This window comes from Ambystoma mexicanum, chromosome 2p (genome assembly GCF_040938575.1).
Source record: "Ambystoma mexicanum isolate Mex_15411 chromosome 2p, UKY_AmexF1_1, whole genome shotgun sequence".
NCBI classification, from domain to species: Eukaryota; Metazoa; Chordata; class Amphibia; order Caudata; family Ambystomatidae; genus Ambystoma; species Ambystoma mexicanum.
The window spans coordinates 71,966,700-72,903,575 of record NC_090923.1 but is presented as its reverse complement, the minus strand read 5'-3'; the positions used below and the strand labels follow the sequence as shown (position 1 = coordinate 72,903,575).

Genomic DNA, 936,876 nt, shown 5'->3' with positions numbered 1-936,876 from the left:
TTGTTCTTGTGGCGGGTGTGTGGCTTGTGTGTAGTATGGCTGGCCCTTTCGGCATGTGTAGTGCGCGGCAGGTATGCAGGAGAGGTGACAGGAGCATAGGGGGATGGTTAATGGGTTTTGGCTCCGGACTTTGCAGTTCTTTTGTTGTCGGTTCCAGGATCCGTACTGTCCCGTGTTTGTTTTGGGTCGGGGGTGTGATTTGTGGGGGAGCCAATTTTTAAGCTTGTTTTAGTGAATTGAATAGCCATGTTTTCAGTCGTTTTCTCAGCGTTAGGTAATCTTTTGTCGTTCTTATTTCCTTCAGTGCCGATTTCAACCGTTTGACTATCAAATAGGAGATTGCGGTTCCCCCATATTTCCTTTTCTCGTAGTGTTTCGTTTCTATTTGGACATCGTTGCTCGATCTTAGATTTCTTCCTGGTTGGTAGTGGTTGATTTTAGTTTAGACAAATTCTGCTCCTTGTCTATGTAGTGATTTGTGGGCGATGCAGAGGGATTGAAATTTGATGCGTTTTTTTTTCAATAGAAGCCAGTGTAGGCTTCTCAGAGCTGGTGTGATGTGGTCTCTTCTGTTTAGTCTCAAGAGTAGTCTTACTGCGGTCATTTGGATGCATTGAACTTTTTGTTGTGAGGTGTTCTGGCATTCCAAGATAGAGGCTCTTTGCATAGTCTAGTCTTGGCAATACCAAGGAGGTGATTGTAAGCGTCCTGTGTGAGAAGGTGAGGTAGGGGAGTATCCCTCTAATTAGTCGCAGGAGGTAGAAACATTTCTTTGCTATTGCGTTGACTTGTGGTTCTAGTAAGAGTGTGTTGTCCATAAGCATTCTCAAGTTATTTATTACTGAGGATGTCTCTGGTTGGGTTCCCATGCATGGTGGCCAGTTCAGGTGTGTATATGTCATATTGTCTTCTGAGAGGAGATCATCATTTCAGTTTTGTACCATATCTGCTACGGTGTGCATAGACTGAGGGGCTCGGGCGGAACTGAAAGAGAAGGGAATAGGTGGGGGAATAATACAAGATAGCGTTGATGTTGTGCTGATTCGTACAGACTGGAAGCACTCCGTGCTCTGCATGTTTGTGCATGTGAGTCAGTTTCTAGATGTTCTTGGTCAAGCGCGTAGAGGCACTGAAGGGAAACATTGTGGGCCCGTGCAGTTAGAATATATTGGCACAGAGCTTAGGCCTTGTGCGCCCGTGGAGTAAGGATGCATTGGCCTGAGGTTTGGTATGCAAGGCTTTGTGGGCCCGTGGTGTTAGGATTCATTTGCCAGGAGTGTGGATTGGAAAACCTGTGGACCTGTGGTGCTAGGATGCATTAGTATGGAGTGTGGTATGTAGGGCCTTGTGGGCAAGTGGTGATAGGATGCATTTGCCAGGTGTGTGGTATGGCTGGACGTTTAGGCCTGTGGTTGCCCATTTTGCTAGGATGCATTGGCCCAGGGTGTGGTATATAAGGCCTTGTGGGCCTGTGGTGCAATGTTACACTGGCCTGCAGTTTGGTATGTAAGGCCTTTTGGGCCCGTGGTGCTAGATGCATGGGGCAGGAGTGTGGTATGCAAGGACGTGTGGGCCTGTGGTGCTAGGATGCACTGGCCTGGGGTTTGGTATGTAAGGCCTTGTGTGCGAGTGGTGATAGGATGCATTTGCCAGGTGTGTGGTATGGATGGACCTGTAGGCCTGTGGTGCCCCGTGGTGCTAGGATGCATTGGCCCAGGGTGTAGTATATAAGGCCTTTTGGGCCTGTGGTGCAAAGTCCTGCAATTTGGTATGCAAGGTGTTGTGGGCCCGTGGTGCTAGGATGCACTGGCCTGGGGTTTGGTATGTAAGGCATTGTGAGCCTGTGGTGCTAGGATGCATTGGATCAGGGTGTGGCACATGATGCCTTGGGGGTCGTGGTGCTAGGATGCACTGGCCAGGCATGGTGTGTAAGGTCTTGTGAGGCTGTGGTGCGAGGTTACACTGGTCTGAGATTTGGTATATAAGGCCTTGTGTGCCATGATGCTAGGATGCGTTGACCAAGAGTGTGGTGTGGAGGGACTTGTGGGCTTGTGGGGCTAGAATGCACCGGCATGGGGTTTGGTACATAAGGCCTTGTGGGTCGTAGTGCTAGCATGCATAGACCTGGGGTGCGGTATGTAAGGCCTTGTGGGCCTCTGGTGCTAGGATGCACTGGCCATGAGTGTGGAATGGAAGGCCATGGTGCTAGGCTGTAAATGTGGGTGTGGCCAAGGAGTGTCCCCATTATTACGAGAGATTCATGTTGCACCCACCATATTTATGACGAGGGATGGCAGCGAACTGGGGCAATGTTGCAAATCCATATGAATCAAATTGAGTTCATTGTATGTTGCTTTTAGTGTTACAATCATTTAGAATTTAAACATATTAGATCTTCACGCACATACAAAGATACGATATTAGAACTGCAAATGCAACACAAACACAATCCACACAATGGGGTTCTTTTCTCCACGGTTGGCTATAACACATGAATTTCAAGTAGAAGGGACATTCTTGACGGAAAGAGGAATGAGTTACCTAGTAATAAGGTCAGCGTACAAACAGGACAAGGTTTACATTCCCACAAGGGATCAGATGTTATCTCACCCTTTGTATTCAAATCTTTATAGGGGGTTAGTCATTTGTTTGGTGGTTATAAACATGAGTCCCGGGTCCGGTGGTTACGTTTTTTTCGAGGTCATCAGAGGATGGATTTGGCTGCATAAATTAAAAGGTATTTTAGATGCGCCATGAGTCTGGGGATTTAAGATCACCATCAGTAGTTCAAAGAAAGTCCTGTTTATGCAGGCCTTCCTCGATTTGCTAAAATACGTAAGTGGACCATGTGCAATCACACTGAAAGTTAAAGGCCTTAGGCCAGTTATTGCTACAAATGAATTATATTTTCAATACCAATGTTTTCAATACCAATGTTTAACCATGTACTGATGTCATGACCTACTATGGACGAAAAAGATCCAGTTTTGGATTATGGTGATTAAAGGCCCATTCCCACATTTGGCGAGCCAGGGTAGGAGCCCAGGCGTTCCGAGATGTTGGGGGTCTACTGTTCACACCTCTCAAATATGTCACCTCACAACGGGGACAAGTCTTCCGTGCACAGTGAAAAAGAGGTCTGTGTACGCCATATTGGTTAAAGCTCTGTCTGTTCCCCGGGGGACTTTGTACCGCGGTCTAGCTATGCGGAACGATTTGACAAAGCACCACGTTGGAGCACCACAGGTACACATGCGTGCACGTTAGGGGGTGTAAAGCAAGGCGGAAATAAGGGTAACAAAGTGGTTGTTTCTTTGATTTGTTTTTTTCTTTTATCTTTCTTGGGGTAAGGGTAGAGTTGGAGTGTGTATGTGAAATTAGATGAGGTTACACGGTTTGGAAAAGTGGATTTTCTTTGATAGAGTGGTTGAACTGTTCTGTGTTGTAAGTCCTTTGTATATATTTTTTACCTAGTTTGTTATTTCAGAGGTGTGAGGTGGTACCTCACCCGCACACCCAGTGTGAAGCTTGTACAGATACCCTTTAGTTTGCTTGTCTGGTTGTCTGGAGCCATCAACTGAAGGTGGGGTGGCATCTTAGGGTAAGTTCAACTGTTGATGCCTTTCTGAAGTAGATCTTGCCATTCTTTAGTATTTGTCGTGCAGGTGGAGCCCCTCACCTTGATTTTTCTTGGTTAGTCGAAGTAGTGAAAGGAAACTCCCTTTAGTCAGGAAAAGACAGTTTTGTAGTAAAAGGAATCGACTAGTAATGAAGAGAGCGAGAGCAGCGGTGGTGTAGTGGAAAGCATTGTGCCCCTCCTATGCTCGAGTGGTAGGTATATCTCTGAAATATTGGCCAGCAAGTGTTTTTCAGTAGATGCTTTCTTCTGTATATGAGTGAGAAGTAGAATTGGAGTAAATAATGGTGTGAGGTAATTATGGTATAGCCGAGTACAATGAATGAGTGTGAAGTGCGACTAAGGAATTGGGTATGGGTAAAAAGGGAGCTTGAAGGTGAAAAGTTTTTCGAAGCCACATGTTCGGCTGGGTATCAGATTTTTGTGAGACTATTTTTTAATAACTTGGGTTGGAGTATGGTGACTCCGTTGAATAATTTGTACCATGTGTTGCCCGGCTGTAAGGCGAATAAGGCGAACATTTTAAAATATGTTAGAGAATGATTGCGGGTGAGTAAGGGGAAAATCATACATTCTCGGCCTTTCGAGGGATCGTATGATACAGGCATATATATATATATATTTGTCTTGAATTTTTTTTAAATTTAATTGTAATACAATTTTTACAAAAAGAAAATCCACTCATCAGAAAACAAAATGTCTCTTTCGCTAAATCTTCAGGTGTCCATAAATGTTTTAGGTTCAGCTGTGCTTAACTTCCATAGATGTCCTTAAGTCCCTTTCGTGACTGTTTTGTATTCCTGTACAAGACCAATTTGTAGAAAAGGACCACGGCCACCGCCCATTCAGTTTTCTCCCCACCCATCAAACGGGACCACCATTCGTCTTCCTCAACTGTAATTGAGGTTCCCATGAATTTCATCAGGTAAGTTTGTCTTGCTTCTTTGGTACACTTACATATCAGTAAGAGATTTTGAATTGATTCCAGCTGGTAAGTATCGCAAAAACGGCACTTGTCCGTTGCGGAGATACCTCTTCTGAACTGAATCTCATTGGTCTTTAAAATATTCAGTCTAATTCAGAGGAAAATGTGGCACAAATGTTTGTCTCGGAATTTTTTCAGGTATCCTCTGACATTGTTGATTCTTTTAGGGACATAAGGGAAGTTCGGATTAGTTTGTAGGACGCTGCCTTATCTTGTGTTTTGATCCAGTCCAATTTGATCCGTTTTTTCGCCACCTTCGTTGGATTTTGTATTAATGTGGCCCTCGTCAGGGCCACCTCATCAAGGAGATTTGCACAGCCATCAGCCCATGTTGCTAGTGTTTTGTTTATTCCACTACTTAGTTCTTTGCACAAGATCTCAAAGACAGGCGCTGTAGGTTCCATTATACCTTTTCTAAAGAGAATCATGGTATTCCTCATAACGGACCCCTTCAGTAAGGATAAGCATAATTCTTGTCTCATTAAACAGATTGGAACAGGCAGCGGAAGTCCCAGCACTTTCTTTTTTAAATTTTTTTTTCTTTATTTGTATTTAATCCAAAATGGATTTTTTAACAAAAAGTAGAGGTAGAATTTAACAGACATTCTTAAGGTGACGTGACTGTTTTTCTAAAAGTAGAAAGATGAAAAAAAAAGAAGAAAAAAAAGTCTTAAATGAATGCGATCGGGCCAGTGCTTGGGTCTTGAGGAAGAAGCATCACTTTAGTGATGTATTGCATAATGTTTACTGTTGCCAGCAGCCAGGGTTGGTTTGTCCCCTCCAATCAATTTGTACCAACAGTTTTCCTCATCCTGAAGAACGAAATTGGAGAAGATGTTTTCCAAGTATAGCATGCGGATGTCCTTTGTCGCAGGGCAGGTCAAAAAGAGGTGTCGGATGGTTTCCTTTTTTGAAGTAGATTTGCAAAGCCGACAACAGTTTTCAGAAGATAAGCCACTAATTGCCAGAACTTCGTTTGTTTCCAGTAGGTCCGGGCGGATTTTCGGGAAAAAGTTGCACGCTGCTCTACTCGGGAACAGTCTGAGGTAGGTTTGTAAAACGTCTAGTTTGTTGAAAAACGGAGAAAGATGAATAACTAATTTGTTTTTGCTCGCTGCTTCTAAGGTCTTTATCCAGTCAAGTTCTCGGATCTTTTTAGTGACTTTGAATGGGTTGTTTATAAGTTCGTCTTTGTTACTTTCCACTGAGTGTAGAACAGCCCTGTTCTTGGCTTCCCATTTGGACAACATTTTACAGGATCCCAAACGAATTTCTTGATTTATCAAACGGTGATGTATGGAGCGTCTTTCAGGATGCATTTTCTGTATAACATGATGCTATTCAAGTCCACCGTTGTTTCTAGAGATGGAAGGCTAAGATCACGTCTGATAAGTACGACAGAAGTTGATTTAGCTAGGACAAAGATGGTTCTCCAGAAGATTGCTTCTAATTTGGACCATAACTCTTTAGGAAGATTAGGCATTGCTTCTGAACCGTAGGTTAGATATGGTATGACCTCCATTTTGTAGAAGTCTCTGACCGGGATCGAAGAATAACGTCCATATTTGATGTCGATAGCTTTCCCTTGAGCGGCCAATTTTTATGTTTTCTCAAACAGTGTCTCCTGCATAGCTTTTTCTTTTGCTGAGTTGTCTAGTGTGACAAGTATTTGAAGTTTGAAACTCTTTCAACGATGGCTGAGCCTAGACGTAGAGACATCTTTTCGTTCTTCTTGGTTGGTTTTTCGATAATCATCATTTTCGTTTTCTCTTCGTTTATTTCCAGGTTGTTTTCCACCATGTATTGTTGTAAGTTGTTAAATTGGCGTTGGAGGCCTATTGGGGGGTAATCTAGGAGGATCAGGTCGTCGGCATATAAAAGCTGACTGATCTGATCTCCTCCAAGTTTTGGTGGGAATGATCGAATTGCTTTTTCAGATTCCTGGAAATCGCCTTTGTACGTACAGTACAGGGCCGGAGCTAGGGGGAAACCCTGTTTAACACCTCTAGCTGGGTTGATCTTGTCAGAGAGGGTCCCCTGCTGGCTAAGTCGGACACGCATGGACGTGTTGGAATATAGGGCCTTAATCGGGTTCAACAATTCATGAGGGCATTTCCAGTTAGAGAGTTTCTGCCACAGTCTTGAGCGATCGACTCGGTCGAATGCCTGAGTTAGGTCCACAAATGCGATGAAAATTCTGGGATGGCCTTCTAAAATCGTACTTTTCAGGGCGCGCAAGATGAAGATGTTTGCGTTTGTTCCCATATTCTTTTTAAATTCAGTCTGTAGGTGGTCCTGGCAAGGAGCTTTGTTTGCCCAGGCTGTGAAGTGTTGGAGGAGAAGAGACCCGAAGACATTGCCTATGGGGTCTAGAAGGGCGATTGGGCAATAGTTTGCCAGGTCAGCCCTGTTTCCCTTTTTATAGATGGGTATGATGTTAGCGCAGTTCCATGATGGAGGGATGGATTTGGATGAAGCGCAACGTCTGAACATGACACTTAAGAGCGATGACCATACTTCAGGGTGAGTTTTCAAATCAAAGTTAGTTATACCATCCGGACCCAGAGCGCAAGATGGTTTTAATTTTCTTATCAGGTCCAGGATGTCTTCTTTGTTGTCTAACTGTATCCATGGACTGTCGTGTGGGACCGTGTCCTCTTGGGAAGTTTTGGGGGGTTTGAAAAGGGAGTGGAAGTAGGCTTCCCAAGATGATTCTCCAATACCGTTTAGTTGAGAAGGAGGAGAACCTGCAGATGTTGAGTGTAAGAGCGACCAGAAGTCTCTAGCGTGATTTCCATTAATTTCTTCGAGAATATTTTCCGCATCTTGTTGGTATAGAATGTGACGGTAGCCTCTCAACCAAGATTTGTAGGATCTTTGTGCCTCACGGACAACTTTTGCTGCGATAGATGGTTCTAATTTACGAGCCTGTCTTTTTGATCTCCTAAGGTACCTCTTTTTATCTGCGACCAGTTTGTCATAAACGTGTTTCTGCTGTGTCTTGAGGTGCTTCTTCTTTCCAAGCGGGGCTTTAAATGTGGTTAGTAACGGGATATAATCGACTGTCATAGGGTTACTTTGGTTTTGAAGTCCCTATAGGCCACCGTTAGTGAACTAATTGCTTTTGTTGTCATTCAGAGTCTTGTACCTTGACGATTGACATTAGGTGGCATGGTTGGATATTTTGGAGGATTTGAAGACCAAGAAGTTTGTAGGAGGTTGTGGTCACATGCCAATGTTCTCACCACTCCGAAGGATGTTATTTGTGGTAATAAAGATCTTGACACGAAGATGTGGTCAATTGATGATTTTGAGTTTGCTCTTTCCCAGGTCGGAGGTCTGTTAGTATCGTGGAAGACTGAATCTAAGTTTGAGAACGATCTTGAGTTCATCAGTTTCAACCATTTAGTTGCCCTCTGATCATGTTGAGGGCTCTTTGGCTTGGTCGTGGTAATTATAGAATTAACCTGACAATTAATGTTGAGGTCACCGCATATCACAATGTGGTCAGTTTTACGATTTACTTGAATCCAGTCGATTTCCGTCTCGATCATGCTGATGAGTTTTGTGCAATCGATGATCGCTGGGTTTCAGTAGATAGTGATAATGAACACCAACATTGGCAGGGTTTCGTTTTTTTCCACATCAATTGTTGACCAGTTTAGCTTAACCATCAGCATGGAGTTGTTTTCTTTCAATTTTTGAGTGCACGTTGTGAGCCATGTCCATTGCGTATAGCAATTAGGAGTCCCGCTGTGGGGCGTCTAGTGAGGCCTTTTTTTGCTGCAACAGTATGGATCTCGTAGCCGTCGATGGTAGGAGTTTGAAGCAGCCACGTCTCCTGCAGACATATGATGTTATAGTCACTCAAGTTGATAGAACCTGGGACTGTTAAGTGAAGAAAGCCCCTAGTGTTCCATGAGCACATCTTTATTGAGTTGTGATCTATTCCGCTCAGTGGTCGCTTGTTGGGTTGATTGCCTTTATCTTGGATGGCTATTTTTTCCGTTGGATCTTCAAGGCGTTTGGAAGCCATGACCACATAGACTGGATTGAGATGCTTGGTTGTGGTTTTGTCACGGTGGAAAAGATCTCGTTCTGGATTTTCCTTTTGATTTTCAGATGTTCTTTTAAGTGCACATTGTTTGCTTGGGAGCTAGGGACTGTGGAGGGCCCTTGAGGTACTGTAATCCTTGAATTTGGGGTATTTTGGTAAGCAGAGTTAGTTGTTCGAACTGCTGATTTCATAGCTTCTGCCTTTGGTTTATTATAATTGGTAGAAGAGTGAGATTCTTGAGTCACTGCGTTGTGTCTTGGACTCTTTAATGTAGTCCGACGGTCCACGCTAGTTGGTCTACGTCAAACAGATTTTAGCACAGGTTGCACATTTTTTTAGGTTCCAGATTTCTGTTCTCTTTAATCTTCCTGGATGATTCTGTTAAATCATATCCCATGATTTGAATGTCTTCTGTTGCTGCTCTTAGGAGGTTGTTTATAGTCGATGATGCTATATATAGATGAGAAATTGCTTTTGAACGTTCATGACTTGGATGAACGATCAGGAGGTCCGATGATTTCACTGGGCGTAGTTTGGGAATATGGTACAATAGTTAAATTACCGTTCTTCTGTTTAGAATGACGTCATCGTTTTTGCCTGGGATCTGTTCTAGTTTGAGTATCCATCGGGGATGAATTATCTTTTGGTGGGTGGCAGACTTTGGTTTGTAAGAGGCCTTTGAGGATCTCTTTCCCTGATCTTGGACCAGGGATTTCTTGGGACGTTTGGTGGATCTATAGTCACAGGTTCTCCTGTGAGACTTGTCATCATAGTTTTTCTTTTGGTAATAACTGGGTTTTTTTCGTTTTCTATAGATCCTTCTGTGATGAAGAGCAGGGGTGAGATGGTGGACTTGGGCTGTGTGGTCGTCATTATGTTTCATAACTGCCTGGCGTCTGCGGTGCTCGAGAGTGAAAAACGGTGACTCCGGAAGTTCTGGATTGTCGTTGATAAATAGGTTAGGTTGAGAGGTCCTTTTTTGACATTACTGGATTTTCTTGGGCCTCCAAGTTTGGACTTGTAGTTGAGTCAGCTAAATGTTGTGTGAGGTTCATCAACTCTTCGGTTTCTAAAGATTCTTCTATTTCTCTAGGTAATTGGTTGATTGTCTCAGTTTCCTCCATAGGAGGCACTCAAGCTTCTTTTACTGTTGGTTTTAATTTTGGCTGATGCTCAGGGATTTTTAGAAGAGACGTGGATGGAGTTGTTTTTCCCTTTGTTATCTCCGTGAAATGGAAGATGGGTTTGAATGTTAATGTCGCATTGGGTTTAGGTTTGACTCCTGCCGGATCTTTGGGGTCCAACGCCTTGGCAGTTGGTGGCGACCTTATTGATGTCAAGTCAATGAAGGGAAGAGTTTGAGTACCTTCTGATTTCTGGGGGATCCTTATTTGTCCTGCTTGTCTCATGGTTGCTGCGGTTTCTTGAGGGCTTACGACCGATGGTTGATGTTGGTCTAGAGCGCGGTTGCCAAGATTGTTCTTTAGCTCCATTGCCATGATGTAGCCTTCCGGGAAAATTTATTTGGTTAACATCGAGGCTTGAATGGATGTATGGTCTTTGAGTGCGTCTCCGATGGTTTCGTACAATTTAGTGAAAGGTGTCAAGGCAATCATGATTGCCGACATCAAGGTGCACATGTCTGTTTTTTTTGGTTGCGTTTCTTTAGATGTTGCGGAGCTTTGGAAAGATGGTCTTGGCTTTAAAGGTGATAAAGGCTGTGTTGTTGGTGTGCCTATTAGGGGTGGCAACTTGTTAAATTGGTCTAAGGAGTCTCTTTGAGAACGGCTGTAGTTATCTAGATTTGTATAGAAGTTATCCAAAGATTTCTCAAATTGCAGTCTGTTTTTTATTTTCGCAGTGTTCTTGTTCTCGTAGACATTTCCCGACTTCTCTTTCGGAGGGCTGGTTGACTTTCCTTTAATTGGGGGTTTTAGGTTTTCCTGGTGCTCTATGTTGATTTCACTTTCAGCCGGAGCAGCCCTAGATACTTTATTTATTGACACGTCTTTTTGTGGGGAAGTGTTTGTCCTAAGGAGAGTCTTCTCTCTAGCAGGTGTTAGGTTAGGGCTCGTTGTTGAATTTGCGGCCTCCACTCTCGTGTGGTCATTCGGAGTGGGACACCTGTTTGGTGGTTCGGATTCGAAACCATTTTTAGTATGGTTTGATAGATCTTGGTGAGAAGAGTCATGCAATTCAGGGGTGTTCAATTCTTTATTTGCCTTTTGAGGTGTCGAAAAAAGCATGGGTGGAAGATTTATATCTAAATCCGGGTCACTGTTTGGTTGGGTGCTCTTGGAAGGTACCAATGTGGGTGGAATATTTCCAGTAAATTGCCATTTGTCCTTACTGATCTTTGGCTGAAAAGGTCTCCATTTCTCGGTGGGGGTTGAGAAAATTTTCGGGATACCGTAGCCAGTATGCGCTGTTAGCGCGGGGGAGTAATCTCATGTACGGCTTCGAGAATTTCAGCATCCGTTAATTCTTGGCATTTTTCTTGTATGGCTTTTGAATGCCTGCAAAAGAAGTCTGATAATAATTTTAAAGGGGGTAATGGCTTCTTTATTCACTTTTTTGTGCCCTTTTGACCCCTATGTCCAGGTTTGTTTGTCTTGCCTAGTTTTAGATACATCTTTTGTCTGGCCAGTAGTTCTGTTGTTTTATTTACTTGAGATGGGGTGTCTGTGTCTTCAATTAAGTCTCTCACTTTACGTGGTCTTTTTTTCCATTTACTGGGGCAGTTGGTTCTTTTTTGTGGGAACCAGAGTCAAATGTATTTCTTATGTTGGTGTCTAACTGATTCTGGGCTTCCGTGATTACAGCAGCCGTTTGGCTTGCATGTATCGTAGCTTTTACCGTTAATACGGTAGTGAAAGGAGCCGCCTCTTTGTTACTTTCACTTTCGCTGTTAGTCTCCCGAGTCGCGGCTTCAGGCGTCTGTGGGGGCTCGGCGCTCGACTGCTCGCGCGTTACCAAATCACAAAGTTCTCCCACCCCCTCCTGGCATCCACTCACCGGACCCCCATGCGGCTCGCCCCCACTAGCAGAGTTCAGCCCAGGAGTCGCTGACAAGACATTCGTTTTGGCCCAGTCAGGCACCGCGCAGGACGGCGCACCCGGAGGTCTCAACACAGCCCCAGTGTGAAAGAAACTGACAACAGTAACCACAACATCCTGAAAACCACATGGCTCCAGCAGAGACCAGCGCAGGAACGAATGACACAAAGGCTAGAAACAGGCCCTAGAGGATATCGTCTGAAGCTAACGGCCAAAAGCACAATTAAGAGGGTATATAACAACAATCTCAAGGAAAGCACCGGTAAAGTAAACAAATTCACAACTCCTGACTACGTGCCGCTACTGGAAGCATATCACACAACAAAGCCTCCAGTTATAACAGAGAGCTGGTTGTGCAAAGAGCCATCCTGAGAAAATTTCAACGGATGGCGAAAAGTTTGAATTCAATTAAGCTGACCAAAAGATACCATCAAGCTCAACGCTATTACAAAAACTGGCTGAGGCAGTATCGTGCAAGTCTTCTTCAACAGGATGCGGAAAAATGCTGCGAACACTCGTGATGAAAAGCAGAAAAGAGTTCTGTTCACTTATCAACTCGACAACTACAATGATTAAGGACAATCTACAGAACAACGTTAGTGAAGAGCAATGGATGGATTTCTTTGAGACATTGTATAAAAGTCCAAAGAGTGAGACTTTAAAAAGTCCTTGGCAGCGAGGGACAGCGTGGGAAATCCCATGCGACCTGGAGTCAATAAAACTAAAAATTAACAAACTAAAATATTGTAGAGCCACGGGGCCGGATGGCATCTCCAATATTGACTTGAAGACTAGCCCGGATACTTGGGCCCTCTTCATCGGACAGATTTTCCAGAATTGTAATTCAAGCAATAAGGTTCCTCCCTCATGGAAGACCTCAAACGTTGTCCCCATCTTCAAAAAAGGAGACAAAGAAGACCCAAGGAACTACCGCCCCATAGAGCTCTTGAAGTTATTGGTAAGGTCTTTAGATCATGCGCTCTGGATGGCCTCCACAGCTGGCTAAAATATTCCACCCACACAGATTGATTCCAGACGGGTTTTGTGCGAAACATCGGCACTACCGCAAACATTCTCTTGCTATGCTCCCTCAAAGCAAAAGTACAACAAGGAGCCCCCCATATATTCATGGGCTTCGTCGACCTCGTGCAGGCCTTTGATCGAGTCAATCGAGAACGGTTGTGGACTAAACTAACATGCAAGAACGGCCTGGATAAAATCTTGGCTCCAATTAGGGCTCTGTACGAGGAAACTACCATGAGAGTCCACCTGAATGGTGAAGGGGCCCTATCAAAGGAAATCTGTACTGCCCGGGGAGTAAAGCAGGGCTGCCCATTAGCTCCGGCCCTTTATAATGCGTATATAGCAGATCTGGAAGAGGAGTTCATTACCACCAGATGCTTCCCCCCATTGCTAGGGGGCGAGAAGGTCCAGAGACACTTGTACGCGGATGATATCATCCTCTTAGACCAAACAACGGTGGGGCTACAAAGACAACTTGGCAGTCTGCTTAAATACTTAAAAGAGAATGACCTTGAACTAAATGTGAGCAAAACCAAGATCATGGCATTTGAAACATCATCCAGAACAGAAAATAAAGAGGAAAGGAACGTGGACAACGAAATAATTGAAGTTGTGAAGAGCTTCAAATATCTGGGAGTTACGTTAAGTAACAGCCGCATAGAACTACCAATGCAAGAGTCATTATTAGCCAAAATGAGAACCTTGACAGCCCAAGCTAGGATGATTGACAGAAAGTTTGGGAAATACTCCAAGATCCCGGTCCTGTCTTTTTTCAAGGCCAAGGTAGTCCCGTGCATAAGGTACGGAATGGAAGCCATGCCACAAATCCAGAGCCAGCTCTGGGATAGATTAGAAGGCCTATTCTGGAAGAAAGTGCTGGGACGGAATGGGATGGCGGTGAGTGGCAGTCTTGCAGTCTTTCCTTGCTGTTCCAGTCTTCTGTTTGTGTCTACACTACTGAGGAGGCGTGTTTCCTGCTTCCTACCTAACTCCTTTAAAAGCTCATTGCCTCCGCGGACGAGGAGTGGTGGTGAGTGGAGTCTTGCAGTCTGCCCCTGCTGTTCCAGTCTTCTGTTTGTGTCTACACTACTGAGAAGGCGTGTTTCCTGCTACCTACCTAACTCCTTTAAAAGCTCATTGCCTCCACGGAGCGGACGCGGAGTGGCAGTGAGTGGCAGTCTTGCAGTCATGCCAGGCAAAACTGAAAGATTTGATCAGACTCAAGAGGTCCCTAGAAACAATTGTATGGTCAATAGTCTGTTTCTTTGCCACGTGGGAATCTCCTTGTTTTTCTTAGATCTGAACCAATGTAGGTTGTGAAGGTCCCATTTATTCGTTAGATTTTTCCATCTTTTACCTCTCTCCCCAGCAGGTGAGGTTAGCCGATTTTGTGGGTTATCACTGGCCTCCAATGTGCAGTTCAAATCACCATTTATTATTATATGGTTCGTTCGATGGTTTTCACGCTCTTCTTCCAACAAGTTGTCAATATATTCTAGGTATTGGTCGGTGTCAATCTCTGCTGGATTCCAATACATGTTGATGATTAGAAATTTTTGGAGGTTCTTTCCCTTTACTCCAGTATTAATTTGCCACCCTAATCTGGTAGCCTGGATAAAGGGAGAGAGGTGTAGTTTTGCCTGACATTCTAGTCCACTTTCTGATCTTACTGCTGTCAGGAGACCGGCCTTCGGCCGTCCGGCGCTTCCCTTCTGCGCAGGGGTAAAAGTTAGAACATAGCCATCAAGGTATGGCTTTGACACCATCCATGTCTCCTGTAAGCACAGAATATCGAATGATCCCAGGTTCACATCTGATGTTACCGTCAGGTGGGAAAACCCTTGTGTGTTCCATGAGCCCATAGTCAGATGATGTTACTTATCCGACTCGCTCATCAAGGGTTTTCTGTCCACTAGTTGCTAGATCTTACTTGAGTATTTTTGCGTTTTAGATACCCATGTCCGTTCCTGCTGTGGAGCCGAACTTCTTTAGTCTTGGCCACTCTCAGCCCTGGTGTTTCTTCGGGGGTTTTGGACTACTGTAATCCTTATTTGTTCCCCAGGACCTTTAGGCCATCTTTCAGTTTTACTCGATGGTTTTGCTTCCACAAATTTCTTTTTTTCTCCGTGGGATGTGCCCCCCTCTGACTCCTTTCTATGTGGCTTTTGTTTGTCCTGCCACCGATGGTCATGCTGTTCTACTCGTAATGGATTTTTGCTACTCCGACGAATTCCATCGTTGTCTCTGGTGGACCTGGTTTGTCCCTACATCATTCTCTCATTGTCTGAGGACGATCTCCTTTTTGATCGGCTTAGCATCTCCTTCTCTCTCGGCTGACCACTCTCCTGTATTTCCTTCAAGTCATAGCCCAGGTACCGTAGGTTATGTCTCTCTTTCTTTAAGATGTTCGTCACCATTGCAGATGGTATGTGTAGGTAGGCCCGATGTTACTCACCACTCCAAAGTAGGCCCAAGATGTGGATGAGTGACCTTGGAGATGATGGTTGTACAAGAATCGATATTCAGCCTTCCATCCCAGCTCCCCTGAGTACAAGACTCAGGCTTCCTCAAAGAGGGGCTCTTTTCTACAATGTACCTCTCCGCTGTTTCGATTGGGACAGACAGAGGTGTCAATTCAATAAAAGAGCGGGGAGAACACACACCGCCAATACCAATGCTGCAAAGGAATACAAAGATATTATACAGTGTTGAAAATAAACCAAGCAATCAGAACAGCAGTATAATACAGGAAAATACCTAGGTAAGTATTGGAGTGGAGCTTCCCCGGGGTGAATCTACAAAAATATGAATAAGCACAATGAGTGGAAATAATTCTAAAGAGACTTCCTAAAGTATTGAACCAATGACAACTAACCTGAAATATGGGTATTTTGAGGATGGAAAATAGTCCATGAAACAGAAGACAACGATAGGAGAAAACAACAAACAGGAATCTTAGTATAGGGAAATAAACCCGAGCGGCACAAGGGTCACACTAGTGCCGGGTTGGTGCAGTATCAGCAAAGCGTTTATATGCACTTGAAGACAAGTTCACAAGACAGTCACTCAATGTCCCAGAATCCAACAAAAGGAAAAAATCCAATCAAGGCCGTGGAGAAATGACTAAATAGCAGGGGTGGAATTGCCAACTACAAATATGTACCTGAGCACACACGCACCAAGATAAGGCGTAGAAGAGTTCCGGATGTTTGATAGCAAGTCACCTGCGAGGAAGGCAAAGTCGTTCCGCGTCTAGTAGCAGCTAGCTGGGATGAGGTACCGCAAGAGACAGCAGGAAGCAGGAACAATAACCCAATAACGTTCCGGGTCAAAAGCCAGGCGAGCACGACAGGAATAATGGAGAAGGCAAGCCAATCCAGAAGCCAGGCAATGGTCAGAACCAGGTAAGCAGATTAGGAATTCGTGCGGAGGAAACACGAAGGAGTAAACGGACATAACCGCTGTAGCTTGTAACGCTAATTAGCAGCAACGAGCCCCTTGAAAGACAGTGGTTTTAAAGCCGTATGGGGGCGTGTCTTGCCATACGTCTTCCACGTACAGGACGTGTCAGCTGACACAGGCTCCGTCGTAGTTTGTATAGGCGCCATGGCAACCTGTATCTGCTCCACAGAGGAGCTTGTAAAGGAGTCGTATTCTGCAAGGAAGCCCGAAGTTTAACACCCGATCTTTCCGGCCGTTCTCACAGGGTTCAATGATTTTTATGTCTTGTGAGGTCATTTGACGTAAGTTCGGTACTTGATCGAAAATGTCCATCGTTGAATTCCTACTTAACCTGAAACCATCTGATTTTTCTTTTATTCTCTCCAGTTGGAAAATGTTACAGTTACTCTTAATGCGTTTATTCACAGAACTCCTTGTCTGATCCACTCTTGTGACACGTGTTACTTGATCTCTACTCCATTCTCTAGCTTTATTATAGCGATTGAGATCAGGAGAGTTTGCAGGCTTAAACTTGACCTCATTATTCCTCTGCATGGTTCTTGGCCATCTAGAGCTATGCCCATTTCCACATTTTCTGGGGGCAGGATATTCTCTTTTCTTTTCTTTAAAGTCTTTGGAGGATAAGGCTCAAGTGCCTTTCATTTTTATTCCAGAGGTCTATACGAGTCCTCGCTGTTCTCCTCTTCTCTGTTGTTCTTTGTCTTTAAGTCTGTTGCTCCAGGTCATCTCGTAACATTGTTTTTTCGTGCTTTCTCCATGGACGAGGTATATCTGATTCAGAGTCTTCAACGGTGTATGTACTTAAATTCATTAGGGCCTTATTCAATTCAATTCTTCCTCCGCTTTCTCTTCCTCCAAGAATTTCCCTTTTCTCAGCGTGGTTTTGTTTATTGATGTTCTCTCAGCGATATTATGGTCCTTAATTTTTCGCTTTGCTACTGCATTGCATCTATCCAACACTGGTGAGGTCAGAGTTTTTAAGACCACTCTCTTAACTTCTCATTTGTCAGGGTTCTGCCCTGGTTTTAATACAGGCTTGTCAGAGAGTTTAGATTTCTTGGTGAAAAAGCTAGTAAGTTCTTTCTGTTTTATATTTGTAGGTTTATCTTGGGACTTAGTACTCGGCATGTTATAGGGGATAACCGATGTTATCTCTAGGCAGTCCATGTTAATACAGCCATTACCCAGTATGCTCACGTTTTTTTCACCGACTTTCTTCTCAGTGCTTTTATTTGGGTGAAAGTCACTCGTCTGGGTTCCTTGTGTTTTTCTCTCCAGGTCCATTGCACATGATGCGCCTTGCTCCCTTGTGTTCTCTTGTCTCGCATCTCTGGTCAATATGTGTATTTCTAGGTATAAGAGTTTGGTATGCATTAAAGCAATGATAGCAGTTTGATCTCGCACTGTTTCATTCAGGGCTTCATAAAGGTTACCAAATGGGGCAAGAGCCACTGTCACCGTTGACATAATTCCCATTAGATCCACTTTCTTGTGTGGTGTGTCCCTAGAACTCCCTTGTGAAGTTTCTCTTCCTCGTCCGGACCTACTAGCAGGAGTACAGACATCAGATGCACTTATTATTTTACTTTTTTTGGCAGTATTCATGGCTTCCTCACAAGTTGAAGGGCTCCTGGAAGCGTTTCGCTGGTCGTGGGGTCGGTCAGCGGGCACTTCTCCATCGGGGTTGTCAGGTGCAGGTCCATGATTGAGCTCCTCCCTCACCCTCCGGTGGGCGGGGTTCCTTTTTGATTGGCAACGTTCTGGTCAAGACCCAGTGCCTTCAATCCCTTTGCCTGTATAGGTGGCTGGGGGTGAGGCACACTGGAAATGGATGGGGGTTTTCTAAAATACCATCTCAATGATGGCGTTTCTAAGACTGGTGGTATGACCAGGGTGCCTGTTTTAGTTCCTCCCTCCCTGTGGATTTTTAGATGTTATCTCTGGCACAATAGAATTTTCTACCGCCACCCACCCTTCCAAAAACTCAACATCCGAAATTTCTTTGAGAGGCAAAACCATGCTTTCTCCCTTTTTCTTAAAAAAGTCTGCAACATAATTGTAAATGTAGGGCTTATTTCCTTTATTCTTCTGGCTTATACCTCTATAATAAGGTTTTGTTGTGTGTTTACCTGCTTTAATTTTATTTTGCTTAGAGGCGGTTGTTGCACGTTCCTTCCTTTTTGCGTTTTGTTCCCCTCAGCATTGGTAGGCAGCCAGCAGGAGGCAGTCTCATCACTTAATTGTTCAGCCCCTTTATCCCCCTCCCCCTTTCCCACCGAGGCTGTACAAGCTGCCTTTTCATTCACCTCCTCAGCAACTGGCTCATCGCCCACAACCAGCTCGGCTGCGTCGGGCTCATCCTCCTCCCCCATACCCCACTGCGCGGGCTGGCGGCGGCGTCACACAAACACTCCTCGCCAACACCTGCCCCTGACTCCAGAAGTGGCCCGGGCTCCTCTCGTCGCTCCTCCACCACCGACATGACCGGCACCGCACCTCCGCCAGGCGCGTGGTCCACCGCTGCCACGGTCCTCATGGCGAGCTGTGGTGCCACGGCACAAGACGGCTGCAAGGAGACATGGCTGCCACCGGTGGCTCCACCAACAGACCTGGAGCCTCATCAGCCGGCAGGCCCACATGCATCAACACCCCAGACGACCCCACCAGAGGACCCCCTGACAAGGTGAGCAGGGACACATAAGCGTGATTTCAATTTCTTTGTCGGCTCGTGTAGGGAATCCCGAGCTTTCTGCAGAATATTGTCACTATGTATTGCTGCTGGGGCCTTCGGCATGATTATACAGGTAGCAGTTGCAGGTGCGTTTTCCACATCTGTGTCTCTAAAGTCCTCCAGCCTCCATACCCCCAATGTCTCCTTCATCCCCCTCTGCAGTGACAATAGGGTAAGAACCCCTCAAAGTCAAATGCGGAGCCCTGAGTTTGGGTGTTTGGGAAAGTTGGGGGGGGGGCCACTGGCCGCCAGTTTATTGGGAGAGTGCATGGAGTTAGTTGCATTGTTTGCATTGCTATTTGAGGGATTTAGTACTGGAACCCGCGGTAATCTACTTCTTGATGATAGGCATGGCCTCTCCCCCCCTTCCTCTTACCGCTGGTTTCAGTCAACTCTCCTGGCCCACCTAGGGCCCCATTTTCTTTCTCTTCATTCTCCTTTTCCTGTAGTGAGGCTCCATCTTGATGGGTTTGGGTGCTTCTCAGGTGGGTATCCTCAGGCTCCTCTGCTGCTGAACTACCTGTCATGATTGCAGGACTGCACCACTCAGCAAACATTGCAAGGCCACAAACCTTTAGCCTATTACAGTGTACTCCTAGGCCCAGTGATGCGGTGACAGTTCCCTTGTGAACACACTCTGGCGGCAGCAGCTTTTGCAATTCAAAAATATTCAGCCATTACTATGGGTTGCCCAGTGACATTGTATGCAGAGCATGCAATCTTTGTGATTCCAGTAAAATCAAAATCCACATTGATGACTCGGAGAGTGTCAGGGTATTGTCCAGTCCTGCAGGCTCTTGTACATGGAAGCTGCGGAACCCCACAGTTCCTCGAAAAGGTGTGGTCAACAGCTGAGTGAAGAACAGCTGAAATCCAAACTTCTCTAGGGTAAAGGGGAAGTGGAGAAAATAAAAAAGAACACACATTCTGGTCTTCTGTTAAAGGCACAAATCTGCAGGGGGGAAAGAACAAGAAAACAGATTACAATCATTCAAAACTCCTAACACCTTTCCTTAACCCCAAGGATATATTTATACCTGTTATCCTGTGCGAAGAGTAAAGAGGAATTCAAAATAGTTCATAAGGTTATTGAAGGAAAACTTAACTGAGTTGATTTACTCTCAAAAACGTAACTTCTTATAAGGTCTTTATAGTACTTTTAACTTCAGATGAAGTAAACAATGGCTCAATAGCCTAGGATATTTCATGAGTCTAGCCAATCCAAAGTCTGTGCTCCTTCAACTCAAATGTATTCTTTATTATGCTTCCCTCCGAACTGAACAAGCTTAGATAGCTTAATGATTCTCAGCAAGTTGATTATGTTCAGTGGTTGAAGACTTGAAGACTGCTTTAAATACGTTAAGAGCATGCGCCCTGGATATTGTGAGATCCAAAAAGAAAATAAGTGAAAACGCTACTTGTCAGTTTCCGCACATGCGTGCTGGCTATTTGTAAGTTCCGTAATCGAAAATGAGTGAAAACGCTACTTACCAGCTTCCATGCGAAATAGTCTGTTCGGTTGGAACACTAACAAAGTCAGGCAAGAAGCAAGACGATCAGCTTCGGTTTTGTCTTCGCTTATGAACTACACAGAACCTAAATTCCTCATTCAATTCCTCATTCAACAGTTTTGAGACTCTTCCGGGCAGTTACGTTCCATTTAAATAACTTTACTGCCAAACTGACTAACGCACCAGACCCAGACTAGAAACATATGCCTCGTAAACTGAATCTCAGTAAGACTGCACACATTCTTTTATTGTGAGCCGCGCATTAAGAAGCAAACAAACTCCTGACTTCACCAAGCTTGCACTTCACAGTTCCTCCACACGGAGAGTTGCGATTAAAAAGAAATTAAACTGAAACCCCTACCTAAATACCTGAAACTTCAAAGATATATTTTAAAAAGTTACTGAAAACTTGAAGTAATTTCTTAATTAAAGCTTCTTTCTCAGCATTCATTTGAAACACTGCACTCCCACCAATACATCAGGATGTCTTGTCCCACGCAGGAGTCAGTCATGTAGATCTTCTTTCTTTAAAACTTTAAATTAGAAATCTTGTCACTTGGCCCTAAAAACACTGGAGCATACACTAAACAGGTTCATCTTTATATTCACTGGACAATGAAAGGCAGTTTATAATGTTAGTTTGGACATCAGGAGGCAATCTGCACCAATCAGCACCCAGCTCCATCTCCACCATGATGGATTGGTAAACTCTCATTCCGGAAACAAAATTGTTAAGGCCCAAACCAACTTGTGCCCGTTTCCCTGAATAACAATTGTGTTAATAATAATAATTAGATCAAAACTAGATAAACTAACTGATGATCTGACCCAGACCTGACAGTTATGAGGTCATCTTATCAAATTCATCAATTCATCCCATGCGATGTCATCTAGTAAATCCTGAAACATTTGTAGCCAAGTCAGTGCAGCCTAAGGATATTGTTTATGATTGTACCACGTATGAGGGCGAAGAGGAAGAGAGTGTACATGTGAAAGAGGATGCCTTGGAGGGGGCTGAGGTGATTTTTGTTGATGGGTCTTCGACCATCAACCAAGAGATGGGTGAGAGGCATACGGGCGGAGCTGGGAAGCGTCTTGTGGATGAGGCCAAGTCAAACTGGAGAGACAGTTGCCTTCCTATTACTCTGCACACATGCTGGAACTGGTAGAGCTTATAGAGGTGCTAGAAATGTGTAAGGGGAAGGCAGTCACTGTTTATTCTGAGTCCGCATACATCACCTCCACCGTCCATTCTGGGTTATCAAGATGGCAGAGAAGAGGATTGCGCAGGAGTGTTGACAGTGTTGGGAGACTCTGTCAGTTTTGTGCTCCATTTACTTCGTTGTATCCAGGAAGTCCTTTTTTCCATCAAAACCCCTGCCTCCGTCGCAGAGCGACGCGGAGTGCGCAGGAGTGTTGACAGTATTGCTAGGGGTGCACCGGTGTGCGCAGTGCAGTGCAGGCTGCTCTTGCCCTTGCTACACGTCTGCTCAACGTAAGCAGTCCCTCGAAACTCTGAACTTAATGGACCTGCTGGGACCCAGCACTCCGGGGCTCAGCTCGAATGATGAAGCTCTACACATCCATCACACTGGAGTGGATGGAGGTGTTCACCTGCTCACACAGCGGCAACGTCGATTTCTGCCCGCAGGGGGCAGAGAGGTGAACGAGCCCTGTGTGGCACCACTGGTAAGTGGCCGAGCGTCCCGAAAAAGGACTTGTGTTTCCATCTCTTCTGTAAGTTCTGACATATTTTATGACTGTCCAGTTAGCAGCTCTCCGGTATTCCCCGTGCTAACTCCGCCCACAACAACGAAAACGCTGAACGGGGGTGACTGGGATGGTATGAAATCACCTGTATTTAGGGGCAAGGGTAGTGCAGTGAATGCGGAAGTAGAAATGTCAGAATCGGATTCGATTGTTGTATGCTTATCGGCAACGCGCAGAGGCGATTGAGCGTGCCGATAAATGAAACTACCTTTGGTAACAACAGAGTCGACACATCAAGTGTTACGACTCTGCAATCTTTGGCATCACATGCTCTGTTATGTGCCAAAGACTCCAACAAGAGAAATGTGAATGACTCTGTTCACGATGGGTTAGAGGTCTCGGCACCACGTAATTACCAGTTCCCCTGTAAAAACTTTATCCCAGTTTACAGAGATCTAAGATCAGCTGAACTAGGAAACCACGTGCCCTATGATGTAGCCAACAATCCTTCACATGAAGCTGATGACGACCATCATCTACTGAGGGAAAAATTATCGGAAGGCATTGAATCAAACGTACAGCAAAGTGCCGCTTGGACGTGTCCGAATATTTTACCCGATAAGCCAACTAGCAACGTGGCGAGTCTTGACAGACGCAGCTCGATTGTGGCAGTAGACAAAGTTCTGAAGGATCTAATTGAAATAAATGCAAGACTTGGAAGTCACCAAAACCCAGATTACATCGGTGAAATACCAGTGGATGTAAATCCACAAGTTCACGTACCTCAGACCAAATGTTCTAAGCAAAAGAATGTATTACAACTACAGACTGTTGAAACTATATATGATGAGCAAGCAAATTTGTGTTCGCAACCCATGACGAAAAGAAAAAGACTAGAATCTCTGACTGAAGACTACGTAACTGACTCCCAAAAAAGACATGTGAGGGAAATACAACTGTACCCTCAGGATGACAAACCAGTCGATCTTTATCTGGTTTTGTCACCGGATGCCCACAGCGTAGCCGAATCGCCAATAAAAAAGAGTACTTCCTGGGGAAAAAAATCTCGATAACTACAGCTGAAGCCCAAATAATCTTATCAAACACAAAATCTGGCGCAAGATCTTTCAAAACAGATCACTAAAGATTTGAACACACTGATAATGGCTGCTCATACCGTATCTTTGGCACCGTACATGAAACTGTATGAACAATTGAGTGACAATGTCAAAGATCAGACAACTTTTCTAGCTATGCTGAACACAAAAATGGTAAATATCGAGCAGGAATTAACAACGAATAAACAAATCTTGGCAAACGAACATTTGAGATCTGAAGCGAATGTGAGGGTAATACTCGAGCACACCAATAACAGTGTGACAGATAAGCGCCTGTTCACTGAAGTTGCCCGAGAAGCAATTGCCCTGTTGAAATTGCAAAACGCGAACACTACAATATCGGATCAGTCAAATAAAGTGGATGATGAAAGCAATTTGGCAAGTTGTGGGCTAGCAGCTGCCAAAAGACAGCCCAATCTAAAAGACCAAACTATGGCATCAAACACGAATAGTACCATGTAACCGAGCCCAGTGGACGAAAGTAGTGGCACTGCACTAGCCACAGACTCCCTTATAATAAGGCAACTGCAAAAATGCAAACATAAAACAAAACACATAAGTGAGCGGAACGAAAAAGGAAAACAGACGACTGTTGCTGTGGAGAAACCGAGAAAAGGGTGACCCCGGCATCAGTAATGGGAGTACAACCGACTGCTGGAGGAAAAGGGACCGAAGCCCCCCAACAACCTCACATTGCTCATGATGTAAGCGCTGTGAACACAATTCTCCAGGAAGCTGCTGTGAAGAAACCATCCTTACCTTTAGTAAACATCATAAATCAAGATGGACATTTGGAGAGCCAGGGTGTATCTAACTTAGGGACTGCCTGTGATCCAGTATGCGTGGAAGATAACCTAAATATTAAGGCTGTACCAACCTCCGAAGAACTGTTCTCAATTTTCAACCGAAATAAAGTAGAAGCTGTAAAAAAGAATGGTCTAAATAACTCAACTACGGAGAAGAAATCAAAAAATATGAAAAAAAGAAAACCTCAACAAAGATCGCCAGTACGATTGTTTTTAAGAAACATCAAAGGCTTCAGTATCACAACAACCTGTAACAAAATACACGGAGTGCAAGCAAATACTGGCACTAGCAACAGCTCGGACTTCACATCTGTTGAGCAAAGAACGTGCAATGCTGTGGAAAAAACTATTGCACCCGAAGATGATAGTAGCTCTATGGACCTGTTAGACCTTTCGACATATGAAATCTGTGAAGGGGACTCAAGTGATCCTATCCAGACCGTTGACACTGAAACAAGGGAGGCTCCTCTGCCAGTACCTGCAACTATAAACATAGACCACAGTTCGCCTACGAGTGATGAGAGGACGTTGGCCGATGTTAAAAGTTATGAGTTTATGTAACGCTCACCTGACTCCCACGGAGGCGCTGGCCTGGTTCGCGCTGCTGTGACCTCTTCTAAGGTGATGCGCAGGGTTCAGAATACGGACTGGACCGGGCCCCCAAATCTGGCTTGTCTGGCTCGCAGAAGTATCCTTCTGTAGGCGAAAATAGGGGATTAACTGTCTGCGGGGTAATGCAATCAGCCTCCCACTTTCCCCTCTCACCCTCCTCGAAACCCTTCTGTGATTCCTCGTAGCGTCTCACCTTAGGGTCTGGAAGGACGAGCTCTCCATCCTGCTTCTGATGCAGGGGCGCGTTGGTATCCAGTTACTTCACTGGATTTTCGGATTGGTGAGAACCAAACTTGCTTGGCTTCCAGGTAAGTTTTTTGATAAGAGGTTCCCCTTGTGTCCATGCATTAATGTACTAATGCTAGTGTCTTTTTCCCCATAGGGGCCGGGGTACGGAATGCCGGGGAACAGGCACCGACCCGAGATGAGAGGTGAAATCCTTGTAGAAATCAGGTAAGTCTTTAATGAGCGTTTTTTGGTAATGTCTTTTCATTCGCTCATTAACGCTGATGTCTCTTTTTCCCTTTAGGGGCTGGGGTCCGGAAATGCCAGGATGCGGCGCGGACCCGAAATGAAGAGGGAATGAATCAACAGGTAAGTCTTAACATGGAGATTCAGCTTTCCTTATTCCCTTCTCTCTCTCACCTTTTGTTCTGGTCTTTTTAACCCTAGGCGCTGGGGCGTGACTGCGAATCCGGATGATCGCTGCTGAACATGGAGGCGCCCTGTAAAGGTGAGTGGAATTTGGCGCTGCAGAGATCGACGCGATGAGCTTTTAAATAAAAGTCTTCCTTTTCAGGATTGTCGGCGAGATGTCTCTGGGATGCGGATTTAGCAGGTAAGGACTTTTCCTTCTTCTGTTCTCTTCTTCTCTTCCTTTGCAGGTGATCCAGGATGCTGGCAGGCGTGGCAGAAGTCAGGATGCAGGAGCAGACACGGTGAGCGTCCAGCTGCTAGATGCAGAACAGCGCGAAGCACGTGTGGCTGTTCGGGTGGGGTTTAAATAGCCTTGGAAGAAGTTCCAGGTATGTATCCTTCCTCCAATCAGGTATGTATCCTTCCCCGACCACGCCCGAATGATAAATTAGTCCCACAGGTAAAGTAGTTCCTTTCAGGCCTCAAGGAGGCCGGGATCCTGCAGCATGGTCTGCATCAGGTAAGTGCACCCAAGCACTTCCATAATGAGCCTGGCGCCTATGGCGCCAGGACTGATGTCTTTTATGAGCACTGTCCAAAGGGCCCCTATATGGGGTTGCTGGGTCCTTCCTTGGGGACTGGATGGCCGCTTTCGGGGACGCAGGTCTTGAACCGGCTCCCCGGGAGCGGGCATCATGACAGTTTATTCCTCAATCCATTGGCCCGACTACTGCAAAATCTAATGCTTCAATACACGGGAAACCTGTATCTAGAAATCGAAGACATGTCACCTTTGAAGCGAGAAACCCGGATGTCATTGATTCTAATCCTGCAGTGGAGCTTCCGGCTAAATTCATTACGCTAGAGGCCAAAAGAATTCTAATTTCGGCTGCCAAAAATCATGAATTCGATGAACCAGAGAATGAACAGTGTAACCAGGACATAAAGAAATATGAGCAGGAATTTCTTACTCTGGAAACAAGAAGAGCCTTAATGGACACTGTGAAACCCAGAGAAACTCCAAACGTAAGAATAGAGGTGAGGAGTAATGAGTCAAAAAAAAGAACAATCCTCGACAAACAAACGCCTTTCTCCCACGTGCAAGATAAACTTTGACTCCTATAAACACAAGAGTGAGGTAACTCAGAATAATACAAAAGCTGATGTTCTACCTGGCAAAGGAATAAGCCGTCAGCAATGGACTGACAAAAAAAACTGGAGAAGTACCTCCTACGGCTGGAGCGAATAGAGAAAGAAAAAGATGGCCTGATATTAAACCAAAAAAATGTGATGATGCTATTCTACCACATACCGCAATTAAGAACTGTGGTTTCTGATGAAATTCAAATCGTAGAATTTGAGGATGAAACCAAAAATTATTGTGTAATCTTGCATATAGCGTCGAAAATTATTTGTTATTCGCTACTGAACATTTGCACTATCCTGAACTCCCTAGGGTTTGACATCAATGAAACTTGTGAAACCAAGTGGCAAGACAAGCCCAAGAAATGTGCCTTATCGCCAGAACTCAGACCAGCTGCAAGTAATAGCTCATTACCCAATGTGGGAGAAGGCAGATCCATATGCAAGTACAATTCACCTTATAGTCAGGTCAACAGTGAAAGATGGGCCCCTGACAAGGATATGATTAAAATAATGATTGCCAAGGTAGACACTCTATCTCGGAAGTGCCATCTCTCCCTTGGCGAGGATCAAGATTGGACTTGGGCCGCTCAAACCATTAACAGTCGAAAGGAGAGTTAATGCTTAAAGTCCGTGGAATCTGAGAAAATATGCATTGCCTCCTGAAACACAAGAGGACATATGCATTTGTTTGGCGACATTCCAACTGAATTAGAGGATATAGACATTTTATGTTTACAAGAGACATGGTTAATGAATACCCCAGCAGCAGACTGTTTTCAGATTGCATTCAATCAAGCAATAAAGGGGAATAAAGGACTCCCCATGTCCGAGCTGCTCACCCTTGTCAAAATCCAAAGCGGCATACGTATTCTATCTGCGAAGAATATATCACCATACATACAAGTTGTCAAGATTAAAATCTTGACGCAGCTGCCCAAAGCTGAGAATCTATTGATGCTGATAAACGTTTACTGGCAACATACTGCAATGCATCTTGAAAATTTCATGGAGTTAATCTCGGAAACGATTTCCAATATTAAGGAAAACGAGAATGAGGCAAATATTCTGATCTGTGGTGATCTTAATATAAATTGCCTTGTAAATAAGACCAGAAATGACCGTGACCATGGAATGACCAATGGCGACTCAGCAGCCGTAATGTGGTTGCATGAAATGAAAGCCTGGAACCTAAAGATGTTGAATGGAGAAACCCCTGGAGATATCCCAGCGCATTTCACTTGGCAAAAAGATCAGCAACAATCCACCATCGACTATATGTTCGCAACTGAAAGAATGAGAGATTAGGTTGCAGCCCTAATAATCATTGAAATGAAGTCAAGCGACCATTGCATGCTAAAGATGTACTGGAATGCACATCAAATAAAAAAAACAGTAGTCATCTCATGTAAGGACCTAGTTGCTGTACCTGGTCGCAATCGGTTGTGGCTGAATCAAACCAAGGTACAAGCTCTTCTAAAATCAATGGAGAGAAAACTAGATGATGAGAAAATTGAATACACAACTCTCCTTGAGGCATGTCAAGAGAGGCAAACCGCAAGGTCTAGACCTAACTTCATAAAATTACATGCATGGGATCACGAAATTGTCATCAAGAAGAAAGAGTTGAACAAGGCAGTAAGAAAGCTAAAAAAAACACTCACGCAAATTGTGAACGAGAAAAAAAACAACTAAAACAAACATATAAAAACTGGCTGATTAGCCACAAACATGTTATGTTACAACGAGATGCGGAAGCGATGATGGATACTTTAGCAAAAAGAAACATAAGTGCCTTCTGGGAATATCTGAATAACGTCTCGACACCGCAAGAGGCTGTTACAAAAAACATGGTGTCTGAGAAGGCTTGGGTGGAACACTATTCAGAAACATTCTGTAACAAAAACATAAATCCAAGTAAACAACTAGATCCAGGAAGTGAATGATCAATAACAATCAAAAAAGAGGACATATACTGAAACATCGTAAGACTCAGCACGTCGAGAGCCCCGGGACCCGACGGGCTAACGAACCAACTCTTAAAACAACATCCAGAATTATGAACTGACTTCTGCTATTCCCTATTTCCATCGATCCTGCAGATGCGAAAAATCCCTACCTCCTGGCGGAGTGCTACTGTTGTACCCATCTTTAAAAAAGGCAAACACGCTGACCCAAGGAACTACCACCCCATAGCTCTCCTTGATGTAGTGGGGAACATTTTCGCAACTCAGCTCCAAGGCAAACTACTAAAATGGATTCAACAATCAGAACGATACGATCCTCGACAAGCAGGATTTGTTAAAGGAGTCGGTTGCAGCTTAAATTTGACAATCATGAATTTCTTAAAAATGGAAGCCAACCGACAAAACAAACGAATCTACATTGCGTTTGTCGACTTGTCTAGCGCATTCAATACCATTGATCGCGAAATGCTCTGGGACAAAATGAGGAAATGGAACTGTCCTGAAAATCTATTACATCCAATTAAAGAACTGCATACTGACACCGAAATTAAGATCAGACTGGACTCCGGTGGAACCCTCAGTGAGCCAATTAAGACAAATCGGGGTGTAAAGAAGGGATGCCCGTTGGCAGCTACCCTGTTTAGCCTGTTCTTATTCAGAGAATCCATAGGAGCGGTAAATTCCCATCCACCTAGAATTAATGGCATTTGTGTAAATTGGCTGTTACACACGGATGACATCGCGCTGCAAGATCTAACAGCAATTGGGCTAACAAGGAAGCTAAACGCCCTGGAAGGATACGTTGCAAAGAACAAACTGAAAATCAATCCTGCAAAATTTGAAGTAATAATTCTCCAAGATCTCACGCGAACTAATAAACAGGCAAAAAAAATAAGCCAAAATGTAGACTGAATAACGAAATCTGAGTTGTGTAAAAAAGGCCAAATATCTTGGAATGAGGATTAACAGCAACATAAATGACGTCCCGTGGGCTGAGAATGTTAAACAAAAATGCAAACAACTAGCATGCCAAGGAATGATCATAAACAAAAGATATGGAAAGTTTTCCTTGTTGCCTGTTCTGGCCCACTACAATCAAAAAGCAGTGCCAACACTAATTTATGGAGAAGAAAGTGCACTAGGAGTTACTTCGAATTTATGGGCCCAATTAGAAAATCAATACTGGAGGCGCGTTCTGCATCTACAAAAGGGCATATCCAGTGTGTGCCTACGATATGAACTTAACCTAATATCCATGAATGCTCGTGTGCTGTGGAACATGCTGTCTGTATATAGGAAAATAATCATTGACAAATGCACACCCCAATTTGTCATACTACGAGATGCAATGAAAGGAAATCAAGAATCCCTATTAATAAAATGGGCAAACGCATGTAAAATCCATCTTGCCGAGCTAGGCACTGACCAGGAACCACTAGAAACCAATCCGAACCATGTGAAAAAAAAGCTACGGGCACGAGATTGGTATGCAACGGTAGATGACAGAAATCGTCATAAATTGATGGAAGATGCATCTATTGAAGGGAAAGATCAGAAAAAGCAGCTGCAATACCTGGTGAAAACAGCCAATACTAGACATCGAAAGATGCTCCTGAAATTCAGACTTAACTTATTCGATACAAGAGTAAGTCTGGCTCTGAGATTTCGAAAACCTGCAGCGACAGTGAGTTGCTGCTTCTGTAACAACCATCATGAGACCTTAAAACATCTCACGTTATATTGTGCTAGACTAAAAGATGTGAGAACGCTGCACCTGGGACAAGTAGTCAACCAATATTCCACCTTATGCGGAGAAGAGCTGTGGCTGAAATTTGCTAACCCAAGAGAAAAATATGTCTTTGGCCTAACACACTTTCTACAAAAACTAGAAACTATGTTAATAGCCTGAGGTCGGGAGAGGTCAAGTCAAGAAGTGGGACGTAATGGAGAGGCAGAGATATTGAATAAGCAAACCGTGAAACCTACCCAATGGAAACCAACTTTGAGGAAACCAACGTTGAGAGCTAACGCTGATTCGACAGAAAGATCCTGTGGGTCCCTGTGTGCGGCAGCAGCTTCTTGTCATGGACAGACTGCTCTCCTCATGAAGAGAGTTCTGCATGTCTGCTTTTTTACTTCTCTGCCTCTGTAAGATGTGTATGGTGGGATCATAAATTGTTTTCAAAAAGTTTGTATAAACTAAAGGAAATAAAAAAAGAAAAAAAAGAAGAGGATTTGGGAGGTCTGACGGGTCCCCTGTCCAGCATGCTGCACTGTTATCCCGACTGATTTCAGATATCTTATTGTGGTGGCTTGTCCATACTGCCGGTGGCTTGAGGTTGGTCGCTTCGCACACCCTGATCTTAAAACGGCAGAAAGATTTCTGGTGATAGAGGTATTTCCAAGGTGGGAATTTGTGAAATTCTAAAATCCGACAATGGAAACCACTTCTTTAATGCCTTGTTCGCAGAAATCACTTTGCTGCTAAGAATTGACCATTGTTTGTGCTCAGTGTACTACCCACACACCAACGGTATAGTGGAGAGTCTTAATGGGATTGTTAAGGCCTGGATAGCCCTATTATTTGCAGAGATAAATAAATCATGGTTTGTTTGCCTCCAACTAGCTTTATTTTATATACAAAATCAGCCAGGGAAGGACCACCATTTGAGCCCTCACGAAATCGAGACAGGGCTTATGCTACACACACCTCTTTCACCTGTACATATGACATCAGATGCACACAAGACTGCACCAGCCTTAGGAGATGAGTTTAGGGAGTGTCCTACAGCATTAACGAAAAGTGTTAAAATGATATAATCACAGGTTGTGTTTTCTCACCAACAGGCAAAAGGCGAAAGCAGCAAGACTACCGAAGATCAGTACAAAATACAGCTTCTCCCCAGGAACAGAGTCCACATTTGCACCTTTGTGCATCACTGGAACGAGCAGTGTTTCCATGGGCCACATACAGTGGTCTACGCTACTCTCACTGTCGTGAAGGTGTAGGGCAATAAGAGTTGGATCCAACTGAAAGACACTCGGAGGGATACTGGCAGCCGTCCACCTGCATAGGAGCAGAAGTAGTTGTAGAAGTTAAGTATGCCCTAAGGATTCACCATTCGTTTCAGTGGAAAGGGGAGTGTGAAGGTAGATCTGGAGTTTAAATAATTTGAGTATAAGAATAGGAATATTTAGGATTGCAAATTGTGTAACAATTAATGTATTTGTGTTTTTGTTGGTCCTAGGATCATCATGTCTGAAGTTGACAAACAGTACGAATGTAGACAACTCAAAACTGTCTAATCTTATGAGGTCTGAGGAGAAAATGTTAAGTGGAAGAAGAAATGTTGATAGCGATTTTTTTGATAATAATAATGATAATTAAATCCCATAATGAATGCACATGGTTTCGCAGCTGACAATGTATAGTATGGCCATATGAGGAAGGTGGGGAAAGAGAGATCCGTAGGATATTGCTACAGCTGTTCTCTCCTCCCCCATGCTTCTGGCATTCCTAGGGTAGTTATCCCTAGTGAGATAGAGGTAGCAGACATATTTTGTCTAGTACACTGTGCAGGGTTCGTGGGCAGTTTAAAGGGCAGTCAATTACAGCATCAATAATACTAAGTAACGATAATTGTTCAATAACCGAAATATTAGGTGTATTCAAATAGTCCAATTGATCTTGGAAGGAGCTATTCTTTCAATGGAAGCAAGGGGTGAAGAGTTGCAGGACTGGGGGAATGAGGGGTTTCTCAGAAGAAGGTGTGACACTGAAGGATGGGCAGACTACAGAGAATAAACTATAAGTATTTATTTGTTTAACACATAAAAGTTATAACTATGACTAGTAAGACTATCAGTACATAAGGGGACATGAACTGGACGCTTCTCCTCTCTTCTCTTCTCCAACTGACAATCCGCTCCACGTTCCGAATTCCATTCTCCCTCACGTCCTCGTTCCCTACAGCTTGTGCATTCTCCTCGTGCTGGATGCACGAGCTAGCGCTGGATGTACGAGCTAATGTAATGTCAGGATACTACACATCCCCCTTCTTTATAGAACAAGAAAACTTGAACTTGTTTAATTTGTTTAACTTTTTTAGTCTACATAGTCAGAGAGATATTTCGGTGGTCTGTAGTTTCTTCCTGTTCTGGATCTCATCTTGCCTCCTTCTCCTGGATGGTTATCTGGACAGGCTGCCAAGCAAGACACACTCGAAGAAATTCTTCTTCTCTCTCTGCTCACTTTCACCATTTCATCAGAATTATTCTCCACACTCTCACCTCTTGAGATCATAACTCTCTCATTATTCCAGACCCTACCATCCTGTGTCTTAACAGCATGGGAATAAACTTCTACCACTCTAAATGGTTTGGACCATTGACATCATCTTGTCTCAGATTTGCAGGAAGTTTTATGCTGACCCAACTCCCCACTTTAAACTCAGGCCTTTTCCTGAAACACTTTTTGTCATGCAAACTTTTGTTATTCAGTTGTCTCTGCATAACACACTCTCTCACTCCCTCTATATTGACCTCATTCCTCACTTTGACCTCATTCCTCACCAGATCACTCATCCACCCTGGGAACATTTTTGTATAGCCTTTCCTCCCTCTACTCAGTTCAAAAGGGGTAGCACCTGTAGAACTGTGAGTGAATCTCTGAGCAATTAAAGTTTCTTTGACTACTTCTTTCCACTCTTTCCCGTTCGCCCACGCCAATTTGATAGCGTCTTTTATCACTCTATTAAATCGCTCCACAATACCATTGGCCTGTGGGTGGTAAATGGCACAAAACTTATGATTGATAGCTCTGTCACTGAAATATTTTTCTATTTCCCTGGATTTAAACTGAGATCCATTGTCTGTGAGTACCTCTTTCGGATACCCCTCTCTCTCACACAATTCTTCCATAAAATCTATAACATCACGTGTAGTAACCTGTGGCAAGAAAGCAATCTCAACCCATCTTGTTAGCATATCAATGACCACTAAACAATAGGTCGAACAACCATCACTCCAAACTGGTCCACCCACATCCATAGCCATCACACTCCACGGGCTTCCAGGAACCTCTCTCAATACCATTGGATAACTAGCACCCCTGCATATTTAATCACTTTTTGAGCAAAGGATACATTTCTTAACTTGATCTTCAATCTGGCGATCACATCCGGGCCACCAATAGGTATTCCTAATCCTTCTCTTCGTCTTTACGATGCCTTGGTGTCCCTCATGGCCCATCTCCATAATCTTCTCTCTAAAATTGGAAGGAGGTATCACTTTATCACCCTTCATTAGATATCCACTTTGTAGATATAAATCTTCCCGTACATCCCAGAATGCCTTGAGACCAGTGCGATCCATCTCATTTTTCCTCCACCTTCCTTCCTTGACATTTTTCACAACTTCTAATAGAGTCTCATCCTTCTTCATTTCTTCACTCCATTCTTGTTCAGATAGAGCTTGACTTGACACAACACAAACTGTTTCTTGTTCTCCGGGAATATCTTCAGCATCATCCAAGCTAGTCAGTCGTGACAGAGAATCCGCTGTGACATTTTTTGAACTAGGAATATGAACAATTTTGAAGTCGAATTCTTGCAGTCTCGTAACCCATCGCCTGATTCTACTAGACACTCTATCAAGACCTTTGGTACTGAAAGTCTCCACTAGGGGCTTGTGGTCCGTGTGAATAGTAAATTGTACTGCCCAAACAAAAGACCGAAACGTCTCAGTGGCTCATTTAATTGCTAAAGCCTCCTTTTCAATCGTGGCATAGTTCTTCTCTGCTCCCTTTAATAACCTGGACGCAAAAGCAATTACCAATTCTTGTCCATTATGATATTGTGATAAGGATGCACCCAGACCTACTTCACTTGCGTCTGTCATTATTATAGTTTTCCTACCTCTAACATAGCTTTGCAGTGCAGGAGCTCTGGCTAAAGGTTCTGTAATGAAGTGAAATTCTTTCTCACTCCTCTTATTCCACACAAATTTCTTGTTCATTTTCAGTAGACTTCTCAACTCAACCGTATGGTCAGAAAAATGTTCTATGAATTTAGCATAGTATTCTGCCATCCCAAGGAACGTTCTGAGTTGTTCCTTGTTATCTGGTGTGATCATAGATTTGATGGAGTCTGCCAGGTCCTTCTTCGGTTTGATGCCTGATCCAGGTATCACATGTCCCAGGTATTCTATTTCCTTCCTGTTTATCTTAGATTTGGCTTTACTCAGCACCATTCCTGCTTGGCATAATTCTCGTAAAACCTTATTCAACCTCATGTCATGCTCATCTTGATCATCGGCAGAGATTAACACATCGTCTTGAAAGAACACAACTCCTTCCAAGTCTCCAAGGATCCTTTGCATAACTCTTTGAAAAACTGAAGCTGCCGAGACCAAACCAAACGGCATTCTTCGAAATTGGTAAAGCCCTTCTGGCGTGATGAAAGCAGTTAAACACTTGGATAACTAATGTAGTTTGACTTGGTGATATGCTGCCGTGAGATCTAAGGTGGAGAACATTTTTGCAGGTCCTAGAGTGGATATCAGTTCCTGTATATTGGGCAACGGATGCCTGTCTGGAATCACACATTTGTTCAACTCCCTCATGTCAACGCACAATCTCACTTTTCCTGTAGGCTTCCTCACTATGACCAAAGGTGAAACCCATTGTGCAGCATCAACCTTCTCGATAATGCCCTGCATCTCCAATTTGTTCAGTTCTTCTCTGACCTCTACTTTAAGAGCTAAAGGTACATTCCTGAGTTTCTGGGCTATGGGTTTTGAACCCGTCTTTAGAAGTATGCGATGTGAAAAACCTTTTAGACACCCAATCACGTCATCTCTGAATATCTCATTCTTGATCTTCTGTATATCTTCAATGTGAGTCCCGTCAACTTGGTAAACTTCTTCATCGGCATTGGGATCTAATCGCACTTTGAGCATTTTCTGATGGGTCCAACTAAGCAGGGCAGTCTCCCCTCTCTTTGAGACATAAATACGACCACTCGCCTGTCTGCCTTTGAATTCCAAATTTGCATTGAACCATCCAATTAGATCTATTCTGGCCCCACCATGAGCTTTGGGCCTCACATCTACTTCATGTAGATATTCTGGTCCACATTTTCTCCACTTTTCTTCTGGTATAAGAGTATATTTGGCCCCTGAGTCCACCATCATAATAACAGGGAACCCATTCACAGCAATTTTTGTCCTGGGACTTTCAACATGTTTATCTTCATCAGTGACCATGAACACACACTCTTCCTCTTCATCGTAATCTCCAATCCAGTTCGAATTATGTTCCTCACTCGGGTTAGTCCTGCAACATTTGGCTAAATGCCCTTTACCTCCACATCTCCTGCACATCATCTTTAGAGCAGGACAACCTTTGTTGTTTGCCCAGTGACTTGGAATACCACATCTATAACAACCTCTCTCCCTGGTTCTCCCTCTTCCGCTCTGAGGAAACTGTTCCTTGTCTTGACGCTCATCTCCTTTCAACATGGGCACTCTGGAGTTCTCAAACCTGTTATTCCTTCTGATTTCTGTTCTGTCAGGTCTTCTCACAATCATATGATTTTTGTATACTTCCCCACTACTGGAAGTTCTGTGCTGTGGATTTCTGGCATGATACGCTGTCTCACCATAGTATGGTATAGTTTTCTTCTTCTTGCTGCCTCTTATTGCCCTTATTTCTTCATCCTGATCAGATTGTACACTACTGATTGATGATTTAACTGACATGTCTTTCAGTCTGTTTTCCAAAGTGGACACACATGTCTCAGTGTGCTCCACCTCTTTGGCTAGTCTTAGTACTGTATCAAGAGTGGGATCATCCTCGGACCATAGCCTCACCCTAACTTTGCCGCTCCTGCATTCAAGCATAAATTGATCCCTAATCCGCTCGTCAAGTTGGTGATCAAATTTGCAATTACGGGCTAACCTCCTCAAAGCAGTAACATATTGTTCCACAGATTCATCTTTCTCTTGAACTCGTTTTCCAAGTTTATATCTTTCTAGAATTGTGCTAATCTTCTTGTCATAGAGTTTATTGAGTTTGACAATGGCAATTTCATACTCGTTCATGTCCCATATCTCATATTCTGTTAAATCAGGTACGTCTACAAATTTTTCTTGTCCAGCTGGACCTAAACATTGAAACAATAAGGATTTCTTCCTTTCTGTACTGTAGTTTGCCCCACACACTACACGTGCATAGTGTTCAAAGGCTTTAAGCCAGCGTTTCTATGAGAGTGTAGGTTCTCCTACTTCTGGTAGAAACATGTGAGGAGGTTGAACTCCTTGCATTGCCATATTGTTCTGTGTTTATAGTAGTAGGTTGCTGAATCACTGGGAAGAGGAAGAGCAGGGAGGATTAATGAAGATTACCATTTGGTTAAGTACTGCGAAGAGGAAGAGGAGTGAAATGATGATTACCGGTGTGATGTAATGAGCGTTGGCAGGTTGCTGAAATCACTGGGAAGAGGAAGAGCAGGGAGGATTAATGAAGATTACCATTTGGTTAAGTACTGCGAACAGGAAGAGGAGTGAAATGATGATTACCGGCATTAGGTTGAAAGTGAGGAAATAAGCGTTGGATGGTTGCGCCCCCTTCCAGCGTAACGTAGAAACGTTGTGTGCGTGTATCTTGATGGGCTGTAGGTTTAATAAAGTTTGTTGTATCGAGTGAGAGTAGGCCCGCCCCTTTCCTTTCTCAACGCTCGTGATTGGGAGAGCGTATGCAGGCGGGACGTGGACAGTCAATGAGGCTTTCAAAGCGTAAAAAGCAGGAAGTTAACAGTTGCTGTGAGTGACATCTCCCCCTGGCATGATAATATCAGCGGCGAGTCACTCGAAAGGATCGTTGAGCGCTGAGCACACAGAGGATTTACGGGCACAGTTAGCAACGATAACAAGTTCCTACCTACAGTGCGGCTGGAGATCCTTCTCAACGGCCACAAAGAGTTTTTCTCGTCGCCACTGAAGAATGGGCAGACTACAGAGAATAAACTATAAGTATTTATTTGTTTAACACATAAAAGTAATAACTATGACTAGTAAGACTATCAGTACATAAGGGGACATGAACTGGACGCTTCTCCTCTCTTCTCTTCCCCAACTGACAATCCGCTCCACGTTCCGAATTCCATTCTCCCTCACGTCCTCGTTCCCTACAGCTCGTGCACTCATCTCGTGCTGGATGCACGAGCTAGCGCTGGATGTACGAGCTAATGTAATGTCAGGATACTACAGACACACAGAAAGAGTGTGGGACAGTATGGAGAAATCATTTGCAGTATGTGACGTGGCTCAAGGAGCCAGAAATACCGATTAAGATACTAACACTCACCCATTTTTGTCTATGTTTTCAGAGCGATGGCACAGTGTCTGCTTTTTCCATCTGAAGCTGAGCAGGTGAGCTGAATCCATGTGCTGAAGAAACTCTTGGGCCTTTTTAGTAATTATCTGCTGTTGTTGGCCCCTAACCCCGCTATTTATCCCTCTCCCTCCCCGATCCCAGAACTTCCATTTCCCCATTCGTTTTCGCCTCCAAAATCGCTGACCCTCCCTGATTGGTCATTTTTCCGGTGCGGTTGGATGTAACAGCCCGCGCTGCTCCTTGCTCGCATTTTCCATCAGAAGCTGAGCAGGTGAGCTGAATCCACGTGCTGAAGACCCTCTTGGTCCTTTTTAGTAATGACCTGCTGTTGTTGACCCCGAGCTCTGCTGTTCACCCCTCTCCCTCCCTGATCCCACAATTTCCATTTCCCCATTTGTTTTCACCTCCATCCCGCCTCCAGGCCCACTCACCCTCCCTGATTGGTAATTTCTAGGGTGTTAACTAACTCTCCCAGAGCATCCCCCTGCCCGGCTGCCCCTATGGCTAAGTGCCCCAAGGCAAAGGGCGGCTCCCACAGAGGTGGCTCCTGATAGTGTCTGCAGGTGTCAGCAGGGGAAGCCAGTGGGCAGCCGTCAACCAGCAGCGACTAAGTCAGGTAGGAGTGGCCCGGGTTAGGGATCGGGCCTTCACTCTACCCTGATAACCTGGCCACATAGACTCTCTGTGAAACCTAGGCCTTTTCCCCCACTATACAGAACTCTCAGACTTAGGTGTGTTTCTCTCTGTTATTTACATTGCACTTTGAAAGTATTTAAATTACATTGTGAAATCTAGGCCTTTCTCCCACTTACAGGACTCTTGTTCAATTGTTTACTTTTCTCATTTCTCCTTGCCTCGTCTGCTGGCACCCCTCCCAGCGTCCTTCCCTAGTGTTCTCTCCGCCTCCTACACCCTTCCTCTTCTCTCCTCTCCCTTCCTACTCTTTGGTGCTCTCTGTCTCTCCTATTTTTTGTTACTGCTTCTCTATCGACCATCCTGCTCTCCTCAATAAATCTGGTAGCGTAGCAAGAAGTTTAAAAAGGACATCCTGGTCTCCAACCCAGGCCTCCCTATCACTGACACCTAAAGCAGTGCTTCCTCTAGGCAAACCTTCACCGACATCCTCATTGTCGTTCCCTCACCAGATTTATGGACTCTTCATATGGGGTCTGTCCTTTCTCCTTTCTCTTCTTCTCACATTAATGGTGGCACCCGGTGGGTGGCCCTCTGTCCTCCTTTGGCTCCTCTGAGGTCATCATTAATGTTTACCTGAATGGTACCGTCTTGGTCTAAGGCTCTCAGGCCAATCTTTTCCTCTTTGACAGATGCTTCCTGCACCTCATCAATTTCCTTCCTTCTCCTGCTGTCCCCTCTCTTCCCTCCATGGCTTTCTTGCCCCCCACTGCTGTCTCTTCCTTGGCTAACATTCCCTCTCCTCCTTCCTCTTCTGCCCCCCCTCGGCTTCTTTTACACCTCCACAGGGCGTGTTAGGCAGAATTATATGCAGTACCCTTTGGCAACACTACACACAATTAAGACTACAAGTGACAGTACAATTTCACCTTTGAGACAAGCCTGTACTACACAGTTATGCAGTTATAGTGGTAGCAGTAGCGGAGCAGCCAGACTCATCTCAAGAGTAAGTGAGCAGTACAAATAGTTACACAAAGGACAGCAATTACTATGATTCAGGCAAACACTGACTCAAGGTTTCTAAGTTAAATAATATATATTTATTTACTCAACAGTTGTATAACATTTCACTATTATAAGCAAGTTAAAAATCACAATCATAAATACACCACACCACTTCCCTTAAATTCCAGACAAGTTAAGCTCACAATTGAAATGGGAGCAAAATGGCACTCCAGAAATTTAAAGTGGAGGGAAAGACAAAGTTATTAGAAATTAGGCAACACCAACAGGTACGTACTCTGAGCAATTTGAACAAGAGAGACTACAGAGAGGAGATTAGCTAAAAAAGGCTTAGGGCCAAAGTCAACAGGTCTTTGTGAAGGTAGTGCTGTCTTTGGTTCTTGCTTTCTTAACAAAGCGTTCACCTAGCAAACTGTTCTACTACAGTCTGAGCCCTTGTCGTTTTGTTCAATTGTTTACTTTTCTCATTTCTCCTTGCCTCGTCTGGTGGCACCCCTCCCAGCGTCCTTCCCTAGTGTTCTCTCTGCCTCCTACACCCTTCCTCTTCTCTCCTCTCCCTTCCTACTCTATGGTGCTCTCTGTCTCTCCTATTTTTTCTTACTGCTTCTCTATCGACCATCCTGCTCTCCTCAATAAATCTGGTAGCAAGAAGTTTAAAAAGGACATCCTGGTCTCCAACCCAGGCCTCCCTATCACTGACACCTATAGCAGTGCTTCCTCTAGGCAAACCTTCACCGACATCCTCATTGTCGTTCCCTCACCAGATTTATGGACTCTTCATATGGGGTCTGTCCTTTCTCCTTTCTCTTCTTTTCCCATTAATGGTGGCACCCGGTGGGTGGCCCTCCTGTCCTCCTTTGGCTCCTCTGAGATCATCATTAATGTTTACCTGAATGGTACCGTCTTGGTCTAAGGCCCTCAGGCCAATCTTTTCCTCTTTGACAGATGCTTCCTGCACCTCATCAATTTCCTTCCTTCTCCTGCTGTCCCCTCTCTTCCCTCCATTTCTTTCTTGCCTCCCACTGCTGTCTCTTCCTTGGCTAACATTCCCTCTCCTCCTTCCTCTTCTGCCCCCCCCTCGGCTTCTTTTACACCTCCACAGGGCGTGTTAGGCAGAATTATATGCAGTACCCTTTGGCAACACTACACACAATTAAGACTACAAGTGACAGTACAATTTCACCTTTGAGACAAGCCTGTACTACACAGTTATGCAGTTATAGTGGTAGTAGTAGCGGAGCAGCCAGACCCATCTCAAGAGTAAGTGAGCAGTGCAAATAGTTACACAAAGGACAGCAATTACTATGATTCAGGCAAACACTGACTCAAGGTTTCTAAGTTAAATAATATATATTTATTTACTCAACAGTTGTATAACATTTCACTATTATAAGCAAGTTAAAAATCACAATCATAAATACACCACACCACTTCCCTTAAATTCCAGACAAGTTAAGCTCACAATTGAAGTGGGAGCAAAATGGCACTCCAGGAATTTAAAGGGGAGGGAAAGACAAAGTTATTAGAAATTAGGCAACACCAACAGGTAAGTACTCTGAGCAATTTGAACAAGAGAGACTACAGTGAGGAGATTAGCTAGAAAAGGCTTAGGGCCAAAGTCAATAGGTCAAAAGTCTTTTGCTCAAGATCACACAGTTCAGGGTAGTTTGCGGTAAAGTTTGTGGCACAGATGCCGGATGAGGTTGGTTGGTAGAAAAGATAGTTTAGAGAGAAGAGAAGGACAAGCCCTCGGATTGGAGAAAGATATCAAACACTTTCACTGCGGTTGAACGAAACAGCACCACCGGATTTGCACAGTACCTTAAAACGGAGAAGGAGCTATAGCTGAGGCGGACGTTCCTGGCGGTTCCTGCAGGCTCGTGGTTCCTGAAGCGACTGTCGGACTGATCAGAAGTAGGAAGACTGGAGGGTCCTGCGCCACCCAGGGAAGAAGCCTTCAGCAGAGCAAAACAACGAATAAAAGGTGCGCTCCTTAAAACCCAAGCAGGGTCCGACCTTCCTGGCCATCTGGTCCACTGTAGCTCTGTACAGCGAATTCGACCAGAGGAGGGGTCCTGGATTGAAGTTTGGGCAAACAGCTCAAGCGAAGAAGATTCCTGGAGGCTCTTCTCCGTCGTCAGATTTGGAGATTCAGACCTGCAGCAGGGCTTCACCGGGCCGTTCAGTCGTTGTAGGGGTCCTCTTCTTCCAGTTCCTCGTTGGTTCTTTCGTTCCAGTGGCGACTCTGTCTTTCCAGTCCCAAAGACCTGCTTTTTATGCAGTCTTCCCCCATTCATACAGCCTGGCTGTCAATCATACAGCAGGGTGGCTGGCCTGGCAAGGCCAGTCCCTTTAGCCAATCAGACAAGAGTGCGACTTGGGTTATCAAGGGAACCCATGGCAGGGGTCCGAAGATACCTCCCTCACATGCTGCGTTCCTAGACTATCAGGTGCCTTAAGGAGGGATTCTGTGCAGAAGCCCGCGTAAAAGACATCGAACAAAGGAGTCCTCCCCGGTTTGGCACGCAGAGAAAAACACAAGAAAGACATAACAAAAAGAAATGGCAAATGAAGTCAGCCGGAACCAAAATAAAATGATTTTGGTCAAGCGGGTTTATGTTCGAGGCTACTATAATAGCCTGGAACAATACCACATTTATATAATATAATCGCGGTAGGAAAGTTAGGGTAGATACCACTGCCACCAGCCAAGCCTTAATGTTAAGGGAGCAAAACAAGGCACCAAGAGGCACAGACAAAAAGGGATAGCAGTTAACCCTTTCCAATACTCCATGGAAGATGGGGTGTTGTCAAGACTTGATGGTCGTGTAGCCGATGAAACCTCCGTCCCCAAGTACCACTCGAGCAAACAAGAAATTACTGCCCGAGCGGTCCGTGAGGCCACAGGTGGTGAATTTCATCAGCCGGAACCAGGAATGCCGGAAGATGCCCCCTATGACCACTGTAAGGCAAACACGAAGTTAGGTCATAAACACAGAACCCTAGACTTGTATATGAATATGTAAGGAGTCTACAATAGGGCTTACCCTTAGGAGCTGGTCGGGACCCAATGTTGGTGTAAGGATGTTATCGGGGGCAGCTGGCAAGGGTGACGACAAGATGACAGCTTGGTAATGCACTTAGTAGGATCAAATCACCACCTGACGTGGAAGCCAGAAGCTGTGAGTCAATAAGTTGAAAGGTACGTGATCCAAGAACAAAGTTCATAACAAAAGGGCAATCCAATAGCAGTCCGGGGACAAAAAACGTGGTCGAGTCCAGGAGAGAAGTTCCAGGCAAAGGTACCGTGAAGGAAGAAGCCAAATCAGAGTCCAAGAATCAATCCGAGGTCAGTGGTAGTCTGTAATCCGTAATCCGTAATGCGCCCAACAGGATCAGCTGTGAAGCGCTGGAGGGCAGTCAGCGCGTCGCTTTTGAATGCTGACTAATGATCACGTGACTCTCATCACCCGTCACGTGATCGAACGTGCTGAAGGAGGAGCTCCCAGGTGCCGGCAACGGAGATGTTGTAGAATGCTCGTGGCGCGTCTCCATGGCAACTGCCAACGCCGGAATGGAAACCAACGCCGGGATGGGAAATGAGGCAAAAATCGGCTTCGCTGACCTTGTCCCACCCTTTGCCGGCAGGCCTGCAGGGGAGAGTATGTCCTGGCATGTATTTTGGTGGTGATAGTGGGGGCTGGATTCTGGGATGTGTCCACGGAACGCGTGGATGAAGATGGGGCGTGACAGAGCCCCCCCTCAAAGGCCCACGACCCCGTGGGCTGGAAGGGTGTTCCCTATGGAACCGAGCCACCAACAACGGGGCATGGACATCAGAAGATGGAACCCAGGACCTCTCCTCAGGACCATATCCCAACCAGTCCACCAAGTATTGTAACCTCCCTCTAATAACCCGGGACCCCAGAATAGCGCTAACCTCATATTCCTCTTGGGAAACCACAGGGACAGGACCAGGAGCGGAAGCAATGCGTGTAGCATCAGGACAAGACTTGAGGAGAGATGTGTGAAAAACGGGGTGTAATTTCCATGAAGCGGGGACGTTGAGTCGATAGACCACCGGGTTCAGGACCTTGGAGACCCTATACGGGCTGACAAAACGGGGCAGTAGTTTCCGACAACCCGGTATATGGCGGTGTCGTGTAGACAACCATACCCGGTCGCCTTGCTTATATGACGGGGCATCTTTCCTTTTTTTGTTAGCGGCGGTACTCATAGACACCTGGGCCTCCCAGAGATGGACAAGGGTTTGGGCATGGATGGATGCGAGATCTCTGGCACAATCATTTGCCGCAGGGGTACTGGTACACAATACAGGGGCACTGGCAAGATCCGAATCAGAAAAGGGTAGAGTACGTGGATGTTGGCCGTAGAGCGAGAAAAAAGGGCAAAAACCAGTGGACGAGTGCAAGGCGTTGTTATATGAAAATTCAGCAAAATGAAGAGAATCAAGCCAGGTAATTGCAAAGTTAGACACCTTAAGTACTGTTCCAAGGCCTGGTTTACTCTCTCAGTTTGGCCTTCGCTTTCTGGATGGTAAGCTGAAGAGAAGCGGGCATCTATACCTAGTAGTTTGGTAAGAGCCAACCAGAAACGTGACGTGAACTGAGACCCCCTATCTGACACAATGACACTCGGCAAACCGAACAGACAGAAAACAGATTCAAAGAACATTCGAGCCAATGAGGGAGCAGTAGGAATGCCTTTGCATGGTAAAAAACGGGCCATTTTTGTGTACGAGTCTACTACCACCCAAATCGTGTTATAGCCTTGTATACGTGGTAGATCGGTTATCAGGTCTATGGACACCGTATGCCATGGTTTTGGGGGTATAGGCAATGGCTGTAGCAGTCCCAGCGGACGACCGTTCCGAGTCTTGCATTGTGCGCATGTAGAGCAGGTGTTAACATATGTCTCCACGTCTCGCCGCATCGATGGCCACCAGCACCAGCGTTTTAACAACTCCAGAGTACGTCGCTGACCTGGGTGGCCATTGATAGGGGCATTGTGGGACCACTCTAAAGCCTGGTTGCGAGAGTCACTGGTGGGGAGGAACAGTTTTCCTTGAACAAAAGGCAACCCATCCTGCATAATGGTATCCCAATCATCCAATACCTGGGGATGTTGTATAACCCATTGGCGTATAGCCGTTAACATAGGCGGAGACGGAGTACAGGTACAAACAACATGGCCTTTACCCAGGAGAGTTTCGGGATATGATGGGAGAGGAACCACCCCAGGCGAACGGGACAGGGCATCCGCTTTACCATGGGACAACCCCGGTCTGTGTTTGACAAGGAAGTCGTATGCAGCAAAAAAAAGGTGCCACGGAACTTGCCTACTATTGGTGCATTTCAGTGATGCTAGATCCTGTAAGTTTTTATGGTCTGTGTAGACGATGGTCTGATGTTTTGCCCTTAGAAGATGGTGTCTCCAGACCAAGAAAGCATCTCTGATGGCCATGAGCTCCTTTTCAGTGACCGTATAGTGAGTTTCGGTCGGTGTGAATTTCCTGGAATGGTAGGCCACCGGGTGTAGTGCTCCGGTGGTAGGACAAGGCTGAGACAGGACGGCCCCTAAGGCAAAGGAAGAGGCATCTGCCTCTACAATATACGGGAGCTCTGGATCAGGATGCTGCAGGACTGGGGCCGTGGTGAACGAGGTTTTCAGGGAGTCAAAGGCTGCTTGATGTGCAGCGGTCCATATAAATGATACTGCAGGACTGGTCAATGCGGTTAATGGTGCCACAATGGAGGAAAAATTAGCGATGAACCTCCGGTAAAAATTTGCGAACCCTAGAAAGGATTGTAATTGTTTCAATGTAACAGGTACCAGCCAATCTGTGATAGCCTGGACTTTGGATCGGTTCATTGTTAGCCCCCCAGGTGAAATATGGAAACCCAGGAATTCAACTTCAGCTGTGTGAAACAGACATTTCTCAGGTTTCGCGTATAGCGAGTTCTTCCTGAGCCTTGTGAGTACTTCTCTGACATGAAGGACGTGTTCGGCCAATGTTTGGGAGAATATCAGTATGTCGTCCAGAAATGCCACGACATAAACATCCAGAATATCACTAAATATATCGTTTACCAACCGTTGGAAAATGGCAGGGGCATTACAGAGGCCAAAAGGCATCACCATGTACTCATACAATCCTTGGCGAGAGCAGAAGGCAGTCTTCCACTCATCACCAGGGCACATGCGGACTAAATTGTATGCCCCCCGGTGATCCAGCTTGGTATAGGTGGAAGCATTGGTCAACTTGTCTAACAGGGTAGAGATGAGTGGGATGGGGTAACGGTTCTTTATGGTGATCGCATTCAGGTGTCTGTAATCTACACAGGGGCGGAGATCAACCTCTTTTTTCGGGACAAAGAAAATAGGACTGGCCACGGGTGAAGAAGAAGGCCTGATATGACCTAAGTGTAAGGCGTGGCGGATGTATTCTTTAAGGGACGTTTCTTCAGATGGTGATAGTGAATATATGCGTCCTTTGGGAAGCGATGCTCCATCAATCAGATCAATAGAACAATCATACGGTCTGTGAGGGGGCAGTATCTCGGCAGATGTTTTATCAAAAACTAAATGGAAATCATGGTATTCTGGGGGTACTCCTGACAAAGTGGCTCCCACCGTATGGGTTGTTTCGGGTGGGTCGTTATCCCCTACAGGGACTATGTGTAGGCCCCCAAGTGCCCTCGCAGGGTTGTTGAAGTCTTCTTCCAGTAAACAAAAATGTTGGCAAATGTCTGATTCAAAAGAAACCTGACCCGTACCCCAGTCGATGAGTGGGTTATGCCTTTTTAACCAGGGAAGGCCTAGGATTATCCCGAACTGTGGTGTGGATATCAGATCAAAGGACAGTTGTTCTTTATGGTTACCCTGAATAATCACGTCCATCTGGGCGGTCTGTTGTTTGATCGGACCAGAAATGAGAGAGGACCCGTCCACAGTTTGGACTGGCTCGGGATGTGTCTTGGTCACTAGTGGAAGGTTCAATGCTTTGGCCAGAGATATATCAATAAAGCAGCCAGTAGCCCCTGAATCAATAACTATATGTACTGTGTGTGAACACTCCCTATCAGGATGAAGCACTGCCTGAACAACCACTGGTCTTACTGGGCCGAAGGTAGGAACCCTGGGGTTGTGAATCAAGCTTGTCTTGTCCCCCATACTCAAGGACGAGCTTTCTGAAAACTCGAAGACTTGTTCTTCGGGCGTCGTGGGCACTCTTTGACGAAATGACCACTGAGGCCACAATAGAAGCATGCGTTGTCGGTTCTCCGACGCTCTCTTTCGGTCTGAGTGATGGGAAATCGTAGACCTCCTATTTGCATGGGTTCACTTGCGCCATCCGGCGGAGAGGGCAAGGGTTTACCTGAAAAACCAGATTCCGCCCGACGTTCGGTCTTCCGAGCGTCTACCTGGAGAGTTAGGTCTACTAGTTCGGGATATGCGTCAGGAAGAGAAGGGATGACAGAAAGAGCGTCCTTCATAGTGTTACACAGACCTTTGTAGAAAACCACAGCTTTCTTGTTTTCGGGCCATGAAGTCTCAGCTGACAATTGGTTGAAGCGTGTGATGTATTCTATTAAGGTTTGTCTACCTTGGGTACCTTTGGTACTAGAACAACTGGGCTAGACCATGGACTTGTAGAGGGCTCTATAACCCCAAGATCAAGCACCTTGTTGACCTCTCCTTTAATGTGGGATCTCACATGTTCTGACATTCTGTAACCCCTGCTTTTGACAGGTAAACAGTCACCATTGAGAATATCATGCTGGCCTGATAGTTCACCTCTCCATGTTTGCACACAACCTTGAAGGGTCCTATCCACTTGTCCTGCACTCTGCCTTGTTGGCACCATAACTAGTACAAGCTGGTCTTGAGAAAACTCATCCATGTTATCCTTCTGATCATGCCAATGTTTGACCAGAGCCTGACCTGCTTTCATGTTATCACTTGCTTCTGCCATCATGCGTGACATTCTCCTCTGGAGACCTATCACATAGTCAGTCACTCTGACTGGCTTGAGGGAAGGAGCACTCTCCAACCCCTCCTTGATCAGGGTCAATGGGCCTCTGACTAGATGGCTATAGAGAAGTTCAAAGGGACTGTAACCAACTCCCTCCTGAGGGACTTCTCTATATGCAAAGAGAAGGCATGGCAGTAGAAGGTCCCACTTTTTCTTAAGGGGTTCCTCTAAAGCACCTATCATGCTCTTCATAGTACGATTAAACCTCTCTACCAGTCCATTTGTCTGTGAATGATAGGCTGTAGAGAACTTGTAAGTAACAGTACAGTTTTTCCACATGGCTTGCATGTGGTGGGACATAAAATTGGATCCCCTGTAGGATATCACTTCATTGGGAAACCCTACTCTGGTAAAAATACCAAGTAGAGCTTTAGCCACAGCCTGAGCCGTAACAGTTCTCATAGGTATGGCTTCTGGGTGGGTGCCTTGTAGCATGGTCTACTACAACCTGGATAAACCTGTTCCCTGAAGATGTGGGTGGGTCAAGGGGACCGACAATGTCAATGCCCTACCCTCTCAAAAGGAACTCCCACCACTGCGAGAGGCACCAGGGGTGTTACATTCTGGCTCCACTCTTGCCAGAGGTTTGGCAAGTGTGACAGCTCCTACAGAATTTTTCCACTTCTGAACCCATCTTAGGCCAGTAGAAATAGAGAGAGAGCCTTTCCTTGGTCTTCTTGAAACTCAAGTGACCTGCCAAAGGTATCTCATGGGCTAACTGTAGGAACTGGAGTCTGTTAGCAAGGGGCACTACAATTATTTTGCAGTCCCCAGGAGTAGACTCAGTCGGTTCACTGTAGAAGAGGCCATCTTCCCAGCTTAATCTGTGCTTTCCAACTTCTTGACCATCAAGTTGGTTAGCAGCCTGTTGTCGAAGACCGTCGAGAGCAGGACACTCTCTATGTCCTTTGCTAAAGTCTGCCCTGCTGGGACCACCTTCTGTCAGTAAAGACTGCAGCTCATGATGTTCAATAGGGTCAAGATCTCCAACTAAGACAGTGTATTCTTCCAGATCCGATTCTTCAGATGCTGGCTCAACCACGCAAGGTTGCACCCCACACTCTGCCTTGGCAAGTGGAGTAGTCACAGGGGTGACCTTGGACAATCTTGGTGATGACCTTGTTGGTAGCACAGGGGTGCTGTCTGACTTTTTCCTGGAGGTCTTGGGTTTCCCCGTTGCCTCTGTTTTTCTAGAAATAGCAGTGAGCAACTCCTGTGGAGTGGGAATGATATTTTCTTCCATCATCTCCTCTGGAGAGCCTCTCAAGGTTCTCTGCCTTGCAGACCTTGTGAACTCCTGTTTCTTTTTACTGGGAGGCCTGGGGGTGCTTGACACAACTCCAAGAGTTTTAAGGTCATTACCCAACAGGACTCTCCCAGGCACTTCACTCTACACAGTAACAGGTATCTTGACAGTCATATCTGTTACGCTCACTTGGTATTCACGGGGACGCCACCGAGCCCTGGTTGGATGATTTGCACTCTCGAACCCTCTCCCGGTCCCTTGGTAAGGCCTCTGGTTAAAGATGGGTCTTAATATTGTAAAAGATGGATTCTCCGTCCTGCTCCTCGTGGCAGGGGCACGTTGATGTGGGGGGTGAGCAGGGACCAAGTTACTTCACAGGCGAAAGCCCCCCTGTGGGAATCCAGGCCTGCTGCGACTCCGTAGGTTTGCGGCTTTACAGTCTTTATATGCAGTTCTTATGTTCCTCTTAGTTCGAATAATAATGTCTTGCTTCTTTCCTTTTGGGTATGGAAAGGTATTTTGGTGTTGTCATGCAGTTTGAAGATGAGCATGGGCTGGTAGGCGAAAGCGCGGTGTGTGCGATGCTGTCTGGTGAGTAATGCGCGATGCACCGCGCTGTTTCACCTTTTATATTGCTAACCTGTGTCTTTTCTCTCCTTGCAGGTTGCGATTTTCCTCGCCGAATGCCGTAATGTTCCAGCGATGATACTAACCAGGAGATGACTACCCATGTAAGAATTGTGTGGCTTTCTTCATTTGGGAGGAAATGTAAGTAAACGCTTACTAATGCTGTCTTTCTTTCTCCTCTTTCCAGGTTATGGTATTCCAGGATGCATGCGGTGCCGGATGATGGAGTTCGTACCTTCAAGTGAGTGGAACTGAAGTCGGCGATGGATTGAAGACAGGATACTGTTCCTGGTAGTGTTCTTTCTCTCTCTGCAGGTCCTTGGTTTCAGGTAAGCTGGCATCAAAAAACTGGACACGGTAAGCGTTACGCTGCCCACAGCAGAATAACACGAAGCGTGTTCTGCTGTTTGGGTGCGGTTTAAATAGTCTCAGGTAAAGTAGTCCAGGTAAAATAGTCCCAGGCCTGCAACACCCAAAGTAGTCCAGGTAAAGTAGTCCCAGGCCTGCCACACCCAAACGACTAGACCGCATAGCTCGGTTCCTTGTAACTGAGCTATGTGTGTGCCTCCATGTTTGTTGAACCCCCCCAAGTCAAATAGTCCCAAGTAAATAGTCCCATTCTAATGATGGTCTTCATGATGGTTATGAGCCTGGTGCCAAAGGCGCCTGGACTGACTCCAACAGAGTCTTGGATGAGGTTTTAAGGCTTTTGACCTGGCCCTAACTGGAAGGCTGACTTGCCAGTGAGGGCCAGGGATAAGGGTCATGACAATATCATTACACTGGATGAGAGCTGGTAACTGGGGAAGCATTTGCACAGGGCCTCCAGCTAACTTGGTGAGGCGGTTGGGTGCCTTAGCAACATCCTCCACCTTATAAAATTATTCATCCACCACAGTTATGCTGGCCCCAGTGTCTCTTATGGCAGGTGTTTCCTGACCTTTCACAAGAACACTATCTTTATAATACTCTTTAGTATTATCTGGGATGGAATTATAGACATCTAAATTCTGTCAAGCCCAGGCACACTAAAGAAACACTGGCTGAGACTCTCATGGGTTCTTCAGCCAGTAGGTGAACGTTTCCACTTTCCATAGGTACTTCTTCATCTGGGGAGAAGGCTAAGGAGACCGTGTGGACCCCTGAAGGTTTACCCTTACATCTGGGATCCCCTTTCACATGGTTAGTTGACCCACAAACATAACATTTCCCAAATGTTTTGATGAATGGGGGTTTGTTCTGACCTCCATCTTGTTTGGGTACAGATGGTGCACTACCCTGATTTTGTTTCCCTTGTGGTTTACCCTTATGTTGCTGTTTGTAGCCCTCTTTTGGATTGGAGGTATTTGAATTCTCTTTGTTGTCTTTCTTTGGTTGTTTCCCCTCATCCTTTTTCTGAGTAGCCCCAGAATCCTTGTGAGTAGCCCTGTTGGAAACCCACAAGTCAGCAGCATTTGCTAGCTTCTTTAGATCTATCTCCTTAGAATCAGCAAAGTGCTGTCTGAGCTCAGGAGAGCAGACATCAAAAATAGCCTCCAACATAACAGGATTTCTCTTTCCTTTATAAGTGTTTACTCTGTAACCCGTAATCCAACCATCTATGCTTTTCAAACACTCACATACCCAGGTAGCCCAAGGGGTACCATCATGCTTTTTGAGGGTCCTAAACCTCTTAAGGTACTGGGAAGGGGTCTTGCCAAATCTAGCAATTAGAGCTAGCTTCACACACTCATAATCCATCCTATCCACCTCCCCCAACTCATCACATCAGATGCAACAGTGCGTATCCTAGAGAAGAGCCAGGGAAGCAATTGATTCCCTGTGAGACCTTGAATACCATGATTATATTCAAACATTGCCAACAAATCTAAAATATCAAGCTTAACCTGATACATACCCACAATTTATTTAGGCATATAGGGACTCTTAGGACTGGAAGACCTAGAAGACTCTGGGAGAGAAGGATTTTCAAAAGACAATCTTTTCATTTCAAGTTTAGGATTCAACTCCATTTCTCTGAGCTTAAGCTCTTGGTGTTTTTGTTCTTTTTGAGCATTTAAACGTTTGAATTCCAGTTCAAGCCTAATTTTCTCTAGAGCAATGAATTCAGGACTGAGTGTAGGACCTGTGGGGGTCCCAGTGGACAAGGGTTGAGGTTGCTGAGCAGGCAAGGGAGCAGAGAGACCTACATTCATAGACACATCTACCTCTTCCAACTCATCATTGACAGACATATTATCATCCTCAATACTTTCCACATTTGCTAAAGAGTCTGGCATTTCAGACCCACTCCCTAGCCTTTGACTCTTTAAAAACCTTTCAACACATTCATTCTTTTTGCCTTTGGCAGAGAGTTTCCTTTCTTTACACATGTTTCTAAATAATCAGCAGTGTAACTCAGGAGGGTCTCCTGACTGTGGCTTCCATATCAGACATGATTATTGTTGCTTTTTAGTGATGTTAGCCTTGTGGTTAGTTGATCCTAGACAATAGCTGCACTCTAAGTGTAATTACTATACTTTTATCCTCACCGCTGTACACCAGTGTTAGGCAGAATTATATGCAGTACCCTTTGGGAACACTACACATAATTAAGACTACAAGTGACAGTACAATTTCACCTTTGGTACAAGCCTGTACTACACAGTTATAGTGGTAGCAGTCGCGGAGCAGCCAGACTCATCTCAAGAGTAAGTGAGCAGTACAAATAGTTACACAAAGGACAGAAATTACTATGATTCAGGCAAACACTGACTCAAGGTTTCTAAGTAAAATAATATATATTTATTTACTCAACAGTTGTATAACATTTCACTATTATAAGCAAGCTAAAAATCACAATCATAAATACACCAGACCACTTCCCTTAAATTCCAGACAAGTTAAGCTCACAATTGAAGTGGGAGCAAAATGGCACTCCAGCAATTTAAAAGGGAGGGAAAGACAAAGTTATTAGAAATTAGGCAACACCAACAGGTAAGTACTCTGAGCAATTTGAACAAGAGAGACTACAGTGAGGAGATCAGCTAGAAAAGGCTTACGGCCAAAGTCAATAGGTCAAAAGTCTTTTGCTCAAGATCACACAGTTCAGGGTAGTTCGCGGTAAAGTTCGTGGCACAGATTCTGAACGAGGTTGGTTTGTAGAAAAGATAGTTCAGAGAGAAGAGAAGGACAAGCCCTTCGATTGGAGAAAGATTTTAAACACTTTCACCGCGGTTGAACGAAACGAACAACCGGATTTGCACAGTACATCAAAACGGAGAGGGAGCTGTAGCTGAGGCGGAAGTTCCTGGCGGTTCCTACAAGATCACGGTTCCTGAAGCGTCTGCCGGACTTATCAGAAGTAGGAAGACTAGAGGGTCCTGCGCCACCCAGGGAAGAAGCCAGCAGCAGAGCAAAACAACAAATAAAAGGGGCGCTCCTTAAAACCCAAGCAGGGTCCGAACTACCTGGCTATCCGGCCCACTGTAGCTCTGTACAGTGAATTCGACCAGAGGAGGGGTCCTGGCTTGAGGTTTGGGCGAACTGGTTGGTCCCACTAGCTCAAGGGAAGAAGTTTCCTGGAGGATCTTCTCTGTCGTCGGATTTGGAGATTCGGACCTGCAGCAGGGCTTCACCGGGCAGTTCAGTCGTTGTAGGGGTCCTCTTCTTCCAGTTCCTTGTTGGTTCTTTCCTTCCAGTGGCGACTCTGTCTTTCCAGTCCCAGAGACCTGCTTTTTATGCAGTTACCCTCCATTCATACAGCCTGGCTGTCAATCACACAGCAGGGTGGCTGGCCTGGCAAAGCCAGTCTCCTTAGCAAATCAGACAAGAGTGCGGCTTGGGTTACCAAGGGAACGCATGGCAGGGGTCCGAAGATCCCTCCCTCACATCCTGCCTACCTAGACTATCAGGACTTTAAAGAGGGTTTCTGTGCAGAAGTCTGCGAAAAGACAGCAAACAAAGGAGTCATCCCCGGTTTGGCACGCAGAGAAAAACACAAAAAAGACTTTGGGCCTCATTACACGGATGGCGGTAGGGATTTACCGGTACCGGTAAAATACCAGTACCGGTAAATCCCTACCGCCTTACTACGAGGTCCCTTTGCGGGTTGGGGGATTTAAAATCCAACCCGCTAAGGGACCTCGGAGCTAATTACGGCACCGCAAAATTGCGGTGCCGTAATTAGCGCCTTCCCCATTCCCATAGAGCCCTATGGGGCAGAAATGGGAATGGGGAAGGGCAATGGCGGAAGGGGGATTTACCGCCCCTCCAACCTTGGAATGGGGCAGTAAATCCCCTTTCCGCCAAGGCGGTGCAGGTATTTTACCGGCATGAGCCATGGCGCTAGTAGCGCCATGGCTCACCGCCTACCGTGTAATGAGGCCCTTTAACAAAAAGAAATGGCGAATAAACCGAGCCAGAACCAAAATAAAATATATTTGGTCAAGTGGGTTTATGTTCGAGGCTACTATAATAGCCTGGAACAACACCATGTTTATATAACATAATCGCGTTAGGAAAGTTAGGGTAGATACCACTGCCACCAGCCAAGTCTTAATGTTAAGGAAGCAAAACAAGGCTCCAAGAGGCACAGACAAAAAGGGATAGGAGTTAACCCTTTCCAATACTCCATGGAAGATGGGGTGTATTGGGTCTGTGGTTTAAAGTGATTATATAAAGTTAATGGCAACTTTACCTGTTTCTGGGGGACGGTAGTCAGCCCCAGAAAAATGGAGTCAGTGGGAAGTCTCAAAGACAACCCTGTGTCACAGCACTGAAGGTGCTGTGTAACTGTATTGCTCGCCAATAGTGCACGGACAGTAATTTATCACCAGTACAGCCGCAGAGCCAAAACATGTATTGCTCGCCAATAGTGCACGGACAGTAATTTATCACCAGTGCCGCCGCAGAGCCAATACTTTGAACGCAGGTAGACAACACAATGACTTACAACCACACACACGCTTAGAGAGTAAGTAGCACTTATACGGCTATTTATTCAGAGTTAGGCATATATACAATACAAGCATAGATCAGATAAATCATAGGAAATTAGCAAGAATACATCACCATGGGCGTAACTTAACGAAACCTCATCTCGCCAGAAGCGGCTGAAAGACCCCGATAACAGCCAGGCCAAGAGCACAACAGCCCACAGGTATATCGGACCAGGGCGTCCCCCCTCCGACTGAGGTCTTTGTGCTTATCCCGTCTGACCGTTGAGGGCTTCCGCATATATGCCCTCCTCAACAAGGGGTGGCAACTTCTCGAACCTTCTGGCAAATGCGCTTGCGCATTGATGGGTGACCGTTGGTTGCCAGCTGGGTCAACCGACAGTAACCTCAAGGAGCACAGCGCTTCCCTCTCCTAAACGCCCCGGAAAACAATTCCATAACTCATCTCAAAACCTTGGCGCAAGCATAGCAAACCAAAACAAACTTCGTTATCAGGTACCAGCCGGCACCTGCGGATCTTAGCTTTCCCAGCGCCGTGTCCTTGGCTGAGAAGGCCTGCATTCCAAACCCATCAGCGAATAACGTTGAAAACATGTTGTTTCGCAAAGCAAGTGCAGCTTTCCACTGAGGCATGGATAAATATCCATCATGGCTCTGAGTTCCCCCAGAATGCACTGCGCACCAGCGCCATGTTTTTTAGCTCGAACACCACAGTAACACACACAGAAAGTGGTGCACATGGAGTATGTGAGGCTCCAGTGCCCAGGATCACACAAACAGTGAAAATACACACAGCAAAACACAATTAAGAGTGGGAAAAAAAGCTCACACTCTTACCAGGTGAAAAAAATGATCCTAGAAATCCAGCAAAGCTGCTGGGGGACTCTTTAGGTAAGGGATATCAACGATTTATGAGAATTCTCCCTAACAGGGCGTACCTCCGATTTGTATCCCTCCACAGAAGTCTTTCAAGGATGGCAACCTTCTCCATATTGCCACTCGCAACTCTCGCTCAGGTGTCAAACACTCCTCTGACATCTGCTGCCTCCTTGAAGAACTTGACCTCGATGTCCTCAGTCTCACTGAGACATGGTTCACTCTGTCACAAGCTTTGACACTCTCCTCCCTGACGGCTACAAGATCCTCTCTGCGCCCAGGTCCAACAGTTCCGGAGGGAGTGTAGCCCTGATCTTCCCTGAGTGGATTTCTGCCTCTGTCATTCCTACACAGGCCTACTCTTCTTTTGAATGCCTCATCTGCAGGCTCTCTCTCTCTCTCCTAGCCATCCCCTTACCCCCACCATCTATTGGCCACCTGGTCAGATCTCTTCGGTCCTCTCTGAGTGGGCGGACCTCTCCTCTTCCCTCCTGGTCTCAACCAATCAACTCCTCCTTCTCATTTGCAACCTCTGCAATTCTCTCTCCCTCTCAGAGGGGACTCTGGCCCAACCCACTCTGCAGGGCACACTCTGGATGTTCTGGTCTCCTCAGACCTTCCCCTCTCTAACCATCTCACCACTCCTCTCTCCTGGAGTGATCACTTTCTGTCATGCCCTCCTGGAAAGTATGGGACCGCTGGCAACACCATTTGAATGTTCCACTACGTAATCAGGTGTTTCGCCTTCAGCGGTCTAGTCCTTATTCAACATGGCTACCGTCCGGGATAACAGTCCCCGGATTCAGCGTTGCGGTGCGTTGCACCTTGGTTCTTCCGTGCTGTACGCTAGTTTCTTGTTTCTGTCTATTTACACTCCGTAGACCTTCTTAGTGTTTGACAGTGCTTGTTTCTTCCTTTCGCCGTACCTCTTGCCGCTGCGTTCTGTCATTTCCCCTTTTCGCGGAGCCCTGGCTGCCGCAATGCTCTCATTCTATCTGTATTCTTCCTTCCTTGCTTTAGTGCTTGCTTGCTCGGGGTTCCCGTCTCTTGGGAGTTCTGTTTTCATTCCCTTTTCTTGCTCCCTGATCCTCTCAGACTATTTGCTTACTTACCTGTCTCTTCCGTGTAGCTCTCTCTTGTGCTTACCTTGTCGGTTCCCGTGTTTTCTTGAATTCACAAAGGAAACTGCAGTTGTTCTACTTGCCATATCTTTGTCTGAAAGATTTCTCTGACATTCATCTACGCCTTTGTATTTCTTCAGCTATTCGTCCAGAGACACCATATCATCCTCACAGGGCTTTTCAGCCAGGAGGCTTTTCCCTGAACTTGGGGTTCGCTCCCGGAGAAACCACGCTGTTCGGAAGCTTTTAACCGACAGAGTGGCATCCTGAGGAGGGAGACTCTATTTACATCAGAAGAAGAAGTACAAGAAGGGTAAGGACACCTTGAAGTCAGGCCACAGGAAGAAGAAGGATCCTGAAGACAGCTCCACGGAGGACCCAGGTGAGGAGGAAGGGAGGGAGGTCTCTTCAGAATCTGACACTTTCTCCTTTCCTACCAGCTCACTCTCTCCATCCCTCAGGCCAAGCCAACTTCAGCACTTCCACCTACCTTCTTGGTTATCCGACCCATGAAGCGTTTGTCAGTTGAGGCTTTTGCCGCCACTTTCTCACCCCCCAGCCCCTTTGGTTGACTCATACCCTGACATAGCCCTCTCCGTGCTCCACTCTGCTATCTATGATACTCTCGATGTTCCTGCCCCAGTCATGAGGATCCGCTTGAAGCCAAAAGCCAAGTGCAATTCCTGGTACGACTCAGACCTTGCCACCCTTAAACAAAAGTGCAGGGTGGCTGAGAGGAAATGCGTGCTTTCGATACATCCTCTGACAAACTGGCTTGCTGCCTGCTCCAAAGGCAATACCAGCTCTCTGTCTGCACCGAGAAGAGAGCCAACATCCAAGTCTGCGTCTCTACGGCCTCTAACAACTCTTTAAAATATGCAAGGAGTTGGCCAATCCTGCTGCAGTCTCTACCTCTCCTGTCCCCTCCCAGGCCCTCTGCATGGCCCGGGCTTCTCATTTCATCTCCAAAACTCATGACATCCTGTCCTCTCTCTCTTCCTCTCCCCCTCCTCCCTCTACTTCCTGCTCAACCTCTGGTCCTTCTTCGGCCACCTCTCCTCTCTCTTCTCTGCCTTTCCCCTGTTCTTTCCACACGAGGATTCTAGACAAGTCCAATCTATGAAAGTGTTGTCGAAACAGGTTCACCCCTGTTCCTCCAAAACCATGAAGAACCACATTGACACCCAGGCTCCCGCTCTGGCTAACTTCTGCAACCACTCCTTCACCACTGGAGTCTTCCCTTTCCCCCTGAAGCACTTCCTTGTGCAACCTCTTCTTAAGAAACCTCCTGCCGACCCGTCCTGCCCGGCTAACTATCGTCCAAACTTCATCACTCCTTTCCTGGGCAAACTCCTGGAGAAGCTGGCCATCTCCCAGCTTAATCTTCACACTGAATCTGTTGGTTGTCTCCATGACCAGAAGTCTGGCTTCATAGCTGCCAGAAGCATGGAAACTGCTATCCTGAACATCCGTAAAGACCTGCTCTCCAACCTCCATTCCAACAGCCCCTGTGTCCTTATCTTACTTGATCCCTCAGTCAACCATGCCCTCCTGCTCAACCGTCTCCGTGATAACCTGGGTATCACCGATTAGGCCCTGGCTTGGCTGACCACTTTCCTCTCCGATTGATCCTCCCAGGTCCAACTTCGGTCCTTACCCTCCTCTATCTCTATCTCTAGCTGTGGTGTTCCCCAGGGGTCTAACTGCTCTCCCTGGCTGTTCAACCAACACCGGGCCCTTCTTTCCTACTGCATTGCCGCTATATTCCTCAACTTTTAGTGCTATGCGGATGACACTCAACTGATTTTCAGGCTCCCTTCCACCACCTCTTCTCCTTCTCTCATCTATAACTGTCTGCTATCCAGGAGTGGTGTGCTGCCAATGCTCTCTACCTCAATGCCAGTAAGACTGAGGTTCTCCTCATCGGCACTCCTGCTCCCTCCTTTCCTGTCACTCTCCTGCCGGCCTCTCTTGGTCCTCTTCTTGCTCCCACCTGTGAGGCTAAAAACCTCTGGGTCATCTTCAACGCCACACTCTCCTTTTCTCCCCTCACAACTCTGATGTCTCTAAGAAATCACACTACCAGCTGCACCTCCTCAGAGGCATTCTTCCTTTCCTCAACTTCCCCCAGAAGCTCACTGTCTCCAGAGCTCTGGTTGTCTCTAGGCTGGACTACTGCAACAGCCTCTTTCTAAATCTGCTTGCCTCTTCTCTCCACCCTCTGCAAAACAGGACTGCAAGACTTGTCCTTGGCCTCAAGCCCAGGGATCATATCTCTCCAGGACTGAAATCTCTGCACTGGCTCCCAGTGGCAGCAAGGATTAAGTTCAAAACCCTCTGCATTGTCCACAAGACCTTCTGGGGATTGGGGTTGCAATACCTTCAACTCTCTCTTCCTAAATATCTTCCTTCTCGAGCTCTTCGCTCATCCGCCTCCAACTCCCTCACAAGTTGGTGGTAGATCTCTTTCCTTGGCTGGGGCTTCCCTCTGGAACAGCCTGCCTGCCGCTCTGAAACTTGAGGAGAACCATCTCTGGTTCTGGAAGAACATCAAGACCTTCCTCTTTGCTTCTGCTTTCTCTCCTCCTCTCCCCTGTTGATCTCCTGGCTGAAACTGAAACTGCACTGGTTACCCGGCTACCCTCTGATCTCAGGCCCAGGTCCACTCCCTGCCAGTTGCACACCTGCACTGCAACCCTTGCACTCGGGGGCTGGTTCTGAATCCCTACAGCCCCCTACCAGCAGTTGACACCAGATGTCAGCACTTACCCTTGCACTTGCCACCAGCTGGCCGCACATTTTATTTAATGTTTTATTTATTTTATTTATTTTTCTGTTTATCCTATGTACGGCACTCCTCCCTCCCCTGAACTTGCGCAATCTCAATGTCACCTGGCCTAGTAAGTTGGTTGTCTGTATTCCCTCTGTTTCCCCTCCCTTGCCTCATCGTGCCTTGAAACATTTGTGTATAGGTGCGTTATAAATGCCATATCATATCATATCACAAATGGGAACTGCAGTAACACTCAATGCATTGCAGAGTTGGCTGGAGGTACGGCTGCCCTTCTCGACAACTTTACATAGAGACAGTTGCCTCCAGCCTGGCAGGTGTGTGCAGTCTCTCTACCCTTCATGTCCCCGTCCTTATCATCCCTGAAGAGCGCCTGATTTCGGCCCATCACATGCCTGAAATTACATCTTTGCCTCTCTCGTCTCCTGTGCCCCTTGCATCCCATTTTCCACCGTATATAGACAAATCGGAGATGTTTGATTGCGAAAATCCCCGACAATTACAACAAAGGAAAAGGTCCAACTACCTCTCAGCAGCATCATCACAGGCCTAAGCAGACATTGCTGATCGATATTGGCTGTTTAGCCACACCAAGACCTTTTTCAGCTCCCTCCTGTTACCTGGCGTCCAATCAGCTGCAAATGCCAAATGGCTCCAGGTGACCAGGTATGAACTCTCACTCTGCGTGAACACATTCGAGTTAGCGTTTAGTGCCATTAAGCAAGAATTACAGGCACTGAGGATGATAACTTTGCAAAACCGGTACATACTCAACCTCTTGACAGCAATAGAGGGTGGAGTATGCTGGAAAATCGGGAGTACCTGCTGCACATTTTTCGCCTCACAATGACACCGAAAATGCCATGTTCACCAGAACTATTGCTGCCCGGCATCAACTGAAAGAGATCATGGAAACTGAGGCTGGGATCAGCAATGACTCATGGATTGACCCTTTATTTTCGTGGGTCCCTCCTTGGTTGAGCCTTGGTATGACGATTCTGATGCCTATTTTTGTCTTTTTACTTATTCTTTTTTGTTCCTGCCAACTAATCCTACGTTGTTGCTCTGCCCAGGTACCAACAGTTGCTGCCATGATGACCGTAACCCTGTCCAAGGCTAGGGCAACCACCACTTCATCCCATATGGGTAATCAAACGGAAGCTGTTTTGTTTACTCCACCTAATTGGCATGCTTGTGTAGAGCGGCGGGTAGATTGTGGAAATGGTGGGGGGACGAGTTGGGTTGATTAAGCGGAGGAGTATGCCCATATTGAAACCGGGGTGAGAGATGGTTGTAGAGATGTTCCTCAAAAAGGTGATTACGATTTGTTCGTAAAAGTATTAACTAAAGGGGGGAATATTGGGGTGGGCAAGGAGGACCCCCATTATTACGGGGGATTCATACTGCACACAGCATATTGATGACTGGGGGATGGCAGCGAACTGGGAGGATCTATGTGATTATTGCGACGGCCGAAAAAGGTGACTTTTTTTTAACCCTTTACACCACATATATATGCGGGGGGAGACCCCCTGCAGTCTCCCCATATTAATATTATACTGTAAACCCCCCCACATATATATGGGGTTAAAAAAAAAGTCAGCATTTTCGGCTGTCACAATTCCCAGGTCGACATTTTTGTATGATTCCAACTGGGACAGTGTTGCAAATGCATATAAATGATACACTTGTTTAGAATTTATACATATTAGATCTTCGTGCACCTAGAAAGATACAATATTAAAACTGCAAATGCAACACAAACACAATCTATTTATTATTTTTTTATTTATTGGTTATTTACCAAATGATGGTGTTTCAAGGTGCCACAAGACAAAAAAAGGGGGGAACAAGGAAGAAAATAACAATAACGGTTCTACTAGGCCTTGTGACTACCGGAATCGTGCAAGTGCAGTAACAAGAAGTGCAAGAGAGAGAGGCGGTGGGGCAGTGCTAAGGGGAGGCAAGGAGGGTAAGTGCCAGGGATTGCATGGGGTTCAGGGGGTGAGGGTCCACATGCTAAGTTCGAAGAGGGGGTTGGACTGGGCGGGAGACCTGGTACCATGTAGAACTCAGAGGGAATCAGGCAGCCATTCATTGCGGCAGACAGGGGAGTTAGCAGGGGAGGGGGAGAGGGATGGAAGAAGAGAACATTTCTGCTTGTTTCCAGGTCCGGGTGGGTGCAGAAGGTGGAGATATTTGATGGATTGTGTTTTTCAAAATGGCCACTGCATTGCTTCTCATTCCGGTGATGACGCAATTTCCGCTGATGCTAATAGCGCCGGGGTCGGCGGTGGTAGTACTATTTACGCAGATATTTCGGCGTAATCCTTATTTCAGCAAATTATTTTCGCCGGGTGTGTTCACACCAGGTTGTGATGCGGCGCTAATACAGGTTGTCTGACCCGGTGGTAACACTATTACCGCTGGCCGGAAATTGTGCCGGATTATCGCCACACTTGTGATGTGGCCCATTGAGTTCCTGGGGAAAGGTGAGGAAAGGGAGAATGCTTCTGAGGAGGTGCAGCTGATAGTGGGCCTTCTTGGCAAGGTCCGCAATGTGAGGAGAGGAGGAGAGAGAGGCGTCAAAGATGACACCAACATTTTTTGCATTTAATTACTGAATTCCTCAAGTTATCAAGATGTGGCATGTGCATTATGAGGTTCACAGAAGATGAGAGACTGTATTTATACCTTTGACAGCTCTCCAAGTGATGATTCTACTTGGGCAGTTAAAGAACAATGCGGTCAGCTTAAGAATAGAAAGGTCAGTGCTAAGGCCTCTAGAAACAGTGGAACATATGTTGGGGCTACAGCACAACAAACTGATGGGTTTCTTTCTCTTACACTTTTCATTAGATTACAAGATCAGATAACAATTACACCTGAAGAAGGAACAGAAGGCCCCGAAACGTATAGTATGGTATCAACAGGAAGTGCCCCATTAAGAAAACCTTTGTTTGACGGATGTGGTATTGCTTTCAGTGTACACAGAATCATCATCTATCTTTATACACTCATGCATTTCATTTTCTATGTATGTCATGAGAAAATCAAAACTGTATTTTTGATGTGTTCTCTTCCAGATGATGAATAGAGAAGAGTCATTAATTTTTTATGATTGAAAATATATGTTAACAAAAACAACATCAATAGCTGAATAAATGTGCATTATTGATGTTCTATCATTTATGTTGTATGTGAAAATGATTAAAGTTATATTTGTTCTAAAACTCCACAAAACACTTATGATGGGGTTATTCTTGACCTTGGTAAGAGTGACTGGGTTATTCATTAGCGAGACTGAGGAATTGTGTTAACCAAGGTTTTTTGCCTCACAAGAGGGAGAGGGAATAGGACCCACATAGGGCGGCCAGAGGGTAAGAGGGAAGGAGGGAGCCGGAGTCCCAATCAACACAATGGGGTGCTTTGCGCCACGGTTAGCTGTTGCACTTGAATTCTATGTAGCAGGGACTTTCTTGATTGAAAGAAGAATGAGTTACCTAGTAAGAAGGTCAGCGTACAGACCCGCTAGGGAACAGATGTTATCTCGACCTTTGTATTAAAATCTTTAGAGGGGGTTAGTCATTTGTTTGGTGGTAATAAACATGAGGCCCGAGGCCAGGGTGTAGCCATTAAGTGTTTTTCCAGGTCATCAGAGGCTGCATGTGGCCACATAAATTAGAAGGTCTTTTAGAGGCACCAGGAGTCTGGGGAATTGAGATCGCAATCAGTAGTTCAAAGAAAATCCTGTTTATGCAGACCTTCCTCTATTTGTTAAAATACTTAAGCGGACCATGTGAAATCAACGTTAAAGGCCTTAAACGTCTACTAACTTCATGACCTACTATGGATGAATCCCTAGAATAGGTGTGTTTTGAATATGATCTGAAGGTGATAAACAAGATAAGACTGGCCAATGAAAATGAAAGAATTGGGAAAATATGGGATTTCTATGAAGAGGTTTTGTCCAATCATATTTGGTGGGTGGATGGTAATAAAGTATCTGAAAGTGCTTTAAATTGCTGCAAAAAGTATATAAGATGCTAACTGAGGTTGTATTGTTGAGACTTGTGTTAGTATGGTCCTGCAATGTCATCTAACCGCTCCCCATAGCTTTGCACAATAAACTTGCATTATGCACAACCGTGTACTCACTTCTTAAGTGGTTGGTCTGTTTTGTGTTAAGACGATTAAAGGCCCATCCCCACTCATTGACCAGGAGTGTGGTATGGAAGGACTCTGGGCCTGTGGTACTAGGATTCATTACTTTGGGTGTGGTATGTAAGGCCTTGTGGGTCCCTGGTGCTAGGATGCATTATTAAAATTATATAGTTTACATGTTAAACTTTTCTTCATTTGTAGTATTTCACATAATGGATCTGACCGGGCTTCGTTCAAAAGATCGTAAAAAGATATGCAAAAATGTCTGTGTTCAATGGTTACTCATTGGTGTGTTAGTGGCAGTTCCGTGATGTTGTGTATATCAGTTTTTTGACTTTTCCCAAGAGAATCTGAGCCCATCTAGCTTCTAGGTCCATTTGCTGTGTTGAGATCTTAAAGTGATCCTTAAAAATACTTATTTTTTCTGCTTGGGCAGGACATTCCATGATGATATATTCAATTGTCTCTTGTGATTGTTTGTTGAGGCCGAATTGGCAGTATTGATCTGTGATGGGAATTATTCTAATGTTTTGGAGGTCTGTATCTGGTTGCAAAGAGATTAAGTCGTAGTTTCAAGTATGTATCTCGAATCATAGAATTGTTTCATTTGAAGGTGGGGAGCAGTCAGAGACTGCCATGTGCATATAAACATGAAACTACATATGCTTATGTTTTATACAGTTCCCGCATAAAACCTCTCCCCCCATGCAATGCTGCTCATGTTGGAATAGGGATGCAAGGGGCCATATACAAACATAACATTATAGGCTGGTGGCTTTGAACTATGGGGTGTATTCCAGAATCTAGGTGGATTGAAACAGGGATAGGGTCCCCTATTATAACTTTCGCCCACCTATACTTCCAGCTGTAACAGCATCTGAACTTCCTACTGCCATTCCTGAACTTCCTGCAACTCATGCTGTTCCTGCAACTTTTGTTACTCCTGAAGTCTCTGTCGCAAATCTTCATGTTGCCATTGCTGCTTCTGACAATTTGGACGACCGCCCTAGAGCAACCAATTCAGCTCAATATCTGGTTCCACCTTTCAGCACTGTACCATTGCCAGTCCTAAGGAAGACCACTTCTTTCAAAGCAATATATGCGATGGAGCCTGCAGCACATCTCCACAGTTCCTCAGCTCATGAACGCACTGTTGGATTTTGGGTCCCTAAGAAGTTGTCTTTTCTGACTTCCACCTCAAAGGTTCGAAACATTGGTAATGTCTCCTCCCTTCAAGACTCTCACTTTGCAGCATTAAACAGTTTTTGGTGCTTCGTGATGTGCCTTTTCGGTATAAGACTCTCTCGCGGTGTGACAGGCCTTGGACGGGCTCTTTTTGTTGGTCAGTCTTCAGTGGTCCTGGAAAGTGGCATGGAGAGGGGCATACTGTCATGCCCGCGCTGCTGGCACACGCATTGGCAACCATCATGGACTACTTGGTACTCATTTATCCTCCTAATACTCCTTGAACAACTCCTTTTCACGCCTTGGTCTTTTATTTCCATTTGCTCAACTTTGGTTCTTTCTTATTTTATTCAATTAACTACATTTACCATAATGCACCTGGCTACAGTCCTCAATTCCTGGCTATTCTCATTCATCGTTATTGGGACCACGATCCCCAGAAGCCCTAGCGGCCAGTGCTGCTTCCACCTGCTCAGGACCAGAGAGGGAGGAGGCAGATTGTCATCAGGTGTGCTGCCCCAAGTGCTGTCAATTAGCCTGCCTCAGAACAGGGCAGGGCTGTATATAAGCAGCTGCCTGCAGGAGCACAGTGTCTTGCATCTTGAGATCTCCCCGCTCCCGTTTGCCTTGACCAGCTACATTGTATGCTGTTCCTGTTGCTGCATTATCCTGTTTTGATCCAGTGCCCTTTCCGGGCTCCCTGCCTTGCAGCCGATCTCGCTCCGCTGCCTTCTACCTACAGCCCTTGTCCTCTGGGCTCCCTGCTCTGCAGCCTGCCTCACTCCGGCTGCCTACAGTCCTTGTCCTCTGGGCTCCCAGCCCTGCAGCCTGCCTCACTCCGGCTGCCTACAGTCCTTGTCCTCTGGGCTCCCTGCCCTGCAGCCTGCCTCACTCCGGCTGCCTACAGTCCTTGTCCTCTGGGCTCCCTGCTCTGCAGCCTGCCTCACTCCGGCTGCCTACAGTCCTTGTCCTCTGGGCTCCCAGCCCTGCAGCCTGCCTCACTCCGGCTGCCTACAGTCCTTGTCCTCTGGGCTCCCTGCCCTGCAGCCTGCCTCACTCCGGCTGCCTACAGTCCTTGTCCTCTGGGCTCCCTGCCCTGCAGCCTGCCTCACTCCGGCTGCCTATAGTCCTTGTCCTCTGGGCTCCCTGCCCTGCAGCCTGCCTCACTCCGGCTGCCTACTGCCCTTGTCCTCTGGGCTCCCTACCTTGCAGCTTGCAACACTCTGCTGTCTCCAAGCCCTTGTCCTCTGGGCTCCCTACCTTGCAGCCTGCACCTCTTCGCTGCCTACAGCCCTTGTCCTCTGGGCTCCTTCCTTGCAGCCTGCTCCCTCCGCTGCCTACAGCCCGTGTCCTCTGGGCTCCTTCCTTGCAGCCTGTCTCCCTCCGCTGCCCACAGCCCTTGTCCTCTGGGCTCCCTGCCTTGCGGCTTGCTACACTCCTCTGCCTTACAGCCTGTTTTACACTTAGCTACCTACGGCCCTGCTCCTCTGGGCTCCCTACCTTGCGGCCCTATTCTTTTGGGCTCTCTGTCTGTCGCCTACTACTAATCTCTCTCTGTCCTGTTCTTCTGGACTCCCTGCCTTGCAGACTACTACAGTCCTCCGCAGTCCACTACAGTTTGCCTGCACCTAGTGCCACTCTTGACTGCAGACCTGCTTCCTACTTTGCAGCCCTTCTGTTTTCCTGACTGCTGCTCCCTTGTTCTCTTCCTTGAGTCCTCTGTACTCCACCTTAGGTTATCTACTTCAGTCTTACTGCCTTTCCTTCATTTCCTTCTGCTAGATTGCTCATTGACTTCCTTTTCGCTGGATATATCTGTTCTTGTCTTCTCATGTGTCTTATGAAATCCCTTTGTACAGAGCTTGCCTGTTGGTTTCCGGCAGGCAACCTCTGCCCCTTCCCTTGTCGCGTTTTCAGTGTTACAGAAACCCACTGCTGTTGTTCCCAGCCATGAGCATACAGCGTGGGCCTCTGTTATAGCAATCTGTCCAGAAGGCTGGAGTTTCCTAAGGTTCGTGGAACACTCTTTCCCATTTCAGCATACACCCCAAGAGGGAATCCAGTTTGTTTGTACCTTTGTATCTTTTGCCCCTTTTGGCTCACAGCTACAGTTTCCTACTCTTCTTTCTTGTTTAACTCCCTGCTGTGTGTGCTTATCTGCTACCTTACTTCGGCACAGCCACCCAAAATCTACCTGGGTACCCTGTGCCACTCTTGACAGAGTGCCATTCCTGACAGAATGCAAGACCAAAAAGATTCTTGTTCCATAGGCAGGAAAGGCACACACAGACCAAAGATGCCTTCTTTTCGGTTCAAGAAATCTCTACAAAAATCTAAAGTTTTCCCAAGGACAGCAAACAAAAACCCTAGTTTAAAGGACAGACTCACCCTAGTAAACAAAGGTTTACAAGCACAGTACTACACTCAGTGGCTCTCTGACCCTTCTATGTATAACTACTATGACATTTGCAACTATGATCCACAGTCTCTATCTGTAGAAGAACTACAGCAAGATAACGAATTCTTGCAGATTTTGTTAGCCCAACCAGTGGATAACACTCATGCGCTTTCTGGCATTACTTTTGACACTGCTTCAACCAAAGATGTTGCACTCATTGTGGCAAACTCTCAACCAGAGTACGTTATTGCCAAAGTGACATCCTCAAGATCAGCTTGGCAAGCTACACAACCTTCCCAGACTACCCATACCACTCATTTAATAGGACAAGACATTCAGTATCCTGAAGTTAGAGCAGCTGGTCCTAGGTTCAAAGGACCAATACTGACCCTCGGTTGTCTTAATGCTTCCCAGTAACTACTAACCATGATAACTCTAAGGTCAGTCTGCCAATTGCAACACCCGAATTTTCTGCTACACCAGATTCTGAAGCTGTAGAACAGGCTAATGGAACATACCTGTTACAAGAACAACTCTTAAGCCTTAAAATACAAACCGAAGACCTCTATGATGAATTTGTCTATCTGTATTATAAGAATCTAGCTAAGGGACACAATCTACCAGACCATCTGACACTATGTCCTACACCCGACATTCTGTCTTTAGAGTATAACAGATTAAGGCCTGTACTGGTAACATAGAAGAGGATACAGAGTTATACAGAGCAGTTGGAAGACCTGAACTTGGCATATACATACCAGTTAAAGCTTGACACCGCTCATTCACTTACTAGCCACAGTAACACAGGCTGTCGTTCAGATAGTGAAGAATGGACTCCTCCAGTGGGCCAGATCGCTCACACGGCCATTACACCAAAGATCAAGTGTAATCATCTGACTGGACATTCCGCTGAGTCAAAGGATTGTTCCATTCTTGCCCTTGATGTCAGTCCTTTACTCCCACTTACAGCCTCTACTGAAGTGTCCAGATCTGAGATGTACTCTGCTTCTATGAACATTGGCACTCCTGACCATGAGTCAGATCCTGACACATACTCAGTACCTGTCTGGAATCCAACTTTGCCTACTGTCAATACCCCAGATCCATGTATCAACTTGGGCATACAAGACTTTGCAGGCCAGCCTTCGGAAGGCTTACCCTTTCCTGGTCCTACATCCACCATGCTACTTGTTACAAGATCTGCTAGCCCAATCTCTGCTGCTCCCCCTGCTAGTACTCCTGAATCTGCTACTGATGCCTCATCTCAGATCACTCCCACTGCAGTCGAAGCACCCCCTTCCTCTCTGCCTGCCCGGACAGTACCTGTTACAAAGCCAGTTAAAAGTTCTCCTATTAAGGCAACAGCTCCGGTAGATCCTGTTGGTGCCTCTGCAGCACCTAAACTACCAGTCACGACGCCATCAGTCTCAGTTGCGTCCCTGTCAGCTTGTGCTCCTGTGACACCTATACTTCCAGCTGTGTACAGCATCTGAACTTCCTACTGCCATTCCTGATCTTCCTGCAACTCATGGTGTTCCTGCAACTTTTGTTACTCCTGAAGTCTTTGTCGCAAATCTTCATGTTGCCATTGCTGCTTCTGACAATTTGGACGACCGCCCTAGAGCAACCAATTCAGCTCAATATCTGGTTCCACCTTTCAGCACTGTACTATTGCCAGTCCTAAGGAAGACCATTCTTTCAAAGCAATATATGCGATGGAGCCTGCAGCACATCTCCACAGTTCCTCAGCTCATGAACGCACTGTTGGTTTTTTGGTCCCTAAGAAGTTGTCTTTTCTGAATTCCACCTCAAAGGTTCGAAACATTGGTAATGTCTCCTCCCTTCAAGACTCTCACTTTGCAGCAGTAAACAGTTTTTGGTGCTTTGTGATGTGCCTTTTCGGTATAAGACTCTCTCGCGGTGTGACAGGCCTTGGACGTGCTCTTCTTGTTGGTCAGTCTTCAGGGGGCCTGGAGAGGGGCATGGAGAGGGGCATACTGTCATGCCCGCGCTGCTGGCACACGCATTGGCAACCATCATGGACTACTTGGTACTCATTTATCCTCCTAATACTCCTTGAACAACTCCTTTTCACGCCTTGGTCTTTTATTTCCATTTGCTCAACTTTGGTTCTTTCTTATTTTATTCAATTAACTACATTTACCATAATGCACCTGGCTACAGTCCTCAATTCCTGGCTATTCTCATTCATCGTTATTGGGACCACAATCCCCAGAAGCCCTAGCGGCCAGTGCTGCTTCCACCTGCTCAGGACCAGAGAGGGAGGAGGCCGATTGTCATCAGGTGTGCTGCCCCAAGTGCTGTCAATTAGCCTGCCTCAGAACAGGGCAGGGCTGTACATAAGCAGCTGCCTGCAGGAGCACAGTGTCTTGCATCTTGAGATCTCCCCGCTCCTGTTTGCCTTGACCTGCTACATTGTATTCTGTTCCTGTTGCTGCATTATCCTGTTTTGATCCAGTGCCCTTTCCGGGCTCCCTGCCTTGCAACCAATCTTGCTCCGCTGCCTTCTACCTACAGCCCTTGTCCTCTGGGCTCCCTGCTCTGCAGCCTGCCTCACTCCGGCTACCTACAGTCCTTGTCCTCTGGGCTCCCAGCCCTGCAGCCTGCCTCACTCCGGCTGCCTACAGTCCTTGTCCTCTGGGCTCCCTGCCCTGCAGCCTGCCTCACTCCGGCTGCCTACAGTCCTTGTCCTCTGGGCTCCCTGCTCTGCAGCCTGCCTCACTCCGGCTGCCTACAGTCCTTGTCCTCTGGGCTCCCAGCCCTGCAGCCTGCCTCACTCCGGCTGCCTACAGTCCTTGTCCTCTGGGCTCCCTGCCCTGCAGCCTGCCTCACTCCGGCTGCCTACATTCCTTGTCCTCTGTGCTCCCTGCTCTGCAGCCTGCCTCACTCCGGCTGCCTACAGTCCTTGTCCTCTGGGCTCCCTGCCCTGCAGCCTGCCTCACTCCGGCTGCCTACAGTCCTTGTCCTCTGGGCTCCCTGCCCTGCAGCCTGCCTCACTCCGGCTGCCTACTGCCCTTGTCCTCTGGGCTCCCTACCTTGCAGCTTGCAACACTCTGCTGTCTCCAAGCCCTTGTCCTCTGGGCTCCCTACCTTGCAGCCTGCACCTCTTCGCTGCCTACAGCCCTTGTCCTCTGGGCTCCTTCCTTGCAGCCTGCTCCCTCCGCTGCCTACAGCCCGTGTCCTCTGGTCTCCTTCCTTGCAGCCTGTCTCCCTCCACTGCCTACAGCCCTTGTCCTCTGGGCTCCTTCCTTGCAGCCTGTCTCCCTCCGCTGCCTACAGCCCTTGTCCTCTGGGCTCCCTGCCTTGCGGCTTGCTACACTCCTCTGCCTTACAGCCTGTTTTATACTTAGCTACCTACGGCCCTGCTCCTCTGGGCTCCCTACCTTGCGGCCCTATTCTTTTGGGCTCTCTGTCTATCGCCTACTACTAATCTCTCTCTGTCCTGTTCTTCTGGACTCCCTCCCTTGCAGACTACTACAGTCCTCCGCAGTCCACTACAGTTTGCCTGCACCTAGTGCCACTCTTGGCTGCAGACCTGCTTCCTACTTTGCAGCCCTTCTGTTTTCCTGACTGCTGCTCCCTTGTTCTCTTCCTTGAGTCCTCTGTACTCCACCTTAGGTTATCTACTTCAGTCTTACTGCCTTTCCTTCATTTCCTTCTGCTAGATTGCTCATTGACTTCCTTTTCGCTGGATATATCTGTTCTTGTCTTCTCATGTGTCTTATGTAATCCCTTTGTACCGAGCTTGCCTGTTGGTTTCCGGCAGGCAACCTCTGCCCCTTCCCTTGTCGCGTTTTCAGTGTTACAGACACCCACTGCTGTTGTTCCCAGCCATGAGCATACAGCGTGGGCCTCTGTTATAGCAATCTGTGCAGAAGGCTGGAGTTTCCTAAGGTTCGTGGAACACTCTTTCCCATTTCAGCATACACCCCAAGAGGGAATCCAGTTTGTTTGTACCTTTGTATCTTTTGCCCCTTTTGGCTCACAGCTACAGTTTCCTACTCTTCTTTCTTGTTTAACTCCCTGCTGTGTGTGCTTATCTGCTACCTTACTTCGGCACAGCCACCCAAAATCTACCTGGGTACCCTGTGCCACTCTTGACAGAGTGCCATTCCTAACACTGGCCTTCGAAGTCTTGTATGCTCAAGTTGATAGATGGGTCTGGGGTATTGACTGTTGGCAAAGCTGGATTCCAGACATGTACTGGGTATAGTTCAGCATCTGACTCATGGTCTGGTGCACTAAAGTCCGTAGAAGCAGAGTACATCTCTGACTTGGTCACTTCAGTAGAGGCTGTAAGCGTGAGTAAAGGACCGCCATCAAGGGTAAGAACGGGACAATCCTTTGACTCAGCAGGATCTCCAGTCAGATGATTACACTTGATTCGTGGTGTAATGGCAGTGTGAGCGATCGGTCCCAACGGAGGAGTTAATTCTTCACTATCTGAACAACAGCCTGAGTTACTGTGGCTAGTAAGTGAATGAGCTGTTTCAAGCTTTAGAAGGTATGCATATGCCAAGTTCAGATCTTCCATCTGCTCTGTATAAGTCTGTATCTTTTTCTGTGTTACCATTCCAGGCCTTATCATGTCAATCTCTAAAGACAGAATGTCTGGTGTTTGGCAGAGTGTCAGATGGTCTGGTAAATTGTGTCCCTTTGCTAGATTCTTACAATGCAAATAGACAAATTCTTCATAAAGGTATTCGGTTTGTCTTTTAAGGCGCAAGAGCTGTTCTTGTAACTGGTATTTTCTATTTGCCCGTTCTACAACTTCAGAATCTGGTGTAGCAGAAAAGCCAGGTGTTGCAATGTGAAGACTGATCTTGGTGTTATCGTGGTTAGTAGTTACTGGGGGAGCATTAAGACAACCGATGGTCAGTATTGGTCTTTTGCACCCAGGACCAGCTGCACTAACCTCAGGATACTGAATGCCTTGTCCTGTTAAATGAGTATTATCAGCAGTCTGGGGAGGTTGTGTAGCTTGCCAGGCTGATCTTGAGCATATCACTTTGGCAACAACGTACTCTGGTTGAGAGTTTGCCACAATGAGTGCAATATCCTTGGCTGTAGCAGTGTTAAGACATTGGTCCTGAGACAGGGCAGCCTGGAATAAAGGAATAGAAGGTTTGTGTACAGGCTGAATGTCGAATGCAGTGTCAGAAGAAATGCCAGAAACCGCATGAGTGTTTTGCACTGGTTGGGCTAACAAAATCTGCAGGAATTCATTTTCTTGCTGTAGTTCTTCTACAGATAGGGACTGCGGATCATAGTTACAAATGTCATAGTAGTTCAACACAGAAGGGTCAGAGAGCCAGTGAGTGTAGTACTGTGCTTGCAAACCTTTGTTTACTAGGGCTAGTCTGTCTTTTAAACTAGGGTTTTTGTTTGCTGTCCTTAGGAAAACTTTGGATTTTTGCAGAGGTTTCTTGAACCGAAAGGAAAGCATATTTGGTCTGTGTGTGCCTTTCCTGCCTATGGGACAAGAATTTTTTGGCTCTTGCATTCTGTCAAGGATGGCACTCTGTCAAGAGTGGCACCGGGCACCCAGGTAGGTTTTGGGTGGCTGTACTGATGTAAGGTGACAGATAAGCACACACACCAGGAGGCTCAACCAGAAAGAAGAATAGGTAACAGTAACTGTGAACAAAAAGGGGCAGAGAATACAAAGGCACAAACAAACTGGATTCCCTCTTGGGGTGTATGCAGAAATGGGAAAGAGGGTTCCACGGATCTTTGGAAACTCCAGCATTCTGCACAGATTGCTATTACAGGAGCCCACTCTGTATGCTCATGGCTGGGAACAACAGCTGTGGGTGTCTGTACAGAAACAGTATAACTAAAATGGATAACCTAAGGGAGGATGTACAGAAACAGTATAACTGAAATGGATAACCTAAGGGAGGACAAAAAGACTCAAGGAAGAGAAGGACAGGGATCAAGAACAGGGGGTTGCAAACAAGGAAGAGAGTAAGGGAGCAGTAGTCAGGAAACAGGGGGGGCTGCAAACAAGGAAGCAGGGCTGGAGTAACGGCAGGGAGTCCAGAGGAGCAGGACAGAGAGCTGTAGTAGGCTGCGGACAGAGAGCCCAGAGGAGCAGAGCAGTAAGGAGTAAGCCCAGAGGAGCAGGGCAGCGAGGCAGGGATCCCAGAGGGCTAGGGCTGAAGGCAGAGCAGTGTAGCAGGCTGCAAGGCAGGGAGCCCAGAGGACGAGGGCTGAAGGCAGCAGAGTGTAGCAGGCTGCAAGGCAGGGAGCCCAGAGGAGAAGGGCAGCGAGACAGGGAGTGTAGCAGGCTGCAAGGAGCGAGCCCACAGGAGCAGGGCAGCAAGGAGCAAGCCCACAGGAGTAGGGCAGCGAGGCAGGGAGCCCAGAGGACCAGGCCTGCAGGCAGAAGAGTGTAGCAGGCTGCAAGCCAGGAAGCCCAGCGGAGCAGGGCAGCAAGGAGCGCTAGAATCAGAAGCAGGATGATACGGCAACAGGAACAGCATTCAAATCGTGGCTCAGGGCAAAAAGGTGCTGGAAGGACTCTTAATGCAAGAGACTGAGCTCCTGCAGGCAGCTGCTTAAATACAGCCCTGCCCTGTACTGAGGCAGGCTAATTGGCAGCACCTGGAGCAGCACACCTGATGGCAATCTGCCTCCTCCCTCTCTGGTCCTGAGAAGGTGGAAGCAGCACTGATCGCTCGGTCTTCTGGGGATTGTGGTTCCAATACTGATGAATAGGAATAGCCAGGAATTGATAACTGTAGCAAGGTGCATTATGGTACATGTAGTTAGCTGAATATTATTTCTTATTAAATAAGAAAGTACTAAAGTCGTGCAAATGGAAATTAAGGACCAAAGTGTGAATAGGGGTTGTTCAAAGAGTTTTATGAAGATAAGTGAGTTCCAAATAGTCCATGATGGTTGCCAATGTGTGCGCCAGTGGTACATGCATGACAATTCTAGCCAGAACCTACCAATCCACATTATGGGTAACTCCTTTGGATCTCTTATTTATCTCCTCTCTCTCAGCCACTAATACTACTGTCACACCATCCCTATCTGATAACTCTATTGTTTCCACCACCATCTACTTTCCACCCTCTGACCTCTAAGAGAAACCTAAGGGCATCCTCACATCTATTTCCTTTGGATCCCCTTCTAAGGTGGCCAGGGAAGTACCATTGCTCTTGGACCACGACCCTGGGGTTGTAGAAACAAGAGAGGATTACCTGGGGTGAGAGTCCTTGGGGATTGAAGAGAGGACAGTCCTAAGGGAGATGTGGTACTACCCCTTTCTCCGTTCCATAATGAACCTATGGTCCCAGAAGGTTTTTGTGGGGTGTTGTTATACCTTTACCCTTGATCAAGATAGCATCCGGAAGAATTATAAACCTCAGAGATGCAGAAAGAGAGTGAGAAAGAGAAAGGTACTATGAGAAACCTGAAGGTGTCTCACGTACTAGTCACCAGGGATCTGTCATGCAGGTGGCCAGGACACGACCATTGCTATTGGATCCAGTTGCTGGGGGTGAACCAGTGAGGGAGGATCACCTGGATGGGGGTCCTCGGGAATGGAAGTGAGACACCGACGGGTGAGACGCAGAATCCCCTTTTTTTTATAACACCTTTTCCCCATCCTGCCATGTAGGATACTCCGAAACCATACCCCCCGGGATAAAAGGTGGAGCACGAGAGCACAATACAAGCAAGGTAAACTGCACGACGAGACAGCTATCCAAGTACGGCAGTTCAAGAGAAGGAGAAAGGCGGGGAGGAACAAAGGATTGACAAGGAGAGAAGCGATCTTGCCTTTTCTGACCTCGGCCCGTGAAGCCTCCCTGAAGGGAATTGTAAGAACGCGAACAATAACCAGCGTGTGTTGCAGCAGATGCCAATGGCACACAGAGCCCTCCTACGCTGATAATTAGGACAGGGGGAGATGCATGCTACCGTGGTACTGTCCTTGACTCCAGACTAAATAGAAGCCAAACTGTTCATCACAACCGGTGAGTCGAGGAGAGAACTGATAAAAAAACAAACTATTTTGAACGAAAGTTGCAAAAGGCAATAGAAAAGGGAAATTAAAGAACTATAAGCACTTCAGGGGGAAACCAGCTGCAGAGGGGTCCGGCACCACGTGGGTGCTCACTCCAGAGACTGGTTATTTCCACCTAGTGGCGAAACTACCAAAACCAGAAGGCCATAGGAGAGCCGTAAGGGAAAGGTCAAAGTGGTCATACAGGGGTCTAACAAAATCACCTGTACAGTCGAAAGTCTTTGACCGACAACACATTGGAAAACTAAGGAAAACGAATCCTGCATAGTGAGAAAATAGAAAGAACTGTAAGAGTGTCAAAAGTGAACCCGACGGAGGGATGCCTGCAAACCGGGGAGAAGCATGATGCCCAATGAAGATTGTGTTGACAAAGAGTGAACCCGACAGAGGGATGTCCACAGTGAACTGTTTAAAAAGACATTGAGACTAGTGAATGCGAAAGGTGGAGATATTTGAGACGGGTCTAAGCCCGAAAGAGGGGGATTCAGGGGTGAAAAGCCATCACCCACCGATACATGAATGTGACAGAAATTAAAGCAAAGAAAATACAAGCCATAGTGAACCCGATGAAGGGATGCTGATATACAAGAGGGGTCTGAGCCGAGGAAGAGGGGAACCCGGGGTGAAGAATCAGCTCAAGTGCAATCAGGAAGGAACTTTTGTTTATTATTTTGGAACATATTAGGTCATCAGAAGCAATATACTTAACCACCGAAGGTCCTGATATCTCTAGAAACTTTTGGTGGATCTGAGTCCGGAAGGGGGGATCCAGGAGTGTAAGGTCATCACCCGACGTGCAAACAGAAAATAACTTTTGTTATTTTGGCCATATAAGGTCCTCGGAGGCAAGAGACTTATTGTAGAAAAGGGACGGAACTGAAGTCTTGCGCTGGAAAAGCTTGAGCGTGTGCTGTGCTCCTGAATTCCACCTTGTCCTGTGCTCAAAACGTGGGGAAGGGACTTATCATTTGTGAACACTTCTTTTTTTCTTGTGAACCCTATCCCACAATCATTTTGGTATTTAGTTGTAAGGATTGGCAATAGTTTTTTTTTTGGTACAGGCCCTTTTATTTGACAAGACACCACTAGGACTGCATTATTATTTGATGGTCATAGCTTGCTCCCATCTTAGATTTAGGTTTAGATTAGGCGTTTTTCGCAAATTCCTATTCAGTTTAATAAACACCCTTGAACTGTGATCACTTGTGTCTGTCTATTCTTGATACCATGCCTTTCTTACAGTAGCCATCGGTGAGACATGGTACACCCCTTTTCCTAATTGTCACCAATCTAAACCTTTGACAATCTTTGAGGGGTATTGTAAGACCTCTTCCCTCATTCCCCAACATTTAACATCTAACAAGTACTGGGACGGGGAAGAGGCAACTAAGAGTGATGAGCGCTACCACTTTTGATCACTTAGGTACTGGGAAGAGGAAGATGCTTGTAAAGTATGTTGAGGGTCAGGCATGTCCTCTTAAACAGGGTCAGGCAAATCTAATTAGACGTCCTCACCTGCAGCCTGTCAAGGGGCTGCAGGTGTATAAAGGGAAACCATTAAGGAGACAAAACGGGCAGCAGCAGGGAGGCCTGGAGAGGAGAAACCCGGGGACCCTTTTCGTGTGAAGGCAGCCATGGTGGGACCTACAGTGTGTCCAGGATGCGGGTGGAGAATCTTGAGGTGTGGAAGCCTCCGTGGCAGAGTCGGAGCAGGGAGCTGCTAACAAGCACCAAAGAAAGAGAGGACGCTGTCCGTGTCCATCCTTTGGCAACAAAGTTGCTGGCACCCCCAGACTGGAAAGCGACAGGCGAGTGTGACTCGCTGAAGTCATTGCGCCAACCTGGGAATCTGAGGAGAGCAGCAAGAGCCGCCGGAGGAAGACGCTGCAAACTGGTGAGTGCTGAGGAGAAGACACGCTCTGGGTGGGCTGCTTACCATGAATAATAAAACTTGGTATGCATTCACGTTTCAAAGCGAAACAAGATTCATATTGACTATTGCACTGAATGGAAGTTTTCCAAATAGCGCCAAGCTAAATACATTGACTACCGAAATGAGGAAGTTTCCTAATAGCGCTAAACTGCACATTGTGAATATCGAACTGAATAAAAGTTACAAACAGTGTTAAAACTGTACATATTGAATACCAAACTCAGCAGAAGTTTTAAATAGCATTATATGACGCATATTGAGCACTGAGCTGAATGAAAACTTAAAACAGTGATAAATGAAGCAGGTTCAATACTGAAAATACAAAGGTTACACCTATATTGAACATTAATGAACTTTATAAGTAAAACCAAGATTCAATACAGATTAAAACGAGAATACCCATATGAAAGCAACTATGAGGAAAGGAATATATGTGAAGGAGTGCAACCAAAGGTGGGCATGAACAGAATCACCACCAAAGAAACGTTGAGAATAAATTCAGCGCGGCAAGCCCAATGACTGACAAAAGGAGTGTGACAAAACCAAGAGGCCATCAAAGAGAATTAAAGGGAGCGTGCCTTTTCACATAGGGGTAAATGCTGAGAAAGCTATGTAAGCTGAACAACCAAGAAGCCCTGGTTGCGCGTCCTGTAATGGGTGGACCGTGTGGTCTAATAACTCTGCCTAGACCAGTGAGCCCTACATTATAAAAGATAACAACACTGCAAAACCTACCAAGAAGGAAAGCTATGAATAATCTGGTGACGCCAAACTGAAGAAAGGTAAAGATGACACAAAGTTAAGTTGAACTTTCAAAGAGTGAATTATTAATTTATCGCAACATTGTAGTCTTGTGGAAAGGAACCCCAAGTCTTAATGAATTACAGCTACCATCTTGAGGGCATGGCCTCGAGATCCCTTTTTGGTTTGTACTCTGCTACGTTCAAGTCTTGGGGAAGAGAGCCCTGAGACTTGATGAACTATAACTACCGTCTTGAGGACATCAACTAAGGACCTCTTTCATTTGAACTGTATTACTTTGAACTTGGGGAAGGAAATATGAACTGGGAGCTACAAGAAGCTCAGCACTTTGTGTTGATCACCATTTCTTTGATTATTGACATACCTACACACTGTTTAGTTGTAGTTGTGAGGGAAAGCATAGGGTTTGGGCACAGACAGGGTTTTAAGTTGGACTCTTTGACTCAGACTGTACTTGGTTTTGTTCAGGTAGGGAAATCCCACCTTAGTATAGGGCAAGTTAGGCCTTCTACCATCCTGACATTTAAGTTAATAAGTATTGTTTTTTTAACTTAAATCTGCTGTCTGTGTCTTACTTCATGATGTCTTCGCACATCTCCTTATCCCTTGCCTCACCTATTACTAAATGTAAATGTAAACCTTCTGCCATTCCAGACTTTCTCTCTGACCTACAGGTCCCACTTTCCTTCACACCTGATGTTTCTTCCTTGAACACTGCCTTCTCCGGCTTCCATTCCCTACTACATGGCTCCTCATCCCCTTTCACTTCCTACTGCTTACTTTCTCAACCATGGGTCTCCCCATTCATACACTCTCTCTGCACAGACATGCTTCGGCTGCTGTGCTAATGGAGACTGGGAGGCAGGCATGGTATTAAGAGAGACAGTGACTCAAGGAGGTCATATGTGATCTTACCGACCGCAATTACAGAGTGGTAAATTTCATCGCGGACAAAATTTGGTGTTCCCCCAAGCCCTTCTTTTTCCCACCCTTCTAAAGCCACCCCAACCCCATTCCGACCCATTTTAACCCCTTGTCCCCAATACCCTTTATATATTTATTTAATCTCTTTGGTTATTTTTGGTGTTATTGTATGCTCTGTTATGTACCACTCTGTTTTGTTTGCAATAAAATTACAGGATACCCTCAAGGATAACAGTGTAAAAACCTTTATTAAAAAATTAGAAGGTTTGGTAAAATGCCTCACTGGCCCTAACTCTAATGTGGTAGTTCCCTCAACTGATGTTTCTAAGGGGAGTCGAGGTCCGTAAGCCCAACAACAAAGTCTTTCTGTGTCAAACCTATGCTTGCCCTCGTTCTTGAAATAAATGTGGTATTTGGTCTTCTTAAAAGAAAAATGGTGTTTCAAAAAGAGGAGAAAGGCGACGAGAACCGAAAACCCAGACCCGCGAAGCCACTGTGGAAGGAATCATAAGGCCGGGAACTATAGCTAGCTTGTGGTGGAACAGATGTCAATGGTGCACGGGCCCCTGTAACACTGATAACCAAAGTAGGGCGAGGCGCTTGCTACAATGGTTCCATCCTTGACTCCAGAGACAAGAAATGCCAAGTGGTGCAGCACAGCCAATGAGTCGGAGGGAGAACCGATAGTAAACCGAACTATGTTGAGTGAAGGTTGCAAGCAGCAGCTTGATATTAATTGAAAGAACTTATGAATAAAGAACTTGTGTGTTTCTGAACCTTTAAAGCACAGGGAAAGGCCAGCTGCTCCCAGTCAGGCGTCACGTGGGTGCTCATTCGAAAGCCTCTGGATGGTCCCCCTTTCTTTTTGTTGAAACTACTGATACCAGAAAACCTAGGAGAGCCAGACGTAAGAGGACAAAGTGGTCATACAAGGGTCCAGTGAAAAGCCCTTATACAGTCAAATGTCTTTGACCCGTAGCCAAGAGGAAAACTAAGGGAAGTGAATCCTGCATTTGTGTTAAAGCAAAGTGAACTGTGTATCTGGCAAACTAAACCCGGCTGAGGGATGCCTGCAAGTTGGGGAGAAGAACAATAACCCTGTGAACATTGTGGTGACAAGAGTGAACCCGACTGAGGGATGTCCACAGTGAAAGGTTGTTTAAAAAGACATTGAGCCTCATGTAAACTAAAGGTGAAGATATTGTGAGTAAAAGGCTGTAATGAACCCGACGGAGGAAGGATAAAATTTCTTGAAATATCCGAGCCCGGTTAATGGGGACCCAGGGGTGAAGAGCCATCACCCAACGTAAAATATTATTGAAAGGAACATTTGTTTTGTTATTTTTGACGCATCAGACCCTCGGATGCAGGAGACTGTATGAAAGAGACTTGGCCACCAAAGGTCCTGATATTGCTGAAAAGAACTGCAACCTTGTGCTGGAGGAGCCCAGTTGTGCATTGTGCTCAGAAGTCCTGCCTTGTCCCATGCTAAAAACGTGGGGAAGGGAGACCCCAGATATACCATCATGACTTATCATTTTGTTGAAACTTCTTTCTTTTCTGAACATTATCCCACACTATTTTGTAACTTAGCGGTAAGGATTGGCAATCGTTTTTTTTTTAGTATAGGCCCTTTTTACTTTACAAGACGCCATTAGGACTGCTTTATTTTTCATTTGATGATCGTAGCTTGCTCCCATCATAGCTTTAGGTTTAGATTAGGCGTTTTTCTCACCCATCCATACAGTTTACTAAACACCCTCTAACTGTGATTACGTATGTCTGTCTTTACTGTTGCCACTGTGAGTTCTTTACATAACCAATGACTACAATAAAATGGATATTACACGCTCAAATGTGTTGAGGTCGATGCCCTTATTTCCAGTTTTAGTGAGTCCAAAAATGGTTACTGATATACGTGTCCCTTGAAAAACCCTGTGCCATAACATGTCACAAGTGAGAATCTGACAATTTCGGAACAAATGCTGTAAATAGTATCTCCTCTTAAATAGTAGATTCAGGCATGCAGTAAGAAGATGCTTTAGTGTCTCTGGTTCTAAGAAGTTTTTACAGAATCTACACATCTTTTGGGCTTTTGAAGTCTTTGTTCTTTTGCCAACCACATCTTGCGTCGGTCCCAAATTAAACCTGGAACATAGGAACATGGTCCTGTATTTCAGATCTGTAAACTTGATTAAATATAACTCAGGATTGTTAAGGCCTTTGATTTTGAAATTGCCACTCTTCAATATTTGGTACTGCATGCATTGTTGGGTGGTCAAAATCCAATCATATAGCCACAGTTTTCTTTTCGCACGTTCTGGGTTAGCAACTGAAAGCAAGTGTCCCCGAAAGGCATTACCCTCCCCACAATGAGAGGCAGTAAAGGACACACCCCAGGCGGGAATGAGACCGAGACCAAGTGCGGGTAAATGTAAAAGGTTTTTTATCTAGCCAAATAGGACATGTAAAGGAACCTGCAAGCTCCGAGAGCGCTCTGTCCGACAATAGCAAAGACAGTCTTATTTATTACAAAACCATGTTACGAATCCTACACACTATAGGGAGCACATAGACTTGGGGATTGGATGGCGTCGACTAACTATAGGCGCAGCAGTGGTGAGCAGCTCCAGGATTGGTGGACATCAGCGTGGTGCCAACGTGGTGCGGATGGGTCAGCTGGGCTCGCCAGGGGTGGGGCTGCCAGGCCAGGCGCGGTCAGTGTCATTGATGGATGATTGCCCTAACATTCTGCCCTTGTGGCCACACACACAAACACTCATCCATTTAGACGATACTAGTTGTCCTGTAAATCCTGCAATATGTTACTCTTAGGGATACTAGGATACTGGAGAAACACATGCAATGTGAAGCTTTACCAATACATCAGGGCACTGTTACTTCTGACCTGTTGACCGGGTGTCATAAACTTGGGTGTCTGATCTGAGGGCATGAGGTGGGCTGCCCTGTCATTCGGGTCTCGTTAGATGCAGTGAAGAATTACTTTATGATATGTTAGTCCAGGGTTGGATGTCTATTCTCCAAGGCCCATTAACTTGGGGTGAGTCAGAGTACTACTGGATCAGCAAGGGTGCACCTCTGGCCCCTTGAGGCGGTGGGGTTTAGGACCAGGTTGTAAATAATTCATGTGGCCGACCATAGTGGTCTTGGACACTGGGGGAGGTGAATACTTGAAGTGGGTCCAACAGAATGAGGGGAGGTGAGGCTGTGCTGCTCGCGCACCAGCAAGCCCTGGCGGGCCATGGCCGAAGGAGGGGGAGATGGCCTTGTGTTTATACGCAATTCTCTGTGCCTAGGCTGCACACATTGCCATTCGAGGGGATAGTTAGTACCGTTAGTAAATTTGGATGATTACATATTTCTAGTGTTTATACATTCATGTACTACTCCATATGTGACGATGAGAGTCTGGCAGTGTTTACATATATCACATAACATTTAGTTGAATACATTTTTAGTAATTACATAAGGCAACAGATGGATATGGAACATGAGGTAGCATTAGGTTTGGTTGTGTACTCAGGAGCATAGAAGCAGTACATTCATTTGTGTTTATACAATTACATTCTTGTCATCTCATTTAAACGTGTCCCACTGTAAGACACATAAGTACTTTCAGTAATGCTTTTTCGCCTTCCCTTGTACATTAGCAGCAATCATTAGTTAGCACTAGGTGGGCTGTGTCAAGCCCTTTCATTGAATCTTCAAGGCACATAATATCTTGCGACGGGCTGGGGACATTTTTGCTTTATCAGAACTATAAACTTTCATCCTTCTCCCGGCACCCGTGTTATAACTTATACACACTTTGTGACTCGTTAGGTTGTGGTGTGCGGTTAACACTTTATTCGGGGAACACAGGCAGGGGTTCACACACTGAGGGCATTGACACCATATATTTTACATGTTAGGGGTTGTGTTGAAGTCTGTTCAATTGGGATGGTTTTTGTTATTTTCCGGACTTCAACCGCAAGTCAGGTCACTACGGGGACAGTGATGTACTGCGAAAGGTAAATGATACAGTGTTTGTTCTGATATTTTCTCGTGTCTAGTTGCTCTTGAGAACGGCCCTTCAGCGGATCTGCCATGGGGTGGAGGCGCCGGGGGAGTGCCTGGCTCCCTGAGCATAGCGAACGGGGGCCCAGGTTTAGTTTTCACAGGCAGGCTGTCTCATTGGGGTTTTAGTCGCGTCTATCTAAAATAGAGTCTTGATACTTTAAAAATGGAGTCCATGGCCTGTTACAGTACAATTGGATTGGCCCTCTGTGTCGATCAGCAGTCACCCTGTCACCTGAGCACAGGTGCATGGGGGCTTCTGACGAGTCATAGACCTCACGTAGGTGGGGCATGTTGGGGAGGGGGTCTTGTAGGTCTATCCTCCGATACACAACCAACAAGGCTAAGGAGATATCTGCTGCAAACATTATATAAGAAGGTCACAACATCTGCGGTAGAATTTAAATAAATAGCTAAAGTTGACCAAAGGGATCCCTGTTCAGAATTACAAATAGATTTCCTATACAACATGAGCATTTAGAGCAAGAGAAACCAAACCAAGTTCATGGCGTAGAATACACATAGGTTGGGAAGCTGGCAGAAGCTAGAACCTTTTTCCAAAAACAGCCTTCAAGTCTAGTTCAATATACCATTTCTTTAAGAACCCTGGTTTCAACTCCATATGTAATTACTGGTACCACGGTTTGTTATTACAATTTTATAACAGGGTCCATAGTACATTTCCATATTTTGTATGGATTACTGTGGCTTGAGCAGCTGCTGTTTGCGTTTTTCTCCTCTTTTCTAGAAGATACGGTTAATTGGATGGATGGTTGTTGGTATTTAATCCAAGATAGCAGTATTCACTTATTACTTCTAAATGTGAGCCATAGATCTGCCATGGTGTTTTGCATTTTTTTATTTGATGTTTAGTGGCACAGATAAGAATTTTAGTTTTATCTAAGTACAGAACCAATTGATTCTTTGTAGCATATCATTCCAAGTCTAATAGCAGGTTTTGTAAGCCTCTTGGTGTCTTGGAGAAAAGGACAAGATCATCCACATACAAAACCCATGGTAGTTGAATGTCACCAAATTTCGGAGAATCAGAAAGTACTTATTTGAAGTACAACCCTGTGTCTGACATATAGAAATTAAATAGCGAGGATGCCAAAATGCAGCCCTGCTTGATGCCTTTGCGAGTAAAAATAGGTCAGATAAACTTCCGTCTATAGATAGACGGACTTGAACAGATGTTTTCTTTTGAAATTGAGAATCTGGGGCTTGTATATATGGTGGACAATTTGTCTTATCCAACTTATCAAATAGCAATTCTCTTGATATAGAATCTAAGGCAGCCTTGACATTTATAAATGCCATGTAGATTTTTTGGTTGGTTTGGAGCCCATGACGTTTAATGACTGTGATAATAAATATATGAATTGCTGTTCCCAGACCTGGTACAAAACCTGTCTGGAAGATGTCAAAGACTTTGGCCTCTTTAACCCATGCAGAAAAATCAGTAGTGCAAAGATTTTGCCAGGTATAACAAGGAGGGAAATTGGTTGATAATTTGTTGGGGTTGTTGATGACTCCTTTTTTAAAAATAGGCATTATAATGGATTTTCTCCACAAAGGTGGAATAAGCCTCTGCTTGATTACTCTTGATTACTCTTGTAAAGATAACAGATGGGCTCTAAGCATAGGGTTTGTAAGGCCCTTTGGTCCTCGCGCTCTGGAATTTCTCAATCTTGTTATTTGATATTGACGCCGTCAGGTGTGCATAGTTATTGTCGTCACATTTTTCACTTTCACCAGTTCTTAGATTTACTGATCATCGTGGTTCTCCCTCAGTCAGGCTCGGAGCCCCCCAAATACAAGTTCACAGTAGGTCTCCCTCAGCCGGGCTCGGACTTGTAATCTCACTTTCCTTGATTTCCACTCTTTATCAAAAATCAAATACTTTCGACTGTGCGATGGATTTTGCTTAAACCGTCGATTCACTTTATTCATAAGTTTCACCTTTAAACTTTTCTTTCGCTTCTGCCACTTCTTGGCTGTATGCCTCAAACAGAGACCTTCGATTGAGCATACCCGCGGTGCCTGACCTCTCTGTTACTTTGTGTCATACCTTCTCTGATTCATATGAAAGTTCAAACATCCTTCGTCAATTGAGCTTTACTCGCGTCTTTAATGACATGCGTTAATATTCTTCGCTCTTAATACCATGTTGCCGCTTGCAACCTTGACTTCAACACAGACCGTTCTGGTATCGATCTCCCCAAATCAACAGCTGTGTTGATTTCTCTGGTGCTGCTTTGATCCTGGAGCCAAGGTTGGTACCACGCCAGCTGCTGCTCCTTCCCGACTCGGCCAGTCATGCTGGAGGGCCGGGTATCTCCAACACACAATGCAAGATTCTTCAGTCTGGTTTCATGGCTTTATGCCTTTTAATCTGAAGGTTTCTGGAAATAACAGTTCCTCGCCGACAAGGTCAAGGGTATCACCCTCCTCCTCATTCTCCCTTCTCGGATTGACGCGTTTCTCACACCGTTCAGCTGCTGCCTGGAAAACGCTGCTACTTTGTGTGTTTTGCATTGCTCAGAGTGTGCTGTGGTGCTCCGCCTTTTATCCGTGCAGGGAAGCTTAATGGAAGTCGGGTGTGAGTTCTCAAAAGTAGCTGCCTAACTTTGCCTGACCATGGCAGTGGGACATGTCAGGTGCATTGCTCGGGTATGAGTCTGTTTTCTCCCGGAGCGGGCTGCCTGTCCGGAAGTGTTCGTGTAGGGAATTGGTGCGGGGGGTAAAGTTCCCTGTTATCCTACCTGGTAGGATGGTGTGAAGGTATTGCGGGGGGGAGGGGTACCACGTCTCACCATCAGGTGTCTCACTCCCACTCCCCGAAGATCCCTCACCCAGGTGATCCTCCTGCACTGGTCCAGGCCCAGGGTCTGGATCCAAAGGCGATGGCCGTGCCCTGGCCACCTGAGAGAGAGATCCACAGGGGCTAGTGGGTGAGACACCATCTGGTTTCTCACACAGTCAATAGGAATGTTCATTTGCAAGTCTACAGAGATGATCACTTTGTCTCTTCCTGGCATCATATAATTCCAGGGACAAAAAAATAAGTCTTTCCCCTCCACTAATTTTCTCACGGAAGGAAGGGCTTGTGGGGTTAGAAGATGAAAGGTGACCCCATCCCATAATTGGAGCACCTTAGGCCTTTAGAGTCTTATGGCTTATGGGAAAATGACCTGCTGGTGGAGAGGAGAAGGTTAGCTGGTTCCCCTCTGCTGAATTTCCGTCAGGGGGCTAACCTTTAAAGGATGTTGTTTCTCAATCTGGTGGGGTCCCCAATTTATATCAGTTGAGCTGCATCGCACTCTGACACCATATGTGAGGAAGGCATGGTATCAAGAGAGACACAGACTCAAGGATAACAGTTTAAAAACCTTTATTAAGAAATTAGTTGGGTTGTGAAATGCCTAACTGGCCCTAACTCTTATGGGATGTTTCTAAGGGGAGTCGAGGTCCGTAAGTCGAAAAACAAAGTCTGTCTGTGTCAAACCTATGCTTGCCCTCACTCTTGAAATACATGTGGTGTTGGGTCTTCTTAAAAGAAAAAATGTGTTTCAATAGGAAGTGTAAAACTAGGCAAGATTCAGGTGGTCGTCTCATCAGGGTCAGATTTGCCAGTTTAAAAACAGTGCAACTCAAAAGTATCCATGTTCAGCTTTGCCAGTTCAAAAACAGTAGGTCAAAAGGGTACCTTTGGGATCTTCCAGGCAGGCCTCTTGCAAAACAACAACATAGTTCAGAGAAATTTTCATTGGGTTCCCTTCCCCAAGCTTCTTAATGCTTAGTTCGTTTTGGCCTCTCATGGTTACCTTCCCCAAGCGTAAGCCTTGAATTTACAGTTTCACCAAATAGTTCTTACGGTCGCTTGGATTCCTTTTCCCAAGCTTCTTAAAGTTCACAATGTCTCTGGGCCTCTTATGGTTCCCTTTCCCAAGCTCAGGCCCCTCTGTTTCCAAAAGGAGATTCACAGTTCCTTTCAGGCCTCTCAGAGGTCCCTTCCCCAAGCCTAGGTCTTTCTCATTGCAACAATTCCTCTCACAGTTTTCTTTGGGCCCCTCAGGTGTCCCTCCTCAAGCCGAGGTTCCTCACGTCTCAAAGGATTCACTTCAAAGTTCACAAACACAAAACACAAATGTTCATCTTGTCAGGATGCACATCTCAAAGCACAGTTCCTTTCTTTCACTTTGGGGATTTCACTCCCACTTCACTCTCAATGTAGCTGCCCCTTTTTCAACCTTCTCTCAAGTGGCGCTGTACACCTCCCCTTTTTAACACTGGTGCAATATCAGAGTCTTTGGGAACGCAGGGCTTTTACTCCTTCCCATGCGCGACCTCTCTGATACATAGCCCCTTTCCTTAGCATCTTTACCTTGCTTTCTTGATTTCTCCTGGCACCTTCTGCCTTTCCTTGCTATTTGCACACGTTACTTTAGCCCCTTCTGCCTTACAATGCCGTTTGCACACTTCTACGTTGGCAACATTTGCCTTTCCGTGCCACTTGCATACTTCCACTGTCTTTTTCTCCTTGTGCCGCTTCCACACTTTTCTTTCTTTTCCCTTTTCATTTCGTGCCACTCGAACCCATAAAACTTTCCGGGACGCTCGCTTTGTTCTTACTTTTCTTTACAATTCACACTGTTTTCTTTTTCTTTTCTTTCACGTTGCTAGCTCTTTTCTGTTCTAACACTCCCGCTCTAGCCTCCCACACACTACTGAGTTTCTCCCTTTCATTGAAACTCACCGGGTAGCGTGCCGCTGGCGGGCAAACTCGTTAGGCTTTCACATCCTGGTCAGGGTCAGGGTCTCACCACCTGCCCCTGAGATGGTCTTGGGATCTGGACACCTCACAGGGGAACGAGCACTGGCCTGGGCACGGCCAACATGATACAACATTGCCGATCCAGCTCCCTGGAAACATGGCTCCCTTGCCATGCTGCAACCACTCTGACACACTGGGTCAGCGTCTCGGTATCCCGTTCTCTTCCGGATCCTTCGAGCTCCTCCAGCTGCAGCCTCCTGCTCTTCAGCCCCACCCCATCCATCCAGCACCCACAGCCTTCTCTGCTTTTACTGGCAAAACTGTCTTAGGACTGAGAAGGGATCCCCTGCTGGACTCAGTCACACGGCCTCCCTTCTGCTCTCCCAACTGCTGCTCCTTGCACTGCTGAATGCCCTACCCTTCATATACCTTAGCTCTGTTAATGTATTTCAGATGTGAGTCCTTGGCCTCCCTTGCCTGGTTCTCCTTTAGCCAATTAGTGGGACATGCCTGCCCCAGAGGACCCCTTTTATCCTGGTCAGCCCTGAAGTGGTCTTTAAAAGACTTCATGTGTGCAGAATTGCTGTCAAGTGCCTGACTCTGCCTGACCTTAATAAAGGGACAGCCTAGTTGTGTAGTGTGCGCATCTCCAGTCATCTTCCTCTTCACAGTACTTTTCACACAGGTAATCTTTCTAAATCTCAGTTGCCTCTTACTCGTCATGGTACAAGTTGAAAATGGGGAGAGGGAAACGGGATGAGACAAAAAATATCCCATAACGGCTGAGGGAGAGTGTGATGATGTACAACTGGGAAAGGGGGAATACAATGGCTCATTCTTTGGCATTATTCTCCCAATCCCCAGAGACCCTCCACTCAGGTGATCCTCTCTCGCTTGTCCACCCTCAGGGTCGGGATCCAAAAGCGATGACCCTTCTCAGGCCACCTGAAGAGAGGATCCCCAGGGAATAAGTGTGAGAATGCCATGAGGTTTCTCACAAAGCATGCCCACTCGCATTAGGAACAGAAAATCTAAATATCTGCTATGAACTCTCACAATTCCTCACTTAACAGAGCGAAAAGGAAATTCTACATCACCCTCATCGATTCTCGCTCCAACCATCCTCACCTGCTACATGGCACCCTAAAATCACCCCTCACTCCTCCTAAACCTATCACTATCAATTCCACTCTCACAACTAATAACCTAAGTGAATACTTTGCTGAAAACATTTCCAAAATTAAAGACTCTCCCTTGACCTTCCTACCCCTTCTTCCTCTTACATTTTACACTGTGCCTATTCCACCATCATCCTCTGCCTCTATGTCCCACTTTAGTCACACTAATACTAAACAAGTCCTATCTCTACAGATGAAGGATAATCCCTCTTGTGCCCCCACCAGACCCTCTTGCTCCTCAGCTATTAAAGCCTATTGCCCCTTTAGTGGCCTCTCACCTCGCTGAATTCTTCAGCCTGTCCTTCAACTCTGCTTGCTTTCCATCTATTTTCAATCCATCTATTTTCAAACCATCTTCTCTCCTTCCTGATGAAGCTCCTTGATTCACTGGTTTCTCCTCTGCTCAGAAAATGTCTGAAAGAGGTTCACTTTGTTGACCCCTTTCAGTCCAGATTCCACCCTGGGTGTACTCGTCTCAGTTGTAGATGCCTTGGCTTGTCTCTCTGACCAGGCATTTGACACCATCGACTACGCCACCCTGCTTGATCATCTCTCAGGAGCTGGGCTTGGGGGGACAATGCTTACTTGGTTTTGGTCCTTTCTTACTGATCAAACTCAATCTCTCTCCTTGGTGCTTTCTCGCTCAATACCTGTTCCCTTGACCTGCAGAGTTCCTCAGGGGTCGGTGCTGTCCCCTGTTCTATTTAACATCTAATTTCAGCCACTTGTCGTTCTCATTTGCTCTCACGGCTTCTGTTGCTACTCCTATACTGATGGCATGCAAATTATTGTCCAACTTAATCTTGCTAGTTAGGACACTGTGTCTCAGCTGAAAAGCTGCTATTGCTAGGGGGCGGTGGGTGTGTGGATGGGTGGCAATTGGCTCAAGTTGAATGGGGAAAAGACTGATGTAATGGTTCTTGGTCCTTCATCTGCATCTGCCCTTTGGTCTTGGGCTTTTTGGCCTTCTGCTTTTTGGCCTTCTGCAACCATCCCTTTCCCTGCCCCAGTGTCAGTGGTCAAGGACGTGGGTTTGAAGATATCTTCATCTCTGTCCTCTACATCCCTATTGAGTGCAGTTTGCGAATCTGGTCATGTTCAGTTGCAGATCTTGCGGAATGTAGTTTGTTTTCTTCCTTTGCATTTTTGGGCTCCTGTGGTGGCTGTGCTGGTGCTTGGTATTATGGATTATTGCAATTCTTTGTATCTGGTCCAGCCTGTTTTTTTTAATCAACTGCCTACAAACTGCAGAACTTAGCGTCTCAACTGTCTACAATGTCATGAACCACCGGACGTGTCCCTTCTGGAGTTCGTGGTCCCTGACCCATAGGGGACTGAACTCAGCAGTACTCCCAACATGGCCGCTGAACACGAAACGCTGTTTGCCAGACTCCGCGTTGCACGCTTTGCGTTCTACAAAGCAGACACGCCCCGCGTCCCTGCGCATCTCAACGCTACCGCTTGCAGTAGTCAGACGTGTGCTGCCGTAGTTCGTACAGCGAATTCCACTAATTCCTGGTTCCCGGTCCCCTAATATTCCTTCTCCTTCTTCCTCCCCTTTTGCCCTCACCTAGCATTCCTGGATTTCCTTCGCACTCGTCTGCCGAGTGCGCTCTTTGCCTTTTCCTGGACTTTTTTCCCAGACATTCTGAACGCTCCTGGAGACGGGTCTCAAACCGCACGCTGGAACCCGAGGACCCATGCACAGGGTTATACAAGACGCGAACTGTGCGAAAGAAGACTTCTTCGAAGCTCTCGAACAAACAACACAGACAGGTGAGAAGAGGGGAGACCTGTGACATACAGGTTCTTCGTTCAGGGCCCATATCTCTCCAATACCGCGGTCCTTACATTAGCTGCCAGTCGCAAAGTGGATCCAGTTTAAAGCCTTATGTATTGTGCACCAAGCCTTCTATAGTGTTGGTGCAGAATATGTACAGTACAATTCTGTACCTATGTTCCAGCCCGAGCCCTACGTTTGCAAAAAGCCACTCTCATCCAGGTACCTGTCACATGCTGCGGAAGCTGGCGTGTGTGGAGTCGGTGGCGCTTTGGCGGCCATTCGACTTCCCCATCACGCTTTTGCGCATCTTGCAGTGACGGTCTAGTCTTTCCGCGGCATGCCGCCGTCGGAAGCCTTTTCCGTCACACCAACCCGGAAGCCTACGCATTGTAACCTACTCGCGTTAGGCTTTCGGGTTGGTACGCTACTCGTTTTCTCTCCGTGCACGCTCGTGCTATCTCCCCCTTTCTTCTACATCCTCCATGTTTTTTCCCTCCTTCCCTGTTCCTCCCTTAGTTTTTCCTTCCTTCTTCGTTTTCCCCCGTTTCCCAGTGCAGCTTTCGGCAGTTTTCCCTGGTTTCCCTCATTCGCTCCCCTGCTTTCCGTTTCTGCTCCTTTTTATCCCTATTGCTTTGTCCTGACTTAACAATCAATGCCTTTTAGGTCTTTAGCCTGGTGCTTTCTGGCTTTCTCTGGCATTCCTGGCCCATCCATCGCCAGCGTCATCAAGCATCTACAACTTCTTGGAAGCACCGCAGCCTCAGCCTGGATAGTGATTTTTATGCCTAACAGCTTTTTTTCCCTGGAATAGTTTGTTCCGGAAGAGGGGCCCCCCGGACCACTCACCCCATGGTCAGGGTGGCTTCCTTCCGGGGCAGACCCTATCTGCACACTAAAAAAAAGGTGCTGTGGAAGAAAAGGTTTGGTGGACAGTTGTACCAAGAAACCGCAGGTGAGGAGGAGGGGGAGTGGAGTGAACAAGAATCAGGAACCACAGTAGCAGACAGTGACAGTTTGCAACGCCAAACGGAATCTATGGCTACTCCCGAGCAATTTCAGGAGCTGGTAACAGCAGACCAAGGAATGAACGTGGAGTTACAGAATGTTAAGGCAGAAAATGCTGCCGTGAGGCAGTTAGTTTCGCATCGCGAACCCTGAGAGTCTGACGTACCTCCCATGGTGTTATCCTCAGGCAAGTTTAATGGCACCCCAAAACGCCTGAAGGAGTTCTTGGAAGCTTGTTCCATATACTCTGCCTTCCGTCCCCAAACCTACTCCAATGATCATACCAAGGTAGGGTTTATGATTTCCAACATGAAAGGAAATGCCCTGGCCTTGGCTACCCCACTGGTAACTAACAACAATCCTGTGCTCCGAGACCATGGGGCCTTTTTGACATTGCTCGGACAGACGTTCGAACAGCCTGAAATTACTCATGTAGCCGCGGAAGAGCTCCTCGACATTCAGCAAGGGAGCAGCGATTTACTTTCCTATATCTCCACCTTCAAACGCCTTGCCGCGGAGGCGGGGTGGTCAGAACAAGCCCAATATACTATTTTCCGTCGTGGCTTGTAGGAAGAGATAAAGGATGAGCTGGCGCGCATAGCTCGCTCAACAAACCTTTCAGATCTAATGTCCATCGAGCTACAGATAGAGTACCGCGTGACCGAACGACGAGCTGAAAGAAGGAAACATAGAACCCCGGTCACTCATACTCCAGGACTTCTTCCTTGCCTCCTCTACCATCCTCCGGCAACAAGGAGGAACCTATGCAGATAGGGTCCGCACAGGCACCCCTGACTCCCTAAGAAAGAAAGCAACGTAGAGACACAGGACTCTGTATGTACTGCAGATACAGTACTCCTCTTCTCCACTGCTGTCCTGACGAACCACCCAGGCAGCGGGAAACGATCGACTGCGCACCTAATGGGTACGAGTATCCGAGGTTTAACCCCCAGTCCCTATGTAACATTGGCCGTGGCACATCAAGCTGAAACGATGGACTCATGCCTCATGGTGGTCACGATTCAGTTGGAGACACAACATGCCGTACTCACCACCATGGCCCTCATAGACTGTGGAGCTGCAGGGGTATTCATGGATACCATATGGGTCCACAAGCAAGGACTCCCACTCCTGCAGCGCGAAGACGCCCAAAAGGTGGAAGGAGTTGACGGCTCCCCTCTTTCTTCCGGGCCCATTACCCACACTACTGAGACCCTAACTGTGAGAATTCTACAGCATTCTGAACAGTTAAAGTTTGATCTCATCCAGGCCGCCCATTTCCCAGTGATACTTGGCATTCCCTGGTTGAGGAAACATAACCCGATCATCGATTGGACCCGAAACACCATGGCTTTCGAATCAGCTGATTGCAGGCAGAGGTGTCTGCCACCTCAGCAAAGGGAGACTGTACGAATCATCACACCAGTACAGAAGGACGTTTGTGACGTATGCTGTATTCCCTCCGAGCTATCGGCCTTTCAAGAGGTTTTCAGCAAGAACCCCATCTTGGACCTGCCTCCACACCAGCCGGAGGATTGTGCTATAGAGTTGGTACCAGATGCATTAGTATCATTCGGGCGTATGTTTTCCTTGTCCCTTATTGAGAAAAAGAACTTAAGAACCTATCTGGACTCACATCTGGCCAACGGTCTCATACAGCCATCAAGATCCCCAGCCGGGGCGTCATTATTCTTCATACCCAAACGAGAGTCTTCTGAATTAAGACCTTGAAGGTCACCATTCGAGATAGCTACCCTATGCCCCTCATTTCAGACATCCTGGAGGCAGTCCAGGATGCTTCTGTTTTCTCAAAGCTAGACCTGCGGAGTGCCTACCATCTCCTCCGCATCCGCGAAGGGGATGAATGGAAGACAGCGTTCAGAACTCCCTTTGGTCTATATGAGTACAAGGTTATGCCTTTCGATTTAGTAAACGCACCAGCAATATTCCAGCGCTTCACGGACCGCTTGTTTTCAGATTTACTCTTCATGAATACCATTGTTTATCTTGACGACATCCTGGTGTTTTCACACACTCAACTGGAACACACCCAACATCTCAGGACCGTACTCCATCGACTACAATCGCAACATCTTCTGGTAAAACTGGAGAAATGCCACTTCAATAACACTTTCGTCCATTATCTGGGTTATATCCTTTCACAGGAGGGAGGGCATAACCATGGACCCGAGGAAGGTTTCTGCCATCTTAGAGTGGCCGACTCCTACCTCGTTAAAGGATGTTCAGAGATTTTTGGGTCTGGCTAACTTCTATAGAAAGTTTATTGGGCACTTCTCCCAGATAGTGTTGCCCATAACTGCTCTACTCAAAAAAGAGTCAAAGGGGATCATTCCGAGGTTGGAGGTAAGGAATTACCGGCACCGGTAAGGGTGCCGATGCCGGTAATCCCTTACCTCTGTATTCTGAGGTCCCTTTGCGGGTTCTTCCTTACCTCATGCTTTTAGCAGGAGTTAAGTACGGGACCCGCAAAGGTACTTCGGAGGTAATTACGGTACCGTAATTTACGGTGCCGTAATTACCTCCTTCCCCATTCCCATTGAGCCCTATGGGGCAGAAATGGGAATGGGGAAGGGCAAAAGGAGAATGGGGAATTACCGGTCCCTCTAACCCTCGAATGGAACAGTAATTACTCCATTCACCATGCCGGATTTGGGACGGTTTCGGAGGCAACCATGGAGCTAATTACTCCATGGTTAGCTCCAAACCCGGAATGAGGCCCAAAATCCTTTAACTGGACAGACCAGGCCAACCACACTTTCCTTTGTCTGAAGGAGAAGTTCTGTACCGCCTGGTCTTATGTCAGCCGGATCAAACCCAGCCCGTTATAGTTGAAGCAGATGCCTCTGCTGGAGCATTGGGGGCGATTCTTCTTCAGGAAAAGAATGGAAAAGAACATCCAGTGGCTTACCTCTCCAAAACTTTCACAGCAAGCCAAAGGAATTACTCAGTGATAGAGAAAGAGTTGTTAGCTCTGAAAGCCGCCTGCGAAGAATGGAGACACCTGTTGCAGGGGAGCACCCATCAGTTTGTTTTACGCACCGACCATAAGAACCTAAAAATTCTTAGAAGTATGGAGTGTGTTAATTCGATGCAAGCTCGCTGTGCTCACTTCTTTAGTCAGTATAACGTTTCCATTACCTACATCCCTGGTACCCAAAACAGCCAGGCAGATGCATTATCTAGGCATGTCACCCCAGAAGCACGTCCAGTCCCTTTAGCGGAATACCTATTTCCTAGGAACAGAATAGTGGGCCTGGTGTCTTTGTTCCTACAAGAGGTCAGGAATGTCACCACGCTCGATCTTGAGACAAAGGTGCCTCGGAACAGACGATTTCAGGTTTGCTGGGCTGATGGAGTGTTGTTGATTGGCCAGAGGCTGTATGTCCCCACTCGGTCATTACAGCGGAAGATCCTAGGATGGGGTCATGACCATGCCACTGCTGGCCATAGGGGGAAAGAGGTACTTTAGAGCTCATCTCTCGCGCTTTCTTTTGGCCTTCCCTCCTTCAAGATGTCAAGAAATATTGTAGACCGTGCCAGGTCTGTGCTAAGAACAAGAACCCCTCTAACAAACCTTATGGCTTACTAGAACAACCTGAGGTGCCTTTCCAACCCTGGTCTCAGTTATCGACAGATTTTATTGTTGATTTACCCTTGTCTCAAGGCTCCACTTGCCTGATGGTCACGGTGGACTCATTCTCCAAGCTATCCCATTTTTCCCCACTGTCAGGTTGCCTTCCGCTTCAGAAATGGCATAAGTTTTACTGAAAGATATCTTTCGTTTGCATGGATGGCCAGACAAGATCATTTCCGACCGCGGTAGCCAGTACACGTCCCGGGTTCTGGACTGCGCTATGTCAACGGTTAGGTATAGAGCGGGCCTTGTCCTCAGGGTTTCATCCCCAGACCAATGGCCAGACAGAGAGACTTAATGCTACCCTTGAACAATACCTCAGGTGTTATATCAACCATTTTCAAGATAACTGGGTGGCTCTTCTGCCTACTGCGGAATATGCATTTAACAACACAGTGTATTCCGTTACGGGTCTTAGCCCGTTCTTTTGCACTTACGGGATACATCCACGCGGAATACTTCCGGTGTTCAGAACCCCCACCAACTTGCCCACCATTGAGTCCACTCTGGCTGAGATAGCCACTGCTCATAAGACTGCCCAACAGAGTTTACACATGGCTCGAAAAAGGTACAAGGTGCAGTCCGACCGACATCGTTTACCCTGCCCGGATTGGAAGGCGGGTGATCGGGTCTGGCAATCCACTAAGTATTTACCTCGATGGGCTCACCTGACCAAGCTAACCCCCCCGTTTCCTTGGCCCCTTCAAGATTACAAAGAAGATAAACCCAGTGGCCTTTAGATCACTACTCCCAAAGTGTATGAGTCGGATTCACCCTGTATTCCATTCTTCCCTTCTTCACCCAGTAGACCCAGATACACCAACTGTAAGGAGGGTCAGGTTACCTAGTCGTCCCGTATCCAGCCCTGATGAGTATGAAGTGTCTAGTATTTGGGATTCCAGATACAGAAGGGGGCGGCTGGAATATTTAGTGGCTTGGAAGGGTTATCCCCGCTCCGAGGACTCCAGGGACCCGGAGTCGCATGTCCACGCACCTTGTTTGACCCGGCGGTTCCATCGGGCACATCCGGGTAAACCGGGTGGTGTGGGCAGTGGAGGGGGGCATACTGTCACACGCCGCGGAAGCTGGCGTGTGTCGAATCGGTTGCGCTTTGGCGGCTATTAGACTTCCCCGTCACGCTTTTGCGCATCTTGCAGTGACGGTCTAGTTGTTCCGCGGCATGCCGCCATCGGAAGCCTTTTCCGTCACACCAACCCAGAAGCCTACGCGTTGCAACCTACTCGCGTTGGGCTTTCGGGTTGATACGCTACTAGTTTTCTCTCCGTACACACTCGTGCTATCTCCCCCTTTCTTCTACATCCTCTGTGTTTTTTTCCTTCGTTCCCTGTTCCTCCCTTAGTTTTTCCTTCCTTCTTCGTTTTCCCCCGTTTCCCAGTGCAGCTTTTGGCAGTTGTCCCTGGTTTCCCTCATTCTCTCCCCTGCTCTCCTTTTCTGCTCCTTTTTATCCCTATTGCTTTGTCCTGACTTAACAATCAGTGCCTTTTTGGTCTTTATCCTGGTGCTTTCTGGCTTTCTCTGGCATTCCTGGGCCATCCATCACCAGCGTCATCAAGCATCGACAACTTCTTGGAAGCACCGCAGCCTCAGCCTGGATAGTTTTTTTTATGCCTAATGGATTTTTCTCCTGGAATAGTTTGTCCCGGAAGAGGGGCCCCCCGGACCACTCACCCCACGGTCAGGGTGGCTTCCTTCTGGGGCAGACCCTATCTGCACACTGAAAAAAAGGCGCTGTGGAAGAAAAGGTTTGGTGGACAGTTGTACCAAGAAACCACAGGGTAGGAGGAGGGGGAGTGGAGTGACCAAGAATCAGGAACCGCAGTAGCAGACAGTGACAGTACCTTCTTATAAGCTCTCTCGGCTGGGAGGACATGCTTTCTCAGAGACTGCAGTGACATTATGGAATTCTCTCACTCTACGAGCCCCTGATAATCATTTGTTATTTCGTGAGGCGTTGAAAACATTTCTCTTTTAGGTCCTGGTTCTGGCTTGTCCTTCCTGTTGCTCCCAGTGCCAAGATTCCCATGGGTGTATGCAGCACTTTATAAAACGATGACATAACATGACATAACGATGACTCTACAGTGCTGGTAGGGTTGTGTTTAACCATCTTACACATGTCTTAGACACGTTTGAGACCCACTACAAGCAGGTTTTCGTTCATGTTACTCCATGGAAACTGCTGTCATGAATGTCTCCAACTTCATTGCCTCTTCTTAGCACTACAGTCCCCGATTCTAATTCTCCATGACCTGTCCGCTGACTTTGACACTGATGACCATTACGATCATCATAATACTGTCTCTCTTCTTGTGATTCGCGATCAAGCCCTTGCCTGGATTTAATCCTACCTGGCACCTCACCAATTCTCTGTCTCCTGGAACAAGAACACCTCTCAACTCACTTCACTAACCTTTGGTGTTCGGCAAGGCTCTGTCTTGGGCCCTCTCATCTTTGCGCTCTACACTGCTGCTCTTTGGGCACTTATCTCCTCCTTTGGGTTCTTGTACAAACTCTTTGCGGATGACACACAAATCTCCCTGAACTCTGCTCTGATGTCTCGATCAACATTTCTGACTGTCTCTCTGCCATTAAATATTGGATTGCTTTGCACTCTCTGATGTTAAACTCTACCAAAACAGAGGTGTTCTTTTAATCTGCCAAATACTCTCTCTCATCTCTTCCCCTGCCTATCGAGTTACCAACCTGGCACTCTCCCCTACTTCACTTCAGCTAGAAACTTCAGCGTCATCTGTGACCTTTTTCACACATTCTCTAATTTCATCTCCAACGCTGCAACGGCTCGCCTCAGCCTCCTAATTATTAGGAAAACCAGGCACGTTCTTCCTTTCAACACTGCCAAGAATCTCTTAACCACTCTTGTCTTCTCTAAACTGGACTACTGTGCAAGCATCCTCCTTGGTGTCCACAACCACGCTTTCTCTCCTCTTGACACAATCATAAACTTCGCAGCCAGGACTCTCTTTGAAATCCCTCCTTTAACACCTTCTTCCTCTAACAGTCACCAGGCTAGATGGCTGATGATTCAAAACAGGGCCAGATTTGAATTTCTTCTCATGGTTCAGAAATCTATCCATGGTAAGAGCCACTGAATCTATCCACCTCTATCCAATTCTACAAGCCTTCTCATAATCTCTGCTGTTCCTCCCTACTACCCTTGTGGCTCCTCACCCTCCCTGTAGTTTCTCTCACTTCCGCTCTTTCTCTCTCTTTGCTCAACTTGCATGGAATTCTCTTCACCCGGACATCTGAGTAACAATCCCATCTAATTTATTCAAAACCAAACTGACAGTCTACCTCCTCGCCTTCTTGATCTGCCTCTCATCTTCCTACAAGCTAACATATTTCCCTCGCCTCTAACCTGCCTCTGTCCCTCCCTTTCCCTGCATTCACTCTAGCACTTCATCCATTATGGTTGCATCCCTAGCAGAGCTGGCTGCACTAACTACCTTAAGAATGTCTAATGTTGGGTGTCATTATTCTATGTATGTCCACCCATGTATTCTGCCTGGTGACATTGCCATTTACTCCCCTCCATATCTTAGTAAGAATGTCAGTCAAACTCGCCCCATTGTAAGAAGCTCAATGCTTCTTGTCAAATCTGATGTTTCCATAAAAATGCATACAGATACAAAGTACTACAACAATATACACCATATAAAACCCATTAAAACCGATAAACATGCCTTGTACACAGTTAAGAAACCAACACAAAAAAGTCTACAATTTCAGTACACATTTCCTTGTATTCAGAGCCAGCCTAAAAAATGATACAAATGACCAACCCACTCGAGGGGAAGCCGCCAAAAACAAGTAAAGCAAATCAGGCTTACACTGCAAAAACCATAGTTCATTCAGAAGCATCCTCAGCGTTTTCACTCTCTAATCAATTGTTCGTTCTTTTGTGATCAAAAGAGATTTGTTCTTCCCTGTATGTAAATATACATTCAAAAATAAATTGAAAGGGTTAAGTAAAGTAATTATGAGTATTATCAATCGTGGCCCAGTGTGTGCAGTGCTGGGTAAGAAAAGGTCTGAAAGTGTGATTGTAACTACAGATGCTATTGGATTTATGAATGAAAGAGATTTACCATTTTGAGGTTTACATCTTCATTGGAGAAGGCATGTGATAGGATTACACAAGGTTTTGCATATCAAGTTTTACATTATTTAGGCATTCCACAGATGTTTATTGAATGGATAATGGTTATTTATACAAATACTGTTCTTTTAAGTGGATCCTTGTCCAGTTTGTTTTCTATGAAAAGTGGAGTGAGACAAGGTTGTCTGCCAATCTTTTTGAATGCTATATGACACTACTCAGAGATTTCATCAGAGAAAATAGAGGTGTAGAAAGTATACCTTTACACAGGAGTGCGAATCAGCAAGTGAAGAGTATAATGTATGTGGCCGCCATGACCCTGTTTTGCAGATCAGTGTATAGTTGGACAAGAGCTAGGAGGAAGTAGCAAAATGTTGGCCATCTTTCTCCCAGCTCATTCTGCAAGATCAGCACAGAGACCTTTGCTGTCACGCAGCACATAAAATCCTGCATGTTAGAAGGAGCATGTTCTGAGGATCTCTGGCAAAGCACCCAAATTGTCCACATAGAGGTTGCTCTGAGGTAAAATCAGTATTATCTATTGTGAGTAACCAGAAGGTGTCTCACCTGCTAGTCCCCAGGGGTCTCTCTCTAAGGTGCATAAATACAAGGGGGGACCTTAATTCCTGTTACAAGAGACTTATCTAGAGTCTTTAGCTAAATTATTAGGGGAATCCAGACGTGGACCCCTTGCTCACTAATCTTAGAGAGGCACAGCTCCACCCTACTGATGAGGTCCAATCAGACTGAAAACACATGTCTGGGGTTGCTGTTGGTACTCTTGTTCAGAGGAGAATTGCTTAGCATTTCAGTGCTGGACTGCACCTGGGCAGGACAAAGACTGATGTGTTTGGGATATTTCTCCTCTGTGAAAAATAGTAAGCTAAATAATATGGGTAAGGCTCTTGTAACTAGGACTAATGTCTGGCAGAGAGACTCCAGTATCCCCTTTTTTTGCATATTTACGTAACTTTGGGTCTCACCCTAAGTTACCAGGGGAATCCAGACGTGGAACCCTTGCTCACTATTCTTAGAGAGGCACAGCTCCACCCTACTGATGAGGTCCAACCAGACCGAAACACGTCTCTGGGGTTGCTGTTGGTATTCTTGTTCAGAGGAGAATTGCCTAGCATTTCGGTGCTGGACTGCCGCAGGGCAGGACAAAGACTGATATGTTTGGGATATTTCTCCTCTGTGAAAGATAGTGAGCTAAAGAATCTGGGTAAGGCTCTCATCACCGGGACTAATGTCCGGCAGAGAGACTCCCAGGACCCACCTCGTTTTTTGCTCTCTATCAGGTGACCAGGGTCCGGCCATCGCCTTTGGATCCAGGCCTTGGGGTTGACCAGTGCGGGAGGATCACCTGGGTGAGGGGTCTTCGGAGAGTGAGTGGGTGTGGGACACCTGATGGCAAGATGCAGTATCTCCCTCCCTATAACACCTTTACCTCATCCTGTCCGCAAGGATATTTAAGAACTCTACCACCCCTACCCCTGTCCCTTTACAAATACTTTCACATGGACAGCCCGCTCTGGGAGAAAACAGACTCACAACCGAGCATTGTACTTAAAATGCCCCACTACTATGGTTAATTACTGGTAACCACTCACACCTGACTTCCATTAAACTTCCCCACACAGATGAAAGGCTGAGCACGAGAGCACACACTGGGCAAGGCAAAGCACATGAAGGAACAGTATTTTCCCTACGACAGCTTTACGAGGAAAGAAAGACAACAAACCAAGAAGGGTACATAAGGATGGAGATACCCTTGACCTTTCCGGCAAGAAACTGTTGCTTTCCAGAACCCTTCAGATTACAAAGAGTAAGGCAAGGAAACCAGACTTAAGAATCCTGTATTGTGTGTCGGAGATACCCGGGGCCCATCCTGCACAGCTGACCGAGTCGGGGAGGAACAGCAGCTGCTGTGGTACTGTCATTGGCTCCAAGATCAAAGCAGCGCCACAGAGATCAACACAGCAGATGAGTTGGGGAGACCAATGCGGGACCAGTCTGTGTTGAACTCAAGGTTGCAAGCAGCACCATTCTATAAAGAGTGCAAGAACGAAGATTGGTAACGCGTGAGATAAAAGACGCAAGGAAAGCTCAATTGCTGATGGATGTTTGAACATTAATGGAGAAAGATACAATGCCAATGACAGAGAGTGGTCGGCACCGCGAGGGTGCACAATCAAAGGTCTATGTAAGGTATCCAGCCAAGAAATGGCATAAACGAAAGAAGAAGATTGGTACGAATGAGAAGTGAAGTGAATCAAAATGGTCCTGTGACAATTTATGCAAATCCATTGCACATTCGAAAGTCTTCAATATTTTATATAAAGAGGAAAACGTAGAAAGTTAGATTACATTGTCTGAGCCCGAACGAGGGAGACCAATTGTGAACATTGTGCTAAAGGGGTCCGAGCCCGAACGAGGGAGACCAATTATGAACTGTCATGACCCCTCAGGACACAACACTATGTGCACACCCTTAGGTGATCACAAGCATAGGAGGGAGGAAGGCTGGACTTATCTGATTTCTGGCTGGCCGCGGGAGACTCATGAACAATGAAGGTGTATGGAGAGTACCACAACCAAGATGACTGCTGGGTTTGGACACTACCCGGAAACTAAGATGGCCCCCAGAAATGTCCAGTGCCTCTGTAGGCTGCGCAGTCTAGAAGCACAGGGTGCAGCCAGGCCTATAAAAACATGCCCTGGGCCACACCCTGCGCTTGGCATTGTTACTGCGAACCCGACCAGCAGCTGAACGCTTACCACTCCCGCTTCTGCTTCCCCCCGCTCCCGCCTGCTTATACTTACCGGATCTCCATTCCGCTACTTGCCAGCCTCCAGCTTCTGTTGCCTTCCTGCCTGCTTATACATACTGGATTTCCATCCTGTTACTATTCTGTTACGCTTCTCCCTCGAGCTCCCCCGGCGCACTTCTGAAAGAAGAGACAATCTGGTGAGAACCACTCAGCGCAGGAACATCGCGCCAGTCCACACTTTTCGTCCCGGCTTACCTGACAATCTCGGTCCTCTGGGACTTCGGTGGCAGCAATCCAGTAAGTCCATCTGACAGGGACAATAAGAGACATCAATCTAGCAGCATTTCTTTAGCACAGTGCATGTAAGACAAACAAGAGACATACAGCAGCTCGTAGTGCATGCAAGACATTAAAGGGACATAGAAGCAGCCCCGCGCTGCACACAAAGTACAAGAACATCAGAAGAAGTGACAGAGGAGTGCCTTGTCCCAGCACCACACGAGTTGCAGCAGGACTGGACCGCACATCCACCAATGAAGGAACTGGTATGGTGCCTTTGCCTTGCACGCTTGGGCGCATATCAGCAAAATAAGAGGTGAGCCTACCTACCAGCCAGTAACCCACCACATCAGAGCCCTTATTCACCAGCACAGGGACCTAACCAACATACGCTGAGGGGATCTCATCCAGACACTCTCTACTACACCGCACGCAAGGTTGTTTACGCGTTCTGTGTAGCAGTGGGGAAGGAGTGGTTTGTGACACGCACCCGGCATCAGAAGCCAAGATGCTCCCGCAGGGCATCAGGTAAGCGTTACATGAACAATGAACATTGTGCTAAAGGGGTCCGAGCCCGAACGAGGGAGGACAATTATGCTAAAGGGGTCTGAGCCCGAAAAAGGTAGACCAATTGTGAACATTGTGTTAAAAGGGGTCCGAGTCTGAAGGAGGTAGACCCATGATAAACACTAAAAGTGAGAACCTGTGAATTTGAAAATCCTGATAATAAAGGAACTTTGGTGCTTGTTTTTTATGACAGGCCCTCTGCAGTAAGAGGCTGCTATTGGGAAAGAGGCTTTGGCAGAAGGCCCTGATACCTATGCTTTGAACTGTATCCTCGTGGCAGGGAAGCCAGAGTGTGTGCGAAGAGTAAGGAAGGCATGGTATCAAAGTAAGACAGAAAGAGGTGACCACAGTTCAAGTGTGTTTATTGAACGTTCAAAGAGGGTGTGATAAATGCCTATATGAACCTGAATCTAAGATGGGAGCAAGCTACGACCATCAAAAAATAGTATTGCAGTCCTAGTGGAGTCTTGTCAAAATAAAAGGGCCTATACTAAAAAACCTATTGCCAATCCTTACAGCTAATTTACAAATAGTGTGGGGGAATATTCATGAAAAAGAAAGAAGTGTTCACAAAATGATAAATTAGGATGTTCGGGCTGTTGACCTCCCTTCCCCACGTTTTCAGCACAGGGCAAATTAAAAGGTCATATAGTAATAAACCTATTACCAATCCTTACTTCTAAATACAAAAGGTGTGGGACAATAATGTATGCAAACAGAAAAGTGTTCAAGAAATAATATGACAGGATAGTTGAGCAGTTGGCTTCCTACCCCCACGTTTGAGGCACGGGGCAAGGCGGCACATTCAAGCTTCTGTGAGAAAACTAAAGGTGTCTCACCTGCTAGTGCCCGGGGATCTGTCATCCAGGTGGCCAAGACACGGCCATCGCTGTTGGATCCAGTTCCTGGGGGTTATTTAGGCTTAGATAGGCATTCAACCAACCCATTGAAGTTCAATAAATACCCTTGAACTGTAATCACTTGTGGCTGTCTTCACTGTTCGATACCATACATTCCTTACATATATTGTCATGAGTGGGTTGCAACTCAATTGAGACAAATTGGGGGACCCTAGAATTCCAGAAACATAGTCACAGAGCCTCAGATACCTCTACCGCCACGTAAGAATCCATAGGCTTTGGTATTTGTAGCAGCAGAGAAGTTACTTAGGCTTAGTCCTAATACCCCCTGAAGTTTGCTATATAAGATTGGCCCCAAATTATTGGTCTAGCCTGGACGTTTGGTCTGGATGTTCTAGCAGGCAATATAGATCCTGACTTCCGGGGAGACATAAAGGTTCTCCTACAGAACAATGTCGAAACTCAATTTGAAATACATCATGGAGACAAAATTGCACAGGGAATTCTTGAGAAGGCTCTAGTTCCCCATTTTAAGGAATAAAGTGAACCAGAAGAAATTGAGAGAGGTAGTTTAGGCTTTGGAGAGGCTGATGAACCACCCATCACTGAGGTGAAGGGGGAAGAAGAACCTACCATCCTTCCAGATCTAGCCTTCGCCCAGCAAAATGATCCAGCACTCGCAGAGGCTTTCTTGCAAGTGATTCCTGAGGGAGAAGGACTAGAAAAGGGGAGCTTCTTTTTTCTTCCTGAAACAGGGATTACTATATAGAAAGGAAACCTCCAGAGAAGGCCTAAGTAAAACTCAATTAGTAATTCACTAAACCCATCGTAAAACCGTGCTACACATTGCACATTCTCATTTGACAGGGGGACAATTAGGACAATCTAAACCCCAAGCTCACATCAGTGGGAAATTCTACTGGCCAGGTACCCATGCTGACAAAAAGAAACTTAATCCAGACATGGGAAATGTGCCAGAAAACCAGCACACACGTTCCCTTACCTGCCCCTCTAAACCCCTTAACAAACATAGAAGTCCCTTTCTCCTGAATTGGGATGGATATCATTGGACAGTTGGAGACCTCTAGACTTGGTAATAAATATGTTCTTGTAATTGTTGATTACGCTACCCGATACCCAGAGGCGTTCCCCATGCAGAACAATACAACCTGAAAGATTAAAGAATATCAAGGCTTAATACAACATATTAGAAATACGCCAGTCACGAGTCCAAAGGTACAATGTACTATTTATTAACAGGCAGCTGTCTGGCTCTCAACAGCCCGCGATGTGTGCAAGCAGACACCGTGAGATGAGAGAGTGCTGGACATTTCAAAAACACAAGTATTTATACAGATTTTCCACAATCCTGGACACGTCGTCTAGCCCCTCTTCGTGTAATACATTTACCTAGTGTTCATAGCCTTTCCACATAACTAATACATGCTCAAACATCTTTACATAGTTTGTTGTTTTCCTTTAAACATATCACATGTTTTCCAAACAGAAGAAACAAAGGTAACATTCCTTATTTTACTTGCTCATATTTGTCTACCATTTGTTCTTGAGCTTAAAGTCAGTTTAGTTTCAAGGAGAGAAAACAAAGATTTCTGCAAGAGCACATGTTCAGCTATTCATCATTCTATTTTGCTGTTTGAACAGGGAAGGCACTACTGGAACAGATGGTATCTAAATTACTGATCAGTACGGCTTTTTTTTTAACTCCAAGGTTTCTCAGTGTAGGACAAACAATCCACTGTAGCAGCTTCAACATTTTATCTACGTTGACATCATGGAAACAGTACAAAGTTCATTTTGCTATGCTGGAGCTGTAAACACAATTCTAAACATGGGACAGAAAGCAAGAGGCGATCCAAATGGCTGATAACTTAAAATGGCAGCGTAGTCAGTCTGTTTCAGGTTCATTCAATGCGATTTACAGTGCAATGCGAATGTGCTTAGGCCAATCGTTTACCATCAGGCGGTATTCATGCAAAATATACTTTTACAAATCCAGCAACTCTTAAAACACATATTACCATTCTTTTCTAGGCTTGGTTTCCCCAAGGAAATTGTAACGGATCAGGGATCCAATTTTATGAGCAAACTCATGGAAGTCAAGGAATTACTACATATTTCTACCGTTAGAACCTCAATTTACCACCCCCAAACAGACAGATTGGTAGAGAGATTTAACAAAACCCTTAAGATCATGTTGAGAATATTGGTAGATAAGAATGGAAAGGACTGGCATAGCATCATCCCGTGGGCCCCATATGTAGTAAAAAAAAGACCACTCAGGCATCCACCAGCTTCTATCCTTTTGAACTACTTTAAGGTAGAGAACCACGAGATGTCTTAGACGTGCTCTGAATGACCTGGGAAGAGAGGGAAGAGGCATCTATTCCCCTCTCATAAACAGCTACTCGATTGCGAGAGCATATGAAACTTGTTCGGAATCTAGTCTACACTCACATGGAGTTCAAGCCCAATAGAACTCCACATATGACACAAATTTCAATTTAAGATCCTTTTCAGTAGGACAAAACTTATTAGTCCTCTTACCGACCTCTGAAAATAAACTTATCTCAAAGTGCCATGGGCCATATGAGGTACTAGAGCAAACAAGGACCTGTACCTTAAAATAGCCCAACCTGATAGGAAGCAAAAGACCCACCTTTACCCCGTAAATCTGTTAAAGGAGTGTAAAGAAAATCCCTCTGCTACCTCTGCCTCAATATTGTCTTGTTAAGTACCGGAAGAGATAGACAATTCCAGGCTTATTTTCCAAGTACTATCTAGACAGAAGCAAGAAGATTTATACAACCTGTTCATGGCATTCCCTGATATATTCTGCGAGAAGCCGGGGAGAGCACATGGTACTTATCATAATATCACATCTCCAAAGGGAAAAGTGGTCCATTTAAAACACTTTAGACTCCCAGAAGCCTGAAAACAAATAGTGGTTGAGGAAGTGAAAGAAAATACTGAAGCAATCATTATCAAGCCCTCTTCAAACCCATGGTCCTCCCCTATTGTGTTGGTAACTAAACCTGATCATTCTTTGAGGTTTTGCATAGACTTCAGGCAGGTCAACGCCATATCCGCCTTCGATGCCTATCCTATGCCATGCATCGATGAGTTAATAAACTCTGAAATGTGCCACATTCCTATCTACCCTAGACTTAACCAAGGGATATTAGCAAGTCCCCGTAGATGGACTTAATAAGGAAAAGACAGCTTTCTCTATGCCCTTGGTGTCCAGTTCAAAGTCCTCCCTTTTGGCCTGAATGGGGCCACAGCCACTTTCGAATGGCTTATGGACAGGATATGACAGCCATACTCTGATTTCTGTGGGGCCTATAATGACAATATTTATAGTAAGACTTGGGAAGACCATCTTTTTCATCTTTCTACTATTATGAGAACCTTCAGAGAAGCCGGCTTAACTGCCAATCCAGCCAAATGTTCGCTGGCTCAACCCGCCGTGAAACACCTCTGTTTCTTTGTAGGGAATGTTAGTGTCCAGTCCCAATGAGAAAAAGTGAAAGCCGTCGTAGATACCCCCACACCAAAGACCAAGAGAGACCTTAGGGCATTACTAGGATTGATTGGTTATTACCGTAGGTTTATCCGAAATTTCTCAGCTAGAACAGCTAAGTTGACAGATAAATTAAAGAATGCTGAATCCCAAAAGATTCATTGGACTGATGAGGATGATGCATGTTACAACAACTTAAAACAAACTGTGTGTCAGAACCCAATCCTAAAGGTAGTCAACCTTTCAAAAGAATTTGTGTTACAAACTGATGACTCTCTCTAGGGTTAGAAGCAGGTTTATCACAAATGAGTGATGGATTAGAAGACCCTTTCCTATTCACTAGTCAAAAGCTCTTTCTACGGGAGAAGAACTACTCTGTGTTGGAGTTAGAGGCCCTTGCCATCAAATGGGTTAATCACCCATCTAAGATACTATCTTCTAGGAAGGAAGTTCTCACTGGTCACCAACCACTCACCTTTAGTATGGACAAGTCAACGAAAGAACTCCAACCCTCGAGTGATACAATGGTCCTTAGACCTACAACCCTACCGTTTCACTGTGGAACACTGAAATGTAAAGACCAGAGGAACCTTTCCTGATTTCCCTGTGAAACACATGCGGCTGCATCGCATAGGGGAAGGGTATGTGGGAAACCAGAAGTTGTCTCACCCTCTAGTCCCTGGGGGTCTCTCTCTCTTAGGTGGCCAGGGCACAGCCATCACCTTTGGATGCAGACCCTGGGGGTGGACCAGTGCGGGAGGATCACCTGGGTGAGGAGTCTTCAGGGAGTGGGAGTGGGAGTGGGACACCTGATGGCAAGGCGTGGTATCCCCCTCCCTGTAACACCTTTACCCCATCCTACCCGGTAGGATATTTAGGAACTCTATCCCCTCCCCCTACATGAACACTTTCACACACACAGCCCGCTCTAGGAGAAAAGAGACTCACACCCGAGCTGTGTAGCTGACAAGTCCTACTACTATGGTCAGGCAAGATCAGGCAGTTACTGGTAACCCCTCCCACCTGACTTCCATTAAACTTCCCCACACGGATAAAAGCTAGAGCACGAGAGCACACTCTGAGAGAGGCAAAGCACATGAAGGAACAGTATTTTCCCGATGGCAGCTGAACGAGGGAAGAAAGATGGCAAACCAAGAAGGGTGCGTAAGGATGGAGATAATCTTGACCTTTCTGGCGAGAAACCATTGCTTTCCAGAACCCTTCAGATTACAAAGCATAAGGCCAAGAAACCAGACTGAAGAATCCTGAATTGTGTGTCAGAGATGCCCGAGGCCCTCCTGCATGGCTGACCGAGTTGGGGAGGAGCAGCAGCCACTGTGTGTCCGTCCTTGGCTCCATGATCAAACCACCACCAGAGAGATCAACACAGCAGGTGAGATGGGGAGACAGATGCAAGACCGGTCTGTTTTGAAGTCAAGGTTGCAAGTGGCAACATTGTATAAAGAGCACAAGAACGAAGATTGGTAACGCGTGTGATGAATGACGTGAAGAAAGCTTAATTGATGATGGATGTTTGAACATTAACGGAGAAAGATACAATACCATTGACATAGTGGTCCCGCACTGCCCGGGTGCTCAATCAAAGGTCTCTGTAAGGTATCCAGCCAAGAAACGGCAGAAACAAAAGTAGAAGTTTGGTAAGAATGAGAAGTGAAGTGCATCAAAGTAGTCCCACGACGGTTTAAGCAAACCCCATCGCAGATAAGAAAAAGACTTTGATTTTTTATATAAAGAGGAAAACTGAGAACGTGAGATTACATGGTACGAGCCCGAACGAGGGATACCAATTGTGAACCTTGTGTGTTGACCATAACTTTATTCGGCTGAAAGCCATAAAATCATAAAAATGATCACATACATGACATCATAAACATATTCCTTGAGTCGCATTTATAAAAAGTAGGTAATATTACAATTGGTAAAAGCCATGGTCCAAGAGTACAAATTCATCAATTATATGGACATAAATGATCACCAATCCATCCCGTTGCATTCTGCACAAATTCATTAAATCAAAAATCGATAAAATTACAATTAATAAAAACCATGGTCCAAGTCCAGTATAAAATTCATCAGTTACAGGAACAAAGATTTTCTCCAGCCAGTCCCGTTACATAGCCAATGTTCAGTTATTAGCCCTGTGGAGCTAGGCTCTGTGTCCAAATTTCACAATATAATAGACCAAATTCAGGTCTGTGTAATTTGTACACAAGGTCACAGCCTCAGTAGATGATCTGACACCCTTTATGCAAAATACTGGGAGCAGATAGCACTTTCTCCGCCGTAAGTATTCTGGGCAAAATAGTAAAAAATGCATAATGGACTGCTCAGGATTGCCACAGACCTTACAGCTCACCTCATGTAGCTTGCCAGTTTGAGATTGTTGGTGCGTAGTTGAATATATAAGCACCGGGCATAAACAGGAGTTACCAAATCGAGATACGGTTTAAAACCATAGACCTTTTTCAGTAGTATGTACAGCGCCCCAGTGCTTAAAACCTCACATGAGATTCTCATCTGATTAATTATGGCATAATTGTGCTTGCTCCTTAACCCAGCATTATACCTCAGGATTAAACTCTCTGGGCTATTCCCGAACAGCCCCATACCCAACTTCTCTGGTCCACACTTACTAAATCACAGCCACAGCATAATGTTCGTACCTACTGTGCCTCTCAAATTTAGCATTGCTTTGCGATATTTCGCATGTTCCAGGGAGCTCCAGAGCCTTGCTCAGCACATCAGTGGCTTCATGGCTATATCTTCCCCAATGGGCTTTAGGGCACACTCCCACCTTAGACTTGCCATCAGGGCTCCTGTGGGCTGCATAAGAAGGCTCCGAAGGAAGCCATTGTCCACCAGCCTACGCTATGCTGAGGAGCAATGATCCCAGATTTATGCTCCATACAAAGCCGCTGCCCTCCTCAGTTCCTTATACAATTTAATAGCAGGGGTAACCGCACACCTTCCCATTTTATTATAAAGGCAGCGTATACCCCTGCTATATTTTTCCAGGGTAGCTGCAACTTTAACACGATGAGCTGACCATGTGAGATCTTCAGCAAATCTGACTCCCAAATAGTCATAGTGCTGCACCTGCTCCAGCACATAGTCACCTACAGAGATGGTTAATTTGAGTTTCTTCTGGTTACTTCTACCTAAGACCATCACCTTGGTCTTCTCGAGATTAAGTGACATAGACAGTTCTCGGCACTTACCTGTAAAAATGTCTAGGTTATGTTTTAGCCCCTCTGGATTGTGGATAGAAGAACCGCATTGTCTGTATAGAGGAGTGCCGGGATCTGTCCCCTCCCAAATTAAGGGGGTCTAGACATACCACCAGCAATGCTCTATGATGACATTACTGTATAGACAAAACAGGATGGGAGCAAGAACACACCCCTGCCGTAACCCCTTCTCTACCGCAAAGTAATCGATAGTTTCACCATTCATTCCCCACCGCACAGCATCCCTATTATGGCAGTACAGGGCTTGGATGTTTTCTAGGAGAGCCGCAGGGATTCCTTTTTCTCTCAATATATGCCATAGCTTAGTACGACAGACACTGTCAAACACTGTTCGTAGATCCACAAAAATGGTGTAGACCCTATGATTTTTTCCCAGTACATACTTAGAGATAATGGCATTCAAACGTAAACACTGGTCCATGGTGCTGATACTCGTGAAGGAGGTCGTGGCTGCTCTGACTCCCCCGGTAGTGTCAGGCAACAATAGGTTGGAAGTAACTACATGCCCAACTTCGTAAAATGAACTAAAATACTCAAACCAGGCAAATTGAGGAATTGAACATGACAACCAGTCGCCTGCCCTATTGTCTTCCCCCGCTACAGTTCTCCAGAAGTTGATCTGGTTTCCATTTCTACAGCAAGTTAGTAGATCATCCAATTTAGTCTTATAGAATGCAGCCTTTCTGTTTTCCAGCACTGCCATATAGGCAGCCATCAGGTACCTTAAATGTGATCTGTCAATATTAGCTCCCTTTTTTAGATATTTTAAAAGTTCATTCTTGGCTGATGTACAGTCCTTATCGAACCACCCCCGGGTGCCAAGCCCCTGTTGTTTCACATTCCTAGTTTGTTTATTGAAAAAAGCATATAGGCCATATTCCTATACTGCTCTTCTACTTCGCTGGGTGTTTCGCAGCTGAAGCATATTCCTAAAATATGCTCAGTTATACATTCATAGATTCTAGGTTTAGCTAGGTGGAGATCAAGAGAGGCCCACTTTATTGCCCTCCTAGCCAAGCCTAAGACCATAATGGGACTCCCAAACCTCAAACCCTGCTGGTTATTACGCCCAACTTTATCCAAAGAAACAGTACAGCATAGCGGGTAGTAATTGCTTTCAGTGCTTACTATCACCTTCATACTTTCAACCCTGGGCCAATCTAGCCTTCCTTACACCAGTCTGTGGAATTTCTCCTTTACCACACTGTGTGAATGAAAGCCAGTGTCTGTTTACAAAAACCTTGAGATAAATCAAAGATCAAGAAGGAACTTGTCATTTATGGCATTCCTAAAGAACCGTATGTGGCAAGGCCAAGTGTATCACGTTATCGGTAGAGGTGGAGAAATCATCTCGCAGGCAGGATAGCTCTGGGGCATCGTGCTCATCTTGGAAACAAGGCTACACTGAGCAGCATGTTTTCGATACCCGGTCACGACCTGTGGGTGGAGCCTGCAATCTGGCATTAAATGTGATAACAATTTAATTTTTTTGTTTGAAAGTTCAGAGGGTAATCCCGAGCCATGCTACCTCTGAGGTTGACGGTGGCAGCACAGATGGCCCCACTTCCCACCCCGCTTTTGCAGAATGCTTGAATATAGACTGTTATCTCCAGCCATGCCTCCATTACATGATGCTCGCCAGTATTTTTTCATTCTTTATAGAGCACTAGAGGAAGATGATACGACCAGAAGGGGAGAGACCAACTAACACCCCACAATTGCCCCAAACAAGAATCGAAAATGAAGACACTCGAGAACACCAACAACCTTCCAGGAAGCCGTGTGTCTGACATCCTGTGCCAATAATATAGAGTCATGGCAAGAGAGAGAGTGAAGCTGCACATGAACATGAAGTGGTTTACCACAGAACACCGGCAACTGCATCAGCATTTCCTTGAAACCCATAGAGCACAATGGACACCTTAAGAGAACTAGGACCCTCCCAGCACTAAGACTTTCCTTCAACGCATTGGGACACAGCTCCCACCTTCGAACTAGGACATTGGGGGTCATTCCGAGTTTGGAGGTAAATAACGTTCCTTACCGGCATGGCGTAAATAGCGTGTCCGTGCTGTCACCAGTCCGCTAATAGAGGACTATTACGACTTTGCGGGCACGAGCTTTACGCCATGCCGGTAAGGTATTTTGCGCCATGCCGTTAAAGGCACCCAAAATGCCCTTAGCGGCATCAAGCATAGCGCAGATAACACTACCGACATTGTTCAATGCAGCATTAGCAGTGACCGTAAATAGCGGTGACTGTAAATAGCAGTCACAGCTATTTACAGTCACCGCTAATAAGCAGAACCGGAAGTAGCGTCATCGCACAGGAACGGGAAGTAGCACGGCGGCCATCTTTAAAAACACAATCCATGACTCTGCTGATTTTTTCAAAACATCCACATACAACACCACTATGCCTAAGGCCCTGAAGAAGGGAGCTGCCCGCCTGCGAAAAGAACGTTTCAATGAGGATGAGTTGCAGATGCTGGTGGACACACTGCAGGAGCATGCTGCCATAGTGTTCTCTAGCAACATGAAGAGAGAGGCAGTGTTAAAGAAGAAAGAGATATGGGCACTTGTTGCCCAGAAGGTCAGTGCTGTGGGGAACACACCATGCACAGTAAAAGACTGTCACAAGCGCTGGGACGACCTGCGACTAAGGGTACGCAACATCCTCTCCGATAACCGCAGCCAGGCCATGGGAGGAGGTCCCAGTTCCCCGATAAAGCTCATCCCATGGGAGGACATATGCGCAAGCATGATAGGGATGGGAGGCATTGAAGGTGTAGACGAGATGGAGTGTGGTGCCACAACATCGGGCGATGGAGGTGAGTGTCCAAAGTAAACATTGCTATGCCAAATCTGATGAATGTCAACGAATATGTCAGTTCAAAGAGTCAAGCTATGGTCGCCCACACACACACACTCCCAGCAAAGTAGGCTGATGCATCACAGACACATGCAGATGCCTGGTGCAAGGCAATATTGTACATGACACATACCACACAAAGTAGGAAATGGCTCGAGTCACACAGCATGCATGTCAAAAATAGTATGCATGTCAGACAGCACTGTTCCTGGCCAACATGAGTGATGCCGACATATGCCTGCATTAACCAACCATATATCAAAGAACGTGCTCATCCAAACACAAATGCCTATTACCCCCAATTGTGTGCATGAGCAAATGTCCTAATGTATGTATCATGCCTATCAAAACATCACTCATGCCGTCCCTCTCTCCGACCCCCACAGGCACTGACCATGACAGCGATGGGCAGGACGCAACCCCTGCACAGGCCACACCCCGGAAGAGGTCCCGGGATGACAGCAACCGACCTTCAACCTCGAGGGGACAACCCAGGGGGCGCTGTGTTCCGACATGCAAGCCACCCCAGGCACCCATTGCACCGGTGCCACCAAGGCCCGTGGAGGGCGAAGCGCCACTGCCACCTCCACCCATTCCCCAGCCTGATGATACATGCGAGGCACCACCATCTGAGGAGTCGTGTCTGGCTAGGTAGGTGGCAGTCACGGCACCCCTGGCTGTGGAGGACACACAGGAGGACATCTGGGTCCCCATGGAGGATGATCTTTCAGATGTGGTCCATACCCCAACTCCACCGGTATCCCCCCAAGTATCGTCGATACCGAACACGCTACCACCCCAGAGCAGTCTGCTCCTAAGCAGACGGAGGGACACTTCAGTCCGATTTTCAGGGCTAGGGAGGCTGAGCAGGCTGGGCAGGACAACCAGGGGCCAACTACCTCCAGAGGTGCACCCGCAAGGCCGCAGCGGGCTGACCTGCTAACTGCCCTTGTGCGTGAGTTCGTCCAGGACAACAGACTGGCCAGGGAGGAGTGGCGTCAGGACTTAGCCGCACTAGGCAGGTCCATCACAGACAACAAAGCCTCCATGGTGAAATCATTCTCAGAGAACACCAGCCGCCTCTGCGAGGAGGTCTCGGCCCTCCGGCAGGTGTTAGGCCGCATAGCGGATGCCATGGAGGCAGGGCATCCCGCCACACAGCCACAGCAGACATGCCGCTACCTGGACCTGGGAGTGCAAATTAATTCTCAGAGTAGCCTCATGTGGGCTCTGGAGACTCTATGGGACTTGTGTGGGGGAGTTGTGGGGGGAGGGGGGAGGGTGTGTGGGGGAGTTTGTGGGGGAGGGGGTGAGGGTGTGTGGCAGAGTTGAGGGGAGAGTGGGGGGAGGGTGTGGAGGGTTTTTTCACTTACGTTTACATTGTTACATTTAATACATCGGTTGTGTGAAAATCAAGACCTGAGTGGACATTCATCATTGCGCATGTGTCATTTATTCAGTTACAGTGCATAGTGTAGATGTAACCCCACACCCAGTGCCCTCTGTCCAACCATCATGTCACCCTCTGCTGCCATGTGTGCCACTGATATTGTGCAATCACTGACTTGCACACAGTACGCCCCTCCTGTGCATCGCTACCGTGATGATGTCCAGCCACATCTTCTTCTTCTGCTTCATCATCACCAGGTGGTTGCAGTTCAATGTCAGGGGGCAGCGGCACGTTCCAGCGGATGCACATATCGTGAAGCTTGACACATGCCATGATGATCTTGGCCACCTTCTCATGCCTGTAGAGCAGTGCCCCACCCGACCGGCTGAGGCAGCAAAATCGTGCCTTCAACAGGCCAAAGGTCTGCTCGATGTCCACACAGTACGGGTATGGGAATGATTGTGGTCCTCATGCCCATTCTGTGGGTTTCGGACAGGGCTGAGGAGCCACGGCTTCAAGGGATAGCCACTATCACCTGCATTAGAGGTAATTAAAGGTAAATGTCATACAATTGATGATGGACAGCTGTACTAGTCACACTTGCCAGCAGATTATCGTTGGTCACATGCACATGTCCCTGGTTGTATGCAAGCCATTTTTAGGCCCTCAATGTGTCCTGTGCCATGGAATTATGGTGTAGGTTGCATCTTCAAGATGATACACGGTGTGCTCTGCTGTATTGTAGGTCATGCATTGTGCGCGCATACTGATGTGTTTGCGTGAATTTAGTGATTTGTTGTGTTGTGTAGGATTTTCGGATGGTGAGTGTTGGCAGTAGGCTCTGGAATTTTTGACATTCTGCGCTGATTATTCCCATGGTGGCATGCAGCATTCTTGTGGTTGATCCGGGATATTGGGCACAACAATGTGTGAAGATATTGGTTGCGTCACCTTCTATCTGCACCTGTTTGTAGTGGTATAGTTTGTGATTACTGTAAACCACCTCCATGGCATGCAGGCCACCTTTTGTTTCTAGTATCTCCTGGGGAGTCTGTGGTAGAGATATGTATTACGTTGTGTGCTTGAGGTGGCCATCCGCCACTTGCTTCAGGATGCAAGTGAATGAGGGTAGGGACATACCATGCATGTGCCACACTGTGTGCTGGTAGGTGGCTTTTGAAAGGAAGTGGAGCACCAACACTACCTTCAGTTGAGGAGGGATGGCGCTGCGTATTTCATTGAGGCTGACAGTCGTGTATCATGTCCACAATGGTGTTGATGGTGTCCCGGTCCAGACAGTAAAGGGTGTGGTTGTGCTGCGGGGTTGGGTTGGAGGGACAGGCTCTGATTTTTGGGATTTGGGGCTGCATGCGTGGTTATGCTGGCTGCACTGGTGGGGCAGGCAGGGCCTGTCTCATCCTCCTTCTCCTGCAGCATCTCCTCTGTGGTGCCTGCTGTTGTTGTTGTTGCTGGTGTTGCAATGCATGCATGTCCTCCTGCTGAAGTGTTGATGCTGCTATTGGATTGATCTTGGTATGGTAAGGGGTGTGGTGTGTGGGTGGGGTCCTTTTGTAGTGGGCCAGACTCCATTGCCTCCACCTGTGCTGATTGTGTGCACCTGTGGCAGTTGGGATCACTGCACATGGCATTTTACGGTAGGTCTGCGATGCCGGTATTTACGGCATGCCGTTAACCACTTTTAACGCCTTCATGAAGCCGTTATCTGCATGTCCGCTTACCTTTTTCCTCCAATTTACGGCATGCCGCTATTGCTGGCATGGTGGGTCGCGTGCTCGCGCCCAGACCACTATTAACGGCAGCGTACTTTACAATGCCGCTAATAGCGGTCAGGCTTGTCAGAATAGCCCGTAGCGGTAATCGATACGGGTATTCCTTTACCGGCAACGTTGTTCCCTTAGCACCAACCTCAGAATGACCCCCATTGTCTCGCCATGGACACCCCATGTAGGCACATGTGGAAGAATTGGGCGGGGCTTACTGCCAATTTTTTTGCCTTTCCCTTACACATACATCAACCTGGGGTTAAAGACAGCAGACCATTGGCTATGGAAATCCCTAGAGAGGAGTGACAATATGAACAGGAACAGGATTGATAAAGTGTGGGTTTACTGGGTGAGGTCAATGGTGGTGGTGGAGGACGACCAAGAGACCAGCTGATTGTGGTGCAGATTGTTGGAGAAGGTGAGGTGCTGTTTTAGGAGTCATAGTGGTTCTGCAGTGTGAGTGTGTGTGTAAAAAATGTGTCAAAAAGGCAGTGTAAAATGTGAGTGTGAGAATGCGGGTACAGGGTGAAAGGAGGGTAATTGAGTAGTGGGAGGGGGACTGTAGTAGAAGGAGGAGTGTAGTAGTGGGAGGAGGATGTGAGTAGTGGGAGGAGGAGGAGAGTAGTAGCAGGAAGCGGATATAGTGGAGTGGGAGGAGTGGTTACATCAAAGGGGGTAGGTGGAGTAGGAGACTTGGGGGGGAATAAGTGTAGGGGAGTGGTAGAAAGAGTAGTGGAGAAGAAGTGAGTGAGCATGACCAGTCTAGCCTGAATACTAAGTTATCATTCAGGTAGTGACAGTGAGGAAGTCCCTGGGAGAGTCTAGAATGCTGCGGCTAATAGGGAAGTCACACATAGAACTGGAGCTGTCATGCAAAAATGTGTTGAAGACCTTTTTTGAGTGGAATTTGCTTTTTAAGTAGTTTGTCTTAAGGAATGATTCTTCATATGTGCAAAAATAGTATGTATTTTTATGTTTTCATTCTTGTGTTATTTATGTATACGTTCTGTGACAAATTGAGGGATTTATTCATGTTCCCCTAGGGGGAGCCCCTTCCTGTGAGGCTATGGATGAGAGCCTTCTATGCAACATTCCCCCTAGGGGTGGCGGTAAGCGGGACCTCACAGGTAGAGATTTTCCTCTTGGGGATAAGGACTCCCTTTTCAATGAGGAACTCCATTTTCATTATCCTCATAAACCCATACCCCTCTATCGTTTGACAGACAATTATAATCCTCTTACATATGTTATTGGGATGTAATACCAGAAATAAAATATCAGCCTGGTACTGTGAAGAGTAAAAGCATAGGAGGGATAAAGAATTCCTGTCTGTTAATCACTGAGATGAAAAGACCTAAAAGAGTTATGAAGAGCACAACTCCAAGACAAAGGAAGGACTATACTGAGAAGCTAGGGAAGCCCCAGCATTGCGAAATAAAAGTGGGCGGGCCAAGAGAACCAGAGCAAGAGACCCAGGACTTTCAAATCTGTTGGAAGGAAGAAGCTGGGAACTCAGGGAGCTCGATGGTTTGCACAGCGGCAAGCCGCAACCGAGATAAGGTCTGCAGAGCAGAGTGGAGGAAGCCTACCAAGAGGCTGAGAGTCCCTGCATGGGCTTTCAACACAGGCTGACAAGGAGCCCCAACCCTGACGTGCCTGAGGGCAAACACGCCAGGAACACATCGCAACAGGTCTATTCATCCAAACTGAGTCACAGGCGTGAACTGAGAGAGTGAGGTGGTGGCTCGAGTAGGGAGCAATGGATGAACCCTGATGTTGATGATACCACACATAGACATAGAAGTGGGTCACCGAAGAGAATGGAGGAAGGCAGAGAAGCCATCCTGACGAAGAAGGAAATAGAAGCAAGGAAGCACCCTGAGCCAGTGACGCAGCCCCATTACACCCAACGTAAAGGAGAGAGTGAGAGACTTGGAGTAAGGGGCGTTAGAGTTAAATGGGACAGTCATATCCAAGAGTGTTGGAAAACTGAATATAAAGATTGGACTGATCAACTCGTCCCAGTGAGTGGCAAAGTCATAAGAAGAGTAAGACTCATACAGGGACTACTGATACTCATCCCATTGATTGGCAAAGTCATAAGAAGGGTGAGACACTTCCCATTCTATTTTTCATAAATATGCCATTCAGTATATTAATAGGGCAAGCAACATAGGTGGAGGGATAGCTATTATTTACTGCTCCTATTTAAAATGTGAGTTCTGGAGACGCCTAGACTGGGACTACTTATCTGAGATAGGTACTTTGTCCTTTTCCTTGAACCCTAAGCACTCGGTACACATTTTATTAATTTATAGACCACCAGGGTCAGCTACACTCTTTTTGAAGGGTTTAGATGATTACCTCAGTTTTATTGGTAGTAAATACAAAGAGTTATTGGGCCTCATTACGAAGGTGTCGGCGGCGTTAAACCCTTAACGCCTGATTACGAGGTCCCTTTGCGGGACCCGACCTTAACAGCTGGTTTTTCCAGCCGTTAAAGTAGGGACCCGCTAAGGGACTTTGGTGCTAATATAGGTACCGCAATTTGCGGTACCGTTATTAGCACCTTCCCCATTCCCATTGAGCCCTATGGGGCAAAAATGGGAATGGGGAAGGGCCATGGCGGCATGGGGAATTACCGCCCCACCAACCTCAGAATGGGGTGGTAATCCCCCATTCCGCCATGGCGGACACCGGCATGGACCATGGTGCTAATAGCACCATGGTCCTCCGCCTGGGTCGTAATGAGGCCCATTGTGTATTGGTGACCTCAACATATGGACAGATGATCTAACAAGATTTGATGCCAGACTATTATATGAGGTTTCAGCACAACATGAGGTCATATCATTGGCTGCTACCTCTTCCCAAATAAAAGGTCATTGGGCCTCATTACGACCCCGGCGCTAAACCATGGTGCTATTAGCACCATGGTCCATGCCGGGGTCCGCCATGGTGAATGGCGGAATTACCGCCCCATTCCAAGGTTGGCGGGGCGGTAATTCCCCATTCACCATGGGCCCTTCCCCATTCCCATTTTTGCCCCATAGGGCTCAATGGGAATGGGGAAGGCGCTAAGTACAGTGCTGCAAATTGCGGCACCGTACCTAGCACCAAGGTCCCTTTGCGGCACCCTACTTTAACGACTGGTAAAACCAGCCGTTAAGGTCGGGTCCCGCAAAGGGACCTCGTAATCAGGCGTTAAGGGTTTAACGGCGCCGACACCTTTTACGGCGCTGTTAAACCCTTAACGCCAGGGTCGTAATGAGGCCCATTGTCTTGATTTAGTGCTAGCAAGAGGAAAGGTTATCAGTTTGGCTGACATCCTCCCCATTCACTGGACAGACCACTATCTTAGGTTGTTTTATATTAAAACAGAGCAGTACGAGGTCCCCTCGGAAGTCTCTGCAAGTATCAAACAGATGCAGAAAAAAAAAGATCTGGATGCCATACCCGACATGGAACTTAGTACAGTACTGACTAACTGTATTCAGTCCAATGACTGTAATACCCTTTTCCGAGAAGGTACTCAAGCTATGAGTTTCATCTGCACTAAATATGCACCTATGAAAAACATGGTTTCCAAGAAAGTCTCCAAACCTTGGTTCACTAGAGAGCGTTTGGAGCTAAAGAAGCAACATAAATATTATGAAAATAGATGGTATCGTTCAAAATTAACTGAACATCTTAATCAGGCAAATATAGCCCTCACTAGTTATAAAAAGGCATTGTTCACAGCTAAGTCATTCTTTCTATCGACTAAAATCTCAACTGCAATAAATCATCCTCAAAAACTATTTAAAACCATTGCTGATTTTGTTAATCCAAGTACACACACACCAGTGAAGACCTCATCTGTGAATCATGCTAATGGTTTGAATAATTCTTTTAGAGATGAAATTCTGAATATCCAAGAAAATATCAGGTCTCATAGAAATCGAGATAGAATCCCAGAACTTGAGGCTGTTAGGTCAGCTACAGACCATGTGGGACCAAAAATTCAGTTTGATTTTAGGCAAGTTTCAGCTGAGGATATTACACCACTCTTATCTGAGCTAAAATCCACAAACGATTCTCTTTTCCCATTGCCAGCTTTGGTTGCCAAATAACTTTGTCTGGAACTTACTCCCTTTATGACTAAGTTTGTCAACCTTTCACTCACCCAGGGATTTGTCCCAGATGTTTTGAAATTCTCGATTGTTACTCCCCTGCTGAAAAAAGCTGGACTGGATCCGGAAGACTATGGCAATTATTGCCCTATCGCGGGTCTCCCCTGGCCAGGCAAAATCTCAGAGAAAGTAGTTACTAAACAGCTACAGGACTTTATTGAAGACCACTGCCTACTCCATCCTTTACAGTCTGGCTTCCGTCCGTTACATGGGACAGAGACAGCACTCATGGCGGTTTGGGATGATATGCTGCAGGCAGGGGATGCAGGGAAACTTTCCCTGCTTGTGATGCTTGACCTGTCAGCCGCATTTGATAGGGTGGACCACAGTATTTTGTTAGATCGCCTAAAAAATCTGATCAATGTGGGCCCTGGGGCACTTCAGTGGTTTACATCTTTTCTCACTGACCGTCAGCAAAGTGTTCGATTGGGTGGATTTTTTTCAGAAATACTCTCTCAGTGCTGTGGTGTGCCACAGGAATCGGCTCTCTCTCCACTTTTGTTTAACATTTATCTTCGTGCCTTGATGAATATCCTGGAAACAAATCATCTCAGGTTTCATTCTTATGCTGACGATACTCAGCTGTACATCAGGCTTTATGATGTAGAGGATGCTCTTGCCCTGGTTATAAGATGTCTAGAGGAGATAGGTACATGGATGGAGGAAAACGGGCTGCAATTGAACCCCAAAAAAAACAGAGGTACTTTTGTTTGGGCCTAAACATCTTCTTGAAGGAGGAAAATGTCCCTCTCCCCCTCAGTTTTTGGGAGCCAGCCTTAAATATTCCACCAAGGTAAAGAATCTAAGCTGCATTTGGCAGAGTGACCTGGGATGTAATGCCCGGGTCTCAGCCAAGGTGCAGTCTGTATTCTATAATATCGGCCTTTTGCGCCAAGCTCTACTCTACGTGCCTAAAGCAGATCGTGCAGTAGTGGTGGGGGCACTGGTCAATTCAAACCTTGACTATTGTAATGGACTTCTGGTAGGAGCACCGAGTCATCAAATCCATCGTCTCCAGAAAGCACAAAATGCCAGAGTCAGACTGGTGTTTGGTGTATCTAAAAATACCCATATATCTGGTCTCCGCCGATCATTACATTGGCTGACGGTCTAAGATCGGATGAAATTTAAGACTGGTTGCTGGTTTATAGATGCCTGCATGATATGGCACCAGTATATCTAATAAATAAATTGAAACAATACCAACCCACTCGTACCCTTAGGTCGGAGGACCAATTCCTCCTTGTAATTCCTAGGATTCCTAATTACAGGTCCAGAGGAGATCAGTGTTTTTCAGTGACTGGACCCAGATTGTGGAATAGTCTGCCATTATATCTGAGACAAGCTAACTCCTTGATGACTTTCAGAGCAGGTCTCAAAACGTATCTCTTTAAATAAACTTGCGATTTTGGATTACTTTTTGGCTGTATGGTATCGGTTTACCAAGTTCGTCCTCCTGGCCTTCTGAGCTCTATTGTTTTGTTCCGTCTGCGCCAGGATACGATTTGGTTTGTTGTGCGTGTGTTTATAAGTGCTTAAAAATTCAAAATTCAGAATTACACCGGGACTACTTATATTCCTCCCAGGGAGTGACAAAGCGATAAGAAGAATCTGAGTCCCAATAAGTAAGAAGATGACCAAGGAAGAGAAAGAGAGTGATTATCAGAACAAATGTGTTTGTCCTAAAGCAGAGAGAAGAGTGGCGCATTTAAGAAACAGAGGAAGTCCAAAGAAGACTCTGAAAAGTCACAGGAACCAATATACAAGAGCCTTGAAGAGCCCCTTTAAAGAACTGGAGGATTTATTACATATTATTATCTGAAAATCCTGTGGAAGCTCGAGAGTTGTTAGGGAATTTTGTCCCTCGCTGATTCCCACTCTAACTGCTGGTCTTTTGACAGTTGGTCACCTTCTCAATTTGTATAATTCTTTTTATTTATTTATTTATTTATTTATTTAATGTGATACAGTTTTTATTAACAAATAAAAACTTTACACATTCAATGTAACAATCATATCAATCGAACTTTGAGAAAATGCATATATACACAAAACTACATGAAGAAATCAATTCATCAAATCAACAAAGAAGGAATCCATCTCCCCAAATCAATAGCAACCAACAGAATAGTATTGTAAAAATCTAATACATCGTTAGCTGAACTGATCCAGTCATTAGGACATTGCCTCTCTAGGCCCAGTATCTCAATACTCGGCTGTTTATCTGCTTAAAGGGTCATAGATTTTGACCCTCTCAGGATGTGCAGAAGATGTCTTAACTAGCCCTTTGGTGGTAAATATTTTTTCAGCTTCCATCCAAACTCTAAAAAGGGCTAAATGCAATCCAGAATTAAGTGTATTGGGACATTGATACCAGAACTCATTGGGCCTCATTACGACCCGGGCGGTAAGTGAATAACGATGCCGGTAAAGGATTACCGGCATCGCTTACTGCACCGCACGATTATGATACGCCAACCTGCTATTAGCGGCACCGTAATTAACAGTGCCGCTAATAGCGGCAGGAGGGCAGGCACGCGACCCTTCATGCCGGCAATACTGGCATGGCGTAAACAGGGGAACATCACAAGTCAGGCGGACATGCAAATAACGCCCTACTGATGCCCGAAAAGTACCTTACCGGCATGGAGCAAATACCGGCATCGCGGACCACCCGTAAACGGCCATGTGCAGTGTTCCCAACTGCCACAGGTGCACACAATCAGAACAGGTGGAGGCAATACAGACTGGGCCAGTACAAAAGGAGCATACCCCACCCCTTCCCACACCCAGTCACACACCAAAATGATTCCAATACTACTAGCAATGCTGTGGCTGGAGGACCTGATTGCAGTGGAACTGCTGCAACAACAACAACAACAGGCAGCACAGAGGAGACGCAGGATGAGAAGGAGGGTGAGGCAGGCCCAGCATGCCCAACCAGTGCAGCCAGTGGCACCGCGCAGGCAGCCCCCAATCCCTCGCATCAGAGCCAGTCCATTCAATCTAACCCCTGAGCAGATCCACACCCTGTACCGTCTGGACCGGGACACCATCACCACCATTGTGGACATGATACATGACGACATTGTCAGCCTGATTGAAACACGCACCGCCATCCCACCCCTACTGAAGGTAGTGTCTGTGCTCCACTTCCTGGCCACAGGCACCTACCAGCACACAGTGGGGCACATGCATGGCATATCACAACCATTATTCTCACGTACGCTGAACCAAGTGCTTGATGCCCTCCTGAAGCACACAGGCGACCACATTTACTTACCACGGACTGGCCAGGAGATCTCAAACACCTAAGTTGGTTTCCATTCACTTGCCGGCATCCCTGGTTGCATTGGCGCCATCGACTGCACCCATGTGGAATTGGTGGTCCCATATGCCATGGAGGTAGCGTACCGCAACCGTACGTTATACCACTCCATCAACGTGCAAATGGTACGTGACTCAAACAAGATCATCACACATTGTTGTGCCGATTCCCCGGATCAACCCATGATTCAATGGCCCTGCGGAACTCCACGATACCACGCTACATGGAGCGACATGCAGGGCAGAGATCCTGGCTTCTCGTGATTTGCATGTTAGGCTCATGGAAATGCGATGTGGGTAGGTGATTGGGGGAGAGATGCATACTTCACCTGGCTGAGATGGGGGGGGGGAGATGCATACTTCACCTGGCTGAGAAGGGGGGGAGAGATGCATACTTCACCTGGCTGAGATGGGGTGGGGGGAGATGCATACTTCTCCTGGCTGAGATGGGGGGGGGAGATGCATACTTCACCTGGCTGCGAGTGCCTGAGAGAATGGACCATGCTCATACCCCAAAGCAGGCCAGACGGGACCTGATACCTGACCACATAATGCAAGATGCAAGCAGCCCTACCATCGAAATGATGCAGTGTCACAACCATACCATAGCCATCTACATGTGCACTGTACTCAATCAGACCATATCCCCCGCAACACAATGCAGCTACAAGCAATTAGTATGACCAATACACAGCACCAAATACCATCAACAGAAAGGACTGTCCCCCATTACTGCGTACAAAGGAGTCACATGAGGGCCAAATACATTAATACACCACTACTGTATTGCTCTTCCCCGAAAAGTGCAAGGAACAACCATAAATCACCAATGCAATTATAGAGCAAATACTTTGAACCATAAACAGACAGACACAATAACTCACAGCCACGCACTCTTTATAAGATAATCAGCTCTTTATGGCTATTTATTCAAAGATTACAAGTACATAGAAATAACTCATAAAAATCATAATGACATAGATCACAGAAGAAGTAAAGAAGTCAAAAAGAAATACATCACCGTGAGCGTAACAGGATTTCTCATCTCGTCCAGAAGCGGCTGGAAGACCCCGGGAACAGCCAGGCCGAGAGTACCACAGCTCACAGGAAGGCCGGACGTAAGTGTCCTTCTCCGGCTGAAGTCTCACCTGACCCCCTCCGGGCTTCTGCATATATACACACTCCACAAAGGGGAGTTAATTCTCGAACATTCTGGAAATTGCACTTGCGCAGTTGAGGAACAGCCGTCGGTTGCCAGCTGGGTCAATCGAGAGCTTCCCCCAAGAAGCGCAGTGCCTCCATTCTCTAAAAACACACTCCACGGAAAACAGTATCAAACCATAACAACGTTAGCTTTCCCAGCAGAAATGGCCTTGACCGCATACCAGGTTTGGAAAAGCATGTTTGTCTCAGCACTATGAATCTAACACTCAGCAAAATGTGTGCAGTGTTTCACTGCGGTATGAAGTAAATATCCAACATGGCTCCGAGCGCTCCCAGACTGCATTGCGCACCTGCGCCATTTTGGATCAAGCATAAATCAAGCATAACAATTCCACCCTTTGGATATTTATCTTCCATATCCCGGTGGCACAGGAACCGGTCTCTGAAACCTACGAAATGTTAAGACTAAATTGGGAATACACTGAATACAACAACAACAAGCAATTATAATAGACAGTATAATAAAAATGCAAGCAAAAATGTAGCGTAGTGTACCCCGAATATCAGGTATCCATGAAAATAACCAATCCCACCAATTTTTATTACGATCTTGAGATACTTGAGAAATGAGGTCCCTCAAACCTCGAATATGACTTTCAATAGATTGTGAGTGGTCACTTAAATTGAAACAACACATACCTTCAAAGGCATTACACCCTAAATTATGTTTTAGCAATAGGTAATCAACAGCAGCTCTGTTCTGCAAAGTTGCTTTTCTAATAACTTGACTATCAAGGAGTAATTCTTCTAAAGCCTGCGAAGTATGATTAAGACTTTTAACTACTAAACATGCTAATTTCATCAAAGATTTGTAACCTCCAGCAGCTAAACCCCAAACACCTACTAATGAAAGGGTTAATGCTAGAACCTCAGCTTCTGATAACAAATGTACATGTGAATCACAGTCAGGAGATAGCCCTACAGATTCGAAAGTTGACCTTTTACCTCGAGTTATAGCTGAGTGTAAAGGAAACATCATTAGTCCTAATCGAGTTAAAGCACATGGACCTCCAGAAATGTTAGCTGGAATATAAGTATATGTAATGTTACCACATGAAAAGAGCCATCCTGTTGGAAGTTTCACATGATTCAAATGACTAGCAGTTATCACTGTATGATTGCAGGACATAGTATTATTTACACTGGTGCACTTGCGTGACATTCGTGAACATAGTCGCCTCTCGAACATGGTGTTATTGTACTGATTTGTCAACTCTATTTGTCGGCATTTGCCAATTTCTTGTGCTTTGCACGTCATAATGTAACACACATCACCTTGAGTTATATTGTAAGTAATAACGCGTGTCAAATTTCTCCATTTTCTGTCAGTCTCTTGGCAGAACCGACAGTATTCGTAAACTGAAAAAGATTGTCTAATGTCTGAGTCTTGAACTAAAGAATCATTATGGGTGACGCCGAAGATATGCTTTAAAACTGGAACAGGCGTAGGCACCGCTACTAAACACGTAGTCAATAAAGCTTCAGCATTGGGCACATCAGTAAAACAAAAGTGTGATATGTTCAGTACTTGCTGTGCCAGATATATCCACATATTCTCCACTTGGGTAATCATAGGAGAGTGTTTCCGTCTTCATACGATTGCGTCTGGCACGACTGGCATCAAGGTTGTTTTCACTTGCTCCTGATGTGTTTGTCGCATTTCACGAATCCATGTCTTCGGTCTGGCGGGTTTTTCGGCACTGGCATAGGGTTGCTTGGGGACAACATTATTCATCACTATCAGTATCCCCTTGATCACTGGCACAGATGTGACATTTTTCAGTTGTAACAGCAGATCGTTTAACTCGCCCAAATGGAGTCATTTAGTGCCACAGTTACACCAACCAGACCCAGGATCTACAAAGCAAACCCAGAAAAGAGATATCAGTGTTGCACATCACTCTCTCAGGTAACATTTGTCTGCGGGTACATATTGCCATTTCTTTCTACCAGGCTCCATAACTAAAACAACTTGATCTTTGCCTGATGCAATGACATCTGCGGGCACTGGTGGGCCACTTGGCTTTTCCACCCACACCTTTGCCCCAAGTACCATACTGTCTGAAGAGCCAAAATCGCGATCCCCACGGGTAGCTAACACTGTAGGAGGCTCCCCTTTCTTAATCATGGACAATTTAATGGGAATGACTATCAATTGGGCCACTCGATCACCCTTGTGGATTGACAACAATTGATCCCCACTATTCATTAGCATGACTTTAATCTCGCCTTGGTAATCTGCATCAATTACCCCTCCCAACACTTGAACTCCCTTCAATGCTAGGCCAGATCTAGGGGCAATCCATCCCATATGCTCTGGGGGAATATGTACTCCAATCCCTGTTTCAATTACAACTATTCCTCTTGGATCTAATCTTATTTCTTCATTAGAATGTAAGTCTACCCCGGCTGACTCTGGAGTTGCTCGATAGGGAGCTAAAGAACCTGGAGTCATTTCCCAGTATAATAATGTTTCTTTGACTGAATTGGGTTGAACCTGTAAAGTAGGAGTCATTAGTCTCATCAAAGGAGTTTCATGTTCATACACAGGCCTATTGTTTAACACTTGCACTGCATCAAACACACGATCACGCCAGCCTGCCAAACTGCCGTCTCCAGATTTGCTCAACTGTTCTTTCAGTAATCCATTAATTCGTTCAATTAGCCCTGCCGCAGCTGAATGGTAGGGCACGTGATAGATCCACTCAATGCTCTTCTCCTGACAAAATTCTTGTACTAGTTTGCCTTTGAAATGTGACCCATTGTCACTTTGAATCTGTAAAGGCACTCCATAATGTAATATGATCTGATCTAACAACCTGATGGTGTTCAATTGGGTTGCACGTTTGCACGGCAAAACCATCAAATATCCCCAGTAGGTATCCACAATAGTGCATGCATACTGACAACCTCTGCTGACTGGCATAGGACCGAAAAAATCAATCTGCCAAATTTGACCTGGTAATTTTCCTCTTCTCAATGTGCCTCGAACAATTTGAGGTATCGGTCTATGTAATTGGTGTTGGCACATGGGACATTGCAAAATAATGGTTTTCACTACTTCTAAAGGAAGACTGATGCCTCAAGCTTGTGCCTACCTGATAGTAGCCTTTTCTCCAAGGTGCCCACCTTTCTGATGGGACCATTTGGCCAAACCCTCCATATCGTCTTCCCGAGCCTCTGCATCCACTGAGGAAATCTTGGTGTGTTCATCTGCAACAGAATTAAACCAACGTTCTAATGAATCTGTGGCACAATGCGGGTCCACATGATATAAAGTGACTTCACTTTGTAACAACATTTCGGCAATATCCTGCCACAGTTCTTTTCCCCACAACTCTTTTGCATGAATCTTCCATCCATTCTTTTGCCAAGTTGGCAACCCCACTGCCAATCCATTCGCCACTGACCATGAATCTATGTACACATAACATTGACCAGGGGTCTCTTGTTTCAACGCTTGGTAAACTGCGTAAAGTTCTGCGAACTGACTGCTCTTCCATTTCCCTGTCTTGTCAACATCATCTTTGTTTTGGGATTGTACGACACTGCTTTCCAGTACCGCTCAGTTCCCACGTATCGGGCTGAACCATCCATGAACCAAGCATGCTCTGTTTGCTCCACGGTCAAATCGCTGTAAGGTACTCCACATTTCACGGGAGACTCATGTTTTTCAGGCACCTCCGGTGGTATGTAAACTGAGGGCTGTATATTGGCTACTTGCTCATGTAATTTGGCCACTCCGCCCTTTCCTGATTTGGCTCTATCTTGAATATACCATTTCCACTTAATTATGCTGGCTTCTTGAGCATGTCCTATACGATGCGTTTTAGGAGAGCTCAGTACCCACTGCATGATTAGTATTTCAGGTCTCATGAATACATCATGACCCACCGTCATCTGCTCGGTATCAACAAGAGCCCAATAACATGCCAGCAATTGCTTCTCAAACGGAGTATATGAGTTACCAGCATCGGGAACTTACGACTCCAAAACCCTAATGGCACACGTTTCCTGTCTTGTTTCTGCCACACACTCCAGTTAGCATAATTGTCTTGCACGGACACATTTAATTGCACTTCGCCTTCCTTCAAGGGCCATAAATCAAGCACTTGCTGCACCGTGTCTTTCGCCAGCTCAAAGGCTTTTTGCTGCTCTTTCCCCCACTGAAACTCATATTTCTTTTGTGTCACCTTGTAGAGGGGGGCCAATATCTGCCCTAAATGCGGAATGTACTGTCTCCAAAAGCCAAACAGTCCTATAAACTGCTGAGCTTGCTTTTTGTTCGTTGGAGTGGTGAATTCAAGTATTTTCTGTGAAGCTTTTGGCACCATTTCTCGATGCCCATGATGCCACTGAATCCCTAAAAATATCACTGTTTCAGCTGAACCTTGAATTTTACTCGGATTAATCTCCCAGCCTTCCTTTTTTAATCCTTCCATAAGGACATCTAGCTGACTTTGCACACTGTGCTCATCCTTGCCTTGGATCAAAATATCATCAATGTAATGAGGGATTTGTATGTCAGGTTTACACGGTATTTTGTCTAAGTGCTCTGCCACCAGCCGGTGACAGATAGTCGGGCTGTGCATGTACCCCATGGGTAGTCTCATGAAAGTGTACTGACGTCCACCCCACGTAAATGCAAACTGTTCTTGACACTCATCAGCAATTGGCACGGAGAAAAATGCATTAGCTAAACCGATCACTGCATACCAAGTCCCCTCAAACTTTTGGACATTTTCAATCAATGTAATAGCATCTGGGATTGCGGGCACTAAGGGAGGAGTGTGTTTATTCAACTCCCTGTAATCCACCGTCATCCTCCACGACCCATCTCCCTTTTTAATAAGCCAGAGCGGATTGAGGTGGTAATAGGGCGTAATACTCCCGCCTCCACGTACTCTTTAATGGTGTCTGAAATGTCCTTGTGTCCCCCAGGAAAGCGGTATTGTTTCATTGCTACCCGCTTGGTTGCCACTGGCACTTGCACTGGGGGCATCTTCAATTTGCCTACGGTAATGGGTGTACAAATCAATGCACTCACCCCAAACTGGTACGTTTTACCGCTAAGTCCCAAGGTTAGCCCTTCCAAAATGTCAAAGCCAATTATATATTCAGGTATCGGGACAATCAACACTTGGTATTTCTGCCTCTTTGAATTGCCTATTTTCATTTCCACTCGCGTTTGCACTGCGGGAGTCTCCTTTCCCCCTAAACCTGTAATCGTAAACTGTTTGCCTTTAAATCGTGTCGGATTACCATGAATCAAAGAGGCCTCCACCCCGGTGTCTATCAATGCTCGCACCCCTTGTGTATTTCCTGGCCCCCAAAAAATCTTAACATCAACATGAGGCCGCCTATCCACTTTTATGCAGGCAGACGCTGCCGGAGCTTGGCCGAAGCCCTAGTCAAACTTTGAATGAGTGTGACTCGACTCCGCCTCTAGCATCGCACTCACCACCTTTCTCAAATCAGCGTATGTTGTCTGGTACGGGGAAGGTGTCCCCATAGACCCTTTGTCTTGTTCTTCCGCAGGGGGAGCAGAAGGTGAGGTGTCCCCTGTGGCGTGTGGTCACTACTTGTTTCTTAACCTGTTTATAGCGCTCTTTGGCTGCAAGTCCTCGTTTTTTGTATAATTCATACATTACACTGGTTTCAATGCCATCAATTTCTTTGTGTGGCACGCCATCTTTTAACAATGACAAAAACATGTCTTTTCGGTACACTCGGGAGTCTCTGCTATCTTGCCGCCTGCCTTTAGTTCTTCGCTCACTACGCCCCTCTCTCTCCCGCGGCTTGTTATCACTCTTATCCCACTCTCCCAAATCTGCAAGTTGCCGAATGGCATCTGCTACCTCATCTGTAGCCTTGCCCGTCATACCTATGAGCAAAGTGATAATGACACTTTTGTATCCAGGTGGCGCAGTTCTAATCACCATGTTTCGAGTTGAAACTGAGAGCGGCACGGCTCCCATGTGATCAGGCGCATCTATGTGAATCGCCTCTTTCATAGCATGCTCTCTGACTTTTTGAATTGCTTCTCTCAACGTATACCACTTCGTTTCTTCACTGGGCCAATCTGTGGTAATAGGGTATTTACGGTTACATGCTTGGGCTACCAGGAGCAACAAAGACACCTGCGTATCTTGACCATTTGCATCAGGGGACGGCCCTGCTCTTAAAACCTCCTGTACATTGGTGTCAATTGACAGGGGTAAAAAACGCGGTGTATCAGTAGAATCTACCAACAACCCTGCAGCACCCCCATCTAGCAATCTCACCATCCATGTCAGTAAAGCTTACCCTGATTTTTGCCTCAAACGGGTAATAATTTCCCCAACCTCTTGTTGTGTGTAATCCTACAGTGTGGTTAAATCCACCATTCCGCCAGCAGGATTCTGCGGGTGTGGTCCGGCTCGCCATCTTCTAACAGGCTTCGCCGCCACTGTTTTCTATTTCGCCTCTGGTTTGGGGTCAGACTCATCTGCGGAACTACTTTCTAGACTGGTCGAATCAAAAATATCACCATCCCACTTGTCCGGATCCCAGTCTACGCCAGCTACCGCTTTCCTATACTGATACCGGGCTACGCAGACTGCTGCCCCCTCAGCCACAGCCTGATATGTCGGCCTTATCTTTAAACAGTTTCATTTGAATCTGCTGCATTAACGCAGTCTGCCGTTCTGCAGCTAGCTCTCTCTCTAATCGCAAAACCTAATTTTTCATTTCCACCTTCATTTGATGCATTTTTCTATAAACATGCAAAAGAACCCAACCTCGCCTACCTAATGCCACACATTCTTTGCCACGTTCTACTGGAACTTGTTGCAAGCATGCAATTACATCAGTCGGATCGGCATTTCCCAATCCCTGATCCCAAGTTTCACTTAAACCGGCACCACATGCCCATGCCTGAGTCAATTTATCATATGGACTCTTAGTCCAACCTGGGATAACAACATCAGAACAGTCACCGCCAGCGATAAGGTTCTTCTTCTTGAACAAACTACTCATTATCGCAAACAAAGCAAAACCTCGTTGAACCTATATATTTTCTTCTCCACACTGCAATCACTCCCACAGGCACTCAAACACTGAAACAAGGAGAAAAAAAACTTTACTATTCAAAAACTTCACTTACACAACAACCAAATCCTATCTACGTTTCAACACAATCTTGAATACTCGGCACAATTCATCACGAGCATCCTGTTCGTGATGCCAAAAATGTATTGCTCTTCCCCGAAAAGTGCACGGAACAACCATAAATCACCAATGCAATTATAGAGCAAATACTTTGAACCATAAACAGACAGACACAATAACTCACAGCCACGCACTCTTTATAAGATAATCAGCTCTTTACGGCTATTTATTCAAAGATTACAAGTACATAGAAATAACTCATAAAAATCATAAGGACATAGATCACAGAAGAAGTAAAGAAGTCAAAAAGAAATACATCACCGTGAGCGTAACAGGATTCCTCATCTCGTCCAGAAGCGGCTGGAAGACCCCGGGAACAGCCAGGCCTAGAGTACCACAGCTCAAAGGAAGGCCGGACATAAGCGTCCTTCTCCGGCTGAAGTCTCACCTGATCCCCTCCGGGCTTCCGCATATATACACACTCCAAAAAGGGGAGTTAATTCTCGAACATTCTGGAAATTGCACTTGCGCAGTTGAGGAACAGCCGTCGGTTGCCAGCTGGGTCAATCGAGAGCTCCCCCCAAGAAGCGCAGTGCCTCCCTTCTCTAAAAACACGCTCCACGGGGAACAGTAGCAAACCATAACAACGTTAGCTTTCCCAGCAGAAATGGCTTTGACCGCATACCAGGTTTGAAAAAGCATGTTTGTCTCAGCACTGTGAATCTAACACTCAGCAAAATGTGTGCAGCATTTCACTGCGGTATGAAGTAAATATCCAACATGGCTCCCAGCGCTCCCAGACTGCATTGCACACCCGCACCATTTTGGATCAAGCATAAATCAAGCATAACAATTACACTGACACAGAGGTCCAAAAAAACTGTTGTGCATAGTGAGATCATCATGAGGCTGACATCAACTGTGACAGGATGAAAGCATACAAATGACTGCACATCAGCCAGATCATGGAAACAACCGGCGTGGACTAACACAGTGCATGAGCACTCACAAGGAACATGACCCCCCTGCGCCCACTAGACGATGGCACGCACACCTGTCCATAAGAGGAATACACACATAGCAGTCACATTGTGTGTCTCCATTCATGCATGGAAATGTGGTTGCAATCAGGAAATAAATGCATGCTATGGTTTCATTGATAAAGGTCCCATATGATGTGATGACTTACACATATACATTGTTGCCCACATGCAGGTGATGCAGGCTATCCCTTGAAGAGGTGGCTCCTTACCCCAGTCCGGAACCCACAGAACAGGCACGAGGAGGACTACAATCGTATGCATACACGTACCCGTGTGGTGATTGAGCAGACATTTGGCCTCTTGAAGGCACGGTTTCGCTGCCTCAGCAGGTCTTGTGGGGCACTCCTGTACCGCCATGAGAAGGTGGCCAAGATCGTCATGGCATGTGTCATGCTACAAAATATGTGCATAAGATGGAATGTGCCTCTGCCCCCTGACGCTGAACTGCAACCACCTGATGATGAGGATGAGGAGGGTGGAGATGGGGCTGCACTTCAGGGAGGCAGCGATGCACAGGAGGGACGTGCCATTCGTCAGACACTGATCAACCAATGTTTCTAGCACACATGGACGGGGAGTGTGACATGGAGGTGGCACTCAGGGCACTGGGTGTGTCAGGGACATGGACACTGTAGACTGTTCACCAACAAAGCACACGTACACAATAAGCAATGCCCGCACATGTGAATTATGATTTCCCAAAAGGTGTATTAAAGAAATATAACAAAGTGCACAAGCCCTCCACCCCACACACCCTCTCCCCCTCCCCCCTCAACTCCCCCACACACCCTCTCCCACCTCCCCCCTCAACTCCCCCACACACCCTCTCCCCCTCCCCCCTCAACTCCCCCACACACCCTCTCCCCCTTCCCCCTCCCCCCTTGAGCCCTGTCCGATCTGCGCAGGTTCCGGCCCGACCTACGCACGGGGCTGGTCCTGGTTGAGCTTGCATTGGAAGATGTCCCAGGTTGGTATGCTTCTCCTTTCCTCCTCGCAGCTGAATGGGAAAGAAGAAGCATAACCAGGAACTCTTCACATTTCAAAAGAATGCTAGGAATCATCACGTCACGGGCATCCACTGCAGAATTAAAAACTCAAGGGTGGGACCCCTCCTATGAGGATGATGTTGAAGAGTCAAGTGAAGAGCAGATGCCCTCACCCCAGAGAGAGAGGATCATCCAACTCTGCGATTGATAAAGAGGACACAGAGGGCCAGAATTCGACCCCAGAGGCTCATAGAAGAAAGTAAATGAGATAGGACATTGTGTTAAGCACCAGGGGGAGGGTGGGGTGACGTTGTTGAAGTCACCTTTCTTGTCAAATGGAGAAGGACACGGGGCTCAGGGGAAAGGCAGAGCCAGGGAGAAGAGAAGTTAGTCTGAGTTTGGAGTTGTAGGAATAAAGACCTGTTGTATTCCTCCTCAAGTGTCGGCCTCCTCTTTGTATGCATGATACGAAGAGAGAGGCAGTGTGGTTATTGCGGAGTGGATCTCGTTAGGTCCGACTCGGCATGCCACCATGTGTAATGCTGTCCACACACAAGAATAAAGCATTGCTTCTTGCCATGCGTACGTCCAGTGTATTCACCTTCAGCTCCAGTCTCCAACATTCAATTTCCGACCTGGACGCTGACATTGATGACAGTCGGTACCTGCTCCTCCTATAGCCACTGCCCCAATGGAGGCTTTGATGAGCCACCTCCCATGGCCAGGTAATCCTTGCAGTGACTTCAGATGATCAGCTTCCAGACAGGTCCCAGTACATCCTGACAAAGCCTCTGGTTTTGATCCACCTTGCATGAAGCTATTGCATGGCCAGGTAATCCCTGTGGTTACTTCGGATGATCAGCATCCAGACAGGTCCCAGTACATCCTGACAAAGCCCTGGTGCCATACATCCTGACCAAGCCTCTGGTTTTGATCCACCTTGGGTCAGCCGCTTCTCCAAACAACGAGTTGGGGGCAGATCTCTTTCCACTGCAGGGGCCTCCCTCTGGAACAGCCTTCCTGCCTCCCTGAAACTTGAGGAGAACCACCTCCGGTTCCGGAAGCACCTCAAAACCTTCCTCTTTGCCTCCGCTTTCTCTCCCCCTCTCCCCTGCTAATACTACTGAAACTGCACTGAATGTGCAACTGGGCCATTCACCGTTCTCGGCCCAGCCACTCTCCCCTGCACTGCCTCCACGGCAACCCCTGCACTACGGGACTGTGTCTGTATCCATACATCCCGCCTTCCCAGCACTTGTCTGCACTTACCTCGCACTTGCCACCAGCTGGCCCTTGTTATTTATCCTGTGTGCTGTATGCTAATAACCCTGTACTGCACTTTCCCCTCTCCCTTTCCCCCATGCACTTTTCCCTTCCCCTCTATCCTTGCACTTGCGCGATCTGAATGACACCTGGCCTAGTAAGATCGTTGTCTGTCTCCCCTTGTTCCCCCCCCCTGCCTCGTCGCGCCTTGAAACACTTGTGTATAGGCGCGTTACAAATGCCTTATCATATCATATCATATCATTGCATGGGGCTATTGCCACCGTACTGATATTTGGGAAGATGGCCTCCCAGATATTCCTGGGCTGGTGGAACACAGCACATAGGAGATGTGCCGCCTCCTTCACCACACCCTCCACCGTAACCCTCAGCTCATCATCTGAGAAATCTGTACTCTGGGACTGAGAAATGGCCTGGTGGGTGCCCATTGGTGTGAGGCAACTAAGGGGACGTGCCGATCACCAAAGGGGTCAAGAGGGGAAGCAGAAGGGTTGGAATGTTGGAGTAGGAGCTTAAGTGAAGCCTCAGAGACAGGAGGCAAGCATGCAAGAGCAGAAGGGAAAGAAACACAATGAGACAAAGGAGGAGAAACATGGGAACAAGAGGAGCATACATGATTAATTTAGAAGTAACAAGAGGCAAAATCAGAAGCTAAGAGTAGGAACCGAAGCATGAGGAGCAAGCAGATGGTTTGGAAGATAAGATAAATGACAAGGATGAGGTGCAGGGGTGTTAATGAGGTTGATAGTACTGTAGTAGGGGAGAGGAGGCTTATGTGAAGCAACAAAAGGCAACAGCTGGTAGTGTGCACCAGGAGAGGTTTGCAGGTTAGCAGCTGGTCATAGAAGAAAAATTGTGGTTCAGGACAGAAAAAGATAAAGTGGTAAATAACCATGACATATGAAGCAGGGTCATAATGATTTATGTTGAGGAACAAAAAGGGAATGTGAGGAAGGCTGTATAAAATAAATGGTCTCAGTAGTATATCTAACATTAAGGTTACATGACACTTCACATAGGAATATAAAAAAAACCTTTTTCTCTATAACATTGGACCTCATTCATGAAAGTTTCACAAATCTGCCATGCAACTGAGCTGACACGCTGCCAAACATGATAAACTTCCATCAACTGGTTTATGTTCAAAAGGAATGCTGAATATAAGGTATTTTTTCTATAACACCACACACAAAAAAGATTTGAAGACCCATATCTTGAAATTGTCCACTTCAAAGTTCAAGAGTATGGCACACATTTTGCTCTTCCTTGTACAGGAGCAAACATTAAAAATAATTTGAAATTACGGTCACAGTGAGAAAGCTGAGGGTGTCCCAACATCTACTCCCCTTGGGTCCTCTCCTCAGGTGGCCAAGGAAAGGTCATTGAATTTGGATCCTGACCCCGAGGGTGGACAAGCGAGGGAGGATCACCTGGGTGGTGGAGGGCCCTTTGGTATTGGGAATGATATGCCCTTAGGCAAGACACAGTATTCCACATTTCCCGTTCTGGAAGAATCCTCTATCCCAGTGGCACTTACGGGCTATTGCTGTCCTGGCCCCACTTACCAGGAGCATACCCAGAGATATCACCACTCTAGAAGCACCAGAAAGAGGCCGAAGAAGGGAAGGTTCAAGGCAGAGACATGGCATCCCCCTTTCCCTATTAAAAACCAACCTAACCCTCCCCCAGCCTCTACGGGCTATTGTAAAAGATCTCCCCGTCTTGGCCCACAATTTTCCTGTGACAGTACTCGGATGAGGAAGAATCGACTAGGAGTGGTGAACACTAGTAACTCAGTTCACCACTCTAGTACTGAGACGAGGAAGAGGTGACTAGGAGTAATGAACATCAGTAGCTCCTTTCACCACTCTAGTACTGGGACAGGGAAGATGCCTACCAAGTACTGTGAAGGTCAGGCATGTCCCTTTAACTATGGTCAGGCAAGTCCAATTGGGAGCCTACACCTGCAACCTGTCAATTTGTTGCAGGTGTATAAAAGGAGATGAAAGGAGTAACAAAGGGAGTCACAGTGAAAGGCAACCTCGCCTTATTATCACTGGCGCTTCTCAGTCGGCGCCTAATCATAGGGGCTGAAAGTTTCAAAGGCATATATTTCCTTACAATGTTTGTGCTCCTCTTATCAGGTAAGTTAAAACACTAGTTGAGTCGGTATGGTTAGTTGCAGGAATGTTTTATTCACATCCGTGTTCTAGGAATAATAGCACTTAATTTCTAATTGCTACGTTGAGCGATCAACTTAGTGTCAATCATTGTACATTTAGCCAATGCATTTCGGTGAAAACCTTCATCAGGGCTGTATCTAGGCTTTTGGTAACATAATTAGGCTATCTTATTGTATACAAAATAATATTCAACAAGATTTTGTGTTTCAAATACAAAACATATACAATATATCAGCAGGTTAGCACATACCATTAATTGTGATGTTCCACGGTTTGTCCAATTGTTATAAAAGAGAAACGAAACAAAAACAGAATATGCAATTTAGTTTCAGAGCTAATGTTGCATTATTTCAGGTTTTAGGACACTACGATGTGTCCTACCTGATCGCATATAATTCCAATTTTCGAGTGCGTATTTAAATGCATACGGCAATATTGCCACTTTTTATTCAGATTCTCAAAAGCATATGGTAACGCGTATATCAATGCTGTCACTGATGGGAAAACAGATAAACATTTAGCTAATCTTAGTCTTTCTTCCAGAATGGATTAGATAGACCGGCACTTACCTCTCGCTCTGGTGCTGTTCTGCAAGCCGCGGAGACACATGCTCGCGCTGGCCTGTGTGAGTAGCCTTTAAATGTTGCCATGGAGACGGTTGCGAGGCGCTGTGGTCCAGATGGGAAGCCGGAGCACGTATGCCTTGTGCCCACTCTCGGGCTAATGCCCTGGGACGGGGATGTCTCCATGGCTACCGCTTGTTGCTTTCATTGCTAGAGTAAGGTAGACTGACAGAAGAGCTGTCAGTACTGCTCGTATTCAGTTAAGTTAAATTATTCATATGAAGCAAACAATAATGCATGTTCTTTCATCTTATTATAACATGAAGTGGCTGTTACTGCATGATCTTGGGGCTATACATCTATGTCAGATTAGCATCGTAATGTAAGGCAAACACAGTTCTTGTAGAAAGATCGTAACAAGGATCACATGGTTTTACTCAAAGGCAGTAGGACCAAGGCAAAAAGCGCCAATGTCAAAACTAAACAACTAATCAATATGCGATCGGAACATTTTCGAAAGTTAGAAAATGCAAATACAAAATAAATAAAAATGTGATTGGGGTAAGACTTCAACAAGTTTATAAAAAACAAATTTAGTTGATCTCTTTGTTCATCCCCTTTGGTATAAGGGAACTAAGGCGGTCAATCCAGTAGGTTTCACGTTGGTCCATAGTTTTTTGGAAATTCTCATGTAGATCTCTTTTTTCCACTACTTCCAGAATAGCAAATCGAATCTGTGACAAGTTATGTTTCTTGTCATGCCAGTGTCTGGCCACAGCCAAGGTTTTGTTGTTGTTACGTATACAGGACCTATGTTCATTCCATCTTGTTTTTACCGTCCTCAGAGTTTGTCCCACGTAATATAAGCCACAAGGGCATTTGATAGTGTATATCACGTTCTGAGAGTCACATGTAGCAAAACTCTTTAATTATATTGCCTCTCCTGTGTAGGGATGTTTCAGTGATTCCCCTTTCATAATGTAGCCACAATTGCTGCAACTCAAGCAGGGAAAAGTACCTATTCTGTTTGAAATATTTTATTTTTGTGCTGGCTTAGTCTTGACGAGTTTATCCTTGAGATTATGACTTCGTTGGTAGGCAAATGTCGGAATCTCTTAAAATAAATGTTCCACTCGTTGGTCACATGTCACTGTATTCCAATGTTCCAGAGCGAGGTGGGCATTAGACTGCCACAGGTGTGTAAGCCTTCTGATCAGGATAAAGCAGCCACAGCTGCAAGAAAGGGAAGAAAGAAGAATGGACGCCGTCTGCATCTGGAGCAGATGAGCGGCATGTGCCGAGAAGCACCATGAGTGCGAACGGGCTATCAGAGACCAGCCCGCCAGCCTGCGAAGTGGAGAAGAATCAGCAGAGCCGCTAGAGAGTAACAAAGAGGACCAGTGAGTGCAGGGGCAATGCACTCAAACCCGGAGTACTACTAGGTGCTACACGTGAGTAACAAAATGCCGAATGAAGCAAAACTGATTACCGTACTGAATGAAATTTGAAGCAAAGTTAAATCAAGAATATTGAATACCGAACTGAATGAAAACCTGTAGTAAAGCTAAATCACGCACATTGAATACTGAGTTGAGTGAACCTTTGTGGGCAAAGGTGTTAGCTGATGAAAGTCCAAAGGAAAGTGCCCATGTGAAAGCAACATATGGAAAAGAGTGCAAGTGTGAAAGAGTGCGGCAGAATGATGGGAAATTAATAAGACCACCACAAAGTGAACTATATGAATGGAGACAATGTGGCAAGGTCAAAGATTGGCATAACCTGTTCTGTGGTTTTTTCCCACTTTGGGAGTCCGCAGCCATCTTTTTTTGCTCACTGTACTTTTCACAAAGGAGGAATATCTATTTGCATATATATGTATGGGGTTGCTGTTGGTACTCTTGTTCAAAGGAGGTTTGTCTGGCATTTCGGTGCTGGACTGCATTTGTTGGAGGGACAAAGACTGACATGCAAATGGATATACCTCCTTTGTGAAAAGTACAGTGAGCTAAAAGCAATGGCTGCAGACTGTCACAGTGAGTAAAATCACAGAACAGGTTATAATGCCAGGTTCTTTCGAGAGAATGGTGCGCCTGCTACCTTTTTTGCATTTGTGCAAGCAACTTGGGGTTTGTCACCCTAAGTTACCTGGGGGAACCCAGATGTGGACTCCTTGCTCACTGTACTCAGAGGCACAGCTCCACCTCACTGATGAGGCCCAACAAGGCTGAAACACGTGTATGGGTTGCTGTTGATACTCTTGTTCAAAGGAGGTTTGCCTGGCATTTCGGTGCTGGTCTGACTTTGTGGATATTCCTCCTTCGTGAAAAGTACAGTGAGCTAAAAGCGATGGCTGCACACTCTCAGAGTGGGTAAAACCACAGCTGGTTATCTTGCCATGTTCTTTCAAGAGCGGGGCGCCTGCTACCTTTTTTGCATTTTTGTGAAGCCAAGAGACCTCAGGAGAAGGAGCCAATACCCTCTGGTTTTACTCCCAAAGATTGTGCATCGTGAAACCAATCAGAAGAGGGCCAGCGGAAGGGAGTCATTCCCTGGGCACTGTGAGACATTGAGAACAAAATACCTGAAGAAGGGAGGCATTCTCCAGGAACACAATAGTGAAGAAAAACTATGGTAAAAAAGGAATGATGTTTGAGTTGGAACTTTTTCTTGTGCATTGGACCTGACCCCTTGCAGCACCACAAGCTGGAACCTTGTTTCCTCAGAAAGGAAAAGAGACCGGGAGAAGGCGGTCATTCTCAAATTCACACCGTATGATTGGAAATGATGTGAACATACCTCCGTTTGACATGAGCTGCCTACCTTGGTAGGCATCTCAAATTGTTCCGAGGTTGAGCCAAACGCTAAAAGCATGAAAATTATTACATTTCTGAAGGTCAACCATAATCCCATCATTGTCTAGAAGAAGGGAGTCATTCCTCTTGACAAGGGAGATCCACTATCCTTTTCTTATTAGTTCCAATTATGAGGGATAGAAGTAGGCATTTTGACACAAGGGTGGACTATTTTTATTTATTTGGAGATTGCAACCGATCCCTTAGTTCCTTATTCGAGGCAAGGAAACCTCTCTTAGAGTTAGGGAGGGATAGGTTTCCTCTTTATTTTTGCCTGAATAAATGTCTTTGCCAAGCATCATTCCACCATTGTGTAAGACACGTACTTCTGCACCCTTACAAAACCCACACCATGAGTACACTGTGACCTTTACTTTACTTTATTGCATTTCTATTGCGCACCGAGAGACCCAGAGGCTTACGGGCGTGGCACAACACAAACAAAAACACAACAACAAGACAAGAATGCACAAACAATATCAAATGTAAAGATCAGGATCTTACTGACTTTTAAAAAACTCAGCATGCATACAACAGAATAGAAGAGAGTAGGCAGGGGATAACAGTCCATGATAGATATTATGGCCCCAGGCAGTATGGGACATTCACCAGGTTGTTACAAAGTGACAAAAACAATGGAAGGTTGCCCACTGGTATACAATCTCTATTCTCCAATGAACTCCATTGATACATTTTAATTTGTCGAAGAACCTTAAAGTCAGTGGTTCTTATAATTCCTGTTCCAGTCCTCAGTCTAAGCCACGCCAAGACCTTGTTTCTCAAGGATTCTCTGGATTCAAACCCTGCTGTCGCTTTAACATCTGAGATGATAAAGTTTCTCCTGTCCAAAACACAGGACTGATCCTGAATAAAAGGCATCTGGCATTTGATTAATTATGGCCTCATTTTTGGCCTCCCTTTAGTTTTATTGTTCCTAAACTGAGACCCTAGCAAAGAAGTCTGACTCGACATCCCAACCTCAATCTGTGTCCCAGCTGATGAGGATTGACTTTGTTCTTCTAATAAAGTAACGGCTGGAACCTTGGTCTGGTTATGCTTCTGCCCATCATTTGCCAAATTCAATAAATGAGCCAAATATTTTGCATCCATCTCCGTCTGACAATTTTGCTCCTTGGCCCCATTCTGTGCTGCTTTTAAGGATCCACTTTCTGAAGTTCTGTATTAGGTGTACAAAGCATCATGCCACAATCTATCTGCAGGAATTGGCTAATTTTATCCTCCATTACCTTAGCTGAACATACATCCATATGACATGAGCTGTCTACCTTGGTAGGCATCTCAAATTGTTCCGAGGTTGAGCCAAACGCTAAAATCATGAAAATTATTACATTTAAGAAGGTCAACCATAATCCCATATTTGATGATCTGCCACATTGCTTCCATTTTATCAGGGTCCACATTATACTCCTCCAATAAATCCACCATCCAGGTATCAATTTCTTTAATCTCACTTTCCTCGCTCGGCTGTATGAACAGCTCATAGCATAGCCGTGCCGGGCCCGGATGAGCGGGGCTATTACCCTGCAAAACACTAGCCCCATCCTGTTTGCAATACTGACTTCATGCTTAGATTAACCCTCTTTTACTGGTTCAATGTGAGTATCAACATGACCGCAGGAGTATGATTTATTTTCTTAAAGTCGCCTCCTTCGCTGGGCACTCACACAGAGACATTTTTATGGGAGGGCAAAAGGGGCACTTGCCCCGGTCCCCCACTTTGAAGGAGACCCCAGAAGGCTAGCTGATCTGAAGAAGTAAGATTCCATTGTTCACCAGTCTTAAACAGCACATGTCAGGATATTGTATAGGGTGCTGCTGAGGCTCTGAACCCTTTGCCCTCATGTATTTCGTTCTGGGGTTCATTGCGGTATTTATAGTTTGTGTATTCCTTACGGCACAATCTTTCCTTCATGTGGGAATTATGTTGATCATGTGCAATAGGGAATGGTGAAATGCATATTGATAAATTGAGTGCCACAACGGTTCGGAAGTTAGCTCAGTGTGTGAAGCACCCATTGCAGAGATATGTGTTCATATGCAAAATTAGAATATCACATTCCAGCAAGGCTGGTTGAGCCTTTCCTATGTCTGAAGTTTATAAACCAGCCTGAATATGTACTTGGTTTTGCAGAACAACATCTGCTATTATCAGCAATGTACCTGTACCAGATAGGGGTTGCTATAAAAACGAACATATCATCTGTATGGTGAAGGTCTAGAAATTGGTTTGGATAGGGTGTTGTAAAACCTAGACAATTGCCTCCAACGATGGCAGCAACGGTTAGTCCAAGAGGTGAATAAGTATCCAAATTCAAGACTATGGAACGACAGCGTTCATGTTTGTATCCTGGATTTTCCAGCAGACGATATAGTGATCCTGGTCAAATCATCTCATATATCTTACATTACTATGCTGTCTTCTTTGAGGTGTGGCCTCTTGCATGCTGCTGGTATCGTTTAGCCCATTACTTGATCTTTATTCTTATGTAGGCCATTTAGGTGGAAGGGTTGGTAGACAGAAAAGAGCGGACCATATGTTGCAGGCCTCGGGCAAGCACATTTTAAGATCTGCTATTTTGGCAAAAAAAACTGTTTGCTTTTTGGTAAAAGTCAAAGATTTTTATGCACGTTTATAAATGAAAATGACACAAGCCATTGTTTTGGAAGTATTTAAAGCTTTAAAATACAAAAGATAAACCCAGATTAAATTTGTGAAATCCCATTGTTTGGTATGCTGGTTCTTATATACTTCCCTTCATGATGGAGAGAAAAAAGCTAGAATCATTCCCATTTTGCATAACACCCTTCTATAATATTTTGTTTAAAAATGTTCATGTTTGGTAATGAGATTTGTGTACTTTCCAAGTCCGTTTTTATTTTTTTTATAAAAATGAGATTGTTTAGTTCATGGTAAGAACTAGAAAAGAAAGGGTTCAAATGCAGAAATTGCAGATCTGGCACACATCTCAGCTTCACCCATTCACCCGTTAAACAATGTGTGATCCTGGGCATGTAATTTAATCTTGTATTGCCAAACCTCTCAATATTGCCAGTCCCGAAACCTTTCAAAATTGTCAGCCCTTCCGAGTGATTTCCTTCTCATGGTATGATCTTCATAAAAGCCTTATTCATGGTTTCACTGTGTTAATAGTGAGCATATTTATATCGCACACCACAGGCATTTTTTCCTTTGATATCTAATGACAACACTATTTGAAAACCATATCCCACTTCTAATCTCAGTCTGTCTGGATAAAGACACCTTCCTGGTAGCATCTAATCTGCCTCCACTATCCATGCTACGGTATGTGTAGCGTTCTCCTTCCTTCCGATTGGTCTCCTCTGTCCATGCATGAGCACTTTTGCATCCACTGAGGCAGCTAATGTGAGTTCTCTCTCTATTATGGGTTACGTGTACCTTTTACATACGGTCCTGCATTAATACTACATCTACCTTCCTGGATGTTATTGATAAAAAGTATCCTGTATGAACTAGAACAGTAACCCCTTTGAAGACTGCTAATGTTGGTCTTCAAATGCTACTTGTTTATTATGCTGATTAGAGCAAGAACAAAGGGGGTAAGGGGACTTAAAGGGAGTAAACGTGCGTATTATGCTGCGAGACAGCATATCAACCTATAGGATGTGAGCGCGACAGGATGAGCTGTGGGGGACGCGACCAGTATTCTTGACCCCTTCATTCCTTTGGTTTGTTGGAAGGGGGCCCCAAAGATGTCCGTGCCCATGGCCCCAAAAGTGCTTAAGATGGCCCTGCACTCACAGCCACAACCTCCGATAATCTGTTCCCACTAGGAGTGGCGCATTCGCCTCCCTTATGTCCCAATCATTGCTTGCGGGCATAACTACACTAATTCACCAACTTAGAGCAGTTCTGACTGCCGAACCCTCGAGACTAACAGGCAGTGTCGGTGGGAATAGGAAACACCAAGAGCCCGATATCATGTACAAGTGGAGATAAGGGAGAAAAACCCAGGCAAGTACACCAGAAAAATATTCTGTCTTAGTCAGCCACACACTCTCCACTCAAAGGTCAGCCCATCCCATACCGCCGGATCACTTATTTATGTACTTGCCGACCACCGCTATGGCTCTTAGGGGCTCTTAGGGGTGTGCCGACCCAGGCTCCAAATGCGCTCCACTTTACACCCCACTCCCCCTCACTGCTCCCAGCTTCCATATTCACTCAGACGTCAAGTTGTGCTCAGCTTCCCAGTGTTCTGATGGCGTTCTGAAAGATTAGAGAAAAGTTTGTAGAAACACCACCCACGTCTCAGCAATCAACTACCAGCAACATATAAAAATAATATGCTCAAGACAATACACTCAAAATAAACCCCTTGGAATAATAGATTAAAATTAATACATCAGGCATAACATGCACTGAATACTATTTAGCACAATATCAATAAGCAGTAGACAATACAACCAAAACCACACCATGAGAACACCTTGAACAACAAAAATACATTATGCTTGAAACTATGCACACAACGCAATACATTCATACCAATACATTTGGGACAATACAGTTGTGATAATACACTTGTGATAAATACATTCTGGATGCCATGAGCAGAAAACAATTCAACACAATACCCATATAAAACAGACATTCCATAGAAGCACTTGAGATGAGGAACAACAGTACTTTTAGAGAGATTTGCTCAATATACCAAGGGCATAAATAAAGAAGAAATCAGTGGGAATAAAGCAAATCTGATAAAGAGTTAAGGTGACTACCTATAAATAATATTAAGCCTACAAATGATCAGAATGCCAACGTGAAGATAAAACACTCAGTCAAAAGGTAGCAACATGTCATGTCTAGAATAGGTGGTGAATGCCAATGTTAAGATCAAACACCCGGTCAAAGATAACAATATAGGAAGTCTAGAATAACTTGTGAATGCCAACGTTAAGATAAAACACTCAGCCCAAACATAACAACGTGTAAACTCTAGAATATGCTGAGAATGCCAACATTAAGATAAAACACTCAGCACAAAGGTAGCAACATGTAAAGTCTAGGCTAGGTTGAGAATTACAACATTAGGGTAAAACACTCAGTCCAAAGGTAGCAACATGTAAAGTCTAGACCAGGTTGAGAATGACAACATTAAGGTAAAACACTCAGTCCAAAGGTAAGAACCTGTAAAGTCTAGATTAGGTAGTGATTGCCAACGTTAAGGCCAAAACCCTCAGTCCAAAGGTAACAAAATGTAAAGTCTAGAATAAGTTGGGAATGCTATCACTATGGTACAACACTCAGTCCAAAGGTAACAACATTTCATGTCTAGAATATGTTGTGAAGGCCAACATTAAGATAAAACACTCAGTCCAAAGGTAACAACATGTAAGGTCTAGAAAAGGTTGGGAATGCCAACAGTATGGTAAAACAATCAGTCCAAAGGTAACAACATGTAAAGTCTAGAATAGGTTGGGAATGCCAACATTATGGTAAAACACTCAGTCCAAAGGTAAGAACATGTAAAGTCTAGATTAGGCAGTGAATGCCAACGTTAAGGCCAAAGCCCTCAGTCCAAAGGTAACAATAACAACAAGTAAGGTCTAGAATAGGTTGGGAGTGCCAACATTAAGGTAAAACACTCAGTCCAAAAGTAACAACATGTAAAGTCTATAATAGGTTCGGAATGCCAACAGTATGGTAAAACACTCAGTCCAAAGATAACAACATGTAAAGTCTAGGATACGTTGGGAATGCCAATGTTAAGATAAAACACTCAGTCCAAAGGTAAAAACATGTAAAGTCTAGGATAGGTTGGGAATGCCAGCATTATGGTACAATACTCAGTCCAAAGTTAACAACATGTAAAGTCTAGAATTGGCTCAAAATGCCAATGTTAAGGCCATAGCCCTCAGTCCAATGGTAACAATATCAACATGTAAAGTCTAGACAAGGTTGAGAATGCCAATGTTAGGGTACAAACACTCAGCCCAAAGTTAACAACATGTAAAGTCTATAATGGGTAGTGAATGCCAATGTTTAGGCCAAAGCCCTCAGTCCAAAAGTAACAATAACAACATGTAAGGTCTAGAATAGGTTGGGAGTGCCAACATTAAGATAAACCACTCAGTCCAAAGGTAACAACATGTAAAGTCTAGGATAGGTTTGGAATGCCAATGTTAAGGTAAAACACTCAGTCCAAAGGTAACAACATATAAAATCTAGAACAGGTTGGGAATGCCAACGTTAAGGCCAAAGCCCTCAGTCCAAAGGTAACAATAACAACATGTAAGGTCTAGAATAGGTTGGGAGTGCCAACATTAAGGTAAAACACTCAGTCCAAAAGTAACAACATGTAAAGTTTAGAATAGGTTGGGAATGCCAACAGTATGGTAAAACACTCAGTCCAAAGATAACAACATGTAAAGTCTAGAATAGATTCAGAATGCCAACATTATGGTAAAACACTCAGTCCAAAGGTAACAACATATACAATCTAGAACAGGTTGGGAATGCCAACGTTAAGGCCAAAGCCCTCATTCCAAAGGTAACAATATGTAAAGTCTAGGATAGGTTGGGAATGCCAATGTTAAGATAAAACACTCAGTCCAAAGGTAAAAACATGTAAAGTCTAGGATAGGTTGGGAATGCCAACAGTATGGTAAAAGACTCACTCCAAAGGTAACAACATGTAAAGTCTAGAATAGGTTGGGAATGCCAGCATTATGTTACAACACTCAGTTAACACAACATGTTAAGTCCAGAATTGGCTCAAAATGCCAATGTTAAGGCCAAAGCCCTTAGTCCAATGGTAACAATATATCAACATGTAAAGTCTAGACTAGGTTGAGAATGCCAATGTTAGGGTACAAACACTCAGCCCAAACTCAACAACATGTTATGTCTAGAATGGGTAGTGAATGCCAATGTTTAGGCCAAAGCCCTCAGTCCAAAAGTAACAATAACAACATGTAAGGTCTAGAATAGGTTGGGAGTGCCAACATTAAGGTAAAACACTCAGTCCAAAGGTAACAACATGTAAAGTCTAGGATAGGTTCGGAATGCCAACGTTAAGGTAAAACACTCAGTCCAAAGTTAACAACATGTAAAGTCTAGAATAGATTCGGAATGCCAACATTAGGGTACAACACTCAGCCCAAAGTTAACAACATGTAAAGTCTAGAATAGGCTGAGAATGCCAACATTAAGATAATACACTCAGTCCAAAGGTAGAACATGCAACGTCTAGACTAGGTTGAGAATGCCAATGTTAGGGTACAAACACTCAAATTAACAAGAGGGGTCCTGGGAGTCCCTCTGCCAGACATTAGTCCTGGTTACGAGAGACTTACCCAGAGTCTTTGGCTCACTATCTTTCATAGAGAAGAAATATCCCAAACATATCAGTCTTTGGCCTGCCCTGGGGCAGTCCAGCACCGAAATGCTAGGCAATTCTCCTCTGAACAAGAGTACCAACAGCATCCCCAGACACGTGTTTCGGTCTGGTTGGACCTCATCAGTAGGGAGGAGCTGTGCCTCTCTAAGAATAGTGAGAAAGGGGTCCACGTCTGGATACCCCTAGTCACTTAGGGTGAGACCCAAAGTTACTTAAATATGCAAATTAACAAGAGGGGTCCTGGGAGTCCCCCTGCCAAACATTAGTCCTGGTTACGAGAGACTTACCCAGAGTCTTTGGCTCACTATCTTTCATAGAGAAGAAATATCTCAAACATATCAGTCTTTGTCCTACCCTGGGGCAGTCGAGCACCGAAATGCTAGGCAATTCGCCTCTGAACAAGAGTACCAACAGCATCCCCAGACACGTGTTTCGGTCTGGTTGGATCTCATCAGTAGGGAGGAGCTGTGCCTCTCTAAGAATAGTGAGCATGGGGTCCACGTCTAGATTCCCCTAATAACTTAGGGTGAGACCCAAAGTTACTTAAATAGGGTACAAACACTCAGCACAGAGGTAGCAAGATCTAAAGTATAGACTAGGTTGAGAATGCCAATGTTAGGGTACAAACACTCAGGCCAAATTTAACAACATGTAAAATCTTGAATAGGTAGCTAATATCAATGTTAAGGCCAAAGCCCTCAGTCCAAAGGTAACACTAACGAAATGTAAAGTCTAGAATAGGTTGAGAATGACAACATTAAGGTAAAACACTCAGTCCAGAGTTAACAATATGTAAAGTCTAGGATAGGTTGGGAATGCCAACGTTAAGGTAAATCACTCAGTCCAAAGGTAAGAACATGTAAAGTCTAGAATAGGTAGTGAATGCCAACGTTAAGGTCAAAGCCCTCAGTCCAAAGGTAACAATAACAACATAAAAAGTCTAGAATAGGTTGAGAATTACAACATTAAGGTAAAACACTCAGTCGAAGATAACAACATGTAAAGTCTAGAATAGTTTGGGAATGCCACCGTTAAGGTAAAACACTCAGTCCAAAGGTTACAACATGTAAAGTCTAGGATAGGTTGGGAATGCCAACGTTAAGGCCAAAGCCCTCAGTTCAAAGGTAACAATAACAACATGTAAAGTCTAAAACAGGTTAGGAATGCCAACATTTTGATAAAACACTCCGTCTAAAGGTAACAACATGCCTAGAAAAGTTTGAGAATGCCATTATTAGGACACAAACACTTTACAAATGAAATGTTTCCCTGGTACAAGCAAAGTCTTTCACTAAGGTGTAGCTACCACAGGCGAAGCAGAGTATGCCAACTTGCGGCAAGCCTCAGTGATGCAAGACCATTTGGGTTGCATTTCTGTGCAGTATACAAACTTTGTAACATAACCTAACACTACAAATTAAACACTAACTCAGCCTGAACAACGACTTTACAGCATTCACTTTCAATATTAGTTCATCCACATCCATACAATTGCTAATATGAGTCTTAAGAAGTAGTAGTTAATTCGTAGTGTGATGGACTTTGTATTAGAGAAATACTTCATGTGTACAGTGTGTGGACTTAATGTTGTTCACTTTTTATAGTTGGCAGTAAACTATACTTTTGCCCACTGGGAAGTGTGTGAGTGTATATGTGTGTGTGTCTATATATATATAGACACACACACAGAACGAGGGATCATTCTACGTCTGACTGCCCTGTAGGAGCTCCTCCCTTCCAAAAATAAATCAGTGAACCTGATCAAGTTGTTCCCTTTTGCAGAAATAATGGATTTCTATTTTCGGACCGCTTTCCTATGCTTTTTTAGAGATAGCAAATTGGCTGCTAAAACGCCATCTGGGATTGTGCAGTTAAATCAGTCTGCCGCTCTACAAGACATAATTGCCTCTTGCTTGCTACCATGGCAACCATGGAATTTGCTGTTATCTTGAGATGATTGAATGACAGCTCAGACACAAAATCAGTCTTCATCATTAATCATGGCTGTAGAGACAAATTGCAGTCTTCGAATTTCCCAGTTCTTATTTAGAAACGAGATGGACTGCATGGATAGCCCATCGCGTTACCACATGGGCTTAGAAAAGGCACACAATATGAAGCATGCAGTCCTCACCAATTGTTACTAATTCTTTGATTAAAGATTACACTGCCAAGGGGGAAACAGACACGAAGGAGGCCTTTTTTCAGATATGAACCGTGTCTCTGGAACAAATTAGCATTGCAGATAAGACTGGCGACGACATCCACACTTCAGGAAGGACCTCAGGACGGTTCTCTTGCATCTCCCTAATGGCTGATCTCTTCATTCAACAGTAATTCCCCCCTCTCTCTGGAACTGTCCTCCCCCCTGTCCTCGCTGTGCAGCACAGCTCCTCTGCCCCCCTGCATGCTGCCTTGTACCGCCTGGGGGCCACCCCTATGTGCTTACTGTGCTGTATGTATCTACTGGGATTTATAAAGCACTGGCCTAGTTTGGAAGCAGCTAAGAATTTTGCTGAAAAAACTCATATAACGTTTTTTCAATTATTTTAGTGGGGATTCCCCCCAAGCCGCCCTCCCCCACCTATGTTTCACTGTTCCCAATCCCCCAACCCTTTATATGCCCTTTTCGACCGCCCCCAAAAAGAAATCGATGTGGTTTTTCCGCAAAATGTTTTCAGAGAAACACCTGTTGAAAAAACTACTGTCGATGATTCGACGTCGTACCTTAAGAACAATGAAAGATGTCATAGTGTGTGCAGAATAAGCAAATTACTTTACAAAGATTGCATCTGATGTGTAGTACTGTTAAGGATTTCGAAGTCTTTCATTGCCAGATAGTTTATGAGAACTTCAAATGGTAAAAAATAAACAATCATCTTTAAAATGTGCTGTGAAGATTAAAATAAGACTTAGAAATGACTTTGGGAAGAGTGCTATCTGGGTGGGATTAAGTGAGGGGGGACTTTTACTAGGTGCGCTCATACACATGTACTGTCCCGGACATCACAAGCTACACAACCATTATATTAAAAAAAGACAGTCACAAGGGGACACGGATGGGGTGGTGTTCAAACACAGTTAGGATGCATGCTGAGCAGTCGAAAAGCAGAGCTTCAGGGTATATGGGTATGGACCAATCGTACCAATCAAGACCAGAGTAGCTGGGATAGGATAGTCTGGGGGTTTACACGAAGAATAGGTGTTTCAGGCTTCGTCTGAAGTTGGGGTGGTCTAGAGTCTGACAAAGGCATGCGGGGGTGCACTCTGCAAGCTCTGCCTTTTAGAACTTGTGGCCGATGATTGGAGGAAAAATAGATTCTTGCTAAAGTGGGGGGCCAGTGCGTGATCCCAGAAGAGTGTGGCATTGGGAGCCGGGAGTACGCTAAAAAAAGAATCTTATGATCTAAGGAATTGGTGCAAGACTATTATGGGGCTGGTAACCCCTAAGGTCAAAATTTCTGCTATCTGGCATATGCTTAAAAGTGGCCTTCAATTATCGAAGCCCAGGAGAAGGTGTCCCACCAACCTTACACACAGGTGAGCGTTTCGGTCTATTTGACCTAAAACATTTGACCTAATCACATATGATCGAATTTATTTGACCTTTTATTTGGTCTATTTGGTAGACCCCCGCAACCCTCCCACTAATCTATACTCTTACCCACCCCATATATATATATTTAATTAAATTTAAATGAAAAAAGGTCAAAACAATTGGATCAAATGTTTTAGGTCAAATGATTTTAGGTCAATTACACCCTTAGAGCCATCCCCAGATGCTACGTCAGTACCAGATGTGGAGATAGATTCACAGCAATTATTCTATTCGTGGGTCAGTGCAGTTCATTTATAATGCTAACTACTGGTGTCCTATTTGTCCTGCTGATGGTGGCGTTTCCCACTCTGCCTCTTACTTACAACCCTGCTTACTTCCCATGCCCATTTAACTCTGCTATGCCGACTATGCCTTTGGTTACCCCCTGTTCCATCTATCTCTGCTTGCGCTTGATACTCCCTTCTGTACCTGTTGGTCTTCTGATGGCATGCATGCAGGCTCTGGCTGCCTCTTTCCCTTTCACCTGGCTGATGATTGTCTGTGGGCATCTTCCCTGACTGGCAGCCTCCCTCACTCCCATTGGTGCTTTTCTCTACCTCACTAAAGAGGTCAGGGGACACTCTCATTCACCCCACTCGTGATTACTGCCTCTTTCACTGCTGCTGCCTATGGCCGTTCCCGGCGACCATATATATGGCGATATTATTTATGGGGATAATATTACCTGATACCCAATTGCTGTGGTCCTTCAGCATACTCTCACCAACCCTGTCTGCACCCAGTGCCATATTCACCCAACCCGCACTGCACCAATAACAGTGTTCAGGGTCATGGTATGTTTATAATCAATTATAATGTGCACATCACCGCCATAGTGGTTTTATATTACCTACGCCAGTCGGAATAACGTTGCATTGTGCCCCTGCCCAGGGTAGATCAAAGAGGGGAAAGGAAAAGCAGGATTATCATGGGGATGAACAGACAAACAAATGGGAATGGTAGATGGGGTGAGAAAAGCCAAGTGAACTACATAGAGGATGCAGCCTTTGGATTTAGCTCAGACAGACTATTTGGAATTCTTTTTAAAAGTTGGGCAACCTAAGTGTGGGGATTCAGGCTGGCAAAAAGAATGTTTGCTCCAGAAAGGATTTCCCAAAAGTCTCTCCAGGTTTCTCTCTGGTGTCACTCACAGTTTCTTTAGAACAGCTCAGCTCAGGGGAAGGGGAAGGCACTCCTAATCCCTGGAGGCCCTTCTCTATGGTCACTGATTGGGTCGCATCTCTCAGGTAAAACTAACACTCCTGTTGAAGTTTCAAGCTTTGTCAAATAAGGTTCTGAGTGTCCCGAAGAGGAGTGGTGGGCATAGGTGGTCTCTAGGTCTTGGCCAGCCCCTGTGGTGCTTCCATGTTGTAGGGGCCTAATTGTATTCCCAACGTCGTCTCACTTTCCTCTTTGCTAAACCAATGCTCAGTCATGCCTGGGAGCCTGTCTCTATGCATCCGCTCTGGCCATCAGGCCGTCAGAGTAGACTGGTGGTGTCCTAATGTCTGGCTGTGGCATTCTCATTAACCTCCTCTGCCTTCTACTCTGTTCCTAGACGTTGCCTCCTCCAACTGACTCTGATCTTTCCCCTTCCCCTAGGGGCACTCCTCCAACCACTCCTCGACTTCCCATCCTTCTTGATGTTCTTTTGCTGCAAGATTCTCTGTCCTCTACACTCCACTTATTGAGCTTTCTCAACACCTATTTCTGTATCTGCTTTATTTTCTATTTGTGGGCTGCAGCAACCACATGAACAAAATCACAGTGAGAACTCAAGTTAGTACCTATGTGCCATGGATCCGCACGGACACAGGCTGCCCTATTTTTCTATGCCTCACATTTGGAATGAGTTAAGTGGCTAGTACCAGGAGTAGAACATACAAATGTGGCCGTCCCTTGCCATGGGCCTCTGGTGTGGGACCTCACCATTCTACACGCAGGCCCTACATCATGCAGAATCACTCAAACACACACCCTTTGTGATAAGCTGGGGTGTTTTGCACAGGGAGTTTGGTTAAAGGATTATAATTGTGATAGACCGCGAGGCATCCTTGGCCTTAAGCTCAGGCACTGCATCTCTCCAGCCCTAAAATCTCTCCACTGGCTCCCTGTGGTTGCAAGGATCAAATACAAAACCCTCTGCATCATCCACAAGACTTTCTGGGGCCTGGGACCTCGCTACTTCCAACTCTCTCTCCCTAAATACCTCCCGGCTGAAGACTTTCGGTTCTCCAGCTCCAACTCTCTGCAGGTCAGACATTTCTCCAAGCAGAGAGTGTGGGGTAGATCTCTTTCTTGGCCAGGAGCCTCCCTCTGGAACAGCCTCCCTGCCCCTCTATGACTTGAGCCGGATCTCCTTAAGTTCCGGAAGCTTCTCAAGACCTTCCTTTTTTTTTCCCCCTTCCCCCTCCGCTGCTAGTCTCCTCCTGCCGCTGCGAGTGGTTGCCTGTTCCCTTATGAGTCTTATTGGGCTCAGGCCCTCCTTTGATCAGTCCCCCTGCGCCCCTTCCTACCAGCACTTGCCCTATCGCACCCTCCGTAACTGGCCTATTGAGGTTGGTCCACCACTGCTCCCTCGCACTAGCTTACCTCTGGGACTATGCTGGGCCACCCGTCAAACTTCCCAGGCCCTTGGGCCCCCACCCTCCTGCACTTCTCCCTCCTCGACGTCTCCCTAGTCCATCCCCTCATCCTGATATGCCCCCAACCCCCGGCTCTTCTTCATACTGCACTTGCACGATCCAAAGATCACAAGGCCTAGTCGGACAGTTATTGTTGGGGTCTCCCTTGCCCCCCCCCCTCCTCCTCTTTTGTCTTGTGGCGCCTGGAAACACATTTTGCTGTATAGGCACCATACAAATGTTCAATAAATAAATAAAATAGTATGGGTGTGTGTGTGTGAGATCATTTGAGTGGATCAAACAAATGTTGACTTGGAAAAAGAGCATTAAATCTGCCCATGATGGCAAGCAATTCCTAGTACATTGATAGTACATTGATTGCAAGGCGTTAGTCAATACATGGTTGAGTGGTGGACTTGAGAGGTGCTCAGGCGGCCCGTTAATGTGTGGAGGCTTATTCTCCGGATGACATTTTGGCTACCCCGTCCCGTAAACATGGTGGATGATCTGGGGTGCAAGGTTAACCTGTAGAACCGATAGAAGAAATGTTGGCAGTATAAAGGTGATCGCAGGGAACACAAAAAGGAAACAATGGGATAATGTTAGTTTTATGGCATTTCATCAACAGTCTTTTTTGATGGGTTTTTTAATTAATATTTTTCAACAAAAAAACTCATTGAATTGTTTTCTTTTTTTAAACCTCCATCCCCTATTGTTTGTTTTTTCTATATTCCCGATCCCCCCCAACGCTTATATGCACTTTCCCACCCCCAACCCTATATTTATCAATGAGTTGATGAAAGGAAACTGTACCCATCCGTCATACCTGCTTGATCGGATGAGATAGAGAAATTAAAGAGCCAGGAGGATAGCTCAGGGACAATGCACATGTCTTGGAAACAAGACAATGCAGAGCGGCCTGGGTTCAATACCCGGCCTGTGCTTAGAGGTGTCAAGGAGTTCCCCCCTTCTCACCTGGGTCCGTTCTTTGCTGGAGTCCTTGGTCGCTGCCTTCTTGCTGACGGACCTGGTTTTGAACAAGGCTGCCCGAGTCTCTTCCGACTCCAGAGTGCGTTCAGTTTCCGGGACGCGGATCCAGGAATCCGAGGAACTAGGAAAGGTGCAACTAGCACACAAGTCCAGGAAATAGGAGGAAAGGAAGGGGCAAGGAACGGGTAGATAGACAGGTGCAAGGAAACAATACCGCAAGCTACGGGATACACGTCGGATCGCTACTTTACAATAGCATTGAGACGCGCGGAGCCGCGGAAGGCGTGGTCTATTAATAGAATACGTTACATCCAGCGCGTGGAGCGAGAAAGGGGTTTGACGCTGGACGACCATGTTGGGAGTATTATGAAGTGCACGCCCGTTGTGACAAGGACCAGGAAGTCCAAAAGGGACGTGTTCTGTAGTTCATGACAGCATGCCTCCTCCGAAGACCCTTTCCTCCAGGTTTGCCCGGGTGTATGAGGTGAAATCTTCTGAGCAACCGAGGGGCCTTGATATTAGAAATAGGTTCCCAGGTTCTTTCACTAGGAGGGTATCCTTTCCATTCAACCAGGTATTGAAGCTGGCCCCGTTTATACCTCGAATCGCAAATCCGGGATACCTCATATTCCAGTTGGTTGTCGACCAGCAGAGGAGGAGCTCTACAGGATTTCCGGGAGGATGGAATGTAGGGTTTCAATAAGGAGGTATGAAAAACTGGATGAATTTTCTTCCAGGAGTGTGGTAGTTTCATCCGGTATGAGACGGGGTTAATAATTTCCTTGATGGGAAATGGACCATAGTACTGGGGAGCCAATTTGTTTGGTCGTAGATGGCGGGGTAGTCATTTTGATGACAACCATACTTGGTCACCGACTGCATAAGGGGGGCCTGGTCTTCTTTTGGAATCCGCATATCTCTTGGTCTGCGTTCTGGCCTTCTCTAAGTATTCCTTGGTCTCCTGGTGTATGTTGACGAGGGTTTCAATCCAGGAGTCAACAGTAGGTACTGGTGTAGAATGAGGATAACAGAGGGTAAAACCAATGGATGGAACCCTTGACTACAATAAAAAGGACTGGTTTTGAGCGCTGAATGTTCGGAGTTGTTGTAGGCGAATTCAGCAACGGGTATCAGGAGTGACCAGTCATCCTGGACCTTGGTGGCGAAACATCGAAGATACTGTACCAGGGTCTGATTCGCACGTTCTGTGGCTCCGTTGGTTTGTGGGTGATACCCTGAAGAGAGGGCATGTTGAATTCCCAGAATTCGACAGAGATGTTTCCAGAATTGTGAGACGTATTGAGGTCCTCTATCAGAAATGATCTTGGAAGGAAGTCCATGCAGGCGGAATATGTGTTCCAGAAAGATTCCAGCTAGTTCGGAGGAGGATGGTAGTTTACTGAGGGGCGTAAAATGAGCCATATGAGTGAACAAGTCTATGGTAACCATGATAGTAGTGTATCCTCGAGATGGTGGTAGTTCCACAATGAAGTCTGTAGCGATGAATTCCCATGGCCTAGTTGGCAGTGTTGGTTGCAGTAGAAGATCCGCCGGTCTCTTGTTATCATGCTTATTTTGAGCACAGACAACGCAAGCTTGGACGTACTGCTGTACGTCAGTCTTCATTTTAGGCCACCAGAACTGTCTCTGTATAAGACAGAGGGTATTGGTGATGCCACGATGCCCGGAGTGAAGTGTGCCATGACAGAGATTTATTATTTTCTGTTGTAATTTCTGTGTAGGAATGAGCAGTGCATTGTCTTTGAATAAATATCCTTCCTTGGCTCTTAGATTCCATTGATTTTTCCTTGACATATCCTTCCATAACTCAGAGGATTGGGTTTGCGCTCGGATTTCTTCCAGGAGGTTGACTGCTTGAGCTACGAAGATCGTGGGGGACAACATCTTAGGATATGCCTTATCTTCAGTGGTTACGTAGTCATGACGTCGAGACAAGGCGTCAGCAATCAGGTTATGTGATCCGGGAACATGAATGATGTGGAACTGGTACTGGGCAAAAAAGTAGGCCCAACGCGCCTGACGACTATTTCTACATTCCAATGACTGTAGAATCTGAAGATTCCGGTGGTCCGTACGGACTTGGACTGGATGTCTAGCTCCCAGAAGTAGATGCCGCCATTCAGTGAAGGCTTGGCGGATGGCTAACAATTCCTTTTCCAGGACGGAGTAGTGTGTTTCACTCGGAGTCAGGGTTCGTGAAAGATAAGCAATGGGGTGTTCCAGGTTATCTTCTAATTTCTGTTTCAACACTGCTCCTATGGTGTAATTAGAGGCATCCGTTTCCACTAGAAATGGTCAGCTTATGTCGGGTTGGGCTAAGATAGGAGCTTGTGCAACGCTGTCTTGCTGTGTGGACCAGATAAAAGGGGTGTCCTTCTTTAAGAGAGCAACGATCGGTTGAACAATCTCGGAAAAGGTGGATATGAACTTTCGGTAGAAATTGGCAAGCCCCAGGAAGGATTGAACTTGTTTCATGGACGTGGGAGCAGGCCATGCCAGAATAGCCTTTACCTTTGAAGGGTCCATACCAATTCCCTCTGGGCTAAGGATAAATCCTAGGTAGTGAACAGAGGTAACGCGAAACAAGCATTTTTCGGGTTTGGCTAAGAGTTGGTGTTCCCAGAATCTTTGTAGTACTGCCTTTACGTGTTCTTCATGCTTTTGAGGGTCCTTGAAAAAGATCAATATGTCATCCAGATATACAATGACAAAGAGGAACAACATGTCAGAGAACACCCTATCCATAAAACGTTGGAAGACTGCCGGGGCATTAGCTAGTCCAAAGGGCATGACCAGGTATTCATAAGGGCCAAAGGGTGTTCTAAAGGCGGTTTTCCACTCGTCTCCTTCCCGGATACGAATGAAATGATAGGCACCCCGTGGATCCAACTTGGTGAATATCACCGCGCCTCTTACGGCTTCCAGGATATCCGAAATCAATGGTAGTGGGTATCGGTCTTTGAGGGTGCATTGATTTAGGCCACGATAATCGTGGAAGGGTCTGAGTTCCTGGGTATACTTTTTGGGAACAAGGAATAACGAAGCACCTGCTGGAGATTTTGAAGGTCTTATGGTGCCATTTTCAAGGTTGGTATCCAGGTATTCTTTGAGGGCCTTTTTCTCGGGTTCAGAAAGGATGAACATCCTGCCGAAGGGAAACACTGCTGAGGGTTCCGTTTCTATTGCGCAGTCTTCAGGCCTGTGTGGGGGTAAGTACGCAAAAATGAACAGTCTTGGGCTGATTCCGGCGCGCCTCACAATATTCGAATGAAGTAGATGCAAAGCCGCGTAACAGAGGTCTATTACCCTTAGACTGTAAAGGGAAACAGTACTGAAAATATTAACTAATTAGACCTGAGAGTGTTTCGCGCTTTGCATTCAAGGTATCCAAATGGTCCATCAACACGAAAAAACTGAATTACTCGTGCATGTAGGTGTCTGAATCAATTGTGCTTTAAGAAATGAGTCCATCGGTATCTTAGCCTAACTTAGATTTAAAGTCTTACATTCACGAAAATAAAGAGACTGTTACGTCACAGTTTGTAATTTTTCCCCAATCTGAATACTTTAATAAAAAATGACAATAGTGTGCATTCAGGTAATTATGCAGGTTAAAGAGCAAGTTGCATGTTTACGGTTCTGGTACATTTGGTTCCAATTTGTTGTTATAAAATTAACACTGTTAACATGAATCCTGTTACATCACAGAGAGATTCACATTGACTTAGTGAATTCCAGTTTGTTATAAAATGCTGTCCTCTTAATCACTGTTACTTCATAGTTTAGGATTCCATTTGTTAAGTACCTTGGATGCACAAAGGTGATTGTTATAGGTCTGTGCCCTCTTAATCACTGTTGCTTCACAGTTTTAAGTTATTACTTAACTCAGTTTCGTGCCTTTGAGTTTAACTTCACTCAGTTTTGTGCCATTGTTTATGAAAATACACTTGTGGTGAGACTGTGCCTTGTTGGTCTGCTACCCGACACGTGTTTCAGCGTCTAGTTTTCGACGGATCATCAGGGGTTTTTTATTTGAATACTAATTCATAAGGAAAATTCTGATTTGTACTGGTTGGTTTAGTTATGGTTGGTCCTGTTTGAATTGCTCCTAATAGGAGTAAGAAAAATAGAAAAAGAGGGAAAAGAAAGTGATAATTTGAATGAAGCTAAATCGAAACAGGGAAAACATTACTTCTGTTTATTGAAAAAAAGAATATGCTTTCGAAGCCTTGTCTTAATGTAAAAGTTAACCGAACGGCATATAAATTACTGATTGTCTATTTATAATAGCTGCACTAATTTTACCACGGGTGTTTTGAAAGATAGGGTAGAAAAGAGATAAATAGTGGATAACTCGGTTTGTTAAATGACTGTAAGCACTTACTTGGGCAGCCCTTTTAAAATATTGTAATGAAAAGAACGAGTTCCAATTCGTAAGAATGTCAAGGTTTTCTGTGGCTGCTCTCTAGGGAAGATCTACAGTGGTAGAAAGACACAAAAATGAAAGAGCGTATTTACATTTGAGGTGGTGCCTCGCACTTGATATCACTTCGCATAGCATGTAGCTTAATGCGAGCTCTAGGAAAAACTAATTGATCCATGAAAACGGTTAAATGTTAGTTCTTACCTTGGTCTCAGGCAGAAAAAGAAAGAGATGCATAGGTGCGCGCCTCGTACGGTCCGATTGCCGTGTACTATTGAGTGCGAGTGCTGCCTATTTTAACCCCGGAAGTGAAGGCACTGCCTCTTGAGCTATAGAACGTGAAAGTCACGTGAGCGCTTACATGCGTAAAGTGTTATGAGAAAGATAATGCCGCTAACGCGGAGAAACAATTATATTCTCAGGGCATAATCGTAAGTAGATTCGTTTGATGATAAATACCATATGGTGTCAGTGTCCGTGGTATTGGTTGATATACCGGCAAAATATGTCATTCCTGGCTCGCTCAAATGTGGGAAGAAAACCTACTTTTACAAGGGGAGTGGTTATTTGAAGCAAAAATGTAGTTTCATTGCTATTTAGGCTGGAGAGCACAATGTTTAGCTATAATTGGCAAAAATATTGGGATAGAAATGCCTGTAGTATGACCAATTTGATTTGTCCAGGATAGTTCAAGGATGTAATTGATGTGGAGCAAACATCTCTCTCCCAAAGCTCTGCTCCATCTAGGATTGGGAGCTGGCGTTTCCCGAACGCCGAGGGGGGGCTAGAGGACATTCCCTAAACAAATGTTTGTCCGAAGCGCAATACATACAAAACCCTGTGTGAATCCTTCTCATCGTTTCTTGCGGGGATATGGGTCCACGGAAGGCTCTGCATGGGTTCTGGTTCTGTGACTGAGCCTGGGTTTGTGTCCGTTCTGGCGGTGCTCTCAAAGGACACCTTGGAAGAATTTCCCCTGGATTTCTTCTTTTCAGCCTTTCTTTCCTGGATACTGAAGTCTATTTGCATGGCAAGGTCCATTAGTGCCTGGAATGAGTTTGGTCGAGCCACTCTGGCCAACTCATCCTTAATCTCATCATTCAGTCCTCTCCTGAACAGGGTGAAACTCGCCTCAGAGGACCAATCAGCTTCCTTGGCCAATTGTTTGAATCGGGTCACATAAGTGAGCATATCCTGGGAACCCTGCTGAAAGTCTAACAGACGTTCCTGGGCACTATAGACCTGCTCAGGGCGATCAAACATGTATTTAAGGGCCTTTATGAACCCATCATAGTCATCTAGGAGGGCATCGCCGGAGTTAACGAGGGGTGTAGCCCGGGTTAAGGCATTCCCGGAAAGGTGGGAAATTATGAAACCCACCTGAGCCCTGGGAGTCGAAAAGTAATAAGGCTTAAATGTAAAGTGGACCAAACATGAATCCAGGAATCCACAAAGGGTTTTTGCCGACCCATCGTATTTGTCAACAATGCCGCCCAACAAGACGCTTTCTTTTGTGGCCGAATCCTGGGATTGGACCAATTGTTTGAGTGCAGCGTTTTCCGCCTTTAGATTTTGGACCTCAGTTGATAGTTCTTGCATGCGACGCATCAGGTCCTGAAATGCGGGTTCCGTGTCGCTATCGAGTTCGGTTGGGAGGCATCTCAAACTGTCAAGGAGTTCCCCCCTTCTCACCTGGGTACGTTCTTTGCTGGAGTCCTTGGTCGCTGCCTTCTTGCGGAAGGACCTGGTTTTGAACAAGGCTGCCCTAGTCTCTTCCGACTCCCGAGTGCGTTCAGTTTCCGGGGCGCGGATCCAGGAATCCGAGGAACTAGGGAAGGTGCAACTAGCACACGAGTCCAGGAAATAGGAGGAAAGGAAGGGGCAAGGAACGGGTAGATAGACAGGTACAAGGAAACAATACCGCGAGCTACGGGACACATGTCGGATCGCTACTTTGCAGTAGCATTGAGACGCACGGAGCCGCGGAAGGCGTGGTCTATTAATAGAATACGTTACGTCCAGCGCGTGGAGCGAAAAAGGGGTTTCACGCTGGACGACCATGTTGGGAGTATTATGGAGTGCACGCCCCGTTGTGACAAGGACCAGGAAGTCCAAAAGGGACTTGTTCTGTAGTTCATGACAAGAGGCAGAGGATGAAGCGCAATACAAAAAAGCAATATCATTCGTTTTTTTATGTTAGGTGCCGTGACTAAGGTATAGTGCAACGGCTGGGAGAAGGCTATCAAATAGTAGTGAAGTGTAGCTATCTCGGGAGGATAGTTCAGCAGCAACGCGCTCACCTTGGAAACAAAACGACACAGAGCAACACAGGTTCGATCCCTGGGACCGTGCTTAGAAACCTCTGGGTATTAAGGGCGTTATAAATATCATATCATATCGGTAACTAGAAAAAAAGGCCCTAAATGTCCTCTCCATGATAGGCGGCTAGCTGTATCCAGAGCTCTGCTAACAGAGTGTCCTTGGCTAATTTAGGACACACTTTGTCAATTCAGTGGTATTGAAAAGTACACAACAAAGTACCAGAATGCAACAATGTGATAGTTGCTGCATGTGTTACATGAGCCCTACTACGGCATAATGTTGGCAGCGTATTGCAAATGTTGCAGTACATATGGTTGAAAAGGAAACCAGACGTGCAAAGTATACACAGGTTATAGAGCATGAACATTTCCGCAGGCAAGAGAGGTCATTACATAAGTCGAAACCCTTCATGTTCGTAAGTATAATGGGAGATTTTTGGTTAGTCCCCCTCGACCCCACCAAAGAAATAGGCATACAACTGTAGACTGTGTAATGGATCATTTAAGGAACGTTTGCCCATGCCTCCATCTCAGCCATATAGGCCAAAACACTCAGGTCATATATTGTATTGTATTGTATTAGTTATTCATATAGCGCCCTTTCCCCATTTGTATGGCCTCAATGCGCTTTGTGGTTGGAACTCCCTCTGTGACCCCAGTCCACGTGTAGGAGGTTCTACGAGTTTAAATTAGAGAAGGCTTGTGTGCATTTTAGCCAGGTTAGGAGTTAGGTGTGACTGGCTAGGCTCCCGTAATCAGCTTGTAGGTCAGGCACGTAGGTGGGCGCTGTTGTTGGTTTAGGATAGAGTGGTAGTGCTGAAGATTCGATGTGAGCCCAACTAGACTGAAAATGTTTTTGTTGGTTGTCGCTGTATACTAGTGGCAGAGGTGTTGAGGTACGTCAGGGGTTTCAGTGCGGACGGCTATGTGTGCTGCTAAACCGGAATGGCATACCCATAGCTGCATTCTATGGTGCATGGATGGGTGGCCGTGCCTGCGGCTTGTGTCCACAGAACGTGGTGTAAGTTATACGCACCGTATGGTTGGATGGCATTCGGCTTCAGTGATCTTTTTCTTAGTACAATGTTTTTGGCTGTTCTCGCTGTTCGTGGTCTCCCTGGAATGAAAGTCTGAGCAGTGGGAGAGGGCCTGGAAGGATGAGGAGCGGGGGATGGGGTAGGTCGATTGGGGTTTGGGGAGGACAAAGGTTTGTTACAGAGTGCCTATGCGAACGTGAGGTAGGGGTGGGTAGGAGTGTTGTGTGTCTCGGGTGGATGAACGTTTATTACGGTGTGCCTCTGCGAACGCTGCTGGCATCCCTGGGTATGGATGGGGATGATAGTTTGTTTACGGTGTGCTACTGCGAATGCTGCCAGCATCCATGCTGTGTTGGTGGATAGGAATATTGTGTTTGGGTCAGTAATAGAGTATAGAGGGGAAGGGTTTCAAGAGGAGGGAGGGTAGAGCCAGGTTTTGATGGCCTTTCTGAATGCCAGGTGATTGTCAGTATTGTGAATGTGTAGGGAGTTCCAGATGATCAGTGCTTGGATGGAGAAGGAGGATCTGCCTAGTCTGGAGGAGTTGTAAAGTGCTGCCACTACGAGAGATGATGTGCTAGATCTGAGACTCCGTGAGGGGTGGTAGCTAGTGATTTTGTCTTGAAGGAATTCCAGGCTAGTGTTGTGGAAGTCCCGGCGGGTGATACACATGGCTCTAAAAGTAGAGTCTCAACCAACAGGGAGCCAATGGAGGACTCTTAGTGTAGAGCTGATGTGTTCTCTGGGAGGTAGTTTAATGAAAAGGCTTCGGCAGCGTTTTGGATTCTTTGCAGTTTTCTTAGTTCAAACGTTGTTGTGCTTAGGTACAGGGAGTTTGCGTAGTGTAACTGGGAGAGGATGATGGAGAAACAGTGAGGGCAGGGGAGGTAATGGAAGATACAACTGAGGATCCGTAGATGAAAGTAACAGGTTTTCGATATGGAACTGACGTGTATGGAGCTGGAAAAGCCTGTGCCCAGTGTGAGTGAGGCATCCGTGACTACTGTTATCTCCGGCCAGGGTTGCCAAAACTGTTCTCCTTTCAGAATGTTCTCCTGACAGGCCCACCACTGAAGGTCTCGAGCCACCCTGCCGGGAACCTGAAGAAGATCTGTCATTCTCCCTGAGAATTGTGACCACTGAGTCCTCAGTGCCCACTGGAGGGATCTCATTCTCAGGCGAGCCTCTGGCACTAGGAAAATGCCGGATGCCATGAGGCTTAGCAACCTCAAAAAGTCGAAGGCAGGGAGACGTTGGGCATCTTGGAACTTGGTAACCATCTGTAGAATATCTTGAGCCCTCACCTCTGGTGGCGATGCTTTTCCCAGGGAAGTGTCCAGGATCGCTCCGATGAACTGGAGTCTCTGCGATGGTATCATTTGTGACTTCTTTAAATTGAGGGAGAAGCCCAGTCTGTGAAGGGAGTGGCAAACGTGATTTAGCTGGATCTGAGCTTGTTCCGAAGATACAGCCCTGATCAACCAATCGTCCAGGTAGGGGTAGACGTGAATCCCTTCCCTCCTTAGACTTGCAGCCACTACCGACATTAACTTGGTGAAGACCCTCGGGCGGAGGTCAGCCCAAATGGCAGCACTCGAAATTGATAGTGAGAGTTGCCAATTGCGAACCTCAGGTATTTCCTGTGTTTGAGATGGATAGGCACATGGAAATAAGCATCCTGAAGGTGCAGAGATACCAACCAGTCCTGGAACTGAAGGGCCTGGAGGATCTGAGAAAGAGTGACCATCTTGAATTTGTCTTTTCTGAGGAATTTGTTCAATTCTCGCAAGTCCAAGATGGGTCTCAGTCCTCCGTCTTTCTTTGGAATGAGAAAGTAAGGGGAGTACCAGCCCTTGTTCCTCTCCGCTACAGGTACCGGTTCTATGGCACCTTTCTCTAGCAGGTCCAAAATTTCCTGCAAGAGGAGCGGATCTGGAGCTTTCTGAGAGCTGATCCCCGGTGGATGACTCTGAGGTATACGTAGGAAAGGCAGGCAGTAACCTTGGGCAACTGTTTCCAATGCCCAAGCATCTGACGTGATAGCCTGCCATACCGCCAGATGTTGAGTCAACCTGCCTCCTACAGGTGTACTGTGAGGGAAGTCCTCAGAGTGGTTTTGGGGCGGCTGATGCAGATGCCGATGGTAAAGAGGCACCTGCTGTTGCTGCGGCTTTTGAATATCTACCCCGTCCACCTCGGGTAGTTCTTCTTTGTCCCCTTTGAGCCGGTCATCCTCTACCTCATCCGAATGCGGAGTAGAAGCGAAAGGACTTGCCCCTCGCAGAGGTTCCTGTGGGACGAAAGGGAGTCTGACGGATTGCAGCTCCTAGGGATTTTGCTGCTGCTTTTGAAGTTTGCAGTTTCTCTAAACTGTCATCCGCCTTTTTCCCGAACAAAGAAGAGCCATCGAATGGCATGTTCAAGAGCCTGGCTTGCACATCTGGGGCAAAACCAGACTTTCTCAACCAAGCGAATCTCCTGGTTGATGTACTTGCCGCCATTGCTCTGCTGATACTGTCAGCCGAATCAATGCCCGTCTGGAGGGATTCGCACATAGCGTCTTTACCGTCCTGTATAATATTCAGGAACGCATCCCTTTCTTCTCCCTCCGGGATGCAGTCAGCCGCTGTAGAAGCACACTCCCAAAGTGTATGGCTGAACCTAGCAAGGGTGCAAGTAGCATTAACAGATTTTAACGCCATGCTACATGCTGAAAAGACTTTCTTTGCCATAGCATCATATTTTTTATCGTCCCTGTCCTATGGGATGGTAGGATAAGCCGTCTTGACATCGGTAGAGGATGCTGCCTGTACCACCAGACTTTCTGGGGATGGGTGTTTAGACAAAAACTCCGGGTCTGTAGAAGATACCCTGTACTTTGTAGACAGTTTTTTATTTACTGCTGGTACGACATCTGGGGTTTCCCAGTTTGTCATGATCTTCCTCTGAAGAGCTTTATGAAAAGGCACCACAGGATCCTCCTGTGGGCCTTTGTCAAGAATATCCGTGAGGTCATCTTGTTGGAAAGATTGTGAAGGTGCAGACCACCCCATGAACTCTGTGATCCTGGCCATTAAGGCTCTATAGGGGGTTTCAGCATGCTCCCCCGGGTCTGGCCTAGCAAACTCCACCTCAGGGGAAGTGTCTAACCCACTTGCCTCATGTAAGGAATCATGAAGATCCTTTAACCTGCGTTCTTCAGAGGAAAATTCCTCTCTAATTGGGGTTACAGGTCCCTGCAACTCAAATGTGTCTTCCTGTTCAGACAATTCACCCTCTTCCAAAATTGAGGACATAGTTCTCAATTGTTCTCAACTCATAAAGGGAGTAAATCCCATTTCCAAGGCAGAGGGTGCCGAACTTGTCATTATCGGCCTCGAAAACGTCGATGTCGTCGACGTCGAAGGCTTCGAGCGTGGCGTCGAAAACAAAGGCAGAGGCCTCGAAGACCTCGACAGAATTGGAATTCTACTCGACAATCTCGAAGCCATCGACGGCGAGGTCCTGGGGATAGTCACTGGGTGTGTCGTAACCGTGACTTTTCTTGGCGTCGACGCCGGTGTCGAAGCTGGCGTCGAGTCGACAGACCCGTGTGTCGAAGGTCCCTTCGACAACGGCGTCGAAGACATCGACCTCGGCGTCGACGGAACCCTCGTCGACGGCGTCGACGGAACCTTCGAGGAAGGTTTGGAGGTCCTAGTCCTACTCGAGGGTTCGAGACGCGCTCGAGAGGTTTCCTTCGCCGGGTACTGCGACTCGCTGCGTTTTTGACCTTCGGGTCTTTCGACCAGAGCATCGCTCTCGGCAGTCTTCGAGGGGGTCGAGGCCGCTTTCTCGAAGACGCTCATCATATTTTTGCGGAATTCCTCCCATTCAAACCGGGAACTATGTTTCGTGGGGCAAGGGATTCTTTTTGGCGAAACAGAGGAAGAGGAAGACGGAGAAGGGGATCTTCGACGTCTCCTCTTCGAGTGCTTCGATCTCGAGGAGTGATGAGACCCACTCCGAGACCTGGAGCGCGAATGGTGATGAGGAGACGAGTGTCTCGACTTCGTCGACGAAGAAGAAGCTTTAAAAGTCTTACCTTTCTCCAGCTTCCCCCTACGCTCCTTCAGGGCCTTAGCTGTCATGGACATACAGTCCTCGCATTCCGAACAATGGTGTTCAGCACCCAAACACCACAGACAAACTCTGTGAGGGTCAGTCAGCGACATCTTTTTCCCACAATCTCGGCATTTTTTGAAGCCGGATCGAGGAGTTGTCGGTTCCGACGAGGAAGCCATCGAGTACGGATCGAATGACTCGAGGTAAATAGGATTAATCTGACAAGAACTGAGCAACGGTATTCCGAGGCACTGAGTAAGCGCGGAAAAACGGAACTGAGCAACGGACGCTGCGCGCGGCCTTTATAGGCAGGATGACGTCGACGTCGATACGGCGGCTGTCGAGGGACATAGACTCGGAGGACGTCGACGCGCAGCGCCCTCTAGAGAGAAAAATATTTCCGAGGCCAGCAGAGCTGGAAGGAGATATCTAAGATGAGGAATACGTCGGAGGAACATCCCGTCGAAAGAACGTTACAAGGTAAGAAGTAACTTGTTCTTTGCTAAGAAAGGAACAACCTTTCTGAGAGCATTGCGGTGGCTAGATTTGGTGGGGCGGCGCATGGAAGTGGTCCTGTAGGAGTACCGTAAGAGTACTGTACAGTAAAGTAGCAAAAAGTGTATAGAAGTGTTAAAAATTATACCAGAAGGTGGGAAAGGGCAGAGTTTTAAGGTGAAACTTTGCAAATTGGACAAAAAAATGTCTATATTGGGTTAAGTATGATATTAGTAAATTGTAGGAAAATAGCATGCACTGGTAAAAAACCTATGAAATTCACTGAAAAAACATTGTTAAAGGGACGTTATGGTTAAGTTGCACTAATAAAAACCTAGGAAATTCAATGAAAAAACTTTGTTAAAAGGATGTTATGGTTACAAGTAAAACCGAAAACCTCAGAAATTCGCCAGTTATGGTAAGCTAAGCAACCATAACTCGCGCCACCACCGTGCAGTGCTAAGACTAACACCTAGGACATCAAAGATGACATCACAAATGTCATTGATGACATCACTGATGACATCACATGTGAAATACATTTTGATGAAAAGTCCCTACAAGGGGTTGTGTTTATAATGTTGGTAATAAGCTGCCAGGAGTGATCAGGAGACCTATCATGAACTACTTAATCTATTAAAGAATGTACTAATCTAAACAACATTGTATTGGAGTGTTGTTGTGAATACAGGAACCTAATCTTACATAAACATAGGCAACGGCTGCAGCATACACTATAGAAGTACACTATTTATAATCTATTCATTTTTTATAGTAAAATAATGAATGCTACCTTATCAGAGTTTTGAGTAATGTTAAACATTTAATAACTAGGTAACAATTCAACACTTACTACACACTTTTTCTAGTACAAACAATACATAAGAAGACCCAAAATGTATACAAATCATAGGCACATACAGGGAAACTAAAGTAAGGAAGAAAGAAACAGCATCACCAGAAAATGTTAATAACATTAAAGTGTATCTTCATGTATACAAATGAATTGTGTTTTTGATGCCTGCTTATTGCCCCATGCATGAGCACCATGAGCTGAGACCAAACCCTAAGGAGAGTACTTTAACACAGTGGCTATGCTAAAAAGATCAGTTCCTTTTTTTATACAGTGGCTACTGTAAGGGTGCAGAAGTAAACTCCGGACACAAAGGTGGCATGCTTGCTGTTATTGACTTATATTGGACAGAAAATAAGCAAAAACCCTACATGTCCCTATGACTAAGCAGGTTTTCGCTGCCTCAACCAAAATTAAGCATAATGTCAGAATGTCCGTCAAAATTATAAAGTCCACTGTCCTGTGTCCTAAACATATTTCCGACCCTTACATTTCAAAAGAAAACCCATAACTAAACTACACCCTGCTTAGAACAGGATACCTCCAGTCTTCGGGATGCTTTAGGCAGTTCAAAGTTCCATGTTTCAAAACAATATTGTGAAGGTGTCTCCCTTCCCCAAGCATTGCTCAGCTTCTCTTTATCAATAGTCTCTTTATCACAGTTCTGTCTTCAGCCAAAGTATATGGCTCTGTTTCTCTGGTCTTCTCGTGATTTGTGCCAAAAGGGTCTTTCTTCTCCCTTGGGCTCTCTGTGACTTTTGATAAAGAGTCTCTCCCCTTGGACTTCTCACAACTTGTGCCAAAGGTTCTTTGCTCCTGGTTTTCTCATAACTTATGCCAAACTTTTTCTTCACCTGTACCTCTTGTGCTTTGGCAAAGGTTCTTTTCCCCTGGACTTCTCGTGCTTTATGCCAGAGGTTCTCTTCTCCTGGACTTCTCATCTTGTTCTGTGGGTCCCAGACCCCTTTTTCAACTCTGTAATGTATCTTAACTGGGCCCGGTTCACTATCCTGCCAGGCCTCTCTTTCAGTCTCTTTGGGGAGCTCTTTAACCCCCTCCATTCTAATCTTGTGTCTCTCTTCAGTGTTTGGGTCCCTGACCCCTCTTTCAGCTTTGCAATCTCTTTTATCTGGGCCCTCTTCACTATCCCGGAAGGCCTCTCTTTGGGGCGCTCTTACACCCCCTCCGTTCTCAACTTGTGTCTCTCTTCGGTCCCACTGGGATGAGGATGATGGCTCTGCACTTCCTCACAACCACAGCCTCTGGGGTATCCGTGTGCCTTCCCGGTCCCCCTCTGCATACCTTTGCACTGGTCTGCGAGGGTTCTGTTCCTCTGCAACACCAGAGAGTTTCCTCATGCTCACGCAGTCTTCGTTCAGTGTTCCGTGGCTGTATCACGCTGGTTTCTCTCCGCATGGTGGGTCTTGCCTGGACCACTCGGGAGACTTTGCTTCTGCCACCGGATCCCACAACCATCTACGTCGTGTTGCTTCCCCTCCTTGCGGTTCTCGGCCTCTCTGTTTCAGGCAGTCGGGTCTGCCAATGGACCGCTCCTCGGCATTCGGCTCCCCGGTGGGAAGCTCCTCTGTGGCAGGACAGACCCCATGGGGGACCCTTGTGAGTGTTTATTTCCTGACTGCTTTCTAACTTCCAATAGCTAACATGCTCCTATTGGATCCGCGTAGGGCTCTGCATCGCCCTGCTCTTCCTCGTGACAGTACTTTTGAAGTTATCCATATTCACGTCTCTCTTCCTCGTCATAGTGTTATTTGCCTGATGAACACAATTACTATGCATAAGGAAATTAGTGAAAGCAAGAGATGAAAGAGAGGATGGGGTATCTGAGCCCTACATATAGAGCTGGATACCTCATGTCTAGCAGCATGGTGGTGTGTATACCGCATTCTCCCTCGACAGCCTTCACTGCCCCCGGAGAGTCCCCACCTATGGGATCCTCCTACTGAGTACCACCCCCAGGGAGACTATCGGGTAGTGTCCTCACCTCGCTGGCCCCATGATAGGGGTCCCCCTCCCGGGAGAAGTGACGCCATCGAGGAATTCGTCACACTATAATCACAGATTCACCTAAATTCAGTGGCTATACTAAAAAAATACAGCTCATATTTTTTTGTTGTCATTGCTTTAAACAGTTTAAAGCAAACCTTTTCGAAAATTACTCAAGTCCAATCCAACAAGTTCCCCAGTTGCCTCCACCATTTATTATCACCCAGTTCCGTCTTTGTCTTCGATCATTTAAGCCACCAGTTAGGCTTCGCGAAACAGTTTCGAAAAATGGCACTGGGGCAATCAACATAATGATTTTGTCCCCTTAAAAGCTGGCCCCACCAGTCTTCAGCTGAGAGTGAGGTAGCGGATTCCACACATTTAGCAAAGTGCAGCGACCTCAGTTCCGTTAGACCATTACGCGGGTGCAGAGCTGGGGAAGAGTTTCCAAAACGTCCGATCTCTTACAGAACCTACACCACGAAGGTTCTGAGCTGCGACCCGCACTTGCCATAAGGATTTCCATAGTTGGATACAAGTTGAATCTAATCCTCATCAGCTGGATTCTGTAGCGGCTATCAGTGCATGTTTTGATGTAGGCCATCGTCAGGCTGTATGATCTGCTTTCCTGTGCTAGCCGGCAGAATAGTCTCAGTTTATTCACTTCGTCAGAAGTGATAATCCAGTCTCTGTCCCATAATCTTTTCTTAACATTCGCTGAATTTGCTAGCACCTCATCCACTGATGACCCCAGATCTTTCAGTAGAGTTCTTCGTGCCTGAGCCCACCACGTCCTTACTGTTTCCTGATTGTATTTTGCTTTTTATTAGCCTGAAGATCTGCAGGGAGTTGGGGTCTGAATGTTTCTCAAACAGAGTTAACATGTTCCACTCCACAATTCCCTTCAGTGAGATCAGACCCATCTCACTTCTTACAACCTGAACTGTAATTGACTTTGGCAGACCAAGAGCTTTTTTCCAGAAGCGCCCTTCTAGAAGTGGAGATTCGGATGCTAGCATCTGCCCCATACATCACTGATGGCACCACGTTCGCTTTGTATAAGTTGATCAGTGGCATTAAGGAGAATCCACAGAATCTTTGCTTCAAGATTTTGGCTTGCATTTGCCAAAGCACCCTTTTTTTGTTTAAGGATTTGAGTTGTTCTACCATACGCCAGATTTGTGCAGATCAGCACTCTGTGTCTTTAATAGAATTATGACTTTCTGGAACGAATGTGTTGAAAATTTGAATTCTATGTCAAGACCGGAGGCTCGGATTATACTTGTTCAAAGATTACTCACCACTAATAATTCCATACTCTCCATTCGTTTGAAATACAAGGTCTTAAAGGTCAATTCATTAGACCGACCTGCTGATCGCATGATGTCTTCTAGTCTGGCTCCAATGTTATAGGCCTTGGTAGCCATCGCTCCCCTTATGGAGTGCGTTACGTAACTCACTATGTCAATGCCTGCCTGTAGCATCACCCATCTGGCTATTGTTGTCAGTGTTATAGCCTTGCATGGCTTGTATAATGCTATGAGCAATTGGGATACTTCTGGGGGTCTCACTTCCCTCGTAATATCTTCGTATGCTGTCAAACATCTAATTGGGCATAACTTGGGCTGCTGTCAAGAATATGTACTCAGGGCACTGTTCTTTCAGACCAAGTTTTAAGCTTCCCTCTGGTAAAGGCGCTAATGTTATGTACGACAAACGACATAACATGTTTAAAAACTCCAGGCAATTACGTGCGTACCAGTTTCCAGGAGTCAGGAAGTATGCTTTCCGTGGTAACTGGAAGTTGCCATGGCGGTTGTGGACTCCATTGTCAAGGGGAGGCAATTTACGTCTGGGACGCCGACGGCGGTGTCATGTGACCTCTGCTATTTCAACTCTGCAGCAGCAACCTCTTGTTGCTTCTGATTAGCGCTCTTACAGTGTTTTGACTAATGTTACGTTTCTTGATCTTTTTCTTCTGTGCCATTGACCTGTCTCTGGATTGCCCTTATCTGTTTTGGTAATATTTTTTGACTTCCTGGTATTACAAACATTGCTTCTGTTTATCAATCTGTTCTGCCTTGCTCCTTGTATTGTATTGGACCAGCTGTATTACGACCCGGACCGGATTTTGGATTTTCTCTGCTGCCGTACCTCCAAGTCAATCAATCGTCGTCTCCTGTTAAGAACCGGAATCTCCTTGTGAATTATTGAACTCTGAACTTCCTCACTTTGGAACTTCCTTTTCCATTCGCTGGTGACTTCTTTCTACACAGATTCTCTTCCACTGCAACTCCTCTCCTGTTCTACATTGCGGCGCACGTACCCGTGGAATGGAACTTTCACCTGTACACACGGACTAGAGACTGTGGGTGTTATTGTATGTACCCCAGGCGTCCTCGTGCCGTCGGGGTAGGTTGGGACACTCCAGGCGTCCTCGTGCCGCCGGGGTAGGTTTCAGACACTTCAGGCGTCCTCGTGGCTCCAGGAATAGTCTGTTTGGATTTCCTCATCAACAGCAGGGTGCTACTACGAATTTGGACTCTCAAAGACTCACGGATTCCCTGGTAAGATCTCTACTGCCCCTTTTGTTGGGATACTTGAAGTTTCCTGCTCATTGTTCTGGTCTACTTATTCCTGGTTTCTTTCTTTTCTCTATAATTCTATGCAGAGATTGCTAGCAGTTTACAGTGCCACCTGTTCTACTTCATGTCTAAAGTATACTATATTGAAGGCACAGGTTAGTTTCAAGTCAGTCTGGGCTTTCTTCTGCTTGATTATTCATTTAGCATACAAACACTAACCTTAGTGTTTTTCTTGCAGCTGCCAGAATCTCGAGGGTATCCTGTCTTTCAATTAATTGATCCCTCTGTATGTTCCATTGTACATCCAGAGGGTTACATTAGTGGGAATAATTCTTCTTCTTCACTACGGGGTTAACATTTTGGAAGGAGAATTCTAACATAATCAGAAAGCCATTTAAAATGGATCCCAATGAGACTTTGGCTAGTCTTCTTCAGTTAGTGGCGGACCTACGTTCGCATATGGCGACAGCTCATGCCTCTACCCAACAGCAAATATTAGCCCTTCAAGCAGCTGTACAACCTCCCGCAGTATCTACTCCTTTGCCTACAGCTCCATCTGGTTCAGGCATGGAACCCTCACGAGCCGAACCTGGGCCAGTGTATGTGGCTTCACAGTTTCCACTAGCCCCTCCGGAAAGATTTCATGCGGGCCCCAAGCACTTCAGAACATTTTTGAATCAATGCCATTTACATTTTTTGTGCCGGCCCGGTTTGTTTCTGGATTGTACCACTAAGGCAGCATTCTTGTTGTCCCTTCAGCATGGGCAATCCTTTGTTGGAGGAGGGTAGTCCTCTTTTGTTTGACTGTGATGCCCTTATTGAGGCATTGAGTAAATTGTTTGACACACGTTATAAGGCCCAAACTATGGAACTGGAGTTGTTAAATCTGCAGCAAGGTGATTTAACTTTGTTATCTTATTTGGCAAAATTCAATTCAATCAGTTAGCTGCCGAAACTGGGTGGCCAGTTGACAAAAAAGCCTCTTTGTTCTATAAACGGTTGTCTGATTCTCTGAAAGACACTCTTGCTTTGGTACCCGTTGTTCTGGCCACATTCCCGGAGTTATTGGAATTGGTACTCCAGATAGATGCACGGAAAGCTGCCAGGAAAGTGGAAAAGAGAGGTGTTCTGCCACCTACCATGTTGGTCTCAACTCCGACCACTAATGCAGCTGAACCAATGCAGAATGGAGCAGCCACACATGGTCCCCTATCTCTTGAAGAAAGAGAACATAGAAAGAAGAACAATTTATGTTTCTACTGTGGGTCTTCTGAATACTTTTTTTTTTAAAATTTCTTTTATTTTCCAATTAACAACATATATACATACAACATACAAACATACAAACTTCAACTGGCATTTTGGCTTTCCGGCGGATTCTGCTATGGGGTCATCATCCTGAAGTGTCCAACAGCTTTGTCTTCTCTGCCTGTGGCCGCTTCCACTGGCTGCCTCGGTATCCATGCGATGTTGTCTATTCTTCCGTCCCTTGTGTCTCCCTGTCCTGGGCGCTCTGGTATCCCCCAGCGTCCTCCGGATCCTCCTCGTCAGTTTCCTCTTCTTCTCGTCCAAATAGATTCTGCACTAGGGAGTTCCATGCTGCGAATTTTCCAGCCGTTTCCCCCTCCCCTCTCTGCACTGCTCTGATCCACACCGCAGTCTCTGCTAGTGTCCACTTTCGGAGGTCCGCCCACCATGCTTCTTTGGTCGGGCCTTCTCTAGATTTCCAGGACATGGCTATCCTTCTTTTGGCTAATATGCATATCAAGTCTTTCATTTTTGCTAGATGCACTCTGTCCCTGCCTCCTCGTGGGAAGAGGCCCAGCAGGTACCATTCGGGGTGCTCCGTCTGTATCTGAAGGCCGCTCTTCGCTATTTTAATCCTGATGCCTTCCCAGAACGTCTGTACCACCGGGCATGTCCAAAACATGTGCACCATGTCTGCCTCCTCGGCCGAGCACCGTGGGCACCCGCTGGGGTCGCCTCTGCGTATCACATTCATCCTCTTAGGTGTGAGGTACGCCCTGTGCGTCACGTACAACTGGGCTTGTGGGTCTTCTGAATACTTATTGAAACTATGTACTATGAAGCCTAATAAGAAGGCGGTAAATGCGAAAGCTCAGCAATAAAAGGAGTCCGGTTGCCGAGCTATACTCCTTCTATTTACTCACCTCTAGTGATACCGTTCTCTGTTTCTGTGGTGTTTATAGGTTCTTCAGGTAATGCCATTCCTGCCACTGCAGTTTTGGACTCCGGGGCCACGGGAAACTATATCGATGCCTTATACGCCAAAGAATTGGTGTTATCCATCATGGATAAGGAAAACCCAGTGGTTATTAAAGCGGTTGATGGCACTACTTTGTTATCAGGAATGGTTACTCAGCAGACAACTGAACTAACCATGGAAACTGTACATGGTCACTCAGAGAGGATATCTTTTGATCTTATCTCTGCTCCACATTTTAAGCTCATTCTTGGAATACCATGGCTTGGGATTCATAATCCGGGTTATCGATTGGCAGCCTGGCAGTATTGATTTTATCTCTAAACATTGGGATGACAACAGTTGGGGATCGGATTATCTGGTAAATAGTCCTTGTCGTCCCTTACAGGATGTTGCGCCTATTATAGGAACATTGGTCACGGAAGTATTGCCTCCAGAATACCATGGCTTTCTAGGCGTTTTTGACAAGGGGGGGATAAGGTTTTGCCGCCTCACAGGCCACATGATTGCCCCATAGATCTAGTTCCTGGTGCTAAAATACCAGTTGGAAGGATTTACTCCTTAACCCAGAAGGAGGATTTGATACTAAAAGAATACATTGATAATGCCCTGAAATTGGGTTTCATATGTCCATCCCGATCTCCGGCAGCATCACCGTTATTTTTTGTACCTAAGAAGGAGGGGGATCTTCATCCCTGTATTGCTTACATGGCCTTGAATGCAGTTACAATTCGGAACTAGTACCCTATTCCTCTCATATCAGTCCTTTTGGATCAATTGGGGTCTTCGGTTATTTTTACTAAGTTAGACCTTAGAGGAGCTTACAACTTGGTCCGAATATGCAGCGGTGACAAGTGGAAGACAGCTTTTAAGATGAAGTATGGGTTATTTGAATATCCGTTAATGCCCTTCGGGCTTTGAAATGCACCCGCAACCTTTCAATATTTCATCAATGATGTCTTTCATGACATGTTAGATCAGTTTCTGGTTGTCTATTTGGATGACATCTTGATCTATTCTACATCTTATGAACAACATGTAGATCATGTAACCAAGGTTCTTCAGAGGCTGAGAGAAAATAAACTATTTGCTAAACTAGAGAAATGTATTTTCCATGCCACTGAAATGGAATTCCTCAGCTATGAGATAACTAACAAGGGGGTCCAAATGAGTATGTCCAAGGTTAAAGTGGTTCTGGAGTGGCCTGTCCCTACATCATTAAAGGCTCTTCAATCATTTTTGGACTTTGCAAATTTCTATAGGTGATTCATCAAGAATTTCTCTGCGGTGGTTGCCCCTTAACGGCTCTTACCAGTAATAAGCGGTCGGTTCAGTGGGATAAGGTGATCAATCAAGCCTTTATCGACCTCAAGACCGCTTTCACTACAGTATAGGTACTACAGCACCCAAATTCTTCTAGACCTTTTATGGTGGAAACTGATGCATCTGATGTTGCTCTGGGGGCCATTTTGTCACAGGAATGCCCACAAACAAATAGTTTACATCCAGTGGCCTTTCATTCAATGAAATTAACATCTTATGAAAAGAATTACACAATTACAGAAAGGGAGCTTTTGGCAGTGCGAGATGCCTTTATGACTTGGCGTCACCATTTACTGGGTACGATTCTTCCCGTTCAGGTATTTACTGATCATAAGAATGTATTGGCATTGCAATCTGTAAAGTGTTCCACGGTATGTCATGCCAGATGCTATGAATTCTTTTCCATGTTCCATTTTCATATCACATACCGACCGGGGTCCCTGCACACTCAAGCAGATGCTTTATCACGGATGCATGGGGTTCCTTCTGGTAAACGATCCGATGGTCCACTACTTTTGCCCCATCAAGTGGTGTGTAGTTGTACATTACAGCCTACTCTTCGTAATACTTTACAGGAATGGGTGAAAAATCACTCAGGGGAAGTCAACCAACTCCATCTAGATGTCATCCGTTCCTTACCTTACAGTCATGGTTTATTGCACCTTCCAGACACCTGTTCTCGTACCAAAGCGATACAATGGTGTCATGATTAGAAACTGGCTGCACACCCTGGTATTAAGAAAACTTTGGAGCTTCTTAGCCATTGGTGTTGTTGGCCGTCTATGAGGAAGGATGTATTGGATTACATTGCAACTTGTAATGTTTGCGCACAATGTATAAATTCTAACACCAAACCTGTTGGTCTGTTGCAAGCCATGCCAATACCTAACCATCCTTGGTTAGGTCCCCATGGATTTTGTGGTCGAATTACCTTTAATCTCAGGTTATGATACCATTTGGGTCATCATTGATTATTTGACAAAAATGTCCCTGTTTATACCTTGTCAAGGTCTACCGTCGGCCCCTGTGTTGGCGGATTTATTTTCAAAGAATGTGTTTCGTTTCTTTGGTCTTCCTTCAGTGATTATCACTGATAGGCGTTTGCAATTCACTTCCCATTTCTGGAGATCCCTTACAGCTTCTTTTGGTATTGACGAGAGGTATTCCAGCTCCTATTACCCTCAGACGGACGGTCAGACAGAACGGTTGAATTCCACTATGGTACAATACCTCAGATGTCTAACACATCAATACCAGGAGTCTTGGCTTTCTGTTCTCAGTCTGGCGGAATTCGCATATAACAATTCCCTTCATTCTTCTACTCAGACATCCCTGTTTTTTGCCCTTCATGGTAGTCATCCCAGGTCTTTACCTTTGCCTCCTGTTCTGCCTGCTAGTAATCCAGCGGCTACTGCTTGTGTTTCTCAGTTGGTAGCCGTACAGAAGCAGGTCAGGCTACATTTGATGACGGTGCAAGATCATACCAAGCATTATGCAGATGTCCACCAATCTCCTGCCCCTGATTACTTAGTGGGAAGTAAGGTTTGGTTATCTACAAAGAATCTACACATTCCAGGACGCAGGGTCTTGTTACCCCATTTTATTGGTCCTTATACAATCATTGCCTTGATTAATCCAGTGGCGGTGCGATTGCTTCTTCCCACTAAATGTAAGGTGCACCCAGTATTTCATGTGTCCCTCTTAAAGCCTTTTCATCCGGCTACTCGGGTTCCATTACGTCCACCTCCAGTTCAGGTTGAAGGGGAGGAGTAGGAGGTCAAGGACATTCTTGCCACGAAAGTCTCCAGGGGCAAGAGATTGTACTATGATTACTGGAAGGGGTACGGTCCTGAAGACCGAACATGGGAACCTGTGGATAACATCCATGCCCCCCGATTGATTGCCAAATTTTGGGCCTCGAGGGGAGGTGGTCCATCTTAAGGGGAGGGTACTGTCAAGAATATGTACTCAGGGCACTGTTCTTCCAGACCGAGTTTTAAGCTTCCCTCTCGTAAAGGCGCTAACATTATGTACGACAAACGACATAACATGATTAAAAACTCCAGGCAATTACGTGCGTACCAGTTTCCAGGAGTCAGGTAGTACGCATACCATGGTAACTGGAAGTTGCCATGGAGGTTGTGGACTCCATTGTCAAGGGGAAGCAACTTACGTCTGGGACGCCGACGGCGGTGTCATGTGACCTCTGCTATTTCAACTCTGCAGCAGCAACTTCTTGTTGCTTCTGATTAGCGCTCTTACAGTGTTTTGACTAACATTACGTTTCTTGATCTTTTTCTTCTGTTCCATTGACCTGTCTCCGGATTGCCCTTATCTGTTTTGGTAATATTTTTTGACTTCCTGGTATACGAACCTTGCTTCTGTTTATCGACCTGCTCTGTCTTGCTCCTTGTATTGTATTGAGCCAGCTGTATTACGACCCGGACCGGATTTTGGCTTTTCTCTGCTGCCGTACCTCCAAGTCAATCATTCCTCGCCTCCTGTTAAGAACCGGATTCTCCTTGTGAATTACTGAACTCTGAACTCCCTCGCTTTGGAACTTCCTTTTCCATTCGCTGGTGACTTCTTTCTACACAGATTCTCTTCCACTGCAACTCCTCTCCTGTTCTACATTGCGGTGCACGTTTCCATGGAATGGAACTTTCAGCTGTACACACGGACTAGAGACTGTGGGTGTTATTGTGTGTACCCCAGGCGTCTTCGTGCCGTCAGGGTAGGTTGGGACACTCCAGGCGTCCTCGTGCTGTCTGGGTAGGTTTGGGACACTTTAGGCGTCCTCGTGTCTCCGGGAATAGTCTGCTTGGATTGCCTCATCAACAGCAGGGCGCTACTATGAATTTGGACTCTCAAAGACTCACTGATTCCCTGGTAAGATCTCTACTACCCCTTTTGTTGGGATACTTGAAGTTTCCTGCTCATTGTTCTGGTCTACTTATTCCTGGTTTCTTTCTTTTCTCTATAATTCTGTGCAGAGATTGCTAGCAGTTTACAGTGCCACCTGTTCTACTTCATGTCTAAAGTGTACTATATAGAAGGCACAGGTTAGTTTCAAGTCAGTCCGGGTTTTCTTATGCTTGATTATTTATTTAGCATACAAACACTAACCTTAGTGTTTTTCTTGCAGCTGCCAGAGTCTCGAGGGTATCCTGTCTTTCAATTAATTGTACCCTCTGCATGTTCCATTGTACATCCAGAGGGTTACATTAGTGGGAAGAATTCTTCTTTTTCACTACGGGGTCAACATTTTGGAAGGGGAATTCTGACAGCTGCCCTGGAAAAGAATCGTCATAGTGTTATGATTGATAGATTTCAATTCTGTTTTAGGGCCTCATTACACTGTAGGCGGTAGGGATTTAACGTTACCGGTAATGGAATACCGGTAACGTTAAATCCCCATGCGGATCACGACCCGGCTCACCGCTATTAGCGGCACTGCTAAGTAGGCTGCCACTAAAAGCGGCCAGTCCGCGTGCGCGCGGCCCACCATCCAGCAAATAGCGCCATGCCGCCAATAGCACACTATCACGAGTCAAGCGGCCATGCTAATAGCGGCATGGTAAAGCACCCAAAACCCCTTACCGCCATGGCGCTAATACCGCCATCGCGAACCACCCGTTAAGAGAACTGAGCAGTGTTCCCACCTGCCACAGGTGGACAAAATCAGCACAGGTGGAAGCAATGGAGACTGTGGCAGCTCAAAAGGAGCACACCACACCCCTTCCCACACCCCTTCCCACACCAAGATGGTTCCAATACTGGCAGCATTACATGGCCTGGAGGACCTCATTGCAGTGCAGCTGCAACAACAACAGGCAGCACAAAGGAGACGCAGGAGGAGGAGGAGGGCAAGACAGGCACAGCAAGCACCACCACGGCACCCAATCATACCACAGAGGCACCCACCAATCCCCAGGATCAGAGCCAGTCCATTTAACCTAACCCCTGAGCAGATACACACCCTGTACCGTCTGGACAGGGCCACCATCACCAGCATCGTGGACATGATCCACGACGACATTGTGAGCCTCATAGACATCAGAACTGCCATCCCCCGCTACTGAAGGTGGTGAGTGTGCTGCACTTCCTGGCCACAGGCACCTACCAGCATACAGTGGGACAGATGCATTGCATCTCACAACCAGTATTCTCCCGCACGCTGAACCAGGTACTCAATGCCCTCCTGAAGCATGCACCTGAACACATATCCATGCCACGGACTGCCCAGGAGATTGCAAACACAAAGGTTGGCTTCTATTCACTGGCAGGCATCCCATGTTGCATCGGGGCCATCGACTGTACCCATGTGGAATTGGTGGTCCCACATCACAATGAAGTAGTCTACCGAAACAGGAAGCAATTCCACTCTATCAATGTCCAAATGGTATGTGACGCCAACAAGATAATCACACATTGCTGTGCACGATTTCCCGGATCAACCCATGATTCCATGGTCCTGCGGAACTCAACTATCCCACGCTACATGGAGCAACACAACGGACAACGATCGTGGCTACTTGGTGAGTAGCAGGGCAAGCACATGGCAATGTGACTTGCGGGTGGAGAGATACGTACTCCAACTGGGTGTAAGAGGGGGGGGAGAGATACGTACTCCAACTGGGTGTGAAGGGGGGGGGAGATACGTACTTCAACTGGGTGTGAAAGGGGGGTGGAGAGATACGTACTCCAACTGGGTGTGAAGGGGGGTGAGATACGTACTCCAACTGGGTTTAGCCTGTCGTATGTGGGCAAAATGCACATACAGATGTATGGCAATGTCCATTTGGGAAAGCGGCAACGTACTTGAGATGAACCGACATGCAAGTATAAGCTACACAACACAGATGACATTCCAGGTCTAGTAACATTAAACATCCATCCACATACAAATTGCACAACATTACACGCCACAAAATACAAAAATTCCACACATGCCATCAAGATTGCATCCTGAATTAGTCCAGCACAACATCAATAATGCAATGTGCCCTATAATGCATGCAACTAGCCATAGCATTTCCCCACGCACCTATTCCACCACTGAAGAGATGCCTCTCTGCATGGCAACATCAATGTTGGAATGGCAGTACACCAGCAGTGTGGAAACATATCTGCCTGGGACCAGGGACACGGAAGACCTTGCATCACCCAGGACATGTCAATTACTGTTTGAGGCATCAATGTGGCATGTCTACTTGCAGGGTCAACCTCCCCCTTGCACGTTGCTGTCACCCAGACCATCTGCATGTATGCTGTCAATTGTGTACTTGAATCACAATGCAATATCAATTTGTGTGATATGAACAGGCCGCTCTTGAGGTGAACAGTAACATGACCCCGTTCCTTCTCCCACACAGGTGATGCGGGCTATCCCCTGAAGACCTGGCTCCTCACACCTGTACGGAACCCACAGAACAGGCACGAGGAGGAATACAATCGTGCACATGCCCGTACCCGCATCGTGATCGAGCAGACATTTGGCCTTTTGAAGTCACAGTTTAGGAGCATTAGCAGGTCTGGCGGTGCTCTCCTGTATGGACATGAGAAGGTGGGCAAGATCACCACGGTGTGTGTCATGCTGCACAATATGTGTATAAGACGGAATGTGCCACTGCCCCCTGAGGTTCAAATGGAAGCACCTGATGAGGATGATGATGGTGATGAGGACGGAGGTGAAGGGGATGCAGGTGTTGCAAGAGGGGATGGCCAGGAGGGACGTGCTGTGAGACAGCATCTGATCAACCAAATATTCTGAGGAACATGTTTCCGTACTGTCACATGGATATGGGTATCAATGCACTGGTGTATGTTTGGGAGCACGCAATGGACCATGTCGCCAATAAAGTACACATACACAATGTGCCACTGCCCCCTGAGGTTCAAATGGAAGCACCTGATGAGGATGATGATGGTGATGAGGACGGAGGTGAAGGGGATGCAGGTCTTGCAAGAGGGGATGGGCAGGAGGGACGTGCTGTGAGACAGCATCTGATCAACCAAATATTCTGAGGAACATGTTTACGTACTGTCACATGGACATGGGTATCAATGCACTGGTGTATGTTTGGGAGCATGCAATGGACCCTGTCGCCAATAAAGTACACATACACAATGAAGATGTCCAAGCCTGTGTTTTGATCATAAACCAGTGTATTGAGAAACAGAAAGGTGTAGAAGTGCAAGTAACAAAACATCCCACCACCCTACCCCCCACCACCCACAACAGACCCATAATACCCTACCCCCCACCCCCCACCAACAGTCCCTCATGTGTCTGGCATGTTTGCCCTGGCCAATGCACACAGAGGAATCTCCATTGACACCCTATTTGCCATTGTCTTTGGCAGCATCTTGGGGACGGTCAGTCGTGCGCCTGGTGGTGCGTGTAGAGTGCCGGAGGGGGCTTGTCTGTCTCGACCCCGAAGATGACGATGGGGCAGACTGGGCTGGCTGTGAAAAGTGGCGGTCAATGGTGTCGGCCATGCGAACAAGGACCTCCCTGAGCATCGCTATCTCGTTGCATAGCCTGTCGGTGTTTGCATCCATTCTCTCAGTGGAGTGCTTCACCGTCTCCACAATGTTCTCCCTGAGTCGGGCAGCCTCCTCGACATGCTGGCCAACCAGCACAGTCAGCTTGTGTTGTCGCTCCAGGATGGTGGTCAGTTGGGGGGCAGTGCTGGGTGACCGTGCACTGGATGCTGTGCCCTCTGATGCACCCACTGCAGCAGGTGAAGGTAACATGGGGGACATAATTGCTGGGTAGTTGTCCTCAACAGTCACATCACACCCAGGGGTCTGGGTTGGGGCTGGCTCTGGGGTTCTAGGGGGGCTTGGGGTGTGCATCACCATAGGCTCCACTAGGGTGTCCTCCGGATCGGATAGGGGGGCAGTGGCGGCTGCCTCACCAGCGGAGCTTGCTGCAGCTGATGGTGAGCCCTTGGTGGCTGGCATTGGTGCAAGTGGGTTCTCCACCGGTGGTGGGGCTGCAGTTTCTGGTGCAGCTACTACTGCCCTGGCAGTGGCAATGTGACAATGTTTTCTGCTCGTCAGGTGTGGCCTTCCCCCCTTGCCCCTGGATGTTGTTGGGGTGTCCTCCGGCTCCTGTGCCCTTGGCCTCTTGCACGTAGCTGGCGCCTGGGATGCATCAGTGGCATCCTCACCATCTGTATCTGAGCCTGTCAGGGACGGGAAGGGGTATGGCATTGGTTGCGTTTCAATATACTTAATGCAGATTACATAAATGATGCAGTTCTGGCCATTGGGACTTAGTAGTTGTGGATGCAGGTGATGTGCCAGTTCAGTGCCTCATGCATGCATGGTTGTGTTTGGAACTTGTCTCTGGTGATGTGTGCATGTGTGTGTGTTTGGGTCTGACACTGACATGGTGAGGGATAGATGCATGTGTGGATGTGTGTCCATGCATGAGAGGAGTCTGTGCTCACATATGGGGGGGACAGTACATTCACATCGCATCCTGTCATGTGTACACTCACATCCATCTGAAGTGGTACCCACACCGAACTTCATGCTGCCCACTCCTTCAATGGATTCAACGGCAATCAGGTTTGAACATGTCTCCTCCCATTCCTTCATTCGGATTGGTGAGCCATCTCCACCGGCACTGGCAATGCGATGGTTTTCAGCCAGGATGCCCCTCACCCGCAGTCTGAGGTCGTCCCACCTCTCCCTGCATTCGCGCACAGTGCGCGTGCTGGTGCCCACAGCACTGACTTTGACAGCTACCTCCTCCCAGATGGCTTTTTTTTCAATAAGGTTGGCCGGCGCCTGTCATTAGCAAACACTACCTCGGCATTCTCAGCCAGGGTCTGTGTTAGCATGTTCAATTCCTCTGGTGTATATTTCTCCTTGCGCTGCCTGTCGGAGGTTTTTTTAGTGCCTTGGGCATGATGCAGGTGTCCCAGATGATTTTGCACTGCTCACAACTCGAAACAGGTCCTGGGGGCAGAGGATGGCAATGGATTGTGTTTTTAAAGATGGCCGCCGTGCTCTTTCCTGTTCCTGTGCGATGACGCTATTTCCGGTACCGCAATTTAACGGTCACCGCTAATAGCGGTGAATGCTATTTGCATGTAGCGCGAGGGCGGAGGTGCTATCTGCACTTTCGTGGAAGCCGGTAAGGGACTTTTAGGGGACTTTACTGGCATGGCGGTAGGGTCATTAATGGCATGGCACTATGCTCGTGTCCGTGTACTCGTGATCGTGCGCTATTAGCACCCTCTTGCGAGGGCGGACAGGTTAATAGCGCCATGCAGCTAATTTGCGGTTTTTACTGCACAACGTGTAATGAGGCCCTTAGTCCTTCTCGCTATGAAGAAGGTCATCCCATTCGGTGATATACTGTTCCTGTTGACCTCCAGCGCTCTAATGTCTGAAGATCTCTTACAAGACAACAGACATAGGAGCATGGCTAGTTTGGCTGAAATGGCCTTCCTGGATAAATCCTGGTTGTCCGGCCATGATAAGAATAGTTTCAAAACTGGGTCAACATCCCACAGTTGAGTGTATTTTTTGGTCTGGGAGGTCTCGACATTTTCACTCCTCTTAAAAGTCTGCAAATCAAGGGGTGTTCACCTATAGCAAACCCTTCAATCCTCAGGTCTCCTGCTGATATCGCAGACCTGGCTGTATTAATGGTCCTATATGCTTTCCACTGGGTTACCATCTGGGCTAAGAAATTGTCTACATGGACCACATCTGTTCCATCGTGATGAAAGTTCCTCTCCATACACCAGCTATTCCAGTTAGCCCATGCAGATTTGTAAGCCCTGTGCATTCCTGGTGCCCATGATTCATTAATGATGAGCTCAGCCTCATTTGATAATTCTGGCCTAACGCAAGCTCCCCTGAAAGCGATCAGGTTGAGTTTGCCTGTTCTCACTAGTGGATGGCTGAGGCCTCTGGGATCCCGTCATATGAACTTGTGTCTGGGTAGACCCACCGGGCCGTGATATGATAGTTCCCATATAATATGATAACCTGCCCCCTCCAGTCCGGAGTAATCAGAACTAGGGATGACTTCTGCCTCCTCACTTGGGCTAGCTTCCTTTCAATCATCGAGTAGAAGGATAACACATAGTTGGTTTGCTGACACCATACTTGGAAAAAAGCGCCTGTTGCTTCTGCTCCTGGGTAGGGCCTCCAGCTGAAAAACAGAGGTATCTGGCTGTTCAATCTCGATGCAAAGAGATTGACTTGGCATGGGCCCAATCGAACCATCAGGTCTCAAAATAATTCTTGGTACAGCCTCTGAGATACCTGCCGTTCCAGTCGGCCCCTTTGTTCTGATGGCCTGGTAAGTACTCTGCTGTCACTGACACCTGCCTCTGAAGGCAAAGTTCCCAGAATTCCTTCGCCATTTCTGCCAATAACCTGGACCTCGTCCCCCCAGTCTGTTTGTATATCTGACTGCTGAGACATTGTCCATCTTGAGAAGAATGCAACATTGTGCTCTCTCCTGAGTCCAGCATTTCATTGCGAAGGACCCTGCTAGTAATTACAGACAGTTGATGTGCAGTGATATCTCTTGTTCCGACCACCTGCCCCCTGTCGACAGGTTCCCACATCGGCCTCTCCAGCCCCATCTGCTGGCATCGGATTCTATGACCAAGTCCGGGGACGAGCCAAATATAGCTCTCCAGTTCCAAGCATCAATGTGATGCAGCCACAATTCTAACTCCTCTGTTACCTCCTGCGAGATTGTAATGCTCGATTCGTAAGATGTGCACCTCCTGATGTGTCTGATCTTTAATCTTTGTAGAGCTCTTTAATGTAGAGACCCCGGGAATATGGCTTGGATCTATGACGCTAATAGTCCTACCAGCCTCGCAATGTCCCTCAGCGACATCTCTCTCCTTTATGAAGTATGTCTTACCTGTTTCTTGATGTTGTTAACCTTGGTAATCGGTAAGCTGAGAGATCCCTGTAACCTAGAAATTCCATGGTTCGTTCTGGCTCTAATTTCAATTTCTGCCAAATTATCAGAAAGCCTAGATTCTGCAGCAGATCTACTGTCGTCTGCACCTGTATTCGGAACATCTCCCTATCTTGGCACATTATGCATATATCATTCAGGTAGATTATGAGCCGGAACCCCTGACCCCAGAGATGGGTCACTACTGGTTTTATTACCTTGGTGAAACAAGATGGTACAGATGCCAGCCCAAAAGCTAGGCACTGAAACTCCCATGCTGCCTCTCCCCAGATAAATGTTAGACATTTCTGGGGTTCTGTTGCTATGGTCCCTGTCAGATATGCATCTTTCAAGTCTATTCTGACAAGCCAGTTGCCTTGAATTAAAGTATCCCTTAGTAGGTGTATCCTTTTCATTTTGAAATGCCTGTATATTACAGATGTGTTCAAACCCCTCAGGTTTATGATTGGTCTTACTTTGTGTTTCCCCCTCACTAGGAACATATTGCTTATGAAACGTACTGAGGAGTCCGTCACCTGTCTTATAGCTATTTTGATTTCCGGCCCCTTCAGCTCTTCCTCTAACAACTGTATAACTCCCTTGTTTAGACATAAACTGCTTAGGGGGTTCCTCTGGTGTGGTATTGTGTAGGAATCTATGTGGAAGCCCTGTACTGTCCCTAGAACCCAGGGATCTCTCGATATAACACATCAGCTTTCTATATGCTCTGCTAGTCTCCCCCCTACTGCTGGGGTAAAAAGGTGCAGGTTGCTCGCTCTCAACTGTGGATTTCTGTTGGCCATCTCCATGTCACCAGTCTCTGCCCCTTCCTCTAGCACTGGAGGGAGAGAAAGGGGTCTGCCTCTGATCCTCTTGATCCCTCCAGTATGGCTTAACGCTGTAGGGCCTGTTGAATGGGAAGCGGCTGGAAGAGCGACCCCTTCCTCTGCCGGCCTCCCCGAAAATGTGTCTCCAGAAAACTCTCTTGAGAGACGCTTGCGCCTTATCCATCGTTGCATAGGAATTTGTGAATTTCGTCAAGCCTTGATGAATGAATCCCCAAAGAGTTTCCCCTTCATTGCAGTTGCTTTCTCTGAGGAGGCTAACTCGCTCATTTTGGGTCTATTTTCACCAGTAGTGATCTCCTCCTCTCAGTGGTCATGGCACAGTTTGCGTTAACCAGCATACAAATGGCCTTCTGGGTCCACCCAATTAGTACTATTGGGTCTACTGGTTTGCTTTTTTCTCTGGCCTCCTCACCCATCTGCAATATTTTGTGAGTGGTCCGACTATATCCAACACCTTGTCCTGGCATGAGCGCCAGGAGCTATCCTGACCTTTCCTCACATCATTTACATAGTTTCCCATAAATGTGACCATTTTCTCGTCTATCTGTGGAGTTTCAGCGACTCCTTCAGGGAGATGTGGTCTTGGACATTCTGCCCTAAATTTGCTTCTGACTTCTTTCACCAGCGGTGCCATCAGGTGTCTTTTAAGATAGGCTGCTATGTTTTTCGGCGGTTCCCATTCAGACGACCGGGGTTGTATCAATGTTTCAAGGTCGAAGTCATTGCCTGGCCCGTCCCCCTCGTTATCCACTTTCTTTTTCTTTGGTGCTTTACGGCCTTTCTCATCTGAGAATGATATTGAGAAAACCTCCTCTTGAAAGTAATCATCATCCCAACCGTCATCCTCCTCTTCCAAGGTATCGGATGATCCATCTTGCCACCTGGTAGGCCTTGCTCTGGCTCTTACTTTCTTCTTCTACCACCCTTCTTTTTTGGTGGAGTGCCCAGGGGCTATGTGCCTCATCTGCCCTATGGGATGTTTTTCTGTCCCCTTTCACTCTCCCCTGTGCGTTAATCCCTTTGATTTCTTCTAGTCCCTGTGAAACCTTGAGCCAATCCTCCATCAGAGCAATTTGTTTAAGTCCCTACCGCAACAAGGCTCCAGAGCTTTCTTCAGGACTTGAGTCATTTCTGTGTGGCTCCTTTTTTGGGTAAGACTAGCTTTACCCTCGTCAGTGGAGGAACTCATGTTTGCATAGACAGCAGGGATTATAATATTGTCAGGAGGTTTAATCGGTTAATCCCATTAGGATTGCAATATATGATTTGTTCCAAGTCAGTCAGGCTTAATTATGACTATATTATATCAGGTATTACCTGGGACTGTGCCCGTCAATCATGTAAGAGCTGCAGTGGCACATTGTGGCCTGCAGGGGGACTGTTCTCAGCACTTGTGGAATACATTTGTGTTATCTATAATCTCGACGATCAATGAAGTGTGAACGTTCTCCCGCTCCCAGTATCTATAATTCAATAGGGAAGTATGTAATCCTATGACCGCTCAGCGTTGACTACGGTCCCCAGAATGAAGGAAGTGCTGCAGCTACATGGTCCCGTTGCGCTCCTTCCGTTACCGTGCTGCCCTCTGTGGTCTCACAGTGCCGCTGCAGTTGCCGGAGCACCAGCTCTGTCGCGTCCACAATGGCTTCTGTCCCCACTAATGCGGATATACTCCCCCAAGACCCACACTGCGCACGCTACACTTTCTATGAAGTAAACAGAGTCAAATATTCATAACACTATAAGAAAAGAAATTCATTTGTACTTAACTCCCTGCGAGCAGCAAAAAAAGAGAAAGTGAAGGAGGATGATCAGGATGTTTATCGACAGAGACTGTGTTGATTCGTTAGGGTTAGGTTGGTCATGTGGTCAGTTAAGAGACCACTAATATTGGGACTACCAAAGACTCTATCTCCACTGGAAGTTGTAGTTTTGATCTTTGTTACCAATTGTATTATTTGTTGTTCATTGCTGCTTCAGTAGTAAATATGAAAGCATAATCGGAGCTTCCCGTCTTGACATAGAATCTATAGTGCTGCAAATGTGTTACTTCAATGCCTGATTAAGAGAGTAAAGCCTCTACAACTCACCCAAGGCTGTGAGTGCTCTTTGGTGGCCACAACAGCAGTATGCCTCAACATAGCAATATATCTTTTTACTAATGACTACACTATGAGATATACAGATTTCCATTACATTCGCAATAGAAAGTCATGATTCTATTAAAGACACAGAGGTGAAGGATTATGCTCAACTCAACTGTTTACTTCTCGAGCAGCCAACAAACAGTTAAAATTAAATAAGAACACACTGTCAAATACTACAATGTCCATGAAAACTTGCGAATTTGAAGTGTGTGTCCCCTTGATTAAACACTTCACGTGGTCCCAACAGTCCAATCATATACTTCCACTCCAGTATAAACACCTTGGGCCTCATTACGAGGCGGGCGGTAAGGGATTACCGGCACTGGTAAGGGCACCGGTAATCCCTTACCGCCCTACTACGAGTTCCCTTTGCGGGTCCTCCCTTAACGCCTGGTTTTTCCAGGCGTAAGGAAGGGACCCGCAAAGGGACTCTGGAGCTAAGAACGGTACCGCAATTTGCGGTACCTTTATTAGCGCCTTCCCCATTCCCATTGAGCCCTATGGGGCCTCAAATGGGAATGGGGAAGGGCCCTGGTTAATGGGGAATTACCGGTCCCGCCAACCTTGGAATGGACCGGTAATTGCTCCATTCACCAGGGCGGAGTCGGAACGAGTTTGGAGGCAACCATGGCGCTAATACTGCCGTGGCTACCTCCAACCTCATAATGAGGCCCCTTGTCTCCTTTTGCTTCTGCCTCTTTCTGAAACTGGTCGATAACTGAACAAACTTTGCGTGCCAACCGGTAAACGCTTGAACTCCCCAAAGCCATTCCATCATGCCTCAGGAACCCAAAGGTTTCGAATCTGCACCTGTCATAAAATTAAACAGTATCACTGAACAACTGTTTCATAATGGGAGGACAACGCAAAAATGTTTTACTTAGTTGCAAATTTATTCTAACTTTTTATATATACAGCATTCAATTCTTATTCATTTCAGGCTATTTTAGCTGTTGCAACGGTGGGATAATCCTGTGCTTCTGTGTCTTTAATAGAATCATGACTTTCTATTACAAATGTTTTGAAAATCTGTATTCTATGTCAAGATTCGGAGGCTCGGATTATGCTTGTTTAAAGCTTACTTACCACCAACATCGCTACCTGACCCACTGGTCTAAAGTAAAAAAATGTAAAAGTTGACTCACTAGACCAGTCTGCCGCTTTCATAATATCCCCCAAGCAAGCTCCCATTTTGAACGCTGCAGATGCCATGGCCCCCCTAGAGGAATGTGCCCCGAAATGAGCAACATCAATGCCTGCCTGGCTCATGCCCCATCTCACCCATCTCGCTAATGTAGCTGATGATACTGCCCTGAAAGGTTTCTTTACCACTATCATTAACTGGAATTCCCCTGCTGGCCTATGCTGAGCTGCCACACTTTCACAAACCTTAAGGCATCTGATCGCACATAACCTGTGTCTGTCTGGAAATGCTGCAGTTTTGATTCATGTCTTAATCCTCTTTCCTATATAAAACATTACTCCCATAGGAGAAAAGGATTTCCTATCCACTTCCAAAGCCTTGACATCTGAAACCCTCTTTCAGGAAATTAAACATAGCAATGTAGCTAATTTTGCCCAAAGAGCCTTTCTGCATAGGTCTTTGTTATCAGGCCATGACCAAAACATTTGCAAAACTACACTCACATCCCAAAGCCCTGAATATTTAGGAGTCAGAGGTCTCAAACTCTTCATCAATCTACATATTAGAGGATGTTCCCCTACAGCACTACCTTCGAAATACTTGTGTCCTGCTGATATCGCTGGTCTATAAGTGTTAATCATTCTGTAAGCCTTGTTATGAGCCGCTTGATTCGCTATAAAGTCCACCACGTGCACTATATCTGTCCGAACGGGATAGACATCCCTCTCCATACACCAATTACACCACTTGTGCCATGCACCTCTGTACGCCTTCCTGCTTCCAGGGGCCCCGGACTCACTGATAAATTCTTGAGCCTCTCCCGAAAGCCCCTGCTTGGCCCATGTTCTCCCAAAGTCGCCCACGCTACCAGTCTCAGACTCCCTGCTTGAACCAGTGGATGTCTGTCCCCTGTCTGGCCCAGCAGAATGTCTTCCTTCTGAGGTAGCAGCACTGGCGACTCGTACGACATCTCCAAGAGGTCTGGGAATCAAGCTTGACCTCTCCAATCAGGAGTCACCAGTATCACTTTCACTCCCTGTCTTCTGATTTGTGCCAGCGTTCGTGCTATCATAGCGAACGGTGGAAACGCATATTCTGTTGCTGGTCCCCAGACCTGGTGAAAGGCATCCATAGCTGACGCTTCCGGGTCTGGCCTACAACTGTAGAATCTCGACAACTTCTTGTTCAGTCTCGAGGCAAACAGATCTATCTGACAGGGGCCCCTCCGTCTCATGATCGGTTGAAAGAATGACTCCTCCAGTTCATGGAGTCCCTCAGTTGTCTCGAATTCCAGTCGAATTCCAGTCCGCTATCTGGTTCTGTGCACCTGGTAGATGTTCTGTTGTTACACTGACCCCTCTATGAAGGCATAAGTGGCAAAATTCTTTCACCAATTCTGACTCTATCTTGGACCTTGTTCTGCCCAGTCGGTTGATGTACTTGACCGCGAACACATTGTCCATCTTGAGAAGAATGGAGCACCTCACCCTTTCTTGTGTCCAACATTGTATTGTGCAAGATCCTGCCAAAACCTCTAGGCAGTTGATGTGGAGGGCAAGCTCCTTCTCTGACCATCTCCCCCCGGTCATCCAATTCCTGCATGAGGCCCCCTAGCCCCAGCGGCTGCCATCTGATTCTATAACTAGGTGCGGGGAGGAGCCAAATATCGCCCTGCCATACCAAGCTTCCATGTGGTGATTCCACAACTCTAGATCCGTCCTCTCTTCTTGCGAAATGGGGACCCTCTGATCATACAATAGGCCCTGCCTGATGTGTTTTATCTTTAGACGCTGTAATGCCCGAAAATGAAGGGCACCTGGGAAAATGGCCTGTATCCAAGATGACAGACGGCCTACCAATCTAACCAGACCTCTTATCGATACTTCCTCCTTCGACAACATGGTCTTTATCTCTCGTTTGCTGGAGTTCACTTTCTCTAGTGGTAAACTCAGAGTGCCCAGAACCGTATCTACCATAAAACCCAGAAATGCCATCGAAATGAAATGGCTCAACTCTGATTTCTCCCAATTCACTAGAAACCCCAGTTGTTGTAACAGGTCTGTCGTGTTCTTCACTTGTTCTGAAAGTAAGACTTTGTCCTGGCACATAATGGGTATATCGTCCAGGTATAAAATCAGTCTGGCACCTCGCTGGCTGTGGTGCCCTACTACTGGCTTCATCAGCTTCGTAAAGCACCATGGCGCTGATGCTAGCCCGAACGGGAGGCATGAAAACTCCCATCTCCAATCCCTCCAATGGAACTGAAGGAATTTACATTGACTCTGATGAATGGGGACCGTCAGGTAAGCGTCCCTGAGGTCTATCCGAGCCAGCCAGTCTTCCTTCTGGAGTATGTCCCTCAACAGATGGAGTCCCTCCATCTTGAATATTGGAAGCCTGTTCAGTGCCCTGAGATTGATCACCGGTCTGACCTTGTGTTTGCCCTTCACAAGGCACATGTTACTTACAAAGTCTCTTTGATCTCTGAGTACCAGTCTGATAGCTTTCTTTAATCTCAACTTCTCTATCTCGCTTTCTAGTAACAGTTCATCTTCCTTGCTGAGCCTGATCGGCCTGTGCAGGTATTTCTGTACCGGTACCTGCCAAGGGTCTAAGAGGAAACCTTCTACTGTCTGTAAAAGCCAGGCATCTGAAGATATCTCTCTCCACTTTCTTATATGCTCGGACACCCTCCCCCCTACTGGTGGGATGAGTGCGTTTTGTGTGCCCTTTAGTAAACATTGAACTCTCACCTGTGGGCTTTTGCTGTTGAAGTTTGGCGTTGCCTCTCCAGTGTCTGCCCCTATCCGTTCCCCTGGATGGTAAGGAGGGGTTATCTCTTCGATCGTCTTGTTCCCTCGAGTAAGTTATGTCGCCTAAGGGCCTGTATTGAGAGTAACGGCTGGCCGAGCAGCCTCTGCCTCTGCCAGCCCTGTCGAAAACCTTTGTCTCGAAGATCTTCTTTAGGGAGGCCTGCGCTTTGTCCAAAGTGGCGTATGTGCTGGCAAACTTCTCCATGTCTTTAATGAAAGTTTCACTGAACAATTTACCCCTTGTGGCTGCTGCTGCTTCAGATGGAGATAAGTCTCCAAACTTAGAATCGATCTTCATGAGGATTGCGCGCCTTCTTTCCGTTGCGATGGAACTATTCGCATTCCCCAACAGGCATATTGCCCTCTGTGCCCAGCCTGAGATGACTATTTGGTCGATAGGCTCCTTTCTCTGTTTGGCTTCCTCCGTCAGCTGCCATATCTTCATGACTGGCCCTACGACATCAAGCAATTAATCCTGGCATGTCCTCCAGGAGCGGTCGATGCCCTTCTTGATGTCTTTACCGTACCTTCCCATGAAGGTCAGCAATCTCTGGGTTCTCAGCCACCCTGTCTGGCACCCTGGGTCTGGGGCATTCCGCCCTCATCTTGTTTCTCGCTTCTTTGATCAGTGGTGCCCTCAGTCTTTTCTTCAGGTATGTTGTGATATTGTCTGGGGGTTCCCATTCAGAGGACCTCGGATGAATTAGAGCATCCAGGTCAAATTCGTCCTTCTAAGACTCTTCGCCCATAGGCTTGCTCTTTTTGCCTCTGGGTCTTTCTGTACCCCCGATATTGAGTCATCTGACTCTTGCGTGCTCCCGTTTTCGGAATCCTCGCTGGTTATGAAGCTCACCTCAGAGGATACCTCAGGTATTACAGCCGTATTTGGCCCATGACCTTGCCTTTCTTTATTCACCCCTATTTGTATGTGGCGAAACCGGGGGGTCTGGGCGCTACGTACCCTGCAGGTTTTCTTTCTTCCCCCTTTTTCCCTGCGTGCCTCTCTCATCAACTCTGCCATGCACTGAGAAAAAGCAACAAGGTCTTCCATAATGCCCCCGCTCTCCCACAAGGGGCATCCACTGGCACTCATAACTCTCTGGATGGCTTGACTCATCCTGATGTCACTTACATGAGGTCTCTCAGATCCCTCATTCTAGTAACCCCTACTCATGCTGCCCGTCTGTGCCGTTTTATGTCGCAGAATACCTGGGTTGGCCCTGTCACTTTATTTTTCCTCTTCGTAGCTAGGCAGGTCTGTCAGTCAACACTTGTCAGTCTCTAGGGAGCTACTCCTTGGTCTTTGATCCCTGGAGTTATTCAGTTTCTTTTGGGACTGTGTCTGTCACCTCACTTTACTGTATGCAGGGTTTGTAACCTGTGGTGTGGTCCTCCTGCCAGCAGGTGGCGGGTCCTGTAATGAGGCTCTGCCGTTGTTCTGTGACGAGCGTTAATGCTCCAGATGATTTTCGCCACGTTCTTATGGCCCAATACACCTCTTAAAACACTCTCTTTGATCAATTATACAGCTCTTCATCAGGCGGTTGCATGTAGAAAATATGCTTCAGCGCCAGATCCACAGCGAGTCCTGTCACGCTCAGCACGAAACATCTGTTAATTTACTGCCTCCTGCTGAACACCGGAGCTGTGCCCCGTCGCACTCCCCTCATTCGCTGATAAGCTGTTAAGGATTCTAATCGAGCATCACATAACCAGCCCAGGACTCTTGCCACTGGCCTAGGATGCAGCGCGCAGTTAAACACTTTTTCTTTATTTCCTAAGAATTCAGATTGAGATGGCACCCAACCCATCTCACACCCACCTTTACAAACACTCCGGGTCACAATGGACCTTGAACCAGGCCAGTGGATAGTAATACACTATTTATTTATTTTAAAATTCAAATGAAATCACACACAATTTATATTGGGCAGCAATCACTAATGGGGTGATAATTACACTGTAGAATGATGGAATACACTTATTTTGACCTCCTAATATCACATACAGAAAGCACAACTGAATAGGAGCAATATTACTTTTCGGCTAGATAGCACCCAGTTAATGTTTCCACCTGCAATACTCCCTCAAACCCCTATTAACCGAATTTTGAGTGGATAGAAAGGAGCAGCAAGGAGTCAGGTATATTAGGATTTTAAAAAACCTTTGCAATTGCACAAAATAGCTTACTCGAGAATTAGTAAATATTTGTTTTACATGTGCGGTTCAATAAATGAGGTAAATATGAGTATAGCACTATCACAGATGTAAGAACATTAGCAGACTACAAGCAATGTCCTAACAACGGGCATACAATTCAGAAAATCAACTTGAAATTGGAAAAGACAGTGCAGCCAAATCACACGCATAGAAATTGCATTTGCTAATTTGCACAGGTTTAAATGTCAAAACGGTTTGAAAAAAGGGGGAACTAGACAAAAGGTTGTTATGCTGAGTGACATCACAGGGATAATATGAAAGTGAAAGATTGACTCTAAATGAATGGCTGGATGAGATTCTCAACAGGAAAGGAAATTCAGTTTTCAAAATAAAAACAGTTGACAGAAAAAATCAGTTTGGAAAGGAAATGGCAAGATGGACGTAAACTACATTTTAGTGGCTAGAAAAGAAAAACACCACCTGTGAATAAGAAGGTTAAGCTGCAGTTGTAAACCCTTCACACTGTGTGCCTCTTTTGGAGAGAAATAATTAATTTAATCAAAATAGTACTAAGGGCTTACACAAAGACAGAAATGAGTGGAAGAATGGCGCTAACACTTGGAGATCAAGGACAGGATGCACAGATGATTCTGACAGTTTTAAGGATTTATGCTACTGCAGTTATGGGATTTCTATGGGATGGGACCTCATACAAGGTAAGGGATGCAGTTTGTGGTTGTTGGGGAAGGGAAATACTCACAACAAGCACTTGAATGGGGTAGTTTGGTTAGCAGACCGGGTTTCTGGACAGCGAGGCAATATCTGGTCACTGGTCACAGCGGCATGCTCTCCTAGAAGAAAACAGCTGGGCAAAGGTCTGGTCACAGCACAGCAGCACCTCAGCTGGATAGAGCGGGTCGCAGGGCAAGTAGGCAGCACTGGATAATCCCAATGAGGATTCAGCCACCTTTCCCCTTTCTCCCTGAATTATTTAGGATTTTTATTGGGGGTTTTCTGGACCAATGGTCCTGCCTTTATGCTCTGGCCTGGCAGTGGAATCTGGAATCTTGCAGGATGAATATGGAATGTCTGGATACGCAGGAGCTGGAAAATTCAGAAGAGAGTGTGTCCAGAGCTCCCCATGCCTCCCCTTTATGTAGGGATCATGACATCACAGGATTTACAATGGGGGCAGACTTTGGCTGGACATTCTCTAACAACAGGATAGGTCAGCCTATGTATGTCACCTCCTCCCTAAAAGCAGATTAGACTGAAGGAAGGGACTCAGTTTTATGGGGTGTGTTTTTATGGGGTGTGTTTTTATGAGGTAGAGAGCCATCCCACAGTCACTTTTGCCCAAAATTAATTATGACACAAAAAATGCACCTTTTCACAGTTGTGGCACTTTTGAAAATAACATAGGCAGATTACATATTTCAATCAGAGCATAACATTCCAACTCCCAGGTTTGTATGACATTGTTTTGTCCGTCTAATAATATTTCGCAATTTTTAGTGGGAACTGTTGAGAGATCCCTGTAACCTAGAAATTCCATGGTTCGTTCTGGCTCTAATTTCAATTTCTGCCAATTTATCAGAAAGCCTAGATTCTGCAGCAGATCTACTGTCGTCTGCACCTGTATTCGGAACATCTCCCTATCTTGGCACATTATGCATATATCATTCAGGTAGATTATGAGCCGGAACCCCTGACCCCAGAGATGGGTCACTACTGGTTTTATTACCTTGGTGAAACAAGATGGTACAGATGCCAGCCCAAAAGCTAGGCACTGAAACTCCCATGCTGCCTCTCCCCAGATAAATCTTAGACATTTCTGGGGTTCTGTTGCTATGGTCCCTGTCAGATATGCATCTTTCAAGTCTATTCTGACAAGCCAGTTGCCTTGAATTAAAGTATCCCTTAGTAGGTGTATCCTTTTCATTTTGAAATGCCTGTATACTACAGATTCGTTCAAACCCCTCAGGTTTATGATTGGTCTTACTTTGTGTTTCCCCCTCACTAGGAACATATTGCTTATGAAACGTACTGAGGAGTCCGTCATCTTCGTTCTCCTGCTAACCTGAAAGGTGACTAGTTCTGGATTAAACGACTTCCTGTCTATGTCCAGAGTGTAAAGACTGGATGGGGTGTCTGTACTTCCGCTCTCTATATGGTAGAGGAGAGGCACAGAGAACCCCAGCCAAGATTCTCTATTATTGGTAACGTAGTCGAGCAATCAAGGCCTAGCTTCTCAGGTGGTGATGCAGGCCGGTTCTTAAGTACAGTGTAGTCCCCGAATCCCCACAAAGGAATGTCCACACACTGTATTACTGAAAGCACAGTCTTTATATAATTAATATTCAAAGGTATGAACATGATCACAATAACGCACTTTGTACTCGGAAATCAACAATGATAAATATATACAATTCTAAAGTGGTACCACCAATGTTATCAAATCTCATTAAAGTGCATCAACTGTACGGTTAAAATGTCACACAGATCAATAACCAGCAATAGAGATAGGAAGGAACGTAAGATGGTTGAAATAATAGGCAGAATACTGGCCCCTACCGATCGACAGAGTTTTGTGTGGAGATCCCCCCACCTGGGCAACCTGTAAAATAAATATATATAGCACAAGCCCAGTCCATATATTGTCCAATAGCCTTATTTGCTCCTATTAAGGTTTTACCCCCCAATGTACCTGGTGGAGTAGAGTTCTTCAAAGACGCATCGAAGGATCCTTCTTGAGTGACTCCCTGTAAAGTAGGAGCCACGGATCGTCGAGAGGCGTCGAAGATGGTGAACTTGTCGTTGACGGCGGCAATGAGAAGTTCAAGGGTGCCGAGACCCCGATGTCGATCCAGGCGTTGCTCGTCAGCGACGTCCTGCGAGGATGAGGTGTGCGGGGCACCTCGACGACGGATTGTTCAGGACCGCAAAGAGTTTCAGAAGAACTGTGGCCCAACAAGGGCGTCCAGTTGGCGAAGTCTTTGTGGCCTTTAGCTGGCGGGAAACCCACCAGCGGATTCTCCTCAGCGCGTGGGTCATCCTTGACTTTCTTCGGCGGGACAAAGCGGTCGACGTTGCGGACAAGGGAGTCCTTGGATTCAAATGTTCTTAGGCAAAGGTGCGGGTGGCTCAAGTGGGCAACACAACTTCGATGGGCCTCCAGCGGTTACACAAACCTGCAAACCCTGGTCGACGGCAATAGACTTCGACAGCGGCGAAGTCTGGGTGCTTTGCTTCATTCTCCTCAGCGGTCCCGTCTCGGGTCGGCAGCCTTTCGAGGGTCTGACTTCCAGGGAGCTTCGGCGAAGGTTAGCGGTGCTCGATGGTCTCTCGGAGCACGGGAAGAGGGCGCCTTACCAGGTCCTCTCTCAGATCAGTCCTTGACGAGTACGGCAGCTTTCAGATCAGGTCGAAGCAAATGCAACAGCAAGTCTTCGTCTTCCAGCTGGGCGTCGAGGATCAGCAGTTCCAGTTACTCTTCAAGTCTAGACACAGCTTCTGAACAATTTGCAGTGGTGAGAGGTCCCCAGATATACTATCTTGTCTCTCAACCACACTCCTGGGTCACTCTCAGCAGCCAATCATACAGAAGGACATTCATGCAGTCAGTCAGCCAATCAGGCACATGGTGCATTCAGGCCATCCTCCTCCCTCTCAGACACTCTCAACAAGGAATGTGGATTGGGACAAGTACCCAGCAATTCAACACTACACACTGCATTCAGGCCAGTTTCGGGCAGGGCTGTCTCAGTCTTTGTCTCTCATACCAGAAACCAAACAGCCACAACAAGAAGTGCATATTGGTCACACACTCAATTCACCCAGGTCCCACCCACAGGGCGTACCCACAACATACAGTCACTGGGAAGGCTCCAGTCAGTCTTGACTGGACTTCACAAAAACACCATATATGGAACTTCCACCCAACAGCCAGTCAGGGGAAAGTTCCCAGGACTTTGGGAAAACAAGGTAACAGGTAATATAAAGTAAGAGGCCACAGGGGCCATCTTGTTTTCCATCAGGAATCAACTGATTCCAATGGCAGGGCCTGGGTATCCCAAAATGGAGGATACTCAGCGCACCTGTCAAATTCAGCATGGAGCTGCCATCAGCCCATACCCTGCTCTGCGGGCCACCCACAGGGGCCCAAAAACATACACTAGGGGAACAGGGTTGTACCCCCACCCATGGGTTCCGTAAGGGTATCCCACGGGTCTGTTCACCAAACCAAAAGAGAGAGAGCTGCACCGCCAGGAGTCCCACATGAACTCCTGCGCGGAAAATATGACAGAACACACGATAAAAAGGCAGTAAAGGACAAGGATACCCTGTCCCTCTGATGCATTTCCAGCATCACAGTCGCCCCCCCCCCAGACTGAGGTGGAGGGTGCCTAATCTCCCACGGGATAGACACCCTCATCCAGATGGTCAACATACCTTCTGGAAAGGCCATCTGCATTATCGTGACTCTTCCCTGGTCTGTGCTCTATGGTGAAGTCTAGCCCTTGCAGGCTAATGGACCACCTGAGCAGTTTCGGGTTTTCACCCTTCATCTGCATCAGGCACTTCAGGGGCTTATGATCTGTTTGGACCTTGAAGGTAGACCCCATAAGGTAGGGCCTAAAATGCCCAAGGCTCCAAACTATACTGAAACATTCCTTCTCAACAGTAGCCCACCTAAGTTCTCTACCCTTGAGTTGTCTACTGATGAAGATGATAGGATGTTCCCTACCTTTGTCATCTAACTGGGACAAGACAGCTCCAATTCCGGTGTCGCAGGCATCCGTCTGGACGATAAAGGGTCGGCTGTAGTCAGGCGCGCACAACACAGGTGCCCTACACAGACTTTCTTTCAAGCCATCAAAGGCACTCTGACAGTCTTCCGTCCAATTAACCTTCCTAGGTTGTTTGGGGGAAGTCAGAGCTGTCAGTGGTGCAGCTATGGTTCCATAGTCCACCATGAAATTGTGATAATACCCAGTGAGGCCCAAAAAGGCTCTCATCTGGGTTTGAGTAGTGGGAGTCTCCCAGTCCTGTACATCCTGTACCTCACTGGGGAGAGGTTGGATTTGACCCCCTCCTACCACATGACCAAGATATGTGACTTTCCCCTGAGCTATCTGGCACTTGGTGGCCTTGATAGTGAGGTTAGCCCTTTTCAAGGCCTGCAACACCTTACCCAGATGTGTCAAATGCTCTTCCCAAGTGGAACTGTAGATGGCAATGTCATCTAAATAAGCCACACAAAAGTCTTCCAGCCCACTGAGAGCATGATTGACCAATCTCTGGAAGGTGGTAGGGGCTTTCTTCAACCCAAAAGGCATGACCCTAAACTGGTAGAGTCCCTCTGGTGTTGAGAACGCCGTCTTTTCCTTGGCATGGTCCGTCAGAGCTATTTGCCAATAGCTTGAGGTGAGGTCAAAGGTGCTCACAAATCTGGCAGCACCTATGGTGTCCACAAGCTCATCAGCCCTGGGCAATGGGTGCGCGTCAGTTTTGGTGACGGCATTGACTCCTCGGTATTCCACACAGAACCTCCAATCCTTGGTACCTGCCTGAGAACTTTCCTTGGGGACAAGGACCATGGGACTGGACCAGGGACTGGTTGAGGGTTCAATAACACCCAGATACAACATCTTGGCGACCTCAGCCTGGATGTGGTTCTTAACAGTGTCTGACATAGGGTAGCTCCTGCTTTTGACAGGCACGCTGTCACCAGTGTCAATCTTGTGCTTACACCACGGTGTAAGGCCTGGCGTCAGCGAAAACAGAGAGGCATACTGCTGGAGAAAAGTCCTGCAGACCCTCCGCTGCTCTGTTGTCAAATCTGGAGAGAGATGCACTCCCTCCACTGAGCCATCCAGAGGGTTGCCATACAGCAAGTCAGGAAGGGGCTCACTCTCATCCTGTTCTTGCTCTGAAGGTAGCAAGAGACATGAGACTTCTGTGCGCCTGTGGAAAGGGTTGAGTCGATTCACATGGAATACCGGAGGGGCTACCCCTGGGATTCCCATGTCAACCAGATAATTGACCTCGCCCAGCTTGGAGATTATCCTGAAGGGTCCAGTCCATTTATCTGCCAATGCCCGAGGCTTGGTCAGCTCCATCACGAGGACCTCCTGTCCCGGAGTCCAATCCACTTGCGATGCTTTAAGGTCATGCCAGTATTTGTTCAATTCCTGGCTGGCCTTGAGATTCGCTGTTGCCTGACCCATCATCTGTGTCATCCTCCGTCTGAGGCCTAACACATAGTCCCCCACTTGCTTGGCGGGACCTGGAGGGGTGGCTTCCCAACCTTCTCTGATCAAGGCAAGGGGCCCCCTCACGGGATCTCCAAAGAGTAACTCAAAGGGGCTGAAACCAACACCCTCTTGAGGTACCTCTCTGTAAGCAAACAGCAGGCATGGCAGGAGGAGATCCCATTTTCTCCTTAGGGGCTCTTCCAAAGCACCTATCATGCCCTTGAGAGTTTTATTAAATCTCTCAACCAGACCATTGGTCTGAGGATGGTAAGTGGTGGAGAACTTGTAGGTTACTCCGCACTCTTTCCACATGGTCTTTATGTAACTAGACATGAAGTTGGATCCTCTGTCAGAGACAACCTCCTTAGGGAATCCAACATGGGTGAAAATGGCCCGGAGAGCCCTGGCAACCACTCTGGCAGTAACAGTCCGAAGGGGTATTGCCTCAGGGTACCTGGTGGCATGATCTACCAAGACCAGGATGAACCGATGTCCACCTGAAGTAGGAGGGTCCAGGGGACCGACAATGTCGATGGCCACCCTCTCAAATGGTGTGCCAACCACAAGCAATGGCTGCAGTGGGGCAATGACACTGCCTCCAGTCTTGCCAGACAACTGACAAGTTGGGCAGGTCCTGCAGTGGGACTCCACTTCTACTCCCATCCGAGGCCAGTAAAAATGGGCAGAGAGCCTCTGCTTAGTCTTCTTGGTACCAAGATGACCAGCTAAGGGCACCTCATGCTGGTCCCCTTTTGCAATGGCGCAGACAGGCTAAAAAACGGTGGTGTGGAAGGATGCCCAGAGCAATTGCCAGTGGTTTAGATTCATTTGAAACCTTCCAACCATCACTTTTGTGGTCAAGGGCACCTCATGCGCCAACTGCAGTAGGAAGGGCCTGTAAACCTGGGGTACCACCAACCACTTGAGGGCACCAGGTTCAGGCTTAGTGGGCTCACTAACAAGGAGCTCACCCTCCCAATAAATCAGGAATGTCCTAGGCACTTCTCCTTGTGCCTGGGACAGGGCCTGTTTCCTCAGACCCTCGAGAGAGAGTTGCACTCTCTCTGTCCTTTACAGAAGTCTGCCTGGGAGGGTCCCCCTTCAGCTAACAAGCATTGAAGATCGCGATGATCCTCCCGGTTGAGAACCTCTCCCACAGGAGAGTCTTCTGGCTCTTCTCCCACAGGAGTTGAGACAGGGTTTACCACTGGACCCAGCCCGTCCGGAGCATGGATCCCAATGGGTGCTGTAGGAACAGCAGGAGGAGAAGCTGCTCCCTCCACAGAGGTGGCCTTCTTGTTCTTCCTTCGCTTTGGCTCGGGTACCTGACTCACAGCCAGACCCCGGGTCACCTGTGACCTAGTGACCGCAGCAGCAGTCATGGGAAGACCATCCGAGATCAATCCCAACTATACTAGATCATTACCTAACAGAATGTTAGCAGGGACATTGTCCTGAAACAGGACAGGAAGCTTTGCTGTCTTGTCTCCAATTACGAGTGTGACTAAGGCAACAGGAGATAATTTGGGAGGCCCACCAGCTAACCTGGTGGTTCTCAGAGGAGCACCTACATAGTCCTCTGGCTCGAGCAGGGTCCTGTTCACCACTGTCATGCTTGCCCCATTGTCTCTCAAACCAGTAGAAGGCTGGCCATTCAGGAGGACACTTCTCAAAAATCTACGGGTGTTCTGTGGGATAGTCGCCAGTACTTCCGCGTACTGGTTCCAAGCCCCAAGGGACACTAAGGAAATCTCTACAGGAGCACCAAATGTGATCCCTGTAGAGGAGGGGAGGACAGTGGCCTCTACCTCAGACATGGGGTAAGGGTAGGTCAGGCTGACAACCTGTACTCCAAGTGCCTTACCTTTACACTTGGAGTCACCCCTCTTGTGATCCAGAGCCCCACAATCCCAACAAGTGCTGGGAGTGCGGGTTACGGTACTAGAACCACTGGGATCCTGCTTTGCAGCAGGTGGACCACTACTCTTATTCCCACCCACAGATGACTTATCCCCACTAGATTTTTGGGTCTTAGGAGAGGAGGGTTTAGGTTTACTAGACTGTGCCTGCTTTTGGGACTCCTCAGCTTTCTGAGAGGCCCCCTTTTCTTTGTCCTTGTCCTTCCCACTGGAGTCCTTAGGGGACACCCGGTGGGAGACCCACTTGTCAGCCAGCCTAGCCAGCTTAAAGGGATCCAAAATGTTCTGGTCATTGTTAGGGAGAATTCTCTGTTTAGGCTGAATTTCCTAACCTAGTGAGTCCCCCAGCAGCTTTGCTGGATTTCTGGAGTTTGTTTTTTTCCATCCTGCCAAGAGTGAGACTCTTTTCTCCCACTCTTGGACATGAATGTGGTTAATTCATTTAAATGTCAATGTGTTCTATGGGCTATGGGGTCTTTTACTCCATAGGGCCTCATATGTTTTGCTATGTGTGTTACACCGCACCCTCTGTGCCGTAACACCGGGGCGTCCTAGAGGACCCCCACCATAGACTCCATACCCTGGGACTGACTACTGTCTCCCAGGGCATGTAAAGTCACCATTGGCTTTACTAGACCTAAATTTACTAACAGAACTAGTACAAACCATCCTATTGTGGACGTACTGGTAGGGGTAATTCGATTACCCCTGGGTCTGTTATTCGAGGGGGCACTATCCCGTCCCCCCTCGTCGAGTTTTGGCTGGTGGCAGTGGAAACTACTTGTTATATTCGACCCCGAATATAACTCTATGGGATTCTTCCCATTGTTGGAGGTTAATACTTTTTCTCGTTAGTCTCTAACATACCACCGGTTTATTTGTCTTAAACAAATCTATCGGTTGGTATTTTCTGCCAGAACTCGGTTTTTAAAATGGCGTCTGTGTTCGTCTCTGTAACTCCTAAACCAAAGGTTGAGCCCTTTGTTCCACTTTTGGGGGGCTTCTGCACAGAAGCCCTCCAAAGTGGTGCCATTCTGTCTGGGTACCACGGGGGGGTGAAGGGGGATTAGGCACCCTGGACTGAGTTGCCTTGCCAACTCAAGTCGCACTCTGGTGTGATTGGCCCAAGTGGTGAGCCACCCCGCTCGCCACTTAGCGTGTTTTGATTGACAGCTAGGCTGAATGAATGGGGGTTTTCTGCATAAAAGCAGGGCTTTTGGGACTGGATCTTCAGAAGTCGCCACAGGACCTAAGAATCCGACGAGGGTAAAGCTGAGCCGACCTGCAACGACGACACCTCCGGTGGAGCCCTGCTGAACCGACTCACCACTTCCCGACGACAGAGGAGATCTCCCCGCCGGAGAGTCTTCTTCCCCTGACTGGTGGGCACAACCAGTCCCCTTTGCTTTTGCTTTGCTTCCAGGGCGTAGTGGTCGAATTGCCCGTGCTGAGCACCCCGGCAACCGGATAGCCACTAGCCCATACCGCGACCAAAAGGTGGTGCCTTGTGACGGAGCACTCCGCGGCTGGTCTCTTCCCTGGTGGTGCAACGATCTTCAACTTTCCTTCAACGACAAGATCATCTCTTCTCTTGGCAAAGCCCCGACTTGCATCCACCACCAGGAATAACTGCCCCCGCCGGAGCTGTCTCTACCACATACAAGGTACCGTGTCCGCCTGGCTTCCTTTGTGACGGTTAGCGTGAGGTGTCTTAATACTTGCCACTCCATTGGGTCGCCTCCAAGCTTTCTTAACTTTCTGTTCTGAACTGGTCCAATCTTTCGATAACAATTTGCGACAAAGACTCGCAGTGCATTTCCACTGTGATACTTTTTGGGACATATCGCCTTGCCTCGCTCCGAGTGGGCCTGGCCTCTGAACTTTGCGATCTACAGTAGACCCTGCCTTACTTGCCTTGCATTTGTTCGTAAAAGTGTTGGTACCGAGTTGATTTCATACCCTGCCTTTTCTCTCCCATCCTAACGAATACTAGAGTGCCATCTAGGTTAAAGCATTCACCTCTGTCTGCAAATAAGTGGTGCTGTTGAATCTAGACTTGTCGAACTATTGTTAGGGGGATTGATTTACTTATAGTAATTGTAATTGAAGTTGTTTGCCGTATTAGTGCCAGATTGTTTTTCATAGATGTGTTGTTATACATAAATACCTATATATCTTTACACCCAAGCTGTGTTCCGTGTTTGCTTGTTCTACTGTGTAAATTGCCCTATTTTGTATACTCCACATACTGCCTAACTTTTCTTGAGAGAGGTCTGACTGCTCAGCCACAGCTACCAGGTGAATCTGTGTGGTACAGACAGCTACCAAGTGGGTTACTGCCAACACCTGTAAGCCTAAATCTTTTGCAGTGGTCCCAGAGGACAGTCAGCAACATACTGACGCAGCTTCGGTGAACAGGCTTCAGAAAAATGCTCAAAAAACCATAGGTGGGACAATTCAACAAAAGTTTTCACCTTGTAACCATCAATCAACCCCCATCATGTTCATGTGCGCCGCACTCACCCAGTCAACCCAAGAAACATTCTCTCTTTTCTTAAAATCCCTGAACCTTTTAAGGTATTGGGTAGGTGTCTTGCCAAACTTGGCAATCAAAGCAGATTTCATACACTCATACTGACCCCTTTCTTCCACACTCAGCTTTAGAATACAGTCATACCCAGCCTGAGGCACTCTGCTTAACAAACACTTAGCCCAATCTCTTTTGTCAACATCATGAATTGCACAAGCCATTTCAAAAGCTTCAATCCATTGGAGGATATCAGAACCCTCCACAAACGCACCAACCAAATCTTTCATAAATTTAGTTGCTGGGGACCTGACACTCTCACTGGGTTTCGCTGAAGTCTCCACTCTAGTTTTCTCTAGCTGGATTCTCTGACATTCAGTGTCCTGGTTCTTGAGTTCAAGGTCCTTATTTTTGAACTCCACTTGTTGAGCCAACTCCTCCTTCTTAAGCTCAGCATCTATTTCCAACTTGCGATATTCAAAGGCCAATTTCATCCTTAATAACTCAAGCTCCAAGGAATTGCTGGGGTTTGGAACGGAGGCAGCAGGAATGGTGGCATTCCCAGAAACAGATTCAGTAGAACCCCCAGGGGCAGAGTCCTCATTGGTTGCATTCCCCTCTCATCAAGAGTTTCACCATCGGTCTGATAGTCCACCAGGGCAGCTATCAGCTCAGTCCTAGACTTATCCACAAAGTTGCCGTGTAGTACAGGAGATAAAATCAACTTACCTCCGTTGGAAATCAACATGGCAGGCACTAGACTGCGTATCAATGATAATGAAATGGGGAAAATAATAACAACATATCTGTCCAACACACAGACTGGCGGAAAACTAATAAACTATGAGTGGATTCTTACTCCCTTTCTGCGGAACACTCACAACCAACTCCGCAATAAGAACACCCATACTCACGCATACAATCCCCAACTCAGAGAAAAGAAAAAAGAAATGCGGAGAAAGATATCGGAACTTAAAAAAAGGAAATGTCCGAACATAGAAAATGAGATCCGCGAAGTCAAACAGCGATACAGGAATTGGACAAAGAACGCAAAAGCTTTACTCGCGCAACATGATGCAGAAGCCAAGCTAGCACAATTGAAAACGAATAACACGAGAGAACTGTGGGATCTCCTAAATCCGCAAACGGATACGCACCATAATATCATTCAAGGGATTTCTGAAGGTGCATGGATTAGTCACTATGAGTCGATTTATAAATTGACCACGAGTAAACAGCTAATTGGTCTGGATCAGAGAGAAACGTCCCCATGGACAAATGCCTGGACACTCGAATCTATCATCACAATAATAAGAAAGCTGAATACATCAAGAGCGCCTGGCCCCGATGGCCTGAGCAATGTCATCATAAAGAAATATCCTGAGGACTGGGCCAGATTTTGTCTACATCTATTCACCACGATCGAATGCTGGAAACAAATTCCGCTTACCTGGACGAAAGTCATCTTGATACCCATATATAAAGCAGGGGACAGAAAATTGCCATCGAACTATAGACCGATCGCCCTTCTAGATCCGATTGGAAAAATTTTCGCAACACTGCTGCTCAACAATCTTAATATATGGATCAAAGAAAGTAAAGAATTTGACATCAGACAAACTGGATTCACAAAAGGTAGGGGAATACATGTAAACCTCATGATTCTGAATCTATTGAAACATGAAGCTATGACTAACAACTACAACATTTACGCAGCATTCATTGACTTGCATATGGCTTTCGATATGGTGAATAGATCAACCCTATGGGAAAAACTCAAAAAGTGGAATTGCCCATCGACGGTACTGGAGCCAATTATCCAACTATACAACAATACAACATTTAGAATTAGATTATCTCAACAAGGCCATTTATCGGCACCTATCAACGCAGAGAATGGTCTTAAACAAGGTTTCCCTCTTGCTGCAACACTTTTTAAGCTCTACACCACAGATCTACCTGATGCTCCTTGCTTTTTTGGGGCCAATCCACCTAAATTGAACAACCATCTAATTCATCACCTAATGTATGCAGATGATATTGTCATTCTGGACAAAACTGAAATAGGGCTCCAAAGAAGCTTAGGGGAGCTTGCAAAATACATGAGCGAAAACAAATTAGAGATAAATGCTGATAATACAAAAATTTTGGAATGGACGCAAAGCAAGTCAAAAAAAAATAAACACTTCCAATTCTACATGAATGACAAAAAATTGAGCAAAGAGTCATCAATAAAATATCTGGGTCTCCTAGTGAACCAATCGCAAGTAGAAATACCCTGGACAAATCATTTAAGAGCTAAAACTTTGTCATTGGCAAGACAAGGCTTATTCCTACATAGAAAATTTGGTCAATGTTCGCTAAAACCGATTGTCATTTTCTATCGACAAAAAGTGACTCCCATTTTAAGCTATGGCAGTGAGACACTGATAAACCTTGACCAATCTATTTGGGACCGTCTGGAGGGTCTGTTCTGGTGGAAAATACTGGCTCTACCGAAATCATTTCCAATCATCAGAATTAGACACGAGGTTGCTTTGCAATCCCTGCGCTCAATAGTTGAGTGGAAAAAAATTGAATTATACAGAAAGATGATTAATGAGGAAGACATCCCAGCATATCGAGTCTTTGAAGAAAGGAATATCACAGTGGCTAATACAGTCCTAGCAACGTGGAAAAACTCACTGAGTCCCATAATGGCTATAAACACCATATCTCATGAGATGTAAATGAAGCGACCGCAATGCGCAAAAAAAAGTATACAGCAAAATGATTGGATTCGTACTATGGCTGGAAAATCCCAATACCAGATGAATTTGTCATGCGAGATAGATATTCGTGCAATGAATGAACTGCTGTCTTATCGCAAACAATTTCCGGATAGGAAAATCAGGGACCAATTTTAAGATTACGATTGAATCAATTACCCACACGAGAACTCATGGCAAAAAACAGACAAATTTCGAAAGAAGCAGCTTTCTGTAGATTTTGTGAGAACAAACTGACGGTGGAGAATCTATATCATATCATTATGATCTGCCCTGCGCTTACGGATAGGAGAAATTGGTTCCGAGAAATGATATCTACGAAGGGGCCTGAGCTAGATAGCAGTGATAGATGGAACCTCATGCTGTCAGGGAACAACAGGAGTCTGACAACAACCATCGTTCAATTTTGGAACCATATCGTCGCCATACAAACTTTGGGGGCAGAAGGCAATCTGATCTTATAGCAGGAAGGTACATTGCATTAATGAAGAATGAAGATGAACAGATAAAGGAAAGAATTATCTTAAATAGATTATACTATGTAAATGAAGGAAAGAATATTTGTTCTTATGTATAAATGAAAAGTTTTTTTTCTCTGTAAAAAAAACTAAATCATTTTAATAAAAAAAAAATTATCCACAAAGTCTAACTCCCTGGCTTCACAAGTACTCTGGAGAGTCTCTAAGCTCATCCTAGTCAATTTACCATTTGCAATAGACTCCATTGCTTGTAATGCAGTTATTTTGTACACAACCAAACCTTAATTTAATAAAGTGCAGATATTTTGTAAGTGGCACGGTTATACACTGATTCTTAAAACCGTAAGCGTCCCACCACTGCCACCAGTGTAAAGACTGGCGGGGGGTGTCTGTACTTCCGCTCTCTATATGGTAGAGGAGAGGCACAGAGGACCCCAGTCAAGATTCTCTATTATTGGTAACGTAGTCGAGCAATCAAGGCCTAGCTTCTCAGGAGGTGATGCAGGCTGGTTCTTAAGTACAGTGTAGTCCCGAACCCCCACAATTAATATTCAACCGTATGTACACGATCACAAAAGCGCACTTTGTACTCGGAAATCAACAATGATAAATATATACAATTCTAAAGTGGTACCACCAATGTTATCAAATCTCATTGAAGTGCATCAACTGTACGGTTAAAATGTCACACAGATCAATAACGAGGGAACCAGCAATAGAGATAGGAAGGAACGTAAGATGGTTGAAACAATAGGAAGAATACTGGCCCCTACTGATCGACACAGTTCTGTGTGGAGATCCCCCCACCTGGGCAACCTGTAACATAAAGATATATAGCACAAGCCCAGTCCATATATTCTTCAATAGCCTTATCTCCTCCTATTAAGGTTTTACCCCCCCAATGTACCTGGTGGAGTAGAGTTCTTCGAAGACACGTCGAAGGATCCTTCTTGAGTGACTCCCTTTAAAGCAGGAGCCACGGATCGTCGAGAGGCGTCGAAGATGGTGAACTTGTCGTCGACGGCAGCGATGAGAAGTTCAAGGGTGCGAGACCCCGATGTCGATCCAGGCGGTGCTCTTCAGCGACGTCCTGTGAGGATGAGGTGTGCGGGGCACCTCAGCGACGGATTGTTCAGGACCGCAAAGAGTTTCAGAAGAACTGTGGCCCAACAAGGGCATCGAGTCGTCAAAGTCTTTGTGGCCTTTAGGTAGCGGGAAACCCACGTGCAGATTCTCCTCGGTGCGTGGGTCGTCCTCGACTTTCTCTGGCGGGACAAAGCGGTCGACCTTGCGGACAAGGGAGTCCTTGGGTTCAAATGTTCTTAGGCAAAGGAGCGGGCGGCTCCGGTCGTCGGCGGCACGGTGTCAAGTGGTCCCCACGGCTGGGCAACACAACTTCGACGGGCCTCCAGCGGCTACACAAACCTGCGAACCCTGGTCGACGGCAATAGACTTCGATAGCGGCGAAGTCCGGGTGCTTTGCTTCATTCCCCTCAGCGGTCCCGTCTCGGGTCGGCAGCCTTTCGAGGGTCTGACTTCCAGGGGAGCTTCGGCGAAGGTTAGCAGTGCTCGATGGTCCCTCGGAGCACGGGAAGATGGCGCCTTACCAGGTCCTCTCTCGGATCAGTCCTTGACGAGTTCGGCAGCTTTCAGATCAGGTCAAATCAAATGCAACAGCAAGTCTTCGTCTTCCAGCTGGGCGTCGAGGATCAGCAGTTCCAGTTACTCTTCAAGTGTAGACACAGCTTCTGAACAATTTCCAGTGGTGAGAGGTCACCAGATATACTATCTTGTCTCTCTGCCACACTGCTGGGTCACTCTCAGCAGCCAATCATACAGAAGCAGAAGGGCATTCATGCAGTCAGTCAGCCAATCAGGCACACAGTGCATTCAGGCCATCCTCCTCCCTCTCAGACACTCACAACAAGGAATGTGGATTGGGACAAGTACCTAGCCATTCAACACTACACACTGCATTCAGGCCAGTTTCGGGCAGGGCTGTCTCAGTCTTTGTCTCACATACCAGAAACCAGACAGCCACAACAAGAAGTGCATATTGGTCACACACTCCATTCACCCAGGTCCCAACCACAGGGCGTACCCACAACATACAGTCACTGGGAAGGCTCCAGTCAGTTTGGACTGGACCTCACAACAACACCATATATGGAACTTCCACCCAACAGCCAGTCAGGGGGAAGGGACAGAGTCAGGGCTTCCCAGGACTTTGGGAAAACAAGGTAACAGGTAATAGAAAGCAAGAGGCCACAGGGGCCATCTTGTTTTCCATCAGGAATCAACTGATTCCAATGGCAGGGCCTGGGTATCCCAAAATGGAGGATACTCAGAGCACCTGTCAAATTCAGCATGGAGCTGCCACCAGCCCATACCCTGCTCTGCGGGCCACCCACAGGTGCCCAAAAATATTCACTAGGGGCACAGGGTTGTACCCCCACCCATGGCTGCCGTAAGGGTATCCCACGGGTCTGTTCACCAAACCAAAAGAGAGAGAGCTGCACCGCCAGGAGTCCCACATGAACTCTTGCGTGGAAAATATGACAGAACACATGATAAAAAGGCAGTAAAGGACAAGGATACGGAGTCCCTGTCCCTCTGATGCATTTCCAGCATCACACAGAGCCCTGACATCTGACACCCTCTTAGATGATATAAGGCATAGTAGAGTCGTGAGTTTTGCTGATAATTCTTTACTGGTTAGTCTATCATTATCCGGCCAATACTAAATCCACATCCCACAGCTGGGTGTATTTAGGTAAAGGGGGTTTCAACATCGTCAACCCTCTGAGGAGTCTACACACGAGAGGATGCTCTCCTACTGCTACATTATCTATCTTAGGGTGACCTGCTGAAATCGCCGATCTACAGGTGTTCACTATTCTATACGCCATGCCCTGTGCCACTAGCACTGCCAATAAGTTCACAATCTTAGTGACATCTGCTCTTTTGGGATGTATCTGCCGTGCCACACACCAGCTAGCCCACCTTGACTACGCCAGTCTATATACTTTCCTGGTGCCTGGTGCCCATGCTTCTTCGATAAACCTTGCAGCTTCTCCCGATAGACCTTGCTTCTGCCAGGTGCTCCCAAATTCGCCCATTTGATCAGTCTCAACTCTCCTCATTGGTTCAGTGGGTGACACACTCCCATTGGATTCAGAATCAGTTCCCTCAACTGAAGTAACACTAGTGGGTCTTTGAAAGACATTTCCCGAAGTTCTCGGATACCACACCTGACTCTTCCAGTCTGTTGTTACCAATATTATTGTTGCTTGTTATCTCCTGAACTGCACTACCATTCTCGGGATCATAGTGATTGGAGGAAATGCATACTCCTTCCGGACCACATGTCTGCAAAAATACATCCGTTGCCGTCACTGCTGGATCTGGTCTCCAACTGAAGAACCTCTCCAGCTGCCTGTTCATCCTGAATGGAAAGAGATCCGTATTGAACGGGCCTCTCAATAACATCAAGGACTCCAAGACCGACCTGTCCAATTGCCAGTCGCTTGCATCCGTCAGCTGTCTTGAGTTCCAGTCTGCACCTACATTCTGCAGCCCTGGGAGATATTCCACTGTGACGCTGACCTTGTTCCTTAGGCAGATGTGCCAGAAATATTTCACCATCTCCACTAACAGTCTGGACCTCATCCCTCCTAACCTGTTTATGTATCGTACCGCCGAGATATTGTCCATCTTCAGCAGTACACAACAGTTCACCCTGTCCTGGGTCCAACACCTCACTGCAAATGAGCCCGCCAGAAGTTCCAAGCAATTGATATGGAGCTCTAGTTCCCCTCCCGACCATCTTCCTCCCATTGTTAGTTCTCCACACCAAGCTTCCCAGCCCCAGCAGCTGGCATCCGATTCTATGACCAAGTCCGGGGCAGAGCCAAATATTTCTCTACGGTTCCAAGCCTCCATGTGGTTGAATCACCACAACAGCTCTATTCTCGACTCCGTGGAGATTGGCACCTTCTGTTCCTAAGACAAACCCTTCTTCAGATGTTGAATTTTGAGGTGCTGCAGTGCTCTGTAATGTAATTTGCCTGGAAAGATTGCTTGGATGGAGGAAGCTAGTCTCCCTTCAAGTCTGGCTAGTTCCCTGAGGAAGATTTCTTCTTTCACAATCGTCAAGCTGATCTCTTTCTTGATCCCATTCACCTTGTCCATGGGCAGGCTGAGTGTGGCTGCTTTTGTGTCCACAACAAAACCCAGGAATTCGATCCTCAGAACCGGAACCAACACTGACTTCTCCCAGTTTATCAGGAATCCTAGCTCCTGCAATTAGCAGGTTGTCTGTTCCGACTGCTCTATTAACCTCTGCTTGTCCTGCCCCATCAGGCAAAAGTCGTCTAAGTAAATTATTAACCTGATGCCCTGCTCCCTGAGATGAGCTACCACTACTCACATCAATTTCGTGAAGGCCCAAGGGGCCGATGCAAGACCAGATGGAAGGCCTCTAAACTGCCACCTCTGCTTTCTCCACCAGAACCGCAAATATATCCAGTCCTCTTGAGCTACTAGAATCGTCAGATATGCGTCCTTGAGATCTATCCTGACCAACCAGTCTTTTATCTGTAACACATCCCCGAGTAGATGGATGCCCTCTACCTTGAAGTTCCTGTACACTAAAAACTTGTTCAGGTTCCTCAGATTGATCACAGGCCTGTGCTTCTTATTGCCCTTGACCAGGAACATATTGCTCACAAAACCCTTCTCGGGATCTATCACTTTTCCGATCACCCTTTTCTTCGCTAGCTCTACAATCTCTCTGTCTAACAGTTCTTTGTCCTCTCGTGATAACCTTATGGGGGTTGGTTCTACTGTCTTGATCAGCTCCCGCCAGGAATCTAACTTGAAAACTCTGACTGTTTCTCCGACCCATGTATCTCCTGACAATTCTGCCCATTTCTCTAAATAGTGAGCTGTTCTCCTACCTACTAGTGCGGTCCCCTTTGTTACCTCGTGTACATGTGTTTCTGTAACTTGGCTCACCTATATTAGCATGTTGGCCTCTGTTGTTTCCTCTCCAGCCTCTACCACTGCCCCTTCCTCTCGATTGGAAGAAGGGGTCAGGTTGGCGTTCCTCTTGATTCCTCCACTCGCTTCTGTTCTGTTACTGGCGTAGGGCCTGAAGGAAGAGAAATGGCTGGCAGAGCTGCCCCTGCTGAAAACCTTGCTGCCAAATACCCTCTTATGCGGGGCCTGCGCCTTGTCTATCGCTGCATAGCTACTGGCAAAATTTGCCATCTCCTTAATAAAGGCGTCTCCAAACAGCTTCCCTTTACTGTTGGAGGTCGACTCCGCCGTGGCCAATTACCCCATCTTTGGGTTGATTTTTACCAGGTTGGACCTCCTTCTCGGTTGTAACCACGTTGTTGGTGTTGCCCAACAGGCATATAGCCTTCTAAGCCCAGCCTGCCAATATCTCTGGGTCCACCATCTTCTCCGGTTGCGTGGCCTCTTCCGCCATCTGCCAGATCTTGGTCAATGGACCCAAGACCTCCAGGAGCTTGTCCTGGCAGGACCTCCAGGATCTATCAATCCCTTTCCTGATGTCTCTGCCATAACGCCCCATAAAGGACTTCATTTTCTCGTCTATCTCTGGCATCTCGGCCATGTTATCTGGGACCAAGGGCATGGGACATTCTGCCCTTAACTTTTTTCTGGCTTCTTTGAATAGGGAGCACCTTATTCTCTTCTTTATGTAATTGTCAATCTTGGCGGGCGGCTCCCACTCCGCTGACCTGGGGTGAATGAGCAAGTCGGGGTCAAATTCTTCCCCCATCTCCACGTCATCCCTTCTTTTCCTTTACTCCGCAGCCTTATGCCTTACAGGGAGGTTTGAAGAGGATGTGTCCGCCTCTTGTGATCCACATTCGGATGAATCGTCCCATTCCTCCTCCATTTCTGTGTCCTCTGAATAGGAATCGTCTTCCGTATATTCAGTGCCCCTCCTCTCCCAAGAACTCACTCTCTTTTTGCCACCTTTAGGCTTGCGTGGCGAGCCTGGGGGGGTTAGGTTGCTGCGGACCTTTCGGGCCTTCTTTCTTCCCCCATTCTCTTCACAAAACCTCTCCGGGGCCTCTCATTTTAGGGCTTCCATACAATGAGAGAATGAAATGAGATCCTGCACGCACCACACCTGTCCCCAGTACGCATTATACTGCTCTAGCCTTATTGGCTGTCGACCACTGTCTGCTGGTGTGGGGCTCCTCGGCTTCACTGGTGCTACACTTTTTTTCTATTGGTGGGTATCTGCAGGTGTCTTGGGCCTGCTCCTGTCTATTAATGCAGCTAAGTGGGTCTGGGTGTGCTAAATAGCAGGTTTTCCTGGGTCTGTGCCCGTTATCTGGTGCTTAGCACTTACTGCTATCTTTGGCTGCTGCCCCTGTACCTGCACTGAGCCGTTTCTCTCAATTAGGCCCTTCTGGAGTCAATAATTTGATCAGCCACTAGATGGCGCAATGGAGCCATGTTCGGATGCTTATCCTCGCCAGCCGATCGTATTAATTCTTAAAGGCATGGTCTAGTAAAAAAATGTATTGTCCCTACGGGTCGGCCATGTTTTTTTAAGCCTAAGTGGCTCGATTTTAGAAAACTTTCCTATGGACCTTACCCGAGTTTTCGTCCATTAAACGCACGTGAAAACAAGCACCAGGGAGCCGCCATTTTGTGATAATCCTATCATTTCCCCCATCGCCCTAGCTGACCTGCTTTTGCAGCACTAAATCAAATCCCCCGCCCCTGAGCCTGTCATCAGCAGACTCGTACCACCCATTTCCCAACGCCAAAGCACGTCTTGTGTCAACATTCGCTGCGCTTCAGCTAATGACGTGTCGCCATGGAAATGGCAGGACACCTCTTTCCTCAATAAGTATAAACAGACCGTTTCACAACACACAGCAGCAGATTTTCGATTCCATTCCTCTTTCTGTGTTACTTTGAGTATTCTGTGACTCGTTTCAGTGCTCTGGTCAGCTACCTTCGTTGGTTGTAACCCGTGTGAACAGATACCAGTACCACCGCTATAAATTATTTTAGTTTGTTTAACACACAATGGCTACAATAATGCCCTACATGTACGAGCCCGAGTATACCGAGGAGGAACTACTGGAAAGGGAAGCACGCGAAAACGATGGGGATTCGGACGGCAGTTGGCAGGACGAATCAACAGATGAAGAGCCTGGGCCTAGTCGCATGGACGGGGTCTCCACCTGGTGCACATGCAATCGGTGCAAGCAAATGCCGACCGAGGAGGAGAACTGCTGCTGCCGAGAAAACTCGGGATGCCTGGCCTACATTTCGGAAGGCGAGCCACGACCGCAATGCATCACCGAGCTGCCAGACTTCAGGGCAGCCTGCCTCACACGGGCCATGTTGAGGATAATGATGGTGCTTATGCACGAACTTCGCGCAACTGTTCGTCCTCCCTAATCCGAGTAACGAATAAGTATACTCTGCTTGTCATGCCACTCCTATTTCATGTTCTTCTACTATATCCAAAATTACATCTACATATCATTGTAACGCATGTAAGTAGTTCAATAGTGTGCATTGTCTAGATAGCATTTGTCCGTGTAGAATGCCATTAGTTACAAGAATTGTCATTGACAACAAACGTTTATTAAACTTATCTTGGTCATTTAAAAACAGTTTGTTTCATTCATTTTCACAGGTGGTACAGGCTGGTGGCCTATCGTTCCTTTACATGGTGGCTCCAAGGGAGGCTTGGACACCGCGTTCGAAGAGTGATACCCGCCTGTGCCGTTCGTGCCATTAGAGAAACGTTTCCGAGTGACAGCGGTCAGTACAGGGGATTTTCTCTCGCTGTGCTGCAACCTGACCTGTATAATCTTTAAAGTCTTGTATTTTTGTGTCATGAAAATAAGATACAAAATAAAACACCACATATATTTTAACAACGGTTGTTTCAATTTTTTTAAATGAATCAAGTGTGTCTCCATTCAAGGATGGACGTCAGACATCTGTGCTCCGAATGGGTGAAGGTCTGGTCGCTGTGAAGCAGGGTGGTCACTATCTATCTAAGGTAACAAAACATATTCTCGATAATGCATGCACTAAATAACACTTGTTCAAAGTCTTTCAGTAGGTTATGTCTCTATAAAAGTCACACATATATCTATACTAACAATTACCATTGGATTATACAGGCCTTAGGGTCTTGACCACTATAATACACTGGTTGAAGTGTGGGTCTGTGCTCACAGGAATCTCCGGTATGTGGCATTTGTTATTGATAAGCAACGATATACTATCATTGATATAAAGGCGATATACTATATATTTATATAAAGGCGGTTCGTGCCAGTTCGAAGAGCGCTGGCATGGGGGGCTGTCAGGGGTGCAAAAGGCCAAGGTGCCAAAGTACATGTACACTTCAAAAGGTATCCCACGCCAAGGGGCCATCGGTCACATGGCCTCCTCAGACCCCGTGTCTCCAGCCAGGCCTCCCCTTGAAGCAGGCCGCCCCCCTGCAATCCACATAAGTGTGTCTCCATTCAGCAGTCTTCCTGTGCCTTATATGCACGCCCCAGGCCCATCCATCCCACCCCCCTCTATCAAAGGCGGTTCGCGCCAGTGGATGAGCGCTGGCATGGAGGGCTGTCAGGGGCGCGAAAGGCCAAGGTGCCAAACTGCATGTACACTTCAAAAGGTATCCCACGCCAAGGGGCCATCGGTCACATGGCCTCCTCAGACCCTGTGTCTCCAGCCAGGCCTCCCCTTGAAGCAGGCCGCCTCCCTGCAATCCACATAAGTGTGTCTCCATTTAGCAGTCTTCCTGTGCCTTATCTGCACGCCCCAGGCCCATCCATCCCACCCCCCTCTATCAAAGGCGGTTCGCGGCAGTGGATGAGCGCTGGCATGGGGGGCTGTCAGGGGTGCGAAAGGCCAAGGTGCCAAACTGCATGTACACTTCAAAAGGTATCCCACGCCAAGGGGCCATCGGTCACATGGCCCCCTCAGACCCTGTGTCTCCTGCCAGGCCTCCCCTTGAAGCAGGCCGCCCCCCTGCAATCCACATAAGTGTGTCTCCATTCAGCAGTCTTCCTTGCCTTATCTGCACGCCCCAGGCCCATCCATCCCACCCCCTCTATCAAAGGCGGTTCGCACCCGGGGATGCGCGCTGTCAGGGGCGCGAAAGGCCAACGTGCCAAACTGCATGTACACTTCAAAAGGTATCCCATGCCAAGGGGCCATCGGTCACATGGCCTACTCAGACCCCATGTCTCCAGCCAGGCCTCCCCTTGAAGCAGGCCGCCCCCCTGCAATCCACATAAGTGTGTCTCCATTCAGCAGTCTTCCTGTGCCTTATCTGCACGCCCCAGGCCCATCCATCCCACCCCCTCTATCAAAGGCAGTTCGCACCCGGGGATGCGCGCTGTCAGGGGCGCGAAAGGCCAAGGTGCCAAACTGCATGTACACTTCAAAAGGTATCCCACGCCAAGGGGCCATCGGTCACATGGCCTCCTCAGACCCCGTGTCTCCAGCCAGGCCTCCCCTTGAAGCAGGCCGCCCCCCTAAGATCACGACATACATACGTCATTCATTCACAAACACACCCCTGTTTCTAATACTTTATAAACCACTTGATATGTCTCATGAGAACATCTTTGTGCTTTGCAAGTCAACTCCTGAACGTGTTACCTGGCAACCACTGAGATCTACGCTAATCTGCTCGTCGTCGTGCTATCCGTGAACTTCTGTGACCGCTTAGAGCAAACCCATCAGTGTGCTTCCTGTGGCCACCCACCTATTCTCCTGCAACATACTGCCCTGCTTGCTGAATCCAACTGTTTGTTGGTCAAGGTAAGGCCATGTATCCTAGTCATATTTCGCAGATTTTTTAATTTCTATCTATTTGCGAGTAGAGTACACAATAGTGCTATGTTCATTGGTCTCATTGCTATTGACTTGAGTTTCCATTGCTATGCTATCAATAGATCTATTTATTTTCATCTGTGTCTATTGTCATCGAATTGCATCCTTCGGGGGTCCAGTCTATAATGTAAGCATGTTTCCTTCTCGTGCAATACAGAACATCCAAGGGATGAGTCACATGTTCAGATTTTAGTCACATCATTTATACATTTCTGCAACTCATGCAAATACTAAGCCGCACATAATGAACTGGTATAGTTCCTGCGACCAAAACAAACCTTGCATTGATCATTGTATGATTCATTTACTTTTGTATCAAATCTTTATTCTTGAAGATTGTATAATAATGTCGATATTTACTTTTCAGATTTATCAACAATGCCTGCCTGTTCGATTAGCGGTTGCCCTTCGAAGACCCATGCGAAAACTGAAGACACTAAAATGCATGTATTCCCGAAAACTGTTGATCGAATAAGAGAATGGGTCAGACATTGCGGATATCCACTGGATGAGCTGGAAAGTAGAGTCCAACAAGTCTTACAGGACAAGAGGGGTGATCGATACCGCATCTGCAGCCGGCACTTTTCGTTGGACATGTACACAACATCTTGGGTAACAAAGAAGAATAAACGGCGAACGACACGGAAATTGCTCGAAAACGCTATTCCCACTCTATTCGTCCACATTCCACCACCGGTGAGTCAAGTGTCCGGATTTAGCTTTAGGCCTTGCGGTAGTGTGTAGGTATCCGAACGGATTAATTAATATTGTAGGTGTTGTATCCCTTGTAATAATTTCGATATTGATATGAGTGTATAGTTTTTTGAATAATGACATTTATCAATATAATCTTTTTCGATTTCATAACCTACAAACGCAATGTATATATATGGGAACAGGGAACTGTGCTGTATTGAGCATTTTTCAAGTATTCTGTCGCCTTACATGGGTATTTTTAATATTGGCATTTCATTATCAATCATTAATTAACATTTACAACTTCTTGACTATCCCTTGAATCTGAAGCAAGAACATTCTACATCCTTGACGTGGTCGTAGTTATCAATCACTTGTAGCGCGTATTAGGTAATGTTACTAGGCTAATCCGCTACAGACTTGTTTTATGCATGTCAAGTAATAGTTTTATTTTATCGTGTAATTATTTTACCGAATGTTTGGTTAGTGCTTTCCAATTGATATACACCTTAGTTATCGTCCACTGGTGTTTGTTTTCAGTTATAATTAGTGTTATCCATACTAATGCAAGTACTGTCTTTCGGGGAGATGCTGAAGCGTCCGCCACATCTACAACATTTCTAGATGTTCTTCACCAGCAGGAGGTATGGATACTGACAGCTCCATCGAGCGTCATCATCAGAGCTGGAATTCTTGTCGGTTGATTGTTCTACACAATGTTTCATTCGTGGTTAGCCGTTGATATGTACCTGTGCTGTCGACCCCAGGTGTGTGTTATATTTTCACTATTGTAATCCTCACTAATGCAAGTACTATGTTTCAGGCGGTAGATGGAGCGTCAACCCCTGCACTTGATGCAGAGCCTGACATTCAAGTAATTCCAGGGGAAGTGGAAGCGGGACCATGCGTATATGAATCGGCGCAACAGCTTTCGGAAGTGGGCACTACATTTGCAACATCCATAGATATTCTTCAGCAGCACGAGGTATGGATAATGACAGCTCCATCATGCGTGATCATATAACGTGATTCCATTTGCTATACTTTCTTCCCTATTAACGCAAGCGCTGTGTTTCAGGGAGACGACAAAGCTTCCACTACAATCACAACATCCAATTTAGATGATGCAGATGTAAATAAATCGGAGAAATAAGTCGATGAAATGTGATCATATTTAGATTTTCCTTGATTCTTTTGGACAATGCATCATTTGTGGTTATCTCTTTATATGTACCTGGGCGTTCGACCCCAAGTGTGTGTTGTGTTTCCAATATTGAAAACCATACTAATCCAAGTACTGTGTTTCAGGGAGACGACGGAGCTTCCACCACAATCACAACATCTCATTTAGATGATGCAGATGTAAAGGAATCGGAGAAATAAGTCGATGAAATGTGATCATATTTAGATTTTCCTTGATTCTTTTGGACAATGCATCATTTGTGGTTATCTCTTTATATGTACCTGTGCCGTCGACCCCAAGTGTGTGTTGTGTTTCCAATACTGAAAAGCATACTAATGCAAGTACTGTGTTTCAGGGAGATGTGGATGCCTCCTCTCCAATACAACCATTCATGGCAGTCCATGCAGAGCCAGAGGTATGGATACTGACAGCTCCATCGAAATAGATCATCGCTGGTCGAATACTTGTCGTTTGATTGTTGCACACAATGTTTAAATCGTGTTTGGCTATTGAGATGTACCCGTGTGTTCGTCCTCACATGTGTTTTATGCTAACAATATTTTGATACATAGTAATGAAAGTACTATGTTTCAGGGAGATGATGGAGCCTCATTCCGTGCTGTCTATGCGGATACAGAAAATATAGTCGTTGCAGCGCAAGAGGAAGGGAGGACATGCGGAAACGAATCGGAGCTACAGCGTGCAGATGTTGAAGGTCGAATCAAAAAAGTTGCAAAGAAAAAAAAACAAAAAAGGTTAGTTACAAACAGTTCATAACTTTAAAAAAATGTTTGTGCTGGGGACTATTTTATGTTTTTTTCCAGTCAATTCTACTACACTTTATCTTGTGTTCAAACTGAACATCCCTTTTCCAATCTCTCCTCCAGTTACCCGTGGGTTTCAGAACTATACATACACAGACAGTGAAGCGAATGAGAGATGTGGCTTGCCAGACCGTGTACACTATAGAGGAACTATTAATTGAGGCGAGGCGTGTTCAGGCTCGAGATGCTCATGTCCAATGGCCAGAACATGAATTAACTGTGTTTGGAGACTACAGCAAAGTTGCATTGGACCATAGCTACAGTGCGACCACACCACCACAAGAAGATGTTATTGAATGTATTGAAGATAGCTCAGAAGTAGTTGCAGATCAATTCAAACAATCTACACCCGCCAAAAATTTGCCACCAAAAAACCTGTCGACATTGTTGTGTTCTCCCATCAATGTTGAAGTAATAGATGTCGAAATGACAGAGAATGAACCAGCTGCAGCATCCATAGACGCATCAGAACTTGATATCAGCGATATTACTTTCCAATGTGTTGAAATCTCCACAACGTCACAGGCCGAAACAACGTTGACGCAGGATGACAGTCTAATGAAAGAGAGCAAATACATTGTATTCGACAGTTGTTTGATGGAAATTATAAGTATGCTGAAATGTGTGCATTCCATTAGAGGGAAAGTATGTGGAAAGCCATTGATTAATGTGACTTGTCAAATAAAAGGCAGTAACGTCAAAATAAATGCCGCCTGTAGATTAAATCATAGGTTCTCATGGTCTGCACAACCGATGCTGGGGAAACTGCCAGCAGGCAATCTACTGTGTGCAGCTGCATCACTTTTTAGTGGCTCCAGTTTTAGAAAGTTAGAGGCTTTCTTTCAGTTTGTGGGACTCCATTTAATTTCTAAAGCGCTGTACTACATATACCAACATGATTATCTGTTTCCGGCCATTAGTGATGCTTGGAAAATTGAACAATTGTCTCTAGCAAGTACATTCGAAGGCAAACGATTCAGGCTAGCCGGTGATGGACAGTGCGACAGCCCTGGACTTTCTGCCAAGTACTGCACCTACCACTTTCAGGACATGGATAGTAAGAAAATTGTGAGTTCGGTGGTCGTGCAGGTAACACAATGTACATCATCAGTGGCCATGGAGAAACTAGGATTTATAAAATCAGTAAATATCTACAATCAAGGGGAATGCACATCGACCTCATAGCCCCGGACAGACACGTTTCAATTGCCAAGACAATGAGAGAGCAGTTCCCACATATTAAACATCAATTTGACGTACGGCATCTTGCTAAATCAATCAATAAGAAAATCTCGGCTGCAGGGAAAAAAAAAGGTTTTGAAAGTATTTTGCAGTGGTCCTATTCTATAACCAACCATCTTTGGTGGAGCTCAAAAACTTGTGAAGGGTCAGTGGAAATACTACTTGAAAAATGGCGGTCACTGATGCACCACTGTACCAACGTTCACCGCTGGACAGCAAATCAACATTTCCACCAATGTGAACATGGCCCTTTGTCCCCAGAGGAGGCACGGAAGAAGAAGTGGTTGATTCCATCTTCACCAACACACAAAGCCATTGAGAAGATTGTTTTCGACAAAACTCTATCAAGAGATTTGAGAGGACTGACAGAATTCTGTCACACAGGAGATTTGGAGGTGTTCCACAATATGTGCCTAAAGTACAGGCCAAAGCGCTTGCATTTTAGCTTTCGGGGCATGAAACATCGCACTCTACTAGCGGTCTTGGCCCATAACAGCAATGTCGGACGTGAACAATCTAGGACTAGGGGTAAATTAAGGATGCATTGCTACAATAAGCGCTTTTCAAAACGAACGAAGCAATGGGTGATCAAACCAGTCTATGATGAAATGCAGTTCGACTTTGTGAAAGGCCTTATTGTTGCTGTATTAGAGAAGCACAGATATGGAATTTTGGACGTTTCTGTGCAGAGCAGTGATCCATTGCCACCGAACATTGCGACTGTGCCATGCCCACCCGAAGCACAGCTGGTTGTGAAGTACAAATCCCGGTTTAAATAATTGCAATACGATTGTCTTTTTGTAAATAAATGTTATTGTACAGTGTACCTGTAACCCTAACCCCTACCTTCACCATCATGGGTGGCGAAGAAGCTGGGTGTCATCTTTGAATTCTCTCTATTCACCTCATATATGTGTATGTATATATTTTTCTCATGTCTCATCTCATGTAAATGTAAATGCTACGCACTGTTAACGGAGGGGAGGCTTGCGTATTGCAAATAATAAAACAAACAAACAAACAATAAATCTCACTTTTAACTCAACTCCTGTGGTACTTTATACTTTCCCTGACCTTCCGCCAAAAATTAAATGTCTCAATTTGGGCTGCAAAGCTCGCAGACAACGGGGACAAAATTGGGGCACTTAGAACGCACCAGCCAAGCGGGCCGTGGCCTTTGGGAGAGAAGCCAGTTCGCATTTGCACATTGAAGCGCACTACATAGACGGATTCTAAGCTTCAAGTTCTCACAGATGCCTATACTACGTGATGTTGCAAATAAAGAATGCGAAGGACAGCGGCTTTGATTTTCAGATCGCGCCCAGATGAGGCCCACAAGTCGCACTGGAAGTATAAGGGTCTATTGTTTTTTGACCTTGAGACAGGGACCATGCCGAAAGAACTACATTTGAAGGGGGTGCGCAATAACGTAAGAGACGATACGGCAGAAAATTCAGAAACTAGACCGAGTTTCATTTTAGTTCAGTGTACGAAAAATCGTTGTCAAGAGCACGGTCCGTTTTACAGACTGCATTACGAAGAGACACAATGGAAATTTCAAATATAATGTAAGTAAATCTTTACACGCTTTTATACCGGAATGAAGATTTAATGAATGGATGCATGAATAAATGAATGAATGAAGAGCTAGGAAAAGCAAGGAAAACGTGTTCGTAGTGGGCACATAGGCATGCAGGTCCACTGGTCTTACCGATCTCGGTCCTTGGCCCAGCCACTTTTCCCTGCACTGCCTACCTGCACTACGGGACTGTCTCTGTATCCTTCAACCCCTTCTCCCGGCATTTACATTGCACTTGCCACCAGCTGGCCCTATTATTTAATTTGTATTCAACTAACCATGTACAGCACTTTTACCCCCTCTCCCCCCTTCCCCATGTGCGATCAGAAAGACACCTGGCCTAGTAGGATCGTTGTCTGTCTGCCCTTGTTCCCCACCTGCCTCGTCACGCCTAGAAACACTTGAGTATAGGCGCGTTACAAATGCCATATATATCATTCCTCATGCATGTAGACTAACTGTCGTTTATCATTGTGTTTTTGCCTCGATTTATTTTGTTACTTTTCGCATTGATTTTAGAGCCGAACATACTCCATTGAACTATCCTTGCAAGCAAATAGTTTCTGATCGGCTGTAATAAATAAAATAAGTAATATTAATGAAGATCGGCTTGCGAGACTAATTATAATTTTTTTGTTTTCATAATAGGTATTTGCTCCCCTTCTGCTACTGCCATCGGTTTGAGACACCAGCAGATGGCTTTTACAGTAGACACCTGCAGCTTCGTGTGAACAACTGGAGCACACTGACAATTTTATGGGACGATCGCCAAGGGCCCACATGCCCTTACGCTGTACTAGTGGCTAGAAGTAACATATCAACCTTTACGATGGACTAGTGCCTAGTTGATGGAACAGCCTTGCGGTTCACCGTGCTTCCAAAGTGCTTCGTTTAACGAAAAGCAACACCCTGTGTACCATGGCGGATACAGATAAAAGAAAATAAATGGCTTTCGGAGTTCATATGGCAATTGCTGAATATTCTCTGAACATTTAATGTAAAATAAATGTACTTTACCAAATATACTGTGTTGCTGTTTGATTTTAAAGTACAGTTTCATATTCCGAATTGTGGCGCGCTGTGTTGTGAGATGGTCTGTGTTGGTTTCCGGGTTCTGTGTGGAGTCGCGTAGAAGACGACTGGGTGCGTTTGCCTACGCAGCACAGTAACGTCACGGAGAGAGGCGGGGAATATGAATGTTTGGATAATGTCAGGCTCAGGGGCGGGGGAATTGATTTAGTGCCGCAGAAGCAGGTCAGCCAGGGCGATGCGGCAAATGATAGGATTATCAGAAAATGGCGGCGCCCTGGTGCTTGTTTTCGCGTGCATTTAATGGACGAAAACTTGGGTAAGGTCCATAGGAAAGTTTTCTAAAATCGAGCCACTTAGGCTTAAAAAAACATGGCCGACCCGTAGGGACAATAACATTTTTTACTAGACCATGCCTTTAACGGCGTTGCCATGTAATGTTTTAATTAAACTCTATCCTCCGCACTGAGCTTCGTCTGACACTCTCTTCATGCTGCAACCACAAGGTGCCGGAACTTCTGAGGTCCTGTCACGCTCCTGTGCCGTTGCGTGCCACAGTGCCCACTCTGCTGTGATAATGGAGTTGCGCCGCCAGAGCTATGAGGCCCTGTCCCGGACGCAACCCATTATTTCTCCACCGTGCGTATATGCTCTGCCAAATCCTGACTAAACACTGTGCGCGCAAACGCGCTGCGCTACTCTGTCACCTTGTTATAGTGAAATAAACAATACACTAATGTCATTCACACCACGTAAACACTCCGTAAATATGTAAAATGAGAAAGACACTTATCTGGCTGCCAGAGTAGCAAAGAAAGAGTAGGGACACAGAAGGACAGGAGAGGATAAGGGACTGTGTGGGATGGTATTGGTTGAGGGGGTCATGTGACTTTGAAGTTCATGGACATAAAGAGAACGAACTACACCAGGGGAATTTATTGTGGGCAATGTAGTTTTTGGTTGTGTTGTTCTCCTTTATGTGTTGTGCTGTTAAACAATTTTGTATGCTGCTTGAGCTTTCAGTAAAGGAAGAAAGCATAATCCGAGCCTCCGGTCTTGACATAGTATTCTATGTCAAGACCGGAGGCTCGGATTATGCTTCTCTTTACATTTTACTGTTCAGCTGCAAAGAACAAACCAATAAAACATGAACAGCAAAACTCAAAAAACTACAATAAACATTGTTTTAGTTCTTTTGGTAGTTCTGTTTTTATTAGTCCTTAAACTGACCACGTGATAACTTTAACCAATCATAATAGTTTCTGTCCATAAATCACCCTGCCCTTCTACTTTCCTCTCTCTTTGCTGCTCGTCCTTTTTTATTATTCGTATGAATGTGTATGTTATGGTGACAGTGTGTGTTTAATTTAGGCAAACTTACACGCACACACGCAATCTAGATTAGTGATGCAGCATATCCGTATTGAGTGTTGATGATTGGGAAGTTGCGGTCGCGACAGGGCTAGTGCTCCGGCGACCGCACCCTCTCAGGAAAGCCACAGAGGGCACTACGGTCACGGAAGGGGGACCGCGACGCGCCCGCGTAGTTCTGGCGCTCCCACCATTCCGTGGACCATTAGGAGAGTGAGAATAACATACTGAGAGCGCTCCAAGAGCATATTTACACAATCTTTGAACTCTTCTTATCAGGAGATATAATACATGCGTTCGCTTGGAACACAACGTTCTATCTGATCACACTACGCGAATACTGATCACCACGCCCCTGCAGGCCAGAGAGAGATACCGCAATCAAAACAGTGACGGCACAGTCCCAGGTAAAACCTGATATACCATATATATATATATATATATATATCCAAAAACCACCAGGCAAGCAATACATTATAAAATATATATTGCCAATCTCCAAGAGATCATATAACTCCTGGCTTATAGTAAAGAAAATCCCCAGTGTTCTGCGCAGACATGAGCTCCTCTAGTGATGAGGGAAAGGCTAACATTAGCAAGAAGAGGAGCCATGCAGAGATGACTCAGGTCCTCCAAAAAGCCCTGGGAGCCTCGTTGGGACAAGGGCCACAGCAGATAGCTCTGATGGAGGACTGGCTCAAGTTCTCACAGGGCCTTGAGGAGATTAAAGGGCTAAAAGCACAGGGGAAAACAAAAGGGGGCAGAAAATTAGACCGCCGGGCAGAAGAAGTCCACACCCCCCGGGCACACCACCAAAGAAGAAGGGTGGTAAGAGAAGGAGAGTAAGAGTAAAGGCGGGGCCTAGCAGGTGGAAGGATAAATCCTCAGACACCTCTGATGAGGGAGAAGATGAATGGGAGGAAGAATACTCGGAGGAAGAGTATATTCCATATCTTCCTCAGAAGAAGAAGGCCACAAAGCGCCAAAGCAAAAGAGGAAGGAGGAGACAGAGGAGGATGGTGCAGGTGATGATTTTGACCCTGAGGCACTAATCCACCCAAGGTCTTCCGAGTGGGAGCTGCCTAGGAAAATAGCGGCCTACTGAAAAAAGGGCCTGAGGGCGCCCCCAGCTAAAGAGGATAGGAGTAAAATGAGGGCGGAATGCCCTAGACCTCACCTCTCAGAGGGTGCAGCAGATACAACGGAGATCGATAACAAAATGATCATGTTCATGAATAAGTACAATAAGGACATGAGAAAAGGTCTAGATAGGTCCTGGCGTTCATGCCAGGACAAAATGTTGTACATGACAGGGCCCCTCACTAAGATTCTACAGATTGGCGAAGAGGCCAGAGAAAAGGGGGAGCCAGTGGACCCGACAATCCTGATCGGGTGGGCCCAATGGGTAATATGTATGTTGGGCAATGCCAACCACATGATCACCACGGAGAGAAGGAGGTCTCTGCTGGTAAAGAGAGACCCGAAGCTATGTGAACTAGCTTCTTCAGAGTCAGTGTCGACTGCAAAAGGAAAACTTTTCGGAGATTCTTTCAATAAAGAGTTAACTTAGTTCACTAACTCGTATGCAGCGCTGGACAAGGCACAGGCCTCTCTCAAGAGAGTGTTTGGTAGACAAATGTTCGGAAGAGGCAGGGGTCGCTCGGCTGGTCGCTTCCACTTTAACAGATCCTACCAGGACAGAACACAGTGGCGCGATCAGGAGGATCGAAGACAGACCCCTTTCTTCCCATCAAGGGGCAGAGGAATGGGTAGAAGCTGGTGACATGGAAAGCGTCAACAAAACAACTCAGGTGAGAGCGAACAGCCCATGCTTAATTACCCCAGCAGTAGGGGGAAGAATAGCAGAGTTTATACAAAATTGGCACACTATATCGGGGGATACTTGGATAATAGAAACCGTTCAAGGTTTTCACATAGACTTTCTAGAGACACCCCTTCAGAAGAACTGCCAAGGGGTTTAGGCTAAAAAGGGAAGACACATTATTGCTAGAAGAAGAGCTGAGAGGGCTAGTAAACAAAAAGGCCATAAGACCAGTTACATATTACTCAAGGGGTTGTATAAGAAATATGTTTCTTGTGAAAGGGAAACACAAGGTAAGACCAACTATAAACCTGAAGGCTTTAAACAAATATGTGGTGTACTGGCACTTCAGGATGGAAGGGATACACCTGTTAAGAGGTACCTTATTTTAAGGAGATTGGCTAGCCAGGATAAATTTAAAGGATGCATATCTAACCATACCCATAGCAGAGGAACATTGCAGATTCCTAAGGTTCATCTGGGGAGAGTCAACATGGGAGTTTAGATGTCTACCCTTCGGCCTGGCATCCACACCATGGTGTTTCACCAAGATGATGAAGCTGATGGTGACGCACCTCAGGAGTCAGGGAATAAGACTTATAATTTACTTAGACAACATATGTTTGATGTGTCAGGAGAAAGAAACACTACTAGTATAGGTGCAGATGACAATAACATTTTTTGAGGACCTGGGGTTCCTAATAAATTGGGAAAAATCCAAAATAGTACCAGAACAGTCAATGGAATTTCTGGGGTTCATAGTGGACTCTATTCGGGGATCTGTCATGAACCACCGATCCCGGCCCTTCTGGACTTCGTGGTCCATGATGGACCGCAGCATCAGTGATTCTTCCAACATGGCCGATGGCCCAGAAACGCTGTGCTCTAGTCTTTACACGCAACGCTCTGCCTCCTAGAAAACAGGCACTCACCCGCCGGCTCTGCGCGTCTCAACGCAACTGCTTGGAGTTGTTAGGCGTGTGTATTGAGTCCTTGAACCATACTATTTTTCAGTTCCTTTCCCCCTTTTACTCCTTCCTGGAACCCCCTCCTGATTCCTGCATTTCTTCCGCTAGCCTTATCTCCCCTTACCCGGATCCCGTCTTGTGCTCGGTGCCGCGGTCTTCCGGGCACTGTCTGAGCATAGGATGCCTGCCCCTCCTCCTTCCTGGATCTCGTCGCTGAACATTCCTGGATACTGAACGCTATCCTGCTTAAGGCAGTCGGCTTACCTCACGCTGGAATCCGAATACTCGCGCCCCTACCTGTACAAGTCTCGAACAGTGAGGAAGAAGGAAAGTGCTCCCAAGAAGACCACAAGCAAGGAAAAACAGGTGAGAAAGAAAGAAGCGTGTGACAGATTGAGACCCCAAAAACCTCATATAGAAGTAGACATGGAAGCCGCAGTACAAGACCTCATGAGAGGAATGCAAGAATTAACCACAGAGGTTCAAAATTCCAAGGCCGAAAAGGCAGCATTAAAATACCTTGTCTTGTCCCGGGATTCGCGTTCAAAGAAAGCACCCTGGTAGGGGGTGTAGTGGACACATATGATGGTTCTTCCAAGTCCCTGCGTTCCTTTCTTGACTCTTGCCTAGTGCAATTCACGTTCAAACCCTACTATTTCTCCACGCCTCGGGCTAAGGTGGGGTTTATGATATCTCACCTCAGGAGCAATGCCTTAACATGGGCGACTCCCCTAGTCAATTCGGGAGACCTACTCTTGGATGATTACGATGGATTTGTAGAAGCCTTTAAGGCCATGTTTGATCAACCAGAACTTGTCTACAGTGCACAAGAAAGACTTCTCGAATTCCATCACAGAGGTCAGGCTATGCTTACTTACGTGACTCGCTTCAAACAGCTAGCCTAAGAAGCCGATTGGTCTCAAGAAGCTAGTTTCACCCTATTCCGAAGGGGATTGAATGATGAAGTAAAGGATGAGTTAGCCAGAGTAGCCCGTCCGAGTTCCTTCCAGGCCCTAATGGACCTTTCCTTCCAGATTGACTTCAGAATCCAGGAGAGAAAGGCAGAGAAAAGAACAACAAAGACAACATCCCTAAAGACAACCGTAGAATATCCTTGCCTCAAGGAAGCATCCACTCCACGTTCCTCAGATCCAGAACCTATGCAGTTGGGTGCCTTCCGTGGACCAATTTCTCTGCAAGAAAGGATCCGTAGTATCAATACCGGACTTTGTATGTATTGTGCCTCTGATAAACATCTTGTGAGAGAATGCCCAATAGCACCACCCCGATGTTCGGGAAACGCCAGCTCCCGATCCTAAGCGGAGCACAGCTTCGGGAGTAAGTTGACTACTCTGCATCCATTCCTTCCTTGAATACTCCAGGACAGAACACCTTAGTGATTCTCCAGACAATCTTGTCATCTGCTGAGAAAGAATCCTTCCCCATCCTGGCTCTAGTGGACTACGGTGCCATGGGTGTTTTCATACACCATGACTTGGCTGTCAGTCACAATATTCCTCGAGAACCCAAAGAAGTAATAAAACCTGTTGAAGGAATTGACGGGAGACCATTGTCTTCCAGGCCCATTACTCACCAGACCAAGGAATTACTACTCTTGATAAAAAACCATCAGGAAAGGCTCTGTTTTGATATCATAAAGGCTGATCACTACCCCATGGTTTTAGGCATGCCCTGGCTTCAGAAACACAATCCATACATCAACTGTGCAGCCAAATCCCTATTTCTAGGTTCTGAATTCCGCATGTCCCATTGTTTGTCTCAAGACTCATTGCAAAACCCTCCTGTGAGCTCCCGGAATCCCAAACAATCATCCTTAAGTGTATCCAACATTATCCAAGTACCTGAGATTTATCAACCGTACTCAGATGTGTTTTTAACAGCCATTGTTCAAGCTCTTCCACCCCACAGACCTGAGGATTGCGCCATTGGCACAGATGCTTCAGCAGTGATTCCATTCGGCAGAATGTTCATATTATCTGAACCCGAAAAAAGGGCCCTACGAGAATACCTGGATACCAACCTGGCAAATGGGACTATTCGTCCTTCGAAATCTCCAGCCGATGCTTCCCTATTCTTCGTTCCAAAGAAAGACACCAAAGAACTTCGACCCTGTTTGGACTACCGTGGTCTCAACCAATGCACTCTCAAGGATCGTTATCCGCTACCACTCATTTCTGACATCCTGGAGGCAGTTCGGGGTGCTGTCATCTTCACTAAACTCGATCTTAGGGGTGCTTATCACCTCAAGGATAAAGGAAGGCGACGAATAGAAGACAGCCTTCAGAACTCCCTTTGGTCAGTTTGAATATCTGGTAATGTCCTTCGGTCTCGCCAACGCCCCTGCTGTCTTTCAACGGTTTATGGATAGAGTTTTCTCTAATATGCTGTTCCTTTTTCTCATCGTGTACCTGGATGATATACTGATTTATTCCAACGACCCCTAGATCCATCAAGAACATGTAAAAGCAGTCTTACAACGCCTATGTGAACACAAACTCCTGACTAAACCAGAAAAATGTCTCTTCCATGTCCAAACCGTTCATTATCTTGGATTTGTGCTGAGCTCCAAAGGAATTGGAAAGGATCCTGCCAAGGTCAACTCCATAATCTCCTGGCCAGCACCCACCACTGTAAAACAGATTCAATCCTTCCTGGGTCTGGCAAATTTCTACAGAAAATGTATCACTACATTTTCTGACATAGTGCATCCCATAGTAGCACTCTTAAAGAAGGATACACCGTTTAAATGGTCAAGGTCTAATCCTGGCCCAACCCGAAATAAATCGGCCCTTTCTGGTGGAAACAGATGCATCTGTGCGGTCTTTAAACAAGAATTTGAAGACAAGATGGAACATCATATTGCCTACCTATCCCGCGCATTGACTCCCAGCGAGAGCCACTATTCTGTCCTGGAGAAGGAGTTATTGGCCATCCGACAAGCCTTTACCGACTGGCGCCATCTACTCTTGGGCGCTAAACATCCAATACAAGTACGGACAGATCATCGAAACTTGCAAGTCCTACAGTCCCTGGAATGAAGAAACAGTCGTCAAGCCCGTTGGGCCTTCTTTTTTGCCCAGTACCAATTTCGTATTGAGCACTTTCCTGGAACTAATAACATTATAGCAGATGCCTTATCCAGGCGTCCTGACTATGAGTCTGTCGAAGCTTGTGCCTTTCCGAAGATGTTCCCTAATACTGTATTTGTGGCACAAGCAAATTCCCTCCTGGAAGATGTCCGAGCCGAAACACCTTCTTCCGATCTCTGGAAGGATTACATCAGGAATAATCAATGGAACCTAGTAACGAAAGATGGTTATCTCTTCAAGGACAAACGACTGGCAATACCCACACAAAAATTGAGAGACAAAATCATGAATCTTTGCCATGACACCTTCCAATCGGGGCATCGTGGCATCACCACCACTCTCCGCCTCATTTAGAGACAATTCTGGTGGCCGAAGATGATTGCTGACGTAAGAACTTGTAAAGACTGGAGGGGGGTGTCTGTACTTCTGCTCTCTATATGGTAGAGGAGGGCACAAAGGACACCAGCAAAGATTCTCTATTCGGTAGTTATGGTCGAGCAATCAAGGCCTAGCTTCTCAGGAAGGTGATGTGGGCTGGTTCTTAAGTACGGTATAGTCCCCAAACACCCACAAAGAAATGTCTGCACACTGTATCGGTTAAAACACAGTCTTTATATAATTAATATTCAAGGTTATAAACAATATCACGATTCTGCACTTTGTACTCGGTTATCTATAATGGCAAATATATACAGTTCTACGTGGTACTGTAGAGGAGGTCCCAGACATGGCCTGCACCCCTTCCTCTCATTTCGAGGTACCAGGAGCGTACTCGCCAAGGTATGTGACGTATGAAGAGCAAATGAACCTACAAAGAGCTGCACTGGGACTCTGCCCAGTATACATCAGAAGATCCATATCGGTTGAAGCACCCATAACCAGACAACCCTGGGCAGCACGGTACCCTATCAGACAGCCATACCAGCCGTTCATACGAAATGTGGAGTACCTACACACGGTCCACGAAGAGACCCCAAAAGCCTTAATGGAAGGCCAGTGGAAATGACACAAGGGCCTGAACAGACACGTGAATGAACAAAAGCAGCTATCGAAGATAACACGCCAGTGCGAGTAACTATGAAAATGAATGGAATAGACACAGAGAGGAGACAATGTTACAACGTGAGGAAACAGTGCTACGAGACAAGATGGAAGCAACCGTCCTGTTAAACGTCTGTAAATAGGCTTGAAACGCAAGATGCTAAGAAATCGATACTGCTAGCAATGCTTAGCAGAAGACAGAGCGGCAAGCGCCATCCATATATCTACCTCAATAAGGCATATTATACAAGTGCGACTCCATTTTGTAAAAGCAGAAATGTACCCAGGCGGCCAGAGGCCTGACAGGCCAAGTTTCGAAAGAGAAGGAGCGGATTCGAAACTCAACAAAGAGCAGCTCATGACTAGGAAATCGAGGTCAACCAGAGAAGGGGAGGAGAGCGTCAGCTCACAAGACTCCAACTTCAGAGCATACCAGCCTGCCTCATGAAGGTCAAGATAAGGGGGGCCCATGAGGGTGGCTAGGCTGACACATAATTAAATGCACTAAAAGCTGGAAATTGAAGCAGATTCATGGTGAACTAACACATGAACAGCCAGGCGCGAAGAAGTATCATCACCTGATGTCATCCAGGACCCGAGGATGCTATAACTTTTCCCCATAAGAGACTACAGTTTCGAGGCCATCCTTAGCCAACTAATTGACACGTCGCCCTAAAACACTGATTGATGGAAGGGAGGGAGGGTGAAACTTGGGACACCAGGCACAGGGGTGTCCATTCTGCATGCTGCTAATTAAAAGTGGAAATTTATGTCTAGGGGTGTAACCTGCCCAATCACAATGGACCAAGTTATCTGGAGTCCTATAGATATTGGAACCAATAGGACGTCGAAGTTGTAGTGACGTCTATCACACGTAATGTAGAGGGAGGGGCGTAGATGCCCACCCGATAAGGGTTATCCAATCTGCATGCCCTATTATCATATACAGATATAACACCTATACTTAAATTACCTTTCCTAACCAATTATATTGCATGATGGTTTTTTATAGAAATTAGACGCCAATGATGATGATGTTTGCCTATAAGAATTGCTGTTCAACTGGAGTTCGAGGAAGTAGGAGCGAGACAGGTGATCGCAATGCTGCTGATTTCCGTTTGTTTCTCTGATGTAATTGCATTAAACGGACTTCCCTTTGCCAACTTACTGAGTCTTCATTATTGAGTCATGTTGGAGTAAATGAATCCTGCACCCCCTGTCCTCACATGGTGCAGCTATCTTGTCTTACAAGTTCTGGAGGGTGAGCGCTGACCTATGGGCCCGTCAGCGATTTCCTCTTCCCCAGAACACTTGGTAGCGTGAGGATGGTTCCGGCCATTCATTATTGATCATAAATACTAATACACCTTTAGACCGATGGCACGAAGTAACTCTAGGCCTTTGGTAAGATCACAAGTCCTTTCGCCATTCCGGCTGAGTAGACTGAGGAGCTCCCCGCGGACAAAAATTTCGAAAATCTGCAGTGGGTCTGAAGGAACCCGCCTTTCCAAGCATAACCCTTCTCATTCCCATGGGCAGGGGATCGCACAAAAACCTTAAAAGCGGGAAGAGGAAAGGGCGGTGATACCGAAGTTCCAGAGAGGAAAAGATGCGATCGGTGAGTGAAACAACAAACTCGTTACTTTGGCAAATGTCTTGTAGGCAGTAGAATAAGTAAGGAAAAGGTAACGGAGGGTGGCGTAGAAAAAATAAAGTAGTTAGAACTACAGGAGACTGTATATATATAGGGAGTAATGACTCGAGCATAAGAAATAAAGAGTGGATACCGGGGGGACACCCGAGATAAAACGTATGGATTACCAGGGGGGCACCTGAGACAAAACTTAAGGATTACCAGGGGGGCACCTGAGACAAAATGTAAGGATTACCAGGGGGGCACCTGAGACAAAACGTAATGATTATCAGGGGGGCACCTGAGATAAAAACATAAGGATTCACCTTATTCCTGGGCTTTAAAGAGTGGTCAGAAGAAACGTGAACTCATAGCCCACAGTGGGGGGACAATTTAGGCTACGATGATGATTAAAGATGCCATCAAAAGGGTTTGTTTACACCCCATGACGGGGTATTGATTAGAAGGCAGGTATACGTGTGTCGAGCTGGTGTTCGTCTAGTCTGTCAAGTGTCTGTCATATGTGTCTTGTTGTATGTCAAATGTAAAATAATTGTATTCATGATTGGTTGAAATGCATTTTGGCTTTACGCGATTCTGTAACTAAGAGGGAATCGCCATTGAATTGATGGGTTTTGAGTAAATTGTTGGTATACATTTTGGCGGGAAAAGATTGGATTGTAGCTTGCGTATGTGGTGCTCGCTCATACCAGTGGAGGGTTAAAGAACTGTGTAAATACTGTTAGTGACAAAATAAAAATGGAGGAAGTTACCACGCTTGCGCATTTGTGCATGCAACTGCCCAACCATGCACCCAAACTAAAGAAATACAGTACGGAGTGGGTTAAGCGTACCGCCAATAAGATGTTTATGCCGTGGCCCCAAAACGGGTCACCCTCTAAGGCTGTTTTACAGCACATGACTACCTTCCTACACGCCACATATTCGGCCAAGAAGTTAGAGAAACGTCTTGCTGTTCTAGAGTTGTGGAAAATGTTTGAAGAAACAAAGGTGGAAGAACCATCCACAGACTGGATACTAAATGTATGTACAAAGGGGGGTGAGACGCCTACCGCGCCACCAGCCCCACCTGAGCCAGTCATTGAAGGAAGCAAGTCAGAGGGTCTTTACCCACTAAGAGAACTTAAAGCAGCCACAGGGTATAGCAAACCCGCATATGACACGCCTACGTGCAGTAGTGACGATAATAAGGGAAAAGAACAGGAAAACAATATCGCCTCTGCAGTCTCAAGGGACAAAGAGAGATGCGAAGATGAAGGGAAAGATTGGGTACGGAGTTGTGCACCTCCAGATAAGGAGAAAGAGGGAAATAAACATAAAGGAAATGAAGGTAGAGGTGATGAGATAGCAGTCGCGAAAGATGAATGGATGGGAGGTCAAATATTACTGAAGTTAGATGGAAAAGGAAGTGATGATTTGAGGCCAAGGGAGAGGTCTGATGCGACGCAAAGGAGAGAGAAAGAGAAAGGGATGGAAGAAAGAGATGAAAGGACTAAAAGGAAAGATAGGCTAAGGCGAGAACAACTATATCGCGAAGAGCAAGGAATAACACTCAGTCGCACACACTACGCAGCCTATAAAAAGTACAGGCAGGACATGTTAAGGTTAGAGGAAGAAAGGAGAGTGCATGAAAGGAAAGTAAAAAAGCGGAAGATGAGGAAGGTAGAAGGGCAAAAGAACGTAGAAATGAATGGATGAGGGAAGTAGATAAGGCTAGGGAAGAAGCAAAGAAGCGAAAGGAAATAGATGAGGAAATAGAACGTAAGCACAGACAGAGGGCACGGGATCTTGATATTTGGAGCGGGAAGTGATTAAACCCAATCCTACAGTAGAATGATAAGACATAGAAGAATTCTTTGCTGCAAGTGATGCGGTACCGGATACAAGCGGGACAAATATTGAAGATGACTTCGACACCAGAAGCATCGGGGACACGATCGATAAAATATACAATGAGATGGCGCTAGAGCAGATATCCGATGGGGGAAGGGAAGATGAGAGCTTAGAGAGCACTCAGCTATGTGACACCGAGGATGTCACCCGAAGTAGTGGGGGCAGGGGACTGTCCCTAGAAAGGCTGGAGATTGGGCAGAACGAAGAAGATGCAAGGAGTTCTGTAAACTGGGAGTATTCATGATCTGACTCCGGTGGGGAAGCGGAGGATGGGCACATGAGGAAGGGAGTCGGTGCGAAAAACGTCTCCCAGGGGACCGAGGGGTACGATGGTCAGACGCTTGCGGGTCCACAAGTAGGGCACCGAAGTCTGCCGCGCATTCCGGCCGACATGAAGGAACACCTCACGGTCTGAGGGGGGCATCAGCACCTGCCTATGCAGACAGATTAAGGGCATTTCCAGGTAGACGGCAAGGCGGGAATGCCACCCCGGCAATAGACCTGAGAGCTATGGGGAAAGAGAAGGAGGACTGTGCATTCCAATTCCCGTTGCTAGAAAAGGGGGAGCAAGACCACAAATTATTCCATGGCCACACATGGACCGAGAGAACCTTAAAAATAAGCTTCCAATGCTGACATCGGGAGCTGGAAAGTGGATACACGAGTTAGAGAAAACGACGGGGGGTGTCACCTTAGCTATAGGGGACATTAAGGGCCTCCTAATTGCCATACTTGGTGAAAGAGCAGATGATGTATGGAAACAAGCAGGCTATCCTAGGGTAACCCTAACTAACACCTCCCATGACAGAGCGCCATTTAATAACTGTAGGGCAGCAGTGTGGAAAGCGCTGCGAACGCTATATCCAGACACTTCTGATATGGGGGTTATAATGACTCGAAAAATGAAAGAGTCAGAGGACCCGTTGATTTATATCCAGAATTTTCAAGATGCGTGGGTGCTCGAAACGCATGAGTCTTGGACGAAATCTATCCCTTTATTCTACCACATATTATGCCAAGGGTTGCCTGAACCGGTGCAGAAGCAGCTTAAAAAATTGGTAGGAGTAGAAGCAAAACCATGGGCCAAAATACAGTTGACAATCGCACACTACTGTAGATTATTGCAAGAAAAGAATCGGAAAAAGGAGGCAACTCGTAAGGGCAAGGAGGCGAAGCTGGTGCAAAAGAAGCTCTTGAAGTATGCTCTCGAGGGAGTCATGCTCACCAGCCCAGCCGAACCCAGCGCACAACAAGCGACCAACCCATCACAGAATAATCAGGGTAATGCAGGATTTTACCCAAGAGGAAGGGGTTTTGGAGGAAGAGGATGGCAGAGTAATCAAGGAGGGTTTCGAGGTAACCAGGTAGGCTTTCAAAATAATCAAAATGGCTTTCAGAACGCACAGATGGGCGGTCCAGCTATGCCAGATGGAGAGATGGCCTGACCACCGCCAGCGTGTTGGCTGTGTGGAATGACAGGACACGTGGCGCGCATGTGCAGAAGCCAAGGCATGTGGCAAAACAGCCAAGGGATGGTGGCAGGCATGGTGAATCAACCGGCCATCCCGCAACAGGGCAGTGCACAAAATTACACAATACAGCCGCAGGCGTCAGGCGTGCAGCGAGGTGCACAGCAAGTGGTTCAACCACCGAACATGGGGAACTTGCCGTAGGGACAACCCCAGCAGGCACCATCGCAAAAGTCACAGGGCACTAGCTCCAGAGGGGGAGTTAACCCTGCAGCTGGGGGAAATCAACAAGTATACAGTGGGCCAAATTTATATATGAAATAGGACAGCTCACGGGGGACTCTGATGTGCTCTATCCTATCAGTGATACCAGACCCTAACAGGGAACAAAGGGTGAATGTCACCATAGGGGGGAAAGAATATTCCTTCTTAGTTGACACGGGTGCAATGCGCTCATGCATACGAGACGGCACATTTTCCTTGTCCGGCAAGGCTAAAGATACTCAGAGTTCCACTGGAGCTCATAGTGGAGTTCCCTTTACAGACACACTCCCAGTCTCAGTGGGAGAGCGCAAAATGAATGTACCCCTATTATATTCACGTCAGACACCAGTAAATATTCTGGACCGAGACCTGATGACTAAATTAAACAGGACCATCTCATTCACAGAGAATGGTATAGTGTGCTCCACTCCAGGAATGCATTATTCAAACGTGTGTGAAATGATCAGAGCATACTCAGGACGTATAGCCATGAGAGCTGTACCGTTAGAGCCAGAAGTCTTTGCATATAGCGTGCGGGTGCTTATGGCGGGACTGCCAGGCCTCGCAGACCAAACTATGAGAACCCCTGATGAGTTTCTGTTCAGACCAAGAATACCTATGCACGAAGAGGAGGGGCAAATATTTCCCTTAATGATACAATATGCCGCAGTGCAAGGGAAAGTGGTATTGGTCGAAGGATATGAAGATGAAGGCAGACAATGGGGTGCGATTATCGCTATTGAAGAAGGTTATCAAGTGACTGACGTCACCGATGACGATCTGTTGGAAGAGCACCCTGACCTAGAGGAGACAAGAGTGGAAGTAAGTCTCACATTTTGGGTCAAAATGATCAGACGGGAGGTGCCACAGAGAATGATGCTGGCATTGGTACATTCAGAATACTTTGATGACGAAATGGCCCAAGTGCCTGCCACGTTATGGACTACAGGGCCCAATGATGTAGGCCTCCTGAAGGGGGCAGGTGAAGTGAAAATTCAACTGAAACCAGGAGCAATTTTACCATGAGCGCAACAATATCCCATGTCCAGAGAGGCAGATGAAGGGATTGCGAAGACAATTTCCGCCATGATGGAGCAGGGCATCCTAGTGACGTCACAATCACCTTGCAATACAGTGATTTACCCTGTCAAAAAAATCAAAGGGAGGGTCCTGGCGTTTAAGCCAAGATTTACGAGCATTAAACAATATAGTTGAAGCCAAGTTTCCTCTAGTCCCCAATCCATCCACAATACTGTGTAATATACCCACTGGGGCAAAATATTTCACAGTGATTGATTTGAAAAACGCATTTTTCTCAATTCCACTGCACCGTGGCTCTCAGGACCTGACATCATTCACCTTCAGACAAATGCGCCTGAAAAGTACGAGATTGCCACAGGGGTATTGCGAGTCCCGGTCTATTTTCAACAGAGTCCTGCAAATGGACCTAGGCAATATTGCGGTGGACAGTGTTGTTTTGCAGTACATAGATGACATTCTGATCTGCAGCACCACTGAAGAGCAATGCAGGCGTGACTCTGTCCAGCTATTGACTATATTAGCTGAAAAGGTATACAAAGTTGATAAGGAAAAGTTGCAGTACTGTCAACAGGAGGTGTTGTACATAGGGCAACTGATCTCTCATGAGGCGAAGAAGGTAACCCCAGAAAGGGCTGAAGCCATCATGAACACGGCCAAGCCGCGCACGTTAAAACAAATGCAGAGCCAGAAGTCTTTGCATATGGCGTGCGGGTGCTTATGGCGGGACTGCCATGCCTCGCAGACCAAACTATGAGAACCCCTGATGAGTTTCTGTTCAGACCAAGAATACCCATGCACGAAGAGGAGGGGCAAGTATTTCCCTTAATGATACAATCTGCCGCAGTGCGAGGGAAAGTGGTATTGGTCGAAGGATATGATGATGAAGGCAGACAATGTGGCGCGATTATCGCTATCGAAGAAGGGTATCGAGTGACTGACGTCACCGATGACGATCTGCTCGAAGAGCACCCTGACCTAGAGGAGACAAGAGTGGAAGTAAATCTCACATTTTGGGTCAAAATGATCAGACGGGAGGTGCCACAGAGAATGATGCTGGCACTGGTACATCCAGAATACTTTGATGACGACATGCCCAAGTGCCTGCCACGTTAAAACAAATGCAGAGCTTTTTAGGCCTGTGCAATTATGTCAGAGCATGGTTCTTTGACTACAGCTCGTATACCAAGCCCTTTGCATCAGGCTTTAAAGAAAGCCCAGGCAACAAAAGGAGAAATTGAATGGACTGAGGCAATGGAGAAAGGGTTTGCAGAACTCAAGGGGGCAATTTGTAAGGCCCCAGTTCTCGGGATTCCTAGTTATGCAGAGGAATTCTACCTGTTCTCACACTCTGATGGTAATTTCATGACGGCAGTGCTCGCGCAGCGAACCTCGCTGGGTACAAGCCCCTAGCATATAACAGCAGGAGTCTGGACCCGGCTATGAAGGGCCACTTCCCGTGCAAACAAAATGTAGCTGCTGCAGCATTTGCTATCGGAAATGCGTCATTCATTGTGATGGGGTGCTCCATGACATTATATGTTGAACATTCGCTGTTCGCCATACTAGAGAAGCCAATGGGCACACTGACATCTCAGAGAGCATCCACCTATGAGGTGATTATCTCTAAGCCATCAATCAAAATAGTTTGGTGTAAAACTGTGAATCCTGCTACATTCATAGCTGAGCCAGTCACAGAGGGAGAACCTATACACGACTGTGCAAACTATGAGGAATTCTATGATGAGATCCTTAGGGTAAAGGAAAACGCCTGGCAAGTGGAGAGATCGTCTTTATTGATGGTTCTTCGAGAGTCGACCAAGAAGACAGAGGATGTGCTTTCCTGTTCATACATATCCATCACTTGTAGGGAGAGTTAACAGCATCACAGACTTTATTCAAGATCCGGCCAACAAGAAAATAATCTGGCAACTACTGATTGTCATCACGGAAGCTTTCATTGCACTGTCCGAGTACAGTGATAAGGGTACAGATGCTTCCACAAGTGATCATTGATGAACTGACATACACACTCTTCTTCCGCATCATAGAGGAATGCCCAGGACTTGTCGGGAGAACCACAGATACCTTAACCCTTATCAGAGATCCAAGAAACAACAAATTCCTAAACCGAGTGTGGTACAAATTGAACTACGTGGTCGCAAACCACGCAGCAGGAAAGTGTAAAGACTGTTCACGTCACAAGAAAGGCCTGTGATCTAGAGATCAGAAAATCAGAGCGAATGTCGTTGTCACCAGAAGACAGCAGATATGCATACCATGTCTTCTTTCACCTCATTGAGAACTTTCAAGAACTAGTGGGTAGACTCAGCAATGTTGACATACCTGCATTCCTCAGAGACCCAGTAAAGAACGCACAATTAAACAAGCTCCTGAGAGCCATCATAGCGCAACTGAGAAGTAATTATGTTCATCAACTGCTGAGGAGAGCCTTGTAAAGAGGAGATCACAATAAACTTTCCGCCGTGGAGCAGATCAAGGAGAGAGACACTGCTCTTTAACTTGTCGCCAAGAGTCCGAGTGAAAGGAGCGGACACAAGAACTTCACCATCTTATTTTCATTTTTCTGCATTTTTCTCATTTTTTCCAATTTTTTCATATGTTCACTTTTATTTTTACTTTTGTTTTTATTTTTACAACATTTTATTTTTGTGTGATTTTTAGCCGTTCCATCTTTTCCTTCTTTCGCATTAAGCAAGTTCCAGCATGTCCTCAGGACCAAGACAAATTTGAGGCGTGCATTGGGACCTCACCTATTATCGATATGTATAATGAATGTGATGTACCAAAGGTGCTAGCCTAACCCTTTTCCATAATCTAGCACAGGAACTGTACTGAGTACCCAGAGACTACCATCATCACTTACGTGAGGAGGGACATTTGGAGAAGCACTCGTCTCTCTAATAGTAACGAGCTCTCGAGACCAGAGCGAAAGAAGGAATAAATAATTGACTATCAACTCATTCGAAATGGGAGCCCAGTACAGTAACTTGGTTTTACCCCCAACAGAAGGGCATCCCCACTTCCCTGGAAAAAATGCTGCAAATTTTCGTTCCGAACGATTGTGTGTATATGTATAGTTATTACTATTGTTTTTCTGTCATTAACAATCAGAACTGCCTCCTTTATTGGTGCGCGAAGTGCCCCAATCTCAGTGCTCCCACCAGATAATGAACATCTGGGGCCTTCGAAAGCATCCAGACCCTATATAGTCATTCCAGTCCCAAGAAAACCTGATGATAAAAGTAACAAACTCAATTTAAATGTAATGAGCAATGATTTAGAGACATTTGAGGTAACAAATGAAGAGAAAATCTGGAGACAGGGTCAGCACGAAATGAATGAAAACGCTGCACTGACCACTGCACGCACCCACACACAGGATACACACAGACAAGGGCAAGTGTCAATGGCTACAGGGCCTCCAACGAAAGCAGCAGAGAAGAGGAGACTGCATGCCGAAGAATCTATTCCAGAAAACAGTGGAAGTACTCAAGAGGAGCCATGTGAACCACTAGAGAGAGAGGGCATAGCAAAATCCCTCAAAAGAATAGAAGTAGCCACAAAGGAATTCACAGATAAAACACGAATGCTGATAGACTATTTGTTCCCATTCATAGTCAGAGCAAAGAAACTGCACGAGGAGATGGAACATAGAACTGCAGAGACTATAACGACAAACACGCCAGCTCGAGCACTGCAAACAAGCACCAGATCTATAACTCAGCATCACGCTGAGGAGATGGTGAGCCAATGGCAGCCAGAGAACCACGATGAAAACCAACAAGAGAAGAGGATGAGAAACACAAAACCTTCTCCTACCATAGCAAAGCAGTCTGCTCCACCGAGACACCCAGAGAGGAAAAGCAGCACAGATGCATTTAGAGCCATAGTCATAGCAAACTACAGAAGAACTCTGACAATCAAGGGAAGCCCACACAAAGATAACAATGAACTTAATGATTACCTGGACAGCACAGCCCATCTCGGAAACAACATATGGTACCAGCACATGAAGGAAGTTGGACGAAGAGAGTCAGAAGGAGAATGCTTCGTCTGTGCTCTCCTACCATACAGCATGGGAAAATCCAAGATCTTTGTGGCTGTAGAAATTGATGTCCCAACAGCACACTGTATGTCAAATGTAGCAATGTGCAACACCAGAGGACAATTTATAGGAAGAGATGCCTCGTTGATATGGGCCAACGAAAAGGAATACCCGGATGAAGATGGCTACATCCAGGACATTAAAACAAGAAACCGAGCGCACACCAGAAATCATGTGATCAAGTATGAGAACCCTGGCATCAAAGGATCAGGGATAAAATGGGAAGTTAACCCGAGACTGAACGTTCAAACGAAGACTGCAGAAGAGGCTCAAATCTGGAAGAACAGAGGCCAAGTGCAGATCTGGGGGTCAGTGGTCTCCCCAGATGGATGGGAGGACGGAGTAGTAATCTGCGGAGCATGGATGGTCCGTGGAGCCTGCAAGGAAGCAATAGAGAATTCGCAGAGGTTATGCAAACCTCTGTGGCTAAAGCTAGTAAAGTTGCTAACATGGGTCGAAGATAGAGGGGGACCCCTACAGATAGTGCCACTTGAGAGCCCAAAACTATGCTTCAGAAACAATGGCACAAGGAAGATGGGAGAGAATCAAAACTGCGGACGAACCTTTGAAGCTCCAGGAATGACACAAGGAACCGCAGTTCTTATGGACCATTACTGGGCGTGTGGATCCAAGGCATACATAAGGCTGCCGAAAAACTGGGGAGGCATATGCACACTACTGAGCGTCCACGTTCCCGCACTAGTGATCCCTAAGAATTACCTAATGTTGGACAGTTTCCCTAAAGCAGATGCTCATCTAAGAAGAAGGAGATCTGTGGAACTGGTATCCAGGATGAAGAGGGAAAATTACTTTTCTCCAAAATCAGAAGAGGCATTCCATGCAATCCCGTACGAACACAGGCTGTTCAGCCTCACCTCAACAGTATTCACAACACTACTCCTGCCCCACATCCAAGTTGGAATGAATACTAAATGGTTGCAGATAACCAGGTGGGAGTTATTGCAGACCATCAATACCACTATAAAAGGATTCAACGCAATCAAATAAGAGCTGAGAGCAATCATACTGATGACCCCCCAAAACAGATATGTGCTTGACATGATCACTGCAATGGATGGAGGTGGTTGTGCAAAAATCGGAGAATCATGTTGCACATTTGTACCATCACACGATGAAGAAAACAGAACCCTAACAGAGGCCATAAGCATGTTGACAAGCCTGAAAAACCAGATGATCGATGAAAGTGATGAAGTGCACGATGACAGCTGGTTTGGAGACCTATTCTCGTGGGTCCCACAATGGATGCCAGATATATTCAAGTTTCTGGGAGCTCTACTAGCAATTGTATTGCTAGGATTCTGTGTTATCAAGATAATCATTACACAGTGCCAGAAAACTGTGAAGAAAGCCATAGGGATGAAAATAATGGTTGTTGTCGAGCCAGGATGGAAGCCCAGAGACCTGACTGATGAAGAAATAAGAGACTTTGTGAAAGCCAGCAAATTTGTGCCAATGTTCACATACCCTAAGAAACGAAGAAGGTATGAAGGAAAATGGATCTACTGCAGCCCAAGTGGACAATGTCAGCTAATGACATGGAACAAAGACGAACATGTGAAAACAGCAGGGAGTTTGAAGGGAGTGATAAAAATATGGACTCCAAAGGCTCACACATTCACACCATCATGTACCAACGCAGAGGACGATGAGCATGACATTGAAGAATCAAAAGAAATGAATGCAAAGGAGGGTACAAAAGTGGTCGATGAACCGACCAGAGGGGGAGTGTAGAGGAGGTCCCAGACATGGCCTGCACCCCTTCCTCTCATTTCAAGGTACCATGATCGTACTCGCCAAGGTATGTGACGAATGAAGAGCAAATGAACCTACAAAGAGCTGCACTGGGACTCTGCCCAGTATACATCAGAAGATCCATAACGGTTGAAGCACCCATAACCAGACAACCCTGGGCAGCACGGTACCCTATCAGACAGCCATACCAGCTGCTGATACGAAATGAGGAGTACCTACACACGGTCCACGAAGAGATCCCAAAAGCCTTCATGGAAGGCCAGTGGAAATGACACGAGGGTCTGGACAGACCCGTGAATGAACAAAAGCAGCTATCGAAGATAACACGCCAGTGCGAGTAACTACGAAAATGAATGGAATAGACACAGAGAGGAGAAAATGTTACAACGTGAGGAAACAGTGCTACGAGACAAGATGGAAGCAACCGTCCTGTTAAACGTGTGTAAATAGGCTTGAAATGCAAGATTCTAAGAAATCGATACTGCTAGCAATGCTTAGTAGAAGATAGAGCGGCAAGCGCCAACCATATATCTACCTCAATAAGTGCGACTCCATTTTGTAAAAGCAGAAATGTACCCAGGCGGCCAGAGGCCTGACAGGCCAAGTTTCAAAACCCAGCCAAAGGCAAGAGAAGGAGCGGAATCGAAACTCAACAAAGAGCGGCTCATGACTAGGAAATCGAGGTGAACCAGAGAAGGGGAGGAGAGCGTCAGCTCACAAGACTCCAACTTCAGAGCATACCAGCCTGCCTCATGAAGATCAAGATAAGGGGGGTCCATGCAGGTGCCTAGGCTGATACAGAATTTAATGCACTAAAAGCTGGAAACTGAAGCAGATTCATGATGAACTAACAAGTGACCAGCCAGGCGCGAAGAAGTACCATCGCCTGATGTCATCCAGGACCCGAGGATGCCATAACTTTTCCTGATAAGAGACTACAGTTTCGAGGCCATCCTTAGCCAACTAATTGACACGTTGCCCTAAAACACTGATTGATGGAAGGGAGGCAGGGTGAAACTTGGGACACCAGGCACAGGTGTGTCCATTCTGCATGCTGCTAATTAAAAGTGGAAATTCATGTCTAGGGTGTAACCTGCCCAATCACAATGGACTAAGTTATCTGGAGTATTGTAATCAATAGGACGTCGTAGTTGTAGTGACGTCTATCACGCGTAATGTAGAGGGAGGGACGTAGACGCCCACCCGATAAGGGTTATCCAATCCGCGTGCCCTATTATCATATACAGACATAACACCTATACTTAAGTTACCTTTCCTAACAAATTATATTGCATGGTGGTTTTTTATAGAAATTAGACGTCAGTGATGACGATTTTTGCCTATAAGAATTGCTGTTCGACTGAAGTTCGAGGAAGTCGGAGCGAGACAGGTGACAGCAATGCTGCTGATTTCCGTTTGTTTCTCTGTTTGATGTAATTGTCATTAAACGGACTTCCCTTTGCCAACTTACTGAGTCCTCATTATTGAGTCGTGTTGGAGTAAGTGAATCCTGCACCCCCTGTCCTCACATGGTGCAGCTATCTTGTCTTATAAGTTCTGGAGGGTGAGCGCTGACCTATGGGCCCATCAGCGATTTCCGCTTCCCCAGAACAGTACCACAATTAGTATTAGATCTCTTTAAAGTGCATCAACTGTACGGTTAGAATGGCACACAAATCAAGTCGTAAAGGAAACCAACAGAAGAGAAAAGAGGGAAGCAGTTGATACGAACAATTGGCAGAAATACTGGTCACTACCGTTAAACACAGCTCGGTGTGGAGATCCCCCCCCACCTGGGCAACCTGTAGAATAAAGATACAAGCCCAGTCCATATATTGTTCACAAGAGACTTCCCAATAGTTCTGCAACCCCACAGTACCTGGCGTTTTAGCGTTACTGGTCGGGGAATCGACAGCCCTTCTTGAGTGTCCTCCCTTTAAGACAGGAGTCAAGGGTCGTCGAACATCCGACGGGGAACAGGGTGAGCTACGACGGTGAAGTGGCAGCTTCGTTCCTAGCGGTGCTCGTTGATGGGGGAGTGTAAACGTCCTGCAAGGAAGAGGCGTGCGGGGCACCTCGGTGTCGATAATTCTGAACCGCAAAGAGTTTGAAGAACTGCAGCACAGCAATGGCGTCGAGTCGTCATCGTCTCTGTGGTCTTTGGGTTGCGGGAAACCCACCATCGGATGCTCCTCGCATGTTGACAGTCAGGCCTTCTCCAGCAGGATACAGCGGCGACGATGCTGATGAAGTTCTTAGGCAAACGGGAGCACGGCGGCTCCAATCGGCGACAGCGGTCGTCGACAGTGGCGGACAACAGTCTGGGCGCTTCTCTTTGGGATTCCGCGGCAGTCCCCGTCTCCGGTCTGCAGCCTGTAGTAGGTCTGTCTACCAGGGAGTTTTGGCAAAGATCAGCTGGTGCACGATGGTCCCTCGTAGCTCGGGAAGAAGGCACCTTACCAGGTCCTCTCTGGGTCAGTTCTTGGAGACACAGCAGCTTTCAGATTGTGAAGGAGAGCAACAGCAATTGTTCTCTTCCAGCAGGGCTTCAAGGTTAAGCTTCAGTTTGAACTCCAGTTTCTCTTCAGCTTCTGAACACAAATTCTAGCAGTGAGAGGCCCCCAGATATACTAGTTGATCTCCCATTCATTCTGCTGGGTCACACTCAGGCAACCAATCGGTCAGAAGGGTATTCATGCAGGCAGGCAGCCAATCAGGTGCATAGGGCATTCAGGCCATTTACTTCGATCCAGACACTCACAACAAGTTATGTGTATTGGGACAAGTACCCAGCCATTCAACACTCCACACTGCATTCATACCAGTTTCGGGCAGGGCTGTCTCAGTCATTGTGTCAAACACCAGATACTAGACACCCACAACACAGAACGCGTATTTGTCACACACTCCATTCACCCAGGTCCCACCCACAGGGTATACCCACAACATACAGTCACTGGGAAGGCTCCAGCCAGTCTGGCCTTGACTTCACAACAACACCATATATGGAACTTCCAACCAACAGCCGGTCAGGGGGAAGGGACAGAGTCAGGGCTTCCCAGGACTTTGGAAAAACAAGGTAACAGGAAATAGAAAGCAAGAGGCCCCGGGGCCATCTTGTTTCCTATCAGTATTCAACTGATCCCAATGGCAGGGCCTGGGAATCCCAAAATGTAGGATACTCAGAGCACCTGTCAAATTCAGGATGGAGCTGCCACCAGCCCATACCCTGCTCTGTGGGCCACCCACAGGTGCCCAAAAACATACACTAGGGGCACAGGGTTGTACCACCACCCATGGGTGCCATAAGGGTATTGCATGGGTCTGTACACCAAACCAAAAGAGAGAGCTGCACCGCCAGGAGTCCCACATGAACTACTGGGTGGAAAACACGACAGAACACATGATAAAAGGCAGTAAAGGACAAGGATACGGAGGCCCTGTCCCTCTGATGCATTTCCAGCATCACAGTCGCCCCCCCCAGACTGAGGTTAGGGTGCCTAATCTCCCAGGAGAAAGACACCCTCATACAGACAGTCAACATACCTTCTGGAAAGGCCAACTGCATTATCGTGACTCTTCCCCGGTCTGTGCTCTATGGGGAAGTCTAGCCCTTGCAGGGTAATGGACCAACTGAGCAGTTTCGGGTTCTCACCCTTCATCTGCATAAGCCACTTCAGGGGCTTATGATCTGTTTGGACTGAAGGTAGACCCTGTAAGGTAGGGCCTAAAAAGCCTAAGGCTCCAAACTATGCTAAAACATTCCTTTTCAACAGTAGCCCACCTAGGTTCTCTACCCTTGAGTTGTCTACTGATGAATATGATAGGATGTTCCCTTCCTTTGTCATCTAACTGGGACAAGACAGCTCCAATTCCGGTGTTGAAGGCATCAGTTTGAACGATAAAGGGCTTGCTGTAATCAGGCGCACACAGCACTGGTGCCCTACACAGCCTTTCTTTCAAGCCATCAAAGGCCCTCTGACATTCTTCAGTCCAATTAACCTTCTTAGGCTGTTTGGGTGAAGTCAGAGCTGTCAGGGGTGTAGCTATGGTTCCATAGTCTGCCATGAAATTGCGATAATACCCAGTGAGGCCCAAAAAGGCTCTCACCTGGGTTTGAGTAGTGGGAGTCTCCCAGTCATGTACATCCTGTACTTTACTGGGGAGAGGTTGGATTTGACCCCCTCCTACCTCATGACCAAGATACATGACTTTCCCCTGAGCTATCTGGCACTTGGAGGCCTTGATAGTGAGGTTAGCCCTTTTCAAGGCCTGCAACACCTTATCCAGTTGTGTGAAATGTTCTTCCCAGGTGGAACTGTAGACGGCAATGTCGTCTAAGTAAGCCACACAAGAGGCTTCCAGCCCACTGAGCGCATGGTTGACCAATCTCTGGAAGGTGGCAGGGGCATTCTTTAACCCAAAAGGCATAACCCTAAACTGGTAGAGTCCCTCAGGTGTTGAGAACGCCATCTTTTCCTTGGCATGGTCCGTCAGAGCTATTTGCCAATAGCCTGAGGTAAGGTCAAAGGTGCTCACAAATTTGGCAGCACCTATGTTGTCCACAAGCTCATCAGCCCGGGGCAATGGGTGCGCGTCAGTTTTGGTGACAGCATTGACTCCTCGGTAGTCCACACAGAACCTCCACTCCTTGGTACCTGCCTGGGAACTTGCCTTGGGGACAAGGACCACTGGACTGGAACAGGGACTGGTTTAGGGTTCAATAACACCCAGATCAAACATCTTGGCGACCTCAGCCTGGATGTGGTTCTTAACGGTATCTGACATACGGTAGCACCTGCTTTTGACAGGCACACTGTCACCAGTGTCGATTTCGTGCCTACAGCACAGTGTAAGGCCTGGTGTCAGTGAAAACTGAGAGGCATACTGCCGTAGCAAAGCCCTGCAGGCCTTCTTCTGCTCCGTCATCAGATCTAGAGAGAGATGTACTCCCTCCACTGAGTCATCCTGAGGGTTGCTATGCATCAAATCAGGAAGGGGCTCGCTCTCATCCTCTTCTAGCTCTGAAGCTAGCAAGAGACATGAGACTTCGGCTCGCCTATGGAAAGGCTTGAGCCTGTTAACATGGAATACCTGAGGGGCTACCCCCGAGGCTCCAATGTGAACCAGATAATTGACTTCGCCCATCTTGGAGATTATCCTGAAGGGTCCAGTCCATTTATCTGCCAACGCCTGAGGCTTGGTAGGCTCCCTCACGAGGACCTCCTGTCCCGGAGTCCAATCCACTTGCTATGCAGTAAGGTCATGCCAGCACTTATTCAATTCCTGGCTGGCCTTGAGATTTGCTGATGCCTGACCCATCATCTGTGTCATTCTCCGTCTGAGGCCTAACACATAGTCCCCCACTTGCTTGGCGGCACCTGGAGGGGTGGCCTCCAAACCTTCTCTGATTAAGGCAAGGAGCCCCCTCAAGGGATGTCCAAAGAATATCTCAAAGGGGCTGAAACCAACACCCTCTTGAGGTACCTCTCTGTAAGCAAACAGCAAGCATGGCAGGAGAAGATCCCACTTCTTCCTTAGGGGCTCTTGCAAAGCGCCTAGGATGCCCTTGAGAGTTTTGTTAAATCTCTCAACCAGACCATTGGTCTGGGGGTGGTAAGAGGTGGAGAACTTATAGGTTACCCTGCACTCATTCATATGGTTTTCATGTAACTCGACATGAAGCTGGATCCTCTATCAGAGACAACCTCCTTAGGGAATCCAACACAGGTGAAAATGCACAGGAGGGCCCTGGCAACCACCTTGGCAGTAATAGTCCGAAGGGGTATAGCCTCAGGGTACCTGGTGGCATGATTGCCCAAGACCAGGATGAACCGATGTCCACATGATGTGGGAGGGTCAAGGGGACCGACAATGTCGATGCTCACCCTCTGAAATGGTGTGCCAACCACTGGCAACGGCTGCAGTGGGGCAATGACACTGCCTCCAGTCTTGCCAGACAGCTGACAAGTTGGACAGGTCCTGCAGTGGGACTCCACTTCTACTCCCATCCGGGCCAGTAGAAATGGGCAGAGAGCCTCTGCTTAGTCTTCTTGATACCAAGATGACCAGCTAAGGGCACCTCATGCGCCAACTGCAGCAGGAAGGGCCTGTAAACCTGGGGTACCACCAACCTCTTGAGGGCACCAGGTTCAGGCTTAGTGGGCTCACTAACAAGGAGCTCACCCTCCCAATAAATCCGGAAGGTCCTAGGCACTTCTCCTTGTGCCTGGGACAGGGCCTGTTTCCTCAGACCCTCGAGAGAGTGGCACTCTCTCTGTCCCTTACAGAAGCCGGCCGGGAGGGTCCCCCTTCAGCTAACAAGCATTGAAGGTCGGGATGATCCTCCGGGTAGAGATCCTCTCCGACAGGAAAGTCTTCTGGCTCTTCTCCCACAGGAGTTGAGACGGGATTCAACACTGGACCCAGCCCGTCCAGAGCATGGATCCCGATGGGTGCTGTCGGAACAGCAGGAAGAGCAGGGGCTCCCTCCACAGAGGTGGTCTTCTTACTCTTCCGTTTCCTTCGTGCCTTGGGTTTCACTGTCGGCAAGGATACCGGGCTCGCAGCTGGACCCTGTGTGACCTGCGATCGGGTGACCACCACAGCAGCCATGGGTAGACCATCCGTGATCATCCCCAACTCGACCAAATCGTTTCCCAACAAAATGTTCGCAGGCACGTTGTCCTGAACCAGGACCGGAAGCTTCGATGTCTTGTCTCCAATCGTAATGTTGACTAAGGCTACAGGCGATAATTTGGGAGGCCCACCAGCTAACCTGGTGGTTCTCAGAGGAGCACCTACATAGTCCTCTAGCTTGAGCAGGGTCCTGTCCACCACTGTCATGCTTGCCCCAGTGTCTCTCAAACCAGTAGAAGGCTGGCCATTCAAGAGGACACTTCTCAAAACCCTACGTGTGTTCTGTGGGATAGTCGCCAGTACTTCTGCGTACTAGCCCCAGGCCACAAGGGACACTAAGGAAATCTCTACGGGAGCACCGAAGGTCATCCCAGTAGAGGATGGGAGGACAGTGGCCTCCACCTCAGGTACGGAGTAGGGGTAGGTAAGGCTGACAGCCTGGACTCCAAGTGCCTTACCCTTGCACTTGGGGTCACCCCTTCGGAGATCCAGAGCCCCACAATCCCAACAAGCGCCAGGAGTGCGGGGTACGGACGGGAACCACTGGGACCCTGCTTTGCAGCAGGCGGACCACTACTCTTACTCCCACCAACAACAGATTTATCCCCACTAGGTTTTTTGGTCTTCGGAGAGGAAGGTTTTGGTTTACCCGTCTGTGACTGCTTTTGGGACTCCTCAGCTTTCTGGGAGGCCCCCTTTTCTTTGTCCTTGTCCTTCTCACTGGAGTCCTTAGGGGATACCCGGTGAGAGACCCACTTGTCAGCCAACCTAGCCAGCTTAAAGGGGTCCAAAATGTTCTGGTCAGCAGCATACTGACGCAGCTCTGGTGAACAGGCTTCCGAAAAATGCTCAAAAAACAAAAGGTGGGACAATTCAACAAACGTTTGCACTTTGTAACCATCAATCTACCCCATCAAGTCCATGTGCGCAGCACTCACCCAGTCAATCCAAGACACATTGGGCCTCATTACAAGAATGGAGGTAATGAAAAAAGGAAGGCGGAGTGGTAATACCGACATCCTTAACTGGTCTGGGGCATTACGACCCGACAACCTGCCAATACCGGCACCGCCTGTACCGTGCCCCCTCATACTGGCATGGGAGTGTACACGCGCCCCTTCGGGGAGTAAATACAGGGATGCCGGTAATAGGAGGACATCACAACCCACACGGGCATGCAAATCCCGGCATCCCGAGGGCGGTAATTAGGGCCTGCACGATGGCGGCCATACAGGCATTGCGGACCACCCGTAAACAGCAATCAGCAATCAAGCCAACTGCCACAGGTGCACACAATCACCACAGGTAGAGTCAATGGAGCCTGGCCCAGTATAAAAGGAGTACACCCACACACCACACCCCTTCCTACACCAAAATGATACCACTAGCTGTTGCAATCATGGCGCTGGAGGACATGCCTATACTGCTACAACTACAGCAACAACAGCAACTACAACAACAACTACAGCAGCAGCAACAGGCAGCACATAGGAGACGCAGGAGGAGAAGGAGGGTGTGACAGGCCCAGCAATTACCACCAGTGCAGTCAGTAGTATCTCGTAGGCAGCCACCAATCCCTCGCATCAGACCTAGTACATTCAATCTAACCCCTGACCAGATCCATACCCTGTACCGTTTGGACCGGGACACCATCACCACCATAGTGGACATGATAGGCAAGAACATTGCCAGCCTCATAGAAATACGCACTGCCATCCCCCGGCTACTAAAGGTGGTGTCTGTGCTCAACTTCCTGGCCACAGGCACCTACCAGCACACAGTGGGGCAGCTGCATGGCATTTCGCAACCACTATTTTCATGCATGCTGAACCAAGTGCTGGATGCCCTCCTGAAGCACGCTAGCACCCACATATCCCTACCATGGACTGCCCAGGAGATAGCCGACACCAAAGTAGGCTTCCATGCACTGGCAGGCATGCCCAATTGTGTTGGTGCCCTGGACTGCACCCATGTGGAATTGGTAGTCCCCCATGCCATAGAGGCGGTGTACCGCAATCGCAAGCAATACCACTCCATCAATGTGCAGATGGTATGTGACTCCAGCAAGATCATCACACATTGCTGCACCCGATTTCCCGAATCAACACATGATGCCATGGTGCTGCGCAACGCCACACTACCCCGTCACATGAAGCGACATGCTGGACCACGTGCCTGGCTGCTTGGTGAGTTGCCTCACTGGCCCACGGCAGTGCTTTGGGGTAGTGATGTGTTGGGATGCATACTCCACCTGGGTGGGAAGGGGGGTATGCATACTCCACCTGGGTGGGAAAGGGGTGGGGGGGGGGTGCATACTCCACCTGGGTGGGAAGGGGGGGATGCATGCTCCACCTGGGTGGGAAAGGGGGGGGAGATGCATTTTCCACCTGGGTGGGAAGGGGGGATGCATACTCCACCTGGGTGGGAATTGACAGTGAGTGGAGAATGCACGCAGAGCTAAACACTCCTGACCTGAACCTCCCAACCACAACATGACACATCACTGGCACACAGTTGACCAATTACGTATATAAATGACAACATGTAAGACGCACAACCTGGCCACCATGGGTATGTCAAGCAATGCATGACTGAACAGGATTGCAACTGTGCCAATGTGGCTAGTGTGACCATGCACAGTATAGTATACACAGCAGAAATGGGAGGCAAAACATAGTCCTACAACCATAGTACATCTGCATCAGCATGCATGATTTCACCCTGCATCATCTGTACAACGCCATCCAGACTACCACACCATATTGCAGTATAGAATGCATCTAAACAATATTCGTGCATACCTACAGGGACATGTGCAGGTCGACAATAAATAGCTGCGGCCATGACTGTGTATCCTGAAGGTGGCAGCTCAGAGTGACTCACCTAGACCTATCTGTATTCGCTTGCAGGTGATGGAGGAAATCCCTTGAAGCGGTGGCTGCTTACCCCTGTGCGGAACCCTCGGAACAGCCATGAGGAGGAGTACAATCGGGTACATACCCGTACCCGTGTAGTGATTGAGCAGACCTTTGGCCTGTTGAAGGCCCGGTTCCGCTGCCTAAGCAGGTCCGGTGGAGCACTCCTCTATGCGCCTGAGAAGGTGGCAAAGATCACCATGGCCTGTGTCATGCTGCGCAACATGTGCGTTCAGAGAAATGTACCACTGCCACCTGACATTGCCATGCATGCCCCGGGTGAGGATAATGAAGATGAAGATGGAGGGGAAGCAGCACCCCTGCCACTACGTGATGCACAGGATGGCCGTGCAGTATGCCAATAACTGATTGACGAATACTTCTGACCCACAGGGACGTTGATAGATATGTATCAGTGACACATTGTACACTGTGTCCATGTGGACATGCACACAGGGAATGTGTGGAGTTGGGCACTGTACACCGTCATTAATTAAATGGATACACACAAAATGAACAATGTCCAGCCATTGAATGTTTTTTAACACAACGGGTGTATTGATAACAAGTGGAGAAAGTACAACCCCTCAACCCCCCAGTGAACTCCCAAAACCCCCAGTGAACTCCCAAAACCCCCAGTAAACTCCCAAAACCCCCCAGTGAACTCCCAAAACCCCAGTGAACTCCCAAAACCCCCAGTGAAGTCCCAAAACCCCCCAGTGAACTCCCAAAACCCCCCAGTAAACTCCCCCTAATACACCCATTCAATACCACCACCATCTGAGCCACTCCCAGAGTTCCCCTACACTATTTCCTGGACTTCTTGCAGCATTTCAGTGTGCCTCGCACTACGTCTTGTTAGACGCACAGGGCTGGAGGGTGCTGAGGAAGTGGGGGTAGAGGAAGCAGGTGTGGTGGATGGGGAGGAAGCGTGGGGATTTCCACAGCTGGTGCAGTATGTGCCTGCTGCATGTGCAGCAGGATGGAAGTGAGGACCTGCGTGATGGCCCCCAGACTGTCTCTCATCAACGATGCCGATGCGGCAGTGTTCCCCTCTATGGCGGCTGTGGTTGCTGCTATGGCCTGGGCTATCCCACGCCTTGTGTCCTCCCCATCGGCCACATATTGTCTGAGCAGGTCCAACATGGAGTCATGTCTGGCCTCCACCCTTGCTAGCCGTGCCTCGAGGTTGTTGGTGGGAGCAGCAGTGGTCGAGGGTGCAGTGACCGGGCCTGCAATGGCAGTGCTGTCCTCGTGGAGGCTGCTGAGGTCAGAGTCATGCAACAGGGGATCCGCACTGCTGCAGGTGGGTGAGGGCTGAATGTGGAGTCGGGGGTGGGCATGGGGCTTAGGGTGCGTGTACATGGCACATGGGTCAGTACATCCCAGTCCACATCCTCCTCCACTGGGGTAGCAGTGTAGCTCAGTGGATCAACTGCCTTGCCTTCCCCTGATGTAGCCAGCTCAGTGTCCACAGTGTCAGGCATCCTGGGTGTTGGTGTGGGCTGTGAGGCTGCCCCAGAGGTGGTGTTGTCGGTGGCCGTTGTCTTTGGCCGGGACGTGGATGCCCTTGCGGTAGGATCCTCGCTGGCATCTTCTCCATCGGTGCTTGGGGGGTAGAAGAGATGCAGGGCATCAGTGATGGCGTTACATGCTAGATGCATTATATGGTGCTGTGGAGTATTACATTTATCATGGATTCATATCTTACAGATGTGTCACACATGGTAGTATGAAGGGGGCATTTTGACGTTTGATGAATGGCAGGTCGCATGCCGTTGTGTTGGGGTTTGTGTGACATGGGCACGGTTCATGTGAGCTGACTATGTGTTGGTAATGGGATTGGCAGCATTTCAGTGTGGCAGGGTTTGGCCCTCCATCTGCACAAGGATATGTTCATGTGTGTGTTAGGACATACATTGCCTTGCCTAGGCTCTTTTCCACATCACTTGTGCTACGTCATGGTTTCCCCTACAGGGATCTGCACGGTCACTCACCTCCATCTGCAGATGTTGCGGCACCCGTCTCCAGCTCCCCAAATCCCTCAATGGACTCCATCTGAATGAATGTGCTTGCAGTCTCCTCCCAGGTTGTAAGTTTGGCAGGTGAATGGGGACCCCCGCCTGTGGCCATGGCATCCCTCCTGTTTCTGGCCAGGATATTCCGAATCCTGAGGCGGAGGTCATCCCACCTCTTTTTGCAGTACTTCACTGTCCGTGGGGTGGTGCATACAGCCGACACCTTGCAGGCTACCTCCTCCCAGATTTCTTTTTGCGCTGTTGCACCTCCCTCTTCAGGTTCTGCTGGTTGATTTCGTCTGCATGTGCTGCAAGGGTGTCTGCCAGCATGTTGAGTTCTGCATCTGAGAAACGCTTTTTGCGCAGGCGGGTTGTTTTACGGGTAGCTTTCGACGGGATTGGCACTGGTCTCTCCTGAATGCAACTGGTGGTTTGGGAGAATGGCAATGGATTGTGTTTTTCAAGATGGCCGCCGCAGCATTTCCCGTTCCGGCGCGATGACGTTACTTCCGGGTCCGGTATTACGAGCCCAGTATTAGCATGTTGTTATTACCGGGTCGGTATTAAGGGGCTCCTCCTAGGCGCAGGCGGTATCGGCGGGTCCCGTGATGGCGTTATCGGGGGGTTGGAGGGCCTTTAGCGGCATGCCGGTATGGCCATTACCGGCATGGGGGTTTGCGCGTGCTCGCGCACTCGTAATCACCCGTATTAGCGGAGTCATACAAGCACGGACCCGCTACTACCTTCATGCCGGTAATGACCCCGTTTTTACCGCGCTCCTCGTAATGAGGCCCATTCTCTCTTTTCTTAAATTCCCTGAACCTTTTGAGGTATTGGGCAGGTGTCTTGCCAAACTTGTCAATCAAAGCAGACTTCATACACTCATACTGACCCCTTTCTTCCACACCCAGTTTCAGAATACAGTCATATCCAGTTTGAGGCACTCTGCTTAACAAACACTTAGCCCAATCTCTCTTATCTACATCATGAATTGCACAAGCCATTTCAAATGCTTCAATCCATTGGAGGATATCAGAACCCTCCGCATACACACCAACCAAATCTTTCATAAACTTGGTTGCTGGGGACCTGACACTCTCAACTGGTTTAGCTGAAGTCTCCACTCTAGCTTTCTCTAGCTGGATTCGCTGACATTCAGTGTCCTTGTCTTTGAATTCAAGATCCCTATTCTTAAATTCCACTTGCTGTGCCAGCTCCTCTTTCTTAAGCTCAGCTTCTATTTCCAACTTGCGGTATTCAAAGGCCAATTTCATCCTTAATAACTCAAGTTTCACAGAATTGTTGGGGTTTGGAACAGAGGCGGCAGGAATGGTGGGATTCCCAGAAACAGATTCAGCAAAAACCCCAGGGGCAGAGTCCTCATTGGTTGTATCCCCCCCTTCAAGAGTTTCACAATCAGTCTGGTAGTCCACCAGGGCAGCTATCAGCTCAGCCCTAGACTTATCCACAAAGTCTAACTCCCTGGCTTCACAAGCACTGTGCTCATCCGAGTCAATTTACTATTCGCAATAGATTCCATTGCTTGTAATGCAGTTATCTTGTACACAACCAAACCTAAAGTGCAGATATCCTTGTAAGTGGCATGGTTATACACTGATTCTTAAAACCATAGACATCCCACCGCTGCCACCAGTGTAAAGTCTGGAGGGGGGTGTCTGTACTTCTGCTCTCTATATGGTAGGGGAGGGGCAAAGAGGACCCGAGCCAAGATTTTCTATTCGGTAGCTATGGTCAAGCAATCAAAGCCTAGCTTCTCAGGAATGTGATGCGGGCTGGTTCTTAACTACAGTGTAGTCCCCAAGCACCCACACATAAATGTCCGCACACTGTATCAGTTAAAACACAGTCTTTATATAATTAATATTCAAGGTTATATACAATATCACGATACCGCACTTTGTACTCGGTTATCTATAATGGCAAATATAGAAAGTTCTACGTGGTACCACAATTACTATTAGATCTCTTTAAAGTGCATCAACTGTACGGTTAGAATGGCACACAAATCAAGTTGTAAAGGAAACCAACAGTAGAGAAAAGAGGGAAGCAGTTGATACGAACAATTGGCAGAAATACTGGTCACTACTGTTAAACACAGCTCTGTGTGGAGATCCCCCGACCTGGGCAACCAGTAGAATAAAGATACAAGCCCAGTCCATTTATTGTTCACAAGAGACTTCTCAATAGTTCTGCAACCCCACAGTACCTGGCGTTGTAGCGTTCATGGTCCGGGAATCGACGGCCCTTCTTGAGTGTCCTCCCTTTAAAACAGGACTCACGGGTTGTCAAACGTCCAACGGGGAACATTGAGAGCTACAACGGTGAAGTGGCAGCTTCGTCCCTAGCGGTGCTCGTTGACGGGGGAGCGTAAACGTCCAGCAAGGAAGAGGCATACAGGGCACCTCTGTTTCGATAGCTCTGGGCCACAAAGAGTTTGAAGAACTGTGGCTCAGCAAGGGTGTTGAGTCGTCGGCGTCTCTGTGGTCTTTGGGTGGCGGGAAACCCACCGGCAGGTGCTCCTCGGCGCGTTGACTGTCAGGCCTTCTCCAGCAGGATACAGCGGCAACGATGCGGACAAGAGCGTCCTTAGATCAAATGAAGTTCTTAGGCAAACGGGAGCACGGCGGCTCCGGTCGTCGACAGTGGCGGACAACAGTCCGGGCGCTTCTCTTTGGGATTCCGCGGCAGTCCCCGTCTCCAGTCGGCAGCCTGTCATAGGTCTGTCTACCATGGAGCTTTGGCAAAGATCAGCTGGGGCACGATGGTCCCTCCTAGCTCGGGAAGAGGGCGCCTTACCAGGTCCTCTCTGGGTTAGTTCTTGAAGACACAGCAGCTTTCAGATTGTGAAGGAGAGCAACAGCAATTCTTCTCTTCCAGCAGGTCTTCAAGGTTAAGCTTCAGTTTCAACTCCAGTTTCTCTTCAGCTTCTGAACACGAATTCTAGCAGTGAGAGGCCCCCAGATATACTAGTTGATCTCCCAATCATTCTGCTGGGTCACACTCAGGCAACCAATCAGTCAGAAGGGCATTCATGCAGGCAGGCAGACAATCAGGTGCATAGGGCATTCAGGCCATTCACTTCTATCCAGACACTCACAACAAGTTATGTGTATTGGGACAAGTATCCAGCCATTCAAAACTCCACACTGCATTCATACCAGTTTCGGGCAGCGCTGTCTCAGTCATTGTGTTGAACACCAGATACTAGACACCCACAACACAGAATGCATATTCGTCACACACACCATTCACCCAGGTCCCACCCACAGGGGTTACCCACAACATGCAGTCACTGGGAAGGCTCCAGCCAGTCTGGCCTGGACTTCACAACACCATATATGGAACTTCCACCCAACAGCCGGTCAGGGGGAAGGGACAGAGTCAGGGCTTCCCAGGACTTTGGGAAAACAAGGTAACAGACAATACAAAGCTAGAGGCCACGGGGACGATCTTGTTTCCTATCGGGAATGAACTGATCCCAATGGCAGGGCCTGGGTATCCCAAAATGGAGGATACTCAGAGCACCTGTCAAATTTAGCATGGAGCTGCCACCAGCCCATACCCTGTTCTGTGGGCCACCCACAGGTGCCCAAAAACATACACTAGGAGCTCAGGGTTGTACCCCACCTATGGTTGCCATAAGGGTATCCCATGGGTCTGTACACCAAACCAAAAGAGAGAGCTGCACCGCCAGGAGTCCCACATGAACTCCTGCATGGAAAACACGACAGAACACACGATAAAAGGCAACAAAGGACAAGGATATGGAGCCCCTGTCCCATGATACATTTCCAGCATCACAGAACTTACATCCAAACCTGCGCAGTGTGCAATCAGAACAAACATGATAACAGAAAACCTGCAGGGCTCCTACATCAACCCGCATTACCAACACGCCCTTGAGAAATTATCGCCACAGACTTCATTGTGGAATTGCCCCCATCCAGAAGATATACAACCATAATGGTTACCATCGATCTGTTTACCCATATGGCTCACTTCACACCTTTGTTCAAACTACCATCCTCGCTTGAATTGACTGGGATATTCCTAAAACATATATTTAGGCTTCATGGATTACCTTCCAAGATCATCTCCGACAGAGGACCTCAGTATATACCCCAGTTCTGGAAACAACTGTGCCAAATACTAGGCATCCAGCGTGCATTATCTTCGAGATATCATCCTCAGACTAATGGGGCAACGGAACGAGTAAATCAGACCCTGGAACAGTACCTCGGCTGTTTTGCAACCAAAGTCCAGGATGATTGGTCACTTTTGGTTCCTGTAGCTGAATTGGCTTACAACAATTCTGACCATTCGGCTATCAAGACAAGCCCATTATTTTGCAGTCAAGGATTTCATCATTCAGTTCTACCATCTGTCCTACCACATTCTACCCCGGTTCCCTCAGTTGATTCCTGGATTGGAACACTAGTAAACGTAAATAGGGATGCGAAGGAGCACCTGGAGAAAGCCAGGATAGAAGTCAAGAGCTATGCAGATACCAAGCGGAGACCTAGCCCTTCATATGAAATCGGGGATAAAGTTTGGTTAAACTGGCTCCTAAGTATTATGGACCTTTCTTCATCAAGGAAATCATTAATCCAGTGGCTTTTCGACTTCAACTTCCCGAAAACTGGAAGAGAATACATCCGGTCTTCCACACTTCCTTATTGAAACCATATGCATGATCCAACAGAACTACTCCTAGACATAACCCAGTGCTCATCAATGACCAGATTGAGTTCGAGGTCTCCAGGATATGTGATTCTAGATACAGACAGGGTCAGCTCCAATATTTGGTGGAATGTGTCATGTCTCGACAGGGATGGCGGGTTTGTAAGCGCTGGCGCTATGGTCCACCATAGCGTTTCCCATCACGTTCTTTCCTTTCTACGTATTTACCAGTCTAGTTGTTGCACGCTCACGTAACCGGAACTATTTATGTCACCACTTCCTGGTTGCGGACGCGTTGCAACGTTTCCAGGTTTCCTCCTGTGTTGCTGTCGCTCTCGTTGAGTGTTTTTGTTCCACTCTTGGACTTTGTCCGTTCTTCTATTTTTTCCCTCCGTTGCCCTCTGGTTCCTCTCCTTTCTGCTTCGCCTGCTCGCTCCTCCTTCTGATTCTCTCCCTCTCTCCCTCTTGTCCCCCTTCCTTTTCCCTCTTCCTTCTTCCCTTTCTTCCACGCCAGTTTTCCAGTCCTCTTCCTGCCTTTCGCATCCTCAGTTCCGCTCTGACTCTATCCTGTCAGCCGTGCACTAGACCTCAGCCTGCCTTATGGATTGCCTTTGCCAAGCCCTGTATACCTTCCTGTCAGCTGTGTACCAGACCTCAGCCTGCTTAACGGATTGCCTTTACCAAGCCCTGTATACCTTCCTGTCAGCTGTGTACAGACCTCAGCCTGCTTAACGGATTGCCTTTGACAAGCCCTGTATACCTTCCTGTCAGCTGTGTACCAGACCTCAGCCTCCTTAACGGATTGCCTTTGCCAAGTCCTGTATACCTTCCTGTCAGCTGGCACGGTGGCATCCTTCCGTGGACGTCCCTACCTCTATAAAAAAAGGAGAGACCCACAAGCCACGAGAAAAGGAAAACCAAGAAGGACGAAGGTGAGGAGTTGGGGGAGGGTGGTGAAACAGAGTCCTCTTGTGAAGAAAAGGATATTACCGACCCGAGTGACAGAATGGAAGGAATAACCCCCAGCGAACGCACCTGGGAACCCGTCTTAAACATGAATGTCCCCCCGTCTAGTACAAAGGTTCCATCAAATCCATCCAGGCAAACCCGGTGGTTCTGGGTTTAGGAGGAGGCATGCTGTCATGAACCACTGATTCCTGCTCTTCGTGGTCCATGATGCACCGCAGCATGAGATCAGTGATTCTTCCAACATGGCCGACGGCCCAGAAACGCTGCGCTCTAGTCTTCACGCGCAACGCTCTGCTTCCTAGAAAACAGGCACGCCCCCGCGGCTCTGCACGTCTCAACGCAACTGCTTGGAGTTGTTAGGCGTGTGTATCGAGTCATTGAACTGTACTATTTTCCAGTTCCTTTAACCTTTTTCTCCTTCCTGGAACCCCCTCTCCTGATTCCTGCATTTCTTCCGCTAGCCTTATCTCCCCTTATGCCGGATCCCATCTTGTGCTTGGTGCCGCAGTCTTCCGGGCACTCTCTGAGCATAGGACGCCTGCCCCTCCTCCTTCCTGGATTGTTACGCCCACCTGGCTCCCACAGGGGCGCCGATCTGAACTGGACAGCTGCGGTCTCCACCAATGTGACGCGTAGTGGCGAGATGACAGACTGGACTGGCCCACCTAGCTTCGTTTGCTTGGCCCGTAGGAATATTCTTCTGCAAATGGAGAAAGGGAATTAACCACCCATGGAGTTGAGCGTAAACCCACCACCCCCCGCTGTTCTCCCCACTGATCACCTTTGATGTCCCCTCTTATAGTCTCACCGGATGGTTTGGAAAGATGAGCTCTCCATCCTGCATTGAGCGCAGGGGCGCGTAGATAACCAGTTGCTTCACTGGTTCGAAGGAATTGGTGAGTTCCAGAACATGAGATTTCCGGCAAGACGCCGTAAGTGTGTAGTTCGTAAGAGTTCCAATGTCTGACTTTCACTCTTGTCCGATTCCTTGCAGGTTGCAGCTTGACCCTAGCGAAGAGTTCTTTGTGGCAACCGGTAATATTCAGGTAAGGGTTTGTATTATCCAACACAGTTCGATAAAATAGTGTCAATATGTAACCTGTTGCTTTCTCCCTTATTCAGGCGCTGAGAGAAAGTAGGAAGTCTCGGGGAATAATGCCTCCGGAGGTAAAATTAGGTAAGTCTTTTGTGGCGAGGAGGTTCCCCCTTGTTTGTCCCTTTGTTTCACCTCGCTGTCCTTTTGTTCCCCTTAGGGGCCGGGGTACGGCGAATATGCGGTGGAGGCTGCACCGACCCGTGAAGAGGAATAGTACCCCCGGTGGTAAATCAGGTAAGTATATGGGGGGGTAACTAATATTGCCTCTGTTTATTCCCTTGGCTCACCATGCTATTCTTGTGTTCCCCTTAGGTGTCGGAGTGCGGTGGGAATATGCAGAAGGATGCAGTGGATAATGAAGATGTCGCGGAGGCCGGTGAGTTCAGCGCGGCACTGCAGCAGGCGAGGCGACACGCATAAAATAACTTCTTTCTTCCAGCTCGAAGGCGCGGTGGATCGGGAATTCAGGTAAGGATCAAAGGTATTGCTCTTGTTCTAACCTTTTCTCCTTCTTTCTCCCTTTTTCTAGGAGCTCCAGACTCGAGGCGGGCGTGGCAGAAGACTGGATGCTGACTGCAGGCACGGTGAGCGTTACGCTGTTGGATGCAGAATAATGCGAAGCATGTGCTGCTCTTCGGGCGTGGTTTAAATAGCCTCCAAAGTAGTCCCAGGTAAGTATTCCTCCTCGATCCCACCCGAGTAGAACATAGTCCCAAGGTAAAGTAGTCCCTTTCAAGCCTCCTTTGGCTTGGAGCTCTTGCAGCATGGTCTGCATCAGGTAAGTTTGCAGCATGGTCTGCATCAGGTAAGTTTTATCCTATGAGCCTGGACTGACTCTCCATATGAGCCTGGCGCCATAGACGCCAGGACTGCACCCAAATGGCCCCTAGCAGGGGTTGTTGGGCTTGCTTATAATAACTTGGTGCCTGCTTCCGGGGCTGCTGGACTTGATTTGGATCCCCGGGGGTAGACATCATGACAGCGCGCCCCCCCAAGGCCCCTCCTAAGGTCGTTCTTCCCTGTGGTTTTTGTTTGTCTGGGAAAGTTCGGTGGAATTTGTTCACCAATCTGGGTGCATGAACGTGGTCACTAGGATACCATGACCTTTCCTGTGGTCCGTAACCTTTCCAGTCGATTAAATAAAAAAGCTTTGACTTCACCAACTTGGAGTCCAGGATATTCTTGACCTCATATTCGGGTTCCCCGTCTATAAGGAAGGGGTCTGGTGGCTTGGTTAGTCTTGTCCCTGGGTACACTGGTTTCAAAAGTGACACATGAAAAACGGGGTGAATTCGCATATTAGCAGGTAAGTCCAACTTGACAGCCACTGGGTTGATAATGGCCTTAATAGAGTAAGGTCCCAAATATCTGGGGTTAAAGATCCGTGTTCCCTTTAGAGGTATGTGTTTTGTGGCCAACCATACTTGGTCCCCTATCTGGTATTGTGGAGTATCGCTTCTATGCCAATCAGCATTTTTGTTGTATTTTTCTTTTGCTAGTTTTAAATGTGTAGTTGCTTCCTTAAAGGCTTGTGTAATCGTAGCGTGCAGATGATCCACTGCGGGCATTTCTAAGTGTTGGGGTGAGTCAAGGTCTGAGGTTCGAGGATGGTGCCCATATAAGGTATAAAAGGGGCTTTATCCAGTTCCAGAATGTACTGAATTATTGTATGCATATTCAGCGATCCAAAGAATGTCTTTCCAATTACTCTCAGTCTGATGTAACATACAACGCAGGTATTGTTCGAGAGTCTGGTTGGTCCTCTCCGTTTGACCATCGGTTTGGGGGTGGTGACTGGTCGATAACCTCACATCGATTTGCGCCAATTGACAACATTTCCTCCAAAAATGTGACATGAATTGACTGCCCCGGTCAGAGACCAATACGGACGGAAATCCATGTATGCGAACAATGTTTTCGAGGAACTCCTTAGCCAGGATTGAAGCTGAAGGTAATCCCTTTAAAGGAATAAAGCGGGCCATCTTGGAAAAAGATCCACAATAACTAGAATGGTGTTAAATCCATTGCATGGAGGTAGATCCATAATAAAGGCTAACTATAAGGTGTGCCATGGTGTAGGCGGAATGTCTAAATGTTCTAAGAGTCCAGCTGGTTTTTTCTTCTGACTTTTGTTTTGGGCGCAAATGCCACAAGACATTACAAATGATTTAATATCCTTTCGCCAGGTGGGCCACCAGAATTGTTTCTTAATTTTAGCTTCAGTCTTTGCGATACCAGGGTGCCCCTGTCAGGTACTGTCAGGTTGGAGTGACATATTCTTTTACATACAGTATCATATACTCATTTACATTGGGTCAGGAGAGACACATATTTAGTATAGAAAGGTTTTGGGAAGTTATTATGGGTTATATTTTAAAACAGCCAATTTTGCCCTTGACCTTCATTGCAGTCTATGGAAAATGCCCCAAGCCAAGATGGAGGTTCTCAGTCTAAATTCTAATTGGCTGGAGATTGTTTATAGGGAGGACAGTGAACATTCTAAACTGCCTTTCATCGTCTTTGCCCAGCTGAGAGGTTGTGTGCTATGCTGCTCCTGCTTAACTTGTTCAGGGGTGTCAAGTTCCAAGCAGTCGAGCGGCATCTTTGAAAATATAACAGGAGTCGTGTATGGAGTTTCGTGGATACACAGGACAGGAGTGAGAAATTTCCAATTTTCTGAGAAAAGAAGTTTTCAAGACTCAATCACAAGATAAGTGACTTTCCATGTTTTGATGAACTTTGTAAAAAGGTTATATTAATTTTAAAGGATTGAAATCGCAAACATGTATCTAAAAACTAAAGCGCGTACGTTTGTTTTCTTTCCTACGTATCATTTCAAACTAGCGCGTGATTTTTTCTGTTACCTTGAACCTGCGCGTGTGACTCTGCGCGTGAGAGTGAAGCGCGAGCGTGACCTTTTGACTCGCGTTTACTGTTCATATACGCGAGGGTATTGCTACGTGAGTTCGCGTGTGTATTTTATTACGCGTTTTGAATCTGCGCGTGCGCAAGAACAAATCTATGTGGAGCTTCCGCGCGAGCTCTCAGAAGTGTCACGTGATAAAATAAAAGCGCTTGTGCTTTTTCCCGCTATTTAGTTTTAGTGCGTGTGCGTATTTTTTCGTGGGTTGAACTTTAGCGCGAGTGTATTTAACTCGCGTCTTGGACTTTAGCGCGTGTGCGTCTTTCCCGCTATTTGGATTTTCAGCGCGTGTGCGTATTTCCCGCGACTTGGAGTAAAGCGCGTGTGTTTTTTCCCGCGGTTTGGATTTTCAGCACGTGTGCGTATTTCCCGCGTCTTGGATTAAAGCGCGTGTGTTTACCCCGCGGTTTGGATTTTCAGCGCGTATGCGTTTTACCCGCGGTTTGGATTTTTAGCGCGTGTGCTGGATTTTCCACGTGAAGATTTCATCGCAAGTTTTAAAATCGTTCAAGAGTAAAATACACTCTAAAAAGAAAATATAAAAATACATACAAGAACTTCCTTAAACTTATTTAAAGAACTTTAGACTTTGTTCAAGAATCTTGAGGTAGAGAAGACAAACTACAAAGTTAAATATTACATTCATGGACCTGTTGAGAAGGCTGAATGATCTTTAAGATTCTGGTCAACAAGTAAGGAAGTCTTGTCTGCTTATCACTTCTCTGGGCATTCTGAAGGGAAGTACCAGGTATGGTTTTTTGACTATTTTGGTAAAGGATATAGAGTTTTAAGGTTAGTATAGTAACCCATTGAGAAATGAGGTGTATTATATGTTTATGTTTTTTACTACAGGTGAAGAACCAGCTAGTTGATAGCTTCCAGCCTGGTGTTTGTTAATTTGTCCCTTCCCCCTTTCCCCTAGAAGTGAGGTAAACTGAGCGGTTATATATATTATCAGCTCAGAGTGCCACATTTTGGGTGGATTGTCGGGGGTTCAGCAGCTTCCGCAGACACCAGGATCTCAGCCTGACAGCCCCTCCATTAGGGTGTCGTGATAATGTGAAATGACTAGCTATTGTAGTTCCTTGTGTGGCAGAAATAGCCGACCTTGGTAATAAGGCAGGTTATTGGTGACAGAGTAGTCCGGGCCTTTCTTTACCCAGTCCTGCAGGGCTGTGGAATCAAAGAGTTGCTGGATTTTCACCTGAATGCCCTCTAGTGTCTTTAGAGTAGTCATGCCAAGAATCCTTTGTTTGGAAATTATAGGTACTGGTTCTGGGTTCACTTCTGCCTCTCCCATCCCTATTCGGGATAAGGCGTCTGCTTTATCATTCTTGCAACCTGGTCGGTAGGTTATCACGAAATCGAACTCGGCAAAGAATAATGCCCATCAGAGCTGGCGTGACGATTGGGCCTTGGCTGTCTTTAAATACTGCAGGTTCCGGTGATCGGTGATCACAGTAATGGTATGCCTGGCACCGAGAAGGTATTGCCGCCAAGCCTTGAAGGCGGATTTAATGGCTAATAATTCCTTGTCGGTAACAGCATAGTTTAACTCGGGTGCCGAGAACTTTCTGGACCAAAAACCTACTGGGTGAAGCTGGCCAGTTTCAGCGACCTTTTGGGACAGGACAGCTCCCATGGCTAAACTGGATGCATCAGTTTCCACCATGTATGGAAGTTCAGGGCGTGGGTGCTTTAGTACAGGTGCAGACGTGAATTTCGCTTTCAGCTCTTGGAAGGCATTTTCAGCTTCTTCAGTCCACATAAAGTGTTTATTTTTTCGCAAGAGTGATGTGATGGGATGTACAACATGTGAGAAATCCGGGATGAATTTGCGGTAGAAATTGGCAAAGCCGAGCATGCTTTGTACTCCTTTAACTGAACTCGTTGGTGGCCACTTTAGAAAAGCGCCCACCTTTCGTGAGTCCATTCGGACTCCTTTTGGACTCAGGATAAACCCAAGGAATTCAACTTCCGTGGCATGAAAAACGCATTTTTCCAGTTTTGCATATAGTTTGTGCTGGTGCAATTTCTCAAGGACTGCTCGGATGTGCTTCACATGCTCAGATTCTGAAGAGGAGTACACTAGAATATCATCGATATATACGACAACACAAACGTCAATGAGTTCACGAAGGACATCGTTCATAAAGTATTGGAAGGCTGCTGCTGCATTGCACAACCCTAAGGGCATCACCTGGTATTCGAATAACCCGTACTTAGTGCGAAAAGCAGTCTTCCATTCGTCGCCCTCTTTCACACGTACCAGATGATATGCCCCCCGGAGACCCAATTTAGTGTATATGCAAGCGTCCTTTACTTGGTGTAGTAGTTCAGGAATCAGAGGCAACGGGTATCAGTTTTTAACAGTGATCTGGTTCAATGCGCGGTAGTCTATGCACGTTCTGAGGTCACCTTCCTTTTTGGGCACGAAGAACAAAGCTGAAGGTGCAGGGGACTTGGATGGGCGAATGAAGCCATTAGCAAGGTACTGGTCTAGGTATTGCCGTAGGTGAAGGATTTCAGGTTCCTTAAGGGCATAGATCCTGCTACAAGGAGGTTGTGCACCGGGTATGAGATCGATTTGACAATCGTACGATCTGTGAGGTGGTAAGGTGTTTGCCTGTTCTTTTTGGAAGATATCCTGGAATTCTTGATATTCTGGAGGTAGATGCACCACTGATGTGGTTACTGTGGCCAGGCCTGCGTTCAGATTTTTCTTTGGGTAACAGGTTTGTGCACAATCCGGGAAGGTTATTCTCTTCTCTCGCCAATCAATGCAAGGATTATGTGATTCCAACCAAGATATCCCCAGTATTATTTGGAACTGTGGGGATTTGATTAGATCAAACACAATAGTCTCTCGATGCCCATCCTGACCCAATAATGTCATCTCTGCGGTGGAATGAGTTACAGGCCCGGAGGCAATTTCAGTTCCATCGACTGTGGTAATGACATCTGAGGTGGTTTTTCGGCAGAAAGGTAGATTCATCCTGGAAGCCATTTCGTAGTTCACATAGTTTCCTATGGCGCCGCTATCAATGTATGCCCTTACTGCGTGCATACGCGATGGCTGCCTTGGATCTACGAGGACCATTGGTATGATGAAATGCGAGGTCTGAGTATCTTTCTTCAAGCTCGGCAAGCAAACCTCTAGGCTTGTCGGGCATGGACGTTTCCCGAGTCTGACTCCCTATGGCTTTTATCAGAAGCTCCTACCACCTTCTTGGGTGGTTTTACAGGGCAATCCCGTAGAAAATGCCCAGATGTTCCACAATATAGACACAATTGCATTTGCCGTCTCCTATCTCTTTCCTTCTGGGTTAAGGGTCCTTTAACCCCTCCGATTTGCATGGGTTCTGAAGCATTTGCTCCTTTGGGGTTAGCGTGGGTTTGGACCAACACCCGATTCTCAAACTTGGCTCGATCAACCTTTCTGTTCTGAAGTCTGTGATCTAACTGGACTACTAAGTCTATATATTCAGCGCAGTCTTGAGGTGGGTTCACAAATTGAGCCAAGACATCCTTGAGTTCTCCTTAAAGCCCTCAATGAAATAACATGATTCGTTTTACCTCGGGCCATCCAGTTTCCACTATCAACCTATTAAGGGTTGCGATGTAGGATAGAAGGTCCTGGTTACCCTGTTGTAGGGGCAAAAGTTTGTTACCCGAGGCCTGTCCTTGGGAGTGCCGAGCAAATAGTCTTTCCATGTTCATTTGAAAGCCCTGAAAATCCCGAAGAATTGGGTCATCCTGAGTAACTAGTAGAATTGACCAATCAGCTGCACTGCCGCTGAGATATGACAATACAAAGGCTACCTTGGCTCGATCGTTTGGGAAGGCTCCAGGTCTGCATAAAAAGTGCAAGCGGCATTGGTTCATGAACACGGCAAACCTTTTGGGGTCCCCGGCAAAGCGTTTGGGCGGAGCTAATGGAATAGTTCCTGGTAGGTTTATTTGCAGAGGGTTACTCGATGACACAGGAGCTGGATTTCCCCTGGGTCCTGGTAGGGGTTCTTGTCCAGCCTGGCTTTGCAGTAGTTGCCTAGCAAGGTCATCTGTTCGCTCCTTTGACAAAATCAGTTCTCTCCTAAGAGCATTGGTTTCTTGACGGGCGGAATGCACTTCAGCCCTCAGTTCCCCTAGTAATTGGGCCAACTGGTCAGTTTCTGAGGTATCCATAACGCCCGGGTGGGAATTTATGGGTAGGCTTCGCGTTCTGTTACGCTCACCTGGCTCCCACAGGGGCGTCGATCTGAACTGGACAGCTGCGGTCTCCACCAATGTGACGCGTAGTGCCGAGTTGACGGACTGGACTGGCCCACCTAGCTTCGTTTGCTTGACCCGTAGGAATATTCTTCTGCAAATGGAGAAAGGGAATTAACCACCCGTGGAGTTGAGCGTAAACCCCCAACCCCCCGCTGATCACCTTTGATGTCCCCTCTTATAGTCTAACCTGATGGTTTGGAAAGATAAGCTCTCCATCCTGCATTGAGCGCAGGGGCGCGTAGATAACCAGTTGCTTCACTGGTTCGAAGGAATTGGTGAGTTTCAGAACATGAGATTTCCGGCAAGACGCTGTAAGTATGTAGTTCGTAAGAGTTCCAATGTCTGACTTTCACTCTTGTCCGATTCCTTGCAGGTTGCAGCTTGACTCTAGCGAAGAGTTCCTCGTGGCAACCGGTAATATTTAGGTAAGTGTTTGTATTATCCAACACAGTTCGATAAAATAGTATCAATATGTAACCTGTTGCTTTCTCCCTTATTCAGGCGCTGAGAGCAAGTATGAAGTCTCGGGGAATAATGCCTCCGGCGGTAAAATTAGGTAAGTCTTTTGTGGCGAGGAGGTTTCCCCTTGTTTGTCCCTTTGTTTCACCTTGCTGTCCTTTTGTTCCCCTTAGGGGCTGGGGTACGGCGAGGATGCGGTGGAGACTGCGCCGACCCGTGAAGAGGAATAGTACCCCCGGTGGTAAATCAGGTAAGTATATGGGGGGGTAACAAATATTACCTCTGTTTATTCCCTTGGCTCACCTTGCTGTTCTTGTGTTCCCCTTAGGTGCCAGAGTGCGGCGGGAACATGCAGAAGGATGCGGTGGATAATGAAGATGTTGCGAAGGCCGGTGAGTTCAGCGCAGAGCTGCAACAGGCGAGGCGACGCGCATAAAATAACTTCTTTCTTCCAGCTCGAAGGCGTGGTGGATCGGGAATTCAGGTAAGGATCAAAGGTATTGCTCTTGTTCTAACCTTTTCTCCTTCTTTCTCCGTTTTTCTAGGAGCTCCAGACTCAAGGCGGGCGTGGCAGAAGACTGGATGCTGACTGCAGGCACGGTGAGCGTTACGCTGCTGGATGCAGAATAACACGAAGCGTGTGCTGCTCTTCGGGCGTGGTTTAAATAGCCTCCAAAGTAGTCCCAGGTAAGTATTCCTCCCCGACCCCACCCGAGTAGAAAATAGCTCCAAGGTAAAGTAGTCCCTTTCAAGCCTCCTTTGGCTTGGAGCTCTTGCAGCATGGTCTGCATCAGGTAAGTTTGCAGCATGGTCTGCATCAGGTAAGTTTTATTCTATGAGCCTGGCGCCTATGGAACCAGGACTGACTCTCCATATGAGCCTGGCGCCATAGACGCCAGGACTGCACCCAAATGGCCCCTAGCAGGGGTTGTTGGGATTGCTTGTAATAACTTGATGCCTGCTTCAGGGGCTGCTGGACTTGATCTTGATCCCCGGGGGTAGGCATCATGACAGCATCTCGTTGCTGAACATTCCTGGATATTGAACGCTAACCTGTTTAAGGCAGTCGGCTTACCTCACGCTGGAATCCGAAGACTCCCGCCCCTACATACAAGTCTCGAACAGTGCGGAAGAAGGAAAGTGCTCCCAAGAAGACCACAAGCAAGGAAAAACAGGTGAGAAAGAACGAAGCATCTGACAGGGTCCGTCAGCTTACCCATTCCCAAAGTGAACGATATCAAAAAGCAACTAAGACACACTCTAATGAAGGGAGAAATGTCACTGAGGGACATCGCAATATTAGTGGGCCGACTAGCGTCAACAATCCAAGCGATATTTCCAGGACCACTACTTTACAGGGCACTGCAGAAGTTAAAGATCAGACACCTCAGGAGGGGCGCTTCATACGAAACAAATGTTACCATCTCCCAAGAAGTGAAGGAAGAGTTGGAATGGTGGCTACACCACATGGATGCATGGAAGGGAGGGCCACATGTGGCTCATCCCCGGACCTGGTCATCGAATCCGACACCAGCAGATGGGGCTGGAGAGCCGGATGCGGGATCCTGTCGACAGGGGGCAGGTGTTCGGATCAGGAGACGACTCTCCATATCAACTGTCTGGAGTTGCTAGCAGGGTCCTTCACAGTGAAATGCTGGACTCAAGAGGGGGCACAATGTTGTGTCCTGCTAAAGATGGACAGTCTCGGCAGTCAGGTACATAAACAGACTGGGCGGGACAAGATCCAGACTACTGGCAGAATTGGAAAAAGACTTCTGGGAACTCTGTCTTCAGAGGAAAGTGTCAGTGACGGCGGAGTATCTTCTGGGACATCAGAACCACGTGGGCGATTCGAACTCCACATACCTCAGGGATGCCAGCGAAGCTGGACGAGGAAGTGTTTCAAGATATAATGACTCGATGGGGACCATGCCAGGTCGACTTATTTGCATCGAGACTGTACAAACAGTTACCCCGGTTCTTAAGCTGGAGACCGGACCCAGAGGCAGAGGCAGCAGACGCCTTCCTGCAAACATAGGGCCACCAGACAAACTACGCGTTCCCTCCTTTCTCTATGATAGCGAGGACGCTAGCCCAAGTGAGGTGCCAGAAAGCATCCCTACTACTAGGTACGCCAGATTGGAGGGGGCAGGTGTGGTTCCCCAGTCTACTGGAACCCAGTGGCACTACTCAACTATGAATTCATTGTTTGAGACCCCAGTGATTTCAGCCATCCATTAATGAAGTCAGTCAGACTCAATCTAATCGCATGGGCAATTTTAGGAGATCTTGGGTTAGGCCAGGACTATCGAATGAGGCTGAAAACCTCATTAGAGACTCCTCGGCCCCAGGAACACACAGGACATATAAATCAGCACGGGTTAGATGGAGTAGCTGGTGCCTGGAGAGGAATATTCATCTCGATGGAACGGAAGTAGTCCACGTAGCTAATTTCTTAGCACAGCTAGCAGCTCAAGAAAAGGCATACAGGACTATAAACACGGCCAGGTCCACGATATCGGCAGGACACCCTAGAGTTGAAGGCTTAGCGATAGGGGAACACCCATTAATCTATAGATTAGTAAGGGGAGTAAAAATGACTAGACCCACCTAGCGAAAAGTATAATTAATTATGGGACGTAGACAGAGTCTTGAGATTATTTCTAGCATGGCCAGATAATCAAGACACATCCAGGAAAGCTATTTGAGGCAAGCTAGCCATGCTCTTATGCCTTTTAGCTTGTAAGAAATCCTCAGACGTTAAAGCACTGGAAATCAACAGGAAAAGTGTATCTCCGAACGGAGTGAGTTTTCTCATAACGAGAAGGACCAAGACAGGTTTGAGATCCATATCTTATGAAGCCTTCCCGGGACAACCAAAATTATGTCCGGTCAGATGCTTAACAGCATATGAGGATTTATTTATTTATTTATTTATTTAAATTTATATAGCGCGCAAGTAACCCATGGGCATTGAGGCGCTGTTACTTGCAAGAGCTTAGTTACAGGCAAAGAAGCATTCATCAGTACATTATGTATTCAACAGGCATAGATCTGCTGTTTTGGTTGGTACAGTTGGTCATTACAAACAGTTTATGCAATGGAACATAGGAGATGTATTCAGCTGGTGCGAGGAATCTTATGTGAATAAGATGGTTTTTATGGATTTGCGGAAGGTGCAAAGGGAGGCCTCACCTCGGATTATAGGAGGTAGGGCGTTCCAGTGAGTGGGTGCGAGATATGGGAAGCTGGAGCCGCCAGCTCTGGCTTTTTTTACTAATGGCACAGAAAGCATGTTAGTATATGGTGATCTGGTTGGCCTCGTAGTAGAGACGGGGTGGATCCTTTGGGAGAGGTAGTCGGGGGCAGTAAGGTGAAAACACTTGTGAGTCAGTGTAAGAGTTTTGAAGATGATCCTTTCTTTTATTGGGAGCCAGTGTGCTCGTTTTCTGGCTTCCGAGATGTGTTCTCGTTTGGCAATGCCTTGGGCTGCCCGGAGAGCGCTATTCTGAATGATTTGTAACCTCTCTAGGTTTTTGTTGGATGTACCTAGGAAGAGTACATTACAATAGTCAAGCCTAGATCCAGTGATGGCTCTGGCTATGTTAGTGCAGTTCTCTTTGGAGAGAAAGGGCCTGACTGCGTTGATTAGTTTGGCATGATATGCAGCTGCAGAGGCTATAGCGTTGACTTGTTTAACCATGGATAGGTTGGAATCTAAGTAGACGCCAAGTGTTTTGACTGATTCTGAGACAGGTATTTTGATGGAGTCTATGGTGAAGTGACTGAACTGGGAGTCTAGATTTTTCAGCGTGTCGGGTGAGCCTACCAGGAGGAGTTCAGTCTTGTCTGAGTTGAGGCATAGTGCATTGTCTGCCATCCAGGCTTGGATGGTGTTGTAGAGGTTGTTGAGGGTCATGGAGTCAGTGTCGTAGTTGCCAGTGAGGGTGAGGAGGATCTGTGTGTCATCAGCGTAGTTGGTGTATGAAATGCCCATGGCGTCAAGGATGAGAAAAAGGGGTCGAGTGAAGATGTTGTAGAGGGTGGGTGAGAGGCAGGAGCCTTGGGGCACACCACAGAGTATGATAGTAGGTGAGGCGGATGCTAGGTCCGAGAATACTTGCATGGTTCTGTCTTGTAAGAAGGAGGTGATCCATGCTGTGGCTTCAGGGGAAAATGTGGCCGTAGAGGAGAGGTGGTGGCATAGGACGTCATGATCCACGAGGTCGAAAGCCGCGGATAGGTCAAGAAGTAGGAGAAGTGCTGGTTTGCCCATGTCTCTGGCATCGTCCATTTGGTTTTTCAGGTCAAATAGGGCGGTTTCGGTCCCGTGTCATATATGACAAGAGAAGTAAGACCTCCATGAGTATCCCAATTATTGATAGCAATTTATAAACCATTTAAAGCCATTACACCGGCTAAAATAGCCAGATGGCTTAGATGGGTGATGGGACAGGCAGGCATTGATATAGTGAAACATGGCGCCCCTTCAACTAGAGGAGCAATGGCTACCAAGGTTTTCAACATGAGAGCCAGAGTAGAGGACATTGTGAGGTCGGCAGATTGGTCGAATGAATCGACTTTTAAAACTTTCTATTTCAAACCTATTGAAAGTGCGACATTGTTAATGGTGAGTCAGTTTTAACAAACATAATCGAGCCACTGGTTTTGACATAGAATTCAGATTTTCAACACATTCGTTCCAGAAAGTCATAATTCTATTAAAGACATGGAGGCAAAGGATTATCCCACCCTATCAATCGTAAGAATGCAATGTATTATAAAATACTGAAACGTTTACAGGTTTTTTCTATAATTAATGAAATGATACATGATAAATACAATAAAATGGTAAAGTTGTGAAATGCACAGGAAGAGAATGTTAATACTTTGTGGTTGAATTTACGATTGTCCCACCCTTGTTTCGGTTTATAGTCACCTTTTTAATTTATGTTTCTATAGGGATGGTGGCAGACAACAAGCAATCCAGGAATTGAACTAGTATTGGCATGGAACGGACTGAATTACAAAAGTGCACTGGACGCAACCTCGATTGGACAAAGAAAGAGGAGGAATAGAAGAAGGACAGGATGTTTTAAGGACTAAGGACATGTTGATTGGCTGGAAATGTCACATGCTCAGTTTAAGGACCAATAAGAAATTAACTACAAAAGACTCAAAAAACATGGTTATGGTAGTTTTATTGGTTTTTGTGTTACATGTTTATTGGTTTGTTCTTTGCTGCTGATCAGTAAAGTTGAGAGAGAAGCATGCTTGCCAACATTCTGTGTAGGATTTATTCAAGTTTCACAAATAATACTTCGCATAACAATGAAATCACAGGAAAATACAAAACATACATTGTTGGCACCACGGGAGCATTCTAAAATACACTACCCTTCAAACAGCACAACATGGAAAGATGTTCAAATGTTAAAAATGTATAATTCCGAATGGTAAATTAACATTGAATTCAACTTCACAGAATGTAATCACACAAAGCTTGTAGGCAACTTTTGCCACTGCTCTGTAGCAGCAGCCTGGTTAATACATATTTATTTCTGCTGTGGAAGTTGAATATCTGAACGACATGGAGACGGATACCCTCACCAGTCTGATAGGTGGATGCTGTGTGATGCTCTGATTACTTACCGGTAATCGTCATTACTCCTAGTCCTACTCTTCCTCGTCGCAGTACTTACTTCATGAGGCCCCTGCCTCCGACACAGGACCTTCTTCTATTTCTTTAAATTCCTATAACTCCTCCCCCACATCCATTTCACTCAGTTTTCATTTTTCCTGCCTCCGGCAGGTTGGACTTTTTCTTCCTGGTGCGGGGCACTGGGGAGCACCGCTTGCTGGCCCCCTGTGGGGGGCTGTGTGGCGGGGCCCTCGGCTCCCTCAGGTGCGGCGCTGCTCCTCAAGGAGCAGCGCCGCAATGTAGTACACTCTGCCACTTACCTTCACACAAGGCCTGTCCCTGCAAGAGTGCAGGGCAGAGTCACATAGCTGTCAGGTCAGTGGATTGGTCTGAGCCCATCACTCAAAGTAATCACCCATAGCTCTCAACCTTTGAAATTTTTGGCGGGTGAGACGCCCATTGGAATGAATGGGCGTTCAGGTGGCTTGGCGGGTGAGTCAGCCCTTTACAAGGTGGGTGACACCCGCCAAAAGCGTGTGAGTTGAGAGCTTTGAATCACCAGCCCACCTCACAGACAGACTAATTAATGTGTTTCATGCATTCTCCTGGGCCCAGTTTAAAGCAGCCTGCCTTAGAGTCACATAAATTACCTGCCACTGTAAAAAGCAGTAGGATTTGTCATCCAAATCTGCAGGCAGTAGGCTGCTTAAAAAGCAGTAGCTTACAGCCTAATTCTGTAGGATTGGCAAGTATGGAGAAGCATAATCCTTCGCCTCCGTGTCTTTAATAGAATTATGACTTTCTGGAATGAATGTGTTGAAAATTCAGATTTTCCACACATTCGTTACAGAAAATCATAATTCTATTAAAGATACGGAGGCGAAGGATTATGCTTTCTCCACAACTTTACTGTTCAGCAGCAAAGAGAAAACAGTACCAATGAACATGAATACAAATCTATAAAAAACTACAATAACCAGGTTTTTCTGAGCATTTGTAGTCCATTTCGATTGGTCCTCGAACTGACCATGTGATATGTCCATAAACCAATAAACAAGTCCTTAAACCATAAAACACCTGTCCTCTTTCCCTTCCTCCTCTTTCTTTGTCCTTGCGAGGCTGAGTTCTGTACGTTCTTGTTATCCTTTTCCAATCTCAAACTCCTGATTGTTTGCTGTCTGTCGTCATCCCTAAAGAAACATAAATGAGAAAGGTGACTACAAACCAAAACAGGGTGGGTCAATCGTCAAATTCCACATATCTTAAATAATCTATATCTTCATTGATCATTAACAACATCTTCATAATTATTATACAACTTGTATGTCTCATTGAGCATAAAATATCAACAGTACAATGACATGAAAATATCTCATTCTTACGATTAATCGGGTGGGATAATCCTTCGCCTCCATGTCTTTAATAGAATTATGACTTTCTGTAACGAATGTGTGGAAAATCTGAATTCTATGTCAAGACCGGAGGCTCGGATTATGCTTGTTCAAAGCTTACTTACCACTAACGATGTTGCACTTTCCATGGGTTTAAAATAGAAAGTTCTAAAAGTCGACTCATTCAACCAATCTGCAGACCTCATAATGTCTTCTACTCTAGCGCCTATGTTATAAGCTTTAGTAGCCATCGCTCCTCTAGTTGAGTGTGCGCCATACCTCTCAATATCTATGCCCGCTTGTGCCATCACCCACCTGAGCCATCTGGCTATGGTAGCCGGCCTAACCGCTTTAAAAGGTTTACAAATTGCTATCAATAATTGTGTTACTCCTTGGGGTCTAACTTCTCTTGTCATATTTTCGTATGCCGCTAAGCATCTGACTGGACATAATTTTGGTTGGTTTGGAAAAAACTTATAGGAAATAGATCTCAACCCTGTTTTGGTCCTCTTTGTTATGAGGAAGGTTACTCCGTTGGGGGATATACTTTTCCTGTTAATCTCCTGAGATCTAACATCAGAAGATCTCTTACAAGCTAACAAACATAAGAGCATGGCTAACTTGCCTGAAATTGCTTTACGAGATAAATCCTCATTATCTGGCCATGTCAAAAATAATCTCAAAACCTTGTTTATATCCCATAATTGACTATATTTTTCACTAGGAGGTTTGAGCATCTTTACACCTCTTAAAAGTCTACATATTAATGGGTGTTCCCCAATCGCCAAGCCTTCAACTCTGGGATGCCCGGCCGAAATCGCCGACCTGGCTGTATTAATGGTCCTATACGCTTTGCCTTGAGCTGCCATCTGAGCTAAAAAATTTGCTACATGAACTACATCCGTTCCATCGGGATGTATGTTCCTCTCCAAACACCAGCTACTCCATCTAACCCATGCTGATCTATAAGCCTTATGTGTCCCTGGGGCCCAGGATTCCTTAATGATGTTTTCAGCTTCGTCCGATAGACCTGGCCTAATCCAAGATCCCCTGAAATCGCCCATGCTAAGAGATTGAGTCCTCCTGCTCTCCAAAGGGTGACTGAGTCCTCTGGGATCTCGAATGATTAATTCCATGTTGGGTAACGCCAGTGGGTTCTGATGGGTCATTTCCAGTAGACTGGGAAACCACACCTGACCTCTCCAATCTGGTGTAACTATGATTAGGGATGCTCTCTGACATCTCACCTGAGCTAGCGTCCTCGTTATCATAGAAAACGGAGGAAACACGTAGTTCGTTTGCTGCCCCCAGGATTGCAGAAAAGCATCCGTCGCTTCTGCTTCCGGATCCGGTCTCCAGCTGAAGAACCGGGGTAATTGCCTGTTCAGTCTCGATGCAAATAGATCTATCTGGCATGGACCCCAACGAGACATTATCTCCTGAAACACCCCGTCGTCCAGCTTCCAATCGCTGGCGTCTTTGAGGTATCTGGAGTTCCAATCGGCCACTTTGTTCTGCTGACCCGGCAGATACTCTGCTCTCACTGACACTCTCCTCTCCAGACATAAATCCCAGAATTCCTTTGCCAGTTCTGCTAGCATTCTGGATCTCGTCCCTCCTAGTCTGTTGATATACCTGACTGCCGAGACGTTGTCCATCTTCAGCAGAACGCAACATTGAACCCTCTCCTGGGTCCAACATTTCAATGCAAAAGACCCTGCCAATAATTCTAGGCAATTGATGTGGAGACTCGTCTCTTGATCTGACCACCTGCCCCCTGTCGACAGGTTCCCGCATTGGGCTCCCCAGCCCCATCTGCTGGCGTCGGATTCGATGATCAGGTCCGGGGATGAACCAAATATGGCTCTCCCGTTCCATGCATCCAAATGTATAAGCCACCAATTTAACTCTTCCCTCACTTCTTGGGAAATATTCACTCTTGATTCGTATGATGCGCCCTTCCTGAGGTGATACATTTTCAACCTCTGAAGTGCTCTGTAATGCAGCGGGCCTGGAAAAATCGCTTGGATTGATGGCGCTAGGCGCCCTACTAATCTCGCAATATCCCTCAGCGAGAGTTCTCCCCTCGTTAGAGTGTGTCTCAGCTGTTTCTTGATCTCGTTCACCTTGTGAATGGGAAGACTGAGGGTTCCCTGAATTGAGTTCACTATGAAACCTAGGAATTCCATTGTCTAAGTTGGTACTAGGCTGGATTTCTCCCAATTTATAATAAAGCCCAAGCTTTCTAATAAGTCTATTGTTAACTGAACCTGTTCTATCAATGTCTCCTTCTCTTGGCACATCAGACATATATCCTCTAGATATATTATGAGTCTTATCCCTTGAGCTCTGAGGTGTGATACAACTGGCTTCATCATCTTGGTGAAGCACCATGGTGCCGATGCTAGGCCAAAGGGTAGGCATTGAAACTCCCATGTCGCTTCCCCCCAGATAAATCTCAGAAATCTGCGGTGTTCCTCTGCTATAGTCAGGTATGCATCTTTCAAATCTATCCTGGCTAGCCAGTCTCCCTGAATTAGAGTATCTCTTAGTAGGTGCATCCCTTCCATTTTGAAATGTCTGTACACCACGAAACCATTTAGGCCTCTCAGATTGATTATCGATCTTGTCTTGTGTTTCCCTTTTACTAGGAACATATTGCTTATGTAACCTCCTGACTGACCTGATGTGGGTCTTATAGCCCTTTTGCTTTCCAGCCCTCTCAATTCCTTCTCCAGTAAGATATTGTCTTCCCTGTTCAATACCATCCCTCTTGGTGGTCTCTCCTGCTGTGGTGTATCTAGAAAATCTATATAATAACCTTGAGCAGTCTGAATCACCCAGGAATCTCCCGATATTTTCAACCAGTTGTTTACAAATTGAGCCGTTCTCCCACCTACTTCTAGAATCTGTAGACGTGGGACTGTTATTCTCACCTGGGTTATTTTGCTGACGCTCCCCTCGCCAGTTTCTGCCTCTTCCTCTACCTCTTGAAGGGAAGAAAGGTGTTTGTTTGCGCTCCTCATGCTCTCTCCATTACCCTCTGTCTTGGTAGGATCGATTGTATTGGAACCGGCCAGCCGAACGACCCCTTCCTCTGCTGGCCCGTCCAAAAATCTGCCTTCCGAAAACTCTCTTAAGAGAGGCTTGAGCTTTATCCAAAGCTGCATAAGAATTTACACATTTGGTGAGCTCCTTGATAAAGGAGTCCCCAAACAACTTTCCTTTTGCCGAAGTGGCGGATTCTGATGAGGCTAACTCACTCAACTTAGGGTCGATCTTTACTAACAAAGATCTCCTCCTTTCCGTAGTTATAGCATGGTTAGCGTTCCCTAACATGCATATCGCCCTCTGGGCCCATCCAATAAGAATTGCCGGGTCAATCGGCTCCCCTTTTACCTTCGCTTCTTCTCCCATCTGGAGTATCTTGTGAGGGGTCCCGTAATATCGAGCATCTTGTCCTGACATGATCGCCAGGATCTATCAAGACCCTTCCTCACATCTTTGGTAAACTTGCTCATAAAAGTTATCATTTTGTCATCTATAACAGGTGTATCTGCCGCACCTTCTGGGAGAAGTGGTCTGGGGCATTCCGCCCTCATCTTACTTCTGGCCTCTCTGGCCAATGGCGCCCTCAGGCGTTTCTTTAAGTATGCCGATATTCTTTTGGGGGGTTCCCATTCTGATGATCTGGGATGGATCAATGCCGGATCGAAATCCCCTTCATCGGCACCATCCTCCTCGTCCTTCTTCCTTTTCTTTGAAGCCTCATGGCTCTCATCCCCTGATGAGGAAATTGATAACACTTCTTCTTCCTCAGGATATTCCTCCCAATCATTCTCATCCTCATCTGAGGAATAGGAAGATGACTCTCCGCGACTAGGCACCGTCTTACCCTTTCTTTTCCTTTTACCACCTTTGTTTTTTGGTGGAGAGCCCGGGGGGGTGTGGGCTTCATCCGCCCTATGGGCCGATTTACTGCCCCCTTTTGTTTTCATCCATGCCTGAAGGCTCTTGCCCTCCTCCAGGCCCTGGGAGAATCTGAGCCAATCCTCCATCAGCGCTATATGCTGAGGATTATGTCCCAGTGAAGCCCCCAGGGCTTTCTGGAAGACAACATTCATGTCCGAGTGGCTCCTCTTTTGGCTGACCCCAGCCTTCCCCTCATCACTAGAGGAACTCATGATTCCCAGGCCCTGGGGAGTAGTATTATGATATATATATATATATATATATATATATATACACATATATACCAGGGTTCTCTCAGTACAGAGGTTCAGATATTGTATTAAATTGTAAATTATAAGTCTTCCCTGGTTCTGTTTATATCAAAGATATAACAGTATTTTCACTTCACGGGTTTTACCTGGGACTGTGCCCGTCTTAGGTGCAGTGTCAGAAGATTGCCTGCAGGGCCGCTGCTGAGCTCGTAAAACAGGACGCTACGCTCGTGCGATGTGTGCTGTTATAAGCCCTTATCAGTATAAAAGAATCTTTCTTTCGGATCAATATCACTCGTGTCCAACTCCCAACGTACAAACTTTTGCAATGAAAAACGAAGGAGAGAGCGCCGGAACTACGCGGTCCCATCGCGCTCTCCCTTCCGTTATGTAGTGCCCTCTTTGACGGTTCGTAGGAGCTGCGGCCACCGGAGCACCAGCCCCGTCGCGGTCGCCGCCCCTTAGAACCGCCTAACCGTTGCGGAATGTTCCGCCTTATAAAATAAACACGCTCGTCACACGTAGGTGAAAGTTATCATGCACACCAACATTCACAATAGTGTAATAAAAGAAAAGTACTTAACTCGCTGCCGAGCAGCAAAGAAAGAGGAGGAAGGGAAAGAGGACAGGTGTTTTATGGTTTAAGGATTTGTTTATTGGCTTATGGACATATCACATGGTCAGTTTGAGGACCAATCGAAATGGACTACAAATGCTCAGAAAAACTTGGTTATTGTAGTTTTTTATAGATTTGTACTCATGTTCATTGGTACTGTTTTTTCTTTGCTGCTGAACAGTAAAGTTGTGGAGAAAGCATAATCCGAGCCTCCGGTCTTGACATAGAAACTGAATTTTTCACTTCTGAATAATGCTCTGATTACTTACCGGTAATCTTCATTACTCCTAGTCCTACTCTTCCTCGTCACAGTACTTACTTCATGAGGCACCCGCCTCCGACACAGGACCTTCTTCTATTTCTTTAAATCCCTATAACTCCTCCCCCACATCCATGTCACTCAGTTTCATATTACCAAGCCGGAGCATGGGACCTTCCCCGCAGGGAGGGTGAGGAGGGTTGTCAGTACTGTGACGAGGAAGAGTAGGACTAGGAGTAATGAAGATTACCGGTAAGTAATCAGAGCATTACCTCCACGTCCACTCTTCCTCGTCCCAGTACTTACTTCATGAGGTATACCAAAGCATCAAAGGGGAAAAGGTCCCAATGAGACAGAGCCAAAAACAGTGCAGCAAAACACTCCCACAATAACTCTTAAATCACATCCCCACAGACAAAAACTCCAACCACGAAGGAACCAACCCCCGAGTGGGAGAAACTCAACCCATAGCGGTTGATGAAAATACCTAGACCAGCCAAGGCGGCAGCCATACAAATCTCTTGCAGAGAAAAACCCTCCTTACATCGGGCCAGGAAGCCGCGAAGCCCCTGGTAGACCGCCCCTGATTGTGCGCAGGCACAGGCAGGCCAGAAGCCACATAGGCCCTAGAGATCACAACCCGGAACCACCGGAAAATTGAAACCACAGATGCGTTATGCCCAGCCCCAGCCAGACCACAAGCAATCAGAAGACTATCAGATTGGTGGAAAAGGCAAACCAAGCCAAATACTCCAACGCGTCCCGCCGGACATCAATGTTAAGCCGAGCCACCTCCTCAGGCGTTCTTGGATCATGAAAGAAGTCAGGGAGAACCAGACCCTGAGAAGTGTGAAACCTGAGAGACAACTGAAGGGAGAAACTTCGGACCACACCCCGGCACCACCGAGTCTGGCAGCACCCTCAGGAAAGGAGCGTGACATAAGAGAGCCCCAATCTCCCCAAGCCTACGGGCAGAAGTGAGGGCAATAAGAAAAGCAGATTTCAGTGTAAGATGTTTAATATCAATCTCGGAAATGGGCTCAAAAGGAGGCCCGTGAAGGAACCGTAATACAAGAGGGAGATCCCAAAAGGAAAACCCTTTATCAGCACAAGGAAGGGAAGAAGAAAAACCCTGGATCAACTTCCCCACCAACACCTCCCCATCCAAGTGACCGTCAGAGTCCCCCAAAAGGAATTTCATGGAGGCCCGCTGAGAGCGAAGCCTGGAAAAACTGCCAGGCCCCTGTCAAAACCCCTCCTGGAGGAACCGAAGGATAGCAGAGGCCAGAACGCAGGGGAGGGATCCCAGACTGCCCATACCAGTCTCGGAAATGGCCCCAATGTCTGCCTAACAGCTTCAGAGTGGAGGGTCTAAGAGCATGCATTTGGACTCAACTACAGGATCTGAGAACCCCTGAGATATCAACCTAGACTGAGCAATACTCACACCGCCCATTGCATCCGGTGGAATTCTAACCGCAGATCCCCTTGACGGGGACACGGCCACCTCGGAACCAGCCAAGGTTCCTAGGAACGAAGCTCCAACAGAGAGGGGAGCCAACTCCGGCGGTACCAGAACAGAGCTAACAACAACACAGTCACCCTGGACACTCAGATGCGCCAAACCACCCGGGGCAGAAGGGGAATAGGCGGAAAGACATAAAGGAAAACCCCAAGGCCACTGTACAGAGAGGGCGTCCATCCCCCAATCCCCTCAACCTGAAAACGAGAGCAGAAGAGGGGAACTTCTGCTGAGGCCGGGGATGGAAACAGGTCTAGAACCAAGGACCCTAATCTGACACAGGTCACCGCAAAGACCTGGGCCAACAGGACCAGTTCTGCAGAGGAGTGAAAACCGGCGTCTGAGAAGATCCGCTTGAACATTGTCCACCCTTCTGATACGTGAGGCCAGCAGATACACCAGATGAGATTCCTCCCAGGTGCCTATCAGCGCTGCCAGAGCATTCAAGGAACAGCCGGAACCCCTTTTGCAGTTCACATATGCCAAGGCCGTCGTATTGTCCGATCGGACCAAAAACCGCCGACCGTCCAGCAACTCCTTGAAGTACACCAGAGCTTGCACAATGGCACAACTCTTGCCAATTGGATGATCACCGGCTCTCCCCAGATCTCACAACCCTTGAGCTGAGAGGACCCCCAATGTATACCCTTTCTGCTGGTGTTGGTAGTAGGAGAGGTCACAGGAGGAAGGTCCATGCACACCTCAGCCTGTAGACCTGAAACCCCCCCGCCACCATAGCAGGGACACTCGCAGCGCTGGGGACACTGCAGGACCCGGGACACAATGCTCATGCTGCGGTCCGGAGCCCAGCAAAGAACCGAGCGAGGCAATCCAGCTCAACTGTGACCCCAAGCCCTGCAGGGGGCCCAGGAGCAGTGCCGCACCTGAGGGAGCCGAGGGCCCCGCCACACAGCCCCCCCAGGGGGGCAGCAATCGGTGCTCCCTGGTGCCCCGCACCGGGAAGAAAAAGTCCAACCTGCCGGAGGCAGGAAAAATTTAAACTGAGTGACATGGATGTGGGGGAGGAGTTATAGGGATTTAAAGAAATAGAAGAAGGTCCTGTGTCGGAGGCGGGTGCCTCATGAAGTAAGTACTGGGACGAGGAAGAGTGGACGTGGAGGTAATGATGATTCCTTATTGTTTATGTTAAAAAAACAATTGGAGTGCTTCTATGCCCTTCCCCGGTACCTTTGTTTGCTTTTTCACAGTCCTATTTCTATGTTGCTGCAAGCGTAACGTTTCTACTTCGTTTCAGTCCCTCGTCTGTTTCGCCTCTTCATATTAAAATCGTGCTTTCTTTAACACACCCCAGCCCCCAACGCCCCCTCAACCCCCCCCCCCGCAGTTGTTGTCCTGCGTTTATGTCTACGTTTCTCCCCTGGCTTTGCTGATGCAGTCTCTCTTCCATCTCCATGACATCCACTTCCCTGTGTGTAATCTCCCTTGCCGGCCGGCTTGTCCTCCGTTCATGTCTGCGTTTCTGCCCTGGCTTTGCTGATGCAGTCTCTCTTCCATCTCCATGACATCCACTTCCCTGTGTGTAATCTCCCTTGCCGGCCGGCTTGTCCTCCGTTTATGTCTGCGTTTCTGCCCTGGCTTTGCTGATGCAGTCTCTCTTCTATCTCCATGACATCCACTTCCCTGTGTGTAATCTCCCTTGCCGGCCGGCTTGTCCTCCGTTTATGTCTGCGTTTCTGCCCTGGCTTTGCTGATGCAGTCTCTCTTCCATCTCCATGACACCCACTTCCCTGTGTGTAATCTCCCTTGCCGGCCGGCTTGTCCTCCGTTTATGTCTGCGTTTCTGCCCTGGCTTTGCTGATGCAGTCTCTCTTCCATCTCCATGACATCCACTTCCCTGTGTGTAATCTCCCTTGCCGGCCGGCTTGTCCTCCGTTTAAGTCTGCGTTTCTGCCCTGGCTTTGCTGATGCAGTCTCTCTTCCATCTCCATGACATCCACTTCCCTGTGTGTAATCTCCCTTGCCGGCCGGCTTGTCCTCCGTTTATGTCTGCGTTTCTGCCCTGGCTTTGCTGATGCAGTCTCTCTTCCATCTCCATGACATCCACTTCCCTGTGTGTAATCTCCCTTGCCGGCCGGCTTGTCCTCCGTTTATGTCTGCGTTTCTGCCCTGGCTTTGCTGATGCAGTCTCTCTTCTATCTCCATGACATCCACTTCCCTGTGTGTAATCTCCCTTGCCGGCCGGCTTGTCCTCCGTTTATGTCTGCGTTTCTGCCCTGGCTTTGCTGATGCAGTCTCTCTTCCATCTCCATGACACCCACTTCCCTGTCTGTAACTTCCCTTGCCGGCCGGCTTCTTCTCTCTCTGAGCTGCTGTTGCTCTATATCATTTATTTTTCTAGCGTGAAATGCTGTTTTCGTGAAGTGTAGTGATGGTAGCGGCATAGGTTAGTGGGGTTTGAATTGGGCACACCGTGAGCGCCCTTTCATTTAATTTGATCACAAGTTTAGGCTCCTTGTGAGCATTTCCCCATTTTGTGATTTTCGAGGCCAGTGCATAATTCATCCCACGCTTCTCGACTCTGTTTCTCTGTAAATGAGACTTGTTACGGGGAGTAGATCAGCACCACGGCCAGCGTTTGGTAGTAGTGCAAGGAGACTGGGGCCTTCAACCTGTTTACCTTCCACTGGGCCAACATTGCAATGCAATTTTCCTGAATTGTTTATCTTAAACATAAAATAAATTATTGACATTATTTTGCCCCAGGTAGTTTGTTATTTAACGGATTATTTATATGTAAGTAGTTGTTTTACTTTTTTTTTTTTTAAATACGTTTCCTACTTTTTTGTTTTTATATCCATTAACTTTGGCAAGGCTGGGCCTCGAGGTACTTATTTTACACATTTCACTAGAGTGCGCCAACTGCCTATGTTTTGTTTTTATTTCTTTTGAGCAAAGAAATAGCTCTGGCAATTCTAAGTTTTATAAGTGAAGGCAGATGAGTTGGCACATACCAACAAAGGTGTCAAGGCTGGTAGTGCGATACATGACAGCCACTATGTAAAACCCTACAATAAATCTTTTTATGTGTAATCATTGTCTGTCTGCTCAGTTCAAGGCTAAATTGATGAAGGTATATTGGAAACAGGAACATCTTGCATTCTGAGGTTTCTGTTAATGGGGTTACCTTTTATTTGTAGAAACTGTGACACTCTAAGATAGTGTACTTATTACTCCGTATACTTCACAGTTTTACAGACTAATGCATGGATATTAAGTAGTCTCTTTTTGCTTTGTCTTAATTGGTTTAAATAGACGACTCCAAAAGTTGCACAATGAGCTGCAAAGAAAGATCTTTTGGAGTTCTTAATCATAGCCAAAACAACTAGTGGGATACATCTCTGCGTGTATTTGTATCTCATGTCAAACTGTTTGATATTTCAATGTACTCTTTCTCTGAAAGTAGTTTTCAGAGTCCCATGGTGTGTTGGGTAATTGTACTTTCGTGATAGCATTATTCTGGGTTTGAGTAAGATGTTATAATTGAACATTGCATGGTAATGCAAATTTATTATTAACTAACTTAGGTCAGACTAGGTCTGGAAACATGAGGCAAAGTATTTGTTGGGTCAAAAATAGTTAACAGACTAGAGGCTTTTTTCTAGACAGAGAAATCATTTTTCTAACAAGTAGTGTGAAAAAGCGGATAGATTGTCGTAACATGGCGAGCCCTGATAGAGACTTACCAAAGAGGAGCGATAAAACGGTTTTGGATGCAGAAAAGGATGGCAAAGGTCCGGGGCACTCAACTGTCTCCATCTTACGAAATTCTGAAGGGATTCTGCATTCACAACAAAGGAAACTTGTGTTGCATCTGGATTTGAACAACACCATCCTTTTATCAGATGCAATCACCGGTCAAGGCCCCAAGGCGGCACTGAATTCTTACCTGAGCACTGTTATGTGGGGGAAATTGAGCCCGACAGGTAAGGCAGGAGATTTTATGCAGTTTTACTACTGAAATGACAAAAGAATGACTGGAAGTGGAGGGAAGTGTCCTCTCTTAGGCTGGCTTGCTTGCTTGGAAGCATATTGTGTTTGTTAATCATCAATTGAATCATTACTGTTTTTCTGTGTACGTTCTGTAAGACATGAATGCTCTTCTTTGAGTGACGTATGTTCATGAATAAATTTTAAAACACAAAAAAACAATCCCTACATGCAACACAGGTGAAAAATGGGTTAAAACGTCCATAACTAGCTTGGGGGTAGATTAACACCTTTTTTTGGCTACCGAGCATATGTATTTAGAATCAGGGGGCTCTTGTCTGTCTACTATCATAGTTGGATTAACTCCAGCTATTTTTCAAGATACTAACTAATCCAAGAATATTGTCGGGGTGCTTTGCAAGCAAACTTGGAATAAATGTCTTGCCTTGTTCAGGTGACTATGCCATCATTTCAAGTTGTTGGATCGGGACATTTTACTAGAGTTCTCCCATCTGTCTTGGGTTGTTTCCTATAAGAAATTTCCAGTGGCACATTAAGTGGAAGCTTTGTTCCCCTCCCCCCACCTTTTTGAGTACTGCCTGTTGCGTGACTTGCCTGCCGCTTGCCTGATCCAGTCACCTCAGAGATGCATATGAGTGATGCCTCCTGAATACAAACCAAATTAAAGCATTCTTTATCAAGCTTTATACTTCCTGGCATTCAGACAAATCACATTTCAGCTTATATTTTTCAAGCGACTCAGGAAATCTTACAATTAGATAAATGAGTTCATTTTCTATGTTGAGATTAAGATGGAGTTAAAGTTCGAACCAGAGGCCATGATAAGGAGCGAACACATCGTGTGAAGTATGAATGAAATAATGTATTTGGGATTTATTTTGGTTTATTGTCTACATTTAAAAAAACATTGCTTCAAAGTGCTTGCAGGATAAAATAGAGGGGAGGAAGAGGGCAATAAATAAAAGGGGGAGCTGCAGGGGTATCTACAGAAAAGGGCACTGGGTAGCCATTCTTCAAAAGAATGAATGAGAAATGAAGGGAAAGGAGGCAGCATTCTCTGCAGTAAGGTTGCATTAAGCTTGTCATCCCAGCAATTTGGTAATCTCTTCTCCTTATTTAGTCGCTCACCAGCCCTGTGTTTGGTAAACCACCCTCTTAGGCAGGACAATAGTATGTCACACACAGTCTGATAAAGTGGTTTGAAGGATTTGCAGAATGATGTAATATTTATTTAAGCTTCGAAACCTGGGTGTAAGAATAAAAGCCGCTTGCCTGATCCAGTCACCTCAGAGATGCTTAGTTGATGAAAACCTAGGTATAATGTATCAAATATTAAAAATGTTCAGATAATCGAGAGTGAAAGCGTTTAAATACCTACTATAGCTTGCATTGAAGACATCCATCCTCGGGATAATAGTTATATAATATTGATGGACTAATAATATTCTGTGTATGTTCTGTTCTGTTATACCACACACTTCTACCACCCAGGGGCAGTCTCCAGACGCTTGCGTGGCTCTGCAAGAAGGCAGACGAGGTTGGTTATTGAGGTTAGAGTGATAGCATAGGTCCAGAAACAGGCTTCTGTGTGTGTTGGGTTGCAGATGCAATGATTGTGTACACTGGCTTTTTGTATCCGTAAGGGTGAGGCCCAATGCCTGGGTTGATTGTTGTATGTGAATGGCTGTTATGTTGGGTGTGTGTTTGTGTATTTTATGTGTAAATGGCTGGTATTTAAGGTTATGGTTGTACGCACTGGCTTGTTGTGTCCGTAGGTGTAAGGTCCAGTGCCTGGGATTGTTGTATGCAAGTGTTATGTTGGGTGTGTGTTTGTGTGTAATTTGGTTAGCCCATGGGCATTTTTAGTACAAGGGAGGTGTTTAGGAGGAGAGCAAGAGCAGGTTGGTTATCACATTTGGTGTTCTGTAAATTGTTCTAGGTGGCTAATCTTCATGATTCTATCTAAATGTGACGCATGGTTAATCTTCTCAAATCTATCTAAATGAGATGCATTGCTAATCTTCCCAATATGTCTATTGTAAAACATTTCCTGTCCCCCAAATACATTTTGGAGCACCACATTTTGCATGACGTCTGCCCCCTAGTATACATGTAGGTGCAACACATTTCCTTCCACAATTCAGTCAGTACAACGGCTAACTATGAAGCGTATCACAATTGCTGACTTTGGAGGATAGCACCATTCACCTCCTAGGCTAACTATGTTAGCACCTTTTACATATTTGTAGTGGTAGCATTAGTGTAAAAGTGTCTGGGTTTCTGGAGCACAGAAATGGTTGTGCTACCCGCCATTATCGCCTTACGATGGCTAGTTATAGGGTGTGGCAACGTTCATCACAAATTAGCTATGGTCGGAACAAAGTGGCTAACTATAGGTCGCAGCGCATTTATCTCGGAGTGCAGCAGGGAAATATAACAAGGCAATACCAACAGTTTGGGTGTGAAGTATGGCTACCATACCTAATTTAGGTTCCATCTAGAGTATAGCCATTTTACAAACTCAGACTGAGTGCCAAAATGGCAACCTTACAAATTAGGCTAGATAGTAGGTAATAAGAGTGGTGGGGTTTTACTCTGGCTGTACTTCCCACCCATACTGCACTTACCTTATCCTGTAGGTTGTCTGCGTCAGGCAAACACAGGCACAAATGGAGTGGAGCTGCCTCCTCGGGAGCTGCCCTCTGCCTCTGGCCCTTAGCAGAGGGTTGCCTGGGTAAGGCTCCCATTGTAGGGCCAGTAAAGAAGGGTGTTTCCTGGCCTTTTGACCAAGGATATAGACCAATCAGAGGGAGTGAAAAGCAGTCAGGGGCCTAAGGATTACTAACTGAAAGCCGGGGAAACTACTGACACTGGACAGGCACCACAGCACAAAAGCCTGTTTGTAAATTACACTTAAAAACGCAGACCAAAACCTCAAAAAAAGGGCAACATGCTGGAAACGTCTTACCAGATGCGTGCTGTACAGGATGCCTAACTGTGTAAGCCACAGAAAACTACAGACACACGCATACACACACAATGTTTACTATAGGGCTTGACGATATTTATATTTATTTAAGTTATTGAGGTATATTTTCAAAATTGATATAGGATGAGACAATATCGTTAACATCGAGAGATATACATATATACATTATGATATTTTCTGTACATTTTGACATTTACACAAATGTGTGTATTCTTAAACTGGAAGAGGAACCCTGTTATTTGTACTTTGTTTTCACCAATGTGTTATAAATAAAGGTGTTTGTGAAATCTCACACGTAGTTGCTGGTTTACAACAGAGCATTTAACCCACATAAACAATATTGAGATATGTTTCGTATATCGCCATTGAGCCCAAACATTTTGAGATAGGACTTTTGGTCCATTTCACTCAGTCCTAGCTTACTAGCTCTAAAAATAAGTTATTATTCTCGACTTGGTGGTTGTTTTATTGAATGTATGAGAGGTGTGGGGGGAAGGCTGAGTGGGCCCTGCTGCAATTGGAACATGTACATTATCTTCACGCCCCTCGTTCCCGTCCCAGCACTTACTAATGGGGTCTTGACCTTTATCACAGGAATCCATTCCATCTTTGTACTAACGACCATACCTGCCCCACCCCTCCAGAGAGCATTGTACCTCTCGCACAACATGTTTTTTTAAAAAAATTTCTTGCCTACCTGTCAGGATATTTGCTGTGTGACTGGGCCACCCACTGCTCTGTCCTTTCCTCTCCCTGATGTGCTCGGAGGGGCACCTGTGTTTTCCCCTGCCTCTGGGTGCTTGGTGCTTGGGACGTGGGTCAACCAAGCCCCTTTGCTGAGATGGGGCCTGTTTGAGCATGTTCCTTCTCCGCTGGCCCTGCTGTGCGGTCTGGCTAGGATGCCCTTGCTGTTTCATCTGCCCGGGATGGAGAATCGATCCAAGCCCGGTTGACAATGAGTTGGGGCTGGGGGTGGGGTCGTTGGTCAAGTGAAGCTATGGTGGGAGTTTTCCCTGCTCTGTCGTCTTTGCTGCCAGGTGGCTCCGTTCCCTGTCTCTGCTGTTTTTCGTTGCACAGGGATGAAGTTGTGGGGTGTGTGGCCACTCCTAAGCAGTCACATGTTCCTGGATCACACAGGGGTTTGGCATTTCCCGGTGTCTCCATGTGAACCCTCCTTGTTTATTTAATAACTATTAATTAATAGGTTGTATGTGCGGCTTATTGCTGCGAGTGTTTGGATGCTGGGGGTGGATTGGGGTAGAACACCGAACAGGCTTTCTATTCTTCTTTCTTTCTGGCGGGCATTTGCACGTTCCACGACTGCCCAACTGGGTCAGCTGGTCATGTGGCTTGGCCAGGTGCATGGAGGTGCGGCCGCAGCATGGGCTGGCCTGATTGAGAATTGGTGCACCTGTTTGTCCTTGCTACCATATTTCAAGGCGCTCTGCTGTAGTTCTTTTGGCTTCCAGTAATTTGCTGTGCCGGTGCCTGGTGCTCTGCTCTTGAAGGGGTCTTACTCTAGTTTTTCTTGATCTCTGCTGCTGACTTTAGGTTGTTACCTGTAGTTTTCTGCCTGCTGTACCTGGGTGCCTTGGCTCCTGGCAAACGGCAGTGTAAACTGAAGCATGATGAGGTTGTGGGCAACAGCAAACTCTCAAGTCTTCCTCCGCGGACTCTCCTCCGCGTGCCTCCTTCAAGCGTAAAAGAGTTCCTGCGCTGTGTGTCATGTTGGTCTGCATATTCCGGAAGCCCCTCAGGAGGGGGTGGCTTGTGTGAGTAAGAAATCCAGACGATCCAAGGGTCTGGTGTTGTCATCGGTCTCTTCTGACAAGGAATCCACATCTTCCTTTCACAATGCTGTCTGATGCCGAGGATCCTAAGGTGAAGTACCTGGGTAAAGAGGCACTGGCTGCAGTGTTGAAACATTTGGCAGGGTACGTGTGGTTTTATCAACCAATCCCTCTAACCCACCACTCCCCCGTGCCTAATGTGGCTTCTGGATCCAGGCTTCCTCCGTTTCAGTTTTTAAATATACTATTGGTGCGGGACTGCTGTTGTTTCCTGAGATTCGGCAGGAACTTCTCAAGGACTGATGGGTGCCTGAAAAGGTGGCGATTCCTCACTTTATGGCCAAGCATTATCCCTTACACGGAGAGGAGGGAGTGCTTACTCAGGAGCTTCAGGTGGATACTATCCTGTCCAGCCTGGTGCGTCACTCATCGATGGCGGCTGAGGAGTTGGCCGTCCGTGCTCCTGTGGAAAAAAAGGTGGATCTGGCCCTGAAAGGATCTTATGCTGGAGCGCCCACAGCCTTTCGGGCTGCCACATACACCACTTACATAACTGAGACTACTGTGGTTTTTTTTTTTTAAATTAATTGGTTCAGCTTGAGGTGGAAGGGGTGGACTGTGCTCCCCTGTTGCAGGCTATGCAGTCACAGGTGGCGCTCCTGTCGGGTTTGGCATATGATGGGGTTTGTGTGCATCGGTGGCCATGACAGGCTATGGTCTTGGGCCACAGACACTTGCACCGCTGAGAGTGGCATTCTGACAGGCATCAGAAGTCAGTGGCCTTGAAGATTACATTTGAGGGCAAGATGTTGTTTGGTGATTTTCTAGAGGACAGGGTGCATTGTGTTCCAAGCGGATAAGCACGTTGACCAGCTTCATCAGCGCTCTGAGGTGAAGCACAGGCCTGGGGCAACTGGGGCCGCAATAGGTTTTGGATGCTGTGTCAAGGAAGAGTTTTCTGCACCCTCCTGGTAGAAGGCAATCAAAGGGGCTGCAGGAGTCTAGCAAATCCTTTTGTTCCGGTGCCTTTAGAGAAGTCCAGATGCCAAATGTGTTGGAGCCAGGCTCTGCAGGTTCTGGCCATCTTGGATGGCCGTATCTGCGGACCTGGGAGAAAATCATTGTTCAATGGGGATACCGGATCAAATTTGTCTTGCTTCCTCAGGATCATTGGCGACTTTGCTTTCCAGGAGGGCGGAGTGTGCTCTGGCCATGACCCAGAGTGTCTTGGAACTATTGGAGAAGGGGGAAATCCAGGAGGTTCCCAGGAAAAAGAGAGATCTTGGGTTCTACCCTGTTATATTTGTCGGTGCCCAAACCCAATGGCAAGTTCCCTCTGATTATGGACCTCAAGAGGTAAAAAATGTTTGTGCAGACTCTGCATTTTAAGAGGAGATTCTGCAGAGGATCATCCGATTAATCGAGAAATGCAAACATTTTGGATCCTTGGATCTCCAGGATGCATACTTTTATGTGCCCATTTGGAGGTTGCATTGGAATTGCATTTCTCTTCTTGGGATGGCATTTCCAGTTCTGGGTCCTTCCCCTTGGCCTGTAGTCGGCTTCGAGATATTTACAAAGGTGTTGTGTTCAGTGGTGGCACAGGCTAGGGGGATGCAGGAGTTTCTGTACCTGGATTGGTTGATCAAGGTTTCCTCCAGGGAGTGATTGATGGAGCATGTGACCATTGTTTGTGGAGCGTTTAAATCTTTGGGTTTCTTGATCAATTGGGACGCTTCTTGTTTGGAACCTTCTGCATTAAATAGGGGTTAGTTTATGGACTGCACAGGGGAGGAATCTGGTGCTGATGGACCGGGCTGTCTGCCTGCAGCATATTTTGTGTTTTCTGCTGTGCAAGGACAGGGAAGTTCTTCGGGTGCAAGATCTCATGGTGGCGTCTGTCATACAGGTCCAATGTTTTAAACGCAAGAGAAAATGTAGGCTTTGTGAATATTATTGAAGTGAATATTGAATTGGGTTTCGTTTCTATCGCACTCTAGAGAGTCTCTAAGACTGCCAAGTACACGACAACGTGAATTGGTAGCACAGAATATGAAATTATTGTCCCACGAGCTAGTCCTCTGCTGTATATTCCCAGAGAAACCTCTCCTAGAGACGAGAATGTTCCAAAAACTAATGGTTTGTCTTTTGCATAAGCAGACTATAGTTATAAGGACAGACTCCAACGTGGGTTTGGAATGTCTGGTTGCAAGTTATTGAATATAACTATATTTAGCTATGCATAGGAAGATTTCTCTTCGTATTAACTACATGGTGGGCCTCTGATGTGGGATGCACATGACCTATCGCGTTACTATATTAGCCAAACAAGGTAGGCCAATTTCTGTGTTATTAGATTTGTATAGGTAGGAGAATACTAGATGGGCTGGAATTAGCATACACCAGTTGTCTGGAATGTATTCTTATTGTGTGCTTTTCGCCTTCAAATACTGCCCAATGTGGGTGGGTTGAGAGGTCAGTTTTCTGGTCTCACTAGACTGGCTGACCACTCGTTCGTTATTGCATTGCATTAAAGCTGTGTTTTACAACTCGTGCCTCTCTTCGTTATTTTAGGTAGACATCAAGGGTCTACATCTGGTGACCCTGATATGATTTCCAGCCCCTCCCCGAAAATGCAAGACTCCCTGCTGCATGTCCTGGGCCCCAGCGCCCGCCATCAGAGAGGAGTCCGTACTCGCAACAAATCAGAGGGTGAGCAGACGCTGTGTTTCCCTTAAAATTCTGTCTGGATTGGGGGTGTCGGCTGTGCAGGCTGTTTAAGGGAACACGGAATTGGGGTTGACTCGGAAGACGCATAGTAAGTTGAGTGCACGTTTCGCATAAAATACAGTGGTTTTGATATCTTCTTCTTGCTTGAATTCTATTATTGATTGTCGTTTCTTTGGTGGGGAAGGTCCCCTTAGTCGGGAAACACAATGTTGTATCTGAAGTATATCCGTAAGTTCTAGAGAAGAGCACTTTAGAAGGGTTGAGTACCCTCTTCTTGAGGTAAGGTGACAGGAAGGATCTACATCATTGTAAATCATCGACATAAAGATGTTTATTGCTTGCTTTTGTTAGTAATTGTGCATGTGTTTTGCTAGATATTGGTAGTATTTGTGTAAATAAGAGTGTTCACTGTTAGGTTGTGAGCCTTGGAGACGAGGACGTCTGATGTTTTGGTAAGAGTCCCTCTTACTGGCTGGGGCTTGCTCTGCACATGATCAGACATCATGTCAATAATAAGATCTATATGGAGCAGTTAGTAGCTCTAGAGTAGGGTGTGAGCTCCAGCAACGGGTGTTTACTCTGACCAGTGCTCCAGATAAGATTTTGAGGTGGGAGTATCTTACTCCCTATTTTTAAACTTTGAGAGTAAATGTGATTTTTAAAAATAAAATGTATTTAAGAGAGTAAAATTGACTTTTCTCTTTTGCAAGAAAGTAAAATGTATGTGACATCCAGCCGACGTGTGCAAACTGTATGGGCATCATTAGTATGCTGCAGCTTTCTGCATTGTGACAAAACACACCTTTCATTATTTTTCTAAGTTCTGGCCATTTGATCTCTCCTGTATATATTTAAATGTTAAAAACATAAAAACCTAGCCAATTACATAGTAAAGCAAACATGAATTGTATTGTGTGTTTAAGGTTTGATAGCAGACTTGTCTTTTGATGTTTAAAGGAATTGTGCGCTAAAAAATTGTATTGTCCTTATCGTTCGGGCAAATCGTAATAAGCATACAGTGATGGATCGTAAAAAACTTTCTGATGCATCATACCTTAGTTTTCCTCACTTTTACACATGCGAAAACAACCTGTTTGGTGCGGCCATCTTGTGCTAATCTTATCCGTGGATCGATCACCCTAAGTTCAAGTGTGCTTGTGGCAATAAATCAAAACACACGCCCCCCGAAGCTGACATCGCTTGTCCCAACGATTTGCTCCACCTATTGTCATTACGTTCGTGGTCAGCGTAGCCCAAAGTGCCGCGTTATCACACACGCCCGCAGAAACGGGAAGATAAACACAGACATCCTCACACACCGCGTACCTTCTCTGTCTTGCCCTAAATAGCATTTGCGCATGCAATATTTCAATAATACATCAACAGTAGTCTGCAATGTTGTTAGTGCTTTTATTTTTCAAAGAATGTTCACTAGAAATGATAAATTCCAGGGCACAAACAATTTTAAAATTTTGCGGGTAAGTTGGAGCTGACGATGGTTGCATGACTCTCGAGCTACGCAGATTGCGATGAACGCTCATGAATGTTCTTTATCCTTTTGACATGTCTTTTTGCAGTTCCAAAGCCCAACTTCCAAGCTTCTCCACGTTCTTACATCATGAAAGCGGACCTGTTGCTCCTTATTGCCGGAAATGCGAATGAACATATAGGGCCATATCAATCGTCCCACATAACGCTGATCGAAAAAATAATGCTTCTGGTAATTCTCCAGTGTTGATTCCAAAACTCATCTGCTGGCACCTGGAAGCTGTGGCACGGGCAGTACGGTAAAAAGTATCTGCAAACAAAACACAGTAAAAATACATTTCAGGAGCCGTTCTTTATTTCAATTTAAAAAAAGTTTACGTATAACTCATGACTGTTGGAAACCTAATCGTAAGCACAGATGTCATTGTAACAAAGCATGCAAGATTACTGTTCCAAAAAAGCAATCACAGTGCACACTGACAAACTTTACCCCACTGCAAATTCATTTTTATGCATACATCACAGCACCCTACTCGTTTTTAATCCCAATAAAAATGTTATGTAAACTTGAATTTACATAATTTCTGGAAATTCCATGCTTAGTTTGTGTCCACGAGCAACCACTTTGTACAATGTATCACACAGTTTCACACTAAATTCGCCAGGCATGTGCTCTCTAAATATAGTTAAAATTATATATATTTTTTAATATACCCGAAAACGTTTGTCCTTGGAGCGATTGCTGCCTGGTGTCCAAGGACATTTCACAATAAGGCACTTGTCCTATTCAAAGGCAGAGACGTTTAGCTTTTGATTTCGGCAAAGAATGCGGGAAAAAAACAGAGCTACATGGAGAGATGAACCTAGCTTACACACGCTGCAATCACTAGACGGACCAATTGTAGCCTACCTCCCCCAATGTAATACTGTTATGTACACTGTCTTACCAATGAACGGTGCATGTTCCAACACTGTGTGTGATCTCATTACTGGCGCTGTGGCCTTCCAAAATGGGCCTGGGTCAGCACTCAGTAGCCATCATGCAAGACAGGCGACATAGCACATCCCTGAGCAGTGTGTCAACATGTTTTTAAAATGGCAGTAGCTGGTGAAAGTGCATGATCGTGCCACTGAATGAAAAAACGGTTCTTCTTGGGATGTCTATGTCAAGTCAGAAATGGGCATGAGGCGTTGAAGAATTGGTTCCCACTATTCGAGTAGGGTGTGCCCTTGGCGTCCAGTTTTCAGAAGGCTGAGCATACCTAGGTGGCACAGGATAACAAAGCCAACATTGAATGTCTCTGTCTGCTTTCCCGGAGCAGTGTGCCTCCTATCATCTCACCTTCAACCTGATGCTCACTGTGTTGAGAGCACTGGTTCTGTGTGGGCCTTTTCAAAGGCACCAACATTCAGTCTTGAGAGAACTTTCGTGATTTCTTTTTTTTCTTTTTTTGTTGTTGCAAGAATTCAGACAATTGAATGAACTGGACAATATATTTGTATGATCTAGTGAAACTCCAAAAAATTGGCACTGTATAAACCAATAACTGAGTTTGACCAAGGGGTGTAATATTCAATTACAGTTTCTTTTGAATTCACATTTTATTTTTTGTCATTTATAATTTGGCATCGATAACACCTCCAGATGTGAATGCAATCACATTTTACAGAGAGCTACAAATCATTTGAATCTAGAACTACGCTTTACGACAAGTTCGGATTTTGGAGCACAAGGCTTGTTTGCAATGATTTGTGGCATTGTATGGGTCCTAGAATCAAAATCAGCTTTCAGTCCCTGAGTATGCATGTCTAACACAGTCATTGTCAGATCTTTGACAAATTCAAAATTCATTTCCTCGTATATCGCTTGGCCAACCATTGTTTGCTTTGTTTTGTAAAGGCCGTGTAGTAACGTGGCATCCCCAATTTATCTGAAGTTCTCGCTTGCTCCCTACCTACGTTATTATGGGCAAGTACGGCTAATCTCGTTCTCGCCTCCATACCGTCTATCACAAAGTGCAAGCTATTGGGCCTGTACTTTAGGCACATATTATGGAACACCTCCAAATATCCAGAGTGACAGAATTCTGTGAGTCCCTTCAGGTCTCTTGAAAGCCTTTAGTCATATACAATCTTCAAGTGCTTTGTGTGGCAGTGAACATGCTCCAACCACTTCTTCTATCATTCCTCCTCCCTCGACAACGGTCCATGTGCACATTTGTGGAATTGCGTGTACGTTGATACAATGGTGCATCAATGAACGCCATTTCTCAAGTAGAATTTCCACAGAACCATCACAGTTTTGGAGCTCCACCAGAGATGTTTGCTGATGGACTGACACCATTTTATAAGGTTTTCTGAACCTTTCTTTTTCTCAGAAGCTGTAATTTGTTTATTGATCGATTTAGCAGCGTGCCACAAATCAAATTGATGCCGAATGTGTGGAAACTGCTCTCGCATGGCCTTCGCAATCGAATGGCCTTTCCATTCCCCTGGATTTCAGAAGTACAACAGATTTGATGAAGCCATGTTTCTCCATGGCAACAGACGATGAACATTCCAAAACCTGCACAACGACAGAACTCACAATTTGTTAACTTTCCATGTCTTGAAAGTGGCAAGTGCAGTACTTTTGCGGAAAATCCTGGCCTTCACACTCTCCGTCGCCAGCTAGCCAGTAACGTTTGCCGGAGAATGTGCTCTCAATTCACATTTGTTTAATTTTCCAGGTTTCACTAATAGCGGGGAATAAGAATTCCCTTTGGTATTTGTAGTATTGAGTTTTAGCTTGGAACTCAAGACCCAGAAACTGAAAAAAACTGGAAATCTTGCTAAAAGTGGATCAGCTGAACAGTAAAGCTGCTGCACAAAGTATATTCCCAGCTTCCACTTTGCAGAGCATCGGTTGAGCAGACCATGTAAATGTATTATGGAGTTGGACACAGGTTGCTTGAATTTTCAGGTTAGTGCCTTGTAATACGCAAGACACATTCATCAATGGCTCGAGTACAATCTCATATCAGGCAGCTGGAACACAATGTACTTTTGCTCCTTTAGTAGCCAATCGCCCTGCATTACTGATTTTTGTGACTCGGTTGTGGTGGACAAATCCTCAAAACTTTGAAAACTGTAGTTTAGATCTTGTGCAAGATCATCGGTCAATTTCGTTGTAGCTTCAACCAATATCTGTCAGTTCATGATGTGATAATTCAACATGAATTGGAGAAACAGCTACCTTTAAATGTTTTTTTGGTAGGACATTTTTAGCGGGTGTAGATTGTGTGAAGGGGGCGCCAAGCAGTTCCAATGCATCATGACTTTCTTCATTTTCATGTGTTCGACCTTGCCCCAAGTAGCAATAGTCCAGGCTGACTTTGTAAGGGTCGAATGTCCATTTATTTTCCGGCCACTGTACAAATGCATCACTAGTCTGCTTGTTGACTGTGCCACACTGAGCCTGAGATATTAGTTGCTCCAATGTGAAATCTGTTTGGCAAGCAAAATCTTTGGTTTCAAGCGATTATACTCCTCTTACTTCTGGGCTTATAAAAGAATAAATAGAAGAAGATGCTGAATATATTGCACACATACAGAACATACAATGTTGCAACTAAAAACCTATAAAGACTAAAACTGGTACGTTCTTTACCCCTGGTTTCTTGATTTGCTTCGAAACACTGGCCTTCTCTTTGAAGACGGCGACAAAGCTGCAAAAAACATTTCTAAATGGTTTTGATACAGCAAATTTAATTTAGAAGCAAACATAAGTACATATCTACAAATTGAAAACAACTAGATGGACTGGAAAAGATAGCGACATAATGAAAATGTATTCAGAATGCAATGTGATGCCCGATTTCACTTAAAAAATGTATACCTCGGTTCCAGGCGCCTCTTCTAGTGAATAGAGTAATATACAAAAAATACAATGTCAGCCAAGGTGCACAATAAAAATGTGTTTTCGACAGAGCACCTTCAAGCTAATAATTTTACATAGACTTTGAACCATATACTGTTAGATTGCTGTCGCAACACAAATAGAACGTTAGTATGGACAAAACCTCGAATCGAGTGTACCTGGCTTGATCATAACATTTAGTTCATATTTCACCTGTTATCCATCAGAGTTCAAACAGGGACTTGATTTGAGGTCACCCTGTAAAAACATAGTGATTACAATGTTGTGCTGCAAAGTATTTTGCTTTGTAATGTGTCCTGGGTAACTGTTCTGCATTAGGGGGTGGAAGTGCAATGTTACTACCAAAATCAGAAATGTTTTAAACAGTGCACGGCCACATACATCTATGTCTCAAAGTATATCCAATTTTGGATGTACTGCGATTTGTGAAAGTGAAATGTGAATAGAAATACCTCAAGCTGTGGACCAGTTCCAAAGGAGGACGAGATAGCGTCGAAGTTCCACCATCCACCTATAATACAACACTTGTTTTAATACTGATAAAAAAGCGAAATGAAACAGAAAAAATGCACTGCTGAAGAAGGTACATACTGTACTGAAATGCAGACAATAGTACACACATTCACAAACCCATACCTGCGACTTTGTACAAATAGCCAGTACTGCACATAATACATTTTGATATGTTTATGTTGAAATCATACCACATGCAAGTAGTTCAATCGCATACAAAGAGTAGTGTAATATAATTACTTGGTATGTGTATGATGTTGATGTTTACTCCGGAAAAGAAATTGATGCAGAATCTTGCTCCTTCATTGTCAGCCCAATGTCAGAAAATAGTAAGTACAATGGAAAAGGAAAATTAGTACTTGGAACGTGGACTTGTGCAACGCTATAAAATTTCACTTTGTGCAGGTTGGTAGGGCTCACCATTGGGATAGAAGGCGTGTTGGTGGTTTCGTCGCTTGAGAGGGTCTGTACTTCCGTCAGTGTGCTCTAAGTGAAGAAGGATATCTCACCCAACACATTTCCCAAACATAATGTCTAAGGGGCACTGCAGAGGTTTTTAGCAAGGATCACAATTGGTGGTTAGAGACTACAGAAAGCGGGGAAAAAAGAAGTATACAAAGATGAAATATTAGACACTTGTATTGAGTCCAGTCACTATGTTAAATGGAGTAATAGAACAGTGATGTAGATAGACAGATGGAAGATAATACTTATTAATGCAGACCATCGTCCTACATACCAACAAACATAACAAACACAACGTTCACTACTCGCCTCACCAGTCCCATGCAGAAATTGAGTTGGAATAGTATTTGGAAGCAATTTCGGAAGAACTCGCTGTTGACGTTTTTCTGTGTACATTGACTGGTCGTACATATCCTGGGTGAAGTGCAGGCTGCAGACGCGGGATTGAATGGCCCTCGCGTCGGCCAAGATTTCCTGGGCCCTACTTTCAATATTGTCCCCTTAAACCGCAATTTCTAAGCCATCTTCTTATTAAATCAATGTCCTTTGGGAATACATGCAGGATAGTACCCGGTCCTTTGACGTGGCTTGCAGAAGTGCAACCGAGAACCACACATGATGGAATTCTTAAAGTGCGTGAGATCTGTATAAAGAAATATGAACTATTAGCAAGAATAACACAGGATGAATGTGAATAAAGCAATTTTCACCAGAGATTTGTCTTTCAAGTTTTATTGGAATAAAGACAGAAAAGCTGTGTACTAGCCCAGTGAACTCTGTGAAAACTTCATTATACAATTGTTATACTGCGCATTCTACTACAATGCACAGTGATGAATTATGGCAGTTATCGAGAAGAAAATGCCTGAACTAATCGCTCATTCGCAAGTCTTTGAGATACATGAACATTAAAATCCTGGGTACAGTTGATTGAAATCGACATAAACCTTCATAGTAACGTTCGATTAACATAGGGAAGTAATTATTTGACTTACCCTTACTTTGGCAAACAGATGGGTGGATTCAGCAAGCAGAGGAACACATATCCGGTGAACAGGTAGCTCGATGAGGATATACCTAGTAGATCTCCCAGATGTTCTCAAGGTAATCTCAAGGTGTATGTAAAGGCTTACACAAGTGGGTGTGTATGTGAATGGATGACGTGTTCATAGACACCCACTCTGCCTCCATCCCAATGGTTCCCATCTGCCGTATGAACTAACCAGGCCGCCTTTCCAGCGCACGGGCATAGGCCTACGAAAGTCATAGGTGTGGGATGCCATTGATACTGGAAGGGTGGGTGGATGGGCCTGAGGTGAGTGTGAACAGGCTGGAACAATGCTGGAGGGACACAAACGTTTGTTGATTGCAGGGCCTGGGCTTTGAAGAGGGGAGTCTGGGGAGACAGTGTGTGGAGAGGCATGTGGACAATGGTCACTGTGCGGAAAATCCCTTTGAAGTGTACATGGTGTTTGACAACTTGGGGGGGTCACACCCACCCAGCCCCCTTGGGAGGGCACGGTCATAGGTGTGGGATGCCATTGATAATGGATGGGGGATGGATGGGGACAAGGTGAGCGCAAAAGTGCACCAACCAGGGCTGGACTGGGCTACTGGGTACTGTGAAGACTTCCCGGTGTGCCTTATATCATAGGAAAAGGGTGGAGCTAGATCAAAATGTGTAATATGGGACCACTTTGCAAATTATTTGCAGTGCCCCCATTTGTTCACAGTCCAACCGGGCAACAACCATTCTAGCATGACACTCATAGACGATTGACTCACTGAAAAACTCAAAAAATATCCTTATTTACCCAGTTGTATTTTATTGAATTGGGTGGTGATGATGGCACCGACAAACTATAAATTGTATACTTGAGGTTGAAGTACAGTATAAGCAAATCCCCTGTACTGTCCGCTGTAACTGGGGAATTTGTGGCGAATGGCTCGAACGACACAGGCGGGTATTACTCATCGATTGCGGTATCCAAATCTCCCATAAAGCCACCATGTCTGTACCACCTGAGAAAGAGAAACAAACAAATATAAAACTAATGACCCTGATAAGTGTACCAGCAAACTTCAAAAAGTGCATCCGAAATTCAATGGCATAGTTGCCCTTAGAAAAATGAAGGAGGGAACCCTTACAGCACAAGTCCCTACTATATTCTAAAAGAAATAATTATAACCCACCACAGAGGTTTGATGTACCATCTGCCTTGCTTGGATCGTAGTGATATAGATGGACGTGTGTGTTGCTTTTCGACCAAATGTGCAATATGAAGAGAAGATTTTAAAATATCATCAAGAATGGCTTCAGTGAACTGCTGGTAAAATGTTACATGATGGCCAGAGGAGGGCACGTGAGTGGGAGGAGGGGGCCTTGGAGCCCCCCCCCCTCCGTTCGCACACTTCCTGGGTCGGTCCAGTTGCGGCTGCTCTGAGTTCAGGGTCCTGGCCCCGGAGCACCCGTGCGGGAATACCCCTAGGAACTGTGACCCCTGAGACCAGTCCAGATCAGAGTCCGACTGGACTCCATTTTGTGGGCCACCAACTCCATTTTGTTTCACATACTGGCAGGCCTGCCATGAAATTAGAACGCAGGCCTTCACGCAAAACGCGCACAGCAAACAAGCTATTCTCCCAACCTCCTCCCTTCTGTCATCTTTGCACCCGCCCGGTTCTCATGAGAGACTAGCCGCGCGAATGCAACAAACTTTGCACTGTATCTTCTGTCTTCCGTCTTACCTCATTGACCTAGCCGCAGAAAGCCATTCATTTCTATAAAGCTACCCCCACCAAGCAGACCCAGGACATTAAGAATACCACCCCCATATCCTTTGAACATGGTTAAATAACTAAGAACAACCCTCGAGCATGTCATGTTGTTCGCGCCTTAACATGAGAAAAACTAAAGTCTCTTCCGCAAACAATCAAAATAAATAGCTCATAAACTGTTTCCCTTGTATGTGAAAACAATGAAAGGGTCGTAGTAAAACAATAAGCATATCGGTGCATTGTATAATATATGTATAATCCGAAGCACAAATGTTAGGTTCCAGTTATATAAGTGTGATGTGTATTAATGTGTAGTATGAAGTTTAATAGAAATGGATTGCAATAACAAAATGCATAACAGAACATAACACTGTACATGCCAGCACGAAGCTGCCTAATTTCCAAGATCAATGTAAATATATGCATGATATTGTGTAAAAGCAATTTAACAATCAAATGTTGTAACCAGTATAGTTTTAGTATGATAATATGCATTAGGGCCTGCATGTAGAGAATTCAGTAATGGACTGCTTAATTTAGGATGGAAAATAACCCGTGCATATGCAAATCATTATTATGAGTTTTATAACAACGAGAGCACACAGAGAAATGATAACGTGCTCTAGTAGATTACAATCATAATGTAACGGCCACGTGTAAAGAAGCCTGCATGCAAAACGCCATTCAGAAGGTCCCGTCTCCCCATGCAAAGCAGGACTGCACCGCAAAGGTGTTTTGATTCTCCTCCACCCTTCATAGTGCCAAAACAGATCAGCAGAGATTTAATGATGTTTAAACACCTGCTTTTAAGCCCCACGATAAGACTTATGACTATTATGTTGTGTGTCTGTGTGACCCATTTCTTTAATGTATAATCTAAGCCTTAAATTCAGTGGCCACTTCATTTTACCAGATGGACATTCCAGACCACACTGTGATCTTAAAGTCTTAGCCCCTTGAACAATATATTTTGTGTTCTATTAACATCGTAGACCGCCCAGTAACAGATCTAACATTGAACTTAAGAACTGCACTATGACCTGTGCCCAATGATAGTTAACCTGCACTTGAGAAATGTCTTTCCTTTGGTGTCAAGATTCACAGGCCTTAAAACATGAAGAACAAGATAGTGTAATATTGGATGAATGGGAATGAATGGCCACAAGGACAAATGTTAAGTATCTTATAGAATATGTAACACTGCAAAAGTCACCGATACCGCATGCCAATCCGATGAGCCTAGCTGACCGATTGACCCAAGGAGCGTCATCACCGCGCCACGTGATCCTGGTCCAACCACAGCACTCTGACCCTATGGCACCTATAGGTGCCCATCCCTAGTGACCAATCCCAACTCTTCATGTGCACCCTAGGTCTCCTCTCTCTTGAATGATGCAAAAGCTCTATAAAAATGATTTGTATCATGTTTTCTGCAGAGAGCGCTCGGCGTGAGCTGAGCAGATTCTACTTGCCCTATTTTAGATAAACGATTTTGATATCACCAGCACTTGGTCTTGGTTTCATTCCCTCCAGGGATGTGTCCTGTTTGACTCTTATTGGGAGGATTAAGTGCATTTTAGGGGACTTCTAACTTTCACACGCATGATAAAAACTTATAAGAACTGTGCACACATACCTGCTTTCAACCTACAAGGGAAAATAGCTAACAAATAGGAAGGCCATTCTAGGCCTATGAAAAATTTTGTAGAAGAAGACCGCATCTGCTATAGGTGGAGAGAGATCCACCCCAGTGGGCAGAAAATCGAATGCCCCACCACCACCATCATATGGGTCCTATCTTTTACAGTCTGCTGTAGGGTACACCAGCTTCCCCTAGTTGTGGGGGAAATGAAAAGTCTATTTGCTTCTCTGTTAGGGGAGCAGGTGGCCGGGATATTGGGAAAGGTGGAGTATAAGGGAATAAAGGTTAGCAAGACCGCTCATGGCGGTGCTCCGTTTAACTGTTGAGCTTAAGCATGGGAAGTATTAAGGGACATGTACCCAGACAGCTGTCATGAATTCTATAATGAATAAACAAAAAGGTACCCATGCCTCTGACAATCAACACTTTTGTCATTATTTCCAATTGTTTTGAATGTAGAGAAAAATGGCTCCATGAGTAACAAGAAACCAAAGAAAAGTCCTTGTGCATAGTGCAAACTTATGCAGAGTGCATACATTGCGCAGAGTGCAAACCTAATTGAATACAAAAAAGTGTTTTTTGTTTGAGATTCTTTTTTAAATTATAAATCTTTTTACACATAGGTTTAATACAAGTATTGGAGAAAGAGAAAATGAAACATTCAAAAATATACATAAACCACAAAAGACAACCCATCATTGTAAAACAATTAAAGCGGTTGTAGCCAAATTGGCAGAGTACTATGCAGGAGACAGATTGCTACTGCAGGGAGACTACCAGGGTGTACTAAAAATTACCCTGGTATGTTTGTGGAGGGTATTGGCATGGTTAATTAATAAGAATGACCCTGTTATCTGCCTACGTGTAAGTAAAATCAATTTTAAAAAAACAGTTGACAATGCTGTTCTATAGGTAAATGAACACAAGCATGAAGACACGTTTCGGCATTCCGGTATGATTGGCCTCCGTGGTTAGGCCTTCCTCAGGGTAGGTATAGTGGATCACACTATAGGGGGCAGAAAATAAAATAAAACAATATTGACGTATCAAAAGGAAAAGAAAACACCAGAAAACAATCAAACAGGACATATTCTATGGTGAAAAACTGAATCATGCTGCTGATCTGAATTGAGGTGCACAAACTACTCACCTTGTATAGAAATCAGGGACAGGAGTCGTCTGTGGTACATTTCCCAAATGTGTTGGGATTCGTACAATACTCGATCCGACATCAGTTATTTAGACCATCTGTGCGCCTCAGCATATACTCAAAGTCACTATAAGCTAAATTCAAAGGGAAACAGGTGGCAGGAAGAACAAAGAAAAAAAAGGAAAAAAGCCTTGTGTAAAAACAAAGTAGGCATTAGCACGTGTTTAGGAAACCAAATTTTAGATTTATCATACATGGGTAGACTTCGGTACCTGGAATGGTAGGTATAGAGAGTCCCGGTAGCTAGGTGTCGGTATTTCCCAACATTAATTAGTAATCAAAAATGAGCTTGCAAAGGCTCAATGGAATCTGTTGTGTCTTGTCCACGGTGAGAAAGGGTTTATCTAGCCTAGACGAGCCAAAGCTGGGAAAAAGGTAGGAAAAGGTGGAGGGTTACCTTCTCAAAGACGCCCGCTATCTTTAACAGATATATACAGTGATATAGTTAATGTCCAGAATGGATTTGTCAGGACGCTTAGCTGCATGTAAATAATACATGCAAGTTGTGATGCTGGAAATGCATCAGAGGGACAGGGCCTCTGAATCCTTGCCCTTTACTGCTTTTTATCGTGTGTTCTGTCATGTTTTCTGCCCAGGAGTCCATGTGGGACTCCTGGCAGTGCAGCTCTCTCTTTTGGTTTGGTGAACAGACCCTTGGGATACCCTTATGGCACCCATGGGTAGGGGTACAACCCTGTGCCCCTAGTGTATGTTTTTGGGCACCTGTGGGTGGCCCACAGAGCAGGGTATGGGCTGGTGGCAGCTCCATGCTGAATTTGACAGGTGCTCTGGGTGTCCTCCATTTTGGGATACCCAGGCCCTGCCATTGGGATCAGTTGATTCCTGATAGGAAACAAGATGGCCCCTGTGGCCTCTTGCTTTCTATTGCCTGTTACCTTGTTTCCCAAAGTCCTGGGAAGCCCTGACTCTGTCCCTTCCCCCTGACTGGCTGTTGGGTGGAAGTTCCATATATGGTGTTGTTGTGAAGGCCCAGCTAGACTGACTGGAGCCTTCCCAGTGACTGTATGTTGTGGGTACCTCCTGTGGGTGGGACCTGGGTGAATGGAGTGTGTGACCAATATACACTCCTTGTTGTGGTTGTCTGGTTTCTGGCATGAGAGACAAAGACTGAGACAGCCCTGCCCGAAACTGGCCTGAATGCATTGTGTAGTGTTGAATGGCTGGGTACTTGTCCCAATCCACATTCCTTGTTGTGAGTGTCTGAAAGGGAGGAGTGTGTCCTGAATGCACTGTGTGCCTGATTGGCTGACTGACTGCATGAATGCCCCTCTGTATGATTGGCTGCTGAGTGTGTGCCAGCAGTGTGGATGAGAGACAGAATAGTATATCTGGGGACCTCTCACCACTGGTAGGAGGTTCAGGGAACATTCAGAAGCGTTCAGAAGCGTTCTGGAGCTGAGTCTCCACTCTAAGAGTAACTGGAACTGCTGATCCTCGACGTCCAGCTGGAAGAAGAAGACTTGCTGTTGCATTTGCCTCGACCGATCCGAAGGCTGCCGAAATCGTCGAAGACTGACCCGAGAGAGGACCTGGTAAGGCACCCTCTTCCCGTGCTCCGAGGGACCATCGAGCACCGCTCCATCTTCACCGAAGCGCCCTGGAGGACAGACCCTCGAAAGGCTGCCGACCCGAGACGGGACCGCCGAGGAGATCGAAGTGAAGCACCCGGACATCGCCGCCGTCGAAGTCCATTGCCGTCGACCAGGGTTCGCAGGCTTGTGTAACCGCTGGAGGCCGTCGAAGTTGTGTTGCCCAGCCGTGGGAACCACTTGACGCCGTGCCGCCGACGACCGGAGCCGTCCGCTCCTTTGCCTAAGAACATTCGAATCGAAGGACTCCCTCGTCCGCACCGTCGACCGCTTTATCCTGCCGGAGAAAGTCGAGAACGACCAACGCGCTGAGGAGATAGCTGCCGGTGGGTTTCCCGCCACCCGAAGACCACAAAGACTCGAACGACTCGATGCCCTTGCTGGGCCTCCGTCTCCACAATCTTTGCGGTCCAGAACTATTGTCACCGAGGTGCCCCGCACGCCTCTGCCTTGCAGGACGCCGACGCTCCGACGCCGACGAGCACCGCTCGGATGAAGCTGCCGCCTCATCGACGCCGTTCTACCCTGTTTGTCGACGGACGTTCGACGCCCCGTGTCTCCCGCTTGAAAGGGAAGGCATTCAAGAAGGATCTGTCGACGCCTCTTCGAAGAACTCGACTCCACCAGGTACATTGGGGGGGTAAAAACATTATAGGAGGGAATAAGACTTGCAGAACAATATATGGACTGGGCTTGTGCTATATCTTTATTTTACAGGTTGCCCAGGTGGGGGGGATCTCCACACAGAACTGTGCCTAGTGGTAGGGGCCAGTATTCTGCCTATTGCTCAACCATCTTATTTTCTCTCCTCTCTCTATTGCTGGTTTCACTCTATTGATCTGTGTGACATTGTTACAGTATTGATGATGCACTTTAATGAGATCTAATACAAAGGGTGGTACCACTTTAGAATTGTATATATTTGCCATTGTTGATTTTCCTAAGTACAAAGTGAGTTATTATGATAAGTGTACATAACCTTGAATATTGATTATATAAAGGCTGTGTTCTAACCAAAACAGTGTGTGAACATTCCTTTGTGGGGGCTTGGGGACTACACTGTACTTAAGAACCAGCCTGCATCACCTCCTGAGAAGCTAGGCCTTGATTGCTCGTCCATTGCTACCGTAATAGAGAATCTTGGCTGGGGTCTGCTGTGCCTCTCTTCTACCATATAGAGAGCAGAAGTACAGACACCCCCCACCGGTCTTCTTCACACTGGTGGCAGCGGTGGGATGCTTATGGTTTTAAGAATCAGTGTATAACCGTGCCACTTACAAAGGATATCCGCACTTTATTAAATTAAGGTTTAGTTGTGCACAAGATAACTGCATTACAAACAATGGAGTCTATTGCAAATGGCAAATTGACTCGGATGAGCTTGGAGGCTCTCCAGAGTGCTTGTGAAGCCAGGGAGTTAGACTTTGTGGATAAGTCTAGGGCTGAGCTGATAGCTGCCCTGGTGGACTACCAGACTGATGGTGAAACTCTTGATGAGGGGGGGAATGCAACCAATGAGGACTCTGCCCCTGGGCTTTCTGCTGAATCTGTTTCTGGGAATGCCGCCATTCCTGCTGCCTCTGTTCCAAACCCCAGCAATTCCTTGGAGCTTGAGTTATTAAGGATGAAATTGGCCTTTGAATACCGCAAGTTGGAAATAGATGCTGAACTTAAGAAAGAGGAGTTGGCTCAACAAGTGGAGCTCAAGAATAGGGATCTTGAACTCAGAAATAAGGACCTTGAACTCAAGAGCCAGGACACTGAATGTCAGAGAATCCAGCTAGAGAAAGCTAGAGTGGAGACTTCAGCTAAAACCAGTGAGAGTGTCAGGTCCCCAGCCACCAAGTTTATGAAAGATTTGGTTGATGTATTTGTGGAGGGTTCAGATATCCTCCAATGGATTGAAGCGTTTGAAATGGCTTGTGCGATTCATGATGTTGATAAAAGAGATTGGGCTAAGTGTTTGTTAAGCAGAGTGCCTCAAACTGGATATGACTGTATTCTGAAGCTGAGTGTGGAAGAAAGGGGTCAGTATGAGTGTATGAAGTCTGCTTTGATTGCCAAGTTTGGCAAGACACCTACCCAATACCTTAGAAGGTTCAGGGATTTTAAGAAAAGAGAGAATGTGTCTTGGGTTGACTGGGTGAGTGCTGCGCGCATGAACATGATGGGGTGGATCGATGGATACAAGGTTAAGACTTTTGTTGAATTGTCCCACCTCTTGTTTTTTGAGCATTTTTCTGAAGCCTGTTCACCAGAGCTGTGTCAGTATGTGGCTGACCAGAACAGTTTGGACCCCTTTAAGCTGGCTAGGTTGGCTGACAAGTGGGTCTCCCACCGGGTGTCCCCTAAGGACTCCAGTGGGAAGGACAAGGACAAAGAAAAGGGGGCCTCTCAGAAAGCTGAGGAGTCCCACAAGCAGTCACAGTCGGGTAAACCTAAACCTTCCTCTCCCAAGACCCAAAAATCTAGTGGGGATAAGTCATCTGTGGGTGGGAATAAGAGTAGTGGTCCACCTGCTGCAAAGCAGGCTCCCAGTGGTTCGAGTACTGTACCCCGCACTCCTGGCGCTTGTTGGGACTGTGGGGCTCTGGATCACAAAAGGGGTGACTCCAAGTGTAAAGGTAAGGCACTTGGAGTATAGGCTGTCAGCCTGACCTACCCTTACCTCGTGTCTGAGGTGGAGGCCACTGTCCTCCCCTCCTCTACCGGGATCAAATTTGGTGCTCCGTTAGAGACTTCCTTAGTGTCCCTTGGGGCCTGGGACCAGTATGCAGAAGTACTGGCGACTATCCCACAGAACACTCGTAGGTTTATGAGAAGTGTCCTCTTGAATGGCCAGCCTTCTACTGGTTTGAGAGACACTGGGGCAAGCATGACAGTGGTGGACAGGACCCTGCTCAAGCCAGAGGACTATGTAGGTGCTCCTCTGCGAACCACCAGGTTAGCTGGTGGGCCTCCCAAATTATCACCTGTAGCCTTAGTCACACTCATGATTGGAGACAAGACAGCAAAGCTTCCTGTCCTGGTTCAGGACAATGTCCCTGCTAACATTCTGTTAGGAAATGATCTAGTAGAGTTGCGGTTGATCTCGGATGGTCTTCCCATGACTGCTGCTGCAGTTACTAGGTCACAGGTGACACCGGGTCTGGCTGTGGGTCAGGTACCCGAACCAAAGGCGAGGCCTAAGGCAAGAAGAAGGAAGACCAAGAAGGCCACCTCTGTGGAGGGAACACCTTCTCTTCCTGCTGTTCCGACAGCACCCATTGGGATCCATGCTCCGGACGGGCTGGGTCCAGTGGAAAACCCAAACTCAACTCCTGTGGGAGAAGAGACAGAAGACTCTCCTGTGGGAGAGGTTCTCAACCCGGAGGATCACCCCGACCTTCAATGCTTGTTAGCTGAAGGGGGACCCTCCCGGGCAGACTTCTGTAAGGGACAGAGAGAGTGCCACTCTCTTGAGGGACTGAGGAAACAGGCCCTGTCCCAGGCACAAGGAGAAGTGCCTAGGACATTCCGGATTTATTGGGAGGGTGAGCTCCTTGTTAGTGAGCCCACTAAGCCTGAACCTGGTGCCCTCAAGAGGTTGGTGGTACCCCAGGTTTACAGGCCCTTCCTACTGCAGTTGGCGCATGAGGTGCCCTTGGCTCGTCATCTTGGGACCAAGAAGACTAAGCAGAGGCTCTCTGCCCATTTCTACTGGCCACGGATGGGAGTAGAGGTGTAGTCCCACTGCAGGACCTGCCCAACTTGTCAGTTGTCTGGCAAGACTGGAGGTAGTGTCATTGCCCCACTGCAGTCATTGCCAGTGGTTGGCACACCATTTGAGAGGGTGGGCATCGACATTGTCGGTCCCCTTGACCCTCCCATTTCAGGTGGACATCGGTTCATCCTGGTCTTGGTAGATCATGCCACCAGGTACCCTGAGGCAATACCCCTTCGGACTGTTACTGCCAGAGTGGTTGCCAGGGCTCTCCTGGGCATTTTCACCCGTGTTGGATTCCCCAAGGAGGTTGTCTCTGACAGAGGATCCAACTTCATGTCTAGTTGCATGAAAACCATGTGGAAAGAGTGCGGGGTAACCTACAAGTTCTCCACCTCTTACCACCCCCAGACCAATGGTCTGGTTGAGAGATTTAATAAAACTCTCAAGGGCATGCTAGGGGCTTTGGAAGAACCCCTAAGGAGGAAATGGGATCTCCTCCTGCCATGCCTGCTGTTTGCTTACAGAGAGGTACCTCAAGAGGGTGTTGGTTTCAGCCCCTTTGAGTTACTCTTTGGACATCCCGTGAGGGGGCCCCTCGCCTTGATCAGAGAAGGCTTGGAAGCCACCCCTCCTAGTCCCGCCAAGCAAGTGGGGGACTATGTGTTAGGCCTCAGACGGAGGATGACACAGATGATGGGTCAGGCAACAGCAAATCTCAAGGCCAGCCAGGAATTGAATAAGTACTGGCATGAGCTTAAAGCCTCGCAAGTGGATTGGACTCCGGGACAGGAAATCCTTGTGATGGAGCCTACCAAGCCTAGAGCTCTGGCAGACAAGTGGACTGGACCCTTCAGGATCATCTCCAAGATGGGCGAAGTCAATTATCTGGTTGACATGGGAGCCTCTGGGGTAGCCCCTCAGATATTCCATGTCAACAGGCTCAAGCCTTTCCACCGGCGAGCAGAAGTCTCATGTCTCTTGCTAGCTTCAGGGCAAGAAGAGGATGAGAGTGAGACCCTTCCTGATTTGCTGCATAGCAACCCTCAGGATGGCTCAGTGGAGGGAGTACATCTCTCTCCGGATTTGACAACAGAGCAACAGAGGGCCTGCAGGGCTTTACTCCAACAGTATGCCTCTCTGTTTTCACTGACGCCAGGCCTTACACCGTGGTGTAGGCATGAAATTGACACTGGTGACAGTGTGCCTGTCAAAAGCAGGTGCTACCGTATGTCAGATACCGTCAAGAACCACATCCAGGCTGAGGTCGCCAAGATGTTGGATCTGGGTGTTATTGAACCCTCAACCAGACCCTGGTCCAGTCCAGTGGTCCTTGTCCCCAAGGCAAGTTCCCAGGCGGGTACCAAGGATTGGAGGTTCTGTGTGGACTACTGAGGAGTCAATGCCGTCACCAAAACTGACGCGCACCCATTGCCCAGGGCTGATGAGCTCGTGGACACCATAGGTGCTGCCAAATTTGTGAGCACCTTTGACCTTACCTCAGGCTATTGGCAAATAGCTCTGACGGACCATGCCAAGGAAAAGACGGCCTTCTTAACACCTGAGGGACTCTACCAGTTTAGGGTCATGCTTTTTGGGTTGAAGAATGCCCCTGCCACCTTCCAGAGATTGGTCAACCATGCGCTCAGTGGGCTGGAAGCCTTTTGTGTGGCTTACTTAGACGACATTGCCGTCTACAGTTCCACCTGGGAAGAGCATTTGACACATCTGGATAAGGTGTTGCAGGCCTTGAAAAGGGCTAACCTCACTATCAAGGCCACCAAGTGCCAGATAGCTCAGGGGAAAGTTACCTATCTTGGTCATGAGGTAGGAGGGGGTCAAATCCAACCTCTCTCCAGTAAAGTACAGGATGTACAGAACTGGGAGACTCCCACTACTCAAACCCAGGTGAGAGCCTTTTTGGGGCCTCACTGGGTACTATCGCATTTTCATGGCAGACTATGGAACGATAGCTGCACCCCTGACAGCTCCAACTTCACCCAAACAGCCTAGGAAGGTTAATTGGACCGAAGACTGTCAGAGGGCCTTTGATGGCTTGAAAGAAAGTCTGTGTAGGGCACCTGTGTTGTGTGCGCCTGACTACAGCCGACCCTTTATCGTCCAGACGGATGCCTGCGACACCGGAATTGGAGCTGTCTTGTCCCAGTTAGATGACAAAGGGAGAGAACATCCTATCATATTAATCAGTAGACAACTCAAGGGTAGAGAACTTAGGTGGGCTACTGTTGAAAAGGAGTGTTTTAGCATAGTTTGGAGCCTTAGGCGTTTTAGGCCCTACCTTACAGGGTCTACCTTCAAAGTCCAAACAGATCATAAGCCCCTGAAGTGGCTTATGCAAATGAAGGGTGAGAATCCGAAATTGCTCAGGTGGTCCATTAGCCTGCAAGGGCTAGACTTCACCATAGAGCACAGACCAGGGAAGAGTCATGATAATGCAGATGGCCTTTCCAGAAGGTATGTTGACCGTCTGGATGAGGGTGTCTATCCCGTGGGAGATTAGACACCCTCCACCTCAGTCTGGGGGGGGCGACTGTGATGCTGGAAATGCATCAGAGGGACAGGGCCTCTGAATCCTTGTCCTTTACTGCTTTTTATTGTGTGTTCTGTCATGTTTTCTGCCCAGGAGTCCATGTGGGACTCCTGGCAGTGCAGCTCTCTCTTTTGGTTTGGTGAACAGACCCTTGGGATACCCTTATGGCACCCATGGGTAGGGGTACAACCCTGTGCCCCTAGTGTATGTTTTTGAGCACCTGTGGGTGGCCCACAGAGCAGGGTATGGGCTGGTGGCAGCTCCATGCTGAATTTGACAGGTGCTCTGGGTGTCCTCCATTTTGGGATACCCGGGCCCTGCCATTGGGATCAGTTGATTCCTGATAGGAAACAAGATGGCCCCTGTGGCCTCTTGCTTTCTATTGCCTGTTACCTTGTTTCCCAAAGTCCTGGGAAGCCCTGACTCTGTCCCTTCCCCCTGACTGGCTGTTGGGTGGAAGTTCCATATATGGTGTTGTTGTGAAGGCCCAGCTAGACTGACTGGAGCCTTCCCAGTGACTGTATGTTGTGGGTACCTCCTGTGGGTGGGACCTGGGTGAATGGAGTGTGTGACCAATATACACTCCTTGTTGTGGTTGTCTGGTTTCTGGCATGAGAGACAAAGACTGAGACAGCCCTGCCCGAAACTGGCCTGAATGCAGTGTGTAGTGTTGAATGGCTGGGTACTTGTCCCAATCCACATTCCTTGTTGTGAGTGTCTGAAAGGGAGGAGAGTGGCCTGAATGCACTGTGTGCCTGATTGGCTGACTGACTGCATGAATGCCCCTCTGCATGATTGGCTGCTGAGTGTGTGCCAGCAGTGTAGATGAGACAGAATAGTATATCTGGGGACCTCTCACCACTGGTAGGAGGTTCAGGGAACGTTCAGAAGCGTTCAGAAGCGTTCTGGAGCTGAGTCTCCACTCTAAGAGTAACTGGAACTGCTGATCCTCGACGTCCAGCTGGAAGAAGAAGACTTGCTGTTGCATTTGCTTGGACCGATCCGAAGGCTGCCAAAATCGTCGAAGACTGACCCGAGAGAGGACCTGGTAAGGCGCCCTCTTCCCGTGCTCCGAGGGACCATCGAGCACCGCTCCATCTTCGCCGAAGCGCCCTGGAAGACAGACCCTCGAAAGGCTGCCGACCCGAGACGGGACCGCCGAGGAGATCGAAGTGAAGCACCCGGACATCGCCGCCGTCGAAGTCCATTGCCATCGACCAGGGTTCGCAGGTTTGTGTAACCGCTGGAGGCCCGTCGAAGTTGTGTTGCCCAGCCGTGGGAACCACTTGACGCCGTGCCACCGACGACCGGAGCCGTCCGCTCCTTTGCCTAAGAACGTTCGAATCGAAGGACTCCCTCGTCCGCACCGTCGACCGCTTTATCCTGCAGGAGAAAGTCGAGGACGACCAATGCGCCGAGGAGAAACCTGCCGGTGGGTTTCCCGCCACCCGAAGACCACAAAGACTCGAACGACTCGACGCCCTTGTTGGGCCTCCGTCTCCACAATCTTTGCGGTCCAGAACTATTGTCACCGAGGTGCCCCGCACGCCTCTGCCTTGCAGGACGCCGACGCTCCGACGCCGACGAGCACCGCTCGGACGAAGCTGCCGCCTCATCGACGCCGTTCTACCCTGTTTGTCGACGGACGTTCGACGCCCTGTGTCTCCCGCTTGAAAGGGAAGGCATTCAAGAAGGGCCGTCGATTCCCCGTCGCCGAACACCGAGTTCCTCGACGCTTCTCGACGATCCGTGACTCCCGCTTGAAAGGGGGTCGCTCAAGAAGGATCTGTCGACGCCTCTTCGAAGAACTCGACTCCACCAGGTACATTGGGGGAGTAAAAACATTATAGGAGGGAATGAGACTTGCAGAACAATATATGGACTGGGCTTGTGCTATATCTTTATTTTACAGGTTGCCCAGGTGGGGGGATCTCCACACAGAACTGTGTCTAGTGGTAGGGCCAGTATTCTGCCTATTGCTCAACCATCTTATTTTCTCTCCTCTCTCTATTGCTGGTTTCACTCTATTGATCTGTGTGACATTGTTACTGTATTGTTGATGCACTTTAATGAGATCTAATACAAAGGGTGGTACCACTTTAGAATTGTATGTATTTGCCATTGTTGATTTTCCTAAGTACAAAGTGAGTTATTATGATAAGTGCACATAACCTTGAATATTGATTATATAAAGACTATGTTCTACCCAATACAGTGTGTGGACATTCCTTTGTGGGGACTTGGGGACTACACTGTACTTAAGAACCAGCCTGCATCACCTCCTGAGAAGCTAGGCCTTGATTGCTCGTCCATTGCTACCGTAATAGAGAATCTTGGCTGGGGTCTGCTGTGCCTCTCTTCTACCATATAGAGAGCAGAAGTACAGACACCCCCCACCGGTCTTCTTCACACAGGTAGAAAAAGGTAATGGTGCTGTGGGTAATATTTTACGGGCTGCATAGCTGGTTGGAATCGAAAACCAAAATTCATGCCATCAGGTCCTCACAGCAATTGATGTGCTGTTGGAGAGGACAACAGAGTAAGCATCAGTACAATTGTGCCGAAAAAAGTGATTACTTGCTGTGAAAAACGGCCATTATGTCCAAAAAACAGTACTTTTTTTATATCCAAGTTAAAAGGCATTGCAGCCCGGCTGAACACGTACCTGATGTGGGAAGATGGCTGCAAGCCGTCAGGAATGTTCAAAAATGCTGTGTCAAGGATGTTATCATGGCAACGCTGTGTTTAAATAGACTTAATGATCCAACGTCAAATCAGTACAGCTGTGTAGTGTGTGGGAGAGGAAGTGTTCCCATGGTAACGTGAACGCTGGCCAGCATTCCGTAATCATACATCAAAGAGAGCTGAAAACTTATATTCGTTCTCTCAAGTGTTTCATATTGGGCTCAAAAAAATGAGAACTGTAGAAAAGCATGAAACACTGAGTTAAATGAATTGAAAATGGTTTCGTTCTGTATGTGCACGATCGTACAGCAGGTAATCACACCCTGTTTTTGATTAACTTGAAGGGCGATAAAAGCAAATAAGCATGTAGCAAGTATATGGTTTGTAGTCGAGCCTTGCCCAAGCGAAATTCCCGCACCTGGGGGCCAAAATAGCGGTGGCTACCTGTAAGCTACGTCCAACTGCGTGATTACTTAACACAGAGACACCAGGAGACCGGTAAAAAAAACAGAATAGCAAATATCAAGTAGCTACGCTCACCTGGTCTCTGCCTAGGCCTTGGGGCACGGTTGCAGCCCTCCCTGAACTTGAATCGCCCCCTTCAGGCCTCTCCCTCAGTAGAAAAGCTGTGAGCGGTGGTACATGGTGATACTGCTCCTGTGAATTATGGAAGATAAGCTCTCCGTCCTGCTACGTCTGGCAGGGGCGCATTGAATGGGATCTATTTCCTTCACTGATCCTGATAAGGATTAGTCCAGTCCAGCTGCAACGGTGCTTTTCCTTATGATTAATAAGTCTTTCTTGAGCTCTTGTGATGCTGTTCGTTCTCTTTAATGTCTTTATATGTTGCTCCTATTTATGCATGCAATAATGTGTCTCTTTTCTTCCCTTAAATGGAAATGCGGCCTCAATGCAGCTGTGAGACGCGAGACGCGGCCGGATGGAAGATGGATGCTACCACAATGTTCAACAGCAGGTAAGTGTTGGTTTAAGGAAAAGCACGAAGTATGGCGAAGCGCAACCTTAAACTGACTGTTTTTTCTGATGTCTAACCTTGTCTTCTGTTTTTCCTTGTAGGCGCTGCTGTCGACGATGGAGCATGTCGTGCTGCGGTGCCAAGATGGGCGTTCCGGAAAGTGTAAATATGAATATTTGGCTTGCAGAAGAGATGTAAAGGTAAGAACAGCTTCCCCAGTTGCTAAGTATGCTGGCAGGAAGCAGGATGTCCAGGAAGCAGGATCTTCAAAGGTAAGTCTGACCTCAGCTGACGGTGAGCGTTGCGCTGCTTGCAAGTGCAGAATAACGTGGATTGGGGCAGCTTATATAGCTGAGATCGTGGGCACGCCCATTAGGGCAGGCTTACAGCCACACCCTGCCACTCCTAGAGAGTGAGCACGTACAAAAGCAATCCATTAGCAGCCACACCCAAGAATACACTTGGGGCTGCTAATGGATGGAATGTTCAAGGTTAATGCATCCTGCTTAATGGATGGAATGTTTAAGGTTAATGCATCTGAAGTGCTATGTCCATAATAAGTCTTTTGGTGTTAAATTAATGTTCTTGTTTACTTTTGTTCATGGGCCTGGCACCAATGGCGCCAGGACAGTGTCCACCCAGGTCTCCTGTGCATGCGACCCCTGTATGTCTGTGCCCTTGACCATGACAGTAGTTCTGTAAAGTGGGCATATATACGTTGGACAAAAAGTGACTGAGTCTGCAGTTATATATACACACAGGTGTATGGGGGGCATATCTGTGTGTATAAGACAAAGTTGAGGTTACAGAAAAAAATATAGTCCATGGATGTTTGAATAGCACGCCCGGTCACCAGGCAAGTATTGTGTTGCATACATAATTGCTTTGTAACACTAAACCCTATAGCTGGAAAAAATCCTGGTCACAACCAGAAAACAGTGGAACCTCTAGTAAAAACACTGAATGGTCCCAGAGGGGATGAGATATAGGCCATTACATGGGAGGTATGAATTCTTCGTTCAGGCCTTTGTGGAATGAGTCAAGCCTTTGTATCCATCTAGCTTCTTTAAACAGAAGACTCATTTGGACATTGGAGGAATTGTGGACTATGTCCACAATCCACCAAGTCAAATCATCTACCGAATGTTGCAATTCCACGTAGTGATTGACGAGAGGTGCACTAAAATTTCTGCACTTGATTATAGATCGGTGTTCACTGTTCACAGATTCTAATGTGGAATGCTTGCATCGTCTGGCCCATACCTGAGACCACAAGGGCATTCTATAATGTATACCACTTATTTGCTCTTGCAGTTTGTTAATGTCCGGAGTGTCCATGGTCACCCAGTTAGATAAAACTCTTTAATCTTTTTTATAAACCTACAGGCCGCGCAGTTCCCGCATGGAAAATGTCCGACTGTGCTGCTTAGATTCCAGAGGCCCAATCTGTGAGCTGGTTTTTCAAATCTAGAATGGACCAAATGATCTTTTAAGTTTTTGGCGCGTCTGTACGCAAACATGGGTAGTGGTTCGTCTTGGCGGCACAACTGGGTCAAAGGCCAGTATTTTGATATGAGTTTGCGTATTTTGTGAGAATGTGCACCATGTGTAATAACACATGTGGTTCTCAAGTATGTGTTTGTTTTTTTGGGTTTGGGTGTTAACAGGGAATCTCCGTTATAGAAACTAGCATGCTTTTTACATTTAGAAATCATTCGATGCGGGTAACCCTTCATGGTAAATCTATTGTCTAGGTCCTGTGCATGTTGGTAAAAATTCTCTAGATCAGTACAGGTACGTCTGATCCTAAAGTATTGCCCATAAGGAAAGTTCTCTCTGAGGTGTTTAGTATGATCACTAGAGAAGTGAAGGAGTGTGTTTCTATCACTGGGTTTTCAGAAAAGGTTACATTTGATCAGACCATCTTTTTGTTTGATCTCTATGTCCAATAAATTAACCTGGATTCTGCTCGATTCCATGGTAAATTGGATGTTTTCATCAATATTGTTAAGCCAAACCACGAATTTAGCCAAATCGTCCTGTGAACCTTCCTCAATAAACAGAATGTCATCAATGTATCTCTTCCATTGGTGTATGTGAATTCTGAAGGGGTTGGTGTCAGAAAGGACATTGGTCTCCTCAAAGTCTGACATATAAAGGGCCGCTAAACTGGGCGCAAAGGTAGCGCCCATTGCCGTTCCTTTAGTTTGTAAATTACATTGCCTGTCGATATCAAAATAGTTTTTATAAAGGGCCAAAGATAGTAGTTCAATAATGAAGGACTCCGGAGCTCTATTCTGCAAGTTGTACTTAATTAGTCGTCGCCTCATACATTCAATCGCCCCGTTTTGCGTTCTGCTAGTATATAGGGACTTTATGTCCATGGTCACCAAAAGATGTAAGGTTTGAGCAAATGGCAGCCCTCCGAAAGTTTGAATGGTAAGTGTGGTGTCACGCAAATATGTAGGAGTTAATATACTCATGGGCTTTAAAAAAAAGAGTCTATAAACTTACAGACCGGTTCAAGAGTAGAGCCACAGCCGGACACGATGGGCCATCCAGGTGGGTTCTCACTATTTTTGTGAATGTTAGGGAGGGTATAGATGGTTGGTACCCTCCCTTGGTTGTTGGTCAAAAAATCAAATCATGGCACTCATAATCAGAGCAGATGAGGACCTTGCTCTTTTCATACAGCAGGTCTGGAGTTTTCGCGGTTAGAGACAGGAGAGACTTGGGCAACAAATATAGTCGTTTTCTACCGTGTGTTACGCAGGGGGCTCACTTTATAAGTAAAAGCAGATTGAAATATGGTGGTTAGAATAGAAGCCAAATCATGCCAGAAATACAGGCCCACATAACACATTATTGTCGACAGAAACAGGAGACGGATAAGGTTTGGGCAGAGCAAACACATAGAGCAAATGCAAAGTTGGTGCAGGAAAAAGGTAGCAAAGTGGAGCATGGCCGGAGCAGTAATAACTTACACCGCGGAAGGGCAGTCTGAACAGAGCCCCACACAGGGTGGATAGAGGGGGCTAGAGATTTTACGAGGAAAACAGGAGATTTTCAGAAAAGAAGAGGACGTTTCTTTAGGGGCACTGGAGGAGGTATGGGAAGCATGAAACCCTGACTGGGATGCAATGTGTGTCCGGTGGGAAGATGGATCATTTTGCACGAGAATGCAGGAGCAGGCTGGCAATGCTCTTTAACTACAATGTATCAGAATCACCCCCGCCCTCCCTTAACCCGCATCCCCAATCGCCCCCATATGCCCCATATAATAATATAGATGGCCTCGCAAAAGAATTCTGCTGTGTTAAAATAATGTGTCCTGAACTGCAGCAACATTTTATTATTTTTATTAACTTACTGTGTCATTGATGTAATTATTTATAAAATTCTTTGCACCAAATCAAACAATCATTTTTGAAAAGCCTCATGAAGTTTAAATCTTTCTGAAGTCCTGTTTTGTGGCAGCTCATAGTGTTACTAATGAACGCCATCTCCTAAGTACGCTGTGGCCCTACTTCGCAGCAGCCGTATGTATGAGCCGACGGGAGTGTTGGCTGAAAGCGCCTGCCTGCCCCTGTTAGTTAGTGGAGAACTCCCAGAGTTGATTATGTAACTCTTTGCCCCGCCTCTTTCTTTTCATAATGTGAAAAAGAGCAAGATGGGGCCTCAGCAACTGTATTGGAGCCACCCAAGGAAGTTCGGACAGGGGACCACATCCTGGTTAGTGGCTGGAGGTGTCCTTGGGCTGCTATACAGTGATGGCGGTTCTCTCGCCTGGGGGAGTGGTGTATTTGCTTACTTTTGATGTTTAAAAGTAAGTAAATACACAGCTCTCTTAGGTGAGGAATGTTCTCTTGCCGCCGTGAGTCCGTGCTGCCCATCACAGCAGAGTGATGCATGCTGCCTCATAGTTGGAGGGTTTAAGCCCTCCCAAGCCCTAGCCTGGCAATGGCCATGCTCTTCAGCAGCAAAATATGCCACTAGAGTGTTACAAAATCTTAAGGTGACCAGACCCCACCACCGGCATGGCATTTTTCCAGTCCTGGGATTTTGGGTCCTAAATCACTGGTATCAGCAGTAGTTGAAAATAATATCGCACTTACGGTCCACGGTCTAAGTGCGATATGTTTTTGCAGTTCAAGTTAACCAATACTATGGATCCAAGCATGCATTGTTAAATTAACGCCCAGTGCTGAGTCTCCGTGTCCTAGCAACACAGAGTCATCTTGCCGTCCTCCGCCTGTTGTAACATTAGAACTCCTTGTGCGGCTCTTTAGATCTCTAGCCATGCTTGTGAACCATAGCAACGCTCTGCAGGAGAGCAGGAAGTGAATGCAACAATTCCCCATGGTGACTACATTTGCTTTTCACGGTGGACCCCACATTGTCCTTGAATATGAGCAAGTGACCGGTCCAAGTGAAGGAGCCAGACCTCTCCCCATTTCAAAGCACCATTTCAAGGAGGAATTGTACAAATGCTATAGATTAAATGCAGCTCTGAATAAATAACATCTCCGCAACAGTCGCAGAACGTATTGAGCTACCTTTGCAGTGTTCTGCTTTAGGCTTTTTCCTGCTGGCCCCTAATTCAATATGGTCAGTCGAGTCCTAGCACGTTTCAAAATCAATGCTTTAGCAGCAATGGGAACCGTTACTGTACATAAAACACACGCAAATTGTGTTCCATCTTCGGCGACATTACACTGCTGTTCGCTCCCAAACTGTAGCCTGGAAACCTCTCTAAGGGGGCAGCGTGAGGTCTCTACCTCCACTGCTAAAGAACTGTTGTGGCTTTTCCACCCTGTTCTTGCTGCCGTTTTGGCAACTCGTACAGGTATTTCGCAGTTTTAGTGTTCCTACTGTTGACAGACTTGGGAACTTAATGACGTTGCCTGCCTTGACTTCCAGACTGTGGGGTATTCAACATATTTGAACCCAGGCGTTCTGAAGCCAGATGGCAATTTAGTCACTATACCGCAGTAACAATCCTAATTAGAACATTGCATGTTTTTTTAGTTAATTTCGTCCCCGTGGTGTTCTGCCCCTCCTCTTGTTTGCCTCCGCCCTTCAGTGTTACCCAGGGAAGCTTTCATATTTGAGCGCAAAATGTCCTGTATGTGATTAGCTCTGTTGGCACGTAGCGCTGACTTCTGCTTTGCCACCCTAGTCCTCCCTGGTACGGCACCTGGCATCGACTCGGTCCTGCCCGCTGTAACACTAGACAGTAGCCCAGCTGGTTATTAATAGCACCCATACATTGAACACGAGAAAAGCAACCGTCACGCCCTCTAAGAGATTCAGATTGTTTTGATGAACATGATTTTCCAAATGCCTAATAGGGTGGACATTGCCAATGGGCGGGCGGGGGACGGAGGGTCGCGACAGGGATTAAAAAGTTGCATTTTAAAACTTAATATTGGTTGTTTTAGTGAGAGAAGGGAGCTCTCCTTAGTCGCACACAAATCGCTAAAGCTGGATTCCAGCTACTGGTGTTGGAGTTAGCCATCAAATGGACTTAAATAGCACAATTGTCTTACACAAATCCACTTACAATTGGTCTTGTGTGTCTAATGCCATTTATTGGGTTCAGTTGATATTTTTAGTTTGGGCTATTGGGTGTCGCTTGTGACAAATATGAAGCCCAAACTATTGTATTCAAATTCAGCTTCTGTATATCTAGGGAGGACTCTGGTATCTGACGAAGGGTACAGACGATTGACATCTGAGGAGGCATATGGTGTTTGACTATAAACCCTCCCATTCCCTGCCCATATCTATGCTAATCCCTATGGCTAATCCCACCTATTCCTGCTGCCTATATCCGCCCAGAGTTCGTCTGCAGGGGAACTCTTTGAGGTCAGAGCTCTTCCATGCTGGATAAAGTTCACACATGCACACAGCATGCTAACTCCCGTGCAGCTAGTTATATACTTATTTAATTCTGTTATTGGATATAATAATATATATTGTCTCATGAACGAAGAATTCTGCTGTATTAAAAACATGTGTCCCGTACTGCAACAGAACATTGTATTACTTTTATTAACTTACTCTGTGCTTGATGTAATTACTTTATTTATAAAATTCTTTGCATCTAAGAAAACAATACTTTTCAAAAGAACATATGTGAAGTTTAAATCTTTCTGAAGCCCTGTTTTGTGGCAGCTCATAGCTTTATTAATGGACGCCATCTTTTAATTATGCTAAGGCCCTATTTCGCAGAAGCAGTAGGAGCCGATGAGAGCGTCAGCTGGAAGCGCCTGCCTGCGCTGTGTAAGCTAGGAGGGAACTCTCAGAGATGATGATGTAACTCTTCGCCTGCCTCTTTGTTTTCACAATGTGAAAAGAACAAGATGGGTCACCAGCAACTGTACTGGAGCCACTCGAGGAAGTTGGAAGTTCAGACGGGGTCCAGATCCTGGTTAGTGGCTGGAGGTGTCTGTGGGCTGATAGACAGTGTTGTTCTCAATCTGTTTATTTAACTCCATATCTAGCACTCTGTCTCTTAGCTGGCTAATTACCTTTCAATGCCTGTGTTTTTGTTTAGCTGTGTGTGTGTGCATCCCTCCCTCTACCTCTGTTAATCATTTTGTAATTCTTTCTCTTGGCGTTCTGTTCTCTTACATGCACCTGTGGGTTGTCCTGTCTGTATCTACATGCGTGCCACACACTCTGATAAATGCTACTCTTGTGACAAACATGTTACACCCGCAGAAAACACAGACCCTTGGGAGTATGTGTGTGACGTTTGAGATCGTCTTACTAAAGGGTGCTAGACTTCCAAGTTCCAATCATTGTGGTGTTAAGCCCCCATTCCAAAGCATTGAACGGGGGTAACGTTTGCTTGGGCCATTAACGAGAGCTACTGCCGTTCCAGCACTTGAAACAGGGGCTTAATAATACCATTAGCACACCAGGCTACCAAAGCGGTAAACCGGGGTGCTAAAAAAAGTATTCTCAGTCACTGAGTCGGACGCCTCATGTTCAATGACTGAAAATACTGTCTTAAGATGGCCGACACGGAAAGGGAAGGCGGTGCTCCGTACAGAGCCCCTCTTCCCTTTACATGACAGCCTGCGGGATCCAAGGGGACAGAGCGGCTGCGGCGATTGCGTAAGTAGGGGAGTCGGAAATGAAGAAAAAATAATGGGTGGGGCGGTTATGGCGGCGATGGGTGTCCGCCATCAAGCGGCATGGAACGCACGCTCTCATCGCCGATTCAAGCCTGCGTTCCTAGCCACCTGATTGGCTTGCTCCTCCTGCCAGGGTGCTAATAGTATTTATCCCTGCAGAGAACACGAAAGTCACAGGAAACCACTGAAGAAAAGAACGCCCCAGCCTCTGCAAAACCAACATGGGAAAGAATAACACAGCCCGTACGCTAGGTCCTCTCTGCACAGCGCTTTCTCCTCAACCAATTGGAAGCCTGTCTTAGCCAATGAGGCTCACCTGTCTTTATTCAGCAGGTCAAGGAATCTGGCGTTCATCTCAGAATAATGAATGGGAGGCTGCGGTGCTAGTTTTTATTGCATCGTGGAAGGAATCGGAGCTGTAGTCTCATGCATAACTGTTTAAAGACTGGAAGGAGGGGGGGGATCATTGGACCAGATTTCTGTCTGGTGTGCAGCTGCGTCTGTTACACCATTTAAAGCACCAATATCACATCCTCAGTTTTTAGACAAAAAAACAAGTTCCCCAAACCCACTCTGCTGAAAATCCCTCAACTTGCTATAATAATTCTCACTAGCAGATAAAATGTCTCCCTTACGACCATCAATGCCTTCAGAGAAGGCATCTTGGTTCAGGGTTCCCAGATGCCTGTTTGTACAGCAAAGTATTACTTTTTAAAGATTCACCTTCTCTTTGCATTCATGGTGTCTTTATCCCATCTGCTTGTCGGAAATGCTGATCGTCCTTCGGAGCAACTCCCTGAAAAATTAGCAAAAATGTCAAAACAAATTTGGACGGATTTTGTCTTTGTTCTATGAGGGGTTAGTCTCCTCATATACTCTATTGCACGAGTATTCTATAGGTCGTAATTTTAAGAGTTCATCTTTTTTCGTTTCTTAACTTCAAACCATCCCAGATAACACCCTGTTTTTCATTTCCTAATAAATGCATAAACACAATGTTTTTAGAAGACTTTTCTAATGGTCTAGTAAAGGTGATTTTGGCTACTTGACTATCCAAGGCATCTGGCTATCAAGCCACTGCAGATATTTCTGGGTTGGTATAAACTGGTCTATTCTGACGGCTGTTAATCTCTGCGATTGTTGCCCTAGAACTGAGTCCAGGGGGTTTACGCGGGTGCACCTCCCTGGATGTACCTACTGCGTTCGATGCCAGCTCCTACTTCATCAGCACCCTCTTCAGGCACACAAATGCTTTCATTTATCCTGTGCTGAATCTTTGCAACTCTAGAGAATTAAACATTCAACCATGCACTGATTTTTAGTTTGGGCTGTTTGGTGTTGCTGGTGACACCTATAAGCTGAAACTATTGCATTGGAGTCAGAGTACATCTATAGAGAATGACATGAGGAGGGACACCTGCCGTTTTACTAGGCCTGCCTTCTGCCCTCGATTTATAAGCACTCTGCATGTTCTTCATTGAAGTCCAGTTAAAATTAAGCATTGGCAAAGCCAACATTTTTGGCTTGTGCGTAAGGTTTAAGCTTTAGGCACTGCTATGACATGTTCCATTGTGAACCTGCTACCTACAATGGATAGTTGATACCACTAGGGCTGTGCCTTCAAATATGTTTCCCATGCACACACAAGCCTTAACGATTGTCAGTGTCAATGTTTGTTTCATTGTCTTATAGTTCTGGGCACCAAGTAGAGGTATGCCCATCACCACAGTCCATTCGTCCCCCCCTCCCATCCAACTCAAAATCACATTACCAAGTGCAGAGAAATGCGTGGAAATCATGCCATCTCACACAGAGAACCCAGCCCAGGGACAGCAGAGAGTGTCTGGGGTTGGGCTTTAGAAGAGGGCCCGGGGATGGGTGCAAAGGAGTACAAGGAGTGGTAGTGGGGACGGGGTTGGGGGAGATGATGGGGAAACCATTCTAGTAGTTTGAAAGAGAGATGGGAGCACCACATACAGTTCTTAAGCACTAGCTTTGAGACTCTGGCTAAAAAGAGCTTTTCTATTTGCCATAACTCCTATATATGCCATTCATTATACTGTTGCTAATGCTGTCACAGATCAGGGACAATGTGCCATGAGCTTTTTGAGTTTGATGAATGTGGCAAAGGCAATGCAAAGAGAATTTAAATAATGTACAATGCTCTGGACCCAGGCATGCTGGCTTATCAGGCACTATGTTGCATGGTATATGCTGTACCAAGTTGCCTAATTTATTGGTGTGTTTATATACATTTGAGGCTCGTGAACCTCCTTTGTACACATGCTATGCATAGGCTGACATCTAGTGGTAGTCTCAGAGTATTACATGATTTGTTTTCGAAGGCCGAAAGGGACGTCGACTGATCGTGTTAGTAATACTACCCCTAGCGTGAAGTCTACTGTACCGATAAGTACACGCGTCGAGGTCCCTCAGATTGTTTCTTTCCACCATCATAGTCGGTTGCACGTTGTTGGGTTCTCTTGACTAGACTCCTTAATTACCTATACGTTTTTAATATTATATTTCATTTCCATCTCCCTTCGTCTTCTGCCTACAAAGATTCTTCGGTGCTCGATGGACGAACGGCCCCTCTGTCGAAGAGAAGCCCTCATTCGACGGACAGTGACTGCAGCCTACATAGGCCTCACCGGGCTTCGGCCCTTTACAGTAGGGAGGTCATATACTCTTTTATCTTAGAGAATGCCTATTTCTCCACCTAACCTTCCTTTTATCATTGTGCTGCCTTTTTCCTCCACTATGGAAAGTGCACCTTTTAAAATTTCGCCCTTCTTAGGGTTCAAAATATCCCTGGAAAGACTTGCACCGGTTCTGCAACCATTGTCTTCCACGTGATCACGTTGAGAAGCATTGCAAGTCCTGCAAGCTTTTCAGACCCAAGACCCTAAAAGATCGACGCACAAAACGTTGGGCTGCCCACGCCATACAGGCTGAGGCCTCCATCGAGTGGCGGGTGAATCAGACGACGGTAGAGTCTGCATTTTAAGTGACGCTGAAGACGATCAAGGTTCGACTTCAATAAGCAGGCCAGCGGCCTTTCTACAGAGAAGACACCCAACAGCAAGAGCACACACAACAACCCCAAGCCGAACGCTGACCACGTTGTCAGCCGTTCACGGCCATGCAGTGTCCAAGGAGAAATCTAAAACCTCTTTGTCCTCTGGGCCCTCGCACTCGTGTTCGACCTCACGAGTCACAACAGATCTCCTAAACAGACGCTGAGTAGGCCAGTTTGACACCACGCCCAAAAAGGCACTCCTTTCGTTCACCAAGAAACGCATCGAATGGAAAATCTTCCAACGCACTCTTCAAGTGCATTGAAAGAATTGAGCAACTGATTAAAAAAATACATCCCAAAAACGCTGCTTAAAGCTAAAGCATTGAAATCCTCTAGTCTTTTGATTTGACAATACACTAAAGTCACGATCAACACAGCAATCTTGACTATACAGCTCTGAGGATACACTTGCAGGGGCTTTACACCATAAGAGGCAGACTCCCTTTCAGGAACCCTCTCCAGCTACACTATCTCTTTTCCTACAGTCCACAGAATGGACACCAGAAAGTTTGACAGGGTAATGAGAAGAATCTCGTGCTTTGTAAACTTTATGGATTGCCATCCAGAGGAGTTTAGACACCCTCAAGGTACTGCACAAGATGGAAGGGGAACTAGTGGGGAACCACCTTCAAAGGTGTTAAGACTGGACAACTCTCAACCCAGCACTTCCACTCAGTCTTCACTACACACAGTCAAGACCCTTCTCAGGACCTATATATTGTTGATCCTTCTGACTCCCAGGATCACAAGATGACCAGAAAAATCAAGGTGAAGATCAATATTATGACGATGAGCCTGGCATTTACATTATGCCGTCCCCAGACAACCAAGACCAGCCTGTAGCTGACTTCCACATAGACAACCAGTTCCAATGCAATGAGCTGCTACTGAAAGTTGCAAAACATTTTAAGATGGAGACACAAGAGGTCAAACATGACAAAGATTTTGTGGACGACATTCTGGGGATTAGTATCCCTATTCTACAGTCAGCGCAGAGACGCATCCGGCCATCTCTACTAACACATAACCTTACAAGAGCGGTTAACCCCTGCATCGAGAAAATATTCAAGCCGGCACCAACAGACTCAATTTACATTAGAGACCAACTAAAACCTGACTCTGAAGTCGTTACAACAACCATAAAGAGAGCAGGCTGAGGCACCTCCAGACAAGGAGAGTAAAAAATAAATCTACACTCGGCATGAAAGTTGCATACTCTGCTGGATATCAAACAAGAATTGCAAGCAACACCACACTACTGGCCAGTTATAGCTGCCATGTGTGGGATTCACTCCAACAGCAAATCGATGCTGTCCCTGAGCCCTTTAAGTCTCAGCTCTCTAAAAAACCATCACCCAAGGCAAACCGATTACAAACTGCACCCTACAAAATTATTTGGACTCAGCTGCGAATGCTGGACGCATTACCGCGGAAGGCACCTTAATCAAACGGCATGCCAGGTTAGGACAGTCTGACTTCAAACTGGAGACACAAGCCAAACTCCTGAATATTCCAATAGAAATTATTTAGCAAAGCAGTAGAGTATGCACTAAAGAGTGTAAAAGAACATGATACTCTAAAATCTATAGGCCAAATAACTAACAAGCTTTGTCTAGAAATGGGCATTTTAACACCCAGCGTTTTTTTTCAAAGGTTCACAATGTTTCATGTGGTAAAACCAAGGAGGGCACACAGGGTCAGTCAACTGGAAACTTTCAAAGAGGGTGTAAAAGGTGTAGAAGTAGTGGCTCTTCTGCCTCTAAGCAATGACACTCAGATTCTGGTTCCCTCCCATGCAACTCAGGAGGTGGCATTTCTCATTTCATCCACGCATGGGAGGTGATCACGTCCGACCAGTGGGCGTTGTCACATGGCAGGGGGAAGCTGCATCGAGCTTCTGCAGAAACCACTAAACCAACTGCCAAGACATCGGAAAATGATGCCACAAGAAAAACGTATTCTGCTACAAGAAGTAAAGTCGCTACTGGAAAAAGGCGCAATAGAGAGTCCCTACAAACCAGGCAAACAAGGGTATCTATTCAATGTACTTCCTTGAAACAAAGAAAGACTTAACTATGCGCCCTGTACTAGACTTGCGCCCAGCAAACAAATATGGCAAAGGTTTTGCATGACAATGCTACAGGAGGTGATCCCTCTGTTAAAACAGGGAGATTTCTTGGCAACATTGGATATGATAGATGCAGACTTTCATATTTCAATGTTCCAAGTGCACAGAAAATATAGGCACTTCAAAATAGCAGACCCACATTACCAATTCAAGGTACTCCCCTCGGGCATATCATCAGCTTCAAGGGGGTTCATAAAAGTACTAGCAGTAGTGGCGGCACACCTATGCAGAGTATCATTCCCAGTTTAGCCTTATCTGGATGACTGGCTAATAACGGGGAAACGCCACAAATATGCAGACCCAACACCCAAATAACAATCCATCTGTTGTTCCAATTAGGGTTCTCCATCAACAAGAAAGAATCAAGTCTCGTCCCCAGTCAAGTAAATCAATTCCTGGGAGCAATTATAAAGACTTAAGAAGAGCTGTTTTACAGGCACGGCTACTGCCAAACTCGCTACCGGCAAACCGCCACTCGCGAATGGTCAATTACCGGTCCATCACGAGTGTAATGGGACGGTAATTGCCCATTAGCAGGTGGCGGTATTACCGGGGTCCCCACCCCCATTGTGCCCCATGGATGCGGTGCCGGTGCAATTACGAGTTTTGCTCGTGGGTGCCGCACAGCCTGCAGTCTGGTCAAGTTCCCGCGAGCAAAACACGTAATTCGGCAGTACGGTGTGAACGTTGCCGGTGCCTTACCAGCACCGTCACACCGTACCGCCAACCTTATAATGAGGCCCAATATGTTAAAAGGGAAGCCTTTTGGAAACCCACCAGTAAAAGCCACTCACAACAGATGCCTCACTCTCAGGATGGAGAGCCCATTACCTTCATCATACAGCACATGTCGTATGGACACAAACAGCCACAAACCACCCACATACACCTACTAGAATTGCTACCAGTCCTCAAGGCACTGCAAGCTTTTCAGCAACACCTAATGGGTCAAACAGTGCAGGTCTGTGCAGACAGCACCACTGCCATGTTTTATCTAAACAACTCTGTCCAGGTTATTCCAAAAGATTTGGAACTAGGCGCTCAAGCGAAACATGTCTCACAGCATGTTCCAGGGGAACTGCATGCTCTAGCAGATACTGTGAGCAGATGTCCTCTACTACCCGCAGAACATGAGTGACAAATTCACAGATTCACAGATATTTTAAAGGATCTTTTCAACCAATTGAGCATTCCACCCCTAGACTTGTTTGCAAAAAACCTAAGCACACAATGCTGTGACTTCGCACCCAGGTTTCCCCAACCAGGGTCCAAAGGGAACGCCCTGTGGATGAAATGTGACAGGGAAATTTGGCTACGCTTACACCAACACCACTCTTCAACAAGGTAGTGCACAAAATGCACAAGTAACAAGTCATACTAATCGTATTGATCCAATGTGGGCATGACAACCATGGTTTCCACCCATACTCAAACTAGCAATGTGCAAACCAATCAAGCTTCCGTGCCCTTTCAACATGCTGTCCTTGCACAAGGGTACAACATTCCCTCCATACCCTTAAAATATGAACTTGACAGCTTGGCTCCTGAAGTCATAGAATTTGGGCACTTAAATATTCCACAAAGGTGTATGGATTTCCTCCAAGAAGCACGGAAACCCAACACTAGACACTGCTACTTAACAAGTGGAAAAGATTTGTCATTTGGTGCAGATCACAGAACATAAATCCAATTAACTGCTCACAATCTAACATTCTTCACTATATGCTTTACCTACTAGACTCTGCTTTAGTATTTAATTCCATCAAAGTACACTTAGCGGCTCTGTCTGCTTACACTACGTCCGAAGACAAAGTGTCATGGTGGAAAGTACAGATTTCAAAGCATTCATGGAAGGAGTGAAAATACTATACCCTCCCATTTCAAATCCTCTAGTTTGGGACCTTAACGCTGTCCTCACAACTCATTGGTCCACCCTTTGATCTGATGCACAAAGCCAGCCTGAAACATTTAACTTACAAGACTTCCTCTTCCTTATCTACCATGTCTATAGGACTAGTCTGTGAACTACAAGCACTCTCAATACAAGACCCTTTCATTATCATCCGAAAAGACAAGGTGGTTCTTAGAACACACCCTAGCTTCTCACCAAAATTCATATCCAAGTTCCATGTTAACCAATCCATTGAACTACCTACTTTTTTCCAAAAACCAATACATTCTGCTGTAAGAAGCCTCCATACACTAGATGTAAGGAGGGCTTGTTCTACATAAACAAAACTAAACCTTTAAGGAAAACAGATACATTATTATTCCACTGGCAGAGACGAAGATCATATAACCTATCTCCAGATGGATACTCAAGTGCATACAACTCTGCTACACGCTATCAACAGATGTTCCACTTTATACCAAAAGCTCACTCTATACGAAGTACAGGAGCTTATTTGGCATTTATTGCAAATGTTCCCTCAGACGCAATTTGCAAGGCAGCTATTTGGAGTTCCATTCACACCTTTACTCTACATTATTGCATTGACTCACACTCAAGCAGATTCACAGGTGGGATAAGCGGTGTTAAAACATCTATTTTAATAGCCACCCATCAGATGAACCATATCATGAGAACCTGAAAATAAAACTTGCTACACTGATCTCACAAGCCTAAATTATTAGCAGACGATATTGTAAATTCTCGATGGATCCACTATTAACTTATTATAAAAAAAGTTGCTCAATTATATGGAGCAGAAACAAAGCAATGGAAAGTATATACATATTGGGCAAAACTTGTCGGGAGATATTGGAGAAAGGTTTTGAGTTTACCTACATCTCAACTGCTTGCTATAATCAGATATGAGCTATAATCAGATATGAATTGGGTCTGATATCTCTAAATGCGTTGGCGCCAGGCTCATACTTCGTGAGGACTTGTGTTTTGGGACTACTTTGTTTCCAGTGCCAGCCAACATGGAGGCACCCACAAAGGACAACGCGCCCCTGCCAAGAAGGCAGGACGGAGAGCACGCCAAAACACATAACAAGGTGAGGAAAGGTCCGGGGAGGGGCTGCGGGCATACGGGGTGTTGGGAGGCTCTTACTCCCAGTTGCCCAGTCTTGAACATTGCCTACCTGTATTCTAGGCAGAACTTCTCCGCTGATCATACCTGGGAGCCGCTGAGAAGGATACCAGAGTCCCCACAGCTGGGTGGCGTCCCCGTGGATACCAGGTGAGCGTAACAGAACGCAAAGCCTGCCAAACCAATCCACCTGGGCGCCATGGAAACATCAGAATTAAACCAATTGGCCCAATTGTTAGGAGAACTTCGTGCCGAGGTTCATTCTGCCCGACAGGAGACTAACGCTCTCCGGAGAGACTTATTGGTGACTAAAGAGCGTACCGAAGATATCAGCAGGCAAGTCTTGCAATCACAAGCGGGTCAGACGCCTCTACCTGGGAACAACCCACCGATGCAAAATCCTACCATGTCATCCACTGTCTCTACTCCGGTACAAGTTGTGTTACCAGGTACAGTTCCTTTGGCACCACCGGAGAGGTTTGCTGGTGATCCACGAAAATACGCAGCTTTCATGAAAGGGTGTCGCCTTCATTTTCTTTGTAGGCCGGGAGCATTCCCAAATGACCAAGCCCGGGTAGCCTTTGTTTTATCATACCTAACTGGCAGCGCCGCAGATTGGTCGGTACCATTGGTGTCCCATGATGATCCTTTATTACATGACTTTGGGGGATTTCAGAGGGAAATGGAAAAACTTTTTGCTCGCCATACCCGAGAACAAGCTGTGGACAATGAACTCCTTTCCCTCCGACAGGGGCATCAGGATTTGTTAACATACATCGCTACTTTTAACCGATTGGTTGCTGAAGCTAGGTGGCCTGAAAACAAAAGAACCACGTTGTTTCATTGGGGCTTATGAGGCGAATTAAGACATTCTAGCTCAAGTGGTTAATCCTCCTAGAGATTGTTCTGAATTCATAGACTTGGTTGTGCAACTGGACCACCGGTTGCAAGACCGAAAAGCAGACCGTTCTAAAATGGACCCTCGGCCAGTGTACGTTCGACCTAGAGACAGTGTAACTCGAGTGCAAGAAAATACTGTGGAACCCATGCAAATCGGAGGGGTACGACCCCCACTAACAAAACAAGAGCGAGATAAAAGGAGACAACAACCATGTCTGTATTGCGGAAAGTCAGGGCATTTCCTGAAGGACTGCCCAGTGAAACCTCCGAGGAAGATCGTTGGAGCCACGGAAAAAGATGAAGAGAAGGAGTATCAGTCGGGAAACTACCCAGCGCGGCAAACGTAGAGGTCAGTTTGTCGAGTGAGAGAAAAGAGCCACCGACCTCACACTTTGCAATACCGGTGATCTTAATTAATAACCAATGATCGTCAAGAATGCATGCCATTGAAGCATACATCGACAGCGGAGCAGTTTGGAATTATATAGATCAGGACCTGGCTGCAGAGATGGGGCTTCCCCTGTGTTCCAAGCCGACTATAGAAAAGGTAACCACGGTGGATGGGACAGAAATCGCTTCCGGACCCGTAACCCAGCGCACAGCCGAGATAACCTTGCTGTGCCAGGACGGAACTTATTTCGTTCGATCTCATCAAGGCACCTCAATTCCGGCTCATACTAGGGATGCCATGGTTAGTCGCTCACAACCCTTTGATTGACTGGCGGGCAAGAAAATTAACCTTCCCAAGCGACTGCTCCCCAGCCTGTTATTACCAAGAACAGAAACCTGCTTTCAGTATCTCTACGACTCCTGAAGTGGCAACCTTGGGAGTGACTGATACCTTGCCTGAGGAATACCACGATTTCCAGGATGTATTCCAGAAGGACTAAGCAAACACGCTGCCGCCGCACAGGCTCTATGACTGCCAGATCGACCTTGTTCCCGGTGCTCAAGTTCCTTGCGGTAGAATCTATGCTCTCACGGAACCCGAGAACCTTCATCTGAAGGCTTACTTAGACCAGTACCTCGCAAATGGATTCATCCGTCCATCTAAGTCCCCTGCAGCTAGTCCTTTTTTCTTCGTACCAAAAAAAGAAGGGGATTTAAGAACCTGTATTGACTACCGCGCATTAAACCAGATCATGGTGAAGAACCGTTACCCCTTTCCGCTCATCCCTGAAATGCTGGACCAGGTCAAAGTTGCCCAAATTTACACCAAACTGAACCTTCGAGGAGCATACCACCCAGTGCGGGTCAGAAGCGGTGACGAATGGAAAACGGCTTTCCGCACCAAATATGGTTTGTATGAATTTCAAGTCATGCCCTTATGCAACGCTCCTGCAGCATTTCAGTATTTCATGAATGACGTCTTGAGAGAGTTAATTGATGTCTGTGCCCTATTGTACATAGATGATATCTTAGTGTACTCAACTTCAAAACAGGATCATATCAAGCACATCCATTCAGTCCTCTCCAAGCTCCGGGAACATCGTTCATATGCAAAGCTGGAGAAGTGTTTCTTTCCCGTCACCGAAGTTGAGTTTCTGGGTTTTATTCTTACTCCAGGAGGCATCAGAATGGACCTGCATAAAGTAGACGCTGTTTTGAAATGGCCTTCACCAACGTCAGTAAAAGGGGTACAGAGCATGTTGGGCTTTGCAAACTTCTTTCGCCGGTTCGTACCAGACTTCTCACAGGTTGTACATCCGATCACCGTATTGCTACGAAAAAATAACCAAAAAGTTGCCTGGACCGAAGAAGCAGAAAAAGCTTTTCAGGAACTCAAGAAAAGGTTCACCTCCGCGCCAATCCAGCGACATCCTCGCCCAGATCTTCCTTATATCGTGGAAACAGACGCTTCCAGTATAGAGATGGGAGCTGTCCTCTCACAAAGAGATCCAGAAACAGGCCAGCTACATCCAGTGGCCTTTTGGTCGAAAATATTCTCTCCTCCGGAGATGAATTATGCCATCACGGACAAAGAACTCTTGGCGATCAAATCTGCCTTTAAGGCCTGGCGGCACTACCTTCTGGGGGCCAGACACACCATTACAGTTATCATGGACCACCGAAACCTGCAATACCTTAAAACGGCTAAAGCCCAGTCTTCACGCCAATTGCGGTGGGCCCTTTTCTTCGCCGAATACGACTGTCATCACTTTTCGACCAGGGGTCAAGAACGGAAAAGCTGACGCACTCTCTCGTACAGGCACTGATGACTTGGTATATACGACCCCAGACCCAGCCCCATCATACCAGAAGACAAACTCTTGGGCCTCACTACTGCCTTAACCCAAGTAGAACTGAGAGATAAGATTCAGCGAACCATGAACCCAGATGCCTTCCTCGCATGGCAAGCGCAAGGAGAACAATATTCCATTAAAGATCACTTATCTTTTTTTAAGGATCGGTTGTATGTGCCCACCAAGGACTTACAACAACAAATAGTTTCAGGTTATCACAATTCCCTGATCGAAGGGCACCCTGGAATCACCAAGACTCTAGCCAAGGTAAAACAGAACTTCTGGTGGCCTGCCTGGCGTAAGAATGTCATCCAATATATTCAGTCCTGCGGAGTCTGTGCACAAAATAAGTCGCAAAAACAAAAACCATCCAGTCTTCTGCAACCTTTGGACATTCCTCCCACTCCATGGCACACTCTTTCCCTCGACTTCATCACTGACCTACCTCCCAGCCAAGGGTTTAACACCATCCTCGTAGTCGTAGACTTATTCTCAAAAATGGCACATTTTATTCCACTCAAGGGCCTCCATGACGCATCTACGCTAGCCAAAGTGTTCCTGGATGGTATTGTCAAACTACATGGCTTTCCATCAGTCCTGATCTCGGACCGAGGTAGCCAGTTCGTCTCCAACTTCTGGAGAAAGTGTTGCGCAATGGCGCATATTGACATCTGGCTATCAACTAGCCATCACCCTCAAACGGAGGGTCAAACCGAGAGGACCAACCAGACCCTCGAACAATACCTACGGTGTATGTTGCATCAGGAACTAAGAGACTGGAAAGATTTACTTTGGATAGCCGAGTACGCGTATAATAATTCCTTGCATTCAAGTACTGGACAAACACCCTTTTATACCCTTTATGGTAGACATCCACGTACCTTAGCTCAGAACTGGATCTCCCAACCAGTTTGGAAAGGCCAGCAGTAAAAACTCTTCACACCCACATCACTCAAGCTTTCAAAAGGGCCAAAGAAAAACAAAAGCAATTTGCCGACCAACACCGGAAAAAGGCCCCTGACTATGAGGTAGGAGACAAGGTCTGGCTGGCCGCCAAATTTGTACCCATTAAAGGAACCCGGACTTTTCAACCCAGGTACTTAGGACCTTACACCATCAAAGCAATTATTAATCTGGCGGCCGTCAAACTGGATTTACCAGCTAATCTACAAATCCATCTGGTATTCCACGTGTCCCTTCTAAAACCGATGCAGCCTGGTACACGGATTGGGACACCACCAAAACCCATACTTATTGATGGGGAACCAGAATTCGAAGTCAGAAGCATCTTGGATTCCAAGTACTCAAGGGGCAAGCTTTACTATCTAGTTGATTGGAAAGGATTTGGACCCCAAGATAGGTCCTGGGAACCTTGTGGGAACATTCATGCACCATGTCTAATCAAAAAATACCATTGAAACTTCCCAACTAAGCCTGGGCCGGACACAAGGAACACCTTGAGAGGGGCCTTGGGGGGTGGGGGGGGGGGGTAGGGGGAGTGCTGTCACGACCTGTATAAAAAAAAAAAATCCTGGCTAGCCCATGGGCCAGGAGGGGCCTTGGATCGGGTCTCAAACAAACTCAGGCATCCTTTGCTGAAGCCCTCTTGGGGCCAGTCCTGGCGCCGTTGGCTCCAGGCTCATACTTCGTGAGGACTTGTGTTTTGGCACTACTTTGTTTCCAGTGCCAGCCAACATGGAGGCACCCACATAGCTTGGAACCAAGCTATGTGGTATAGTGTTTTGGGTGTGGTAGCCTAGGAACTACTTTACCTGGACTACTTTTCTGAAGCTATTTAAAACACACCCGACTTGAATGACACGCTTTGCGTTACTTTGCAATCCTGCAATGTGACGCTCATCGTGTTCAGCTGTACCTGCGAACCTCGGAAGAACAGCATCTGAAAAACAAAAGGACATCCTTAATAGCAGGAGCTTACCTGTAATTCCATCGCTAGCTGCCCTCAGCTCCTGCAAACAGCATCCAAGGATCAGCGAGCCTCCCGGACCGACGGATCTGCAAAAAAGGGAGAAACAGGACATTAGACATTTTACAATCGTGCCGGAAGCTTACCTCACGAGTCGCCCATCGACCAGCATCGCCTTGGGACTTCTGCTCCGGGTGAGCACTGCAATCTACGGGAACGAAAAGACAACAGGTTAACAAAGGCAAGGCATGATAGCACTGCGCATAGCGCCTGCTTACCGCATCAAGGCGCTCTCGATGCACCATCATCTACCGGCGAGTCCCAACTCAGCCAATGTTCCACAGTGAACTTCCGCGCACCTCAGGAAAGAGAAAAGACATTATTTAAACCAAAGAAAGGCATACAAGCATAACAGTAATACGACCTACCTGAAAGACTCAAAAGGGCCAGCATAAGTGAAGTAACTAGATTGCACTTGCACACAAAGGACAATGCGCCCCTGCCAAGAAGGCAGATGGAGAGCACGCCAAAACCCATAATTAGGTGAGGAAAGGTCCGGGGAGGGGCTGCGGGCATACAGGGTGTTGGGAAGCTCTTACTCTAGTTGCCCAGTCTTGAACATTGCCCACCTGTATTCCAGGCAGAACTTCTCCGCTGATCATACCTGGGAGCCGCTGAGAAGGATACCAGAGTCCCCACAGCTGGGTGGCGTCCCCGTGGATGCCAAGTGAGCGTAACAGATATTATGAATGACCTTCTTATAACAAATCCAAACAAAGCAAAAATAAATTGTGGCAACAGGACTGGATTAGGGCACAGGAACGATGCCTGTCATTTAAGAGCTTTAGTCAAAACCTGCTCATAATGAAAAGATATGGAATTCCAGCAACGTATTTAATAAAATAACCGAATCTGCAACATTGTGTATAGTTTATGCGCTTTAGATTCAATATATGGCACACTAAAGAAATAGTTACAAGATGGAAAGTAACAACTCAAGTGAATGTAATGTGTCAATTTTGCAATCGAGTTCCTGAAACTTATGGTAGAGTGCCCTGAACTAAAGAGGATGCGCATTTTCTACTTTAAACATCACTTTGCGTAATATAAAAATTTGGGTGCTCAATGCCTGTGGGAACCTCTTTTGCACGCGGAGTCTAAGACAATTACGTATGCAATTGTAAACTACCTATAGGCATTGAAATTGAATGAGCAAGAATGAGATAATTATAATGAAGATAGAAAATTGCTATACTGATGTGAAGGTTATTATTTTAAATATATTTAGATTAGTGAATATGAAGGGTTAAGAGATATATTAAGTGTTAACATTAGGGTGGAATAGTAGGCTATGCACCTTGTTGTCTTTATAGTTTGGACAAGTTTTTATTTATTTTTAGTTTTCCTTTATCTTGCTTGCTATACTTTCTTATACTTAATGTAATAGTGTATACTTAATGTGTTGTATAATGAACAAATTGTATGTATATATGTTGAAAGGTTGAGTTTATTACTCAGACAAATCAATTTTTTTAAAAAAAATATTTGCTGCTGTACCTTCTCACAGCCCAGCTCCTTTTCCAGGTACTGCTCGCTAATCTATGCATAGCATGTGATCTAATCAGATCCACAAGCCTCAGAAGGCATACATTATGCACAGTGATCGTATATCTGATGCTTGCATCTGCTTAGATTCACATGGGCCCACCCCTCCTCCACTCCTGGAGTCGAGGGCACATAGATGTTTTCTTTACCTTTCTGCTTACTTATTTTGTACTCGCACTGCACTTCATCCACCCTCATGCCAACACTACACTTCATGCACCCTCATGCCAGTATGACCAAGTGAAGAGCCGCAGAGGGGTAGGAGGTAGGGTTCGCATGTGAATCTATGCCAGACCCATGCTGGAGAACAACAGTTACAGGAAAGTAACTTGTTTCTTCTCCAGCATGGGGTCTGGCATGGATTCACATGCTCATGAATAAGAGAATACATAGCAGTACACACATGCACAACCACGGGAGGTGGCAACAGGCTCAACATTAAGCAATACAACAACTCAACATTAAGCGTCTCTTACCTCCTCACCAGGCTCACCATAGGCGAACAGGTTGCGCAGCACTGCTTGGCCGACCCTGGACTCCTCCCTGGAATCCCAGTCGACGCAGTAGAATTTCGTGAAGGTGTGCGTCGACCTCCACATAGCAGCCCTGCAGATGTCCAGCAGGGGCACACCAGATAGGAACGCCGTGGTAGCTGCGATCGCTCTGGTGGAATGGGCTCTCGGACGGCCGGGCAGCGGTCGGTTTGCCAACCGATGACAGTATATGATACAGCCGGAGAGCCATCGGGAAGTGGAAGCCTTTGAGAGAGCCTTCCCCTGATTGACAGGTCCAAAGTTCACAAAAAGTTGTGACATCTTCCGAAAGCTCTTCGTGCGGTCCACGTAGAAATTCAGCGCTCTAGCCAAATCCAGCGAGTGCAAAGTCCTCTCTGCCGGCGACGAAGGCGTCGGGAAGAAAACAGGCAATGAGGTGGAAGTCCGAAGGCACCTTGGGCATGAAGGAGGGGTGCGTCCTGAGCACTACCCTCGTGTCGTGAAAAGTCAAGTACGGGGGCTTGCAGGAAAGGGCCTGGATCTCTCCCACTCGTCGTTCGGAGGTGATGGCCACAAGGAACGCTGTTTTCCACGACAAGAACTTCAACGAAGCTGAGTGCAGAGGCTCGAACGGAGGTCCCATGAGCTTGGTCAGCACCACGTTGAGCTCCCACGCCGGGGTGGGCGCCTTCACCGGCGGGAACGATATGAACAATCCCTTCATGAATTCCTTCACCAGACGATGAGACCACAAGGACGTCCGTCCCGTGGTTCTGGTGTATCGGGAGATCGCAGCAAGATGAATCTTGATGGACGCGTGTGCTAGTCCAGCCTTGGCCAGCGTCAGTAGGTACGGCAGTACTTGCGGAGCCGTAATCTTCTGTGCGTGGCACCAGACAGAGATCCTCTTCCATTTGTGTCCGTAGCATTTAAGAGTTGAGGACGCCCTGGCCTTTGCAAGAACCTCTCTGCAGTTGGCCGGTATGTCGTAACCTCCAAACTCTAGCGCTGCAGGAGCCAGGCCTGCAAGTTCAGTGACTTCGGGTCGTGATGGAGGATGGCGCCTCCTTCCCTGGAGAGAAGATCCGCGTCCACTGGCAGCTTGATTGGCGGGGACATTGACAAGTCCAGAAGGTCCGGGAACCATATCTGCCTTGGCCACGTGGGTGCGACGAGTACCATCCTGCACCGTGACCTCTTGAGCGGGTTGATGATCAAAGGAGGGAACGCGTACAGAAATAGGCCCTCCCAGGGGAACGAGAAAGCATCGCCCATGCTCCTCGGCTGGGGAAACCTGCTGGCGAACCTCCGGCACTTGGAGTTCGTCGCCGTCGCGAACAGATCGATCTGGGGTGTGCCCCAGCGTCGGAAGAGGCGGTCCATTAGATCCTGTCGTAGTTCCCACTCGTGGCACGAGCGCAGCTCTGCTGAGCGAGTCGGCGATGGTGTTTTTTATTCCTGCCAGATGAAACGTCACCAGAAACATCCCTTGGGCGACGGCCCAATGCCACAGATCCTGCGCCTCCTTGGACAGGGCTGGGGATCTGGTACCGCCCTGCTTCCTGATGTAGAACATGGTGGTGGTGTTGTCGGTGAAGATCCTCACCACCTTGCTCTTGAGGGACGGAAGGAAGGACCTGAGGGCCCAAAACACTGCACAGAGTTCCAGGACGTTGATATGGAGGGATTTCTCCGTCGGAAGCCAAAGGCCTCTCGTGTGCAGATTTTCGGTGTGTGCTCCCCACCCATCCAGGGCGGCATCCGTGGTCACCGTCTTCTGGTGGCCCGGGGTCTGGAAGTCCATGCCCGCCGTCAGATGCGCGCGGGTGCCCCTCCACCGGATCGCTCGCCGGAAACTCTCGTCGAGTGTGATCCTGTCCTCGAAGCTGCCCGTCGTCTGGACCCAGCGAGCGTCCAGGAACTCCTGCAATGGGCGCATCCGAAGCCTGCACAGGCGGATGAGATAAATGCAAGAAGACATCATTCCGAGGAGGGATTTGATGGACCTCACCTTGGCCGCATCCAGCATCCGCTGCACCTTGCCCAAGATGGCCCTCGTTCTTTCCTCCGACGGCGAGGCCAGAAGCGCCACTGTGTCGAGTTTCGCTCCCAGAAACAGTGCGTCTTGCACGGGCACCAGGTGGGACTTGGCATAGTTTATGGAAAATCCCAGGTCCGTGAGTAGTTGGACGGTCCTCGCCGTGTGTTCCGCGGCGAGCTCCCTTGTCTTTGCTCGGATGAGCCAGTCGTCCAGGTAGGGGTAGACGTGGATCCCCTCCAGGCGCAGTCGCGCCGCCACCGGTGCGAGGCACTTGGTGAACACCCTGGGTGCCGACCTCAATCCGAAGGGAAGGGCTCTGAACTGGTAGTGCCGCCCTTGGACCACGAATCTGAGAAACTTTCGGTGTCCCTTTAGGATGGGGATATGGAAGTAGGCATCCTCCAAGTCCAATGACGACAGGAAATCGCCCTCATCCAGCTGACCCAGGACGTGCTGGAGGGTGACCATCCGGAACTTCTGTGCCTTGGTGAATTTGTTCAGTCGTCGTAGGTCCAGGTCTTCACGAGGAAGTATCTTGAGTAAACTCCAGAGCCCCGAAGCCTCTTTGGGATGAGCTCGATGGCGCCTTTCTTGAGCATCGCCTTTACCTCCAAGAGAAGTTGAGGGACGTGATGTTCCTTCCTGGCCACGGGGGGGGGATGTGCGGGCACTTCTTTAGAAACTCGAGCGCGTGACCCTGGGCCAGGGCGTCCAGCACCCAACAGTCGGTGGAGATGGACTCCCACACGCCGACAAAGTTCGCCAGCCGGCCTCCCACTGGGGTGCTTGGGTGGGGGCCCGACCCCACGGCCGGTTCAGTCCTGCTTCGACGAGGCTTTGCCGCCTTGTCCTCCCTGGCGACGACGGCGGGGTCCGCCCGACTTGCCTCGTCCCCTGTAGGCTTCCTATGATGACGAACGCGCCGCTTGACGGTAGGTGGAATATCCGCCGCCGGAACCTTTGGAGGCACCCTGCTTGCCTCCGGTGCTCCGAAAGGGCGGCCGTCGTTGCTGGAGAACACCAAGAGCCCGGGCCGTCTCCGTGTCCGCCTTGATGGCTTGCAGGGAATCGTCCACTGTTTTCCCAAACAGGTTGTTCCCGTCGAACGGCATGTCCAAAACTCTGGTCTGCACGTCCTGCCGGAAGTCCGTTGCCTTGAGCCAGTCCGTTGCCTTGAGCCATCCACGCCGTCGCCCAACTGGCGAAAGCCAGTATCAGCGATGTCCGTCGCTACCGTAATGGCGTGGCGCCACTTCCCCTTCCTGCAAGATCTCTAGGGCCTCAGCCCTCTTGTCGTCCGGTAGGAAGTCCAGCAGGGGGGCGATCTTGTACCACAACTCCCTGTCGTAGCGTGCTACGATAGCCAAGGCGTTGGCAGCCTTAATCGTCGTCGCTGCCGATGAGATGACTCTGCGTCCCATCGTGTCCAATTTCTTTCCCTCGCCGGCCGGGGGGAAGTTGACGTGTAGGCCGATGCCCCCCCCGCTTTTTTCCTGGCCTCCGCGGAGACGACCGAGTCCGGGGTCGGCTGTGCCCGAAGGCACAAGGGGGCCGCGTCCGGGACCCGGTACTTCTTCTCGTACCATCCCCTTCTCGCAGGCGTTGTGGATGGGTTCTTGAGGAGGGAGAGACCCTCATCCCAGATATCGTCCAGTAGGGGTACAGCGAGGACCGTCTTCCTCTTGGTCTCGCGCCGTTGATAAGGGAAGCCTTCCTTCTTCTTCTCTTCCGGGCAGAGCTGGAAAAGCTCGGATGCCCTGGCGATCATGGCATGAAACGATCCAATCTCGTCGGGCGGGGAAGCCCGGGGAGGAGGTGACGACGGAGGATCCTCGCCGTAAACTTCGTCGTCTGTACCCGTCGCTGCCGTGTCCGTCCCTGTGTCATCCCCCCGGGTCATGGACGGGGAGGAGGGCTGAGACGGGCGCGATGGTTGAAAAGGAGGTGGAGGATGAATCATTCTTCTCTTAGGAGGAGGGCTCCCAGAAGGGCCCGGCTCTGGGTCGCCTGTCGGGGGCGGTTCCTCCGTCGGTGGTAACGGCAATCTCGTCCCCATCTCCGAGCATAAGGACTGTATACCCAACAAAATGGCCGCCGAGTTGTCTTGCAGCACTGGTTGAGGGGGTTCCGACGGGTGGACAGGAACCTCGTCGGTACCCTCGACGTTCTCGTCGTCCCCCTCGTCAGGGTCCCTCCCGTCGGGCTGGTCTTCCTCCACGCCAATGCCGTGGCTTAAGACTTCGATCAGCTCCTCTTCATAGGTTGAGGCCGAATCCACGATGGCCTCCTGCCCCCCCTTCTTCTTCTCCGTCGGAGGTTTCACGGGGGTCCTGTCGATGGGCTTGAAAGAGGACTCCCTCCGTAGTGGCAGGGAGACTCTGGGCCCCTAGGTCGCCTGCACTGGTGTAGCCTCCTCAGGCTGAGCCAGGGCCACCGCGACTGTCTCGATAGAGGCCTTGGCCGGGTGTTTCAAGACTTTCGTCACCTTAGGTGCGCTCACCGCCTTCTCCTTAGGGGGGGAGGGTCACCGCCTCGCTCCCCCTCCGAATTGGCCTTCGAGCTTGACCGGGGCCTCTCCAGAAGCTTCCTCTTACCCGAGCCAGAGCGTTGGCTCGTGGTTGATGGCGCCGGGGAGGCTGCGCCCTGCCTGGCAACCGAAGAGCCCGACCGTTCAGCGCTCCCGGTGCTCGCGGACTCACGGTGCTTGGCCTTCTGTTGGGCCCCCGTCGCCGGGGCGCCCTCAAAGGTCTTAGAAGACCGCTCAGACTGCTTCTTCTTTTTCTCGCCTGACGGGCTCTTCCCTTCCAGCCAGTTGGCGAGACACAGATGGCGGTCCTTTATGGTCTGCTCCGACATGTTCCCGCAAAACGCACAGTCCTTCTCCATGTGCGTCTTGTCCTCATGCAGGCAGTAGAGGCAAAGGGAGTGTTCGTCCTCCTTGAAGACATTCTGAAGCTGGCATGCAGGGCAGACCCTGAACAGCTTGCCGGGCGTCGAGCTTCCCTTCTCCTGGGCCATGTCCAAGATGGGCCTGAGAAAGTTCTGGAGTCCTCCAAAGCGTGGCTCGACGAAATCTTCACCCTTGAGGGGCGTAGAAGAATCCGACACGGGTCCCCGTTGATCGGATATAGAAACGGTGGAGCTTGAGGCTGACCGAAAAAAGAGAACATTTTCCTATGAAAAAAGCGCGAAAATGCACTAAAGCTCGAGAGCAATAGCACGAGGATCCCAACACTTGAACGTGCGGTAAAAATCTGAGGATGGCTGCCAGAGGCGGGGCTTAGGGAGAGGTCAGTCATTGGATGTGGTCAGTATGACGCAGAAGTCAGTGATTGGTTACCACTACGAAAGTCAGATCAGAAACGAAACTGATACTGATTTTTTCTTTACCGAGGATTCCCAGCCTGACGACGGGGAATATTCATGAGCATGTGAATCCATGCCAGACCGCATGCTGGAGAATTGGTCATTACAATTTCAGATCTGGGTTTTTGAAATTTTGCATTGATATTTAATTTGTACGACAGATTTGTGATAGGTATTTCCTGTTGTGCACTTTTAGCAGTTAGTTTAACCTTTTTTAATAGGTAGCCTCTATCTCTGTCCGTTTTTCAATAATGGAATTGACCTCTTCGCTATACGCTTCGTTGGTGCTGCTGTTCTTCTTTACTTAAAAAAATTGTCCCAAACCCAAATTGTCCTTTACATGTTTGGCACAGTATGTTTGATAATGCAATCAAGTATTTCTGTCTGTTAACCTCTGGTATGCAGGGTTCGACTTTGGGGTTCGATGAGCAGGAGCTAAATCCTGCTCCTGGATGCAAGACATCTCCCAATAATCATAAGCTGCTGCTATGGAACTAGGTGTGAGTGCAGAGAATACTGTGAATCTGACTTCCTCATGAGATGCACACTCAGATGCAACAGCGTCTTGCCCATTCTATTTAAATATGTCCTAATTCTTCTTTATTAACATTTTCAAACACCCAAAGTTAATGTCACATATGCATGCTTGGAAGATAACCGTTGGCCTGGGGAGCAAAATGTAGCTTCTGGTAGTTGTTTGTTTCAAGCTACTCAGGCTTTCCTATGCAGGAGTTAAAGGGCTCACAGCAATTTCGAACCCTGGGTATCGTTTTAGTTGAAGTAGGCCATTCTGATGGTATATAGGAAGATCGAAGTAATTTACTTCTGATTACATTTTAGCTGGGTAAACCTTGGATGTCTATTCCTAATTGAATCCATTGTAAAAATGATTGAGTAGATGTTTCAGTGGCTTTCCATGTGATTATATTATTGTCAATGTATCTTGACCATTTCTTGGTATTTATTGCTTCTGAATGTGTTGTGTTGTGTAACAATATCTTTATTCCAAAACGTGTCTACATATAAGTATGCTAGGCTAGGAGCCATAATTTACCTCACGCCATGGCGTAACACTGTTCGTATATTTTTCCCCATGAATTTGAAGTAGTTGCTTATTAATGCTACGTTGATGCAGGTTTAAGTGAAAAAATAATCAACTGCATACAGTGGAAAGGGGAATCCATTCAAACAACTGGTTCAAGACATCCTATTTTCTTAACACTCTGGCATGAAGCTCGATATAGAGCTAACTTGTTTTCTTTCTAAATACTAGAAAAAAAGTCTAATTTAGGATATTAACTGACTAATACAGTTATAGAGCATGGTCCTAATTTCTTTGATAAATCTGTAAATTTGAATGCATCAAGAGGTCCGTTTCCATGAGACCCTTCTGAAAAAAATGATGGCACATTTGATTTATTCATTTTATCTGCAGTGGGAAATGCTAACCCCCAATATAGATAGTCTAATGGAATTTAACATCTAAATACATAGAAGGGACATTGTTTCACTCACATTTCGTCTGGTGGTCATTAGCAACTTTGTACAAACCATTGGATGAATCTTTGGACCCTCTGGCTGATGCTGTCCCCTTCTGTTCTGCATGGAGCAGAAAATCACTGAAGAACCAGTAATCTGGCGCCCCCTATGGCGCTCTCTAGGATTTCTTCTGGGCTTAGATGTACTTCAGTTCTCTGTCATTGAGTTGGCATGAATTCCCTCTGTTGAATGGTCTGGTGCAATGGCTTGCAAGAATACAAATACTCTTCCTCTTTGCCGATGGAGTTTATAATTGGCTCGAGTTTCCACATCAGAGTAATCTGCTGTAGCAATATTTTATTTGATGACCACTGTGATTGGCCTGAAGTCACTATTGAATATCTGTAAACTTAATCTCTGAATTCTCATTGGAGGTTTGGAGTATAAGATAGGTGGTTCTTTACAACTCCCTCTGCCCCACACCTTTTTTGGACTCACTTGTTTATGTATACATTTTTATTTTGTAAATAACGTGTGTACATGTGAGGGTGTGCTTAATAACCTTATTTGATCTATAAGCCTGTGCTCATTCCAACGTAATAATCAGTTGAAGCCCATTAACTCAGAACTGACTTGGTCAATATGTATCCATTATCTGAAGAAATATATACATTTTCTTAATATGAAATGTTAATTTAATTGTGTGTCTCCCAAGGATTATGATAATGTACTTTATTTCCGCGACCATATGTGATAACGGGATTATTACATTTTTTGTACTGGAATGTAACTGTAAATGATACATTTTTTTTTCTTGCAAGCTGGTTGCATAGGGAATGTGAATTCTTAAAGCAGATGGGACACTGAGCTGCTCTGGAAACAATTATTAATTCTGTCTTCTAATGCATCATTGGCACGTGTTCTTTAACTTTAAATGGAAATCCATTTGATACATGGATTTCCTTCCACTTTATAGCGATCATGAAGTGGTTATAAACCGGTCTCACAAATCCATTCACTCTAATGGTTTTTAAGCCAAAGTGAACTCTGGAGCCGTCTGCTTGAAAATAGCAATTGGCTTGACAGCAGCTCATAATCCGTTTTATAATGCACATAAAAGATGTGCATATTTGATACACAGTTGCATGGTTAAATACAATATTTTTGTAACATTCACATAGCAAATGCTGATCAGATGCACACCAGTGTTGATGCATTTACTTTGCAGAACAAAGTTTTGCCAATTTAATGTCTCATTTGACAACAAATTAACCTTTTTTTCAACTGACATGGATATGTTTCAACTTCAAGAAAAAAAAAACATTGGAATGGTTAAATATATGCATTGCAGAATCAACTTTTGTGATTTTCAACATAAACCTCTCATAAGGGATATGCTTTTCATATTCCTATAGACTTTCAGTAAGTCCTGATTTACTGTATGTGTTATGAACTAATGTAAACGTATTGTTTGTCGCTATATTCTTCTCTTCATGCCAGTTACCAGAGATCCCAAATACTACCTTCCTTAATTTGTGTGCCCAAAATGTGAACTGATGGGCCATGCACAACGTTCCAACACTGTGTACCTGTATATTTTACTCTGTGCATTTAAGTAAATGGTTCCTAAAAAAGTAACATGTAGGTCTCTACCTCTTGTTGCCGCCTGCCCTTCTGTATTCAGTCCTGAGGCACCAGCAGCACATGAGGCCCCACAGAGAAGCTCTTCTATTGTGCTGTCCGATCTGAGGAGTGTCCCAAGGACAAAACTAGATCTACTGATAACCGTTGCTTTAAAGCTCTTTCAACATCTTTGCCGCCTCATCTGTTTGCCATGGTAAGAGGAACTTCCAAATAAAGACAACTCACTTAAAATTGTGGTTTGAATTTATTTTTCAGGTGAATGGGAGACTTTAAGTGAGGTGCCCTCGGTCCTGTCGCCTAGTGAGGGTGCCATCAATTTTTACACACAATTTGGCCGGAGCGACGATTTCACAAATACAAGCATGGGACAGCGATTCAAGAATATTCACTCCGATCACTTGCACATGCTCGAGTGGACATATCCACCAGATAAGGTTTTCACTCTGAGCGAAGACGGGAAAAGCTACCACTGGATTCTACCTTCCTTCTTTCATCTCTTGAAGACACTTCATCTGCAAGGCAGACATTTTTCTGTCGTATTAAGAACCTTTGGCACAGACCTACCCAAGGTTCTTCACGCATTGCAGTGCGCCGTTGATGGCCGGCATCCACAGTTTCCTGATTTCCAAATGATGTCGGTAAGTAGATAAAGATGTGTAGAATCTGACAGAACTGTATAAGGACAAGATGAGGGCACCATGACGGCATCAATTCATTAACACTTTTGGGTCTTTCAATGGGGAGTGGAGACTTGCATGGAGTCTAAAAAAAGAAATGATGTATACAGTTGGGAATTTTCTTATCACAGATTCTTCTTGGTACTTGTTATTCCTATTCTTTGATTTCCATACCTAGCCTGCACCCCACAGAAAAGCAGTTCTAGTGGCTGGCATGTGTGGTAAGTCTGACATAGGAGATGGACAAGAAGATATCGTTTGAATGTATTCGTTTTAACAAAGTAAATAATGTCTCTTCTGTCCCAGCTGCTATGATGATGTTTTCCCTAAACGTCAAAGAAAAATCATAAACTAGTGCTCATCAAGATGTCTTACAAAAATTCCATCCTCAATGTCATACTCAATCCTAACCTATCGTTTGACCCTACCACTAATGAAAAAAACAATATAAACTTTGCCTAGATAAGATTACTACCCCTTTTTGGCTTGTGGTGGCTGGTTTCTGACCCCCCCACCCAATTGTGTGCTTTGTTCTTTTATTTCTATTTTATTTATTTAATTTGTAAAGTTTGCACAAGCACTCAGGCATTCTCTCTCTCAGGGCCTGGCTTTTTACAGTAAAAAAAAAAAAAAATAGGTCCTTGATTCTTCCTCTTTCTTGAGACTGTTGCTCCGGACCCACACACCAAATGTTCTCATTTCAAACGTTCAGCTCGCAATTGGAATAGCTGGTCTTGCGAGCCTGCTTCTTGTCTGACGCAACTAGCCTTGTGAGATTCTTTTGATTTCCCTTTGTCCAGCTGGAAATGTCTTTTGCCCCAGCACGGGGTCTCTGGAATCTTGGTATGTCTGGAATCTGTCTCTTGTTCACTCCTGCTGGATGTTTCACCCCCTTGCTGGTTTTAATGTTTTAGCCTGGCATGGGCTTCCTGGCTCTACAGCCTGTCTTCATTTGTCACATCTCGCACTCCTTTGGGGGCTGCCTCGATTCTCAGCCCTGCGTGGACTAAGAGGCTTCTCAGCTCAGCCTGAATTCGCTTTAACCCTATTGGGAGGGATTTCTCATTGCTTACCTTGGTGAGGGCTATGTGTGTGACCTCTAAGCCTTGCTTGGCTTGATATTGCTTTCACCTCCTCATTGGGGTATCCCGGTGACCCACCGCCATCCTCCCGCTCCTTACTGTCAGTCGTATACCTGGTTAAAGGCAGAAGTGCTTGTCAGGGAAGCGTCTTCTCAGTTTGGGTGAGTGAGGGCTACCAACTTTGGTTTCTGATGTTGCTGAAACAGACAATAGGACAGTCTGAGGAAATGGAATGGGAACACAACCCAGGTAAATATAGTGAAAGAGCTCCGATCAAGGCTGGAGAAGCTTCCAACAGTACGAGAGCCTAAAAGGACCCAATGGGCACACGTCCTATGTAGGAGTGAAAAGGATATGTGTGCTTTATGTCAAGGTTTTGAAAGCAGACCAACATTTCTCATTTATATAGCTCCTTTATTTTTTTGTTTTGTTTGTTTAAAGTGCATTTGGTTGCATTGCAACCTTATGCATATATGTACAATCAAAAAGATTGAGGGGAAATTATTCAAAAGCTACAGGATTCATCCCCCTAACAAACTTCTGAACTTAAGAATACTGTAGCTTTTGTGCTGTGCCCAATAGGTGAGAAGAGGAAAACCGTACACATACCAATATTTACTCATGAAAAATTATTTTATTTACCAAAAACACTTTAGAGCACTTGAAAATTAGCATATTGTTTCTCAAAATCTTATTACAAAAACACCCAAAAAGTTTTTTGTTTAAAAATATATTAAACAACCTGTATGTACATCACATAAAAAAAATTTCATATAAACAATTCATTGGTTAAAACTACTATTTAGTAATACACCACTCTCTCAGTACAACCATACTTGTCATTCACTTACATGCCTTGCATACAAATATTATAACACATTCACTTCACCATACAAAGTTCTACAGACAATAGTCAAATAGACACACCAGAGCACTCTCAGCACAAAAAACAGTTATAAGTAATGCTGTTATTTAATCAAATATAGTTATACCATCGGAGCGTCAATCCTACATGGTTAACTTACCGTGCAGACTGCAACAATTTAGGCAGTCCACGGCATCGCAGGCTCGTTTCAGGAATCAAACGTCCCACCAACGTAGTTTCATCTTACGCGCCCAGGTGTCACTGTTAAACTCCAGTACTGAAAAGAAACACACAACTCTAAATACTGCTTCCAGTTTAAAAGCGCTCACACCGCTTAGATTCTTTATTAAGATATCCCAACGCAACAGAAAGGAACCAATCCGTCCTCTTAATAATAAATCTACTAGTAGCATTGAAACCTACGTCTTGTAGAAACAGGCGCCCTGGTGAAAGTCAAAAAATTCACACTAATAGACTACCTTATGTAGAAAGTGGAAAAAGAAAGAAAACACACTGGCGTTTAGTTGTAATTGCTCACGTTACCATTCCAATGATACATATCGCCTTTTCTAAAAAGTATTCCAAACGTTCTTGATTTTGCTCATGATTAGTCTTATACTAACTTAAAGAACTACACATTCTAATATGATGAATGGAAGATGGAATATATTAAAACAGGGGGAAAACACACACTTACACGTAAAGAGATGGTATCACTCGATATGATGGTTGGTTAACACCACTTTGTCTCATGGTTGGAACAGCCCCTTCTGTTAAGCCTCCTCATCGTCATTTAAACACCAATCTTCTCTTTTGTTTTTACGAGAGTGGCTATAAAAAAAGTAGTAAAGCGTTATATGGAGTGTGCTGCCGAATGCAAAGCACAAGCTGAACCACAGTTAGCCATATACTAATGGCATAGTGAAAACTCCCTAACCACTCTTCGTGAAGTTAAGGGTGCAGAATAAAAGTAAAAGCAAACAGCATTAACCGGCAACTTCCTTTCTTTCTATAAGGAGTTTCACGTTATCATGTCCGTGTCGGCGTGCGCGTCCCTGTTGGAGCCTTGTGCTAGAAGGAGCAAGTGACCGCCCTCTTTTTAAAAATACCCGCGTCACAGGTTCACAGGTGCTAGCAATTACCGACAGCCATTTCGCGGGCGGAGGGCGTGCCGCTACAGAACTACGGCCATGCACGATGTACAACACTTAATTTCTTTTTGTTAGTGTAGTAAATCGACCCGCCTAGTGTCACTAATAGCTAGTAACAACTGAACAGTCATGTGGAAAGCCGCCATGTGAAGAAGGCAATAAGCCTTCTTAACAGCATGCCTTCGTCTGCTGTTACTACCACCTCTAAGACATTCTTATGTGTATGAATGTTACATTCATTTTGTTCACCATAGGCCAATTCAAAGCATTAGCAGTTGCCAGCAAACAGAGTGGAAAGAGGAAACGCAACGTGTCATCAACATATTCTTAGCTCCCTTCACGCCACTAATATGCTGAAGTTAAAGCATGGTCTAGTAAAAAATTTTATTTAAAAAATAGATAGGCAACATAAAAAAAAATACTAGCATTCTCTTTTTTAAAACTTCCTATGTAAAATTTTGAGCTATTCAAGCTCAAAATTCGCAAAAGCAAGCACATGGGCGCATCCATTTTGTGAAATGGATGCCCTCCTGTGCTGGCTTTTGCTTTTGCGGCACTAATGAAGGAAAAGCCAGCCAGCTGTAGTAAACAAAAGCTACCGCTGGGTGGCTTTCCCTTCATTAGTGCTGTACGCGGAGGACGGGGACCGGAGACCAGAGCAGGAAAGCTGCAGCTGAATCTCGGTAAGTGCTATTTATTTAAAAAAAAAAAAAAAGCACTAGCTGGGTTTTTTTTTCTAAGTTTTCCGGGCTGGAGGAGCCCGGAAAACTTAGAAATAAAACCGCAGCTTTAAAAACGTTGTATTTATGTTTGCGGTCGCTTTTGAAGCAACCTCAAACATAAATACAACGTTATTGTGTTGAAAAACGCTGCGGTTTTTCTTTCCAAGTTTCTCAGGCTCCTCTGGCTCGGAGGAGCCTGAGAAACTCGGAAAGAAAAACCGCAGCGTTTTCCAACACAACCGTGTTGTTTCTTCCTGAATCTGCTTTCCCATTTGGGGCTCTCGGGCTCCGGGGAGCCCGAGAGCCCCAAATGGGAAAGCAGATTTAGGCAGAAACAACGCGGCATTGCGGAAAACAACCGCGTTGTTTCTGCCTGAATCTGCTTTCCCATTTGGGGCTCTCGGGCTCCGGGGAGCCCGAGAGCCCCAAATGGGAAAGCAGATTCAGGCAGAAACAACGCGGCATTGCGGAAAACAACCGCGTTGTTTCTGCCTGAATCTGCTTTCCCATTTGGGGCTCTCGGGCTCCGGGGAGCCCGAGAGCCCCAAATGGGAAAGCAGATTCAGGCAGAAACAACGCAGCATTGCGGAAAACAACCGCAATGTTTCTGCCTGAATCTGCTTTCCCATTTGGGGCTCTCGGGCTCCCCACGGGGAGCCCGAGAGCCCCAAATGGGAAAGCAGATTCAGGCAGAAACAACGCAGCATTTAGCATTTCCCATTTGGGGCTCTCGGGCTCCCCACGGGGAGCCCGAGAGCCACAAATGGGAAATCAGCTGTAGGCAGAAACACTACGTGGCATGTAAACACAACCGCGTTGTGTTTCTGCCTGCTGTGGCTTTCACTTTGGGTCTCCGGTGCTCCCCTGGGAGGGAGGAGCCTGAGAAACTTGGAAAGAAAAACCGCAGCGTTTTCCAACAAAATAACATTGTATTTATGTTTGCGGTCGCTTCAAAAGTGACTGCAAACATAAATACAACGTTTTTAAAGCTGCGGTTTTATTTCTAAGTTTTCTGGGCTCCTCCAGCCCGGAAAACTTAGAAAAAAAAACGCAGCTAGTGCTTATTTTAAAAAAATAAATAAATAGCACTTACCGAGATTCAGCTGCAGCTTTCCTGCTCTGGTCTCCGGTCCCCGTCCTCCGCGTACAGCACTAATGAAGGGAAAGCCACCCAGCGGTAGCTTTTGTTTACTACAGCTGGCTGGCTTTTCCTTCATTAGTGCCGCAAAAGCAAAAGCCAGCACAGGAGGGCATCCATTTCACAAAATGGATGCGCCCATGTGCTTGCTTTTGCGAATTTTGAGCTTGAATAGCTCAAAATTTTACATAGGAAGTTTTAAAAAAGAGAATGCTAGTATTTTATCTTTTATGTTGCCTATCTATTTTTTTAAATAAAATTTTTTACTAGACCATGCCTTTAAAAGACCCACAGGCTTAATAAATCGCTAGGCCATGCCGATTGAAACTCAAAAGGGACACATTATTAATCATATGATAGTAATCAAGGAAAAAAGAATAGCCATCTTACAAAACACTGTGCCAATCCACCGCCTCATTTAGTCCAGTAACAGTTGTCTTACACAAAAAAATAAGCCATTGTTCCTTTAACTGTAATTTCTTTGAGACCACCGTTTCATTCCCTCCAGAAATATGAAGTAGGATAGTCCACTTGAAATCGTTGGGTCCATGTTCCTTCAACAAAAAATGACTGACCATAGGTGCTGTAATGACCTTATTCTTAATGCAACTCCTATGTTCAGAGATGCAAATTTTGATTTTCCTCTTAGTCATTCCAATATACAGTTTCCCGCAAGGGCACCATATCGCATACACAACGTTACTAGTGTTGCAGTTGCTGAAAGTACCTTGAACCCACGGTCTATCTAAACCTATATTGACCTGAGTGGTTCTGCTGGTCTGATGACAGTTGACACATTGACCACAGGATGCATGACCTGACGCTTTAGGGAGTCCCCATGTTTCTGTGATGCTTTTTTGCTTCGAGGGTTTTTTGAAATGTCATTTTTTGTTATTAGATCCTTTAAATTAGGACCTCTTTTGAACGCGCATAATGGAGGCTCGAGGGGGCACTCGCCTCCCATCAGTATATTCCAATTTTTCTTAATAATCTTGATGACTTGATTCGTTTGAGGAGTAAAAGTGCTTACAAACGCCAGTCTTTCTTGCTCTTTAACTCTGGTGTTGTACTTCAGTAAACTTGCACGGACATTGTTTTTAGCTCTTTTGAGCGCACAGCGCACTAGTTTAGTTGGATATTTTCTAACAATCAATGTCTCACTCAAGGACTCAGCTTCCACCAAGAAGATAGCTTTAGTAGAGCTATTACGCTTGAGTCGTAAAAATTGTCCATCTGGCAGGGTTTCTCTTGTGTGTCAAGGGTGGCAACTACCAAACTCTAAAAGTGAGTTTCGGTCAGTTAATTTATGAAATGTTCTGACCTGTAGAATATTTCGATTAGTGTCAACCCAGATTGTAATATTCAAAAAGTTAATCTCAAAATTATTTTGTGTAGAGGTAAACTTCAAGAACGGGTTTTGACAATAGATCCATGACATAAATTATTTGAGCTTATCAGTAGTGCCATCCCATACTATCAAAATGTCATCTATAAAACAACGCCATAACCCCAATTTATAAAATGACGGCAGACTCCACGGGATGCGTGCACTAATCCTTCTTGACCTATCCGCTGCCTTTGACACTATCAATCACTCAAGCCTCCTAGACCGCCTCCACTCCCTAGGAATTGGTGGAAATGTTCTTAAATGGATAGCTTCATTCCTCAAAGATAGATACCAAATAACGATACTCTCCACCTATACCTCCCAAGCCCGACCAGTCGACACGGGAGTCCCACAAGGGGCATGCCTATCTGCACTCCTATTCAATCTCTACTTGATCACCCTCCCACCAATAATTCGTTCAATCAACATCTTGTGTTACAACTACGCCGACGACACTCAACTAATTCTAAAACTTATGAACTCAAAACCCAACTCCAGACCTTATCTGGCCTCCTGCCTCCTTGACATAGAACTCTGGATGACCCAAAGCCACCTCTTGTTAAACCCCCCCAAAACTGAAATCATGGTAAGTGGCAACTCTGAACTTCTTTCACACCCACTACCATGGCCATCCGTCATGGGTAACTCACCGACCCCCTCCAACTCAGTGAAAAATCTTGGATGCACCCTTGACTCTGACCTAACACTCTCGCGCCAAGTCAACAACGTCTCAAAGTCCTGCCACTACCACCTTAAAACCCTTAGGCGCATCTTTCCATATCTCTCATTTCCCAACAGAGACTCTGCGGTTCAGTCAATCGTTATATCAAGACTCGACTACGCAAACCCCCTATACCTCGGAATCCACGCTTACCAACTGAACAAACTCCAAAGGGCTCAAAACGCGGCAGCCAAAATGCTACTTACCCTCGGCCCAAGAGACCACATCTCCCCAGCCCTAAGACGCGTACTGGCTTCCAGTAGCTCGAAGAGTGGCGTTCAAATCCTTATGCATCTCCCATCGAGCGCTGCATAAAACCGGACCTCAATATCTTCAAGACAAGCTAAATCCCTATCACCCCCCACGCACCCTAAGATCAAGCTCAGCTGGTCTACTAGTCATACCTAAGACAAACTCAGTCAGATTAGGCGGATCGTCATTCTCAGCCTTGGCCCCCACGCTGTGGAACTAACTCACTTCCACCCCACATCCGCCTAACTGAGGATTTAATGTCTTTCCGCAAACTGCTGAAAACCTGGCTCTTCCCCTAAAACCAACCCGTACCAAGCTAACCCAACAGATCAACAGCATCTCAATGACACCAATCCAACAAACTACCTGATGCAAGAAATGGAAAGCTAATAACCCATAATATAAGCTAGAAGGACAAACAGAATTAAACGAGAAAAGTAGATCAAAGCAGAGAAATGGCTAATAATAATAATAATACGGAAACAGTAAAGAGATTTAAAACTCCGTGAAATGGACGTAATGCACAAGGAGTGACTGAAGTGAATGGCGTGAATGCAATAGATAAAACTGATGAAGCCTCCGGAACAGAGGAATGTGTTGAGTGGAAGAATGCATGAGTGGATGAACAGATACCTATGTAGTTCAAACAAGTGTATAAATCGAATGAGTGAACAGATCGGATGAGGATATAGAATAGATGATCAAAATGAGCGGATAAGTGTGTAGAATAGTTGGGTGTATAGAACAGACGAGCATGTAGAACAGATGAGTGCATAAATAACAGAGAAGCGAGTAAAACGCAGGAGTGCGTAGAATTGATGAATGGGCAGAACGGAAGAGTGTAAACCGGATTGATGTGTTGAACAGATGAGTATGTAGAGCGGATGAGTAGGCAAAGCGCAAGAGTGTGGAGAGCGGATGAATACGGAAGTACGGAGAATGTGTAGATCGCTGGTGCAGATAAATGTACAGCCCTGGTGAATGTATAGAGCATATGGAGCGGATAAGCGTATAGGGCGGAGGAGCGTATAGGGCAAAGGAGCGTAGAAGAGCAGATGAGCGTAGAAGAGCAGATGAATATATAGAACAGGATTACTGCATATCAGGGAATTACCTTATTGCTGTTGAAGGAGTGGAAATCAAGAGTGCATAAAGCCAATGAGTACACAAAGCCGATGAGTGCGGAGAGAGGATGAGTGCGGAGAGAGGATGAGTGCGTAAGAGGGGTTGAGGGCGTAAGAGGGGTTGAGGGCGTAGGAGGGGTTGAGGGCGTAGGAGGGGTTGAGGGCATAGGAGGGGTTGAGGGCGTAGGAGGGGTGAGTGCATAGAGGGGAAGAGCACGTAGAGACGCTGAATGCATAAAGCAGACGGAATTAATGGATGTTTATATGGATGGAGTTACAAGAATATAGATGGAGTCTATATGGATAGAACAAATGTTATACGTGAATGGAATAGATCACATATACGGATTGAACGGGTGCCGGATGTGAATGGAACGGGTGATGCACGTTGACGGAACAGCCGACACATGTGAATCGAACGAATGCCGTATACCGACGGATTGGGTGCCATAGGTGGATGATCGGATGCCGTGTACAGATGAAACGAGTGACGTATATGGGTCAAGCATATAACATAGGTGGCTGGAATGAATGAAATAAGATGATGCTATGGATGAAAATATATAGATGGAGCGCATAAACAACTTGTAATACACGGAACAGCTCAGGGTAAATGGAGCGCATTTGACTGCGTGTGGCGGAGAGGAGTGCGTGCTTGGAGCTGACAGGAGTGCATACATGAGAAAGACATGCTTTGAGCATATAAGAGTGCATGCGTGGGGCAAGCTGGAGTGCATGCGGCTAAACTCAATTGCATGAGCGCGTCGAGCGGTCCGAGGGTGTAGAGCCATCTGGGGTGCACGTAGGTGATTGAAATGTGTGACATATATATTATGGTCTGGAATGCAGAGAACGTTCAAAAGTACTTATATCACATCATAACACACCACCACGCTTACTCTCTCCTTACACCACCACTCAACTAGAACAGAGATACTATGACACCATTCGGTATAACTGTTCTCAAACCAACATTCTGCCTCATACTCCCCCTCACTCTAAGTAAACACTGCTTGTTACCCACCCCCCAGCCAGGCGTTCTCTTCAGGGCTAACAAAGCCACAATCGATTCTGGATAAATCTTACCAGAACGAACACATACTCCTGACCTCTCAACCACCACACCTACCGCTAAGAAGCAGCTATTACACTAATACCACACCAGCTGCACACATATCCGGTGCTCACACACACCTTGAACCTCTCTACTCTCTCTATTGACCTGAGCTTCAGTTCCCAAGGGCGTTCAGCCTACCAGCGCCTTCAGACCATACCAATGGTATATAAGGCGCTATATAAATGCAAAGTAACATAACATAACATTTTAGGCAAGATATAAAACTTAGGTATGGTGGGATTCTTGACCATAAGGTATTCACTTTCTTGTGGACAAATCCACCCTATCGAACAGGCTTTCTCAACTTTTTGATTAATCAGAGTCGCAAGCCTCTTTGTTGGGTCGACCTCTATTGGTTGGTAAAACTGTCTGTCCTGTAGTTGGCGTTGGCATTCACTTATATAGTCCTGTCTGTTGAGCATGACTATTGCTCCGCCTTTATCTGCTTTACGCAGAATAATAGCAGTATTAGTAGCAAGGCTTTGGAGAGCTGCTTTTTCTAGCCTAGAAATATTCTGAAATGGGTGCTTAAAACCCTGCTTCTCAAGTCGTTGCAAGTCATGCCACACTCTCTTTGCGAATACTACTGCTTCTGGGGTATAACTGCTCGTGGGTGGATTGAAAGAAGATTTATTACGAAAGCCGCTTTCATTATTCTCAACATCAAACTTCTGGTCAGCAAAAAATTGCTGGAAGTGAATTTTGCGTAAAAGCTGTTCTATCTCTGCATGTGTATGAAATTTGCCATAGCTCACAGTAGGGACGAAACCGAATCCTCTATTAAGCAATTTCACTTCTTCTACATTCGGCTGGTATGAGGAGAGATTCACTAATAGGGTCGGCTGCTGTGTAGCTGCCTCGGTTCGTCCCAAATGTCTGGGGTCTGGCGGGAAGTAACTTTTCAGTACTGGAGTTTAACAGTGACACCTGGGCGCGTAAGATGCAACTACGTTGGTGGGTCATTTGATTCCTGAAACGAGCCTGCAATGCCGTGGACTGCCTAAATTGTTGCAGTCTGCACGGTAAGTTAACCATCTAGGATTGACGCTCTGATGGTATAACTATATGTGATTAAATAACAGCATTACTTAAAGCTGTTTTTTTTGCTGTCCCCCATAGGGTCTTAGAGGGATGTTTCAACATAAAGTTTGAGAAGACCATGATACTTTGAATGTCGAATCTCCCCTGAAGAAGTTCTTTCAGTAGTTCAACATTATTAGAAGTACGAAACATGTTGGGTATTATGGTTGTGCTATTAGTAGGCAACCGCATGTAAAATGTAATTAAATGAATGAGAACCTTGATGTGTAAGAAGGATTTGTCAAACTAGGGCACAAACTGGCGGGAGTGAGCATCTCAGAAACCGAGAGCACTCTAGTGTGTCTATTCGACTATTGTCTGTAGAACTTTGTATGGTGAAGTGAATGTGTTATAATATTTGTATGCAAGGCATGTAAGTGAATGACAAGTATGGTTGTACTGAGAGAGTGGTGTATTACTAAATAGTAGTTTTAACCAATGAATTGTTTATATGAAATTTTTTTTATGTGATGTACATACAGATTGTTTAATATATTTTTAAACAAAAAACTTTTTGGGTGTTTTTGTAATAAACTTTTGAGAAACAATATGCTAATTTTCAAGTGCTCTAAAGTGTTTTTGGTAAATAAAATAATTTTTCATGGGTAAATATTGGTATGTGTACGGTTTTCCTCTTCTCACCTACTGGGCACAGCACAAAAGCTACAGTATTAAGTTCAGAAGTTTGCATTGCAGACTTTTCACACTATTACCTTTACATACATGTAAATCATTAGTCACATTATTACAAAGTATATTAAAGCCCTTTCATACTATTACAGCACATATCAAAACAGGTTAAAAAAACACATCATCAAATACCATCAGAATACTATCAGAAGTGGGAAGACTCTGCTATCTCGCCCTACAATTACAAATATATAAAATAGGTAAAACCAAGACAACGTAGTTATTACATTTAAGGTTAAAATTACATAATTTCATCTCTTTCTTTTATTGGCATAAGTTTGCTAACATCAATGTCCCATACATGAAAAGCGGCCACCAAAATAACAAAAGATTCGGCCCCAAAAACACAGTTCCAGAATTGATTGGAAGCTGGCATCACAAATTTTAGCATAGGCTCCTCATATAATCCTTCTAAAACCTCACATTGGGTAATATTATGTTGTGCAGATTCAATACTTTTCCCACACAATCTGCATATTCTGGCCTCATAGGGGATACCCTCGCATGCCCCTATATTTTCAAGAACTGGGATAGTCTGCAGCCTCACAGAAAAGATAAACCTAATCAAGGCCGGGTGACGCCCCTTTATTAAATAAGTCTTGGAGACATCCAAAACAAACGCTTGCTGGGCGTACATCCCAAATTTCCATAGGGTGCCAAGGTGGCTTAAGCCCTAATCAACATCGAAGCTCCTGGCTCTTGTAGGGATCTTGACCATGTTGAATTCAAGCCAGGCATCCTGCAATGGCGAAACCCCAATATCAGCCAAGTAGCGTATAACCCTTGCGTCGAAGTTATTAAACCATTCACTCTTCAAGAATCTCTACACATGTTGAGTAGTATAAGCCAACAGAGAATCCTCCCCACCCCTAGATTATATTTTATCCTTGCCCAAAAATTACATGACACAAGTGACCACATAGTAAAAAGAGAAGGCAAGCCAAGTTCCAGCCTAATGGCCTGTACTGGTATGCACGATGGCAGGTTCAACAGGGACCGCATGATCTTTCCCTCTAGTTTTCCCATGTGGGATACCAACCTCCATGGAAAGACCTCTAAAGCATATAGCATAGTAGGCTCAGTTGAGGTCTTTATATGCTAGAATCTTGGCTCCAATGCATCTTCCACCTTGGGAATCATTTTTTTTTAAGTGTGAGCTATTTATTCCACACTTTCTGGGTGATATCGTCCAATAAATGGACACCCGAAAGAGGAGTCCTAATGGAGATTCTTGGGTATCTATACTCCTTTGTCCTTTCTAATCCAACCCCCCTAGCCACCAAGTATGGGAACTCCTTGCAAGCTCCCCTTTTCCAAAGATCATAACCTTCGTCTTTTTAATATTTGGTCTCCAACCTAGGCTAGAGGAGTATCCCGATAGTGCCTGCAATGAATGCTGAAGACCAATTTTTGTTTGGTCTAAAATAACATCATCCGCATATAACATGCTGACCAGGCCTTTCCCCCCATACTGGGAGAGGGAGAATTCATCACCTCTCCTAGCCTTTGTGCAAGCTGGTTAAAAAGCAGGGATTCCAAGGCATATCCCGGATTTAATCCCTTACCCGTATAAATGGGACTTGAGAAATCCCCATCCTGGGAAAGTCTAATTCTGACCTCTGTCTCGCTGTACAATGCTTACAGCAGAGATGGGCCAATTAGCCAACTCTCTAACATTTTCCACAATCTATCCCTGTCCACACTATCAAATGTGGCTGTGAAATCTATGAAACAAACATAAAGCATTGTACCAGGATAGCATTGAGTGTCTGATATTAAGGTGCAAATTGAGTGACCTGTGTCACACCCTTTCCCGATACCAGTTTGATGGTAACTTAGTAGGCCCTTTCCAGCGACCCAAGCTGTGAATAATTCCAACAATATGCTAGCAAAATGTTTTGCACTACAATCTAGCATAGCAAACAATCTATAATTGTCTCGTAGGTCATGCAAGCCCTTTTTATAAACTGGAATTAGGGTGGCAGATTTCCAGGTTTTTGGTTTAATCCTGGTTTCACAGACATGCATAAACAAATGTTTTAAATTGTATTCCCATAATGGGACATCTGCCTCACTACTAGGTTTAAGAACCTGTCGGGACCAACCGCACTTGATGCCTTTATTTGGTTAATTCTAGCCCTAAATCAACACTTTTTAAGTGCAAGCAAACCGTTGAGTTGACCATATGCTTAACTTCCCATAGGTGATTTTGACCACTGTCAAAAGCTCTTTCAATAAGGTTGACTATAGTCTCAATGCACATATGGTGGGAATGCCCTTGGGTACCACAGTCCAGAGTATGGGAAATACTCTGAGGTTTAGAATGCGTGTGTGCATATGGCCAAGATTAGTGATTGGTTGGGCTGGCTAGGCGTCGGTAAGCAACCCAAGAGATCAGGCATGTGGGTGGAGGCTGAGGGAGGTAACGATTGTGTGCGAGTGCAAGAGACTTTGTGTCCAGCTAAACCGGAATTATGTCCTAGGTTGCCGCTGTATTCCAATGGCAGCGGTGTTGAGGCAAGTCTGGGGCGAGTAGGCTTTAAAACATTGTGTCCAGCTAAACCAGAATTATGTCCTAGGTTGCCGCTGTATTCCAATGGCAGCGTTGTTGAGGCAAGTCTGGGGCGAGTAGGCTTTAAAACATTGTGTCCAGCTAGACAGAATTTTGTCGTAGGTCGTAGTTGCGTTCTAATGTGCATGGATGGAATGCCGTGCCTACGGCAGATGTCCACTGAAGTGGTGTATTTATACGTACCTGGAGCGCTGTTGACGCTTATCTTTGTTGCTGTGTCATTAGATTATCCACAACTGAGAAACTGATAGTCGGACGGACATATGTCCCACGTGGAACAGAGGGAAAGGAGTATGAACACTTTGCAAAAAGGTTAGCCAAGCCAAGCAGGTAACTGGAACCTATAATACCCGAGTGGGCAGGAGCCATACGTTTATTAGTTGGGCAGGAGCCATACGTTTATTTGTTGGACTGAGAACCAATACCATACCAAAGAGTCACAGGTCTTTGGGAAGACACAGTGCCAAGAAGGTGGGATACAGAGAAGTGTGTTTATATGAATGTGTGACAGATTTTGACCACTGATACAAATGTGGAGGAAAGTACTGTAAAACTGAGAATATTTGTGTTTTTAACCAACTGTGAACTTTATCAAAATGCTTCAAAGGACCTCTGAGTGGGAGAATATGTCACAGACGAGTTGGACCAGGCAGAAGCCCATTCTGAAGCTGTTGTGCAAGTCTCCCTTTTTCCTTTTAGTTAAATTTTCAAAAGTAGTAAAGCCAGTTAATTACTTAGGATTTGGACTCGGGACTCTTGAACTTCGACGGGCACCCTTAGTGTTCGTTTTAGAAGGAAAGACATTTCCCTCATAGCGATAGAGCCAGATAGGCATTTTTCCTTTGATTTAAAGAAACCAAATCGAAACATGACCCATTGTAGTGAGTCCTTCTTCGGTCTCACCACATAGAACAGTGAATTGAAACAACCCCTTAGGATGGGGAAGGACGTTCTTTCTTTTTCAGAGAGGCTAAGGGAGGCCTGCAAATAACCCTTGATGAGAAATCGATGCAGAACAGCTAAAAAATTCATCAGGCTAGTGTAAAGACTGGTAGGGGGTGGTCTGTACTTCTGCTCTCTATATGGTAGAGGGGAGGCACAGAGGACCCCAGCCTAGATTCTCTATTCGGTAGCTATGGTCGAGCAATCAAGGCCTAGCTTCTCAGGAGGTGATGTAGGCTGGTTCTTAAGTACAGTGTAGTCCCCAAGCCCCCACAAAGGAATGTCCACACACTGTATTGTTTAGAACACAGTCTTTATATAATCAATATTCAAGGTTATGTACACTTATCATAATAACTCACTTTGTACTTAGGAAAATCAACAATGGCAAATATATACAATTCTAAAGTGGTACCACCCTTTGTATTAGATCTCATTAAAGTGCATCAACAATACTGTAACAATGTCACACAGATCAATAGAGTGAAACCAGCGATAGAGAGAGGAGAGAAGATAAGATGGTTGAGCAATAGGCAGAATACTGGCCCCTACCACTAGACACAGTTCTGTGTGGAGATCCCCCCACCTGGGCAACCTGTAAAATAAAGATATAGCACAAGCCTAGTCCATATATTGTTCTGCAAGTCTTATTCCCTCCTATAATGTTTTTACCCCCCCCCAATGTACCTGGTGGAGTCGAGTTCTTCGAAGAGGCGTCGACAGATCCTTCTTGAGCGACCCCCTTTCAAGCGGGAGTCACGGATCGTCGAGAGGCGTCGAGGAACTCGGCGTTCGGCGGCGGGGAATCGACGGCCCTTCTTGAATGCCTTCGCTTTCAAGCGGGAGTCACGGGGCGTCGAACGTCCGTCTAGGAACTCGGCGTTCGGCGTCGGGGAATCGACGGCCCTTCTTGAATGCCTTCCCTTTCAAGCAGGAGACACGGGGCGTCGAACGTCCGACAACAAACAGGGTAGAACTGCGTCGATGAGGCGGCAGCTTCGATCCAAGCGGTGCTCGTCGACGACGGAGCGTTGGCGTCCTGCAAGGCAGAGGCGTGCGGGGCACCTCAATGACAATTGTTCTGGACTGCAAAGATTGTGAAGACTGGGGCCGAGCAAGGGCGTCGAGTCGTTCGAGTCTTTGTGGTCTTCGGGTGGCGAGAAACCCACCGGCAGGTTTCTCGTCGGCGCGTTGGTCGTCCTCGACTTTCTCCGGCAGGATAAAGCGGTCGACGGTGCGGACGAGGGAGTCCTTCGATTCAAATGTTCTTAGGCAAGGAGCGGACGGCTCCGGTCGTCGGCGGCACGGCGTCAAGTGATTCCCACGGCTGGGCAACACAACTTCGACGGGCCTCCAGCGGTTACACAGACCTGCGAACCCTGGTCGACGGCAATGGACTTCGACGGCGGCGATGTCCGGGTGCTTCACTGCTTCACTTCGATCTCCTTGGCGGTCCCGTCTCGGGTCAGCAGCCTTTCGAGAGTCTGACTTCGAGGGCGCTTCGGCGAAGATGTAGCGGTGCTCGATGATCCCTCGGAGCACGGGAAGAGGGCGCCTTACCAGGTCCTCTCTCGGGTCAGTCCTCGACGAATTCGGCAGCTTTCAGATCGGTCGAAGCAAGTGCAACAGCAAGTCTTCTTCTTCCAGCTGGGCGTCGAGGATCAGCAGTTCCAGTTACTCTTAGAGTGGAGACTCAGCTTCTGAACGCTTCTGAACAATTACCAGTGGTGAGAGGTCCCCAGATATACTATTCTGTCTCTCATCCACACTGCTGGCACACACTCAGCAGCCAATCATACAGAAGGGCATTGATGCAGTCAGTCAGCCAATCAGGCACACAGTGCATTCAGGCCACACTCCTCCCTTTCAGACACTCGCAACAAGGAATGTGGATTGGGACAAGTACCCAGCCATTCAACACTACACACTGCATTCAGGCCAGTTTCGGGCAGGGCTGTCTCAGTCTTTGTCTCTCATGCCAGAAACCAGACAACCACAACAAGGAGTGTATATGGGTCACACACTCCATTCACCCAGGTCCCACCCACAGGAGGTACCCACAACATACAGTCACTGGGAAGGCTCCAGTCAGTCTAGCTGGGCCTTCACAACAACACCATATATGGAACTTCCACCCAACAGCCAGTCAGGGTGAAGGGACAGAGTCAGGGCTTCCCAGGACTTTGGGAAAACAAGGTAACAGGCAATAGAAAGCAAGAGGCCACAGGGGCCATCTTGTTTTCTATCAGGAATCAACTGATCCCAATGGCAGGGCCTGGGTATCCCAAAATGGAGGACACCCAGAGCACCTGTCAAATTCAGCATGGAGCTGCCACCAGCCCATACCCTGCTCTGTGGGCCACCCACAGGTGCCCAAAAACATACACTAGGGGCACAGGGTTGTACCCCTACCCATGGGTGCCATAAGGGTATCCCATGGGTCTGTTCACCAAACCAAAAGAGAGAGCTGCACTGCCAGGAGTCCCACATGGACTCCTGGGCAGAAAACACGACAGAACACACGATAAAAAACAGTAAAGGACAAGGATTCAGAGGCCCTGTCCCTCTGATGCATTTCCAGCATCACAGTCGCCCCCCCCAGACTGAGGTGGAGGGTGTCTAATCTCCCACGGTATAGACACCCTCATCCAGACGGTCAACATACCTTCTGGAAAGGCCATCTGCATTATCGTGACTCTTCCCTGGTCTGTGCTTTATGGTGAAGTCTAGCCCTTGCAGGCTAATGGACCACCTGAGCAATTTCGGATTCTCACCCTTCATTTGCATAAGCCACTTCAGGGGCTTATGATCTGTTTGGACCTTGAAGGTAGACCCCGTAAGGTAGGGCCTAAAACGCCTAAGGCTCCAAACTATGCTAAAACACTCCTTTTCAACAGTAGCCCACCTAAGTTCTCTACCCTTGAGTTGTCTACTGATGAATATGATAGGATGTGCTCTCCCTTTGTCATCTAACTGGGACAAGACAGCTCCAATTCCGGTGTCGCAGGCATCCGTCTGGACGATAAAGGGTCGGCTGTAGTCAGGCGCACACAACACAGGTGCCCTACACAGACTTTCTTTCAAGCCATCAAAGGCCCTCTGACAGTCTTCGGTCCAATTAACCTTCCTAGGCTGTTTGGGTGAAGTTAGAGCTGTCAGGGGTGCAGCTATGGTTCCATAGTCTGCCATGAAATTGCGATAGTACCCAGTGAGGCCCAAAAAGGCTCTCACCTGGGTTTGAGTAGTGGGAGTCTCCCAGTTCTGTACATCCTGTACTTTACTGGAGAGAGGTTGGATTTGACCCCCTCCTACCTCATGACCAAGATAGGTAACTTTCCCCTGAGCTATCTGGCACTTGGTGGCCTTGATAGTGAGGTTAGCCCTTTTCAAGGCCTGCAACACCTTATCCAGATGTGTCAAATGCTCTTCCCAGGTGGAACTGTAGACGGCAATGTCGTCTAAGTAAGCCACACAAAAGGCTTCCAGCCCACTGAGCGCATGGTTGACCAATCTCTGGAAGGTGGCAGGGGCATTCTTCAACCCAAAAGGCATGACCCTAAACTGGTAGAGTCCCTCAGGTGTTGAGAAGGCCGTCTTTTCCTTGGCATGGTCCGTCAGAGCTATTTGTCAATAGCCTGAGGTAAGGTCAAAGGTGCTCACAAATTTGGCAGCACCTATGGTGTCCACGAGCTCATCAGCCCTGGGCAATGGGTGCGCGTCAGTTTTGGTGACGGCATTGACTCCTCGGTAGTCCACACAGAACCTCCAATCCTTGGTACCCGCCTGGGAACTTTGGGACAAGGACCACTGGACTGGACCAGGGACTGGTTGAGGGTTCAATAACACCCAGATCCAACATCTTGGCGACCTCAGCCTGGATGTGGTTCTTGACGGTATCTGACATACGGTAGCACCTGCTTTTGACAGGCACACTGTCACCAGTGTCAATTTCATGCCTACACCACGGTGTAAGGCCTGGCGTCAGTGAAAACAGAGAGGCATACTGTTGGAGCAAAGCCCTGCAGGCCCTCTGTTGTCAAATCCGGAGAGAGATGTACTTCCTCCACTGAGCCATCCTGAGGGTTGCTATGCAGCAAATCAGGAAGGGGCTCACTCTCATCCTCTTCTTGCCCTGGAGCTAGCAAGAGACATGAGACTTCGAAGGGATTGTGTCCTCCGACGTATTCCTCATCTTAGATATCTCTTTCCAGCTCTGTTGGCCTCGGAAAATTTTTTCTCTAGAGGGCGCTGCGCGTCGACGTCCTTCGAGTCGATGTCCCTCGACAGCCGCCGTATCGACGTTCGACGTCATCCTGCCTATAAAGGCCGCGCGCAGCGTCCGTTGCTCAGTTCCGTTTTTCCGCGCTTACTCAGTGCCTCGGAATACCGTTGCTCAGTTCTTAGTCAGATTAATCCTATTTACCTCGAGTTATTCGATCCGTACTCGATGGCTTCCTCGTCGGAACCGACAACTCCTCGATCCGGCTTCAAAAAATGTCGAGATTGTGGGAAAAAGATAGTCGTTGACCGATCCTCACAGAATTTGTCTGTGGTGCTTGGGAACTGAACACCATTGTTCGGAATGCGAGGACTGTATGTCCATGACAGCTAAGGCCCTGAAGGAGCGTAGGGGGAAGCTGGAGAAAGGTAAGACTTTTAAAGCTTCTTCTTCGTCGACAAAGTCGAGACATTCGTCTCCTCGTCACCATTCGCGCTCCAGGTCTCGGAGTGAGTCTCATCACTCCTCGAGATCGAAGCACTCGAAGAGGAGACGTCGAAGATCCCCTTCTCCGTCTTCCTCTTCCTCTGTTTCGCCAAAAAGAATCCCTTGCCCCACGAAACATAGTTCCCGGGCTGAATGGGAGGAATTCCGAAAGAATATGATGAGCGTCTTCGAGAAAGCGGCCTCGACCCCCTCGAAGACTGCCGAGAGCGATGCTCTGGTCGAAAGACCCGAAGGTCAAAAACGCCGCGAGTCGCAGTACCCGGCGAAAGAAACCTCTCGAGCGCGTTTCGAACCCTCGAGCAGGACTATGACCTCCAAACCTTCCTCGAAGGTTCCGTCGACGCCGCCAACGAAGGTTCCGTCGACGTCGATGTCTTCGACGCCGTTGTCGAGGGGACCTTCGACACACGGGTCTGTCGACTCGACGCCGGCCTCGACACCGGCGTCGACGCCAAGTCAAGTCACGGTTACCACACATCCAGTGACTATCCCCAGGCCCTCGACGTCGATGGCTTCGATATTGTCGAGTAGAATTCCAATTCTGTCGAGGTCCTCGAGGCCTCCACCTCTGTTTTCGACGCTACGCTCGAAGCCTTCGACGTCGACGACATCGACGCTTTCGAGGCCAATAATGACAAGTTCGGCACCCTCTGCCTTGGAAATGGGATTTACTCCCTTTATGAGTTCAGAACAATTGAGAACTATATCCTCAATTTTAGAAGAGGGTGATTTGTCTGAACAAGACACATTTGAGTTACAGGGACCTGTAACCCCGGTTAGAGAGGAATTTTCCTCTGAAGAGCGCAGGTTAAAGGATCTTCATGATTCTTTACATGAGGCAAGTGGGTTAGACACTTCCCCTGAGGTGGAGTTTGCTAAGCCAGACCCGGGGGAGCATGCTGAAACCCCCTACAGAGCCTTAATGGCCAGGATTGCAGAGTTCATGGGGTGGTCTGCACCTTCACAATCTTTCCAACAAGATGACCTCACGGATATTCTTGACAAAGGCCCACAAGAGGATCCTGTGGTGCCCTTTCATAAAGCTCTTCAGAGAAAGATCATGACAAACTGGGAAACCCCAGATGTAATACCAGCAGTAAATAAAAAACTGTCTACAAAGTACAGGGTATCTTCCACAGACCTAGAGTTTTTGTCTAAACACCCATCCCCAGAAAGTCTGGTGGTACAAGCAGCATCCTCTACCGATGTCAAGACGGCTTATCCTACAGTCCCACAGGACAGGGACGATAAAAAATATGATGCTAAGGCAATGAAAGTCTTTGCAGCATGTAGCATGGCGTTAAAGTCTGTTAATGCTACTTGCACCCTTGCTAGGTTCAGCCATACACTTTGGGAGTGTGCTTCTACAGCGGCTGACTGCTCCCGGAGGGAGAAGAAAGTACATCAACCAGGAGATTCGCTTGGTTGAGAAAGTCTGGTTTTGCCCCAGATGTGCAAGCCAGGCTCTTGAACATGCCATTTGATGGCTCTTCTTTGTTCGGGAAAAAGGCGGATGACAGTTTAGAGAAACTGCAAACTTCAAAAGCTGCAGCAAAATCCCTAGGAGCTGCAATCCGTCAGACTCCTTTTCGTCCCACTGGAACCTCTGCGAGGGGCAAGTCCTTTCGCTTCTACTCCGCATTCGGAAGAGGTAGAGAACGACCAGCTCAAAGGGGTCAAAGAAGAACTACCCGAGGTGGACGGGGTAGATATTCTAAAGCCGCAGCAACAGCAGGTGCCTCTTTACCATCGGCATCTGCATCAGCCGCCCCAAAACCACTCTGAGGACTCCCCTCACAGGACACCTGTAGGAGGCAGGTTGACTCAACATCTGACGGTATGGCAGGCTATCACGTCAGATGCTTGGGCATTGGAAACAGTCGGCCAAGGTTACTGCCTGCCTTTCCTACGTATACCTCAGAGTCATCCACCGGGGATCAGCTCTCAGAAAGCTCCAGATCCGCTCCTCTTGCAGGAAAGTTTGGACCTGCTAGAGAAAGGTGCCATAGAACCGGTACCTGTAGTGGAGAGGAACAAGGGCTGGTACTCCCCTTACTTTCTCATTCCGAAGAAAGACGGAGGACTGAGACCCATCTTGGACTTGCGAGAATTGAACAAATTCCTCAGAAAAGACAAATTCAAGATGGTCACACTTTCTCAGATCCTCCAGGCCCTTCAGTTCCAGGACTGGTTGGTATCTCTGGGCCTTCAGGACGCTTATTTCCATGTGCCTATCCATCTCAAACACAGGAAATACCTGAGGTTCGCAATTGGCAACTCTCACTATCAATTTCGAGTGCTGCCATTTGGGCTGACCTCCGCCCCGAGGGTCTTCACCAAGTTAATGTCGGTAGTGGCTGCAAGTCTAAGGAGGGAAGGGATTCACGTCTACCCCTACCTGGACGATTGGCTGATCAGGGCTGTTTCTCCGGAACAAGCTCAGATCCAGCTAAATCACGTGTGCCACTTCCTTCACAGACTGGGTTTCTCCCTCAATTTAAAGAAGTCACAAATGATACCATCGCAGAGACTCCAGTTCATAGGAGCGATCCTGGATACTTCCCTGGGAAAAGCCTCGCCACCAGAGGTGAGGGCTCAAGATATTCTACAGATGGTTACCAAGTTCCAGCATGCCCAACGTCTCCCAGCCTTCGACTTTTTGAGGTTGCTAGGCCTCATGGCATCCTGCATTTTCCTTGTGCCAGAGGCTCGCCTGAGAATGAGATCCCTCCAGTGGGCACTGAGGACTCAGTGGTCACAATTCTCAGTGAGAATGACAGATCTTCTTCAGGTTCCCGGCAGGGTGGCTCGAGACCTTCAGTGGTGGGCCTGTCAGGAGAACATTCTGAAAGGAGAACAGTTTTGGCAACCCTGGCCGGAGATAACAGTAGTCACGGATGCCTCACTCACGGGGTGGGGAGCCCACGCCAATGACTTGACCATCAGTGGTCGTTGGTCTCCATCGGAGTCCAGACTACACATCAACCTGTTAGAGCTGAGAGCCATCAGACTTGCGCTGAAGGCTTTCCTGCCAGCTGTACAAGGGAAGAACGTCCTGGTAATGACGGACAACACGGTGGCCATGCATTACCTCAACAAAAGAGGAGGCGTAGGATCACTACCCCTGTGCAGAGAGGCGATGCAGCTCTGGTTTTGGGCAATCCAAGAAGGAATCTCTCTATCAGCAGTTCACCTAGCCGGAGAGAAGAACTTGACAGCGGACGCTCTGAGCAGGCAGAACACAGTCTCCCACGAGTGGGAGCTAGCTCAGGAAGTCCTTCAAGAGATCTTCGCCCTTTGGGGAACCCCTCAGGTAGATCTGTTCGCCACCAGCCTAAACAGGAAATGCGACCTGTTCTGCTCAAGAGAATTTCCTCCGAGAGGAGCTCTGGGAGACGCGTTCATAGTGGACTGGGAGTTTCCGCTTCTGTACGCGTTCCCACCGGTCCCTGTCATTCCTCAAATGATCAGGAGGTTGAGAAGATTCCGGCGAACCATGATCCTAATTGCCCGGATTGGGCCAGGAGAACGTGGTACCCGGACCTTCTAGACTTGTCCATCTGCCCTCCAATTCGACTTCCACTCAGAGAGAACCTACTCTCACAGAAGGGAGGTCAGGTTCTCCATCCAGACATCAAAACCCTCAACCTTCACGCTTGGCTTCTGAACGGCTGAGGTACAAGGATTGGGACCTCCCTGATGATGTTATGGAGGTGTTGCTTTCGGCAAGGAGGCCAGCAACAAAGTCTTTATACCGCTGCCGTTGGAACAGATTTTGCAGCTGGTGTAGAGAACAGAATATCGACCCATTTTCATGTGGTACACCAATGGTTTTGTCCTTCCTACTATATTTGGCAAATTCAGGCCTTCAAGTTGGCACCATTAAGGGCTATCTCGCAGCGCTATCCATCTTTAAGCGTACTGCGGAAGAACCATCCTATTTCAAATTACCCTTGGTAATACAGTTTCTAAAGGGGTTAACCAATGTTTATCCCCCAAGACCATTCCAAGTTCCCCTATGGGATTTAAACTTAGTACTAACTTTCCTGATGGGTACACCTTTCGAACCTCTCCATTCTTGTTCGTTAAAATTCCTTACCCTTAAAACTGTTTTATTAATAGCACTTACATCTGCTAGAAGGGTGAGCGAATTACAAGCTCTTTCTTGTAAACCCCCTCATACAATCTTTCACAAAGACAAAGTTGTCCTGCAAGTGAAGCCTAATTTCCTCCCAAAGGTGGTTTCTGAATTCCATATCACTCAGAAGATTACCCTACCATCTTTCTATCCTCCTCCTCACCCGGGGAAAGAGGAAGAGAGGTTACACAGACTAGACCCTAGGAGGGTTTTAAGTTTTTACATTAGTAGACTAGCCAGGATAAGACAGGCAGACCAGCTGTTTGTAGGTTACACAGGTCACAAGCTGGGGTTACCAATAACTAAGCAGACCATTTCCAGATGGATCATTCTAGCCATTCTGGAATGTTATAAACTGGCAGGGAAAGAGCCCCCTCAAAACCTTAGGGCTCATTCGACCAGAGGTATTGCAGCTTCATCGGCCCTCAAAAGAGGCGTGCCGGTTAAAGACATATGTGCGGCCGCTACATGGTCGTCTGTCCATACCTTTACACGTTTTTACAATCTGGATTCCTCCTCCAGTCAAGAGACTAGGTTTGGAAGGGCTGTACTGCATTCTATTCATCAATAGAAGACAGCGTGAAGTCAGTACTCCCTCCTCCGAATATAGAATACTGCTATGGGAGCCTATCTAAGATGAGGAATACGTCAGAGGACACAATCCCTTCCAAGAACAAGTTACTTCTTACCTTGTAACGTTCTTTCGACGGGATGTTCCTCCGACGTATTCCTCATCGACCCTCCCATCCATCCCCGCAGTTCTACTTCCCTTGTTGTTGCAGTTTACGCTCCTTCAGGGTGATTAGTCTAGTCCAGACAGTAATACTGTGGGCTACAAAACGGAACTGAGCAACGGACGCTGCGCGCGGCCTTTATAGGCAGGATGACGTCGAACGTCGATACGGCGGCTGTCGAGGGACATCGACTCGAAGGACGTCGACGCGCAGCGCCCTCTAGAGAGAAAATTTTCCGAGGCCAGCAGAGCTGGAAGGAGATATCTAAGATGAGGAATACGTCGGAGGAACATCCCGTCGAAAGAACGTTACAAGGTAAGAAGTAACTTGTTCTTCTGCTCGCCGGTGGAAAGGCTTGAGCCGGTTGACATGGAATACCTGAGGGGCTACCCCAGAGGCTCCCATGTCAACCAGATAATTGACTTCGCCCATCTTGGAGATGATCCTGAAGGGTCCAGTCCACTTGTCTGCCAAAGCTCTAGGCTTGGTAGGCTCCATCACAAGGATTTCCTGTCCCGGAGTCCAATCCACTTGCGAGGCTTTAAGGTCATGCCAGTACTTATTCGATTCCTGGCTGGCCTTGAGATTTGCGGTTGCCTGACCCATCATCTGTGTCATCCTCCGTCTGAGGCCTAACACATAGTCCCCCACTTGCTTGGCGGGACCTGGAGGGGTGGCTTCCAAGCCTTCTCTGATCAAGGCGAGGGGCCCCCTCACGGGAGGTCCAAAGAGTAACTCAAAGGGGCTGAAACCAACACCCTCTTGAGGTACCTCTCTGTAAGCAAACAGCAGGCATGGCAGGAGGAGATCCCGTTTCCTCCTTAGGGGTTCTTCCAAAGCCCCTAGCATGCCCTTGAGAGTTTTATTAAATCTCTCAACCAGACCATTGGTCTGGGGGTGGTAAGAGGTGGAGAACTTGTAGGTTACCCTGCACTCTTTCCACATGGTTTGCATGTAACTAGACATGAAGTTGGATCCTCTGTCAGAGACAACCTCCTTGGGGAATCCAACACGGGTGAAAATGCCCAGGAGAGCCCTGGCAACCACCTTGGCAGTAACAGTCCGAAGGGGTATTGCCTCAGGGTACCTGGTGGCATGATCTACCAAGACCAGGATGAACCGATGTCCACCTGAAGTGGGAGGGTCAAGGGGACCGACAAAGTCGATGCCCACCCTCTCAAATGGTGTGCCAACCACTGGCAATGGCTGCAGTGGGGCAATGACACTGCCTCCAGTCTTGCCAGACAACTGACAAGTTGGGCAGGTGTCATGATCTCTGCTTCCAAAAGGTCAGGGTTTTCCCAACTCCCTTGGAAGCAGATCCATAACCCAGGTTCCAAGTGCCAACCAGTCCCAATTGGGACCTTTTGGACCCAGTCCTGGCGCCAGTGGCACCAGGCTCATAAATATGCCCAGTCCCAGCGCTGGAAGCGCCGGGCTCATAATGCTTGGGTGGACTTACCTACAGCAGACCATGCTGCTTACTTGCCTGCCAGTTGAGCCTCTGATCCTCTTCTGTTTGGAACTACTTTTCCTGTTGGGTGGGGCAGGAGCCACTCCCTAGATTCAGAACACTGGAACTCTTCTGGAAAGCAGGAACTCTTTTCTTACCTAGGCGTGGCTGTGGAAGGAGACACCTAAGCACTACAGGAGGCTATTTAAACCACACCCGATGGATGAATCTTGCTTTGCGTTATTCTGCATCCTCTGCAGCAGAACGCTCATCGTGTCTTCTGCATCTGATCCTGGGCCTAAGGAAAAAGGCTTACCATCCTGAATCCAGTCTTCAGCAACACCTATAAAGACAAGAAAGAACAGGTTAGCATTACGGTCTTCAGTGACAGCTCTTCACTTACCTGGTCCATCGGCTGTCACCAACGCCTCGCGCTGCATTCCGGCATCTGAAAGACAAAGGCTTACCTACTCTTCGTGCGCTCCGGAGGTCTTCACACTGCATTCCGGCATCTGAAAGACAAAAGCTTACCAACTCTTCGCACGCTCCGGAGGCCTTCGGCGCTGCATCCCGCATCTGAAAGACAAAACAAGGTGCGTTTAAAGACATTGGGGAACTTTAATACTCACGTGCCATTACTCCTTTCCACATCTAACCCAGTGGGTATTCCGGCACCCTGCAGCCGCTCCGAACTTGTACCTGCAAAATAAAAAGACAGTTAGAGCGCATCGTGAAGCAGACAACAAGCGCTTACTTACGTGCTTCCAGGCGCTTCTATTCATCACACGGGCTCCATCTTCAACTCACTTCAGCCCGTCATCCGCCATCGCCGGAACCCTGCAAAACAAGAGACATCATTACTAAAGACTTTAAAGACATTAGAATTACTCGAAACTTACTGTTCGTGCAGTAAACGACGGACAGCAGTCCTCTGAAGTCAAGAAGCCTGCTCCCCTTATCCAGTGAAGAAACTGGTTACAGCACCCTGCCCCGAGGCAGATGGAGAGCACAGCGTTCACTTACCTAAGACATCTTACCCTTCGAGTCAGACATACAGTGCACAGAGGTCCAGCCCAAAGAGCCAGCCGTGTGTTACACATCACCTTTGAAGATACGGTATACGCCCAGTCAAAACCGGCGCCTCTACGGGAATCAGGTGAGCGTTACAGCAGGTCCTGCAGTGGGACTCCACCTCTACTCCCATCCGTGGCCAGTAGAAATGGGCAGAGAGCCTCTGCTTAGTCTTCTTGGTCCCAAGATGACCAGCCAAGGGCACCTCATGCGCCAACTGCAGTAGGAAGGGCCTGTAAACCTGGGGTACCACCAACCTCTTGAGGGCACCAGGTTCAGGCTTAGTGGGCTCACTAACAAGGAGCTCACCCTCCCAATAAATCCGGAATGTCCTAGGAACTTCTCCTTGTGCCTGGGACAGGGCCTGTTTCCTCAGTCCCTCGAGAGAGTGGCACTCTCTCTGTCCCTTACAGAAGTCTGCCCGGGAGGGTCCCCCTTCAGCTAACAAGCATTGAAGGTCGGGATGATCCTCCGGGTTGAGAACCTCTCCCACAGGAGAGTCTTCTGTCTCTTCTCCCACAGGAGTTGAGTTTGGGTTTTCCACTGGACCCAGCCCGTCCGGAGCATGGATCCCAATGGGTGCTGTCGGAACAGCAGGAAGAGAAGGTGTTCCCTCCATAGAGGTGGCCTTCTTGGTCTTTCTTCTTCTTGCCTTAGGCTCGGGTACCTGACTCACAGCCAGACCCGGTGTCACATGTGACCTAGTGACTGCAGCAGCAGTCATGGGAAGACCATCCGAGATCAACCCCAACTCTACTAGATCATTTCCTAACAGAATGTTAGCAGGGGCATTGTCCTGAACCAGGACAGGAAGCTTTGCTGTCTTGTCTCCAATCATGAGTGTGACTAAGGCTACAGGCGATAATTTGGGAGGCCCACCAGCTAACCTGGTGGTTCTCAGAGGAGCACCTACATAGTCCTCTGGCTTGAGCAGGGTCCTGTCCACCACTGTCATGCTTGCCCCAGTGTCTCTCAAACCAGTAGAAGGCTGGCCATTCAAGAGGACACTTCTCAAAAACCTACGGGTGTTCTGTGGGATAGTCGCCAGTACTTCTGCATACTGGTCCCAGGCCCCAAGGGACACTAAGGAAATCTCTACCGGAGCACCAAATGTGATCCCGGTAGAGGAGGGGAGGACAGTGGCCTCTACCTCAGACACGGGGTAAGGGTAGGTCAGGCTGACAGCCTGTACTCCAAGTGCCTTACCTTTACACTTGGAGTCACCCCTTCTGTGATCCAGAGCCCCACAGTCCCAACAAGTGCCAGGAGTGCGGGGTACGGTACTGGAACCACTGGGAGCCTGCTTTGCAGCAGGTGGACCACTACTCTTATTCCCACCCACAGATGACTTATCCCCACTAGATTTTTGGGTCTTGGGAGAGGAAGGTTTAGGTTTACCCGACTGTGACTGCTTGTGGGACTCCTCAGCTTTCTGAGAGGCCCCCTTTTCTTTGTCCTTGTCCTTCCCACTGGAGTCCTTAGGGGACACCCGGTGGGAGACCCACTTGTCAGCCAACCTAGCCAGCTTAAAGGGGTCCAAAATGTTCTGGTCAGCCACATACTGACGCAGCTCTGGTGAACAGGCTTCAGAAAAATGCTCAAAAAACAAGAGGTGGGACAATTCAACAAAAGTCTTAACCTTGTATCCATCAATCCACCCCATCATGTTCATGTGCGCAGCACTCACCCAGTCAACCCAAGACACATTCTCTCTTTTCTTAAAATCCCTGAACCTTTTAAGGTATTGGGTAGGTGTCTTGCCAAACTTGGCAATCAAAGCAGACTTCATACACTCATACTGACCCCTTTCTTCCACACTCAGCTTCAGAATACAGTCATATCCAGTTTGAGGCACTCTGCTTAACAAACACTTAGCCCAATCTCTTTTATCAACATCATGAATCGCACAAGCCATTTCAAACGCTTCAATCCATTGGAGGATATCTGAACCCTCCACAAATACACCAACCAAATCTTTCATAAACTTGGTGGCTGGGAACCTGACACTCTCACTGGTTTTAGCTGAAGTCTCCACTCTAGCTTTCTCTAGCTGGATTCTCTGACATTCAGTGTCCTGGCTCTTGAGTTCAAGGTCCTTATTTCTGAGTTCAAGATCCCTATTCTTGAGCTCCACTTGTTGAGCCAACTCCTCTTTCTTAAGTTCAGCATCTATTTCCAACTTGCGGTTTTCAAAGGCCAATTTCATCCTTAATAACTCAAGCTCCAAGGAATTGCTGGGGTTTGGAACAGAGGCAGCAGGAATGGCGGCATTCCCAGAAACAGATTCAGCAGAAACCCCAGGGGCAGAGTCCTCATTGGTTGCATTCCCACCCTCATCAAGAGTTTCACCATCAGTCTGGTAGTCCACCAGGGCAGCTATCAGCTCAGCCCTAGACTTATCCACAAAGTCTAACTCCCTGGCTTCACAAGCACTCTGGAGAGCCTCCAAGCTCATCCGAGTCAATTTGCCATTTGCAATAGACTCCATTGTTTGTAATGCAGTTATCTTGTACACAACTAAACCTTAATTTAATAAAGTGCAGATATTTTGTAAGTGGCACGGTTATACACTGATTCTTAAAACCATAAGCATCCCACCGCTGCCACCAGCTGTAAAGACTGGTAGGTGGTGGTCTGTACTTCTGCTCTCTATATGGTAGAGGGGAGGCACAGAGGACCCCAGCCTAGATTCTCTATTCGGTAGCTATGGTCGAGCAATCAAGGCCTAGCTTCTCAGGAGGTGGTGCAGGCTGGTTCTTAAGTACAGTGTAGTCCCCAAGCCCCCACAAAGGAATGTCCACACACTGTATTGGTTAGAACACAGTCTTTATATAATCAATATTCAAGGTTATGTACACTTATCATAATAACTCACTTTGTACTTAGGAAAATCAACAATGGCAAATATATACAATTCTAAAGTGGTACCACCCTTTGTATTAGATCTCATTAAAGTGCATCAACAATACTGTAACAATGTCACACAGATCAATAGAGTGAAACCAGCAATAGAGAGAGGTGAGAAGATAAGATGGTTGAGCAATAGGCAGAATACTGGCCCCTACCACTAGACACAGTTCTGTGTGGAGATCCCCCCACCTGGGCAACCTGTAAAATAAAGATATAGCACAAGCCCAGTCCATATATTGTTCTGCAAGTCTTATTCCCTCCTATAATGTTTTTACCCCCCCAATGTACCTGGTGGAGTCGAGTTCTTCGAAGAGGCGTCGACAGATCCTTCTTGAGCGACCCCCTTTCAAGCGGGAGTCACGGATCGTCGAGAGGCGTCGAGAAGCGTCGAGGAACTCGGCGTTCGGCGTCGGGGAATCGACGGCCCTTCTTGAATGCCTTCCCTTTCAAGCGGGAGACACGGGGCGTCGAACGTCCGACAACAAACAGGGTAGAACGGCGTCGATGAGGCGGCAGCTTCGATCCAAGCGGTGCTCGTCGACGACGGAGCGTTGGCGTCCTGCAAGGCAGAGGCGTGCGGGGCACCTCGATGACAATTGTTCTGGACTGCAAAGATTGTGAAGACGGGGGCCCAGCAAGGGCGTCGAGTCGTTCGAGTCTTTGTGGTCTTCGGGTGGCGGGAAACCCACCGGCAGGTTTCTCGTCGGCGCGTTGGTCGTCCTCAACATTCTCCGGCAGGATAAAGCGGTCGATGGTGCGGACGAGGGAGTCCTTCGATTCAAATGTTCTTAGGCAAGGAGCGGACGGCTCCGGTCGTCGGCGGCACGGCGTCAAGTGGTTCCCACGGCTGGGCAACACAACTTCGACGGGCCTCCAGCGGTTACACAGACCTGCGAACCCTGGTCGACGGCAATGGACTTCGACGGCGGCGATGTCCGGGTGCTTCACTTCGATCTCCTCGGCGGTCCCGTATCGGGTCGGCCGCCTTTCGAGGGTCTGACTTCCAGGGCGCTTCGGCGAAGATGTAGCGGTGCTCGATGATCCCTCGGAGCACGGGAAGAGGGCGCCTTACCAGGTCCTCTCTCGGGTCAGTCCTCGACGAATTCGGCAGCTTTCAGATCGGTCGAAGCAAGTGCAACAGCAAGTCTTCTTCTTCCAGCTGGGTGTCGAGGATCAGCAGTTCCAGTTACTCTTAGAGTGGAGACTCAGCTTCTGAACGTTTCTGAACAATTACCAGTGGTGAGAGGTCCCCAGATATACTATTCTGTCTCTCATCCACACTGCTGGCACACACTCAGCAGCCAATCATACAGAAGAGCATTCATGCAGTCAGTCAGCCAATCAGGCACACAGTGCATTCAGGCCACACTCCTCCCTTTCAGACACTCGCAACAAGGAATGTGGATTGGGACAAGTACCCAGCCATTCAACACTACACACTGCATTCAGGCCAGTTTCGGGCAGGGCTGTCTCAGTCTTTGTCTCTCATGCCAGAAACCAGACAACCACAACAAGGAGTGTATATGGGTCACACACTCCATTCACCCAGGTCCCACCCACAGGAGGTACCCACAACATACAGTCACTGGGAAGGCTCCAGTCAGTCTAGCTGGGCCTTCACAACAACACCATATATGGAACTTCCACCCAACAGCCAGTCAGGGGGAAGGGACAGAGTCAGGGCTTCCCAGGACTTTGGGAAAACAAGGTAACAGGCAATAGAAAGCAAGAGGCCACAGGGGCCATCTTGTTTCCTATCAGGAATCAACTGATCCCAATGGCAGGGCCTGGGTATCCCAAAATGGAGGACACCCAGAGCACCTGTCAAATTCAGCATGGAGCTGCCACCAGCCCATACCCTGCTCTGTGGGCCACCCACAGGTGCCCAAAAACATACGGGTATCCCATGGGTCTGTTCACCAAACCAAAAGAGAGAACTGCACTGCCAGGAGTCCCACATGGACTCCTGGGCAGAAAACACGACAGAACACACAATAAAAAACAGTAAAGGACAAGGATTCAGAGGCCCTGTCCCTCTGATGCATTTCCAGCATCACAGCTAGTACAATTGGGAGAGGTACGGGGGGGACCATAGGCCCTCTGAGGTTTCTATCATCCCCAATTTTAACATGTCGATAACGTAGTCTTCTATGACCTTTTGTACGCACTTTAGGGAGGCGGTAGGGTTTAAGGTTTACCGGCTGTCCATGAGGTGTGTGTGTATGGAATGGAAGAAGTTTCTAACACTCCCTGGGTCTTCAGAGAAGACCTCTAGGAATTAGTTCATCAGTTCTTTGGGGTCCCGTTTTTCGGTGGGGATTAGATTCTCTGAGATCATATTGTGATTGTGTTCTTTCTCAACCAAGAGGGTCGCCATACTGATGGTACTGTAAGGAACTCATGGTGGCAACAGTAAAGACAGACGCAAGTGATCACAGTTCAAGGGTGTTTATCAAACTGAAAATGCAGGGTGGAAAAACGCCTAATCTAAACCTAAATCTAAGATGGGAGCAAGCGTCGACCATCAAATAAAAATAAGGCAGTCCTTGTGGAGTCTTGTCAAAGTAAAAAGGCCTATACTAAAAAAATATTGCAAAATTCTTACAACTAATTACAGAAAGATGGGGTTGTTGTGTATGCCAGCTACACTAGGTCCTGCGCCCTGGATAATTAGGATTTCTCCAGTGTCGCAGATATGTAAGGAGTGAGAGAAGAGGTCAAGCCCCAACCTCTTGCATACAAAAATAGACGTGGATTGTCCTCACACGAAGATCTCTGCGCCACTCATTTATACTTGTCTCCTGAGCACAGCACACCCTCTAACTTTCCCAGCACAAGCCGACAGTTCCGTTCTAGCCATCAGGTTATTTGATGGTTAAATCTCTTTTGAATAAAGGTTCTCTTGCCTTCGTGAGCCTGATATTTTCAACAAATATACACAAAGTTCTGTTCCATTTATGGTGTTTAGTGACTTCCCCTAGAGGTCCCCCTCTCCCGGGCGCCTTCACGAATCACAATGTCTTCCAATATTTCACTGTGGACATCCCTTCGCTTGGTTCACTCCTGTGAACACACTATTCATGGAGGTTTAGACTCTTGCACTCATGAGTCTCTTAATGTCCTTTCAAACAATTCAGCACACAGGATTTGTTTCCCTCAGCTTCACAATCCTCCGTCGGTCAAAGACTTTGGACTGTACGGAGAATTTTACAAGACCCCTGTATGACCACTTTGACCCCTCTTCTCGCCTTTCTCCCAAGGCCTTCTGGTAACTGTAATTCACCAGCAGGGTACTCGCCTAGAGTTTCTTCAGTGATCACCCACGTGCTTGATTCTGCTTGATTCTGCTATGCTGGCTTTCCCCTTTTCATATATCATCTGTTCTTCATTTATTCAAAGTTCAATTAGCCGTTTGCTAATTTCGTTTAACACAGTTTGGTTTCTTTATCGGTTCTACCCACAACTCACTGGTTATAATGAACTACTTTGCTTTGTCTGAAGAGTCAAGGGCGGTACCATTGGGACATGCGTCTCTCTCCGGCTTGGCTGTCAGCGGAGGAGGCGCATGGGTACCATTGACATCTGCTGCAACACATGCTGGCTATTGTTGGCGGCCTTACGATTCCTTCTCTTGAGGTTTCACGGGTCTCTGTCGATAAGGGCATGGTCACTTCTCCCCTTGGTATCCTTTAGATTCGCACCGTCTTTCTCCTCCTCTTGTACTGCCATGCTGAGTTAGCTCACATGTTGCGGTCTGTCTTGCTCGTCCTGTGCTCTCAAACTGAACCTTTTATCCCTGTGGGGAAGGGAAAGGGCCGTCGGGTGTGTGTGATTCTGGTCAATTGCCTGACTCTGCCCTTGGGTTAGGACATGTCAGGTAAACAGCTTTGGATTTAGTCCGTTGTTTCCGTAGTGTAAAAAAATGTTTGTGTCGGAAGAGAGGGGGTTTAGAGTGTGAAGTATCCTACGAGATATAGAGAGGAATAGGTGTTGTATGGGATTATAACCCTCATACTAGAGGGGTTTGTGGTGATCTCGGAAAGATGGTTTTTGTAGGGTTTATGAAGCAAACTGGACAGCCGGGATTGTGAACTGAACCAAAGGGATTTTGGGGACGGTAGTGTTTTATCTGAGCAGGTTGGGAGTGCTACAAATAATCAGAGGGATGGGAAATGGAATGGCCAGGAGCATTCAAGTAAGCAGCAGAAGACCAAGGATTCTGGGAATTGTGGTTTGTGAGGGTAACAGGGTTTGGGCTCCTTGTTTGTTTACCAGAGGTGTAGGGGTGATTGGATTTTACTAAGGGAGCTTCTTTAGCTGGAAGGGAGGTAGTCATGGCATAACCAAGATAGATCTCAGGGACTTCATTCTTCTCTCCTTTTTCCACGGCATTCCCCCGAACATAACCCTGTGCTCCCCTTCCCAGGTGACCCTCCCTCGCTCGTCCACCCCCAGGATTGGGATCGGAAAGCGACAGCCCTTCCCTGTCCCTCTGAATAAGGGACTTCCAAGGTCTAATTGAGAGAATACCCTCAGCTTTCTCACAGTACTCTGCTCAATCTCGTTGCCTTCCAGGTATTTAGGAGGTTAACATGGTATATCTATGTTTTCTGACACCTCTCTCCGGTTGGGAATCTTAAGTAATTGAGGGGTCCCTTTCTTTCAAGCATTGTGTACAGGACCGCACCACTTTGACACCATCTTGTTGTCGGATGTGTGTAATTGGACCAATACTTGATCACCACTGAGAAAGATCTTGCTACCGCCTGCCCATCAAAAGTGTCTTTCTAGTAATCCTGGGCCCTCGAGAGGTATCGGTTGGCCATCTCCCTTACTGCACTCATCTGAGATTTTAAATTATGGGTGGCTTGGATATTGGTAATGCCGCCTCTTCCCAGATTTGCTTAATAAAAAGTGTCCTCTGGGTTCTCGTTCACATAGGAGTTTGAAGGGGGAATATCTCAAAGAAGATTAGGGAGCTTTCTGAACTGCAAAAAGGGCCCAGGGTATTGGGGCCCAATTCTGTCCATCCCATTCCACCAACTTGCATAAGATATGCTTTAGTGTATGATTGAAGCATTCTACCAGTCTGTCCATCTGGGGGTGGTAAACTGAGGTTCTTAATGTTTTTATGTTCAGTAGATCTTTAACATCCTGCATGAGGTGGGACATACATGTTATGGGCTGATCAATGAGGATGGCCTCTGGGAAGCCTACCTGGGGGAGGGAGGGAATAAGATGCATACATATTTGTTGACTTGTGTTTTCTTCAGTGAAATGCCTCTGGATAACCATAATCCAGAATGACCAGTATATACTAGTTTCCCAGCATAGATGGCTCCAAGGGTCCTACTGTAGTGTTGCTATTGTGGCGAACAGTACTTCAATAACAGGTAATGGCTGAAAAGGAGCTCTTGGTATCAGGGTAGCAGAGTGTTTTTGACAGATGTCGGAGTTGGCTACATAGGCCTTAACGTTGGTGTGCACTTCTGGCCAAATGGAATTCTAGAGGACCTGATTGTGTGCTTTTGCTACACCCTGGACACTGACAGTTAAGTGTGAATGAGCCAATTCCATGACCACCCTTCTGTGGCTCCTAGGATTTACCAGTTAGGTTTTCCTGGTGTCATGTCTCTCGCTACAGTCTCAATATAAGGGGCTCTTTATCTTGAAGGGTCCATTCTGATACAAGCCCTGACCTTCAGGGGTATCCCTGGGCTAAGGCCAATAACATGGTGGTCGTCCCCCTCCTCCATAGAGTAAGGGGGTTCAGGTTTTTATTAGCTACCATCAAACCCAGAGAGTCTAGAGATGTTTGGCAAAGATTATCTACCGCCTGTATAGCTGGGGTCATGGCTTTATCGAGTATTCCCTGAGCAATGGGTTCCCTTTACAATGGATCTCTGGATTCCTGTATTGTGTAACACTACTTCAATCTCCCCTTGGTAGTCTGGGTCTGACACCTGCTGCTACTTCAGAGAATGCTGGTGAGCCAGACTTGGCTGCCAAACTGAGATCGCTTCCTGACGGCGTGGAGATGCTAATTCTGGTGAGAATCCACAACCTTTCCCTGCTAGGCATTTCAATTTCTTTGGTATTGCAGAAATCATAACCAATATATTGGTGGGTGGCTTTCTTTGGGCACTTTGCTGTGGGATTCTGGTGTATAAAACTTTGGTCCCAAACTTGTATCTGCCTGCTGATAGTCGAAAAATGTCCTTGATTCCTCCTCTCTTCCTAGACAAGGTTGCTTTGGACCCCTATGCAAATCTTCTTAGCATTCAAACAGTTTAACTCTCAATTTGAATAGCTTTTCTTGTGAGCCTGCGCCTTGTCTGACATAACAAGCTTTGTGAGTCTCTCTTTGTTTCCCTTTGTTCACCTGGAAATATCTTCTTCACCGGCTCGAGACCTCTGGTATGTTGGTACATTTGGAATCTGTCTCTTCACCCCTGCTGGGTGTTTCACTCCCTTGCGAGTCTTAGTATGTTTTAGCTTGGCGTGCGCCTCCTGGCTCTTCGCCTGTCTCAATTTTTGTCACTACTCACCCTCTTCAAGGCATTGTCAGCCTGATGTGTGCTAGACGGCTTATAAGCCCTTTGTGAATTCACGTTGCTTTCACCCCCTCATGGGGGTTCACACTGCCCCAGCCCTGTGTGGCTAGATGACCTCGCAGGCCGTCTAGGCTTAGTAATGCTTTCACCCCCTCGTGGGTATCCTGGTGCCCCACTGCCCTCCACCAGCTCCTTTCTGTCCGCTGCATACATGGTGCTCGGCAGCAGTGTTCATTGGGGAGATGGCTTTTCAGTTTGCTGCAGAATCTCAACTCTGACTCCTTTGCATTCGGGTCTCCTGATTCGGTTCCTCTTGATGCAACTGGCAATACTTCAGCATTGGGCCTCGTAGACACTGGTGTGCCAGGTCTATTTCAGCTATGTCTCTGATTTGTCTCCACTGCTCCGAGCTCCTCAGCCTCTCCGCCTTCCTGAACTGGCATAATTCTGTGGAATTCTGGTTTCCTCCGCCTCCCACACAATCTGCGTGGTCCTGCCTCCAGGCTCCTCCTGGAATGGAGATGTCTGCTTCTCTGCGCTCTGCCGTAGGCTTCTGTTGCTCACCCTCAGGCTGCACTGCGTTCTCATGGGTGTTGGGACCTTTATGTTCCTCCCTGGAACAAGAGGGAACACTCCATTAGTTCCACTCCTCATGCATTAATCTTAGCACATTTTTAAAGAGTCATTATTGTACTGCTCAATCCACATATAGCCAACAAACACTTGGGGTGGTTTGTTAAAGGAAAGTGTAGTAAAACCCTTACTTGGGTAGTCATTGTCCCCTAGGGGGGAGGGTTGCCTCAGTGTGTTCCTGCTTGCCCTGTTCCATCAGGAGGGCTGGAGCCCCCTGCATCAGCTGCTGGAAACTGGAGCTCTCTGTCAGCACCGAACGTATCCTTCGCCTACCCTGTATTTCGGGTAACCGTGCTCTGGCTCACCCATGCCACCACCCAGCTGCCTGATTGCCCCATCAGTCTCATATTGCCATTTATAGCTAACTGTGGTCACAATACCACGTTTGTCGTCTATTTGCCACGAGGAGGATCAAGAAAATGGCAACTGTACCTGTTGTTTGATTGTTGCCTAGCAACGAACACAGACGCCGATAGGCTGCTCAGCTGTTCTTCTGTGACGCAGGGTCACGAGAAGGCGTGAGACGGCCGAACCACTAAGGGCGTCCAACAAGAGTGTTGCCTGTCTGTGCCTGTTGTTTGCCGGACGGCCGAGGGGCCACCCACCCTGCTCCTCTATCCTACCACTCGGGTAAGAAACTGCAACGATACTGACCGGAAATTACTAATTAACCCTATCACATCATCTTGCTTCGGTCCGGCCACTCTCACGTATCCAGATTGTCCAGCGAACATCCCGAAGAACTTGCACTATATGCTACAGCACGGCACGGTAAGCGCTGTCCCTGCACAGACCCCCACTGCTAGTAACCAAAGGCCTAGGGAACTGGCTAATCTATAGGATTGAACTTGAAAATCCGCAAATCATTACAATTGAACTTCAGGTGCCTATATTGTATTACGTTGCCTCACTTACACTACTGCCCGGCATCCTATATTTTCCGCTATAGCGGCATGCCTCAAATGTATGCTTTGTGTCACTCTGCCTGATTTGGACTGTATCTAGTCATAAGCCACAGATTCAACACTGACGGTCAGTCGACAGTCTCCACTGCGTCATCATTGCATTTCTTATGACCACTAGCCACGCTAACGATAGCCACAACAGGTCTTTCTATCTATATACTGCCGACCGCTGCCGTAATGCCACCTTGCCAATGATAGATTGCTCATGTTGCGCAGTGTATCCCATTACGCATGCATTTTTACTTGCTCATTGTGCACATTCAAGAAGCACTACTACACCAATGTTTCAACTGTGTGATACCCTATACTGATTTTATTATGCTGAGCATCTCCTGGATGCTACCACTATGCTTCTTGCTGTACTAAGTATTCACGTAGCCTAACATGCTCATGTTCATACCTTGGATTGACACGAAATGCACTGGAGAAGTACGGTTATGTTATTGTTGCTTTATTTGTGTAAGGACCCACACCGAACTGCCAAAGTCTAGACTTTGTATGTCATGTACTGCCTGCATATTCGGCGTAACCTCACACTAGATGCACTGCTCTGAATAATCGCTAAAATTTGCATCAAGGGCCATTTTGCTAGTTACTACTTGGCTTTACTAAAAGGTAGACTTCACCTGCGACTTCCCCGACTATACTTGGCGTTATACCGCATTAGTTTTGCCCCTGCGCCTTGCCTTAGATTCCGGACCCTATCTCATCTAATCGAGTAACTCATACTACTGCGTTTTAGCCATCCTTAACTATTATGTAAGCCCAATAGGCGTATTCAATGTGCCTAACCAACTTTTTACTACTACATATGGTGCTTGGCCCGCGTACGACTTGTCTAACCATGATTCACTTTTATCAGGAAATCCAGGCCACACCTTTCTTACCTGAGCCTAACTTCAACCATCAGGCCAACGTACTTCTTACCTAAGTTAACCTTTGACCTTAACATTCAATATACAGGTCACCTGAGCGGCGTGTACGCGCCCTTACCCCCCCACCTACCGTGGACACAATTGGATCCCATATCAAGCCCATGTCCTCAAGTGACACAAGCCCGACTATAGACAGAAATCTTAGACTGCGGTAGACTCCAGCCATTGCCTAACACGCATCATGCTAATTTGCTGCCAAATATCCCCAAAAACCTTACTGTACCTAGGAAAGTCACAATTAAAAATACGACTAACTATAACAAGATATCATCACAGAATTAAACAAGCACCATTCCAACCAAAGTCTCTACTCAGACAATTAAGGGTGCTCTAATCAATGCCAGATCGCTGGTAGCGCATGCGACTGACATTTCTGATCTAATCACAGCCGAAAATTTAAACTTCCTGCCCATTACTGAATCCTGGCTGCATGCTGCAGCAGGGCCGTCACTCCTTCTCGCTATACCTGACAGATACTCCATCGTAAGATCTTACAGGGTAGATGCCAGAGGCAGCGGCATCAACCTCATAGCTAACTCAAACCTAGACCTTAGATTAGCTGCCATGCGTAAATTCTCATCTTGCAAACTATTGACAGCCAAAATACCAATTGCCAATTCCTCTACCATAACCGTCCAACTAGTATACAGACCTCCAGGGCCCATTGGCACCTTTGAGGAAGATCTGATGCTACTACTGACGGATAATACTAAAACATCCTCTCAAATGTTCGTATTGGGGGATTCCAATCTAGGACTGAATGACTCGAATGATCACCACGCACTAGCAGTTGCCAACACCCTTACAGAACAAGACTTTAACCTAAAAGTCACCCAAACTACTCACGACAAAGGCTGGACCCTTGATTGGGTAGCCGACCTGAACTGTGACACTAAAATTACTGCCATCACTCCCCAATCTTGGACAGATCATTACCTATTGTCATTTGCCCTTTCAGTGAACACTCTAAAAACTAAACAGAACTTGATAGCGCCTCCATGTCATACAAGGAACAAACAAAACATCACAGTGGATGCTATCTTGCCACATGTGATCCCTACGCTGAATTCTTTAGAGGAAATCACCGACCCTATCAAGTTAGTAGAGTTCTATAATTCATTGCCCCCCTCAAATTGCGTAAAGGCAAACCAAAAGCTTGCTCACTTGAACTCTTGGTTCACTCCAGAATCAAAAACCTTACGTGCTGAAAAAAGAAAATTGGAAACTCTAATGAAACACCTCCCTTCCGCAGAGAACAAAACTAATCTAATGGACATATCTGTAAAATATAAGGAAGAAAACTTTGCACTAAACGAGAGTCGTACAACAATAGAATAAACCCAGCAATTTCTAGTAACAAAGAGCTCTTCGTGATCCTCGGAGAGATGAAAAATTATTGCTTCCCTTAAACCGTCAAAGTGCCAAGGTGATAGCTGCCCAGAGCAAATAATCAAAGATGCCACTAGAGACCTGGCACTGTTCATATCCAAAACTAATCAACACATCATTTACCTCGGGTATAGAACCTAGTAACCTAAAGTTATTGTTGGTTTTACCCCTCCTTAAAAATCAATCCCTGGACCGTACCATCCCTACAAAGTACAGGCCAATTACCAGAGTGCCATTCTTCCTGAAGATACTGGACAGGGGAGCTTACCTACAGATCCAGGAATATTTAGAGATTAACCACCTCTTAGGGACGTGCCAATCTGGGTTTAGACCTCAGCCTGGGACCGAAATGGCGTAGATTAATTTAAAAGCACAGATTGACAAACTCAAGGACAATGGGAAAATTGCCCTGTTACTACTGTTAGACCTGTCAGCGGCGTTTGATCTGGTTGACCACAGAGTACTATGTAATCACCTTGCTTATGCAGCCCATTTCTCTCAGAACGCCATTACTTGGATACAATCTTTTCTAAATAATAGGACAATGAGAGTCTTCTCTCCATCAGCAGCATCTGACCCCATTCCCATTACATGCAGAGTCCCCCAAGGCTCCTGTGTATCACCCACTATGTACCACATGTTTACGAAGCCCTTATTCAATAATCTGGACCATCTGGGTGTCACCTACACTAATTATGCAGGTAACACCCAGATCCTCCTCCCTCTAACGGGTATTTCTGACAATGATGTATTACTAGTGAACAAAATGTATCTAATCATTCAGGCATGGATGGCCACTCACGGCCTCAGCCTGAATGGCAATAAAACTGAGCTGCTGATCATAGGATCTAGAGCTAACCTGAACACATTGAATACAGACCACGCCTCCTTCAACATTGATGGGAAAGAGATCCCAGTGGCTAAAGAGGTAAAAACATTAGGTTTTTACCTTGACGCCACACTGAATCTACATAAACAAATGAACGCAACAGCCTCGGCTACTGCCTGTACAGGGAAATTGATCAGGGCATGCAAACCTTTGCTTTCTAAGGAGAGCTGCATTACACTCGCTAGAGCTGTAATATTGTCCAAGCTGGATTATTGTAACAGACTTTACTTAGGAGCAAGTAAATATGTTATCAATAAATTACAAACTCTGCAAAACAACGCTCTGAGGACTGCTCTAAGTATCCCAAGGAGAGCTCCCATATCTGATATAAGACCACATAAATGGCTGTCGATCAAGGATAAGATCCAACTCAAAACTATGTCCCTCATGTATAAATCCTTGAACCATGTGCCCCTCTATATTTAACGGAAAAATTCAACCTCAGATCTTCGACACGAGTCACCAGATCATTTACACCCTCAGCTTGATAATCCCCAGATGCGAACTACAAAAGTCAGGGGGGTGGGGGATATTGTTCCAGTTATGGCTGCACAGCTATGGAACCTGCTCCCTCTCTCCTTGAAAACGACCAAGTCATTCTCGAACTTCAGAAGTAAATCAATCATATGGCTAACTGAGAAGTACTAGCATCAAAAATAGATTTATGCATATCTGTAAAACTTGTAACTGTCGAATGCGCCCAGGTACCTCCGGGTTAAGGTTTGCTAAAGAAATGAAATCAAACAAACAGGCTTAGCTCCCTAGTCCCAAACGGGGTGGCTCAAATTCCCTGGATTCGTCAGATGCAATAAAATGCTACATTGTACACCCGGCTACTAACGCAAACCTACTCTGCAGCATTTAAGACCCGTTTTGCTTCCATTGTAACTTCCTATATGGCGTTGAGGAAATCTTTGAATACACTGTATTATGAGTTACTTGCAACACTTCTAAAATAGCAGCAACAAACAAATCCAAACTATTTGAAGGGAAAGTTTTGCGGGTGATTCTCAATGAAATTATACTTGCCAGGCAACTCTCCCATTAACATGAATACTTTATTCCATTCTTGCTGGTGCTCCTCTTTCTTGTTGACTGAAGCCGAATATGTTACAGTATGAAACCTGATATGTTGGCATGTGACCTGCCAGACTCTGTTAGTTTGGCACTCTGTCAGTCTTTAAGATGGGGATCACCAAGTCAGGGCACCAAACGCCCCAACCACTCCCAAGCTTTCAAGATGTTCACTGAGTATACAAGTACCTCCCATTTATATTTACTGTAGTTTGTGTGGTTCTCCTGAAACTCTGGAGTAGATTTGGCTCTATCTAGGGACCAGAGTCGGGGAACTATGAGCAGCTTTGTCTGCCACTAGACAAAATGACAAATGTACATGAAAATGGTGGAAGAACCAACAAGGGTACATCACACAGCACTAGAATAATGGTTGGCTGTATGCCTTTTTTGTGAATGTAGGGTGTTACTTTGCAATAGTGTATAGAATTGTAGAATGGCATTCATCTAGGCAGTTTTTTTTTTTTGGGTTTAGTTCACATGCACAATTCAGTAAACTAGCTTTAAACCATCTAGGTCTAATGACATGCTTGTCATGTCCTTAGCACCACATGATCAGTGCTAAGGGCATAACAAGACACACATGTCCCAAGTGTGCTTGCTGCTGAGTCATCACCACTGTTAGGAATTCCTGTCATGGTATGGGAGCCACATAGAAAAAGGGGATTCCAATTGGCTATATTCAAATGTAGTCACTATTTATTTTTTACATGCACCTTAAATACACACCATACAAAGAACAATAAATGCTATTCCACATGAAGATGGCGAACAGTGAATTGAAACGATATTTGCAGGCCATGACATTGCATTAAGCAGAGTATTTACATAAACATTTATATATTTGTCAAAGACCGACACAAAGTGAGAAGATTTAGTCAAAATGAATTAAACAAATATTACATTTCATTGAATGTTTTTGTTCCCAGTGGTATCAATCGACAAATAGTTGATCATATGTTAATGGGTATGATCATAAAATGAACACTAATCACAGGTACTAATTAAAGTGATTGTAAAATGATCCCTAGTTGACGTAACCAGAAACAAATGAAACGGAAAGTTTTGACGATGTGATGGATGTGTCCTAATAACGGTAAACACGAGGGGGCAGAACACGGTTGACACCCTCATTCGTGCTGCCCAATATAGGATGGCAAATGAATATTCATATTTCGAGGGGATTGGGTCCTCCGACGTATTCCATATCTATGACAGTAATCACCACAGCTGTGCTGCTTCGGAAACTTTTTCGGCGTCTGCGTCCTGCGTCGATGACGTCGATGCGCCGCCGTCGAGGACCTCCTCCGACGTCCGACGTCATCCGATGTGATAAGTAGGACGCACGACGCCAGTAGCCTCAGTTCCGTTTTTTCCGCGAACGTGTTGCTTCGTGTTTCTCGGTTCTAGCCTCGACTCTTTGGAGTTCTGTTCTTTCTGGTTCTTCGAGCCTGTTCGTTTGTGAATATTCCTTCGCAGCGATGTCTTCCACTTCGTCTTCAACCCCGCGTCCGGGCTTCAAGAAGTGCGGGGTGTGTGGGTCCAAGATGTCGGTGACTGACTCGCACAACGCCTGCCTCTGGTGCCTCGGGGAGGCCCACGACACGGATGACTGTGTCGACTGCCTGTCGCTCACTTCCAAGGCCTTACGCGAACGTAAGAAGAAATTGTCGGTAGGTCGGGTGTCCAAGCCCCGGAAGTCGAAGTCGGCGGGGCTTTCGACGGATGATTCGAGGGGTGACTCTCCGCGTCATCGTCGGAGGTCTCGTCGGTCTTCTTCTAGGAGTCGGTCTCGCCACTCCTCTGCCTCTTCGAGGCGTTCTCGGAAGCGCCGTCACCGGTCGCCTTCCAGGTCCTCTTCCGAGGACTCTGCCCGGCACGTCGGTTATCCCACCAGCCGTGCGACGCCGGAGGAATGGGCTTCCTTCGGGAAGAAAGTGTTGGCGATTCTTGAGTCGCAGGGTACTCAACCGTCCGCGCCCCCGAGTGGGGTCGGCCGTGTGAGGTCGAGAGACGCCGCTCGCAAGAGTGGTCGGCACGAGTCACGGGAGAGGTCCCGTTCGGACAAGGAGGCTCGTTCTCGCCGTACCCGTTCCAGGTCCCGGTCCTCGACGCGATCGAGACCGTGTGCACCTGTGATGTCTTCGAGGAAGACATCGACGTCTGAGGCGTCGAGGGCGTCGACAGGCTTTCTCGAGGCTCCGGCTCCGAGGAAGTCGTCGAAGCCGTCGACGTTCAGGTCGTCGAGGGACACGCTCGGGGCTCCGGCTTCGAGGGCTGTGTCGACGCCGCCGATATTGGAGGCGCTGCATCTGACGTCGACGCCGATTTCCTCGACGTCGACGCCGATCCTCTCGGCGCCGTTGCCGGTTTTCTCGACGGCGGCGCCGATTCGCTCGACGCCATCGACGCCTTTCGTGTCGGAGGTGCCCCGTGTCTCGGGTGTACCCCCTAGGAAGGCTCTGGCTAAGAGCAGGCACTCTCAGGTGCCTTTCCACCTCTTGGATTATATTTCGGAGGCGGATGAGGATTCGGTTGGCCTGGTTCCTGATCAGGTGCCGGATGACATTGTCTCGGGCCATAGTCAATTTGACGATTTGAGGCAGTCGCTGCATGATGCTAGTGGTCTGGACACCTCTCCGGAGGTGGAATTTGGTCGGCCTGAGCCTGGCTCCCATGCCGATTCCTCATACCGGCGCCTTATGGCTAGGGTGTCTGAGTATCTGGGATGGTCTGCTCCCCCAGGGGAGTTTGTGCAGGATGATCTGACGGACATCCTTGATGTTGGTCCCCCATCTGACCCGGTTCTGCCATTCCATATGGCTTTACAGCGTAGGGTGGCGGCGGCTTGGACTGCTCCGGAGAGTCTCCCGGCAGTGGGCAGATCCTTGTCGCGGAAATACCGTCCAGCCAGTGGCGACCCCTGCTACTTGACCAGGCACCCCACTCCGGAAAGTTTGGTGGTGCAGGCGGCCACGGCCCCGGCAAAGCAGGCGTCGTACCCTACCATCCCTCCTGATAGGGACGACAAACGTTTTGATGGCTGGGCGAAGAAGGTGTTTTCTTCTGGTGGTATGGCGCTTCAGGCGGCCAACTCCATTTGTGCCTTGTCACGTTTCACGCACACTCTGTGGAACTGTGTTGCGTTAGCGGCTGAACATATTCCCGAAGGGGACGAACGGGTTGGTTTCCTTGCTTTGGTCCAGGATGGTAAGGATGCCATGTGTGAGTCCGTTCAGTCGGGTTTGGACTTAGCTGAATGCGTCAGTAGGTCCATGGCGGCGAGCACCGTGATACGCAGGTTTGCGTGGTTGCGGAAGTCGGGGTTTGCTCCTGATGTGCAGTCCCGGCTCCTCAACATGCCCTTTGATGGTGAACATCTTTTTGGCAGCAAGGCTGACGAGAGCCTTGAGAGGTTGCAGACCTCAAAAGCTGCAGCGAAGTCGTTGGGCGCTGCAGTTCGCCAACCTCCGCCTTTTCGTCCTAGGGGACAGCAGTGGAGGGGTGGCTCCTTTCGCTATTACTCGTCCTTTGGTAGAGCGAGAGGAGCTGGCAGTCAAAGGGGCCAACGCAGGGGTACCAGAGGTGGACGACAGGGTACCCGTGGTGCCAAGGCCGCTCGGGCAGTTGCCTCTTTGCCCTCAGGTAACGCCGCAGCCGCTCCTACTCAGTCATGAGGCCTTGTCCCATGGTTCGCCGGTTGGGGGAAGGCTGGCGCAGCATCTTGTAGAGTGGCGTGCCATTACTTCGGATGTGTGGGTTCTGGAGATCATAACCCACGGCTACTGTCTTCCCTTTCGGCACAGGCCTCGCGACAATCCACCGGGGAACCTCTCTTTGAAGTGTCCGGATCCGCTCCTTGCGCAGGAAATTCAAGCCCTGCTGGAGAAAGGCGCCATAGAACTGGTGCCTGTAGCGGAGAGGAACAAGGGATGGTATTCCCCTTATTTTTTGATTTCCAAGAAAGACGGGGGATTGAGACCCATCATGGACTTGCGCGGTTTGAACAAACTCCTCAGGAAGGACAAGTTCAAGATGGTTACTCTCTCTCAAGTCCTCCAGGCCCTTCAGCTTCAGGACTGGTTGGTGTCACTCGACCTCAAGGATGCTTACTTCCATGTGCCGATCCATCCCAAGCACAAGAAGTACCTGAGGTTCGCGGTTGGCGACTCGCACTTTCAGTTTCGGGTCCTGCCGTTCGGTTTGACCTCCGCCCCGAGGGTTTTCACCAAGCTCATGGTGGTGGTGGCAGCGCATCTCAGGCAAGGGGGGATTCACGTCTACCCCTACCTGGACGATTGGTTGATCAGGGGGAGCTCTCCCGAGCTGGTCCTGGATCATCTGTCCGTCGCCTGCCACTCCCTTCACAGGCTGGGCTTCTCCCTCAATTTAAAGAAGTCCCATTTGACGCCGACGCAGAGGCTCCAGTACATCGGAGCAGTGCTCGACACTTCCCTGGGGCAGTGTTTTCCTCCCCAGGTGAGGGCTATTCACATTCAGCAGATGGTGCGCAAGTTTCAGCATGCCCAGACGCTCCCAGCGTTCGAGTTCTTGAGGTTGCTCGGCCTCATGGCATCCTGCATTCTTCTGGTGCCAGAGGCTCGCCTGCGAATGAGATCTTTGCAGTGGGCACTCAAGATGCAATGGTCGCAGTCCTCCGGCAGGATGTCGGACCCGATTCAGGTGCCGCCCTCGGTCGCCCGGGACCTTCTGTGGTGGGCCGTCGAAGGCAACTTGATGAAGGGGGCTCCGTTTTGGCTTCCCTGGCCGGAGGTGACGATCGTGTCGGATGCATCCCTCACGGGATGGGGAGCTCATGCCAACGGGCTGACAGTCAGCGGTCGTTGGTCTCCGTCGGAGTCCAGACTCCATATCAATCTGTTGGAGCTGAGGGCCGTCAGGCTAGCCCTGAAGGCTTTTCTGCCGACTGTGCGAGGGAAGAGTGTCCTGATCCTGACGGACAACACGGTGGCCATGCACTACCTCAACAAAAAGGGGGGGGCAGGGTCACTTCCTCTGTGCAGGGAGGCGATGCAGCTCGAGTTCTGGGCCATCCAGCAGGAAGTTTCGATCTCGGCAGTTCATCTGGCCGGAGTCGAGAACGTGACGGCGGACGCTCTGAGCAGGCAGAGCACGATCTCTCACGAGTGGGAGTTGGCTCAGGAGATTCTCCTGGAGATCTTCGCCCTTTGGGGGACCCCTCAAGTGGATCTCTTTGCCTCCAGTGTCAACCGGAAGTGCGAAAGGTTTTGCTCGCGGGAATTTCCTCCAAAAGGAGCCTTAGGAGACGCGTTCGTGGTGGAGTGGTCGTTCCCGCTGCTGTACGCGTTTCCTCCGGTCCCCGTCATCCCGCAAGTGCTGCGGAGGTTACGGAAGTTCGGTTCCCGGATGATCCTCATTGCTCCGGCGTGGGCTCGGAGGACGTGGTACCCGGACCTTCTCGACTTGTCCATCTGCCCTCCACGTCGTCTTCCCTACCGAGACGATCTGCTCTCACGGGAGGGGGGTCAGGTTCTCCATCCAGAGGTCGGATCCCTCAACCTTCACGCTTGGCTTCTGAAAGGTTGAGGTTTAAGGATTGGGACCTCCCTGAAGACGTGATGGAGGTGTTGCTTTCGGCCCGAAGGCCCGCAACTAAGTCTCTGTACCGTTGCCGTTGGCGTAAGTTCTGCGACTGGTGCAGAGTTCAGAATGTGGATCCTTTTGCATGTGACATCCCCATGGTTCTGTCCTTTTTGCTTTCTTTGGCCCACAGGGGCTTGCAAGTGGGTACCGTTAAGGGTTACCTGGCGGCGCTGTCCATCTTTAAGCGCTCATCTGAAGAATGTTCTTACTTTAAAATCCCTTTAATTTCACAGTTTCTGAAAGGGCTCACTAATGTGTTCCCTCCGTCGCCTTTCCTGGTGCCCGGTTGGGATTTGAACCTTGTTCTTAGGTTTCTTATGGGTGCTCCGTTTGAGCCGTTACATTCTTGCCCTTTGAGGCTGTTGACTTTGAAAACTGTGTTTTTAGTTGCGGTTACTTCCGCTCGCAGAGTGAGTGAGTTACAGGCACTTTCTGTTAAGCCACCCTTCACTGTATTTCACAAGGACAGGGTTGTCCTTCGAGTTCGTCCTTCTTTTCTTCCGAAGGTAGTGACGGAATTTCATTTGGCCCAGAAGATTGTTCTTCCGGCATTCTATCCTCCTCCGCATCCTGGTAAGGAAGAGGAGAGGCTCCATAGGCTTGATCCTAGGAGAGCTTTGAGCTTTTATGTTTCTCGCATGTCCCGGGTCAGAGTGGACGATCAACTCTTTATTGGTTACGCTGGTAAGCGCTTGGGGCAAGCTGTGACGAAACAGACTTTGTCCCGCTGGATTATTTTGGCCATCTCGGAGTGTTACCGCTTGGCGGGCAAGGTCCCTCCGGCTGGCTTGCGGGCCCATTCTACCAGGGGCTTGGCTGCATCTACTGCCCTGCAGAGGGGTGTTCCTATTCGCAACATCTGTGATGCTGCCACCTGGGCTTCAGTGCATACATTTGTGCGGCATTATTCCCTCGATTCCATCAGAGGGCAGGATCTGGCCTTTGGCAAGGCGGTCCTTTGCTCTGCTATTTGATTGGCTATTCTAAATTTTGTTTCTAAATTCTTTCCCTCCTCCTTGATTTGGTACTGCTTTGGGAGTCTGTCATAGATATGGAATACGTCGGAGGACCCAATCCCCTCGAAGAACAAGTTACTTTCTTACCTGGTAACGTTCTTTCGATGGGATGGTCCGACGACGTATTCCATATCGCTCCCGCCCTGCCTTCCCCGCTGCAGAATTTCTGTTGCGTTTGCAGCTTACGTTCCGCAAGGCTTTGTGTCGGACTGGCAGTTGACTATTGTCACACGTTCTGGGGGAAAAAACTACAACTGAGGCTACTGGCGTCGTGCGTCCTACTTATCACATCGGATGACGTCGGACGTCGGAGGAGGTCCTCGACGGCGGCGCATCGACGTCATCGACGCAGGACGCAGACGCCGAAAAAGTTTCCGAAGCAGCACAGCTGTGGTGATTACTGTCATAGATATGGAATACGTCGTCGGACCATCCCATCGAAAGAACGTTACCAGGTAAGAAAGTAACTTGTTCTTCTCTTTTGTAGTATGATTACGATCGTTCGCATGCCCATGAGAAGAAATTTTAATCTGTTCTCTTTTTGTCGAATCGAATGATCTTTTTTACAGGTCGATAAAAGATGGCCAATACCTGACATATGTTGTGTCCCAATAATTATGAATGGAGAAAATGTTCTGCGAACACCATCAGCTGACCCACCTACATATGCTGGAGGGAATAGTTCTGCGCTCATCAAGGGCCTCTTGTGAAATTATTTTGGCGCCTCAGCTGCAAGACTTACGAGCTAATGTGACCTGCTGATTTTTAGTAATATCCAAAGAGTGGATTTGCACATGCAGGCCTCCTTTATGAATTGGAGGTGTGGGTTACATCCTTTAAGTCATCTATGGAAATTGGCTAATGATTCTATGGTCTCCTGCCAAATAACGACGCTACGTCAATATAACTCTTCCACAGCTACATCTTCATACTTACTGGTGGAGTCTTCTAGATTTTACTAAATGTAGATGAGCTCTCAGTTGTGGTATGTCCTTGTAGACTGAATCAGCACACAGTTGTATTTCTTCCGGTTCTCGAGTGAAGGTCACTACATCCAATGTTGGTGTAGTAAGGGTGGGTCCCATTTCCAACATGTTGATTTTCCCCACATTTACGTTACCTGTCTCAACCTCACTTTCTACAGCCTTATTTGAGCAGAATGGCTGCCACTTCAGAGCCGATTTGGAGAAGTGTGCGGCTTACTGACTTTTAACAGCCACAATGTACTACAAGAGGAATATTAAGCTCTGTAATTGTGTATTGAGCAGTTCCTGCAGGGATAGTGTGACTTCACCCAGTGGGTTAAAATGTTCCTTTTCCAATGACCTGAGGTCAGCACATGTCAAGTGTCTATATTGCCTAATGTATGCCCAACATAGATGCGAAGAAAAGGTTGCCTTTTAATGTCATGCTCTTAATGTGAACTCAAGCGTATTTTATTGAATCACCTGGCCAGTCAGCTGCTTTCTGACTTGGCAGTGAACACAAGTCACAGGCAACCAAAAAGGCACAATGAATAATGATCACTAAATAAACCTGCTATGTGCTATATAGATCTCTTAAATGGCTCACCAAATAGTCGTAGACTGGTTGGTCTTAAATGAGTATATACGTTATGTTATTTGGCATTCATATAGCGCTCTATTTATCATTGGTATGACCTCAAAGCGCTGGCAGGTTGAACGCCCTCAGGGACTGTAGTCCAGGTCAGTTGCGAGAGTAGGGTGTCGTAGGGTGCTTAGGTGCACCAGCTGTGTGCAGCTGATGTAATTGCTTGATGGTAGCTGCATTCTAGCATTATGTGAGGAGGTATTGATATCGTTAGAATGTGTGCAGTCTGGCGGCTAGACACCAAGACTGGTTTCTGGCTGCGTTAGGCCTGTAGGACACTTGTGTGCAGCAAGGCCGGTTTGTCATGGGGAATAGCTGCGTTTTATTAGAATGATGAGGTGTTCATGGGGTAATGTTCATATGTGAGCAGCTAGGCCAAATTGATCAAGGGGTGTAGCTGCACTCTTAATTGTGTGATGATGTAGAGTAGAGAATAAGCATAGTGATATGGGAGGAGAGTGTTTGCGTGGAGTTATGATCTAAGGAGATCGATATTCTGCATTTCAGGCATGCGGTTACTTAGCAGTAAATTAATAGGCGTATTCAGTGGTGACATTGTTCGGGATCTCATTGAGCATTAGTCATCGGGTTTCTAGGGTTCAATATTTTCAGAAGGTCACTAATGTTGGCATTCCTCTCGGTTTCAAATGTAGTCATTGATTTCTTATCTGTGTAAATAAGTTAATGCAGGGTAACCTGGGTCAAAAAGAACCAATCATTAATATTGTAGAGCCTTACTAACAGTCTAGGAATTCTTACCAATGCTGGGAAATGATTTCTCCCCTGCTATGTTCAGCTTGACTCATGGCGTGCCGCCTGTGTTACGGCGGCTCCCCGCAATATCATGGCGTGTAACATCGTTGTCTGTGACGTCATTTTGCTATGCATTGCTACGAACCGCCGCATATTGGGAAATCTCAAATCTATTGTGTGAATTGGTTATCCCGTGGCAACTGCTTGGAATACTTTGGATAGTTTAATTATAGTTTTCAATAACATTTAGACTTTTAAATAGGAATTCATGATCATTATTTGTGCATACTTTGTCTTCTTTATGTTCTGAAGTACAAAATGCAATCTTCGATTTGTAACTCTTGATATTTCTGCCCATATTGTGTTAGCGGCATCTTCAGTTCTTGACTTCCAATCATATTTGCATGTTCTCTCGCACTTATTCGCAGTTTTCGTATGGTGCTGCCAATATATAGTTTTTCACAAAGACAAATGACATTTGCTTCTAATTCTTTTGTTTAATATTGATATCAAAACCCTTTGTAGGTTTGAGGAACCATTGCCATTTTCCAGTGCAAGCCTCAATATTCCCTAATAACTTCAGACACTCTCACCAGTTTATATTTTTTTACTACATGTATTTTTCTGCCTCACTTGTAGAGGAGCTGGGTCGAAAGTCCAGATTATATATTTTAAGTGTAACTGTGCGTAGGCAATGTAGGACTATTATATTTGTCGATGGCAAGGTAAAAAAGTAACCTGGACATTACAAAGATTATTAGCGAGGGCTAACTGGATAAAAGTGAGTAAACTCAGTGATATCATGAAATGCAATGTATTTATGTACTTGGAAAAAAAAATTTAAGTATAATACTGCATTTCAATTTGGAGTTTTAAAGGTAATGAATGTTATGGGAAACACTCTTTTATGATTATGTAAAACTATGTTTTATGCTTTTTATACTTGTAATATATTGTCTGTGTGTAGAGGAGGTCCCAAATATGGCCTGCACTCCAGCCACTCATGGCGAAATGCCAGAAGCATACTCGATAAGATATGTGACATATAAGGAGCAAATGAATCAACAGAGAGCCACGGTGGGGCTCTGTCCAGTACCCATCAGAGGGACATGTATACCTATTGAAGCGCCAATAACCAGACAACCGTGGGCTGCAAGGTATCCACTGAGACAACCATACCATCAGATAACAGGATACGAAGACTACTTACAGACTGTCCCCAAAGAGGCCCACAGAACCTTAATGGAAGGCAATTGGTGACGATATAAGAGCCTAGACGTGACGTACAGACAACCATAAAACGTCAAACAAAAGAAAGTACACAAGGACGAACTGTAAATTAATAATGATGTGACAAACGTATAAGAAGAAACCACGTTGCAGCAGAAAGAACGTACCCAGGATCAAATCTGAATGCATGTAAATAGGCTTGGAACGCAATAAGCTAAGTAAACGGTACTGCTTGCAATGCTTAGTAGAAGCTTAGAGCGGCATGCGCCAATTATATCTCTACCTCAAAGAAGCACGCTATACGAGTGTGACTCTATTTTGTAAAGCAGAATTAAGCCCAGGCTGCAAGGGGGACACCAAGGCCGAGATTCATATTCCAGCTAAAGCCAGAAGGGAAGAGCGGAATCGAAACTCAGCACGAAGAAGCTCACGCTTGGGAAGTTGAGGTCAACTCCAGGAAGGGAGGAGAGCGGCACCCCTGAAGAATCAAAACTTCAGAGCATACCAGCCAGCAAGTGAAGGTCGTGATAAGGAGGCCCCAGGCAGGTGGCTGGGCTGAACAAAGAATCAAATATACGAAAAGAAGGAAAAAGAAGCAGATTCACGGTGAACAGACACGTGACTAGCTAAGGGCAAAGAGGTACCAACGTCTGATGTCACCCAGAGCCCGAGGATGCCATACATTTCCTGATAAGAACTAGTTTCGAGGCCATCCTCAGCCAACTAATTGACACAAAGCCCAAAAGGTACTGATTGATTGATGGATGGGAGGCAGGGTGAATCTTGGCCCACTCTCCATCTGGGTGTCCATTCTGCATGCTGCTAATTAAAGTGGAGATTTATGTCTAGGGGTGTAACCCACCCAATCACAATGGACCAAATAATCTAGGGTCCTATAGCTTGTAGAACCAATAAGACGTCGTAGTTGTAGTGACGTCTATCATGAGTGATGTCGTGGGATGGGCGTAGAAGCCCACCCGATAAGGTGTCCAATCCGCATGCTCTGTTACCATATACAGATATAGCACCTTACTTAAGTTACCTTTCCGACCAATAGAAATTGCATTACAAACCTATGAGTGTTGCACGTCAAATGATGACGAATTTTGCCCATAAAAGTTGCTGTCTGAATGTAGAGGGTGGGAGTTGAAGCGAGACAGGCGATCGCATCATTGAGGATTACCATTTGTTTCCCCGTTTTTTGTACTTGTCATTAAACGGACTTCCCTTTGCCAAACTATTGAGTTGTCCTTATTGAAGTGTGTCAGAGTAAGTGAATGCTGCACCCTAACCTCCTCAAGGTGCAGCTATCTTGTCTTACAGGTAGTAGAGGGTGAGTTCCGACCTATGGGCCCGTCAGAGGATGCTCCGCCCTCCTGTAAACTTGGTAGCGTGAGGATGGTTCGACCATCAACTATTGATTGATTAATACTAAAGACACCCATAGACCGACGGCACAAAGTAACTCTAGGCCTTCGGCAATATCACAAGTCCTTCGCCATTCGGCTGAGTAGACTGAGAAGCTTCCCATGGACAATGATAGAAGTAAATCCATCAAATCTGCAGTAGGTCTGAAGGAACCTGCTTTTCCAAGCATAAACCTTCTCATTCCCATGGGCAGCGGATCGGACGAAAAGACCGCAAGAGGCGGTAACGACGGAGGGGCGGGTGATCCCGAAGTTCCATAGAGGCAAAGATGGGAGCGGTGAGTGAAACAATAAATTCATTACTTTGTTAAAAGTCCTGTAGGCATTAGAACAAGTAAGGGAAAGATAACGGAGGGTGGTGGAGAAAAATAAAAATAGATGTAGAGAAGACTGTATATATATAAGGGGTTAATGACTCGAGTATGATAGAGAAAAAGTAAGGTTACCGGGAGGACACTCGAGAGAAAAAGTAAGGTTACCGGGAGGACACTCGAGAGAAAAAGTAAGGTTACCGGAAGGACACCCGAGAGAACAAGTAAGGTTACCGGGAGGGCACCCGAGAGAAAACAGTTAAGATTCGCCTTGTTCCTGCGCTTTAATACAGTGGCCAGAAGAAACGTGAACTCAGAGCCCACATTATAGGGGACGATTAGGCTACGCTGACGATTAAAGACGGCACAAATGAAGTTCGTTTAAACCCCATGTTGGGGTATTGATTAGAAGGCAGGTATATGTGTGTTCAGCTGGTGTCCATCTAGTCTGTCAAATGTCTGTCATACGTGTCCTGTTATATGTCAAACGTAAAGAACTGTATCATTGATTGTTTGAAATGAAGTTTGGGTTTTACGCGATTCTGTAACTAAGAGGGAATCGCCAATGAATTGATGTTCTTGAGTAAACTGGTAGTATACAATTTTGGCGGGAAAAGCTTGGATTGGAGCTTGCGTATTGGTGCTCGCTCACACTATTGGAAGGAAATAAACTGCATAAGTATTGTTCATAACGATATTGAGAATGGAGGAGGTTACCCCACTTGCACATCTGTGTAAGCAGATACCCAAGCATGCACCTAAGCTTAAAAAGTACAGTACTGAGTGGGTTAAGGGTACCGCCCACAAGATGTTTATGCCTTGGCCACAAAATGGGTCCTTATGTAAAGCCGTTTTACAACACATGACGACTTACCTACATGCCACATACACAGGCAAAAAGCTAGAGAAACGCCTGGCTGTTCTAGAACTTTGGAAGATGTTCGAACAGGCGAAGGAGGAAGAACCACCCGCAGACTGGCTATTAAACGTATGCACAGAGGGGGGTGAGACGCCTACCGCACCACCAGCCCCACCGGAGCCACTCATCGAAGGAAGTAAGACAGAGGGACTCTACCCACTAAGACAACTGAAGGCAGCCACGGGGTATAGCAACCACGCATATGAGTCACCTACATACAGTAGTGACGAAATCAAAGAGAAGGACCGGGAAATTAATCTTGCCTCCGCAGTCCCGAGGGACAAGGAGAGATGCGATGATGAAGGGACGGACCAGGCACAGAGTTGTGCACCTCTCGTTAAGGAGAGAGAGGGAAAGGAAGTGAAGACAGAATAGATGAGATAGCATTTGCAAAAGACGAATGGATGGGAGGACAGATATTATTGAAACTTGATGGAAAAGGAAGTGATTATGCGAGACCGAGAAAGAAGTCTGATGCGACGCAAAGAAATGAGAGAGAAAAGGAGAAGGAAATTAGGGACGAAAGAATAAGAAGAAAGAATAGGCTGAAGCGAGAACGACTATATCGCGAAGAGCAAGAGAAACAGCTCGATCGCAAACAGAAGGCAGCCTATGACCACTACAGACAGAATAAGCAAAGGTTGGAAGAAGAGCAAAGAGTATGTGAGAAGAGGGTGAAGAGAAGAGAAGAGGAGGAAGTTAGAAGGGCAAAGGAATGTAGAAACGACAGGATGAGAGAAGTAGATAAGGCTAGAGAAGAAGCGAGGACGCAGAAGGAAGTAGATGAGAAAATAGAACGGTAATGCAGACAGAGGGCACAGGATCTGGAATATTTGGAGCGGGAAGTTAGAAAACCCAATCCTGTTGTAGAATGGGAAGACATAGAAGAATTATTTCCTGCAAATGACTCGGTACCAGGTACGAGTGGGACAAATATTGAGGATGACTTTGACACCAGAAGCATCGGGGAAACAATTGATAAAATATACGATGAAATGGGGCTGGAACAAATTTCTCAAGGTGCAAGTGATGATGAGCGCTTGGAAGGCACTCAGTTGTATGACACTGAGGATGTCACCCGAAGTAGTGGGAGCAGGGGACTGTCCCTGGATAGGCTAGAAATTAGTAAGAATGAAGAAGATGCAAGGAGTTGCATGAACTGGGAACCATCAGCGTCCGACTCCGGTGGGAAACGCACGAAGAAGGGAGACACGCGAGAAGCGGCTCCCAAGGGACCAAGGGGTACGATGGTCAGACACTAGCGAGTCCGCACCTAGGGTATCGGGGTTCGCCGCAGCTTGGCTCACATGAGGGAATACCTCCCGGTCAGAGGGGGGAGTCAGCACCTGCCTATGTAGACAGATTGAGTACATTGCCAGGTAGACGGCGATGTGGGAATGCTACCCCAGTGATAGACAGGAGAGCTATGGGGAAAGAGAAGGAAGACTGCGCATTTCAGTTCCCGCTGCTAGAAAAGGGGGGAACAAGACAATAATATATCCCATGGCCACACATGGATCGAGAGAACTTGAAAAACAAGAAATGGACACACGAGTTAGAAAAAATGACGGGGGGTCTCACGTTGGTTATAGGGGACATTAAAGGTCTCCTGATCGCCATACTGGGTGAGAGAGCAGACGATGTGTGGAAGTGGGCTGGGTACCCTGGGTAGCAAGGTCCGCCGCAAGGGGTTCAACCCTTGAATATGGGGAATTCGCTGCAGGAGCAATCCGAACGGGCACCGCCACAGATGTCGCAGGGCACTAACTCCAGAGGGGGAGTCAACCCTGGAAATGGGGGAAATCCACAAGTATATAACGGACCAAACCTATATATACAATAGGACAGCTCACGTGACACCAGACCCTAGCAGGGAACCTAGGTTAAATGTCATAGGGGGGAAATAATATTCCTTCTTAGTTGACACGGGTGCAACACGCTTGTGCATACGAGAAGGCAAGTTTTCCTTGTCCGGCCAGGCTATAGACAGGAGCTCACAGTAGAGTTCCCTTTACGGACAATCTCCCAGTCTCTGTGGGGGAATGTAAGATGAATGTACCCTTGTTATATTCACGCCAGACCCCAGTAAACATTTTGGGTCAAGAATTAATGACAAAGTTCAATATGACTATATCATTCACAGAGGAGGGCATAGTATGCTCCGCTCCAGGAATGCATTATTCTAACGTATGCGAAATGGTCAGAGCGTACTCCAGACGTATAGCCATGAGAGCTATACCATTAGAACCGTAAGTCTTCGCATATGGCGTGCATGTGCTTATGGCGGGACTGCCAGGCCTCGCAGATAGAACTAAGAACCCCTGATGAGTTCCTATTCAGACCAAGAATACTTATGCATGAAGAAGAGGGACAAGTATTTCCCTTATCAATACATAATGTAGCAGTACGAGGGAAGGTAGTAATGGTCGAAGGGTACGATGATGAAGGCAGACAATGGTGTGCAATTATCGCCATTGAAGAAGGGTACTGAGTGACTGACGTCACCGATGATGATCTGTTCGAAGAATACCCTGACTCAGAAGAGACGAGGGTGGAAGTAAGTCTCATATTTTGGGTCAAAATGATCAAATGAGAAGTGCCACAGAGAATGATGTTGACACTGATCCGCCCCACATACTTTGATGACGATATGGCTCAGTTGCCTGTCTCAGTATGGACTACAGGACACTTCAACATAGGCCTCCTGAAAGGAGCAGGAGAAGTGAAAATTAAATTGAAACCAGGAGCAATTTTACCAAGGGCACGACAATATCCCATGTCTAGAGAAGCGGATGAAGGTATTGCGAAGACAATTTCTGCCATGATGGAGCAGGGCATCCTTGTGACGTTAGAATCAACCTGCAATACGGTGATTTACCCCTTCAAGAAGTCAAAGGGAGGGTCGTGGTGTTTAATCCAAGATTTAAGAGCATTAAACGATATTGCTGAAGCCGAGTTCCCTATAGTCCCTAATCCATCTACGATCTTGTGCAACATACCGATCGAGGCCAAATACTTCACAGTGATTGATGTGAAAAATGCTTTTTTCTCAATCCTGCTGCACTTTGACTCACAAGATCTGATGTCCTTCACGTTCAGACAAATGCACCTAAAAAGTACGAGGTTGTCCGCATCCATTTTCAACCGAGTATTGCAAATGGACCTAGGCAACATTACAGTAGACAGTGCTGTTTTGCAGTGTGTGGATGACATTCTGATCTGCAGCACCACTGAAGAACAATGCAGGCGCGATTCTATCCAGCTTCTGACTATATTGGCTGAGAAAGGATATAAGGTTGACAAAAGTTAAATGTTGTCAACAAGAGGTGCTGTACATAGGCCAGCTAATCTCGCATGAGGGGAAAAGGGTCACCTCAGAAAGGGCTGAAGCTATCAAGGACACGGCTAAGCCGCTCACGATTAAATAAATGCAGAGCTTCCTAGGCCTGTGCAACTATGTTAGGGCATGGGTCTTCGATTACAGCTCATATACCAAGCCCTGGCTCCAGGCCCTCAAGAAGGCCCGAGCAACAAAAGAACAAATTGAATGGACTGAAGCGATGGAAGAGGGGTTCACAGAACTAAAGAGAGCAATTTGCGCGGCTCCAGTTCTCGGGATTCCTAATTATGCAGAGGAATTCTACCTGTTCTCCCACACGAATGGCAATGTTATGACGGCAGTACTCGCTCAAAAAACCTTGTTGGGGTACAAGCCCCTGGCGTATTACAGTGGGAATCTAGACCCAGTAATGAGAGGCCAGTTCCCATGCGAACAAAGCTTAGCTGCCGCAGCGTTTTCCATAGAGAAGGCAACAACCATTGTAATGGGATGCTCCATGACATTGTATGTTGAACACTCATTATTTGCCACATTAGAGGAGCCAAAAGGTACATTGACATCTCAAAGGGCCTCTGCCTATGAGGTGATCATATTGAATCCATCGATGAAAATAGTGTGATGTAAAACAGTGAATCCCGCCACGTTCATAGCTGAACCAGTCACTGAAGGTGAGCCGATACATGACTGCGCAAACTACGAAGAATTCTATGATGAAATCCCCAGGGTAAAAGAAAATGCCCTGGCGGGAGGTGAGATCGTTTTCATTGACGGATCTTCGAGAATCGACCAAGAAGACGGACAAAGATATACGGGTGTTGCCGTAATAAAACACATAGCGAACGGAGAATTCCAAGTACTCGTTAGTGCACGAATACCATCTCATTATTCAGCACAGGCTGCAGAATTATTGGCGTTGATACTCGCCAGTGAGAATCATGCAGACCAGGAAGTAACGGTGTACAGTGACTCTGCCTATGTAACGTCCTCCGTGCATGCAGGACTAGCGTGCTGGAAGAGGAGGGGCTACCTCCGAGCAGACGGCACACTAGTGCAGCACGCAGCCTTATTAGACAGGTTGATGAAGGCACTACAGCTCCCAGTGGGCATAGCGGTTGTGAAATGCGCCGCTCATACTCACGGGACAGATTTCATGTCACGTGGAAATCACGCAGCAGACACGGAAGCCAAGCGTATGGCATCCAAAAATGAGACAATCATGGAAGTAGAAGTGGCACGCACCCATGAACGTATGATGATAGCTCAAGCCACTCCAGAGGCTTATAGTAATATGGGGCAAACTAATGGGGAGGCACCACAGGACGAAAAGAACCTGTGAAAACGCAGAGGGTGTTCTTTAAACCCCTCGGACGGATTGTGGAGACAAGACAGCACTGGTAAACCAGTTATGCCTGTAGCCCTACTAAAAATATCACTAGAACAACTACATTACCCGTCCCATATGACAAAAGAAAATCTAGCCGCAACGCTTGCAGAAGACTGGTTCATACCGAATTTAGCAGAGCTTGTTGCATTTTTTATAGTGAACTGCATGATTTACCAGCAGTTAGTTCACAGCTGGGCACACATTAAAAGTAGTGAGAGGTGTCATCCCCCGGCCAAATCGGCCATTTCAGCACTTGCATGTCGATTATGTGGACATGATTCAAGTGTGTAACGGTACATGTACCTAATTGTAGTGGTGTGTCCATTCTCTAGATGGATAGAAGCAGGTCCCTGTGTGCACCCAGACTCAACCTGTGCTGCAAAATTCCTAGTAAGGGAAGTATTCCCTAGATGGGGGGTGGTGTGTGAGGTGATGAGATCAGATAATGGGGCTCATTTTGTAAATACAGTTTTTGAACATATTAGCTTGTTGCTTGGTATAAAGCACAAGTTCTCATCGGCGTATCATCCAGAGGGAAATGGTACATGCGAGAGGCTCAATGGATTGTTAAAGGAAAGGATAGCCAAGTTGAAGCTTACTCTAAAAAAGGGATGGCTGCATTGTCTACCACTGACATTGTATGCACTTCGGAACCAACCAGGCTCCGATCATCATCTCACGCCGCACGAGATAGTCACAGGAAGGAGAATGAGGAACGCCCCCTTGCCCCATGAGATAGAGCTAGATGTGATGCCCAGTCTACCCGAGAGGTCCTGGGAAACGAATTGTCGGAATATCTGAACTGCATGACATCAAGCCTCGCTATCATTTCAGACCAACTGCAGCGACGACGAAAAGGGTGCAGCGCAATACCAGACCCAGAGTGAGATGCTGAAAGAGACACAGCTCAAGGGCTACGTACGCCACTCATCTTCCATGGTGATACAGTGCTTGTGAGAAATCACACAAAGAAAAGGTGGGACGAGCCGAGATTCAACGGCTCGTTCATTGTGGAGGACTACACTCCCTCAGCCGTGAAACTGTAAGGCAGGAGAACTTGGACCTTCCTAAATGACATTAAACCTTATACCGGTGAGATCCCCTTAGCTGCACCCCACCGCGAAGAACCTACAGACAACGGGGAAGAACCTCAGCACGTGCAGACGAGCGCTATGGCGAGGAAGAAGGACGCATGACCAGGAAAATCGAGACATAGAACCCGGATACAAGTTGTGGCATAAAACTGGACAGATTTCCCAAGCAAAGGGGGATAAGGACATAACGAACACTCTGTGCATTCTAGTTGCAGAGTAAAGAAGAGAATCGCATATCTAAGCCACATCACACTGATGATACAAACCTTTGAATCAAGCCATATCCAAGCATTTTCATCAAACGAGAATTTGATGAACTAAGAGCAAAAGTTAAGAACATTACATAGTCACCTGAATCAACCAACACCCAGACTTTGCTTTGCAGAATGTATGACATCCCCCAACAGAAATATCACAAGGGATGTGCTGTCCTGTTTTCAGTTAATACTAGAGACATATCCATCGCTTGTAGGGAGAGTTACCAGTATCACAGACTTTGTCCAAGATCAGCCAATAAGAAAGTAATCTGGCAACTACTGACTGTCATCGCGGAAGCCTTCTTTGTACTGCCCGAGTACGGTGCTAATGACACAGATGCTTCCACCACAAGAGATCATTGATGAGCTGACATACACGCTTTTCTTTCGCATCATTGAGGAATGCCCTGGACTCCTAGGGAGAACCACGGATTCCCTAACATTCATCAGAGATCCAAGAAACAATGAATACCTGAACCAAGTGTGGATCAAGCTAAATTACGTGGACGCAATCCACGCAGCAGGAAAGTGCAGAGACTGTTCACGTCCAAAGAAAGGCCTATGACCCTGAACCCGGCAAAACAGGACGAATATCGTTATCGCCAGAAGACAGCAGATATGCATACTATGTCTTCTTTCACCTCATTGAGAACTTTCCAGAGATGGTGGGAAGACCAACCAATGTTGACGTACCTACATTCCTCAGAGATCCAGTGAAGAGTACCCAGCTAAACATGCTCTTGCATGCCATTGTAGCTCAGATTAAAAACGCTAATGTTCATCGACTTCTTAGGAGATTCCAGTGAAACCGTCCGCCGTGGGACAGATCCAGGAACAGAGGCACAGAAGGGAACTTCACCGCTTGTTTTGTTTTTATTTAAAATTTGTTTTCTTCAGTTATTTGACTCCCATTTTGATTTGATTTGAACGATACCATTTTTTTCATTTTTTCCAGGTTTTTAATTTTTTACCATTTTTTCCATTTTTATATTGTTTCAAATTTTTTCCATCTTTGTCGCATTTAAACAAGCTTCCAGCATGTCTTCCGGACTAAGGCAAATTCGGGGGTGGACTGGGAATTGACCTATTTTGAATATGCTCAATGAGTGTGACTCACCAAAGAGGATAGTCTAATCTTTTTCCATAGTCTAGCAAGGAAATTACATCTCGCAACCAGAGACAATCAACACCCTCGAGAGGGGGGACTATTACAAAGCACAAGACACTTTACGTCCAAGACCTCCTGAAAGACCATAATGGAGTAAATAAAAAGAAGAGATCTTTATAGAACCTTAACCATTGATATGATTGAAATGGGGGCCCAGAACAGTAATCTAGTCCCCCCACAAGCGGGGGGGGGGCGCCCCCAATTCCCTGGAAGAAAATGCTGTCATTGACAATCAGAACTGCATTCTTTATTGGTGCACGAAGCACTCCAATTTCAGTGCATCCACCAGATAATGTACGTATGAATCCCACAAAAGCACCCAGACCCTATATAGTCATTCCGATTCCTAGAAAAACTGACGATAAAGTAAACGAACTAAAATTAAATGTAATTAGCAGTGATTCATACACATTTGAGGTAACGAATGAAGAGAAAAGCTGGAGACAGGGTCAGCACGGAATGAATGAAAACGTAGCAATGACCACTACATGCACACACACACACTGAATGCACACGGACAATGGCAAGTGTCAATGGCTACAGAACCTCGAATGATGGCGACAGAAAATAAGAGATTGCCTACCGAACAACCAGTTCCAGAAAATGGTGAAGGTGATCAAGAGGAAGCAAGCAAAAGGCCAACTAAAGAATATGTAACCAAAGCACTCAAGAAGACAGACAGCTGCACAAGAATTCACTGCAAAGACACATATGCTGGTAGACCATTTGTTCCTGTTTTTAGCTAAAGCGAAGAAACTGCATGAGGAACTGAAAAATAGAACCACAGTAACTATCACAGCAAGCGCATCAGTTCCTACGAGCACCAAGCCCACGATGAGGCCACACGTTGGACAGGCGATACACAGATGGTGGTTAAAGGAGTCCTACGGGAGAATGCAAGAGGAGAAGAAGAGACACACAAAACCTTCTCCTACCACAGCGATACAGGTAATGAAGCCTGCTCCTCCAACAAGCATGCCTGAGAAACCTCCTGCTAGAAAAAGTCACATAGACGCATTTAGAGACGTAGTTATAGCTAACTACAAAAAGACATTAAGAATCAAGAGAAACCCACATGAAGACAACAATGAACTAAACGATTACCTAGACAGGACAGCGCATCTAGGAAACAACATTTGGTACCAACACATGAAGGGGGTCGGAAGAAGAAAAGCTGAAGGAGAATTCTACGTCTGCGCACTCCTACTGTACATCATGGGAAAGTCCAAGATCTTCGTGGCTGTAGAAATTGATGTCCCGACAGCACACTGTTTATCACATGTAGCAATGTGCAACACAAGATGACAATTCATGGGAAGCAATGCCTCACTGATATGGGCAACAGAGACAGCATACCCTGATGAACACAAATATATGCAAGACATCAAGACAAGAAACAGAGCTCACACCAGGAATCACGTGATTTGGTATGCAAAGCCAGAAGCACAAGGAACACGAACAAGATGGGAGATAAACCCAAGACTGAACGTCCAAAGGAAAACCCCAAAAGAAGTGCAAATATGGAGAAATAGAGGCCAGATGCAGATTTGGGGAACAGTGCTTTCCCCAGACGGATGTGAAGCAGGAGTAGTGATATGCCGAGCATGGATGGTCCTTGGAGCCTGCAAGGAAGCAATAGAAAACTCTCAAAACGTGTGCAAACCCATATGGCCAAAATTGGTGAAGTTATTAACATGGGTCGAAGATAGAGGGGGACCCCTGCAGATAGTACCACTGGAAAGCCCGAAATTATGCTTTAAGAATAATGGCACAAGGAAGATGGGAGAGAATCAAAACTGCGGATGAATCTTTGAAGCCCCGGGAATGACGCAAGGGACCGCAGTAATCATGGACCATTACTGGGCGTGTGGATCCAAGGCATACATAAGACTACCGAAAAATTGGGGAGGCATATGCACACTAGTGAACGTCCACGTTCCTGTACTAGTGATCCCGAAAAATTACCTGAGTATTGACAGTTTCCCGAAAGCAGATGCTCATCTAAGGAAGAGGAGATCTGTGGAATTGGTATCCCGGATGAAGAGAGAGAATTACTTTTCTGCCAAATCAGAAGAAGCATTCCATGCAATCCCATACGCCTCACCTCAACAGTATTCACCACACTGCTCTTGCCCCACGTCCAAGTTGGAGTAAATACGAAATGGTTGCAGATCCAGATGGGAGTGTTTGCAGACCATCAACACTACCATTAAAGGATTCAATGCAATCAAAGAAGAACTGACAGCAATACGATTGATGACCCTCCAGAACAGATATGTACTTGACATGATCACAGCAATGGATAGAGGTGTTTGCACAAAAATCGGAGAATCATGTTGCACGTTTATACCTTCACATGATGAAGAAAATGGAACTAACAGAAGCCATAAGTATACTGGCAGATCTGCAGAATCAGATGATCAAGGAAACTGACGACGTGGATGACAGCTGGTTTGGAACACTGTTTCTATGGGTCCCACAATGGATGGCAGGCATATTCAAAATTCTGGGAGCCCTGGTAGAAATGATACTTCCCGGGGATTGGGTCCTCCGACGTATTCCATATCTATGACAGTAATCACCACAGCTGTGCTGCTTTGGAAAATCTTTCGGCGTCCTGCATCGATGACATCGATACGCTGTCCTCGAAGGCCTCCGTCGAGCTGACGTCACCGTATGTTATAAGTAGGATGCACGACGCACGTAGCCTCAGGGTTTAAGAAGTGTCAGGTGTGCGGGTCCAAGATGTCGCTGACGGATACGCACAACGCTTGCCTCTGGTGCCTTGGGGAGGACCATGATACGGACGACTGTGTCGACTGCCAATCGCTCACATCGAAGGCCTTGCGGGAGCATAAGAAGAAGCTGTCGGTCGGTAAGGTGGCCAAGCCACGGAAGTTGCGTTCCACTGGTCTTTCGACGGACGATTCGAGGGGCGACTCTCTGCATCGTCGTCGTGAGTCCGGGGGTTCTCGGTCTGGGAGTCGGTCCCGCCATTCCTCTGCCTCTTCGAGGCACTCCAGGAAGCACCATCTCAGGTCGCCTTCCCCGTCCTCTTCCGAGGACTCCGCCCGTCGGCGGGTTGCTTGTCCCAACAAGCATTCCACTCCTGAGGAATGGGCTTCCTTCCGAAAGGAGATGTTGGCGATTTTTCAATCGCAGGGCTCCGGTCCATCCTTGCTGTCTGAGGACGCCGGTCGTGGCCGTGCTAGAGACACAGCTTGTCCGCCTTCAGGCTCGAGCAGTCGCCTCGACCACCGGGCGCCTTCGAGGTCCCGGTTGGACAAGGATGGTCGTTCTAGACATGCCCGTTCCAGGTCCCGGTCCTCGAGACCGCGAGAACCTGTGAAGTCTTCGAGGAAGACATTGACGCCAGCGGCGCCGCGGTCGTCGACGGACTCTCTCGAGGCCCCGCCTCCGAGGAAGTCATCGACGCCATCAGTGCCCAGGCTAAACATGTCTTTGTGCCTTTTTCGGTACCCTCCTTCCAGCCTCTGGATTATATTTCTGAGGTGGATGAGGGGTCTGAGGAAGGTGAGGTTCCTGCAGGGGTTCCTGATGACATTGTTTCTGGTCATAGTCAACTTGAGGACCTGCGTCAGTCGCTGCACGACGCCAGTGGTCTAGACACCTCTCCGGAGGTGGAGTTTGGTAGACCGGACCCTGGCACACAGGCCGACTCCTCATACCGGCGCCTCATGTCGAGGGTCACGGATTACCTGGGGTGATCTGCCCCCCCGGGGGATTTTTAGCAGGATGACCTGACTGATATCCTGGACCAAGGTCCTCCATCTGACCCGGTGCTGCCATTCCATATGGAGAGTCTCCCGGCAGTGAGCAAGTCCTTGCCGAAGAAATATTGCCCAGCCAGGGGCGACCCCTGCTACTTAACCACGCACCCTACTCCGGAGAGTTTGGTGGTGCAAGCGGCTACGGCCCCAGCAAAGCAGGCGTCGTACCCTACCATCCCTCCTGATATGGACGACAAACGTTTTGACGGCTGGGCGAAGAATGTATTTTCTTCTGGGGGTATGGCGCATCAGGTTGCCAACTCCGTTTGTGCCTTGTCTCATTTCACGCACACTCTGGAACTGTATTTCCATAGCGGCTGATCATATTCCCGAAGAGGAGGAATGGGATGGTTTGCTTGCTATTGTGCAGGATGGCAAGGATGCCATGTGTGAATCCGTTCAGTCGGGTCTGGACATGGTTGATTGCATCAGCCGGTCCATGGCGGTGAGCACCGTAATACGCAGGTTTGTGTGGTTGCGGAAGTCGGGTTTTGCTCCTGATGTGCAAGCCCGCCTCCTCTACATGCCCTTTGATGGTGAACATCTTTTTGGCAGCAAGGCTGACGAGAGTCTTGAGAGGTTGCAGAGCTCCAAAGCTGCAGCGAAGTCGTTGGGCGCTGCAGTACGCCAACCTCCGCCTTTACGTCCTAGGGGACAGCAATGGAGGGGGGGTTCCTTTCGATATTACTCGTCCTTTAGTAAATCGAGAGGAGCTGCAAGTCAAAGGGGCAACCGTAGGAGTGCTAGAGGTGGAAAACAAGGTACTCGAGGTGCCATGGCTGCGCGAGCAGTTGCCTCTTTGCCCTCAGGCACTGCCGCAGCCGTTTCAGCTCAGTCATGAGGCCCATGCTTCTCCGGTTGGGGGAAGGCTGGCGCAGCATCTGGTAGAATGGCGTGCCATTACTTCAGATCTGTGGGTTCTGGAGATCATAGCCCACGGCTACTGTCTTCCTTTCCGGCAGAGGCCTCATGACAATCCACCAGGGAATCTCTCTTTGAAGAGTCCGGATCCACTCCTTGCGCAGGAAATTCAATCCCTGCTGGAGAAAGGCACCATAGAACTGGTGCCTGTAGCGGAGAGGAACAAGGGATGGTATTCCCCTTATTTTTTTATTTCAAAGAAAGACGGGGGATTGAGACCCATCATGGACTTGCATGGTTTGAACAAGCTCCTCAGGAAGGACAAGTTCAAGATGGTTACTCTTTCTCAAGTCCTCCAGGCACTTCAGCTTCAGGACTGGTTGGTGTCTCTCGACCTCAAGGACGCTTATTTTCATGTGCCGATCCATCCCAAGCACAAGAAGTACCTGAGGTTTGTGGTTGGCGACTCGCACTTTCAGTTTCGGGTCCTGCCGTTCGGTTTGACCTCCGCCCGAGGGTCTTTACCAAGCTCATGGTGGTGGTGGCAGCGTATCTCAGGAAAGGGGGGATTCCCGTCTACCCCTACCTGGACGATTGGTTGATCAGGGCGCGCTCTCCCGAGCAAGCCCTGGGTCATCTGTCCGTCACCTGCCACTCACTTCACAAGCTGGGCTTCTCCCTCAACTTAAAGAAGTCCCGCTTGACGCCAACTCAGCGGCTCCAGTGCATCGGAGCAGTGCTCAACACGTCCCTGGGGCAGTGTTTTCCTCCCCAGGTGAGGGCTCGCCACATTCAGCAGATGGTACACAAGTTTCAACATGCCCAGAGTCTCCCAGTGTTCGAGTTCTTGAGGTTGCTCGGCCTCATGGCATCCTGCATTCTTCTCGTGCCAGAGGCTAGGTTGCGGATGAGATCTCTGCAATGGGCTCTCAAGCTCCAGTGGTCACAGTTCTCCGGCAGGATGTCAGATCCCGTTCAGGAGCCGCCCTCGGTCGCCTGGGACCTTCTGTGGTGGGCCATCAAAGGCAATCTGATGAGGGGGGCTCTGTTTTGGCTACCCTGGCCGAAGGTGACGATCGTGACGGACGCGTCCCTCACGGGATGGGGAGCTCATGCCAACGAGCTGACAGTCAGCGGTCGTTGGTCTCAGTCGGAGTCCAGACTCCATATCAATCTGTTGGAGCTGAGGGCCATCAGGCTTGCCCTGTAGGCTTTTCTGCTGACTGTGTGAGGAAAGAATGTCCTGATTCTGACAGACGACACAGTGGCCATGCGCTACCTCAACAAAAAGGGGGGTGGCAGGGTCACTTCCTCTGTGCATGGAGGCGATGCAGCTCTGGTTCTGGGCCATCCAGCAGGAAATCTCGATCTCGGCAGTTTTATTTATTTAAATTTATATAGCGCGCTAGCAGCCCATGGGCATTGAGGCGCTGTTACTTGCAAGAGCTTAGTTACATGAATAGTGGCATTCAGTGGTACATCATTAATTCTACAAGTCATAAAACTGATATTTTGGTTGGTACAGTTAGTCATTACAATACAGTTTATGCAGTAGGAACATATGAATACGGTTCATCTGGCAGGAGATGAAAACGAGACGGTAGACGCACTGAGCAGGCAGAGTGTGATCTCTCACGAGTGGGAGTTGGCTCAGGAGATTCTCCTGGAGATCTTCGCCCTTTTGGGGACGCCTCAAGTGGATCGCTTCGCCTCCAGTGTCAACCGGAAGTGTGAGAGGTTCTGCTTGCGGGAATTTCCTCCAAGAGGAGCCTTAGGAGACGCGTTCGTAGTGGAGTGGTACTTCCCACTGCTGTACGCGTTTCCTCCAGTCCCCGTCATTCTGCAAGTGTTGCGGAGGTTACGGAGGTTCTGTTCCCGGATGATCCTCATTGCTCCGGCATGTGCCCGGAGGACGTTGTACCCGGACCTTCTTGACTTGTCCATCTGCCCTCCACGTCGTCTTCCCTACCGAGACGATCTGCTCTCACGGGAGTGGGTCAGGTTCTCCATCCAGAGGTCAGATCCTTCAACCTTCACGCTTGGCTTCTGAAAGGTTGAGGTATAAGGATTGGGACCTCCCTGAAGACGTGATGGGGGTGTTGCTTTTGGCCAGGCGGCCGGCAACTAAGTCCCTGTGCTGTTGCCGTTGGAGAAAGCTCTGCGACTGGTGCAGGGTTAAGAATGTGGATCCTTTTTCATGTGACATTCCTGTGGTTCTGTCTTTTTTGCTTTCTTTAGCACATAGGGGCTTGCAAGTGGGTACCATTAAAGGTTACCTGGCGGCACTGTCCATATTTATGTGCTCGTCTGAGGAGTGTTCTTATTTTAAAATTCTGTTAATTTCTCAGTTTCTAAAAGGGCTCACTAATGTGTTCCCTCCGTCACCTTTGCGGGTGCCAGGTTGGGATTTGAACCTTGTTCTCAAGTTTCTGATGGGTGCTCCTTTTGAGCCTTTACATTCTTGTCCTTTCAGACTGTTGACCCTGAAAACTGTATTTTTAGTTGCGGTCACTTCCGCTCGCAGAGTGAGTGAGTTACAGGCACTTTCAGTTAAACCACCCTTCACTGTGTTTTATAAGGACAGGGTAGTCCTTCGAGTTCTTCCGAAGGTGGTGTCGAAATTTCATTTAAGCCAGAAGGTTATTCTTGCGGCATTTTATCCTCCTCTGCATCCTGCTAAGGAAGAGGAGACACTCCATAGGCTGGATCCTAGTAGAGCTTTAAGTTTCTGCATTTCTCGCATGTCCCAGTTCAGAGTGAACGATCACCTCTTTATTGGTTACGCTGGAAGGAGTTTGGGACAAGCTGTGACTAAGCAGACTTTGTCTAGATGGATTATCTTGGCAATTTCTGAATGTTACCGCCTGGCGGGTAAGGACCCTCTGGTAGGCTTACGGGCTCATTCGACCAGGGGTATGACTGCATCTACTGCTCTGCAGAGGGGTGTTCCTATTCGTAACATCTGTGAAGCAGCCACTTGGGCTTCGGTCCATACTTTTGTACGTCACTCCTCCCTAGATTCTTCCCATGGGCAGGATCTGGCCTTTGGCAAGGCGATCCTTTACTCTGCAATTTGATTGGGCATTCTAAATTTGTATATTTTTAATTTTTTTCCCACCTCCTTACGTTGGTACTGCTTTGGGAGTCTGTCATAGATATGGAATACGTTGGAGGACCCAATCCCCTCGAAGAACAAGTTACTCTTACCTGGTAACGTTCTTTCAATTGGTAGGTCCGACGATGTATTCCATATCGCTCCCTCCCTGCCTTCCCCGCTACAGAATGTCTTATGCGATTGCAGCTTACGTTTCCGCAAGGCTTTCTGTGGTCATACTGGCAGAAGATTGGTGCCACACGTTCTGGGGAAAAACGACAACTGAGACTACGGGCGTCGTGCGTCCTACTTAAAACATCTGGTGACGTCGGCTCGACGGAGGCCCTCGAGGACAGCGTATCGACATCATCGACGCAGGATTCGGACGCCGAAAGATTTTCCGAAGCAGCACAGCTGTGGTGATTAATGTCATAGATTTGGAATACGTCGTCGGGCCATCCCATCGAAAGAACGTTACCAGGTAAGAGAGTAACTTGTTCTACTAGGATTTTGTGTTATCAAGATAATCGTAACACAATGCCAGAAAACCGCAAAGAAAGTCATTGGGATGAAAATGATGGTCGATGTCGAACCAGCATGGAAGCCCAGAGACCTAACAGATGAAGAAATAACAAACTTCGTGAAGACCAGCGAATTTGCGCCAGAAGGAACAAAGTTTGCATACCCCAGAAAACGAAGAAGGTATTAAGGGAAATGGTTTTACTGCAGCCCAAATGGCCAATGCCAGCTAATGACCTGGAACAAAGACGAACACGTAAAAACAGGAAGTTTGAAAGGAGTTATTAAATATGGACTCCAAAGATGCACACGTTCACACCATCATGTACAAACGCAGATGACGAAGAAGTGGATGTGAAAGAACAAAGCAAGAATAATTTTAAGGAAGAAGAAGTGGTCGATGAACTGACCAGAAGGGGGTGTGTAGAGGAGGTCCCAAATATGGCCTGCACTCCAGCCACTCATGGCGAAATGCCAGACGCATACTCGCCAAGATATGTGACATATAAGGAGCAAATGAATCAACAAAGAGCCACGGTGGGGCTCTGTCCAGTACCCATCAGAGGGACATGTATACCTATTGAAGCGCCACTAACCAGACAACCGTGGGCTGAAAGGTATCTACTGAGACAACCATACCAGCAGATGACACGATACGAAGATTACTTACAGACTGTCCCTGAAGAGGCCCACAGAGCCTTAATGGAAGGCAATTGGTGACGATATGAGAGCCTAGACGTGACGTACAGACAACCATAAAACGACAAGCAAAAGAAAGTACACAAGGACGAACTGTAAATGAATAATGATGTGACAAACGTATAAGAAGATACCACGTTGCAGCAGAAAGAACGTACCCAGGATCGAATCGTGCAACTGACTGAATGCATGTAAATAGGCTTGGAACGCAAGAAGCTAAGTAAACCGTACTGCTTGCAATGCTTAGTAGAAGCTTAGAGCGGCATGCGCCAATTATATCTCTACCTCATAGAAGCACGCGAAGTGCGACTACATTTTGTAAAGCAGAACTAAGCCCAGGCTGCAAGGGGGCCACCAAGGCCGAGATTCATTTTCCAGCTAAAGCCAGAAGGGAAGAGCGGAATCGAAACTCAGCAAGAAGTCGCTCATGCTTGGGAAGTCGAGGTCAACTCCAGGAAGGGAGAAGAGCGGCACCCCGAAGAATCAAAACTTTAGAGCATACCAGCCAGCCAGTGAAGGTTGTGATAAGGAGGCCCCAGGCAGGTGGCTTGGCTGAACAAAGAATCAAATATATGAAAAGAAGGAAAAAGAAGCAGTTTCACGGTGAACATACACGTGACCAGCTAAGGGCAAAGAGGTACCAATGTCTGATGTCACCCAGAGCCCGAGGATGCCATAACTTTTCCTGATAAGAACTACAGTTTCGAGGCCATCCTCAGCCAACTAATTGACACAAAGCCCAAAAGGTACTGATTGATTGATGTAAGGGAGGCAGGGTGAATCTTGGGCCACTCCGCATCTGGGTGTCCATTCTGCATGATGCTAATTAAAGTGTATATTTATGTCTAGGGGTATAACCCACCCAATCACAATGGACCAAATAATCTAGGGTCTTATAGGTTGTAGAACCAAAAGACGTCGTAGTTGTAGTGACGTCTATCACGAGTGATGTAGTGTGATGGGCGTAGATGCCCAGCCGATAAGAGTTGTCCAATATGCATGCTCTGTTACCATATACAGATATAGCACCTATAGTTAAGTTACCTTTCCGACCAATAGAAATTGCATGACAAACTTATGAGTGTTGCACGTCAAATGATGACGAATTTTGCGTGTATAATGTTTTATGGATGAATTATCATCCCAATGGCACTATTTGACTGATGGTTCTCAAAGGAACTTCGTCTATTGAAAGGAAAGGGCAGAGGTCTTGAAAGGAACTGGGAGAAATCTTGTTCTATGGAGGATTGAATAGCTTGCTCTATCTATTCTGGAGGCTAGAAAATGACCATGTACAGAACTACAGGACCCACTTTCAAACTCTGGCTTAATCCTTGTGTAGAACTTCATTGTGTATGCCAACCAATGACTCCACAACTGCGCTCCAACAAAATAATAATCTTGCAGCAATGACTGCCTTCCAGAGACAATCTCTAATCTGCATGTTACTCTAGGGAACGCTTCAACACATTTAGAGGAGGCTCGCTGCATCTTCCTCTTTGAATTCTCTTCAGTATCAGAGGACACAATTTTGTCAAACATGTGGCCCTTCTGATTACTTTGGTAGCTGGCAATCTAGATTAGGCTGTCCTTTAGCCACAGATCTAGAGTTTATTCAGTGCTTCCGTATCTTCAGGAGAAGTGATGCTAGATTCTCCACCCCTTTAGACCACTCACCTGTCTCCTGTACTTAGCCAATTCCCTATAGACGTCTGTTATTGCAGAGCTGTCCAACTACCTTGAAGCCAATAACCTATTAAAGGGCTTGCATTACTGTTTCTGGCCTAGCCCAGGAACTGAAACAACCTTCATGAAGATCTAGGAAGAATTGCTTAGGGCCAGACATCAAGGTGACATTCTCTGATCCACATCTGTCAACGTGTGACCACGTTTGTGCCCAGGCTGATTGTGGATCTGGAGCCCGATGCACCACCTTCGACTCTACCCATCATTGGCCTTTTGTTTTAACACCCCACAAGTTATACTATCTTTTTCTTTTTTTGGTGTGACAGGTTCATTTTCTTCACCTGCTTGCCAGTGCTAAGGTGCCTCCTTGAGAGCATAGGTGTGCTCTGTAATGTAATACGTTTGTTAGCCTCTCTTCCATTGATCAACTTATTCTGACCCCCTGGAAAACCCTGTCTGAATGCTACTGCTTGATGCAAAATGATTCTTAACCTTTTCATCCTCTGTTGTCTTTTGATGAGCAGCTTCCTATTGATCCAACACCTGGCCAGATCCAGTGCAGCAAGCAGGAAGTGGTGCTTACCCATGGTGCAGAATGCTTCTCTACGAAAACTGATGAAACAAATGTTTACAAGTACTTCAGTAGCATGGAAGGCATCAGGGGATTCCGAGACCATTTTGATTGGTGAGAATAGTAACTTAATTGTACATTTTAATTGTTTTTTGTTACCACAGATGTTTGCCCTTTCATAAAATAGTTGAGCATCCTCTCTAGAATTCGTTCTACTGCTGAGACTAAATGTTCAGAAAATGAACAGCAGGAAGTGTAATGAGGAAACAATAAGCATAGGAATCCATCACGAAAACGACCAAAGGTCTATCTTTTGCCTACTCTTTAAATTGGAGTGCTGCCAAGAAAAGTGACCAGTTCTGACTCTAATTTAGTAGCATCGCTTGCTTTCAGTTTCCTTCAAAACCGTTATTCGGTAGGCGATGCCAAGGAATGACCAGAACAAATCATGAAAGGTACAGCAGTTTTCTTTGCCGGCGATGTGGTCAGTTTGCCAGCCCCTTAACAGAAATATATATATATATATATATATATATATGTATATATGTGTGTATATATAAAATATTCTAGTGCGGCAACCGCTGCACTATTGTTAAGTTGAGTATCAAGATGCATAGGAAACTAGAAAAATGAATTTGCTCAGGCTGGACATGTATTAAGAAAGTAAAATAACTGTTTTGGTCTTGTCCCCGTACATGTTCCCATAGATAGAGTCCAGCTTTTGATCCAGCACACAGCCAAAACCGCTGGAGGGAATTGGACAGGTACGAAACAACTTGGTCACAGAGCGTTGACTTGATTTCCGGGAGGGGTCTGTGGTTATTGCGTCCACTAGTTTATAAAATATTTGATGGAGACGGGGGTGCCCCTTGTTCCCTAAATTATAGCTAAATTTCTCATGGTGCATTGCCGCAGAAACACTTTCCAGAAATGAAAATCTTAATTTTTTTGGTTGGTTCAATGTGAGAGATAACTGCAGTTATTACGGGAACAGCCATGTCTAACCGAAAACAAAAAGTGGAAAAATACTATTTGGGGGGAGGGGGGGGGTGGGGGAGTATGCAGTGCCATCGGGCTAGCGGTGGGGAGGGAGAAAGAGGCCACCATGTGAGCTTGGGTAGCTGGGGACCAAGTTCAGAGCTGGATCGTTGTCTCATAGCTGCGGTTATTTGGCAAGATAACCGCGGCTATGAAAGAAAACCTGATCAGTAATTTAAATGCATCACAGTAGAAGAGTATTTGAGGGGGCTCATGCCAAAGGGGCTGTGCTCCCTGGCAAGGGCCGTAGACCCTGGCTAGTGGGCACAAAATACATGTATAGTGACCACAGCCAAAGGCAGTGGCCACATAGTGGGTCCAACAGAAACCTATTGGGGGAACATGGCCACTGGCCATGGCAAAGACCGTGGCTAGTGTCCCAGTAATGTTTTAAAATATACAGTGGGCACGGCAGGGTAGTGGGCTCAAAAGACATGTTTAGTGTGGCCACCTAATGGGTCTAAAAGAAATATATTTCTGTGGCCACTGGCCATGTAGTATTTTAAAATATACACTGGGCACTGCCAAAGGCTGTTCTCACTAGCCAGGGCCAATGACCGTGGCTAGTGGGCCCAAATGACATGTATAGTGGCCACATCCAAAGGCAGTGGCCACATAGTGGGTCCAAAAGAAACCTATTGGGGGAACATTTCCACTGCGGCCATGGCTAGTGTCCCAGTAATTATTTTAAATATACAGTGGGCATGGTCGGCTAGTGGGCTCAAAAGACATGTATAGTGTGGCCACCTAGTGTATCTAAAAGATACATATTGTGGGAACATGTACAGTGGACACGGCCAAAGACCATGGCTAGTGGCCCTTAAAAAAACCATGGTATAACAAAACCCTTGAAATTTACTGAACAATCTTTAAAGTGAAGTTGTGTTGACCAGATGTAATGCAACAAAACCCTTAAAATTCAGAAGATGTGGGAAGTCATGACCAGCTTAACTCTGTGCTTTCCCGTTGCAAAGTCCATGAGAACATACGTATTATAAGAGTAGATATTGACAATGACATACAAAATCGCATTACGTAGGGCATGGCATTGCGGGGGACATCAACGGAAACACACAAAGTTAAGCTGGTCATGACTTCCCACATCCGCTGAATTTCAAGGGTTTTGTTGCGTTACATGTGGTTAACTTCAATGCACTTGAATGTTTTTTCAGTAAAAAAAAAATAATACAAATAAATATATATTCCTGAGGTTTGTGGATCTGCTTAGAATCATATGCTTTGCATAGGCCGACATCTAGTGGATGTCGCCGAGTATTGTACATGAACTTTTCAAAGTTCGAAAAGGGATGTCGATGGGGCGTGACTTGTAATACTATCCCTAGTGTGACGTACCATGTACCCATGATCCCTCGTGCGTCGAGGTCCCTCAGGTTATTTTTATCCACCATCATGGCAAGTTGTTTCTTAGCGGAGTCCGTAGCTGTGCGCCACGTTACAGTTACATTTTTTCAAAAATTCTCTTTATTCGCGTTTGATGCAATAATTCAACGGCTGATACCTGGAGTTTCTCGACAGCTGTTCCCGATTTCCGAACCAGACGTCTGCTTCGCCAACGGGCCTCAGCCTACACCCATCTTCAGCCAAAAACCAGTAGGGAGAGTGGGGGACTGATCCTTTCCTTTCTGAGAATGCATATCCCCCTTCCTGCCCCTACTATCCACCCTCCATTATGGAGTGTACTTTCTTTTAGGTTTTGCTCTAAGTGCAACAGGAAATTCCTTTGGGTAGACAAACTTGGAGTTTGTAACCACTGCCTTCTTCGTGATCATCTTGAGTCCCGTTGTGCTGTGTGTAAGCTCTTTAGGCCAAAGACCCTAAAGGAGCACCGAACCAAAAGGTGTGTGCATACGCCATGTCAGCGGAGTCGGAGACCGCCGTCGGTATCTTTGAGTCAGACCCAGAAGGCCTAGGCAGCCGAGACTCTGACTCGGAGCTGGCGCACACACACACACACACACACACTCACACTCGCACTCTCCCAAGCCGTCCCTCAATGACTCAGTTGAAGGAGGGCCTTGCACCGTAAGTTGACACCTACCGACATCACGCTGACCGCACCCACTGTGGTTCTGCCACAGCATTTACCACATGGCGATCATATACTCACTCTGGCGAAGGGTGCGCATAAACACTGGTTGACTGCTGAGACAGAAACACTGAAACAGCCGCCGAAAAAGCTAAAATCACATTCTCACTCAGTAAAACATCATAAGGAGCACTCTGCTTGCCATAAACAAGCCTCTCAGACCACTGAAGAATATGTAGAACAATCCTCATCTCTAGATTCTACCTTCAACATGAAGCGTCCTAGGGAAATCCCGAAGGACATACCCAGTGCGCCTTGTCAGAAAGATGCTCCTTCTGTGCCAGAGGACACCCCTGTAGCACCATCCTCCATTCTGTCTTCCACACTCTGGACTCAGTCACAGTTTGAGGACACTATGGGGCAGATCTCATTCTTCGCGGACTTTATGAGCAAACTGCCCAGGCCAACAAAACCTATTGAGCAGCCTCCTGCTCCTCCTACAGTGGCAGTGGCACCGCCACTTCCTGCCCCAGCCTGCTAACCGGGGAGCCCTCACAAGGTTCTCTTTGAGGATATTCAGTCCACACAAGCGGACCAGGACTTCTGGATAGATGATCAAGACGACCCTGGGCAGGATGTTGACAATACCTACTTGCAGGACCAGGCCGACCCAGACCCCATTTGTTGACCATCCAGGTGTGGAGGGCGTTCACTCTCCTTCCAGTGCAGACTAGCCCCTCTACAACGAGCTGCTAAAGAAAGATGCCTGTAAACCATCATCCACTATAGTAAGCCAAGTTCTTTAAGTAACACTAGAATCCCCATGATGGTTTATGTTGTTGTCCTCTGTAGGAATCTCCACATTGAAATTGGAATCGCCCTTTTCGACCCTGGATTGCATGGTGGTGACTAAAAACTTTTCTGTAAAGAAGGTCACCCCTGAAGAAAGTTCATGCATCCTTGGCCAAGAAGAACTGAATCATGTCAGGGATATGTGTTTTGTAAAATGACACTTTTTCATAGTGTTTAGTGTGTCAAAGTCATTAATGTTTGTGAAGTTGTTATATGTTTCTAATTGTTTGTAATTTAGCCGAATAGGTTCTTGAAATATCTACCATGTGGGTACAATCTTGGGTCCTGTTCTTTTAGAACTTTTTAGGAGTTTTTACTGGATAATGAATTAAAATTGTTAAATATATACAAATTTATTGTGTACCAAGTCCATTTTTTGAGGACAAATGGTGAGAGGACGCTATATAATACTACATCGATTTAGATGAGAAAGCCAGCGGATTTAACCATGTAACCTTCGTTTTTGTGTACTAATATTTATGGTCTGCCTCTGACCGTTGAGTGAGGGGTTATAAAAGGGGCTCCCCTTGTTGTTGCCTTTGGTAAAACAAAAAAAGAAAGATGCCCACCACTTTGGCATAAGCACTGACAAATCCAGCCCTATGGGGACTGACTTCATTGAGGATATTCTCAACGAGGGAAAACCTGTTAGCCAATCAATTCCTCTACTGGAGTCCATTAAGAATACGGTCTCTATCATGGTCTACCCCGTCCCTTACGGGTAGTAAAATCCTTTTAGGGCCTCTACTTTAGATCCCTGTTACATCAGGGGCCACATCAAGCCGGACTCCCTGGTGGTGACCACTACATGGAAGAGAGCTGGTGCCCCACTCTCAACCTCCCAACAAGGAGTGCAAAAGATTGTACACACTGGGAAAACATATCACGACCTCCGCTGTGTACCTTACCAGGATAGCAAACAATACTACCATGCTTGCCAGATACAGCAGCACCCAATGGGATGATGTCTCGCGACATCTGGACTCAGTCCCAGAATCAACACGATTCCATCTCCTTAAGACGGCTTCTGAGGGAAAACAAGTCTGCCAAAACATCCTGACGAACGTACTGGACTCTGCAGACACCTCAGGAAGAATCATTATAAAGGGTACACTTCAAAAGACATTCCTGGCCCCGATTAATATGCTCATCGAGTAGGGTCTCCTCTTCGGCAAAGCTGTTGACTACCAGCTGGAAACAGAAAAAAACAGAGCAGGAGACCATTAACTCAAATTTCCAATAAGCCCTTTGTCGCCTTTGTCCCCCGGGGAGTGTTTAACACACGCCAAAACCTTTGGGCACAAGGCTCAGGAAAATAAGGCTAGGCTGGAGCAAGCACGTCTGGTGCCTCTTTCTATAGCCTACACGCTCCACTCACCTCGACATCCTCAAGGAGGAGATCCAAATTCTGTTACAAAAAAGATTGAGCTGGTGCTCATCACGGAGCAAAATTAAGGTATTTATTTAATGTTCTTCCATGTTCCAAAGAAAGATCTGACAATGTGCCCTGTGCTGGACCTGCACCCTGCAAACACGTATGTCAAGCCTAAAAAATTCAGGATGACAACGTGAGCAGAAGCTCACAAGGCTCATGTGTACCCCCTTTGAGCCTATGCACAAAGCCAGTCTTAAGCACCTTACATACAAGACAGCCTTCCTAATAGCCTGTAAGGGAGCACCAAGGAAGGAGCCACAGAAGGTAAAGAGTACACCATGGACAGACGGCATAGAGGGGCTAAGCAGCGAAAGGGTCCGGCAAAATACAGTGAACACTATCAGCCATGCAGCACCATCAGGGAACGCCACGTATATTATACCCAGCTGTGACAGCATAACCCATCACTTACCGCACAGCAGAGCTGAGGTGGCTGGGGGGAGTGGCCCTTGCAGACCCTGAAGGGGTGAACGTGGTCGGCGCCGCAAACCATCCTACGGCAGCTGCGGAACAGGTCACAGCTGGGGAGGGAGACCCGACACCAGGGTCCGCCCCTATTCAGCCTGGCCACGGCCCCTTAGGAAATGCTGTGATGTAGCCGCCACAGGTCTTCCCCCCAGAACTCCGGAGGCGGGAGGAAATGCAGTCCAGGACGGCAGCCTTTAAAGGAGGCGGGACAAAGCCAGCCAATGGTGGGAATTTGAAGCTGGAAGAAAGAACAAAAGCCTGCCAAATCACGTTGGCTTCTCTTCTGTTTACAGGACGCTGGAGAGAGAAGTGAAGTAAGAACAGAGTGGTGGGCCTATCGGACACCACGAGATAGGAGAAAGCTGGGAATTACACCAGTATATTTTGGAAGAAAGAAACATTGGTGAAGAAACCGTTTGGACAATTTTTCTTTCATGACATTTCTAAGTCCACCTCCATCAAGAAATTAAATATTATTTCCGCATCCACCTGTCTCCTGAGTCGTAATTCTACAACTGGTGACGAAGGTGGGATCGAGACAATGCGATGGAGACCTTAATCAAAACCCTATCGGAAGGGCAACAGCAGTTGCAGCAGTTGCAGCAAATGATGCAGCTGCAAAACCAGCAAGCAGCTGCCGACCGACAAGCCTTCCAGCATGCTTTGATTCTAGCGAATGGGGCCATATTGCCCGATTTTGTCCCAGGAGAAGAGCAGCTGAACCGATGGACATAGGATACCTGACCCCTATGCTTGAAGAAAGCATTCCCGGGCCATACGTCGTAGATATCCGAGTGGACGGCAGACCATTGCGCGCTCTACTCGACAGCGGCAGCAGGCAGACCGCCGTATCACCAACCGTGAGTAACACACCCAACTTAACTAATATATCTGTAACTATTAGATGTATTCATGGGGATGTAAAGTGTTATCCAATGAAAGACGTGGTGATAGAATTAAAGAAAACAACCACTCCTTTGAGGGCTGCCGTCCTACCCTTTCTGCCCGCCCAGGTAGTTATAGGGACCGACATACCCAACTTTGAACAGGCATTGATAACCTTGCAGGAAGGGAAGAGGACACCGTCCGAATCCGGTATCACAGGAACGGACTCTGCTAACCTAAAAACTATACCGGGAAGGAAAAGACAAACCCGAATGGGCTGGTGTCAGGCTGGCTATATGACTCGACCCATAGATTGGAAAATGGAGGACAATGAAGATACTGTTAGGGGGGAGAGCCTAACTGACACCACCCTCCAGGTAGCTCAAGAAAGAGCAATCCACGAAGGAGATCCAGATGTATCAAGGGGACCAGGGTTCCTGCTTCGTCTGAGGTTATTATACCGAAGGTATAAAGCTGACGATGGGACCGTTAAGGAACAACTAGTTTTACCAAAGAAACATTGCACAGTAGTAATACAACTAGCACACAATCACCCCTTTGGAGGCCATATGGCTTCCCTAAAGACCCAGCAAAACCTACTCAAGAGGTTTTACTGGCCAGGCATTTATGGGGAGGTGGCACAGTTCTGTAAAAGCTGTCCTACCTGTCAGTTGACTAGCGGGATATTACCAGCAAAAGCACCATTACAGAAGATGCCCCTCATAGCAGTGCGGTTCCAGAGGATCGGCATGGATATAGTCGGACCATTGGAACCAGCAAGCAGAGGATATAAATACTTACTGGTAATAGTTGACTACGCCATCCGATACACGGAAGCTTTTCCCTTGAAAGGAACGTCAGCCAGATAATTGTGTGATCAACTTAACCTGTTTTTTGCACGAGTGGGGCTACTCTCAGAAATCATCACGGACCAAGGAACTAATTTTATGTCTACCCTCCTACGTCAGGTATGTGAACATCTTCAAATCAAACAATTGCGAACCTCAGTGTACCATCTCCAAACAGATGGGCTGGTCGAGCGATGTAATAAGACGATTGAGAGCATTGTCGGAAGCGGCCACAGTTGACACTGCTCACGATTGCATCTCGAGCAGGGATGACGACGTTGGTGCGGCTTGACGGTCTGTCATCGCGCATTTCGCGTCCTGCTTCCCGTTTCCTGTGTCCTGCTGTTGGGTGCTTTCCTCGAGCGGACTCGGCGGTGGAGGAAGTGGAGCGGAGCAACACTAGTGGGAGCAACCGCTGTGGATACGACGCTTGTCCAGATGAGCGGTCGACTGACTCGTCGGCCAAAAGACAAGAGGCAAGAGAGCCTGTTTCCCCTGGTGGCAGCAGACCAGAGAAGGTGAGGAGCGGTGATAGTGCTACGCGGCGCCGTGCACCTTGTTCTGTGGCTCGCGGCCCCATCTTCTTGGGGCATTGGCTGCTCGGCGTTGTTGGAGGTGCGGGCTTGGAGGGTGCCCTAGCGCCTTGTGCTCGGGCCATTTTCTCTTGGTGCCCTGTGCCCCATAGACTTGGTCCCTACCGCCCGTCAACCCCGGCTCCTGTGGGAGCGTTATTGCGTTGAGGAAGGCGCAGTGCCTTCGTTGGCTGGGGGGACTGGGAGTGGCCAAGTACTATTGCATGGGGATGAGAGGGCCGGTGCATAATATACTGGGCAAGGAGAGGGTTGTATTTATACTAAAGACCCTTGCCTAGATAAGATCACACAAGGCTAGATCATACAAGCCTGCCCAACGTCCTATAAATCCACCCCTACTCTGCCGGCCTACTCTTGCGAAAACCACTGGTCTTACTCGACTGCCTTCCCGGAAGACTGTGGGCAACACCTTTGATCCCGGTGCTATACATAAAGCATAATCTGCTATAGTAACAAGCATTTGATCCCTACACCTGGTAGCTTACAGGCATCACCCTTGACCCTGGGACTTGGCATTAGGCGCACTTGAACCAGCGACAAGCTGACCAACAACCTAATCACAAAAGCAACACGTGATAAAAGTGAATAGATTCCTATGAGGGGACATACAAATTAATTGCCTGCAATACTTCCCTTCAATCTAGACCCTCCAATAGCAGCCACTTTGTACTGGATTCTGAGAGACCACCATACTGAGCTGTGTCATAAGACCCAATATGCTTACAGTCAAGAAGTGATCTGCAACAAGATAAAATCTTCGCAGTCAGAGGGGCAGGACTTCCACATCTAATACAAACAGATGTAAGGGATCTAAAGCAGCACCTGTGGAAAAAGGTGCAATTACTGACTTTTTCCCACTACCTGGTACCTCAAATACAACTGCACTGCCTCCCGAGGAAAAAGAGACTGGCAGCTACAGCATGAACAACGCAATTGAGGGACTAGGAGAAAGCGTAATTGATAACTCATTACTGGAACTCCGCTTATCTATGCAGAGATCCATGACCCCCTTATTAGGAAGCAATGCTGGTAATCAGATCGATAGCTATCAACACCCGTCTAGCGATTCACAAAGAGAAATTTACAACAGACTGTCCGCCTCACCCAACTTGGATGTTGCACCTGGAGTCATCGGAACCAGACAGTAGAAGAGAGCAAGGGGAAAGTCACACGACCCTGGGAGATCTGCAATTCTCGGATTCATCTTTACAATTTTCTCTAAATATTTTGTTAAATATGTGTGGGAGGATACTGGAAGTCACCCTTACCTTACCAGCAGGAAATATAGTCAACAACAGTAACCTGGAACCTGCGCAGAAGGAAGGGAATATTACTCTTCCATAATGCCCAGAAATAGCTGGCCCTGATCCAAAGACTACAAACAACCTGGATGCCTATTTCTCACGCAAACAGCGACGAATGGTCAGAAGAGTGACTGCAAGAAAAAAGCGCCACACTGTGACCATAACATTACCTGACACAGAGCCGGAGGAGGAAATATCCAGACCCACAGAAGGTAGTACCCCCAAAAAGGGACAGAGAAAAGCAAAACGGAAAGCGGCACGGGCTCGCAAACGCACTACAGCCAAAGATGGCAAATTGATTAGCTGGCTCATCCTCGATAAGAGTAACACCTCTTATCCAACTGATGAGGTGGACCTGGAGCCATCACTCTAAGTGAGCAGGATGTGAACTCAGTTCTGAATATTACAAACACTGATCCAATCATTCCAGCTCAAATAGACGTTGTATCTGCACCACCAACTGTACTACCATATGAGGACAAAGGCAACACTATACCGGGCGGAAGGACTTGCATTATCAAGAACTTGTATCAAAAAAGCGACCATGATTGGATCACTAGATCAGCACTGATGATCAGACTACACTCTAGCCCACAACTGAGAGTGCTGAGATCTGAGCACTTTGAATTCTTTGAACCGCTGAAAGCAAGGAATTCTAATACATCGGCAATACGCTGTACATTTTTAGCAACAGCTAATTTGATACTTAACTTTAAAGCCGGTCTGTGGGAAGTGGACATTGAAGTAGATGCTGATCCGAACATAATTGATCCACTATGGCCAATGCAACCACCGAGCACCAAAACTGAAGAAAACATGACTCTGCAGTTACCTAAAGGCATCTCAGTACAGATGGCAGATGTACAGAATGTCCTCAAATGGCTCACTGAGTCTCTCCCTGCACTGACACTTAGACAATGAGATCAAAGCTTAGTCTCATGGAACTGTCTGGGTTTTAGCCACTTATTATCTGCGGATGGCTCTATCCCCCTGTTAGCAGGTCATACCTGCATATGTCCCCAGGAGACGTGGCTTACCTCTCGGGCCCTTCTAAACGGCTATACCATCCATCGGGAACTATCCAAAAAGGGAACGAGGGGAAGACCAAATGGGGGATTACTCATTGGAATTTTACATCCATTAAAGTCTACTCGCATCCACTCCAATATGGATGAATTTGTGCTAGCGGTTGAGCTAGAACTTCCCGGTAAAGACAAAGTAGACAAAATGTTAATGATCAATCTCTATAATCCACCTGAATCTTCCAACAGAGATCTTATTCAGGAAGCTTGTCATGCTCTGTTGATTGACTGGATGACAGACATAGAAAAAAATCTTGTAATAATTGTTGGTGATTTTAACTGTCATTTAATGGGAGAGGTGGGCAGAAGTAATAATCCCTTGATGAGGAGCAAAGGCAAGATGTGGCACTCGGACGCGAACCCTGAGGGATTACTATGGCTCAACTTCCTTAATTCATGGGACTTTGAAATCCTCAATGGTAGAACCAGTAGTGATTACCCAGGGCAACCCGCATGGAGTAATGCTAAAGCCAGAAGTACACTTGATTACATCGTTGTAAGTCCCTCAATGGCCAATTGGGTCATTGATATGAGGGTCAACAACAATGATTGGAATGATCATGCCTTACTGACGTTCACATTTAACTTTCTGGTACAGCATGCTCGGGCCAGATCTATTGGTGAATTGAGGACGAACCATGCTTCCTCTAATATTCGCTGGGCCGACAAAAACATCATGAAAGCAATAGAAGCCACGATAGACAAGACAAGTATAGGTCGCGATGAGCTTCTCGCTATGTCTTGTAGCGAGATTGAAGAATGGATAACGTCTTTCTCATATAGTTATGCCACTGTTAAAATAAATATGCTAGCCCCAGAAGCTAAACCAACTAATGTCTTCGACATTGAAATTAGAGACGCCAAAAGAATGTTAAGAGCAGAGCTCAAGAAGCTGTGCAAAGATTCCATCACATGGGATAGTTACCAGACTTCATACAAGAAGAGAAAAAACGCTTTTAGATCATGGCTTAAACAGAAACGTTATGCAGCTAAATTACTTAAATGGCAAAAAACGGTTCAAATACTTTGTACAGGGAACTCCCGATCTATATGGGGACTGCTGAGTCAGGCAAGGGGGGATAGCAGTAGCTCCCTCACTAATCCTATTGGCATAGGCCAGTGGGATGAATTTCTGAGAAATCGTAATTCTATTTCCCCAGGACAGTCCCAGGAGATGATAATTTGGGACCGACCTCCTCCCCCTTTTAAGGTGACAGTTGAATCGCTGATTGCCAGGATAAAAAAGCTCAAATCATCGAGAGCACCCGGACCTAATGGCCTGGCTAACGTCATACTAAAAAGTAATCAGGAATATTGGGCTGAAATCCTGAAAATATTATTTGATAAGATTCTGAACAACGGGTTTATCCCGGAATCATGGCAGACAGCAATTCTGGTCCCGATTTACAAGAGGGGAGACCGGACAGACCCTTCCAACTATCGACTACTGTCCATGCTGGATTTTACGGGCAAATTATTTGCAACATACTTATTACATGAATTACAAACATGGGTGGACAAAGAGAAGATCTTCGATCAATTTCAATGCGGCTTCAGGGGTGCATACACTACAGCGCACAACCTGGCTGTAATGGATATACTACATAATAAGGCCAGAACATCTGGCAATCCACCACTATATGTATTATTCATTGATTTCAAGGCGGCCTTCGACCTAGTCCCAAGAGATCTGCTGTGGGCTAAACTTGAGATCTTGGGTTGCCCCAAACGAATACTATATTATCTCTGACTGTTACATTACAATACTACAGTCTCCTTGAAGCTAGACTCTAAGGGGAACATGACCAACAAGATTGACCAAACCCATGGCGTAAAACAACGATGTGTGACGGCACCAATATTATATAATCTGTTAGTCCATGATATACCGAAAGTATTATCAGCAGAATATAACTGTCCCCCGAAAATAGGTACCACCCACTGTTAGGTCCTAGCATATGCTGATGACTTAGTCATCATGGACCATACAATTAGTGGACTTCGTAACTCAGCAGATGCTTTATGGTCCTATGCCCAAAGAAACGGCTTTATGATCAATCTGGATAAACACCAGATGATGGTACTCAGCAGTAAGAAGATAGCACAAGTGAGTGTTAAAATACATGGGTCTACAATTCAATACACACCCTATTATAGATACCTGGGTATTGAGAGGTAAATATACTATGTGTAAGCAAGCCCGTATCACGCGAGCGGCCCAAATTACTGCCCTGATACACTGTTTTTCTACTTCTTATTGTGGGTACACTATCTGGGCTGCACAACAACTATATCTGCAGGTATTAGCACCCATGACCACCTATGGTCTTGAAGCCTTACAGCTGATGGACCTGGGGTGGCTCCAGACACTTGAGGGGAAATTCTGGAAGAAAATACTCGGACTCCCGACCTGTATACCCATGTCCCTCCTTAGATTGGAACTGGGTCTCATCTCGTGGAAATCTCAGGTATTTAGAAAAAGGGCTGAGCTGTGCTTAAAAATGACACCGCATGCAGAAAACCCCTTGCTGTCTGTTATGTACAGTGAAATCAAAAAATCTTCCACGTTCCCATTCGTGAAAAAACAGATGGATTACTACCTGGAGAAGATTGGCTGGACCAATAGGCCTAACGGGGATACAGCCACTGCACTACGAGCACTGTCTAAGAAGTCTGAATTAGATGACTGGATTGATCATTTTGCTCATTTGGAAGATCTGAAACTCTACAAATTTGTTCAACACATGAGGTACACCTTTATGAAGCCAATACCATACTTGTCTCTGTGCCCTTCACCTCGCCTAAGACGATTCATCCTTTTGCTGAGGATTGATCAGTTACCGGTACTGGCTACTAGCGGGATTATGAGCAATCTTACTAAATCAGAACGCTCCTGTATGAATAAATCGGACACTGAAACTGGTAAGCATGTGCTAACTAGATGTCCTACCATGCTACAAACTTACTCAACATGTTATGGTGATTTTGTCCACAGAATGGACCATATAAGCAGCAATGACTTCTGGTCAAGGGCGATCAATGCAACTGGGATGAAACTTTATATTGCACTGTATAACGTGTGGTTGATTGTAGAGAAACTATTGGATGTAACTATATAGATGCTTTGCTCCTCCATCTACTGGTGGGTCAAAGACTCACTTCTGAATCAATGAGTGTACGTACTAGCAATCTGTTTTTTTTATAGAATTCTTTAGATTGTGAAATTGCTGAAAAATAGAATTGAACATAGGTAAACAAAGACTAACGGCAATGTATTGCTCATACATCATTTAGATTGAATTTTCTTCAATTTTCTTTGTTTTTGGTATATTGAAAATTCTTCTATATATTAGTTTTTCTTTTTCTTAATTATCATTTTGAATGTAGTTTTTACATATGCTTAATGAAGCTACAATAGTACTTGTTTTCGTATTGATTCTCGAAATGTGAAAAGCTTATGTTAAGCTATAACACATAAATAAATAAATAAATAAATAAATAAATAAATAAATAAGACGATCAAGAAAATGCTGAAAAGAGTGACTGGACCAGATGTCAAAAATTGGGATCGGGTGATACCTCTGGTATTAATGGTATTAAGGGATACACCCCAATCATCCACAGGCTTTTCTCCCTTCGAACCTTTATTTGGAAGACAACCCCGGACAATATTAGATCTGGTTAAGGAGGAATGGAAAGCCTCCGAAGAAGTGTCCCTAACCGAATACACAGAGTTGTTAAAGGAACATTTAACAGCTTTACGTACCCTGGCTGAAACGCATCTTAGCCAGGCTCAGATGACCCAGGAGAACTACAATAAGGGGAGCCGAATGAGGACCTTCAACACAGGAGACCAGGTACTCGTACTCCTACCGACCAGCGCAAACAAGCTATTGGCCAGGGGGGGCATGGCTTGAAGGCCATGTGAAGAGACGTGCCATTGGGAGAGCTCCCGGAGATCCTTAATTCATCCTGAGATAAAGTGCAGTTGCAGAAACCTTTTGACGCCAGGAACATAAGCATCTGCTTATGAAGATACTGGGAAAAATTGCTGAAGATAAGGGACCCATGCAACCCAGGGACGACAGATTTAAGAATGAAAAGCTCCTGGAGCCACTGACTGGCGGGGACAAAATGGCGGCTGTGCGGAACAAAGGACTCTGATCGATGCCGGCGCTCTGTGCGCGGACGGCTGCGGAGCGGGCCGTGTGGGCACCCGCGCGCCTCTGGAGAGACATTGCTGTGCAGGGCGGTATCTCCGGTAGCCTCCTCTATCTCGGAGAATCGCCCGTGTGACTGAGCAGTCGGCACTGGGGCCCGACCGTGCTGCCGAGTGCGGCGGTCCTTGGAACGAAATTCAAGAGTTACAAATAGTTAAGGAGCGGGCTGTGTGGGCGTTCGCGTACCTCTGGGGAGAAGTTACTGTGCAGGGCCGTGTCTCCGGTGGCCCCCGCTGCCTTGTGCGGGTTCGGACAACAGCCCGTGAGGCTGAGAGGCCGGCACTAGGGTCTGGCCGTGCTGGCGAGCGAAGCGGACCTCGCAGTGGAAACAACGTGGCGCTCTGATTTCTTCAGGCTGGCAAGAGCGGGCAGCGAGCGCTAGGCTTGTGCGGGCACATTGTAGCAGCTGTTGCGCTACATAAAAATCCTTCAGCCTGCGGAAGAGGGTGAACAGAAGCAGCCTGGAGGAGAGGTGTACAAGGCCACGGTCCACAACGGGAAGCAGGATGATTCAGTTAAAATACACATTGCCATTACATTGTAGCAACCCCCTCTACTCATTGCTTGTGGAATAAACAGCACGGGCCATTGTGTTGGGGCACTGCAATTACTTAAACATTGCCCTTAACAGAAGGAGGGAGAAAATGGACTGGCAGGCTACTGCAGACTGCCTCTGAGGGTATAATGGAAGGATTGGATGGGACATTGAATTGATAGTGCTCCCTTGCCTGGGTATCGAGGTTAGCGGCTGTGCCAAATAAATGAGCAGAGTGCCCCACACAGCTGGCGAGGAAGCGTGGAGAAGAGGCTCACGCGGCTACGTGAGTGAACACAATCCATTCTTGCACTCAAAAGGTAGCTTTGGGGTGTTGCTGGGCGGCCCCCCTGGGCCCGGGCAATAGAAAAAGCTTGCCCCTGCTGGGGCGGGAAGCCAAAAGTGCTGGGGCCAGCCTAAGGATCCTGGTCGCAGTCCATGTCAAACAAACCTCCAACGCTGAAGAGCAAGCAGCCCACACTGGATGAGTATGCCAGGACACCTCCCGGCCCGGAGGGGGCAAGGAGTAAGGACAAGGCCCCCGTTGGGAGCTTGGCCGCCATGAGCACGAATCAGGAGGTCCTTGCTGCAATCGCTGACCTGAGGGTAGCTTGAGAGACCAAGCCCGAACTGGCTGTGACAGAACAGAAAACAGCGCTGGAGCTCAAAGTCGGAGCGGTGCAAGAGGACTTGAATCTTCTCAGACAAGATGTTAGGTCTTTGGCGGAGCTCACTGAGAGCCTGGAGAAGGAAGTGGGCCCGAACACAGCGGACTGTGTTGCACATAAATCGGAACTTCACGCCCTAGTGCAGTGCGTGGGCAATTTAGAAAACAGGGCGGAGGAGGCGGAAGGACGTGCCCGGAGGAACAATATCCGCATCGTTGGCTTGCCGGAGGGAGCGGAGGTTCACAACCCCACAGAGTTTATCGAATCGATGCTGTTGCAAGAGATAACAGGAGGAGTCTTGTCCCAGGGGTTCTCGGTGGAAAGGGCGCATAGGGCTTTAACGAGGAAGCCGCCGCCAGGCAACCCACCCAGGCCGGTGATTGCTAAGATCCTCAACTATCGAGAAAGAATCCAGGAACACTTCCGGAAGGGTGGAACAATACAAAGAGGGACAGCAAAGATAACTGCATTCCCAGATTATACCCTGATGGTACAGCGGAGCCGTATGAACTTTGGGACGGTCAAGAGGAGACTACGAGAGGCGGGACACAAGTACATGTTGCTATACCCGGCGAAGCTGAAATTCTTCCACAAGAACAGGACCTTCTTTTTTGAAACTCAGGAAGATGCTATGGGATGGCTTGATACGCTAGGCTGCCCCCAGGAGATGGACGCCCAGAAGGGAGGAGGAGGAGGAGGAGAAGAAGATAAGTAGTGAACAAGTGGGACACCGGGGAGGATCAGAACTTAAGACTATGGGACTTGATTATAGTGATTGCAGTAGCCCGTTGACTGGTATTGCCAGACCAGGGGGAAAAAACATGATCCGTGAGCACTATGACTATTGCTTCGCTAGGGAGCGTTGGAGGGCCAATCTTCGTACCCCCATATAGAATTTAGTTAGGTCGCCGATAGTGTGGCGACATCCTGCTGGGGTCTTAGCCTGGGGATCCAGGGTAGGCCCAAATGCGGGAGAGCCTGAGATCCAGGGATGGAGCTGGCCTTTAGTTGGGATTGGGGGTAGGGTAAGGAGGGGGGAGGGGAAAGGGTTGTGTGCAGTGGTGTGTTGTAGCTGGGAAGGAGTTATGGGGTGAGCTTACACCCCAGGGAAAACAAGACGAACCATGGGAGACCTTAAGATAGTCACCCCTCCCCGCTGCTGGAGATGTTGAATGAAGCATATGAAGCTGGGAGACTGCTGGGAGGTTATCATACCGCTTCCCAAGCTCAACAAGCCTGGTAGTGACTGCGGATCCTATAGGCCTTTGTCGATGTTGAACCAAGATAGTAAGATCCATCGAGTGGTGGAACATACGGAAAGGGATACACGCGAGATGGCGATAGTATCACTGGACGCGATTAAGGCATTTGACTCGGTCAGGTGGCCCTGGTTAAAGGCGGCCCTAGACAATTACGGAATGGGGCCAGGGTATCTTCACTGGGTAGAACTATTATATAGTGGACCGCTAGCGAGAGTGAAGACAGGAACTGTGATCTGATAGGTGGCAACTGGGTAAAGGTACCAGACAGGGATGCCCATGGTCCCCCATTCTATATATCCTGGCGTTGGAACCTCTGGTGATCTACTTAAGGCAGCAGTATGATGCAATAGGCATGGTTGTCGGGGATGCATTGCATTTAATTTCATTATATGCAGATGACATGTTTCTGTATTTGCGCTATCCAGAGGATAACCTTCAGTATATACTGGAAGTGATGAAGAGGTTTGCAGAACTATCAGGTATAGCTGTGAACCCTAGCAAGTCCTGTGTGATCCCCCTAGGTAGATATAGGGGGCTCTCGGTGGAGAATCTGCCAGTTTTACAGATACCGTGGGAGGTTACAACCTTCAGATACCTTGGGGTAGATATATAGCATACGGTAGAAGCCGAACACAGGCATAACACGATAAGAACGGTGAAGAAACTGGAGAATAGCATGAAGTTCTGGGCGAAACTTCCTTTGGCAATGATGGGGCGAGGGGCGATGCTCAAGATGGTGGCATTGCCCAGATTGTTACATTGCTTCGCGAATATCCCATACGCCATACCTCGGAGATTCTTCACTAGATTGGACAGTGTATGTAGGGAATTTCTATGGCATGGGATGAGGAACAGGGTAGCCCTGTGGAAATGACAAAATCCGCATGAGAAAGGAGGCATTAAATTACCAAACTGGGAAGTTTATTATATAGCGAGCCAATTACAATAGGTAGCCAAATGGCTCTCCGAGGAGCCCACCTTAGAACATAGGCTGCATCAGGGGGACTGTGCCCCATATTTCCTGAAAGAAATGATATGGTTGCCCAGGCGGGAGGTGAGAGGTCGTCTGGGGATGTTGGGTTTTGGGTGGGGGATGTGGCAAAGGACATGCCGGATGATGGATAAGCCATCCCTGTGCTCCTCGCAGATCCCGCTGGTTACAGTGGTGGGAGCAGAAAAGCAACTAAGGTTAATGATTAGGAAGCTCTGGGAACCGGTGGGAATAGCAACGATGGGGGATGTGTGGCAAGAGGGGAAGATACTGGTATTTGAGGAGCTGGTGGAACAAACTGGGTTGAGTGCCGGACAATATATCACGTATCATGGGTTGGTGCAACGAATTAAAGCGGCCTGGTCCGAGGAGGAACTGGCAGAGGAACCGGACACCACACTGGATATGATATATGATATAGCGGAAGGGGGGCATGAAACATCTAGAGTGTATGAGATGATAATGACTCGAGTGGGTAAGGAGTTGCTGCAACTTAGACTGGACTAGGAAGAAGAAGTAGGGGACCCGATGAGTGATGGCATGTGGGAGAGGGAACAAGGATATCATAAAAAAGTATCGAGAAATGCTAGGCTGCAACTAATACAGCTGTATATAACTCACAGGGAATACCTAACGCCAATACGGATAGCTAACTTTAAAAATGCCGGAAGCCAAGTGTGCCCAAAATGTAACGAGGAAAATGCAGGAATGGCGCAAATGTTCTGGGCTTGCCCACTGATAGCGAGATATTGGGGCGACATAGCACAGAAAATGGAAGACAAGGGGATCAGTATGAAGGTTGATACCGTGTGGGCCTGTTGGTTGGGAGGGTTCCCCAGACTGCGAAAGCTTAAACATATAAGTAAATTATAAGATCTAGCATATGTCCTGGCAAATAGAAGGATTGCAATGGGCTGGAAAGCATGTCATAGACCCAAAGTGGAAATGTGGTGGAGGGACTTGCAGAAGTGGTCGGAGACAGAAACAGTGGCATGGCAGGAAGCGTGTAAAGGGGACATGGAAGAAGAAGCAGGTGCCCTATTGGGTTGGAGACAATTGATAGCAGAACTATTTGGGCCCACGTATGACGGACCAAGTGATGATGACTCAATGAGCGCTAGTAAAGTTGGGAAGTAGGCTCAGGTGGGGGGAGGGATAGGAAATACAGTGGGTGATAATACAACAATGTATGTGTATCTGTTAACAAATTGTGCATCCACTGTAAGTTTGGTTTGGTTTTTTGTTTGAGTAAAATCAATAAAGTTTTCAACAAAAAAAAAGCTATTGGCCAGATGGAGAGGGCCATACAAGATCACAGATGTTCTCAGCCCAGTCACCTATCGGGTGCATCAACACGATAGGACCACTCCTGATAAAGTCTACCACATCAGTCTATTAAAGAAATGCAACAAGCCTCTTCTAGGTGCATTCGTGGACACCAGGGAAGCAGAAACAGAAGAGACTGAACACCATTCCTGATACCCTAGACAACGTCAAGTGGGGAGATGCCCTATCACCAGCCATGAAGTCAGATTTATTGACCAGGCTGTCTCCCTATTCCAACACCTTTTCTACATTTCCGGGACGAACCAGTATATTGGAACATGGGATAAAAACAGAGCCCGGACAGACTGTACGACTTAGACCCTATCAAATACCTGAAGTAGGCGACAGGTCATAAATTCCGAGGTGGACGAAATGTTACGTATGAATATTATTGAGCCATCAATCAGTGTATGGTCATCTCCCATAGTACTAGTCCCTAAGCCGGACGGCTTGATTCGCTTCTGTATGGACTACAGGCAACTAAACGCGGTGTCTCAATATGAGGCCTATCCAATGCCGCGAATGGATGAACTGCTAGAAGGCCTCAGAGCTGCACGTTAGATCTAACCAAGGGTTATTGGCAGATTCCCTTGTGCTCCCAGGATAAGGAGAAAACCGCCTTTTCCACACCGCAAGCACTCTACCAGTTCAAGGTTCTGCCCTTTTGGCTACATGGCACCTGCCACGTTTCAGAAATTAATGGACATAATATTGCAACCGCATGATGGGTATGCGGCCGCTTATTTGGATGACATCGTGATGTATAGCAGGTCCTGGAAAAATCATCTGAACCATCTGGAACTTGTTGTGGCTGATTAACTTAAGGCGGGTTTGCACGTAAACCCCAAAAAGACCACGATGGGAACCCATGAAACAAAATATTTGGGACACATAGTGGGTGGAGGCGTTTTAAGACCACAGATTTCCAAGACCGAGGCTATTCATAGTAGTCCAACACCCACTAACAGGAAACAGATTCAGACATTTTTGGGGCTCATTGGTTATTACAGAAGGTTCATAGCAGACTTCTCCTCTGTTGCTGCCCCCTTAACCGATGCATTAAGACTCAAGGGTACTCCAAACTTGACTAACAACGAGAATGCCCTAAAAGCCATAGCCCTCCTGAAGCAAAGGATTACATTGGACCCCGTCCTATGTTGTCCGGACTTTCAGAAACATTTCTTTTTGCAAACAGATGCTTCGGACCAGGGTTTGGTGGCCGTACTCTCACAAGACCAAGGGGGTGACCTACAACCTGTATGCTTTATCAGCAGAAAACTAATGCCTCACGAATCGGCATATTCTACTATTGAGAAGGAGTGCTTGGCCATCAAGTGGGCCATTGACTCCCTCAAGTACTATCTGTTGGGACGCCGTTTCACGTTGTATACTGACCACGCACCATTACAATGGCTTGCTCAACACAAGGACACCAACCAGAGGGTCCTCCACTGGTTCCTCTCCCTTCAACCTTTCGACTTCCTCACTTTACACAAACCAGCCAGGTTTCAGCTGGTGGCCGACTACCTGTCCAGGTGTGCACCCTTGCCCGATCGGTCTGGAACTGGGGTGGGAATGTGTAAGGGAGCACCAAGGAAGGAGTCACAGAAGGTAAAGAGTACACCACGGACAGACGGCATAGAAGACCTAAGCAGCGAAAGGGGCCGGCAAAATACAGTGAACACTATCAGCCATGCAGCACCATCCGGGAACGCTGTGTATATTACACCCAGCTGCGGCAGCTTGACCCATCACTTACCGCACAGCAGAGCAGAGGCGACGGGGGGAGTGGCCCTCGCAGTGAGGGTGGATGTGGTCGGCGCCACAAAACCTCATACGGCAGCTGCGGAACAGGTCACAGCTGGGGAGGGAGACCCGACACCGGGGTCCGCCCCTATTCAGCCAGGCCGCGGCCCCTTAGGAAATGCTGTGATGTAGCCGCCACAGGTCTTCCCCCAGAACTCCGGAGGCGGGAGGAATTGCAGTCTGGGACAGCAGCCTTTAAAGGAGGCGGGACAAAGCCTCACGAGCCAATGAATGGATGGCTAGGCAGGGGCCCGGGTGATTGGTGAGAATTTGAAGCTGGAAGAAAGAAAAAAAGCCTGCCAAATCACGTTGACCTCTATTCTGTTTACAGGGCGCCAGAGAGAAAAGTGAAGGAAGAACGGGGAGTGGTGGGCCTATCCGGACACCACGAGATAGGAGAAAGAGAAAGCTGGGAATTTAACCAGTACATTTTGAAAGAAATAAACATCGGTGAAGAAACCGTTTGGACATTTTTCTTTAATGACATTTCTAAGTCCACCTCCATCAAGGAATTAAATATTTTTTCAGCATCCACCTGTCTCCTGAGTTGAAATTCCACATAGCCGTAACCTCAGAAGAGTTAGTGAACTACAAGCTCTGTCCGTAAAAGCCCCCTTTGTATTAATATACACAGATGATGTGGTGCTACGCACACATCCTCGCTTCTCACCCAAATTCATTTAAAAATTCAATGTCCATCAAAGTATAGAGTTGCCTGCGGTTTTCCAAAATCCTGCAAATGCAGCAGAGAGAAGTCTACATACAGTGGATATACGCAAAGCTGCCATGTTCTACCTTCAAAGGACAAAGACGTTCAGAAAGACAGATCTTTGTAGCCTCTGGAAGAGAAGGGGAGCCTATCTCTAAGGCAGCAATTTCTAATTGGATTTTCAACTGCATATAACTCTGTTACTCTCTTGTCAAGAGAACATTGCCCTTTTAAGCCCAGGAACTGGGGCAACCTTAGCCTTCAAAGCAAACGTGCCTCAAGATGCCATTTGCAAGGCTGCCATTTGGAGTTCAGTGCACACCTTCGCCCAACATTACTGTCTGGACACACATTCTAGGGGTGATGCACAAGTGGTGCTGAAACATCTCTTTGCAGCACTACCTTCTAATAACCCACCTCCTTCTACTAGTACTGCTCGCTAATCCATGCAAAGCAGGTGATTCTAAGCGGATCCACAAGCCTCAAAAGGGATACATTACTCACCGTAATTGTATTTCTGATGCCTGTATCTGCTTAGATTCACATGTGCCCGCCCTTCCTCCCCTCTTGGAGTAGAAGCTGCTTATAAAAGAAACCTGGATCTTTCACACCTCATGGTCTCTACCTACACTTCTCGCTCACAACTTGCACTCCCTCTTGTCCAAAACCAATAATCTGAGGGACCTTGACACGTGAGGGATCATGGGTACAGGGTACATCATGCTAGGGATAGTATTAAAAGTCAAGCCCTGTCAACGTCCCTTTTCGAATTTTGAAAACTTCATGTGCAACTGCACTAGATGTCGGCCTATGCAAAGCATGTGAATCTAAGCAGACACAAGCATCAGAGAACAAGTTACTTACCTGTAACTTTTGTTCTCCAGCATGGGTCTGGCATGGATTCACATGCTCATGAATATTTACTGTCGTCAGGCCAGGAATCCTCGATTAAAAGAAAAAGGTTTCACTTTCACTTACAAACTGTATTTCTCTTCTAAACCAATCACTGCACTCTGGGTCATACAACCCCCAGCCAATGACTGCCCTCTCCCCAAGCCCCTCCTCTGGCATCCATACTCATATTTGGTAGCACGTACAGTTGCATTATGACCAAGAAGAGCCGCAGAGGGGCAGGAGGGAGGGTCCGCGTCTGAATCCATGCCAGACTCATGCTGGACAACAATAGTTATAGGTAATTAACTTGTTCCTTCTCTAGCATGGGGTCTGGAATGGATTCACATGCTCATGAGCATACATAGCAGTACAACATTACACAACCGCGGGAGATGGCAACGCTCAACAGAAGCAAACACCCTTACCTCCGGAACAGGCTTATCTTCAAGCAAACAGTTTGCGTAGCACTGCTTGACTGACCCTGGACTCCTCGCTGGAATCCCTGCCGATGCAGTAAAATCTTGTGAAGGTGTGCAAGGACCTCCACAATGCAGCTCTGAAGCTGTCCAGCAGGGGCATACCAGACAGGAACGCCATTGTGGCAGCGATCGCTATGGTGGAATGGACTCCTGGACGGCCGGGCAGCGGTCGGTTCGCCAACCGATGGCAGTGCGTGATGCAGCCTGAGAACCACCTGGAAATGGAAGCCTTGGACAAGGCCTTCCCATGGTTCACAGGACCAAAGTTCAAAGTTCAGGAACAGTTGAGACGTCTTCCGAAAACTCTTTGTGCGTGCCACATAGAACTTCAGAGCATGAGCAACGTCCAGTGAGTGCAAAGCCCTCTCAGCCGGTGACAAAGGTTTTGTAAAGAACACGGGCAATACCGAAGGCACGTTGAGGTGGAATTCCGATTGAATCTTTGGCATCAAGGAGGGGTGCACCCGTAGCACCACCCTCAATTCGTGAAAGTCAGATATGGCTGTTTGCAGGATAGGACCTGGATCTCACCCAACCTCCTGGCAGAGGTGATGGCCACGAGGAAAGCCGTTTTCCATGAGAAGAACTTGAGAGGGGCCTGATGCATAGGCTCCAAGGGGCCCCCAATGAGCCTTGTCAGCACCACGTTAAGTTCCCATGCCAGGGTGGGAGCCTTCACCGGCGAGAAAGATCGAAACAGTCCTTTGAGGAACTCCTTGACGAGACGATGGGACCGAATTGAGGATGTAGCGGGAGATAGCCGCCAGATGCACCTTGATAAAAGGCGTGCGCCAGCCTCGCCTTGGCCAAGGACAACAAGTATGGAAGAATCTGCGAGGCTGTGACCCTCAGAATGTTGATCTTCTGCGACCGGCACCACATAGCGAAACGCTTCAACTTGTGCCCCTAGCGCTTACGAGTCGATGATTCCTTGGCCAGGACATCCCTGCAGTCCGCCAACAACTCGTATCCTCTGAACTCTAGGGCTGCAGTAGCTAAGCCCTCCGGTTCAGCGATCCTGGGTCGTGAGGCAGGATTGCGCCTCCTTCTCTGGTGAGCAGATCCGAGACCACTGGCAGCTTCACCGGAGGTGACGTTGACAGGCTGAGAAGGTCCTGGTACCAAATCTGCCTCGGCCACGCTGGGGCGACAAGTATCATCGTGCATCAGTGCTTTTTGAGTCTTTTGATGACTCATAGCAGGTAGAGGCAACGGAGGGAACTGGTACAGGAACAGGCCTTCCCACGGGAGGGAGATCTCGTTCCCCATGCTCCTCGGCTGGTGGAACCTGCTGGCAAATTTTTGACATTTGGAGTTCGCCGCCGTCGCAAACGGATCAATCTGGGGTCTGCCCCACTTGAGGAAGATGCAATCCACCTGATCCTGCCGATGTTCCCACTCATGGCAGGAGCGCAGCTCCCCGTTGCGGAGTCAGCAATGGTGTTCTTGACTCCCGCCAGGTGAAGAGGGATGAGGAACATCTCTTGGCACAAGTCCTGCGCCTCTCTGGAGAGTGCTGGGTATTAGGTGCCCCCCTGCTTCCTTATGTAGAACATTGTGGTGGTGTTGTCCATGAACATTCTCACTACTGTGCCCATTCAGGGACGGAAGGAATGATTTGAGGGCCCAGAACACTGCCCGCAGCTCCAGGATATTGATGTGGAGATCCTTCTCCTCCGGCAGCCACAGGCCTATAGCGTACAGATGTCCGGATTGGGCTCCTCAGCCCTCCAGGGAAGCGTCCTTGGTGACTGTCTCCTGGTATGGGGGATTTTGAAAGTCTGTGCCCCGGGCGACGTTGGAGTGGATGCCCCACCACCTTATCGCCTGACGGAACTCCGCATCAAGAGGGATCTTGTCTGCGAAGCTTCCAGACACTTGTATCCAGCAAGCGTCCAGGAATTCCTGAAGCGGTTGCATCCGTAACCTGCACAGTCGGATAATGTAGATGCACGAAGACATCATGCCGAGCAGCGACTTGATGGTCCGCACCGTGGCGGTCTACAGTGACAACAGCTGTTGCACCTTCCCCAGTATGACCGTTACCCTCTCCTGCGAGGGCGACGCTAGGCAGGAGACTTTGTTGAGCCTGGCTCCCAGGAACAATGCATTCTGTGATGGTGTCAAGCAGGACTTCGAATAATTGATGGAGAATCCCAGATCCATCAGCCGCCGGACAGTCCTCTCCGTGTGTTCGACGGCTACTTCCCTTGACTTGGGCCGGATGAGCCAGTCGTCGAGGTACGGGTACACGTGTATCCCTTGTAGATGTAGATGGGTCACCACTGGTACCAGGCCCATCGTAAACACCCTGGGCGCCGAAAGGGAGGGCCTTTAATTGGTAGTCTCTTCCGTGCACTACGAAGCGCAGGAACCTCTGATGCTTCCTGTGAATGGGGACGTGAAAGTATGCATCATCCAGATCCAGCAACATCAAGAAGTCTCCTTCCTCCAGTTGGCCAAGCATGTGCTGCAACGTGACCATTCTGAATTTTTGGGACTTGCGGTACTTCTACTAAGAAGTATCTGGATTAGACTCCTGAGTCCCTGAGTCGTCTTGGAATGAGCTCTATCATCCCCTTTCTGGCCAACACCTCCTGCAGGAGCTGAGGGATGTGCTGCTCCTGCTGGGACACTAGAGGTATCCGTGGACACTTTTGCTGAAACTCCAGGGTATGTTAGTTTACGAGAGCGTCCTGCATCCATCTATCGGTGGAGATCTTCTGCTCGCTGACGAAACCCGCCAGCCTCTCACCGCAGTGGGGCCCGATGGCCAGCCCTGCTTTGGCACCTGTGTTTTGCCTTGGGAGCGATGACTGCGCTGGCCACCTCCATCCAAAGCCTTGGAACGGCCTCTGTAGGACTCCATGATCGTGGACCAGGAGGGTTGACGGTACGACGAGGAACCTCCACTGAAACCCTTTATTGATCTGCTGGACTTTTCGCCAGAGGCGGGAAAGTAAGGGCGGTGCTGCTGAAGAGTGCCCAGGGCACGAGCTGTCCCCATAATAGTCTTGATGGCCTGCAAAGACTTGTTGACAGTCTTCCCGAATAGCTTGTCCCCGTCGAAGGGCATATCCAGTACCCTTGTCTGGACCTCCTGGTGGAAATTCGGCCAGCCTCGACAGCGGAGACGGACACTGTTCCCCATCTGTCAGCGATGTCCAGGGCCACCGTAATGGCATGGTCTGATGCCACCTCCCCTTCCTGGAGGAGTAAGATTGCTTCTACCTCTTTGTCATCGGGTAGGAAGTCCAGAATCGGGGCCAGTTTGTACCAGAGTTCTCTGTCGTACCTGGCCAGAATTACAAGTGCGTTGGCTGTTTTGAATGTTGACGCTGCAGAGTAGATGATCCTTCTCCACATGGCGTCCAGCTTCTTTCCCTCGCTGTCCGGAGGGACGGAGGACGAAGACGAGGGGTTAGAGGATCTCTTCCTTACAGCCGCCGATAGGCACCTGGTGACCGTAGGCACCTGGGTGCGGTCTCCGGCACCCTGTATTTTTTTCTCTAGCCTATCCCACTAGGCTGGGGCTGTGGCCGGATTCTTCATCAGGGCCAGCCTGTCCTCCCAAATGTCGTCCAGGAGGGTTATTGTCATGATGGCCCTCCTCTTTGCCTCACGCCTCTAGTAGAGGAAACCTTCCTTTTTGGTATCTTCGGGTGTCGGCTGGAAGAGCTCAGATGCTGTGGCGACCATGGAATGAAACAACCCTACCTTGTCCAGAGGGGTCGCGCATGGCTGCGGCGAGCCGCCTGCCGTGACGATATCATCTGTTGCTGTGTCGATTCCCGTGTCCTAGTCTCTTGGGTGGGGGCTGGGAGGACAGGCGGGGTGCAGAGGTTGATGAGGCGGTGCTGGGTTGCGCTTATTCTTTTTCGCCGGAGGTTGATCCGGGGCCACCGGGGTCAGGGGCATCCTCTTCTGAATTTCCGACACCAATGTGCGCAGGGTCGAGAGTATGTCCAGCGATAGATCTCTTGGAGCTGGGTCTCCAGGCTTACTTGACCCTGCATCAATAGCATTTCCATCATCCCCATTTCTGATATAGTCTCTGGCGTTTCTGTCAGTCCCCCACGTCCTCATGGATTGTGTATATGGACTCCGGGTCTTCCTTGTCCAATGATGAAACATCAGTTCCTTGAAGTACGACTCGACCTGAAGACTCCTTGCCCTCCACCCCCTTTTTAGTATCCTGAGGAGTCGGATTCGAGCTTAGCTCCGGCATCCTCTTTTCCCGTGTCCTCTCCACGGCCACAGTGGAGGCCACCCGCCTCAGGGGCAGGAACACTCGGCGCAGCCAGGCCTTCCTTGACTGGGTCAGCCTATTTGGCCTTTGAGAGGGCGGGCGCTACCAACTCGAGCGCCAACGACTATTTCTCCTACGCCGCCTGGGCAGGTCGGTTGCCTTTTCTTGCACCTTAGGCTTCTCTGGCTTCTCCCGCATCTTAGCCGGGTTGGCTAATTTCCTCTTTGCAGAGGAGCTGGATCGATGACTGGAGATGCGGCAGATGGTGAGGTTGAACACGTCCTGCCCATTGCGGGACCCGTTTGTGCGGCGACCCCTACGGAGGCGGACTCATGGTGCTTGGCCTTGTCTTTGGCCCCCACGGATGGAGCGCCCTCAAAGGACTTAGAAGCCCGCTCCTCGGACCGTCCGGTCCTGGGTGAGTCATGCCCCTGATTGGGGCACGGGGTAGAAGCCTTGGCGCTGAGCCACTATGACGATCTTTCATGGTTCTCTTGCTGAACCTGAGGCAGATCTCGCAATTTTTCTCGGTGGTCTGGGTGGAGACAGTAGAGGCCATCACGTTACGCAGTCCGCAGCTGGAACAGAGCTTGAAAAGGGAGCTTCCCTCTTTCTTCTCTTCCGACATGGCCCGGAGTGTGGAGTAGGCCCAATGGCTTTCTGGGACTTTCGACAAAAACACTCGATGATCCTTGCACTTGAGGGGCGCTGAAATTCACTGACAAACGAATCCCCACTTGTCAGCCGATGTAGAGAAAGAGCACACAGGCTCTGTGTGACAAAAATAGGACATTTTCTAGAAAAAACGCAGAAAACGTAGAATAGCTCACGGAGCAAAACTCGAGGACTCCCAACACTTGAACGTGCGGTAAAAATCTGACAATGGGTGCTGCTTAGTGAGAAGGCAGTAATTGGCAGGGGGCAGTATAACCCAGAGTTCAGTGATTGGTTTAAAGGAGAAAATACATTTTTTAAGTGAAAGTGGAACCTTTTTTCTTTTACTGAGAAACACCCACTAACAGGAAACAGATTCGGACATTTTTGGGGCTCATTGGTTATTACAGAAGATTCATAGCAGACTTCTACTCTGTTGCTGACCCCTTAACCGATGCATTAAGACTCAAGGGTATTCCAAACTTGACTAACAACGAGGATGCCCTAAAGGCCATAGCCCTCCTGAAGCAAAGGATTACATTGGACCCCGTCCTATGTTGTCAGGACTTTCAGAAACATTTCTTTTTGCAAACAGATGCTTCGGACCAGGGTTTGGAGGCCGTACTCTCACAAGACCAAGAGGGTGACCTACAACCTGTATGCTTTATCAGCAGAAAACTAATGTATTGAGAAGGAGTGCTTGGCCATCAAGTGGGCCATTGACTCCCTCAAGTACTATCTGTTGGGACGCCGTTTCACGTTGTATACTGACCACGCACCATTACAATGGCTTGCTCGACACAAGGACACCAACCAGAGGGTCCTCCACTTTTTCCTCTCTCTTCAACCTTTCGACTTCCTCACTTTACACAAACCAGCCAGGTTTCAGCTGGTGGCCGACTATTTGTCCAGGTGTGCACCCTTGCCCGATCGGCCTGGAACTGGGGTGGGAATGTGTAAGGGAGCACCAAGGAAGGAGCCACAGAAGGTAAAGAGTACACCACGGACAGACGGCATAGAAGGCCTAAGAAGCGAAAGGGGCCGGCAAAATACAGTGAACACTATCAGCCATGCAGCACCATCCGGGAACGCTGTGTATATTACACCCAGCTGCGGCAGCTTGACCCATCACTTACCACACAGCAGAGCAGAGGCGGCCGGGGGGAGTGGCCCTTGCAGACCCTGCGGGACGCAGTGATGGGGGATGTGGTCGGCGCCGCGAAACCTCATACGGACGCTGCGGAACAGGTCACAGCTGATGAGGGAGACCCGACACCGGGGTCCGCCCCTATTCAGCCTGGCCGCGGCCCCTTAGGAAATGCTGTGATGTAGCCGCCACAGGTCTTCCCCCAGAACTCCGGAGGCGGGAGGAAATGCAGTCGGGGACAGCAGCCTTTAAAGGAGGCGGGACAAAGCCTCACGAGCCAATGAATGGATGGCTAGGCAGGGGCCCAGGTGATTGGTGAGAATTTGAAGCTGGAAGAAAGAAAAAAAGCCTGCCAAATCACGTTGACCTCTCTTCTGTTTACAGGACGCCGGAGAGAAAAGTGAAGGAAGAACGGGGAGTGGTGGGCCTATCCGGACACCACGAGATAGGAGAAAGCTGGGAATTGAACCAGTACATTTTGAAAGAAATAAACATCGGTGAAGAAACCGTTTGGACATTTTTCTTTAATGACATTTCTAAGTCCACCTTCATCAAGGAATTAAATATTATTTCAGCATCCACCTGTCTCCTGAGTTGTAATTCCAAATAGGCGTAACCTCAGAAGAGTTAGTGAACTACAAGCTCTGTACGTAAAAGCCCCCTTTGTATTAATATACAAAGATGATGTGGTGCTACGCACACATCCTCGTTTCTCACCCAAATTCATTTCAAAATTCAATGTCAATCGAAGTATAGAGTTGCCTGCGCTTTTCCAAAATCCTTCAAACGCAGCAGAGAGAAGTCTACATACAGTGGATATATACGCAAAGCTGCCATGTTCTACCTTCAAAGGACAAAGACGTTCAGAAAGACAGATCTTTGTAGCCTCTGGAAGAGAAGGGGAGCCTATCTCTAAGGCAGCAATTTCTAAATGGATTTACAACTGCATATAACTCTGTTACTCTCCTGTCAAGAGAACATTGCCCTTTTAAGCCCAGGCACTGGGGCAACCTTAGCCTTCATAGCAAACGTGCCTCAAGATGCCATTTGCAAGGCTGCCATTTGGAGTTCAGTGCACACCTTCGCCCAACATTACTGTCTGGACACACATTCTAGGGGTGATGCACAAGTGGTGCTGAAACATCTCTTTGCAGCACTACCTTCTAATAACCCACCTCCTTCTACTAGTACTGCTCGCTAATCCATGCAAAGCAGGTGATTTTAAGCGGATCCACAAGCCTCAAAAGGGATACATTACTCACCGTAATTGTATTTCTGATGCTTGTATCTGCTTAGATTCACATGCGCCCGCCCTTACTCCCCTCTTGAAGTAGAAGGTGCTTATAAAAGAAACCTGGATCTTTCACACCTCATGGTCTCTACCTACACTTCTCGCTTACAACTTGCACTCCCTCTTGTCCAAAACCAATAATCTGAGGGACCTTGACACGTGAGGGATCATGGGTACAGGGTACATCATGCTAGGGATAGTATTAAAAGTCAAGCCCTGTCGACGTCCCTTTTCGAATTTTGAAAACTTCATGTGCAATACTCTGCGACTTCCACTAGATGTCGGCCTATGCAAAGCATGTGAATCTAAGCAGACACAAGCATCCGAGAACAAGTTACTTACCTGTAACTTTTGTTCTCCAGCATGGGTCTTGCATGGATTCACATGCTCATGAATATTTACTGTCGTCAGGCCAGAAATTCTCGATTAAAAGAAAAAGGTTTCACTTTCACTTGCAAACTGTATTTCTCTTCTAAACTGCACACTGGGTCATACAGCCACCAGCCAATGACTGCCCTTTCCCCAAGCCCCTCCTCTGGCATCCATACTCATATTTGGTAGCACGTACAGTTGCATTATGATCAAGAAGAGCCGCAGAGGGGCAGGAGGGAGGGTCCGCATCCGAATCCATGCCAGACCCATGCTGGACAACAATAGTTACAGGTAAGTAACTTCTTCCTTCTCTAGCATGGGGTCTGGAATGGATTCACATGCTCATGAGCATACATAGCAGTACAACATTACACAACCGCGGGAGATGGCAACGCTCAACAGAAGCAATCACCCTTACCTCCGGAACAGGCTTATCTTCAAGCAAACAGGTTGCGTAGCACTGCTTGACTGACCCTGGACTCCTCGCTGGAATCCCTGCCGATGCAGTAAAATCGTGTGAAGGTGTGCAAGGACCTCCACATAGCAGCTCTGAAGATGTCCAGCAGGGGCATACCAGACAGGAACGCCATCGTGGCAGCGATCGCTATGGTGGAATGGACTCTTGGACGGCCGGGCAGCGGTCGGTTCGCCAACCGATGGCAGTGCGTGATGCAGACTGAGAACCACCTGGAAATGGAAGCCTTGGACAAGGCATTCCCATGGTTCACAGGACCAAAGTTCAAAGTTCAGGAACAGTTGAGACGTCTTCCGAAAACTTTGTGCGTGCCACATAAAACTTCAGAGCACGAGCAACGTCCAGTGAGTGTAAAGCCCTCTCAGCCGGTGACAAAGGTTTCGTAAAGAACATGGGCAATACCGATGGCATGTTGAGGTGGAATTCCGATTGAATCTTTGGCATGAAGGAGGGGTGCACCCGTAGCACCACCCTCAATTCGTGAAAGTCAGATATGGCTGTTTGCAGGATCGGACCTGGATCTCACCCAACCTCCTGGCAGAGGTGATGGCCACGAGGAAAGCCGTTTTCCATGAGAGGAACTTGAGAGGGGCCTGATGCATAGGCTCCAAGGGGCCCCCAATGAGCCTTGTCAGCACCACGTTAAGTTCCCATGCCAGGGTGGGAGCCTTCACCGGCGAGAAAGATCGAAACAGTCCTTTGAGGAACTCCTTGACGAGACGATGGGACCAAATTGAAGATGTAGTGGGAGATAGCCGCCAGATGCACCTTGATTAAAGGCGTGCGCCAGCCCCACCTTGGCCAAGGACAACAAGTATGGAAGAATCTGCGAGGCTGTGACCCTCAGAACGTTGATCTTCTGCGACCGGCACCACATAACGAAACGCTTCAACTTGTGCCCCAAGCGCTTAAAGAGTCGATGATTCCTTGGCCAGGACATCCCTGCAGTCCACCAACAACTCATATCCTCTGAACTCTAGGGCTGCAGTAGCTAAGCCCTCTGGTTCAGCGATCCTGGGTCGTGATGCAGGATTGCGCCTCCTTCTCTGGTGAGCAGATCCGAGACCACTGGCAGCTTCACCGCAGGTGACGTTGACAGGCTGAGAAGGTCCTGGTACCAAATCTGCCTCAGCCACGCTGGGGCGACAAGTATCATCCTGCATCAGTGCTGTCTTTTGATGACTCGCAGCAGGGAGAGGCAACAGAGGGAACTGGTACAGGAACAGGCCTTCCCACGGGAAGGAGATCTCGTCCCCCATGCTCCTCGGCTGGAGGAACCTGCTGGCAAATTTTTGGCATTTGGAGTTCGCTGCCGTCGCAAACGGATCAATCTGGGGTCTGCCCCACTTGATGAAGATGCAATCCACCTGATCCTGCCGATGCTCCCACTCATGGCAGGAGCGCAGCTCCCCGTTGCGGAGTCAGCAATGGTGTTCTTGACTCCCGCCAGGTGAAGAGGGATGAGGAACATCTCTTGGCACAAGTCCTGCGGCTCTCTGGAGAGTGCTGGGGATTAGGTGCCCCCCTGCTTCCTTATGTAGAAAATTGTGGTGGTGTTGTCCATGAACATTCTCACTACTGTGCCCATTCAGGGACGGAAGGAATGATTTGAGGGCCCAGAACACTGCCCGCAGCTCCAGGATATTCATGTGGAGATCCTTCTCCTCCGGCAGCCACAGGCCTATAGCGTACAGATGTCCGGATTGGGCTCCTCACCCCTCCAGGGAAACGTCCTTGGTGACTGTCTCCTGGTATGGGGGATTTTGAAAGCCTGTGCCCCGGGCGACGTTGGAGTGGATGCCCCACCACCTTATCGCCTGACGGAACTCTGCATCAAGAGGGATCTTGTCTGCAAAGCTTCCAGACACTTGTATCCAGCGAGCGTCCAGGAATTCCTGAAGCGGTTGCATCCGTAACCTGCACAGTTGGATAATGTAGATGCACGAAGACATCATGCCGAGCAGCGACTTGATGGTCCGCACCGTGGCGGTCTACAGTGACAACAGCTGTTGCACCTTCCCCAGTATGACCGTTACCCTCTCCTGCGAGGAGGACGCAAGGCAGGAGACTTTGTTGAGCCTGGCTCCCAGGAACAATGCATTCTGTGATGGTGTCAAGCAGGACTTCGGATAATTGATGGAGAATCCCAGATCCGTCAGCCGCCAGACAGTCCTCTCTGTGTGTTCGACGGCTACTTCCCTTGACTTGGGCCGGATGAGCCAGTCGTCGAGGTACGGGTACACGTGTATCCCTTGTAGATGTAGATGGGCCACCACTGCTACCAGGCCCATCGTAAACACCCTGGGCGCCGAAAGGGAGGACCTTCAATTGGTAGTGTCTTCCGTGCACTACGAAGCGCAGGAACCTCTGATGCTTCCTGTGAATGGGGACGTGAAAGTATGCATCATCCAGATCCAGCGACATCAAGAAGTCTCCTTCCTCCAGTTGGCCGAGCACGTGCTGCAACGTGACCATTCGGAATTTTTGGGACTTGCGGTACTTGTTGAGATGCCACAGGTCTAAAATGGGCCTCCAGCCCCCGGTCTTCTTTTTTACTAAGAAGTATCTGGAGTAGACTCCTGAGTCCCTGAGTCGTCTTGGTATTAGCTCTATCACCCCCTTTCTGGCCAACACCTCCTGCAGGAGCTGAGGGATGTGCTGCTCCTGCTGAGACACTAGAGGTATCCGTGGACACTTTTGCTGAAACTCCAGGGTATGTCCGTTTACGAGAGCGTCCTGAATCCATCTATCGCTGTAGATCTTCCACTCGCTGATGAAACCCGCCAGCCGGCCTCCCACCGCAGTGGGGCTCGATGGCCAGTCCTGCTTTGGCACCTGCGTTTTGCCTTGGGAGCGATGACTGCGCTGGCCACCTCCATCCAAAGCCTTGGAACAGCCTCTGTAGCCCTACATGATCGTGGACCAGGAGGGTTGACGGTACAACGAGGAACCTCCACTGAAACCCTTCATTGATCTGCTGGACTTTTCGCCGGAGGCGGGAAAGTAAGGGCGGTGCTGCTGAAGAGTGCCCAGGGCACGAGCTGTCTCCATAATAGTCTTGATGGCCTGCAAAGACTTGTTGACAGTCTTCCCGAATAGGTTGTCCCCATCGAAGGGCATATCCAGTACCCTTGTCTGGACCTCCTGGTGGAAATTCGGCCAGCCTCGACAGCGGAGACGGACACTATTCCCCATCTGTCGGAAACCCGTGTCTGCGATGTCCAGGGCCACCGTAATGGCATGGTCTGATGCCACCTCCCCTTCCTGGAGGAGTAAGATTGCTTCTACCTCTTTGTCATTGGGTAGGAAGTCCAGAATCAGGGCCAGTTTGTATCAGAGTTCTCTGTCGTACCTGGCCAGAATTGCCAGTGCGTTGGCTGCTTTGACTGTTGACGCTGCAGAGAAGATGATCCTTCTCCACATGGCGTCCAACTTCTTTCCCTCGCTGTCCGGAGGGACGGAGGACGAAGACGAGGGGTTAGAGGATCTCTTCCTTGCTGCCGCCGATACCACTGAGTCTGGTGACCGTAGGCACCTGGGTGCCGTCTCCGGCACCCTGTATTTTTTTCTCTAGCCTATCCCACTAGGCTGGGGCTGTGGCTGGATTCTTCATCAGGGCCAGCCTGTCCTCCCAAATGTCGTCCAGGAGGGTTATTGTCATGATGGCCCTCCTCTTTGCCTCACGTCTCTAGTAGAGGAAACCTTCCTTTTTGGTCTCTTCGGGTGTCGGCTGGAAGAGCTTGGATGCTGTGGCGACCATGGAATGAAACAACCCCACTTTGTCCAGAGGAGTCTCCCATGGCTGCGGCGAGCTGCCCGCCGTGACGATGTCATCTGTTGCTGTGTCGATTCCCGTGTCCTAGTCTCTTGGGTGGGGGCTGGGAGGACGAGCGGGGTGCAGAGGTTGATGAGGCGGTGCTGGGTTGCGCTTACTCTTTTTCGCCGGAGGTTGATCCGGGGCGACCGGGGTCAGGGGCATCCTCTTCTGAATTTCCGACACCAATGTGCGCAGGGTCGAGAGTATGTCCAGCGATACATCTCTTGGAGCTGGGTCGCCAGGCTTACTTGACCCTGCATCAACAGCATTTCCATCATCCCCGTTTCTGATTTAGTCTCCGGCGTTTCTGTCAGTCCCCCACGTCCTCATGGATCGTGTATATGGACTCCTGGTCTTCCTTGGCCAATGATGAAACAACAGTTCCTTGAAGTACGACTTGACCTGAGGACTCCTTGCCCCCCACCCCCTTTTTAGTATCCTGAGGAGTCGGATTCGAGCTTAGCTCCCGCATCCTCTTTTCCGGTGTCCTCTCCACGGCCCCAGTGGAGGCCTCCCGCCTCAGGGGCAGGAACACTCTCGGCGCAGCCAGGCCTTCCCTGACCGGGTCAGCCTATTTGGCCTTAGAGAGGGCGGGCGCTACCAACTCGAGCGCCAATGACTATTTCTCCTACGCCGCCTGGGCAGGTCGGTTGCCTTTTCTTGCACCTTGGGCTTCTCTGGCTTCTCCCGCATCTTAGCCGGGTTGGCTAATTTCCTCTTTGCAGAGGAGCTGGATCGATGACTGGAGATGGCGGCAGATGGTGAGGTTGAACACGTCCTGCCCATTGCGGGACCCGTTGGTGCGGCGACGCCTACGGAGGCGGACTCGTGGTGCTTGGCCTTGTCTTTGGGCCCCACGGATGGAACGCCCTCAAAGGACTTAGAAGCCCGCTCCTCGGACCGTCCGGTCCTGGGTGAGTCATGTCCCTGCTTGGGGCACGGGGTGGAGGCCTTGGCACTGAGCCACTATGACGATCTTTCATGGTTCTCTTGCTGAACCTGAGGCAGATCTCGCAATCTCTTTCTCGGTGGTCTGGGTGGAGACAGTAGAGGCCATCACGTTACGCAGTCCGCAGCTGGAACAGAGCTTGAAAAGGGAGCTTCCCTCTTTCTTCTCTTCCGACATGGCCCGGAATGTGGAGTAGGCCCAATGGCTTTCTGGGACTTTCGACAAAAACACTCGATGATCCTTGCACTTGAGGGGCGCTGAAATTCACTGACAAACGAATCCCCACTTGTCAGCCGATGTAGAGAAAGAGCACACAGGCTCTGTGTGACAAAAATAGGACATTTTCTAGAAAAAGCACGGAAAACGTAGAATAGCTCACAGAGCAAAACTCGAGGACTCCCAACACTTGAACGTGCGGTAAAAATCTGACAATGGGTGCTGCTTAGTGAGAAGGCAGTAATTGGCAGGGGGCAGTATAACCCAGAGTTCAGTGATTGGTTTAAAGGAGAAATAAATTTTTTAAGTGAAAGTGGAACCTTTTTTCTTTTACTGGGGATTCCCGTCCAGTCTTTGGGCTTAGCAGTACAACAGCCTTCTGCACAGCCGTCGTCGCAGTGTATGGGTTTTCTTCCCTTTCCCGCCTTTGCCCCAAGGGCCTTGGCCAGTCTGCCCTGGAAAAGGTAAAGGTAGGTCCTTCTGAGAGGCACAGGAAGGGGTTCCTAGCGAGGGCGCCGAACCTCCAAGGACCACGTCTGAAACTTGGGACTTGCAGGTCATTCAGCAGAGATATTGCCTTCAATTCCTTCAGTGCCCCCAGGATCACGGCTCTCCAGCCACCCCTTTGTCTATGGACCTCATTCTGCTGGAGGAGATCCATCAGCTTCTGTCAAAGCGCTATCAATCTAGTTTTGTGCAGGGTGGTGGTGCGCCACCTATTTTCTGATGCCAAAGGAGGACTTTGTGCCCCATCCTGGATAAGAGGCTGCTGCACTACTATGCAAGGACAAGTTCTGCAAGGTTACTCTAGCCCAGATTCTACAAGCCCTCGATCTGCAGGACTGGTTGTTTTCCCTGGACCTTCAGGATGCCTACTTCCATGTGCTGATTCATCGAAAGCACAGTAAGTAGTGGTTTAAGGTGCTGCCGTTAGGCGTTCATCGGTGCGCACTGTTTGCAACAAGCCTACTTGACCTCAATGCGATCGGGTGGAAACGAAGGGTGTGAGCGGGGGAGATCCAGCATATGTTTACCTTCAAAAGGCAGCATAGTGAGATCTGGTTGGTAGAAGGTGTATTGAAAGCCAAAAGTCCTAGCAAGCGTTTGTTTAAGACTCCCCTGTACCTGTTGCCAGACTCCTGGATTAAGATTTGACATTAATCAGCGCAGTGAGTCTGACTGGTTATGAACTTACTTCAGTGTAGATGATCATTTTTATTCCGATGGCAAGTGTTTTTTTTCCTTGTTCAATGTTTTGTATTTCCTTTCCTTTATGATTGTGCCATTGTTTTGTGCTGTTTCGTACATATTTCTATTTCGTACTTTTAAAGCACCTTTTCCCATAACAAAAAAACGACTTGGATGAACCAATTAGAAGTTGATTTTAGCATTGCAGTTTGTGTTTGTTGCTGCTTCTCAAGAGCATTGCACAGAAGAATGTCTTTCTTCTAATAACCATTACGTGCCTCCTGTCTTTGTGAAAATGCTAAATGTGTGTATTAGACAATGCTTCCCTCTGGCCTTATTGTTCACATTCTGATGCCATATTGTGTTTTCAAGCAGTAGTTGCGTCCATTCATCAGTTGGTAATGCAAGGAGACCAGTTTCTTCCCACAGAAAGCCGCAGGAATAAATATGATAACAAACGCTCACTTGGGGAAACTCTGGAGTTAATGTTACCAAAGGCATTTGAGCATAGTAGGGATGTGGATTAATTTGTAATGTAGTGCGAGAAGTGTGACGACATTGGACTCGAGCGGAACCTCTACAGCCACTGGATCGCCCCAAATGTCTGTGCAAAGATTCGCTCTTCACATTATAGGCCCCTTCCACAAATTGCCCAGGACAGGAAGTATGCCCTGGTACTCGGATTATTGCAGCAGTTTGCCAGAGATCAGATTTGCGGGTGACATTCTCATTCATGATGTAGTGCTATTTCGGCAAGAAGTATTCAATAAAGAAGGCAGACAATCACTATCGTTACCACCATCAGGAGCCTATTAGTTACCCAAGAACCTTTCAAAGTGAAGGGAATGGCACATGTCACTATGCCCGTTGTACCCCCATAAGTAAAATGCTTAGTTTAGTGTTTCAATTGATTAGTGAACGATGTTGTACATCTGGTCTTGAGGTGTCAACATTGGACCTCATGGTGGATCCTGCATACAATATGCTTCTCTTGTATTGTGCACCCCAGAACAGGTAGGTCCTGTGGTAGGACAGGAGGAGGAGCTGGCGCATGGTGGATAGTCTAATGTTCTTTTATTTAAATAATAAGGAAAAAGTCCTATCTCACCCAATTCCTATAGGGTGATTCCTTACTAAGTAAATTAAATCAAAGGTGCTTGTCTGTCATCGGGCAGTCCAAACTCAAAATGTAATCAGTCCGAACTTAAATCTACCTGACCCTACCAGTAACAGCAATGACTACAAGTGGCCAACAGGTTTCTCTTCTGGCTGCTGTCTCCCGCTGGCCATTTATCTTTAGGTTTTCGTTCAAGGATTCCTTGTTCCACACGATCTTCAATATGCAATGTCTCTTTTAGAAAATACGTTCCTTATGGTAATCTCTTCTGATACTCTTCTCGGATTTTATTCATGAGCTTTTGTAGTTCCTCTCAACTGTTGAAAGACCTCGTCTTCCTGACAATATGCCACTTACCATTGCACTCTTTAAGATACTCTTAGCCACCTTCCTTTTGTTTTATCAAGGTTGAGAGGTAGCCACTCTTGGTGTTGGTTAGATCCACTCTCTCTCCTTGCTTGGCTCACTCTGCACTCTTAACTCATCCATTTGACACTTTCTGATTAAGTCGGCTCCCCACTCTTAACAATGAACTCTCATGGAATGATCTCTTGTGGCTTTCTCTCTCACCCTGGATATGTGTTTCCACTTTCTTAATGATTCACAACCTTTCTTATTCTTTAAGGTATAATTAGTTATTTATAACGCGCTTAATACTGACGGGGTTTCTAAGTGCGGACCTGGGATTCGAACCTGTGTTGCTTGCAAGACGAGCGCGTTGCCACTGAGCTATACTACCCTATTCTTGAATAGTTCCTCAGATATCTGGTTTTACTGATTTAATGCTCCGTTATCACCCTTTTCGCAATGATCAGCACTTCTCTTTATTACATATTGCCACGGTGGAATCCCACTTCTGCAGTTCACCTGTGTACCTACGTTGCTTTGCTTTTTCACATCTTCCGTTCAGGCTTCACCCGTGAACCGGTCTTGGCGTCTCAGTAGCTGGCAGTGTTCAGCGAGTGCCGGCGTATTGGATCTGTCAACACTGCCTGTCAGGATTTGGCGTTGTTAGAGGGGCGACTGGCCCACCACGATATTCTGTGGTCATGCCACCACACTGGCCAGTTCCTCGAGGCAAGTCCTGATAACGGCTGTCAGTTGTCTGCTTCGCCAGGCCTTCGGTGTCTGTCTGGCATTCTTGGCTCCTCTCCGTTCTTCTGGTTCTGCAGTTCAACTCTGCTCCACCTCTTCACAGTGTCCTGACACCCAGTGTACTGTTCTCTCTCCTCCGTTCTGGTCTACCCCTCCCACTTTCATACGAGTTTCGTCTTAAAGGGGTATTCCCTTTTCATTCAGACGGCCTGCTCGATTCAACATTGCCTTTAGCCCAACAGTAGGAGTACAGTGTTTTTGATGGAAGGCAGCCCCATATAAACACAGATTAAATGTTCTGCAAAGGGAGTTCCCTTTGGGAATGAAAGCAATTGTCCCCAAGGGTGTCACTCCCAGTAAGGCCCTACATGCTCACCTCCATAGTCTGAAAGGGGGTGGCTCCCCCTTGGGTAAAAGGGACAAATACTCATAATTCGTCACATACCCCTTTTTAAATGTTTCCAGGGGAAGGAGGCCCATGTTGGATGGACGGGAGGAGTGCAGTATACTCTTGGAGGAAATGGCCAGTACAGAAGTTGCCTGTAATCTAATTAATAAAGAAAAGAATTAATGGTATATGAAAGCGATAAAAGGGTGAAACCCAGCAGGTTCATATTGCGAGAGATAGGTTCATATTGCATCACACAGTGCTCACATAAGATTCCAAATACAGTGAGTAGTAGAATTTCAGGAGTGGTCAAGTTGTATGTGAAGTCGGATGGTAAGGCATGTGTACGGTCTAAAGAGTGCCATTGTCCACTTTAAGATGCCTCCTACGACTGTAAGTGCTAATAGCAAGACACGTTTCAACTTCATTAGTGTTTAATTGTTTTAGAAATGGTTTTACTTTGTGTGATGCTGTTGTTGATGTAAGATGGGGGCAGTGTGTAGTGCTTCGGAGGATAACGCATGCTCTATAGTTTGCAGTTATTCATGGGAATGCGAGCCAAGAGGAGGCTGTGCTGCTTGGAATGCTGTACTAATAATGTAAGCCATCAATTGCCTAGAAGAGTGGTTACTTGAAGCTTTTATTCCTAAATCGGTTAGGGAAAAGCCAATCTCTTATCACAAACACGCACCATTCAGACATTTGGCACCAGCCAACTACTGCTGGCCAAAGCATTCGTTCCTGGGCTCCTTTCCAGGTTAACCGGGATATGGGTTCCGGAGGAGTTCAGACAATCGAGGTACACGCAGCCTAGCCAGTGACCCTTTGTAAGCACTTGGCTAGAGTGCGCATTCTTGGTGACTATTCATGGTCACTCTGGTCTCCCCATTCACAAAGAGAGCAACCTCATACACTTGGCAAGTCACTGGGCTTTAGCAGGGAAATGCTAATTTCGAGCTCCTCCAGATAGTAAACACAGTACATGGGCTACATTGTGCAGCCACCAACCAGTAACATGGTGGCACTGTCTGTGTGAGGTTACTCAACACAAGCGAAGAAGGTGCACCTTTATGGTTTCCCCACATCTGGGAGGGGTCCTATGACTTTTAAAGTCGCCCAGTGAGACCTGTATTGGACTCGCTGGGAAAAAATAGTGAGGTATCACAGAAACCGCAAAAAGCACTGAGTTCACACGAATCAAAAAAGTTACTTTCTTGCTAACAATTCCCAAGGTGTCGTGTTGTAATGTGATTTCTAAGCTCCAGAAAGTGTCATTCAGACAGTTGGTATGCAGGCTCTTTCAAAATTAACTCCAATTTCTTTCCCTTATTGCAGGTGGGTGAAAAACGCATTTTCAAGCAAGGGTGGGAAGCCATTTTGGATCGACCCTCATGACCCCAGCGTTCAGCATATATTCATTGATGATAATATTCGCCTTAATGAAGGCGACTGTATTGTGCAAACAAAGGTATGCTCAATTTAGTCTGACAACAGTGTGGGTCTAGACAATGGTTTGGGCATTTTGGCAATATTGTGCTCTGAAATATGCATGCACTGGTGAGTATTGCTTGATCTTCCCCAGTTTGCTGAACACAGGTGTTGGCGTGTAGGTGCTCTAAGAATCTGTACCTGTGAATATCCATGATGACTTTAGTTTATGAGATGCGCTTCTTTATCTACACATGCTGAATATTATATAGTTTATACCATGGAAAGAGTTTCATATTGAAAATTCCCTGTAATTGTCTACACCAATAACAAAAGTAGTGAGTTTTCAAAAAAACATTTCCATTTACCATTCCCACCAGCTATTTACAACAACGACAAAAACTTTATTCGGCCATAAGGTCATCAAAGTACAACATACACATACACAAAAACAATCGTATGAATTATTACGCAACGCAAGTTGCAGCCTGATGCCTAGTAAACTCTATACAATTAAGAAGCAGCTCACCCAGCCATATGGACGATGGCCCTCCTACTGTTACTGATTTACTCTATTATTTTTTTCCCCAGTGGGTCTTTATTCGCTCCAGTGAGAAATTCGTACTGTGGGCCAAGCTCCCATCGGAGGAACATTCTTATCTAGACGGAGGGCACTATTTGAAATCGTGGCACATGGCGAGGGACCCCGTCTAGATACAAAACTTAATATACCAATGGCCAGTCTGTGCTCCCTCAGTTAGATTAGCATGGAGTCGGGAGTATTTCCTCCATGGTTTTGCATTCGTCTACAGTTTGTAATATCATCTCAGATTATTAGGGAGCAACAACCATATACCGTTCTAAACCAGTTTATGCACTAATCAGCGACTCCCTAGATTATGTCTCCTTACAGGGGCGTTTCGTGACTCCATGCAAGCATACAACTCCCCCGCGAGGCCCCCTCACGATTTCCCCTACTATGCTTTGCCCATATTGTAAACCTGTGGCTCTCTGTCTAAAATTAATGGGCAACACTGTAGGTTCTGCCATACCTGCTCCTCCACCCAACTTTGCCCCCAAAACATGGGTACAGATCCCCTGGTCAGACTCCCTAGGCCCACGGCCGGGCTCAGTCCAATGCCTCTGTAATGCACAGGCTTTTCAATTGCTGAGTTGTGGATGGAGCGCAGGAACGAAAAGCAGATTTGTGACAAGGTGCCATCTCGGGGCGAACTATGGTGAAACCAACACCATTGTTAGGGGTGTCCTTCATCCTCGTATCCTCCTTTATCACAGTCATTGCGATTCATCACACCTAACTGTAGAGCCTTAATAACATCCTGTTTAGTGGAGTGGCATTCCCTCGTGGCATCCCCCCTGTTTAGTGGAGTGGCATTCCCTCGTGGCATCCCCCCCTGTTTTTTTCTTCAAGGAGGAGCTCAAGCAACTTCTTTCTAGCAATCAGTTTGGTTAGAACTAGTGCAACGTTACAGGCTGTTGGAGGCCATGCATTGGCATGATTGGGAGTAGGCCTAGGCGGCTTTTCAGAGCGAGTAACCATGTCTTGCCTTTTTACTATGCACTGGTTTTTAGAGTCGCTGTGGGCTCTTGCCTATAAGGAGGAAATGTCCTTCGATGGCATGCCCCCCCACCAACCCCGGGGCCACTACTGCATTCTCGGGCAAAGTGCCACCGGAACCATTAGCTGCTTTGTTTACAGCCGTACCCTCTTTGCTGAGCACAGCAGGATTCATGGCCATAGCAACTGGGGAGTCATACATACGACATCATGGGTACTTGGACTTTGCACCGGTGGAATTAAGGTCAGCAGACTCATCACCCCCTTGCTTAGTCGAGACCGAATCAAACCCCCCCTTGATCGGGTGTGTCCTCGGTTAGAGAGATGCAGGAATCAGAGCTAGACATAGGTATCAACGAGTCTACCCTCTAGCCGTGGATGATAGATCTACTATCAGGGGTTGTACTATCAATTCTGGGACGGTTACTCTCGGTTTTATCAGTGTTAGTATCTCTGGTAATGTCCATGGAGTTCCCTAGAAAGTGCTGGATTTCCTGAATGATATGCTTCACCTGTGATCATAATTGGGCTCCCGGACTGGGCTGGCTCGCAGCCGAGCAGGCAGTTTACATGTGACAGTTAAGAATTTAATTTTTTCCGAAAAGGAGATGGCAATGGACTTTGAGATGGCAGTGTGGCGCAGTCCCCCTATCCATACAAACAGGGGTTATTCACTGCTGCCATGTGGCGAGTCATGGTAAAACGAGGATAGAGGCAGCAAACAAGTAAGATAGAGCCAGACTGGCAGTCCAAGCAAACCCCCCACCCTCTTCACGTCACCATGTATTGACCATTATTATAATTATATATCTCCAGCATTGGGTTTGGCATGGAGTCACATGCTCATGAATATTGCCTGTCGTCAGACCGAGAATCCTCTGTAAAAGAAAAAACAGTTTAACTTTCACTTACAAACTGTCTTTCTCCTATAAACCAATCACTGAGATCTGGGTCATCCTGCCCCCAGCCAATGACTGCCCTCTCACTAAGCCCCTCCTCTGGCAGCCATCTTCAGATTTTTACTGCACGTGCACTTCATGTTTTGTTCCGTAGCTTATTTACGATTTTTTGTGCTTTTTCGGTTAACATGTCGATTTTTGTCAAGTAAGAACCCGTGTGCTCTTCCTTTCATTGACCAGCAAGCAGGGATCCATTTGTCAGAGTCTTTCGTTGCCCCTCAAGGCTAAGAGTCGTTGAGTTTTCATCAAAGATTCAGGTAGGCCATCAGGCCTACAGCGCATGCCGGACCATGTCGGAGAAGGACAGAGGTTCTCTCTTCAAGCACTGCTCTACCTACAAATTGAGGAATGTGTTTGTGGAAGACAAATACTCCCGGTCCCTCTGCTGTCTCCATCCAGATCACAAGGAGGCAGATTGCAAAATTTGCCTGGAATTCACCAACCGCACCATCGAGGATCGGCACAGTAGATTGGCGGCGTGGCTCAGCGCCAAGGCCTCTGCCCCATGCGGCAAGCAGGGGCATGCCTCACCCAGGACCGGCCGGACCGAGGAGTGGGCTTTTAAGTCCTTGGAGGGCGCCCCTTCCGTGGGGGCCCAAGACCATGCACCACAAGTCCATTTCCGTCAGGGTCGCAGCAAAAGCGGGTCCTGCGATGGGTAGGGCGTGCTCATCGTCTCCATCTGCATCCATCTCAAGCCATCGCTCCAGCTCCTCCTCATAGAGGAAGTTGGCTAACCCTGGGAAGCTGCGGGAGAAGCCAGAGAAGGCCAAGGCGCAGGGCAAAGTGTCCGATATGCCCCTGAAGGCCCAGGTAGGCCTGGAGATGTCATCATCAACAATCGAGCTGGTGACAGGCAAAAATGGCAGACCTGGTCCAGGGGACCCCTGCAGCGCCCAGAAGGGCCCTTCCTCCCAGGCAGGAGGCTTCGGCCAAACCGGTGGAGAAGGCACCGGAGAAAAGGATGCTAGCCCTGAGGGCAGTGAATGTCTCTACCATGCTCCAGGGCACGGATATTTCTTCTTCAGATGGAAGAGGACGTGGTGTCCATTCACACGGTCCAGGAGGACGTGTGGATGACGACGGCGGAAACGCTGAGGAAGACGACAGTGGAACAGTGAAGGGGAACGATGACGACAGCGGTGATGACGGCATAGGCGCTGGGCCCAGCAAGCCTACTCTCCCTCCCCCTCCACCTCGCACTGGACATCCTATCCACTCTCCACACACTAGTGTCGGAGATAGAGAAGAGGATGCCGACGGCACCGCTTGCATCAGTGGCTCTGGGCCCACCGCCGGCAAAGAAGAGGAAGCGGCACACAACGCTGCCTCATCAACCGCCTCACATACCCCCACCCCAGGGATACAGGGACGGATACGGGGACGAAGGATACGGAAGACGACAGCGGTGTGTCTCTGCCACCGAGAGCGTCTCCACCGGACGAAGTGGGTTCATTCCACTCCATGGTCTCCCGCGCATCATAGCTCTACCAGCTGACGCCAGAAGAGACCAAAAAGTAAGGGTTCTTGTTGTAAAGACCGGAGAGGGGTGTCTGTACTCCTGCTCTCTATACGGCCGAGGAGAGGCACAGAGGACCCCGCCAAGATTCCTTTTACGGTAGCAATGGATGAGCAATCAAGGCCTAGCTTCTCAGGAGGTGATGCCGGCTGGATCTTAAGTACAGTGTAGTCCCCAAGCACCTACAAAGGAATGTCCACACACTGTATTAGTTAAAACAGTATATATATAAATAAGGTGCAAGGTTATATACACAATCAGGATAATACACTTTGTGCTCCGTTAATTCTAAAATGGTAAATATATACAGTTCCTGGTGGTACCACGATTACTCTGATTCCATTAAAATACATCAACTGTTCTTAGTTCAAATAGCATACGAATCAACACAGTAAAACAATATCAACCATAGACTTAGGAGGAAGACAATTTGGTTAGACAATTGGCAGAATACTGGCCCCGCTACCTAGACACAGTTCCGTGTGACAGAATGGATAGAGTGGACAGAATGGATGGAGTGAACGGATTGGATGGAGGGGATGGTATGGATAGAGGGGATGGGCGGAATGGATGGAATGGATAGAGCAGATGGAATGGATGGAAAGGCTAGAGCGGATGGAATGGATAGAGCTGATGGAATTGATAGTGGATGGAATGGATAGAGCAGATGGAATGGATAGAGCGGATGGAATGGATAGAGCGGATGGAAAGGATGGAATAGATAGACTGAACGAGATGGACGGACTGGATAGAGTGGACGGAGTGGGTGAGGTGGACGAGTGGGTGAGGTGGACGAGTGGGTGAGGTGGACGGAGTAGATGTAGTGGGTGGAGTGGAGATGGTGGATGGAATGAGTGGATGGATGGAGTCGATTCAGTGGATGAAATGGACGGAGTGGACGGAATGGATGGAGTGGACGAAGTGGACTGAGTGGATGAAATGGATAGATAGGATTGAGTAGATGAGACGGATGGAATGGATGGAATTGCTGTAATAGACAAAATGGACGGAATGAATTAGAGTAGATAGAATAGATGGAGTGGATGAAATAGATTAAATGGACTGAGAGGAGAGAATGAATGGGGCAGATGGAATGGATGGTCTTGGTGGAGTGGAGAGAGCGGATGGGGCATATGGGGTGGATGGAAAGGATGAGCTGTGAACATTGGCCTGCGCCAGATTGTGATGGAGTATGAACGTTGGCCTGAGTCACTTCTGGATACAAGTGGAAATGTTGGCATGTCCCACACTTGGAGCTGTGAACATTAGCCTGAATCCCTTCTTGATTGAAATACGAATGTAAATATTTCCCACACGTGTATCACTGTGTACCCTGCTCTCCTGTACCCCATGCTATCGCTTTATTTTCGTATCCCCCGTCTCTGTAAGCCTAGCCCCAGTCTATATGAGTCTGTGTGTCACGCTGTTCCCTGCCATCCTGTTCACGTGCCTGATCTCGGGTGCTCTAAAGATAACCATCATATCATATCACATCACTATGCTTACTCTCTACTATACACTATCATTCAACTAGAACACAGCTATACCGCTGATTAATTCGGCCTAGCTGTTCACATACGAATATGACCTCATGAACACCTCATGACCCTAATAAAACACAGCTTATCGAGCATATTCCGGCCTAGCTGCTCACATTATACGCCCTTCAGGCCTAACGCAGCCAGAGCCCAGTCTCGGTGTCCACCTGGCAGAATACCCACATCCAACTGATACCTCCTGCACTACGCCCAACGCTCGGACGCAGCTACCACAGCAATTACATCTGCTGCACACATATCCGGTGCACCCATGCACCCTGCGACACTATCTCTTTACTGACTAGTTCCCGAGGGCGTTCAACCTACCGGCGCTTTGAGGTCATACCAATGATATATAGAGTGCTATAAAAATGGCAAGTATGGTCGCTTAGACCTCATTCGCATTGTGTTGTGCCCTATGGTCGCCTAGACCCCACTCGCATTGTGTTGTGCCCTATGGTCGCTTAGACCTCATTCGCATTGTGTTGTGCCCTATGGTCGCCTAGACCCCACTTGCATTGTGTTGTGCCCTATGGTCGCCTAGACCTCATTCGCATTGTGTTGTGCCCTACCTATAACGCCCATGCCCCCTTCACGCCACTCCCCTGTATATTACCTTAGCCCCAGCATGCTACTCTGCCTGACTGCGATCATGTTCCCTTTCTGTGTCATGCAAAGTAACATACCCTGCACTGGCAACAGTTACCTAGCCTATAATAATGGTTTAGTCAGACCCGCCTGCCCAAGACACCACCCGATCACCTGCCCTACACCATTCCTGCCCACCACACTAGCCTTCCCCCCGGATACCAAGTCCGCCCTTCCCACCCATAGACATGCACACGTTCCGCATGTCGCAGCTAACACACACCTAGCTGTCTATAAGCAGAACCCCATCAACACGAGAGCATCTTGCCCTACCATTGACTACAACACCTCTACATTAGCTAACCTAACCAACTCCCGTAACACTACCCTCATCCCCTCCGATCGGAATTCTAGACTTGGCGCCAGAACCCACCACAGACCTAGCAAAGGCCCTACCAAATCACTCAATAAGATCAACCCTCGCACTGTAACACCCATCAACACTATCCATCCCAGTCTTAAAGGAGCTCTCCTAAATGTCAGATCATTAGTCGCCCATGCCTCAGAAGTCGCTGACATTATCCTAACAAACAACCTGGACTTCCTTGCGGTAACCGAAACATGGCTGCACGATGCTGCAGGTCCTTCTCTTACCCTAGCCATACCTGATAACTACACCATCCTTAGAGCAGATAGACCGAACGCTCGAGGTGGCGGCGTAGCTATCATCTTTAAGTCCACGCTTGACATCAGACTATCCTCTGCTCCCCCACTCAAATCCTGTGAACACATTACAGTCAAATTTCAAACCTCCCCTAAAAGTACTATTACGCTGCACTTAATTTACCGACCCCCGGGCCCTCCTGGCTCATTTGAGGAAGACATCACTTCACTAGTTGCTGAAAGTTCCAAACCATCAGCACAATTGATTATACTCGGTGACTTTAACCTTGGGTTTAACGACCCCCTAGACACCTCAGCCACTGCCCTGGCCTTGGCATTAGAGGAGCATGGCCTCCAACAACTTTGCTCCAAACCCACCCACTCGAAAGGCAGAATCCTTGACTGGATAACTACCCTTAACTGCAACATTACTACGAAAGATCCCACACAACTTATCTGGACTGACCACCACCTCCTCCCGTTTGACATTCTTACCAGCAACTCAGCACATAAAAGGCCTATCATGGCACCTGCCTGCCCTACTAGGAAAAAGAGCAATATCACAGCGGAAGCCCTAATACCTCTGGTGATCCCTACTTTAAACGCACTACCCGCCACAACGGACTTGAACCAACTGGTCAATGCCTACAATGAGTCCATGGCCAAAGCCATTGACATCATTGCCCCACTGAAACTGCGCAAAGGAATACCCAAAGCGCACCTGAACACATGGTTCACCCCGGAGCTCAAAACCCTGCGTCAACAAAAAAACAAACTTGAAGCACTCTGGAAATTAGTGCCTTCTATAAATAACAGAACCAATCTCACCAACATCTCCACCCTCTACAAAAATGAGATTATACGGGCCAAGAAAGAATCTCTCAATACTAGGATCTCCCAGGCAAGCTCCAGTACTAAGGAGCTCTTTAACATACTAAAGGAATTAGAAAACCCCATTACCCCCACTGACGCTTGCACTAAGGATAAACCCTGGTGCACAGGGATCCAGAATGCCCTTGCTAACAAAATCTCAGGGCTCCAAACTAAAATCAACAACAAACGACAACAACTCACTCTCGATCCCACCTCCTTCCCCACGCCCCCTCCACCTACTGCCACTAATTCAGGCTTCACCTTCAAAAAGGTATCCATATTGGAGGTTCAGAAAATTATAGCATCCCTTAAACCATCGAATTGCAAGGGGGACAGCTGCCCCGCACAGATCATAAAAGATGCAGCTAGGGATCTCTCCCCATTTATCACCAAATTAATAAACCTGTCCTTCGCCAACAACATGGTCCCCAGCAATCTGAAACAGTCCTGGGTCCTACCGCTACTAAAAAAACTACTCTCAACCCTGACATCCCCACGAACTACAGACCCATTACCACCGTCCCATTCCTACTAAAAATCTTGGATAGAGTGGCCTATTTACAAATCCAGGACTACCTTGAGGCCAATCACCTACTAGGAACTCGCCAATCTGGCTTTCGACCACAACACGGGACAGAAACGGCCCTTGTTGATCTCAAATGCCAGATAGACGAACTCAAAGACAAAAACAAGGCTGCCATCCTTCTACTCCTTGACCTCTCCGCTGCCTTCGACCTGGTCGACCATAAAATCCTGTGCAACCATTTATCTCTGGCAGCACACTTCTCCCACTCTGCAGTCACATGGATCCAATCCTTCCTGGACAACAGAACCATGCGGGTCTTCTCCTCCCTAGCAGCGGCTGACCCCATCCCCATCACCTGCGGTGTCCCACAAGGATCCTGTGTCTCACCTACCCTTTACAATATTTTCACCAAGCCCTTATTCGACAAGCTGGACAATCTGGGTGTCACCTATACTAACTACGCAGATGACACCCAGATACTCCTCACCTTATCAGGCAACTACAACAAGGACGCCAAATGGATCAACGAAGTCTTTTCCATCATTCAGGCATGGATGGCCACACATGGCCTATGCCTGAATGATGACAAGACTGAATTGCTTCTTGTCGGCTCACCGAACACTATCAGTAAACTCTGTCCCGGCTACACTAGCTTCACTATTGACGGTAACACCATACCCATTGCCAAGAGCGTAAAAACCCTCGGTTTCTACCTAGACACGAACATCAACCTAGCTAAACAAATCAACATGACCGCCTCAGCCACTGCCTACACCGGTAAACTTATCAGGGCCTGCAGACCACTGATCTCCCCTAGCAACTGTCTCATCCTAGCCAGAGCACTCATTCAATCTAAACTGGATTACTGTAATAGCCTCTATGTAGGTGCCAACAAAACAGTAATCAATAAATTGCAAGTTTTACAAAATAACGCACTCCGTGCCGCCCTCAATATTCCTAGAAGGGAACACATCTCCGCCACCAGAACTGCCTGCAAATGGTTGTCCATCCAACAGAAAATTGATTTGAAAACCATATGCCTTACTTACAAAGCCCTCAATCATCTTGCCCCACCCTACCTCTCGAACAAATTTACACTTAGACAGAACACCAGAACCACCAGATCGTCCAACTCATTACAACTAACAGTTCCCAAATACTCCCTCAAAAGAGCTGGAGGATCCAGCTTCCCAACCCTGGCATCACAACTCTGGAACTCCATCCCACTGGATATTAAATCCACACCTACCTTCCAACCCTTCAGAACCAAGGTCATTTCCTGGTTAACCAACAAATAACTGTCCTACCACACATGTATGCACTCCGAATGTCCAATTTTATGTATATTGTTTGAATACTATTATCTATGCCCTATCAATACTGTACTATTGTCTTTTACCTGTAACCTGATGTTCAAAGCGCATATATACCCCCGGGTCAAGAGCGCTATATAAATAAATAAATAAACAAACAAACAAACAAACATAACATAACAGGATCCCCCCACCCTGGGCAACCTGTAAATGAAGATACACTACAAGCCCAGTCCACATATTGTCTATTAGATTCTTATCTTCTATAGTTCTGCAACCCAAATGTACCTTGTCTTGTAGAGTTCTTCGTCGGGGAATCGACGGGCCCTTCTTGAGTGCGCTCCCTTTCAAGCGGGAGCCACGGGTCGTCGAACATCCGAGATAAAGAAAGGGTAAACGTTGTCGTTGAGGCAGCAGCTTCGGTCCTTGCGGTGCTCGTTGACTTGTGATTGAAAATGTCCTGCAACAGGGGAGGCGTGCAGTAGATGGTTTGTTTGCCGCAAAGAGAGTTTGTGAAGAACTTTGGCCCAGCAAGGGCGCTGAGTCGTCTGCGTCTGGCGTCGGCGAACAGGACGTGACCTCGGCTGGCTTCAGTAGCTTCATCAGCGTCTCTGAGGTCTTCGGGTGGCGGGAAACCCACTGGCGGATTCTCCTCGGTCATCGACGACCTCGACTTTCTCTGGCAGGACGAAAGCGGTCGACCGTGATGAACAAGGGAGTCCTTGGATCAAATGTTATTGGGCAAGGGGAGGACGGCGGCTCCAGTCGGCGACTGCAGTGGACGGCTGTACGGTGCTTCTCTTCGTTCTCCTCAGCAGTCCCCTTCTCCGGTTGGCAGCCTTTCGTAGGTCTGTCTACCAGGGAGATTTGGCAAAGGCCAGCTGGTGCACGAGGGTCCCTCGCAGCTTGGGGAGAGGTCTCCTTACCAGGTCCTCTCTTGGATCAGTTCTTGAAGACACAGCAGCTTTCAGATTACAGGGAAAGGAACAGCGGTTCACCTTCTTCTGGCTCGGCTTCGAGAGTAAGCATCAGTTATCAACTTTCAGCTTCTGAATGATTTATAGCAGTGAGAGGCCCCCAGATATACTAGTTGATCTCCCATTCATCCTGCTGGGTCGCACTCAGGCAACCAATCACACAGAAGGGCATTCAGGCACTCAGTCAGCCAATCAAGCGCACAGTGCATTCAGGCCATTCTTCTCCATCCAGACACTCGCAACACAGAATGTGGATTCGGACAAGTACTCTGCCATTCAGCACTACATACTGCATTCATACCAGTTTCGGCAGGGCTGTCTCAGTCATTGTGTCAAGCACCAGATACTAGACACCCATAACACAGAATGCGTATTCGTCACACATTCCATTCACCCAGGTCAAACCCCCACAGGCGTACCACAACATACGGTCGTTGGGAAGGCTCCAGCCAGTCTGGTCGGCACTTCCCCACACTACCATATGTGGAACTTCCACCCCACAGCCAGTCAGGGGGAAGGGACAGAGTCAGGGCTTCCCTGGACTTCGGGAATACCAAGGTAACAGGCGATGGACGGCAAGAGGCCACGGGGGCCATCTCGTCTCCATCAGGAATCCACTGATTCTAATGACAAGGCCTGGGCATCCCCAAAATGGAAGATGCTCAGGGCACCTGTCAATTCAGCATGGAGCTGGCACCAGCCCATACCCTGCTCTGTGGGTGTAAAGGACCGGAGGGGGGTGTCTGTTCTTCTGCTCTCAATATGGTAGAGGAGAGGCACAGAGGACCCCAGCCAAGATTCTCTATAAGGTAGCAATGGACGAGCAATCAAGGCTTAGCTTCTAATGAGGTGATGCAGTTTGGTTCTTTAGTACAGTGTAGTCCCCAAACCCCCACAAAGGAATGTCAACACACTGTATTACTGAAAACAGTCTTTATATAATCAATATTCAAAGGTATGTACACTATCACAATAACACACTTTGTACTCAGAAATCAACAATGGGAATTATATACAATTCTATAGTGGTACCACCAATATTATCAGATCTCATTAAAGTGCATCAACTATACTGTTAGAATGTCACACAGATCAATAACAAGGAAACCAGCAATAGAGATAGGAAGGAAAGCAAGATGGTTGACACAATTGGCAGAATACTGGCCCCGTTACCTAGACATAGTTCTGTGTGGCGATCCCCCCACCAGGGCAACCTGTAAAATAAAGATATAGCACAAGCCCAGTCCATATATTGCCCAATAGTCTTGTTCTCTCCTATAATGTTTTTACCCCCCCCCAATGTACCTGGTGGAGTAGAGTTCTTCGAAGATGCGTCGAGGGATGCTTCTTGAGTGACTCCCTTTAAAGCAGGAGCCACGGATCGTCGAGAGACGTCGAAAAAGGTGAACTTAACGTCGACGAGAAGTTCGAGGGTGCCGAGACCACAACGTCGATCCAGGCGGTGCTCGTCGGCGATGTCCTGTGAGGATGAGGAGTGCGGGGCACCTCGGCGATTGATTGTTCAGGACCGCAAAGAGTTTCTGAAGAACTGTGGCCCAGCAAGGGCGTTGAGTCATCGAAGTCTTTGTGGTCTCTGGGTGGCGGGAAACCCACTGGCGGATACTCCTCGGCGCGTCGGCGGCCTTGACTTTCTCCGGCAGGACAAAGCGGTTGACGTTGCGGACAAGGGAGTCCTTCGATTCAAATGTTCTTAGGCAAAGGAGCGGGCGGCTCCGGTCGTCGGCGCCACAGCCTCAAGCGGTCTCCTCTTCTGGGGCAACACGACTTCGACGGGCCTCCAGCGGTTACACAAACCTGCGAACCCTGGTCGACGGCAATGGACTTCGTCAGCGGCAAAGTCCTGGTGCTTCACTTCGTTCTCCTCAGCGGTCCCAGTCTCCGGTCGGCAGCCTTTCGAGGGTCTGACTTCCAGGGAGCTTCGGCGAAGGTTAGCAGTGCTCGATGGTCCCTTGGAGCACGGGAAGAGGGCGCCTTACCAGGTCCTCTCTCGGATCAGTCTTCGACGAATTCGGCAGCTTTCAGATCAGGTCGAAGCAAATGCAACAACAAGTCTTCTTCTTCCAGCTGGGCGTCGAGGATCAGCAGTTCCAGTTACACTTCAAGTGAAGACACAGCTTCTGAACAATTTCCAGTGGTGAGAGGTCCCTAGATATACTATCCTGTCTCTCATCCACACTGCTGGGTCACCCTCAGCAGCCAATCGTACAGAAGGGCATTCATGCAGTCAATCAGCCAATCAGGCACACAGTGCATTCAGGCCATCCTCCTCCCTCTCAGACACTCACAACAAGGAATGTGGATTGGGACAAGTACCCAGCCATTCAACACTACACACTGCATTCAGGCCAGTTTCGGGTAGGGCTGTCTCAGTCTTTGTCTCTCATACCAGAGACCAGACAGCCACAACAAGAAGTGCATATTGGTCACACACTCCATTCACCCAGGTCCCACCCACAGGGTGTACCCACAACATACAGTCACTGGGAAGGCTCCAGCCAGTCTGGACTGGACTTCACAACAACACCATATATGGAACTTCCACCCAACAGCCAGTCAGGGGGAAGGGACAGAGTCAGGGCTTCCCAGGACTTTGGGAAAACAGGGTAACAGGCAATAGAAAGCAAGAGACCACAGGGGCCATCTTGTTTTCCATCAGGAATCAACTGATTCCAATGGCAGGGCCTGGGTATCCCAAAATGGAATATACTCAGAGCACCCGTCAATTCAGCATGAAGCTGCCACCAGCCCATACCCTGCTCTGTGGACCACCCACAGGTGCCCAAAAACATACACTAGGGGCATAGGGTTGTACCCCCACCCATGGGTACCATAAGGGTATCCCATGGGTCTGTACACCAAACCAAAAACAGGAAGAGCTGCACTGCCAGGAGTCCCACATGGATTCCTGGGCAGAAAACAATAAAGAACACATATGAAAAAGGACTATAGGACAAAGACAGGGAGGCCCTGTCCCTCCAATGCATTTCCAGCATCACAGTGGGCCACACAAGGGTGCCCAAAAACATTCAACTAGAGTCCAGGGTCATACTCCTACCCATGGGGGCCATAAGGGTATGCCAAGGGTTTGTTCTCCAAACCAAATATAGGAAGAACCGCACTTCCAGGTGTCCCACATGAACTCCTGCGCGGAAAACAAGTCGGAACATACATGATAAGGCAATAAAGGACAAGGATTCAGATGCCCTGTCTCTGATGCATTTCCAGCATCATACCTGTACCAGCGCAGAGAGGCTAAATGGAAGACCATTCTGGCAGTGCCTCTCCTAGACGACGTTTGGGATGAGGGCCTGGCGCTGATGAAGAATCCTGCTTCAGTAAATAGAGACCGGTTGGAGAAGAAGTGTCGGGTGCCGGAGTCCGCACCAAGTGCCTGCGATTGCAGCCTTCGCCAGATTCTGTCGTCTTAGCGGTTGCGAGGAAGAAGTCCTCAAATCAACCATTGTCAGCCTCCGTTCCCGTGGACAGCGAGGGGAAGAAGTTGGCCGCCATGGGCCGATAGGTGATCTACTCGACGGTCAAAGCGGCAAATGCTCTTGCGATCCTGGCCAGGTACGAGAGGGAGCTGTGGTACAAGATGGCCCCATTGCTGGACTTCCTCCCCGATGACAAGCGGGAGAGGCGCTGGAGATCCTCCAGGAGGGCGAAGTGGCATTGGACCGTGCCATCACCGTGGCCCTGGATATCGCAGACATGGGATTCTGCCAGATGGGGAACGGTATCTGCCTTCGTCATTGTGGCTGGTTGAAAGACACCAACTTTGAGCAGGACGTTCAGACGAGGTTCCTAGACATGCCATTCGACAGGGACAATCTCTTTGGGAAGGCTGTCATTGACTCGTTGCAAGCCATCAAGACCGACACAGAGACGACCCGGTCCCCAGGAGACAAATCCAGAACATCGTCAAAAGGTTTTGGCAGCGGATCATCTTCCTACCATCAACCCTCCTGTTCCATGACCCAGGAGGCCTACAGGGCTTTCGGAGGTGGCCGCCGTCATCGTCGCTCCCAAGACAGCATGCAGGCCCGGAAACAGGACTGATCCGGCCAGGACGTCGGGCCCTCATCCATGCACCCCATGGGAGGCCGGCTGGTGGGCTTCGTCAGCAAGTGTCTGCTTGAGAATTCCAGCAGAAGTGTCCGTGGATACCACCGGTGGCCCGAGGTGAGCAACACATCCCTCAACTCCTGCAGGAGGTACAGACCATGCTAAGAAAAGGGGCGATAAGGTGTGTTCCAAAGCGACTGCAGGGCAGAGTTTACTTCAGATACTTCTTAGTAAGAAAGACTGGGGGCTGTAGACCTATTCTCGACCTTTGGCGACTAAACAAGTTCCTCAAGTCACAAACATTCAGGATGGTCACATTGCAGCACGTGCTCGGTCAACTGGATGGAAGGCGACTTCCTCACGTTGCTGGATCTAGGGGACACTTACTTCCACGTCCCCATTCACGAGAAGCATCAGCAGTTCCTGAGCTTCGTTGTACAGGGAAAGCACTACCAATTCAAGGCCCTTCCCTTCGGACTGAAGTCGGCGCCCAGGGTGTTTTACGAAGTGCCTGGCACCTGTGGCATCCCATCTACGTCTGCAAGGGATTCATTAGTACCGTACCTAGATCACTGCCTCATCTGGGCCAAGTCAAGGGAGATTGCTGTCGACAACACAGACGGGACCTTCCGGCTGCTGACGGGTCTGGGATTCTCCGTGAAATATGCAAAGTCCTGCTTGATGCCATCACAGGACGCTCTGTTTCTGGGGTCCAGGCTCAACACGGTCTCCTGCCTGGTGGCCCCCTCAGAAGAAAGGATCGTGGCCATTTTGGGCAGGGTACACGGCTGTTGGGACTGAAGATCGCCACGGTGCGAGCCTTCAAGTCACTGCACGATGTCGTTGATCTGCAGGTTGCGGATGTGACCGCTCCAGAAATTCCTGGACGCCCGGTGGATCCAAGTGTCCGGAAGCTTTACGGATAGTATTGTTCTCGACGAGGAGTTCTGTTGAGCGATAAGGTGGTGGGGCGTACGCTGCAACATCGCTGGGGGCACAGACTTTCAGAGCCCCACGTACCAGGAGACGGTCACCACGGACGCTTCCCTGGAGGGCTGGGGAGCCCACACCGGACGTCTCCACACCAGAGGCCTGTGGCGGCCGGAGGAGAGGAATCTCCACATCATGTCCTGGAGCTGAGGGCAGTGTTCTCGGCCCTCAAGTCGTTCCTTCAATGGTGAGAGTCTTCACGGACAATACCACCACGATGTTCTACTTCAGGAAGCAGGGGGACACTGGATCCCCAGTGCCCTCTAGAGAGGCGCAGGACTTGTGACACTGGGCCGTCGACCAGGGGATGGTTCTCATTCCTTTTCACTGCGGGAGTGGAGAACACCGCCGCCGACTCGCTCAGCAGTGAGCTGCTCTCTTGCCATGAGTGGGAGCTTAGGCAGGATCAAGTGGATAGCCTTTTCCTCCGGTGATGCAGACCCCAGATTGACCTGTTTGCAACGGCGACAAACACCAAGTGGTTCGTCAACAGGTTCTACCAGTGGGGCAGCATGGGGGACGCATTCTCCTTCCCGTGGAAAGGCCTGTCCCTATACGCTTTCCGGCCGTTGCCTCTACTACTACGACTCATCAGTCAACTCAAACAGTGCCTTTGCAAGATGATCGTCGTCGACCCAGCATTGCCCAGGCAAATTTGGTACCCGGACCTTCTCGGCCTGTCGATGTCACCTACAGTCAATCTGCCAGTGGTTGCAGATCCACTAGCCAGAGAAATGAGCGCAATCCTGCACTACGACCCAGTATTGCTGAACCTGAAGGCCTGGCTCCTGCAGCCTTAGAGTTTGGTGGGTACGAGCTACCGGCGGACTGCAGGGAGGTCATCGCCAGGGCATCGTCGACTCTTGTATTACAGGCACAAGTGGAAGTATTTTGCGACTTGGTGCCGGTCTCAGAAGATCAACCCTCTGAGGGCCACGGCCCCTCAGATCCTTCCATATTTGTTGTTGTCTAAGGTGCGGCTGACGCATGCCTGCATCAAAGTGCATCTGGCAGCTATCTCCGGCTACACCAGTTTTCTGGGATGGTCTTCTCTTTGGTCACACAGACTAGTGAAGGAGTTCCCCAAAGGACTGTTTCGAGTGTTCCTGCCGGTGAAGGCATCTACCCCGGCGTTTGAACTCACATGGTGCTGACGAGGCTCATGGGGGGGGCCCCTTCGAGCACATGCATCAAGCTCCTCTCAAGTTTCTTTCGTGGCAGACAGATTTTTACGTGGCCATCACCTCTGCCAGGAGGGTAGGTGAGATCCAGGCCCTGTCCTGCAAGCAGCCTTATCTGACTTTCCATGAGATGAGGGTGGTGCTGCGGACGCACGCCTCCTTCATGCCAAAGGTCGTGTTGGAATTCCATCTTAACGAGCCTTTGGTGTTACCTGTGTTTTTTTCCGACTCCTTCATCGCCGGCCGAATGGACTTTGCACACGCTGGATGTGGCGTGTGCTTTGAAGTTCTACGTGGCACACACAAAGAGTTTACGGATGACGTCACAACTTTTTGTGAACTTTGGCCCTGTGAACCATGGGAAAGCTTTGTCCAAGGCTTCCATTTCCAGGTGGCTCTCCGGCTACATCACGTGCTGTCACCAGTTGGCGAACTGACCACTGCCCGGAAGTCCGAGAGCCCATTCTACCAGAGTGGTTGCTGCAATGACTGCATTCCTGTCTGTTGTGCCCCTGCTGGACATCTGCAGGGCTTCTACGTGGAGGCCTACGCACACCTTCACAATATTCTACTGCATCAACAGGGATTCCAGAGAGGAGTCCAGGGTCGGCTAAGCAGTGCTATGCAACCTGTTCTCTTGAAGGTGAGCCAGTTCCGGAGGTAAGAGTAATTGCTTCTGTTGAGCCTTGCCACCTCCCGTGGTTGTGTATGTATGTACTGCTATGTATTTTTTATTCATGAGCATGTGAATCCATGCCAGACCCCATGCTGGAGAAGGAACCATTTACTTACCTGTAACTGTTGTTCTTCAGCATTGGTCTGGCATGGGTTCACATGCAAACCCTCTGTCCTGCCCCTCTGCGGCTCATCTTGGTCATACTGCCACTTTACGTGCTACCAAATCTGAAGATGGCTGCCAGAGGAGGGGCTTAGGGAGAGGACAGTCATTGGCTGGGGGCAGGATGACCCAGAGCTCAGTGATTGGTTTATAGGAGAAAGATGGCTTGTAAGTGAAAGTGAAACTGTTTTTTCTTTTACTGAGGATTCCCAGCCTGACGAAGGGGAATATTCATGAGCATGTGAATCCATGCCAGACCCATGCTGGAGAACAACAGTTACAGGTAAGTAAATGTGCCTTTTGGTATTTTCTGAGCCCAGACCTAGCTTTGGGAAGCATCAGTTTGTTAATAAGTCATGGCGGGAAGGAAACAGTGAGGGAATCCCAGATACAAGGTAGGGTGAGCTAACAATCTGGGAGGAGGGCAGCTGCAATTTGGCTGCAAGGGATTGGGGACGGGAGGGTGTGTGGACCTAGATTTTATGAAGGAGCAATTCCTTGAAGAGGAGTCTTGAGCTCCTTACTGTAATGTTGAACCGGGTGGGCGAGTCTGGTGTTGACAGGGTGAAGGTTCCAGCACCTGAAGGCTCAGAGAAGGCCAGTCTTCTGGTTCTTCCCTTCCTGCACCGCCGCAGTTCTAATCTACACGGTTTCTTGCCTCTGGTGTAGTGTAGGCATCTGGGGTTCCACAGTTTCTCTGTGAGGTAGCTTGGGATATTCAGGGTGACAGCCTTGTAGATGATGCAGAAGGATTTGGAGATGATGCATACTTCAACCTATAGTTTTTCAAGAAAATGTTGACAGTGTTTCGTCCACTACAGAGTAGGTTCAGCACTACTCTGCCTATTCTAGACGGCATTCATCATGACAAGACAATTTGGCAAATCCAGTGGATGGAAAGTCCCATGGTATCACTTTCAACGTTAAACTTCCAGTGTTGCCAATTTTTTGCCAATCTACAACTAATCACAAACACTAGTTTGATATGATTGATGTGGGGTAACTTATCTATTATACAATACAATAAATGTCTAGATGCCATACCTTGATTAACTTCTTTGGTCTCGCATAGATTGTTTTGGCTTTCCTCCCAGAGAGCACTTAGGCAACCCAACCTAATTCTTTCTGTTAATCATACTTTAATTCATAAACAAAACAGTGACAATCTTATTTGCCTCAATACATTGAAACCATTCATATGGTGATAAACAAATATGATTTTGTCAATGTTGTGTTTATGAATTAAAGTATGCTTAACAGAAAAAGCTATAGTTTGTTGCGGGTTGATCTGTGAACATGATTTATTCACAGTAAAATAATCAGAGAAGGGACTGTTTAATTTTTCTGTGTGACTTTTTCTGCATACATATACCATTGAAGGGCATAGAGACGATGGGATTCCAGAGAGCTCCAGGGGGCAGAAGGCACAGAGGCCAGCAGGAAGGTGTGGAAGAGTTGGGTCAAGATTAGATTCCCCCAGAATAGAGAGGAAAAAAGGCTTGCATGGGAACCTGCAGTATAGCTGTAGGGTTCTCTGAGGCCCATTTCGGGCATCTACTTCCAAGTAAGTTTAGAAATGGGTGTGCCTTTAACAATATCCCTAACGTGACGTGTAGTGTACCCAAAATCCCTCACGCATTGAGGTCCCTCAGATTGTTTTTTTCCGCCCAGCTAGTTGGTCGTCTTATGCAGATCTCATAAATTGCTAAGTTTCTATTCCATTGTCCACAACTGTTGGTCGTTTAACATTCATCAGTTCTTCATAAGCGACTACTGAACCAACACCGAAGGCGACTGCAGATTTCGGTGGCAGGTGCTTCGGTTAACGCTGTCGACCGCGTGGCCTTGGCTATCCGGCCAGCCCTACACAGTAGCGAGAGTGGGGCACAGGGTTCTGTTTCTTTTGGAGAATGCATTGCCTTCACCCTCTCTTTTCCCTTCTGGTTTCGCTATCGCTTCTAACCTGAACTATGGACATGACACCTTTTTAAATGTTGCTCTTCATGCAATGGCAAATATCCATGGAAAGTCACACCGGAGGTGTAATGGTGTCTACCTTGAGACCATAGCGAGCAGTCCTGCAAGTCCTAACAGCTTTTTCGTCCGATGATGTTTTAGAACGGCAGACAAAATGGTGGGTGGCCTACACCATGCAGCAGGCGCAGCCTACATCCCCCACTGGTGCAGGCGCCTCGAGCGAATAGGATGTAAGCGACAGCCATGGCTCTCATGCGGAGGCCATTGACTTATCTGCGAAACAGGCAAGTTCTGAGATGTCCGGCCCCGGCAGGCAGCCCATTGGTTCTGCTATGGGCAGTCAACCCCCCGGCGACAAGGACACACACACCACAACGGACTCGTTGGGAAGGCCACAGATGCCAACGATAACGCCAAAGATTTTGCTGCAACTCACCTATCCCCATGACCTGCAGCCCTCCCCGCACCTGTCCAGATGGCATGCGTCCGGGCATTCAAGTTAAAAGGGCGTCGGCACCAAACATCCTAAGAGCGGCGAGATGCCTCATAAGAGCACGTTGGCGCCAAGGTTTTGGCACCACCGAAAACTGCGGCAAAGCCGCAAGGCTCGCCAGAATCGCTCACAGACACGCAAGAGTCTTGTGAACATCATCTCGCCGGCAAATAAGCCAAAAGACACGTTGAGACATCCAGAAGGACGAGAAATATATCCGGATGGGCCCCAGCCCCCATCTAAAGTACTGGCTGACAAATCTCGACCGTCTAAAGACCAAAGTCCTCAACAAGACTTCTATCCCCCTCCAGAGCCCTCTGGGTCTTCTCTATGGACCAGAGAGAGGTTTGAGGGATATATGAAGAAGCTTTACAAGTTTGTAGACATTTCTCAAAGGTTTATCACTCCAAAAAGACCCAGAGAGGAAGACTCCTACCCTACATTGTCCAAGGTTCAAAGGACTTCCAGTCAGTTCCCTCATGAGGAGGTGTTTGACCTGTCAGAACCTGAGATCATCTATCAGGACCCATATGTTCAAGGATATGATCCTTTTGATGAGACCACAGATCAGGACCCAGATTGGGGTGACGAACAACCAGTAGACGAGGCACCATGGATGTCAAAATCCACTACTCCAGATCCAGACACTCTGTGTATAGATCCTCCCTCCTCACCTCCTCTAAGACAGGCCTCTCCTATCGATGACCAGATGGCATTCACTGCTATTCTTAAAAAAGCAGCTGAACACTTTCAGATTGCCACCCAAGAGGTGGTACAAGACATTGACTTCATAGAGGATATTTTAAAGGAAAAACCACCCTCAAGTCAGGCAATACCTCTGTTGAACTCTATCAAAAGCCACATCACCCCCTCTTTGTTGACTCCATCTCAGACAAGAGCTGTAAACCCACGAGTCGAAAAACGTTTTCGTCCCTCTCAAGCAGACCCGCTAGATATCCTGAGACATGCCACCCCCACTCTCTAGTGCTCACAACTACTAGGAAGAGAGCCGGAGTACCCTTGTATATGGCTGAGGCACCACCAAACCAGGATTGCAAGAAGTTCTATGCCCTTGGGAAGTGCATTACAACATCAACAGCCTACTCCACTAGGATAGCTAACAACACCACATTGCTGGCTAGTTATAGCGATGTTCAGTGGAATTTGCTCCAGGAGGGCCGGCACGAAGTCCCAGAGCCAACACGATCACGCCAGCTGGTGGTTGTCGGAGGGGAGGCAGGTCAATCGGAACATCCTCAAGAAAACCCTGGATTCTGCAGAAACAGCTGCCCGGACACTGGCCCAAGGGTACCTTGCTTAAAAGGCACGCGTGTTTTAAAAAATGTGGGATTCAAACTTGAAACCCAGGCATCCCTCATTAACAAGCCGGTAGGAGAAACAAACCTGTTTGGAAAGGCAGTGGATGAGGCTTTGGAGACAGCAAAAAAGGAACATGAAACCTTAAAGTCTCTAATCCAACTACACAAATGCCCTATCAGTAGCGACGGGATAGCTCTCGCCGTTCCTTTCGGGGCCAATTTTTTTTCCCACATTCCCCCCACAATCAATACGGAACAGGAAATACATCATGGTGCTCATGACAAGAGGCAACTGCCTCAGGCCAATTTCAGCAGAGAGCGCAGCGCTGCGGCGAAGGAAGGGGTAGCAACTCCACCCCAAGAGGCACGACGGCCTCAAATCAAAAAGGTCTTACCGGTCCGGGTCCCCTCGCATGCCTCCCCGGTCGGGGGGGACAGATAACATCATTGTTTCATGCATGGGAGGGAATCGCCACAGACCAGTTGGTGCTCAAGACCGTCACCCATGGTTACTGTATCGAGTTCAGCCAACCACCTCGATACCGACCACCAACGTCCAGACGATTATCGCCAGAACATCTGAAAATCCTACTTTAAGAGCTCGAGATCCTGCAAGAGAAGGATGCGATCGAAGTCGTCCCCATTTTACAGGTAAACAAGGGCATTTATTTAGTGTACTTGCTTGTACCCAAAAAGATCTCACCATGCGCCCTGGGCTAGACTTCCGCCCAGTGAACAAATTTGTCAAGCTACAAAAAATTCAGAATGACAACATTGCTAGAGGTAATTCCTCTACTAACACAGGGGGATTACATGGCAACATTGGACATGAAAAATGCATACTTTCATATTTCAATGCTGCCAGCGCACAGAAAATACCTAAGGTTCATGATCGAGGACAAACACTATCAGTTCAATGTCCTTTCCTTCTGCATTGCCTCAGCCCCAAGGGTATTTACAAAGGTGCTGGCGGAAGTAGCAGTTCACCTGCGCAGGAAGTCCATCCAGTCTATCCTTACCTCGACGACGTGCTAATAACAGGAAATTCGTACGGAAGACCCAAAAGACAGTAGATCTACTCTTCAGTCTGGTATTCTCAATCAACGAGAAAAGGTCCAGCCTAGACCCGAGCCAGGTCAAACAAATTCTGGGGGCTTTAATCCGGACAGAAGATGGCCTCGTCTTCCCCTCCAGTGAGAGGGAAAGCTTTCCAGAACCCTCCCTATGTAGCCAATCGTGAGGTGCCTGTACGCAATGCCATGCGACTGTTAGGGACGATGGCCTCCTGCATTTACTTAGTCCCATGTGCACCTTTGCACATGCGCCCCATGCAAAGGGCTCAACCGTCAGGCCAGCGAACAATGGGACGATCTGGTTGTCTCAGCAGCCCTTGTGTTCTCTCTCTTTCTCTTTCCTTGTTTCAGACACAACTACAGGGGAAGACAGTACTGGTCCTCACGGACAGCACCACAGCCATGTATTACCTGAACAAACAGGGGGCGCACACTCCAGGGCTACTGTCTCAGAACATTTGGAAGTGGGCTCTCAAACACAGGTAGTTTCTCCTGTCTCAACAAGTTCCAGGGGAACTCAATCTTCTGGCAGGAGTGCTCAGTAGAGACTTCCGACTACCCACAGAGTATGAATGGCGATTACATGAACACATTGTTGCCAACGTCTTTGCGGAATGGGGCTTTCTCTGAAATTGACTTGTTTGCAACTCTGGAGAACGCACAATGCCCAGATTCGCCTCCAGGTACCCCCAAAACCACTCCAAGGGGAACAGTCTCTGGATAACATGGTCAGGGAGATTTGTCTACGCTCCCCACCCCCTCACGACTCCCCTACTCAACAAGATAGTGCACAAGAAGCACCAGGAACCAGTCACAATGATTCTGGTGGCCCCAAAGTGGGCCCACCAACCCTGGTTCTCCCATCTGATGGCGATGTCAATCTCTCCTCCGATGAAGCTACCTTGCCCATGCAACATGCTCTCCCAAAACAAGGGGGAGATACTCCATCCGTACCCACAAACTCTCAACTTAAAGGCCTGGCGCCTGAAGTCATTGAGTTCGGGCACCTCCAACTTCCTCAGAGATGCATGGACATACTTAAAGAAGCTAGAAAGCCTAACACCAGGCATTGCTATTCCAATCAATGGAAAAGCCTCGTTATCGGGTGCCATTCTAAGAGCATCAATCCCATAGACTGCTCAACAACACATATTGTTTTATACCCGACTCAGGTTTGGTTTTTAATTCCCTCAAGGTATACCTAGCTACACTTCCAGCTTATACTACCTCCCCGAAAAAGGTATCATGGTGGAAGATCCCAGTGATCAAGGCTTTTATGGAAGGGGTTAAAAGACTTAATCCCCCTCTTTCAAACCAGCTCCCAGATGGTACCTAAATGTGATATTTAACTAGACTAATGGGATATCCCATTAAACCGATGCATAAGGCTAGCCTTGAAGCACTCACTTACAAGATCGCCTTCCTATTGGCAGTCACTTCAATAAGAAGAGTTGGTGAACTACAGGCCCTTTCAGTTCAAGACCCATTTGTCACAATTCACAAAGACAAGGTGGTTCTGCGCACTCACCCATGGTTTGCGCCTAAATTCATTTCAAAGTTCCATGTGAACCAATCAATAGAAGTACCCACATTCTTCCAGAACCCCACTAACGTGGCAGAAAGAAGCCTACACACACCTGATGTGCTCAGGGTAGTCCTATATCATCTGGAAAAGACTAGAACACTAAGGAAAACAAACCCGTTTTTCGTCTCAGTGGCGGCTGGTAGAGAAGGGATCCCTGTCTCTAAGTGAGCCATCTCACAGTGGATTGTAAATTGCATCACACCCTGCTACACTCTTGCCAAGAGAGATCTGCCCTACAAGCCTAGAGCACACTCTACTCTGGGCATTAGGGCTTCCATAGCATTCATTGCAAATGTTCCTCTCAAGTCCATTTGCAAAGCGGCAACCTGGAGTTTTGTACACAAATTACAAAACACTACTGCCTAGATACTCACTCTAGGTCTGATTCTCAGGTGGGACAAGCGGTACTAAGACATCTGTTTAGCACGGTTCCTTCTCACAACCCACCTCCAGCTCTGGGTACTACTCGCTAATCTATGCACAGCATGTGATTCTAAGCTGATTCACAAGCATCAGAAGACATGCATTACTCACCGTAATAGCATTTCTGATGATTGTATCTGCTTAGACACACATGCGTCCACCCTTCCTCCCCGCTTGGAGTAGAAGGAACATAGACAACTTACTACTACTTTCTCTCTAACTGTACTCACTCACGATAGTACTAAGGCTCCCTCATGGCAGATAAAACACGACCAGAGGGACATTGACACGTGAGGGATTTTGGGTATACAACACGTCATGTTAGGGATAGTGTTACAAGCACGCCCATGTCGACGTCCCCTTTCTATCCTCGAAAGACAAGATGCAATACTCTGTGATTACCACTAGATGTCAGACTATATGCACAGCATGTGAATCTAAGCAGATACAATCATCAGAAATGCTATTACGGTAAGTAATGCATTATATATATATTTCTGAGGCTTGTGGAATCCTCTTAGATCACATTCTGTGCATAGGCCGACATCTAGTGGAAGCTGCGAAGTATTACAGTTTGTTTTTCAAAACTCAAAAATGGGCATCGACACAGGGCGGGCCAGTGATGCTATCCCTAGTGTGACGTCCGCTGTACCCATGATCCCTCACACGTCTAGGACCCTCAGATTGTTTTTTTCCGCCATACTTGTGGGAAGCATCCCGCAGAGTTCCCTGGCTTTTAGCCATCATTTTGCAAATAGTGTAATATTTGCCCGTTTCTTCCATCCCCACGTCGAGTCACCGATTTTCGACGCCGGCCCGGAGAAGAAAACAACCGGCGAGAGCTGCACAACGGACTTTGGGCCTCGGAAGGCCTCTGGCCTTGGCCCTACAAGTAGGGAGAGTGGGGGGTGGTACATACTCTACACTCACATATATATATATTTCTGAGGCTTGTGGAATCTGCTTAGATCACATGCTGTGCATAGGCCGACATCTAGTGGAAGCTGCAGAGTATTACAGTTTGTTTTTCGAAACTCCAAAATGGGCGTCGACACAGGGCGTGCCAGTAATACTATCCCTAGTGTGACGTCCACTGTACCCAAGATCCCTCAAGCGTCTAGGATCCTCAGATTGTTTTTTTCCGCCATACTGGTCGGAAGCATTTTCCGGAGTCCCCTGGCCTTAGCCATACTTTTGCTAAAATATTAATTTATTTACATCCTTCCCCATCCCAACGTCGAACTTCGACACTCAACGCCGGCTGGAGAAGAAATCGACCGTCGGCTGCTGCACGACGGATTTGGGCCTCGGAAGGCCTCTGGCCTCGGCCCTACAAGTAGGGAGAGTGGGGGGTTGTACATACTCTACACTCTTGGTATATAGGTACACCTTATACATTTCCTGCACTTAACAGCCCGCTGCCTCAAGGTGCGTATGGAGGGTACCCCTTTTCAATTCTGCCCCAAGTGCAATCGCAAATACCCTTGGGTCGACAGGCACGCCACGTGCAATCTCTGCTTGCCGAGGGACCACCCCGAAGCGAACTGCAGAGCGTGTAGTAGGTTTAAACCTAAGACACTTAAGGAACGTTCGACGAAATGTTGGGCCCACCACGCCAGGCAAGCGGCCATAGCAGCGGAGGGCGCCTGCAGCGACGCCGTACTTTCGGACGGCGAGGGCATTACGGCATCGAAAGACAGCCGAGCGCAAGTCCCCGACCTCGGAAGGTCGTCCGGCAGGGCGGCTATGGGGAAGACCCCCGGCGACACAAGCGCTTCACACACCACACACACTAAACACACAAAGTCCAACCGAGACTCGACGATGTCGAGTTCTCGGAAAGAGGCACAAACAGAACGGTCCGATTCGGTGTCATCTGGGCGCCATCGATCGAGATCGCCGCATGACTCCAGGCAATCATCCACTCTTGCCAAGAGTGCCTCGCTCCCTAGGCTAACAGAAGTTCGATTGTCGGAGGACGAAGACGACTTCCACCCCCAGGCCGCGCTCCAGGAGTCGGAGCCCGCAGTCAAAATCAGCGAGGCCCCACGCACTAAGGACAGGGACCCTAACCCCGATCATCGACGCCAGGCGTCGAAAACCTCCGGAGCCACAAAAGGACAGGGAAAACATTTTTCCACTCACGGGGAGGGGGGAAAACAGCAGAAGAAGCAGCCTTTGCACTCTTCCAACCTGTGAAAAACACCACTCCCCCTAAACACAGACAAGACCAGGTCTGCTGATATGTCTAAAATCAAATCTACTCAACATAAATCCCCGAGACTTGCTGAGAGAGTCATTCCCAGTTCCAAAAAATGGTCCAGTGAAGACATAGATAGGGTCATGTCAAGGATGTCTTCTTTGGCTGATTTTTACGATAAAAATCCAGACCATTTCCTTTCGTATGATCCACAAGGGGCGACACCCTCAGGCTCTAATGATCCTATCCCCCCGAGTAAGAAGCCCCGGTTTGAAACACCGATGAGGTCTACAGACCCCTTCGAGGTATAACCATACTCAAGACCATACTCACTGTATCAAGGAGAGGCTTCCTTTGGTGAGGACCAAGAATTTGGCATGGTAGATGGGCAAACCGGGACGGGATACTATGGGGATGATGAGGAAGAGGAAGACCCTGAAACCTACAGAGTAGATTCCCTGGTAGAAAACTAAGCCCCGGTTACCGACTCCCCTGTCGATAACCAACCCCTCCTAAACAAGGTTCTCGCACGTGCAGCAGAACATTTCCATATTGACACCCACGGTGTCCAGGAGGAGAGGGACTTCACAGAGGAGTTAGTGGGAGAAAGGAGGCCTGTTGCCCAGACCATCCCGATCCTTAAGTCCATTCAGCGAAGAATAGACCCGTCCCTGGTGAACCCGAACCTCACCAGAGCAGTCAATCCCAGGGTTGAAAAACTTTTCAGGGCAGCTCAGTCTGACCCTCTCTATATAAGAGGACATCTGAAGCCAAACTCCCTAGTTGTCACTAACACTCGTAAGAGGGCTGGAACACCCTTGTCATCGTCCGAAGCTCCTCCCTACAAGGAGAGCAAAAAACTATATGGTTTTGGCAGGAAAGTAGCCTCAACGTCCGCCTATCAAGCAAGGATTGCAGACTCCACCACCCTGTTGGCTAGCTACAACTGCCATCAGTGGGAAGAAGTCGCGGCACTCATAGCCTCTGCTCCTGAACCTTTAAAGGGCCAGTTAGCTCGGATTTCCGCAGAGGGTAGAGGCGTGTCTGGTTGCATTTTGAAAGTAACCTTTGACGCCGCGGACAAAGCAGGCAGATTGATAGCAGAAGGCACTGTTGTCAAGAGACATGCGTGGTTACGGCAGTCTGGTTTTAAGGCAGAAACCCAGGCATCATTGTTGGACAAACCGGTGGAAGCCGATCTGTTGTTTGGTAAGGCGGTCAAAGACGCACTGAAGAATGCCAAGGACGAATACGAGACACTCAAGTCCCTTGGCCATTTAACCAATAAACCCCCTAACCAGAGAGGGAATAGTAATTTTCGTCGCCCACACGGCCAATATTCCCAGAGAGGATCTAACTATTACCAGGGGCAGGGTACACAGTGAAACAACAGCCAACAGTCTACCCAGGGTTACGACAGGGGTAATAGGAGAGGTCGTGGTAAAGGCAGAGGCAGCCCCAGCAAGGGAAGCGGCACGCCTCCACCAAAGCAGTGACGCTCAGTTCGGGGTCCCTTCTCACGAAACCCCTGTAGGGGGACGCATTTCCAACTTCACCCAGGCTTGGGAAGGGATCAGACAGATGGGTGCTGTCAACAGTATCCACAGGGTACTGTATAGAACTACTGCAGCGTCGCCGGAACCTTCCTCCACGACAAAGAGTACACTCTTTAGAACATCAGAAGATTCTCCTCGAGGAGATCGCCATTCTGCTAGAAAAGGACGCGATAGAACTCGTCCCGGGACACCAGGTAAACAAGGGTATTTATTCAACTTACTTCCTTGTGCCAAAGAAAGATTTCACAATGCGCCCAGTATTGGACTTACGGCCTGCCAACAAGTATGTCAAGCCCCAAAAGTTTCATATGACTACGCTACAAGAGGTAATCCCCCTCCTAAAAAAGGGGATTACATGGCAACCTTGGATATGAAAGATGTTTATTTTCATATTTCCATGTTCCCAGCGCACAGAAGGTACTTGCGCTTCAGGGTGGACAGTCGACACTACCAATTCAAGGTACTGCCCTTCGGGATAGCTTCAGCACCAAGGGTATTTACCAAGGTACTGGCGGTAGCGGCTGCACACCTACGCAGGGAGGCAATCCCGGTGTACCCTTATCTGGACGACTGGCTCATAACGGGGGAAACCCCAGTAATTTGCAGGACAAACATTCAAAGGACTATCGACCTCCTCCACGAGTTAGGCTTCTCAATCAACGAGAAAAAGTCAAGCCTGGTGCCAAGCACCTCCAAACAGTTCCTAGGAGCAATCCTAGATACTCAAGAAGGGTTGACCTTTCCTTCAGAGGAAAGAATTCGGAATATACTTCTGCAAATTCCGCATTATCAGTCCAGTCGCCAAATAACGGTACGCAAAGCAATGCGTTTACTGGGCATGATGGCGTCATGTATTTACCTGGTCCCCCAGGCGCGCCTGCGTCCCATGCAGGAATGGTTGGCGAAACAGTGGTCTCAGGCAAGTGGTCAGTGGGACGATCTAGTGGTCGTTTCGCCAACACTGGTACAAAGCCTTCACGGGTGGACAAGAGAGAACCTCGCACAGGGGAAACCCTTTTACGATCCTGAAGTACAGGCAGTAGTCACTACCGATGCATGTCTGACGGGGTGGGGAGCTCACCATCTCCACCACACAGCTCAGGGTCTCTGGTCTCCCTCAGTGGCCAAGAACCACAACAACCTGCTAGAGCTTCTGGCAGTATTCAGAGCGCTTCAAGCGTTCGAGCCCCACCTACTAAACCTGTCAGTGCAAATCCGGACGGACAGCACAACAGCCATGTTCTACCTGAACAAGCAAGGAGGGACCCGTTCGCCAAATCTGTCCAAGCTTGCCCAGAAAATCTGGATATGGGCACTCCTACGGAACATCTTCCTGTCATCACAACATGTTCCAGGGGAGCTCAATTCCCTAGCGGATGCTCTGAGCAGAGACTCCCTCCCAGAGGAGCACGAATGGGTTCTACACAGAGAGGTCGTAGAAGATATCTTCTCTCAGTGGGGTTTCCCCACTATAGACTTAATCGCCACAAGCGAAAACAGACCATGCCCAGGATTTACATCCAGGTTCCCCCAACCAGACTCCCAGGGGAACGCCCTGTGGATGAACTGGTCAGGGATGTTTGTGTATGCTTTTCCACCAACTCCTCTCATCAGGAAAGTGGTGAACAAGATGAACAGAGAATCAATGACGCTCGTCCTAGTTGCTCCCATGTGGGCAAGACAACTGTGGTTCCCACACCTACGCAGGATGGCGGTGTGTGAGCCCATCAAACTTCCAGCCTGGTACAACCTACTGTCCCAGCACCAAGGTCAAACAGTGCACCAGCAACCCAACTCAATGAACCTGGCAGCATGGCTCCTGAGGTCATAGAGTTTGGACATCTCAAATTACCACAGAGGTGTATGGACATCCTTAAGGAATCTAGGAAACCAAACACAAGGCACTGTTACTTTGACAAGTGGAAGAAGTTTGTTATCTGGTGCCAGAGTAGACAAATCAACCCTGTTGATTGCACCTCTTCCACTATTGTTACATACATGCTCCACCTGCTGGATACAGGATTGGTTTTTAACTCACTGAAGTACACCTAGCAGCCCTGTCGGCATACACCACTTCCCATAGCAAGGTCTTGTGGTGGAAAGTACCAGTAGTTAAAGCCTTCATGGAAGGAGTAAAGAGACTTCACCCTCCTATTTCAAACCCACCACCAGGGTGGGACCTTAATGTGGTGCTAGCCAAGCTCATGGGACCCCCTTTCGAGCCCATGCATAAAAGCAGTCTCAAACACCTGACTTATAAAACGGCCTTCTTAGTAGCTATTACTTCTATAAGAAGGGTCAGTGAAATTCAGGCTCTGTCAGTGCAGATCCCTTCTTTACTGTCCATAAAGACAAACTGGTTTTACGCACACACCCTAGGTTCTCACCTAAGTTTATATCAAAATTCCATGTAAACCAGTCCATCGGGCTTCCGGCTTTCTTCCAGGACCCTCAAAGCTCGGCTGAGGTGAAACTACACACCCTAGATGTGCGTAGGGCGGTCCTCTACTATGTAAATAAAACCAGACCGCTAAGAAAAACAGATCAACTGTTTGTCTCCGTAGCTACAGGCAGAGAGGGGGATCTCGTCTCTAAAGGTGCCATCTCGAAGTGGATTATTAACTGTATCCAGCTGTGTTACTCACTCTCTGAAAGAACACTGCCTTTCACGCCAAGAGCCCACTCTACTAGAGGCATTGGGGCCACTCTGGCTTTCATTGCAAATGTACCCCTTGACACCATTTGCAAGGCAGCTACTTGGAGCTCTATTCACACTTTTACTCAGCATTACTGCATTGACACCCATTCCAAGGCAGATACACAAGTGGGACAAGCGGTTCTAAGACACTTATTTGCTCATGACCCTTCTCACATCCCACCTCCTTCTTCAGGTACTGCTCGCTAATCTATGCACAGCATGTGATCTAAGCAGATTCCACAAGCCTCAGAAGGGATACATTACTCACTGTAATCGTATTTCTGATGCTTGTATCTGCTTAGATTCACATGCGACCCACCCTTCCTCCCCTCTGAGAGAAGGCGCATGGTTGCTTGTAGTCTTACCTTTCTATCTATCTGCTTGGATTATCTGTATTCACGCTACTCCTCATGCTACCTCATGTCAGAAAAAATACAATCTGAGGATCCTAGACGCGTGAGGGATCTTGGGTACAGTGGACGTCACACTAGGGATAGTATTACTGGCACGCCCTGTGTCGACGCCCATTTTTGAGTTTCGAAAAACAAACTGTAATACTCTGCAGCTTCCACTAGATGTCGGCCTATGCACAGCATGTGAATCTAAGCAGATACAAGCATCAGAAATACGATTACGGTGAGTAATGTATCATATATATATAATATATTCCTACACACACTAGCCCGCTGCCACAGGGTGCGTATGGAGAGTGCCCCTTTCCAATTTTGCCCCAAGTGCAACCGCAAGTACCCTTGGGTTGACACACGCCACCTGTAACCTCTGCTTGCCGAGGGACCACCCCGAGGCGAACTGTAGAGCGTGTAGCCGGTTCAAGGCTAAGACTCTAAAGGATCGTTCGACCAAACGTTGGGCCCACCACGCCAGGCAACGAGAGGCCATGGAAGCGGAGGGCACCTTCAGTGATGGCAGCGACGCCGTACTATCGGACCGCGAGGGCAACGTGGCGTCGAAAGACAGCCAAGCGCAAGTCCCCGACCTCGGAAGGTTGTCCGGCAGGGCAGCTATGGGGAACACACCCGGTGACACAAGCGCTACCCACAACACTTCCACTAAACACTCGAAGTCCAACCGAGACTCGACGTGCGTGTCGAGCTCTCGGAAAGAGGCACTCAAAGAACGGTACACCAAATCATTGTCCTCTAGGTGTTCTCGGTCAAGATCACCTCATGACACCAGGCAACCATCCACTGTTGCCAAGAGTGCCACACTCACCAAAGTTATGGAGGTACGATCGTCGGAAGACGAGGCCGACCTCCATCCCCAAGTCACGCTCCAGGAGTCGGCGTCAGCAGACCACTCGATGGCTGCTCCCGTATCCCAACGTCCTCATTCTAAGGATAGGGACTCTACCCCCGAATCTCGGCGCCAGACATCGAAAAGCTCTGAGAAGGTGAAAACTCCTGGGAAGCACTCTTCCACTCATGTTAAGGGGGAAAACAGCAGAAGAAAAGATCTAAGCCTTCTTCTGCACCTCTGCTACATAAAGACAGTGCTAAGTCTTCTGATAAATAGCTAACCAAGACTCCTGCACAAACCCATAGGTCCTAGCAGGGAAACACTCCCAGGAAAGGGTTATCCCCAGCTCCAAAGAATGGTCCAGTGAGGATATAGACAGTTATGTCTAGAATGTCCTCACTAGCAGCCTTCTATGCCAAGAACCCAGATCACTTCCTCTCCTATACCCCTGACAGGGCTACTCCCTCAGGGTCTAGGGACCAGCAACCCCCTGGTAAGAAACCTCGAGTTGAGACACCAACGCAAGGTCGGTCTTTTGACCCTTTCCATGTACTGCCATACACTCAGTATAGTGATGATCCACTACAAGGTGAGGATCCAGAATTGGTAACGTTGGACGACCAAACTGGGGTGGACTACTATGGGGATGACGAGGACCAAGAGGAGGAGGAAGATGACCCAGAAGTCTACAGAGTAGACTCCCCGGTAGGCAAAGAACCTCAGGTTACCGACTCTTCAATCGACAACCAACCTCTCCTAAATGAGGTTTTGTCTAGAGTGGCAGAACACTTCTGCATTATTTATTTATTTATTTATTCACATTTGTTGAGCGCACAGCAGACCGAAGGAATCGTTGCGCTTGTTACAGTGTTGCTTATACTTAGTTACATACAATTCAAGTCCGTCGGTGTTACATTGGACGATATTATTCTTTTGTTACATACATACATTGAGAAGCAGGTAACTAGGAGAGCAAGGTTAGTTGAAGAGGGCAGTTTTCAGTTTTTTGCGGAAGGGGAAAAGAGATGTTTCAGCTCTGAGGTCAGTGGGGAGGGACTTACGCCCTGCAAGCATTCACACTCAGGGAGCACAGGAGGAGAGGGACTTTGCCGAAGAACTAGTGGGAGAAAAGAAACCCATTGCCCAGACCATCCCTATTCTCAAGTCTATACAAAGGAGAATTGATCCTTCCCTTCTCAATCCTAACCTCACCAGGGCAGTAAACACCAGAATCGAAAAATTATTCAGGGCAGCCCTATCAGACCCGCTTTACATAAGGGGGCAACTGAAACCGGACTCCCTGGTAGTGACTAATACACGGAAGAGGGTGGGAACGCCCCTATCTTCGTCTGAGGCTCCCCCCGACAAGGAGAGCAAGAAGATCTACGGGTTGGGAAGGAAGGTAGCCTCTACTTCCCCCTACCAGGCAACGATTGCCAACTCCACCACTCTGCTGGCGAGTTACAACTGCCACCAGTGGGAGCAAGTAGCTGTCCTCATTGACTCCGCACCGGAACCCTTAAAGGACCAGTTGGCCCAGGTTGCGTCGGAGGGGAGAGCCGTGTCCGGTTGCATCCTTAAGGCAACCTTTGATGCCGCGGATAACACCGGCAGGCTAATAGCAGAGAGCACTGTCATTAAGAGGCATGCTTGGTTAAGACAGGTCAGGTTTAAACCCGAGACACAAGCATCTTTAATCGACATGCCGGTGGAGCCTAATCTGCTGTTTGGCAAGGCGGTAGAGGACGCATAAAAAAATGCCAAAGATGAGTATGAGACTCTGAAATCCCTGGGACAGTTGACGAACAAACCCCCTAATCAAAGAGGGAATGGTAATTTTTGTCGCTCAAGCGGCCAAAATTCACAGAGGCTCCAACTATTCTCAGGGGCAGGGTACATCATGGGGTAACAACCAGCAGTCTACAGAGAGATACAACAGGGGAAACAAGAGGGGCCATGGTAAGGGTAGAGGCAGCCCCAGCAGAGGCAGCACACCTCCCGCAAAACAGTGACGCCGCGATCAGGGTCCCTTCCCACGCATCTCCAGTAGGAGGACGCATTACCAACTTCACCCAAGCTTGGGAAGAGATTACATCAGACAGATAGGTGCTGTCCACAGGATACTGCATAGAACTGTTAGAGCGTCCCCGAAACCACCCTCCAAGTCAAAAAGTACATTCCTTGGACCACCAGAAGATCCTCCTCGAGGAGATCGTCAATCTTCTAGCAAAGGACGCGATAGAACTCGTCCCGGGACACCAGGTAAACCAGGGTATTTATTCAATTTACTTCCTTGTGCCAAAAAAAAAGATTTGACAATGCGCCCAGTATTGGACTTGGGCCCTGCAAACAAGTATGTCAAGTCCCAAAAATATTGCATGACTACTCTCCAAGAGGTAATCCCCCTCCTAAAAAAGGGGGATTACATGGCAACATTGGACATGAAAGATGACTATTTTCATATTTCCATGTTGCCAGCGCACAGAAGGTCCTTGGACAGTCAGCACTATCAGTTCAAAGTGCTGCCCTTCGGTATAGCCTCGGCTCCAAGAATATTCACCAAGGTACTGGCGGTGGCGGCGGCACACCTACGCAGGGAGGCAATCCCAGTGTACCCTTACCTGGACGACTGGCTCATCACGGGGGAGACCCCAGTAATTTGCAGATCAAACATTCAGAGAACAATCAACCTCCTCTTCGAATTGGGTTTCTCCACCTTTCCTCTCCTCTGAGAGAAGGCTCATGGATTCTTGTAGTCTTATCATTCTATCTATCTGCTTGGATAATCTGAACTCCCGCTACTCCTCATGCTACCTCATGTCAGAAAAAATACAATCTGAGGGTCCTAGACGTGTGAGGGATCATGGGTACAGCAGACGTCACACTAGGGATAGTATTACTGGCACGCCCTGTGTCAACGCCCAATTTGCGAGTTTCGAAAAACAAACTAATACTCTGCAGCTTCCACTAGATGTCAGCCTATGCACAGCATGTGAATCTAATCGGATGCATGCATCAGAAATACGATTACGGTGAGTAATGTATCATATATATATATATATATATGAGAATGCATTACTTACCGTAAAAGCATTTCTGATGATTGTATCTGCTTAGATTCACATGCTGTGCATAGGTCCGACATCCAGTGGTCACTGCGGAGTATTGCATTTTGTTTTTCGTAGTCGAAAAGGGGACGTCGACAAGGCGTGTCTGAAACACTATCCCTATAGTGACGTGCGTTGTACCCACAATCCCTCACGCGTCGAGGTCCCTCTGTTTGTATTTTTCTGCCCTGAGGGAGCCTTCTAGACGTGAGTGAGTACAGAAAAGAGAGAGATATATAAAGGAAGTCTATGTTCCTTCCATCCGAGCGGGGAGGAAGGGCGGGCGCATGTGAATCTAAGCAGATACAATCATCAGAAATGCTTTTACGGTAAGTAATGCATTCTCTTCTGATGTTTGTTAATCTGCTTAGAATCACATGCTGTGCATAGACTAGCGAGCAGTACCCGGAGTTGGCGGTGGGTTATGAGAAGGAACAGTAGAGAAAAGGTGTCGTAATACTGCCTGTCCCACCTGGGAGTCAGATCTAGAGTGTGTATCTAGACAGTAGTGTTTTGTAAAGGTGTGCACAGAACTCCAGGTAGCCGCTTTGCAGATGGACTCAAGGGGAACATTTGCAATGAATGCTATGGATGCCCCCGTGCCTCGAGTAGAGTGTGCTCTTGGCCTAAAGGGCAGTTCTCTCTTAGCAAGAGTATAGCAGAGAGTGATGCATTGAACAATCCATCTAGAAATAGTGGATTTTGAAACTGCATCTCCTTCTCTTCCTGCTGCCACCGAGACGAAGAACTGATTAGTCTTCCTCAGTGGTCTGGTTCTTTCCATGTAGAACATGACCGCTCTGCGTACATCTAGTGTGTGCAGAGTCCTTTCTCCCAAATTGGAAGGATTTTGAAAGAACGTTGGTAGTTCTATAGATTGGTTTACGTGGAATTTAGAAATAAATTTCGGAGCAAACCTAGGGTGAGTGCGTAGAACCACTTTATCTTTGTGAACTGTAACGAAGGGGTCTAGAATAGAAAGAGCCTGAAGTTCACTTACTCTCCTGATGGAGGTGATAGCTATTAAAAAAGCAGTCTTAAGCGTGAGGTGTTTAAGAGATGCTTTGTGCATGGGTTCGAATGGAGAGCCCATGAGTCTGGTAAGTACCACATTAAGGTCCCATCCGGGAGCTGGGTCAGCTATCGGGGGGTGTATTCTCTTTACTCCCTCCATGAAGGCCTTTATAACAGGGATCCTCCACCACGACACTTTGAGTTGGGAAGTGGTGTATGCAGAAAGTGCAGCTAGGTGGACTTTAATGGAGTTAAACACTAGACCTGAATCCAATAGGTGGACCACATGTGTGGGAGAGCAGTCAATAGGGTTGATGCTTTTACTCCTGCACCAGATGACAAATCTTTTCCACTTGCTAGAATAGCAGTGGCGAGTGTTCGGTTTTCGGGCTTCCCTGAGGATGTCCATGCATCTTTGCGGGAGTTGTAGATGTCCGAACTCTATGATCTCAGGAGCCAAGCTGCTAAGTTCATGTTCTGGGGGCATGGATGCAGAGTCCTGCCTTTGTCCTGAGACAGCATGTTGTACGGGCAGGGGAGTTTTACTGGGGGGGATAGAGACATCTCCATCAAGTGAGCGAACCATGGTTGTCGTGCCCACATTGGGGCCACTAGTATCATGGTCACTTGTTCCTGGTGCATCTTGTGCACCACTTTGTTGAGAAGGGGAGTCGGGGGGAAAAGCGTAAACAAATTTCCCTGACCATTGCATCGACAGACCGTTCCCCTTGGATTGGTTCTGGGGGTACCTGGAGGCGTAACTTAGGCATTGTGAGTTTTCCAGGGTTGCGAACAGGTCTATTTCTGGGAATCCCCATTGTGTGAAGACGTCGAAGACGATGTCTTCGTGCAGGCGCCATTCGTACTCTTTGGGCAGGGGGAAATCTCTGCTGAGACTGTCTGCTAGCAGATTGAGTTCCCCGGGTACATGTAGTGATAGTAGGAACATGTCCTGTTTGAGAGCCCACTTCCATATATTCTGGGCCAGCTTGGACAGGCCTGGAGAGTGGGTGCCCCCTTGCTTGTTGATGTAGTACATGGCTGTGGTGCTGTCTGTAAGGACCATTACTGTTTTGCCTTGTAGGTGTTCCTGGAAGGCTCTTAGCGCCTTGAACACAGCTAGTAGCTCCAGTAGATTTATGTGTTTGGATGCTACGTTCGGAGTCCACACTCCGTGAGCAGTCTGATGGGATAGGTGCGCCCCCCATCCTGTGAGGGATGCGTCTGTGGTTAGAGTGGCTTCCGCCGCGGGTGTGGCAAAGGGTTTCCCTTTTTCCATGTTTTCCTTTGTCCACCACCGTAGCGAGAGAACTAAGGCCTGCGAGACCACAACTAGATCCTCCCATAGTCCGCTGGCCTGACACCACTGGCTGTTGAGCCACTCTTGCATTGGGCGCATGCGCAGGCGCGCGTGAGGTACCAAATAAATACACAACGCCATCATTCCTAGCAAGCGCATTGCTTTGCGTACCGTCACCTCTCGACCGGTTACATATTGAGGGATTTGAAACAGCATGTTTTGGACCCTCTCTTTGGAGGGGAAGACGAGGCCGTCCTTTGTTTGAATTAGAGCCCCTAGGAATTGTTTGATTTGACTGGGGTCTAAACTGGACTTCTTTTCGTTGATGGAGAAGCCCAACTGGAACAAAAGGTCTACTGTCTTTTGGGTATTGGAGAAGCATGTTTCGTAAGAATCCCCTGTTATGAGCCAGTCGTCGAGGTAAGGGTAAACTGGGATGGACAACCTGCGCAGGTGGGCCACTGCCAGCACCTTCGTGAATACCCTTGGTGCTGATGCTATGCCGAAGGGTAGCACTTTGAACTGGTAGTGTTTGCCCTCTATCATGAACCTGAGGTATTTTCTGTGCGCTGGCAACATTAAAATATGAAAGTATGCATCTTTCATGTCCAATGTTGTCATGTAATCTCCCTGAGAAAGCAGTGGGATTACTTCCTGTAAGGTTACCATACGAAACTTTTGGGGTTTGATAAAGTTGTTCGCTGGGCGCAGATCTAATACAGGGTGCATGGTTAGATCCTTTTTGGGTACAAGGAAGTACACTGAATAAATACCTTCTGTTACCTGAGATAGAGGCACGACCTCTATGGCTCCTTTTTCCAGTAGTTGTTGTACTTCTTGGAGAAGGATGGCAAGATGTTCCAGTGTCATGCGACGTCCCCTCGGGGGTCTGTAGGATGGGGAACTGTTGAATTCGATACAGTATCCGTGGGCTACGGTGGACAGTACCCAACGGTCTGACGTTATCTCCTCCCATGCAGGAAGAAAGGATGTTATCCGGCCCCCGACCGGTGTTGCATGGGAGGGGACGCGAATCTTCGCGTCACTTGGAGTTGTTGGGGGCTTGGGAGCCTCTGGGGGTGGATCCCCGACCCCTCCCTTTGCCCCGGCGTTGGCCTCTTTGGCTGTACTGCCCACTATTGGTTTGGTAATTGGTGGCAGGGTATTGCTGATGTTGATTTTGTTGTTGGTGTTGGCCACGAAAAAAGCGTTTGTTGCCATAGCCGCGCCTGGTAGTGGGCTTAGAGATCTGGTCGAGAGTCTTGATAGTGTCGAACTCTTTTTTTAGCCATCTCTAGGGCTTCATCTACCGCTCTTCCGAAGAGGTTAGCGTCCTCGACAGGTTTATTTATCAAAGACGCCTGTGTCTCTGGTTTAAAGCCTGAGTTGCGCAGCCATACATGGCGCTTTAGGAGTATTCCTTGTACCAAGGAACGTCCTGCTGTTTCTGCCGCGTCCAGAGAGTTTTTAACAATGCTCTGGTTCACTTGGGTTCCTTCGCCAATAGTTGACAGTAGGCGCGTACGTAAAGGCTCCGGTGCTTCCTCGGCGTCTTTTCGCAGTTTGGCCCACTGCGCGTCTGCGTAGCTTGCAAGCAAGGAATTGTTGTTGGCAATTCTTGCTGAGAAGGCAGCCGAGGAAGTAACTCTTTTTGCAAGGGCATATAGCCTCTTGCCCTCCTTGTCAGGGGGTGCCTCACTGGTGGAAAGTGGTACCCCTGCCCTCTTTCTAGTATTAGAAACCACTAGGGAATCAGGAATGGAATGTCCCCTAATGTAGAGGGGGTCTGAGGGTGAAGGAGTGAAAAGTTTTTCAATCCGTGGATTGACCCCTCTGATCATAGCGGGAGTGGACAGCGAAGGTATGATCCTTCTCTTTACTGAAGCGAGGAGTGGAATGGTCTGGCTGACCGGGGGTTTTTCCTTAATCACTCTTTCTACAAAGTCCAATTCTGGAGAGAGTTCCCCGGTGTCGAGTTCGAAATGCGCTGCTGCTCTGCGCAACAGTGCATTGAACATCGGCTGATCGTCAATTGGAGACGTGTTCCTAACTGGAGAATTGTCCGGAGGAGTTAGGTTTAGGACATCAGTGTCGGAATACACTGATGGTGATTGCCAGGGGTGTGAAGGTCCCTCTTCTGGGTTAACCCCGAAGCCTTCTTCTATAATGTCTGTTCTGTCTTCCAGACATTCCTCCTGGTTCTGTTCTTCATTGTCCATGAAATCATCTTCTTCCTCGAAGTCTTGCTCCTCCCCAGTGAGGTCATATACATCTTGGAAGTCTGAGGCTGTGTCCTGCTGGGGATCGACTAGCCTCGGATTTTTGGCCCTGGGGTCCTCCTGAGGCCCTTCTCTGGTCCTCTTGTGTGTTTGAGAGGCCTGGGTGCTCATGAACTTTTCCATCCTCTCCATACAGAGGTGGAGTCTTTCCATAGTTTCATGGGGTACCCCAGAGCGGTCTGGCGGGGGAAACATAGGGTTATCTAACTCGAAATGGCTCGACCTCTCCCAAAGCGTCGAGGAAAGTGTCCCGTCGCCCTCCGAAAAACCTTCTGGTGTGTCGGGAGACTCCCTGCCTGAAGGGGGTAGTCCCTGCTTCCCATCGGGCTTTTTCGGCGTATCCTTTAACTTATGCGTAACGCTCGACGAAATCTTCGGCGTACGCTTCTGGGCGTCGGCTACAGCGATCCTTGCTAAGCTATCGGCGACTCGCTTGTCGGCGACTCGTTTGTCGGCGGAAGCTTGAGTTTTCGACGCTAAGGGTATCGAACGCTCTACGGCGGTCTGCGCTTTCTGTTGATGCGCACCGGCCGATGGTTTGGTGGCAGCGCCCTTGTTTGCCGAAAGCCCAGTCGCAGGCCGCGGCTGCGGTTGCGAGAGGGGCTTCGAACCCGAACGGTCCGAGGAGGCCGGCGGTGGAACCTGCGTCTCCTTGGGCGCCGAAGGTCTTTTCGACTTCGTCGAAGAAGAGCCGTGGGTTGTGTGTTTATGTGGATCTTTGTGTGCGTCTGTGTCGCCGGGGTGTTCATCCCCATAAGCAGGGCGTGAGCCGAGCCCGTCGGGGCCGGGGACAGACGACGAAGCGCGTAAGCGCTCCTTAGAGGGGGTTTCGACTTCCGTAGCGGAGGTCGTGTTATCGCGTTCCTCGTCACTGTCGGTGGTAGCAGCGGCGGGTGAACCTTCGGCCTTCGACATCGCGTAGGCCGCCCACCTTTTAACCCTACGGTCTTTTAGAGTTTTAGGCTTAAGAAGCCGACAAGCCACGCACCTTTCCTCCTTGTGATCGAGGGGCAAGCAGCGGTTACACCGTGAGTGCTTGTCCTTCCAAGTGAATTTGCCTTTACAAAGTGGGCAAAACCTAAACGGTGTCCTCTCCATAGCCGAGGCAATAAATCGCGATAAACACCCCAAGGGAAAGGAAGGGGCAAGGGAAAGGCATTCTCAGAAAAGACCCAGAGATGTCCCACGACCCCACTCTCCCTACTGTATATGGCCTGCGAGGCCAGGCCACGTGTTCGGCAGCGCCGAAGGATTTCTTCCGCTCGACCCTCCGTCGAAGATTCTTTTCGGCGGAGAACAGCTTACAACTGCGTCGAGGGAGGGATTATTAATATTAGAGAAAAAACGACCAAAGGTCGAGGAGTTGCAATGTCTCTCGAGGAGCTCCGCGTGAAGGCGACCAGAAGCTGGGCGGAAAAAAACAATCTGAGGGACCTCGACGCGTGAGGGATTGTGGGTACAACGCACGTCACTATAGGGATAGTGTTTCAGACACGCCTTGTCGACGTACCCTTTTTCCAGTCATCCAGGCACACCCATACATGTGTGAACTGAGGCCTAACCAGCCTAAACCCAATACCAGTAACACAAAGGGTGCCTTGGTTGGCTCTATGAAGACCCTTTGTAGACAAAGCAACCAATGCTTGTGTCCAAATAGACCAAAACACAATGCTTGGCTGTAGAATGTTTTAAATGCCCCCACTCCTTCCCCCACCTCCACACATCATGCCAGTTGGCTGTCCATGAAACATTGGTCCCTCTCAAGTTCCTTCTACTTGTATTCAAATCTTATCATGACCTTGGAACCCGCTAGCTTGCGGAGACTACCCTCTCCTCCAGTGCACTCCGCAACTTAAGTTCCACGGCCACCCTGCCCCACCTCTCACTTCCACTCGTTTCATTTTCTTTCTTTACTTTTCTTGCTTCTTTGCATTGGAACTCCTTACTCAAATCAAAAGCTCTTCTACAATGTTTAGGCCCTCTCAAACATCACCTAAAACCTCATTCGAGGGGATTGGGTCCTCTGACGTATTCCATATCTATGACATGTAATCACCACAGCTGTGCTGCTTCGGAAACTTTTTTTGGCTCCTGCGTCGATGACGTCGATGCGCCGTCGTCGAGGACCTCCTCCGACGTCCGACGTCATCCGATGTGATTAGGACGCACGACGCCCGTAGCCTCAGTTCTGTTTTTTCTGCGAACGTGTTGCTTCGTGAATCTCGGTTAACGCCTCGACTCTTTGGAGTTCTGTTCTTCTCGGTTCTTCGAACCTGTTCGTTTTTGTGAAAATCCTTCGTGTGAAGATGTCTTCTACTTCGTCTTCGACCCCGCGTCCGGGCTTCAAGAAGTGCGGGGAGTGTGGGTCCAAGATGTCGGTGACGGACTTGCACGACGCCTGCCTCTGGTGCCTCGGGGAGGCCCACGACACGGATGACTGTATCGACTGCCAGTCGCTCACGTCCAAAGCCTTACGCGAACGTAAGAAGAAGTTGTCGGTAGGTCGGGTGTCCAAGCCCCGGAAGTCGAGATCTGCGGGGCTTTCGACGGATGATTCGAGGGGTGACTCTCATCGTCGGAAGTCTCGTGGGTCTCCTTCTAGGAGTCGGTCTCGCCACTCCTCAGCCTCTTCGAAGCATTCTCGGAAGCGCCGACACCGGTCGTCTTCCAGGTCCTCTTCGGAGGACTCTGCCCGGCACGTCTCTTACCCCACCAGCCGTGCGACGCCGGAGGAATGGGCTTCCTTCGGGAAGAAAATGCTGGCGATTCTTGAGTCGCAGGGTACTAAGCCATCCGCGCCCCCGAGTGGGGTCGGTCGAGAGACACCGCTCGCAAGAGTGGTCGGCACGAGTCACGGGAGAGGTCCCGTTCGGACAAGGAGACTCGTTCTCGACGTACCCGTTCCTGGTCCCGGTCCTCGACGCGTTCGAGACCGTGTGCACCTGTGAGGTCTTCGAGGAAGACATCGACGTCTGAGGCGTCGACAGGCTTTCTCGAGGCTCCGGCTTCGAGGAAGTCGTCGAAGCCGTCGACGCTCAGGTCGTCGAAGGACACGCTCGGGGCTCCGGCTTCGAGGGCTGTGTCGACGCCGCCGATGCTGGCGGCGCTGCATCTGACGTCGACGCCGATTTCCTCGACGCCGATCCTCTCGGCGCCGATGCCTGTTCTCTCGACGCCAGCGCCGATTCGCTCGACGCCATCGACGCCTTTCGGGTCGGAGGTACCACGTGGCACGGGGGTATCCCCTAGGAAGGCTCTGGTTAAGACCAAGCACTCTCGGGTGCCTTCTTTTCTCCACCTGGAATATATTTCAGAGGCGGATGAGGATTCTGATGGCCTGGTTCCTAGTCAGGTTCCAGATGAAATTGTCTCGGGCCATAGTCAGTTTGACGATTTGAGGCAGTCACTGCATGATGCCAGTGGACTGGACACCTCTCCGGAGGTGGAGTTTTGTAGGCCTGAGCCTGGCTCTCATGCCCATTCCTCGTACCGGCGCCTTATGGCTAGGGTTTCTGAGTACTTGGGATGGTCTGCTCCCCCAGGGGAGTTTGTGCAGGATGATCTAACGGATATCCTTGATGTTGGTCCCCCAACTGACCCGGTACTGCCGTTCCATATGGCTTTACAGAGAAGGGTGGCGGCAGCTTGGACTGCTCCGGAGAGTCTCCCGGCAGAGGGCAGATCCTTGTCGCGAAAATACCGTCCAGCCAGTAGCGACCCCTGCTACTTGGCCAGGCACCCCACTCCGGAGAGTTTGGAGGTGCAGGCGGCCACGGCCCCGGCAAAGCAGGCGTCGTACTCTACCATCCCTCCTGATAGGGACGACAAACGTTTTGATGGCTGGGCGAAGAAAGTGTTTTCTTTTGGCGGTATGGCGCTTCAGGCGGCAAACTCCATTTGTGCCTTGTCTCGTTTCACACACACTCTGTGGAACTGTGTTGCGTTAGCGGCTGAACATATTCCCGAGGGGGACGAACGGGATGGTTTCCTTGCTATGGTCCAGGATGGTAAGGATGCCATGTGTGAGTCCGTTCAGTCGGGTTTGGACTTAGCTGAATGCGTCAGTAGGTCCATGGCGGCGAGCACCGTGATACGCAGGTTTGCGTGGTTGCGGAAGTCGGGGTTTGCTCCTTATGTGCAGTCCCGGCTCTTCAACATGCCCTTTGACGGTGAACACCTTTTTGGCAGCAAGGCTGACGAGAGCCTTGAGAGGTTGCAGACCTCAAAAGCTGCAGCGAAGTCGTTGGGCGCTGCAGTTCGCCAACCTCCGCCTTTTCGTCCTAGGGGACAGCAGTGGAGGGGTGGTTCGTTTCGCTATTACTCGTCCTTCAGTAAAGCGAGAGGAGCTGGTAGTCAAAGGGGCCAAGGGGTACCAGAGGTGGACGACAGGGTACCCGTGGTGCCAAGGCCGCTCGGGCAGTTGCCTCTTTGCCCTCAGGTAACGCCGCAGCCACTCCCACTCAGTCATGAGGCCATGTCCCATGGTTCGCCGGTTGGGGGAAGGCTAGCGCAGCATCTTGTAGAGTGGCAAGCCATTACTTCAGATGTGTGGGTTCTGGAGATCATAACCCACGGCTACTGTCTTCCCTTTCGGCACATGCCTCGCGACAATCCACCGGGGAACCTCTCTTTGCAGAGTCCGGATCCGCTCCTTGCGCGGGAAATTTAAGCCCTGCTGGAGAAAGGCGCCATAGAACTGGTGCCTGTAGCGGAGAGGAACAAGGGATGGTATTCCCCTTATTTTTTGATTTCGAAGAAAGACGGGGGATTGAGACCCATCATGGACTTGCACGGTTTGAACAAACTCCTCAGGAAGGACAAGTTCAAGGTGGTTACTCTCTCTCAAGTCCTCCAGGCCCTTCAGCTTCAGGACTGGTTGGTGTCACTCGACCTCAAGGATGCTTACTTCCATGTGCCGATCCATCCCAAGCACAAGAAGTACCTGAGGTTCGCGGTTGGCGACTCGCACTTTCAGTTTTGGGTCCTGCCGTTCGGATTGACCTCCACCCCGAGGGTTTTCACCAAGCTCATGGTGGTGGTGGCAGCGCATCTCAGGCAAGGGGGGATTCCCGTCTACCCCTACCTGGACGATTGGTTGATCAGGGGGAGCTCTCCCGAGCAAGTCCTGGATCATCTGTCCGTCACCTGCCACTCCCTTCACAGGCTGGGCTTCTCCCTCAATTTAAAGAAGTCCCATTTGACGCCAACACAGCGGCTCCAGTACATCGGAGCAGTGCTCGTCACTTCCCTGGGGCAGTGTTTTCCTCCCCAGGTGAGGGCTCTTCACATTCAGCAGATGGTGCACAAGTTTCAGCATGCCCAGACGCTCCCAGCGTTCGAGTTCTTGAGGTTGCTCGGCCTCATGGCATCCTGCATTCTTCTGGTGCCAGAGGCTCGCCTGCGGATGAGATCTTTGCAGTGGGCACTCAAGACGCAATGGTCGCAGTCCTCCGGCAGGATGTCGGACCCGGTTCAGGTGCCGCCCTCGGTCGCCCGGGACCTTCTGTGGTGGGCCGTCGAAGGCAACTTGATGAAGGGGGCTCCATTTTGGCTTCCCTGGCCGGAGGTGACGATCGTGACGGATGCATCCCTCACGGGATGGGGAGCTCATGCCAACGGGCTGACAGTCAGCGGTCGTTGGTCTCCGTCGGAGTCCAGACTCCATATCAATCTGTTGGAGCTGAGGGCCGTCAGGCTTGCCCTAAAGGCTTTTCTGCCGACTGTGCGAGGAAAGAGTGTCCTGATCCTGACGGACAACACAGAGGCCATGCACTACCTCAACAAAAAGGGGGGGGGGCAGGGTCACTTCCTCTGTGCAGGGAGGCGATGCAGCTCGAGTTCTGGGCCATCCAGCAGGAAGTTTCGGTCTCGGCAGTTCATCTGGCCGGAGACGAAAACGTGACGGCGGACGCTCTGAGCAGGCAGAGCGCGATCTCTCACGAGTGGGAGTTGGCTCAGGAGATTCTCCTGGAGATCTTTGCCCTTTGGGGGACCCCTCAAGTGGATCTCTTCGACTCCAGTGTCAACCGGAAGTGCGAAAGGTTTTGCTCGCGGGAATTTCCTCCAAAAGGAGCCTTAGGTGACGTGTTCGTGGTGGAGTGGTCATTCCCGCTGCTGTACGCGTTTCCTCCAGTCCCCGTCATCCCGCAAGTGCTGCGGAGGTTACGGAAGTTCGGTTCCCGGATGATCCTCATTGCCCCGGCGTGGGCTCGGAGGACGTGGTACCCGGACCTTCTCGACTTGTCCATCTGCCCTCCACGTCGTCTTCCCTACCGAGACAATCTGCTCTCACGGGAGGGGGGGGTCAGGTTCTCCATCCAGAGGTCAAATCCCTCAACCTTGGCTTCTGAACGGTTGAGGTATAAGGATTGGGACCTCCCTGAAGACGTGATGGAGGTGTTGCTTTCGGCCCGAAGGCCAGCAACAAAGTCTCTGTACCGTTGCCGTTGGCGTAAGTTCTGTGACTGGTGCAGAGTTCAGAATGTGGATACTTTTGCATGTGACATCCCCATGGTTCTGTCCTTTTTACTTTCTTTGGCCCACAGGGGCTTGCAAGTGGGTACCATTAAAGGTTACCTGGCGGCGCTGTCCATATTTAAGCGCTCGTCTGAAGAGTGTTCTTACTTTAAAATCCCTTTAATTTCACAGTTTCTGAAAGGGCTCACTAATGTGTTCCCTCCGTCACCTTTCCTGGTGCCCGGTTGGGATTTAAACCTTGTTCTTAAGTTTCTTATGGGTGCTCCGTTTGAGCCTTTGCATTCTTGCCCTTTGAGGCTGTTAACTCTGAAAACTGTGTTTTTAGTTGCAGTTACTTCCGCTCGCAGAGTGAGTGAGTTACAGGCACTTTCAGTTAAGCCACCCTTCACTGTATTTCACAAGGACAGGGTTGTCCTTAGAGTTCGTCCTTCTTTTCTTCCGAAGGTAGTGACGGAATTTCATTTGGCCCAGAAGGTTGTTCTTCCGGCGTTCTATCCTCCTCCGCATCCTGGTAAGGAAGAGGAGAGGCTCCATAGGCTTGATCCTAGGAGAGCTTTAAGCTTTTATGTTTCACGCATGTCCCGGGTCAGAGTGGACGATCAACTCTTTATTGGTTACGCTGGAAAGCGTTTGGGGCAAGCTGTGACGAAACAGACTTTGTCTCGCTGGATTATTTTGGCCATCTCGGAGTGTTACGGCTTGGCGGGTAAGGACCCACCGGCTGGCTTGCGGGCCCATTCTACCAGGGGTATGGCTGCATCTACTTCCCTGCAGAGGGGTGTTCCTATTCGCAACATCTGTGATGCAGCCACCTGGGCTTCAGTACATACATTTGTACGTCACTATTCCCTCGATTCCATCCGAGGACAGGATCTGGCCTTTGGCAAGGCGGTCCTTTGCTCTGCTATTTGATTGGCTATTCTAAATTTTGATTCTAAATTCTTTCCCTCCTCCTTGCTCTGGTACTGCTTTGGGAGTCTGTCATAGATATGGAATACGTCGGAGGACCCAATCCCCTCGAAGAACAAGTTACTTTCTTACCTGGTAACGTTCTTTCTATGGGATGGTCCGACTAAGTATTCCATATCGCTCCCGCCCTGCCTTACCCGCTGCAGAATTTCTTTGCGATTGCAGCTTACTTTCCGCAAGGCTGTGTGTCTGACTGGCAGTTGACTAATGTCACGCGTTCTGGGGGAAAAAACTACAACTGAGGCTACGGGCGTCGTGCATCCTACTTATCACATCGGATGATGTCGGACGTCGGAGGAGGTCCTCGACGACGGCGCATCGACGTCATCGACGCAGGACGCAGACGCCGAAAAAAGTTTCCGAAGCAGCACAGCTGTGGTGATTACATGTCATAGATATGGAATACGTCATCGGACCATCCCATCGAAAGAACGTTACCAGGTAAGACAGTAACTTGTTCATCTAAATGGTGCGCACTCTTACTCTCACCAAAACACCTTCTTCCCTGCGCCTTTCCTTTCAACTGCCCTTGTGACATTTGCATGTTACTTGTCAGTACTGTCCCATGTTTGTGTCCCATCATTTCCTTAACACCCACTGGTCAACTGTTTCGCTACCCACCCTACTATTGTGCAACTCCTGCTTCTGGGCTGCTCTCCTGTCCAAGTTCATCTAAGTTTTTCTAGTCAAAAACACTTCGTTGTCTCAAATACAATAAATGCATGCAATGGCTTCCATGTAGGGGCATTTTCCCACCAATGCATTAAAACAGCTACAGAATGAAGTCGCCAAAAACTGATCATGTAGCTGCTACTAACCTACCCCCAGCAATCTTTAGGTGAGGAAACACCCTTGGCTGCGAAAAACAGTGCTCTGGCTGAACCCCTTTCAAGGGAGCCATTATGGATAAGAAAGGCAGCAAACCATGAGTGAGTTGCCCTTACAGGTGGACATTAGTAAAAGAGATGGAAGGGTGTGAGCCTGGTTGTCGTACAAGCAGCAGGTCCTAAACTGATTTGAAACAGCTGGGTGTTTAAGGCTTTCCTGAACACCGTTTCAAAAGGAGTCTATTCAAGTGGATGTCAAAAGAAATTGGGAACGATCTGTACTTTGCAGGAATGAGGCTAACAGTAGGAAATGGTAGTAGAGGGCATCTACAGATGATAGCCAGATGCCTGTTGGGCAGAAATAGGAGTCTGCGTGGCATCTAAAAACCTACATATTGCAGGAGAAAGGGGTACTTGAGTCTCTAAAGGTTTTTATTGGTAATTTCTTTGAAACAAATAAGGGATCAACATCTGACCTCATGGTTTGGGATAGCTTTAAGGCAACAATCTGGGGTGAACTGATGAATATTATGACCCGCACAAGGAGAAGGGGAATGACAGAATTATAGAGGCTGGAGAGTGAATTGGGTACATGTTAGAAGAAATATCAAATGACAAGAAGTGGCGAGGATAAAGCTGAAATGGATAGAATGCGCGAGCATCTCAAACGTGAGATGGACGCCCAGAAAGAGAAAAGTATATTCTTCATGAGACAAATACTGGGAACAAGGTGACAAAAGCGGTAGGTTGCTGGCCAACAGACTGTGAGGCTTAATTGATAGCTCCTTTGTTCAAAGGGTGGAGGGCAAAGGGTGCGGAATATAAAGTTAGGAAGAGTTATGTGAATGTTTCAGGAAGTTTTATGCATCACTATACAAGGAAGAACATTTCCTGACACCCGAGGGAATTAATGGGTTCTTGAGAAAATTACCTTGCCAAGGCTGTCTGGCGACCAAGCAGCAGCCGTCGACCGGCCCATTAGGGAGGAGGAAATACTGACTGCCATTGGCCAACTCAACACAGGTAAATCATCAGGCCTGGACGGATTACCGGTAGAGTTCTACCGGGTGCTGAGTCCCGAGTGAAGACAGTTTTCATGTAAGCTATTCAATTATTTTATGACCAATGGGATAATGTGCCAAACGATGAAAGAGGCTTGCATTGTAGTGATCCCGAAGCCGAGTACAGATCATAAAAAATTCGAAAATTTTAGGCCAATATCGTTGTTAAATGTAGACCTCCAAATATTCACTAGAATAATGTCCATCGGTTGGATAGTTGCATTGAAGTTCTGATAAGTCGATCGCGAGTTGGATTTATGCGTGGAAGGTATGGTTATGACCACATTAGGACGATTATGGACATTATGGTACTCCCAAAGGAGAAGATTAAGAATGCACTTCTAGTTTTCACGGACGCAGTGAAGGCTTTCGTCCGGGTTAATTGGGCCTTCCTGGATTACACACTAAGGAAGATGGGTTTTGGGGAAACTTTCCTGACAGTCATTAAAACGCTGAACTCGAGTATGGGTCATTTGCGTTCTGACTCCTCCCTTTCTCCTGACAAGGGGTACTAGGCAGGGCTGCCCTTTATCCCCTTATCTTTTCAACCTTGCAATAGAACCGTTGATTGCGAACATAAGGCAAGAGCAAAGTCTTCAAGGACTCAAATTTGGGGATAGCAAGATGAAAATCCTGTGTTATGCGGATGATATGACCCATCATATTGATTAACCCAAGGGGAGGGAGCGAAAAGCTAAAATGCATGTTTGAGGAAGTGGGGATATTGTATGGCCATAACATCAACTGGGGAAAGACAGTGGTCTTCCCTCTAGACATCACACACCCAAGGGGTGACATAGGCTCATGGAACTGTCAGTGGAAGACGGGAGCAATGAAGTATCTGGGTGGCTACTTGGTTGGCGATCTAAGAAAGATAGTGGATCTTAATGTCTCGAAGATTATAGAGGTAATCCGGAGGGATATACTAAAATGGGGCTGATTACACTGGGGCTCTGGGCAAAAGTCAATGTCATCAAAATTGTACTTTTACCGAAAGTACTGTACATTGTTCAATCTATCCCTTTAAAAACACTAAGAAGATCATTGGTCATATTGATAAGGTCTTCCAAGATTTTCCTTTGGGGAGAAGGCAATAGACTTAAAATTCCAAAGTACATCTTAATGCGACCTGTACAGGAAGGGGGTTTCGGATATCCTAATCTGTCAAACTATTCGCTGAAATGGACAGTGACCTGCCCTATTGGCTGATTATTGAGAGAGAACAATTCTTGCTGTATGCCTTGCAAGATATATACACGATGTATAAGATGCCAAACTCCACAATGGGAACTACTAGAGAGGCCCTACAAGATTTCACGACTGCCGGGCGGGGGAAACATTTGGATTCACTACAAAGCTTCTCTATGGCATAATATGGGACTGCAGATTGCAAACAAGACCTTGTGCTGGCAGAGCTTGGTCAAAAGTGGCATTCTCAGAATACGACATGTGTGGGAAGGTGACCAAATGACTTCATTTGAACAGCTCAGAGAAACCTTCGAGCTAGGGGGCAGAGAGCATAAGTGCTATATGGACGATGGATCTGGGCCTGCAGTATGTAAGGCAAAAAATCCTTTGTAGACTATACTGGACCCCTTCGCGGATAGCTAGGCTAGGGTTGACTGATAATGACACCTATTGGGGCTGTGGTCGTAGTGGGGGAACCTTACTGCATATGCTATGGGCATGCTCAAGGGGGGCTAACTTCTGAAGCGATGTCTTAAGCAGATTAGACCTTGTGCTGGGGAACACACTCCCAAGAACATTTTACTCGACAATTTCGTTATCAAACAAAGGGAGAGGTGATATGGCCCAAGTGAGTAAGGAATGGATAAATAGAGTACTTGTAGTAGCAGCAAAACAAATATTAAAAGTGTGGAAGTCAAGGAAAAAGCCGGATGTGGAAGATTGGGTCGACGGATGTGTGTATCTATCTGATTATAAAAAAGTTATGCTTAAACAGAAACTAGAGGAACATTACTTTTAAATTTGGGGACCGTTCAACAACTTATATAGTTACTGATCACTGGAATTTTCTGTTCAGTGTTGTGTGTTGATGTCTGTCAGTGATGTATTGTCCAATGTTGTTAAATGTCTGAAATACTGTTGTAAAATAGAGGTTTGTAATAGTAAGATAAGGATTGGATTTGTATTTTTCAATAATGCTGGAATTAGATATTTGGGTACATTATTATTATTCAAATGCATGCCTCTGACACATGTGGCTGCGAGGACAGGTTTGAGGGTGTGGATACTGTTTGTGTTCTGTTCTCTTGAGGAGCCTTGATCAGTAGACTGCACAGCAGAACTAGGAGAGTGATCCGATTTACAGTATCAAAGGCTGCAGATTGACCGAGGACACCAACTCCTTGTTATTTACCTCCATCTTGATGTCCTCCCATATGGAAATGTGGATTGATCCCTGTGACCGGTCGGACATCTGCCTGTAGGTACTCTCGAAACCTAGTGTATTTCATGAAAAAGTGCAGTTGCCAGTAGGGTCTGCGTTGTAATGTCTATGGAATGCTGGATATAGTCTGTATTTATTGTTGGTTTCTTGGGGAGGAGCATTATATAGAAAAGTTTGCTAGTGGTAAATTATAGAGACAGTGGTGGCTTATTTTCAAATATTGTTACATTGGTAGCTGTGCCGGGGCCATGGGGAAATGGAAATCAGGAACTGAGAAGGGTAGTGAAGGAGCTTAGATGAGTCAGACGCTAAGCCATAAGGTAACAGAAGTGGGGTCCACAGAACTATTGGGAGGCCATGTTGCTGATTAGTTTACCCTTTTTGTGTAAGTGGATGGACCTAACCTAGGGATCATAAGTAAATCTAGTAGTCAAGGTTGGAACCCGTCCCAGTGTTCTCCAGAATTCAATGATATGGAAGAGCAAGGGAGGGTTGCGAAGAACACAGAGCAATGTAATGGCATGAATGGCTTCTACCAATAGATCTTTTCTGTAGAGGGGATGGATCAGTAGACATTGTCATCACTAGTTGACCTTTCAACATGCAATTTCTAAAATGGGATGCAGAATGTAGCATTTGACATTTCCCTTTTTCATACTTTTGTAACAGGTATGTATGGAAGGTAATCCTTGCCAAACAATCGGCGTCTCTGAACTGTACAATGTGTGCCTGGTCCAGACTGATCTCCTAAGAGCCATCTCCGAGAAGGATTACTTTCTTGAGTGTATCAGAATTTGTGAGGAGAGGTATACAGACTACATTAACAATTTCAAACCGGCTGTGCAGACGCTGACCTGATTTGAGCTTTACCGGAGGACATATTTCTGTGTTTGCCAGGTTATGGAGCGCTGCTGTTAAACTTGAAACCTCATGGACTCTGCATCAGGTTACTCTGAATGGAGCAGCCTAAAATTTCTGCTTAAAGTTATGCAATGCTCTTTCCTAACACATCTCATCAGGATGCCCTCTAAAATATTATTTATTCAGTCTGGGATGTGTGTACGCTTTTATAGATTCTGATGTTCCCTCTGCAATACTTTAATTTGACTGGCTAAGTAAAAAACACGCCCAGTTATATTATGTTTACTGTGGCTAATAGTGCCTCTCCACTATAGCACTGTTTAGCTCATAGTCCTCTACAAAGGTCAATAACTGCAAAGGTCAATAACTGCAAACAATCTGGTTACTTTCAGTGGATTTTTTTTATTACTGCAAATAAAACTAGGTAAAAAATGACATTGTCTCTTGTGTGGTATTTTCCCCGACCCATGTGATATATAATTTGCGGTGTGGGGCCGTGGTATGTTTAATGTCCTGTTCTTGTTATTACATCTACCGTTGTGATTTTTGCTCGTCTTGGTACCTTTTGCAGCATAACCGCTGGTCAGAGCCAGCGAATCAACAGACAACTTATTGAAAAGGTATTCATGTTCAAGGCTATTTATAAAAAAAAAAACAGAACTGCTAAGGGGTTCAATAGAACTCTGATAACTTAGTGCAGAACTCAAAGAAATATAACTAAAGCAAGCTATCTGAAGAACTGTGCACATTCGGTCCATCCCGTCGCCCTTAGTCTCTGCCAACAAGTGGTTAAAAAAAAGTTACTAAGCCTTTTGTAGTTTAAGTGCCCCAGTACTTATTTATTGTCTCTTGTGGTTGGATGCTTACCTTTCAACCGAGTTGTCAGGCTGTAGTTTTCTTCTGGATGTAGAACTGAGACCAACATATGTGAGCTGGGCATCGGGCTTGATTGCCAAATTTGCGTTGGACCCTGGTGTTTCAATCTTAAAACCTCCTCTCCCCAGTTACTGGTTGCAGACTCAGCCGTGGTCTCTCGTAGCCCTAGGGCTGCAACCACCCTTGCACTTCCTAGACTTAACTGTCACCACCACCTCCTTACTCTTTTGCCTCCTTTAATCTCTCTTTATGGATCCCAATTCTCCTTACCTGCTCAACCGTCTTATCACGCTCTCCTCCTTCTCCTTTTTAAGTTTCTTGCCACTATATCTCCTCCCTCCTACTTTCACCTCCACTCCCTCTTCTCTACTACCTTTCCTTAGTATTTCTTTCTTCCTCAGTCTCCCTCTCTCTTTTACCTCCTCTTCAGTTCCATCACTCGCCACAACTCCTTATTTTCACCTCCACCCAGACTCTAACACTGCTCACGCCATGCCACCCACTTTCCTGCTTTCTATGCCTCCAACTCCTCTTCCCAGCCATGTCTTGCCAAGTAGGAAGCTCTTTATTTTTTTTTATTTTTTTTAGCGCTGGCTACACCCTACCCAAACCTATGCCTGAAAGTGAACCACCTGACTTTCAGGAAACGGCTCAGGACTTGGCTTTTCAACCAACCAGTTTGAAAGAAATGAAAGATAAAAGAAACTGACTAAAGACTGTACACCAGAAACTTGCACTACTTTACGACAAGCATTTGTGAAACTCTCCTCCCGTCTGGGCATCCAATTTGATAGATGGATACTCTCCTGTGTGACACTTGTTTGCACCAGAGTCTCTGTGAAATCTACATCCACGAGACAGGTAGCAACCCCCTAACTCTCCTCCCTCAACTAACTCCTTACCACTAAAATCTTGCATCCTTAAACTACCCACAGCCCTTCTGATGACCGACCAGTTCTAGTGCATGTAAGAGTCCAATCCTCTCCATGGCCATTCTGTCAAATTTTTGCACTTTACTTTTGAAGGGCTGTCCATACGGCTAACCTGCCTGATCTAACCAACCACAAACAACATAGATTTTCATATCGGCACACCGGGAAGCGGTTCTTCTGGCCTGCAACTATCGGCACCACGGGTTTCTGCAGCTGCCTTTCCGCTCTTCAACTAAGACACCCTGCCCTCATTTCTTATAGAACCAGGCTCAGCGAGGCCAACATTATTTGCAGACAGGTGCTATATATTTTAAAATGTTTTTATTGGCATTTAACAAGTGCATTCACTACGATTGTGAACATCAATCAGCATGTGTCTGTGAGAAACAACTAATACATTAACTTCTAAACAGTCTTTGCCGCCTTGTGCTATCGTCCAACGGTGTTGTTTCCTTTTTCGGGCAAAGTAGATGTAGCCTCACAGCCGAAGGTATGTTGGGTCCAATATTTGGGGGCTGCTTTCCCTATCGTTGGCGGTTTGGTTCCATTTGTATATCAATCTAGTATTATTGAGCTGTGGTTACTCACAGGGGTTTGTCGGACGGGTGGAACATATTCCAAATTAGGGATTTCCAGGCTTCATAAATCGAGCTTGGGTCGTCCCCTATTGTGGCCACTCCCTATCCCCAGATTCTGGTTTCCGCCTCCGACCAGTGTTCCAGCTCTTTATGCCATTTGGCGTTTTGTGGGCCCTTTGGTGTTTTCCATGCCATCGCGATGGCTCTTTTGGCCAGCACGCAGGCCATGTCCATGAATTTTACAATGTGTCTAATTTTGCCCATCCGCGGGTAGGCCCCCAGCAGGCATTCGCTCGGCGACCATTTATATCGGGTCAGTCCCGCCCTTCTGCAGGCTTGCTCAATTTTGGCCCAAAAGTGCTGTATGTTTGGGCAACCCCAGAACATGTGCGCCATCCCAGCCTCGTCTGAGCTGCACCAAGGGCACAGTGGGATTGTGGCCTTGTTGAACCTGGCTATTCTACTCGGGGTCATGTAGGTTCTGAGTAGGACATTTAGTTGGATTAGTCTAAGGGCCTCATTACACGGTAGGTGGTAAGGGCTTACCGGTAAGGGCACCGGTACCGGTAAACCCTTACCACCTTACTACGAGGTCCCTTTGCGGGACCCGACCTTAACGGCTGGTGTAGACCAGCCGTTAAAGTTGGGACCCTCAAAGGGACCTTGGTGCTAATTACGGTACCGCAATTTGCAGAACCATAATTAGCTCCTTCCCCATTCCCATTGAGCCCTATGGGGCAAAAATGGGGAAGGGCCATGGAGGAAGGGGGAATTGCCACCTACCGTGTAATGAAGCCCTAAATCTTGCATTTCTTGACACTTATCTGGGGTACTGTAGGATTCTTTCCCATTACTTTTCAGTTATGTTTATTCCCAGATCCTCTTCCCATGAGTTCTTTAGGGCGTCACTTTGGGGGTTGGGCCTATCCGTGAGCTGGGCATATAACCTGGAGGTCAGTTTCCAGCCGTCTCCCAGGTTGTGCATTAATGTTAGGGTCGGGTCTGCATCCGGTTCCTCCGGCCACTCAGTCCATTTCAGTTTCGCCACTTCTCTAATTTTTCGGTACTGCAGAAATTGGCCCCTGCGCAGTCCTTCTTTCGTCTCCATGGATTCGAACTCCCTGAAGATGTCTTTCCCATAGTCTTATGGGCGCCAATTCCGCTCTGCGGCCATTGCCGTTTCTGGGGAATACGGGTTCTTAATCTTCAGCAATTTCAATGTCCTGTCCCACACTCTTCGGCCTAGCTGTACAAACAGCGTTATACCCTCTCTGCATTCCCATCGGACCCAGAGGATTTCTTTCAGGTGCACAGGAGCTATCATCTGTCCCAGTAGGTCAGACTCTGAGGTGGACTTGTCTGTGAGCCATTTAGCCACAAAATTAAGCTAAGCTGCCAGGTAGTACTGCTCTAGATCTGTTAGTTGCACCCTGCCTGCCCTGTACGGTAGCATCATTGTACCCAGGGACAGCCTGTGTCTGGTGTTTCCACCATATTAGCTCCCTGAGTAGTGTTCCTAGCATCCGGAAAAAGGAGGCCGGTATGGAATAATGAACGTTTTGGAAGAAGTACAGGAAGCGCGGTAGCACTATCATTTTGGTGACAGCCAGCCGGTCCATCATTGACAATGGTAGTTTGGACCAGAACTTCGTGGACTTCTTGAGCCCCTGCACCGCTAGTAAGGTATTGCCCCCATGTGTCTGTTCGGGTGTGTGCCAAATGTTAATTCCCAGGTATCAAATGAGTGTGGCTCCCACTTTATCCCAACCTCTGGAAGATCTGCTATTTTGGCCCCAGTCAGTCCAGCAAATGGGAATATACATGATTTCTCCGGGTTGAAGGAGATCCCCGATACCTTTGCAAAGTTCTTTAGTACTCCAGGATAGTGGGTATATTGAGTTGGGGGTCCCTTAGGTAGAGTAAGACTTCATCTGTATATAGCCAGATCACGTGGTGTATTGCCCCAATTTTGATGCCAGCCTCGAAAAATTGTTTCCTAATGTATATTGCCAGTGACTCCAACCCTAGGATGTATAGCATTGGTGGCAATGGGCATCCTTGTCTGGTGCCTCTCTGTATGTCCGATAGTGCCGACACCATTCTCCCGATTTTAACCCTGGCCACCGGTGTCTTGTTTAGGATTTCAATCTAATGGATGAAGTAATCGCCCATTCCAAATTGTTTCAAGGTGGCGAGAAGCCAATCCCAGTATATGTAGTCGAACGATTTAATAGCATCCAGGTAGACTACTGCATATGATTCCTGTGAGCCCGTTGTTTGTGCTACAATGTGTTGTAATCTACGTAAGTTTGCTGCGGTGCTTCGTCCTGGGGCAAACCCATTCTGATCTCGGTGTAATAGGGTCCCAATAACTCTTGATAACCTATTAGCCAGTATTGTTGTTAAAGTTTTTATGTCATAATTGAGCATGGCTATCGGCCTATACGAGCCGCATTCGGCCGTTGGTTTCCCAGGTTTAAGTTTTGGGGCCACCAGTGTTTCATTCATGCTTTTTGGGAGTACTCCTAACTCATAAGCTTCTTTGAAGACCTCATATAGGGTCGGAGCCAGCTCAGTAGCATACGTTTTATAAAACTCTGGGGGTAATCCGTCACTCCCAGGGTCTTTACAAGTGGTCAATGTTTTGATCGCCTCCTGTATGTCCTCAACTGCTAGTTCCCCATTAAGTAAGTCCCTTTGGGCATCATCAAGCGTGGGAAGGCCTATCTCTTCAAGTGTGTCTAAATATCACCCTGAGGTATGATTGATTCGTGTCTGTATAGGTGGGAGTAGAGGTTTTTGAATGTTTCGATGATCCCTGCTAGTGTAGTGTGCACTGCACCTGTCTGGTCTATGAGTTCAACAATTGGCTGTTTCGGGTTCTCCTTTTTGCACAGCCACGATAGTAGCCAGCTGGGTTTATCCCCCTCTGAGTGTGCTCTGGTGGTTTTGGCAATGTAGTCGCATTGTGTTAATCTGGCCCAGGCTTCCTGGCAGTCTTTCCTGGCCGCTGATATTTCCTCTTCAAATTCCTTAGTCTTGCGGGCCCCGGCCTCCATCTGTCTAATCTTCTCATCACCAGCTTCCTGTTCCTCCCTTAATGTTTTCCTAATTCCACTTGCTATAACCTCCCCTCTCACCACTACTTTCAGGGCCTCCTGATGGTACTCCATTCGCTCACATTCCCCACATTGTTGCCCATGTAGTCATTTATTTTGTTCTGGTGTTCCTCCTTAAAAGCCCCATCTGTCAGTGCTTCTGTTGGCATCCGCCACACCGGTATGGTGCAGACAGGTGCTATATAAGAAAACCTTTCATTATCACATCAGTTTCTTCACACAATTCATTATCTGCAAAAATTGGTTCTCAAAGCAATAGTGGTGGCAAACATAGCAAAATCAGCCTGTGATTGATGAATGTTTTTTAAGAGATCACTGCATAAAACCATGTTTAAAGTGATTTACTGCTACAGCATTGAGGTTTTGTTTGCAATTACTGATTTCTTTCAACGCTCTATGCTCTCAAAGCCCAGTTTTGGAGAAAGAGGGACTTCAACATGTTAAAAAATGACTGGACAGGGATGTGGGTCAGTGAGGGGCAACACAAATCGAAAGGGACGTGCTAAGAGAGTGTGATGCCTTTAGAGAAACATTAAGAACTACCTTGATGGAGAGGCACACTAATAGATTTTGGAACAGAGAGGTTCCACGTCCTTGGGGTGAGAGTATTTTTAGACCTGGTCTGGTTTGAATCAATGTCCCCTTAAACTTATATTTGGGGTGTATTTAAACCACTGCACACAGAAGAGTGGGGGGGGGGGATTCAGATCTGTGAATAGTTTCAGCAGGTATGTAATCGGAGCCTTAATGGCCCTTTTCCTCGCCACAATCCTTAGCAATGAGAATGTAGAAAGCAGTGCCAAGTCTTTTGCAAAGACTCCTCGGCAGCTGAGCACAAGTCACAAAGTAATAATGACCATATGCAATCAATGCCTGCAAGGCACAAACCAGGCAAGCAAATGAGTGATACAAGAACTGTCATGTAACTAATAACTGCTACCGTAAACACTTAAAGTCGTCCAATGACCTTCCTCCCCAGCAGTGAAGTGGCAGTGCCAATGCAAAACCAGACTCTAGGTACCAGAAGATACAAACCAGTAAATATAAGACCATGGCAGAAATTCTGACAAAACTAACAAAAAGATACCGGACATGCATGTCATACAGACTAACAGCATTTCTGCTTGGCGATGAAACTGAGCACTCGAACCACAGAGCGGATGTCCAAAGTGTAGCATACTAACTATTGCTGTAGGAAATACTTAAAACACCAAAGCAGACAGATGCGAAACGGAATACAAAGTAGTAACGTCATGAGTCATCACATATTTTGATGAATAAATATTCTCTTTTTTTGTGCATATTTGTTTTACCTAGTTACACACATTATTACTGGTTTACATTATGGACAGTTAGCATGCTTGGCAGATTTCCAATAGAACCATGTAGCATCATTGCTAGTTTAAAATATGCCCACTTTGGACAACATTTCGTCATGGTGAGTTTCCATTCTGTTCCTTTAGGCCCTGAATTAATTGTGATCTGCCAGCAGATTTTGCCGCTTCCACAAAAAAGAGGCCATTGCTGTTGTGATGAATCCCGCAGAGTCATCACTGATTCCCCAGTGGTGGACTCTCTGCACATGGCCAGAGAACGGCAGTTGATCCCTGATCCTGACCCTGAAGGTGGCACTCTGACAGAGTATCATTTGGAAGGCAATGACATGACCCCCGGCAGGGGGTGGTGACTCCATTAGGAGAGACACAGTACACCCCCACTCCCCTTTCTAGAAAACACTAATATCTAAACTGATGACGTACTGTAAATCTAAGCAAAATACCAGTACATCTACTGTTTACTTAACATCTCCTGTCTATGCAAACAAAGATCAAAAACAACTACTTTAAAAACTTTAAAGTTCATGCGGACTCCAACTCTCACAAAGCCTCAAGTACTGAGACGAGGAACAGGTGGAAGGAGTTCATGTGTATTGAAGGGAATCCCAAACCAAACATGCAGACTAGTTGTCATAATAAGAATAAGCCGCATGGGGACAATTAAACCTGGGTGCAGAGCAGGCAGCACGGGAAGCAGTACTGGAGGCAGACGCCAGCGTATGGTAATGGATTGTATTGAGAGACGGCATCTTACAAGCAACTGCTTGTGAGCCTGACTTGCCAAAGTAGCGGGAGAGAGAAAGAAGCACAGCGAGTGCTGTGAAAGGACCACTGCACCACCGGCAACAACAGCGAGACTGCTGGGGACACGGTAAGGGAAGGGAACCGGGCGAGGGTCTGCCGAGCAGGGGAAGCCTTCCGAAGCGAAACATATCTGCAATAGAGTATCACTGGTCGGAAGCACCAGCAAACACCAGTGAGTATGCCCATAGGATCTGGGGCCCCCGGGGCGTACCAACAATTATAAGGACAATCAAAACCTTGTTTTGAATGCCGACCAAGTAAATTTGAAAGACAAGTCCTCATATAAGAGAAGCCAATATTTGGAAAGTTAGAGTAAATATTACCACCAGCAAATGAACATTAATGAAGTTGACAGGCAATTTCACGACCCTTACCCCGAAGCCCCCCTGGCCTACCCATGGGCCAGGGGGGAACCTTGACCCCAGTCTCCTCTAAATCCCAACCAAGGCCTTCTTGGGGCCAGTCCGGGTGCCTTTGGCACCAGGCTCATACTTAATAATGAGTTTGTGCTTGGGAACTACTTTTTGTTACTGTCATTCAATGTGGAAGCATCCACAGAATCAGGCTTCTTGGAACCTGGCTTGCAGAAGGATGGTTTGGGTGTGGCACCTTGGAACTCTTTTACCTGGACTTCTTTCTTGAAGCTATTTAAACCACGCCCGACTGGACTGACATGCTTCGCGTTAGTTTGCAATACTGCAACGTGACGCTCACCGCGTTCAGCTTCAGCCACGAACCTCGGATAAACAGCATCTGCAGAAAAAGAAAGAAGACATCGTTAGAAAAGGTTGCAGCTTACCTGAATTCCATCATTAGTGGTTCTCCGCTCTTCCATCCGGCATCCTGGAATCAGCGCTCCTTCGGATCGACGGACCTGCAGAAAGGGAAAGATAAGGCTTTAGACATTTTACACAGTTAACGAACTCCGCCAAAAGGCTTACCTTCCCACTCGCACTTCATTCCGCAACATCTCTGGAATACTACACTCCGGCGGAGCACCGCGACCTGTGAAGACAAAAGATAACAGGTTAGCAAAGGCAAGGCACCTTAGAGCTGCGTTAAGCAGCAACTCGCCGCGTCTAGGCGCTCCAAAAAAGCTAATACTTACCAGCGAACCCCGAATCCAATCTTCGCCACGAATTGGACTTCCACGTACCTAAGGAAGAGAAAAAAGACATTGTTAATTCCAGAAAGGCATGCTAGGACAGCAAAACATCATAGCAATAAGACCTACCTGAAAGACTCACGTCGGCCGGCATCAGTGCAGTAACTCGATCGCCATTGCCCGCAAAGCACCACGCGCCCCTGCCGAGACAGCAGAACGGAGAACCCGCCAACATCAAGAACAAGGTGAGAGGAAGCCCAGAGGGACCGCAGACATACCGGGTGGTGGGAGGCTGTTAATCCCAGTTACCCAGTCCTAAACATTGTTTACCTGTATTTCTGGGAGGATTCTTCCGCTGGTCACTACTGGGCATCGCAGAGAGGGATACCTTGACACTGATTGCTGGGTGGCGCCCCCGTGGAACTAGGTGAGCGTAACAGAACGCAAAGCCTCCAAACTAAAATCCACCTGGGCGCCATGGAAACCTCAGAACTAGACCAATTGGCCCATCTGATAGGAGAATTACGCGCCAAGGTTCAATCTGCCCATCAGGAGACTAAAGCTCTCCGAAGAGATTTAATTGTGACTAAGGAGCGCACAGAAGGCCTTAGCAGACAATACTTGCAATCTCAGGCAGGCCAGATACCTCTGCCAGGAGGCAATCCAACGATGCAGAACCCTACACTGCCTTCCGCTTCTTCAACTCCGGTGCAAATTACTCTACCAGGAGCAGTTCCTTTAGCCCCACCGGAATGATTTACAGGTGGTCCACGGAAATATGCCTCTTTCATGACTCAATGCCGCCTTCACTTTCTTTGCAGGCCAGGAGCATTTCCAAATGACCAAGCTCGGGTGGCCTTTGTTCTATCGTATTTGAGTGGTAGCGCAGCAGATTGGTCAGTACCATTAGTGACCCATGATGATCCTATATTACATGACTTTGGGGGATTTCAGAGGGAGATGGAGAAGCTGTTTGCCCGTCACACTCGTGAACAAGGAGTGGACAATGAACTCCTTTCCCTCCGACAGGGAAATCAGGATTTGGTAACGTACATCGCAACTTTCAACAGACTGGTCGCTGAAGCTAGGTGGCCTGAAAACAAGAGAACCACGTTGTTTCATCGGGGGATAAGGGGAGAGTTAAAAGACGTTCTAGCTCAAGTAGTGGACCCCCCTCGAGACTGTTCGGAGTTCATAAACTTAGTCGTGCAATTAGATCATCGGCTGCAAGACCGAAAAGCAGATCGCTCCAAAATGGATCCACGGGCAGTGTATGTTCGGTCAAGAGACAATGTAACTCGTGCACAAGAAAACCCTGTGGAGCCCATGCAACTTGGGGGAGTGCGACTCCCGTTAACCAAACAAGAGCGGGACAAAAGAAGGCAGCAACAACTATGCCTGTACTGTGGAAAATCAGGACACTTTCTGAAGGACTGCCCAGTAAAACCCCCTAGGAAGGTCGTCGGGGCCACTGAGAAAGATGAGGAAAAAGAACCTAAGTCGGAAAACTACCCAGCGCGACAAACGTAGAGGTCAGTTTGTCGAGTGAGAGAAAGGAGCCACCGACCTCACACTTTGCAATACCAGCGATCCTAATCGACAACCAACGGTCCTCAAGAATGCATGCCATTGATGCTTACATCGACAGTGGGGCAGTCGGAAATTATATTGATCAGGATCTGGTTGCAGAGATGGGACTTCCCTTATGTTTCAATCCGACTACTGATAAGGTGACTACAGTTGATGGAACTGAAATTGCTTCCGGACCCGTTACCCAATGCACAGCTGAAATAACATTGCTGTGTCAGGATGGGCATAGAGAACTCATTTCGTTTGACATCATCAAAGCGCCTCAATTTCGGCTTATACTAGGGATGCCATGGTTAGTTGCTCATAATCCTTTCATTAACTGGAGAGACATGAAATTAACCTTCCCCAGTGACTGTTCTCTAACCTGTTATTACCAAGAACAGAAGACAGCTTGCAGTAGTTCAACAACCCCCCGAACAACGACATCTGTCTTGGGTGCAATCAGTGATCTGCCTGAGGAATACCGCGATTGCCAGGATGTATTCCAGAAGGACCAGGCAAATACCCTGCCACCCCAAAGGCCCTATGACTGTCAAATCGACCTTGTCCCTGGTGCCCAAGTCCCCTGTGGGAGAATCTATGCACTAACTGAACCCGAAAACCTTCACCTGAAGTCCTATTTAGACCAATACCTTGCAAACGGATTAATCCGTCCGTCGAAGTCCCCTGCAGCCAGTCCTTTGTTCTTCGTACCGAAAAAAGAAGGGGACTTAAGGACCTGTATTGACTACCGTGAATTGAACCAGATCACTGTAAAGACCCGTTACCCTTTGCCACTCATTTCGGAAATGCTGGACCAGGTCAAAGATGCTCAAATTTACACCAAATTGGACCTGCGGGGAGCATATCACCTGGTTCGGGTTAGAAGCGGTGACGAATGGAAAACTGCTTTCCGTACTAAATATGGTTTGTTCGAATATCAAGTCATGCCCTTTGGGTTATGCAACGCGCCGGCAGCATTCCGATACTTCATGAATGACGTCCTGAGAGAGCTAATTGATGTCTGCGCCTTAGTGTACATTGATGACATCCTGGTGTACTCCACTTCCAAACAAGACCATGTCAAACATGTCTGTTCAGTCCTCGCCAAACTCCGTGAACATCGTTTATTTGCCAAGATGGAAAAGTGCCATTTTCATGTAACCGAAGTAGAGTTTCTAGGCTTCATTTTTACTCCCGGAGGCATCAAGATGGACCTGCACAAAGTCGACGCCATTCTGAAATGGCCATCACCAACGTCTGTAAAAGGAGTACAAAGCATGTTAGGCTTTGAACTTTTATCGCCGGTTTATACCAGACTTCTCCCAAATCGTACACCCAATCACTGCATTACTGCAAAAAAATAACAAAAAATTTGCCTGGACTGAAGACGCAGAAAAGGCTTTTCAGGAACTAAAAAAAAGGTTCACCTCGGCACCAATCCTGTGACATCCACGTCCAGACCTCCCGTACATCGTGGAAACGGACGCTTCCAGTATAGCAATGGGAGCTGTCCTCTCTCAAAAGGATCCCGAAACTGGCCAGCTACATCCAGTGGCCTTCTGGTCAAAGAAGTTCTCACCCCCAGAAAGAAATTATGCAATAACAGACAAAGAACTCTTGTCAATCAGGCCCGCCTTTAAAGCCTGGTGACACTACCTTCTGGGAGCCAGACGCACCATTACAGTAATCACAGACCATCGAAACCTGCAATATCTTAAGACAGCCAAAGCCCAATCTTCACGCCAGCTGCGATGGGCTCTCTTCTTCACCGAATATGATTTTGCCATAACGTTTCGACCCGGCATCAAGAATGGAAAAGCTGACGCACTTTCTCCTACTGACACTAATGACTTGGTTTATTCGGCTCCAGATCCAGTCCTCATCATACCAGTAGACAAGCTCTTAGGCCTTACTACTGCCTTAACCCACACAGAACTGAAAAAAGAAATTCAACAGAGCATGAATCCGGATGCCTACCTTGCGTGGCAAGCACAAGGCGAAAAGTATTCCGTCTAAGACCAATTACCATTCTTCAAGAATCGCTTATACATACCCACCAAGAACTTACAGCAACAGGTTATTTCAAGTTACCATGACTCACTAATCGAGAGACACCCCGGAATTACCAAAACCTTAGCCATGGTTAAACAGAACTTCTGGTGGCCTACCTGGCGAAGAGATATCATCCAATACATTCAGTCTTGTGGAGTCTGCGCACAGAATAAATCGCAAAAAACACAAGCCATCTGGCCTTCTGAAACCTTTGGACATTCCTCCAGCACCATGGCACACTCTTTCCCTCGATTTCATCACTGAGATACCTACCAGTCAAGGGTTTAACACCATTCTTGTAGTTGTCGACCTATTCTCAAAAATGACCCACTTTATTCCACTCAAGGGTCTTCCAGATGCATCCACGTTAGCCAAGGTATTTCTGGACAATATTGTTAAATTACATGGTTTTCCGTCAGTCCTGATCTCCGATCGAGGTAGTCAGTTTGTTTCTAACTTTTGGAGGAAGTGCTGTGCTATGGCACAAATTGACGTTCGACTATCCACTAGCCATCACCCTCAAACAGACGGCCAGACCGAAAGGACCAACCAGACCCTAGAGCAGTATCTGCGGTGTATGTTACATCATGAGCTAAGAGACTGGAAAGACTTGCTATGGATAGCCGAGTACGCTTATAACAACTCCTTACATTCCAGCACGGGACAAACGCCCTTTTATACTCTTTATGGCAGACACCCGCATACCTCAGAATTGGACCTCCCAACCATATTAGAAATGCCCGCGGTAGTAACCCTTCACACCAACATCACTCAAGCTTTTAAAAAGGTCAAAGAACATCTAACACACGCCAAAGACAAACAAAAACAATTTGCCGACCAACACAGGACTACGGCCCCCACTTATCAAGTAGGAGACAAGGTCTGGCTAGCCACCAGATTTATGCCCATCAAAGGAACCCAGACCTTTCAACCTAAGTATGTTGGTCCCTATACTATCAAGGCAATTATCAATCCAGCGGCCGTCAAATTAGATTTGCCACCCAATCTACGTATCCACCCAGTATTCCATGTGTCCCTGGTAAAACCAATGCAACCTGGCACATGTATTGGAACGGCACCTAAACCTATTCTTGTCGACGGGGAACCAGAATTTGAAATTAAAGGTATACTGGATTCTAAGTACTCTAGGGGCAAGCTATACTATCTAATAGATTGGAAGGGTTTTGGACCCCAAGATAGATCCTGGGAACCCAGCGAAAATGTTCACGCACCACCTCTAATCAAAAGGTAGCATCGAAACTTCCCGACTAAACCTGGACCGGACAGAAGGAACACCTTGAGAGGGGCCTTCGGGGGGAGTGCTGCCACAACCCTTACCCCGAAGCCCCCCTGGCCTACCCATGGGTCAGGGGGAGCCTTGACTCCAGTCTCCTCTAAATCCCAACCGAGGCCTTCTTGGGGCCAGTCCTGGCGCTTAGCGCCAGGCTCATACTTAATGAGTTTTTGCTTGGGAACTACTTTTTGTTACTGTCATTCAATGTGGAAGCATCCAAAGAATCAGGCTTCTTGGAACCTGGCTTGCAGAAGGATGGTTTGGATGTGGGACCTTGGAACTCTTTTACCTGGACTTCTTTCTTGAAGCTATTTAAACCACGCCCGACTGGACTGTTACGCTTCGCGTTAGTTTGCAATACTGCAACGTGACGCTCACCGCGTTCAGCTTCAGCCACGAACCTCGGATGAACAGCATCTGCAGAAAAAGAAAGAAGACCTCGTTAGAAAAGGTTGCAGCTTACCTGAATTCCATCATTAGCGGTTCTCAGCTCTTCCGACCGGCATCCTGGAATCAGCGCTCCTTCGGATCGACGGACCTGCAGAAAGGGAAAGACAAGGCTGTAGACATTTTACACAGTTAACGAACTCCGCCAAAAGGCTTACCTTCCCACTCGCACTTCATTCCGCAACATCTCTGGAATACTACACTTCGGCGGAGCACCGCGACCTGTGAAGACAAAAGATAACAGGTTAGCAAAGGCAAGGCACCTTAGTGCTGCGTTAAGCGCCAACTCGCCACGTCTAGGCGCTCCAAAAAATCTAATACTTACCAGCGAACCCTGAATCCAATCTTCGCCACGAATTGGACTTCCACGTACCTAAGGAAGAGAAAATTCCAGAAAGGCATGCTAGGACAGCAAAACATCATAGCAATAAGACCTACCTGAAAGACTCACGTCGGGCCGGCATCAGTGAAGTAACTCGATCGCCCTTGCCGGCAAAGCACCACGCGCCTCTGCCGAGACAGCAGGACGAAGAACCCGCCAACATCAAGAACAAGGTGAGAGGAATCCCAGAGGGACCGCAGACATACCGGGTGGTGGGAGGCTGTTAATCCCAGTTACCCGGTCCTAAACATTGTTTACCTGTATTTCTGGCAGGATTCTTCCGCTGGTCATTACTGGGCATCGCAGGGAGGGATACCTGGACAACGATTGCTGGGTGGCGCCCCCGTGGAACCATGTGAGCGTAACAGGCAATCTATTTACAAGTCTCCATATATGAGATATCTCTATAGGTAAAATTGGAACAAGTGTTATCTAAAGTAAAGGCAGTATAAACAGTGAAGGATTACAACTGTTTTATACTAAAAGAGAACATTGTGGAAAGTCCTGGTGAGAGAAGCACATCAGGCAGTGAGCCTTTGGGCGAAAGATACCTGGCATGGGAGTAAACCAGGGAATCCATTTTGGAATAAGCTGATGAGAACTTTGTAAGAACTCCTGGTCAAAGAAGTACATCAGGCAGTGAGCCTTCAAGACCCAGAAGGGGATTCTTGGCAGGGGAGTGAGTATACCAGTGGTTCTGTATCATAAGAAGCTTTTGTGGAAAATACACTGATCATCCTTTGAAAGCTATTTTAGAAAAGAGACACTTTTATATTCTTCAAAAATACATTTTTGCCCTCCTGAAGAAAGTATTGTGTGAAAGAGACATTTCTGCCAATCTTAAGGAATCATTTTTTGCAAAGAATGCTTTACTATTCTACCTGAAGCAATCCAGGGATCAAGGATTGTTTGTTGAATTTTCTATTTTTTCGGTTGTACACATTTTTCTGCTAATTCAAAACAAAGGCATTCACCCTACACTGGATTGTTTTAGTGTGAGGGTCAGATACGTTTTGGACGCAAGGACATTCACATAATTTTGCACAGACAAAAACTGATCTTTAGTTTTCTAGGCAGGTTAACACACTTTAGGGTAGGGACAGAAGGGCCTTTATCCAACCCCTTTCCTTTAATAAATGGGTATGTTGTTGAAAATATTGCGTCTTTATGTCCATTTCTGACCCCTCACACTGTCCATGGAGGTCTGGTGTATCGACAGGCAGCAAGGCTGCAACCAGATTTGTAGACCTCAGTTAAGACTGCCCCCAATGGCTTGCAATATAGCTGGGGGAACTTGTCATGATCTCTGCTTCCAAAAGGTCAGGGTTTTCCCAACTCCCTTGGAAGCAGATCCATAACCCAGGTTCCGAGTGCCAACCAGTCCCAATTGGGACCTTTTGGACCCAGTCCTGGCGCCAGTGGCACCAGGCTCATAAATATGCCCAGTCCCAGCGCTGGAAGCGCCGGGCTCATAATGCTTGGGTGGACTTACCTTCAGCAGACCATGCTGCTTACTTGCCTGCCAGTTGAGCCTCTGATCCTCTTCTGTTTGGAACTAGAAGACTAGAAGAATAGAGGTCCTCTTGCCGAGCGTGAAAACCAGTTCCGTGACCTCGCATTTCGTGATACCTATGGTCCTCATTAGCCCTGATAATCCGGATCGATTACATGCAATTGAAGCTTACGTCGACAGCGGTGCCATCGGCAATTATGTGGATCATGAAATGGTTTTGAGGATGAATCTAACTCTTTGTCCCAAGGCTGTAAAGGACGTCATTACTACGGTGGATGGTACGGAGATAGCCTCCGGGCCAGTAACGCATACCACTCAAGAGGTGACGCTAGTAAGTCAAGATGGACACCATGAGAAGATCGTGTTCGATGTGATCAAGGCCCCTCAAGTTTCAGATTATTCTAGGAATACCTTGGTTAGAGAAACACAATCCTCTGATCAATTGGCGACCAAGAACGGTCCAGTTTCCAGAATGTGTCTCTACTTGTCACCCTCCACCTGGTGTTGCACTGGCCGCAATTTCTTCAGAGACTCCCCAGTTACCTCCCGAATACCTAGAATACCAAGATGTTTTCCGGAAGGATCAGGCTAACTCTCTACCTCCTCATAGGTCTTATGACTGCCAGATAGACCTGATACCTGGATCTACTCCTCCTTGTAGTTGAATTTATGCCCTCACCGAGCCCGAGAACCTTCACCTTCGACAATACCTGGATCAATACCTGGCAAATGGGTTTATTCGTCCTTCCAAGTCCCCTGCTTCTTCAGCTTTGTTCTTCGTTCCAAAAAAGGAAGGAGACCTTAGAACTTGTATCGATTATCGTTCCCTGAACCAGATCACCGTTAAGAATAGATATCCGTTACCTTTGATCCCTGAACTCCTGGACCAAGTCAGAAAAGCATGCATATATACAAAGCTGGATCTTAGAGGAGCTTACCACTTGGTACGAGTAAAAGAGGGCGATGAATGGAAGACGGCCTTCCGCACCAAGTATGGGCTATTTGAATATCAGGTCATGCCCTTCGGACTTTGCAATGCCCCGGCCGCCTTTCAATATTTTATGAACGATGTCCTCAGAGAGCTCATAGATGTATGTGTTGTTGTTTACATTGACGACATCCTCGTTTATTCTTCATCGGAATCTGAACATCGGAAACACGTGAAAATGGTCCTCGAAAGATTGCGTCAACACAAACTTTTCGCTAAATTGGAAAAATGTGTTTTCAACGTGACTGAAGTTGAATTCTTGGGATTCATATTATCACCTGGCGGAGTGCGTATGGATTCAAAGAAGGTCGATGCAGTTCTCAAATGGCCATCACCATCCTCCGTAAAAGGTGTGCAAAGCATGTTAGGCTTCGCTAACTTTTACCGCAGGTTTATCCCCGAATTCTCTCGAATAGTCCAGCCCATCACTGCCTTGTTAAAGAAAAACAAACGTTTTGAATGGTCTACCGAGGCGGAACAAGCTTTCCAGGATTTGAAGACTAAATTTATCTCTGCACCAATCTTAAAACACCCTCGCCCCGAACTCCCCTACATCGTGGAAACTGATGCTTCAAGCCTTGCCATGGGGGCAGTTCTATCACAAAAGGACCCGGTAACCAATCAGTTGCATCCCGTGGCATTTTGGTCCCGCAAATTCTCGCCTCCTGAAATCAATTACACGATTACTGACAAGGAACTTCTGGCTATCAAGTCTGCCTTTAAGGCTTGGCGGCATTATCTGCTGGGGGCCCGACACACAGTTACTGTGATTACGGATCACCGAAACTGCAATATTTGAAGACCGCAAAAGCCCAATCCTCTAGACAACTCCGTTGGGCATTATTCTTTGCCGAGTTTGACTTCATAATTACCTATCGACCTGGTACAAAGAACGGTAAAGCCGATGCCCTTTCTCGGATGGGAGTGGAAGAACAATTGGTCAACCCTAAACCTGTACCAATCATTCCCGAACAAAGAATTCTGGGTGTAATCGCCACAGAATCCATAGAGAAAGTTAAGGATAAAGCCAGGCAACTTGTAACTCCAGCAGACATACAGAATTGGCATCTGCAGGGAAAGGACTTTGCAGTAAAGGACAACTTATTGTATTTCCAAGAACGATTATACCTACCCAGCACAGATTTACAGAAAAAAGTAATCTCTTGTTATCACGACTCTTTAATGGAAGGTCATCCCGGTATATCCAAGACCTCAGAAAAGATCAAGCGCTACTTCTGGTGGCCGTCTTGGAAAAAGATATCAGAGACTTTATAATGTCCTGTGGAGTATGCGCCCAAAACAAGAGTCAAAAGGAAAGACCAGCAGGCCTCTTACGCCCTATTGACATCCCACCTCGCCCTTGGCATACGCTTTCTATGGACTTCATCACCGATCTACCTCCATGCTCCGGATACAATACGATTCTAGTAATCGTGGACTTATTCTCCAAGATGGCGCATTTCATTCCGCTCAAAGGCTTGCCAACAGCAGCAACTCTGGCCCGAGAATTTCTCGAAAACATCGTCCGACTGCACGGTTTTCCTTTCGGTTCTAATTTCGGATCGAGGTAGTCAATTTATTTCTCATTTTTGGCAAAGTTGCTGTCGGTCGGCTCAAATTGATGTGAGACTATCGACCAGTCACCACCCTCAGACCGACGGACAAACCGAGAGGACCAGTCAAACTCTGGAACAGTATTTACGCTGCATGCTGCAACAAACTGAAAAAACTTGGAAAGATATCCTTTGGATAGCCGAGTATGCCTACAATAACTCTGTCCATTCGGGAACTGGGAAAACCCCGTTTTTTCTTTTGTACGGCAGTCACCCTCGAACCTCGGAGTTGGATCCCCTCCAAGATCTTGAAACACCAGCAGTAGACTACCTGCATTCTACAATCACCCAAGCCTTTAAGGAATCTGTTTCTCACCTTCAAAGGGCTAAAGAACAATACAAGAAAGGAGCAGATCAACATCGGAAGGAAGCCCCTCACTATCAAGTAGGGGATCAAGTCTGGTTATCCACCAAATATCTATCTCTAAAAGGGCCACGCACATTCAACCCAAGATACCTTGGTCCCTATTCCATCACTACCATAGTAAACCCAGTAGCGGTCAAGTTGGACTTGCCCCCGCACATGAAGATACATCCGGTCTTCCACGTCTCTCTATTAAAACCTGTGCAACCTCAAACCCGACTAACCAAATCTCCAAAACCTATCCTAGTGGATGGAGAACTCGAGTTTGAAGTCAAAAGCATTCTGGACTCCAAGATCTCCAAATCTAAACTATTCTACCTAATTGACTGGAAAGGCTACGGCCCCCAAGAGAGATCCTGGGAACCTGCTGAATATGTCCACGCTCCTCGCCTAATCAAAAGATTTCACCGAACATTTCCTGACAAGCCAAAACCCCCGGAGAAGCCCGGTTTGGGAGGGGCCTTGAGGGGGGGTACTGTCATGATCTCTGCTTCCAAAAGGTCAGGGTTTTCCCAACTCCCTTGGAAGCAGATCCATAACCCAGGTTCCGAGTGCCAACCAGTCCCAATTGGGACCTTTTGGACCCAGTCCTGGCGCCAGTGGCACCAGGCTCATAAATATGCCCAGTCCCAGCGCTGGAAGCGCCGGGCTCATAATGCTTGGGTGGACTTACCTTCAGCAGACCATGCTGCTTACTTGCCTGCCAGTTGAGCCTCTGATCCTCTTCTGTTTGGAACTACTTTTCCTGTTGGGTGGGGCTGGAGCCACTCCCTAGATTCAGAACACTGGAACTCTTCTGGAAGGCAGGAACTCTTTTCTTACCAGGAACTCTTTTCTTACTTAGGCGTGGCTGTGGAAGGAGACACCTAAGCACTACAGGAGGCTATTTAAACCACACCCGGTGGATGAATCTTGCTTTGCGTTATTCTGCAACCTCTGCAGCAGAACGCTCATCGTGTCTTCTGCATCCGGTCCTGGGCCTAAGGAAAAAGGCTTACCATCCTGAATCCAGTCTTCAGCAACACCTATAAAGACAAGAAAGAACAGGTTAGCATTCCGGCATCTGAAAGGCAAAGGCTTACCATCCTGAATCCAGTCTTCAGCAACACCTATAAAGACAAGAAAGAACAGGTTAGCATTCCGGCATCTGAAAGGCAAAGGCTTACCTACTCTTCATGCGCTCCGGAGGTCTTCACACTGCATTCCGGCATCTGAAAGACAAAAGTTTACCAACTCTTTGCACGCTCCGGAGGCCTTCGGCGCTGCATCCCGCATCTGAAAGACAAAACAAGGTGCGTTTAAAGACATTGGGGAACTTTAATACTCACGTGCCATTACTCCTTTCCACATCTAATCCAGTGGGTATTCCGGCACCCTGCAGCCGCTCCGAACTCGTACCTGCAAAATAAAAAGACAGTTAGAGCGCATAGTGAAGCAGGCAACAAGCGCTTACTTATGTGCTTCCAGGCGCTTCTATTCATCACACGGGCTCCATCTTCAACTCACTTCAGCCCGTCATCCGCCATCGCCGGAACCCTGCAAAACAAGAGACATCATTACTAAAGACTTTAAAGACATTTGAATGACTCGAAACTTACCGTTCGTGCAGTAAACGACGGACAGCAGTCCTCTGAAGTCAAGAGGCCTGCGCTACCTATCCAGTGAAGAAACTGGTTACAGCACCCTGCCCCGAGGCAGATGGAGAGCTCGGCATTCACTTACCTAAGGTGAGAGCGTTAACCTTTGGGGGTCTACAGGAGAGGAGAAGAGGAAAGAGATAGGGACACCCCAATAACCCCAGTTCATTAACCCCATATTTTCTATCTGCAGACATCTTACTCTACACATCAGGCATACAGTGCACAGAGGTCCAGCCCAAAGAGCCAACCGGGTGCTACACATCACCTTTGAAGATACGGTAGTCGCCCAGTCAAGACCGGCGCCTCTGCGAGAATCAGGTGAGCGTTACAGAACTGAACTGCAAGACACAACATGCACAGCCATCCGACAAGCAGACTGAGGGTGTGTGGGGCCTCATGCGTCACTTCCTATAAAGGGACTTGTGACTTTGTTGTATTGGGCATTCTTAGGCCATGGAATCTTGGGATGTGGAATGTTATGGTAGAATGTTTACACTGAAATCCAGTCAGTTGGTAGTTGGAGTGAAAGGTGACTGGAAATGGAGATCACTAAGGCAGTGTTTCCATTCAATAAACAAGATAAAGATAAGAACGCACCTACTGGTGTCCAGATCTGCATCTTTTCACTGGCAACAAGTGTTGCAGCCCTAGTTGCCCGCCCCCCCCCCAGCTGAGGCTGGTGCCAGCGAGTCTGCTGCCCGAATTGCTGCTCATCCCGCATCTGCCCATCGTGGACATTGGAGCGGCGTAGGTACTCCCATGCCCAAGAGCGCTCGGGGAAGGAGGTGGCCTCGTGATTGGTGTTTTCTGTGAACAGAGCTTGCTGCATGAACAACGGTACGGTCTCTGCTCCCGGTGCAGGGTGGAGAAGGAAGCACAGAGCATTTTCCCACAAGTGAGGAGAAGGAGGGCCCAGTTTGGGTGCGTGCGTGCACTATACGAAGGGGGCCAGCTAACCACGCGGCTGGTTGCAATGCTGAGCATGTGCCGCTCTGGTACTGTTTACGTTGCTTGGAGACCGTGCCTACGCGTGTGGTCAGAGAAAAGTGAATCCTCTTGCATAACTGACGTGCGGCAGAAGCCTTGGCAACCATCACTGGTTTACGGAGGTACATGTGCAACAGCCCGCCGAACGGAAGCGATTGCATCACAAGTTTAGAAGGACCGCTCAAGAAGGTATTGCACAAGAGAGTTACTACTGTTAGGGATATAAACAAGTCGCTGTGGAGAACGGTTTAACGGAAGTGTGTATTCAAAGAAAACTTAAACGTTTTTCAAGTTTATTCTTCAATACAGGATGGCCATTCCTGAAGTGCCTAGTCCTCCCACATGTATGCCTTGTCCTGTCCCGGTAAAAATCAAATGGCCCAATGGAAAAAGTGCTTTCTGCACTATATGGGAGCAGCTTGTGGAAATACCATTTCCTCAGACCGCAAGGTTCCGCAGTTACATGAGGATCAGTATCAAATGAATATGACGCTGCTTTGCCAAAGTTGGATATGCATGTTAATCCAAAGACCAGCACAATACTAGGGATATATTTTGGTGTTAGAGTTCAAGAAGACTGGGAATCAGTAGAAGAGTACCTTACTGCCAGCCGCCATTTATCTTGGTCGTGTTAATTTGGTGACAAATTGGATGAGTACATAAGGGATCAAGTTATGATGCATTGTAGTAAAGTAAAGTAAGGGAGGAAATATGGCTCAAGAACAAGCAGAGTTTGGATGAGGTCATATGTATTTCAAAAAGGGTTGAGCACTCTATAGCCTGTGTAGCTAATTTGATAAAGGAGGGTAAGGGCTCATCAACAGAAATTCTGAGAGTGAGTGAAGCAGGAATGGGGAAGAAGAAGCAGCGGGGTGTTGGTCAGCGCGTTCAAGAGGGCACATACCCTAAACGTGGCAAGTGTAAGGGACAGAAAATGGAGGGATGCTTGTGTTTTAGATTTGCCAGTTCTACTCATTGTCCAGGAAAGGAAGGTTATGTGCTCGAAATGTAAAAGTTGGGGTTATTACGCTAACTGCTGCAAGAATCTTGTACTTGGGGGAGGGTTAAACATTTTGTATGTTACAGGGGTCACGCAGCAGTCACCAGATGATGATGATGGGGAGCAAGTAGAAGTGATTTCAGTCAACATGGTGAAGTGTGTAGGTGATGAGGAATGCCAGAGTCCATATGCAGAAGTCAGAATCTATGGTAAAGGTGTGAGCACGATGGCAGATTCTGGTGCAAAGGCTTCATTGATGTCACGGGAAGTATTTCAGATCGAGGTGGCTGGACAGGTGAAAGATTTGTTGCCTCCCGATATCAAGCCGGGTAAGTATAACTTGGGGAAAAATGTACATACTGGGTTATTTTGTTGCAAGTTAGAGTTTAAAGGGAGGGAAACAAGTAGCAAGATGTATGTCACAACGAGGGGTAAACACTTCTGGGATGAAGGAAGCAGAAAGGATTGGGCATGAGGTTTGATCCCAACACGGTTGAGCAAGTACAGCATGTGAGAGAGAGAGTGGAAATGTAGTTGAGTGCCCGACCAGTGTATTCTCGAATAGTATTGGACGTGTGAACGGAATTATGCACAAGATAGTGCTTAATGAGGGAAGTATTCCTGTTGTGGAAAAGTTACGTTCGGGTCCTTTGGTGATGAGCAAAGGGATGAGGATGGAACTTGAAAAACTGAGGTTGATTGAGTGATAGAAAAAGTGGGTAGTGTAGAGAGGGTGTCGCCTTTGGTGGTGATGATGTCTAATGGGGAGTGGAGACTTTGTGTTGACTTGCGGGAGCTTAATAAATGTGTTAAAAGACATCCCCTCGACAACATGACAGAGATGTTGACGAAGGTGGGCAAGGTTAATTATTTTTATAAGCTAGATATGGTGTCAGCATACCACCAAATAGAATTAAATGAAGAGTCGAGGAAGTTGACGGCTTTTATCACTCATGAGGGAGTATTCCAGTTTTGCAGTATGTCATTTGGACAGGTCTCGGCTTCATCTGTTTTCCAAAAGATGATGGACCACCACTTGAGAGGATTGCAGGGAGAACATTGTTTCCAGGACAATGTTTTGGTATGCGGGGAGACCCTTGAGAAGCATGAGGAATCCCTGATGAATGTGCTAGACATTTTGAGAGAAAGGAACCCTAAGAGAGAAGTGCGTGTTTAGAAAGGATGTAGAGTGTTTGGGTCATGAAATTTCTGCTGAGGGTTTCAGACCCAAAACGGACATGATTGACGCGATAAAGAAAGTGCCACACCCAAAGGATATATGCGAGTTGAGGTCGTTTTAGGAATGATGTAATTTTATCAGAACTTTGCAGTAATTAAGTTTAGGAGCTTACTAAAGAGAGGAATCGCGTTCTTATGGGATATGAGTGTGAGAGGGAATTTGTGGAGATTAAGAGCAAAATTGATTTGGCGAAGCCACTTGCACAGTTCGATAACCAGAAAAAGTGTGTCATCACTGTGTATGCCGGTATTGGCGCCATCTTGTCACAAGTTGGTGAGGAAGATTTGGAGTATGAGACTATGCATGCCTCAAGGGTGTTGAGAGATCCAGAAAAAAATTACTCTTTTCTAGAAAAGGAAGCCCTTGCTTGTCACTGGGCAGTAGAGCAATTACAGTTCTCCAGCATGGGGTCTGGCATGGATTCACATGCTCATGAATATTCCCCGTCGTCAGGCTGGGAATCCTCGGTAAAGAAAAAACCAGTATCAGTTTCGTTTCTGATCTGTCTTTCGTAGTAATAACCAATCACTGGTCTCTGCGTCATACTGACCACAGCCAATGACTGCCCTCTACCTAAGCACCGCCTCTGGCAGCCATCTTCAGATTTTTACCGCACGTTCATGTGTTGGGATCCTCGTGCTATTGCTCTCGAGCGTTAGTGCTAATTTTTCGCGCTTTTTACAAAAACTTCGATTCTTTCGGTCAAAAGAGCCTCAAGCTCCACCGATCCTACATCCGATCAACGGGGACCCGTGTCGGATTCATCTGTGCCCCTCAAGGGTGAAGATTTCGTCGAGCTACACTTCGGAGGACTCCAGAAGCTTCTCAGGCCCTGTCTCGGAGATGGCCCAGGAGAAGGGAAGCTCGACGCCCGGAAAGCTGTTCAGGGTCTGCCCTGGATGCCAGCTGCAGAACGTCTTCAAGGAGGACGAACACTCTTTCTGCCTTTACTGCCTTCATGAGGACAAGACGCACGTGGAGAAGGACTGTGCGTTTTGCGGCAACATGTCGGAACGGACCATGAAGGACCGCCATCAACGTCTCGCCAACTGGCTGGAGGGTAAGAGCCCGTCTGGCGAGAAGAAGAAGAAATCCGAGCGGTCTTCTAAGACCTTTGAGGGCGCCCCGGCGACGGGGGCCCAACATAAGGCCAAGCACCGCGAGTCCGCTGGCACCGGGAGCGCCGAACGGTCGGGCTCTGCGGGCGCCAGGCAGGGCGCACCCTCCCCGGCACCATCAACCACGAGCCAACGCTCTGGGTCGGGTAAGAGGAAGGCCGAGCACCCGGCGAAGCTCCTGGAGAGGCCCCGGTCGAGCTCTAAGGCAGAGGAGGAGCGTGGCAGTGCCCCCTCCCTCAAGGATAAGGCGGTGAGCGCACCTAAGGTGGTGAAGGCCTTGATCCATCCGACCAAGCCCTCTATCGAAACGGTCGCGGCGGCCCTGGCTCAGCCTGTGGTGGCTGCACCAGTGGTGGCGACCTCAGGGCCCAGAATCTCCCTGCCTCCTCGGAGGGAGTCTTCCTTTGTGCCCATCGATAGGACCCCCGTGAAACCCTCCGTGGGGAAGAAGAAGGGGGGGCAGGGCGTCGTCGTAGAGTCGGCCTCAACCTCAGAAGAGGAACTGATCGAGGTCTTAAGCCACGGCCTAGGCGTGGAAGAAGGCCAGCCCGTCGGAATGGACCCCGACGCAGGTGACGACGACATCGTCGAGGATACCGACGGGGCCCCTGCTCGCCCGTCGGATTCCCCTCTGCCAGCGCCGCAAGACAACTCGGCGGCCATTTTGTTGGCCATACAGTCCTTATGCTCCGAGATAAGGACGAGGCTACCGTTACCGACGGAGGAACCTCTCCCGTCGGGGGATCCAGAACCGGGACCTTCTGGTGTTCCCCCTACCAAGAAAAGAAGGATCCATCCACCACCTCCTTTTCAACCGTCGCGCCCCTTCCAGCCCTCCTCCCCGTCCACCCGAGGGGATGATACGGGGACTGACACGGCAGCGACGGGTACGGACGACGAGGCATACGACGAGGATTTTCCGTCGTCGCCTCCCACCAGGGCCTCTCCGCCCGACGAGATCGGATCTTTCCACTCCATGATCTCCAGGGCTTCCGAGCTTTTCCAACTCTGCCCTGAGGAGAAGAAAAAGGAAGGCTTCCTTTATCAGCGGCGCGAGGCCAAGAGGAAGACGGTCCTCGCAGTGCCTCTGTTGGACGACATTTGGGATGAGGGCCTTTCCCTCCTCAAGAACCCTTCCACGACGCCAGCTAGAAGAGACCGGTACGAGAAAAAGTACCGGGTCCCGGACACGGCCCCCCTATGCCTCCGGGCGCAGCCTACCCCGGACTCCGTCGTCTCCGCGGCAGCCAGGAAGAAAGCGGGGGGGGGGTGCGGCCTCCACATCGACTTCCCCGCCGGACGGCGAGGGAAAGAAATTGGATACTATGGGGCGTAGAGTCATCTCGTCGGCAGCGACGACGATTAAAGCGGCCAACGCCTTGGCTATCGTGGCCCGCTACGACAGGGAGCTCTGGTACAAGATGGCTCCTCTGCTGGATTTTCTGCCGGACGACAAGAGGGCGGAGGCCCTTGAGATCCTGCAGGAAGGTGAGGTGGCCTCGGACCACGCCATCACCGTGGCGACGGACATCGCCGACACTGGATTCCGCCAGCTGGGCAACGGTGTTTGCCTTCGACGTCGTGGATGGCTCAAAGCTACGGACTTCCGGCAGGACGTCCAGACCAGAGTCCTGGACATGCCCTTCGACGGGAACAACCTGTTTGGGAAGACAGTGGACGATTCCCTTCAGGCCATCAAGGCGGATACTGAGACGGCCCGGGCCCTTGGAGTCCTGCAACGACGGACGCCCTTTCGGAGCGGCGGAGGCAAGGGCGCCTCCAAAGGTTCCGGCGGCGGTTTCGCTTCCTACCGTCAAGCGGCCCGCTCGTCGTCGCAAGAGGCCTACAGAGGACGAGGCAAGTCTAGCGGACCCCGCCGTCGTCGCCAAGGAGGTCAAGGCGGCAAGGCCGCGTCCAAGCAGGATTGAACCGGCCTTGGGGTCGGGCCCCCACCGAAGCACCCCGGTGGGAGGCCGGCTGGCGGGCTTCGTCAGCGTGTGGGAGTCCATCTCCACCGACCGTTGGGTGCTGGACGCCCTGGCCCGGGGCCACGCGCTCGAGTTTCAAAGAAGGTGCCCGCGCGTCCCCCCCGTGGCCAGGAAAGAACTTCACGTCCCTCAACTTCTCCTGGAGGTAAAGGCGATGCTCAGAAAGGGCGCCATCGAACTCGTCCCAAAGAGGCTTCGGGGCTCCGGAGTCTACTCGAGATACTTCCTCGTGAAGAAGAAGACGGGAGGATGGCGCCCCATCCTGGACCTGCGACGTCTGAACAAGTTCATCAAGGCGCAGAAGTTCCGGATGGTCACCCTCCAGCACGTCCTGGGTCAGCTGGAGGAAGGAGACTTCCTATCGTCATTGGATTTGGAGGATGCCTACTTCCACATTCCCATCCTAAAGGGGCACCGCAAATTCCTCAGATTCGTGGTCCTAGGGCGTCATTACCAGTTCAAAGCCCTTCCCTTCGGACTACGGTCGGCACCCAGGGTATTCACCAAGTGCCTTGCACCGGTGGCGGCGCAGCTGCGCCGCGAGGGGATCCACGTCTACCCCTACCTGGACGACTGGCTCATCCGCGCCAAGACGAGGGAGCTCGCCGTGGTCCACACGGCAAGGACCGTCCAACTCCTCACGGACCTGGGATTCTCCGTGAACTACGCCAAATCCCACCTGGTGCCCGCGCAAGTCGCACTGTTTCTGGGAGCGAGGCTCGACACAGTGTCCCTTCTGGCCTCCCCGTCGGAGGAGAGGACCAGGACCATCTTGGGCAAGGTGCAACGGATGTTGGTGGCCGACGCGGCCAAAGTGAGGTCCATCAAGTCCCTCCTCGGGATGATGTCTTCCTGCATCTACCTCATTCCCATGTGCAGGCTCCGGATGCGCCCGTTGCAAGAATTCCTGGATGCGCGCTGGATCCAGACGACGGGCAGCTTCGAGGAAAGGATCAAGCTCGACGAGAGTTTCCGACGAGCGATACGGTGGTGGGGCACCCGCGCGCATCTGACGGCGGGCATGGACTTCCAGACCCCAGCCCACCAGGAGACTGTGACCACGGATGCCTCCCTGGAAGGGTGGGGAGCGCACACCGAAAATCTGCACGCAAGGGGACTCTGGCTCCCGACGGAGAAGTCCCTACATATCAACGTCCTGGAGCTCCGTGCAGTGTTTTGGGCCCTCAGGTCCTTCCTTCCGTCCCTCAAGGGCAAGGTGGTGAGGATCTTCACCGACAACACCACCACCATGTTTTACATCAGGAAACAGGGCGGAACCAGGTCCCCAGCGCTGTCCAAGGAGGCGCAGGACCTGTGGCATTGGGCCGTCGCCCAAGGGATTTTTCTGGTGCCGTTTCATCTGGCAGGGATAAGAAACACCATCGCCGACTCACTCAGCAGGGAGCTGCACTCGTGCCACGAGTGGGAACTACGGCAGGATCTGGTGGATCGCCTCTTCCGACGGTGGGGCACACCCCAGATCGACCTGTTCGCGACGGCGACGAACGCCAAGTGCCGGAGGTTCGCCAGCAGGTTTCCCCAGACGAGGAGCATGGGCGATGCTTTCTCGTTCCCCTGGGAGGGCCTGTTCCTCTACGCGTTCCCTCCCTTGCCTCTGCTAATCCGGCTCGTCAACCAGCTCAAGAGGTCACGGTGCAGGATGATCCTCGTCGCACCTGCGTGGCCGAGGCAGATATGGTTCCCGGACCTTCTGGACTTGTCAGCGTCCCCGCCGATCAAGCTGCCGGCGGACGCGGATCTACTCTCCAGGGAAGGAGGCGCCATCCTCCACCACGACCCGAAGTCGCTGAACTTGCAGGCCTGGCTCCTGCAGCACTAGAGTTTGGAGGATACGACATACCGGCCGATTGCAGAGAGGTTCTTGCAAAGGCCAGGGCGTCCTCGACTCTTAAATGCTATGGACACAAATGGAAGAGGTTCTCTGTCTGGTGCCACGCACAGAAGATTAACCCTCTACGGATTACGGCTCCCCAAGTACTGCCGTACCTGCTGACGCTGGCCAAAGCTGGTCTGGCACATGCGTCCATCAAGATTCATCTTGCTGCGATCTCCCGATACACCAGAACCACGGGCCGGACGTCCTTGTGGTCTCATCGTCTGGTGAAAGAGTTCATGAAGGGACTGTTCAGATCGTTCCCGCCGGTGAAGGCCCCGGCCCCGGCGTGGGAGCTCAACGTGGTGCTGACCAAGCTCATGGGACCTCCGTTCGAGCCTCTGCACTCGGCCCCGTTGAAGTTTCTATCGTGGAAAACAGCTTTTCTTGTGGCCATCACCTCCGCACGACGAGTGGGAGAGATCCAGGCCCTTTCCTGCAAGGCCCCGTACTTGACTTTCCACGACACGAGGGTAGTGCTCAGGACGCACCCCTCCTTCATGCCCAAGGTACCGTCGGACTTCCATCTCAACGAACCCTTGGTGTTACCTGTGTTCTTCCCGTCGCCTTCGTCGCCGGCTGAGAGGACTTTGCACTCGCTGGATGTAGCTAGAGCGCTGAAGTTCTACGTGGACCGCACGAAGGGTTTTCGGAAGACGTCACAACTCTTTGTGAACTTTGGACCTGTCAATCAGGGGAAGGCTCTCTCGAAGGCTTCCATCTCCAGATGGCTCTCCGGCTGTATCATGTGCTGTCACCGGTTGGCAAACCGACCGCTGCCTGGCCGTCCGAGAGCCCATTCCACCAGAGCGATCGCAGCTACCACGGCGTTCCTATCTGGTGTGCCCCTGCTGGACATATGCAGGGCTGCTACGTGGAGGTCGACGCACACCTTCACGAAATTCTACTGCGTCGACCGGGATTCCACGGAGGAGTCCAGGGTCGGCCAAGCAGTGCTGCGCAACCTGTTCGCCTGAGGTGAGCCTGGTGAGGAGGTAAGATGCTTAATGTTGAGTTGATGTGATGCTTAATGTTGAGCCTTTGCCACCTCCCGTGGTTGTGCATGTGTGTACTGCTATGTATTCTTTATTCATGAGCATGTGAATCCATGCCAGACCCCATGCTGGAGAAGGAACAAGTTACTTACCTGTAACTGTTGTTCTCCAGCATGGGTCTGGCATGGATTCACATGCGAACCCTCCCGCCTACCCCTCTGCGGCTCTTCACTTGGTCATACTGCCACTTCACGTGCTTCCAAATCTGAAGATGGCTGCCAGAGGCGGTGCTTAGGTAGAGGGCAGTCATTGGCTGTGGTCAGTATGACGCAGAGACCAGTGATTGGTTATTACTACGAAAGACAGATCAGAAACGAAACTGATACTGGTTTTTTCTTTACCGAGGATTCCCAGCCTGACGACGGGGAATATTCATGAGCATGTGAATCCATGCCAGACCCATGCTGGAGAACAACAGTTACAGGTAAGTAACTTGTTCCAACTTTGTGTGGGGGCAGAATTTACCAAAAAGACTGATCATAAACCCCTGAAAGTGATGTTTGAAGAAAAGGGGTTGGACAAGGTGCCGGGGAGAGTTTCTGGAAGGTTAGCCAGAATGCAGGGACACAAGTTTGACATTGTGGTGATTCCAGGGAAAGAAAATGTGTTGGTAGAGCATTTGCTGAGGTTGGGTGCTGTCAATGAAGGTGAGGTGTCCAAAATATTAGATATCATGTTTGTGACGCATGATGGGGTAGTGTCTCGAGAAGATTGGTGTAGAGCTGTGATGGAGGAAACTGTTTTGGGGACAGTCATTGAATTTGTGGGCCATGGTTGGCCGGATTAAGAGATTGTTGAAGGATGACGAGCGGTCCATTTGATAAGTACGTTCAGAATTGTCATGGATGGAATTATGTATCGCTGGGACCGTGCAGTTGTTCCAATATGTTTATGAAAAAGAAAGGTGGAGATCGCCCACAAAGGACACATGGGAGTTACCAAAACCAAGGTGGTGTTGAGGCGTGTGTACTGGTGGCCTGGGTTTGATCACGATATAGAGAGATGTCTCTCGGAGTGAGTGGAGTGTGATAAGTCTGGTAAACCTGTGGTGGCTCATTTGCAGCCAATGGTGAAGGTGGAGATCCAGAGATGGTATGGTGTGACTTGGCCTTGGATATTGTGGGACCGGATGACCTTGGTGGAGGTCATCGGAAATGTGTTATGGTTTTTGTAGCTATGTTGTCGAAGTTGACAGAATTTAGGATTGTGACAGAATTTAGGATTGTGAGACCACAGGAAGTGCTGTGGTAGAGTTTCTATAGAGCGTGCTCGAGAGAGAGGGCTTACCAAATTCTCTGATGACAGATAACTGCAGACACTTTGTAGGAGGATGTTTTGAGGATCATTTGGTGTGCTGTAGCGTGAAGCCAAAAAGGACAGCGGCATAGCATCTAGAAGGGAACAGTGCCACAGAGAGAGTAAACAGGTGTGTGATGGAGGCAGTGAGGATGACAGAGGATTGTGCAAAAAGATAAAAAGGTTGCCATGATGGAGAGGCTTTATGCATTGCGGATGGCACGCCATGCTGCCACTGGGGTGAGCCCATTTGAGTTGATGAGAGCGTGGAAAGCCAACACCAAGGTGTTGCCTCCTGGCTTGGGAGGGCAAGGGAGTCGGATAGTCTGGTGGAAGAGATGAGGAGGAACCTGGAGAAAAAGAAGGCTGTGTGGGTAAGAAAGGGGAATGAGAAGTGTGGTTGGAAGGGGGTGTGTGTAAAATTGGGTATGAATTAAGAAAGGGGTCGTGAGGAAGAAAGGGGAGTTGTATTTGGATCCTTTAAGAGGAGCAATGAGAGTGCGATGAGGGGAAGTCTGTAATCTGACCAGGGTGGCGTTGATCAAACGCAAGTGAAACAACCCATTCAAATGTAAATATAACTATGTAAGTGAGGAAAGGAGATGTGTTCTATTGGGCATTTAGGCCATGGAATCTTGGGATGTGGAATGTTATGGTAGAATGTTTACACTGAATTCCACTCAGTTGGGAGTTGGAGTGAAAGCTGACGGGAGCTGTGGGTCACTAATACAGTTTTTAATTCTCAATAAACAAGATAAGAACTCACCTACAGGTGGCTGGTCTGCATCTTTTCAGACTTATTTTATGAAAATTTGGTAGCATTTAGATTGTCAGAAAAAAGTTGCGTGTAACATCATTGGGTCTAAATGAAGCCAGAACAAGCAGGAATTGGCCCATGAGGAGCCCGAGTTTGTAGCCTCCATTGTCCATTTATTGAATTACGTAGAGCCGTCATAGAATACTGTACTGGATTTACATAATCGAACCTTCAGATGTGAGCAGACCACCAAGTCCCCCGCACTCCTGTCCTCCCAGAAGAATGGGTAGACTTGAGACCTAATGCAAGCTGCCTCCATTGGACTGTTAGAAGTGAAGGTGCTCCAAAAGGGTATTCCGTGTGCAGAGGCACAGTGAGGAACTAATGGTCAAAGTAGACTATGTTGTAGTGTTCCTAGCGCCTTCATTGAGTCCAAGGAGAGCAAGCAGTTCACTCTACAGATGGTGGGTTGGAAACTAAACAATGATAAATGCCAGCGTATCGGCAATGTATCATTTGGATTGATAAGCAGGCCTGCAGCATAAATTGCATGGGCGTCCCTGAAAGCACACTGGTTAAAGTTCTGTGCTCATCCATCGGATAAACCTTGACTTCTCTCTGGCAACTCCCATTGGCCAACTACAGGAAGAGGACGACGACTGTCTCCCTTGGGCTGTTCACCAGTTGCCCCCCTCTTCCATGAAAAAAGTATTTTATTGCTTAGTTGCAAGGCAGAGTCTTCCTCTTGTATGTTGTACGACTTGTCCCAGAATCTAGAATACACCAATAGCTTCAGCCTATATGAAGAGCCCCTCCTCCGATCCTTGAGAGATGGCGAGTAGCAAGCTAGTCAGACATTGGTGCCACATACATTTCTAGTTCCATCCGAGATGCTCTCCCACTCCATTGCCACCCTAGTTTGAATTGTTTAATCTTCCTGGAAAGGAACAACTCAGGTTTTGCCGTGTATCTTCATGGGCTGGCCATTAGATGCTCTTGTAGGTGGCTCGGTCCCAAGACCCCCACAGTCCACTGCCGATGACGACTATTATAAGAGCGTGATGAGGTTTCGGTGAAGGATCCCATGTTTGGGAAAGAGGCATGTTGTGGGACATGAGGAAACCAATTCAGTGCCTTACGGTAGCGCAAAATTATGGTATTTCGACTTAAGTGAAGATGTCTAGTTCTATGCATGGTGAAAGTGTACACATCTGCTCGAGCTCTGAACATTGCTCGGACATTGTATTTGGAAGAGGTGTCTCGATGGAAGAATCCGGTCTTTCGGCAGCGCTGGACTGTTGAATGCCTTTGGATTCATGCAGCATCTATGCAAGCTGTAGAAGGCTTTGATTCCCTGAAACTGGCTGGGTGACGAGGACACATTTCAGGCAAATTATCTGAAAATCACTTTCAACAAGATCAAGCTGATGGGGCGGGTTGGATAGAGCCATTAGAAATTGGGTCAATCAAGGACACAGTGTGCTGCCAAGATTATAACATGTTCCCTTTGCTAAATGAGGCACCAAGGCACATCAAAGACATGTGCAAGTAGAGGTGCTTCAGTGAACTGTTGAAGGTCCTTGCGAACACGGTTTCACCTTGATGCTCACTTGTAATGAATGGAGGTAACTGTAGCACATGGAGGACATTTGGAAATGGGTGGCGTGTGCAGATGATTCCCAAAAGAGCCCCGCTTCTATGCTATGCATGGCCAAGCGTCACAATGCTACATAAACACAGATATGATCAGCTCATGGGAAGTGCCACCCTGACTACTACTATAGAACAGTGTGTGTGTGGGTAATCAGGATCCCACATCCACAGCATAAGTGCATGGATGAGCAATGTGTCTGACAACTAAGCATTTTAGCATGTCTGCATTCTTGCAATATCTCCAATAGCAAGGAAAGTGGTGTGGAGGCAGCTTGCAGCTGCTAATTAAAACCCCTCTAACTATGAACCACTACCCTTGACTCCGTTTTGGAATCTCTTGTACCGCAGTCTTCATAAGTGTGCCCATGATATATCCATGGTTGACGCTGCTTTCTTTCAGAGCACCTTTGCCATGTGTTGTCCTTTCTTTACAGTGCATCCATCTGCCTGAAATACCAGAGTGCTCTATAGGCAAGGCGTTTTGCTGAAGAGGCTCCAGATAGTGCAGAATTCAGCTACTGAATTGCTTGGAAACAATGCCTGTTTTGTATATGAATCCTTTATCTTGTTCTATCTTCACTGAAGCACTAGCTGAGTACAATACTCCATGAGAGATTATTTAATTAATTTGACGGATTGGCATCAGAGACTCGGCCAGGCTGGAGGCGAGAGAGGCAAAGGAAATTGCTTGTGACTGGCCTACCAACCAGACCACCATCTCGTCATCCTTGAGCTTAGTGGCATTAACAGCAATCAGAAACTAGTTCCACATTCCCTAGAAATGGGTTAAAGGGCTTGTTGGGGTGTTCAGAAAGGTACCACTGGGATAGAGGGGTTCATGATGCTCGTGCCATATTTGTAACTGGGGGCAAAGTTAGTGCAAGGTTGCAAGTTTATATATGTATCCAGTGTAGTTAAGTGTGAATAGGCTATGTTACTACTCTGTATGCTTTCTCTCTGTACAGTGCCTGGATGCCCTCGGGCTTTGGTGCTTAACAAGTAAAATAACATAACATGTAAATGTTACTTTGTGTTCCAGTTGGTACATATTAGATTTGTACGCGTGTAGCAAAATACATGCCAACATTGCAAAATGAAATATAAACATGATCCAGATATGGTGTGCTATGAAGTGCCTAGAAGCTTGGCAACAAGGAGTTTCATAATGTGTATACGAGGAAGGGGACTGGTCACGTAGGACCACTGTAAAGACGAGACAATATTTATTAAACGTGCATGCAAACTGAGTTCTCCAGTATGGGGTCTGGCATGGATTCACATGCTCATGAATATTCCCCGTTGTCAGGCTGGGAATCCTCAGTAAAAGAAAATACCATTTCAGTTTAGTTTGTAAACTGTCTTTCTCCTATAAACCAATCACTGAGCTCTGGGTCATACTGCCCCCAGCCAATGACTGCCCTCTACCTAAGCCCCTCCTCTCTTCAGATTTTTACTGCACGTTCAAGTGTTGGGAGTCATTGCGTTTTGTTCTTCGAGCTTCTGTGTTTTTTCACTTTTTGATTAGAAATTTGTATTTTTTGGTCAATGAGGCCCTTCTGCTCCATCGCTTTTTCTTCCAATTAACAGGGACCCGTTTTTCGGCATCTTTTATCGCTCCTCAAGGCCAGAAATTGTTGAGTGTTCTTGGAAGCTTGCAGAAGTTCTTCAGGCCTAGATCACGCCGGATCATGTCGTCGGATAAGGACGGAGCTTCCCTCTTCAAGCTGTGCACCAGCTCCTGTTTGCGGAATGTTTATTCGGATGACATGCATTCCCAGTGCCTGTATTGTCGATACCCGGCGCGTAAAGAAGAAGATTGTGAGATCTGCTGTGGTTTCAACAAGCTCACCATGAAGGATGGACACGTCCGGTAGGCTGTGTGGCTCCAAGCCAAGGCCTCTACCCCGGGTGCTTCTCAGGGGCATCCCTCTTCCGGATCCAGCCAACCTGAGCAGGCTTCTAAGTCCTTTGATGGCGCTCCGTCCGTGGGGGCCAACACAAGGCCAAGCACCGAGAGTCCGCTTCCGTCTGGGTCGCCGCTGGAGCGGGTATGGCGATGGACTGGGCACGTTCATCTCCATCTGCCTCCATCTATAGCCACCGCTCCAGCTCTTCGTCCAAGAGGAAGTCAGATACCCCTAGGAAGCTGCAGGAAAAGGTTAAGGTGTCCTAACTGCCCATGAAAGAGAAGGCCAAGACGGACAATGCCTCAGAGCTTCCCTTGAAGGAGAAGGCCAAGACGGCCGACCTACCTGTGAAGGCCCAGGTAGGCCAGGCCAAGTCATCGATCGAGATGGTGGTGGCATCCCTTTTGAAGGCAAAAGGGAATGACCCTGGCCAGGGGGCACCGGCAACAGCCAGAATATCTCTCCCGACCAGGAGAGAGTCTTTGTTCAAGCCAATTGTAAAGACCCTGCAGAAGAGGATGCCGATCCTCAGTCCGAGACTGACCCCTCAGGATCCGAAAAAAGGGGGGGCAAAAGAACTCCAAGGCATGGACATTTCTTCATCTGACGAGGAGGAGAGACTTGCCGTCCTCACCATCCATGATGGTGACTGCAACAAAGGGTTCTCAGAGGAGTCGGTTGCTAAAGGCGACAACGTCAATACCGACGAGGACATGGGTGCTGGGCCTGTTGACCCTACTCCACAAGTTCCCCCTAGAGATGTGTCAAAAGATATCCCCTTGATGCTCCACGCATTGTCGGAGATTCAGAGGAGGTTACCGACGACCCTGCCAGCACCGGCCGCACCGCCGGTGATCCCATTGACACCGGGGCCACCACCGACGAAGGAGAGGAGACACCGTACATCTCCATTCCAACCTTCCAACCGTCTCTGTACCCACCCATCCCCTAGGGGGACGGGGATGAACACTGTGACAACGGATATGGACGATGACGCAGGACTGGGAGACCCTGCATCACCGGCACTGAGAGCCTCTCCACCGGAAGAGGTGGGATCCTTTCATTCCATGATTGCCCGGGCATCGGAATTCTTCCAGCTCACTCTGGAGGAGAAGAGCGGGCTTCCTATACCAATGCCGGGAGGTGAAGAGGAAGACTATATTATCAGTGCCGCTCCTGGATGACGTCTGGTATGAGGGCCTAGCGTTACTGAAGAATCCTGCGCCAGCTAAGAGAGACCAGCTTGAGAAAAAGTATCGGGTGCCAGAGTCTGTGCGCAAATGTCTCAGATCTCAACCATCCCCGGACTCAGTAGTCTCGGCTGCCGCCAGGAAGAACTCGTCAAGTTCGTCATTTTCATCCGTACCCCCGGACAATGAGGGGAAGAAACTGGATTCCATGGGTAGGAAGGTAACCTACTTGGCGGCGACTATGGTAAAAGCAGCCAACACCTTGGCGATCGAGTCCAGATACGACTGGGAGCTTTGGTTCAAGATGGCTCCACTCCTGGATTTCCTCCCCGATGACAAACTAGTCGAGGCTATGGAGATACTCCAGAAAGACGAGATGGCGTCATCACGGTGGCACTGGACATCGCGGACACGTGTTTCCGTCAGATGGACAACAGGGTTTGCCTTTGCCGTTGGGGCCAGCTCAAGGCCACCAACTTCAGACAGGAGGTCCAGTCGAGGGTAATGAACATGCCATTCGGAGACAACCTGTTTTGGAAGATCGTCAACAAATCCATCCAGGCCATGAAGGCCTACACAGAGACGGCCCGTGCTTTGGGTACTCTGCAGCAACACCGGCTGTCCTTTCGTTCATCTGGAGGAAAGTCTGGCAGATCTGCAAAGGGTTTCGGAGGGGGCTCATCCTCCTACTGCCAACCCTCCCGCTCCTCGACCAAAGGTCACTCCAAGGCCTTTGGAGGTGGTGGTGGTTGTCAGGGTGGCGCCCCGACCTCCAAGCAGGCCTGAACCGGCCAAGACTTCGGGCCACTACAGCTGCACCCCGGTGGGAGGCCGGCTGGCGAACTTCGTCAGCATGTGGAGACCATCTCCACTGAGGGTTGGTTGCTGGGCGCTCTCGCCCACGGACACGCACACTAGAGTGCCAACGAAAGTGTCCTCACATACTACTGGTGGCCCGGCAGGAAATTACATCACTTAGCTGCTGCTGGAGGTTTGGGGCAAGTTAAAGAAAGGGGTGATAGAGCTGGTTCCAAAGTGGCTCCAGGGCTCCGGAGTTTGCTCAAGGTACTTTCTCGTACAAAAAAAGACAGGGGGATGGAGGCCTATTCTCAAACTGTGACGACTCAACTAGTACATAAAGTCCCAGAAGTTCAGGATGGTCACGCTGCAACACATCCTCGGCCAGCTGGAGGAGGGAGACTTTCTGTTGTCGTTGGATCTAGAGGACGCATACTTCCACGTTTCCATCCACAAAGGATGCCGCAAGTTTCTGCGCTTTGTCGTTTAAGGGAAGCATTACCAGTTCAAGGCTCTTCCCTACGGACTGAAGTCTATGCCCAGAGCCTTTACCAAGTGCCTGGCTCTGGTGGCGGCCCATCTACGACTGCAAGGGGTCCACGTGTACCCTTACCTGTAAGACTGGCTCCTTCAGGCCAGATCAAGGGACATCACCATCGACTACACGGTGCGGACCGTCCGCCTGCTGACGGAACTGATGTCGTCATGCATATACCTAATTCGGCTCTGTAGGTTACAGATGTGCCCTCTACAGGAGTTCCTCAATGCCTGTTGGGTCCAGGTGTCTGGAGGCTTGCAGGACAGCATTGCGCTCAACAAGGAATTCCGTTAGACGATAAGGTGGTGGGGTGTGCGCTCCAACATTGCCGGAGGCACAGACCTACAAAACCATAACGGACGTCTTCACGCCAGAGGCCTGTGTCTGCCAGAGGAGAAGACGCTACACATCAATGCCCTAGAGCTACAGGTGGTGTTTTGGGCCCTCAAGTCGTTCCTGCTGTCCCTCAATGGCAAGGTGGTGACGGTCTTCATGGACAATACCACCACAATGTTTTACATCCGGAAGCAGGGGGCATCAGGTCCCCAGCGCTCTCCAAGGAGGCTCAGGATTTATGAAACTGGGCCATCGCCCAGGGGATCTTCCTCATGCGCTCTTGACACGAGTGGGAGCTTTGGCAGGATCAAGTGGGCAACCTTTTCCTCAAATGGGGCAGTCCCCAGATCAATCTGTTTGCGCTGGCGATGAACACCAAGTGCCAGAGGTTCGCCAGCAGGTTCCCCCAGCCAGGTAGCATGGGGGATGCATTCTCATTCCCTTCGGAAGGCCTGTTTCTGTATGCGTTCCCTCCGTTGCCATTACTACATTGAATCATCAGTCAACTCAGACAGTACTGGTGCAGGATGATTCTCGTCGCACCAAGGCCAGGGCGTCCTCTACCTTAAAATGCTATGGACACAAATGGAAGTGCTTTACTGTTTGGTGCCGTTCACAGAAGATCAACCCTCTGAGGGTCATGGCTACTCAAGTATTACTGTATTTACTGTCATTGGCTAAATCGGGGCTGGCTCATGCCTCATCAAGGTTCATCTGGTGGCTATCTCCCACTACACCAGATCTCCGGGATGGTCCTCTGTGGTCACACTGTCTAGTTAAGGAGTTCATCAAGGGACTGTTCCGCTCGTTCCCGCCGGTGAAGGCTCCGGCCCCGGCGGGTGAGCTCAATGTGGTGCTGACTTGGCTCATGGGGCCTCCATTCGAACCTATGCATGCACCCCTCCTTCATGCCCAAGGTTTCACCGGAATTTCACTTCAACGAGCCCTTGGTGTTACCTGTGTTTTTTCCGACACCTTTGTCGCCGGCTGAAAGGACTTTGCACTGGCTGGATGTGGCAAGAGCGCTGAAGTTTTATGTGACCCGCATGAAGAGTTTCTGGAAAACTTCTATGTTTTCTGTGAACTTTGCTCCTGTGAACTATAGGAAGGCCCTGTCGAAGGCTTCCATTTCCAGGTGGCTCTCCGGCTGTGTCACTCACTGTCACCGGTTGGCAAACCGACCACTGCCTGTCTGTCCGCGAGCCCATTCTACCAGAACGATCGCTGCTATAACGGCGTTCCTATCTGGTGTGCTACGTGGAGGTCGACGCACTCCTTCACAAAATTCTATTGCATCGACAGGTATTCCATGGAGGAGTTCAGAGTCGGCCAAACAGTGCTGTGCAACCTGTTCCCTTGAAGGTGAGCCTGGTGAGGAGGTAAGAGATTGCTTCTGTTGAGCCTTGCCACCTCCTGTGGTTGTGCATGTGTACTGCTATGTATTCTTTATTCATGAGCATGTGAATCCATGCCAACCCCATGCTGGAGAAGTAACAAGTTACTTACCTGTAACTGTTTTTCTCCAGCACAGGTCTGGCATGGATTCACATGCGAACCCTCGCGCATGCCCCTCTGTGACTCTTCTCTTGGTCCTACTGCCACTTTACGTGCTACCAAATCTGAAGATGGCTGCCAGAGGATGGGCTTAGGTAGAGGGCAGTCATTGGCTGGGGGCAGTATGACCCAGAGCTCAGTGATTGGTTTATAGGAGAAAGACAGTTTAGAAACAAAACTGAAACTGTTTTTTCTTTTACAAATGATTCCCAGCCTGCCGACGGGGAATTTTCATGAGCATGTGCATCCATGCAAGACCCATGCTGGAGAACAACAGTTACAGGTAATTTACTTGTTCCATAGATACACAGGGAACATATACATCTATACATAGTGGGCTTTTATAAATGTATTAACCTCTGCAGTCAGGAGTCCATGAGGTGAATTTTAAGTGACTTGGAAAATCTAGTTTTGCAGGGTTGGAGGATGACGGAGGAGTAATGATTAACCGTACAGGTAGGTAGCTAGCAGTGGCTAAGGGTTTATAACCTGTTAGTTTCATAGAAAGTAGATATAATCTTTTAAGTGCATGAGAGCTTGCAGAGGGACCTGACCATTTGCTTTTGACCAACAATAAAAATGGAGTGAAGGAAGCCTGAGGCTAAACTTGACTGATAGGCCTTGTTTTCATTTTTTTCAGAATATGCCATGTAGGTTATGTTGGTAGTAGTTGGATCCGAATTTTCTAATGGCGTCAGTAAGCTGTTGTGGGTGAGATGGTTATTGACAGTTCAAAGGGAACATGTTTATACTGCCCTTCCTCATTTAGAGTTAAAAGGTTTCAGAACAGCTGGGACTTTTATTTTTGCATACAAATGTGAAAGTGTATGATCATGTCATGACTTGACATGGACCAATCCTAAAAATAGGTGTGTTATACACATGAGCTGAAAATGGTAAGTAAAATAACAGTGACCAATGGTAATGGGGGAACTGGAGAAAGGTGAACTTTTTGTGTGGCTTTTGACCAACCATGTTTGTGGGCAGATTGTAATAAAATATATGGGAGGGTTTTAACTATTGCAAAAAGGTATATCATTTGTCAACTTATGTGGTTTCGTGAGACTCTGGCTAGTTTGATGATACAGCGTCGTCTAGCTCCTCCCTAGATGATTGTACAATAAACTTGCTTTATGGACAACATGTGCACTCGTTTCTTAAGAGGTGGGCTTACTCTGGTTAAGGTGATTGAAGGTCTGCCCCTTGGGGCTCCATGCAGTTTTTATAGATAACTGATCGTAAAAGCTGTGATGTCTGTACTAGTGCTTGTTCACACTTTTGGGCTGACCTCACTCACCGACATCAAATGGCAGTAATACCAGAGACCTCAACGCCCTCTTCCCCTGCCCTCCTACAGACCTTTCCTCCAGTTCCTCCTAACAGAACCACCATGATAATTTACCCACTTAGAGGCTGTGGATTGCTAGCATCAATCATTCCGACTAACATATGGGATACTTATAGCCCTATTAGACAAAAGAGAGATCAAGCACACCATATGTTTGAACAGATATTGAGTATAAAATATTATAGTGTTGGAGCTTTTATTGCTCCTGAAGAAGAGGGATTAACTCTCGAAACGCGTTGAGCTCCTTTTTTAAAAATTTTTGAATTTTGGGACTGTTGGAAAAAAAACTTCTTATCTTATTTAACTATTTCTGTTGTTAAAAATATTGTACATTATGTTAAAAATGTCTTCTATGGTTTGAAATTAGATTGTGAAGAAATTCTTGGTTTAAAGTGAATGGTATGAGATAAATACAGAAATATGAAACCACATTATGACTATTATTCCCTAAATGGTGATGTAAATTAAATTTTTCAAAACGGTATTCCATGAACGTACTGAACCCACTAATGAAATTGTTGTACTAATATTGACTGGACGTTATTGCCTGTATTTATACTTTATAGCCCTACCAACCACCACCTGTAGCTGCCATCTCCTAATTCTCCCCTGCTGCTTCTCTTACGATGCCCCCCCCCCATGGAACCAAAGACCCTGTCTCAGTCTTTACCCACATAGTAAGTTGACTCCTTTGCTCCGGTTGTCCATCAACCTAGTGTGGCTTCCCATTCTACCTCCCTTATGTGCACCCCTTGCTCTTCCAGAACTTGTACTCCCCCTATAAGCCAGGTGCTATCCCATCCCCACCCCAAATGCCACAAGTTATTTCAGTCCCATATTCCCTGCTTTCTCCTACCTCTAGATTTCCATGTAAAATGAACCCTGTCCTACGCAAACTACATTGGCTTGCTCGCCATTCCAGGATACTTTTCCAAACTGCAAGTATCTACAAAGAAGTCATGAGTAACACACCAGTGTAACTATCAGCCAAACCCCACATATCTGGTAGCGTTTGCTTCTCGTGCAGCTGGAATCACAACTCATCCGCAGAGAGAGGACCCACCTTCTCTTGTTATGTACCCACCATATGGTACTCAATCCCGGTATCGATTCTGAATATTCCAACAATTCTTCCAATTTCACAAATCTTTCAAAATGTGGCTTTTTCAACGACATCTGACCAAGAACTAATCCTAGTGGAAGCATAGATTGATGCACAGACAGCAACTCACGGTAATGCGGGATTGTTAAAACATGCCGGCCCAAATGCCCATTTGCCACATAATGTACAGCGCTCTACTGCTCTCCAGCTAGTAATGGCCAACACCAAGTGGTGTTAATCTCATCCTATTGCTTAGGGTCAACCGTACCTTGATTTTTTTTTCTATGAATGTTCCAACTTCAGTTGAAGCACACCGGTTCCTAACCTTCCACCTCCACCCAGATACACCTAGTACCCACAAGTGCCATCCCCCAATGTTGTATTGTATTAAAAATGGCCTTCTCAATTGGCCTGTCCAGCATTCAGTGCTGCCTGAAAGTAGTAGTTATTACGTTATTAAAGAGTAAATACAGCAAAAATATAATCACACTAGCAAAACGTACAAGAAAAGACACATTTCCTGTTCATGGACTGCTACATGTGCCCTACATTAGGATGCTTCTCACACTCTATATACAAATACATTCATGAACTCCACACCATATTCACATCCATGATGAATGGAGGTCACAGGCTTTATGTCAGGGGTCAAATCAAATTATTTCTTGCCTATAGCGTTAGTTGATATGAAAAAGACTGGTCCACCCCTACTCGCAGGCCTGCAGACACTTTGCTGCCAGATTCAAAATCCTGACCACTGGACTTCAGTATATTGGGGAGCTGATGCACATACATAGGACCGCTCCCTCATTCCACCACCCACTGGTTCTCCTGGCAATACATTACACACAACCAGTAATATCTGGATCATATACTCCTGATCCTATAACTACTTCTCTGGGCAAAGAACAGAAGGTTTAACTACTGTTTAATCTAGTCTCCAGACCTTGCATGAACAAGATCCACATATGACAAACCCGTATGGTCATACATTCCATCCAGTGATGGAGCCCCCCCTCTGACGCTATGAATTACTCTGGAGCCACTCAATGCACCCCCTATGCTAATAGACCTCGAAAATCTAATGTGTGGTTGTGGGAACGCATGTTTGGTAAACCATAATCGCTTTGTTTGTCAACAGCACTTTGTGCACTTATGGTCGAATTTGAACAATGGTGTATACATTTTTGTGTATATGTTCATGTAGGGTTTGGGGCGATGTGGTTGAGGACGCCAGAGGTGACTATATATACCAGAATACAAACGCTCTCTGGGTGACTTTGCAAGCCTGTTCTTTGACCATCCTTATTCCGGCCATGTTAATGACATAGATGCTCACCAACTTGAATACACCAATCACCAGAACGTTAGGCAGTCTGGCTCGCCATTTAGCTAAATTACAAAATCTACGGAATAAACAAAAAACAAATGGCATGACTGAAAATGTGTATGCAGAGAAGCCTTGTTTTCTGGTCCTTTCCATTTTGCAGCTGTAATTTTCAAGTCTGCACGTGTCCTGGCTTCTGGTGGTGCGCTGCCCACCGGAGATGCTGAGTTTCGTCACGACGTAGCTGAGTGACAGGAGTGTGACTGCCTTATAGATGATGCAGCAAGACTCAAAGGTGATTCGTAGGTGCAGTGGGAGCCAATGAAGGTTAATGAGGGCCGGGGGAGATGTGGTTGTATCTGCGTGACACATGATGAGGCGTGCGGCCGCTTGTAGGCTACTTCTCGGGCACAAGGGAGGACAACTGGAGGCCTTCGAGGAGTACATTGCCCCCATCCAGGTGGGATAGGATCAGTGCTTGAATGGTGGATCTAAAGCTGTCCGGGGGGAGGAAGAACTTGATTTTCCGCAGGAGGAAGAGCTGATACCAAGCTGTCTGATTTTATTGATCGATGTGTGTCTTGAATGAGTGGCGTTTGTCGATGTAGAAGCACCTGCCCCTTCAATACCTTCCTCGATGTGATGTCAATGTGATGTCAATGATGGGTAAAAAAAAACCTCTCATTCTCACTATCTGTAGTTGGTAGGGATATGAGTGCTGGAGAAGACTGGATGCCTGGAGTCTTCACAATCCAATAAAAAAAAACCCACAAGTAGACCAACCTATCAAATCCCCAAGTTTTCTTTTAAAATGAAGAAACAGGAAAAATGCATCAAAAAGAGTTGATGGCAATTGAGAGCAGCCAATTAATAATAAGTCCAAAATTAATAGTTCTATTTAAAAGACAATGGTCTGAGTCCTGTGGGAACACACAATGCCTCAAAAAGCCAGAAATCCAATGCAGTGATTTTAAAAAGCAGGCAGGAAAAATTGAGGGTCTTGGTCCCCTCCTTTTCTTCATAGAGGATAATGGCCCCAGTGCTTCTCCCTCTCGCCTTGTCCTTCCAGCCACCAGTCTGCCTCTGGTCTTCATCCGACAACAGCTGATCTCCTGCCCCTGCCTTCTGAAGCCTCTCTTTTATACTATCTGTGCTTAAACTGCCAACTCCCCTTTTTTAGCATAATATCTAACAGTAGCAAAACCCTGTTTAGACCTTTGTCGTCTCAAAAAGCTGGTTAGCTTATAGGCCCAGTACCAGTGTAAATCACCTTTTTAGGGAAGGAAAAAGCTTGTTTATGTGAAGAACACCTTTCACCAGCTGCTGACTTGATCGCATGGCAGCCACAGGCTTTGCAGAACGTGGTGTAGTCTCGGTTGATTTTTAGTTATGTCTTCGGTTATTTACTATATCTGAAGTATGGAAATGTATCTTGGAAACATTGTTGACGTGATTCACTTGCAAGTACCACAACAAGATAAGGCCAGGCATGGAACCCGTAAATCCAAACCAAACGTTATTCTCTGCACTGTGAAAGATTTAAATCCTACTTCTTGTCTTATTTCAAATCCATCACACTAGTGACTCATATTAATGAGCCGTATAACAAGTGCAAGCCGCATTGATAAGAATACATTCTAGTAGGACTAATGACATTTCTATCGTTATGCAATGAACAATTTGACGTTGAACGATTCATCTTCTTTCTCCTGTAAGGGAACAAAAACGGGTATGAAATAAGGGTGGCATTTTGAGGTGACTCATATTACTAGTGACTCATATTAATGAGCCGTATAACAAGTGCAAGCCGCATTGATAAGAATACATTCTAGTAGGACTAATGACATTTCTATCGTTGTGCAGGTATCTTAGGAGTCATAGAAATAGGAGTAAAGTGACAAAAGAACACGCAGAACATCACATACTACTTAGTTTTCTTCTTGAAATCCAGAGAGTCCCTCAGCTTGGCATGTGATGGTCGTTTCCTGCCACTTGTTATTAACATATTTTGCTCCCTTCATCACCAAATATGGTTGCTTTAAACAGTTGGTGTTTGTTGGATTGGTTTGGCATTTCTGGTCATCTGGATCGACATGTTGCAGATGCAAGTAGTGTGCCTGGAAGGTGCCTTTTAGCCTACATAGCACATGATGGATCAGGCATTGTGCCTCTATAATTGGTTCTTCTTGTGGTGCTAGAGCCTTGGGAGGCCCCAATGCGGGCAGTACCAAAGAGCATACATCACAACTACTATTGGTTGTTCGTCTACCCAATGCATTCATATCAGAATACCAACTATTTGAGTGCTCGGGATGACGGATATCTTCGACAGCATCCAGGCCTAGGCCATGGTATGTGTCATGTTTGAGCCTACACGCTTGTCTTTTCATCCTATCATGGCGTGATGTATTCCGCCTTGGTGATATACTCGTGCTAACAGTGGTGTTACTACTACTATTTGTGCTACACAAAAGGCTTTTGATGGTGGGAAATAATATTTCAAAAATTTTACTCACAAAAACGTTCATACGGGTGCTGGTGTTACTTACTTGGGACATATTATACATATATAGAGTTGTGTTTGCTTGGTTATATTGAAACGTATTCTTTTGTTCAGGATCCCCCCCCCCCCCTATTTAGATGGCTTGCCCAGATAAAAGAAGAACCCCAATATAATCCCAACCTTGGCATAAGGAAAGTGAACACGATGGCAGTATAGTGCAAGCCGCATTGATAAGAATACATTCTAGTAGGACTAATGACATTTCTATCGTTGTGCAGGTATCTTAGGAGTCATAGAAATAGGAGTAAAGTGACAAAAGAACACGAAGAACATCACATACTACTTAGTTGCTAAGCATTGTCCACTCAGGATATTCACTGGTTACTAAATGCAAACATGAATCTTCTTGAGAAGAGCCGGCTGCAGCAAGAGCCAGTCAGTGGCCAACTTCCAGTCATCATCAGATATGGTTTAGTTGTTTGTCACTCAAAAGTGTTCCAAACAGTTCTCATCTGTCAATCAGGATACAGCTTTGGTACCTGGAACAAGTTCTTTTTTACTTGTCACGAAATAAAAATATTATCAGGGTGAACTGAAACTGAGAGGATGTAGATCACAGTTTTGATCCCCGAACCTCTGTTTATAAAGAAGTCCAATATGCTTTTCAATTGGTTGAAAGAAAAGACTGTTTTCATCAGCCAGTCAACAGTGGATTCCAGGATTGAGCTTCCCTTTTTTTTTTTTTTGGGTGGGATTTTTCCAGTAGTGCCTGAATCTCCTTTGGCCAGGTTGGTGTTTTCTCCAGCAGTTTTCTGTCCGCTTGCAGTGCTTTGTTTGATGCTTCCCCAAAAGGTTTCTGTGTTGCTGGTGATGTGTACCTTGGTATCCAGGAGGCATGCCACTTTCAATAAATACAGGAACTTCAGAGGTTATTGTTTCACTTAACGGCAATGTAATAGCATTGGTTCAATCTGCACTGGGGCAGGAAGGATATTGTCACAATATTTCACCACCTTCAAGGCAGTGATCAAGCTGGTATCCCCTGAAGGCATGCCCCTGTGTGCTCACGCCAGTATGAATGCAACCCATTAGGGAAAAAGGCCAAGAGATTGCTTGTAAAGATAACAAGTTTTAATTGTACAAAAGGTAAAGGTGCAAGTAAAGGACTCTGCTGCTCAAGAACATTCTGCCAGAGTCTGCATGAACAACACATTATAAGGGTCCACAGTGTCGTCAGAGACATCATTACATACAGTCGGAATTCTCACGGCTGGTTGGTGAGACCCTATGCATAGGCCTGCCCCATTGGGGATGCCAGGCTATGATTGGCTGCAGTTTCGTCCACCTGTCTCCCCTCACATTGGGTCAGCTGGGCTCGCCTCTCCGGGGACTGAAGGTCAGGCTTTTCACATGTTGCTGTTCCAGGGTTACTATTGTACAATACACTACTACATCATTCTGGCTTGCACCTGGAAACCTTAGGGTTTGGCATGGGGGGAGGAACATGGTCATACTGACCCACACATACTCTGCTCTGTTAATATCGCACTCTACACACCCAAAGCTTTCACCCTCATTTTGAGCTATAATGTATTAACCCAGTACCAACTACTACAAAGGGTGTATTCATGGGATAAGGTGAAATGTTGGTGCTCGTTTAGATCTTTTATGGCACTTGGGTTTATGGTTGGTGGTCTGGGTGGTCACCTACTATCGTGGAATTCAGGGGTCTTGGACTGGGAAAGTTGTGGGTGTTCTAAATCATGGTTGGCTGGGTGAGTGTCTGGGGCCTGCTTCGGCCTGGCTGTGATGAATGTGCGAAGCGAGGATCCTGGTTCTGCTGTGTAGCCTTGCAGGGCACATTCCTTTTCGTGATAACAAGTAATTGCAACAGTTTAAGAACAAAAGGGAAGCTTCTATAGGAATTAGAAGCGTGGGTCCTTCTACCGACACTGCTTGGGCCTGTTTGGGTTTCTCCATTGAGCCTGTGTTTACAGCGCAGTCGTGCAGGACTAAATGGGTCTACCATAACTAAAAATGGCGTCTCTTTATAAGCGCGCTAAGCCTATACATCTGTAATTCATGCAATATTGTGTTTGTGCGGGGTCTCTCATCACGGCCCTCTCCCCCATGGTATATCGCACATCTGTCTATGGGATTCGCCTCACTGTAAAGCACCTAGGGGAGTGGGAAGGGTTAATTTCCTTCCCAACATTCCCCCCTTTCGTTACTTCTGCAGTAACCAATTCCTTCGTGGCTTCACATGCATATGGTGGGGTTCCCATTGTTGGAATTCATGCTCTTCACACATTCTGCAGACTTACTCTTGCTTACGCATACTCTTCAGGAGTACAGGTCATGTAGATACAACCTCCATCCCCTGCCACGCTTCCTTATTTTCAGGGACAGGGGGAGGAACAATAATGGTGTGGTATAATCTATTTACCTAGTCTCCGTAGGGTATGGGGACATTATGGGGGATAGGGTGATCAGTTTGTATTTCAATCTCTCTTGTATTATGAGGTACCTTTTTGAAATGCCAATTGAAACCATCATCATTGCGCTATTAGATACTGCTTTGGTAAATCGGAGTCCCAATTGGCACGTGCAAAAAATAACAAGGATAAACACGATGATTGGCACCAACATCTTCACCAGCACTCCCAGCCATGATGGGGCCCAGTTGAAAGCCATTGAAAACCAGTCCTCCTCTTGAACCCCAGCTCTTTCTTCATCTTGGCCCCCAGGTCGTGCACAGCAGCTATGACGTGTGACAAGGACCCATTCTCTGCATCTTCAGAAGGCACAAATGTGCAACATGAATTCCCAATCTTTTTGCACACACCTCCTTCTATTGCCATCAGCATATACAAGATGTACCAGTTCTGCTTCATCATCAGCTTCAGTGTGCGCAGCTCGACCCTTATGATGTTGAACCCATGCTCAATGTCATTTGCCAACTGGACCAGTTCCGAGAGCATAATTTGGAACCATTTGGCATTAGCTTGTGCTTGAACGCCGGGTAGCAATAGTGATGTGAAAAATGTCTCTGCTGAGTTTAACAACTTGTATTCTTCAGTTATTTCTTCGAGCAGTGTGGATGAGTCTTTGAATAGCTTGCTGTTCGCTTTTTTCTTTGCATTTAGTCATATGGCTTCTTTCCAGGGAGGATGTGAAATTCTGGTGGTGGCAGCATGTATGATGGCAGGTGTTCTTCTGGGACTACTATTAGCGCAGAGTGTAGCGTAGCCAGCAATCAAAAGCCCCTACATGATGGTGGGAGGTGCAAGTGCGCATGTTGGCCACATACCCAATAGAAGTCATCAGTGCTGCTGTGCCTCTCTTTAGATCTGGAATCAACAATGCTCTGTTGCATCGCTCGTTGGAGCTGACAAAGACAATTCCTTCACTGAAAAAGCGTAACTCGTAGTTCTTTTCTTGGTGCACTTTTAATGGCTTCTCCATTGCTACAATCCATGTCAGTTTTGTAACATGCTCTGTCCATGTTTGTGCGCATGTTCTTTCCATGGGGGCAACTGTTTTCTTCTTGAAATCCAAAGAGTCCCTCAGCTTGGCATGTGATGGTCGTTTCCTGCCACTTGTTATTAACATATTTTGCTCCCTTCATCACCAAATATGGTTGCTTTAAACAGTTGGTGTTTGTTGGATTGGTTTGGCATTTCTGGTCATCTGGATCGACATGTTGCAGATGCAAGTAGTGTGCCTGGAAGGTGCCTTTTAGCCTACATAGCACATGATGGATCAGGCATTGTGCCTCTATAATTGGTTCTTCTTGTGGTGCTAGAGCCTTGGGAGGCCCCAATGCGGGCAGTACCAAAGAGCATACATCACAACTACTATTGGTTGTTCGTCTACCCAATGCATTCATATCAGAATACCAACTATTTGAGTACTCGGGATGACGGATATCTTCGACAGCATCCAGGCCTAGGCCATGGTATGTGTCATGTTTGAGCCTACACGCTTGTCTTTTCATCCTATCATGGCGTGATGTATTCCGCCTTGGTGATATACTCGTGCTAACAGTGGTGTTACTACTACTATTTGTGCTACACAAAAGGCTTTTGATGGTGGGAAATAATATTTCAAAAATTGTACTCACAAATACGTTCATACGGGTGCTGGTGTTACTTACTTGGGACATATTATACATATATAGAGTTGTGTTTGCTTGGTTATATTGAAACGTATTCTTTTGTTCAGGATCCCCCCCCCCCCTATTTAGATGGCTTGCCCAGATAAAAGAAGAACCCCAATATAATCCCAACCTTGGCATAAGGAAAGTGAACACAATGGCAGTATAGTGCAAGCCGCATTGATAAGAATACATTCTAGTAGGACTAATGACATTTCTATCGTTATGCAATGAACAATTTGACGTTGAACGATTCATCTTCTTTCTCCTGTAAGGGAACAAAAACGGGTATGAAATAAGGGTGGCATTTTGAGGTGTGGGGAGGGGATCAAAGGGAGGAGATCAATGGAGGGGGTTTTGGGAATGGAAAAGGGAGGGAAAATAAGGAGAGAGAGATTGTTTTAATTTACAGACATTATGCTTTTAGCAACAATGCATGTTTGGTATCTTTGCATATGCACGTATATTAACAGCATACACAAGGCCACCCTTACAGGGCCTCAAGGAAGCACAAAAAGGCAGCCATAAGCTAGAGTGGACAACAGATATGGTACAAAGTTGCAATGACCTGAAATAAGTGATTTCTACAGCTCCAGGTCTCGCCACACCATACTACATGCAGGATTTTACATATTTTCACACTCAATTGTTACACTCATGACAGCTGTATTAACACAGAAGAGCACAATTGGCCACAAGCCACTGGCCTACTACAGCAGTATACTAGACTCAGTAATGCAGGGACAATATGCATGTGGACAAGCACTTGCTGCAGCTGCCTTTGCTATTGAAAAAAGCTTTACAATTGTAATGGAGTGCTCATCAACATTTTGTTTAGATACTTCAACCTTTTTTTGGCTTATAGTCCTTTTAAGGGCGATTCTAATGTGCCAATGATATTCTTTTGTGCTTGGATCTGCACTCCAAATGAATCTATCGAAGCTGAAACAATAATGACTAAATATTTTTTTTCATATGTTGTCACTTGTAATTTGTGCGATTCCTGCACCAGATATGATACGATAGACTCTTAGTTATTTAAATTTTAATTGATTTTATTTTTCATGTATTATTTTCATACATTCCAGTCATCTAAGTTTACATGAAATACACTTTTATTCTCCCAACACGTGTTTCTCCACAGCTTTTAGCCGTGGTTCCTCAGGAGAGAGTCTGTACACAGAAAAATAATAGTAATTTAGAATACTTTTAACAAAATTATTGAAAATTGAGCTCAACATAACATTGGTTAATGATCATTTCACCTTTAACACTTTATAAATGCACTCTCTTGAGCTTTTGTATCATCTCTGTATAGAAAACAAGACTAAAGAAGAGGAACACTATTGTATTGAATTAAATATCCTGGTTAACTCAGCCTTTCTTTTTTTCTTTTTCTTTCTTTTTCGAAATATAATTGTAGTTTATTTGATTTCAAGACTTGAAAAGTGGGTTTCTTTTATACCAAAATTGATGGCTCTGAAAAGAATTTCAGAAGGACCAGTTCTTTTAATTATAAAAGTCTTGTGTTACTGCTTACTACAACGTGGCTGAGTTTGGGTAGTCCAAAATAATTTTTTAGGAGTGAAAGACGAAAAACTTTACCTTATTCTTATTGTTATTTGCCAGGTCCGATTGCCTAAAGCATGCTCGCCAGGATCTGCGGTTGTTGTGAGACTAATTTCGTTCTGTTTTTATAAATGAATTTGGTGCGTGATGAGATCATCGCGTGCGCGTGCCGCGATGACGTCAAGATGCTCCAAAAGCGTGCCGCGGCCATCTTGGTGTATATATTGTTTACTGCGAGACCTACTTTTACTGATACTATATGATGCTTTTGACAGAGCGCTTTAAGAACGTGTCGCCGCCATCTTGGTGGATATTTTACTTGTTTAAGAGACTTACTTTTACTAGTGATTTCGTTCATGATTTATGATTTATGGATACATGGTTACATTCCGATGATGCAAAACAAAAAAATCATACAATTCAATATTAGCACTTGATGACATATAGTGTTGACAACATCATCTTATTACAGCCAATATGCCATCTCATGATCTGTGTTCAAACCTGTGGAACATGTGTCCAAAATGCAGATCCATTTTGATTCTCTTTTTCGTAGCAGAAGTTCTCTATCACCACACCTTTCAGGTAGGGCAATTTTTTCTAAACCCAAGACTTTTATATCCTTGATGTTTTCTTGATTGTGCTCATTAGAAAAATGTGTAGCCATTGGGTATCTTGTGTCTCGATTTTTTTTATAGCTCTTAGGTGTTCCATGATACGAATTCTCATCTCTCTTATTGTACTGCCCACATATTTCTTTCCACAAACAGTTGGGAGAATAAAAGTGTATTTCATGTAAACTTAGATGACTGGAATGTATGAAAATAATACATGAAAAATAAAATCAATTAAAATTTAAATAACTAAGAGTCTATCCTATCATATTTGGTGCAGGAGTCGCACAAATTACACGTGACAACATATGAAGAAAAATGCTCATTAACATTGTACATGAAGCACCCAGCATTTGCAATCTTAGAAAGATCAAAAGCCACTCTCACCACCCAGAGGGCATCCGCATATGAGATTATCTTAACTTAAGATGTAAGACAGTGAACCCTCCCACATTGCCAATGGAACGATGCACAGGCGAAGACCTACAGCAACATGACTGCGCCACCTATGAGGGCGAGGAGGAGTACCTCCCCAAAGCCAAAGATAGTCCACTAGAAGAGGGTGAAGTGCTCTTTGTTGATGGGTTGGCAACAATCGACCAAATACATATTGGCACGGCAATGGTTCGCGTAGAGGCGGGGGGTGTATGAAACACTAGTTATGAAAAGACTACCCATGCTTTACTCAGTACAAGCAGCAGAGCTCATAGTGCATGTAGAAGTGCCTTGAGCATTGAATGGGTATTATGTAACATGGATTCAGACTCGGCATACATCCTCGCAACCGTGCACGCTGGTCTTTCACGCTGGAAGAGAAGTGGTTTCAAATGGGCAGAAGGTTGACCCGTGCACCATGCATTATTACACAATGCCCTATTATCTGCACTGTCAAAGCCTTCCATAGTGGTGGTCGTCAAATGCCCCACCCACACCAATAACACTGACAACATTTCTTTGGGGAATGCAGATGTGGCAGCCAAAGCAGCAACGTATCTCCTACTGCCCATACCCACCGAGTACGTCATCACTACTACCTCCACACGGCCAGAGAAGGACCCATACACAACACTGCCCACAGCCCAAATAATAGAGCTTGCATGTAGAGCACCACAGGAGGAAAAAGACATTTGGATCAAGCAAGGGTGCGTACAATCACCAGCTGATCTCTTATGGAGACAGCAATGCATAGGAAAGGCAGTAATTCCCATTGAATTACTGCACACAGCATTTGAGCTATTACACTACCCCTTTCACAGCTCAAAACAACACATTGCTGCAGACATCTAGGAGGACAGGCTCAATGCAAAACCCCCAGGGGCACCATTTCAACCATGGTCGTACAATGCACAACATGCTAAGTATTCAGAACTGACACTTTGCATGTTATGGGGGACCAGGCCTCGCCCCATTGGCCTGTTCCGTGAGCTCCACATTGACCATGCGGACATGTTTTGAGATCTGATAATGGCACCCACTATGTTAATGAGCTCCTCAAGGAAATCACTGGTTTACTAGGCATCATGCACTGCATGTGCTCAATTTATCACCCCCAAGCAATTGGTACTGTGGAACAAATCAACGCCCTTCTCAAAAGTAGGCTTTCCAAACTCTGCAACACCCTAAAAAAGAACTGAGTGCATTGTTTGCCCCTAGCCCTGTTCATTTTGCACACTCAGCCAAGTAAGGACCACTACCTCTCACCACACGCGATATTGACGGACAGGCGCACGCACACGCCCATCTCCCCTGTGAGGAGGGCATCAGATGCCCATAGAGCTGCAACAATTCTGGGTGAGGAGTTCAAAGAATACTTGACCAATTTAACATTTGTGATCAAATGCATCTCACAACAGATTGCACAACCTCGCCCTGACAGCCCTCAAAACACTACAGATCAACTTGCAGACATAAAACCGCTCAGCCACTATTGCCAGGGGAACTAGTGTATGTAAGGAACTTTGTGCGCAAGCGGAACAATGAAGGTTCCACAGGCCCTACAAAGTGATGTTTTCCACCCCTCTCGCAGTAAAGGTGAAAGGGCTTCGATATTGGATACACCTTTCAGACATTCGCAGGGCACCACCAAATTCCTCAACAGTACCCTAAACCAACACAACCAGTCTAAATCACCTTACTTAGCTTCATTCTTATCTTTTACTGTAACTGGCTTAGGCATGGTGCGCACTATCGCTGCTCTGTCAGGTGTAATTCTTATCCCTTTTGCTGAAATGAGCTGCCCTAAATAGAGTACTTTAAGCTGGCAGTATTGGAGTATCTGCGGCAGTCCCGCTCGCCTTCGCTACACACCTACGTATTGGATAACCATGCTGGGCACATGGATGTTACCTAGGTCTTTGTGCAATATGCTGTTGAATATGCTAGGACTTTTACCCTTGGGGCAAACAAGTGTGCTCGTAGCACTTTCCGCCATTTGTAAACGCTGTGAGATACTGTGAATCTGGGTGCAATGGTATTGAGAAAAAGGGGTTCTTTCAGTCGATTACTGTGGAGTGTGTCTTTTTTTGGGATTTTCTGTACAAGATTTAAGGCTGGATTTGAAACGAGAGGAAACTCCTTCTGTACTACGTCATTGAGGGGGCGGAGACCCTGGATCATTCTCCAGCTACCACCATTGCCTTTTTGACAGGGTATAATATGGCTGTGTTGCATGGTGAGGTGGAGGGCACTATGATCCCTTGGTGTAGCAGGGCCTGTATTGTTTCCTTTATCCCTTCTTCTTCCTCCCTTGATAGGGCGACGACAGCAATAAGGGGGCTTGGCACTCTCCTATACTGCACCATGATGTCGAAGGGGATGCAAATCTCAAGTATTATTTCCCCGTCGCTGTCAGTATCCTCAAAAGGTTCTTCATCTGTCAACTCTTTTTGTGGTACAGTGGGATCAATGCACAGGATGGTGTGCCATTGGCATCCGTGAGTGTCCGAACCGAGACCACAATTCTCTTGGCTGATACCAACAACACCTCCATTTCTAGGGACAGTATGGTGCTTGCCACTAATTCTGGGGACACTACAGGGCGGAAAATGAAGTCGGTTGGCAATCTCCAACAGGTTTTGGTGATTTGCGGTACTGCCTGCGCAAGCACTGTTATATCGTAGATTAACATGTCTGGGTCCATGGGGATGCTTCGCACCACCACGTCATGTGCCATAGCGTGTATTATGAGCATCACCCTCATTGAGCACATGCCGGGCATGGCACACACAATGCTGCTGACTGTGAATGGGATTGTCAAGTTCAACTTACTAAGCAGATCCCTGCCAAGCAAGTTGACAGGAGAGCTTCAGAATACAATAGGGGGCACGAAACACCCTTCTTCCTACCTTCACATCTAAATCTTTCATACAGGGAACCATTAAAACAGCCCCAGAGAATCCCTGTTTGTCGAGAGTTTTGCCAGATACTGGTAAATCACCTTCACTGTTACATGATTTCTCATCTCCTGAGACTACCATAAAGATGAATTGTTTGTTCTCTATCTCTGCCCCCACCAAGAGTTCCTCTTCTGGGTTTAGGGATATTGACAGGTCTGGACACGCACATGCTCTCTATTGGCTGTCCTAGTAAGGATATGTTCGTTTCTGGAAACGTGAAAGTGTTTCCCCCCCCCCAGCACTGTAGCACCTTGAAACAGGGCCACTTTACCATTGAGTGTGCCAACAAAGGCGTTTACTGCACATTGGGGTGGGGTGGCTAGTGCTGTAATGCCTGTTGAGGATGTTACAGTGGAGGGGGACCCGGTGGCCTGTGGGGGTAGCAGAGTGTAGGCTTGGTGGATCTCGTATGGTATTGAGGTCATTCTGGGGGGCGATACTTGGGGCGCTCTTGGTGTAGGGGGCCATAGTTCTGCCGGCCATGGTCCTACCCCATCTCTTGTCTACTCCTGCATTCCCTTGAAAAATGTCCCCACTTCCCACATGTCCAACAGTGCCCCGTACCGCCTCCCCTGGGTCCCATTGCCCCACACCCTCCCCCCCTTTGATCCGCTGAACCCACCTCGTCCTCATTGCTGTCCTCCATGCCACTGTGGCCCGGAGAATCACAGGTTTCTGCCCCACTGTCGTTGTACTCCTTCAGCCCACACTGTGGCTATTCTTGCATTTGTGAAATTAGGGGTATATCCTCCCTCCTCTATCTGTGTTGGCGTCAGTCCCGATGTCACCACAGCTAATTTATTCTGTACCAGTTTTGCTGCTTCTGCCTGTTGCCTCTGAAGCGTTTATTTCTCTCACTCTTTTATTCTCCTACAATGATGTACTACAATGCTTGGAATTTCGGGCCACCCTTTCGCCTCCATCCTGGTGATTTTGTCGAGCGCCTTTTGCACTTCTTTTGGTAAGCCTTTCTTCACTATAAAATAGATAAAGTGTACTGATTGGTCCCAGACGTTATCCGTTACCGACCTCCACATCTCTTGGACCTTAAGAATAAATTCATCTTCATCACCCATTGTACATTGCATGATGGACTGAAAATCTGGCGTATATGGGAACGCTCGCCGCAGCGCATGCCAAACTTTTGCTCTGATCTTATTGAATGATGCTCCATCATGAGCGTTATTACTCAGTGTTACTTCCGGTATCCTGCCTTCACCCACACATCAGCAGCCTGAACACTGACTGCAGCCACCAATAGACTTTTAATGTCTCCTATTGCTACGGGTACTCCCGCTGTATGTGTTTTCGAAAGAGTATATCCATTTCCTAGCGCCCGCCATGAGTGCTGGGAGTGCCTTAAGTAGGTTGTTCTTGTCCATTTCTGCCTGTAGTACATATTGTGGCCTCCCTGCCCCCTTGTTTATCGGGGCATTCGCATTCTCATCTTGCTCTTTCCGCCCTTAGTTGCACTTCCCTTTTTTCTTGATACTGCCATCCAGCCAAACCTCTCCCTCAACCTGCCGTCCCTCAAACTTTCCAACCTCGGGGTGCATTGGGGTGTCAACTCTGCCTCCCCATCCTCACCATCTTCAACCTCATCAAACTCGCTCCACTCCTCTTCGTCTCCCCTACAGGAACCAACATTCTTGTAACCCAAACTGTGTTGCCATCACGCTCTACTTGAATGGTCCTTGTCGACGTGTTGTCTATTCTGAATAAGAAATCTCACGACTTCCACTGATCCACCGCTGGCTGTACTGGCACCACTGTCATTGGGGATGCCAGGCTATGGTTGGCTGCAGTTTCGTCCACCTGTCTCCCCTCACATTGGGTCAGCTGGGCTCGCCTCTCCGGGGACTGAAGGTCAGGCTTTTCACATGTTGCTGTTCCAGGGTTAAGCCGGTCAAGTGGCACAGCGAGTAGAGCGCTCGCTTTGACATCTGTGCAGAGCCTGCTGACGCAGGTTCGAATCCCGGCGGGGCCAAACTCAGTCTTTCATCCTTCCGAGGTCGATAAATGAGCACCACACACCGTGGGTAATAATAAGCAGCGCTCAGATACCTGAGGGTTCGTAGCGCTATATAAATGCTAAATTATTATTATTATTTTATTATTATTGTACAATACACTACTACATCATTCTGGCTTGCACCTGGAAACCTTAGGGTTTGGCATGGGGGGAGGAACATGGTCATACTGACCCACACGTACTCTGCTCTGTTAATATCGCACTCTACACACCCAAAGCTTTCACCCTCATTTTGAGCTATAATGTATTAACCCAGTACCAACTACTACAAAGGGTGTATTCATGGGATAAGGTGAAATGGTGGTGCTCGTTTAGATCTTTTATGGCCCTCGGGTTTATGGTTGGTGGTCTGGGTGGTCACCTACTATCGTGGAATTCAGGGGTCTTGGACTGGGACAGTTGTGGGTGTTCTAAATCATGGTTGGCTGGGTGAGTGTATGGGGCCTGCTTCGGCCTGGCTGTGATGAATGTGCGAAGCGAGGATCCTGGTTCTGCTGTGTAGCCTTGCAGGGCACATTCCTTTTCGTGATAACAAGTAATTGCAACAGTTTAAGAACAAAAGGGAAGCTTCTATAGGAATTAGAAGCGTGGGTCCTTCTACCGACACTGCTTGGGCCTGTTTGGGTTTCTCCATTGAGCCTGTGTTTACAGCGCAGTCGTGCAGGACTAAACGGGTCTACCATAACTAAAAATGGCGTCTCTTTATAAGCGCGCTAAGCCTATACATCTGTAATTCATGCAATATTGTGTTTGTGCGGGGTCTCTCATCACGGCCCTCTCCCCCCTGGTACATCGCATATCTGTCTATGGGATTCGCCTCACTGTAAAGCACCTAGGGGAGTGGGAAGGGTTAATTTCCTTCCCAACATTCCCCCCTTTCGTTACTTCTGCAGTAACCAATTCCTTCGTGACTTCACATGCATATGGTGGGGTTCCCATTGTTGGAATTCAAGCTCTTCACACATTCTGCAGACTTACTCTTGCTTACGCATACTCTTCAGGAGTACAGGTCATGTAGATACAACCTCCATCCCCTGCCAAATCTATCCACGCTTCCTTATTTTCAGGGACAGGGGGAGGAACAATAATGGTGTGGTATAATCTATTTACCTAGTCTCCGTAGGGTATGGGGACATTGTGGGGGATAGCGTGATCAGTTTGTATTTCAATCTCTCTTGTATTATGAGGTACCTTTTTGAAATGCCAATTGAAACCATCATCATTGCGTTATTACTGCTTTGGTAAATCGGAGTCCCAATTGGCACGTGCAAAAAATAACAAGGATAAACACGATGATTGGCACCAACATCTTCACCAGCACTCCCAGCCATGATGGGGCCCAGTTGAAAGCCATTGAAAACCAGTCCTCCTCTTGAACCCCAGCTCTTTCTTCATCTTGGCCCCCAGGTCGTGCACAGCAGCTATGACGTGTGACAAGGACCCATTCTCTGCATCTTCAGAAGGCACAAATGTGCAACATGAATTCCCAATCTTTTTGCACACACCTCCTTCTATTGCCATCAGCATATACAAGATGTACCAGTTCTGCTTCATCATCAGCCTCAGTGTGCGCAGCTCGACCCTTATGATGTTGAACCCATGCTCAATGTCATTTGCCAACTGGACCAGTTCCGAGAGCATAATTTGGAACCATTTGGCATTAGCTTGTGCATGAACGCCGGGTAGCAATAGTGATGTGAAAAATGTCTCTGCTGAGTTTAACAACTTGTATTCTTCAGTTATTTCTTCGAGCAGTGTGGATGAGTCTTTGAATAGCTTGCTGTTCGCTTTTTTCTTTGCATTTAGTCATATGGCTTCTTTCCAGGGAGGATGTGAAATTCTGGTGGTGGCAGCATGTATGATGGCAGGTGTTCTTCTGGGACTACTATTAGCGCAGAGTGTAGCGTAGCCAGCAATCAAAAGCCCCTCCATGATGGTGGGAGGTGCAAGTGCGCATGTTGGCCACATACCCAATAGAAGTTCATCAGTGCTGCTGTGCCTCTCTTTAGATCTGGAATCAACAATGCTCTGTTGCATCGCTCGTTGGAGCTGACAAAGACAGTTCCTTCACTGAAAAAGCGTAACTCGTAGTTCTTTTCTTGGTGCACTTTTAATGGCTTCTCCATTGCTACAATCCATGTCAGTTTTGTAACATGCTCTGTCCATGTTTGTGCGCATATTTTGCTCCCTTCATCACCAAATATGGTTGCTTTAAACAGTTGGTGTTTGTTGGATTGGTTTGGCATTTCTGGTCATCTGGATCGACATGTTGCAGATGCAAGTAGTGTGCCTGGAAGGTGCCTTTTAGCCTACATAGCACATGATGGATCAGGCATTGTGCCTCTATAATTGGTTCTTCTTGTGGTACTAGAGCCTTGGGAGGCCCCAATGCGGGCAGTACCAAAGAGCATACATCACAACTACTATTGGTTGTTCGTCTACCCAATGCATTCATATCAGAATACCAACTATTTGAGTGCTCGGGATGACGGATATCTTCGACAGCATCCAGGCCTAGGCCATGGTATGTGTCATGTTTGAGCCTACACGCTTGTCTTTTCATCCTATCATGGCGTGATGTATTCCGCCTTGGTGATATACTCGTGCTAACAGTGGTGTTACTACTACTATTTGTGCTACACAAAAGGCTTTTGATGGTGGGAAATAATATTTCAAAAATTTTACTCGCAAATACGTTCATACGGGTGCTGGTGTTACTTACTTGGGACATATTATACATATATAGAGTTGTGTTTGCTTGGTTATATTGAAACGTGTTCTTTTGTTCAGGATCCCCCCAACCCCCTATTTAGATGGCTTGCCCAGATAAAAGAAGAACCCCAATATAATCCCAACCTTGGCATAAGGAAAGTGAACACGATGGCAGTATAGTGCAAGCCGCATTGATAAGAATACATTCTAGTAGGACTAATGACATTTCTATCGTTATGCAATGAACAATTTGACGTTGAACGATTCATCTTCTTTCTCCTGTAAGGGAACAAAAACGGGTATGAAATAAGGGTGGCATTTTGAGGTGTGGGGAGGGGATCAAAGGGAGGAGATCAATGGAGGGGGTTTTGGGAATGGAAAAGGGAGGGAAAATAAGGAGAGAGAGATTGTTTTAATTTACAGACATTATGCTTTTAGCAACAATGCATGTTTGTTATCTTTGCATATGCACGTATATTAACAGCATACACAAGGCCACCCTTACAGGGCCTCAAGGAAGCACAAAAAGGCAGCCATAAGCTAGAGTGGACAACATATATGGTACAAAGTTGCAATGACCTGAAATAAGTGATTTCTACAGCTCCAGGTCTCGCCACACCATACTACATGCAGGATTTTACATATTTTCACACTCAATTGTTACACTCATGACAGCTGTATTAACACAGAAGAGCACAATTGGCCACAAGCCACTGGCCTACTACAGCAGTATACTAGACTCAGTAATGCAGGGACAATATGCATGTGGACAAGCACTTGCTGCAGCTGCCTTTGCTATTGAAAAAAGCTTTACAATTGTAATGGAGTGCTTATCAACATTTTGTTTAGATACTTCAACCTTTTTGTTGGCTTACAGTCCTTTTAAGGGCGATTCTAATGTGCCAATGATATTCTTTTGTGCTTGGATCTGCACTCCAAATGACTCTATCGAAGCTGAAACAATAATGACTAAATATTTTTCTTCATATGTTGTCACTTGTAATTTGTGCGACTCCTGCACCAGATATGATACGATAGACTCTTAGTTATTTAAATTTTAATTGATTTTATTTTTCATGTATTATTTTCATACATTCCAGTCATCTAAGTTTACATGAAATACACTTTTATTCTCCCAACACGTGTTTCTCCACAGCTTTTAGCCGTGGTTCCTCAGGAGAGATTCTGTACACAGAAAAATAATAGTAATTTAGAATACTTTTAACAAAATTATTGAAAATTGAGCTCAACATAACATTGGTTAATGATCATTTCACCTTTAACACTTTATAAATGCACTCTCTTGAGCTTTTGTATCATCTCTGTATAGAAAACAAGACTAAAGAAGAGGAACACTATTGTATTGAATTAAATATCCTGGTTAACTCAGCCTTTCTTTTTTTCTTTTTCTTTCTTTTTCGAAATATAATTGTAGTTTATTTGATTTCAAGACTTGAAAAGTGTGTTTCTTTTATACCAAAATTGATGGATCTGAAAAGAATTTCAGAAGGACCAGTTATTTTAATTATAAAAGTCTTGTGTTACTCCTTACTACAACGTGGCTGAGTTTGGGTAGTCCAAAATAAATTTTTAGGAGTGAAAGACGAAAAACTTTACCTTATTCTTATTGTTATTTGCCAGGTCCGATTGCCTAAAGCATGCTCGCCAGGATCTGCGGTTGTTGTGAGACTAATTTCGTTCTGTTTTTATAAATGAATTTGGCGCGTGATGAGATCATCGCGTGCGCGTGCCGCGATGACGTCAAGATGCTCCAAAAGCGTGCCGCGGCCATCTTGGTGTATATATTGTTTACTGCGAGACCTACTTTTACTGATACTATATGATGCTTTTGACAGAGCGCTTTAAGAACGTGTCGCCGCCATCTTGGTGGATATTTTACTTGTTTAAGAGACTTACTTTTACTAGTGATTTCGTTCATGATTTATGATTTATGGATACATGGTTACATTCCGATGATACAAAACAAAAAAATCATACAATTCAATATTAGCACTTGATGACATATAGTGTTGACAACATCATCTTATTACAGCCAATATGCCATCTCATGATCTGTGTTCAAACCTGTGGAACATGTGTCCAAAATGCAGATCCATTTTGATTCTCTTTTTCGTAGCAGAAGTTCTCTATCACCACACCTTTCAGGTAGGGCAATTTTTTCTAAACCCAAGACTTTTATATCCTTGATGTTTTCTTGATTGTGCTCATTAGAAAAATGTGTAGCCATTGGGTATCTTGTGTCTCGATTTTTTTTATAGCTCTTAGGTGTTCCATGATACGAATTCTCATCTCTCTTATTGTACTGCCCACATATTTCTTTCCACAAACAGTTGGGAGAATAAAAGTGTATTTCATGTAAACTTAGATGACTGGAATGTATGAAAATAATACATGAAAAATAAAATCAATTAAAATTTAAATAACTAAGAGTCTATCGTATCATATCTGGTGCAGGAGTCGCACAAATTACAAGTGACAACATATGAAGAAAAATGCTCATTAACATTGTACATGTAGCACCCAGCATTTGCAATCTTAGAAAGATCAAAAGCCACTCTCACCACCCAGAGGGCATCCGCATATGAGATTATCTCAAGTCCCAATAACCACATAAGATGTAAGACAGTGAACCCTCCCACATTGCCAATGGAACGATGCACAGGCGAAGACCTACAGCAACATGACTGCGCCACCTATGAGGGCGAGGAGGATGACCTCCCCAAAGCCAAATATAGTCCACTAGAATAGGGTGAAGTGCTCTTTGTTGATGGGTTGGCAACAATCGACCAAAGACATACTGGCACGGCAATGGTGCGCGTAGAGGCAGGGGGTGTATGAAACACTAGTTATGAAAAGACTACCCATGCTTTACTCAGTACAAGCAGCAGAGCTCATAGTGCATGTAGAAGTGCCTTGAGCATTGAATGGGTATTATGTAACATGGATTCAGACTCGGCATACATCCTCGCAACGGTGCACGCTGGTCTTTCACGCTAGAAGAGAAGTGGTTTCAAATGGGCAGAAGGTTGACCCGTGCACCATGCATTATTACACAATGCCCTATTATCTGCACTGTCAAAGCCTTCCATAGTGGCGGTCGTCAAATGCCCCACCCACACCAATAACACTGACAACGTTTCTTTGGGGAATGCAGATGTGGCAGCCAAAGCAGCAACGTATCTCCTACTGCCCATACCCACCAAGTACGTCGTCACTACTACCTCCACACGGCCAGAGAAGGACCCATACACAACACTGCCCACAGCCCAAATAATAGAGCTTGCATGTAGAGCACCACAGGAGGAAAAAGACATTTGGATCAAGCAAGGGTGCGTACAATCACCAGCTGATCTCTTATGGAGACAGCAATGCATAGGAAATGCAGTAATTCCTATTGAATTACTGCACACAGCATTTGAGCTATTACACTACCCCTTTCACAGCTCAAAACAACACATTGCTGCAGACATCTAGGAGGACAGGCTCAATGCAAAACCCCCAGGGGCACCATTCAACCATGGTCGTACAATGCACAACATGCTAAGTATTCAGAACTGACACTTCGCATGTTATGGGGAACCAGGCCTCGCCCCATTGGCCTGTTCCATGAGCTCCACATTGACTATGCAGACATGTTTTGAGATCTGATAATGGCACCCACTATGTTAATGAGCTCCTCGAGGAAATCACTGGTTTACTAGGCATCATGCACTGCATGTGCTCAATTTATCACCCCCAAGCAATTGGTACTGTGGAACAAATCAACGCCCTTCTCAAAAGTAGGCTTTCCAAACTCTGCAACACCCTAAAAAAGAACTGAGTGCATTGTTTGCCCCTAGCCCTGTTCATTTTGCACACTCAGCCAAGTAAGGACCACTACCTCTCACCACACGCGATATTGACGGACAGGCGCACGCACATGCCCATCTCCCCTGTGAGGAGGGCATCAGATGCCCATAGAGCTGCAACAATTCTGGGTGAGGAGTTCGAAGAATACTTGACCAATTTAACATTTGTGATCAAATGCATCTCACAACCTCGCCCTGACAGCCCTCAAAACACTACAGATCAACTTGCAGACATAACACCGCTCAGCCAGTGTTGCCAGGGGAACTAGTGTATGTAAGGAACTTTGTGCGCAAGAGGAACAATGAAGGTTACACAGGCCCTACAAAGTGGTGTTTTCCACCCCTCTTGCAGTAAAGGTGAAAGGGCTTCGATATTGGATACACCTTTCAGACATTCGCAGGGCACCACCAAATTCCTCAACAGTACCCTAAACCAACACAACCAGTCTAAATCACCTTACTTAGCTTCATTCTTATCTTTTACTGTAACTGGCTTAGGCATGGTGCGCACTATCGCTGCTCTGTCAGGTGTAATTCTTATCCCTTTTGCTGAAATGAGCTGCCCTAGATAGAGTACTTTAAGCTGGCAGTATTGGAGTATCTGCGGCAGTCCCGCTCGCCTTCGCTACACACCTACGTATTGGATAACCATGCTGGGCACATGGATGTTACCTAGGTCTTTGTGCAATATGCTGTTGAATATGCTAGGACTTTTACCCTTGGGGCAAACAAGTGTGCTCGTAGCACTTTCCGCCATTTGTAAACGCTGTGAGATACTGTGAATCTGGGTGCAATGGTATTGAGAAAAAGGGGTTCTTTCAGTCGATTACTGTGGAGTGTGTCTTTTTTTGGGATTTTCTGTACAAGATTTAAGGCTGGATTTGAAACGAGAGGAAACTCCTTCTGTACTACGTCATTGAGGGGGCAGAGACCCTGGATCATTCTCCAGCTACCACCATTGCCTTTTTGACAGGGTATAATATGGCTGTGTTGCATGGTGAGGTGGAGGGCACTATGATCCCTTGGTGTAGCAGGGCCTGTATTGTGTCCTTTATCCCTTCTTCTTCCTCCCTTGATAGGGCGACGACAGCAATAAGGGGGCTTGGCACTCTCCTATACTGCACCATGATGTCGAAGGGGATGCAAATCTCAAGTATTATTTCCCTGTCGCTGTCAGTATCCTCAAAAGGTTCTTCATCTGTCAACTCTTTTTGTGGTACAGTGGGATCAATGCACAGGATGGTGTGCCATTGGCATCCGTGAGTGTCCGAACCGAGACCACAATTCTCTTGGCTGATACCAACAACACCTCCATTTCTAGGGACAGTATGGTGCTTGCCACTAATTCTGGGGACACTACAGGGCGGAAAATGAAGTCGGTTGGCAATCTCCAACAGGTTTTGGTGATTTGCGGTACTGCCTGCGCAAGCACTGGTATATCGTAGATTAACATGTCTGGGTCCATGGGGATGCTTCGCACCACCACGTCATGTGCCATAGCGTGTATTACGAGCATCACCCTCATTGAGCACATGCCGGGCATGGCACACACAATGCTGCTGACTGTGAATGGGATCGTCAAGTTCAACTTACTAAGCAGATCCCTGCCAAGCAAGTTGACAGGAGAGCTTCAGAATACAATAGGGGGGCACGAACCACCCTTCTTCCTACCTTCACATCTAAATCTTTCATACAGGGAACCATTAAAACAGCCCCAGAGAATCCCTGTTTGTCGAGAGTTTTGCCAGATACCGGTAAATCACCTTCACTGTTACATGATTACATCATAGACTACCATAAAGATGAATTGTTTGTTCTCTATCTCTGCCCCCACCAAGAGTTCCTCTTCTGGGTTTAGGGTCATTGACAGGACTGGACACGCACATGCTCTCTATTGGCTGTCCTAGTAAGGATATGTTCGTTTCTGGAAACGTGAAAGTGTTTCCCCCCCCCCAGCACTGTAGCACCTTGAAACAGGGCCACTTTACCATTGAGTGTGCCAACAAAGGCGTTTACTGCACATTGGGGTGGGGTGGCTAGTGCTGTAATGCCTGTTGAGGATGTTACGGTGGAGGGGGACCCGGTGGCCTGTGGGGGTAGCGGAGTGTAGGCTTGGTGGATCTCGTATGGTATTGAGGTCATTCTGGGGGGCGATACTTGGGGCGCCCTTGGTGTAGGGGGCCATAGTTCTGCCGGCCATGGTCCTACCCCATCTCTTGTCTACTCCTGCATTCCCTTGAAAAATGTCCCCACTTCCCACATGTCCAACAGTGCCCCGTACCGCCTCCCCTGGGTCCCATTGCCCCACACACTCCCCCCCCTTTGATCCGCTGAACCGACCTCGTCCTCATTGCTGTCCTCCATGCCACTGTGGCCCGGAGAATCACGGGTTTCTGCCCCACTGTCGTTGTACTCCTTCAGCCCACACTGTGGCTATTCTTGCATTTGTGAAATTAGGGGTATATCCTCCCTCCTCTATCTATGTTGGCGTCTGTCCCGATGTCACCACAGCTAATTTATTCTGTACCAGTTTTGCTTCTTCTGCTTGTTGCCTCTGAAGCGTTTATTTCTCTCACTCTTTTATTCTCCTACAATGATGTACTACAATGCTTGGAATTTCGGGCCACCTTTTCGCCTCCATCCTGGTGATTTTGTCGAACGCCTTTTGCACTTCTTTTGGTAAGCCTTTCTTCACTATAAAATAGATAAAGTGTACTGATTGGTCCCAGACGTTATCCGTTTCCGACCTCCACATCTCTTGGACCTTAAGAATAAATTCATCTTCATCACCCATTGTACATAGCATGATGGACTGAAAATCTGGCGTATATGGGAACGCTCGCCGCAGCGCATGCCAAACTTTTGCTCTGATCTTATTGAATGATGCTCCATCATGAGCGTTATTACTCAGTGTTACTTCCGGTATCCTGCCTTCACCCACACATCAGCAGCCTGAACACTGACTGCAGCCACCAATAGACTTTTAATGTCTCCTATTGCTACGGGTACTCCCGCTGTATGTGTTTTCGAAAGAGTATATCCATTTCCTAGCGCCCGCCATGAGTGCTGGGAGTGCCTTAAGTAGGTTGTTCTTGTCCATTTCTGCCTGTAGTACATATTGTGGCCTCCCTGCCCCCTTGTTTATCGGGGCATTTGCATTCTCATCTTGCTCTTTCCGCCCTTAGTTGCACTTCCCTTTTTTCTTGATACTGCCATCCAGCCAAACCTCTCCCTCAACCTGCCGTCCCTCAAACTTTCCAACCTCGGGGTGCATTGGGGTGCCAACTCTGCCTCACCATCTTCAACCTCATCATACTCGCTCCACTCCTCTTCGTCTCTCCTACAGGAACCAACATTCTTGTAACCCAAACTGTGTTGCCATCACGCTCTACTTGAATGGTCCTTGTCGACGTGTTGTCTATTCTGAATAAGAAATCTCACGACTTCCACTGATCCACCGCTGGCTGTACTGGCACCACTGTCTTTGTTACGTCACCTGCTGCCTGCAGTCTGGCTTACTCTGTATTTGTCTATGCCAGTGCTAGTTCTAAACCTCTCAGGCTTACACCGGTGTGTGCTGTGTGCACCGTGACCTCCGGGGGGAAACATATGGGGGAGGTGGTGCCATCTCTTGTGTCGATACATTTGCACCCGTTGACACATACATTGGGTTTGTGTACCCCTCTGTGGGACAGTCTGCTAAAGGATAGATTCCCTTCTTCCCTGCCAAGTCCTTTCCATCTTCACCTAGGCCTGTATTTTTGTTATCGTCATGTGCCACTCCCTCCCCTCTGTGGTTCTCTGTGTCCTCAAACATTTTCCAGAGGTTCAATATTTCGCTTCTATTCTGAAATGGTCTCCCTTTATACTTTGCTGTAAAAAAGATAAACGTGTTCCAATACACTTCTGTCAAAGGAGCTCTGCTCTGGCCAGGAGCGGGGCATCCCCCCTCCTAGTTTCGGTCAGCCACTGATTGTGATACTTCTAAATCTTCTCACAGTACAATGGCAGGGCTGCGCACATGTGCTGTATGGGCGTTTCTCCTCCCATGGTTGCGTCTCTCGTGTGTCTACTTACTCGAGCTGCGCCTGTGCTAACGCACCACAGTTATGCGAGTGTCGTAAAAAAACACAGTTCAATTCCCCCAACCGCTCTTTACCCATAGAACAATCAAACAATACTTGCCAGTTCTCCCCCCAGCTCCCTGTTCCCTGTTAGGACTTCTTTTTTACACACCCCACACTCTCATTGCATATATATATATATATATATATATATATATATATATATATATATATATATATATATATATATATATATATATATATACATACCACACACACACACACACACCAACCACATGATGCCCCACCTGTGCCTCCTCCCTACACAATGAAAGTACAAAAATCAAACAAAGTAAAACAACAAGCTGAAATAACAACCACTAATATCTATGAGTTTTCTAACTATACAGAGCTTGTATGTCTTCCCTCTTTTCTCCTTTGTTAAACAATGGTTGTGGCTCCCCTCCCCACACTCAGGGAGGTTCCCTATCTTCTGTTTTCCTTTTCCTTATTATTCTCCTTAGAAATATTCATAAAACCAAAAAACATCACTATTCACAGGCATGCAACACTCCCAATTTCATTCACTGCATGTTCACAATCTGCACACTTCTCCATACATCTGTTCCCAACTTGTTATCCCTTGCAAGGCTATATTCACGTGCACATATTCACTCAAACTCCTCTGTTCACTGGGTTCCAACACCGGCCTGCACCTCTCCTTGGGGGCCATACCCCGCTCCAAAGAGCAGGCAGGATTATGCAAAGATGGCTCGTGTACGGCCACTGGGAAATATGCATTTTTGGGGCTGGCCGCTGTCGGTGGGTGCGGCCCTTCTGGAGAGGTCGCCAGGATACCTCTGCAGGTACAGTGGCGCTGGGATCACGTCGGGGTCACCAATTGAAGGCACGCCCCTATATGCTCATGCCAGAATTAATACAACCCACTAGGGGAAAAGGCCAAGCAATTGCTTTCAAAGATAACTCTTTTTAATCATACAGAAGGTAAAGATGCATTCAAAGGACTCTGCTGCTGGAGAACGTTCTGCCAGACTCTGCATGAGCAACACAACAGATTTCACTTAACGTTCCATAATGTTTATTGGTGCGTGGTGACATTCTTCCATGCAATATCCTTCCACTTGCTTAGTGTGAGGGTACATTCTATATGGATGCCTGAGTGCATAGCGTCTCTCATAGACTTGATGCGACACTACATGGGGTCCCATTTATAGCTCTTCTCCTGATGTTCCAATACGACTGTGGTGAGGAGGTAGGAACTAGTGGGAAATCATTCACCTGCTCTTCTACATTCCCCCCCTCTGGTTGAATTTTTGACCACATTCCTCTCTTCATTCCCTTTATAAACAAATTAAAAAAACACACTAGAAAGATCCATTGCAATCTAATCAACGCAAGGTCGATGTCCAAACATGCCACTGAAATCTACAATCTCCTATGTGACGGAGGTATCGACATCCAATTGTAACTGAAAAATGGCTAGATGACAACTACAAGATCATCCTCAACAACTGCCTGCCTGATAACTTCAAGTGCATCCAAGCAAACAGGAAATCCAAAAGAGGTAGTGGTCTGGCAATCATCCACAAGGAACACCTCGTTACCAAACTGGAAGACCCATTAAACATTAATAAATGTGAATCCTTGATCCTACACCTATCAGTAAACCCCAGAACAAACCTGAAATTCATATTGATATACAGACCGCTAACCTACGATGCAACCTTCGTAGATGCTCTCACGGAATCAATCACCAACTTAGCCATCGAGCATAATCATCTGATCGTCCTCGGAGATTTCAACATCTGGTTCGATGAAGAACCCATAACCACACAAAAATCTCTAACCAGCCAACTAGCAGCAATGAATCTACAACAACTAGTCAAAGGATCAAACAACACGACAGGGAATATCTGTAACGCTCACCTGATTCCCACGGAGGCGCTGGTCTTGGCAGGAAGGTGTCTGTGACCCGAAAAGTGATGTGCAGGACTCGATTTGCTTCTGGAGCCGAACCTCTTCGCACTGTGTGTCGAACTCGAAGAGTGAGATTTCTGCAGGTGAAAGAATATGGGGGTTAATGATCTGGGTTGTTGAATGTCCCTCTCTCTCCTTAGCTTCTCCGTAGAGCCCCCAGGTCAACGTGCTCACCTTAGATAGGTGAATGCTGGACTCTCCATCTGCGTCTGGTGCAGGGTGCCGTTGCCAGTTCCTTCACTGGTGAAACATAGGCCTCTTGACATCAGAGGATCGCTACCGTCGTTAACTGCACGAGCGGTGAGTTTCTGGACACCTTTTTAGTCCTTTTAGTCTTTAGGTGCGCGGGCACGTTAATATATAACAGGACTCTGTATAATGCTTTTTCCTATTTGTCTTGCAGGGCTCTTGAGATAGGAGATGGTGTGAAGAGAGCCGAAGTTGGAGCCAGAGCCTTGGAATGAAGCGCTTGGAAATGCGTAAGTAAATGCAAGCGCTTTAACTGTCTCTTTTCCCTTGCAGCTGTGAGTTCGTGCTGAAGAGATGCTGGAAAACGCCGGAGTATTTGCAGGCGTTCTACTGTGGCGAGCGCGATGGACGTGAGTAAATACCTGTCTAATGTCTCTTCGTTTGTCTTTCAGATGCTGGGTTGCAGCGTTGAAGAAATCCGGAATTCGCGGAGTGCCGGTAAGTAATAACAATGCTTTTGTCTTCACAGGCGGAGGTGCAGCGTGAAGAAATGTTCGCTGCCGATGGATCAGGTGAGGAAAGCGCTGCGTGTAAAGGTTGCAGTGCTAACCTGTTGTTTCTTGTCTTTGCAGGTGCTGCTGAATACTGGATACAGGAGTGGTAAGTATTGTTCTTGCAGGTTCAGGATCGGAAGGAAGAAAGGCTGGAACAGACTCGGTGAGCGTTCTGCTGCAGATGCAGAATAACGCGAAGCACGTTTGTTCAATCGGGTGTGGTTTAAATAGCCTTGGAGTGATGAGGCGTCTTCCTCCACGGCCCCGCCTAGGTAAGTAAAGAGTTCCAGTTCCAGAAGAGTTCCCGTGTTGTATCCAGGGAGTGGAGCTTGCCCATCCAGGTAAGAAAGTAGTTCCTGTTCACAGAGGATTCCTATGTGGCTGGTAAGTAAGCAGCATGGTCTGCTGCAGGTAAGTCCACCCAAGCATCTTCATACATATTATGAGCCCGGCGCTTCCAGTGCCGGGACCGATGGCTTTGATGAGCCTGGTGCCACCGGCGCCAGGACAAGGTCCAAAAGGTACCAGTGGGGACGGGCTGGTGCCTAAGATAACGGTTAGGGGCCTGCTTCCAAGGATGTTGGGCTGTTCCTGACTCCTTGGAAGCAGTGATCATGACAATATCCTTGACGCAATTTGCCAATAAAAAACTCATTACCACGGCACTACCAATTCAAATACTCTGGAGCGACCACCTCATCATACCCTTCATAATCACATTGACCACTCCAAAAAACAAGCAACAAGACAAACCACTGATCGCCATTAAAAGAAACTGGGACCATCAAAAACTCCCACCTACTTGAATCGGCAAACCGCAAGCAACAACTATGGAAGAAACTGACCTGGACAAAAAAGTAGCTCTACTCCACAACTGGATCACAACAACGATCATCGAAATCACCAAAGAAAAACCTTTCACCACTTCACGTAAAAGAGCAATGGAAAAATCATTCACCCCACTACTCAGCGCCATGAAAAGAAAAAAATGAAAACTGAAACTAGAATGGAGGTTCAAAAACTACAATGGAAAAAAAATGAAATTTCAACAACATATCCACTCATACAAAAAGGAAATAAAAAAGCAAAAAGGAAATACTACGACAACCGAATCTTCAAAGCACCTAACACCCCAAAAGAACTCTTTAAAATCATAAATGAAATAAAAAATCCACCTGGCTGCAACAACATGCCAATAGCATCAGAGAAACTATGTAATGACCTAGCAGACCACTTAAAAAACAAAATCATTACCATCCAACAGACCATACAGAACAGACCATGCGATCAGACTGCAGAATCCAGATACCCTTACTAGAAACACCTCAAATAACTCAGAATCTTCCCCAAAATATCAGTGTAGACTTTAGTCAAACTGGTAAATCAAAGCAACAAAACAGGCTCTCCTGCGGATCCCTGCCCCTGGACATATACAAATAAATCCTTAAACAAGGAACACCCATGGAATACCACAGGAACGTCTTCAACCTTTCAGTCGCAACAGAGAAAGTGCCACAAGCCTTCAAATCAGCATACATCAGGCTGCTACTCAAAGATACGGCAGGAAATGTAGAGGACCTCTCCAATTACAGACCCATCTCCAACATCCCGAATCCAGCTAAACTGCTCCAAACGTACATATACAAAGCAATCCAAAAATTCGTAGAAGAGCACTGCTTACTAGAGCAGGTACAAGTAGCTTTCAGACCAATGAAAGGAACAGAATCAGCACTCTTCTCGATAAGGGATGACCTAAAAGCAGACTCAGACAATAGTACTGCCTTGATACTTCTAGACCACTCTGTGGCATTCAACACGGTTAACCATGACATCCTGATCACGAGATTGGAAGGATACCGCCCTACTGTGGATCAAATCCTTCCTAACAAACAGAACAGACACCATATGGATGAAACCTTTCAAATCCAACCCAAGAGAATCCACATGCAGAGTACCACAAGGATCATCCTTCTCCCCGTTATTATTCAACATCTACCTGTTTCAACTCATCAGGATCATCAAAAGACATGGCCTCACTTGCTACAACTACGCTGATGATACACAAATAGCCTACAAAATACAAGACACTCAAGAAGAAAACACAACATTTGAGAACTGCCTTTGTGAAATATACAAATGGATGAACTCGAACTACCTCAAACTGAACCCAGGAAAAACAGAAATAATGATCATCACAAAAAATGGAGGAGACAACCACTATATCCATTGGCCACTTGAACTCGGTACAACGCCAGCCCCATCATCGACTGTAAAAAACCTGAGAGTCCTGATGGACAATAAATTTACTCTAGAGCCACAAGTAAACGCTCTACTCAAGAAATGCTTCTTTCTCCTGTGTGCAGTAAAAGGATCCTACCATTCCTGTAATTCGCTAACAAAACATTTGCTGTCATTACCCTTGTCATTTCCAGAGTAGATTACGCCAATAGCCTGTACCTGGGTTTGCCTGAAAGACTTCTAAAAAAACTACAACAGATACAAAATGCGGTGGCCAGATTGCTCCTCAAACTACCCCAAAGAGAACACATCACACCAGCGCTAAACACACTACGTTGGCTACCAATAAAACAGCTAATCAAGTTCAAATCAATGTGCATCATGCACAGAGCAATCCACAACCAAGGCGTCAAGTTCTTAGGAGACAAATTAAGCCTACACCACACAACAAGGATGCTCAGATCAAGTAACAACATCGCTTGGAACCGAAACCCTACAACAAAAGAAAACGTGGAGGATCTTTCTCTCACCACACACCAAAATCTTGGAACAACTTGCCAAGGACATACAAAACACAAGAAATAACCTACTATTCAGAAGACTCCTCAAATCCTGGCTATTCACTGCATAACTAAAATAAATCCATAGGGGTATATACATAGCTGAAACGATGAGTGAAGATACCGATCCCAGACCCTTCTAAGCAATCGACTACAAACAGAATGTAAGGATGACATTCTACGACATACCAAACTTACTAACTGAGAGATAGTTATGATAGGATGAAACTAAAGATTGAATACACAGCTAGACCAGGACGGAAGGACAAGGGCGACTTATCAATAGCACCGTTGCCTCCAAATTACACACAAGCACCAACAGACCACAGACGGAAATAGATAGCAAGGGAGTAGGGGACTGCTAAACCACAGCACCAATAGTGACTAGACACACCCTGTCCCATTACACTAAATTCAAATACAATACAGCCGGGAACACGCTACGCCATCAATCACAACAAGTAGATGGACAAGAAAGGAAAGTGGCAATTAAGCTTACCTACAGGAATGCTAGATAAATAAAACAAGATCTGCAAGGACTAGGATATATAATCCAGTAACCCAAGCTCAAATCTCTGCATACCTAATTCATCCAAAAATCCACACAATCATTTCTCGCCCAGTAAACCGCACGCACTTCACCACACCGCAACAACAACAAACAAACCACATATGAACCGCACCAACAGTACACAAGGTCTCATCGGTCGGATACTCGCACCAAGCATCAGCGCACTGTGAAAACCGAACTGAAGTCGCCAACAGCACAACACTTCTCTCACTTTCCTACTCACTCTTCTCCTGACTAACTGAAACCACCTGCCTTCTTGTTTTACAGATCTGCTTGAGTGCCTGGGGACCAATTCCATTGGTAACGGTGCACGGTATGAATACCTTTACATTTAACATTCATCAACTCTTCCTTTTATTGTTTCTTTCTTTCTTTTCCATAGCGTTGTCACCCACTTCAGGTGACCTGCACTCTTTATATGTCCATACACATTCCAGATCCTGTGGCAGCATTCTCCCAATGGTGAACAGAATATCCACCGTCCCACATACTTCTTATGATCCTTGGGATAGTAGAACGTTGTACCTGGAGGTGCAAGGGTACTTCTCTTTATGTTCTTATGAGTGCTTTCCTCATCCTGCATTTGTTCACTAGTTTCAGCATCTATGTCAATCTTCATTCCAATAGCTTTCTTGTCTTTTGGCATTGTCCTAAGATGATCCTTATGAGACAAAATCCGGGCAACACGAACACTACTATTGCTCCAAGAAGCTTGAAGGCATTCGCCAACCAGGAATGGAATCCACGAAAACAATGACGTAAACCAATTATCATCCTCGATGTTGTCTACCACCAACTTTGTGTGCAGGGTTGACAACATCGTTATTGCTTCTGTCAAAGTCTCATTCTCTTCATCATGGGCAGGTTGAACGTACAGCAAGTAGGTCCAACCTTGGCACACACACCTCCTTCCATTTCTGTGATTAAGTCCAAGACATACCTGTTCTGGAAAGCCATAAGCCTAATTGCTAATTCTTCTCTAATTGAATTAAATCCTTTTATTGTCGTGTTGATTGTTTGCAGTAGCTCCCATCTAGTGATTTGTAACCACTTGGCATTCAGTGCAATCTGAATTCCTGACAGAAATATAGATGTAAATATTAAAGTTGCTCTGCTAAACAACTTGTGCTCATCTGGAATGCAATGATAGGCTTCGACTGATTTTGTGGAAAAAATAATTCTCTCTCTTTTGTCGTTTTCACTGAAGTGCTCTTTTCTTCCTCGGGTGTACATCCATCTTTGGAAAGTCTACAATCTGGAGATCACTTTGTGGTACTACTAAGGCTGGTATGCTTGCCAATACCAATGAACAGACTCCTCCCTATTTTGGTGGCACCTTCATGTATGCGCTTGAGCCACAGGGCCAATAATGATCTATTAGGACTAATGTTTCTTCCTTCATTCCTGGCACATCAAAAACTCGGCAGCACCTGAGATTTCGTCCTACTTTTATTGTGCCATTTTTTCTGAAACAAAACATAAGGACGCATTCTTCAGGGGAAATATCTGCAATGGTCCCCCCTCAACGTCGACCCACATTAACAATCGTGTAATCTTAGGCCATTGGTCCTTGCATTCCCATTCTGCGTTGACCACAACCACTTTCCATTTGCCTATCAATGACATCGCTTTGCACACAACCACTCCTTCAGTCCATCCGTCAGGGGTTAACACCGTCCCTATCATTTGTAGCTGCCAACATTCGCGTATTTCCTCTCTGTTCTTGCCTTTGCATTGTAGCATCTTGTTTTCTTCAACTTTGATTCCAGCTCCATTTGTTCCTGGCTGCATTGTTTCATGCTTTTCTCTTGATTTCATGTCTTGTACATATTTGTCTTCCCTTTGGGATTTCTTTTTACCCATCCACACTATAGATGCTGTTCTACCTTGGAATTGTCGTCTGGTAAGGCAAAGTGCTAAGTGTGTCAGGAAGAGTGCCTTTTTCACTGATACTTCTGTTGCTATGAATATTTTAGACGTTCCCAAAGCATAAGGTATAAGGGAACACAAAGCAGCTTTCATCTGACGGTCTCCTCCCCACCTTTTTCATGTGCTGATACCATAGGTTATTTTTCAAATGAGCCGAATTATCAATGTATGTACTTATATTTTCATGATCTACCCCAACTTGTTTTCTTTTTTTTATTTCTTTTTTTATTTTAAGAAAACCTTAGACACAGGTATACAGTTTAAAAAAGAAAAGAAATAAAATGTTATAATAATGATCAATTTTCACAGAAAATATTTTCAACAAATGAAAATTGCATATTCTTAGAAACAAAGTTAAAATTAGTGATACACGTGGCCTTTAAGTAGAGCATAATATCTATACCCAAAACAATTAAAAAACTATAATTCTTTTAGTATGCTCAGTTTTTGAGGCTACAATGCATAAAAATAAATATACCAAATTTGATCGCACCTATTCGCCCAGTATCAGTTTGACAGCCTCTTTCCATACATAATAGCTAGCATCTGTGATGACTAATGATGACGTTCTGTAGAAAGTACTCAAAAATTGGTCTTCCTTAACATCAGAATATGTGCTTACACAAGCAGAATATGCCTTTTGATGGTATGATTCCAGGCTAGGACATTGTGTTAAAATATATCGGTTGGATTCAACCATTCCATGGCAGAGTCTGCATAGCCTATCTTCGAGCAGCAAGCCCAAACAGCTTCCAGTATATATCAAAGTGGGCAGAATATTTAAGCTGAGGTATATCATGAATTCCCTCAATTTGCAGTCACAAGCCTTGAACAGATATGATGATGGACCAAGGGAAACAAACACCTTTTGAAAGTATTCAGAATATCAACTTTTGCAGCTCAGTTTGTGCATAATTTCTACTCTATCCCATGCCCAGGTTTTCTTTGTAAGGATGTTAATATAGTGAGGCATGTTGGATATTGTATGTACTGGAATGTTAATGTGTTCTGTGAGAAACCAGAGGGTGTCTCACCCGCTAGTCCCCAGGGATCTCTCTCTCAGGTGGCTAGGGCACGGCCATCGCCTTTGGATCCAGACCCTAGGGGTGGACCAGTGTGGGAGGATCACCTGGTTGAGGGGTCTTCAGGGAGTGGGGGTGGGGCAGCCGAATGCGAGATGCCGTATTACCCCCTTTTTTGTTCCTCTAAGCCATCCTATTTTTTAGGATTCTCTGCGGTCCCCGCTCCCCCACCCCCTTTTAACACAAACACTGGGCTGAAGAAGAGGGTGACTGAGAGTAACAAGATTAACTCTCATTCTTGTGCTCAACATGTCATATTAATCAGGTCCTGCAAAGTCAGTCAATTGACTTTAAGTGCATACACCTAATACCAATTAGCTCTCCTCACAGAGATAAAAGGCAGAACCTAGAGATACTCTGAGCAAGGTGGCACACGAGTATGCGCAGCACTTCCGTAGCGAAGGCAAACCCACTGGAGCAGTGAGACAGACCAAGGGATGAGAGTAGCGGGTCGAAAACCCCAAGAGTTCCCTACTGGAGATCGTTGCCTTGACAGGCCACGAAAGACATGTGTAGATGCCACATCAGAAGGCTGCATTTTGTTTCAAGGATGCCAGCAACCATCCGGGTTAACGGCAAAGCAAAGCCTGTGGTAATAATCTTGATTCGTGAATTAGAAATTGGAGAACCAAGAAAGAAATGTGCACAGCCAGTGAATTGTCAAGCGACCTGAGAGACCGATGTGTGTTAAAGAAAGTTTGAAGTGACAACTTTATGTCACAAGTGAAGGCTGCATGCGTGTGGATGAGATGCGAAAAAAGGCAGACCTGTGAATGAACTTTGAAGTAAGGACAGCTCTGAAATCAGCGATACTGAGAAAAGGAGTGGTCCGGCAAAAGGAAGTAGCCCACTCGAAAGTCTCATTGAAAGGTGCATTTTTTGCAACGATAAAGCGAGTGTAGTCGAAGTGGTCCTGCGGAGCTCTGTAAAGAAAGCCACACACATTGGAAAGTCTTCACATCCAAAAGTGGTCTGAGCCTGACTGAGGGCAATAAGCTTGAGGAAGGGAGCCCCCTTGCAAGTCTTTTTGAACTTTGTTGTGAAAAGGTCTGAGCCCGACAGCGAGGGACCCACGTGAACTGTGTTTTGAAGAGGTCTCAGCCCGACAGAGGGAGTCCTGCATGAACCTTTTGTTGAAACATTATTTCGAAGTCTGGAAAGGGAGACTTAGGCATGGAAGGCCAGGCAGGTCTCGATCTACATTTTGGAACTGTTAATTGTGTTAGGAACCTGAGCCAGAGTGTGTCATCCTGCCTACAAGGACCGCCCTAACCCGTGTGGCCTAACGTGGGGAGGAGAGCTTATTCAGCCACATTTATTCTTTTGAATACTGATTTTCCCTTTGCATACATTTCTCCTTTATACACTTTTTGTACAAGAGATGGGGCAGGCATTAAGTTTTGTTAGCATAGGCCATTTTGATTTGACGGACTCCACTAGGACTGTTTTGTTTATCGTTTGATGGTCGAGATGACTCCCATTTGGTTATAGGGCAACATAGGAGTTTTTCCAACCCCAGAAACTTGAATAAAGGTTTTACAAATTGTATCTGTTGTGTCAGTGTCATACTTGTGATACCATGCCTCTCCTACGGTTCACAGTGATCAGTCACTGTTGTTTTACGTACCTTAAGACAACATATTAGGATAATCGGTTTCCAGCCATCAGTTTTGTCATGAGTTTTCCTAGGAAGTAATAGGAAATATAGTTTACAGAGCTTTAACAGCCACAAGGCACAAAGTCCTCTAAGGCCTGTCGTTTTAGGGACATTCAATATAGTTCCAAGAATGTTCCCTTCAAACTCCTCCAGCCAACCTACTTAGGATTCGGATAATAATTCAAGGCCTAAAGTCAGTGGCAGGATTATGCTTATTAAATATATCTAGGGCATCTGTTATTGCCACTGATACTTGTGATAAAGTGCAATGCACTTTATCACAAGCCTCTTCTTGAATATGCGAGAAATGATAAAGTCACCATAATAGGAATAAGTGGGAGAGATACAAAGAGGGAAACCAAGAAAGACGTAACAATTCACCACTTGTAGCCTGGTATCGTTCATCTTCCAAACAAAGAGCCCCAGGTAATTGTTCTTACTTCCGAACACCATGATCTTAGTCATGGCAGAGTTAATGCTTAGGTTATTCTCTTTGGCATATGATGACAAGGCATCTATGGAGCATTGTAATCCAACCAATATATGATCCATGACAATCGTATCATCGGCATACATTAGCCAAGGCACTTCTTCCCCCCCAATTTGTAGGGGTAAGTTGCGCACCCCATCCAGACAAACATCAATATCCGAAACAGATATGTTAAAAAGCAGGGGTGCTAACGCACATCCCTGCTTCAGACCTGCATTGGTCCTGAACGAGTGTGAAAGGCTTCCCTCTTGTGTTAAGCATATGAATACAGTTGTGTCGCTATACAGGGCTGTGATGTAATGCAATAAATCCGGGCCGATACCCCAGTTTGTTTATTTACACCAAAGATTGAAATGACCGACAGGATTACATGCATTAGAGTAGTCAATCAGGCAAAGATACAGTTTGCGTTTGCAGGAGATTACGTCCGAGACCATGTATTCTAATGCACAGTTGTTGTGCCTAGTACTGTGTTTTTTACGAAAGCCCGTTTGGAAATGTTTTAAGCGACCAATGTACTCAACTCATTTACTCAACCTTTTCAGGAGCAATGATGCAGAAATGTTGTCTCTGGTATCCAACATAGCCAATAGTCTATAATTGGAGGGATCACCAGGTTGATTGTTGTGCTGTCCAATCTAAACAAAATATCTCCAGCCCTTCCTTTGTCTAGGCCATACCTCGATTAAACCCCAGAGGGCCCTCAACCGAGCCAACTCCGCTTTCGCTGCCTGCAAAGCTTCTTCTAGTTCCTTTTGAGTTTCCCATCTAAAGGTGCTGCAGTGAGGGTTTGTTTGGTATGGGAGCGGTGCTGTGGTGGGCAATGGCACAAATGTCTGGTTAGTATATCCTGTAGCGAGGAGAGAGGTGTGCTGATCAAGCGCCAATTGGGGCGGGATGGCTGTGTTCCTTTAGGTGCTGTTCAGTGGTCGAAGTGGGTGTGAGAAGTTGGGAGCGGTGCTCCTCTATTTTATTTATTACATTTTACCATTCCTATACTTTTATTTTAAAATGAAACTGTTCTGGAAGGGTTTCATTTTAAAATAAAAGTAGTGGAAGAAATTGAAAATTGCACTGCACTGAACATTCCCTTAAACAACAGGCAAATTTGTTTGGGGGTTTGTATTGCGCATGGGAGGTGGGTTAGCGATGCGTTTTGTGGGATGCATGGGCAGGCCAACTGGGAACATAGTTTCACTACTTCTTTTTGTACACTTCCACCACTGGTGCAGGTGCTATAACTACACTTTGGGCTGGGCTGGTGTCATACCGGGACCTGCACTCATTATTGTCCTCTAGGTTCTCTGCCTGTTTCCATAACACCAAAATCTCTTTCCTCCTTTGAAGTTGTTTACCTTTGTTTTTAGCAGCTAAGAATGTGGGCATGTGTTTCAGTATCCCTCGGTTGTTGGTGTACCCTGCTCTGGCCACGAGCGGGATATTCCCCCCTCTGTCTCTGCTACCCACTGCTTGTGATATTTCTTAATCTTATCTTTGTACAATGGCAATGCACTGCGCATATACTCCAACGGAGTAACTACCCCCATGTTGACAATCCTTATATTCAAAAACGTTAGATCATGTAGCAAATACAATTTTTAATAAAGGTCCTACCAGTCTGTCGTTCCCGTTCCCTGCACATGCACACTCTCTCAGGTCTCGCACCCTACACCCACACTACCTCTTCCACAGGCCCTCTCATGGACTCCGCTTCCTGAACAATAACAATTAAGTACACTAAGACAAAAAAAAAAAACAACCAACTAAAATAACTACCACTACATCATCTTATTCCCCCACCCGGGATATATTGGGCACAGAAATCCAAGCTCTCTAATTATACGGAGCCCCTTCTTATATCCTCTTATCACAGTTACAAATATGGAGCCACCTTCTTCCCTAGCTCGCGAAGGATCCCACTTCTCCATCTCTCTTCTCATGCACTTATAACTATAATAATAATAATATTAAAACTCCAAGTGGCCTTCAAACACTATCCAATCCAATAAAAAAATACACCAATCTACCATACACTTCCGCTCTCCCTTCTTCACACACAAATCCACACACCGTCATCCCCATTCACACACTCATCACTTATAGTGTCAACCCCTGTTGCCGTCGCCTGCAAGAGGTGTACTTACATACGTGTGTTCAACCAAGTTCTTCCGTCACGGGGTCCCAATAATGGACTGCACCTTCCCAGGAGCCGCGCCCCGCTACAAAGAGCAGACAGGAATTCTGTGAAAATGGCTCCTGTATACCACTACGGGGATTGCTCACTGCAGGTGGGCGCAGCTCCTCCAGATGTGCAGCCTGGAATCCTCCGTCATCACAGAAATTCTGGGATCACGCTGGGGTTGCCATAAATGTAGAGAAGCCCCTCAACGCTCACATCAGAAAAAATAGAACCTACTAGGGAAAAAGGCCTAGCACATCTCTTGTAAGAAGAACAAGGTTTATATCACAAAAATACATGTATGAAATCAGCATGGGCAATCTGTATATATATATATATTTTAAAAAAGTTGTTTGTGGGTTTGTATATGGCGTTGATCTTGGGGACGTATCTCCTCATGAACGGTGACGTCTGGTATCATGAATTTTGCATGGAATATTCTTTATTTCATTGCCGAATGAATGCAACAATTTCTAGCTCGATAGGTCATCCCATTCCGAGATAATACATTGTTTGTATTTTCGGCATTACGTTTTGTGGTGTTCCGCGTGCCATCTACATGTCATTTGTAGAAAGTGCTCATCATCGCACTGTCTGTGCTAAACTGATATTGTGTTTTTTTTTTTTTTAATTCTTTTAGAAGTGAGTTAGTGTGTCTTTCTATTCATTGATTTGTTTTGCAATAAACTCGAAACAGGTTAATTTCACAAATTAATTGAACAGCACATTTTTTTTTTTAAACTTGCAATTTTTATTGAAGGCACCAATTGTCTCAACACAGCATTAGTGGGTCTTCAAAATTAGCCCCATCATGCTCCCCATGCCCCCTGCCCAGCCCAACATCAGTAAAGAAAACTTGTGGTTCTATGCAGTGCTTCTGTTCGACCGCGTGTCTCCACTCCACTGGAAACATTAAGTCCTGAACAGGGTCCGTTGTGGAACTAGATTTGTGTGAACATGTCCTTCTGGGAGTGAACTGTCTGTTTTCCCCCTTCTTTACTTGTAGTGGAAGCCCTCTGAGTTCTTTCCCCTGTTGGATTATCTGTTAATCACCAAGTATCTCCCCCCGTCACTCCCCTCCCGCCAACCCTAGGTGGCCAAGAGCTCCACAAAACCCACTAGTGGACGTCCCATCCTCACTTGCTTATAACCGGGTCCCTATCTGCCATGAATGTGCCTATTTGATCCTTCAACATTGCCGTCAGTTTGCCCATCAGATACATGGCTCTTAGCATCTGTAGCCAATCGTTTCTATCAGTGAGTGAACTGCTCTTCCATTTCTGTGCCAGTGCGATCCTAGCTGCCCTGAACATTGCTTCCCACATTCTCGGGTATCTCTCGGACGGAGCCTCAGTAGCATCTGGAGAGGGTCTAGTGAAAGGACCTCATCTATAACCACCGACATCCTGCCCAATAGGTCTCGCTAGTATGATTGAACTTACAGGCAATGCCCCCACATGTGTGCTGGAAAGCCTATCAAGCCACAGCCCCTAGGGCATAATGGGGAAGACCTAGCGAACATTCGAGTCATTCTTAGGGGCTCCTTCTGCCACCTTCTGTGGGACCTTGAAGTTGTGTTCCACGGCTGCCAAGAAGAGATTCCCATGAAACTTAATTTTATATATCTTCCCCAGACCTCTTCCGAAAGGACCTCCCCTTCTAAATCGTGCAAGTATTTTTGAAAGGTGTGCCTACCTTCCTTGTCAACTGTGTCCAGGACCTTATAAAGTTCAGACACTATTCCCCTCCTTGACTCCAAGGTGTCCAGTGCTTTTTCAAATGTTGTGTGTGGCCATTTTAACGTGTCCCTCCAGCTGTGATTGGTGAAGATCCCCTTCAGTTTTAGGTATTCGAATATGGAGGTCTTATCCCTGCCCAGCACTTCTGCTATCGGTCCATACTCCAGGAACGCCTCTTCCTTAAAAATGTCTCCTTCCTTCTCCCGCCTCCTCAGAACATCTCTGCATGTTGCGGAATCCCTTTCTCCCCAACCCAATAGAGGTCATCAGAGAGGGCCAGGAGGATAGAATCTGTGCTTCTCCCCTCCCTCCACAGAGACCATAATAACCCGAGGCACGTATGGTTCCTCAGCCTGTTCGGTATCTCTCTATAAGTCCAGGAGGCTGAAGCCCCCCTCTTTCCGTGGGAGGGAGAGGGTGGATTTTTTAATCCTCTGCGTCTTCTACTGCCAAATGAACCTTTGCACACTATGATTGATCTACTCTTACCCCCAGCATACGGGTCCTATGATCTACGCCCGGTCTGTGGCTCGGATTGGCATTATAACCGTTTTGGATTTGTTAATTCAGAGGTCCGAGAAGGACCCAAATGTTTCAATAAGCATGCACAGAGCGAGAAGGGAGCGTCCACCACATACTCCAATATATCATCAGCGAATAAGGAGAGCATGAACTCAACCTCTCCTCTTCGAATGACTTGTACCCCCTGGTGATGTTTTATTTCTATAACCAGGGGCTCCATCGTGAGTGCGTATAGCAAGGGGGATAAGGGGCACCCCTGTCTCATACCTCTGGTTAGCTGGAAGGGTGTTGATAGTTTCCCATTCACCTGGACTCGGGCGCACAATGCCCTGTATAGTGCTCCAACCCATTTCCAAATGTTTTCCCCAGTTCCCATTTTCCCCAGGAGGATTGCCGTATATTTCCACTCCACCCTATTAAAGGCCTTCTCTGAGTCTAAAGAGAGGAGGCATGCCTCGAGGTCCACCTCTTGGGCATAATGCATTAGATTGAGTGCCTTCCTAATATTGTAAAAACTCTGGCGCCCTCTGATGAAGCCAACCTGGTCCCCATGGATCAGAGATGTCATCACTCCTGCCTGTCGTTTTCCTAGAACCTTAGCCAGGATTTTCACATCTGTGGTGAGTAGGGAGATTCGTCGGTAGGAAGAGCACTGCGTTAGGTCTTAACCCTGTTACAGGATCACCAGTATGATGTCCCCCAGCATTGACTCAGGCAATATCCCCCTCCAGAACTGCATTGAATATTCTCGTCAGGCTAGGGGGGAACGATATAACTTGAAGAATTTAACTGTGAACCCATGTTCACCTGGTGTTGTGCCCCCTTTCATTGACTTGATCGCCTGGATAACCTCTTCCTGGAGGAGACCAGGAGGTCTTTTAGCTGCACTTTATAGGCCTGTAGTGTTTTCATTTGATCCAAGGAGAGAGAACCTCTGGGGGCCCGTCCCGGTTGGAGCTCTGCAATTTTCCCCCTCAGAAGGTCTTCTCGGATTAAATCCACGCGAATTGTGACTTTGAATGCGTCCCACAAAGTATGTGGACCCACCTCCCCATTATCATTGAGTTGAAAATATTCTGTGATGTCTGCAAGCAATGAGCAGGCTATTTCCCCATCTTGCAGGAGAGAGTCATTGCATTTCCACCTTCCTAGACGTGGGCGCTCCCAGCCGTTTCCCGCCACTATGTGCACTAGGTCGTGATCTGACCATGGCACTGGATCCACCCAAGAATCCCCAACGTAACTTAACAGGGAGCATTCTACCAGGATGCAGTCGATCCTTGAAAAGGATTCATTAGCCTGTGAGAAGAACATACGGGGGGGTCACCTGGACTGGGTGGGGTGGTCAGAGTGTCCACTAACCCCAAGTCTGTGTTAATTATATGGCAATTCAGAGAAGTAATCTCGTCTAGTTGGGGTTGTCTCTGTGTGCCCATTCCCTTCCTGTCTCTAGCGGAGTCCAGTACCATGTTAAAGTCTCCCCCTGCCACCAGTGGGCCTCCCACAAAGAGTTGCAGCTTGTCCCTAACCTTTTCCCAAAAGGCTATCTGGCCTTAATTCGGGCAGTAGATCAGTCCCAGTATCAGAGGGCTCCCCCTAATACCTCCTTTAAGGAACAGATAACAGTCTTTCCGGGTCCCTCAGTGTAGCTTTCATCTCAAAACCCAGACTATTTCATGCAATAATGGCTAGTCCTTTCTTTTTTGATGTGAACGAGGGCCGGTGGACTTCCCCTCTCCAACCCCCGCAGACCGCTGGTTCCTACCCCTTAACCGAATGCATTTCTTGGAGAAAGAGAAGGCCCAGCTTAGACCGGGAGAACTTGCGGGCCAGATGTGATTTTTTCATTGGAGAGTTAACCCCTCTTGTATTTAAAGAGCCCACTACCAGGGCCAGTATTGTGTTAGCCATTAGGGTGTAGGAAACAAGATCCTGTTATGTGCACGTTGAGAGTTTCACTCTCAACCCTTGGCATGTCCACTATTAATTTGCCCAAAGCATAAAACTACCAGAAATGAAAACCCCAACATCCCTAAACCTACTAACTGTACTCTACCTCCCATTCCCCAAGAACCTCCTCCCTTTCCCCCACCAACCATGACCCATTAGAGCCCCGACCCCCCTCTGCACCAAATTTCCCAACACCCTTCCCCAACTCCTACGTTGATTTCCTGCCGCCCTCCTCCCCCGGCAGCCAGTCAGATCCCGCTTTCATTTCTGGCAACTGACTGAACCACTACGGTGCCCAGTCACCCGGAGCCAACCCTCATATATGCTCCCTGTGTTGAGCCCCCCGGTCCCTCTGGAGCAATTACCCACCTTCCTGCATGCCTCATCATTCAAGTCTTGTCCCCCCATGGCAGAGGTATCCCTCCTCCCCCGTTCTTTGACTCCCAATGAGGCCGGGTACCCCGGTACAGTTATAGGATCTGCTTTTCCTTTGTTTATATCAAGTGCCACTGTGTGGCGGCGGGGTGTTCTTCTTCTTGAATTTCCTCGAGCCATGGACTCTCCTTCTGTCTCTCAAGGACCCTCTCTCTGCGGCTTCCCCATAGGGTTGTCTTTGTCCACCTGGTCTATCTATATATTTCTGGATTGCTCATTTAATAGCTTCATTGAGGATCAGCTTGCCTTGCTGACCCATGTATTCACAAGTCAGTGATAAGGGGTAGCCCCACCGGTAGCATATCCCCTTTTCTCTTAGCCATTGCGTCAACGGGGCACACCTATGCCTTCTGGCCAGGGAGAATGAGGAGAGGTCCTGGAAGATTGAGATTACAGCATTGTTGTATGTAATGGAGGAAGCCTTCCTGGCTTCCTATGAGATCTTCACTTTTTCTGTGTAATAATGGAAGCGAACCAGGACCGATCTCCAGCTCTACCACCGTCTCTGTGTGCTCAGTCTATGATGGTGTTGTTTGTTGCTCCATCACCAAACAGTAAGCAGACTATTTCTTTGACCGCCCACCAAATGTCTCTCTCTGTCTCACCCTCCACCTCTGGAAGACCAGAAAACCTAAGGTTGTTCCTCCGCTCCCTGTTCCTGAAGTCGTCTATTTTGAGTCTTTCTCCTCGTCCCTTCTCTCTAGGGATGACAGTCTGGTGTCTATCTGTGCTTCCAGAATATCCACTGAGGATTGATTTGACTCTAGACCCTGTATTCTGTCCTCCATCTTGTTCACTCTCTTGTCTATCTTGTCCACTGTTTGGTCTATCTTTTCCAGTCTGTGCCCTATGTTGGCAAGCATTTCTCGAATTTCTTGCATCAATGCTGCAATGTCTTATTTCATAGACATGGTGTCTGCCAGGTCTGCCATCTCCCTGACGGATGTATTTACTGGTTGTACCAGGCCCTCCAGATAGCGAAATTCCAGTAGAGCCACCCTCCACCTCATCCAGGGCGGCCAGCTGTGTGTCAGGAGACGATTCCCAGGGCTGCACTGTGTTTGGGTCCTTCTGGGCACTGGGACTTTTAGAGAATTGTGGCGGTCGGATGTATCGGTGTAGGTTCGTGTTCTGGTGCAGTTATGCTTCTGGGTAGCGCAGCCATACCTTTAGAGTGTTTGCCCCACCTGTTATGGCCTCGAGGTGTACTTGTGCGGTCACTGGCGGGGCACCAATTTGAAAGGTATCTGGCTGGGGTCCCGGATCCCTTCCTAAGGTCCGGTGCGTGGGCAGCAATGGAGTTGGGCAGCCCCCTTCTTACTCTGTGATGGTTGGGCACTGCTTGTATTACCTTTCTTGACTCACAAGCCCAATTTCTTTCCCCTACGGACCACAGTGTAGAGCCCTCCTTCTTCCCACTGAGGGGTCACAACCTCTCTTCCACCTAATGGGGGCTCCACATGTGAGTCCAACCCTGCGAGGATCTCTGGGCTCCGTCCTATGCCAGTTCTGGGGGTTTGCCAGGTTAAGAGCGCAAGTCCACGGCTGTGTGATTTTCCCGGGGTGTTCCTGTTGTTTTAAATTCACTTGTTCTCCCTGTGCACTGGGTGGGGTGGAGGTTCAAGGGGTTCCTCCGCTCCATATGGGGTTGGGTGGGCTTGCAGGCTCCCCCTGGATTCCTATGGGGTTGTGTGTGCAGTGTCACGTGGACTGCACCCTGGGGGTCTCTCCCTCTTAGTGCGCTTCTCAGAATCCCAGATGGCTCAGGGGTCCTCTGGAGTGTGGGCTCCCCAGGGCCCTTCCAAAGGACCACATTAGGGAGGGTGAGGTGTGGTGACTCATGGGACCTTCCCGGCCCGCCATGAATCAGTCTTGCTCTGATCCACACTGGAGCTGAGGGACGGCTCAGCGAGGCTGGCGTCTCCCGAACTGCAGTCTGGGGGATCGCTTTGAGGCTCTCTGGAGTGCCAGCCCAAGACTTCCCCCGATTGTGCACTGTGGCCCCGAATGGGGTCTTCTGTTCGTCCATACGGGGGCTAAATTGGGGGCTCAGGAACCTTTCGATCCAATGTCAACGGAGCAGCACAGAGAGCTCAGTACATCTCTGCGCCCCCTGGTGGCCAATGAACACCATATTTGTATTTACCTTCGATTTAAATTCTCACATGAATATCATATTTGTATGCTTACTCTGAATATTTGTAGTCTGTGTTTAGCATCGAAAATGCTACACAATGTCTACACTCCTAACAACACTGCAAATAATCAGAGATAAATGAACATTTGGTGTTCAATTAATTAGTGAAATTATCATGTATTGCATTTTCCCTGTGTGGCAAACATCAATATTTGTTCATCTTTTTTGGTGGAATATGAAAATAAACCTGAGAAGGGACATCCTGGGTGAAGCCGGGTCCTTAAACTAGTAGTTTATAAAGGTAAAAAGCGTCACAACTGACGTACATCACATAAGTTACAAATCCACGCAGCTGGTTGGTGCAACCCTATACATAGGAGGCATGCTCCATATGGGATGCCAGATCATTGATCCCTGCTTCCCCTGTCCATCTTCTTCCACATGGGGTTCTTCGTTCTACGTCATTCAGCTTGAAGCTCCTAATTTTTGGTCAGATTTGTAAACTCATCTTTTCACAACAACCTGGTTCCTGAATCTATTAAGAGAGCCACTATTACACCTTTGGTCAAGAAATCAGGTCTAGATTCTAATGACCCAAACAACTTGAGACCAATCTCAAACTGCAATTTTCTACTGAAAATTCTGGACAACACAGCAACAACAGAACTTCAAATGTTTGTGGAAGACTCCAACATTATTTTTACATCCTGGACATTCTGGTTTTAGGCCTGGTTATAGCACAGAAACAGCCTTAAATCATTTACAAATACACTTATTGAGTATTACTTATAAAGGCCACACTGGATTACTCGTACTACTAGATCTGTCGGCGTCATCCAACCTTTTAGACCATGAACGCCCCCTTTACATATTGAGCAACGTAGGACTATTTAGTACAGAACTATCACTTGGGTTCAGTCTTTCCTAACAAACCAGACATCTAGAATCTGTTGAGGAGATGCCTCCTCTCCATCAGTACCCATGGTTTATGGTGTTCCACAAGGGGCTTGTATTCCCCACTCCTTTTCAACCTTTACATTAAACCATTATGTGGCCTTCTAGAACAGTCTGGAACCTTTTTTTACCAACTATGCTGATGACACTCAGCTAGTTCTTGAACTCAATGCAAGCACGACCACGACATGGCTAATCTTGAGCAGGTGTCGTGTAAACCTGGATGAATCACAACTGGATGTGCCTGAATGGTAACGGAAAGACGGAACAGCTGATTTTCGGCTCCCACCCTTCCCCGTCCCGAGCTAAACTGGACTCCAGATAACAATCCAATAAAGTTAAGAACTTATGTTTCCACCATGAATTCTCACTCAACTCTGACGTTCACATCAACCAGGTTGTTGCCAACTGTTCTTATTCCTTCGACTCCTGAAGAACATCTGCTCCTTCTCCGAGCTAAACTGTGTACCAATTGCACAAGCAAAAATACTACCTAGGCTCTATTACTGCAATACCCTACTAATGGGTGCGAATAAAAAGAGCCTGCAAATGTTACAGGTGATCCAAAACCATGTTGTACACATTGTTAAAAGAAAAATGACGAAAGAGCACATATCCAGTTGCCTCCAAGATATACTGCTTCCAATCCCTGCACGGTGTAAGGAAGGAATGGTATCAGAAGTAAGACAGACAGAAGTGACCACAGTTCAAGGAAGTTTATTGATCTTAAAAAAGGGTTTGAAAAAAAACACCTATCTAATCCTAAATCTACAGATGGGAGCAAGCTATGACCATCAAATAATAATAACACAGTCCTAGTAGTAAATTGTCAAAATACAAGGGCCTATACTTATACACCTATTGCCAATCCTTACCTCTAAATACAAATTGTGAGAGAAACAATGTTACGAGAAGTATTCACAAAATGATATGTCAGGATGTTCAGGCCATTGGCCTCCCTTCCCCACACAGTCTCTTTGCCTTTCAAAGTCTCCTCATTCAGAGGACCTGATGCGACAATCAAACAATATATTCTTTTCCTCTTTCAGCTTATTACAAGTACTCAAGTTCACCTCGGACCCCTCTTAGCCATGCTCAGGTCCTTTCACCAAAATTTTCGTACATTATTTATGCATCTAATTCCTCATAGGGTATACTTTCTCGGGTGACTCACGGTTCACCCCGGATCCCCCTCAGTTGGTCTGAGCTCTCGGAACCCTCGCGGTCGGACTCAGATCTCGAATCCCACTCGGACGGGCTCATATTCCTTTTAACACAATATTCATAACTTTACACAAACTTGCTTTAACCAAAAGCTTTTAGCTGAATTCCCTTCGCCATGCCTGGACTAACTTTTTGTACGGTTTCATCAACTATCGAAGACGTTTGAATGTGCACAGGGTTTTTGCTTGACCCGTTGCAGGACCACTCTTATTTCACAATTCTTTATCACTCCTCACAATTGCCACCTTTCAGCTGAATACCTACCAGAGACTTTCGAATGTGTACCCACGTGGTGCCAGACCAGTCTGTTTATGGTATCGTCTTTTTGCTTCAGAGTTCAATCGCTCATCCGCTCATTAATTGGATTTGTGTTGCTTGCCATATATGCTTCATACACTGTTCTCTTCAGTTTTCATTATACAATGTATAACCTTGGCTTCAACACAGACTGGTCTTGTATCAGTCTCCTCAACTCACCGAATGTGCTGACTTGACTGGCGCTGCTTTGTTGTAGGTGCCAAGGACAGCACCATGGTGGCAAACCATTCTCAGCGCCTTGACTATCGATGCGGGAGAGCCCCGGGTACCTCCGACACAAAATGCAGCATTCTTCAGCCTTGATTCCTCTTCTTACATTTCCTATTCTTGAAGATTCCTGAAAGTAACGGTCTTTCATTGAAAAGTTCAAGTGCACTTCCCTCCTTGCAAACCTCTTCGGTTTTGCCGTCTTTCGCCTTATATTAAATGTATTTTTTAATATTTTTTAATTTATTATTTTTTGTCACATTACATTTTATACACATTTTTGTCTAAACCGATCAATGATGTGCTAACTTGATCCTTGAAACATGTGCATTTATGTATATTTGTTTGAACCATTAAGCTATCGCCCTGATTTGAAAAAGGCACAAGAAAATGCCGAAACACGTGTAGTCATAAAGGGCTAGAATTTTGTAATACCAACACACGATTAAACTTTGAGCAAAATTCAACCAATTTACAGCCTTAGTGAGCTTTCCCCTGGCGCATGTATATGTATTTGTGTAAAGAAAACCCACTTTGAACCTGTTTCACGGAGTAGAGGAACTCATTGTCTCTGTTTACCTCTTCACACTGATGTAACACTTTGATTTAACTATAGAGAAATTAGGGCGCGGAGGTCAATAAATTGATATCCCTAAAAAGTTCCTCACAAATGTTTGTAAGTTTCAAACATACCAACGGTCTTGGGAAGTCATTTCCTGTCATCTCAGCCAAGATTTGGAACACCTTACCGCTAGGGCTGAGACAACAAAAAGATTGTAAAAAATTCTGCAAACAACTAAAAACCTTACGTAAAGTTCCCCTTATGAATATCTGTGGCCCTTTCATGTGTCCCGTTTTTTTGTCGTCCACTTGTGTTTATGTTCCTGGTGCCCCGATGCCTGTGGGCTCTGGCACCTTACAAATAAATAAAAACCAGCAATTACTAGCACAATTCAGTGCATCTCCTATTTGTGGCCTGGTGTGCACCTGGTACTGCAGACATGCGCGCAGAGGCTACCTTCAAAGTCACAATAACTCTAAACCCCTGCTCTATCCCAGAAGCATTGTCGCCGTTCCAGTTCTTCCCACCCCGGGTTTAAATGTGTTACTTTCCATCTTTAGCACCTTGCACCACAAATCACAGGGGCCCAGGATTTTCTGCTATGATCTTCCTGATGAATTGGCGGGCTAACAGTTTTATGGTCGGTGGTCTGGGGCTGGTTGGTACACTGAAATGCTGGAGTCTTGGGACAGGGGCATCAGGCCCTATAATTTAGGGTTTGGACTGGTGAAGTTTTGAGGTTTATGGCCTCCTTCTCATGGGATAACTGTCCACAGGGAGCTCTCAACACCCTCATGGTCTTTCAGGGCACATTCCTTCTGTGATACGAATGCTGATAGTATGAAACAATGAGAGGTATATGGCAGTCCATGGGTTTGGTTTTTCCCACTTCTGTCTATGTTGCAACCTGACCCTGCATGTATTTCTATGTTCTGGGCTTGGTCCTACTGCCCTGGCTGCAGCGTGGCACTAGGCCTCGATTTCAAAATGGCAGCCAGTTTCTAAGATGGCGTTTCACTCTCAGCACAATCTATACCTAAGCAGATAATATCTACCTATAAGGCAGCTTCTATGAATATCCCTCTCTCCCTATAACCTTCCGAAATACCTACAACACACTCACAGGTCTTTGCCTCATCCAGAACCTCTTGGGGGCCTGGGACAATTGCCCCTGCTTCCGAATACCCCCCTTCCCCTCAATCTGCACTTGCCCTTCCGGGCCCTCCACCCTGAACTAGCCAGGCTGGCCCGGCACCCGTGAAGTCCTTCAGCCCCTTCACACTTAGCTTATGGACCTTCCTTCCCCTGCCCTCTCTTCCTCCCCGGGCTATGTCCACCTGAGACTCACTTTTTTCTCACAGGCCCTTCTGCCCTGAACGACACTCCCCCTCCTCTTCGCTCTCCCCTGCACTTCTCCTTACTGCACTTGCACGAACCGAATACCACAAGGCCTAGTAGGGTATTTTTTGTTTTGTCCTCCCTGTACCCATACCCTCCTGTCTTGTTGCGACTCAAAACACATTGTGTATAGGCACACTATAAATACCCAATAAATAAATGCAAAAAAATATATCAGCTAGCATTAAGAGCCTGTCCCATCTCTGCACGATGCCCGCACTCCCTACAATGCAATATAAGCCTGCTGCTCCTCCTACTACACCCGCTAGCATTAAGAGCCTGTCTCAGCTCTGCCCGATGCCCACACTCCATACAATGCAATATGAGCCTGCTACTCCTAATACAGAAGCTGGCATTAAGAGCCTGTACCAGCTCTGCCCGATGCTCGCACTCTCTACAATGCAATGTAAGCCTGCTACTCCTCCTAATACATCCGCCGGCATTACAAGCCTGTCCCAGCTCTGCCCGATGCCCAAACTCCACACAATGCAATATAAGCCTGCTACTCCTCCTAATACAGCCGCTAGCATTAAGAGCCTGTCCCAGTTCTGCCTGATGCCCACACTCCATACAATGCAATATAAGCCTGCTACTCCTCCTAATACAGCCACTAGCATTAAGAGCCTGTCCCAGCTCTGCCCGATGCCCGCACTCCCTACAATGCAATATAAGCCTGCTACTCCTCCTAATGCAGCCGCTAGCATTAAGAGCCTGTCCCAGCTCTGCCCGATGCCCGCACTCCCTACAATGCAATATAAGCCTGCTACTCCTCCTAATACATCCGCTGGAATTACGATCCTGTTCCAGCTCTGCCCGATGCCCACACTCCCTACAATGCAATATAAGCCTGCTACCCCTCCTAATACAGCCGCTAGCATTAAAAGCCTGTCCCAGCTCTGCCCGATGCCCAAACTCCATACAATGCAATATAAGCCTGCTACTCCTCCTAATACAGCCACTAGCATTAAGAGCCTGTCCCAGCTCTGCCTGATGCCCACACTCCATACAATGCAATATAAGCCTGCTACTCCTCCTAATACAGCTGCTAGCATTAAGAGCCTGTCCCAGCTCTGCCCGATGCCCGCACTCCATACAATGCAATATAAGCCTGCTACTTTTCCCAATGCAGCCGCTAGCATTAAGAGCCTGTCCTAGCTCTGCCTGATGCCCGCACTCCCTACAATGCAATATAAGCCTGCTACTCCTCCTAATACAGCCGCTAGCATTAAGAGCCTGTCCCAGCTCTGCCCGATGCCCACACTCTATACAATGCAATATAAGCCTGCTACTCCTCCTAATACAGCCGCTAGCATTACGAGCCTGTCCCAGCTCTGCACGATGCCTGCACTCCCTACAATGCAATATAAGCCTGCTACTCCTCCTAATACAGCCGCTAGCATTAAGAGCCTGTCCCAGCTCTGCCCGATGCCCGCACTCCCTACAATGCAATATAAGCCTGCTACTCCTCCTAATACAGCCGCTAGCATTAAGAGCCTGTCCCAGCTCTGCCCGATTCCCACACACTCTACAATGCAATATAAGCCTGCTACTCCTCCTAATACAGCCGCTGGCATTACACACCTGTCCCAGCTCTGCCCGATGCCTGCACTCCCTACAATACAATATAAGCCTGCTACTCCTCCTAATACAGCCGCTAGCATTAAGAGCCTGTCCCAGCTCTGCCCGATGCCCACACTCCCTACAATGCAATATAAGCCTGCTACTCCTCCTAATACAGCCGTTGGCATTAAGAGCCTGTCCCAGCTCTGCCCGATGCCCGCACTCCCTTCAATGCAATATAAGCCTACTATTCCTCCTAATACAGCCGCTAGCATTAAGAGCCTGTCCCAGCTCTGCCCGATGCCCACACTCCGTACAATGCAATATAAGCTTGCTGCCCTGATAATCTTGTCTGCTTGCTTGCCATCAAGTGTTGAGGATTACAGGACTACAAAACTAGTGTAGCCCATACCAGCATCCCCAGCCTATGTACTAATACCAAAGCTAACGGGACCGTCTGCAACGCGCTAGCGCAACAGTCATACCAGATGCCGCGTCTGATGCATGCCGTCACTCTGCCCGCCTTTCCTCTGCCAGTCATATCCCTTTACCATGCCCAAGCCTCTTCCTCCCTCCACTCTGCCCTGGGAACACAATCCCACCATTTCTTTGTATGTAAAAGCTGCCCCCACCTGCACAATGTATGCACCACTACTGAGGAACACACAGTAACTTCTGCAGGTGGACGCTTGGCCCCAGCCTGTCATGCAGCACTCCCCTACATACAGCGGCACCGTTACGACAACCTACCTCTGTCCACCTTCTATCCAACAAACACTGGCTTTCACATCAGTACCATGTGCAGTGCAACCTCTAGGCAGTGATTCTCTACACTGCACCACACCTGCAAAAGCACATGCAAGGTTGACACACAACACTTCCAACACCTTTCAGCGCCCCCTTGGAGCTAGACGCTGCCCAAAGCACAGCTGAGACAGTCAGCCCTGGTAGCATCACTGCCACCACTATGTTCAGTCTGTGCCCACTTCCAGAACGCTTTAAGAACCTGACTGCTCGTACACGCTCCACGCCCACTCCAAACTCTCTCCCCCCTACAACTGAGGCTCAGAACGCTAACCTCTGCCTCTACACCACCACCATCAACTGATCCGTCACCACAGCATGCACAAACTCACCATACGCCACCATTCATGCCAAAGCGAATGGCCCACTAGCACGTCTCCTCAAATGTATCCTTGGTAATGCCAGATCCCTAGTGGCTAAAGCGCCTGACATCCTGGACCTCATCATGAACAAGCCTGTCATTCTAGCCGTCACAGAAACATGGTTGACCCCGACAACTGGCAGCCCACTCCATTGCGGTCCCTACTGGCTACGCTATCCTACGCTGCGACTGAACAAACAAAAAAGTTGGTGGAGTAGCCTTTATCTAAAAGGATGCTCTCCACTCCACCACGTTAGCAGTCCCCAGCTTCCTACCTGCGACTCCAATGCATGCCCAATGCAACTATCATCTTATATACCAGCCACCTCACTTTTGAAGAAGACCTCTCTCAACTATCAACCTAAAGTCCTCTACCTAGCTCATCATCCTAGGGGACTTTAACCTTGGCTTTAATGATCCAGCTGACACAGTAGGAAGCCTCTGCCTTGCCCAAATCCACCTTTAGGTTGTGTTAAACACAATCTTGACCCTATGCATGCCCCAGGACGCATTCTTGACTGACTGTTGGATCACGGTTTTTACATATCCACCCTCTCAAATATCTACTACCCATGGTCACATCACCATATATTCAACTATGCGTGAAGTTAGCACCTAACTGGAGGAGCAGTTTTGCAGGGGACGCTGTGTGATTTACTTTTGTGCTTCACTGTGCATTGGGCAATTGTGATTGACTTGCCTGACTTGCCTTGTTAAATTTATCAGATATCAACTACACGCATCTTGGAGCAGCGAGTGCTCGACATGCAACGGAAACTCATATTCAGTGCAGTTTTGCAGTTCTGTTGGGCTGCCGGGTTGCTTCTGTAGCAGAGTGAAGTAAGTGCTGTCTGTTTTCCCATATTTAATCATGTATGCCCTTCACAGTTTGTCAAAACAGTCGGACAAATCTGTAGCCAAAGAAATGTTTAAGATGGCAAGGAACTTGCCCTTACCGGCTTCACCGCGTGATTCTGGGGAAACTGACAAACATTCCCTGATCTTAATCTCTGTTGCTCTTCGGCTGGGAGCTAACTTTTCACTGAGTCGGAATTGTACATCTCTGGGATCATGCACAAGTGATGAAGTGCAAAGCGCTTTTATTTGATATGCCATTACAGAGGAACTAGTAGATCACTGTGAGGCGAATAAGTTGGACAATAAAAACGTTTGTTCACTGAATATTTACTCAGAATCAGAGGGAGATGCGAGCGAGTCTGATTATTCTATTTCATCTTATGTTTCAACTCCTCAACCTAAGGGGAAAAAAACAATACCTCTTTCAATAACAATAACAACTTCCCCTTTTCATTCAGGAAATGAGTCTGTACAGGACAAATCAGAAGCTGAGGCAAATTCGGCAAAGGTGTGGAACTGCAACAAATCTACCTTGGGGGGTGAATCACTAATGCCCCCTGCTCTTGTATCTCAGGGCAATTGTGCACTGTGTTACTCCTAAGTTACTATGCTATGGACACACTAACATAAGACACAAAGAAAACACATTAATTGATTCAACAATAGAAACACTTTTATTCATACACAGCAATGCATGATGCAAACACTACTATAATGCAAATCTCGAATTTGCACCTTTTATTCTTTCGGTGCAAATCTACTATCAATGCAATAACTGTAAGGCTTACAGGCTTCTAATGCAAGCAATCTAATAACAACTCCAATCGACACCATTCCTCTCTATTCCATACCATACTTCACACTCTCTCTCTAAGAAAAACCCTGTCTCATCTATAGCTCTGTGTGAGTGTCTGTTCTAATTACCCATGCACGTGTCCTATTCAGCAATACTCCCCTTTTTCTCTGTTTTGCTCAGTCTCTCCTCTCCCGCTAACTCTGCAACCAGCCAGTCAGTCCTGAAGTACGTCCAATCACTCCCAAACACCTCTCCAAGTCATCTCTCGATCTCTCAGAGTGTCACTGTGCCATCTCCAACTCCAACTAGAATCTCGAACTACCAACTCCCTCTCTCCTCAGAGAGCAGACCAGCAGAGAGCAGCCACTACTTCAACTCTCAGAGCCTCACCTCTCATTATACTGTTCAATGACATATACATATCCATGGTTACACTTGTTCTCTCTGTCATCATTTCTAAATCTGAGCAGTGCCTAAATGTCTGTAATGCATGTCTTGTACTTTTCAGTCACTGCGTGTTCTTGTCATCGTGACATTTGTCATATCTATACCATATCTTTGCCATGGCCTTCTTCGGTCTGCGGTCACCATCTTACCATCTCCTCATATTTCTCCATTTAAATCCCTCTCTCCTGCATGTCTCTCTGTGCAAAGCTCCTCTCCCTCCAAGGTGCTGCCTATCCCCACCATCTCTCTGTCTGCGATGCACCAGCCAGGCTGATAAGGCCACAATGCCTTCTCCACTCAGACAAAGGTTGCGTTATCTGTCTGCCAAGCAAACTGTTTATGCATACTTGTACATGTAACTCATAACAACTTCTCTGCACTCCGCGGCGCTTCTGTGTGTCTCATTCAATATGGCTTAGGAGCCAGCTAAATGCATTCTCTATAGTGCTTAGCACATTCACTCACTCAAACCAAGTGCTACTTATAATTCAGACTTCATGCATCTTCATACACACTCAATGCATGTCTCTCTACATGCATACATAAATCATAACAACATATCTCTACATATTTAACGCGTCTCTACACGGTACTTCAAATATAACAGGCCTCATTCTATATCAAATTGCAAATGCATACAAAGTGGCAGAATAATGTGGATAGTCTAAGGTCACTACTTCATGTCACTACTAATCAGTACTAATGATGGATAACTGGATCCCTAAATGGGTAATGATTCTCTAACAATGGGTAATGACTCCATAATGATAACAAACCAGGCTTTTCCATACTATCAGGTTTTACAAAGGTGCTGATTGCCTTACATTGTGTTCCTTCCTCATTTGTTTCTTTATTTGAAGGTATTAAAGCTGAGGTTCAAATGCACATGATTACTCTTGCTTTAATACAGAAGGAATTAGAAACCGCGACCAACGAAGCAGAATTACGTTCCCTCTTTATTGCAACATCTTGGCAAAAGCAGGGCATGTCTGACCTCTCCCAGGCCTTTCAAATGCTACAAAATTCAGGGGATCTAATGCCTGTCAGTACTGTACAGGCTGATACTCTACATATTGATAATGCCTCTGCATTAAAGTCCAAAATTCACTTAGGCTCCTCAGGTTCAATTACTATTGAAAGACCAGGAGGGAAAGAAAGAAAAGATCAGTTGTTAAATAAGGATAGAGGCCAAGATCCCCATACACAGTTGGACTTCCTTGCCCCTTATCTCTCGGAGGGATCTCGGCTCATCCGAAAAAGATGGTCGGGGAAAAAAGACCTCTGTGCAGACAAAGCGTCTAAATTTGCTCCAATTAAAAAAATCTAAGAACCAAAAAGCCCCCCAAAAAGCACCCCACAGGAATAACTCATCATCGAGGAAGTTTAATTTGTCAATCGGAGATGCGTTGGTTAATATGAAACAATGCAAGGGGAAAGCAACTCAGGAGCAGCTTTTAGTTAAAACAGCCAATCCATTGTTGGAGGTCATTGTGGATAGTTTTTCTGAGGCGGGGGCAACACTGAAGTGGTTGCCTTCCAAGACCAAGGAAAAGGCTTGACTGGTCAATTGGGGCGTGGAGGGGTGATTCCGACCCTGACATCCTCTACGACTACACAATGGGAACCGCCACAAGTATTTACATTTGGTAGGAAATGCCAAGTAATGGGTTTCTCACAGACGGATGCTTCTGTTACTCAAGCAGGGCCTATTGTGAATTTTAACAGCCTCCCCTCTTGTTCAAATATGACACCTCAGTATTTGTCAACTAACGTTCGTGTGATAACATCTGATATGTCAATTACTGGCTCACAGGGAGATTTTCAATTAAACAACATTTTATTAAAGCAGGTAACACAACATACAGGGTCTTCTGAGTTTTACAATTTTGGCAGAAACAGTGTGAATCAACCTAAGAGTGATCAGCTAACCCATTCAGTGGGTGATTTGCACAGGGTAATTTTTCTCCGTACAACAGCCTGTAACTAACTTACACAGGGATGATAACATTAATAGTAATGTCTGGGACCATAGGCATGTTGAAACTGGTTTGCACTTTAGTGATCTAACACACCCTCAGAAGGAAGTGGGAGCCGGACATACGTCTCTAAATAGTATGGTGGCTTCAGTATTTATGGAAGACACAAATGGTTCAGGTAAAAAGGAATCTTCTATACATGAGACATTGATGACCCACTCTTCTACTCTGGTCCCTAACACAGGAACTCCTGATTCTGTTGCAGTTTATAGTGTTATGAGGGGTTCCTGTGGCAAAGGCTCTAATGAGGAAGTATCTCAACCATGGTCCCTTGATCAAAGAGTAAGGAACTTGAAAAGCTTGAACCCCGAAGAACACAGAATATCACCAGTTTCACTCTCATAAATTTCTTAAAGAGGGCTTGCTTAAGACGCTTCAATTGTCTGAAACAGATCGGCTCTCTTAGTCTTCTTTTCAGAACTGCCCAATCTATCTGTAATAAGCTCTAGGGACATTGACAGAGTATCATTTTGTGAGGTGGCCTGAACAAATTCTGTAATTATTCATGTTGGCTCTAACTTGATGGCCAAGGCCATTATACGAGAAAAGCTTAGCCTGCAGTGTCTGGGATTTGAGGTCAATGATGTATGCAACACAAAAAAAGAGCCAATGAGTAAGCAGTCAGCAAATATTGGTAGGGAAATCAAGATTTGTGTTCAGAACAGGGAACCAGCTAATCAATTTGTAAGATGTACTGATCCTCCAACAGGCTGTAGAGAGATGGAGTGGGACTGGTCCTTGTTGGCAGGGCTCTCTCTACTCCTAAGTGTCAGTCAAACACTGTCAAAAGAAATCTCTAGCTGATCCATGTCAGTTTAAAATTTTGACATGGAATTCTAGAGGTCACAGAGCCCCAAGTAACAACATGGAATTAAATGAATTTGTGCGACTACATGATATTGGGTGTATACAAGAACATTGGATTACATCCCCTCCGAGTTTGGAAGGATATTAAACTTGTTTTCAACCCTAGGTTGGTTCGACCATGTGAAGGTGGTATAACAATCCTCAAGATGGGGAGTGGAATTATTACAGTATGGTCCCTGAAATCTACCAGAGAATACTTAGCAGGGTACTTGGTTATTGTAACGCTCACCTGATATCCATGGGGACGCCACTCAGCCTGACAGTACCACTTGAGATCTCGAACCCCTCTCTTGGACTCTGTTCGGCTGAGGATTGGGCCTGAAATACAGGAATTTCGGGTTTAGTCTTACTGTCTCTTCTTGCTTGGATCCCACTTCCCTTGTGGACCCAACTTTCCCCTTAGTTCTCTCTTCACCTTGCTTTCTTGTATGATGCGCTCTCCGTCCTGCCTCTCGGTGCATGGGTGCGTTGATGGTGTGAGCGCGCCGCGACCTAGTTGCTTCACTGGTGCGGGCCCTAAGAGTCCAGACCTGCTGTGACTCCAGTTCGTCAAGGTAAGTTTGCTGGTTACTGCAGTTTGTCCTTATCTTTTCAATTGCCCCAGTTAATGTCTGTCCTCTTCCTCTAGGTGCAGGAAGAGCTTATTAGTGATGTCGTGCTGCTTGGGGCTAAGCACGAGATGGTAAGTGAAAGCACGATGCACAGCGCTATATTCCTTTTCTTGTGCTTACCTGTCTTTCTTTCTTGCAGGCCGCTGCAATGTCCCAGAATGGATGCTGGCTGAGAAAATAGTGAGCAGTGAGTAATGCGTAGCACGTGGCGCCTTCTTGACTTTTTGTGTGCTAATCTGTGTTTCCTCTCTTTTGCAGGTCATTGTTATGACCCGGAATGGATTTTGACCAAGAGCGACTCGAACCCAGGTAAGCGTGCAATTGTTTTAGCTATTTTCGGAATTGGAATACAAACGCTTACTAATGCTGTTTCGTTCTCTTCTTCTCAGGTTGCGGCGTTTTCGAAGATCGAGGGGACGTCGCCCAGATGCTGTGTTCTCTGGACCAAAAGAGCAATGGATGGTGAGCAGGATTCACTCACGGATAAGTGTTATACTGATGGTGTTCTTGTTCTTGCAGGTACGCGGCTCCTGGAAGGCAGGCGAAGATCCGAGCAGAACGCAGTGAGCGTCACGCTGCAGAGCACAGAGTAACGCGAAGTGTGTTTCTCTGCCCGGGCGTGGCTTATATAGCCCCCAGGTATCCCAGGTACACCTAGGCCGATCCACACCTAAAACACTAGACCGCATAGCACGGTTCATTAAACTGAGCTATGTGGGGGCATCCATATTGTACAAAAGTCCAGGACTGACTCCAGGAGGAGAGCCTTGGATGAGATGGCAAGGCCTTTATGGCCATGATGGAGGATCGTAGATTAGCCCCAATGCCTTGCCTATTAGGGCCATGGTTCGGGATCATGACAGTTTTCCATGTGGGGGGGTGGAAACTTGACTATTTTACTGATCAATGTCTATTGGCATGAGGGGGTATCTGCTTTGAACCTATATATTCCTGAGTGAAATTGTTAACTGTGTTTAATCTTGATTGAGCCAGAATGGCTCTAGACATGTTATAAAGTTAGGTGATCTTAACGCTAAGTGTCCGCAGATGGAGTTGGCACACATACAAAATGGTATATTCATCGATGAACAAAAGAAGAAAAAAAAACATGATGGTGCTAAATGGATGAACTGCGTGAGCACACTGGGACTAAAAGAAATTAAATGGAACTGTGGCGAGGAACATGCCAGGTAAACACATCTGGTCCAGAGGAAATTGTTTCTCTACGTTACATTACATATGTATGGACACAATCTAGTTTGAGGAATGTGGCGAATTGAATGTGTTGACTACTCCCTTAAGTGACCATTGTTTCCTTAGTTGTAACCTAGATTTAATGCTGGATCGACAGGACCCTTTATACCCTGAGGAGATAATATCCGACCTGAGAGGTAACATGTTTGTATGGAATGATGGCACTATTAAGAGATTTCACACATAGATAAACCACATGATGCAACATACGGGTTTGGAGACCATATTGGGTCTGTTCTCTTTGGGTAATTTTGCACATGCCGGAGCCTCTAGTTTGTCCAATATAAGTGCACGGGGACGTGCAAGTGGCAACATGAATAGAAGTGTTAGGGGGGAGAGCCCACGTGTACTATTCTAAGTTAGTGGAAAAAAGAGGCAATTAAGATCTGCCATCAGGGACATAAAAACATTGGCCCTCCCAATAAAATCAGAATTAGAAAAAGATGGTGAAAAATCTCTCCACTTTAAGAATGTGTGCAAGCATCAGCGGTAAAGACTCAGGCAACAGGATTCTGAACTGATGCTACAAGTCTTAAATCTAAAAACACTTCTGATTTCTGGAATGTGGTGAACAGATGTAACTGCTTTAAACAGGGAGCCCAGATTAATGCAGTAATTAAATCGCAATGGGTTAGTCATTGTTTAGAACTTTACTCAGAGAATCAGGCTCCTCCTCTCCCAGACAATTCAGTAGCAACCACGAAGTCAATGCAGATTGACTTCTCGGACAAAACTATTTTCGATGTTATAACTAGATTTAGGCAAAGGCACCCGGGCCCCAATAATTTATCAAACAACGGCCTCATCACAAGTTTGGTGGTATCACGGTGGTAATAGCACCGATAAACCACCAGCACAAATAGTGTAACTGCTACACGGTCCGGGGCAATTTCCGCCGGATCCTGAGTAGCTGTAAATTCCCATTCCCAATGGTGTTGGGGGCGCTATTAGCGATGCGCTAATTGTGCTGAAAAACAGGCAATAAGCAGGATTTTTACCTCCAGCAAAAAGCTGGATGTAAAACTCCAAACTTTCTGCCCACCTCATAATAGGGCCAGCCCTTAAATGCGGCAGTAATAGTCTTACCGCCGCATTTAAGGTCTACTGCCCAACTCATGATGAGGCCCAATGTCCTTAAGGAGAATCCAAATTCTTAATCTGTCATTTTGTCGATTCTATTTAAGGACATTGTTAAGCGAGAACATTATCCCCCATGGTGGAGCAAATCTAATATTATTCCGATTCAGAAGCGTGGCTCCCAAAGGGAACCAAAGAATTACCACCCTATTTGAATCATTGTTGTGGACAGTAAAATCTTTGCCACAATTTTGTTAAACCATCTTGAAACTTGGACCAACGAAGTGGGTAGAATAAACAAGTGGCAGACAGGATTTAGAAAAAGCCACAGAATAACAATATATGGTTACATTCTTAAATGCCTCCAGGATTCAGTTAAGGCAGGTCAGTATAAAAACATTAATGTTGCCTCAATAGAGCTGAGCGTGGCATTCGACTGGATTAGTAGGAATTGACTTTGATGGAAATTAAATAATTGGGGCATTCCTCAGGAGCTATTAAAATTAATAATTCTTACTGCATCACTCAACATCGACTCGGATTAGGCTTAATCAGGTGGGGGCTATGACTAAGGCTCTTACAGTTAATAACGGTATAACACAGGGCTGTATCTTAGCCCCCTGCCTTTTTAACCTCTACGCCTCGGATGTGGGGGAAGAGATTGGTAGTTATGCTCTGGCGTCTCAAGAAATTGAGCCCTTGAGAGTTGTCAGGTCCGCATATGCTGATGATTTTCTGTTGTGTGATACATCCATGTTGATTTACAGAGGGTAATAACTGCTTTTGAGGGCTACGCCAATAAAAATGACTTATTGATTAATGCAGAGAAAACTAAGGTGCTGACTTTTACTTCAAAAAAATAGCTCTGTTCAGAGTAATTGGTTTCTTAGTGGGGTGAAACCAGAGAAGGTCAAGAGCATTATCTATTTGGGCTTTAAATTTCCGCAACACCCAATGGAATTATAAAATATTGTATTTATCGATATGACCAACTGATCGGGAAGATGAAACACCGAAAAAATAAATATTGTACGTTTTCTTTGGTCCCTCTGGTTAAATACTACTACTCAACAGTGATCCCAAAGCTAACCTATGGAGCAGAGGTATACCCAGCGTGGATTCTCCCGATCTTACAACAAATGGAAAGTAGGATCTGCAGAGCTGTTTTGGGCATTCAGAATGTAGTACCAGCGCCCGCTATGATGTTTGAACTTGGAATCTGTGGCATTAAGGCGATGGGGAGATGGAAGTGGTTGGCTTTTTATTACAAAATGTTGGTTCCCTGCCCTAATTCGTTATATGAGGACTTTAGTAAAATTATGCAACAAAAAATAGAGAATGAATTATGTAATTTTGGTAGTTTTTGTGAAAATAATCTGTATGAAATAGGATAATTGGATGAAACTTTAAAGAATGCTCATTAGTGATTAGTGTTAAAAGTTGTTTGATGAAATATGACTGGTACATTTTAACAAATGAATTTCATAGTTGAGTTACTATGTTCCATCTTCGCCACAAACATAAGGTTCAAAGGCTTTTATGCATTGGAATTTATTTTCTTGACAAAGAGTGAAGAATGATTTCACGAGATTTAGAAGGAATCTCTATAGAACTTGTGAAGTCAGTCATCGATTTAAAGCAAAGAAGGTAGATAGTACAAATTGTCGCTTTTGTGGATAATCTGACAGTCTTGAAAATGTGGAATAACTGTAACAATTTGAGTTATAAGCGCAGACCTTCTTTGCAAAATGTTTAGGGAACATTTAATTCGTCAATTTGCACAGTTTCTGGAGGTTATGTTTGAGTGGTGCTTGTAGTTCATTATGTATTTCTGTTGTGGATTTTTTAAAATTCGTTGGAATTGAATGAAATTGAGGAATGAAATGTGTGTAAATTGAGTCAGCAATTTTTTTTATGTTCTGTGGAATTTTGTCATCTGATTTTTGTTTAAACATTTCTTTTTCTATTTTATATTGTTATGGTTGAACATTTTGTTTTAGCCAATAAGCAATTAAAAAAAACAAATAATCACCTACTCTGTCCCCATCCCGAGTAAACTGCCTATTACCTGCACTAACCTTAACCTTCCAAGCACCTCCACTCTTGCATGCTCATTAATGAGCGCACCCTCTCATTGCTCAACCACCCCCACGCTTGCCATTCTGGATGCCACCTTTTTGGTGCAACAATACAACAGTCTTAGGCAATGCAGTCAACTCCCACACCCCACTCAAAGCCTGCCAAACACTGCAACGCATGGTACACCACTACCCTCCGTGCCTTACGCACACAAAAAAGGGTCGCAGAAGCCGCTTTGCCGAAGGACCCTACCACCACAAACAAAGCATCTTTCTCAAACATCATCTCAAAATACAAGCAAAGTATTCACATAGCCAAAGCCGCCATTTACAACAACAAAATCGCCAATGCCACGTCTAGTCCAAGGGAACTATTTGTTATCCTTTGTGAGTTAGAAACACCCATTGCTCCTCCTTCCCTACTGGTAAAAGACAATACCTGGTGTGGCATTGTTCAGGATACTTTCACTGGGAAAATTATTCAACTCCAAACAAAAATTACCACCAAGCGCTCCCATACGAAAGCAGCCCTGCCACTGCCTACTCCACCTGGCAGCCTACATACACACCCTTCTTCCAATTTCAACCCATCGCTACGCCTGACCTGGTCACCATAATCGAGGGTCTCAAGCCATCCCGATGCAAAAGGGACATCTTTTTTTTTTGCCTATCATCCCTCATAAAAGATTACTCTGAACCTCTGCTTCCTCAAATCGTGGCCATCACCAACTCCTCCTATGAAATGAAATTAAATGAAATGATATTTTATTTATAGCGCGCCCATACACAAGTGTTTCAGGGTGCGATGAGGGAAGAGAGGGGTGCAAGGGAGGTGAAAACAATGATCTTACTATGCCCAGTGAAATTGAGAACGCACAAGTTCAGGGGAGGGGGAAGGGGGAACGTGCAAGAGGTAGGGGAGGAGTGGAAAGTGCTGAACACGTGAACAAAACAATAACAGGTAGTGCGGCTAGCAGGTGGTAAGTGCAAGAATTAAGTGCAGACAACGGGTGTCTAATAAGTGTGGTTAAGCGGACTGTAGGCTTGCAGATACAGACCCAAGTGCAAGGGTTTCCAGGAGGTACAGCGGGTATGCAGCTGGGTGGGCAGGGATCTGAGCCCGAATTCAGATGGTAGCCAAGTGCCCAGTGCAGAAACAGACGAGATCAGTAGGTGAGTGGAAGAGAGAAGGCAGAAGCAACAAGGAAGGTCTTGAGAGAGGCAGGGAGGCTATTCCAGAGGGAGGCCCCAGCCGAAGAAAGAGATCTACCACCAACTTGTTGCTTGGAGAAGCGACTGACCCTGAGGGAGTTGGAGGTGGTGGAGCGAAGAGCTCGAGTAGGAAGGTATTTCTGAAAGGTGCTGAAAAACGAAAGGAGAGTTGAAGGTTTTGCGGACCCAGGCCTTGAGGACAATGCAGAGGGTCTTGAACTTAATCCTTGCTGCCACTGGGCACCAATTAAGAGATTTCAGGGCTGGAGAGATACGATCCCTGAACTTGAAGCCAAGGTCAAGTCTCGCAGTCCTGTTCTGGATGAGTTTCAGATGGCAGAGAGTAGTAGCAGGCAGATTTAGAAAGAGGCTGTTGCAATAGTCCAGCCGAGAGAGAACCAGAGCTCTAGAGACAGTGATCTTCTGGGGGAAGGAGAGGACAGAAAGAATACCTCTGAGGAGGTGCAGTTGGTATTTTAACTTCTTAGCGATGTCAGCGATGTGTGGAGAAAAGGAAAGTGTGAAGTCAAAAATGACCCAGAGGTTCTTAGCCAAACATGTGGTAGCAGGAATAGGGTGAAGGGAGGCCGGCCAGAGAGTGACAGAAAGGGATGGTGCAGGAGTGCCAATGAGGAGCATCTCTATCTTACTTGCATTAAGGCAGAGGTCGTTGGCGGCACACCACTCCTGGATTGCAGACAGACAGTCAGAGATGAGAGCTGGAGAAGAGGTTTCAGAGGTATGCCTCAAAATGAACTGAGTGTCATTGGCATAGCACTGAAAGTTGGAACAGAGAGCAGCAAAGCAGTGGGTGAGGGGTGCCAGGTATTGGTTGAAAAGCCAGCAAGAGAGGTTAGACCTCTGGGAGACACCACAAGTAGAGTGAGATAGAGGAAAGGAAGTACCCAAGTTAGACCTGGGAGGGTCAGTTGGAGAGGAAAGAGGTCAGCCATGCCAGGGCCTGATCAGTGATACCCAGTTTATCATGGAGGTGGTTTAGCAGGATACCATGGTTGACCGTATCAAAGGCAAAAGAGAGATCAAGTAGGATGAGGACAGAGGGGAGATTAGAATCAAGGTTGGAGAGCAGGTTGCCTCTTGCACTGTTCCCACTGCTCTCAAGGAAGCTTGGATCTCCCTAATGCTCAAAAAAACAACTCTAGACCCAACTAGCCCCACTAACTATCGGCCTATAACTACCGTCCCCTTACTTCTGAAAATTATCGACAGAGTGGCCCATTTCCAAATTCGAGACTTCCTCAAATCTTACCACATTCTAGGGACCCGACAGTCAGGTTTCTGCCCCAGACATGAAACTGAGATGGTCCTTCTAGACCTAAAAAATCAATTGGATGATGCAATTGACACTGGAAAGCTCTCCCTCCTACTCCTCCTTGACCTATCAGCATCCTCCAACCTTGTTGACCACCATACACTTTGCCACCACCTTTGTGTACTTCCCACATGATGCTGCCACATAGATCTCGTCCTTACTATCTGACAGAACTTCGAGAGTCTTCTCAGGTGATGCAATGGCTGCCCCCACCCCCATCTCCTGTGGTGTTACCGAAGGCTCCTGTGTATCGCGCACCCTCTACAACATCTACACAAAACCCTTGTTTGATGACCTCAACTCCTTTAACATATGATACACAAACTACACCGATGACACACAGATTCTCATCCCCTTGTGCGGTGACTCCATGCTCAAGACACTTTCAAGGTAAATACCACTTATGAAATCATCCAATAATGAATGGCCCTGCATAGCCTATGCTTGAATGATGAAAAAACAGAGCTACTGCTCATTAGCTCCCCACCCTGCCTGGCCAAACTAGATGACTCATTTAAATCCATCATCATCGATGGTCATAAAATCCCAGTCGCTGCAGCAGTAACAACATTGAGTGTCTGCCTGGATGCCACCCTTAACATGACACGGCAGACCAACCATATCACCTCATCGTCAGCCTACGTCACAAAGCTTATCTATGCTAGTAAACCGTTCCTTTTCACAGAAAATCACCTTACTGTCACACAAGCACTCATCGGCTTCAGGCTGGACTATTGTAACTTTCTGCTCTTTGGAACTTTGAAAAAAATTTGAACACATTACAAGTCACACAAAACCATGCCCTACGGGTTGCTCTGGACTTGGATAAACATGCCCACATTTCCGAAGCCAGGAGAACCTGTCACTGAATCCCTATTGGAAAGAGAATCAAATTCAAGACTCTCTCCATTCACCCGCCGCTACCTATCCAACCACGCACTGCCATACCTCACCCAGAAATCGAAAAGACAAGCTCCCACGAGGTCTGAGCGATCAGCCTACAAACATTGCCTGACTATACCAAGATAAAAGCGGAAAAGGGCAGGAGGCTCCAGCTTCCCAGTTTGCGCTGCTAGCCTTTGGAACAACCTCCCCCCCACACCTGCAGACCGAACCATTTTACCGCTCATCAGAAAGAAACTTAAAACGCATCTCTTCAACTAACCTTCACGCGGTTTTTCACTCCTGCACTGAACTTACATATGTAACTAGTGCCTAGATGCCCACGGGCTGCGCGCGCTGCTATAAATGTATGAATAAATAAATAATCTTGCATGTGTTGCAGAGATTAATTTCAATCTATCCTGCTTGTTTGGTAGTTCCCTGTCAGTAGGGCCTCCTTTTGACCTAGATATAGTGACTATCACTGTATTCTCTTTTACAGCGAAGTTAGTTAGTAGTGGGTAACCGTTGTGGGTTAAGACTGTTTGCATCCAAACATGCTTTCATGCCCTCATCTAAGTATATAGCTGACTGTATTAATGCCACTACCACTTTTTGTACAGTCTGCTGTCTTGCAGACCGATCAGCAAGCGCATTGCCTGCACTCTGCACAGAATCCTTTCTTTGTGCTTTTGTGTGCATAATCTAAGTCACAGGTCTAGACTTTTTGATGTCCCATACATTTTTCCAAATTTGTTTGGTAATATTGGCTTGCCTTTAGAATCTCTAATGATTTGGCTTTCCACCATTGATGGATGGTCAAAATTATAACCTTGTGCTACATCATCTGGCTCTGACACAATTAGAGTGGGCTTATTTGGATCAATTTGTTTCAGTGCCAGGAGGAGGCCTTGTAACTCACCCAGCTAAGTTGATGTATGTCCTAAATGTTTTGTTTGGGTATCCTGGTGTTCAGACTCATTGTTATGGTTGAAACGCCCTTTTACAGCAGCACAAGCTGCAGAATACTCAGAATGTGTACCGACTGTGGGAACAGCACTTCCATCACAGCATAGTACATTTGTAAACATCCAAAGTGGGATGTCAGGTACTGCTGCTGCATCTGCTTCTGGTTGGGGAGCCCATTGCTGTTCCTACATTTGTAGTATTTCTGGTTAATAGTAATATTTCAAGTCTTGTGCTGCCTGCGTCGCATCCCATTGGCCCTATCTGGAGTGTAGTGCCATTGCATTTACAATACTACAGCTTGTAGCTGCTTCTGACTGACCCAGGGTGTGTTTTTGTGCATAATTGTGTTTGCAGCTAAAGTGTGTTCCTTCTGCACTATGTAAGGGTCCAGAAGTACGAGTCTGACAGAGAGGTGGCATTTTGTTGGCAAATAGTTTTATTAAAGATAAAGAAAAGGAAAGACCTATCCAACCCAATTTCTAAGGGGGGTTTCGCTACCTCAACCAAAAGACTACGGATTCTGTCAGAAAGTCACCAAAAATAAAATGTCCACCGTCCTGTGTCCTATCCTATTTCCATCCCTTACACACTAAATTAACTAAGGAAAACTGTGACCTTCTGGAAACAAGAAGAATGCTTCTCCAGGCACATCATTTCATCAAAATGCCAGGGGTAGCGGAAGTGACATCACATGACCCTTGACCTCTGATGACATCACAGGAAGTGATGTCATTTGAACCCACCCCAAAGTGACATCACGGGAAGGGATGGAACACAACCTTTCACCCCTTAACAAAACAAGTACACTACAATAAATACGGTTATGATATCACTGTAATGTGATATTTCTTTTTAAAAATATTTTTTACTGGTTTAGATAAACCTTTAAAAAGAAAAAACAGAAAGAACAAAGAATTCATCTCTTCATTATGTGTTCTTTGTCATCGATCCAGGTCATCAATATGCCCTTCAATAAGCCGTGACTTCTTTAACCAAATGAAAAAAGTGAAGATTGGCAACGTTTGCCCACTGAACATTCAAAGCCACTGGCTGTGTTGGACAAAAGTTCTTTCAAGTCCTCTAAGAAACACACTAAGGCATATGTTAATTTTCTATTTTGTCCATAAAACATCAGTTGCCACCAATCTTCACTGCCCAGTGTTTGTTGACTTCCAAAAAATGTTGACAAGTGTTTTGATCTAAGTTCTTGAATAGCAGCACAAGATAGGACCAGATGTTTTAAAGTTTTCATGTTTTTAGAGCAAAATCTGCACGTGACGTCTTGTTCTTGACCTTTAGACCACGCATTTAATCTTTCCTTTGTTTTAAATGCATTTAGACGAAGACACAAAAAGGTGTGTCTATGGTATGCATTCGGAAAGCGTTCAGCAAAATCTGCACGTTCGTTGAACCTCCTCGCTTCAAATGGGACGTCTTTCATCATGGATTGTCTTGATCTCAAATCTTGTGTGTTAATCCAATCAAGCCTCCATAGTTTCTTTTTGACTGAGTCTGGGTTGCACTGTAGCGTTGAAACATCTGTGTTGAGATCATATAATATGCTGTCACATCGTTGAGACCACTGACATAGGAGAGATTCCTGATTCTTACTTTTTGGTTGATGTAAAATTGAAAATTGAGGTGCAGCGTCTTGCATTGTTACTTTACGATATAATGCAAGGGTGTTCCAGAAGATCTGTGCATTGAGGGACAGAAGGCTCAACTCATAGCGTATACATACTGTGGCTGTTCCTTTTGAAATTTTCAACACTTTGGTCCAAAATATGTTTTCCAGTGTAGACCAAAAATCATACGAACACCCTAGTGCACATTCTGCCCCAAAGATTAGCGCTGGCGTTGCTTTCTGTTTATAGAACATTTCCCGTATTTATTGTTGATGATGGTGACTTGAAATGTGAGCTGTTTGCATTTGTTTCTCGCTTTCTCCACCCAAGGACTGTCGTCGAGGTGAGCGCTAATTTGCATCCCCAGGTATCTTGTGTTTGTTATGATCTTCAAAGCTTCCAGGCACAGGCAGCATTTGAATTTTTTCACCTTTGCGTTCTCAAATTCTGCAGGATCAAGATCTCACATTTGTTCTTATTGAAACAGAGGTTATTTGTATTGGCATATTTCTCTATGGCACTTAGTTTACGTTGGAGGCCAATAGGAGTGACATCTAGAAGTAGCACGTCATCAGCATATAGCAGCCAACTCACATGGCTGCCATGTATTTTGGGAGGAAATGCACAAACTTCTTCAATGGTGACACCAATATCTGATATAAACAAGTTAAAGATAATTGATGCCAACGGACACCCCTGTTTGACACCACAAAACGTTGGAATTGCAGTAGATAGTGTACCAGCTTGATCTAATCGAATTCTCACATTTGTTCTGGTGTGTAGATCTTTAATGGCCGCCAGCAGATCAATTGGGCAATTCCAAGTTGCCATTTTCGTCCATAAAATTTCTCTATCTATGCTATCAACAGCATAAGAGAAATCGATCAGAGCCACACAGACTTTGCCTTGTGTTCTTATAGCCTCCATTTTCTTGAGATTTAGAATAAGTATGTTCAACCCGCAGCCTACTCCTTTCACAAAGCCTGTTTGTCTGAGATCAATGTGGTTAGACTCAGAGATCCTGTTGAGTAACTTTTTTTGAAGCATAGTTGTGTTCACCTTCCCCAAGACGTCCAGAAGTGCTATCGGTCTATAATCATGAGGGTTTGCCCTATTGCCTTTTTTAAATAAGGGCACAATGACAGCACTTTTCCATGAAGCCGGTGTCTCACATTTCAAAGAGATCCTGTCAAAGAGAATAGAGCATATTTCGGCCCACTCATCAGGATTCTGTTTAATGGTGTAATTAGTGAGGCCATCAGGTCCAGCTGCATGCGATGCACTCAATTTTTTTAAGATGTCCACAATGTCAGATTTTTTTTAAAAAAGATTCCAGTGTGTTTGGGTGGGCAAGATAGAATCTGGGAAGTCGCCTTTTTTGCTGTACAGATCAGTGTAGTGCTTTACCCAGGCGCCCTCAGAGACTGTGTTAGACTGTAACGAGGCTTGTGTTCCACTTTCGTTGTTTATGAGATTCCAGAAGTCACGAGAATTTTTTTCTTTGCCATCATGAGTTCTGCATCATTTTGGAGAATAATTTGACGATGCGAAATTATCCAATTTTTGTATCTTTGTTTCACCTGATTTTGCATTGTTTTTAGGTCCACATGATCTTCTTGGTGTAGTTTCCTTAGATATTGATGCATTTTTCTTTTGCGCTGTCTTACTTCGTGATCAAAAGCATGTTTTGGAATACATTTATGGTGATTCAGGCCTTGCTTTTTCTCAGTATACTGTGTCAGTAATGGTCCATATTCGATGTTGGTGTGTTGTACACGAAACTGGCTGACAATGGGTTTTGTTTCAGTTTCAGAGAGATGCAGTCTCGCTCTGTTCGAGTTAACATTGACATTCCATCGCCATGATGTGTTCTTAGTTAAAGTTCTATCTTGCATCACCATTTTTAGCATCTTATGATCACTCTGAGAGCCCTCTGTGATGTACATACTAACAACTCGACTGTGTAAGTTGTTTGACACATATATATAGTCTAGGACCGAACGTTGGTCTATTCGACTCCAGGTATGTTGAGCAGGTATGTCGCCTTTAGTGTTACCGTTTAACATGTGAAGATTTCTCGACTCTATCTCAGAACACCAGCTGTCCGCAATTTTGTTGTGAGGTGTATTGTTTAGGTCGAGGCAATTGATGTTCAAATCTCCACATACAATGAGGTCAACCACAGAGGATTCCTCGTAAACTTCATCTATTAGGGAAGTGACTTGGTCGATGAAAGAAGTGGTTTCTGTAGCCGAGTGATGCCAATATAGGTTAAGGATATGAATCGTACCCTGGGATTTATGAAAAACTTTGGTTATTTGTATGTAAGAAGATACGTTTCTTGAATTAATAATTTGAGATCCAGATGCTTTCCGTACCAATGTCAACAGTCCAGCCATAGGTCTTCGCTTAGAGTTGCCGATTGCTGGATTAAAGGCAATCTCGTATGTGTCTGACAAGGGCTTTTCCAGAAGCCAAGTTTCCTGTAGACAAATTATGTCTAAGTCATTCATCCAGTTGTTTTGAAAAAGATGTTTAAAGCCTCTAGTATTCCATGTTCCAAACTTCAGTTTGGATTCTTTCATAGAGGCTTTATATTATAGGCTGCCATTTTTAGAGTTCTTTGCTGTTAATGCTTCAGCAAGCCAATACCAGTTGTCATGATCAGGATTTACAGGTGTAGCCACTTCAGAGGATTTGGGTCTTATATCACATCCAATCGTTATTTTGATTTGATGTTTGGTCAAACCATCAGGTGATATTTGTTCGCGTTCCAGTGTCAGATATCTCTTTTATTGTCCTGGTGATACAGACTCAATTGTAGAAGTGTTAGTTGGCTTTCTCCAGTTCAATTGTGGAAGTGGTTTAAGATTTAAACTCAGATCACTTCTCGCCTTGTCAGAGTGTGGCTTGTAGTCCTTCAAGGTATCTACGCTCTCAGGGATTTCAAAAATGTCAAATCCAAGGGATAATAAAATCCCGGTAGCCTGAAGCAGTATATTATAGACAATTTGTGAGTTTAAATGTAGAATCACCTTGTCCTTTTTGGTCTCTCCTGTGAATTCTACTATTTTTAGATCATCAGTTGTGATTGTTCGGAGGCTAGGGATGTGATGGAACAGTTGAAGCACATTCTGTCGATTTAATATAAGGTTGTCAGAACTCACAAGGCGTTCTAGCCCTAGTTTAAGGATGAGAGGACGTTTTGATTCAGGTTTTCTCACGTATTTTGATTAGGGTATAGAATTAAAGTTTTTACCACCAGTTCCTCTTTGTAGGAGTTCTGCTTCACTTTTCATAGATGTGTTTCGTTGATAGTGAAAATTAATTATGGATTTATTTATACACGATGACACTGGTCAAGCAGCCGTGTTGTCCAGAGCCACATTAGAGGAAGCTCTTGAGTCATCCTGTTGTTTATGACCGTATTGTTGATCAAGTTTTGCCCATCTCTCACTCAGCGTTTTCGGTTCTAATATTGTTTTTTCAGTTCTGCTGGAAATCGAGGGCACTGGTTGGAATATGGTGCACACTCTTCCTTCTCCAGCAACTTTACAGGTCTCCAAAGGGTCCCTTGTCAAGTGTTCTGATGATGTTTGAGTTTGCGGTTCTTTTCTGAAGGTGGAGGTTGTTTTTGAGGCACATTCCTCATGTGTCGATCCCAGCTGTTGATCGGACCTGCTCCCTCTTGCATTCAATGACGAGAAACAAGATTTGCTTATGACTTCAGTGGGGAGTGACTCCGTCGCGACTTGAACCATGGTACACGTTCTGTCAGCATTACCAGCCTCTCTTGACAGTTCCTGTTCATGGGTTGTTGCTTATTCTGTTGCAGAATTAGACGTTACTTCTAACACGCCTAAAGGATTTTTTCCTGTTGGGTCATTGATTTTGACCACGTTCATATTTAAGGAGCACAAGCTTTCAGTTGTCAAAACAGTTTTTTTCGTCGCACATGTTGTCGGTGAGTCATGAATAACCAGTTCATTGGATTGTTAGTAGGATCCTCAGTATTATCAGACTCCACAATCCGAGAAGTAGCTGATGTTTTTATGGCGTTAATTGATAGATCTCGCTTTTGTAGAGGTTCAGCATTTGTGTTTACCGTCAAGTTAACAGTTTTTAAATTGCGCAGAAATTTCCTTGACGATTTGCAATTTCGACGGTTTTTCATACATTGGTTCTTAGGTTTCTTTTGTTCAGACTTTTTTGTTAGTGCTTGCTTTGGGGGTAAGGAGGTTTTGTTAAACATAGGATAGATTTCAGACGTGCTTTTGTCTTCAGAGGCATCCACCACGCCATTAGCCTCTAGATTTAAGACATTAATGCCCATGGCACTACCCGAAGTATTGGGTGGTTGGAGGTTGCATACGGCGGGATTCGTGGACTCTGTGCAGCTTTGTACCGCACTGGCAAAAGACGATTTCATGGTTAGTACTTCAGTAGTGATTGGTAGTACAGAAGAATAATGCGCTACATTAGCGGCTTGTTCCAAGTGAGGAGGATATTTGAGGCACGTACAGCCTCGTTCTTATTTCCCTTTTTAGTGGCATCTTTAGTTTCATTTGCCTTTGCGTGTTCCTGATCTTCATTGCGGCCAATTGTAGGGTCACTTAGATTTTCCAATGGAGGTGCTATAGGGCTGATTATTATCTGCATGATCTGGGTTTCATTTGTTGGCGTTTGAGGAGCCAAAAAGTGTTCACTTGTCGCTGTTATTATTGGCAAGATCTCATCTGGCATAATGTTTTTATTATTTGTCTGAGGTGACATTCTTTGATTTAGCTGTTGATTTTTATTCCCCACAGTGTATTCTTGTGTTTCAAGCAATGCTAGGGCTTCTTTGGCTACTTCAGCAAACAGCCTTTTTTCAATATTGCAGTTTTTCTTTTGGTCCAGGAGCTTGATCAGCGAGTTTTCAATCCTGGTGTTCATTTCGTGATAAGTATATTTAAAGAGAGTGTTATCACTTTCAAGATTTAACACTTTGGAATTCATCAGCGCTATCAATGTTGATAAGTCTTTAATGTTATCATTCAACTGCTCATATAGTTTAGTGAATGGCGCTATTGATATTGCCAAGGTGGACGTCAGCACTGGTTGCACCTCTTGTAATAGCTTTTTAATTATGTCATCCGTTCGTACAATTGGCCGTGACCAGGCTCTATGGAGCGATTTCTGTATTTTTGGGTATTCACGCTCCATAATTGATGAGTCAGTTGAGGTAGAGGTCGAACTCAGGGAGTGGTAGCTAAGCTTGTCACAATCACACTAACAATCACACTCTCCCCCGAACCAAGGAAGCCAAATGAACTCGACCCTCCTACCGTGGTTGGCACAGGGGACTGATTTAGACAACAGGTCGCCACGTGGCAGCCAATGGGGAGAAAAGGGGTTAGGGAGAGGTTGTGGATAGGGTGGGGAAATTAGGAACACCGGAAAGAGGGTAGGGAACTCCTAATGTGGATGGGACAGGGGAAGCACCAGGAAAAAACCCTACTCTATTTAACATTGAACAAACAGAAATACCACCTGCGCTATTAACATTTACCTGATTCCTGAATAGCACACCTTAATACGTGTACTGTACCATGCTCTGACATATCATGCTCTGACATGAACAACACATAAGCAACCAATATGAAAACACGTAAGGGAAAGCTTCCCAGAATTATTAGACAGTACACATGGCCCTTCGGGGGCGTTAGCAACATACAACATAAATGCGTTTCCCTTAGTTCCTTGCACTAGGGAAGTGTCTTTGTCCATATGCAGTACTTCCTGCGTTAACCCAACACAATGTTTGCAAAGGTCATGTAACATACGCTTAACCAACACACTTTGTTTTCCCCATGATTGCATTTCAGAAGATGAGGGCGTTACTTATCTCAGGTCTGGGGAGCCCCTTGGGACATCCCAGACAAACACTGATTCGCTGTAAATCACTTCCAACATTTGAGAATAATATTGCCCCCACGAGTACTAATCTTAGGTCTGGGGAGCCCCGAGGGACTTCCCAGACGAAGAACTGAAGGCTGTGTCTCTGCCGGCAGCTTGGCGCCCCTCCTGCTCCTGCCACACCGTGACCGCGTAAGTTCAGGAGTTCCGCACTTGCATCGCTCCTCGTCACACGCGGACTCCTGCCTCCTGCTGCCGAACGCGGCCGCCTGCCTCCTGCTGTATAATCAACAATAAGCCACACCTGCCTGCAGCCGTTGCCTGCCTTTAAACTGTCCCTGATTCAATACAGCTGGCAAGGCGTGCACGGGCCGAACTACCGAAAAGCACAAAGGATGCTGGGAACTGTAGTTTCCACATCCTTCCCAGCACATAATGTCTCGATAGGCGTACTTTAACACTCCACGCCTTTGCCAACCCTGATTCCTGACAAAGGGCCTCATCACGACTTCAGCAGTAATGCAGCGGTTTTCCCGTCAAACGTAAATAGCGCTAACGCCAAGCCCCCCGCTGGATAATCCGCCAGATCACGAGTTTTCGTGCACGAGCACAGGGACATGGCGGTAGCGCAAATTGCACGCAACGGGTAGAGCCCGTAAAACCGGCGCACCGTGTGCTACCGCCACATTGCGCTAATAGCGCGCGCCATGAGTGCACGCTATTAGCGCACGGGAAACGCATCACCACCGGAACGGGAAACAAAGCGCGGCCATCTTGGAAATCACAATCCATCGGATATCACAGCCCCTGGAAGTCATCCACCCGATTGAACACCAAATCATGTCACAGGAGCGCACTAGGGGCAAGTCTGCCCTGGACAGGGTGAGAAAGCCCAAATTTTGCAACCAGGAACTGGCTGTGCTGGTGGAGGAGGCCGAGATGCATCACAAAGAGCTGCAGCAGCGCAAAACCAGTGGCCAGCGCAGAGCATAGATTTGGCGCAACATCAGCCAAAGGGTCACTGCAGTGGGATGCATCACAAAGAGCTGCAGCAGCGCAAAACCAGTGCCCAGCGCAGAGCACAGATTTGGCGCAACATCAGCCAAAGGGTCACTGCAGTGGGGCGCGTGCCCCGGGATGGGGAGGATTGCCACAAGCACCTCAACGACTTGCGTGTGAGAGTCTGCGCCATCCTCTCACAGCACAGGAGTTCAAGCAGGGGCACTGGAGGAGGGCCACCACCACCCCCACCGGAACTCACACCTTGGGAGGGGTAGATGAGTGCCCTGATTGACATCAGCACCATCGAGGGAATTGGTGGAGTGGAGGCAGGCACTGGCATTGATCCAACTGCAGGTGAGTCCCACCCCAAATGCATGCAACTGAAAGTACCACAAATGCAGACCATGAGTGAATCAATGTGAAGAAATGCCTGTGAGGCACTGCAGACAACCATAAGTGACCCCTTGATCCATTGAACCGTAGTGCTGCCTAGACTACCCTGCACGTGCAGTGCATCAATAGAAGGGGCAGCGGATAGACATCCATAGCCATGGGACAGCTACGTAGAGTGTGAGTGTGCAAGAATACACCCCAGGACCCTGAGCGCAGTGCACCACAACCCCGCATGTAATCTTGTCACACAAACATTCCCATGCAGTGTACCTCCACACTCGCACCAAGCACCACATGGCGACTGAACAAAATGCAAGTTGAATGCATGATTGATACTGTCTTCAATCCCACTTGATGGCATGAAGTGCATGACACTAATGTAGGTTGCCTTGAACTCAAACCACACCCTATGTACCCCACAGGCACACGGCAAACCCCACTGGATGAAGATGATGGGGAGGAGGCCAAACCCATCACGGCGCCTGAGGCAGCCTCCACCAGCACCACCACCCCACAAAGGGGCCGCATGGAAGGGAACTGACGCAGGCCACCTCCCACTTCACCTCAACGCAGCCCTACCAGACCGCTGCAGCACCCACATGCCCGCAGGGAATCCACGGCCAGCTCTCCCCAAGCCACCAGGCATAGCCCCAATGCAGAGGGACTCACCTGTGGATCCGAGCCCGACGTGGAAGGGACACCTCCACGTGCGCATCAGGCAGGACTTCTGCATTCACCCGGAAGCAGTGACGCTGAAGGGATGGTCACACCACAGGGGACCCCAGGGCCAGGCACACAGCAAGCACAAACCCCACGTGTGCATGTGCGTCGTGTCCACACACCACAGCCAGACGAGGACATGCCATCATATGGCACCCCTGAAGACCGGCACTCAGAGGATGGCAGCCCAATCCCACCCGGCAACATGTCCCCATGCAGCCCCCCCCAACAGCGCACAAGTGGCAGGCCGGCACCTGCCACACCAGGGGTTCCCTTCATCACGGGGGCAGCAGTGATGGGCCGACTGGACGTGATCAAGGCCAAACAGGCCAAAGTTGAATCTATGGCCAAGGTGCACAGCCGGCACATCATACGCCATGGATGCAAGTACATAGCGCGTGACAATGCGCGCACACGCAGATTGGTAGAACAATGCACCGCAGCCCTGATAGGGTTTGGACAAAGGGTGAGGGAGTTGTGCGAGGCAGTGTCAGCACTTGCTGAGCAGACAAGGGAGGGGAACAACCTTCTCCGACAGCACATGCAGGCAACCGGGTCAGTCCTTTCAAGCTCCACCACACCCACGGAGGGATCCCTTGAGCCGTCTCCTAGGCGCCGTTCAATGCGCCACCTGAGGTCACACACACCAGAGGGGCCTGGTCAAAGAAAGGGTCCACGACCATCCTAGTCGGACATGGCATCGTTGTGGGTGCCCTGATAACAAACATGCACCTACCTGCACCTTTGTGGGGAATACACTGGGAGGATGGGGGATTGTGTGCTGGGTGTTCACTGGGGGGAGGAGGGATTGTGTGTTGGGTGTTCACGGGGGGAGGGGGGAATGTTACACTAAGAATAAATAACGTTTCAAAAACCACAAATCATGGACAGTATTGATTGTGAAAAAGTGCTATTTAATGTGGAAGTGACATTTGTTAAATGTAGCCGTCACCCGTTTAAAAAAAAAACATCAATCAATCCCTGTCTGGCCAATCTCCCCTCCCTCAGCCCAACCCGTTGTGCACGTACGACACCTTCCGGCACGTCATCACCTTCATTCCCATCCGCAGGTGGCTGCACATGAGCATCAGGGGGCAGTGGCACATTCCTGCGACAGCAGATGTTGTGCAGCATGGCACATGTCAGTACAATTTTTCCAACTTTTTCTGGTGCATAAATCAATGCCCCTCCCGTACGGTCTAGGCACCGGAAGCGTGCCTTCAGCAGTCCAAATGCCCTCTCCATGCAGATCCGTGTACAAGCATGGGCAAGGTTGCATGCCCTCTCTGCTGAAGTGTGTGGATGACGCACAGGGGTCATGAGCCATGTGTACTGGGGATATCCGGAATCACCTGCAGGGGAGAGAAAGCAGGTTTGGTGACAAGGTAAGTTCAGTGGGTGTAAAGGGCTCAGTCATCAGTGTCATATTGCCATACTTGTCATTTGGTCAATAACATTGTGGAGTGTGTTGTGCTACGAGCAGAATTGAATCAATTAGGTACTCACAACTTGGTACGCCTCTGTTTCAGTATGTGACAGTACTCATTCACTTGTCACTGGGTAAGGGGGCCCTTCCATCTGCTTGTGCATGCGAGAAGTGGCTACCTCATGTGTCATTGCCATTCCCTTTGGCTGCAGTTTCATCTGCTGTTTGTCACTATTCTGTACTGTTCTCCATGCATTTCATTGGCCATTCAGGGGACAGGGATTGTGGGATGTACATTGCCATTACTCAGGCTACTTATGTGTGGTGCATTTGTGGATGTGGAGACTTTTGTGTTACATTTGCATGACTGTCGGGTGGGCTGACTGTTTATGTCTGTACTGTGTCAGTGTTGGAAGGCATAGTGCTACTCACACAGGAGGCTTTGTGGTGGTAGGCCTTCCATATGTCACTGTGCTCCCACATGTCTTTTACATCCTGAATGGGTGTCTTCTGCTGTGTTGGACATGTCCAAGGTTTCTCGTGCAAAGTGCTTGATTGGAAATGCTGCACTGATGGTGCTGCCTATTGACATTCAGGGATTTCATTGTGTGTGACCAGCCCCATCAGTTGTGGATTAACATGCATTATGGTATACATTTGTACTCAGATTAACATGCATTATGGTATACATTTGTACTCAGATTAACATGCATTATGGTATACATTTGTACTCACCCAGCAGCCATGTTGCAGCAGCGTACATGGAAAGGCCTTGGTGCCTTTCCATGTACGCTGGCAGGGTACTGTTGCACAGTACCATGGAGTCATGGGTAGATCCTGGGTAGCGGGCACAGCAGTGGCTGAAGGTGAGGTCAGGGCCACATGTCATCTGCACATTCAGGGAATGGTACTGTTTCCGGTTCCTGTAGGCTGCCTCGTGTGCCTGAGGTGGTACGAGTGCTACACGTGTGCGTTCCAGGGCTGCTATTACATTAGGGACTTGGGCAATGGCATGCAATTGACCCTTCAGCTGGTTCACCTGTGCCTATGTGGCTGGCAATGCGATGTGCTCATTCACATGATTCAACAGTGCATCCAGCACCTGTCCCAGCATGGCACTGAATGTGGACTGGGCCAGGCCATGCATCATGGCAACGGTGTGTTGGTAGCTGCCAGTCCCGAGGAATTGTAGCACAGACACGAGCTTCACTAGGGGAGGTACTGCTGTGCTGATGGCTATGCGGCTGCCGATATCAGCCCGGATTGTGTCCAGCAACTGGGTGATGGTTGCCCTGTCCAGTCGATATTCAGTCACCAACTGGCCATCAGTCAGGGCCCAGGGTGTTGGCCTGACCCTGGGGATGGCGTGCCGCCTTGCTGGTGCTGCTCTCCTCCTCCTTCTCCTCATCCCCACCACCCCCTGCACTCCCAGGGCCCTGGCCTGGTTGGCAGGTCTCTGTAGCTCCAGGCGCAGCAGGTAGAAGTCCACATCAAGGGTCCCGGCTCCAAATGGCAGCATGGAGTTTGGAAGAGTGTGTTGTGCATGGGTGGGTCCTTTGTAGGCCTCTGATTTGCATTGGTTTCACCTGGGCCCTTATTGCTGTCTCCTCCCTGCTCCTGCTGGTGTAATGGTGTTTGGAAGAGTGTGTTGTGCCTGGGTGGGTCCTTTGTAGGCCTCTGATTTGCATTGGTTTCACCTGGGCCCTTATTGCTGTCTCCTCCCTGCTCCTGCTGGTTTAATGGTGCTGGGGAGGGTGTGTTGTGCATGGGTGGGTCCTTTGTAGGCATCTGATTTGCATTGGTTTCACCTGGGCCCTTATTGCTGTCTCCTCCCTGCTCCTGCTGGTGTAATGGTGTTTGGAAGAGTGTGTTGTGCATGGGTGGGTCCTTTGTAGGCCTCTGATTTGCATTGGTTTCACCTGGGCCCTTATTGCTGTCTCCTCCCTGCTCCTGCTGGTGTAATGGTGTTGGGGAGGGTGTGTTGTGCATGGGTGGGTCCTTTGTAGGCCTCTGATTTGCATTGGTTTCACCTGGGCCCTTATTGCTGTCTCCTCCCTGCTCCTGCTGGTGTAATGGTGTTGGGGAGGGTGTGTTGTGCATGGGTGGGTCCTTTGTAGGCCTCTGATTTGCATTGGTTTCACCTGGGCCCTTATTGTTGTGACCTGTGTTCTTTTACCTCCAGCTTTTTGCAGGGGGTATTTTTGGCAGATTGCCTGCCGCTTTGCTAGCGCTAATTGCGCCTACGCCGGACTCGTTATTGCAATGTTTTAGCGCAAATGGTTACTGGCGCTTTTACAGCCGACGCTTGTACAGCTGGCTGTACTTGTGCCGGCTGTAATGGCACCGGCAGTATTTGGACTCGTGATCCGACGGACCCTTAAAATCGGCGCTGATAGCGTTACCGCCGATTTTAAGGGTTACTGCCAAACTCGTGATGAGGCCCAAAGCCTTGACAACTGAGCTTTTGTAGTGCCAAGATCTTTGTGGTGTATTATAGGTTTTTCCAAGCGTCGTCGTGAACTTATAACCTGGGGGATAAGCTTGATTCAACTCTTCTTCACTTGTTGGAACCCCCTGTCCAATTGATTTCGGATGGAGTTTCATTATTCATGTCTTTGACATTGTCTAGTTGATTTCCAATCAGAGTTTTTCTAATGTTGCTGCAAGCCTCTTTGCATTTGTTTATTTTATTTGTTGTATTTAACTGAGAGGTCCTGTAGAAATATGTTCACTAAGCCTAGTGAATTTCTTGTGCCACGATTTGGTTCTTGGGATGCATGGGCAGCGAGCTCCATCAAAACTTCAGAGGTCGAAATATCTTTTTCATGGAACGGGTAACAAATAGTGTTGTTAGTTAAGGCCACATGAAATACGTCATCCAATTCCTCGGTTCCGGGTTGTACAAAGAGAGCCCTCAGTGAACCACCCAAGAAGACCCTTGCTTCCACATCCTCAGAGCTCTGCCCTGTCAAAGGGGACAAACCACCGGACTCACACACGTTAGTAAACCCACCGGCTTCAGAAGCCTCGCCCACTCAAAGCCCTGAGATCACAGGACCGACACCAGCAGCCGTTTCACCAATACGGGGAGCAAGGACACGCAACATGGGAGCACACAAGGTATTTTTCGTTCCCTTAGAGTTTGTAGACTCAAGAATTTTATCGTCATTATGTTGACTCACAAGATCGTGTGATGAGAGGGATCGAGCACACGCAGCATTTGAAACATTGGGAGGAATCGTACTTATTGCGTGCACACAGGCAGGCAGCTGATCGACGTCTATAATAAAGGAGGAAGAGGACAAGGGACAGGACGTCACTTCTGACCCCACATCCGACCCCACTTCAGTAACAGTGTTTACGTTTCAGTTTAAGTTAATACGCTTGTTGGCATTGACGTTAGTGTTAACGTTGACATTGGCATTGGCATTGGTGTTAGTAAACATACTCGCAGCAGTGCATTTAAGTGGCCTCAGTCGACCATCAGCAGGGGCACTAAATGTCCGCAAAGCACTTACTTGCGAAGTCTGCATGGACTGTGTTATAGGCGTCAGGCACTGACAACACTGGCAAGGTGATCTTCCAACAAGCGCTTCGGGCACGCTCCTGATTTCGTTGTCTAACTCAATCTCCGTCATGTTAGAAGACTATGCTTTTTCTCCCATTGCTAGGTCTCGACGGACTTGTGCACGAGTCTTTGATTGGGCAGAAGCAACGGCAAAAACAGGAGCTGAGAGCAGTGGAGAAAAGCTGTGCGTTTTATTGCGCACGCGAACTGGGGCCATGGTTGAAGTCCAACTGTTACGCTCTGCGCTCCGAGTCTCCAGAGACTCCAAAGACTCTGCTCGATGCCACGGCCGCTCCGCGAGTCAGGTTTTAAAGCAGAGCACGCCCACAAGAAAGAAAGCGAAGAGTTACTGCTCCAGACACAGGCACCAGGCAGCTCCAAAGACTCTGCTCGACTCTGTAATGTGATATACAGTTCATATGAATGGATCACCATATGTATCGTTAATATCATTGTTTATAGACCCATATTACCAAATTACTGTGAATGCAAGCAGATGTCCAAGGCCAAATAATATGTTTTTATAAAGCACTTACACCTAAGCGCTTTATAGAGAACAAATATACATCCAATTCAACCCAAACTGTGTTGGTACTCATTTATAGACCTCAGAAGAATAAAAGACTAAGTTGGCCTTGCCGGGATTCGAACCTGCAACCAGCAGTTCACACACACACATGGCAGCAGGGAGCCACTTAGCTATTTTAGCTATCTTACCAGCTCAAGCTATCTTACCTCCTTTAGCAAAATGAGCAATTTACATGTCTGAATGTTCTCAAAGTCAGAAAGCAAATTACACTGCAGTGGATACCAATAAACTGGTAACTGAGATTTAACAGCAGTTCCTCTGCAGGTCTGGTGCAAAGTTGGCGACATGTCAGGCCTGCATGGATCTATTTTTCAGGCTTCAGAGGTTGGCAAATTACAATTGGGAGGGTTCATAACTGTGAATTCAAGAATTTACAGTAGCGCAGGGAAAGCAGCGCACTCACACGGTACTCTGGGCACTTGTTACCTCATACATGCAAACAAACATCCCGAACAGCATGCCACGGAGATAGGAAAGACAGTCATATTACAACAAAGCATTAATTGTGGCACAATGAAATCAATGGCCACTTTATGTGCTATGGTCAAGCATTTCGACACTGTACACAAGATTTTAGGCACATGGATTTTGTCAAGTGACTGAGGACACTCAGGGGTTGTAGATGCGACCCCAGGTGACCCCAAATGACTTCCACTTGCTTCTCCTGATCTATAATTCAACTAAAATGGTCAGTTTTTAATGTTCTAATCTTGACAAGAAAACACAATCCCCAAGCATCGGGGGAGGGGCGGTGGGAGTCCCTTCCCCTCCTCTTTTTTCATCTCACAAATATCTTATCAAGTCTGGTTCTTGACCCTACCAGACTTGACCTGCAAGTCCTCTTCTTTAAAATGGTTGTACTTTCACAAAACAAATATCACATAGCAAATCTGGTTCACTCTACTGCCAGATTTCACTGTATTTCTTTCTTTCCTCACCTGCAACTGTATCTCAGAAAAAAAACAATCATCAAAAGCAAAGTCAACAATGTATCATCAAGTCCGGTTTACTCTCCTGCCAGACTTGGTTGCCATTCCAGAGGGTGTGTTTAACAATGGACCCTTGCCCCTTTATCATTATTTCTTCTTGCTTGCTTTTGTTTGGACCCCAGACCCTTCTAGAGCATTTCAGGGCCTGCCTGATTTGCTCTCTGCCACTTATTTCATTTATATGGGTCCCCGACCATTTTATGCCTTCTCAGGGCTTCTCCGACTTGTTTGGAATCACAGGACCTTGTTTGCATGCTTCCATAGACTGCAATGGGTCATTGACCCTTCTTTACTCTTCTTGTGCGCCTTCTCCAGTTTCATATGGGTCCCAGACCCCTCTCTCAGGTTTGTTGCCCCGTTTTGCCAGGCTGGTTCACTAACCTGTCCAGCACTGTTTCTCATATGCCTGCTTTGTATGTCTCCCGAGGGGCTGGGGTGGGGTGAGGGAGGACGGATTCCTCTGTTTTCCCCAACTGTCTTGTTTGTTCTTTGGGATCCCCCCCCACCGATTACTGTAACCCAGGTACCTTTTGTGCCATTAACCTTTGCCTTGGCTGTCTTTGCAGGAACCTCTCTCTTTGCTATGGTCTACTGTGCACCTTCCAGTTCTCTCGGCATCTCCCTGCCATGCGTCCAGGTCCGGTCTCTCTCGGTTCACGCCTCCTGCCTTGCTAACGTGGTCCAGCTCCTGGTTGCTCCCCGGATATCCAATTCTCCATCCAAGACAGCTCTGAACACCTCCTGTGTTCGGCAAGGCTCTGCCAGCAACCCCTGCTCTTAGCAGTAAGCCACCCCCTTCCATCATCAGACCCCAGAAATATTATTTCTCTATGGGCTATTATAGATTTCTTGAAATTGAAAATGTAGCCTTTAGCTTCTAGTGTTCTTATAATTAAGTCCACCTTCTCTAGGTGTTTTTTGAGTCATCATCTGTGTAGTATATTTCATCTACATATGTCCAGCATATATGTAGGCCTTCAAGAGGGATTGTACTCTACTAGAGAATAGCCCAGGACTGTTTTTGTACCCATGCAAGAGACCCGTGAAGCAAATCTGTTATAGCTGTGTATGTATAGCTCTCTGAATCGAACGGTTGTGCAAAATAATCAATTCTACAGATCCAATACAGTCTCATATTTGTATCTCTGTATGATACACAGAAGGCAGAACTATGCATGTTCTGTACAGCCTCTCTGTGTGTTTTGGCATTTAAAATCCTAAAGTCAATTCCCAACTGATATGAACCATCAGGTTTGGATACTGGGAGTAATGATGTATTGTAGGGGCTTGCCTGTTGTATCAGAACCCTTTTGTCTAATAACTGATTCACAATTACTTTCAAATGTGGTATTGCATGTGCTTTGATTGGATATTGTCTCTGAGGCTTTGATGTTGCAAACACTTATCAAAGAACAGTGTGTAACAGGATAGGGTTACAGAGACAAAAACCTGCGGTAATACATACTACCTTGATAGTGTTTCAATCAAGAATTTAACATTTTGTACTCTGACCTACAGTGCTACTCATACTGTATGCACACTTATACCAACATTTGTGAAAAATCATGTATCTAAAAAACATTAAATCAGCAACACAAAACTAACTGTACTTATTTACTTTACATGTGCATTTAATGTGGGCAGCTTAGTCCCACTTCACAGCCCAACATGTTTCGTTCTTATATCTTAGGCTAAGAATACAATCAGTTCATAGGTGGTGCGCTGATTTGCCTTGGGTGGAAATGTAAAAATATTCCCCATACCGCTCAATAGTTCTGCTCAAAAGTCTATGGCCAGAGTCCTTTGGAGGCTCGCAATGCCTCAAAGAGCCAGAAATTCAATTGATGGAATTGCAGGAAAAATGTCGGGGCTTGGCCCGTCTTTTTCTTCATAGATGATAATGGCCCCATTGCTTCTTCCTCTCGCATGGTCCTTCCAGCCATCTGTGTGTCTGGTCCTTGTCTGCCAACAGCTGATCTCCTTCCCTGACTTCCGAAGCCTCCCTTTTATACTATCTGGGCTTAAACTGTCAACTACCCTTATTAACATAATATCTAACAGAAGCAAAAAAATGTTTAGACCTTCGTCGTCCCAAAAAAGCTGTTTATCTCACCGGCCCGGTATCACTATAAGGGATCTTTTTAGGGAAGTAAAAAGTTTGCTTATGTTGAGAGCAAGGCTAATGCACCTTTCACCCACCTTTGCAAGCTGCTGACTGACTTCATTGCACGGCAGCCACAAGCTTTGCAGGAAGTGGTGTAGTCTCTAGTTTTTTGTTTGTTATGTTTACTATATCTGATGCATGGAAATGCATCTCAGAAACACTGTTTACGCGAGTCACTCTTGAGTCAAGAAAAGGCCAAGCGTGGATCCCGGAATCCAACCCAAAACGTTATTTTCTGCACTAAGAACAGATGTGAATCCTACTTCTTGCCTTATTTCAAATGTATTACACTAGTGAATTTTATTAAATACATGGCTTTGAAATATGCTGAGATTTCATACTTTAATCTAAATGAAAATACACAGCAGCTGAAGACAGGCCTAGATAGGAAATTTGTATTTCATTAGTAGCGGGTTTACATCCCAATGAAGTCATTAACTTGCAGCAATTGCAAGTACAAAGTTTAATGATAAGGTTTGATAAAGCGAGCTCAAAGAGGAGGTGTTCTTGGGCGGTAGAGGCAGTAACTGGGTGGAAATGTCTATAGGATTGAACATGGCCATGGGCAATTAATGGTTGGGAAAATAACCAAACAACACCTACAAGCTTTGTGTCCCTCCTCATATTCCCATTCTCCCTAGCTGTACTCTAATGCAATCGTTGTTTGGCTTTCAGGTGGCGCTAAATCACCACTACACAGCCCAAACTAAAAAGCAGATACACACATAGATTGATCAAGCGGGAAACATATCAAAGGAGAGATTCACAGTTTGAAAGGAGATAATGAACATGGTCTTCGGAAATGATGTTCATTCAGTCAATACCTCAAATTCCCCCAGCACAACCTGTCCATGGTATTTGACTCTGAACGTGTATTTTAAAGGGAACAATGTGTTTTCCCAAGAAACACAAAGAGAACCCAACAGTGATCAAGGCAATCCTCCATCAGGTCCTGTATATTGGAAGGAAAGGTAGCCATACACAGACTGATTGATTAAAGGGAATAGGTAGTACAGAGACCGGTGAGGAACAAATGTAGACGGCAGATAGCAGTTCCTAAAAATATAATTTAAGTGTCTTTGTACAGTGCCCGTCTGCCTTTTTCGGTGACTTTCGCTCCGCATGGTTCTGTAGGAAAGAGGCTGGGTGGTGGGGGTCATTAGTGTGACAGTGGGAGCGGCCGATACGAAATGTGTTGTTGATGGATGTAAGTCGGACGTGCCCGGTTCCTGTGTGCCAATATGCATTCAAGGGGTGTTGTGGAGAAACCGGGGAGTATGTTTTCCATCGAAAGAGCCCAAGTTCTGATGGACTACAGCGGTTTGGGTCGTGTAAGCCGCTGATGTAGGAGAGTTTGATACAGCCTAAGAAGAGGGCTCCGTAAAGATTCAGATTATTGTTGATGTGCTAAATTCTAGGCCTGTGGTGGCCATCTATGAAGAGTTTTGTGTATGTAGTGTAAAGTGGTGGGAGATCTTAGAGGTGAGTCGGGGTAAGGTGGCAGTAGGCCTTTCAAGACAAAACAACCTGAAATCCTGCACCCCTATCACTGACTTCTTGCAGACAGGTGCCATTTCTCTAGCTCTTATTGCCACTGTCAATCCCGCTTTCGCTCGCTCTCCTTATCTCTTTCTCAAATAGATACCTCATATACCATATACACAAAACATGTATCTGCGAGTTGGCAGATGAGTGAAAGGGGCAGCACCATAAGCTACATGCTAAAGATTATGGGAGGCAAGAACCTTTGGTTCAGAGAAAGATTGTCTTGAAATATGAGAGCCACAGTAACCTATTTCACCTTCCTTAGTGTACAGTTTGGCAGGCGGAGAAACACCTCAAACCTCCCTGTAACATGCTCGGGCGCTGTGCTCAGTGGCCTGCTGGAACCTTTATCCATCAGGGCATAGCACGAAGGCATTCGTCAGGAGGTTGGGTAGGTGCCATGGTCTTTGCTTGTTTTCACCTAAGGGTTCCACGCTGCCTGCAACAAGCCCAAAAACTCTTCTCACTCAGGCCAGACTGCTCTGCCAATGGCCACAACTTTTCAGGCGGTACCAAGACTTCAGTATCCGAATGATGCTGCAGTGCTGCAAGGGGCTCTTCACAATTAAGAGGAGCAGAAAAGATTATGGTGGAGTCCTTGAAAGTGCAGCGCCTTAGCCTAACATTGGTGCGGCAGCTGCAGGAAGGTGAAGCAGCTGGCAGTGACAGAATGGAGATTGAGGTGATGACATGGGATGATATTACAATAACACTGTAATCTCGAGTTTGAAGTTTCTCTGACAGCTTCCTAGGCAAAGGTCTTTGGCGGATTTCCTTGCGCCGCTTAGTGCCACAGCTAAATGATGGAACTTTATCCAGATTTCAAGGGATGTCTCTCCCTGAATAGGGAGGGGCTGTCAGGTTTAGTATGAGCACTAGGTGTAGGCTTTTCGCCACAGACGGTCTTCTGAAGCTGAGAAGGCACCACCCCACCAATTAACTGCGATTTACACTACAAAAGAGAGGAAAGGTCAGAGCAGCTACTTTTCTTCAGTTAAGGAGGAGCTGGCTGAATGTTCTTGCATGTGCAGCTTTTATACACGTTGGTATGATGCCTGGGGAAGAAACTCAGAGAATTGTTCACATAGTTTTGTACTGATTGAAAAAGCTACAAAAAGACATCCCTTTGGACCATGTGGTCTCCCTTTTACTGCCTAGTGCTCTTTTTTAGGGGGGTGGCTCTGCTGTCCAAAGGATGGGCATGCAAGGAAGAATACAGAGGAGTTTGGTACGGGGCCATGGGAGAAGGAGAGTAATGTGAAAGGAAGTTGAGGTTTCTCCCTCCTGGCTCTTGAGGTGAGACTTTAGGGATGATTTAAAGGAGTGGAAGGTAGGGCTGTTTTTGATACGGGGGAAGGGAGTTCCAGTGGAGCCGGGCAAGGAGGAGAAGGAGCATAAGGGACAGGAGGTGCAGGAAACAGAGAGATTTTGGAGAGCGCTAGAGCAGAGGTTGCATGCAGGAGCGTAGCAAGAGGTAGAGTTGAGCAGGAACAGGGTGCAACGTACTGCGGTCTTCCACACACAGTGAGAGCTAAGACCAGACGTACCTCCAGTACCTGACTATTGCCTTCAACTGCGATGGGAACTGGCTACATGCGCTTGGATCTTTATGCATCAATTACCTTTAGTCTCCGTACCTGCACCTCATCCCCTTTCTCCTGCGGCGCTCTACCCAGGAGCTCTGTAGTATTCCACATCAGAAGCAAAGACTATCATCTGTCCTGAAGAAGGCCTCTGGAAAAACCTTCCCTACGATGGGGTTTATTCAATGGAAATAGGCCGAAACGCGTTGACACAACATCCAGAAGATATATCAATTTGAGATATATAAATGTCCCAGGGGTAATCTGGGAGCGAGCGTGCGCAGCGCGCGAGCCATTTCCAACCAAGGGGGTACAGGGGGCTCTCCTCCATTGAAAATGTTTGAAACTAATCACCCAAAGTGAACAATTTTGTGATGAGATATCTTGGAACAATTTTCGCTACATTTTTAGTTATGTTTTGTCATGTGATGTTTTTTGTATAAAATGAAAAAGAAAGAACAATTATTTTGATGAAATAAATTATCTATCATGTGTATGTTTTTATTCATTATTTATTTATTAGCATTCTTAAAGCACACAGCAGCCCGTGCATTGTGGTGCTGTTACAAAAAAGATCTTGCTGGTTACAAAGGAAAAAGAGTCTTGGTGGTTACATAGCAGTCAGTGTGACAGCTCGTTGCAGGGGATGCATAGAATGTCGTATGTTACTCACTATGCTGAGGTGTATGATCGGTGTGAGCTAGATGAATAGAGTAGTTTTGAGTGATTTGCGAAATGCTGCTAAGGAAGTTTCAGCTCTTAGTGCTTTGGGAAGGGTATTCCAAAGTTTGGGTGCTATGTGAGGAAACCCGATGCCTCAGCTATTTGCTCTTTTGATGGGGGGGACGCAGAGTTGGTTGGCGTGGTGACTTCTTATTGGGCGTGTTGAAATGTTTCTGTGTATTGTTTCTCATAGGTAGGGTGAGGCAGTGAGATTGAGGCATTTGTGCATGAGGGAGAGGATCTTGAAGTTGAATCTTTCTTTTACAGGGAGCCAGTGGGCTACCTGGGATATGAGGTCTCTTCTAGGTATGCAGAGGGCTGCGCAGAGCGCATTGTTTTGTACTGTTTGGAGCCTGTGGAAGTTTTTTGCTGACGTGCCTGCGAGGAGAGCATTGCATTAATCCAGTTTAGCTCCTATTGTGGCTCGAGCTATAGAGAAGCAGTTCTGGATGGTTAGAAAAGGTTTTATGACATTTATGAGTTTGGTGGTGTGTGCTTCAGAGGAGGCAATTCCGCTAACCTGTCGCGACATGGAGAGTGTTGAGTCAATGTAAACTCCAAGAGTCTTTACTGAGGTGGAAACAGGAATGATAGTGTTGTCTATGGTGAAGTTGTTCTATTTAAGGTTGAGTTTGGGCAGTATTTCCTTGGGACCTAAGAGGAGGATCTCGGTTTTGTCCCCATTTAGGCAGGGACCATTGGCTGCCATCCATGTTTGGATGGTAGTGTAGATTTGCAGGAGTGATTCTGCGTCGAGGTCGTATGAACCAGTGAGGAGAAGGAGGACTTGGTTATCGTCGGCATAGTTTAATGGGGATAAGACTGAGGTGTTGGTGGTGGGATGCCCCCCTGATTCCTCTCTGTGGGTCTCTGCCTATTGGCCTTCTACTCTGAGTCCCCTTCCTTGTCCAGTTAGCAAGGTAAAAAATCTTGGGGTCATTCTTTCTGACACCCTATCTATGACAAACCAGGTGGCGGCAGTGTGTCAAGCTGGCCACTATCAACTTAAGATTTTGAAGAAGGTTCTACCCTTGATACCTGTACCCCGTCGTCCTCCGGTTGTTGCAGCTCTGGTCCTATCTCGCCTGTAACTGGATTACTGTAACTCCCTGTACCTGGCCCAGCCTATTGGCCTGATACAGCGGTTACAACGAATACAGAACCTAGCAGCCAGGCTAGCCACACTCACCCCATATGGAGCTCATATCTCTCCAGTGCTGCGTTCACTCCACTGGCTGCCGGTTAAACAGCGCATCCTTTTTAAGGCTATGTGCATTGTCCATAGGGCTGTTCATTCCCAGTGAGCTGAGCTCCTTCAGGCTACATTTCTTCGCTACCTCCCCTCACGTGATCTTCGCTCCTCCTCCGCCGATCTCCTGGTTGTTCCGAGGTTCCGCCGGTCCAGGATAGGCGGTCAAGCTTTCTCCATAGCTGCAGCTAATCTATGGAATGACCTGCCCCCAGATTTGAGAAAAATCTCTAACCATCTGGCTTTTAGAAAAGTCCTGAAAACCACCCACTTCTAGGCCGTCTTTTTATAGCTATAACAGAAATGCTCTAGCCTCCGTCTCCAGCGCCATGATGCCTTTGGGCGACCGAGCGCTCAACAAGTACATATAACATAACATAGTTTGTGTATGCCATGCCGAGCGAGTCCAGCATGTCAAAAAGTGATTTCGTAAATAAATTGTAGAGGAGGGGTGCAGTACAGGATCCCTGAGGTACTCCACGGTGGATGGTGGTGGGAGCTGCATTGGCCTTATCGGAGAAGACCTTCATGGCCCTACCTTCCAAGAAGGAGGTTATCAATGAGGTAGCTTTGTTCAAGAGTGGGCTGCGTTGGAGAGATGGGATGTCAGGATGTCATGATCAACCAGATCAAATGCTGCAGAGAGATCGAAGAGAAGCAGGAGGGCAGGTTTGCCTGTGTCCATTATTTTGGTAACTTCTATTTTTTAGATCTAGAAGGGCGGTCTCTGTGCCGTGGCCTTTATGGAAACCTGATTGTCTTTTGCCTAAGATGGCATTGGATTCAAGGTACTGTTGGATTTGGTTATGGGCAGCTTTATCTAAGATTTTTAAGAGGAAAGGGACAGTGGTGATGGGCCGGTAGTTGTTTGGACACATGGGATCTGAGATGAGTTTCTTTGAGTGGACGGACCCAAGCTTCTTTTAAGCTTTTGGGTACTATTCCTGTTGAGAAGGAGGTGTTGATAAACTTAGTGATGCGTCAGCGTACTCTTTGATGATGCTCGGTGGACAAATGTCCCCTTTACATGTGGAGGGTTTGATGTGCTGGAGGAGATCTGCAACTTCTTTTTCTGTCGTTGTGATTGATATGATATGATATGATATAGCATTTATAATGCGCCTATACATGATTGGATTTTTTCCTGGAGAAGTTTGACTTTTTTGAGGGGGCTGCTTGGATGCTGTCGCACCAAGCTTCGTCTTTTGTGCTTTCATCTGAACTGGTGGAGGGAGTGATGCAATCTTTGAAGATAGATAATATGTCCCTTGATCTGGAGTTAGCTGTATTGATTCTCTGGTTGAATGATTCCGATTTGGCTTTGAATATAGCTTTTTTGTACGTGGATGAGATAGCTTTACATTCTGTCAGGGAGGATTGATTGGGTGTGGATTGTCATTTGGCTAGGGCCTAGCGTTTTTTGGTGCGCAGGGCTGCTAGCTCTTCCGTGAACTATGAGTTGGTGTGCATGTATTTATTTTCCTTTTTTTGCCTCTAGCAGAGATATGGATTCAATTGCTTGGGTGAGGGTGTGGGGTTGTTGTCAAAGGGCGGTTTAAGTTCAGGGATACCGATAAAGGGGAGGAGGTTGACCTTTGTTAGTTTTTATGAGCTTCTGATTTTGGCTGGTGGGGCAGATGTGAGCACTCTGGTGGTGGGCCTGGTAGGAATAGTGAATTGGATACAGAGGTGGTCTGTCCAGGGGTGGGCTGAGATATTGGTAATGGCAGATGAGCAGTTGTGATCTGCAATCCAGTCTATGGTGCGACCTTTGCGACTAGGTCAGTGAGCTCTTTGGCAAGTGAGGAGGCTGCTTTGTCCTTAGGGTCATGCAGTCTGAGGTTGACGTCTCCAAGTAGGATGGTTTTGGTGGAGCTCTTCAGGTTGTTCTCCATGATATGGAGGAGATGTTTTTGGTATTCTGGGATTGTGCCTGGTGGTGTGTAAGTGATCAGAATATTGATGGTACAGCTAGGGGGTATTGAGAGTCTGGCAGTTAGTAGGTCAGTGTTGTTATCCCATGTTTGTTTGCAGATTCTGATGGGGAGAGTCTCCTTTGAGATCAGAGCTACTCCTCCGCCTTTGGCTGTTTTGCGGTCCTGTCTCCGGATAGTGTAGCCTTGAGGGAGAGCAAGGGAAATGGCTCGGCCTGAGGCATCGTGGAGCCAAGTCTCTGAGACTGCCAGTAAATCAAGGTCGAGGGAGGTGATGAGGTAGTTGATTTCAAGTGTGTGAGGAGGGAGAGAGCGTGCGTTGATGAAGGCACATTTGAGAGCGGCGTTGGGTGTTAGTGTATTGGTGGCAGGGTTGGGGAAAGCCGTTGTGGCTAGGCGGTGGATGGTGGTGGTGTGCCTGCTTGAGGGTGAGAGTATAGGGTTAGGTGGGACGGCAGGAGGAGGGGTGGGGGGAGAGTGGCCGGTGCGGTGGTTGGTGTGATGATGTTTGTCTTGTGCCGGAGGGTCTGATAGGGGTGCAGGAGCTTAGTCAGAAGTTTCTAAGGTATATGTTAAGTGGAATGAGTGGATGTGCATTCAGCTCTGAGCGTGCACTGAGCCTGAGAAGCCTAGAGTGAAACAAGTTTTGGTCATTATGTTTAGCCGTGTGGTCATTGGGATGTGTGACCTGCAGGGGAGTAGAGGTGTTGTGCATCTGGGATGTAAGAGGTGCGTCGTGAGTGTGAACGAGAGGCATGATGTTAGTTAGCCAGAGGGCAGCAAGGATGACAGTTGAGGTGATGATGAGATGAGAGGTGGTAGAGGAGGAGTTAAGGGGGCCTGAAAGTGCTAGTGCTGGTTTGCAGGGCTTGGCGGGACACATTTGCGTGAGCAAGGTGGGCAGAAGTGCATAGAGGTAGGAATAGTATTATAAGCACAAAGCTAGTGTAGCTGGTGCTTAAAGCGGACTATCAGGCAGGGGCTGTGCATTATGGGCAGCTACAATGGATAATTGCAGTAGTACGCAGTCCGATAACGTGCAGGTGCTATGACTTAAGACATTTGCATTGATTAACAGTAGTCGTTACAGGCATCCATTGCAGGCTAGTTGGCATGAGCAGCTTAAACAAACATATAGAGGTTGCCAACGCAGATGTCGATACTATCAGGCAGGGGGTGTGCAATCTATCAGCTACAGTGGATATTTGCTATAGTACACGGAATTCACTGGCGTGCCAGCGATATGACTTAAGACATTTACATTACTTAACAATAGTCGTTACATGCATGCATTGCGGGCTAGATGGGAGGCATGAGCAGTGTAAACAAACATACAGCGATTGCCAATGCAGGTGGTGTTAAAGGCGCGGTGCGAGCTGTGTATCACCAAATGGCTCAATCAGACAAAAATGTGCATTGTATACCGTATCAGGTATTATAGTCAGTGTCAGTGTCCCAATAGATGCAGTGTCTGAAAAGTTGTTAGAGTTATGGCTTATAGTGGGTCCATTAGGATGTTATGGGGCTCGTAGTGGCTAGCGGCAGGACTCACCAAAGGAATGGCTTGTGCAACCTCCGTGTAGAAGTAGGGTGCAGCGGCCCGATCTTGTCGCAGCTCGTTCCGGTGATGTTAGCTGCAGGAGAGTTGTAGGGGCCGGGTAGCAGATTGGGCAGCCTAACGTCGCCTGCGCTCAGTCATCTCAGTCAGAGTGCCTTAATCGTGTGCCTTGCTCGGGAGGCTGGCTCGCGCCTGCCGGAGGCGCCTGATTGGCTGTGGCTATTGAGGGGAACCAATCGGCGTCTGGTAGCACTCTCTTGGGAAGTAGAGGTGCGATTTAGATGGCGGCGGCCATCTTAGAACTTGTGAAAGCCACAGTGCTTTCAGGGTCAGAAAGACAAAATGGGCCAAAACAAGATAAGAAGCTAGATCGGGCAGACAAGGGGCTTGTGGTTGAATGGAGGAGCATTTATGTGATAATAGTACGAGTTCTTCTGAATAAGGGTGTTTTCTGTAAGCAATTGAAGGTAGATATGACTACTTATATGTCATAAAGTGTGTGGCTAGTACATTGATGGACATACAGGAGACTGGTAGTCTGTGGTTCGCTTTTCTCATATGTATTCCACATACATCAGGTACATTACAAAAAACGGAATAAAGAAAAATGAGGGTATCTGAGATGGTAAATTAAACTATCAGTGACTATTACATATGGTATCAAATTCCGTATTTAGAAAGTTGAACAAGCCTTGAAATAAAAATGAAACCTCCACCACATTAGTTGCCTTCGTTCAGGACAAAAATGTAAACGTAATGATGTGCAATTTTCCTTTTATCGTTTATTTGTTTTTTTCAGCGATCAATTGATCTAACATTAAAAAAAGTGCATGTCCACTTGAAAGAACACAAACCTTCCTTCTTCTTTGGACAGCAGTGGCGGCTGGTGAATTTGAAAGCTGGTCGGACGTAAATGTCCCTGGGATAATCTGGGAGCGAGCGTGCGCAGCGCGCGAGCCATTTCCAACCAAGAGGGTACAGGGGGCTCTCCTCCACTGAAAATGTTTAAAAAATGGCCTCCAAAATGTGCAATTTACTGTCCAAACCCACCACAATAAGACATACATAGCATTAGGTTTTACATACTAATGGTGGTACATTATTCTTACGTGTGCAAGTGTGGTGGTGTATTTTACAGTAGCATGTATTGAGAATAGCTGGTACTATGGTGTATGCATAAAGAAATTCATTGTATAGATAGCCAGTAATGATGGAAAAATATGATCTTGTCATGCTGTTACTGGCATTCATATGCGTTCATCCTCTTACTAAGGTGGGATTTTAGGCATTTTATGAAAGGGGAGAAACTAAGCTAAGATATTAGCATGTAATTTATCATAATCTTCACACCTGATGCAGTTTTAAAAAATTGTACTTATCAGAACAACCTGATTCTGACTGAGGCTGATTAAAGAATATAACAGTGCTGTGTGTATGTGCGACGACAGTTTCACTGACACCTCTCACTTATTTCTAATCATGAAGATGAATGTCATTGCGTGAACCATGGTCCATGCTTTACAGCTCGAAAACATGTATAGTTACAGGAATTAGTTCAGTGAATGTCTGACACAGTCCTCCTCTGATAGCACCTTTTTAAGGTGGGCTATTACACCTATAAACCGAAAAATGTGCATTACAGCACATATAGGTGGAAATGGCATATGAGGAGGGTCACAAAGCTTGTAGGTGTTGTTTGGTTATTTGTCCACCCATTGCCTGCTAATCATTATGGCCATTCCCACACTGTTCCGAGTCCTGCCCCTCCCTGCCCAAAACACCTCCTCATGGGAAGTCTTTGAGCTCACTTTAATCAAGTCTTACCATCAAACTTTGCGCATAAAAGTGCATGCCAGCTGTAAGAGGATTCAATTCAACACTACAGCTAAGTCAATGCCTAGTCTGGGATACTGAATGGAAACCCTTATTGATATATCTTTATGTCCAGTTCATGCGTTCTGGATGACTACCCCTATATAACACCCCTCTCTTGGAATCCTCCTGACCCCACTGAGCCAAGAAGTAGTTCTGTTTTGCAAGTTTAAAAGGTTTATTTGATAATTTAAACAATATATATATATATCACGCTTTATAATAAATTAATAATTGAATATCACACTGAATCTGAGCAGTAATCAATAATGGATAGTCTGGCACTAGCAGACTTCTTTATAATCAATGATGAGTGGTTATAGGATGGATAAGATAGCAACAATACTTTATGGTTTCAAATGGATGCAAGGTGGAATGAAAATGCAGTACAGAAAATACTCAATATGCTTTCAACAAAACAATGTAATCACTTTTCTCTGGCAATCCCCTCCCCCCTTTATGCAATGCAAGGAAATGGAAGGAAAGCACACAGTTCTCAGAAATGCAATCAAATGAAATTCAGTTCACCCCAGCAAGCTTAGAGTACAGATCGGAGTTTTAAACACAGGCCCAAAATGCTTTTACATGTGCTGGCAATGAAGTGAAAAATATGCTAAAATGCTTTTAATTCCCTCTAGGAGGTTCAGGGTGAGTGAAATATACTTGGGATGAGTTCAGGCTCACTTTAGCAAGGATCTAGGAGTAACTAGCAGGTTAAACGAATTTTTGGCAAATGAAAGCAAGAAAACTTCTGTTTTCACACGTGGAGAAATTTGCAAATCGCGGCAAAATTCGTGAGTGCGCCGGGCGCGATTACAGAGGAACTACAAGGACGATCACTATCATATTGGGGTCCTAGGACAGCCTAGGATCTCAGCTTCCAGATGAAAGTTACTGCAAGTCTCTAGGACAAACGGTCACGGAGATATGAGTGATTAAATAAAGGTCGTTTTTCAGATTTGAAATTTTAAAGTTCAAAAAGACAGAGCGGCAGAGCGTCCCACAGCAGATGGAAATGAATGTCCATATCTGTCCTGTCTGTCTGCTTTTATCTGTTTTTAAAATGGATGTGTGTGCAGCATCACTAGGCTCTACCCCTCTCCACTTATCATTGGCCACTTCATCCACTTCCCCTTGATTGGGGGAATGAAATGAAGTGTCATCATGATGAGGTCTGTTTATGATACAGAGAACCCACCCTTGTCAACTTTACACACAATCTATATTTGCTCAAAAAGACACATTTGCACAGGTACACATTTGTTTAAAATTACATGCACCCCTCACATATCACAGGAGGTATACCCTGTCCAAATCTGCTCTTCCTGGGGGCTTGCATTCAGAAATGGCAACATTTGCACTTTTTAACTGATTTTGCAATTTCGGACATTAACCCAAATTTACACACATGTGCGCAAGGAGTATGGACATTAGTTGATGAAGTGTCAGATTTTTCACATGCACACATTTTGAGTAATATCCTCTTTTCCGCTAAAACCCCCCTGAACATACCACCGGGTCCTAACACGTCTTAAAATGTGGGCAGAAAAATCACAAGAATTATGGTATCATTTAAATAATTTTCACAAGTCCGCTCTATGAATGATCCATCTTTTTCTAAAACCATATTCTGGCTACAGGAATGTGTCTTTTCAGGTCACATGGTACAGAAACCAGTCTTTCCAGTTTCTGCCAAGCTCAGAGACCCTGCCCCTCCCAGCTTCTGCCAAGAGGAAGCTGTTTTACGACATCTGCAATAAACCATCTGCCTGGGTGAAGGGGGTTGCATTGTTCAGAGCTCCTGTATTCTGTGGGGGCTCCCCTTAATTCAATTATCAGAGAGATGGCATATCCTTAGTGTGGCCAGCAGGAAACAGCCAGGCCTGGGAAGTTACTTGTGAATCAAGTTTCACTCCTGATGGGGGTAGTTGCCAGGCAAAATTGGAATCTCTTTAAGCCAGTTTTTAGCCACATGTCATTTCTGTTCCCCAGTTTTCTGCATTCAAATAACTAACAATTTTTTACATATGCAGCTAGAATGCTGATTCTAAGTTTAAAACTATGACATTTAAACAATTGCAGCCTATGTGACACTCAAAAGTAGGTCACTCATTTCTTTTAAACATTTAGATTTTTAGTGTCTTTCAGTCCAAATTTACTTAAACTGCTGAAATCCACAGCTCAGCCATTCTTGTTATAAACCTTCAAGTCACTTCAGAATATAACTTTACATTGTATCCACCTCTCAGTAAGTCTTTCTTTGGCATGCTTTGGGTTCATTTATTCAGTTTTAAACAAAATCTGGTGGTTTTAAAACGCCGGCTTTCTGATAGTGGTGAGTACTGGTACTGCACCCATTTTTGGGATTTAAGAAATGAATTCCCCACAATTCTAGGTTGCTTTTGGCAGCATTGCCATTCCCAATGGTTTCAGACTACTGTGTGGGTAGTCCAATGGTGGTTTTAGGCAGTGCCCTTCTGTGCCCATAACATCGGTAAAAATGAGTGGCAGCCTGTTCTTCATGCATTTCCCTGTGCATTTTCTGGGAAGCTCTGGCCATCATGATGTTTTCCATGTCAGTACTGCACAGTTATGAGGTAGGGCTCGGATGCATGGATAAAAACATCCCACAAGCCCCCCTCTTGCGATGGCCATTCTGTTTCACTGATGGAACTCGCAAGATCTGGGATGTTTCCTCATCTTCTTCCAATAGATGGCACAGTTCAGCATCTTTTCCTCCATCCGGTCGGATCGATCGGTTCTCCTCGCCGGTCCTGATGGGAATATTGGGCGGTACCCTAGGCCCCCTTGCGTCATCCTCCCAGTCTCCGGATCATCCTCCTTGGTCATTCTCCATGGTTTCATCTCTCCTAGGATGATAAAGCAAAAGCGGCAATACCTACTCATAGACGTTTTTCCACAACTGTTGAGATAGTGTGGCAGCATATACATTTCACAATAACCTAACATTACATTCTTATTTTAAAAAAGAAAGGGTAACTAAGAGACAGTTTCATGCAAATCACAATATTTCAGAGACTAGATGTGGTATGTTTTATGGTTGGAACTGAATTAATCTGAGACAGTACCCGCTAGGATTCCAGAGGATTCCTCCAGTTGTTGCAGAGTGTGCCTGGGATGGCAACATTTCAACTGGTTTATGTGGACCCACTTGTCTCCCCCCTCTGCCAAATGACCTTTGGGGATGTGGATTTTGTAGGCCACAGGGGAGATCTTGTCGATGATCTCAAAGGGTCCCTTCCATGTAGGCAAAAATTTGCGCTGCTTGGCCTGGTTCCTTTGGAAGTTGTATAGATAGACCCGGTCTCCCACCTGATATTCCTTCCTGGAAGTTTTCAGGTCATAATGGGTCTTCATGCTATCAGCCGATCTTTCTAGATTCCGCTGAGCATAAGCAAAAGCATGTTGAAGGTGTTTCCTTAAATTCTCCACATACTCATGAGTTGTGGAGGCATTTATCAGTGTCTGCTCTTGGGTCCTGTAGAGCAAATGCTGCGGAAGCACCATTTTGCGTCCAGTCATCAACTCAAATGGTGACATTTTGGTTGCAGATGAAGGGGTAGATCTGATGGCCATTAGGACCAGAGGTAATCGGATATCCCAACTTGGCCCAGAATCCGCCACAAACTTCTTTAATATGCTCACAATGGTTCGGTTATATCTCTCCACTGCCCCAGAAGAAGCTGGCCGGTAAGCAATATGCAACTTCCTTTTGACCCCCAGTATCTCCCACATCTTTGTCATTACTTCACTGGTGAAGTGGCTACCCCTGTCTGACTCAATCCTTTGAGGTAGACCAAAACGGGAAAAGATGTGGTTAATCATCAGGGCAGCTGCAGTTTCTGCCTTGCAATTTGGGGCTGGGAGACATTCCACCCACTTGGTAAACAAGCATGTCACAGTCAACATGTACTTATTCCCCCTAGCAGAGCGAATCACGGGGCCTACAAAGTCGATTTGTAAATCTGACCATGGCAGTGTCATCCCCCTCTTTTGGAGAGGTGCACGGTGCGTGAGGGATGATGGCTGAAATTGTGCACACACAAGACACCCCTTCAAGTATTGGTCGAGGTCCTGCCCCATGTATGGCCAATATGCAACCTCTCTTAAGATTTCCAATGTTGTGTGAAACCCCCGATGACCGGCGGTGGCCGCATCATGGGCGTGACTTAACATCAGGCTTCGGAATGAGGTAGGAACCACCCACTGATCGTGGCCAGCTTTGGATTTCCTTACCAGCAAACCGTCTTGGATCCGGAACATTTTTGGACATTTCATCAACACTCTTAGGTCCTCTTTCCCAGTGTAATCGGTATCCGTCAGGGGAAAGTTCTCAGGGTCCTCAATGTGCTGGTAAAATTTACCAATCATTGGATCCCCCTTCTGAGCGGTAATCAAATCAGCATCAGGGGTCTCCTTACTCCATTGTGCAATTGAAAGGTCGTTGTGAGCATTTGTCTGGGACCTAGTGATAGCAGTGACCTGGATTTCCCCCAACAGGGACTCAATCTCATTTAGATCCCCTTGGATGGCCCCGGTTTTGGCCAGCTGATCAGCTAAGTCATTTCCAGTTTTGTCTGGTCCCTCTACTTTGGAATGACCCTTGATCTTCTTCCAATAGATGGTCATCTCATTCGAGGTGACCAGATCATCAATGTTTTGGATCAACTTCCCAAGTTTCAAGGGTTTTTTGTTAGCACATAACATGCCTCTGGTTTTCCAATTAACCAGGTGCTCCACGAACCCGTTCCGTACATAATCCGAATCTGTGATTATGACCAGTTCGTGGAGTTGATGCTGGACAGCAGTGAGGATGGCCTGATGCAAAGCCATCAATTCTGCCACCTGACTACTTCGGGGACCAATTTTGTATCCAGCGGAGGGTTCTGGGGACTCATTCACCCATGCATTCCCTACGCCGGCCACCAGTTCTTTCTCCCCGTTGTTGTCAACATGGTAAGAGCATCCATCCACATAGACAGTGGGCATTCCCTCACACTTGTCCTCTTCAAAGACTTTGTGTGGGGAATTAAGGTATGCCTCCGTGTTGTCCTTGATTTTTAGACTTTCGTCCTCGAGACAGTTTTCTCTGGCACAATCATGCAAGTCAGCCAGACCTTGCGCGAGGGGACTCTTCTTGTTTTGGCCATATCTGACCTCCACAGGAAAGCCTTGCATTGACAGAATCCAGGAAGTAATTCGGGAATTACTCACATTTCCGGCCCGGATTCTATCACTTTGGAGATATTGCAGAGGCTGGTGTGGAGTCTCCACTATGATGTGTTCCCCCTGGATAAACGGGCGGTAATTCTTCAATGCCCACACCATTGCCAGGAGTGCCTTCTCACAATCGTTGAATTTTTCCTCCACAGAGGATAACGTTTTGCTCGCATAGGAGATTACTTTATTGACCTTGTCATGCTTTTGGTATAATACTGCCGTCAAGCACGTATTAGAGAACCCCGTCTCCAGGAAGAACTCCTTGTTTCTGACAGGGTAAGCTAGGCAAGGCGCTTGTGAGAGGTTCTTTTGAGTTGTCTTACTGCCTCGGATTGTTCTGGACCCCATTCCCACTTGACCCCCCCCCTTCAGGAGATGAATCAGGGGTCTGGTGATCTCTGCGTAGCCCTCAATGAACTTTCTGCTGTAATTAGTCAGCCCAAGGAGGCTCCTTAGTTCCCGCAGAGTTGTGGGGTCTTTCAGTTTCTGAAGTGCTTCCACTTTCTTTTCCTGGGGACAGAGACCCTGAGGAGTAATCTCATGCCCCAAGAAATTAACACGGGTTCTACACCACTGTGCTTTCTGAAAGGAAAATTTTGCTCCGGCGGCCCTCAACTGGGTCAGAACATAACGGATCTCTGCTATGTATTCCTCCACAGATGAACTTTTGATGAGGACATCATCTACATAAGCCAGGTTACCCCTCGCACCCAGGTCGGGCATGGCCTTATGTAGGAAAATATTGAACTCATTACCGGAGTTAAGGTATCCGAAGGGAGTCCGGGTCCATGTGTACTGCTGGCCCCTAAAGGTAAAAGCCAGTTTGTATTGGTCCTCCCTACTGACAGGCACAGTCCAGTATCCATTGGTCAGGTCTATTGCAGTGAATACCTGTGACCCCTGGATCTGGGCCAGCCCTTGGTCAATGTAGGGCAGAGGCCATCGGGAAGTATGGACCCGTTTGTTGAGCTCCCTGAGGTCGGCGCAGAGTCTCCACTGGCCGTTTGGCTTCAATATTCCCAGCACCGGATTATTGAAGGTGCTGTGGACTGGACGGATTATTCCCCGGGACTCAAGGTTCTTAATTATTTAAGTAAGGAACTCCATTGATGCGAGAGGCAAGCGATATTGCTTCACAAACACAGGAGTCATGCCAGGGTCCGTGGGGATTGTTGTTGTGTGGATGTCGGTGCGGCCACAGTCATATGAGTCTACCGCAAAGAGATCTTGGAAACCCAAGAAAACTTGTTTCAACCTTTGCTTTTGTTCCAGAGTCACACAGGCATCAGCTAGGTTGACTCTCTCTTCCACCATCTGCCTGAAGCCTGGAAAGACTTCTGGTTTGGCTATTTCAGCGGCCTCCTCCAGCTGGGTGGAGAGGTCCCTGGTCAGAGTGCTGATTTGGACTGGAGGCTTCAGGTGGGAAAGGCAGCCCTCATGGACTTGGAAAATCACCTCATCCCTCCTGAAGTCACAAGTCACATCTTCCTTACCATAAGGGCAAGAAGTGTACACCAGGAAGTTCCCCCCATGCCGGGTAAAAATCCTGTCTGGTGTTGTATTGTCGTCACTGTCACTGTCAAAGCAGTCCTTGGGGATTGGCCCTAACAATTCATTACCTAAATCTATGGAAAAATGTCGGTCATCAACCGCCATTCCAATAATGGTGCCTGCGGCTAGAGTAATACTCTTTAAGTCGCTGTTATCCACCTCCATTGGAATGGTGTCATGTTCTATGTTGACTAATGGTGTTGGGTTTACCCCTAACCCTTGCTGTTGGAGAGAAGCATTTAGATGTATGTAAGCATCAGGGTTTTGCAAATATTGTCCTCTTTTAACTTTCACTTCCAGGGAGAATTGTCGGGTCCTTTCTGGGATGGTGACTTCCTCTTTGATCTGAATTTCAACTGCATAAGGTAGCAATTGAGCTGACCTAAATGCTTTTTCTGGATCATCAAAGCCCATGGGATTATCCGCTAATCGGGACCAAGCTTTGAAGTTTATTAGGTCCAAACTAATGGCAAAGCGATTGAGAATGTCACTGCCTAAGTAAAAGGCGGCAGTAACGTCTCGCACGACCCAAAATTATGGACTATGCTCTTGTTGCCAATGGAGATTTTGAGCATACACCTGCTTGGCAGGAGATGTTTGGAATTAGGTGCTTCCAGGTCCATTTCCCATTTGTCTATCAGTTTGAATGTGGGAATGGCTGGATCTTTTGGGAGTTGGCGGAACATGGCTTCGCTGATGAAGCTCTTACTGTTGTTCACACACACTCGAGCGAGAACAGAGTCCTTCCCATCATTTAATTGGACAGGGATGAACAACTGCTCTCCAATTTGCTGAATATCAGCCAGGCTCTGAGCTGATTTCACATCTTTCTGGACTATAGGAGTGGGAGTTTCTGATTGTGGATTAGTATAGAATCTCAGAGTGTTTCCTTCCAGCGTGGAGTACCACTTTAGACTGGAAGGAAGGTTGATTTTCAGAAATAGAGAGGACCCTCCATCACCAGTCTGTTGTCCTACTGCTATTACTGTCACGTCTGGAATTTGGCTATTTTGGAAGTGAAATTCTACTTGGTCAGATTTTTGTTCAACCATGTGGCAGGTGCCGTTTAAACTAACATGGTTGACACTCTGTTTTAATTTTATTGGTCGGCTAGTCTGGGTCCAGAGGACCTTGTTTACGCAATCTATTAAGGGTGACAACCTCCTCAGGAGGTCATTCCCCAGTAAACAAGGGGTGCCCTCTGGAGTCACAACTATGACCGGGTGTTTCAACTTGTGTCGCCCAATTTTAATGTCCAAATCTGCAGTCCCCTCAACGGGAATTTCCTTCCCGTCAAAGTTCTGCAGTTGTCCAGGAAGAGAGGTGAGAGGAATTTGGTAATTCTCTCCCCTTCCTGCATTCAGTTCGTCAAAGGCCCTTCTGGACAAAAGGGTAGCTTGAGATCCAGTGTCCACCAGTGCCAAAATTGTACCCTGCCCCTGTACTTGTAGCGGGGCATAGTATCTTCCCTCCTTCTCCTCAAGGGGGCACAGATAATGCACATTTTTGGACAACTGGTGGGCTAACTTTCTGGGTTTGGACATCGGTAGCGAAGACATTTGGGCAGAATTCTGTGGAGAGCCTTGGGAATCTGAAAGAAAAAATTGGCAACTGGAGATCAGAGCCATTGTGGGTTCCCCTGGCTCCGGTTCTGGGCCGCCCTCCCCTTTTTGGAGGCAGTCATCAGGATGGGTTTGAACCAGGGGATTTTCTTGCTGTTGGTTCTGGGATGAGATGGTTGGCGGCGGTAGCTCAGCCTCCACATCTCCCCAGTCTGGATTTGCATCCCTAGGGACCCATTTTTCTTTGGGAGGAGTTCCCCCCCTCTCTGAAGGAGAAGATCCTTTTCCCAGGATCCTCTGAGGATCCCTCTCCCTCAAATTGGAAGATCTGTACCTCCTCCTCAAACTGAGTCTGTTTGGGTCTTTTGTTTCTCCTACCCCCCCTCTGCTCCTTAGGAGGGAGACTTTCAGGGGCAAGAGATTTTGTTTCCGGTTCCTGGGTTTCCAGGGGCTGTTTACAAGTGAGGAAGGAAGCTTCCTCCAAGGCTTTACACCCCCCTTCCCTTTGTGCCTCCTCCCTGGGAACCGGTGAGTTATCGGGGTGCTGCCCCCGTCATTGTTCCTGGGCACCAGGTCCAGAGTTGGGTGCGTTCTGCGCCGGCATGCCGATCTGAGGGTTCTGCTGAGCCCTCAGTATGTGACCCAGATCCCGCGCCATGTTTTGAACCTGGCGCTCTAACTGGGAAACCCGCTCAGGCTGATACGGGGCCCTGTTTTCTCCCCTGGGCTGATCCCGGGAAGGGTAGCTATCCCTTCTTTGGTAGTACCCCTGGTTGGGAAGATTTGGATACCCCTCCACCCTTGGCCTCCCCTCTCCCGGATTCGGTTGTCTGGGCTCAGGGAATTGGGGAAAGAAGGGTGGAGGATTTTGGGGTTGGAAGTTGGGTGGATACCTGGGGAAGAAGTTCTGCCCGGGGTTTGGTGAGTTTCTGCCCTCCTGTGAGAAGTTGGGAGGGAAGTTCCCTGGGTTAGGTGCTTGGCTGGATCCCCCCCCCCCCTTGGGCTGGAGGAGTCCACACATAACCCAGGATGGGTCTGTTTTCCTTGTACCGGGGGCTTACATAATCAGGAGAGCGAGGGACCCCATTTGTGGGGCTGCCTCCCTGGCCCCCTGTCTGCGACTGGCCCGAGGACCTTCTGGGCCTAGCATTATTAGGTGCAGGTAGATTTTTAGGCCCCCCCATCTCCAACTCTAAAACGGGGGTGACCTTTACCTCTGCCACCTTGACAGCAGCAGGGGTGTTGTTGAATTTGGGGTTTTTGGGCGCATTATTTTTATTTTCTATTGGCTTCTGCACCTCATAGATCCGGGTCGCCTGTTCAATGACCCATTCTAAAGATCTTTTCTCGTGAAAATCCCTCACGAGCTGGGTCATTATGTATTTGGGCAAGGCATGGAAAAACGTATTAATAAATTCTCTGCTATCCGTGCGCACCCTTCTTGTGGTCTGTGCAAAAGCACGCTTTAACTCCTGCACAAATTCTTGTGGGGCCTGATCCTCCCCACATTGTAAATTGTAGGCTTCCTTGCGAGCCTCTTGAGGATTTCTATGAGTAGAAAAATGTTTCAAGATGGCCGCCTTATAGGCGGACCATCTTAAATGATTTTGGTCCTCCAGCCCCGCAAAGAAACTGGAGTATTCCGGGGAGAAGGTCCACTTTACATATTGAATACAGCTTTGGCTGTCCTTCAAATGGAAAGTCTCCATCATTTGCTCAAACAACTCTAAGTGCTCCCAAACCGAATACTTGGCGTTCTTATGATAAGGCGTGATGACGCTCCTGATTGCCTTAATCTGTTTTAAGGTGTCCTTAAGCAAGGCCCTTTTTGTCTTATTGGCCCTTTTGGTCAGGGTAACCCTGGTCCATTCATCTTCTGACTCAGAGGCACTGCTCCCAGAGGTTCCCGTCTGTTCTTCCAGGTTTTCCCGGATTCTGCGAGCCTGGGAATGGCTGGCAGAATGTGTGGACCTGGTCTCCTGTGTCCTGTACCGCTCAGAGGAGTCTTCAGATCCCTCCTTGCTGCCAGGATTTGATGGGTACCCCCCCACTGATCTAACTGGGCAGAGGTTTTCAGGATGCCCTTAATGGGCCTACTCACCTGGGGTTCCCCATCAAATTGCGCTGTGCTTGGGTGCCCATACCCGGATGCCCGCCCCTCCATTCCTGGGTGGTACTGGCCTATGAGCCCCATGCTTCTGGCTGGATAGTAGTCTGCCATCCCTGTGGCCCTGTGCTCATGTGCGCCAGGGGACATGGGGGTGGCAGAGTCCAGGGACTGAGAGAAATAAAGGCCTCTGGTACTAAGGCTCCTGGGGTTATGCTCAGGAGTTTCTCTTTCCCAGCGAACCTCATCTCTATCCGCCCCTGCTCCCTGTTGCAATGCAAGAGCCTGTGCCTTCAGTTCCTCAGTTAAGGCCTTACTAGACTCTATCAGTCTCCCTTGCATCACTACCTGTTGTTGGAGCCTATCATTGTGCTGGCAGAGAGCCTCATTCTCTCTCTGCGTTTCCTGATTGGTCCTGGAGCACTGGGCCAGTCTTTGCTGCAGGAGGGTTACCTCCTGAGCTGTGTCCCTATTGGCCTGCTCCTTTCTTGCCAGAGCATCCTCCACCTTCCTGGTGTGCTCTAACAAGTTATGGTGTTCTTTTTGGAGGTCACCCAGTCCCTGGAGGGCCAGGTGATTTTCTTCCATTTTCCTTTTTAAGTGGCAGACTTCCTGGCCTAAGGTATCCCTTTCCTGATTAAGAGCCTGCATCTGTGCCGCCAGGTCGTCCCTTTGCCACATGCCCTATTGAAGTCTAACTGTTGCTCCAGCTTTTTCTGGCTCTGCAGTAGGGAGTCCAAACCTTCTTGGTACTCCTTCTGCAAGGCCAGAAATCTGGTATCCTGGTCAGCCTTTTCCTGTTGCAGGATGTCCATGTCCCTCTTTATTTTAATGATGTGCTGTCTACTCTCATTTTCTGACTCCTGGCTCCCCTGCAGCCTCTGCTCAGAAGAGAGCAGGTCAGATTGGACCTTCTCTAACGCCATCTGTCGCTTATTCGCGAGATCTTGGCTTTCAGTACATTTATCCTGCATGTCTCCCATATATAGGTACAGGTATGCCGCTATCCTAACCATCTTGTCTTGTTCATCCTTAGCTTTAGGAGCCATGTATAGTTCACTCAGGGCCACATGTAAGGGATCCTGATCTCTCCAGATATCTGACCCTGTTTCCGTGACCTGTTGCGTGATGGCCTGCAACCAGACCATGCGGTCCTGGTGAGTCCACTCACCTCTCACAAAAAACTTATGTAAGAAGTGCTCTCTGGCTATTTCCATGTCTACTAAGGTCGTCATTCTAGAGATTGGTCTCTGTCCTGACTTACAGAAATTAGTATTTTATTTTTGCAAAACAGACCTTTTTCTTAGAGCGTTCCTTTGAGGAGTGCTTTACAGCGTAACACAGCGTGTTTTCCGACCGGATATGTGTATCTGGTCAGCTGGCACGCTGTATTAATCTGCACAAGTGATAGATCTAATCCAAACGCCCGGCACGAGCCCCCAATTTGTAAGAGGATTCAATTCAACACTACAGCTAAGTCAATGCCTAGTCTGGAATACTGAATGGAAACCCTTATTGATATATCTTTATGTCCAGTTCATGCGTTCTGGATGACTTCCCCTATATAACACCCCTCTCTTGGAATCCTCCTGACCCCACTGAGCCAAGAAGTAGTTCTGTTTTGCAAGTTTAAAAGGTTTATTTGATAATTTAAACAATATATATATATATCACGCTTTATAATAAATTAATAATTGAATATCACACTGAATCTGAGCAGTAATCAATAATGGATAGTCTGGCACTAGCACACTTCTTTATAATCAATGATGAGTGGTTATAGGATGGATAAGATAGCAACAATACTTTATGGTTTCAAATGGATGCAAGGTGGAATGAAAATGCAGTACAGAAAATACTCAATATGCTTTCAACAAAACAATGTAATCACTTTTCTCTGGCAATCCCCTCCCCCCTTTATGCAATGCAAGGAAATGGAAGGAAAGCACACAGTTCTCAGAAATGCAATCAAATGTAATTCAGTTCACCCCAGCAAGCTTAGAGTACAGATCGGAGTTTTAAACACAGGCCCAAAATGCTTTTACATGTGCTGGCAATGAAGTGACAAATATGCTAAAATGCTTTTAATTCCCTCTAGGAGGTTCAGGGTGAGTGAAATATACTTGGGATGAGTTCAGGCTCACTTTAGCAAGGATCTAGGAGTAACTAGCAGGTTAAACGAATTTTTGGCAAATGAAAGCAAGAAAACTTCTGTTTTCACACGTGGAGAAATTTGCAAATCGCGGCAAAATTCGCGAGTGCGCCGGGCGCGATTACAGAAGAACTACAAGGACGATCAGCCTAGGATCTCAGCTTCCAGATGAAAGTTACTGCAAGTCTCTAGGACAAACGGTCACGGAGATATGAGCGATTAAATAAAGGTCGTTTTTCAGATTTGAAATTTTAAAGTTCAAAAAGACAAGTGACAGCTAGCAACTGGAAAATGACAGGTGACAGTTAGGAGGCAGTTCTACTTAGGTTAAAATAGATTGAATTATATTATTTTAACTAAGAGATTAGTTCTGCACAGTCTGCTGGGTACTCACAATATATTTTTGAAATAAATGGGCCTCGCCACGGATCTGGTCAGGTTTTAGACTGGACTCTGGTCTGGTCTCGGCACTTCACAGTGATCTGGGTCAGCTCTCTCTGGTTCTGCTAACAGCGGTCTGGTCTGGGTCTGCTCTCTCTCTGGATTCTGGAGATTGATGGATTTAAAGTCTGGATCTTTCTGCACAGCTTTCTCTAGAGATTGATGGAGGTAAAGTATGGATTTTCCGGCAGAGCGTCCCACAGCAGATGGAAATGAATGTCCATATCTGTCCTGTCTGTCTGCTTTTATCTGTTTTTAAAATGGATGTGTGTGCAGCATCACTAGGCTCTACCCCTCTCCACTTATCATTGGCCACTTCATCCACTTCCCCTTGATTGGGGGAATGAAATGAAGTGTCATCATGATGAGGTCTGTTTATGATACAGAGAACCCACCCCTGTCAACTTTACACACAATCTATATTTGCTCAAAAAGACACATTTGCACAGGTACACATTTGTTTAAAATTACATGCACCCCTCACATATCACAGGAGGTATACCCTGTCCAAATCTGCTCTTCCTGGGGGCTTGCATTCAGAAATGGCAATATTTGCACTTTTTAACTGATTTTGCAATTTCGGACATTAACCCAAATTTACACACATGTGCGCAAGGAGTATGGACATTAGTTGATGAAGTGTCAGATTTTTCACATGCACACATTTTGAGTAATATCCTCTTTTCCGCTAAAAGCCCCCTGAACATACCACCGGGTCCTAACACGTCTTAAAATGTGGGCAGAAAAATCACAAGAATTATGGTATCATTTAAATAATTTTCACAAGTCCGCTCTATGAATGATCCATCTTTTTCTAAAACCATATTCTGGCTACAGGAATGTGTCTTTTCAGGTCACATGGTACAGAAACCAGTCTTTCCAGTTTCTGCCAAGCTCAGAGACCCTGCCCCTCCCAGCTTCTGCCAAGAGGAAGCTGTTTTACGACATCTGCAATAAACCATCTGCCTGGGTGAAGGGGGTTGCATTGTTCAGAGCTCCTGTATTCTGTGGGGGCTCCCCTTAATTCAATTATCAGAGAGATGGCATATCCTTAGTGTGGCCAGCAGGAAACAGCCAGGCCTGGGAAGTTACTTGTGAATCAAGTTTCACTCCTGATGGGGGTAGTTGCCAGGCAAAATTGGAATCTCTTTAAGCCAGTTTTTAGCCACATGTCATTTCTGTTCCCCAGTTTTCTGCATTCAAATAACTAACAATTTTTTACATATGCAGCTAGAATGCTGATTCTAAGTTTAAAACTATGACATTTAAACAATTGCAGCCTATGTGACACTCAAAAGTAGGTCACTCATTTCTTTTAAACATTTAGATTTTTAGTGTCTTTCAGTCCAAATTTACTTAAACTGCTGAAATCCACAGCTCAGCCAATCTTGTTATAAACCTTCAAGTCACTTCAGAATATAACTTTACATTGTATCCACCTCTCAGTAAGTCTTTCTTTGGCATGCTTTGGGTTCATTTATTCAGTTTTAAACAAAATCTGGTGGTTTTAAAACGCCGGCTTTCTGATAGTGGTGAGTACTGGTACTGCACCCATTTTTGGGATTTAAGAAATGAATTCCCCACAATTCTAGGTTGCTTTTGGCAGCATTGCCATTCCCAATGGTTTCAGACTACTGTGTGGGTAGTCCAATGGTGGTTTTAGGCAGTGCCCTTCTGTGCCCATAACATCGGTAAAAATGAGTGGCAGCCTGTTCTTCATGCATTTCCCTGTGCATTTTCTGGGAAGCTCTGGCCATCATGATGTTTTCCATGTCAGTACTGCACAGTTATGAGGTAGGGCTCGGATGCATGGATAAAAACATCCCACAAGCCCCCCTCTTGCGATGGCCATTTTGTTTCACTGATGGAACTCGCAAGATCTGGGATGTTTCCTCATCTTCTTCCAATAGATGGCACAGTTCAGCATCTTTTCCTCCATCCGGTCGGATCGATCGGTTCTCCTCGCCGGTCCTGATGGGAATATTGGGCGGTACCCTAGGCCCCCTTGCGTCATCCTCCCAGTCTCCGGATCATCCTCCTTGGTCATTCTCCATGGTTTCATCTCTCCTAGGATGATAAAGCAAAAGCGGCAATACCTACTCATAGACGTTTTTCCACAACTGTTGAGATAGTGTGGCAGCATATACATTTCACAATAACCTAACATTACATTCTTATTTTAAAAAAGAAAGGATAACTAAGAGACAGTTTCATGCAAATCACAATATTTCAGAGACTAGATGTGGTATGTTTTATGGTTGGAACTGAATTAATCTGAGACAGTACCTGCTAGGATTCCAGAGGATTCCTCCAGTTGTTGCAGAGTGTGCCTGGGATGGCAACATTTCAACTGGTTTATGTGGACCCACTTGTCTCCCCCCTCTGCCAAATGACCTTTGGGGATGTGGATTTTGTAGGCCACAGGGGAGATCTTGTCGATGATCTCAAAGGGTCCCTTCCATGTAGGCAAAAATGTGCGCTGCTTGGCCTGGTTCCTTTGGAAGTTGTATAGATAGACCCGGTCTCCCACCTGATATTCCTTCCTGGAAGTTTTCAGGTCATAATGGGTCTTCATGCTATCAGCCGATCTTTCTAGATTCCGCTGAGCATAAGCAAAAGCATGTTGAAGGTGTTTCCTTAAATTCTCCACATACTCATGAGTTGTGGAGGCATTTATCAGTGTCTGCTCTTGGGTCCTGTAGAGCAAATGCTGCGGAAGCACCATTTTGCGTCCAGTCATCAACTCAAATGGTGACATTTTGGTTGCAGATGAAGGGGTAGATCTGATGGCCATTAGGACCAGAGGTAATCGGATATCCCAACTTGGCCCAGAATCCGCCACAAACTTCTTTAATATGCTCACAATGGTTCGGTTATATCTCTCCACTGCCCCAGAAGAAGCTGGCCGGTAAGCAATATGCAACTTCCTTTTGACCCCCAGTATCTCCCACATCTTTGTCATTACTTCACTGGTGAAGTGGCTACCCCTGTCTGACTCAATCCTTTGAGGTAGACCAAAACGGGAAAAGATGTGGTTAATCATCAGGGCAGCTGCAGTTTCTGCCTTGCAATTTGGGGCTGGGAGACATTCCACCCACTTGGTAAACAAGCATGTCACAGTCAACATGTACTTATTCCCCCTAGCAGAGCGAATCACGGGGCCTACAAAGTCGATTTGTAAATCTGACCATGGCAGTGTCATCCCCCTCTTTTGGAGAGGTGCACGGTGCGTGAGGGATGATGGCTGAAATTGTGCACACACAAGACACCCCTTCAAGTATTGGTCGAGGTCCTGCCCCATGTATGGCCAATATGCAACCTCTCTTAAGATTTCCAATGTTGTGTGAAACCCCCGATGACCGGCGGTGGCCGCATCATGGGCGTGACTTAACATCAGGCTTCGGAATGAGGTAGGAACCACCCACTGATCGTGGCCAGCTTTGGATTTCCTTACCAGCAAACCGTCTTGGATCCGGAACATTTTTGGACATTTCATCAACACTCTTAGGTCCTCTTTCCCAGTGTAATCGGTATCCGTCAGGGGAAAGTTCTCAGGGTCCTCAATGTGCTGGTAAAATTTACCAATCATTGGATCCCCCTTCTGAGCGGTAATCAAATCAGCATCAGGGGTCTCCTTACTCCATTGTGCAATTGAAAGGTCGTTGTGAGCATTTGTCTGGGACCTAGTGATAGCAGTGACCTGGATTTCCCCCAACAGGGACTCAATCTCATTTAGATCCCCTTGGATGGCCCCGGTTTTGGCCAGCTGATCAGCTAAGTCATTTCCAGTTTTGTCTGGTCCCTCTACTTTGGAATGACCCTTGATCTTCTTCCAATAGATGGTCATCTCATTCGAGGTGACCAGATCATCAATGTTTTGGATCAACTTCCCATGTTTCAAGGGTTTTTTGTTAGCACATTACATGCCTCTGGTTTTCCAATTAACCAGGTGCTCCACGAACCCGTTCCGTACATAATCCGAATCTGTGATTATGACCAGTTCGTGGAGTTGATGCTGGACAGCAGTGAGGATGGCCTGATGCACAGCCATCAATTCTGCCACCTGACTACTTCGGGGACCAATTTTGTATCCAGCGGAGGGTTCTGGGGACTCATTCACCCATGCATTCCCTACGCCGGCCACCAGTTCTTTCTCCCCGTTGTTGTCAACATGGTAAGAGCATCCATCCACATAGACAGTGGGCATTCCCTCACACTTGTCCTCTTCAAAGACTTTGTGTGGGGAATTAAGGTATGCCTCCGTGTTGTCCTTGATTTTTAGACTTTCGTCCTCGAGACAGTTTTCTCTGGCACAATCATGCAAGTCAGCCAGACCTTGCGCGAGGGGACTCTTCTTGTTTTGGCCATATCTGACCTCCACAGGAAAGCCTTGCATTGACAGAATCCAGGAAGTAATTCGGGAATTACTCACATTTCCAGCCCGGATTCTATCACTTTGGAGATATTGCAGAGGCTGGTGTGGAGTCTCCACTATGATGTGTTCCCCCTGGATAAACGGGCGGTAATTCTTCAATGCCCACACCGTTGCCAGGAGTGCCTTCTCACAATCGTTGAATTTTTCCTCCACAGAGGATAACGTTTTGCTCGCATAGGAGATTACTTTATTGACCTTGTCATGCTTTTGGTATAATACTGCCGTCAAGCACGTATTAGAGAACCCCGTCTCCAGGAAGAACTCCTTGTTTCTGACAGGGTAAGCTAGGCAAGGCGCTTGTGAGAGGTTCTTTTGAGTTGTCTTACTGCCTCGGATTGTTCTGGACCCCATTCCCACTTGACCCCCCCCTTCAGGAGATGAATCAGGGGTCTGGTGATCTCTGCGTAGCCCTCAATGAACTTTCTGCTGTAATTAGTCAGCCCAAGGAGGCTCCTTAGTTCCCGCAGAGTTGTGGGGTCTTTCAGTTTCTGAAGTGCTTCCACTTTCTTTTCCTGGGGACAGAGACCCTGAGGAGTAATCTCATGCCCCAAGAAATTAACACGGGTTCTACACCACTGTGCTTTCTGAAAGGAAAATTTTGCTCCGGCGGCCCTCAACTGGGTCAGAACATAACGGATCTCCGCTATGTATTCCTCCACAGATGAACTTTTGATGAGGACATCATCTACATAAGCCAGGTTACCCCTCGCACCCAGGTCGGGCATGGCCTTATGTAGGAAAATATTGAACTCATTACCGGAGTTAAGGTATCCGAAGGGAGTCCGGGTCCATGTGTACTGCTGGCCCCTAAAGGTAAAAGCCAGTTTGTATTGGTCCTCCCTACTGACAGGCACAGTCCAGTATCCATTGGTCAGGTCTATTGCAGTGAATACCTGTGACCCCTGGATCTGGGCCAGCCCTTGGTCAATGTAGGGCAGAGGCCATCGGGAAGTATGGACCCGTTTGTTGAGCTCCCTGAGGTTGGTGCAGAGTCTCCACTGGCCGTTTGGCTTCAATATTCCCAGCACCGGATTATTGAAGGTGCTGTGGACTGGACGGATTATTCCCCGGGACTCAAGGTTCTTAATTATTTCAGTAAGGGACTCCATTGATGCGAGAGGCAAGCGATATTGCTTCACAAACACAGGAGTCATGCCAGGGTCCGTGGGGATTGTTGTTGTGTGGATGTCGGTGCGGCCACAGTCATATGAGTCTACCGCAAAGAGATCTTGGAAACCCAAGAAAACTTGTTTCAACCTTTGCTTTTGTTCCAGAGTCACACAGGCATCAGCTAGGTTGACTCTCTCTTCCACCATCTGCCTGAAGCCTGGAAAGACTTCTGGTTTGGCTATTTCAGCGGCCTCCTCCAGCTGGGTGGAGAGGTCCCTGGTCAGAGTGCTGATTTGGACTGGAGGCTTCAGGTGGGAAAGGCAGCCCTCATGGACTTGGAAAATCACCTCATCCCTCCTGAAGTCACAAGTCACATCTTCCTTACCATAAGGGCAAGAAGTGTACACCAGGAAGTTCCCCCCATGCCGGGTAAAAATCCTGTCTGGTGTTGTATTGTCGTCACTGTCACTGTCAAAGCAGTCCTTGGGGATTGGCCCTAACAATTCATTACCTAAATCTATGGAAAAATGTCGGTCATCAACCGCCATTCCAATAATGGTGCCTGCGGCTAGAGTAATACTCTTTAAGTCGCTGTTATCCACCTCCATTGGAATGGTGTCATGTTCTATGTTGACTAATGGTGTTGGGTTTACCCCTAAACCTTGCTGTTGGAGATAAGCATTTAGATGTATGTAAGCATCAGGGTTTTGCAAATATTGTCCTCTTTTAACTTTCACTTCCAGGGAAAATTGTCGGGTCCTTTCTGGGATGGTGCCTTCCTCTTTGATCTGAATTTCAACTGCATAAGGTAGCAATTGAGCTGACCTAAATGCTTTTTCTGGATCATCAAAGCCCATGGGATTATCCGCTAATCGGGACCAAGCTTTGAAGTTTATTAGGTCCAAACTAATGGCAAAGCGATTGAGAATGTCACTGCCTAAGTAAAAGGCGGCAGTAACGTCTCGCACGACCCAAAATTATGGACTATGCTCTTGTTGCCAATGGAGATTTTGAGCATACACCTGCTTGGCAGGAGATGTTTGGAATTAGGTGCTTCCAGGTCCATTTCCCATTTGTCTATCAGTTCGAATGTGGGAATGGCTGGATCTTTTGGGAGTTGGCGGAACATGGCTTCGCTGATGAAGCTCTTACCGCTGTTCACACACACTCGAGCGAGAACAGAGTCCTTCCCATCATTTAATTGGACAGGGATGAACAACTGCTCTCCAATTTGCTGAATATCAGCCAGGCTCTGAGCTGATTTCACATCTTTCTGGACTATAGGAGTGGGAGTTTCTGATTGTGGATTAGTATAGAATCTCAGAGTGTTTCCTTCCAGCGTGGAGTACCACTTTAGACTGGAAGGAAGGTTTATTTTCAGAAATAGAGAGGACCCTCCATCACCAGTCTGTTGTCCTACTGCTATTACTGTCACGTCTGGAATTTGGCTATTTTGGAAGTGAAATTCTACTTGGTCAGATTTTTGTTCAACCATGTGGCAGGTGCCGTTTAAACTAACATGGTTGACACTCTGTTTTAATTTTATTGGTCGGCTAGTCTGGGTCCAGAGGACCTTGTTTACGCAATCTATTAAGGGTGACAACCTCCTCAGGAGGTCATTCCCCAGTAAACAAGGGGTGCCCTCTGGAGTCACAACTATGACCGGGTGTTTCAACTTGTGTCGCCCAATTTTAATGTCCAAATCTGCAGTCCCCTCAACGGGAATTTCCTTCCCGTCAAAGTTCTGCAGTTGTCCAGGAAGAGAGGTGAGAGGAATTTGGTAATTCTCTCCCCTTCCTGCATTCAGTTCGTCAAAGGCCCTTCTGGACAGAAGGGTAGCTTGAGATCCAGTGTCCACCAGTGCCAAAATTGTACCCTGCCCCTGTACTTGTACCGGGGCATAGTATCTTCCCTCCTTCTCCTCAAGGGGGCACAGATAATGCACATTTTTGGACAACTGGTGGGCTAACTTTCTGGGTTTGGACATCGCTAGCGAAGACATTTGGGCAGAATTCTGTGGAGAGCCTTGGGAATCTGAAAGAAAAAATTGGCAACTGGAGATCAGAGCCATTGTGGGTTCCCCTGGCTCCGGTTCTGGGCCGCCCTCCCCTTTTTGGAGGCAGTCATCAGGATGGGTTTGAACCAGGGGATTTTCTTGCTGTTGGTTCTGGGATGAGATGGTTGGCGGCGGTAGCTCAGCCTCCACATCTCCCCAGTCTGGATTTGCATCCCTAGGGACCCATTTTTCTTTGGGAGGAGTTCCCCCCTCTCTGAAGGAGAAGATCCTTTTCCCAGGATCCTCTGAGGATCCCTCTCCCTCAAATTGGATGATCTGTACCTCCTCCTCAAACTGAGTCTGTTTGGGTCTTTTGTTTCTCCTACCCCCCCTCTGCTCCTTAGGAGGGAGACTTTCAGGGGCAAGAGATTTTGTTTCCGGTTCCTGGGTTTCCAGGGGCTGTTTACAAGTGAGGAAGGAAGCTTCCTCCAAGGCTTTACACCCCCCTTCCCTTTGTGCCTCCTCCCTGGGAACCGGTGAGTTATCGGGGTGCTGCCCCAGTCATTGTTCCTGGGCACCAGGTCCAGAGTTGGGTGCGTTCTGCGCCGGCATGCCGATCTGAGGGTTCTGCTGAGCCCTCAGTATGTGACCCAGATCCCGCGCCATGTTTTGAACCTGGCGCTCTAACTGGGAAACCCGCTCAGGCTGATACGGGGCCCTGTTTTCTCCCCTGGGCTGATCCCGGGAAGGGTAGCTATCCCTTCTTTGGTAGTACCCCTGGTTGGGAAGATTTGGATACCCCTCCACCCTTGGCCTCCCCTCTCCCGGATTCGGTTGTCTGGGCTCAGGGAATTGGGGAAAGAAGGGTGGAGGATTTTGGGGTTGGAAGTTGGGTGGATACCTGGGGAAGAAGTTCTGCCCAGGGTTTGGTGAGTTTCTGCCCTCCTGTGAGAAGTTGGGAGGGAAGTTCCCTGGGTTAGGTGCTTGGCTGGATCCCCCCCCCTTGGGCTGGAGGAGTCCACACATAACCCAGGATGGGTCTGTTTCGCTTGTACCGGGGGCTTACATAATCAGGAGAGCGAGGGACCCCATTTGTGGGGCTGCCTCCCTGGCCCCCTGTCTGCGACTGGCCCGAGGACCTTCTGGGCCTAGCATTATTAGGTGCAGGTAGGTTTTTAGGCCCCCCCATCTCCAACTCTAAAACGGGGGTGACCTTTACCTCTGCCACCTTGACAGCAGCAGGGGTGTTGTTGAATTTGGGGTTTTTGGGCGCATTATTTTTATTTTCTATTGGCTTCTGCACCTCATAGATCCGGGTCGCCTGTTCAATGACCCATTCTAAAGATCTTTTCTCGTGAAAATCCCTCACGAGCTGGGTCATTATGTATTTGGGCAAGGCATGGAAAAACGTATTAATAAATTCTCTGCTATCCGTGCGCACCCTTCTTGTGGTCTGTGCAAAAGCACGCTTTAACTCCTGCACAAATTCTTGTGGGGCCTGATCCTCCCCACATTGTAAATTGTAGGCTTCCTTGCGAGCCTCTTGAGGATTTCTATGAGTAGAAAAATGTTTCAAGATGGCCGCCTTATAGGCGGACCATCTTAAATGATTTTGGTCCTCCAGCCCCGCAAAGAAACTGGAGTATTCCGGGGAGAAGGTCCACTTTACATATTGAATACAGCTTTGGCTGTCCTTCAAATGGAAAGTCTCCATCATTTGCTCAAACAACTCTAAGTGCTCCCAAACCGAATACTTGGCGTTCTTATGATAAGGCGTGATGACGCTCCTGATTGCCTTAATCTGTTTTAAGGTGTCCTTAAGCAAGGCCCTTTTTGTCTTATTGGCCCTTTTGGTCAGGGTAACCCTGGTCCATTCATCTTCTGACTCAGAGGCACTGCTCCCAGAGGTTCCCGTCTGTTCTTCCAGGTTTTCCCGGATTCTGCGAGCCTGGGAATGGCTGGCAGAATGTGTGGACCTGGTCTCCTGTGTCCTGTACCGCTCAGAGGAGTCTTCAGATCCCTCCTTGCTGCCAGGATTTGATGGGTACCCCCCCACTGATCTAACTGGGCAGAGGTTTTCAGGATGCCCTTAATGGGCCTACTCACCTGGGGTTCCCCATCAAATTGCGCTGTGCTTGGGTGCCCATACCCGGATGCCCGCCCCTCCATTCCTGGGTGGTACTGGCCTATGAGCCCCATGCTTCTGGCTGGATAGTAGTCTGCCATCCCTGTGGCCCTGTGCTCATGTGCGCCAGGGGACATGGGGGTGGCAGAGTCCAGGGACTGAGAGAAATAAAGGCCTCTGGTACTAAGGCTCCTGGGGTTATGCTCAGGAGTTTCTCTTTCCCAGCGAACCTCATCTCTATCCGCCCCTGCTCCCTGTTGCAATGCAAGAGCCTGTGCCTTCAGTTCCTCAGTTAAGGCCTTACTAGACTCTATCAGTCTCCCTTGCATCACTACCTGTTGTTGGAGCCTATCATTGTGCTGGCAGAGAGCCTCATTCTCTCTCTGCGTTTCCTGATTGGTCCTGGAGCACTGGGCCAGTCTTTGCTGCAGGAGGGTTACCTCCTGAGCTGTGTCCCTATTGGCCTGCTCCTTTCTTGCCAGAGCATCCTCCACCTTCCTGGTGTGCTCTAACAAGTTATGGTGTTCTTTTTGGAGGTCACCCAGTCCCTGGAGGGCCAGGTGATTTTCTTCCATTTTCCTTTTTAAGTGGCAGACTTCCTGGCCTAAGGTATCCCTTTCCTGATTAAGAGCCTGCATCTGTGCCGCCAGGTCGTCCCTTTGCCACATGCCCTATTGAAGTCTAACTGTTGCTCCAGCTTTTTCTGGCTCTGCAGTAGGGAGTCCAAACCTTCTTGGTACTCCTTCTGCAAGGCCAGAAATCTGGTATCCTGGTCAGCCTTTTCCTGTTGCAGGATGTCCATGTCCCTCTTTATTTTAATGATGTGCTGTCTACTCTCATTTTCTGACTCCTGGCTCCCCTGCAGCCTCTGCTCAGAAGAGAGCAGGTCAGATTGGACCTTCTCTAACGCCATCTGTCGCTTATTCGCGAGATCTTGGCTTTCAGTACATTTATCCTGCATGTCTCCCATATATAGGTACAGGTATGCCGCTATCCTAACCATCTTGTCTTGTTCATCCTTAGCTTTAGGAGCCATGTATAGTTCACTCAGGGCCACATGTAAGGGATCCTGATCTCTCCAGATATCTGACCCTGTTTCCGTGACCTGTTGCGTGATGGCCTGCAACCAGACCATGCGGTCCTTGTGAGTCCACTCACCTCTCACAAAAAACTTATGTAAGAAGTGCTCTCTGGCTATTTCCATGTCTACTAAGGTCGTCATTCTAGAGATTGGTCTCTGTCCTGACTTACAGAAATTAGTATTTTATTTTTGCAAAACAGACCTTTTTCTTAGAGCGTTCCTTTGAGGAGTGCTTTACAGCGTAACACAGCGTGTTTTCCGACCGGATATGTGTATCTGGTCAGCTGGCACGCTGTATTAATCTGCACAAGTGATAGATCTAATCCAAACGCCCGGCACGAGCCCCCAATTTGTAAGAGGATTCAATTCAACACTACAGCTAAGTCAATGCCTAGTCTGGAATACTGAATGGAAACCCTTATTGATATATCTTTATGTCCAGTTCATGCGTTCTGGATGACTTCCCCTATATAACACCCCTCTCTTGGAATCCTCCTGACCCCACTGAGCCAAGAAGTAGTTCTGTTTTGCAAGTTTAAAAGGTTTATTTGATAATTTAAACAATATATATATATATCACGCTTTATAATAAATTAATAATTGAATATCACACTGAATCTGAGCAGTAATCAATAATGGATAGTCTGGCACTAGCACACTTCTTTATAATCAATGATGAGTGGTTATAGGATGGATAAGATAGCAACAATACTTTATGGTTTCAAATGGATGCAAGGTGGAATGAAAATGCAGTACAGAAAATACTCAATATGCTTTCAACAAAACAATGTAATCACTTTTCTCTGGCAATCCCCTCCCCCCTTTATGCAATGCAAGGAAATGGAAGGAAAGCACACAGTTCTCAGAAATGCAATCAAATGTAATTCAGTTCACCCCAGCAAGCTTAGAGTACAGATCGGAGTTTTAAACACAGGCCCAAAATGCTTTTACATGTGCTGGCAATGAAGTGACAAATATGCTAAAATGCTTTTAATTCCCTCTAGGAGGTTCAGGGTGAGTGAAATATACTTGGGATGAGTTCAGGCTCACTTTAGCAAGGATCTAGGAGTAACTAGCAGGTTAAACGAATTTTTGGCAAATGAAAGCAAGAAAACTTCTGTTTTCACACGTGGAGAAATTTGCAAATCGCGGCAAAATTCGCGAGTGCGCCGGGCGCGATTACAGAAGAACTACAAGGACGATCAGCCTAGGATCTCAGCTTCCAGATGAAAGTTACTGCAAGTCTCTAGGACAAACGGTCACGGAGATATGAGCGATTAAATAAAGGTCGTTTTTCAGATTTGAAATTTTAAAGTTCAAAAAGACAAGTGACAGCTAGCAACTGGAAAATGACAGGTGACAGTTAGGAGGCAGTTCTACTTAGGTTAAAATAGATTGAATTATATTATTTTAACTAAGAGATTAGTTCTGCACAGTCTGCTGGGTACTCACAATATATTTTTGAAATAAATGGGCCTCGCCACGGATCTGGTCAGGTTTTAGACTGGACTCTGGTCTGGTCTCGGCACTTCACAGTGATCTGGGTCAGCTCTCTCTGGTTCTGCTAACAGCGGTCTGGTCTGGGTCTGCTCTCTCTCTGGATTCTGGAGATTGATGGATTTAAAGTCTGGATCTTTCTGCACAGCTTTCTCTAGAGATTGATGGAGGTAAAGTATGGATTTTCCGGCAGAGCGTCCCACAGCAGATGGAAATGAATGTCCATATCTGTCCTGTCTGTCTGCTTTTATCTGTTTTTAAAATGGATGTGTGTGCAGCATCACTAGGCTCTACCCCTCTCCACTTATCATTGGCCACTTCATCCACTTCCCCTTGATTGGGGGAATGAAATGAAGTGTCATCATGATGAGGTCTGTTTATGATACAGAGAACCCACCCCTGTCAACTTTACACACAATCTATATTTGCTCAAAAAGACACATTTGCACAGGTACACATTTGTTTAAAATTACATGCACCCCTCACATATCACAGGAGGTATACCCTGTCCAAATCTGCTCTTCCTGGGGGCTTGCATTCAGAAATGGCAATATTTGCACTTTTTAACTGATTTTGCAATTTCGGACATTAACCCAAATTTACACACATGTGCGCAAGGAGTATGGACATTAGTTGATGAAGTGTCAGATTTTTCACATGCACACATTTTGAGTAATATCCTCTTTTCCGCTAAAAGCCCCCTGAACATACCACCGGGTCCTAACACGTCTTAAAATGTGGGCAGAAAAATCACAAGAATTATGGTATCATTTAAATAATTTTCACAAGTCCGCTCTATGAATGATCCATCTTTTTCTAAAACCATATTCTGGCTACAGGAATGTGTCTTTTCAGGTCACATGGTACAGAAACCAGTCTTTCCAGTTTCTGCCAAGCTCAGAGACCCTGCCCCTCCCAGCTTCTGCCAAGAGGAAGCTGTTTTACGACATCTGCAATAAACCATCTGCCTGGGTGAAGGGGGTTGCATTGTTCAGAGCTCCTGTATTCTGTGGGGGCTCCCCTTAATTCAATTATCAGAGAGATGGCATATCCTTAGTGTGGCCAGCAGGAAACAGCCAGGCCTGGGAAGTTACTTGTGAATCAAGTTTCACTCCTGATGGGGGTAGTTGCCAGGCAAAATTGGAATCTCTTTAAGCCAGTTTTTAGCCACATGTCATTTCTGTTCCCCAGTTTTCTGCATTCAAATAACTAACAATTTTTTACATATGCAGCTAGAATGCTGATTCTAAGTTTAAAACTATGACATTTAAACAATTGCAGCCTATGTGACACTCAAAAGTAGGTCACTCATTTCTTTTAAACATTTAGATTTTTAGTGTCTTTCAGTCCAAATTTACTTAAACTGCTGAAATCCACAGCTCAGCCAATCTTGTTATAAACCTTCAAGTCACTTCAGAATATAACTTTACATTGTATCCACCTCTCAGTAAGTCTTTCTTTGGCATGCTTTGGGTTCATTTATTCAGTTTTAAACAAAATCTGGTGGTTTTAAAACGCCGGCTTTCTGATAGTGGTGAGTACTGGTACTGCACCCATTTTTGGGATTTAAGAAATGAATTCCCCACAATTCTAGGTTGCTTTTGGCAGCATTGCCATTCCCAATGGTTTCAGACTACTGTGTGGGTAGTCCAATGGTGGTTTTAGGCAGTGCCCTTCTGTGCCCATAACATCGGTAAAAATGAGTGGCAGCCTGTTCTTCATGCATTTCCCTGTGCATTTTCTGGGAAGCTCTGGCCATCATGATGTTTTCCATGTCAGTACTGCACAGTTATGAGGTAGGGCTCGGATGCATGGATAAAAACATCCCACAAGCCCCCCTCTTGCGATGGCCATTTTGTTTCACTGATGGAACTCGCAAGATCTGGGATGTTTCCTCATCTTCTTCCAATAGATGGCACAGTTCAGCATCTTTTCCTCCATCCGGTCGGATCGATCGGTTCTCCTCGCCGGTCCTGATGGGAATATTGGGCGGTACCCTAGGCCCCCTTGCGTCATCCTCCCAGTCTCCGGATCATCCTCCTTGGTCATTCTCCATGGTTTCATCTCTCCTAGGATGATAAAGCAAAAGCGGCAATACCTACTCATAGACGTTTTTCCACAACTGTTGAGATAGTGTGGCAGCATATACATTTCACAATAACCTAACATTACATTCTTATTTTAAAAAAGAAAGGATAACTAAGAGACAGTTTCATGCAAATCACAATATTTCAGAGACTAGATGTGGTATGTTTTATGGTTGGAACTGAATTAATCTGAGACAGTACCTGCTAGGATTCCAGAGGATTCCTCCAGTTGTTGCAGAGTGTGCCTGGGATGGCAACATTTCAACTGGTTTATGTGGACCCACTTGTCTCCCCCCTCTGCCAAATGACCTTTGGGGATGTGGATTTTGTAGGCCACAGGGGAGATCTTGTCGATGATCTCAAAGGGTCCCTTCCATGTAGGCAAAAATGTGCGCTGCTTGGCCTGGTTCCTTTGGAAGTTGTATAGATAGACCCGGTCTCCCACCTGATATTCCTTCCTGGAAGTTTTCAGGTCATAATGGGTCTTCATGCTATCAGCCGATCTTTCTAGATTCCGCTGAGCATAAGCAAAAGCATGTTGAAGGTGTTTCCTTAAATTCTCCACATACTCATGAGTTGTGGAGGCATTTATCAGTGTCTGCTCTTGGGTCCTGTAGAGCAAATGCTGCGGAAGCACCATTTTGCGTCCAGTCATCAACTCAAATGGTGACATTTTGGTTGCAGATGAAGGGGTAGATCTGATGGCCATTAGGACCAGAGGTAATCGGATATCCCAACTTGGCCCAGAATCCGCCACAAACTTCTTTAATATGCTCACAATGGTTCGGTTATATCTCTCCACTGCCCCAGAAGAAGCTGGCCGGTAAGCAATATGCAACTTCCTTTTGACCCCCAGTATCTCCCACATCTTTGTCATTACTTCACTGGTGAAGTGGCTACCCCTGTCTGACTCAATCCTTTGAGGTAGACCAAAACGGGAAAAGATGTGGTTAATCATCAGGGCAGCTGCAGTTTCTGCCTTGCAATTTGGGGCTGGGAGACATTCCACCCACTTGGTAAACAAGCATGTCACAGTCAACATGTACTTATTCCCCCTAGCAGAGCGAATCACGGGGCCTACAAAGTCGATTTGTAAATCTGACCATGGCAGTGTCATCCCCCTCTTTTGGAGAGGTGCACGGTGCGTGAGGGATGATGGCTGAAATTGTGCACACACAAGACACCCCTTCAAGTATTGGTCGAGGTCCTGCCCCATGTATGGCCAATATGCAACCTCTCTTAAGATTTCCAATGTTGTGTGAAACCCCCGATGACCGGCGGTGGCCGCATCATGGGCGTGACTTAACATCAGGCTTCGGAATGAGGTAGGAACCACCCACTGATCGTGGCCAGCTTTGGATTTCCTTACCAGCAAACCGTCTTGGATCCGGAACATTTTTGGACATTTCATCAACACTCTTAGGTCCTCTTTCCCAGTGTAATCGGTATCCGTCAGGGGAAAGTTCTCAGGGTCCTCAATGTGCTGGTAAAATTTACCAATCATTGGATCCCCCTTCTGAGCGGTAATCAAATCAGCATCAGGGGTCTCCTTACTCCATTGTGCAATTGAAAGGTCGTTGTGAGCATTTGTCTGGGACCTAGTGATAGCAGTGACCTGGATTTCCCCCAACAGGGACTCAATCTCATTTAGATCCCCTTGGATGGCCCCGGTTTTGGCCAGCTGATCAGCTAAGTCATTTCCAGTTTTGTCTGGTCCCTCTACTTTGGAATGACCCTTGATCTTCTTCCAATAGATGGTCATCTCATTCGAGGTGACCAGATCATCAATGTTTTGGATCAACTTCCCATGTTTCAAGGGTTTTTTGTTAGCACATTACATGCCTCTGGTTTTCCAATTAACCAGGTGCTCCACGAACCCGTTCCGTACATAATCCGAATCTGTGATTATGACCAGTTCGTGGAGTTGATGCTGGACAGCAGTGAGGATGGCCTGATGCACAGCCATCAATTCTGCCACCTGACTACTTCGGGGACCAATTTTGTATCCAGCGGAGGGTTCTGGGGACTCATTCACCCATGCATTCCCTACGCCGGCCACCAGTTCTTTCTCCCCGTTGTTGTCAACATGGTAAGAGCATCCATCCACATAGACAGTGGGCATTCCCTCACACTTGTCCTCTTCAAAGACTTTGTGTGGGGAATTAAGGTATGCCTCCGTGTTGTCCTTGATTTTTAGACTTTCGTCCTCGAGACAGTTTTCTCTGGCACAATCATGCAAGTCAGCCAGACCTTGCGCGAGGGGACTCTTCTTGTTTTGGCCATATCTGACCTCCACAGGAAAGCCTTGCATTGACAGAATCCAGGAAGTAATTCGGGAATTACTCACATTTCCAGCCCGGATTCTATCACTTTGGAGATATTGCAGAGGCTGGTGTGGAGTCTCCACTATGATGTGTTCCCCCTGGATAAACGGGCGGTAATTCTTCAATGCCCACACCGTTGCCAGGAGTGCCTTCTCACAATCGTTGAATTTTTCCTCCACAGAGGATAACGTTTTGCTCGCATAGGAGATTACTTTATTGACCTTGTCATGCTTTTGGTATAATACTGCCGTCAAGCACGTATTAGAGAACCCCGTCTCCAGGAAGAACTCCTTGTTTCTGACAGGGTAAGCTAGGCAAGGCGCTTGTGAGAGGTTCTTTTGAGTTGTCTTACTGCCTCGGATTGTTCTGGACCCCATTCCCACTTGACCCCCCCCTTCAGGAGATGAATCAGGGGTCTGGTGATCTCTGCGTAGCCCTCAATGAACTTTCTGCTGTAATTAGTCAGCCCAAGGAGGCTCCTTAGTTCCCGCAGAGTTGTGGGGTCTTTCAGTTTCTGAAGTGCTTCCACTTTCTTTTCCTGGGGACAGAGACCCTGAGGAGTAATCTCATGCCCCAAGAAATTAACACGGGTTCTACACCACTGTGCTTTCTGAAAGGAAAATTTTGCTCCGGCGGCCCTCAACTGGGTCAGAACATAACGGATCTCCGCTATGTATTCCTCCACAGATGAACTTTTGATGAGGACATCATCTACATAAGCCAGGTTACCCCTCGCACCCAGGTCGGGCATGGCCTTATGTAGGAAAATATTGAACTCATTACCGGAGTTAAGGTATCCGAAGGGAGTCCGGGTCCATGTGTACTGCTGGCCCCTAAAGGTAAAAGCCAGTTTGTATTGGTCCTCCCTACTGACAGGCACAGTCCAGTATCCATTGGTCAGGTCTATTGCAGTGAATACCTGTGACCCCTGGATCTGGGCCAGCCCTTGGTCAATGTAGGGCAGAGGCCATCGGGAAGTATGGACCCGTTTGTTGAGCTCCCTGAGGTTGGTGCAGAGTCTCCACTGGCCGTTTGGCTTCAATATTCCCAGCACCGGATTATTGAAGGTGCTGTGGACTGGACGGATTATTCCCCGGGACTCAAGGTTCTTAATTATTTCAGTAAGGGACTCCATTGATGCGAGAGGCAAGCGATATTGCTTCACAAACACAGGAGTCATGCCAGGGTCCGTGGGGATTGTTGTTGTGTGGATGTCGGTGCGGCCACAGTCATATGAGTCTACCGCAAAGAGATCTTGGAAACCCAAGAAAACTTGTTTCAACCTTTGCTTTTGTTCCAGAGTCACACAGGCATCAGCTAGGTTGACTCTCTCTTCCACCATCTGCCTGAAGCCTGGAAAGACTTCTGGTTTGGCTATTTCAGCGGCCTCCTCCAGCTGGGTGGAGAGGTCCCTGGTCAGAGTGCTGATTTGGACTGGAGGCTTCAGGTGGGAAAGGCAGCCCTCATGGACTTGGAAAATCACCTCATCCCTCCTGAAGTCACAAGTCACATCTTCCTTACCATAAGGGCAAGAAGTGTACACCAGGAAGTTCCCCCCATGCCGGGTAAAAATCCTGTCTGGTGTTGTATTGTCGTCACTGTCACTGTCAAAGCAGTCCTTGGGGATTGGCCCTAACAATTCATTACCTAAATCTATGGAAAAATGTCGGTCATCAACCGCCATTCCAATAATGGTGCCTGCGGCTAGAGTAATACTCTTTAAGTCGCTGTTATCCACCTCCATTGGAATGGTGTCATGTTCTATGTTGACTAATGGTGTTGGGTTTACCCCTAAACCTTGCTGTTGGAGATAAGCATTTAGATGTATGTAAGCATCAGGGTTTTGCAAATATTGTCCTCTTTTAACTTTCACTTCCAGGGAAAATTGTCGGGTCCTTTCTGGGATGGTGCCTTCCTCTTTGATCTGAATTTCAACTGCATAAGGTAGCAATTGAGCTGACCTAAATGCTTTTTCTGGATCATCAAAGCCCATGGGATTATCCGCTAATCGGGACCAAGCTTTGAAGTTTATTAGGTCCAAACTAATGGCAAAGCGATTGAGAATGTCACTGCCTAAGTAAAAGGCGGCAGTAACGTCTCGCACGACCCAAAATTATGGACTATGCTCTTGTTGCCAATGGAGATTTTGAGCATACACCTGCTTGGCAGGAGATGTTTGGAATTAGGTGCTTCCAGGTCCATTTCCCATTTGTCTATCAGTTTGAATGTGGGAATGGCTGGATCTTTTGGGAGTTGGCGGAACATGGCTTCGCTGATGAAGCTCTTACCGCTGTTCACACACACTCGAGCGAGAACAGAGTCCTTCCCATCATTTAATTGGACAGGGATGAACAACTGCTCTCCAATTTGCTGAATATCAGCCAGGCTCTGAGCTGATTTCACATCTTTCTGGACTATAGGAGTGGGAGTTTCTGATTGTGGATTAGTATAGAATCTCAGAGTGTTTCCTTCCAGCGTGGAGTACCACTTTAGACTGGAAGGAAGGTTTATTTTCAGAAATAGAGAGGACCCTCCATCACCAGTCTGTTGTCCTACTGCTATTACTGTCACGTCTGGAATTTGGCTATTTTGGAAGTGAAATTCTACTTGGTCAGATTTTTGTTCAACCATGTGGCAGGTGCCGTTTAAACTAACATGGTTGACACTCTGTTTTAATTTTATTGGTCGGCTAGTCTGGGTCCAGAGGACCTTGTTTACGCAATCTATTAAGGGTGACAACCTCCTCAGGAGGTCATTCCCCAGTAAACAAGGGGTGCCCTCTGGAGTCACAACTATGACCGGGTGTTTCAACTTGTGTCGCCCAATTTTAATGTCCAAATCTGCAGTCCCCTCAACGGGAATTTCCTTCCCGTCAAAGTTCTGCAGTTGTCCAGGAAGAGAGGTGAGAGGAATTTGGTAATTCTCTCCCCTTCCTGCATTCAGTTCGTCAAAGGCCCTTCTGGACAGAAGGGTAGCTTGAGATCCAGTGTCCACCAGTGCCAAAATTGTACCCTGCCCCTGTACTTGTACCGGGGCATAGTATCTTCCCTCCTTCTCCTCAAGGGGGCACAGATAATGCACATTTTTGGACAACTGGTGGGCTAACTTTCTGGGTTTGGACATCGCTAGCGAAGACATTTGGGCAGAATTCTGTGGAGAGCCTTGGGAATCTGAAAGAAAAAATTGGCAACTGGAGATCAGAGCCATTGTGGGTTCCCCTGGCTCCGGTTCTGGGCCGCCCTCCCCTTTTTGGAGGCAGTCATCAGGATGGGTTTGAACCAGGGGATTTTCTTGCTGTTGGTTCTGGGATGAGATGGTTGGCGGCGGTAGCTCAGCCTCCACATCTCCCCAGTCTGGATTTGCATCCCTAGGGACCCATTTTTCTTTGGGAGGAGTTCCCCCCTCTCTGAAGGAGAAGATCCTTTTCCCAGGATCCTCTGAGGATCCCTCTCCCTCAAATTGGATGATCTGTACCTCCTCCTCAAACTGAGTCTGTTTGGGTCTTTTGTTTCTCCTACCCCCCCTCTGCTCCTTAGGAGGGAGACTTTCAGGGGCAAGAGATTTTGTTTCCGGTTCCTGGGTTTCCAGGGGCTGTTTACAAGTGAGGAAGGAAGCTTCCTCCAAGGCTTTACACCCCCCTTCCCTTTGTGCCTCCTCCCTGGGAACCGGTGAGTTATCGGGGTGCTGCCCCAGTCATTGTTCCTGGGCACCAGGTCCAGAGTTGGGTGCGTTCTGCGCCGGCATGCCGATCTGAGGGTTCTGCTGAGCCCTCAGTATGTGACCCAGATCCCGCGCCATGTTTTGAACCTGGCGCTCTAACTGGGAAACCCGCTCAGGCTGATACGGGGCCCTGTTTTCTCCCCTGGGCTGATCCCGGGAAGGGTAGCTATCCCTTCTTTGGTAGTACCCCTGGTTGGGAAGATTTGGATACCCCTCCACCCTTGGCCTCCCCTCTCCCGGATTCGGTTGTCTGGGCTCAGGGAATTGGGGAAAGAAGGGTGGAGGATTTTGGGGTTGGAAGTTGGGTGGATACCTGGGGAAGAAGTTCTGCCCAGGGTTTGGTGAGTTTCTGCCCTCCTGTGAGAAGTTGGGAGGGAAGTTCCCTGGGTTAGGTGCTTGGCTGGATCCCCCCCCCTTGGGCTGGAGGAGTCCACACATAACCCAGGATGGGTCTGTTTCGCTTGTACCGGGGGCTTACATAATCAGGAGAGCGAGGGACCCCATTTGTGGGGCTGCCTCCCTGGCCCCCTGTCTGCGACTGGCCCGAGGACCTTCTGGGCCTAGCATTATTAGGTGCAGGTAGGTTTTTAGGCCCCCCCATCTCCAACTCTAAAACGGGGGTGACCTTTACCTCTGCCACCTTGACAGCAGCAGGGGTGTTGTTGAATTTGGGGTTTTTGGGCGCATTATTTTTATTTTCTATTGGCTTCTGCACCTCATAGATCCGGGTCGCCTGTTCAATGACCCATTCTAAAGATCTTTTCTCGTGAAAATCCCTCACGAGCTGGGTCATTATGTATTTGGGCAAGGCATGGAAAAACGTATTAATAAATTCTCTGCTATCCGTGCGCACCCTTCTTGTGGTCTGTGCAAAAGCACGCTTTAACTCCTGCACAAATTCTTGTGGGGCCTGATCCTCCCCACATTGTAAATTGTAGGCTTCCTTGCGAGCCTCTTGAGGATTTCTATGAGTAGAAAAATGTTTCAAGATGGCCGCCTTATAGGCGGACCATCTTAAATGATTTTGGTCCTCCAGCCCCGCAAAGAAACTGGAGTATTCCGGGGAGAAGGTCCACTTTACATATTGAATACAGCTTTGGCTGTCCTTCAAATGGAAAGTCTCCATCATTTGCTCAAACAACTCTAAGTGCTCCCAAACCGAATACTTGGCGTTCTTATGATAAGGCGTGATGACGCTCCTGATTGCCTTAATCTGTTTTAAGGGGTCCTTAAGCAAGGCCCTTTTTGTCTTATTGGCCCTTTTGGTCAGGGTAACCCTGGTCCATTCATCTTCTGACTCAGAGGCACTGCTCCCAGAGGTTCCCGTCTGTTCTTCCAGGTTTTCCTGGATTCTGCGAGCCTGGGAATGGCTGGCAGAATGTGTGGACCTGGTCTCCTGTGTCCTGTACCGCTCAGAGGAGTCTTCAGATCCCTCCTTGCTGCCAGGATTTGATGGGTACCCCCCCACTGATCTAACTGGGCAGAGGTTTTCAGGATGCCCTTAATGGGCCTACTCACCTGGGGTTCCCCATCAAATTGCACTGTGCTTGGGTGCCCATACCCGGATGCCCGCCCCTCCATTCCTGGGTGGTACTGGCCTATGAGCCCCATGCTTCTGGCTGGATAGTAATCTGCCATCCCTGTGGCCCTGTGCTCATGTGCGCCAGGGGACATGGGGGTGGCAGAGTCCAGGGACTGAGAGAAATAAAGGCCTCTGGTACTAAGGCTCCTGTGGTTATGCTCAGGAGTTTCTCTTTCCCAGCGAACCTCATCTCTATCCGCCCCTGCTCCCTGTTGCAATGCAAGAGCCTGTGCCTTCAGTTCCTCAGTTAAGGCCTTACTAGACTCTATCAGTCTCCCTTGCATCGCTACCTGTTGTTGGAGCCTATCATTGTGCTGGCAGAGAGCCTCATTCTCTCTCTGCGTTTCCTGATTGGTCCTGGAGCACTGGGCCAGTCTTTGCTGCAGGAGGGTTACCTCCTGAGCTGTGTCCCTATTGGCCTGCTCCTTTCTTGCCAGAGCATCCTCCACCTTCCTGGTGTGCTCTAACAAGTTATGGTGTTCTTTTTGGAGGTCACCCAGTCCCTGGAGCCAGGTGATTTTCTTCCATTTTCCTTTGTAAGTGGCAGACTTCCTGGCCTAAGGTATCCCTTTCCTGACTAAGAGCCTGCATCTGTGCCGCCAGGTCGTCCCTTTGCCTTTGGAAGGCACCAGCTTTCTGGCGCTCCTGGTCAAATTCTGCCTGAGTATCCAGGTCTTTCAAAATCAGTTTATTGCTCTCTGCCTTCTCCCTATCTAGGTGGCTTTGCAGGGTGACTACCTGCTCAGCACATGCCCTATTGAAGTCTAACTGTTGCTCCAGCTTTTTCTGGCTCTGCAGTAGGGAGTCCAAACCTTCTTGGTACTCCTTCTGCAAGGCCAGAAATCTGTTATCCTGGTCAGCCTTTTCCTGTTGCAGGATGTCCATGTCCCTCTTTATTTTAATGATGTGCTGTCTACTCTAATTTTCTGACTCCTGGCTCCCCTGCAGCCTCTGCTCAGAAGAGACCAGGTCAGATTGGACCTTCTCTAACGCCATCTGTCGCTTATTCGCCAGATCTTGGCTTTCAGTACATTTATCCTGCATGTCTCCCATATATAGGTACAGGTATGCCGCTATCCTAACCATCTTGTCTTGTTCATCCTTAGCTTTAGGAGCCATGTATAGTTCACTCAGGGCCACATGTAAGGGACCCTGATCTCTACAGATATCTGACCCTGTTTCCGTGACCTGTTGCGTGATGGCCTGCAACCAGACCATGCGGTCCTGGTGAGTCCACTCACCTCTCACAAATAACTTATGTAAGAAGTGCTCTCTGGCTATTTTCATGTCTACTAAGGTCGTCATTCTAGAGATTGGTCTCTGTCCTGACTTACAGAAATTAGTATTTTATTTTTGCAAAACAGACCTTTTTCTTAGAGCGTTCCTTTGAGGAGTGCTTTACAGCGTAACACAGCATGTTTTCCGACCGGATATGTGTATCTGGTCAGCTGGCACGCTGTATTAATCTGCACAAGTGATAGATCTAATCCAAACGCCCGGCACGAGCCCCCAATTTGTAAGAGGATTCAATTCAACACTACAGCTAAGTCAATGCCTAGTCTGGGATACTGAATGGAAACCCTTATTGATATATCTGTATGTCCAGTTCATGCGTTCTGGATGACTACCCCTATATAACACCCCTCTCTTGGAATCCTCCTGACCCCACTGAGCCAAGAAGTAGTTCTGTTTTGCAAGTTTAAAAGGTTTATTTGATAATTTAAACAATATATATATATATCACGCTTTATAATAAATTAATAATTGAATATCACACTGAATCTGAGCAGTAATCAATAATGGATAGTCTGGCACTAGCACACTTCTTTATAATCAATGATGAGTGGTTATAGGATGGATAAGATAGCAACAATACTTTATGGTTTCAAATGGATGCAAGGTGGAATGAAAATGCAGTACAGAAAATACTCAATATGCTTTCAACAAAACAATGTAATCACTTTTCTCTGGCAATCCCCTCCCCCCTTTATGCAATGCAAGGAAATGGAAGGAAAGCACACAGTTCTCAGAAATGCAATCAAATGTAATTCAGTTCACCCCAGCAAGCTTAGAGTTCAGATCGGAGTTTTAAACACAGGCCCAAAATGCTTTTACATGTGCTGGCAATGAAGTGAAAAATATGCTAAAATGCTTTTAATTCCCTCTAGGAGGTTCAGGGTGAGTGAAATATACTTGGGATGAGTTCAGGCTCACTTTAGCAAGGATCTAGGAGTAACTAGCAGGTTAAACAAATTTTTGGCAAATGAAAGCAAGAAAACTTCTGTTTTCACACGTGGAGAAATTTGCAAATCGCGGCAAAATTCGCGAGTGCGCCGGGCGCGATTACAGAGGAACTACAAGGACGATCAGCCTAGGATCTCAGCTTCCAGATGAAAGTTACTGCAAGTCTCTAGGACAAACGGTCACGGAGATATGAGCGATTAAATAAAGGTCGTTTTTCAGATTTGAAATTTTAAAGTTCAAAAAGACAAGTGACAGCTAGCAACTGGAAAATGACAGGTGACAGTTAGGAGGCAGTTCTACTTAGGTTAAAATAGATTGAATTATATTATTTTAACTAAGAGATTAGTTCTGCACAGTCTGCTGGGTACTCACAATACATTTTTGAAATAAATGGGCCTCGCCACGGATCTGGTCAGGTTTTAGACTGGACTCTGGTCTGGTCTCGGCACTTCACAGTGATCTGGGTCAGCTCTCTCTGGTTCTGCTAACAGCGGTCTGGTCTGGGTCTGCTCTCTCTCTGGATTCTGGAGATTGATGGATTTAAAGTCTGTATTTTCTGCACAGCTTTCTCTAGAGATTGATGGAGGTAAAGTATGGATTTTCCGGCAGAGCGTCCCGCAGCAGATGGAAATGAATGTCCCTATCTGTCCTGTCTGTCTGCTTTTATCTGTTTTTAAAATGGATGTGTGTGCAGCATCACTAGGCTCTACCCCTCTCCACTTATCATTGGCCACTTCATCCACTTCCCCTTGATTGGGGGAATGAAATGAAGTGTCATCATGATGAGGTCTGTTTATGATACAGAGAACCCACCCCTGTCAACTTTACACACAATCTATATTTGCTCAAAAAGACACATTTGCACAGGTACACATTTGTTTAAAATTACATGCACCCCTCACATATCATAGGAGGTATACCCTGTCCAAATCTGCTCTTCCTGGGGGCTTGCATTCAGAAATGGCAACATTTGCACTTTTTAACTGATTTTGCAATTTCGGACATTAACCCAAATTTACACACATGTGCGCAAGGAGTATGGACATTAGTTGATGAAGTGTCAGATTTTTCACATGCACACATTTTGAGTAATATCCTCTTTTCCGCTAAAAGCCCCATGAACATACCACCGGGTCCTAACACGTCTTAAAATGTGGGCAGAAAAATCACAAGAATTATGGTATCATTTAAATAATTTTCACAAGTCCGCTCTATGAATGATCCATCTTTTTCTAAAACCATATTCTGGCTACAGGAATGTGTCTTTTCAGGTCACATGGTACAGAAACCAGTCTTTCCAGTTTCTGCCAAGCTCAGAGACCCTGCCCCTCCCAGCTTCTGCCAAGAGGAAGCTGTTTTACGACATCTGCAATAAACCATCTGCCTGGGTGAAGGGGGTTGCATTGTTCAGAGCTCCTGTATTGTGTGGGGGCTCCCCTTAATTCAATTATCAGAGAGATGGCATATCCTTAGTGTGGCCAGCAGGAAACAGCCAGGCCTGGGAAGTTACTTGTGAATCAAGTTTCACTCCTGATGGGGGTAGTTGCCAGGCAAAATTGGAATCTCTTTAAGCCAGTTTTTAGCCACATGTCATTTCTGTTCCCCAGTTTTCTGCATTCAAATAACTAACAATTTTTTACATATGCAGCTAGAATGTTGATTCTAAGTTTAAAACTATGACATTTAAACAATTGCAGCCTATGTGACACTCAAAAGTAGGTCACTCATTTCTTTTAAACATTTAGATTTTTAGGGCCTCATTACGACCCAGGCGGTAAGTTACCGCCTGGGCCGTGACTTTACCACCATGGCGTAAACTACGTTTACGCCATGGTGGTTGGCGGACTTACCGCCCCATTCCGACCTTGGCGGGGCGGTAAGTCCCCAATCCCCATTTACCCTTCCCCATTCCCATTTTTGCCCCATAGGGCATAATGGGAGTGGGGAAGGCGTTAATTACGCCACCGTAAATTACGGTGGCGTAATTAACTCCATGGTCCCTTAGCGCCATGGATTTTAACACCTGCTAAAAGCAGGTGTTAAATCCGCCATGGCGCTAAGGGACCTCGTACTCAGGTGGTAAGGGTCGGCGCTGTTTACGCCGTCGTAAAACCCTTACCGCCTGAGTCGTAATGAGGCCCTTAGTGTCTTTCAGTCCAAATTTACTTAAACTGCTGAAATCCACAGCTCAGCCAGTCTTGTTATAAACCTTCAAGTCACTTCAGAATATAACTTTACATTGTATCCACCTCTCAGTAAGTCTTTCTTTGGCATGCTTTGGGTTCATTTATTCAGTTTTAAACAAAATCTGGTGGTTTTAAAACGCCGGCTTTCTGATAGTGGTGAGTACTGGTACTGCACCCATTTTTGGGATTTAAGAAATGAATTCCCCACAATTCTAGGTTGCTTTTGGCAATCAGCATTGCCATTCCCAATGGTTTCAGACTACTGTGTGGGTAGTCCAATGGTGGTTTTAGGCAGTGCCCTTCTGTGCCCATAACATCGGTAAAAATGAGTGGCAGCCTATTCTTCATGCATTTCCCTGTGCATTTTCTGGGAAGCTCTGGCCATCATGATGTTTTCCATGTCAGTACTGCACAGTTATGAGGTAGGGCTTGGATGCATGGATAAAAACATCCCACACAGCAGTGCTTTTTGAAAGCAGTCTTCTGAGAGTTAATGAATTAAATGCAGTTGGCAACCCGCTACTGGTGCAATACACATTTATTAACTAGATCATTTTCAGCCGCTTGATTTGTAAGTGCTGTGCGTGTCCTTTACCAAAGTCCTGTTAGCAAAGCCAACAGTTTCGGCTGGTGTATAAGTATTAGGCATTTGCCAGGCACTGCTAATAGATACCAAGGTACTCGTACCATTTTGCACCTGCGACTATCAATAGGCAGGTAATTCTACGGCTGTGCCTGGCAAGAGCCTTTCCCATGCCTACACAAAAGCTCAAACTGTTGGCGTTGCCAGTGCTTGTTTTACTAAGCCATTAAACATTTGCAATATGACAGCAGTGGGCAGTTGCCATAAGCATTGTTTGATCCTGTGCCCCTCACCCACGCCCCTGCCCAAATAAACGTATCCAGTGTTAGCATTCATTAACTTTTGGTGTGAGCCTTGTTCGCTGCGCCATGGCCGTGCAGGAATATCTGTCCCCACTCCATGGCCGCGCAGGAATACCTCTCCCCACGCCATGGCCGTGCAGGAAAACCTCTCTGTATCCCCTCTCCCTTTGCTGAAATGCTGCAGGCACTCACTATTCGGACTGAACAGTATTTTTCCTAAGTGTACCAAACTGCCCGATTGATTGTAAAAGAACACGTATGCAGGCACGTTCTACAAACTCATCGGTTGAATGTCCCTACTCAGTGCAGTCCCTTACGTGTACCTCACGATCACTGCGCAACTTCACGCATGTGCTCAGCCTCTCCTTACTCATCGTGCAGTGTTTCTGCTGGTGTACCTAGTCTACTTTTACTATTAAGGACTACTCTGCCACTAGGCATACATGGCAAAAGCAAAACAAAATAGAAAATCCCAGGGCATTTACTCTGAATCCCAGTGTGATCGGTCTACCCACTACTGCATCTTTCTAGCAAGTAGCAACGCTGTGCAGGAATACTTCTGGCTGCATTACCCCCCACACCATATCCCTCACTGTGCAGCGATATGTGAATGTGTGCGCAACCCACGTTCCACCGTCATTGTACACGAATGAGTACCACCATAGCCGTCACTCACTATGCAGTATCTGCAGTATTCCCCTCTAACAATCCTCACCAATTAGAATAACCCGCCCAAGCTTATGGCTTCCTTGCCTCCATATACAGTCATTAAAGGGCCGTAGGCTGGCATAATATAAACAGATTCTGCATTTCCTGTCAAGCTAGCTCCTCCATGCAGCCATCACTGGACATTATCCGTATTCGATCACTATGGCTCTTTTGTCCACTAAAATCAATAGCACAGAACCCCTTTTTTCTCCCTTCACCCATCACCTATTTTATTTTTGTATAGTGCCTCCCACCATTTGTAATGGAGTTGTAGCGCTATAGGAAACATGTCGGAATAGTTCCAGGTTTGCATGAACATCTGAGCCCGGGTGTATCTTTAGAGCTCCCTTTTTTTCCTTGCAGGATTTCGACTACATTCGTAGCATCTGGGGGCTATATATATTTTTAACTTTTGCTATAATAGTGTCTTTCTTTTCCATTGGTGGGAATTAAAGCCTGTGCGCCCATTTTTTTTTTTTTTTTTAATGTTGCATGACTATCATGGGACGAGATTCACTCCCCATATGCGAGGTGCAAGCCTTTATTTAAAGGTCACCCCAGGGTGAGGCAGTCTGCATCGGTTTTTAAGCATCACCACCTTCACCCTGTTTTGTGCATTGGTGTGCCCTCCACGAGGGCAACATTTAAGGCATCTGAAATGAGTAGGGGCAGAGTTTGCAAGGTAGTTTGCGTGTGCATGCTTTGTGCAGTGAGTGTGTGCGGTTGCCTTAATTCCCCTTTCTGTTGTTAATGCACACACTCCTGTCTGCTCTGGGCGTACTGCAACGAACTGAAGGTGCAACCGGGACCAGATCTCCTTGTCCCGGGTGCACAACACGCTTGCATCTGATCTGACACAACTGGTGCAGAACGGGGAAGGCCGCCTGATGCAACGCCCGGCACATGTCATGCATCGAAAATATGGCTTCAGTGCAAGTGGAACTACACACATGCTGTCTGCGATGATGGGTGTTGGCCACAGTCCTTGTCTATTTGCAAGGAACACTCTGCGAAACAGCATTTTCTGGATTGCGGACAGGTTTGAAAGTGGTTGGAGTGGTTTTACATGCTAGAGGACATGATGGTTAAAATGCAGGTTTGTATTTAGCATCTGGGCCCGCCAAATGTACGAGGGAGGGTGTACATGTGCTGCTCTGCAGTGCGTGTCTGTACTCTGAGCAACTGCTTCCTATTAAACCGAAATCTGCATGCATTCCTTCCTGATTGCACAGGGCACGGAGGCGCTTTGCACAGGCATGGATCAATCTGTGACGGTCTGTCTGTGCTCTTCCCTGGGCCCTCAGCCTGTCGATGTCAACGGCCTACCTACTACTACGGCGTTGACGTTGACACTGACTAGGCCATCCCTGGCCCTGCTGTATTTCCCAGGTCCTGCTGACCTGGGGAACGATTGAAGGTTCCGACATCCTTTTACTTACGGATGCACTGCAACTGAAGTGGGCCCTCTCTCTCTGCTGTCCTGTTCTGCGCCATGGCTGGGCAGCTGCCTGAAACACTTTTCAAGTAGACAGACTGAGAAGTTCTAGAAGGTGGCAACATCTACGTCACCAACACGCCGGTGCCCATCACCATTCACTAAATACCTGTTGCTAGCCTATGCCCCAATCTAAAGTAAGAGGCTGGCTGGTGTTGCGCTGTTTGCGCACAGAATATTTACTGGCGGCGCCTCCCTTCTAGCGCCCCGCCAGTCTCCTACATTGTGTGCTGCAACGTACAATGCGTGGAGCTACGAGCTCCATGCATTTACAATACAAAAATGGTTCGTAAAAGGGGACGCGCTCCTGTGTGGAAACTAGTAGCCAGGTCCAGCCAGCAGTCAACGGTGCAGAGAGGTCTGAATCAGACCATGCTCTGTAATGTTGCTAATTGGGCCTCTCAGACGGTATTTATTAATTATTTTAATTTTTGGTTTTGCAGCAAAAAAAAAAATGTAAAAAAAAAAATACTTTTCAGTGTCTGCAGCACACTGTGGGGAGACCTGGGTGGGGGGGCGTCGCCCTTCCCCCCACTCCCCGATATATAAGCGCCTGCGACTGTTGGACAGACTCTTCAAGTGAGCACCAGAGTCTTCGGTAATCAGTCTTCGACACAGCAGATAGGCCTGCAAACAAGTGCGGAAGTTAATGAAACCCCGCCTTGATGGATCGACCGACTGGCGCAACGCGCAGCCAATAAGGAGAGCGCCGGCGATAGACCGACCCACAAGATACACAGGGAGGCAGAAAATCGAAGGCCGTGCTGACTGTGACGTCAATGCAACCCTAATGTTGGGGGTTGGTCGGGACCCCCCAGCGCCTTCCGTAAGCCCCCAACCCCGAAGGACTCAGACAGAGACGTCCTCTCGGTTCGGGCTTCCCGGTCGCTCTGCTGCAGCCAGGAATGCCCCGTTTATTTATGTTGCACGCGGGGGCGTGCAACATCACCTCGCCGCGTGCGCGCCCAGTCAGCAGGTAGCGTCACACCTAAAATGTTCTCAGGCCCAGGATTCATAAGCGCTCTGCGAATCAATAGCAGTAACAATCACCCGTGCCCATGCGTCACGTCTGAAGGTGTTTTTTTAAAGACAGCTGCAGTTATGTCCCAATTACTGCTGACATTCCTTCAAATGTAATTATCTGTTTTTTTTAATAATATAGCCCTTAGCAATAATGGTAGCACTGGTGGGCTGTAAAATAAGACAGCCATGTTATCTTTCTAAAGTAGAACGTCGGTTTCTAAAATACCAGAGAATAACATGGCACTGCCCCGGCTGCCCCTCACCTGGCACAGTGTTCTGTTGCCAGCTAGGTTTGGCTTTATAAATTCCATACTTATGTACATTGTAAAGGGGTTGCAGGAGGCTGGTTTCCTGACACGAGTCAGAAGAGTGCGGCCATCGTACAGCACACAGTGGCACACTTTAATATGCAATTGCACCTTACCCATATAAGGTGTTGCACAATTAAACTTTAACATCTCGCAGATGCATTATTTGAACTGCCAGAAGTGTTTGTGAACGTGATACTCGATAACAGATAAAGCACCTAATAATATTATTCAAAATATCAGGTTTTTAAATAGTGTCACGCCGGATTCCTCCTACTTCTTAGTGCAGCAGTAATTCCTTGTTTTTATTGCTCAATGTAATGTTGTCCATATATCGAACTTGCGAGACCCCTGCCATTTAAGCTCTCTGTGCTATTCCAGACGTGCTATACCCGGGGAGATACTGCAATCGCCTATCACACTCATAGTCCAGCTTGAAATGTCAGGCACATCTGTTCAAGAGCACCAATAGCAACCCATGCTCAATCAGAAATGCAATTCAATTCACTTTATGATATCCAATCATGAAACCGAATAGACCTGCATCCAGGCTTCATCAAATAACCCTGACCCAATTGCTTTTTTAGAACTTTCCAGCTCATCATTACACTATAAGACCCTACAATTTATTTTGCGTTATCGCTTTAATGTGACAAGTCCAGACAGACCATGAGGAAAGCCAACCCACGACTACACACTCAACCCGAGAGGAGGAATAATGAAGCTCAAGCCTCGGTATCCAGTAATCACCGCTGGTGGATACAATCTTTTAGTAAGTAGAAGAAGAAAGCAGCCATGGTCTCGGCACTTAACTAGTTTGTAGTCCAATGAACATTGTGAAGCTTACAGTTGTTCAGATATCTATTTCAGCGCCCTGAATAAGTCTGCATGGACACCATTGAGTCCAGGACAGCGCCTTAAGTCTTGCTTTTGAATCTCCAACAATACTTGGGAGTATTTAATTATACCTGTGTTTGTGTCCTGCTGCGAGGTCTGTTTTCTACAACTCTGGGCTCGAACACCACTCTGTGAGGGCTGATTGCCACTGACCATGTATGGTGCAGGGGGCTACCCACTCCTGATCTTCAATGATAATTGATAAGCCTTTGGGGCTTCGCTGATATAGTGGTCCCTGATTTCTCCCAGAATTTCCTTGAGCCTCGAGTAACTTGAGCCAGGATAGCCTGTCCAATTCTTTTTTCCGAGCAGATATGGCTTGTTTAGAATCAGTCCTAGCGGCTACTATTTTGTTCCTTAGTTGTGGGGTATTCTTTAAAGTGGCAAGTAGATTGCGTTTAGCGACTTGACATTCTGCATTGAACAGGCCCTTCTTATTGTGATATGCAGATGTCTTAGCTTTGGAGAAGCAGGAGTCCAATGTTGAAGTTATTAGTTGTGCAAATGTTATCACAGCTAGTGCTGTATTAAGTTCTACATCAAATGAAATATTGACATGGGCATGGGTAGGTTTAATAAGACTCTCATGGTGGCTTTCTCTGATTTTCCCATCTCAGCCTCCATTGGTCATAAGTCGCTCAACCAGTGCTAGAAGATTAAAAAATAATCTATGATAGAGGCCCCACTGGAACGTCTCTAGGTAAGCTTGCTTGGGTTGTACGCGGTTACTCTCCCATTGATGGAACGTGATTGCCACCCTAGCAGCCAAGAGTTAAATAGGAACCCATTAGAATAAGTGCGCTGGTCTGGCATAATTGGGTCTTATAAGCACAAAATGGACTCTTCCTGGTTATTGTATAATTCAACTGAAGGGCTATTTACTATTTTCACATTGAAATCCCCCCTAAAATTACCCACTCATGTGCACCGACTACCTTAGCTAGAATGTCACCAGTAATGAGTTTAAAGCATGAAACGGTGGACATTTTATGATGCATTTGAGGGGAATTATAGAAGCTAATCAATCAGATTGACTCTACTCCAGAAGCACTTAATTTAAGAGCTTGGACAATTTTTAAAGATTATTTCATAATGACCTAGGTGCAATTTAGCAAGATTCTGGTTAAAATTGGTAACCTACTGCGAAGTGTGGCAGTCCACGGACCTATGGTGTTTTTTCTCCGGTCTTTCTTCCTTGTTTGCTGAGTTCTAAGGCCCCTCTGACATCCACTACATAGCAGGTTCACTCGCGAAGCGGGCTGCGAAATGCGGCGGTAAAGCATGGCAGTCGATATTCCATGGACCTATGTTGTTTTTCCTCTGGTCTTTCTTCCTTGTTTGCTGAATTCTAAGGCCCCTCCTACATCTACTGCATAACGGGTTTCTCCCACGAAATGTGTCCGTAAAATATGGCGGTCGGCAGTCGACGGACCTATGGTGTTTTCTTTCCGGTCTGTCTTCCTTGTTTGCTGAATTCTAAGGCCCCTCCTAAATCTACTTTGTAGCGGGTTTCTACCTCGAAGGGGGCCGCGAAGTGCGGTAGTCAAGTGTGGCAGAAGGCAGTCAACAGACCTATGGCCTTTTTTCTCTGGTCTTCCTTCCTTGTTTCATGAATTCTAAGCCACCTCCTTCATCTACTACATAGTGAGTTTCTCCTGCAAAGCTGGCAGTAAAGTGTGGCGATTGTTTTGCTGTTTCACCATGAGAGTACTGGCAATGCACTGGGAGACACCCTGCTGCGGGGGGTACTGTGTGCTACATAATTATTGTGACCAGTGAGTCATTTGACTGCCCCACGTTTGGAGGAACAGCAATTAAGTCATAAGATCCCTGCGACTGCGGGGTTGATAACCCTTTGAGCTGGTGCCTCATTTTAATTAGAGGTTTTATTGCAGACTTTTTAAAGCTAATTGTGATTTTACAATACATTGAGGAGCCTGGTCCTAGTTAGGATCTCAATGGCTGCAGGGCTGTTAACCCTTTGAGCAGAGTCCTTTTCACAGTATATGGTTATTGATGTTATTTACTTGGAAAATCATCCATTACTAAAATTGAAGATCAGAAGAGCAAGTCTTAAAGTGAAACTATTCCTTGCTACCCCCTTGTTACTGCCTCCACCTGTTTGGATTCCGCTGCAAAAGTAGGGATATGGCAACTCGTGCTGGTTTGTGGAGTTAAGCCAGTACATCAAGGCAGGGGTGCAACGCCCGGCTGGATAAAGTGACAGGCCATAACTGTATCATCAATGGAGACACACAAAAAACCTCTTAACATCAAGAGGAAGAGATAGTGGCAGCCCTAATGAATAATTTGGGGGAAGATAGCAAGCTGCTGTGCTGTGTCGCACCCAGTCTGGGTTCTCCAGTCTATTTACACACTGATCGCACTAAATGCGGGAGTAATAATGAACAAGCAATGATTTCTTTTTACTGAAATTAAGCCTGCTGTATGCGTAAGCCTTTCTCCTATTGCTGGGGTAAAAAAAAGAATTTCTTCAAAACGACAGGAACTAGTACGGAGATAAGAATACCAACTAAGGGCATTGCATTATTGGACCATTCACGTATGAGCCTGATTGAGCATGTGGACTCTGTTTTAATTGATGCAGACTATCCTGATTTGCCCAGTGTGACGCAGCAGACTTGTTACCAAGTTCAATAAATCCAGAACTCGATGGGGGTGGGGGGATAGCATTACATCATACCCTTAGAGAAGTAGATGAGCGTATCAGACCTATTGCGTCTGCATTAAATTTGGTCTTAAGTTCTTTTGTAAAATGATACGATAATATTTAGGACGAGGTAAAAACTCACTCAGTGATGTTGAATGCTATTCTTATCAAATTAGAAGATTTGGAAGCAGCCTATAAGCATGGTCCACCTGCCGGGCCTTCTTTGTTATTGGGACCAGACCGTGATGTGGTTTTTAGAACTTTAAACACTACGCCTAGTGTTTATTCGGCACCTTGTTTAATGCCGAGCCTAAATAGATGTTTAAGGTATCACCAGATCTGGGTCAATCAATTTTATATGTCAATGTCTCCTAAGAAAACTCTGACCGAGGCCATGAAACACAAGAAGTCGGAAACTTGAATCTATCTGTGTCTGGTGGGTTGATGTCTCCTCCTAAGAAAACTTTGGCTGAGACTTTAACACATAAGACGCCGCAAAAATTAAAATTGGTCAAAAAGAAAAATTTGTCTTCACACACATTTTTAAGAAATGTAACTATTATGAAAACGTTGATCTGAGGAAAGCAAACTAAGGGGAGAAATGGCGCTTCCCGATTAATTGCTCGTAGAAGACAATGTTAAGGGTTTATGTGTGGAAGTGCCTGCTTTACAAGCAGTGGGAACTAGTACAAGCTTGGAATTGGGTAAGGTGAATGAAAAATGTGATAAGGTGGATACATTTGGGGTCTGTACTACTAGTATTGCATCTGCTATAGGAATACAGACCGATGACCTATTGGAGCAACCCTTGAGTGGAATATTACTGTAAGGGCATACCATCTTTACGCTTGTTCCTTGGGGTGCCACACTACCTTATCTACACAAACCGATTGGGATAAACCAGGTGGGATAGTAAACCCGCCCTTATTGTAGAGTGCTCAACATGAAAAGGGATGAAAAGTAAATGAACAGGGCTATATTAAGGGGTGTCGATCAACCTTAGGTACACAAACGGACTTGGGTGTATCTAGTGATGAGGTCAGTCCTTCTTTATTATGGGCTGGTCCTGCTGAAAAGGGGTTAAAAGATAACGAACAGCAGCCCACTGATAATGAAGTGAGTACATTGTTGAAAAAAACTTGTTTTGCCTGCTGTAAGAGAAGTCTCAAACTCAAATGTAAGAATTGTCTCTTCTGAGATGTATTCCAAATATAGCCATAGGTCTGATTCTTTAAATCCTGTATTAAATGAACACGTGCGTATGAATGATGATGACCCATTAATGAATGGTAATTATGCAAATAAGCACGTAAATATTTCAGAAAAAGGTAGCAGGCTAAGCCATTTAGTGTGCTGAAATATGCCAGGAGCTTGGATGCTCAGGAAATGGGCAAGGGAAAAAAGCTAAATGAAAGAACTACTCAGAAGAGAGATATAAGTTTGGGGTCTCTGGCAGATAATAAGTTGCTCTTAGTCAGCACACATGGAGTGAATGTTCTGGTTTGCTTAAATCGAAGCAACATCCTAATATTTTCTGAAATACCTAGCTTGGCCACTTTGTCATCAGTAGATTTGGATAGGGTGGCATTCCCAGATAGCACCCATATCAATAGGTGTACATTATATTTTTGCTCCCGGTTGGTGATGGAGATGGTACCTTTGGAAGAGCAGAATCCGATGATTATAGATAAGGGGTATACTGGATCATTGAGAATTTCTACTAATTCTACTAATTCTTTTGGATCCGGTAATACCTCTGGGGGGTAGAGCCTCTTGCACCTGCTGATGAATCAAACGCAAGTTTTGAGTCAACTGTTTACAATAATCAATCAGTAATGGGTATTCAATACACCTAGAACTTTTCGGGCGTGGCACATTCCGTACATTGGCAGGTTTCCCCATCACGATTTCGTATAGGGGGAGAGACCTGTCCTTGATTGTACAACTGTGCGCATAGAAAGTAGGGCTATAGGTTGAGCGTCTGGCCATTTCAAATTACTCTGGGCACAGACCTTTGCCAGTTTATTCTTCAAAATTCCATTTTGGCGTTCTACAAGACCGGCACTCACCGGGTGTCTGGGTGAATGGAATCGCTTATCAATTTGGAGACCTACACATATTTTTAGTATTACAGCAGCTATAAAGTGCGGTCCATTGTCGAACCATATGATACGTGGCAAACCGTACCAGGGAAATATTCTTTTAACATGGAATTTGCGGTGGACATGGCTGAACAGTCTTTGAGGGGATAGGCCTCTATCCATTTACTGAATGTACAGACTACTAAAAGTACATACTTATAGTTCTGGCATCGTTTTCAATGAAGTCAAAGTGAATTATTTCGAACGGCATTGAAGGAAGACCAAAACTTCCTTTTGGTGTTGCGGTTCCCTTCCCAATGTTGTGTTGCAAGTCATGCAATTTTGAACCAATCTCCCGGCAGTTTTTGTAATATTGTCATTGTACCATACAGCATCAAGGTATTGACACATTTTCTATACACAAATATGTGTTAGACCATGGGCCATGGTAACCATTGCCACAACATATGCATTTGGCAGCATCCATCTACACTTTTCTTTATCCACCCAACAACCTTCGGGATCTAATTCTGCTGGACCCTCGGACCATTGTTTCATCTCCTGGGGCGTAACCTCTGCTTGTATTTCTTTTACAGTTTCAATTCCATCCTCTAGCATACAGGACACTCTTTTTGTTGTCTCAACATACTTTTTTGTGTGTAAATCAGTGGCAGTTTGTTTCACAATTGTGTTCGCAAATGCGTTTCCTTTTCCTACGTCACATATTATTTTCTTATGTGCGTTACATTTTATTATCGCTAATTGCTTCGGAAGAGCAAGTGCTGACAACAGTCTTACTATTAAAATACCATGTTGAATTTTGGTTCCATGAGATGTCAGAAACCCTCTTTCTGTCCATAATCGGCGAAAGTTGTGGACTACCACAAAGGCATACTGGCTGTCAGTATATATGTTTACACAACAGTTTTTGGAAATTTCACATGCTCTGGTTAAGGCTATTATTTCCGCAGGTTTTGCTGACTTATGTGGGATTCGTTTACTTTCTACAATGGTTTTCAATGTGGTAATGGCGTAGGTAGCAGTTGATGTGCCATTTGGTAATTTGAAGCAGGAGCCATCACAGAACAACTCTCCATCTGGCTCTTTCAGATGTGTATCTGTTAAATCAATCCTTCCTTTTGTTTCTTTCTCAGTTACAATTAAGCAATCATGTAGCAATCTCTCTTTTTTTCTTCACTTGGGAGAGGCAATAATTCAGCCGGATTCAAAGAGCAACATCTCTTAATTTGGATATGCAGTGCAAATTAAATCAGTTCATATCTTGTTAACCGGGCAGAAGTGAGATGTTGCGTCTGTGTTCTATTTATTAGAACATTGTCATGGTGCATGCTCCCAAACCCTTCAATCTTGTGAGGGCACCCTTGACACTGGCATCCTTAAGGGCTTATCAAGCCCCTAAGAAGTACCCTAGAATCCAGATGTTGAACTCATGGAACTATATTCTCAGTTTAGTGAGGCTGAGCCTTCCGGTACAGGGTGTGGATGTGGGACTACTTTACCTGAAGTGGCAGGATACGGTTAAGGGACTATTTGCCTGGAACTACTTGCAAGGCTATTTAAACAGCACCCTGCAAACAGAACACGCTTCGCGTTATTCTGCACTCCTGCAGCGTAACGCTCACCGTGTCTGCTCAGCTCTTCTTCAGCCACGGCCGTCCAGAGTGTTCTATCTATCGGCACCTGTGAATGGAAAAGAGAAGAACAGGAGTTATTAAGCGACGAAGGCCTTACCTGCAATCGAACATTCCGGACCTGCCTTCCGCTTATTCCCGGATCGCCTCATCTGCAGAGAAGAAGCAGAAAAGAAGGTACCGCACGAGCATCCATCCTCACCTAGGCCGGTATCTTCCAGGAACTTCATCGAGCGGTCCTTCCATCATCTTCTTGGAATCGCACCGCACCTGCTGAATAGAAAAGACACAGCGGGTTAGTCACGCAGAGCAAGAAAGGCTATTCGAACATTCGGCGTGCCTCGCATAGCGCTATACTCACCTGCAAGAAACCTGCTTAACATTGCAATGAGAGTCAATCCATCATCCGGAAACCGCTCAACAATACGCCTAAAAGAAAAGAACAAACGCTAGTTAATAAACTTGGGCAACAGAGACTTTAAGCATCTATTCCAAGAAGTCTTTGGTATAGAGACTTACCTGCTTACTCAGGTTCTTCTAAATCAGCAGCAACACCCATTGGATCAGTGAAGTAACTTGATCTTGGGGAAAGACTGTACATACCGCGCCCCTGCCGGAGAGTGCAGGACGGAGAGCCCACCTTTTAAAAACCCAAGGTGAGCCAGAAGAAGAGAAGGAAATCGGAAAGTGGTGAAGCCAATCCGGCTCCATTCAGTTGGCTAATATCTTGTTTCGACGTTGCAGGCAAACGCCTTCCGAGGTGAGATCGAATGGAAGGTACGGGCACGCACCATCTTAGAAGCAGTGCAACACCAGTGCAGACAGCAGCCTTCAGCCACGAGCTACGCCCCCGTGGAGAACAGGTGAGCGTGACAGAATGCGAAGCCTTACACAAATTCTCTACCTGGGCGTCATGGAAACTTTGGAAACCGATCAGCTAGCCCAGCTTTTGGGGGAACTCAGGGCCGAGGTACATTCAGCTAGACAAGAAACTAATGCCTTGAGAAGGGAATTGATTGTAGACAAGGACCGCACCGACAAACTCACCAGACAGCTGCTCCAGTCACAGGCCAGGGTTGGGATCAACAGTACCCACTGCATCAAGCAATCCAGTTCAGGTGGTCCTCCCAGGAGCTGTACCTTTGGCACCTCCAGAACGATTCGTAGGAGACCCAAAAAGGTATGCGGTTTTTATGAATCAGTGCCATTTACATTTCCTATGCAGGCCGGGAGCCTTTCCAAATGACCAGTCTAAGGTGGCCTTTGTACTTTCGTACCTCACTGGCAGTGCTGCAGACTGGTCGGTACCGCTGGTCAATCAGGACGATCCCATCTTGCGCGACTTCCAGAGGTTCCAACTGGACGTGGAGAAGCTGTTTGCCGGGTACTTCCAAGGGCAGGCATTGGATAACAAACTTTTGTCTTTGCGTCAGGGCAACCAGGATCTGCTAACTTACATCGCAACCTTTAATAGACTGATAGTGGAAACTGATTGGCCAGATGACAAGAGAACAACTCTGTTTTACCGTGGCTTGAGAGGGGTGTTAAAGGACGTTTTAGCTCAAGTGGTTAATCCACCCAGAGACTGTGCTGAATACATAGACTTGGTGGTCCAGCTAGATTATAGACTGCAGAAACCATAAGGCAGATCATGCTAGAATGGATTCTTAGGTATATGTGCGCCCAAAGGAAAACACTTCCAAGGCCACCAACGTGTCACTACCCATGGAAATTGGAGGAGTGCGAGGACCATTATCCAAGGCTGAAAGGGAAAGGAGAAGACAACATGAGTTGTGCCTATATTGCGGGTCAGCCAGCCATTTCCTCCGAGAATGCCCAGTGAAACCAAAAGGCAATAGGGCTTGCTGGCAAGGTTGAGGCAGAGTCTGAGCCAGAAAACTTCTCCGCCCGACAAGCGTAGAGGTCCGCTTGTCGAGTGAAAAGAAGGACTCCCAGACCTCGCACCTAGTATTTCCCATGATCCTCATAAATCACCAACAGCCATCTTGAATGCATGCAGTCAGAGCATATATCGATAGCGGAGCCATTGGAAATTATATGGATCAAGAATTGGCTTCAAGGATGAAGCTTCCCCTTTGCGAAAAGGCAACAACATATTTAGTCACCACTGTCGATGGAACTGAAATCGCTTCGGGCCCAGTAATGCACTCAACAACAGAGATGACACTTTTGTGCCAAGACGGGCATCGGGAAGCCATCGTGTTTGATATAATCAAGGCTCCACAATTTCAAATAATTTTGGGAATGCCATGGCTAGAATCACACAATCCTTGCATTGACTGGCGTGCTAAGAGGCTGACCTTCTCAGTTGACTGTGCTCAAACCTGTTATCAAACTAAAGAACCTTTGGTCACAGGAGCGGCAACAATCATGAGCCCAACAAACCCACTACCTCCGGTATATCAAGACTATCAGGATGTATTCCAGAAGGATCAAGCCAACACGCTGCCCCCCCACAGACCTTATGACTGCCAGATCGACCTTATACCAGGCGCACAGATTCCGTGCGGTCGAATCTATGCACTCACAGAACCTGAGAACCAGCATTTAAAAAAGTATCTAGACCAGCACCTGGCTAACGGTTTCATTCGCCCGTCCGAGTCCCCGGCAGCCTCACCCTTATTCTTCATGCCTAAAAAGGAAGGTGACCTTAGGACTTGCATCGATTGCCGTGCATTGAATCAAGTCACTGTAAAAAAACGTTACCCGTTACCTCTGATTCCCGAACTATTGGACCAAGTTAAAGATGCCGGGATTTACACCAAGTTAGACCACCGCGGAGCATACTACCTGGTACGAATTAAGCAAGGGGACGAATGGAAGACCGCCTTCCACACCAAATACGGGCTATTTGAATACCAGGTGATGCCTTTTGGCCTTGTAAACGCCCCAGTGGCGTTCCAGTATTTCTTGAACGTTTTGCAGGAATTGATCGATATGTGTGTCGTAGTATACATAGACGACATTCTGGTATACTCCCGTTCAGAACAAGAACATGTGAAACATGTCCGCGCAGTTTTGGACAAACTTCGACAACACAGACTATTTGCTAAACTGGTAAAATGTTTTTTCCATGTGACTGAGGTTGAGTTCCTTGGATTTGTCCTAACTCCTCATGGTGTGCGCATGGACTCACAAAAGGTCGATGCCATTCTCAATTGGCCGTCTCTAACCTCAATTAAAGGAGTTCAGAGCATGCGCGGATTTGCTAACTTCTATCGTCGTTTCATTACAGGTTTTACGGAACTAGTGCATCCCATCACCTCCTTGCCGCGCAAGAACAAACGTTTCCTATGGACTGAAGAGGCTGAGAAAGCCTTCCTGGAGTTAAAACAAAAATTAATATCAGCCCCAATTCTGAAACACCCTCGTCCAGATCTACCGTACGTGGTGGAGACGGATGCTTCCAGCCTGGCAATGGGAGCGGTCCTCTCGCAAAGAGACCCCAAAAATGGTCAACTACACCCGGTAGCCTTTTGGTCACGAAACTTTACAGCTCCCGAGTTGAATTATGCTATTACGGACAAAGTACTGTTGGCCATCAAGGCGGCCTTCAAAGCTTGGCGGCATTATCTCGTAGGAGCAAGGCACACGATCACAGTAATCACTGACCACCGCAATCTACAGTAAATCATTAGTAGAAGGTCATCCTGGAATCGCTAAAACTGAGGCCAAGATCAAACGACACTTTTGGTGGCCCACATGGCGTAAAGACATCAAGTAGTTTGTATTATCCTGCGGAGTTTGTGCTCATAACAAGGCCCAAAAAAAGAAATCACGTGGCCTGCTACAGCCATTGCATATTCCACCTACACCATGGCATACCCTGTCTCTTGATTTTATAACAGACCTTCCTCCTTGTAACGGATTCAACACAATTCTAGCGGTGGTGGATTTGTTCTCTAAAATGGCCCATTTCATGCCATTGAAAGGGTTGCCTTCAGCTTCGATCCTGGCTAGAGACGTTCTGGAACAGGTAGTCCGAATACACAGATTCCCTTCCATCCTGATCTCAGACCGAGGCAGCCAGTTTATCTCTCGTTTCTGGAAGAAATGTTGTGAATTAGCTCAAATTGACGTTGAGACTTTCCACCAGTCACCATCCCCAAACTGATGGTCAGACTGAGAGGCCCAACCAGACCTTGGAGCAATATCTCAGGTGTATGCTGCATGAAACGGAAGGCAGCTGGAAGGATGTTTTATGGATCACCGAATATGCCTATAACAACTCCTTACATTCCAGCACTGGTCAGAGTCCTTTCAATTCAATATATGGGTACCCCCACGAACTTCCAATCTTAACCCCCCTCAAGTTCTGGAAATGCCTGCAGTGAGAAGCTTGCATTCTACCATCACTCAAGCCTTTAAACAAGCGACAGACCATCTAAAACAAGCTAAGGAAAGATACAAGAAATTGGCTCACATGCATAGAAGTGAAGCTCCAAGATACCAGGTTAGGGATGAAGTTTGGTTGTCATCAAAACACATACCAGTGAAAGGAACTCGTACCTTCAATCCTAGATATTTAGGTCCATACACCATTAAGGCCATAATCAATTCGGTATCTATGAAATTGGACTTACCCTCACACATGAAGATTCATCCTGTGTTTCATGTCTCACTTTTGAAACCAGTTTAACCTGGGACACGAGTTTAGTTTTGAAACCACCGAAACCAATCACATTCAATGGAGAACCTGAATTTGAGGTCAAATAGATCCTGGACTCAAAAATGACTAAATCAAAACTATTTTACTTAATAGACTGGAAAGGATATGGACCACATGAAAGATCGTGGGAACCTAGCGAACACGTGCATGCCCCACGGTTACTAAGAAAATTCCACCGCAGTCACCCGAACAAACCAGGACCAATGGGTGAACCCGCCATTAGGGAGGCTTTGGGGGGGGATGCTGTCATGGTGCATGCTCCCAAACCCTTGAATCTGGTGAGGGCACCCTTAACACTGGCATCCTTAAGGGCTTATCAAGCCCCTAAGAAGTACCCTAGAATCTCCTGGACTCAGTTCTGGCGCCGCTGGCACCAGGCTCATAGTAGATGTTGAACTCATGGAACTATATTCTCAGCTTAGTGAGGCTGAGCCTTCCGGCACAGGGTGTGGCTGTGGGACTACTTTACCTGAAGTGGCAGGATACGGTTAAGGGACTATTTGCCTGGAACTACTTGCAAGGCTATTTAAACCACACCCTGCAAACAGAACACGCTTCGCGTTATTCTGCACTCCTGCAGCGTAACGCTCACTGTGTCTGCTCAGCTCTTCTTCAGCCACACCCGTCCAGAGTGTTCTATCCATCGGCACCTGTGAATGGAAAAGAGAAGAACAGGAGTTATTAAGCGACGAAGGCCTTACCTTTAATCGAACATTCCAGACCTGCCTTCTGCTTATTCCCGGACCGCCGCATCTGCAGAGAAGAAGCAGAAAAGAAGGTACCGCACGAGCATCCATCCTCACCTGGGCCGGTATCTTCCAGGAACTTCATTGAGCAGTCCTTCCATCATCTTCCTGGAATCGCACCGCACCTGCTGAATAGAAAAGACACAGCGGGTTAGTCATGCACATCAAGAAAGGCTATTCGAACATTCGGCGCGCCTCGCATAGCGCTATACTCACCTGCAAGAAACCTGCTTAACATTGCAAGGAGAGTCAATCCGTCATCCGGAGACCGCTCGACAATACGCCTAAAAGAAAAGAACAAACGTTAGTTAAAACACTTGGGCAACAGAGACTTTAAGCATCTATTCCAAGAAGTCATTGGTATAGAGACTTACCTGCTTACTCAGGTTCTTCTAAATCAGCAGCAACACCCATCGTATCAGTGAAGTGACTTGATCTTGGGGAAAGACTGTACATACCGCGCCCCTGCCAGAGAGTGCAGGACGGAGAGCCCACCTTTTAAAAATCTAAGGTGAGCCAGAAGAAGAGAAGGAAATTGGAAAGTGGTAAAGCCAATCCGGCTCCATTCAGTTGGCTAATATCTTGTTTCAACGTTGCAGGCAAACGCCTTCCAAGGTGAGATCGAAGGGAAGGCGCGGGTAAGCACCATCTTAGAAGCAGTGTAACACCAGTGCAGACAGCAGCCTTCAGCCACGAGCTACGCCTCCGTGGAGACCAGGTGAGCGTGACAAACATCTACTGAATGGAGTACCATCACGGTTAAAGAGTGACCTAAAAGCATCCCTTCAGTTTGTTTTACTGGCGCGGCAGCAGCAGCAACAGCTGGCAAAGCACATGCAACAGGATCCAATGTGGAAGAAAAATAACCGCACGGTCGATTCTCCCCCCCTGTTCCTGAGTCAAAACAGCCAAAGCACATCCATTCCTTTCATGTACAAACAACATAAAACACTTCTTATAATTTGCCGTGCCCAAAACTGGAGCTGAGCATAGTCCAGCTCTGAGCAGGTAAAAAGCTTCTTGACATTCCATGTTCCATGGCAAAGGTAAGGCAACATCCTTCCTTGTCAATGCCACCATGGGCTTTACGATCATTGCAAAGTTCGGAATCCACTGTCTACAATATGAAGCCATGCCAATTAAAGCTAGGACTTCCTTTTGCATATTTGGACTAGGCATACCAGAGATGCTTTCTATTCGTTCTGGTGTCAATCTCCTTACCTCTTTCGATAGGAGGTAGCCCAAATAGGGCACCTGCTCTCGACAATACTGGAATTTCTTCAACGCAGCTTTATGTCCATGTTTCGCTAAATGTGTTATTAACAAACCCGTTCCCTCCTTCCAAATTTCCCCAGAGTCTGCTGCTATGAGCAGGTCATCAATGTATTGCAATAAAATGCAGCCTGACAGCAACACAAGCATATCTAGCTGTTCTTTTAATGCTCTACTGTAAATGCTTGGGCTTTCAGTGTAACCCTGCAGAATCCATGTGAATGTGAATGAGTGTCCTTCTAACGTAAACGCAAACAAGTATCTACTGTCTACATGTACCGGAATGCTAAAAACACATTCTTCAAGTCAATCACACTTAAATGTGATGCAGATGCTGGAATCATAGTCAAAATGGTGGTGACATCGGGAATTAACGGGAATTGTGGTGCAACAATTTTATTTATGGCGTGTAAAACAATTATAAAACAGTATGGGATTTCATTACCTCCTTTCTTGTAAACAGGAAGAATCGGGCTATTGCAAACACTTCCTGATATTTCTTCAATCACATTTCTATTAATCAAATCAGATACAATGCTCTTCAGAGCTTGTTCACCTTCAGTCGAAATTTTGTATTGCGGAATACGGGGTAATGTAATTCCTTCTTTTAAAACAACTTTTACTGGCTCAATTTCCAGAATTCCTACATCGTTATCATTTACTGTCCATATACTAGTCGGAACTTTACTAAATTCAGCCGGCAAAGGTAAAAACATGAATTGCGATACAGGACTTTGTTGCAGCGAAATTGTCAAGTACACTCCATCAGGGGAACAATAAATTACTGCATTCAGTTTCTTCGACAAATTCAATCCCAACAAATTCTCGCTGCAATTTGTCGTCAAAAGGAATGGTCAAGATTCAGTGAATGGACCTAATGTGATGGGCACTGGCTGTGAAACAGGATTAATTACTTGTGTACCTGAGTACCCTACTGAAACATTGCTATGCCCTGACAGTGGTATATCTGGAACCCGCCGGTGATCAATTGAACATTTCTGTGCACCTGTGTCCACTAGAAAAGTATGCTATCTATTCCCAACTTGCATTTCTACGTAGGGCCCTTTCTGATTAACGGGAATAGGCACTGGTTCCAAACCCTGCTTCGGGTTGTCCAAGGGGAACAGTACATCATCAGATGTAAAGTCTCCGGAATAGTATGCAGTGGAGGGATTATCAAAAACATTTGCACTATTTACTGAATTCTGTTGCTGGTTCTGATTAACCTGATTATCTTGAAATTGTGCATTGAATTGACTTCAGTTAGGACCTCCCACTCCTGGGCGACCGCTAAACGGTCTTCTTGAGATGGTTCCATTTGATTGCCGTAAATGTGGGCATTGTGCTCGCTAATGGCCTTCTTGTCTGCAATAGGCACATTGATTTATACCTATCAGACCCCCATGTAAAGTGGATGCTAATGCAAATTGGACTGTTGAAGGAGAATTCACACCCCCTCTATTTCCTCTAGCTACCTGTTGTAGCAACACTCGAGTTTTTAAATCTACCTTCTTCCTTAATTCCGTATCCCTTTCTGAATTCACTCGGTTTTCATAATATTGGGCCATGTGTAATACTTCAGATTGTGACTTAGCATGCCATGCACTTTCAGATGTCATTATCAATCTCTGGATCTCCGGTAGCAATCCTTGCACAAATTTAAACAAAGTAGGGGGCTCTGAATCTGAGCGTCTATTGACCAACAAAGCTAAATCTAGGGACATAGCAGCAGTTCTGCCTCAGGCAAAAATGCTCTCTTGTAAATTGTCATCAAGTCAGCAGGACAACAAACTTTCTTTTTCATGAACTCATCCTGTAAATATTCCACCATAACTTGTAATACTTTTCTCTGCATTCCTGACGAATATTGACTAAACCTATCATGCACTTAAATCAGAGAAATGGTAACATCCGTAATCCATCGAAGCGCATCTTGTGTGCAAATACGCATCTCCTCACTAACAGGTCTCATCGGTGGAAGAAATAGTTTCTGGACATATGACATATGCGGTTGGCGCTCATTCATTATATCTTTATGCAATCGATCAAGTTCTCATTTAAACACAAATATACGTTCTATATGCTCACTTATTTTCTCGTGAATGGGAAAGGACAAGCAAGTCACACAGTTCTTGCGGTACAACTCGATCAGTTAAATCACTCCATACTTTAACACGATATTCACCCATATATTCTAAAAATACCTGCTGTTCACCATTACCTCTATGATCAGATATGGAGCTCTGTACTGCCACTTCATTGCCATCATCAATATAGGTCTCAGCCCACCGTTTCAGTTCTTCTTTTTGCTCTTTACTAATCGTATTACGAGTCAGTCTAATACTCCCTTTCTCAGGCCCTACTGATGCAGAACTGCTAGCTAAAACATATAACTCATGTTCTGAAGGAGGCAGAGGAAATGATGTCATTGGTGCAGATGGGACAGTTACTGCAGGTGCAGATGCAAGCATGGGAATAGCGACAGGAGGGGGTACATAGAGAGGCGGCGCAACTGGGTCAGTACTCGGATGTTCATTTCTTCATTCATTCAATATCTTATTTATCAGTTTGTCTGATGTATGCAAATCCTGTGAAGGGTATATTTTCTGTATATCTAATTTGAAGGCCCTATCCATGCTTCTAATGGCTTCTGTTTGCTTCTGTTGATCATGCACTAGCACTTTCTCTACATTTGACATGTGCCTACGTGCGTGTTTCTCTCTACTTTTCAAGCGTTGATTTGCTTCCTTCCTCCAGTCCCTAACAGCATCAAAAGCTGCGGGTCTGGCCTTTGTTCGCAGCAGTACTGATTCTAAATGCTCTATTCGTGCTAGCTCGAAGCTCCCATTATTCGGCCACTGAAGGTCTCTGATACACGTCTGGTGTGCCTATTCCAAACCGCATTAAATACAATAGCCCCAATACCATACTTAAAGTACATCTCATACGCCGCGACCCTTCGGGTGGCGGACCTGGCCAGTTTCCAAAGATTGTCTACCACAGTGGAAAAATCTCACGAGACAGGAAGACAATATCCCAGGCATGGTTAACTATTACCTCTTTTACCTGGGTGTTTGTACTTGCAAGTGCAACTCTCAACCAATATCAGGATGTTTAAGAATCGGATCGGGGTGCGACAATCAATTCGTCTCTCAGGACGCAATTCGCCCATATACAGGCGCAACCAAGAATCGTCTCGACCAGCGTGTCTGGCTCAATCTGCCTCGATTCCAGGACCCTCGCCTTGATGCTCTCTGGCTGCTGCTTGTCGATCAGGGATTGGCTGTGTACAGATCTGCGGAGGAGTCTCTAATCACTTCTGCAGGGGCGCCCCGAACTCCTTCCGATCCCGGTCCGACAGCTTCGTCCTCGACTCGTCTTTGCCTTCAACATACGCGATGGAGCATCACTGGAGGGTCCCTATTCGGGGGCCATATTTGTTAGACCATATATGGAATAAAGGCACCATAACCATATACTGAATGACACGTCAGTCGCAGGGTTCGTTTTCCAAACAAGTCTGGTTTTATTCCAAGTATCTCGATTGGCCAATAGGGTCACATGATGTGCACGCTAGGGTTCAGTAATTGACAGTTAGGCACGTAACCTCATTCAGTCTAAACATTCGGTATTTCTAGCCGAGGTTTGCAGAAACAGCTTACTGTTTTGGGGAATGCGGGGCATTGGTATAAGGAAGGACATCATGTTCTAGCAGGGAGACATTCCAACAATGTTATCTGGCTGCTGCGCTCATGGGCTAAGGGTCAGACAGTTCTAAAGCAAAGAAATACCATCCTTCGTGAAAGAGCACCACTAGTTGCATATAATTCTCAATTAACTGCCTTTTACGACAGCCTTTGCAAGACAAGCTGGCACCGGGGCATCTGATTAGCCACGGCTCTTGTACCGCTTCAAGGCTTTACCGAATAACAAAACAATGTATTTGCAAACGGGATTAAGAGTTCAAGCTATGGCCTTGCACCGTGTGTGAGTCTAAAGCTCAAAATATAGTTTGCAAAGCATTACAGAAAAAAACAAAAATGGCGGACAATTACAAAATGAATTCCCACTGGCCCCATTTAGGCTTTGTGGTTTGCGGTGTTCATTGCATGATGCAATTTGCTTACGGCCACCATACGTAACGTGACATTCGGGCTGTGCAATTACATTACAGTCTAACACCGGATGTAGATGGAGAGGTATGGGATTATACTCCTGATATGATGCCTCCTCATTATTCGTCTGTTGCAGGAAGGAAGTGGTATGTTGCCCTATCTTCTGTCAGACCTCAGTTGTTGACTGGGCAGGTGAGGGGTGATAAATTAGGACAACCAACTTGGCATAGAGGTGACTGCAAATCTACCCCATGGTTATGTTTCTGTTGATCACCACTTGTTTCAGAGTTGTAATAATTTTAAAATCCTGGATAATTCTTGGAGTGATCATTCTAGCTTAAGAACATTGTATAGAGTAGTTTTCTGTGCTAAACTAGGTGGTGGTCCTGCTAACTTAAGCACTAATAGTGAACAAAATTGCATCCGTTTGACTGATGACAATATACAGCGGTTAAATTATATGCTCTCACGTGTATTGAATCAATCTATGTTTGAGTGGAAGCTGGAAGTATTCAATGTGGAACATTTTGGTTCCTCTTTGCTATAATGGAGAAGGTTTCCGGTAGATTTTCTAGTAGAAAGGGGAAGCCATGTAAGGTACATTTGCATATCTATGATAAGCAGCTGGCTATAAAAAAACGTGAATTGAGGCAAAGTTTGACAATGAGCAAAAACTCTGCTATTCCAAAAGTACTGTGTGAGAATGAATCTAGGAAAGTAAGATAATGATATCAGAAATATTGTACATTTCTGCCGACAAAATTATTACAAAACGATGCAGAAGCAATGTCAAATACTGTTATTAAACGGGACGTGGAGTCTTTTTGGTTTTCACAAAAATTGGCCTGATGTCCCACTAGCTATCTCGCAGCTATACACTGGCCCTGAAACTCTCTGGGTGGAGTATTTTGAAAGGTTGTACTCCCCTGAACTTGCTTCTAGTTTATTTTGTATCCCAAGTGGAACTTCTATTGAAAGAATGAGTTGGTGTATGCCTATAGAAGCAGAAGATATTTTGAAAGTAATGAAATCCAACAAGCGTCCTCAAGCCCTGGGTCTAAATGGGCTCACTAACAATACTCTAATAGCAGATCCTGTTAGATGGGAAAATGTATTTTGCAGTTAGGTACCTTTCCTGAATCTTGACATACAGCCTTAGTTTCCATTTATAAGAGGGGTGCAAGTTGTAAACCGAGGAATTATCGTCCAATTTCTTTATTTGACACAGACAGTAAAGTCTTTGCTACCCTTTTGCTTCACCATTTGGAACATTGGGCATATTCGGTTGGCCACATTAATAAATTACAAACTGGTTTCTCAAAGGGTTATTCTACAAATATAAATAGTTGTGTCTTAAGGTCAATTCGGGAGTCTGCATGGAGGGATACCACTGGATGTACGTACGTGGCTTCAATTGATCTTTCGGTAGCCTTTGATTGAGACAATCGCAATAGATTATGGTGGAAGTGAGATTCTTGGGAGCTGCCGAGTGGCTTATTGAACTTGATCATGAAGTTTCATGAAAATACTGGCATCCCAGATAGGTTGAATAAGGCTGGGGAAATGTCAAGAAAGATTGCCAAAAGATTCTGCTTAAGGCAGCCATGTGTTTGGACCCCAGACTTTTTAATTTGTGTGTATCCGAGATGCAGGAATCTTTGGCTCCCGACACCTTTGTTTCCCCGAGATTAAGCAAAGAAGAAATTCCATGGATGGCCTATGCAGATGATTACCTCCTGTTTGACAACACTTGAGTAGGTTTGCAAAGACTGTTGTCGGCTTTTGAAAATCATGCTAGCGACAATCGTCTTGGTATTAATCCTACTAAGACTAAAATATTGAAGATGTCAAAGGGTAGGAAGAAATCTGTGGCGGGTTGGGTTTTAGCTGATGTCATGATCAAGTGCTCTCCTAGTATTATCTGGATTTCTACATTACTGCACAACCCTCAAATTCATATATGTGCTCCTTTTTAAATCAAAAGGTAAGTTGCCGATTGAATCAGTTGGTGAAGTTTGATAGGAGGTTTGGACGATTTTCTATTAGGCCAGCAATTTCTTTTTATGAAGGGAAAATTGTCCCAAAGTTAATTCATGGCCTAGAATTATGCCAGAAAGTATGTTTAAATCTTTGCATCTAGTGGAAGCTGCAATTTTAACCCTGCCTACATCTGTGCCGCTGCTGTCTATTCTGTATGAGTTGGGCTTATCAAAAAGAGTAAGAGTCAGTTGGTGATTGTTATTATTGTACAGGACCATTATTGATTTCTCAGAAGGCTCACTGTATTCTGATATGAAAAATGGCATGGATTTTATCGGTTACACTTTTAATTGATTATATGTTGTCTGCTTTTGAGCTGGTGGTTGAAGGCCTCCATTAATGCTGCACACACATCTGCGATAATAACAACAGAGGCTTTTTTTCCATAACACCAGCTGGTGTTTTTCACGCTTGCCTGGATGAGTGCTCGAAGTTTCTTTTATTGTTTGTCCTCCAAAAAGCTATTCGGATAAAAGCCGAAACCATGACTTGGGCAAGGATGTGTGTGTGCATCTATATGTTTCTGGCCATCGCTGCAGCAGACTCGAGGAATACATGCTACCAGAGAAGGGGCTGGCACCTACAATCATGCCAACCATCAGTTAAGCTACAGAGGTAAACCCACCATCTCACTGGTTGAGAGGTCATCACTCTTGTTTGCTGAAGGATTTGCCCTGGAGGTAGATGCACCTCTACCCTCACCAGAACTGGAGCGAGGACCATAGCTGGAACCCTTAAGGGCTCCCAACTGTTCTCCAATGCTTGATAGGTGTAAGGTGCCTGTGCTCCGATCACTTGTCGCGTTAGACAGCGTGGCTGAGTGGATAGCAGAATGCATGTTCATAGTAGATCACTTTAGGGTCATTATCAAAATCTACAGGGGGCAGGCTTTCCTCTTGCCCATGGTGAAACAAATATGGGTTGAGGGTTGAAGATTGAGGGTTCCAGTCTGCAGTAGAGGCACAGTGTTGCATTTGTTACAGCGTGCAGATACAATGTGGAAGTACCCTCTACTAAGTGCCTTACATCGTTATCCCCACCCATATCGCTTACTGCGTCATAAGGTAGTGGATAAATAGGTGGATATGTAGATAAATAATACCAGGTCCAGGTTCACCATTGGCCTGCTCTCTAATCTGGTGATCGGGTGTAGTAGAACTGTGTGCACCACTGTTAAGTAAAGTCAGAGAGGTAGTTGAGTAGAAACAACCGTAAACCATAAAGTAGTAAGGTGAGCAATCAGCTCACCGGGGGCGTGGACTCTGCGAAATTGCAACCGGAAAGCTCTTAGCCATCATTAAGCAGTCATTCAGTTCCTTCAATCACCGGAAGTATCAGACGAGACTCACATTTGAATGAGTTTCCTCATCGGATCCTCAGTGCTGTAGACTGTAGTAGTAAAGGATGCTCACCTAATCAACCGCGTGAACATCAGGAAGAGTCTGCTACGCTTAAGCGAGGGCACAGTGCGGATGTAGCATGGCATGAGCCGGCATAGCTACTTTCTCACCCCTCCTCCTCCTGCACGAATCAGTGAGGGCTACTGCACACGCTCTGTTCGCCCAGCGTCTACTGTGGCTCATCAGGAACAGCTAGTTCCTGGCCCCGCTCCACTTCACTTGAGCAAGGGCACAGCAGGGATGTAGCATGGCATGAGCCAGCCTAGCTCCTTCCTCGCCCCTCCTCCTCCTGCCACAAATCAGTGAGGGCTATTGCACACGCCCTGTACGCCCAGCGTCTACTGTGGCTCATCAGGATCTGCTAGCTCCAGGCCCCGCTCCACTTCACTTGAGCAAGGGCACAGCAGGGATGTAGCATGGCATGAGCCAGCCTAGCTCCTTCCTCGCCCCTCCTCCTCCTGCCACAAATCAGTGAGGGCTATTGCACACACCCTGTACGCCCAGCGTCTACTGTGGCTCATCAGGATCTGCTAGCTCCAGGCCCCGCTCCACTTCACTTGAGCAAGGGCACAGCAGGGTTGTAGCATGGCATGAGCCAGCCTAGCTCCTTCCTAGCCCCTCCTCCTCCTGCCACAAATCAGTGAGGGCTATTGAACACGCCCTGTATGCCCAGCGTCTACTGTGGCTCATCAGGAACAGCTAGTTTCTGGCCCCGCTCCACTTCACTTGAGCAAGGGCACAGCAGGGATGTAGCATGGCATGAGCCAGCCTAGCTCCTTCCTAGCCCCTCCTCCTCCTGCCACAAATCAGTGAGGGCTATTGCACACTCCCTGTACGCCCAGCGTCTACTGTGGCTCATCAGGATCTGCTAGCTCCAGGCCCCGCTCCACTTCACTTGAGCAAGGGCACAGCAGGGTTGTAGCGTGGCATGAGCCAGCCTAGCTCCTTCCTAGCCCCTCCTCCTCCTGCCACAAATCAGTGAGGGCTATTGCACACGCCCTGTATGCCCAGCGTCTACTGTGGCTCATCAGGAACAGCTAGTTTCTGGCCCCGCTCCACTTCACTTGAGCAAGGGCACAGCAGGGATGTAGCATGGCATGAGCCAGCCGTGCTGCTTCCTAGCCCCTCTTCCTCCTGCCACAAACCATTGAGGGCTCTTGCACACGCCCTGTACGCCCAGCGTCTACTGTGGCTCATCGGGAACAGCTAGCTCCAGGCCCCGCTCCACTTCACTTGAGCAAGGGCACCGCAGGGTTGCAGCAGGAGAACTAATCTGATGCTGTGTTCCAATTGTCTATGTATAATCAAGGTCATCCGCGGCCCATCACTGAATTTAGTCTTTGATATGTTTGCCCCTGCTATGTCCATGAATCACACCACTCCTTTGGTCCACGTAACAGGTAAATATGGACAGGCAACCAAAGCGGTATATTGTTATACATGGCCTTGAGTGTCTTCAATGCAATTTGACCATGGTGTGTCCATGACACAAGGGCAGGGAACCTTGCCGCATGGATAATTATTAAGTGGCTGGGTACTGATGTACGGCAGGAGCATTTGCATCTCCTTCAGCAATAGCATTATTTTTCAGCAACTCCCAAAACGCTAAACTTGAGAAAGTCAAATTACTTTCAGTCCAACCATAAGTATTACCCTTCTGACACTTACAATCCACTTAATCTAAGCCATTTGGGCAACACAATCAGTATAAAGTGTGAGCACATTGCATAGATGTTATGCAAGGCAGGGCGAGGACCTCTACTACCAGGATAGCAAACTGCCTTCTTGCATACCCACCACCCTTTGCACAATTCCAGGAAGTTAAGTTTCCATTCATACATGACTACATTCAGTCTTAAAACAGTCCACAGGGCACATACACATGTTTATCCCATGGAACACTGTTGATCCTTTCAATGCATTGGTCATTAAAGACATCCTGAGGTTGTGAGGAGCCTTTGCAGGCACTTATTGTGCAACTGGAACACCTCATCTGTTATACTAGGTCTGTTTGAATGTGTTTGCCTGTTTTTTGCTTTCCCAGTGATTGTTTGAAAGGGATGCTCAGGTATTGCCTGGAGACAAATGTTTCAGGAAGGATGGCTGTTTCCATCATGCAATAGTTTCTGGAACTGTGCTTCAAAGAGTGAATATTGCTAACTACAGCCCTCCATGGTTACATGTGTGGTTTAAATTCAAACCACAAATTTGTAGCAGGTGAAATAAAGCAGGGATATACACACACACACACACGCGCGCATATGCCAGACTCTCTCAATGTTCATGTCTGTCCATGGTTATTCATAGCTGAACTCTTCAGGATCAGGGGCTACATGTATGTGTTTGGTACCATGCATAACTTTAGATCATGGTCATCCATGGTCTGTCCCGAGCCATTTACTATCAGTGATTTCCAATGGTTAATCATGGTCGAAAAAAACATGCACATACCATGGCCATCCATGGGCTGTCCATGCCAGAGATGGGTCGTTTTGATCAGTATTTAAGGAGGTAATAAGCAGATGGCAAGAAGAAAGCAGTGCTTAAATAAATAAATAAATACCCTTGGTTCATAACTCCAAATAATTTTTTTCTTAGATAAAAGGTTGTCATGATTTGACATGTAGTTAACACACACATTTCGTCTTAGTAGCTCTTATTTTGAGGAATGCGTGCCCTCAAAGAAACACAGGTTGCAGTCCTCTCTCTGAGGGTCGCGCTCACAGTGATCAACGTGGTGGGCGGCAGGGATGATCTCTGTAAGGGATAAGCCCGTTCTTGCTCCTATGAGCCGGAAAACAGCAATCGGCGACACAATGTAGGACTTTGTGATGTGCCCTAAGGTTGCCCGTGTCTGCAACTTGCGACTCGCGACTCTCCTATTCTCCTGCACTACAACTCCCATGATCCCTAACTCATTGCCAGAAAGGCCTAAGACTGACACATATAGATTCAAGGCAGTGGGCAAAGAGGACAAGCCCACAAAGCTCTGGCAAGACCAGACACGTTGTCTCTGAGGTGGCATGCCTGAGAGTGGCAACTGGCAACCGGTCCCTGGGCCAGGCAGATGGGGCACTGCAGCGGGCACGTGGGGGCAGGGCCACTTTAAGCTTTTCTGGGGCCCTGGGCATGGACATCTTTGGGGCCCCCCTCAATCAAACCAAAGGAATTAAGTGATCAAGTATATCTGGTGGCACCCCCCACCTCACCGTGAGCAAAACCCATAGGTAGAAATGCCACTTTGCAGTATTCAAAATAAGCATGTTTACTCCATTTAAGCCCCCTTACCTTCTTCATTCTTGCTCTAATCAGATTGATAAACAAGTAACATTTGAAGGCCAACATTAGCAATCTAAGAAGAGGTTACTTCTCTTCTAGTATAGAAACAGGATACTTTTTAAAAATATCATCCGGGAAGGTATGCAGCCTGTAGTATTAATGCAGTACTGTATGTAGAAGGTACATGTAACCCAGAATAGGCAGAGAGCACACAAGCTGACTCAGAGAATGCAAAAGTGCTCAACCATGGATAGGCTAGACCATTTGTAAGGAAGGCGAAAGCTACAAATAGCATAGCATGGATAGTGGAGGCAGATTAGAAGCTACCAGGAAGGTGTCTCTATCCAGACAGACTGAGATTAGAAGTGGCACATGGTTTTCAAATAGCATTGGCATTAGAGATCAGGGGAACAAGTGCCTGTGGTGTGCAGTATATCAATGCTCACTATTATAGTGGAAGCAACCCTATAGCCAGTGAAACCATGAGTGAGGCTTTTATGAAGATCATACCCTGAGAAGGAAATCACACTGAGGGGCTGACAATTTTGAAAGGTTTATGGACTGGCAACACTGAGAGGACCGGCAATACAAGATTAAATGAGATGCCCAGGATCACATATTGCTTTACGGGGTGAAGCTGGGATTTGTGCCAACTCTGCAATTTCTGCATGTGAACACTTTCTTTTCCAGCTCTTACCATGTACTAAAACAATCTAATTTTATAAAACTGATTTGCAAAGTACATAAATCACATTTCCAAACCTGACAATTTTTAAAGCCAAAATATTACAGAAGGGTGTTACACAAAAATGGGAATGATTCTAGCTAAATTCTCTCCATCATCAAGGGAAGTATGTAAGTACCAGCATACCAATCAATGTGATATAACAGATTTAATCTAGGTATGTCTTTTGTACTTTTAAACTTTAAATACTTCCAAAACAATGGCTTGTGAAATTGTAATTCATAAACGTGCAGAAAAACCTTTGACTTTTATACAAAAAGCAAAACGTTGTTTGTGTCAAACGAACAGACCTTAAAATATGTTTTCCCAATGCCTACAACATCTGGTCCGCTCTCTCCTGTCTACCACCCCTTCCACTCAAATGGCCTGCATAAGAAGAAAGATCAAGTAATGAGCTAAACGATGCCACCAGCATGCGAGAATGTAAACCTCGCAGAAGACAGCACAGTAATGCAAGAAATATATGATTTTACCAGGATCACTGAATCGTCTGCTGGCAAAGCCAGGATACAAGCATGACAACTTAGGTCCCACAGTCTTTTATTCACCTTTTGTACTAATAGTTTATGCTCATCTTTGGAGGGGATTGCCTAGGTTTTAGAACGCCCCATCTGAACAAACCAATTTCTAGACCATCACCATACGAATGACATGTTAGTTTTTATAGCAACCCCTATCTGGTGCAGGAGCATTGCTGATAGCACCTCTTATGCTGCAAAACCAAGTACACATGCAGGTAGGTTTATAAACTTCAGACATAGGAAAGGTTCAGCCAGCCTTGCTGGAATGTGCTCTTCTTATCTTTCATATGAACACACATCTCTGCAAAGCGTGCTTAACACACTGAGCTAACGGCTGAAACATTGTGGCACTCAATTTATCAATATGCATTTTACCATTTCCTATTGCACATGATCAACATAATTCCCACCAGAAGGAAAGAATGCTACAGAAGTTGCGCTATACGGAACACACAAACTATGTATTCCACAGTGAACACAGAAAGCATTACATGATTAATTGATCAAGGCAGAATGTACTTGTCAAAACAGACAATAGGTTTAGCGCCTCAGCAGCATGCCATAAAATCTCCTGGCATGTGCTATTTAAATCTGGTGAACAATGGCATCTTACTTTAGATCAGGCAGCCTTGTGCCCCTTTTGCCCTCCCATAAAGACGTCTCTGCATGGGGGCAGAAGGGCTGCAGGACGAAGCACCTTTTCAGTTGCAGCGAATACTGTTCCAATGACTGATCTCGCGTCCTTGACAACTTTGCTTAGTTTTCAGAAAGATCCTAAAACGATTGCCGTTTCTACAAACATGTGGCTCCTTATTTTATGGGTCACGCATTGAATTGATCTTATGTTGTCTGCTGTTGTGCCGGTGGTTGAAGGCCTTCATTAATGCTGCGCACACGTCTGCGATAATAATAACACCAGCTGGTGTTTTTCACGCTTGCCTGGATGTGTGCTCGAAGTTTCTTTTATTGTCGCTCCAAAAAGCTATTCGAATAAAAGCCAAAACCGTGACTTTGGCGAAGGTGCGTGTGTGTGTCTGTATCATTCTGGCCATCGCTGCGGCTGACTTAAAGAATAAATGCAGCACCCTGGCCCTGGGCTTCAGACAGAAAAGCCGGCCCTCCCGTAGGGCAAGACAAAGCAGCGTCCCTCTGCCCCGAAAGGTCTCCTTTCAGATACGCCAACCATCAATTGGTATGATTTTCTAAAAAAATATTGAAGTATTGCTAACGCGCAGGACCTGCTACACATAAATGCTGAAATAATACCGATTTTTGTATTTATTTACCTCCCCTGTTTGTTTGTTTTTTAATTCGTATTTATATAGTGCACAACAGCCCGAGGACCTCCTGGCACTTGTTACAGTATAAAGCTTAGTTACATAGTCATGAGGCATGCATTTGTTACATAATGAGCAGTTTGAGCAGTGTTTTGCACTGATTATAACCCCACCCCGCTCCCCACCTTTTTTACTCCCTTACCCACCCCCATATATATATTTTATCAACAATTCAGTGATTTTCGGAATTTAAGTTTCGTAAAAATGTTTAGCCATTATTCTTTTTTCGTTAACATCACTGGATACTGAATAAACTGCACCTGGGAGCAGATGGTACAAAATGGTGCCCCATGATGAAGCTTCACCGCCTCTGGCATCGAGGCCTGCTTTCACCACTGCCACTCCCGATGCATGCTGTAAGCCTTACATCAGACTTGTCCAACACCAGGCCTCGAGGGCCAGAAACATGTCAGATTTACATGGGATACATTTGCAGACAATGATTCTGAATGTATGCAAATTAATCTCACAAATATTAATGAGGGACATCCTGAAAATCCATCAAGTTTGCAGCCCTCAAGACCTTGAGTTGGCCAACCGTGCCTTACATCAAGGCATTTTAACTCCACCTTCCAAAGAGCATCTGAAAAGTAGGGTGAAATGCCGAAGAGCATATGAAAAGCAGGGTGAAATTCCAAAAGAGCATCTGAAAAGCAGGGTGAAATTCCAAAAGAGCATCTGAAAAGCAGGGTGAAATTCCAAAGAGCATCTGAAAAGCAGGGTGAAATTCCAAAAGAGCATCTGAAAAGCAGGGTGAAATTCCAAAAGAGCATCTGAAAAGCAGGGTGAAATTCCAAAAGAGCATCTGAAAAGCAGGGTGAAAGAAAAATCTGCGAACAGACAAAGAGGCAGAGTTCCTACAAAGTGTCACTGGACATCATTCAGAGATTGGCGGTAAATTGGCTCATTTGCCATTCCCGCCACTCAATTCCTGGGCTTTATCACTGGATTCTGAGTGGTGGTACGGCCATGTAAATCCACACTTTTGGAATCCATAGACCTTCATGTGGAATTTTGGCAGATTTTCCATGAGCGGTAATTGGGTGTGGTAAATCAGCAGTAGAGTGAAGGATGAACTACAAGCTGCTAGAGGTGCAGCTTACACCTTACCACTGAAACTCATAGTACAGTGGGTCGGTAATGAAGCAGTAAAATTGTGGTAACAGAATTACCCCCACTTTACTGACGTTTTTACCTCTGTGGCCGTACTTGTTTCAACCAACAATCGTTGCCCGAACGGGAGAAGGGAAACTCATTGGTTTATTTATTTATGAAGCACACTCTTTGGAATAAAGTCATCTCGGAGAAACGGGTCTTCCAATTCTTGTCACGTTCAGATCAGGAAAGTATAAAAGGAACACACATATGTACCCCCAAAAATAAGCCGGCTTAAATGCAGTTGCACGCAGACACCAGTACAAAAGCAACTAGTTCAAAAAGGCAAGCACAAGTGCAGATACGTGAAGCTAGCAGCAAAAACAGTACACATGTGAAGTATGACTCAGTAAGTGAAGTGGAAAAGGAGAGAGGGAGGCCAGCAAAAACACGCCCAGCAGAGGGCATGAAAAATAGGGGTAAGTGAGCCCCTGAAAGTGCAAGCAAGCGGTAACCACAAAGAGACCAGAGAGCTAAGCAGTGGCAAGCAAACACTGACCGGGCAAGAGAGTGCAAGCCCCAAACACATCTACGAGCAGGCCTAATGGTGAAACAGTTCTGCCAAGAAGAAAGTCTAGAGGGGTTTCGTCTCCCTCCAGAGCAAGGGGTAAGGAGTATACATCGGACACTTGATTTGTCAGGTTACTGAAGACACAATGGACCTCATTCTAAGTCTGGTGGTCTGGAAATAAGGATTCCGGTAACAACATATAGGCACCCTTTCCGTACTGCCAGACTACGTGAATGCCTTCAGGGGCCAGACCTCCCAGCAGGTCTGACCTCCTGGGAGTACCGGCCCCTGCAGGTATGTTTCTCAGGGAAGCACCAGCATCGTTGGCAACAGTGCGCCGGTGCATCCGTATCCCCATTTCCATGGAAATGGGGACATGCAGTTTCCGCCGCCTAACATCCCAGGCTGCCGCGACTTGTAATGTCCCAGTGGCACCGGGATATCAGGCGGCAGAAACGATATTACGAGGTAGCACCAGCGTGTTACCGCTGACCTCATAATAAGGCCCCATGGCAGAAATTGCAATCTTAGAATCCTCTGTCCTTCAGCGAGCATTTACAATCTTGTACAAGGGATTCACAGCTGAGGTGGCTTGGCACGCAGAAAAGCATTGGGTTCCCAGCTGAGGTGGCATGGCGCACAGAACAGCAGTGTGTTCTAGGGTTACGAATTAACATTTTTATAGTTGGTATAAAGCTAATCCATTAATGTAAACTCTGTTCAGCAGTATGGTTTGTTCTGAGCTATCGTGGATCAACATTTGCTGCAAGCCATGCAGAAAGATATAATGTAATTATACCTGTTATTATGTAAATCGCAAATTCTAGTTTTCTAAGCGCTAAATGTGTTCTGTTTTTGTCCATTATGAATCAGGCTTTGCTGAGTGTGCAAGGAAATGTGTTCATGATAAATGCTGAACACAGCTTAACAGCAAATGGATGTTATTATAAGAGAGTGTCTCTTGGCAGACAGTAAGCTATTCTTTAGCACAGAGAAACAGCCTTGACTGACTTGACTGCGGAGATAGCTTGACAAATGTTTTTGTTGCTGCTTATGTTATGTATTGTGCTTATGTTCGCACAATATGCCTTGCTTTCTTAGATTATATGTTCCAGCACAGTTCATGCTATGATGAAATGTTTCGATGCATGTAATGTACGCCACTGCCACTATGCATAAACAGTGGATTTCTTTTCAGTGCCAGAGCAAGTGTTAGTGTGTGGTGTGTGCTAGTGCTACAGTGTTAGTGCTAGGGGCCTTTGCTTGTTAGTGAGCATCTTACTTCCCCTGCTATACATAATGAACTGTTTTCTGTTTAATATCTATCTCCGTGCCTATTGAGATCTTATTTTGTTTCCATAGTATATCATTTTGTGACTTACAAAAGGCGCCCGAATAGGGACCCTTCCAAGGATGATATCGAGGATAGTGTTTGGACCAGAGTATCAGGGATCCCTGGCAAGTAGAACAAAGTTCCTTGCAGCAGTTCCTACTGCTGATCCACGTGTCAGCTAAATGATCATCTCCGGCGAGGGTTTTGAACCGTTGCAGCCGTGATGCTGTTTTGCATCTTTTGAATGAAGATCACTGAGCATGGACATCGAGTTTTCATTTGATGGGAGATAGCGTTGCCTCTCTTTGATATTAGGTGAGCTTGCTCCAAGTTGTTTGTTTGAAAAAAATATATGCATACATTTTGTCAGGCTAGAACAGTTTTTTTAAAGATGCCTTATGTTAGAAAAATTCACACATGTGCAGATTTTTGTGATGATAAAAAACCCACTGAGTTAGAAAATGAAATAATAATGATGCCGTAGCTTAGTGAACCAAGAGCAATATGGGGAGACTGAGGAGTATGTTGGACAATTGGGATGTGGTCCCAAAGTCAGTACACTAGTCAGTACAAAAGAATAAGGAGGTAGGTGTCACCCAGGAACAGAAGTTACCTAGGGCAGACTCGTTTGTGATACATACCGGGTCACAAAAATGCTCCATTGATCAGACATTGGTTCCAGATATTGCCCTGTCAGGGCAACACAATGTTTCTGTATGATTTGCATGTACACCAGAAACATGCCCTGTGTCTCAGTCAGTACCCATTACTGTTGGCCCCTTTACAGATAAATACCACTTCTTGCTAACACCCAAATATGGAGAGAACCTATTGGGATTGTATATGTTGAAAGAATTGTACACAATGGGCCTCATTACACGGTAGGCGGTGGACCAAGGTGCTGTTAGCACCTTGGTCCATGCCGGTAAAATACCGGCACCGCCTTGGAAGAAAGGGGAATTACCGCCCTATTCCAAGGTTGGCGGGGCGGTAATTCCCACTTCCCCCATTGCCCTTCCCCTTTCCCATTTTTGCCCCATAGGGCATAATGGGAATGGGGAAGGTGCTAATTACGGTACCGCAAATTGCGGTACCGTAATTAGCACCCTGGTCCCTTTGCGGGTTGGTTTTTAACGCCTGATAAAAAGCAGGCGTTAAAGTACCAACCCACAAAGGGACCTTGTAATCAGGCGGTAAGGGTTAACGGTCACCGGTACCATTACCGGTGACGTTAACCCTTACCGCCTTCCGTGTAATGAGACCCAATGATTCATTGCAGCACTGATGGTGTATACTTAACAATGTCCTAGCAGACATTTTTTTTTCCTTTTTCCTCATAGTATTTAGCATTGCCTTCTGATCTGGTGAGGAAAGGTGTGATTAAGGAAATATCTGACAGCAATTGTAACAGCACCATTTTGCCAATTTTTTAAAAGGGTGACAACGTTTTGCCCTACCATTTTGCAATTTATTTAACAGCAATTGACAAAATAGTTGTGTACATTTCCAATTGTCTCTGACATTATGATTCCTGCCCGAGGAACATACTTTTCTGTGATTGATGCATTTACTTTTACTAGAATGCCACGAGGATACATTGAGAGTACTAGCATTTACAGTAGGGCTCTTAAGGAACAGGTTGATAGATTACAGCTGCCACAATACTACACATTGTTCCTAGCTGCAGCAGACTCCTGTGAAGTATGCCAGAAGGGCAATATTGGTTTACTAAAGGATCTTGCAAATGCAGGTCTCAACGTGTATTTGATAAAGTACCAGAATTGTCAACATGGCAATGAAGGGTACCTCTTGTTGATGGAGGGTCGGAGCCTTGATCCAGAGAAAGTGCATGGGGCATCACCATTGCAATGGGATGCTCACTGCCAGAACGCTTTTGTCATACTAAAAACTGTTTTGTGTTGTGCTCCTATCTTGGGGATTTCTAATTATGTTAAAAGGTTTGTCGTGTTTGTATATGTAAAAGATGGATGTGCTTTAGCAGTACTAACCAGGAACATGGTGGGAAAAATAGTCCATGGAGATTGAATTATGAATTTACTCTGTTCACGTCACACATTAGGATCACAAGATGTAACCAATTGAACACAGCTGAGTTATTACTTCTCAGTGAGCCAAATGATGGGAATGAGGACGATCATGATTGTATGTACACTACTGAACAAGAGAGCAAAGAAAGAATACATTTGTTTGACAAACCTTTGTCACTTCCTGAACCAGCACACAGTAAATTGGAATGGCCTGACACCCAGCTCCTAGCATTGGTCTGACACAGACTAGAACAGTTCTCACCTTGTATACAATTGTGAAGGGCAGTGTTTATGCAGTATAATGCAGGAATTAATGGCTTTGCCTTGTTTGAAAACAGTTTAACCATATCTGCCATACCTGATACTGCACTTTTTTTGGTTTCTTGAGATACATCTGATGCAGGAAGACTGGCCTACTGATACAGACTGGCCTACAGCTGAACTCCCAAGCCAAGCGATCGCAGCACTGTGGAATGCGTAATGCCTCAGAGTGCAGTGCATGATAACAGCTCCGCCTGAGAAGTACACAGTTTATGAAGCTGCTGGCTCGAATCCAGAGTGCAAGACGCTCTCATAGAAGAGATTCATAATGGACAAAAACAGACCACATTTAGCGCTTAGAAAACTAGAATTTGAGCTACACATGTTAGGCAGAGTTTGTATGTAGTACCTTTTCGGACCACTGCACACAACTAGGACTACAGGTGTAAGAAAACCAACCTTTGGTATAAGTCTGTACTACACAGTTTTGGTAGCGTTGCTGAGCAGCCAGGCTTATCTCAAGAGGGGAATGTGAGCTGTAATGATGTTACACAGAGGTCTACAATCATAAGTAATCAAATAGACTCTTATACTCAAGGTTTCTTGGTAAAACACGTATTAATTTATTTCACAGTCAATTCTAAAACATTCACTAGAAGGAGAATCTATATCACACAAAACTATATTTCAGTACTTTACACGGTACAGGTCTGAGGCATTTAAACTACTTTGAAGGAGGAGCAAAATGGCATTCAGAGTACGTTGAAGTAGGAGCAAAAAGGCAGGTTCCCACAAAGGAATGTACGTACACTATGTCAGGTGATAACACAGCTTCTTTATAAAAAAAATAAGGCTGAGTAATATATATATATACATTTAAAAAATAACACTTTGTACTTGGAAATACTTATTCAAATAATGGCAAATATATACACCCTATGTAGTACCACACAATACTTACATTCAGTAGTAGATGCCCTAACTGCAGACAGTTTTAAGTAGGCATGTGAATTCTTAAGTGAGGTGTAACAGCATAGATTGGGGGAAGAAAGGCAGGTTAGTTATGAACAGGCTGGATACACAATTCTGTGTGAGGATCCCCCCACCTGGGCAACCCGCAATGGACAAGTTAGGTACTAACTTATCTTGTCTTTTACAGCCAGTCCAATAAGGTTCAATAACCTTGTACTTTCTTTTAAAAGGTTCTATCACCCCCACTAGGAGGCCCTGTCCCTCTATAAGGCATTTCCAGCATCACAGGTGGCACGACGTGCAGAGGCGTGCAGAACAGCAGTGTGTTCTATGGTGGGTACCCAGCTGAGGTGGCTTGGCACGCAGCACAGCAGTGTCATCTAGGTTGGGTTCCCAATTGAGGTGACTTGGCACCTAGAACAGCTGTGTCTTCTATGGTGAGTTCCAAGCTGAGATGGCATGGCGAACAGAACATCAGTGTCCTCTAAGGTGAGTACAAAGCTGAGGTGACTTGGCGTGCAGAACAGCAGTGTCTTCTAGGGTGGGTATCCAGCTGAGGTGGCTTGGCATGCAGACCAGCAGTGTTTTCTAGGGTGGGTTCCCAGCTGAGGTGACTTGGCACACAGAATAGCAGTGTCTTCTATGGTGGGGTCCCAGCTGAAGTGGCTTGGCATGCAGTACAGCAGTGTCTTCCAGGGTGGGTTACCAGCTGAGGTGGCATGGCATGCAGAACAGCAGTGTTTTCTAGGTTGGGTTCCCAGCTGAGGTGGCTTGACGTGCAGACCAGCTGTGTTTTCTAGGGTGGGTTCCTAGCTGAGGTGGCTTGGCATGCAGTACAGCAGCGTCTTCTAGGGTGGGTTTAGGGTTACCAGCTGAGATGTCATGGCATGCAGTACAGCAGTGTCTTCTAGGGTGGGTTACCAGCTGAGGTGGCATGGCACGCAGAACAGCAGTGTTTTCTAGGTTGAGTACCCAGCTGAGGTGGCTTAGCACGCAGAACAGCAGTGTCTTCTGGGGTGGGTTCCCAGGTGAGGTGGCTTGGCGTGCAGAACAGCAACAACTTCTAGGATGAGTTCCTAGCTGATATGAATCTGTGTGATTTGTGAGCAACGGAAATGTTCGAGGGAGAAATGACCGAAGATAATTTTCTTGAAATAATTTAAATAATTGAAGTAATTTCTCCCCTGAACATTCCTGATTTGTGCAAACCCCTACGCAAATCCCTACCCACACCCAACACACCCTCAACACATCCCACCCACCTACTTACCTTTCCTTCTGATGCGCTATGTCCCTACGGCACTGGTTCCCTATCACTTCCCTGATCAGGAACCGGCACTGCAGGGTCCTTTTTCTTTTCTTTTTTACTTTTGATCGGGTGAGTTGCGGGGTTGTCCCCTGCAGCCCCGGCTCACTATACTGTATAGTATAGTGAGTGGGGTGTTGCAGGGACACCCCCGCAGCCCTCGTGTTTTTTTTAAAAAAACATTTTTTTACCGACTCCACCAAAAGACCCAATACTACAAAAAGTTCGAACTTTTGGTAGTTCTAACTTTTTGTGGTATGTGTTTTAGGTCTTTTGGTGGGGTTGGTAATTTGGATACGGTCATTTTGGGCCATTTCACAGAGGATCTGTGGGCCTCATTACACGGTAGGCGGTAAACCATTGTGCTATTAGCACCATGGTTGCCGCCGGTACCATACCAGTACCATGGAGGAAAGGGTAATTACCACCCTATTCCAAGATTGGCGGGGCGGTAATTCCCCCTTTCTCCATGGCCCTTCCCCATTCCCATTTTTGCCCCATTGGGCATAATGGGGATGGGGAAGGAGCTAATTACGGTACCGCAAATTGCGGTACCGTAATTAGCACCAAGGTCCCTTTGCGGGTCCCAACTTTAACGGCTTGTCTACACCAGCGGTTAAGGTCGGGTCCCGCAAAGGGACCTCGTGGTAAGGCGGTAAGGGTTAACGGTCACCGGTACCCTTACCGGTGACCGTTAACCCTTACCGCCTTCCGTGTTATGAGGCCCTGTGTGATTTGAGCTTGGTGCACAAAACAGTCCTCTAGGGTGAGTTCCCAGCGGAGGTGGCTTGGCACGTAGAACAGCTGTGTCTTCTAGGATGGGTTCCAAGCTGCTGTGGCTTGGTGCACCACACAGCTGTGTCTTCTAGGATGGGTTCCAAGCTGTTGTGGCTTGGTGCACCAAACAGCTGTGTCTTCTAGTGTGGGTTCCCAGTGGAGGTGTCGATGCACGCAGAACAGCAGTCTCTTCCATGGTGGATTCTCAGGTGAGGTGGCTTGGCATGCAGAACGGCAGTGTCTTCTAGGGTTTTGTTCCCAGCTGAGGTGTCATGGCGTGCAGAACAGCAATGTCTTCTAGAGTGGGTTCTCAGCTGAGGTGGCATGGCATGCAGAACAGCAGTGTCTTCTAGGGTGGGTTCCCAACTGAGGTGGCTTGACGTGCAGAACAGCAGTGTCTTCTAGGATGGGTTCCAAGCTGTTGTGGCTTGGTTCACCACACAGCTGTGTCTTCTAGTGTGGGTTCCCAGTGGAGGTGTCATGGCATGCAGAACAGCAGTGTCTTCTAGGGTGGGTTCTCAGGTGAGGTGTCATGGCACGCAGAACACCAGTGTCTTCAAGGGTGGGTTCCTTGCTGAGGTGGCTTGGCGTGCAGAACAGCAATGTCTTCTAGAGTGGGTTCTCAGGTGAGGTGTCATGGCACACAGAACCGCAGTCTCTTCCATGGTGGATTCTCAGGTGAGGTGGCTTGGCATGCAGAACGGCAGTGTCTTCTAGGGTTTTGTTCCCAGCTGAGGTGTCATGGCGTGCAGAACAGCAATGTCTTCTAGAGTGGGTTCTCAGCTGAGGTGGCATGGCATGCAGAACAGCAGTGTCTTCTAGGGTGGGTTCCCAACTGAGGTGGCTTGACGTGCAGAACAGCAGTGTCTTCTAGGATGGGTTCCAAGTTGTTGTGGCTTGGTTCTCCCACACAGCTGTGTCTTCTAGTGTGGGTTCCTAGTGGAGGTGTCATGGCACGCAGAACAGCAGTCTCTTCCATGGTGGATTCTCAGGTGAGGTGACTTGGCATGCAAAACGGCAGTGTCTTCTAGGGTTTTGTTCCCAGCTGAGGTGGCGTGGTGTGCAGAACAGCAATGTCTTCTAGAGTGGGTTCTCAGGTGAGGTGTCATGGCTCGCAGAACAGCAGTGTCTTCTAGAGTGGGTTCTCAGGTGAGGTGTCATGGCTTGCAGAACAGCAGTGTCTTCTAGAGTGGGTTCTCAGGTGAGGTGTCATGGCTTGCAGAACAGCAGTGTCTTCTAGAGTGGGTTCTCAGGTGAGGTGTCATGGCTCGCAGAACAGCAGTGTCTTCTAGAGTGGGTTCTCAGGTGAGGTGTCATGGCTCGCAGAACAGCAGTGTCTTCTAGGGCGGGTTCCCAACTGAGGTGGCTTGGTGTGCAGAACAGCAATGTCTTCTAGAGTGGGTTCTCAGGTGAGGTGTCATGGCTCGCAGAACAGCAGTGTCTTCTAGGGCGGGTTCCCAACTGAGGTGGCTTGGCATGCAGAACAGCAGTGTCTTCTAGAGTGGGTTCCAAGCTGCCGTGGCTTGCACCACGGAAATGCAGTATCTTCCAGGGTGGGTTCCCAGCTCAGGTGTCATGGCGCACAGAACACCCGTTTCTTTTAGGGTGGGTTCCCAGCTGTGGTGGCTTGGCGTGCAGAACAACAATATTTTTCTAGGATGGATTCCAAGTTGACGTGACTTGGTGCGACGAGTAGCCGTGTGATAGTGACATTCTAGTTACTTCTCAAGAACCAAACATGAGAAAGTAATTTTGGTCTCTATTGGAGCAGATATGCCCAAAAACCAGAGCACCTCTTACAGTTGAGGGCACCTCGCACAAATGCACAATACTTAAATAAATAGATACCAGGCACAACCATGGTGTCTCGAGGTACAGTGCAACTGGTTAGGGCACACAGCACCATTTCTGATTTTCCAGGCTTTGTTGGACTTACTCAACCATTAAGATGCTCTTCCAACCAGACCGCACTCTCAAGGTCATGGGCTGAACAGGACATTGAGGATTTCCAACCCCAAAATGCCCACCACTTTAAATAAAATGAAACAGTTTGGAAGCTGCTGGCCAGAAAAGACAGTCCATAGAACCGAAGGAGATGCTTCAGTAACTACACTCACCAACAGTCACCTATCCACATAAAGGGCACAGGCGTATGCAGGCTCCAGCGCCCGCATGTACAAGCTGAGCCCAGTCTGTACCCCACAACACGGGACACCACATTACATTCTTCTCAGTAAAGCGGTAGGACAAACTCCCTTCTCTTCTCATGCAGCCATCCAAAGCTCACGACTGCTGTTGCACAATAAAACTGCAGTTAAACAAAACAACTTAATTTTTATGTGACCAACAAGCAGTCCGCATGGAAATGGAATAGACAGCTTATTCTTTTTTCAGATTAGATTTTTTAATTAAAGGTACAAATTAAGTGGCCAACTGAGCATCGTGAGGTTTTCATTTTGGAAAGAGGTGCAATTACCAAACATACATTTAAAAAACAGAGAAATCCGGATGCTCGTGAGGTTAACCAACACCTCTGCCGCCGGCCAACCCATTCAGCTGAGGTGAACTTGCCACTTGAAACCAATTCACAAACAGAGAAAAGGGGCACATCCAGCAAGGAGGCCAGCCGGGAAGTCCCAACCAGTGTGTTATCCACCTCCATTCACCCAGGATGTTGCCCTCAAACTAGCATGCTTTTTTGCACAGTGTATGTTTTTTCATATATTTTCATTAAGAAATGGTAAACGGTCACTGCTGTTTTCCCTAAGTTTAAATCACACACGTAAGCATTTGTAACATGGTCTTTGAAAACAGAAACTAAACATTCCAGTCGGTCTAATGGAGAAAAAAACCATACCTTCCATGCTCATCCTCTAGTGCTCAGATCAAAATACATTTTTGAATTGGTTACAAACATGTAGACCCTCCCATTCCCACTGATCATGGGGTCTGTCGGAGCAACTGCATCATATAATCCTCTGCCTAATAAAGCTGACTTTTTGACTGCCATGGGTTTTCCCCCACCAGTGCCAAGGCCTTTTTTGGTGATTTTGGTATTTCGTCATTCAATGCCTTCTAACATTTTCTGTTTTATTAACCCCTTAAGTGCCAAGGACGAGATACCTCGACCTGAATCACCATTTTTTAAATTTTTTTATTGTGTTATAGCCAACATAAAAAATGTTAGGGACTTTTTACACATCCATTTAAAGAAAACAAAAAAGGAAAGAAAAGACAAATATAAGACATAAAATACCGAACCTCCAAAATAAGAAATATATATTAACATTCGATATCAAAGAGAATTTAAAATACAAAAATAGAAAAATGAATCCTCATTCTTTGCGTCCTCTAACAGATTGCGTTCCTAGTAGTAAGATAACCATTCTTGCATTAATGCGTTTTCATATTTTTAAAAAAAAGGCTTGGTACAAGACAAATGCTGCCTTCCCTATGTTTTGCAATCCCATACTTCAGCATTCAGTGGCCTGGTAAAATGAAAAACTGCAAGTCTTGCCTTTCTTCTTTTGGGCGTTAAAATAAATCGGCTTAACACGACAGTGGCAAAAACCAGACCTGCCCCCCTCACGCTTAGCATATGATTTTTAGATCAATTAGGCACCCTACCCCTCCCCTCCAACTCCCTAAACTTACAAGTCACTTGGAAGATTACAAAACTGCATCAGCAGTGGACGAGTCTGGGCTCTGTTGTTTCCCTCTGCCCATGAAATTCCTTTGAGGAATAGGAGACGCCATGAGCGTGTGGGGCAATAGCAATTGTGATTAAGAACCTGGTCTGAGTGCCCCACCTTGCCTGGAGTCCCAGGTACAGTGTAAACTCTTTCAACACCCATGTACTAAGCCCTCATTAGTTGACCATTAAAGGACTGAAATTCGTGTTTCAGTTACTGCAACACATGCAATCCAATGAAAAGCAATGTAGTGGTTTTGCATCGCAAATTGCGATGCAATACCTCTTATTTCATGCCTTGGAACAATATACATTACCCATGCCATCTTCCACATTCACCCCAGTGGTGCCCAAAGGTAATGAAGTGGCCTGCCCCCTTTGGGGCTGGATTTCCCCAGGAAAATCGTGAAATGTGTTTTAAGATTGAAAGTATACTTGAGGCAGCGTGTAAGCTCCTTCATTATCAGTCTTCAGGTTTAGGTGACATCAGGTACATTATACTGGCGATTGGAAGGGAGCTGAGGAATGGAGCCCACTGGCTCCCACCACTCAGGCTACATCAGGGCAACTGCCTCAGGAGGAACACTCAGGGCCTCGAGCACACTGATCATCCCAGCACTCATACCAACATTCCAATGATGACCTCACACATAAAGACACCATGAGGGACAGGGACTCAGCAGGAACAGAGAGAAAGGACATGTCCTAACAAGGGAAGGCAAATCCAAATACCAGATCCTAACAATGTGTCAACAATATTTTTAGCACACCCCGTGAAAGTCAGTGATGGTCAGAAAATAGCCAAGTGGAATTTCGTTTTTTTGATTGAAATTACAGCTTTTCTTTTTTAGAAATACAAGACTACAAATGTCAGCACTTGTACACAGGTGAGTGACGAAGCGCAACACCTAAAGAATGGTGGACTAGTTATCATATGCAATGTGAAGCAACATTACAAGAAGTGTCTTCAAATGAATGCTGTCACAGCAATTCCTGTTTGTCCACCCATTTTAGTGAATCGGTTTATCCTAGCTCCAAAGGATGAGCCCACCTAACAGGCAATATTTGTTTTCACTTCTGCCACACAATACAATTTGAATGAGAGGTAACTGATTACATACTGCAAACATCCATGCCTTTTATCACTCATTGATCATTTACACATTGTTTAACTTATATGCAGAAGAACACACAAGTGATGCTCTACAGGTTCTGAATCATAGCTCATGATCAAAAGCCTGCGTAGGCCAAGGGCGCGATGTTGAGCTCCGCAGAGCACGCTGCCCGATGCTTTGTTCTACACGACGCTTGACGCTACGCTCAACGCCTTTTCTCCACGTACGATAAAATCCATGCACATGACCCTATGCGGCAAAGCCCGCGTAGGCCAAGGGTGTGGTGTTGTGCTCCGCAGGTCCACAGACCACGCTGCCCGACTGTTAAGAAAGATTTCATAATTGTATGTAATTTTCCCTCCATGTGTACACCCCCAAACCTTTTGCTGCTGTTTAGACACCATTGACTGACTTTGCTAGAGAAGCACAGCCTTCAGCTACACTCCTCTGGGCTTTCGCTCACTTTCTACGGGGAAACTGGCATGCCCTTAAGACAGTCAGTATTGGGAGACTTTGTTTCCCTTAGTCCTTTTCCCATGTTGCAACTTTTGTGCAACATGTAACAAGTACACAATCTACCTTCCAGTACTGTAGTCATTTTCCAAAGTCCCTAGATACTCTCGTTGGACTTTTTATGAACTGTGCAGATGTGTCATGGACAGGACTGGTGGCAGCTATCTTTTTGCATTCTTTTTAACCCTTTCCTGCCATGTTAACCACGTTAACCGCGTTTGGCACGAGTAGGTGGCCTGGCTCCAAAATGGCCATGGCACGAGGTTCTTTGTCCTGTCCTTTTGCCATCTTGCCCCTTCACCTTCCCCAGGTCGAGTCGACCCGGGTCAGTCCTTATTTGGTCATGCACTTTCCCGTGAATCCCAATGCTTTCGCGGGCTTCTGCATGCCTTGTGTGTGCCACCAGGATGTGGGATGGAACGTCTAAATCCAATACACATCCTGGGTGCCAGAGAGTTTGGAGTGCCATGAATGACTGGGACCACCGTGGTCTGTGATTGGTCCACGTATGGAGTGTGTGTTTGTGAGCAGATATCCCATTGGGTCCTCTCCGTTTTAGTGTGAAGGGAACTTTGGATATTAGGAGGCCAAAAACACTCCTACCATGTCGATCTCCTGAGTTCTCACTGAACAAAGGATAGGATCCAAGTATCCTGCAACTACGAAGTCGAGTCGAGGAACCGCTGGTGACCCGCTGGAAGGTTTGGCACCCTGAGCCTGCTGTCATCCCGTGGGACCCCTCTGCATCTGATCATCCTAGAAGGTCTGCAAAGACGCTTCGACTCATTGGAATAGTGGGACCAACTATTCTCGGCACCTTCACCAAAACCTACAAGTAAGCTTTCTAGGAAGTGTCCCTGGGCCAACCAGTGGGCTGACGAGCTTTCGCAGGACCTTGGCTCTGTCTCCGCCGTCGTTTCGGGGAGGCCCTCGAAACTTGGTATACTGCTAGCTCTGTGTCCCCAGCACCCTCACACCGATTTTCGTACACTTGGTATTCCCAGGTCTGAAGGGAGACGAGTGCACCAGGATCGGAGTAAACACGGTTACCGTGTTGCCCTGCCGTCGGCAACGACTTTTGCAAGTACGCTGCCTTTGTGACCCTCTTGCCCCTGAAGCCTGCTGCAGTGAAACTGGGTCGATTCATCCACCCAGAGCGGAGAAATCACCACTGTGCCATTTGGGAATCATCGCTCTATCTCAGGAACTGAAAGCCGCAGAGACGTCCTTTTTGCCGCGTTAGAACCTGCAACCCAAGTGGACTGAACAGGCGAAGTTTGGGTCCAAATGCACCTGGGAACAGTGAGTACTTACAACACTAACTGGTGGCCCCTGGCACCAAGGGCCCCTTTTATGCACGAGTGGCCCATGGGGTCCCTCTCCTTTCCACTGCTAGTGCGAACTAGCGACTCCATCCCACACTCTGGAACTGCCTCTGCCTTCAAGTGGAGGTCTTTCCTGAATAGTGGGAACTTGTTCTTCATCGCCTCATCCACCTTCCTGAGCTGCTAGAGACCCCTGGAGCGACCCTATTTTGGCCATTGCAACAACCGCGTGCGCTTGCATTGCATGTACTATTGAGCATAATGCTCCTCTCTTCTTAGGGCTTGGACTGCCTCTTAGTTAGGTGTGTTGTCGATGTTGTGGGACCTAAAGACTATCTGCACTGCCTGTTTCCTTCCCATCTAGGTTGTCGACATATTTCGCCCATTTAACCCCTTTAGACCCTAATAGTCTTGTATATACATTGTATTGATAGTGTTGTGTTGGTTTACTTAGTGTTACTGTGATTCTTCTGCTATGGTCTATGTTACAAAGGCCTTGTAATAAATGTGTCTATATTTTTAATATAACACCTGTCTGGAGTAATTTGTAAGTGTCCTAGCTTTGTGTGCTCATTGAAGTACTTCAGTCACCGTCACCCCCCCTGAGACCTAGGGCCTCATTACACGGATGGCGCTAAGGGTTTAACGGTACTGGTATTTTACCGGTACCGGTAAATACTTACCGCCTTACTACGAGGTCCCTTTGCGGGTTGGGGAATTTAATGCCTGCTTTTTGCAGGCATTAAAAACCAACCCGCAAAGGGACCAGGGAGCTAATTACGGTACCGCAATTTGCGGTACCTTAATTAGCGCCTTCCCCATTCCCATAGAGCCCTATGAGGCAAAAAGGGGAATGGGGAAGGGCAATGGTGGAAGGGGGAATTACCGCCCCGCCAACCTTGGAATAGGGCGGTAATTCCCCTTTCCACCAAGGCGGTGCCGGTATTTTACCGGCATGAACCATGGCGCTACTAGCGCCATGGTTCACCGCCATCCGTGTAATGAGGCCCCTAGTCTTGACCGCCTGCCATAGCTACCCTGATTGGTCTGGCTTGTTCAGAGGTTACCCTGCTCCAAGAAACTAGGCTGGCCTTCTGAACCTCTGCCCCCCCAGGCCAGAGTTCAGAAATCCATCTGAACACCGATGCTTCGTTCTACACGACACTTAATGCTATGTTTGATGCCTTTTCTCCATGTACAGTAAAATCCCTGCACTGATCCTCTGCAGCAAATCCTGCGTAGGCCAAGGGTGTGGTGGTGTGCTCCGCAGGTCCACAGAGCACGCTGCCCAACGCTTTCTTCTACATGGTGCTTGATGCTACGTTCAACGCCTTTTCTCCACGTACGATAGAATCCACGCACCCGACCCTCTGGGGCAAAGCCCACATTGGCCAATGGTGCAGTGTTGTGCTCTGCAGGTCCACAGAGCATGCTGCCTGATGCTTTGTTCTACACAACGCTTGATGCTACATTGAAAGCCTTTTCTCCACGTATAATAAATCCATGCACCTGACCCTCTGCGGCAAAGCCTGCATAAGCCAAGGGCGCAGTATTGTGCCCTGTGGGTGTTCGGTGCCGCAGAATGGAGCCACCATGCTCGCCGCTCTATCTAGCTAAGATGGACACACCTCACCTGCCCACTGGACTTTCACAGTACGTGCTCCCGCTCCGCCGGGAAAGTGTCTATTGTACTCTTTCTCTCAGTATGGCCACACCCTGCCCCCATTTTCCCTCATCCCTCCAACCACCTTCCTACCCCCATCCTAGCTCAAGAGTTCACCCTCAATGTCCCGAATGTCCCAAACAGCTCACCTTATACACCTATGCCTCATCCCACCAAACCATGCCCAACCCCGCGAACCCCAGCCCAGTCACTAGCCATCCACAAACCACGCAATTTCAGAATCGGCCCAAGAGTAACACTATGCCAATTAAACAACGCCTCCCGGCCCATAGCTACACTACTTAACTCCTAATCTCCTCCTTAATCTTCTCTAGAGTTTTCTATGCTCTGATCTCCTCTTCGGTCTCCCTTCCTAACACCTAATCCCCCGTTAAATCCATCTACTACTTTGCCATCCGCTCTCTCTGCCTTCTCTCTCCTCATGATTCCCTCTACTCCTCGCTCTCCTCATTAGGCAGGCTCTCCTTTCATTCCCAACTCAAATTCAACTTCCTCTGTCTTTTCTTTAAATCTCTTTATGACTTCCCTCGATCCTACCTTTCCTTCCTCCTCTCCTTCTACTCTCCTTCTCGCCCACTTCGCTGATCTTTTCCTACTCACTGTACCACCAGCAACCTGTGCTCCTTCCCGCTTCCGTTCTTTCCAACTTCTCGCTCCTTTTCACTGGAACCGTCTACCTCTCCCTATCCGCTCCACCCTCTCTTACTCCTCCTTCCGCACTTCTTTAAAATCTTACCTTCTTCAATGTCCAACCTGACACCTTTCTACTGTTCTCTCTCACAACTGTCTGGTACTGCCCAAGTTCGCTTCTATTTCTCATGGTAAATTGTACTGTATATTGTTATCGGTTATTTGATTCATGGCTCGTTATGTATTGCTTGTAATGTATTCATTGTTGCTCATGTAAAGCACTTTGGCTTAAAGCGCTACCTAAAATTGTATAAATACAAAAACAAATACAAAATAGTCCCAACACCAGCCACCCGATATCCACACGATTACGTAACCTCAGAATCGCCTCCAGAACATCACTAGGCCATACACAACTTAAACAATGCCTCCCGGCCCGCAGTTCCAACATCAGCCGCCCAATATCCACGTGATTATGCAACCTCACAATCACATCCAGAACACCATTAGGCCATACGCAAATTAAACAATGTCTCCCAACCCATACCTCTAACACCAGATGCCTGATATCCATGCAATTATGCAAACTTAGAATCACATCCAGAACACCACTATGCCATACGCAACTTAAACTATGCCTCCCAGCCTGCACCCCAGTATCAGCCCTCCAATATCTACGCAACTACACCAACTTCAGAATCGGTTCCAGACTCTCCACACGCCATCCGCAACTCCCACAACTGACCACTCAATCCATTAGTATACCCACAGCCATCGCCGGTGCGCACCCATCTAGCATGGACACCCTGCCTCTGCACACACTTCCAACCACAGTATATCAGATGCCCTCAAGAGCCCTCTGCTCAAACTAGCCCTCATCAAAGCCTGATCCCTGCCAGCTCATGCTCTAGACATCCTCAACCTCCTCACTACCAACAACTTTGATGCACTAGCAATCACGGAAACCTGTCACCATACAGCTGCAGGACCAGCGCTCTCCCTCACCCTACCACCAGGATAACCCATCCTTAGGAGTGATAGACTTGACTCTAAATGAAGGGGTGTAGCCCTTATTAGCAAAGACCACCTATGCACCAGACAAAGCAACACCGCCCTCAACAATTGTGACATCCTATCACTAAAAATGCCTATATCACCTTCCAACACTATCACTGCCCATTTAGTCTACCGGCCGCCTGGCCCATCCTTACCTTCCAAGAAGACCTTCTCCAAATCTTACAAGAAAACACCAAACTTAACGCTCAAATACTCCTCCTCGGCGACCTGAACCTAGGCCTCAATGATCTTAACGACACACCAGCCACATCTCTTGCAAGCTCATTATCCGCACTCGGCTTCAATCACTGCATCTACTGCTCCACACATGACAAAGGACGACCCTTAGACTGGATAGCCATTCATAATTACCACATCATTATCACGTCAAACACCCCTTCCCCATGGTCAAACCGTAATATCATACTGTCCGCAATCTCCACTGCCCAACATACCAAAACTCCAACCACCACGATGCCCCCCTCCCTTGCCCGCAGTGCCTGCAAGCTCACTAAAGAAAACCTCCTGCCCTATTTAGAAGCCCTCAACCTAGTTATCCCAACCAGCCTCGACACAAATAACCTGGTTGACCTTTATACCAAAACTCTAACTAAGGCCATCGAAAACAATATCCCCACTAGTTCAGAATAAAGCGAAACCTCTAGCACACTCCAAATCCTGGTTTACACAGGAACTCTCTGAACTCAGAGCTAAAATGAGACAGTCCGAAACTCCTGGAGAAACCGCCCTCTGACACCCACAAGCAATAATTCTTGACTGTATCCAAACAATATAAAAGCGCAACTATCCAAGCCAAAGCTAACACATTCAATTCCAGAATTGCCAATGCAACCTCAAACACCAGCGAAATATTCTCCATCCTCAAGGAACTGGAGACCCCAGTCACCCGGCCAGCCCAGCTATCCAAGGTAGAGCATGGTGCGACAGCATCCAAAGCGCTATGTTAAATAAAATCAGCCTACTCAAAAACAAAATCATCACCAAACAAAATACCTTGAACAACTCTAAACAACCCACCTTGACCAACACCGGCCCGAGGCCACACACTCTGCCCCACCCAAGTCCACACTGCTATTGAAATTCATTTCCATTACCAATTAACACGTTCTAAACATCCCGAAAAGCCTCAAGCCATCCAGATGCAAAGGCGACATATGCCCAAACCCCCTAATCAAAGCCTGCACTGAAACTCTGGCCCCGTTTATCATGGCAGTCATACTTTTCTCCTTCACCTCAAATGTGGTACCGCAAGCCTCAAAGAAGCATGGATCTTACTGCTCCTAAAAAAAACACCCTTGATCCAACTTCCCCCAACAACTACCAACCCATCACGAACATTCCCTTCCTGTTAAAAATACTTGACCAAGCAGCGTGCGTCCAAATACAACAACACTTAGAAACAAACCATATACTTGGAATACGGCAATCCGGTTTCCGCCCCGGGCTTCGCACCGAATCTGCCCTTCTTAGACCTAAAAAAGCAAATGGACGATATCAGAGATATGGGTAAACTGGCCCCCATGCTGCTTCTAGACCTCTCAGCAGCATTTGATTTGGTTGACCATAATATACTCTGCCGTCACCTGACCCAAGCAGCTTCCTTCTCACTAGAAGCAACAGCGTGGATAGCCTCCTTCCTAGAAGGCAGGGGAAGGAGAGTGCCAGTGCAACACCCTCACCAATCAATTGTGGGGTGCCCGAAGGCTCGTGTGTTTTCCCCACACTCTATAACATATTCACAAAACCCCTCTTCAATCTCCTTGACTCCTTTGACATTGCATATAAAAATTATGCAGATGATACACAAATTCTCTTCCCCCTCTCTGGCACCTACTCAGAAGTTGCCACCACACTAAATTGAACCTTTGCCATCATTCAAGCATGGGTGGCCTCCCACGTTCTCTGTTTCAACAATGACAAAACATAACTCCTCATCAAAGGACCCCCAACAGCTCTGAACAAACTGAAATCTGAATACTCGACCTTCACTATCGATGGCATCCCTATCCCAGTCTCACCCTCAGTAAATACCCCGGAAGTGTACCTAGATGCATCGCCCACACTCACCAGACAAGTCAACGCTATCGCCTCCTCAGCTGCACACACCACAAAACTCCTTAATGCCACAAAACCCTTCCTTGCGCCAGACAGTTGCCTGACAATCGTTCGCGCTGTGGTGGGTGCTAGACTAAACTATTGCAATGCTTTACTCGCTGGCAACTCTTCCCACAACCTAATAAAACTGTAGGTCATTCAAAATAATGCCTTAAGAGTTACCCTCAACCTCCCCAAAACTGGACACATCAGCTGCCCGCAGGAAGGTACATTGGCTCCCCATCTGGGGAAGAATTCTCTTCAAGACCCTAACCATTACACATAGATGCATTTACAAATCAGTGCCACCATACCTCGCCCAAAGATTCTCCAAACCACTATCAACCAGGCCGGTCAGAACCCCCTATGCACACAGGTTAGGGCAACCCTCCTTCAAATGCGCCAAAGCAGGTGACTCTAGCTTCCCTGTCATTGCAGCCAAGCAATGGAACTCCCTCCCACTCACCCTCAGGTCAGAAGACGCCTACTGGGCTTTCCGCAAAGGCCTCAAAACCTGGCCATTCAATTAGTTCTAGCATTAATTATGCATTGTTTCTACCTTTTCTCAATCATATGTAACAACGGAATCATTGTATCTATGCAACCTGCAACCACTGCAATATGTATGCACCATCTATACTAACTGTCTACATGCAATTATGTATTTCAAGGCATCACTGTAACTTGTGACCGCCTTCTGGCAGCAGGGGCCTCTGGGTAACCAATTCTACACTGCGCGCTGATGCCTGAGTGCTTGCGCGCGCTATACAAATGCAATAAATAATTAAAGGTTATTTTTGCATTCCATGACACATAATTATTTTCCAGTTTCTATACAAAAGTACAATTCCATAAAATCCCCAACGAATATGACACAACTGCAGTTTCCTGTGCATTACAGTTACCATGGAAGAACTTCTCAGAAGAGGGCCGTTGCACTATCAATTACCTACACATTACATTCTGCAGGCAAAAAATATATATTTTTTAAATTTCATCTCAAAACTAATTGGCAAGCAAATAGTACCATTGTTTGGCATGTATGGGTAAACCAGCTTCCTAGCATCATCAGGCTTGGATCTGCAAGGACCTGAATGTCAGAACCAAGGACCTGCCTTTGCACGGATAGTTGGCAGGCTGATGACTGGGAGATGAGTGCTGGATGTAGCAGACAATAACCCCTGTTCTAGACCACTCCACAGCCTGCAGAGTGGTTGGTTGCGGGCCCCATGCTGCACGGGCTACTACTGCCTGGTGTAAAAGGTCAACAAAACACCCCTTAGGCTGTTTCATCCTCATGAATGCTCAGAGCAGTAAAGCATGTTCATTCATGGGTAGGACGTAGGTTCAAATCCGGACACTTTATTATTTTCACAACTTTTTTTTGAGCCGTGTGCATAAACACTCACATCCCCACCTGCTGTTCGCATGTTCATACCTTTAATACATAAGATTGCCGCTCTGGCTCTTAACCACGTTGACACTCAAGTGCAGCTGTGCAGCCTAGCTCCCGTAATGCCATTGGGATCCACAATTCTTTCTTGTCGATTCAGACGGCACACATCACAAAAAAGGATCCCAACCCTTGTCCCCCCCCCCCCCAAACCCTCATCCGCCAATGGGGGCTTGCCGAGACACTGGGGCGGGACTAAGGGTTGGAATAACTGCCTAAAATAAACAGGCCTCCAAGGCGGGTTGTTTACTTTTGGTTTGGCACTACTCCTGCAATCTGTGAACTAGGGGTTGCAGAGGCAGTGGCAGAGGTCACAAGGAAGTCACCAGGGGTTGCAACTGCACCCCAATAAAAACATCATTGTGGTAACCCACTAGTTCTTCACTTTTCCTCCCAATGTTATCATTTTTATATTTGATCAATTACAATTTAAATTTAACGTTGACTTTCCAGCAGGTGTTCAGTTAGCCAGAAGCATCTTCAAAATGGTGGTCGCGCTGGACCTGTTTCTGAATGATAATGACACACTCAGGCACATACGCACACATCCAAACCTAAGCCCACTCCACGGCCATGGGTGTTACGCCGGGCTTGTCTCTTTAAGAGACACGGATTGTGTCACGTGGTCCAGACACGTGACGCATGACGCTGGGGGTAGGGAGTGCCTAGGGGGGTTCGAAGTTGTAAAGGGAATAAAGAAGACGTGTTTCCAAACCCTCGGTGTGCCTGTCTTTATTGCGAGGGCCCATCCGGGCCTAACAATAGGAATGTATGTACATGTGTCCACCTGTGTAAATACATGGTGGGAGGCATGCACGACTAGAAACGTGCACAGAAACCCAGAACTGCATAGAGTGCTGTGCATTGTTTGCATCACGTAGTGCAGACAGCCAACATTGCACGGAGGGAACTTGCACGCACTGAAGGGCACAGAGTTGTGGTCCTTTCCATGCAGTTTCCTGGGATTTGCACAATAATCCTCTCAATGGGTTGCAGCCCAAAGATCACGCTATTTTATCGTTTGTCTGTTTTCAAATGCATGCACAATGCATGCTTTTTGGTTCATACGGGGCACTGGCCCCAACAGTAATTGGCCGTTTCTTTGTAGGGCACGGGCTGTCCTGGGTCTTTTCCCATCCCTACACGTCTGGATAGGCGGAGGGAGCCGCTCAGGATTGGCTCCGTGCAGGAGCAGCACTGCCGTTGTTGATGTCAGTTGCCTGTGCACGAGTAATGCTGAATATGCAGGGCCAATTATCTGCTCCAATTAAAAGTGAACAGGGCTAAAACGAAGGCTTTCTTTTGGCGTCCATTTTGATTAACCTTTTTTTATCTCAAATATTGTCACTGCTTTTACTGATACCCGCTGCTCCCCCCCTCTTTGCGCAGATCCCCAGTGAATTCTATGTCAAGACACGGAGGCTCGCATTATGCATGCTCACAACTTTACTGATCAAGCAGCATCATAAAAAAAAAACACTAACATTGAATCACAAAGCGAAAAACTACAAATCGCATCAGTTTATATAGACTTCTGTAGTTATTTTAAAAAGTTTTTTATTATTTTGAACAACACACCAAACATTACAAACAGTTAGGACTTCCAAATTTAAGTTATACAGCATTACATTACAGGATACACTCTTATGTCCTTCTCCCTCCCACACCATTAACTCGAGCCCCTATGTCCATATCAACAGCCTGCTCATCTTCAGACGTATCCGCTGCCTTTGTCTCTTCCGTATCCTCATCACTATGGCCGATCTGGGAGGGACCCGCCATCGAGGCCACCAATTGTCTCCAAGCTATTAGGGGTACCACCTCCCCCCCTGCTGACCGCTTCGTATTAGGTGGCCGTTTCTGCCTCTGCCCACTTTATGAGGACGGCCCACCACACCTCAATTCTAGGCCTGTGGGCTGCTTTCCAGCATATAGCAATCCTCCTTTTGGCCAGGATGTAGGCCAGGTCCTTCATCTTGCTAATGTGCCTCAGGTTGCGTGGTCTAAGAAAGCCCCCAAGCATGCATGCCCAGGCTGACTCCACCACCAGCGTGATCCCTTTCTCTGCCAAGCGCATTTTCAGTTCTGTCCAAAACCTTCCCACCTCCGGGCAAGCCCAAAACATATGTAGCATCCCAGCCTGCTCCTCTCCGCATCTAGGGCATTTCTGTATCACCGGGCCACCAAACCTGGCAATTTTACTGGGAGTCAAATATGCTCTATGAGTGATATATAATTGGATCTGCTGGAACCTCGCGTTTCGGGACACCTTCTTATGATACTTTTGGGCTCTGTCCCATTGCCCATCTGACATGGGTTCTCACACCTCTTCTTCCCAATCTCGCCTCAGTTGGACCAACTCCTTCCCCTCCCTGGTTCCCAGTAGCTCATATATGCGGGATATTTCATGCCCACCCTCCGAGATGCCATACATCATCTCGATGGTAGCATCAGGTTGTTCCGCTAGCACTACCGCAGGCCACCCTTCTCGCACCTGTCTGATGATTCTGGAGTAGGTAATGTGTTGGCCCTTGTGCACTCCGGTGTCCACTATTAGCCTCTGGAAGTCCAGCGCCTCCCCCTCCTGCCATATATCCCCAAGAGTAGCCAGGCCCATCGGTTCCCAGTACTTACGGACCCCATTGATCATTTGGGAGTCCTCTGCGCAAAGCGCCACTAGCGGTACCTGCATGGAGAGCGGGGCCGGGCATCTCACAGTCCGCCATGCTCTATGCCACACCTCCCAGCCCAGCACCAGCAGCCTCACCATTCCCAGTATCTTCGCCTTAGGCAACCACATGGTCTCTCTAAGGAAGTAGGGTGCATGGTCCTTACATAACAGCCTAGCTTCAGCCGTTTCCCCTCAGACAGCCACCTGGCCACATATTGCAGCTGTCCTGCCAAGTAATACAACTCAAAATTCGGTAGGTTTATACCACCCTTGTCACACACGTTTTTGTAGTTTCCAGAGGGCCACTCTATTCCTGGAGTTATGCCATATAAACCCCCTGCACAAGCTGTGGGGAAAGAAGCGCTTGGGGATCACATATGGGATGTTTACAAAGAAGTGTAACAGTCTAGGCAGGACTACCATTTTAATCAGGGCCGCTCTCCCCATCATGGCCAGGGGTAGTCTGGACCAAGATCCCATGCTATTTTTAATGCCTTCTGCTGCCTTTTCTGTATTGTGTTTGTGTTCTTCTCCTGTTGTGTGGTAAATGTCAATACCCAGTTCGCCAGGGTATTGGCAATACCGGTAGGCTTCTCGGTAGGACACTTCTGTATCACCCCAGGGGAAACAAACTGGATTTCTTGGGGTTCACTGTTATGCCCGCGAGGGTAGCGTATCGTTCCATCACCTCCAGGACATATTGTAGGTTCTCCTCTGGTTAGCGTAGATATAAGAGTATATAATCGGCATACAAGGATATAAAATGCGAGCCTCCTGCCGTGTGGATCCCTATCTCCCCATATTATTGTCTGAGGCATACTGCTAGTGGCTCCAACACTAGGATATATAGCATAGGTGACCAAGGGCAGCCTTGTCTAGTGCCCCTGCTAAGTTGCCATTTATCCGAGATAGAAGCGCCCGTTTTAACCCTTGCAATTGGGGAGCTATATAGCATTTTAACCCACCTTAGGTACCTCGGCCCCATTCCATATTCTCTAAGAGTCGCTAGCAGCCAGGGCCATCTCACTGAGTCGAAGGCCTTAACCGCATCCAGTGAAATGATTGTCAGTTCGCCAGGGTCCTGCTCTGTTTGGTCTATAATATGGTGGAGTCTCCTATGGTTCTCAGTTAGATTCCTGCCAGGGACGTAGTCTGTTTGGTCGGGGTGTATCAGTCTCCCGATGACTCGCTGAAGTCTGTTTGCCAGTACTGCCGTGAGGATTTTGCTGTCCTGGTTTAGCATCGATAGGGGTCTATAAGACCCACAGTCTGTGCCTGGTTTACCTGGTTTTAAGAGCGGGATGATCACCGCCTTCCGTAGGGACTCCGGCAACCTATCACGCTCAAACGCCTCATTAAGCACGGCCAGCAGCGGGGGGAACAGCTCTTGTTTATATGTTTTATCAAATTCGCTGGGGAGCCGGTCCGACCCCAGAGCTTTACATGTAGGCAGGTGCTGGATCACTACCTGTAGTTCATCTAAGGTGATTGGAGCATCTACGTCTGCCCATTCCAGATCATCTACCGTGGGCAAGCCTATATCTTCTAGAGTGTCTTGGATTTCTTGGGCCTTATCTTCTCCTGTGTCCTCATGAAGGCGCTTGTAATATCTAAGTAACTCTTTGTTTACTCCCCCTTGGGTATCCCAAATCTGGCCTTCGTCCCCCCTAATTTCCCTGATCACTGGTTGTGATTCACATTTATATAACCAGGCCAGCAATCTTCCCGGCTTGTCTCCCCCCCGCATGTTGTCTTCCGACATATTTCTTGGAGCTCTGTAGAGGAGGTCCCAGATATGACCTGCACCCCTGCCCCCCATTGCAAGTTGCCAGTAAGGTACTCGCCGTGGTACGTGACGTATGAGGAGCAAATGAACCAACAGAGAGCCGCACTGGGACTCTGCCCCTTGTACGTAAGGAGATCAATACCGGTTGAAGCAGCCATAATGTGACAACCCTGGGCAGCCATACCAGCCACTGATACGAAATGCGGAATTCCTGCACACAGTCCACGAGGAGACCCCTAAAAGCCTTCATGGAAGGCCAATGAGAATAAACCAAGGGCCCGAGCAGCCCCGAGAACAAACAGAATTGTCTACTGAAAGCACGAATGCTAGTACTAGTAACTGCAAGGATAATGATAATGGATGCAGGGGAGAGACACTGTTAAAGCGTAAGAGTATGGTGCCATTAGACAAGATGGAAGCAACCGCCCTGTTGAATGTGTGTAAATAAGCTTGAAATGCAAGAGGCTAAGAAATCGATACTGCTTGCAATACCTAGTAGAAGAGTAGGGTGGCAAGCGCCAACCATATATCTACCTCAATACTGCACAATGTACACATGCGACTCCATTTTTTTTGTGAAAGCAGAAATGTACCCAGGCGGCCAAAAGCCTGACAGGCCGAGTTTAGAAACCCAGCAAAGACCAGAGAAGGAGTGGAATCGAAACTCAACAAAGAGAGGCTCATTCCAGGGAGATCGAGGTCAACCAGAGAAAGGGAGGTGAGCATGAGCTCACGAGACTCCAACTACAGAGAATACCAGCCCGTCCGTGAAGGTGAAGATAAGAGAGGCCCATGCAGGTGGCCAAGCGCACACAGAATTAAATGCACAAAAGGTTGGAAACTGAAGCAGATTCACAGTGGACCAGCACGTGACCAGACAGGCACGAAGATGTACCACCGCCTGATGTGATCCAGAACCAGAGGGTGCCATAACTTTTCCTGATAAGAGATTACAGATACGAGGCCATACCCAGCCAACAAATTGACACATAACCCTAAAATACTGATTGATGGAAGGGAGGAAGGGTGAATCTTGGGACACTAGTCACCTGGGTGTCTACTCTGCATGCTGCTAATTAAAGTGGAGATTTATGTTTAGGGGCGTAACTCGCCCAATCACAATGGACCATGTAATCTAGGGTCCTATAGACACTGTTACCAATGAGACGTTGTACTTGTATTGACGTCAATCACGTGTGGTGTAGAGGGAAGGGTGTAGACGCCCACCCGATAAGAGTTATCCAATCCACTTGCATTATTTCCATATACAGATATAGCACCTATACTTAAATTACCTTTCCCAACCAATTGTATTGCATGATGATTTTTTGTAGAATTAGATGTCAATGATGACAGATTTTGCCCATAAAAGAGGCTGTTTCACTAAAGTTCGGGGAAGTCGGGGTAAGGCAGGTGTTCGGGATGCTGCTGATTTCCATAAACTGATGTGTGTATCATTAAATGGACTTCCCTTTGCCAATTTACTGAGTCCTGATTATTGAACCTTGCTGGAGTATGTGAATCCTGCACTCTGTCCTCACATGGTGCAGCTATCTTGTAATACTAGTTTTCGAGGGTGAGTACTGACCAATGGGCCCGTCAGTAATTTCCTCTCCTCGTCAACAGCTCAATTTACATAATCTATCCCAGTGCTCACTGCTGGCTTGTTGTAACAGCCTCACCCTTACCCCATCCTCCCGAGTGGTGCCTCCCTTACACATTATGTCTTCCAGCTCCCTCTCCGTTTCCTGCAACTCCTGTTCTATGCCCCCCTGGATCTCCCTTGATTGTGATATAGCTGCACCCTGCACTACAACTTTGAATGCCTACCGGTATTAATATCGAAGTACTCGGTGATCGCCTCCCTTAGGTCCTCCCGGAGTCCTGCAGGGCTTCAGCTCTGAGCTTCCACGTTGGGATTCGTGCTCTAGGGGGTTGGTGTCACCACTCCAGGATTAAGGGGGAGTGGTCCGAAAGCACTCTGGCCTTATATTCCGCGCTCATCATTTTACTAACCCAGCCGTAGCAAACACATAATCCAGCCTTGTGTGCAGATCATGTGGTGTCACGTAGTGTGAGTACTGCCTGTCCGCTGGATGCAGCTGCCTCCAAACGTCTTCTAGTCCAAAATCTCTCAACAGGGTCTGTAACGCCTTTGCGGCCGGGGTGGGTTCATATAGTTTACCATCTGATCTATCCAATATAGGGTTCAGTGTACAGTTGAAGTCTCCTCCCCACAGGATCATGCCACCCAGCAGGGGGCAACTTTTCCCATATAGAGTCCTAAAATAGGCCACTGTATCTTGGTTAGGGGCGTATAAGTTTATAATGCTCACCTCTCGGTTTTCCAGCATCCTCCACACTACTATCATCCTACCTTCCAGGTCCCCTGTGGATTGAATCAGTTGAATCGGTAGAAGCGGTGCCACCCATATGAGAACACCCCTCACATAGGCTGAGTATGTGGTTCCTGTAATGCTCCCCCTCCACTTCCTCCTGACCACCTCCAATTTCTCCCTAGTAAGATGGGTTTCCTGTAACAGTGCTATATCAATCCTCATCCTTCTCAGGTACATCATCACTTTGTTACGCTTCAGGTAGCTATTGAGGCCCCTCACATTCCAAGTGACCACTCTAAGGCTACCCGACACCATTTATGGAATATCCCGCCTCCCCTCCCAGTTTCCCTCCTGTCTGAAGTGACACAAAATTTGGCTCGTTCCCTTCCCATTTCCCACACACTTCATCCTTCCCCTCTTCCCAACTTTAAACTACTGCACACAACCCCTTCTCTCCCCACCCCGCCCAACCCCAACACGTGCCCAGCTCCATCCCTGGATCTCAGGCTCCCCCGCGTTTGGTCCTGCCTCGGAATGCCGAGGCCAGGAACCCGGCAGGGTGTCACCGGACTACCAGTGACCTAACTAAACTTCTCGTTATGGAGGTATGAGAGCAGGCTCTGTGATGCTCCCGGTCTGATATCAAAGTTTCTCGGTACCAACGGATCCTACATACATATGGCTCAAACAACACCCGCCCGTAGGCCATGTCTCAGACTATATTCCAGTCCCATTGTCCTTGGCTGTGACACCCTGGGTGCCCCAGACTTCTGCTATATATCTGCTCCTTCTCCTGTCTGGATATCCGGTTCTTGGGGGCAACTCTGCATGTCCAGCCATCCCATAGCATCCTCCGGGGTCTCGAAAAACAAAGTTCTGTTCTTGTGGAACACCTTCAATTTTGCCAGGTAAATCAGCATGTACTTGTGGCCTGGTTCTCGCAATCTGCTCTTCACAGTCCCAAAGTTCATGCGTCTGTGCTGCACCTGCAAGGTGTAATCCGGGTATCCACTGAGGTGTGCCGACCCACTTTGTATTGTTCCGCCCTTCCGAAAGTGTTTGAGATTCTTATCGCGATCCCGGTAGTTCAGGATCTTGGCGATCACCGGCCTAGGAGGGCTCCCCGGTGGCGGCCTCCTCGTCAGGGCCCTGTGCGCCCTCTCAACAGCAAACCCCTGGTTCAACACACCACCGGTTATCTCCTGCAGCAGCATGGACTCAATGTACTCCGTGGGGTTCGGTCCCTCAGCTCCCTCCGGCAGACCAAAAATGCAGATATTATTCCTTCGGGCGCGTCCTTCTGCCTCCTGCGCCCTACTTTTCAGGTTCCCCACGCGTTGTACTAGGGTGTGAAGTTCCGATTTGTGGGTTGCGCAGTCCGCTGTGTTCGGGGCCACCTCTTTTTCTAGGTTCCCTGTGCGTTCCGCCAATGATCGGACATCTTGTCGGAGAAGATTCACCTCCTCTTGTACCGCTCCAACTTTGAGGTCTAGTGCCGCTTTCAGTCGGTCATGGCCAGACCCAGTTTGGTCTCCCAGGCCAATTTCATGTCAGCAATCGCAGCAAGGATCTCCTGGTTTGTGCCCACGGTGGTTGCGCTCCCGACGAGGGGGGGGGGGCTTTGTCTTTGCTCCTGGCTCCTTCAGCACCCGGTGATGATCTAGCATATTCGTCGAGGGTGGGTTGCTTGCCCTTCGTTCTTAAAGGTTTATTGGTCATTGTGTTGTAACAAAAGGGTGCGGGCAAGCCCCACAACTTGCATCCCCCTGGCTTAGTAAAGTTTTAGGCTGTTATTTATGTTAGGGCCTGGCCGGGCCACACAAGGGGCGTTTCCAGGCTGTATAGTACCACCTGCAGCCTCATACCGCACCTGGACGCTCCGCGGGCCCCAGCGCCTTCATCATGACCTGGCAGTGTCTCACCTCGTCCTCAAAGGTCCTCCTTCGCTGGCACACCCGCCAGGCTCAGTCTCCGCTGTGCCTCGCCTGCTACCTCACCTTGCAACGCAGCGGTCAATTATATGACCCTTTGTTCACCGTCCGCCATTTTGTTCAGCCCGAGACTCAGGCTCCCCCAATCTTCCAGAATCCGTCCCATGCCCGTCACGCTTTGGATCGGGCCCTCATTGCGCTCCATTTGTGCCCCCGACGTTCATGCTTCCATAGGTGTGCAGCAGGCTGATGTGACAAAGGTGAAGCACGTTCATATCCAAGGATCAATGTCGGATCTGCGGGAGCCGTCCAGAAACACGTCCACTCACGCGGCCATGTAGCCACCCCCCCCCCCCAGACTTCTGTAGTTCATCTGTTATTGGACTTCAAACATGTGACTTTGGGAGGAAAAAGCCTTGTGTTCGTTTCAATTGGTGCTTAAAGAACAAAGCATTAGAAAGAGTTGACAGTTGTATATACTTGGGCCCATATTCTGAACTTGGTGCAGAGAAGTTGCTAAACAGCACGATTCACTGCGCCAAAAGAGGACGCCCGGGATCCACTGCTATTCTCAAGTGGGCCTGGGCGTCCTCGTTGAGCACGACAGTGCACTGTGTGGATTGCGCCTGTTTTTAGTTCTAATGGGCGCAATCCAATCTTGGCAGCATTTTTGTAAAATAATGACATATTCGTTATTTTACAAAAATGCTGCAGAGAACACAATTCCTATACACCAAAGTGAGCAGCTAAACATTGCAGGATGTTGAAACTGCTCACTTTGGTGTATAGGAAAGTGTTCATATACACCTGTGTGGTGTATATGAACACTCTCATTTAAAGCAAGCAGCTTCAAGGTTGCAGGATGCAACGTTGAAGCTGCTTGCTTTGATGTACATGAAAGTGTTCATATACATATGATCACTTTCATGTACACCAAACAAGGCTTCTTGTGGCACTCCTCCAGTTTAACAACACCAAAAGGGTACCGTATATGTGCGTTAGTTTAGCACACATATTAAGCTGGCGGAGTGCCACAAGAATAGCCTTCCAAAAAGCCAGTTTACGAATGTGGTGGTTGCTAGGTTGGTTTCCAACCCATCCTAGCAACCTTCACATGTATTCCGAAAGTGGCACATTCCTTCGACTTCGGAGGAATGCGCCACCTTCAGAATAGGTCTTAAATACCAAAAAGGTTGTTAACCCTTTTAACGTCCTTTTCGGCACTTAACACCTTGGTGAGAATATGGGCCTTGTGGTTGTATCTATTCATCCGCCAGGCGCTGCCATAATGTAACCTGTACCTTTGACAGCAGCGCCTGGAAAAAGCCTCTCTAATAGCCAAGCTCAAGCCAAAACTGAAGATAGCCTAGAAATAACACAAATAACACTAGTAGGTGAAAGTTTGATGTAATTGCTTGATATAGCTAGCTGAATGAGATCCTAGGACAGTGTTCTTCAAATTGAGGGGCTGTCCCCCGTGGGGGGCGGGGAGTAGGGTGTCCAGGGAAGCACGATTCTCTTCCAAAAAGAAAGTTTGGTGTCTGATTTTAATGGAAGATATGAGCAGCAATGGCACCTAGGAGAGGCCCAACAGCAATATGTTTACACAAGGGTTGGCTGTGCAACAACATTTTTACTCAAAGCGGGGCTCTGCAATACACAGTTTGAATGCCACTGTCCTAGAAGGATGTGCTTTGGGCAGGGAGGGGCAAGTAGCGGGTGGGGATGGGGTTCAGTAAATGGGTTGGTAAATAAGGAAGCAACACTCACATACCCCTTCCTCACATGTCATCTCCCTCCTATTTGTATTGCAATCATTTTGGACTATATGTAGCGCTTAAGTGCCACATCATAACCAAAACTAAAATGTGCAGCAATCAATGAATATAACCTGTAGTGTGGAGAGAGGTGTCTTAATGAGTTCCTTGTCTAACTTTGTCAGATGACTGGTGTTTTCTGAGGGAATGTCAGTGGGTTGCAGCCCATGGAATACGCTATTCTAGCTTTCTGTTTGTTCTCCAATCATTTGCTGATTCATAGACAAGGCAACACTTCCAGCTGTGGCTATTTTAGCATCTCCTTTGTCTGAGAATGGGATAAACACTGTTCTACACTGCTGAAGCGTGACAAAACAACATTATTTTTAGAAGACTTGAGACTGGTGGGTGGACATGGCACACCCATAAGACAATAGGACGCAATTAAAGTGCCGGTGGACCGTTGCGACAACTCTGCGCGGACCGGTGAACTGAATCAGCTATAAAACAAGCACAGGGAGTAGTGTTCTAGAGGTTTGAAGAAGAGCACACATTCTCAAGTACAAATGTAATCCAATTTTCAGATCAATTTCAGACTGTCTCCGCAGCGGCGTGTTGGAGGTCTGAAGTGTGGGATGTATCGAGAGGATAGCTCAGGGGCAAAGTGCTCCCCTTGGAAGCAAGAAGACACGGAGCACCACAGGTTCGATGCCCGGGTCTGCGTTTACAAACCTCTGGGTATTAAGTGTGTTATAAATAACCTATCATATCTGGAACCAAATATCTGTCATCATACAGATTTAAATGTTTGGTGTGAATTTCAAAATTCGTACCAGGGATCTCAGGAGTAGATTTGCATTTTCTTTCAGTGACTCTAACGGCCAGAATGCAAACTGAAAAGGGTAATTGAATGAGCAGCTCACACTTAACTTAAAACTCTCTAATACAGTCATGACACGTATTTCCTGCTTTTTCCCATTTATGGTTCTAATCCTGCAACACCTTGCAAGAGGAGCTGTGGGAAATTGACACTTAATTTCCCAGATAACCATTGTGTATATTTCAGTATGATAAGGCAAGTGAGCAAGGATTTGATATGAAGCGGGTATCAGGTGTTAACGCCCACATTCTCCAATTGGAGTTAACCAAGACTATGGGGCTCATTACGAGGTTGGCGGTAAGGAGTTAACGGTGCCGGTGCCGTTAAACCCTTACCGCCCTATTACAAGTCTGCTCGCGGGAACCGCAAAGGGCGCATGGTAAAACCGGCTGCCCTTAGCGGGTCCCGCTACCAGACCAGGGAGCTAACAACGGGCACTGTTATTAACGGGCCCGTTGTTAGCTCCCTCCCCATTCCCATTGAGCCCTATGGGGGCTCGAATGGGAATGGGGATGTACCGGGTCCGGGTTCCTCGAATGAGGAATTACCGGGTCCTCCAAGGTTGGAATGGCCCAGTAATTCCTCATTTGAGGAACCCGGACCCGGTACCCGGTAAGGAGGTAACCATGGCTTGTAGACCCTGTTCCAAAAGATCAAAGATAAATAACGTTCCTTCCAAAATTGAAAATAGTGGTAGGAAAAACTATATCTTAGTGGGAGCAGTACAGAGACTAATAAGAAAATAATTAACACATTTTCAAAATCAAACAGTTTATATTCAACGTAAAAACAATGGGCCTCATTACGAGTTTGGTCGTATCTGGGCGGTAAATCCGCCCAGATACCACCACACTGAATGACCGTTACCACCACTTGGACCTGCGGAATTACTGCCGGATTACAAGTGGCAGTGGTGGTGTAAATACCATTTATTTCCGCCTCTGTGTTTTTATTTGGTGGAATGACCTCAGCGGTAATTCCACAGATTGTGCTGGTATTTTGGTGGACAGTTGAAGGATTTACCGCCAGCATTTTGCTGGAGGTAAATCCTCAACTCCAGGACCGTACCTGTAATATGGCTGAGCGTGAAAGGTCACGGTTATTACGTTACCACCAATTACTTCCCGCTCGCCATACTTGTAATGAGGCCCATAATGTCTTCGATCAACCTCCAGTTGAACACATGCTTCAATAAGGTGCTGTTACAGGCCCGGGCGGGCCAACCTTGCTGGTAACGGCCCGCCTGTCCGATTTCCATTGTGTAGGATTTATGAACAGTATAAAGAAGTGGATAATGTCTTAATGTATACTTATTCGTTATACTGCACACACCCCACATGGAATGTGTATAAAATGTGATAATTTGGAATGTACTATTTGATGAATCCAGGGGGTTGGTCCCTTCTTACCAAGGGGGAGCCACCTTCTTTGGAACTAGGGAGATGAGCCTGCTACGCACATCTTTCCTAGGGGAGAGGGAAAGTGGAGTCCCGCTGGGGGTAACTCTGCTCTGGGGACAAGGAATGTCCCAATGACAGCCCTAATGACAGCAGCATCCCCTGACCCCTTTCCTTACAGTCCGACATGTTTGTGGGATATATGGGGACTAAGCAGGACCAATATGTGCAAGGTCGCTTTAAGGCTTGGTTTCGGACCTGGATATGGTGCTGCATAATTGAAACACTTGTGTACGAGCGCAACAGAAATAAAATATCAATTCTATTCAATACTAGTACTGCTGTTACTGTTGCAGTGGATCCACGCAGAGTATACGTGTCAAGACCCGGATGGAAACTCTGCCACCACAGAACAAGACTCACACAGGAGGATGGAAGTGAATCCCCATGCTAAGGAAATATTTTGGGCCTCTTTACGAGTTTGGCGGTATACCGGTGGTAAATCTGCCAGAATACCACCAAATAGAATTACTGGTACTGCCACTTGGTCCCGTTGGTTTACCAAGGGTATTACAAGGGGTGGTATGCGGTGTACATCCCCATTTTATGCAGTACATAGGATCCCATTGGGATTTTTGTGCGGAATTACCACTGGAGGAATTATTGGGTGGACATTCTGATGATTCTTTTAGGTTAGGTGGAGGATCTACATCCAGCATACCGCCAGAAATCGGCAGAATTACCACCCCGTAATTTGTACTTTGGCGGTGCAGGAAAATGGAGGCAACAGAATTATCTCCACTTTTTTCCGGCACCGCCAAACTCGTAATGAGGGTTGTATCCTTACAGTGGTGTGGCTCAATTATGGACATTATTGCATACGCGCCTTCTCCGTCTTGCACAGACATTCTTTTGCTTATGCTGTGGTATAGAACTGCATTTGATATCTAATTGTTCATCATGCAATGGGCTTGTGTGTCCTCCTGCCACTGTGCAATGTTACTGGGATTTTGCTTTCTTTTTACTGTGGCTCTGACTGTACTGTCTCTTCTTCATCATGAATAATGTGTGGTGTCGACTAGTGTGGGGACTCCATATCTAGACATTTTTTTAGACAGTCCAAGAGGCCACTATATATTCTATGACTGAATGGGTGCTAATAATTTTGTCTATTGCTGTTCACAGAGCGTGAACATGGAGGTTGGCTACTCCCACACACTCTACTGCACGTCCGCTGTCCTTGCTTTTCCCAATATGCCAGGGGTCAAGTCCTAAAAACAAAACTGGGGCACTCATTAACATACCAAAACAAGTATGGGAGGGGCCATTAACGTACCAACTGAATGTGGCATCACCAGAAATTAGCATATCAAGGAGCCCTCTGAAAAAAGTGGGGGCACTCTGTCCACTCGCGTGTAGCCTCGACTTAAATCCCACCAATATCAACTAGCGAGACGACGCTGCTGCTGACTCCGATGGGACGTCACAGGTAGCGCAGGAAGCATGGCAAGTGGTGAGGAAGAAACAGAGCACACACAATAACATTTCAGAGTGGCAACGGACAGAGACACTTTTATCACATAAAAATCCAATACATAAACTGGCAGCATGGCCTCTTGTAAGGTTCTATCAGCAACCTAACCTCCGCCCGACAAACCCACTATTTTATAGGATAACTCAATGATATGATGAATGAGTGTCTTATCACTCTGAGGTAATGCAGGCGGGGGTAGAGGGGACGGTGTGGGTGGGGTTCTTCCAGTCCTGGGAAGCCGTTTTCTCCCACTCGGGACCAACTTCCGCCTAGTCCATTCACACGTTTCCGGTTAGTCCGTCTTCTACTTCCGGTGCACCGGCTATACTGCGTCACCTGTCAAAAACCTTCTCGAAATGTCTAGGCTCAGGGGTAAACTTCGGGGCTCCTTGCCATCTTCCTTTCCGTCAGTCCAGTGTCTTATGCAAACCTACGTTTGTAAAAATGTCACACGGTTTACCAGGGCCAAGACTCTAAAGCCAAGTCAGCATTTGTAGGGTACCGGCAGCCCTGCAAGTCTCAGGGTTCATCATACAAAGAGCCCTGATGGCTGTGATCTCATAATGAGATATAAGTGTCTTAGAACATGCTAAGGTAAATGGCCATGCTAAAAGGGAGAAAGAAGAAAAATAAAACAATGGGATTGGCGCTCTCAAAATTATCCTCTTTTTTTTGCCCTATGCACAACTACTCCTTTATTCAAAATCTAATTTCATGCCCTTTGTGGCGAAATACAGGAACCCCCGATCCTTTTATATGAGGGGTGGATCCAGAAAGGGAGTGGGATGATCTGTCCCCTATCCGATGAGCCTTCCTGAGAGGGGATGGCTTGTAACCTCCTCTGAGAAGCAGTATCCATACCCAGAGGTGTCGTTAGGGGGTGGCTGTGGGGGCCCCAAGTCTTTGGGTTGTAGCCTTGGATAGAAGCTCAGAGGCTACAACCAAAAGGCTAGCTAACCCCGAGTCCCGCCAGTCCCGACATTCGCATTGTCCCGTATCTTTTCCAGACCAAGCATCACCCCTGTCCATACCTTCTCTTGAAAGACCCCCAGCCATTGGAAAATAATGTAATTCCCCAGCAGCCCAGGGCTTTGAGTGAAATACCACCCAGCTGGGAATATGCCAACCCAGTGACATGCAGTGGAACACACATATTTATCACAAACAGTGAACCTTCACTAGAACACACGCCCTTTACAAAAAGAGAAGATTTGCTGCGACGTAAGAATGTGAACGTTTATGCAACCGATGTCTCTCTCGAACAGAGAGCGGCCAGCAGGACTAAAATGTTCCCTGAACTGTGAGCACTAAGCGAGTCAAGAGTATCTATGTATGCTAAGGAAAGCAAGCATTTAGACCACACTTTACACCACACCAGCTCTCGCCACACACACTGACTACCACAGAACACAGCGGAGTCGGGGACAAACACAGTAAGACTTCCAAGATGGCGCCTAAGTCCCGGAACCCAAGTAAAACCTTGAAACAAATAATTAAGAACAATACCCTTATTGTTATCATTTAACAAACACAACGAGGGTACCAATCGGAACATTTCAAACACCTTCAAGCCACTTTAAGTAGAGGACCAATCATGATGCCCAAAACAAGCTAGCCACAGGAAACCCCAATCCATGTGCCCTTAGCCTAGGTGTATCAACAGGTCTTGGAGGAACCTCATCAGTGATGTCATCAATGACATTTGTGATGTCATCTTTGATGTCCTGGGTGTTAGTCTTAGCAGTGCACGGTGGCGGCACGAGTTATGGTTGCTTAGCTTACCATAACTGCCGAATTTCAAGGGTTTTTCGGTTTTACTTGGAACCATAACGTCCCTTTAACAAAGTTTTTTCACTGAATTTCATAGGTTTTTAGTAGTGCAACCTAACCATAACGTCCCTTTAACAAAGTTTTTTTCACTGAATTTCATAGGTTTTTAGTAGCGCAACTTAACCATAACGTCCCTTTAACAAAGTTTTTCACAGAATTTCATAGTTTTTTAGTAGCACAACTTAACAATAATGACTTTGACTTTATATACATGTCATATGGAACTGACTAGATCTCTTCTTATGAACTTGATGTCCGCAAACTTATTTAATGTTCGCGGACATGTTCAGAGAACAGTACCACCACCTAAAAACTCTGGAGAGGTATGTGTAATAGTTATATCATAACATAGGAACATTTAACAAATTCACAAAGCAGCACACATACAACGTATATGTAGTAATACTTAAAAAATGTTACCCATATATGTAACACACTAACCATTCATGTAAATACAATATGTTTTAAAAAGGAATATACCAAAAGAAGATAAAGTGGCTTCCACCATAATTACCTTACAGACGCTCCACAACCAACAGCAAGACCAGACGTATAAACTACTGATTACATATCTCACCAGACATAGTAAGTGCACTTCTTTTTACTCATATATTTATAAACTTTCTATATTAGAAAAAAAAACATATTACTTTTTTGTTTTCTCACAGAAATGTGTAGTACTCTCGACTGGCTAGAGGAGCATTTCCCACGAGAGGAAATGTTAGAAAAAAGTCCACCTAATGGTACACACTTTACTATATAAACCAATTAATAAATATTATTTTGTATACATTTAATATATACATTTTTTTTTATTACAGACCATACAAAAATTCCAAGCATCTCACAACAACAATCAGAGGATATCACTCTACAGCAGATTCATCAAAAAATGGACGACCTTATGCACAATTTTATGGATTTGAAAAACTTTGTGGAAAATTATGTGAAACCCCCAACAGCACACCATTGTCTAACCTGCACTTGTCCCCCCTCACCCTATCCCACACAGTTAGCCCCAAACCCTGTCTATGGACCAAAGCGTTTCGATGACATTTCCTTCCCTTCTTCACCTGATCCCAGTTATCTAGAAATCCCTAATTCTCCTGTTTTTGTTTCCGTTTCTGCCCCACCTTCCCAGTCATAATTGTATATATATATGAAATAAAGTTACTTTTCTTTTATTGTGTTGTAATTACTTTCAGTTCCTTGTAATAAAACCAATTTAGGTGTCCACGGACACCGCGGTTGTTCGGAAATGTTCGTAAAGAAACGAAAATGTAACTGTCCTGAGGACACTACATCTGTCCGTAATGTTCTCATGCAAGTTCAAAATGTTCTAAGAACACTCGTAGTGTCCTGAAATGTTCGTAAAGAAACAAAAATTAAAGTGTTCTAAAGAACACTATATCTGTCCGTAATGTTCGCTATCAACTTAAAACTGTCCTAAGAACACAATTGGTGTCCTGAAATGTTCGTAAATAAACGAAAATGATGTGTCCTGAACAACAGTACAACTGTTTGTAGTGTTCGCTACCCAATTGAAAGTGTTCTAAGAACACAATTGGTGTCCTGAAATGTTCGTACATAAACTAAATTACACGTGTCCTGAAGAACACTATATCTGTCCTTACTGTTCGCTACCAAGTTCAAACTGTTCTAAGAACACACGCGGTGTCCTGAAATGTTCTTTCACGTGTGACGCACTTTTAATTACTTCAGAACCCGAACAGTGTCCGTAGGAAATCAATGCGCATGCGCTAACCAATCTCCGTGCACTTGGTGTCCTGCGGACAGGCGCTTCCTTCGCAGACTAGTTCGCAAACAGATCATATGACCGCGCCCACGCTCATCGTGTGTCCTGAAATGCGGACACTGTTCGTGTCCCCGAACAATTTAAAAGTACATTTTCAGTTAATCCATAATATTTTTCAATAAAATCTCACCATGCCACAAGTCCCACATAGCAATGTTGAGTTTCTATATACCTTTTGAAACTTTCCGATCCTTTTTTTGTGTTCGATCTGTCCGCGCACAGTGCGCATGTCCGCTGACCGCGCACAAGCACCCCTTTAAAAGACCACGCCCAAGAGCTTATTCCCATTGTGTTTCTGGCTATTCTTCAGAACACAGTGATTTTTGCTGCCACCTGCAGACTACACCATCATCGACATGGCATCCTTGGCTGCTGAACTGCCACTTGGTGCTGCACCTGCTTCAGCACCACCACCACCCCCTCCACCACCACCACCTCCCCAAGGGCCTGAAGAGGGGAACAGGACTGAGGATGCGGAGGAGGAAGAAGAGGATGATGAGAATGAGGTAGAGGAAATCCCTACTACCCGCACTAGGCGTGAGTCTTGGGTGTGGCGGTTATTTACCATTCATGGGAATGGTCCTAAGGCTCGTGCGAACCATGTTACCTGCAATGAGTGCAAAATGATACTCAGTCGCGGGAAGCACGGTAACTACAGCTTTGGGACCACTACTATGAAGCGACACCTGAGGTCATTTCACTCTGGGGCTATTCGCAGGGTTGTACCTTGCGAAGAACGTAGCAGGTTGATTTCCTCTACTTCATCCTCTGTTTCTGATCCTGTCACCACAAGGACCACCTCTATGGGACAGCGTCTTTCTCAAGCTGCCTCACAGGCCATACAGAATGCTGATGACCCTTACCTTTCGAGGGTCACAGTTGTATGTATGTACTGTGACACAGTACTCTGCAGGGGGGAGCGACTTCGGAGTGCTTTTGAGACTATCGTCTCAGAGCACGAGAAGACCTGCTACCTACCCAAATAAAACCCACTGTACATCTTCCTCTCTCAGCTCACCCTTTCTTATCCCTGTGGTTGGTGCCCCCCCCTTTACCCTCCTTTACCCTCCCCTCCTAGTGTGTCGTGTCTGAAAAACCAAAAAAAATACAAAATTACAAAAATCAAAAAAAATAAGGCTCTTTTCAGAGCCGCCTTTCCCAGTTAAAAAATAGAAGTGAAAATAAATGAAGCAGGGCTCTTTGTATTTTTTAGAAGTCCGCGGACAGTTCGCGAACATTAAAAAAATTGGGTTACTACTCCATCACAAACATTGTAATTTTCTCTGGAAAGAAGTGGTGGCTCTGAAAAGAGCCTTTGGGTGGTGTTTGTAAGTCAAAAATTGTAAATACTTAACATCTACTTCAAAATCATTGTTGTAATTCCAAAAAAGGTCGCAATGCATTTTGTAGATTTCTCAGAAAAATCTGATTGCCAGCATAAGTAAGATGGACTCCATCTCTGCGAAAAATGTATGTACTACATTTTCATTGTGAAAAGAAGACATGCCAAAATCTCTTAGAAAGCCACAAACAGCCTTATTAACATTGCGCCTTGCTTTTTCCATTTGTGGACCAAATGAAGAAGAACAAAGCCACATTTGTCTCTGCGCAATCCGTGAAAATATCACTTGAGAATTAGGAAAAATGTCCATAACCTTCCTCAGTCCTTCTTTCATAGCAAATTGCAAAAAAATTCCAGTCACATGTCCTAAACTGTTCTCTCCACAATGAATTACAATTATGTCTGGATGTTGCTCTGTCTCCAAAGTAGCACAGAGAGGTAGCAAGACCAACCACTTCATTGCACGTACTCCATGCCAGTGTACTTCCACATGTGGGAATCCAAGATCTACAGCTACTCCACAGCTTTCTGCATGCACCTTCAACCAATGTATCCACGAATCTCCTAAAATCCAAACAATCTGTTTTCTGAAACACACAGCCATAGCTATCTTTTGTTCTCTCAGCAAAAAGAGTATCTGAGAAAATCTCTCCAGGCACAACACACCCACCAAACTTTCCTGACCAATCCCTTTCAGTGCTTATTCTCATTTGCATGACTTCTGAACCCAAAAATCCCCGGATGTAACTCCTGATGTCCGGGAACTACCGCCATGTCCGCGGACATATCGTAACATGAACAGCCCTTCTACAATTTCCACTACACTCTCTCTGCCATTCCCTCATTGGATGTACCTCAAAAATCACATGACCATGCACCAATCACATTCAAGACCTCTACATCTAACTGCATCATCATAGATCAGCACTGCAAATGTACTCTGAATCTCTCTGAGTACAAGTTTCATATAATTGGCAAGCAGCATCTACCACAAATACTGTACAAGTCTTCAAGATTTCTACTTGCAGCTCCATGCATATCCATATGCATGAACACAAACCTCAGGTATGCATATTTTCTGTATAGTAGATGACATAGCTCTCAACCATTTTTGTTTTACAGGCGGGTGAAATCACCCGATTTTGTTTTTGGCGGGTGAGACGCCCATTGGAATGAATGGGCGTGCAGGAGGCTTGGCGGGTGAGTCTGCCCTTTACAAGGCGTGTGACACCCGCCAAAAGCGTGTGAGTTGAGAGCTATGGTAGATGAACACATTTTCAAACAGACTTTTACCTTGTAAAATCTGTAAAATGAATTTACTGTACTTTTTTCAATTTCCTAAAATCAACTATCACTTATACACCTTTATACTTTTTACTTTCTTTATACACACACACTCAAATCATGTTAAACTAACATTTTTTAAATGAAATATATAGACTACATATATTCAAACAAAATTGCATGCAAACACAATCTATGTTTAAACCTTTATAAAAATACTTATACAATTTCATATTTTTTGTTTTTATTTATTTATTTACTTAATTACTTTAAATTAGACATGACATTGAGGCGCTATTACCTAGAACAGTTTACTTACAGAAATAGTGGTATTCACTAATATATTATAAATTTCACAAGACATAGTAAAGATATTTTATTTTTGCTACAGTTAGTCATTCAATACAATTTGTTCATTAAGAACATATCATATGTACTGAACTGATGCAATGTATCTTATGTAAATAAATTAGTTTAATTGTTTTACAGAAGGCACTGAGGATTTCAATTAAAAAAATCAATATCTAAATTAAAAACAGTGCTATATACAAACAAAGTTACTAATTTGAAGCTTTTACAGTTGCAGTGAAGACCAGTTTCCTGAAAAGAAGCAGCCGAATTCGAATTCGAATAAGAAAGAAAAACTAAGAAGTTACCTGTTAATTAAAAAAAAAAAAGTAAGTAAAATATCACCATAATATTTATATTATTAATCCAATATACTATAACATTAATACGAGCTATTTTGGTTTCTTAAAATAGAGATTTTGTACCATTTTGTCCAAAACTTTCCATGTCTTAAACAGCGATTTACAACCAGAATGGCCCACAAATTTCTATTTTTGGACACACAAATTAGCCAACTGAACCACTACAATTTTCATATTATAGAACAAACAACTGTTTTAATTGTATACATTAGATTTACTATTTGTACTTTTCCACACCACTAGCTTACTTTTTTTTTGTCATCTGAACCCCAGTTTAGTAACACATAAATTCAAGAATACCTATCCCTACTAGTTTTAGTTCCCAATGCACAATCACACACCATTACATACATCTTTATCATCTTACTCAAACACTCATGCACACAGCACACATACATTCCAGAACACCCCAACCCATATCTTCTTTATTTTTTTCAACAGACCCTAAAGAATGCCTACAAAAAGACAACTCCATAGAAAGGAACGCAAAATTAGAGCAAATGAAAATAAAGGTGTCCAACATAAGCATCCATCTCTAGCAGAATTTGTAAAAAAAAGTTGAAACAAAACAGCTAATACAATCATTTAGTGAAACACAAGAAGTTTCAAGTACAACAACTTTGCTTCCTCTATCAAAATGTAAAACAAACCAAAAAACAATTAACAGAAAATCAGCTATCAGTACAGATAAAACTACTTCTTCAAATTTTAATATAGTGCAAAGTAAGCATACCAAGAAAAGTATTTTAGCCAAAATATACCGTCACAAAGTCCTTCAAAATCCTATAAAAACAGGAGAGAAATCAGGTTCAAAGCTTAAAACCTATCGTAGGAAATTAATGTTAGAAGCATTGATGGACAGTGCAATTCTTCTCAAAAGAAATGTATTTATTTTACTGTTACACAAAATGAAACCACTAACAAAACTAATAACTAAATTACAAGAAAGACTTCTCAATAAGCGAAATGTCAACAGAAAGAACTTCTTAAGTATCTGCGGAGGTGAATGGAATCACACTATGAGCACAGAACCATATTTTAATGAAGAAGCATACAAACAAAAGCAAACAAATACAATTGCCATAAATAGCAGTGGTCGAGGTTATGAAAAAGTGAATAATACCATAATGGAACAAGAAGTACTCCTTACAAAAATATGCCCTGAAAACTTAGAATTACCCCTCCATTGAACTGAATCAGAACGTCTAGTGTACAAATGGCCATGCACGTCAATGTGTAACATTCCCAAACAATGTTTCAAATCTTTACACCAATTCCTCAATAAATATGTAAAAAGCAAAGACAAAATCAAAATTAAATTACTGCAAAATATAGATACCTGTCCAGTACACAGGACTACAAGGACATTCATTGGCCTGCATTACAGGACCTACTTGTAAAACCACTTTCCATGATATCAAAAGGATATCAACACATCATTCAACTATAAGAAATCTAGTCTATAAACTGTACTATGCTAAAAGTCCTGCTTTAGCACTAGCAAAGTTAAATAGCATCCTTCTACATGGTACAGCAAAAGACCTACTTGAAGAAATTCACTATATCCAGAAAAAATATTTTGGAAGTGAAAGCCATTTACAGAATGAAATAGCTTTAAACCAATTAAGCAACAATTCTACACATGGCAACCTTTTGCTAAACACATACAAAAAAGAAATACTAACATTTAAAAGTACATCAGCTGAAGTACCAAACCATGTATGTGTATGTTGCCGTAGAATTTTTTTATAAAAATAACACAAAAACTGTGGACCTATCATACAAAATAGAAGACAATGAAGATTCTAAATGGTTTGAATTAGCTCTCTACCTTCTAGCAGAAAACAAATATGAAATAACTGAGCCCTTAATACTTTGCAGTTATTGCACTACAAAACTTGACAACAACCAAACTCCTTCACGTTCTATCACAAATAATTTGGAATTATACCCAGTACCAAAACCTCTACAACAACTTAATTTATATGAGAGCATCATAATTCAAACAGTACACCCATTTCAAGCAATAATACGCCTTCAACCAAAAACAGCAAAATTACCTCCCTCTGAATTGGTAAAAGGCATTCGTGGTAAAGTAGTTTATTTACCATTAAATCTAAAAGAAAATGTGCATACTCTAGGAGTGCAACGTCCAATGCAGCAATCTTTAATTATATTAGTAAATGGAGTACCTACAAAAGACAAAAAAAATATGGCAACAGCTGGTAGATTTATATAAAGTTAGACAAGCCTTCCAATATCTTAAAGAGAATAATGAATATTACAAACAAATTAATATTGAAGAAAACTTGAAAGATACAACTGAAATAATTCAAGAAACACAAGAAGCTGGTCAATTTGAGCTACTAGATCCTGCTACAATATCAAATACTTTAGACATTATACAATTCATCCTTTGCACTGTAATGACACCGTACAAGATGTACTAGAAACTTACCAAATGCGTCAAACAAAAGGATCGCCAATCAGTATATGGGAAAAAAGTATAGAAGCACGTGCTTTTCCTCTACTCTTTCCTACTGGCAAAGGAGGAAGGTATGATGATAGACCTATTCAAATATCAGCTTCAGAATACCGCTCATTAAGGATGTATTCTGAAGATCCCAGATTTAGACAAAATGTGGAATGCATATTCCACCTACTCTTTGAAAGTGAACTAGCAACTTTATGTTACGGAGTTGCACACATATTAAAATCAGGATCACACTTTCAAAATATGACAGCTACACAATTATTAGAGAAAGTGCAACAAAAGGATGAGGTTTTACAATCAAATATTACAAATCTATTAGCAAATATGCGTGGTACTAAAGAGTACTGGTTTCGACGTCATGGAGATATACGTTGTATGATCAGAAACCTTGGCCCACCCACTTGGTTTGTTACATTAAGTTGTGCAGAATATGTATGGGAAGATTTACATGATTTCCTACGCATATCAAATAAAAACAAAACAAACATAGATATTCTAACACCTGGAGAACTTTGTTCTTTGGATCCTGTTAATGTTTCAAGATATTTTCACCATCGCTTCATTGCTATGCTACATTTTATTTCTAATAAAACTATTCCTCCCCTTGGAGAAGTGCAACACTTCTTTTGGAGAAAAGAATACCAAGCCAGAGGAGCACCACATATCCACATGCTTTTATGGATTAAAGATGCTCCTAAATTTGGTCAAGACAGTGATGCCACTGTTTTACAGTTTATTGAAAAATATGTCACTTGTGAAATTCCATCAGAAGCCACAAATAGTGATCTTCGTGCACAAATTTTACAATTTCAAAGACACAAATGTGGAAAATATTGTCGTCGCAAATACAAAAACAAAGGCAAATACTACACCAAATGCCGATTTGGTTTCCCTAGACCAGTTACAAATACAGGTCAAGTAAACAACCTCATGTCTTCAGTTAGACATACTGTTAAAGGAAAGTCACCTAAAAATACATATTACATAAAAAGAAAAGAAGAAGAAAAATATATGAATAATTATAATGCAATCATTGCCCACTTATGGAATGCAAACATAGATGTGCAGTACATTGCAGACAATTCTACTGCAGTTGCACGATATGTCACATCATACTTAACTAAAGCAGAAAAGACAGAGATCCAAGACCTCTGGAATGACCTGTCATCAGATAAAACAGTATCTCAGAAATTATACAGCTTGGACATAAAAATGCTCACCCATAGAGAATGTGGATCTTATGAAGCAGCTGATCGTTTAACTGGTACTTCATTGTATGGTAAATCTGAAAATATAGTATGGCTAAGTCTTGGTCCAGCTAAATCTAGAAAAAGAGTTCTAAAATCATATGAAGATATAGAAACAATAGCCAAACATGATCCCAACAGCCAAGACATTTTAAAAAACAATTTATTGGACACATACTACCCAAACAGAAGTAATACTTTGGAAAACATGTGTCTATACCAAATAGCCCAAAACTACACATACAAAAATAATATGAAACCCGATGAAAAAAAAGGTAAATATAGAGTGACAGACTGTGAAGGCAGCTTAGTTAAACTCACTAAACCAAATTTAATTAATCATATCAAATTGTCATTGAAGACTCCTCAACATAAAGAAGTATATTACATGTCCCTGCTACAACTCTTCAAACCATGGAGAAAAGAAGAACAATTACTAGATAACTATGACTCATATGAGGATGCTTTCAAAGCAAATGAAAACACTATAACTAATGTAAACTTTACACAGTACAAAACAATATTGCACAATGAACAGCAACATGAAGAAGAACTCCAAGCCCAACTAGATAAGAATACTCCTGACAGTAGTCAACCTTCTGTAACAGGAAGCCAAGAACCACTGGGAGAACCACTAATAACAAATGAGGCAGAATTAGCTATGATAGAAGTAGAAAACACCATGTGTCAGTATGAAGATAAGGAAGACTTAACTATACTACAATCAGAACTAAACAATGAGCAAAGTAGCATTTTTCAAGAAGTAACAAAACAAATTGCACATGGTGTAAAACATGAAAATAAAGAATTTTCCAGCCATAATTATAAACCTATACTACTGTACGTCAGTGGTGAAGCTGGTTCTGGCAAAACATTCCTAATCAAAATCATTAGTAAGTTCCTTCAACAATTGACAAACAACAAACTGTCAGCTGTTGTCACTGCCCCCACAGGTTTAGCTGCCTACAACATAGGTGGTGTTACATTACACCGATTACTACTATTACCAGTAGAACACCAGAACAAATTAGACTATTACAAACTTTCTGCAGAAGCTGCAATGGAATTACGCAGAGTATTGAAACAAATGAAAATGCTACTAATAGATGAAGTGAGCATGGTCTCCAACCTGATGTTAGCTTTGATTCACCTCAGATTACAAGAAGTACTCAAAACAGACTATGAAGAGCTCTTTGCAGGAAAACACATTATTGTTTTTGGAGATCTGCTTCAATTAACACCAGTAAAAGGTGAACCTATTTTTAAAACATTAGGGCACAAACTCTGCCGTAAAACTGTTGGCAGCATTGGAAATGTCAACCTTTGGCAACATTTCCAATACAGAGAATTAACAGAAAACATGCGCCAATCTGCAGATCTAACTTATGCCAACATTTTAAAAAGTTTGAGAGTTGGTATACTTTCTAAAGAAGCAGAAGCAACATTGAAAACCCAGCACATTAATGCACTTTATGGCGATAATGCATGTGCTACAGATGTTATGGAACAATTAGCCCACAAAAATGTCAATTGTATTGCCTTAATGCCAACTCTTGCAAGCTGTTTCAAATTCAATGAAATCATGCTAAGTAAAGAAATGCAACCAATAATGGAAATTAGCGCCACAGACAAACTAGATGTACATGGTATGACACTACCCATGTGTCACCAAGCCACAACAAGACTAAATAATTTTGAAAAATCAATCTCAAACACAGCAGGCTTAGAAAAGATGTTAAAATTAACCTTAAATTGCAGAGTAATGCTTAAACGTAACCTTGACGTGGACCAAGAACTAGTTAATGGAGCACTGGGTACAGTTGTTGGCTTTCAAACATACCCACGTGACAACAAAATTCAGTTTGTCAATATACTCTTTGACAAACTTTCAGAAGTAAAATGGATAGGACGCTCAACAGCTAGATTCCTTCTCTTCAAAGATATGTATGTACGCAGAGAACAATTTTCTCTAACTCTTGCATACGCAGTCACGATTCATAAATCACAAGGTCTTACCCTAGACAAAGCAATGATAGATATTGGTAACACAGTCTTTAAAGAAGGCATGAGCTACGTAGCACTATCACGCTTACGTACACTTGACGGTCTATTTCTAATCAACTTTGATGCAAGTAAAGTAAACGCTGATATTCCTTGCATTTTAGAATATAATAGACTTTGCTCACTATACACTCCCCATCTAAACACATATTCTGTTCCACAAAAACTAAAACGTTGTAAAAGAAAACTAAATCAAACAGAAATGCAACAGGACGTCACTGCAAATCCTCCAAAGAGAGTAAAAGAAACTAATACTTCATCAAGTACCACAAACAAAAAAGAATCAATTAGAGAAAGTAAACCAGGTACTTCTTTAAAGAAGGAAGACAAACTCCAAAAAAAGCAGTTAGATACAGAACTACCTGGACCATTTAAATTCTCAAATATAGTTGGTGTAAGTTGCTATGCAAATGTAGCAATGAATATTCTATTTCAATTACCACCAATCGTTGACAACATTTACTCACACAGTACAGACCCATTGTGTTTGCAAATGTTAGTACTTCACAGAAATGCAGCAAACAATCCTGACAACACATATAGGGGCCGATTCATGGAACAAACGTGCGCCGAAAATCTACGCGCAAGCAGGCGCAAGCAGGCGCAAGCGGAAAAAAAGAGGCGCACGCGCACGCGTGCGATTCATGGAAGTCCCTGCGGGTGTCTTCCTCGGGATGTGCGCCAAACCCGTGCATGGCGCACACGTCACTGCAACATCGCGAAAGGTGTGCGCGACGCGCACAGTGAAAGCGCACAACCGCAGCGCACACACCAGAAAGTGGGCGGGACATGGGGCGTAACGCGCGGAATGGGGAACAACACGCGAAAATAAGGGCGTAACTGGGGATGTACTGCAGGGAAGCAGACGGAACGCCCACACGCACTCGAACCACACGTATTCATGGAATCGAATAGGGCAAAGCCACGCACAGCCAAAGACACGCACAAGCTGAAACACGGCCGCCACACGAAGGCAGGCGGTAGAGTCCCAGCGCATCAAAAAAGTGGCGCGCGGGAAGTTAAATACGCGATTGAGCGGGGTACGTGGATTTCAGGGGTGCGCGAGAAATTCTACACGCGATTGGCCTGGGTACGTGTATTACAGGGGTGCGCGAGAAAATCTACACGCGATTGGCCTGGGTACGTGGATTTCAGGGGTGCGCGAGAAAATCTACACGCGATTGGCCTGGGTACGTGGATTTCAGGGGTGCGCGAGAAATGCTACACGCGATTGGCCTGGGTACGTGTATTACAGGGGTGCGCGAGAAAATCTACATGCGATTGGCCTGGGTACATGGATTTCAGGGGTGCGCGAGAAATGCTACACGCGATTGGCCTGGGTACGTGTATTACAGGGGTGCGCGAGAAAATCTACACGCGATTGGCCTGGGTACGTGTATTACAGGGGTGCGCGAGAAATGCTACACGCGATTGGCCTGGGTAAGTGGATTTCAGGGGTGCACGAGAAAATCTACACGCGATTGGCCTGGGTACGTGTATTACAGGGGTGCGCGAGAAAATCTACACGCGATTGGCCTGGGTACGTGTATTACAGGGGTGCGCGAGAAAATCTACACACGATTGGCCTGGGTACGTGGATTTCAGGGGTGCGCGAGAAATGCTACACGCGATTGGCCTGGGTACGTGGATTTCAGGGGTGCGCGAGAAAATCTACACGCGATTGGCCTGGGTACGTGTATTACAGGGGTGCGCGAGAAATCCTACACGCGATTGGGCCTGTGCGAGTGGGGCAGTGTATTACGTGGGTGTGCGGGAAGTTGAAGAGGTGAATTGCCAGTGTGGGTCCTCCCAGGTCTCCCCTCTACCCCCTCCACGACCTCTGCAGGCAGCCCACACCACAGGGGACTACCCTGCACCCCTGGTCATGTCCCGCAGGCAGCCCATCCACCATGGGCATGCCCCCCAGCCAAGCCACATGTCCCCTTGCACCCCCACCCCCCAGCACCGTGGGGCACCTGCCAGCAGGCCCCCAACCATGTCCCACTCATGTCCCCTTGCACCCCCACCCTCCAGTCACCAGGGGCAGCCTCCACCAGGCCCCCACCCATGTCTCACACCACCCCCACCCCTCCAGTCACCAGGGGCAGCCTCCACCAGGCCCCCACCCATGTCTCCCACCACCCCCACCCCCCAGTCACCAGGGGCAGCCTCCACAAGGCCCCCACCCATGTCTCACACCACCCCCACCCCTCCAGTCACCAGGGGCAGCCTCCACCAGGCCCCCACCAATGTCTCCCACCACCCCCACCCCCCAGTCACCAGGGGCAGCCTCCACAAGGCCCCCACCCATGTCTCACACCACCCCCACCACCCAGTCACCAGGGGCAGCCTCCACAAGGCCCCCACCCATGTCTCACACCACCCCCACCCCTCCAGTCACCAGGGGCAGCCTCCACAAGGCCCCCACCCATGTCTCCCACCACCCCCACCCCTCCAGTCACCAGGGGCAGCCTCCACCAGGCCCCCACCCATGTCTTACACCACCCCCACCCCTCCAGTCACCAGGGGCAGCCTCCACCAGGCCCCCACCCATGTCTCCACCACCCCCACCCCCCAGTCACCAGGGGCAGCCTCCACAAGGCCCCCACCCATGTCTCACACCACCCCCACCACCCAGTCACCAGGGGCAGCCTCCACCAGGCCCCCACCCATGTCTCCCACCACCCCCACCCCTCCAGTCACCAGGGGCAGCCTCCACCAGGCCCCCACCCATGTCCCCTTGCACCCCCACCCCCCAGCAGGCCCCCAACCATGTCCCCTTGGACCCCCACCCCCCAGCAGGCCCCCACTCATGTCCCCCTGCACCCCCACCCCCCAGCACTGTGGGGCACCTGCCAGCAGGCCCCCAACCATGTCTCCCACCACCCCCACCCCTCCAGTCACCAGGGGCAGCCTCCACCAGGCCCCCACCCATGTCTTACACCACCCCCACCCCTCCAGTCACCAGGGGCAGCCTCCACCAGGCCCCCACCCATGTCTCCACCACCCCCACCCCCCAGTCACCAGGGGCAGCCTCCACAAGTCCCCCACCCATGTCTCACACCACCCCCACCACCCAGTCACCAGGGGCAGCCTCCACCAGGCCCCCACCCATGTCTCCCACCACCCCCACCCCTCCAGTCACCAGGGGCAGCCTCCACCAGGCCCCCACCCATGTCCCCTTGCACCCCCACCCCCCAGCAGGCCCCCAACCATGTCCCCTTGGACCCCCACCCCCCAGCAGGCCCCCACTCATGTCCCCCTGCACCCCCAGCCCCCAGCACTGTGGGGCACCTGCCAGCAGGCCCCCAACCATGTCTCCCACCACCCCCACCCCTCCAGTCACCAGGGGCAGCCTCCACCAGGCCCCCACCCATGTCTCCCACCACCCCCACCCCTCCAGTCACCAGGGGCAGCCTCCACAAGGCCCCCACCCATGTCTCCCACCACCCCCACCCCTCCAGTCACCAGGGGCAGCCTCCACCAGGCCCCCACCCATGTCTTACACCACCCCCACCCCTCCAGTCACCAGGGGCAGCCTCCACCAGGCCCCCACCCATGTCTCCCACCACCCCCACCCCCCAGTCACCAGGGGCAGCCTCCACCAGGCCCCCACCCATGTCTCCCACCACCCCCACCCCTCCAGTCACCAGGGGCAGCCTCCACCAGGCCCCCACCCATGTCCCCTTGCACCCCCACCCCCCAGCAGGCCCCCAACCATGTCCCCTTGCACCCCCACCCCCCAGCAGGCCCCCACTCATGTCCCCCTGCACCCCCACCCCCCAGCACTGTGGGGCACCTGCCAGCAGGCCCCCAACCATGTCTCCCACCACCCCCACCCCTCCAGTCACCAGGGGCAGCCTCCACCAGGCCCCCACCCATGTCTCCCACCACCCCCACCACCCAGTCACCAGGGGCAGCCTCCACCAGGCCCCCACCCATGTCTCCCGCCACCCCCACCCCTCCAGTCACCAGGGGCAGCCTCCACCAGGCCCCCACCCATGTCTCCCACCACCCCCACCACCCAGTCACCAGGGGCAGCCTCCACCAGGCCCCCACACATGTCTCCCACCACCCCCACCCCTCCAGTCACCAGGGGCAGCCTCCACCAGGCCCCCACCCATGTCTCCCACCACCCCCACCCCTCCAGTCACCAGGGGCAGCCTCCACCAGGCCCCCACCCATGTCTTACACCACCCCCACCCCTCCAGTCACCAGGGGCAGCCTCCACCAGGCCCCCACCCATGTCTCCCGCCACCCCCACCCCTCCAGTCACCAGGGGCAGCCTCCACCAGGCCCCCACCCATGTCTCCAACCACCCCCACCCCCCAGTCACCAGGGGCAGCCTCCACAAGGCCCCCACCCATGTCTCACACCACCCCCACCACCCAGTCACCAGGGGCAGCCTCCACCAGGCCCCCACCCATGTCTCCCACCACCCCCACCCCTCCAGTCACCAGGGGCAGCCTCCACCAGGCCCCCAACCATGTCTCCCACCACCCCCACCCCCCAGCAGGCCCCCACTCATGTCCCCCTGCACCCCCACCCCCCAGCACTGTGGGGCACCTGCCAGCAGGCCCCCAACCATGTCCCACTCATGTCCCCGTGCACCCCCACCCCCCAGCACTGTGGGGCACCTGCCAGCAGGCCCCCAACCATGTCCCCTTGCACCCCCACCCCCCAGCAGGCCCCCACTCATGTCCCCCTGCACCCCCACCCCCCAACACTGTGGGGCAATTGCCAGCAGGCCCCCAACCATGTCCCACTCATGTCCCCTTGCACCCCCACCCCCCAGCACTGTGGGGCACCTGCCAGCAGGCCCCCAACCATGTCCCCTTGCACCCCCACCCCCCAGCAGGCCCCCACTCATGTCCCCCTGCACCCCCACCCCCCAGCACTGTGGGGCACCTGCCTGCAGGCCCCCAACCATGTCCCACTCATGTCCCCTTGCACCCCCACCCCCCAGCACTGTGGGGAACCTGCCAGCAGGCCCCCAACCATTTCCCACTCATGTCCCCTTGCACCCCCACCCCCCAGCACTGTGGGGCACCTGCCAGCAGGCCCCCAACCATGTGCCCTTGCACCCCCACCCCCCAGCAGGCCCCCACTCATGTCCCCCTGCACCCCCACCCCCCAGCACTGTGGGGCACCTGCCAGCAGGCCCCCAACCATGTCCCACTCATGTCCCCTTGCACCCCCACCCCCCAGCAGGCCCCCACTCATGTCCCCTTGCACCCCCACCCCCCAGCACTGTGGGGCACCTGCCAGCAGGCCCCCACCCATGTCTAACTCATGTCCCCCACCACCCCCACCCCCAGCACTGTGGGGCACCTGCCAGCAGGCCCCCACCCATGTCCAACTCATGTCCCCCACCACCCCCACCCCTCAGCATTGCGGGGCACCCTCCACCAGGCCCTCGCCCATGTCCCATCCATGCCCCCCTGCACCTGGGTCCCAACAATCCCCAATCATGTCCGTAATGGCCATCCTCCCCTGCCAAAAGGCCAAACCAACTATCACATCCACCCACATATCAAAGGCAATTACATGTTACACACCCAATGTAAATAATGCAAATGAACACATGTCTGTCACACACAATGGCTGCAAGTGAATGTTAAAACACCCAACATGACATGCATGAAAGCAATGAGATGATACGACACATTGAAGGATGAAAGTAAAAATGTATTGAAAATCAACTAGAATGGAAATGAAATGAGAAAAACCACAAAGAAAAACAACAAAAAGAAGATGAATGTCCATGAAAAAAATCCAAAAAATCCAAAAATCCATAGAAGAACCATTTACAAGAAAATCCCGGGTCCATGAGCCCAACCAAATGAAACCTAACTATGTCAACTAACTAAAAACTGAACTATATACAAAAAAGTGGCGCATTGTCCAATCGCAACCAAATGAAAAAAAAAATTTCAAAGGAAACCTACCACTAACTATATAACTATATACAATGGCAGCGGGCAAGTCCTGCGGCTCACTCTGTGATGTTGCCGGCCAGGGCATCATCGAACTCCATGTCGATGTCCCGGAGGCGGGACTCTGTCCTGGCCCCGAGGTCTCGCAGGGTCAACCCCGTGTCCACCTCAAACTCCCTGCGAGCTTCCTCGAGGCACTCAGCCCATCTCAACGCCCGACGCATGGAGAACTCCGCCCTGACCAGGGTGAACCGCTCCTCTTCCGCCCGCTGCCGCTCCGCACCTATCCGCTGGACCAACTGCTCCCACACGGAAGACACTGCCATCCCAGGGTTCTCCTGCCCTCCGGCCGATGCCTGCCCCTCTGATCTTGATGGCCCCGAGCCATGATGCCTCCCACGTCGAGCCTGCTGCTGCCTCCGACGCCACTGCCTCTGCCAGCACGACGGCATCCAGGCTGATGGAATCCACCGATGCCGTCGTGCACGTGCCCTGCCAGATGATGCCGGCACATCCTCCATCTGCAGGGGGACAGTTGCTGGTGTGTCCACCCCTGCTGGACCTTCGACTCCCGACTGTGGCAGGGATGGGGTCCCCACCGAGCTGGCTGCGTTGGTCGGGGCAGGTCCACAGCGGGCCCTGGTGGCATCTGGGCCGGAAGACGGCATGGAGCACGACTGGCGCATAGCCCCCACAGAGGAGGAGAGGGTCGCCAGAAGGCCACACACATGTAGGAAACCCCCGACCATGGCGGCTCCCAAATGGTTCACGTACGCACGGTGCTCTTCGTGATGATGTGCATGCTCCTCCCGGGAAGCATGCACCTCATCACGAATGCCAGCCGTGCGCAACGCAACACCAATCAGGACCCTCTCCACACGGCCAGGGGTCCCCTCGTCCGCAGGTAGAGGAGTGTCAGATGACATGGACATCTCCCCTACCTGCGGACGGGCCTGGGATGGGGCATCCCTGCTGGTGCATGGTGGTGCAGTCACAGTGTCAGGGACAGTGACATGCACAGGCACCTCCACGGCGACCTGTGCTGCCTCCTGCCCCTGGCCCTGGACTGCACCACTTGCACCAGCGGGGATGCCCCCACCAGGCCCCATGTGTGGCTCAGTAGCGGCCTCCTCCCCCTCTGTGGAAACCACCAACCTGGATGTCTCCACGCCGTCTTCCGCCGGTGCAAGCCCCTGTGGGGGCTCACCCACCCCTTCCGCTGCAGCCGTGGCGGCATCCCCGCCGCTCTGCTCCACAGCGCCTTCTCCGCCCTCTTCTTCACTTGCCACTGTGTAGAGGGAGACATAGAACACAAGCATCAGGGTACTGTACAATGGTCCCCTAGACAGGAAGCAACAGCAGATGAGTGGCACTGTCATACATCACTTCCATCATGTCCCTCCACAACACATGGGTCAGTGCAGGCAAAACACATACAGTAACAGGCATGGCGCATGCCATGGACATTGGCATACATGACCAAGGGACTCATGATTCATACAATGTTGGTTTTAAACTCACATGCATCATGGGTCTTGCCATCACATGCACACACCTCACCGTAGTTCCATCCATCTGGCCTCGTACACCACAGACGCAGTGGATACAAGGATGACTAGGCTGCATCAGTGAATCTGAACATTGTCACAGACATGTGTCATGCATCCATGGCATTTACAAGTCACAGACACGCAGGTCAGACACACACACATGGACACCATACGTGTACATGGGACCAGCACCCATCCCTCACCCCCACCCATGTCCAGGAACAGAGACTGCCATGCTTCCATGTGTCCATTCCGCACAGAGCCCCCCATGTTGCAATAGAACACATCACTGTACTCACATGCCTGACCATGATGTCCCTGCACACACACATACGTACATGGCCTATGTCACACATACAGGCAGGTATCAGACAACCAGCACACTGCAACATGCCCTGTCTCACACAGTAATGCTTGGCCACTTACCGGCCAACTCCAGATGGGTCTGCCTCCGAAGGATCTGGGCGTGGAGCGCTGGGTCTACGCGTTCCAGGACCCTCATCTGGATGTCACTCAGGCGTGCCCGGCCCCCCTCCGCGAGGCGCCGGGCCTTATTGAGGGTCCTGGACCTCAAGTCCTCCCAGCGCTTCTTGATGTGCTTGATGTCGCGGGTTGCCACCCCCTCCGCGTTGATGGCAACCACTACATCGTCCCAGATCCTCTCCCGTCCTTCCTTGTTGGCGCGTGGTCTTCCGAAGAGGGCATCATAATGCCCCAGGACATGCTCCACCAGGACACCAACTTCCTTCTCACTGAAGCTGGTGGCCCTCTGCCTCTCTGGCTGGGGGTCGCCACTGGTCTCAAATCCACTTAAATCCACGCACGTAGGCTGCAGGGTTGCGTGCACGGTTTTACTGCAGTTTTGGGGTGCCTGAGCGTTGCGTGACCCGTCACCACATCACCGGGGTCACATACAGCCTTGCAGGTGCAGGGGGGCTGTTAACATCTTGCTTCCCACCCCCTTCACCCCAATTGCCCAGGTCAATTATGCTGTACACCTCCCATTGGCACCACTCCATCTGTGCCAGCACTATTACATCTGTGCCATGGTTGGGAGGCCACCAAAGGTGAGGGGCGCCTCAGCTGGGCGTACTCCTCGTGGCGGGCGTGGTCGGGGACGTGGCTGTGGTGACCAGGGAGTAGGGGGACTCCAGGGTGTCCAGGGCAGCCACAGAGGGGGAAGAGGCAGGGGTGCGCCACTTGAGCACAATGTTGTGCCATGTGTTGGTGCAGCCATGCCACCACCCCCTGTAGTTCCGGGGGATGCAGCTCCTGCATCTGGCACTGGCACCCGTATGACCCGGCAGTCCATTCCATCGACTGCCACGGGCCCAAGGGCAGCGGTAGCTGCAGGTGCAGCTGTGGACACCGCCACCCAGGCTCAGGGCCTGCCAGCGCAGGCTGCGTTGGCACTTGAAGAGCCCTTGGTAGATCTCCAACAGGCCAGGGGGGAAACCATAGGGGCACGCCGGGCTGCTCAGACCAAGACACGTGTCCCTGGGGCAGTCATGTCATCTGCTGCCCCGAACAGCCGGGTGTTGGCAAGTGCAGGGGCAGATGCACCCAACAGCACCCCGGTTGTGAGTCTGCCAACCAGGACCGTTGCGGTCAATGACCCTGCCACAGCTGATGTTGCTGCGCAGGGTCCATTAGTGGGCACCCAGCTGCCACTGACACAAGTCAGGCCTTTGGTCATCCCTCCACCTGCCACTCCCTCGGCTCAATCCACCGAACCCACTGGCCATACTGGTCAGGGCGGCATTAGCCAGCCAGGGTCTGCGCCACTGTCCAAGAGGAGGAAGGTTGCACCTGCAGCACAGGCTGGGACCCCACACACAGCCACGACCTCCTGCACGTCGAGGAAGAAGCCTTTCTGTAAGCAGGAACTGGACTTCCTCGTGGACTACGTGCGGGGACACAGCCGTGACATGCTAGTGGGTGCCAATAGTCAGACTACGGCTGCCCAACGTGACACCCACTGGAAGCATGTTGCGGAACATGTCAGTTCATTCGGCCATGAGGTGTGCACGGCGAAGGAGTGCAAAAAGCGCTGGAATGACATCAAGCGCAGCACTAAGGCTAAGTGTGCCTCAAATTACAACTTGACTCTGGTGACTGGCGGTGGGCCTGCACCAGAGGAGGAAGAACTCACTCCGCATGAGGCTCTCGTTGCGGAGTTCATACCACCAGAATTGGTCGAAGGTGTGGGAGAGATGCTGGACTTTGATGCCCAGTCCAGTGAGTGTTGATGCGTAGTTGTTGAGGACGTGTGTGTTTCACTTGTGGGATGTGTTGTGCATGATTGCTGCTACATGTGACGTGTACATGGTTCTGATGTGTAAGTAATGCAATGCTACCGTCATGCATGTCTCCTCTGCCTGCATGCGGGACTCCATGTGGGCATGCTCCCTTGCCCCTCCTCCGCCACTCTGCACCCCAGTTCCACCTTTGCACTGGTCTGCTACATTCTTGCCAATGTGTAGTTTCTTGTTCATGTGTCCTGTGTAGATGCTAACTTGCAGCTCAGAAACTGCCAGACATATGCCGTGTGGTACAGCCTTAGTACTCGATGCAGGGTATCCCACTTGTACTGTGCATGGGTCAGATGTCCCGCAGGGACATGAGTGCCCATTCATGCTCCATGTGCATTGCACGCATGCCCCTATGTATCCTTGACTGGATGATCACTGTAATATGAGTCCTTGGTTACATACATTGCCTGCCATATTATCGGCCTCCCCATGTCAACTGTGGCTCAGTCCTGCGTTGCACACATGTTTAGGCTCTGACAATCTGTGTGGCTCACAGGCCTCAGCCTGTTCAATGGCCAATGACTCAGTCCAACTCTTGTCGTGTCTTCTTCACACGTGGCCGGCCTCCGGATCTTCCATCATGTGTCCTGCCCACTGTCCCAGCATCATTTGCAGTGTTGTAATTTGAATCACATTAAGCTGTTGATGCCAGTCAACACTGCTTGTCAATACACAGGTGTATGGGCAGCCTTTTGATACCATGCTAGGCATCCCTGCTTTGGTACTGGGGTGGAGGGGTGCTTGGCTGCTAGACATGGTACACATTGAATACACAATGCACGTGATGTCTGATTTTGACATTGCAATGCCTTCACATTTCCTGGCACACACCATGGAGTGCTTGTACATGTAGGTAGTGAGTGGCGTACACATTTTCAGCATTGCATAGACCCACTTGGATGCAAACTGCCACCTTTCAACAGGTCTGATCACAGTAGCTAATCAAAGTAGACCCAGCATGCATGCCAGTTCATATGTTGTGTGTCACATGTCTGCCGGATGCCTTTGCTGTCGGTGTGTGTGTGTGTGTTGTGTGCTACTGACATGTGTAGTGACCTTTTCCTCTCTATTTTTCAGGTGATGACACAATGGATGCAGAGGATGGTGTTGTCATGCCAGACACAGGGTTGGTAAAACCACATCAACCCGGCACTAGTGGGGGTCGTGGGGTGGTAGGCCACGAAAACCCCCAAGTGCTGCAGTCCATCCTGTCTCTGGCTGCCTATGAGTCCAGCCTTGATGACGACTCTGACGTCCATGTTGAGTTGGATGAGCATCAAGTCCATGTGTCAGGGGTGAGTGATTCTGATGTGGACACTCCTCTGTCTGCGACACCTGCACTGAGGGATCAGACAGTCTTGGTTCCTCCGCCCGTGGTGGATCGGGACGCAGGGTCACCCTCCACACCAGTCACTGATGTGCCTGGGACATCACGTCGACGGGGGCATGTAGTCGTGCAGCCGCAGGCGGTGCCAACACAGCGAGGACCCCCGGTCCTTGCGTCCCGCAGGGGTCAAGCCCGGCAACGCGGTCGCTGCACGCAACCGCTGTATACTGAGTGGGAGCAAGACATGACTGCCAATTCCGAACGGCAGGGGGCAGCAATGGAGAACATCGCTGACAGCATCGAGCGTGTGGCCCGATCTGTGCTCCCCCCTGCTAGGCAGGTGCTTCTCCAGCAGCAGGCGGCACGGTCCACGGCCCGCTCGCTCAGGCTGGGCATGGCGGCCTCAGACAGGGCACGCCAGGCTGAAATGTCGTCTCTGCGTCAAGCAATTGCTGCTCACGCAGAGGCGCACATGGATGCCCTGAGGGAGGAGTATGCCTCCCTCAGATCCACTCTGGGTGTCCTTATGATGTCCCAGAGGCAGCAGGCAGAGGAGAGGTTTGCACAGCTTGAGCGCACCATCTCGGCTGAGCTACAGGCTTGCCGGGAGGTGCAGCGGTTGTCCAGCCAGGCCTTGCAGGAGGAACTCCGTGTTACACGTGCTACCTTGCAAGAGGAAGCACGTGTATCACGTGAGGTTCTGCATGCAGACCTATGTAACATCGCCACACAGAACCAGGCTCACCTGTCCGGCAGACTTGCTGCCGACGAGGGGCAAGCTGCGGCTAGGCGTGGCCAGGCTACTGTGCCACGTCCTCCTTTACAGGATGAGCCAGACTCGGACGACCAACTATCTCCCACATAGGTCGTGCTGTGCAGGCGTTGAGCCCATGGAGGTATTTTTTTTTGGCTCAGCATCATCGCATGTGGATGTTGAGCAGCACCCTGTACCTCCCCCCTCCTGGGTGCCTCCCCTCCCCCCCGGGTCGTATGTGGCCATTTTTGATTTTTCTTTTAGTTTAGTTAGTTAAGTTTCTGTTTGATAGTTAGTTTAAATAGGTAATGTAGGTTTTCCATAGTCAGTGTAATTAGTTAATAGTTGAGTTAGTTTAAAATTTGTAGTCTATTGTGCTTTCATGTGACAGTGCGGTGCCTTGTGGTTTTTGAAGGCATCCACTGTCTGTTCCAGCTGGGCCCTTCATGGTTGTCTTGTGTATGTGTTTGCTGCTTGGGTTCCTTGACTCACATATGCCACTCCTGCCTCCCTTATCCATGGGCTCGCAAGGATGGTTCGGTGTTACAGAATTTTACACAAGGGCTTTGGACTGTCATATCTGTGGCATGTCTGGTGCTTTGTGACTTGTGTTGACACCCCTAGTGGGGATGATTTGGGTGTAATTGTCCACTGTTCAGCTTTTGCTAGATGGGGTGTGTCATGATTAATGTGGACATTGATTGCTATGCATTGTGTATTATGTCTCATATCTTTCCTGTACACGTGCCTGTTGCAATTCATGCTGTAGATAGTGTTCCACACTTTGGAAGTCAAAGACGGGCTGATGGTGTGATTTGTGATGTGACTCTCTGACATGGTCAAGTAATGAGATGCCTGATGAGACACACACAGATCACTTTGATGCATTAATCATTTGTTTCATGCACTTTCTGCAGGGGGATGAGGCACCAGAGCACCTTTGGCAGCAGACATGGCCCATTGGACGACGGAATTCCTGACCCGTTTCTTGGTGCCCACATGCACATGTGTGCACGAGCAGAGCCACAGTGATTGCAGACCCACATCCTAGAACTGCTGACATGTTCCAAGGAACTCCTGGCAAGGTGAGCATCACAGGGGGGCCACGACACAGCAAAGCTTGCACCAGGCGAGTTGCACATGCAGGCTTAGTCACAGCACTGAGGGTGAGCTTAGACGAATATTGGTGTTGAAGCACACAATGCAGCTCAGATGTGTTTGTGGACTGATGGCTGTTGATAGTAGGGTTGTCTGGGACACATGCAGGGGCAGTGGCACATACCCTTCGGTACACCAAGGTTCATTGAGGCACTTGTATCAACCATGTAGCCTTCCGAGACATGGAAAGGGGCAGCTCACAGGGACATACAGCAAGGGACATACTTGGGTGCAGTGCATGTCTATTCCACGTACTTCATGATAAATGCACTGCCAACTTTGTTTTGGTCATGGTGGTACGCAACTTGCTCTGTAGTCATGGCTTGCCATATGGGTCTGTCTGCTTACCCAGGGAACATTGCATGTTGTGTGAATTGTGACACATTGGTTGTCCATTTGCCACGCACCCCCCAGCGCCTGACTTACTGCATTGACTGTGTATGACCCGTCACAGGGGTGATGTTATATATGGGTACGAAGCATCTACACCAGATTGTCTGTTTGTAGAGTAGTTTGTTGCTATGCGGCATGTTTTGTGTTGTGTTTTCGTGTAATTGGCACATACAAGTTGTTGACTGTGTCTCTCTTTGCAGCATTGGAGTGCTCCTGTAACCGGCCCTGAGAGTGCGCAGGCAGGAGGCCAGCACTCAAAACCAGAGCTAAGTGTCTTGTTGTTTTCCTTACAAACTGCCCTGCATAGGCTTGCTGGGGAGTGTACTGATGCATGGATGTATGTGTGGTCCTATTTGGTATGTTTTTTTCCCTATTCACCCGTGATCCTATGCAATTATGAAACCTGTACCCTCTACCCGGTGTTCCTGTTTCCCGTGCCTATCCAAGCAACGTTCCCTGACCCTCTTTCCCCACTGGGGTTGCGGATGCCTGTGTAAGCCCCGAACTTGCAGGCGCCAAAACCCTAGAGGGGGTGGTTGGTTCGTAGCACTCCTGAGCCTGGACTACAGAAGGCCATGACAATGATGTCCAAGTTTGTTTGGATTGTGTATGTGTTCATGCAGGTTGTAAATTTGCGTGCATTCCCTAGTTTCATGTGTCATTCCTCCTCCCCTCACCTGCCACTCATTCCAGTCATCCAGTGTGTATACTGGAGGGGTGGGGGTGGTGGGAGACATGGGTGGGGGCCTTGTGGAGGCTGCCCCTGGTGACTGGAGGGGTGGGGGTGGTGGGAGACATGGTTGGGGGCCTGCTGGCAGGTGCCCCACAGTGCTGGGGGGTGGGGGTGCAGGGGGACATGAGTGGGGGCCTGCTGGGGGGTGGGGGTGCAAGGGGACATGGTTGGGGGCCTGCTGGCAGGTGCCCCACAGTGCTGGGGGGTGGGGGTGCAAGGGGACATGAGTGGGACATGGTTGGGGGCCTGCTGGCAGGTGCCCCACAGTGCTGGGGGGTGGGGGTGCAGGGGGACATGAGTGGGGGCCTGCTGGGGGGTGGGGGTGCAAGGGGACATGGTTGGGGGCCTGCTGGCAGGTGCCCCACAGTGCTGGGGGGTGGGGGTGCAAGGGGACATGAGTGGGACATGGTTGGGGGCCTGCTGGCAGGTGCCCCACAGTGCTGGGGGGTGGGGGTGCAGGGGGACATGAGTGGGGGCCTGCTGGAGGGTGGGGGTGCAAGGGGACATGGTTGGGGGCCTGCTGGCAGGTGCCCCACAGTGCTGGGGGGTGGGGGTGCAAGGGGACATGAGTGGGACATGGTTGGGGGCCTGCTGGCAGGTGCCCCACAGTGCTGGGGGGTGGGGGTGCAGGGGGACATGAGTGGGGGCCTGCTGGGGGGTGGGGGTGGTGGGAGACATGGTTGGGGGCCTGGTGGAGGCTGCCCCTGGTGACTGGAGGGGTGGGGGTGGTGTGAGACATGGTTGGGGGCCTGGTGGAGGCTGCCCCTGGTGACTGGAGGGGTGGGGGTGGTGGGAGACATGGGTGGGGGCCTGGTGGAGGCTGCCCCTGGTGACTGGAGGGGTGGGGGTGGTGGGAGACATGGGTGGGGGCCTGGTGGAGGCTGTCCCTGGTGACTGGGTGGTGGGGGTGGTGTGAGACATGGGTGGGGGCCTTGTGGAGGCTGCCCCTGGTGACTGGGGGGTGGGGGTGGTGGGAGACATGGGTGGGGGCCTGGTGGAGGCTGCCCCTGGTGACTGGAGGGGTGGGGGTGGTGGGAGACATGGGTGGGGGCCTGGTGGAGGCTGCCCCTGGTGACTGGAGGGGTGGGGGTGGTGGGAGACATGGTTGGGGGCCTGCTGGCAGGTGCCCCACAGTGCTGGTGGGTGGGGGTGCAGGGGGACATGAGTGGGGGCCTGCTGGGGGGTGGGGGTGCAAGGGGACATGGTTGGGGGCCTGCTGGGGGGTGGAGGTGCAAGGGGACATGGGTGGGGGCCTGGTGGAGGCTGCCCCTGGTGACTGGAGGGGTGGGGGTGGTGGGAGACATGGGTGGGGGCCTTGTGGAGGCTGCCCCTGGTGACTGGAGGGGTGGGGGTGGTGGGAGACATGGGTGGGGGCCTTGTGGAGGCTGCCCCTGGTGACTGGAGGGGTGGGGGTGGTGGGAGACATGGGTGGGGGCCTGGTGGAGGCTGCCCCTGGTGACTGGAGGGGTGGGGGTGGTGGGAGACATGGGTGGGGGCCTTGTGGAGGCTTCCCCTGGTGACTGGAGGGGTGGGGGTGGTGGGAGACATGGGTGGGGGCCTTGTGGAGGCTGCCCCTGGTGACTGGAGGGGTGGGGGTGGTGGGAGACATGGGTGGGGGCCTGGTGGAGGCTGCCCCTGGTGACTGGAGGGGTGGGGGTGGTGGGAGACATGGGTGGGGGCCTGGTGGAGGCTGCCCCTGGTGACTGGAGGGGTGGGGGTGGTGGGAGACATGGGTGGGGGCCTTGTGGAGGCTGCCCCTGGTGACTGGAGGGGTGGGGGTGGTGGGAGACATGGGTGGGGGCCTGGTGGAGGCTGCCCCTGGTGACTGGGTTGTGGGGGTGGTGTGAGACATGGGTGGGGGCCTGGTGGAGGCTGCCCCTGGTGACTGGGGGGTGGGGGTGGTGGGAGACATGGGTGGGGGCCTGGTGGAGGCTGCCCCTGGTGACTGGAGGGGTGGGGGTGGTGGGAGACATGGGTGGGGGCCTGGTGGAGGCTGCCCCTGGTGACTGGAGGGGTGGGGGTGGTGGGAGACATGGGTGGGGGCCTGGTGGAGGCTGCCCCTGGTGACTGGGTGGTGGGGGTGGTGTGAGACATGGGTGGGGGCCTTGTGGAGGCTGCCCCTGGTGACTGGGGGGTGGGGGTGGTGGGAGACATGGGTGGGGGCCTGGTGGAGGCTGCCCCTGGTGACTGGAGGGGTGGGGGTGGTGGGAGACATGGGTGGGGGCCTGGTGGAGGCTGCCCCTGGTGACTGGAGGGGTGGGGGTGGTGGGAGACATGGTTGGGGGCCTGCTGGCAGGTGCCCCACAGTGCTGGGGGGTGAGGGTGCAGGGGGACATGAGTGGGGGCCTGCTGGGGGGTGGGGGTGCAAGGGGACATGGTTGGGGGCCTGCTGGGGGGTGGGGGTGCAAGGGGACATGGGTGGGGGCCTGGTGGAGGCTGCCCCTGATGACTGGAGGGGTGGGGGTGGTGGGAGACATGGGTGGGGGCCTGGTGGAGGCTGCCCCTGGTGACTGGGTGGTGGGGGTGGTGTGAGACATGGGTGGGGGCCTTGTGGAGGCTGCCCCTGGTGACTGGGGGGTGGGGGTGGTGGGAGACATGGGTGGGGGCCTGGTGGAGGCTGCCCCTGGTGACTGGAGGGGTGGGGGTGGTGTAAGACATGGGTGGGGGCCTGGTGGAGGCTGCCCCTGGTGACTGGAGGGGTGGGGGTGGTGGGAGACATGGGTGGGGGCCTTGTGGAGGCTGCCCCTGGTGACTGGAGGGGTGGGGGTGGTGGGAGACATGGGTGGGGGCCTGGTGGAGGCTGCCCCTGGTGACTGGGGGGTGGGGGTGGTGGGAGACATGGGTGGGGGCCTGGTGGAGGCTGCCCCTGGTGACTGGAGGGGTGGGGGTGGTGTGAGACATGGGTGGGGGCCTGGTGGAGGCTGCCCCTGGTGACTGGAGGGGTGGGGGTGGTGGGAGACATGGGTGGGGGCCTTGTGGAGGCTGCCCCTGGTGACTGGAGGGGTGGGGGTGGTGGGAGACATGGGTGGGGGCCTTCTGGAGGCTGCCCCTGGTGACTGGGTGGTGGGGGTGGTGGGAGACATGGGTGGGGGCCTTGTGGAGGCTGCCCCTGGTGACTGGAGGGGTGGGGGTGGTGGGAGACATGGGTGGGGGCCTGGTGGAGGCTGCCCCTGGTGACTGGAGGGGTGGGGGTGGTGTGAGACATGGGTGGGGGCCTGGTGGAGGCTGCCCCTGGTGACTGGGTGGTGGGGGTGGTGTGAGACATGGGTGGGGGCCTTATGGAGGCTGCCCCTGGTGACTGGGGGGTGGGGGTGGTGGGAGACATGGGTGGGGGCCTGGTGGAGGCTGCCCCTGGTGACTGGAGGGGCGGGGGTGGTGTGAGACATGGGTGGGGGCCTGGTGGAGGCTGCCCCTGGTGACTGGGGGGTGGGGGTGCAAGGGGACATGAGTGGGACATGGTTGGGGGCCTGCTGGCAGGTGCCCCACGGTGCTGGGGGGTGGGGGTGCAAGGGGACATGTGGCTTGGCTGGGGGGCATGCCCATGGTGGATGTGCTGCCTGCGGGACATGACCAGGGGTGCAGGGTAGTCCCCTGTGGTGTGGGCTGCCTGCAGAGGTCGTGGAGGGGGTAGAGGGGAGACCTGGGAGGACCCACACTGGCAATTCACCTCTTCAACTTCCTGCACACCCACGTAATACACTGCCCCACTCGCACAGGCCCAATCGCGTGTAGAATTTCTCGCGCACCCCTGAAATCCACGTACCCAGGCCAATCGCGTGTAGAATTTCTCACGCAGCCCTGAAATACACGTACCCTGCTGAAATCGCGTGTAGAATTTCTCGCGCACCCCTGAAATCCACGTACCCAGGCCAATCGCGTGTAGAATTTCTCGCGCACCCCTGAAATACACGTACCCTGCTGAAATCGCGTGTAGAATTTCTCGCGCACCCCTGAAATACACGTACCCTGCTGAAATCGCGTGTAGAATTTCTCGCGCACCCCTGAAATACACGCGCCCAGGCTATTCGCGTGTAGAATTTCTCGCGCACCCCTGAAATACACGCGCCCAGGCTATTCGCGTGTAGAATTTCTCGCACACCCCTGAAATACACGCGCCCAGGCTATTCGCGTGTGGAACTTCACGCGAACCCCTGAAATACACGTAGCACGCTCCCCCAGGCCCGATCGCGTGAATCAGTTCACGCGAACCCCTGAAATACACGTAGCCCGCTCCCCCAGGCCCGATCGCGTGAATAAGTTCACGCGAACCCCTGAAATACACGTAGCCCGCTCCCCCAGGCCCGATCGCGTGAAAAAGTTCACGCGAACCCCTGAAATACACGTAGCCCGCTCCCCCAGGCCCGATCGCGTGAGTGACTTCACGTGAACCCCTGGAATACATGTAGCCCGCTTGCCGTGCTGGTACAGGGTTAGCGCAGCCCTTTGCGCTGGATTGGGGATTTTGATGGCTTTTCCCTGCGCGGAAGGCGTTCTTGGGGGCGTAACTGGCGCTGCTGCAAGGTCGCTGCGCCACTATGCGCCACGGCTGGTTTTGGTGGCTGGAATCCATGAATACGCTGTGCGCGGAAATGGGTTTTGGCGCACGCGGCTGGCGCAGAGATTCGCACGCGCACACTGTGCGCCAGCCGCGTGCGCCACTTGTGCGCCGAATTCTATGAATTGGCCCCATAGTGTTTTTGGAATAAGACGACAATTGGACTACTGTGCTGGAATGGTGAAATTCACTATAAACTCACAGGAAGATCCACAAGAATTTCTAATGTACTTACTACAAATACTGGAAAACAAAAACATACCTATAAATTAAATCTTTCAGATTTCATACATGTGGAAACATACATGCACTCTCTGCAACAATGTGACACAAGAAGAAATCCCCAATGAACGCTTCATATATATATATCAATACCAAATTGTGAATCCATTTCAGCAACTTGTACAAAATGCAAACCATGGTAGATTATGCTCTACCTGCAATTCAGATAATCGCTCCACGTTAGTAATACAAACACATGGTAAATACGTAATACTAATGCTTCTACGTTACAATCCAGATGGTACCAAAAACAACTGCAAGCTGACTGGATTCACACATGGTCAAATATCACTTGGTAAGAAAACCTTCACAACAATAGGTATAATCTACCACGCAGGAGCCACAACCAATTCAGGCCACTACACTGCATATATAAAAAAGAAATGTGGATCGTTTGAATGTAATGATAGTACCATTACTCTAAAGCAGAGATTACCAGCAAATCTTACAAACGCTTATTTGATGTTCTTAAAACCAAAATTTGACAAATAAACTGTATTTAAACCTTTAAGTAAATTTGTGTTACAAAAATATAAACTGTTAGAATACTCCAAAAGCTATCTAACTGCTCAAAGATTCTACAACAACTAATCAGATAAATGAATACCACTAAATTAGACCCAAAAATACACCGTTAGAATACGCCAATTGGTATCTAACTGTCCCAAAATTATAAATTTGTGTTAAAATAATATAAACTGTTAGAATACTCCGAAAGCTATCTAACAGCTCAAAGATTCTACAACAACTAATCAGATAAATGAATACCACTAAATTAGGCCAAAAAATACACAGTTAGAATACGCCAATTGGTATCTAACTATCCCAAAATTTAAGAATATCCAAATAGATAAATCAAAACCACTAAAATATATTAAAGAAATAGACAGTTAGAATACGCCAATTGGTATCTAACTGCTCCAAAATTTTATAATATCAAAACAAATGAAGAATCTGTTACTGCTCCAAAAAAAATACAACAAAGCAAAGTATAAAGCATTAGCCAGAAACAACAAGTGAACACTGAAAACAAACAAACAAATAAACTGTAGCATAACAGAAAAAGTTTTTTTTTTAATCCAACATGGATTTTTTTTTCTCCCACAGACCCAATGATTTTAGCAACAAATACAGAAACTGAGCAAATTGCACAGTACTCTGATTTGTACTCTGCTAAATATGAGGGTCGAAAAAAAAATAAAAGTATATTGCTTATACAATGTAATAAGTCATTACAAAATACTAATACTAACATGCTATTTTCTTTTATCACAGAAATGAAGAAGAAAAACATTGACTCCCATTACTAGACCAAACAGTAAGTATACAATAATGAGGACAACCATAGCAGCATATCACATCCATAGTATCTAATACCTTTGTTCCTTATACATTTGTTTTTCACCCAAAGTTACAAGCAAATATGAATGTGATATGCTGCGGTGGTTGTTGCCAGGGCATACAATCTTGGGTGCATGGCCAAATGGCCATGCACCCAAGACTCTATGCCCTGGCAACAACCACCGCAGCATATCACATCCATAGAGTCAAACATTTCAACTATGATCTATGGGAAACCTTTAATGTCCGCGAACAATGTGAGTGTTCTTAGAACACTTTGAACTTGCCAATGAACAATACGGACACCGTTCTCAGGACACCCCCTACGAACATTTCAGAACAACGCGATAGTTCTTACAACACTTTCAACTTAACAACGAACAATACGGACAGCGTCGTAAGGACACCCCCTACGAACATTCCAGGACACCGGGAGTGTTCTTAGAAGCGTCTTCAGAACACCACCATCTTGTTTATTTGCGAACATTTCAGGACATCGCGAGTGTTCATAGGGCACATTCAACTTGACAAAGAACAATACGGACAGCGTCCGCAGGACACCCCCTACGAACACTCCCCGGACACCAGGAGTGTTCTTAGAAGCGTCTTCAGAACACCACCATCGTGTTTATTTGCGAACATTTCAGGACACCGCGAGTGTTCTTAGGACACATTCATCTTGACAAAGAACAATACGGACAGCGTCCTCGGGACACCCCCTACGAACACTCCCCGGACACCGCGAGTGTTCTTAGAAGCGTCTTCAGAACACCCTCATTTTGTTTATTTGCGAACATTTCAGGACACCGCGAGTGTTCTTAGGACACATTCAACTTGACACAGAACAATACGGACAGCGTCCTCAGGACACCCCTTACGAACACTCCCCGGACACCGCGAGTGTTCTTAGAAGCCTCTTCAGAACACCACCATCTTGTTTATTTGCGAACATTTCAGTACACCGCGAGTGTTCTTAGGACACATTCAACTTGACAGAGAACAATACGGACAGCATCCTCAGGACACCCCCAACGAACACTCCCCGGACACCGCGAGTGTTCTTAGAAGAGTCTTCAGAACACCCCCATTTTGTTTATTTGCGAACATTTCAGGACACCACGAGTGTTCTTAGGACACATTCAACTTGACAGAGAACACTACAGACAGCGTCCTCAGGACACCCCCTACGAACACTCCCCGGACACCGCAAGTGTTCTTAGAAGCGTCTTCAGAACACCCCCATTTTGTTTATTTGCGAACATTTCAGGACACCGCAAGTGTTCTTAGAACACATTCAACTTGACAGATAACAATACGGACAGCATCCTCAGAACAACCCCTACAAACATTTCAGGACACCGGGAATGTTCTCAAAAACGTCTTCAGAACACCCCCATTTTGTTTATTTGCGAACATTTCAGGACACCACGCGTGTTCTTAGAACACATTCAACTTGACCGAGAACAATACGGACAGCGTCCTCAGGTCACCACCTACGAACACTCCCTGGACACCGCAAGTGTTCTTAGAACAGTTTCACTTTGCTTGCGAACAAAACGGACACATATTGACTCCTTAGAACACCCCCTAGTCAGTTTATTTAGAACATTTCAGAACACCCGTGATGGCCGCAAACAAATCAAACACAAAAAGAACATCTAACACATAAAAAACACAACTTTCATCCTATCTCATACACTCCCACCCTCCCCAAACACTCCTACACACCAACACACTCTACAAAATACACATTTTGAACAAAGTTTCACCGCGCTGTCCGGGGACGTCCGCGAATCCAAGATGGCGGGCGCTACCGAAAAATCTGACGCGCTTCACGCTCCACGCCGTCCAATCAGCGAACACTTTGCATGTCCGCGAACATCACGCAAGACGATTGGCCAATCAGGACACTTTCCGCAGAGCGAACAGGGAAGTGTATCCGCAAACCGAACACAGATATCACTAATTTTTTTTTACCTACTTTTTGGTCATTTTAAAAAAAACTACTGGACGGATTTTCACCAAATTTGCAAAAGCACGCTTTCGGGACCAAGCCGCTGCTCCTGGTCCAAATTTGGTGGAAATCCGTCCAGCGGTTTGGGCTGTATGCGCGAGCAAAGATTTTTTCCCATTCACTCTATGGAGAGTGAGTATGATGTATACAAATATGAGCATATAGAGGGAAGGTAGAGTAATAAAAATAAAACTATGAGAAAGTGCTGATAACCATAATGATTATCTTCATGCACAGAAAGGATTGCTCTCTTTCAAGCCTGTATCTTCCGCTATGTATATGTTTCATATGGTGTGACAGGACCCTAAGTCTAGAAATATAGTACCTTTTCAATTTTTACTTCCTGACTGTTACTGAAGAAAACTATGTGGCTTCGATATGTCAGTAAAGGATAAAAAGGGAGAGCCAGCCATGTGATGTCATCAGTGATATCATCAATGACATTTGTGATGTCATCTTTGATGTCCTGGGTGTTAGTGTTAGCAGTGCACGGTGGCACGAGTTATGGTTGCTTATGTTACCATAACTGGCGAATTTCAGGAGTTTTTCGGTTTTAAGGTCAGCTGCTTCCACAACTTCTACAGATGGCTTTACACAGAATGTTGCAAAGTAAGAATTTATGCTCGTTCACAGTGAAGGTCAGCTGCTTCCATTTTTTTCTCGGGCCCCGGAGAGGCTCACGAAGCGGACTATAAGGTTGGATTGTGTTTTGACCTTGACAGACAGAGATTGTGATGAAAAACTTCTCTTGAAGGATTGTTGCTAAAACGTAAGAGAAGATAAAGATGAAATTTCTGAAACGAAACCACTTTTATATATTATATCACTAAACGAAAGATCGTTGGCACACGCGGAGTCGTATTTTGGGACTGCACCACTCGTAGACAATGGAAATTGCAATTGTACTGTAAGTAACCCTTTAGATTACTTTATACCAAATATAATTACAATAGCGTAGCATTAAAGACCGCTCAAGTTGAACTTGTTCGTTGAAAGTGGCATAATGTTTTCTACCGTGCACTATCACCGCCAAATTGATCCCCTGTCGTTTAGAGGGCTCTGAAAAAGGCAGACGACACAGGGTGGGTTAATAGAAATAATTTAACCGGTCTATAGGTGGTCAAGCGCTCTACTCGCTGTGCCACTTCACTGTAGCCTGTCAAGTGGCACAGCGAGTACAGCGCTCGCTTTGACATCCGTGCACAGCTTGCTAACGCAAGTTTGAATACCGGCAAGGCCAAACTCAGCCTTTCATCCTTCCGTGGTCGATAAATGAGCACCACACACCGTGGTTAATAATAAGCACCGCTTACATACCTCACGGTTCTTAGCGCTATATGAATGGGAAAATATTATTATTTTATTATTAACATACTCTGTTGCACTATCTTCAATAGCAAATAGTTTCACGCCCTAATAAATAAAATGATGATTTTTAATGAAGATTGGCTGGTGAGACTAATTTATGTTTTTTAAAACAGGTATGTGGCCCCATTTTGTCTATGTCACGATTTACAGACTCCAGCGGATGGGGTCTTCAACTGCCAGGTGCAAGTCCAAATATGCAACTTCATGACCCTCACCATTTTATGGGACAATCGCCAAGGACCAATATGCCCTTACGCAGTACTAGCGGCTACAAACAACATACCAACCAATAGGGTGGTCTAATGACTCGTTGTTGGAGCAACCTTCCGATTATCAGAGCGACCATTTACTGCTTTTATCATAAACCAACAGCCTATCTACCGCAAAGGAACAACGCGTGGCTCCAAATAAATTTTTGCTGATCGACAGCAGAGACAATAGCAAATCGCTGAATATTCACTAAACATTTCATGTGAAATAAATGTACTTTACCAAATGTACAATCCTGCTGTTTACTTTTAAACCACAGTTTCATATTCCGAATTGTGGCGCACTGAGTTGTAAGCTGATCTAACACTCTCTGTACCGCAAAGGAACATCGCGTGTCTCAATATGAACTTTTGCGGATCGACAACAAAGACAAATGCAAATTGCTGAATATTCTCTAAACATTTGATGTCAAATAAATGTACTTTACAACATTTACAATCTTGCTCTTTGCTTTTAAATCACAGTTTCATATTCCGAATTGTGGCGTGCTGTGTTGTGACATAATGTGTGTTGTCTTCTGGGTTCTGTGTAAAGTCGCGTAGTACTGGAGACGACTGGGCGCGTTTCATTACGCACCCTGTAACGAACGCAACAAAAAGGTCTAGCACATAAAAAAACAAAACATTGAACCTATCTCGTACTCCCCCACCCTCCCCAATCACTCTTACACACCAACACACGGCACTAAATACAATTTTTTATCCACGTTTCACTGCGCTGTACGCGGTCGACTGCGAATACAAGATGGCGGGCGCCACAGAAAATCTGACGCGCTCCACGCCCCTCGCCGTCCAATCAGCGAACACGTTGCATGTCCGCGGACATGACGCAAGGCCATGGGCCAATCGGGGTGCTGTCCGCGGAGCGAACAGGGAAGTCCGTCCGCGAAGCGAACGCAGATATCACTAATTTTTTTGCCTTACATTTTGGTCATTTTTTAAAAAACTACTGGACAGATTTACACCAAATTTACAAAAGCACGCTTTTGGGACCAGGCCGCCGCTCCTGCCGCAAATTTGGTGTAAATCCGTCCAGCGGTTCGGGCTGTAGCCGTGCGCAAAGTTTTTTCCCATTCAGTCTATGGGAAAAAAAAAGTTTTGGGACCCCCCCTATAACTTTTCCCCCCCTGGACGAATCCTCACCAACTTTGCACAACAATTCAGAGTGACCCAACTACTTGTTTTGCAAAGTTTGGTGAAGATCCGTCCAGGGAGAGCAAAGTTATAAGCCGCCCAAAAAGTGCTCTTCCTATGGAAACAGCAACTTAACCATAACTACATGGCCACTACCGTGGCCATGTAATATATATATGTCAAATATGAAAAGGTCAATTGTGACCCTTTAAATTCGGTCAATTGTTCATTCGAACAATTGTAAACAAACAATTTGGGTAATACCAAAAAATCATCTGATCCATATATAAGAATGTCTTTTCTGAGATTTCGTTTAAACCTACTGACTACTCTAGAGATATTATCCACTAGAGATAAGGAAGGGGTGACTAGTGCCATCTGTGACAAGTGTGACAACAAAGAATATCAGACAATTAAACATCTGTTATTTAATTGTCCTGCCACATGCAACGTGAGGGCCCGAAGACTCAGTAGGTTTGTCCATGATTCACGCTGTTAAAACACCGATGAGTTCTGGTGCAGACTGTCTTCAGGCAATGAGAGCTTCCTGTCTGTAGAGGTGGTTCGAATTGTGAAGGAACTTAAACTGGTGGTAAATTGACAATTTCATGGTGAGGGGAATAGAGATATGATTAAGAAGCTTTATGCATTTTATTTTGCAGTATGTAATGTACTATGTGTTTTGCCTCTTTTTTCACTTGGTGGCTCATGTTTTATCTTTTTTTTAAAACTTGAATGTTTTGATTGATTAATCGCAAATGTGACCGTGTATATTGTCCTAATGTTAGTCTTTTTTTATGTATGTCTTTGTTGAATGTGCTAAAAGTCCAAAAATGTGGCTATTGCACAAAAATTATTTTAAAAAAATAATAATAATTACAGTATCGGCAATCGTAACTATTAAAGCCCCTCTCTTTCACATACAATGGTTTGCAGATGTGGGCAAAACATAAAAACGAAGTCATAGCAAATCTCCATGAAGGGTACTTTACAAGAGAAGGTGCAGGAGACCCCAATTTTCGATGACCATTATATCTCTTATAAGAAGCTAACCTTTCACATGTTTTAGTCCTAACCAAATCCGCAAATACGTTTTCTGCACAAGGCCGCGTCATCCACCATTTCATGCAGAGAGAAGAACATTATTTCCAGTTGAGTCTTACAAACTGTTACTAATGATTTGGCAATTTTAGGCGTATTGACATCAAAATCCCTAAAGACTGTACGATGGAGTATGTGCAAACTTTTCACATAACTGGATCCTTTTCCATAAGACTCTAGTGTTAATGGAATCAAGGCCCAGTTCATATTGTATCATAGTCATTGGGACCGAGTGGGGTAACCATATAGTACCTTTCCATGATAAGCCATCAGTACTATCCAAATCATAGTCACTCAATTGATGATAAATCTCCAGACCGTAGCTAAAGATTGGAATGACTTTCGATTCGTATAATTTTATTACTGGTTTTAATGAACATTTTCCAAAGCGACTATGGAGGTGTTTCATTTGGGAAAGCAAATGCTTTGCTTTATCAAAAAGATATTGAATGATCAATTGCTTCCCTTGCTTGGTACAAATGTGAAAGCCTAAATATCCAATTCTTCCTCAATGATCTGACCCGACAAATTCCAATTTTGTTTGTTTGATTTCTTCCCTGCTTTAAACACCAACATTTCCGTCTTTGTTGTGTTGATTTCTAAGGCATTCGTAATGCATATTGATCAAAGGCCTTCAGCAATAGAATAACAGCCTCTTTCGTGCAATCAAAAACAAGATATCATCAGTTTAGGTGAGCCAATATAATGTAAACCCCAAAACCACTGGTGATAAAAAGACAGAACTTCCCATGGCCTCCCACAAGTCAGCTAAGCTCAAATGAAAGAAAAAAGGGACAGGTGCAAACCCTTGCTCACACCGTGAGATGTAGTAATGGCTTGTGACGTGTTGCTCATGCGTCTCAATCTCACTCTTAAGCTAGTATTATTGTGAAGGTGAACCGGAATTCCAAGTAAGTGGGTTGGGATATGCAACTTCTGCAGCTTGCACCACAAGAGATTCCGATCCACCTTGTCAGAAGCTAGGAATAGGTCAACACTCACAGCATATACTGCCGCTACCCGTTTTTGCCAAGCCAACTGTTGTATGCAATCTATAATGCTGACTGTGGTCATATCGGCAACCGTTACGGAAGCCAATCTGATTCGGTTTGACTATTCCAGAAGATTCAGCACACTCTCTAAGTTCTTTAAGAACTGGGGATAACAATATTTTGGAATCCAATAAGACTATGGGCATATAATTAAGTGGATCACATTTATTGCACTTTTTTTAAAATGGGTACTGTGACGAATCCTAGGATGTCCTCACTGCTTTTATGGGGGAAGACCCTTCCCATGAGGCCACAGAGGTGAGGCCACTACCCGATAGTCCCCCTCGGGTGGTACTCAGCGGGTGGATCTCATGGTGAGGGAAACACCCTATGAGACAAAGGACGACACCTTGGAAGATACGCAGTATAATTCCCTTACACCCAATCATCCCTCACCCTGTTACCCTGCACAAGACAACTCCACATCCTTCCATGTATGTCTGCAGAACAGACAGTGTCACTTCTCTGGGAAACACTGAGACAAGAAATAACATTGAGTACAGGGATTACTATAATACTGGGACGTGTAAGAGCAACAATAACCTAGTGAGGAGTGAAGACCTCATTACTGGGACGAGGAAGAACAGCAACAACCTGGTGAGGAGTGAAGACAGCACTACTGAGACGAGGAAGAAGCACAGATCCATGTGGCAGGTTACACACTAGATACCATACAATGGCTTATATCGTGCTTGTCATAAAAAGGGAAGAAGGACTTGGAACAGGGTGAGGCCTCCCAGGAGGAAGGGGAGATTCAAATGCTGGCAGCGGTAGAGGAGGTGGGACGCAGACGGTACAGAGAAGGGGATGCTTACCCACTGGTGAAGATGTCCCTAGAACCTCAGTCGCAGATAAATGCATAATAAAATGTATAGCAGGTTGGCTGTGACCAACAAAGTAGTAGTAGTAGTCAAGCAAGAAGACCAGCACAATCTAAGATAAGGCGAGTCTGGTATTTACACCCACATGAAGAGAGAGCCAAAGAAATCTTCATACTAACAGCACCTGGCAGGAAAGTATACCAGGTTGACTGTGACCAGCAGAGCAGTAGTAGTCAAGCAATAAAACACACAATTAGAAAGTACATAGAAGGCAAAGCCTGGGTCTCACTCACATATAAAGAGAGTGCTAAAGCACTCTTCATAGTCACAGGATAGTGTACCGGGTTGGCTATGACACCAAGTAGAAGGCAAGAGGAAACAAGACATTACCTTCAGAACATGGTAAAGACCATCATCTTCAGAACCATAGTGCCTGGGAGAAACAAGAGCCAGGTTGACTGCGGAATATACTGGGAAGAAACTAGGGGAAGGGAAGCCTCCTCCATAGTAAGTTGTATAGACAATATCAAAGAGGTTTTTGGTCTCATAAAAGAGAAGACCCTCATTGGACATTCGGAGGGCACTACAGGAAAAGCAACCTGCGAGTAAGGAAGTCCTTCCTTTCAGAGTTTATTTGTTGCACCATTTTGGAACTTTGTTTTTGAGAGTTGGAACAGAACTTTGAGACTAAAGAAGATCCATTTTACACATTAGTTTAGCTTCTTAGTGTGAGGGCTGGAAATAGGAATGTTGACACAATGGTGGACTTGTGTCTTTTGGACTTTCCCAACAGACTCCTTAGAATATTTTTTCGAGGCAGGGAAACTACTCCAAGTATTATAGTCAGGAAGGTATTTCTCCAACCCTTATTTGTTTAATAAAAGTCTCTGCCAATATTCATACCACCTCTGTGTCAATCTCCTCCTTCCACACCCTAACAGTGCAATGATGACTGTTGACCAAGTCGCAGGCCTTTCTTTCCTCTGCAAGATAGTTCTGAACAGGCTAGATAATAAAACAGCCCAAAAGGTCAGGTGTAACTTAAAAATGAATTACACAGACCATTTGGGCCAAGAGCCCGGGACTCACTACACTTGCTAATTATAGTTCAATATTTGCTTGGTCAAATTTCAAATCTAAGTTGATTTGAGGGAGAGCAATATAAGTTTTCAAAATGAGAATCCAACTCCCCTGTAAAATCGGATTCTCTTGATCATACATCTATGGGCTTATTCGAGGGCAGTAAGTTGTCAGCAGGCATATCTTGCATCCTGCTCCCACATTTACATTTAGGGGAGCCAGAATCCATTCCTCAAAAAAACGTGCCCACTCGGATCCTATAGTACTTCTCTTTGCATTTCCACTCAAATCTACCCTCTTTTTGCCAATCCCGCCTAAACAATCGGTATTAAATTTGCCCACAATTATATAAACTTCTCCTTATGACGATCATACCACTCTAACAAAGCATTGGGCCTCATTACAAGTTGGGCGGTATCCCAGCGGTATATCCGCCAGGAAAACACCCAACGCAAATTGCTTTACCGCAACTCGGTCTGCCGGGTCCCGAGTTGCAGGGGGGGGACAGTAAGTCCCCATGGGGCATTGTGGATGTTATTAGTGCTTCGCTATTAGCACCGAAAACGAGCAGAAAGTGGCAAGATTTACCTCCAGCTTAAAGCTGAAGGTAAAACTTTCCACCCAAACTTGGGATTGGGCTGAGTGGTACTGCGGCAGTAATAGCGTTACCGCTGCATTTCTACCACTCCGCCCAACCTGTGATGAGGCCCATTGTCTGATTGCTCAAGGAGTTTAACTTGGCTCCCCTCCATATAGTTGCAATACACATTTACAACCAGAATTTCACTCCTAACAGTGCAAATAGAAATATGTGTCGCTAACCAACAAGGAAGGTAATTAAGAAGAGTTTGCACATCCCAGGCCCACGTAATACTGCCATCCACCAGCAAGCCCCCTTCAGCCTTCCCATTTGGCCTCCCGAGGCTTTTTGTTGACACACTTAATACCCATCTAACGGGACTGGTGTTGACAAAAAGCTTCTTGAAGCAAAATCAGCCCGGCTCCAGCAAGCTCTGTGATTGTGTTACACTTTTGGCTAAAGCCATGGGAATTCCAGGACAAAAGATTAAAATCCTGGCCTCTGTATTCTGGCTGCTGGAGTCATTTCCTTAAGGAACCCCACAACCCAGGACCTGTCTTCGGACACAGAGAGGGGACTAAGAACTTTGTCAACACTGTAAATCTCAGAAGAGAATTGTTTCTTACTGCGCAGGATATTGACATGGATTGCAAAGGATCTCCTCTCCGGGTTGATTTGTAGCTAAAATCATTTTCACAAAGGGACGAAGCTCAAATCATCTTTGTCTGAAATCATCAAGGGAGGAGAAAAGATGTTTCTGCACAAGTGAGGATGGTATATCCAATACTACAATATTCAAGTGATCATCTTGTATTACTTTGACGCGTCCTACGTCTTTTGAGGAGATAATCCTTAAAGACGGAATGTCGTGATATGGATACGACAGTGCATTGATTCAGTATGTCCTTGTCTTCTGCAGGAAAGACAGCATCCAATAAAAATAACCACCCAAAACGTGTTCCAGCCCCTAAGTGGCTGTGAGCCCCATTCCTGGTTGAAACATGGTGTTGATGAGAACCTGAGTCAGGGGTACAGGAATGACAGCTTAGCCAGAGAGGCTGGAGCATCGACCCCCCACACTGAACTGAAACACTGTCCGAATCCTTTGGAGGACAAGCAGACGTGCCAAGCAGATCAGCCGTTGTATTACAAAACTCTAATGGCCTAGACACTTTTAATCTGAGACAATTGCTAACAGAACCGGCTGCAGAAAAACTCGATACCCCAACTCTTATAAAATGAGACTCCTGACAGGAGGCACCCTGCGATATCGCATGCGCTCTGGATGAACTCCTCTTCTCCTATTAACCGATGGCGGCTGATTTCCTTTGAAAATATTGACTGCTAGACCACAAGGCCTAAAATGCCAGTGGTTGCTTGTGTTCCAGTGCGGTGGGTACATGGCCTAGCAATTGAGACTGAACTGCACCCTTTGGTGGCAGAACCACGAGTCATTTGCCAATGTCGTGTCCCCTTCTGTAATGGCATAGACATACTAAAGAATAATGGCATGGAATGTTGTGCAGAGCAATGATAGCGGTGGTGTTCAATTGAAATCCTTGCATCTGACACTTTTTTTACTCCTCTCCTCTCCAGAATGACATTTTTGTTACTACCAACCTTATTTTTTCACTTATACTTACGTTGTTAATGCAGCAGAATATATATTTGCAATGTTATTTCAATGTTATTTCAATGTTATTTGTAAGGGCTGCCAGTCGATTGATGCACCTTCTGCCGAAATATGTGTACAAGCAACATCATGTTTCATTTATTGTGTGATATAATTAAGCATTTTTTAGGTTTGAGAAAATATTTGAAGGCAGCCTGCTACCTCACTCAGAGGTGTGAATGGGCCTTCATCTCCCTGGTCATTTCTGCTTTCATGGCTGTGGGGCATAGGTCATTGTCCAGGGCAAGCAAACAAATCGTGCCTCCTGCAGTGCAGCCTGGCCGTGCCTCCTGCAGTGCAGCCTGGCCGTGCCTCCTGCAGTGCAGCTTCTCAGAATGATAATCTCTCAGAGGTTCCTGCTGCACTTTTAGAGTGAAATGCTCCCCACGCCCCAACTCCCCGCTCTCTTGGGTCCAGCATTCAAGGCCTCCTTTCTAGGGGGGGGAGCAGGGAGTGGCCCTGGATGGGCCTGGGTCCCTGCTGGAGCCGGCAGGCAATATGACCACGCCCCCTTCTGAGAGCCACGGACCCTTGATTTTGGTTTATACATAAAGCACTTTGGGTGAACAAACTTGGTTTCGGGGAGACGAGTATCCTTTCTTATTTAAACGTTGTGGTAGGTGCAAGGGATTGCAGATCTCGCTCGGTTACATGTATTTATAATGAATTCATTTATAACGAATTCAATTATAACGACAAATAAATAACGACAAAAAATAACACTTTATTTTTAGAATGTTTTAGGAGCGTTGGGGGTCGTTCCCCCAAACCTCTCTTTCCCCGGCTAAAAACCCACCCAACCACTTCCCCACCAGATTTAACCCTTTACCCCACCCCCACATATATTTTCGTTATTTCTTTTGTTATATATTTTTAGTTATAAAATCATTTGTTATCATTTTTTCGTTATAAAGACTGTATACCACCTCGCTGAGGACTGTGACGAGGAAGATGGACGAGGGGTTAATTTAATGGTCTGCATGCAAAGACTGTGCCTTTCCGGCCGCAAACCCTTTCACGGTTTGCGGCTTGCGGAAAGAGTGAGGGGTTCATGGGATAAAGCCGACAGGCAATTTATTTGGCACTTACAAATCGTTGCAATTTTCTAATGCAATCGCTTTACTTTGCACATCACAGGAAATTGCCAAACCTCAATGCCCTTTTTTTGTACATGCCACTGAGTGAGCCGCTATTTATGAGGCGCAGAGAAACACAGCCTTGTGGCGCTAGATGGCTCTATTTTGCAAGTCATCTATAAAGGAAGCCAATCCATATTTCTGTATGGGCTTTTAGACCAATGACCGCAGATTGCAGCCCAGAGCGGAAACGGATCAGACTCTGATGTGTGGCAGTGAAGGGGTTTATGCCAAAATGACTGAACATTGTTAATAAGTGATGTCAGGGGGGCAGGGCTGGCTGCTGTCCTGTCTGTACTACCACTCCGGTGGTATCCCTTCAACTCGTGGCAGCTGTTACGCCAGGAGTGGTAAGTGGACATGTGACCACCTTTTACCACTGCATCTTGATTGGGGGGGAGGTAAAGGGTCAGAGTGGTGAAATAGGCCGAATGGGAATGGTTGCCAAGAAGCATCTGTAGAATGATAGGCATAGGAGGCAGTAGCACCCCTCCCCCCATAAAATGCTCTTCTAAAATATTGTGAAACGTTTTACACATGATTATGATTGGTTATTTATAACGTACTTAATATCCTGAAGTTTCTAAGCACGGACCCAGGGATCGAACCTGTGTTGCTCCACGTTGTCTTCCTTCCAAGGCGAGCGCGTTGCCTCTGAGCTATCTTCCGGAGACATGCCTTTGTCCCAGGCTCGTCTATGACTGAACACGCCCCTTTTCATGGATTGGCCAGTAGCTTGAATGCCCTTAATGACACTCTCTAAAGAGGATGTGATGCTGTTCCTTCTGTCAGCTCAATGTTAATTAGAGTTCTAGGCCCTGTAACTCTCTTAATCATCATCCCCTCAGGACTTGCATTGATTGAACTTAATGTTTCGCTCTTGGCGCTAATCGTATGATTAATGAGGGAAATACGCGGCCTGAGTGGGACATGGGTGGAAGTGACATGTGCATGCTATCTAATGAAGATGTCGATGCATAAATGCTTTGCAGATGCTCTGGCGGGCAGGCAGGCCTGTCTGCGGCCCTCAGCTCTGTTTCCCTCACAGAAGAGGTCGCATTGAGATTAGGTTTGATATGGGTCTGATACTCAAGTGGTAAGTGGTAAAATGGGCGCTACGAGCATGTAAGTGTCTCTGCAATTGATAAAGCACAAGCCTAGCTTGGAAACAATGGTGTTCTGTCCATAGTGGCCGCACACAGGAGTAGGAGAGGAGGTGAAATGCGTAGGGGGATCAAGAATCAGGGCTCCAGAGTAGCCGCAGTATGGCTGGGTGGTGCAAGCAGTAACTGGTGTGCTGTCCATGGTGGCCGCACACAGGAGTAGGAGAGGAGGTGAAATGGTCAGGGGGAGCAGGAATCAGGGCTCCAGAGTAGCAGAAGTATGGGTGGGTGGTGCAAGCAGTGACTGGTGTGCAGTCCATAGTGGCCGCACACAGGAGTAGGAGAGGAGGTGAAATGGGCAGGGGGAGCAGGAATCAGGGCTCCAGAGTAGCAGAAGTATAGGTGGGTGGCGCAAGCAGTGACTGGTGTGCAGTTCATAGTGGCCGCACACAGGAGTAGGAGAGGAGGCGAAATGGGCAGGGGGAGCAGGAATCAGGGCTCCAGAGTAGCAGAAGTATGGCTGGGTGGCGCAAGCAGTGACTGGTGTGCTGTCCATAGTGGCTGCACACAGGAGTAGGAGAGGAGGTGAAATGGGTAGGGGGATCAGGAATCAGATCTCCAGAGTAGCAGAAGTATGGGTGGGTGGTGCATGCAGTGACTGGTGTGCAGTCCATAGTGGCTGCACACAGGAGTAGGAGAGGAGGTGAAATGGGCAGGGGGAGCAGGACTCAGGGCTCCAGAGTAGCAGAAGTATGGGTGGGTGGCACAAGCAGTGACTGGTGTGCAGTCCATAGTGGCCGCACACAGGAGTAGGAGAGGAGGTGAAATGGGCAGGGGGAGCAGGAATCAGGGCTCCAGAGTAGCAGAAGTATAGGTGGGTGGCACAAGCAGTGATTGGTGAGATATCCTTTGAGGAGTAGGGCCTTCAGGTCCTTCGTACAGTGTAGGATGAAGGGGCCCAGTCATGCTGGAGTTGGGTGGGTGGCGCAAGCAGTGACTGGTGTGCAGTTCATAGTGGCCGCACACAGGAGTAGGAGAGGAGGTGAAATGGGTAGGGGGATCAGGAATCAGATCTCCAGAGTAGCAGAAGTATGGGTGGGTGGTGCATGCAGTGACTGGTGTGCAGTCCATAGTGGCTGCACACAGGAGTAGGAGAGGAGGTGAAATGGGTAGGGGGATCAGGAATCAGATTTCCAGAGTAGCAGAAGTATGGGTGGGTGGTGCATGCAGTGACTGGTGTGCAGTCCATAGTGGCTGCACACAGGAGTAGGAGAGGAGGTGAAATGGGCAGGGGGACCAGGAATCAGGGCTCCAGAGTAGCAGAAGTATAGGTGGGTGGCACAAGCAGTGATTGGTGAGATATTCTTTGAGGAGTAGGGCCTTCAGGTCCTTCGTACAGTGTAGGATGAAGGGGCCCAGTCATGCTGGAGTTGGTAACTTGTTCCAGAGACAGGGCGCAGAGCAGAAGAAGACCTGTTTCCTGTTGGTGCAATCTTGGGACTGCAAGTTGTGTGCTGGCTTTCAGAGTTGGCGAGCTTCTGGACCTAATAAAGTTGCATTTTGTATTGGGACTGTTATGTAGGTGATGCAGGCTGTCTTGAACATGATGTGTGCTTGAAGGAGTAGCTACGGTATCTACTTGAGAATGGGTGGTGATGTGCTTGCATTTTCTTAGTTTCTGGATTGAGATGTGCTGCAGCACCGTTTCATCCCTAAACCCTGCATTCCTGACCTCCAAGGGGGCGCTGTTGTCAATCAATACCTCTCAGACAATCATTATGAGATACTAAGGGCCTCATCATGATTTTGGCGGTAGCCCTTAAATGCGATGGTTACAGTGTTCCTGCTACATTTACCACTCTGCTCAATCTCGAGTCTGGCGTGATTACCCCCAGCTCAGAACTGGGGTAAACATGCAGGGAAAATTCCCATTTCTGGTGCAATTACCACCAGCGGTATTACCACAAGGTAATTGTGCTGAAATTCCCCCATTGGGTCCATTGGACCCAATGGAGAGTAACCGCGCACTACCCATGGTCCAGTCGTAATACCGCCGTACAGGTGGCCGCTAACGCAAAAAAAGTTGGGATACCAGCCAACTCGTGATGATGCCGAAACCGGAGGTAGTTTCTAGATTGTAGCCTGGTGCCAGTAATACCTCTGAAATTAGAAGACTCAGGCAGAAAGAACGGCAGCATTAACAAGACTCCCATTCCTAGACCTTTTCCGTGCCTTCCTCAGTTGTTTTCTTTTTTAGAGAAGTCTTTCGACGTCCGCAAACATGCTCAGTCTTTAAAAAAGTGTGGCCGTCCGGTCATTACCAGCCTTCATTTCGCAGTTCCTTCTAAGTCAGTCACCGAGGATTCCTTCAAATGATGAGCAAGGGGTTCTCCAGCAGTGAAGACCAACAAGGCCCCCAGGGCCCACTGCTCATGCTCCCGCTTAAACATGTCTCTGCCACCCACATCCCAGTTCTGGGTCGCCTGCCCCTCTTTTGGAAAGCTTTGCTAGATGTTCAGGATGCCTGGATATGATATATTAGTTATAACCGCTAGCCTTAATACCCAGAGGTTTCTAAGCGTGGACACAGGGATCGAACCGGTGTTGCTCCGTGTGGACTTGCTTCCAAGCCGAGCATGTTGCCTTTGAGCTATCCTCCCGAGACAAGTCATACATTGGACTTCAGGTAGATGCCTCCAGACTCTAAGGTAAGGTGGACCTCCCTTCTCAAACTAAAAGAAAAACAGTTGGCGCTTCGATGGGGAATCAAGATTCTGCTAAAAATACGTTATCTGCAAGGGTCCGGGGACAGAGACCAGGATTTGTCTAGGCACTCTTTCAATTAAAAAAGCCTTCTGAAGAATATCACCCTATTATGAAATGCAAGAGCCTGAAATGCTTCATTACATACTGACCAGCAGGTCATTGCTGCCATCCAGCAGGGAGACTTGCTTGATGCTACTGATCTGAAGGATGCTTATATGTACATTCCTATATGAAAGAGCAAACAGCCACTGCTACGCTTTGCATTGAACATATCTTCTGGGTGTTTCCTTATGGCCTGCCATCTGCCCCTCTTGCATCATCCAGCTCATGGCCCCTATTGTGGGGCTTCTATATAAGGAGGGGATTGTAATACACTCTTATCTGGTTGCTTGGTTGAAGCTCCCTTGATAGAGTTGTTTTCTCAGCAAACGGCCAGCATATGTTTAGTACTCTTGGTACATGGATTTAGGATCAAGAACAGGAAGTCATCTTTTGTTCCCCTGCAATTTATTGGGGTGCATTGTTGCACAGACCCCTGAATGGCATTCTTCCCCTCGCCACGCCAATGAAACTTCACGCACACTTAGAAAATCTGATAACCCTCTCAGAGGCAACAGCAAGGATCTGAATGAGGCTCCTTGAGCTGAAGCCATTAGTCACCCCATATTCTAGCATTGGTCCCCGGCAACCAGATGCTACGATCAGATGATTCCCATGTCAGGAGGGTTCCATGTGTTAAAATCGCAGCAAAAATGGTCGTGTATACAAAATATCACTGCAAAAATGCTGTGGTTTTGCTGCCACAATCATGTAAAGGATGCGCGGGACACCCCCGCAACCCCCGGACCATTATACTATTTAAGGGGAGCGGGGAACACCCCTGCAAACCCTCGCTCCCCTTAAATGGTATAATGGCGTACACCTTTACCGGGTCAAACCACGGCAAACATTTTTGCTGTGATTTTATTACCTTATACCGTCAGGAGATCTACTGGACTCCCTCCTGTGGTGAAATAATATAGAGAGCCTTCTGTTGGGTGCCCAGTTGAATCCACAGGCGCCTGTGACTGAGACTTATATCATCCGGCACAGAGCACACAGCCTTCTCCTCTGGACACAGAAGCATCACTGTTTTTTTTACTGGGCAGAAACGCACATGCTGAACCCTATCGGCCTCGAGATGGGGACCCTGGCTGCAGACCGACTCAGCAGGAGCATTCCATCATAAGTTGGATACTGCCTAAATCCCTACATGTTCCATACTTGCCAACATGACCCATTCCAATCTGTAGGTGCTCATCCAGTCCTGTTTTTTTTTCTTTGCATTCTTGGATTTGTAGTTCCACTTTTCCCAATGTAAAACTTGGACTACAAGTCCCAGATTGCAAAGTAAAAAGAGAACTGGAAAAGCACATACAGATTGGAAAGTGTCGTGTCGGCAAGTATGTTCCAGCTGACAGTGGACATATGCTAATCACCTTTACGCCCCTCTTGTCACAGTGCTACACCCTGCCCAACTCTCCCATATCTGCTTTTCTGCATTTGGAAGCAATCTCAGGTGTGTTTGGGGGTTCGGGGAGTTTGGGGGGGAGAGAGGTGCATAGTCCCACATGGGGACTAAGGGAAATGTTGAGTTCTAGGTCCGGCTACAAATTACTCCGACAATTTCAAGGACACTGTAAACGCTTTACTTGGTTTAGGCTAAGTACAGTTCTTAGAGTCAGGTAAGTCATGGGGAATATCGTACACCCCCCGGCATCCTCTCTCAAGGCTTACATCTTTACAACTGACAACCCTGGAACGCTCACTCATGGGTAAACATTCTCTGCTCTGCCTTCCATCTCAACATTCCACTCACTTGCACCTGATGCAGGCAGAGCTCATCACAACAGGAAAGGTCTGAGATTAGATCATTCAAGGTGGCGGTCGGGGAAGGCGGATGGCTTTCAATCAGTGAAGACTGTGACGAGTCAGGAGGGCCAGTACCAGTGATGATTAAGTGATCTGGGTCACGTCAACCTCTGCGCTGGTGCGGGCAGTTGTTTCTCAAGTGCAAGACCAGGCTGCACTTAGCAACGTCTGACATCCATTCCAGGCAGGAGTTGGGCTATCCAGAAGAAGTGAGATAGTGGGGTTGTAATAAGGTGACTGGTCAGGTGACTTGTCAGTAAAAGGGGTTCAGGGACATTTCATACATTTGGAGGGCTGACAGGCTGTGTGGGCACTACTTGGATTGTAATCTGTGAATAGATTCAGGTGTGAGTGGTAGCCGCTTGGACTGCAATCTGTGAATAGATTCAGCAGTGAGTGCTGGCCACTTGGACTGAAATCTCTGAATAGATTGTGAGTGCTAGCTGCTTGGACTGCAATCTGTGAATAGATTCAGCAGTGAGTGGTAGCCGCTTGGACTGCAATCTGTGAATAGATTCAGCAGCGAGTGCTAGCCGCTTGGACTGCAATCTGTGAATAGATTCTGCAGTGAGTGATAGCGCTTGGACTGAAATATGTGAATAGATTCAGCAGTGAGTGCTGGCTGCTTGGACTGCAATCTGTGAATAGATTCAGCAGTGCGTTCTAGCCAGTTGGATTGCAATCTGTGAATAGATTCAGCAGTGAGTGCTAGCTGCTTAGACTGCAATCTGTGAATAGATTCAGCAGTGAGTGCTAGCAGTTTGGACTACAATCTGTGAATAGATTCAGCAGTGCGTTCTAGCCGCTTGGACTGCAATCTGTGAATAGATTCAGCAGTTAGTGCTAGCCGTTTGGACTGCAATCTGTGATTAGATTCAGCAATGAGCGCTAGCTGCCTGGACTGCAATCTGTGAACAGATTCAGCAGTGCGTTCTAGCTGCTTAGACTAAAATCTGTGAATAGATTCAGCAGCGAGTGCTTGCCGCTTGTACTGCAATCTATGAATAGATTCAGCAGTGAGTGCTGGCCGCTTGGACTGAAATCTGTGAATAGATTCAGCAGTGAGTTCTAGCTGCTTGGATAGATTCAGAAGTGAGTGCTAGCTGCGTGGACTGAAATCTGTGAATAGACTCAGCAGTGAGTGCTAGCTGCTTGGACTGAAATCTGTGAATATATTCAGCAGGGAGTGCTAGCTGCGTGGGCAACAATGTCTGAATAGATTCAGTAGTGAACGCTAGCTGCCTGGGCTGCAATCTATGATTAGATTCAGCAGTGAGTGCTAGCTGTGTGGGCTGCAATCTGTAAATAGATTCAGCAGTGAGTACTAGGTGCTTGGGCTGCAATCTGTGAATATATTCAGCAGTGAGTTCTAGCTGCTTGGATAGATTCAGCAGTGAGTGCTAGCTGCTTGGACTGAAATCTGTGAATATATTCAGCAGTGAGTGCTAGGTGCATGAGCTGCAATCTGTGAATATATTCAGCAGTGAGTGCTAGCCACGTGGGCAGCAATCTGTGAATAGATTCAGCAGTGAGCGTTAGCTGCCTGGCCTGTAATCTGTGAATAGATTCAGCAGTGAGCGCTAGCTGCGTCTGCAATCTGTGAATATATAGCCGGTCAAGTGGCACAGCGAGTAGAGCGCTCGCTTTGAATTCCGTGCAGAGCCTGCTAACGCAGGTTCGAATCCTGGCGGGGCCAAACTCAGCCTTTCATCCTTCCGAGGTCGATAAATGAGCACCACACACTGTGGGTAATAAGCAGCGCTCAGATACCTGAGGGTTCGTAGCACTATATAAATGCCAAAATAGATTCATCTTTGAGTGCTACGTGCTTGGGCTGCAATCTGTGAATAGATTCAGCAGGGAGTGCTAGCTGCTTGGATAGACTCAGCAGTGAGTGCTAGCTGCATGGATAGATTCAGCAGTGAGTGCTAGCTGCTTGGGCTGCAATCTGTGAATAGATTCAGCAGTGAGTGCTAGCCGCTTGGGCTGCAATGTGGGAATAGATTCAGCAGTGAGTGCTAGCTGCTTGGACTGAAATCTGTGAATAGATTCAGCAGTGAGTGCTAGCTGCTTGGATATATTCAGCAGTGAGTGCTAGCTGCTTGTATAGATTCAGGAGTAAGTGCTAGCTGCTTGGACTGAAATTTGTGAATAGATTCAGCAGTGAGTGCTAGCTGCTTGTATAGATTCAGCAGTGAGTGCTAGCCGCTTGGGCTGAAATCTGTGAATAGATTCAGCAGTGAGTGCTAAACGCTTGGACTGAAATCTGTGACTAGATTCAGCAGTGAGTGCTAGCTGCATGGATAGATTCAGCAGTGAGTGCTAGCTGCTTGCGCTTCAATCTGTGAATAGATGCAGCAGTGAGTGCTAGCCGTTTGGACTGAAATCTGTGAATAGATTCATCGGTGAATGCTAGCTGCTTGGGCTGCAATCTGTGAATTGATTCAGCGGTGAATGCTTGCTTCTTGGGCTGCAATCTGTGAATAGATGCAGCAGTGAGTGCTGGCTGCTTGGGCTGCAATCTGTGAATAGATTCAGCTGTGATTGCTGGCTGCTTTGGCTGCAATCTGTGAATAGATTCAGCAGTGAGTGCTGGCTGCTTGGCCTGCAATCTGTGAATAGATTCAGCTGTGAGTGCTGGCTGCTTGGGCTGCAATCTGTGAATAGATTCAGCAGTGAGTGCTAGCCGCTTGGGCTGCAATCTGTGAATTGATTCAGCAGTGAGTGCTAGCCGCTTGGGCTGCAATCTGTGAATAGATTCAGCTGTGAGTGCTAGCCGCTTGGGCTGCAATCTGTGAATAGATTCAGCAGTGAGTGCTAGCCGCTTGGGCTGCAATCTGTGAATAGATTCAGCTGTGAGTGCTAGCCGCTTGGGCTGCAATCTGTGAATAGATTCAGCAGTGAGTGCTAGCCGCTTGGGCTGCAATCTGTGAATAGATTCAGCAGTGAGTGCTAGCCGCTTGGGCTGCAATCTGTGAATAGATTCAGCAGTGAGTGCTAGCCGCTTGGGCTGCAATCTGTGAATAGATTCAGCAGTGAGTGCTAGCCGCTTGGGCTGCAATCTGTGAATAGATTCAGCAGTGAGTGCTAGCCGCTTGGACTGCAATCTGTGAATAGATTCAGCAGTGAGTGCTAGCCGCTTGGACTGCAATCTGTGAATAGATTCAGCAGTGAGTGCTAGCCGCTTGGGCTGAAATCTGTGAATAGATTCAGCAGTGAGTGCTAGCCGCTTGGACTGCAATCTGTGAATAGATTCAGCTGTGAGTGCTAGCCGCTTGGGCTGCAATCTGTGAATAGATTCAGCAGTGAGTGCTAGCCGCTTGGACTGCAATCTGTGAATAGATTCAGCAGTGAGTGCTAGCCGCTTGGACTGCAATCTGTGAATAGATTCAGCAGTGAGTGCTAGCCGCTTGGGCTGAAATCTGTGAATAGATTCAGCAGTGAGTGATAGCCGCTTGGACTGCAATCTGTGAATAGATTCAGCAGCTGAGCGACCACTTTCTTCTCCTAATTATTGAAGACGGTTCTCTCAGCCTGAACAGTGGCACCAGCAGAAGGGCCCACTATGCTTTTGGTCAGAGGAGAGACCCCACATTTAAGCTTAAAAAATCCCTAGCGAAAGTTCACATTCACCCAACGGCCTTAAGTGCTATGGGTGACTATGTTCGTCCAATTTGTATAGGAATGCACAATAGCACAGCAGTTATTAAAGACAAGATTCTCTCAAAGATGCTGCCCAATCACAGCCTGTTAGATTGGTGTTTCTTTGAATACGGGGCACAGCAGCCCACAATGAATACCAAAAAACGAGTGTAATATCAATAACGTCCACTAGAGAGCGCTGCCGTGCAGCAAGAGCTGTCAGCATAGATTGGCAGCGCATTACTGAAGTGTTAGAAGTGAAATGAAACTGTGCTTTCTTTTTGCACTGTAACTCCATGGCCACTGCCTCGGACAGTGGCATAATGCAGGGGCTGCCGAGATCTGATGCACAGGGTTAGCACGGTGTGCAGTTAAAATGTCGAATGAATAATTTCGAATGCATTAATTAAAAAATAAAAATAATGTCGAAAATAAAATGTTGAATATTTATTTATTTATTTTATGTTTTTTTGGGGGGCTAAAAAAAAGAAATACATTTGACATTTTTTTTTCGACATTATTGATTCAAAATTAATACATTCGAAATTATTGAATTCGAAAATATCACTATAAACCGGTTAGCATTGTTGCTACAGAGATCTCTATAGAAACCATAGGTGACAGAGTGTCACTCCTAGTAAACAATTGAATTCACACTTGCTTGGGTGAGCTGTACGTTTATACAAATTCCAATTTGTGGAGGGTTTAAGGGGGAGACAGAGGGAGTGACAACTGTGGGGCAAAACAAGCGAGGTTGGAGGCTTCAGCTGCTGGTTGGTGCTGCCAGGCGCAGGGAAAGGATGAAAGGACACAGCTGTCAGAGTTGCACTGTGGAGTCACACGAGCAAAGCATTGGGTGCAGTGGCGTCGCCAGGAATCAAATTTAGGAAGGGCACAGAGGGGGCAAACACAAAAGTAGGGGGGGAGCACAGACAAAAGTGGGGGGGCGGCCTATGAAAGGTAATGTTTGACGCCACAAGCACTCCTGCAGAGAGGCTTTTGTGCACACCAACTACCCACACCCCACTGCACCTCCCCTCCCATCAGAATGCGGGCACGAAACCATTCAGTGACTAATGACCCATCATTAGCAGTTTCCTGCTCTACATTCTGGTGGGAGGGGCTGCAGGCTGCTCTGCACACTATGGAGGTCGCTCGCTGTGCAGAAGCTGAGCAGAAACACCTGAGAAGTGGCTCGTGCTCATGTTCATACCCATGCCAGAACACATACCAAGATCACTGCTCGCTTTGAGACAAAAGGAGAGTATTTGCTGTGTGATATGCAGATATTTGCCTTAGTGAGTGTCACAAATAACACCACAGAGAACACAGTCACTGCTCGCCTTAGGTAGCGGGTGCACAGGATTTCAAAGGGGGGGTACGCCCCCCCACAGATACCCCAGGTCCCCCCTAGCGACGCCACTGATTGGGTGGCACCTATCCAGCGGGATAACAAGTGCAAAAAAGGGCTGTCGCATGTCCGTGGGGCTCACAAAAGACATACAGGGGCTGCCACTTGTCCAGCGGGTCCGGGGGAAGGGCAGACAGGGAGTGTCTATGGTCCTGGAGTATTCACGAGGTTGAAAAAGGGGATGTCACCTCTCCAGTGGGGACAGCAGCAATCATGGGTGCAGGACAGTGCTTGAAGTGTACAAAACAAGAAGTGCCCCACCCCTTTTATGCCCCTCCTCCTTTTCTGCTCCCTTCAATCCCCCATACAGTCATCCCCACCTTCGCCGTCAATTCAAACCCCCTACCTAGGTCCTTCCTTAACTCCCCCTCTCCCTAAAAAGCTGTCATTTACAAAAGCTCTCAGAAGCCTAAAGAAAATGCAGTGAAAGAATACACATTTAAATGACCCCCATTAGTGTCTCATTGCCCACTCAGCGAGCGGCTTTGTGCAGCCTCTCCTTCCCTTCATCCACCATTCAGGCCTCTTAAGGGGCATGTACTTGACTGTAGCCACTGATACCCCACTGCCCCCCATTACCTGCAAACACCTCTGCGCCTAAACAAGCCCCCTGCGCCTACAGCAATTCCCAGATTGCTGCACGACTGCCAGGAAATAGGCTTCACATTTGCAAGCAATCCATTTAAATAAATGATAATGATGTGTTATTTATATAGTGCCTTAATCCAAAGCGCTTTACAGAGCACATATTTACATACAATATCTCCCAACCGAAATTGGTACTCATTTATCGATCTCGGATGGATGAAAGGCTGAGTTGGCCTTGCTGGGATTCTAACCTGCGACTTGCAGTTCACGCTCAGATCACAGCAGTGAGCGCTCAACCCGCTGAGTTATCTTACCGGCTTAAATAGACAAAGCACAGCAAGCACAATGTAATTCAACACAGGATTGTTAACGTAGAGCATAGGTTCCAATCCCCAGTAGAGGAACTGTTATATATATATATATATATAATTTTTTTTTAAGTGGCTTTTCCTACCCTCCTGGGACGGTACTCCAGGTCACATGAAGTAAGGGAACTATGACCGATTTCCCTGAGAAGTAAGGGATTGTCAGGACTGCAAGACTTGTCCTTGGCCTCAAGCCCTGGGATCGTATCTCTCCAGTTCTGAAATCTCTCCATTGGCTCCCAGTGGATGCAAAGATTAAATTCAAAACCCTCTGCATTGTCCACAAGGCTTTCTGTGGCCAGGGTCCAAAATACCTTCAGCTATCCCTGCGCATATACCTCCCATCTCGAGCTCTTCACTCCTCTATCTCCAACTCCCTCAGGGTCAGTCGTTTTTCAAAGAAACAAGCTGGGGAGTAGATATGTGTCTTCGGCTGGGGCCTCCCTCTGGAACAGCCTCCCGGCCAATGAAACTGGAGGAGAACCATCTCCGATTCCGGAAGCACCTCACGACCTTCCTCTTTGCTTCTGTGTTCGCCCCTCCCCTCCCCCTGCTGATCTGCTCTGTCACAGCACTGTGCACCTGGCCACGCTCTGTCTTCTGGGCCCAGGTACCTGCTTACCCAGCCACCCTCCCGCACTGACTCCGGGCCTCCCCTTGCACTGGGGTCTGTATCTGTACCCATACAGTCCCCCCTTTTATTTCTCTTTCTGCACTTATCAGACCTACCCTGGCTGCTGCCTCCAACATTGTTGTTTGCATTTATTATTTATTTTATTTGTTATTATGTATCTGTTTTCTCCTCTGCTCTGCACTTTTCACTTTTCACTTTTCCCCTCTCCCATGCACTTGCGCGTTCTCAATGTCACTGGGCCTAGTAAGGTCATTGTTTTGTTCTCCCCTTTTCCCCTCCCTTTGCCCTTTTCTTTTAATTGCATTTGTAAAGCGTTCACACATCCCAGGGGCATTGAGGCGCTGTTTCAGGAATATGTCTTAGTTGCGTATATAGAATGCGCTTAATACCCAGATGTTTCTAAGCGCGGACCCGGCGATCGAACCTGTGTTGCTTCGTGTCGTCTTGTTTCCAAGGCGAGCACGTTGCCGCTGAGCTATCCTCTCTTGTGTATGAGCGCGATATAAATAAAATATCAATATCAATATCATACCCTTTAGTTCCCTCCCACTTTGACCTCTGGTGCAAGGGTCACTGGGCAGGGGTCCGAATCAATCAGAAGTGAAGGGCGCAACGGATATCTGAGTAGGCAGGGGCCAGTTGATATCAGGTGGTCAGGGGCTGCTGATTTCAGGAGGTTGCTTTGGGCACCTGGGTCTTTGCGCCCACTCCTGACGTTGGAGCAACAGTTGAGGAGGCTGAAGGCGACTATGGAGTAGGTTGGAGCAATAGGTGAGGAGGCTGAAGGATAAGATGGAGTAGATTGGAGAAATAATAAATGTGGCTGAAGGAGAAGATGGAGAAGTTTGGAGCAATAGTCAAAGTGCCTAAAAGATGTCCGGCAAGGACAGCCACCCTGCTGTGTGAGTGACAGCCAGGCTGGAATGAATGGGGGAAAACTGTTTAAAAGCAGGTCTCTGGGACTTGAAAAGCAGAGTCGACCACTGGAACAAAAGAACCGAAGACGAGCTGAAGGAAGAGGACTGCTGCAACTCCTGGACGACCGGTGAAGCCCTGCTGCAGATCCAAATTGCCTGAAACTCCATCGACAGAGAAGCCCTTCAAGGTTAACTTCTTCCCTTGAGTTTGGTGGGAACAACCAACTTGCAAGCCACCTGGACACCGTCCCCATCTGGTCGAATTTTCATCAGAGTGCTGTTGAAAAACTGGATAGCCAGAAGGCAGGAAACCAGCTCGTGGACTTTAAGGCACTCACACTTTAAATCGATGTCTTGCTACAGCTTTTGGCCTCATCTCTGGGCAGTGCAGGAACCTCCCAAAGTCCTCCTTCTTGTCCCCACGACTGAAGCTCAGGAACTGCGAGATCTGCTCGAACTGCCAGGAACAACTGCATCAGCTATAGCTCTTCTCCATTAACAAGGTACTGTTCAAACGCGGTCCGGAAATCTTTTGGCCATCGAGAAAATGTGTGAAACTTTCCTCAACTACGAAGGCTTGTCCTTCCCTAAACATTCATCAAACTTTTCGCCTAGCCAAATTCTTCTAAACTCTGTGGCAAAGACATAACCGTTATCTACCAGAACTGTGCTATCCTATACAAAGACTCTGAACCATTGACATTGGCACAGGCCTATTGAGAAGCATTGCTGGTTGTAGTTAACTGAAACCCTTTGCCCTGCCTATGAATGTATTTGGGCTGTCTATTCATATAACCTTGTCTTTTTACCCCTTTATTAAGCATCTGAAGTGCCATTTTGCTCCCACTTCAGGGGAGCTAAACTTGTTCATTTACTTACCGGTTGTATTTTTGTGGTTTATTTGTGTGTGATATTGAGCTGCTTATGCTAGTGTAATGTTTTCTAACTGACTGAGTAAATAAATGTATATTCTTTTACCAAGAAACCTTGAGTAAGTGTTTGTTTGAATCACTGTATTAGTTGGTCCTTTGTGTAAGTTGATCTACTGCTCACTTAAACTCCTGAGATAAGCCTGGCGGCTCAGCCATCGCTACCACTTTACTGTGTAGTACAGGCTTGTACCAAAGGTGAAATTGTGCTTACACTTGTAGTCTTAATTGCCTGCAGTGGTCCCAAGGGTACTGCAGGTGATCTGCCTCACAGTGGTTCCATATGAATGTTCCTGTATATCGTTGCAGTGCTCGGAAGGAGGTGTTGGGTTCCCTTATTGGCAGAGCCATGAAGTGGTAGAGTAGTTTTGGTAAGATCATAATTTTCAGGACATTGAACCTCAACAAAACCAGGATGATTTTATTATTATTAATGATAGTAATATAGCATGGTGGAGAATTGGCTTTTTTAATGGAGGTGCGTGCTGCCTGTTGATTTTATGATTATTTTCAATAATGATAATAATATATAATGTTGGAGAATGAGCTTTTTTCATTTTATACTCGTCAATACTTTCCTGCAAATGATGCTGCTTCCTTCTGGCTACCTATTCCCAGAAAGACAGCCTTTTGGCCTCTCTTGATTTCCCTCTGTACAAGCAAACAAAGAATGCTAGGGTTAGAGTATCTTCCTGTCTCTCCCCTGAGTTTGGCAAGGTGTGGGTATCCCAATTTGTACCAGATGTTGTATATAATATGGGCAACATGTTTTAGAGTGTATATATGTGGCATTAAACCCCTTCTGCTGTTGGCAATGTTGTTTAAATGGTGGTTTTCTGGGTTTCAGTTTTTCTTGGCTTGGGTAATGCTTGTCAACTCTTAACAAAGTCACCCCCACACTTGGTTAGGTTCTCCACAGCCTCAAACTCTCAGAAGTACAATGATTTGGCCTTGATTTGCAATTGTTTTGCTGCTTTTCCCTAGTCTGATGTTTATAACCAACTGTATCTCCACTGGGAACGTGAGTCAAATCTCCATAATGAAAAAGGATGACAAAATTAGGAATGCTAGGGTATGGATGAATTGTCTCACAGGTCTGGGCTATGTCCATTAAATGGTATGGTCGTAGGTGACATCCCACCTTCTGTAACGTGGTCTAACGGTCCTAGTTCTTCTACTATTGATTACATTATGTGGGCCGATGGCTGCTGGAACATTGCCCCCGTCTTGATGTCAAGGGAATGGAGCTCATTCTAACAGCCTTTTTTGATCCACTGGCAATTTTACCAGTGCATACTATTAGAATGGCAGGGAGGAGAACACTCACTCTTAATACTCACAGTAATCGTCTAAATTGGACCTCGTACATGCTGGATAGGGCCAATCAAACAATTGCTGGAGTGATTGAAATGAAGTCCGACCAGCAAAAGTGCACAGATTTTTTAGTGGATCATTTTGACTGTTTTATTGCCAGTGTAATTGCCCCTATTGTTTCCTGAGCTGGCAAGGGAGTTTTTCGCTCCACCTCTCACATACATACATACAATAGGGAGCTGGTTTATAGAAAACGACTGCTTAGATGTGTGAGAAAGCCCATTTTAAATTACCCTTTCCTCTTTGGCCTGATAAAATCTTCCAAACAAGGAAAGCCGATCAGGGGGTATAAAAATTGGCTCCATGATTTCTAGAGCCCAGCGTCTACAATTGTATGCAAATAATAAACGCTAGATGTATTAGTAGATAAAAATTCAAAGGCTTTCTGGTCATTGATGAATACCTCTGGCCCGTTGGTAGCATCCTGGTCTGCTAGCGGGTCCCGCTAAGGACGCTTGGTTTTACCAGACGTCCTTAGCGGCACTCGCTAGCAGACCTTGTAATGGGGCGGTAGAGGGATAATGGGGCCGGAAGCTCTACCGGCGCTGTTATCCCTCTACCACATTCCTCGTAATGAGGCCCATTGTATGCTTTGCCACCCTCATTATGTATATCTGGGACGGAGAATGCAGCTCTCCAGGAGGTAACTTTTGACGTTCCCATCCCTCAAGCAGAACTTATTGGGCCTCATTACGAGGTGGGCGGTAAGGGATTACCGGCACCGGAAAGGGCACCGGTAATCCCTTACCGCCCTACTACGAGTTCCCTTTGCGGGTCCTTCCTTAACACCTGGTTTTTTCAGGCGTTAAGGACGGGACCCGCAAAGGGACTCTAGAGCTAATAATGGTACCGCAATTTGCGGTACCATTATTAGCGCCTTCCCCATTCCCATTGAGCCCTACAAGGGCTCAAATGGGAATGGGGAAGGGCCCTGGTGAATGGGGAATTACCAGTCCCGCCAACCTTGGAATGGACCGGTAATTGCTCCATTCACCAGGGCGGAGTCGGAACGAGTTTGGAGACAGCCATGGCGCGAATAGCGCCATGGCTACCTCCAACCTCGTAATGAGGCCCATTGACTTAATTGGCTCTATCAGTAATTTTCGTGCCCATGGCCCTAATGAGCTTTAGAATCAACTCTTTAAACAAATCTGATACTATGGGCGGACATTTTAAATATTCTATTTGTAGATATAATTAAGATGGAGCAATTTCACCTACTTGGGAGAGAGTCCACATTATTCCCATGTAAAAGAGGGGAAATAGGTCACAACCAAGCGTCCGACTGCCATCCTTGATGCAGACTCAAAAATGTTCTGGTGTTTGTTGTTAGAATAATTGGAAACCTGTACCAATATCAAAATGGCAAACTGGGTTCTGGAAGAGGATGGCTACCCAATTGGATGGCTTGTTACCAAGTGTATTCAGGGTCAAGCCTCGTTAAATTCTGTTTTCCTTGCTTCCATTGACTTGGCATCAGCCTTTGACGCAGTAGATAGCGCGTTACAGAAATGGGGCATTCCGGCAGGCTTGTTGAGACGTTGAGTTGCGCTGCATGCTGACTCGACCATCCAAGTTAGACTCAATCACAAAGGTATGTTGTCTCGCCCAGTAAAAACGTTCAAAGAGGTAAGGTCGGGGGGTGTGTTAGCCCCCTTCCTATACAACATGCATATGGCTGATTTATTGATAGTTATTTGAATCTTGCTCGCACACATGTGTTTCAGAGCGTGAGCATTAAGAACGCGATTTAGAGCAATATTTGCAGCCGATGGCTTTGACAACACCAAGAATTTCAAGCAGGAGGCCTTTGTGGACTGGCTATGCTGACGACTTTATTATTTTTGATAATACACCCATTGGCCTTCAGAGAGTGTTGAATGGTTTCTCAGCCTTTGTTAAAGCAAATTCCTGATCTATTAATTCCTGCAAGACCAAGGTTATGCAATTTACGAATACCAGAAAGTAAGTGGCACATGGATTTTGATCCAGGGCGAGGATTGGTTCTTTTCTATATATGGGCTTCATGATCACTTCTTAACCTTCTGCTAATTTAATTCGATCATGGTTGCACACTAAAGGAACTAAATTAGCGAATCAACTTCACAGAGTGGATTCCAAATATGGAAAATGTTCCTTACTACCGTGTAAATTGTTCTTTGAAGGTAAAGTTGTTCCAAAACTATTATAAGGGATAGAAATATAGGATCCGGTTCTGCTAGAGTAACTCCCGTATCTTGAAACATTGATGTGCAGAAGGATCCTCCGCCTCCCAACTTCCATGCCACATTCAATTATCCGGTACAAATTGGGCATTGTCTCACTTAAGGTGAGAGCTTTCTGGTGCTACCTATCTCTGTATGGCAAAATGTTTTTAAAAATACCTAATTTACCGTGGTGCGTTTTTACACAAGCATGTGATTTGGGGGGTCTTCGAGTTGTGTGCGAAATAAAAAGGCATGCCGTCCTGCTGTTGAAGGAGACGAGCTGTACTGAGTCGTTTCGTGTTAGCAATCCGTATAAAGTAAAGGAGCGATTATTTGATTTGGACTGGGCCACCACTGCATCCGAATTTCATGCGTATTCATCGCTAAATCATCTAAAATATGATCATAAAAAGCAAGGAACCTGGGCACCATATTTTTCAATTTACTCTAGTAAATCTACGCGGTCCACCTTCATGAGATTCCGTTTAACTCTGTTACGTACAAAGGAAACCTTGTTGAGATATGGTCTGGTTGAAGAGGACGCTGTTACTTGCAGATATTGCAAACAAGAAAAAGAAACAGCTAGACATCTGTTGTTATCATGTAGAGCCTTGGAATAGATAAGCTCAAGAGCCTTTTATAAGTTTACTAAGGATCACTTTTTATCACTTTTTATTTAAGTGATCAGATGTGGAATTATTGTTTGATAGGCTCAACTACATAAATTGTAAACACCGTTTCTATATTGTCTGAATGAGAATGAATTTTAAGAATATTTTACATTAAGATATTAATGACCGCATTAGTACAGTGTTTGTCTTTTTTAAGTTTTAATCTTTTTTTTCATTCTTTTCTTTTGTAATAAGTCTGTATTGTCCCTGAAATATGTGTATTGCTCTGAGCCATGTTTGTTTGAAAATACGTTTGTTAAAGGTTGAATTGAAGTCTAACCAAATGAACAAAACAAAAAAAGTATTTAAATTCATCTAGATGCAAGTGAAAATGTTGTGCTGAAATGCACCTAGATTCAAAACACAATTGCAGTATTGCACCTAGATTCAAAACAGAAATGCTGTACTAAACATGTCTTTAGACTCAAAGCACAAATTAAGGCACTTATATTCAAAACATGAGCAAAACCTGCAATGTGCAAGGATTCAAGACTGAAGGCAGTTATAGCATTGTGCATTTGGTCGAGATGTGAGATAGGGCTATAGACTAATCAACTCAGGAATTCTATGGGCAGTGTAATAGCAGAACAGTGCTTTGGAGCAGCAGGCTATGACTATACTAGAGCGGAGTATAGTCATCTACTTTGCGTTGGAGGAGGGTGATTGTAAGAGGAAATGGCAGGATTTTACTGGCTGTTCTCTCTGCCTGTACCAGGATGGTGCCTCCTAAGGATGTCTACTTGGACATTCTCAACACTTTGCAGTCATTGGTTTCGGAGTTACAATGCAGGCTGCCTAGCCTGTCCACACTACAGTGTATATGTGTCGCTAGACTAGCTAGACTCCCATCCCCCCTCAAACTGAATGCAGAAAGATTGTCAGGTTGATCAATGACTCTAAATGCTGTGAAAATTAGAAATGTAGTGCCTTTCAGAAAAGCGCTTTGAAGAGCGATCTATTTTGTGGGGTCAGGATCCTTGCACAGTAGAGAATATGTCAAGTAGTGCATGTATATCATAAATTATCAAAGAATCTGGGTTTAAAACTGAACAGAACTAAAGATATAAGTAAAAAATAGATTGGTCAGGCATTTCATAATTTGGTCAGACATTTGTGTTAAGACAAGTCAGGCAACTCTAAGATAGATACTGGGCAAATAAAATTGTTGCTTTTGGCAAGAAAGTGGATGATCATCAAGGCCGGCACAGACTGCCTATTCGCTTGGCACTCTGCAGCAACGCCCCTAGTCCTTTTTGTCTGGGAAGTCATGCTAGAGGGACTACCGGTCCTCAAACCACTCCACATCATACAGTTCTCCTTCATACTCGGCGATGGACACCTACAAATCTAAGTCGCAGTCTTACAGAGGTAACGAGCGATGATATGGCTCCTCACACACCAGGAGTAAATTACCAAACAAACATGACACGAATCGGTTCCAGCTCCCCCACCCCGCTTTCACACCCCAGTGGGAAGGAGGCTTTCACAATTTATCAACCGTGTTTGATAAACGACTACCCATGATCCCTACCATAGAGAAGGTAGAGAAACACCTGGCTCTATTGTTAGAGGAGGTCCAGTTGCTTCTGTCAAAAGGAGCCATCAAACGAGTTCCAACCACTCAGTGAGGGCGGGGTGTGTGCTCCAGAGATGTTTTAGTAAAAAAGTATTGGTAGGTTGGAGGCCCATCCTAGACATTCAGCTCCTCAACAAGTTCCTCAAATCCCCAAATTTCTGGGTCATAACCCTGCAGCAGGTTTTGTCTCAACTGCAAGAAGGGGATTTTCTGGCATCCCTGGATCTAGAGGATGCATAGTTCCACCTCCCAGTTCAAGGCTCTCCCCTTCGGACTCCGATCAGCCCTGAGTGTCTTCACCAAATGTCTGGACTTTGTGGTGGCCCACATTTGTTGCTCAGATGCACACCACTCTCAGTGACACCTAGACGACTGACTGGTACGACCGGTCTCATTCACCCAGCTACATACAGTACGTACTATCCAATGCCTACAATCAATAGGATTGTCTGTGAACTTTCCAGAATGCTGTCTGACCCCCGCCTCAGAGGGTGCTCTATTTGGGAGCTTGGCTGGACACACATTCTTGATTTTCCACTCTCTCAGAAGAGAGAGTGTGATCCCTTCTTGCCAAAGTCCAAATACTCTCACTGAGGTCGCAGGCCTCATTCCGGCTACTACAATCCATCTTAGGGATGATGTCTTTGTGCATTCTTCTGCTTACGCACTGCCGGCTTTGCATGCAACTCCTTCATGAATCCCTGTATCTACACTCACAAGAAGCCTCCGGTTCCTGGAAGGACAAGATCCCACTGACATGGCAGTTCAAGGTTGTGCTGCACTGGTGGTTGATCCAGATGCATCTTGTCCATGGCGCTCCCATTTGTCCGCCTCCGCATCAAGTCACATTCACTACATATGCCCTGGAGAGCTGTGGCATTCATACAGGAAATCTACTTGCCAAGGAGTCTGTAGGAAGACGAGGAGAAGACTCTCCATATCAATCGACTGGAACTGCGTGCTGTGTTTTTGGCCCTCAAGTCTTTCCTTTCTCATAGGTCAAGTGGCCCCGATGGTCACAGACAACACCACCACAATGTTTTATATCAACAAGCAGAGGGGCACCAGGTCTCTTTCTCTGTCGACGGATGCACAGACGCTGTGGTACTGGGCCCTGGAGCAGGCCATGTTCCTCATTCCCTACCACCTACCAGGTATTCAGAACACAATGGTGGATTGCCTCAGCAGGGAGCACAACTCCTGCCATGAATGCGAACTACGGGAGTCTCATCTTTGCCCGATCCTCCATCTATGTGGCACCCCAGAAATGAACCTTTTCACCACCCACTCCAACAAGAGATGGGCAGCATTTGCCAGCATGTACCTCATCCGGAAAGCCCGGGTGAATGCCTTCAAACTCCCCATGGAGGCAAATCTCCTCTACGCTTCCCCCCAATCCCCTGGTGGCTCGGGTGTTAAGTGTGTTAAGACAGCATCAGTGCAGAATGAGCTTAGTGGCCCCTGTTTGGCCGAGACAGATCTGGTACTACGACCTCATCGCTCTGACCTTCGCCCCGCCAATGAAGCTGCCTACTCTGTAGCTTTTTTGTGGGCCCTTTCTATTGGCTGTGGGCAACATGACCCAAAATGACTAGGCTAGTGACTGAACGGCTCTATGCTACCGAGGATTCCCAGCCTGACGATGGGGAATGTTCATGCAGCATGTGAATCCATGACAGATACCAATGCTGCAGAACAGGTGTTACAGGCAAGTACCTTATTCCTAAGCCTACAGAGGGAACACCATAAACAAGCACCCGTGTGGCACACAAATACGCCCTCACCATATGTGCTCAATACTACAGGCAACAGTAAGCAGTACGAGGAACCATGGAATGGAAAAAGGACCTCAAAAGGAACACATGGAGGAATTATCTGCATGGAATGGCAGGGAGCACTGCAGCCACAGGCAACACTTCCGAACAACACCCATATACCATCAGTGCAACATGTTTAAGTGCAGACATTACAAACATGCAAATAACAGTGAAACAGAAACATGGCGTAACCGCCAGTGTTAAGGAACTGACTCTCTAACACAATGGGCTTCATCACAAGTTGGGCGGTATCCTGACTGTGATACCGCCCAACTGTATTTGCGTTACCGCCCACCTGTCCAGCGGTATTTCCATCAGATCACAGGTTGAGTGGTAAACGTAATTCCCCATGGGGAAATTTTGGTGCAATTACCAACGGCGGTATTACCATGCAGTAACTGGGCCGAAAATCATCAATTTTCCCAGGCATTTACCCCCAGATTAGAGCTGGGGGTAAATGCTGCCAGACTCGAGATTGGGCAGACCATTAAATGCGGTGGTAAACGTGATGAGGCCCAATGTCTGTTACGCTACAAATTTAACCTTAACTCACACTCAGTTCACAATTCTCATTTGTAGAGTGGCGTAGACAAAAGGAGGCACCACGATTCCATGCAAGGCATACAAGTAACAGGAAAGGAGGATGCATGACTAACATTCACCAAGGGGTGGGGTGTGCTGGGGTCGAGGATGTCTGGGGGGGTTGGAAGGTTCATGTCGGTTAGTCCACCTCATGAGTGAGCGGTGCATATTCACAAGCCATTGTTTTTAAGCAGGTCCCATCAATATTTGTGCTCGGGGGTGGGGGTCTTTTCAAACACACCTAGCAACCACAGCATCATGTTGTGTAGTTTCTGAAAGAAGAAAAGAGACAGGTGATATCCTGGACAGGGAATAGTGATTGGTTAATGGTGAAAATATAAACTCCATCCTCTAGACTCGGAACTCCGCCATTTTGTATTTTGTGTTTAAGGTTTCCATAGGGTGACCCGAGCTGGGGGCAATGGAGCGCTCTATATATGTTGGTTGAGGACTACAACAAATGTGCAAGCAGGACCCCTAGGGGATATTTTTCGGGTGTGGGAGCCATCCTGGGAGGAGGTCCTGAGGTTCCTAGGTGTTCCGAAGATACTTCATGGAGTAAGGTCCTTCTTGAACCTTAGGGTCACCCCAATAGAGGCCAGGATATTATTCCAGTAGGCTGGTGCTTTGCAAGAAAATGCGCTTTCCTATTTGATCTTTATTGCTCCGGTTTTGCAGAGCCTTGCACTGGTCTCCCTCAAAGACGAGTGCCCGGTACCTGAGTCGGTCAGTTTTGTGGTGAGGTAGACGGGGGTCCGGGTAATAGTTTCCTTGCTTGGGACGCAGGCAATCTTCAAGAGTATCCTGCCTAGGATAGTCAACCAACAGAGGCTTCCTAGGACGGGGCGGTTGTGGTCAAATCTCTTTGCATCCTGTGACGGGGCATGCAGCAGCATGTTGGACCGCTCTCTGGCAGGCTAGTTGTGTGGCCAAGAGACACCACAAGCAGGGTGTTGACTCCATCCCGGATTGCCAAAACCAGAAAAGTCAGCTCGATTCTCACTTCCACTAGAACAGATTCTAATTGTTCTTTTAGAACACGCTTGATACCAGAGACCAGTTTCTAAGCCCGAGACCATGCGTTGTCTTGCGTCCAAGACAAACGCGTTGCCCCTGAGTTATCCTCCTAGCCCAATCATTACATAACTCTGGCAGCATCACTGTCATTGGTGCTCGTGTCCTGAGTTTTCCTTCCAATCATTGCTATTGGCTGATTAAGACCAATCTGCTAAGTAACCAACAGTAGCACTCACATAATGCATTAGCTTGTTTCATGAAATCCCAGAGCTGATATAGTGGTGTCTCGAGTACAGAGAGCCGTCTTATCACACTGCTTCTGAAACCGGAATCAGGCAGGGGGCCAGCACACTTGCAAAGGCTGCTGGGAGCATCTGGATGAAACTCCTGCGGGTATTAGTATAGATTTTGAATTAGAGCATCTGAAATCTACCGGATACACATCCTGTGTGTGGGCTTGAGAACTAGGACTCGGCTGGAAACATCTGTGCTTGCCTCCTCGAGGTAGCAACGCCCACCTTCATGGTTGGTCTGTCTCCACCTGGCTGAGACCACCTTTCCTGATTCCAGCTCTTAGGATGTATTCGGGTAACACATGGCTCTTTCAAGATGCTGTTTCAAGCTTCAAGGGAGCCTGCACACAGGTGGTTGAGAATTGCGTGTTCAGCTTCCTGGTCTCCAGACGCTCATTAAGGTTGTGCCAGGTGTGTTGACCTTTTATATAGCAACTACCGAAATTTTGATGTTTACTCAGTTAAGTGCATGCAGGGTAATGTAGTTTCAGACTTTCCTGTATCTCACATGACAGCCTCAGTAAGAAAGGCTGAAAAGTGTAGATCAGGTATCCCATTAGCCTTGTAAAATACACAATATGAAATGTAGATTATGGCTGCATGCCTCTACATCACAGGGAGAAAAGTGCAGTTTGCTGGTCCATATAATCCAGTTACTCACCAGTGCCCCCGGCTTACTGGCAGGATAACCCAGTTGAAGCCTGAGTTAAAGTGCAGGCAATCTCTGTCTGGCTTTGGAGAACTTTAAAAGTGCTTGTGCAGAGATTTTAGGAGATAACGTTTCTGTCGGCATTTACTCTTTGTCTGTAGTTCAAGGTCTTCCAGGAGCTAATTAGAATGAACCTTGAGAAACAAAGATTCTGGCTGCGACATATCCAGCAAATCTACTGAACAAACATGGTATATTAAACTTTGTGAACTAATAAATCAATGTTTTTTGATTGCATTACCCCTTTGGGTCTTGGTGTTAGTACAAACACAAACTGTAAAGGCACTGACATGTAGCTAGTCACATAGTTTATGAAACTGCACACATACTAAAACTGATCATTTTATAACAATGTTCTTCATTGTTTGGTCTCCACTATTCTTGACATGTTTCAGTCCCTTACATCTGCTTTGGACATTCTTCAGTGGATATTTCTCCATTGACTCACAGAGTTGATACATTCATTCTCAATTAATAGCACCTCTCCACAGTCATTGTTACACTTCTTTCCTTCTCAAATGGGGGATACCTTGAAACTGACTTAATCTCTGGTTTGCAACCCAGCAGGTGAAAGTGATATAAGCTTCAATAGTGTCTTAAATCCACTTACTCTTCCAGTGTCCACAATACTTATGGTTATTGTGATTGGACTTTCCCTCTACTTGCAGCCTGGCCGTGTGTGTAGATGCTCGATAGTGATCCCACATTTTGGTCCCAAAGGGGTAATGCAATCCCAATGAATTTGACTGATAAGAAAGCCTAAAATTACATATCCATGTACAGGATATTTTGACATCTATAATTATAGACATTTGTGTACAGCAAATTTTTAGTATATATTTTGGTTGACGTTTACCCAGATTAGGCATTTGTCATGTACACAACTGTCTAAGGATGTCTGTTCATTAGGTTTGGGCATTTACACAGGCTTCACCTTCCAGCCCGTGCTCTTAAAACCTGTGAATAGCTGGACCTCCAGACCCTGAGGAAATTATAGATGTTGCAGCATTTCTATACTCCCATCAAAAGCTTGGGGTTTACATTCCCAAAATGCTTTTAATTTTCATGCAAAGTGACCAGGTTCACTCACTCGTGCTATTTGTCCTCTTTCTCCTTTCTCATGGAGGCATTTCGAAAGAGTACAATATGAGTAGCTCAGCACACTGTGGGATGTAGATTGTGACTGCATGGTATCCTGCATCACAACATTAGGAAAGCTGGGAAGCGCATCTTGCAGTTCCAGTTCTTTCAGGATTTTAGCATAGTACATCCCAGACTATGTCATTGCTAGCTCACTGTTATCTGTCCTTGCATCAGCAGCATGGATAGTAAGTGCAGATTCTGTTTTTTTGTCTTCCAGTAGGCCATCACAGTGTATTTTTACCATCTCTGTGTGTCAAGCGCTTCGCTAAACAGCGAGCTGGTGGCTGATCTCTTTCCTCAGCAGGCTTCCTCTTATGGACCAGCCTCCCCCTTCCTTTTCATCTTGAGCCGGATCTCCTCAAATTCTGAAAGCTCCTCATGACCTTCCTTTTCACTTCCTACTTGCCTCCTCTGTTAAATCCCACAGTTGTTGAGACTGGTGATTAGGGACTGTTAAGATGGATTTCTGAACTCTGTCCTGTAGGGGCAGAGGTTCGAAGCCCAGCCTAGTTTCTTGGAACAGGGTAACCTCTGGACAAGCCAGACAATCAGGGTAGAGATGGCGGCGGTCAAGACTAGGTCTCAAGAGGGGTGAGGGTGACTGAAAGCCCGCAATGAGCACACAAAGCAAGGACGCTTGCAAAGTACTCCAGACAGGTGTTATATTAAAAATATAGACACATTTATTACAAGGCCTTTGTAACATCGACCATAGTAAAGAATCACGGTAAAACTCCAATAAACCAACACATCACAATCAATACAATATATATACAAGACCGAGGGGTCTAAAGAGTTAGAAGCACGAAATATGCAGACCACCTAGATGGGGAGGAAAACAGGCAGTGCAAGTAATCGTTAGACCCAGTTCGACATCAGAGGCCACCTAACTAGAAGGAAGTCCGAGCCCTACGAAGAGTGGAGCCTTGTGCTCAAAAGTACCTGCACATGCGGGTGCCAACGGGCAAAGGAGAGTGTCTTCAGCGAAATCAGCCAGTTCAGAAAGGTGGACGAAAAAATGCTGAACAAATCCCCATGACTCAGGCAAGGCCTCCACTTGGGGACAGAAGCAGGGCGTGAGTGCGGGAAAGGGTTTGCTGTTTACAACAGCGATGGACAGCCACCTGCTCCTGCGGGAGGGCGAACGGTTAGGGTTTTGACTACTCACTGGTCCCCGATGCAGGCAGACCCAGGCTTCTCCGGTTCAGTTTCATTACTGGCAGGTCCAGATGAGATTAGAGGATGTCTCGATGCCGTGTAGATTCCACAATAGCAGGAGTCAGGGTCGAGGGTGTCCCTGATGCAGAGAAAAAAAACAGGGTTGTTACCACAGAAGGGAAACTCGTCAACCGCGTGTATTCCGGTCCCAAAGCACATGTCTCACTTCAGACCTGGGAACGCCAAGTGTACGAATCGTGTGAGAGTGCCGAGGACATGGTATTAGTAGTAAGCCCGACGGCGGTGACAGAGCAAGGTTCCTGTGTTGGCTGGTCAGTCCACTGGATGGCCCAGGGATGCTTCCGAAGGCTTACGTACAGGATTTGGTGAAGATGCCGAGAATAGTTGTTCCCACTATTCTAAAGGGTCGAAGCGCCTTTGCAGACCTTCTTGTTCGATCAGAGGCCGAGTGGTCTCGCAGGACGACAGCAGTGCAAGGTGCCAAACCTTCAGCGGGTCACCAGCGATTCCTCGACTCAGCTTCTTAGTTGCAGGATACTTGGCTCCTTACCCTTTGTTCGTGAGAACTCAGGAGATCGACATGGTAATGGTGTTTTCAGCCTCCTCTTATCCAAAGTTCCCTTCGCGCCAAAACGGAGAGGGCCCAATGGGAGATCAGCTCACAAACACTCACACCATACGTGGACCTATCACAGACCACGGTGGTCCCAGGCATTCAGGACACTTCAGACTCTCTGGCACCCAGGATGTGTATTGGGAACAGATATCCCAGCCCACATCCTGGAGGCACACACAGAAAGACACGGATCACCAGTTGGAACTGGCCAAGCTTCAAGTTTCCAATGGATCCAAGGGTCCTGGACACGGGTCGAGGGCCTCCTCTCATCCAAGGTTTCCAAAAGATCTGCTCAGTGTGTATGAGGAAAAGAATGACATTATGGACTGGCTGAAAACATTTGAGTATGCATGTGAAGTTCAACAAGTTGACAATGCTGATAAAATTGCCTGGTTACTCAGCAGACTGCCCCATTCTGGCTGCAGTGCCATTATGGAAATTTCGAAGGCTGAGCGAGCAGATTTTGCAATGTTGAAGCAAACTCTCATTTTAAAGTTTGAAAAGACTCCTGCCCAATATTTAAAACGATTCCGAAAGTATAAGAAAAAAGAAGGTGGTACTTGGGTATCTTATGTAACCAAATCCTTAAAAAACCTGACTGGCTGGGTCGAAAGTATAAGGTTTCTACCTTTGAAGGTATGATAAGTCTTGCCATGCTGGAACATATTTTTGCAACTTCTTCCCCTGAGCTTTAGCAGCATTTGGCAGATTCAAAGAAGATAGATCCTAAGAAGCTTGCCATTGCAGCAGATTTATGGGTGTCACATCGAGTGTCCCATAAGTACAAGACTCATCCTGGTAAGCAGGAGGAAGGGAAAAAGTCCAAAGATAAGGAGGGTGGGGAAACTGATAAATCTTCTTCCCAAAAGGGCCACAAAAAGAAAAATAAGGGTAAGACACAAGAGAACTCACAGGGTAGTGGCGGTCAGCCTCCGATACAGAACTCTGGTTATAGTAAGCCTCCCTATGTAAATCGACCCAATGGATCGTGTTTTGCTTGTGGAGCAACTGACCACGTGAAGGGGGATCCCAGATGTAAGGTCAAAACCTTGGGGGTCCACTCTGCTAATCTGGCCTTCTCCTCCTACGAGAAAGAAAAGATTACAGGAGCATCCTTCTCCTCAGACTCCTTCCCCATTGGGATAGAAGCTGAGGTAGTTTTAGTTTCCCTGGGTTCCTGGGAGCCTAAAGTCGCAGAGGCTTATGATAGGATTCCAGATAACACCAAGCACTACTTTAAAGACAGTGTGCTGATCAATGGTGTAGATACTCCAGCTCTTAGGGATAGTGGGTGCAGTCGAACTGTAGTGGATTCTACCTGGTAGACTCAGAGGAAGTTGCCAGAGCTACTCTGATGCCCACTAAGTTGGCTAACGGCCCACCTCTCAAGTTCCCAGTAATACCTGTAAATCTTAGTATCAATGGTACAGCAGTCAGGATTCCAATGAGCATTCAGAGAAGCGTCCCAGGAAAGGTCTTGTTGGGCAATGATCACCGAGCGTTAGGGCTCGTGGGAGACACTGCTGACAGACCCTGCACAAGGTCTCAAACAAGGGCAGCACTGACCAAGAAAAGTGAGCTGCCACTGCCAAAGGGGAAACCAAAGGCTAAAGGAGTCAGAAAACCAAAAAGAGGGAAAGAAAATATTCCCCGAACTCACCTACCACTGCGGTGGAGGAAGTTGGTCAATCGCCCGGACCTGACGAGGAGGCGGCGATGCCTGAAGTATTTGACCTCAATGACCATCCTGAGCTAAACGACTTGTTAGTGGAAGGTGGTCCTGACAGGGAAGAATTCAGTAAAGGCCAACGTGAGTACCCATCTCTGGAAGGTCTAAGGAGACAGGCCTGCTCCCAGCTTGAGGGTGAACCTCCTGGGAAGCATCAGATTTATTGGGAAGGTGGACTCCTGTATAGTGAGCCCACAGAGTCTACAGAAGGAGACCATAGGAGGTTGGTGGTTCCCCTTGCTGTAAGACCCTTCCTCCTGCAGCTGGCGCATGAAGTGCCCCTTGCTGGTCACCTTGGTATTAAGAGGACCAAGCAAAGGTTATCCATGCACTTCTACTGGCCCAAGATGGGGGTGCAAGTAGAAAGTCACTACAGGAGTTGTGCCTCCTGCCAGTTATCTGGTAAGAGTGGCTCATCAATCCAAGCTCCATTGGTACCGCTCCCAGTTGTGGGGGTACCATTTGAAAGGGTAGGGATCGACATTGTTGGTCCCCTTGACCCGCAAACATCCTCAGGCAATAGGTTTATCCTGGTGCTGGTCGACCATGCTACCAGATATCCTGAGGCCATCCCATTAAAAACTGTAACTGCCAAGTCAGTTGCAAAAGCGTTACTTGGCATCTTTACTAGAGTTGGCTTTCCTGAAGAAATTGTGTGTGACAGAGGCAGCAACTTTATGTTGAAGTATATGCAGTCTATGTGGAAAGAATGTGGGGTCACCTACAAGTTCTCTTCCGCATACCACCCCCAGACCAATGGTCTGGTGGAACGGTTCAACAGAACGTTAAAGAGTATGATTGGGGCTCTGGAAGAACCTCAAAGAAGAAAATGGGATCTTCTTTTACCATGCTTACTGTTTGCCTACTGAGAGGTACCACAGGAGGGTGTTGGCTTCAGCCCCTTCGAACTTTTGTTTGGTCACCCTGTGCGGGGACCCTTAGCCATAGTCAAGGAGGGATGGGAGATGCCCAATCCCCCTATTACTACCAATGTAGTAAACTATGTGTTAGGGCTCAGAAAACGGATGGTACTCCTGATGGGTCTGGCTAGTGACAAGATGAAGGCAGGGCAAGCCCTGGTGAAACATTGGTATGACCAGAAAGCTTCCCTCATCAACTTCACACCTGGTCAGCAAGTCCTGATCATGAATCCCATAAGGACTAGAGCTTTACAGGATAAATGGTCAGGCCCTTACACAGTGGCGAAGCCCCTGGGTGAGGTCAACTATTTAGTGGACCTTAGAAGGCCTGGACAGGCTCCAAAAGTGTTCCATGTAAATAGGCTGAAGGCTTTTGTCCCAAGAGTCGAAATCGCAGAACTGCTACTGGCTTCAGATGTTGAGGAAGAGGAGTCTGAACCTCTCCCTGACCTATTCCAAAGCGGTCCTTCAGATAGCTCCTTTGAGGGTGTCCGAGTGGCCCCTCATCTGACTTCTGATCAGCAGGCTCAGGTGAAAAGTTTGCTTAACAATTTTCCCCTCTGTTTTCGCAGTCCCCTGGTTTGATACCTTGGTGCAAACATAACATAGACACAGGAGACAGCGTACCTACCAAAAGTAGAGGATACAGAATGTCAGACAAAGTACGGTCTTACATTAAGACAGAGGTCAACAAAATGTTAGATCTTGTGGTGATTGAACCCTCTAGTAGTCCTTGGTCCAGTCCTGTGGTTTTGGTTTCAAAGGCAGGTACTTCTGAATTGAGGCTCTGCATGGATTACAGGGCTCTGAATGCACACCCCTTGCCTCGAACAGATGAGCTGGTGGATACCTTGGGTGCCTCCAAGTATCTCAGCACATTTGACCTCACTGCAGGCTATTGGCAAATAGCCCTAGCAGAACATGACAAGGAGAAGACAGCGTTCTCAACTTCAGATGGTCTTTACCAGTTCCGGGTAATGCCGTTTGGGTTGAAGAATGCACCTGCCACTTTCCAGAGGCTTGTGAATCATGTGTTAAACGGGTTGGATGAATTCTGTCTTGCATATCTGGATGATATAGCAGTTTTCAGTGCCACCTGGGAAGACCATGTGAAACACCTCAGGATTGTGCTGCAGGCTCTTCAGAAAGCACACTTGACCATAAAGGCTAGTAAATGCCAGATTGGACAAGGATCTGTGGTTTACCTTGGACATGAAGTAGGTGGAGGGAGGATACAGCCTCTAACCAGTAAAGTACAAGCAGTGCAAGACTGGCCTACCCCCACTACACAGACCCAAGAGAGAGCCTTCTTAGAACTCACGGGGTATTACCGCAACTTCATGGCAGACTATGGTACCATAGCTGCCCCTCTGACTGCCCTCCCCACTCCGAAGAAACCCAAGAAGGTAACTTGGACCGACGAGTGTGAGAAGGCCTTCAATGGCTTAAAAGACTCCTTGTGCCAGGCCCCTGTTCTCAGAGCCCCTGATTACCATTTTATTTATTATTTATTTAAGACCTTTTATTGTGCAGACAGATGCCTCTGACACTGGGATAGGAGCTGTACTATCACAAGAAGATGAGAAGGGTAAGGAACACCCTATTGGTTTCATTAGTCGCCAGCTTAAGGACAGAGAGCTCAGATGGTCCACAATAGAGAAAGAATGTTTCTCTGTTGTGTGGGCCCTACGGAAGCTGAGGCCCTACCTCTATGGGACCCACTTCACTGTGCAAACTGACCATAAGCCCTTAAAGTGGCTAATGAACATGAAGGGAGAGAATCCAAAGTTGCTTAGGTGGTCCATAAGTCTGCAAGGCTTTGACTTCACTATTGAGCATAGGCCAGGTGTCCAACATAGCAATGCTGATGGGTTGTCCAGAATGTTTAACCGACCTGAACAAGAAACTCATCCAGGGGTGGATTATTTCCCCCTCTCCTTAGTCTGGGAGGGGCGAGTGTTAGGAAAGATTTCATAATTGTAGGTAATTTTCCTTCCATGTGGCAACCCCCAAACTTTTTGCTGTTGTTTTACACCCTGATCTAGATTTTGCCAGAGAAGCGCAGCCTTCCGCCGCACTCCTCTGGGCTTTCGCTCAATTCGTACGGGGAATCTGACATGCCCTTAAGACAGTCCGTCCTGGGAGACTTTGTTTCCCTTAGTCCTTTCCTCATGTTGCAGTAAAACAACAGCAAAAAGTTTGGGGGTTGCCACATGGAAGGAAAATTACCTACAATTATGAAATCTTTCCTAACAGGGACCTTATGTGTCCACCTGGGTCCTGGCCTCCCACACCCAATCGCCCTCAGCCTCTGCACATGTCCAGAACTTCCCGTGACACCCACTGGCCTGTGCCATCACAGGCCTGCACTAATTTATTGGCAGTTGACCACTCCTACCGACTAACTTAACAGCTGCATACTCCCTTGCACTTCTCTCCATGGTACTCCTAGTACTTATTCGCCTTCCCCTCATGCCTTCTCTCTCCCTGCACTTGCACTGCCTGAATGCTCACAGGGTCTAGTAGGACCGCCTCTATCTCTCATTGCTATATTTGCATTTCATTCCCATGTTCCCTCCCAGCTGCCATGTGAGCAGTTTGACACACAATTTACTTGATGTATAAGCACCTTACAATCCGCAATAAATAAATTAATAAACAAATAAATACATATAGTATTTGTAATCTTGGTGGTGTTTAATTGTGCTTCTTCCTCAGCTACCTGCCTGATTACACATTCAATAGTGCACTTGCCTCAGTGGGGAATACTCAGTCGGGAGTACCGTCAACAGCCAATGGAGTTAGCACCACAACCCACACTGGCCTGCTTCTAAGTCTACCAACCAAGTCTAAATTCTTGTGGTCTGGAATGGCAGACAGTCAGTGATTGGAGGGCTTAAGTGGAGTGGACTCGCATAAGCATGTCAGGGGAAGGCTATTGGTGGAGTCAATGGATGGCCTTCGCCACCAGCCCTCTGTCCCTGCTATACTGACTAGTGACAGAAGGCGCATCTCCGGAGGCCTACGATCCACCACCAGATGTAGGGGCATTTGCAGACTTGAATTCAGCCAATGCAGTAAGGGAAGAGACAGAAGACCAACCTTCTCTGTCTACACCCCAAAAGCCTGAAACCCCCTACCCATCAACACCCGACTCTCCCCCTCACTTCTAAAGTTCAGGAAAGAGCTCAAGACCTTCCTCTTCAATGAATGGCTCCTCCCTAGCACTAGGTCCACACACCCTCTACTCCCCACCCTACCTGAGACTGGGGGATCTGCTCCCCACTTACCTCTTCTGGTTGTTAGCTCCCCACTACCTTGTTTCTCTGCTGCCCTCACCATGTTCATCCCCCTATGATTGTAAAGTGCTGTATAACTTCCTGAATCCCGGTCCAAGTTCAATAAATGTCTGAATGATAATAATAATTAATAATGAATAGGCAGCACTTTCGCACTAGAAACCATTAAAGAAAACTTGAGCGCCTTCTTCAGGCATTGTTTAACTTCTTTTTACGCCACTCTGGATTTCTATTCAAATGTGTTATTTTATGTTAATATTTTGGTACGGCCCAGTTACTACTGTACTTGTTTAACAGGGCAGAGGCTTTGTCTGGAAAGTGGTCATCGGTCACCTGCCGGGGCAATCCAGATCTTAGCCTGCAGAGCGACATCATGGGGCATCAGACAGGAGGGATGAGGAAGGGAAAACAGAGTGCAATAAATATGGAAGATGTGCACAGAAAAGAAAGGGATGGAACCTTGGATCACAGCATAGAGCTGATCAGGAAAAGCCTAACACATAATGCTCATTAGGATGGTTCTAATTAATTTGGTTGAGGTTTTTTTCGTTGAATTAGAATTCGTAATTTATTTTTTCTTTTATTCAATTTGGCAGCAAATATATGCAGGGGGAGACCCATGCAGCTTCCCCAAACACCCCCTATATTTATTATCATGATTACCCACCCCCCAACATATATTTGCGGCCAAACTCTAGTTCGACAAATTCTACCTTGATCAAACCTCCCTAGAGCAACCACATAAGCCGTTTGGGCAGTTTCTAGGGCTGTAAAGGAGTACTGGTGGGGCGTGGCTAAGCGCTGAGCGAGGTGGCCGCCTAGCCTTTGCGTTCCTGCTCCGGTGGCACCTTTTGTTATATTCTGCATCAATGGTACTTTAAAAAATATTTATATTTACCTCTTTTATCCCTGGTGGTCTACTGCGGCGTCTTTGGAGAGGCTGGGCTTGCACCTCAACCATGTCGCGAAGCGTAGCTGGGCGAGGCCTGAGACTGCAAGGTCCCGTGACTGAGGTAGCCGATGACTCCTGTCACCTGTTCGGCTTCAACGCAGTGAGAGGTGGGCTCACGCGCTGGAAGCACCATTTCACCATAACACAGTCTATCAACGTAAATAAAGCCTAGACACGTTTTCTAAAGTGGATACTGTACTGTAAATATACTAAACCCTTGGGAAGAGAAATGAATGCTTATTAATTATACCATATGCATTTTTTCTTTATGGACTATTTTAACGAAATGTTATACTAATGATATAACCTAAGGAATATTGAAACAATATTGTGATCAAACAACAAATGTTGCGTGTATCCATTTAAAAGCACTGCTTAAGCAGATATGCTGGTGTCTTATTAATTGGGGTACTGCTGCACTGTTGGTCTCGAGTGAAAGAATATATAAATAAGGTAATCCACAAAATAAGGTTTTGAAGCCCTTCTAATGGTTTCATTCATATAATACCACAACATCCTGTGTACGACTCTTCCACCTTATATAGGGCTAAATATTTGAAGTCATAGTACTCAACTCATTATGACATCAAATAAAAGGTCAAGCCAAAGAAGTTTCTCCACCTCTCTCTAATATTTTCAAAAGACAAAAAGGTGACTCACCCACACCAAAAGAGGATACTCTGGATCCGACCATGCAGACTATTCTAATAGAAATTAGAGCTCTGAAACCGTTTATGGAAGCCAGAAATGCTAAACTTCAACAGCTTGATGATAAATGGTCTACCTTTGAGTCAAGTATGAGTGAGGTGGAAAGACGAGTGAGTAATGCTGCAGATGTCACTAGTAGGGTAGAAATGCTAGAAATCACAGTCAAAGCTGTACAAAACAAACTGAAAATCTTGAAAATAGAATCAGGAGGAATAACCTGCAAATTGTGGGCCTTCCAAAGGGAATTGAAAAAGATGACCCTATTCTGTTCCTTAATACTCTGCTTCCTAAACTCCTTGATCTACCAATGTCAGTGCAACTTAACATCCAGAGGGCCCTTCGGGTGGGCCCAATTAACTCAGTGAACAGTTCTAATATCTCTTCTCGAACTTTCATTTTTTCACTCTTTTGGATTATACTCATGTACATCTCATAATGAATAAAGTGAAACAAATGAAGCAGCCCATATGGAAGGCAGTAAGCTATAAATATATAAATATATATATCCCGCAATGTGTCTTATGCAACGGCTGCCAGGAGAAAAGGACTACTGACCTTTATACCTGTTCTTAGGCAAGTAAATGCAAGGTATGGTATCATCCATCCAGCAATCCTCAAAGTTACCCTCAATGGGCATTCTTCTACTTTTGAAAATCCAACAGATTTGAGACATTTTATTCAAATCCACAAAAGGGATGAAATGGATACCTCAAGACCAGCTACATGAATAGTGTTAGAAGTCTTAATGAGCCACTACGCTTGAATATTTTTCTTATACTGTCCACTGGAGTTGAGTGCGGTATGGGCCTTTTCCCAAATGGCTCTCCACCCCTGCCTTCATCATTGTTAACTTGGATTGGTGTGGCTGTTTCCTGTTAGCCATTTTCCTATCTATAGTTGTTTTCCTTCTTTCGGTGTTGCAGACATCCATGTTGACTTTGTTTGTCTACCCGTTTTTCTTATGTGTCTCTCCTTTAATGTTATTACCATCTATGCAGGATAGTCAATGTATGGATCATAGGTGTCTATCTAACTATCTTTTCAATCATACAGTCATGTTTCCCATTATAATGAGAAGTTATATTTCTAATTTCAGAAATTCTGAATTTTACGCTTACCTCATTGTAAGTAATGCCATTTAACATAACCTCTTGGAATGTTAAAGCTTTACATAACCCTGTTAAGAGACAGAAAGTACTATCTCACCTTCATAGAACAAAGCCATTGATTGCGTGTATCCAAGAAACACATCTTTTACAGGCAGAAGCTGCCAAACCTAAACGCCTTTGGGTCTTTCCAAGCGTGGCAAATGGCAAAAAGAATGGAGTTATCCCCCTTATTAAAGTATTCAAATGTAAAGTTATTGCAACCAAATCCAACAGATTAGAGATATGGGTACCGATTAAGATTTTAGTGGACATCATATAATGTACACTTCTCAATGTTTATGGCCCCACATCCCCGGATCCCACTTTTTGGTTACAATTAAGAAATCAAATTATTCAATCCAATCCTCATAATATGATTGTTTGTCGTGACTGCAATGAGATTATGGATCCTTTTTGGATAGAAAATCTAGTGTACGTTTCAAAAACACCAAATCTCATACATTTCTAAATTTTGTATCAGAATGAGGTCTTATTGATACATGGCGTATAACTCACCCCTCTGATTTAGAGTTTACTTTTTTCTCTAACACCAATAATTCTTTTTTTTTAGATTAGATTATGTATTAATTTCTAAACCCATGGCTAACATTCTTCTTAATTCTCAAATTGAATGTATAGCACTTTCAAATCATGCTCCAGTCTTTATCCAACTTGCAACCCCACAGAATAATCACAATTTCAATAGATGGAGATATAATTCAGCTCTATTCAATGATGAACTATTCACACCCTTCATTACTCAGCAGCATAATCATTTCTTCTTGATACATCTATTGCTAACAATTGCGATTGCTATAAGGCTGTACTTAGAGGTCATATCATATTTTTCGTTGCTAATACAGGAAAAAATGAAACAAGAATCAGATACTATTTTTAAACAACTCAAATCCTTTGAATATCAATATGCATGTGCCAATACACCTAGCATTCTTATGGATATTATTAACCTGAGCTTGTAATATCATATAATTGTCTCACAATACTCTTGTTCAAACCTTTTAAAATACAAAGCAAAAATATATCAATGTTCCAATAAATCAAGCAAATCTCTGGCATCATACCCCAAATTTAAAATAAAAAGCTAGGATTGTAGTTATTAGAGATCAGATGGGAATTGGGAAATTTCCAGATAAAGAAATTATCCAAGTTTTTTCTGAATTTTACCAGAAATTATATGCGTTGGATGCTCCTCTTAGTAATCCTCATTGTCAAGATTTCTTTCGGCATGTCCCTCATTCTGCATATCCAAATATTGATCTTCAGTCATTGAATGCCCCTATCTCTCCCAATGATATATGACATGATATGTCATTTATAACGCTCCTGTACACAAGTTACATTCATAAAGCAATAAAGGATCTCAAAAAGGGTATAAAGCCCCTGGCCCAGATATCTTCCCTATTGATTTTTCTGCTCACTTTAACAACCTATTAGTGCCCAAACTTAATGAACTTTTTTCTCATTTCATTATGATAAATAAAGCACAGTGATCTTTCTCAGAAGCCATGTTAATAGTTTTCCCCAAGTCCAATAAGGATCCTGAACTTCCCCAAAGTCATAGACCAATTCCTCTCATAAATACTGATTGAAAATATTTGCGAACATTTTCAGGGAATACGCTACTCCCTTTTTTACCCAACTTTCTTAAAAATGATCAGGTGGGGTATTTTAAAGGTAGATTTCTTCCTCTGAAATCAGGCTATTTTTAGACATTTTAGACACCATTCATAACTCCAAGGATCTTTATACTTTTGTAGCCCTAGGTGTGGAAAATGCAATCAACAGGGTCGAATGGGATTACATGTTTGGAACCCTCAAACGGCATGGTGTTGGCAAAGCCTTTCTCTTCATGATTAACGTGTTATATTCAAATCCTAAAACAGCCATCTTTATTAATGGAGAAATACCCCCATACTTCCCCTTATTTAGGGGTACACATCAAGGTTATCCGCTTTCCACGCTTCTTTTTATCTTGGCTCCGGAACCCTTTCTGGAGGCAATCAGACAGGATCACAATATTCAAGATATTGAGGTTGGTGAAATACAAGTCAAAACTGCAGAGTACGCTGATGATGTATTACTGCTTCTAAATATAGCGGATATCAGTGTACATGACCTCTTGGACATTATTTCACGATTCAGACTTGCATCTGGCTAAAAGTTAAATGCAGATAAATCAGAAATCCTGCCTCTCAACATACATTGTACTAAACATCATACTCGAACTGTGGATATTAGGTGGCGTCCGCAGGGAATAAAATATTTAGGCATTCATATCTTTTTATCCATTAAAGATATTACCAAACAAAATACTACTTTTCTATTGTCAAGAATCAAGGAGTTAACAAACTCAAGGTCCCCCCTTTATCTATCCTGGTGGGATTGTACAGGAATCTATTAACATGATGATCTCCCCAATTATTTTGTTTCTTCTTTATATGTTACAATTTCCCCTTCCTTCTTCTTGCTTTAAATAGATTCCTGTTTGGTTACATTGTTATGGGGAAAAAAGAGGCATAGAATTTCATTTTGCAAGCTTAAAAAACCACACACCTTTGGTGTTGTGGGGTTCCCTGATTTAAAAAAAAAACATATGGCCTTGGTTTTAAGGCAGACGCAGTTATGGTTTACTCATATGGAATACAACAATGTACCTAAGTGACTGCTCATAGAGAGAGCTATGGTTTCCCCCCTAGCTCTTGCTGATTGCTACATCATCAAGGCGATTAATTGATTTAATAAAGGCACAAGTATTTGCCTAACTACCCACTATCTTGGACTTATATGTATCCCTGTGTTTTAAAATCCTCTCAATTCATCTAACAATATGTTTGGTTTATTAAACTGTTAATACAAGTTAATGCACAAGCTATGTTTTGGAAACCATGGCGTCCTCGGGAATCAAGTATTGCGCATTTTTTCGGCGCTTATACAGTACCTTCATTTTGTTTCAAATTAATCAGCTATTTGGACAGGGTGCTCCGGTCACCTTAAATGAATTCGCCGGTAAATTCCATATACCGGTCTGTAATATTTGTATTTGTATTTATTTGTTTATATAGCACTTTACGCCAAAGCGCTGCACAATTGAACAACTTGGTACATAAAACATAAAACAATATAACGGTAGAAGCTTATTACAGTATGAATCAATCAACAAACCAGTAAAAAGAGCAATTAAACTGAAGGGAATAGGGAGAGAAGAGCAGTGGGAATGTGAGGGAGAAGGAGAGGTGGGGAGGAGAAGGAGGAGAGAGGGGAAAGGGTGAGAGTGGGGCGGTTAGGGAGTGGAGGGAGGGAATCAAGGGAAGCAGAGAGAAAGGAGGGGGATCAAGAAGGGGATGGAATTTCAAGTAGGGGGGTGGAGAAGGAGAGATTTAAGGGAGGTAGGAAATAAGGAGAAAGTAGGAATAGAACGAATTGAGAGAGGTAGGGAGTTTATGACAATTATTAATGCAATTATGGAAGATTATGATGTATTGATATGTAAGTCAAACACTCCTAATGATGAAAGAGTGCAGCATATGCAAAACCTTAATTTGAGTGCCTCCATGTTATACAGAGTTCTTTCTGATTCTTCCTCCTCCGGATCTATGTGGAACTCTCATATTGCATGGCAACAAGACTGCAATCTATTGGATAATCAATTGCAGGGACCCCCAGTGTGGAACAACATTTCCAAAGTCACCACATCAGCCAGCTTCCTTCAGACCTTACAGCTCTTTCATCGCAGAGTTCCATCGCTCCTTCACAGCACCGAACGATAGATGCTGGCGCTGCCTACTTGCTCAAGGCTCATTTAAACATATGTGCGTTGACTGGGAATATATTAAACAGTTCTGGAAAAGTGTATGGAACACATTTACGCTAATCTTTAACTTACCGCAAGATTTCTGTTTTAAATTTCTTTTTCTAGGTAGTCCAATGCTCCGAGCCGTCTTGGATAGTAATGCTTGTCATTCGCTTGACCTTCCTATTTTAGTGGCAATCCAAACTATAACATCTAGCTGGAAGAATTTAGATCAAATCCATTATAATTTGGGGTGGATTTCCATTGGTAATTTCCATGGGATGGAACGATGTAATGCTTCCTCCCCTTTTCTTTTATTTAAGCACGAATTGAAGTGGCAGCGTTTTATAAGATTCATATCCAGTATAGCCCCTAATTGATGATAAAGATCTGTACATCATTTTCCTGCTTTACTCTTCCCACCCTTCCCTCCCGATGTATATGTTTGTCTCACTATTGGTTGTCTTGTGTTGTTGTTTGTCTTGCTTATTCAAACACTCAAAATGGTCAGTTTCTTATGTGTTGACATTGTAAGTATACTTGGCCCTCATGTAACTAACTTGAATTCTTAATTACAGGAATTTCCCATCATGATTCTGCTTTAGAAAATCCTTTGCCGTTATTATAGGCCTTGTATGCTTCGTGCTAGTGCTGACATTTTCCAGGGAGTAAGGGCAGGATGGCACTTTGGCTCTATTCTGATTCAATAGGTGTAGCTGAGGGATAAGATCTATTCAACCGGACCTAAACTTAATATATACCACTGCTACATCCCTTCATCCAGCGTTCAAAAATATCTCTTTGTCACTAATTGTAATCCTTAGTTCAATGGGGGAAGCACCTTTTGCGCCTCAAGCACACATGTTGCGTAACTGGCTCCCCATGAATTGCTAGAAACTTCTCTCGGTTCAATATGAGCATCTTTTGTGCATTATGTGATTTCACAGCATGCGCCCAAGACTTAGATATGCTTTGCAATTGCACCCGCGCGCGCACCCAAGTGATAGCCAAGTGAAGCTGTTTGGTTGTTCTCCCTACTTCTCCTGGCTTTGAACCTTCCATCAGGCACCAGTCGGCAAGAGGAAGCTATCTTGTGCTCAACGCGGTGAAACAGCGCAGTTTGTGACTACAATGTCTGCACTGCTCTTTTTGGCTCCTCCCCCTTCCTTTGCTGGTAACCTGCAATTGGTGCGGCTACGCGCACCCGTACGCGCACACAAGTGATCGCGAAGTGAAGCTGTTTGGCTGTTCCCCCTGCTTCTCTGCTTTGAACTTTCCATCAGGCTCCAGTCAGCTAGAGGAAGCTCTCTTGCGCTCAACTCGGCGAAACAGCGGAGTTTGTCACTATAAGTGATAACTGACTTCTTATCACAGTTGTAGGGGGACTTTGATAATACTTTGATGGGACTTTGATGGGACACTGATTGGCGCTCTATCGCACGCGTAATTGTCTAATTTGTTCTGTCTGTCTCTCTTCTTGTAGCGTCTCCACTGCTCTTTTGCCTTCCTTTGCCGGTAACCTACAATTGGTGCGGCCACGCGCCCCAGGGCGTGTACCAAAGTGATCGTCAAGTGAAGCTGTTTGGCTGTACGGGTGTTGCGGCGGGTGCAGTGAGCACAGCACTATCTCATTGAGCTGGCGGATAACTCCTGTCCTTTCAGCGGTCCTGCTCCGTCTCGGGACTCAGTGTCTAGTGACATACGTGAGCTTCAGGTAGGACTAATACTGCCCAATAATATTGGAGGTGAAACCTCGATCTTTTTCACTCTGGGATTATTTCCTTAGGGAAGTTGCTGCCTTTATAGTCCTGAGGGTGGGTGTAGCCCTCACTGTGATACCTAGATTCAGTGTAACTGACTCCACTTAGAGTTGCTGAGTGAACAAACACACAGTCTCTTGTGCTCAGGGGAGTAGTGGTCAGTGTAGTGTGTTTCATGCAGTAAGTTTCCCTACTTTTTCGGGGGATTAATATTGAGCATACAAATTCATGCTGCTTCTTTCCTAATTTGATCTACGGTGAAAACAATCTGTCTTTGTTTCGTTGCCTACTGGCAGTTTATAGCCATTAGATTGAGTAGAGCCAAACTGCCTGCAGACCTGGCCAAATTGATTGACTCTGTACCTACTAATTGTCATTTCTTGTCAGTAGCAATTAGGACCTACACCTGCCTTTCCTATAGCATGGCGGGTGCTTTAAGAAGTGGCAAAATGCGAACAATGTTATCTAACAAAAACGACATGTCTTCTAATAATACCGTAGGTTTGGCGAACACAAGTATTACTGGCAATGTAATCCATATTACTTCCCAGGCTCATATTATGCCTGTTAGCCCTGGTATGGATACGCTTAATTTCCCCAAAACCAAGGCTCTGACAAAATCTCCTGAAAATATAATACACGAGGCCGCGTTTGCTCACATGTACTCACAGATACACACTTCACAACAAGGAACGGGAGATAGACACATATTCCCCCTTAAAGTGGCGCATGATCCGGATCTGTCAATCCAACAGAGTTTCTTGAATGTTCAAGAAATACTTCCTCCTTTAAGTCCAATGGCATTAACTTTAAACATGCCTTACAAACCACTCTCGGACACGTCCATGATGGCCCCGGTAGTGATGGCCGAATTGGACAAACGGATTCGACTTTCCTTAGGTCCCTCAACCACAATACAAGCCAGAGGGGGTAGCTTTGATAATGTCCATTTTCACAAATTTAATTATGAGGACCCTGACATGACATCTAGGACAGACTTTCCATCCTCCTAACAAATAGAAGTCCCTTTGATGAAAGTCGACAGTTTGCCCACGAATACTGACATATCCTCTAACTGTGAACTTACCAACCCACCTCACATATGCCCTAGTCCAGTGCAAACACATTCTCTTTCATCTTTACAAGATGTAACGTAGCTGGCAATGTCGCCTAATGCATCATTTCCTCAAGAATTGCAGGAGGCTGAGGCGAACTTTCCAGTACTGACTCGAATCTTAATCCTTCTTGATAAGGATCATAAGCATACCCATCAAGAGATGAAAGATTTAAACCGCAGAATAGTGGACAATCTAGTAAAAGTGAATACATCGAAAGGGTTTATGTGTGTGCAGGAAGTTTTAAGAACCTTAAAGGTAGTTGGTAGTTCTTAATGAGGGTAAAGCTATAGTGAAAACCCAGGGCACCCAAACCCATGATCAGATTATGAGTGATAGATGCACACAAACGTCACCTTCCAATGGCCCCATAAAACTCAAGGCAAGAACCTACGCCAAGGCAGTCTTAAAATCTCCCTCCAAATGGGTGGAAGAAAATGGTGAGGAAATTGACTTGCTGTTAGTCAAAATTCTGTTCAAATTAATCAGCTAGGATCTCTATTTAAATCGATACATTTGGTCCCGAACTCAAATTGTTCACCACAAATTCCCTCCGTATCGGTTTCGCAATTAGGTGAAAACCCAGATAGTCCCACACATCTTACGGACATCATAGATCAGGAGGCAAAAGAGACAGCCAGTAAAACTGATAAACAAGAAGATGAATCAAAATCATTAGAAGAAGTTATACCTATATATTTTCTTTCCCGTCGGGAGGAAAGAATGTACATTAGAACTCTGAAAAGAAGATCTTTGAGACAGTCACTGCTCCAGCAAGGGGAAATAAAATTGATAAACGTATCGACGGCAGGAAAACAAAATCATACTACTGTCAAAAGGGTAAACTCCAACGTGTCTCAGGAGGATGGGGCATTCGACTTAAATCAGCTGAATGAGGACAGTAGAAGGGCCCTTGAACTAAATGAAAATCCCCCTAATACTGCAACTACTATCGATCCAGCCTTGTCCTCAAAAGGGTCTAATTTCACCACCACAGGATAGGCAGAGATTACTTGCAAACGGGATGGGGCGTTCTGGTAACTGACACCATTATCTCAACAATGAAGTTAAGGGGTAATGCTAAAAACCATAAGGGGAAACAAAAAACATTATTATTTGAACAGACCCCTGTTCGGTCTCAAAATAATCTTCTTAATTTCTTCACAAACAAATCAGTGCTGGACCCACTATTGAATAAACAACTAAAGGCTTATCCATCTACCACTATTTTGATAGAGCCAGTAATGAGTGACAATGAGGTCTCCAGGGAGACAAAAAACATATGACGGGCACAATACTGAGCATCAAAGACCCCCTATCTCCCTTGAGTGGTGCGAATACAACAGATACCATCGAGAGACAGCATAATGATACTGGACCTAGATTTCTTAATGCTTTAAGTCACCCAAAGGCCGTCTAAATGGGAGTGATTCAGAGCTATCTTTTACCGAAATATGTGGAGTGTGGAGGTTTGTCCCCAGGGCTTCACACGGGGTCACGTGAGGCAACAATTGCCCTGCAACTGAATTGTCCTGGGGTTGAAAAATATCTGAAATTCCCCTCTCACACGTCTATTGTGTACGATTCGGTGCTGAATGGAAAGTGGTCTCGAGGGAGTTAAAAGAGACCAAGGACTCTGATACTGAATTAATTGTCAAAAGAGTATTGAAACTAATGTTGGCCGAACATTCTATCTCACATAACGCTCTCGAACCTGGGGCAATGATCAATTCCAAAAAGATGAGGGGTTGTCCGCACAAAAAGTGTCGGACCGTGTAGATATACCATCAACATGAACCCAACCAAATGTAGTGGCACTTCTTAATACTAGCGAATCAGTGGAAACGGTGTCAAAAAATAACGGAGACTCAGGGGAGTGTGACCTGCCACAGACACATATTAGGACAGCCTTTTTGAATCCCATGGAACCTGTCACAATGTCCAGGTCAAACACCTCCTTGAATCCTATAGAACATGTTGCAATGTCCAGGCAAACCCCCCCCAAAATGCTTCAGAGAAGTCATTTAAATCAGGTCCAATGGAGGAAACTGTTATCCAGACAATCTGAGTTTGTTGCTTCATCATTTATTTGAGCAGGGGGGCCCAGATTCCCTGACAAGAGGTGTATTTGGGCCCGGATTCCCTGACAAGAGGCGTATTTTGGCCCTCTTTAATGAAATCCCACCCTTTAGAGTGTTATCGTCCGCAGATATTAGATTGGTCGATTTTGCCCATCCAGAAAAATTGGACTTTGTCCACCTGGTATTGCACTCAAGAGCCACGTATGAGGCCATCTTACTACAAACAGAAGGGTTCAATAAGATGGGCTATGATGTTTTGTCCTTTTCCCCCAGCCTTATGGCCGCAAACACAATTAGTCAGGACAACATTCAATGTAACACAATGGAGAGTGGAAATCAGCTCCAGACTAAGAGATTCGGCTCTCTAGAAGACGAGACAAGCTGGAGGTGGCTGGCTATGACCCTCAGGGATTCCATATCCCAGTTGAAGGATATGAAGGTGACTCTTTAAAACTAGATGTTTCCCGATACTTTCTTGGAACTGTAGGGGCCACTCTTATCTTCTAAACTCACCCATAATCTGTGAGGAGTTAACACAACATTCCCTTATATGCCTACAAGAAACTTGGATGACTGGCCCATGTCTGTTGGACGGCTATGAATGCCATCAGGAATTTGAGAATCAAGGAGACTTGGGACGCCCTACAGGGGGTCTTCTTACAGCTGTACAGACAGATGGGGCCTCTAATGTTTTGCACTCTAAGGTGGTAGCTCAAAAGTTACTTGCATTAGTACTTGAAATCAGTGTTGAAACAGGATAGGTCATCCTGTTATTGATTAATGTATACTGGTCACCCAGAAATAATCTCGAAGACACTTTAAAAGTAACAAATTATTTTATCTATATTGAAATTATCAAATATTCTGGACTACAAATCATTGTTCTGGGTGACTTAAATGCTGAGATCATACAGAAAAAAGACTCATATATTCCATCTATAACAAAGGGCTTAACTATAGAAACAAGAAAGACGGTGCAAGGAAATCTGTGGTCCACTTTCCTTTTGAATTGGGGTCTGACTTCTGCAATGGTAATTGACGAAAGATTACTGCCATATTCCAACTTGGACTGATGGAATACACACATCCATAATCAATTATATATTTGCATCTCGGTACTTGCTTCAGGCTGCTTTAACATTTTAACAATTTAAGATTCTTAAAACAAAGTATGTTGGCGCTAACCTGGGATTTGGGGTATCAAAAACAAATACAATTTAGCCTAACTGGATGTAAATCCCACCAAGACTATATTTAAGTGGCATGAAGGGAACATTTGTAAAGTCAGTAACCTTTCTCTGAAAGAAGTCACAGAAACTGCTGTACACGAAAATAATAATCTTTACACTCATAATGCTTTTGAACAACATATAGTGGAAATGTTAAATTCAATCCATAAAAAGTCTATAAACGGAGCCCACAAGGGTGTTAGACACAAACATGTATATGATGAATTGGTGAGGCAAAAGAAAAACGCCTGTCATAGAAAGATTAGGCGCCTGAAGGAATCTGTCCTAAACTCCGATAGACTCAAGACCACTATAAAGAAATTGAAACAAAAACAGAAAAACTGGTTAAACAACCATAGAGGCATGCTTGACCAAGCAGATAATGAAGCTATGTTGTATGCACTTAAGGATGGATCTAGTAGACATTTTTGGCTACTCTTAAATAGATTAGAATCTAGGCAAAACAGCGTTCAAACAAACCCCATTAGTGAGCAGGCCTGGAGCGGCCATTTTGGCCTCATTTACAAGAGCATGAATCAGGCAAAAAATTGGAATGAGACTTTGTCATCATCACGGTCATCAAGCATTTGTATAAATGACATTGAGCCCCTCACGAGCGGCGGGTCCTAATGATCTATCCCTTTTAAGGGAAATCCAGGGCTTTGGGCAAAGATTTTATTTTTTCTATTTGGAGATATTATTAGAACTAAAATCATTCATATTTCCTGGCACTTATCATATATCATACCGATTTACAAAAAATGTGACCGGAAGTTGCCCAAAAATTATCGTCTCATAGCTATTTTAGACACGGATTCTAAAATATTTAATGGGTTAATACTAACAAAAATAAATGAGTGGATGGAATTGAAGTCAATCTAGCAACCCTAGAAAAATGGCTTAAGGACATTTTCGGGCACGGAAGTTAGGGGCCTATTATTAACAATACTGCAACACAAGGCCTTGAAGGCAGGTGCATCGCCTATCTATTTAGCAGCCATCGATTTTACCATGGCATTTGATCTTGTGGATAGGGATATTCTCTGGGATACATTGAAATCACTTGGTATGCCAGAGAGCATTCTATCCATTTTTGTCCATCTACATCAATACTCACAGATTTGGATCAGGCTAAACATGGACGGTCTTTTGTCTTCCCTGATGATTAAAATCAATAATGGATTAAGCCAGGGGTGCATATTGGCCCCCACTCTTTTGTTTTTGATGCAGGAAAATGCCTAGAGGAGAATGCTTTCATACCTCCTAAAATAGAAGGTATTACCGTGGCCTGGTGTGCATATGCAGACGACTTCCTCTTAATAGATTAGTCAACAAAAGGACTCCAGCATATGATAACAGCCTTGAACTTTTATACGGTAGCTAATCATTTATGTACGAATGCCACCAAAACTGTTATTATGAAATTATCAAACACCAAAAACAGGAAGGACAATGTATGGTTTATTAATAAAGAACAACTACAGGTTAAAGCGACAATGAAATATTTGGATTTTCCAATTTTTAACCAGTACAAGCAATATCTATATCTAGAGTACCTTCAACAAAAGACTGCGCTCCAAATTGCTCTAATGAAAAAGGTTGCCAAAAAATTTGGCACATTTTACATCAAGCCTTTACTAAGTACTATAAAATGAAAGTTATTCCTAAACTGATTTACGGTCTAGAAATCTTCCCTGACGCTATAGTCTCGGAACTCTCTAAAATGGAAGCTAAATCATGGAAAACTATAATGTATTGGCTTCACAAAACAGTTCCTATAGAAGCAATTCGGTATGAGTTGTGGTTACTCTCTTGGGATTACTGGGTGCTGTGGCGCAAGCAGTCTTTATACAGAAGATTGGTTCATGATTCCGTGGACAACTTGTATAGAATCTTGGGGCGCAGCCCAAAAAATGAGAATTCTGGAATCGATAAATTGCTTAAACTGGAGAGACTAAGTTTGGAGACCCTGGAAAATCTGGGACTTGTTACTAATGACCTGTTAAGCAATCTGCTGTGTGTCAAGAAATTGTTACAATATGCAGACTGGGCCACTACCATGGATAAAGTAATGGCTACCAAGTTTTTCTGTCAGCTGGTTACACACCAGAAACAAATAGGTCAGCCGGAACCACATTTCCAAACAAAATCTTGCGCAACGGAATTATGAGATTCCGTTTAAATGTCTGCCCTACGGGAGGAATACTTGAAATAAGAGCACCTAAAACTCGACCCGAGACCTTAAACAAGCACTTTCCATGTACATTTTGTCAGCATCCAAATGAAAAGAAAAACATTGAGACATCTCTTACTAGATTGTAAGCCATTACTGGCAGAACGCACCAAGAACTTTGTTAAATTTGTTCACAATCGAGATTGGGTTGATTCTGATCGGATGTGGTGGGAAATGATGCATGGTTCTGTAATATCTCTGAAGATTGTAGTGATGCGTTTTTTGACTTATGTATGAGGGGTTCTCTCGCCCGCAACAGGTAAAATGTCCATCGATTCAGAACAATCTCTTGAGGTAAGGAATGTGGTGTAATTCACCTCGCCACATATGTTCCCTAATCGTATATACTGTTAGTTTGGCCTTAGGAAACCACTCTGCATAGTCTACTCGAAAGAATGTAAATAGCAAAAAATCTTCAGACGGCTGGACACAAAGGAGAAACATTTTCTCTTGTACACTTTATTTTATCTGAATAAATCACTTGTGGTTGTAACTAAGATTGTCCTTGATGTAGATTAATTGTCCGAAGGAAGTTATATTTTCATATTTCCCTTTTTGTTATTTTTTCATTTTGTTTGCCCCCTTGTCATTTTCTGTTTTTCTTCTTCTCTGTCTTTATTTTTATTAGGGTATTTTTTTTTTAAACCTTTTTTATTAGTGGTCACAAAGAGAAATACAGCACCATTTCAAATTGCACCTTAATTATTCGACAAATATACATTGTATGTTTCATTTATACATTCAATAGTACAGAGACTCGTCATCATCAGAGATCCTGTTACATACATACCCTCTGAACGGGCCCCATCTGTCTTTTGGCCTACATGCCGTTGGTTGTGTCAGGACATATTGTGCTTCTGTTTCATTAATATATGTTAATTCTCGAAGGAATTGCTCCATGCTGGGTGGACCTGCGTTTTTCCATTTCAGTAGTATGCACTTTTTGGCCACTGCGCATGAGATATTAAACACTCTTCTGGCTTTCTCGGAGCGCTTGCCAATGTCCACAAACAAGTATTTTTGAGGAGTTAGTTCAGGGGGGACCTGCGTTATCTCTTCCAGCATTACAGCCACATCATTCCAAAAGGCCGCCACGACCGGACACTCCCAGTACATATGAAGGGCTCCGGCTCGGGGTGAATTGCACTTAGGGCAAGAATCCGAGCTTTCTGTTACAAATTTTGCTATTTTGGCCGGTGTGTAAGGTAGCCTATTTAGGATTTTGAATTGGATTAACCGTAGCCCAGCGTTAAGTGAAACATTCTTAGTAAGTGTGCAGTACCTGGCCCATTTCTCATCTTCGATGGGCATCCGCAAGTCTCTTTCCCATTTTTTTTTAAATTCAATTTACCGTAGGGGTGCAAGCCTGCACTGCTGAATACAGCTTGGAGATCCCTAGGCCACCCTCAGCAGTTATCAACTGTACACATGGGTGTGGAGGGGGTTCATCCGGGAATAGTGGCCATCTCTTCTGAAACGCAGATCTCATGTGGTAGTATTGCAGTGTTTTTAGCGGCCCATCTCTCAGTGCCCTCAGTAATTCTCTCAGGGTTGCAAATGTCCCATTAATAAACATGTCACCCACTTTCATCTCATAATTTGGGTCCCAAGATTCTTGTATGCTGCTGTCATGAGTGGGTGGTATGCCCGGGAAGTTCCATAGGGATATTTCCGGGTTATAGGGTGTCTCAAGTTTCAACCTTTTGTATATGGCCTCTCATGCCCTGACAGTGCAGCTTACCGGGTTGTATTCGCAGGTATCTCTGTATCGTGAATAAAAAATAACTGATTGTATGTTCATGGGGTGTGTGGTGTATTCCTCTATCCATGTATGGGGTGCTCTACTGAAACATTGTACCAGTATTTTGCAAATTGCGCTTGGGAAACATAGTAATACAGCTCAAAGTCGGGAGCAACTATCCCACCCAAGGAGTATGGCTCTGTCATTTTTTCCAATGCTATCCTCGCTGTCTTCCCATTCCAAAGAAATGTTACGTCCATGGATCGAAGTCTGGCAAAAAAGGTCCTACCAGACCATATGGGGACGTTGATAAAGAAGTAAAGCAGCTTGGGTAAGATGATCATCTTAAGGATGGCCACTCTGCCGTATAGCAGGATTGGGAGACGTCCCCACATCTGAAGTTTTGTATGTATTGTTTGCAATACGCTTTCGTGATTATCTGTATACAATGTGTGTTTCTCCCTGAACACGAGGACTCCTAGATATCTAATGTGCTGTTCCGACCACTTGAGTCCATGTGTTATGTCAGGGCATTTGGTAGCCGGTGTAAGCGGGAATATTTCAGATTTGGCCATGTTAATAGTGTAACCGGAATAAGTTGCAAACTCTTGTATTTCTGCCATGATAGGTGCTATGTTTATCTCAGGTTTCCGGACATATGATAACATATCGTCAGCATATAATGATATCAGCTGAGTGGATCCTTTCATTTTAATCCCCCTGTCTGAATATCTTAACCGCACCGCATCTGCCATTGGCACTATGGTTAATGCGAATAACAGGGGCGAAAATGGACAACCCTGTCTAGTGCCCCTACCCAACAGGAACAGCTCGGAGATGGATCTGTTAGTTAACGCCCGTGCACCGGGGTCCGTATATAATAGTTAACATATCTAATAAAATTGGGGCCTACCCCAAATGCCTCCAGTACAGCCAGGAGATAGATCCATGAGACCGAATCAAAGGCTTTTTCGGCATCTAGGGATATGGCCACCGCGTTTCTACCCGGGTCTATTTGTGCCATTATGCCGAAGAACCTGCAGAGATTTAGGGCTGTGTATCTTGTGGGAATAAGCCCGTTTTGATCGGGATGTACAAGCGTGGGTATTGCTGGTAAAAGTCGATTGGCCAGCACTTTTGCAAATAATTTGGCATCAGTGTTTATAAGGGACAGAGTCCTATAGGATAAAACGTACTGTGGTGGTCGACGCGGCTTAGGGAGCACAGTTATTACAGCCTCTCTCATAGTTGGGGGTAATATACTGCTCTCGAGGGATTCCTCCCAAAACTGCATTAATATAGGAATGAGTTCCTCGCGGAACTCTTTATAAAATTCGGCCCCCAACCCATCTGAGCCTGGTGCTTTGCCTGATGACAGTGCTTTGATTGCTTCCGTTATTTCATCCGCCATTACTGGCTGATCCATTGCTAAGCGATCTTCATTGGGGAGTTTTGGAAGGGAGAGAGCCTCAAGATATGATTTAATTTCTGTGTGCGACTTCTTATCATTGTTTGCATACACTTTTTTGTAGAATTTAACAAATTCCCCGTTTATGTCCTTTTCCTTCAGGAGTACTTCCCCTAGCTCAGTTTGTATACTGATCTGATATGGTTGTTTATCGTGTTTGAGTAGGTTGGACAGCATTCTACCAGCCTTGTTACCCTCCCCGTATCTGTACGCCCGCATAGGGGCTGCCATATAGCACATTTCTCTGATGGCCAGGTTATTAAATTCCTGAAGATGTGTGTGTATGTCCGCCAATATTTCGCTATTCTGTGTATGGGTGTATGCCCTTTCCAATGTGTCTAGTTTACTTTCAATGTCCGTTAGCTCGGTCCGGACACCTCTCAGCATGCCAACTGACCCAAACCTTGAAGGATTCCCACACTGTGGAGCATCTATCAACCGATCCACATTGTTGTTCGGCATGCAGTGATTCCACCACCCCAGGGTCTCCCAGCATTCCACTCGGCATTCTCCACCTCCTTACAGGATTGGGACCATCCCGGAGCGCTAGTTCCAGCGATACTGGGGAATGGTCTGATAATGTACGGGGAAGAATTTCACATGTTTTCATTGCTGTAGGCATAGCCGATGAAATCAGCCAATAGTCAATTCTAGACTCAGAGTCATGGACTGAGGAGTAGTATGTGTATTTCCTGCTGTCAGGGCGTATTTCCCGCCAGGAATCTACCAATGAAAGCTGCGGGAGAATGTAGCAGAAGGTCAGAGCTGTTTTGCTCGGAGTTCTGATAGTTTTCGTAGACCTATCCAGTGCGGGATCTAGAGCCACATTGAAGTCCCCTCCCCACGTCACATTGGGGATATCAAGTGAGGTGATCGTCTGGTACACATCCATGTAGAAAGCGGGGTCATCTATGTTGGGCCCATACGTGTTGACCAAGAGCAGTGGCTGGCCTGCGACCTACCCCCATACCATACATATCTACCCATCGGATCCACTTTGTGGCCCTCCAACCCGAATCCCAACCTAGGATGAATAAGAGTAATAACCCCTCTAGATTGTGAGGAGTTCCCCCATTTGGGAAGTATATGCAAGTTGTTCATTCCCATTGCATGCGTCTCTTGCAGCATTAGGATATTGGGGCCATGTCTAGTGACGTAATTATCAATTTTCTTAACCTTCATCTGGTTATTTAATCCCCGCACATTCCATGTCAACATCTTTATCCTCAGCCCATCACCCATACATTATAGAAAAGTATTTTGACATTGTTTCTTCTATGAGAGCCATGGTATTCGTGCGATTCGGCCAGTCTCTGTTCAACCTCATATATAACATTCAACCAACAGTTAACCTTCATGAACCGTTCTTCTAGACATAACCCCCTCCAGCGGCAACAATCCCCTCCATTGTCCCATACTCGGTCAATTCCACAACAAAACCACCGACTTCCACTCCCTCTTCCCTCCCCCCCACCCTCATCATCACCCCCAACTTGACGATGTACCCACATGAACTCATGGAGCATTCCAGGGGTGGCCACGTTGCTCCACATGGCCGCCGACTTGGCTCCAACACTCCAATTAACCACATTGGATGGAGCTTTCGAACATCAGGCGCATCTTAATCTTCCGGCCTGGGCCTGTTATTTTGTACCAGTCTGCACCCTCTGGGAGGAAGGGGTATGGAAGTTTCAATGTACTACGTGGCCTGAGCCGGGGACTCGAAAAAATGCACCCTTCCGGCATGTTGAATCCTCAACTTGGCCGGGAACATCAAGGCATATGGAATTTGGCACTCCCTGAGGAGTCTTTTGACTGGTTCGTAGGATGTTCTGCTCGCTTTAACCCCGACAGAAAAGTCTGGGTATATATGTATCCGGTTTCCTTCATATTGGAGTGTTCCAGCCTCCCTTGCCATTCGTAGGATTATGTCTCTGTCCCTGTAATTAAGGAGTCTTGCAATTATCGTACGTGGCGGTGCACCTGGTTTGGGATCTGGGGCCAATGTGTGATGTTCTCTATCGACCAGGAAATGCTCGGAGAATGCATCCGGTCCAAATAGGATTTAAGTAGCGTTTCAAGTTGCTTTTCCATTTGGCCTTTTCCGAATGATTCCGCACGCCCACTACTCGGATGTTGTTTCGCCTTGATCTAGATTTGCGGTCCTCGCATTTATTCTGTAGTTTGGCCATAGTATCTTTCAGCTGGGTGATATCACGGCTGTGGTGTGCAATGGTGTCTTCATTAGTGCTTATTCTGTTTTCTGTTTCTGTGACACGTGTGCTCTCTTTTTCCACCCTTGCCTTGAGGGAGCCTATGGTGGATACTATATCATCCAGCTTCATGTTCACTGCACGGAATCCGTTTTGCACTATTGTTGTCAGCCTGTCCTCCTGATCTCCATTTTCTGCATTGAAGGCCTCATTGACGCTAGTGTGTATGTCTGCAGTAGTAGTTTGATTTTGGCTGCCAGTATAAGCATCCATTGGGCCTTTCCTCTTATTGCTAGGAGTCTTGCCTCCCTTCCCTGTTTTTTGTGGTTCGCTCATGGTTCGCCCATGATGTTGTCATGCAATTTGCTGTTTTATTGCCCTCGGTGACCGGCTGTTGGGTGCCCCGCACTCCTGTGCCCTTTCACTTCTGCACCTTGTATGATGTTTCAATGAGGGAACTAGAACAAGGCTTTAGGGCTTGGAGCTCGTTCACCGCCAGTGGACTGTGTCCTCCCACGTACTATGTTGTCAGATTACGAAGTTAGTGTTGGTTCGTGGAGTTCTAATCTTTCAAGAGCCTTTTAAGAGTCTCCAGCCGCCAGGACTTGTCAATTAGCCAATGTAGGTCTTCCGCCGGTTCGACCCTCGGGACGGCATGCCCTTAAACATTGTGATTCAATCTGTTTTGCGATCTTCTAGTGGCCACCCCCATGGGATGGGATCGTGGAAAAGGGGGCCACGTCTAACCAGCGGGGTGGCCAGGCCTGTGTTATGTGCCGGTAGCAGTCGGAATGGTGGGGGAGACCACGCTGACCCTCGCCGGTCAGATCTTGTCCATCTGGTCCCTTCCCCCCTCCGCTGCACCTCAGACCCCCTTACTTGACTTCAGGCGGATTATGCTGTGGTCTCTCCAAGCCTCAGCGTATTGCGGCAATTCAGCGCTGCTGCACGTCCTTCATTTCAGTGCACCGCAGGATATGGGGGCGGCCTTGGAGCTCAGCGGCGGGAGAGCGTCAAGAGCACCGGTCCTTCTCCACTCTGCTCACCCTCTCAGCTCCTGCGTCCCGGCCGCATATTAAAAGCGCAAGCTGGGCGTGCCCGTAAATATTGTGGAATGTCCAGAGGCCGTCAACGGTGTGTAGTTTTTGTTAATGAGCTGTTTTATTCTGAATTATAATGCATGCGGTTGTCCGTGATTGCATACAACCCCGTGCTATTATATAAGGATAGTCTCAGTGGCCTGTACAGGGCCGAGCACAAGGAGGGTCCCTGGGCCTGTTCAATCTGTTTTGTGGTCTTCTAGTGGCCAGGGACGGGATCTCGGAAACGGGGGCTGCGTGTATCCAGCAGGGCGGGCCAGGCCCGTGTTATGCGCCAGTAGCAGTTGGACCGTTGGCCCGTACTGGAAGGGCCGTTTAACGGGGGGGGGGGCCCACGCCAGCCCTCGCCGGTCAGACCTTGTCCAGATGGTCCCTTTCCCCCCTCCGCCGCACCTCTGACCCCCTTACTTGATGTCGGGCGGATTGTGCTGTGGTCTCACCAGGCCTCTGTGTATTGCGGTGATGCAGCGCTGCCACACGTCTTTCTTCTCAGTGCACAGCAGGATACGGGGCGGCCTTGGGGCTCAGTGGCAGGAGAGCGTCAAGAGCACCGGTTCTTCTCCACTCCGCTCACCCTCTCAGCTCCCGCGTCCGGGCTGCGTATTAAGGGCGCAAGCTGGGCGCGGGTTACAGGCCCAGGCTCCACCCCTCAGCGGCCCTCCGCCCCTTTGCATCCACGGCCTTGAGTTGTCCCTCCTCGGGACTCCCAGCCGGATCGCGCTTGCAGCTTAGGTCGGTTGAGGCTCGGACAACCGTAACTTCGGCACTTTTATTTGTAGCTTGCCAGGATTTTCAGGGAATGGAGACGGGTGGTTGGGCTCTCAGTACCGTCGTTTTTAGCACATCAGGCGGCTCCAAAGAGGATGTTTAGACACAGGACTTCTAAGTGGAGCGGGAGCTCACAAATCAGGCGGCCATCTCTGCAGTGCGCAACACCCCCCCCCCCACTAGTGGATTTGTTTTAAAACCATGTAAATATCTTATGTGTATAACTTTGAACTTACATTTATGTATTCTGTATTTTTATATTTTGTAAAGGTTTGTTCACAAACCAAAGACAAATAAAAAATAAATTTAAAAAAAGTAAATGTGCGAGAGATTCAGCGTTTAGATCAAAATCACTTGCCGTCTAGCGACTTGATGGGCTTGGGCTGCCAGGGGACTTTAGGGAGCCCCAACAGCGCCCCACCACAGATACACTTTTCTGAGATTGCTGGTGCTCCACCCCAGCTAGCCCCTGCCCACTTACAGCCCTGCTGAGGTGACTTGAGGCTGTCTTCCCACTTTGAAGTGAGCAGCACTTGCTAATTTTGCAACATGCATTCCAACACCGCATCAAGCCAGAGCCCAGCAGGAGAGGAGCCAAAAGCCCTGACTTGCCCAGTGATTTAGAACGGTTTAATGAAACAGTGCCCAATTAGGGTAATTTAAACCAGTTTTTTCCTTCTAGGTTTTTGGTAGCGGAATCTCCACATGGGCAAATTGACACTCCTGCCCCTTTTGTTCCAGCAGAATGGGGACAAGTGCCCCCTTTACCCTCATGCACTTGGTGCCTCTGCTACCAGGAGAAGGCTGTAGACGAGGATGGGTGCAGATGGTCGTTCTCAAGTGCCCCCTTTACCCTCATGCACTTGGTGCCTCTGCTACCAGGAGAAGGCTGTAGACGAGGATGGGTGCAGATGGTCGTTGGCAGCAGAACATGACGTTAGGACCCATAGGATACAGTTGCCCTTGCATAGACTTTGAAATCATGTGGCATTTATAACGCGCTTCTGTACACAAGTGTTGTGACTTTAGCAGTACTCGATGCAACACCTGGCATCCGCTCGATGCCATACTCGCTGGATAAAGTGGTGACACGCTACTTTCCCCAACCTATTTAATGCACACGACAATAAGGCAAAGTGTCACAATGCTTCTATTGTATTAAGGGCCAGGCCGGGAGGATAGCTCAGGGGTAACGTGTGTGTCAGAGCAACACAGGTTCGAATCCTTATCCCGCACCTGGAGACTGTTCTCTGGTAATTAGCGCAATACAAACGATTAATGAATTAAGACTCCACTGGCAGCAGTGATATTGCCATAATGTATGCCCTGGTATGGTAAAATGATTTCACTGCTCACTGCCAAGGTTATGGGGTAGTGCAATTAGAGCCAGAGGTATAACATGTACATTCTAGGCAGTGGGCTAGGATGCCACCAGAAGGGGGAGCTATGGAGAGCCCGATCTTCATCAAATGTGATCCCTTTTAAGGTGTCTGATGATGACACTTGGCCTGGGTGGTAAAACTCTGTGCACCAGCCTTGTTTCTGAGAAGACCAGATGGCCATCAGGCAACGGTGAGTTGGACCAGAACCTCCGGTTCTGTCACCTTTCTGACCTTCCACTGCTCTTGCCCATCGGTGAGGCATTGAGGCGAGCCCACTTTGGTCATGCGTGCTTGTCACTACTACTTTACTCAGCTTCCACCACTTTGGGGTTCTGTAGATGAAAAGCTAAGACGTAATAATTGATCTTGGGGTGCTGCCCTTGATGTCCTTAACAAGGGAGGACTGTAGGTCTGTGGGCCTCTGATTCGAAATGAGCCAGCGAGGGGAAGCGAAACCCCAGAACATGGTCCTTGATCGAGCTGGGACTCAGTGGAGCATTTTCAAAGCCAGTGACATGTGGACCCCAAGCTTCGCAAATTCTTTAACTGATAAATATACTAAAAAAATCAGATGACGTATTTTCATGGGAGAACTCTGTGATTGGATAGAGAGACGTTAATTGGCTGTTTCTCTGAGTTTATGTCCAGTTTCAACAAAACATGCTTCTCCTTGCCCTCCCTCCCTCTCCTACTTCCTTCCATCTGACCTTCTTGCTCCCTCATCCAAGGCTCACAAACCTGGGGTTCTCTTTGATAACAACCTCCATCTGCAATAATTCTTCACACCAATTCCCTCTGCTGCTCGTATTGACCTTATCAACATGTGGGATATTCTTTAATTCCCTCAAGCCCAACAAGCTCGACGACTGCTAAGGCCAACTCCTTGTCCTTCCTCTCTACTCCATACTGCCTTTAGACAGATTCCTGAACTCAGCTAGCTGCACTCTTTGCAATCTACCTAGACCCCAGTCCCCTTTAAACTTACCAACATTATACTGGATGTCCCTCCATGCACACCCGATCCCTTTTCACGTCCATTCACCTAATCCACAAAGCTACTAGTGGTCTTGCTCCTCAGTACCTGTCTGACTGTTTCTGAGACCACTCCCACCGTGTTCCTCTACTGCTCCTCTACGCTCAACTTTGCTGTCCCATACACTCGCTGCGCCTCCTTGAACCTCCACTCCTTCTCCCTACTCGTCCCCTCGCCGCTGGAACCCACCACCCATCGCAATCAAAGCCAGCCTGACAATGGATCTCTTCCAAGCTTATGGATTAAACCTCACCTACTGGAAAAAGAGGAAGCAACCGTACCACCTCCTCCCATCCTTGCTACTTCACCCCACCACGCTGCCCACTGCTGCGCAATAATGCCAGTCAGTTTGCATATTTGCACAATACTCCTCTTTAGTTTGCAGCACTGGCCACCCTAGGTCAATGTTAGTTTGGTAAGTCACCTGCTTTTTGTTTTGTCTGTTGTGTATGTCCCACTGTGTTCACACTTTCATGAACCGGCTCATCACCTGTTTTCACATCTGGGCATGTTTTCCAGACTCACATCCTGGGAATGCCTCTTCCTTCTGTAAATGTGTTATTATAAGATATTTGTAATATACATTGTCATCCTTGTTCTTCAAAAAATATAATTGCAGATAAAAACAAGAGCCTTAAAAGAGACTGCCACCTACCTGACTACAGACCATACTTTGATCCTAACCAGTTCTCTTTGGTAACTACCCCTTTGCACTTCACCTCTATGTCTTTGCATACCTATCCTCTTCGGGCAGCCCTCCTGTTGCTTAATCCCCATTAGCACCCTGGGCGGTGGTGCCAGCCAAACAGGGAGCTCCGAACATAGGCTGAGACCAGTAGGGTCAGCCCGTGTTCCAAGGGGACTGATTGCTGGTACCCACGCCCGCCATCTGCGCTCGGGCTCTTAAATTGGGTGGCAGGCCATTACCTAAAGGGTGGGCGCCCCACCTCGGGGCATATCACCTCATTAACTTGTGATCAGAAAGTGTGGAATTCAGGCTCTAACAATGAGTAGCAGACTAAATGCCATGCTTCTCTTTAGGTCGTCTCACTGTTTTCAGCTCCTTAGCCAATCAGCAGGTTTGGAATGGAGGCTCTAACGGCCTATGAATGCTGCATTTCAAGCTTCCCTTTGTGATGTGTGCCCACAGGTGAAAGAAAGGCATGGTACCAAACAGTGAAGACAGACACAAGTGATCATAGATCAAGGGTGTTTATTGAACTTCATTGAGTTGGTTGAACCTAAATCTAAGGATGGGAGCAAGCTATGACCATGAAATAACAATAATAACGGAGTCTTAGTGGTGTCTTGTTAAAATAAAAGTGCCTATAGTAATAAACCTATTGCCAATCCTTACTTTTAAATACAAAATGGTGTGGGACAATGGTGCATGCAAAAAGAAAAGTGTTCAAGGAATTATATGTCAAGATGGTTGAGCAGTTGGCTTCCCTTCCCCACGTTTTCAGCAAGGGCCAAGGTGCCACGTTCGAGCTTCACACACACTCTGGCTTCTCTGCCATGAGGACACAGTTCAAAACATAGACATCAGGGCCTTCTGCCAAAGCTCCCTTTCCAATAACAGTCTCTTACTGCAGAGGGCCTGTCGAAACAAATGAGCACCAAAGTTCCTTCCTTATCAGTGTTTTCACATGTACAAGTTCTCGTTTCCAATATTCATCATGGGTCTCTCTCTTTCAGGCTTGGATCCCTTTTCACCACAAGATTACCAAATGGTCTCCCTCGTTCGGGCTCGGACCATGCAATCTCACTTTCTACATTTTCCTCTGGCTATCAAAAATTGAAGACTTTCGAATGTGCAATGGGTTTTGCTTAACCATTGCAAGACCACTTTGATTCACTTTACACAATGTTCTTACTTTAGTTTCTGCCACTTTTGGCTGGATACCTTTACAGAGACCTTCCCTTGAGCATCCACGTGGGGCCTGACCTCTCTGTCACTGGGATCGTATCTTTCTGTCTCAAAGGTCAAACATTTATCTAGCAATTTAGCTTTACTTGCATCTTTCATCACACACGTTTAACAATGTTAATGTTTTGTTCCTGTGCTCGTTCTACAATGTTGCCGTTTGCAACCTTGACTTCAATACAGACTGGTCTTGCATCGACCTCCCCAACTCACTGGAACTGTTGATCTCTCTGGTGCTACTTTGTTCTTGGAGCTAAGTGCGGTACCACGGTGGCTCCTGCTCCTCCCCGACTTCATCAGCTATGCGGGAGACCCTCCGGTATCTCTTCTCTGACACACAATGCAGGATTCTTTAGCCTGTTCTCCTGGCCTTACGCTTTCTGATCTGCAGGGTTCTTGAAATCAACGGTTTCCTGCCAGAAAGGTCAAGGGTAGTTCCCTAGTTGAAAACCCTTCTTGGTTTGTTGTCTGTCTCCCCTCATTCAGCTGCTTTCTCAAAACTGCTGTTCCTTTGTGTGTTTTGACTCAAAGCGTGCTCTCGTGCTCTGCCTTTTATCTGTGTGGGGAAGTTTAATGGAAGGCAGGTGTGAATGATTACCATTAATTGCCTGAGCATAGTAATGGGACATGTCAGGTACAATGCTCGGGTGTGAGTCTGTTTTCTACCGAAGCGGGCTATCCATGAGAAAGTGTTGGTAAAGGGAAAGGGACCCCTCACCCAAGTGATCCTCCTGCAATCCTCTCTCACTGGTCTACCCCCAGGAACTGTGGTGGCCGTGTCCTGGCTAACTGGATGACAGATTGCCGGAGACTAGCGGGTGAGACACCTGGTTTCTCACACAGGGCACTGGGCAAGGAGACAGGGATGATCTCTGTCACCGGAATCCCCTTGTGAGGCTTCCCTTTTGCTCCCCTACACAAGATCTAATACCATTAGGGCCTTTACCATCGGGCTCTATTGCGTGCCCGGTGACCTTTGCCCTTATTAGAGGACCTTGCCCTTCGCTCGGGTCTAGTAAATTGTGGGTGAGCAGTGCCAAAAGTATCAGATCGTACAGCCCTGATTTGGGTGCTAACGGTTCATACGTCCCTCTGTCAATTTCAGACCTTACAATCTTCCTCACTTCCTTGCCCCAGCCCCAGTTATCCGATAATGGCCCCCTCGCTCAGACGTTATCCGAAATGTTATATCCTATTTGCTCTGCTGTGTACACAATTCCCAGTACTGCAAAAGTGTAGTTCATCCTCCTCCCTCTCCTCCACCAATATCGGGATGCTGGTTGCTGATATTGTCGTTCTTCGATCCCCTATTCTCTTCTATTGGGGTCTTTCACCCCTCTTCCTTTGACACCTCTGCGCTTTGAAGCAACTGTATTTGTGATGAGGCACTTTAGAAAACAATAAAAAAACATATGCTAATAATTCTTCTTTGAAAGGTTGTAGTCGAACACGAATTGCAAGTGAGCACTTTCCTTATTTTGTGAGCCGGGGCACCCACTATTGACAGAGTTTTTCGGGCCAAATACTAACCCAGTATTTGTACTATTACCAGCTCTAATGAATTTTTGTTATCAGATGTCATTAGCCCCAGAGCATAGGGACAGTGTCAATAACTAAACAAGCATTGGCAATGCCAACAGGTTTTCCTTTTACGTATCATTTGGAAAGGCACTTTCCAAGCCTTGCGTAGTGGTATTAAGTGGCCATTGATGATAGCAGGTGCAAAATGGTGCAAGTACCTACGCATCTAATAGCAGTGCCAGGCAAAGGCCTAAGACATTTTATAACAGCCAAAACCGTTGGTTTTTGCCAATGCCTGTTTTTAATACGACTTCAATGAAGGACACGCATAGTGCTTATTAATTCGAGTGAGTGAAGGTGGATCTGGTTAAGAGGTTTTGATTAGACCAGCAGCGGGTTTACAATCCCAATTAAGTCATTAACTCCGAGAAGAGTGCTTTGAAAAAACACTGGTACTTAAGTTGGGTGCAAAGTTTGATGGTAAGGCTTGATTAAAGTGAGCCCAAAGAGTTCCCATGAGGAGGCGTTATGGGCAGGGAGGGGCAGGAACTGGGTGGGAATGACCATAGGGATTAGCATGGCCAGGGGCAGTCAATGGATGTGCAAATACCCAAACAGCACCGACAAGCTGTGTGTCCCTCCTCATATGCCATTTCTCCCTATCTGTACTCTAATGCAATAGTTTTGGCTTATAGGTGTCACAGGCGATACCTAATAACCCGAACTAAAAAATATGTGGGTTGAACAATCCGATTTATAGAGGACTCAGTGAATGCTGTTCCAGCTGAGGTGTGATGTACTTCAGGCTCCGTGACTTACACCAAACCCTGCTCTTACCTGCACTTGCAGGAGTCTTTGGAGACCTTTGGCAGCAGAGGTAAACAGCACTATGGGGAAATGCGAGTGGAGTTCTAGACAGATTGGTCCTTCTGAGAAGCACGCATGCCTCGACGCATGCCAGGCGACTGACTCTGTCCCAGCCCTACCAGTCATCCAGATCTATCCTGGAGCCTACACATTTTCCTACATAACCCAAAGATCCTGTGACCAAGCAGTTCAGGCTGGAATGCCCCTTTCGGGGTGGGACCAAGCTGATTTGCATATGGTCTTTCTCCCTCTGTAATGGCTTGGCAGGCAAAGACCGATGGTCTGGAGGATTGCCCAGAGCAATGCCAGAGGTTAGGATTCATTCTAAACCTTCCAGCTATTACATATTTTGTTTTGCCAAAGCCTTTAACTGCTGGGGCAAGGGCATTGTGAAGTGAAAGGGCATTATGTAAAATAAAGGAGGCCTTTTCAGCAGATGGACTATTCTACTTGCTGTCGATGCAGCCGAATAAACCACACGGATCTGGGACTCAGTGACAATTCCGCAACTTGTTCACACTGTCAATGAACTGAAAAGGGCTTGTTAATCAAAACTCACAATCTTTGCCACCGTCAACAGCTGTGGCCGGTTGCCCCTCCGCTGCCCGCCTCTCCCTTCTGGCAGCATCTAACTCCCCTGGCAGGTCCTGTCACGCTGTGCCCTCTCCGCGTATGCACTCATCCGCATGGACACTTGTGCCAGCCCGTCCGGGTACCGTTTTGATTCTGTGCCCTTTAGATTTCCTGCCGTGTAAGCAATTCTGGCATAATACAAACTCATAATTATTCCAACAATAGAACAGCATTTCCCCACCTGCTAGAAAACAGATGATCACATTAAACAGACCTTCCATGAAGAATGTGTTCATGTTCTAATGTAGCGTTAATGACCCTGGACTGGGAGGGCTGGGTTGCTAATGGCCCACCAGCCTGAACCAAGGTAGGTCCGGGAACAAGACCTTTACTGGCCCCGCCCACCCCAGTCCAGGTTCATTAATGTTATTAGCACAAGGGCTTTCATGCTGGTGTGATAATAGCATTATTTTAAAGGAAATTGGACAACACATATACTACATTCCCAATTTCCTTTAAAAACAAATACAAAACAAAATGTCTGGCATTAGTGATAATACAAGTATGGTAGTCCTTTTGCTATTTCGGATGCTTTTATGGACAGCTGGGACACAGATGCTGGTGGATAGGTGCTTGCTGGTCTGTGGTACGGTTGTCTGGTTAACCAAGGGGCATGTTTGTGGGGAGGGAGGAATGCAGGACCAGGCCACAGGATGCAGGAATAGAAGTGGGCTTACACCTAAACATACATACTGCCTCCAGATTAGTTGACACAACTCCCTTGGGTACTTGTTGTTGTATGTGCATTTCTCCCCCTCATGACCAGACAAAATCCTCCCGCTTCTCAAGAAACCCACACTGGATCTTTGAAAATCTCAGCAACGACTTCCCCAGCATCCATTTCCCCTTCTTAGTCAAGATCCTCCAGAAAGCTGTAGCCATGCAACTCCTCCAATAAATCAAAGTCAACAACCTCCTTTCATCCTAGACCAAGATTCACCACAGAAATGGCTACCATCAAGGTGATTGATGATGCCCTTAAAATCCTCGATGATGGCCATCCTTGCCACCTGGTTCTCCTTGACCTCTAAGCAGCATTTGACACAGTAGGGCACCAGACACTCACTGACCTACATCTCTGCAGGGGGATCAGTGAGATTGTCCTCAGCTGGTTCAAACACTACCTTGATGACCATCACCAGTTCGTCCAAAGGGATCCTCCAGATCATCAAACATCAATCTTTACATGGAACCGATGGGACCCCTCCTATCCCTATACAACATCGACATCGACCAATATGCAGGCGACACGCAGCTCTACCACAAAATATCCTCCATCGAAGGCATCCATAGACTCAAGGCCTCTATCCTTGCCACCATCAACAGCTGCGGCCGGTTGCCCCTCCGCTGCCCGCCTCTCCCTTCCGGCAGCATCTAACTCCCCTGGCAGGTCCTGTCACGCTGTTGCCTCCCCACGTATGCACTCATCCGCAGTGTCACTCCTGTGCCAGCACGGCCGTATACCGTTTAGCTTCTGTGCCCTTTAGGTGTCCTGCCGTGTAAGCAATTCTGGCACAATACAAACTCATATTTATTGCAACAATAGAACATCATTTCCCCACCTGCTAGAAAACAGATGATCACATTCAACAGACCTTCCATGAAGAGTGTGCTCATGTTCTAATGTAGCTTTAATGACCCTGGACTGGGAGGGCTGGGCTGCTAATGGCCCACCAGCCTGAGCCAAGGTAGGTCCGGGACCAAGACCTTTACTGGCCCCGCCCTCCCCAGTCCAGGTTAATGAATGTTATTAGCACAAGGGCTTTCATGCTGGTGTGTTAATAGCATTATTTTAAAGGAAATTGGACCACACATATACTACATGCCCAATTTCCTTTAAAAACAAATACAAAACACAATTTCTGGCATTAGTGAGAATAAACGTATGGTAGCCCTTTTGCTATTTCTGATGCTTTAATGGACAGCTGGGACACAGACAGGGGAGATGCTGGTGGATAGGTGCTTGCTGGTCTGTGGTGCAGGTGTCTGGTGAACCAAGTGGCATGTTTGTGGGGAGGGAGGAATGCAGGACCGGGGCACACGATGTAGGAATAAAAGTGGGCTTATACCTAAATATACATACTGCCTTCAGATTAGTTGACACAACTCCCCTGGGTACTTGTTATTGTATGTGTATTTCTCCCCCTTGTGACCATACAACATCCTCCCGCTTCTCAAGAAACCCACACTGGATCTTTGAAAATCTCAGCAACGACTTGCCCATCATCCATTTCGCCTTTCTAGTCAAGATCCTCCAGAAAGCAGTAGCCATGCAACTCCTCCAATAAATCAAAGTCAACAACCTCCTTCCATCCTACCAATCTGGCTTTAGACCAAGATTCACCACCGAAATGGCTACCATCAAGGTGATTGATGATGTCCTTAAAATCCTAGATGATGGCCATCCTTCCCACCTGGTTCTCCTTGACCTCTAAGCAGCATTCGACACTGTAGGGCACCAGACTCTCACTGACCTACATCTCTGCAGGGGAATCAGTGAGATTGTCCTCAGCTCGTTCAAACACTACCTTGATAACCATCACTAGTTCGTCCAAAGGGATCCTCCAGATCATCAAACATCAATCTTTACATGGAACCAATGGGACCCCTCCTATCCCTAAACAACATCGACATCCACCAATATGCAGGCGACACGCAGCTCTACCTCAAAATATCCTCCATCGAAGGCATCCATAGACTCAAGGCCTGCCTCTCATTGATCCAGTCCTGAAGCTCAACACCTCCAAGTGTGACTTCCTACAGCTGACCAACAACACTGAATATCCTGACATACAAACCTGGCTCTCTGCTATGAACATCAAAGGCCTCACACCCCAGCTAACCACCTAATCTAATGTGCATCAACAGATCCTCTTCTTAAAACAGCATATAGGAAGGAAGATACAAACGGCTTCGTACCAACTTTCTCTCCTGCAAAAAATCAAGTGCTTCATCCCAGAAAAAAACTTCAGGTCTGCTGTCAAAGCCTGGGTCCTCTCCCACCTGGATGGTTGCATATGCTTTTTGGAAAGCCTTCCAGCGACTTCCCTGCCACCCGAGATGTATTTTACATGCTGCAGCATGACTCATCAAAGGACTCTGCAAATTCGACCACATCACTCAACCAGTATCGAACTACACTAGCTCTGATTGCAAGCATGTATCATTTTCAAATCCTGCTGCATTAGCTACAAGCCGCCCTAAAGACCCAAGCTTACCTCACTGAGAAACTCAGCATCTTCGAAGGCCTACGATCTACCAGAAGTAATGACATGTGCAGACTTGAACTCCCGCGGTGCATGAAGGAAGGAACCAGAAGACGGGCCTTCTCTATGTCCCCAGAATCTGTAATCTCCTCCCCATCAGCACCAGACTCTCCCCCTCCTACATTTCCGGAAGGAGCTCAAGACCCTCCTGTACAAGGAATGGCTCCTCCGTAACACTGAATTCCACACACCCTCTACGCCCCACCTAAATTGAGATTGGATGTTCTGCTCCCCCCTGTTTCCTCCCCAGGTTGCTCGTAGATCCCTTGCTCCCATCCCACTTCCTTGTTGCCCGCCCCCTGCTCCTATGTATCTCTACTTCCTGCACTGTGCCGCCACCCTATGATTTGTAAAGCGCTCCGTTGCTTCGCGAAGCTAGGCCTGCACTCAATAAATACCTTAATATTATTAAAATGCAGTGAGTGCAGTGACTGTGAACGCTCTGTAAGAGCATTGCTTTGTCTTCACTAAAGCGTCCACTGCTACACACTAGCCTAAATGCCATTAAATGTGATGAACGATAAGGGCCACCTTGCCCACCAAGGCTGGCCTTTCTTTGTTCTTCTGGGTCTGCACCAACATCTCTTATACCTCTAAACTGTTTTGTAAACAAGTAACTATAAACATTGACATTATTTCCGGGGCTTTTTTTTCTGCTCTCAAAAACATTCAAGTGTATAAAACATATGTAAATATGGGGGAATAAATCAAAAAGTAAATGCCGCAGGTAGTAAATCTGAATTTGGTGAATGTCTTAAATGTAACAAAGCTCAAGCAGATGGAAACATGGGATCCTGTTGAATGAGGGGGTCACCCACTTGGTCAGATATTGGCCCAGTCGATGAGAGGCAGAGGCGCTTCTTGGGGGCAATCGGGGGGCCTCTGGGGAGGTTATAGCCCCGGGTCTTTTGGTTGTATCCCTGGATAGAAGCTCAGCAGCTACAACCAAAAGGCTAGCTAGCCCTGAGTCCCGCCATCCCGACATCAGCGTCGCCCCTGGTCTTTTTCCTACCTAGCAACACCACTGCAGCGCGCTTTAGGTTGAAACCCTAGTCCCTAATCTTTGACTGGTACACCAGGCAGGCATTCACCTCCACATTCTCAATGCCCATGTGCTTGAAAGGGCCGCACAAACATACCAGTGCCGGATTAAACCTTGTGGAGGCCACTAGGCAGTCGAAATGTCCACCCCCCCACCCCCGGCAAATGATCCCCTATTACGTTTTTAATTTTCTGCACCGCTTTATTTTGATCTGTTGTCGCAGGTCCCCTAAAAGGAGTGGGGCCCATAGGCCGGTGCCTGCTTGGCCTAAGGGATAATCCGGCACTGGAACATACTCTCCTCTCCTGTGTCCCCGGGCCACTGCATGAAAGTGCCGGTGCTCCCCACTTCCCACTCCGTAGCATGGCAAGCTGCCACCCAGTGAAGAAATGATGAACAGCACCTCAAAGTGCTGTTTCAGGCACGCAGCGAAGAGAAAGTGGGGCCACAATATATGCGGATGATGCGCCAATTCACCAACTAATAGATGCAAAAAGTACGAATGTCTCTCTCAGGTACGGCATATGCACCGCGACAAGGGGAGGAAAACCCTGCACACTATATTAGTGGGGACTCGTTTCCTCGTGGGAACAACTACCCCTGGCTGAGTGCCTTGCTGCACGTGGGCCATCCGCAGCCTATTATATTATCCCATGGGCCGGAAGTTCAAACGGATCACTGACCATGCAGGGCACACATCACAGACTTCTAAGGTGGGGTTTGGCCTTACAGTCCTATAGCTTTTCCAATGAACATCAAACAAGGAAACCCCAAGAAAATGTGCATTTTCTTTCCAGCTGCCCCCCAGGAAGGCAGAGCATCCAAAGAGGGGAGCTTTGAGGAAAGTATGTATGTAGCTGACAGAGTCCGGGTCTCAACGCTGTTAAGCGGGACGGGGCTCTCTTCCAGAAGTGGGGTGAGGAAGGTAGGGGACCCAGTCGCCACCCCCCATGAGTGCTCAACGCTAACAGGGACGGGGCACTCTTCCAGAAGTGGGGTGAGGAAGGTAGGGGACCCAGTCCCCACCCCCCATGGGTGTTCAACGCTAACAGGGACGGGGTACTCTTCCAGAAGTGGGGTGAGGAAGGTAGGGGACCCAGTCCCCACCCCCCATGGGTGTTCAACGCTAACAGGGACGGGGTACTCTTCCAGAAGTGGGGTGAGGAAGGTAGGGGACCCAGTCCCCACCCCCCATGGGTGTTCAACGCTAACAGGGACGGGGTACTCTTCCAGAAGTGGGCTGAGGAAGGTAGGGGACCCATTCCCCACCCCCCATGGGTGCTCAACGCTAACAGGGACGGGGTACTCTTCCAGAAGTGGGGCGAGGAAGGTAGGGGACCCAGTCCCCACCCCCATGGTTGCTCAACGCTAACAGGGACGGGATACTCTTCCAGAAGTGGGGCGAGGAAGGTAGGGGACCCAGTCCCCACCCCCCATGGGTGCTCAACGCTAACAGGGATGGGACCCGCTTCCAGAAGTGGGGTGAGGAAGGTAGGGGACCCAGTCCACACCCCCATGAGTGCTGAACGCTGTTAAGGGGGACAGAGACCTCTTCCAGAAGTGGGGTGAGGAAGGTAGGGGACCCAATTCCCACCCCCCATGGGTGCTCAACACTGTTAAGGGGGACAGAGACCTCTTCCAGAAGTGGGGTGAGGAATGTAGGGGACCCAATTCCCACCCCCCATGGGTGCTCAACGATGTTAAGGGGGACGGGGGTTCTCTTCCAGAAGTGGGGTGAGGAAGGTAGTGGACCCAGTCCCCACCCCTCATGAGTGCTCAACGCTTTTAAGGTGGACGGAGACCTCTTCCAGAAGTGGGGTGAGGAAGGTGGGGATCCCAGTCCCCACCCCCCATGAGTGCTCAACGCTGTTAAGGTGGACGGAGACCTCTTCCAAAAGTGGGGTGAGTAAGGTAGGGGACCCAGTTCCCACCCCACATGGGTGCTCAACGCTGTTAAGGTGGACGGAGACCTCTTCCAGAAGTGGGGTGAGGAAGGTGGGGATCCCAGTCCCCACTCCCCATGGGTGCTCAGCGCTGTTAAGGGGGACGGAGACCTCCTCCAGAAGTGGGGTGAGGAAGGTAGGGGTCTCAGTCCCCACTCCACATGAGTGCTCAACGCTGTTAAGGGGGACAGAGAGCTCTTCCAGAAGTGGGGTGAGGAAGGTAGGGGTCCCAGTCCCCACCCCCCATAAGTGTTCTTTGAATGTGGCTGTTGGCACCTTTCATAATGAATGCCATCCTCTCTTCTGGCCAGAGTAGTAGGAGTAGTGGTGAGGGCGGAGTTAAGCATGAGGGAGGTAGTTGGGTGGAGATAAGGAGAGATAGTGGCATAAGATCAGTACACAGGAGCCTTGGCAGGGGACTGAGAGTAGAGTGAGTGAGAGGGGAGAAAAGAAGGAGAGCGGTGCGTGTAGTGAGATAGAGAAGCAATTGGGGAGGAGCAAAAGGCAGGTAGAGAAGGGAGGTGGCGTTAGAGACAGAGGAGAGAGCAGGAATATCTCAGAGGGAGGAGAGCGGTGTTAGATGAATGATGAGAAATAGAGACAGAAAGAGTGAGAGAGAAAGAGTGAGAGAAGGGGAGAGACTGATGGAGAACTCATGCAATATCAGCCTTCTAACCAAAGGTAAAGGATCATTTAGAACTTCCCTGAGGGAGTTAAAAAGAGAAGGCCATGGCTTTCAGGTTTCTTTCTCAGATTAGAAAATGGCTAGACAGTACCGGCTACTGTTCTTTAGAACACGTTCAGGACCTTCAGGTGGTTGTGGACACCTAGGACAGGAAAGAGGGAGACCACAGAGAGGTCGAAAGAGATGTGGAGACCCTCTTAGTTTCAACCACCCAACCTTTCCCACACCTGTTGCTTAAAACCTCAATGAATCGCCTTATATGTATGATCTTTGACAGTGGAATCCTGAGGCACCTACTATTGAAATATTTCTCAGCACAGGGTCTATATACATTGGTTTGGATCTGAAGATCCAGGATGGCCGAGGTAAACTTGTGTCCTTTGGACCTCGGCCAAGTCTAGATTCAAATTGGGTTCTGGTGAGATTTATTTTGTTGTTCATTTATATCATGCTTAATACCAGAGAGTGGTTTCTAATCGCGGGATCGGACCCAAACCTGTTTTGCGCGGCGTTATCTCACTTCCAAGACAAGAGTGTTGCCCCTGACCCATCCTTCCTGCCTATCCCCAAAGTCACACGGTCTTCCTGATCCATTGTGTGCAAATGTTTCTCATGCTTCTATGTGGAATTGTGGCACCCCTATTGGATGTGTTGATCAGGATCCAGAAGCATGCAGCTGCTCATAGTTCTAAATCACGGTGTCCCGGGGATGTAAAGTGTTTGGAGATCACGTTATTAGTGAGTAGGCAACCTATCATGATCTTGTATGCAAAAGTGTTGTTTTACTTCCCCCGAATCCTGCATTTCTCTACCTAGTGATTTCTTTGCAGGGTCTTCCTATCCCAAACTGTAATGTTGGATTGAACACCTTATCCTGGGTGGGTTTTATCAGCAGGATCACTGCCTTGAGGATATTTTAGGATATTGACTTTCATGCTCGGATTTCTTATTTATTTTTCATATAAACTGTTAACATTTTCAATATCGGTTTACCACTGACTTCCGGATTTGTTTACAATTGTGAATTACTTTTATTTATATTTAGTTGAGAAAACCAATAGACTGTAACAGCCGAGGGATCAACTCAACAGACATCTCAGAACCTTATACCAGTTCCCTTTCCCTTTTATTTTCTACCAACAACTCGGGGTTGAGGTTTGGACAGCGACCCTGGGATGGGTTTAGGGTTTCAGAAATCAGTTGAGCTTCCTTTAGGGCCGTGGAACACACTCTTTCCCTCTTGCCTCCTTGTTTGGCTCTGTCTCTTGATGGCACAGAGACCCTCACAGTCTCTCACACTTCATTCTTGGGGTTTTCTCCATCTTTCTAGGTTGTTATGGAACTCTTTGGGGTTACGCGTTGGTCCACCTGGACTCTCCCACGAAGTAGACCTACCTGTCCCTTGAGGCCTTCTGATGGACTTCAGCATGTGGTATGTTTTACCCATGCAACCGAGCCCTACCACACAAACTGTGCATTACTGGCATTGAAAACATCATGATGGCCAGAACTCCCCAGAAAATGCACAGGGAAAACGTGAAGAATAGGCTGCCACCCATTTTTGCCTATGTTGTGAGCACAGGAGGGCACTGCCTAAAACCACAATTGGGCTACACACACAGTAGCCTGAAACCATTGGGAATGTCAAGGATGATTGCCCAAAGCAACCCAGAGCTGTCGGGAATTCATTTTCTTGATGTCAAAACGTTGCTAAAATCATGGGGGTGCAGTACCAGCTTCGTCCACAAACCAGCGCTAGCGGTCCAAACTCTTACAGGAGAGCTGTCTTGCAGAACTGTGCATTGATCAGAAGGAGTCTTAGTTAATTAAACGTTCAAAGAGTCTCTGTTCATGAGAGGCATTCACACCAGCCTTGAGCAGCAACAGCCCAGGAAATCACAGGTCTCTGTTAATCAAATGCAGAGTGGCCCCCTGGTCTGTTGACCTCGGCCTGCTGGATCCAACACAATAGACCCTTGCAATTGAATGGGGTATGTTGATTTTAAGTGTGGACTGTAAACAGAGCCCTGCCTGGAAGGAGAGACATGTGTTTCCTGACTTACCCAGTTTCTGGGGGTGGACTCAGACACTTTTGTGGAATCATATTGCAGCAAATATATGTTTAAGTTAAATGCTTGTAAAATATTGTATTAAGCTCACAAAAATGCGCAATTTGGAGGACCTTAATCTAAGAAATGTACCCACAATTCAAGACTTGATTCAACTCTGTACCATGTTCTAGGACCAAATCCCGCTAATTATTAATACTGCAGACACTGTGCTTATGCTAGAGACCTAGTAAATTACTGGAATGTGTGTAGAAGGGGGGTGTACATTTGTGTAATTTTTGATACAGATATAACATTGGTAAACCAACTAAAAATGAAAATAAGTTGCCATTTGTGAATGCAAGCCCTCAGGAAGATCAGAGTTGGGCCAGAATGTACCTTAAGTCAGCTGTAATATGTACATGTAATGTCAAACAACTGTGTATCTGGGAAGTATGTGTAGTTATGAAAAATGATTTTCTAAGCAAAAGTAAAGGGGCGTTTCTTCAATAGATCGTAAATGGCTGACATCACTCTGACACACTATCCTTTCTCAAATCAAGGACCAAAGAATCCTTTGGCCTATCAAATCTTGAGAGGGTTGGGCATGCAGAATTAGCCGATCCACCCACTTTCTAAACACATAAAAAGAGCCACTGGAAGCCAGATAGGATATTCTTTTTCACTTTCTGCGGAGCATTTTGACAGACAACTCCACATCCAGACTTCATACTTCACATCCAGAGACGCCTGACTCCAGAACAAAACTCCAAGACCTCTAGAACCCAACAGCTGAACTCCTATCAGCAGGCCTTCAAAACCTAGCAACCAAACCAAACTATTGAGACAGCCGGGCTGAGCTGTCTGATTCTGGCTAGTACCCTGTGCCAGTACCCAGAAAGCAGTGCTTAATCCAGAACCACAGACTAGACCAGAAAGCAGAGCTGTACCCAGACCAGACCGCTGTGAGCAGAACCGGTGCCTGACAGACCCAGAAGGCAGAATTATCCAGTGAGCAGAACCAGGCAGAGACCGTCCGTGGCGAGGGAACCGCAGTCCAATCCTGACCCGATCCATTGCGAAGTCGCATTCCTGTCCAAAATATAGTGTGAGTACCGCCAGAACTGTGCAAAACCCAATCTCTTAGTTTAAAATAATCTAATTCAAACTATTTTAACCTATTAGAACTGCCTCCTAGAATCGTGTCATTCTGTCACCTTTAAAGCTGAAAACTGTCATCTGTCATTCTGAAACTGTGATTTCATTTATGAAAAACTACCTTCACAAAATCGTCCGTATCTCCGGAACCGTTTGTGCTTGGAGTGACTTTTGCTAATCCTTATAGTGCCTCTGTAATTGCGCCCGACGCACTCAGAAAATTTGCCACAATTTGACATATTGTTTCATTTTAGCCACGTGTAAAAATATTTGTCTTTTCTTGCATCCCTGAAATCCGTTTCCAAACTAATAATCCCTCATTAATCATCGTAGCGCGGACCTGAACTCATTCCAAGTATCTATCACCTATCCTGAACCTCCTATTGGGAATTAAAAGCAATTTTAGCACATTTCTCACCTCATTGTCATCACATTCAAAGCATTTTGGGCCTGTGTTTAAAACTTCTACCTGTTTTCCTCTAAGCTTGCTAGGGGGGGAACTGAATTATAGTTGATTGCATTCCTGAGAACTGTGTGCTTTCCTTCCATCTCTTTACATTGCATAAAGGGGGGGGTGAATTGGTACGAGGGGGAAAACTGATTACATTGTTTTGGTTGAAATCATATCAAGTTTATTTTCTGTACTGCATTTCATTCATCATTGCATTGTCTTTGAAGCCATATGTGCATTCTCAGCTACTTTATCCTCTCTATATCAACTTCTAAGCCATTAAAAAGAGTGTACCACTATAACATTATCCATTGTTGATCAACATCATATTCTCAAGTGTGATATCAAATATTAATTTATTATAAAAGTGTGATATATATATATTGTTTAATTTTCAAATAAACCTTTTAATTTGCAAAACAAACCTACTTCTTGGCTCAGTGGGGCCAGGGGGATTCTAGGAGAGGGGTGTTATATAAGGGTTGTCATCCAGAGTAAACGAACTGGACATAAAAATATATCAATGAGGGTTTCCCTCAGCATCCCAGACTAGGCATTGACTTAGCTGTAGTGTTGAATTGAATCCGCTTACAAAGTGGGGGCTCGTAGCCGGGGATTCTGGATTAGATCTATCACTTGTGCAGATTAATACAGTGTGCCAGCTGACAGGATACATATCCGGTTAGATCACCGCGCTGTGTTACGCTGTAAAGCACTCCTCAAATGAACGCTCTCAGGAAACGGTCTGTTTTGCAAAATAAAATACAAACTTCTGTAAGTCAGGAAGGAACTCAAATTCCAGAATGACGACACTGGTAGCCATCAAAATAGCCAGAGAGCACTTCTTACATAAGCTATTTGTGAGAGGTGAATGGACTGAGCAGGGCCAGGATGCGTGGTTGCAGGCAATCACACAACAGGTCACTGCAACTGGGTTAGATATCTGGAGAGATCAGGGTCCCTTACATGTGGCCCTGAGTGAACTATACATGGCTCCTAAAGCTAAAGATGAACAAGACAAGATGGTTAGGATAGCGGCATATTTGTATCTATATATCGGAGCCATGCAGGACAAATGTGCTGAAGGCCAAGATCTGGCAAATAGGCAACAGATCGCATTAGAGAAGGCCCAATCTGACCTGGTCTCTTCTGAGCAGAGGATGCACAGAAACCAGGAGTCAGAAAATGAGCGCAGACAGTATCTCATTAAAATCAAAGAGGACATGTGTATCCTGCAACAGGAAAAGTCTGACCAGGATACCAGATTTCTGGCCTTGCAGAAGGAGTACCAAGAAGGTTTGGAATCCCTACTGCAGAGCCAGAAAAAGCTGGAGCAACAATTAGATTTCAATAGGGCATGTGCTGAGCAGGTAGTCACCCTGCAAAGCCACCTAGATAGGGAAAAGGCAGAGAGCAATAAACTGATCCTGAAAGACCTAGATACCCAGGCAGAGTTTGATCAGGAGCGCCAGAAAGCTGGTGCCTTTCAAAGGCGAAGGGACGACCTGGTGGCACAGATGCAGACTCTTAGTCAGGAAAGGGACACCTTAGGCCAGGAAGTCTGCCATTTAAAAAGAAAAACTGAAGAAAATCACTTGGCCCTCCAGGGGCTGGGTGACCTCCAAAAAGAGCATCAGAACTTGTTAGAGCACACCAGGAGGGTGGAAGAGGCTCTGGCAAGAAAGGAGCAGGCCAGTAGGGATGGGACTCAGGAGGTAACCCTCCTGCAGCAAAGACTGGCCCAGTACTCCAGGACCAATCAGGAGGCACAGAGAGAGAATGAGGCTCTCTGCCAGCGCAATGATAGGCTCCAGCAACAGGTATCCATGCAGGAGAAACTGATAGAGTCTAGTAAGGCCTATACTAAGGAACTGAAAGTGCAGGCTCTTGCATTGCAACAGGGAGCAGGGGCTGATAGAGATGAGGTTCGCTGGGAAAGGGAAACGCCTGTGCATAACCTCAGGTGCCCTAGTACCAGAGGCCTTCATCTCTCCCAGTCACTGGACTCTGCCACCCCCATGTCCCCTGGCACACATGAGCACAGGGCCACAGGGATGGCAGATTACCATCCAGCCAAAAGTATGGGGCTCATAGGCCAGTACCACTCAGGAATGGATGGGCGGGCATCCGGGTATGGGCACCTAAGTACAGTGCAATTTAGTGGGGAACCCCAGGAGAGTAGGCCCACTAAGGGCATCCTAAAAACCTCTGCCCAGTTAGGTCTGTGGGGGGGGGGCTAACCATCAAATCCTGGTAGCAAGGAGGGATCTGAAGATTCCTCTGAGCGTCACATGACACAGGAGACCAGGTCCCCACATTCTGCAGGGCTATTCCCAGGCTTGCAGAATCCGGGAAAACCTGGAAGATCAGACGGGCACCTCTGGGAGCAGTGCTTCTGAATCAGAGGATGAATGGACCAGGGTTACCCGAACCAAAAAGGCCAATAAGGTGAAAAGGGCCTTGCTTAAGGACCCCTTAAAACAGATTAAGGCAATCAGGAGTGTCATCACGCCTTATCATAGGAACGCCAAGTATTCTGTTTGGGAACACTTGGAGCTCTATGAGCAAATGATGGAGACTTTCCATTTGAAGGACAGCAGTAGCTGCATCCAGTACGTCAAATGGACATTCTCCCCTGAATACTCCAGTTTCTTTGCGGGGCTGGAGGACCAAAACCATTCAAGATGGTCCACATATAGGGCGGCCATCTTGAAACATTTTTGTGTACATAGAAATCCCCAAGAGGCTCGCAAGGCAGCCTACAATTTGCAATGTGGGGAGGATCAGGCCCCACAAGAATTCGTGCTAGAATTGAAGTGTGCCTTTGCGCAGACCACCAGAAGGGTGCGCACGGACAGCAGAGAATTCATCAACACATTTTTCCATGCTCTTCCCAAGTACATAATGAACCAGCTCGTGAGAGATTTTCACGAGAAAAGATCTTTAGACTGGGTCATTGAGCAATCCACCCGGATCTATGAGGTGCAGATGCCCATAGAAAATAAAAGTAATGCGCAGAAAAACCCCAAAACCAACAGCACCCCTGCTGCTGCCAAGGTGGCGGAGGTAAAGGTTGCCCCCGTTTTAGATTTGGAGATGGGGGCGCAGAATAACTCTAACACCAGAAGGCCCTCGAGCCAGTCACCGACAGGGAGTCAAGGAGGTAGTCCCACAAATGGGGTCACTCGCTCCCCTGATTATGTAAGTCCCCGCTACAAGGGAAACTGACCCATCCTGGGTTATGTGTGGACTCCTCCAGCCCAAGGGGGGGGTCCAGTCAAGCACCTAACCCAGAGAACTTCCCTCCAAACTTCCCACAGGAGGGCAGAAATTCACCAAACCCTGGGCCGAACTTTTTCCCCAGGTATCCACAAGGTTTCCAGCCCCAAACTCTTCCATCCTTCTTTCCCCAATTCCCTGTGCCCAGACAACCTAATCCGGGAGAGGGGAGGCCCAGGGTGGAGGGGGACCCAAATCTTCCCAACCCGGGGTATTTCCAGAGAAGGGATAGCCACCCTTCCCGGGATCAGCCCAGGGGAGAAAATAGAGCCCCGTATCAGCCTGAGCGGGTTTCACAACTTGAGCGCCAGGTCCAAAACATGGCACGGGATCTGGGTCACATGCTGAGGGCACAACAGAACCCTCAGATGGGCATGCCGGCACAGAACGACCCAAACTCTGGACCTGGTGCTCCAGAACAATGACGGGGGCAGCACCCCGACAACCCACCGGTTCCCCGGGAGGAGGCACAACGGGAAGGGGGTGTAAAGCCTTGGAGGAAGCGTCCTTCCTCACTTGTAAACAGCCCCTGGAAACCCAGGAACTGGAAACAAAATCTCCTATCCCTGAAAGTCTGCCACCCAAGGAGCAGAGAGGAGGTAGGAGAAACAAAGGACCCAAACAGACCCACTTTGTGGAGGAGGTACAGGTCTTCCAATTTGAGGGAGAGGGATCCTCAGGGGATCCTGGGAAAAGGATCTTCTCTTTCAGAGATGGGGGAACTCCTCCCAAGGAAAAATGGGTCCCAAGAGATTCCAATCCAGACTGGGTGGATGTGGGGATTGAGCTGTCACCGCCCATCATCCTATCCCAGAACCAACAAAACCAAACATCCCTGGTTCAAACCCATACTGGTGACTGCCTCCAAAAAGGCACGGGCGGCCCAGAACCAGAACCAGGGGAACCTAAAACCGAATCAACAGACTGGGTAGATGTGGAGATTGAGCTGTCGCCGCCCATCATTCTATCCCAGAACCAACAATACCAAAATCCCATGGGTCAAACCCATCCTGATGACTGCCTCCAAAAAGGGGGGGCGGCCCAGAACCCGAAACCATTTCCAGTTGCCAACTTTTTCTTTCAGATTCCCCAGGTACTTCACAGAATTCTGCCCAAATCTCTTCTCTCGCCATGTCCAAAACCAGAAAGTTAGCCCACCAGTTGTCCAAAAATGTGCATTATCTGTGCCCCCTTGAGGAGAAGGAGGGAAGATACTATGCCCCGGTACAAGTACAGGGGCAGGGTACAATTTTGGCACTGATGGACACTGGATCACCAGCTACCCTTCTGTCCAAAAGGGCCTTTGATGAACTGAATTCAGCTAGGGGGGAGAAGTACCAAATTCCCCTCACCTCTCTTCCTGGACAACTCCAGAACTTTGACGGGAAGGAAATTCCTGTCGAGGGGACTGCAGATTTGGACATCAAAATTGGGCGACACAAGGTGAAACACCCGGTCATAGTAGTGACTCCAGAGGGCACCCCTTGTTTACTAGGGAATGACCTCCTGAGAAGGTTGTCACCCCTAATAGATTGCATAAACAAGGTCCTCTGGACCCAGACTAGCCAACCAATAAAATTAAAACAGAGTGTCAACCATGTTAGTTTAAACGGCACCTGCCACATGGTTGAACAAAAATCTGACCAAGAAGAATTTCACTTCCAGAACAACCAAATTCCAGACGTGACAGTAATAGCAGTAGGGCAACAGACTGGTGATGGGGGGTCCTCTCTATTTCTGAAAATCACCCTTCCTTCCAGTTTAAGGTGGTATTCCACACTGGAAGGAAACACTCTGAAATTCTTTATCTATCCACAATCAGACACTCCCACTCCTATAGTCCAGAAAGATGTGAAATCAGCTCAGAGCCTGGATGATATTCAGCAAATTGGAGAGCAGTTGTTCATCCCTGTTCAGTTAAATGATGGGAAGGACTCTGTTCTCACTCGAGTGTGTGTGAACAACGGTAAGAGCTTCATCAGCGAAGCCATGTTCTGCCAACTCTCAAAGGATCCAGCCATTCCCACATTCAAACTGATAGACAAATGGGAAATGGACCTGGAAGCACCTAATTCCAAACATCTCCCGCCAAGCAGGTGTATGCTCAAAATCTCCATTGGCAACAAGAGCATAGTCCATAATTGTTGGGTCATGCGAGACGTCACTGCCGCCTTTTACTTAGGCAGTGACATTCTCAATCGCTTTGCCATTAGTTTGGACCTAATTAACTTCAAAGCTTGGTCTCGATTAGCGGATAATCCCATGGGTTTTGATGATCCAGAAAAAGCATTTAGGTCAGCTCAATTGCTACCTTATGCAGCTGAAATTCAGGTTAAAGAGGAAGTCACTATCCCAGAAAGGACCCGACAATTCTCCCTGGGAGTGAAAGTTAAAAGAGGACAAAAATTGAAAAACCCTGATGCTTATATTCATCTAAATGCTTCGCTCTAACAGCAAGGGTTAGGGGTAAACCCAACACCATTAGTCAACATAGAACATGACACCATTCCAATAGAGGTGGATAACAGCGACTTAAAGAGTATTACTCTAACCGCAGGCACCATTATTGGAATGGCGGTTGATGACCGACATTTCTCCATTGATTTAGGAAATTAACTGTTAGGACCAATCCCCAAGGACTGTTTTGACAGTGACAGTGATGACAATACAACACCAGACAGGATCTTTACCCGGCATGGGGGGAACTTCCTGGTGTACACTTCTTGCCCTTATGGTAAGGAAGACGTGACTTGTGACTTCAGAAGGGATGAGGTGATTTTCCAGGTCCATGAGGGCTGCCTTTCCCACCTGAAGCCTCCAGTCCAAATCAGCACTCTGACCAGGGACTTATCCACCCAGCTGGAGGAGGCCGCTGAGATAGCAAAACCAGAAGTCTTTCCAGGCTTTAGGCAGATGGTCGAAGAGAGAGTCAACCTGGCTGATGCCTGTGTGACTCTGGAACAGAAGCAAAAGTTGAAACAAGTTTTCTTGGATTTCCAAGATCTCTTTGCGGTAGACTCATATGACTGTGGTCGCACCGACATCCACACCACAACAATTCCCACGGATCCTGGAATGACTCCAGTGTTTGTGAAGCAATATCGTTTGCCTCTCGCATCCATGGAGTCCCTTACTGAAATAATTAAGAACCTTGACTCCCGGGGAATAATCCGTCCAGTACACAGCACCTTCAATAATCCGGTGCTGGGAATATTGAAGCCAAACGGCCAGTGTCTGCGCCGGCCTTAGGGAGCTCAACAAACAGGTCCATACTTCCCGATGGCCTCTGCTCTACATTGACCAAGGGCTGGCCCAGATTCAGGGGTCACAGGTATTCACAGCAATAGACCTGACCAATGGATACTGGACCGTGCCTGTCAGTAGGGAGGACCAATACAAACTGGCTTTTACCTTTGGGGGCCAGCAGTACACATGGACCCGAACTCCTTTCGGATACCTCAACTCCGGCAATTAATTCAACATTTTCCTACACAAGGCCATGCCCGACCTGGGTGCGAGGGGTAACCTGGCTTATGTAGATGATGTCCTCATCAAAAGTTCATCTGTGGAGGAACACATAGCGGAGATCCGTTATGTTCTGACACAGTTGAGGGCCACCGGAGCAAAACTTTCCTTTCAGGAAGCACAGTGGTGTAGAACACGTGTTAATTTCTTGGGGCATGAGATTACTCCTCAGGGTCTCTGTCCCAAGGAAAAGAAAGTGGAAGCACTTCTGAAACTGAAAGACCCCACCACTCTGCGGGAACGAAGGAGCCTCCTTGGACTGACTAATTACAGCAGAAAGTTCATTGAGGGCTAGGCAGAGATCACCAGATCCCTGATTCATCTTTTGAAGGGGAGGTCAAGTGGGAATGGGGTCCAGAACAATCCGAGGCAGTAAGACAACTCAAAAGAAGCCTTTCACAAGCGCCTTGCCTAGCTTACCCTGTCAGAAACAAGGAGTTCTTCCTGGAGACAGGGTTCTCTAATACGTACTTGACGGCAGTATTATACCAAAAGCATGACAAGGTCAATAAAGTAACCTACTATTCGAGCAAAACTTTATCCTCTGTGGAGGAAAAATTCAACGATTGTGAGAAGGCACTCGTGGCAACGGTGTGGGCATTGAAGAATTACCGCCCGTTTATCCAGGGGGAACACATCATAGTGGAGACTCCACACCAGCCTCTGCAATATCTCCAAAGTGACAGAATCCGGGCCGGAAATGTGAGTAATTCCCGAATTACTTCCTGGATTCTGTCAATGCAAGGCTTTCCTGTGGAAGTCAGATATGGCCAAAACAAGAAGAGTCCCCTTGCGCAATGTCTGGCTGACTTGCATGATTGTGCCAGAGAAAACTGTCTCGAGGACGAAAGTCTAAAAATCAAGGACAACATGGAGGCATACCTTAAATCCCCACACAAAGTCTTTGAAGAAGACAAGTGTGAGGGAATGCCCACTGTCCATGTGGATGGATGCTCTTACCATGTTGACAACAACGGGGAGAAAGAACTGGTGGCCGGCGTAGGGAATGCATGGGTGAAGGAGTTTCCAGAACCCTCCGCTGGGTACAAAATTAGTCCCTGAAGTAGTCAGGTGGCAGAGTTGATGGCTGTGCATCAGGCCATCCTCACTGCTGTCCAACATCAACTCCACAAACTGGTCATAATCACAGATTTGGATTATGTACGGAACGGGTTCGTGGAACACCTGGTCAATTGGAAAACCAGAGGCATGTTATGTGCTAATAACAAACCCCTGAAACATGGGAAGTTAATCCAAAATGTTGATGATCTGGTCACCTCGAATGGGATGACCATCTACTGGAAGAAGATCAGGGCCATTCCAAAGTAGAGGGACCAGACAAAACTGGAAATGTCTTAGCTGATCAGCTGGCCAAAACCGGGGCCATCCAAGGGGATCTAATAGAAATAGAGTCCCTGTTGGGGGAAATCCAGGTCACTGCTATCACTAGGTCCCAGACAAATGCTCACAATGATCTTTCAACTGCACAATGGAGTAGGGAGACCCCTGATGCTGATTTAATTACGGCTCAAAAGGGGGATCCAATAATTGGTAAGTTTTACCAACACATTGAGGACCCTGAGAACTTTCCCCTGACGGATACCGATTACATTGGGAAAGAGGACCTTACAGTGTTGATGAAATGTCCAAAGAAGTTCAGAATCCAAGACGGTTTGTTGGTAAGGAAATCCCAAGCTGGCCATGATCAGTGGGTGGTCCCTACCTCATTCCAAAGCCAGATGTTAAGTCACGCCCATGATGCGGCCACAGCCGGTCATAGGGGGTTTCACACAACACTGGAAATCTTAAGAGAGGTTGCATATTGGCCACACATGGGGCAGGACCTCGACCAATACTTGAAAGGGTGTCTGGTGTGTGCACAATTTCAGCCAACATCCCTCACACACCGGGCGCCTCTCCAAAAGAGGGGGATGACACTTTGTAGGCCCTGTGATTCGCTCGTCTAGAGGAAACAAGTACATGTTGACGGTTACATGCTTGTTTACCAAGTGGGTGGAATGTCTCTCGGCCCCAAACTGCAAGGCAGAAACAGAAGCTGCCCTGATGATTAACCACATCTTTTCCTGTTTTGGTCTACCTCAAAGGATTGAGTCAGACAGGGGTAGCCACTTCACCAGTGAAGTAATGACAAAGATGTGGGAGATACTGGGGGTCAAAAGGAAGCTACATATTGCTTACCGGCCAGCTTCTTCTGGGGCAGTAGAACGCTACAACCGGACCATTGTGAGCATATTAAAAACGTTTGTGGCAGATTCTGGGGCAAGTTGGGATATCCGATTACCTCTAGTCCTAATGGCCATCAGATTTACCCCTTCATCTGCAACTAAAATGTCACCGTTTGAGCTGATGACTGGACACAAGATGGTGCTTCCCCAGCATTTGCTCTACAAGACCCAAGAGCAGACATTGATAAATGCCTCCACAACTCATGAGTATGTGGAGAATTTATGGAAACACCTCCAACATGCTTTTGCCTATGCTCAGCGGAATCTAGAAATATCAGCCGATAGCATGAAAACCCACTACGACCTGAATACCACCAGGAAGGAATATACTGTGGGAGACCGGGACTATCTATACAATTTCCAAAGGAACCAGCCAAACAGCTAAAATGTTTGCCTACATGGAAGGGACCGTTTGAAATTATAGACAAGATCTCCCCTGTAGCCTATAAGATCCGCACCCCCAAAGGCAGTTTGGCAGAGGGGGAAGATAAGTGGGTCCATATAAATCAGCTAAAGTGTTGCCATCCCAGGCACACTCTGCAGCAACTGGAGGAGTCCTCTGCAATGCCAGAGGGGACCGCTCCAGATTAATTCAGTTCCAACCCTAAAATATCCCACATATAGTCTCTAAAATATTATGATTCTTGTATGCAACTTTCTTTGAATTATATCTTGTTTTTCAAAATAAGAATGCTATGTCTCTTGATTTATAAAATGTACATGCCGCCCCACTATATCAATAGTGGGGGAGAAATGTCTACGAATAGGTATTTCCGCTTTTCCTTTATCATCCTAGGAGAGATGAAACCAAGGAGACTGACCAAGGAGAACGATCCGGGGACCGGGATCAGAGATCCAAGTGGCCCGGGGTACCGCCCAATATTCCCATCAGGACCGGCGAGGAGAACCGATCGATCCACCTGATGGAGGAAAAGATACAGAACTGTGCCATCTACCAGAAGAAGATGAGGCGAACCTCCCGGATCTTGCGAGTTCCATCAGTGATAGATCAGAATGGCCATCGCAAGAGGGGGTGGTTTGTGGGATGTTTTACCCATGCAACTGAGCCCTACCACAAAAACTGTGCATTACTGGCATTGAAAACATCATGATGGCCAGAACTCCCCAGAATATGCACAGGGAAAACATGAAGAATAGGCTGCCACCCATTTTTGCCTATGTTGTGAGCACAGGAGGGCACTGCCTAAAACCACCATTGGGCTACACACACAGTAGCCTGAAACCATTGGGAATGGCAAGGCCGATTGCCAAAAGCAACCCAGAGCTGTTGGGAATTCATTTTCTTGATGTCAAAAAGTTGCTAAAATCATGGGGGTGCAGTACCAGCTTTGTCCACAAAAACCGGTGCTAGCTGTCTAAACTCTTACAGGCGAGCTGTCTTGCAGAACTGTGCATTGATCAGAAGGAGTCTTAGTTAATTAAAAGTTCAAAGAGTCTCTGTTCATGGGAGGCATTCACACCAGACCTGAGCAGCAACAGCCCAGGAAATCACAGGTCTCTGTTAATCAAATGCAGAGTGGCCCCCTGGTCTGTTGACCTCGGCCTGCTGGATCCAACACAATAGACCCTTGCAATTGAATGGGGTATGCTGATTTTCAGTGTGGACTGTAAAGAGAGCCCTGCCTGGAAGGAGAGACATGTGTTTCCTGACTTACCCAGTTTCTGGGGGTGGGCTCAGACACTTTTGTGGAATCATATTGCAGCAAATATATGTTTAAGTTAAATGCTTCTAAAATATTGTATTAAGCTCACAAAAATGTGCAATTTGGAGGACCTTAATCTAAGAAATGTACCCACAATTCAAGACTTGATTCAACTCTGTACCATGTTCTAGGACCAAACCCTGCTAATTATTAATACTGCAGACACTGTGCTTATGCTAGAGACCTAGTAAATTACTGGAATGTGTGTAGAAGGGGGGTGTACATTTGTGTAATTTTTGATACAGATTTAACATTGGTAAACCAACTAAAAACGAAAATAAGTTGCCATTTGTGAATGCAAGCCCTCAGGAAGATCAGAGTTGGGCCAGAATGTACCTTAAGTCAGCTGTAATATGTACATGTAATGTCAAACAACTGTGTATCTGGGAAGTATGTGTAGTTATGAAAAATGATTTTCTAAGCAAAAGTAAAGGGGCGTTTCTTCAATAGATCGTAAATGGCTGACATCACTCTGACACACTATCCTTTCTCAACTCACATAACAAGAGCCAATGGAAGCCAGATAGGATTTTCTTTTTCACTTTCTGCAGAGCATTTTGACAGGCAACTCCACATCCAGACTTCATACTTCACATCCAGAGACTCTTGACGCCAGAACAAAACTCCAAGAACTCTAGAACCCAACAGCTGAACTCCTATCAGCAGGCCTTCAAAACCTAGCAACCAAACCAAACTATTCAGACAGCCGGGCTGAGCTGTCTGATTCTGGCTAGTACCCTGTGCCAGTACCCAGAAAGCAGTGCTGAATCCAGAACCACAGACTAGACCAGAAAGCAGAGCCCTACCCAGACCAGACCGCTGTGAGCAGAACCGGTGCCTGACAGACCCAGAAGGCAGAATTATCCAGTGAGCAGAACCAGGCAGAGACCGTCCATGGCGAGGGAACCGCAGTCCAATCCTGACCCGATCCGTGGCGAAGTCGCATTCCTGTCCAAAATATAGTGTGAGTGCCGCCAGAACTGTGCAAAACCCAACCCTACTTGTTACTCCTTATAGTGCCTCCATAATCGCGCCTGACGCACTCGGAAAATTTGCCGCGATTTGACATTTTGCTTCATTTTAGCCACGTGTAAAAATATTTGTCTTTTCTTGCATCCCTGAAATCCGTTTCCAACCTAATAATCCCTCATTAATCATCGTAGCGCGGACCTGAACTCATTCCAAGTATCTATCACCTACCCTGAACCTCCTATAGGGAATTAAAAGCAATTTTAGCACATTTCTCACTTCATTGTCATCACATTCAAAGCATTTTGGCCCTGTGTTTAAAACTTCTACCTGTTTTCCTCTAAGCTTGCTAGGGGGGGAACTGAATTATAGTTGATTGCATTCCTGAGAACTGTGTGCTTTCCTTCCATCCCTTTAGATTGCATAAAGGAGGCGGGGTGGATTGCTACCAGGGGGAAAAGTGATTACATTGTTTTGGTTGAAATCATATCAAGTTTATTTTCTGTACTGCATTTCATTCATCATTGCATTGTCTTTGAAGCCATATGAGCATTCTCAGCTACTTTATCCTCTCTATATCAACTTCTAAGCCATTAAAAAGAGTGTACCACTATAACATTATCCATTGTTGATCAATATCATATTCTCAAGTGTGATATCAAATATTAATTTATTATAAAAGTGTGATATATATATTGTTTAATTTTCAAATAAACCTTTTAATTTGCAAAACAAACCTACTTCTTGGCTCAGTGGGGCCAGGGGGATTCTAAGAGAGGGGTGTTATATAAGGGTTGTCATCCAGAGTAAACGAACTGGACATAAAAATATATCAATAAGGGTTTCCCTCAGCATCCCAGACTAGGCATTGACTTAGCTGTAGTGTTGAATTGAATCCGCTTACAAGCATCAGGCGAATGCATGGATAGGTCGACACCCGGGCTATGAGGCATCCTGTCCTGGCGCCAAGGAATGACCTGGCCTGGCATTTCTCAGAGCCTTTTGATTGTAATCTTAGGCTCCTGTAAGATTATTTTTAGGGCCGAGATTCTGGGGCTTGTCACTGGCTTGCCTTCCTTTCCTCTTTCCACATCTCGTTGTACTCTCCGATCTCTTTCCCCTTCCTCTTTGCACTCTCCTCTCATTCTCTACTTTAGTCTCTTTCTCTCCCCTTGCCCTATTCTCTGTTCTTTCGCTTCCTCCTCACTCTTCCGTCCCTTCTGCTAGTCTCCTCTCTCCATTTTCCCTCCTCAATGCACCTCTTCTGTTCCCTCTCTCTACCTCTTTCAAATTCTTCTATTCCTTCCCTTCACCTCGTCACCTCTGTTCTCCTTTTCCCTACTCTACTCATCTCCTCTGTTTTCTCTTTCTCTTCACCATCATTTTCAATGTTCCCCTTTCTCCTTTGCTCCTCTCCCCGTCCCTCTATTTCTTCTCTCTGCCTCCTCTCCCCCTTCCTTTGCTCCTCTCACGTCCCTCTGTTTCTTCTCTCTGCCTCCTCTCCCCCATCCTTTGCTCCTCCCCGTCCCTCTGTTTCTTCTCTCTGCCTCCTCTCCCCCGTCCTTTGCTCCTCTCTCTCGTCCCTCTGTTTCTTCTCTCTGCCTCCTCTCCCCGTCCTTTGCTCCTCTCGCCTGTCCCTCTGTTTCTTCTCTCTGCCTCCTCTCCCCGTCCTTTTCTCCTCTCCCCGTCCCTCTATTTCTTCTCTCTGCCTCCTCTCCCCGTCCTTTGCTCCTCTCCCTGTCTCTCTATTTCTTCTCTCTGCCTCCTCTCCCCGTCCTCTGCTCCTCTCCCCCGTCCCTCTATTTCTTCTCTCTGCCTCCTCTCCCCCGTCCTTTGCTCCTCTCCCCCGTCCCTCTATTTCTTCTCTCTGGCTCCTCTCCCCCGTCCTTGCTCCTCTCCCCGTCTCTCTATTTCTTCTCTCTGCCTCCTCTCCGCTGTCCTTTGTTCCTCTCCCCGTCCCTCTATTTCTTCTCTCTGCCTCCTCTCCCCTGTTCTTTGCTCCTCTCCCCGCCTCTCTATTTCTTCTCTCTGCCTCCTCTCCCCTGTCCTTTGCTCCTCTCCCTGTCCTTCTATTTCTTCTCTCTGCCTCCTCTCCCCCGTCCTTTGCTCCTCTCCCCGTCCCTCTATTTCTTCTCTCTGCCTCATCTCCCCGTCCTTTGCTCCTCTCCCCCGTCCCTCTATTTCTTCTCTCTGCCTCCTCTCCCCCGTCCTTTGCTCCTCTCCCCGTCTCCCTATTACTTCTCTCTGCCTCCTCTCCCCTGTCCATTGCTCCTCTCCCCGTCCCTCTATTTCTTCTCTCTGCCTCCTCTCCCCCGTCCTTTGCTCCTCTCCCCGTCCCTCTATTTCTTCTCTTTGGCTCCTTTCCCCTATCCTTTGCTCCTCTCCTGTCCCTCTATTTCTTCTCTCTGCCTCCTCTCCCCGTCCTTTGCTCCTCTCCCCCGTCCCTCTGTTTCTTCTCTCTGCCTCCTCTCTCCCGTCCTTTGCTCCACTCCCTGCCTCTCTATTTCTTCTCTCTGCCTCCTCTCCCCCGTCCTTTGCTCCTCTCCCCGTCCCTCTATTTCTTCTCTCTGCCTCCTCTCCCCCGTCCTTTGCTCCTCTCCCCGTCTCTCTATTTCTTCTCTCTGCCTCCTCTCCCCCATCCTTTGTGTAACGCTCACCTGAATCCCTCGGAGGCGCAGGTCTGGGCTGGGGGTTCTCGGAGTCTTCTAGGGTCACGCGCAGGCCTCGAATGCCACCCTGGAAAGGCCCTCTCCTCACTGAGATCTTGATCTGAAGGGTGAGGTGTCTGCAATTGGGAGAGCAAGGGGTTAATAGGATATATAAGCCTGACTGGGCAAGCTGACTCCCCTTCCTGGTACTCCCCACGTAGTTCGTAGGCTAAATGTGCTCACCTTATATAGGTGAAAGCGGAGCTCTCCATCCTGCGTCTGTGCAGGGGCGCCGAAGCCAGTTACTTCACTGGTTAATTGTCCAGCCTCTTGGTTGCAGAGGATGAAGATTTGGAGCTAGGCCGTCGTTAGCAGCACGAACGGCGGTTGCTTGAATGGAGAGCAATGGAAAGGCGAAAGTATTGCAGGCAAGTAAGTAGAAAATGTCAATTCGAAGTTTAAAGCACTTCTTAATGTCTCTTTTCCTTTTTCAGGTTGCAGAAGCAGCTGGGTAGAAAAATAGATGTCGAGGAATGCGCCGAGGAGTGAGAAAGATGAGAGCTGCCCAAAACACGTGCGTATGGATGGAGTTTTGTATTTCATAATGATGTCCTTTTGTTTTGCAGATGCGAGTAGCAGCGTCGGCGGAGGCGAGAAGAATGCAGCGCAGGTAGGGAAAGTTTCACGATGGTTACTAACCAATGTCCTTGCTTCCACAGGGTGCCGAAAAATGGAAAGCTGCAGCCCGTGGCTTGAGATGCACCGATGGATTGGGTAAGTGCTGCGCTGGTTGTTATCTCGTGCAAACCTGGTGTTCTTTTCCCTTCTCAGATGCTGCAGAAGACGAAGATGGTATTTCAGAAGGTAAGATTACGGATTTCTCTTCCCTAGATGCAGAAGTTGAAGATTCTCTGGAGCTGACACGGTGAGCGTCTTGCTGCTATTGCAGAATAACGCGAAGCACGTTGCTTTGATCGGGCGTGGTTTAAATAGTCCTACTGGAGTGCTTAGGTGTCTCCTTCCACAGCAGCCTCGCCCAGGTAAGAAGTCCCAGCTTCCAGAATAGTTCCAGTATCCAGTCCCAGGGAGTGGTGCTGGCCACACCCAGAAGGTAAAGTAGTTCCAGACATGGATGGATGAGGATTTCATCCTGCAGGGGAGTGAGCAGCATGGTCTGCAGCCGGTAGGTCCACCCAAGCACCATTCCTTACATCATGAGCCCGGCACGTCCTGTGCCGGGACTGGGTCCCCTTATGAGCCTGGCGCCACTGGCGCCAGGACAAGGTCCATAAGGCCCCTATGGGAGCCGATGGGTGCCTGAAAATGAAGTTGTGACCCAGCTTCCGAGGCAGTTGGGCTAAACCTGACTCCTTGGAGGCTGCGGTCATGACACTTTGCTCCTCTCCCCGTCCCTCTATTTGTTCTCTCTGCCTCCTCTCCCCCGTCCTTTGCTCCTCTCCCTGTCTCTCTATTTCTTCTCTCTGCCTCCTCTCCCCCGTCCTTTGCTCCTCTCCCCCGTCCCTCTATTTCTTCTTTCTGCCTCGTCTCCCCCGTCCTTTGCTCCTCTCCCCGTCCCTCTATTTCTTCCCTCTGCCTCCTCTCCCCGTCCTTTGCTCCTCTCCCCCGTCCCTCTGTTTCTTCTCTCTGCCTCCTCTCCCCCTTCCTTTGCTCCTCTCCCCGTCTCTCTGCCTCCTCTCCCCCTTCCTTGCTCCTCTCCCGTCCCTCTATTTCTTCTCTCTGCCTCCTCTCCCCCATCCTTTGCTCCTCTCCCCGTCCCTCTATTTGTTCTCTCTGCCTCCTCTCCCCCGTCCTTTGTTCCTCTCCCCGTCCCTCTATTTCTTCTCTCTGCCTCCTCTCCCCCATCCTTTGCTCCTCGCCCCGTCCCTCTATTACTTCTCTCTGCCTCCTCTCCCCCGTCCTTTGCTCCTCTCCCCGTCCCTCTATTTCTTCTTTCTGCCTCGTCTCCCCGTCCTTTGCTCCTCTCCCCGTCCCTCTATTTCTTCCCTCTGCCTCCTCTCCCCGTCCTTTGCTCCTCTCCCCCGTCCCTCTGTTTCTTCTCTCTGCCTCCTCTCCCCCTTCCTTTGCTCCTCTCCCCGTCTCTCTGCCTCCTCTCCCCCGTCCTTTGCTCCTCTCCCCCGTCCCTCTATTTCTTCTCTCTGCCTCCTCTCCCCTGTCCTTTGCTCCTCTCCCCGTCCCTCTATTTCTTCTCTCTGCCTCCTCTCCGCCGTCCTTTGCTCCTCTCCCCGTCCCTCTATTTCTTCTCTCTGCCTACTCTCTCCATTCTCTCTATTTCTCTTGTCCTCCTCCTCACCTCCACACGCTTCATTATTTACCTCTTCCCCTCTGCATTCTCTCACCTACCCCTCCTCCTCCTCATTCTATTCTTCTAGCTCTCTCTTTCACACCTCCTCACTACTCCACAGTGCCCTTCCTCTTTCTTTCTCTTCCTCTTCTTCCTTATAGTCCTTCCATCCTCTGCTATGTACTTGCCTCCAGACTAACCACTCCGTACTTCGAGCTCTAACACCCATGCCATCCCCATACTGGCTTCCCCTTACCCAGTTCTGTATTCAGTCTTAGGTGTGGGAGAATGTGAATGGGACTGCGGTGAGTTTGCGGTTTCCATAAACTTCCAATTCCCTATGCATTTGGCTTGGCCGTCGACCGGCCGTGGGCCCCGCATCCCGAGTTTACAAAATGGGTGTCCAGCACCCCGGAAAAATTGGCAATCCTTTGTTTGTCTGGACTCTCTTCTTGGTTGTACTCCTAACCTCCTACTGATGGCTGCAGGACTCCACAAACGGGTAGGAGCAGGACCGGTGGCATGCTCAACGAGTGGAGCAAACGCCTCCACCTTTACAAAGTAGGCTCAATGTGAGCAAAACATGGCTCGTGAACACCCGTGCCAGCGGGTCCCTGAGCCGCTTGCTTCTAACTTCTGATATTTGTAATTTTCGAGTTGCACCTACAGCAATACCATGGTTCTCACAGCTGGGTGACTTCCTATGCGTGCCAGGTTAGCGGATCCGTGGAATCCCCCACATACCTCATCCCAGCCTTGCTTCACAGAGTGGGTAGGTGACCCTACTCCCATCCTCCACTCTCCTGCATGTGACCCCCACACAACCCGTATTAAATAGCGGCTTTGTATAGTTGTGGACCGGACCACAAGAAGATTGGAAGATCTTCGAACTGGACAATTCCTCTGGAACTTCGATAGGGCTAAAGCCATCAGTCACATTTTAAGCAGTCCTAATTCCTAATATTTGTTTGATTTTTCCATCATCTTCTCGCAATCTACATTGAGTTAAGAACTAATGCTGCATCTATTGTAAACCTGCAGGGGACAGGTTCAAATAGCGGCAAGGCCTCCTCAGCCGTCCATTCTTCCAAGGTTGATAAATTGAGACCAGTACATGGCGTATAAAAAAAACCTCATAACTACAGTGCTATGAAATAGGAAGAAATGTAAGAGCAAGGGCTATTAAAAAAATTCTGCAGTTATTATTACTGACTCTCCAGAGCCAACAACCTGTCACTAAGGTAATTCCCACTGGAAGCCGTATCATCTTCCAATCCTGTTGCATCATCTACAAGGCTGTCATCCTTAAGTCCCCAAGTCCCCAAGCTACCTGGGCATATACTAAGGCCTGCGATCCAGCAGAATTAAGGAAATGTGCAGGCTTTAGTTACGACAGGGCAGGAACGAAAGAACCAGAAGACAGGCCTTCACTATCTACGCTCAAGGGGCCTCATTACGACCCTGGCGTTGGACCATGGTGCTATTAGCACCATGGTCCATGCCGGATTCTGCCATGGTGGATGGCGGAATTACCGCCCCATTGCAAGGTTGGTGGGGCGGTAATTCCCCATTCACCATGGCCCCTTCCCCATTTGTGGCCCCTAGGGCACAATGGGAATGGGGAAGGCGCTAATTACGGCACCGTAAATTACAGTGCTGTAATTAGCACCAAGGTCCCTTAGCGAGTTGGACTTTAACGCCTGCAAAAAGCAGGCGTTAAAGTGTGAATCGGGCGTTAAGGGTTTAACGGCGCTGCAGCCTTTTACGGCGCCGTTAACCCCTTAACGCCAGGGTTGTAATGAGGCTAGACTCTGGAACAACTTCCTCCCCGTCAACATCAGACTTGCCCCATCACTTCTACAGTTCAGGAAAGAGCTCAAGACCTTCCTCTTCAAGGAATGGCTCATCCCTAACACCTAGGTCCACGCACCCTACACTCCCCACCCTACCAGAGACTCTGTGATCTGCTCCCCATTGTCTCCCCCCATGCTGCCAATTGTCCACCCTCCGCTGTTAGCTCGCCAATCATTTTTTCTCTGCTTCCTTCACTGTGTTCTTCCCCCTAAGATTGTAAAGCGCTCTGTTGCTTCCCGAAGCTAGATCCACGCTCAATAAATACCCTAACAATAATAATAATTCATGTGAAGGCTTGGCCCTTGAATCATTGACCTAACGTTTAGCTATGAGGCCCCAATCACGTCGGGCGGTCAGATCAATTTTGCTCTGATTTTCTTCCCAGACTGAACGCGTTTCACTGCAAGTAAAACTGACAAACATCCCCCTTCTTCCAAAAGACAAATGGAGAAACAAATCGGAATCTACAGCAGTAATTTGAGAGTTGCGTCGTCAATGTACATGACTTGGTCAATAGGTTGATAAAGGCAGATCAGACGCCGGGAGTGATCTTGCTTCGACAAAGAAATGTAATGCCATGGTTGCTGCCACTGCCACGCTCCTAAATGTACTGGTAAATAACAATGTCTACTTCTTAAAAAGAAAATACCTGAATCTAAATTTCAAACAACTCTAATATGATCTGCCTAAACCACTCCTGTCACTTATGCTGTTACCTTAAACTCGGTAGAACGGTGTACTTAGTTCGATATTAGAAATTATGGTCTGAGAGGTAGAAAGCGCGGCTAAGTAATTCTTCCACTTGGAACATTTTCAGAAAATTTACCAGCACTTCATGCAGTGAAATTACCATTTCAAATGTAATCACAGTTTCATCTTGAAAGTTAGACTTTCAATTTCAACTCATATCAATTTAATTTAAAACATTTTCTTCTAAAGCTAAGGGTTGGATGAAGAGGGGAGGGGCCATAAGGTGCCCGCACGGGTAGATAGGTAGAAAGATGTTCCTGTGATCTACAGGAGATGGAGCTATCTGTGAATGGGGTTGCAGAAAGGAGTGCACAAAGCCAGAATAGGAAGGGGGATAGTGCATAGGGCAAGAGGATATTGAGAGGGTGATGATCTGGGAAAAGGAATTCGAAGGGAGACACAGGGAATATCCCCTGTTTATGGTTAGCTTTGCTGTGGAAAACCAAAGCTACACTCCAACTGCACGGCCTCAAAATATGACTATCTGAAAGGCGAAGGGGTAAATAGTACAAATGAGAGTTGCTGGCTGGTTTGCATGAAGTTAAAGAGTATTTTGAAACTTAAAATGACCACAAATCTATATTTTGGGTAAGTACCTGATTATCTAATTATACATTAGTTGTATGGTTGAATCTCTCAATATATATTGCAGACTGGCCATGGTGCACATTTTATTTTTCAAAACACTCACTCTATCATTAAGGTGTTTGTAATTATAAACCTTAGATATTGATGCGGACAGCTGTGAGCTTTGAATGTGAGGATGAAACAGCTGTTATCCTAGGGGTGTTCTGCTTTCATTTCAGGGATTTCTTTCCAATATGCAGTCAGTTTTTGCTGGTTTTGTGAGCCTCACATAATGTTAGTGTGAGTGCCCAGTTCCAAATGCACAGACAAACTTTGAACAGCAGTGATCCAAGACTACATGTCCCCTATTGAATACTCTCATATAGATATATTATTCGCACCCGGGAGGGTGAGCAAACCAATCAGGTGGCTGGAACAGCAGCTGTTAAAACACAATCCCGCCCGCTGTTCCAGCCACCCAAGGCCCTTCCCGTGTGGGGCTTTCAATTCCCTTTTTTTCTTTCCTAACGTGGGGAGGCATGATGCCTCCCCAATCCCCCAATGACCCAATTCCCCTTCCCCCCACCGCAGCTTATCTCTGGGGCTGGAGCCTTGCGCTCGGGCCCCCAATCTCCTCCCGTCTGGCTACCGCCATTTAAATAGAAAAGGGACTAGGTGACTTTTTGGATGATGGCAGCCATTTTGGAACATGGTTTCTGGCCACGTCATTCGGAAAAGGACCTAGTCCCTTTTCCATTTCAATGGCAGTGGGCATTTTCTTTTCTCCGATGGGAGATGGGCTTGCGCTGAGCTGATCTTCCATTGGATGAAAAAAGAAGAAAACTATTCACACCCCGGGAAAATCCTGGGGTGTGAATAGCTTTCATTCCCCGTCTGGGGAGCTGACATGGACTTTAACGGCCGGCAGCCCGAGCTGAGGCCCTTGCTTCACCTCAATTTATTGCCAGGATACCATTGAACTTTGAATGAGGCCCATAATGCTGAATCCATGCAATATCTATGAATATCTTCCGTTGAGAAGAGATTGGCCACCTCTTCTCCTTCTCTCATCTCTGACTGACTGTCTGTCTGTCTGCTATCGAGGAGTGGTGTGCCGACAACGATCTCTGCCTTAATGCCAGTAAGACAGAGATTCTCCTCATCGGCACACCTGCACCCTCCTTTCCTGCGTCTCTCTGGCGGCCTCCCTTGGCCCTCTTCCTGCTCCCACCTTTGAGGCTAAGAACCTCAGGGTCATCTTCGACTCCACACTCTCCTTTCCTCCTCACATCTCTGACGTCTCTAAGAAGTCAAATTACCAACTGTACCTCTTCTTCCTTTCCTCTCCTTCCTCCAGAAGCTCACTGTCTCTAGAGCTCTGGTTCCCTCTAGGCTGGACTACTGCAACAGTCTCTTTCTAAATCTGCCTGCTTCTACTCTCCGCCCTCTGCAACTCATCCAGGACAGGACTGCAAGACTTGTCCTTGGCATCAAGCTCAAAGATTGTATCTCTCCAGCACTGAAATCTCTGCATTGGCTCCCAGAGGCTACAATAATTAATTTCCAGACCCTCTGAATTGTCCACAAGGCCTTCTGGGGCCTGGGTCCTCAATACCTACAACTCTTTCTTCGTAAATACCTTCCTACTCAAGCTCTTTGCTCCTCCACCTCCAACTCCCTCAGGGTCAGTCGCTTCTCCAAGCAACAAGTTGGTGGTAGACCTATTTCTTCAGCTGTGGCCTCCCTCTGAAACAGCCTCCCTGCCTCCCTGCCTCTCTGAAACTTGAGGAGAACCATCTCTGGTTCCGGAAGCACCTCAAGACCTTCATATTTGCTTCTGCCTTCTCTCTTCCTCTCCCTTACTGATTTCCTGTCTGATACTGCACTGGTCACCTGGCTACCCTTTGATTTCGGCCGCCCAGTGCACACCCGCACTGCCTCCCGGGCAACCCTTGCAATTGGGTCTGTATCTGTAACCCTCCAGTCCCCCTACCTGCACGTATAGAAACCTGCTGGCTGCACTTACTCTTGCACTTGCCACCTGCTGGCCGCACTTCTTGTTATTGTTTTGATCCCATGTATAGCACTGCCACCTCCCCTTCCCCTGGCACTTCTCTCCTCCCTCTGCACTTGCGCAATCTCCATGTCACTTGGCCTAGTAAGAACGCTGTCTCTGTACTCTCTCTGTCCCCCCCCCCTGCCTCGTCATGCCTTGAAACACTTGTGTATAGGCGCGTTACAAATGCCATAAACATATATCATAACAAATGAACACCTGGCATAAGACTTTGAAGACAAATGATGCTATAACCAAAGAAACCCACAGTTTTAGGCATGCAGCTGCCTTTTTGCCTTTTGAACCATATGTCATCTTGTGATCTAAGAGATCAATGTAGTGAAGTTGGTATAACCCAGACTAGCATTGGATAGGCAAAACAAACTATTGTTCCATGGCAGATGCGCTGTTGCAAAGGTTCAGGTCAGAAAGGAGACAAATAGCATGAATAACAGTCACATGTTTAATCACAATAATCCACTTAGAAATGATCTGTCTTTGCCTATGCCAGCATGTGTTTCCACCACTACGGGTCTTTTTCAAGGCATGACTTGTTACAAAACAACTGAATTTTAAGTCAATAAACGTTGACAATACATGAACATATGTAAATCGAAAAAAAAAAAAACAACAAGGTGAAACCTATAAAGCATAAACATTGAATCAAAGGTGGAGGGTGGGATCAGACCTAATCGAAATTCAACCAATACATTACGTGCCAATGGTTCAAACGTAAAAGTCAAAAAAGATACAAAAGCAGAAAAAAAGAGAGAAGAGACGAGAAAAAGCAAGTTCACAGACTGTAATAACAACTGTGTTCCCATTCTACAACTGTGTCTCTCTTTTTTTCTGATTTATTTCTGTCCTTTGGGCATTTTGTTCCTTTCCCCCAGGTCGAGAGACCCAGGTATTCTTTATTTGGACATGCAGCCTCCCACAAAAACCGCATCTTTCGCGGGCTCCTGCATGTCATATGTGGTAGTGCCCAGGAAGAGGGTTGGGACTGTTTGGTCCCAATCCACACTACTGGTGCCAGTATGTCTGGTAGGCATGAATGTCTGGAACCGCCATGGGTCACGACTGGCTCACGTCTGGCATGCATGCAAGAGAGCGGATCTTCTATTGGCTATTTGAGATTTGAGCACAAACCGAATTTTGGATAAGAGAAAGGGCTCTGCATCCATTCCAGGTTGATCTACTGAGTTTCACACCGGACTATCTAAGGAGCCAAATACCCTTAACAAGAAAGCAGACTCCAGGAACTACTGGTGATGTGCTAGGAAGGTTTGGCACCCTGCCCTTGCTGTTTTCCCATCGGACCCCTGTTTCTTCATTGAACCAAGAAGGCCTGTAAGAGTGCTTCACCGCTTGGAGTAGTGGGAATAACTATACTCGGCTTCTCCTACTTACCCTCACAAGAAGTATTCCTCGGCCATGTGTCTGTCCAGTTTGAACCCAGGGTATCGTACAGGAACACCACCGTCCCGAGTTGAGACTTGAGACTTGTGGAATCGCTAGCTTGCGATCCTAGGCCCTCTCCCACCAAAACGTGTTGTCCTAGTTCTTCTAGGTCACACCACAAGCATTTGTGGGCCCTTTGTCGCCCCGCTGTGGTCACTATCACTGAAAAGTGCCTGCAGGTCTTATGTACCATGTCCTGAGATGTGCTGGATCGGAACTATTCTTCTTCTTCCTTCGGGGGTTGAGAAAAAGCAAATGTCCTGCCAGAGACGATAATCCCGTACCGCAGCAGCTGAGAGCTGGAGCATCCTAAAACTGCAGGGTTAACACCTACAGGCAAAGTGGGCTAGACTGCCAAAGTTTGGTCCAGTCTGTGTTCAGGGTTGGTGAGTACTTTTCTAACTTACCTGTGGCCCCCTGGCACATCCATTCATTTTTATGCATGAGTGTCCCTCAAAAGATACACACCTTGGCTGGGATAGCCTACGCTCTCCAGTTATTCCCGAACTCTGAAAGTCATCTGCAAGAGTAGATCCATGTCTAGGAATAGGAACTTATTCTTCATCGCCTCAAGCCCCTTCCTGAGCAGCTATAGCCCCCTGAAGAGAACCCTTTTTACGCGTTACGCACGACCGCACGTTTTTAATGCACAACAGTACTTTGAGTGCTAGGCTCCTCACTTCGTAAGGCTGGACTACATAAGTTAGGGATTGCTGATGAAGGACTGCCTACACTGATATATGTGCCGAACTAACCCATTTCTGTTACAGGTTGTGGTTATTCCTCCCCTCCCCGCATCATCAGTACTAGGCTATTTGCAGAATTGTATGTATGTTAACTAGTGAATGATGGTGTGTGGTATTGTTTCTTCATAACTGTGGTTTAATTGTGTTCTGATTATAAAGGGCAATAACACATGCATTTTTGATATACGTCTGTTTAAGAGTAATTTGCCGTTCGTTACTGTGAGTGCTCATTGTGGGTTTCTGATCACTCTCACCCCTTCTGAGACTTAGACTTGACCGCCTGCCAACCTACTGTAGATTGGTCTGGTTTGTCCAGAAGGTTCCCCTGTTCCACTAAACTAGGGTGGCCTCCTAAACCTCTGCCCACCAGGTCAGAGTTTAGAAATCCATCTTAACATTTCCTTTGGGCATTATGTCTGTATCAAGGCCAGCCTGTGGCCTGTCCTGACAGGCCTGGGACCAAAGCTACATTTTAACTCATGTTCAACAAATGAAAGATGTATTCGCATGCACGCTTAAGAGTAGGAGGAACCCGTTTCCGCTCTTGTGACACCCATATATAGCTGCTTATCCTCAGTGCAAGAAAGGGAAGATCTTGGTGTGATCTTGGTCATTTAATGCTCTGCGCATAAACAATGTTCCATATTTGAAGGAAAGTTGTACAAGGGGGTTCTTGCTGCTCGCCTTCAAGACTTAAATGCTCATGTTCAGCTTCTGAACTATGAAACAAGATTACACCCCCAGCATTGCATAAACCCTTCTGCTGTCCAGCTCAATATTCAGCTTTGACTCTATGGTGGGCAGCGATGTTGTCTCTTTTCTGGCCTCTCTTGGACTTTCGACAAGGACCACTGACTGTCCAATGTACCTTACCATTTAGCAGGCTGTTAAGGGGTCTAGGGGCAAAGACCTTGCATCAGTTCACATCATGTCAGCTCATCACTTGGCCCTTTGATGTTTTTGACTACAACTACAATGATCCTTCATCACTGACTATGCTGGCTTGGTTCAAATTATTTTGTTTTTTTAATGAATCTCCCTTCACCCTGGAAGAGGGAACTTCAGGGTTCCCCCTCTCCCCTTAACGCACAGAGAGTGCAAGGATTTGAGTTTTTCTCCCATCACTTTACTTGAACACATAATTGCTGGCCCGTCAAGCGGTCTGACTGGACAGCAATGGACCCAAGTTACTGTCTGACTTTCAGCTTTGCATAAAGATTTTCCTACATTTGGGACATCACCCACCTAAGCAGGAGGCGGCTCCTGGGCGCCCAGCTCAGACGCATAGTAACAGATTAAATCCAGGTGAATCTGAAAGTCCCATTGAAATGGCATCTTCCAGAATGGTTTTATGCATCTGTATAATATCAATAGAATTCAATAAAGAAAGTTTTTAAGAAAGAAACCACAGGTGTCTGATGAATCCTAGCTTTTGACACAAGCCTTTTTTAGTCTTTCGTTCAGACTCTGGTCCTCGCTGACACTTTGACGGTTGACGTTGGTGATAAGGCAGATCAAGGGGTAAAGCAGATCCGATCAGTACCGACTCAGACCTTCATCCTTAAGAGGGTCATGAAATGTAATCAATTCACGTCCCATTTCAGTGCCTAGATGGAATCCACCGTGACGCCCTAAAAAACCTACATGAAACATCTGCCCGCGTCCTTCTTAACTCTGGAGACGCAGCTGCAAGGCTACATTTCACTTTTTAGATCCATGATCCCTATTCTGCTAGTGAATTTGTAATCCCCACCTCCTCATTTGTCATTGTTCCTTAGGACTTAATATTTGGCTTCATTGAAGTTCAGCCAAATCTTCTTCCTGGCTCCTTCTAAATTTGTGTCCATGATGCCATTTTTCACGGTTTCTGATGTAACCGCCCCATCACAGATTATTTTCCCTCCGACTCACAATATTCAAAAAAATTGATGGGTTGATTTTGAAGAGCCTGGGGTACACAACAATTGCCATTGCTCCTATGTTTCTGCACAAGTGTATGTCTCCTGCCGTTGTGTGTTCTGGCTGCTCGACCATGGACACAGCGACGTCTAAACGTCAATTGCCACAAAAATCTCTATTGAAATATAAAAAATAAAATGTAACACCTCACTGGTCGCATCATCAAAATCTTGAATAGCCTTTTATTTAGCAAAAGGGTTTTAGTTTTTCAAATTTTTTTATCTGGAGATCATTGTCTTTGAGCAACATTTTGCCAATCGCGACAGTGTGTTTTTTTTTGTATTCTTTTGTTTTCCTGGTGCACGGTCCTGTGCTCTTTCTACCTGTGGGTCTATTTAACATTATGAAATAAATAAGAAGTACGTTTTATGGTAATGGTGTGCCTGGCAAGGCTCTCTCTGGTATGGCAGAGCTGGTAGGTGTATTTTACATCAGGTGCTTGCTTGTGCACTGTTCTGTGCAGATACATTGCAATGAGAAACACAGCATGTGTGCCCCTCCCTCTGTATTGCCTCTCAGGCACACAGACCTTTAACGCTAAAGCAGAGGAGAGCAAAGAAAGACTAGGCTACTACAACCAAGAAGAGATCTGTCATGTTGACATTTGGAAGACGTAGAATGGGAGAATCGGGAGAAGCCAATTCTCCAAGATTTGGCGTTGTCACATAGGGTACATGCCAACTTGGGGGAAGTATAGGATTAGTGAACTAGGTTAGAGGTACTTGAAACCTTTCTAAAATAAGCATGACCCGTTGCTGAAAGCATATCATTGTGTTTTTCATGTTAAAAGATTGAAACAGCTTGCACATGTACATATGTTCACAGTTTTTTAGAAATGCATGCAAGAGAAAATATATGCTTCTTTGAAAGCTGGTTTAGACGCTTGTCACATTGAACCAGCCATGGTCTTCTGGCACATTCACACAAAACAGTCTCGAGCAGGGGTCGGCAAGCTTCGGCTCTCCAGATGTTTTGGACTACAGTGCATCCATTCCTATGCTATTCCTCTTTATGCAAACGCTTGACTTGGCTAGAGGAATGCACGCCATTCAGTTGTCAGTGTGCCTCCTGTCTGCTGTCCGACCCAGGCTGTCTGTGCAAAACCAGTCTCTCCTCTCTGCCAAGCCCAGACTCAGTCCCAGGGCCTGGATACTGCAGATGATCCACAGGGACAGCCAGGGAGCCCCAGCCTCACCTTTGCAATGTAGCCAATCCTTGACCTCAGCCCCATCTTGCTGCTGCAGCTGCAAATAATGTACCAGTTGCCTGGAGACATGCCTGGGACTGGTCTGTGTATATGCAAATAGGTTCCATTGGAGACTATTTCTGCAATCCCAATGAAACACCACCCAAGCCCCTTGCTGAAAGCCAGAGGGTTCAGCAAAGTGAGGCCCTTGCTTGTCACCTTGCCTTTGGGCTGGCATATCTGAATCTCTCTCTACCCTCTGCTCTTCTGGGTGAAGGCTGTTTTCAATCCCATTGTAGGCAGGTGTGTGACCTGTTTGCAATCTCTGGGCGACAGGGAAAGGAACAGCCTGCAGTGTTCCTGACACAGGAAACCTTGGGGGTAGCAGGAGTACCCTAACTCCCCGATGCCCTAGCACAAAGGCACAAGCTGGCAACTGGTGAACCAGTTCCTGCCTCCTCCATCTCTTCTAACACCTGTTGCCAAGGAGCAAGTGAGACAGGGATTCCAAGCCACTACAGAAATGGACTACGTCCATGGAATCACTCACAGAGATTAAGAATTTAGAATCCCGTGGCATGATTCAACACCACAGTACTGGGGATACTGAAACCAAACGGCCAATGGAAACTATGTGCAGACTTGAGGGAGTTGAATAAACAGGTCAACATGTCAAGATGGCCCCTTCCATACATAGATCAGGGACTGGCCCAGATCCAAGGGTCAAAGGTGTACACCACCCTTGACCTGACCACCAGTTACTGGACAGTACCTGTGAGTAGGGAATACCAGTACATGTTGACCCAAACCCCCTTTGGATACATAAACTCTGGCAATGAGTTTAATATCTTCCTATATAAGGCCATGCCCGATTTGGGCCAAACGGGGAAACCTGGCCAATGTGGATGATGTTTTGAAGAGCTCAACTCTGGAGGAACATATAGCAGAAATCTGCTATGTTCTAACCCAGTTGCATTAGGCCGGAGCAATACTGTCCTTTCAGAAGGCACAGTGATGTAAGACCTGAGTGAACTTTTTAGGTTACGAGATCACATCTGAGGGTTTTAATCCACAGGCGAAGAAGGTGGAAGCCTTATTGAAATTAAAAGACCCTACCACTCTGTGAGGATTAAGAATCCTTCTTGGACTCACTAATTATAGTCGAAAGTTCATTAGAGACCACGCCGAGGTCACTCGACCCTTGGTCCATTTATTAAAGGACATAGTCAAGTGGGAGTGGGGCCCAGAACAATCCAAGGCAGTTGAACAACTGAAAAGAAGCCTTTCCCAGGATCCTTGTTTGGGTTACCCTATAAAGAACAAGGAGTTCTTTTTGGAGGTGGGGTTCTCGGTTTGCAGTCATAATGTCGACTGCAAAAAGTCAAAAACAATAATATCGAGCAAAAAAAATGTAAAAAAAAAACGAACTTGTTTTTTTTATTTATATGTTTTTTTGGGTTTAGCTGTATAAAATAAACAGGGGGTTGGGTGGGGAACCCCCCCCCCCATTAAAAAAAAAAAAAGAAATTCAACATTTTTTTTTTCAACATTATTGCTTTCGACTTTTTTGTTTTCGACATTTTGACTATAAACCGGGGTTCTCAGATACTTGCCTAACAGCCGTATTGTACCGAAAGCATGACAGGGTCAACAAAGTCATCTCATACGCGAGCAAGACTTTGTCATCTTTGGAGGAAAAATTCCATGACTGCGAGAAGGCACTCCTGTCAATGGTGTGGAGGCTGAAAAATGATCGCCCATTCATATAGGGGGAGCACATCATTGTCAAGACTTCTCACCAACCCTTTAAATATCTACAAAGTGACAGAATCAGGGAGGGGAACCTTACCAATTCGAGAATTACTTCCTGGATTCTGTCCATGCAAGGCTTTCCTGTGGAGGTCAGATATGACCATAACAAGAAGAGACCCTAGCGCAATGGTTGGCGGACTTGCATGATTGTGCTCATGAAAACTGTCTCGAGGACGAATGTCTAATGATCACCAACAACATGGAGGCATACTTAACTTCCCCACACAAGGTCTATGAAGAAGAAAAGTGTCAGGGGATACCCACAGTTTATGTGGATGGGTGCTCCTAGCATGTTGATATCAACGGGTAAAAAGAACTGGTGTCGGCATTGGGAATGCCTGGGTGAATGTAACCCGGAACACTCTGCTGTTTATAAAGTAGTCAGGTTGCAGAGTTGATAGCTGTTTATCAAGCCATCTTCACTGCATTGCACCACCGACTCAATGAACTGGTCATAATCACTGACTCTGATTATGTCAGGAATGGGTTTGTGGAGCACCAAATTAACTGCAAGAATCAAGGCATGCTTTGTTCCAACAACAAACACCTAAAGCATGCCAAACCTATTGTTAGGCAGAGTTTTTATGCAGTACCCTCTGGGACCACTACACACAACTATGACTTCAGGTGTAAGCAAACCAACCTTTGGTATAAGTCTGTACTACACAGTTTTGGTAGCGGAGCTGAGCAGCCAGGCTTATCTCAAGAGGGAAATGTGAGCAGTTCAATAGTCTAGGCCAAAGTCAATGGGCTAAAGTCTTGGATAGGATAAAGCGGTTCTGGTAAGTAAATGGTAAAGTCTCTGCACAAGTTCTCAGAAGTAGTATGTATAAAGAAGAATCATATGTTGGGTCACAGGCTGATTAGGCCTGCGGGTTGCAAAAGTTTCAAGCACTTTCACTGCGAGAGGTAAGTACTCTCAGTCTCGTTTCACAGTACCTTTAAATGAAGAAAAAGATGCAGCTGGTGACTTCTGTTCCTGGCAGTTCCTGCAGATCTCGCTGTTCCTGGGCCTCAGTCATGGGGACAAGAGGGAGGACGTCGGGGGACTCCTGCACTGCACTGGGACTGGTCAAAAAGCTTGCAACTGGCAAACTTCAATTCCGGTGGCTGTAAGTAACGCACACAAGCTGGCGTCCCTCTCCCTGGTTATACGGTTTCCTGCAGCACTCTGAGGAAAATGCAACCAGCTCTGAGATAGGTGTCCAGGTGGCTTACGAGTTGATTGGTCCCACCAACTCAAAGGGAGAAGTCGTCCTTGCAGGGCTTCTCTGTCGAGGAGAACTTGGCGATTCGGACCTGCAGCATGGCTTCACTGGGTAAACCAACGCTCCAGGAGTTGCAGCAGCTGTTCTCTTGCAGCTTGTCATCGGTTCCTTTGTTCCAGTGGTTGACTCTGACTTCCAAGCCAAGAGTCTCGCCTTTTATTCAGTTCTCTCCTATTCATTCCAGCCTAGCTGGCACTCACCCAGCAGGGTGGCTGTCCTTGCCGGACAGTCAACCAGCCCATCACCACAGAGTGCATTTGGGTCTCCTAGGAGACTAAGCACAGGGAATTTCAGGCACCTCCCGTACTTCCTCCCCACCCCAGACAATCAGGCACCAGAGGCGGTCTTCACTCATGAAGCCCGCCAAAGGCAAATTAACAAAGAGAACAAACTGGGTTTGGTGTGCAGAGACAAACTCTAGAAGGACCTTTCCACAAAGAAATGGCGAAAAAAGAAGACCGGGATCTGTTTTTCAGAGGGGGCTCAGACGCCATCTTGAAAAACATGGCTCCCGCAATTTAATGTTACCAGAGCTACGAATAGTTTGCGGTCGGGAAAAATCATGGTAGTCCGTTGTAAAACCACTGCCACCAACCATTCTGAGAGGAAAGGGTAGAATTTGACTGCTACATGAGTATCTAGACACAGGGGATACTAAGTAACCCCTCCAGCATTCTATTGTAAGATAGGGTGTACTCAATCTAGGATTTTTAAAAGTCAATTTCACTTCACTTACTCTGGAAAACAGTTGTTTATCCCAGAGAAGGTAGTTAAACCTTTGGAAAGCCTGAAAGGCTTCCCTGTGTCACTGTACTGAGGTTGCTGTGTGACAGAAATAAAAAAGATGATGCCTATGGAGTTGGTTAGACTCCATAACCAAAAATAAACAAACACAGAAAACACATTGATTTGAAAGTACAAAGTCCCAAAGTTCAGCAAAAGAGCTGTGGGTCTCTAAGGTAGAGAGGAATTAGCACATTTTTGAGAATTCTCCCTAACACTGATCCAGTCAATCGACGATCTGGTGACCTCCAATGAGGTGACCATCGATTGGAAGAAGATAAGAGGTCAGTCCAAGATAGAAGGGCCAGATAAAACTGGGAATGACCTGGCTGACCAGCTGGCTAAGACCAGAGCTCTGCAGAGGGATTTCATAGAAACGGAATCCCTGCTGGGTGAAACCAAATGGCAGCTCTAACTAGGTCTCAAACTCGGGCTAACAGCGAACTCTTGATAGCCCAGTGGAGTAAAGATACCCCAGATGCAGACTTGATCACTGCACAGAAAGAGGACCCGGTCATTGGCAAACGTTATCAATGCATTGAAGACCCCGTAGGCTTTCCTCTAACAGAGTTGGATTATACTGGTAAAGAGGATCTCTGGGTGTTGATGAAGTTTTCCAAGATGTTCCGGATCAAAGATGGTTTGTTGGTAAGGAGAGCCCTATCTGGCTGTGACCAGTGGGTGGTACCTACCTCATTCCGAAGCCTGATGTTGAACCACGCCCATGACACGGCCACTGCCGATCATAGAGGGTTTCATGCAACATTGGAAATCTTGCGTGAGGTTGCCTACCGGCAACAAATGGGCCAGGACCTTGACACTTACCTAAAGTGGTGTCTTGTCTGTGCTCAATTCCCACCCAGTTCACTCACACACAGAGCTCCCCTACAAAAGAGGGGAATGGCACTGACGTGGTCAGATGTGCAAGTCGATTTCATCGGGCCAGTGATTCGCTCCTCTCGAGGAAACAAGTATATGTTAACTGTGACATGCTTGTTCACAAATTGGATAGAATGTCTTCCAACCCCAAATTGTAAGGCAGAGACGGCTGCTGCACTAATGATCAGCCACATCTTCTCTCATTTTGGACTCCCGCAAAGGATTGAGTCGGACCAAGGGAGCTATTTTACCAGTGAGGTGTTGGCGAAGATGTGGGAGATTCTAGGGGTAAAAAGAAAACTCCCCATTACCTACCACCGGCCCTTAAGTGGGGGGTAGAGAGATGCAACAAAATAATTTTGAGTATCTTCAAGAAGTGCAAGGCAGGCTCGAGCTCATGACCGGACGTAAAATGGTATTACCACAGCATCTGCTCTACAGAACTCAAGAGCAGACACTGATAAATGCATCCACTACTAATGAGTACATTGAAAATTTAAGGAAGCACCTCCAGCATAATTTTTCGTATTCTCAGTGCAATTTAGAAAAGTCAGCTGAAGTAATAAAGACCTACTATGATCTAAAGACCACCAAGAAGGAGTATGAAGTAGGTCAGAAGGTTTACCTGTACAATTTATAAATTAATAAGGCCAAGGAGAGGAAATCCCTCCCATCTTGGCTTGGTGCCTTTTGAAATTGTAGATACAATATCACCTGTTGCATACAAGATCCGCATCCCAAAAGGAGAACAGACAGAAGAAACATTGGTCCACATCACTCATTTGACTTTATGACTGATTGGTGAGCCAAATGAAAGTGGAGCAGAGGAACCATCTGAAGAAAGAAAAGTAGGGATGAACAATCGGATGGAAACTAAGACGAATATATATATAACAGGGAGTCATTTACTTGTTATTATTCAAATGAAGAATGTACTTAAAATGTGTTTTGAGAAATGGTGAAAATGTCATGTTATAATTGTTGTTTTTGCAAATTCTTTGTAAATCTTCCGGGGAAAAATGTGTGTAAAAAGTACTTAAACACTTTTTCTATCTTTTATTAGAGAACTAACCTCCTTAACTTCCACCCTGCAGGTGAGAGTGGAGTCTGGTGAGAAGTCTAGGGACCAGGAAAGGATGGAAGAAAAGGGGCTGCCAAGCCATACCCCCAAACACAGAGATGGAAGGGGTGACTAGAGTGCCTAGCCCCTAATGAAGGAAATTACGCCTAAGGAAACCCCACTCTTCCCTGCTCCTCCCCAACAAAGAGTCATGGAAGAACAGGGGGGGCATGTGAGGTGCATTCAAAGGCCCCAAACAGAAGTACCTTTCACATGAACAGCAGAATTGTAAACACTGAACCAAAAACGACTTGCCCTGTGTTTCTTTTTCAAGTGAAATTGAAGAGCCATGTTGAAAAGGGGCCTCACTGTCATTACCAAAAGAAAAGCAGCATTTTAATTTACAAAAGAAGGAGGAATCAAAGATGCCATTTACATGGAAAACAGAATTTTTAAACAGTGGCACAAAAACGACTTGCATAGGTGTGTGCAAGTAAAAGCAGTCTAAATGTGAAAATGTATCACTGCTCATAGAATAATGTCGCGGAAAAGAAATGATGTGCGGGTTGACAAAAAGCAATTTATATTATATTTCACCTAAAAAACCCCACTGGCATTTCAAAAGCCTCTTTGTTTTCATTGAAAATATCAGCCCAAGACAAAGGGGCTGATTCATGGAATGTGTGCGCTGAAAAACAGGGATTTGTGCACCATTATGCCCGCAAATCCCTGTTTAACAAATGGGGATTTGCGGGCAGAATGGCACAAAAATCCCCATTTTTCAGCGCACAAATTCCATGAATCAGCCCCAAACTCTTTTGCTGGCTGTGGGAATTTTCACAAGGAAATCTCCCACTGCCGGTCTGGATGTTACATCTCCCATCTAATTACCAACTGCAATAAAGTGTCCTGCTAAAGGTGTCGACATTCAGTGTTCTCCAGACCTGCTGGCTCTGTAGGCATTGACTGCAGGAGAGGTTCCCCTTGGATATAGCATGACCAATATGTGTGAAATGGGGGCAACAACTTCAAAGAGCAGGCCTCCAACACAAAGAGACTGATCAAAAAAAACTCTGGGAACAGGCTGACACAGTGAAAACAAGTGACCGGAAGGTAGGAGAATGGCCATTTGTCTGACATGAAGATTCACCACTAATTTAAAAGGACTATTATCATTTAGGCCTTTTCCTCAGCCACCATAAGGCATATTTTCTTCATTTATGTACCATTTTTTAGATAATTTCCAGGCTATTTTGGAGATATAGAATTCATCTACCTGCGACTCAGGGAACTATGATGGCTATCTAAGACGTGTCTCTGGCTGATCTGAACGTGTTCCAAATGTGAGAGTTGGTGTTTGGGTGGAGATTAAAATTAGGGATATGGTTAATAATTTACATATTCATAACTTTTATGCTTTTTATGGAAACGGCAGAAATGTGACATATGGCAGTGCTACATGGTACGGACCTGGTAGTTGGCTTATCTAATTCCCCATGATTAGCTGAATCAGAATCTGAATATGTATGTTATGACAGTCGCTAGTAAAATTATGAAGTTATGATACATAACTAGTTTTTGCCACAAATTTGAAAGGAGAACACATAGCGATTACAAATGGGAATTGCCATGTGTTACTCCTGACCCCTAAATCAATCCTTACTTGGAGGCTGGGTTTGGGATGAGAGAGAAGCGTTACTGTCCAATCCTAGATGCGGGAATTATTGCAGGGTACTTCACCAAGATTGTAAAATTGGTGGTGTCATCGCTGCTATATAAGGGGCACTGCACTAGAAGAGACAGACAGTCAGACCAACAGAGAGGGAGACCGAGAGGGCTGCTGAAACTTACGATCTGATAGCTGTAAGGAAACAACAGAACAGATTGCATCTGGGTGGAGCTGTCTATTTACAGAAAGGCCTCAAAGCTGACTGGGTCCTATGGTGGTGACTGGGAGGCCATCTTTGAGAGTGGAGTGACCAGACCCCTGCCCCATCTTTCCAGAGTGTCCTGAGATGCAGCTGGCTTTCCTGAACTTTAAACAGAGGCTTTCTCTGTAAGTAGAACAGAACCCTTGGAAACCAAACATTGGGAGAGTCTGCTTGCCTTGAATCCTTTCCCTTTATATGGGGGTGGAAGGGGGGAATAACTGTGTAGATCCTTAGCCTATTTAACTAGAAATATTAATTTAATTAATTCTCCATTTGGCAGAACATTACGGGTGCATTTTGTTAAAATTTGAAATTAACAATGCACACTTCCCACTTCCCAGTGTGCACTGAAAAAATAGCCAATCATTTTATTGGGAAACATATAAGTAAGAGGGGTATCTTAGTTCCTAAACCAGTCCAACCTTTATATCCAGCTTCCCCAGCACAGGCCTTTCAGTAAGGGGGGAGGGGTCTGAAATCCAAAATGTACCAAATCATTAAAGTTTTTCGTTCAGGTTCCCTAACTCAGATCAAAGTAAGGGGGGGGTCTGAAAAAAAACCTGCAGAATCTCAACCAAAACCAAAAATGTGGGCAAAATCATAATTGCCATATGTATTTGCACCAATCTCGAAATCCTACTGCTATCCTTTTAAGCCGGCAGGAAAATCAAACTTGCACAATGCATTTAGAATTGTTTTAATATTTATCAGTTTAATTATTTGTTGAAGTGAAATTTGTAGAAAGTGAAGAATTGTGATTGAGTTCTTTTCAACTAAAGTTAGCGATTTATTTATGCTGAGAGAAGTTGATTGTGTTGTGCTACGGATAAAGTGGTGTTTGACATTTTTCATGCTAATTTCTATTATTTTCATTTAAATACATACCAAAATATTCCCCGTACACCGACTTGGTTCTGGGCTCATTGTTAGCTAAGGGGAAGGGATCCAAGGAGCATGATATGCGTCTGAAGAGGGGCTGAAGAAAAGAATCTGTTAAATAGTTTGTTGCGTGACACCTTGAGTGGGCAGGGAAGGAACTCCCCTTGTTGAGGGGGGTCTCCAAATAAACTGTTACAGGATAGAGTGTGAAGGATAAGAAAGAAGAAATGCCAGAACATGTCACTGGTGGGAAGGCCCACATCAGGGCGATAGCTACCCAAATGCTACCCAAATGCAGCTAACCTGGGGAGTAGTAACACAATCCAAAATATAGTTTAATAGCTTCTCCTGACTAGAATGCAGCTAAACAGCCCCAGGAAAAAATTGTTAAATCAGCCACTTGCAAAATCTGTAAGTGCTAATGAGGACTAGAGATAAACCAAACATACACATATTAACATATTACAGAATTTCAGGCAACACTATCCATCATATGATGGGAAAAATATATTGGCTTGCCAATGCATGTTTTGTGTTCAGTGTACACCAAAAGCAGTGCAGGGCCATAGTGCTTTTTCATATTTAGCAGCAGAGGCGTTGCTAGGGGGGGGCTAATGGGGTTATAGCCCCTGATCTTTTGGTTGTAGCCCCGGATAGAATCTCAGGAGCTACAACCAAAAGACTAGCTAGCCCCTAGTCCCAACAGTCCCAACATTAGCTTAGCTCCAGGTCTTTTCCAGACCTAGCAACACCCCTGTTTAGCAGAAGGAAGCAGGCATGGTTGGTGGCCTGCTAGATGGCAGGCAATCAAGGGGAATCGCAGCAGCATGATTGGGGCCAGGAGGTTAGCTCGGGGGCAACGTGTTTGGCTTGGAAGCAAGACAAAGCAGGGCAACAACGGTTTGATGTGCTTAGTTATAAAAGCTTTATCAATTAATTGATTAAAATTTGTGATGTTCCAGTGAGAGCCTGGAATGCAATGGTTCTCCTCTGGGCTGCAAAGGCTTGATTGATGTCTTTGAGCACTGGGGCTCTTGCTCCGCAGGTGCGTCTAGACAGGTGTCACCACTGCACACTGTGTAGACATCAGCATCTGGCTAGGACAGGGGGAGTGTCATGGGCCTAAAAACAGACATTTGTCTAGTTTAAACTTTTAGATGCCTTGTTTCGGGCTGGCATCAAAACATCAAAAACGCTTGCCCCAGTAAACCAATGGGGCCATGAACTACAGCGTTTTGATGAGTGCAAATGCCTACTATATTCCCACCCTTCCTCAAACCTTTGGCGGTTTCCAAGCTAAGTTATACAGGGAACATATGTATGTCATCAGCATCCATACTTGCATGATCCTTGCAGTGGAATTACTTGGGAAGACTGCAGAATGGTCCATTATAGGAGGAGTGTGTTGAATGGTCCATGCAATACTCATGAAAACTGGATGTCAGTGAGTTTATTCCTTCCAAATGACCACTATGGAGCAGTCCATGGGGTTGCTAGGTTGGCTGAGTGGCGGTCCTGTTTTCAGCCTTCCTGGTACAAGGGAGAAGGGATTCCACTCTCCAGGAAAGCTGGGCAAGGGTCTATGGTACTCCTGAGTCATGGCCAAAGTAGAAGAGAAGCATGTAGGGGATTGGGTGGGAAACAAAAAACGTCCACCAGCCAGAAGCACCATTTAGTACATTGGCTGCCTCCCGCTGCTGCAGTAGACTCAGGTTGCGCTCTATGGATGCAATCATTCACGTGGCTGTCCTGCTTCTTGCCCCTCCGCTCCTTGGACACCACTCCTATTAATACAGGAGATGGCTAAAGCAGGCAAAGCCATCCGGTCACTATGAGCTATCACAAAATTGATCACACTCCCCATTGGGAGGATTGTGTCTGACTCTGGTAACCCCGGTCGTGTATGACGACGGGGTCTCCTTTCACAGGGAGACTCTCCCACCCCGAGAGCGTATCCTGCAGTGAACAATCGAGTACCTGTCAGTGTCAGGCTAGGGGCTCAGGTGAAAAGGCAGGAACAACCAGCAGAGCTAAATAGAGGGAAAAAACAAACACCACAACATTAATATTCCATTCAGTAACCATAAACTGACAAGACACACCTCCCTCAGACAGTACCCTATTCCTAGCTGCTGTGGTAAATATGGAGGCAATGTACCTAATTGATAAGCTCCTACTAGGAAGTCGGGAGAGTCAAGAAGTTCCAAAAGGAAAGTGCCAGGAAGAGCTCTGACAAAGTCTTGTTCACAAAAGACACCTGACCCGTATGGCACGAGGGCGCAATCTAGGGATGGTTCAGGGTTCAGTTCCCATAGGAAATAAATCCACAAAGAGAGTCTCTGAGCCAATGACCAAAAAAATAAGGAAATATATTTTAAAAAAAAGAAAATCCAAGCACACCCAAGTTCAGTCTAGGCGTCTAAAAAAAAAAAAAAGAAAAAGCGATCCAATGCGTGGAAACAAGAGTCCTTAGGGCCGAGAGGTAAAGTATCTGTAGAACGAAGCAGAGCAGTCACAGCCAACAGGGATGAACAGTAAGCAGTCGAGGAAGAAAAGCCGGGTTCAGGGGAAGCCAGGTGATCAGTCAGGGGAATCAAGCGCCAGAACAGATAAGGGTAAAGCAGAATCAAATCCAAAACGAAGCGGAAACCGAGGAGGCCTGGGTGGAATGAAGAGAGATCAAGATGCAAGAATAGCTGTTTGTCGGGCCAAACGCAATGGTTAAGGAGCGCCACCCGGCAAGTTCCAGATGATTAAGTACAAGCCGCTTCCAGGTAGCATCGGTGAACAGAACACGTGACGAGTTACGTGTGCGAAGTACATGGTCTCCTGGGAAATGTAGTCTGTGGCGATTGGTGTGATGGGCACTGCTATAAACGCCACAGCAGTGGCCTCTGTTGGTGTTGCCTGGTATGGATGGAAGGGGAGACCATCAGGAGTGGGTGGACCATGACAGTACTCCTCCTCAAAAGACCCCACTCCTGAGAGGCATGCATATAGGAGGTACACATTGTGCACAGAAGCCAAGATGCATGACTATGTGCAGCGGGTTCCCAAGTCTGTCCTCTGGACCATACCCCTTCCAGTCTATCAGATAGTTACGGACACCCCTCGTAATGCGGGTGTGTAGGATGGCTTGTATCTCATATTTGTCCTCCCCACATACTTTACCAACATATCATGGAAGAAGCTTACGTTTCCCTGAGATGCGCAAATATCTAGTGGACAACCAGACTTTATTCCTGGGCTGATAAATTGGGGCAGGACATCGATGCTTATCGGCCTTCCGCTTGGTGCTGTCTTGGGCCTTTTGTAGGTGTTGTGCCACCGCTGTATGAATGGCCGATAATGAGCAGACCACGGCACTGGTGGCCGGTACGTGCACTGGATTGGATAATACATGAGGCATGATTCATGGATGTTGACCATACAGGGCAAAGAAAGGGGAACAACCCACTGAGGAGTGCTGAGAATTGTTATAAGCAAACTCAGCTGCCCGTGAGCCAGTCTGACTGGTACTGCAAACATAAACAATATAGGTATTGTTACATGGTGGAATTGGCTTTCTCAGTCTGGCCATCAGTTTGGGGATGGTATGATGAAGAAGAACACACATTAATGCCCAAAGACCTGGTTAGAGCCAGCCAAAATCGTGTTGTGAACTGTGATCTACGGTCTGTGACGAGAATGGAGGCCAGGCCAAAAAATCAGACAAGGTGGCCAAAAAACAAGGTAGCCAATTCAGAGGCCGAGGGTAAACCCTGACAGGGGATGAAGTGTCCCAATTTCTTGAAAACATCGACCACCACTAAAATGGTGGTCATCCCTTGTACCAGCGACATTTCTGCTATAAAGACCATGGCAACCATTTACCAAGGCTTATGTGGTATTGGCATTGCCTGTAGCAAGCCCATTGGTTTACCGGGGATCGTTTTACACTGTGTCCATACAGCGCATTTCAATATGCAATCTGCAAAATCTTTGTAGTAGTTCTAAGGTCTTTTGTTGACCTGGATGGGTGACTAGTTTGGCGTCATTGGACCACTTGTGCGCAGAGAGATGAGTGTTTACGTCGGGAATGTATAGGTGTTCATGTACATAGGGCAAACCATCAACAATCTGTGCATTTTGGGAAACGACGTCAGAAGGATGCTCTTTCACCCAGCGCCGGATATTGTCCAACAAATAAGGAGAGACCAAACTAATATAGATCACAGAACCTATCAGTAGTAACAGGGTTTCAGTATGGGCAAAATCCAGGTCCCCCCCTTTCCTGGATAAGCATCAGCTTTGCCATGAAGAGGATCAGGACGATAAGTTACAACAAAATCAAACATGGCAAAAAAAGAAATGCCAACTAATCTGGCATGCGTTTGTGCATTTAGCATGTGATAAGGCCTGCAGGTTGCTGTGATCAGAATACACTGTTACTGGATGTTTAGCAACCAATAGATGGTGTTGCCATCCCTTATAAGCTGCTCTGATTGCCAGTAGCTCTCTTTCTCCATGAAAGTGTAATTCCTTTCACATGTTGACAGAGTCTGGAAAAATAGGCCACCGGATGTAGGCGGGGTGTGGTGGGGCATTTCTGTGAAAGTATGGCACTGATAGCTACGGTTAAAGCATCAGCTTCCACTATGTAAGGCAGGGAAGGGTCCGGGTGTTGCAGGACTGGGCCCGATGTAAAGGCGTCCTTCAGGGACTGGAATGCTGCTTGTGCCTCCATGTTCCAAACAAACGGGACAGAGGGACTGATGAGGCGAGTCAGTGGAACCACCATTTCAGAAAACAAGGTGATAAAACGCCTATGAAAATTGGCGAAACCCAAAAACGTTTGTAGAGCTTTTATGGTAGTGGGCACTGGCCAGTTGAGCACTGCTCGAACTTCAGCACCCTCACCTAATACAAATCCCAAGAATTCGACAGAAGAGTCATGGAACATGCACTTTTCTAGCTTAGCATATAGCACACTTTCCCTCAATCTCTGTAGAACAATGCGCATATGTTGAATGCGTTTTTGCATGGGTTTCATAGACGACTAAGATGTGGTCCAGATATACCAGAATGAAACAATCAAGTATGTCCCAAAAAATGTAATTGATGAAATACTGAAACATAGATGGGCATTACACAGGCTGAAGGGCATGACGAGATACTCAAAGAGACCATATTTGGTTTTAAAGGCGGTCTTCCATTCATCCCCATGCCTGATACGGACCAAGTTGTATGCCCGCCAGAGGTCGAGTTGGTTAAAATGACGAGGACCGCAAATGGTCCAATAGTTCCCGAAATCAGAGGCAATGGGTACTGTTTTTTTACTGCAAGTGCATTCAACGCTCTTTAATCCACACATGGACGCAACTCCCCATCCTTCTTGGGCATAAATAAGATGGGAGAAGAGACCGGGGACCGGGAGGGATTCATGTGTCCTAGGTGTAGTGCCTTCTCTATGTATTCCTTGAGGAAGTCCTCTTCCTTGTGTGTGAGGGAGTAGATGTGGCCATGGGGTATGGAGGCACCAGGTAGAAGATGTTTTGGGCAGTCGTACTCCCGATGTGATGGATGTTTTATCGGACAAACTCTTGTTAAAGATGTCAGCAAAATCCTGGTATTCTGTGGGTATGCAGATGGTCGATCCTTGGTTGGTGGCACTAACTGTGGACATACCAGACAGTAACGCCAAACAAGGAGAAACTGTAGCATCCATCCTGGAGGATAGGCAGTGTTCCCTGCAATATGGAGAAGAAATATGCACGGCCTGATCAACCCAGTTAATAGCCGGGTTGTGTTTCTGCAACTAAGGAAGACCCAATATAACCCCAAACTGGGGAGCGGCTTTAAGGTAAAAAACAATCCATTTGGAAAGTCCTTCTTCAGTGCTTATCAAAATTGATTCGGTCTGTTGCATTACCTGCCTGGACACTAGATAAGAACCATTGACAGCCTGCACTGTTTTCAAGATTTTTTAACATGTATGGGAATCCCACTTTTTTTGCCAGCTGGTAGTCCATGTAGTTTCCTGTTGCCCCAGGGTCAATAACCACCGGAACGGTGAACGGTCGGCACTCAAGCACAGAAAAAGACATAGGCAGGTATATGTGCATGGTTGGAAGAGGTGATCTCAGAGCCAGTGAAAGGCTGACTCGTCCCAGTGGCCCTGTCTAGGCATTTTCTGATCACTTAACAGCCAGTTTCGGGCAAACTCAGATTAAATGACTGGTTTGTCCACAGTAGAGACAGAAGTTGTTGGCCATCCACCTCTCCCTCTCTTCTTGGTCAAAGGGCCACGAATAGTCGTGATCTGCATTGGCTCTGACTCACCAGAAAGAACTGGAGGTACAGCCTTGATTTTACCAGGGCGCATCTTGGGAGTCCTACGTTTGCCCCGTCTTTGTATAAGTCTGGCGTCCACCTGTAGAACTAGGTCCAGGAGTTCCGGAAAACCGGTTTGTATTGATGGGACCACAGATAAGGCATATTACAACTCATCAGAAAGGACTTCGTAAAACACTGCCACTTTTTTCTGTTTTAGCCAAGTAGTTTCTACTGCCAGTTGATTGAAACAGGCTAAATACTTAATAAGGTTTTGTTTGCATTGCGTCAAGCCCAAGAACTCCAGATCTGATGCCTGTGCTTTACATCTGGCATCTAACACTAGATTCATAGCTCCCAGAAGGGCATCAAAATCGTATAGCGTGGGATCATTTGCTTCGAAAAGAGAACTAGCCCAAGCAGTGGCAGCACCCCCCAAATGTGACATCACAAAAGCCGCCTTAGTGGTGGAATTAGGAAAACCAAGACAGCGACAAAGGAAATACAACCTACACTGATTAATGAATGTTCTGTAGGTCTTGGGGACACCTGTGAATCATTCCGGTGAAGCCAATGGATAGGGCCCAGGCAAAACAACGTGGTAACTCCTGGGTTCGGGGGAAGCGGAGCTGGAGGGGCTGCCGCAGCAACCCTAACCCCGAATTCCTCGTCTGAAGGCAAAGGGTGTACTAAGCTCTGAATTACGTTGATGCTTTGGTGCAATGACACATGGGCGGGTGCCATGTCTGTGCAGAGTGCAGTGAAGACCTGCAAAATAGCAGCCATAGGGTCTGCTCCTGGGTCCATCACAGAATGACAAAGTAGGGCTCCTTCATCTGTCAGGATTGAGTTAGACTCTGGTAACCCCAGTCATGTATGATGACCCGGTCTCCTTTCACAGGGAGACTTTCCCCCCGAGAGTGCAGCCTGCAGAGACCAATCAAGTACCCGTCAGGCTAGGGGCTCAGGTGAAATGGCAGAAGCAACCAGCAGAATTAAAGAGAGGGAAAAATCAAACACCACAACATTAATATTCTGATTCAGTAACCTTAAATTAACAAGACACACCTCCCTCAGACAGTACCCAATTCCTACCTGCTATGGTAAAGATGGAGGCTGTGTACCTACTTGATAAGCTCCTGGCAGGAAGTCCAGAGAATCATGAAGTTCCAAACCGAAAGCGCCAGGAAGAGCTCTGACAAAGTCTTTTTCACAAAAGGACACCAGACCCGTATGGCATGAGGGCGCAATCTAGGGATGGTGCAGGTATTTCAGTTCCCATAGGCAATACATCCAGAAAAGAGTCTCTGAGCCGATGGCCAAAACAATAAGGAAATATTTAAAAAAACAAGAAAATCCAAGTTCATGCTAAGTTTAGTCCAGGTGTCTAAAAAAGAAAACAAAAAGCAATCTAGGGCATGGAAACAAGAGTCCTTAGGGCAGACAGGTGAAGTATCCATAGTACGAAGCAGAGCAGTCACAGCCAACAGGGATGAGGAGTAAGCAGTCCAGGAAGAAAAGCCGAGTTCAAGGGAAGCCAGGTGATCAGTCAGGGGAATCAAGTGCCAGAACAGATAAAGCAGGATCAAATCCAAAACGAAATGGAAGCAGAGGTCTGGAAGCCGGGTGGAATCAAGAGAGATCAAGATGCAAGAATAGCTGTGAAACACAACGGTTAAGGAGCACCGCCCGGCAAGTTCCAGATGCTTAAGTATAAGCAGCTTCCGGGTCGCATCAGTGAACAGAACACATGTGTGCAAAGTACCAGGTCTCCTGGGAAATGTAGCCCATGGGGATCACCGTGATGTGCACTGCCATAAACCCCATGGCCGCCACCACTGTTGGTGTTGCTGGTATGGATGGCACAGGAAGCCGTCGAGAGTGGGAGGACCGTGACAGAACGGATGGGTGGACATGCAAATCTCAAGATAAAGTTGGATCAACAAAGTAGGAGGGAATACAAGAAAGATGTATCTGGAGGACGTGAACAAAGATCTGGGCACTGCATCGGGTAGGCCACTCTTTGTGCTTTATGATGATCATAGTTACCTGATTTCATGGCGAGGCTGGTATGAGGAATCCAACCAATAACAATCGTCCTGATGGAGCTCCTCTGGAAGCCTTAACAAAAGTTGCTACCATCTTACTACCATATCATGTGATGGCAACCAACGATTGCTCTGCCTCCAATGTACCTTCTAGACCTATACACTATATACTCTTTAGGTTGTTTATAGCACTATGTACAAGTCAACACTAAACGTTGTGATCACTGTGTGTATGCCTAAATAGAAAATGATATGGCTGCCCTACAGAAACTACTACCAAAACAATAGGAAACCACCATTCTAGAACTGACCTGACACCCCATGAAGTGCTAATGGTTAAATATTTCCTGGAAAATGATAATTCAGACAAAGATCTGGAGAAGGTTATTTTAGATACAGTAAAAGCAACAAAAATAACCTATAGCATACTGGAATTTATATGCAAAAAAAGAACTCAAGTGGACACTGAAACTGCAGTTGCATATTGATGGACTGAATGAATGTATTAAATGGGCAGTGCTCTAAATCAAATAAAATCCTCCAGCAGTAATGCTTCATCTAGGGGATTGAACGACCATACATAACACAACTACAGGTTTCAGGCAAACACAGCCGCGAACGTTCTAGAGCAAAAATAATGAATAATGGGATTTGGAGTAAAATATCGAGACCAATATTCATTTAGGATTATAGGATAGCAATGTGTAGCGTAAAGACCGGCTGAAGAAATGTAGGCAGTCCTGAGACGAACGTGAGTCAAAAGGATTCTCTGTGACAGTACCAATATAGTTCACTGGCAACTGTGCATATTCATAGCCATCGCAGACTTGCAGAGATTGGTATACCAGTTTGACAAACAAGGTTATTACAGATAATATACAAACCCTTTCAGAATGGAGGCTCAGAGAATCCTGGCAAATTAGCTGCACATGCTATCAAAACATAAATTGGCAATAATGGCGCCCACCACTATAAGCCATGAAGATGCCACTGGAGACACAGGTGCTTTGCTAAGCTATAAGAGGAGGACTGAAAATAAATGAATGCAAGTAAGTTAAACTTTAAGAGGGTAATTCACCTTCTCCAAGGCAAGCTAAAGAATAGAAATAGTGCCTTTAAAAGATCTTATGATCTATATATTCCTTCAATTGCATACATCTTTGAAGAAACAGTAAAGCTTCCAATGAGAACTGAAAATCTTCCCAGGCACTACTAGTTATTAGACAATATGAAATATTAGTTACAAGCCATTTTTAGTTCTGGCAGAGATAGCTTTAGCTCTCTGACACATGTTTTCAAGATACATATTAGACTAAAGGGACACTGGTGCCAATCAGCTGCTCCATGATGCAGAACGGATGCATCATGGTTAAAGTTGTGTTATAGCGGCAGGCACGATTAAAAGGAAATTGAAGACTGTAATTGGTGAGCAGGTGCAAGTGGATCTAGGTCATGTGGCCTAAGCCCCACCCATCTGTCAATCACTGCTAAACTGATGGTGTCTTCCTGCTTCACCACCCTTTTCCCCTACTTAAGCAGCCCTCTAGCCTCTTTTCCTCTTCAGTTGGAAAGCAGGTGCAACTGGATCTAGGCCACATGGCCTAAACTCTACCCACCTGCAATCACTGCTAAACTGTTGGTGCCGTCCTGTTTTGCTACCTTTTTTACTACTTAAGCAGCCCTCCAGCCTCTTTTCCTTTGCAGTTGGTGAGCAAGTGCAAGTGGATCAAGGTCACATGGCCTAAGTCCCTCGCACCTTCTTAGCCCTGAACCTTCCTTTCTGCTCTTAGATCAAGGGCATCTCTTATCAGGAGTCTGAAGTGAAGGGCAGACAGACGAAGAAAAGGGATGATCCATGGCCCAACCCCCTGCTCAGACAACAGGTAAGCACACACAGGTTAACATCACCCCTCCTCTAAGGCATGGACTCTGCAATGCAGCAACCTCACCCACATCAGCCTCAAGCCCATCAGCAACCCCTCACCATCCACAACACGGAAGTTGTTGCTCACAAATGCCTGTTCAGCTAATCCCATGCAACAGACATTGCTGACCTTTTCACTACACATGACCTTGATGCCACCTTCCTCACTGAGACTTGGCTGTCACCCACCTCCACCCACATCTGTCCTTGACCCTGACGGCTACAGCATCCAACACAGAGACCAGCCTATCAACATAGGCAAAATTCTTGTACTCATCCACAAGACCTCATGACCAGGCACCAAACTTGATATCGACAACACTGGGTCCTTCAAAGTCCTCTACTGCCACTTACTGTGCTCCACAATGGACACAGTCACCTTCCATCTCATCTACAGACCACTGAAACCCAACACCGCCTTCATCAGAGACTTCACTGACCTGGTCACCACCATGCCCCTCACGCACACAAATAACATCTTTCTAGTCGATTTGAACCTCCCAGGCAACAAGGCCACCAAACCGATGAAGGGAGCTCTCCTCAGCCTTTTCTACACCCGCAGCCACACACAGCAAACGAAAGACTAAACACGCAAGAAAGGTAACACCCTCGATCTAATCATCACTGCACTGCCTTCCCTCCTCTCCCTCTTGACGGGTCTGACCACCTGGCCGTGCCTTTCAACATCCTGCACTCTACCCCAGTTAAGCACTCCCAGCTGAAATCCATCGGACTAACCTTCAGGTCCTTCAAGAACTTCCCAGTGGAAGACCTCACCAACGTCCACCTAACATGGACCGAACACCCCCAACTGAACTGCAAATCTCTTCTGGAAGCACTCAACGCCACCCTCTCAGCCTCCATAGACAGACACACACCTCTGAAACAGGGCTCCTGCAAACTAAAACCATGAGCACCCATGTACATGCAAGAACTCAACCTCAGCAAAAGAGTCATAAGGAAACAAGTGAAAATCTGGCGCCACTTCAGGGCCGCATCCGACCTGGCACTCTCAAGGAACTCTGAGCAACCCGTCAACAACTAAACAACACAGCCAATGCCTCCTATTATCAGAACAGAATAGCAGAAGCCAACAAAAAAACAGAGCCCTCTTCAAAGCGGTCAAGCACTGCATCACCCTGCTACACCAACCCTGCCATACATCACTCCATCGAAAAATGCACCGACATCAGCACCTTCTTCATCGACAAAATCAGAAAGATTCACCAGACACCTGCTCTGCATCCACAGACCCACTTCATGCCACTCCTTACAACATCTCCACACCCAGATGCAGCACAGAGTTGGCAACCATACAGGTGGCCGACAACACCCTCAACATTCTTGACGATGGCCACCTTTGCCTCATGGTTCCACTCAACCACTCAGCTGCATTTGACACAATAGACCACCATGTACTCACGGACGCCCTACATCGGCCCATAGGGATTAACAAACTTGTCCTATGCTGGTTCAAGTCCTACCTCACCACTCGCCAGCAGTTTGTTCAGATGGACTCTAGATAGCCAATGCTACCCATCACCTGTAGAGTCACACAGGGTTCCATCCTCTCCCCAGTAATCTTCAATCTATACATGGAGCCGCTGGGATACCTCGTAGCCACACACAATATCCACATCCACCGATATGCTGACGACACACTGCTATACCACAAGATTGATTCCATCAATAACATCCACAGGCTCCAACCTTGCCTCTCGCTGATCCAGTCTTGGATGTCCAGTGCATACTTGAAGCTCAAACCCTCCAAGATGGAATTCTGACTCCTCACCAACAACACTGCACACCCAGACATACAGACCAGGCTATCAACTAGGAACTCTGAGGGCTTCGCACACACGCTCCCCTCCTGTGTCAGGTCCCTCAGGTTCCACATCAACAAACACCTCTCCTTCAAGACACACATAGCTAAGAAAATGTAGACAGCTTGGTATCAGCTCTCCATCCTGCGAAAAGTCAAGTCCTTCCTTCCTCCCTCCAAACAGCTTAAGATCTACTGTTCAAGCACTGGTCCTGTCCCACGTGGACGTGGGCAATGCTCTTGTCAAAGGCCTCCCATCGCCCTCCCTTTTGCCCTTGAGAAGTGTCGTACACATGGCTGCATGCCTCATTAAGGGTCTACACGGATACAACCACATCACCCTGGCCCTCATCGACCTTCACTAGCTCCCACTGCATGCACACATTCAAGTCTTGCTGCATCATCTATAAAGCAGTCGCCCTCAAGTCACCCAGCTACCTCGCTGAGAAACTCAGCATCTCCGACAGACAGCGCACCACCAGGAGCAGGACACGTGCAGACTTGAAATCCACCACTGCAAAAAGGAAAGTACCAGAAAACAAGGCTACACCCCAAGACGATGGAACCTCTTCCCTATCAGAATCAGACACGTCCCCACTCTCCTACAATTCAAAATAGGACTCATGACCCACCTTTTCAAGGAGTTTCTCCTCCTCAACACCTAGGCCATCATGTTGCCCCCAGTGCCACCTGACTCTCTAGATGTCGGTCTGTTCCTCTCCTCCCCACTAGCCTGTATAACTGTACCCCTCCTCTGTGCACTTCTGTATCCTAGTCCCAGCTCCATATATTTTCTATTGTTACTTCTGTGATGCGCTCCGTTGTGTATCTTTATTGTTGTATACCTCTGTAAAGTGCTCCATTGCTTCTCAGAACTCGGTCCGTGCTGAACACCATAATAATCATAATAATAATAATAATAATAATAATAATAATTTGCTAAACCACCGATACAAGTCCTCATTTTGGATAACACTGAGCCCCAGGGATAGGAGTTAAATTATGGTTTTGTTCCTAGTAGATAAGAGCC

At 46.9% G+C, this 936,876-nt stretch overlaps 1 protein-coding gene and 1 long non-coding RNA gene across 5 annotated transcripts; one reads left to right on the top strand and one right to left on the bottom strand.

Annotated features, from left to right (window-relative positions):
- Window positions 1-137,928: 137,928 nt before the first annotated feature.
- Window positions 137,929-754,646, bottom strand: LOC138566217 (uncharacterized). 3 transcript variants are annotated; one of them, XR_011301870.1, is made up of 6 exons: window positions 754,514-754,646; window positions 356,414-356,547; window positions 355,877-355,993; window positions 329,872-329,944; window positions 138,471-138,689; window positions 137,929-138,067 (listed from the first exon to the last, which is right to left on the bottom strand). It is a non-coding gene; the product is annotated as an uncharacterized lncRNA (long non-coding RNA). The 3 variants fall into 3 exon arrangements; XR_011301872.1 differs by lacking the exons at window positions 137,929-138,067; window positions 138,471-138,689 and adding an exon at window positions 299,855-300,261; XR_011301871.1 differs by lacking the exons at window positions 137,929-138,067; window positions 138,471-138,689 and adding an exon at window positions 306,650-306,870.
- LOC138566216 (uncharacterized) lies at window positions 289,239-522,218 on the top strand. Of its 2 annotated transcripts, XM_069643272.1 has the most exons (6): window positions 289,239-290,929; window positions 298,308-298,445; window positions 353,348-353,730; window positions 427,393-427,553; window positions 469,175-469,307; window positions 521,592-522,218. In XM_069643272.1, exons 1-6 carry the CDS (start codon window positions 290,665-290,667, stop codon window positions 521,778-521,780), a joined length of 1,269 nt encoding a protein of 422 aa, XP_069499373.1. In that variant the 5' UTR covers window positions 289,239-290,664; the 3' UTR covers window positions 521,781-522,218. The 2 variants fall into 2 exon arrangements, with proteins under 2 accessions (XP_069499373.1, XP_069499374.1); XM_069643273.1 differs by lacking the exon at window positions 298,308-298,445 and having other exon boundaries at window positions 289,241-290,929.
- Window positions 754,647-936,876: the final 182,230 nt, after the last annotated feature.

Coding starts and splice junctions, on each gene's coding strand:
- LOC138566216 (XM_069643272.1), top strand. CDS start 290,665: ATGGCGAGCCCTGATAGAGACTTACCAAAGAGGAGCGATAAAACGGTT. Junction 427,554..469,174: donor TTCCGAGACCATTTTGATTG/GTGAGAATAGTA, acceptor CCCTTATTGCAG/GTGGGTGAAAAACGCATTTT. Junction 469,308..521,591: donor ACTGTATTGTGCAAACAAAG/GTATGCTCAATT, acceptor CTTTTGTAACAG/GTATGTATGGAAGGTAATCC.